Source organism: Sus scrofa, chromosome 13 (genome assembly GCF_054392235.1).
Source record: "Sus scrofa isolate SSC_HxYL_T2T_F1_AM1 chromosome 13, Sscrofa_HxYL_maternal_Yorkshire_Landrace_v2.0, whole genome shotgun sequence".
NCBI classification, from domain to species: domain Eukaryota; kingdom Metazoa; phylum Chordata; class Mammalia; order Artiodactyla; family Suidae; genus Sus; species Sus scrofa.
The window spans coordinates 118,759,931-119,913,363 of NC_139395.1; the positions used below are offsets into that span (position 1 = coordinate 118,759,931).

The 1,153,433-nt window shown below is 34.3% G+C and overlaps 3 protein-coding genes, 2 long non-coding RNA genes, 1 other non-coding gene and 1 pseudogene across 35 annotated transcripts; 3 read left to right on the forward strand and 4 right to left on the reverse strand.

Annotated features, from left to right (window-relative positions):
* Window positions 1–256,375: 256,375 nt before the first annotated feature.
* On the reverse strand, window positions 256,376–256,479 carry LOC146397573 (U6 spliceosomal RNA). Its single transcript, XR_014825360.1, has one exon. It is a non-coding gene; the product is annotated as a U6 spliceosomal RNA (small nuclear RNA).
* Window positions 256,480–295,761: 39,282 nt separating this feature from the next.
* Window positions 295,762–460,430, reverse strand: SI (sucrase-isomaltase). Of its 8 annotated transcripts, none has more exons than XM_084986883.1 (51): window positions 460,147–460,430; window positions 436,733–436,822; window positions 425,778–425,895; window positions 378,666–378,716; window positions 376,043–376,160; window positions 374,576–374,712; window positions 372,978–373,098; window positions 372,431–372,540; window positions 371,141–371,292; window positions 369,782–369,953; window positions 368,251–368,350; window positions 366,654–366,766; window positions 363,682–363,807; window positions 362,428–362,559; window positions 362,219–362,338; window positions 360,474–360,587; window positions 358,394–358,478; window positions 357,356–357,473; window positions 355,219–355,390; window positions 351,831–351,947; window positions 349,247–349,401; window positions 348,049–348,133; window positions 347,220–347,276; window positions 345,955–346,079; window positions 340,253–340,341; window positions 339,458–339,507; window positions 338,343–338,513; window positions 335,741–335,896; window positions 330,830–331,036; window positions 329,196–329,350; window positions 327,061–327,229; window positions 325,486–325,582; window positions 325,276–325,388; window positions 325,063–325,188; window positions 323,935–324,063; window positions 323,090–323,200; window positions 321,383–321,445; window positions 318,979–319,095; window positions 317,824–317,911; window positions 316,837–316,975; window positions 314,831–314,964; window positions 313,838–313,872; window positions 313,635–313,751; window positions 311,027–311,175; window positions 308,711–308,795; window positions 308,571–308,627; window positions 307,852–307,976; window positions 304,920–305,008; window positions 300,235–300,284; window positions 299,824–299,991; window positions 295,770–296,275 (listed from the first exon to the last, which is right to left on the reverse strand). In XM_084986883.1, the coding sequence occupies exons 5-51, from the start codon at window positions 376,158–376,160 to the stop codon at window positions 296,207–296,209; spliced, it is 5,487 nt and encodes a 1,828-aa protein (XP_084843009.1). In that variant the 5' UTR covers window positions 378,666–378,716; window positions 425,778–425,895; window positions 436,733–436,822; window positions 460,147–460,430; the 3' UTR covers window positions 295,770–296,206.
* On the reverse strand, window positions 450,335–460,430 carry SLITRK3 (SLIT and NTRK like family member 3). 3 transcript variants are annotated; one of them, XM_005657095.4, is made up of 2 exons: window positions 460,147–460,430; window positions 450,335–454,514 (listed from the first exon to the last, which is right to left on the reverse strand). In XM_005657095.4, the coding sequence occupies exon 2, from the start codon at window positions 454,491–454,493 to the stop codon at window positions 451,557–451,559; it is 2,937 nt and encodes a 978-aa protein (XP_005657152.1). In that variant the 5' UTR covers window positions 454,494–454,514; window positions 460,147–460,430; the 3' UTR covers window positions 450,335–451,556. The 3 variants fall into 3 exon arrangements, with proteins under 3 accessions (XP_005657152.1, XP_005657153.1, XP_084843628.1); XM_005657096.4 differs by having other exon boundaries at window positions 459,139–460,353; XM_084987502.1 differs by lacking the exon at window positions 460,147–460,430 and adding an exon at window positions 456,146–456,739.
* Window positions 460,431–470,595: 10,165 nt separating this feature from the next.
* On the forward strand, window positions 470,596–888,973 carry LOC102166202 (uncharacterized). 20 transcript variants are annotated; one of them, XR_014822616.1, is made up of 14 exons: window positions 470,596–470,811; window positions 631,682–631,822; window positions 761,365–761,620; window positions 766,481–766,582; window positions 770,876–771,010; window positions 776,519–776,698; window positions 790,264–790,527; window positions 795,784–795,865; window positions 800,609–800,738; window positions 808,043–808,133; window positions 808,875–808,974; window positions 826,559–826,652; window positions 883,320–883,499; window positions 885,668–888,973. It is a non-coding gene; the product is annotated as an uncharacterized LOC102166202 (long non-coding RNA). The 20 variants fall into 20 exon arrangements; XR_014822622.1 differs by lacking the exons at window positions 800,609–800,738; window positions 808,043–808,133; window positions 826,559–826,652 and adding exons at window positions 800,281–800,387; window positions 853,845–853,916 and having other exon boundaries at window positions 470,596–470,849; XR_014822613.1 differs by lacking the exons at window positions 800,609–800,738; window positions 808,043–808,133 and having other exon boundaries at window positions 470,596–470,849; window positions 770,677–771,010; window positions 826,537–826,652.
* LOC146397574 (uncharacterized) lies at window positions 486,584–518,267 on the forward strand. The gene is made up of 3 exons (XR_014822630.1): window positions 486,584–486,744; window positions 510,543–510,647; window positions 514,583–518,267. It is a non-coding gene; the product is annotated as an uncharacterized LOC146397574 (long non-coding RNA).
* A 33,774-nt stretch (window positions 888,974–922,747) lies between the features above and the next one.
* LOC110256339 (phosphomannomutase 2 pseudogene) lies at window positions 922,748–923,857 on the forward strand (annotated as a pseudogene).
* Window positions 923,858–945,491: 21,634 nt separating this feature from the next.
* BCHE (butyrylcholinesterase) lies at window positions 945,492–1,005,451 on the reverse strand. 2 transcript variants are annotated; one of them, XM_084986885.1, is made up of 4 exons: window positions 1,005,331–1,005,385; window positions 999,456–1,001,015; window positions 953,751–953,917; window positions 945,492–946,973 (listed from the first exon to the last, which is right to left on the reverse strand). In XM_084986885.1, exons 1-4 carry the CDS (start codon window positions 1,005,360–1,005,362, stop codon window positions 946,849–946,851), a joined length of 1,884 nt encoding a protein of 627 aa, XP_084843011.1. In that variant the 5' UTR covers window positions 1,005,363–1,005,385; the 3' UTR covers window positions 945,492–946,848.
* Between the last annotated feature and the right edge of the window lie 147,982 nt (window positions 1,005,452–1,153,433).

Genomic DNA, 1,153,433 nt, shown 5'->3' on the forward strand with positions numbered 1-1,153,433 from the left:
ATGTCTCTTAAGCCAATCACTCTCAAAGGGCATGACGTCACTTTGATTGGCTGAGTCAAACTGCCATTCAAACCTGGGTAGAAGGGGAGGAAGAGCCACTTGCCAGAATCCTTGGCCAAGTGTAGGGTGAATATTCAAAATTAGTGGGGCCTCTTAAAGCAGGGCAGAATTGTAACTTGAGAATTGATTTGAATAGATTATGTCATTTATATCCATTGTGTTGAATTGATTTTCAAAATCAGGCAGATATTAGACATGTAATATCTTACATGTGAATCTGGCCATAGTCTTTATCCAAAGAATCATATTCTGAGATTCCTGAGATTTATGTTGAAACCTTTAGATTTAGCATTTTAAAATTAAGTAAGGTAGTCAATATAGCAGGCTAAGTAGCTAAGCAATTTTTAAAAAGATAACCTGAGACAACAGTTTTGTGGTAAGCACTCAAATATCAAGAGGCAGAAATTTCAAAAACAAAGGAAGGACACAAATCTAAAGAGCTTTGAGTATATTTATAACATAACATTTTATTTCTTCCTTGAGAAATACACTTTTTGACCATATTAAAAATAAGCTATATAAGTGAAATTGTGTGCAGACTATAAAATATTAAAAAATAGTAGCATCTTATAATAGCTCATTATTTATTTTTCACTACATTTTGTTTTCCTTTGTTTTGATTCAGGACCTTCTAAAAGTGGTGGACTGTGATGACGAATGATGTATTTTGGCTACTAATTCTGGCCCTGTCCTATGTCTCACTTCATATAAGGTTTTCAATCATCCTTTTCTAAGTTATAAAATAATTAAGAAAAAGTAATACCTGAGATACCATGAGATGCTAAACTTTCTTCAATAAATATACTATTTAATATTGGCAAGAGTTATAGATCGATTGACCCTGTAATTCATTTTTTTTTTTTTTTTTTAGGAAGAGATTTGAAGGATATATATGCTAAGGAAATGTTGTTAGATGCCTGTCACAAACTGATGTGTGTGACAAGTTCATAGGCATTTAATTACTTTGTCTATTTTAGGTATGGGCACTCCCCTGCCTAAGAAATATTAAAAATTCTTAAAAGCATATGATTTTTTCTGAAAAAGTTATGGTCTCAGTTTTAGTTTTAGAACAAAGATTCCAAATAATCTATATTGCTATTGTAACACCTTTAAATTTTTAAAAAAATTTAAAATAAATGTTTTGGAAAAATTTTAACATCTCTTCAAATACATTTGCATATATATTTGACACATATTTTTGGAGAGAGAGTACTGATTCTCGAAGTTTTTAGTGGATTAAAGGCATTTTTAAGAGTTCTTTTTTGGTAGGTATTAGATCTTTTTTGGTATATCACATGAATTTAATATTCAGGTATGATGATGTATGAGTCTAAATGTGAAACATTTAATGCTATCTTCAAATTATATTCTAATTTGCAGAATTGACGATATTTCAGATAACCTCCAAGCATAGCTATGTTTTTGGTTCAATTTTTAGAATAATTTTGATTTATAATAATTTCAACTAGTATCTCTCTTTATCTCTCTGTCTCTTTCTCTCTTTTTGGTGATATTGCCAAGTTTCTTGACTAGGAAGAAGTAACACATCTGGTTTAAAATGAAAATATTACATCCAATTTATATTCTTTCATAAGCAAGTACATAACCAGAAAAATCAATTTTATAGTTGAATACCAGTTATAACAATTTAGTCAAATCATCCAATTCAGTTGTATCGGAGAAATAATTTATGGTTTTGCCTAGAAATTTGAAGTTCCAATTTATGTTTAATTCTGTCCTCAAGCATCTCCCAAGGATAAGTTGCTTTGCTGATGGCAAGGTAGCACTGGCCATAACTCCAGTGGAATTAGTTCAGCATGGTGACTCATTACTGTGAAATTGAAATTAAATTTCAGTTGTCTCATAATAGTTTTTCATAATCATCTGACAACCTAGTTAGTTAACACTACCAACATATTTTCTCTTCTGAAAACCTAACAGGTGTTTTGTAGATTCTCTTCATCTGTTACAAATCAGTCTTGATTCCAACTGGACATGTTCCATTCAATGGTCAAACATTTTTTATAGTTGTAGATATCCTGCACCTGTTCAAACAGTATCAGCTCCAAACCTGTCTTATTAGTTGATGCTTGCTGTTCTGTTCTTGACACCTGGCCCATCCGATTCACATCATTGTCTCTATGGAAGAGATTTATTGTACAGATACTATTGCACCTGTCTCAAATTATCTAAATCGGTCTCTGTCTGGAACATTGATAGTCTTAGAGGAAACTTAGAGGCATAGGTTGACCTATGTCTTTTTGCTTTATGAAAAAATGACATATCAATTCTCTAAAATATTCATCAGAGTAAATTATAACTATGTTACCATTAGAAATAATATTAAACTGAAGACTTTTTTCTTGAATTTTCCAATTATCAGGATAAAATAGATTTTAAGGGTCAGAAGATTGAGAATGTGCTTAATGTGTGTGTGTGTGCATATATATGTATATGTGTGCACGTCTGTGTGTATACACACACACACATTAAGCACATTCTCTCTCTCTCTCTCTATATATATATATATAGGAAATAAATTGACCTCATTGCTTTAAGCACACTAGTGATAGGAAGATTAATTTTAACCCCTTCATAAAAAAGAAAACATGCATTTTCATGGTCCATGAGAATTTAAATTATCTAATATTGATTGGCTTGGGAGGGAAAGGCTATAACAAAAGAAAAGAATAAAAAAACAGAGTAAAAGGGAGATGAGGGAGTCTTATTTCTATTAGAAAGTGGTATTTATAGTTAATATGTATATTTTCTCCATAAGATATTAAACATTCTTAAGATTTGACTACTTGTTATTGTTGGAGTGACTCCTTCCTATGCTATGGGAACTATGGTATTGGAAATAAAGATTATGTACATGCTTTTATATTTTTCCTGTAAGTCAAAAATAATTCTGTTTCTCAGTAATTAGTCACACACCCAGAAGTGATAAAATACCCACCTTGCATCCTCACAAGCAGACTACTTTTTAAAAATAAAGGATCTACAATTCGATCCATATAAATCCAGTTCCAAGAAAATAAAAACAGTGGTATAGTTTTGATTCTCCCAGATTTCAAAATCTATCAAATTTCCAAGTGGCTATAAGGAAAACAAGTAATGATATCAACAAAATGAGTCAACAGTCAATCCCACGAACCATAGAATATGGATGGATGTTAACGAAACAACAACACCAGCAGGATTAAATCAACATCAGAAGCTCAGGGGCAGAAATAATGAGAGGAAAGGAGATTACTGACAAATTCAATGAAACAAAGATTCTAATATTAGCATCAAATATCTGCAATGACGAAGATGTAATTCTGAGTGAGTAAAATTGTTCAATTGAACTTAGTATGATAGGACAAACTAAGGGAAATCCTTCCAGAATCTGATTTGAAAGTTTCTCTCTCTCTCTCTCTCTCTCTCTCTCTCTCTCTCTCACACACACACACACACACACACACTGCTATTATTAAGTGGTCATGGATTGATAAAACCTTGGTGATCTTGCCTAAGCCCTTAAGCATCTCAGAAATATTCAACAAATATTTCCTTCCAGAAAGACAGAGCCTTATGTTGAGGGAAAACTCAGGGAGAATAAACCAAAATTTGTATGGCAGGATCAATAGAGATAAGGAAGGGAAAGGTTTAGGTAGCAGGGAACATAAAAAGATTAGGAAGAAGCAGATTCCAGAACCTACTGTGACAGCAGTATAAAGTGTATGAAGATGAAATGCACTACTGTGGAAGGAAGGCTGATAAATAGCATGACTGATGACTGCATTTCTGCCTGTGGCAGGCAGGCTTATCTCTGTGAAAAAGAGAAGGGAGCTACCCTAAAAAGACTTAAGGTAATAAGAGAAGAAATCATGAAGAAGAAGAAATCTTGAAGAAGAGAAATCTATCCTGATCCATAGTCTAGGATTTTTTAAGAAAAACAAACATTTCCACATGGGGCAAAAAAAGGTATGAAATCAAAACTCATGTAAAAAACACCAAAAGAAAAAAATGCCAATAAAACATATAATTTCGTTAGATGTATTGAAAACATGCCTATGATGTGGCTATAAACCACATGATAATTGTAACACCTAATATTTTAAAATGAATAATATTAATGAGTAAAATGAAGCTTTGAAAAACAGCATAAATAACACAAACTCAGAAGAATGTGTACCAAAAAGAAAGAAGAATGCTAAATAAGGACAATAGAGCTCAAGATAAATATTTAAAAAAAAATAAATTCAGAAATGAAAACTAAATTAGAATAAACAGAGTAAATATAGACTTTAAAAGCACTGTAAGAAAAAATAGAGGCTATTGGGGAGAAAACTAAAGAAAACTTAGAGAAAATGAAAATGTTTCAGGAAAAGTATGTAAGAAGATAATTATTAAGTGTAAAGTTAATATGTTTAATTCCAGTCCCTCCTCCATAAAAAGGTACCCACTCTCCTCCAAAATATGAAAAATAAATGAAATAGAGTAACTATATATACTTAAATTAAGAGAACATTATTGCAGAAACATATTTGTTGATAGGGCATAACATGTACCTGATATAACCAATCCAGTATTATTAATGTTGAGACATATCTTAGCAAAAATATTAGACTTTACAAATAAATAAAATATAAATCTTTTAAAAATATGGATACAAATACCAATTTGTATTATAATGGTAAAAAAATCTGGCTGACATTAAACCTTTCAAAAGCAACATTGCGTACCAAGAACATTTGTTAAAAACAAAAAGTATGAATCAAGAATTTTCTATTAATTTAAACATTACTTAATTATCAAAAAAGCCATAAGTGTCTAAAACAAAATAACAACAAAACAACAAAAAACATCCTGTAATAATATTTCCAGAAGATCTTTCTAAGGAACAAAGAAAGAACTTCACACGATCAAGATATAACTGAAGAAAATTTGACATAGCTATTTTTTTTGGACAGTGGACATATTTAAATGTAAAACTAAAATTAAAAATATAGAGAACTTTGGTAGAGTAGTATGGTAAATAATAAATGGTCCAATAAAAGTGTATAACTGAGAGATGTTTGAAGAAGGCAGGGATATATTAGATGAATGTAAAAGAATATCATTTCATGCTGACAAATTGAACAGTGAGCTAAATTAGCACACAAAACCAGACAAAAACACTTCCAAAAAAAAATAGTGATAAAAATTTGATGAAAAGGAATGAGAATGAATGTCTTTAGCTAATTGAATTGTTTCTCATATAAAACCAAGAAATTTTGTTTCCTTTATTCAAAAAAATACACAAAAACAAAACAAAAATATAAAGAAATAAATCACACAGTAATGTTTTTTATGCTCATGTGAGACAACTCAAATAAAGCACTTGAAACATTGCAAAAAAAATGTAAGTTTATTACATCCTTATAATCTTTCTATATAATGATAATGTTGGTATCATAGCATACATAATAATTTGTAATTGGTTTTAATTATCTAATAATATATATGAAAATTTCTGAAAATTCAAGGATGTAATTTGTAATAATTTATTTTTAGCATATATATTTTTTTGTAAATAAAGATCTATTGTGTGGAAATATTTATCTAAAAAAGATAACTTAATACTCTAACGTAGATAATTTATGCTTATTGCTTTTATTCCATTGTAAATTTTGGTGTAATAAATATCCTAATACAAACAGCTCTATGATTTTTCTCTGATTATTTTCCTTGAAATAAATGTATAGTTGTGATATGACATTGGTTGAAAATAATGACATGAAGTTTCTCTTTTTTGTTTTTTTGCCAAATATTCTTCCAAAAATATCCATGGATCTATACTTACACTTAAATTATTATTTTTTTTCCTTCATTGGTGGCTGAACTTGGACACAGTGAATATGTTTTATGTATTTATTCATGATTATATTTATTTTGGTGAACTGATTATTTCATCTTTAGGGGCTCTTGATACATTCATCTTAACTGTGGAAGTCATTTAATTCTTATAAGTGCAAGATCATACCAGATATTTAGATTTTGAACATTATTCTATTTGTTAATTATGTGCCATTGACCATTACTTTGCAAATTTCTCCTAATGTTGCTGAACACAGAGGCAGTAGATTAAATTTCCTTTTTCATATTAATCATTTAAAAAGAGATATTTTCAGTTTTTTCAAAAGGCTTAAAACCTTCTGGATATCAACCATTTTATCTAAAGTTAATTAAGCACTGAGAATTCCTTGCAATATTATTTCTGGAAAAACTTTTTGTAAAGTTGTAATTATTTAAGGAGAAAGAAAAGGAAGAAAGAAAGGGAAGAAGAGAGAAAAAAATTCTTCATTTTAAAGGGTGTCCTAACCGATTGTTGTATGTGAATTGGGAGAGGGAGTGATTTCACACCAAATCATCAAAACCCCTAGGTACCGCATTTATAATTTTCTATGAAATATAAGCTATAGAACTCACAGAATACACTACGCTAAAATATAAGGCATTCTATTGCAATACTTCTATATAACATATCTTTTGGAATTAAGGTTAGAAGTCACTTTAAATAAATATAAGTACTTTTGAGTGACTAAGCTAAAGCACATTCATGACACTGGATAAAAATTGTGGATGCAGAGAGTTATGACCCAAATTTTCCTTTCAGGGAACTCCTAGTTTGAAAGATAACTTCTAGTTTGAGAGATAATCTAAGTTACCTTTTCAATAAAAGTATTAGATAGACTTAGCTTAGTTAATTTATCCCAGAAGCTTTGCCTTTTCACCTCTATGTCCTATATACTATGCTATATACATATGTTTTTCACATACATATTTTTATTTCTTCACTTATAAATGATATCTGTCTGTCTATCTATCTATCTATCCATCATCTACATAACAGAGAGAAATGGAAAGGGAGAGAGATACTAGTCTAGTGCTGGGATGAGAAAAATTAGGAACTTAAATAGCTACAGAATTACCTGGTATGCTGGGAACCAAATTCTATGTTAGTTGAATGAAGAAGATACTTTCCAAATACTTACTGAGAATGGCTGAGTTCACATTATTTTCTGAGTTTAACAGGCAAGGACAAAAATAAGTGTAGCATAGGATTATAACAAGAAATAATAAACAGAAGCGTCAAAATGGAAAATTTATATACATACTTAATGTGGAAATGACCAGAAATAGCATTATTAATTATAAGATGTTATATAGATGAGAGTTCCTGCTTATGAAAAATGAAAAAATGCATTTTCTACACAACCTTTGATTGTGGCCACATAGGTAAGCACTTATATTAAAAATGTAATAATTACCAAAATATGAGGACCCAAGTAGGATGAGAGAAGCCATGTTTTAACTATACTTTTAATATTTATTAAGACTGTAGTTTCTCCTGTTTAGTAAAAACTCCTTTTATTCTGACAAAAGCCTGAATGACAAATCTTATAACTTGAAGAACCTATTAAAAGGCACATTTAAAGTCATATATGAAAATATTTGTGACTACAAAGGAAGGTGCCTCAGGAAACTAAATGTAGACCTACCATATGATCTGCTGGGCATATATATGGACAAATTTCATTGAAAAAGATACATGCACCCCTATGTTCATAGCCGCACTATTCACACTAGCCAAGGCATGGAAACAACCTAAATGTCCATCAAAAGATGAATGGACCATATGAATCACTTATAACTGGAATCTAATATCCTACACAAATGAACATCTCCTCAGAAAAGAAAATCATGGACTTGGAGAAAAGACTTGTAGCTGCCTGATGGGAGGGGGAGGGAGTAGGAGAGATCGGGAGCTTGGGCTTATCAGACACAACTTAAAATAGATTTACAAGGAGATCCTGCTGAGTAGCATTGAGAACTTTGTCTAGATACTCATGTTGCAACAGAACAAAGGGTGGGGAAAAAAAATGTAATTGTAATGTATACATGTAAGGATAACTTGATCCCCTTGCTGTACAGTGGGAAAATAAAATAAAAATAAATAAATAAATAAATAAAAGCTGGGTGTCCAAGGGAAAAAAAAAGAAAAAAATGCTCATTAAAAAAAAAAAAAAAAGATGAATGGATTAAGAAGATCCAGTACACACATACAATGGAATATTACTCAGCAATAAAAATAGATAAACTAATGCCATTTGCAGCAACATGAATGGATCTACAGACTCTCATACTAAGTGAAGTAAGCAAAAAAGAAAAAGATGAATACCATATGATATCACTTATTTGTGAAATCTAAAATATGGAACAGATGATCCTATCTAAAAATAACAAATACACAAACAAAAGACAGAAGTAGATCATGGCCAAGAAGAGCAGACTTGGCATTTCCAAGGGGGAAAGTGGAGGAAGCGTGATGGATGAGCATTTGGGTTTTTTTTTGTTTTTTTTTTTTGCATGCAGACTGTTATATTTGGAGTAGATGGGCAATAGGATCCTACTGTATAGCACAGGGAAATGTGTGTGATTGCATCACTTTTTTGTACAATAGAACATGTTGAAACATTGTAAATCAACTATACTTTAATAATAATAAAAAATACAAAAAAGATGAAGGAATCAATGAGGAAAATCCTGTCACATACTTAAAAACCATCAGGATTATTGATACTAGAGAAGAAAGGTAGATTAATTCTTATAAATTAATTGAGGCTCTGAAATGCACTGGTGTGTAGACTAGCTAACATTATCCAGTAGACTTCCCTGCTTTAATAGAAACGTTCTAAACTTACAATGTCCACATGGGTCACTGAGCACTAGAAATGCACTAATGGGACTTGTAGATTAATTTTTAACTGTATTTCATTTTTTATTAAAGTATATTTGATTTAGAATGTTCCTTCAACTTCTATTTACAGCAAAGTGACCCAGTCATACATATATGCACATACTTTTTCTTTTTTTTTTTTCATACTATCGTCCATCATGTTCTAATCCAAGAGATTGGGAATAGTTCCCTGTGCTGTACAGTAAGACCACATTGCTTACATTCCCCGTGTAATAGTTCATCTACTAACCAAAAAGTCCCTGTCCATACCACTCCCTCTCCCCTTACCCTTGGCAACCACAATCTTCTCCCCATGTCCATGATCTGTTCTGTTTGTAGATAGGATCATTTGTGCCATATTTTAGATTCCACCTATAAGTGATATCATATGGTATTTGTCTTTCTTTTTCTAACTTTCTTCACTTATCTGCATTTAATTTTAATTAAATTAAAATAACCTGCCTTAGGGTAGCCTGGAAAACAGAGCCTGAAGTGATGGTTTCTAAAGTTAATTTCTTTGGGAATACAATACCAGGGAGCAGGAGTGAGGGACAGGAAAAGTGAAACATAGAACAAAAGTTAATATAAAGATGTGTTATCAAACTAGGCACTGATTAAAGCAACTGATATTCAGTTTTTTAGGACATCTGAGAAGCTTTATTAAATTCATTTCTAAACTGTCCCCATTGAAGATTAAAGGCAGAAGCATTTATTCCTCTGCTCCCGTGATTCAGAATCTCAAGTCATTAACTTCTCCACACTTCATGGTGAGGTATACAAGAGGACAGAAAGGGTTTTTGAGGGGCATCCTTCACAGGTGCTTTAGAAGAAACTCAATAAGAAAGGTGATGGGTATGGGCCCCAAATAAGGGACTTGTGTGAAGTTGGTAGAAGCCTTCGTGAACATGTTTGCCACAACACTATAGTGACAGCAGTCAGAGAGCTAGCTGAAAGATTTCCTGGACAATAAGTGTAAACTTTCTAACAAAGTGAATAAAACAGATATGGTCTCTGAATTTTTAGAACTTATAATCAATTGGAGTAGACAAGGAAATAAAAAATAAGAAAACAACAAGGAATTAGAAATTGTGATGTGTGCCATTGAGAAAATAAACAAAGTAGATGGATAGATATAGTAGAGTTAATTTGATAGAGTGATCAGAGAAGGCTTATCTAAAGAAGAAACCGTTAAAGCGACAACATGGATGATGAAGAAGAAGCCAGAGAAAAAATATTGTGCAATAGATCGAGAAATATAAAAGAAATTATGTTTCTAAAATGCCTCCTTGAGAGTTGAAGAAGAACCCCCCCAGGCCACTCAACAAACAAATGGTGGGTCATTATCACCTCCCTATCAATTCAACCAATAGGGTTGCCAAGAAGAAGGATCCTTGGTAGATTTATACAGTTGTTAAATCAATATTCTGCTTTACAATGGTAGGCAATAAACAGAAATTTCCTTTTTTAATGAAAATATATAAACCAATTACTGAAAAATAAAAATAGTTGAAGCCATAAATTTTGCTTTCAACATTGGCAGCAGGAAGCATCTTTAAATATACTCTGGTTTCTCTTCAGATTGTATAAATCTTTCGCCTTTTACTAAAACAGTAAATTGTTCACTGGGAAAACAAGAAAAAATCATGAAAGCTGGAAGAGAGGAAAAAGGCAATTTAAAGAGAAACAATTAATTTACCTGCATTTAACAGAAAAGAAATGGGGGGGGGGTCTGTTTTGTCACTGATGCATGAAAATTTGACAGTTTTCAAAATAGAATCTGACAGCACTAGAATAACATTACTGAGTTTTGGTAGCTAAATTAATTTGATTCTCCTTGAGAGTGTAGATTACCTTTATTTTCTAAAATCTCAATATGGAAGATTTAATGCACTTACTTGGGGAAATTAAATTTAAGATAGGAAACAGAATGTTTGAGCTAAGCCAATTAAGCACTATTTGCTAAGTAAATCATAGATTTCAATTTAACTTTCAAAACTATGTTTTATGAAACCCCGTTTCATCCTATCCACCCCCCATCCCTGGAACATTTTATTGTGCAAGAAGAATTGTCTTTAAATATTTTCATACAGTTATGAAATCATCATTTTTAAATTTAAAGCAAATGTTTTGTTCCAATTTTAATTCACACTCTTATTTTTATCCTGTAGTTTCCACTTTTTAAGAAACCACAATTACTATGGAAAAATGTGCATATTTATTTATATAATCACTACAATTCCACAAGGTAGATACTATTCTTATACTAGTTTTAGAGAAAAGAAAAATGAGACACAGAGATATTAAATAAGTTCTCTAACTTGTTCCCCTCTAGCCTTAGAGACTATAGCAGTGTCTGACACAAAACATGAGCTTAAAAATTGTTGTTGACAGTATCTTGTTTATTGATCAACTCATTTTATACATGTCATTCTATAAATGCTAAAGAAAAACATGATTTTAGTTCCTTCCCACACTACTCCCAAAACAAAACCTGTGCCTTTGTTAGTCTTCTCCATCTCATATTTTGATCACAGCCTGGATAAATGCTCATTTCTTCCAGGCAAAAACCCATGAGTCATTCTTCAGTATTTTCTATTTCTTGTGCCCTACATCTAGTTCATCACATGCCTAACAGTTTCTTCTTCCAAAATACATTTAAAAATATGTTCCCTTCTCTCCATCTCTTTTGCTACCATGTTCCAAGCCAGCATCTTTAATCTCTTAAGGCAACAATGGTTTCATGGTCTTCTTACAGAACAGGTTTGTTTGTCAGATATGTAGTAAGCCAAACACTAAAATGCCAAGTTTTGTGGCAGAGAAAAGGTTTATTCACAAGACAGCCGAGTGAGGAGACAGAAAAATAAATCTCAAATCCACCTCCCTGAAGGTGAGGGGCATGGGGTATTTATGGATGAAGACTGAATAGAGGGTTGTCAGAGGTGAGAGTGAACAAAAGCAGGGAAAAGGTGAAGTAATTGCTTCTCTGAAAAGGCATATTTGCATTATATGTTTCGTCATGTTCGGAAAATGGTGTCATTAGCATGACCTGAGGGTGGAGTCTTTGGCCCTCTGATGTCAAAATGTTACTTATTGGATAAAAAGTCTACTCTGTGCTGACTCTGATTGGCCACATTACAATTTAGCAACAGTTCCCCTGGGGCTTTCCTTATTCCCCTCTGCTGTCTTTTCTTTCCAAAGCATGCACCATGTAGCAATACACTAAATACTTTTTCTTATTTATTATATTTATATTATTTCTCTCATATAAAATATGATTCATAGAAAGTATTTCCTAGTGCTTAGAGTAGTTTCTAGCATATGATAAGTACTCAATAAACACATATCAAATAATTGGAAGGATAAATAAATTAATCAATCAGTAATGAATAGTCTGCCAGACATTCCTTTATTTTGTGCCCTTTCTACCTCTTCAGCCTAATTTGGTGTTACTTTTTTCCCCTTTCTTTCTTCCTTTCCTTCTTTCCTTCCTCCCTCCTCCCCTCCCTTTCTTTCTCTTTTTTTTCTTTCTTTCTCCTCTTTTTTTGGCTGCCCCATGGCATATGGAGTTCCCAGGCCAGGGATGAGATCCTTAACCCACTGCGCTGGTTTGGGGAGCAAACATGTGTCCCAACATTCCAGAGGCACAGCCAATCCCGTTGCACCACAGCACGAACTCCTCTTTTTATTTTCTATTTCCCCCTGTGTTCACTCTGCCTGGAAGGTCCTGACATGGCTGGATATCTTTCAATCCCTCAGCACTCAATTTAGAGCTTCCCTCCTTAGGAAGATCTTCTTATGCCATCCCACATAAAGTACCTTTCTACTGAGCATCACCAGGAATTCCTAACCAATATTCCTAGTGTTTCACATTATAATTGATAGCTTTTTAAAAGTTTTCTCTTGTTCTTAATTTTATCTCTCTCTCTAATAAAATATATACTCCTTGAGGGCATAAACTACAACGTCCCTTATTTTACCTTCAGGGATAAAGCTAGTAGAACCTGGAAGACAGAATAAAATAGTTGGAGAAGGAGATTTAATACAGTTATCTCTTTGTAATGAAATTATTGGAGGCCTTTCTATAATATTACTTATCTATATTTTTATTTATTTATTTATTTATTTATTTATGTCTTTTCATCTTTTTAGGGCAGCACCGGCGGCATTTGGAGGTTCCCAGGCTAGGAGTCTAATCGGAGCTGTAGCTGCCGGCCTATGCCAGAGTCACAGCAACACAGGATCCGAGCCCAGTCTGCGACCTACACCACAGCTCAGAGCAATACTGGATCCTTAACCCACTGAGCGAGGCCAGGGATCAAACCCTCAACCTCATGGTTCCTTGTCAGATTTCCTAACCACTGAGCAACGACGGGAACTCCTATTTATATTTAATATATTGTTTATTTGCTAAAAGATTTGAACATTTACTGACACACAATGACATTGATAATAATTATTACATCCCTTACAATTTGTTGGGCCTTCTTCACACTATGTGTGCCTGGAAAACATGTTTCTAGGCAGGTGCTTCCTTTAGATAGGATTTACTCTCAAGCTGAAACCAACCACATCAACATGGAGCATCAGGATCTTAACAAACCTCATTCATGGCAGAGGCCTTGTATCTTTTATCATTACTGACTTCATCTGTTGATGACATTTTTAAAAATATTGAATGTATTATTATTTGCTCCTCATTCATTTATGTCATTTGCAATTGTTTTCCCTAAACAATTCTGGAATCTGCTTTGGAATGAAGCTATTCCTTCTGATTTGCTATACGATTCCCAGGGCTGTTTTATGTTCTCAAGAGGTCTGATAAAGTTCTGATAGGAGGCCCTCTGCTCCTCTTCCTCTTCCTCCTCCTTTTTGTCCTCGTCTTTATCCTTCTATCTCTTCATCATAAGGTTTTCTGTATGTGGCTCTTTGAAAGTAGCAAAGGAACACTCATTCACCAGTGTTCTAATATATAAAGAGACAACCTTTTTGTTTTACCCAATTCATTTGCAAGGAAAAAAACTCATTTTTCTGAACAGGTCTCATTTCTCTCTTCAGTAACCTCTTTTGTAATTCTCCTCAGTATTTTCACTCTTCTTTGCAAGTGTTTATGAATCAATATAAGATTCTTACTGTTTCATTCTTTCACTGGCTTTTATGAAATCACATTGCTTAAGTATTATATTTAGTTTCCTTTCCACACTCTGCTTTCTTCTTGTGTCTAGTCTGATGTGCTTACTTATTTCTCAGACATATTCATTTGGAGAGTTGCTTCTGCTTTGAATCACCTGTGACAAGGATGTAACTCCCATTCAGTTTCATTTTCTTGCAAAAGTGCAAAAATACAAAGTGGTAAAAGACCCATCTTTATATCAGTTTACTCACTTTGCTACTATATGAAAAGGCAAATACTTCTGTGTATAACATGAGTTAAAAATACAAAATAATTTACTTAATTTTTGATATGTTTATATTTAAAACATAAGAGGATTAGCATTAAGTTTATTTTATATGAAAAGAAAATTTTCAGACAACTTTTTCTATTTTTCAAAACGGAAAATATTCCAGTTACACAGCTCTTTGCATACAAAGTAAACCACGAATCCACCATCAACATGCAGTTTGAATTAACATTTTCAAAGAAATGATGGTTAGATATTTCCTAAGTATTAGATTTACTAAAGTAATTGAATTTTATTCTATATCTAACTAACATTTATGAAACAGTTGGAAAACTATTGAAATACATACAAAATACCTGGATTCTGTTTCATTTGCTCATTCAGAGCATTTGTTGTGGTGGTTGATTTGCTTTATTTTGCTTTTCACCCCTAGTGTGTTCAGACTGACTATGTTACTAAGGATGTAAACTGAGCAAGATTCAACATTCTTAAGCCTCAATTTTTACCTTTCAATACATTTTAGAATTAACCCTTGAACAACATGGGTTTGAACTCAAGGGTCCAATTGTATGTGAGTTTTTTTTTTTCAAAAGTAGTAAATACTACATAACTGTGTGATTCTTGGTTGGTTGCACTGGTTCCCCTTGACCTGCAAGTCCAATGAGGGCTTGGCACAGGTGGATACTGCACCCTCATTATGTTTGTGTCACAGCCAAGAAACCTCAAGATTAGGAAATTCCCAATATTTTAAACAGTGTGCTATCAACCCTGGTCAATCTTTACCTGGAGGAAGGCATTATCTTTATCATCCTGGCTGCAAAAAATTTGCCCTCTGCCCTAGTAGGTGACATTATCTCTATCTTCCAAGGCCGTATGCTGTACAAATATACTTGCAAAAATAGTACAGAACATAAACTGATTTAAAACCTGCAAAAAAAAAAAAAGTATTGTCTACTAATAGAGTATTATAAAGATATGTCCTGACACCAAGGAGTTCACAATATAGTGGATGTAAATGACATGTAACAGTGAGTATATGATAATAACCACTTATTTTCCCAAATTTTCTGTAACTTCAAACTGTGCTTTCTGAAAATTGACCTACTTAACATTTATGTATTCAAAGCCATCTCTTTCTTTATGATGTCTTCCTATGATTCTGTTCTTTGAAGCCTTTTCTCTATATTACAGAAAGTTTAGAAATATTATTTTGGTTCTGGAATCTGGCTTAGATTTAAAATAAAGATAGATTATAAAAATATATATAAAGATATATATATATAAATATCCATATAATTTCCAGATGTCAGTTGGAAGATAAATTGATTTAGGGAAGAGAAACAAAAGTTGGTTGGAATATCAGTTCCATTTATAAAGACATAATTGTAATTAAAAATTAATGCCAACATGTGGGTGACTGCACTTTGAAAAATACAGTAACTTCAGGGAGTTCCTATTGTAGCTCAGTGGTAACGAACGTGACAAGTATTCATGAGGATGCAGGTTCAATCTCTGGCCTCACACAGTGGGTTAAGTATCTGGTGATGCCATGAGTTGTGGTATAGATTGCAAATGCTGTTCAGATCCTGCATCCACTGTGTGCCCTAGGCCCACAAATGCAGTTCCGATTTAACTCCCAGCCTGAGAACATCCATATGCTGTACATGCAGCCCTAAAAAATAATAAAAATAAAAATAAAAAATAAATAATAGGAGTTCTCATCATGGCTCAGTGGTTAAAGAATCCAAGAACCATGAGGTTGAGGGTTTGATCCATGGCATCCCTCAGTGGGTTAAGGATCTGGCATTGCTGTGAGCTGTCGTGTAGGTTGCAGATCCAGCTCAGATCCTGCATTGCTCTGGCTCTGGTATAGGCTGGTGGCTACAGCTCCAATTAGACCCCTAACCTGGGAACCTCCATATGCCATGGGTGCAGCCCTAGAAAAGACAAAAAATAAGAAAACTAAAAAAAGTAAAAAATAACAAAAAATTCAGTACTTAATGAGTCATTCTCTGTATTATTATTATTATTACTATTATTATTATGTATTATTGTTACATAATAAATTTTGGAAAAGATAAAATAAAAACATAAGAATTTATATCAAATTAGAGAATGCTTGTAAAGTTTATTGAATAGGAAAAAAACTATATATTTATCTTATCTTAATCAAAACTAATTTCTAATTAAACATTTAGTCAAAGCAAAGGAAATTATCCATGTATGTGGCTTTCAAAATCCTTTTTTTTTTTTTTTTTTTTGGTCTTTTTTGCTTTTTCTAGGGCTCCACCTGTGGCATATGGAAGTTCCCGGGCTAGGGGTTTAATTGGAGCTGTAGCTGCCTGCCTACACCAGAGCCACAGCAACGCGGGATTTGAGCCACATCTGCATCCTACACCACAGCTCACAACAACTCCTGATCTTTAACCCACTGAGCGAGGCCAGGGATCAAACCTGCAACCTCATGGTTCCTAGTCGGATTTGTTTATAATCACTGACCCACGAAGGGAACTCCCCTCAAAATCCTTTAAAATCATGCATTTTGTAAGCTTTTAATTTTGTTGGGGGGATAAATAAAATAATGAAAAAAAAAGAATAATTTAGGTTTGCCTGTTTTTATTGCTTTAATATCTACTTCAGTAAAAATTATTTGGCTAATGTCCTTAATTTGGTGTACCCAAGAATATATAATAATCTTTAACAGATAAGACACATTATTTTTTAAAATATCTAATGCCACATCCTTAAGCCATAACTTAAACTTAGCTAAAAAATAAGAAGAATATAGTCATAAAGAGCACTAATACAAATCAATATACATTAAAATATAAAAACTATTCCAGGAAGCCAAAAATTGACTTCTAATCTTCATTAAGTATAAATTTTAAAACTTCCTTCCAATGTAACATAATAAAAAGTTAAAAATATATTACTTTGGAAAAAGTCAGGGATACTTGTAAATAAGTGGTTTTCATCTAGGATAATTTCTTTCTACCCTTTATTTTGAGAATTTTCAAATACAAACAAAATTTGGCAGAATCATGAAATGCTTTCATTTACCCATCAATGACAATTTAAAAATCTATTTGCTTCCTTCCTGATTTGTTTTATAAAAAAGTCCACCTATCATTTTATTTTATCTGTAAATATTTTATGAGTATAGTTTTAATTTGTTATTTTAACATAAACATTTTGAAATTTTAAAGTAAAAAGAAAGCAAGAACAGGAATAAATATAAAGTTGCTCAAAATCAAATGTTCTTTAAATGTTTATTATAAACACTAATCAGATACTACATTTTAGCACCACTACACTTAAAACAGGTATGACTAATTAGAGCCAGTTGTCTCCTTAATAAGTTAGGCACCAAGCAGGAGGGTCAAAACATAGTTGAAGAGAATTATATTCCATATCCCACATAAATGCAAACTTCCTCTGACTGTGCACAACTAGAAGTATGAAAAGCTTGTGGTAGCATGGTAAGTCACTGTATATATTTCTCCTCTCTCCTAATGAACTTCCTTTCTCATTGTGACCACATCAAGCTCAACAAAAGCAACAGATAAAACAATGACCATCTCTAAATCCCAATGACCTCCTTAAGTTGCCAGATTTTATCCATCTTTGTACTGGTCAAATTTACAATATTATGCAAACAGTTAGTAAGTAACACGTTCCCTGTAACCATCCATATTTTTATTAAAACAGTTCTTATTGATCTCAAGGGATATTCAATTATTTTTGAATTACAATACACAAATCTTTTAGTAAATCCAGAAGCTCTCAGTTTAATATGTCTACATAAAAGCCATGTTTAGAGTAAGAAACCTGTTTCCAGTTCTGTTATTATAACCATACCAATGATCTTTTAATAACCACACTATAATTTTTTTTCACAATAATATCCAACTTACAGATTTAAAAAGCCAAAAAAAAAAAAAAAAAAAGAAAATACAAGATTCCAATAATGCTTTTATTAACATCTAGGTAAAAATAAATAGGTCAGGCAGAAATTTTTCCTATGTTCACATTTTTAAAAAATTAGGATTTTGCATTAATTAAAAACTATATGAGTTAAGCTTTTGTCTACCTTTAATTTGAAAATTGTAAAAAAGGAATGTGTCATGCAAAATGATGAAGTGGGAAGATCTGGGGGTAGATCTCTTCTACAAAGCAACAATTAAAATGTGAAGAAAGATTGGAGCAAACTATATTGCAACTCTGGAGCCTGGTTGTACACTTATAATAACTGGGGCACACTAGATGAAGGGAAAGACTGTTGTTCTTAGGCATGAGAGCAATATGCATACACATGTCATCAGTAGTTTAGAACTATCCATTGGTGGACAGCACCAACCCCCAACAAGCAGAAATCAGTAATCCCTAAGGAGTGGGTGAATCAGACTTCCAGAGTGAACTGCACGAAATTCTTTCCAACAAATAGTACTGGGTAAATTAGATATCCACATGTAAAACAATGGAGTTTGACCTTACTTTACATCATATAAAAATTAACTCAAATGGATCAAATAGCTGAAACTATAAAACTCATAGGAGAAAATATAGGGAAAAATTCCAGTAACACTGGATTAAGTGATTGGTGACTTTCAGGATGTGACACCAAATCACATAAGAAAAGTGAAAATAAAAAAATTTTACTTTATCAAAATTGAAAACTTTTGTGCATCAGGGATATCATTAATATACTGAAAAGTCAATTTACAGAATGGGGAAAAATATTTGCAAATCCATATATCAGATCAAGGATTAATTAGAAGAATATATACCCAATTCCTAAACCTAAACAACAACAACAAAACAAACAGCTAGATGAAAATGGGCAAAGGACTTGAAAAAATATTTCTCTAAAAAAGATATAAAAATTGCCAGTAAGCATATGAAAAAAAATATTAACGTAATTAGTCATTACATTAGGAAAATACAAATCAAAATCACAATGAGATAACATGTAACTCCTAATACAATGACTATTTTAAAATAACGAAAATGGGACAGGATTAAGATGGCAGAATAGAAGGAATGGAGCTCAACTTCTCTCCTAAAAACAACAAAATTTACAAAAAATACTGAGAAATCTTCAACCAAATGGACTGGAAACTTTCAAAAAGATATCCTACTCCAGAAGACAAAGAGGAGGCCACATCAAGAGGTTAGGAGGGGCTATTACATGATATAAGCAACCCCATACCTCCCAGTTGGGAAGTCCCACAGACTGGAAAATAACTGGTTCACAGAGACTCACCTACAAGAGTGAGAGTTCTAAGACCCACATCAAACTCCCACATGTGGGGATCTGGCACTGGGAGAGAGAGCCCCTGGAGCATCTGTCATTGAAGGCTAGTGGTGTTTGTACACAGGAGCATCACAGGATTGGGGGAAACAGACTACATTCTTAAAAGGCTCACACAGAATTTCATGTGCCCTGGGTCCCAGGGCAAAGCAAAGTCTCCATAGGAATCTGGGTCAAACCTGACTGCAGTTCTTGGAGGACCTCCTGGGAAAACAGGGGTGAATGTGGCTTGTTGTGGGGGAAGTGCATTGGAAGCAAAGTTCTTGGGAATATTCATCAGTCTGCCTTTCTCTGGAGGTGGCCATTTTGGGAAAATCTGACCCTACCCATCAGCACTGAGAAGCCCCAGGCCAAAAAACAATCCAGGTGGAAACAGCCCCACCCATCAATAAACAGGCTGCCTAAAGACCCCCCAGGCACACAGCCACCCCTAATCACATTCAGAGACAAAGCCCCACCCACCAGAGGGATAGGAATCAGCTCCATGTACCAGTGGGCAGGCATCAGTCCCTCCCATCTGGAAGCCTACAGAAAGCCCCTGTACAAACCTCAGCCACAAGGGGAGCAGACACCAGAAGTAAGAGAGGCTACAACTCTATTATCTGTAAAAAGGTCACCACACCAAAAACCTATAAAAAGACAGAGAACTATAACTCAGATGAGGGAGAAAGGAAAAACCTCAGAGAAACAGCTAAGTGATCAGGAGATTCTCAGCAACCAGGAAAAAGACTTTAGATTGTTGATGCTGAAGATGATGCAAGACTTTGGGAATAAACTGGAGGCAAAGATGGATAATTTACAGGAAACACTGAGCAAAGAAACACAAGATATAAAACTTAAAGAAGAAGAGATGCAAAATACAATAACTGAAATAAAAATTCACTAGAAGCAGCCAATAGCAGAATACAGAAGGCAGAAGAATGAATAAGCAAGGTGGAGGACAGATTAGTAGAAATTACGGGTGTGGAATAGAAAAGAGAAAAAAGATTGAAAACAAACAAAGTCTCAGATAACTCTGGGACAATGTTAAGTGCACCAACATCCATATTATAGGGGTGCCAGAAGGAGAAGAGAGAGTGAGGGGGACAGAAAAAATATTCCAAGAGATAATAGCTGAAAACTTCCCTCACATGGGAAAGGCATCACTCACTCAAATCCAGGAAGCACAATGAGTACCATATAAAATAAATGCAAGGAGGAACATTCTGAGACACATATTAATCAAACTGACTGAAATTAAAGACAGAGAGAAAATATTGAAAGCAGCTAGGGAAAAGAAACAAGTAACATACAAGTAACATACAATTCTATCAAACATTTAGAGAAGAGCAAACACCTATTCTTCTGAAACTATTTCAAAAAATCACAGAGGAAGGGACACTCCCAAACTCATCCTATGAGGCCACCATCACCCTGACAAAGATACCACAAAAAAAGAAAAATTACAGGCCAGGTTCACTGACAAAAGATACCACAAAAAAAGAAAAATTACACGCCAGTTTCACTGATGAACATATATGCAAAAATCCTCAACAAAATACCAGCAAACTACATCCAACAATACATTAAAAGGATTGTGCATCATGATCAAGGGGAATTTATCCAAGGGCTGCAAGTGTTCTTCAATATCCACAAATCCATTAGTGTGATACACCACATTAACAAACTGAAGAATAAAAACCATGTGATCCTCTCAATAGACACAGAAAAAGCCTTTGACAAAATCCAACACATATTTCTGATAAAAATCCTTCAGAAAACGGGCATAGAGGAAAACTACCTCACCATAATAAAGGCCATATGTGAAAAACCTACAGCTAACATCATTCTTAATGGTGCAAAGCTTAAAAAATCCCCCCTGAGGTCAGGAAAAAGACAAGGATGTCCACTCTTGCCACTACTATTCAGCATAGTTTTGGAAGTCCTAGCCTCAGCAATCAGAGAAGAGATAAAAGGAATCCAAATTGGAAAGGAAGAAGTAAAACTATCACTATTTGCAGATGACATGATACTATAGCTAGAGAATCCTAAGACTCTACCAGAAAACTGTTAGTGCTCATCCATGAATTTGGCAAAGTCACAGGATACAAAATTAATACACAGAAATCGATGGCATTTCTATATACTAACAATGAAAGATCAGAAAGAGAGATTAGGGAAGCAATCCCGTTTACCATTGCATCCAAAAAAGTAAAATACCTAGGAGTAAACCTACCTAAAGACACTGTACTCTGAAAACTGTAAGACACTGATGAAAGACATCAAAGATGACACAACTAGATGGAAAGATATACCATGCTTGTGGATTGGAAGAGTTAATATTTTCAAAATGACTATACTACCTAAGGTGATATACAGATTCAATGCAATACCTATCAAATTACCAAAGACATTTTTCACAAAACTAGAACAAAATATTTTAAAGTTTGTTTGGCACAAAAGAATAGCCAAAGACATCCTCTGAAAGAAAAATGGAGCTGGAGGAATCAGGCTCCCAGACTTCAGACTATACTACAAAGCAACCATCATCAAAATCATATGGTACTGGCACAAAGACAGAAATATAGATCAGTGGAACAGGATAGAAAGCTCAGAATTAAACCCACATACATACAGCCAACTAATCTATGGCAAAGGAGGCAAGAATGTAGAATGGAGAAAAGACAGCCCCTTCAATAAGTGGTGCTGGGAAAATTGGACAGCCACATGTAAAAGAATGAAATTAGAACACTCCCTAACCCCATAAACAAAAATAAACTCAAAATGGATTAAAGACCTAGATATAAGACCAGACACTACCAAACTCAGAGGAAAACAGAGGCTAAACACTCTCTGACATAAATGACAGCAACATTGTATCAGATCCACCTCTTACAGTAATGTCAGTAAAAACAAAAATAAACAAATTGGACTTAATCACACTTAAAATTTTCTGCACAGTAAAGGAAACCCTAAACAAAATAAAAAGACCACCCTCACCATGGGAGAAAATCTTTGCAAATGAAGTGACTTACAAGGGATTAATCTCCAAAATTTATAAAAACCTTCTGCAGCTCCATACCAAAAAAACAAACAACCCCATCACAAAATGGGCAGAAGGTCTAAACAGACAATTCTCCAAAGAAGGCATAGGGATGGCCAAAAAACACATGAAAAGATGTTCAACATCACTCATTATTAGAGAAATGCAAATCAAAACCACGATGAGGTACCACCTTACACCAGCCAGAATGGCCATCATCAAAAAGCCTGCAAACAATAAGTGCTGGATAGGGTATGGAGAAAAAGGAACCCTATTACACTGTTGGAATTGTACATTGGTGCAACCACTTTGGAAAACAGTATGGAGATTCCTCAGAAAACTAAAACTAGAACTACCATTTGATCCAGTAATCCCACTCCTGGGCATCTACCCAGAGAAAACCATGACTCGAAAAGACACATGTACTCCAATGTTCATTGCAGCACTCTATACAATAGCCAAGACATGGAAGAAAACCTAAATGTCCATTGACAGAGGAGTGGATCAAGAAGAGGTGGTACATATACACAATGGAATATTACTCAGCCTTTAAACTTATGGTTTCCAAAGGAAACAATCACGGGAGTGGGCGGATGTGCTGTGGTTGTGGGGTGGAAACCCTATAAAATTGGATTGTGATGATCATTGAACAACTATAAATGTAATAAATTCATTGAGTAATAAAAAATAAAGAAAATGGAAAATAAGTGTTGACAAATATGTGGAGAAATTGAATATTGCTACTCAGAATGTAAAATGTTGTAGCTGTTAAGGAAAACAGTTTGGCAGTTCCTAAAAAATGTTAAATGTGGGTTTTTTTACATGACCCATCAATTCCACCCCTACATAAATACTGATAGGCTGTAAAACAGGGACTCAAATTGGTACTTGTACATCAGTGTTCATAACAGCATTTTTCATAATAGCCAAAAGGTAGAAACAATCCAAGTGTCCATCATTAGATGAATGTATGAATAGTTGTGATATGCACATGCAGTGGAATATTATTCAGCCATAAAAGGGAATGATGTTCTGATACAAGCTGCAAGATGGATAAACATTGAAAACATGCTAAGTAAAATGAGCCAGACACAAATGGACACAAAATATAATTCCACTTATATTGATGTATCTGAAAGGAGAAAATTCATGGAAACAGAAAGTTGAATAGAGCTTGCCAGGGGCTGGGAGAAGCAATTTGGAATGCTACTGCTTAATGGTTACAGAAACTCTGTTTCTGCTGATGAATAAGTTATTGAACTATATTGTGGTGGATGGTTGTGTCACACTGTGGCTGTACTTAATGCCACTGAATTGTACACTTAAAAATGTTTAAGTTGGTAATCTTCATGTTATTTATATTTTAATATAGTAGAAATTAACTGGTAAAGTTTATATTTAGCATGTGATTATGTTATGACAGGTTTTGTGAGGGAAATTATTACTTTTTAAAAACAGTATCCAGCAACATGATAGAGGCCCTGAGTTCTATGTTACAATGAAGATTTTACCCAAGGAATGCTAATTATTTAACTATATTTAATAATACAAAACTACTGATATCTTATATCTTAAATTAGTTTTAAAAATCCACATAAAAATATTATTTCTGAGCCATTTCATAAAAGTACTTTGGGAATATAAGCCTGAAATCTATATATCTGCCTAACAGGTAGTGCTAAGAAGAGCAAAATAATAATATCCAATGGAGATTTCTCAAATGACCTAAAAGCATTAGTAATCTTCATATAGATGTAAAAATAAACCTTTAGAAGTAATGTTATTCAAAAATGATTATTTCTTGCATTAGAGTTGAATGCATAATGTAAAGAAATCCACAGAAAGTTTCAATGTTAAGCATGAGCAGCTTGATTTTTCTCATTATATTTTTTCAATCCAGAGTATTCATGAGATAATCAGTTTGTATAAAGAAATGTCTTCCTAATAATTCTTTTTTTACCACTTCATTTCTCCAGCATCAATCTACTGTCTTTAAAAGGTATCATTCTAAACTTTAGTTTTTAAAATATATTTTGGAGATGAATATTACCTACCAGGCATAAAATACTGCTCTGTAATAATACAGATCTGGAAATCTTAATTTCTATTGAATTGACTTATAGCAGGGTAGTTTTATTTCTTTCCCTCTATGGTATGTCATCCTAATGTTCAGAAAAGTAGGATAAATAGTATAGATCTTAAATTTTAAAAAATCAAATGAATATTCTTGATTTTAATTTCCTGAAGTCATATAAAGTTCTTTGGCTTTTTAAATTTCTTTAAATGAATGAGACTTTAAAATGAACTATATAAAGTCTATATAAAGTCTATATAAAGACTATATAAAGTCTTTGATAGTGCAGTTCAGTTCTTTGTTATAGAATCTTAGCCTTTTTTTAAAGTTAGTAAATCATTTGCTCTTCTACTGTGTTAGGCATCATTTGGGGAAGGCACCCCCAAAATGCCCTGCTCTAGTTTTCAGAACCTGTAAGACAAGATTGTGTTGTTGATTGGCCAATTGACCTTAAAATAGGGAGGTAATCCAGGTGGGCCTGTTAACTACGTGAGTCCTTTAAAAACAGAGAGTTTTCTCTAGTTGATGGTAAAGGAGAAGGCAGAGGGATTTGGAGAATGTGAAGGATATGGTCTTCCTCGTTTGAAGATAGAGAAGTCCACATAAAAGGAAAAAGGTTAGTGGCCTTTGGCTGACATTCAGCAAGGAAGAAGACTTTAGACCTCCTGCTGCTAAAATTGAATTGTGCTGACAATGGTGGGGTTTGAAGTGGATTCTTACCATGAGCCTCTAGACAAGAACGTATCCTTGACTGAGGCCTGATTTGTGAGACCCCGAGCAAAGATATCAGCTAAGCCAATTTGAACACCTGATCTATAGAACTATGAGATAATGAATAGATGTTGTCTAAGCTGCTTTGTGAATGTATTATATAGCAATAGAAAATTAATACATGTACTTCTGAAAGCCATACATGACTTTGCTTTTGCAATTATTAAACTTTTAGGTTGTCCAAGGGGCAAAGACACATGCCCCATTAGGTCTAGGAAATAAGGTGAAAAGGATTGCCTTCTGAAATCAAAATTGTGAAATCAAGAGGGATATGACCAAGTTACCTTAAAAGATTAGATTAGAAACTTTGGGGTACACCCTGAATTAAAAAAGAAAAATGATTAACTCCTTTTCTCATAGGAAAAACATAAATTTGCATATATATAGGCACAAAAGTTTGTGTAGATTATCAAAATTGATATTATGACCCTCTCTCTAAAATGACAACTCCAGGACCTGTAAAGAAAGCATGATTGTAAATTAGTTTAATATATCAACTTAATCAGAGAAATTAAACCATTTAGCATAAAATGTAAATAAACACATTTTACGGGGTCGCAGAAACAAACAAGGGCAGTGCCTACTCCATTACTGTCCAGAAGCAGGGTACCCTGCAGGGTAATATAAGTATCCAGCAAACTTTGCTGTTTTAATTGCTTCCAGCCACCTCTCCTTTTCCCGATTCTAAGCCCTAAAAACAATTATTTGTTTTCCAGTGTAGTTTATCTAAAAATTATATATGGGCCAGTCAAAATGCCTCACCTATCTAATATTACCAGTAGTTAATATACCTCATTTAACTGTCTTTCATACTTACTTCTAACTCTTTCTTAGCTTCATTCTCAAATTAATAATACCCAGCTAAAACAACTCTGGGATGGCAATGAGACTGAGTTTCTTGTGCTACAAAAACTGAATGTCAACGTGGACAATATTTCATTAAGGCACAAGTATATGTGGCCAGTGGGTATTCTCTAAGATGATTCTCTGAGTGTGCATGTGTGTGTTAGCATGTGTGTTACAGAGGGGGCCTCTTAATTGAACTTGTACAAATTTAAAGAAAATAATAATTATAAATGTTTGGTATAAAAAAAATCTTTGATGTCTTACTTGGAGTTCAAATTAAGTTGCTCTATAGCACACTGTTCAAAGGTAAGACTTCAAAAGCCAGGAATAGATTTGTTTAGAATGATCAATATTCAAGGAGACTAATTAAAAAGGTAGATTTCATTTACAATCTTTTATCAAAACTACATATGTTATTTCCTTTGGCATAACTGGAAACCTTTCAATTTACCACCTGCAAACACAGAGAGCTCACTGGAAACTTAATGGGTACTGTACTACTTCTCTCCTGGCCCTTGACTCTCTCTAACTATTTATCTCTATCTTCTCTAGCCACTCTTACTTCCCTTCCTCTATTCATCTTCTTCTTTTATTTCTTTATAGGAAATAAAAAGATTTATTTCCTATATCTGAATAAACTATTTCCAAATGCCTAATCAGTCAATATTTAACTAACTTTGTGGTTTTGAGATAATTATTTTGTAATCTAATTTTTTCTAAGGATAGAATACTAGTTGAGCTTTTACTATTTAGTATTATTAATATACTGCATCATTTATATTAGTTATGTTTAATATAGGTATAATATGTTAGAAAATATTCCACTAGGATAAAATGGCATTCTGTCACTGCCAGCTTATTATTTCCTGAGAAATGACACACATGAGAGTGTTTATTTTCCATGATTTTATGTTTTAAAATATAAGTCTTTTGTCAGCTATGTGTACTATGAATTTCTCTTAATCTACCAGTGTGTTTTTCTTTCCATTTTCCTAATTATATCTTTTTAAGGGTAGAAGTTCTAAATATTAATGATACCTAATTCATTTTTTTTCCATTTTTTATGATTTGTGGTTTTGTATACTAAGAATTTTTGCCTAACTAAGGGTAACAATGATAGTTTCCTCTTTTTTCAGAAAAGTAACAGTTTTTTCAGTTTTGTGCTCAGTTGATATGATACATTTTAAATTTAATTTTTGAATATGATATGATTTCTATATTTCCATTTTTCTCCCATGAATGTATATTATTTTTATAATCCGAAGAAATATAGCAACAATTTTTATGGGAGTAAAAAATTCTATATAAATCATTGATTATTTTCAAGTTATCAAGTTATTTCTAAAAGTGGTTGAAGACAACAGAACTTCACTAAGTGTATTTAGCAGCATATTTCTTTCAGAGAACAATGTTTTGCAAATACTTGGAATAGCAGTGAATTTAAATCCTAGTAGATATAATTTATTTGATGGACATAATTCATACATGTATTTAAAATAAATGTAAAATGTGTAGATACTAGTTTGTAGTGAGTTATTTGAAAAACAGAGGGGGATCTTTTGTTGTAGATAAGGAAATGGTTAAGTATGCTACTAATAGGCATGCTTCAATTTCCTCTTAATTATAGAGGCTTATTAGGGAAGTACCTAATGGCTATTATTACCATCAAAGTCATCAGTCCACTTACTGACACTTTGAAAGTGAAATAGCTTGAATTTTATTGGTAACATCATGCCATATTCCTCCTAAATGTCAAACTGGGTAGTGAGGGTTTTCATGTTATTTTGATACCAAGAACTATATGTGCTCCTTTGGTTCCATAGTCTCCTTTTAGGAAATGGGTACTGTATCAGGGTTCTACAGAAAATCAAAACCAAAAGGATAGATAGATGGATGGATAGATAGATAGATGATAGATAGATAGATAGATAGATAGATAGATAGATAGATAGATAGAAGACAACATTTATTATAGGAGTTTGTTCACACAGTTATGAGGCTAACACATCCCATGATCTGCCGCAAGCAAGATGGAGAACCAGGAAAGTCAGTGGTATGATTGAGCCTGAGTCCAAAGGCTTAAGAATTGTCAGGGCTGATGGTGTTAAAAGTCCAGCTCTGTGTCCAAAAGCTGAGCATCAGTAGCACTGATGTCCAAGGCCAAGAGAAGATGGATGTTTTGTATCAAGCAGAGAAAGAGCAAATTCACTCTTCTGCATTTTTGTTCTATTCTAGCCTTCAGTGGACTAGATGATGCCCACCTGCATTGCAGAAGGCCATCTGCTTTACTCAGGTTACCAATTCAGATGCTAACCTGTTTTAGAAACATCCTCACAGACATACCCAGTGATAATGTTTACAAGCTATCTGTGCATCCCTTAGTTGAAAAATGATACAAAATGCCTAGATTTTTGCTCCTTGATATCCCCTCTCCTCCTCAAATTGTACTACCTTCACAAATTTCAATCCTCTTTACTCTGGTAGGACAATACACAGCTATTTGCTTCTGTCTTTTAGAGAGTACAAACACTACTGCTTGAATGATAAAGTATTGTAAGCTATAGAAATAAAAATTTGAAGCAAAATGGTTGAATTAATTCCTACCTTGATGATTTTGGGTCTGAATTATCCTGAGGAATTTCATTAAACCTTTTGGATCTCAGTTAATGTGTATGATAAAAAAAATAGTCTTAAGTTTGCTGTTTAAATGTGTTAATATGTTTAAAGCTTCATGTATAATGCCAGGTACAAAATGTGTATCCAGAAAATGTTAGTTTCCTTTTTTCTTAAGTGATAAATAAGGAAATTTTAGATGTTTAGAGATATCAGTGTCTTAGGATCCTATGGACTAATGGAAAGGAGGAAGAAAATCAATAGTTCAGTGTCAAGAATGTAGCATCAGGAATGTAAATTAGTTCAAGGTCAGGAATGTAATGGCTTTCAGCTTGCTCCAGTAGGATTTTCATGTGGGCTTAGGTAAGGATTCCATTGCTGAAATGCCCAAAAAAGTAACCTGGATGGGGAGAATGAGAAATCAGTATTTGCTGCTCAGAAACCATGAATCTAAGAAGACTGACTTCTACGTGTATCTGAAAGTGAAGAGGAATGTGTTAAAAAAAAGTGGGTTCTCAGGAACACATCCCCACACTAAAGGCAGATAAAGCTTATAAGACGCTTTTAGCTGATCAGGCTGAAGCCCGCAGATCCAAAACCATGGAAAGTTCAGAGTTGAAGAGGAGGAAATTAAGATTTCATCCAAGGAAGAAGAGACCAAGAAGTAAAGATCTAACTCTTTCGTCTGTATGTAGTGGCTTTAGTAATTACAAAGGCTGAGTATTTAATAAACCAAACCTGAAATTCAGAAGAAAAAAGAGAAGACCAGGACTTATGGAATACCCCCAAATACTTAGAAACACTAGTGCTAATATTTAGATATAAATTTTACTTTCTACAATATTCTACACTATTTACTTTCTACAATATTCTATAATATTTAACTATAATAAAAATTTAAAACAACAGGCCTCTTGTTACAGGTATATGTTAATAATACAATACATATATTAATCATTTCATCATATTTTGTTCATTTTAAACTGATACCTAAGTATGGCAAATATAAAGTTTTCCTTTAGCAATAAAAATCTATGTTTTGAATTTCCTTTCTCTTTTTGGAAATTGAAACCTATTTACATTAAGACATTAAGCTATTACTCTTAAACTAAGGTTAATTCCTTAAAATTTGGTTCATCAAGATATTAATAATTGAGATCTGTTGTTGAAATTATCTGTTAAATGTCATAAAAATAAGATATTTTTATTATAGACACAGTCATCTGAAAGATGAAAACTGAGCTTTACTCTCAAGGGACAAATCAATTTATAATTACTGAACTTTGAATATTATGTCAATTTTATATGCTTTCCACTATTTCCTGAGTTTTAAAGCATTTATTAGGGTTGTCCAGACTATTTTTAATGGTTTTCATTGCTTATAGCTTTAGTCTAGTCTAAGAAAAACTAGAAAAAAGTTTGAATCGATAGGTTATTTTTTTTTCAATCTAATCTAATCTCTCTCTCTGTCTGTCTCTCTTTGTCTCTCTCTCACTCCCCTCCCCCAACCCTTTTCCCTTACTTCTCTCTGTCTCTCCTTTCCTCCCTCCCTCCCTTCTGTCTATCTCTCTGTCTGTTTTTCTCTCCCTCTCCAAGGAAGGCATATTCCAGTTAAGACTGTATAACTAGAGAGAACTAAGGTCCCATGCCTTTTGAAGCATTTATAGATAGAAAAAAGCAGATTAAGTTTCAGATTGTAAAAATAAAAATGTTCTTTTCCTAACGATTGCCAGGGACAAAATGAAACAAGAATAATAGTGCCTTCTTTGCTTGGCTGCTATGTGGACTAGGGGAAGTAATATTTCCAACTATATACCATGGTGCCTGGTACATGGCAAGTATTCAGTAAATGGTTAGATAAGATTAAAATGACCCAAGCTCATTTTATTCTTTGACCATAAAAGGTGGTCATGAGATTTATTTTCGGTCATTAGAGAATGAAAGGGAGATTTTGGTTAAACTGGTTGCTTTTTGGGCTTTAATTATTGTCACAAAAAAGGGACTCATCTTATCACATCCCAAACAGAGGTCCTCTCTTCATGTACCAATTTCTTTTATGAAGAAGACTTCTCAGCATATGCCGCCAATAATTACAAGAGCAATATTTAAAATCCAGATAATCTTCCTCGACAGACATTGCTGTTAACCAGCATGGCCCAAGTTTAGAGGCCTATGTCAGTGTTTCAATAGGAGATGACTACTTTCTTTAACACATCATAGCTTTATTTTCTCCTCTGGCAGTCTGATTTGAGTTAGGCAGATGTTAAAAAGCCATTTCAATGGTGAAGTATTTTTGGAAAATAAATTTTTATAAATTTACATTTTTAAAGAAGTACTTGGAAATCCAGGACTATCTCTGTGAAGATAGGATTTGAGCTATTATAAAAATCACCTAATAGGGAAGCATTACAAAGCAGGATTCCAGGGAAATGTAATAAATTAGTGGAGACATAATTTTAAACTCTCAGCTGAGATACTTTGCTTGAAACATAAAAAGACACAAATATTTCCATAAATATTTTTGTATTTTCTTAAGTATGAGACTTTTCCTAACCTTGCAAATAAATATTAGCAATTTTTGTTGAAAACTCAAATAGAAAATGCTTTAAGTTTGATTAAGAGATTGGATTAAAGTTTAGAAAAGAAAAATTATAGAACCCATTCTAAGACAATAATAGTTTAAGCTATATCAGTGGTAGGAAAGGGTTACTTTTTATCTGGAAAGTTGGATATTAAACTAATGAAAGGAAATTAGAGTTTTCTTATGAAATGCATTTCATTTAAGGCACATTCTTACAGCTGATTTTTTGCCAAGGCTAATAATCTGTGATGACTATGGCTATTACCTGTAGATTAAAGCAGCATCCAGCTGAGAAGTGTAGCAGTTATTACAAACCACTGGGTTATATAGAAGTTTCTGTGAACTTGATAACTTTTAAGATTGTGAAAGTAAATACTATCTTTGAGGAATTAATGTGAGTACAATTTTAATGATACTAGACAGATTTACATTATGGTGTAATGAGGCAAAAACAGCCAGTAAACTCATTCCATTTAGAATAAAAATCATTTTTTTCAATTGCAGAGACTTTACTGAGGATTTCATCATCCTGTTTTGATCACTCCTTGTCCCCCATTCTGAGCAGTTGCTGCCATGATCTACCAATTATGAAATATTTTTAGTACCACCTCTGTTATGAACTGAATTGTATTTCCTCAAAATGTAATATTATATTGAAAATGTTTGCCCATTATTTCTAAAAAGAGGAACCTCAAATGGCACCTTATTCATTTATCCTCTCACTTTTTTAGGAAGCATATTCTTTTATACACATATGGCCATATCACCTCCAGAATTTCTAGAGGAAAAAAGTCCTCTTCCTCTTCCAGAGACAGAGACAGCTTCATGCAGTGGAAAGGAAATTAGGAAAGGAATCAGGAGAGTCATAGGGCTTGAAAAAGTCTTCTTAACTCAGTTTGAGTTCTGGAGCTGGACAGCCTGGAGATACTTGATCTGCTATGTAATGTATGTGTGACTTTGAGCAAGCTGCATAATCTTTATACCATGTTTCTCCCTCAGTTTCTTTATCAGTATAATGGATATTCCCATAGATTGACTGCGAATATATATCAGCTAACATACAAAGTGCTTAGAACTGCTCCCAGCTCTCAGTAAGCCCTCCATAAATGCTGGTGAAGATTATGATTAGGCTATGCCTCTCAGATTTATCTGATGAAACATTGAGAATCTGGAGGGATTTTTAGCTTTTGCAACAAGATTTTTTACTTGTAATTCAGATATAAATCTGTTTAGGAATAAATTACTATTTTCCTCTTCCCGGCATCTTAGTCCTCATTTTTTTATAAATAAAGAAAACACAGTAAGTGTATTATGGACCTCAGTGCTAGTTAATCCTGGATTCTACCAGAAGCCCTGGAAAATATTTTAAAAGTGCTAATGTCCAGTGCCAGAAAAACTAAATCAGATCTAGGGATGAAGCAGAACTTGACCATCAATACTAAGGTTATTTAATGAGTAGCTGAGCTAATCTAAAAAGAAATGGTGAAAAGGGCATTTGAACCCTGGCCCCCAAAACTTCCACATGCCACAGGCATGGCCAAAAAAAAGAAAAAAGAAAAAAGAAAAAGAAAGAAATGGAGTTTTCTCTTTTTATTGTTCTAAATTTTCAGTTTTCCCATTAAATTTTATGAAGAGAAATAAAAATACCTATATATAAACTGTTAGCATGTTGATGATAAGTTGACAATAAACAAAGCAAACAAATGCAAAGCAAACAAATGCAAACAAATAGAAACAAAAACAAAGGATCTTTCCCTTCACTACTCAAAATACTTCCTTAGGCTTCTGTAATCTTGAAGAATTTGGAGGTAATCTGTCACATGTTCACATTTACTGAAGTTCTCTTACTTGAGCTTTTCTGCTTAGATCATTGATAGCCTTCTTTTATAATCTCATTAATCCCTAGACTTCCATTTTTACCTTTACTAAATTAATCATTAGTAGTATATTTATGCCATCATTTATCATTTTAGATGATTCTATGAAAATCTCCTCTGGAAATCCCTGACACTGCCAATTTGATATTCTCAGTGCTGTCTTAATTATCTTCCCTCCATAAAAAGCTTCAAAAATCCAGATTTCTCCATTCTAAGAGTAGGACCACTCTTTTGTCAAGGTAATATGTTAGATTTATCTTTTACTCATACCTTTCCCTCATGCTTCCTGATCTTCCAAATTGAATTTAGCTTAATCACTAGCAATTGGCTGCCCTGTTGCTAGAAATTTTCTAGAAATTTTGAAAATTGACTGTGGCACTTACTTACTCAAATATCTCCAGTTTTCTTTTTTTTTCACCTAAGGCTAAAGTTGTCATTATTGACATTCAAGGGTCTCCCCACTCCATAGCCAGAATGTTCACTAAACTGTAATTCAAACAATCTATAAGTCTTTCAAACACTCACACATTTTATTTAATCCATCTGAAAAGAAAGCCGATCATAATCCTAAATGGAACTTCTTTGGTCATCTCCAGTTTTATATTAAAATGTTATTGAGTTCTGGGATTAATTTTTATTCAACTCTGTATTCTCCCAAAATCCTTAGTAAGAATAAAATCTAATTCATACAAAAATATTTATTGAACACACAGTAGTACAACATGTCTGTGAAATCTAAAAAGCCCAGGAAAAATAAAGTTACTAGGCTTATCTGAAATTTTCTCAGGGGAAAATACAACTTATAACATTTCAGGATATAATGCTTATGCTTAAATTTGGAATTCCAGCATTCCAATTTGAGAACTAAAAAAAGGGAGATTCTATATAGCTATAAAGAGGACCACTTCTAAGTGATAGAACCAGAATGGATTCTATGTCTAGAGTATTTTCCTTTAGAACACAGTTGGACCTAATTTCCCACCTTTTTGTCATCTGAAATGACTTTAGTGACCCAAATGTAAATACATCATATCCAAGAAGGATATTGTTGAAGTAAAGCCCGAAATACTACCTTGATGCAGCCCACACAACTATAGCATTTAGTTTTCTTTAGTATCCTAACTCAAGAGATAATATAGAAGTTTTTGAAATAAAATTTTTTTGTCTAGAGATAAACTCTGATTCTTCAATTTGCCTCAAGAATGGTTTGTGTGATGCAGAGTAGGAAAAAGAGAGAGCATTCCACTGGAAAGAACACTCAGTCATTCAAAAATACTTAACACAAAGCCAGGACCATTGATGATCTTGGACTCCCATTCTGCTCACATTCAACACAGAAAGTAATAATTTCTACATAAATCTACCTGTCTTGCTTAAGCTGATGCACAATAGTAAGAAGGATTTACTCCTTTCTCTTTCTCAGTGATATCTCTGTAGCAGTTCTGGATCATGGACCTTGATTGTTAAAAACCATAAAAAATAAAAAGCAAAATATCCATTTCAGTGAAGAGAGTTTTGTGGAAGAGCAGGTGGCTGATAAAAAGCCCCACTCCTTGGTGTTGAGACAAAAACAGCAGTCAAAGAGCAAAGAGCACCCTTTCCTGTGGAGTTGAAATTAAATTCAGATTTGTTTCAGCAGGGCCTTAATAGAGTCTCTAGGATTGGGATGCTTTGGCTGAGCTGGTATCTCCACATGCTTTTGCTGTGTCAAAGTCTATTTAGTCATTTTATACAGTCAATAAAGTGGTATTAGTGATAACCAACTGCTATATGTATTAAATGTGTGGTCATTCTTTGGGACCTCATGCTGCAGGATCTTAAATGTCTAAACTGCAAGGAAGAAATAACATTAGCACTGTTATATTTCCTTCTCTATTTATTGCCAGTATTTAATCTTTACTATTTCACTTTTTCAGTCACAGCTCTCAATTCTACAGCCTCCTATCCAGCTAAATCTTCACTGCCTGAAGAAGCTCCTTCTGTCAGTAATTAAGGAAAACTCTGCCTCTCAAGAACTGCCATTGCTAAGCGGATAGAGCAGCCACTATTAACACAGGGATGTTTTACTGGTAGTAACTTTTAAAAGATGTTTTTTTAGTCACCACAGAGAGGGAAATAGAAGTAAAAGAAGGTGGAAATTGGACAGGTAAGAAGTCAGATAAACTCTCGTCTTGATCTCTATTTTCCTTCTTTTTATAGTAACACTTCATATGTTTCTTGTGTCTACTTGGTGTGAATTGAGAGCCCCACCTTTCTATAAGCATTAAAAAAAACTAGAGTAGGCCTTTCAATGTGTTTTCACTGGAAACTCTGGTTCTGTGCTGCCTTTAGGCTGCAGGCAATTTAACCAAGGGCTCCATTTCACTTCCTATTTCCTTTGGTCTGTTTTGGGCAACTCAATACAGACATGAAGAGTAGGCAGGCAAGGGTATTTAACCCAGTTACATGGGTATTTATTTTGTCACTCAGGAAATACTAAATAGAAAGCCATGCTATTTTTATTTTAAGAAATTTCAGATTACAAAGGCTGTGTAGTTTTGGAGGCTTATCATGAGGTGCTCTGGTTATTGTATAGTAGAAGAGAAGTAATTTTTATTTTATAGTGATATAAGCAAATGTATATGTATGTCTACATAATCAGTTTAATGTGCCATTCAATTCAGTCATCTTGGGTGAAAACAAATGAATAAAATTATAGTGATTTTAAAAGAAGAAAATTGAAATAGAAATGAAAAACAGGCAGTTCCCTTGTGGCCCAACAAACTAAGAATTCAGCATTGCCACAGCTATAGGGCAAGTTTGATCACTTGCTCAGGAACTTCCACATACTGTGGGTGTGTCCAAGAAAAAAAAAAAGTAAAGAAAAAAAGAACAATTGACTAAATGAAATAATCACTAATTGGAGGCCAAATATTACTGATTTTTTTTGAAATTGGTTTCACAATTTACAATATTTTAATCTTCAAAAATAACTGGCTCTATTCTAGGTGAGGGTGCCTGAAAGCACTGAAAGAATCCTTTGTGAATAATTTTATACTCTCATTCTGTCTATTGATGGGCAGAATGCTGAGTACTGCCCACTGTCTTGGTCCTTAAACCTTGACAAAGTGGAAGTGGTGGATAGACTCAGTAGTTTTATAGATTAATATGTGCAACTCCTATAATTTTCTCTAATTCTCCCCCACCAAAGTAAAAGCAGAAACTACCTTGTTTTCTCAAATTGTTTTAAGATTTAACTCTTTGTAGATAGTCCACATAAAAAGTCACATTCTTCTTAGATATTCTTAAAATATTAGAGCACCCATATTTGTATATTGAGTTGCTGCCCCTATTCCAAATCCATATAGTCTGTGTTCACCAGAGAAGCTTCTTACTATTTTCACTTCTCCACACTTACAAATTTATCCTTTACAATTTGAAGTTATTTCCTTACTGGTGCACTACTGTTATAAGTTATGTTATCAAGCTGGACCAATTCTCACTGGCATTTTGCATTATTTATCACATTTTATTAAGTGTAAAATAATGAAATTAAGGCATTTTGAAATTATGTAAGCATGTTCTTTTATAACTTAATTTAAAGTGTTTTTAGGAATGTGTACTACAGGATTATTTTTCATAAAAATCACGACAACTAGTTGGATTACATGAAAAATAAAACTTTATTTCCCTATTTCTGTTATAATAATGTCTCCCGGCTTCGATATTCTTAGTCTTTATGACACTTAAAAGTTTACATTTATTTTAACATGAAATGTAGTTTACATATTTCTCTTACATAAAAACAATAAGTTTTCAGTAGAATATGTGCTTATAATGCCGGATATTTTTGTTTGTGTGCATACAAGTTGGTCTAGAAGGATAAACATCCAAGCGTGATAATTAAGATTGTCTATGGTTGTAGAGTCATGGAATGCCAACCTCTTATTCTTAATTACTAATATGCATTGTTTTTCTAAAGTAAGACATTCATTTTCTATTGACAATCTAATCACAATTTTTAAAAGAAGGAAGCTTATGAAAGGGTATATTTGATATAATTTGCTGAGAAATTCAACAGCTTTAAATTTTCTGAGAGAACCAAGCCTCATTTATCTGTGTCTGTAGTAAAAGATTTAAGGATTCTAATAAAGCTAGGAGTCCTAACGCTTGAAGGAGAACTGCTTCCTCATTTTTTAAAAAAGTACAGTGACCCTTTTGTTTTTAATAATGGAAAATGCACCATGTCAAGAAAATTTTCCCTAAGAAAATAACCAGTTTTGAATATCAAACCTAAATAGGATGGTAGGGCTTAGAAAGCCAGAGAAAAACTAGTGAATAGAGTCAAGTTGACCACAAGAATTTTTTTGTTTATTCCATCCTCCCTAGGGTCTTTTTCTAGTTCTTCTGGTGCCTAATGGTAGAAAACTGATACACATGAACTAATGGCAGAAGATTTGAGGTTGGAGAGCAGACCACGTTGTATTCAGCTCTTAAACAGTTATTTAAACCTCAGCTCACATGAGGCTGGAAGAAAGATGAATCTTCCAGGATATAATGTTGATCACTTAACAAGTAGCCAAGAAACACAGGCTCCTGGAAATAAAAGTATTTATTCCACCATGGTGGTAAAGAAAGAATTCTATACAGCATTTTAGAAATAGGACATCAGGGCTATTTTCTTAGATGAGGGGAAAAGGACAACTGGGTGAGAAATAATCGTTCTTAGTGCAAAAAGGAAGATTGGAAGAAGTTGGTAGAAATTTAGCGAATGATCTTTTCCTAGTGCTTCTTTGAATCCAATGCCCTTCTCTCCTTATATGGCAGTGATATTTACTATGAACCCTGCCTTTGAGCTTGGGAAGAAATAAGCTAAAGCAGAGGGCAATTGAGTTTCTGTTTTTTGGCTGTTTTTTGTTTTGTTTTGTTTTGTTTTTCTTTTTCTTTTTAGGGCTTCATTCACGGCATATGGAAGTTCCCAGGCTAGTTGTCGAATCTGAGCCGCAGCTGCTGGCCTAGGCCATAGCCACAGCAATGCCAGATCCAAGCCACATCTGTGACCTACGCTGTAGCTTGTGGCAATGCGGGATACTTAACCCACTGAGCAAGGCCAGGGATTGGACCCACATCCTCATGGTTACAAGTCTGCTTTTAAGCTGATGAGCCATAATGGGAACTTTGCAATCTAATTTCTGAATTGATCTCCACATTTGTGATAGAAACCACAACCTGTGAAACCAAGTTCTCTGCAAAAGCTTAACATTTAAAATATAAGCACACATATGTTTATCTTAAAAGATTATCTTTGGCTATCTGTATCAAATATACTCATTACCAAATTTTTATACTTGTTTTCTATTGCTGCTGTAACATACTACTGCAAACTGGGTAGCTTAGTTCAAATTTATGAATATTTGGGACGTTTCACTGGAGGTCAGAAGTCCAGAATGTATCTTGGTTAAAATCAAGAAATCACCAGGGCTGTGTTTTTTCCAGAGGCTCTCTGTGAAGATCTGTTTTCTTGTCTTTCCAGCTTAAATGCTGCCTACATTCTTTGGCTTATGACCCCTTCCTATTTCAAAGCAGCAGTGTACACTCACATCTTTCTCATATATCACTCTGACAATGATTCTTCTGCTTCCCTCTTCTAACTTTCAAGACGCTTGTGGTTTCATTAAACTCACTGGGATAATCCAGGATCATCTCACTATTTTAAAGTCAGCTAATTAGCAAGTGACCTTAATTTCATCTGCTACTTTAATTCCCTGTTGTCATAAAGCAGCCATATGTACAGGTTCTGGGGATTAGAACATGTACTTATTTGAGAAGCCATTATTTTTCCTACAACATAGCCTAAAGTAGAGTTTCTGAATAGGTCTCCATATTCATAAGAGTAACCACAGTTTTTGAAGCCATGTTCTTATTAAATCGAACCTGAGCATTTTGAGGTACACATACACAGACACACATTTCTCTTAAAAGGTTTTCTTTAGCTGTCTTTAACAATCCAAAGCTAATCCTTGATAAAGTCAGGCTGTATTAGTTTCCTTTGATTGTTCTAATGAATTGTCGCAAAAGAAATGTCTTAAAACAGCAGAAATTTATTCTCTCAAAGTTCTGGAGGCCAGAAGTCTGAATTCAGGGTTTTGTTAGGGCCATCCTTTCTCCAGAGGCTCTAGGGGGAAATCTGTTCATTGCCCCTTAAAGTTTTTTGTAGTCATTTCATTCTCTGCCTCTATCCTCACATTGTCCTCTCCTCTGTGTCTGTCTAATAATCTCTGCCTTCCTCTTATAAGAATACTTGTGATGGTATTTAGGACCTACCTGAGTAATCCTGATGACCTCCCTATCTCAACATCCTTAAATGTATCGGCAAAGATCATTTTTTCCAAATAAGGAAGAAGTTATATGTCCTTGGGATTAGGATTTGTATGTATCTTTGGAGCCACTATTTAACTGACTTTAGGCCATAGAAAGTATAATACAGAAGGAAATTAAAAAGTATGCATAAAAATGTAAAAATTCATTTTCCTATTACGCAGAGAAGAGATAAAGCTAATTTCTTCCAATGTTAAGAAGAGGCTAAGAATTGAAAGAAGACTGAGAAATTAATATAGCTAGGTATAGAAGAGTGCTCCAGATAGGGCAATGATCCATTCTTATACTAGGCCAGAGCCTAAGCGGTAGGAGGAAGGGGGGAGATAAGAAACATGGATAGGCTTAGGGATCCTTGGATATATAAGGAATATGTCTTTATCTCATGAAGGAAATTTTTGAGAGTCTGTAAGCCTATTAGAGAAGTTTAAACATCTAGTCTTTTGCCAGAGCCATTGAAAAACAAGTGCATGAGATGCCAAATTAAATAGAATTCAATGAGATAATGAGACAACTGGATCCGTGAGCTGGAAAACAGACACATAAAGTTTGGGGCTCCAGAATGGTGTACAATAACACATATGAATAGTACCTATGTTCCTGAGAAAAAGAAAAAAAATTGGTTACCTGTTGGTTAGTCAGTTTGGTCAGGCATCACATTTGGAAAGAGAATGATACAGAGAAAGCCAAGTAGACATGGAAACAGAAAAGCAAAAAAGTTAATGAAAGCATTAGAAAGGCAAAGGCAGCCCCACATTTCCTGAAGACCAAAGACTAAAAAGGACTATGTGTGTTTGCAAAGCCTTATAGGTGACAGAGGACCATAATGAACCATATGGAAACTATGATAAAGTGTGAAGCACTGCACATTCAGTCTGCATTGGACAGAAGTGTAGAAGGAGAAGAAGGAAGGGAAATCCACATTGTGTCCTCCATTAGTTCAGAACATTGCGACCAAATGTAAGTGAAAACCAATGAGCTAAGCTAAATTCAGTTACAGAGATATAAAGTTCCATTTTCCTTTCTACATGTGAACTGTGTAAATGTATAATTTTTAACTCATTACACTTGTAATTCTTCTACATTTTCAGTCAAGTAGTAGTCAGTGCTGTACTAGAATGGACATTAGAAAACTCACTAATTCCCCAAAGAGACCTCTTTTTGCCTCTGTCCAGATTTTTTAAAAAAAACAACAACACTTTTCTTACCCTGAACTAAAAAAAGATATTACACCTGTTACTTTTATCTAATGGGTTAGAGAAACTTAAGGAAGGACACAAATGTCATATACATTCTACTATATATAAAATAGATAGGTAACAAAGACCCACTGTATAGCACAGGGAGATTTATTCAATCCTGTGTAATATGGTAAAAGAATCTGAAAAGGAATGGATACCTGCATGTGTATAACTGATTTACTTTATCTACACCTGAAACTAACACAAATTTGTAAGTCAAGTACCCTTCAATAAATATTTAAAAGGTCATACACTATAAAGTTTATAGCTATACACAATAGAAATTTAATCTTTGAGGTTAGTTAAGGTTATGTATATGTGTGAATGTTTGTTTTTATGTGTAAGTGCTATTTTTATCATTTTTGAAGTTCTCTGATCATCACTCCAAAGTAAGATTAAAGGTTAGAACACTGTCCTATTTCTCTATTAATATTCTTTCAGGGAACTAATACTATAGACAGGAAATATCTACTATTACATTTGGATCTCAATACATTTCTACCTTTAAAATGAGAGTTTTGTGCTAGTGTTTAGTATTTGTTTCTTCTTTTGTTTTAGAATCAATCAAGCTTATTTCAACACCTTTAATTTTCCATCCTTTGCAGTCTTCTCATTTTTATTCTTGCATCTGTCATAAATATTTCACAGCTAAATGATAAACTCAGGGAAAAGAAAGAATATTTCACACCTACACTGTTGAAAATGAAACAGGCTTTCTTTGCACACATTTTAACATTTTTAGTGTGTGGCCTTAAACCTTTAATTTCCTATGAAAATCTCCTTTTATGAATCATAAATAACATTAGTTATATAAACCAAAGATGGATATTTCAAATGGCTAAAAACAATAGCGGGGAAAATCTGTTCTTTTCATATTTGGAAATCTCTCTCATTTGAAATATATATATATATATATATATATATATTCAACATGTAATTGTATTTAGCGAACTTGTACTTCATGGTTTACATAAAAGTATAATTCTTATATTTTTTTGAATTAAATGCAATTGAGTCTGATAATGGAAATGCGTATACTAGAGAAGTTATCTACATTTATAAAAATGACTAAACAAAAATGAATTTGAAAACTATAGAAATGAAAGAGATAGTTCTATACTTCTTTTCTGAATGTGTATGATGAAATATTTCTTCTTTTTTTTTTTTGCTTTTTAGGGCTGTATTCACAGCATGTGGAAGTTCCCAGGATAGGAGCAGCTGTAGCACATGGGATCCTAGCCACATCTGTGGTGTACACCATGACTCACAGCAATGCTATATCCTGGACCCACTGAGCAAAGCCAGAGATCAAACCTGCATCTCATGGGTCCTAGTTGGGTTTGCTACCACTGAGCCACGATGGGAATTCCCCATAAGGAAATACTTCCAAGAGATTATTTCACTGTGTCTATTTCAACCACAAGTGAGGAAAGGATTTGTGCCTGCACAAATGTAGTGATATTTATATTTATTTATATACTATAATAATACTCCTGAAATTAACTTAAGACTGTCTGACTTACCTGTTTAAACCATATCAGTCTATCTTATCTTAAAGGTATATCTAGTTTAGAACCTAGACCCTTCTTTTCTCACATAATCTAAAATTGTAATAGAATCTTTGGAAAAAATACAGATGTTGAGTAATTTAAATACTTATAAGAGGAGTTCCCTTGTGGGACATTGAGTTAAGGATCTGGTGCTAAAGCTGCAATGGCTTGAGTCTCTGCTGTGATGCAATTTCAGTCTCTGGCCTGGGAACTTCCACATGCTGCAGGCATGGTGAAAATACTGCTGCTACTACTACTACTAATGAGGTAACTTTTATACCCCACTATATTTATTGCAGACAAAAGGACCACAACTTCCAATATGTCTTGTAGGACTTAAATTCTCATATTACCTGGGAATCTTTCTTTCTCTCATGTTATTGAGTTTCCTCAATTTTTATAAACCTAAAATTATCACATTATATATGGATTATATGCATATTTCTTTTAATTATGTCATTAAATTCCTTTCATGAGAGAGATTTATTTGAGGATGCAAAAGTCTGATTCTTCATATTAAAACTTTGACTGTATGTACTGCATGGAATTCACCTGAGTGCTTTCTGCCACACTTACTTTATTTCAAAGAAGTTAGAGATATCAGTTTTTTCCAAAGCTCTTAATAATTTAGGTCAGGTGAAAATTGAGAGTCGATCACTGGATTTACCAATATAGAAGTTGGTAAGAACATTAAAAAGAATTTATAATAGGAGTAGTGGAAGCAAAAGCCTGATTGAGTGGTTTAAATGAAAAAAAAGAAGAAGAAGAATAGGAGATGTCAAGCATAGAAAATTCCACTTTTTCCTAAAAAAGAATAAGAAAAAGTGAGGTTGTAGCAAAAGGCAAAATATTCATTCAAGATAGGTTCTTGGTTTTGTGTAAGTTTGTTAGTTTGGATAAACTGCAAGCAATAGAAACATTTTGGTACCTGATAGAATTATCCTCTCATGGTGGAAGGGGCAAGGGAGATCTCCAGCATCTCTTTTATAAGGGCACTGATAACATTCATGTGGGCTCTGCCCTCATGACCTAGTCTCTATCAAATACTATGCCTCCTAAAGCTATCACATGGGGGCTAAAATGTCAACATATCAATTTGGGGAGGGGTAGACAATATTCAGTCTATAGTACAGAGCTTTGGGAAAATTATTTAACTTATTTTTTCATACAAGCTACATCATTTTCACAGGGAGGAAAAACTGAAGATACTTACTAAGAGTACCTGGTAAAACAATATCTACAGAATCTAAAATGAAAATAAATTTTCTTTAGGTTGACAAGATATGATACAAATGGAAACTTGGAAATTCAGGTAGGAATGAAAAACAGGGGGTGTGACCTTGATGACTTTGTTTTTTTCCTCTCAACTTCTATAAAATAAATAAGACTAAATCAAAAACTAGAAATTTTATTGGGGAATTTATAGGATTAACAGTTAAAATAAAGAATTCCCATTTACACCTGAATTTTAGATAAATAACAAATAAGTTAGGTATAAATATATTCCAATATAAGATGGGACATATTTACACAGAAAATTATTTGTCGTATATCTGGAATTGGAACTTAACTAAGCATTCTGCATTTTATTTAACAAATATTGATACTTTAGGGAACTTATTATGTGTCAGTATAATAATTTTGAAACTTAGAGCATAAATGTTGGACAAGTTGTAAATAGACCTAAATGATTGTAAAATTTCTATTTTTTAAAGGACTGTAGCATTAACCCTAATCATTCCACAAAAAAATGTGTGCATATTGTATTTCTTAGCACAACCAGTCAAAAATGAAGGATAGAGATATTGTAAAATGTCAATGAATAAGTAAAAATAGATTACCAAAAATATCAATTTAACCTCTAAATAGTCAGAAAGGAAAATATTACAATAAACAGGAAAGATGAGGAGATAGAATAAAGAAAACAAATAGTAAATAGGAAGACCTATTCTAAACATAGTACTTACACTAAGAATTACTAAACCAAAACTCCATTTAAAAGATAGAGTTTGCCTGCAAGAGTTGTAATTAAATATACATAAGTGGAGTTCCCATCGTGGCGCAGTGGTTAACGAATCCGACTGGGAACCATGAGGTTGCAGGTTCGACCCCTGGCCTTGCTCAGTGGGTTAAGGATCCGGTGTTGCTCTGAGCTGTGGTGTAGGTCGCAGATGCGGTTCGCATCGGCATTGCTGTGGCTCTGGCATAAGCTGGCAGCTACAGATCAGATTAGATCCCTAGCCTGGGAACCTCCATATGCCATGGGAGCGGCCCTAGAAAAGGCAAAAAGACAAAAAAAAAAAAAAAATATATATATATATATATTTTTGTATATACACACACACATACATATACATAAGCATATATTAATACCCCAAAATGAAGAGTTAAGAAACAGTTACAATGTTACTGTTACTATGGAATCAGTAAAACTTAATTTACATATATGGATATATAAATATGGGATAAAGTGGACAAAATAACAGAGCTTTAGTACATATCAAGATATCAAGCAAGAATTGAAAGAGTGAATGGAATAAACAGAATATTATGCAATCGGAATTGAATTTTTTTTTTGTCATTTTGTCTTTTCAGGGCCACACCTGCGGCATATGGAGGTTCCCAGGCTAGGGGTCTAATCGGAGCTGTTGCTGCTGGCCTAAGCCAGAGCCACAGCAACAGCAACAACAGATCCAAGCCGCATCTGTGACCTACACCACAGCTCACGGCAACGCCAGATCCTTAACCCACTGAGCGAGGCCAGGGATCAAACCCACAACCTCATGGTTCCTAGTCAAATTAGTTTCCACTGCTCCATGACAGGAACTCCAGAATTGAAGATTTTAATATCCTTCTTTCAGCAACTGATATAAAAACTAGAAGAAAAGAATAAAAATACAGAAAACCTGGATAAGCCTGTTACCTATCTTAAACTAAGTGATATGTACAGAAAACAACACTTAGTAACTGCTGAATACATTTTCCTCCCCATGGGCACATGGTATATTCACTAACATGGACCATATATTGAGCCATAGAAAAATCTAAATAAGAGTAAAAGGATTGCGATCATGTAGAATAAGTTCTTTGACCACAATGAATTTATTTGAAAATTAATGAGACACAAAACCCTTTAAAATCCTTGGAAAGAAATTCAACAAAAGATCTAAAATCCTCTAATCAAAAGGAACAAATAATACAAAATAGTGAGAAATACTAAAGAGGACATACATAAATTGATATACACCAAATTCATGAAGTGGATATCTCAATATTATAAACATGTCAATAATGCCCAAACTGACCTATTAGATTTAATGTTACCACAATCACAATTTAATCAGACTTTGGTAAATATCAGCTAAATCTAAAATGCCTATAAAAAAAGAAAGAGACCTAGAATATACAAATTATTGTTTTTGTGCAATTGCATTCTATCTATTGATTTCTTGATTAAACTTTGATGTGATATTTTATTCATTTATATATAATTGTATTAAATCTTATCTAGCTTTAATATGTGTCTATCAAAATATTTCTAGTCTCCATCAAGCACACATATACACATCAACACACACATATACTCATATGCTGTTTGGCAAAATATTCACCTTGAACTTATCTTTGATAGAAAGATAAGTTTCCATTTAGTTTGTATATATTTGGTATTTTATAAACTTGTTATTTGTATAAGTCAAGTGACAAGAGAATAAACATATGTAAACTAGATAAACCAATTATTTGTTACCTTAGAACACTGTGTGTAAATATTTTCAAATTATAAATGTGGAAAAATTTGTAACTGTTACCTTGCAAAGTAAGCAATAAGAATGTCCTTGATACACAAGTATAAATATTAGCAGGTGAGAAATAATATGTTAACAATAACAATAATAATAATAATACTATCTGACACTATGTAAGAGATGCTATTCAAGTTGTTTGCAGGTAAAATTTCATTTAATTTTCTCAACAATTCCAGAGGTATGTGGTACTTGTGTCTTCAATTTAGAAATAGTATTAATTATAATGAAAGTAATAAAAAAGTTAACCAAAAATTTTTAAGCATTTTTTTTTTTTTTTTTGTCTTTTTGTCTTTTGTTGTTGTTGTTGTTGTTGCTATTTCTTGGGCCGCTTCCGCGGCATATGGAGGTTCCCAGGCTAGGGGTCCAATCGGAGCTGTAGCCGCCGGCCTATGCCAGAGCCACAGCAACATGGGATCCGAGCCGCGTCTGCAACCTACACCACAGCTCGCGGCAACGCCGGATCGTTAACCCACTGAGCAAGGGCAGGGACCGAACCAGCAATCTCATGGTTCCTAGTCGGATTCGTTAACCACTGCGCCACGACGGGAACTCCAGCATTTATTTTTGACACGCAATCATCTAAGCACTTAGCTCATTGAATTTTCACAAAAACTAAACACAAACCTCTAATTTGCCTATTTTACAAAAATGGTGTCAGAGAGTTGAGTTATTGCCTAAGTTTAACCAACTGGTCTGTGGAGAAGCTAGAATTTGAACCTAGGCATTTTGGCTCCAGAGTCTTGACTGTAGGTTGATGCTCAGCCTTATATCCCTCACAGAGAGATACATGCTTGAAAATGTTCCCAGGAAGAGATTTCTGTAAACAGGGAATGGAGTACCTCAAAATGTGATTAGCTTTCCTCTCCTATCTCCAACCCAGGTCTGCTCTTTTTGCTACTCAATAATAGCAACTTATTTGCCCAGGATAGAAACTTTTATAGTTGTTCCTTGATGGTGAACATAGATTCATTTTTAAAAATTGTATTTAAACTTTTTTCAAGAGTACAAGCCATAAAAAAAGCTATACTCAATACTTAGTAATAATCTATAAAGGAAAAGAATCTGAAAAAGAATATATATATATGTATATATGAATTGCAGTGCTATACACCTGAAAGTAACATGCTTTTGTAGATCAACTCTAATAGAAAAAGAGAAAAAGAGAAAATACCCTCAAAATAAATATGTAATAGTTATTTATGGTAAGATCTAACACAGAAAATAAAGAATAGAAAGTATAGGAGAATGGTTTAGAATGAATGTAAGGGAACATGTCTGTAAGGGACCTTGAATTCTGGAAAATGCTAACAAATTACTCAGCTAAGTGGGGGATATTTCAGACTGATGGTTGTTGATATCAAAGTGGGACATGTATGAACAAATAAGCTATATGGAGAAAATGTTATCAGTAATAACTTAAAGAGTCAGGCCTTAAGTTAAGAGTCTAGTGTATAGACTTAGGTTAGTCGAATAATACTGTGTTAGAATTAAGGAGCTTACAGACCTGAGATACTGGATGTGCATCCCTAAGGACCACCTAGAAAAACAGCAGGATTTAGAGTGGAAAGGAAGAACATGAGTCAGGTTTGTAGAACAAAACTCTACATTACCATAATCTCACAAAAAGGGGGTACAATATCTGGAAGTGGCATTGAGTCTTTTACTTCTCCTCCATACGCAAACAGTGGTTATTTTTATTTCTACTTCCTAAATATTTTGAACTACCGTTCCCTCCGTTTTGTTCATTTCCTTCATTTTATTTTCTGTCATTTCATACTTCAAGTTTAAGATCAATTCCTACTCATTTTCCTCTACAGCTGTAAAAACAGATATTTATTCCTCCCTCTTTTTCCCTTGAGCAATTTTTTACTCTTTTTTTTGCTATAAATCCTTCCACGATTATCTAGCACCAAAGATGAAATATGCCAAATTCTTTACTACATCTTCTAATTCATATATAAAATGAATTTATGGTTTCTATTCATAATATGGTCCTTCATAATATTGCCTCAGTCTGCCTTTCCAGCTTTACCTCATGCAATTCCTTGGTTAGGACATTAATCTTCTACAATACTAACTCCCTGTTATTTTTCAGCAGACCACAGAGAATTATCTTGTAATATATTTCTTATTGTTGTACTTAACATACAGAATATCAAATAATCATTTACCTGTTTTTCTGTCAATCTGTAAATTCTTTGAAGGGAGACTATATATATATGGCATAAAATAGTGCCTGGAGTGGAATAGCACTCAAAACATGTTATTTTGGGTTAGATGAGGTTTAAATTAAGTTGCCATCATTGACGTAGATATGAAATCTTCTGCAAAGAAGGAAGAGAATAAGTCTGTCTCTAAAACCAAGGTGGTTTGTGGGTAAGCTTTTAAATTTGTCCTTGAGACGTGGGTAGGAATTTAATTGCTTAGCAGTTAAGAGAAGAGCATTCCAAAAATCAAAAATATTCTGAAAAAGCACATGGAAACAAAGTATGTAACATCCTAGTATAACAATACATGGTCTATATTATCAGAATATAGAACATAAAATTTCCAGACACGGAGGGTAAGAGACACAGCTTGGTAAAGTTAGAACATGAGAATAGATTTGGAGATAATAATAATTAAGTTTAACTTATACAGTTTATTTCTGGAAATAAAGTATCAGTCCATGGGCCAAACATTATTTCTAACTAGAGAAGTGGGATTTCAGATTTGTATTTGTGCTTAAGTACAATAATCCAAGTGACTGTGAAATTTGCCATTGGCTTTACATAATGGTGAAACCTATATTCTGGACCAGATAACTTTCAGAACTAATGGCACGGATACTTATATACTCAGAGATTTCTGAGTAAATTTTCAGTCTTTTTTTCCCCAAGTGGTTGATCAGATTGTGTTTTAGCAATTGTAACATGCCAATGAACCCTGGCATTTAATTTAATATGGTATAAATGAAGACATAGCTTGTTCTCTGAATGGTTGTAACAGCCTGCTGAGTTTCATCAATCATGAAGCAGCTCATGCTGGGACTAAACAACAAAGAAAAATACACACACAAAAAAAAATGGTGGGGAAGGGAAGAATGTTATTTTTTTAAAATAGATTGGGATTATGTTTGTGAAACTAAAGTGTCAGAAAATAGCACACGAACGTTTGGATAACACGATGATATAATTGTTTTCTTATAAGGATAATGATGTATAAAATTTTTAAAGATTAACTTCCTAACCCACTATTATTATCTGAATAAAGTAAAAATTAAATTGAACAATTCTGTAAAATTAAATGTATGATAATAACAATTCTATTTTACATTCAAATGATTTCATTCTTGGATGATTTCATTTTTTATATGTTAAGCAATATTTCTATGAGAGTCTTGTTTCAAATTAAGATTTCACAGACTCACAGACATAGAGAAGAGATTTGTGGTTGCCAAGGGGGAGGGAGGAGGGAGTGGGATAGACTGGGACTTTGGACTTAGTAGATGCAAACTATTACAGTTTAAATGCTTAGACAACAAGGTCCAACTGTATAGCACAGGGAATCTCTGAGGATAGACCATGATGGAAGATAAGAAATGGAATGTATATATTTGTGTGACTGAATCACTTTACTGTACAGAATAAATTTGCACAACATTGTAAATCATCTATACTACAATTTTTAAAAAAAAAAAAAAACATTGTTTTCATTTTAGAAAGTATAATTGTTTTCTCTTTGTTTGCTTTGATTTTTAGGGCTGCACCTGCAGCACATGGAAGTTCCTGTGCTAGGGGCTGATTTGGAGCCACAGCAAGGCCGAATCTGGGCCGCATCTGAGACCTACACCACAGCTCATGGTAATGATGGATCCTTAACCCACTGAGCGAGGCCAGGAATTGAACCTGCATCTTCATGGACACTAGTTAGGTTCTTAACCCACTGAGCAACAATGGGGACTCCTGTAATAGTCTATTTCTTAGAGAAAAGCAAATCTGAGTCATATTTGACAAAATAACAGTATCTGTTAAATTGTTATAGTAGAGCTACAATTTAGAATATAATATTGAATAGCAAAATAACAGAAATAAAGCAATTTATTATTGATTTGGATGACTACACCTTTCTAAATGGGGACATACATGCAACTTAATGTTTTTCAGGCAGTTAAAACTTTGGTGCTAAAATAGTCTGGGTCGCTAAAAAGTGAAAGTTATATATGCATGTGTGAGTGTGTATTTATAAAATCTTAGTTTATAATACAAATGCACTATTATGAATATATGCATTGTAGATATATAAATGCATACATATGTATAAATGACATACATATGGCTCATTTATATGTGAGAAGGAGAGAGAAGTAATTAGGTCTGACTGAGAAAGCAAAAATCCGGCTGGGATGACAGATACATATAAATCCAGCTACCGAGTTAACAAGAAAAAATTTTTTCAAAAAAAAAAAATGTCAAAAAACCCTTCCCTAGGTATCGTGTCTCACATTGGAGAGAAAGACAGATTGGAAACCTACAAAGGTCATACTCAAGTAACAAGGAAGAGTAGAAGAGAGAACTCTCAGGTACTTTTTATCTAAAATCCATATGTTATCAAGATCATAATCATTGGAGATCATTTGAAACATTATGTCATCATCAAAGGTTTGATGACAAATTTTGAACAAGCCTGGTCTGGATATCTTGGGACCATTGTCTCAACAGATGTCATCTGATTCAATTCTGGAATATCTTTACTATGATGTACAGTTTCAGTAAGTATTTGGCAATTTTTTTAGGTGTGTCATGTCAATCCAAGTGTCTATTCCTTGGAGATTGGTGGCAAAAAGTCTGGTTACCAGTACTTGAGGTGGGCCTTTCCAGTGAGGTTGAAGAGAACTCTTCTGTAGGTGTCTTTTCCAACAGACAAAATCTCCAGGTTGTAAAGTATGATGCTTAAGGTCTTCATAACCTGAGTGTATACTGTGAAAAGATTGCCCTACCAAAACATGACTGTTTTTAATAGAGGCAATAAAGCCTTTGCAAAATTAGAGTATCTATCCTTTTATGACTTGTAGGTCAGAAGAAGCGGGAACCAAGTACATTGGGCCTCCTACAACTATCTCAAAGAGTGAGAGTTTGTGAGTTCCAAAATAGGTGAATTGAGATTGAGAAGGACCAACAACAATGCTTTTGGCCAAGATATTAGGAAGGCCTTTACCAACTTTGCCAACTGAGTCCTAATAATTTTATTAACATGTTTGGCCAAACCGGAGGATTGAGAGTAGTAAGTATAGTTAATCCAGTGTGAAAACATACAGACCATAATGAAAATATATTTATATTCATGAAACAGAGAAAGTTGTATGAAATCCACTTGCCAAACCCCTAATGGTCTACTAGGCAGTTTAAAATGTCCAAGAGTTATACAAATTGGCTTCCCTGGATTGTACTTCAGACAAGTGGTAAAAGTGAGCTAGGCACTTCTTCAGCCTTGTTAATGTTTCACCACCAATACTGATTCATGAATGCAATAAATTTATCATTAGACCAATGGTTTAGTGATTTTGCAATAGTGAGGAGAGGGTATTTTAGAGTCTCTGATGGGACTGTGTCGTTATTTTTTGTCCAAAGCAACACTTTCTTTTTAACAAACCAATGATTAGTGGATTTCTTTCTTTAAAAATTTTTATTATAGTTGATTTACAATGTTCTGTCAATTTCCGCTGTACAGCAAAATGACCTCATTATACACTTATATACGTTCTTTTTTGTATAATACCTTCCATCATGTTCCATCACAAGTGATTTGATTTAATTCCTGGTGCTATACAGAAGGACCTCATTGCTTATCCATTCCAAATGCAATAGCTTGCATCTACTAACCCCAGATTCCCAGTCCCTCCCACTCCCTCTCCCTCCCCCTGGCAAGCACAAGTCTGTTATCCAAGTCCATGAGTTTGTTCTTTCTGTACTGTAGATAGATTCATTTGTGCCATATTTTATATTCCACATATAAGTGATATCATATGGTGTATGTATTTCTCTTTCTGACTTACATCACTTAGTATGAATCTCTAGTTCCATCCATGTGGCTGCAAATGGCATTATTTTGTTCTTTTTTATAGCTGAGTAGTCTATAAGTACCTCATATCCTTAATACATTCATCTGCTGATGGACATTTAGGTTGTTTCCATGTCTTGGCTATTGTGAATAGTGCTGCAATGAACATGCGGGTACATGCATATTTTGAATGAAAGTTTTGTCTTGATATATGCCCAGGAGTGGTATTGCTGGATCATATAGTAGTTCTATACTTATTTTTCTAAGGTACCTCCATACTGTTTTCCAGAACAGTTGTACCAATTTACATTCCCACCAACAGTGTAGGAGAGTACCCTTTTCTTCACACCCCCTCCAGCATTTGTCATTGTAGTCTTATTAATGATAGCCATTCTGACTGGTGTGAGGTGGTACCATACTGTAGTTTTGATTTGCATTTCTCTAATAATTAGTGATGTTGAGCATTTTTTCATGTGCCTGTTAGCCATCCATATGTCTTTAGAGAAATGTCTATTCAAGTCTTCTGCCTATTTTTCAAATGAGTTGTTTGTTTTTTTGCTGCTGAGTTATATGAGTTGTTTGTATATTTGGGAGATTAAGCCCTTGTTGGCTGCATCTTTTTGCAACTATTTTCTCCCATTCCGTACATTGTCTATTTTTTTTTTCTTTATGGTTTCATTTGCTGTGCAAAAGCTTTTGAGTTTAATTAGGTCCCATTGTTTTATTTTTGTTCTTATTTCTATTGCCTTGGGAGACTGACCTAAAAAAACATTTGTATGGTTGATGTCAGAGAATGATTTGCCTATGTTCTTTTCCAGGAGTTTTATAGTGTCTTGTCTTAAGTCCTTAATCTATTCAGAGTTTATGTTTGTGCATGGTGTAACAGTATGCTCTAGTTTCATTGATTTACATGCAGCAGCCAGTTTTCCCAGCATCATTTGCTGAAGAGACTATCTTTTTCCTATTTTATATTCTTCCCTCCTTTATCAAAGATTAATTGACCATAAGTGTCTGGGTTTATTTCTGGGTTCTCTATTCTGTCCCATTGGTCAGTATGTCTGTTTTTGTACCAGTTCCACACTCTCTTGATTACTATAGCTTTGTCATTTTACTTGAAGTCTGGGAGAGTTATGCCTTCTGCTTGGTTTTTGTTCCTCAGGATTGCTTTGGCAATTCTGGGAATTTTATGGTTCCATATAAATTTTTGGATGACTTGTTCTAGTTCTGTGAAAAATGTCACGGGTAATTTGGTATGTATTGCATTAAATATATAGATTGCTTTAAGTAGTATGGCCATTTTTATGATATTAATTCTTCCAACCCAGGAGTATGGAATATCTTTCCATTTCTTTGACTCCTCTTCAATTTCCTTGACTAATGTTTTATAGTTCTTGGTATATAAGTCTTTCACATCCTTGGTCAGGTTTATTCCCAGGTATTTGATTTTTTGGGGTGCAATTTTTTAAAAAATTGTATTTTTATATTTTTATACTATATAATTATATAGTATATAATTATATAATTTTTTATAATTTTATATTTTTATTTTTTTCTAATATTTCATTGTTACAGAAATGCAACCAATTTCTGAATGTTAGTCTTATATCCTGCTACTTTGCTGAATTTGTTGATCAGTTTAAGTAGTTTTTGTGTTGAGTCCTTAGGATTTTCTATGTATAGTATCATGTCATCTACATATAGTGACAATTTTACCTGTCCTCTTCCAATTTGGATACTTTTTATTTCTTTCATTTGTCTGATTGTTGTGGCTAGGACTTCAAATACTATATTGAATAAAAGTGGTGGAAGTAAGCATACTTGTTTTATTCCAGATTTTAGCAGAAAGGCTTTCAGCTTTTTCTCCATTGAGTATTATATAGGCTATGGGTTTGATTTTGTCATAAATGACTTTGATTATATGTTAAGGCATGTTTCCTCTATACCTACTTTGATAAGAGTTTTTATCATGAATGTATGTTGGATTTTGTCAAATGCGGGGGTTTTTTGTTTGTTTGTTTGTTTGTTTGTCTTTTTAGGGCTGCACATGTGGCCTATGGAAGTTCCTGGGCTAGGGGTCAAATAAGAGCTATAGCTGCTGGCCACAGCCACTGCAACACAGGATCTCAGCCATGTCTATTCCTACACCACAGCTCATGGCAACACTAGATCCTTAACCCACTGAGCAAAGCCAGGGAGTGAAACTGCATCCTTATGGATACTAGTCAGGTTCCTTACCGCTGAGCCACGATGGAATCTCCCAAATTCTTTTTCTGCATCTATTGAGATGATCTTGTGGTTTTTGACTTTTGTTGATGTGGTGTATGAGTTTGATGTGTGTATGTTTTGAACTTGGTATGAATCCCACTTGGTCATGGTGTATGATTATTTTTATGTGTTGTTGGATTCAATTGACTAACATTTTCTTGATAATTTTTGCATCTTCGTTCATCAAAGATATGGGCCTAAAACTTTCTTTTTTGGTAGTGTCTTTGTCTACTTTGGGTATTAGGGTGATGATGGCTTCGTAAGATTTCTTTGGGATTATTCCTTCTTCAATTTTTTGAAAAAGTTTAAGAAGGATGGTATAAATTCTCCTTTGAATGTTTGGTAGAATTTTCCTGTGAAGCCATCTGGTCCCGAACTTTTTTTTGTAGGGAGTGTTTTTATTGCATATTCAATCTCATTTTTAGTGATTGGTTTGTTCACATGATCTATTTCTTCTTGATTAAATTTTGGTAGGTTGTATGTCTCTACAAAGTTGTCCATTTCTTCTAGGTTGTCAAATTTGTTGGCCTATTTATTCATAATATTCTCTTATGTTCTTTTTTTTTTTGTATTTCTGCAGTATCCGTTGAGATTTCTCCTTTTTCATTGCATTTCTTATTTTGTTTATTTGGCTTCTTTCTCTCTTCTTCTTGGTGAGTCTGGTCAGAATTTTTTTGATTTTGTTTACCCTTTCAAGAAAACAGCTCTTGGTTTTATCGTTTTTTCTATTGTTTTTTGAATCACTATTTTATTGATTTCCTCTCTGAGCATTATGATTTCCTTTCTTCTGCTGACTTTAGTATTTTTTTTTTGTTCTTCTTTTTCTAATTATTTAGGTGGTAAATTGAGTAGTTGATTTGAAATTTTTCTTCTTTTTTTGTTCGAGGCCTGTATCATATGAACTTCCCTCTAAATACAGCTTTTGCAGCATCCCATAGATTTTGAATGGTTGTGTTTTCATTATCATTTGTCTCAAGGTGTTTTTTTTTTTTTTTATTTTCCCACTGTACAGCAAGGGAGTCAGGTTATCCTTACATGTATACATTACAATTACATTTTTTCCCCCACTCTTTCTTCTGTTGCGACATGAGTATCTAGACAAAGTTCTCAATGCTATTCAGCAGGATCTCCTTGTAAATCTATTCTATGTTGTGCCTGATAAGCCCAAGCTCCCGATCCCTCCCACTCCCTCCCCCTCCCATCAGGCAGCCACAAGTCTCTTCTCCAAGTCCATGATTTTCTTTTCTGAGGAGATGTTCATTTGTGCTGGATATTAGATTCCAGTTATAAGTGATATCATATGGTATTTGTCTTTGTCTTTCAGGCTCATTTCATTCAGTATGAGAGTCTCTAGTTCCATCCATGTTGCTGCAAATGTCCTTATGTCATTCTTTTTTATGGCTGAGTAGTATTCCATTGTGTATATATACCACCTCTTCCGAATCCAATCCTCTGTCGATGGACATTTGGGTTGTTTCCATGTCCTGGCTATTGTGAATAGTGCTGCAATGAACATGCGGGTGCATGTGTCTCTTTTAAGCAGAGTTTTGTCTGGATAGATGCCCAAGAGTGGGATTGCAGGGTCATACGGAAGTTCTATGTATAGATTTCTAAGGTATATCCAAACTGTTCTCCATAGTGGCTGTACCAGTTGACATTCCCACCAGCAGTGCAGGAGGGTTCCCTTTTCTCCACAGCCCCTCCAGCACTTGTTATTTGTGGATTTATTAATGATGGCCATTCTGACTGGTGTGAGGTGGTATCTCATGATAGTTTTGATTTGCATTTCTCTTATAATCAGCGATGTTGAGCATTTTTTCATGTGTTTGTTGGCCATCTGTATATCTTCCTTGGAGAAATGTCTATTCAGGTCTTTTGCCCATTTTTCCATTGATTGATTGGTTTTTTTGCTGTTGGGTTGTGTAAACTGTTCATATATTCTAGAGATTAAGCCCTTGTTGGTTGCATCATTTGAAACTATTTTCTCCCATTCTGAAAGTTGTCTTTTTGTTTTCTTTTGGGTTTCCTTTGCTGTGCAAAATCTTTTCAGTTTGATGAGGTCCCATGGGTTTATTTTTGCTCTTATTTCTATTGCTTTGGGAGACTGACCTGAGAAAATATTCATGATGTTGATGTCAGAGAGTGTTTTGCCTATGTTTTCTTCTAGGAGTTTGATGGTGTCCTGTCGTATATTTAAGTCTTTCAGCCATTTGGAGTTTATTTTTGTGCATGGTGTGAGGGTGTGTTCTAGTTTCATTGCTTTGCATGTTGCTGTCCAGGTTTCCCAGCAATGCTTGCTGAATAGACTTTCTTTGTCCCATTTTATGTTCTTGCCTCCCTTGTCAAAGATTAATTGACTATAGGTGTCAGGGTTTATTTCCGGATTCTCTATTCTGTTCCATTGGTCTGTCTGTCTGTTTTGATACCAGTACCACACTGTTTTGATGACTGTGGCTTTGTAGTATTTCTTGAAGTCTGGGAGAGTTATGCCTCCTGCTTGGTTTTTGTTTCTCAGGATTGTCAAGGTGTTTTTTAAACTTCCCTTTTGATTTCCGTATTAACCCATTGGTTTTTGGCAGATGTTGTTCAGTTTCCATGTAGCCAGTTTTTTCTCTTTTCTTTTCATGTTGTTGATTTCATGTTTCATGCCATTGTGGTTAGAGAAGATGCCTGAAATAATTTCTATCCTCTTAAATTGATTGAGGTTAGTTTTGAGTCCCAGTATATGGTCAACACTTGAGAATGTTCCATGTGCCCTTGAAAATAAATTGCATTCTGTTTTTTTTTTCGGATGTAAGGTCCTAAAAATATCAATTAAGTCTAACTATTCTATTGAGTCATTTAGGGTCTCTGTTGCCTTATTGATTTTCTTTTCAGAGGATCTGTCCATTGATGTGAGTGGGGTGTTAAAATCAGCTACTATTATGGTATTGCCATCAATTTCTCCTTTTGCGTCTGTTTATTTTTTTTGTATGAATTTGGGTGATGCTATATTTGTGGCATATATATTGATAAGTGTTGTATCCTCTTCTTGAATGGATCCTTTTATATTAAATAGTGTCCTTCTTTATCTTTCTTTATGGCCTTTGTTTCAAAGTATATTTTGTCTGATATGAGTATTGCAACTCCTGGTTTCCTGTCTTTTCCATTGGCAGGAAATATCTTTTTCCATCCCTTACTTTCAATTTATATGTGTCCTTTGCCCTAAGGTGTGTCTCTTGTAGTCTTGTAGGTAGCACATTGTAGGCTCTTATTTTTTTTTAATCTAGTTGCCACTCTATCTCTTTAGAGTGGAGCATTAAGTCCATTGACATTCAAGGTAATTATTGATAAATGTGTATTTATTGCCATTTTAAAACTTGTTTTCCACTTGATTCTTTGTGTCTCCTTTGTTCCTTTCTTTTCTTTGGCTGAATGATTTCCTCTTATTTTATGCTTGTGTCCTCTTCTTTTTAGTTTTTGTGAATGTATTGTTTGGTTTTGATTTGTGATTGCCTTGTTTTTCAGTTATCTTAACCCCTTCCTTTATCTGCTTGCTTTAGCCTGGTAGTCATATAGGCTCAAACACATTTTTTAAAAAAAATAATCTAAATTTTCTTACTTTCCTTCTCCACATTTTATGATTTTTGTGTCCTTTTTTTACATCTTCATGTTTCCTTTTGCTGTTCCTTGTGTTTATCATCGCTTTTACATATAGTTTTTTTGTTTGTTTGTTTGTTTTTTAGATTTGTATATTGGCTTATTTAAGTGGTTACTTTCCAATTTTGATTTCCTCCATGTTATTTCTTCTTAATCTTTTTTATTCAGAGGAGCCATTTCAGTACTTCTTTGAGAATGGATTTAGTATTGCTGTACTCTTCTGGCTTTTGCTTGTTGGAGAAATTCTTTATTTCTCCTTCTGTTTTACATGATATTCTTGCTAGTAAGAGTATTCTAGGCTGCAAATTTTTCCCTTTTAGAACTTTGTTTTTCTGTTTGTTTGTTTGTTTGTTTGTTTTGGTCTTTCTAGTGCCACACCTGCAGCATAAGGAGGTTCCTTGGCAATGGGTCTAATGGGTCTAATCGGAGTTGTTGCCTCTGGCCTAGCCCATAGTCACAGCAATGCTAGGTCTGAGCCACGTCTGCAACCTATACCATAGCTCACAGCAACGCCAGATCCTTAACCCACTGAGCAAAGCCAGGGATCGAACCTACAACTTCATTTTCCCTAGTCGGATTTGTTTCCACTGTGCCACCATGGGAACTCCCCTTTTAGAACTTTGAATATATCTTGCCACTCTCTCTGGCTTGCTGTGTTTCTGTAGAGAAATGAGATGATAGCCTTCTGGGGTTTCCCTTATAATTAACTCTTTGTTTTTCTCTTACTGCCTTTAGAATCCTCTCTTTATTTTTAATTTTTGCATTTTTTTTTATAATATGTCTTGGTGTGAGTCTGTTTGGGTTCAACTTGTTTTGGGCCTTATGTGCTTCCTATATCTTGATATCTGTTTCTTTTAGATTTGGAAAGATTTCAGCCATGATTTTTTCAAATGTATTTTCAATTCCCTTTTCTTTTTCTTCTCCTTTTGGAATCCCTATGATGTGTAGATTGGCCCACTTTATAGTATCCTGTAGATCTCTTGTACAGCTTTTTTGCTTTTTTCATTTGTTTTCTGTCTGCTGTCTGATTGGGTAATTTTCATTATTCTACCTTCTGAGTTACTAATTCTTTCCTCTGCATTATTCATTATGCTGTTCAGTGCTTTTAACTCAGGTTGCATCTCTGCAAATGAATTTTTTAATTTTTCTTGGCTCTTTCTTATATTTTCTAGTTCCTTTCTAAAGCAATCTGTATTACTGTTCATATCTGTTCTTAATTCCTTCATATTAATGCTTAATTCCTTCAGTATTTTCACTATCTCCTTGAACTTGGTATCTATTAGTCTGTGGAAGTCTGTCTCATTGTCTGCTCCTTTTGGGGACTCTTGTTCTGTTAGCTGGGAATGCTTGCTGTGCTTCTTCATTTTGCTTTTATTTTTCTTATTCTGTGAGTTTAGGGAAAACAACTATTGTAGTCTCAGAGGCTATGTACTTGGAGGTACTCTAGCCCATGCAAGACCATCCCCTGGGTATTTTGTGATGGCTTATTATTTTTTTCTTGGAGTGAGGACTGCTTTTAGTTTGGTTGCTTGCTGTATCTTTCCTCTGTGTATGAAGGCTCTTATCTCCTTGATATGGGCTGTGCTCGTGTACAGCCTGTGGTTCCTTCCAGGGAGATGGAGGCAACGGGCAAGGCCTGTAGCCAGTGCCTGGTTACTGGGCCCTTGAGAGTGGCGAGGATCCTCAAGAAGGTGGAGCAGGCTCTGCCTAGTTGCATGTCCCTTCGAAGTGGCAGTGAACCTCAAACATGTGCACAGAGCCACAGCAGAGTGTGTATGTTCCTAGGGATGTGAGAGCAACAACAGTTGGTGCTCTGTTGCAGTGCTTTCCTCCATGATGACCTCTGAGTTGACTGGGACTGCAGGTGGTGCCTGTTCATGGACCCATAGTGTTGGCAGGCCATTCCCACCTCTCAAGTCTGAGATGGCCCATCACCTGTAGCCCATGCAAGTGTTGCCCTGCCACCCAAGAGCCCTCATGTGTGAAAAGAAAGATATTTCTATGGCTCTCTCTTTTTTTCCCTTTTGTCCTACCTACTTATATGTAGGGTTTCTTGCCCTTTTTGGAGGTTTAAAGTATTCTGTCAGCATTCAGTAGATTTTCTGTGTTAATCATTTACATGTATATTTTTTTGATTTTTTTTTTTATGTGTTGTGCCACATCTTACTCCTCTGCCATCTTGATCACACTCTTTATTAATGGATTTCTGATCTTGTTTTTCTCTTTATCTGAGGCAAATTGTTGGGCTCTTCTGGCCAGTTTTTCTAAAATATTATTTGGGGAAATATCTCTTTGAACTGTAATAGAGGTATGACTATTGTTGACCACTTTAAAGACAGCATTCCTTGAATTTAGGACATGTCAGGCCCTAGATAGGGCCTAAGCCTAAAGTCCCAGTGATAGTCTAGTGATGTCCTAAGAAGGTGATAAAAAAAGTTTAGTCCTAGTCAGAGCTTAGTTAAGATATAACCAGGGCCAGAGATGGGATTAAGATGGCAGAATAGAAGGAATGGAGCTCAACTTTCTCCTAAAAACAACAAAATTCACCACTAAAGGCTGAGCATTCTTCACCCAAATGGACCAGAAACCTTAAAAAAGATATCCTACTCCAGAAGAAAAAGAGGAAGACACCTCAAGCGGTAGAAGGAGTGATTTCATGATATAAACAACCCCATACCTCCCAGTTGGGAAACCCCACAGACTGGAAACTAACTGGTTCACAGAGACTCACCTACAGGAGTGAGAATTCTGAGCCCCACATCAAACTCTTACATGTGGGGATCTGGCACTGAGAGAAAGAGACCCTGGAGCATCTGGCATTGAAGGCCAGTGGGGCTTGTGCTAAGGAGCTCCACAGAACTGAGGAAAACAGAGACCCCATTCTTAAAGGGCACACAAAGACTTTCACGTGCACTGGGTCCCAGGACAGAGCGAGGTCTCCATAGGAATCTGGGTCAAACCTGATTGCAGTTCTTGGAGGACATCCTAGGAAAACAGGGGTGAACATGGCTTGTTGTGAGGGAAGGACACTGGAAGCAAAGCTCTCAGGAATATTCAGCAGCTGTGCCTTTCTCTGGAGGTGGCCATTTGGGGAAAATCTGGCCACACCCATCAGTCAGCCTGAGATGCCCCAGGGCACACAACAATCCAGGTGGGATCCCAGCCCTGCCCCTCAGTAAACAGGCTACCTAAAGACCCCTCAGGCACCCAGCTGCCTCTAATCCCATCCAGAGACTAAGCCACACCAACCAGAGGGATTAGAATCAGCTCCACCTACCAGTGGGCAGGCATAAGCTCCTCCCATCAGGGAGCCTCCCATACTGATTTCAGCCAAAGGGGTGCAGACACCAGAAGTAAGAGAGGCTACAATGCTATTATCAGTAAAAAGGTCACCACACCAAAAGCCTATAAGAATGAAAAGACAGAGAACTATACCTCAGATGAGGGAGAAAGGAAAACCCCCAGAAAATCAGCTAAGTGATCAGGAGATTCTCAGCCTCCAGGAAAAAGACTTTAGACTGTTGATGATGAAGATGATGAAAGACATTGGGAATAAACTGGAGGCAAAGATGGATAACTTAACAGGAAACTCTGAGCAAAGATATTCAAGATATAAAACTTAAACAAGAAGAGATGCAAAATACAATAACTGAAATAAAAAATTCACTAGAAGCAGCTAACAGCAGAATACAGGAGGTAGAAGAACGAACAAGCAAAGTGGAGGACAGATTAGTAGAAATTATGGATGTGGAACAGAAAAGAGAAAAAAAATTGAAAACAAATGAAGAGAGTCTCAGAGAACTCTGGGACAATGTTAAACACACCAACATCCATATTATAGGGGTGCCAGAAGGAGAAGAGAGAGAGAAGAGAACAGAAAAAATATTCCAAGAGGTAATAGCTGAAAACTTCCTGAACATGGGGAAGGAATCACTCACTCAAATCCAGGAAGCTCAACAAGTGCCATATAAAATAAACCCATGGAGGAATACACCAAGACACATATTAATCAAACTGACCAAAGTTAAAGACAAAGAGAAAATATTGAAAGCAATTAGGGAAAAGAAACAAGTAACATACAAGGGAACCCCAATAAGGTTAATGGCAGAATTTTCAACAGAAACTCTGCAGGCCAGAAGGGAGTGGCATGATATACTTAACATGACAAAAGGAAAAAGCCTCCAACCAAGATTACTTTACCCAGCAAGACTCTCATTCAGGCTTGAAGGAGAAATCAAAAGCTTCACAGAGAAGCAAAAGATAAGAGAATTCAGCAACACTAAACCAGACTTACAACAAATACTAAAGGAACTTCTCTAGGCAGAAAAGAACAAGAGAAGAAGGAAAGAAAAAAGAGCAACAAAAGAAATCCAAACCAATTAATAAAATGGCAATAAGAACATACATATCAATAATTACCTTAAATGTTAATGGACTAAACGCCCCAACCAAAAGACACATACTGGCTGAATGGATACAAAAACAAGACCCATATATATGCTGTCTTAAAGAGACTGACTTCACTTCTAGGGACACATACAAACTGAAAGTAAGAGGATGTAAGAAAATATTTCATGCAAAGGGGATCAAAAGAAAGCTGGAGGAGCAATATTCATATCAGACAAAATAGACTTCAAAATGAAGGATATTTTAAGGGACAAAGAAGGTCATTACATAATGATCAAAGGATCAATCCAAGAAGAAGATATAACAAATTGAAATATCTATGACCTGACATAGGTTCACCACAATATATAAGGCAACTGCTAACAACCTTAAAAGGATAAATCAACAATAACAAAATCATAGTGGGGGACATTAACACCCCACATAGAACAATGGACAGATAAACCAGACAGAAAATCAATAAGGAAACACAGGCCCTGAATGATGCATTAAACCAGATGGACTTAATAGATATTTATATGAGATTCCATCCATAAGCAACAGAATACACATTCTTCTCAAGTGCACATGGAACATTCTCTGGGATTGATTACATCCTGGGTTACAAATCCAATCTCAGTAATGTTATGAAAATTGAAATCATATCAAGCACCTTTTCCTACCACAATGCTATATGACTGGAAATCAACAATAAGGAAAAAACTGCAAAAAACCCAAACACATGGAGACTAAACAACATGCTACTAAACAACCAATGGATCACTGAAGAAATCAAAGAGAACATTAAAAAATACCTAGCAGCAAATGACAACGAAGATATGACACTCCAAAACCTAAGGGATGCAGCAAAAGCCGTTCTAAGATGAAACTTTATAGCTATACAAGCCCACCCCAGGAAACAAGAAAAAGCTCAAATAAACAAGCTAATTTTACATCTAAAGCAGCTCGAGAGAGAACAGACAAGACCTACCTAAAATTAGTAGAAGGAAAGAAATCATAAAGATCAGAGCAGAAATCAGTGAAATATAAACAAAGAAAACCATAGAAAAGATCAATGAAACGAAAAGCTGCTTCTTTGAAAAGATCAACAAAACTGATAAACCCTTAGCCAGACTTATCAAGAAATAAAGAGAGAAGACTCAACTCAATAAAATTAGAAATGAAAAAGGAGAAGTGACAAAGGACATCACAGAAATACAAAGGATCATAAGAGACTAGTATATGCAACTATATGCCAATAAAACGGAAAACTTAGAAGAAATGGACAAATTCTTAGAAAACTACAATCTTCCAAGACTAAACCAAGATGAAATATAAAAGATAAATGGACCAAGTACAAGAACTGAAATTGAAACTGTGATTAAAAAACCACCCATAAACAAAAGTCCAGGACCAGATAACTTCACAGGCAAATTCTATCAAACATTTAGAGAAGAGCTCACACCTATCCTTCTGAAACTATTTCAAAAATCACAGAGGAAGGGACACTCCCAAATTCATCCTATGAGGCCACCATCACCCTGATACCAAAACCAGGCAAAGGTAGCACCAAAAAAGAAAACTACAGGCCAGTTTCACTGATGAACATATATGCAAAAATCCTCAACAAAATACTAGCAACACATCCAATGATACATTAAAAGCATTGTTCATCATGATTGAGTGGAATTTATCCCAGGGATGCAAGTGTTCTTCAATATCTGCAAATCCATCAGTATGATACACCACATTAACAAACTGAAGAATAATAACCATATGATCCTCTCAGTAGACGTGGAAAAAGACTTTGACAAAATCCAACATGCATTTCTGATAAAAACCCTTCAGAAAGTGCGTATAATGGGAACCTACCTCAACATGATAAAGGCCATATACAACAAACCCACAGTAAACATCATTCTCAATGGTGAAAAGCTGAAAGAATTCCCGCTGAGATCAGGAACAAGACAAGGATGTCCACACTCGCTACTGCTGTTCAACATGGTTTCAGAAGTCTTAGCCACAGCAATCAGAGAAGTAAAAGAGATAAAAGAAATCCAAATTGGAAAGAAAGAAGTAAAACTATCACTATTTGCAGATGACATGATACTATAGCTAGAGAACCCTAAAGACTCTACCAGAAAACTGCTGGTGCTCATCCATGATTTTGGCAAAGTCACAGGATACAAAATTAATACACAGAAATCGATGGCATTTCTATATGCTAACAATGAAAGATCAGAAATAGAAATTACGGAAGCAATCCCATTTACCATTGCATCCAAAAGAATAAAATACCTAGGAGTAGACCTACCTAAAGACACAAAAGACCTATACTCTGAAAACTATGACACTGATAAAAGAAATAAAAGATGACACAAGTAGATGGAAAGATATACCATGCTTGTGGATTGGAAGAGTTAATATTATCAAAAAGACTATACCACTTATGGCAATCTACATATTCAATGTAATCCCTATCAAATTACCAAAGACATTTTTCACAGATCTCGAACAAAATATTTTAAAGTTTTTTTGGAAGCACAAAAGTCCAAGAATAGTCAGACATCCTAAAGAAAAATGGAGCTGAAGGAATCAGGCTCCCAGACTTCAGACTATACCACAAAGCAACAATCATCAAAATCACATGGTACTGGCACAAAGACAGAAATATAGATCAGTGGAACAGGATTGAAAGCTCAGAATTAAACCCACATATGTACAGCCAACTAGTCTATGGCAAAGGAGGAAAGGATATAGAATGGAGAAAAGACAACCCCTTCAATAAGTGGTGCTGGACAACTGGACAGCCACATGTAAAAGAATGAAATTAGAACACTCCCTAACCCCATAAACAAAAATAAACTCAAAATGGATTAAAGACCTAGATATAAGACCAGACACTATCAAACTCTTAGAGGAAAACATAGGCCAAACACTCTCTGACATAAACGACATCTTCTCAGATCCGCCTCTTAGAGTATTGACAATAAAAACAAAAATAAACAAATGGGACCTAATCAAACTTAAAATTTTCTGCACAGCAAAGGAAACCCTAAACAAAATAAAAAGACAATCCTCACCATGGGAGAAAATCTTTGCAAATGAAGTGACTGACAAGGGATTAATCTCCAAAATTTATAAACACCTTTTGCAGCTCCATACCAAAAAAACAAACAACCCCATCCAAAAATGGGCAGAAGATCTAAACAGACAGTTCTCCAAAGAAGACAAACAGATGGCCAAAAAACTCATGAAAACATGTTCAACATCACTCATTGTTAGAGAAATGCAAATCAAAACCACGATGAGGTACCACCTTACACCAGCCAGAATGGCCATCATCCCAAAGTCTACAAACAATAAGTGCTAGAGAGGGTGTGGAGAAAAAGGAACCCTAGTACACTGTTGGTGAGATTGTAAATTGGTGCAACCACTTTGGAAAACAGTATGGAGATTCCTCAGAAAACTAAAAATAGAACTACTATTTGATCCAGTAATCCCACTCCTGGGCATCTATCCAGGGAAAACAGTGACTTGCAAAGACTCATGTACTCCGATGTTCATTGCAGCACTATTTGCAATAGCCAAGACATGGAAACAACCTAAATGTCCATCAACAGAAGGGTGGATCAAGAAGATGTGGTCCATATACACAATGGAATATTACTCAGCCATTAAAAAGAATGAAATACCAGCATTTTTAGCAACATGGATAGACCTAGAAATTATTATGCTAAGTGAAGTCAGCCATACAATGAGACACCAACATCAAATGCTCTCACTGACATGTGGAATCTGAAAAAAGGACAGACTGAACTTCTTTGCAGAGCAGATGCTGACTCACAGACATTGAACAACTTATGGTCTCTGGAGGAGACAGTTTGAGGGGTGGGGGGATGTGCTTGGGCTGTGGGATGGAAATCCTGTGAAATCAGATTGTTACGATCATTATACAACTACAGATGTTATAAATTCACTTGAGTAATAAAAATAAAATAAAATAAAATAAATAAAGACAGCATTCTTTGCAGAAATATCAGCAAGGTGATTTATCTTAGCTTCCAGAGAATTAGGTTTAGAATGCTACTAAATCAATAACAGCTAAAGCAATAGATAGAGTATTGCATTAAAGAATTCTTAAATATAGGGGCAATTTTTAATTTCCTCTCCCCTGGAAGTAAGGAAGCAATGTTCCTTCCACAGAAAACCCCAACTCATGCATGACTCTGAAAGAATATCTACTATCAGAATAAATATTGGTAGCTTTTTCTTAGCTAAAGTATATAACTGTGTAAGAGTGTATAATTCAACTTTTGGGCTAATGTAGTCACAAATAAGTATACTCCTCCTCAAAAGTATTGTAATAGAATATTCAGAACAGTATTGCCATTGTCACCTTTGTATAAGAACCATCAGTGAACCATGAGAAGTCAACATTATCCAGTGGAATTTCCTGTAGATCATTATGAACATTTAGGAAGTTATTCATAAGCATTAAGCAGATGTAAGGGATTTTGACAGTAACAGAAGGGAGAACCATAGCTGGGTCAAGATTATTATAGTGTAAAAGAGTTATATGAAGTCCAGCTAACAAAAGGGCATCACAAGAGGTGAATCAGATGACTGAGAACTTTTGAGTGTGATGATAATTCAAGGAAGCATCTTCCACATGATGTATAAAGGTAGTTAAAGGGGATTCCATGATGATTTTCCCAGTGGCCTCAATCGAAATGGCAATGTCTGTAATGACTCTTAGGCAAGGTTGGCATCCTAATGCCTCAGGGCCCAGCTTGGTATAATACCCCATTGCTTAATGGTAGTCCTCATGTTTTGGGGTGAATATCACAAGGACATTTCTTTCCTTTTTGTATACAAAAAGAAAAAATCTTATTTGATTATTGGAATTTCCAAGGGTAGGAGGGCTCATCAAACTCTCCTTTAAGGACTTGAAGCCTATGTCTCCTAGTTTTTCCCCAAAAATTGGATCAAGATTGTTATTATTGAGTAAGGCATATAGCATTTTGAGCATAATAGATAAATTTAAATGCAATTTAGTCAATAACCAAGTACCCTGAGAAAACTTCACAGTTGGCACTGATGTTTGGGGCGGAACTTCAGACACCATAAAGTCTATCTGGATCTAACTGTAGCCTTTGTTCTGATATCAGATGTCCTAAATATCAAGCCTGGGTTTGGGGAAACTGCATTTTTTTCTTTGGTGATTTATGTCCTTTTAAGGCTAAAAGCTTTCAGTGAATGCTGTCTTCCTGTGAGGAGGCTTTAGAAGAAGAACAAAGAAGCAAATTACCCACATACTGCAACAAAGCAGAACATTTAAGGAACTTTATATCATCCAGATCAACCTACAGGATTTGCAAGGAGTAACAAATCCTGAGGCATTACTGTCCAGGTGAATTGTTTTTCTTCTCAAGTAAAGGCATAAAGAATATGCTGTATAAATCAATTATAGTAAAGAATTTTCTTCCAGTGGAATGGATATTAATAAGGTATGAAGGTTAGAAAAAAACAGACTGAGGAGAGATAACAAGGTTGTTTATTGCTCAGAGGTGCTAGACATTATCCACCCTCAGCCCTTAGGTTTTTTTTACCAGTAAGTGGGAGTATTATAGGGGCTAGTACCAAGGAAAATGGGACCTTGAGCCTTGTACTCTTCTGCTATGGCCTCGAAGAGCTTCTTTACTTATTAATTCTGAGAAGTTTTGAAGTGTCTATTTGAAATTTGATAGGAAGTATGCTATGAATTTTGCTAACATTGGTTGGAGATTTTGCCCATAAAGAAAGCAGTAGCAGATTCAATAGGGACAGATGATTTAATTTTTTGAAGAAAAAAGGAAGTTTAGCAAGAGAATTAGTATGGAAGAATTAAGGGTATAGAGGAGGCATAGACAGCATAGAAGGAAAAGAGGAAGATGGTGCCAGAGGTGAAGTCTTGCCATGAGGAGCTGGGGGAGAGAGACAGATGATATCAGAGGCAGAGCCTGAGACAAGCCAAAGTAGAAGAGCCCAAGGCTTCAGGAGACATTTTACTTTTTTTAATCATTTGTTTGTCTCAGTTAATCTAAAATCTTGTTTTGCAGACGGCAATTTTTGACTCCTGATATCATTGGGAAACCTCAAAATACCAATCAAAATAAACATTCCATGCAGTCTTGGAAATGTTTGAACTATTGTAGTTCAGTTTGGTTTCAAGGAAATTCAGTTTGAGGATTTCAAAAATTTCCCTTTGATATTCTAAATTGCCTTTGGTCAATTTAGTTAGAAATGTGTATGAGGAAGAACCAAGGGTTTTTAAATACAGAATGGGCCAAGGTCCCTCTAAGGGGCTACCCTCAAAATATTTAGATAACTAAGATCCCACTTCTTAGAGATTTTTTTCTACTAAAGAACAATTTCCAAATAGCTTGAATAGCTTACAACACAAATGGTTCAATTTAGACAGCTTATAAGCCAGTCTCAGCCAATTCAAAGAAAACAACTTGGTTCTAGAGAAGCCATGCCAAAGAATTGTTTAGCCAATTTCCAGAGAATTGCCTTCCAAAGGAATAGGGTTAAGGCTAAAAATGGCACCATTTCAGAGAAACCTGTTCACAAAGGAATGGGCCAAAGGCTAGCCATCTTCAGTGAATACTCTGATCTCAAAATCAGACAGAAAGGCCAAAGGAGTTCTTGCATACAGAACTAGTCCTTAACCAGAAAGACAAAATCTTTAAATAAATCCAGAATAAAGCCTGGAGAGCTTCAGGTACAAAGAGGGCATAAGTTTGGACTGGGAGAAAGACATACCTTCAAACTCTGGGGTCGATGAGAAAAGTAGTGGGTAACAAAGGGCTCAATTGTGGGTCCTGCACTAATTTGCTCATTAGCCATGGGGCAGTAAGGAGTATTCTCTGTTCTCTGTAGGGACCACCCAAACACTGACCTGAAACAAATAGACTACAAGATATTTCTCCAGCAAAGATGGGTTTATTCAGGATAAGCAGAGAGTTACAATTCAGTGTCTGCAACCATGGTGAGCCACATGCAAGTCCTTGCATTGCAAAGGAAAGAGAATTCTTTTATATGGAGGAAAAGGAAGTCGAGAGGGCTTACAGTAAATAGAGAATCCATAGCTTTACATTGGGTGGGTTCTTGTTAGGAAAGAAGAGCAGAGTTTCTTCTTCCTGTTGGACTCTGCAGTCATCACAGGGCTTGAGCACCTACCTCTAATATCCCAACTCTATTTAATAGAGATTTCTGTTTATTAAAATTTATAATAGATATATACATAGATAGAAAATTTCAATTCCATTTACTAGTCAGACACAGACATCTTAAATAATAGTTCTGTGAATGGAATCAGAAAAGTAGAAACAAATACATACCATGGTATAGACAGATAACTCAACTTAAAATTCTGACAATGTAATCCACCAAATAAATTTAAAATAAAATATTATCTCAATAGATGCATAAAAGCACTTAATATAATTCAATACTCATTCATGATATTAAAAAACACAGATTTTTAACAATTAGTGAATGGAACAGAACTTCATTGACATAATTAAGTCCATCCAATTAATCTATGCACCAAATATAATTAGCAGTAGAGATGCTACAGAATAATGGCCATTAAATTTAGGAACAAGAAATAGATACTTTGTTTCACTATTTCTATTACATATTGTCCTGAGCAGTGCAGGACAATAAAAAAATTAAAAGTTAAAGATACATAGGAGTCTACTTTGTGGAGCAGTGGAAACGAATCCAACTAGGAACCATGAGGTTGCAGGTTCAATCCCTGGCCTTGCTCAGTGAGTTGAGGAACTGGCGTTGCCCCATGAGCTGTGGTGTAGGTTGCAGATGTGGCTCAGATCTGGCATTGCTGTGGCTGTGGCATAGGCCGACAGCTATAGCTCCAATTAGACCACTAGCCTGGGAACCTCCATGTGCCACGAGTGTGGCCCTAAAAAGACAAAAGACAAAAAGAAAAGAAAAAAATGATATACAGATTGAAAAGGAGAAAACTTCCAATATATAATGTGAATGTTTACATGTAAAAGTACATGTAAAATACAGCATAACATTTAAAAATAAGCTACTATAAGATGAACAAGTGAAGTAGGTAGAAGAACATTAAAAAATGATAATATTTTTTACACCAGTAATTGCAAAATAAAATGAAAAATATAATGTCTGAGAAATCTATCCAAAGATATTTAGAATTTTTTTAAAAAAATTATTAGGGAGTTCATGTTGTAGCACAGCAGAAACGAATCCAACTAGTATCCATGAGGATGCATGTTTGATCCCTCACTCAGTGGGTTAAGGATCCGGCATTGCTATGAGCTGTGGTATAGGTCATAGACATGGCTCAGATCCCATGTTACTGTGGCTGTGGTGTAGGCTAGCAGCTACAGCTCCGATTCAACCCCTATGCTGGGAACTTCTGTATGCTGCTTGTGAGACCCTAAAAAGCAAAAAATAAAATAAAAAAGAAAAAAAAAGAAAAAAGAAAGAAAAAAAAGAATTAAAATTTATTAAAGTATAGTTGATTTACATGTTGTACCAATTTCTGCTATGTAGAAAAGTGACTCAGTCATGTGTGTGTGTATGTGTGTGTGTGTGTGTGTATTCTTTTTTAAATATATTATTTTCCATCCTGGTATATCCTAGGAGACTGGATATAGCTCCTAGTGCTATACAATAAGACCTTATTATCTATTCATTCTAAATGTAGTAGTTTGCATCTATTAACCTCAAATTCCTAGTCCATCCCTCACTCCTCCCCAACAAGTCTGTTCCCTATGTCTGTGAGTCGGCTTCTGTTTTGTAGATAGGGTCATTTGTGCCATATTTTAGATTCCAAGATGTTTAAGATTTTGATTAAGAAAAGTACAATACACTTTTTGGGGGGTGTCTTTTTAAGGCCACACCCATGGCACATGGAGGTCTCCAGGCTAGGGGTCTAATCTGAGCTACATCTTCTGGCCTACACCACAGCCACAGCAGCATAGGATCTGAGCTGCGTCTGTGACCTACACCACAGCTCATGGAAACACCATATCCTTAACCCACTGAGCAAGGCCAGGGATCAAACCCATGTCCTCACGGATACTAGTTGGGTTCATTGCCACTGAGCCACAATGGGAACACCTATAAAACATTTTTAAAAGCATATAATACATGAAAAGATACAAATGTTGTCTTTCTTAACAAATGTATAAAAATTGGGAGGAATACTTAAAAAAATCATGAATGTATTTTCTTTTAAATGGATCTTAAGAAGCCAGCCCCAAATTAATGTAGGAATAAATGGCCACAAACAACCAAGATAACTTTGAAGACTAAAATATGAAACTTTTCCTGTCAAATTTCAAGACATACTATAAAATTTGGTAATTAAAATGATGTTATTGTAGAATCAGCATAGAGAAATAAACCAATGGTACAGAATAGGGAAATGAGAAACAGACACACATTTAAAGACACTTGATAATATGACAAAATCAGTGAGAAGAGAATGGAGTACTCAATAAACAGTGCATGGAGTTCCCGTCATGGCTCAGTGGTTAGCAAATCTGACTAGGAACCATGAGGTTGCAGGTTCCACCCCTGGCCTTGCTCAGTGGCTTAAGGATCCAGCATTACCCTGAGCTGTGGTATAGGTCACAGACGCAGCTCGGATCTGGCGTTGCTGTGGCTCTGGCATAGGCCAGCAGCTACAGCTCTGATTAGACCGTTAGTCTGAGAACCTCCATGTGCCATGGGTGCGGCCCTAGAAAATACAATAAATAAATAAATAAACAAACAGTGCTGAAACAACTATTAGAATTTTTTAATGCATTACATATGCCAACCTCCTTTTAATATTTATCTGGTTCTATTTAGTAATAAAATATTTCACTTTGTTCTCCTTTATGAACAACTTTCTAAGTCTCATAATAGTTGTAGTGTGTCCCCACAAAAGAAATAAAGTGTGAAGTCTATGTATACTTCCAAGAACCTTCATGATCTATTGTTGAGTTTGGATCTGTGCCTGTGCTTCAGGTTGCCAAGAATCTGATCTCCAAATGGGAAGATAGTAGGACATTATTATATTTTTGGATTAGGATTTTAAAGCATTTTACAATAGCCTTTTTTAAAAATCAAAGAACCATAACTCTTGCTCTCACAGAATATTGTAGACAATGAATTTTTTAGAAGAATGCCCTGAAGCCTAGGCAGGTACAATTATTTGCACTATTTGGTACAAGTGTGGGTGAGAGAATATATCATTTCATGTCTTGGGAATTTATTTCTTCATTTTCCAAAGAAAACTAGCTATGCTATTTTAAAATCAGTTTTAGTCTGTACCTATAATTTGAGTAGAAGAAAATAAGAATGCCCTACATATCTAAGAGTGGGAAGAAGAAAGGGTGGAAAAGGGGAGAAGATTTCCTCTTGAGTTTGAGCCTAGAATTGCTAAGAATGGGACTGTGTCTTGGAGAATTGCAGGGTGGGATGTCTGGATGCAGATCAGCAGCAATTCTGCCATCTGGAAGCTTTAATTCCCTGCAGCTAGACACATTAAAAAAGCTGCTCATCCCTTACGGTAAACTTAGCATTTTTGCTGTTCTGGTAACTATGCACTTGGTGCTCAGGCTGCCTCTGGCTATTAAGTTATTCTTGTCAGATTATCTCCTGTCCCAGACAGGCTGGAGCCTGTGGAGTGAGGTTTGGGCTGGATGCAGCATGCAGAGAGTCTAAGCTAAGGTCAGACAGAGCTGGGTACTACTCACAGGTTGCATTTCTTGGAGATGTGGGGAGCAAGTCAAAGGCAGCATCTTGGGAAATAAGCATAATTTTGTGCAGGCAAATCTTACAACCAAGCTTCTGGGTAGGAGCAAGAGAGACAATGACAGAGACAGAAACAGAGGAAACCAGGGGACAAAGACTGAAAATTTAATTGTCAAGCACAGGAATTAAGACTGGATACAAATGAAAAAAGCATTTAATGCTTCAACATAGATTGTGGGGCAAAATCTTCAAACTAAAAGAGTAACCTTAGGGGCTTTTAATAAGACACCCATGTCCTCAGTGATAGAAAGAATGGGAACTATGTAGAGTAGAAACATTTCCTGAGTAATTTGCTCTTTAAGATATCTTAATTAAAAAAATATATCTAAATAATGTCTTTTCTTTATGCTTATGAAAACTCTATATACATATACATGTGATAATGACAAGCCTATATATGGTGATAATGAAATGAACAGAAATTTTAAAAATTTTGTTTTTATAAAAACTCTGAAAAAGAATTAGTTCATTTTGGGATTCACATGAGTGAACACATTCCAGCTGTGAATAGGCTGTTAGAATCTAATTAAAAACAACAACAACAAAATAATTACAATAAGCAGGAGACTCAAGATACTCCCCAAATTTCAGGTTCTGATGTAAAAATCACATATAATAAGTGTATAACATTTATTTAATTAATTTTTTAAAATGTGTTTTGAAGGATACAGGAATTTTCATCTCCAGGGTGCATGTTTTCTATATCAGTCAGGATCATTTTTTTTTCTTCTTAGGGCCACATCTGCAGCATATGGAAGTTCCCAGGTTAGGGGTAGAAACACAGCTGTAGCTGACAGCCACAGAATTTCCAGATCCAAGCCATGTCTGCAACCTATGCCATAGCTCACCGCAAAGCCGGATCCTTAACACACTGAGCTAGGGCAGGCATCAACCCTCGTCCTCATGGATACTAGTTGGGTTTGTTACTGCTGAACCATGATGGAAACTCCCTATTGATCAGGATTTTTAACTGCAAGCATTAGACATCAGCTTTGGCTAATTTAAACAGAAAAGGAATTTAATAAAATTTAACTCTATAGCTCACACAAACCTCATGTCTAGATCAAGGACATGTCTAGATCAAGTTTAAATCTATGTAGCCGGGAATAACATCACTTATTTTACCATCTAACAATTGCATACATACTTTTTTGTCAATATCCTTGAGAGAAGAGAGACACTGAAAAGTGCACCTCTGACACCATCAACTCTGGATGCTGGGGATGCTAAAACCACTCCTAGTTCTGCCACCTGGATGTGAATGCAGCTGCCTTCCCTGGCACAACCCTCAAAAGGATAGCTCCCTTGTATTCACTACTTCTTGTATCTCCCGCTGTGACAGTGCAGTAATCCTGAGACCCAGGTCACAACCAGCATCTTAACTGCAGATGCGCCTAAGAAAGCAATTAACTGGTTTTCAGTTTTTGTCAGGGGAGATGGTTTGCACTTTACTGATGGTAGTAAATCACAGTCAATAGTTCTACAGTATCTTAATCATAAACATGGTTATGATTTAGCTACTTTAATACAATAAAGTGCAAAAATCTTGTTTCACTAAATACACAATAAATAGATTTGGTTATCAATTAAAAACAAGGTATTAACTCCATCGAATGAGGACAGAATTTGAGTATAGAATTGTGATATTCAAAGACTTTGAAATCCAAATAATTCAATTCAGATACAATCTTGGAAGAATATCATATTTCAAACATACATATTCCATCCATAGTTAAAAGCCATTTCCTCTTCTGGACATATAAAATTATTGAGTTCCTCTAGACTCTCCTTTGTAACTACACAGATGACTGGCCTAAAGCTTAAATGTCTGAGAGCTGCAGGTCACTGAAAGACCCCTAAAATTAAAAGAACTGCAGAGATAGAAGAAAACTGTTTCTCAAAAAGAAAGTAGAAGTTATTGGTATTACCTTTTTTTTTTTTTTTTTTTTTTTTTTGTCTTTTTGTCTTTTTAGGGCCACACCCACAGTGTATGGAGGTTCCCCAGCTAGGGGTCCAATTGGAGCTATAGCTACTAACCTACCCACAGCCACAGCAATGTGAGATCCGAGCTATGTCTGCGACCTACACCACAGATCACAGCAACGCCAGATCCCTACCCCACTGAGGGAGGCCAGGGATCAAACCTGTGTCCTCATGGATGCTAGTTGGGTTCATTAACCACTGAGCCATGATGGGGAACCTGGTATTATCTTTTATGTTCATTTTTGTATGTAAGATTCTATAATGTGACATAATATAATATAATAATATTCCATATGATTGAATTTTATATAGAATATATCTACATATATAAGATATAATTAAATGTGTGATATATAGTCATATGAATTTTAATGTAATGATAGTAGATATTCATTCTAAATGAAATAAAATATCACAATGCGCTATAGTCAATCAAGAAAATTCTTCTCTATTCTTTTTTTATCTAAAAAAAATGTTTAAAAAACAGCTCATTTTCTACAAATGTTATGAATTTATATTACACCTCCCAGGAGACCCAAAGATGAAATCTTTAGGGAATATTTCTTTATTCTTGTTCTCAGCCCATCAGCACTTAGCTTTTCTGACTCATCTAATGAACACATATGATTTTAGTATAAAAAAATTGTGGGATACTTCATGTTTTTGTTACTTCAGAGCAGAATAAAAGGCATATATCCTGCGCTTTATAAAATTAGTGCTTATTTTCTTCTTGGAGTCTATATGCTCCTTTAAGGTAGGAAAAAACCTTATTCATCTTGACAACTCAAGGGTATTGAGCTGCACAAAGTAAATGCCTAGTTAATTCCTGTCTGAAAGATAAACCGTAAAATTGTACCTAAGTTAGGAGCTGATGATAAGGATTGAGAAGGAAATATTAATTAAAATTAATAATATATTGGTACTATATTACATTAATATCTATAATTTTTTAATCAAAGAAAGATATTAAATTGTATATTTTAGAGCCATAAATCTCAACTATTAAAAAACGAGGAGTTCCCCTCATGGATCAGTGGTTAACAAACATGACTAGGAACCATGAGGTTGTAGGTTGGATCCCTGGCCTCACTCAGCAGGTTAAGGATCCGGTGTTGCCGTGAGCTGTGGTGTAGGTTGCAGATGTGGCTCGGATCCCACGTTGCTGTGGCCCTGGTGTAGGCAAGCAGCTACAGCTCTGATTAGACCCCTAGCCTGGGAACCTCCGTATGCCGCAGAAGCAGCTCTAGAAATGGCAAAAAGAAAAAAAGAAAGAAAGAAAGAAAGCTTCCATGATCCTGATAAAAAATAATCTTTTGGAGTTCCTGTTGTGGTGCAGTGGTTAACAAATCTGACTAGGAACCATGAGGTTGCGGGTTTGATCCCTGGCCTTGCTCAGTGGGTTAAGGATTTGGCGTTCCGTGAGCTGTGGTGTAGGTCACAGACACGGCTCGGTTCTGGCGTTGCTGTGGCTGTGGCGTAGGCCAGTGGCTACAGCTCTGATTAGACCCCTGGCCTGGGAATCTCCATATGCCATGGGAGCAGCCCTAGAAAAGGTAAAAAACAAACAAACAAAAAAACTATTCAAAGATGAAAAACACTGGAGTTCCCAGTGTGGCTCAGCAGGTTAAGAGCCCAAATGAGGATGTAGGTTCAATCCCTGGCCTTGCTCAGTGGGTTAAGGATCTGGCATTGCCATGAGCTATGATGTAGTCACAGACACTGTTCAGATCCTGCATCGTTGTTGCTGTGTCATGGTAGGCTGGCAGCTGCAGCTCCAATTCAACCCCTAGTGCTAGCCACAGAACTTCCATATGCTGCAAGTGTGGCCCTAAAATATCTATGAAATTAAAATAACCTCAGGATTGAAAGTGTAACAATAATTACTTAGATTCAAACCATAATCATTCTTACCTGAAAACTTAACCCAGAAACAAAGGACCAATTTGTTCCTGAAGATCGTCCTACTAAGCTTGCCTCAGGTCTTCTCCACTCAGCTACCGCCTTTATGAACTCTATCTAAATTTAATGTAAATGTAAAAGGAAAAAATCATGCTAAAATTCATTATTAGAAATCAATACCAACAAACATCATGATTTGTGCTTCTGATAAAAGTCCCACATTCTTGTGAGGTATTACTAAAGCTCTCTCCATCTTGCCAGATCTTTCAGCCTACCTTATAAAGTAAATTAGAAATATCGGATAGTCAATAAACAAATCTCTAGTGATAAAAATATAAACAAAAAAGTAATGGTTAAAATATATAATCCTTCACTTTAACTTTGGTTTAAAATTTAAGTTTTTAAACCAAATAATCTATAAAATCGCTACAAATAGTTGTAACAATAACTGCCAATAATTACGTATCTTTTTTTTTTTTGTCCTTTTTAGGGCTGCACCTGAGGCATATGGAGGTTCCCAGACTCGGGGTCTAAGTGGAGCTATAGCTGCCGGCCTACGCCACAGCCACAGCAACACCAGATCTGAGCCGTATATGTGACCTACATCATAGCTCACAGCAACACCAGATCCTTAACCCACTAGGTGAGGCCAGGGATGGAACCCGAAACCTCATGGTTCCTAGTTGGATTCGTTTCCACTACGTCATGACAGGAACTCCTAGGTATCCTTTTTGAGCTTTGATTTGAGCTTTAAATTACACTTTTGTTTGTACAGTGATATCATTTTTATTCAATAACTGTCTCACCTCCTTATGAAATTTGAATGTCCTCAAATTGGATACACTCTTCTCAGATATTTCTTTTTTTTTTTTTTTTTGTTCTTTTTGCCATTTCTTGGGCCACTCCCTCGGCATATGGAGGTTCCCAGGCTAGGGGTCTAATCAGAGCTGTAGCCGCCAGCCTATGCCAGAGTCACAGCAACACGGTATCCAAGCTGCGTCTTCGACCTACACCACAGCTCATGGCAACGCCGGATCCTTAACCCACTGAGCAAGGGCAGGGATCGAACCTGCAACCTCATGGTTCCTCATCGGGTTCATTAACCACTGTGCCATGACAGGAACTCCTCTTCTCAGATATTTCTGATGAGGCTAGTCAGCCCCTACTTTCCTTCTTCTTTTGGGAATTTGGACTGTTTTTTTCCAAATTGCAACTATGCTTAGAATATTCCAATGTATAATTCAAGTATTCACAATGAATTTATACCATACATTTTAAAAATTAAATTTATGGTTTTCTATTCAAGCCACATGCATCACTTTAACTTGATGGGAGCTATTTACAACCCTCAGTAAAGTTACTCTATTACAGTATTCTATATAATAACTATGTGCTTCATGGTGATATAAACATTACTTTTTAAATTATAATAAAAATTAGAAAGTTCAGTTTTTCTCTCTGAGGTGGATCTCTTCACTTATTTGAGTTCATCATTAATATTTTTAGTGTATGACAAAAGACAACATTGTTTTAGAAAATGCTGGTATTTTTATCAAGGATACAAAACACAAAGTCATAATGGGCTGATAGATGTGAATTATTAAAATGGGTTTGTCATCAGAAAATGAAATTTTTTTGGCCACAGATGCAGCATACGGAAGTTCCTGGGCTAATGATCAAACACACACCACAGCAGTAACTAGAGCCTTAGCAGTGACAATGCCATATCCTTAACTCACTGAGACACTAGGGAACTCCTAGAACATGAAATTTATCTTAACTGTATAGTTCAAAAAGTGTTGTATTTATTTAGGAAGGGTATAAGCCTAATATAAATGGATCAGATCTTCATCCTACACACTTCAAAGAGACAAAAAAAGGTGTAAAATACACTCTATTATTAAAACAAGATAAATATTTGAACAAAGTTCAGGTAAATGGTTTAAAATCCTAATTAAAATTTAAGTGTGCAGTAATAACAATTCTCAGTCTTGGTTCATTTCTCTACCTAGACTCAGGTAAATGGGACTATGGTCATGGACCTCGTACCTTAGAGACATGTATATGTCACACACATGGATGACACTTGGATTCAGTGCTCAGCTCTAGAACATGTTGTACTAAAACAATTAACATCTCTTCTAACAACGTCATTACACCCCAGAGAAGATCTACATTCTTAAAGCAAAAGTTAATGGTTCTAATGTAGGAAAGTGTGTGGGTTGTGCTGCTAATGAGCCTGGAATCAGACACTGTTTTTGAGCATTGAGGGTTTGAACTATAGAAGTACTTAGGTAATAGAAAAGATATATCTATTACCATTTTTTTTTCTCAGCAGGAATGAAATAGATTCTTCCAAAACAAAGTGTCACTTCTCAGTTGAGCTTAATATCCATTTCCCCGCTTTCTTCTATGTTCCAAGTTATTGGTCTAGATGAACTCAACAAAGTGGCTAAGAAACATTTTGCCCTATTTTTCAAGTTGTTCAATCCTGAAAATTGGATACATAGATAAATCTAGATAAAGCAGTCAAGAAATACGATACTGATAGTCATTAATGGACAATGGGCATTAGAGTTGTGAGTAGTTTTATTTATATTAAAATATTTAGTAAGATTTAAAAATACAACTTCAAAAATTCAATTTTAAAAATTTTGATTTTAAAATGTATACTCAAGTATAACTTTTATTTTGCTTTTTAATATTAATAGATCATTCTGTAACAAAAGCTTAAGAACATTTTAAAAAGCTTGAGAATATTTTATTTTCAACACTTTTATGTTATTATTTTAGATTTAGGCAAGCTTCTTTCTGTCTGCAGGGTCTTGACCTCCTCCTCTTCCTGGTGACTGCAGAATCCAAGTGGCCTAACAAAGGATATCTATCCTCCTACCTTTAGAAAACGTGCAATTATGAACTCTCTGTGTCACTTTGAGATGTATATCTCTTTTAAGAGCCTCCTGCCAATATTACAACCCAGGCTGTCTTTCTCAAAGAACTGGGAGCCATGTCTTTGAAACTCATCAATACCAAAAAGCTTTTGAACAGCAAAGGAAACTATAAAAAACAAAGCAAACAAACAAGCAAAAAATGAAAAGACAACCCACAGTATAGGAGAAAAATCTTTGCAAACAATGCAACTGATAGGGACCTAATCTCCAAAATGTACAAACTCATATAACTCAACAACAACAAAAAAACACAAACAACCCAGCCGAAAAATGGGCAGAAGACCTAAATAAACATTTCTCCAAAGAAGACATATGGATAGCCAATGGGCACATGAAAAGATACTCAACATGAATGATTATTAGAAAATGCATATCAAACCACAATGAGATACCACCTTACAAGTCAAAATGGCCATCATTAATAAATCTACAAATAACAAATGCTGGAGAGGGTGTGGAGAAAAGGGACCCCTCTTACACTGCTGATTGGAATTTAAATTGGTACAACCACTATAAAAAAATATGGGGGTTCCTCAGAAAACTAAATATAGAAATACCATATAATTCAGCAATACCATTCCTGGGCATATATCTGGACAAAACTATAATTCAAAAAGATACATTCACCTGTATGTTCATTGAGGCATTATTTACAATAGTCAAGACATGGATGTCAGGAGACATGTTTCTACAATCTTTTTTTAGCCCCTCTGCTTCTATTTTCTATGCTGAAAAGTCTTTCTTGTCCGGCTTTACCTTTAAATTCCTGCTTCAAAAACAGTTGCAGTGCTGGTAAATAACTTAAGAACAAAGCCCAAAAGGCATAAGTTATTCATGTGGTCAGCTGAATGAAGACATAATTGGTCTAGGCACTTGGGGGACCTGGGCAGATAGGCAGGTTCTTTGCACATCATGATATGTTCTGTTAAAGTAAGAGAAAGAAGAACCTCAAGGCCCTAGCGGGCTTATGAGGGATCATTAGCGGGATATGAATCAGCAAGGAGAAGGAGGTGCAAACCTAGGCATGCTGGGTTGCTGCAGATAGGCAGAAGCACGATGATGATGCTCTAGGTGAATAGACAGCTAACACCAGGCTTCCTCAATGCTAATGATTGTTAAATGCCTAAAGGTGAGAATAAAAGCTTAACCAGCTACCAGCTACGTGACTTTTAAATAATAAAAGAACTATATCCTGTACCTACAACCTCCTCCTCACTTGACAACATCCTAAAAAGCACAATAAAAACAATGTGGTTTCTTGAGGCAGTGCTCTTGGTCCCTGAGACCTTGAGTCCCCTGGTTCCCAACTTTAATTAAGTGTCTTGTTTTATGTTAGCTTTTTCTTAAGTTTCACAGCACCTGTTCTTCAGCCCTCACCTGCTGAGTTGGTCTCAGTGATGGAAATAACCTAAATGTCCACTGACAGGTGAATGGATTAAGAAGATGTGGTACATATATACAAGGGAATACTGCTCAGCCACAAAAAAGAACAAAATAACGCCATTTTCAGCAACATGGATGCACTAAAGATTCATACTAATTGAAATAAGTCAGAAAGAAAAAGACAAATACCATATGATATCACTTTTTCGTGGAATCTAAAATATGGCACAAATGAACTTATCTACAAAACAGGAACATACTCAGACATGGTATAGACTTGTGGTTGCAAAGGGAGAGGGGGGAGGGAGTGGGATGGACTGGGAATTTGGGGTTAGTAGATACAAACCATTACATTTAGAATGGATAGGCAATGAGGTCCTATTGTATAGCACAGGGAACTATATCCAATCTCTTGGGATAGAACTAGATGGAAAATATGGGAAAAAGAGTGTATATATATATATGTATGACTGGGTAACCATGCTCTACAGCAGAAATTGGCACAACACTTGAAATCAACTATACTTTAATAAAAATTAATTAATTAATTAAAAAAGAAAGAAAGATGGAAACTCTATCTCTCTGTGGGAAGAAAGGAATCCAACTTCCTTTGGTATTCCTTTGGTATCAATGTAAAGCTATGTTCTGTCATGAAGTATATGAAAGTTTACTTTTCCTTTGGGTAAGGATAATCACTGTGATCCACCTTTTTACACACACACATACACACACACACACACACACACACACACACACACGCATACATACATACATAAACCCAGCTCTTTAAAACTCTCCATAATTTTTTTTACTTGAGTACAGACTCTGTTCTTGTCCCTCTCCCCCATTACAACATCTTTAAATGAAGTCTTCCTTGACTGTTTAACTTTCTCCAGTGCAATTTTTGCTTTGATGAAATAATCACCAGCCCATATATGAATCACAATAATTAAATATAATCCTCTTTGATTAAATTTGATGTTTGTAATTATATCATTATATTTTAAACTTTGTCATAATGAGGTTATATTTGTCAAAGTATAAGACGGGTGTTATTTAATAATTTGTTCACATCGTTTTGTATTTTTAAGTATTAAGACATATGATATGAAATCTTGAGCCCTGCAAATATTAGATGTGAGTTTATCATAAAAGATCTATGAACTTTCATGTTAATGTATGGATTTCTTCATAATAATGCCATTTGAAAAGTTTAGTCTTGAAGAATAATTTAAGAGATATAGGAACAGTTTATGTAAGGAAATAAGTTTTGAATTAAGTCAGAGTGGGAATGCTGTTTACTAATACTGATTAAACCCTAATTTACCCATGGGCTACAAACTGTTGCATGCCTTCATTGCTTCTGAGGACACCTACAATAAACTGCTTCCCTTATCTTCAAAAAAGGAGCACATTAAAAAATAAAGCTTTTTATTTTGTGCCAAAAAAAGTCGATTTCAACACAAAAGATATCCCCTAAAGTATGCTAATGAATTTAAATAATTTGAACACTAAGATTTGTCCTAGTATTATTCTATTATTATCAAAACTGAAATATCATTCCCTGTTGAAGTCAGTTTTTCTCATCTATTGATATTATCTATATTTGCTCTTAAAATAGTATTAGTATTCTCCCATAGTCCACCTGGCAAATTTTCTTAGCTGTAATGTAAATAAAAGAGAAGGGGGAGTTCCTGTTGTGACTCAGTGGAAACAAATCTGACTAGCATCCACGAGGACTCAGGTTCAATCCCCAGCCTCGCTCAGTGGGTTAAGGATCTGGCATTGCGCTGAGCTGTGGTTAGACTGCAGATGCAGCTAGGATCTGACGTCGCTGTATTACTGTGGCATAGGCCAGTGGCTACAGATCTGATTCGACCCCTAGCCTGGGAATCTCCATATCCCATGGGAGCTACCCTAAAAAGACAAAAATAAGAGGAGAAGGAAACTTCATAGATATTCAAGCAACTCAAAAAAATGGAATATATGTTGTAGAATGGAAACAGTTTTTAAGTAATTCCTTTTATACAAATTTAGCCTTTGAAAATTACTCATAATAATCATTTCTTAATGATGTATATAATTTTTTTGTTTGTTTTTTTGTTTTTTGTCTTTTTAGGGCCACACCTGCGCCATTATGGAGGTTCCCAGACTAGGGGTCGAATCAGAGCTGTAGCCGCCGGCCTACACCACAGCTACAGCAACAGCAACTTGGGATCCCAGCCATGTCTGCAACCTACACCATAGCTCAAGGCAACGCTGGATCCTTAACCCACTGAGCAAGGCCAGCCATCGAACCCACAACCTCATGGTTCCTAGTTGGATTCATTAACCACTGAGCCACGACGGGAACTCCAAGGATGTATATAATTTTATTAAAATTCAAGTACACTCATGTGGTTTGCAAATGTTAAGATGTTAACTTTTGCCCCAGTGACCAGCATACATCATCCCATAAGTATAAACTGTTAAAACAGACACCTGAAAAAACAGAATAATTGCTATTTAATGGAAAGGATTCTATTTGTATGGATATTAGTACTTTTATAGCATTTAGTTATATTTTTCACACAAATATTGAAATATTGGTTAAATATCCTCACTACTTAATGATATTATACATTTATACAGAATCTTCTGGTACAAAATTGTTTATAAAACTAGCTAACATGCTTTATTTTAAATATTGTCTACTTCGATAATATATTTCAGGGTTAATCTTAATAGAAAATCATGCATTTTATAAATTCTTTTTGGGGGGGTCACCACTTTAAAAATGTTTTTACTGATCCTAAAACATATTCCTGAAACTGGTGGTCCCTTAGTGTCCTAACATAATATACCAGAATATATTTCAATGGCTTGTGTAAACTTGAAATATTTTTTAAAATAAGATGCCTGCTGATGGAAGTGGCATCAGCCTCATATAAAACTTACACTCAGAGAAAGTTTTGTAAAAACTGTTTTAAAAACATGATGCCATACAAATCACAATAATGTCTTCAAGTTCCTCCTAATCTCATCAGTCAAAACCTGAGCATCTCTAACTCTGTCAGATTCCTGCCTGGACCACAGAAAAAGAGAAAAAGGTATAGATTTTCTATCCTGCATTATGGTTCACTAAATTTCTCCTAGACTATTAAACCTCCTATGGTTAACTTAATATCTTTGTAGCATTAAACTTCTGTAACATTTGGAGTTCATACTATTTGTAGTCACAACATATGCAAAAGAAAGTGAGAATTAAAGCGCATGCTATACCTTAGTAATTGCAAATAAACATTATAATGACAGTTATATGTAGGTATATAATGTAGGTATATAAATCACTTCAGAAGAAAAGGATAAGCAAACATTAAATACCTACCATTATGCCATGATTGACGGATTTTGAAGGATATACATATGGAGAGAGAAGGTAATATAGTGTGAGAATTAAGCACATTCATTCTAGAGTTGATCTAGCTTGTATGACTAACACCCCCGCCCCACCGCCTGTTCCCTAACTATAATATGGAGACAATAGCAGCTTTGCCTTGGGAGATTTATTGTGAAAATAAAACTAAGTAACATGAAAGGTGATAAGTAACTGCCTGGTGAAGACCCTATGAGTATTTTACAATATGTCTTAAAAAAGCATAACAGTTATTCAAAATAGGAAAAAATAAAATAACCGTGTCTATTGTATATAACATTCTTTGTTGAGCATCATCTTAAATATCATCTTTGATCTCAAAATGAAGCTATAAACATTTATTCTGTGTTTTAATTGTGACTTTTTGATGTAAGCTTTTTAATGGATGTCATTTGAGTGGTTCTTCACATCTTTTAGATGTAATTCAAAATAAATTAATGTAGAATTATTCCTAATGGCGCTATCTTAACAAAAGTTACTCCCATAAGTCCCTTAGGAACACATGCCACATCCACACAAAGGAGAAGGAATTAAAGAGAATAGAAAAATGCATATGGTTTACTGAAGCTGAAAACCCCCTCAATTTCATGACTATCTGAGCATGAAAATTGCTTAAAAATATTTATGTTTTCAATGAATAGCTTCCACTTGGCGATGCAAATTGAGGTCCAGGGGACCTTATTTATGAAAGCTTATAACTTACAGACTCTCAGCTAGAATTAAAAAAAGATTCAGTGAGTATTTGTTCTTTAAGTACAATTCAATAAACAATGTTGAAATTGAAAATGGGCATTAAAAAAATCATACCTAGTCTTCAAAGAGCTAGCTTACAGTAATGTTTATATTTAGCCTGGATTAAATTAATTATATAAATATTATTCTTCAAGTCACTGACACTTAAAATTTGTATACATTACATGGACAAACATATACATAAACACATATACATGGACATAGCCTCTTTATTAAATGATCGCCAAATATATAACCAGAGTTAATGGTAATGAAATCCCAAAGTAGGAAATTAAGGGATGTTGGAAAAAGGAACACAAAATACTTTGGATTTGTTTCCAAAATATGAAGTCAGTCATTGGGAAATGGGAAACGTGCAGCCTCATTACCAGTGATAATTACACAAGAGAATAGTGCCACTATTAAGCAAATAAAGCATTGAAGGCTCACAAGGCAGATGGTTTGAGGCCCCATCATATGTTCTCTTCCAAAAAATTCTAAACAGAGAAGGAGCAAAATGTGTACATGAAAGATACATCAGAGGTAAGCATGGCTTCTAAGTCATAAAAAGTATGGTACTGGTGGTAGAAACAAAGATAGGAGAAATTCCTATTCAATCTACTCTGGTAATTAGCCTCTAAGTAAGAGTTCATGCAGATGCTTCAACTGTATATTGATGGACTTTAAAAAACAAAGGGGAATGAAACTGGCTTTCAACTAGTTAAGCCATGGAGGGAAAATTACCAAAACAGATAATTTATGATTCCTTGAGTTGCAAAGAAAACAGGGATATACATCCTTAAACTAGAAAGACAGCATTTACTATTTCTTTAATGTGAAATTCTTCCCAGGAACCCAAGATGACAAATGGCCAAGTATGTTGGTACATTCATGCCTAATTGCAGAGAAGACTAGCAGAACAGTGTTTTGCTGTTATTAGGTCAATACAAACAGAAGTTCATTTGGCTATAACTTTTCTACAAAAAGACTTCTGCCCAGTGAAAAAGAGAAGTAAAAGGGCCCAAATGTATTTTCATGACTTACTCTTCCTAGGTTAAGGGAAAAAAAGAATCCAGAATAATCAATCCTGTGATAATGAAAGATGTGAATGATTCACTCCTCTAAATTCTAGTAATAAAAATCCAAGAGCTATAGCCATTTCAATTTCTGGACCATTTTTGTTTGTTTGTTTGTTTGTTTACTGGATAGGAAATTATTCAAAGGATGTGAAATATCAAAAGATCACCTTTGAACCACATGGTGACCCACCTATGCTATGTAGTACCACCCCTGCTAGAATCTATTGAGTTAGATGTGTGTTTCCACAGCCAGTGGCCATCCATTTCTGCAAACTAAATCCTGCTGCAGATATTGAATGTAAATGTTAAAATAGAAATCTGTTCCTGCCATCACCTTGGCTGTGCCTCAAAGGGCACAAAGGGATAATAAAATCTCAGAGTGCTTCTTATAGAATTTTGGTGCAGCAGATCTTACCAAGTAAAGTTAAATAAATAGATGTTATTCTACATTACATAGTATTATCCCTCCCTTTTGGAACCTGCTTCAAGAATATTCTTCTGCTGATCTCACTGAAGCTGCCCAATGTGGAAGGTACACATGAGTACTATGCTTTGTTTTTAATGTACTACAATTTTGAAATAATTCATGCATAAAAATGTATGATGAAAAAAATGTTAAAAATTCATGTTCGGACTACCTGCTGAAGATGTAAGATTACTCATAGTGCTGAAGCTCCTTCCCTTCCCTTAAGGTGAAAGGGTGGTATGAAAGGAATAAGGTGAAAGTGTTAAAAGTAAATAAGATGTTAATTTCACTAGGTGGGTCTCTGTGTTTTTACTTTATATGTTTGTAAATTTAAGAAATATATAGATTTATTTTATAAAACAGAAACAAATAGTATCACCTTTTATAATTTTAAATGTTATGTTTAACATGGTTATACATATGTCAAATTTATTTTTGCCCTTTTGCATAAAATTCCAATAGTTAATATACTATGATTTACAAATGCATTTTATACTTAATAAATATGTTGGTAGTTTCTAATTTTAACTGTTAAAAATGTTGCTATGAATCTTTTTGTACATGTACTTGTGCATAAGTGTAGGAGTGATTGTATGCTTTAAATCTAGGACTAGAATTTCTGGGTCATAGAGTATCAAAGTCCCTAGATTTTTCCAAATTGCCCACTAAAGTTGTGTACAACAATCTGGTAGTCTGAGTTTCCCAATTTTGCTAGGTTTGCAACACTTTAGTATGGTTGAGCTTCACAATTTGGATCCATAAATTGTCTGAAACAGAATCTCCTAGTGATTGATTTTACTGGGATGGCTACTTTTCACATGTTTATTAACCATTCAGATTTCTTCTTCTCACATTTGTCTTGACCTATTGTTACCCACTATTGGATTTCAAAGAATACTTTATATATGATGGATTGTAATATTTTATTATTTAGATATGTTGCCAATGTATTCATTTAGATCAGTGGCTATGGTTGTCTATGATGTCTTTATAATGTAATCAGATTTAGCACTCTTAACACACAAGTATTCTATGTGTTAGAATAGTACTTTCCTACCATGGGATATTTTAAAACTCAAATTCTAAACATACTTAAGGGCAGGACCATGCTAACAAGTTCTCAGGTAGCATTTGCTATTATTATTTCATGCAAAGATCTCACTAAAACAACTGAGTTTTTGTTCTAATGCTTTGCTTTTATAGCCTCTTTCTGAGACAAGTGAATTTATGCTAGTCCACCTTTAAACTACACAGGAGTCTCAGCTTCACCTTTTCACTAAGCTCTGCACTAATCAAGGCCTTTATGTTTTCCTGGTAGAATAACTAAATGCAAAGAACATATGAAATCTGGTTATTATTTAACTCTGCCTTGGCCAAGGACTAGGCCTAAAAAGGACCTTCAGTGCATAAAGTCAGAGACATTCAGAGTATACAGATTTTCAAGAGTGAGAAAGTGCCAAGAGCTTTTCATGGAATTCCATTTGGATCATCTTCAAAAGTCTTCTAGAAAGGCAAGTAAAGAATGAAAATCCTTTATTTAATTGCAGTTTTTTAACTTTTATTTATCTAAATGTGATTTCATTTAGGGACTCAGTCACAAGAGTCCAGATAATTTTTATTTATTTATTTATTTATTTATTTATTTACTTATTTTATTTATTTATTTACTTATATATTTATTTCAAGAAAAGTTGTGAACCTCTTTGAAATGGAAAGAGAGATGAAGTGTGTGGATATCTTAACTAGCCTTCCAATCATCCAACCAGAGTTTTCTTCATTTCATTACTTCTGAGATATTTTACAATTCTGTACATTGTAGATTATTGATAGCAATATCCACTGAGTTGGGCTTTTTTCTTTTTTTGGCAGATATGCAAGTTAGTTATTTCTGTTGGTGGGAAATTATTTCTCACCTAAGTCAATTTTGCATCTATTCATATATTCAGTTCATCATTCTTTACTTCCTCCATATCTCTCTTCCCCTCTGTGCTTGTGTGTGTGTATGTAGATATAAAACTCTGAATTCTCCTTCAAACTAGTTTTAATGTGTTAAATTCTTGGTCAAATATCAGATTATCAAAAGTTAAGAACATTCAAATAGCTTTCCATGACTTAAAGGAATAGAACTTAGTACAAAATTTTTGGGGTGAAAAAAATAACTATTATTATAAAGTTTTTGCTCTGAGATCATTCTTTGATCAAATATTTACTGATTTTTATGAGGATTAGTTAATAATATCAATTTATGTTCCTGGGTAACCTTTAATTCAGAAACCTCAAACTAGCCCAAGATGAAGAATAAAATTTTTAATTTAGATCTTGAATTTTAAATGTTATGGGAAACAATTTTATGGATAAATTTTGCTCTATAAAGACTTTTTAAAATCCTAAACTCCTTAAAAAGATTTAACTTATATTTTGGTCTTTGCATTATGCTTTTCCTGTTTTGATTTCAAATGTAGATGTGGACAAAGTGACTTTTCAAAATATATATATATATCTTAAATAGAATTTTTTTTTTTTCATTTTAGGGCCACACCTGCAGCAAATGGAAGTTCCCAGGCTAGGGGTCAAATTGGAGCTGTAGCCGCAGGCCTATGCCACAGCCATAGACATAGCAACATGGGATCTTAGCAGTTTCTACGACCTACACCACAGCTCATGGCAATGCTGGATCCTTAACCCACTGATAGAGGCCAGGGATTGAACCTACATTTTCATGGATACCAGTTGGATTCGTTTCTGCTGTGCCACAACGGGAACTCCCTTAAATAGAGTTTTTAAATCAATTTAGTTTTCCATGAAATAAAAAGTATTTTCATTAAATTTTAAGAAACTGTCAAAATCCACATTAATAAACCTTAAAACTCTAACTCTAAAGAAATAAAATTTTAATTAAAAAAATCCACAGTTAACACCACAAACCAGCTGTTATGGAAAAAATAAAAATCATTAGTAAAAAAATAAAATAAAATAAAAATAAAAAAAAGAAACACAGTTGGGAGTTCCCGTCGTGGCTCAGTGGTTAACGAACCAGATAGTATCCATGAAGATGTGGGTTCAATCCCTGGCCTTGCTCAGAGGGTTGAGGATCCAGCATTGCCGTGAATTGTGGTATAGGTTCAGACGTGGCTTGGATTCTGTGTTGCTGTGGCTGTGGCGTAGGTCGGCAGCTGTAGTTCCGATTAGATCCCTAGCCTGGGAAACTTCATATTCCGTGGGTGCACAAAATAAAAATTAAAAATCCATGTTAAAACACTGGCTAACTTTGGAGCTCCTGTCATGGCACAGCAAAAGTGAATCCAACTAGGAACCACGAGGTTGTGGATTTGATCCCTGGCCTTGCTCTGTGGGTCAAGGATCCTGCATTGCTGTGAGCTGTGGTGTAGGTCATAGGTGCAGCTCGGATCTGGCGTTGCTCTGGCTGTGGTGTGGTAGGCTGGAGGCTACAGCTGCAATTAAACCCCTAGCCTGGCAACCTCCATATGCCACAGGTATGGCCCCACAAGGACAAAAGAGACAAAAAAAAAAAAAAAAAAAAATACTGGCTAAGTTCAAACTACAACTTGAAATAACTTTACATGGTTTGGCCAGATGTCTTGAGTGAACAGCAATATAGAAAGGAGCCTAAGATTATGAGAAATTAATCATAGTGGAGACTTGGGGCCAGAAGCAATGGTAACATAGCAACAGAAAGATATTGCTCTTGGGCAGATTCATAAATCTTGAAGTACCATTTTATTCACTAAGCTGATAATTATAATGTGCTTCATGTAGTGACAATCTGAAAGAATTAATTTAGGAGTAGTAAAATACCCTTAAATTGTACTTAGTCATATGATTTTCAACTAAATTCGGCAAATTAAAAGCCTAATGAAATATAACCACATCCTTATGAGAATGACTAAAATAAAAAATACCAACTACACCAAATGCTGGAAAGGATTCAGAGCAATAAGATCACAGTAATAAAGAGCCCACACAGCACCAGGTCACAGTTTCTTCATGCCAATCTTCAATAAAAGGACAAAGGCTCCTTGGGAAATAGCTAATTTTAGGGGCTGATGTTGGGAAAATGCAAAATGATCGCAAAATGATCTTGTAGCACTTTGTAGTGCTAGAAAGTAGCAAAATACTAAAACATAAATAAGTAAAGAATATAGGTGCCATCTTGAGCATAATTCCAGCGGCCAAAACTGGAATGATTACGGTAATAAAATAAAAGTAGTTTTGCATTAAAGCCCTAAGAGTAAAAGAAATACCATGAGTACATAGTGATATAAATAAATGATTAAATAAAAATATAAATGTGGGAAAAATAACAAATGTTCCCTACAGAAGAATTTCAAATAATAATTATAGAAGGGATCCATAGTAATAATTGCTACAGATGAGATCTACCTATATCTGTTAAAATTTAAAATTAGGCTAAAGTTTAAGGCAAGACAGGATATTTGTATATTCTCAAACTATGTCTCCCACTATATTCATTAATTATTGTGATGGTTTAACATATGTCCTTAAATCCTTTGATACTCTTTTTTTTTTAAGATGGAGCTTAATTCTCAAAATTAAATTAATTAACTTCGGAACTGATGATAAGTTTTGAGAAGGAAATAGTAATTAAAATTAATAATATATTGGTACTATATTACATTAGTATCAATGCTTTAATTTTTTAATCAAAGAAAGATATTATATTTTTTCTTTTAGAACCATCAATCCCAACTATTAAAAGATGAAAAACACTGGAGTTCCCAGTGTGGCTCAGCAGGTTAAGAACCCAACTAGTATCCATGAGGATGCAGGTTCAATTTCTGGCCTTGCTCAGTGGGTTAAGGATCCGGCATTGCCATGAGCTATGGTGTAGTTCACAGACGCTACTCAGATCCAGCATTGCTGTGGCTGTGGTGTCAGAGGCTGGCAGCTGCAGCTCCAATTCTACCCCTAGTGCTAGCCACAGAACTTCCATATGCTGCAACTGTGGCCCTAAAAAAGCAAAAAAAAAAAAAAAAGAAAAGAAAAACACTGATAACTGCTAGGAAATTAAGATAAAGATAACCTCAAGATTGAAAGTGTAACAATAATTACTTAGATTCAAACCATAATCAGTCTTACCTGAAAACTTAACCCAGAAACAAAGGACCAATTTGTTCCTGAAGATCATCCTACTAAGCTTGCCTCAGGTCTTCCCCACTCAGCTACCGCCTTTATGAACTCTATCTAAATTTACTGTAAATGTAAAAGGAAAAAATCATGTTAAAATTCATTATTAGAAATCAATACCAACAAACATCATGATTTATGCTTCTGATAAAAGTCCCACATTCTTGTGAGTATTCCTAAAGCCTTATCATCCTCTTGCATGTGGACTGGATTTAGTGACTCACTTCTTATGAATCGAGTATTAACAGGAAAACAACAATAACATTTACAGTGGAGAAACCTAGCAGGTACTACCTTAACCTAGAGATCATGTTTGATATTACCAGTAGCTAAGGTGATATCATCTATCTTCTGATATGAAATCACAAGAGGGACATTTCACCTACATGACATTATTCCCCCAAATCTACAAACTCAATTTAATCATGGGAGGACATCAACCAAACTCAAAGGGAGGGACATTCTACAAGGTACCTTCAATTATGAAGGACAAAACTGTGACATCCTCACAGGTAGAAGAGATTAAGGAAACAGGATGATTAACTGCAATATGGTGTCCTAGATTGGTTCATGGATCCAGAAAAGAACATTAGTGGATAAACTGGTGAAATATGGATAAAATCCATAGTATGATTGTTCATTACTTAGTTTTGAGAAAGAAACTAACTTTCAGGGAAACCTGGCTGAAGGGTATATAGCAACTATCTGCACTCTGTAACTTTTCTTTTAATTTACAACTATTTAAAGGTAAAGGGTTTAGGTGCACACAGAAAAGATTATGGGAGGAATCAGAAGGAAGATGAGCCAAGGAGAGCAGCCTCAGAAGAAGACAAATCTGCTGACCCTTGAACTTGGGACTTCCGGCCTCTAGAACTGTAAAGAAATAAATTTCTGTTGTTTAAAAAAGAAACTAACGAGTTTTAAAGTGAAAGCAAGTCAAACTCACATGCCAGGACATTAAATTGGCTTCTTTCCTTATATTTTGCCTGTCATCTATTTTTATAGCTAAATTGTATTTTACTAGTTAACGCTCACTGTAAATATGAATATTTTATTAAATTACCTTGTTCACATGTACTTATTTATAGAATGTGTGATACTCGTATAGGGAAAAATTTTGTCCATTCCTCTCTCTCTTGCCATTTTTCAGCATATATAAATTTGGAGTCTGGAAAAATTTTTTTGCTTAAGTAATAGGGTATGCTTTCTTTCTGTGCTTAAAAAGAAGCAATATGAACTATAGAACATTCATGCAGGTTTGATTGGGTGTGTGGCACTTTAACGAATGCTGTAAAATCACTTGAATTATTTCAAAATTTCATTCATTATTATTCAATATAGAAGGTACAAATCTAGAATAAAACCACCTTGCATGTAAGTTACATGTGGAATGCTTGTATTGCACAGTTTTCAAAGAATTTCAGTAACAGCTACTTACTATTTGAAATCAATCTTTCATAGTTATTGGTGAGATTATGAACAATTCCTGTTTAACAGATTACACCTGACTACAGTTTAAATAGAAAGCAATTGCAATGGCATAATATTAGTGTGACCAATACCATATTGCTTAGCATATATCAAAAATAATTGAAAAGTAACATTTTCTAGTTGATCTCTGAGAAAATTTGTTTAATAAATAACTATGTTTGGACAGTAAACAAAGAGAAATGCTCTTTCAGGTAATAGGATTCCTGATCTTGTGTTTTGTATTTTATGTAGGATTAGAAACTAAATCATATGCTTAAGAATACACATATCAGAGTTCCTGTTGTGGCTCAGTGGTAACGAACCCAACTATCCATGAGGACTCAGGTTCAATCCCTGACCTGACTCAGTAGGTTAAGGATCTGACATTACCATGAGCTGTGGTGTAGGTCATAGGCATGGCTCAGATTTGATGTTGCAGTGGCTATGGCATAGGCCAGCAGCTGCAGCTCTGATTTGACTCCTAGTCTGGAAAACTTCATATGCCATGGGTACAGCCCTAAAAAGCAAAAAAAGAAAAGAAAAGGAAAAAAAGAATACACATCTTTCTCTATGGACAAATTTCAACTATCAGATGATAATATCATATTGTGATTAAAACAATGTAGCCTTTACTTTCACTTGAATAACAGGGAGAAGGAAAAGGATGAGAGCTTCTCTGGTAAACATTAAGATAAACCATTTAAAAATCATTTGTAAAATAAATAAAAAAAACTGCCATTAGGAAAAAATATATAAGACCAATTTCCAATAGAATGACAAGGTATTGAAGAGATCATTCTGTGGAATGGAGAGTACATGAGGTGTGTGTCTGGTTTGCTGGTGATCAGGGCATAAGAGAGAGAGAGAGAGACACATCCATATCTCTTGCAGATCTACACTTGAATTCTTATGTCCTTAGTAATGGGAATATACCTAAGCAGCTACAATGGACTTTTGAGGGTGAACAAATGTGAGACCTAGAGAGGAACTAGCATCAACAGGAAAACTAAGCGTAAGATATATCTATCCTACTTTCTCATAACCAACTCCTTTACTAACATACTGTGTTTTGGCTGGGGAAGTAATGTGAATTTTAATATGGCATATTTTTCAGATAGTTTGTTGGTTATTGTTTTTTTCCTTACTGTTCACTCAAAATATTATTGTATCCATGAAGGCATATTTTATCCAATATGCATGAAATGCTAGTCATTAGGGATTTGATAGTGACCAAATCAGGCATGATCACCCTTGTGGAGAATGCATAGACTAGTGGACCATATAAATGAAAAATATATGAAAAACATGTGATAGTGAAGTTAATACAATATCTTTCTCTTTTTTTTTTTTTAAGAGACAAGCAGAACAGGAGGAAAAGGGCTATCATAATTTAAAGAAGTTGAGTTAGAAAGCCTTCTCTGTGAGGGTGTCAATGAAACTAAGACAGGAATTGTGAAGAGAACCCAGAGTACAAAAACTGTTCCAGACAGAGACAATAGCATGTGCAAAAGCACTGCAGTGAAAGAAGGCTAGACGATTTCAGAAAAAGAGACCCCAAATTTAAATGGTAGTGGGTAAAGGGAGGACACTAGAAAGGAAGTCAACTAATTAATTAACTAATTAGTCTTTCATCCAGTGAATATTTTCTCATTCACTAGTAAAACAATTTTGCAAAAACATGTCTGGCCCGCACCTTTGAAAGACTTATAATCTGGTTGGAAAGGAACATGTATTACATTCATATACAGTCAAATGTAAATACAGTGGGTTCCCAAGTGTTCCTGAGTGAAGGAAAGGCTGTTTTAGGGCCTATAAGGAGGCACTCTTGACTACTCAGGAAGGTTGAATAATGTCCCTAGGGAGGTGAAAATTGTGCTGAGATCCTAAAAATGAGAACAAGGTAGTCTGATCAAAGGAGAATGAAAACATTTTAAAGAAGAATATAGATGTAGAATCATCTTATGGTGGGAGGGAGTTCAGGAAGCCAATTAAGTGAAAGAAACCAAGTGGTGAGAAAGAGTGGAGTATAGTGTGACAAGAGTGAAGAGAAATGTGGGGTCCAAGCCATCATGGCCTCATAGGCACCCCCAAAGTGTTGCAGCCTCATCATAGGAAAAAAGGGTAGTCTTTGGACAGGAAAGATTCATATGCCCTAATTAAAGTTTGATAAAGTTCAGTGTATGGTACAAAGAAGAGATGAGGGGTCAGAATTTGTGCTGGTACAGCTTTTGGGGCTATTGCAACATCTTGCAAGATGATGATGGACTGTGCTAGGATTGCAACAGTGAACTTGAAGAAAGGTGGTGAGATTTAAGATAAGTATATTTGAGAGTGGAATAGGCAAGCATAAAAGTTGGCCTTAAAGGAGTTCCCTTGCAGTGCAGTGGGTTAAGGGTCCAGCAATGTTACTCTGTGGCTGGGGTCTTTGCTGTGGCACAGGTTCAGTCCCTGGCTTGGGAACTTCCTCATGCTGTGGGCATGGCCAAAACAAAACAAAAAAGCCCAAACAAACAATAACCCCCCCCCAAAACTTGACCTTAAGATTCTAACCTAAACTTGATGAATAACAGTATAGTTCACTAAAATGGGAAAGTCCACTGTCTGGGTAATGTGTCTAAAGGGGAAATTAGAATTGGAGATTTGATTTGACTGTGAGACACACAATTCAAAATATCTCAGCTTACTCCCTTGTTTGATTCACGTCTTGGCTCAAATTCTACCTCCTCAGAAAGTCCTTCCCTGGCAGTTCTATCTAAGATAATTCTTACAGCCAGTAGTACAATCATTTTGACTGCTGAATAATCTATGGCACTTCTTGATCTCAAGTTTTACACTTTTATTTCTTTATTGTCCTTTTCCTCCAGTAGAGTTCAAATTTCATGTGAGGAGGGGCACTGTCTGCTTTTATTTATTTTTTTAACATAAAGTACTTAGTAAAGTAATGAATTATTTGGTAGGTAATAAAAATATGTGAATGAACAAATGAATAAGTGGATGGTAAAGGAATGACAAATAAAGGTAATTGCATACGTACATCTAACTTTTAGGTATAGCAAGTTAGCTGCTTTTATGCAGAGGTAGAAATAAAACCAACAGAATTATACCAACAGAACAATTATTGCCTGTGTCTGAGGGGAGTTCACATCAAGAAAGTAAGTTAAAGAGTTCCTGTTGTGGCTCAGTGGTAACAAACCCGACTAGTATCAACCTGGCTGGTATCCACGAATGTTCAGGTTCGATCCCTGTTGCCATAAGCTGTGGTGTAGGTCACAGATGTGGCTCGGATCTGGCATTGCTGTGGCTGTTCCCTAGCCTGGGAAATTCCATATGTGTCAGGTACAGCCCTAAAAAAAAAAAAAAAAAAAAAAAAAAAAAAAAAAAAATGAGACAAAGAGAGAAAAGAGTTACAAAAAAAAGATAGAGAGAGAGCTAGCAAGAGAGATAGTGAGTAAAGAAGACAAATGTTGGGAGGAATGGCTGGATATGAGTCCAAGCAGGTAGGGATAACTCTCTTGGGCAGGACTGGCAGGTTCTGCTAAGCACCATGGACTTTACCTTTTATGAAATATTGTATTGTTTTATGATTTAAATGGCTGAATGGTCTTTGTATTTATAGAAAGGTCACTTCTAATTTGATTTGAAGAAAGGTCTATATATGAACAAAGAAAGATACTATTTAAAAATTCTCCTGAAATACTGCCATTGAAGACTCTGAATGGCAAAGGAAAGGGAATCATACATCAGGGATTTAGTAGGGGAATCCCAAAGTGCCCATTGATTGTAAAGGAGTTCAACTTTTAAGAAATAAATTCATGCAAATATTCCAATCTACTCTGAAAATTATATTTGCAAATTTTTTGCTAATTTCAATACTTAATATCCTTAACAATAAAAACTGTTCCAAAGAGGGGTTCTTGCTGTGGCACAATGGAATCAGAAGCATCTTAGGAGTGCTGGGACACAGGTTCAATTCCCAGCCTGGCATAGTGGGTTCAGAATCTGGCATTGTTGCAGCTGTGGTTTAGGTCACAACTGCATCTTGGAACTGATCCTAGCCTGGGAACTCTATATGCCACAGAGCAGCCAAAAAAAAAAAAAAAAAAGGAAAAAAAAATGTTCTGAAGAAAGTGTGAAGTCCTAGAAAAAAAGCCTCAGTTTACCAGTTGGCACAGTATGTAGCCACTTGAGGGGGTGTAATAATAACCAATTTAAGCAGGATCACGCACTTAACCTTACAAAAGAGGTATGTTTAGAATGTTTAATAATGCCATTCGCAGCAACATGGATGGAACTAGAGAATCTCATACTGAGAGAAATGAGCCAGAAAGACAAAGACAAATACCATATGATATCTATCACTTATAACTGGAATCTAATATCCAGCACAAATGAACATCTCCTCAGAAGAGAAAATCATGGACTTGGAGAAGAGACTTGTGGCTGCCTGATGGGAGGGGGAGGGAGTGGGAGGGATCGGGAGCTTGGGCTTATCAGACACAACTTAGAATAGATTTACAATGAGATCCTGCTGAATAGCATTGAAAACTTTGTCTAGATACTCATGTTGCAATAGAAGAAAGAGTGGGGGAAAAAATGTAATTGTAATGTATACATGTAAGGATAACCTGACTCCCTTGCTGTACAGTGGGAAAATTTAAAAAAATTATAAAAAAAAAATTTATACCAACAGCAAGAACAAGAAAGCAGTCTTGGCCTCCTGGTCCGGGGCACTCTCTCCAGAGCTCAGGGAAGCTATTCAGAGGCTTGCTTCCCCTGAGGCTAGGAGACAGAGTGCGAAGGAACAGCAAGTGGGAGTGAGATGCCTTAAGGTGCCTGGCTGCTTCCCCCAGCCTCCTCCCTCCCATCCGGGAAACAGAAATTAACACCTGCCCCACATGGGAGCCAAAGAGGACAATAAACATGAAAGCACCTAATGCAAAAAAAACCAAAAAAAACTGTTTATAGAGAAGCTATATATGTGAATGAGTACATGTAGACAATTGAAACAAAACAAAGCAAAAAATAACAAATATTTTTGCTACCCAATTAATATATGAATAGTGGTACAAAAACTTTACTTAATTTTAACACTGTATAAATAAATCCATGTCATATTTTAGAAATACTTACTATGAAATCCTTAATTTACTTAAACCCATATTTTAAAAATGCATTTGTAAAACAATCTTTCCCTCTGCAGATCTTATACTGTATTAATAATATTTCCTTGAAATGTGTCTTTGCCATGGTTTATATTTTCAAGTAATTTTAAGTTCTTAACTTGGAGAAGAATGAAATTCCAGAACTCCAGCAGCTCAATAATCTATCCCTGCTTTTACTACAAATACAAAATTAAGGGGCTGTAGTGTAGGCTGGCAGCTGCAGCTCTGATTTGACCCCTAGTCTGGGAACTTCTAGGTGCCCCAGGTATGGCCCTAAAAAGCAAAAACAAAAACAAACAAACAAACAAATTTATACATTATCTGATATCTAAGGTTCCATCTAGGCCTGAAATCTTGTGATGTTATATTATATTTATGTGTGTATTTAAAGTGTTAAAACACATTTAGATGACTATCTACTTGATTGAGAAGGGAAACAAACATGGAGCAGTGTAAATGAATATCGCAAAGAATAAATTGATGCCTTCTCTATCACCAAAATTTTCTTCTGATTTGGGCAATGGTATGATCTTTGTCTTCTAGTTACCAAACACTGTACTCTCCATATTCCAAATACTTTGTTATCTACAGCTTCTTACATGATATGCTTGCAGGTTTCCTGAAAATTTGCATGGGACAAATACATATATACTCCAGAATAATCTTCTCATCTCATCATGTTAACAGAAAAGAATATTTTCTCCTTTTTATTCTCAATTCTGTTTCTTGGGACGAATTCCTTTGTACCATATTGTTTTTCTCAGATCCTCATGAAGGTGTGCCTGTGCCTCTGAGCATACATGTGTCTATAGGTAATAGTAGGAGGGGGTGAAAATTGCATAGCCAGGTAATTGTTGGTCTCATCCTTACATTTATCTTGAACTCAACATTCAGACCAAGACATCCAGCCACAATGTGCCTTCTGACTTTGCTATATTTATTCACTCATGGTGATTTCCATTTTATGGACCTCTTTTCTCTCCAAGAGTCCAGGATCATTCAAGAATTAACCACCTCCACCTACCTCCACTCCACCAAACCCACCCCCACCACACCCACAGGGATTCAGTTGCCTGAAAGAAAGTTCACATCTAATAGGATGTGATGGTTATATTAAAAAAATTGTAATATGAGATAATGAGTTTTATGTCAAAAGTATTTGTCTAAGTGTTGTAGGAAAAAAAGGTTTATTTGTTATGAAAAAAATAATAGAGAAAAAAATGTTTCCTGGAAGAATTAGGGCTTAAAGTGCCATTTGACATTGGATAAAATGAAAAGTAAAGAGAATGAAATGTGTTCCTCAGTAAAGAGAATGGGGGAAAAAGGAGCATAGAAATATGAATGTTTAGAGAAATGGTTTCCAAATTGTGATCCTTGGTCCAGAGCATCAGTGTCACATAGAAACTTGTTAGAAATGTAAATTCTTGGGCCAGCCCAGACCTACTAATTCAGAAACTCTGGGATAGAGACTAGTAATCTATGCATTAACATGATTATTCTCAAATGATGATGAAGCATGAGAAAATTTGAGAACTCAGAGCAAGTCTAAAAATACATAATAATAATTTCATATAGCTCAAAGGTATAAGGGTATAAGGGTATATATTGGAGAAAGTTTTGGGTCTTACCCAGTAAACAATTAAGAGATATTGATGTCTTAAATACTGGATTGACATGGTCATATAACAGTTTCAAACAGATAACCTTTTTTTTTTTTGGCCTTTTGTCTTTTCAGGGCCGCACCCATGGCATATGGAGGTTCCCAGGCTAGGGTTCTAATCTGAGCTACAGCTGCCGAGCCTATGCTGAGCCGCATCTGTGACCTACACCACAGCTCACGGCAATGCCAGAAACAACCCACTGAGCGAGGCCAGGGATTGAACCCTCAACCTCATGGTTACTGTTTAGGTTCCTTAACCACTGAGCCATGATGGGAACTCCTCAAACAGATAACTTTGATGACAAGTAGAAGTTTAATCAGTCTGATGAAGAAATAAGGCCACTCACTGGGGAATGAATAAACCTTAAACATGGTTAGTGGCAGACAGGAGTGAGGGCAAGGAAGGGGTAAGTAAGAGAGAAACTGGAGATGTAGAACTTCCTACATGGTGTGTGGTCTTTCACAAGATTTTCTGGAGACAGAGATTTAAACTCAAGAAAATCAAATACAGGAAATTTTTAGGATCTGAGCATGTTTATAGAAAATAAGTTTGTTTGAAAGGGCTTTACGCTACCCTTCAAAGTAAAATTGACCTTCATCTATATACAGCAATGAGCAATATACAATATGGAGAAACAAATCAGAGTCACGTCCTATGTTATTTGTCTTTTTCTGGTCTGGATTGATGGAACATGAAAGTTTCTTTCTGTGGTATCATGCTTCATTTTCTGCTCATATAATTCTAAATGCAGTATCATTGTTTTATTTTCATGGTAATTAATGTTTGTGCATCTACTCAATTCAGAAATATAAATACTAAGCATGTTCTCTAATGCAGTAATGTAAGTGCAAACTTGTAAGATAGAAAAGTGAGAAAAAGAAAATAAAGTGATAAATCATTGCTATCTGATGAACTGCCATGTTCTTGAAATGTCTTTTGGCAAACCTGTCATTTTTGGTCAGTATTGTACCCCAAAACAAAGATACAAAAAATATTTTTCCTATCCTTACTTTTGCTTTTTCTTGAAATATAAGTTATAACAAAAAATTATTTTGGAAATATAAGTTATAACAAAAAATTATTTTGGTGCCATCCAAATAAATTCTTTATCAGTATTTTGACTGTATAGTTTAAGGGCATTTTTGCCTCTCATCTGTATAACTATTCTTGTCACCAAAAATTTGATTTAATTTATTTTTTTCATTCAACTTCATACAGCTCACATAAAGAGCTTTAGGTAAAACGTGTAAAGGTGGCTGCTTCAGCTGGAAGTTATGTCCTTTTGCTCTTTCTCTTCTGTTTCTATCTGAAATGTGGACAAGATGGCTGGAACTTCAGCAGCTATATGGCAATGAGACCTCACTGAAGATATAAATCCTGATGATGAAAAGTAAAGATAGAAATTGACTGGGCTGTAATCATATGGTGCTTCCTTATTTGTACTATATTGTCTAAGCAAGTCTCTTACAAGAGAAAAAGAAATCTTACTTAAACTACAATTATAAATGTTTTCAATTAAATGCAGCCATACAATCCTGTGATGCATTTAAATTAATCATTAGATTTCTGAGCATGAATTTGTTTCCACTCTTTTTTTCTCATTTAAATCACTTTCAGTAGGATATTCTTGTATGTAAGTGCTAGTAGAGTCTTTTTCCTAAACACTATAGGATAAACATCTTTCTATGCCTTTACATATTGTTTATTTTCACACAATTACTGTAATAAACAAACCACCTATTGTAGAATAATCATTTTTTAATTGTTTCACTATTGTAAACAACAGTACATGAATGCACCAGATTTTCAAATCCTAGTCAGCATTATGTGCTATTAAAAATAGTTAATTAATTGAATCCAAAGCAATTCAACCAAATAAAAGTTAATGCCAGGTAACTTGGTCTACACAAGAATGTTGTATTTGTTGGGTGAGGGTAGTTATCTAAAACCAAGTCAAAACTAATTAGGGACAGTAAGAGTGCTGGGAATGAGTAATTGACAGTTCCAATTGTGGATTGTGTGGTGTGAAGCTAATCATGGTCACAGTGATTCAATGGCTCGTTTTGCTCTCGCGGGGCTCCAATACACATTGAAGAAATAGAAATGCATATTTAGGTGAGACTGTTGAGACAGACATTTGAAATGTCATGTGTCACTGCTTACCATATTAGGTATGTGTTGATGCTAAAATTAATTTGCACAGGACATATTAAGTCTTTTGTTTATTTCAATAATTTGAATGTAATGAATAAATTGCTTTGCCTATGGTTCTCAGTTTCAGATTCTTCCATCACTACATTTGCTGCTTCATACACATAATGTGATGCTGCAAAATGAAAAAACTGATAAGCAAGCACAACAGACATATTTGCTTGAAATTTAACTTCAGAAAGCAGAAGAAGTCCCCCAAACTTCAAAAATGTTAATTTATTTCATTATATCATTTTGTTGTTATATTTGGTTTGGTTTAGTTTTGAAAAAGTATTACATTGTCTGTATAAGAATCTCTTTTTTTCTGCCCCTGCATGGTGTGCAGATTCAGCTAAATGTGAATACCTTTCATTAAGATTATTCCATTTTCTCTAACATAAAATAATAATAATAGCAATGACAACAATAAAAATAGTATCTTTTTCCAATACTATCATAACACTAACAACTAATATCACTGATTTAGCAACCAATACTATTGCTTTGTTATTTTGTGAATGAATGTATTAAATTATCATTTAGCCTTTTGCATTGTTACTTAATTTTTTTTTATTTTTGATCTTGAAATGTTTTGTATTTACATCAGGCATTCAGGGAAAGTCATGATAACCAGAAAGTTGTATTTATATGAAGACCTTCTGAGCTTATGAGGAATATAATTTTTCTAAAGTCTTTCAGATTTATACACAATCCCTATATTTTAACATTCTGATCTCTTCCTTCAATGCACTTAAATCAATTTTAATAAATTTTTAATATTTAATTATGTGCTCTCCATCAGATAGTACACTCCATGAAGGTGCAGATTTTTTTTTCTCTCTTTTCAATCTTTTTTTTTTTTTTAAACACAGACCCAGTGACTAGCATAGTGCTTGGTATAAAGCAGGTTATTAGAAGAATAAGGAGCAAAACTCTAAGGAGCTAATGAAAAAGAGGAGATATAAAACAAATGTCAAGGAGCACAAATGAGACGCAATTTGTTCTTATGTACATCTTACCATAATGTGATCAAAAGTAGACATCCCAAACCTGGAGACATGGAAATACTGTGGTTTTGTAATATTTGGCTTCTAATTTTACCCCACAGTTAAATGTTCATGAGAACATAATTACATCTTTTATTCTTCCAATCAAAGTTCAGGTTTATTAAATAGGTCCTTGTTTGATTGTATATTTAATAGCATATAGATGCACATGGAGAGCTACATTCAGAGAAGTTTTCCAATAAGTGCCTCTTAAATAAGTGAATGGCATATCCTCGATTAGCATCAGCAATTTTAAATTATATAATGATGAATGACAAGATATCTTTTCATGAAGATATTATTGCTATTATTCTGTGAACAGCAAATCAATATTAGTTCTGATAACTTAAATTATGTTGTGAAGCCTCATATATTTTGCAATTATAATAAGAAAACTCCTCTTTGTACCTTTTTTCCCTATCTTTACATAGCACAAACTTGAAAAGATAAAAGAAATAGCAACTATACCAAATGAATATCCGAAAACTTCTATTAGCTGCCAATATTTTATCTCAAAGTTGATGACCTTCTACTCACATATACTTTCGTCACAAGTACTAAGTAGTACTATGTTATTCATTCACTGTCATCTTAGTATCCTTTGGTAGCATGTATTATCCTAGTATGCACAAGCAAACTTAAAAAATTCAGAGTTTCTCTTCACTTGGTCTTATGGAAGCCCAATTTGTAATCTTGATATAATGAGCATGAGAATTTACTCCAAAGAGACCAACAATCTGAAAATCACTTTATATTCGTATATGGATGTCTCTAGTACATTTACCCTGGGTATAACTTGTGCACTGACTGCACTGAACTTGACTGTTAGAACAGGAAACACTGACTGATGTGTTTCTTACATTTTTAAGAAGCTATTTTTAAACCTCTTTTGGATTTTGACAAGTCCTCAGATAATAAAAATATATTAGTTTGTTGCCAATCTCTATATATTGACATATTAATGGAGAAAAATATACTAGCAGAAATAAATGTTATTACTCATAGTTTTGCGATTCAGTTTTGCCATATGAACCAAAACGATAATGGCAACAAAAAACATACAGACTGTTAGAGAAACAATGAAAAAGGAAACTGACATAAAATCACTCTAACTCAATATCAATAGCAGTGTTTTAAGGCAATACCATGAGTGAGTATGGTGCTTCAGATATTAACATATTTCAGAAGATTCTTCAGAAGATTCTATAAACAAATAGTTTAGCCAAACACAAAGAGGGGAAATGAAACAGCAATGAGACAGCAATCAAACAAGAAAAATGATTTCCTCCAGTCATTTGATTTTTTTCACACATTATAAAATCAAGCATACATCCATTGAATTTTATAGGCCCAATTTTGAGTAAAACATTTATTGAAATGTTTCAAAAGTGAAATAGGAGTTTGGGATTTCTGAGTAAATTTGAGTTGAGGAGCTAAATAATCCAGATGGGTACAAAAATTGGATTTGAGAAAATTTTGCTTGAAGTCGACCCTATTCTATAAACAAATCAACCAACTAAACCAATACCAAAGAGTCTTCTTAAAAAGACATATACATTTCCTAGAAACATAGAAGAAATGTGAGATGTAAAGTGTGCGTCTGGCTCTGAGGAAATCTCTACTTGAACAGTGGTATCAAATTCAGCAGAGAGCTTAGGGGCTTGGAATCAACTGCAATCAACTAACTCCTTCTGTTGTAAATGGCAGGATGACTCCCAAATATTTAAGTCACAGTTTCTTTTTCTGTAGTGTGGGAAATGATCAAATACAAACAATAATAAAAACTATCTATTGGATTTTCTATTCATTAAACAAATACTTATAGATCACCAGATAGCCTCAGATGGCCTTCGCCTTACCAAGTAAGAAACAAGATGCCCATGCTCTTGTAGCTTACATAGGCTGTGTGATTATTAAGAGCTGATCAAAATAATGTACTTAACACTGCGTCAAGAATCTATTAACTGTAAAAGAGAGCTCCTATAATGAGTATTGTGAGGATTCGTATTATCATTACTTCAACAAATTGTGAACTAATATGAAATCCTTTGTCATCTGATGTGGTTTGGTTTGATTTAATATGGGAGAAGTGTTAGACATGGAAGTGATCCACACCTAAAATAGCTGGTAATAACCACATTCTTCACATTTCCTTGTATATGACTTGATGATAAATGAAATGTGGTCTGAGTTTGTATCTACTGATAATTGACCACAGTCTGGTAACTTCTGAAACATATTTAATCACTTTATTTATACAAGTTTGGAAGTAAGTATATTTTCTGGGAGTTTGCCTACTTAATTTATGAAAATCTTCCAGAATCATAAAGTTTAATTAATTTTTTAATTAGGCTAACATAAAATATAGTCTTTATGGAGCTCTTTATATTTACTGCTCTAATAGGTAATGCTGCTTTATGATAAACAACAGAGTATTTTTTTTTTTTACTGATTCACTGGGAATTAACTCCTTTTAAACAATGCAGGACTTACAAATTCTTGGAATTATATTTTAAGGATAAACTTATGCAGTTATTTACTTTTATTTATTCATTTTGCTTTTTAGGGCTGCACCTGTGGCAGGTGGAAGTCCCCAGGCTAGGAGTTGTTGGAGCTGCAGATGCCGGCCTATGCCATAGCCACAGCCACAGCAATGCCAGATCTGAGCCACATCTGCAACCTACACTACAGCTCATTGCAATACCAGATCTGTAACTCAATGAGCAAGGCCAGGAATCAAACCTGCATCCTCATGGATACTAGTCAGGTTCGTTACTGCTGAGCAAAAATGGGAACACCAAGGATATAATTTTAATTCTATGAAAAACTAAACAACTCTATCTCAATGACAAAGGGAACTAAAAATAACACTTTTTATTATTAAAAATCCAAGTTCTTGCTCAGTCAATTCTATTAACCTTCATTTTATCTTTTATCACTTATTCTTCTCAACTTGTAAATTTCTGTATAAATAAATATTCCATTGTGTACATATGTATTATTTCTTTCTGACTGTTGTGACAACTTACCACAAACTTGGTAGCTAAGTGACAAATTATTATTTTACAGTTCTCCTAGTTTAGAAATCTGACTTGGCCCACACTAGGCTTAAATTCAGTGTTTTTTTTCAACACTGCATTCCTGGGAGTTCCCATCGTGGCTCAGTGCTTAACGAATCCGACTAGGAACCAAGAGGTTGTGGGTTCAATCCATGGCCTTGCTCAGTGGGTTAAGGATCTGGCGTTGCCGCGAGCTGTGGTGTAGGTTGCAGACGCGGGTCAGATCCCGTGTTGCTGTGGCTCTGGGATAGGCCAGTGGCTACAGCTCCGATTAGACCGCTAGCCTGGGAACCTCCATATGCCGCAGAAGCGGCCCTAGAAATGGCATAAAGACGAGAAAAAAAAAAAGACTGCATTCCTTCTGGAATTTCTAGGAAAGAATCAGTTCTTTGCTTTTTCCATCTTTCAGAAGCCTCACACATTCCTTGGCTTGTGTCCCCTCATTTCTCTTCAAAGCCAACAGCAGTAGGTTGAGTCTTTTTCATGATGCCATCTCTTTAGTTCTTTGCGCCAGTGTACGTATCTACATTTACGAATTCATGTGACTAGATTGGCTCCACCTGGCTATTCCAGGACACTGTCTCCATCTCAGGTCTTAACTTTCATCATATCTATGAAGTCCCTTTTTGCCAGGTAAGGTAACATAGTCACAGATTCCCAGGATTAGGCTGTAGGTGTCTTGGGGGATCACTATTCTGCCTTTAATGTCTGTGAAATAAACATGCACAGTAATAATAAAATAAGTAGGTGAGATGTTATGTAAAGAAAATTATTTTAGGCAAGAACATTTTGTATTGTTGCTCAAAAACAGCAAGAATTACAAAAAGGATTTTTCTTTTTTTTTTTTTTTTTTTTTTTTTTTGAGGACTGCACCTGTGGCATATGCTAGTGCCCAGTCTAGGGGTCGAATCACACCTGCAGCTGCCAGCCTACATCACAGCCACAGCAACGCAGAATCTGAGCTGCGCCTGTGACCTACACCACAGCTCATGGCAATGCCAGATCCTTAAACTACTAAGTGTGTACAGGGATAGAACCCACGTCCTCATGGATACTAGTTGGGTTTTTTTCCTGCTAAGCCACAACAGGAACTCCAAGATATGTTATTTGTTAAAAATTTAACATAATGTCCTTAGAAATTTTAGATGACTTCATTATTTTTTTCTTAATATAGATCGCTTTGTCTCTTATTATTTTCTTCTTTACCTAATTCTCCATTTCTCCTGTTTATGGAAAAGAGTACTCAAAATAAGGAATGTTTAGTTTGTTTGGTGTGGTATCCAAGGAATGTCTGCTATATTCATTAAAATGGGGACCATATCACAATCTCACACATGCATCCTTATAACACTACAGGCATGGAATTATTTTAATACATTTAATGCAGAGTACCACTCTCAAAAATGCACACTAGCACAGTGACTGCTTTAAGGAAATATGAGAGTTTTCTTTTTCTTTTCCTCATGCTTCCAGTATCTCTAGCCTATAAAGTGTTGTTTGCTATTTTGGTGTCTGTCTTAATAAAGAGTTAATTCTGCTTAGGGTTGTTTAATCATCTTAGCTCTACTTGGGGGTCACCGATAATCCAAAGCCTGGTTATGTTACTGGATTTAACTGCAATTGCACCTTCCTGGCTTTCAAAAACTCTTACTGTGTACAGGATATTCTCATATTTCCCTAAGGGAGAAAAAACTTAATTTCTTTTTCTTCTTCCTTTTTTTTGTATTATGTTTTTATTTTTTCCACCAAACAATAATTTATCTTTAGGTTTTTCCTTATCTTCCCCCAATTTTCCCCTCTATCACTTAACTTGCTACTAGAGATCTTTATAGTGATCAAAAATATTTCCACATTAAAAATACATTCTGAGTGATGTAAAAATCTTGTGTCTTCTCACCTTTTACTTTATTCTTTGCTACTCTGTGGATTTACCTTTGTCTTCTCCTTTAGGACACCACCGTTTAGGCTTTAGGGACTCTTTTTGCCCTTAATTAAGTAGATCCTTCATGAGCCCCAGTTAAATAGCTCAGATGAGTCTGCACCAATTCCACTTTGTTGCTGGTCTGTTTGTAGAAGTGGTAATTCCCTTTCTGTCCCCAATGCTATCTCTTCACTGAGTCCAGCTCCAGTTACTGAATCTTCATCAGAATCCCCTAAATTCATAGCTTAGTCTCCACTACTTTTTCTTAAGTCAGTCAAACAACAACAGACTGACTGCTGGATCCTGACATCTTGCCTCTTCAAGTTGCTCCCTCCTGGTGGGACTTTGCAGTGCTTTGGATGACTATTTACCATATATCACTATACTCAGAGGATGCACTGGGCCACCACCACATGCCTGTGTTTCTCCTATCACATGCCCTCTACCTAACTCATGGATCTGTCCTTTTTAAAAGTTCGTCATCTAGAAACAAACAAATTATCAAAATAATATTGGTCAATAAAATATTATCAGGAATATTTAGAAGTTTCATAGGAATATAAAGTTATCGAGCTGCTATAACATTTCAGTAACAGTAAGCAGTTAAGTATAATCTTGTTTTTATGGAGTTTACAGTCTGGCAAAGAAGACAGATATTAATGGAATAATCATTATAATGAAAAACCAAAATAAATGTTCTGGATGAAAACTCACTGTGCCCTGTGAGTGCATTACAAAAAGGACCTAAACTAGACAAGTGGGTCAGGAAGTAACACCTGAGCAAAACTATAAGGATGAATAGTAGTTGAATATTAAAAGAGAGTCAGGGTTGGGGTGTGGGGTTCTTCTTGGCAAAGGATAGAGTGCTTGCTCTGTGGTGGAAGAGCACACAATGTGTCTAAAAAATGAAACTAAATGCCACTGTGCTAGGGTTTATTAAACCAGGAAGTAATATATCATGAAGCTTGAGAGGGAGGCAGGGACCGTATAACACAGAGTTTTTATAGGTCATGCCAAACAATATTAGATTTTCAGCAGGGCGAGTAACCATCACAAGATTTGCATATATCTCCTTGGCTAAAATGTGGGGAATGGATTGGATTAGGACCAGAGTGGATGAGAGAAGTCACTTTGTAGGTTATTGCATACTTCAACTAAGGAAAGATGGAGTATCGGAGCCTTTTATAGAAGCATACACAGTCAAAGAAGATTTTCTAGTTACATGCCAAATGCGCCAGAATTAAATGTGGGAAAAAATAACTCAATACCCAACACTTCTCATTGGATGTAGCTTATCTTGATAGCCAAATAGGCATAATTAAATGCTGAGTGTGTGCTTCTTTTAACTATCAGAGGTATCTTGTAAGGAAAGCCATTAGCTATTTTTCCATTTTACAAAGTCAGTATAATTTCAAAAAAGGCAAATGTCTTCTTGAAGGTAAGCAGTAAATAGCAGAATCATGTCCTGTTGGACCCTTGACTCCACGTTTTTCTCCTTCTACTGCATTGTACCTGCAGAATATAAGCTCTTCTTTTCCTGTGTAAAAAGCTATCCTCCTCTAGGACAATGAACAGTTTTCTGCATATTTTCATGCTCAACTGCAATTACCAATTTTTCTTCTCCTTCCTTAGGGTCTCACTGTGTTGAATACTGAATAACAATGATGATAACAATCAGAACATTGTGTTGGGCCACCATCATGATTCCATTTCTCCTCTTGAGCATATATTTACAAAGAATTTTGATTCTACATGACCAACAAATCACAAGCATGCTTGTTACTCAGGACATTTTGATGTAGACTTCAAATCCATAAACGTATTCTGGATAGATTTGATGCAGTGCTGGTCCCAGGAAAATGACAGTAGGCAAACACTACTTAGCATCATTTAAGGGTTATTTTCTTAATTAAATTTTCATCCTAAAGTGGTCAGTAATCTTAATTTTTTTAAATGCCAAAAAAGGCTCAAGGCTCCTATCAGCTACAGCATTATGCAATCTGAAGTTAAAATTCATTAAATAGTTATATGAAAATGGGAACAAGTCGTGTGCAATAAGCTAAAATTGCTGACGCATTACTCTAATAGGTTTTTCCCAGAGGTTTTACTGCAGTTATATAAAAAATCATTCACTTATGAAGTTCAAAGAAACTTTTTTGAATAGGTTTTTTGAGGGGTTACATTTTTGAGAGCTGCAGCAGGCAAACATGAGATACTGCTTACCATAATTTAAGAATGAACATCTGGGCAAATAGAAACTCTGACTTAACTGGTATTTTCTTATTTACTCAAAATTCAAGACTTTTGAAGTTTCTTATGGTAAAAATCATTTAAAGTTTGTAGGGGAAATAAAAAGATTTCTATCACTACTAAAAACAGAGGGCTAAGCTCTGTTCTTATCACTACAGTTACACTTTTTTTTTTCTGGCATTTTAATGGAAGTATACAGAAAATATTCAATACAGTTGCTTTGTAATGCTTAGTATTTGGAAAAAAATTAAATTTTATAGATTTTTTATGTTTCTATTATATTCATCTTGCTTCTTTATAATTAATTCAGACTTGCCAGTAAACTCTGTGTTATTTTGACTCTCTTGTGAGATTTTTGTAATGAAAAACTGGAAAATTTTTCAGTGTAAGCATATGCAAGTCAAAACAAAATCATCTTGAAAAATTAGCATTATATCATGTATTATTTTAAGAGCTTTCTTAGAAATGACCTTCCTTCTGGAAGGAAAATGGCACATATTAAACATTTAATGTCTAATAAATTAAGTTTTGGTAAAGAGGAAAAAGAGGCAATAAATAAAATCTTGATTTAGACATAGAGCCTGGATTTGATAAGTAAGGCAATAATCAGTTACTTGAATGTTACCTGTTTATATTTCACATAAATATATATATATATATACTTAATGGAAATTAGTCTGCTTCATAAAATAAAGCAAAATAATTAATATAGAAAAATAAACTATCTTACTAATTTTTTAAGTTAAAACAATTAAATATGATATTGTTATAGAGAAAGTATCATATGTATAATGTCAACTTAAATATTCACTTATCCAAATTCAGCATATTTAAAAACAAATAACTGCAAAATATTTGATTACTCCTGGTCTTTTCTGAAGATGGTAGTTGCACTTTTCCTAAGACCCTATTATCTCCAAATGAGAGGAGTCCTTGCAATTTTGGATGTTTTTGGCTTCGCTCATATGGCACAGAATGGAATTTTCTTTCTTTTTTTCATTCTAAGTAGCTATATACAAACTTAGGAAAAGTGATAAGGCAGATGATTGGCCCCAACTGCATGTTTCAAAGTTAAACCATTAAAAAGTCTTCATTCTAGTTTAAAGTTCTTGTGCTTTGAGATATCCATGGAAAATTTTACACATAATATTACAAACAGATTAAAGGTCTGAAATTGCATCCAAAGGAAAGTTTAGTCTAAGGCCAAATTCCATTAAAAATGTTTCCCACATAAAGTCATGACATACTTTGTAAGTTATGTTATTGTATAATGGTGTCACATTCGGACCCAACAGTATCATTTTGAAATCAATGACACCTAAACCTAAAATTAGCTCTTGTGTGAAATCCATTAAAAATGAATTGCAACATCTTATCTTGTTATAAAAGATGAAGAGTATTGGCTGAGGTCCATAAAGTAATTTCCAGATTCCAACCATATTCTTAAGTAATTTTACAATAACACTGACATGAATGTGTCTTAAATCCTTTGTGTCCTAAATTATATGAAGCATCACCATGGCAACATGATTCTAAGAAAAAAATATTTCAGAGCTTAAGAGTTTGAAAAGCAAATGCCAGAAACTAGTAATTCTTGGATTCTTGCTCTTTGAAGAATTCCATATATTTACATGAATATCTAGACATATTAAATCATAGGTTACACATATTATCAAAGGTACATTTACCTATGAGTAAAATTACTTGCTTCATCCCAATAAAACAGTTAAATATCATCAGTGTTGAGTACTTCTGAAGTGAATATAACTTTATGATCACATTTGCATTTACAAATATACCAGTGTTCAACATTACTTTATATTAATATAGTGCTTTTAAATTTTCAAATTATTTTGGTATAAATATATCAAATATATTTTGTAATGATTTATGTAAAGAACACTAGGCACCTTATACTTGTGTAACCTCTGATCATACAGTGTTTGTGTTTTAGAGACACAAAAGTATTTCAAAGAATCTTAGTCCTTGGACCTATATTCACCAGTTTATTCACCATATTCACCTATATTCACCCTTTTAAAACAACACACAAAAGATTGTCTCAAATTCTGATACTAACTCTATAAAATACCCTAATTTTCTAAAAGGAGTTGTAAAATATAGTCCCATCTGCAAAAACTGATAATGTGTGAGTCTTTACTTCAGTAAACTGCTTGAAATAATACTCAAGGTGTCTCTGGAATTGTAAATGCATATTCATAACCTCTCAGCAGACCTGGGCTAATGTTTTTTTAAACCTTTATTTGTTTTGTGTCAGTGAAGAAATTCATATTGAAATACCCTAGGAACTGAATTAATACCCCCCCCAAAAAAAACCCTAAAATGCAGATTACTTCATTTAACACAAGCCTAATAGAATATTCATTCATATACCAGAGTAGGGAGAGCTTATTTTTCAAAATTATAACAATCTAGCAAAATTTGCTAGATTTCTTTTAGAGTGTTAATAAGAACATAAGTAAAGGACTTACATTATGTGAAATTTATTTATTTAGAACTTCGATACTTTTAGAAAGTGCTTAGTAAAATTGTACTAAAATATTTTGTTTTGTGATACCAATGCCATTGAATTGGGCATTATAGTTTTGTTGATAACAGCCTATATAAAAACTATTATGTCAAAGTATATACTTTTAAGTACATCAGTTAATATTTCCAAATCTTTTTGAACTTTTTTATGTTTTGTGATTTTATGCTTTCCTTGGGTATGCAAAAGAATCTCTATTAAGATACAATGAAAAAAATCTCTGACGGTCCTTTAAGTAGACACAATTCTCAGATTACTTCATCCAAGTAAGGCATTTAGGAAAACAATAATTCAAATTACACTTGTAGGATGAGATAATCTTTTAAATTATACAATAGATAATAGTCAAGGGTAATTATTAGCTATTTGAAGACATTAGTCTCCTATAATACTGTAGCTGAAGCAACATAATGATTGTCATATTCTACAACCTTATCTACAATGGATTTTCACAGGATTCTAATTATTTAATGAAAGAATATTTCCAGTAAGTTTTTTTTTCTCATTTAAAATTAGCAAAAGGGAAAGATTAAATAATCAAATCAACAAAAAATTATGTGAGGAAGACAATGTTAAGACTCATCAGTCTAGGATGAGACATAGGAGAATTTAAAATAAAATTACATGGGGAAATAACATAGCAAGTAAAATGATAGCATGAACTTAGACTTTGTTTATCAAGGCTCTAACCTCAAGAATTAAAATAATTTCTTGAATAGAGAAGAATTTGCAAAAGAAAAACAAAACAAAACTGATTTTTTTGTTTGTGAGGAAAAGGAACTTTTTTTGTGGAATATGCTTTTTATTTTTTTATGCCCAGGAGAGTAATTTAGAACACTGCTTATGCTGTAAAACTCAGGATGCAGGATGTCTCTGGTGAAATTGTAGATTTTTCAAAGCCTGCTTAATTTATTTTATTTTTGACTATACAAATCTTCCACAAAACATTCATAGGAAAAGTGAAGAGTTAAATCAAACAGTTTTATGGATAACAAAATTTTTCATGATATACCAATTTATAAAGTTAAACACCCAATAGCCAAAATACATACACCCTTATAATATGCAGGATATACAGAATGTATTATCTTTTTATTTATATAAAAAAGAAAAGATTAAATAAGTCTTGCTCTGAAAAAGTCTAATGAAATGAATACTTGATGCAGTTATTCACATCACCCACTTATTCAACAAATGTTTATTGAGAGCTTACTATGTGTTATATATTGCAATTTACCAGGGAAGTAAGGATCATAGATTAATTCCCTTAAGAAATTTTAATGAGAAGTTCTGTTTTCCTCAATTATCACTTTCCTTTTACTCTGAATGATCTGGAAAAGTGCCTTAAGTCTTGACTTTGCATTGTTTATGTAGATGCAATTTCCATGGCTGGTATTTTTCCAAGTGTCTAAATTCCTCCCTTGTAGTATTTAGGCATCTAGGGCAGCAAATCTCTTCAGTACACAAGGGAACCACTTGGAGTGTTATTGCTTCAGTTCATTAAGTGGTACCCTATTGGTTTAGAGTTAATAGGTTTTCTAAGCACCTAAGTCACTACCAGTGAGGAACTCTGCCCATAGAAATGTTTTACACATGGATAATGAGGTTAACTGTTAAAAGGTCAATTCATCTTCTGCTCACAGGTAAAAAGGAACTACTAAGCATATGTTCAGACTATCAAAATATGGGTTTTAATCTATCATCCGAGCAATGAAATTGTCTTGACTCAATCAAGACTCCCAGAATTCCTAAAAAGTATTGATATAGGTATTGACTGTTTGCAAACTTATTTACATTGTGTAAAAATCACTGCTATATGAATAGTTAAAATACGTGTTAATGGCTCAACAGATCTGCATTATTTTAACTCCTCTTAATGTTTATCCTGTCAATATTGGATTGTGCAGTAAAGATAACTTAAGTCAAAGGAGGAATTAACACAATGTGGACACAGTTCTCTATCTCAATTTTTGAAAAAGAAAGAGAGAATATAATATTGACTTGCATGACAACAAACAAGCAGAAGAATTATTCTTTGAGTTAAAGCTCATGTTATATCTTCTAAAGTGACAGTTAAAATAGATATCCTACAGTGGAGATGTGACCATACTAAGATTTAAGGCAAGGGCATGGTAGAGATGAAGCTCACCAAGTCAAAAGGCCTTAAATTTGAAAGAAGTTTAGGGCTTTTTAGGAACTAATCAAATTGGGATCTAAAACCTCACCATAAGAAAGGAGCAGGCCAGTGTTCTAAGAATGGAAATTACTAATCAAGGGGCATAAAGTTGCAGTTAAACAAAATGAATAAGCTTCAGATATCTGCTATGTATCCACAGTCAAAATAGTGTATCATACAATTAACATTTGTTAAGATAATGAATCTCATGTTAAGATTTCTTATCAAAAAAGTAAAATTTAATAAAATAAAATGAAACAACTTTGTCCATACCCACCCCACTCCCCACAAAAGAGGTTGGAAAGGGAGGCAAACAGGTAGTCAAGAAGTCAAGGTAAAGAGTTTGAACACTATTTAGATGCAACAAGAGGCACTTGAGAATTTTAACATGGAAGTAATGTGATTTGCTTGGAGTTTTTAAAAGACCATTCTGACTGCTGGAGAATGGATAATAAGGGAGAGAAGAATAGAGGCCAGAAACAGGACCCAAGGATTCAGGATTTTAGCTCAACATTCTGTGTTCATTTCCTGAGATGAGTAATATTTAAACGGCTGCGTTAACTGAGTTTGAATGTTTAACATTATTAAATTCTGAGTAAGTACTTTGAAAAATACTACAAAGAAAAAGACAGAATAAGGCAGTTTTTGTGTCAATAGAAGCTTAAAATTATGGAACAGTAATCACTTCCTCATTTTTACCAGCATAAAATCTTTAAGATTTGAATGGTAAGCCTAAATACATATACATATTTTTTTTTCTGTTTTTTTTTTGTTGTTGTTGTTTTTGTCTTTCTAGGGCCGCACCCACGGCTTATGGAGGTTCCCAGGATAGGGGTCCAGTCAGAGCTGTAGCCACTGGCCTACACCACAGCCACAGCAATGCCAGATCCGAGCCGCATCTGTGACCTACACCAGAGCTCACGGCAACACTGGATCCTTAACCCACTGAGCAAGGCCAGGGATCAAACATGCAACCTCCTGGTTCCTAGTCGGATTTGTTTCTGCCGTGCCACGTCAGGAACTCCCTTAAATATATTTTTAATTCCATCTTTAAAAATGAATACAGTATGGATCCAAAATACAAATTTAGAACTTCTGAGTTTATTCTTTATTTAACTGCTCTGATGGAAGTTATTTAGGAATAAAGTTTAGCTTCAAATAGTCCATAAAGAAATAATTCCCAGTATCTGATGTTATATCACACAGAAGCCTGAGCATTTCACACTACTAAATGTTTCATAGTAAAATTACCATCTGGGAACCAATGATTATCAGAGGGCATTTTGTTTGCCAAGGGGGAGGGGGAGGGAGTGTGGTGGATGTGGAGCTTGGGGTTAACAGATGCAAACTATTGCCTTTGAAATGGATTAGCAATGAGATCCTGCTATGTAGCACTGAGAACTAAGTCTAGTCACTTATGATGGAGCATGATAATATGAGAAAATAGAATGTGTACATGTATGTGTAACTGGGTCACCATACTGTACAGTGTAAAAAAAAAAAGTGGAAGTATAAATAGTTAATAAATATATTAGAAAGCAAAAAAAAAAAAATGTAAACTATTGTCTTCCTCCCAAGCAGCTTTGGAAATAGAGACGTACAGTAACTAACTTACCCAGGTTAACATTCAAAATGCTCAGCTTCATAGAAATATTTTTCTGCATCATGTCAAGTTTAAGAAAAGGGTTATTTAATTATTCAAGCAAACTGGAAATACTATATTTCATCAGCTTTGTTCTTATAAAACTCCCTATTTCACTCGCATTTTTACAATACAATTGTTTCTACTCCTTTTTTCTAAAAAAAAAAAAGTTTATCTTGCTTTAAAGCTTGAAGTTCAAAACTTGAATGTTTGTGCTTTGACAAAAGGAATTCTTTCTAATGTCTCCCAATTTTTTTTTTTTTTTTGTCTTTTTGCCTTTTCTAGGGCTGCACCCAGGGCATATGGAGGTTCCCAGGCTAGGGGTCTAATTGGAGCTGTAGCCACCAGCCTACGCCAGAGCCACAGCAACATGGGATCCGAGCCGCATCTGCAACCTACACCACAGCTCACGGCAACGCCAGGTACTTAACCCATTGAGCAAGGCCATGGATTGAACCCACAGCCTCATGGTTCCTAGTCAGATTCGTTAACCACTGAGTCACGACAGGAACTCCAAATGTCTCCCAATTTTTAAAAGAACCAGTCCAATAACTTTTAATGATACACCTCTTCATGTTAAAGCAGCAGCTATTATTCAACTATAATTCAACTATAATTCAAAATAAAATCATGTGTTACTTGAGATTTCCCTGGTGATCTAGTAGTTAGGGATTCAGCATTGTCACTACTCTGGCTAGGGTTCAATTCCTGACCTGGGAACTTGTATGCCACAGGCGTGGCCAGAAAAAAAAATAAAAACAGGTGTTACTCTATTAATGAAGCTTACCACAATTACAATTTTAAGATAAAGAATATTAATAGGTTTAAAATCAGAAAGTTAGTTTAAGCTTGAAACAATTAATATTTTATTATTTTTATTTATTTCAGGAAAACAACTGGCATAATTAGGGTACATGTCAAGTATCTCAGAGCTGGCCCAAGAACATGACCAATCTTAACCCAAAGGCCAATGCTTGAGAGGCAGACTCTATATAGCATCCTCCTCCTGAGGTGCTAAGGATCACGCAGGCTGGTTTTCCTTCTGCTTATGCATAAAGACTAACTAGATTGAGGTGCATCAGGAGAAGGGAGAGTTGAAGAAAACACCATACAGACACAGAAGTTGTAGTAATAACAATGTGAACCCAAGTTATAAGTAGAATTGTCCCCAAGAGGAAGGAGGGAACAAGGACAAATGCATTCATTCAAGTCCCTTTCACTCAATGTAATTTCTGCACAGTGGGTTGTTGAAGTTGGGATGATGTTTGAATGGCGCTCATGCTTTCAAATGCCCAGGAGGATTTTCTATTCTCGGACTTTAATTCCTATAACTCAAGGTCTTATGCTTTGTTAAAATGTAAAGGATAATGCATTAGGGGGTCCACAGTGGATTTTCCCATATAACTTTCTTGTTAAAGAGTTACTTTCCAACAAATGCTTGAAAAAGTAGTCATATCTTAGAATTGTATGCAAGCAGATATAAATGTGAAGCCCTGCTCTGCTGATAAAATATAGCATTGTGGGGAGGATTCATCTTTGCATGAATTTGTTTTATGAAATACACTGGAGACAAAGACTGCACATATGGAATGAATGAAACAGATAAGTGTTACAGTACAGAAGAACTAGAAAAACTTAACACAATAGTAATCAAAATACATTAGTTGATTCTATGTAACAAATACTAGAAAATAAGCTTTATATGTTGATGGTGTTCCGAGAATGAGGCTTTGGGAAGAAGAATTTTGAAGGGCTTATGAAGTGAGGATAATAGAACCAAGTAGGACTTTTGGATCATATAATATTAATATATACATATATTATATTACATCCTTGACATATGAACTACAAGCCCAATGGAGATAAAAAGTACCGAATAAACTCAATTGACTTTTTGTCTTCAGGCAGTGGAAATAAATCTTAGTTCATAAATTCAAACATGCAAAAGTTAACATTTCCTTGTTTCATTTAACTTCAGGTCCAGTTCATAATTATGGGAGCCCTTTCCTAACTCTTGAGATTGCACAGGAATTTTGGAGGTTAAGTGGTGCTTCCAAAATAGGAAATTGGCTTCTAATTCTCATTCAATTGTGATCACTGATGGCATCCTCTTTTGTCAAAGACTCCTTGGTGCCTTGAATAGCAGTGACTCTGCCTCTATCCCACCCTTGAAACATGGTCTGTTTGTTTTTTATTACTGCCATAGTGAAGTACCAGAAGGTAAACTCAAAATAATACATACAATACATAACATATAGTCTCACAATTCTGGCTTGTTTCCCTGCTCCAGTTTTCATAAGACCAAAATCGAGGTGTCAGATGGCTTGTCTCTTTTGAGGATGCCAATAATGATGTGTTTCTGAACACATTCAGTTGTTGGCAGAGTTCAGTACCTTGTGTTTTTAATACTGAGCTCCAGTACCCTTGCTGGCTGTCAGCTGGTGGCTGTGCTTAGCTCCCAGGGCTCTCCCTCTCAGGTACTTGAACATAGGCTTTGTTTCAAATCCTTCTTACTTATAGAATCTCTTTTCCACTTTTTCTTCTGCCTTTCTCTTCTGCCACATATCTATGACTCCAACCAGGTTTTGTTTTTGTTTTTGCTTTTAAGCTCTCATGTGATTAGATGCAGTTCACCTAGTTACCTAGGATAATCTTCATATATTAAGGTGGGGACCTTAATTACATCTGCAAAGTCACTTCATAGCAGTACCCATATTAGTATTTGATTAAGTAACCAAGGGATGAGAATCTTGCTGAACATCTTTAGAATTCCACCCATCACACACGGACAATTTAAATGAGGTTGGAAACCTCATTTAGGCTTTGCTTAACCCACTCACCTGCACAAAATTTCATAATGAGGTTTTGCCTTCCTCAAGGGCTCTTCAAAGAGATGAAAGTTCCTGCAAACTGCCAACCACAGACGTCTATATTACCCCACTCTGCAAGAATTCTATCCCTTCTCTGTCTTCACCTTCCTCTCTGTTTGACTAAACAGAGAGGAAGGTTTAGTCAACAAGATGAGACCCTCACCAGGAACAATTAGAGTTGTATCCATAGTTGGTTTCTGTTTCAGAAGTTCTAAGACCCCATGCCATCCATTCCCTTGAGACAAGGAAATACAATTTTTTCTGGCTATACTCCTATAATAAGAAGGTAGAAGTAGAAAAAAATACAAGTTAATATCTCAAAAAATTACCTTGCCATACTGCAAAACTAGCTTTGTGGCATTATTAATTTGTATTGGAACTGATTTGAAATGCTTGCTACATTGAGAGTAGATTAACAGACAGTATATGGAATTACTAGAATTGACAGAATAGGTAAATTCAAAAATTCTTACATTGAGATTAAGGAAGAGTTAGGTGGCTGTCTAAGCCTACCATAAGAAAGTATTGCAAACTGAGTGGTTTAACAACAGAAATTTATCATCACCTGACTCAAGGAGAATCAAGATGCCATCAGAGTCTTGTTCTCCTTGAAAGCACTAAAAAAAAGACCTGTTTTAAACCTCTCTTCTAGCTTTTGCAGCTACTTGGCTTGTGCCAGCATTAACTTCAATCTTCAGATGGTGTTCTTCCTGTATGTGTCATTATCTGTGTTCAATCTCTCCTTTTTATAATAGCAATCAGATTGTGTTAAGACTCACCATAATGACCTCATTTTTACTTACTTGACTCTCTAATGACCCTATTTCAAAATTAGGTCATATTCTGAGGTACTGAGAGTTAGAATGTAGGGAGGACACATTTCAAAACGTAAGAGAGGTTTTTCCTACAGTTAATACAATATGTTACACATGTTTATTTTTGTGTTATCATAGGTATTTCAGAGAAAAACCTGTGTTTTGAGTCATAAAATTTAGAGTTGATTTTAAGTTCTGTTATCTGCAGTATTCAAGCTATCTTGTGGTTGGAAGGTGGGAATGGAGAGGCAGATTGAGGAAGTGTTAGCATAGAGCAGCTTCATTGCCAGCTCCAGTTTGCTCTCCTTGACAACTCTCTCCTGGGATGATCAGACAACTAAGTAACATTGCCCAACTATTGGAGTCTGGAGGGGAGCCCAGAGGCAGCTAAGAGCCAAAATAAAGCTTCAAGCTCAAGCTCCCTGGAAAAAAGTATAATGATGGAGTCCTCTCTTTTCTGTATACAATGGGCTTAGAATAAGTAAAATCCTCATAGATTACAATTATTGTTTCCTCTTCAAAGCAAAGTGAAGTTTAAATAATCATGTGCCAGACATTTTTAAGAGGCAGTGAACAGCAGTCACTTTCAAGAGACCATAATAAATCCACTAATAGTAGAAAAGTGGACAGCTCAGGGCTGCTTGCCGCTTGCTAACTAGAAGGTGCCAGCTGCCACAATTTTTGAATCCAAATGTTTTGAATTCAAAAATTTCACAATCTCCAATGGTTCTCCCTTCCATCTTCACTCATCTCTTCTTTAGTGTATTGAGATCATTTGCATATATATATATATATATATATACTCCTCTCCTCCAAACTTATTTTACCTGAAAATGATATGTGGTGAGATCAGAATGAGCTAGTCAAAACACAAACACGAGCATGTCTCGGTCTAAAAATTATTTTGTCAATGGGTAGCCGTAGACCTACCCATTTTGTGACCTTGTTCATATAGTTCCTATCTCTAGAATACCCTATTTCCTTTTCTGTCAACATCCATCTATGCAATATTAGAGATTCAACCTAAATCCAGCTCCTTTCTTTGACATTTTCTTTGATTTCTGCAGGCACACTTAGCAGTTCACTTTTCAAATGTTGCCAGAAAACCACTTAATTGTTGCAACATTTTGGCTAAGCTGGACAGGAACCTGGGTTAGAAAGGCATACAGGCTTGCCTGGAGTCTAGGAACCATTCTGGAGCTAATTTATAAGCCACAAATGGAGATTAAAGATAACCAGATATATCTAATTACCTTGAAGAATAAAAAGGCCATGAAAGTGACCTTCATTTTCTCCACGTTGCATGTTGCACATTGCTATAAGTAGAAGAGTTCAGTTTTGTTTTGTAGAATAGCTCCTTCAAGTGACCTTATGCCTCCATCTCTTCATCAACATACACTGGTACCTACAATTTCCTGTTCTGGATTTTCTTTGGAAGAACTTTTTCTCCAGAAAATCCTGTTGAAAAACATACAAATTATGAGAAAAATTCTATGTCTACACTTCCTTGCATCTGTCACCTGCTTTCCATCCTTTCTGACACTATTCATGCTATAGCTTTATTCATAACTACTGATGGCCTTAAGCCTCTTCATCAACCTGATTAAATCCTAACAATACCATCAGAGTTATCATTTAAAACTCCTACGAATATGTCACTTCTCTGCTTGAGACACGTCACAAATCTCCAATAACCTACTGAATAAAATCCAACCTATTTTCATCTCAGCCATATGGATTATGTTGGAGTCATACAAAGTAGTTACTTTTTTGAGATTTGCTCTATAATTTTCAGAGGATGCCTCAGAATCACCTGGGGGCATGATTATTAAAGTTACTGGTTTCCACTCCCAGGGCTTCTCATTCAACAAGTGTGGACACACCCAGGAGTTTCTATTCCTAAGAAACTACTGTGTGATGTTAGTGCTCCTTTTTCTAGAAGAACCTTTTCTCTAGACAGTCATGTCTCCATGTTTTTTTCTTGCTGTTTTCTTTGCTCAGCCTCCCATTCCTTTCCATTCACTTTTTTTTTTTTTAATTTTATTTTCCCACTGTACAGCAAGGGGGTCAGGTTATCCTTAGATGTATACATTGCAATTACAGTTTTTTCCCCCACCCTTTCTTCTGTTGCAACATGAGTATCTAGACAAAGTTCTCAATGCTACTCAGCAGGATCTCCTTGTAAATCTATTCTAAGTTGTGACTGATAAGCCCAAGCTCCCGATCCCTCCCACTCCCTCCCCCTCCCATCAGGCAGCCACAAGTCTCTTCTCCAAGTCCATGATTTTCTTTTCTGAGGAGATGTTCATTTGTGCTGGATATTAGATTCCAGTTATAAGTGATATCATATGGTATTTGTCTTTGTCTTTCTGGCTCATTTCTCTCAGTATGAGATTCTCTAGTTCCATCCATGTTGCTGCAAATGGCATTATGTCATTCTTTTTTATGGCTGAGTAGTATTCCATTGTGTATATATACCACTTCTTCTGAATCCAATCATCTGTCGATGGACATTTGGGTTGTTTCCATGTCCTGGCTATTGTGAATAGTGCTGCAATGAACATGCGGGTGCATGTGTCTCTTTTAAGTAGAGCTTTGTCCGGATAGATGCCCAAGAGTGGGATTGCAGGGTCATATGGAAGTTCTATGTATAGATTTCTAAGGTATCTCCAAACTGTTCTCCATAGTGGCTGTACCAGTTGACATTCCCACCAGCAGTGCAGGAGGGTTCCCTTTTCTCCACAGCCCCTCCAGCACTTGTTATGGCCACAACAAACACATGAAAAAATGCTCAACATCGCTGATTATAAGAGAAATGCAAATCAAAACTACCATGAGATACCACCTCACACCAGTCAGAATGGCCATCATTAATAAATCCATTCACTTTTTAACTTTTTAAAAAATGTCAAATGGCACTCCACCCCCCACCCAAAAAAAAACACAGATTACAATTGTTTCCTGGGAAAATTTATTTTTCCTTCATGTGTTTTCATAATATATAAACCTTTTATAAAAACACATTGACATATTCCTTTATCATAATAATCATTAACTCACACATTATTTATGATGTATCATGTGTTAATTTTATTTATGTTAACTTGTAGGTGCCAAAACATTATTCTTTTGATGCTTTCAAGACTTTGTTTTTATATTTGGCTTTCAACTTTTGGACTATGATGCGTGTGGATATGTAGCTCTCTGCCTTTACACAACAAGGGGTTTGTTGAGTTTCTTGGAAGTATAGAGTAATGTTTTCAAGATACTTGCAGTGTTTTAAATTATTTCTTTTAGCAAATTTCCTGTCCTTTATACTTTTTCTCCTCTCCTCCTAATTATAATAATCCCATTATGGGTACATTGGCATATTTAATGGTGTCCTACATTTCTTTAAGATTCTGTTCACTGTCTTCACTCTATTTCTTTCCATATTTTGGATTGCATAAGTTCTACTGATATATTCCATGTTTACTAATAGTATATTAGTTCCAATATACTATTGGCCGCTACAGTAAAATTTTCAGCTCTAGAATTTCTAATGATTCCTTTTTATAATTTTTATCTCTTTATTGATTTTGTTCATATGTAGTCTTTCCTTTCTTTCTCTCCTTTTTTTTTTTTTTTTTTTTTTTTTTTGGTCTTTTGTCCATGAAATTCTTTAGCTATTGGAGCATATTTAAGATTTAAGACAGTTTATTTAAAGTATCTGTCCAATATTTGGCTTAACCTAGGAGTTTCTGTCAATTTAGTTTTGAGAACAGGATGTTTTGGATATTGTAATGTGGTAAATCAAGAAATCAGATTTTCTCCCTTTCCCAGGATACACTGTTGTTGATTTGTAAGTCTGGAGTTGTACATTTGTTTAGTGACTGTTCCATAATGTTTCTCAAAAGCAATATTCCTTTTCATGTGTGGTTACTCTCTGTTCTATTATCTCAGGGGTCACCCAGTCTCTTGTCAGAGATTTAATAAAATGCCTGAAGCCAAAAGGAAAAGGAAAAAAAAAAAAAAAAAACTTCTTTTCTAGTCTTCACAGCTTGGATCTGAGCTGCAGGCTTTCCTTCACAGCTATGCCAAGCTGCCAAAAACTCTGCCTTAGCTTTTACCCAAGGCTTTGTTGAGCCCACAGATCTGCCAGAGATGCAAGCTTAGGGTTCTCTCAGGGTAATTCTGATCATGCAGCAAGCCCTGGCCATGACATTGCACTCTGTTTTCCCCATTATATGGAATACCCTTCTGAGCCCTTATCACACAAAAAACTTCCTTCTCAGACTCCATTTTCCTGGGCTTTTGGATCTGACTGCTGCTTGCCCCATCTGCTGCCCCCTTCCTCAGGCAAGAATGACCAACATATGTCTTTAAATATTTCAACAGACCACCATTAGCATTCAGAAATCCACAGCAGTCCAAGGAGAGGGAGTGATGATCCAAAAAGTCAGCTTCTTTTCATGTCCTTAAGGAAAACACCAGACAGGTCAAAACATACAATCACAGTATTTTTAAGGACAAGAGGGAGGCCATGTTAGCCTCCTAGTACCAGCAAGCTGCACCAGAAATGAGGGCCACCACCCGAATGACCTCCACCTTGCTAGAAAATGGGAGATGGTAAACTAGTGAATAAATTGCCACAACACTCTTACTAAAATTCAACTGTCTTTCACTTCACTAAGTAGTCACTTGGTTGCTGTGAGTTTGGGATTAGAGTCCAGAGATCCAGAAAAATTGATTCTGTCAGGTTGGGTTTTTTTGGTTTTTGTTTTGTTTTGTTTTGTTTGTTTGTTTGTTTTTGCCACACCTGTGGCATTTGGAAATTCCTGGGCCAGGGACTGTACCCTCACCACAGTGACAAGCCCAGCCACAGCAGCAATAGCAGATCCTTAACTTATTGCACCACCAAGGGAACTCCTGATTCTGTCAGTTTTTGCCTGGTAATGGTTATTTCTGTGGAAGGACTGATTTTTGAACACTCTATCCAGTCATTTTCTGTGATGTCACTTTAGCTTTTCACTATTTTTTTGCTGATATTAAAAATGGAACTGATATTTTTGTATCGATCTTCTGTTCAACAACCTAGCTAAATACCCATAGTGAATGTTAATGATTTTTCTATGTATTTTTATATTAGTAATATAATTTGTAGCTTTGTTTGTGGATGCCATCAGATTTTCTACATTAACTATCAAGGCATCAGTTCTACTATCAGTTCTACTTCTTCTTTTCCAACACAGATGCCTTAATTAATGTTTTCTGACTTATTGCCCTGGCTAGATCATCAATATTGTGGTAGAATAGAAATGATTGTTTTTACCTTAGAGGAAATGTATTCAATCTTTCATCATTCCATATGATGTTCTGTACTTTGCTTTTATCAATGTGAAAAAGCTTCCTTCTATTCTGAGTTTGCTGATTTTATTATAAAACAATTTTAATTTTCTCAAGTGCTTTTTCTGAATCTATTGATATAATCATACAGTTTTTTCTTGTATTCTTATAAAAATGTGACAAATTTCATTAATTTTTTCTAATATTAAACTAGTTGTGCATTCCTGAAATAGATTTCATTTTGACATACTGCATTATTCTCTTCATATAGCGTTACAATTAAAGAGTGAGTTAATATGATATAGCAGATTCAACATTAAAAGATAAATGAGGTCGTATTAAAATCTCATAGCTTGTGCCAAATTCAAAATTAATCATATATAACTTAGGAAATGAGTAACTCACCTTTAAAATGTTATGTTACTGGAGCTCCTGTTGTGGCACAGCAGAAACAAATCAGACTAGGAACCATGAGGTTGCTGATTCGATCCATGGCCTCACTCAGTGGGTTAAGGATCTGGCATTGCTATGAGCTGTGTTGTAGGTCACAGATAATGGTCGGATCTGGCTTTGCTATGGCTGTGGCATAGGCCGACAGCTGTAGCTCTGATTTGACCCCTAGCCTGGAACCTTCATATGCCATGGGTGTGGCCCTAAACAGCAATATAAATAAATAAATAAACAAATAAAATGTTATATTACTTATTATTTACAAAGTATTTGAAAGCACAAGTATTAACTCTTCCATAAGTAAAATACAGTGATACAAGTAGAGCCTTGGAACAAAAGCCCGTTCTGTACCCTGCTCTGCGGTATACAAATGCACATGCCCTAACAAGGCACTTCACTATTACTACATGTATGTAGACTTTATGTTATTGCATAGATATATTTTGGTGGGAAGTGATATTTGGTAGCTAGAGGCCCTAATAAAATACTTCTTTAAATTATTTCATATCTAAATATTTATAGATAACTAATATTAAACAAGTTTCACTGATAATGTAACAAAATATGAGACAAAAATAATTAGGAAATAACTTACTAAAAATACCTGAGATAATTATTAAAGCAAAGATAGAAGACTTATGATCACCATACATATCTTCTAGTGATCCAGAGCGAGACCAATTTTAGCAATAAATAGAATGAGGTTTTTGATCGGAAAAGTGTTTTGTTTTGTTTTTCCCTCTCGTGTTCTATACCCTCAATTACACATCTCTTAACACTACTGAATATCTTGCCTCTGATCACCCTGCTTTTTATATTTATGAGTAATCAAGTACCTACATTTTGGGAACTTAAACTTTACTCTTACCACTCAATTAGTTTCTCCAGTGAAGCCAGTACACAAGCAGATCCTGTGGTTATTGTTGTGTCATATGTAGACAGCCTCTCTGCAGGGGCTGCCATATCCCTGTCGGTCCCATGTGTCTGCCATTTATGTCTACTGATTTTACTGCCAAGTTCAGTACTCTGAAAAGAGAATAACCAGCCATGAGCAATATGCTCTTTTTCTGAAGACTGACAGGGCTGTGTTTTAATCTCCTCTTGTGTCTCATAACAGTATTTTTTACCACAGTTTTTGTTGACTGTCAGGCTATTCCAAACCACTACTCATGACCCAGTGAGGAGAAGAATTTAGAATTATTTATATTGATTTGACAAGAAAGATATTGAAAATGAAATATACATATGGGAAGATAACAATGGTATACTTTAGAACGGGTAATCCAAATGGAATTTTCTCCTTAAAATATTGTACACATGTAGAAGTTTTTTTCAGTATATAATGAACAAAAATAATATATACCTTGTGAAGTAGAAGGGACAGATTCTAACATAAACTAATTGTGTTTTTTTAATTGTCTATCAAACAGTTTAATAAATGGTCCTCCTATTCTAGGCCTGATGGCAGCATTGCACCAGTGATCTTTCCACTTCTTACTTATTATACAACAAGCTGAGAAAACATTCCCTTAAGTAGGTAGAATTGAATAATGGAGGGAACACTGAAAATGGCTTAGTGTGGTACATATTATAGTGCAAAATAATTGTTTGTTTACATATTTTCAGCTTCACTAGAGTTTCTTGAAAGATCAACCTGGGTCTGGCTTGTGAATTCATCTATTATCTAACATCTGTGAGGCACTCACATATTTGTTGAGATTAATAATGATAGCCTGGCTCTACCACTAATTTTGAGAATTTACCACTTGATGATGTGGACATCAGTTTCTTCAGTATAATGGAAAGTTTGCATTAGGTTAAAGGTTACACATTCTATATTTATTCTGCTTATCTTCCATATTGTGAGGATGGAGTATTTTTTAATTAAGAATTCACATAAAATTAAAATCTGAGGAACATCTCAATTATCTTTTTCTATCTAATTAACCACCGCAACATTTAGCGAATAAGAGCAAGAATGCATTATAACTTATCATTCTGTAGTTGAATAGGTAGTTATTCTCATGTGTGGTCTAGGATGAAAGGCCGAGAGTAGTCTAGAGGTAAGATTGGGAACTCAGCTGGGACTTGGTTTTCCAGTGTGGGCCTCCCCACCTGGCTATTAGGGCTGCTTCATATCATGGTGGTGAGGTTCCAGAAGGACATTATAAGAAAACTGCCCCTAAGGGCAAGCGCCTATCACTTATCAATACTCTACTTGTGTCATATTTTTAAAATTATCTAGTTGGGCAAAGTTACTCCCATGGCAAATTCCAGAGTTGTTGTAGAAGGTGATTTCACAATGGCATGAACAATGGAAAGTGTGATTAATTGGATTTCCCCAAAGCAATAGTCTACAGGATGTCTTTGGGAAAAATGGAATCTCTGCTTAAATGACATAGAAGTTGATCCTTTTAAATAAGCCTTACAGTCTCTAAAATCCCTTTGTTGTCACTCATCTCATTTTGCTGGTATATAACTTCCTCGGTCCTATAGGCATTTGAGTTTCCTGTCTTTGTACTAAATTTTTCCAACAATTTTGGTAAGGCATGGAGTATTTTCTGTTAAAATTATCTTTTCAAAAATTTGACATGTAATGTGTTCAGATACTTTATAGGCACTTAATGCTTATCTTTACCAAAACATTTGTAATACTAATATGAGCTAATTATACCCTTAAAAGAGCTCAATTGCTTTGATAGTTTGCCAGTTAATTACCTCTACATGACCTAAAACAACCTATTTTTTATGGCAGTCGCAATTTCCAGTGATTTATTTCTTTAAATCTGATATATTCATCTACAAATGCCAATAGAACAAAATCAAAATGTGAAGCTGAATTGAAAATGTATTTTTTTCCATGTGTAGAATTTTCAAGCATATTATGACAGTTAATTTACTCAGACTTTATTTTTGGCCAATAGTCAACTATACATAATTTTATACTGTGTGGGGGAAAAGTAAAATATACTGAAAAGATAGATGGATGGATAGATAAATAGATAGATATTAAAATAAATATATGAGTTTAAATGATTCACTTATAAATAAGAAAAAAAACCTGAATCTAGTTGGCTTAAAAATATAATTATTTTATCATTTGACAAGAAGTTCAGGGATGTGACTGTGATCCAAAGCTTGCTCCATTGATGAATCAGTCATGCCATCAAAAGTATAGACTCCCGTTTCTTGTCTCTGCTATCTTTACTGTTTGGTTTTGCCTTTCATCAAGCCTACTCCTCTTTCAACTTATTGATCAGGTATCACATATGGCTTAATAATTTTCAAGTGAGAAAAGAGCAGGGGTTCTCTCTTGTGTCTTAAGATAAGTCTTTGTGCCAGAAAACAATTTCCAGAAGATAATCAGTATATTTTTCCTCAGTTTTGATTGGCGAGAAATGGTTCACATTACTATTCCTAAGCCAGGTATTTGCAAAGAGAAAGAGACTTAGATTAATAGTTTGGGATGGAATGGGTCTTAAAGAATCAATTACTATGGCTATTGCAATTTCAATTGTAAGAGTAGATTCATTTTTGAATGAGAGATTGCTTATTGTGATAGAAAAAATGAGGATCTCAGAATCAGAAACACTGGATTCTAGCCACTCTGCCTGCACATGTTCAAGCCCTTTATTCAAAACTTTTAGAGTGAGATGTGTTCTTAATTCATGTGTATACAATACGTACATTGTACATTGCCTAACACCTCTAACAGGAATGGAACAACCCTCCCCACCCCATAATCAAACACATTAATATTTTAGCAACAAAACTTATGAACAGCCTCCTGTTGATTCAGTGCAGGAATTGCCACCTGCTCTAATATTATGAGGATAACATCAATTCCATTGATTCCTTGTTCCTATGAAATAAAATTCATATTATATGACAAGACAAGAAAAAATTAAACATAAAAATTTTCTCTACCCTTTGGTCTCCTCTCTGCCACCATGAGATCCTACTTAGGTAGGATCTAAGCCACTAAGCCACATCTGTGACATACCCCACAGCTCAAAGCGATGCCAGATCCTTAACCCAACAAACAAGGCCAAGGATCACATTTGTAACCTCATGGATACTAGTCAGGTTTATTATCACTGAGCCATAATGGGAACTCCTAATTTTTTAGTTTTAAAACTATCCCTTGGATATGAAAGTTACTATAAAGGATAAAAATTTAATGCCCTACACCTAATACACTTATCCTCACTATAACATATACAGAAAACTCACAACTTCTTCCTATCCTCCCAGTATATTCATATAATAGTTTTTTGTTTATTTGACACTCAATGTTTATTATTATTATTTAAATAATATCCACTATATACTATAATATATGATATTCTCTTCTTTTTTTCCTATTTCGGCCACACCCATGGCATATGGAAGTTCCAGGGATTGAATCTGAGCTGCAGCTATGATCTGTGCCACAGCTGCAGCAATGCTGGATCCTTTAACCCACTGTGCCAGGCCAGGGATCCCACCTGTGCCACTGCAGCAACAAGGCTGGATCCTTAAACCACTGAGCCACAGAAGGAATTCCAATATGATATTCTTATAATATATACATTTACTCTTTAAATATTCTTACTTGAAACTAAGCCACCTAGTTTACAAATATTAAATTTATTGTGAAACTTTTATTTTTACCATGAAAAAATTAGTAATTTTATCTCTTTCTACTTTTTTAGTTTTTCATGATACTTATAACTAACTCTTTCTCATTTTGCTACATAAAAGCCCAGTGCCGTCTTGACCCCTGATCTTCTATATGTGACTTCATTTTTTGCTTATGCAGGCTTTTAAGTTTCCCTTTGTCACTAATGTTTTGAAATTTCATGATCACTCGTTTTAGGGTGGGTCTTTTAAAAATGATTGTATCAAATACTTAGTAATTTAGAAATTTATGTCCACAAGACAAGGGTGAAAAGACAGAAGGAAAGGGTTTTTTTTTAAATTAATCTAGAAGATCCAATATACATCTAAATAAAGTCCAGTGAAAAGAAAACAAGAAAGATGGAGGAGAGAAAATTATCAAAAATAATAAAAATTTTCTTAATCTGAAGGACATAAATTTCTCACCTCTTGCTCTTAATTCTGTCTGATATCCCAAGACCAGAAGGTAAAGTCCAGTTTTCTACCAATGTAAGAAAAGAATCTGGGAATCTGTTATATTTCTCCAAAGAAGCAGAACCAAGAAGATATATGTCTATTCCTATACTTATATCTATATCTAGATAGATAGGTATCAGATTAAATTTATTGCAAAACTTTTATTTTCACCAGGAAAAAAATTAGTAATTTTATCCCTTTTCTACTCTTTTAGTTTAAAAAGAATAATATTTAAATAGTAAATATGTATATATATTACAAGAATATCAGATTATTTTAAGAATTGGCTCATGCAATTGTGGGGACCAATTTCCATGATCTACCATATGAAATCTGGAGAGCCAGGAAAGTTGTTGGTGTGATTATATCTGAGCCCAAAAGCGTAGGAATCAGGGAACCAATAATTTAAGTCATGGTCCAAGTCTGAGGGCCCAAGAACAAAGGAGTACCAGTGTCCAAAGGCAAGAGTAGATGTCCCAGCTTTAGCAAACAGATCAAATTTGCCCTTTCTCTGCCTTTTTGTTCTTTCCAGATTCTCAATAGATTGGATGATGCCAACTCCCTAAGCCTCTGAATCTCTCTGAAGGAAGTCAGACATTTACAAATTGCTGATGATAGGCCATCTTTTAGTTCATGTTTCAGCCAAGGAACTAAATTGCTAGAGCCCTTTCTAACACCCAATGCCTCAACATTAAATGCACAAGATCTGCTTAGGAAGCCTGTATCCTAATATACATTTGGGCCTAATTCCTGCTTAGGAAGCCTATTCCTGCTTAGGAAGCCTATTCCTGCTTAGGAAGCCTAATCCTATAATACATTTGGCCTTATTCAACTTGATGTTCCTTCTGCCATTATCTCACACCCTTAGTATACATTTCTACCCACATCCCCTGGATTTCTGCTTCTATGAATTAGAAAGCTCTAGTAATTCTTTTGGAGTGTAGCACATCTCCTCAAGGGTCATACTTTGTACTTCATCTTTAGGGGCCTGCTGGGACTGAGTCTAGTTGTAGGTTGAGAGGAAGAGAGGGTTGATAGTGGTGGCACCTGAGGAGAACCAGCATTGCACTGTATGGCAGCTGCTTCAGGGGAAGCCATTATCATTTCCTGAAGTAGTTCAGACTTAATGCTCATAGACGAGGAAGGTCTATGTAGGTGGGGAGGTCACTACCACTAAGGGTATGTAGATCACTTCTGCTAGGGCTGTGGAGGCCACTTTTGCTGAATATAGGGACACTTCTTCTACTGGTAGAGAAGAGGCATCAGAATTTGGGGGCTCAATGTCTCCAGCTTAATCAAGGTCTATCCATATGTCATCACCTCAAGTTATAGAACCCCATTTCTTCGCTGTTAATGTCCTCACTTGACCAGTGGATGTCCTGGGGGGTTAACTTTCATAATTCATACGATTGGAGGATGCAGTTCTGTGTTTGATTTTCAGCAATTTCAGCCCTGCAGTTACAAGAGTTCAAGCTCTCCTTCAAGGCACATAGAGAAGATCTTAGGTCATTTATGCAGCATTTGAACTGGGAATTCAAATCCCTGAGCTCATCCTTTTCTTTCATCCTTTGTCCAGCAACTTTAGGAGCAATCAACTGACATCAATACATTCTGTATTTTCTAAACAATTCTCAAAAGTATTGCCAATGGAAAATCAAGTAACAGTCACACTAAGAAGAAAGAAAAGAAAATTGTATTTGAGCCAAACTGATGATTATAACCCCAGAAACATATTCTCAGGAAATCTGAGAACTGTTCCATTGATCAGGAGTGAGAGATGCAGTTTTAGACATTTTGAGACAAAGAATTTATGTACCATATTGACAGGCTATCATTATACACAAAGTTCATCAAAGATGTTTTAAAGGTTTTGTTTTTTGTTTTGTTTTACTTTGTTTTTGGCTAGTTATGCATGTACAGAACAAGCCTTTGGTCAATGTGACTCCTTGAGATGAAAAAGAAATATTAATTTTAAAATTATAATATTGGCGTCTGATGATAAGGGATCAATTTTTCTCAAATCTTGATTTTATCCTGCTTTAAGGATGTCTGGTTAATGTATATTGCACATTTGGAAAGTCCTACCTCAAAGGAAGCATGTTATATATTTTTTTTCTTTCTTAGTTTGAAAATTCTGCCATAGGAAAAAATTATGATTTTTCCTCATCAGTGTCATCTACAGAGTTACATAGCTCCTTTCTTATCAAATGGTCAGTTAGGAGTATCAAATGCATATAGTTTGTGTATCTCTATAATGATTCTATAAATACAGTCATTAACACTTTTAATCTAAATGGATTTGACAGCCAATCCCAGAAATCCCAGAATTAATTCAGAAAATTCACCCTTAAAATTGTGTTCCTTTAGAACCACTCTCAATATCACAATCTGTATTAATCAGGATTCTCTAGAAAAGGGGAATCAGTAAAAAATATAGAGAGACAAGAGGAGGTACATTATAGGAATTGTCTCATGTAGTTATGGAGGCTAAGGATCTCATGACTTGCTGCCTGCAAGCTACAGAATCAGGAACGTCCACAGTCCTGACAACCAGGGGAACTGATGATGTAAGTCCCCATCCAAGTTCAAAGGCCAGAACACTAATATTCCAGGGTAGGGGAAAAATGGATGTCTCAGCTCCAGCAAAGACAGCAAAGTAGTCTTTCCTCTGCCTTTTTGTTCTATTCAGGCCCTCAAGGGACTGATGCCCATCCACACGGATAAGAAAGATCTTTACCCAGTCTGCTGATTCAGATGCCTACCTTTGCAGAAACACCCTCACAGACATACCCAGAAAACACACCATAGTTTTACTAGCTATGTGGGCTGCCCTTAACCCAATCAAGTTGACACATACAATTAGCCATTACAGAATCTCAGACTTTAAAAGAACTTTTGGCCCCGCCCTACCCCAGGAGCAAGCAAATCAGGCTTGCTTTTGTTTGTTCTACTCTACATTCCTATAACATTCAACTCTCTCGGTTTGATAGTTATTATTTGCAGAATTTCCCCTCACTTTTCCTCACCTCTCATTACCCTCTCTTTAGGAAGCAGAAGACAGGCTGGGGATGGGTGTGGGGGACAGCATCCTGGTCCTAGGATACCACCTTGTGGTGGTGGTCATGCTGGAGAGAGGCACAGGATCGGGGCGGTGGTTATTAATTTAACATAAAATCTGTGGAACAGCAAATATTTTTCTTCTATATACCTATGTAAATCAGAAATATTCATGCATATCCCCAAAGTTGCTTGTAAAGTGACATTTAATAGTTGACACAATACTACTTAAACAGCATGAGACAGTCTGCCCAAGTAAATTTAAATAGTTATTGAAAGTTAATGGGATATTTAACAAACTATTGGAACATAATCTAATATGCATTTTATATAAAATTATATGTAATTATGTAAAATTATATACATATATCTGGCAACATTTCTTTCCTAAATATTTTTATTATTTTTCTGTGAAATTATTTATCATGTTTTCTACCTAGAAAATGGAAATATATAAAGAAGACGAAATTCAAGGTTTCTCGCACTACTTGAGTGGCACTGCTCTCAGAAAAAGTTATAAATGAGAAAATTTAATACTAAGGTCACTCTGTCTTGTCATTTAGAAATATGTAATTTGAATTTTCTGCTCTTGTCATATTCTCACCTACTCGAAGATATTTTTTGTGCTGATATATACTCATAATATGCACTACTCAAGAGTATTTAAATACTATTTTAATATGAAATTAATATTAATTCCTTAGTGACTGAGATGATACATATTGTAAATAAATAACTTACAACCAATGGATAATCAGGGTGTTACTTCAAATAGATTATATAAAATGGCATGTGGACTAGGAAAATTTTTGGTAATGTGTTATTAACATTAAATTATGCAATACAGTTTGTGTAAACTATAGTTGAATTTAACTCACATTGGATGTCCCTCATCTTTTATGTACTGAAGAAAGGTTTTCTAAGAAAATAACTTTCAATGTCCATCAAGACAGTTTCTGAAGATGAAATATTTATAAAATACCTTTTTAATTCCTAAGCAATAGTCATTTGAAGGAGTAGAGGCCCTGTGAGCCATGACTTCTAGTATGAATATTGGAAAATGACTTCCATTGAGCCAGTGTGAAGAAGCTGGTGACACACACAGAGACACATACAAAATACAAACTGGATAAAACTGTCAAAACCCATTCTTTTAGGCTTGGAAAATTGCTAAAGGCAGACAACAAAATGAAAAGAGTATATTCTTAGAAAACTATTAGGGCTTTGGATAAGAATGGCACTCTGCTGCCAGCTTGCCTGAGGAGCAGGCATCAACACCTTCAGTTCAGTTCAGCTGGCAAAAACAGCAGCATCAAAAAGGTGGGGATTTTAGGTGAGGGAGATGAAAGGGGGGCAAGACCAAAGACTTTGCTTCCAGAGGAGTGAAACTGATTTATGTTGGGGCACAAATGCCTGTGATATTGTCAACTAAAGTTGACAAACTTGGTAGAAAACGAGAATGAGAAAAAACACAACTTTGCTAGCTTAGAATAGGAGTCCCATTTGGGGTAAGTGAAACTAACCAAAAAATTAGCAAGAAAATCCTGGAAGTGAGGGCAATGAATGGATTAAAGTGTTTGAGCACAAGCTTTGCATAAATCATTGACCATTAATCTATGCAACTGCTAGTAAGCCAGGAGAGAAAAAAAAGAAAAGAAGGAAAAACGAGGAGGAGTAGAAAGAGAAGAAAAAACGCTGAGCTGACATCAGTAACTCTACTTTCTGGAGGCAAAGATTCTACAGTTGTGGTCTAAGTAAGTTATTTAAAATTAAATATAGAAATGATGTCTGCATTATATTGCCTAATTTTTTTAGTTTTCAATTAAAATATAAGACATCCAAGGATATAGGAAAATGTGACCCATACTCAGTAATGTCACCAATAGAAACTGACTCAGATGTTGAATTAGTAGTCAATGATTTCAAAGAAGCCATGATAAATATGTTCAAAGAATTCAGGAAAATTGTAATGACAATAAGTCAACAACTAGGGAATTTCAACAGAGAAACAAACTACAAAAGAAAACCAAACAGAAATTCTAGAATTGAAGAGAACAAAAACAAAAAATCCACTAGATTGATTCAACAGTAGACCTTATACTGCAGAAGAAAAATCAGTGTACTTGAAGACCGATTGAAAGCAATAAAAGAAATTTTCACATCTTGATGTATGGGGGTTATTCTGTCTTACATATGAGTTAATTTGAATTTTATGCTAACTGAAACAGCCTGTTTGTGCTCTATCAAATATACGTTATACATCTGCTTTAATTATTAAAGAAAAGAAGGAAAAGCATATCCACATTAAAAGTTAAGATAAGTGCCTCCCATCCTGGGACACGAGTGCTGGTACTCTTTGATAAGACTCTCTTCTCAGGTGCCAAAGCCATGCTGACTCTGTGTATGTTCTGATCTGTTGCTTTTGAAACCTTGAAGGAATGTATCCCTGGCATGTTTTATGTTCTTTGTTCTGACAAGATAAGACACTGTGCTGAAAAATCATGCTTTTCCAGATCAGTTCCTCAGAGTTATCTGAGAGGCTGTCTATAGCATCATAGTCTTCAATTTGGCACATATAAAACTTTTCTATTCCTGGAGTTCCCATCGTGGCTCAGTGGTTAACGAATCCGACTAAGAATCGTGCAGTTGCAGGTTCGATCCCTGGCCTTGCTCAGTGGGTTGAGGATCCAGTGTTGCTGTGGGCTGTGGTGTAAGTTGCAGACATGCCTCAGATCCCGCATTGCTGTGGCTGTGGTGTAGGCCAGCCGCTGTAGCTCCGATTCGACTCCTAGCCTGGGAACCTCCATATGCCATGGGTGTGGCCCTAGAAAAGGCAAAAAGACAAAAAAAACAAAAAACTTTTCTATTCCTATTATAGATTTTTTACTGATTATTTTCATCAAAAATAGAAATTAATCAGTCCATAAAATAGAGAAAACAAATATTGAAGCTAAAAGACAAACTTCAGAGTTCCCCCTGTGACACAGTGAGTTAAGAATTCCATTGTAGTGTCTTGGATCACTGCAGAGGTGCAGGTTTGGTCCCCGGCCTGGCACAGTGAGTTAAACATCCACCATTGCCTCTGCCACAGAATAGGTTGCAGCTGGGACTTGGACTCAAATCTCTGGCCCAGGAACTTCCATATGTTGCAGTTAAGGCCATAAAATAACAAACAAAAACAAAACAAAGAAACCTACACACAAAAACAAATCCTCAGTGGCCTGTGAAACAATCTTAAGAGTTATTTAATAACATTGTTGTAATAGCAGTTTTAGAGGGATGGGAGAGAGAGAGTGGAACTGAAGAAACAATTTGAATAAATAACAGGTACAAACTTTCTAAATATGATTCTATAAGCACATTATTCCAAATAATTTATGCAGATTTTCCATCCCCTAAGGAGGTAGAACATAGCTCCTCATGCTTTGTGTAAGCTATATGTAGTGATTTTCTTCCAAATAATACAATGTGGAATGCGAGTGGAAAAAAAGGGTAACTTCAGAGTGCAGAAACTTTACAAACAGTATCTAATGCTAGGTGATCAAGGTTAACATCAGCAGTGATAAATTGTATTGATAGTTTGAATCCGAGCTACAGCTTCCAGCCTACATCACAGCCATAGCAACTCAGGATCTGAGCTGCATCCATGACCTACATCACAGCTCATGCAAACTCCAGATTCTTAACCCACTGAGTGAAGCCAGGGATTGAATCTGCATCCTCATGGACCCTAGCCCAGTTCTTTACCACTGAGGCATAACAGGAACTCGTGATAATTTAAACTCTTAATGTGACATGATGAGAATGGTAATTTGTCTATGTGGTCTTCCTCCCCTAGACATATCAACCCACCTAATCATGGAAAAAACATCAGAACAATCTCATTTTAGGGACATTTTACAAAATATCTAACCAATAATCCTTGACAATATCATGTAATCTAAGAAAATCCTAAAAAACTGCCAAAATCAAGAGGTTTTTAAGGAGACATAACTAATAAATATGACTTGGTAGTCTGGATGGGATCTTGGGATAGCCAAAGGACATTAGAGAAAAACTGAGGATATATGAATAAAGTTTGGACCTTAGTTAATACTGTTTCAGTATTGCTTCATTAGTTGTGACAAATGTACCATACATATGAAAGAGGTTAAAGAGAAAATGAGTGTGGCCTATTGGAAAGATTTCTGTACTATATTCCCTATAATTCTTTCAATCTAAAAGTTTTCTAAAATTAAAAGTTCATTTTATTTATTTTTTTGTTTTGTTTTATTTTGGCTTCACCCATGGCATGCAGAAGTTCAAGGACCAGGGATCGAATTCACGCTACAGCAGTGACCCAAGTCACAGCAGTTACAACACCAGATCCTTAACCCACTAAGCCACCAGAGAACTCCCAAAAGTTTATTTTAAAATGGGGGGAAAATTGATTTACAGATTCGAGTTTCTCAAAAAATTTCAGGTAGGACAAACACACTGGGATCCATACCATGACAATCATATCAAACTGCTGATGACAAAGGTAAAATCTTAATAGCAACAAAAGAAAAAAAATTAATTATGTATTGGATAACAAGAAATAATTAACACCAGTTAAAGTTTTGATATCAAGATAAACTATATCTCTATAAACAACCTTAAATGTAGACTACAATAGTAAAATAGGTTAACTAAGAACACTCATATCATGCACATCAAAAAAGAAAGACTCCTAATAATGAGTCTTGGCCCCAAAGTAATGTAAGAAGTTAAATATTCTTTCAAAAAACTCTCACAGCTTGGGTTTATAATACTTTTTTCAAATTTTGCCCTCTTCACCATATGTCTTCAGCTATTTTGACATGGAGAATAAATGTACTTACAGACAAGTACTCATTCTTTTAAAATATTGCTACACTATCCTTCCCCCAGTTCAATAGTATTTTGCAGATTTTTTTCAGATGAATTTAGATAAAAGCAAAGAAAAAGCAGAAATCAATTAACCCTGTTTGTGTTGTACAGATAATGGAGAATCATTAGGGGTTTTTGGAAGAGAATGATAAAAGATGTACTATGGAGAGATTAATCTAAAAGCTGTGTATATGGGATAAATTAATGTTTGATGGGATGAAAATCATTAATAGAGATCTATTAAGAAGTATTTTGTGACAATAACAGAATGACCTGATTTGCACAGACAGAATGAATTAGAAGGAATAAGAGATGCTTCACTGAAAGCAAACAATGGGGTAGAGAATGTTTAGACCAAAGTAAAAGAGAAAACGGATCATAAGAAAAAGAGAAACTGTGAACAGCTATCTCAATGCAAAATTCTCTATGATTTGATCCCAAACAATCTCTCCTGCCCTGCTTAAAACAAGTATTCCCACCAAACAGAATTACATGCTGTTTTCCAATTATATCATGAACTTGTCATCTCTGAGGACATTTATTTAAGACATCCTGTACAATTTGGAGTGCACAGAACTTCTACATTCAACTGGATGATTCATTTTTTGAGTTATGTTACATACGTATTTATTAAGTCACTTCTTGAAGACAAGGTATTATATTCTATGGTTGGCACCTTAGCAAGGAAATAAACTAGCAAGCAAAGGATTCTAATAGAGTATGACCAGTGATATTATAAATTTATGTAAAGCATCAGTGCTCTTAGGTGGAGCACAAAGTGAGGTGGAAATGAAAAAGGACAAAGACCTTCAGTGAACACAAGTTAGAGCTTATCCTTCAAGATTCATTTTTCAAAATTTGGCTGATAACAAAAATCACCTAGGCTACTAAAGAAGAGTCATGGAGACTCTGTTAATGAGCCTCTAAATAATTTTAAACAAGGAAAACTACATAATCAAGTTTGGATATTAGAAAATGATTTTGGCATATACATATAGGAAGAATCAAAGGATGTTGACTTTAGCAGCAGATAAATAGTTGGGAGAAGTAACTTAGGCATCTAGAGTTGTAGGATTGGAGATAAAGAGGAAGATATTTACAATATGTACTTAAAGATAGCATAAATGACATTTCCTCAATGAGTCTTCCGCTGATAATTTTTAGGTAGAGGGATTTCTCTTGAATCACCACACTTTGATCTAAAACATATTGCTGTGAATGATCAAATATATTTATTTACATGTTGCATCATTGCTATCTTTCAGACACATGCACACACACACACACAGGTCTCTGTGTGTGTGCACAAATGCCCATGCATGTATTAGTTTATCATTTTTTTGTGGAAGTAAGATCAAATTTATTCAGAAATTGAATGTGTTGCATTGCTGCTCAACTACTACTTACTGAATATTTGAATTAACGAAACCAACATAATTATAAGGGTAGCTATTAAAAGAAAAGTTTGGTGGAGGAAGGTCTGTGTGATAGACTAGAATTCAGCTTCAGAGATCTGGCTGAGTCACTAACTACTCTTTTTTAACCATTTTACCCTTTTTTCTTAAGTGTAAAATGGGAATAATAATGGTTACCTGCCTCAAAGGGGTGTTGTGAGGAGTAGCTAGTTGACAGTTTTAAACTGTTGCAAAGATGGAATGTACCATAAATGCTCCAAGGAAAGTTTATAAAAGCACAATGGAATAAAACTCTTGAACCATAGCATTAGGGAAGTTAGTATGTTTTTAGGCTGGCAATCTTCAACGGATAAAGATTTCTATGGGAAATTAACACCACAACATTATTTTTTGCCTCTTTTCTACTTTCCTCTGTAGCTAATATCTGCCTAGTGACTCAATTCAACAGGAAATTTCCAGTTATACCATATTTTGAAATAGATGCTACTCATAAAGAAAGAAATGCAATGAAGACTGTAAAATGGTCATTAATTACACCAGAAAATTTAGTCACTTCAATATAGCACTATATTCAGAATTTATCAAAACTATTTTAAAATTCACTTTATCATTGGAAATTCAAGGGTATAGCTGTAGTTGCCTAGAAGTAGAAGTTCACTTTTGTATAGAAATACTCTAATAATTTTCTTAAAATATAAATATCAGATTTAGGTCTAGGTCAGAACCTCAGACTTTACTTCAGAATTTGCTTGTTGTTTTCTTCCAAATGCCAACTAAAATATTTAAAACTCTGAAAAAGAAACTATTTCCTATCATCCTTATGATTGAGACTGTCAACACATTTTACATATTTACATACTCTATTTTAAAAACAAAAATCCACACACATATGCAAAAAACAGGCAATTGTATGTTGGGCAATTTTTGTCAGAAGGAAATGTTCATAAATAGAACATAATGATGAATTTCACATATTCTTTAACAAAAGAGAGACATATCTTCACTATTCTAAGTTAAGCAATTTAGGAGATAGGCCCATTAATCTAACTGAAATCTTTACTAAAAACAAGCAAACAAAAGCAGATTAGAAAAACAACTTACTTAGTAGATATAATCATTCTACATTATTAATTCACTAGTTTTGCCACAAAAGACCATGTCAGACTTTAACTATTAGGTTTTCAACCTGTGTGGTAAAGTCAAAGGGGCGTAATTATTTCTTAACTGTATTATAGTACATGATGAAAATAGCATAGCAGAAAACCCCAGTCTAAAATATATTTACTTATTTTTAATAGGTAAGTGTATTTACATTGAGTAAGATGTTTTCACTTAAATCTGTATTATTAGTGTTCGTTGAAAATGTCTTCTGTTTTTAAAGATCAATCAGATATTCATTAGTTAGTAAATACTACCACTTGTGCTTTTCAAAAGTCCTTTACAGCACTTTGCTTTTACAAAAGACTCACATAAGTACCTGTTTCCTTTAACCAAAAGATATCTAAAGAGCATGTTTGCATTTATAAAAAAGGATAATAAGTGAAAATAATGTTCAGCATTTGCTTTGCAGTGCAACTTTACAGAGGCAGTGCAAACTCCTAGTAGTTGTGAGATCTATACCACCAAACTCCTTATCCAGCATCTACATTCAGTATCTCAGCATCTAGCCCTATATTTTGAACTGTGTCCATGAGTATCTGTATTCTCTCTTGATTTATTTTGTGCATTCATTAGCAAGATGTGTTCTAAGGTAGTTATGTCTTTGTTTCATGGCATTTAGGGTTATGAAAGTTTTCACAGAAATGCTCTTCTTTCAGATAATGGAGAAAACCTATAGCCAGAAATTAAGTAGACACCATGGTGAGTACATTTTATTTATTTATTTATTTTTTTTTTTTTTATTTATTTATTTTTTTTTGTCTTTTTGCTATTTCTTGGGCCACTCCTGCGGCATATGGAGGTTCCCAGGCTAGGGGTCAAATCGGAGCTGTAGCCACCGGCCTACGCCAGAGCCACAGCAACGCGGGATCCGAGCCGCGTCTGCAACCCACACCACAGCCCACGGCAACGCGGGATCGTCAACCCACTGAGCAAGGGCAGGGACCGAACCCGCAACCTCATGGTTCCTAGTCGGGTTTGTAAACCACTGCACCACGACGGGAACTCCGTGAGTACATTTTAATGATATGACCATATCCCTGGCATCCAATAATTTAATTAGGAAGAAACTATTAATAGATGTGGATATATTAAAAATAAGATAAACTGAGTGTTGGTGACTCTAGCCCAAGAATGTGCTATAGAGAAACTATAAGTAAGCTTTACTAAGAAAATGGGTTTTAGAACAACTGTGAGTTGGATGGACTGAAGAAAAAGCATGAGCATCTCACGTAATGATCAAAAGCAAGTTGACCTCTTTGGTTAAATTTATTCCTAAATTTATTACTCCTATTGATGCAATTTTGGCCCCACCCAAAGAATGTCGATATTCCAAGGTCAACAGATGGGACCCATGCCACAACAGTGACAATGCCAAATCCTTAACCAGCTGAGCCATCAGGGAACTCCCTCTCGTTGATATAATTGTTAATGAGATTTCCTTAATTTCTCTTTCTGTTAGTTCATACCAGCGTATAGAAAGCAAATAAATTTTTCTGTTATTGCTTTTGTATCTTATACTTTTACTAAATTTGTTAATCAATTTTAACAGTTTTTGTGGTGTCTGGGAGAAAATATTTGCAAATCATACATCTGATAAGGGATTAATATCAAAAATATTTTAAAAATCACACAACTCAATAGCAAAAAAAAAAAAATCCAATTGAAAATAGAGAAAAAGAATAGAGGTTTTTCCACATCTGATAAGGGATTAATATCAAAAATATTTTAAAAATCACACAACTCAATAGCAAAAAAAAAAAAAAAATCCAATTGAAAATAGAGAAAAAGAATAGAGGTTTTTCCAAAAAATACATGTAAATGGCCAAGTAGTACATGAAAAAGAGCTCAACATAACTAATCATAAGAAAAATACAAACCCCAATGAGATATTACCTCACATTTATTAGGAAGGCTATCAACACAAAGATAAGAGAGAACTGTGGGCTAGGATGTGGAAAAAGGAAATCCTTATGTACTGTTGATGGGAATGTAAATTGGTACAGCCACAATGGAAAACAGTATGAAGCTTCCCCCCCAAATTAAAAATAGAACTACCATAAGATCCAGAAAACCCACACCTTGTTATATGTTCTAAGGAAATGAAAACAAGATATCCAAAATATGTCTGCACTCTCATGTTCATTGCAGCATTATTCACATATTCAAGATATAGAAACAACCCAAGTGTCCATGAACACATGACTGGATAAAGAAAATGCAGTGTATATATATATCCATTGGAACAGTCATGTGAAAGAAAGACATCCTGCTGTTTGGTACAACATGGGTGGAACTTGAGGACACTATGCTAAGTGAAATAAGCCAGACAGAGAAAGACAAATACTGCATGGAATCATTATATGTGGAATATTCTTTTAAGTCAAATGCAAAGAAATAAAGTAGAAAAGTGGTTGCCGCAGGCTTGTGAGGTGGGAAAACTAGGGAGAGGTTGGTAAAGCTATAATATAAGTAGGTCTGAAGCTCTAATGTAACTCTAATTGATAGCATTTTATTGAAATAAATGAAATACGCTAACAGAATAGAATGGAAATGTTCTCACCAAAAAAAAGATAAAATGTGAGGTGATTTATGTGTCAATTTACTTAGAATTAACTAAGGGGGAAATTCTTTTGCTATACATATAAAAACATCATGATGTACTATTAAATATCTTATAATTTTATCAATTATACCTCAACAAAACTGGAAAAAAGAGCAAGATGAAAGTCAGAAACTGAAAAATAATCTACATTTCATAGGTGGAAATCAGTCAGGATATACAAATAATCAAGTGGAATAGTTATAGTAGATTTGAATTAGGCATACAATCGGTAGATTTTAGAGAATTAGATAAATCAAATTCAAAGCTTTTGAGCATTTCTGAATTAATCACAATTTCTAGCCCCTAGAATCTTTTCACCTTATAGTAGGAGCTCAATAAACATTTGTTGTCTCAACAAACAAGAAATATGGATTTGTAACTTGAAATGGTAAGCAGTATGGATCAATTGTAGATCCTTGAGCCACAAAGTGGCAGGATGAAATATGTTTAGAAAGCTTATTTTGGCAATGGTTATATGACATGACACTAGAGGAGTAATTACATGGCACTGTTGATGGAACCATTTCTATTGGAGGCTGCTGCTTGGCTCAGCCATCTTTTGAACCTATCATCATCTATGCTTTCAAATGCAAAAAAATCCAACATTACAAATACCATCAATTGAATAAATCTGACATTTATGCCTTGTGATATCTTGCTGAGCTATCATAGCATTTGCATTATACATAAGCAGTGAACCAAGAGAGAAAGCCTTTGCATCCAGTACATTTGGCAGCAAAGCTATATAAAACAAATCTACTCTACATTTATATTAAAGTCGACATCAGTGTGCCCGTGCCTGCAGAAAATGGAGGGCCAAAGAAGAAAAAGTGTTTGCTTTTGAACTTGTCTGAAAACAAAATTAACAAAATTAAAACTAAGATGAAATGGTTAAAAGAATAAACCATAAATATCTGTCCTTTCATTACAAACATGCTTGTCAACATAGAACCTAATTTTGAAAGCCTCAAGAAACAAGAGGCTTAACATTGAAATATTTGTTTTGCTGATTTTTTTAAAAAATGTAATAAATAATTTCTTGTTATCCTTCAGTTTCTTCTCATTTTCGTTGCACTTAGTAGGTTGAGTGGTTATAAACTAGATGTCTTGATTTTATTATCATCAATATTAGTAAAAATTGTGCACACTATTACTACATTAGTTATAATTTATTTTTGTTACTGATAACAATATTTTTCACTCTCATCTGTATAAAGCTCTATTTTCATATATAATATTTCGTTAGCTTCAATAAGCAAGGTGTTTGGATGGGGCACATGTTATTATCTTTATTTTATAGATGGAGAACCTACTAATCAGAGATATTAGATAATTCTATGTCACTCAATCATTACAGAACTAGAGTATTTTAAGTCCTCATTTATTTATTCCACTACACTGCATTTCTTCCTATTGCTTTGCTTTCAACAGGGACCACTTTCCTCCTTTAATCTCTGGCCAAAATTAAAATTATCACTGAAATACTGAACCTGTCCAAATTCATTATTGATCTAATTGAGAATAAAACATTTTGTCTCAGCTTAAATGGGTGAAATTATATTTTATTTTTGATATGGGAATAGAAGAGCTGTATTAGATAATTTAATTACTCTACACAAACATATATACTATAATATAGCCTAATAATTTTCTTCTTCTGATAAAAGGGAACTCAGAAGCAAAGAAGATCAAAGGGGCAATATCAAAAGATTTTCTGGAAGTCATACTTTTAACCTATGTTTATCTCTAAACCCTAGCATAAACAATTCTATGCTTTCCTCACCAGCAACAAATTCAGGTAATTAATATTCAACAAATGTTGTGCTACTCTATAGAGTTCTTCTCTTCATTCTTAATTTTTCTCATTAATCAATATTGTCACTCAGTATTAGCTCCTAATACAAGGGCTTCAAAAGGGTATTGTCTGCAATACAATTAGAATTGTTATTCTAAAGTATCAGAGTTTAATTACTACGCAAATGGCAAAAATGACAAAAATTAGCCTCTATTCAACTAATAAGGTTCCCTTCTTCCATATAAGAGAAACAACATAAACATCTTGAACAAAATTATTAAATTCTCATAAACAGAGTCATGTCAGACATAGAAAAAAATCATTCCAAAGGCATAAAATTACTTCAGCAAGAATTGAAAAAACCTCATTAAAGTAATTAATGTCATTAATAAAAATTGTGTTTCTTTAACAAGGGCTCTGCCTGGCTCTGGAAACGTGGAGAATGCATACTTTGCACATTCTCATTCAAGCACCAAAGTACTTAAATTGCTTTAGCATGCAGAAAAATCCATATTTGGGTATGAATGAATCAGTTTGTCTTAGTAGAACTATGCTTTTACCCATTCAGATCACAGTGACTTTTTTTTCCTGATTCTATGCCTATAAAATATATCTCTCAGTGTAATTTAACTTTTAGTTTAGTGTATGTACAAATAGCATCTTAATCATACTGGGGCCTTTAGTGTAGCTTGCTTAAGAGGAGAAAATGTGCTGATTCACCTTTGAGTTCAGGCATTAAACATCTGTCTCTGGGGGATTGTTTAATGTGAGCCTGCTCTTGTGAGACAAATCTGTTCTTAGAGTGTTGATACATACATACAGCCCTTTTTCTTGCCATGGCTAAAGAACTGACTACAGGTAATTGCAGTGAACACTCAAAAATAACGACAGATGAGGCAGCCTAGAGAGAACCAACACTTTTCTTGCAACCCATGTCCCCTAGGCAACTTACATTTCAACTTCAATATTTAGTGTTTACCCAAGACCCCAAGGGGTGCTGAGACCTAGTGGACCAGCTGCATAGGACTGCCAGCTCCAGGCAGGACCCCCTGCAGCCCAGAAAAGCTGCAACAAGCCTGGCCGAATCGGGAAAAGATCTCAGACGGTCTTTCTGAGTCGGGCTGTCCTGGGGAGGAGCCTCTTGAGTCTCCAAGGGCCCTGCTACCCGCCCAAGACCCCAGGGGGTGCTGAGACCTAGTGGACCAGCTGCATAGGACTGCCAGCTCCAGGCAGGACCCCCTGCAGCCCAGAAAAGCTGCAACAAGCCTGGCCGAATCGGGAAAAGATCTCAGACGGTCTTTCTGAGTCGGGCTGCCCTGGGGAGGAACCTCTTGAGTCTCCAAGGGCCCTGCTACCCGCCCAAGACCCCAGGGGGTGCTGAGAACCAAGTGAAATCTGCTACCATCGTGGGGTGGACCTCCCAGTCCTGTCTGCCCTCAGGAAGTCCTCCTTTGCTTCAAAGAAACACTGTTAGTCCCATCAACACTCCAGAAAAGCCACACTGCCTCAAAAAAAGATTGACCAACAACGACAGCCCTCAGGAAATATTCCAGGGCAGTGACAAGGCAAACACTACCCGATAACGGAGAGTACAACTCCCTCAGGAGAAAGAAGACAACAAGCAAGATGAAGAAGCTGAGAAACCACCCCCAGTCAAACCAACAGGAGAACTCACCTAAAACAGTCAACAATGAAACTGATCTCTGCAGTCTGACAGACCTGGAGTTCAAAAGAGAAATAGTGAAAATACTGAAGGAATTAAGAGAAGATATGAACAGCAATGCAGATACCCTCAGAAAGGAGCTAGAAAATATAAGGAGGAGCCAAGAAAAACTAGAACATTCATTTGCAGAGATGCAAACTGAACTAGGGGCAGTAAAAACCAGAATGAATAATGCAGAAGAACGAATCAGTGATATGGAAGATAGAATAATGGAAATCACTCAATCTGGTCAACAGACAGAAAACTGAATCAAAAAACTGGAAAGCAATATAAGAGACCTATGGGATAATATAAAACGGGCCAATCTACGCATAATAGGAATTCCAGAAGGAGTAGAAAAAGATAAAGGAATGGAAAATATATTTGAAGAAATTATCGCTGGAAACTTCCCAAATCTAAAGGATACTGGATTCAAGATATAAGAAGCACAGAGGGCCCCAAACAAACTGAACCCAAACAGACCCACACCAAGACACATCATAATAAAAATGGCAAAAGTTAGTGATAAAGAGAGGATCCTAAAGGCAGCAAGAGAAAAACAGAATGTTACCTACAAGGGAACCCCCATAAGAATATCAGCTGATTTCTCTACAGAAACACTACAGGCCAGGAGGGAATGGCAAGAGATATTTAAAGTGCTCAAAGGAAAAAATATGCAACCTAGAATACTTTATCCAGCAAGAATATCATTTAAAATAGAAGGGGAAATAAAAATTTTTCCCAACAAACAAAAACTTAAAGAATACAGCAACACAAAACCCAGGTTAAAGGAAATATTGAAAGGGCTTCTCTAAACCAAAAAGAAAGGAAGGAAAGGGAAGAAAAAAGAAAAGAAAAAAAAAAAAAGAAGAAGAAGAAGAAGAGGAAGAACTAGGACTGAGGAAGATACAATCAGAGAGCAGTCACTCAAATAAGCCAGCATACAGATTTAATCATGAACATGCTTCAAACAAAATAAAATTAAAAAGAAAAAAATAAAAGAGTCATCAAAACCATAAAATGTGGGCAAGGGATGTTAGGAGGTAAATAATCCTTTTTGTTTGTATGTATGTCTCTCTTCTTAATTTTAATATAATAATGAAGTGTTTGAACTTACAGGACCATCAGGCTAAAACACACAATTATGGGAAGGGGTTAGCATACTTAAAAAACAGGGCAACCACAAGCCAAAACCAAATATTGCATTTGCAAAAAATGAAAAAAAAAAAATACACTCAAGCAGATAATAACAGGAGACCATCCAACCAAAAAAAAAAAAAAAAAAAAAAAAAAAAAAAAAAAAAAAAGAAGAATGGAGAACCATAGAATCAACTGGAACACGAGGATCAAATGGCAATAAATAATCATCTATCAATTATCACCTTAAATGTCAATGGACTGAATGCCCCAATCAAAAGACACAGATTGGCTGAGTGGATAAAACGGCAAAAACCTTCAATATGCTGCCTACAAGAAACTCACCTTAGGACAAAAGATACATATAGATTGAAAGTGAAAGGCTGGGGAAAAGTATTTCATGCCAATAGACATGACAGAAAAGCAGGAGTCGCAACGCTCATATCAGACAAAATAGACTTTAAAACAAAAGACATAAAGAAAGACAAAGAAGGACACTATTTAATGATTAAGGGATCCATCCAAGGAGAGGATGTTACTATCATCAACATATATGCCCCAAACATAGGAGCACCCAGATACATACAACAAATATTAACAGACATAAAGGGAGATATTGATGAGAATACAATCATAGTAGGAGACCTAAATACCCCCCTCACATCAATGGACAGAACCTCTAGACAGAAAACCAATAAAGCAACAGAGATCCTAAAGGAAACAATAGAAAAGTTAGACTTAATTGATATCTTCAGGACACTACATCCAAAAAAATCAGAATACACATTCTTCTCAAATGCTCATGGAACATTCTCAAGAATCGACCACATATTGGGACATAAAGCGAATCTCAATAAATTTAGGAGCATAGAAATTATCTCAAGTATCTTCTCTGACCACAATGCCATGAAATTAGAAATCAACCATGGGAAAAGGAAAGAGAAAAAACCTACTCCATGGAGACTAAACAACATGCCACTAAAAAACCAATGGGTCAATGAGGAAATCAAAAAGGAAATTAAAAACTATCTTGAAACAAATGATAATGAAGACACAACCTCTCAAAATCTATGGGATGCTGCGAAAGCAGTGCTCAGAGGGAAATTTATAGCAATCCAGGCCTTTCTCAAAAAAGAAGAAAGATCCCAAATTGACAACTTAACCCTCCACCTAAATGAATTAGAAAAAGAAGAACAAAGAAGTCCTAAAGTCAGCAGAAGGAAGGAAATTGTAAAGATCAAAGAAGAAATCAATAAAATAGAGACTCAAAAAACAATAGAGAAAATTAATAAAACCAAGAGCTGGTTCTTTGAAAAGGTGAACAAAATTGATAAACCCCTGGCCAGACTCACTAAAAAGAGGAGAGAAAGAACCCAAATCACCAAAATTATAAATGAAAAAGGAGAAATCACAACGGATACAGCAGAAATACAAAAAACCATAAGAGAATACTATGAACAACTATATGGCAATAAGTTTGACAATCTGGAAGAAATGGACAATTTTCTAGAATCTTACAGCCTGCCAAAACTGAATCAAGCAGAAACAGACCAACTGAACAGACCAATCACTAGAAATGAAATTGAAGAGGTCATAAAATCACTCCCTACAAATAAAAGCCCAGGACCAGATGGCTTCACAGGTGAATTCTATCAAACATATAAAGAGGAATTGGTGCCCATCCTCCTTAAACTCTTTCAAAAGGTTGAAGAAGAAGGAATACTCCCAAAGACATTCTATGAGGCCACCATCACCCTCATTCCAAAACCAGGCAGAGATACCACCAAAAAAGAAAACTATCGCCCAATATCATTGATGAATATAGATGCAAAACTTCTCAACAAAATCTTAGCCAACCGAATCCAACAACATATCAAAAAAATTATACACCATGACCAGGTTGGGTTCATCCCAGGTTCACAAGGATGGTTCAACATACGCAAATCAATCAACATCATACACCACATTAACAAAAAAAAAGTCAAAAATCATATGATCATCTCAATAGATGCAGAAAAAGCATTTGACAAAGTTCAACATCCATTCATGATCAAGACCCTTGCCAAAGTGGGTATAGAGGGAACATTCCTGAATATAATCAAAGCCATTTATGATAAACCCACAGCAAATATAATCCTCAATGGGGAAAAACTGAAAGCCTTCTCACTCAAATCTGGAACAAGACAGGGATGCCCACTCTCACCACTGCTCTTCAACATAGTTTTGGAAGTCTTAGCCACAGCAATTAGACAAACAAAAGAAATCAAAGGCATCCATATAGGAAGAGAAGAGATCAAACTGTCACTGTATGCAGATGACATGATTCTATACCTAGAAAACCCTAAGGACTCAACCCCAAAACTCCTTGAACTGATTAATAAATTCAGCAAAGTGGCAGGATATAAGATTAACATTCAGAAGTCAGTTGCATTTCTGTATACCAGCAATGAAGCATTAGAAAAGGAATACAAAAATACGATACCTTTTAAAATTGTACCTCACAAAATCAAATACCTCGGAATACACCTAACCAAAGAGGTAAAGGACCTATATGCCGAGAACTATAAAACCTTAATCAAAGAAATCAAAGAAGATGTAAAAAAATGGAAAGATATTCCATGTTCCTGGATTGGAAAAATCAATATTGTGAAAATGGCCATCCTACCCAAAGCAATCTACAGATTCAATGCAATCCCTATCAAATTACCCATGACATTTTTCACAGAACTAGAACAAACAATCCAAACATTTATATGGAACAACAAAAGACCCAGAATCGCCAAAGCAATCCTGAGAAACAAAAACCAAGCAGGAGGCATAACTCTCCCAGACTTCAAGAAATACTACAAAGCCACAGTCATCAAAACAGTGTGGTACTGGTATCAAAACAGACAGACAGACCAATGGAACAGAATAGAGAATCTGGAAATTAACCCTGACACCTATGGTCAATTAATCTTTGACAAGGGAGGCAAGAACATCAAATGGGAAAAGGAAAGTCTATTCAGCAAGCATTGCTGGGAAACCTGGACAGCTGTATGCAAAGCAATGAAACTAGAACACACCCTCACACCATGCACAAAAATAAACTCCAAATGGCTGAAAGACTTAAATATACGACAGGACACCATCAAACTCCTAGAAGAAAACATAGGCAAAACACTCTCTGACATCAACATCATGAATATTTTCTCAGGTCAGTCTCCCAAAGCAGTAGAAATTAGAGCAAAAATAAACCCATGGGACCTCATCAAACTGAAAAGCTTTTGCACAGCAAAGGAAACCCAAAAGAAAACAAAAAGACAACTTACAGAATGGGAGAAAATAGTTTCAAATGATGCAACTGACAAGGGCTTAATCTCTAGAATATACAAGCAACTTATACAACTCAACAGCAAAAAAACCAATCAATCAATGGAAAAATGGGCAAAAGACCTGAATAGACATTTCTCCAAGGAAGATATACAGATGGCCAACAAACACATGAAAAAATGCTCAACATCGCTGATTATAAGAGAAATGCAAATCAAAACTACCATGAGATACCACCTCACACCAGTCAGAATGGCCATCATTAATAAATCCACAAATAACAAGTGCTGGAGGGGCTGTGGAGAAAAGGGAACCCTCCTGCACTGTTGGTGGGAATGTAAACTGGTACAGCCACTATGGAGAACAGTTTGGAGATACCTTAGAAATCTATACATAGAACTTCCATATGACCCTGCAATCCCACTCTTGGGCATCTATCCGGACAAAGCTCTACTTAAAAGAGACACATGCACCCGCATGTTCATTGCAGCACTATTCACAATAGCCAGGACATGGAAACAATCCAAATGTCCATCGACAGAGGATTGGATTCGGAAGATGTGGTATATATACACGATGGAATACTACTCAGCCATAAAAAAGAATGACATAATGCCATTTGCAGCAACATGGATGGAACTAGAGAATCTCATACTGAGTGAAATGAGCCAGAAAGACAAAGACAAATACCATATGACATCACTTATAACTGGAATCTAATATCCAGCACAAATGAACATCTCCTCAGAAAAGAAAATCAATCATGGACTTGGAGAAGAGACTTGTGGTTGCCTGATGGGAGGGGGAGGGAGTGGGAGGGATCGGGAGCTTGGGCTTATCAGTCACAACTTAGAATAGATTTACAAGGAGATCCCGCTGAATAGCATTGAGAACTATGTCTAGATACTCATGTTGCAACAGAAGAAATGGTGGGGGAAAAACTGTAATTGTAATGTATACATGTAAGGATAACCTGACCCCCTTGCTGTACAGTGGGAAAATAAAATTAAAAAAAAAAAAAAAAAAAAAAAAAAAAAGAAATAAGTACAATGAGGATTAGGAACAATGGTGCAGGCTGGAGCAGCAGTCATTAAGAAAGGCCTCATGGTTTGAGATGGAAACAATATAAAATTTGGTTCTGATGATCATTGTATAACTATAAATGTAATAAAAGTCATTGAATGATTTAAACAAAAAAAAATATTTAGCGTTTACTATGTATTCAGAATCATGATAGCAATTTCCGAGAATTCAGAATTAGAAAAATTGGGCTTTTTCTGAGGAACTCACTACGAACAACATGCTACTATACATAGAAAGTTCTAAACATGCTACTAGAAAACTAATAGAGCTCATCAGTGAATTTAGTAAAATTCTAGGATACAAAATTAATGCACAGAAGTCTCTTGCATGTCTATATACTAACAATCATCAGAAAGAGAAATTAAGGAAACAATCCCATTTACCATTGCCTCAAAAAGAATAATCTAGCAATAATCCTATCTAAGGATCCAAATGAACATGTTTACAAAACAGAAATAGACTCACAGACTGAAAACAAAATAGCTACCAAAGAGGGAAGGTGGAGGGGAAGGAAGGACTGGGAGTTTAGAATTGGCATATATACATTATTGTATATGGAACAGTTGGTCAATAGGGACCTGCTGTATAACACATGGAACACTTCTCAATATTCTGTGATAACATATATGGGAAAAGAATCTAAAAAAGAATAGATATGTGTATAACTGAATCACTTTGTGGTACAGTAGAAATTATCATAACATTGTAAATCAACTATACTTCAACAAAATTTAAAAGATGAAAATTAATTAAAAATATAATTTATGAAATAATTTTATTCCTATTTTAAGAAAGACAATGATTGAAAATTCTAAATATGAAAGACAACAGAGAATTAAGATTAGAATATCAGTTCCCTTATTTTACATCAACAGGTAGGAAGAAAGCTTTTCCCATTCTATTTCCATAGAGTGACCAGGGTGATCATCTTAAATCGTATTTGATAATTTCTCTATTAAAAATTCTCTAAAATAGTCTACTATTGCATATAGAACAAAATGCATTATCTTTAACATAAGCTTGCATCTGTCTTGTGCCTAATTGTCCATGCCCATCTCCTCCCCTTTCTAACTACCTTCCACTTTCAATGACCTTCTTTCTGTCTTGGGTCAGGTTCCCTGGTAACAGACTCTGAGTGAGAAGCATGCATTGAAGAGGTTTACTGTGGACTTATACTTGAGCTGAAAGGCTATGAAAGAAGTTTAGGCAAAAGTAGTTGAAGAGGGATACAGTTAAACAAAAGCTTCAGTTGGTCCCACAGGGAACTCTAGAGCTTGAACAGCCCTTCAGTGTTACCACAGATTGAGGCAATGGACCCATATCTGTGCTGCCATTCTGAAGCGGGAATGAAGACAGTGCCTCACAACATACACAGTGTCTGGATTATCTGAATAGATGAACATCTTTCCCAATTCAGGTCTTTGTCACATGTTTTTCTGTTCTTTTTGTCTGGAATATTTCTCTCTTCCACCATCTTACCATAATTGCCTGGGAATTTTGGTTCTTCAGATCATTTGGGAAATTATAAATTCCTCAGAAAGCTTTTCTCTGATCCCTGAGCCTAAATTATATATTCCTTTTAAACTCTTTCATAGCAACCTGCATTTTTTATTAAAATTAACAAAGTGTATAATTATATTTTTCTTGTGCAGTATTTGCATTTAGTATTGCATTTCTCCATTTGTATTATATAGTAATCTTGAAAAGTACAGTTTTTGTTTCATCTAGATAGTTAGCACAGAGCCCCAGTGAGTTAAACATCACAGATGCTTAATAAATGACTTTAAATAAATGAATGAGTCATGGTTCTTCTTTCCCTTAGGCTCCAGTAATTGCTGACATTTCCCACTCACTATAATGATTTAAATTTAATTCTGTTGATTTTTCTTATGGATTATATGCTTTTTGTATTAGAATTGCCTCTAGTATGCTAATACAGATGTTCTTGAGTTCGGCTTTCATTAGAGTCACCCACAGGGATTGTTAGAGCTCAGAGTGCTTGGTTCCTCCCCTAGCATTCTGTTCTAGTCCATCTAGGTTAGGGCACTGTATTTGAATTGATGTCAATGCTGCTGTTTCAGGGATAGTGCTGTGAGAACATTGTCCTAGGGAGACATTCAGATGAACACAAAATTGCTTACAGTAACACAGGCAATATTCTTATCCTTATGAAGTCATTCTGTGGAATAGGACATGGGCAATCATATGCCAAGGTCAATCAGAACACTTTTGATGAAGACTATGTAATAATATATAAAATTTCATTCATCAGATTATCAGAATTTAAGGCTAGACAAGTTATCAATATAAATGGAAAAAACGCCATCAATTCTGATCTGTAGATAGCAGGAGAAGAGCAAGGGAGACGGAGTCACTGACATGACCATTTTTTCTTGGCTTTCCACCACAGTCAACTGATGGGAATGTAAATGCCAAGGGCAGTTTTTGGTAAGGAGAAAGCATACAGAGAGAAGGGAATGGAGAGAGCCATAGCATAGATAGGAGGCCCTTGTGACAAAGGATATGGGAAACAGTTTTATTAATCCATAGCCAAAGATGACCATTTTTAGACAGAACTCAGGAAAGCTTTCTGTTTACTGAGCTGAATCAGATCTGGGTTTCCATTGCCTTTATGTATGAATACAAATAATGCAATAAAAATAAATATAGATACTACATACACACACAAAATGAAATATTACTCAACCTTAAAAAATGGAGGATATCCTTTTATCTGTATAAACATGGATGAAGCTGAAGGTTATTGTGCTGGAGAAAAACAAATTCTACATGGGGTCGCATATATGTGGAATTTAAAAACACACACCCAAAATTGAACTCATAGAAACAGAGAGTAGGAAATTGATTGCCAGGGGCTAGTGACTGGGGGAAATAGAGGAGAGGTTGGTAAAAGGGTACAAACTTTCCACGGTAAGATGAGTAAGGTCTGAGGATACAATGTGTAATGTAGTAACTATAGTTGATAACAAAGTATTGTGTAATTGAAATTTGCTAAGATAGTAGAATTTATTCCCTAAACAAACAAATGGGCTGATGAATATGCTAATTAATTTGATGGAGGAATACTTTCACAATATATATGTATATCAAAACATCACATTATACACTTTTAGTGCCTTAATTTAGTATGAGGAATAGGCTCATTGTGGAGTCCCATGATCTGGCATCTGCTAGCTGGAGACCCAGGAAAGTTATTGGTGTGATTCAGTGCAAGTCTGAAGGTCTGGAAAACAGAAGAGTTGATTGTGTAAGTTCCAGTTTGAGGACCAAGAAGATGATATGAACTGTCTTCATTCAAGCTTTGAGGCAGGGAAAAAAGGAGTAAATTCCTCCTGCCTTTACCTTTTCTTTACTTTAGGTTCTCAATGATTGGAAGAGACCCACCCCCAGGGAGGAGGAGTCCACCCATTCAAATGCTGATCTTATCTGGAAATATCTTCATAAATACACTCAGAAGTAATCTGGACACCCCTTAGCCTGTCAAGCTGACACATAAAATTAACCATCACAGCTATTTAGCAATAGATAATAGGTATTGAATATAGAAAGAGCTTATCTTTAGCTGATATGCATATCTACATTTGGATATTCAGAAATCTAAGCTAAATCTGTTATTTCTCTCCTTGTAAATTTTTGCAAGCCTCAGTCTCTACGTCAATTTTTTCTATTGATGAGATTTAATTCCAATTATATAATACTTTTCTTTAAAAATTTTTAATGGCAGGTGTTTTAGAGAAGAGGACTTTTTTACACTTACAAAGTAAACAGCTGTTTAAATAGATATAACAAATATGTTAACAGAAAAGTTATCTAATTTACTTTCCATGGCTTGTATGTTTTAAATTTGGAACACTATAAAGTAACAGCAAGCAGAAACATACTCTACATTAAAACGTTGAGAACTAAACTTGAGCTTAACTAAAATTAACTAAAGTTTCTCAGTTGTAAGCATATATTTGATGGTACACATTATTTTAGAGTAATGAGGAACTAGAAAAATAACATGATAGAATCTTATGTCAGTATTTGCTGAGCATGGTTAAGAGTCGTTGCGGCAAATTAAAATTGCTACTATATTTTAAACTGCATTTCCAGAGAAAATATGTATTACCAGGCAATATATGAAATGTTAACGATAGGTAGAAATTTCATCTTTCTATGTTTTCACTTATATAATGAAATATTTTCTGCCAATCACAACAAAATATTCCTCCTAAATATCAATGATGCATTCCTATTACAAACAAGTGCTAATCAATACATGAACATAAACCTTATGACACATCAAAGTTTAGTGTGTGGTAAATAAATAAATAATGAATATGCATTTGCAAATTAGTGTGCTGAAATGCAGTTAAGCCAATTTAAGATTAGATTTTCATAAAAGTCTTACATAAATATTTAGACTGAGAATTGAATGATGCTGAGAGTTAGAGAGAGATTATAGCTGGCGGAGGGAGATGCAGTGTAGGACAGGGCTAGAGCTGAAACAGGCAGCACATGTCCACACACCATATGCAGGGTGAGCAAGGGGTGGCCATTGAGCTGGAGGACACTAAGGCAGATGACACTGACATTAGAGGCAATGGGAAGGAATTTTCATTTTATTCCTAAAGTAACGGGAAGCCTTTGAAATCTGAGAGGCCGATATATGACCATGTCCAATTCATGTTTTGTTTGTAACAGAAGAAATGATCAGTCACTTCACGGAAACTATGGTTGAAATATTCCAAGGCTAGAGCAGGTATGAAATAAAACTCTTGAACACATCTTAGGAAAAAAAATAAGCATTTAGAACTTTAGAATACACTGTCTACAGGGCATCAAACACAGATGACAACTTCTAGTTAAATAGAATTTTTCTCTTATGCCTTTCTTCCTACTACCTGCTCAATTCTAGAGCTGTCCTTACCCAGACTGTGAGTGGAGGGAAAGGAGTAAAAGAAGGGAAACAGGTCTCAACAATAGGAAAAGAAAAACTGAGTTAAATAATATTTTTTAATTTTTAAAAAATATATTAGAGTGCACCAACTTTTATACTTACAAGTGACTATAAAGTTATGGGTTTGAATTTACCCTGGAAGTGCATAAATTAATACATTCTTATTTACACCTATTGAGCTTGTCTTTCTAAATAAACACTACATCTGGATGCTGAAGTGCAGAGGAAGGAATTGGTCACTTCACAAATTGAAATTTTAATTACTTTTTAGACCATTTAAGCACAAACTAATTTTCCTTGAACCCTAAGTTGGTATGTTTGTAGGACAAGAATGTGGGTGCCGCATAAGCTTCCTGAAGATGGGCTTTTCCATTCTTGCTCACTTGCTACACTGCCGGTGCTTTGAAGAGTACCTCGAAACCAGAGTGTCACTTAATAGTGAATCAGCTTGAACAGACTACATAGGACTGGCTTATTTCCATCACCCTCAGAAAGTTTCAAAATAAAACCCTTGTGCCATGTAGCAGAATATGATGATTAAAAATGTAGTTAACTTCCTTTAAAGAAGAAATCTATACATACCCCCTTCTAAAATAATTTAAGGTAGCATGATTGTTACAGCAAAACAGAGCAAAACTCCCTTAGTAGGAATTTTTTCAGATGTCCTCGAGGATAAGTACTATTTATGAGTCTACAGAGCATGTAAAACTACAATAGCATGCTTTTAATGATCTGAGGATTTAATTGTCTAATGATAGTGTTAAGCCTGTCTTTAACTCATTTGTCAGGAATTCATTCCCACCCCTTGGAGAAAAATACTTTGTATAATACCTTGGAACATGAAAACATGTACAAATTAGCCATACCCTCAGGAATCTAAAGATTTAATAATGTATTTGGAGAGTGGAGAGCATCTGATTGAGAGACCTATGTGAAAATCAGTTTTTCAGGCAGAGAAATCCAAGAAGACAAGCTGATTAATTAACATTTCCTGATATTACAAGTGTGCAATTTGGTGACTTAACTCAAAATTGTGTTACAGCCCAGGCCCAGATTGGAGGAAAGTGATACTAGATTAAGTAAAATGAAAGAAGACTTTTCACTAAATCTCTCTAAGTCATGAGTGCCATAAGCACTTCTGACTTTTTTGTTTGTTTGTTTTTCTCTTAGGGCTGCACCTGCAGCATATGGAAGTTCCCAGGTTAGGGGTTGAATCTGAGCTGCAGCTGCTGGCCTACACCACAGCCACAGCAATGGGGGATCCAAGCCCATCTGTGACCACACCACAGCTCATAGCAAAGCCGGATCCTTAACCCACTGAGCAAGGCCAGGGTTCAACCAGCATCCTCACAGATACTAGTCAGGTTCATTACCACTGAGCCACAATGGGAACACAAAGCATCAGTCTTTTGATGCTCAAGCGGTCAAAAAATATTTCTCAAGGGAGAAAACTCAGCCTTTTAACTTCAACACCAAATAGAACAAGGCTTTTGTACAAAATACTGCTTCAATCAATACCAAAGAAATCCAGAACATTGGCAATAGCAGCAGTGCCAAGTGCAGTTTGGCAGTTGCTGAAAGATCCAACACAGTCCAGGAGAACCAAAAGGGATGACTGGCAGAAAATTTCCTATACCAGTAAACCACTGTGTCTGTATCTGGCAGGATACTGTTATACCCCAAATGAACACCATGCTTGAAACGTATAGAATATTCAATAGAAGAGGTCAAAGGGGCAGATTTGACTGGAAAGGTGGCTGAAGACATATACTAGCTGATGAGTACATGTTAAGAGAAATTCCAAATATATTTAGATAAGCAATCACAGGGATTGCAATGGTAGGTAGCTCAAAGAGGCATTGAAAACAGTTTCAGCTATGCTGATAGTTATATGATTTGGAAAATACAAAGTATTCATTCTCTATATTTCCTTCTTTTTGGTACATTCATCTCAGTGAATGACTCTATCTGCCACTGTATTACCCAAGTCAAAAACTGATAATCCTGTTAATTTACAGTCTTCTCATTCCACATATGGCAGTGGCACCAAATACTGTAGACCCTACCTCTTGAAAATGTCTTGGCAAAGGTAGTAACTTAAGCCTTTGTTATTTCTCATGTTAATTGCAACAGAACTCAGAGCAACTCACCTGCCTTCAATATTCTCCCTATTTGTCCAGTGATATGCTTGTAAAAACATAATTTTCATAATTTTGTCCCCTCTCTAAATCTTTTAGAGCTTTCCAATAATTTTAACATAAATTCCAAATTATCAACATATGTTCAAAATTCTTCAAGAGCTGGAACCTGTCTACAACTCTTTTCTAGAATGTCTCAGCATACATAATTTCCTGAATATGCTTTAGTGTTTTTTGTTTAATAATTTGTAAAGACTGTTCAGTTATGGAACATACCCCTATCCACTGAATCATCACATAATTCATTCATAATCATCTTTCAATTTTTATCTTATTAATCTCTACTTCTAGGAAGGTTCTATCTTTTTTACCAGATTCATAATCGTAGCAGGGCACATTCAATTACCAGTAGAAACAAGAAACAGATTAGGGGGTTGAATCAAAGGTTCAAATTTTGAGAAACTCTTTTTTGGGGGGATGCAGCTTGCTTCTGTTTAGTTTAATAAATTAATTCACAGGCATAAAAATACCCTCAGAAAGAGTTCTTTTGTGATGCAGTGTGTTAAGTATCCTGTGTTGTCATTGAATGGCCTGGGTAGCTGTTGTGTGAGTTTAGTCCCTGGTCTAGGAACTTCCAGATGATGTAGTTGCAACCAAAAACAAAACAGAACAAAAAGCCCTAGAAGATTGTTCTTCTGGACCTCTTGTCTTTCCTGGTTTCTGTTTGCTTCATTCTTCTCCCAAATGTGGGCAATATAACTGCTGGCAAATCCAAATTCATATCACTCCTGTTTAGCAAGGTCAGTTCTTTCCTAATATCCATATCTCTGTCCCAGTACCAGAGAAGACTTGGAGAAGCCTGACAATCCTGGACCCAGATGCAGTGTCCTTGGAGTGAGAAATACTTCTTGGCACTCTTGGGTCACAGGCTCACTTATAGCAGGTAGAGGGATATTCTAATTGACAGTCTCATAAGAACCTCAAGGAGTGAAGATGGAGATACCCAAGTAAACCAGATTACACAGGTTAACACAACCTCTTACATACACACAAAGTTACCTTAGTTTAAAAACCACTTTTTCTTGAAAACCAGGGCTACTAATATCTCCTTTCTGCTCTTACGGTAAACTTATATATACCTTTACCATGACGTATGGTACCATAAAGTATATATGTCATTGTGCCGTGTTTTAAAATGCCTCAGACTCTCTGATAGATAGTAACATCCCCAATGATAGAACTTTTGTTGAAGGTGTTTTTTAAAATTTCTTTTTCCTTTTTTTTTCTTTTTGGGTTGCACCAATAGCATATGGAAGTTCCCAGGCTGGGGACTGAATCTGAGCCATGGCTGTGACCTACGCCACAGCTGTAGTGATGCCAGATTCTTAACCTACTGTGCCACAGTGGGAACTCCACATTTTAAAATTTCCGTATCATCAATACTTTATGTAAACTGGCAAAAAAAAAAAAATAGGCATTGCACAGATATTTGATAATAAATAAGTGCCAAAATCATAGCACCTACACCACATTTTGCTCTAAAATTGAATTTAATTAAGCTCTAATTTTCTATTTGCCTTTTGTCTTTTATTGAACAATGGAAAATACTAATTTTGTACTTATTAAAATACTTTATTGCATGAATAATATATTTTGTTTAAATGATAAGTTTTATTATATTTAAAAAAAAAACTTTCCAAGAGACAAACCTTTATAGATCCTAATATTAATATTAGTACATCAAGTTTGGAAAATTTGAGTATTGTCATTTACTTTACAGGATGTGTTATATATTAGAAATAGCTTGTTTTGTTTGTTTCTTTGTCAATATCTATGTTGAATAACTTTTTAAAAAAGCATGAGTTGAGCCAAAGCCACATCATTTTTTCTGATTATGCAGCAGTGGAAAATGTTTGTACATTAACAATTACTAGGAGTACATTTAAATCATTATTAATTTATGGAATTGCATTAATTTCTGAATAATGTGGCACCACAGATGGATGATTCAAGTAAAAGCAGATTATTTTGGAGTCTTTCAGTTCCTTACTATATCAGTCTATCATTCTCTGTTGCCACCCACCAAAACCTCTCAGTCTAAAGAAAAGTACGTATCAGTTCAGATAACTGATGAGACTTAGAAAACAAATAAACTAATAATTTTAGTTTAAAGTACTACATTCTCAGAAGGCTGAAATATATTTTATAGCTATTTTGAAGCTATTAGCTAGAGAAATTTCAAAACATCTTTAATTTTTATGTCAAAAATTTTCAGTTATTTCACTCAGAACAAATTCTGTTTTTTTATATATTAATATTTCATTAAAGCAAACAAGCTTAACACCAACAAAGTTTTTTTTTTTCATCTACTATCAGAAGATTTATTATCTAGTAAATAAAAATGCTAAAAATGTTTAATGTATTTGCTGCCTGGATTATAATCACTGATTATAACCACTCATGTAACATACATTTATTGGGTACATACAAAAACTAAACAGTACTGTTAGATGTTTGGCTTTTTAGTTGATATGAAATTTAATATCTTTAATGATGTATGTGTAATATTTTCTTGCATTATTGTTCGTTTAATTTTCTCATGATTATAACAAAATAATAAGTATTCATTTATATATTTAAGAGGCAGTATGATATCATGGATTGGTTGAAAGCACTACTCTGGTGCCAAAGAGTCTGCAGTCAAAATGCAACATTCCCTTTGTTATGTATGTGCAAGGCTCTGAAACATTATGTGTTTCAATTTATTAATCTGTCAAACTGGAATTATAATAATGATACCTCACTTTTGAATTATTGTGAAAATTGTTTTAATTAATATTGATATTTTTAAATCAATGAACATAATGAAAATAAATATATTCTTAACTGGTATCAAAATATGAAAATGTGGAACGATCTTAGTTTCAAAACACATACATTTACAGTCTAATACATGAAACAATTAACTTATTTAATATAAAATTATGAAGTAGAAGGTTGTCATGGACTCATTTTAATAAGTAGCTAAGAAACAAATTAAGAGACTTTTGAACCAAAAATAAAATTTCCATATGATCCAGCAATTCCACTCTGTATTTATCTGGACAAGACTATAATTCAAAAATATACATAAATCCCTATGTTTATAGCAGCATTATTTACAATAGCCATGACATGGAAGCAACCTAAATGTCTGCCAACAGATGAATGGATTATGAAGATGTGGTACATATATGCAATGGAATAGTACTCAGCCATAAAACGTAATGAATTAATGCCATTTGCAGCCACATGGATGGATCTAGAGATGATCATACTAAGTGAAATTAAGAGAAAGACAAAGACCATATGAAATCACTTATATGTGGTATCTAAAATATGACACAAATCACTTATCTATGAAGCAGAAGCAGACTCACAGACAAAAGAACAGACTGACAAGGGGAGCAGCAAGGAGTCAGGAGGAATGGATTGGGAGTTTGGGATTGACACAGGCAAACTATTATTTATAGAATGGATAAATAAAGGGGTTCTACTGAATAGCACAGGGAACCATATTCAATATCCTATAATAAACCATAATAGGAAAGAATATGAAAAAGAATATATATATATATGCATAACTGAATCACTTTTCTGTACAGTAGAAATTAAGACATTGTATAAATCAACTATATTTCAATGAAATAATTTTTAAAAGAGATTTTTGAAATTAAGAAACTGCCACTTTTAGTTTTAAAAGAAAGCATCCAGTCAAAATAACAACTTTAATTTAGAATGAAATGAAAATTTCTAACATTAATTTTAAGTTTTCAGGATCAAGGTGAATGACATTTGTTAAATTGCATTTGTTTTTCTTAATTGTTTCTATAGATTTAAGTTTTCCTTTAGGACTCACTGACATATGAATCTCCTTGAGAATGCTGCTTAAAGATGATAATAAGTGATGTCATTAACCATTCAGCTTTTGTGAATTCTGAGGGAAAATATGACTAAGAAAAAGAACAATTCGGAGTTCCCGTCGTGGCGCAGTGGTTAACGAATCCGACTAGGAACCATGAGGTTGCAGGTTCGGTCCCTGGCCTTACTCAGTGGGTTAAGGATCCGGCGTTGCCGTGAGCTGTGGTGTAGGTCGCAGATGCGGCTCGGATCCCGCGTTGCTGTGGCTCTGGTGTAGGCCAGTGGCTACAGCTCTGCTTTGACCCCTAGCCTGGGAACCTCCATATGCCGCGGGAGCGGCCCAAGAAATAGCAAAAAGACAAAAAAAAAAAAAAAAAAAAAAAAAAAGAAAAGAAAAGAAAAAGAACAACTCAAGCCATCTATAGAATTACAGATTTTGGAGCTCTCATCATGGCTCAGTGGAAACACATCTGTCTAGCATCCATGAGGATGCAGTTTCAATCCCTGGCCTCTGTTAGTGGGTTAAGGATCTGGCATTGCCCCAAGCTGTGTTGTAGGTCACAGACAAGGCTAGGATCTGGCATTGCTGTGGCTGTACCATAGGTCAGTAGCTATAGTTCCCATTGGACTCCTGGCCTGGGAACTTCCATATGCTGTGGGTGCAGCCCTAAAAAGACAAAAAAAAAAAAAAAAGAATTACAGATTTTTGCAGGAGTGTGTAAAGAACTGCTTTTACCTTTTCTGATGAAGCCTACATATTTAAAAAAAAAAAAAAAAAAAGCTGTAAGGAGTTCCTGTTGTGGCTCAGAGGTAATGAACCCGTATATTACCCATGAGGATGCAGGATTGATCCCTGGCTTTGCTCAGTGGGTTAAGGATCCAGCGTTGCCATAAGCTGCTGTGTAGGTCACAGACACGGCTTAGATCCCACGCTGCTGTGGCTGTTGCATAGGTCAGAAGTAGCAGCTTTGACTCGACCCTTTGCCTGGGAACTTCCACATGCCATGAGTGCAGCCCCAAAAAGACCAAAAAAAGAAAAAATAAAAGCTATAAGTAGATTATATGTGCAGCTAATTAATACATAAAGTGGCTCAAAATAAACATATGTATAGCTTTGGTATCAGAGCTTCATATTGAATGATGAAGAAACTGTCATTGGACAGTGATTTAATTGTTTGGTGGTAAAACATTTTGTAAAAAATATCACCGTGATAATGTAGAAAGCAGGCAACATTCTTGAATAATCTTTTAACTGTATTCAAAAAGCTTGCGAAATAAGGTATTAGGATTGTTTCTAAGTTGCTGTGGCATCATTTCATTAGGTACTACAAGATAGAAATGAACTCGGAAAATAATAGCAAGAAAGGATAAAAGGAAATTAGAGGGATTCTAGAAATTACAGAAATGTGGAAAGTTGGGATATCAAATTGATTCTTCTCTCCATCCAGTAAACAAATAAAACTAAGATCACTGAGAGAGAAAAAAAAAATGTTTGAAACAATTAAGCTTATGCCCAATAGATCCTTAGAATCGTACAAAAGAGATCAAGGCTCTTCCAAGTCTGGATACATGTTGCTTCAGGCTCCATTGTGAGACTTTAGTCTCCAGGCATGTTACTCAAGCATGAATGGATGTAACTCCTCTCAGGTCTCTTTGTTGGACGGTGGCAGAGCCAAGAAAAATGAGACTAGCCAAATCTATTAGGGACAAGGCTGTTTTGGGGTCCGTAGCTGGAACTATGCCAGTGCCCCCACCTGGGCATGGACCTCCCTTCTCAAAGCAGTCCTGCTCAGTCTTGGGCTCCATGGAGATTTCATAGCCTCAAATCTGAATCCACAAACTCCCACAAAAACATTTTTATCTCTAGATAGCCACCAAATTATTGTTGCTATAGGGGCACATGAGTATGGGACCTCCTATTTCATCATCTTGCTGATGTCCTGATTATATTATTGCTACAAATTTCGTCATTCTCCTAATAGAGGATTATATAGCTCAACCTTTTAATATCTGGCTAGAATATGTAACTTGTTTTGGTTAAGAAAAAGTAAATGAATGACCTATATTACTTCAATACAGAAAACGTTAAAGGCCAAAACATTGCTTGTCGTAGTCTCCCCCTACCCAAGATTTTGAGTGTTTAATTGACAATTCCTATTTTATTTCTTTTCATTTTCCTTTTTAGGGCCATGCCTGCAGCATAAGGAAGTTCCCAGACTAGGGGTCGAACTGGAGCTACAGCTACCAACCTATGCCACAGCCACAGCCACACCAGATCCGAGTTATGTCTGCAGTGTATACCACAGCTCACAGCAACACCAGATCCTTAACCCACTGAGCAAGGTCAAGGCTCAAACCTGCATTCTCATGGATACTAGTCAGATTTGTTACTGCTGAACCACAATGGGAACTCCTCCTCTTTTTTTTTTTTTTTCCAGCAGTTCCTATTTTAGCCTGGATCTGGTAGTGAACATAATTGATGGAAGCCACTTCAAATTTTTTCATTCTTTTTAAAACAGCATAAATTTAGTTAACTGATACTCAGGAAAACAGCCTCCATTTCTTACTTCTATGACAAACCTATATCAAACCTTTACATTTTTTCACTCTCACATGAAGAGACAAATCCATATCAAAATAGCCAAAGAGAAAAATTAAAAGAAAATAAATTAAACTAGACTTTTGCCCAATCTGGCCTTGCTACATTTACACGCTAGTAAATGTGATTGAATTTGTAAAATTGTACTTGATCAGTCTATACTTTTCCTTGCAATTAAGTATAACTTTGGATAATGGTGTGGAATGGAATAATGCTATAGAGGCCATTAATTTTCATAAATAATCTAGAGTATACACTTGTCGTAGATACCAGTACAATGTCTCAAACAAAATCCATTTGAAATGCTTTCTTCATCTGGAGTTGTCAAAATTACTAATATTCATGCTTTGTAATGTCTGTGTAATTTTCATTGTGAAAGGTAGTTTCTCTTTATTACTTGGTCAAAGTTAATGTATGTTCTCAATAAAAATTCTTAGTGCTAACTAGTAGCAGAGTTTCATTAAATACTTTAGAAATACATGGCTAGACACTGCCAAAGCCATTTGGGATCTCTTTTTCTCCTCTGCTTTACATTTTGTTTTGTAAAGATTTCTTCCACCTGCACATGTTGCCACCGTCACTCAAGACCTCCATATTTTTAACCTGAGACTTACTCTTTCTGAAGTCTGAATAGTTTTCTTGTCCTCATTATTTGTGATGGGATGAACTGTCACAAACAAATCCTGTAACTGAGTTTAAGCTTGTCACACTTGCCACATAACAGGACAGTGAGTCAAAAGGAAAGATGTTGGGATATTGGGTTGTTGAGGCAAGAAAAAGAAGACTTATTTGAAAAACCAGCAAATGGAGAAGGCAGCAAAACAATGTCCTAAAGAACAATCTTATTTTAGGGAGGAATTCAAGCCTTTTTTTACGCCAGGAAAGGTGAAGCAGGGTGCTCCATCAGCTCAGGGACAGTCTTATGTTTGGTTGGTGGTGAGGTAACCAGGTGATATTTTGGGAATAAACATTGTCAACCTGCTGTTTTCAAGCTGTCTGTGGTCTGCATGATTGAGGTCATCACTAACCCTCTGGTGGGAGTCTGGTTTCTATAAAAACAATTTGGGAATGTGTGTCAGACACTGTTATCTATATACTTCAGGGAGGGACTAAAGATTCTGTGACTCTGATATATGGCTAATCTATTGTTTAAATTGTCACCCCTTCTACTATATTTTATTATTGCATGTTTATGTTCTTTTTTTTTACTCCTAAGTTAGCCTTGAGACTCAAGGGGAGGGCTGGAAGACTAAAGCAAAAAATTTTTACTTCAAAATACAGGTACATGGGGGCTTGTATAAGGTTTCAATCCTAAGCGTGCTTCCTCTACTTTTAATAGTGGAAGATATGAGAAGATACATATTGATCTTTTTTGAATTTTTTTGTTTACTGTTATACAATCAGATAAGGCAGTCCAGAAGACCATGCAAAATTGTTTTTAATTTCAAATTTGTTTTAAAAATCTAAGCACTTCTGTATTTTACAAATGGGGCAAATTGGGTATGGGTCTCTACAATATTCAGATAAATGGGCATAGGACCTTAGTTCCCAAAAGGAAAAATAATAGTTTACATTTATAAAGGAGCGATAATGTTCATGGCAGAAACTGAAAGTGAACATCAATATTGTATTCTCTGCTTCTTTCAGAGCTCATAGTAATCATGATTTTTTTTTTTTTTTGCCTCCTCTAAAATTAATGTGACCATTTTCCTGTATTCTGGCTAATGGAATCTGTTCAGTCTCTATTGTCATTTGTTTACGGATTTTCATGACATAGAGATGGGCAAAGCAATCCAATGGAAGAACTCTGAGTCAGTGGATGATCCTGTGAGGATCCTGTGAGGTACAGAGCCACCTTCCAGAAATCACTTATCTCCATCTGCATCAAACGTAGGTGGGATTGAGAAATAAACTTCAATTATTAAGTCACCAATGGCCACTGAAATTGTGGAGTTTTCATAGAAATTAACCCTTCTCTGGCTACTAGAATGCTAGAAACTGTTCCTAAAGTATTTTATTTTTTATCACAATTATTGGCAATCAGATGAAGTATGGGCACATTTACAGATAAAGAAATTGAAGCCAAAAAAGTTAAGTTGTCTCAAGTGCCAGAGATACAAATATCAAATTTAGAACTGCATCTAAGAAATATATTTCCAAATCCAGCTTTCATAAACACTATGCCATCTCCTGAGGCATCTCCAAAAGACCAACTCTATCATCGCTGGCAGAGGAATTTCTATGCAGGACTTTTTTCTTCCTTTTAATTTCCTTTCTAGTCCCCCATCACTTTAACCACTTGTTTCCTTTCCTGTGTGCCACATCATTTTCAGATAGGTCACAGTCATTCTGTTGTGTCAGGTTCTAAATTTAGTTGGGTGAGGCTGAGTTAGGAGTGGGAGGACTGGAAATTCTTTAGATACAGAGAAACAGTTTCAATATCACATTTCTTCTCCAGGTTAAGAATTTATAACACTTACTTGGCACTATCAGAATTAGCCTCATCTTTTGATATCTCATAAATAGTGATGCTCAGAATCTCTGACTTATCTACTTTGAGTCATTTTAACAATAGCCTCTTCTTCTATTTCAGCTTTGGTCTGGGCTTGGCTTCCAGCAAGAATATTGAGCAGAGAAGAAGGAATAAATCCAGGTAAAACTCTTAAGCAAATCAAAATAGAACTGCCAAAAATCAAATGGTCCTTTCTTAATTTACCTAACACAATTTTAAGCTCTAGTTTATTCTCATTCATCTAGATTCTTAATTTTCAAACCATCATTATTCAAAAATATCCAGTTGTGCCATTCATTTATCTTTTCATTTATTTTTGCAAATATATTAAGGAGATAATGCTAAGTGCAAAAGAAGCAGCCAGGTGATTTGGGAGAAAAACAGATGGATAATCATCATCCCATTCTCAAAGATATGAAGGGGAAAAAGCACAGGTACAACAATAATTATAGCATAAGATGGTGTGCTAAACTATCCCAAAGAAAGAATATTTTGATATCTTATAGACCCAATCTCATTAAACATATGCAAATAACATGCACTTTTTTAACATAATTTTCCAAAAAATTGTTCTCTATCTTTCTCTATGTAAAAGTGAGATTTACCATAATTTTTTTCCCTCATTAAGGGAATGTATACAGACATGCTTAATCCATGTTTCACTTGAGAATCTTTTCCGCACTACCATTCCAGACCAATGTAGTAATTTGCCCATGTCTATTACTTTGATTATTAACTATTACTTTGTCTCAATCATAATAATTAGGTAATTGATGGACATTTTAAAGTATAAGGATCAATCAGTATTTCCTAAAACTCTTGTCAAGCTATTATTTTTCAGGAAAGGCGCTGTAAGTGTGGTAGAGGTGTCTAACAATCAGTAACAGTCTTACTGGTCACCATGGAGATTGGTTTTCTGCAAACATTATTAACAAGAATTTAGAAATGGAGGTTGATGACATTTGATCAAGATATGTCTGCAGCTCCTTAGAATTCTCGTAGATTGATATCCACTTGGTAATATTTACTAGACAAACATGGATACCATTAGCTTGAAAGTGAAGTAGAGTTTGAGTCCCTGAAGCTAATACAGGGAGAATGTAATCTTAGATCTCAATGGTAGAGATTTCCTTTTTTGGTAGGAACTTCCAATTTCACTATTCTCTTTACTGTTCAAATTCTATTCATAAGGGTTATTCCCAAAAGTTCAAAACTACTTCTATATTTCTGAAGTAGTAACAACAGTGTATATGAAGAAATACTGATCCTTTGAATTTGAATCTTGTAGGAATAGGGAAATCTACCTACATTTTGAAATCATTAGACAGACAGCTCCTGTGTTTAAATTGACAAGCCAGACATGTTTTCCTTAGGCTAATGCAAAACAGTATCGGAAGCCGTTTGCCTTACTTTTTAGCTTTTTACTTTTCTTTAGATTTTGCTTTTCTTGCTTTTAACCCCAGGCTAAGTCTCACTTCCTTACCCTGTGCTGTAGGCTATAAACTAGGACACATCTCATGCATTTTTTTCTTGCAAATCAGACATTTTAAGAAATAACTTGAAAATGGGGCAATGCAGAAAGTTGATTCTTTTCAAGTGGTTTTTGTTTTTAAAGTGAAGAAGGCATATGTATTTGATTCATAGGCATTGTAAACTATTCTTAGTAACATTGACTTAACCTATAAGGAGACAACTGACCACTCCAAGTCACTGGCAGGGTCTTAATTCATCCTACCTTTTCACTGGGGACAGGCCTTGTCACCTTTCTTATCATTGGAAGGAAATGGGCTTAAGATCACAGTAGCTAGTAGTGGAGTATCACAGCACAGGTATGCCAGTGGAGTTCTTTTTGCCCTCAGCCAGCTATCTGTACAGAGGTAGGCACTGCAGGAGTTGTGGCATAATAGAGGACGGTTGTTTTCTACTCTTCCTCAGGCTAGCCTCACTCAAAATAGTCTTCTGCATGCTTCCTCTCAGTGTTCCATGACCTACAGAACTTGCCATTTCACGAATACCTCTTTGGCTTGGTGTGTTGGACCCAAGGGAAGACTAAACGACATGAGACATGAACATTCTGGAGGTTAACTTTCCTGTTCCAGAACCTACTAATTCCTCTGGGACCTTCTTATATTCTGGCTTGTCTTTTATCCTCACTTATTTTCTATCATATTTCTCAGACTTTTATTATGGATTGTCTTGCATATTTCAGTTATTATTTCATATTAAATTTTTAATCTTTCCAATTAAGATGCTTGACTTTGTATTTATAAATCATGTCTGACTTTTCTAATGTATGCCTTGCATACATCTAATGTATGCTTATGCTTTCCAAATGTAAAGCCTAAGACAAACTTTAAATTAAGAATGCTATTAACTTAAAGTTGACTCATGTACATTACTTACATCACATTATAGTACTAATGGGCACTTATAGAAGGAAGGTAAAGTTTAGTTGTATTTGTTATGCTTTTCATTCATTAATTTCTAGCATTAATTTCCATTCTCAAGACAATTATATATAATGTTTCAGCTGTAGAAACCCACAGTTTTGAAATGTATGTTTAATTTTTTAAGGCATTAATTTACTTCTAATGATAAGGTTTTCTGAACAGTTGATGAAGTGTAGATTTTAACTTATCTGTATGTATTTGCTCCTTTTTCTTCACCAACAAACAGTAAAAGGAATCTAGAAAGGAAAATCTTGAGGTACATTTCTTTTTTCTTTTTTTTTTTTTTTTAACTGTGCCATAGCTTTCAGAAATTCTCAGGCCAGGGATCAAACCCACACCACAGTAGTGACAACACCAGATCCTTAACCGACTGAGCCATTAGGGAACTCTCTGAAATGAATATTTTTTAAAACAAGTTAAAAAATGGATTGCATAAGTCAAAATTTTAAGTCTTTCCAAAATTGTAACTAGAAAATTTTATGTTATTTTTTTATACTTGAACTTTTTATCATTTATATATATATATATAATTTTCTACTGACCCAGTTACACATACATGTATACATTCATTTTTCCCACATTACATGTTCCATCATAAGTGACTAGACATACTTCCCAGTGCTACATGGCAGGATCCCATTGCTAATCCATCCTGAAGGTAATATTCTGCAACTATTTACCCCAAATTCCCAGTCCCTCCCCTTCTCCCTTGGCAACCACAAGTCTATTCTCCAAGTCCATGATTTTCTTTTCTGTGGAAAGGTTCATTTGTGCCCTATATTAGATTCCAAATATAAGTGATCATATGGTATTTGTCTTTCTCTTTCTGACTTACTTCACTCAGGATGAGACTCTCTAGTTCCATCCATGTTGCTGCAGATGGCACTATTTTGTCCTTTTTATGGCCAAGTAGTATTCCATTGTGTACATATACCACATCTTCCTAATCCAATCATCTATCAGTGGACATTTGGGTTGATTCCATGTCTTGGCTATTGTGAACAGTGCTGCAATGATCATTCAGGTGCATGTGTCTTTTTTAAGCAGAGTTTTGTCCAGATATATGCCCAAGAGTGGGATTGCTGGGTCATATGGTAGTTCTATGTATAGGTTTCTAAGATACCCCCATACTGTTCTCCATAGTGGTTGTACCAGCTTACATTCCCACCACCAGTGCAGAAGTGTTCCCTTTTCTCCACGCCCCCTCCAGCATTTGTTGTTTGTGGACTTCTTAATGATGGCCATTCTGACTGGTGTGAGGTGGTATCTCATGATAGTTTTGATTTGCATTTCTCTAATAATCATATTTTTTATTTTATAAAAGTTAAAAATACAATGATGTATTAACAAAGTCATTTCTTACATCTAGCATCAATAGCTATAACTATAATGAAATAAGATTCAATAAGGGGATAATTGAGACTAAATGGGGATCATCTGGACCAATATTTTCTAGCACTTCTCTCCATCCCTTCTGCAGTCTTTTGGAATTAACTTCAGATATTTCAGAGAAAAAAATATATAGATGCAGCTTTTCTTTTCTACAAACTCTTACCTCCTACCTAGTTCCAATTGTTCAATTAAACATTTGGATTATTGTATCTTTGCTGCAATTATGAAAATTAGTATTATTTAAACTTCTGATTTCAATGTATTCACCTAGTTGCAGAACATTTAAGGTAATTCTGCTTGAGGCAATTATTTTATTTTATAATTGAGCCTTGCTAACTAGCCTAAAAGGAGTTTTTGACAAATAACGTACTCTTTGTGGTTGACTATTTCCATGATGATTGTCAAAAGACACTCAGACTTATGCAATTTTTTTTCCAGCACCCAGGGCATATGGAAGTTCCCAGGCCATGAATGGAATCCATGCCTCAGCAGCAACCCAAGCCACTGCACAGACAATGCTGGATCCTTAACTTATAGCAGGAACTCCATAAATGAACTGTTTGGATTAGACAATCACTATATGAAAACAAGTAGAGGAAGTACATTTGTGCAAATACAGTGTACTGAAATAAATTAATGTTTGATCTGATGAGCATATCACCAGTAATTGCTCAACCCCAGAGTGGGAAAACATATAAGGAACTATAATATTCATATTATAATGTTTATTTGAGAATGCATTACTTTTTCCATTCCATTTTCATTAAAGCTGTGCTAAGGATTCGAATGTTGATTTCTTTTGATTCTTTTATATCATTGTACCCTACCACTGAAGTATGTCCTTTATTACTATTCAAGATGCTGACTGACTGCTTCTTTTTAAAATTATTTTTACCATCTAGTATTCAGCACTACCAAAGACAACTGGTTTAATAAGATTAAGATTAAAACATTAACTATCCTTCTAAAATTATCGTGTAAAAATGACACCATTTTATTTGAAACACTTCATTTTCTGTTGAAATATATTACTCATATTCTAAGCTTACAAATAAATATTCTGGAGTTCCCGTCGTGGCGCAGTGGTTAACGAATCCGACTAGGAACCATGAGGTTGCGGGTTCGGTCCCTGCCCTTGCCGTGAGCTGTGGTGTAGGTTGCAGACGCGGCTCGGATCCAGTGTTGCTGTGGCTCTGGCGTAGGCCGGTGGCTGCAGCTCCGATTGGACCCCTAGCCTGGGAACCTCCATATGCCGCAGGAGCGGCCCAAGAAATAGCAAAAAGGCAAAAAAAAAAAAAAAAAAAAAAAGGCAAAAAAAAAAAAAAAACGAATAAATATTCTGAAAAATTTAGTCAGTAAAGAATAATTCTTTTCTAATACAATTGCTGACAAGGAATTGCTTCTTTTCTAATTGATAGGTGAGTGCATTTGTCTTTTTGTGTAATATTTTGTCATAGCTTCCCCCACAACTGAGGAAATTATATTTCTTCAGCTCAAAGTCATTCATGTTTCCATAATTTGACACCTCTGAAATAAGAATATGTTTAACAATTAATGGCATTTTACTATTATAAGTGTAGACTTCTCAATAAAATATGAAATATAGTTTTAGAGTTGACAAAAATCATAGTTCCAATAAAATAAAGTAGTGCAAATATTGAAACAAAAGCACAAAATATGCTAGGTATCTCATCTTTTTTTCAGATTATCTACATAAACTGAATTTTTACACAAATGATTTACTTATGAAACTTTTCTCTTCAGTAAAATATATTGGTTTTTTTTTTTTAAAAGCAATTCTAGAATTCTTCTTGGCTCTCTATTTTTTTGAGCAATGGGTGACATTCTCCCAAATAAGCCATTTATTAGCTTGATTCTTAAAGGAATTCATTATTCAGGAAAGGTAGGATTGTTTATGAAAGAAGGTTGTGTGTGTGTGTGTGTGTGTGTGTGTGTGTGTGTGTGTGTGTCTTTCTTTCTTTTTAGAGCTGCACCCACAGCATATGGAGGTTCCCAGGCTAGGGGTCCAGTCAGAACTGTAGCTGCCATCCTATGCCAAGGCCACAGCAACAAGGGATCCAAGCCACATCTGCAACCTACACTACAGCTCAGGGCAAGGCCAGATCCTTAATCCACTGAGCAAAGCCAGGGATCGAACCTGCATCCTCATGGATGCCAGTCAGTTTCATTAACTGATGAGCCGTGGCAGGAACACCTATGAAAGAAGGTTTAAATTGTGAACCCATTATGAAGATATCAAACTTAATGTTCTGTTCTGAGTAATGTATATTACTGCACCCTACACTTTTTTCTCTTTCTATATGTTTCACCTAGGAATTTTTAAACCATACACTTACATTAAAATAAATGTGGTATAAAGGTAAAAGTGAAAGGCTCCTTGTAGCAGGGAAATATATATTTGCTTCTATACCACCATCTGGTCTGGGTTCCCCCTTCTTGTCAAGCGCTTTGGAAAAGGTATTTGCAAAAAAACTTTGAGAGTTGATGTTAATAGCAGCTCTAAGCTGAGGTATATTTCCTCAGATTGGTGACAATGATTGCTTCTATCCTAAGACAAGCCAACTAGTGTGGAATTCCAAACCCTTATTCACAATTTTGATAGCTGGAGAAAGAGAGGATCCTTTCCCACTGGAAGTCAGTACCCAGAGCTTCTGCCAATCTTGTGACCTGGAAAGAAGAACCTATATTTTCATGGAAGATATTTAATTTTGCATAAAAATTTCCTCATGGATATTTTAACTTTGCAAAGTTAAAGCAAAAAAAAAAAAAAAATCTGTTTAGAGAGAAAACAATGGCCAAAGCACTTATCTGCTGTACAAAATGAGAGACATGTTTACCTAATCATAGACAATGATGCCTATGTTTCCTTTTATATGTATTTGTACCTGTAATATTATACTATTCTTGAAAAACACAGTTTTTCCTTCTTGATGTATATATGTACTAGTGCAAATCTTTACCAATAACAGGATCCTAAAGGGCAAAGCACATCTTTAACTGTAACTCTGAAACTCTGTGTGTATCCTTTCATTTTCTTGATTTATTAATACTGTGATATGGGAGGGGAGCCTCCTTGGCTTTACCCAGGGAATATATAGTCACTACACAACTATAGATTTTTTTTTCACAAGTATAGATTTATATGGCAAATCGTTAGTATATATATTTGTCTAGTTTTCAATCTTTGTTCAGTGGTCTAACTACTATAAATTACTGTAATTTTGTATAATTATTAAATCTGTATGTATTAAATTAAACAGAATTATCATTAATCTTCAAAATTCTATCCTGACAATCCATTCATCTAAAAGGAAATGTTGAATTTTATGAGAAGTAGGGCTTAAATATTTAACTTCTATTTATTTCTGAAAGAGCATATCTATCTAATACATATATAATCTAAAATAATTTAATATAAAAATTAAATGCATAATTTAACACATAAATTAAGATGTTTTTAAAAGCACAATAAATTAAACACAAAAATGTAATACAAAAATTAAAAAGATTTTTAAAATCCATAATACAATAAAAATAATACTTTTAAAGTGTTTTTTAAACAGAAAATTCTTAGGTTTTAATATATACATTGTGGTAAAGATTATACTACCTTTTTCCAGATATGTTGGTATGCTTATTTAAACAGATCTAGAATATGTTCTTTGTTCTTTGGCAACATATTCCTTGAGGGCAAATCTGTTACAACTTAAATATCATTAGAATAATTGACATTAAAAGAAGCCCTAGGCAGAAAATGAATTAATTTTGAGTTCACTCATGGAACTATGTTGACATAATCAGAAATCATAGATAAAATTGAAATATATCCACTCCAATATCTCTAGACTTCTCATTTTCAATATGAATTTATCGTTACCTTTCTAACACTCAAAGGAACAATTCATTAATTCAACTTATGTTTTCTGAATGCCAACTATATCCAAGGCACTATTGCTGGCACTGGTAACACTTCAGTGAATAAAATCGATACATTACCTGACCTTGTAAATTTTCTGTTCTATTAGGGGAAAATTCAAGTAAGTATACAATGCAATATTTGTTTGCAATAAGCATTTTTGGAAGAAACAAAACAGAACTTTAACATTCAGCTATTTTAATGAAGGTGGTTAGAGAAGATGCCTCTGAGAAAATGACACTGAATAAAAGCCTGCATAAAGTGGAGAAAGTACCATGCAGATATCTGGATAGAGTGAATTTCTTAGAGAAGGAATACCAAGTAAAAAGGCCAAAGAGTGGAACAATGTTAGGTATGTTTGCTTTTCAGCAAGGCTTAATGGCTCATGATGCTAAAATATATTGCCTTCTGATCTTCATACATTTAGCTACTGTTCTCTGAATTTTAGTTGACATACACACCATAATTTCAAATAATATTTAGGCCTCATATAACACAGCTTTTTTTTACAATGGAAAATAAAACAAAATATTAAACTTTTAAAAATATTTTAGACATAAAAAACTTGGAAAAAATCTTGGAAATTTTTAAATGGTATTTGAATATATATTTAGTTATTAAATTGAATCATATATAATATTGCTGGAATTTAGTATGTTTAAAATTACAGTTTTAGCTTCTAAAAACCTGTAACACTCTCTCATTATTTTCCTATTAATTGAATATTCTGCTACTTTTCAGTACACTGATTATTACAAAAGCTTTGTATTTCACCTTGACTTCTTAGACTCAGTCCAACCATCTGAGAAGATCCTGGCCCAGGTAACCAGTGAAACTTCAGCCTGGACTCTAGAATTAGAAACACAAGGAGAAAATTTGAACTTAATCTGCAGTCTGGAGCTGAGACTGGCTAAGCCAGTATATCTATATACCAAAGAATAAGAAAATGAATAAGTAGTAATTGATAATTGATTTGTTTCTTTTTATGAGAGCAATATGTGCATTTGTGTGTGTGTGTGTGTGTGTGTATCCATTTCAACATTCCACAGTTGAGACTTATGGAAACTATAAACAAGTAGATATCGGAGAAATCCTAGCGATCCAATAAAATCTTTGGTGACTTGGCTGTTTGTTGTTCTCTAGGAACTGGGAGACTTAATCCTTATTCCTCTGATTTCCCCAAAATCATGAGTTTGCTTCCCTCTCTATTCTGAGAAGCTCTTGCTTTGTCTCTATTATTTTAATCATGACTTCTCTCAGTATCTTATATTTAATTTTCCTAAGAGACTGAGATTTGATTGGGTCAATCAGTTATGAAGGAATATGTATTATTTATCTCTCTTATGTTAAGCCTATAGATGACTCTCTCTGCCTAGGATGTAGATGCCATGTCTAATTCATTGTGTCCCATAATGTAAGTGTCATACCAGGCAAAGTTTTATATACTATATAGAAATAACTCACTATAATACAATTTGAACAGATCTGTAGAAAAAGAACTTTGAGATCTATGTAAAGAGTCATCTAATCCAGACTGAGAGAAAGGGAGTTCTACAGAAAATAAACAACAGGTGCCTTGCATTCTCTTGAGTGTAAATCATTTTCCTATACGTAGTGGATCTTTCCAGATCATTTCTTTAGTGGGAATGCCTATCATCTTTATCCATTGTCTGGGATTCCACAAGCAGTTGATTATTGTTATTCATGTTAGTTGTACACTATAATGTCTCTGCAAACACGAATTTAGTAAATACTGAACCACTGTTCCTACAGGAAAGACAGGTTTAAGTTTCTGTAAATCTCTGGTCACTTTTCTTTATCAACTGATCAATATACCACCTTATTTTATGTGTTTCTATTTAAATATACCTTATATAATATACTTGTAGCCAACAAGACTATAACTCATATCTGACAAAAGTTTATCTAACATACACAATTTTTCTAAAAAGCACAATAAAAAACTTAGGTGCACTAGAAAGTACTTCAGCACTATACTTGGGGGCCATTTTAAACAGCAAAATTAACAACAAAAAGCACAAAAATGTGGAAAATAAAGCTGTACATAGACCATGAAAAGGATGCTTGCTTGCAATGTAAGACATAAAACAAGAAGGAAGAGTATCACCTAGTTTGAATTTGGCTGGGAACATGTGTGTTAGGCATCTAAATTTTTCTGTCACTCTGCATACATCGTTAAATGACCATGAAGTCATTGTGAGTATTGATTTAGGGCTTACAAATACATTTTAGGAGTAGACAAATTTTACAAATTCAGGATCAGCAAATAATGAGGACAAACTTGACTTCTATTCATGACCTTTTTTTTAAATTTTTTAAAAAATTTTAATTATAGTTGATTTATAGAGTTATGTCAATTTCTGGTCATATATCATTCATATATATATATATGTGTGTGTGTGTGTGTGTGTGTGTGTGTATGCCTTTTCTTATATTAGCTTCCATTATGGACTATCCCAAGATATTTGATAAATTTCCCTGTGCTATACAGTAGGACCTCATTGTTTATACATTCTAAATGTAATAGTTTGCACCTTCTAACCTCAAACTCCTCATATATCCCACTCCCTCCATCTCCATTCATAACTTCTCTTCACTCTTCCTCAATTCCTTGCTTCTTACTCTTCTTCAGGCCCTAGAAGAGTTTGCCAGTCTTTCCCACATGCTTTCACAGCAACTCTTTCAAACCTGTTAATGTTATACTTAATTTACTGTGTGATTAGTCTCCTTTTTATCCCCCCAAAATACACAGTGATCAATTCAAAAGCATAGATTAATTTTGACACTCTCAGAGCCTAAGTGCCTGGTACATGGTAGATACTTAACATCTGTGTAAAAAGACAGACAGGGAAAGACTTAAGATGGAAAATGAGCAATTTGTTCTTAATAAGCCATTAATATGCAACTCTCTTAAAAGTAAATCTCTGTTTCACTGTAGTACCACAATATGACTTCCAATAATTTATTTTAATTACTTTTCATCTTTTAAATAATAATATGATTTTTTTTTGCTTTTTTTCAGAAGTGTCTGAAAATATTCAAGGAGGAAATAAACTTACTTTGAGCTAATGGGAAGATCTTGTCTAAATTTGAGGACAGTAGTAGTATTAGTGTGTTATAATTATTTTTGCCAAGGGAACTTAAAAGATCATACAGATAAACAAAATCTTCTGAATTTTTTCATTGTGCTTGGGTGAAATAAAACTTTCTTTTGTCTTTTTTTTTTTTTTGGAAACCAGAATGGCTTACTAAAAAGAGCTTTCTTGGGTTGGAAAGGAAAAAAAACATAACACAAACTCTGATATTATACCTTGACCTATAAGCAGCTCCCTACCATCACTGGCACCATGTTGTATCCTTTTTTAAGTGCAGAGGCAAGTTTCTATTGGTTCTCTACACCTCAACTGGACTGTGTCCTTCTGAAGCTCCCTGACTGAGGAATGTACCTTTGTACAAGATTTAATATGCATATGCATGCTACTAGACTGATTCTCTCTCTCCATTCCTTTTTTTCACAAGACTAGAGTAAGATTAGTAAAATTTTCTGCTGTTCAACTGTGTCCTATTAAGATCACAAAAAGAGAAAATGAACCAAAGAGTAGTGACAAAAATGGTGATAGCTTATGGGTAAATGGGTATAGGGAGAATGTTTATCTCATTTATTTTGGACACACTTTGTATATCATAGAGAGATATTTCTCTCCTTACAATTTAATGTAAGAGACTCATGTCCTGATTATATAAAGGCACAATCAGGGTTACCTTCTTTAATAAAATAGGTGTTACTTTTTATTTGAATATAAATATTTTTAAAAAGCACTTGAAGAAAACTGGTTATATTATCTTCTTTAAATATCATACCTTTAGAGTTGACATGATTTATGTAAAAACATGAGACATTTAAATGTTTTAAATTACTTCTCTGGACAGGGATGATTTGCAGTTTAAAATAAATAAATATGATGAAGAACTGAAAACATTATCTGCCATATTCTCAATAACACAAAGCAATGAATGTATTATTTCTTTCAAAACAAGTTATTACAATAATCTTCTAGTCAACACAAATGACTAAAAGTTTAATTGTTACATAATTGTAGGTATTTATAAATATTAAGATTATGGTATTTTTAGTCCCATTCATTTTAAAATAATGGTTACCTAATAATTATCAAATATATGATTATTTTATTCCTCATCTCTGGTGTATATGTGTTTCCTTATATGAGGCTATGTAGACTTGATGCTGGTTATGTTCAAATATGCCCAAAGACCATGACTAAAAGTCAACAGAGACAATCAGAATTTGCCCTACTTCTACCCTGCTATGTTATCTTTATTATTGTATAACACACAAGACTAATCTTGTCTCAAATGTTTCACTTCAAAATTTAGTGTTCCTGCTATGTATTGCTAGATTTTAAAAAATCGATACAAGACATATAATGATTTAAAATAGTAACAATATTTATTTTGTTCAAGAATCTGCTATTTGGACAGGTCTCAACTAGGACAGCTCATTCTGTCTCATTACCTGGCATCAGAGGCTCAGAGACTGAGGGGTAGAATCAGTAGAGATTCACTTACTCAAATGTATGGTACTTGAAGATTTTTATCAAGTGGAGTTGCCACCAGAAAACCCAGCATGGCTTCCTCACAGCAAGGCAGTTGAGATCCAAGAGTGAGCCTCACAAAAGAAAGATATCCATATGGAAGTTGGGTTGCCTTTTATGACCTTTCCTCAGAAGTCATAATGTGTCACTTCTGCTGTATTTTATGTAGTAGAAGCAAGTTACCAAGTTTAGCTCATATTCATGGGGAGAGGAATTAGAGTTCACATTATAAGCACATGATAGATGGAATACATATGGCTGTAGCCAGGTTCAGAAAGTATAATTCTCCACAATCTCTTTAAGTAAGCATGGACCTATCCAATTCTACCCCTCAATCTCACGTCGTTGTGCCTGTTGTTTGCCTTACTTTTTTATCTTCATCATTCAAGGGGTAGGACAATTTATCTTGTTGCAGTCACTTTGAGTGAGAAGTATTTCCTGAGACAATTATGATAAAAATATCTGTCATCTATCAAGTAATAAAGCTACAATTTATAAGTGGCTATACGCAGTTGGAAAAAGTATTACAGCATTTTTGGAAATCTCAATATTTCTTTCCCTCAACTTTGATGTCTGAATTATACAATATTTATTGCAATAAAGGGGGATCATACAAATTAAATAACAATAAAATAACATTGCCAGAATTCTAAATAAATCAATCATTGTTTTCTGTAAATCAATCTTTAGTTTGCACTTTTTAAAAAGGTTCACATAAGTGCCTTTTGAGGCTCCTGATGAAATTACTTTGGTGCTAAAGTTATTTTCTCAGGAATATTTCAAACTAGCAATCTTTGTTGTTTCTTGTCACCTGTAGCTGTGGCAAAAAAACTGCTTCTATATAAATGAATGAGAGAAGGCATCATAAAAGATTTATTTCTGCTGCCTCATTTTTCTTATTTATTTCCAACATTCTGCCCATTTACCATGAGCTTCCTCACATTTCAGAAACAGCTAGTCGTCTCTGAGAACAAATTGTGCTATTTACTTCTGTCCTCAGAGAAAACGAATGGTTTAGTGGGTGAGATGTCCAGAACAATAAGGAAAACTTGTGCTATGTATTCCCAACAGAAGAAATAGATCTTCTGTAAATAACTCCCAGCACAATCCTGGCAGGTCTCAGAACTGCACCGAGTCAGATGTATTTTTTTTCTTTATATAACTTTAAAGCCTTTCAAAGGAAAAATCAGCAGAATGCTGTTATGAAGATACATAGACTCACCATAAAGTCATGGAAGCAGAATATTCATAACAAAGTGTTTTAGTTATAGTCCTATCTAATTTAATACACACACACATTGATTTCCAACTTCAATGACAAAAAATCCTTTGGGTAAAATGAACACAACTAAAGAATATTAGACATAGAAAAAGAATTTTCTTTTTTTGAATAAATCAAAGTGAATTGATTATATAAAGTTCAATAAATTATTATGGTATATTTTATTTCAGTCAGAAAGGAGAACTAGATGCTAGCATTTATGGAGCTCTTACCACATACCAGACTTATTAGATGGGATATTTACATCTTTATAAAAATTCATTGTCGAAGATATTTTATGTAATTAATCTTTTTATTCTCATTACCCAGATAAGAAAACTGAGATTGACAGAGATTAAGAGGCTACTTTCCCTCCTCCCAATCCCTCAAAAAGAGGTAAGGAAATAATTGTTCTCAGAAAATAGACTGAATTTATGATTTGATGAGGTTAACAGATAAAGTGACCTCTGATGATAAAAAGTTTGGCAATCTCAAGGTCACTTTCACTTCTGACTCCAATTGCAAGTTTTAGGGTTGGTCCCCAGGACCACTGTTAGGTGCAATAATTTGGTAGAGAGATTAAGAGAACTCAGAAAAGCTTTTTAACTCATTGTTATGGCTTATTATAGAGAAAGCATATGGCTGAAAAGCAACAGAGGAAGGAATCCGGATAGCTGCATTCAGGGTACATCAAAGCACAGAGCTGTCAGCTGTTCTCTCCCAAGGGATTAGTACAAACAGCACTTATTCTTCCCAGTAGTGATGTAGGCAACACGCATGGAGCATTGCCAACCAGGAAAATTCATTGGAACTTTGGCATACAGAATTTTTATTGGGGCTCAGTTATACACAGTTGACCTGGCTGGCCTTAGTCTTCAACCTTTGCAGAAATTGAGCTGATACTGAGTAGGGCAAGGTCCCCCACCATAAACTACATTGTTAGCATAGATTACCAGGCAAGGAGGGTTCATCAGGTAAACAAAGACACTCTTATCAGGCAGGAAATTACCTTCTAGAAGCCAAGGGCAAAGGCTAAACCTCTCTTTGGTTAATGTTTTTTTTGTTTTTGTTTTTGTTTTTGTTTTTTCTTTCTTTGTCTTTTTGCTATTTCTTTGGGCCGCTCCCTCGGCATGGCATATGGAGGTTCCCAGGCTAGGGGTTGAGTCAGAGCTGTAGCCACTGGCCTACGCCAGAGCCACAGCATCACGGGATCCGAGCCATGTCTGTGACCTACACCACAGCTCAGAGCAACGTTGGATCCTTAACCCACTGAGCAAGGCCAGGGACCGAACCCTCAACCTCATGGTTCCTAGTCACATTCGTTAACCACTGCCACGACGGGAACTCCTCTTTGGTTAATGTTAATCCTTTGTTGCACAATTATCCTGTGCATGACTGGAAGTATACTCAGTGTTAAATGTCTTAATGATTAAGCAACAACAACAAAGCCTTATAAAATTCTCAAATAGGATAGTTTAGTGGAATCGTATAAAATGACCTCTTCTTAATTTATTAAATAATACCTAAATTATAATACCTATTAATTTATTGCTAATAATAATACAATACCTCGTCTTAATTTATTAAAGATTACTTTCTAAACTCTATTTTGTCCTAAGTTGCATACCACAGGAAAGGATTTCTATAAATCACAATATGAGATTATTTGACAGACTAATACTGCTCTTAATTTTATTACAAAGTATAGAATCACTTATGCTTTGCATTACAAAAGACCTTATTATCACAGAAGCCTCTTGTTTCCTATATGCTTTGAGATACCAATTTGTCATTGTGATTTTTCAAACCATAATTATCCTGTAGTGACAACTCAACTGAGAGATCTGTGCAAAGGAACATAAAACACATTAGGAGGTTTGTCTTCAGGAAGCAGATTTGAATAGGGACTCTTCCATATCTATAATTGAATAGGTATTCCTTCAGGTCTATAAACTAGACTTTCCCAAGAGAGTGTGTTAATTATATTTGAAAGTTGAGTATATATTTTAGTTGAATTTATTATGGGACTACAAGTTCTAGTAAAACTAATAACTATAAAAAATTCTCTGTGACATTCCAAAATGAGGTTTTCAGATGCCTTTTTAGTTACAAGATCAAATTTAGAATATAGTCCTGACTAACTCACTTGTTTTATCCTACAAAAATATCATGTCAGCAAAATTTTCATCTTCCTCATTATACACAGATCTATTACTGTGATGCATGTGCATGTTTCAAATAAAATGAAGAGAGTGTAATGGATCTGATTATATAGAGCATGTTTTGGTTAAAGTGTAATAAATACCTCACAGAAATACAGATTTCAAAGAGAGTGAAAAAATTTTCACAGGTACATGGCACTTAAAAAATTCCACACTCAAGTGCTTTGGTAGAAAGTCAAGGCACAATGGCCTTAAAGTTGTTCTTTAATTTATTTTTTAAATGCTGTTATCTCTTCTTATTAAGTGACTATTATTAACTTAAATTCAATAAAGATGTTAGGTAAATTTATAAAACTGATCCCAACTGTATGTTCCCTACTCCCCATATTATTATTTCTGACATAAGATTTATTTTATGGTGGAGCTATTAGTTTTAAAACCCAAAAATAATTTATTTCATGCTCAATTCCCTTCTGATTACTCAGTAATAGAAATTGTTGTATTCCTATTTATTTGAATTGTGAAGAGAGTGATTATTTGGGAAATGAAAGTGCTAGGGAGATTTCTGCACTGAATGGAGTTAAAGCTTGCTGTTGCCATTGTCAGATTACATCAAGTTATTTGGCATCCTACAATTTAAAAGGATAATGGATCTTGATTCACTTTGACATATATGTCCAGGCTGAATATAATTTGCAGTGTGTTTCATACTGCCTTTCAAATATAATGTAACACCTTGCTTCCTTGAGAATGATACAGTACATTTCATAAGCTTTCCTAAATATGTTATGTTGGTCATTGTGAAATTATAAGCAGAGATGTTGAGTTTACCGTAATAAGTGAGATTTTACATGAGGAATTTTGTTGTTTGGAAAAGAAGGGAAAGAAGACCCAGTCTTTTATCACAAATACTTTAAGCTTCATATAAATTATAATTTGCATTTCCTATCTAATTAGTTACTTTTTAATCATTTAAGAAGAAAGTCACAAAAAGACATTATATATTTTAGTCTAGGTTGTATTTTATATTTAAAAAAAAAGAAGAAAAACTTTCTTTATGATGTAAGATTGAGGGTATCCCAGATTTTACCAAAGAGTGATGTAAAGAGCTTCTATATGAAATGAAGTCCTCAGATCTATAAAGGTAGACTAGAAAGAAGACTTCTCACACACAATTCAGAGCATCACATGAAATTCAGTATTAAATTATAACAAGATTATGCCCTCCAAAATTGTCAGTACTCAACTATTTTTGACCCTCCCTAAATGTAAATTTCATATGGTTCTACCTAATAAGGCCATGAATTGATAGATGTCTACACAGTTCTTTTTTTCAGACATGTTTTTATCCAATATTTTGTCCAGTTATGTTGTTGATAAGTGTTTTTTGATGGTGAGATCAGAATCTAGGGTAAGATATTTCTTAGAAAAATGTCACAGCAAAATTACTTAAGGTACAGTAACTTGCAATAACGTATTTTCTCTTTCAATCCATACATAACATTATTTTGTCACAAATCAACTGACAATAATAAAAATCATTCTAATCTATTACTTAAACAAAGAAAAATATCTTGAAGATACTGAGTGCACTTTTTCTTAAATGAGGAGATTCATCTCTATAGGATCTGTGAATAGCAGGACTCCAGTGAACACTGCAACTTAGAACATGTCATCTATAAATCCCATCTCTTGTCCTCAGATTAGCAGTGGATTATTTCAAATATTCCATGGCTCTAATATTGAGATAAGTAGTACTTTTTGTTCTTTGTTGACAATAGTATTATACTATATGTTATTTTGTTGATAGTAGTTTTTATTTAGTAAGTCTTGGATTGCTTAAAAAAAAATAAGTCAATTAGGGTTCACCAGCCCCTATCTTAAAAAACTTAAAATTGATAACTAAAACTTGCTTTATAGTTTGGACCTATACTCCTCTTCCTTTGTATTATTTTGGCAGATGGCCTTTGACTTATCTATGGGTGTTTGGTGATATTTAATAAGCTTAAAATTCTCTTTTTAGAAAACTGAAATCCCCTTGATTTTACGATATCTTGTGGATATCTCTAAACTCTGGAAAGGCTTAAGAGAGAAATTAGTCAAATTATTTACTATACTAAATTCTCATAACCAGGATAGAAATAACTTTGACGCTGGCTTCTAAAAGTACCTGAGCAGTATTTGAACAATATACCAATGCTGAGAATCACTGGTTGGGGCTACTTATCAAAGGATATTAAAGGATATTAACATATAAAGACAACACCTAAATTTACTTCTTTTCTTCTCTTACTATAGCGCTGCGTAGTTTACTACAGAATATGGGTATTCACAGTGTTGAGAAGGGGAATAATTTGGTAGTGTTACAAATGATATAATTGGTATGGGATTTGGACCATTTAAAATTTATTATTTTGTGAACAAAACTTTAGAAGCCATAGTAACTATCTCAATAATGCTAGAGTTTATCAGGAGTAAAATTTCCAAATTCAGCAGACTATACCAATTTTTATTGTCAGAATATCACTTTCATAATCACAATTGGATAGACATAGGAATAATAGATCCTCTCAGATAATTAAATTTTATAAAAAAAGAATTATGAACTTGGTTTCTTATATGGCCAAATAGGCTTCTACTTTATCAAACTTCAGATAATAAAAAAACTCATTTAAAAAAATTATTATTTGAAGGCCCTGGAAAGTAGACAATGAGATATATTATATTGGAAACCCGATCTTTGAAATAATAAAATAACATGAGGTGAGTTGTCCATTTTGAGGGAAAGTTACAATAGGTACTGCCCATAGTAGCTAAAACTGATAAAAAATGAAAAATTAAAGAAGAGAGGGTATAGAAGAAAAGAGAATGTCAAGTTTTCAGTATTAACTCTGCTCAAGTCTGGAGGACAAATAGAATAAATATATTTCTAGACAGCTCAAAACAGTGGAGCTAAGGATCAAAAATCTTAACCACAATTTGAGCCATTGCCCAAAAGACAACAGTTTGAATCAAATCATGCTAATTGCTTTCAAAACAAACAAAAAACTCATCAGCATGCTTCAAAGGAATATAATAGAAGTCAAAATTTGCATAACATCATATTTACAATATCTGAGATGCAGTAATTTTTTTTCAACATAAGAAGAGCCAGGAAAGTGTGACCTATTATTATGAGAAAAAAGCACTTGGCAGAGACCAATTCCATCGGTTTAACCACCGATGTTAAACTTAGCAGACAAGGATTTTAAAGCCTATATTATAACTGTGCTGCAAAACAAAAGGAAAATGTGATTAAAATGAATATAAGGATTAAAAATATTAGCAGCTAATTGAAAAATATAAAAATCTCAAATGGATATTTTAGAACAGAAAATTAGAATACATAAATAAAAAATATACCATATAGGATAAAAAGCAAGAGAAAAACAATATTCGAAAGATTTTTAGAAATTAGCCAGTCATAAGTAGAGTAAACAAAATAATAAAATTTCATTTTATTTTATTTTTGTCTTTTTAAGGCCACACCCATGGCACATGGAGGTTCTCAGGCCAGGGGTTGAATCAGAGCTGTAGCTGCCAGCCTACACCACAGCTACAGCAACACAGGATTCAAGCCATGTCTGCAACCTACACAGCTCATGGCAACGCTGGATCCTTAATTAACCCACTGAGCAGTGCCTGGTATCAAACCTGCATCCTCATGAATACTAGTCAGGTTCATTAACCACTGAACCACAACCAGGAACTCCACAAAATGATGAAATTTAAAAAGAATTAAACTCAAACATATTGTTCAAGACAAACTGACTGAAATTGTCCTAATTGATACAGGACTTTAAAATATGTGTTATTTCCCCAAAAAATTAAACAAACAACTATGCAATATTTATTTTCTGCCTCATTTCTTTAATCATTATTCAGTAAAACTAGTTATTTTAAATATCCTCACATATTTAAATGTTATATAAATTGTAGGAAAATCAAGTTCAGATTCTCCAAATGGTTGCATCTTTTTACATTATACTAAAATTATAACAGTTTTGGCTAAAACCCAAGAAAATATGTGGCAAGTATTTCCAAATGCCAAGAACTTTTTTTCAGATGTATGAAAAAATATAATGAATACCAAATTTAACATGAAACTGGCATTTAATTTAATTTAAACTGGCATTTTTAACTTTTTATTTTGATATAGTATTATTATTTTATAATATTATCTAATCCAATAGTATGATCAAAAGTATATTCTGTAAGTAATCTAGAAGAAGACTTTTAGGGAAAACTTCAGTAATCTTTGAATCTCCTTTCCTTCCTTCCTTATGAAGAAATGATAAGGTGTCCTTTCATCATCAGCTCAAGCCTGCGAAAGGCACACTAATGCAACACTCAGAAGAAATTGATTTATACCTTGGAGTTTCTGATTTCTGCTTGAGAAATCTAAATGATTGGGAACAATGGCTGGCCACCACTTTCATGATAAAAAGAAGATCAGCAGTGCTCAGTGCTTACAACTTTTTTTTTTTTTTTTTTTTTTTTTTTTTTTTTTTTTTTTAAGAAGGGTGAGAGCAACGGAAAAGGGAAGAAAGGATACCTGGTTTCTCCTGTGGAATCCATGTGGGATACTGGAGGCAGAGCTGGCAGGAGGTTCTTTTTGATTCTGACCAAGAAGGTTGGCTGAGAGATCAAGGAGGCTCAGCCTAAAGAAGCTGGATGCCAGAGGAAGGAATTAGGCAGATGACCAGGTGGAGAAATTGCATCTTTCCACATTAAAAAACAAAACTCAGATAAAAAATGACCAGTGATGGGATGTTTTCAAAGAACCGAGAGCAGCAGACATGGAGAAAAGGCTTGAGTTTCTTTTTTTTTGTTTTTTTTCTTTTTTTTTTTTAAAAAAAAAAAAAAAAAAAAACCACTGGCCAAACCCAAGAAGCACAGAAATCAATCTATGATGGCATCAGTTAATAAATGCATTTTTCTATTCCCATATTTTTACACTTGCTGCTCCAAGCTTAAAGATAAAATTAGTATGTGAGTGAGTGGATGGGGGTCAAAACTCTTAATTTTACTGGTTACATTTTCAAAAAATGTTATTATCAGAATTATGAGTATGTGGTAGTTAAAAACAAAGTCTATAAATGCTCTAGTTTTGTGCTTTCTTGGTATATATATTAAACCCTCTGAACAAATAGTTCATTGACCAACTCTTTGCCCAAGACTGATGAAGCAAATTATCTATTCTGAGGGAGATGTCTTCAGAGTGTGTGGATCACAGGCTCTGCAATTGTCTATATACTACTACTAAGCCTTCCCCTTTGTAGGATTTTAGTTTTTGCTGTAGATAACTGCAAATCCCACCAGCTCTATCTGCTTTTCTGCTTAGGTCACTCTCCTATTGCACAAGCACTTTTATATTTCATTCCAATACATTAGAGTTGTTGCAGTACAGTAGCCTCTCGAAGAGATTTCTGTGCTGTGCAATGTCAGTTTCTTGACTTTTTACCTTTTGCTTAACACTACACTAATGCAGCATTTAGCCATATAAGAGATTTTCTGAGGTTATTTCTTTTCATTATGAAATATGTCTTTTGTACCATTCTTCATATAATTGATCCAAGATAACTTAGCCTTATTTTATTAAATTGCTAACTCAAGCTTGCACCTATACTGTTCAAATCACAAGACTTTAAGTACTGACCTATTGAGTGTTCCCTCAGATACATTAAAGCTTTGAACAGAGATAGTGCATAATATTTCAAATTGTCACATTTAGAGTCTGTGTATTTCTCAAAGCACAGTGTGGGTTGCTTGAGGGAGTCCAGTAAGTGTAAGTTGAATATATTGATACTGATACCAATTATGATCAAAGTTCATTAATGTGTAAACTTGGTATATAAGCTGCCTTTGGAGGTCTAGGGCTAACTGAAAAATATCAACAATGTTAACGTAAAACCAAAGTCAGCAATGCTTAATGCATACACCTGAGTCAGTTTTGCCTTGATTTCTAAGGGATTGCCCATTATACTTCCCAGGCCTTTTTAAACTCATTTTCCACTTTCCAAAAGTCTGCCCCTTTGCTCTATGCAGATGATAAGCCTATTCAGGAAATTCATGTGAGTTCTCTTAATCTTTTCCTTTCTACTTCAAGATTTTTTTTACATTTTTCTTATGTGAAGGATTTTTGCTTAATTTTTCAAGTGTCCATTTTATTGTTTCTGTTTTTATTAATAATTCTTTTACTTTCTCATATATATTTTTTATTCATCCACCAAATCTTTTTCAGCTTACAAGGTTTTTGTTTTGTTTTGTTTTGTTTTGTTTTTTAAGTTTTTCTATAAGTCAGGTTTGTTGGCTGAACGTACTCATTATCCATTCAGGTCTAAACCATTGCTTCTTGGTTCTGTCTCCACCACTTTATTAAATGGTTCTCTTAAAAGTGACCTATGACTCCTCCTCTTCTCCATCAACATTCCCTTTGGCCACCAGGAGCCATTGACACTACTGGTTTTTTCCTTACAGTTTAATTTAGTTCAGCAAATAGCAATTGTCTACAACTACGTCCCTGGGACTGATTTACCTATTTGACCATTGTTTTGTTTTGTTTTTTTCCTCCTAAATACATCCTCAAATTGCATTAATGACTTAGGGTTTCAGGAAGACTGAGTATCAAATGAAACCTTAAGTACCCACGTTTAATTTCCCAGAGAGAAGGCTTCACCTTGTGTCCTCTCAGCTGATATGTATAAGACTATTCCGTATCATACTTTCATGAGAAGGAAGTTCACTTCCTCTGGTGGAAACTCTAATCCACACATCAGCTTTTCAAGGAAGAGTGATTAAAAGGGAAATTTTCTTTTACGTTTGTGCTAGAATACTTGTGAATTTCCTAAGAATGTATAAAACATTTTATTGCTATTTTCCAATGTACTGATTTATATATTTTAATTTCACTGTTACCGCTAGCCCAACTCTTTCAAGTTTTACTTTTTTCTAAAAATGCCTCAAAAACATCTTTAAAACAATTTAAGTGCCTGCTCCTTGAAGAGATAATGCATTAAAAATCTCATTTTCATGAAATTTACATAAAATTCCATAATGAGGTCAACTTAAGTTTTCTGAAGGTTATTTAGAGTAGTCTCATAGGTGGATCATTGATGTTAGAACATATTATCTATATTTTAAAAATCATACTCTTTCTTTCCTTTTTTGGTAAAAAGATCTATAAGATAACATCCCCAAGGGAAAAATTTTACAAGTACTCTTTATTTGCTATATATTTAATGAACTCTATATGTATTATAAGTACCTATGATGGTTTTCTTTTCTTTTTCTTTTTCTTTTTCTTTTTTTTAGGACTGTATCTGCAGTGTACGGACGTTACCTGGCTAGGGGTTGAATCAGAGCTGCAGCTGCTGGCTACACCACAGCCACAAAAATGCAAAACCTGAGCCAAGTCTGCAACTTACACTTCAGCTTGCAGCAATTCTGGATCCTTTAACACCTTAAACTAGGCCAGGGATTGAATTGCATTGTCATGGATACTAGTCAGGTTCTTAACCCACTGAGCCACAATGGGAATTCCTCCTATGATAATTTTCAAATCTAATAATTATAAATCACTGAGGGCATTTTCTGCCAGTAGATTATTGTTACGGATTTTTTTTTTTTCTGTACCTAGCTTCATTCCTTTTGCAGATTTAAATAAATAGGTTATTCAGACCTACAGCAGACCACAGTATTTATCTAAACTTGTGCTGATGATCCAGGTGTCATTTAGAATTTTTGAAATGCTCATGTTAAAACAAGAAACTACATAATCAATTTACAAATCATCCTTCATTATTCCAAGTTTAAATTAAGAAAATCATGCTTGGAGTTCCCGTCATGGCGCAGTGGTTAACGAATCCAACTAGGAACCATGAGGTTGTGGGTTCGATCCCTGGCCTTGCTCAGTGGGTTAAGATCTGGCGTTGCTGTGAGCTGTGGTGTAGGTTGCAGACGCGGCTTGGATCTCGAGTTGCTGTGGCTGTGGTGTAGGCCGGTGGCTACAGCTCCAATTAGACCCCCTAAACTGGGAACCTCCATATGCTGCAGGACCGGCACAAGAAATGGCAAAAAAAGAAAAAAAAAAAAAAAAAAAGAAAGAAAGAAAAAGAAAATCATGCTTAAAGGAAACTCAGACTAAAATCAGCTTCTTGGTCACACTGTTCCCACAGGGAATTTATATTCTATCAATTTCTTTAGGGCATCATTGCCTTAGTTTAAATTTGAAGAAATAAAGAATGAGTTTTTAATATTAAACTATATATTTGCAGAATTTGGCATGTATTTTTTTTTCTTCATGGGATATGAGTAAAATTTCCCAAACACTGATCTAATTTATTATATTTTTGTAATATTCATTGTTTTTTTTCAAACTTAAGGATGAGAAAGCTAACAAAACTTTGATCCAACTTAACAACATCATTTTTACCTATTAATGAGGCCTCTTCAATATATTTGTTATGAGGCCTTACCTTTTTTCTGATCCTAGTGGGAAGCTTTAGGTTTGACATCATTAAGTGTAATGTTAGCTATAGGTTTTTGCAGGTATTCTTTTTTTTTTTTTTTTTTTTTTTTTTTTTTTTTTTTTTTTGGTTTTTAGGGCCACATCATGGCATATGGAAGTTCCCAGGCTAGGGGTGGAATCAGAGCTACAGCTGCCAGCCACAGACACAGCCACAGCCACAGCAACGCCAGATCCAAGCCATATCTGTGATATACACCATAGCTCACAACAACACCAGATCCCTGACCCACTGAGCAAGGATTGAACCTGCATCCTCATGGATGCTAGTTGGATTCATTTTTGCTGCACCACAATGGGAATGCTCTGTATCTATTTTTTAACCATCCTCAATACCACCAACAACCATTGATTGTTAATATTTCACTGTTTTTGTTTTTCTCACTTATTTAATTTTTCTTTCCTTTTTTTTTCTTACTCCAGCTAGTCCTTAAATATGAGAATCCTCCATCTGTCTCTTTTTTAGGTCTATTTTCTTTTTTTCTCTTCATAGAACCCCTAGGTAATATTATTCCTTTTTTGTACATCGGGGGTTTCTACTATGTCATTTATCATTTGCTATAACATTTTTGTGTCCCTAAAAGATTTTTTTTTTTTACTATAAGTGTTCTTCCCTATTATCTGTCTTATCTATGCTCTTTTTCTGTGTTTCTTTGTCTGATCAGCCATGACATATATATGTTTTCATGTATACAATGTACCTTTTTTGTCCTTAAAAATCTGTTCTCCTTCTTACACTTATTCTTGGTCCCTCTAATAGGTTATAAAATACCTTATTTTCAGCCTTGACCAATTGGGAAAAAGTCGATTAACTTTTCTAATACTCATTTGCCTCTTTAGTAAGACAAATATATAATTTTACTCAATGAAACTTAAATGAACTCCTAATACTGGCTCATGCTACAATTTTATCCTCAGGTCTCTTCTCCATTAACACTTAAATGCTATAATGAATTTAAGTTACCCTTGTACACTTGCAACACCCATATTAATGATCTTCTGGATGCCTAGTTCCTTTATATGTTTAGAATTATAATAAAACATCCCAAAGTCTAAAATGAAGTTTTGACTTACTTTCATTGAATGTGCTCCTTGCTCAGGCTTCCTCATCTAAATTAATGCCCATCCCATCCTTACAATTACTCAGCCCACAGAGTCAATCTCTTCCTCTCCTTTCAGTCCCATTGCAGAACCAACTCATGGGAAAAAATGTTTTGATTCTACTTTCAAAGTATATTCAGAAACTTTTGACTTCTCATAACCTTCATCTCTATACTCTGACCTAAACCTTCCTGATCTCCCATTTGAAAAGATCAAAGAGCCCCTCAACCTGTCCCCATGGCTCCACCCCATTCCTCTCCATCATTCAATTATTGTATTCAAGCACTTACTTCAACTAAACACCTTTCCATCTCTCTGGCATCATCACCTACTGTTTTCTATCCTCATTCACTCTCTTCCAGCCACTTGGGATCTGTTCTTCATTTGCCTGGAATATTTTTAATTTAGGTATTGGCATGGCTCAATCTTTTACTTGTTTCTTCTTTCTTCTCTTGCATTACCTTACCACTCAAGGCTCACTTGTCAACCATATATAACAATGAAACCCCTCATCCATCCTGGCACCAGTTCCTCTTATACACCCTACAGGAAATGAATTATTTTTTTCCAAATATTCACTTCAATTTCAGGTAAGAGGATTATACATCCCTACATGCTACCAGGTTATTTGAAGTACTTCCCTGCAGGAGGAATATACTTGCCTGCTTTGTTGAGATTACACTTCACCATGTGACTTGTTTGACCAATGAAAGGAAGGCCAGACACTAGTATTATGGCTAGATCAGAGGTTTTACAACTCACCTTATGGTTTTGTTATGTCACTTGCACTTTTGAGTCTGCCATTAGAACACTGTCCTAGATTGAGGTAGGTCCTTTAGCCTAAATTCTAAAGTGAATAAAATACACAGGGCAAAGTCATAGCTAGAGTAGAACCACATCTGTTCCCAGTCAATATAAGGCACAGAAATTTCAGAATTATTAATTATCACAGCATAACTTAACTGTTAAAGCTGATTGTCTGGCTATATTGTATAATTTCCCTATTTTATTTATTTATTGTCTTCCTCTCAAAAGTGTTACTACTAAAGGAGAGACAGCTTGATCTGTTTTATTTTCTCTTATATCTGCAAAACCTAGACTTGTTCCTGATACATAGTGGTACTCATAAATGTTTGTATATTAGATAATTGAATACATTTTTTATAGACTAATACAGGCAATTATTAGTAAATATTTTACAATACTAAATTTTCAAATACTAAATTAACATTATTAGAAGTACCATGGTTTTTAACTGTTGCAGCCTCTATACCGTAAAAATGAGAGCTTTGCATATAGCGTGTGCTAAATATAAATGTCTGAACATAATAAAAATTTATATTTGCTGTTAATTTGTGTCAGAGGATACAGAATTTCAAATATGTTTTTGATTTATTTGCGACTTTCCAAAGTAGTGTGAATTTTAATCTTGTTGCACATTATGAAAGATATTCTTTAATTGACTCAAGCTATCTACGAATAAGTCCCTTCTAGGCTCATATTAGAAAGCTCAAACACACTCATTTTTACTAGGCATTAACAATTAAGGTTAGATTTGATGCAATGTGTCAACAAAGATGTATTGAGTATTTATTATGCCAGGTGGCACTCAAGAAACTTTGAAAATAACTTAACAATAACTTATACATACATAAAAACTGTCACTATATTAGGTATGCTAGTTGAAATGCCCAGGATAAAATAAAAACATCATTATATCTGAAGTAATATATGCAGTGGAATTTTTCTTTTACTTCTTGACAAAGATGTGGTAAGAAATTGTGTAAGGACTTTTTTGTGTGTGATTTTTTATTTACAGAATTCTAAGAAAGAGTGAATCATTAATTGATTCAATGTTTACTCATTGAATGGATACTAAGTTCAAGGCAACCTACTAGGATCTATGCACTGAGATGTTGCAGAGAGGGTTTCCCCAATCAAGTAGTGTCCAAAGAGTTATTTCCTCTAAATGTACTGTTAGAAAATAATGGAGAAAAAGTTATCTTAAAAATAACCATGAAACCATAACAAAAGTAAATTAATTTTTTTTCTAAAGAAGAAAGAGCAATATGTAAACCAGTGTTCCAAAGAGACTGATTTGATCCAAAGTCAAGCAGGTCCTGGGATGTCTAAATCCCTCATTAGAGCCACTACCAGCCCAGGGTAAGCTCATCTGCTTGCCACAGTGTGACATAAAAATATGATCATGATAAAAGTTTGGAAAATGCTCCTTTAGCAAGTTTAATACTGTCAGCAGAACCCTTAAAGGTTTTACATCATATAGCTCAGCAATATCAGAAATATTACTTATATTATTGAAAAACAATATGATAGACAGTGGAAGACAGCCAACAGTGAAATAGGCAACAGACTGCCCTGAGTCTCCATTTGTCTTTGTAGATTCAAGCCTCTGGATTTATGGTACTTGCTTTCTATATCCCCTGTTATTATCTCTGACTTCAAAGTGTTTAATTGTTTTGGAAGTTTTATGATTGTCAATAGCAAACATTTCACTCCATCTCTGTATGTGTAAATTCTTTGGGTCTCTTTCTCTTCCTAAGGACAGCAGTCCTATTTTATTAGGATCCCACTCTTAGGACCTTTTTTAACCTAAATTGCCTCTTTAAAGGTGCTGTCTTTAAATATAGTCACATAAGAGTTTAGAGCTTCTTCAGCATTAAAATATAGGGGAAAGGTAACTTAGTCCATAAAAAGATAGATAGATAGATAGATAGATAGATAGATAGATAGATAGATAGATACCTGGAGATAGTAATTTGTAACCATCATAATAAATTTGTGAAAAAAAATTCAATGGGTGCTAAATCTCAGAGTGTTGAAAGTTTCCTAGTTAATAGGTGTCAGTATGGTTTCATGGTACATCCTTACAGAGTTCTATCAGTTCCAAGAAGAAAAATAGTAACTAAGCAATAGAAAAAACAAATACTTGACAGGGTAATCAGAATTAACATCACCAGTCCAGAGCAGAGGGGCATCACGTGCTTCCAGATCTGATACCATGGGAAAGACACAACATCACTTTTATAACATTCTGACTGAGATTATATAGACCAAAAGTAACCCTGAGGAAAAGCCAGACGATTCCAACTTGAAAGGCATCCTATAGCATAACTGATCTTCATTCTTCCAAACTCTCAATATCATGAAAGAAAGACAAGACTAAGTTACTGTTACAGATGAAAGAAAAATAAAGGTGGCAATCAATTGCAACACATGATTCTAAACTGGATCTTTTACTTAAGGGGAAAAAAGCTATAAAAAATGGCATTATTAGACCAATAAAAAATATTGGAATATAAACAGTAAATTTGAAAAACCATTGTGCTAAGTGTACTGTGGTCATGTAAGAGAATATCCTTGTTTTTAGGACATACACACTGAAAATTTTAAGAATTAAGGGGCATTATATGTGTAACCTGCGGCTTTCAGACTCAACTAGACATTCAGACTCTCAAGAACCTTAAAGGCTGCACTTAGCACCATTCTAATCATAAGGAACAGGGCAGGAATCACAGCTTGCAGAGGGGGAGTGTGAAGCATCCCTCTTCTACAGGAGTCAGTCCTTGCTGCAGTTCAAAATGTCAGAGGCTGATATATGATCCTTTGAAGGATGTAGGAACGGATGTAGGAACTTATGTAGCTAAAAAGTTTCAGGCTCCATGGGGCCAATATCTCCAATAAGAACTCCATAAATAATGCTTCCATGGCCAAAGGATATACCAGTTATGAGTCAACACATTCTGGGAATCTCACAATATGGTTACTATCAAGTATTCATGCAGCTTAACAATTCGAAGTCATTTTTTTCCTGTATCTACAGCATGGTTGACATTCCAACATTTATCAGGTAAACCAGTGGAACAAAGCTGGTATGAGATTTTCATACAAATGAGAAATGCTTTTGCTCAACTTTTGATTATAGCAACAATTCTGAGAAGGTTCATAAGAAATAATAATACTAATATGCATGTATACATGCGTGTGCTTGTGTGGACACAATAGACAATGACAAAACAAATGCAGCAGAATAATGATTTCATATTCTATTAGATATTTATAGCCTTAAAATTTTCATTGGAAATTCCTTTAGCAAACACTCTTTGATTGGTGAATCTGGAGGTAGGCTATTATAAATAAATAATAAATAACTTTGTAAATAAATACATAAATGGGGCTTATCTGTACTAATCTTAAATCTTTTCTACTAAGGTTGATGAATTTTCAAAGTAAAATCTCTTCTACAAAGTAGAATTAAATATCAAATGAGATTTAATTAATGTTTCAAACACTGCAACTTCTTTTTAAAAAAGGATTTTGACAGTTTATTTCCAACTCAAATACAATATGTAACTTTTCAGCAAAAACAAAATCTCTTTACTTCTCTGGTACCCATGCAGTATGAAATTTCTCTGGGCTTTTAGAAAACCCTTTGCCTTTTTAAAAATCACTGATACAGAGAAAATATGTTCTGCTTAGATTATGTAGAATAATGGCAGTCAAAGAACACTAACTTTTTAAAAAAGTTAATCTTATTTTATTTGTTTTATTTCTCCACATTGGTTTGAACATAATAAATAAAAGTCAAAAATAATTATGCAGATGATAAAAAAACAATGCCTATTCTGTCATTCCTCATTGGTATAGAAAGTTGCCTTTGAATTCTAGGCACTTTTATAAAGTTTGAAAGAACAGCCCACTTCATTTCTCATCCATGAATATCTGGGTTGTCCTTAAAGTGATTGAAGGAAATAAGAATGAGAGCCTACATTCCAGCAGAAAGGCCATCAGCAGTGGGTAGTCATGAAATGAGATGAATCTCTTTTACTGTTATCATTCCTATCACAGTTTTTACTAATCGAATGTAAGGAAAATATAGTATATCAAAGAAATAAATGTTGTGTATCAAGGAAATAAATGTGGAAGTAAAAAATATGATATATGATATTTTCAGTTCATTTTATATGGTTCAATGATTCACTTATTCCACCTAAAGATTTTTGATCATGAATAATGTGTTAAGGACATATTTGAAAAGATATCTTATATTTCTTAGTACTTTATAGTCTTTAAAATTTTTATTGGATATTTCTTCAATAAACATCCCTTAAATATTTATTGCATTTCAAAGTGTGAGAAATTATTTAGAAGAAATCAATCCTTCTGAAGTAGGTGTTCTCAATGCCGTTTTACAGATAAGTAAAGCTAAGTGTTAATGTCTAACTATATAGGAAAAGAATGTTCCTCTCTTCTGTATTAAAGAATGTTCCTCTTTAGTGTAGAGAATAATATTTCTATTTTTCATTTTAATGCATATATTTTTTTCTTTTATTTTGGTATTATAGGACTACATACTAAGCATGTTAATGCTTATGATCTTCACAAGGCATAGAAAAATCACACCTATCTCAGCACCACCTCCTTTTTCTGGGCCTTGCTCAGAGAGATGTAGATGCACATTTTTAGTCATTTTAAGTGAGTCAGAGATAGACTCTGCTATCACGTTATGTTGAAATGAATTTTATTTAATATATAGCATTCTTATTTGGAAAACAACCTTTGAATATAGCCAACACTATGTCAACATGAATATTATATATCCATAATAATGGTGACTTCTTATATATCTATACATTGTCAAGAAATTATCACAAATATTATCGCTTGTCATCCCCACAGCAATCCTGTTATAGATATTATCATTCTTAAAGATGAGAAAACTGAGGCTCAGACCAACTCAAAGTCATACAATTAGTAAGAAATAGATAGAAATCAATAAAGTATCTAGTTTCCAAGTCTAATATTATTCTCATCTCACCAAAATTTAATAAATATTATTTCCCCCAAATTTTGTGAAGTAAGAAAGATAAGAAATTAGCTGTTTTATTTCCTAAGATTAAGCTTGTCTCTCAAGAGAATAAAAGCACCCAATATTTTAAATCTGGAAAAATTTGACTTTTGTTATCCTATGAGCAGTCAGAGATTTTCCACATTTTTAGAGGCTATGCTCAAGGCAATAGTGCTAAATTATCTTTGAGTGCTGCCAAGAATTGGAGAAAAGCAAATGTCCAAATCTCAGAGAAATTTGAATTCTTCTAAACAAAAGTACAAAAGAAAAGGGAGGCTGAAACTGTACTCAGTTATCACACAGGACACTGGCCTGAAAGTGCTGAAGTGAAGGCTATGATTGTCAGAGATTTGTCAATAAACTTCCTGAAAACTCTAATGGTAATGGTGGTTCTAAGCTTGACATGTGGAGGAAGTGGATTTCTTTACTGTAGAACCACCTAAACTCTTATTCACCACATAGACTCAGGCAATGAGAAGCTCAACACTGCCTTTCATGGACTAAAGAACAGCACGATTTCAAAAAATACTTATAGCGAGTATGTCCTAGAGTCTGTGGAAGCCTGAGTTCCCCAGAAGGCAGGATCTGGAAGGACTTTTTTGTAAATGTGATTGAGACAGCAAGAGTGAGGAAGATGTGTGATGCAAGAAAGGAGGAAGATTGAATGCAAAGATGCATGATGCAGTTGGTCTACAACTGCTTGTTAATTCTACAGGACCTACTGAAGAGTTAATAAAATACATCTCAGAACTGACTTTCAGGGAAATGAAAGAGGAAATTAGACACCATTGGTCAAAAATTGTCTTCATAGGACATAAACTTCACAAGTAGAAGATGCATAAGCTGTTCTTCTCAGTATCTCCATTTTAATATTGACAGAAAAGCCCCAGGCTAGAAGAAAGAGGAGCTGGTAACATGGGACATGGAAATGGTTACAGCAGCAGCAGCTCAAATAGGAAAGTTGTGAGAGAAAAAGCCTCTTAAATAATGCATGGAAGTTCCATATTAACTAATCTCATGTAGCTCAGATACATGAGACTCAACTAAGTCTAGTCCATGACAGAATTGCCACAAAGGGGAAGGGCCGTGTTAGTCACTGAAAATATTTAAGGTTAAGAGGATTGTGGGAACAAACCTCCATTGCTGTATTTATTTATGAGATTATTGTCTCTTTTCTCCATCTCTCACTGTCATTGACTTATACTTTCAGCCAATTGACCTGTATTGCTCACCTGTGACACCAGGGGATCTGAGTCCTTACTTGCTTCGCCTTTGTCAAAATGTGCTGGCTTTAAGGCATGGAAACAACCTAAAAGTCCATTGACAGATGAATGGATTAAGAAGATGTGGTATATATATGCAATGGAATATTACTCAGCCATAAAAAAGAACAAAATAATGCCATTTGCAGCAACTTGGACAGAATTAGAGGCTCTCATACTAAGTGAAGTAAGAAAGAGAAAGACAAATACCATGTGATATCACTTATATCTGGAATCTAATATATGGCACAAATGAACCTTTCCACAGAAAAGAAACTCATGGACTTGGAGAACAGAATTGTGGTTGCCAAAGAAGAGGGGGAGAGAGTGGGATGGACTGGGAATCTGGGGTTAATAAATGCAAACTATTGCAGTTGGAGTGGATAACCAAAGAGATCCTGCTGTATAGAACCTGGAACTATATCCAGTCACTTGTGATAGAACATGATGGAGCATAATGTGAGAAAAAGTATGTACATATATATGTGCAACTGGGTCACTTTGCTGTAGAGTAGAAAATCGACAGAACACTATAAACCAACTATAATGGAAAAAAATAAAAATTATTAAAAAAAGAAAAACGTGCTGGCTTTAATTATCCATTTGCCATTTAGTTCTCTGTTTTGGGACATAATTGTCCTGTTTGTGCAGTTTGTCAGGTATCTTAGCTTGATAAAAATAAGGGTTCAATTATTTTTGCCAACATAGTAACATTTTTTTGTGCCTCAACTTGACCAGGTATTAGTTGTGGCTTCAAGTTCAAGAAAATTTTGTTGCATTCCTTTGAAGAGGAAGTTCTAACCTTGCACCTCATGTTTTATTAGAAGTGCTAAATCAGGGTGTTGGTATATATGAAAAAACAAATGAATCCTGTGGCTATGTATCTATTGAATCACCTCTAAAACCAGTATCTCCTAGTGTGAGACAGTGTTCTATGTGGTATTATATCAATAGACTCTTGTAAGACCCAGGAGAACATAACAGTGATGCTGGCAGAAACGGTGCAATCAAAGAAGGCAAATTCAGATCCAGAGTTGATGTTAACTGAGAAGCCCAGGGGAGAGAGAGACAGGAGCAAGGCCTGGACCTGAAGTGAGGTATCCTTGGGCATGAAGCTAGTCAAAGCCCACACAGAAAGGGCTGCTGCAGCAATGGCTTTATGTGTGTGAAATAGTACATTTAATATGTTTAATACAGGGTACTAGGTATCAAGGGAGAAAGAGAAGATTCTTAAAATTACTGAATTTAATTTTCAACCCACATAAAAGGCACTCATATAATTTAATTTTATTTAGAAATGTAATCTTCCTTATAGTAAAGTATCCTAAAAAAGCACACACTTTATATTTAGTGAAACTTACATTCATGGAAAGTAATGAAATAGATCAATAAGCCTTTTCTTTCAAGGAACAGGGTAGCACATTGCTAGACTTTGTATCCTAAACAATCCCAAAAGCAGTCACAGAGAACTGGTGGAGTTATCAGACTTTGTGTATGTCTGACCCCTGACCAATTTGGTCATATCTGGACAAATATTCTAGGTGCTCATTCCAGAGTGATAAGTTATAACAATTCCTAACTGAAAACAAAATGCCCTGAAATGAAGCAGTCACTGATTTTGGTCTCTGGGAAGCAGCCATCTCTGTCAGAAGAAAACATCTAACAGTTAAATAAAGGGAAGAGGGGGACTAGCATTAACCCCGAGGTGGTTTGCCCTTACCTCGTTAAACTCTTGGTCACTGACAGCTATTATCATGCTTCTCTCTCCTTGTTTATCATAAAATCAAAACAACCTGACATTTCAGCAGCTGACATTTGTTTTTCTACAAAGAGAATTTAGCTTACAGTAAAAATCAGATACCAAATGTCTCCCTGAGATTGCTCAGATTCCTTTCTTTGGCTGACTCACTGGTAAGAATGCTATGGAGGACATGCTTACTTTAAGGTTCATCACTGCTTACAATGGTGAATTCTCAGCTGAAGTGAATCAGCCAAAAGAAAGCACACATGCACCTTCAAACCCTTGGAGTTTAATTCTTTAATTGTGTATACATCCAAAAGATGGTAAAATTGGTAATAAAATTTCAGCATTTCTCTTTGTGTGCTAACTCTTTGGTGATTTGAAGATGAAGAGCAAGGGATACCGGATTTAAATAGTTTAGGTTGTTTAACATAAATACCTTCCTGTTAGAAAATGATATGATGGTAATAACAAAAATAATTTTCAAGAAATAGCATACACAAGACATATACAAAGACTGTTGTAAAAGAACATGAAAGAAAACCTGAACAAAAAAGAAATATAGCATGAGCCTGGATAGGAAGTCTTTAAAATTTTGATAATCCCATATTTAATATATTAGATTAATACAGTTCCAACCAAAATCTTTACAGGATTGCTTTTGTCATTTTTATTTATTTATTTATTTATTGGATTTCAGAATTCATTTATCTTGGATGAAGCATTTCTTTTTAATGAGTTTTATTTTTTCCATTATAGTTTTACAGTGGTCTGTCAATTTTCTACTGTACAGCAAAGTGACCCAGTCACACATATACATGTACATGCCTTTTCTCACATTATCCTCCATCATGTTCCATCACAAGTGACTAGATATAGTTCCCTGTTCCATACAGCAGAATCTCATTGGTTATCCACTCCAACTGCAATAGTTTGCATTTATTAACCCCAGATTCCCAGTCCATCCAACTCTCTCTCCCTGCTTTTGTTACTTTTAACTTGATGAATTTATAATCAGATTAACATGGTGTAATAAATGTTTGAAATAGCCAAAAAAATGCTGAAAAAGAAGAATACATTCATACCACATATTAAAATTAATTTTAAATTTCCAGTAGTTAAAATGATTGATTTGAGAGCTATAGCACATGGGTAGATTAAAAAAGAGACCGAAGCTTCCAAAAGCATGGTGTTGGAACAGGAGCCCTTATGAATGAATGTTATTTTATGTGAGAGTTAGCATTTGTATTTCACATATCTAAAGTTGTAAACCTTGGCAATTAAGAATATTTTATCAACTTCCAAATTCTGTGCATTGACATTCATCTAAAGGAACACTAAAGGGAAAAAAAGTCATTACACCATGTGGATCCATTGATAGCAATATTTGCTGCAGACTTGGAGGGCATGCATGGGAAAGGAAGTCAATTATATCAATTTATGCTTTAGCAAATAGCATAGAAAATACAAAACCTGAACACAATCTTGGGCTTTATGTACTATGGATTATGTAATACAATGGGTTTATGTGACTAATTGTGCAGCACAATCTAGACTGAGTTAAATAAATAAAATCTTTCTGTTTTAGGTTGGATTTTCAGAGAAGCTGATAATTATTTGAGCACATATGATTGTTTTAGGAAGTGACTCCTGGAATCACTAATGAGATAGTGGGGAAATAAAAACAGAGAAGGGGAAGAAGCCAATACAGGTGGTTAATGAGCACATTCCTGCCTTGGATCACCAGGATTTAACCCCACTGGGGACTTCTGAAAATGTGAATCTAATAGACTCTGAGCTCCCCATTCTAAGACAAGGAACCTGAGGTATTTACCCACTAACTACCATCTGTGATTTTTGAGGGATGCTTCCCAGGTTATTAACTTCCTGAACACCTTTGGAATGCTGATGGGATTTAGTGAAAATAACCTAGCCAATCAGTGCAATTTTTCAGGCATTACTCCAATGTCTTTCATACAATGTATTGAAACTTAAGATATCATTGTGAATTCTTCTAATGTGAGCTTTTGTTTTAGAGAGTGTTTATTTTTTGTCTATTGCATATATTTCTTAAATAGTTTTGGGTACTTTCCTTATTTCAGATGTTTTGACATTTTATGATGCCATGCATTAGCTGCTTGGCTCCTTCTGGCTCCTTCCAACCTTCCTTTCCCCTTTCTTACCCCTTTCTTTCTTTCTTATATTTTTTTTGGGGGGTGGGCAATAGGTAGCTGCTTAAAATATAAGGATTTTTAAATTAACTCTGGAATTTTTTAAAAGGGGTTTCTTTGTCAGTATTTACCTTCTACTTAAACTTTAAGTGCTTCTGCAGTTGATTGGTAGATGGAGTCCACAGAACATGGAACTTGGAAGGGCTTCTTCAGACTGTGATGAATTCTAAGGGAAGTATTGACAAGGCTTCTAACCCTGATGCACTCAGAGCTCGATGGACTCCCAGGGGAAGCAGCCACCTCTAGTCCCCACAAAGCTGACTCATATGGGTCCTTTAAACACAGGTCCAGAATTGCTGTCCTCAGGCCAGCCTGAGGCTTGTCTCAGAGTGAAATCTGACTCTGGTTGCCTTAAAGACCCACAGCCCAATCACCCTTTCATTTTCTCTTCTACATCTATGGTATTTCCATCTCAGTTTTATGCCCAGGAGTACAAAGGCCTCATGCTACCTCCTTTTTCTCACAATAGAGGTTGATTTCTCATCAGAAAAAAAAAGAAAAAAATGGGCCAGAACTTTTAAGGATAAAAGCCTCTTTGGACTCCTCTACCTCCAACTTGACAGCAAAATACTTTGCTTTCACTATTAAATACAAGTTTTAAAAGTCAGGTTCTATCTACTTCAATCTAGGAAACAAGTCAAGCAGCACTGCTGGGGCTTTTCTCTTTTTCTATTTCAAATGTTCATTTGAGTGAACATGAGCACGTATGCTTGAATGGGAAAACTGTGAAACAGGAAACCAGAGAATAACGTACTGAAATATTGGCACAGAAAAGCAGTGTAGAAATAAAAGTTGTTAATACTTATATGGGGAAAAAAGGTACTAAATTATGGAAGAATTTATAACAGTAAAAAGAAAGCAGTTCACAAACCTCTGGAAATGTTTGAAAATACTCCATGAGTTAGAAGTGTTATTTTCATCTGATTATATGCTACTTGAAATACACACACACACACACACACACACACACACACACACACACACAGAGCAATAACCAAAAAAACAGCAAAGAGATTCTTTATCAAACATCAGTGTAAATGAAATCTAACACATTTACCATCATCTCTAAAATCATATACATTATAAAGATAGGTATTATACTCAATTTTGAATTGACAACTCAATGCACTTTTCTTTAAAATGTCTGCTAAAAGACACAAGCAGTTGTCAATTTGAAGTAGAGTTGTATCTTTAGTCATAGCCCCTCTGACAAATAATAAGTTTGGTGCTAAAAAGTAGGAAAAACAAATATTTATTTATTAAATATCCATTAAGCCTTTATTTTTATTAGGTGGTGTTTTAAAATTTGTTTCTGCTCTTATGGAAGTTTAAGTTTCAGTGTAGAAATTTATTAATTATAATTAAATATAATTAATATTTTAATTATATGTAATCTATGTATACACATGTATAAACATTAACATATATGCATGCCTATAAACATTTATATAAAGAATTTAAGTGTAGAGCTATTAAGAAAAGATACATGGTTCTAAATCTATAAAAAGCACTGCAAATGGATGACATTTGTGTTGAAATCTGAATTGTAGGTTGGCACTACTTAGGTTAGGGATTTGTAAACATTTGCATAATTCCTGGATGACAGTAGAAATAAAATAACTTTTTCTGTCTGATCCAAATGCTCTTGTGTTCCAAAGTGAAAGTTATCAAAAGAGCTTTTATCCCTCTCTGAGTATCAGCTTTTGAAGGTAAACAGACCCCAGACTATCCAGACATCATATACATCAAAATGAGACCGTATCTCTTAACTTTACATGCATTAGTTCAATAAAATCCACTTGTTACCAGGTTTCTGGTAAAGTTGATCACGGAAAACTTTCTATGCTTACCTTGAGGTTGGCCTGTAAAAATTCTGTAAACAAATCACAAGTCTCTTTAATATGTTTTAAACATTTTTTTTCTTTTTTGGTAAGACAAAAATTTCTCATTTTATTAAAAGTGGAGTTTCTAAGTTTAAAGACTGCTGTTTTTAATAGCAGCTTTTGGAGATCTATCAGCAAAATTATTGTCTTTAGAAGTTTTGTCCTTCTGCCCTATGTGAGTGCTGCAATGAATAACTGATAGCTGCACAGGCAGCTGTAAAGTTTTTGGCAAAACTGCTATAAATTTTTCATAAGATATTTTTGTTTTCATCATAAGGAGAAAATCTGCTATTTTAAAAAATTTTCTATGTTGTATGATAAACACCGAAGATAGATAGATAGATAGATAGATAGATAGGCATCATATTAAATCCAGAATCAAGAATGATAGCATAATAACTACTGTTATGTCTTCTGCTTGAACATATTTAACTCTAGACAAAACTTAAACTTTCAAGGTTTTAAGATGTCACCTTAGAAGCATTAAGTGGGCCACTTTTATCCCAAGTACATGACCCATCAGTAAGCATTACCAAATATAAAATAGGAATGTTAGATAAATCAGGCTGGATTTTTTAAAATTTGGGCTCTCCAAAGCTGGAGGAGAGGCTAATCTTAATTTCAGCTGTTTGACAATTTCTTCAGAGTCTACGGCCCAAATCAGAGGAGGTCAAGAATTATCATGCAAAAAAAGTCAATCAAGCAATGGAAAAATGGGCAAAAGACCTGAATAGACATTTCTCCAAAGAAGATATACAGATGGCCAACAAACACATGAAAAAATGCTCAACATCGCTGATTATAAGAGAAATGCAAATCAAAACTACCATGAGATACCACCTCACACCAGTCAGAATGGCCCTCATTAATAAATCCACAAATAACAAGTGCTGGAGGGGCTGTGGAGAAAAGGGAACCCTCCTGCACTGCTGGTGGGAATGTCAACTGGTACAGCCACTATGGAGAACAGTTTGGAGATACCTTAGAAATCTACACATAGAACTTCCGTATGACCCCGCAATCCTACTCTTGGGCATCTATCCGGACAAAACTCTGCTTAAAAGAGACACATGCACCCGCATGTTCATTGCAGCACTATTCACAATAGCCAGGACATGGAAACAACCCAAATGTCCATTGACAGATGATTGGATTTGGAAGATGTGGTGCATATACACAATGGAATACTACTCAGCCATAAAAAAGGATGACATAATGCCATTTGGAGCAACATGGATGGAACTAGAGAATCACATACTGAGAGAAATGAGCCAGAAAGACAAAGACAAATACCATATGATATCACTTATAACTGGAATCTAATATCCAGCACAAATGAACATCTCAGAAAAGAAATCATGGACTTGGAGAAAAGACTTGTGGCTGCCTGATGGGAGGGGGAGGGAGTAGGAGGGATGGGGAGCTTGGGCTTATCAGACACAACTTAGAATAGATATACAAGGAGATCCTGCTGAATAGCATTGAGAACTATGTCCAGACACTCATGTTGCAACAGAACAAAGGGTGGGGAAAAAAATGTAATTGTAATATATACATGTAAGGATAACTTGATCCCCTTGCTGTACAGTGGGAAAAAAAATATATATAAAAAAATAAAATAAAATAAAAAAGAATTATCATGCAAATTTTCTGTCAGAGATTTTGTTTGCTATGAAAAATTTGGAATCCACTATCTATAATATTGTACCTGTCCTCAAAATTGTCTTTGTGTTTTTGTTTTTGTTTTTGTTTTTTTAATGACTAGAGAACATAGGAGGAGAGTCCCAAAAATCCTGGGTGTCCTTTATCATAAATTCTGAACTCCTTCATAAGCAAAAGCAAACAAACATTTGGACTTCTCCATTAAAAGAAAAAGAAGGCAGGAAGGAAGGAAAGAAGGAAGGGAGGAAGGGAGGAAGGAAGGAAGAAATTGTGGAGCAAAAGATCAATTTCAGAGATAAATTTTGCAGACAACTATAGCAAAGTCAGAAGTCAAAATAGTTTAGAATAATTACAGGATAGGAACTACAGAGACAAATGGTTAGGATTTTGTACAAATCTATATAGTGTTTGATCATCTTTATTGAGTTTACCATCCTTCTTTATGGAAATATTTCTAGGTGAGTACTCCGTTTCAAAAATTTCCTTTTCTTTTTTTTTTTTTTTTTTGCTCATATACATAATTCTTTACTGTGATTTAGTTGACATAAACACAGTGTACCACAGGAATGACAAAATAATTGACAGGTTATTTTTCAAAATGAGAATTTATGTTGAGTTGATGTCCATTAAAAGTTGATTCTAAATTCAAGGGCTTGGTAGTGAAAATTACTTCAAAGATTTTTAAAGTCATTTCATTTATGCATGTATTTGCAAATGTAAGTATTTTATATAACTTTTAAAATGTTTATTGATGGAAATTTTATAGTTTGTGTTTTCTAAATGCTCAACAGATTTTTGATGTTTGTCTCTTCGAAAGATGAGAAAATTAAAGTTGGCTGTAAATTTATAATTTAAAAAAAATTCCTTTTCTAATTATTTTATAATCAGTTTTAGTCCTTGTAATTCATTTCTCAATAATAACAGTTTTACATACAGCCATGGCTTCATTTAAATTTGAATGTATAGTTTTACATACAGCCATGGCTTCATTTAAATTTGAGATATAGACCCCAAAAGGGGTCTATATCTCAAATTTAATCAGTATTGTTACTCCCTAGGGCTTCAATTTACTTCAGGTCAAGGTGTTTTTCCATCATAGAATGAGACTGCCACTTTCTGATATGTCCCACTGCTGTATTTAAAAGAAAGAACACAGAGAATAACCAATTTGGTGCCTTTTCCCTAAGGAGTTCAACAAACAAATTCCAGCCAGAGTACAGAGTATGGTGGTCTTTAAGCTGCACAACAGGTCTCTCCCCAAAAGATTTACAGGAGAATCAGGAGAAGGTAAGAATGTTCCTAGGTAAGAGTACTCACCTGTACGGGAATAACAGTGGAAAAGGAAAAAGTAGAAGTTTGACCCCAAATACTAACAACCTGTATTGGTCTAAACCAAAAGGAAAGAAGGAAATTTCTGAAGAAATTACAGGTAAGTAACACCAGTGCTGTGTCCTGCGCTGCAGGTCAATGGGAGATCCTGAAAGAGGGAAGGTGTGGCATATAAAACACAAGAGAATCTTTTACATTTTAAAAGTGGGGGACCAGGAGGCACTTGGTTTCTCTGAACAAAGGCTTTAAGGCTCTAGCCCACAAGACTTTTATTAGGGAAAGTGACCTGTTTAGGTTAGTGAGCAAAAGCAGGCACAGGGAGTGTCAAAGCTATCCCTTAGTGAGATTTAGGGATACTACTAGCAATAAAAGTCACAGATGTAAACATTTAGGATATAGTGCAGCTGCCTAAAGAACAACATAGCTGATGTAAAAATCCCTTATTTTATTTTGACAGGAGACCCTGCACTTTAGAACTCTGCATCGGCAAATATGCTTATCTGGCTTTTGCCGTCACAAGCATTCCTTGGCTTGTGCTTTTGCACTACCAAGTTTGCTTTCTGCAGAGTTCAGCAGTTCAGTGGTCTCCAACACACCAGTATTTTTCAGAAGAGGCAAGGCTAGATTAGTCAGGAAAAGTTATCAACAAATATGGTTCATGAGTGCCCACCTCCAAAATTTCTAATCTATCAATCAGTTATCTCCTAGCTGAGGATCTTGTCTTTCTAGGCTTTCCCATTTCTCTTATCTCAGAATTCCTGAGTTCTACAGAGCCTCTTTTTTATAATCCTTCTTCCAACATCCTAGCTTCTTGCAATGTGACCTGCAATCTCTCTTCTTCTTTTCTTTCCTTAACAGATGGGACAAAATAGGGATTAGCTCATTTAGTAAAGAGTTCTAACTGAGCAGCAAGTTAAACAGTCTTTAATTTCTTCTTTTATCTTTGTTTTTCTATATATCATTCTAAAACTGAGTACCTGCAGCCAAGATTATAATAATTGTATGTCCTCACCATCCTGCCAGCTTAATTTGAATAGTTGGCAAGAGAGTACAGACAAAAATTGACAAGACTAGAGTGTGATTTTGATCTGTGCCAGGATTCATGCCTGTGAATTTTGAGCCACAACAAACAACTAATGGAAACCAATGGGGGACTCACTCATTTTTTCAGTACACCACTACAACTTTCCCTAGCTCACAGAAAATCTTCAAGTACTGCTATTGGCAACCCCTCCTAATGAGGTGGTAGATTGTTAACTTCCCTTGGCCACAATATCCCTTGATGTGATGATCTTATGGCCTCCAATGTGCTTGCTTTATCAAAAGCACAAAGTTGGCTGTAGCTGAGTTCCATGCAGCAGCCAGTGCACATCTCCATGTATGAGGCTATAAACTGAAAACATGCTTAAGAGAACTTCTGCAGAAGGAAACGGAGCAATTACTACCTATTGGTGAGAAAGGCATGTGGACAGTTCAGGAATTCTGGGTAGCTTTTCAATGGCATCAGCTTAGCTGACACCTATCAAAATAGGAAGTGCTAGTTTTCCTTGCATTGAGACAAGAAAAATGTAAATTTTGTGGCACTTTGGTTTTCTTTCCAGTATTGATATTCATCAGTTTAACAGCTTGTTTCTTTGCCTTTTTTTCAAGCTATTAGTCCAGCTACTCTCCATCCAGCTGCCTGAGGGCACAGTCTTATATAGACATTCTTAATTATCTCCTGATCAAATCCCTTTAGCATGTCTGCTTTCTTAGCTACATGATATGTGGATGATATGGGACTCTTAGAGGTGGAAACTAGGCTAAAATATGAAGTGGATTCAGGGATAAAACACCAGACACTCAAACCTGTGTCGTCGAACAGGGCAGGTAATTCATTACCTCCTAAAGAAATTGTGCTCTCATCCATCTTTATAGAGAGATTGATGTTAATTTATCCAAATTAAAAAAACTGCCCTTAGGGAACTGCAAGACTGGTTTTTTATATACTCATTCCAAATATGACAGAAAGATAATAGCATTTGAAAAGAAAGACTTTCAAGCAAGATTCCTGACTTCCCATATTTTCCAACCACAAGATGATCTTAATGGGATTTTAGAGCCTGTATTACTCATGCTTTTTCAGTAGTAAAATTTTGATTTTGGAGAGGAGAGTTCATCCAGCTAGTATTCCAAAAGTATAGAGGTAAAAGGGAAACTTTTTATAATTCAGGGCTTCTTACCTGACTTGCGTGGATACAGACCACCAGCCAGTCTGCTCGATTTAATGGACAACTTCTCCTTTTCACCAAATTTTTTTGGGCAATATAATACAAATCCACTCAAACGTTTAGTGCTATTTATACAACTGCTTGTAGCTGATATCTTACTGAGAGTCTAGAGATAAACCACTGTTTGTATCATCACCAGCATTTCTATGAGCAATTTTAATCTAAGAACCTTTTTGTTGCAACAATTTCCTTCCTTATTTTAATTCAGAGTTTTTTGCCTTTGGTGCCTATTGTAAAATATCACTTCATATTTTCTCTTCTCATGAAACAGTTTTCATTAACTACAAGTATGTACTTAAATAGCAATTATGTTTTATTCATTTCCTTGAGAAACTCAAGTTAAATATAATTATAATTTGTAATTATATTTCCTCATCTACATGATTATTATATACCCATAGGACTTGTTGATCTGTCCTCATCCATCTGGCATTATTGGATGACTCCTCATATATTAAATAATACTAATCCCATCAAAATATATTAGCATGATGTTACAACATCTGATACTATGAATCACAAGACATTTCTTAGCGGTTATTTTTAATGAGTGTAATTTAATTATGTGATTGCATGTCACTAACAAAAATCCAACTTGATAAAATATGATTAATAAACTATTTTGTATTATTAAATATTATTATTAGACTTTTCAGCACTATGTTGAGTTTACCATCTTTGGTGAAAAGATATTTGAGAGAACTGAGTTTCAGGAAGAAATATAATTGTTAATAAACTATACTAGGTGGAAGATACTGTGCCAAAATTCTAAATTACTTGTTAAATCTTCAAACACATTTCAACTTATGTTTTCACTTTCAAATTAAAACTAATGTATGTGATAATTATAGGGAGTTCCAGCATTTATGCAGCACCACATCATAATTTATAAATAAATGCCCTTCTTTACTGCTGCATATGTGACGAGCTACAATATAAGTTCCTAGAAGTATCAGAAACTAATCCATCTGCTCTTATTTGAAAAGGTAGTTCCTTTTGTTGTCAGTAGATCTCTCTTGCTGTTTTCACTGTCTACATTGTTAATCTGGTATATAATAAACATGTTTAAATTGCTTCTGAGAAACTATCACTATGTGCACATACACACACTAACCTAACAATGAAAGACAAACATAATCGATGAATAATATTTTGAGAACATATAAATAATGCAGATTATTAATTCAGTGCATGTGTTTTAGTCACCTATCCATTATGACATGCCGTGCTGGATAGTGAGAATCCTAAAAGGATTAGAGGTATGTTCTCTCCTTTAAAGGATCTCAGAATTTATAGGAGCTGCAAACATTTCTTTAATTGAAGAAAACATGATATATCATAAAATTGAATTCAGTTGAAAAAAGATTTTTTTATGTATCTTTTGCTATTTATTTATTATTTTTGTTCTTATTTTGGTCAGAATTTGGAAGCCACAATTTGTCTCTCTTCCTTTATACTAATTAAATAAAAAAGACAAAGTAAAATTACTTGACATAATGAACTGGGGCAAAGAAATGTAAAGTCACCTATGGAGTTCAAATACCTTCCGTGGTAACCGCAACACCCCTAAACTTTTAATTCATCGCCAGGAAGAGTAGATTTATAGAAAGATAGAGGGGGGTGGTCTACATAAAACTAGAGTTGAAAAATTGGCATAAATAGCAGCTATCCCAGCCTTATCAGGGAAAAGGGAGGACATCATAGCCAAATAGTAAAAGAATTCTAGGTCCACTGAAATTACTGATAATTTTTAATGTGCACTTTAATATTTCAGGCAATCTTTGACTGATTCCATTACAAGTTTAAACTACATAATCTATTTTTTCTATTTCCAAGGTCACCAATCTGAGCATGTTCCTTGAAAACAAAGTCTAAATTAATCAAAGAGATCTTCACCAAGACAATGTAGCTTAGTCAATAGCAGCTATCATTTTATCAAATATTTGAGTGATGCAGAAAATTCCTGAACCCTCAGAAATAGACCAAGCAGTTTAAGTTGAGTGATGAATTCATTTGTCTCCCTTACTGTCTCCTTCCTAATTTTAGAGACTGAGGTATGAACAAGAAGGTTACATATACATGGGTGGACAATGTGAGTCATCAACATGACAGACATGTAAAACTCTAAAATGATATTCTGGACCAGATTGGTGGAAGACATAATACCCTAACCATATTACATGTACAAAACTCTTATTGTCATGTGTATGATATTTCATGTAAAGAGGGAAAAGGACTTTTCTAGGACAGCAAAATCATAATTCTGAAATAAAACAAAGTTCTTAGCTATGGTTGTGATTCTGAACATAGCTATCATCTTACTAAATAAACACTGGTAATTCTCAAAACTGAGAATTCTCAAATATGAGAGTTTGTAGGTGGGGAGGTGTTGTATTTATTGACTTTTAATATCCTTGAAATGAATTGTCAATATCCACATGCATCATTATTGCTATGTATATATCATGTAAGTCACCCACTCAGGAATGGTGACCAAATCCATTTGGGTCTTCTATACTTTGGGTTAAACCTCCATCATTATAACTCACCAGTCTACAATACTATCATTGCTTCACTTATACATTGCATGTATAGATTCTGACCTAATATTTTTCTCTTGGGCTTTTCTGGGTTCCCTGCTTGAAATTTCTCCTGTGTTCTACCAGCCTTTGGAAAGTAAATACCACAGAAAAAAATAGCTGAGTCACTTAATTACACTTATGACAGTGAAAGCACATTGGGTCTAGTATCAAAATATCTTTTCCCAAACACTGATTTTAGAAGCTGCAGGTACTGGCTCCAACTAAACTCCTGAATTTTTGTTCCTTCCCTAGTAAAATGGGATAAATAAAACATTTTTCCAAATAATCTTCCACATTAATGTGCCACCATAAATATTACTCTATTCTTTGCAAATGTAAGAAGGCTTGCTCAATCACAAGAACCAACTCAGTCAACTGTAAATTGACACCAAACCACTTAAAAATCTAATAAAAAAATTCCATCATCAAAATGCAGGGAATGTTTCTATACAAATGAGTTAATGTTTTATAAATCCAGGTAATCTTTATAATTCAAAGTATTTACTTATTTGCATTCCACGTACCTCCAAAACCAAATGAGTGGATGTGCCATGAAAATATAATACAGTAAGATTAGATATTGTTAATGAGGAATAAAGACAATTTGTAATGGAGGAGAAAAGGAAATATATGTCAGGACTTAGAGTAAGATACCCAACACCCAGACAAAGGTACTTTTGGGGGAAGTTTCCAGCAGTTTGCACAAGTGAAGGCTCAGAATAGACTAGTATGCGGTGCGTGGGCTTTGCAGCCAGACTATTGGGTTGGACATCAACTTGTCCTCCTTACCTCAACAGCTTTGGGAAGTTATTAATATCTCTATGCCTGTGTCTTCTTACCTGAAAAGATCCTCAGAAAGCCTACCTCATAGTGTTGTTTTGAAGTAAATGAATCAATACATGTTAAGTACTTGGAGTAGCCCTTGTTCATAATCGCTGTTCAATTTCAATGTTTGCTCTTTTTTAAAATTAAGTGATAGGATCTCCACATAGAAAAGTTCTCAATATAAGTACCTCAGTTAAAAAAACAAACAAACAAACACTGTGTATGATTACCTATGCAATGTTCTGAGAAAAAAACCTGTGGGGTCATTTTACATCAGCATACAAGAGCAGCAGGCTAGATATTATGTGTGTTAGTGATATATGATGCATGTATTGTCTTGATTATAATTTAGAAAAAGAGGAATACAGGTTTTTTTTAACCATAAACAGTAAACAATGTGTCAGTGCGTGTGTGTGTGTGTGTGTGTGTGTGTGTGTGTGTGTGTGTGTGTGCAGGGAGTAGCGAGGAGGTAGTATAATGTTCCCATGTTCATCCCAGTTTCTGCTCCTGAACATGAAATTTTTAAAAATTGAATAATTGCGGCAGTATCTGTGGGAAAATGTACTATGGGCTAGCAGTTGCCTTATTTGGACCACAATGTCTATTATTAGCTGTTTTCTCAGGAAACCAAAATATTGTAACTAATTGAAGAGAACATATCTGTATTAGGACCTGAGCCAGTTCTCAGGGGAGCTGCCTTAGCAGTAGTAAACTGTATATTGTTCTGGACTAGTGGAGCTAACCCTAGATGCATATTTGAATCACTGGAATAAATTTGAAATTCTAATCTCCCAAGAATTGTAAAAATCGCACCCCCCCAAATTTGTATTTAATTGGTTTAGAGTTTAACAGGGATATTGCTGTTTTCAACAGTAGGATATAGTCAGAGTAGCTGTACTTTCCTGGATGGTTCAGACTGGCAAGGGCAGTAGCAGCAAAAATGAGTCAAGAATGGGGTCTTTCCACTTTTCACTTTCAACAATGGAGATCTATACCTATTACTTTGGGCTGAGTATGAACATACCAAAATCCCTTGGGGAGTTCCCATTGTGGCACAGTGGGTTATGAATCCAAATAGTATCTATGAGAAGGTGGTTCAATCCCTGGCCTCGCTCATTGAGTTAAGGATCCAGCGTTGCCAGTAGCTGCATCTAGGGTATAGATGTGCTGCTGGCATCTGACATTTCTGGGACTGTGGTGTAGGTATACAATTCCAATTTGACCTCTATCCCCCAGTAATTTCCATATGCCATAGGTGCTTCCCTAAAAACAGAAAGGGAAAAAAAAGATAAAAACCAAAGATCCTTGGATTATCTGGTGAAAATAATCCCCAAAAAGATAATTCTCAAAATAGTATAAACTAAAGGATGTGGTACCATATCAGTAGTTAAAGATTTTAAGTAGGAAATATCACACACACATGTCTATATTGTTTTGTATGCTAGCCTACAATTATATTTTTGTCTGAGTTAGCAAAAAAAATTGCTCAAAATGGATATGTGTATATTTATATATGCATATACTTATAAAATATTACATATTTAAGTAAAAATCACAAATACTACAACTTGATTTATCCCAAAACATTTAAAAATTGATTTGAAAATATATATGGAATTTTCACCTTGATAGGCAACACAAAAAAAGAAATAAGATTCCTTGACGGATAATGGTAAATCTCCAATGATAAAGGGTAGAATATTTTACAAAACTGGATAGATGATTATATCAAACTTACCTTTACTTTACCTGAAGGATTTAGATAGCTATCCACTTTCAAAGGGATTTTGGAGTAGGAAGGATGTACTGACTAGATTTTTTCTCTTATAAAATGAGTGGGCTTAAGTAAGAACCAAATGTCAAGCCATGTTACACAAGTTTCACCAAAGGAAAAGGAACATTAATACAATTGGCAAAGGAAGAGTTCTCTCAGAGGTAGACATTGCAGAATATCTATATACATTGAAATTCTATCCACCATAAAAATTACTTTTAAGTGGAGAATATAAATTAAGTACTAAGGTGGATTGTCAGAAAAAGAACCAGAAAGCTTCAATATCTTTATATGAAATTGGACCTTTATATCTTTTAATATAGTGTTTATCATTTATAGTCAATTAAGATTTGGGTTCAGTCTTCAATTATTCAAAGAACAGCAGTAAATAATAAATAACAATAAAAGGAGTTTACTGAAATTTTATCTAGTCATTTCTTATAGTAATGTGCAACTGTCAGCTCTATAATTCTATATAAATCATGTTTTTAAAGTAAATTATAGAAACAAATGAAAGATAGCATGTTTTGAATTGTTTAAATTTGCCAACAAAAATATGGATGTTTTAATTTCTACTCATTAAGTTACTCAGTGGTGTTTTAATATCTTGTTATTTGAAAAATATCACTGATGTTTATCTTGCATCTCCTTCAGGATTTTAAACCTACTGTGTCTAATCTGTGTGGCAACATTATGCAGTCATGGTAGAGTTGGAGCCTACATTTTCCTAGAGGCAACCAATGAGTGAGGTATATTTACATCAATTTGTTCCTTCAAGTTATTGTTTTTTTCCACCTTGGATAGTTAACAACATTGAACTGAATAATTACTCTGCTTGTGCCAATATGGTAAAATTTATTCTCCATAAATTTATTCTCTATGAGAAATATCCCCTCCATAAATTTATTCTCTATGAGAAATATTCATATAAGATTACTGAAACAAGAAAAAATGATCCTCAGAAACATTTACATTCTGTATGTGTTACAATGTTTTACTATTTATGATTATTTTATAGCCACTATTAGTTACAACCATATTTTAAAATTCAGGACATAGTGGGATATTATAGCATAAAATGAAGTAAAATTTATATAATGATTTTATTGAATAAAGTATATTGGTCAGATGTTTTATAAATGGAGGTAAAACAAGATTTCTGTTGAGTCAATATGAATGATTGGAAGATTTGTTAATAACTGTGAAGGGAAGAAAGTAAATCCGAACGAAGGTTGGTGGTAGGAGAATGTATAAGCTTAAGTCTTTCATTGTCCGTCTCTGATGTCAAGAAGTAAATGTTCAAAGCAATGAGGCTTTGGCTAGAGGTCTTCTTCAGTCACCTCTACTGAGATTTCCTATCGAAGGAGAGGGAAATCTTGAAAACATCTTTCCCTGCTCTCAGTACCCAATGCCTTTACACATCTGTATTTTCCCTCTCACCTCTCTCCAACCTCAGAACCTTTTGTTCTGCAGTTACTAAACAGTAAAATGACCACTGAGCTTTATTGACCAGCCATTTGCATTTTGGGCTGTTGGTAGGGGGTTGGCAGGTGGCTGGGTTGGGAGGGAGGAACAGGGGAAGTTGGTGATTTCTCCAGTTTTATATTCTTGCATATACCTTGACAGTAAGTGATTAAAGGTTTAATTGGCTACTCTGACACTTGACAACTTTTCTTTCTCTCTCCCAGCTCAGCTGAGCTCCTGACACATCCTCGAGAAAGATATGGATCTTGCACAAAAACATGAAAGAAATGGCCAGGCCATACCCATTTTCCTGATTCGTAGATAATTCTAATTTTAAAATATTGGGAGCATTATTAATTTTTAAAGTTTTTGGGAAACTGAAAGATATAAAGCATTTTATTAGTAGTTAATTATTATCAGTGACCTAGATGATACACTATTAGTCACAAAACAAACAAACAAACAACTAAATGATGGATAATTCTTAACTTGTATCTTCAGTTTTCTCTGCTGTAGTCCTGATCTCTTGAAAGCAAATTATAATTTTACCAGCACAATTGAGTAAAGTGAAATTAAGTTAAAAAAAAAAAGTCCAACTCTCTAGTAAATCTAGATATTCTTTGTAATGATAGAAAATAGTCACTTGGTTTTAAAAAAATATCTAATTGTTGGTCTAAAATGTCACCTCATTAATTTATATGCCATCTCATTTCTATTCTATAGTGACAAGAATAGTTTAAATAAGCAACAGGAAGGTAGATGCCAATACTCCAGGCTGTTTAGAAAATTAGCCTATTGTCTAACTGGTTCCATTTTCTATAAAATGATTTTCAAGTATACTGAGAATTTTTATTTTTAATATCAATACCATTAATTAATCAGGCACATGCTTTGGCTGCTGAGACAGATTCTCCATTTCTTTCCTCACTCAACTTATTTTTGCTAATACTGCCCAGGCACAGAACCTGTGCACTATTAATCATGTCACTCACATTTTACTTTTCTTCTGGCTGTACAAATATATTTCCTTAAATTCAACCACTTTTCATTCCCAAGAAGCAATTTCCAAACCAAGTGTGGCTTTTTCATGTTCCTGATTTTAGAATTCATCATTTTGGCAGATTCTTTTTAAAACTCTCTGTTCTCTTTTCATTTAGGATTTTTAGGTCTCTAGGGATGCCCCTTAGTAATAAAAGTATAATAAAGTATAAAAAGCATGTATAAAGTATATTTTTCTCTTCCAATCTTAAAAAATGCATTATGTATTTTCCTAGGTCCTGCTATTCTGAGATAGCAATATCAGCTACAAAGTGCTTCTTCTATGGTTTTACTCCCACACTTGTAGGAAAACCAGCTTCTGAAGTTCCCCCAAAATAGTTTTCTCAATCTAGAGAGACTGGGCTTCAATAGTGATATTTACAACACATATGACTGCTATTGTACTATTCTATTGTTCCTCCTCTGAATTATGAAGACTCTGCTTCCAAGTGATACTAAAAATAAGGTATTGAAGGTCCCCTGAAGGTTCCAATGAATTTATACTGCTACTTCTGCTATCATCTATTCCAAATTTGTGGATGACCAAGATTTAAGAGTGTATTTTACAATAAGAGTATAATGTACAATGTTGAGGGAGTCAAAGGTAGTTGCAACCACAGCCAGTGTTGAAGCTTCTGTTGTCAATGCACTGATCACCTTCATGCTGAACCTACTGCCATCTCGGTCCCATTGTTCAACTGGGACTAATCCTGCCCACATTTTGCACATGCTTGCACTGTCACACAGACAGTTAATATAAATGGTTCCTTTGGGTTTTACAAACATCCTGTTGTTTTAGTAGTAGTATTAGTAGCATTTGCACTTTCTTAACATTCTATTACCTCCCACCCTATTGGACATAAATACACATATCAGAGTCAATATATATTCTGAAGAGCAGACAGTTACAGCTCTTAGAATATTTCTAAGACATGTATTTTTTTGCAACAAATTTAAAATCTTTCTTATCAAAATCCTTTTAACACTAGAAATAAAGCCCAATTATTCATCCACGGACATTCTTTTTGCCTCAATAAATGCAGTTTGGACTCCAGCTGGGAAATTTGTTATATAATATGTATAGATATTTCTATAATCTATATATCTATACCTAATACAGGTACCAAATTGTACCAATTTTCTAACCAGAGTTTTGTCCTGGAATTGATAAGACCTCAAGTTTTAACACAATAGGACTAAATTAATCCTTGAAAAGTGATGTACTATAATAAATTCCAAAAAGATTATACTTAAATTTGTTTATTAAATGTCTCCATATGTTTATAAAACTGAGTACTGATTTAGTAGCCCTCACTGAAGAAGATTATCATGTTCAGATTCATCAAGTACATTACTATGGATTTCCATTGTCATCTGTGGTAACACATACTCTGCCAGCAATACAATCTAAGAAAAGAGTGGGTCACTAATATTATTAAAGAATAAAAATATAAAATAAATACATTTTCTTTTTCCAACTGAACTATAAACTTACCCCAGATTATTTCTTATTTTCATGGTATAGTCACTTGCTGTTCAAAGTGCTATCTGTGGACCACCATCAATGGCATCATCAGAAGCTTGTTGGATATGCAAAATCTTGGGTCTCACCCCAAACAGATTGAATCATATCTGCATTTTAACAATCCCTAGAGGATTTTTGTATGCTTTAAAGACTGAGAAACATTGTCAAAACCATTCATCAGCTATTATTTAGTTATTCCAAAGGTTTTCTCCTTAAACAAATAAATTATCTGCCATTCCCAAATGACTTTATTAATAAACACTTTTATTTCTTACCCTTCACTATACTCTCAGAACTTTTCATGTATGACTCAAATTAATGGATTTTTTTTTTCTTTTGGCTACACTCAACACATGCAGAAGTTTATGGGCCAGGGATTGAACCCAAGCCACAGAGGTGAAAACACTGAATCCTTAACTATTAGGCCACCAGGGAACTCCAGCTGATGGACTTTGTGATGCACAATGCCAATCAAAATAATATTATATTACTTATATCTGTGGAACTTCATGATGAAATTACATTTAACATAGTACTACCTAGGAAATTTCCTTCTCCATTTCACTATTAGTCCTTCCAAATCCCATCTATTGAAGTAATTTTGCAAATACTGTATGGTCCATCTTATTTATCAGAAGTCTTTATTCATTTAATAATGAAATGATCAATGTGACTATTTCTTAGAAATCTGTATCCATTGCACATTGAAATGCCTTGATTGTTTTTTAAAGCGTTGCTTGGTTGCCTACGCCTGCAACACTTCTGGGTTCTTAGCAATGTATGTACATCAGAATCACTAAAGGGAAATTGTTCTAATTGCTAATGACAGTCTTCTACATAAAGAGATTTTAAATTGTTGGAAGTGTGAGGTTCTCTAGGCATGCATATTTTGAAAAAAGATAGAAAAGGAGAGATAAAGAATTCAGCTATTGCTAAAGTGAAAATCAGCTAAGAATGACTACTCCAAATTAAGAAGTAAATTAGGAATTTTGAAACTATCTCTTTTCACTACCAGTAAGGTGTTCAGTTTAACCCCACATTCCAAATAGTCCTTATCCTAGATAGTAATTATACAGTTCCTAGGAGTTCAATGATTTCAATTTTTACCTTGTGGCTGAATGAATTCTAAACTAAGCCTCCAGATTCAAGGGAATGGATTTTTTTTTTTTCTTTTGGACCACAGCTTCCTAAACAAACAAGACTCCTCTATCCATCAGGAATCCCTGCCTCATTCACTGCATTTACCTGAGACTTGGATTTCCATGGATTACCTATTTTTCCTCTGCTGTGATGATCACTACGGTTTTTACATTTAGCTTGACATTTAACTAATTACCTTGCATGCAACTTTTCTCATTGGACCATACTTTCCTTATTTTAACAATCTTTTATTTTTATTTTTTTTAATTTACCTCTAGTCTTTCTCTTAGGTAAATATGGTCAGTCTACACCTCTCAAACAACAGGTTCTCCTGAACTCTTGCTTGCACTTTTCATTACTTACATCCTTAGTGCAATATAGTCACCAATCACAGTTTTGAGAAAAATAAGAAGAGGCATTTTCAGAGAGAGAGCAGGCAAGAAGTTGACCTTGAACATCATAAACTGACTCTAAGGAGTGTAACAAAAAGTATTCTATGTATCACCTTTAAAAATGATCTGACTTTTCCAGAAAGGAAACACTCCCATGAATAGTTTAATCAATGGTAGTTGATAGATTAAGTCATCAGTCCCCAAATGACCTAAATTCATTCCACTGTGAACTTACCAACATCTCTATATTACTTGTTGGATGACCTTGGAAAAGTTTAGTAGTTCTTTAAGGCTCAATTTATCATCTATTCTATTAGGATAATAGTTAATACTCTGATGGTATCTTGTTAGGGCTTCAGTTTCCATAATTTCACATTTATGAAAACACAGGGATTCATGTAAAGTTTTTAAATTCTTCCAAATAAAAATTAAAGCACATTCCACAACTATCACGTACTATAATATAATCAGATAAACCAATGTTAAACACCAAGAAAGGATATCAACTTGGAACAAAAATAAAATCTTATAAACTTAAAACATATTTATCCTTTTAAAAAGTCTAATCAATCTAAATAATATTTTTTCCTCATTTTTACATTGGTCTTTTGAACATTTCATAATGAACTGTATGCATACAGCACAACATAAGGCATAGAGCAGGTGTTCAAAGCCGATTAGTTCTTCTCCTTTCTAATGGTGCAATTAGCTAGAAAATTTCAGGAGAAAAATTATTTTAGTTTGGAAATAATTAAAATTTCCCTACTCACTCTGCAGACAAGGACAGATATAAACAGTTATTTTTATTCTTATTGCATTTCTTTTATAACATTATGAGACTCAAGGGTGAGCTTTTTATTAATATTCATACAGTTTGCTCAGATATTTTTTATTCAAAAAAGTGCAACTTATTTTTGAAACTCTGTCAGGTGTACTACAAGGAAAAACAATACAGGTGGAAATTATGACACAGATGGGATTTCTAAGGGACTTTGAAATTTGGTAATTATTATACTTGAATGAAAATATTAACTACAAAAACTATATAATGATATTTAACTATAATTTTAGGTCATACACAGAATCTTGAATATAATAGACATAATTCTGTCAACTTGCTTAAACAAAAACACATTACATCCTTCAAGGAAGGGCTTTCATGATTGTATCATCACTGCCTATTAGCTTCTCAATTGGATAATCTATTTTTGCAGCTAATAATTTTCTTTATAAGAGATAACCAACTGCTCACTGTTGTAATTCAAAAATGCAGTCTTTTATTTTCAAAAAGTAAACATTGTACATTTCCTAACAGACTAGGTTCCCTTGAGTAATAATGTAATGCACTTCCTTTGATTTATTCTTGCCCCTACTTGTCAATTAGTTGAGGAGAAACTGTCATTCATTGCAGCATCTTAAGTTCTATGACCAGAAGTTTTCTGGTATGTCATCTGTCAAAATGTCAACAAGAAAAGGTATTTTTTTTGGTTAACTTTTGGGAACAGTTTCGAGAAAATACTATTTTTTTATCTGGTATACATTTAAATAGGTTCTGCTCAAGTAATTTAAAAAGCCATGAAAACATCAAAAGTCCACCCTCAAATACAAAGAGTAATTTTCAGAATACATATTTGTTTTGTTATATGAGTAAAGCATTTTTATTTAAAAAATCAGAAATAAATAAGCCAAAGAAGACACACATAAATAGAAAGGTATCCTGTTCATGGATTGGAAGAATTAATATTGTTACAATGTCCATTCCACTGAACGCTTTCTACAGATTCACGGCAATCTCTATCAAAATTTCAGTAGTATTTTTCACAGAAGTTTAAAAAAAAAAATCTTAAAATTCATATGAAACTACAAAAGACCCCAAAGAACTTAAACAATCTTAAGCAAGAAGAACAAAGCTGGAGGCCTCACACTTCCTGACTTCAAAAGATATTACAAAGCTATAGTAATCAGAACAGTCTCCTACTGACATTAAAGAGACACAGAGCCTAGTGGAACAGAACAGAGAGTCTAGAAATAACCCAATGCATAGACAGGCAATTAATACTTGGCAAAAGTGCCAAGAATATAGAGTGAGAAAAAGATAGTCTCATCAATAAATGGTGTTGTAAAACTGAATATTAACACACAAAAGAATGAAATTGAATTCTTATCATCACTATACAAAAAAATCAACTCAAACTGGGTTAAATATTTAAATATAAGACCTGAAACTCCTAGGAAGAAAATATAGGGTCAAAGCACCTTGACATTGGTCTTGGCAATGATGAAAAAAATCATTTAATTTAAAAAAATTTGAAATTGACATCAAAAATACAAGCAACAAGTGCTATCATATCATATTTGTCTTTTTCTTTCTGGCTTTCTTCACTAAAAATAAAAAACAAACAAACAAACAAAAACACAAATCTTGACCAAGAAGAGCAGACTGGAATTCCCAAGGGGGAAAGGGGAGGGATTGGGTGGATGGGCATTTTGGGAATTTTTTGGTTACCAACTATTATATTTGGAATGAGTGAGTAATAGGATCCTGCTGTACAGCACAGGGAAATGTGTGTGATTGCGTCACTTTGTTGTACAACAGAACTTGATGAAACATTGTAAATCAACCATACTTTAATATTAAAAAAATACAAGCAACAAAACAAAAAAAAATTAAGTGGGGCCATATCAAAATAAACATTTTCTGTGCAGAAAAGGAAACAATCAACAAAATAAAGAGGCAATCTACAGAATGGGAGAAAATATTTGGAAGCCATATATCTGATAGCCTCTTAGTATCCATAATTTACTGAGAATGAATACAATTCAATAGAAAATAAAAATAAAATAAAAATAGACAAATGCCCTGAAAAGATATTCTTCCAAAGAAGACATACAAATGGCCAAGAAGTACATGAAATAATGTTCAAAATCACTAATCACAAGAGAAATGCAAACTATACCATGATAAGATATTATCTAACACCTATTAGAATGGCTATGAAAAAGTTTAAAGATAGCAAGTATTGGTAAGAATACAGAGAAAAGGAAACATTTTCACACTGTTGTAAGAATGTAAATTGGTATAACCTCTATGAAGATATAGAAGTTATTCAAAAAATTAAAAATAGAATTACCAGATGATTTAGTAATCCTACTTATTGATATATATCCAAATAAAATAAAAATAACTATCTCAAAGAGATGTTTGAACCCCTATATTAATTTCACTATTATTCACAATAGCCAAGTTATGGAACAATCTGTGTGTCTGACAATGAATAAATAGATAAAGAAAATGCGATATAAAATGTATTATTCAATATATAATGTTTTATATATTATACAGCCTTAAAAATAGAAGGAAATCCTACCATTTGAAAAAACCTGGTTTACAGTATGTCAAGTACAAGAAAATAAGGACATCAGTAAGAAACAGTGGCATCAATCAAAATAGCTCTCATAAGACTTTGCAACCTAAAAGCACCTACACAGTTTGACTTCTTACTGCTATTATGGGACACTTCTTAGCTTTCAGAGTTCAAGTAACACTTTAAATATTCAGTTGCATGTTATTTATATAATCACCTAATGATCTCTAAGTGAAATAAGCCAGACATAGGAAGATGAATATGGCATGATCTCACTTACCTGTGAAAGCTAGGGGAAAAAAATGTTGAACTCATAGTAACAAAGTAAAATAAATGGTGGTTACCAGAGGCTGGAGGGATTGGGATGGGCTGGTTAAAAGGAAGATATTAATCAAAGGATACAAACTTTCGCTCATAAGTAAATTCTGATGACTATAATTAATAGTAATATGTTATATATTTGAAATTTGCTAAGAGAGTAGATATCAACTGTTCTTACACACACAGATGTAATATTTGAGTTAAGAGAAATATTAAACTGTAGTAATAATTTCACAATGAATACATAAATCAAAACATGTCGTATACCGTAAATATATGTAATTCTGGTTAAAAATTAATTTGAAAACAAAAAACAAAAATAAATCCCAATGTTATTTATACAGAGAGAAATTTACAAGTGGAATGGTGTCATATAAAATTAATATGTCTCTTTAATTGAAAAATAAATGAAAGAATTATGGAAAGTGCTCAAATTAAAAATGCCTAACTTATGCATCTGATTTTTTTGTGTGTGTATGTCTTTTTAGGACCGCTTCTGTGGCATATGGAAGTTCCCAGGCTAGGGATCAAATTGGAGCTGTAGCTGCTGGCATAAGCCACAGCCACACCAATGCCAAATCCCAGCCACGTCTGCAACACACATCACAGTTCACAGCAACGCCAGATCCTTAACCCACTTAGCAAGGTTATATCTAGTCACTTGTGATGGAACAGGATGGAGGATAATGTGAGAAAAAGAATGTGTATATATATATATACACACACACACATATATATATGCATGTATGTATGTATGATTGGGTCACTTTGCTGTACAACAGAAATTGACAGAAAATTGTAAATCAACTATAATAAAAAATTTGAAAAAGAAAATCTATATTATTAATTTAGAAAATTTAGTAAATATCAGATTTTAATTTAGTAAATACCATATTTTTTTTAAAAAAAGCCTTTATAAAACCTGTACTAAACCTGGTAACATGATATAGCCTGACTATGCACGGAAGTTGAATATGGGTAAAATGTGTAAAATTATGAAATTACGTTCAAAAATCACTTTGTGGAAAGTTCAAAATATCATGGTATCTGATATTTTAAATCTGAAATTATATGTAGTCAAAAGATTCATATATGGAAGATATGCAGATATTTATTTAATGTGTTAGGATAGTTGAGGAAGAAAAGTTCAGTAGGATTTTTGTTGAGAGTAACTAATATCCAGAAAATAAACACTAACTGAGTAAAGATATTGTGGGAGGTAATGAATGGTCACTCATGGCTGTATGTCTACCTATGTAGAAAATCCAAAAGAATATACAAAAAAATAATAATTCTGAAACTAAGTGATTACAGCAGGGTAGTAAGATACAATAATACAAGTATCACCTGACACTGGTCAGAATGGCCATCATCAAAAAGTCCACAGACAATAAATGCTGGAGGCGGTATAGAGAAAAGCTAACCCTCCTACACCATTGGAGGAATGTAAGCTGGTGCAATCACTATGGCAAATAATAATGAAGTTCTTTAAGAAACTAAATATAGAACTACCATATGACTCAGCAATCTCACTTCTGGACATATATCCAGAGAAAACCATAACTCATAAAAATAATGCACCCCAGTGTTCAATGAAGCAGTATTTACAATAGCCAAGACATCGAAGCAACAAAAATGTCCACTGACAGAGGACTGGATAAAGAAGATGGGATACATATACACAATGAAATATTGCTCAGCCATAAAAAGAATGAAATAATGCCATTTGTAGCAACACAGACGGACCTAGAAATTTTCAGATTAAATGAAGTCAGAGAAAGACAAATATGATATCACTTATACATGGAATCTAAAAAAAAGATACAAATAAACTTATTTATAAAACAGAAACAGATTCATAGACTTTGAAAACAAACTTACAGTTACCAAAGGGGAAGGATAGGGAGGTGGGATGGACTGGGGTTTAGGATTGACAAATGCACACTTTTGTACATGGAATGGATGATCAATGAGGATATGCACTGTGATAGATTCTGGGAATAAAGTAGTAACCAAAGAAACACGATCTTATAGAAATTACAGTCTAAGAAAGAAGATAAGCAATAAACAAATAATCAAAGAGAATTAATCAGTAATTCTTCTTAGTGAGAGAAACAATAAGAGAATATAAAAATAATTTTAAGGGAGCTCCTGTTTCAGCTTAGCAGTAATGAACTCAACTAGTGTCCATGAGGGCAACAGGTTTGAGCCCTGGCCTCCTTCAGTGGGTTAAGAATCCAGCGTTGCCATGACTGTGACATAGGTCACAGATGCAGCTCAGATCTGGTGTCGCTGTGGCTGTGGCATAGGCCACAGCTACAACTCCTATTCAGCCCTTAGCCTGGGAACTTCCATGTGCCTCAGGTGTGACACTAAAAAGAAAACAAAAAAACTAACTTAATTTAGACAATAGGATTGGAGATAGAGTTTCTGAGATAGTGACAGGAGGAAAATATAATGCTCAGTGATTGTCAGGGTTTTATGGGTAGAAAGATAAATAGGCAGAACATAGAGGATTTTCAGGAAAATGAAACTATTCTGTATGATATTTTACATGGATACATGTCATTGTATCTTGGTCCAAACCCACAGAGTGTACAATACCAAGAGCGACCCATAATATAATCTATAGACTTCATTGATAATGATGTGTCAGTGTAGATTCATCAGCTATAACAACTGTATCACTGTGATGCAGAATGATGATAGTGGGAAAGTTATGTGTGTATGAGTGCAGGAGGAATATGGGAAATCTCCATATCGTTCAGTCAATTTTGATGTGTACTCAAATTGTTCTAAAAATCTTCCATTTTTAAAAAGCAATAAAGATGCCATTCTATTACCTCAGTATTTGGTTAATAGAATCTGCATTTAACTATAAAGAAAAATATTAAAAGTGAATGAATCCTCAAGTAAAATAATAAAAACTTATTTGCAAATAATTGAAAAACTGAAAGTAAAAAAATCTGCTTAAGACAGTAGAAAAATACTTGCACAAAAATCCTGTTGTCCTTTTCTTCATTAATCCATAGCATATCTTTAAATTTAACTTTTATAGTATGAATACAAAATATATTTTCTAAGAGCAATTTTGGCCTTTATTTCTAGAGTATCAATACTATATTTAAAGACTTTTTATTAGAATAAATTTTAGTCAGTCAAACTAATCATTTGCCCTTTGTATTTTTCATTTGTTTTGAAATATAACCGATATTTTAAAAAATTTTAAATATTATGAGCCTATATCTTAATTACGATTTCTATATGCTTATAATACATAAGGCATTGTGTTGGTTGAAAATCTCTAGACATTATACTTCTAAATGGAATTCGTATATAAATTATGCTGACAAAATATACTAATTTCTTTAATATATGCTAAATGGTGATAGTCACTTTGAGTTTATCATGATGCATGAGATTGCCAGTCTATAATATTTGTGATAATCTGTTACTCTAAAGGAATACTCTAAAAATAATTTTCTTTTAATTCTTAGGTGATTGAAATCGATCATCTCATGGAAATAATATTTTACTTTGGTGTTAACATCAAATTTACCTTCCTCAAAAAGAAGTTTTTGAAATATTATCTTCAATTAATAGTATTCATTGTGACAAGAATAGTAGAAAAGTATTTAAAATATTTTTATTCATTGTAAAAAGTTTAGGGCATGGATGATAACTTAGGAGTTTATTGTGGCCTGAAATGTATAGAAAGACAAGATTAGGGAGCTCAGAATCTTCAAGGGACAACTTATCCTAAGATGGCAGAGAAGAGAAAGTTACCTGATGATTCCCTTCTTTATCCATAAAAATAAACTCAGCTGCTCCTTCTTGGCAAAAAGTTATATAATTTATGTCACATATTTTCCTTTCTCCCACAGAAAGAATGAGGTAAATCTTCTATTCAAGCTACGGAAGAAAAAAATTAAATAAAGCCTCTATAGGTATAAACATAATTTATATTTGTACATCACTACCAACTTCCAAAAAAAGTCCTTGCAATGACTTATAATAAAAAGATACAAAGCAAAAGTCGAATTTTAAGTGAAGGCAGCATTTTAACATGTAAACACCACTAAGAAGAAAACAGTTCCAAACTTAGAAAAAAGAGGCTAGAAAAATAGGCTAAAACAAAATTTATTTTATAATAAAATGTTGAATGTTTCATATAATTTATTAAATTGTATATTGAAAGTGAAAAACAGAATGGTTGAGTGGGTACCAGATGGCCCTAAGTGTATGGATCGATTACCCTCATGATCGCATGGCTGACTAGAAGCCGAGACATCAGGAGAGAGAATCATACCACATCTCTCTAGTCCAGGAATTAAAAATCAAAATTCAAAGTATGGTTTCTACTAAATACACAGCTTTCACACCACGGTAAATTCAAAAAAAATTATAAATCTAACCACAGTAGGTCAGGGATTGTCGGGAGTAGACTATTTTTCCTCTTATTTCATTTTGACAGTTCTCTCTTTTTCCTTTGTACAGAGTGAGGTCTGCATTAATTCTTATATTTGGAAGCCCAGTCAATTTTATGTGAGTTCTCTTTTTCTAAATAATCAAAATAATAAACTTAAAATAGGTAATAGACGATGATTAAATGTACAAAAAGGTGACCCTCTAGCTCAACATGTTGGGCTGAACACATGAATTTACTTCCTCAAATACTATTTACATAAGTTGCAGAAAAATAAAAGACAAAACCCATAAAAACATTGGGAATGCAGAGAATAGTCCCAAGAAAAAAGCATGGAAACTTGCTGATTTCTTGATAGAACGCAAAAGTGTCTATATCAATGAATACAGAGCAGAGGAAATCACAGCCTAGATCCTTTGCAAGAAAGTTCAAATGACATGTAAACATTGCTATGTGTGGGGAAGAGGAGTAAGTGAGCTGCAGGGAAAGGAATGCAATAATTAAAAAAAATAACTACACAAATAATAGCTGGTCTAATAACTTGCTCCAACCTCTTGGTCTCTCACCCAAATAAAATGACTGGCAGAAGAAAGTCAGAGTTCTTAAGGACATCTAAGCTCTTTATGTGATTTAGATGCTTGAAAGGAGACAATATAGAATGAAGTATAAACCATCAAAAAAAGTCTTGGGACATGGAACAAGGACATGGAGGTCAGGGAGAGAAGGATGGGATAAGGATATAGTTGAGAGCTCTCCTCTCAAAGAAATTTCATGAAAATGTGGCAACCCATTGAGTAAAATGAAACTGAAAACCACCACTTTTATTTCAGAGATAAACCTATTTGGAAAAGGAAATATAAACATACAAAACAAACCTACTCTAACCTTATAAATTATTCAACCTAATTATTATGATTGGAAAATAAATTATGCATCTGCCAGTGATGAAAACCAGTGGTCCATAAAGAATTAAGATGAGGAGTTCCCTTTGTGGCTCAGTGGTTAATGAACCCGACTAGTATCCATGAGAACACGGGTTAGATCCCTGGCCTTGCTCAGTGGGTTAAGGATCAGGCATTGCCATGAGCTGTGGTATAGGTGGCAGATGTGGCTAGGATCCTGTGTTGCTGTGTATAGGTCAGTAGCTATAGCTCCAATTCGACTCCTAGCCTGGGAACCTCCATACGCTGTAAGAGTGTGGCCCTAAAATAACCAAAAAAAAAAAAAAAAAAAAAAAACTGAGGTGATGGTATGAGCATGAGCCTAAAAGTATCTGGGCTGATCAAGTAGAAACTGAAAATAAAATCTAACTTTCTGGCATCGCAAGAAAGTAATCTTAATGTTAGGTTTGGGTGCTATAAATGATGTTTGTCATTCAACCCACCCCCTTCCAAGCCCAAAGGGACAAAGGAAGCAAAATTACTATCTCTGGTTCCCTATGACTGGGAGAGCCCTCACTTAGATCTTTCTGGGTATCCCATACATTAGGTGGCAGGATGTTACACAGCTGACAAAACCGTGCTTATTCTTGAGAACACACCTGGAATCTTAGAAAAATTGGATTCTGTAGGTATTTGGTTTAAGTTTCCAAATTTATTCCCTTAAAGGAGCAGAGGCTTCTAGAAATAAAGGCAGAGAATGTCATGTTTAATTCCTTGGGCCAATTTTGAATTTTTTATTAGTGTCAGCTTATTTCTAATTTTACCAAGCAACAGTTTTGGAAGCATTTTATTCTTTTTTTTTTTCAGGAGGAATTTTAAGATGTATCTTTTAGTCATGAACCCTCCATTTCAATTACAGTTTTTAAACTGTATTTAAATGGATGTATTTATTCTGGAGAAAGAGTTCAAAAATTTTATCAGAAATTTAGGAAATTTAGAAAACTTTAATACTGGCCTATGATCCAAATTTTATCTTAGATACGAAAAGGGGTTGGACAAAAAAAAAAAAGAAAACAAATATTTCGTGATCTCAAATTAGTATTTAAATGAAAGTTTCTTGATGTTTCATAATGTACACACATTGTGTAAATTTTCAAATAGAATAAAATTCAGGAATGTGCTTGCTCTATTAGAATAATTTTCTTACTTTAGTTGAATATTTAAATTTAGAATTTTTAAATGTGATAATTTTCAAAAATCTAATAAATTGATATAATTTTAATAAATATGTTTAATACATAGCAATGAGTGTTCAAAATGGATACAGATTCTTTTAACGCAATGCTTATATTTTCTTATAAAATAAAACAGAATCTTCATGCCCGACATTCTGCACACCTCATGCCACTATTCTTTCCATGGATGCCTTGTTTTAATTCACCTTGGAGTTCCCATCGTGGCTCAGTGGTTAACGAATCCGACTAGGAACCATGAGGTTGTGGGTTTGATCCCTGGTCTTGCTCGGTGGGTTAAGGATCCAGCGTGGCCATAAGCTGTGGTGTGAGTTGCAGACGTGGCTCGGATCCCGCGTTGCTGTGACTCTGGTGTAGGCCGGCGGCTATGGCTCCGATTCGACCCCTAGCCTGGGAACCTCCATATGCCGCAGGAGTGGCCCAAGAAATGGCAAAAAGACAAAATAATAATAATAATTATAATAATAATTTTCTCCTTAACTATCACTATCTCAGAGAATCCATAGTCCAATCCTATTGTCTAAGTTAAGTCACCTAATTTTTTCTTTTTCTTACATTCTCTTATTTGTTTCTCTTACTAACTAGAATAACTTTCTCTTTTTTTTTTCTTTTTTCTTTCTTAGGACCACACCCGAAGTATGTGGAAGTTCCCAGGGTAGTGGTCAAATAGGAACTACAGCTGCCGGCCTACACCATAGCCACAGCAACAAGGGATTCAAGCCATGCCTGCAACCTGCACCACAGCTCATGGCAATGCTGGATCCCCCACCCACTGGGGCCAGGGGTCTAGCCCACATCCTCATGGATACTAGTCAGAATCATCTCCACTGAACCACAATGGGAACTCTCCAGATTATTTCTTATTTCATTATTTGTTTATTGCTTATATTCCTTGTTATACTATGATTTCTATAAGATCATGTTTCTTTAGTTACTACTTTATCCCCAGAATATATCACAATGCGTGACATGTTAACGATTTGAAAATTTTTTTTATTTAGTGAGTGAATAAATGGATATTTCATCATCTTATTATCTTGATGGTCAAGTTTTTCTCAGTTCCTGTGTCCCAGGATTTGTTTTCTCTTACAGGATCTTTCCAGGCCACATCCCAAAGGGTCTATTACTTATTCAGTCCACTTCCAACAGGTATTGGGTTTTGTATATCCTTTATACTTGATGTTCTTTATAGGCAACCATGAACTCCTACTTCCTAGGCCTGGAATTTTTCCCAATGTGTCATCACCTTCACAAAAGTTTAGTATGCTGCCAGGAAATGTCAGGTCATTTGTGTTTAGTCATTACCCAAACTCTGGTTACTTTGTCAGTTCCTGTTGTGACATTCTGAACTTTCTCTGATTGCTTAGAATGTACTGCCCATTGTCTGTGTTCTCTGTGTTACGCCACCAGGAGTGGCTTGGGAGTCTTGCTTCTTTCTCTAAACTGCCTAGGTTTGTCACATCCATCTTTATATTTTAGGGGATTGAATTAGGAAGAATACTTTAGAGGATTTTAGGAAACCAGAATTCTCAGGCTCTTCTGCTTCTTCTCAGATATTTCTGTCCCCAGTTCCATAGTTCCAGTTTACCAAAATGTTTATTAATTTTACTTCCAAAATGGTGAAAAACAGTGAATTTAGTTGCTGCAGTTCATCAAGTTTTATAATTAACCCAAATTAATCCAATTGTAATCTCTGGGCCTATTTTTCAATGTCATGCCTAGTTTGTTATCCTGGACTATAGCATCTTTCTTATTGCTCTGATGATATCAAGAACTAACTTTATACTTTCTTGGTCTTGACATAAACTCTCTTGATGTGAACATGGCCTGTGTCTCAAAGACAGAGCAGTGAATAGCTTCACAAGTTGCTTCAATCACATCCTGTCATCCAGCCAGGAGTGAATATTCATTACTTCCCACAATATCTTTATTTAGCTTTACTTACTGTTAATTTACTGTTGAGATATTAAGTTACTCTCAACAAAAATCCTACTAAACAATTTCTTACCTCAACTATACTAACAAAATAAAAATCTGCATAACTCACATACATGAATCTTATGACCATCTATACTTTAAGATTCAAAACGTCAGACACCATGCTATTTTGAACTTCATGCAGTGATTTTTGAACACAATTTCATAATTTTATGCATTTTACCCATATTCAACTTCCATGCATAGTCAGACTATATCATATTACCAGGTTTAACACAAATTTTATAAAATTTTTTTAATCTGTTATTTATTAAATTAAATACATGTATATTTTTAATGAAATAGATTTTGTTTTTTAAAATTTTTATAATAGTTTATTTACAATGTTCTGTCAATTTCTGTTGTATAACTAAGTGGCCCAGTCATATAAATATATATATATACACACATATATATATATACACACACACATTCTTTTTCTTATATTATCCCTCATCACGTTCCATAAAAATGACTAGATATAATTTCCTATACTATACAGCAGTACCTCATTGCTTATCCACAACAAATGCAATTGTTTGCATCTACTCCCAGTCCATGCCACTACCTTCCCACTTCCCAAGGCAACCAAAATTCTGTTTTCCACGTCCATGAGTTTGTTTCTTTTCCATAGATAGGTTCATTTGTGCCTGTTTTAGATTTCACATATAAGTGATATATGGTATTTATATATCTCTTTCTGACTTATTTCACTTAGTATGAGAGTCTCTAGTTCCATCCATGTTGGTGCAGATGGCAGTATTTTGTTCTTTTTTATGACTGAGTAGTATTCCATTGTATATATAGATACCACATCTTCTTAATACATTCATCTGTTGATGGACAATTAGGTTCTTTCAATGTTTTAGCTATTGTGAATATTGCTGCTATGAACAGAGTGGTCCATGAACTTCTCCTCATTAAATGTTTAGAAATTAAATGATTATTACATCTGGTCATTTACTTTATTCTTTCTCTTGCAAAAATAGTTCATAACAAAATAAGTCAATGCACTGTTAATTACAATAATCAGTGAGGACCCATTCTGGCCATCTGTGATGTTGTAATAGGAATTTATTCCTGCCAGCAATAGCCATTGAATTGCAATAATCTGATAGTCCCTATGAACTTGACTATAGCTGTAACATATAAGGTGCCAGATTTAGGCACCTGTGTGATCCAAAGTACAGCTTTTCCATATGGTAAATATCTGTAGATACATTAAGCAACCAGTTTATCTATCATATTGCAAAACAAGCAAATGTTTGGACAAATAGTATTTAAATTAAGTAGTACCAGTCTATTTTTTTAAATGAGAAAGCCTCTAGAAACCAGATTTTAGATAGTGTCACAAAGAAAAATTTATAAGAAAGATAAGACATGATATAAAGCTAACTTTAGGTAAAACATAGCCATTAAAATTTTTAATTTAATTTGCTATTGAAATATAATGTAAAATATTATTAGTTTCGGATACACTACACAATTATGAGATGGTCTCCACTATAAATATAGTAACCATCTGTCTCCATACAAAGTTATCATATATTATTGACCATATTTTTAGGCTGTATATTACATTTCTGTCACTTATTTTCTGTATAATTGGAGGTTTGTACCTCTTAATCTCCTTCACCTATTTCACTCACCCCCCCATACACCTCTCACTTTTGGCAACTACTGGTTTGTCCTTGGTATTTATGAGTTTGTTTTCATTTTGCTTTGTTAGTTTGGTTGTTTTGTTTTTAAATTTCATATATATATATATATATAGTCATGCAGAATTTGTCTTTCTCTGTCTGACATATTTCATGTAGCATAAAACCCTCTAGATCTATGTTGTTGCAAATGAAAGATTTCATTTTTATGGCTAGTATGTATATCACATATTCTCTATCCATTCCTATCTATAGTTTGCTTCCACATATTTTCTATTGTAAATAATACTGAAATAAACATTGGAGTGCTTATATCTTTTCAAAATAGTGTTTTTGTTTTCTTCAGGTAAGTACTCAGAAGTGAAATTGCTGGATCATATGGCAGTTCTGTTTTTAATTTTTGAGGGCCATCCATACTGTTTTTCATAGCAGCCATACCAGTTTACAATGCCTTCAATAGGGAACAGGGGCTCTCTTTTCCCCAGGTCCTCAATACACCTATTACTTTTTGTTGTTTGGATGATAGCCATTCTGACAGGGGTGAGGGGGGTATGTTGTTTTTATTTTTATTTCTCTGATGATTAGTAGTATTGAGCATCTTTTCATGTGTCTGTTAACTATCTGAATGTCTTCATTGGAAAAAAAAAAGACCTATTTTCAGAAAATTATAAGACAATGATGTAATAAACTGAAGTTAACACAAGCAAATGGAGAGATATATCATGCCCCTTGATCAGAAGAATTAATATTATTAAAAAGGCCATACTACCCAAACCAATCTACAGATTCAATGCAATTCCTATCAAATATCCATGCATTTTTCACAGAACTAGAACAAATAATTCTAAAATTTATGTGGAAATACAAAAGACCCCAAAGATCCAAAGCAATGAATTTACTTCCTCAAATACTATTTATATAAGTTGCAGGAAAAGAAAAGACAAAGCTTTTGCACAGCTAAGGAAATTATCAACAAAACAAAAACTATGGCCTACTGAATGGGAGAAGATATTTGCCAACTGTATAATTGATTAAGGGTTAGTATCCAAAATATACAAACTGACAAACTCACAACCAAAAAACAAGCAACCTAATTTAAAAAGACAGAGGACCTAAATAAACATTGCCATTATCTTTTTTTATGAATAAATATTATCCATTTATTAGCTGTGCTGTTCTTGTGTTTTCTTTCTTTATTTTTTTTTCTTTTTTTTAATATAATGATTTTTATTTTTTCCCATTATACCTGGTTTACAGTGTTCTGTCAACTTCCCACTGTACACCGTGGTGACCCAATTACACATACATGTACACATTCTTTTTTCTCACATTATCATGCTCCGCCTCAAGTGACCAGACATAGTTCCCAGTGCTACACAGCTGGATCTCATTGCTAATCCATTCCAAAGGCAATAGTCTGTATCTATTAACCCCAAGCACCCCATCCATCCCACTCCCTCTTCTTCTCCCTCCCCCTTGACAACCACGAGTCTATTCTCCAAGTCCATGATTTTCTTTTCTGTGGAAAGGTTCATTTGTGCCATATATTAGATTCCAGATATAAGTGATATCATATGGTATTTGCCACTATCTTTTAATTCAGAGAGGGCAATAGCAATTTGTATACTATATATTGCCCTAGAGAATTAGTCTTTTACTCTCTGTTTATTATTCTGAGAATCAGGAATGTAATATTATGTCTGTGCTTTCTTACAAAGAAAATAATTCATTATATTGGACATAGTTTTGTCAAGATTATCAAATTTACTTGTATGTTAAAATACAGGCAAATAAGTCACTAAAGATAATTAAAAATGTACAGGGCTTTGTGGAAACACGAGTAATTCAAGGCAACTTCAATTTAGAATATTTTTTTACATGACCAAACTCACAGTCCATCCAACCTTTTCCAGTCTCTGAAAGATGGCAGCAAGTACATCTATTTTAAGGGTTCAGAAAGATATCTAAGTTGGATTGCACATTAAAATTTCTAACTTATGAAATACATATCGTAGCATTACTATTCATAAGTAAATCAATATACTTCAAGTAATTAAATCAGCATATTCAGGAGAAACTATACAGATCAATTAGACTTTAAGGAAAGCGGAAACTTATAAGAAAAGAAAGGCAAAACATGTAGAGAAAACTGACCAAACTTTGGTCTGATTTGCATTCTTTCATCTACACTACAGAAGGTGCTGAGTTTCATTGTACGTGATCCTCTTCTGGTTTCCCCAGAAGCAGGATCCCTATTTTAGAAAAGTCATAATTAGAACATTTTTTCTACAACGTAAACTTTAATTAGTTTAGGGTTCGCATGTGATTTAATTAGTTCCATTTCAGAGTAAAATTTGAGTAGGAAGTTCAAAAATGATTGCACTACACAGGAAGCTGTCAATGCAGAGGAAAAAAGGAGATGTGTAAAGAGTTAATCAGACTCTGCAAATTCAAGACAACTTCTGTGATTCACTGACTTCTTGTACATTCCATTGTCTTTGGTAAGAATCAGTAGTTGCCTTGCTTTGAAAAGGTATGTATACAACTCTCCTCCCAGTGCTCTAAAGAGGGATTCAGATAGACCCTATGTCTAATCAGTCAGTGTGGACATTGCCAGTGTAAAGTAAGAATGTTCAGAAAATCATTTAAAGTTTTCTGGGAGAATTGAATCAAGAAAAACCCCTACTTTATTTCCCAAGAAGTTTAACAAAATCCTCCTGCAATTGACAAAAAAAAAGTTTAGTCAATCACCATAATCTAAGTAAATCATTTTCCTTCCTTGGCAATGAAGAATACAAAAGTATAAAACTTTGGGTTTTTTCTTTATTTATAAATACAGCATCTTCCCTTAGTTGAGAATTTGTAACTGGAAACTAGATATAGCTTGCCATTTGTAAATCTTCTTAATATCTTGCTATAGTTTCTCCCTCTTCAGCGCGTGTGTGTGTGTGTGTGTGTGTGTGTGTGTTTCTCTGGGTGTGAGCAATGTATACATTGTGTAGAATCTCCTTTCTGAAAGCTGCAGTATCCTCTAGCATATAAATATGTGCTCTGTGTTGTCCTTCAATAAATTAATTTTGCTTTAACTTGTATGTTCTTAAAGTGTAAGCACATTTAAAAAAAAAAAAAACACGAACAAAACTTACCACCTACCTAACAAAAAACAGTGTTTCACAGATCACCAGTCAGCTAAATGTGGCTATAAATTCTTGATAAATGATATACATTGCTCATATTCATTCTTAAAGTAAATAAAGGGACGTATCAAATTTGGTAGGGTGTTGGTCATGGTAAACCACATGAAGGCCTGCCTAGAATGTTTACTGCACTAGCTACCAGAATTAAACATGAAGCTAGGGGGATGTGCGATGTGTCACAAGATCTCTTGTAAGGAGTGTTCTAAGAATAGTTTAGGCAATCTGCAAAATCAGGATTGCAATATTTTCACAAGAAAATTGTGACATTTATTTTGCCAGCTAGCAAAATTTCATATGTTGACAGGCAGCTTGAAGTAGTTAGAGTAACCATCTCTCAAATGAGGACTTTCTGATTACATGCCTACCCTAAAGGGTGAGTAACTGACCTAAGCAATGAATTCAACTGGGGTCTAACCTAACCTAACCAGCCCTTTGTGTACACACATGATACAGAATTGCCTATGCTGAAATATTTTTTTAAAAAATCACAAACATCATGAGAAATGTTATTTGGCCACTTATAAGCCTCTGAGTTTGTAATCCCTCAGGGAAATCCTGTTGAATAGAATATTCCTGTTGACTACCATGTAGATGGCTTTCTAGAGAGCAGGCACTATACTAAATATTGTTACAACACAAACATGATGACTTAACAACCTCTATCTGTCACTTCCTTGTTTGATCATAACTGCAATTCTGAGGTTATCCAGACATAGTAAAAAAAAAAAGAAAAAGAAAAAAAAACATTCTTGGGGAGTTTGTTGCAATATTTGATAGAAATATTCTCATTGGTATGTGTAAGCTGTACATCTTGACCTAAATCTAATTTTGAGAAGAAGAGTAGTCAGTAATGACATATATAATCCTCTTATCTCAGCACAATGAGTATAATTTTTTTGGAATGTTTTAAAAATTATACTCTTAAGTTGAAATGAAATTTTGTTACTATTTAATCATGAGTCTAGATTTTGTGGTTACCATTGTTTGAAACTATTTGAATACATCTTTATCAAGTGTAATTGTTGAAGAAAATTGTCACTTTATTGAAATATAATGAATCTAATTTTATAATTCTTTTTTCTCCTCAGGTTCTACTTAAATTCATTCATCATGAGTAAACAATTCTTAAAATAACTATTGGAAATAAAATGATTACTGTTTTAAACAGGAAATTAGTTATTTTTCATTTTCTTTTGCTTTATGCACAGAATATGAGAAAATGAATCAAGTGCATAAGGAAATTCTGAATATACTCAAAACTGTATACCTAATCTCTTTAATTATTCATGGGAAAGCATGCTGACATAAAGTATTAGATTTAATTTGATTTCAAGTAAATAATGAAATTATGAGATTAACTTATTTCAGAGCCTATGAAATAAGGCAGTCAAGGCTTAATTATCACTGTGGTATTGGCTTCTCTTTGGAAGAACCTATTCATTTTCTTATTACTCATTAACCCCTATAGGTAGCAGTCAGTTGATGATGGCCAAAAGATCAGAATGCAAACTATTCGCTGCACTAAGGCCCTTATTTTGTTTTACTAGTGTCTTTTAAATCACTATTAATACCACCAAGTGTACCTTTTTAATTTTACACAGAAAAGTAAACCAAGTCTGATTTCAGAAAGTCTTCAGTTGGAAATAACACACTAGGCACATTTGACCATGTAATATTTATCCCTGACCCTAAATGAATAGTTTAGTTTTATTTAAATCTAGGAGTATTGAAGTAGCCATTGAAACATCCGAGCTAATTGCAAAAATGTATTGCTACAGTTAACTATAATAAACATTATGAACTATTATTGGCTACACTATTTTTTTCGGTTTGAATGAAAATTGATTAATAGTATCACAATGTCACAGTTTGATCAAAAAGGGAAGGTTTAAGTAAGTAATAAATCAGAAGTAAAATATGGCTATTACACTATTTCTGTGTTCTGGAAAAATACTGTGAAGTGCATAACATCTGTGAAATAGAATAACAGAAAGAAATGATATCATGTAAGTGAAACTGAAATGATTTAAGATAGGTTAGTGAATTTTATTGAATTTTGTAAGTGGAAATAATAGATTTTTCATTTGTTCTCCTACTTGGAAACCAAACCTCTTAAGGTGGGAGAAAAAAAACGAATGAAAATTTAACATATAAAATAATATATTTTATTTGAGAAATTGTGTTTTTTTCTAGAGATATGAATAGTTACTTGTCATTTCAGGAAACAACATATGGCTTTGGCCATATTTAATCAGTACATTATAAAAATAGGGATATTTTTCAAAATCTGTCAATTATAAGAACATAGCTAGCGAAAGTCATGTTATTAAATTGTTAGCTGTTGAAAAACACTAATGAAAAACAAATCAAATGATATCTGAATTACCAGGAGAGTGTAAGAATTCAATAGGAATTATAATATCTCAATGTAACTTTCAAATAGAACTCCTTTAAAAAATTAGACTTGTAGCTGTTAAGTAAATCAAGCTTTCTATTTATTCTAATAATAACTTTAATGTATGCACACCTTGATAAATTCTAAGGCACTTTATGATCTCCAGCATTCTTAACATCCCATGAACTAAATTCATTAATATCACTTTTAACAAATGAGAAAACTGAGGGCCATGTGAAAAGCCAGAGATGGAATCAGTATTCAAAACAGATCTTTGGGAGTTTCTGTTACCGATCAGTGGTCATGAGCCCAGCTAGTATCCATGAAGACATAGGTTGAGTCCTTGGCCTCACTCAGTAGGTTAAGGATCTGGCCTTGCTTGAACTGCAGTGTAGGTTGCAGATGCAGCTTGGATCTGGTGTTGCTGTGGCTGTGGTGTATGCCCGCGCTACATCTCCAATTCAACTTCTAGCATGGGAACTTCCATATACTGTGGGTGTGATCCTAAAAAGAAAAAGGACAAAAAAAAAGCAAAAACAGATCTTTGGCTCCAGATCCACAAGACAGCCTCCAAATGAGAAGAGTTAATTTTATTTTTTATCTGTACATAGTTATTCCTGCTAGATTTGTTATGACCAGAGGGTATCATGAAGTGGGCTCCATGAGGTGGAATTTACTTCAAGTCTGGGTTTCAACTGCACAATAGGTTCAATAAGAATTCATCCAACTTTAATCATATGATACATGCATTGTGTGCAATTATATCATTCTTCAAAAAAATAAACAAAAATAAAATAAAATGGTATTTCTAAGAGTGTTCTTTTCATTCAGAGTAAATGTCACAGCATTTATCACCTGCCCCACTCCATCCCTGCTGCATGATTTTTTCTTCCTCATTCCTTGCTTTATTTTTCATCATGTAATTTTTTGCAATTTAACATATTATGTATTTAACTTTTTAAAAATTTCTCTCTCTGCTAGAATAAAACATGAAGCAGAAAATGTTTGCTTCATTCACTGTTACATAATCTGTGCCTGGAACATACAAGGTGCTCAAAAAATATATGCTAAATAAGTGGGTAAATCAATTAATCAACAATGGAAAAAATAGCTGCATTGCACTCATGTACTCCATTCTCCTTATAGTCCTGCTATATCCTAGCAGACTTCTATGAAAGCAACCTTCACATTTCAGTGTACCACGTTTATTAAAAATTTTTGAGATAATTGTACATGCCCGATAGTCATAAGAAATAATACAGAGAGATTCCATGTACACTTTACTCAGTTTCCCCCAATGCTTACATTTTATAAAACTATGGTATAATATAATGACCAAAATATTGAAATTGATTCAATCCACTGATCATATTTATGTTTCACCAATTTTATCTGTACTCACTTGAGTGTGCATGTGTTTGGTTTTACAGAATTTTATCACATATCTGTATGTTTTTATATCCACCACCTCAGTCATGATACTGAAAAGTCCACCATAAGTGCCCTTCATGATACCCTTTCATAACCACACCTCCCTCCTTACCACTGGCAACTATTAACCTGTTCTCTGTTTTCATAATTTTATTATCTCAACTATATTATAGAAATGGAATAATACAGATTGTAACCTTTAGGAATTGGATATTTTCACTCAATATAATCCCTAGAGTTTTATTGAAGATAAACACATGACTCAAGTGTTAGTCCCTTTTTATTGATATATATATATATATATATATATATATATATATATATATATACATATTTTCCATGGTATGTATGTACCATTCTTTGTTAACTATTCACCTTTTGAAGGCTGTATGGACTGTTTTCATTTTTTGGTTATTATAAATAAAGCTGTTATGAACATTTGTGTACAGGGTTTTTATAAACACAAGCTTTCATTTCTCTGAGATAAATTCCCAGGAGTACAAGTGCTGGGTCATAGGGTGGTTGCATATTTAAGTTTTATAAGAAACTGCTAAACAAATATCTACAGTGGATGAACTATTTTGCTTTCTCACCAGCAATGTATGAGTGATCTCATTTCTTCACATCCTTGAAAACACTTTGAATTGTCACTTTTTTTTAGCTAAGCTGATAGGTATGCAGACTTTTGTTGTTTGTTAAGGTGGTTTCTCTTTCTTTAAAACAAAAAATAAAAAATAACTACGGATCTGAAAACCAACATTTGTGTTATTCATATCTGTATTTCTAGTGCCTAACCTACCAACTGGAACATAATAGGTCCTCAATAAATATTTGCTGGACAAATAAATGTATAAGTTAATGGATGAAAAAAGTAACCTTATATACTCCTAAATTTTAAGGCCCAGTATATTTAAAGACTATATTAACACAAAACAAATGAAAGCTAAAAATAAATTCTATACTAAATCAAAGTGGGCTATCATACATATAATGAAAATAAGGAGATATTTCCATTACATTAATTGAATTTAATGGATATATTGTTCAAAGTTATAATTTTATCAGATGAATAAATTTCTGAATGCATTCATTATATTATTAATATATTGTGAAAAAATGGTCTCTGAAAACTTACTGAAAATTATCCCAGGATAATCATTATACTTATTCCACAATAGAGTTCTTATTGAAACTGGAAATACTGTTAAGTGAATGTTTTTAGAGAACATCTCATGATGAAAAATTACAGCAATATTATACTATATTAGCAATAATAACATTTTCACCTCCCTTCACAAAGCAGGTCAGTTATTATATTAACACAGCAAATTACTATAGGCTCCATACATAAAAAAAATTCCTCACTATTATGTGAGAAAATGGAATTTTGTGTTTAGTATTCATTTTGGGCAAAATACTCTTATTATCTGAAAATGTGAGTTGGCATGGAGTAGGCAGTGAACCAGCTGAACTCAAGGTTTCATTTCTTTTTAATTTAGGGGGGAATAAATATGAAAGGCTCAAAATGAAATTACTTCATCAGAATTCACATTTGATTTTCATCTTTTCAGCTACCCAGCTGCATCAATGCTCAACTGACTATACTCCCAGCTGCATTATTCAAGGAAGTTATTCAAGAAGGAATATTTGCAATATGTGTTATACTGAGTAGAAAGCTAATTAAAAGAAATTCACAGCTGGATTTTTAGATGGCTTTGATCTTAATTGTAAGGTGCTGAAAATGCTTGTTGGTTGAATTTTGTTCTTTATACCCTAAATCTGAAGTCTTCCCTGTAAAGAAAAAAATAGTTAAACTATTCATGAATGAATGAGTGAATCTTTATCTTTGCTTTTTTTTTTCTGTCAGAGCTTAATAAACTACACATTGTACAAAATTTCTTACATTTCAAAGAGATCTCTGGCCCAAAAATAATAAGAATGCAATACTATATCTTCCAGGAAAGTTCTATTATTTATAGTCAATTAAAAACTCCTTATTTTAAAAATATGTGTTCTGAAAACTATATCCCTCAAATTGAAGATTTATAAAATGTTTGCAATGTTTTGCTTTGGGTTTATTTTTCCTCACCGAATTGTAGGACTTTATCTTTGTAAAGTGATTTGGGCTACATGAGATCAAGTGTGGGTGGGGAGTCAAAAATAATAAGAGAATCTAAACAGAAAAAATATGAAAGCAAATAGAATGGACAGTATGAAAAGAACATTGAACAAAGAAGAAGCAATGGAATAAATGAGTCCTAATCCAGCTTTATCACTGACAAATAGTGTGACCTATAAAGCCACCTCTTAAATTCTGTACATCAATTTCTTCAATTGCAAATGTATAGTGTTTTATTCCACAGGCAAATTATTTTGTTGAAAGTAACTAAAATTTACTCCTTTTGACTTAAGCAGAAAAGGGGAATTTAATGTAAGTTTGTACCTTATCTAAATCAAGAAGAGAAAGTATAGTTGGGACTTTCATGAAGCTAGGAATCTATTAGAACAATAGTCTTTCCAGAGTTTCTTCTCTCTCCTGGGCTCTGTATTTGATTCTAGTTTTGTTTATTTGGTTTTTTGTTTTTTTTTTTTTCTCTTGCTCTGCTATTCTCTTTCTCTTCTTTGGCCAAGTCCTCATTATAGTGCTGACATGGGCTAGGAAGCATTAATGTGTCCTCAATACAATTTCAAAATCCGTAGACCAAAAATAAATAAATAAATAAATAAATAAAACTGTTAGTCAAGTGTGACTCAGAATCCACTCTTTGGAATCAACAAACAGTGAGGATGGGGTCATATGGCTCACTGTCTGGTGAGTAGGGCCCAGTGTAGCTTCATTGTGAAAGGTATCAAGAGAATAGAACAAGGGAATTGAACATGTTCACCTCACTGAAGAAAAGACTATTATGGAATTTGGAGTAGCAAAATAAAAATATTTTCTTTATGTATGCAACAGTAAAAATGTTTGTTGTAAAAACATCTTGAATATATAAGTAGGTTTAGAAAGTATAAGGAAAGTAAAGTTTTTTGGAGAAAGAAGTCACAAATTTTTTTTTTTGTAGCCTAAATTGCTTCTCATTCTTAGGGGTAATCCAGTGAATTAGTCTTCTTATTTGCTATGTACAATTTTTTTTCTCTTGTATAATTTGAAAATGAGCTGTTAAACATGTTTTTGATGATTTCCATTTCCTATAAAATAATCATGTAAAAGGAACTCAAGTTAACCTCAGAAAAATCACTGGGTGGTGTTTAGAAAACTGGAGGACTTATCTGTTTGTATTAAGCTCAGTGAACTGAAATTCTCGTTTTCAAAAATGGTGCATATTCTTAGGACATGGTTTATCCACTAGTGTGAAATTCCTCAATTTTATCTTAAGTTGTCTATTTCTCGACCAGTTGATATTATAATAAAATGTCTGAACTTTTAATTATACATTTTTAGTTCCTGGAGGAACTTAAAAATTGAAGTGTTTAGCATTTTTAAATTTTCAAAAAAGATTCTTTTCTCATTCAACTAAAATGTATCTAAAGCCAGAATTACGAGGTCATTCAGATCAATCTCTATCAGCTGTAAATATTTTTAAATTATTATTAAGTATTCTGAGAAGGATATGATTCATCTAAAAATTACCATGATGATGTATCAGTCAGTTGCTTTTCCTGGTTAATTAAAGCAAAATAAAAATAATAATAATATTATTATTATTTTAATGTTTTCAAAGACCTATAAACCTGTTTTCATCTAGTCTTAATTAAAATTGTAGGGTCAGAGTTCCTGGTGGCCTAGTGGTTAAGGATTCAATGTTGTTAATATTGTGACTTGGGTTCAGTCCCTGACAAGGGAAATTCTACATGCTGTGGGTGTAGCCAATTTTAAAAAAATAAATAAATAAAATTAAGTAAATAAAATTGTAATGTAAAAATAGGAATTATTTTTCACTTTACATCTAACAAAGACTCACAGAAATGAATTGTCTTGCCTATATTCATACAGCTATATAGGAGCAAAACCCAGACAGGCACCTCAACAGTGATTTAAATTCACCATTCTTTCTATTATACTGCAGGGTCTAATATTCACTAATGATTTCTATGTACATGATAGTCATTTTGCTCATTTAAAATAATCCAACTGGGATAATATTTTGTCTCTAAAAGGAGCAATAAAGATTGCTTTGGGAAGAGAATTAGCATTTCCTTTCAAGCAATTTTCCTTAAAAAAAAATCCTAGAATGTAATTATGTAACCCAGATATTCATAATTCCTTTGGTGCATTATTTATGATTTATGTAAATTCTTCTTGACCTTATTTAGAATTTCATTTTAAATGCCTTCCTAATGATATCCATGAAAGTACTGAACACAGTAATCCTTTTATTTTCTCCATTTAACCCCAGGCCAGAATCTTTGTTCTAGAGTTCTATGATTTGGAGATTACTTTCACATCCAATGTAACTCCATTTTTAATATTTTCATCTTTTTTTCAAAAACACTAAATTATTAGGTCCTATTTTATTTACGGTATGACTGACTAGAGCCTAAACCCTAGGTCATTTTGAAACTCTGCATGGCCCTGTGGGGCTCCTGGGCGCAAAAGACTTTCTGTGTCCCCCATTTCTTGTTGTTAGGAAATGGGCCTCATTCAACCTCTGTGACCTTCCCTGAGTCCCTAGGGACAGGTTCAGGCAGTTGCTAATCAGGGAGGAAGGGCATACAAGGACAAGGGGGGAACAGTTGAGAAAAAATAGTACAGCCTTGGGGCAGGATCCTGGTTCCCTCTCAAGGAATATACATAATAATATAGGCATCTTATACACCTAAGAGAAAAGTTATATTTCTTATCCTTATTTTAGAAATGAATACTTTAAAATTGAATAACAGAATCCTTCCTTGTCCTTCTCCCTGCCTTAATTGCACCCTAAACACAATCACCCATAAACTAAAGATTAGGCATCCTGAACATAATTGCCTATGGGTCAAAGATTATTAGCCCATGTTTTTTGGGGGGCAAATTTCCTAGTTTGTTCTAATCTCTGATCAATATGCCCTTTTTCAAGCACTGTTATTCTAGGCAGTAACCCAGAAGACCACCATCATCATCATACAGAGATCCCCTGACTCCAGCTTTGATGACTAAGATTCCCCTGAAGAAAGAAGAATGCATATTTGTCCCAATCCTGATTCCTATCTGAAAACCTATTTTTCTCCTTTTTACTATAAAATGCCTCACAATTCTTTCTAATGAGGGTCACAGTCTTTAGGGCATTAGCCTGCTGCTTTAGGGCATATTGCCTGGCAAAGCAATAAAGATATTTTTTTCTCCTTTACCTAAATGTCTGTCTCTATGTTTCAACTCGGCACTGGCAGACAGAGGCTGAATTCCAACAACAATTTTAAGGGTGGAAAACCAGCTATTGATATTAACAACTCAATAATATGTCCCTTACTAACTAGAATCATTTTGTTGCCTATACTAACACAAAATTCAAACATATTTTTGAAAATGAAAGCATATTTGGTTTCTCTAATTTTAGTGGTTACCATTTGAGGCTAAAATATTTACCATAATAATACCTAACATGCAAAATGTTATTGCTAACTACATTATTATTTTAATTTTTGCAACAACAACAGGTGTACTGTTATTTTCAGATTTTACAGGTAAAGAAATTGAGATACAGAAAGGTTAAGATATTTGTCTCTCTATATAGCTAGCAAGTACTGGAGCTGATACTTAAACACAGGCAATCTGGATATTCTGCCCTAATTTTTTATTAAGATCTACTACAGTCTATCACTGAAAATAAATGACTCAGATGTTTTCCTGCTAGTGCTTGTGGTAGGTATAGATCTACTGGCTAGTAGCTACTAGAACCTGACTAAAGGATACTCCATGCAATAGGCAACAAGGCCCAGATGCTACCTTTGAAAATTTTCACCAACTTGAACTTTCTTCCATTGTCAGTCTCTGAGGATTTAAGACCTTTTCCTGACTGTCCACAAGTGTATCTTTTGTGTTGGCCACTTTTCCTCAAACTGAAGTATCCTCCTGACGTTGGATGGCCTGCCTTTCCTAAGCTGAATAAATAATTCAAACTAAACACCAAAATAATTACTTCACATACTGTTAACAAAAAAAGAGAGAGATCTAGCATCATTCAGGTGACATATGAATAATCTTTGAGGGCTCAATGGATAAGTTTTTTTTCATTTTTTAAAGTTTTATTGAAATATGGTTGATTTATAAGCTTGTGATAATTTCTGCTGTAGAACGAAGTGATTCAGTTATACATAAACACACAGCCATTCTTTTTTAGATTATTTTCCCATATAGATTATTACAAAATATTGGGTAGGGTTCCCTATAGAGTAGGTCCCATTGACCATCCATTCCATATACCGCAGTATGCATACGCCAATCCTAAACCCCAGTCCATCTTTTCAACCACATCAGTCCCATTTGGTAAACATAAGTATGTTTTCAGTCTGTGAGGCTGTTACTTTTTGTAAATAAGTTCATTTGTACCCTTTTTTTTTATTAGATTCCACAGATATTTTTCCAAAGACATGCAGATGGCCAAAAAATATACATGAAAATATGCTCAACACTGTTAATTATAAGAGAAATGAAAATCAAAGTGACTATGGGATATCACCTCATACCAGTCAGAATGGCCATCATTAAAAAGTCTGCAAACAATAAATGCTGGAGAGGGTTTGGAGAAAAGGGAACCCTCTTACACTGTTAGTGCGAATGTAAATCAGTACAACTATATGGAAAACAGTATAGATGTGAAAAAAGTAAAAATAGAGCTACCAAATGATCCAGCAATCCCACTCCTGGGTATCTATCTGGAGAAAACCATAATTCAAAAACATGCATGCACCCCAATGTTCATTGCAGCACTATTTACAATAGCCAAGATAAGGAAAGACCCTAAATGTCCATAGACCCTAAATGTCCATGGGTAAAGAAGATTGACAGTGGAATATTATTAAGCCATAAAAAGAAAGAAAGAATATCATTTGCAGCAAATGGATGGACCTAGAATAACTTATCATACTACGTGAAGTTAGACAGCGAAAGACAAGTATCATATGATACCATTTATATGTGGAATATAAAAAAAAAGAGAATTTGTTTTAAACCAATATCTTTGTCTTCTTGTGTGGACAATGAACATTTAATAAGGAAGAATACTAAAATTCTGATGACTGCTATAGAGTACACTAATATCTAGGTCACGGTATTATGATTTGCAATGAAACTGGAAGGGATGGGTCCAATTCCTGAGAGAGAATCAGTTTTAAACCAGAGATTGACTCTTTAATTTTAGTCTCAGTAATACAATTAGACAGATAACTTAGTCTTAGAATATAACTTACTATATAAATAGACTATTACAACAATTTTTTTACTATGCTTAATTGTTTCTGTAGCTAAAGAAACCAAGCAGATGTAACTAGGTGATCAGTTAACCTCCTGCAAGTACCATTTTACAATGAGGAAACATATCTGATGTCCAGGGTTCATCTTGTGGTGCTAATGACTTGAGACAGAAAAATAAAGTCTCCTTTTTGTTTCTCTAAAAGAAGATTATAAAAAGAAATAAATTTTAAGTCTGTTTAAACAGATAGATGGGTCCAATTCTAAGCAGTCAGCCATGTGGAAAAATGTAAATTGTCCAGGCAGGAATGATGTGCTACTCTATCCAACCTCCATAACAGCATCTGTTGTAAGCACAATAAACTCATATTGAACTGAAGTGTTAGAGCAGCAGTTCACCAGCATTTTTACAAGAAAAGAGTGCTGGAAAAAATCTGTAGTCGTATTTTCACAGAAGTCATAGTGCCAGCATTATTGCCTGATGCCAAAGATTTTATTTTCACATAATCTCTAATGTCCAAAATGATAGAAAGATGTTATATATATTATAACCGTGTTTTATGATTTGTGGAGTGTAAGTTATGTATATAATATATAACTTCAAATCTGAGATCAGCATGGTGTACATTTCTGCAATTTTCATCATTTTTCCTTCCTTTGTTGATGTTAGGAAATCTGGAAAAGCTATATAAATTTTGGAAATTTATAGCATAAGAAAGAAAGAATCAAAATTATCTGTGGACTTGTTTATGGAATAGTGCCACATTTACAGAGATTGTTTGGCTAATTTAGTAGTTGTCCACAGAAAGAATAGAGTAACTTTGTCCCTTCTTTCATTATTGCATGTCTTCTGGCAGGATTTCTCAACATATTGACATTTTGGAGTAGATAATTCTTTGCTTAGGCACTCTGCACTGTGCATTGCAGGATTTTTAGCAACATTGCCGATCTCTACCTACTAAAGACCAATAGCATGCCCCCTTGAAAATTTGAGACAACAGAAATGCCTCCAGAGAATTTCGAATGTCCTCTGGGGGCAAAATTACTTAGATACACATGGTCATTTAAGTAAAACCAAAGGTAATTCATTAATTTTACTTTATCGTCTTTTCAGTCTAGTTTCTTTACTCCAGAGCTCTAAAGACATGAGGCAAATGCAAATTTCATAATATGCCTGTAAAGTCTGGCTATAAAATTGATAATGCAGAGGTATCAGGGACTGTCCATGGCTGCTTGATGTCACAAATTTTCATTTTTTTCCCCCTAGAGAATAGGAATTCCTGATCATGATTTACCTAGAAATCAGAGCTGTTGATTAGTTACTGGAGATTCCAACCTGGCTAAGAAATATTCTATTTGTACAAGAGATTACAGTTTTTCCCAACCCTGAAAAGAAGCCATTAGGCTTGCTAGCAGATGATTTTCTAGAATTAATAGATAGGTCTGCTGAGTCTTTATCCCTACTTGTTAACTTTTTTTACGTGAAGGTCAAAAGGACACTCTTAGAACTAGAACATATGTGAACACCTCTGGATGCTTTCATCTAGGGCCTCAGGAGGTGCCGACTATGAGGTAGTTTCCAGAATATGGATTTATTTAAATACATGGTATGAACATATGTTTGTGCTTTGTCTTTTACTTATACAGCCATGGTATAGGGAGGTTTGTCTGGGAAAAGACTCTCAGAATTCATGCAGTAAGATTATTAGGAAGTCCATTGGGGAATCACTGAAGAGAAAGGGATAAGGGCTGGGCAGGGAAAGAAATGCCAAACAATCTCAGAAAGGGCCTTTATACACCACCTTGGGGAGTTCTGAAGCTGGGATGGCCTTATGGAATCATCCTGCCTTCAGACAAGGGAGCTGTCTTTTACAAACCCCTATAAACCAATGATCAGATGCAAGCTGCCCTAGAAAGGGCATGTGGATTTGAGCAAAGCAGATCTTTTGAATTGAGGACACTTCCTGGAGAGGGATTGAGCTGAAAGCCATCAGCCATTAACCCTCCTACAGCTGGAGTAACTGAGGTCTCAGTTCTCACTCAGCTGTCTACTAAAGCTCACATATTAATAGAGAAAATTCGACTATTTCCATAAATTTGTGGAAACACTGAGAAGCTCTTCTCGATAATTCTGCTCTCAGTATTTGATCTAGGAGATTTACTGGATTTTGAATTGTGTAGACAAAAGACAGTTTGCAGGACACTTGGAATTATTGTTTCCTTTCCTCTAACCCTTTCTATTACCTGTAAATGAATAATGGGTTTCTGGAGTTTCTTTGAAATTAACAGAAAGTCCTGAGGAATCCCCCAAAAGAGGTAAAATCTGTCATTAAAGAAAATAATAATCTTCTCATTATAGGTTATAGCAGTGGTCTCAGAAGTGCATGTGAATGACAGAGAATCAGTCATTCACAGAAAATTAAATCAGATTTTTCAAGTTGACAGAAATATTACGTAAACTTTTTTGCTTTACTGAAGTGAAAATAACATCACATAAAGAGGAAATTGAAAACTAGAAATATGGTTTTCAAAGAATACAAATTGTTGATTGCAACTTAATTGTTTTCTAGCAACACACAGATTCGGAATGGCGTATAAAATATCTGACACAGAATGAACATGAATTACGTCTTTTTTGGGGGGAGGGCATACCTATGGCATGTGGGAGTCCCCGTGCCAGAGATTGAACTTGAGCCACAGCAGTAATCAAAGCCACAGTAGTGACAATGCCAAGTCCTTAACCACTAGGCCATCAGGGAACCCCTAATTATGTCTTCTTTGTTTGTAATGTCTGACTTTTAGAAAGAGTAATTCATGAGACTTTAAAAACAGTGTACATCCTAAACAATAAGCCCTATCTTTAAAAATGTTTTTCACTTAGATTTAGTGACATATATTTGATGAACAAAACTTGTATATATTTAATATGTTCAACATGATGTTTTGATATTATGTACACACTGTAAAAGAATCACTTCAATCAGGCTAAATAACATATCGATAACCGTAATTGCCGTGTGTGTGTGTGTGTGTGTGTGTGTGGTGAAAAGATTAATTTAAGCTCTGTCCTCTGCAAATTTCAAGTATACAATACAGTATTTTTAACCATTGTCACAAAACACAGAATGCTTCATGAATTTTCATGTCAACATTGAGCAGGCATCATTCTAACCTCTGTATTTATGCAATTTTAGTGTTTGTGCTACCAAAGTGAGAATAAAAAAAAATCTTATTTTAAAAAGCACTTAATTTTCATATTTTTCATGACCACATTCATTAAAATAATTTATCACTATTTTACCTTGTTTCACAGATGACCACTTTCAATAACTTCCTAATTTTTGAATTCTGAGTTCGAGATTTACTGAATTCCTCATTTTTGAATTCTGAGATCTAGTTTTACTGATAATGAATTACAACTGTTTTCACACATGAAAGATGGGAAATCCTCAGAGAAGAAGTCATGAGTAAGAAAAGGCTTGTGCCTATGACGAACAAATGAAAATCCTAATAGTTCAAACCTCCCACTCATCCAACTTTACCATGAGCTCTGGGAAGACTAATACATGACATTAGCATTTAGCCCACTTTTAATTCAATTTATCTATCATCTATATCTAGCTAATCTCCTCTGATCATTCTCAGAAGATAAATAAAGAATTTTAATTGTCTATGTCATCATAAGTCTGGGGTACTTTTCTTTTTCCATGTCTCCAATATCTGTTTTGGCAGCTCCCTATGTTAGACCCACTTCATTATTTAGATGGAAAATATGCAAGTTAATCATTTTTCCATTCCCATTTCCTTCCTTTATTGTTTTTGTGACAGGCAAAGTAAAACTCTACTCTGCTCCTGGTCTTTTACTCACCTTCTGTGGAAAGCAGGGCCAGTGCTTGATCCAGAGTAGTCAGTTACCTTTGTTGTCACCTCCCAGCATATATAAGAGAAGGCTGGGTGGGGTCCACCAGAGCCAGCTCTTCTATAAGAGGTGGTATAAAAGGTGGTATTTTAATAAATTATAAAAGGTGGTATTTTAATAAATTATCTTCATTAATATTTCAGGGATCTCCTTTTGGTATTCATTGTTTTCTGGCCAAGAATTATTCTACTTTATCCTACCTTAGATCCAGGCAATAATTTCTGAGCTCTGATTTCACTTTCCCTCTGCAATTACTATTTTATTATCATTTAGGTACACCTCAAAAACTTTAAGGTATTTGTCATTTCACAACTATAGTGACTCATTTTAAATACTTCTTGTGATTTTGATTGATGTTGATTCACATACTCAGCCTACCACACCGATCTAATCTCTATCCTTCCATTTCCGGAGCAACTTTTACTAGCTACATACTTTTTTATTTCTCTGCATAAGGATTATGCTATAGCCTTCAGAATCTCTGTATATATTCAAAGCTACAAATAACAAAGAACTCATTTAAGACTGAGACCTAGTAATATAATTCAATTAGAAGAAGTAATATTAACTTACCAGAGGCAGCCATATTTCTAAAGATGTCTCAGATCTCAGAATTGACAAGCTATCAGTGGGGGAGGTGAGTTTAGGGTATGGTGGAAGGATTGAGACTCTACATTGAATGAGCTGTATTTAATTTGATTTAAAATGAGTCAATAAGATTTTGTACACATAATTTAATTCAATATTGAATCTTTCACCGTCATTTATTACTTAATATTAAAAGAATACTTTTTTACATTAAATCCATACTATCTCTAGCAGTCTTCTTCATATTTCTTTTTCTCTATTAATGCAGAGAAGTAACCAATATGGTTATCTAATGTAGGAAATTTATAGAAAATACTTTTGCTTCTATTGTAGCTTGTGTCATTTTTAAAAGAAGGGCTCATTGACTCAGATTATGCCCCATTGATCCTATCTATTTGGCAGATATTTTTGAGGTGGCTATGCCAGTTCCACTCAATAAATTCAACTCTAGAACTAAAGTTAGGAATAAGGCATACTACCTTGTCAATTCTACTTGACAAGTGTTTATGGAGAACTTTGCATATATAAAGTATAATAATGAATAAAACTATGTCCTATACAGAGTTGCAGAGTGAAATAGATATAAACCTTGATAGAGTGAAAATAGTTCAAAAATAGATCAGAATTTAAGATAGAAAAGTGTCCGCAATTTAGATGCAGAGCAAGAAGAGAAACTATCAAAAGATACAGAGAAAAATATCAATTGAAAATTAAGATTACCACAAGAATCACAAGATGGCAGCCTCAGAGTCGAATGCAATAGAAATACTGGCCAGAATAAACCCAGAGAGAGAGGTTCGGGATTGATGCATCAATCTTTTTTAAGAAACATTTTAGTGAGGGCTGTTGGCAGAGGTCATATTAAGTGATGGACTGGGTTGTACAATAGCACAGAGTATAGCCAGTTCTTTCAAAGCGTTAGACAAAGAAAGGCAGGAAAGAGGATATCATAGTGAAGGATAGAATTTCTTGAATTCTTAGAAGCCAAGTGGAAGGGGCACTAGAGGAAAAGAGAGAAACTAAAGATACAAAGTAAAAAGGGAAATTCTGGGAAGGTTGACAGAGATGAGGGAAGTTATTCAAGTAGTTGATATAAATGTTTCTTTGAAAGTGGAGAGTAAAATTATTTAAAATAAGAAATTTGAATTGAAAGTAGAAATTTGAAAGAATTCTCATTGGATTTTTTTTTATCATGCTATTGATGTAAGAAATCAATGCGATAGGATAAAATTGAGGACTTTTTGACTTCTTTGACTTCTTCACCAAACAAATTGTATTTGACAGTTTATATAAATTAGGTACAATGTTGATCACTGGAGATTTATTGAAAAATGAAACATGCTTGGTTCTCCTTCAGCACAGGAACCAAATTAAAAGGTAAGAAAACTGATAAATATTATAGTAAACAAGATAATGTGCATTGAAAAAAATATGCTGTGAGCTGAGATAGAGGAAAGAGTTGAGAGAGAGGATTAAGCTCTTAAATCAAATGAACAGAGAATTTCTTCTACAGCAGTTGAAATTTAAAATAAGACTTGAGGGATTAGATAAAACTACTCAAGTAAAAAATGGGAGGAAAGTCATTCCAGATCCGGATCCCTAAGATAAGAAAACTTTTTCTATAGCTTTGTGAATGAAAAATGTTGCCTGCCACCTCAGTAAAGAAAGGATATTGCAACCATAAAGCAACTACAGCCACCCCCAACCATGCTCCCTGAGGGAACTCAGGAAAGGAAAGAGCAGGATACTGGCCCTTGGCGACTAGAGTGTATATCAAAGGAAGGATTTAAATAAGCCCAAAGTCTTGCATCTTCTTCTACATAGAAAAGTGCTAAATTCTTTCTCTTGAGATATCTGGTTTTCTTTAATTAACAGTAAACTTTTGATATTCTGACTACCTTGTCTCTGTTACAAAACTCCTACATAGCCTGGCTCCTCCCTTACCTCTTGGGAGCAGTGCCTCAGAGATATCTGAGAGGCTGCCTCCTGGGCTTGAAGTCCCCAGAAAGACTGCTGAATAAAACATAATGTTCAATATTTAGGTAGTTCATTGGTTTTCAGTCAATAACTTGTGGAAAGAACTGAAATATAGTTGACCCTGGAACAACATGAGTTTAAACTCCACAGGTTCGTTTACATACTGATTTTTTTCAATAAATACCACAGCCCTACACAACCCTTGATTGATTGAGTCTGCAGCTTGTGAAACCATACATGTGGAGGGCAGAATATAAAGTTTTTGCAATGAAGGATTTTTGATTGTGCAGAGAGCAGGCAACTTAACTCCCACATTGTTAAAGAGTTAGTTGTAGTTTTAGTTGACTAGAAATAAGTGAGCTAGTGAGAACATAAGATATGAGCATTGGTTAATAAGCAGGCATCTGATCATGAAGAACTTTGCATACCAGGTAAAAGAATTTGATTTCGTTCTAGGTACATTGGAAGCCATTGTAATATTTTAAGCAAGGACGAAATATGATTTCTACATTCTAAGAAGATTACTTAGAATATTTTATGGAAAATGATCTGAAAAAAGCATCAGAGGAAGCAGAAGAAGCAGTTAAGAAAAAATGAGGTTTGCTGGCACTGTTATGGTGGCAGTAGATAGGAAAAAACTATATTTGAGATTATTTTAGAGTTAGAAATGATAGTTCTTGTGAAGATGATTGATAGGGGGTGAGAGAAAGGAAAGCAACAGTTCTAACCTTTAGATTTTGGATTTAACTATCTGGATGATTGCAACATTTAAAGTCATGGGGAAGATTAGAGGTTAGGGAACTTGTTTTCTGGGGATAGATTTTTGGAGTAAAATAAAGGTAATAAAGAAAAATATAATCTTTTAAATTGAGCAGAGTGGAAGAAGATAATGATATTGGGAATCGAGAAGGCCAAACTATGTTCAAGTGGAAAAAAGAAAAAAAGAAAAAAAAAAAAAAAAAACTTGTCCTAGAGACCCAGCAGCTATATTGATGTGACTTCTCTAGCAATGCACAGTGGATAAAGAGAAGGGGCAGAGAGAAAAGGCTGAGAACTGCCTTACTGACGAGGGGCAAAATGTCAGAAGCAAGGAGTCTTACACTGGGTAAGACAGACAGATGAATGCGAGAGAGGGTGCTGTTTCAAAGAGAATGATTTCAGAAGCTCTTTGTGGGAGACAGAACAATTACAGTATTATGACAAAGCTCATGTTTAAATGAAATGGAAATTTGGAAATTTGAATACCCCCTTCCTAAATGTTTTATTTTTTTTGGCTGTAACGAGGGCATGGGGAAATTCCTGGGCCAGACATGGAACCATCACCACAGCAGTGACTCAAGCCACAGCAGTGTCAATGCCATATCCTTAACCCACTGAGCCACCAGGGAACCCCCTAAATATTTTCAAATGGTCAGATTTTTGCATGACTTTTCATTAAAACTTCATTAACTTGACTTTAGGGATTTGTAGCATTAAAATGCAAAACGTTTTAGCTTATAACACACTGAGATGTCATATATATATATAAAAAACTGAGCATTGGAGTTGGAAGAGATAGCTGTCCTTTAAACAATGTAGGGGATAAGTTGCCTCCTTTCTGCATAGTCAAAAATGCTACATTGAAAAAAGTTTATAGTCTGCCCCCTGTAACCACTGTTCTCAAGGTATAGAGGAACTCCAGAAGAACAACTGTTGGCAAAATGTCTGCTAATATTTATTAAATATCGAATCTTTATTTTGAATCTAGAATTATTCCTGAGATATAATTGTAGGTTCTGACAATAATAATAACATAAATAAAAGTTCCATTTGTTGAATACTCATTATGCATAATCATCTTATTTAATCCTTTTATAAATAAAATCACAATTTTCATAGCCCTATGTGGTATGCATTTTTATTACATATATTTACAGATTAAGTAATTGAGGATGAGAAAGATTATTTCAGTTGACAATCATACTATTTAGGAAAGATAATTTGTGGGCCATTTTGGTCAATCACTTCACTTGGTAGAAGAGCAAAGTAAGACTGAGAATAGAGAAATAATTTGCTAATAGTCACATGACTACCGAGCTATTTCCTAAAATCATTTAAGTAACTGATGCCAGAATAGAAATCTCTTAGGAGAATTGTATTTGAAACATCCTTAAATCACAAGTAATAATTCAATACCTGGAAACTCTAGAAGATAGACTTTGGCAACTAAAGGCATTACAATTGTTACTTGAAAAATGTATTTTAGAAACAAATTTGACTTTGACTTAAGCTAGTGGTTTACATAGTGTAATAGGTAGTAGAACAATTAGACATCATTAAATGAATATAGGCTAAATTAGGCTTAATAATTGTCCTTTACTGAGCCAAAATTTACTCAGATTTAACCCTTCAGAAAGAATATAATTCAGGCTTTAAGAGGCCTAGATGCAAACTCTTTCTCTGCCACCTGAGTTGGGGCCAGCTACCAATCAAATTCTCAGTTGTAACTTTCTCATCTAGAATGTGAAAATAACAATATAAAATATTTGTGTACATATTGATGAGACAAATAATGGGGAATATCTGGTGTAAATAAACAGCATACATTATGTAATCACTTCAGCAACCCTGATAGCTATTACTACTATATTACCCATAACTTACCAAGTAGACAGCTAAAAAAACAAATTTGTTATTCTAAATATTTACTCCTGGCACACATTTTGGAAATGTTTGTTGGACATAGATAATGGAGTTTCTTGAATTCTAGCACAACTCACTTGGATTTTTATACAATAGACATTTAAGGCCCACAGTAGATTTTTTTACAAAGTGAATGATTTTGTGAATGTAATATTTTAGAAAGTGTATACAATGATATTAATCAAGATTGGTATAGATTCAAAGAAATAGATTAGGAAGTTATAGGTATAGCCTATAAGAAATTTAATAATTAACAGAAGTAATATTAAAAGAAAGGAGTTACTATGATAACTGAATTGGAAATAAATAAGTAGAAAATAGTTAATAGTTAGAATTGTAAGGAAAAATTGTTAAAATATTCTTTAGCCCAGAACTAAATACAAAATATAGATAGGGAATATATAATTAGGTTTTATTCACCTCTTTCATATTATTAAATTAAAAGATATGAAAGAGGTGAGTAAAAAAAGATATGTGCTTTCTTTTTTCTTTTCTTTCTTTCTTTCCTTTCCTTTTTTCTTTTCTTTTTTTTCTTTTTTTTTTTTTTTTTTGTCTTTTTAGGGCCGCACTAGCAGCATACAGAACTTTCTGAACTAGGGTTTGAATCATAGCTGTAGCTGTCTGTCAGCCTATACCACAGCCACAGCAAAGCAGGATCCGAGCTGCATCTGTGACCTACACCACAGCTTATGGCAATGCCAGATCCTTAACCCACTGAGCGAGGCCAGGGATCAAACCCACATTCTCATGGATACTAGTTGGGGTCATTACTGCTGAGCCAAAACAGGAACTCTGCAGTGTGCTCTCTTGATTTTTTTTTTTTTTTCCTTTCACTACATTTGATGTAGTTTGGGTCCCTTTTCCAAGGACTTTAATGTTGGAAAACCTCAGATTTTTTTCCTTTAGATGTTGTAGTTGTGTACAAGTCAATGCTAAGTGATTCTGAAAGAAAAAAATAGGTTTTAGATTAGCTATTAAAAACCTAAAGTCAAGTCAGAAGCATCCCTGAGGATGTTTTGCTGCCACATTCTTAATATTCTTAAATATGCTTAAACATATATTCCCTCAAAGTAGGTTGTAATTGAATTGCACCTTCTTTTAACAACTTCCCATGAGGAGTCATAATGGTAAAGAATGATGTAACAGTCATAAGTGCATTAATTTCTTTAGAGAAATCATAAACTATGTTATTCGAAGTGTATTTGTTTTATGATGCTACAAAAATTCACATTATCATCAAGATAAAAACAGTTTATAAAAGCAATGGGCAATACAATTATTCCATTTCATGGAAAAAATTATCGCTGTAGCACAGAATCAGCAGTACTGTCATAAATATTTTAGTCAAGCTACAGCTCTGCTCTTTACCTAGCCAATTTCCATGAGAGCTACCCTAAGTAGTCTATACTCATTTTCTTTTGCTTTGTCTCAATGAAGATAAAAAGATAGCTAGTCACCAGTTTTAAAAATTAATTACATATATGTCTAAATTTTTATAATTTATTTTACTAATAACTCAGCAGTTAGGCCTTTTCTTTTTCTCTCATTTAATAATCTTTGCCTGTCACAGCTGAATTTTTCAAGAGCTCATTTTTTTCTAAGTTTTAAGCTACAAACAGACATCGATTTAAGGAATAAATGAAATCTATTATTAATAAAATTATAATGAAAATGTGTATTTACTAACTTGGATTCAAACAGGAAACCCATCTAAATATTTATTTTATATGAGCTTTAAAGAAAAATACAGAGTATTTTTAATAGCAAGGCATACATATAATGAAATATGAAACTTCATTGTAAAGGCACACAAGACACATTCTTACATTAAAGACTAAAATGCCATAGAAAATGTAGTTGCATTTTTCTATACTCTCTTAAAAAGAAAAAAATATTCTAAAGCTAGAGCATTTCTGGAAAAATAATCTTAATTTTTGCATATTAAGATAAGTGTTATTGTATCTTTAATCTTAATATACTCAAGACTTTTGATTTTTTCCCTTTTCTCTGGAAGACAAAACACTATTGTATGTGAGGAGGAGGGCACTCTCACCTGCATTTTGTTTTTCTCTCTCTCTCCCACCACAGCAATAACTATGTAAACACATAATTTTATTGTTTGATGCTACTTAGAACAACTTTACTTTTCTCAATTTAACTTACTACAATGAGGATTATGATAAATATTATAGGTATAATTTGGAGCATATTTACTACATATACTAAAATGAGGGGTTTTTTGTAGTGACTAGTTGAGGCTTTTCTTTTTTCTTTTTTTTTTTGCTTTTTAGGGCTGCACCCACACACAGCATATGGAAATTCCCAGGCTAGGGGTCTAATCAGAGGTACAGCTGCTGGCCTTCACCACAGCTCACAGCAATGCCAGATCCTTAACCCACTAAGTGAGGCCAGGGATCAAACTCACAATCTCATGGTTCCTAGCCAGATTTGTTTCCATTGCGCCACTATGGAAACCCCCTGAGGATTTTCTTAATCATCATTTTACAGAAGAAGAAAGTGAATTATAGAAACTTTATAACTTACCCATAGGCAAATAACTAGTTTGAATCAGACCCCAAATTAGAACAACAAATTTTGACTCCAAAAGGGATACCTAGAAACATTATGCTGATGAGGTATTTAATTATGGGGAAAAATAGGAAATGTGCCAAAGTGTGGCAAATGAAAGTGGGAACTAAATTAAATTGGAAAAAAGTAAAGTAAAAGAAAAACAGAAGGAATCTCTCATACCTTACTCAAGTGACCACATTTCCTAGCATTCATTTGAATGTGCTTTTTTTTCTACTGAGGAAATTCTGATTCAAGCTCTGCATACATCATGACTGGAAATTCACTTGTAAATTTCAAAGACAAGTATGGTATTCATTAAAGTTCAAAAAAGTCTTGCACTTTAGCACTACAATATATATAAATAATGAGGGATACCAGGGTAATCCTTTCAACTATTTCACACTGGTTCTTACTTGACCTCTTAATTATCAACAGGATTATTTGAGAGAGAGAGGAAATAACTCCTTAGTGAAATTTTTTTTTTTTTTTTGTCTTTTTTTGTTGTTGTTGTTATTGTTGTTGTTGTTGCTATTTCTTGGGCCGCTCCCGCGGCATGTGGAGGTTCCCAGGCTAGGGGTCTAATCGGAGCTGTAGCCACCGGCCTACACCAGAGCCACAGCAACGCGGGATCCGAGCCGCGTCTGCAACCTACACCACAGCTCACGGCAACGCCGGATCGCTAACCCACTGAGCAAGGGCAGGGACCGAACCCGCAACCTCATGGTTCCTAGTCGGATTCGTTAACCACTGCGCCACAATGGGAACTCCCCTTAGCGAAATTTTTTTATTTGGCATACATTGTTTAACCAAGGTGATTTTTCATTATAACAGCATGCATAAAAATTACTAATATTTCTTACCTTTATTATGATAGCTATTAAACATTCTCATTAATAGTTACTATTATAACTACTAATAGTTCTCACAATGTCAGCATTATACAGTTATGTCTCTTAAAAGCAAATCAAATGTACATTATTCTAGGGCAGTGCAAATTGTGGCAAGCTATGATTTGATATAACTCATGAAGCAAAAAGTTTATAACAGCAAAAGAACACATTACTAAAACGTTTGGAAAATTAATTTTGGTCATGAAAATGGCATGTTATTTCCTTACATACTGTGGGTTCTCGTTGAACAGAAATGAAATGTTATTATAATTATAAATTTTTGTACCTCTAAGATCATAATTAATACAAACTTGTGTTCAATAAATATTTATCGAATAAATTACTCAACCAATAGATTAAGTGATTATGATATTAAAAGTTATATGTTAGTAAAAAGAATTTGGAATCAAAAACCCAAAATATGAGTCCCTTATTATCACTTAATAGTAATGAGTGTTGGAGAAATGGCATTTATTCTCTGATTCTCTGACTCTAACCTAATAAATGGGGTCAATGATGTTATATCTCAAAGCTACTGTGAGTATCAAATGAGACATTACATGCAAAATCATTTTACTATGAAATTATGAGATTTTTTAGTTTTCATTTATTTTGTGATATTGTATGACCACAGTAAACTGGTCTGGATAAAATTAAGATAATTCAGTAATAATTATTATTGAAAAATCTTTCAGCTATTTGTATCTGTATTTAAGAAATCTTACATGGAAACATACACTAATATTCTGAAACTTATATAGTTGTGATGGAAAATTGGTTCCATGACTCCCCTTCATACCAAAATCCACGGATGCGCAAGTCTTTTATAAAAAATGGTGTAGTAGGAGTTCCCCTTATTGCTCAGCAGTAACGAAGCCAACTAGAATCCATGAGGATGTGGGTTTGATCACTGGCTTTGCTCAGTGGGTTGAGAATCCAGTGTTGCTGTGAGCTGTAGTGTATGTTGTGAGATGTGTAGATCACAGAGGTGGCTCAGATCCCACATTACTGTAGCTGTGGCATAGACTGGCAGCTGTAGCTCTGATTTGACCCCTAGCCTGGGAGCTTCCATATGCTGCAGGTATGGCTTTAAAAAGCAAAATAAATAAATAAATAATAAAATGCTGTAGTGTTTTCATATAATGTATTCATATGTACACATATACTTTATTTTATAAAAAATCAGGCTCTCTTTCATTTTTATTTTTTAATTTTATAGTTGACTCACAATGCTGTTTCAATTTCTACTGCACAGAAAATTAGTATAAAATATTATAAAAATTAAAATTTCTTGTTCTAAGTAAACCTTTCTGCATCTTCTTGGGATTTTAAAATTTCTTTAAATATATAGTTTTTATTCACAGCTCATACTTTTATCATTTCTAAAGAATATACAGCTCATTATTGAAATGATAAATAAAAAAATTATTTACATATTTTATATTGCTTTACATAATTTATATTTCCTATCAGGAGAGGAAAATATACATGAGCACTCTAATTTCACCATTCAATTTTTATTACTCTTTAACTTCTAATCTGTTTTTTCAAGTATCTGAACATAAAATACTAAAAAAGATTAACCAAAATCTTTTCTCCTATCCTATAACTTCCATTATCACAATATTTTCCCTCCATCTTTCCCTTTGTTGGTAATATTCAGTATTGATTGTCTAGTTAGTTACAAATCCTATCCTTACAATACTAAAAGAACATGCTATATTCATAATCAGTGTATTTATAAATCATGAATTATATATGTAATATTTTTTGGATAGTTATTTCTACTTTGTTGAGCAACAATGATGGTCTTTAAATAAGCTGCTGCTATTTATCTAATTTTAATTTTAATTTCTTACAATATAAACCCAGTGATGTTTTAAAAGCTAACTGAATACACCTGGAAAATGAAACCAACTGTGAATACATGATCTATTCATTCAGAAGTGTCCTTGATACTGTGTCTCATTCACATGGAATTTATAAACTCGAGTGTGGAGATAAGGCAGCATTTTATAGCAAATAAATAATGTGTCAATGCAATAATCAAAAGAATATTACTTCTAAAATATGTTGTGGATCTTGAAGCTAAAAATAATTTACATTAGAAAAAATATTAGAATGGTAATATGCTCTGTGTCTAAAATATATTAAGAATTATATTAAGTAAAATATATTAATATTAATATATTAAGTAGAATATATTTTACTAACAAATTTAGTGTTGATAATTCTATATTAGCTAAAAATATAAAGGAAGCCAGCTGAATACTAGTTTCATCATTTCCTTTATAAAAGCAAATATGATATATAATTTTGACACCAAAATGTATTATAGTGTCTTATATTGTAAAAATTCTCTATTTCAGTTATTAAAAATCAGTTTTAATTTTAAGTATTATGAACCTCATTCTATTATTTCTAAACCCTCCTTCCATCACCTCCTACCTGCGCAGTGGGAAATATAGCATATCAGTGTGTGTTTGTATGTGTGTATGTAAGATGTATTGGCTTGTCTTATTTAGATTTTGTTCTGTTATTTCCCAACACACCAGTTTGGGAAAAACTGAAATGACATTTAGCCCATTGTTGATATCATGGTAATCCGTAAATCTAGATAAATATGCTTGATTAAATAATAACTCAGTGACATTTATTTAAGAGTTTATTTTGCTTGTTTTGCCATATGTTTATTTAGTTCATTATCAGTCTCTCTCTTGATGGTGGCTATATACTCTCCCCAAAAAGCCCAATCCTCTGTAAGATACCTTTATTTGAATTCCAACATATTACTTGCTATAAGGAAAATTGCTTTTCAAAAATAAAACAATTAATAAGTCTACAAATAACAAATGCTGGAGGCGTGTGGAGAAAAGGGAACCCTCCTGCACTGGTGGTGGGAATGTAAGCTGGTACAACCACTATGGAGAACAGTGTAGAGGAACCTCAGAAACCTATATATAGAATGACCATATGACCCAGCAATCCCACTCTTGGGCATATATCCAGACAAAACTTTCCTTAAAAAAGACACATGCACCCACATGTTCATTGCACACTATACACAATAGCCAGGACATGGAATCAACCCAAATGTCCACTGAGAGATGACTGGATTAGGAAGATGTGGTATATATACACAATGGAATGCTACTCAGCCATAAAAAAGAACAAAATAATGTCATTTGCAGTAACATGGATGGAACTAGAGACTCTCATCCTGAGTGAAGAAGTCAGAAAGAGAAAGACAAATACCATATGATATCACTTATACCTGGATTCTAATATATGGCACAAAGGAACCTTTCCACAGAAAAGAAAATCATGGACTTGGAGAATAGACTTGTGGTTGCCAAGGGGGAGGGAGAGGGAGTGGGATGTATGGGGTGCTTCGGGTTAATAGATGCAGACTATTGCCTTTGGAATGGATTAGCAATGAGATCCTACGGTGTAGCACTGGGAAGTATGTCTAGTCACTTATGATGGAGCATAATAATGTGAGAAAAAAGAATCTATACGTGTATGTGTAACTGGGTCACCATGCTGTATGGTATAAAATTGGCAGAACACTGTAAACCAGCTATAATGGAAAAAAATAAAAATCATTATATAAAAAAACTAAAAAAATAAATAAAACAAATGCTTTGTACTATACTTAGTTACTTAGGGAAACAAAAGAAATGTCTGTTTCTAGCTATCACCTCTTTCACATCTTCCATAGTTAAATAATTCCATTGGCTCAAGGGGAATTTCAAGTACCCAGTATGAAGATATCAGTAGTAGTCCAATAAACTTGGAGAAAGAAATAAAGAGACAGGTAAGAAGTAAGGAATTTACTTAATTATATTTTAATTTATTTAATCATATTTTAACAAGGTTTTAAATTCCCTTGCACTGTGAAAAATGTTCCATGTTAACTCAGAGCCTTACATGCCTTACCTTGAAACTTTGTAATTTGATAAACTAAGTAATTTCAGTTAATCATTATATATATTGAATATATATGCATAAATATATAAGAATTCAATAAGGAGTTCCTGTTGTGGCTCAGTGGTGATGAACCCATATCCATGAGGACACGGGTTGGATCCCTGGCCTTACTCAGTTAGGTTAAGAATCCACCATTACGGAGTTCCCGTCGTGGAGCAGTGGTTAACGAATCCGACTAGGAACCATGAGGTTGTGGGTTCGGTCCCTGCCCTTGCTCAGTGGGTTAACGATCCGGCGTTGCCGTGAGCTGTGGTGTAGGTTGCAGACACGGCTCAGGTCCTGCGTTGCTGTGGCTCTGGCGCAGGCTGGTGGCTACAGCTCCGATTCAACCCCTAGCCTGGGAACCTCCATATGCCGCGGGAGCGGCCCAAGAAATAGCAACAACAACAACAACAAAAAGACAAAAGACAAAAAAAAAAAAAAAGAATCCACCATTACCATGAGCTGCAGTGTAAGTTTCAGTCACGGCTTGGATCCCTCATTGTTTGGCTGTGACATATATACCACAATTTGACCCCTAGCCTGGGAACTTCCAGGCTGCAGGCAGCTCTAAAAAGACAAAAAATAAAGGAAAAAAAAAAATAATTCAATAAAAAGTTCTTTGCTGTTGAGGGAATCAATATAGGTATTAAAGGAGAATTTCAAAGAAAACAAGTTTACCAGTAATAGGTAAAGCCTGCTTTTTTAAATTTCTGACTCTGAGTAAAGAAGAGAATTAGACAATCTCAGAGTCTTATAAGAAAAACTTGTTTTATCCTACTTTAATAACTATTATTGAGAATTAAATGAAGTACTCATGTAGTTTAGAATAATACCTTTTCTAGAAGAGCTCCTGGTCTAGCTTTCAGTAAAAATTAACTGTATTTAACTGTGTATGTATATAAATATATGTGTATATTTACAACTTGGTGTAAAAAACACTATTTTCTAGGTTCCCCATACTTAATAAGTAAAGTATTTTAAGTTCATGAGTAATTAAAATTAATTCCTCCAACAGAAGCATATTACTGACTTCTAAAACACAAAAATATTGGAATCAGAAAAAAAAATTCTTTAAGCTCAGATGTAAGTAAAAGTAAATATTGAATTAGCATTTCATTTTAAATTTTTTTGTATTTATTCATCCAAATTAAATTAGTTTAAATTGGATGAATAAATACATAGTTCCAGAACTTCACCTTTTCCTTTTGTGTTCTGTCTTAAGATAACATTGTAAAAGTTTATTACTCAAGAAATACACAAATATAATGTTGGCATTAATAAGAATATGTATAATTATCTGTGGTGATTGAATTTGAATTATCTTTTAAGTTAATTTCCTTGGTTTAATATATATAAATTTGATACAAGCTCTCAGAGCAAGAGAATAAAGATCATGCATTGTTGAACTCTTAGCTGGCTGGCATGATTTCTGGTTTGTACCCTGTGCATTTTACTGGATGAAATCAAGGATAGTCTAGATATAATCATCACAAGTAACTTAACTGAATTAAGAGTATTATGTTTCCCTATAAATTTCTATCACATATTTTATTTTATTTTTTAATTGTTATTTCCCTAATAATTTTTTTCTGCTGTACAGCATAGTGACCCAGTTATACATACATGCATAGATTCTTTTTTCTTACGTTATGATTTCCACCATGTGACTAGACATAGTTCCTAAATCCATTCCAAAGCTAATAGTTTGCATCTAATAACCCCAAGCTCCCAGTACACCAGACTCCCTCCTCCTCCCCCTTGGCAACCACAAGTCTATTCTCCAAGTCCATGATTTTCTTTTCTGTGGAAAGTTTCCTTTGTGCCACATATTAGATTCCAGATATAAGTGACATCATACGGTATTTGTTTTTCTCTTTCTGACTTACTTCACTCAAGATGAGAGTCTCTGGTTCCATCCATGTTACTGCAAATGGCATTGTTTGGTTCTTTTTTATGGCCAAGTAGTATTGCTTTGTATACATACACTCTATCTTCTTAATCCAATCATCTATCAGTAGACATTTGGGTTGTTTCCATGTCTTGGCCATGATGTCAGAGAATGTTTTGCCTATGTTCTCTTCCAGGAGTTTGATGGTTTCTTGTCTTATAGTTAAGTCTATAAGCCATTTTGAGTTTATTTTGGTGCATGGTGTGAGGGTATATTCCAGTTTCATTGATTTGCATGCAGCTGTCCAGGTTTCCTAGCAATACTTGCTGAAAAGACTGTCTTTTTCCCATTTTATATTCTTGTCACCTTTGCCAAAGATTAACTGACCATAGGTGTCTGGGTTTATTTCTGGGTTCTTTATTCTGTTCCAATTGTCTGTCTGTCTGTTTTGGTACAAGTACCACACTGTCTTGATAACTGTGGCTTTGTAATACTGTCTGGAGTCTGGGAGAGAGATGCCTCCTGCTTCGTTTTTGTTCTCCAGATTTGCTTTGGCAATTCTGGGTCATTTGTGGTTCCATATAAATTTTTAAATTGTTTGTTCTAGTTCTGTGAAAAATGTCATGGGTAATTTGATAAAGATTGCAAGGAATCTGTAGATTGCTTTGAGTAGTATGGCCATTTTTACACTATTAATTTTTCCAACCCAGGAGCATGGTATATCTTTACATTTCTTTACATCTTATTTGACTTCCTTGATTAATCTTTTATAGTTCTCAGCATATTAGTCCTTTGCTGCCTTGGTCAGATGTATTTCCAGGTTTTTGATTTTTTGGGGTGCAATTTTAAAAGGTGTTGTATTTCTGTATTCCTTTTCTGATGTTTCATCATTAGTATACAGAAATGCGACTGCTTTCTGAATGTTAATCTTATATCCTGCTGCTTTGCTGAACTTGTTGACCAGTTCAAGTAGTTTTGGGGTTGAATCCTTAGGGTTTTCTATATATAGTATCATGCCATCTGCATACAGTGACAGTTTTACCTCTTCTCTTCCTATTTGGATGCCTTTTATTTCTTTTGTGTGGCTGATTTCTGTGTCTAGGACTTCTAGTACTCTGTTGAATAACAGTGGTGAGAGTGGGCATCCTTGTCTTGTTCCAGATTTTAGTGGGAGGGCTTTCAGCTTTTCTCCATTGAGTATTATATTTGCTGTGGGTTTGTCATAAATGACTGATTATGTTAAGGTATGTCCCCTCTATACCCACTTTGGTATGAGTTTTTTTTTTAATCATGAAGGGATGTTGGACTTTGTCAAATGCTTTTTCTGCATCTATTTAGATGATCATGTGGTTTTTGACTTTTCTTTTGTTAATGTGGTATGTGATGGTGATTGATTTGCATATGTTAAACCATCCTTGTGCACCTGGGATGAATCCCACCTGGTCATGGTGTACAATCTTTTTTATATGTTGTTGAATTTTGTTGGATAAAATTTTGTTGAGAAATGTGCATCTATATTCATTAGAGATACAGTTTTCTTTTTGGGTGGTATCTTTGTCCGGTTTTGGAATTAGGATGATGGTGGCATCACAGAATGTCTTTGGGAGTTTTCCTTCTTCTTCTACATTTTGAAAAAGTTTAGGGAGGATGGATATAAGTTCCTCTTTGTTTGGTAGAATTCACCTGTGAAGCCATCTGGTCCTGGACTTTTATATGTAGAGAGTGTTTTTATGACATATTCAATTTCATTTCTAGTGATCAGTCTGTTTAGTTGATCTATTTCTTCTTGATTCAGTTTTGGCAGGCTGTACATCTCTGGAAAGTTGTCCACTTTTTGTAGGTTGTCAAATTTGTTGGCATACCATTGTTCATAGTATTCTCTCATGGTTTTTTTTATTTCTGTAGTATCCATTGTGACTTCTCCTTTTTTATATCTTATTTTGTTTATTTGGGTTTTTTCTCTGCTCTTCTTGGTGAGTCTAGCCAGAGGTGTGTCAATTTTGTTTACCTTTTCAAAGAACCAGCTCTTGGTTTTGTTGATTTCTTCTATTGTTTTTTAATCTCTATTTTATTGATTTTTCTCTTTGATCTTAATGATTTCCTTCCTTCTGCTGACTTTAGGTATTGTTTGTTCTTCTTTTTCTAATTCATTCAGGTTGTGGGTTAAGTTGTTGATTTGAGATTTTTCTTCTTTTTTGAGGAAAGACTCTATTGCCATGAATTTTACCCTCTGAGCACTGCTTTTGCAGCATCCCATAGATTTTGAGTGGTTTTGTCTTCATTATCATTTGTCTTGAGGTATTTTTTAATTTCCTTCTTGATTTCCTCATTGACCCATTGATTTTTTAGTAGCATGTTGTTGAGTCTCCATGTAGTAGGTTTTTTCTCATTTCTTTGCCTGTGGTTGATTTCTAGTTTTGTGCCATTGTGGGCAGAGAAGATACTTGAAATAAATTCTATGCTCTTAAATTTATTGAGGTTAGCTTTGTGCCCCAGTATGTGATCAATTCTTGAGAATGTTCCATGTGCACTTGAGAATGTATATTCTGATTTTTTTTGGATGTAATGTCCTGAAAATATAGTCTAAATTTTCTATTGTGTCCTTTGGAATCTCTGTTGCCATATTGATTTTCTGTCTAGAGGATCTGTCCATTGATGTCAGTGGGGTGTTAAAGTCTTGTACTATGATTGTATTCCCATCAATTTCTCCTTTTGTGTCTATTAGTATTTGTTGTAGGTTTCTGGGTGCTCCTATATTGGGGCATAGATATTGATGATTGTAATATCCTCTTCTTGAGTGGATCCTTTAACCATTAAATAGTGTCCATCTTTGTCTTTCTTTATGGCCTTTGTTTTAAAGTCTATTTTGTCTGATATGAGTATTGAAACTCTGGCATTACAGTGTCGTCCATTGACATGAAATATCTTTTCCCATCCCCTCACGTTCAATCTATATGTGTCCTTTGCTCTAAGGTGAGTTTCTTGTAGGCAGCAGATTGAAGGTTTTTGCTTTTTTATCCTATCTGCCACTCTGTGTCTTTTGATTGGAGCATTCAGTCCATTGACATTTAAGGTGATTATTGATAGATATGTATTTATTGCCATTTTAAACCTTGTTTTCCAGTTGATTCTATGTTTCTCTTTTCTTCTTTTTTTTGGGGGGGTTGGATGGTTTCCATTTATTTCATGTTTGAGTATTTTTCTTTTCAGTTTTTGTGAATGTAATGTTCGGTTTTTATTTGTGGTTGCCCTGTTTTTTAAACATGTTAAGCCCTTCCTATATCTTCATGCTTTTGCCTAATAGTCAGATAGGCTCAAAGATATAATTTAGAAAAATTTTTAAAAGAATCTATATTTTCTTACTTTCCTTCACCACATTTTATGATTTTGATGTCTTTTTTTTTTTTTTTTAACATCTTCATGTTTAGATCTGTATACTGGCTTATTTAAGTGACTGTTTTCCAATTGTGGTTTCCTCCATCCTAATTATTCTTTTTCTCTTTTCTCTCTCTCTCTCTTTTTTTTAATTTAGAGAAGGCCTTTCAGTATTTCCTTTAGAATGTGTTTAATATTGCTGTACTCTTTTAGCTGTTGTTTGTTGGAGAAACTCTTATTTCCTCATATTTTAAATGATATCCTTGCTGGATAGCATATTCTAGGTTGCAAATCTTTTCCTTTCAGCACTTTAAATATATCTTGCCACTCCTTTCTGGCCTGTAGTGTTTCTATAGAGCAATCAGCTGACAGCCTTTTGGGGGTTCCCTTATAATTAATTCTTTGCTTTTCTCTTGCTGCCTTTAGAATCCTCTCTTTATCATTAACTTTTGCCATTTTTATTATAATATGTCTTGGTGTGGGCCTGTTTGGGTTCAACTTGTTTGGGGACCTCTGTGCTTCCTGTATCTTTATATTAGTATCCTTTAGATTTGGAAAGTTTTTAGCCATAATTTATTCAAATATATTTTCAATCCCCTTTTCTTTTTCTTTTCCTTCTGGAATTCCTATTATGCATAGATTGGCCTTATTTATATCTCCATATGTCTCTTATATTGCTTTCATGTTTTTTCACTTGTTATTCTGTGTTCTGTCCTGATTGGGTGATTTCCATTATTTTATCTTCCATGCCACTATTTCATTCCTCTGCATTATTCATTCTGGTCTTTATTGCCTTTAGCTCAGTTTGTACCTCTGCAAATGAATTTTCTAGTTTTTATTGGCTCCTTCTTATATTTTCTAGTTCCTTTCTAAAGGAATCTGCATTACTGTTCATATCCTCTCTTAATTCCTTCAGTATTTTCAATACCTCCCTTTTGAACTCAACATCTGCCAGACTGCAGAGGTCTGTGTTTGCTGACTGCTTTAGGTGAATTCTCCTGTTCCTTTAACTGAGAATGGTTTCTGTGCTTCTTCATCTTGCTTGTGTTTTTCTTTGTCTGTGAGTTCAGGGAAGCCAAACTGTAGTCTTGTAAGTCCACTTCTATGCAAAAATAACCCTTTGTATTTTTTGGGGGGTTACTATTTATTTTTGTTGCGGGAGTTTGAATATTTGCTGTCTCTCTTTCTTGGTGTGAGCAGGCTATTATTCCCAGGATTCTCAGTGTGTTTTCAGGGAGAAGGAAGCAATGGGTAGGGCCAGCAGTCAGTGCCTGGTCGTTGGGCTCTCAGCAGCAGCAAGTACCTCCAGAGTCTCAGTGCCCAGCCCTTGCCCAAGCATCTTGGGCTGTGGTGTCCAGGCTGGTGGTTCAGATGATCTGTGCAGCTTTCACTCTGCTTTGCTGTTCTCAGTCTAGCTGCTGCGTTTTTCTTAGAAACTTTGAAGTCCCACAGCTCTCACTCTGCTTTGCTGTTCTGAATCCAGCTACTGTGCTTTTTCAGTGACTTTGATGTCCCTCTAACTCAGCTGATCTATTGTCAGTTGTGGGTTCCTTTTCTCCTTCACAGATCCCTCTTGGGAATGCTAGTCCTGTCCTGATTCCTTTTCTCTCTCTTTTTTTGTTTTTCTACCCAGTTATGCCAAGGGTCTCTTGCCCTTTTTGGAGATTAAAGTTCTTTTGTCAGTGTTCAGTTGATATTCGTGAGAGTAGTTTTACATATAGATGTGTTTTTTTGATGTGTTTGTGGGAGAAGTTGTGCACGACCTCTTACTCCTCTGCTATCTTGATCCACCTCGAATTTGAGTTATTTTTGTATAAATTCACCCAGGACAAAAACTGTGCCACATGGGATTTCTACCAAGTAACAACTTCAATTAAAAATTATCATCATAACTGTCACCATCATTGAATTTCCTTTCCCAAATATATGCCTTTGCCTTTTATGAATGCCAGCAAAAGTTCAACTTAGAGATATTTTATTTTATTTGGAATATACAAAAATGTTTTTGACAATTTGGAGTAATAGTTTTTTCCTATTGAAGTTCTTAGAGAAGAGTACTAAATGCATGTTGATAGTTACATACAGCAGATTCTATGTTAGAATAACCAGTACATTTCTACTGCTGGAAACTAAATGAAAAATATTTCACTAAAGAAAAATTTTACAATCAAAACTTTAATACAGAAATTAAAGAAATTTTTAATATAGTACATTGATATAAAGAATGAGGAATTTATAGCAGAAAAGCAAGCATAATGATCAGTTAAGAAAGTTATCTATATTACATATATATTTTTCTTAATGTAATTTTTAAAAGTATATAGATATTATAAAACAAAGGATAAACAATAAAAGAAACATTAAGATCATTATTACATATTTATTATGTATTACATACATGCTGTTGTACTACTTACAGATTATTTATCACAAAAATAGAAAAGTCTAGAATGGCTCAAACAACCCTAAAATTTATGAGTGATATAGGTTGAATGAACATTTCTATAGAAAATTTGAAACATAAATCTTAAGTATCATATACAATATGGAAACAGCATAATTATCATGCCATTTTTTGCTTTCAGTATATTATTTTAGAAAATAATGTATTCAAAGTCTAGAATATTTGGTTTAAGTTTAAAAATAATTCTACTAATTTTACAAAATATCTTTAGGGAAGATGAAATTTCAACATTATTACATCATCTCACTTTAAGCTTCCTCCTTAAGCTCTTGGTTATCTACCATTAGTCCTTCCCATTCTGTGTCCACTCTATCTTTACCTCCTTACCCTGCTATAATATTATTCTAAACATTTATCACTAGCTGACATAGCATTTGTTTTTGTTTTTGTTTTTGTTTTTTTTTGTCTTTTTGGGGTTGCACCCGTGGCATATGGAGGTTCCCAGGCTAGGGGTCAAATGGAGCTGTACACTGCCAGTCTACACCACAGCCACAGCAACTCGGGATCCAAGCTGCATCTGCAACCTACACCACAGCTCATAGCAACACTGGATCCTTTAACTCACTGAGCAAGGCCAGGGATCGAACCCCCACATCCTCATGGATATTAGTTAGGTTCATTACCACTGAGCCACAATAGGAACTCTCTGATACTGCATTTTATATTAATTCACATATTCATTTATTTTCTGCCCCTCTTTTTACAAAGTAAGTTCCATGAGAACAGGGAGTTGTCTTTTTCCTACTCTATCTGTAGCACTAAGACCTGGAACATACTACTCAACAAAGTTTTGTTAAAGAAATAAATACAGCTTACCACTGAAATCGCATCTTTATATGATGTAAACTTTTTTATTTTAATGTTTTTCCTGGAATATATTATGCTCTTATTTTTCTCCCCTAGAGTCAATAATCTGTTTTTTTCTCCCATTTTCTCAATTTGTGAGATACTTACCATGAATTCTTTCTAAACTGTACAATAGAACTGATAAATCCCATTCAATAGAAATTATAACATGTTTAACTATATCAGGTAATTTCTTCTTCTTTTTTTTTCCCCATAGTGTCCATCCTGATGCTTTCTAGACTTACACCTTGATCTAACCTGATTTCTCAGTAAGCCAAAGGCACAGCTGTTATCCTGGGCTTATTGGGAATTTCTTTTTCCTAGTCCCATTGTCATATCCCTTGTTTCTATATACCATATACTTCCTTCTTTATTTTCTTGTTTTATGAGCCCATCTTCCATTTCTTTTTGAAAAATAGCTATGGTAGGTGTTTCACTCATAATTCCCACCTCTTGGTAATTATACCTTTGTTTAATCTCCCTTTAACTATAAGCAGGACTGTGTCTTGTTTCTAACCAATGGAATACAGAAAATAGATAGGATAAGATACACATAAGTATGTAGGATTAAAGCACTAAATCTTGTTGGAGTATCTCCCTTTCCTTGACAACTTGATGAAGTAAGTAGCCTTTTGGGGAAGCCAACATGTCAAGTTGCAAGGAACCATAAGGAGCCTCTAGGAACTGCAGGCTGCTTCAAGGAACAGAAGTCAGTCATTGACAGACAAAGCCCTGAAACTCTTAATCCTACAACTGCATGGGCTAAACACTGCCAACAACCACATGACCAGGGAAGAGGATCTTTCTAGAACTCAGCTTCCAGATGAGAATTAAGCATTGGCCCACACCTTAATTACAGACTTATGAGACACTGAGAAGATGTAGCTCAGCTACATCTTGGATTTCTGCCCATAGAAACAGTTAACAAATGTGTTTTGTTGTTAGCTGTTAAATTTGTATTAATTTGTCATACACCTATTAAATGAATACAGTAAGTAATTTTGAGTCCATGTGTGTCTTAAAATTTCTTTTTCTACTCTAACATTTAATTTGAAATTGACTGAGCTTAAATTCTGTACAAATAATTTTTTAAAGAATTTTGAATATTTGGAATGGATAAGCCATGAGATCCTGTTATATAGCACTGGGAACTACATCTAATCACTTATGATGGAGCATGATAATGTGAGACAAAAGAGTGTATATATGTATGTGTGACTGGGTCAACTTGCTATACAGTAGAAAATGGGCAGAACACTGTAAACCAACTGTAACGAAAAAAAATCATTTATAAGAATTTCGAATGTATTGTTTCATTGTCCTTTATCATCCATTGTTGAGAAGAATAATTCTATTCTAATATCCAGTAGTGATTTTATGCTTTCTCTGGCCTACTAGATCTGGCCTAAATGATCTGTTTATTTACTTCACATCTTCTAAAAATATTTTTATATCTCTCATCTCATGTCTCTTTTTTTTTTCCTCTTCTTTTGTGTTTATGATTATTTAATTTTACCTTTTTGGATTAGAGTGAAGAAAAGTGCATGCATTAATTCCTCTGTAAAACAAGCTATTTTAGATACCAATTTTAAATACTTTATTTTTTGGCCAATCTGGTACCTGTTGGATGCTATCAATAGTTTGCCTCTTTCCACAGAAACTTCTTATGAACAAGTGAACATCTAAGGTTGTGGGTTCGGTCCCTGCCCTTGCTCAGTGGGTTAGCGATCCGGCGTTGCCGTGAGCTGTGGTGTAGGTTGCAGACGTGGCTCCGATCCTGAGTTGCTGTGGCTCTGGTGTAGGCCGGTGGCTACAGCTCCGATTCGACCCCTAGACTGGGACCCTCCATATGCCATGGGAGTGGCCCAAGAAATGGCAAAAAGACAGAAAAAAAAAAAAAAAAAAAAAAAGAAGAAGTCTAATGATGGCAAGGAACATTATGGAGATAAAAGAACTAAGCAATTCAAGCTTGAATTAGAACATCCTGGGAAGAATGGAATACATATTTCTTCTAAATAATTAGTCCTAGGGTGACTTTGCAAGCCAGGTAATGAGCGATAGATTTCACAGAGTTGAGTTCGTATAATTAACTTTTCACTAGAAAGAAAAAAACCCTTGTGCCCTCTCCTCTGAATTTTATATTTAAAGTCCTTTGGCACATATTTTCCTTTTTGATATTCTCAGATCCATTATTAAAATTATTTATATACATTAAGCTCAATCACCACACTTTCCACCAAATTTTGACAATTCTTTATAAAGAAAAGAAGCTCACATTACCACTATTTATTCAGTATCTGCTTTTGTGTACGTTCCAACACTTTAGCCACTTGTATCCGCAATCTATGGTGTTAGAACTTTTTCTCGGCCATAAGAATCTGCATTCATGCCCAGGTTGGTATCATTCAACTATTTTCTTCAATTGACTAATTTTCTCCATATCCTGTTATATTGTTTATTATATATTTATATATTTTACCACAAAAAAGGAATAAAGAAAAAATGTATATCACTAAAAACTTTAAAATACTACCTTTTTTCAGTTAAGTGGATCATAATCTTATTTATACCCATTTTTGTTCCCCTTATTTTAACATACATTATATTTACATTTATCTACTTATTATTAATTTATATTTTGAGTTCCTAATTTTAAAAAACTAAGAATAATATAATGGAAGAAGATACTGTTCCTTCCTGATGTGTCTTAGTACTGATGTGGAGATATGCTCCTTGGAAAAAAGAAAGAAGGATAGGAGAGAGAAAAGAGGGGAAAAAAATCTGTGGTTAAATTATTCTGGAAACAGGAGTTCCTATTGCGGCTCAGCAGAAAAGAACCTGACTAGTATCCATGAACATGAGTGTTTGATGCCTGGCCTCACTCGGTGGGTCAAGGATCTGGCATTGCGTGAGCTGTGGTGTAGGTTGCAGAAACGGTTGGGATCCCGCATTGCTGTGGCTGTGGAGGAGGCTGGCAGCAATAGGTCTGATTTGATCCCTAGACTGGGAACTTCCATATGCTACATGAGGCCGTAAAAAGTGGGAAATAAAAAAAAAATTATCCAAGAGGAAACAAACACACATTATAGGCATATGATAATGTATTTATACCTCTCAGAAATCTTACATTTTTTAAAAAAATTAATCTTATAAAATCAATTTTCTTCCTTTTTTGAAAGAGAAGAAATATTGAGGAATGTACCTATCTGCCCCTTGCAAATGACTCTTCATATGTATCATTGTGTACCAGATATTCAAAAAATAAGAGTAAAATTATTGTTTTTATTTCCCAGAGAATCATTTGAATAATAGTTGGGAAGAATTTTCTAGTTTTGAATGATAATGGAAAAAATTTATTTTAATTCAAAATATTCTCGTAGTTTGTCATGTTACTATGAGATGAGAGGCTTCGGGTTTCAATTTGTAAAACTGGAAAACAGTACGTATTTTTACTAAAATGTGCTTATGATAATTTGGAAAATGGTATACTGAATAACAATATAATTATAGCTCATAGAGAATTATAATAGTTAGGCTGATCAAATTTGACTATGAAAATAATCTGTGAAATCTAGGAAAAAAAACTAGGAATTTCAGAAGCCAGATTACCTTATCTCCCCAAACTGGTGAAACAAATATAGGAAGAATAAATTTTAAGAAGAGGACTATACCAATTCTGTACTAATCATATTCTTTGGAAAAATAATTCCACTGTATGTTGAAAGGTGTTTTTATGGAAAATAGCTCTAATGGACATATTAGTTGGAATATTGGTGTGTAATCTAATTTATATAGATTTAAATATTTCAGTAGTTCATAGTATATTTCATATGATAAGAAACATTTAATTTCCATAAAGAAATTTAAACATAGAATGTTTACATTTTTCCCCAGGAAAATCTAAAAAAATTCCAGTTGTGTAGCTCTATTAGGTTAGATAATTGTTTTTATGTTTTAGGATCAAAATTGAAGACTATCCACATTTCATTACAAAATGAAAAAATAGGGGAAAAATGCCTTAAATATTTAAGAAGTAGACTCTATATCTAATTCAATATGTATAATATTTTATTTCACATAAGCATAAAACAATATAGTCAGTGATTACATGTATTTGTATTGTAAAACCTGACCTAGCTAACAATGTAGGTCATATTGAAAGGTGACTTCCCAAGGGATAACCCTGTTGATTCTCAATTATTTTTTTTAGTATTAATGAGCAATATAATTATTACCCTGTGTTTTCTAACATGGCAATTCACTCAATACTATCGAAATTTTGTTATAAATATTTATCTGTATCTACTTCTAGTAAGTATTTTCTATGTATTAAGTAGAAAATGAAATCTCATAAAATCAAACATCTCCGTATAACAGGCAGAGGAAAGAAATTGCCTAATCAGAACAAAAAAGAGGAAAAAGGAAAAAAGAAAATAGAGTCTGTAGAAACTTTATTTTTCCTTTTTATTCTTTAGATGTCTTTAAATTTTCCTCTTTGCTGGTATAAATGAGCATTAAATTACAAAGGGTATATTTATATTGAAATAAATTAACTGCATGATGTAAAATAAGTTGTTAACAATCTGGGATTTGCTATATTATGGCTCTAACTTAAAGTTAAGTTAATTACTCATGCATTTTGAGAAGTTAGTGCTTCAATGTAGACTGAACCAAATCTATTGGTCCTCAGTCCACTTTTTTCCCTCCAACACTGTATAATTTCGTTGAAAAAAATATTTTATTATTTCCTGCACCTCTTTGATTTTTTTTTTGGGGGGGATCATTTCCTGTCTTTGACTTCAGATCACTTACTCTTTTTAATAGCATCCATCCTGACCAATTCTAAATTGTCTTCCAATGTTCCTTTTACTCTGAAGTATTGAATGCTGATCTTTCTCAAATTTCTGTCCTCAGCCATTGTTCTCCTTATATTAACATACCATCCAGTGGTTATTTCAATTACACACATTATTTTAACCAGTATGCTGGGTAAGAGACTGACTTTTGAGTCAGAAATCCTTCATTATTATATTTAACTTCACTGTTACTAGCTGCAGGATTGGGCAAGATGCTTGACCATTTTCTACTTGATTCTCTCCTTCCTTACACATCAAAAAAAAAGAAAAAAAAGTTTTGCTAATTTTAGCAAATGGCTGTTGCATTAACTGTCTAGACACAAGTTAGTACTGCCTTATTGAACTAGCCAAGTATCAAGAACTTGCTCTGCAGTCTTGCAAGCTCAGGAGAATGATTTTTTTTCAAGTCACCAAGAGTGGATTTATTTTTCTCAAGCAGTATGAAAAGGCAAAGTTATAGCCTTGTTTATATAATTCAAAGCAACCTCTTGAGATTCTAGCCAGAAGTCCAAATATAAATATCTGAAATGCGATGCTATAAAACCTTTCATTTGCATTCGTGGTTTGGACAATTCATGAATGACTTCGAAAGTCTGTGACAGGGTGATTTGCAACTTTACAGTGAGACAAGTTTCAATCCTATACCTGCTTGAAGTCTTAAATATGGAAGGGAGGCATCCATTTGGGAACTGAGCCTAGTTTACTACAAGGCATCAAAAATTCAGTGTGTTTCCCTCTTTTCCAGTTGTGTCTGCTCCCTCGATAAACTTAATATGGGGCACAAGGTCATTACCTAAAATTTTCATTGATAGTTTGTATGTATAAAATTTGGAAATTTTAATCCTAGGAATGGGCTTACAAATTTTTATTTTTTACTAAAGATTAGGATTAAAGAAACCCCTCTCTGAAAATCACACACACACACAGACACAAATCATGTGCTAGGAAACCTGTAGTTTTATGGTCATTAGAGGGCAAAATAAAAATTAAAGGGAAAGGTATTTTGTTTTCTTGTCCTGGAGGTAAAAGAATAAAATTGTATCTTTTCTAACAACTTACTAATGAAAATCTAAGCAGAATATTATAAAATGATAATTTCAAAAAAAATGTAGTGAAGTAACTCTTATATTGACCAGTCTGTAAACTTTTCTAAGATAATACTAATTAGAAAAGGTGTAAGAAAAACAGAAAGAAGACTGTAAATGCTATAGAAGTTTTTATGCTCTGATACTAACATTGAAAATTAAATATTCTATAAGAACCAGAGTCTCTCTATATCTATAAATGCTGAGATTTCTAGAACAGTAGTTATTAAATGTAAATAACATTTCTAGGTGATGTGATTTTGAGTGATTTAAATTTTGTTTTTGTAATTTTGCGCTTTGCTTACTTAAAAAATCGTACTGCACTGTATTTACTTAAATAATAGACAAAAAATAACCAACCCTTTCTAATACCCTTAAATATTATATAGTCATTCTAAAGATAATTTGTTTTAAGTGTTTCCTTTTTTTTTTTTCTTTTTTTTTTTTGCCTTTTCTAGGGCCGCTCCCGTGGCATATGGAGGTTTCCAGGCTAGGGGTCCAGTTGGAGCTGCTGCTGCCAAACTACACCACAGCCACAGCAACCGCCAGATCCTAGCTGCCTCTGTGACTTATACCACAGCTCACGGCAACGCCAGATCCTTAACCCACTGAGCGAGGCCAGGGATCGAACCCGCAACCTCATGGTTCCTAGTCGGATTCGTTAACCACTGAGCCACAACGGGAACTCCTTAATTGTTTGCTTTTATTAGTCACTAAATACAGTAGAAAGTCCAGGTTTCAAGTCAACTGAGTTTAATATATAATAGTTTTTGACTGGAGTGGGAATAGGGAGAAAATACCTTCATGAATTACCTCTTTTAAGATCCCTTCTCAAGATAAATCTGACTTATGATGTAATCACAAGTCCTGTTTCACATTTTGATATTTGCATTTAGTTCTCACTTATTGATACACAAAACAAATTATCTAATCAGAATATATTTATTTAATTTAAATTTATTTGTGATGGCAATTATAATAACATCGACTTCAATATATTGATCACTAACTGTGCCTGCCATGTGTTATCTCATTATACATGTACATTTCATGGCTGAAGAAAGGAAGGGTTAGAGGATTAAGTAACTTGGCAAATATATACAAGCAGTAAGTGATAAAATAATTAAGATTTAAATTCATGGCCATCTCAGTTTTGCATATATTATTATTTTAATATTTTCTTCTGAAGTTAAAACAATTTCTATACTATATGAGATTTCTCTGTATATCAGTCTTTCTCTAAATTATTTTTAAGGCTCATTTCCTTTAATTTACACAAATATATATGGTAGATATTATTTCTTTTTACAGATGAAAATAATTACATATTTTGCCCAAAGTCATACACTTAATAGTTTCAATAATTATTGTTGATATTTAATACCATGTCTCTTTCTAAACTTTCACCTCAGGGGCATTAGGACTGTAAACAATTTCCAGACTTTCTTGCCAAGAAGTTCTTATTAGGGGAGCTTGTGTTTGATACAAAACCCAGAGGAGGAGTCATTATTTCATGGTGCCAGCCATGGGCTGGTGTATCGATATAGGTTTTGCCTGCAGTGATCAGACCTCTCCCTGAGTCAGAGTTATAGACTTAACTCTAGATATACACTTTATTGGTTCTTCTTATAGATTCAATTACTTATAGATTCAAAAGTTCTATATGTTAAAATAGCAGTTCTGATTGTCACTTGAGGTTATACGTGTATAGGTTTTCAGTGTATTGGTTATATATGTATTGATTATCAGTGTATTGGTTTTCTATTGCTGCTTAACAAAATATCATAAACTAAAACTCAGTTGGCTTAAGAGGATACAAATGTATTATCTTACAGTTGTGGGGGTTAGAAGTCTGAAATGAGCCTTGCTAGCTAAAATCAATACGTCAGCAGAGCTGCATTCTTTTTGGAGACTCCAGGTGAAATCTGTTTTCTTACTTTTCCAGCTTTAGAAGTTGCATGTATTTCTTGTCATCTTCCCCTTTCATCTTCAAAGCCCAAAATGGCCATTCATGTCACTGACTCTCTTGTGCCTCCCTCTCCACTTAGAAGGATCCTTGTGATTACATCAGGATTATTCAACTAACCTCGAGATGGGAATATTACCCATCTCGAGGTTAATTGTTTAGAAACTGTAATTTCTTCTGAAACTTTAATTTTTCCTTTGCTGTGTAACCTAATGTATTCATGGGTTCTGAGGATAAGGACATGGAAATGTCTGGGAAGGTCATTATTCTGTGTAATGGGGTATAAAAATTGACTACAGATGAAGATTTCAGATCACTAACCTTTAACTGGATAGTTATCTGATTACTGTGGTCTCATGTTTGAGCAAATATGCCAAGTTTTTCCATAAAATAGTATATTTATTGTTATGGTAATTGTTGTGATGATAACTGTGGCAGAGTTGCGTGGGGATTTCACTATATAAATATAGAATATAGGGTGCAGTTTCCACAGTCTTCATTTCATAATGTTGTTTCTAGCAAGGGAAATTTTGTTTCTTAAGAAAAAGCCTATTAAAAAGTTAATATTTGCAGTGATAAAACACATTTCTGAATCCTATTTTAAACCAATTTACACCTATTAGAATGTGTTGAACTGAAAAAGGAAGCATCCATATTTTCAGTGTGTCAAATGCAAATGTTTCCTGTATTTTCATATTTCAGGGCTGAGAATGCTCCTCAGGTCAGCTAAATTTTACCACATACATGTCTAATTAAATGCTGAAACACATCGGGGCCAATGTAAATAATACTGATTTCTGTTTCTTTATAATATACATCATTTACAGTAGATAGAAACAGATAAAGTCCATGTAAAATAGTAACCATTCTATTGGCAGAAACACCTAATTTTCTGCCACTTTTGATTTATGCAAGTACATGTGAGACCGTCGAACCAGAATAGCTTACAACCAAACAGCTGAAATTCTGATCCCTGCTCTGTCATTTTCGTGCTGTCTGACCTTAACCGTTGGCTTCTTCATTTTAAAAACAGAGGTAAAAATATAAACTTCAATTGTTATTAGGAGAGTTAGATAAGATCAATTAATTTCTCCAAAAATGTTTATTGAGTGTCTACTCATAGGCAGGCACTTTTTCTAGTTAGGCATAAGGCAATGAGCAAGTAAGACAAAGCCCCACTCTCCGACTCACATTCTGGGGGTGGGGAGACATGCAATACACCAATAGACAGTACAGTGTGTTTTACAGTAACAAGTGCTAAATATGAACCATGAAGGGGGATAAGGATACAGGGGTGTGGTCAGGGAAAAACCTCATTTAGAAGGTGACATTTGGCAAAGACCTGAAGAAAGTGAGGGAGTCAGATGTGCTATTACCTGGAGAAAAAGAAGTATCCAAAGAGAAGAGTATTTTCAAATGTATCAAGTGGAAAGAAGCATGGCATTCCTAAGTACACAAATAAGGTGAGTATAACTGAAGCTGGGAGAGTGAAGGATAGTATGACACAGGTAAGTATGGAGAGCCAGAGCTACACTTTTCAGGAGGGCTCATGTGAAGGCTTTATTTCCACCCTAAGAGTAAAGCGTAGCCATTGGTGGGTAAGCTTGATGATAATGTAATTTTATTTGTGGTTTTATTAAAAACTTTATTTTCTGTAAAGACAATAGATCAGGAGAAGGCCAGAACTGAGTAAATCGAGGAAGATAGAGAAATGAATGGGCTATTATGGTATTCCAGATGAGCCATAACAATGGCTTGCACTATGGTGATAGCTGGAGAGATGAAGAGCAGAAAGAAAGATTCGGGACCTAAAATTGACAGAATTTGGTGACACATTGGATTTGGGATATGAATGAGAAACCACTGAGATGACTCCCAAAATTTTGGTATGAACCACTAGGTGAATGGTGGGATCATTTTGCGAAAAGAGGAGTGTGTAGAGAGCTAGTGTGGCAATTAATTAATTAGTGTGAAATTGAGAAGGTGGGCAAGATCATGAGTTCAGTTTTAAAAATTCACATTTGAGAGTCCCGCTTGTGAGATGTCCAATGAACTACTGAAAAGGAGGGAGTTGAATACACAGGTGTGAAGCTCATGATAGACAGTTGGCCTGGAGCTTAGGACTGCTGAAGGTTGAAATAATAAATAGCTTAGAGAATCAGTGTTTAAGGGGATTAGACACGCCTCAGCTAAGGACAACAAAATGCACTGAGGGACTATTTGGAGAAGAAGTTGTAAATCTGAGCATCTTCTACTGACTGTGAAGCTGGAATGGCTTAGGCTCAAGAACAAGTAGGATGTGTAGAAGTAAAGATCTTGAAGGGATAAAATGCACTGGGCCTTTGGAGGATGTGGAATGCCTCTAACTTGTGCAGATTTGCTTACCATTACCTCCATGTATTGATGATAACTTTCACCTATCACATCAGATTACATTTAAAGTAAATGTATGATAAATGCTATTTAATCTTGAACTTTTAGATGATTATTTTTCCAAATCATATATTGTGACTTTTTGCACATTATATGATACTCATGTATTTCAAGTTTTATAGCTCACCTAAGTGAACTATATTTTCCCAAAACTTAACCACTAAGAAATGAAATACAAGTTGATAGTAAGTTATGAAATCTATAAAGATAAATGGACTAAAATAAATAATATATGTATTTTCTTTCCAGTTACCCTATTTTATTGTAATCTCATTTTTAAAGTAAAATTATGTGTGGTTACTACATACTGTTACTATTCACATAAAAATGAACCAATATTCATATTCATAGTAAACAAAAAGTTATATCTAAGAGCTTTAAAATATTTACTAAGGTGACACTAAGAAACATGAGTTACATATATCATAGGAGGAAAAGCTTAACCATTTATGGTAGTAATGTAAATGAGACACAAAATGTGAAAGGCCTAAATAATTAAAGAAATAATTATGTGATCAAAAGGCTGATAATTTCAAGTCCTCCATGATATGCCAAGTTTAAAAGGAATAAACATATCCAGCTATTCAAAGAACTATTGAAATACCTAAGAATATGATAGAGAGCTATAAAAATAGGCAAAAAAAAAACAGAAGAAAAATAATTTTCTAAAAGAAAAAACTTTAAAATTTTCTCCGAACTTTAATTGGGCTTGGAATAGAAAATATAACAAATTTATTAAAAGAAAATATAGAGAGGAAAGTATTTAAATTATGAAAAAATATGAAAGGTATATTTTGGAGGATATAAAAATTAAGAGTATATTAATGAACAACTACAAACTGTAGTACTTAGTAACCATGTAATACTATATATGCTTTCAAGAAGGAGTGTGAGATGATTTGTTTTTTGGGGTTTTTTTGTGAGACTTGATTGATTAGTTTGTGACTTCATTCAAGCTCTAGAATCTGAGCTGTATCTTGAAAAATAAAACATATGTGCTAATAAAATAAAATTCCATTTCCCCAATGTTATGCAAACTGTATTAATTTTGAAACACGTATTCACAAAAAAATTTGTAATGATGAGATAAAAGCACCACCCTCTCTGCAATCCTTCAACCGCTCAAAAGATGTCTCAACATTTCCTTGCTAGCTAAACCAAAAGATCTCCCAGTGAGAGAGTCCTCTGTGTGCAGTGTTCAGCTGCTCTCATACCTTTGATGTCAGTAAAACTATTAACTTCAGATAGACTAAATTAAATATATTTTATTCCCTGCAGAGAGCTTGGTAGCAGTTATCTTGCTCCTCCCTTATTCTTGGATTTCTCCTCACCTAGAATGACTTTCTCAAATTTATGAAAAAAAAAAAGCACCATTTTCTCTTTTTTTATTTGTTAAAAATCCTATCTCCTTTTTTCTAATACATCACCCACAAACCACTATTTCTATTTATGTAAAATAAAAATTTTGCATTTGAGTGATCTAACCTGTAGAGGAAACTACATTAGATATGATTTAATTTCATGCTGCACATGAGCAAATTTAGAGGAAAATAGAAATGTGTGTTATTTACATCTTTCAGATTTAATTTCCACATCATTATCACTTTTACTTTTTATTGTTTTGTATTGTTCTAATATTTTTAATGTCAGATCACTTAAGGGAATGATTAATGTGAAGTTTTTTTTTTCTTTTTTTCTTTTTCTTTTTTGGGGCTCCACCTGGGCATATGGAGGAACCCAGGCTAGGGGTCCAATCAGAGCTACAGCTGCCAGCCTATGCCACAACCACAGCAGTGCAGGATCCTAGCTGCATCTGTGACCTACACCACAGCTCACAGCAATGCTGGATTCTTAACCCACTGAGCGAGGACCGGGAGCGAACCCACAAGTTTCTTAATATATATAATAAGACAATTTATATATAAATCCCAGTGAAATTAATACTGTGGTGTCAATGAAGATTCTTATTACCAATAATGAGGCAAGCAACTGAAAGGAGAAGCAGGGGGAAAAAAATACAAAACTCTCAGATCTGGTAGTTTGTCTAGAAAGGTGCTACCATCAATATGCCATTCCTCCTTCTCCTTTTTTCTTCTTTCTTCAACACATTTAATAGTACCTACTACTGTGGGCAGAGTTAAGCATCGGTCATTGGAAAAATGAAGGCAATCAGTCTGTGTTTTTTGGCCTCAAAAGGTCATAATCTTGTTGGAAGATATAAATAGCAAATTTCCATTTCAAGGTAATGTAATGGAGGAGCTGCTATGGGAACATGAAGAAAGAACTAATTTTGCTTTGAAAGTCTGGAAAATCTGCCCACTAATTTGACAGTGGAGCATAACTATAATATGATAACCAGAGTTTATTGGAAGAATAAGACAGAAAGACGCAGCATTCTAGGTAATGAGGTTAGAAAGAAACAAAATTAGTGTGGGAGAGTAAGTTAAATTAAACCTCTATATCAAAAATAAGGTATACCTGTCCAAAATACTCAATTTTTATGCTCTTCAGTGGAACTTTATGTTTTTTTTCCCATTCAGTTATAGCCTTGTATTTGATGATTAGAATTTTGGATTTTATTGGATGAAAATCATTAAAGAAATATGATAAGTAAAATAACATGATACATTTGTATTTTAGATTTTTATTATAGTATGTTATAACCGGGAAATACAGGAGGAGATGAGAGTGGAAGCAAGGATAAATAGTCTCTAAAAAATGTTTAGAAACAATTGGAGCCTGGACAAAAAGAGGAGATAATAGACTGAAGAGAGACTTGAAATATAAAATATACGACTTTTAAACATATGGGGGAGTTCCCGTTGTGGCGCAGTGGTTAACGAATCCGACTAGGAACCATGAGGTTGTGGGTTTGATCCCTGGCCTTGCTCAGTGGGTTAAGGATCCAGCGTTGCTGTGAGCTGTGGTGTAAGTCGCAGATGCGGCTCGGATCCCATGTTGCTGTGGCTCTGGCGAAGGCCGGTGGCTACAGCTCCGATTTGACCTCTAGCCTGGGAACCTCCATATGCCGTGGGAGCGGCCCCAGAAAAGGCAAAAAGACAAAATAAATAAATAAATAAATAAATAAATAAAAATAAATAAACATATGGGCTATTTTATTTTGGGTAATTGCAAAGTAAGTCTTCTTGATATACTCAATATCACATTAATCTTTTTAGCACTTAAAATAGATTTTGTGAATCACTAGGGAAGATAATAAATACCATGTTTTATACTTTGTATGTGTGTATGTATTTGTATATATATATATTCATACACACTTACATATGTTACATACAGATACATAAAACTTATGTTCTGAAATATAGCCTGTAAACACTACTTATGGAGAATGAGGATAGCCAAGATTATGTAGTAGATATCACATTATGTCATTATATGTTGGAACTGGAATTCAATCTCATGTCTGTTCTACTTCCACTTTTATTCATTGGGTAACCAAATGCATTAAATCACAGAAACCAGAGCTAATATGAATAAAATGAGATTGGGGTAGGGGACTTGGCCTGCTAAATGTCTCTCCTCATTTGTTTGCGAAGCCTCTGCAGAAATGTTGAGGTTCTTTAGGGGGCAACATTTCTAAATCAGTAGTCTATACTATTTTCTATTTTGTGGACTCTAGCATACTATATCACTGGCATGAACATAGAACATATATATAATTATTTTAGTTACCCAAAATAAAATGGCCCATATGTCTAAAAGTCTTATATATTTTATATAACATATAATGATGCTAAAGCATCATTTGAGCATATTACATATTTAGTGGGATAGCTTTTAATTGCAGAATACTAATTTTTATGAAAGCATAATTGATTTACAGTGTTATATTAGTTTTGTGTTTATAGATTGCACTCTAGTTAAAGTATTATAAAACAGGCTATATTACCTGTGCTGTAAATAGATCTTCATTATTTATTTTATGCATAGTAGTTTGTACCTCTTAATCTCCTACCCCTTTCTTGTCCCCACCCCATTCCCTCTTCCCACTGGTAACCACCAGCTATTCTCAATACCTGTGTCTGTTTTGTTATATTTATTTGTTTGTTTCATTTTTTTTTAGATTTCATACATAAGTGATAACATATAGTATTTGTCTTTCTTTGCCTCATTTATTTCACTAGGCATAGTATCCTCAAGGTCCATCCATGTTGTTACAAATGGCAATATTTCATTCTTTTTGGCTGAGTAATATTTCATTGTAAATGTGTATACTATCTCTTCTTTATTTAATCATCTGTTGATGGACATGTTCAGAATACTCATTTTGACTATTTTTTTCTGTATTGCTAATATAGGTTGGCTTTTTAAGAAATGAGGGCCTGTTGTCAGTATACATTAACTTTTTGTCTCAACCTGAAATTTGGTTCCAAAGGCCAACATGATGTCTTATACATCTGTATGTGTAGTTAATACTTGTTAATTGATTATTATACTGCTTATAATGATTTATCATATACAGACATATTTGCCTATGGTCTATTGTTTTTATAATCCTTGGTGGATCTGTATTTCTGAGAGGGAGTTATTTTGTCCATTCAATAGTGCTCTCTTTGGCACAGGGTAAGTTTGAGGATAGAGCAGACAGAATTTAAGATGGCTTCCATAATCCTTAGCTCCTGGTATTCTTGCCTTTGTATAATTTCCTCCTCTTGAGTGTAAGTAGAACCTGTCAATTACTTAAATATATAGAATATGGCAAAGTTGATGAGATGTAACTCCCATGATTATGTTATGTTATATAATACTTCATCTTAGTAGCAGACTCACTCCAGAGTCTCCTTGATGCCTTGACTACATATCCATGTTAAGGAAACATACATGGCAAGGGACTATGTGTAGCCAATAGGAAGTGAGGGCAATATCTAGAAGCTGAGTGCCACCAATAGCTGACAACCATCAAAAAGGCAGGTCCTCAGTCCTACTAGTGCAAAGAAGTAAATTCTACCAATGATCTAAGAAAGCTTGGAAGTAAATTCAACAGTCTAGTCTCAAGATGAGACAGTAACTCTGCCAACTTTTGATTTCAACCAGTGAGACCGTGAGCAGAGGAGCTAGCTAAGCCATGACCTACCTCCTGACTCCTGAAAACTGTGAAATAATGAACTGCAGTTGTTTTATGCTACTAAATTTGAGATAATTCGTTAAACACCAATAGGATACTAATACGGGGGAAGTTGTTTTGATAGCTTTAAATATGTACCGAACTGGTACGATGTAATTATTACAAAAGTTCTTCCTTGTCCAGATAAGGAAAAGTTAGTGCATCTGTTAACAGTATTATAAGGAGAAATAGTAGTGCCATAGAGCAAAGGCATAGAGAGCCTCAGGTTGTTTAGGAGAGAAAGAATAGAAATTCCATTCCTCAATCCTGCCTCTGGCACCTACTGTTCTCAATGTCTATAAGCTTTATGTTTGTAGTTGTTTGTTTGTCTTGTTTTGGATCCCACATATAAGAGCTATCACATGGTATTATCTTTACCTTTCTGACTTATTTTCCTTAGCCTAATGATTTCAAAATCCATACATGTTGTCACAAATGGTATTTCATTTTTTTATGGCAGAATAATATCCACTGTGTGTGTATCTATCTATCTATCTATCTATCTATCTATCTATCTATCTATCTATGTGTATCTATCTCACAGCTTTTTCATACTACTTGAGTTATTCTCATAGCTTGCCTATTGAAAATAACACTGCAATAAGTATGGTGGCAAATACAGTTTTTTGACTTAGTGTTTTCATTTTCTTCAGGAAAAAACCCAGAAGTGGAATTGCTGGATCATATGGTAGTTCTATTTTTAATTTTTTGAGGGAACTCAATACTGTTTCCTATAGCAAAGGCATCAATGTACAGTCCCACCAACAGACCACAGGGTTCCCTTTAATCCACATGCTTGCCAAAACTTATTTCTTTTGCTTTTGAAAATAGCCATCATTATCATTATTGTTTTCCCTGGTCCTTGTATTCTGAGCAATGAATTGTCATAAATATTTCACTATAATGATATTATGTTTTTAATTAGAAAAGAATTCTCGGAGTTCCCGTCGTGGCGCAGTGGTTAACGAATCCGACTAGGAACCATGAGGTTGCGGGTTCGGTCCCTGCCCTTGATCAGTGGGTTAATGATCCGGCGTTGCCGTGAGCTGTGGTGTAGGTTGCAGACGTGGCTCGGATCCCGAGTTGCTGTGGCTCTGGCGTAGGCCGGTGGCTACAGCTCCGATTCAACCCCTAGCGTGGGAACCTCCATATGCCGCGGGAGCGGCCCAAGAAATAGCAACAACAACAACAACAAAAAAAAAGACAAAAAGACAAAAAATAAAAAAAATAATAAAAAAAAAAAAGAAAAGAATTCTATCAAGCTGCACATATTAGTTGATGAAGTTAATTCAAAGCAACCAAAGTGTTAAAAAATGCCAATGAATACTATTTAGACCATGACTTAGTCTTCCAACTTGATGATTGAATAATTTATTCAATTAACTAAATAGAATAAATAGTGATATTTCTTCTCCTATCCATAAAGAAAGGTAGAAAAAGAAATTTGGATTTCTGCTATGGAACTGAAGTTTGTGTTCCTTTCCCCAAATTCATATGTTGAACCCCTTGTCATCAATGTGATGGCATCTGGAGATGGTGCCTTTGGGACATATAAAGTCATGTGAGTGGAGCCGGCATTAATGGGATTAGTGTTTGATAAGAAGATAGGATATGTCAGAGAGCTTGGTCCTTTCCCTTTGTTTTCTGCCATGTGAGGTCACAAAGAGAAGATGGCTGTTTGCAAACCAAAAAGAAGGCCTTCACCAGACATGAGATCTACCAGCACATTGATCTCAAACTTCCCAACCTCCAGAACTATAAGAAATAAATATTTATTATTTAAGCCACTCAGTCTATGGCAAACTGTTACAGCAACCCAAACTAAGACATTTTCCTTTTGGAAAATAAAGAGAAATATACACTGTACATACTTATATACATTTTATTTTCTCTTTTCTAATTAATGTACATACTAAGAAATAATGAAATCTGGTGGCAATTATTGGTACATAACTTAAATTTACTAAACATTGAAGAAAATATTATATAAAATTATACAAAAAGTTAGCTTAATTTAAAAATCAAGTATTTTAATTATATTTTAGTTACACACATATATATTTAGTAACTAGTTTACAGTTTTAACTAATAGTGAGAGTAACTAGAACTATTAAATCTATCAAATATGTTAAAAAATTGAATCTAGGCCACATCATCTGTGCACTGTGCAATAACTTTAGGTAGATGGTATGGAAATCATATTTTACACATAATAAGAAACAAATGAAGAGGGAAAATTATAAGTATGATGAAACTTAAGTCCAGATGTTAATTTCCCTTTGTCAACTGGGACTGATGGTGATCTTCATGACCAGCTGATTTCTATTGGTTCATCTAGAGTAACATTTAACCCTCTTAGATCAATATTTAATATCTAAAAAAAAGTAAAATGGTAATTAATTGTTTAATCAGAACTGTATTTTTTTTTCACAAAAACTAATTCCATAAATAAATGTTCTATAAGTAAACAGGTTCTATAAATTAACTGGTTCTAGCTTGTTTTCCTTATTCATTTTGAGGAATTTTTATTCCAAAGCATTTACAACCATTTCAGTTACACTCTCACTAAACCCACCCATTACACTGAAGATGAAAATAAATCTCAGAGAAGGGGAATGGTTGTCAAAATACAATGAAAAACTGAGACTATTAACCAATTATCTTATTTTGTTACTTTACTCTTTCTCCATGACGCCTAAATATGGAGTTACTTGTAACTGCACTATATAAATCTCTATGCTTTTCACTCTCACATATTAGCTAGTCTACCACACACAAAATTTAGATTTTAGAAATACACTTTTACATCAATCTCAAATGGCTTTAAGATGCTAAATTTATTGCCAATGATTTTATTATACTTGTGCTTCTTTTATTGGAGAGAATCTCTAAAAGACTATATAGAGACTGTACTCAATCATCTGATATTTTTATAATATGATGATTTCACTAGACTTTTCCATTGCTCTGATACACTCACATGACTTTTCAGTGGCTTAGATCAGAAAGATTAATCCAATCATCAAATATGTAAGAGAAGAGGATGAAAATCAACATTCCTTTACTGTTAATTAAATACCAAGCACTCTCCTGAGGACTTCATAAAATTTATTTGTACTAAAGCACAGCATCCTAGGCTCTATTTCCCACACTTTAGAGTGGAAGAGCTTAAAAGGTAAAAGGTAAATAAATTTTTTAATATCCTTTAGCTAGGTTTGAAACTGACCCATCTTACACCAAAACATAAGTTAGTTCCTTTATATTGAAAGTGAAAAATAACAAGTACAGCACATAGCTTTTAATACCTCTACAGATGGCTACCAGGCATAATCACTGCTAGGAAAATGTAAAAGTTGTATTGATAGAGCAATTAAATCATTCTTTGCATATCATTCCCACACCCAAGGAGATGAGCAATCAAGATAAGAAATTGACCATTCCCTCCTTTTCCCATTTATCTATAAAACCTTAGAAAACAGTAGGTGCTCACAAATATTTGTCTTATTTAAATGCACTTAGAAGGAACTAAGTAAAATTATATCTCCTTTTGGAATCAGTGAAAAAATGAAATGTAAATTTTTTTCTTAATATTTATAATTCTTTGTGAATGTGTTTGAAAGCAGTGGAATTAAATTTCCTTTAAAAATGATTTTCGTCCCAAATATTTGGTCAAAGTTAACTTGAAATAATACTTGACGTGTTAAAGTATCTTATTTGACCTTGCTCAGCTGACTGTATTTAGTTCATTTTTATGGTAAAAGTTATTCGCTTCATTTTTCACCATTGTAGTAGTAAATAAAGAACAAGAAAATTTATAAGGAAAATCATCACTCTTTAATCTCATTGAACAATGGACTGTTCAAAAATAATTTCCAATTATGACTGATAATCATTAAGAATTTATTCCTTGGGAATTAATTTTCCTTTGCAAGGAATCACTTTCTTAGTCTGCCATTTAAGACCACTGTACTAAATCATTGATTTCCTTACTTTGGAATTTTATTAACCAGTAAAATTTTTAAGTGAAGAAAAATGCGGGTGAGGCGGTGGGTTATCAACTTCTATTTTACCATGGAAGGACATTAAATATATAAACTCTAACTTCCAAACCTTGATAGAATTTAAAGTAAGAAAAGTACTTTAATGTCAAAGTAGTAATTAAGACAGAGTTGCATATCAAAGGGGAAATTCTGATTGCCTACAAAACTGAGGTAAGAAGAAGACAGAAGTTAAATTTCAATGGGAGGAAATGACTTCTCGGGGCTGTTCAACTCCCACATCTTGTACAATTTATGAGAACCTAAAATTGTGTTCAAGACAAAATTATTATTTTTTTAAGTTGTAGTCAGTCAAATAACTAGCTATTTTGTAGTTTAAGTTCATCTGAAGTGGTTAGTTGATTAAGAGCTAGTTGATTTTATTCAGCCTTAAGCACCAACAGACATATGTACATGCACTCAAAGTTTTAGCAGTGCAGATGTAGCCTTAAACTTAGATCAAACACCCAAAACAGTTAGCTGGTTTCTAGAATATATGTTGTTCGTAATGTACTTCCACAGAATATAGGATCAGAAGGAGTATGTGAGATTGTTTATTTGCATATTCTTATTTAATTGGAAAGAAATTATTTGCATATTCTTATTTAATTGGAAAGAAAAAGAAGTCCTGAAACTATTTATTCAAAGTAAAATGGTCATTACTAGTGGTCTAAGTCTCAATTCCCCCTCAAAGAGATTAAACCCAAAAGCCTCTGGTCATGTGTCATTGTTATATCCCTTCCCCACCTTAAGGAGCCTGGACTACTCACTCCCTACTATAAGGAAGGAATGAAGCCCATTACTCACCCTGCCTCTATATAACCCATTCCCCATGCAAATAAGGCATCCCTGCCCAGAACCAATCAGAGGATCAAAACATGTCCCCTATACAGAGATCAAACAACACTCAGCCCTTACAAGGCCCAGGGAGGCTGGGACAGGAGAATTGGGGTCCCCAAACACATCGGCTATATGGAGATATAAGGAAAGACCTGGTTGAGCCAGGGCCAGTCCCTACCCCAGGATGGCCTGCTCTCTCTGAGGGTGTAAGTAAAGTCTGCTGAAAACTGCTGGGAACTTGACTCCCGGAATGGGCTATTAGGACTGCCTTATCAAAGAGCTGTAGCTTTCAAACTAAGGCATGGTGGAGTCCATAGCTGCTCCCATTCTGAACTAAGCGCCCATACCTGGAGAGAGCGCCTGCCTCCATCTCTGTGCAGCAAGACCACTGGCTCCATCCCAGGGCTGTTGCAGCACTTACCAGCTGGAACAACCCCTGGCCAGACTGTCTGCACCTCCAAATCTTTTTTGCGTGTGGGCAAGAACCAAGACATAGTGCAGAGGGACCTGACATCCTAAACCATCTTCTGCTACCAGACCTGACACTAGCAGCAAAGGGATTTAACATGAGAATCCTGACTCCATTTTCAATATGTGAATCATATCTTCATACACCTGTATGTCAAATTATTCATAGATGCTAATGGACAATTAATTCTATTAATTTTCGATACTTTTCAAATATATTTTATCTGACATTAAATGTTCAAAAGTAAACATTTTATTTTTGAAAAGTATTAATTTATGAGCCACATTACCCTAAATGATAAAAATGATTTAGAGATTTAACATAAATTTAGTTTTGCTTTGATTATGTCAGGACAATTATAAAATAGATGCCATTAAGTTGATTTATATGACAAGTTACCAAGGATGATAATATGGAAGTTGATATGGAAGTTTAAGGAAAATGAATAAACAAGAAAGGTGATGGTTGTCCCATAATTACGTTTCTTTAGCGCTAAGAAATATAAGATACTCATGTAGAACATTTTGGATAGCTTCATTTAAAAAAAAAAACCAAACACTTTCTTATGTCACTTACCTCCTGGTTTAGGTCTTCAACAAAGGGAACAGTCTCTTTATTTCCATTATATATGAGATTAACTTCATTAACAGAAGTCTTTTCTTTCCCCCATATGAGGACATATCCAAGCCTCATTTCATTTCTGTTTATGTAACTATTTTTCAGTATAGTGCTTGTCAAGATGGACTATAAAGATAAGGAAAAAATATAAACACTTCATCTATCAAAAGCAATTAAATTTTAAAAAACATGTATCTATTAACCAAAATGTATTTCAGAGTAGAGCAAATCATTTATTCATATATTTGAAGAGACGGTGTTATACAATATATAAAAAATATATAAATATAAAATAAACATAAATATGGCATAAAAATTCAAATATTATTTAACATGATTGTATATAAATGATCTGAAATGGATACATACCTTGTTAAAATTAAATTGTACCAAGAAATATAAGTCTCTTTCATAGGTGTCTATAGAGAAAAGAAAGGAGTGATGTATTTATATTTCCAAAGAAAAATAGTAAATACTAGCATATTTTTGCTTTTCTTTCACAGTATCAAATGCCATCAGTGCATATTTAGTTTTCTCTAAGTTTATATAACTTATTTAAACACAGTTCAAGGAGCACTGAAATATGAAGAATGAGTCACCAGAGAGGGTCCTAGGTGGACAGGTAGATTGGTCTGTACTTGTTCGTATGTAGGGAAGTAACAACTAAAGTGGTGCCAGGCCTAAGGTCACCTTAACACAGCTCTGGAAGGATGAAAGAAGTACAAGAATAAATACAATTGGGTGGTGGTAGTCATGGACGCTTACTGACCACCTCAGTGACGAGTCAACAATAAAATACTACTATAAAGGAAAAAGATATGATGTAGTTTATCCTAGTGACATTTGAGGAAAAATACTCCATTGTCAGAGATTATTACAGTCAACTGAAATCAAACTGATAAAACATATGGTTTATATATACCTCTTTAAATAAGATGCAATCTTGCCATATTTAAAATCAATTTAAAAAATAATCTTAGCAGAGTTCCCGTCGTGGCTCAGTGGAAACGAATCTGACTAACATTCATGAGGATGCAAGTTCAGTCCCTGGCCTCACTCAGTGGGTCGGCAATCTGGCATTGCCATGAGCTGTGCTGTAGGTTGCAGACATGGCTCAGATCCCATACTGCTGTGGCTGTGGTGTAGGCTAGCAGCTACAGCTCTGATTTGAGCCCTAGCCTGGGAACCTCCATATGCTGCGGGTGCAACCCTAAAAACACAAAATAATAATAATAATAATAATAATAATAATAATAATAATAATAACAATCTTAGAGCTAAAATTTGTTGTTTGCTATTTCTCAAATTTTAAGTACTTTATCACAGTGCTCTAAGAGATATGTACTATCATTATTCCCACTATATAGAAGAGGAAAGTGAGTTTCAGAGAAGTAAAATAAAATGGCCAAAAGTGAAACAGCTAGTTATTACCAACATGAACTCATGTCCAGTTTTCCCTGACTTCTATGATGGTGTTCAAATGTAAAACCAAACAAACATGTAAGAGAGAAAAGCAAAAGTAAAGTCAAAAGCATTATTAAAACAAGTATTAGGATAACACAGAAAAAGAAACAGATTTTAATTCCCTTTTCACTTATACATACCAGCTTTGTATTCATTAACTCTCTGGGAAAAAAACTGCTTAAGTTGAGACTTTCTTTGCCTATGCTAAAATTAAAAGATACTTTGTCCCAAACATTTTTTTCTGCATATTAACATATAATTGACTGGAACAACATCATTAATTATGATGAATAACATAATTAATGGCTCATTTAATATGCATTCTGAAGTAACAACTTTAGTCTTAGTCTTTAAATACATTATTATAGCTTAGGTTTTTAAGAGAAAATTTTAAATTACTGATCTATGAGATAAAAGAAAACAAAAGCAACAGCTATTAAAAGGATATTACCCTTAGGAAAGGCACCACATATGATCTTGTTGGGCTTCAAGTCCCCTTCAAGAAGATTAAACTCAAAGCCTTGGCCAAGACAAGAATTACCAGACCCTTATCAACGCCCCATCCACCTCATTGTAATGCCCCTTCCCCAACCCTGAGCAACCTGGTCTACTCCTTACTTCCTACTAGAAAAGGCAAATGGTCCACTCCTCACCCTGCCTCTATAGGGACAATAAGAACACAATCAAGTGCAACATAAAGGGACTTTCCAGGGAACTTCCCCATAACCCATCACCCAGGCAAATAAGGTATCCTGCCAGAGACCAATCAGAAGATCAAATATGCCCTGTACAAAACCCAATCAACATTCAGCTCTTAAGCACACACAGTGGGCCAGGGCAGGGAGAATCAGTAGGTGTGGAGGGGAAGAATCAGGTCCTCACTATGTCTGCAGCATGGGTATATAAGGAAAAAAATTGTAAAACAGGGTCAGTCCCTACTTGCAGGGTGGCCTGCTCTCCCTCTAAGAGTGAACTTTCACTTCAATAAACTTGCTGTAACATTTTTGCTTTGGAGAACCTACTTGTGTTTTTCCTAAGAGAGTTGTAATGCTTCCAAGCTGCAACACTTTCTTTTCTTTTTAAAAAAGTTTTATTATACTTGATTTACAATGTTCTATCAATTTCTGCTGTACAGCAAAGGGACCCAGTTATACATTTATGTACATTCTTTTTTTTCCCCATTATCCTCCATTGTGTAACACATTCAATTTAAGAGCTTGTTTATACTTTAAAAGCGCCTGCCATTTCAATTCTTTGTTGCGTATAGGCAGGAACTGAGAAAACAGCACAGCCTAACTTCAGACAACATGGTCATAACAATCTTAGTCAAGGGTACACATATGTTTATTTCACTAAGATGAGCAGGACAAATTAATATTTTACTAAGCTACAACTTTATTAGTTAGAATAAAAAATTGCTTAATATACACACATTTCAAAATAAGTTTATTTTGCTTTATCTTTGATTTTTTGAGAGAAAAAATATGTCTACAAATAATAGCATTTCATAAAATTTAAATGTACTTAAAAGAGGAAATCATCTAGTCTATCGAGGAGATTGGCAAGCTTCCTGTGAGAGAAAACGTCTTTGGAGACTCCTATCTAGTAAATCCAGAGACTCTAAGCATTTGTTGTGAATTGTTGCTGTTTATTCAAGAAATTTCAGGAGACTAGTTGAAATCTTTATTTTTAATTGTAACAAATATACTGAGATTGTGAAATATAACCAAAAAAGTAGATACAGTGGACCAGAAAAATTTTGTGTGCTTGCATCAAGAGATCATGTAGAAAAATATGAATTATGTTCCGTTATTTTCCAGTGAAAAAAGCAAAAGGAAAATCTGCCATGAAACTTCAGTAGAGTATAAAGGTCATACCAAGTTCTTTCATCTGTACCTTAGTTTGATAGAAAGAGCTAAACAAAAAAATTCTGAGAAGCTTTGTCTCCCTCACAGTTAAAATGAATTAACTCAATTTTCTAGATAGTAAGATTCAAACATCTCAAGAAGAGCATGCAAATTATGTATAACACAGCTTTACACTCTGGGAAATTATGGGCATATTCAAAGTGCCTCCTGTTGGATCCAGTGAGGAAGAAAGGCTACAAACTTTGTAGAACCTCAGTTAATGTGTTAATGAAGTTTAGGGTGCAGAAAGCAAAGGATAACTAACAGCCCTTGAGTTGACTTCACCTTCTAAATCACAAAATACTAGGAAGAGGTATTTCTTTTTGAGTCTTGCTTACTACTATATGATTCTTGTATCCCTTTCTGATACACTTTACCTACTAATAAATTCCCATATCTTATAGTTGTAGAATATTAACTATGATTTACCTGAAAAGATGAAAGATGCATGTCTTTGTTATTAACGAAAAATCACTCAACTATGGATAATTTCTTTAAATTGTAATGAACTGCCTAGGGCTCCACACAGATGTTAGTTGTTACAACTAAGATTTTTTGTCAAGAGAATGCTCAGAGCACCCATCTGGTAGAACTGGCACTATAAACCTAATCTTCTAACAGTGTTTATTTAACAGCATAATAATCATCTGGGGCATTTTACTCAATGAGAGATTCTTGTCTCCTCAAATTTATGGAATTAGGATGGGCCCCAACTATGCATTCTTTACAAACTACTCCAGGTAGCAGAGCACAAATGCACTACTAAATGTGTAGCAGTTCAGTCTGGTTTTGAGGAGTAGCCAACAAAGTATACAAAAAAAAAATCAAGTTTAAATTCTTAAACTTTTCCTGTAAAAAAAACTGCTGATTCTTAACAAAAACTACAGCCATAAAGCAGAGACCAAATTTGAGTTTTGTTTGTATCTCATGTTTTAGAGGCATCTGTTGTGCATCAATATGTGCACATGGGGACATGGCTTTTCAGCTCTATTATGTGAATAGCACTGGGCTAACTTCTAGAAATACAAAGATGATTGATATTTATCATCCCTTCCCACATAAATCTCTTAGGTATCTAGACATTGATCATAGGGACTACATATATATATAGGATAAGAAGAAAGTCTTTAGATATGTGTGATACTATTTTTAAATTGATTCAACTACTTATTAAACCATTTTTGGTTTGAATCATATTGTTGAGTTTTTATTCAGCTTCCAAAGTATAATAATAGGTAACATAAAAATAATGTGAGATAATAGGTATTCTTAGGCAGAAACTAAAAGGAAGGCTTAAAAAAGAGTAAGCCTGCATGACTCATTGACCCTCCCAGACCTAAACCTGCCATCTCCACTTTATCAGACCTCCACAGGGAAAACAACCAAGCCCATGAAGTGGTTGACTTTCCAAGGACAAAGACAGCCTCAAGGAGAAAGTTAAATTTTATACCATGATCTCAGCTACCATCCCAGACCTGAACTCAGCACATGACTCCCTGCCTATAAAACCTGATTCTCTCCCAGTGGCTGAAAGCCTGAGTTTTCTCTGCTCGGTGATTCTGGCCACTCCATTGGTCCATAAACCTGCTTGTGTTCTCACTGTTTAGGCCTCTGTTTCTATAAACTTTACCATTCTAACAGTCATGTTATCAATTATACCTGTCTTCTAAATGGAACACTCACCAATTGTCTCTCCATCATCCCAAAACAGATTTCCTTGTGCCATCTGATTATCATCTGCAGCAACAATGAGCTTCATGAAATTTTGTCGACTATAAGAAAGAAATATAATTTCACCAAGGTTTATAAAGTAGCATAGTTTTGTTATGATATGACATCCATAGAAGTGTCCAAAGGAATATAAGTAAGAATAAGAATTAAGGAGAACACAAACTGTTTTAGACAAAGAAAATGAAATAATTTTCCTTTTTTCATGAGTTTTGGAAATTATATAAACCATAAAATCTGGAGTTCCCATAGTGGCTCGGCAGAAATAAATCCCACTCGTAATGATAAGGTAGCAGGTCCAATCCCTGACCTCACTCAGTGGGCTAAGGATCTGCCATTGCGGTGAGCTGTGGTGTAGGTCACAGATGCAGCTCAGATCCCATGTTGATATGGCTGTGGTGTTGGCCAGTGGCTACAGCTCTAATTCGACCCCTAGCCTGGGAACTTCCATATGCCACAGCTGAGGCCCTAAAAAAAAAAAAAAAAAAAAAAAACAACGAAAAATCTTCATATTTAACAGAAACTATCATGCATATCTTTGATGTCAAACTGTACTACTGTAACAAATCAGAATTAGTCTTATTTATATTTAAAGCCATATTAGGTTTATTGATATATTTATTTATTCATCTCTTTGATAATCTTGTCATTGACCATTAAACATAAAAAATTTTAATAGTATTTTAAAATCTCATATGACTTAAGACTTCCTCACATTCCTGTACATAAATCACTATGCCATCTTTAATTATTAATAAGAATGTGAAGAGTAGCAGTAAGTTGCAAGTCCTATCCTTAGAATGGACAGTACTTTCCAAGCTTGTGCCTACATAGGCTTATCTGTGAACTAAATATCTGCTTCCATGCTCAGTATACAAATGACTTGGTTTGAAAGCCTCATATTGCCATGGAAGGATTTCTCAGACAAATTATACTTAGCTGTCTTTTCCAATGACAAATGTTGAAGGTTGCCCTGCTATGGAAGTCTCCTAAAATATCCAGAATAGCTAGAGTTCAAATCTCCAAAGAAACTTTATATTTTCCATGTAAAGATGTTAGTATTTCTTAGAATGCATGCATGTATATATATATATATACATATTTCAACTCATGGTCACTGGGGTAAAAGATAGCTAGATCTTACTAGCAACATAAAAATCTGGTTTAGCCTATAATTTTCCAACATATTTAAAATGAAATTAAAATAGTTTCACAACTTTCATTCTACTCTGTACATTCAGTTGACCCTTGAACAACATGGATGTTAATCTGAGTATCTAGAGTTACTCTACATTCATTCACAGATTCAACCAACCGTAGACTAAGGGGTACTATAGTATACACTAGTGAAAAATAACCACGTATAAATGGACCTATGCAATTCAAACCCATGTTGTTCAACGGTCAACTGTGTGTCTAAATCCAATATCTTATTTACTTTACCTACTCACACATATCCCACCAAATATACACACACACACAACACACACATCTCCCATACACACACCTCCCACACATCCCCCACACTCACACTGCACACACACGCACCACACGCCCACCACACACATGCACATGCACACAAAGAATGGCCTCTCTACTCTCTCATCACAGGGATTCTTCAAGGCACAATTTATGAACTCCTCTACGAAATGCTCACTTCATAGGTATAATTTTTTCTCTTCTTTAACTGATATCCGGGTAGAATATTGATATAAATGGACCTGGGTGGCTCCAGGATTTAAAAGGTTCTATTCATGTCATCTAAGGCTGTCAGCAAATCACCATGAAGATGTGTCAGCATGAGATAAGAACAGAAACTGAGTCCTCTGGAATCTGAATGTCTAAGCCAGGAATTTAGTCAGTGGAAACAGACTCTGTGACTGTTATCAGAGATGACTCTTACATTAGTAATAGGAGATAGAGTGGACTCCAGATCCCTGGTAGAGTGGACATGATGCTAAATGAGAGAGAGAATACTATGTAAGGGGTCTTAACAGATAATCAATTATAAATGGTAATGTGCAGAAAATCTGAGCTATCTTTTATCATTAAATGGGACAAGGCTGCTAAGAACAGGTCTGTTTTTTCTGTGGACAGTAAAGGACTTAGTGGTTTGAAGGAGTAGTGATATTGTCAATGGATATCTACATTTCATAGACTTAAATGAGTCAGGGGATATGTCACAGGGCTGATGGAGGCAGAAAAAAGGAACTGGGAAAGATAAAAGAGAAGTCCCCTGAGCGATATTTGCTTAAAGCTCCTAGGAAAGTTCAGTTAAAAATCACATTTTCATAAAGTAAATAATATTCTATTCCCTATATCAGACTCAGAAAAAATGATGAGATTTTAAGTGAGGCAGCCATTTAAAATACAAGACATTCATTTATCAATATCTTTGTATGTTTATGCAAGTTATTTTAAGTTTCAATTGTTATTTGGGCCTGGAAAATGTTCCTATATATTACGTTGGAAGACAATTTTCTAGGAGTGTCTTAAGTTTCTACATATTTTGCAGACAGAGGCACTGAGAGTTTTTCTCTAATGGATGTTTTTGCTTACAGCCTATTATACAAGACTGAGTTTCCCAAAGTGTGGTATTCCTTAGCTGTGACACAAATCTGCTTAGGCAGCACCCACCTGGGCCACATGATGTCACCCACATGGGATTGGGTGTCAGTGGAAATTGAAGCAAATGTAAGGCTCACCTTTCTTGCTATGCCATGAGTAAGAAAGATCTTTGTCCCCAAGCCAGCATACATGAATCTGTGGCAGGCTAACTCTTAAGCTTGGAGGTAGGAGATAAAATCTCAGAATCTTCCTGGTTCTCAACAATTCTGGCATGATGTATCTCCAAATCTAATATAATCTCTGTAAATACTTCACTTACCTGAAAAATGTGTTTTGAGCAGGCTCTTGACATGGTAGAATATGACCACCACGGACATGTAGGTTTATTTCATATAAAGGAGCTGAAAATATGTGAAATGTTTCTCTGATACCAATATCCTTGCCCTAGAAATGAGAGGGTTGGAAGAAAGAATTAAAGTAGAATCATCAGCAATACTGGTACTTGATTGGGCATATTTATAAAATCAAATAATATACTTTTCACTTTTAAAAAATTAAAAACACAAATGTTTGTTCAGGAAATCTGGTTCTTTAAAGCATATATTTATTCCTTAGTTTACTGACAGCTTTGAAAGTAATTTACCACCTCTTGTTTTTGTGGTGCTCACATGTAGAAAATAGATGGGTTTTTGATTGGTCATAAAAGCTGTTCTTGACTTGTCATATACATTATTCTTGGAAGGACTGTGTTACTTTAATGATCATTTTGCATACCTAATAAATGTCAATGATTTTTATGTATAATATTCAACTTCAATGTTTATTTGGTAAAATAAACCAATGACTACATAATGTACAAAGGCAGAATAAATTAACTCTCTCACTGTTTGTTAATTTGATTCAGATATACTTACAAAAAATATCTTACTCTTTTTAAGTGGAAAGGAAAACAAGTACATAATTAATAAAAAGGTTATTATAATCAGGCTGTTACCTATTTCTGTTTTGTCAATCCCCCAGAATTCCTTAACTACTTACTGTATGGTAATCAAACCACCGAGCATTAGGGACATAGCCTTGTACAGTGTCAGCAAACTGCAATTTAAAGATATAGTCATTAAATACATATAAACCAAGGAAAAATTACTTTGTGAACCAAAATATGTGGTAGGACTTACAGGTTCCAATACAGGAGTAACCAAAAAGGCTGGACCCCATAGGAACTGTTTGAATATATCCCAGGTTGGCTTTTCATTAAAGAACCTAAACAAATATTTAAAAACAAATCAAAGATACCAATCTCTTCTGAATATCATAAAATAATTATTAAAGTCACACTTTTCAGCATGGACTTTTGTGGATTGAAATGAAAATCAAAATCAAACAATAATAAATTCAAAACCAATTCTATCACTTGGAATTCAAAGGTGTAGTAGTACAATATTTTATGTGTAAATGTGGACCATGACTAAATTTCCTGACAAATCACAGAGAGTTGCAATGGATGTGAAATGAGAAGTCTCCTTTGAAGAGAATGTACAAGGGTCAAATAATAACTCTGTTTAGTAGAAGATCAACAAACCAGGAAGCAAAGTTATAAAGAAAAGTATGAGACAAAGAGTGCTATAAGAATCTTAATGTGGTAACTTTAAAAAGTTTGCTATTCCTACATAAATTAACCTTACTGAATAGTGAATTTATATGTCCTTAAAGGTGCTTCCATGTGAAATATTTTTTTTTTTCTTTTGGGGCTGCCCCTGAGACATATGGAAGTTTCCAATCATATCTGCACCTACTGACCTATGCCACAGATATGGCAACACCAGATGCAAGCTGCATCTGTGACCTATGCTGCAGCTTGGCTAATATTTTTCTGAATTTGAGATATAAATGGCTGGAAAACAACAAAACATGCTTTTTATAGTTTTAGAATTAACACTATTAAATGTCCACATTTTTCTTTAAATGAAATGGAAATATCCATTTTTGTTTACTTGTTTGTTATACTATTTTTGTTTTGTTTTACCCTAAACCAAGATTAATACCAAATTGGACTGGGTTTACTCTTCTATGAAATTTCCCATAAGAACAAAAACCCAGAAGTTGTCAGTAGGACAAGAATCTGCATAGTTAAAATGTTTCTGACTGGGGACTGAGACCAGAGCTGATACTCGAGCTCTTCTGGAAAGTTAACAAGGAGAAGAGGAGGAAAGAAAGTCTGGAAATAAAAGCAGCAAGAGATTAATAAAATGTTACTAGAAATAAAGAAGGGATTATGGTAATAAATTACTAGAGGATAATTTGAATCCAGGAAATTTTTTTTTCTTTCTTTTTTTTTTTTTTTTTTTTTTTTTTTTTAAGAAAGCTGGATCTTTTGGGAGTTCCCGTCTTGGCTTAGTGGAAACAAATCTGACTAGTATCCATGACGTGGGTTCGATCCCTGGCCTTGCTCAGTGGGTTAAGGATCCCGCATTGATGTGAGCTGTGTTGTAGGTCACAGACTCAGCTTGGATCCCGTGTTGCTGTGGCATAGACCAGCAGCAACAGCTCCAATTCCACCCCTAGTCTGGGAACCTCCATATGTCGCAGGTGTGGCCCTAAAATAAAGAAAAAAAAAAAAGACAGCTGGATCTTTTATCATCTTATTATTAGATCAGAAGGATACTGATCAACTATTATTTGGGTAATTTCACCTTGATACTACTGTTTAATTTGAGTAAATATTTGTTGTGTATTTTTTACTGCTTTATTGATAGTGAAATCTAAAAAATAACACCTCATTCAGTTACTCCAGTAATATAGGAAGCTAAGCATATCATGATTATTTCAGGGATTTTTTGCATTTCTGCTTGAATGTGGTCTTTTTGTTGTTTTTTGTAACATCTATAAGAATTAGCTTGTATTTGCCTTAAAAATAAAATAGGGCTATATTTTTCTTCAACTCTACTCTCCATAGCGTAGAATTTCAAGATTTGGACCTATATCAATTTGAACTTTAAGGAGTAAATCCCTACAATTTTCTATGGAGAAGTTAGAACTGTTCTACGGTACCCAATCAGCACAACTCTAGCAAGAGCTAGGGTGATCTTCTTCAGTCAGGCATTTACATATGGTAGATTTAACTGCTGTAAACATCAACTAATGTCAGCCATAATATAGAGATAATATTACATATTTTTAAGAATTTTTCAAAATACTCAATGTAATAAGGTGTGTAAACCATCCAGAACAATACCTAATATACAGCAGTTATTCCTAAAAATTTATTTTAAATATATGATTAATGTTTCATTTTAATGACATATATTAGTTTATTAGTAGACTTGTTTATGTCTACTAATAAACTTAGTAGACATTTTATTTAAAATAACAGTGAAAAAATAACAGTGAAAAAATTTCCATTTAAAATATTCTATACTGTACTTTAAGTGATTATTGAGTAAATTAAATGAAAGCTATCACTCTCTGCGGTAGGAAAAAAAAATTGCACTTACTCATGCAAAAGGGGTCGGATAACAGTGCCACCATAAGCATGGATTTCATGCATCTGTGTATAGAAATAGGGCAATAAAGTGTATCTAATATTTAGAATATTCCTTGACATTTCAGAAAAAGTTTCATTCCAGGAGGCAGGGTCTTGTCTCTGAAACAAAGCAATGAAAATGAAATAGTAATAAGCTCTTGTTCTTGTTAAATCATAATTTTCAAATACATATTTGTGGAATAAAAGGTAAGGAATACTTTAATTCACTGCACACGCTACATATTTTCTTCACGAAATCTTATGGACTAGTACTTCTATCTCATACAAGGGAAATAAAGCATTATTTTAATATTATAGTAATAAAATGCAAATTAAGCCCATGGCTTGATTTCATTTAAGTGAACACAGGTAGAGAGTAGTTCATATTTTAATATATGACCAATATATTGTCAACTACATTGATACTCAATGTAGGCTTTCTGAAAAGTCTAGGAGAGAAACAACACTATACAAAAGTAGACTGAAATAAACAAAGACATGCAGAGCCCATCACAGTGACCTTGCACATTATGTGTTCTCATGAGAAATGATTAAGTTACGGTACTAAAGAATTAGTAGTGCAGGAGGAACAGAGGACCTAATTAACATTGGACAAAAAAAAGAACATCTCCAAGTCTGCTCTGGAATACATGCTCCAGGTAAAAAGACTAAAATTGACACTGGAAAGTAAAAGTTACTGCAGTTACTTGTTACAAAATAATAAACTGGGAAAGTGTTTAGTATTTTATATTCTAATTTATACCAGAGGAACAAATAAGGCTGCCACATAACTCCAGAGGACAACACTTTCAAAGTCTTTTGTTGTTATCAATAGGAATGGAGCCCTTGAGAGTGATATCCCATCTATGCAGAGTCCAACTTTTCTAGAATTTGGTAGTAAGAAAGTTTGAATGATGACCGACTGCTACTACTGGTATATATAGTATTGGTATAGGCAAAAATTAACATGCTAAAACACAAGCATTTAATTCTAAACCATACAATCCTAAATTAGATTAAGTACCTTATAATTAAATTAAGCTGAAGCTTCTGTTCTATAGATTTTTATTTGTAAATACTTACTCAGTCTCCCCCACACCCTATTTCATTTTCTCAGAAACTCTAGCCACATTCCATCTTGGGGTCTTTCACTTGTTCCTCCCACTTGGAATTCTCCTGCCCCATATATTTAGGTTTATTGCTCTCCCAACTCAGGTCTTTGCTCTAATGCTAATGTCACCTCATCTAAGAGGACCTCCCTTAGCAACCTTTCTAAAGCAGAACCCCCATAAACCTCTATCATTTTAGTTAACTTTAGGTTTCCCTCATCATTAGCGCAGGACTTTGTAAATACTGAATAATTTATTTTCAATGAATTCTTATTGAACGAATATCTGTTCAGGATTTTATTGATTCCTGCCTCACTCTCTCAATAATGCAGCTTTCTGAAATGCATTGTTAACATAAAGTTTTCCTGTTAAAATATTCTTACCCCATCAAGTTGTCTCTATTGCTCAACTTTCAAATACTTCCAAACTGTGGTCCCATCCTGCCTTGTAACCTTGTATATATTTTCATATTTATTTTCATTTTCTAATATAAATTCTGCTGTCTAGTCTGATGAAAATTTCTCAGGGTGACACAAAGAATTCACAGCAAATGATGAGCTCTGCTATTTGGTTACTATGGCTAGAAACCATCTTTAAAAGACTAGCTCTGTCTACAATTCTTCTAGGAAGTACATTTTGATAATTTATTTTTCTTCTATACTTCTTCACTGAAAGTCAGCATCACAAAATTTAGGACTTACTTAGATATTGCCTGTAATAGTTTACACTTTTCCATATTTTTTTTTCTTTTTAGGACCATGCCAGCTGCACATGGAAGTTCCCTGGGCTAGGGGTAGGATCAGACCTGCAGCTGCTGGCCTATACTACAGCCACAACAATGCAGGATCCAAGCTGAATCTGCAACCTACACCACAGTTCACAGCAATGCTGGATCCTTAACGCACTGAGTGAGGCCAGGAATAAAACCACATCCTTACAGATACTAGTTGGGTCCTTAAGCTGCTCAGGCATGACGGGAACTCCTCCATAATTTTTATTATTATCTCTTCCTCACTCAAAAATTCCTCCCAGTTTAGTAATGTATGTAGTTGTGTCACCATACAGAAATTGGTTCTCATGATTCCCTTTTCCTTTTATTTTTTCTCAGTTTCTCAGCTCAGTATTTTAACATTTGCTTTTTAAAATCTGCCCATTTTATGCATTGATGCTGGTAAGTCAAATAACTTTTCACTTCTAATTATTTTGTTTGAAACTGATTTTCTTTATTGTTCCATCTAGGTTTGGAAGAATTTCCAGAAGCAAATTTTTTTCTGGCTACACCAAAACTATGTAGCTAACTAACCCAAAAATAAAGAAAACTCAAGTCATGATATTCTCAAAGTTATCGGCTCAGATGCCCTCAGTAAATGTAGAGATTCGAAGCCTTCACCTGGACTCAGCCAGGAAGGATGAATTCTATTAAAAATGTTTAAAGGTTAGTAGGGCAAAGGAATGAGAGTAATTACATACTCTAGTAAATGCAATGTTGTGATTTCTTGAATATGGATAGAATGCTCCAAGTTGCATCCAGCGGGCACAGAGCTGATATTCCGAATTGTTGAAGAAGCCACAGATATCTGCTCCAGTCTAAAATACAGTTATATTTAATAAATTTTAATAATTGGTTTCTTAATATAACAAGTGATAAAGATAAAAGGAATAGAGCTACTTACATATGATATTCCAAAGAGACTGAATTCCATCATACCTAAAAAATTTAGGAAAAAAATTAGGAAAAAAATTATGGAAAGCCACTATTTCACATATTTTGATATTTGCTTTTTTCTATTAATGAAAATGTTCTATTTATAATACTGAAGGCTAATTCTATGAAACATTATTTTCAGATTATTAATATAATTTCCTATCATTTATTCTTATAAATTTATGTATTTTTTTACTTTATAGTGTTGATGACATTTACTGAAAATGACACTATAATGCTTACTTCACATTTTCAAGATGACACAATTAGAGCACAAAACTGTTATGAACACATTATTGTATATGAAGAAAGTGGTTTCTTTGGTTTAATTTTAAAAATAAAAGGCTGTCTCTATAATTATCTAATCATAGGCTTCATCATTTAAAACAAATGGAATTATCCTTATTAGATAAAATCCTCTGAGGAATGATCATTTTAATAAAATAGAATGCATGTGAATTCCAAGATCTTTTAAAGTAATAATTCTCAACATTAAGTGTTTTCCTTGAATCCTAATGTAAATAGCAAAGAATATTAAGTCTAGATTTGAAATAGAATAGTACTCCCTTTAAAATGATAGTATTTTACTTACTCTTTATCCAAGTATTATCAGAAAACTCAAAATTTGGTTTGAAATGTTTCATACTATAGCATATGAATGACTCTTGTATCCTAGAATCTAGAATTTCTACCCATTTCTATTCTTAGCTCTATATGTTATCTTTCCCAGCATCTACCCTTTCAAACAAGGAAACTGAGACCAAAAGGGATGAAATTATTTTCTCAAAATGAACTAGATCCTGCTTTCTGGCCCACTGCCTTTTCATAGAACTATTTGTCATAAAATCTGATGCTAAAAGCATACTTCAGAGAAGTACTTACATAGTACATGAACAAGCAAAAATTAATACCTAGTAGAAAATTTAAAAGAGTAATGATAAAGATGGTGACTCTCACATACCAATGATAGATTTGTCCAAGTTGTCCCATTTTGCATAGTTGTCTCCAAGCCAGTGTCCTGCCCAACGTCCAGCAGTAGGATATGTGGACCGAGAAATAACAATTCCTCTTTTGCCAGTTGCCTTCTGCAATGCACTAATAAAGATGGAGAGGATTTATGTTTTTATATGAGGTATTTTCTTCAGATATTTCTACTTGGGACCACCTCATTAAAGAAAAAAGTATTTGATTTATGGTGTCTATGTTGTCTCTTATTACAACTAGCTATTTATAAGTGAGTCTTTGCTCATTATACTATAAAATCCTCACAAACATGAAGGACATCTTTTTTTTCTTTCCAATATGCACCAGACTGACATGCTTAAGTGACTCTTTATTGATTTGTTCAGTGAATATAAGTTAACTATTGATATTATCAGGTTAACTAATTATATATTCTGAGTTTTTTGAATGAACCCATTTTATCCTACTTAAATGTGTTTTCTTAATAAAGATTTAGGCTCTATTAATTGCTCCAACCCTTCTCATTTATAACTTGTCCATACTTTGTAATCATATTATTCAGCAGAAAATTTTGCTATAGTACTCCCTAGTCATATTATTTCACAGAGAATTTTGCTATAGTTTCACAGGGTAGTTTAAAGATAGTAAGGCTTTCCTAGGTCTTAAAAATAAAAGTAATTCTATTTTAAGCATAGAATCTGTCCAAAGCCAGATCTCAATTCAATTGGTTTAAAAATTAGATCATATTTTTTTTCTTTTTTCCCCTTCTCATTCTTTGGAGAGCAAGTTTATTGGTTTAATTATTTATTTAAAAAATATATTCTAGTGCTAAGAATAAAGAGTTATATTATATTGTCTGCATCTCTCTGATATCACTATTCTAAAAGTATATAAAATAAAATTTTTTTCACTATTATATTGTACAAACAAAATGTTTATTTTTATATTACTCAAATTGAATATGAACAGGACTACAGAACTCTATCAGGAGAAACTACATCAAATATCTAATTTGTAACCTGCTAACACATTATGTACAGTATCTAATCATTTCCTTGTTAGAGATGGAACACGGTGTTTGTATCAATTTATTTATGCATAAAGCTTTTCAACCAGAACTTGAGATTCTTAAAGTTAAGAGCTGCCTTAATCTTCTTTGTATTCCTTATATCTAATAGAGTACTTGGCATATAATAGTAGCATAAGAAATTTTTGAATTAGTAAGTATCTCAAAATTATAGGAAACTTAAAATGTTTTAAACAGGCACATGATGATATATTGAACCATCTGTTGATAACAGAAACAATATTGTGTTTGCTAACTTAAAATTTCCTACTTGTATGTCTCTCTTTTAAAAGATTATATAAGAAAAACATTTTCACGCCTTCGTTTTTTAAAACAAATATAAAAGATCTACTCAATTTAGGAACAATAATATACTTAATACACATCACACAGGATTGTAGATATTTAACAAGAAATGGATGTATTTTATATGGGGAATAAAAGAATTGATGATCAATCTAGAAATCTGAATGGAAACACGTATACTAAGCTTAGTTAATTTGTAAGTAAAATCCCCATTTTATTTAACTAATATAAAAATTATTTACAAGGATAGAGTTGTCCCCAATCCTTAATGTTTCCACAATTAAGCAATATTCTTGAAGGATTTCTTTTTTTTTTTTTTTAATGCCTGAAATGGTAAGATGTATTTGTTTATCTATAGTGGTAGTATTTTTTTGTTAAAAAAATTGCAAGAGGAGGTCAAAAGTAATATAATTTTCCAAGCTGCTAAATAATCCAGTCTATAGGAATATGTAATGGTTTAGGGTTCTTTTGGGAATAGGCTGAAAATTTAAAACAATGATACATAGAGAGAGACACAATTATTTTAAGTGTCATGAGGGACCAACTAAGATAATAGGGAAGGACTCAAATTAAGTAACATTAAATCTAATATCTAAAAAATAACAGAAAGGATGATTATGAAGATTGATTACTCATAAGTAGGTTTCACTTGTGACCATCCATATAGATTGTGAACGTCATAATGCAAAACAGATGATCCATCACTAAGAATCTGCTCGGTTTCCATACACATGGTTCTGAAATGTAATCCTTCAGTTCTTTTTGTGAGTTCTGGGGAGAATCAATGGAAAAAACATTAATATGTTATAAAGTAACCTATATTGAAGTATGTAAATTATAGCTCTAAATTATTTTTGCAAAACATTAATCATTATTTGAAGATGTTATTGACTTTTTAACCATTTGTGCACTTTATGTTAATTATAAATGAAAAACAGTCTGCAGTTGTAACTGGTTGCAGTTATAATTGTGACTAGAAAATGTGTGCAAAATTTTAGTATATTCAGTAACAAAAATGTTACTAATTAAAATGAGGTCATAAAATCCTGAAAAGTAAGTGTACACCTAAAAGTCTACTATGTTTAGTGCACTTAGATGAGAAATACTGAGTAAACAGATTTTTAAAAAATCAATTTGCTAACATAAAGCCCTGAGGTAAAGAGCCAGCGAATGCTATAACAGCTCTATCTTTTGATCCATTTTTTTTTCTCAGTTTAAGTTGGAAATTTTCAGAGCTTTGCCATGACTTTAGATGTTAATTTGATGTAGTTTACTGCCTACATAAGAGTATGAGAATGAATTCAAAAGGACTATCCTTTTCCCTCCTAGGTCATGTTGGGGACAACCAAAGAAATACTGTGAGCTTTCTTACACTTTTTTCCTAGTGAAGAAAAACTAAAAAATATTTATAAAATATTTTTATTTTTTATCAAAACATGTTTCTTGATTTTTCTTCATTGTTAAGTGATATTGCTAATGAGCCGAGGTGTGATCCATTGTGTAGACAGGTAGTGAGAATCTGGAACTTGTATCCTGTTCTCTATGTCAGAAGGTATATAAACCTGGTTAATAAATAATAATAACATGAAAACATCAAAGGCATAACAGCAATATTGTACCTGGAAAATAAGGTGGATAATTTAGCTCTGTATTTCTGCATTGATTAGTAGTTGTTCCGTTTACAAAACTTGATGGCTCATTCATGTCCTTAAAAAGTGAAAGAAAAGTAAACAAAAAAATTTAGTGCATACCTTCTCAAGAGAACTAATTCAGAGAACCCATAAATTAAAGTAACAAATTTGAATATTAGCACATTTACTATTCTAAGAAGCAAAAATATAAAGTATCTCAACAATACTAAAGAATATAGTTTAGCTCAGTATTTCTTAACTTTTTTTTACAATTCCTGTCTCCTTTTGAAAAACATAAAATGTCTTAATTTTCTCTGTAGATAAAATCCACATGTAAAAGTGAAATGTTTTCTGTTTCTAGACATAAAACTAAATTATGATAGCATATATTCCCTCATGTCCCTCTTTCTACTTCTGCCCTAGAAGCTTGTATCAATTTTTTTTTCATAAACCACAATGGTTTGTGGTTTTTAAAAATCAAAAGATATAGTTTACAAAAACTTTGGAAGTATAGAAAACTTCAAAGAATATCTCTATTGAGTACACATTTTAGAATCTTAGTAGCCTTATATAAAGGGACCATCATATAAATATATAAATTAGTTGCCTTTTAAAGGTGATTCCTCCATCATAAAAAGGTTATCTTTTCTGGACCAAGATATAATTATTAGGGATATATTAACTTGACTCTTTTATAGTACACAACTGTATACATAAAACAAACCTGTATTTACCATAATTTAAAAAAACTACATAATTTTAAATTCTCAAAGTTGTACATGATAGCACCTCTATAAGTTTTTTTAATTAAAAAAGTAAGTAAATTATTGCATACACACTGAAAAATCAACAGAGTGGAAATGTCATATCTGAAAATCTGGAGAAGTATCATGTCAATCTTCTGTATTATTTTGGTTTTCTGATGAATTTGAATATTCAACTTTAATATTCAGGAAATAGGATCATATACTTGAATTGTTAAGACTATATTTTAGCAGCCCTTTGCATATTAAAGTTCTATGAAAAAAATGAGCTTATTTTCATAATGAAAACTAACATTATTAGAATCTAGTAAGAATTTTACATAATAAGTACACAATAAACAATAAACACTAATGTATAAATTTCCTAAAGTTTACTTACAATCCACAAGCCATCAAACTTCATCTGGTTATTGTAGAAATCTATAATTTCTCTTGCCCACCATTCTGCTGTGGAATTCCTAAAGAAATCTGGAAAAGCTACATGAGCTCTGGAGGCCTGTAAAAATAAAATTCAGACTCACATGTAGAAACTCATAAGAAAAACTATGTGTGTTTAAGTCAGACATTTGTCTGTCAGATTCACAAGCTGTACATAAGAGATGGTAAAGGCAACCTGATCTCAACTTTAATGGGTGAGCCTATGTGTGTCCTTAAATTTAAAATGAGTTTCTTATATACAGCATATACAAAATTTACAAACTCTTAGCTAGACCAAGAAAAAAAGTTAAATAAATAAATCAGATATGAAGATGAGAAATTACAATTGATACCACAGAATAAATAGGATCATAAGACATGATAAACAATTATACAACAAACTAGATAACCTAGAAGAAATGGACAAATTCCTAGTTTCATACAACCTAACAATATCTGATGAGTAGAGATTGCAGGATCCTTAATAAAATATTAGAAAATCACATTCAACAGCACAATAAAAGAATCATACACCATGAACGGGTGGGATTTTTCTTTCTCAGGCAAGTATTACTTAACATACAAAAATCAATCACTGCAATATAGCACATCAACAGAATGAAAGATAAAAATCACATGATCAAATCAATAAAAAATGCAGAAAATTTATTTCAAAAAATTCAATACTCTTTCATGATAAAAACTCTCAACAAGCTAGGAATAGTAAGAAATTACCTCAACATTATATGGACAACATATTAAGTGCCCACAGATAATATTGTACTCATTCAGAAAAAAACTTTCAGTTTTTCAGTTCAGATCATGAACAAGGCAAGAATGCTCACTCTTGCTTCTTCCCTTAAATAGTCCTGACAGTCCTAGCCAGAATGACTAGGCATAAATAAGCATCCTAATCAGAAAGGAAGAAGTGAAGGTGTCACTGTAGGTGATGTTATTTTACATGTAGAAATCTCTAAAGAATGAACACATCTACTAGAACTAATAAATAAATTCAGTAAAGTTTCAGGATAAAAAAGCAACATGCAAAAATCAGTTATATCTTCATACAATAACAATAAACTATTTGAAAAGAAAATTAGGAAAACAATCTCACAATAGCAATAAAAAATAATGAAATGCTTAGGAATAAACTTGACTAAGGAGGTGAAAGATGTGTACACTGAAAACTACACAACATTATTGAAAGGTAGATATTGACAAAGAAGCAGACAGGAAGGTAACTCATGTTCATGAATTGAAATAATGAATATTAAAATGTCCATAGTAATAAAAGCAATGTATGGATTCAATGAAACCCCTATCAAAATTGCAATGGCATCTTACAAAAATAGAAAAAGCAATCCTCTAGTTCATTTGGAACCATGAAAGTCTTTGAATACCCCAAATAAGCTAAAGGAATTAGAACGAAGCTGAATGCATCACATTCCTGATTTCAAAATATAGTTCAAAGCTATAGTAATTAAAAGCATGGTCTTGGAGTTCCCATTGTGGTTCAGTTGTTAGTGAACCCGACCAGCATCCATGAGGACACAGGTTTGATACCTGGCTTCGTTCAGTGGGTTAATGATCTAGTGTTGCTGTGAGCTGTGGTGCAGATTTTAGATGTGGTTCGGATCCTGCATTGCTGTGGCCCTGGTGTAGGCCGGCAGCTTACAGCTCCAATTGGACCCCTGGCGTGGGAACCTCCATACGCTCGTGGGTGCAGCCCTAAAAAAAAAAAAAAAAAAAGAAAAAAAGAAAAACATGGTTTTGGCCAATGGCATAGATTAAAGAGCCCAGAAATCAATACATATATAACCAATTGGTCTTTGACAAGAGTGCCAAGAACATACAAGACGGAAAGTGGTGCTAGGAAAACTGTATATTCACATGCAGAAGAATTAAATCAGATCCTTATCTTATACCACAAACAAAAATCACCTAATAATGGACTGAAGATTTAACTGTAACACCTGAAACTGCAAAACTTATACGAGAAAAGTTTCTTTTTTTTTTCCACTTAGGGCTGCACTTGAGGCATATGGAAATTATAGGGCTAGGGGTCAAATTGGAGCTGCAGCTGCCAGGCTACGCCACAGCCACGGCAATGCAGGATCTGAGCTGCATCTTGACCTGCACCACAGCTCATGGCAATGCCAGATCCTAACCCACTGAGTGAGGCCAGGGATCAAACCCATATTCTCATGGATTCTAGTCTGATTCATAACCTGCTGAGCCACAACGGGAACTCCTAGCCATCACTTTTTTAAGGAAAGTATTCAAATTGAATTATTGGTCAGAGAGCTCATTAAATCTAAGTGCTGACTTTTTTTTTTTGTCATATAGTTTATAGATATGAAACTTACATTAACAGCTTCATCTTCAGTTAGACTTTCATCTATTGTTACATTGGGCAAATCTGGCCAAACCTACAAAGAGAGAAGAAATATAAGAAATCTGTTCAAAATAAATTCAGTGTGATATGGCTGTTGTAAATAAAGTATAATAGAGTTTTAGAAGCATAATATAGACTTAAGATCCCTAGATCAGTAATTCCTTCAACTACTTTTTGTCTTGGTATATGTGCCATGTGCAAACTATTCCCATTTTCCATATTAATCTCCTCTTTAGTATGGCAAATAAGAAAAAGAATACCAACCTTTGTGTGTAAGTAGTTGTTTTGAAAACAATGCATGTAACCAAAAGATCTGGTCAAGAATTAATATGAAAAGCATAATACTAAATTTAATTTAATGTGGTGCATTAAAATTATTTCTACAATTGCAATAACAAAAAATATACTTTTATATGAAAAGAATTACAGATTCGAGTTGGGTGATGTCATGCTGAGGCATATATATCTTCTTGGCTTTTGCAATTAGTACTCCTCTTCCCCACAACCCTCCCTACTCCAGCCACTGCCTCCCTGACGATTCACGTTTTCTTCTACTCTAACCACATACACAAACAGAACCCAAATTTGATCAAGCCAAAAGCTCTGAGATTTAAATCTATGTTGTAAAAATTAGAAAGTCCCATATAAAAATGTAAACAATCCCCATAAGAGTAATTACATATAAGGAATATGTTGGCTGATAGAGAATATTGTTTTAAAGGTAGAAATCAGATAACATCTATAGAAATGTAGAATGGGAAGAAAGTTGGAAAGAAAAAATTCCTCTTTAAAGTCAATACTCTATACTTGCATGTTTCTTAAAACATAGTTTTTCACTATTTATTACATTTTTAACTTTTACCTCTTTATTTTGAAATATTTTCAGACAGAAAAGTCACAAACATAATACCTAGTGATTGTCTATATACCTCACTGTACTTCCCCTAATATTAACGTTATTTCTAACAATTGTATAATTATCAAAACAAAGAAATTAACATTAATAGAATATTACTAACTAATCTACAGACCATATTTGAATTTCACCACTTTTATCACTAATGTTCTATCTTTGGTCCAAAATCCAAAAAGGCTCCCACATTTCATTTAATTATGTCTCCCATCATGGAATTTTTAAAAAATCTAGTTAAGACTAGTAGATATTTTTTTTTTTGCCCTTTATATAAAAGCCAAATCAGGATGTTTTCTGTAATGTATTAATATACCCAGGTTTGAATATTATTGCATAAATGAAATACAATGAATTATATTCCTTGCTCAAGTAAGGAATATAATTATAGCTCTTACAAACACTGTTTCTTTTATCAAAGAGATATTTTTAAAAGGAGTATAAAGATTTAAATGACAGCCGTAGTATAGAAGAACAAATAACCATCTTTTAATGGCAGTTTTATAATAAAACATAAGAGGTACCCAGAAATACAGTAAAGACAATTTAAAGATGAAACAAATAATATTTGCACATAGGACATAAAAATTCTTTCTCTGTTTCTAATAATTTGGATTGAACTCAAAGAGTATCTGTTATTTCATTTTTTGACTATTAAATTATTCATTTGTCCCTCTGAATATGTTCTTAGCAGTTTTTTAAACAGAAACTTTCAATGAAATAACATTTTTATACTTATTTTAAAATTTCAAGATATTAATTCAGTACCTTTGCCCAACAAATATCACTGGTGTTAGGCCATTTGACAAAAACATCTTTCTCCTGTCCTCTATCAAAGGCAGGGTAAGGCTCTGTTTCATTTCCTGAAATTGCCGGATCCTAAAATTAAAATGAAATTCAAACCAGGTAACTACGGTATAAAAGTACAGATGCCTGGGTAACTGTGATCAAAGATTACAATTTTCCATTATTAAATTATCATTATATCGTATTCTCACATGGACTGACAGATGGACTGATGGTATAAACTTTTATTCTAGCTAGACTGTCTTTTAAATTCCCTAGAAGAAAAATTTAAAAACTTTTGAAAATGTATTAGCCATGATTTTAAGCAAGATTACTAGTGTTTTTTGTTTTGTTTTTATTTCTCCAGTGGGACTTCTGGCTGCCTAGCTTGTTTTCTGTAAGATATTGATGAAATATTCTTCCCACCAAATCACTAACTTGAAGACAAATTTTTAAACATGACAAGCAGAAGACGTATTCCCAGAGAATGATTTGAGAATTGTAAAAGAATAGAAAATCCATCATCACTTTGTAATAGCTTCTACAAATTGAGGCTGGTTTGTAGCTCGGGTGATGACTAGAAAACAGCTTGCCTTTGACTCCCAGCTTTATTAACGCTTAGATCTCTAAGGATACACCTAAGAGCCCTGTGGCCACCCATGTAAATAATATGATATTCTAACGGAAGAAAATTTTAGATTTGGAAGTAGAATCCAAAGTTATATACCTCATATTTTGAAACATTTTTTCCTGCCTCATTCAGAAGAGAAATCTTAACAAAACCAAGATAATAAGACTCAGATAGAATATAAAATATAAATACTGACCAGGATAATAATGTATCTCATTCCCTCATTTCTTATTTTGTCAACAAACTTAGGAAGTTCACGGAATTCTTCACCAATCGTAAAGTCTAGCTGCCTTTCCATGTAATCAATGTCTGTGTATTGAACATCCTGAAATAGATGGAATTTTAGTAGGGTAAGAATCAAAATAGTGAATTTATTACATTGTACTATACTTATGAAATTAATAGCTATATGGAAGTTTCAATGCCTGAGAGAATTAATCAAGTATTGCAATATTCAAGAACCAAAAGTACCATGGAAAGATGCAAAATATTCTAAGATGAAGTTCATATAAATGCTCTGTTTTGTTAACAGTTCATTTAGTAATTTTGATTTAGGAGTAAAAATTCCTTCAAATCAGTATATTTTGTTATGTAATTCCCAAGGAACAAGTAAGACATAGGAGTAAAGGATTTATGAGACTATGAAATTATATTAAATGGCAATTTGGAATTTTGTACAGTGTACAGAAATAGGTATTACTCTTTTTCTGGAAACACAAAGCAAATATGGGATAATTTCAAATAATTTCAATGTTTCCAAAAAGGAAAAAAAGAATTATTAGTAAATCCATCAATTATTATAAAATAATTCTTTTATTATTTCTGGATACTAAAAACAGTGTCCTGAACAGTTAGAGTAGAGGATATTCTGCAAGCCCTCTAATTCTGTATTCTAAAATTACAACTATTGTCTATTGCATGGCATAAATCATTGTTTCACCTCAATTTTTTTTCCTGTAATTTTCTCATATCAATTGATGAAATAGGTTTCTATTGACTATTACTCTCATCTAAAGAGAATACAAAACATGTATTTGACTACATATGAGACCCAAAGTTTCTGAGAGAAAAGCTAATGACTTGTTTAGTCCAATTCACAGTCATGGAACTGATGACAGAGATGGAGGGGAGTTTATCCCTTTCCTTTTATCCATCTGATAAAGACAAATAATAAAATCTCATGTCCAATTCATTTGGTGCTACTATCAAACTAAGCATTGATTATTGCCAAATGCTAAAATAATTTTAAAGTATATTGATGTTTATTTAATTATGCTGTTATAGATGACACATTTAACACTGTCTTAAAAGTAGATATACATACATAGGGGATCTGAGCAGTCACCATGTCATTATACACTTCTTCAACTTGTGAAGTATTTCTGTACCCATAACGACACAACTGGAATCCCAAAGCCCAATAAGGTGGCATGACTGGTCGGCCAATTACCTTTGAAAAAAAAATTACTTGTGAACTAAGAGAATTACTTTATATTATAAAGAAAACTTTAATTTTTTAAAAAAGTTACAATCATACTTCATGGTATTGCTTTGTTGCAACTTCTGGAGATGGGCCCAAAAACATATAAAAGTCCAAGATTCCTCCAATTATGCGATATGTTAGAGCAGGAGTTGGCTGAAATGTAACATCTGAAAATCCAAAATATGATTACATTTTAATCTATGTATGTTATTATTTTCTTAAAGATCACATAAAATATGACAATTTTTAAAAAAATGTTTTTACCCATTGCATTGCTGTTAAGTAGGAGAACTCCATGAGCATGGCTCTCATCCTCCAGAGCCATGTAATAGGGATGAAATCCATAAGAATTAAGTTTATACTAAAATTAAAACATGAACATAATATATTTTTAAATAATAATAGCATGTCAATTTTGTCAATTTAATATTTAAATTCACTAAAAGATTAAGCTTAAGAATTTAAAAGTTTCTTCATAGCACATACAAACTGTGCTTAAACAATCTCTTTTAGAAAATAATTTATTTATCATTTGAACTATTACCATATTAGCACATATGAATGAATATACAAATGTGTAACACTCACAAATACTGCCACATTAACTGATGTAAAAAACCATTGGTTTTAGAATAGCTGAGTTTCTTTCCACAATTACCTATCTTAGTTCACTTATAAATTGGTACTTCTTTTTAAAGTATAAAATGTTCTACAAATGATTAAAGTGATCAAAGTACTCAAACCTCTTAAGTACTTAATGTAATAGCTGTTTATATAATATTTATAATAATTTTTAAAATGCTAATATATTATTTATACATAAAGAATTAATTTCATTTTAACTAGATCTTTTCATTTTTCAGAATAGAAAATCCATACTGAGGGTCATGAAGCGTCTTGTCAAAGGTTACAAAAATTACAAATCGATGATCCTTAATCATAATGACATCCTTTACCCACACTGAATACCAGTAAATGATTAGCATGTGAAAGAAAATTTATATATTGAGAATCAAGGTTATATTAACCTAATAATGCCAATACTAATGTTGAAGGATTTTAAAGAAGTAAATTTTGGTAAAACATATTTTTCAAGTTGGAATAAGTGAAAAACAGCCTTCATAAGCTAATTTTAAACTATTGTGATACAAATAAAATTGTATGAGCACCCAGCCAAAAAAAGTGTTATACACATTTATAATCTCACACTGAATATATCAAATAAGAACACATCATATGTGAAAAATGGAAACAAGCTAGTATTTTTGTAAAATTTGCCATGATATATTTACTAAAATTATAGTTAATATTAATTGTACAATGCATTAAATATTCATGAAATGTATGACATTAATAAGACAAAACTTTGGGGAAAGTAACATGAGCATATAAAAAATTTTATAAAGTTGTAACTAGCAGTATAACTTCATAAAATTGCACAACTGAAGCTTATAGTAACAAAGGAAAAAGTTAGCATCAAATCTTACTAAGGAATCAAAAAAATTTCAAGGAGAGCCCTAGCCAATTATTTTCTAAAATATGAAAGTAAACGTGGATTTGGCAGGGTATACTGATTCTGAATATTTTTTCTATGTAGTTAAGAGGGTAAGGAATTGGGTAACAACTTTACTTCTCTCACTGTTGTCACTGATGGTATCCATTCAGTCATCTACTTTCACCTATCATTTATGTGACTTTGTTTTTCAGAAAATCACTCTAGCAGCTCTCAGGATCTCAAGCCCCTTTCATTGCTTCAGTATTGAAGTATTACAAAAAAGTGGCTGGGGTCCAAATCATGGTCATGCTTGCCACACGGGGTAGTCAAATATTGGTACCTACACCGGGGGGTTGGTCTCTGGTGAACATTCCCCAAGTATTCCAGTTCAGATCTCGCTTAAATGCCGTGTGTTCTACTTCTCCAAAACCATATATATATTCTGATGGCAGACGTGTAGATATTTGAATGAACTGGTTGTTAAAAGCAAATCCAGGTAGGCGAGAATCCCAGCTGTAAACCAAAGAAAACAATCCTATTCCTATGTACACATACAAGAAGTATCACAAATAAAAATGCCGGAGTTCCTGTTGTGGTGCAGAGGAACTGAATCTGACTAGTAACCATGAGGTTGTGGGTTCGATCCCTGGCCTCACTCAGTGGGTTAAGGGTCTCAGGCAATGTGGTGAGCTGTGGTGTGGGATGCATACCCAGCTCGGATCCTGTGTTGCTGAGGCTGTGGCATAGGCTGGCAGCTGTAGCTCCGATTCCACCCCTAGCCTGGGAACCTCTATATGCCATGGGTGTGTCCCTAAGAAGCAAAACAAAGAAACAAATAATAATGCTAATTCTTTCAAAGGTGATATGAATATCAATAGTATTTTTCTCTATACACATTATCGTACATTTATATCTGATACAAATGAAAATAGATATTTATTCCAATATATATTTTTGGCTAACTTAAGGAATATCTAAAATATGCTTTATATATTCATATATTCTTAATCATATGGCTATATGCTTGTCTTAGATATATATTGTTTTTAAAATAAAACTAATATGAAGTTTAAATAATATATGACCTAGAAGTAATACATGTCCTAGGAATTGAAAGCCCTTAATTTTCCTGTTCCCTTGAGATGATTACAGAAAATTTTTACTACATATTGAATAAAATCAATACCAAAATAAACTATAAGTCATAATGGATATTTTATTTCCAAACTCTACTACCACTCCCTATCATTTTTTTCTTATTTTATTTTATATCTATAAAAATATGTGTTTATGAAGTAATCCAGAAGAAATGTGTTACAGAGAATGTCATTTGCAAGAAGATAAAAGAAAAGGAAACAAAAGTTGGCAGGGAAAGAAAACATAAGTATCACAAAGAATTTGGGACATATTCACATTTTTATATTAATGTTTTTAGTAAAGTATTTACTAAAGAATAATGATTCCCAAATAACAATAAATAATGCCTCTGCACTATTTGTAGAGTGCAGAATTTTCTACAAAATGACTTAGCTTCTTATCCTTTAAAGCAAACCTATTATAAAAACAAAATTTTGAAACAATATAAACATAATTTTCTTCATTATTTGTATCCATTCTGACAAAACCTGAACACACCCTGCCAACATGTAAAGGATAGCATGGCAAGCTTAAATTACATAGAAACATCTTGTAATACACTGTAGTTTCCAGAGCTTTTTCCTAAAATAAGGATAACATTTTATTTTATGTTTTTCTTTTTACAGCCACACACACAGCATTTGGAAATTCCCAGGCTAGGGTTTGAATCAGAGCTTCAGCTCCCCACCTACACCACAGCCACAGCAATGCCAGATCCAAGCTGCATCTGTGACCTTCACTGCAGCTTGCGACAATGCCGGATCCCAGTGAGCAAAACCAGGGATGGAACCCACATCCTCAAGGACATCACTTCTGGTTCTTAACCTGCTGAGCCACAATGGGAGCTCCAAAGGTATTATTTTATTCATTGAACATGAAAATATATCTATATGTATATATACCTTAATTTCCTTTCATCAAGTCCTGGCAGAGATAGTATTAACTCTTACCAGGTTCCAGGACCAAAACTCCATATTCAATAGTTTTAATAAAATATTTACATAATGCATTTCCAATTACTTATTTTGACAACACTAATCATGCTTTTCAACAGGAATCTTGGTTTTGGTTCTCAACTTGATTAGAAGAATGAGTCTGATATTTAATAATAAAATAAGTAACACCCAAAGTGTAAATAAAATTTTAGAGCAATCATTAATGGTGTGCTAGCTTTAGTTTTTAGTTAAAATAAGTTAAAATAAGCTAAATTATTTAATACACCTAAAACCACGTTTGGTGTGATGATATGCTAACACAGCGAGAGCTGTGAAAATAATCATCTAACTTCATCTCCTTAGCAAAAATTAAAATATCCTTCATGTCAAATAATTCAATCACTTACATAACTTTTCCTGTGCTTCTTCTTCGAATCTGGATGCCAAAAGGATTTTCCTTGATTTCAACATCATAAAGCCTATTTTCATAAGTACTTGTTGGTGTAGTTGGAATGTTTAATGGTACTGGAACTTCATATCTCTTATTTTGGGGATCATAAATCTATTACAGAGAAATAATGAAAACAGGTATGTTTAGCTCTTATTGCTGATATTTTAGGTACATATCATTAAGTAATTTAAATAATGGTTCAACCAAAAATATTTAGAATTCTTATTTACATAATTCATAATTCTGTATTCATGACCCATATATCTACATAGAATTCTATAGACATACACAGATATGTAATGGAATCAAACTATGTACTGCATTTTACCTGTTCTAATGTTTTGTAATTCATTTTCCCATACAATTATAAATCTTCAAAAACAGAATTTTTAGAGCTAAATAGTCTCATATGGATACACTAAATTATTTACCACCTCATGGTTAGACAGAGTTGTTTCAATATTTTGAAACATGTATAATCTTACAATGAATGTTAATGCTAACTTTATATTTATTTATGTCTTTATTTCCTTAGTACATGGCTTACAAGTGATAGTATTAGGTCAGAGTATACTAACATTTGTAGAACCCTTGGTATCTACTGGTAAACTGTTTCCCAGATTTAGTGTAATAATTAACATGCTCACCAAAATATGTAATTTACGTTAAACTAAAAAGCTTTTATGTCTTAAATTGTCATTTATTTATTTGCTGATGAGAATAAACCTTCTTCTACATGATTATTCAACATTTAGCTTTCCCATTCTTTGTATTTGCCTTTTATTCCATTTTATCTTATTTTTTTGGCCATGCCCATGGCATGTGGAAGTTTCTGGGCCAGGGATTCAACCCATACCACAACAGCAACTCAAGCCTCTGCAGTGATAACACTGGATCCTTAACCAACTGTGCCACTAGAGAACTCCAGTTCCTTTTAGTTTTAATGAGTGTATATATTTTAATATTTAATTCCAAATTTTATTCTGTTAAATATCTGTTTATGAGGTCTTAATGTTTTTCTTGATTGTATGAGTTAAAATTGCTTTCCATTTGTCATGTATGTGTCATATTCATGGATTTTTTGTTTGCCTTCTAATTGTTTATAGTATATACTGATATTAAAGCATTTTACGTTTTTATGTAACACAATATATAGATTTTTACGGGATTTATGACCTTGTACTTGTTTGAAAGGTCTTTACAAGGCAGATACAAGAAATATATACAGCCATTTTTTTTTCTGGACTTACATTTGATTTATTTAATATATATTTATTGAAAAAACATTATATATATACAGAATGTCTCCTATGCTTTTTTGTTTTTTTTGCTTTTTAGGGCTGTACCTGTGGCATATGGAAGTTTCCAGGCTGGGGTCAAATCAGAGCTGCAGCTGCTGGCTTATGCCACAGCCACAGCAACGCCAGATCCGAGCCGTGTCTGGGACTTACACCACAGCTCACGGCAATGCAGAATCTCTGACCCACTGAGTGAGGCCAGGGATCGAACCTGCATCCTCATGGATACTAGTAGGGTTTGTTTCTGCCGTGTCACAACAGGCTCTCCTGTGAGGCTTTATATTAAACATACCTTAAACTGCAGCATATAATCTTTGTGATATTTCACCTCCACACGAAGAGTTGGGATGGGATCAGAAGGTAGCTTTATTCGGGTACTTGCAGTATTCAGCTGGAGGTCAGCTGTTACACCCAGTGATGAGTACTGAGTTGACTGGACTAAATAAGAGTTGTCTTCTTTAGGAAAGAAACACTCAGGTGCTTTGGATTCCAAATGAGACTAAAAACACAATACATGTTCATTGTCAGAAATTGTAAGCACTATAATATTCAACTCAAAAAAAATAAGATAGACATGTTTAATCCCATATTGTATGATTTACAAATGTATTGCTTAATATAAAATGAAAAATGCAGTCATATACAAAATATCTATTATGCAACATGACACACTATATACTAAAAGGTTTAGAATATTTATATATTTTAAATCATAGACCAGTAGAGCAGAATAATCAAATGTCCTGTTTTTCAGTTCAGAATATAGAATGACTGTATTATCTCTGAAAATAGTTAAGTGTATTACTGATAAATTTTGATCCCAAGCTTGTTACACTTCATATTGATTACTGCTTTTATGTGTGTGTAAAATGGATCTACAACAACCCTCAGAAGGGTTATGAATTTAAAGTTCTTTTCTTTTACTTATAATCAAACTATATTACTCCTTATTTCATAATTGGACTTTCTACTGGTTAGTTACATCCTGACCAGTATTTGAAATAGGAACTGCAGCCGAAGATCAGAGCTAACTGGTTTGTATAGGAGCGGAAGCTAGGACTTCAGAAAAAGAAGGAAACAGCATGGCATTGATTGTTATTTGCTTTACCACAATACCTTCTTCCATCTTTCTTATTTGTTAAATTAATATATAGTTGGGAGAAGCAAGGTGCCCATCTCATTTCCCAGTCTCTTTGGAGGAAGTTGTATATGACACCCCCCCAAACCTCCTTAAAAGAAAAGGGTATATGCTGATTAAATTAGGATATCCTAAACTCTTCCACCCCAGGCCTGGACTGCATATATAATGGCATAATAAAACAAATGTAAATAGGGGACATTGATGACATTTATATATCAGAATATTAGGCCTGAGATTCTTTTCTGTAAGAGAAAAATAAACCCTGTCTTGCTTAAACACATCAGATTAAAGATCTCTGATATTCAGCTTCAAGCAATCCTTAACTGATAGGAATACTTCAGTACTCATTCCGACTGCATGAGATTAAGTGTCAATGGAACGAGGAACATGATTGACTTTAGAAAACTGCAGAGTCTATATGTCTCCCTCATAGCTATCTTTCTGCCCAGTATCACTTTGCCTTTATCATCTTACATATTCTCATTTATTTTTCTTGGTAGTTTATTAGCTTTACCATTTTTTGTAGTTAGGATGAAACCAGTCTTGCTCTTTAATTTATGGAAACTCTATAACTTGCATCTAAATCAGCCTTTTTCATATATTCTCAATCCCTATGTCCCTGGCTTTCTTTGTTGTACTCAGCTACAAAACACTAGAAAAAACCCTATCCTATACATTCTTCATGCCTGCACTTACTTGGTAGTTGAATGTGGCTTGACAAATTCACACAATCATGCAGACTGCTCTCCCTCTACGTATCATGAAAGTTAGAGTGGGTCCAAAAGATGCACTCATACTCTCATACTATATTTATCTAGTTCAATCACCATCATACTGCCTTGGAAAACATTTTTCTTTCTTCTTCAAACACACACACAAATTCTCCTTCTTATTATCTAATGATTTTCCTTGTTATCTTGGTATGAAAAGGAAGGCAATCAAAAGAAAAATCAGAATAAAAACCACACCTACCCGCCCATATCTTTACCTCCTTTTATAAAATATGTACTGCCTGTGCTTCTAAGGTGAACCATTTAATTTGTGCACCCAATCTCATGCCTCCTTGCCAACAAAGACACTTCTGCAATTCTCAACTCTATCCTGCATCACTATTATTCCAGTCATTATAGATTATTCTCAGTGGCATAAACCAATTTTATTTCTCCCACCTTAAGAGAAAGCAACTGTCATTATCACTAATTTCTCCAACTATTGCTCTATTTTTTATGCTTTCCTTAGAGCAAAATGTAGAATGTTCACCATGTTATCTCCAACTTGTCTCTTCATTCTCACTCAAATCTCATTCTCACTCTGACCAGCTTTACTCTCAGTACTCCATATTTATTTCTTTGGTAATAGTTAACAAAGACTTCCATGCCATCAAATCCAAATGTCAGTTTCTGGGTTTTATCTTACTGATTTATAAGCATAATTTACATGGTTAATAATTTTCTCTGTCTTGAAATGCCTTGTTTACCTGGCTCCCAGGAATGAACATTTTCTTTGTTTTCAACCTAATTCTTTTTTAATTCATTTTCAATCTCTTTTCTGGCCTCTTGTCATTTCCCTCAGTCTAAATGTTGGACAATTCAGGGTTTAGTTTTTGGACTCCTTCTTCTATTCAAACCCATTCCTTTGATGATGTCATCTCATCACATGGCTTTAAACATTGTATGTATGCTGCTATATATATATATATATATATATATTTTTTTTTTTTTGGCTTTTTCAGGCCTCACCTATGGCATATGGAAGTTCCCGGGTTAGAGGTCGAATCAGAGCTACAGCTATTGGCCTACGCCACAGCCACAGCAATGCTGGATCCTTAACTCACTGCACGAGGCCAGGGATCAAATCCACAACCTCATGGATCCTAGTTGGGTTTGTTAACCACTGAGCCATGAAGGGAACTCCATGACTCTACATTTTATATCTTACGAATGACATAAAATTTTCAATTTCATAAGTTTACATCTCACAATTGGAAAATTGCTTATAGATCTATATTGAGCATCTCAGCCTTTATTTGTCCAAAACATGTTTGGTCTACACCCCCACAGTTTTGTCAATCTTTGTTATTATCATTATATCAACGTCCTCTTTTTTTAAGTTTAAACCAAAAACTTGAAGTCATTTTTACTCTTTTCTGATATTCCACATCCAAACAACACTTTCTGGCTTTATCTTAAAAACATGCACAAAAGTAAATCACTTACTACTAATTCTATCATAACCACTCTGGCTCAATCTACCAATATTTTACTTTGATCATGGCAATAGCCTCTTTCCTAGTCTCTCTGTCTTGGTGTTCTGTCTGTTCTCAACACAGAAGCCATATGACCCCATTAAGATGGAAATTTAACCTTCTCATTCTTTTGTTCAAAACTCTCCAGTAGCATTCTATCTCAGAGTAAAAATCATAGTCCTAAAATGGTCTAAGTGATTGATCTGCATTATCTGTTTCCATATGTCTATAATAGCATCTTCTGCTACTCTTTCCTCCTTATTCTGTTTCAGACACAATGGCCTCTTTGCTGTTTGTGGACTGACTATACCAGGTACATTCTCACTTCAGATGCACTTCAGATTAGAGTACTTTCTTTCTGGCATGTCATTCCTTCCTTTCTTTCATCTCCTTCAAAAAATGGTGTCATGTCAAAGAAAACTTCTGTGTACAATTATTAAAATTACACCACTAGCATTTCCACACACCTCCTTCTCTTTTCTGCTTTATTTTTCTTAATAATACTTATCTAACATATATACCTAATACTTTTAAATTATCTGTTTTCCCACACCCAAATAAGCACTTTCAGGGGAGAGGGTTTTGTTTATTTTGTTCACCTTGAGCAGTGCCTAGAACATAGTAGTTCTCAAGTATTTGTTAACTGAATCAATGAGAAAACCGTCTGGTCTACAGAAACATAAATTTTATCTATACTCTAGATCATCATATTTTAATGGACTTCTAATGTTAAAGTGTCACTTATTTGACCTAAAAACCTATAAGAATTTGAGTACAAATAGTAATAGTAATGAGAAAAATAAAATTTTCAAATTTTATGACTAGAAATTATTAGAACTTTAGTATCCATCCTTTAGATTCATTTTGATAATGGAAGTAAGTGACCATGCACTGAATGCAATGAGGGATGCGTTTGGATTGGATGAAGATCTGCAATGTAAAGAGAAGATCTTGGAGACATACTGCTATGATACATTAGTATTTGGCTTTTATTGATTACAGAATCTTTTCTCCTCTTCACTTATTTTCTTCAATTGTTCCATAAACTTTCCTAATTATAAAGATTGTGCTGCTTTATCAAGCAATGGAGAGGAATGGAGACCACTTCTCTGGTGGCAGAGATTACATGAATTTCCTCATATAAGCACAGACATTTCTGGGAAGTCACTGGCAGATGTGTCTAGACTCTTCTTAGTGATACAATACATGCATTGAGTTTCTTGGTCATATGAAATAAATGCCTTTTTGTTGTTGTTGACGAAACCCAAAAGCCCAAAGTTTAAACAATAAGCATAACAAAAGGGGACTCTTTCCATATCCCTTTCTGTAAAAATTTCTGCCATCAATGACCTCATTGTTCTTGAAAGAATGGCCAAAATTATTGACAGAAATTGTCACCCCTTAGTGGAACAGATATAACCCATCAATCAATTTCAGAAGTTTTAATAACTTGAGACAATGCTTTTGAAAGATTGCCCCCTACTGGTATAACACCTTGCTCAATTAAGCTAGTTAACCACAACCAACATCTAAGAGTGCAACAAATAGAGTACTATTTTATTAAATAAAATTACACTATTCAAAGAGCCTGGAAAGCAACTTACACATCGATTTAGTCTGACATTTACAAAGCTACGTCTTTGGAGAATTAATTAAGATAAACATAAATTTTCTGTTAGAAGTCCTAATTTCAAATTCCAAATCCTCCTCTAGATGAATTTAACTTCTATGCTGTAGAATTATAATTATAATATGTAAAATTTACATTTATATACCTATATGAAAGCCATATCATGAATAATTAAAATTCTTATTACCTCTTGCCATAAGCAGCCACGTTCTTCACAGAGTTCTTTAGTTATTGTGTCTGTATCTGGATAACAAGTAAACTTTTCAGCGTCCAAGAAAGTTTGATCCCATTGAACAGTAAAGTTTCTTCCAAGGTTAAACTTGAGATTGTAAATTAGTAGATACTTTGAAGACAAAGAAAACATTAGAGAGTATGTCTCACCATTGGACAATTTAAAAAGACTTTACATTTATAAATGCAGCAACCCCACAGCAATTCTTCAAATCAAATAATTAATGATTTGAATACATAATAAAAGAAAAGGATAGAGAGGAGTAAACATATCTTACCACTGAAATAACTAGACTCTCAAGACAGGAAAACTTCAATTATAGAACACTAGTAAAAAAAAATTATCTTTAAATCCAGACATGAGTTCAGTTCTAATTTCTGCCGCTTAATGTTCATGAGTCTTTGGGAAAATTGTCTATTCTATTTTATCTTCAGTTTCCTACCCTTGTAAGTGGATATAATGACCCCTACTAAAGAGAGTTGTTATACAGAAAAAAGTAATATGTGAAATTGAAAACATGTAGCACAATGCCTGGGGCATACTAGTTAGGAAATAAATACTAGTTCCCTCAAAGAAGAAAAATGGAAGAAAAAGTTGACCATTGATTTATTTTAGGTTCCCGAATTAAATAATTTTTAATTATTTCCCTAATTTTATCCACTGCTAAACATATTTGAGGGGCAAGTTGGAGAGGAGATAATATGGCACTATGCAAAAAGAAAAAAAATGAGAATATAGTGTTTAAAATATATGTATACATATGCATATATACATACATTCTAATATACAATCATTTCCATTGTTAGAATATTGCACATTTTTGTTTAGTTGTTTATAATATGGGCAAAATTTATCCCATTTTCATCTGTATAGCTTATTTATTTTATATTTAACTTACATTCATAACTCTAATTCATGAATAAAAATTCATATAAGGATCAGTCCAAGCACAGCAGAATTAGAAAGATTTATCTTCAAGTGTCTTTGTAAATTTTTTTTTTTTTTTTTTTTTTTTTTGCTTCTTAGGGCTGCACCTGCAGCACATGGGAGCTCGCAAGCTAGGGGTTGAATCAGAGTTACAGCTGCTGGCCTATGCCACAGCCACAGCATAGGATCCCTGGCCCACTAAGCTAGGTCAGCGATCGAACCGCATCCTCATGGATACTAGTAGGATTAGTTTCTACTGCGCCACAGTGGGAATTTCCATATATCTTTACGTAGGCATAAAAATAGAAACAGATACAAACTGGGATTGTAAAAACCAAATAAAATGATTTTGTATTTGCCCTCTTGATAATCTTTGTTAGAGTCATAAAGTTCTCAGTAAGCCTGTATTAATTAATTTATATTGATTTGTTCTTATATTCCTAGCAATATATACATTATAGTTTATTCACTAAATAAAAAATAAAATATATGGCTATAGAAATTCCTAAGTGAAAAATTCTGGGCCAGAAGACTTAGGAACTAGATAAAAATACTCTAAGAAAATGTTCTATATCCCAGTTTAGAATTTAAGCTGACATTGCTAATAATTAAGATTATAGGAATGGTAAGTAAATGTCAATAAAAATCACTTCCACGTTTTAATTTTTTTTTTGTCTAACATTTAAAATATATTAATTTTGGAGTTCCCATCACAGCGCAGTGGTTAATGAATCCGATTAGGAGCCATGGGGTTGCGGGTTCGGTCCCCGCCCTTGCTCAGTGGGTTGACGATCCGGCGTTGCCGTGAGCTGTGGTGTAGGTCTCAGACACGGCTCTGATCCCGCGTTGCTGTGGCTCTGGAGTAGGCCTGCGGCTACAGCTCTGGTTAGACCCCTCGCCTGGGAACCTCCATATGCCATGGGAGTGGTTCAAGAAAAGGAATAAAGACAAAAAAAAAAAAATATATATATATATATATATATATATATAACATTAATTTATTACCTGAGGTAACATTATGATTAAATATTACATTTTATTTATGAGGAAGCTGAGATAATGAAAGATTAATTTATTACATTTAAATGCACAGACTGTAGGGCTGGAATTTGAGCCCAAGTGTGTCTTTCCCTTTCCTCTCTAGTATACCTATTAAATGAGGAAAAATTTATAGGATAAGAAAGGGACTATTACCAGGGAAGAATAGAAACACAAATTAAAAAAAAAAAAAATCTTCATCCTCAAGATATATTGAGGATAAAGAAAATTCATGAAAAGAGAAGTAGGGAGAATAATTGAAGGGATGGATTAAATTAATATATAAATGAGAAGCTAAAACATTTAGATTATTTATCATATGCAAGTTAAGTTAGAGTTCAGGGTAGAGAATGGTATGAAAAAAAATATTAGGAAGCCATATAGAAGTGATGGCCAAGATAAAATAAAATAGAGAGGGAGTAGTACGGATCCCCCCTAAGGTTGATATCTCAATATCTCAATAAATTGAAATGACCTAAAATGTAATATTGCCAGCAAAAGGAAAAAAAAAACAAAAACTAGCCCAAACAGTTATATAAAGTTAAATATGAGTGTATGTAACAACTAAAATACTTTAAAAGATTGTATCTACCTGGTTGGAAGCATCATAAGTGAAATTGTAGTGAGCACTCATTGGTTGATCACCTTCCACCACTGAAACTTTTGTAACCGCGTCTATCAACCCAAGGATTTTTATAGTCTCAAATGCTAAAGTGGTTCCTTCTTGGTATGATGAATGTGTGCACATAATATCTAATTTGTTCTGGAAAAAAGTATATAATATTATATAACAAGTAGAAGATAATTGGATACAAATCTTAAATAACAATAAGTATATTTACATTAATTAAATATTATAGGTCTAAAATATACAAGTTATAATGTATTTGCTAAATAAAAAATAATTAACTAATACATATTTTAATGAAAATTGCTAAGTGAAAATCTCTAGGCCAGAGGATAGGAGTTAAGACAAAATTCTAAGACAGTATTCTGCATGTCAAATAATTTATAATTAATTCATACTGATATTATTAATAATTTAGTATTATTCAGTATTTAGTGTTTAATACAGCATTATTTAGTATTTAAATAGAAAAGAAGCAATCATCTACCTCCACCCTCCAACAGCTCTCCACATCTAAATACCTTAAATAAGTACACTTATTAGTAACTCTTTAAAATTATTTTGGTATATATGCCATAACATTTACTTTCAGGGATACATTATGCATGATGCAAATCATGTAGATCCTTTCTCATTCTAGTCCTAATGCTGGTGACAAATAACTTTGGCAAAAAAAGAATATATGAAGAAATCCAACATCTACAAAAAGCATTGCTACTACTTATTCAATATTTAACTTTGTGCATAGCTTTTTCATTTACACCCAAATCCATGACAGTTACTGCTGTTATTGATATATTAAAACATTTTCAAATACGTTGAGATTATTTTCTCAGAACATATTCCTTAAAATAGACACGGTGCTATAAGTTAGATTTCTCTGAATCAATTTCATGAAAATCATCTATTTTATTAAAATATAAAAATTAAGGTAATTCATAATTTAATAATTTAAATTTAACAGTTTATTTCATTTCTTTTCACTGATTTCTGTGGAGAAATGAAACATCTTTCCAAGAAAAGACATAAAACAGACATTAACAAGTATATATAGCTATGTGCCGAAGGAGAATGCTTACATTAGAAACTGAAAATGTATAGAAAATGTAGCTGCCATTTTGTATGGTATCTGAAATGGGAAAAAAAATAAAATTATCAGGTCAAAATGTAAGGTTAAATTCTGTTTTATTTTTACAGTTATACAACACAAAATTTCAAAAAATAGATATTGTTTATTAATGACGCAAATGAAACAGATTGTTCTTTAAATTATTGTTCTTAATTATTTTTAAACGAAACAATTTTGGTAGTTTATTTTCCCAGAAATGAATCTTTTCCAGTTTCTTTTGAACTGCATCATTGAAGGTCATTACACGATATTGATTATTGTTCCCTGTGCTATATAGTAGGTCTTCGTTGTTTATCTTTTCATATATGGTATTGTATATCTGTTAATCTCAAATTCCCAATTTATCTCTCCTCTTCCTATATAATTAACTAAAGCTTTAATGCTCACTTTCTTTTACAGTATCAAAATTTTAGTTTTAACAACTATAATCATTTAAAAGAATTGAAACAATAAAATTTATACATCTATGAAGTTGTTAATTATTTTAATCTTAAATAATACTCTAATAAATAAAGATGTCCACACTTGTCAAAGACTTTTATAATAAATCAACAGACAAAACTAAATTAGGATATATAATTTAAATAACAATGTTAAATTTCATAGTAACCTAGAATCTTAACATAGAAAAAAAAATTAAAAATTAAAACTTCTGACATAATTTAAATGGATGCAATTTTATAATAAAGGCAAAATTTCCCAACATCAAAAGGAACATATAAAAGCATATCACTTTGAAACTTACCTTTAGTTTCTCCATCATCCCAGAAAAAGTCTCCTTCTGCTGTGTTATATTCATCTAATGCAACTATAAGGCCTAGAGGATTCTTTCGGCTGTTAAGTAAGTTTGGGTGCAAATATAATTAAAAATAAATTTATAATAGTGAAATATCCTGTAAATAAATCCATTTCAACAGGAGTTCTGCATTCACATGAGAAGAATGATATTAAAAAAAATTCATGTCTATATTTAGTAATAATTTATCATTGCAAAAAATAATTTATGTAATTGGAAAATAAAAGGAAAAAACATAATAAATTTGACATAAAATTTCTTTATAGAAATTATTTCAAGTATCTTCTCTGCCCACAATGGCACAAAACTAGAAATCAACCACAGGCAAAGAAATGAGAAAAAACCTACTACATGGAGACTAAACAATATGCTACTAAAAAATCAATGGGTCAATGAGGAAATCAAGAAGGAAATTAAAAAATACCTCAAGACAAATGATAATGAAGACACAACCACTCCAAATCTATGGGATGCTGCAAAAGCAGTGCTCAGAGGGAAGTTAATAGGCCTTCCTCACAAAAGAAGAAAAATCTCAAATCAACAACCTAACCCACCACCTAAATGAATTAGAAAAAGTACAAACAAAACCTAAAGTCAACAGAAGGAAGGAAATCATACAGATCAAAGGGGATATCAATAAAATAGAGATTCAAAAAACAATAGACAAAAGCAATCAAACAAAGAGCTAGTTCTTTGAAAAGGTAAACAAAAGTGACAAACCTCTAGCTAGACTCACCAAGAAGAGCAGAGAAAAAACCCAAATAAACAAAATAAGATATAAAAAAGAAGTCACAATGGATACTACAGAAATACAAAAAACCATGAGAGAATACTAACAATAATATGCCAATAAATTCGACAACTTAGAAGAAATAGACATCTTTCTAGAGACCTACAACTTGCCAAAACTGAATCAAGAAGAAATAGATCAACTAAACAGACTGATCACTAGAAATGAAATTGAATGTGTCATAAAAACACTCCCTACAAATAAAAGTTCAGGACCAGATGGCTTCACAGAAGAATCCTACCAAACATACAAAGAGGAAGTTATACCCATCCTCCTTAAACTTATTCAAAAAGTTGAAGAAGGAAAACTCCCAAAAACATTCTATGATGCCACCATCATCCTAATTCCAAAACCAGACAAAGATACCACCAAAAAAGAAGACTATAGGCCAATATCTCTAATGAATATAAACACAAAAATTCTCAACAAAATTTTAGCCAACCAAATTCAACAACAGATAAAAAAGATTGTACACCATGACCAGGTGGGATTCATCCCAGGTGCACAAGGATGGTTTAACATATGCAAATCAATCAATGTCATACACCACATTAACAAAAGTCAAAAACCACATGATCATCTCAATAGATGCAGAAAAAGCATTTGACAAAGTCCAACATCCCTTCATGATTAAAAAAAAACTCATACCAAAGTGGGTATAGAGGGAACATACCTTAACATAATCAAAGCCATTTATGACAAACCCACAGCAAATATAATACTCAATGGAGAAAAGGTGAAAGCCCTCCCACTAAAATCTGGAACAAGACAAGAATGCCCACTCTCACCACTGTTATTCAACAGAGCACTGGAAGTCCTAGACACCAAAATCAGCCACACAAAAGAAATAAAAGGCATCCAAATAGGAAGAGAAGAGGTAAAACTGTCACTGTATGCAGATGGCATGATACTATATATAGAAAACCCTAAGGATTCAACCCCAAAACTACTTGAACTGGTCAACAAGTTCAGCAAAGCAGCAGGATATAAGATTAACATTCAGAAAGCAGTCGCATTTCTGTATACTAATGATGAAACATCAGAAAAGGAATACAGAAATACAACACCTTTTAAAATTGCACCCCAAAAAATCAAAAACCTGGAAATACATCTGACCAAGGTGGTATATGCTGAGAACTATAAAAGATTAATCAAGGAAATCAAATAAGATGTAAAGAAATGTAAAGATATACCATGCTCCTGGGTTGGAAAAATTAATAGTGTAAAAATGGCCATACTACCCAAAGCAACCTACAGATTCCTTGCAATCTTTATCAAATTACCCATGACATTTTTCACAAAACTACAACAAACAATCCAAAAATTTATATGGAACCACAAATGACCCAGAATTGCCAAAACGAAGCAGGAGGCATCTCTCTCCCAGACTCCAGGCAGTATTACAAAGCCACAGTCATCAAGACAGTGTGGTACTTGGTACCAAAACAGACAGACAGACAATTGGAACAGAATAAAGAACCCAGAAATAAACCCAGACACCTATAGTCAGTTAATCTTTGACAAAGGTGGCAAGAATATAAAATGGGAAAAAGACAGTCTTTTCAGCAAGTATTGCTAGGAAACCTGGACAGCTGCATGCAAATCAATGAAACTAGAACACACCCTCACACCATGCACCAAAATAAACTCAAAATGGCTTATAGACTTAACTATAAGACAAGACACCATCAAACTCCTGGAAGAGAACATAGGCAAAACATTCTCTGACATCAACCTTATGAATTTTCTCAGGTCAGTCTCCCAAAGCAAAAGAAATAAAAGCAAAAATAAACCAATAGGACTTAATCAAACTGACCACCTTTTGCACAGCAAAGGAAACCAAAAAGAAAACAAAAATACAACTTATAGAATGGGAGAAAATAGTTTCAAATGATGAAACTGACAAGCGCCTAATCTCTAAAATATACAAGCAACTTAAACAACTCAACAGCAAAAAAGCCGACAACCCAATTGAAAAATGGGCAAAGGACCTGAATAGACATTTCTCCAAGGAAGATATACAGATGGCCAACAAGCACATGAAAAAATGCTCACCATTCCTGATTATTAGAGAACTGCAAATCAAAACTACAATGAGATACCACCTCACACCAGTCAGAATGGCCATCATTAAGAAGTCCACAAATAACAAGTTGCTGGAGGGGGTGTAAAGAAAAGGGAACCCTCCTGCACTGGTGGTGGGAATGTAAGCTGGTACAACCATTATGTAGAACAGTATGGGGGTATCTCAGAAACCTATACATAGAACTACCATATGACCCAGCAATCCCACTCTTGGGCATATATCCAGACAAAACTTTCCTTAATAAAGACACATACACCTTCATGTTCATTGCAGCACTATTCACAATAGCCAAGACATGGAATCAACCCAAATGTCCACTGATAGATGATTGGATTAGGAAGATGTGGTATATATACACAATGGAATGCTACTCAGCCATAAAAAAGAACAAAATAATGTCATTTGCAGCAATATGGATGGAACTAGAGACTCTCATTCTGAGTGAAGTTAAGTCGGAAAGAGAAAAACAAATACCATATGATATCACTTATATCTGGAATCTAATATATGGTACAAAGGAACCTTTCCACAGAAAAGAAAATCATGAACTTGGAGAAAAGATTTGTGTTTGCCAAGGGGGGAAGGGGAGGGACTGGGAGCTTGGGGTAAATAGGTGCAGAATGTTGCCTTTGGGATGGATTAGCAACAGGATCCTGCTGTGCAGCGCTGGGAACTCTGTCTAGTCACTTATGATGGAACATGTAATGTGAGAAAAAAGAATGTATACATGTAAGTGCAACAGGGTCACCATGCTATACAGTAGAAAAAAGCATATTTATAAGTAAATGACAAAAAAAATTAGGAGTTCCCATAGTGGCTCAGTGGTTAACGAATCCAACTAGGAACGATGAGGTTGTGGGTTCAATCGCTGGCCTTGCTCAGTAGGTTAAGGATCTGGCATTGCCGTGAGCTAAGGTGTAGGTTGCTGTCGCAGCTCCGATCCTGCATTGCTGGGTCTCTGGCATAGGCTGCTGGCTACAGCTCTGATTAGACCCCTAACCTGGGAACCTCCACGTGCCGCAGGTGCAGCCCTAGAAAAGGCAAAAAGACAAAAAATAAATAAATAAATAAATAAATAAATAAATAAAATTTAAAAATAAATAAATGAAAAATAAAAAATTTAAAAAATAAAAAAATAAAATAAAATAAAATTTCTTGGTGGCCAAGGCACCATAAAAATTTAAACAGTATAATAATATTTAAATTCAAACAAGAAAATAATATATATTTTATGAATGCTCAATTCAACATATATTTGACACATACATTAACTAAATTATAGTGCATCAAGGTTACTAAATAATGAAGACCACTAGGTAATAAAATTTTAAATGCTGGGGGGAATCTCTAATAACCATAAAAATGAATTTACTTCTATCATGAGAATTGTAACATGATTAATAATTTTTTAAATTATATGCTACTGTAGGTTTTTAAACCTAAAATAATACCTATGAGGCTCTACAGTCCAGGTAACTGCTCTATACAGAATACATTCCTTCCAGAGTGCACTCATCAAAGTACATGTTTCTTTTTTCAATGCAGCTCTAGAGTATAACCATTTTTTTGAGAACATAGTCATGAAACAGTTATAATATTAATCAATTCTAGAAAACAAAAATAATAAAATCATGAACACACATTCATTCACTCATTAATTTATTTGTTCCCATAACAAATATTTTTAAAAGATGGGGAGAATTTTCTATAGTAGACTGATATTTGTTGGGGGACTGAACCAGTGAAAGGTCAAGATCCTGCCTTCATGGAGTTTATGATCTAGAGAAGTAAACACATTATGTATTTAAAAAGTAAAAATAGGAGTTCCCGTTGTGGCGCAGTGGTTAACGAATCTGACTAGGAACCATGAGGTTGCAGGTTCGATCCCTGGCCTTGCTCAGTGGGTTAAGGATCCCGTGTTGCTGTGAGCTGTGGTGTAGGTCACAGACACGGCTCATATCCCGCGTTACTGCGGCTCTGGTGGAGGCTGGTGGCTACAGCTCCTGTTAGACCCCTAGCCTGGGAACCTCCATATGCCGCGTGGGAGCGGCCCTAGAAGAGGCAAAATAAAAATAAATAAATAAAAATTAAAAAAAAAAGTAAAAATATAATTCCACCTAAGTTATGAAGAAAACACAGCAGGGTAAGTAATAGAGGGTGATGTAGAATATGGGGAAATGTGGGGATTCAATAAGTCATACCCTGTCTGGGTAGACATTCATGTACCCAGAGTGAATGCTGCAAGGTGAAGCACCAGAATTTTCAAGTTTGTTCTTCATTTTCTAAATAGTTCTAAAATTTCTTCTTACTGAAGAAACTGTAAGAACTGTTTCTATCTTGTTCTTTACCTAAACAAATATCTACCTCATTTATTAACCGAAATCATTTTAGTTGAAATAAAAGCATTATGACATTTATGTATTGAAAATTCAAGTATGTAACAACTTTAATCAATTATATAACTTAATTTTTCATTTTTTATTAAAAATAAGAAATTAACTTTATACCTATTTTTTAGAGAATGTCAGTACACTCTCAGCACAGGAAATAAATTTCTAATCTAATGATGTTCTTTTTTTAAATCAAGAAATTTATAGTAATGTACACAATTTGATTTTTCTTTTTATAATTATCATGGTTAAATTTAAGAATTCCTTAAATGTGTCAAATATACTATGGTGAAAAGATAAATACTGATCTTTGATTCTTAATAAAAGTATGAAATATTAAAACTTTAATTATGTCCAGATTTCATTTAATGACTTTTCAACTTACCTGGCAGTTGTAGTTACAGCAGGTTGTTGGATGGGAATAATATACCCCCCTCTAAGATGTAATCCTATTTTATCTGCTGGAAGATACATATCAACACGTTGTTTTCTCCATGGCCTTTTTGCACCCTAATATTTGGAAGATAAAATTTTTTTTAATATTTCACAGATTTTTAAACCCCGTTTTACAAGAATGACACATAGAATTTACACTTAGAAATAATTTTTGGAGTTCCTATTGTGGCTCTGCAGTAAGAACTGCAGCAGTATCCATGAGGATGTGGGTTTAATCCCTGGCCTTGTTCAGTAGGTTAAGGATCCAGCATTGCTGTGAGCTGTGGTGTAGGTAGCAGACATGGCTCACATCCCACATTATGGTGGTTGTGGTGTAGACCTGAAGCTGCAGCTCTGATTCAACCCCTAGCCTGGGAGCCTCCATATGCTGCAGGTGCAACCCTAAAAAAAAAAAAAAGAAAAGAAAAGAAAAGAAAAGAAATAATTCTTATTATGACCAATTCATCTTAATGAATATTAACATGTTTTCCAACTTTTTAAGAAAACTTTATTTTTCAGTTTACTGATCAAATCACAGGATTTGTTTACTTTCTCCAAAAAACAAAAGAGAACTCCATGTCCTTTCTACAATAATTAACAATATTCCTAATTAGTCCTAAGTTTTATTCCTTGTTTTAAAGTTAATCATGTCCTTAGAAAGGATTTTTAAAATACCATTATTTCTTATAAAAATAAAGGGTCTGCTTAGCAAATACAAATGTTATGCAATATACTTCACTTTAAAGTAAGTAGTTTTTAAAATGTCTTGGTCAATTAAAAAATAGATTGTGTGTATTCATCCTGTTACATCACCTTTTCAAGGTTGAAATCAAAATCTTTCTCAAGCATTTCAAGATACCATACTCAATTCTTCTGACTACAAGATAAATATGTAAAATAGGAAAACTATTAAGATGAGTTACCATTCCTTCTTAAAGTGACTCTTGATCTTTTATTTCCACAATTTAAAATGGATAAATCTTTACACCAAGAATAAAACATCAAATGTACAATGAAACTTATACTTGCTCAAGTGCAACAAAATGTATACTTACACAGACTTTCACACATTTTTAAAATTTGGAATTATTACTCTTTATAATAATAACAGAAAAACTGAAAATAGGTACACTATGCATTTGGAGTTCAGTTTCCATGTATAAATGTTAGACAGTATAATACCTATGAGTTTATTATTATATTAAAGTTACTCACAGTTTCATAGTCATACCAAGTAGCATTAGGGATATATGCACTCACTGTACTTGCTCCCTAAAATAAAGCAAGATAATTTACATATATATGTATATATATTTTTTACTTCAACACTTAGCAGAAGAGAATCATATCAAATATTAAGTAGAATTTTCAGAGTGAAGTGAAAAAGAAAACTTCCTTCATATTTTTACATGCCAATATTTCCTTGAAATAATAATCAAAAGGCTATTTTACTAGTTTTAGATAACATCATAATGTTAAATATTCCAACAGCAAAGATGAAATGAATGGCAACTAAAGTAATTGATGAATGAATTCATATTGTTATAATCTTATGGTAGTTGAGTGTATGAACACATTCATTTCTCTTTATTCCTATGGCATATAGAATTTTAAGTAATAGGTAAAAAACAAATATTTCATTCCATTATTTTCTCAATATTTTCATATAATCCACTGATTTTCAAGTTCTCCTTTATTTACAACATAGCAAATTTCAATGTCTATGTCCATTTGAGTGAGAGTTCCTTATAATTACTAAGATTTAATTTCATAGGCAAAGCTTTCTTTTTCATAATAATACTAATTTTATATAATTTTCTTCTCCCCAGTTACATACTATACTTTTGAAAAGCAAAAATCTACTTAATATATTTCTAATTTTTCAAAATTTCTTCTACATTGTAGAATTTAATTTGACATTTATCAAATTGAAACCATCTATTGCGTGACATCCAGTTCCCAGATGTTTTGTCATTTAGTGTGGATTTGGTTATACAAAATTATCTTTAAGCAATAAGCGTATTAAAATTGTAATAAATCCTACCTGTTTCAAGACAGGGGTAATAAGTAATGAGGGGCCCCATAAGAACTGAGTGTCTTCAATCCAGCTATTAGTATCCTCATAAAACCTAAGAATAATGACAATGTTTACATTACAAAGACAAAAAATAAGTTTATCCAAATTCTTCATTTGGTTTATATTTTAAGGTTCCCCCGGGAATAATTATTAGTTTTAATTTTACTTATTTGATATGTTATTTTGAATCTATAGTTCTTATGCCCTTATAGTTCATCTGACACTCAAACAAAGGAAGGAAGGGAGACATCGATGAAAGGAGAGACAGAGGGAGAGAGGAAATTAGTTCATTTGGAATAAAAAAAAATCTATTATACAGGATAAAGTACCTTTTAATCTGTAATAAACAACTATTCTGTTTAACTCATTTTCTCCTGTTAGGTTCATCAAGTGCCAGAAATCTTTCATATTCTATTTTTTTCCCCTTAAACTTTTTCTTTATAAACTCCCATTTTGACTTAGATTTGAAAGGATTTTTTTTTAAATTGTTATTTCCCCAATACAATTTTTTTCTACTGTACAGCACAGTGACCTAGTTACACACAACATGTATACATTCTATTTTCTCATATTATCATGCTCCATCATAAGTGACTAGATATACACAATGGAATACTACTCAGCCACAAAAAAGAACAAAATAATGCCATTTGCCGCAACATGGATGGAACTAGAAACTCTCATCCTGAGTGAAGTAAGTCAGAAAGAGAAAGACAAATACCATATGATATCACTTATATATGAAAGGATCTTTAATCACTTCTTAAGCAAAGGCCCTGCTTTGGTCAAAATATAAAAAGACAAGAATAATTCATTGTTTTGTAACTATACTATATTTGATCTATATTCAGATGACTTTCACCATATACATGATTATGCTTTTAATAATTCTATATTTAATCTTACTGATATAATTTTTTCTAATGTATTCTATATATCTTTGTCCTTTTGAGTTCTATACTAGTCTCATATTTCTAGATTAATCTTGTCCAATTCACCAAACTAACTATATTTACTACTGACATTCCATAGTATCAAATCACTTATGCAAATATAAGAACAAGTAGCAAAAATGTACTTGACAGCTTGATTTGCCTCCATTAATTTTCTTTATATGTCTGAATATAATTTGAAAGACACTGGAATTCTTGAACATAGTACTCACTCATGAAGAATTGGCCTTACAACTGTTTCTCCAAACATATGGGCTTTATAAAATAAAGTGTAGAGGAAAGGCAACAAGGTATAACGAATATTCAAATAGTGCTTTGATGAATTAACCAGAAGAGAATTCTGTCCAAAAAATGCTGGATCCTGATGCTGTGGGATAAATAGAGGAATTGAAATGAGAAACTTAAAATATGAATAAAAATTAAAATAGTAGCATTTAGTCTATTTTTGAAAACCAAAATGTATACTTTTTTACTTGTTTATATAAAGTTGAGATTACTCCTATTTCAACATCAAAATGTATGAATATTTCTAGTTTTCATTCATTCATTTGGATAAATGCATTAGTTAAATTTTGATTTAAAGTACATTTAAATACATACACACACTCAGAGAAGATGAAAAAATATTTTAACAAAGAGTTCTTCCTTTCCATTATTTGAGGTAGATTGAAATAATTGGCTCTAACTTTTGCTATGTAACTTCACAGTCCCTACCTCTAAAGGTGGAGCATGTTTCCCCGCCACTTGCCTTTGTGCTCAGCTATATGACAATTTTTGGCCAAGTGAGTCTTAGTACATGTGACAATCTCAAGTAAGGGCTTGAAATGTACTTCCTGGGAGACTTGCTGCCTTGTGTTTTGCCACTGTCATGAGAACAATAAGCCCAGGTGGTCTGCCAGCCCAAGGATACAGAGAATAGAGCTGCCTGGCCAGCCTGTAGGCTTACACCTTGAAGGACAGCCTCTCTGACAAGCCCAAGCTACATCAACTGACTCTATCAACCATAGTGTAGAGATGTGAGCAAAGCTGCCAGGATCTCCTACAGTGGGTAACAAAATTAACTAGGAGAACCAGCTACCATCTCCCTGGATTTACTATAGGTATTTACCTGAAAGCTATATATCCCTTTGTCTGCTTCCAAGAAATCAATGAGCATGGTGGGATTACACTTCAGGCCCCTTCCTGGGAGATACAGGAACTTCTAGCAGTCAACTTTAAGGACTTCCCACAGGCGTGACTGAACTTCCTTAGAATTGGGCTGTAGTATATGACTCTGCCTATTAAATCTTCTTTTTTGCCTTCATCTTTGTCAGGTTCAGACCTGAATTATGATCTAAGGCTCTCTCCACTTTACCCTCCCACCCTATTACCCTCCCCATATATTTCACCAATAAATCTCTGATACGTCTAATTCTGTCTTGGCGTTGCTTTTCGGAGAACAGAAATGAACATAAAGTGTAATATAATTTATATCAGGGTCTTCCATGAATACAAATTTCTTGAAGCATTATTTAGGTAGATTAGGAAGTGACTAATATCCAATTTACACATTTTACCTATATAGTATCATGCATGCTTCCTTCCAAGCTGAGCTCTGAGTGGCTATCCCTCTTCTCAAACAGAATTAAGTCCCAATGTGTGAACAGTGAATAATTTCTTAACCAACATGCACTTAATTGACTTAATGCTTCACCTAATTTCCCCATTCCTTCTGAAAAATATGCCTATTATGAGAACCTACAGCATGCAGAATGCTAATGGTTGGTATATTAGCCTCCCGATAGTTAAGATGCCATGTTATAAGTGTTTAATATTTTTCTTCTGTCATTCCAGTTTTGTTTATTACAGAATGACCCTGGATTCAAAATACTTTCGCAAGTGTCATTAATTTCCTGTGTATCTTTAGTAAAATAAAAATCTAATTTTTTTTTTTTTTTTTTTTTTTTTGCTTTTTAGGGCCACACCTCCAGCATATGGAGGTTCCCAGGCTAGGAGTCCAGTCAGAGCTACAGCTGTCTGCCTACACCACAGCCGCAGCAATGCCAGATCTGAGCCACATCTGTGACCTACACCACAGCTCATGGCAACACTGATTCCTTAATCATCTGAGCAAGGATCAAACCGGCAATCTCATGATTCCTACTCAGATTCGTTTCTGCTGCACCCTCTGAAAATCTTTAATATTATATTTTTACGAAAGAAAAGTTCGTATTAAAATGTAAGAATCCAGACTCAAGAAGCTTTAGCTTTAATTTAAAATATTGTGATTTAAAACGTGATTTAAATATTTTCTTCAGGCTTAAAGAAAATATTTATGTTTTAACTGTGTCATGATTGTCTTATATGACGATATTTTTATATATATAATATGTATAGGCCTTGAGAAGAGGACTTCTAACTCTTCTTTACAAAATATACTACAAACATTTATATTTTTTTATTTTATTTTTTTTGCTTTTTGGGGCCACACCCACAGCATATGGAAGTTCCCAGGCTTGAGGTTGAATTGGAGCTGCAGCTGCCAGCCTACACCACAGCCACAGCAATACCAGATCTGATCCATGTCTGTGACATACACCACCGCTCATGGCAATGCCAGATCCTTAACCAACTGAGAAAGGCCAGGGATTGCACCTGCGTCCTCATGGATATTAGTCAGATTCATTTCTACTGCACCCACAATGAGAACTCCCACTACAACTTTTATATCAGATCTCCTATAGGTGTGAATTTAAGTACATTGCTAAAAATAAAATTATGTTTTATTTTGAAACATGCAGAACAAGAGGCATTTACCTCATATCCCTGGGCATTATGGTTTCTGGAAAATGGATAAAAAGCCCCAAGTTGCATCCACCTTCGGCAAAGTTCTTCTGTGGTTTCAACCACAAATCCACAGATATCTGCCCCAACCTAAATAATATATATATATATATATTATTTATAGTGTAAAAGTTCTCAAGTTTTCCCAGAGCATCACATTTTATGCCTTAATTGATTAATTTGCATTCACTTACAATCTTCGTTTTACTGTCTTCATATACTCTTCCTTAGCCTGGTTTTTCTGTTTTCTACTTTTGCCACACACTTGCATCTAATTCAAATGTACAAAGCTGAATTTTTTTTTTTTTTTTTTTTTTTTTTGGCTGGTGGAGGGTTTGTCCAAGGCTGTGGCATGACAAGGTTCCTGGGCCCAGTATTAAACTTGCATCACAGCAGTGGCCCACCAGGTCCTTAACCACCAGGCCACCAGGTAACTCACTGAAATTGTTTTATTAAAATGTGTTGCATGTTTTTTTTGTTTTTTGTTTTTTTTTCTTTTTAGGGCTACACCTGAGCTGTAACTCCGGCCTATACCACAACAAAAGCAATGCCAGGTCCAAGACATGTCTGTGACCTACACTGCAGCTCACAGCAATGATGAAACTCCAACCCACTGAGCGAGGCCAGGGATCAAACCCACAGCCTCATGGATACTAGTCAAATTCACTACCACAACAAATGTATTGCTTCTTAAACCAAAACTTGCCTCCTATGACTTGTTTTTTCCCATTTATAATATATTACTGTAGAACTAAAATATTTTTTAAAATTGCCAGATGTGTGTTCATATATAATTGCATTCTTCTTCCTTCAAGGACCCAAGAGAAAAAAAATTGCTATTCTTAATTTAGTATTTACTGCTTATAAGCATTTTTCTAAATTGTATATATATATATATATATATATATAAAATATATAACGTTGTTTTGCATGTTTATTAACTACATAAATGGCATGTTGTATGTATTATACTGCATTTCACTTTTTTCACAAAATATTATTTTTGTGAGATTAAATTATGTTGATACGGCCATGGTTCTCTACTGCACAGGATCCCATCACTATAAAATAGGCTTCTATGAAATATATATATGTATATATAGATATATGTTTCTTTGTCAATATGTAAAAAACTTTTTTTTCTGTAGAATACACTCACACACACACATGTCCTTATTTCCCTGACTTACTGGAAATGTACATTTATTACTCAAAATGGTTGGAATCATTTATAAGCATGGTCACAGTACAGAAGAGTTCCCATTGCTCTATTTACTTTCCAAATTCCAATATTTTCAGACTTTTACATTTTAGCTATCTATACATATTAAATATATCTCATCAAAGTTTTTACTTGCATTTATATGATTACTAGGAAAGTTGAGAATTTTTTCATATTTTTTATTGAGTCCATGTGGGTCACTTATTGAGTCTATTTCTATAGAATTGCCTTATATATCTTTTGCTAATTTTTCTATTGTTTTTTACTTTCTACAGATTTGTAATAGGTTCTTCAAATTAAATACTAATCATTATTGGCTATATGAATTGAAAAGATAATTTCCCAGTAGTAGGTAACATATTATTTTTAACTTTTTAAAATAGACTTTTGTTGAACAGAAGTTTTGATTTGTCATAACCAGATTCATGTTTCTTAATTATGTGTACCTTCTATGTTCTTTTGAGTTCTCTCAACCTAACATCATAATGTTACCTACTTATATTTTTTTCTAAGATGTTTAAAGTTTACTTTTAACATACATGTTGTGTATAGTATGAGACATGGAGCCATTTTATTTTTTAAGTGGACGATTAATTGTCCATATGAATAGTTGATACTTTCCTCATTGATCTACAGTGATAGTGTGACCATTAAACAAAATTCCATTGATGCATGAGCCCATGTCTGATTTTGCCATATTAATCAATTTGAATATTCAGTTAGATATCACTGTGTTACATTGCTCTTTTATTTGGTAAGGCAAATCCTTGTGCTCTTTTCTACTTTAAATTGTATTGTTTTCCAGACTAAGTTTAGAATAATATTTTATGTTCTCCAAATTCCTTTAATAGTTTAAACTGGAACATCATTAAATTTGGATAACTGGGAAGAATGTATATTTCTAATATATTGAGACTTCCTATCTGTGAACATTGTATATCTCTATTTAGTTATTAAGATTTTTCTCAAAAAGTCCTACACTTAGTTTGAATATTGTTTATTAATTAGTTGCTACACTATATAACAGCTTATCTTGAAATATATTATGATATTGCTTTTTTTTCCTTTTTTCGAACAAAAACTTGCCGGGTATTGGTCTATTTTATTCAAAATTTCAGAGTATCCTTTGTACCTTGACTTTGTTAATTTTTCTCTAGACACATTGCTCACTGCATTCATTTCTTATTTTCATGAACTATATCTTTCTTTAGGTTTATTCCATTTTTCTTTTTCTGTTTTCTTAAATTCATGCACTCCACCAATTAATATTCAATCCTTCTTTGTTTTTAATCTGAATATCTAAGACTAAAAGTTTTCCTCTAAGTACCAATTTAGCTGATATCCTACAGTTCTGATATAAAGTGCAATTATTAACATTCAGTTCTAAGGTTTCCCCCTCATTTCCATTAAGCTTATTTTGGTGAATCATTTGGTAATAGAATTTTTTAGTTTCCAAATTTAAGACTCATGTGTTTTCTTTTTGTTTGGTTTGTTTTTGGTCTTCATTTTGTTCAATCCATATGAGAAAAAGAATAAATGAATTACTACAATATCCTAAGTATTTTACATTTATTTTATTATGTAATGGCCCTCTTATTGTTGAATATTAACATTACATAGTTCTTTTTTTGCTTGAGATAGAGACTTACCAGATTTCTTATGTTTAGAATTGCCTAGTATACATTTTCTCTGCTTTAAACATTTGGGAAATTTATCTGTCTTTATCATTTATCTTTTAAATAGAGGAAACAGCTTTATTATTTTTTAACCTAAACTGATAGTCTAGTATTTTAAATTATCTATTTTTGATACTGTTTGATACTGTTACCACAATGCAAAATTTCTCTACCATTTTCTCTGGTGTTTCATATTTATTATATAAGCCTTTTCTATGCTTTATCTTGTTTTTGTTTCATGAATTAGTTTTATTTGATTAAATTTTGTTTCCATTTTTCCAATCTAATGGCTGGAATGCTATAAACATCATTCACATTCTTAGTTTTCTCATAAATTTTGTAAGAATAAAGATTGAAACTTTCTGTCACATGCCTTAATCATTTTAGTGAAAATCATTAAAATGATAATATTACAAAATTAAGTGCAATTACAGTTTTTATAAATAACATTAAAACTGCTTACCAAAGGTATTCCAAACAAACTGAACTCCAGCATTCCTGTAATAGACCATTCCATTTGTTCCCATGAAGCAGTATTGTCTCCTAACCAATGTGCAGCATGACTTCCAGATCCAGCAAAAGTTGACCGGGTGAGAATAAAGCTTCTTTTATTATGAAAAACTTTTTCTACAGCTCTAAAAATAACATCAACATTTATTTTAAATAATACTGATATTCATAAATTCTAAAATCTTAACTTCAAATGAATATATTACAGTTCCTAGAGCCAAGCTATAACATTTGCAACTATTTCCTCAATATTTTATATCAATTTTGTGTTTAGCTGTTCATATTTACTTAAATATGATCTGATCAAACACAGAGAAAAGAAATCTTTTAAAAATGATTTAGACTTCAAATGACTTTCTTTACCAAACTAAACATGTGCTTTTTGTATCCACTCAATAGTTGTTTTTGAAATGTATGATTCAAATCCATTAAAATCTCTTTATAATACAAAATGTAGTAATCTGAACTAGAAGCCAATACATATTTTGTGGTGCAATGATGCTAATTATATCTTATTGTCTGCATTTTCAAATATAAGCAAGCAATGTTGAAATAAAATTTACGTATTTGATAGGTATTTTATTTTGTTTCTATAAGCGCACCATCCTCAAATACTAGCATTGTTCATTTTAGCTCTATGAGTACTGAGTATTGCTGACAATTCTTTTCCTCAATTGGAAAATAATCAGAAAAAAGCTATAAAAGTTTAATTCATCATATAAAATTGTCTGGACTACCTTAATAAAACTATAATAGTATTCTCAGGTGTTTTTTTCTATACCATTATCTTTATAATATGAACTAGTGTTGTTTTCCCTTTCTATAATTTATTTACTTATAAACTATGATATATAATGCTCTACTGAGTTTAAGTAAGGTAAACAAACATTATGAAGATAATGCATAAAATTTTGATATCTTGGTATGACTTGGGACCAGACAAACATGGGCTTGAATTAAAACTTGATCACAGTTGTTTAACTATGAGATAATTTAAAATTTACTGACCCAGAATCTGGGTTTTATTAACTACTGCATTATAGGTTCTTATTCAATGCTTGAAAAATAGTAGGCAATCAACATGTAATTGTCCCTTTTGTTATGTATCATGTTCCTTTTTTTATATACAAGTAACATATTCTATTAGAAAATTACTTTGTGAGATACTACATAGAAAACTACATTTAAAAATTATTATTTTTGGAGTTCCCGTCGTGGCGCAGTGGTTAACAAATCCGACTAGGAACCATGAGGTTGCGGGTTCAGTCCCTGCCCTTGCTCAGTGGGTTAACGATTCGGCGTTGCCGTGAGCTGTGGTGTAGGTTGCAGACGCGGCTCGGATCCCACGTTGCTGTGGCTCTGGTGTAGGCCGGTGGCTACAGCTCCAATTCGACCCCTAGCCTGGGAACCTCCATATGCGGTGGGAGCGGCCCAAAAAGACAAAAAATATATATATATATATTATTTTTAATTATTATTATTATTTTTTTACTTTTTAGGGCCTCACCCATGGCATATGGAAGTTCTCAGGCTAGGGGTCCTACACCATAGCCACAAGCAATGTCAGATCTGAGCCATGTCTGTGACCTACACCACAGCTCACCGCAACACCAGATCTTAACCTATGAGTGAGGTCAGGGATCAAACCCACATCCTCATGGATACTAGTCTGGTTCTTAACCATTGAGCCATGACAGGAACTCCAAAAACTACATTTTAACTGAAGCCTTTGTTTTTTAAAAATAAAGACTTGTTCTAGAAACACTATTCTCCTGGGGCAATTGTGAGGTTCATGCTTAGATCACACATTCAAAGGTAGCAAACTGAACCAAAATTTGGAAAGATAATTTAAATCTATGAATTTAAAAAGGATCACAGGCAAATACATATACCATATAGTTCTTGATAACTAAGTTCCAAATTTGTGAATATTGGTAAAAGAAGTGATACTTTTAATGCTCTAATTTTTTATCATGAAAATATTATTTTTCTTCGCTTTCCAACTCTTATTATCCAACTATATGTAAACTCCCAAATCTATTTCTAGACAATAAATATGAAAGGGGTTTCTGAAAAAAAACTGTACTTACTTCTCTGTAGCTATAGCCATGCTGTATCCATAGAGGCTATGAACATCGTACTGTTTCCCCCAGTACTGCACAGAATCCATGCAAACTGTTTTGGCATACAGGAGTTTGTCAAGAATACCTTAGAAAAAATATATAAGAAATCTTTATTAAGAAATATTTTGCCATTTTAAACTTTACAGTTCTTAAATGACATGCTGTGTAATATCATGTTTAGTTAAAAAAATAATGAAAGATGACAACTTATGCTAAGTCCCAGTCTCAACTCTCCACTCTTATTGATTAACCATTAGATTTGCATTTACAGTAATAAATACTGTTTCTTAGCTTCAATAATAAACAAATCATGAAAAAATAGACTTTACCATAATAAATAAATACCTTCTGTATTCTACATCATAAAATTATGTATCCACTTGAATTCTTTATAATTTATTTAAATATAATCTAATTCCACACATGTAGACTTGTAACACAATTAGAAACCATTCAAATCTCTGCTTTTCAGCTTTTATTATGCTTTAATTTGCAGGCTTGTATGGTGTTATAATAATTATTGCCATCTTTCTTCAGATGTCCTTACAGAAATCAATCCCCCTGAGAGCATCTCTTTCTTGGTTTACATTTTTACCCACTCTTAATGGTGAAAGCATGTCTTTAGAATACATGAGTTTTAACTATCCACATTGATACATCTAATAACCTCACAGATTCAAAGCAGAGGGCTCATGATAAAATTTTATCACTTAAATTATGATTTCAAACTAATTTTATTTATTTTCATTAATTATTTAATAATGGCAATTAATAAGAGGTAAAGATAAATCAATATTCTATACCAAAGTTTAAAAGCATGCCCCTTTTCTTAGGCATAAATATTTTGGCCCAAAGTAAGACAGGCAAATAAATGAAAAAATACATTTTCTTCAGGGTCTCTAAAATATATCAAAGTTTATGACTGAGAAATACATGCTAAAATTTCCAAGTAAATAGGAAAATTACTTTCAGTTAATCATAAGGAGATAATTAAAATAAATTTACCTGGAGTAAAAGGAGGATAATTTAGTTTGTTGTCACTGCATCCTTTCTCTGAGCCATGAACAAAGCTGGAAACTTCGTTCATGTCCTGAATGGATATAAAATAAAGAACAGCAGATTATAATTATAAATCATGTAAACAGATACTATTTGTTTGCAAATATTCTATATAGGACAACCATGATGTTCCTTTACTCCTAGAGACAAATATAAGCTACTAACGTACAAACCTGCTTAACTATATTCACTACATGATTCTGCTTCTGGCTATGAACAAATCATCATACTGAGAAAAACTATACTATTTGCTTTTGCATAAGTGTATATACCAGAAAATAACAAAGGTAGGGATTTGAATACAACCAAAATGTATTTCATTTTCCTAGTTTTAATTATAAAGAACTAATTACGTACATTAAAAGTAATAAGCAATTGTTTTTTCTTTTTGTTTTTTTTTTTTTTTTAAATGGCCTAAGCCACAGCCATAGCAATGCCATATCTGACCTACACCACAGCTTGTGGCAAGGCCAGATCCTTAACCCACTGGACGAGGCTAGGGATCGAATCTGCATCCTTACGGATACTAGTTGGATTCTTAACCTGCTGAGCCACAACAGGAAATACAGCAAATGTCTTTTCTAAATGGTTCAATCAGTCTTCTCACTGTGTCTGTCATTATACATACTTTCAACACATTCATTTACTCAACATATTTCATTAATTTTAGCTGGTTATTTATCACATTTCTATGATGTGCACTGCTAGCAGCTAGTCACAGCATTCTTTGCTTAGCCCACAAATCCTATACTCTCATGAGAGAATGAAACTGAAAAAAGGCTAATAGCATTTTAGTATTCTAATGAAAATAGTTATGACCTCTTTGAATCCCTGGAAGAGTCTCAGGGAACCCCAGGACTGCTGGACTATATCATAAGAACCAGTGACTTAAATATCTCTTGGAGTCAAGAGTTGTGGGGTATTGTGTTTATGGATTTTCTTGCTGCATAAACTGAGGCCCCAACATTGTCTTGCTACTTACTAATTCTATGTCCATAACTAGTTAAGTAAAATCTTTGTGCTAAAAAAGACAATTCATGTAAAATACACATCACACTACAAATGGTCAAGAAGTGTGTATTTCTCCTTCTCCTTGATTGAATAAATAAATTATTACATGAATAATTTAAAGAATGGCAAGTAATAATGAGAACTTCAGGAAAATAGAGATGTTGTGACATAAACAGACAAAAAAAATTAGCTATTCCCTGATATCCATTAGCTCCTCTTCCAAAAATTCTGTGCAGCTGTAATACTTTTGAATATCATCCCTAATGTTCTCTCTGTGTTCTCTGTGTTCAAGCTTACTAGACATTTTTTTTTTCTGAAATACAGAATTCTGGGATCATCAAATAGTTTCACTCTTCAAATGTTGTTATAGTTTCTGTAACAAAAGACCCTACATCATTGATTATCATCTAGTATTATTTTAATCATAAACCTAGCAGCAGGCATCAATAGCTACAGATATAAAACTTCATGCAAGGAAAATTTTAAATAACAGCATTTTCCTTTAATAACGTTACCAATAATATAGGATTTTATTGTTGTTTGTCTTGAGATAAAACAATCTATTGCCAATTTTGATTTGTTCTATTTCATAACTTACTAAGGAGAAAGAAAGTTTCTTAAGGATGAGAGTTTATTCAGGTCCAATTGCTTGACTATTGCAGATTTTAGTAAATGTTTTAGGAGTTGCGCTACTATAGCCTAATCTCCCAAGTCTTATTAACTATTTTTCAATATAAATTATTAGTCCTAAAGATATAACACCTTAATGACAGAAATGAAATATACTTTACACAGTATATTACTGGATAAGAAAAAAATCTCAATTTAGTTTTTAGTTTTTATTCTTTTTCTAACCCAAGAACATGAAGGTATGATATTTATACATTCTGGAAAAATAATGTTATTTTTATGTTCAATACACTACAAGGTATATTTTAGCAAACTAATGATTATTTTATGGAATAATAATTTGATGTTCATAGTCCAAAATCACAGGTCTAAAATAACTACTTACAATCCAAAGCCCATCATAATTCACTACTTGATGGAAAATGCTGCACTCATTTGCCCACCATTCTATGCAGTTCGGACTAGTGAAATCAGGGTATACTGTTAATCCTGGCCATACCTGGAAGAATAGATTATTCACATATATACATGAATAGATTATTCACATATATACATAAATAAAAGGCAACATGAATAAAAGACTGTTTCAAGGTTAAACCACTAATAAGTCGTACTGAAGAAATTCAAATCCAGGCAATCTCATATCTAAGTTGATGCTATTAAACACAACATATAGTATGCCTCTCTTTATGATTTATGATTCTTCAAATTATTTTACTTATTATTTAAAATAATGACATTAGGCATTATTTTCAGATGTATTGCGATAGATACTATTATCCAAATTATGCATATTGGCTTTCTAATCAGTCGATATTCAATAAAATAGGTCTTACCAAAATATATTATATGAAATATTAACATGCATTATGTGAAGGAATATTGGCTTTTGTGTGCTGGTAGAGTTTGAATTATTTGAAGAAAATTCTCACTAGAAATTTTAACTTTTATGAATGTGATAAAAAAGTTACAGTTACAATATTCTTTTCTTTTTTGTCTTTTTAGGACCAAACCCATGGCATATGGAAGTTCCCAGGCCTATGTCACAGCCACAGCAATGCCAGATCCAAGCCGCATCTGTGACCTTGACCTATGCCACAACTCATGGCAATGCCAGATCCTTAACCCACTAATCAAGGCCAGAGATGGAACCCATGTCCTCATGGATGCTAGTCAGGCTCGTTACCGCGGAATCACAATGAGAACTCCAATTCTTTTTTAAAATTTTTATTTAGTTAGTTAGTTAGTTTTTTTAGGGCCCCACCTGTAGCATATGGAAGTTCCCAGAATACGGATTGAATTGGAGCCCTAGCTGCCGGCCTGTACCACAGCCACAGCAATGCCAGATTCGAGCTGCTTCCACAACCTATGCCACAGCCTGCAGCAATGCAGGATCCTTAACCTACTGAGCAAGCCAGAGGACAAACCTGCATCCTTATGGATATTAGTTGGGCCACAATGGGAACTCCACAATATTCTTTATTATTATAAATAATACTATAAACAATGTTTTTAAAAATTGGTATTTTCTCCTGTTTTATTTCCTTTCAGTAAATTACAGAAGTGGAATTATCAAGTCAATGTTATCTAGGCATTATGGTTTTTGATATGTCTTACAAAGTTGTCTCCAAAACAATATTTATCCTGGTTAAAAACTATGCCTTTGGGATCTAGGTGGATTCCTAAACCACTCATTACTTCTGTGATATGAGGAAAGTTACCTTACCTCTCTCAAATTCACTTTTTTTAATCAGAAATTAATCATTTTAATTATAGCTATTTCATGACTTTACTGTGCTGATGTAAACCATAAATCTTAATATCCTCCATATAAGTACTGAATTTATGTGTATTTATTTTACATCAAATTATCAGAACTTTTGTAATAATCCAAATTATTTATATCATATTTTATGATCATTAGTTTTAATTGTTTACTTATTAAAAAGTATCTGTCTACTTACAAAAATTGTTTTAGAGATAACTGGATATTTCCTCTAAAATTTCTCTATGCAATTAAAATGTCAAATCCAGATTTGAAAGCAAATACACACACAGACACTTAAAATATTTTGTTGTTGCACAATGGGAAATCTGAGCAACACAAAATTAATGAATATCATACTTTACCTCTCCAATAATTGCTGTAGTTCCATCTGACTCATTTATCCAAACATTTTGTGCAGTTCCCCTATCATAGGTTTCATATGCTGCTCCACTGGCAAGTTTCTGTATGGAAATTGCAGGGTCCTAATAATAGAAAGAAGAAACTACAGAAAATCTATTAATTTGCAAACATGTAAATACTAAAAATGTGTTAATATATATTCAGTTATTACCAAGATGATGACATATTTCTGACCGTGGTCATGCAAATCTTGAACAAATTCAGGGAGCCCATTAAATGCAACGTGATCATAAGTAAAGTCTTTTTTGTCTTCCATATAGTCAATATCAGTGACCTGTGTATCCTGAAAATTAGCAGAGAATATTACAATATGAGTGAAAAAGAACCCTCTATCCAAAAAATCTGTATTAAAAATATAATGACTAAAAGCTAAATGAATTTAATGAATTTAGATCTTCTTTATTTCACTAAAGACACAGTGGTATTATTTATAAAACTAGTTTTCCTAATTCTTTTTGTTTGTTTGTTTGTTTTTAGGGCCACATCTGTGGCATACGGAAGATTTCAGGCTAGGGACTGAATCAGAGATACAGCTGCCGGCCTACACCACAGCAATGCAGGATTTGAGCCATGTCTGAGACCTACACCACAGCTCACAGCAAGGCCAGATCCTTAACCCACTGAGCGAGGCCAGGGATCAAACCCACATACTCATGTATCCTAGTCAGGTTCATTAACCACTGAGCCATGAAGGGAACTCTAGTTTTTCTAATTCTAATGTACAAAAGCATTAAATTATTATTCATATATGTTTCAGTTATCACTGGATATGTATTATGTCATGTTATGTCATGTATATTATATACAAATACAGATTTGTTGTGTAAAAAACAAAAGCCTGTACATTATATAATATACTAAAATTTTATTACATTAAAAAGTATATAAACTCTAAAAAATAAAGTCTATTTAAAAACTGAATATGATTTTGTTCACACTTAAACATGTGTTCTATTCTAGTGTAACTCATAATTAGTTCTTAAATTTCAGTTAAGCCTGGGCATTGCATACAGATATAAAGTGTACTTTATGATTAAAAAAGTAGCTTTATACATATATGGAATATATGTTAATTGTCTTTTTTTTTTTTTTTTTTTTTTTTGTCTTTTTGCCTTTTCTAGGGCTGCTCCCTCGGCATGGAGGTTACTAGGCCAGGGGTCTAATTAGAGCTGCAGCTGCTGGCCTACACAGGATCCAAGCCGCGTCTGTGACCTACACCACAGCTCCCGGCAATGCCAGATCCTTAACCCACTGAGCAAGGACAGGGATCAAACCCACAACCTCATGGTTCCTGGTTGGATTCGTTAACCACTGAGCCATGACGGGAACTCTGTCATTTTCTACATTTATTACATGACAATATTTAACTTGGTAGATATTCCCACAGACCCTTCATTTCACTTACAAATGGTATGCCAGCTTCCCGATTTCTCTGTACCACTTCTTTCACTACATCAAGTGATTTATAATCCCAGCGACTCAGTTGGAATCCAAGACTCCAATATGCTGGCATTGCTGGCCGCCCAATGAGCTTGAAGTAAATTGATATTCAATTAGTATCAATAACAAACATTAGAAACTAATATTAATATGCTTCTTATTGTTATTTCTTGAGTATTGATTTGAGTTTAACCACATATTTTAAACAAAGATTTAGTGTTATCTGTACCCTCAAAGGTGTACTGGATATTCTGTTAGAATTTTGTTATGAAACACTTAACAAATTTATGTTCTGTCACATATCTTCTATTTTTGGTTAAAAAATTAGAAAGTGCACTTTATTTTTTAATCTCTTCAACTAGATTTTTTATTAATTAAATTTATTTTTTTATTAGGGTATAGTTGATTTATAGTGTTGAGTCAATCTCTGCTGTACGGCATAGTGACCCAGTTAGGAAGTACCCTTTTTTTTTTTTTTTGGCTTTTTAGGGCTGCACCCATGACATATGGAAGTTCCCAGGCTAGGGGTCAAATAGGAGCTGTAGCTGCCAGCCTACGCCACACCACACACACAGCAATGCCAGATCTGAGCCGTGTCTGTGACCTACATGACAGCTCATGGCAAAGCCAGATCCTTAACCCACTGAGTGAGTTCAGGGCGTGAACTCATGTCCTCACCGATACTAGTTGGGATAACTCAGGGGTTCTCAGGGATGAGAACTCCAGAAGTAAACTTTATACATTTGCAAAGATATTATTGCCCTGCATGGAAAGCTAAAGAAGAGAATAAAGAATAGCATTAAAGAGATATAAGAAAAAGAAAACTATCCCACCACACTCACATTTCTTGTAGCAACAAGATGATCATTGTGTAAGAAAAAAAAAAAAAAGTTTAAAAGTATACAATTTCTATTTCCTTATATTTTGGCATTTATCTCTCTCCTGGCTTACAAAAAATATTAAGATTATATGTCTAGAAGTCTCCTCGCCAGTTATGCCATAAGGTACTTATCTTATTCACATGTAGGACTTGATTTCTTCCTTATCCCCAGGGCCCCAAATGTTCCCTTCTCCCATTCTCCAGTAGCCCAAGCAGGCTCAGAGCATACCCACAACAGACCATAGGATCTTGCACATAAAAATACGAGTGCAACTGTTATTAAATTTTTTTCATTAGAAATTGAGTATTACGTTACACTAAGATAAGTAATATTGTTTGGTGGCATGATGAGTTTTCTTTGGTTTAGGTATACACATGATTTCTTCATCATAAATGTCTAAAAACTACAATGTGAACTTTTTTTTGAATGGCATGAAAGTGTGTTTGTCTTATTTTATTTATTTATTTATTTATTTATTTATTTTCATTTTTTTTCCCACTGTACAGCATGGGGACCCAGTTACACATACATGTATACATAATTTTTTCTCCCACTGTTGTGCTGTGTTGTAAGTATCTAGACATAGTTCTCAGTGCTACACAGCAGGATCTCATTGTAAATCCATTCCAAGAGCAATAGTTTGCATCCATTAACCACAAGCTGCCAATCTCTCCCACCCTCTCCCCCTCCCCTGGGCAACCACAAGCCTATTCTCCAAGCCCATGATTTTCTTTGCTGTGGAAAGGTTCATTTGTACTGTATATTAGATACCAGATACGAGCGATATCAATATGAACATTTTAAAAAATACTCATGTTGGGTATCAATTTAAGCACTAAATTTATTTTTTTTAAATTTGGTGTCAAAAAAACACTTCCAGCCAAATCAGTATGTTTCAACTCTATTCATAAATACTTTATGTTCTATAGAATTTATATAAAGATTTGGACATGTGATTGAAATTTCTTTGTGTGTTTGTTTGTATTATATGTATCACATTATTTTTTATAGAAATGTATAAAATTGTGTTGTTATATATTATATTAATTTATGTATTTTTCATTTTATACTTTACATGTATATATTGTCTTTAAAACTTAAAAAACATTCTGGTCATTCAAGGAATTATATACACTAACAGTCACAAGAGAACAACTATATGGAAGAAACTTTTAGAATTAGGTTTATTGGATCCTTTACCTCTCTTAGGTCCACCTTGAGTTCAGGTACACTAAGATGCTATTTCATAGGTGAGGGACAGTTGTTTGGACAGTAACTTTAAGATATAATATTTCAGACTATTTTTCAAAATCTGCCCTTCTAACCCATGTGTCAGAGACAATTTTCTTAGAGTTTACCTACTGTACATTAATAGCAAGTTTCACTAGACTTCCTCATAACTCAGTTGCCTCTAGGATTCTTATCAATGTTATGTTTGACCTATATATCAGTTGCCTCCTTCAGTCTTGAAGATAAGATACTTGCTTTTGTTTTATCCCATCAAAGAAGGTCATGAATAGCTAAAGTTTTTTTCTTTCTTAATCTTTTTACATCTGCACCTGAGGCATATGAAAGTTCACAAGCTAGGGGTGAAATTAGAGCTTCGACTGTCAGCCTATACCGCAGCCACAGCCATGCCAGATCTGAGTCGCACTTATGACTTACACAGTAGCTTACAGCAACACCAGATCCTTAACCCACTGAGCAAGGCTCCCTCATGAATACTGTTGGATGTTCTTGACCCACTGAGCCACAACAGGATCTCCTAAGTAAAGATGCAATATACAAAAGCTCAAAGAAAGCCAACTACTAAACTTAGCTGCCTAGAAACAAGAATAATTTGATATCAGAAATGCAGACAACTGAATATATACTGGTTTCATTGTAAAATAAAAATAAAAATAAAAACCAACTTCTCATATCTGAAAAATACTAAGGTTTAAAAATATATTTAGCTAAGATGCCCCACATACCTTAGCTAAAACCAATTAAATGTGTGGACATGTTAAATAAAAGTATGGTAGAAATAATTTTATAAAATAATGCTGAAACACACCTCTTGATACTGCTGAACTACTTGTTCTGGTGTATCTCCTAGAAAGATGTAAAAGTCCAGAATGCCACCTATAATTCTGTAAGTTACTATTGGAGTAGGCTGGATAAAAATCTCTACAAAACAAAAATTGGAAAAGCATATGTAAATAGTAACAATGCACACAGAAAATAACTGCAATGTCTATTGTAGGTACTTTGCATTAATCACAAAATTTCACAAACTTTTAAATAATTAGGAGAAAATAAGCTATCAAAAATAAGAATATAGGAGAAAAGTAGAAAGCCACCATGTATGAAGTTTATGGTAGGATATTCCAGAGGTTTCATTTTACAGAGGTTGGCAAAAGCTCTCCTGGAAACTGCTTAGTAGGTGATAGAGGATCAGTCAGTCCTTTTATAATAAAAAGATTTCTTTCTAGAATCAAATTTCAATTAGTTATTTTAATTGAAGATTTTGTGAAAGATATTACCACATGTTGATGTCTAAGAAAAAAATCTACAAAGGTTTTTAGTTTTTCTATATATAGAAACCATATAGTACACTGTCCTTGACTGAATGTTAATTTTTAATAATTAATAATATTAATAATCAATATTATCATTTTATTCACTGATTCCGTATAAAATATAGGTACTGCATTCAAAACATTAAAAAACAAGATTCGGAGTTCCCATCGTGGCACAGCAGAAATGAATCCGACTAGGAACCATGAGGTTGTGGGTTCGATCCCTGGCCTTGCTCAGTGGGTTAAGGATCCTGTGTTGCCTGTTAATACACTGTGAGCTGTGACATAGTTTGCAGATGCGGCTTGATTCCAGCGTTGCTGTGGCTGTGGCATAGACCAGCAGCGACAGCTCTGATTAGACCCCTAGCCTGGGAACCTCCATATGCTGTGGCTGCCATCCTAAAAAGAAAAACGACAAAAACAAACAAACAAAAACCCCAGAAGATTCTACATTACTTGAATTATGATAAACTAAGAAATCATTTTTCTCTCCTTTTTTTTTTTTTTTGTCTTTTTTTGCTATTTCTTGGGCCGCTCCCACGGCATATGGAGGTTCCCAGGCTAGGGGTCGAATCGGAGCCATAGCCACAGGCCTGCGCCAGAGCCACAGCAACGCAGGACCTGAGCCGCGTCTGCAACCTACACCACAGCTCACGGCAACGCTGGATCTTTAACCCACTAAGCAAGGGCAGGGACCGAACCCGCAACCTCAGGTTCCTAGTCGGATTCGTTAACCACTGCACCACAACAGGAACTCCCAGAAATCATTTTTCTTTCTTTCTATCCCCATGTAGACCTTTTCTTAATGAATGAGGCTGCTGGAATGGCAATATTCCTTTGCACAGATGTGTCAGTGTTGCTCTGGAAGGAAAAGGAAGGGCCCAAGTATCATAGTATAGCATATCCTCCCCAAAACAGAAGCACCAATATGCAAAAATCTATTGTTTCACTAACTACAAAATTTGCTTATAATAATTTCACATACTAAATTATTAAAACAAAGTTTACTCTAGTATAAATATCTACGACTGAAATAAAGCAGTTAAATATTTCAAGTTGTCTCATGTAAACAAATTATTAAATTACTCTTACCCATTGCATTGCTATTCATTAGGAAAACACCAAATGACTTTCCAGAAGTATCTTCAATGCACATGAAGAATGTTTGATGGCCATATAAATTATTATTATTCTATAAGGCACAAATTTGAAAATTAAAACAAAATATATTTAAATAAAAGATTATATACTTAAAATGACCTTTATGAATTCCTATTTGTGTTTGTAATTTACTTCTCATATTTCATTTACTTCCATACTCCTATAATTTCTTCTGCTGTAGGTGCCATATGAAATATTGTAGCAACAAAAAATACTGAACTTATTTTAATTAATACATTAAAATATAAATATATAACAATATATTATATAATTAACAGATTACTTAACTATCCTCTATGTTTTATTATGATTGAGTTTTAATAAGCTGTTCATAACAGGGTAATGGCATGTTTATCCATTATGTACCCTGTATACTCAAGGTATTGCAGGCAATTCCAAAGTAACATCAACCCTCATAGAATTTTTGCAAAACAGTTGTCAAGAGCTGATGAGTGGATGAAGAGGTTGAGGAAACTGGAAATACACTTAATAGGTGAAATAAAAAAGACTTCTTGGCTGATTGGATATGGAGGTTCAAAGGCATATATGTATGAAAATAGTTGTTGTTCTCATTATGGTTTCTATTAGGTGCTTATTACAGTGATGCTGTAAACAAAAATTGGTAAAATTTATTAATATTTTTGTACCAAATAAGGGCCTTTTTAAAAAAAAAAAACATTCATTTTGGGGAATGAAGTAGTTAGCAAAAGCATTGTAAAAAAACACTAAAATTTGATTCAAAGCAATCATGAATCAATACCAGAAGAATTTTTTAATGGTATGGTTTTGTCCTGAAGAATCACATATTTTAGAAGTACAAATATATACACAAATAATACACTGTGATGATTGTCATACAGAAATATGAATAAAGCATTAGAAAGTAAAGACTACTTCTGCATGGGAGAGTCTAGGGAAAGTTCTTATGAGATGAAACCAAATGAGTTCTCAAATGACATATACAGTAAAGAACTTCAAGATTTAATACTTATAAAGAAAATCGACCTCCTTTAAAAATATGTGAATTTATGAAATATCATCATATTCTATGGAAGAGGAAAAAGTACGTCCACTACAGGACATGGTGTCCAATGGATAAGCAGATAGCATATTATGCAAAGCCATGTAGAACAAGGTTAAGTGTTTAGAATTATTCTAATGCAATAACTATCCATGGATAGATTTAAGTACCAGAGTGACTGAAAAGGGAAATATAAAATATAAAAGTGAAAATCAAAAGAAAATATTCATAAAAGGGAAATTCCTATTTAACTATTCATAAAATGTGTTGGTCACTTCTTGAATTAATTTAGGACTTTGATATCAATCCTCATTCCTAAAGTAAACAAGCTTCTGTAATATGTATTACTGATATCAAATAAATTATGGTTTCAAATAGGGTAAAATTATATTCTGCTCAAATAAAATTATTTTATTTATAACAAGAAAGATAGTTTCTTACATCACCAGGAAGTTGATCCCGAGTAAAAATTGGCCATGTTTTCCAGTATAAGTCATGGCGGAATCTCTTATGAATATGTTCCCCAATCCCATAAATATATTCACTGGAAAGTCTGGCAGAGAGCTGTAAATACTGGTCAGAGTATACCAGTGGACCAATGCTGGTGTCAAACCTGTACCATGAAATCAATAAATAAATGAGCTGGAAACATATAATGTTCTACTAAATATGGATCCATGTTATCATCCAAAATATTTAATTTTAAATATGTCAATCTTTAGCTGTGATCACTTCTTAGGAACCCATGAATTATACCATAACCAGAAGGTGTTCATTCCATTATCATAATTTTTCTTCATCATCACCAATATGATTCTTCACATGCATTCTCTCCTTTTATGGTCACCACAATCGTAAAGCACAACTACCACTATCATTCATTTCACAAATGTCATAAATTGGACAAATTTATTCATGTTTCTCAAAGTGAAAAACTGGTAGGCAGCAGAACCAAATTTCAAACCCAGTTCTGTGAGAGACGGGGCTTTAAATTATAGTACTATACTAGCTTCCACACCTCTAATATAAATTAAAATTAAGTTCAAAATAATTTTTCCAAAAAAGAGAAATGTTGTATGTTTTATGCATATCAAATATATACTATGTTAAATAGCATTTATTTTTGTAACTTAACATAAACTCAACTGCAAATTATTAAAATATATTTAAGAAAAGTAATTGCTAGGATTCAACCTTGACAATTATTTAATTGTCTGTTCTTGAAGATTTAAGAGCAGTAATCTTGAAAATTACTAATTGTCACAAATATCCCTCAAAATACCTTGATAATGAAGGTATTCAATTAATATATGTATATGAAGGTATTCAATTAATATAAAATATGTAATTGAAGGTATTCAATTAATATAATAAATTTATTTTATTTAAATATAACTATCTATTAAATTTATTTTCATACATAAATGAAAAATCCTTTAATTGTACTATGGAAATTAAGTCCCTCTCTGAATAGTAACTATTTGATCTTGCAAATTGACAAGTGACTAAGATAAATAATGCGGAAAAGACACAACAGGAGTTCTTGGTATGCAAAAATATAGGCAAGGCTAAGTTTGTATCAGTATAAGTGATGTTCTTCACCCTCAGCTTTGGTGGCCCCATTTCTAGACTTACATTCATGTTCTAGCAACTTTCATTCACAGGAACTGAAAATTTCTTTTAACATAATCTTTACAAACTGAAAATGCCCTAAAATTAAGACTTTTGCAATTCTACAATAACAATAAAATTGACCAACTATTTAAACTTATATAAATACAAAATAATATAATTACTTACAAAATTCTATTATTGCTTTTTCTAATAATTTTGATGCTAAATGGATTTTCTATAACCTGCACATCATACAATGTATCAGAAGCTGCTGTTCCACTAAATTCTTTTACAAATTGATGAGGAACTTCATATCTCCTATTATTTGGGTCAGTAATCTGCAAAAATTTTTAAAAGCAAGCATAATCTTATTCAAAACTGTTATTTAATTTTTCAATCATGATTAAGTATTAAATGCAAGTTCCAAATACAAATAATAAATTTAATAATATTATAGATGAGCTATTAATCTAATCATAAATTTAACATCATTGAAAGACTATGCAGAGAATAAATTATAATTGTTAAGAAATTAATAGAAATAGTTGGTTATAAAAGTACTATGCCAAGTAAAGATTTTTGTTTATCAAAAAAAATTAATGGTATATTGCTAAATATTCTTTAATACTAGATTTTTGTAAATTTAATTATCTTTGTTGCATTTTGGTGTTCCCTCACTTAAAAATCCTCAAAAAAGAAAATCATAGACTTGGAGAAAAGACTCGTGGCTGCCTGATGGGAGGGGGAGGGAGTGGGAGGGATCGGGAGCTTGGGTTTATCAGACACAATTTAGAATAGATTTACAAGGAGATCCTGCTGAATAGCATTGAGAACTTTGTCTAGATACTCATTTGCAACAGAACAAAGGGTGGGGGAAAAATATGTAATTGTAATGTATACATGTAAGGATAATTTGATCCCCTTGCTGTACAGAGGGAAAATAAAAAAAAATAAAATAAATAAAAATCCTGCAAGGATTTTGAATTTTGTTCGAAAAATTTTAATTCTTGAGAAATTTTTGTTAAAAGGTAACATACAAAGAATATAGTGTTTTCACTGCCAAATCCAAAAGAACATGCTAGTAAATTACTTGCTAAATAAAGAGAACTAGTGAGGGTAGGTCACATAGGACAATTAAAATCTTTCTCAAATTAAGTTTTAAACTAACCGTTATCACAGTCTGTAGCTGAATAACAAAAAATACTACAGTTTATTGAGTGTTTATCCTTCTCAAGACACTTTCAAATATTTTACATTGGCTATATTATCAAATTTTCCAAAAACTACTGCCAGAGGAACTATTTCTTAGGTTACATTTGAGTAGAGGAGGCTCAGGGAAGTGGAGTAACTAGGCCAGTTAGTTCTCTGCCTTGGAATAAACATTCTTAAGAGGGAAAATGACTTGGTGGGGTGAAGGGTGTGTTCATAACATGCCTTTTATTATTGACTTTTCTTTAGAAATTTCAAAAACCAAACCTTGAACCGGAAACGATTGGGTGTCTGACTTTGGGTTGTGAGGAGAACACTGTTAATATCATCTCCAAATAATGTAGGTGATGGTATCCTGTTTAATTTGGCTTCAAGTCCTTAAAAAAAGCATAAAGTTTTCATGAATTATGAATTTATTTATAAAGATTAAAAATCATCAAATAGTTCATATTTTTCTAATTTTACTGCCTGTTTCACAAATAATGGACTTTTATTTTCATTTGGAAGATACAATTATGCAAAAAAAAGTGTCCTTGATGTAAGTAATTTGAACATCTTTGTGTACATATTTCCCATTCGACTTTAAGATATTTTTCCAAAGAAAAATTTTACATATTTTTTTCTTTTGGCCACATCTGCAGCATGTGGAAGTTTCTCAGGCCACAGATCAAATCTGCACCACAGTTGTGACCTACGCCACAGCTTGGGCAATAATGCCAGATCCTTAACGCACTGTGTCACAAGGGAACTTCCACATATATTTTTTTCACTCAACTTCAAATATATTTGATCACCATAACAGAACAATTCTCACCAGTATTTGTTGTTGATGTTGTTCCCTCAACATTATAGCCATGATTATCTACAAAGAAGCACCAAGGAATAATAGAATCATTCCATGGCTTCCAGCAGCATCCTCGAGTTGCACAAAGTGTCTGATAAAACATTTAAAAAAGGAATCATATGATTAGTATTATTATCATATGTGCCAGTTTCTATTTTTTTAGCCATCATTCATTCTAATAAATGTTTGAATGAATGTTTTAAAAAACAATCTTTTTTCTTCATATTTATAATGTGTTTGCTATTATTTATTGTTTTGTTACTTTCACTTGGAAGAACTATAAATATGTGATGAAATGAATTAATTAGACCTCCATCAGAGTCTGATGCTCTGAGTTTTGATTTATCAAATTTACATATCAATACAGATTATTGCAAACTCATGTTATTTTAAAGGTTCCTGCCCGCTGGATAATTACAATCTATTCAATTGTCATGCAGTCAGTGAAAAAGAACTAAGATATTTCTTGTGTACCAATTATGTATCAAGCTACAAGTTGGGCTACAAAGATGAAAATATGACCCTAAATTCAAGTCTACATGGAAGGTGTAAGGTAGTTATTTCCAGAAAGTTATTAATTCAATATTATTTAAACTATTTAAACTAGTTTATGTGCAAGTTGCTGCAACTAGTTGTTGTCATTACATACAGTGGATAAAGTAAAATAGTAAATTCTCAATAATTTTCTATTTGGAAAAATTACTTGAAGTGAGAGAAAAATTATATGTTTACAGTAAAAGTTGAGCCACATGGAGAGGCTATGTGTTAACACTGGTATAATTAAAAATTTACCTAATATTTAAATTTAACAGTGTGTCACATTTTCATAAGTTGAACACCTGTGAGGTTTTTTTTTTTGGCTCTTTGCCTTGAAAAAAGGTTAAAAGCCTCCACTTTTAGCAGCTTATGGTATACATGTTAATGTCTCTCCTATTTTAACATCAAAGTAAAATGGTATCAGGTACATATATGCACTCACACACACATACATTCATTCATTGACCTTTTTACTCTACGCAAGTTATGAAGACCAAGAGAGAGTCAATTTATTGTTTGTGAATCCATTAAGCTAAACAATTTTCTCTATTTGAACTCCTTTTCTCCAATTACCAAGTAATAAAAGATAAATAATAATAATGTTAAAAGAATCAATGTTACTTTATTTTCCACAGACTCTTCTTAATGTCTTCATCATAAGTACTTTAATGGAGTGTAGATACTCTTTCTCAAATGTTTTATATTATCAAAGGTTATACTTTTTTTAAGAAGTAGATTTGAGAGGATAGAATTTCATGTGATTTATAAATTTCACAACAGCTTGTTAAGCATGGGGAAATATTAACTTGTTAGTTTGAATTGAACAGAAGTACAGAAAAAAAAGGTCCGTAATTTCCATCACCTCTCATCTGTTCATAAAGAAATATGACAGAAAGAAATGCAGCCTAATTAATGGCTAGATTTTTACAAAAATGGAATTGACCCAATATTGAATAATTACCTTAATATATTACCTTAATATAACTATACTATATATTTATTCAAAAATATTAAAGATTTTTGTTGCAGACCTGTGTTGGAAATTGATCTGGAATGCAGTTTATTCTCTCATTGATAGGATCGTTTAGTTCACTTGGACATTTTCCAGAACCAGGATATGGAGTGGTTGTACGAGTGGTAGCTGGGGTTGAAGTAGAATCACTAATTTCTGGGAAAGGGAAAGGTCAATAAAAGCAAATGTGACTTTAATTTTTCAGATTTTTTCAAGTAATAAATAATTGAAAGTAGACATAAATTTATAAATAATGAAAGTTAAAATAAACTTTGTATTAAAAAAGGACCCACAAATTCGAGTCCTAGTCATCAAAAGGAAAAGATCCAAATGATATTTACAACTGACTGTGCAAAGCCTTGCTGACTGCTCCTTCAGAGAAACAAAATATATTCACAGGTCTTAAGGTAGAATCAAAAAGGGGAAAAAAAAGGTACATTCCCACTGTACTTACAAATTGTGTTTTATAAATGAAGATAGAAGATTGAGAAACTTGGATAGAGGAATGGATGTAGAGAAGGAGACAAGAATTCTAGAAGATAAGAGAAAAGTTGGAGGAAGAAGATACATGAATAGAAGAGAAAGCAAGCAATAGCAAAGAAAACTAAATGCCAACTTTATAATAAAGTACTTTCTAGCAACCAGATATGGGAAAGATAAATTTAATTGCTTCATAATACGGTGAGCTTTCAGTTTACTAGAAGATAACAAAAGACAAGCAGCAGTGAAAAATGCTAACTACGGTTATACTAGAAGATAATTTGTAATATGTTTTCCTGTTCTGATTTAGTGAAGAGAGAATAATGAAGAGAGAAAAAGTAGATTAGGTGGACCAGAGTAGTATGCATTAACTCTAAATTAAGATAGAGGAGTTCCTACTGTGGCTATGGCTGGGGTTTGATCCCTGGCCTGGGAACTTCCATATGCCACTAGTGTGTCTAAAAAGAAAATTAGGATAGAAATATTCAGAAAAAAAAGATAAACACTTTAAGCCTGTTCCACCATCTCTCTACCTATTTTTCTCATATAACCTCTCTCTTCTTAAAAAAAAAAAAAAAATTAAGCCTATGACAAAGAAGTTATCCCCTCAAATTTCCCAACCCACCCCTTGCAAGTATCTGAAAGCCAGAGTAAAACCCCACTAATGAGGTTTCCAACTAATTCAAAGAACCTCACTGGTAACTGAGACAATCATTCCACTGTCCAGCAACATCTTGATCCATTTGCCTCTTTGTTATTTCTTAAGCAGCACAATATGGGGAAGGCCATTAATATCAAAGCACATACATTCCTCAATTACAATGACTTTTTATTGAAATAACTGGAATGTAATGGATAGAAAAAGATGGAATAATTGTGTAACTTACCTGATATTTTTCTTCATGTATTTCATCTCATATAGTTACTTTTCAAAGTCCAAAATTATTATGGAGTAAACTTTACCTCAACCTCGCTATAACATATAAGTATTTTCAACATTATTTACCTTCAACAGCAGGTGTCTTAGTTGCTAAAACAACCACTAGGGCAATAGCTATTATTGTAACTATAGCAAAGAGGACGATCAGAGAGATTTCTAATCCAGAAAATTTCTTCCTTGCCATCTAAAGAAAGAAAAGGAACATATGTTTGAAATGTAGAATATACATCTATAATGTGACCATTATTATCATAAAATTATGTACATTATTTTTCTACCAAGCACACCACAAGCAGAGCTGCAGATGGCTCTATCAAATTATAATCTAAAATATTATACACTGGTAAATGTGTAAACAACACATGCAATTTTGAGTAAAAAAATGAATTAGTGATGCATATTACAGTAGTACACTAAGATGAAAATATAAAAGGAAAAAGAGCAAGCAGATATGTCTTGCTCTCTCATGGTAGAGTATTTTTCAAGTCAAAGAAAGCTTACACTCACACTATGTTCCTTAATTCTACAACAATTTGTAATGAGGGACATGCTATTATTCAAATTTTACTCATTAGGAACTTCAAGCCTATAGGAAATAAATTATTTTCTCAAAGTCAAAAATCCAGTTCTTCCTACTATAACTGTTGCTATCCAATTCCAACACTGCTTTCTTATAAGGATATTATGGAAAAGAATATAAGTATAAATATGTGGCAAAGAAAATAAATATAAATTTATAAAATAATATAAATATAAAATGTAGAAAATAATATATATAGTATATATTTAAGAATTGTTGCTTTAAAATACTTAAACTACAAAACCACATGATCTCCAAGTTCCACCTTAAATAGCAAATAAAATATAACAAAACCTTGTATCAAAAATATGTATTTATTCATATAGCATTATGTGTTTGAGTTAGCATGCAGAAGTACCAAATTATAGGTTGGAAAGAACTCTTCTCTAGTAATTGTCTTAAAGCTTATTTCTTTAACTTAGTTTTGACCATAATCTCTTATCTCTCCTAGTCTTCAAGTTTCCATGGCTTTTCTGATTATGATTTTTATATGCTTTAATTCAATGACATATAGAAATTTAGCATTTTCAGAGTAAGTGTTCTTATAAATTGTTGATTTTAAAATCTTTTCTTTTGCCTATTGTCATCCCTCCTCCTATAAGCTATCCATGTCTGTTCATATACTTAACCCAAACTAAAAACATCCTTTTGTCCCAACCTAAAAACTTCTTTTTCCCTCTTTCATGTCTTCCTAACATATCCATTCATTCAACAAATCTTGCTGATTCCATCACAGAATATTTTCAAAATTATAGCCTTATCTGATCCCCACTAGTGAAATATCTTTTTTGGATAACATGTCTTCTTAGTACATGCTTGTTTAATCTTTCTTCAGTTCTTCCACATCTGCTCTTCCTAGTTCCAATTTATACCCAGTTCAAATGCCACATCATCTGTGCATGTTTTCCTACTTTTAGAAGCAGAGTTCATCTATCTTCTTCAATTTTTCAATAGAACACAGCACAGCTATTGCAATTATTTATACATAATTGAATTGTTATATTCTTAATAGCAAGGATCATGAAAGTAGTTCAGAGCCTGACATCAAGTAAGTACAAGCTCAATTTTTAAAACATAGCTTATGAATGAAAATTTAAAGATTAGCATTCAGTTTTAGCATATGATTTCCTGTTACAGATAAGTAAGCTATTTGTTGCCTCAGTAATCTTCAGAGAATCTGAATGAATGTTGCCTCAGTAATCTTCAGAGAAACTGAATGTATGTAAGCTAAATTTAATCAGCACGATAGGTGATATATGAAGCTGTTTAGAAAATGAAATCCAGTTGCTCAATGCTACATGAGAAACTACACAGTTCCATTTAATGTTTAACTTTAAATAAGTTTAACTTTCACTCAAAGTAATTTTACTTTGAGAGCAAGAAGCCAAGAAAAAAGTTTTGTGTTTTCTTTTGTTAAAGGAAATCCAAACAAAAAAGCATATTGTCAAGAAGCTAATCTTCTTTTATCTAAAAAAAAATCAGAAAAAAATTAATGTATCAAACTTAAATTATTCATAGAGAACTCATAGACAATCAGTACTAAATTTGTTCATATGCTCTAGATGTCAATTACAGTGATTTTAAAAAATATATTTTGGGAAATATATAAAGATGTCCTTTCTCTGTATATTTATTTTTAAAATGCATAATCCCTTATTAGATAGTAGCTTGATGACTACTTTTTAAAATATTTTCTAGAAAAGATTAAAGCTTTTATAAATGTAGCATTCTAGTTTACACATATATTTTCTTAAATAAAATATATTTAATCATACATAATTAGAGTATTTCCCTATATTTCAAAATATTTTTGATCCCTATTTTCATTTGTATAGAACATCCAAATGAACTTGTACTTACTTGAGTCTGACAAGAATTATAATGAAGAACTGGGCAAAGAAAATATTCCTCTGTCTTAAAAACAAATTCAGAAATTTTTTCCCATTTCACACAGGAAGGGCTACATATTTAAAATGGCAAATGAAAATATGTTATAATTGGTATTTTAAACAAGTGCAGAGAGACGGAAATATTGCTAAGATGAGTTAAAGGAACACACAATTACTTGGAAACATGAAAGTAACAAAGAAATATGATTGGTAAACTTACCTTATTTCATAGTCTGGTCTTTTTGCTATGTTGTACCAGAGTTGAGTAAGGCTGCCAAAGAAATGATCAGAGAAAACTGTTCAGCTATAAATTGAGCTACTCATAAAGTTTTATTGCACTCTCACTGGCCTATCAGTATTTAATAAACTTCTGTTCAATGTGCAATCATAAAAAACCTCTACCATAAAAACATTTTCGTAAATACCTCTCTCTGAAAATCTGATTAATAATTGTGCTCTCAGAAAGAACCCAAATAACCAAAATTATAAATGAAAAAGGAGAAATCACAACGGATACAGCAGAAATACAAAAAACCATAAGAGAATACTATGAACAACTATACGGCAACAAGTTTGACAATCTGGAAGAAATGGACAATTTTCTAGAATCTTACAGCCTGCCAAAACTGAATCAAGAAGAAACAGACCAACTGAACAGACCGATCACTAGAAATGAAATTGAAGAGGTCATAAAATCACTCCCTACAAATAAAAGTCCAAGACCAGATGGCTTCACAGGTGAATTCTACCAAACATATAAATAGGAATTGGTGCCCATCCTCCTTAAACTCTTTCAAAAGGTTGAAGAAGAAGGAATACTCCCAAAGACATTCTATGAGGCCACCATCACCCTCATTCCAAAACCAGACAGAGATACCACCAAAAAAGAAAACTATCGCCCAATATCATTGATGAATATAGATGCAAAAATTCTCAACAAAATCTTAGCCAACTGAATCCAACAACACACCAAAAAAATTATACACCATGACCAGGTTGGGTTCATCCCAGGTTCACAAGGATGGTTCAATATACGCAAATCAATCAGCATCATACACCACATTAACAAAAAAAAAGTCAAAAATCATATGATCATCTCAATAGACGCAGAAAAAGCATTTGACAAAGTCCAACATCCATTCATGATCAAGACCCTCGCCAAAGTGGGTATAGAGGGAACATTCCTGAATATCATCAAAGCCATTTATGATAAACCCACAGCAAATATAATACTCAATGGAGAAAAACTGAAAGCCTTCTCACTCAAATCTGGAACAAGACAGGGATGCCCACTCTCACCACTGCTCTTCAACATAGTTTTGGAAGTCCTAGCCACAGCAATTAGACAAACAAAAGAAATAAAAGGCATCCATATAGGAAGAGAAGAGATCAAACTGTCACTGTATGCAGATGACATGATACTATACATAGAAAACCGTAAGGACTCAACCCAAAAACTACTTGAACTGATCAACAAATTCAGCAAAGTAGCAGGATATAAGATTAACATTCAGAAGTCAGTTGCATTTCTGTATACCAGCAATGAAATATTAGAAAAGGAATACAAAAATACGATACCTTTTAAAATTGCACCACACAAAATCAAATACCTCGGAATACACCTGACCAAGGAGGTAAAGGACCTATATGCCGAGAATTATAAAACTTTAATCAAAGAAATCAAAGAAGATGGAAAGAAATGGAAAGATATTCCGTGTTCCTGGGTTGGGAAAATCAATATTGTGAAAATGGCCATCCTACCCAAAGCAATCTACAGATTCAATGCAATCCCTATCAAATTACCCATGACATTTTTCACAGAACTAGAACAAACAATCCAAACATTTATATGGAACAACAAAAGACCCAGAATCGCCAAAGCAATCCTGAGAAACAAAAACCAAGCAGGAGGCATAACTCTCCCAGACTTCAAGAAATACTACAAAGCCACAGTCATCAAAACAGTGTGGTACTGGTATCAAAACAGACAGACAGACCAATGGAACAGAATAGAGAACCCGGAAATAAATCCTGACACCTATGGTCAATTAACCTTTGACAAAGAAGGCAAGAACATAAAATGGGAAAAAGAAAGTCTAGTCAGCAAGCATTGCTGGGAAACCTGGACAGCTGCATGCAAAGCAATGAAACTAGAACACACCCTCACACCATGCACAAAAATAAACTCAAATGGCTGAAAGACTTAAATATACGACAGGACACCATCAAACTCCTAGAAGAAAACATAGGCAAGACACTCTCTGGCATCAACATCATGAATATTTTCTCAGGTCAGTCTCCCAAAGCAGTAGAAATTAGAGCAAAAATAAACCCATGGGACCTCATCAAACTGAAAAGATTTTGCACAGCAAAGGAAACCCAAAAGAAAACAAAAATACAACTTACAGAATGGGAGAAAATAGTTTCAAATGATGCAACCGACAATGGCTTAATCTCTAGAATATATAAACAACTTATACAACCCAACAGCAAAAAAGCCAATCAATCAATGGAAAAATGGGCAAAAGACCTGAATAGACATTTCTCCAAGGAAGATATACAGATGGCCAACAAACACATGAAAAAATGCTCAACATCGCTGATTATAAGAGAAATGCAAATCAAAACTACCATGAGATACCACCTCACACCAGTCAGAATGGCCATCATTAATAAATCCACAAATAACAAGTGCTGGAGGGGCTGTGGAGAAAAGGGAACCCTCCTGCACTGCTGGTGGGAATGTAAACTCATGCAGCCACTATGGAGAACAGTTTGGAGATACCTTAGAAATCTATACATAGAACTTCCATATGACCCCACAATCCCACTCTTGGGCATCTATCTGGACAAAACTGTACTTAAAAGAGACACGTGCACCAGCATGTTCATTGCAGCACTATTCACAATAGCCAGGACATGGAAACAATCCAAATGTCCATCGACAGATGATTGGATTCGGAAGAAGTGGTATATATACACAATGGAATACTACTCAGCCATAAAAAAGAATGACCTAATGCCGTTTGCAGCAACATGGATGGAACTAGAGACTCTCATACTGAGTGAAATGAGCCAGAAAGACAAAGACAAATACCATATGATATCACTTAGAACTGGAATCTAATATCCAGCACAAATGAACATCTCCTCAGAAGAGAAAATCATTGACTTGGAGAAAAGACTTGTGGCTGCCTGACAGGAGGGCGAGGGAGTGGGAGGGATCGGGAGCTTGGGCTTATCAGACACAACTTAGAATAGATATACAAGGAGATCCTGCTGAATAGCATTGAGAACTTTGTCTAGATACTCATGTTGCAACAGAAGAAAAGGTGGGGGAAAAATGTAATTGTAATATATACATGTAAGGATAACCTGACCCTCTTGCTGTACAGTGGGAAAATAAAAACATTTAAAAAAAAATAAATAAAAATAAATAAAAAATAATTGTGCTCTCAGATAGTCCATGATTTCTGGAAGCTATCATCTAGCCTAAGAACATAAAAGTAGTTATTTATATTGTTTTTTTTTTCTCTTTACAATACTATAGTTCTTTCGCTATTTGGATGTTGTGTTAATTACTGTTTTATCACATTGTGTGAAATTTAAACACTCACTGGAAAGTAGAAATACATTTGTAAGCTAGGATTTGAAAAACATTTGCAGGAATTGAGAATTAGCAGATAATATTTCATAAAAAGCAATGATTAAATAAGTTATCTCCTGTTTTTCATTATTAATCTTAAGATTGAAGAACTGACAAAATCCATGAGAATGAAATGTAAAATTAGAGATATATAAGTAAGTATTACAATAATCATTTTATTTATCTACTTATCAGTTATAGCACTAATTTAATTATCAAAAGTTATATTGTAAATACCAGTTCATATGGAAAAAAATGTAATATCAATTATACTGCTGGTTTAAGCTAGTATAGTTTTTAGGAGCAAAGGACTTGATATAGGAGACCTGGGTATAAATACCAGCTAAACCACATACACCTGAGAAACTACAGACACATTTGTTAACTTTTTCAAGCTTCAGTCTCTACCTACAAAGTAGGAATAAAAAAATCTATTCATAAGGTCATTGTGAGAATTATATGTGCTAACATAGTAGTCTATTATTATAGCTCTCTATCACAAAGGGTACAATTTGACTCTGAAATGGTGAGTAACTGAGTTCTGCATATTTTCTGGGCACTACATTTTTAAAAGGAAGGTATATTAAAATAATGTGGTCACACAGACTAACTAGATTTTTGAGGCATCCTGAATGTGAGTTTAAAAAGAGACAGTAAAAGAAGTGTATACATGGATTACTGTCACATTCTGGGGAGATACAAAAGAGAACTTCCAGTATATAAAGAGCAGTGATATGGAAATAAAATTAGAGTCATTCCAGAACAGTCTTGATGGGCAGAACTAGGTCTAATGTTAGAGAAATTATAAGTGATTTTCTCTCTAGTCATAGAGCGCAAAATTATATAAGTGGAAAATCTCATTAAATCAATCTGGCTTTCCTAGAACCAAAATGTGAGTATGGTAAGATCACAGGGTATAATATTAATATATGAAAGTCAATTATGTACTCACATAACAGCAATGAATGATTGGAAATGGAAACTAAAATATAGATAGATAAATATAGATAAAAACAGATATAGACATATATCATATATAGATACAAATGATAGATAATTTATAGAATGAAAAATTAGTAGTACTTGGGTATAAATATAACAAAATATATGTACAGTCTCTATTCTGAAAACAATAAAATGTTGATGAAAGAAGTCAAAGAAGATCTAAATAATTGGAGAAATAAACCATATTCATGGATTAGAAAACTCAATATTGTTAAGCTGTGGTTCTGAACAATTAGATCTATATATTCTATATAGTTTCAATAAAAATTGCTGCAAATAGTTATAGCCATGTTGACTGTAAATTTTCAGCATCAGTGTTTATAGCAACTTAATTGTTAATTTCTCCTAACTGGAAATAACTGTTTGTGTCTATCATCACGTGGCATATATATACAATGACTTACTACTCAGAAGTAAAAAGTAACAAATATTGACTCCTGCAATAATATGGATCAACCTTAAAATTCACGTTAGTTGTTTTTCCTGCAATTTCAAGTTTCAGATTGGTTCAAAGCAATTAATTAGAATTTTGTCTACCTTTTTTCCCCTTCTTTTCAGAGTGACAGCAAATACACTTTCTAGCTTCTCACATCTTTGAATTGAAACTAAATCTCCACTAAGACTTAATTAGTCATCTTTTAGATTTTATTTTATATGTAGACATAGTTTAAGTAACAGCTCTTTTGTGCTCTTTAAAAAGCTTCATGTGATTTGAAATTTTCATATATTCAATTTTATATCCAGATTTCCCTGTCTGGTGCCATGAGCTGGCTTTTGCTTTACATAGTTTCCTTTGCTCCCTCTGTTCCATACATCCTCCCACCCTACTTCTGGTTTTATTCATTAACGTCACCAATAGGGGGCAATATGTTCATGAATTACTTAGAAGGTAAATGCATATAAAACCACAATAAAAGAGTAGTAAATTATAATATGGGGAAATTATATACAGCAATGAAAGAAGGCATTTTAACTTAAAATATGTTGTCTTTCTTTAAAAGCAATTATGAATATTAAAACTTTCTAATATACAAGTTGTACAAACATTTAAAATTTCATGAAGTAAAATAACAGAAAAATTGAGTTGGGTAGGCAATAGGCAAAAGAAGTAAATACCAAGACTGTAATAAACCACACTTGGTGATTGACACTTTTAGTAATCAGAACATTTAAATACTCAACTACTCTCTTCATGGGCTTTGCTGTATTTAAACCTTGTAATATGCATTTCAGTATTATTTATGTTATCAAACATGCACTTGAGGTTAAAACTTGTGTGATTTAACATGCTAGTCTCATGTATTACTGGCAACAGAAGAGAGAAAAATCTGAGTTTTCACAGTGAAGATGCAGAGGTACTACAAAACCCTAAATCACCAAAAGGTCCCATTTCTTTTACAGGCCTATCAAAAATCTAAAAAGAAAGTAGTTACATGGAAAGAGAAGGGATATAAGGAGATTCTAGGAACTGTTAAATTTGTCTGAGTTGTTACTTCTAGAAGCCAAAGAACAGATGTAGTGCATACAAAGAGAGAAGCCAAGAGTCCTTCTGTAAGACAAATATGAAACACTGAATGCAAAGGAATTTAGAAGAAGACCAAGCAAGGGCCAGAGGCCAGCACTACTAGAGACCAAGAGATGGGGGCTATGTGAAGAGTGCCAGAGGAAAGGTCACAGATGAATGCTGGTATCTTGGTCTTATGACTCACTGAGAATGGCACAGCTACTCCATTTTTTTATCTCTAGATCTATTCTTAAAAGCTTTAGACACAAGTTTCTAGATAATTGATCTTTAGTATATCTGAAACAAAACTCATTATTGTTTCTATCAAGACCATTATTTATCTCTTTATCTTAATATCTCCACCCTTTCTCCAAGTCACGAAGGCTCAAAATTTTCAGCGCCTTTTTGTTCAGCATAATGTGTGGACACTTAATTCTGTAAGTGCTTTCTCTCAATATTTATATGCAATCCTTTACTACTCTACTGCTGCTGCTGTAATTTATAACTTCAAGCCTACATTGCTCCAATTCTTTCCCAGCTTCTCTTCCAAATTCCAGTTATTTTAATGCTCCATTTTCCCCTAAAGTATCCCACCTACTTCCCTACCGCACAAAATAATGCAACTTGTTTCATCTCAATGCAGTATTCCAATAGCATCTAAACATCTTAATCTTATATTTAAACCTCTAAATATTGTATTTGCCATTTCATCTTACATCCCCAATCAACTCACTCTCCTGCCATATCTATTTGCTAAGCTCTTCCACTTTCTTAGGCTCATAAGTGAGCTTTTTTGGTTAGAAGCTGGATTACTCTTCTTTAATGCAAACTGTATCTCTGTTTCCAGTATCAGTTGATATCGTTCATCTACCAAAGAGACAAAATTCCTCAACTTGCCCTTAAGAGCATTAATTTCTCCCTACTCCCCTCCACAACAGTGTATTTTTTTTTTTTTTTTTTTTGGTCTTTTTAGGGCCACACTCATGGCATATGGAGGTTCCCAGGCTAGAGGTCGAATTGGAGCTGTAGTTGCTGGCCTATACCACAGCCACAGCAACACAGGATCCTTAACCCACTGAGCAAGGCCAGGGATTAAACCCGCATCCCCATGGATGCTAGTCAGATTCGTTAAACACTGAGCCATGATGGGAACTCCGTAACAGTGTATTTTATATTTGTGTTACAGTACTGTCTTAGCTTATCTTGTCTTACAACTATCCATGCTTGCTTATATTTTCCATGTGAGACTGAGAACACATAGAGAGCAAGGACAATGCCGTCCTCACCTTTACTTAATTCACCATGCCACACACAGATTTTTATGAAGCAGGATATAGCAGTGACTGCCAATGTATATGCCTGCATCAATTCTCCCTTGTGAAAGCCCACCAGCCAAAGAGCACCAGGAATACTCTTCAAAGAAGAACAGAATTTCTCAGACAAAGTTGGGAGGGGTTTATTATAGGATTTGGATTTATGCTAAGTGACTATAAAGAGAAATTAGAGAAGGGGGAGGGACTAGGTCTGAATTTTATAATGTCCAGAAGTGAGGGTAATGCAACAATTAAGTATCCTAATCCTTGTTCAAGAGGTGGGAAGAACAAAGTAGAGCTGGGGACATCATTGATAATAAAGCAGTAACATACTCAATTGTCAATTTTTGCAACAACAATATGGCCTAATTGAAAACATTGTTTATCAGTCTCTCCAGGGGCAGAGCCTTTTTTTCATTTTTTTCTCTTTTCTTCCTTTTAGTGAGAGAACCCATAAATTTAATAAAGTATGTGCTTATCTATTCATAAACTACATTTTCCAATCTCTCAGATCCTTATTTTGGCTATATAACTTAATTCTAGTCAGTGAGATAAAACCAGAATTCATGCATGTAACTTCTATATTGCATTTTTAAGAAGAAACTGCTTGCTCTCCATATCCTCTGTTTAATTCTATGTACCACACATGTGGTTCTGTAAGCCAGCTTTGAGTATGTATCCCCAGTCAAGTGCAAGGTTAGAAGATATTTAGATTCCCTGGATCACCTTGTGGACTGGAAGTATCTTCGATCCTAGATCATTAACTTTCCTCTGAAATGTTAAATAAGAAAGAAATTAATCCATCTGCTTTGAGCCAGTGAAGATTTGAGTCTCTGTAGTAGAGCACTTTATACACATCTAACACAGAAGGTGAGAGCAGATATTGGGGCTATTGAATCATGAATTCTGGTAGTGAAATGTTAAGTATGTCTGCTACAGATCAAAAGGTTGCTACTTGGATTTTTTTTTTTTTTTTCTGTCTTTTTGCCATTTCTTGGGCTGCTCTTGCAGCACATGGAGGTTCCCAGGCTAGGTGTTGAATCTGAGCTGCCGCTACCGGCCTACGCCAGAACCACAGCATCACGGGATCCGGGCCATGTCTGTGACCTACACCACAGCTCAGAGCAACGCCGGATCCTCAACCCACTGAGTAAGGCCAGGGACCGAACCCGCAACCCCATGGTTCCCAGTCGGATTCATTAACCACTGCGCCACAACGGGAACTCCAACTTGGATTATTTGTATTATCTGTTACCTCTGCTGGTGCTTCAATTGCGTGGCTTGCCAAGTATACTCACAAATCAGGAAAGTTTATGAATACATGCTCTGCATAAACATCTACGACTATTAAGAAATAATAAAATCTTAAAAGGACTAATAATAGAATCACTTGCAAAATGGAAATAAAAATTTACTATTAGCTTGTTACTCATGCTTTGCTATTTTTCAGAAAGATTTTGTTTATGCCAATTTTTGCCTCCTGAAATGTGAACAGGGACTTGGATGGAAAGGGTTGGTTCATTTCAAATATAAGTTCTTGAAGAACTTATAGTAAGTTAATTTTCAAAGTCTGTCATTTATTCATCACTGAAAAAAACAGACAAGATAGATTGCTACCTATTAAATTTCAATCATATGACAGTAAAAAATATTTTGTCTGTGTAATATTATCATGCTATGCAGTTCATATAATATGGAAAAACTAATAAAAATGAATGCCTGATAATAATCTTTCCAATTATTATTGTATATATTGCAAATATAATTGAAATAATATTGTAAATATCATTTAAATTATATTTGATTTATGAAAACAGTCCAAAAATTTCCAATTTATTAATAATTTTCTCGACCTTATTTCCAAATTTTGATTCTAGGGAATTTATTGCAGGAAAAAACATCTTTTTGATGATAGAATATTCATTCACACATTGGAAATAGCCAATAATAAAAAAGACTAAATAATGGAATCGAAGTAAACAGACCATGATTTTTCTTGAATGGCTACTTAATGTATACACTCCTCAAACCAAAGTTTAATGCATAACAGTAGAGGAAAATAAAAATAAATTGACTAGAGAATGGTCTAAAATTAATCTGATCCCATTAGCATTGTGAGAATTACCCACTTTAGTTAAATATTTATTAGAGACTTAAAGCCATTTTTTTATTACTCAAATGAATTTATCACATCTGTAGTTGTATAATGATCATAACAATCCAATTTCACAGGATTTCCATCCCACAGCCCAAGCACATCCCCCCACGCCCCAAACTGTTTCCTCCGGAGACCATAAGTTTTTCAATGTCTGTGAGTCAGCCTCTGTTCTGCAAAGAAGTTCAGTCTGTCCTTTCTTTGGCAAATAAAGTAAGAATACTGAAGCTAGCTAAGAAACTCGCTTTTTAAATTCTTCTGAGGCAATTTCTATATTGTTAAAAATAATCAGTAAAAGTTACATAGAACTCTGTGTTTAACAAATTTCCAATTCTGATTCTGTAAAGGTTTTAACAATGACAGTAAGTTCTCAGTAAAACATGGACTAAACCCTTCAGTTTCTTATTTCTTCACCTGCAGTGTAATTCATGAAATATTTATTAGCTGGCAATTACTAAAAGTGAATTTTAAATCAATTTAAATATGAAGGTAATGAAGGAGCCCCGATAAGTGAGCATCCTCAGGATGTAACCTTTCTAAATTTTTGATTAAAGTTACATCAGATATTTTCCAATATTCATCCTACTATTCACCCATATCAGAGACAAAATCATGAAACATAAGTTTTTAGGAGGAAAATGCAGATTTAGAGTTCATTTAACTCATTAGTTTTCCAAACCAATGAGCAACCATTGAACTAAGAAACTGCTTGGCTTTGGAGTTTCCATCTTGGCACAGTGGAAACGAATCCGACCAGAAACCATGAGGTTGTGGGTTTGATCCCTGGCTTTGCTCAGTGGGTTAAGGATCTAGCATTGCTGTGAGCTGTGGTGTAGGTCACAGACATGGCTTGTATCTGGTGTTGCTGTGGCTCTGGTGGCAACAGCTCTGATTAGACCCCTGGCCTGGGAACCTCCATGTGTCATGGGTGCAGCTCTAAAAAGACAAAAAAAAAAAAAAAAAAAAAAAAAAGAAAGAAAGAAGCTGCCCAGCTTTAATACATGCACTACATTTTGAGATTTTTATGACCATTCTAACCTATTGCTATGTTACTAAATGCCATCTTTGCATTAAGGAGGATAAAGTGATGAATGGTACTCCCATTTTTACAACCATTGTGTAAAGAGACCTTGTACTGGGTACAAAAGTCTTAAGTTATGAAAACGCTTTATGACACAATAGGAAAATTGTCCAATTAAAATGAGAAAACAGACCATATTAATTCTATATTAGCAAACTTCACTGGTGTTTTCAGAATATACAAAATAAAGTTAACAATACTAATATTGTAATTATTTTTCCCAGAATGTCTAAGAAATTATCCCTAGACTCTAAAATCAAACTATCAGTTGGGGTTAACTTTAGGTTGGACTACATTATCTGAATTATATTAAAAGAAATTCTAATTCAGGAAAAGTCCATGTGTTAAATGTCACCTATTACACACCTAAGTCACTATTCTGCTCTTTCCCAAGTAACAGAGGAAAACAACTCAGAAAACATCTAATGCTTTGCTTTCATAGCCACAGGTTGCAGCACAAAACTGAAAATGCTTTGCTTCAACACATGTTTTAGCAATTAAGATATGTACATCCCATTAAACTTGAATTCCAATATGTATTCTACAGGAAAAATGTTAAATCATGCCTATATATATTGAAGGAATTAAAACCTTGCATAAACTAATTTTAATCAAGATGAGAAAAAGTGAATATTAATCTAAAAAATTTTAAATAACAGGAATCAAACATAAAGATGTGCGTTTAGTAAAGTTCTATTAGTGGCCTATACTAATTTCTGACTACAATATTTTTTAGAACATTAAGGAAAAGGATGAATATTTCCACCCATTAATACTAAAAGTTAACCTGAATAATTATCAGGGATTCATGTTGTATGAGACCAATAACATTTTGAGAAACAAAATTTATCTAACATCAATGTAAATATAATTGAAAAATCCATCATAAAAATGAGACTTTTAACCCATTTTCCATGTACTTCTCTACCTCTCAATTTTGCTATCTTAATTTGAATTTTTTATACCTTGTTCTTTCATTAATTAACATATGCATCCTCTTTAAAGAATATTGTCATAATTGTCTTTAGATTTTGTACTGGCAATCTTAATCAGAGAAAACAAAAGATAAATTGATAAATAGTTTTCCTAGAATTCAGAGAGAAGAGATAAATATATGAAACTAATTAGAGAGTAGATATTAAATAGAAATAGTAGAGATTAAAATCATAATTTATATGTATAAATTTAAAACTTTAAATAGAGGAGATTTGTCAATTATTTTTCATTTCACATTTTATTTTAACATTTGACTTACAATGTTTCATTTGTACAGCAAACTGATTAAGTTATATATTACATATATATATATATATATATACTTTTCAGATTATTTTCCATTATAGGTTATTATATGATATTCGATATAATTCCCTGTGCTATTCATTAGTTACTTATTGTTTATCTATTTTATATGTATCTTAATTCCAAACTCCTAATTTATCCAACTTCCTCTTTGATAACCTTAAGTTTGTTTTCTATGATTAAGTCTATTTCTATTTTATAAGTTCATCTATATCTTTTTTTTAGATTCCACATATAAGTGATGTCATATGATATTTGTCTTTGACTTACTTCACTTAGTATGATAATCTCTCAGTCCATCTGTGTTGCTGTAAATATCATTCTTTCATTCTTTTTTATGGCTGGGTAATATTTCATTGTCTATATACACACCAAATTTTCCTTTATTCATTCATCTGTTAATTTACATTTAGGTTGCTTCTATGTCTTGGCTACTATAAATAGTGCTGCTATGAATACTGGAATGGGTGTATCTTTTTGAATTAGTTTTCATCTTTTTCAGATATACATCTGAAGAAGCTTTGCTGGATCACATGATAACCCTATCTTTAGTTTTTTAAGGAATCCCCATACTGATTTCCATAGCAGCTGTACCAACTTATATTCCCACTAACCATGTAGGAGGATTTCCTTTTCCCCACACCCTCTCCAGTGTTTATTATTTGTAGATTTTTTGATGATGGCCATTCTGATGTGATATCTCATTGTCGTTTTGATTTGCATTTGTCTTAGTGATGTTAAGCATCTTTTCCTGTGCCTGTTGGCCCTTTGTGTGTCTTCTTTGGAAAAATGTCTATTCAGGTCTTCTGCTCATTTTTTAAAATTTCTTTTTCATTTTTTGAAATTGAGTGGTATGAGCTCTTTACATATTTTGGAAATTAACTCCTTGTAAATCATATCATTTACAAATATTTTTGCACATTCTGTAGGTTGTTTTTTACTTTTGTTGATGATTTCCTTTGCTGTGCAAAAGATTTTATTTTGAATTAGGTCCCATTTGTTTACTTTTACTTTTGTTTCTTTTACCTTGGAAGACAGATCCAAAAAATATTGTTACAATTTATGTCGAAGAATGTTCTGCTTTTGTTCTCCTCTAGGATTTTTATAGTTCATGTTTTACATTTGGCCTTTAATACAATTTTAGTTTTATTGTATATGGTGTGAGGAAATGTTCTAATCTCATTGTCTAGTACGCAGCTGACCAGTTTTCACAGCACCACTTATTGAAGAGACTTTCTATTCTTTGCTATGTATTCTTGCCTCCTTATTTCTGGTCTCTCCATTCTGTTCCATTTATCTGTGTCTGTTTTTGTGCCAGTACCACGCTGGGTTTTTTGTTGCTGTTTTGTTTTGTTTAGGACCACATCCATGGATTATGGAAGTTCCCAGTCTATGGATCAAATCAGAGCTGTAGCCACTGGACTACACCACAGCCACAGCAATGAGAAACCCATGTCATGTCTATGACCTACAATACAGCTCACAACAATACCAAATCTTGAACCCACTGAGCAAGGCCAGGGATCAAACTTGTGTCCTCATGGATACGTGTCAGCTTTGTTACTGCTGAGCCACAACAGAACTCCAGCACCACGCTGTTTTGATTACTGTAGTTTTATATTCTGAGGTCTGGTAGGGCAATACTTCCAGCTTTGTTCTTGTTTCTCAAGATTGCTTTGGCAATTTGGGGTCTCTTATGGATGCTTATGAATTTTAGAATTATTTGTTCTAGTTCTCTGAGAAATGGAATGGTATCTTTATAGAGATTACATTAAATCTGTAATTGTTTTGGGCAGTATGGATACTTTCACAATATTAATTCTTCCAATCCAAGAGCATAGGATGTTGTTCCACTTCTTTACATCATCTTGTATTTCCTTTATCCATGTTCTATATTGTACAGAATATAGATCTTTAACTTCCTCGGTTAAGTCTAGATTCCTAGGTAACTAGTTATTTTGATGCAATTTTAAATAAGATTTTTTTTTACTTTCTCTTTCTGATAGTTTATTACTAGTGTATAGAAAAGTCAGAGATTTTCTGTATATACACTCTTATATCCTGCTACCTTGCTGAATTCATTTATGAGTTCTAACAGTTTTTGTGTGTGGACTTAGGATTTTCTATATAAAATATAATGGCATCTGAAAATAGTGACAAGTTTACTTCTTTCCTTCCAATTTGGATGCCTTTTATTCATTTTCTTGCCTGATTGCTGAGGCTAGGACTTCCGAGTCTATGTTATGTAGAAGTGGTGAGAGTGAACATCCTTGCCCTGTTCCTTTAAATTTAGAGGAAAGGCTTTCAGCTTTTCACCATTGAGAATGATGTTAACTATGGGTTTGTCATAAATGGCCTTTAATATGTCAAGATAGGATGTCTCTATACCCACTTTAGTATGAGGCTTTTTTTTCTTTTTAGCATGAATGGATGTTAACTTTTGTCAAATGCTTTTTTGTGGCATCTATTGAGATGATCATGTGATTTCTATCCTTTTTCTAATTTGGTTTATCAGATTGATTGATTTGTGAATGCTGAACCATTTATTGCATTCCTGAAATAAATCCAACTTCATCATGATGTATGATTCTTTTATTATATTGTTTGAATTGGCTTGCTATTATTTTGCTAAGAACTTTTACATCTATATTCACCAAAGATATTGAATGGTAACTTTCATTTTTTTGTTGTTCTTTGTCTGGTTTTGGTATCAGGGTAATGGTGTCCTTAGAGAATGATTTAACAAGTGCTCCATCCTCTTCAGTTTTTTGGAATAGTTTGAGAAGGATAGGTATTAGTTCTTTATATGTCTGATAGAATTCTTCTATAAAGCCATCTGTTCCTGGACTTGTTTGCTGAGAGTGTTTGTATTATAAATTCACTTTCACTACAAGTGATCAATCTGTTCAAATTATCTGTTTCTTCTTGATTCAGTCTTGGCAAGATGTATGTTTCTAGAAATCTGCCCATTTCTTCTAGCTTGTCCAATTTGTTGGCATATAACTATTTACAGTATTATTATTTTTTGCATCTCTGTGGTATCCATTGTTATTTCTCCTCTTTCATTATTTTGTTTATTTGTGTCCTCTCCTCTTCTTGGTGAGTTTAGCTAAAGGTTTATCAATTTTGTCTTATTATAAACCCAGATCTTTGTTTCACTGATAATCTCTATGTTTTGATATCTATTGTATTTATTTTCTCTCTGATCTTTATTATTTCCTTTCTCTTGCTGACCTGGGCTGTGTCTTTCTTTTTCTAATTTTCTTAGATGGTAGGTTAGATTGCTCGAGATTTTTTTTTTCTTATTTATTGAGGAAAGCTTGAATTGCTATTTATCTCCCTCTTAGAACTGATTTTGCAACATTCCTTAGATTTTGGAGTGTTTGTTTCCATTTTCATCTGTCTTGGGGTATTCTCTAATTTCCTCTTTGACTTCTTCATTGACCCATTGGTTTTTTAGTAGCATATTATTTAGTTTCCATGTATTTGTTCTTTTCTCATTTATCTTTCTGTAACTGATGTCTGGTTTCACACTATTTTGGTTAGAAAAAAAAATCCTGGTATAATTTGTGTCCTCTTAAATTTGTTATGACCTATTTTTGGTCTAGCATATGATCTACCATGAAGAATGTTCCATGTTCACCAGAAAAGAATGTATATTCTGCTATTTTTTGGATGGAGTGTCCTATAGATATCTATTAATTCCAACTGGTCTATTATGTCATTTACGATCACTGTTACCTTACTGATTTTCTGTCTGGATGATGTGCCACTGATATAAGTGGGGTGTTAAAATCCTCCTACTGTTATTATATTATTGTCAATTTCTCCTCTTTTGTCTATTAGTATCTGCTGTATATATTTATGTGCTCCTGTATTGGGTGCATATATATTAATGAATGTTAATATCCTCTTCTTTTATTGCTCCCTTTATAATTATATAATCCCTTTCTTTGTCTTTTGTTATAGCCTTTGTTTTAAGGTCTTTTTTTGTCTGATACAAATATTGCTACCCACATTTTCCTGCCATTTCCATTTGTATGAAATATATTCTTCCACGCTCTCACTTTCAGTCTGTGTGAGTTTGATCCTAAAGCAAGTCTCTTATAGGCAGCATATATAAGAGTCTTGGTTTTTTAATCCAAATATCTTTGATTGGGGCAGTCAGTCCATTGGCAAAGTAATTATTGATAGGTATGTACTCACTGCCATTTTTCTTACTTGTTTTCTGATTGTTTCTGTAGTTATCTTTTCATTACTTTGTTCCATTGTTGTTGGTGATTTCTTTATTGCTTGCATGCTTACATTCCTTTCTTTTTAGTTTTTGTGTAACTATTTTAGGTTTTCACATGCAGTTACCATGTATTTTGACCTGTAACTATATATACTTGCTTGTCATATCATATTTTATATCTTCATGCTTAGTCCCTAAATGTTTAATATAGTTATAGTTGTCTTCACAATTTTTTGGTCTTTTAATCTTTGTACTGGCTAATTTAAATGGTTGATCCTCAGTCCTCCCTATATATCTGTCTTTCCAAAGTGGATTTTCCTTTCCTATAGATTCTTGTTTCCACTTAGAGAAGACCATTTAACATTTCTTTTAGGATAAGTTTAGTATCTGTGAACTCTTTTAGTTTTTGCTTGTCATATAACTTATCTCTTCTATTCTAAAAGATAATCTTGCTGGATAGATTATCCTAGGTTATAGGGTTTTCCCTTCCTGACCTTTGAATATATCATGCCACGCCTTTCTGACTTGAACATTTTCTGCACAGAAATCAGCTGATGGCCTTATGGGTATTCTCTTGTCTATTACTCTGTTTTCCTCATGCTGCCTTTATAATAATCTCTTTAAATTTTGCCATTTTAATTATGATATGTCTTGGTGTGAATCTATTTGGGTTCCTTCTATTTGAGATCTTATGTGAAAAAACCTGGATATTTGTTTCTTCATGTTTTGGAAGTTTTCAGCCATAGTTTCTTCAACTACATTTTTGATCCCCCTTTCTCTCTTCTGCTTCTGGGACTTCTATAACGCAAATATTTGTACAATTTATTTATCGGAGAGCTCTCAAATTATATTCATTAAAAAATTCTGTTTATTTTTGTTGCTCTGATTGGGTGATTTCCACTATCTTGTTTTCAAATCACTTATGCATTTTTCTATCATATAATTTTGTGTGCTATTCATTCCTTCTAGTACTTTTTTTTTAATTTCAGATATTGAATTCTTCATTTCTCATTGAGTCTTTTTATATTTTCTAGTTCCTTGTTAAGTTTACTGTGTACATCAGTTTTCCCCCCAATTCAGCAATGTTTTTTTACCAATGCTTTCAATTATTTATTTATAAATTGTTTATTTCTACTTTAGGATTTATTTCAGGGGTTTTCTCTTGTACTTTCAATTGAGAGTATTTCCTTTGCCTTTTAATTTTGCTTAACTTTCTCTGCTTTTACGATTTTAGGGGAAACATTTACCTATCATGGTCTTAAAGAATTGATCTTATGCGGCAGCTTCCCTACACAGATTAAGTGTGCTCAGTACATTTGTTGGGAGAACTGGAGATGGAGGGGATAGAGATAGAGATGGATATGAGGTGGGACATCTCTCCATGTCAGTGGCCATCACCACCTATCAGGGGTGGGGGTCTTATCACAAGTTGCTGCAGCAGAAACTCTGAGGTTTGGGTCCAAGCAGGCTCTGTTCCTTTTAACTGTGTTTTTTATTCTCCCTGCACCAGGTCCTTGCCTCAGAGGGGGCGAGTAATGAAACAATTGGGCCCCTGTGTGCTCTCAGCTCATGTAAGCCACAGAGATCTAATGTGCTTTCTATGCAGGCACTCATTCATCTACTCACAGTCTTGGGCACTAGTCCCCTATGTTCCTTACAGTTGATCACTGCTCCAGCCTCTACTGCTTCTACTCTATTGTATAATCATTGCATAGGGAATATAGGATCTGAATGGCCTCTGGGCATTTGCTAGGCCTAAGCTGTAGTGGAGTGACCACTATCAGAGACCTGGGCTTCTTCTGATGTGCTGCTTAAGTAAGCACCCACAATGGCCCTGCTACCCTACCCAGTCTCTGTCTCAGGACTAGGTCACTCACTTCTGCATCCACTGTTGTCTTTTCCCCAATCATGGCCACCCGAGATCTAGTGTCAAGTTGTAATGTGGAGTGAGTAGTGCCTGAGTGTTTGCTCAGATTTGCCTAGGGTGAATGATTGGGCAATTCTGGAAAATCAGGTGGTTACTAGAGCAGATCTTTCTCCACCCTATCTTAGGGACAAGCCAGCATGTACGTGCTCTTCATGAGTGGGTTATTTAAAAAAAAAAAAAAGGGTTATTTAAAAAAAATCTTAGGAAGAGATTAGTAGTGTAGTAGTGCCCGAGAAAGCACAAACCATAACTATTTTTCTAATATTTCCAAAACTTCCCTGCATTTGGATTTTAAAAAAGTCAGTTAAGATAGCAACATTTTAAATTATGTGTTTTTTTTCTATTATAGTTGATTTACATTGTTCAGTCAAAACCTGTTGTACAGCAAAGTGACCCAGTCATTCATATATATATATATTACACATATTCGTTTTCTCACATTATCCTCCATCATGTTCCATCACAAGTGACTAGATATAGTTCCCTGTGCTATTCAGCAGGATCTTACTGCTTATCCGCTCCAAATACTATAGTCTGCTTCTACTAATACCAAACTCTCAGTTTAATCCACTCCCTCTCCTTCCCCCATCGGCAACCACAAGTCTGTTCTCCAAGTCCATAAGTTTGTTTCTTTTCTGTAGAAGGGTTCATTTGTGCCATATTTTACATTTCACATATAAATGACATCATACAGTATTTCTCTTTCTCTTTCTGGCTTCCTTCACTTAGTATGAGAACATTTAGTTCCATCCATGTTGCTGCAAATGGCATCATTGTGTTCTTTTATATGGCTGAGTGGTATTCCACTGTGTATGTATATCATGTCTTCCTAATCCAATCATCTGTCAATGGACATTTAGATTGCCTCCATGTCTTGGCTACTGTGAATAGTGTTTCAATGAACATAGAGGTGCGTGTATCTTTTTCAATATGTTTTGTCTGGGTATATGCCCAGGAGTAGGACTGCTGGATCATATGGTAGTTGTATATGTAGTTTTCTGAGGTACCTCCATACTGTTTTCCATAGTGGTTGTACCAATTTACAATCCCACCAACAGTGTAGGAGGGTTCCCTTTTCTCCACGTCCTCTCCAGCATTTGTTATTTGTTGACTTGTTAATGATGGCCATTCTGACTGGTGTGAAGTGGTTTTCATTAGCATTTCTCTAATAATTATTGATGTTGAACACTTTTTCTTGTGCCTTTTGGCCATCTGCATATCTTCTTTGGTGAAATGTCTATTAAGGTCTTATGACCATTTTTCAATTGGGTTTGTTTTTTGCTGTTGAGTTGTATAAGCTGTTTGCATATTTTAGAAATTAAGCCCTTGTCATCTCCAACATTTGAAACTATTTTCTTCCATTCCATAGGCTGTCTTTTTTTTTTTTTTTTTATGGTTTTCTTTGCTGTGAAAAAGTTTTTAAGTTTAAGTCCCATTGGTTTATTTTTGCTTTTATTTCTGTTGCCTTCGGAGACTGACCTAACAAAAAATTTCTGTAGTTTACGTCAGAGAATGTTTTGCCTATGTTATCTCTTCTAGGAGGTTTATGGTGTCTTCAAGGCATTTTGAATTTTTTTTTTTTTGTGCATGGTGTGAGGGTGTGTTCTAGTTTCACTGATTTACATGAGGCCATCCAGTTTGCCCAGTGCCACTTGCTGAAAAGACTGAATGGAAAGATATTCCATGCTCCTGGATTGGAAGAATTAATATTGTTAAAATGGCCACACTACCCAAAGCAATTTACAGATTCAAAGTAATCCCTATCAAATTACCCATGACATTTGTCACATAACTAGAACAAACAATCCAAAAAGTTTATAGGGAAACATAAAAGACCCAGAATTGCCAAAGCAATCCTGACGAACAAAAACCAAGCAGGAGGCATAACTCTCCCAGACTTCAGACAATATTACAAAGCTACAGTAAACAAAACAGTTGTGCTACTGGTACAAAAACAGACATAGAGACCAATGGAACAGAAAAGAGAACCCAGAAATAAACCCAGACACCTATGGTCAATTAATCTTCAACAAAGGAGGGAAGGACACAAAATGGGAAAAAGATAGCAACATTTATAAAAGAGGAAATAATTTTGACCTTTGGCCAAAGGTAAAGGGCAAGCAATAGAATAAAGAATGTAAGTAGCCTTTGCTACTTATTCCAGATTACTTAAGAATATCTCACTAATTAATGAGGTATTAAATACTTTTTTCATAACACATCAAGAATAGCGAGGGCCATTTCTTTGTCTATGCGTTTACTTTAAAACTGGCATAAAGTTGGGATAGTTAACCTCACTCCACCTCATACTCATGGCAACTTGCTCTCCTGTCCAGCTAAGTGAATTCTGATTTGGGAGAAAGCTTTTGTTGAACTACTTACTAAAAACTTAGAGGCTATACAAGTCATTTCACATTCTCTTCAGTTTTCTTTCCTGTAAAATAATTTTCATTTTAACTAACGTTCTATTAGAATTAATTTTTCCATCTCAGACAAATTATTTTTCAACCCTTCCTGTCCCTGCTTCCAGAAGAAAACATCAGGACTAAAATCAAGAAACTTTTATTTAGTATATTTTTGTTCACATACATTTCTTGAAGAACCACGAAAATAATGTTTTGGGATCTACCTGTCTGAGGTAGAAAAATTAATTTCAGACACTTGAACTTCTCTTCCTTCTTTCATGGATCCTTGTTTCCATATCTCTGTTCTTTATAAGAATGCTACTATCCTTTTTGATTTTGTAACCTCTTTCCTTTCTCTCACTCCTATCACCTTACAGATAACATGCCCATTGATGTCTACTAACCACTTTGTTAAGTTTTGCAGTTAGGATGACTGAGGCATACAGAAGGGAGTAGACATTAAATAAGATGATTACTATTATTTGAGCACTTTATGGATTAGAAAGGCTGCAAATGTCAATCATACGTGACTGGGATAATATAAAAAGGACTGCACAGGCAGGTTGTAGGAGTAAAGACAAGAACAGTCCTATCTGCTGTTAAGAACCAAATAATGAGAGAGTTTTAATTGTACAGAACTACCTAAAGTATAACTCCAGAAATCAAGAATGGAAACCCATTTAAAAAATACTTTATTCATTTCTTGTAATAATCATTTTCTTGGTTTCAAGATTAGCTGTAGGACACAAATGCAAGAAAAGAAGCAATACATAAAGTTAGAGGAATTCCCGTATGGCTCAGTGGGTAAGAATCCTATATAGTGTCTGTGAGGATGCAGGTTTGATCGCTGGCGTCACTCAGTGGGTTAAGGATATGGCATTGTCACAAGCTTCTATGAAAGTTGCAGATGTGGCTTGGCGCCCGCATTGCTGTGCCTGTGGTGTATGCTGGAAGCTGAAGGTCCAACTGGATCCCTAGTCAAGGAACTTGCAGGCGCAGCCATATAAAGATAAATAAATAAGTAAAGCTGAATATAGGGAGGTATAAATTTAAATCTCATGCTACATGTGTTTTGTTGTGATAGCTAATATCTAAATTTATTTTTTACATTAAGCAAGAAATAATAGTCCTATCTGTTGCACTTAAATCAGATTAAATTCATTTTGAGTATTCTGTTGGTCTCCTTGTACAACAAAGTGAGGGAGTACATGCTCTTTGTTTGGAGAAAATATGTTCCAGTATTGCAACAACATCAACACTCAAGTTAATGCCAACAAGCCCAAGTGAATTGTTTTTGAAATATCATAAGCTGACATTTTCTCCTTCAAGGCCACTAATAGCAAAAGAGTTTAAGAAAACCCACCGGAATAAGATACATCTGCAAAGGAAAATTACTAAAAGTTATGAAACATAGACATAGTAGAATTCAAAACATAAAGAAAAATGATCAGAAAGCAAATAATTTAATTACTGAAAATGTACAATGTTGTGTGACTCTAGGTTGTTTTTTATTAAAAACTAATATATTGATTAAAATAAAATTAATTACTTCAAATATTTTTGATATTTCAGGTCATGCTATAGTTACCTTGCTCTTAAGGAAAAAGGAACTTATATTTAAAAACTAGTTTGCACCAGAAATAATTTCAAGGAATAAAAATACTTTAAAGTGTAAGAATATATTGGGAAAGTTATTACAGAAAATTGTTGAAGTCCTGTAAAACATCTGGTTTTATGAAATAAAAAGTTTCCTATAAGCAGTAAAGAGAGAAAAGAAGGGGAGTTCATATATAGGAAGCTTTTATATAAAACACTAGCTATTCTTTTCATATTATTTTATCCTCAAAAAGTGGGGGAGGGGCAGGGATTTAACAGCTTCTCTGGAGTTACAGTTGGGGAAGGTGAGGTTCAATGTACACGAAGTCAGTGGAAGAGCCAGAAATCTCTAACTCCAAAGGCCATACTCTTTGCATTAAAGCATGAATAACTGGAGTTTAGCCTATCACATACTTTAAGCAGTAAATAACATGTTCATGCACAATGTGAATGTGAAAAAGCTCCTTGCCATTATCTGAATTACCTGGGTGAAGTCCCAGAGTTCATCAGGTCATTTTTATTTATAAGGATGTCAGCATAATTGTGAAAGTGAACATGCAGGAATCACCTGTTATAATAGCGACTAGTTTCCAGTGAGGCACTTTGCCAAGGCATGTTTCATTTCTATCTCAACCAAGGAGTGCGGAGATGTGGAAAGGGATAAAATTTTTTTTAATTCAGTAGATAATTAAAAATGTATGCTGGAGTTCCCTGGTGGCTCAGTGGGTTAAGGATCTTCCACTACAGTGGCTCTGGTTACTGCTGTGACATGGGTTCCATACCTGGCCCAGGAATTCCCATGTGCCATAGGTGCAGCAAAAAAAAAAAAAAAAAAAAAAAAAAAAAAATGCACGCTAAAGATAAATAATGTTGCTTATCCAGGGGTGTTTGTGCAGTCTTAAGTATATATAAGACTCCTAAACTATCTCTGGAAATTTTGTCTTTTGTCTTTTCAGGACCACACCCATGGCATATGGAGGTTCCCAGGCTAGGGGTCTAATCATGGTTACAGCTGACAGCCTACACCAGAGCCATAGCAATGCCAGATCCGATCCGTGTCTGTGACCTACACCACAGCTCATGGTAACATCAGATCCTTAACCCACTGAGCAAAGCCAGGGATCAAATCCGCAACCTCATGGTTCCTAGTCAGATTCGTTTCTGCTGCACCACAGTGGGAACTCCCTATCTCTGGAAATTCTAAAATAATCCATACTTAGATAAGCCTGTGATACCAAACACCAAATACCAGCTATTATGTCTACTGAAATGACTATTCTTAAGAAATGACAAAAAGTATACTGTTGTGACAGTCAAGATTTTTCAGACAGATATTCTGTCTTGCTGACTTGATTTCTCTACCCTTTCTCTTTACCCCAAATCATTACCTAAATCTTACTTATGGAAGTTGCACTAAAATAAACATTTAACTCAACAAGCGAATACGGTCACACCAGTCCATTACATCTTCCAGGGCAACTCAAGGGCTTAGAAAGTAATACAATGTCTTCCTGATATGCGCTAAACTTGGGTAACAGAGAGCAGACAGCTCTTTAAATAGTTCATAAAGTACTGTTAAAAAGAAAGAAAAAAAATTTCTGGACATTAAAGTTTTTGTTTCAGATCTGTAGGGAAATGAAAAAGATTATCCCAGGGTTCGCATTGTAGTTCAGAGAGTTGAGAACCCAACATAATCTACATGAGAATTTGGGAGGATTTGGCACTGTCACAAGCTGTTGAATAGATTGCAGAGGTGGCTCAGATCTGGTGTAGTTGCAGCTTTAATTTCACCCCTTGCCTGGGAACTTTCATATTCTGCAGATGTGGCCCTAAAAAGACAAAAAAAAAAAAAAAAAAAAAAAAAAAAGACTACTCCATAAACGGTGTTAGGAAAAGAGGGTAGTCACCTGGAAAAAAACCAAAATGTTAGATTTTTACTTCACCTTTACTCCAAAATGTCTCAGACAAATTAAAATTTTAGCATGAAGTATTTTAAACATAAAATTACTAGAAGAAATTATGTTTACTTATTCTCATCCACTTTTTAAAAATAAAAACAGTAGAGAATGCATCCAAGTATATTTCAAAACTCAAAAGCCATAAACAGATTTATAAATTGTGCATATAAAAATGTAAATAATCTTCTTTGCCCAAAACACCCTAAATGAAGAAAAAAATTAAAAGAAAAATTGAGAAAATTTGGGGAATTCATATAAAATGCCAAAGTTTAATTTGGAATTTAAAACTCCTACAAATCAGTCAGAAATAGACCTATGGCCCAATCAAATAAAAAAAAAAAGGCAAAAAATATAAATTGACATTACCCAGAAAAAAAAGGCTCTTAGAAAACAATCATGCTCAAAATCACTCAGATAGATGGTATAAAATTTAAAATTACTAGATCATGCTTCACTCCTGAGTGATAAAGTAACTGTATAACACTGTGACAGAGTTTATAAGAAAGAGTTCTCAGATGTGCTGCTGGGTAGGAAATTGATGGCAGTTTGGTAAATAGCAATTTTGGGAATATGTGTTGAAATTTTAAATCTATATGTTTGTTGACCCAGCAATTATACCCATGGGTCTTTTTCTTAATACGTTTATAATTACATACATTCAAATGCTGTAATCACTGCAGTTTTGTTTATAATACCAGAAAAATAGAATTTTTGCTTATTATTTATCAGGAAAACCAAAAGTATTCTTCTTTCCTATAACATTTTGATGATGATCGATCTAATCTTTCATCCTCTTTTTGTTCCAAATCATCTTTACTGTAAAACAATTATTCATTTTATCCACTTTTTTTTTTTTTTTTCTTTTTAGGGCCACACTTGAAGCATATAGAAGTTCTAAGGCTAAAGGTTTGAATCAGAGCTATAGCTGCTGGCCTATGCCATAGCCATATCCATATTCGAGCCACGTCTGTGAACTTTACTACAGTTCACGGCAACACTGGATCCTTAACCCACTGAGGGAGGCCAGGGATCGAACCTGCATCCTCATGCATACTAGTCATATTTGTTTTCGCTAAGCCATGATGGAAACTGCCCCAATCTTTTTTTGTTACTTGTATTCTTACCATTTTTCTTTTACTTGACAGCTATTTACCTTAATAAACTGTCATTAATGATTTCTGTATTCTCCTAAGCAATATTATAGCAGAAGGGCAACTAAAATCTCGGGCATGACTGTCAACACTTTTTTCCCTGAACTCCAGGTATGCAGTCTGTTCTAAATTAGAACCAGTTTTGCAGACTGAAATATACTGGCTCAGAACATTTTATTGCATGAATTCTATTTTTTTTTTTACATATTTCAGGCATTCTTGAAAGGAAAATAATTGTGGGTTAGTCAAATAAGTTGTGGTGTACATATAAAAAAAGAAAGACAGATATAGAGTGACTCATATGTCAGGACTTCTTAGGAAAAAAAATCAAGAAACAAAATGGTGTGTTTAATATATACATCATGTACACATGTTACAATTTGAAAAAAAACTGGATATACTAAAAATTATAAATGTGTATATATATATGTATACATATATATATATGTAAACACACACACATTTGTGATATACACTGGGTACATATGTGCACTGTACACAAACACATGGAAGTGGCATGTTTCTAATGTCTTCTCCTTTTCACTCCTGCTCAACTTCATGAGACATTCACTTTGGCTGGCTGCTTCATGCAGAGGAAAGAACTTGCTATCTTTTTACTCCTGCACCTATGACAAACAGAAGTTCCTGGGCTAGGGATGAAATTGGAGCTGCATCTGTGACCTATGCCACAGCCTAATGATCCTTATTGACTCACTGAGCAAGGCCAGGGAGTGAACCTGCATCCTCACAGAGATAATATCGGGTTCATAACCTGCTGAGCCATGACAGGGACTCCAGTTTTGACATTTATGACCAAATAATCTTGGGTGAGCATTCCCTCTCTTTGTCTCAGTTTACCTCTAGGTTAAAACAAAGATAAAACTTTAATTTAATGAAAGATGGTATGTCCTTGTATTATCAAGTCATGGGATTTGAGATTCCAAAATTACATCTAAGGTTTTGCTCTGTTATTTGCTTTTGTGTCCCTGACAGGTGACTTAAACCACCTACACTTAATTTTCATATTTTATAACATGAGTAAAATGGTATCTATCTCCTAGCAGTGCCAGTAGAGACAATGAGGTTCAGAAAGATTAAATTATTTGTTTAGGGACATAAGGTTATTACAGATAGGAAAGACTAAACCTATTGTACGATTAATTTTAATAACCTATTCATAACATTTTAGAGTATATTTTAAACAGAATTTCCTTGTTAGCAATATAAAAATATAAGCACACACATATTTTTCCCCCTTTTTAGGGCCATACTGCAACATGTGGAAGTTCGCAGGCTAGGGGTTGACTCAGGGCTGCAGCTGCTGGCCTAAGCCACAGCCACAGCCACAGCTACAGCAATGTAATATCTGAAACACATCTGTAACCTATGCCTCAGCTTGCAGCAAGGCCAGATCCTTAATCCACTGAGCAGGGCCAGGGATTGAACCCACATCCTCATGGATACTAGTTGGGTTCTTAACCCTCTGAGCCACAATAAGAACTACCATATACCTTTTTTTAAATTGCTCTTGATTAACATGAACTTCGTCATAATTATATAACTTAGAATCTTACATACTTTGGGGATTTATAGTATGTGGACTTTAGAGTTTCTTATTAACCTTTAATAGCCTTAAAAGTAGTGAAAGCTGAAACATCGTATCATTCATTTTTGATATTTTCTCATCTATTTTAAAAAGCATTATTTTGCAAAATAATTTGAAAATTAAAAGTTAAGACTTGGAGTTCCCGTCGAGGTGCAGCAGAAATGAATCTGACTAGGAACCATGAGGTTGCGGGTTCAATCCCTGGCCTTGCTCAGTGGGTTAAGAATCTGGCGTTGCCATGAGCTGTGGTGTAGGTCGCAGACAAGGCTCAGTGTGGCCCTGAAAAGCAAAAAAAAAGTTAAGACTTAATTTCGTATCGGATTCTTGTGGAAGAAAAGAGTTTAGAGATAGGCTTCAGGATAACCTAAAGATAAATGACACAGCGTGGGCTGGAAATTAGTAACTTGAACACTTTTCAGCTTTGGTTAAGAGCACATATCCCTGTTTATTCATTCTTTAATTTCAACTTGTTTTGGAATATTTGATATAACTTTAATATTTGCTTTCTTCAAATTAAAATAGTACAACAAACATTGTATAATAAACATGACTCTGGCTGGAGAACACTGGCAATTCAGTCAATTAGGCTAAGAAACTGTACGCTAATTTATACAAGTGGTTATCTTGAAGAACTCATATTTAAAGCATCAATGTAAAATGCATCCAGTGCCAAATCCAAATTTAAGGCTACCAAATAGTTTTATTTAAATTTTCCCTTTGGTTATGACATTTGCCCTACTACCATTACATTCAATTAGTATGTTTATTTTATCAAGGTGAACTTACATCTCATCCTTACCATCCAAAAGACACATTCCCACATCCATAAACATCAGTCAGAAATCAAAGTTAGATTATGGAAAGTCATTTGAACAATGAGAGGAAAATAAATGACAGTGCACTATGCCCGTAATTACTAAAAAAAAAAAAAAAAAAAAAAAAAAAAAATACTTTGAAAGCCTAATTGATACACAGAAAAATATAACTCAATAGTATTAGCAAAGATCAGAGTAGAAGAAAAGTCTTAGTACATTGTAGTGAATTATAAGAAGAATTCCTTCCATTCAAGTGCAAGGTGTATTAAGTAAAAGCCTATGAAATGAAATAAACAGTACTCCAAGTTGGCCAATAGACATTTATTTAAGGACATATATTTAAGTATATAACTCAAATACATTCCATACTTCCAAGCTTTACCCAGAATTTAGAAACTTATATTTGAAAAAACATTTAAAGATCTAGTGAGCATTCCTAGTCACTGAGTTAGAACATGTTCTTAACCATGGAATCTATACAATAACTAATAATAAAACATAGATCAAGAATATGTATTTATTGGATCAAAGACATCAAGTTTACTTTTATTTGTTAAGCAAATATAAATGAAATAAAGCCATAAAGTAAAGGGTTGTTAGCAGTGTGTTTTGGTTTATATAGGCTTGCTTGCTGGGTAAAGACCTGAAATTGATGATGCTTGAAAGTACTGTTTACCCTCTGCTATCTATTCAGTTCACAACTCTTATAATAAACATGTCTTGAATATCCTAAATAATTCTGAAGTGCAGTGGTTACATAATTTTCAGGAAAAAAAAACAAGGCAATATACAAAGCATTCTGTAGCTTTGCAAATGTACTCATAAATTTCTCCAAAAGTAAGATAAAAAGCATTTGGTTTGTGAATTATAAAGATGCTTTCTATAGCATTCTTTACTTCCTCTGTCAAAATTGTTGGGACTATCATATGTTTTTCAACATTAGAATAACTCAATGCAATTATTGGATATTATGCCTTTCAGAATAAGTTCTTCAAATGTGGCTTCAACTCAAGACTTAAAGAAGGACATGTAAGACTCTCATGGAAAATAATTTGTTTACATGAAAATTTAAGCAATCAGATTTGAAAGCATTAATACTGTTATAACAGTCAAACTACCAGAAGTTATCAACAGACATCCCAAGCCATTTTCTGAGACTTTCTTATATCGTTTCAAAAAAAAAAAAAGGAGAATTATTTTCAATTTTTAAATGAATAATAGATATTGTCTCAAAACATTGATATGTACCAAGTATTTCATCACTAGAACTGTACAGAGACAAAACTCATTCAAAGGTTCTTTTAAAATGGGTATATTTTATGGTATGTAAATTTCCACTAAATAAAGTTGAATTTTAAAATTAATAGAGAATATAAAAGCACTGTGAATAAGAACCTAAGACATCCATATTTGGTGGCCAATGTCATCAACTCCTCCCAGATTCAGCTGTGAAGACTTTTACAAACATGCCTTCACTGAGCTAATCCATCATTAATACTGTTTCAGTATTTAGCAAACTTGTGTGGTCATAAAGAGGCCTGTGTAATTGTTAAACACATAGATTTCAGGGCCCACCTGAGATCTACCAAATCTGCATTTGGTAACAACTTTACCATGTAATTCCTAGAATTTACACATTCAAGAAACAAAGCTTTTGCTTCCCCAGTTCTTCTTAATAATCACTTTTCTATTCAGTTTTTCAAGTGAAATTCTTCTAGCCCATATTTCTATTACTCTGTAAATTATTCAAAGTTTTGTGGACTTCTGCTTTCCAGAATTCCAGATATTACAGTTTGAATTCATAACATCCTAATCAGGAATTCAAAAAAGAATAAAGACAGGAAAAGACTAAAGATCTACTCTGATTCGTTATGTCAGGTAATGGAGTGAAAGAAAATAAAAACATGGCTTGGCACTTCCAAAATCATTCCTGGACCCTGCCCTACTTCTCGCTTACTACCAACTCAGCTTTGACAGCCAGGAAAACTGCTTCTGTGTGTGGATAGATGGAGAGGAGGAAAGGAGAGAGGGAGAAATACATATATGTGGGAAGGAAGATATTTATATTTATATATGTTATATATATATATATATATATACATATTTCAACAATTGACTAAGGCACGAGAGTGACTATGCTTTAGTAATTGTATCATTTGAAGAAAAAAATCACTGCTTCTTTCAGTTTGTGGCCTTAGTAAATAGTTACAGAGGAGTAGCCAAAATTGATGTTGGATGGTTCTGAGGAAGGTTTTCTAATGACTCTTTTATTATTTGTTTATTTTGGACGAAATACTTTTATAGAAAATCAACATAACAGATCCATCTGTCCTTCTAGGTCATAATGTAGTATTTGTGATTTCAGTGATAGGAAGAATCCTATCTTGATCAGCTTTAGAGTTCTAAAAATGTAGAGGGATTCCCCAAACTATTTCAGCATATGAATTGCCTAAGAATCTAGTTGGAAAAACATATTCTTGGACTACCACCTTTAAGATTTGGATCCAATATTTCTGAGGCAGGGTTCATGAATTTGTTTTTTATGGGTATTCCAAGTGATTCCTATGTGCCTTCTTTAAACGACCTCTATTTTAATAAAACATAAATAAGGCTGGCTAATAACAAACCAGGAGACTTGTGTCTCTGATCATTCCTGTTCTGGTATCAGAAATTTCAGGTATTGGTCAGCATCTGTAACTCAGTCTGGATAGCTTTCTGTATCCATAATCAAAATGATTCAATAATTTGTGGAGTTCTCCTGTTATGCAGCGTAGTAAGGATCCAGTGTCACCCTGTAGCAGCGGGTTGCTGCTGTGGCCTGGGTTCAATCCCTGCCCCAGAAACTTCTACATGCCTATGTGTTAATTAAAATAAAAGACTCAGGAGTTCCCGTTGTGGCGCAGTGGTTGACGAATCCAACTAGGAACTATGAGGTTGCGGGTTCGGTCCCTGCCCTTGCTCAGTGGGTTGACGATCCGGCGTTGCGGTGAGCGGTGGTGTAGGTCCCAGACGCGGCTCGGATCCCGAGTTGCTGTGGCTCTGGCGTAGGCCAGTGGCTACAGCTCCAATTCAACCCCTAGCCTGAGAACCTCCATATGCCGTGGGAGCGGCCCAAAGAAATAGCAAAAAGACAAAAATAAAAATAAAAAAAATAAAAAAAAAATAAGACTCAGAATACAAAGGCAATTAGTATATAAATCCATATATCAAACTTACCATGGAAAAGATAAATATTTCATTCATTTCATTTACTCAATTTTTTCTCCTCTTTAAAAAAAAATTGAGAATGGCTGATAGAAATGGTTTGCATAGAAATGGATGCTCTGTGAAGCCATTTCCTAAAGGGTACCTTGACTGCCTGAAAGAGTCAATACATCTTATAAAGAGAGGTTTCCAGGAAGCATAGAAAAGGTTTAGCAGAATATTTATGTGGTGTCATTCTAAAACAGGCTAAATTATTTAATAAGATGGCTCCTTTTCTTTCACATTTTGAAAACAGAATGTTTTAAAACTGAACAATCATTTTAGCAAGGTCAATCCTTCAGAGATAATAGAAAAAACTTGAAGAGATGCAATTAAAATCATGACAAAGCACTAATTAAAAATTGAGCACCTATTCCAATATGAATGCTTCTACATATATAATTCTAGAGATATTTACATATTAAAGTTGTCATTGCTTAGATGTCATTTTATAAAATTACAGATTTTTACTATTATGCTCATTTTATTTTAAAATCTTAGTAACTTTAAGTTCCATGTTTATTCATGTTATTAATATTAAAAATTACTTTCCCATCTTTAATGGTTTTAGTCTCCAGATTTATTTGTTTGCTTTCTTTCTATGGCCACACCTGCAGCCCATGGAAGTTCCTGGGCTAAGGGTCAAATCCGAGCTTACACCACAGTCACAGCAACACCAGATCCGAGCCATGTCTGCAACCTAAGTCTCAGCTTGTGGCAATGTGGGATCTTTAACACACTGCGCAAGACCAGGGATCAAACCAGCATCCTCATGGATACTAGTTGGGTTCTTAACCCCCTGAGCCACAACAGAACTCCTCTCCAGTTTTAATTTCAATATTTTAGAAGTTTCTCTTAAGTCTCAGAAAACATATACGCGTGTACATTATAAATAGTAGGTATGTATGTGTATATATGTAATTGGTACATAGGTATATGGGAGTATATAAAGTAATTACATAACTTTGTGTATCTATGTACAGACATTTAAGTATGTAGGGGTTCGTGTGTGTACCTGTGCATATGTTTGTGTGTGTGAATGTGTTTGTGAGGACTTTATTTTGATTCCATATCCTAGTATAATGTAGGTCCTTAATAAGTAGGTAATGAGTGACTTATGTTCCAAAATTAAACATTAAACTTCAACTGTAAAATCTTTATATATCCTTGAAAATAAACTATTCAACTTCAACAAAATGTTGATGTTTCAAACTTTCCCTTTGAATCTTATGCCACAGGTGCTACAATTTTCTTGGATGAATTTTTGTATTTTTATACTCTACACTGAAAATCTACTGGTGTTCAACAGCCCTAATGAATTTTAATCTTTAATAATTAAAACAGATACCACCGTCATATTTTTATTTAAACTTTTGATTTTATATATTTTCCTTTAGTTCAAATTTAAAATAATGTGAATGATGTTCTTCAAAGATGTATCAGATTGACTACAATCCAGCCTCCACAATCTGAATGTACTTTCAAGTCACTGCACAATAAGGACCTACCTACTACCTATTCTTTTATCTAAGTTAAAATACATTATAACACAACTTTCTTTTTTCTAACTTCGAGGTAATCTACCATGAACACTCATCCTTCAAACTGTCCTTCATATATTATTTTTCACAAAATATAATAAATAGACCATAAGATAGCAAAATTCTCATTCAGGTAAAACATTAAAAAAATTTTGTCATGCATATAATGCTGATATGATGAAAGAGAAATTATATTAAAAAAATGTGATTCATTTATTCCAAAAAATAAAAAGCATGCTCCCAGACATTGCTCTAGGAACCACGGATAACATAAGACAGATATGACCCATGTTTTGATGGAAATTAGTCTATTAATAAGAATATGACATAATTTACATGATGATACAATACTCTTATCCGTATTTCACTTTAAAACAGAGGTGTTTTACATTAGCTTTATCACAGAATTTATGTGGAATGAAATAGCTATAAAGATATCACTAAGTATATACTAAGTGTAGTAAGTATATACTAAGATTTTACTAAGTAATTTATTAAAATACTGCTAAGGTATCTCCTAGCTTTATCTTTTTATGTGTTGGTGATTCTACATGACCTCAAGTTCCTATCCTCAGGACCTGGAGATGAGGCTACTGATCAATACTAACCTCACCATCTTCCCTCCTGCCATCAGAGGATACTATCTTTGCTGAACAACAAGAAATGCCATAAATCTTTCTAAACAACTGCTCTCCTACTGCCTTATTTCATTTCTCCCCTAATCCTCACAAAGTCTTCCCTTCATGCTAATAAACTTCCAAGTTCCTCAATATTGTTAAACTACTGGCAAAACAGAAAACCTGGGAGAACTCCATTGAGTGCTTAACTGTGTCTAAACCAGGAATGCAGAAGAATGCTGGAGAAATTCCCTATGTCCAAACTGGATAAGAAGTGACACATAAAGTTATGCGTGTGCCTCACAAATTCCAGAGTGTCCCAAGTCACAAGCACTCTCTCTCCCTGAGACTATATTCACAGGCACCACTGGAAAGGAAATAATTCTATGGCCTCCAAGTCTAACTGTCCTTAAGGATGCGCCACCATTCTTCTGTTTGTCAAATGAGCTTCCTCAGTCAACTTCTATGTAATCCTAAATGTAAAGGGAAAACAAATGGTTTCTGACAGGGGAATAATATAATCAATTCTGCATTTTAGAAAACTCTCTAATACATGTAAAGGGATAGTATGAAGACCGAGGCTATAGCGGTAATTTAAGTAAAAGATGTTTGCTTGGATCTAGACATGAGTATGGAGAGTCACATCTGAAGTAGGACACAAAGTCCTTGCTGTGACCTAAAAGCTGAACCTGATATGGCCAGGGAATTTTTTTTTTTTTTTTTTCCCCTTAAGAAGATAACCTTCTAGCAGAATGTTATAGAAAACAAAAGGGTAAAAACATCTACCTCAGAGAGTGAATTGTGCTTTAAAAAAAGAAAAAGTAAGGAAAGGGGCATGATCGCAAGGGTGGGGATAAGGACTGTATAAAGAAATACCCTAGTCTGAAGACGCTTCCTCAAGAACCTGTAATCAGAGCAACACCTTGAAGGCAGTTAAGAACTGAGCCACGTGCATACCTGAGGAAAGTACAGCGGGCAGAAGGAAAGGAGGCAACAGACCGCGACGGACTGAGCCTAAGAGGGGACACTTACCCCGATGTAAGACAAACAACTGGAGCTGGAGAGCTCTGCAGCGTTAACTGCACAGGGTTGCTTCGCTCTGCTCTCCACGACTACTCCTCTCCATCCTGCCCGCTTCCCTACCCCGACAGCCTGAACCTGGATCGACGTGCCAGCCCCTGGCGGCACCACCTTTGACCTCCAATCCGGGTACAGCCCAGAGTTCCCGCCTCCCACTTCCAGCGCATGCGCAGCCATCTCCTTCCCTGCTGTCCTGGGACCCGTGATGAGGTGAGTGTATCCTGTTCCCCCAGATGTGAAGGAAAGGGGCTGTTGGGGTTTGAAGTGGGCCTGGATTCCCGGGGGCTCCTTGTGCTGCAGACAGAGTGAGGATGCTAAGCGGGGGCAGGCCTCTGGCTTCTCAGGACCTGGCGTCTCCTGAGGAGGGCGCGGGCCTGTGCACTGGTGAGGTGAATTGAGAGAGGAAATGGCGGGGGTGGGGGGCTGGCCTCCAGGGCTTTGTGGACTGTTAATAGGATTCTGGCTTTTTTTTGAGACGTGTGGGAGCCACTGCAGTTTTGAGTAGAAAAGTAACACAATCGACTACATATCTTTTTAGTGAGGGTCTCTGGCTGTTGTGTGGAGAATCAATGCTCGGGTATCTGTTACAGAAATAGAGACATCCATTGAAAAGAACTGAACAGCATGGTGGTGGTTTGTCCTAGGATAATAGTGATGACGGTGGCGAGAAGTGGATTCAGGAGATATATTGACATGGTGAATTATATTGATTGATGTTCCGAATTGAACCAGCTTTGTATATCTGGAATAAACCCTACCTGATATTATTATTGAGTTTTGAGACTTCTTTTAAGTTATAAATACTTGGCTTTTGTGCACTATCTGGAACTTTCAGTGCTATGTTGAATAAGAGCAGTGAGAATGGACATCCTTGTCTTGTTCTTAGTCTGTGGGCAAAAGTATTTATTTGTTCTCTCTCTTTTTTTTTTTTTTTTTTTTTTCTTTTTTTTGAATGTCTTTTAGGGCTGCTTCCATAGCATATGGAAGTTCCCAGGCTAGGGGAGAATCTGAGCTATAGCTGCTGGCCTACTCCACAGCAGCGCAGCTCACCGGTAATGCCAGGTCCTTAACCCACTAAGAGATGGATGGAACCAGCATCCTCATCATGGATCATAGTCGGTTTGTTACTGCTGAGCCACAATGGGAACTCCGAAAGCATTCATTCTTTGACTATTAAATACAATGTTAGCTGTAGTTTTTTTTTTTTTTTTGGTAGATGCTCTTTATCAATGTTATTTTTATCATATGTGAGTCGAATTCTGTCAAAAGCTTTTTCTGTATCAATTGATAGGATCATATAACTTTTAACTTCTTGATAATGGTTTACAATTATTTTGACTATTATTATTATTTAGGGCCACAGGTGTGGCAAGTGGAAGTTCCCAGGCTAGGGGTTGGATTGGAGCTATAGCTGATGGCGTATGTCACAGCCACAGCAATACCAGATCTTAACCATGTCTGTGACCTACACCACAGCTTGTGGCAGTGTCAGATCTTTAACCTAATTACTGAGCAAGGCCAGGAGTCGAACCCGCATCCTCATGGATACTAGTTAAGTTTGTTTTCTTTGAGCCACAATGGGAACTGCTCTTTTAACTGTTAATTGCTTTCTGTTTGCTAATAGTTTAAGGACTTTTGCATCTGTATTCATGAGGGATAAAATGATTTGGGAATTTTTCCATTCTCTTATATTTTCCGGAAGAGATAGTTACGAATTTGTGTTAATTAATCTTTAAATATTTGGGAGAATTCTCCAGAAACACTCTAGACCTGAATATTTCTTTTTTGAGATGGTCAAAATTGTGAACACAGTTTCCTTAACATTAATAGGAATACTTAAATTACCTTATTACAAGTTTTGATAATTTGTATTTTTTGAAGAATTAGTTCATTTCTTCCTTGTTTCAGTTCCATGTGTGTAAAGTTGTTCACAATATTCTTTATTATTCTTTTAATGTCTGAAGGGACTACAATGATTTTTTTTTTGTTCGTTTCATTCTTGGTATTGGTAATTTACATCTTTTTTTTTATTTTGCTAGAGGTTTGTCAAATTTTATTGATCTTTTCAAAGAATTAGTCCTTCTCTTTATTGATCTTTATGTATTGTTTTGTGTTTTCAATTGAATTTAAATATGCTCTTATATTTACTCTGTCCTTCCCTCTGCTTGCTTTGGTTATCTTGGTCTTCTTTTTCTAGATTCTTGAGATGAGACTTAGATTATTGAATTGTGAATTTTTCCTTTCTACTCTATGCACTTAGTGTTATAAGTCTCTGCACTGCTGTAGGTTTGTCCTACAAATTTGGCATGTTGTATTTGCCTTTTCATTCAGTTCATTAAATTTTTTTTTTCCCTTGAGAGTTTATCCTTGGCATAAGGTATTAGAATTGTGTTTGTTTAGTTTCCAAGGGTTTGGAGATTTACCTGGTATCTTTCTTTGACTTCTGACCACTTCTTTCATCATAGTCAGAAAATACACTCTTAGATTTCAGCTCATTTAAATTTGTTTTACTGCCCAGGATATGGCCTATCTTAGCATATATTTTGGAGAGCATGAAAAGAGTGTATATTCTACTGCTGTTGGTTGAAGTGTTGTATAAATTCTAATTAGGTCTATTTGGTTGATGTTGTTCAGAGTTTTTATACCCTTGCTGATTTTTTGTCTAATTGTTCTATCAATTGTTGAGAGAAGACTGTTGAAATAACTGTAATTGTAGCTTTGCCTGTTTCTATTTTTTGGTTTTACAAATTTTTGCTGCACACATATATTTTGCAGCATTATTTTTTATGTGTATTTATTTAGGAATGCTGTGTCTTCTTTTTGGATTGACTCTGTTATTATTATATAATGTCTCTTTCCTTGTTAACTTTATTTTCTTTGAAGTCTATTTAATTTTTTTTTCAGGGCCACACCCATGGCATATGGAGGTTCCCAGGCTTGGGGTCAAATTGGAGCTGTGGGCTTTGGCCACAGCCACAGCAACATGGGATCCCAGCCGTGTCTGTGACCTACACTACAGCCCACGCCAACACTGGATCCTTAACCCTCTAAACGAGGCCAGGGATTGAAACTGTGTCCTCATGGATACTAGTCAAATTCATTTCTGCTGAGCCATGACAGGAACTCTTTGTTTAATTTGGTATTCACATAGCCTCTCCTGCTTTCCTTGGCTTAATGCTTATATGATATATATTTTCTATTCTTATACTTCCAACTTGCCTGTGTTGTTATACATAAAGTGAGTTACATGTAGACATCATATAGTTGGGCCATGATTTTTAATCCAATCTGCCAGTCTTTGTCTTTTTTGTTTTTTTCTTTCTAGCTGCACCTGTGGCATATGGAAGTTCCAAGGCTAGGGGTCCAATCAGAGCTGCAGCTGAGGCCTATGCTGCAGCTATTATGACACCAGATCAAAGCCACATCTGCGGTCTAGCTGCAGACTGCAGCATTGCGGAATTCTTTTTTTTTTTTTTGTCTTTTGTTGTTGTTGCTATCTCTTGGGCCGCTCCCGCGGCATATGGAGGTTCCCAGGCTAGGGGTTGAATCGGAGCTGTAGCCACCGGCCTACGCCAGAGGCACAGCAACGCGGGATCCGAGCCGCGTCTGCAACCTACACCACAGCTCACGGCAACGCCGGATCGTTAACCCACTGAGCAAGGGCAGGGACCGAACCCGCAACCTCATGGTTCCTAGTCGGATTCGTTAACCACTGCGCCACGACGGGAACTCCAGCATTGCGGAATTCTTAACCCACTGAGTCAGGCCAGGGATTGAACCTACATCTTCACAGAAACAGCATCAGCTCCTTAGGCTACTGAGCCACAATGGGAAGTCCCAATCTGTTCTTTTAATTTGTGTATTTATACCACTTATACCATTTACATTTAAGGTAATTAATATGTTAAGGCTTATGTCTGCCTTTTTTTCCCCATTTGTGTTCTTTTTTATTTTGTTTTTGAATGTATCTTTCTAGTGTTTTTATATGTGTCTTTGTATAGCTTTTCTTAATTGCTTTAGATATTACATTATATGTACATACTATCACAGTGAACTGGGGTCATCATTTTATAAGATTTTGTAAAATATACAAAACTTGTTTCCCTGTATAACCCTTGTCCTCTTCCAATATAAAAACAATTAAAATAATAAAATTGCTTTAAATATTTCCTCTACATGCATTTGGAACCATGATACATAGTCTTATAATGTTTGCTTTAACATTCAAACCTAAATTAGAGAACTCGAGTTTGAAGGGAAACTTGTTACATTTACTCATATTTTGCTTACCACACATATTCTTTCTTCCTACCTGTTGTTTCAAAGCTTCCTTCTTTTATCATTTCCTTTCTGTTGAGAAATCTTTCTTTAGCCAGTTTTTTAGAGAAGGTCCTCTAGTGACAGATTCTCTCAGTTTGTCTTCATCAGAGAGTGTCTTGATTTCCTTTTCATTACTGAAGGATATTTTTGTTAGGTATAAGATGCTGGGTGACAGTTCTTTCCTGTTGTGCCAATTCCTTCTATCTTTTGTGGTTTCCAATAGGAACTCCTTTGTCATTTACATTGTTTTTCCCTTAGAGATATAGTATCATTTTTTTTTCTCTGCTTTCAAGATATTTTCTTTGTTTTTAGTTTTCTCCTTAATTGTGATGTGTCCTGGTGTGGATTTCCTTAGGTTTCTTATCTTTGAGATATGCTTTTTTCTTGAGTCTGTAGGTTCATATCTCTTTTATCATATTTGCAAAATTTTCAGCTTTTATTTCTCCAAGTATTTTTTCAGCATTGGCCTCTCTTCTCTCTTTCCACAACACTGATGACAAAAATATCAGATCTTTTCCTATAGTCTAATATGTCCCTGAGATTTTGGGTTTTTTCCTACATTCTACTTTTAATTTATTCAGATTGACAATTTTTATTGTTCCATCTTCCATGTTACTAATTCTTTCTTTTTCATCTTCTATTCTATGATTGAGCTCATCCACTGGGATTTTCTTTTTTATTATTATTTTTAAGTTCTAGTGGTTCTTTATCTTTTGTTTCTTCATCAAAACTTTCTATTTATTTTCTCAGGCTTTCTATTTAAAATTTTTTTTCAATAATGAACATGAAAGCTTGTTGAAGTATTTTTATCATCACTGCTTAAAAATCTTAGACAGTTCTAACATTTCTGCCGTCTCAATGTTGGCATCTATTGATTGTCTTCTTTTATTTAGTTGGATATCTTCCTGAAACTTGGACAATGGATAGTTTGTAATTTAAACCTTAATATTTAATATTATATTGTGAGACCTTACACCTTACTTAGATCTTCAGTTTTAATTGCTTTTATTTGATACTGCTCACTCTACTGGGGAAAAGAAAGGAACCTTCTCATTACTACCAGGTGGAGATAGAAATCTGGGTCTCTTTACTTGGTTTCCATTGACACATGAAGGGGAGGGAGAATTCTGTCTCATTTTACTGGTTGAGGGTGGGGCTTCTGTTGTCCCAAGTGTTTGCTAAGCTGCAGTGGTAGTTACCTCATTTATGTCACATGATAATGAAAGTCCTAACTCCATTAATCCTCTTTTAATACCTTGCCAGAGGGGAAGGAAAAGAGCATCTGGTTACTACCCAGTGAGGGTTCAAGTGCAGACTCCCCAAGTCACTGAGACAATCCTAGTTAGGGTGTGGAGACACTTTAGTACATATTTGTGAGGGTAGAAGTCTGTGCTCTCCACTCAGCTTTGGGGCTTGGGACCACCATTTTGTTTTTATTTATTTATTTATTTATTTTTTACTGTAGTTGAGAGGTTATTGTCTAAAAGCATTTTTTGTCTAGTTAAGCTACCCTTTTTTGGGATGCTTTTCTGTCAACTAAAAATAAGTTTCTTATGGCTATGTGATGTGGAGAGATTTGATATGTAAAGTAAGTTTAAATAAGGTATTATATTAAACTGAGAGAAGGGAGTATGTACACTAAAATGGATTACAGTGGAGATTGAGTCTCAGAATCTCTATGAATCCACAACTATTGTCACCACATGGGGGATGTTCCAAAGGAATTAAGAAATCTAAGAAACCTAATCAAGTAGCACAAATCATGTGGGACCAATTATTTAAACTTTTCTCATCTCTATTTTGCTCATCTAAAAGAATGAAAGGGTGGGATTGGTTAATCTCAATGATCGCTTATAGCTGTGTAATTCATTCTACAATTCTACTACGTTGATTATACACACAAGGAGAAATTAATAATTCTTTTCTGTTGAGCTCAGTGAAGTTAAAAGAAACCTACTAATATTTAGTTGAGCAAATCAAGGGTAATTCAGAAATTATTCAATACTAGCTAATGATAAAATTTGAGGATATAGTTTCAATCAATGTGAGTGATAAATAAAATATAAAAATTGCTAAAAAGTGATATAACCTGTTAGAACCAAAACTTGCCTCTTTTGTATAACTGTATTTTTGATGTAAAAACACTTTTTATAAATTAATAAACCAGTACCAATATAATAAATACTGTGGGGACAAAGAACTAAACATGCCACTCTGTGGAAAGTCCAAATCAGATAACTTTCACGTGATAGAAAACGATCTTCAATATCTATAAGATATGGTCCATTTAAATTACAGGCATACCTTGTTTTATTGCACTTTATTGCTCTTCACAGATACTTCATTTTTTACAAGTTGAAGGTTAGTGACAACTCTGCATACAGCAAGGCTATCAGCACTGTTTTTCCACCATTTGCTCATTTCCTGGTTTTGTGTCACATTTTGGTGAATCTTATAATTTCAGACTTTCCACCAGCAAAAAATTACAGCTTGCTAAAGTCTCAGGTAATGGTTAGTATTTTTTAGCAATAAATTATTTTTATATTAGGTGTGTGCATTTTTTAGACATAATGCTATTAAGACTACCATGCAGTGTAAATATAACTTTTATTTGAAAAAAAAATTGAGAGGAAAAATATTTATGTGACTGATTTTATTGCAATACTCATTTTATTGTGGTGGTCTGGAACGGAACCCACACTCTTTCTAATATATGCATATATATGTAGCCAGATACTAAGTTTTCATGTAGTCTCTAAATTTGTTGCTCACTGGAAATGTGACCTAGGACAACTTACAGTTTCACCACTTCCTCAACTGTAAAATGATGGCAGTTCAGCAAGTCTTTCTTAGATAGCCATTTCAGTTTTAAAGCTTTATGGTTTTATTATTCAGATCAGCTTATTTTTGATTTGGTTATTTGTGGTAAAATATCAAGGGTCAAACTCCATCACTAAAAGAATGTATTATTCTCCTTTATCACAGCCATACCCAGTTATATATATACCATACTGCTTCACCTTGGTGCCCTTTCTGGCACCCTTGCTTTATAGTTCATGGAACTCTTCTATGCCAAACAGTTACAATTCACATGCACACTTGCCTCTTTGGCCTGATTATCCCTTGAAACTACTCTATTTTCCATGATATTAAATTTAGAATATTTCTTGCCACTTTCATATTACCACTATTGCTTCTCCCCCAGGTCCACTGACCTCATGTTTTCCTTCCTGGCATTGTTAAGTCCCATGATTCTAAGCACTACAGAGACGTCACCTAATTGCTGATTAAATCACCTAAAAATTCAAGAAAATAATTTTAGAGAAACCCTCAACTGTATTAGTCATTCATTTTATTTAACTGTACTCAAATATCAATCCACTATTTAGAGATCCATAAGCATGATAATGTTTTTAATAATAAGTGAAAAAAAAATCCTTCTCTTTATTCAGATCCCACTTAAACTTCCAAACCAGCAAATTTCTTGAACTTATGTCACTCAGTGCTTCAGTTCTTTACGCACTGTCATTATGTTTTTGCATTGGATATCTATTCACACCCCTTCTCTGATTTCTAAGTGTCTCATAAAGGCCAAATCAAATGATGCGTTCTTTTTCATCACAATACCTTTCAGAAGCCTTGTCATTGTCAACCACCAAGTGCTTTTCAGTTTCAGTATTTTCATTTTCTACCCAGTCTCTGCATTTTCATCCCCCAAATTCTTTTCTTTCTTTTTTCTTATTTTATTTTTCTTAATATTTCTAGGGGATGTCATTTAAAAAGAGACTTGAATAATTATCTCTATGCAGATCACTGCCAAATTCTTAACTCCAACTAGATTTCTCAGAGCTATATATTTCAACTGCTTGCTTCATCTTCTTATCCAAGTGTACTATAGGCCTCTCAGACACAATACACTTAAACTAAACTTCCTTTCCCAAGTTAGCTCCTTCTGTAATTCCTTTTTTTCTGTAATCTCCATCCACATATTATTTCTTTGCTTTTCTAATTCTTTATTACAAAATATTTCCATAAAACCCTTTAGAATATACCATCTTAATATATCAAATCCTACTGTAGGTCTACTCCCATTACAGAAAAAAGCAAAACAAGGAAACAAAAGAAAATGAACAAGCAAAAAAAAACCTAAGCATAAGTGTCCTGACTGAAGTCATGATTGGATGGTGTTAGAGATGCCAGGCAAGAAGAATAGGGTTCAAGGAGATACTGTTAAATATTGCAGAGCTGCAGAGAGGAAAAATAAAAGTACATTTTGCACTCGTTTTTGAGGACTAAGCTGTTAGTCATATTTAGAAATTAATGGCAGATTAAGAAGTAAAGGCAGTTAGTGTTGACTATTCTATTTAAGTCTTTTGGTTAATGGTCATATTGTTAGGGAAGCAAAAGGACATGGAATTAAGAGCACACATTTAGAAACAGCACCAAACAGCAGGAAAAACCATCCACTAAGATAGGCCAAAAGGAGGTAGACAAGTATATAGCAATAATAATTAATAAATAACAATAACTAGTAGCTTCCATTTTTAGTGCTTTCTTTGTGTCAAGTTCTGTGCCAGGTACTTTACATATACTGCCATTTAAGTTTTACCAAAAAACCTATGTTGTAGGCTTTGTTGTTCACTAGATAAAAAACTTGCCTAAGTTTCCTAAGTGGTGAAAGGAAAATAACAGGGACTTGCTTTTGGTTTCTGTTACAAAGAGCTTCACATTAGAGATAACATACTTTATCAATAATAACATAACAGATTTAAAGATACTGACTTAAAAGTAATGATAAGATGAACTCAAAATGAAAAATAATGAAATACAAAGAATGCTTTCTAAATGTGAAATTAGTGATTAGATTTTAGGAATGTAATGCTACTCACATGGTGTATTTTTAGGATGGGGCAAAAATTAGGACTAACGTTTAGTCATGGACAGGACTAGGGTGAGGCAAACAAGGGAGCTAGTGCAAAATTTAAGGAAGCGCTCATGCTTAGGTTCATGCAAGTGCAGGATCAGCATTTGCATTGGAGTGAGTACCGCCTTAATTTTTTTGTCTTAGGTGTTTTGCTTGCCTCACCCTAGTCCATTTGTCAAAATTAATAATATCTAAAAATCTTGCACACTGTTGTGTATAGAATGGACAGACAATGGGGACCTGCCATATAGCACAGAAAACTCCACTGAATATTCTTTGATAATCTCTATGGAAAAATAATCTGAAAAACAATGGATACGTGCATGCATAAAACTGAATCACTTTGCTGTACAGCAGAAATGAACACAACATTGTAAATCAATTATACTTAAATAAAGTTTTTTAAATTAAAATACTTTTAAAAATTAAAGGAAAAAAACTTAGAGGAGTTCATAGGTGGCTTAGTGGTTAAGGATACTGCATTGTCACTGCTGTGGCTCAGTGGGCTGCTGTCCTGAGGGTTTGGGCTCTGGCTTGAGAACTTCCTCATGCTGTGAGCATGCCAAAAAAAGAAAAGAAAAAAAAAAAAAAAACTTACAAAGAGTGATGTAGCATAGAAATTAGAAACTCTTACTAAGACATAATAATGTTATGTGCTCATAAACTCTAAGAACATATTGCTTCATCATGAAAATGTATACAGTATAAATTTAATTTAAGATATTAATTAGCCTAGGCAAAATGGTAGACAAATCAGTGTATATTTTATAGTCATTAAAGATATATGTAAGTGTTTTAATAGTATTTTAAAGTTAACATATATAACAGTAAGCAAAATAGGGAGGCTCTAAACAGAATTATTGCTGATCCAAATACTGTACTAAGAAGGAGAAAATAATTTTAAAAGAATGTTTTTATTGAACACATACTATGTTCCAATTGTAAAGCTTTTGGAAATTAAAGATAAATAAAACATAGCGCCTGCCTTTTTCTTTTTTAAAAAAAATTTTGTTTATTTTTATATAATGATTTTTATTTTTTTTTCATTATAGCTGGTTTACAGTGTTCTGTCAATTTTCTACTGTACAGCATCGTGACCCAGATACACAAATATGTATACATTCTTTTTTCTCCCATTATCATGCTCCATAATAAGTTAGTAGATATAGTTCTCAGTGCTACACAGCAGGAGCTCACTGCTAATCCATTCCAAAGGCAATAGTCTGCATCTATTAATCCCACATTCCCAATCCATCCCGCTCCCTCCTCCTTTTTCAAAAGCCACTTTGTAACAGAAGAGATAGATATCTCCTTCGCTTTCTCTCTTTCACACACACACACTATTATTTATTTATTTATTTATTTATTTATTTATTTATTTTTCCACTGTATACACACATACACTATTAATTGTTGTGTAATATAGTAAATTCCCAATTGTAGTTGCAAAAATTCAATGTGATAGCAAAATAATATGTTCACCTCTTAACAAAGTAATCGTGTGTCAAAACCAGATGAGTTGGTTGGAATTACTAAACCCAAAGCATAGTTCCCTCTTTTTTCTTTTTGAGTCAGTTTATTCCAGAAGAAACTAGAGACAGGGTTCACCTCTAGAAAGTAATCAATTGATGCCTAATCTTTAATGCGTGCTTCTCTGGGAAGCAGTGAATTTTAGATGAAAAAGGGAGTAAAGAATTGAACATTTAGTTAGTAATCATTGTAAAGTTATCTCTGGCCATTGAAAGGATATAATCTGTATTCTTTTTTCATTTCTATGTATATTTTAAGAGAAGTTATTGATAAATTTTGACATCTTTTGCTGAGCACAAGTTCATACCTAAATATGAACTTAATTTTTTTTAGGCTTTTCACATTTTATACTTTGTTAATAAACTGAAATCTAATCATATGCCCCCTGCTGATATAGCAAAAGGCAGTAACAGATATTTTAAGTTACTATGAATTTCATTAATCCAGTTAATTTATCATAACTCCGATAGAATGATTACTCTGTTTAATTTGACCTCAGTAGTTAGTAAGTTTTTATAACTGACATAATATTTTGTCCTTAAGTTTTTACTATTTGCCAGCAACAACTGTTATTTTACCTTACTCCATATGTAGCTTTTAAAAAATGGGAGTATTCTTTGTTCTGACAGGTCTTTTCATACTACTTAGTTCTCACATGTAATTATTCCTAAAACTTTCAACAAATACCTGAATGTAACAGTTGAAAGCCAAGTGCTTTTCTTCTCTCTTTCTCTTTCCTTTTTTACTTATTATTATTATACCATGATTATCCAAAGTGCTATTTAAAAATTACATTTCACAGGCAAAACAATAGAAACATTAAAATGAGTTATTGCCAAGGACTAGATGGGAAGGACTGAGTGATGGATAGGTGAAACACAAGGCATTTTTTAGGCAGTGAAACTACTGGTGGATGTATTAGATTCCTAGACCTGCCTAACAAGTTAGCAAAAACTGGGTGCCTTAGAACAACGTTTCTGGAGGCTAGAACTCCAGACTTATTCTGAGTGCTGTGAGAGAGAATCTGTTCCATGCCTGTCTCCTAGCTTCTAATGGTTTGTTGGAAAAGATTGCATCTTTTGGTTTGTGGATATATCACCCTGATTTCTGCCTCATCTTAACATTGCATCTCCTTGTGTGTCTCTGTATCCAAATTCATTGATTTTATAAGGATACTAGTTCTATTGGATTAGGGCTCACCTCAATGACCTTATTTTATATATTATCTCTGTAAAGACTGTCTCAAAAGGGTCATATTTTGAGGTACAGTGGGGTTAGAACTCAAACATTGGGAGTGTCACACAATTAAACCCACAACAGTAGATACATTATGCATTTGTCAAAACCCATGGAATTTTATAGCACAGAGTGAAACATAAATATACAAATTTTAAATAGTAATTTGGGAAGTAAAGAGGTCCTCGGAAAGAGTGAACATTGTAACAAGGGAATCTAGTTGCATTACAAACTTTGGAAACAACCTCACTGGAATGGGTGAGACACTCCTCCTAGGGTAGAAGTATCTGACCTAGGTAACTTTGGAAATGTATGGAGTCTGTAAGATTAAAAGTAAAAAGACCAGCACATAAGCACAGTACTCTGGTTGTTTTTCCCCACAGAGGTACAGGTTATCAATCTGATACTTCTATACATGATTCTAGAATTCAGTAAGTAATTTGATGCTGAATAATGGGAGCCAGGTTTATCACCATTGGTGTGGGTATTTACAAATTAGTGAGGAGAAAGACACTAGGATTTTCCATGAGGTAATGAGTTAAGAGTCATCAGTTAAAACCCGTGTTTAATTGAGTTACTTGATAGTTATATGCTGAAATATTCATAGGCATGTGTCTATACATTAATGTACAAAGATAAATTTATTTTCTCTATCAGTTGAGAGGACCTTAAAGAAAAGACATCCCAGTAGCAACATCTCGACTAGAACTCAGATCTTGGTTTCTAATACCATTTACCATTAAAAGGAAACAGAGTTTCTTGTGGAAATGCTTGTGGCAGGGAATATACAAGATGAGCCTGGATCAGGGGAGTCTTGTAGTGCTAGAAAGTTAAGGAAGCGATAAAAAAAAATTACATTAATGTGGACATAACAAAGGGGCACAGGAGCTAAGTGAAATATTTGAAAAATAAAATAAAATAGTTTTGGATTATAACCGGAAGTATAAAGTGAGTATCCATGATTCCATATTGATATAATTAAATGATTGAATAAATTAAAAATGAAATGAAAAAAAATCTCATGGAGGAGAATTTTATACAAGTTATATAGAAACTTTGCCCTAAAGCAGTAGGAACATAACTGCTTACTTAAGCATGGGCTGCACAAAGCATGCAGTATGGAAAGGGGGAAATAAAGAGTACCTTTAGAGCAGATTATCATGACAGTACTTCAGCCAGGTGAACATCATTCGGCATAAATCATGTTGATTGTTTATACCCTTGATATGGTGAGATGAACCTGGTGCTTTATTTCTGTGATCTTCCAAAAAACACATTAAAAATTACTTTTCTCCTTGCAAGTTCAAATTCTACTATTTCTCTAACTAATGAAAGTATTAATAACAATAGGTAGATTACAAATACAATTTACAAACAAATACAAAATAAAATGTGTTATTGAGTGTTCCTCATTTCCAAATTCATATGTTGAAGCCCTAACCCCTAAAATGGTGGTATTTAAAGGTAGAAACTTTAGGAGTTTCCATCCTGGCACAGCGGAAATGAATCCGACTAGGAACCATGAGGTTGTGGGTTCCATCCCTGGCCTAGCTCAGTGGGTTAAGGATCCAGCGTTGCTGTGAGCTGTGGTGTAGGTCACAAACACAGCTTGGATCTGGTGTTGCTGTGGCTGGAGGCTACAGCTCCGATTCAACCCCTAATCTGGGAACTGCCATATGCCACAGGTGCAGCCCTAAAATGACAAAAAAATAAAGGTATAAACTTTTAGGAGTTAATTATGTTTAGAGGAGGTCATGAGGTTGGGACTCTCATGATAGAATTAGTGCCCTTATAATCTGAGGAAGAGAGATCAGAGCTCTGTCTCTCTCTACTGTGTGAGAAAGAGGCCATCTGCAAGCCAGGAAGAGGGCCCTCACTGGGAAGTAAATCTTCCAGCACATAGAAATTGGCCTTCCAACCTTCATAACTGTGAGAAATAAATGTCATTCAGTCTATGGTATTTTGTTATAGCAGCCCGAGCTAAGACAGAATGATTACAGAGCCCAGGAACTGTTCTAAGCATTTTACATATATTTTACATTATAAAAATCTATTTATTAATACTCACAGAATTCCAATTAAGACTTTTTTATGATCATGGTACAATTACCTGCCCAGTGTGTCATAAAAGTTGTAAAGCTTGCTTTTGAGCCCAGGCAACCTGATCTGAGAGTCAGTGTGCATAACAACTATGCAGTGCTGTTTCTCAGACTGCTTGATGTTTACAACATGTCAGAAATAAAATAATGATAACTGTACATTTGTGTATGTACACAGAATTATTGGCTGCTTATTAGCAGGAACAGCAGTGTTCCGGTGGTCTTCTAAACACTACAATTTCTTCATTCTAAAATCAAATATGAATGTCAAAGTGCTGTTTCAGTTAATTTCTGCAACCTCCATAGCAGGGAAAAACTAACTACACTATACTTCTTTTGAAAATAAAATTTAATTATTTTACAACATATCCTTGTTATTCATAGATTCTGTATTTATGGATTCACCTCCTTGCTGAAATTTATGTGTAACCTCAAGGTTAATACTTGTGGCACTTTCAGACATGTGCAAAGTGCTAAAAATGTACATATTCCCAGCTGAGGTCAAACATGGCAACAAACTGCCTGGGTACAGTTCATATTCAGTGATGACCAGAAGATGGAGACAGTCAGGCTCAATGCAGTGTATTGCAAGGTGCTCCAGCTTTGGGGCTAGTTAAATGAGATTTGGAGTTCCAGCTCTGGAACCTATTATGGAACAGCTTCAAGAAAGTCATTTAACATTTCTAAACTTTGTTTTTTTCTTGTAAAATAAGAAAAATAGAATTTACCAGGATGAGTTGCTTTTAGGATTTAATATTATAATTTATATGAGATGTGTATGCATAGTGTTTATATATTTATATATATATATATATATATGCATATACATATATGTATTTCCCCTAGGAACAGTAGTGCAGCATTTACTAACTCAGTGTTCCCCTCACCTTTATAGAGAATAACTATCAGGAATAGCAAGAATAAACTGTTTTCTGAGTGTCCTCTATGCCAGAAACTCTGCTAGATACTAAGATATTCACAACCTCTGACCACAAAGAAGTTACAGTTAAGTAGGAGATAGAATCCAGGCCCTGTGTGGGACTTCTGAGCCACAAGTACCATTTAGCTTCTGATTGTTCCCATTGATTCAGATCTGGGGGTAGTGCAGGCATATCAATAATTCCAATTTTATGCTCAACCTTTTAAAATAATTTTCAATTTAGTTACCAAAGTTATCCTTTGGAATGTGTCCCCTCCTTTCTGTTTTATGACTTCCAAAATCATTCACAGCCTATTGTTAGTGAAAGGGTGTCTTGTATTTTTATCGACCTGAGGCAGTAACTATAAGAACTTCTTTCTTTGTGGCTGGGTGCTTATGATATTTATATTAACCATATCCCCTTCTTACCTAGTACACGTGTACTTTTATTTTTAGGTACTAAATAATACAGACCATCTATTATGCCATTAAATTAGTTTCCCCATTGTTATTTTTAATCTCAGTTGATGCTACTGAAAAGTCAGAGAGCCACTACAGTCCTATTAATGAGCTTTTTTGGCTTTTAGTTAGTTTTAGGGCTGAAACTATTTTTTAATGAACTGATACTACTCAACACTTAAAAATATGTCAGTTTCCATTCCCTGAAACTGAAACAAGTGCATTAAATTCAGATAACATTTTTTCAAAGAGGTATTTCTCCTGTTATGGTATGACACATATTTAAAGACTTAATCTACCATGAATATAGATTAAAAAATTATAAGTTGAAACAGATATGAATCATGATATAGATCAGCGTTAATCTTTCTCTTATTCCTCCTAATCACTAACATTTAAGCATTAAATTATTTATTAAAATAATTTACTAAAAAAAGAAAAAGCTAAGCAGTTCTAAAATCTTACTTCATTATGTCTTCATTGAGACTATCAGTTATGTCATTACATTCAGGTCAAATTTTAAACATCCTTCTAATTTGATTTTTCATTTTAGTTTAATCCTGCTAGTCTAATCTCTTGTATGGTCTAAGGAAAACTCTTCCTGTCCCTGGTCTACCAAAAGCTTATTGTCTTATCCCAGCACCTTCTAAAACTTAGTCTATTCCAGTCTGTGGCATCGTACTTAATTGAAACAAACCGTTAAATTCACGTGTCCCATACTTCATGTGACTCTAGAAAAAAATTATAATCGTATACTCTCATATTCTTTGTGGCGGTAAAGGAAACATATTTTACATCCATGGGAGATAAATTGTCCCATCAGAATGTAAGTTTCCCAGGAATATTATCCAAATCTATAATTTTTTACGTTATCCCTGTCTATGTAAGCTCTAAAATTTGCAAGCATACATCCACAAAAAAGAAAGAGAGACAGATAGACAGAATTTTTCCTTTTAGGAAAACCTTTGTTAAGACTGGCACATACAATCCTATTTAGCTGCACCCTAAAAACCAAAAAATAAATATATAATGTATTTTTATCTCCTCTTCTGGACTTTCTTATTCCAGAAGCCTGGCTCAAACAGAAATTATTAGGCCATTACTTAATGGAATGATACAAATGTGGATATTTCATATCAACCCTAGTCATTCTGTTTTAGTACATTTAGTACATTTAGTACATTTGAGTTGCCATAACAAAATATTATAGCCTGGGTGCAGTCGGTTAAGAACCCGACATAGTGTCCATGAGGATGTGAGTTTTATCCCTGGCCTCACTCAGTGGGTTAAGGATCTGGCATTGCTGCAAGGTGCAGCATAGGTTGCAGATATGGCTCGGATCCATTGTTGCCATGGCTGTGGAGTAGGCCGGAAGCTGCAGCTCTGATTTGACTCCTAGCCTGGGAACTTCCATATGCCACAGGAGCTTTGTAAAAGTAAAAAAAAAAAATATTTGTTACAGCCTGGATGGCCTTAAACAACAGAAATTTATTTCTCATAATTCTGAAGGCTGATAAGGCCAAGATCAAGGCATTGGCAGTTTCATGTCTGGTGAGATTTCATTTTCTAGCTCAGTCTTCTCTCTGTGTCCTCACATGGTGGAAGGGCAAGAGAGCTCTCTGGGGTCTCTTTCTGAGTGGAGAAATTCCATTCATGAGGGTTCATGAGCTAATCACTTCTCAAAGACCCAGCCTCCTAATACCATCACATTGGGCATTAAGATTTAACATACTAGTTTTGGTGGGACACTAACATTCAGTCTGTATAGCCTATTTTATTTACCTATTTATTATTATTGTTTATCATTTATTTATTTATTTGTCTTTTTCTAGGGCCGTTCCTGTGGCGTATGGAGGTTCCCAAGCTAGGGGTCTAATTGGAGCTGTAGCCACTGGCCTACCCCAGAGCCACGGCAACACGAGATCTGAGTCGCATCTGTGACCACAGCTCATGGTAATGCCAGATCCTCAACCCACTGAGCAAGGCCAGGGATCGAACCCACAACCTCATGGTTCCTAGTCAGATTTGTAAACCACTGCACCATGATGGGAACTCCCTGTATAGCCTATTTTAAAAAACAAGTCCAGCCCATCTAGTTAGGATGTATTCTTAGGCTTAACATAGCAACCCCATCAATATGAACCCTCAAAACCCAGGCTTAAACAGCTGTACTACCTTCTTTTTGAGTACAAATCCAGAGTGAATCACTTTCATAAATATTTGATATCTTTAGTTGTTTTAAAGAACAGTAGTTCATATATTTTTCATTTAGTTTAGAGATAAAAATGCACTAATTTAAAATTTTTATTATCTAGACAATACACTGTTAGCAAATTTTCTGAATAAATATTAGGCACTTGTGTAGAAATAAAGTTTCCCCTTTAAAGCATGGGTAACATGCTAACATGTTTAGTGATGAAGTATTAAAGACAAGTGTAATTGGGAGTTCCCGTCGTGGCGCAGTGGTTAACGAATCTGACTAGGAACCATGAGGCTGTGGGTTCGGTCCCTGCCCTTGCTCAGTGGGTTGGCGATCCGGCGTTGCCGTGAGCTGTGGTGTAGGTTGCAGACGCGGCTCGGATCCCGCGTTGCTGTGGCTCTGGTGTAGGCTGGTGGCTACAGCTCCGATTGGACCCCTAGCCTGGGAACCTCCATATGCCGCGGGAGTGGCCCAAGAAATAGCAACGACAACGACAAAAGACAAAAAAAAAAAAAAAAATTCCAGTTGAATATTTGGGGCATTTCATATAATGTATGTGATTAATTATATAAATAGATTTTGTTCAGAACTACATTCTGTGTTTTTTTCCTCTCCAATGGATCATTGACAAGCCTGTACATTAAGGGGACAGTTTTGCTCTCCTATGAACTTACGAAACTCCATTTTATTTTATTTTTATTTATTTATTTATTGGTTTTTAGGGCTGCACCCGTGGCATATGGAAGATCCCAGGCTAGGAGTCAAATCAAAGCTGTAGCTGCTGGCCTACACCACAGCCACAGCAATGCAGGATCCGAGCCACATCTACAACCTACACCGCAGCTCACAGCAATGCCAGATCATTAACCCACTGAGCAAGGGCAGGGATCAAACCTGCGTCCTCATGGATGCTAGTCAGATTCATTAACCGCTTAGCCATGACAGGAACTCCTGAAACTCCATTTTAAATAATAGGAGCAGAATTCTGTGAAGTTGAGTACTGAATATGACCTGAACATGATATTAAAACTTTTTTTGAGGAAGGTGAGATCATTACTTGTTGCTGCCTTATTGAAATGGGAAAAGGATTTCAGTATGTTTTGGTCTTTGCTTTTATAGGTACACAAAGTATCCGTCTCTTCTCTAGTACCTAATTTTGCCATAGATTTTTCTATGAAGAGAGAATCTATATCTTGTTGTTGCTGTTTGGGGTAATGGAATTTCCTGCTATTATTCATTTGAAATAAATGTTTAAAGATAAGCTACATTAAAAACAAATAAAATGAAACTTTTGTAGAGGTTTCATTGCAAACTGCAATATCAGTCTAATAATTTGAAATTAAAAATGTGATGATTCAGTATTAAAAAAGCTTTTAGAACACAGATGTCTACATCAAGCTTGGAAGCTATAACCTCAGTTGGTAAAATGTAGCATAATGACCCACAACTATAAAATTATTAAGCAAAATAAATGCTTTTGAAAAAAGACAAATATATTAATGCAAAACTTTAGAGAAATTTAGAGCAGAATATTTATGTGAAATTCAAATTTCATAGTTTGAATTCCCTCACACACAGAACATTCATCAGTCACGTGAATTTCATTATTACCATTAACTACTGTTCACAGTTTAGAGAGGTCTTTGTGGTTTTAGTGAAGCAGGAACCAACCCCAGCTTCATTTGAGATGAGGATAAGTTGTTCCCAAGATTTGCCTTTCTCTATGTATAGTTCCAGGGATTAACCTTTGACTTCATAACACTGATTAAAACATCTTTAATAACTGGTAATACTTAGACATGGTTTAGCATTTTTTTAATTGGTAAATTTACAGATCCTCTAGGTCTGTTTAGTTTTGCTGAATGGAAATTCATTTTATCTTCTGAGTCTTGAATCTTGGTAAATGAGAGCCACTGGTAAATGAGGTACATGATCTATTATTTGTAACAGTTTTAGGAGGTGGGAAATTTTTGTCACACTTACAAGGTTACTTTATGTGGTCAACTGATGTTCCTTACATCATTTTTTGTTTTTGCTGTCATTGGTTATTCTTATTATACAGTTGCATTTTCAGCGTTTGGTTTTCTGTTATATATGTGTATTTATTTTCCACACACACACACACACACACACACACACACACACACACCTCTCCAGGCCTATTCTTTTATGGCTTACTCATTCCATATTTTCAGTCTCATTCTAATTGTGTCATCAGTAGATGGTTTCAAACCAAAAACTCAGAACTCGTGTTTGGTTTAGTTATGTACGCTTCTTACTGTGCTGCCTTATTGCCTGGCCTGTAGCACTTGCTATTCTAATATGCTTTAAATGGCTCAAGATGGCTTCCTATTATCATTATTTTGTGCTTTACTAGTAAAATATTGACTTGATAACCTTCTTCTTATAATTTACTACTTGAATAGCTACTGATACAGTTTGTCCCAAATGGTCATCCATTTGCCTGGAATGTATATGTAAGAGTGTGTATGAACTAAACAGTCCTCTTATTTCCATCACAATGTTCCTTCTCTTTCTTCTGATGCAGTTTCTGTTTTTGAAATCTCCAATTCCTTTGTTATATAAACATCCCATAAATATTGCTCAGATTTTTTTCTAAGTAGGTGAGCATAATTAAGTTGTTATTGTTCTATTAACACTCAGTATTACATCCAAAAATACAAATCACGTTTTTTTTTAGTGAAGTTTTGAATCTAGACTTCATTTTAGTATGAAATAAGATTTGCTTAAATGGGAATTTTACTTTTCATGTTCTTAAATTACTTTGCTAATTGTCTTCTAATAAGTTTTATTAATCCAGTTTTACCAAAATAAATTTTTAAGAGGTTAAATAAATTATCCACATTCTAACAAGTTAATCTCTCTACTTCATCTTTCCTCCTTCTTATGTAATTAAGTCCATCTGCCAAAAGAATTTGTCCTGTGCACTGACTTTACAGGCTCTTGATTTTTTTAAATCAGAAAGTCTTCCTTATTAAATCATAAACACCTATGTTATAGGAATTCAGTCTTATTTATCTCTAAATTTCTCTTCTTTCACCTTGCCTTACCTCCTTTTGTGAATAGTTATTACAGTGCTTTGAACATAGTAGGTTCATTTATTTGGGGCACCATTATTAGAATTACAAAACATTTTGTCCCATGTACTGTGTTAAATAAACAACAGAGTATATGTAAATTCCCATCTAATTTTCATAAGTTGGTATTATTATTATTATTCCCATTTTATAGTAAGGGAAACTAAAGCTTAACAATGTAAAGTCACTTGTCAAAGATTACATATTAGATGGAGTGCTGGGACTCAGAACCAGGCATTCTAATTTTAGAGCTCATCTCTTAATCAACACACTGTAACCCCACCTTCTCCTGCCTTTCTAGAGAGATTGACTAGTTTTCAACTGGCATACTTTTAGACTTGTTATGATCTGCATTTGTGTTGTTGATGCATACTATACTTTAAATGCAGCTGACTGTGCAGCCACAATATACTACTTCTGGTACTCCCTAACGTGAGCAACAGTGATTGTGGCATACCATGTTCCCAGACTTCTTTTTAGTTCAGCTCAAACTCTTCTTGTTTCTATGGCTTAGGCTATTGAATTCCTAGCTCAATATCCTGCATTTACACCGGATTCTATGCTTTATATTTGGAGTCCCTTCTAGACATTTTTTTTTTTAATTTACCTAGAACAGATTGTGCTCATATCTTTGATTTAAGGTCTGCTGCAGCCTTGAGTAGGTTGCAGTCTTCTTAGCTCTTCCCCATTCTATCCACTAGAGGAGAGGTATTTAGATTGTGAGACTGACTCATATTAATGCAAATAATAAGGGATTGATGCATAAACTAGAATATCAATATCTTTATTAAAATGAGAACTATGTGACAGAGATCAAGATAGTTACATCTGATTCACAGTGGAATTTCTTTCTGGGAAGAATAACAATGAAAGAAAAAAATTAAAAAGAATATTGTTTGGTGAGCATAGAATCAAGCAAGGGTAGTAGCTGGATAATCTTAATGGATAATTCATTCTAATTCACAGCAGGACACTTAACCTTGGTGTTTCCTCATGGAGAGGCACGTACATTCCTGACACAGTGTTGGTGAAGTAGTGACAAGTTTTTGCTCACTTCATTCTCTTAGTCCTTGGTTTTAATAGTTCTTTCTCTAACTTGATTAGGTTTAGTTTTCATTTATTTGTTGATTAATTCATTGAAAACTGTCTATTGAACATAGACCACATTCCAAGCGTTGAGTAAGTAAATCAGTGAAGATACCACATTAACATGGCAGACGTAGTTTCTATCCTCACTGAACTTATAGGTTAGTCAGTTATTAAAGAAATAATCACACAATAACTAATACAACTGCCTTCATTATTCTGAAGAAAAATTAATTGGTTTTATGAGACTGCAAAACAGAGGATCCGGTTTTCAGAAGTTAGGGAAGGCTTTCCTGTGGAAGTGATTTTTTAAAGTAATACTTAAAGAATTTATAGCACAGACATTACTGAGAAGTAGAGGAACATACTTTTAGGCAGTGGGGACATAGGACAAGGTCCTCAGGTGGAAATAACTTGAGTATTAGTGAATAAGGAAGTGGAGGTGGGGATTTGGGAAGTGGAGACCATGCAGGGCATTCCTAAATATATTATAGATTTTGGAGTTTCTAAGAAGTTATTGAAGGGTTTTTAAGCAAAGAAGAAACTGATTAGAATTGTATTTTTAAATTATCAATTTGGCTGCTATTGCTAAGGTATTTATGGGGGAAGGGTCAAGAGTGAAAATGGTTAGAATAATTAGCTATTGCCATAGTTCAGGAATAAATTATGATAGTTGAAAGAATGGTTTCTTAAGAGATGGAAAGAAACAATACCAGAAATATTGGGAATATAAAATCAATAGGCTGTCTTTTCCCCACTATGGGTTCCTGAGAAATCTTTCTGACCAAATATGATTATATAAGAAACTCCTTGACTGAAATAATTGCCTGCGTTATTCTGTAGATGGCTAACATTTTCCTTTATGAACTGATTGTATTATGTTATGATTTTTACTCTAAGAGCCTCTTTTTAAGTTCTAAGGAGTAAAATATTGCTGACTCCTGTAGATTTAATTGCAGAGATCAATAATTATTTATTGAAATTAGTAGAATATGTACAGACTGGTGAAAGCAGCAATAGCAGCCTGGAAGATTCTGGAAAAACATGACCTGATCTTCAACTGTACAGCCACTGTAATTGCATCCATTCTCTCATAACAGTGTGAGACCTCTCCTGCTGTTCACAAAAAGCTGCATGGAAACAATAATTATGAATCATTTCAGAGATAAAGATGGTGGTACAACCAAATTCAGGGAGCTGGAGTTTATTCATCAAGTATGCTTAAGTGAATTTTTTAAACCACAATGATATGAGATTCTTTTTTTTTTTTCCTTGCAAAAGGAATGTAATGATTTCAGATGCAGTTGTTTGAACAAGTCAGCATTTTTCTAAATCTAGAACACTTTTAGAAAAATTGCAATAGTTTGAGTAATTACAACTGTGTCATTAAGTGATTCTGCAGTTAAGGCCTTTTAAGTGTAGAATCATGGTTAATCTTTTCCTTCAAGTAATTTCCAGACTTTGCTCTTCCGCAAACTTAATAGTTGATTTGATCTAATAGAGGATGAAACAGAAATGTGCTAAGAACATGAAGCTAGGGCTGTGTTCTTTAGCATTTTAAAAGGTCCTTGCTCAGGGCTGACCTAGGGTTGAGGACATCAGATTAAATACCAAGATATCAAACATCGTCAAAATGTAATTAATTCCTTCTTAATTCCTGTAGTATGTTCTGTCTATACCAGTAGTTTTTAGTACCTTTAAATAAATTTACATGTGTAAGTCACATCTCCCAAAATTAGTCTGCCATTTCCTTAAGATAATAAAGTTTTGTATTCACAGTGGCTTGCTTTGAAGCCAGATCTTTAGTAACCCAATGCAAAAAACATGACTGTATCTTCTTGTCATCACCTTACCAACTTTTTGATAAGTAACTGCATCATTCCTAGAACACACCTAAAAGTCACATTTTAAGCATCATTTAAGAGGCATCATGTTAGATCATTTTATTCATAAAATTTCTGCTGCTTTGTTGCTTTTTTTAAAAGCAGGCTTAAAATTTAACTGATAGAATTAAATTCTTCACTTAAAACAAGAAAAGATTCAAATAGAGGGAAAATTACTGGTACAGAATCCAGACTTAGTATAAATGAGAAAAATCATGCACTGGTATCACAGACAGCATTGTTAAAGTCATTCAGAATTCAGCCTTTAAAAATTACATCTCTTACTTGAAGAAAGAAGCCTATGGAAGCTTATTCAGAGAGCTTCCAAAGGTATTTTAAAATGGTACTACATACATTTTTGAAGGATCATCTTCTCTTTATAGTCTAACAAAACTTAAATTCTGAAAACAGTCGTTTCTTCACTCAGCACTATGGTGACAGTGTCTGCATTGGAAAAGCAAAGCGGAAAGTTGAGACCATTATTTCAAGTAACACCAGCAAGATTAAATAACATTGTGGATGAGGAAGAAGCATTCACACTCATCATTTATATACGTATGTGAAGTCAGTCTTTATTGGCATTTTATCTATCCTCGGGGCTGCAGTTAAAGGAATAAATCTACTAATAGGATTCATGGCCTAGATTCTACCATGCTAACTATAAATGAAAACATTCATTTTCTAAATAACATTCCTTTGTTGGTTAATGCTTTCAACCTTCTTTATTATTCTCTACTGCTTAGCATGCATATATGCTCAAAGAATAAAATATAAGTGCATCTAATAAAAGATATAGTTAAGGCTTCATAGACAAGAATAAATATAAGAACATAAGTAGAAGTGTAAGTGAAGTCACCTCTAGTACTTTCTGTACTATTCACTCTGAAGAATCTGACTCTCAGGACATAGGTCAACATAATGAAATAACTCTAGATAATGTGACTAATTCCCAGCAATGCCAGCAGTGGGAAAATATGAATAGAGTATGAAAGATTATTCACAGTTATGAAGAAATCTGCTCATTTGTTTGATTTTCTTCAACCAATTGACTTGTACCCACTTGCCATTTAATGAATTGTGGAATAACTCTTAATTTTTAATATTTTAGAATGTATAGAGCTAATTTCCTGTTTTCACATCTAGTAACACATTGAAACCACTCTTTTGTCCCTCACTGATGTTTGAAGCACATGTGAAATAAACCTACCACAAGATTAAACATAACATATAGTACCAATCAGAATAGCTTTTCGTTGGTATAGAGGGTAGACTACATGCCGATACTTATAAAATCAGCTAATCTGTAAAGTCTGGGTCATTTGGCTATGTATAGCACAGAGTAAGTATCCTATAGTGTTATGATGAGATAGAGTTGGTTCTGACCCTGAAGATGGCTAAATTTTTCGCTCAGCCAGAATTTCCTTCAGTTACTTGCTTTGGATAAAATTTATTTCAGGCTCTAAAATATTTTAACATCCAGCAGAGGAGATCAAGGGCAGTCCCTCATTTTTGGCTCATTTGTCTTAACTTAGCACTCTCTGACTTGAAGAGAATGGCTTAAGATGGACAGAGGTAAGGTACATCATAATTGAACCTTTACAGCAGCCCTGGGCCTTTCCTAGCATAGGAATCTACTATTTCTATCTAAACCAAAAGTGACTCTTTTTGCTAAATTCATTCTTATCCACAAAATACCCATACTTACTATTCTAAAAAGTTGCTGTGGTTAGAGATGGACTAAACATAGGAGATCATGTTGCTTATAAGGATTTTTAACATTAGAATTCCATTATTACATTCACGTAGTTTTCCCACTGGGAAGAATCTTCATATTACTACATTATATACTCTCCCCTCCACTGGGGAAAATTCCAGACTTTTTACTATGCATTTAAAATACCCTTCTCATGATAGATGGCCCCATTTTGCCTTACTAGGCTCATCTTTAACCATTCCCTTCAACTCACCAAATCTCTTCCATTTTCTTAACATTCTGTGCCCTTTTATGCCGGTGTGCCTTTGTTCAAGTTGTGTATACCCTCTCAGCTTGGCATTTTAGAGTGGAGCCTCTTATACTATAGGGTCCCTAGTTAGGACCCCAATTCAGGTTAGAGAAGAATGGGAATATTATGTGCACATCCGTCTGTAGCCCTAAACAAGGCCTGGCATTTTCAGCTTACACTCCCATTGAAACCACTCTATAGAGAAAATGTGGAACCAAACAGGAAAGCCTCTCTCACTGGCATCATCATAGAAAGTTTCTTTGCAACCTGAAGCAATATTGAAATTCCTTCCTGATGATAATATTGATGATAATGATTATGATGATAATTGCATAGTGGCCATCATTTAATGAGCACACACTGTGTGGCAGCCATTGAATTAAATGTTTTATATATGTTATTGCTAATACATTTTAACAAATCTAACATGAAACTCATAGCTTTCCTTCTAAACATATTTTCAATTCCATCCTCCCCTCAGTCATCCTGTCTCCATAAATTCACCACCATCCACTAAGTTCTTTAAGCCAGAAGGTGTAAGTCATCCTTGTTTTTTTCCTTTGCTTCATGACTTGTATCTATTAATAATCACCCCCCCCCCTTGTTTATAACTTCAGCATATATATCAGATCTGTTTCCTTCCATCTTCACTGCTATAAGCTTTAGTCCAGGCCACCAATATCTTTAGGTTGGAATATGGAAAAAAATAAAATTAGGAAGGTAAAAGCAGTAGTATTAAATACAGTAGGATATCCTGAATTGTATTCTAGAACAGAAAAAAAAACCCAGAAGAAAATTAGCAAAAAAATCTGTTGAAATCTAAATAAATACTGTAGTCTAGCTAAGGGTGTTATACCCACATTAGCTTTTTTAGTTTTGACAAATGCATCATTGGTATGTGAGCTGTTAACTCTAGGGAAGCCTGATTGAATGATACACAAGGAACTCTCTTTACTATCTTTGCAACTTTTCTGTACCCCTACAATTATTGCAGATAAAAATATTTTTAGAAACCTTGTTTTCTTAGCTTCTGCCTAGATCTCTTTGGTCCATTCTTCACAACTGCTATAATGATCTTTTAATAATATAAATCTGGCCATGTAACAAAAGAGTTTAAGCAGCTCAGAAAGATTAAAACAGCCTGTCTGAGATTATGTAGGTGTTAATAGCTTCACAGATATTCTCACCCAGATCTGACAGAATTTAATATCTCTTAAGTATTTTATTACTGCATTCTTTGTATGAACCATGAATTCAGCACTTTCACAGAGAAGTCAGTGTCTTCAGCTTTGCATATATCCCATGCATGGTATAAATTCAGTCTGATTCAAAATCATAGAAATCATTATCAATAACAACTATACTAATAGGCCTGAAAGTGTGAAAAAGTTTTTTTATGTTTTTCAGTTCGGTGCCATGTCTGAGATTTTTTTCAAGGTATGAGAAAAAGTCTTCTTGTGAGGTTATTACAGTAATCACAATTGCCTTCACCGTGATGGCAGGCAGGGATGGACATTCCAAAGGATGCACCACCAAAATGGTCATTAGTAGAAGTCCATATTCTGAATATGGAGCTTCATTCCCCCCTTCCTTATGAAGCAATATCTGGATCATGAAGACATACTTTAAAGTTTAGCCCCACCCCACATTCTAGAGTGTAGTGGGAAACTAAAACTGTTTTAAAAACAAAATGAATTTTCAAGACACATTATTTTAGCTTACTCATTTTAGTATTAGGTCAAGGAGCTCCAGTATCCTGAGTTCTGTTTTCATAGGGGGAAAGGAATTTAGCGGTGAGACCTATTATATCTAGTTATCTTTGGGATTCTCATTAGATTTAGCTTGCTGCTGAACCAGGGTACCTTTAGTAGAGAAACCTGGACAAAAGGATAAGATTGCAAACTACAGTAGTCTTTTCTTATCCAGTCGTCACTTCAGCTTCTAATAGCAGGAAGCAAAGGAACTCTAACTTCATATGGTACTTGTTTAACAAAGATTCATAGTTCTTGGTTTTTTTAAATATATATTTTCATTTGTTTTGACATTTTCATCTTTTAGGATAAGAGCATAATCCATAGTGAAATAATACTGACTCAGAACAGAATCTGCGTATCATCGTGATAGATCCCCAACTTTTTCTCAACTATTTGAAACAGACCTGATCATATTGCAGTTTCAGAACTATTCAACAAATAAAAATACTTTTTAATAGGCAATGGAAAGGCTTTTTATATTTCTCAGATATCAGCATGCTATAAATCTCCACTGAGGGAGTTCCTGTTGTGGCTAAGGCTAGGTGGGTTAAAGACCTCACATTGACTCTTTGAGGATGCAGGTTCAATCCCTGGCCTTACTCAGTTGGTTAAGGATCCAGTGTTGCCACAAGCTGCAGAATAGGTCACAGATGTGACTCAGATCCGGTGTTGCTGTGGTGTATGCCTGTAGCTACAGCTTTGATGTGACCCCTAGCCTGGAAACTTCCATATGCTGCAAGTGAAGCAGTAAGAAGGGAAAAAAAAAAAAAAAAAAAAAAGGCTCCAATGAAACTTACAATTTGTGAGCATTTTTAAGGCATGGAAAAGCTTTCTCTGGGAGTTATTAATTATATATGCCCTTAATACAATATAATGTTTTTACACAGCTGGTTATTCAGAAAAATTCAAGTTGATACATTTATTAACATTTACAGTGGTTCAAGTTATGAAGCTGAATTTATGTCTCATGTTCATAGCTTTTTTAAGTTGTGTATTAACTTTTTATATATATTTATAACAGTTTTATTAATGGAAATAGTAATAAAGTATGTGGAATGTCAGTACACATATCTATACATATGACTATTTTACTTTAAAATCCCCAATATTATATAGTACTAGATATATTTTAGATTTTAATTTTATATATGCTTACTTTATGTTTGAAGAATTCATTGTCTCTATATCCCTGATTATGTTAATAAGCAAGATATTCTTGTGTACATCTTCTAAGGTATGGTGGACTACATACCATTTATTTGCTTTGATGGTTTGATATTCTGCAATTCTTTGCACAATAACTTCTAAAATACTTGAATTATACTCTCAGTGTGTTAAAAGATATGTGTACAATTTAGAATCATTTTTTTTCCTAATAGAATTAGAGTTTAAGCACAAGTATATTTCAAGACCAACATAAAATGCCAATAAGAATATACAATTTAAATTCAAAGTCAAACATCCAAGATAGCTAAGGTATAGCACCACAGTAGCAAGCTTTCAGATACCCCAAAAGAACTCTGAATTCCCATAGGAATATCCATAGCTTTAATGAAAATAAATGAAATAAATGCCTGCAAATTATTTTAAAAGTATGTCTTTATATTTGTCTAACATGTTGTTTATTGTGTGAAATTTACCATCAACTAAACTGTCATTGATTATTATATCTTTTGGTAAGATAGAGGCGACTATGATCACAGTAGCACTCATTTCAAGATTCAAACATTAATAAGATCACAGATGATTTTTTTCTCTTTTTAAAATCTCATGTTACCTAAGTGAAAATGTGGTTAGCTATGAATTAATATTTGGATCTTGCAAAGTAGAAATATATATATTCATTCATGTCATGATCCATGCATATCTTTATTCATCATCTAATTTTACTTCACCTTTTACTTGTTGTTCACAACAAAATCAGAGACTGGAATATATGAATAGGGATATTTTGTTACTCTGAGTGTGAAATCTTGTATGTTTGGCTTGTATAGAAGAAGTAAAAATTTTAAATTGCACATCTCTTTTAAGGAAGGTGGTACATGTAATACTTGTATGTATGCCCTGTTTTATTAAATACTCTCAGCTGCATTAACATTCCAGTGGAATTTTCAGTAAAGTGGTAGAATCTTCAGTTAAGTAATTCTAGCAAAGAAGACATCAACAAAACCTACTAAATTATTGCTCTTATTTATAAACATTATAAGCAGCTGAGCACAAGCTTCACTAATGTCATGTCTCCATACTATACTGGGCAAGCTCCTTTCTCTGTTTTGGCTGCTATTGAGGAGATTAAGTTTTATAGCTCCTCCCTTCCTTCCCCCTTCTTCCCTTCCTTCCTGCTTTTCTTCTTTCATTTCTTCCTTTTGTCCTTCCTTCCTTTCTTGTTGTTATTTTCTCCCCAGAGACATACTCATACTACTCAGTTTCCTCAGTCTTATTTTCTTGTGGTCAATGTATATCTTACTAATAAAAACAAGAAAAGTATAAAAAGTTATTACATCTCCCATACTGTTACACTTCTCACCACCTCTTCCACACTCCAGCCCCCTCCATTTCTTTTCATCATTTCTCTGGGTTACATAACCAAATGGCTCTCAGCTGTTGCAAGAATGCATATTCCAAACATATATTTTTTTTAAGAGTTGCTTAATTAATTTTTTCTTTTTTTTTTTCTTTTTTTTGTCTTTTCGCCATCTCTTGGGCGGCTCCCACGGCACATGGAGGTTCCCAGGCTAGGGGTCCAATTGGAGCTGCAGCCACTGACCTACGCCATAGCCACAGCAACGTGGGATCTGAGCCACGTCTGCAACCTACACCACAGCTCATGGCAACACCAGATCCTCAACCCACTGAGCAACTCTGTTCATTCATTTAGTCAACAGATACTTACATATGGTTCATTGTTATTAAGGTTGTATGTTAGAAATAATGGGAAGAAAGGTAGTATTGTGGCTATTCTAGAAACAAGATAGGATCCATGAAACTCAGAAGTTTGATCAGAATGTATTTTCCATAGCTGTGCAAAATATGGCCCTGGACTCTGGACTAAAGAAGACCTTGAAGACAGTCTGTATTCTCAAGTGCTTACAATATAATTGAAAAGCCAGAATTCTTGGCACAGACAGGCAAAGTGACTGAAGGACACTTAGGGTGAAATATTCCAACATTATTTTGTCTTAAGTCATCATAGAGTAAATAGTTTGTGCACCTATTTGAGAGAATATCAAAATTTAGTTTACTGTATCAGTAAAAGCCTACTGGTAAAGAAAATTTGAAACAGTTTTGAGGCCCATGAGAGATGTGTATTCTCACAAAATAAAAGAATAACCACAGTGATTTGTACAAACATGGAAATTAGCAAAGTACATATACTGAAAGATAAAGAATTTGCCTGGATGAAACTTGCTGAGAACAGTAGTTCTCAAAGTGGGGGTTGATGAGTGAACATAACAGAATTACCTCAGGAGCTTTTTCCAAACGATTACACACTGTCTTCTCTCTCTCTTCATTTTCTGTTTGTCATATGTGTGTGTGTGTGATTTTTTTTTTTTTATCATTCTGTGATTCCACTTACAGTGGAAATAAAAGTGAGCTATGCAATGAAGTTCCCCAGAATTGATATCTCTTCCTGCCCTTGTTTAGTATGCAATAACTTATGGAAATTGTACCTTATTTTTTTGAAATGGGAGTAGTGAATGTTTCATTTCAAAACTGGAAGTCATGTTTGAATTAATATGAGAAGAGAGTTGATTTATTGTCAAATTCAAGCCTGGTTCACTTAACAAATAAAACATTGGAAGCTGGATTTTATGTATTCAGCATTTCCACACTATGTCTTATCCCTTTTTGAACCGTAAGTTTAAATTTTTAAAAATTTCATCTATGCAGTGATGCATTATGCAAACTTATTTGATAAAGTTGTTAGTTAATAAAATTGATATATATGTGTATATATTTATATATACAGAATAAATATATATTCAGAATTCATTTGAGCAATGTTCAGCTATCACTTATCTACATTTATAAAGAGAGAAGAGTATATGATTCAAATTAAGGAGCAATTTCAATGTCATTTATACTGATAAAATTCAAATCATAAATACCAATAGGAAAGAACAGTATTACAGCAAATGAAAAATGTTTTAAACTACATATATTTGGTTGTGGAATAGTCACATATATTTCATGACAAATTACAGTAAGTTTTTAAATAAATAAGATTTCTTAAATAAATAATAACTGGGTTGTGTTCCTTAAATAAATGTTGATGTAGGATTCAGAAAAAGCTAAGTTAACATGGCCCCCAAATTAAATCTGGCATAATGAATTGTTATTTGTATAAGAAAAGTACTAATTAAAAAAAAAAGAAAAAAAAGAGGACTTTTATTTCATTTTACACATCTCTACCATGAATTAAGCTAAATGTCTTAGTTGCATTGTTACTTTAGTTTAGTCTTGTGATTTCTTTTGCATTAAAATTTACTTTTAATTGTGGTTGGTTTAGTTACTGTTAAGATTTGATTTTATGTCCAATGACTATTTTAATAGATAGAAATTGAAGTGGCTTGAAATCATATCAAAGTAAATAGTGAAACTACCATGGATTTTAATCTCTTCCACAGATAGAATACCAGAAGTTTAATATGAAAGTCTAGTTCATACTTTATCCATTAAGCCTTGTCAATTGGTCTTCAAAAGGGAAAGCATTTTCATTTTTTTTCCCTTTCTCTGTTCATTGTCCTTCTTGTTGAGGAATGTTTACTAAAGGAAAAATGAGAGATTCACGAGCCTAGTTATTTGACAGACAGATTATTTATACCTGTTAACATTTTCTGTGCCCACCTCCCTTTTATTGACAGCTAGAGAAATAAAGGATGTAATAAACTGTTAATTAAATTTCACTTTTGATTCCAAATGTGGTAAAGAAGGGCACAAGTAGGAAAAAAAAAATCCCAACTCAATTTAATAATATAAAATTGTCTAGTTTGATAGATTTTTTTTTCCTTCAAAATTACAGTATGGTTAATGGTTTACATATTGACAGACTTATTTTTTTATTATAAAATTAGTTACCACAGACTACAAAAAATAAAAAAGAGAGACATTTTAAGATAAATTGTTTCCCACAATTCTGTGGGAAAAAAACCTTAGAATTCTAAGTGCAGTAACAGCTTAGTAGTCAGAAAGTTTACACTGTAAATAAGGAAAAACTACTGAAAATGTGTGGACTTGGGAAGGAGGAGGTGGTCTTAATATGGATGTTTTACATATGTATTTTAATTTTGATTAAACCAATATTTTGGATGCCACAGCAAGGACAAAGGGTATTTCAGAGGAGGAAAAACACGGCTTTGAGATTTTAAAGATAGGTACCATATTTTTAAAGCATTTGCTGATTCTCTCTGGATCTCCAGAAGTACTTTTAATTTTATTATTATAGGTTCTGACTTTTTTCACTGGACTTATAAATGATTTCACAGTGAAGTGGGATATGTTGAATTATTTTCTCAGCTTTAGGTACAAGATAAGTGAATTGGGCATTTTGTCATTGGATACAGAGACTTCATTCCCTGAACTTGCCTTGGCACCTAATTTGAGCTCAATGAAAGTGTCTTTGGTCATATCTTGGTACTGATTCAGAAGCAGAGACAGAAAAGTAGGACTATCAGAAATAGTGAAAGGAATAAGACCAGGAGGGAGAAGAAAACTTTTCATTCCTCCGAATAATCAAATGAGACATTTTTGTTGCAGCATCTTTTTTGAAAAGCTAACTGTGTCACTCCCCAGGCTAGGCAATTTATGCCCTTGTTTTAATTCTACCAGAAATCATTATGTAGTCTTCCATCCTTCAAAGAAGCTCTGTAAACCTAGAAGTTTCTAGTAAGATGTGTCAAAACACAAATGCCCTGTATTCCCATATAATATATTATTGGCAATGTGTTTTCTTTTCTTCATCAAGAGAATAGCCCGCTAATTATTAGAATCGATTTAAAATAAAGTATTAAGTTTTGTTTTTACTGGTCACTAGCATATTCATTTTGATGAAACTTGCTTGTTTTTGATACAGTTAAGTCCACTGTAAACTATCAATTCACTGAACTGTTCATCTTATTAACAAGTGAATGAACTGATACACTAAAAAAACGTTTAATTAGGTATGCTGGGCCTTTTTGTCATTGGGTGTTAATGAGGAAAGCCTGCTTTTTACTAGTGTTCACCTGTGTTGTAATGTTTAAAGATATTAGAGGATTTGAGTCAACCATAAATTTATTATAATGCTTTACTGGCTATATATCTTTGAGGTTCACCATATGTATTATTTTCTATTAAAATTTTTAAATGATGTGAAATCATCTAATCAAGGCAATAGAAAGCAATAATACATATTCTTGAAAATATGTATATTATTTTCAGGAGCAAATATCAGAATTAAATGAGCTAGTCAAACTATTACCTCTTTACAACTAGCAGTCCCTGGTGTACACCTGCCTTCTTGCTATGGAAAATCTTCCCTTTCAATTCAGATTTTGTAAAATCTTACGAAAAATGATCATTTCTGTTTCTTATCATTATTACTAGTGTTATACATTTTAAATGAAGGATATTTAAAAGAAGTAGGATGATGAATGTCTTAAATAGGTCTTTCACTTCTCTTATATTTACTGTCAAGATTTCACTTTTTCTACATGCCTAGATAAATTACAAAGGTCTTATTAAATTAATAAAGCTACTGAAATTGTTTTCACCTGTAAAATTTATTCTAGAAATAAAAAATGAAAAGGAGCACTTGTTTTTCATTTGACTTATTTTGCATATTTATAAAAGGTTAGTGTCTTTACTGTGAGGACTTAACTTAAATCACAGTTTGAGATTTGTCTCCTATGACTTAAATAATAAAATGAAACAAATTGGAAGATAAAAGGCTTTTAAATTCAGAAATATTAATTACAGAGTTACATTTTACATGTGATATTCCCAAAGTGAAGACTCATAACTTCGTCCAGCTTCACTTGGACAGCAGCTAGACAGAAGCAAGGAAGAGAAATGAATAAAACTGAAATTATACATGAAAGGAAAAAAATCCATAATTGACATGTAAGTATAATTCAGCATATATAAACTATATACATGTATATACAGTGTATATACACATATAATAGTATTATATCTATATATACACACACACATGATTGCTCAATTACACATGTGTTATTGCTCCTGTTACTTTTAAAAGGCCTATAATATATTTATTAAACAGAATACTTCTATGGTGAAATTTGAGATATTTATGTTCTGATTTTTCACAGTTGAGAATTTTGAGCTAAGTATAATAAGTTATCAGTGTCTAAGCTCAAATTAAACTAGCTCAAATCAAGATGAAATCTTTTTAATACCATTTTCTCTAGTATTATCTTGACTCTTTATAGTCATATGTTTTGCAATTTGTGAAGCATTTTGTTAATGATTCCTTTGTCATAGTCATTTTATGAAAATGCAACATTTTTTGGCCTAGACAACATAATTGCAAAAGGATAGGATTGTATGAACAATGAATTTATACTAAATTAATCAAAATAATGTGTTGCTGTGGTTAAATCAGTCTTATGTTCTGTAGCTACATTATCAATCTTCATAATTCACACAAATATTCTTTGCAGATAGCAAGGATTTAAAGTTAATATTCCTAGTTTTAAAAAAACCTTTTCAAGCTCAATAATTAAACTTCCCTTTTGGTCTCTCTAAACTTTTTATTTAAAATATGGTGGTCTTCATCCTTATATTTCTTAGTATTTTTCAATTAGATAAAATAATATAGCTTTTTAAATAAAAACATAAAAGCATTCACATAATACTGTATAAGAAAAATATGTTAAAATTAGTACTGAATCAAGCTAATATTTCACTTTTAATTATTTTCCACTCAACATCTCATAACGTGACATTACAATACATTTCATTAGTTTCAAATATTATTATTTTAAATTGTAATAAAATAGCAAGGAATAATAGGAAATATAATCAGATCTGGGTCCGCTTCAGTCTAAGTGACCATCACTATGAAGTGAATTAGTAATCTATCTTTTTTTAAATAATCATTTTACTGCAACAAAAAATAGAACAAATACTAATCATAGAGTCTATATTAATTGGTACTTTAAGAAAACATATATGGTATTATAAACTAAAGCTAACGTAGCATTTCTAATGCAAAGCTAAAATAAGTGGCCTAGCTAAGGGGTTAGAAATCTCCATGGAAGCAAAAAATTATCTCCATTGATAGAAAATTCCATCCCTGTATAAATTTATTTTCACTAAATAAACTTATTCCTAATTCAAGGGTAAAATTACTATCTATGTGTAAAGTAAACAATAAATAAAATATAAACATGATAATTATCAAGTTATATTGTAATTTGATATGATTTATGGACACTCATTTTTCAAATGTTGTAAGCTCTGGCATTGTTAGGGATTGTACCTTAACCTGATTTGTATAATATGCCCTGTTATGAAGGTGTACACGGTTATTAAGGAAATGATGATAACTGTTAGAAGTATATATTGTAGCTTTGCACATGAACTTTTATTATACACATACTTTCTACTATTCATCAAAATATTTGATTAAGAGGAATGTGGAGATGATAACTAGTTTTAAAAGGACTTCATAAATCAGATACTAAAACACAAAGGTTAATACTGACTTTTGATGCCTTAAAAAAGATTTTAGGTGAAGAAAGGAGAGATGATTAGAAAGAACAAGGAAAGTGAGATAGCTATGATAAAGTGACTTATGGGAAAGTAAATAGAAACAAAAAAGAAGAGTGACACCTATTTAATAATGGATCTGATCTTCTTGCATAGGAAGAACTGCATTTCAATATTGTATGTAGAGAAATAGTGAATCATGTCCATGGGCTTTTTCTTATCTGAACTAATTCCAAAAACACTTCATATAATGGAGGACAAAAGTTTTAGGTACAAGGTAGCAAATGCAAGGTAGCCCTGAAAAATTGCGTTTTATATTGATATACTTGTTTTTTTTATTTTATGCATATGTATGTTGTTATCCATTTGTAATTAATCAAGAGATATATAAATATGTTATTCTAGACATTTCTAGGGTTTTTTTTTCTTTTCAAGTACAATGCTTTCATTTTATATCAGTCACACAGCTTTAGAAGCTGCTAGTCTCCTTTTTTATGGAAAAAAATGTGATGTAAGGCATCAGTGACTTATAGCGAATTACATTCAACACATAATGATAATTTCTACTAAGGGCAGCTTGAGGAAACACTTGCAGAGAACACTGACTTCACTGCACAATTCTGCAGCTATAGGGTCTGTGAATCTCTGGAGCTCTGCTGTCCTCTGCTGGCCTGATGAGATAAGTGCCTGCCTCAAAGCTCTCAGGTTTCTTTGCATCAGGTTAGTTTCCTCCACAAACAAGTTACCGGCACCTTAAAAATCCAATTTTCTTTGGTTTCACTCACATATAAATGGATCATAACTTGAATTATTGTCAGATTAATTTTGCAACATCAAGTAGTGTCACACAGAAAGAAAAACTCAGCCTCCTATCTTGGTTCAAGCATGTTTCATGCAGTAAGTGGTTGGAAAAAACAAGCACTAAAATGTAATAGTGACAGCTTTCACAGATAACACAATTCTGACAGTAAAATTAGCTCCAAGGCCTTATATTTTGATTGGTTTGTATTGTGTGTGTGTGTGTATCTAGGTAATTTTAGTGTACATTTTAAAAAAGAATAGCAATTTCACTTTCCTTTTCCTTCATGTCTTTAACTTTAGTAAGATTCATGGATCCTTGATCATCTCTTCCTAATTAATCTTGTATTCTTAGCAATATAGTTATTTCATTTTCTCCCAATTGCAAACTGCCTAGGAAAAATGATGCATCATTGGGGTAATAAGTTTAAAATTCATAATTCAAGAGAAAGAAGTGAACTATATAAATCAGATATTTTTATGTCCCAATTGTATTGTATCCTGGTATGGGATGGGCATGGTGGGTTATAAGATTTATCAACATCACAGTGCATCAAACTTGTTAATAAACTAGCTTTCTGTATAAGAAGTAAAAAGAAAGATTTTTCTTAAAAAAATGGGAGCACGAAAGGCATGGCATAGCTGGAGTTTAAGGTTCAAGCTTTGTATCCTCTATATATAATGTATTATGTTTTTCAAAAACTTTTTATTAGGAAAGCTATACCAGACGCATAATCACTATACAATGATTAAACATTACCTTTACAATTTATAATCACTGAAATTACAGAATAAATATATGCACATTTCTTTTTAATCTTTGTGTGTGAGAGAGAAAACATTAAAAGTGCTTCCTACAAAGCTGTTAGTGATATATACCCAGTTGCTTTTTTATGATTTTTGTATTATATATATATTTATAATAAGAAAGTGCAGGTGTTCTCCAAAAAATCTTGGCATCAGGATGAAATATCATAAAGAAGTTGCTCATCCCTAGGTGTGTGCCTCTGGCTGTTAAACCACCAGGCTTCCACTTCAGTAAGACCCATCCTGGGAGATGACTTTTCCCAGGATGGTAGGAGAGATGTTGTGATCTGTACACTAGGGGTGAAGGGAAGGTGGAGCTATGGAGAGGAGAGAAGAACAGATTAAACCCGAACTAATTAGATTGGGTTAAATGAATGGGTGTGTGTGTGTGTGTGTGTGTGTGTGTGTGTGTGTGTGTGTGTGTACGCACGCATGCGCATATACACCTGCACCAGAAGGAAGAAGCTGCAGGTGTAGGGACCTAACTGTGTATAGGGATTTGTGATTTGTGTGTGGGTATATGTATGAGAGAAAAACGAGTGGGTGAGAACATTCCAGCAAGACCCACCCCCTCCCTCCCCGTCTTGCAGTTTCCAGGCATGCAGCAAACTGCATTGTTAATACATGTACAGAATCTGTGCCATGGTGGGAAGAGGAAAGAAAGCCACAAATGACAATTTGTTTTCCCCCCTCCCTGTCAAAAAAAACTATAACTAAAAAAAAAAGTTACTGAAAATAAAAAGACACATTGAATTTTACTTAATTAGGATCAATACAACGATCCCCAATATATACCTTATACATGGCACAGTCAAAGTCTCAAGTTTCAGTATAAAAAAATAATGGTAACATTTGCTGGCAAAAGTCTGCGAAGGCACTTCATTGATTAATGATCTGAGTATGGCCCTTCCTCCAAATCACATCTGAGTGGGGAGAGCATACATCTGTATTTTCTAGTTATCATGCGGTTTCAGTTCTGTTCAGGGTAGGGAAGTTTGTGAGAATGGAGTTGTTGGGACACTTGTAAAGGGAGCAGGGGATATATTTCTTTTATTTTTCTTTTCTTTTGAAAAAAAGCACTAATTTATTTTTCTTTTTCTGTTAGAACCTATATGTTGTCTTCTCCAGGACTTCGAGGTAATCCGGCTTGGTTTGAAGTTTGGCCCTTAACTCGAGGTAATCACTTTTTTGGGTTTGGTGGTCTGTGAAGCCCTTTCCAGCTGAGAAGAGAAGGGTTTCTTTAAGCCTGGCATCCTGCTGTAAGTCTGGGTATTGCATGCCAGGAGGGTGGACATGCAGTTCCTTTAATTTGGGCACTGTGCCATAGAGACAGTCCACAAATCCCACTGTGCAGGGGGCTGGTTGTGGCCTCTCTCGGTCTAGTAGCATACTGCTACCACCACAGCCTCCCCCAGGAGGAAACAGCACCACCCCACCATTCTTCTCATGGTGGCGGAACCCAGCCAAGTCTCCCCCAGTTCCCGCAACTACCCCTGAAACCCCAACTGCTGGGTGGTGAGGGTGAGGGTGATGATGATTCATGGTCACTATGGTATTGAGCTGAGAACTGGACACTGCCAGGGCCCACTCCTTTTCTTTTTCTAGCAAGGTCCGGTAGTTGCTATGGTTCTCCTTGGGTGTCTCAGCAAACTGCTCACTTCCTAGGAGAACCTCCCCCATTCCATGGGGTTGTGTTCCAGGAGCCCCGCATTCTGCACTCCCCACCTCCTGAACTGATGAAACAGCCACCTCCTCCTCCTCACGAGGCTTGTAGATGGGGTTGTTGCACATCTGAGTAACAGGGTGAGGGATATACTCATATACATGACCCACAGGAGGGGCCTTTTCTGGAGAAGAAATAGTTGGTCGTCCCGCACCTCCACTTCCACCTCCACCACCTCCACCGTCATCAAAAAGCCGGTGGCATTGCATCTGGATGCCAGTAAGGTCCACACCTTCTTGCCGCTTGCTTCTGAAGGGCAGCTTCTTCCGGCGCCTTCGGAGGACATAGGCAAAGAGGCCTGCAGCAACAAAGACTGCTGAAAAAAATAGAACCAGCAGGCTGAGAATCAACACAGAAAGTGGCACAGGGCCCCCAGGGGAAGAGAACTCATAAGGTGATTCACTTGTTGGCCCCTCAGCAAGGTGAGAATCTCTAGGCTGAGCTGGAGATGCTCCAGCTGGTGCAATGTGTAGCATCTCTGGGCAGAGAACTTCTAGCTCAATAGTGCGTACATCACGGTGAGTGAGGTTCTCAGGGCTCCTGCATAGCACATCACCCACCACACTGACTGAGCTGATGGTTTCGATCCACTGTTTGAAGGGAACCAGGTCACAGGTACAGTCCCAAGGATTCTCATTGAGGTCTATCTGGACGATGGCATTCAAGTGTTCTAGGACACCAGCCACAGGAAGGTAGAGGAAGTAATTCTTCCTCAGGTTGAGCCGAGCCAGGGACGTGCCTGCAAAGGCATCTGTTGGCAGGGTCCTCAGCAAGTTATTGTTGAGGAATAGCAGCTTCAAGTTGGGCATGAGGCTGAAGGCTGCAGGCTGGATTTCTCGGATGACATTGAACTCGAAATACAAGTAGTGCAGACTCTGTAGGCCTCGGAACATGCCTGGCGTCAGCTTCTCGATGTCGTTGCCATTGAGAAAGAGGCTCTTTAGGTTGGGTAAGTTGATGAAGGCCCCATCCTGGACATAAGAAATACGATTGTTTCCCAGATGTAAGAGATCCAAGGAAGAGAAATTCCAAAAATCAGAACGGTATATTTTCTGAATCAAATTGCTACTCAGGTACAGTTTCTTGGCATTCAGTGGCCTTGGAAGAAGTTCAGAGATGTTATTAAATCCTCGCTCTTTGCAATTGACAGTCAGGCCAAGGTCATTGATGTGCAAATTACAGGTACACCCAGTAGGGCATATAATGGGGATAGGTGGTCTTGTCTGGTAAGGAGCAATGGGAGGTTGGTTTGGACCAGGGTATAAAGCTTGGGATGTAGAGGGTGGCCTTGGTGTTCGAGGCTGTTTGGTGGGCTTGGGCTGTTTATTTGAGGACTTGTATTCAACAGAAGAAGCAGTAAAATGTACAGAGGACAGCATCGAGGAAGGCTTAGTTGGCCATGCATTCTCCTTGCCAGATGATAAGTGGGGAATCCCCAAACTAGCCTCCACCTCAGAGTCAGACAACAAGGGACAGAGTTCTGTCTTCCTGATTTCTCGAAGGTCCTTTCCATGGAAATGGAAAGGAGTCTCGCAAGTGATGTCTCCCACCAGGGCAGTGTAAGGAATGCGTTCTAGCCAACTCTTCAGTTGCACAATTTCACATGTACAGTTCCAGGGGTTTTCTTCCAGCTGGAGCTCCATCAGGCTTCTGCCAATGTGGTCTAGCATTCCTCGGTAAAAAAGAACTTTTAATCTGTTTCCACGTAGGTCCAAGTGGGTTAAGGAGACAGCCTTAAATAAATTGGTTGGAAGCATGGGGATGAGATTATCATTTAAAATCAGAACTCTCAATTTACTTAGGTTTCGAAATGCCCCACTCTCAATACGTTTAATGACATTGTAATCTGCCTGCAGATATTCCAGACTTTCCAAGCCAAGGAAGGTTTCATTTCTGAAGACATCTAGTTTGTTCTCGTGTAGATAGAGCCTCTTTAAAATCTTAAGACCGTTGAAAGCTCCTGTTTGAATATCCTGCAATGCATTGTTCCCAAGGTTAATGGACACAGCATTATTCAAATGAAGAAAACTGTTGGTGTACAATTTCCTCATTGAATTCCTCTGTAGATACAGTTTAAAAGGTCTTGACCAGAACTCAGTAATCTGACTAATATTTGTAAATCCTTTGCTGTCACAATGTATATGAAAGAGGCTTTCTTTAACTTCACAGTAGCATGGATCAAAACAGGGCTCATCTATTTCCTCTGAGTCCTCTATCAGGGGAATCGGGGTAGTCCATCCTAGAGCAATTGTGCTTAGAAGAATTATCCACAACATCCTCCCTCTGTGAAGCATTTCAGCTATAGAAGGTTTCATCGTTCGTGGTTGATTACAAAACTGCAACAGAAATAAAGATGTAGATTTTTAGCTTTTAGTCATATACACTATTCTAATTGACTCCTACATGTGGGGCTTTTTAAGAGTGATATATAAAAACTTTAGCAGTTGTTGAACTGACACTCAAAATTGCCTATCAACATTCTTAATATGTCCTATATTTTATAATTAGGAGACTCTGAAATATTTTACCATGTGATGACGTTTTCCTGAATCAAGCCATACTTGGTAAAGGCTGTATCATACAATCAAAAGCGGCCTTCACTGCTTCTTATAGCAAGCAAGGAAACTGGCATACGGTGATTCCTTTTAGGGATAGGCAGGTTCAGTAATCATGATAGTCATTTGGCCATTAGACCTATTTGCTTGTTAAAATTCACATTGATATCAGAGGTGCCTATTATGGATCTGATTGGAACTCTGATAGAAAAAAAAAAAGGTTCTTTAAACTGTGGGTTTCTACTATTAAAAAAAAATGGCATACCCCAAAGTTATTAAAGAGTATGATAAATTTTGAGCCCATTGACCAATATCAGCTATTGGGTTGTATAAGATGACTGGTATCTCAGGAAAACCTAAGATTTCTATTAAGAAGTGAGCACAGTATGCTTAATTATAGGGCATGCTAACACTCTATGCCCCAACCCCTTTTGCCCAAGCAGAGATTATTAACATCTCCTTTAGTTAAATGATTTCTACATATGTATATCATTTTTCTATTTAAATCTTCTAGGAGTGATTAGCCTTTCTAAAGAACAAGCTCATGCAGTTGTCAGAGCTAAAGATAGTGACAGCTAAAGGAGGCTGAGCCTGGGAGTGTCTGCTAAAACACTTGCAGAGCTTAGTTTGGAATGTATATCTATGCCTTCAAGATCAACTGAGGTACCCTGCAAAAAGCTAGAATGGCAAGTAGTTGGTTAAAGAAGAGTTGAATATTTAAAGGCAAGAAAGGGTGGAAACCTTGATTCTTTCCTGCTGATAAATGATCTATCACATGAAATACATTCAAAGAAAGACATTCTTTTTCAATCAGAAGAAACAAATACAGACATTATTCTAACAATATAGAGCCTTCCTCGATGGCTCTCTTTCCTTGCCTAATACCCTCAGTATATGAAACTGCGTACATAAATGAATTATAATAATGCAGTTTTATTAGATTGCTGTTTCTGAGCTACTGATATGTCAGTCAAAATTGAATTTTTAGTCAATAAAAATAAACCAGAATTTTTAGCATATATATTTCTTTCCATACATATATACATACATTAAGGAAATATTTTGTCAACCTTCTAACTTAAAATTATATAATTTATAGTGAGAGTGAAAAGAATAAATCTCTACATTCAACTTGCGCATAATGTACACAGCTGTAAGGAAAGGCGAACCCATTTAAAAAAAAGCAAAGAGAAATTTGCCTTAGGCATGCAATACTCAATTTTTGGAAACAAATGAAAAAAGAAGACAGATGAGGCTATGTTGCAGTATCAGTGCTTTCCCTGTCTCCCTTATAAAGTATTAAAATCTACTTAAATTCTTTCTTTTTCACCATTCTTTAAAAAAAAAAAAAATTTTTCTTTTTGAGGTCCCGGAGATTTATATAGGAAAGGCTCTAGATGTCTTTGACTTACCTATTTTGCAGTTTTTTTTTGTTTGTTTTTTTTTTTTTTTTAAGCATTGAACATGGGGGGTCGAGGGAGCTTGAGTTTAAAGATTCTCCCTCTCCCTTCCTTCCTTCCTTTTGCTGAAGCTGAAGCAAGTAGGGGGGATGGGTAAGGGGGGGGAGACCAAGGCGGAGGCGGGGGGCGTGGGGGGGGGGGGATAAAAGGCAGCAAGCTTGAGACGTGCTGGGAATGCAATGGGCCTTTCAATGGGCTTCTTTAGAATGCAGAACTGCCGCTTGGCAGACTATAGAGGAGGGAGGAGAAGGGGCTGCTGCAGGCTTCCAGCTTCGCCGTCGCCGCCGTCGTCGTCGTAGCTGCTCTCTCTGGGTACCCGAAGCACATCATTGGGCACTTGGAGGAAGGGCGGGAGGAAGGCAGGCTCAATCACGGCGCAATGTCTTGGACTTCTCTTGCGCTGGCTTTTTTTCCCCCCCAATTTGTGCTGTAACCATGAATCCAGCTTTCCACGTCACGAAAATGAGCTCCAAGAAGAGGAACGAGCTTAGCATGGGGTCGCGCTTGAGCACTAGGAAGCTTTGACTATACAGCTTGTTTGTATGTGCGTGTGTGTGTGTGTGTGTGTGTGTTTAAGGGGAAAGAAAAGAAGTGGAGGGGTCAAGATGGCAAATTTGTAAAAATAGAAAACAAGAAGGAAAAGAAGATCAACCAAGGGGAAATATTCCTGTGGTTGGGACTGGGTGGGGGAGGGATGTGGGCATTTATTTATTTATTTTTAATTTATTTTAACTCTCAAGGAAACTATTGCCTGACTAGTTTGCTCCTCTAGTTCCCAAATTTCCGCTTTCTAGTGTGGACAGTTTGAAAAGTAAAACTGTCCTTAGGAATTATCCTTTTCACAGCACAGACACACTTCCCTCCAAAGACAGGGATAAAGGGAAATTCAGGTTTCCAAGGTAGAAGAGCCGATTCTAGCTGATTCTGCTTGGGTGTCCTAACAGCTCAGGCAGCTTGAGCGACTTGGACGGAGTTTCTCCTGCATTTTGCTTCGATCTCTTTGCACCAGGAATCCCTTTTTATTTATTTATTTATTTATTTATTTATTTATTTATTTATTTATTTATACTGCAGCTCAAAGCCTTCGATTTCCCCTGGGTTCAACAGTCATGTGTTTGTTTCTACCTTTTAAAAATCAGAGACAAGCCAGTGCTCTGGAAGGATATGTAGACCACTTGGGTAACAATGACACATTTCACTTCTTCCACCAGGGAAGACCTCGTTGGGATAGGGGGCAGCATTTCAGGGTTTAGAGCCTTTCTTTTTTTCTGTCTTTTTTTAACCACCAAATTTCTCCATGATATTTTAGGGAAGATGGTAGAGAGTTGTGAGGTTGGAGGTGATTAAGGGAATATATTTCAGTGAAGAGAGGCTGCTCACAAGAATCCTCTAAACAGGAGTTTTTAAAGGCTCACCTGATGGTTCTACAGCCCTACCTACTGGAGGAAATGAACCTTATTGGGGAAACAGGAGAGTGGCAACTGTGCAGCAAAAGAGTTTAATTAGCGAGAACTGTGCCTTCTCGCTGTCCGCACCTCCCCCCCCAACACATATCAATCCAGTCATCCACTCCTGTGCAAGGGAGGGACTTTCTGGTCGCTAAAGAACTGGACTGAATCTCACTTGTCCAAGGGCTCAAAGTTAATCCGTAGATATGGCTTTCACCCAAAGCGCTTTTTACAAAAGCAAATAAAAGAAAACACAGCTTATAAGTATCAGTTTCTTATTATTTTAAATATATGTCACCTAACTCAAAACGTTGCTTAAGTCAGTCATAGGATATTTGCATAATATTTTGCATTAGAAATGACCGCACCTGAGTCCTCCCCTTATTAGCTATCAGAGAGTAAGTAAGCAGGCGGGCCGAATTCTCTTAACATTCTACACCCTTAACCTTCTAGACCCACCCTGTTTCTCTGGTCTCTACCGAGAAGCAGACCAAAACCCACAGCCAGACAGAGCTCAGAATGAGACCAATCCCATCTCCTTAACCAGCTGCGAACTCCAGCCTCCACCCCACCTTCTGTAGCAGAGGCGGTGACTGTTCCAGGGATCTTATACGAACCGAAGATGGGATAGAATCAATGGGTAAACCAGAGGCTTCCCTGAGCTTCCCAGCGACGGTAAATGTCCGTTCCTGCAATCATTCTCTATTCTCTCTTGAACTACAACCCCCTAAATTCTTGATTTGGGACATGCCCTGAAGGTTGTTTAACCATTTTCCTTTTTCTTATTTCAGTGTAGCGTGTCTCAGCGATAGGAAAAGCTTTAAAAGTTAGGAAATGAAGGGCCCTGGAGCCCAGGTTTAGATCGCTTCCTGCTGCGAGCGCCCGGCATCATTTGTTTGTCCACAGGGAGGACAAGAAGCCCTTTCTCCCCACTGTGCCCTCTTCCACCTCCCCCTCCTCTTTGTTGGATCTCCGAGCCCACTAATCTCTCCATATCTAAGATAAAATATTCCAATATGGAAGCGAAACGATCTTCCCTAGAACAAATAATTAAAATGCTGCATCATTCATTTTCTGAAAAGCCCTGAGCCTTCCAGAGGTCCTTTTTAAATCTGCTGTCGCCAAGCGAAACGCACAATGGGTCTGTTTAGAAATAGAAAATGATTAAAAGCTCAAGCCATTTTCCTTCTATCTTTTACAACACGAGTGTTCTGCTGGGGGAGGGGCCCTTCGCTCCGCCACCTGGCCTAATTGTTGGAGTTACTTACGATTTACTCCCCCTAGAAAAGGGGTCCGAGGGTATGTAAGTCTCCGGTATCACTCTTTCTATCATTGTCCTTACCGCTAAATGATCCAGTTAAAAAATACAACCCTCTAGCACCTGTGAGCGCACAGAAGCCACCGCCACCAAACTATATGCTCTACAGCGAACGCCCTTATACGCGAGAATACTGGTGTATTCAATTAGGCAAAGTAGGAAAGGATGGCGGCTAGTACCTATCAGTGCAGAGCGCTCTCGATCTCCGAGGTTTACTCCGAGGGGCTTCTCAGCGGGAGGCGTAAACTCTCTGGGAGGCTGAATTGTATCCATCATGCCGTAGCCTGCAGTTTCTCCTCCTCAGGCCACCAAGTTTCAAGAAAGGCCACCAAATCACGCTTGTAATCCTTTTAAGTGTTTCCACCTTTGAGACTCGCAGGGAAATGGTCGCTGCATACCAATGGGAGAGCCAGGCGCACACCTAGCGCGGCAATGCAAGTGACAGGCAGCTCACAACCACAGCTCTATATGCCATCGGTGGCAGGCAGGCAGCGTGAGTGTCCCAGGACTGGGTTCTTTGACTTAAGATCTCAATGCTCCTGATTCAGTGGCGAGCTTCGCGGTCCCCAAGAGCCCTGGCTCAGTGTTTTTTTTTTTTTTTTTTTTTTCTTTCTCGCTTCCTGAAAGGTTGTCGCTCACAGCGAAATCCCTTCCCGAGGCCTCCTTGCACACGAGGAGCTGGTACTAGCCTTACCTTCTCCGGGTGTCTTTGCTCTTGACCCTTTGGGGTAGGTGGGAGTGGGGGTAGGTGGTGTGAAGATGAGAAAAGAAGAGGGTGGGGAGGAGCGGGAAGGAGGCTGGAAGGGGGTGACCAGATCCCAGATCTCAGATCCCAGCACTGGCCAGACAACGAAGGTGGGGGCGGGGGGGGGGGAGAGAAAAAGAGAGATGGGATACAAATACAACAGTATGGCTGTACACACCAAATTCGACTTGGATTTGGTGAATCTCGGGCAAAGCACCAAGGTGAAGCGATCCTGTTGGCAGAGAGTGAGCCCCCTGACAGCTCACGGTTCAAACACCCTCACTTCTCGAGCGGGAGAGGGTGGGGGGCGGGGAAGGGGACCGCGGAACGTTTCAGGCCAAGGAGACGCTCTTGGCAGCGGCATCTTCTAAGACTGACCTGCTTTAAAAGTGCCACTTTAACGGCCTAGGAAATAACTGAAATCGGATTACACGTTACTTACCAACGTCTGCACCCAAACTGGGAGCGGCAGGTCGGGCGTTAGGACGCAGTATACGAAACGCCGGGCTGGAACCCGAATGCAAATCCATCAGCCGCCCCCAAATCGCGCACAGAGGGAGCGGCGCTCGGGAGCCCCCAGATCAGCCCATCTCCAGAGCCTCCGCCAGCTTGTCCCCCCAACACCCCCGGCCCCTCCTCCGCGCCAACTGTGTAAATCAGCCGCCGCAGTCCTCTAGCCGCGCATCTCAGGCAAATCCCTGCTTAGGAAGCAAGGAAGCAAATGATATTCATTCTCATTCTCTCTCTCTCTCTCTCTCCCTCTCCCCCCTCTCTCTCCCTCTTCCCCCCCCCCCTTTATTGGTCACAATCTGGCACCTCTACAAATAAAAACCCTATCGAACTGAGTGACAGGAAACTAGCATTCTGCATCTGTAAATTGATTTTAACTTTTATTTGTAAGTGAGAGATGGCTGTTTGGAAAATTACAGCCCAGGCCAGAGAGAGTGGGGGTGATCAAATTAAGACCATTTGACCTGTATTGGTGGGCGGCATCGCTAAAAGCCTCCTAAAGCTGGTGGCAAGTTATTCGTAGTAGTACCCCCACCGTTATGATCCATAGGTGATAAATTGAAAGTATACATATTTCCTCATCTGTTTACACCTGCTGAAAGGAAGGAAAAAAACATTTTGGGTGGAAGGAGGTGTGGGGGGGCATTTGATGCAGAGATGCAGGATAGCATTTCAAGACAAATTGTTCAAGGAACACTTGAACAATTATTGCACCTATGTAAAAGTATTATTACAACATTATATACCCACTGGAAGTGACCATTACCCCCACTGCAGTCATGCTAACGCAGTCATTTAATGCTCCATTCAATCTGCAGTGTAAACCAACGCAGTTCTTTTTAATAGATCTTGTTCATCAGAGACTTGTGCTGGAGAGAGGGCTTTCTTCCACTAGCTTCCAAACTGAATAGGAGGTAGTCTGGGAATCATCTCTGTATCTTTTACCATTTCTTCTTGAAGTCAATGCAATAAATTGTCCAAGACAAGGGAAGTTATGTAGCTGTTATAATTGTAGATGTAAAATGAACTTGCCCTATTTTCAAAAGCTTTCAAAGGAACTCTAACTCTACCCTTGCAAAGAGACAATACTTTTAATTTATATATGAAAATTATTGAGCAACAGACCTGAATATATGATATTAGTCTTTATTTAATGGACTTTCTATATACTATATCATTGTTACTCTTTATTGTGTACTTGTAATTCAATGTTTAATGTCCATATTACCTTCATTGAAAGAGAGAAGAGGATAGAACTGGTCATTATGAAAACTAGGGGCCTGTGGAACTTTTGGATTATGTGTATATGTATATATTTGCCAAATTCAGTATGGCAACTCCATTGGTTATGCCTAAAGTGTGAGTTTACATTGCTTTTTAAAAAATAATACATTTATAATGTTTCAATTTGTTCTCTAAAACACTCAGTTTTCATTAAGACTATATAGATTAACAAGGTATCTACAGGAACCAAGAAGTGACAAAATCATGATATCAAAATCTGTTCCTACTGGCATAAATTCCAAACCTTTCCTCAGTATTTTCTTGGATGGTAAATGCTTCCATATGAATTGTACATATGTGAAAACATGGATATGAAAGAACATTTGTCTTGGGTTTTTTACTTATTAGGTCTTCAGATTCAGTTTTAAAGCGCTATATATCCAGGAAAAGTCCATCCCTATAACAAATCAGTCTGATTTAGGAGAAACCATGCTACATTAGTAAGCTGATGAGTCATAGACATGTTTCTGGCCTTTTCAGGTGCTTGCTCAATTTGAGGAGAATCACTCCTGAGTACACCATATTCTATGTGGGCAGGTGTGAAATCACACACACACCCCAGAGCCTCAGGGCTGGAGGATATTAGAGTAACCCTGCAAGACATCAGTCAACATCATTCCAAAAATAGCTGAATCTTTTTAACTTTTTGGAACTTCTAAACTTTATTTGATTTTCAAGGTTATTTGTTGATAAGAAAACTCTGAATAGGTTAATATGCTTATTCTGAGCAGATGTTGGTATGGCTTGATGATACTGGGGAGCAACAGAAGATTGAATAGCTGGGATGGGCTGTTAGTGTTAAAAGTTAGTACTTTGAACACAAATATTTCAGGCCAGATAAAAATGTTGTCGAGTAAGTGATTGTGATGGGCCTTTGAGTGATTTTATGTTATAACTTTTCAGTGCATTCTCTGAAGGCATTTACATGCCCATAGTTTTATTTTAATCATACATAATTTACATTGTGAAAAGGAAGAACTCTTGTGAAAAAACTATTCTTTATTAATAATGCATAATAGATAAAGGAGAAATATAGAAGTAATATATAGAATGTACTTTTCAGTTCAATAAAAATTAAATGTTTATATTGCTGATTGGAACATATATTTTTATTTACAAAAACTTTATAGTACTTAGCTTCATTTTTACTACTGTACCATTTTCTAGAGAAGGACAGGGTATTTAACTGAACAAAGTAAGTGTATTGTTCTTGACTAACATATATTTTATTCACTTTGATTAAAATGAAATAAACAAATACATCTTTTGAAAGATTTAAAACTAATTGAAGTGGTACTAGAGAGTTTGTTGTATAATGGAGCATTCACCCAAGAAAGTTGCAAATTGTAGCAGTTTATGATTATATATGGCATACCTGAGTCATCCATGTATTCTATTCATTTGTTTTTATTGCACAAGCATCTTGAAGCCTACCTCTTTTTATTTTTTCCTTCTCTTGGTCTTTTTAGGGCTGTGCTTGTGGCATATGGAGGTTCCCAGGCTAGGGGTCAATGACCAAGCCCCAGCAGTGTGGGATCTGAGCTGTCTGCAACCTACACCGCAGCTCACAGCAATGCTGCCAGATCCTTAACCCATTGAGCGAGGCCAGGGATCAAACCTGCGTCCTCATGGATACTGGTTGGGTTCATTAACCACTGAGCTGTTACAGGAACTCCTTTTTTTCCCTTTGTGCATTCCAAATAATTTTCAGGCCAGCACTACTCATTTGATAATTATCAAAAAGTTCATTAAACCCTCATTTCATTAACTTTTTATACTGCTGTTAAAACAATTGAAAATATAGCTACACACACTATTTTTTAATGGGAATTTAGCCTGCAAAAAAATTAGGCAAATAAAGGCATGACTAAACAGAAATTAAATATTTTTAATTTTGTTATGTTTTAGAGCTCATTAGTATTTATAGAAAAAAATTCGAAGGATTGAACAATTCATGTACTTACCTACATATTTATTTGTATAGGTCTTTCTAAACCTCCATATAAGAAACATGTTTGGAACATTTTACATAACATGTAGAAAAAGTTCCAAAACATTGCTGTTTTTTTTGAAAGCATCTTATAGAATTTAGTGCATCCATGTAGATTTGTAGGTGTTACCTGCATCGTGATTATAACTAACAATCTATAAATAGAAGTAGTCACAAGATATTCAATTAGACATTGATCTTTTCTATCCTGTTTCACTAGGACATTTAGGAACATTTTATAGGTATCCACTAAATGAAATCTCAGTTTATTTTTGAAGTAAACACATCTTTTAATCTTTTAAGTAAGCTATTTTAGGACTCCCAAAGTTAATCTATTCAATATGAACAACGTTCCAGATTTTTATTTGTAGTCTGGATTAAGCATAAAAAAATGTGTCCTTTTATAAGAGATTTTCTAAAAATTATTTGAAATTAACAGATTGTAGATATTAAGATTAAGCTATTGAGAGACAAAATTATTTGAGACCAAATTAAACTGAAATTAATCAAATATATTTGTTGAAATGAATTACACTGTTGAATAAATACATCAGGAAGTAAACAGTAGGTGTTATATGTAGTGGAAAGAGGAAAATCACGTAAGTTTTAGCTGTGAAGGAAGCTTTTAAAAAAGTAAATCATAAAGGGCATAAGAATAATTTTATAATGGCGTTCTCTCATGGTATAATGGGTTAAGGATCTGGGCATTGTCATTGGAGTGGCTTCAGTTTCTGCTGTGGTGCAGGTTCAGTCTCTGGCCCTGGCCCCGGAACTTCCACATGCCCATGACACAGGCATGGCTAAAAATAATAATAATAATAAATAAAGGGATAATTTTATAACCTCATAGAATCTTGGAATTAAGCAGGACTTGAAAGTTTATCTAGTCTGACTAATTATGTGATATTCAAATTCCTACTTCACTATCCCTTGCCAAGTTATTATGCAGTGCAAACTATGCTTTAATATTGCCCATGATTGGAGCATAGTACTTTTCAGCACAAGCTGTTTTGTTTTTGGACAAATCTAATCAATAGAAAAATATTAAAGCAAACTGAAAAAAATTTTTTTTCTTCTACTTCCCATTACTATGCCTTAGTTACCCCTTGACAATTTGTTTAAAAATCTAGGGTAATTAATACCCTACTTATTTGAGTTAGATTTATGTTTATTCAGAGAAACTTACCTGACAGGTAAAAATGCAGAACTGATCCTCAGGAGATGAGTTAAAGCTAGAGAAGGAGTCATTTAAATTGATATGATAGTTGATGTCATGAAACTATAGAATTTGTGATAACTACTGAAGAGACAAGATGTGAAAAGGCATTATAGTGCTTACACTAATTTTCATGAAAATCTCCATAGGGCCACAGTTGAAGTTCTCTATGTGTCCTCTTAATCTACTCATTTAAAATCAACTATAGCGTCATAGAGGATTCGTGTTGGCATCAACTAAAGAAGGTAGAGAGCTTAAACAATGCATGTAGAAGATTATAAGTCAAATCACGTTTCCCCATGTCTTTGAGTTTTTGAAATCTACTTGAGAGCATGAATATGAAATGAATATTTTGAAATGAGGCTGATTTCAATATAAGGCTGTTGAAAAATATTTCCTCACGAGATAAAAGGTTTTTAATAGAGTTATCTGCTCAAATTCACAGGTAATGGAAATCTTATGTACACCCTTAATTTTTAAGGATAGAACAAGAATGTTATGAAAAACTGAATATATATAAATAGTAGGAATTCTAAAGTGACTTAAATTAAAAAAAAAAAAATGTTTCCATGAATTCGGCTGCCTCCCCTGTATCACTCTGCTGAGTTACTTAGGCATATAGCTTCTTTTACCTTTTGTAATCTACCTAAACCTCCCATCACATTTCTGTTGTTAAACAATCACTGTTCAGTGATTCTTATATCACTCTGTCTTTTGACTATTAAAATTGGTGTTTTGTGTCTCTGTGTATTCACATTTGGGTATCTAAAAATAAATAAGTGATTCCATGATATCAATTTTTTCCCATCGTATCTAACAAAATTATCTTCTTTCACAGATGAATGGTCTTAATTTTATTTCTTCTGATGGTAGTGTTTTTAAGAATTTGATGAGTGAAAAAAATGTTTATTATAAGTGTTATTTTTAGCACATATTTTAAAAAGAAAAAATTAAATGTGGATACCATTTACTGGTTTTAATAATGACAGAACTACCAAATAGTGTATAACCTATGATGCTACATATTTATCCCCTCCCCCCAAATCATAAAATACCTTGTAGAAAGCTTCACTAAAAATATAAATAAAATTAATGATTTTTCATATTTAGGCATATATTGTGATGTTGCACCCTTAATATTTTCAAAGGATAATCTGACCTAAAACTAACTTCCTTATTTCTTGTTTTAATTGAATATTGTTTAATTTTTTTTTTCTTTTTTTGGCCATCCCTTGGCATATAGAGTTCCTGGGCCAGGGACTGAACCCATAGCTGCAGCAACATCAGATCCTTAGCCCGCTGTACTGGGCCAGGGATCAAACCTGTGTCCCAGTGCTTCCAAGATGCTGCCATTCCCATTGTACCACAGCAGGAACTCCTAATCAATCGAGTATTTTTATTGAAAGGGTAGTGGTGAAATATCTCATGTGATTAATACAGTGACAGGGTGTTTGTTAATAACTTCTCCATTTCCCTCCCATTTTGAAACACTTTATGATTGATTTTGTAAAATTTTATTTGAAACGCCATGAAGAGTAGCCAAAATATGTCTCACATATACATGATATTTATTTGTGTGTATTTCTGTATGTGTATAAGTTAGGAGGGTACAATGTTGGAAATTGACAGATTCCTTTAAAATCTTTCAATTGTTTTGTCTCTAAAATTGTTTTACTTCTAAATGGGAAGCATACCTAGTTTCAAAGATTTTATAATATAACAAAATAGTTGTCCATAAGATATTAAAATTGGAATATATATCCTAAGTACCCTTTTATTGATATTGGGTAATAATATCCATTGTGTTAAAAACTCCTGAAACACTCATGTCCCAAAGGATCAGATAGATAATCTTTAGGAACTGACCTTTTTCTAGGCTTAAGCCAATGCCCTGGAAAAATAACTCTGTTCAACAGTTTAATAGGCTGATAAAACCTCCCCATGTGCAAGCACTTTCTCTTATTTATCGAAAGGTAACTTTTTTTTTTAGAATACTAATTACCTTTTAGTTCTTATGCCAAAATATATAAAAAATAAAAATATCCAAATCTTGAATACTTTCAACATCCTTTAGTTGTTAAAAGGAGTTACAGTGTAATCTAATGGAAATTTGAGGACTGAAACAAGTACAACCAGAACTCAAGGGAAACATAATTGGAAATTAGGCCACACTTTGTCTATCTCAGTGTCCAAACAGTCTCCTTGTCATCTCCCTCACTTCCTATAGGTTCTGTACAACAGCAAGAATGATTCTTAAAAATGTAAGGTCGATATTATCTTCTAGTAACCCTCTAGTGGCTTCCCATCTCTTAAAGTAAAAGCTAGCATTCTGACGCAAGTTCACAAGCCCTGTGTGATCTTCTTGCGTTCTCCATATCTGACTTCATATCCTATTGCTTTCTTCCTTGTTCCCACTGTTAGATGATTTTCCCCTCTTGCTGTTCCTTTGACTAACCAAGCATATACTTATATCAGAGCTTTTACACCTGCCATGCACTCTGCCCAGAACACCCTTTCACAAATATCAGCTTGACTGGCACCATCACTACATTCAGATTTCCATTCAAAGGATATATGATAAAATAGGTATCCTTGACCTTACTACTCCAGGTAGCAATTCCCCCATTACATTTAAACATCATGACCTGCTTTATTTTTATTTATGCAGTTTTCTCACCTAATGACATGTAATTTATATGCTTATGTGTATTTACCATCTATCTCCTACTACAAGAATAAGCTTCATGCGAACAAGAATTTTGTCTTAGTCATTGTAGTATTTTTGGCACCTAAAACAGCACCTAGTACATAATGGGAACTCCATTTAAGTGTAAAGGAATTAAGTGAATGAATGATCTCTGTAATCTCTACTTCTTTTTGAGTCCGCACCATTTTTTTTTTTTTTTTCTCTCTGCTAAGCTGCTTTCTCTGCATCATCTAACACACAGCTCATAATTGCTGTGTGGCCTTTCAGCTGTGGCAATCTCCACCAACTGAAAACTTCTCTCTTTTACTTTAGTTCAAATTCCTGAAATTTAATTGGACAGGCTTATTTATTTATTTATTTTTTTCCCCAGGAAGGTCACACAAACCATAAGTTTCTGGCCAGTCTCTGGGTATATTCTTTTTCAATTGGGCATATACTCCTGGTCTGTTAAGATTGAACCACTTCAGAATATGGATGATTAGGTGTGAGGAGCTGTGGGCAGGTAGACAGGCAACACAGATATTTCTAGTACATAGAGTCATGGCAGGCACATTGGCGCCAGTGCTCTTCACTGTCCCCAGCCCTGCTCATGAGTCTAATAATGTCACTCCTCAATCCAGTGAGCTGATCTTCTACCTCCATGTCTCTTCTTAAGCAAATGATTTCTGTAGTTTTTCTTTTGTATGTTTTTTGTTAGATATAACTGTGCATCTATAAAACTTCTTTGGTAAATATGTCCATGTCTCTGTACTGATCCTAAAGGCAACAAAATGCTCCTATTCTCCCTTTCCCCCAGGCTATTCCAGTTAGGCTTTTGGATGATAAGTAAGAAATCTCATGTGTCTTTACATAGATCCTGTTGTTGACACACCCTAAAATGACTCCTAATGTGTCATACCCTGGCATAACCCCCACTTCTTTAGTGTGGGTTGGAACTTGTGCCTTGTCAACTTCTGACTTGACCCAATAGAGAGTGGGAAAGTTAAAGATATTTTGCAGATATAATTAAAGTCACAAATTAGTTGATTCAGAGTTCACCAAAAGGTGGTTATTCTGGGTCAGTCTGATTTAATCAGGTGAAAGTCCTTGCAGGAGGGACTCATGCCTCCCAAAATGAAGGCCTCTTTTCTTGGTGGCCCAAGGAAATGAATTCTGCCAATAACCTGATTGAATTTAGAAGCACATTCTTCCCCAGTCAAGTCTCCAGACAAGAATTCAGCCCAGTTGATATCTATATTGCAGTCTTGTGAGACTCTGAGCAGAGGGACTCGTCAAAGTTATGCCTGGACTGCTGACCTACAGAAACTGTGAGATGATAAATGTGCCATAATTTGTTATGTAGCAACAGAACAAGAACAAAGATTCTTAATCCTAGTTCATTGTAAAAGACAGATACTTATAATCCTCATGTTGTTTTAGTTTTTAGATTCCTCTGTGGAACTTTGACTTGGATCTCTGCTTTCTTTGAGTTTTACATGCTAAATTGTGGAAGTAGAAATAATTTACTCCTTCAGTATACTCCTATTTGGGGACTTACTCTTTTCCTATATTGTATCTTGTTCTTCTTTGAGGGAACAGCACATGATCATAATACTTTTCTTCTGCCTCTAGCCACATAATCATCTCTTTTGCCTGTAGCATCCAACTCCTATCACTTTTAGTTTTTGATTATGATGATAAAAATATCTTTGGCTATGAAATTCACACATCTATTTCTCTCATTAATGTCTCATTTTTTTCTGTTTATGAATGTGAATTTTTTTCAGTAAAATCATTCTTGGGTTCTGGGGAGTTTTTACTTAAAGAATGATTTCATAAGTTCAGAACATTTATGGTGGGATAGTTTATCCCCTAATTTGTCTCTTTGTTAAGTTTAAATGTTCATGTAGTAAAAGGGATAAGCATTAACATTCTTTTTAATCTCATCAGCATACAAATTTTCAGACTTTACAAATTCATGAAAATTATGGTTTGAATATTTGGTACATACTTTATTTAAAAGAAGAAAAATCTCACTTTTTTGAAGAATATGTTTAATGGTATGTCTTTGAAAAGCCAGTATGTTCATTTATCATACACATGGAAATAAAAATTGAGATGAAATATTGATGAAACAAATTTTTTTCTATGTTTATCCTGCCGGAAATTCTCAAACACTGATTTGAAATTGAAGTGATAAGAAAGAAATTTTCCAAAAGGGCCTCATAGAGTATAAAATCAAACTCTGGCCCTCATTTGCCTGAAAAAATATAAATCACTGTAGATGGTCCATTATTAAATAGTTTCAAAGTCAAATTTTAATTTTAAAGGGAAAGGGAAATCCCAAATCATGATGAGTAGTAGAAGCAGGAATAGTGATTGGGTGGGGGATGGGGATAGTGATGCATATTAATTTTGATCTATAGAGAATAATGAAACATCCAGTAATCACACTTCTAAATGCCTATCACAGTAGATAAGACTTTAACTGCTCTATTCTATTAATTAAGCTTATATCTCATTCAGGTATACAGATTATCCTCTTTCAGGGAAAGAAGCTTAGGGAGATATTTAGGGGGAAATTAATTCAAGGAGCTTTTGTTGAAATATTAAAGTCATAAGGAACACCTTATCACATGAACTAGAACCAAAACTGGTTTTCCTTGTTATCATACTCAAGTCACTAAAATGTAGTGATAAGGGATACACTAAACATTTCCAGAGGTAAGATTCATCATGTTTTAAATAGCAGAGCATTTTTAACACACTCGCATTGTGTTAGTTCAGAGGCAGAGATTTCTCTTTTGGAAAGCTGCCTTTGAGTTAAATACCAAAATCCTGGAAACTTCTGATGGTAGCCAGTGTTAGTTACTTTCCTTTGAAATGAAGCAAGAAGAAGCAGAAAATTAATTTGCAAACTCTTGTTATTTGTACATATATGAAACTGAAGTTTTTACTTACTGTGAAGTACAAAAGAGATAGAATATTCATAGGTAACAGAATAAGACTTTCTTACGTCTTTCTATTTTTTTAAAAAATATGCACAGGAAAGTGTAAGTAGAAACTGTATGTTTATTTAACAAAGAATTTGCTGACATCCTTGTTCCACCTAGTTATTTTAAGTTTCCTGCAGATACCTCAAGGCGCCTCCAGATGGCGTCCTAGTGCCCATTCTTTCTGCCCAGCAGCCGACCAGTTGACAGCTACTGGAGAGAATGAGCTTGGAGCAGCAGGGTTTAACCCAGCGCAGCTCAGAGGTGGGTTGCTGAAGAATTCCGGGAGGCAGCTGCAACAGGGTATCATTCACTGTCCAAGTATTTATGATTCTGAGCGCAAAAGGAAGAACTTAAACAGGCGGCAGTTGGAGTGTAAATTGCTTTGTAGTATTTAAAAGCATCACGGATCCTGGACAGCTGAGCTGGTACGTGAGAGAGAAACTACTGAATGGAATTGTGCTGGGTAGGAACACATCTGATTATTCTTTGTGTACCAAACGTTCTGTGTCCTGAATTGTGCCTGTGTGTATACACTCATTTCATTTTCCCCTGGATCATGGGGGCTTGGGGTCACAGTCTTTCATTTTTTCAACATAATATAATAAAAGCTTTATAGAACAGTGTTTATTGACAAAATATGATCCAAGTAACAATCTAAAGAAATACATGACAATGGCACCAAAATACTTTTCTATTTCTTTGTTAGAGGAAAAAAAAGAAGAAAGTAAACTGACCATATTACCATGTAATTTTACCAGATATGACTTTTAAAAGATAATAGTCTCTCTCTCTCCCCCTCTCTCTCTCTATATATATATATATCTATATATGTATATATTTAACTACCATGGACTAAATAAGGAATCGCTTTTACCTGTAGGTCACAGGTGTAGACATAAACACACCTGTAAAATATGAATGATTTCCACGTCTGTGTGCCAGAAAGAATGTTGTGTAGCTATGAAAACACTAATGATGGAAATTTGTATGTATGTTTTTTATGGTCTAATGTGCCATGTAAATGTGTGTTTCATATGTGTAGATAATAACATGTCCATGTGACTTAGATGCAAAAGTATTGCAGTTTTAAAAATGCATGTGTTGGATATTAGGTGGATTTTTGCCTCTTCACACATATTGCTTCTATCTAGATAACTTAGTATGAAGATTAGCTATTGAAAAAATTGAACTTAAAGAATGTACTTGTTTCACTGTTATAGTTTAAATTTTGCAAATTTCACTCAGTTGTGCACTTAGTTTTATGTGGTTTTAAATTCTGAGGAGAGGTCAGTTTTTATATTTTGAATATAAAACATTAGCTGACAAAATATTATCTGATTATATGGAAATAGGATGCATAGATATATAAATATAGGTTTCCTGGATTTGAGATAACTATAACTAGAATCTACAAGAACTCTGGAAACCTGAGAGTTCTGACTAGGAGTTTGTATTAGAAGCTAGCCAGAAAATTGAAAGATTCAGAAGTTCAGGACTAAATTAAAGTAACAGACTGAGGTCTTATTCTTAGCATTATTACTCCAAAACTGTTAGACTACTCATAAACTTGTACATTTTCCCTTGTAACTGATATGTAACATGAAGCAGATACCAAATTTTATGTCCTGCCATTTCACAAAAAACAAGTATAAAATAATTTAACATGAGAAATATGAATTGAGAGCTAACCATGTAAAATAATATGCTAAATAAAGTTTGAGATGCCAAAAAAAGTTAGAAGCAGTCCCTGCCCTCAAAAAGTTGCCAGTCAAATGACTAGGATGGGCATATTTTTGAATATGGGTAGTCAGTAAAATATAAATCAAAATAAATGCTAGAAGCATGCACAAGGTGTGCAGCATTTATTTAAAAAATTTATTATAGTTGATTTATAATGTTCTCATCAGTTTCTGCTGGAGGGAGAAATCTGACTTAGGGGCTTTAATAGAGACTTCATATTGAAAAGTATGCCTCTCAAGGGATGGGTTGAAAGAACAGTTTGGGTGGACGAAGATGATAATGTTCAGTCAGACATTTAGTTTATGTTGGGTACTGCCTTCTTCATTTGTCTCAGATGTGAGCAATGAGAGATCGTATTTTATAGGTGGGTGAGTCGGTATTGGAGTTGGCCTTGAACATCAGGCTGAAAATTTTGGATTTTATCATTAGTTTGTGCCCAGATGCCAGTAACAATAAAGGCATTCAGTACTCTTTTGGAAACATTGAGTGCTGTGCATAAATAGTGAGCGCCAGTATGATATTTTACAATAATTTTATAATTAATTTGTTGTGTAACTACCATATTGGAATATGAGTTCCAAGACATGTCTTTTTCCATATTATATCTGTAGAACCTAGAAATTTGAAAAATATGTATCTACTGTATGAATGAATGAATATTAAAATGAAGATAAGGCTAGGAATCTGTATTGTTTAATTATAGATTTCCTAATATATAGTAATGATTAACTTCCTCAAAATTTATTAAATGTTTGGAGCTATTGTTGTAGCTGATTCCTTTTATGGCTTAGGTAATGCAAAGCAAGTTCCCTAGAATAGCCACTGTTGATGTTTAATCTTATTCTGTATTTAACCTCTTATATGAGTAGTATTGTATTTTTAAAAGTGTTATTAAGATAACTCTAAACTATATAACTATTTAGGCAGAACTCACCAGTTCATTCTTATATCTCTTCAGTAGACATATAGTGGATGTAAAGTACACGTTAATTTAGGGAAGCAGTTGAGTTCGAGAAATGCTTTTACACCCTCTAATAAAAATTTATCTTCTTAGATGAACATCAAATATTTGGTCGTCTGTAACTTAGTTTAGGTCACACTCTATAGAGCCTCTTTATAATTCTGGGAGTGCAGAGTGATGTTTTGAGAGATTCTTAACTATTTGTTCCATGGTTTTGGGGGGCACTGAGGCAGGGTCCTTGGGTTCCCAGCCTCCATGCACAGAGGTGGTCCCTTCCTTTTTCCCTGTGTAATACATCTGTACCTTTTATGGACAGTGATAAGCATATGTGAAGAAAAATTTTTGTCATTTCAAAGGATGACGCTAAATGAAAATAAAAATTTTAAAGGAACTTCTAAATGTTATTCACTCAACTAAATTATAAATGAATGCATGGTGTCTTTAAAAAGGCTGAATAAACAATGCCATCAAACTAACAGCATTAAAAAATAAAGACCTAAAGTTTCCCCTTTTGTCCAAGACAGACCTTACTTCTGCAATGACAATTTATGTATCTTAATTTGCTTTTATATAATTTTGCCAAAAATATGCAAGAGTGGAATACTTCAATTTAAAAGTACATGTTGATAGTATTTGTAAGTGTCGTTAAGCTGAGGATGCAGGATTTGTTTTACTTTGAGCTAATCTGCACAGAGTCAGGCTTTTTTCTCATCAGTGTCAGAAAGACAAATTTCCACACCAGTCCTGGTCTCGATCCTGCTGAATGTGCTGTTACCGTTTAATTTTTAGCCCAAGTGAGAAGAGGTAGTAAGATATAGTGATCCAAGACTTTTACCTTATTTTAAGCTGTGGGGCATGGGTTGGCCTGGAGATTACTGGACTAGGGGAAGTGTATCTTTTTCAAATAAAGCTAGATATTCAGTTTCAGAGAAATATACTGCAGTGTGTACTGCAGGATTTTCCCCCTAGTGGTTGATTTAAAGCTGTTGTGTTTCTTGTAACAATTGAAATAGACATTTCTTTACATGTTGGAACTAGTTTTGTGAAGATTCTCTAACTTATGTTTTTAAAAACTTGTTTTAGAAGAGCATATGATTTTCTTTAAGTGATTATTTTCGAAGGTACAAATACAATACCTTGGAAAACATATTGGGGACTTTTCTTTATTCTTTAGAAGGCGAGGTGTTCAAAAAACACAAATACAAAATACATACAAACAATGGAAAATTTCTACCACCAAATCCCATATTATGCCCTTCTTTCTTAATATAGAGAAAAAGTTTTCTTCCTCTGGTTTCCTGATATCACAGTTTTCTGGAGTTGCTGTAACCAAATAAGTTTAACATGATTTTTAGCTTTTCCAACCATACTGAAAACTCCTTAAAGGAAAGAAATAAATTCTGTGCTTCCTTTGAATTTCCCTATTTCACGCTGCCCACCACAAGCAGCACTGAAGTTTGTTTATTGATAATTAAATAAATTTGAAATTCTTTTCTTCCCACACAAATTCAAATAAGCAGTTGTAGTCATATAGCAGTGACTTCTAAGGGGCAAAATAGAAATTTTTCTAGAAATTCTGAATACTGGGAATGTTATATCTGCCATACCAGAGTGAAAAAGAAAGTTCCTTCTCCTAAAATCAACTGCCTGAAATGAGACATCTTTAAAAAAATATAATATTTTAAATATGGAGATATCTATATAGATACAAAACTTGCCATTACTTGGTAAAGCTATTTACATCTGAAATAGATACCTTCTGGCATATCTGTATCTCTGGGGGTTGTGTAACTGCAGGTAGAATATTCCAAAGTCATAACTGCTCAAAGTTAGGGCAAATCAGAAGAGTTCCTAACAGTAAGAATTAACCTTAAGGAACCTTAGGGGCATTAACATTCTTTAGAGCTGTTCCTGGGGGGAAATCATGTATTTTTTATGAGTATATTTATAAGCATACAACAACCTGCCACCAAGATGTATAAAAAAATGAGAGTTAGCAAACTTCTATTTTAGCAAGTGCTGGAGGAAAGTTACAAGGATCTGTGACTGTATTGTTAACAGAAGTGAAGAACTTCAATTGTATCTCTGGACCAAAAGCTAACTGAAGAGCTCTTGGTTACTAAGATGTATTCTTTTCTGGTCTTAGGCTCATTAACGATGGAAGTAGGAAGGAAAGGGCATAAAGCAGCAGCTGCAGCTGTGGGCACTCAGATCATTTGTCACCTGGCGTGAAGTTAATGTTGGCAGCTCTGGAGTTCTAGCACAGAACTCCAGGGAACAAATGCCAACTGATTGTTGCTCCTCACCAGCTTGCTGCCTAACTCTGACTCATTCTTCAGATCTCTGCTGAGTGTTGCTTCCTCCAGATAGCTTTGTCTGACCTCTCTAGAATACATTTAGCACCTTTCTCTCTGCTATTATGGCCTCACATCCTCATCCTTGCCATCACACTTAATGCCTGAAGACCTGCTTCCCCTTCTTACCAAAGGCAAGAGCTGAGCCTTGTCCAATATTGCTCAGTGTCTGTATCTGGCTTAAAACAGGTTGGTGAATATTTATGGGATATTGTCTGTTGAACAATGGTTTAATGACTATGTATGGGTTTTTATGTCAGTAAAATTTGCATTTGACTAGTGTTTCATATAAAGTGAGAAGTAACTAAACTCTTAGTCTGATATCCTAATCTACAGTCTGGGGCAGTTTTATACCTGCCTCTTAAAGGTAGTTGTTAAGGTTAAAAATAATACCTCTTATTATTATTATCATCATGTTATGATCATTTTTTGCCGGTCTTTCTAAATATTAACTGTATTAATAATATAAAGGCTTGTCAAGTCAGTATTATCATTGTATTTTATATAAAAAATGGAGGCACAGAAAGGTTAAATTACTTGCCCAAGGCCACAGAGAGAGGGATAATGAAAATTAAAGGCCAAGAACAGGGCCTGTGAGAGTAGACTTGTACTAAATGCTGAGATGGGATACTGCCATTTTATTTGGGAAGGCTGATTCCCATGTAAATGAAAACTTGCCCCACACAGTTATAAACAGTTTGTTCCCTGTCTTCAGCACCTTCTGTTGCAGATATTTCGTTTGTAGAATTCTCATGGAAGCTAAATATGGTCAGAGAAAACCTAATGTGTATAATCCGAGAGGATCTGTCTTTTATTGAGTATTTTACAGTATCGAGTATAATAGAGGCTAAAGAAACCCTTGTAAGGAATGTATATATTCTTGTTATAGATGCCAGAATAAAAAGAAACAAATGATACCTTGGCCCATTTTAATACTTTTCAGCATTCTTTATTTGCTTTCTTTATAAATAATTTTTTTTTTCCCACTATACAGCAAGGGGGTCAGGTTATCCTTACATGTATACATTACAATTACAGTTTTTCCCCCACCCTTTCTTCTGTTGCAACATGAGTATCTAGACATAGTTCTCAATGCTATTCAGCAGGATCTCCTTGTAAATCTATTCTAAGTAAATTTCACTTTAATGATGTTTACTTTTTCTCTTTACAAAATGTATACATAATTTTGTGGAAAATGTATAAAATACACACAAACTAAGATGAAGAAAATAGAAGTATGGAGTTCCCATCGTGGCGCAGTGGTTAACGAATCCGACTAGGAACCATGAGGTTGCGGGTTCAGTCCCTGCCCTTGCTCAGTGGGTTGACGATCCGGCGTTGCCGTGAGCTGTGGTGTAGGTTGCAGACGCGGCTCGGATCCCGCGTTGCTGTGGCTCTGGCGTAGGCCGGTGACTACAGCTCCGATTCGACCCCTAGCCTGAGAACCTCCATATGCCGCGGGAGCGGCCCAAAGAAATAGCAAAAAGACAAAAAAAAAAAAAAAAAAAAAAAAAAGAAAATAGAAGTAGTCCATAATTACTCAATCCGGAGATAACTGCTATTACTACTTTGACATATTTCCTTTCCATTTTTTGACAAAATTGCAAATACTTATATTTATATACACACATGCATTTGTATCACCTATTTTAGTATGAAATCATACAATAAATATAATTCACATCTTATTTTGTGTCTATTATTTTATTTGTCAGTTCTTTAAAAATTCTGTGGTGCCCACACATTATTTTACTGTGTGGCTGGACTCATAATTTTATTTAATAATTTTGTTTTTGTTTAATAATAGTCTCCTAATTTTGGAAATTCTCCTATTATTTTCAGTTTTAGCCTATTTAAATAGGCTTGATGTGGTGCTTTACATAACAGATGTACCTCCTAAATAATCATATTTACATGACTAATTAACATCTAATAATGTTATTAAAAAGTGGTAATGCATTTCTACTCAGAAGTAAACAAGCCAAGAGAGTTTTTTCTCTTTTTTTTTTTTTTTAAATGGGCTCAAGCTTAAGGAGATAAAATGGAAAATAGAACTGCAGATAGAAATTAATTAATACTTCTTAAGTGACCATGGTATGCTATGACTTACAAAGGTCAGCATTGTAATCACCACTTTGCTGTGGTTAACTGGGACTGAATGAAGTCAAATGACAATATCAGGCTGCTTTAGTGGCACTACCAGGATTCAAATGTAAGTTTCACTTCTAGGCCCTTTATCTTTTTCGTCCTACCATAACAGTCTACACAGCATGCCAGCAGTGCTTATAGCACAACATGATACTTTGAGCCTCAGTTTCCTCTTGAGTTAAATAGAAACAGTAATTTTCATTGCAGAGGTTTTTGTGATGATTAGTTTGAAAACTATATGGAAACTGAGGTCTAAAGCCTATATCCTAGGGTTTGAAGTTAGCATTGAGGCTGTTAAGTCATAAAGTGCGGAGAGAACTTGGGAACCCCCTGGGAGTTGAGGACTGGCCAAAGGCTTGTTAACAATCCAAATTCCCAGACATGAATCTGGGAGATTCAGAGTCTGAGATGGGTCATTATCTTTGTTTTTAACAAGTTCCCTGGTGATTTTGATGATATATATTAAATGGAAAGCAGAGATGTAGGCAACTAGAAAAATGAAGCTGAAGGGAGAATGAAAAGTTTAAGATGAGACATAGAAATTTGGCAGTTGTCAGATATTAGTTGAAAGTAGACTAAGCCTTCCGCCTCCCACCCTTCCACCCCAGGGGAGAGCATAGCATGGCTGTAAACTGTCAGGATTAAAAACAACTCAGGGCTTGAAAGCTTCCTTTTCCTAGATCGGTCATTTGAAATACAAAACACATTAAAGGAATTTGAAATCAAAAGCAAAATAATACAATTTGACTGAATGGAAATGGCAGACATTAAATAAAAGTTTACTGAGGTAGGTGGAATGTGCTTTAAATTAAGTAGATTTTGAAAGTGAATGCACTGGATCCTTGATGCCTGTGTATCTATCGTAAGCACAGGTACACTACCTAAATTAAGAAATCCAATTTGAATTTTCGATTTGAGTTTTTCCAAGTGCAATATTTTAGGATTAGGTTCTATCTTCACAACCATTGGATTTTTCCAGCCTTTCATACTGGATAGCAATTGATAAAATTGATCTTGTGCACTCTATGCAGAACTCCTGGGGGACAAGGTTCTCAATTCATTCAGAGAGGATTCTCAAGAGTTCATGAGTGAATTACTTTTAACCTGTATTTTCATTATTTTTAATACTAATTAGAAACACTGTAACTTTTAAAAAGGTCTTTATAGGAGACATTTACTATTAACTCTTTATAATGATTCCAAAGGTTTTAGAACATTTTCTTTTTTTTTTATTTTGGGTATTTGATATTAATTTCTAAAGAGTATACTAAGGGAAACATTTCTAATATCTAATACTAGTGTTCTCTAAATCTGTGCACTTTTTTTCTTCAGGAATTAGTAAACTACCTGACAAGTTCTTTAAAATTATTATCAAAGATATTAAATTCCTTGTTGTACCTTCAGCTGCAGAAAAGTTTTCAGTTTTGCCAACTAATTTAATGGATCTGTTACTAAATAATGAGCTGAATGGAGGCTAGATAGTTGACTGAGAGGAAGTGACACCCCTAGTTCATTAATAGGCTTTTTCTGGTTAAATGCAACCAGTGCTTGATAGTTGTCTTTTTGAATTGGCCCGTAATATATAATCTTAAAATCTTAGGGAGGTAAAGAAGAGCTTGAGAAGTGATTTTCAGGATAAGATGAGAATCTCTACAATTTCAAAGCACTTGAAAAGAAGCTTTATCATAACTTCCCTCGCTAATTCATCGCCACATGTAACGCGATATTGTGAAATTCTTAGTTGAACCCTCTCTGAAGTCTCTCTAGCCTACATCTTGCTGGATCTTATGCCTAGTTATTAAAATTGGGTGTATTTCATTACAATAAATTCTTCTGATCTTTAATTTTGATTTCATAAATCAATTTGAGACATTTTGCATATCTGCCATTCCATTTTTTAGAATAATTTTTTTCAGCTTAGCAGATATATTTAATTTTTTTCACTGTTCTTATGTTGAAATATTTCTGGAAAACAAAAGTGGAGAGTCACCTAGCCGTCATCAGTACTGTAAGATTGAGCAAGTTACCAGTGGCCAAAGAGATAATGTATTGGGTTTGTGAGACATGAAACACTTCATCAATAAGAAAAGGCTATTGTTTGTCTGATTTGATGGTGAATATCACATTGAGAAAAATAAGAAAAATACATGTTTGTATAATTATTATTTTTTTCTAGGAATGTCTACTCAAAATTAAAGCTTCATCAGAAACAAGTTAATAGATGCTCATATAAAGATAGTAAAATAGTGGGGTATAGTTAATGTGAATTCTCCTGTCTCCTTCATCCATAAGTGAAAAATATTAGAGCTATGGAATCTCTGTATTTAAAATGGCATTAAAAGTATTACAATCATCATTCAAGGGGGAGGGGGGGAGATAGTAGAATGAGGTGAAACTATTGAGAGAACTTGGAACCGGATTCTTTAGCACCACCATATCAATTCAGAGTTTGAACTTTTATTCATTGGACACTAGATGTTTACCTGAGGTTTCTGCATGGGGTAGTAGGACTATTGCTTTTGTGTTTTAAGAAGATAATCTTGGTTGAGTTCCCACTGTGGCTCAGCAGTAATGAACCTGACCAGCATCCATGAGGATACGGATTCAATCCCTGGTCTGGCTCAGTGGGTTAAGGATGTGGCATTGCCGTGAGTTGTGGTGTAAGTCGCAGATGCGTCTCAGATCTGGTATTGCTTTGGCTGGGGTGAAGGCTGGCAGCTACAGCTCTGATTTGACCCCTAGCCTGGGAGCTTTCATATGCTGCCTGTGCAGCCCTAAAATGGAAAGAAAAAAAAAGAAAGATAATCTGGCAACAATATGAAGGGTGAATTGGAAAAAAAAATCTTGGGAAAAAATTTGAGACCAAGTGAAGTCAGTGGCAGCAGTGATGGAAGGGGGGGAGATGATATAGAAAGGCTTTAATATTTATTTATTTATTTATTTATTGATTGATTGATTGATTTATTTGGCTGCATCTGTGGCATATGGAAGTTACCAGGCCAGGAATCAAATCAGAGCTGCAGCTGAGGCCTGTGCCACAGCTGTGGCAATGCTGGATCCTTAATCCACTGAACTGGGCCAGGGACCAAATTGAATCTATACTATACCTCCACAGCAGCCTGAGTCATTGCACTTGGATCCTTAACCCACTGTGCCACAGAGGGAACTCATAGAAGTCATTTTAGAAGTAGATTAACAAGCAAGAGAAAGTGAGGAATTAAGGATGACTGATTTTTAGCTCATGTGATTGGGTAGCTAATGATGCCATTAATCTTAATAGGGAATAGCAACTAAGCTTTATTCAGAGAAGATTTTAAGGGAATTTTAAGGGAAAATAGGATAGTGGAGTGGAGATAATGAGTTTTGAGTTGATCATGCTCAGTTTGCTACCAGTGGACATACATGTAAAGCAGTATTTCTTAACCTTGGTACTATTAACATTTGGGATTGTATAATTCTTTATTGTGGGGAGGCTGCCTTGTGGATTGTAGGATGTTTGGCAATATCCCTGGCCTCTGCCCAACAGTTAGAAACAACATCCCTCTCATTTGTGCCAACCAAAAAATGTCTCCAGACTTTTGAGGTGTTATCTGAGGCAGGGACAAAATTGGACCCAGTTGAGAATCACTGTTGTAGAGACAACAAGGAAGTTGGTGCAGTTGTGTGAGTAGAATTTAGAATACAGATATAGGATACACACTTGAAGTCAGTATTTTAGAACCATCAATAGGAGCAACTTAAGATATGTGAGTAGATGAGACTCTGCAGGGGAAGAATGTAGATGATTATATAATTATCTCTTTTTTGCTTGAACAGTTCCAGAGACTGAAAATTCCTAAATTCATGAGATAAATGGAGGCAGCCCATTGTATTTCTGGATACTTTCAAATGCTTTATATTGTTATCATTATTATATATTGTTACATACTGAGCCACATTGAGCTAAAAATTAATCTTTTTGTAGCTATCATTCCTTGGTCCTGATTTTTTTGTCATTTATTTTATATATATTTATGTAAATATATTTTATATATTTTATATATACTATATATTTTATATTATGTAAATTATATAAATTATGTAAATATATTACATATAATATATTTATTTATGTAAATATATACTTATATACATATAGAAAATATTTACATATTTATAAAATATACAAATACTTATGTTTACATATTTTATGTATTTACATATTTTATATATAATATATACATATTATAAATATATTGAATAAATAAATTATATATATATAATATTCAGATGAGCAAAATGTGTTTCTCATATACATTTGGATTTCATCCAGAGTTCCTGGCTCACAGCTCCCAGAACCCTTGGAATTTCCTGAGCAGTAGAGCACCAGGAGCATCTTTTATTACGGTATTTGTTTTCTAGCTCTCAGTTCCTAAAAACGCTTCAGTGATAGAAAGTGAAATGAGTGTCTTATTAATCATAACTCAGTTTATGTTAATGAAGGTGGCTTTTGGAGAGCACCTTAGGATGTGGGCTGCTTGCCAGGAGAACCAACTTTGAATAGAGGGTTGGAACTTTCCTCATCTCACCTTCTGATTTCTAGGAGGAGAGAGGGGCTAGAGGTGGAATCAATTACCAATGGCCAAGAAGTTAATCAATCATATATTGAAGCCTCCATAAAAACCCGAAAAGGAGGGTGTTTGGAGAGCTTCCTGATCTGGGAACCAGAATGTGTTGACATGCCACAGTGCCAGGCCCCCAACCTCCACAAGGACAGAAGATCTTATATACCTCTTCCTCTTGCTGTAAATTCCTATTCTTTAATATACTTAGTAATAAATTGGTAATCTAGTGAGTCAGTGGGTTTCTTGAGTTCTGTAAATTATTCAAGCAAAGTAATTAATCCAGGGTGTGTGGGAATCCTGAGAACCTCTGATTTATAGAGAGTCTGTCAGAGGTATAAGTAACAGCCTGGTTGTGTGATTGGCATTCTGAGTTGAAGGTGGTCATTGAAAGCTATAATTGTAGCTGGTGCAGTCAGAAGCATAGGTAATCTGGGCTTGCAATTGGCCGGTGAAGTGGAGGGCAGTCTTGGAGGATTGAGTCCTTAACCTGCAGAATTAGATGCTGTGTTCAGGGTAATAATGTCAGAGTTGAACTGAGTTTTATGATACTCAGCTGTTGTCATCAGAATTGTTTGTTGGTATGGAGAACCTCCCGTCCCCACATGCATCGGAATTGATATCAGAACCTACTTAGGTCCTAATTTTGTTTTCATGGAACACAGAATAAATCTACTAGTACAAGTCAAATTATTTTTCCTAAATCCCTTCATATATTTTAATACAGCTTTTGAATTAATTTATAGAATTAATTTATTCTGTCCTGCTAAGTACCCAATATATATTCAACTTTTCTTTATATGTTATATTGAGAGACTTTCTGCAACATGAGCGCTCTCTATTAGATGGTGACCATTTGAAATATCCTTTGTAAGATACAGCATAGAGAACTGAATGAACTCCATGTTTATCCTGTCCAGTTTTGAAGAAAACAAGCCTTCAGTTTCTTGGATTTAGTCATAGTATTTTTAGTAAAACATTTCAAAATTACTTTAGCTTTTTTTGTCAGCTGCATTATACTGTTGTCTCTTTGCTTGTTATTTTTATTTTTTATGAACTCTCTGTTAAGGCACATTCCATATCATATACTACTGAATTTTTTTGTCTCTAACTCAGGCATGGAAATTTATATTCATCCCTTTGACAATGTACTCTCCTTTTATTTAGACCATCATTTCAATCAGCCTGATCATTTTGGATTATAATTTCATCATCTAACATGTTTTTTATTTCTCCTAGTTTCATACCATCTGCACAGTTGATCAACATACCCCATAGATATATTCATCCAAGTCATTAATAAAAATATAAGTTAAGTCCAGAGTTAAGGGGATTACATAGTGTATGGATTTTCTCTTCAGTGCTCTCCTAGCAGTTTTTTTACTTAAAAGTCTTTTTTAGTAATGAGACTCATATAGATAAACATGTTTAACCTTTCCCAGGCAAAACTTTCAAACAAAATCCTCCTATACAGAATAGTAAGGTAAAATATGTTCCATTTATAGAATAGAATGGGATATTGTCATGGGGCAAAATGATTTTATTAAGTGATAAAATAGTATTAGGTAATAAAAACAAGATACAAATTTGAATACAAAATATGACATAACTGTTTATAAATAGATGTAGGTGTAAATACAGATCTAGTGCTAGATACAGAGAACACCAGAGTCTAAATGACAATTCCCTCTAACTTGGTGATTATGGTTGATGTTTTTTCTTTTTAATGTTTTGTAGTCTCAAATGCTATGTAGTGAATCTGTCATCTTTATACACAGAAAATAAATATTCAAGTAAACTTCTACATTATATAACTCTGAATCAACAAAATTAAAAACAGAATTGTGTCGGGTGGCTCTGTAGCCAGAAATAGTCAGAGGCAGGTTGATTACAGAAGATTTATACTGGTCTGAATGGAATGAAGACTTAATGTCAAGTGATAAAGAAGGTTATGAAGCAGTATATTAGCAGAAAAATAATTTTGCAATTCATCCAAAGACATTAATTTCATATCATTTGTCACATGTCACATTTAAAGGAGACAAAACAGTTCGTGGACATGCAAACAGCTTTTCCATGATTAAGTATGCCCAAAGAAAATGTTGACGAAAGAAACGAAAAAGTTTTTGTTTTTTTATAGTGAAGCCTATAGACCTTCAAATATAATTCAGAGATTAATATTTGAATTCAAACTACTGTCTTTAAAAGCCCAAAGTGTTATACTATTAAATCATCTAACTATGTATTTCTAATTATTTTTTAAATAGGTTGAATTACACATTAAATGTAAAAGCCCATTTTCTTATTGAAAAAAAAGTAAATGGCAAATTACCAAAGATATTTTCTTTGTAATTTGGGAGATGAGGGAGATAGATAATTCTAATCATTAGGTATATAGTTGCAAATGAAAAGCTGTTTTATAGCAAAGCAGATATTAGTGTGGTAAATGATTTTAAGCATTCCATTTAGGAATTGTCTTTGGGATTTTTCTAGACTTATCCAGTTAGTGGAAAAATCAGATTCTAGGAATCAGGGATTTGGACTTTACAGTATTCTGGACATACAGTGCTGTGATCTCAATTTTTTCAATTTGGATAGAGTTCAAATGCCTACCAGTACTTGGTATGCAGAGTTAAAGTTGAAAATTATTAATTACTCTTTCTTACCCCATCCCTTAAATCCTTCATGCTACTTTTCCACTCTTCAAGACTAATCCCTATTAAGACCTGACCCAAGAATGATTTAGGTATAAGCCCTTAAGGTAATCTGCACATTTAAAGATGGCTATGTAGATTTAAAGCTACTCCAAATAATAGTCCACCTTTACTTAGAAAATGAACTTACATTCTCTCTGAGACCATTTCTTTAGGACTAAAAAAAGCGGAAACAGGCAGTCAGGCAGAGTACATAAGGAGAGAGTTTTTGGGTAACACTGAGATGAAGTTCTCAAATTAGGATTTTTATCTGTGGTCTTCATGGGGATAAGTGTTGAAGGGGAGACTCAGGGATTTAGTTATCTTAGTTATCTCAAAGCCCATTTATGAAATTTCAACAAATCAAAATTAGCCTGATGAAGAGGTTATTTATTTCTTGTTATGTATTAATTTTGTTTTACTTTTCGTTTTTTTATTTTTTGGTTTACTTAAAAGCATTTTATTGTGACATACATTGCACATACAAAGGATACATAATGTAAATATGTACAGTTCAAAATTAGTGTTGAAGTGAACATATTTGAACCTACCACCTGATGAAGCAGAGAAAACTACCAGAACCTTGAAGGCCACATATGTTCCTGCACTGATAACCCCTTGCACTCTCTCCCAAGAGCTGGCTACTCCCCTGAAATTTGAGATAATCATTCATGATTTCTTTTGTTTTCTTCCAGTTTTATTGAAATGACATAGCACGCTGTATAAGTTTAAGTCGTACTGAATAATGATTTGACTTACATATATCATGAAATGATTACAGTTGATTTGATTAGCATCCATCATTGCATATAGGTACAAAATAAAAGAAAAAGAAACAAATACCCTTTTCCTTGAATGAAAGCTCTAAGGATTTACTCCCTTAACAATTTTCACATTTGTATATTTTATTTTATTTTAGTAACCCTGAAGAGTTGAGAGAAAATGCCAGAAAAATTGGACTTTTATGGTGGAGAGTATTAACTATCTTATTAGTTGATAAGTATAAGATGTAGGGTTAGCTATAGAGCCGAGATAGGAAGGATAAAAACAAGGTGAATCTTAGAGAAATACCAAAGATCTCTGAGCAGAGACCACTAGAGCCTGCTAACACATTGATGAAAATATTAGATGACTTCAGTAACGTATTTTCTCCTTCTCCTTCTTCTCCCTCTTTTTCTCCTTCTTTCTAACTTTTTTAAAAGAATTTTTTAGATGAGTTTTAGGTTCATAGCAAAACTAAGCAGAAGGTGGATAATTTTCTTACATCCTTCTGCTCCCACACAATAGCTCTCCCATTATTAGTATCTCCCACCCTAGTGCCACATTTGTTAAAACTAATAAACCTACATTTACACATCATAACCACCCCAAGTCCATAGTTTATTTTAGGGTCTACTCTTGAGAAGGATGAAAGTACTTGTATGATTTGGGGCAAGTATATAATGACATATTCATCAGTATGGTATCATACAGAGTAGTTTACTGCTTTAAAACTCCTCCGTGTTCTGCCTACTCTTTTCTCCTCAGTCCTCCAACCCCTGGCTACTACTGTCTTCAGTTTTGTCTTTTCAAGAATGCCATATAGTTGGAATGATACAGTTTATTATAACTTTTTCAGATTAACTTTTTGCTTAGTAATATACATTTAAGGTTCTTCTGTATGTTTTTATGGCTTGATATCTCATTTCTTTTTTCCTCAGGTATCATAGTTTATCCATTTGCCTACTGAAGTCCATCTTGGTTGCTTCCACATTTTGGCAATTATGAATAAAGCTGCTCTAAGCATCCACATACAGGTTTTTTGTGGACATATGTTTTCAACTCCTTTGAATAACAAGGAGTGCAATTGGAGCATTTTATGGTAAGACTATGTTTAGTTTTGTGAGAAACTACCAAATGGTCTTCCAAACTGTATATACAGTTCCTGTTGCTCCACATCCTCACCAACATTTGATATTATTAGTTTTGATTCTGGCCGTTCTAATGGATATGTAGTAGTATATCATTGCTGTTTCAATTTGCATTTTTCTGGTGACATATGATGTGGAGAATCTTAAAAAGATGTTTAAAATATGTTTGTGTTGCCATCTGTCTATCTTCTTTGGTCAGGTGTCTTTGAGGTCTTTGCCTTATTTTTTACTTGGGTTGTTTGTTTTCTTATTTCTTAGTTTTAAGAGTTTTTTGTATAATTTGGAGAGCAGTCCTTTATAAGATATGTAGTTTTCAAATATCTTCTCCCATCCTGTGGCTTTTCTTCTCATTCTCTTGACATTTCTTTCACAGAGCAGAGGTTTTTAATTGTACTGAAGTTCAGCATATCAATTATTTCTTTCATGGATTTTGCCTTTGGTGTTTTATCTCAAAAAGAATTGTTATACACAAAGTCATCCGGATTTTCTTCTGTGTTATTTTCTGTGGGTTTTATAGTTTTGTGTTTTATAATTTTTGTTAAGTGTGTGTGATCTGAGCCTAAACTCATTGTATTTTTGCATGCAGAAGTCCTATTGTTCCAGCTCCATTTATTGAAAAGGCACTTTTTGTTCATTCTTTTGCTTTTACTCCTTTATCAAAGATTGGTTAACTATATTTATATAGATATATTTCTGGATCTCCATTCTATTCCATTGATCTGTTTGCCTATTCTTTCATCAATATCATACTCTCTTGATTACCGTAGCATTATTGTAGGTCTTGATGTCAAGTAGTGTTAGTCTTCCAACTTGGTTCTTCTCTTTCAGTATTGTATTGGCTATACTGAGTTTTTAACTTCTCCATATAAACTTTGCAAACATTCTGTTGATATCTACAAATAGCTTGCTGGGATTATGGTTGAGATTGTGTTAAATTTATATATCAAATTGGGGAGAATTGACATCTTGACAATATTGAGTTTTATTGTTCATGAACATGGAGCATCTCTCTATTTAGTTTTTCTTTGATTTTCTTCATCAGAATCATTGTAATTTTCTTTATACAGTTCTTGTAGTTATTTTGTTACATTTATCCTTAAGTATTTCATTTTGGGGAACACTAATATAAATGGTATTTTATTTAATTTATTTATATCTTGGCCACACCCATGGCATGCCTATGTTCCTGGGCCCGGGATTGAACCCATGCCACAGCGTGACTTGAGCTACAGTAATGATAGCACTGGATCCTTAACCCACTGTGCCATCAGGGAACTCCCAATGAATGGTATTGTATGTTAAATTTCAAATTATGTTTTTCATTGCTGGCATATGGGAAGTAATTGACTTTTGTGTATTTACCTTGTATCTGCAACCTTTGTATAATCTCTTATTTATTCTAGGATTACTTTTTTCCATTAAATTTTTTTATCTATATAGATATTTGTGTCATCTGTGAACAAAAATAATTTAATTTCTTTCTTCTCAGTGTGTATACCTTTTATTTCCTTGTTTATTGCAGTAACTAGAACTTACAGTGCAGTATTGGAAAGGAATGGTGAAGGGGAACATCCTTGCCTTGTTGCTGATTTAGTGGGAACACTTCACATTTCTCACCATTAAGTATGACGTTAGTTTTATAGTTTTTGTAGATATTATTTATCAAGGTGAGGAAGTTCTCTTCTATTTGTAGTTTCCTGGGAGTTTTTATTATGAATGAGTATTAGATTTTTCAAGTTTTTTTCTGCATGTTAAATGATCATGTGATTTTTCTTTTTCAGCCTGTTGATGTGATATATTACATTAATCGATTTCAAATGTTGAACCGGCATTGCATAATTGAGCTAAATCACATTTGGTTATGTTTATATTTCTTTTTAATATATTTTGGATTTGATTTGCTAGTATTTTGTTGAGGATTTTCGCATCTATGCTCACAGAAATATTGATCTGTAGTTTTCTATTCTTGTAATGCATTTGTCTGGTTTCAGTGTTAGAGTAATGCTTCCCTCATAGGATGAAGGATTTTTCTCTCTGCTTCCATCCTCTGAAATAGACTGTAGAGAATTGATATAGTATCTCTAAATGTTAGAATTCATTGTTGAACCTATCTGAGCCAAGTGCTTTCTTTTTTGGGAAAAAAAAAAGTTATTTATTCAATTAATTTAATAGGTATAAAGTATTCAGATTGTATAATTTCAGCTTTTATCTTTCAAATAATTGGTCCATTTCATCTCAGTTATCAAATTTGTGGGCATAAGGTTGTGCAAAGTATTTATTTTGCATTAGATCAGTAGTGACAGCCCTACTAAATTTCTGATATTAGAAATTTGTGTTCTTTCTCTTTTTTCATAACTAGTCTGTCTACAGTCTGATTTTGATTGATTTCTGCTCTAATTCTTGTTATTTCTTTTATCCTGCTTACTTTACATTTAATTCACTCTTTCTAGTTTCTAACATTAACACTTAGCTTGTTGATTTTAGGTCTTTCTTCATTTCTAAAATACACATTCAATGCTGTAAATTTCCCTGTAAGTTCTGATTTCTCGGCATCCCACAAATTTTGTGTTTTCATTTTCCTTTAGTTAGTTTATCTTGATAGTTCTTCTTTGACTCATGTGTTACTTAGAAGTGTGTTGTTTAATCTCCACATGTGTTGGGATTTTCTAATTATTTTTCTGTTACTGATTTCTGATTTAACTCCATTTTGGCCTGAGAGCCAACATTGAATGTTTTCTATTCTTTTAAATTAGTTAAGGCTCTTTTTCTTTTAAGACTGGCCTCAAACAGGCATAACTAAACCAGGAATTTTATAATTTACATGTTATATGTAGGTATTTCAAGCAATATGACCTAATTTTCTATGTAAAGGACTACTCCCACATGGCTCTAATGAGTGACAGTTGTGTTGCCATTGACCAATGGCAATTTTTTCTATTTTTTCATGTAAAGTATTTTCCCTAATCCCTGTAATCAGTGAGCATCATCACTTCTCTTTAATGCTTCAGTCTACTGTACTTGCAAATTAAAAGAAAGAAAATTCTGCAACATGATCCCATATTCTTTATTCTGCTTGATATTCAACTTTAAAAATAAATTACACGAAAAGGCTTTCTGAACAATATTGAATAGATATTAAAGATAAGTTTCAGAACATTTCATTTTTTTTTAATTCTATATATAATTTATTTTTAAATTTATCTTTTGAATGATTTATTTTCCAGTGTCACCCCTGCTTTAGATAATATCATGGAGCTTTTAAGTATCCTATTTTAACTGGACATTCCAGTTAAATAGCTTACACTGTGATTTCTCAAAGTAAGATACCTGTACTAGCAGCATGAGAATCACCTGGAAACTTGTTTGAAATGCAAATTCTCAGGCCTCTTCCCCAGAGGCACTATATCTGAACCTCTTGGGGAGATATTCAGAAGTCTCTTGTAAAAGCTTCCTGGTAATTCTCATACAGCTTAAACTTGACAGCCCTCTAGTTTGTAGCATCAAATGCATAAATGAATATAAATTAACCAAAAGAGCCTTGATTTAAAATAATGTGGTTCTTTTTCTTCTAAATTCCTATAATTTGAAATATTTCCTTTCAGTTTTCTATTTTTTGCCCATGATTTTTTTTTGTTTCTCACATCACTAAAATGCCCTGAATTTGAATTTTTAACGGTTCTTCTCTAGTGTGTTTTCTCTTGTTCTCTCCCTAAAGTTATATTTTTCAATAGTGACAAACCTGAGTTTGAATCTCTGTTGTTCCACTAATTATACGACTTTGGGAAAGTGGCTTGATCTTTCTGAATCTTAGTTTTATTGTCTTTAAAGTAGAGATAATATTACTTTGTAGATTTTTTCATGAGGATTAAATTACGTGATTTGTGTCAATTAGCGAAATGCCTAGCATATAGTAAGGTTCATGTTAATCCATCCCTCTTGATATGTGATAATATATGAAAGTAAGTTCAGTCTGTTAGAATGGATACAAATGTTAGTAATTGTCAATGTTATTGTCATAAAACAATATCTGTAACAAACGATATTCAGGGATATATTTTAATATAATTGAAACATGTCCTTTTATATTTATTTTCTAATGGTTTTGAATTATCTTGAAGGTATTATATGCCAACTGTTTGTTTTGTTAGAGATTCTGGACCTACCTATAATGGTAAAACATAGGATTCCAATCTTACTAATTCTTTTTTAGAGTTTTCCCCTTGGTTAAAACACATTTGTCTCAGCCAGAGTATGGTTGCATGTGTATCCTCATTTTTAAACTATTACCTCCATTTTCCTTCCTTTGACTCAGTCTTTAGTTTCTTATTTTATGCCTCAGTAATTATAGCATCTTTAGTTCAGCTAAAATGAACAAGCGTATCATTATGTTTAAAGTGCAGAGCAGTACAGAGAGTGAGAAGATCATGGGTTGTGTTTACTTTGATAACAATTCTTCTGGTCGTATTATGGTTCTGTGGAATAAAAGAAATGGCATTGGAAACAGCATTAAATTTCACATTTAGTTTTAAGTTAACTTTCTTAGGTTGGCAACAAAATTCACTGCTTGTTGACTGGGCATTAAGAGCTACTTCTAGAGGAAAAAAAAATCCTTAGTTGGTGAAAATAATAGAAAAATAAGTAATAATTAAACTAATTTTAGAAAATTAACAGTTATGAATGGTATGCATTTTAACCTTTTTGAAGTTTAGTATCTTCCTTTTGCCTTCAAATATAGGTATATGTCCTCTGTGTTATAATTTTTTAGCTTGACTTGCTATCCCATGCTGTTAAGTCTTTCTAGCTCATTGCTTATGGTCAAATTGTTCGATGCTTTCTACTTAACACTTTCCATCTTCCCTTTTCTTAATTTCCTGCACTCTTATTTCTATCTCACCCCTCCTTAGACCACTGCTCTCAGAAAAGGTCAGCACCTTGCACTGACTGGACTGATCTTCATATATCGCTTACCCTTAACAGCACATTGGGTTATAACCAGTGTTGGAATAAACTGAGGAAACCACTTAATTGAAGCATTTACTTTACAGATGAGAAATCCCAAACCCAGAGAGGCTAAATGACCTAATCAAAGCCCCTTAACAAGTTAGTGACTGAGACAAAGTGGAATTCCTGTACCCTGATTTTTGAGTAACTCTAGTCATAAGATTAGGTATTAACTTTCTAGTTCTAGAGGTAGAAATAAAAAGGGATTTTTTTTTTTTTTGAGTACTCTGGTGGCATAGCTGGTTAAGGATCCGGTATTGTCACTGTGGTGACATGGGTTCAGTCCCTGGGCTGGGAACTTCTGTATGTCCTGGGTGCTGACAAAAACAAAAACAAAAGCAAAAACAAACAGAAACAACAACAACAACAATAAAACAAATAAACCATTATCTTTTCATAGACATGAATGGGTCTTTACTAATTGTGGTAGTGGTAGGTAACATTTTAATGCTTATTGTGTACTAAATGCTTACTGAATGCAGTCTTGCATAGTTGAATTCATTTAATCCTTACATTAATTCTACAAGGCCAAGGATGTTATTACCCCCATTTTACAGATGGAAAAAATGAGGTAGATAATAACTTACCGGATATCAATCAATCATAGACTCAATTCTGTACATCCGAGTCCTCTTAGATAAAGGTTACCTGTGCATGGCTAGGACACTGAATCTTCCCTTATCTAGTGAGAGCTAGGAAGGGGCAGGAGCAGGGAAAAGGTGTTGGCCTAGCTATATCTCAGTGGGTACTTCGGACTTGGCAAGGGTCAGATGTGTGTCCTGTACCCTGTTTGTACTAACTCGTACTGCCTTATCACCTTGACAGGACTTAACTACCTCTTGTACAGTGCATGTAAATTTTTATTTAAAATGTATTGAGTAACATTATATGCTAAAGTTTGTTATACAGTGGTGAACAAAACAGGTACAGTCAACAAAATACTAAGCAAGGAAAGCAGTTTAGCCACTATTATCCCTTAATGAAACCTATATTCGCTCCCCATGTCACCAGTTTCCATAAGCTAGTGCTACTAATTCACCTCTATTCCTGTGTTCCCCACCAATTACTCTTTCAATGTTATTACTGCATTATATCTTAACAAGTCAACCTAGTATACCAAAACGTACCATCATTTCAGCTTTTGTGCCATTCATTTATTGGCCCCTTAATTTTATAGATATTAATTAAATACCTACTATAAGTGAGAGACCTGGCCGAACCAAGGAAACAAGGAAGAAACAGTTCTGATCTTTAATTCTATTAACAAAGGATAATAAATATACCGATAAAAGCTAATAAAGGAACTAGAGATCTAAATGTTATTATTGTTATTAATAAATAGTACAACTGTCCACATATTATATTTCAGGTATTTTATATATTTTATAATTATATAGTATTTTATACTCTTGTGTACTTTATCATGTACTAGGCACTATGTTTTATGTATGTTCAGTCACTAAGATAGCTATTACTAACTAATTTTTTTACTGAAGTATAGTTGACTTACAATATTGTCTTATTTCAGGTATATGGTGTAATGATTCATTATTTTTGCAGATTATACTCTATCACAAGTTATTACAAGATAATGGCTATAATTCCCTGTGCTATACAATATATCCTTGCTGCCTATCTATTTTATATGTAGTAGTTTATACCCATTAATTTCATAGTCCTAATTTATCCCTCCTCCCTTATATCTCCCCTTTGGTAACCACAAGTTTGTTTTCTGTATCTGTGACTCTGCTTCTGTTTTGCATATATACTCATTTGTATTATTTTTGTAGATTCCACATATAAGTTGTTCCATTTTATACAAGAGGAAGCTGAGGCTCCTATGGGTAAATGATTATCTAAAGTTGCATAGCATGTAAGTGCTAAAGATGAGACTCAGTAAGAAAAATCCAACACTAAAGCCTGTGCTTTCCCTATTTCATTATGGCACCTCTCTGGTGTTGAAGCAAAGCCTAGATTTTAATTAATTCTGCTTAGAGGATTTTGGGATGATTTCAACAGAAGTCATATGTAAACAAAACCTGAAATGTAAATAGGAGTTCTGGAAGTAAGATTGTGCGTTTCATCCCAAGGAAGACATAAAAATATGCTATGAAAGTTTATTGGTCAGTAGCTTTATATATGTTGTGTAGTACATGTTACCTAAGGATTTGGGGGCGTTGTTCTACAATAGCCAGTGGAAGTAGATCAATGAACTTAGAGTTCAAAAGCATAGTTACAAAAATATCACTGCTCTTTAAATACTATTTGAAATTGTTTGTGTTCATGTAAAGCTTAGTAATGGAATTGTAAGTTTCCGGAGAACAGGGTCCATATTATTTATTTCTTTCATGGAGCTTATATAGTAACTGAGTAAAGACTTATTAAATAAAGGATAGACTAGATCGTGGAACTAGGAAATTGATCTACTTGTACACCAAATATTAAAAATATTACTACTACTAGTATTATGAAGATGCTAATATGATTTCTGAAGGTTATGATTCACTTCTTTGAAACATGCTCGTGAGGCCAATAGTGGAGATTTAATCTTGTCAGTTTCCTCTTTTTTCATGGATGTAGAACATTAGACCTAAGCCATATCTACACTTTCAAGAAAGACCTTGTGAGAGAATGTAGATCACTTACTGCAAATCCATCATCAGTCTTAAAAGAATCTAAAGTGAATGCTTTCCTGGTAGGGAGTCAGAAAATGTCATCTTTGCCTAGAAAATCAGCAGTGTTTTTATGGTTGACCTCACAAATCATGTTAGATACAAATTCAACATGTGTTGTAACTTCTTCATTCTTTCTTGGCCTACCATATAAGGAAGTATAACTTTTAAAATAAATACCAAAGCATATATCAGAGAATATCCTTAAGAAGCTTCGTTCTAAATCCTCTCCTTTCTAGCATTTGGGCTTATTTTCTGCTTCTCATTGGAGCACTTATCCAAGTGACCTGTTATTTCAGACAGTGATTTATTTGAATCAAATATAAGGAAATTTAAATCAGTGTGGTCTTTTAATTAATTAAGAAGTAAAATTAAAAAAATTCAAACCTAAAAACAAATCTTATGTTTTATATGTTGAGGAAAGACAGAGAAATATACTAATATGTCACAAAAGCTTTGTAGTAGTATTAAAATTGAAGGGCCAGTCTTAATACTAATTGTCAAAATGTTGCTTAGTAAAAAATCCAGTTTTTACAAATATTTTTCATTTAAATATATATATAAACAATATTTTATTAAGTGTATTCCATTCCTCAATATGACTTAAAATAAAGTTTATATATTGAATAATAGGAGATGAAAATTATCTTTTTAAAACCTATTTTTGTAGGTACATAATTATATAGACATAAAAAGCATACAAAATATTCCAAAGACTTTATTAAATTTGCTAAGCTCTCTCACAATCAAGAAAATAGGAAAATTGCAAACCTGTTTAATAAAAGTACCTAGACAATAATAAACAATTAGAAAATAATTACTGTTAGTATAAAATTATATTCTAAATCAGGCTCTGTAGTGCAATGGATAGCACATGCTAGTGGTGTGATAAGAATGCTAGTGATGTGATAAAATTTATATGTAGCCATGATTGAGAGAAGAGGTAATGTTTAATAAGAAAAACAGGCTTTACCACAAATAGAATGAAATAGGTAGTCATATGTAAATGAAAAAAAATCTTAATTCCAAGTTCATTCTCCAATTACAGATTATGCGACCTTGGGCAAGTTACTTAACCTTCTTAGCCGCTAATGGATGTAACACTTGTCCTATACACTTTGCAGGATTTTGTGAGAAACAAATCTAATAAAAATAGTATAAAAACTTATTTGCAAGTAGAACACACTATTAAAGTTGATGGTAGTATTTCTATCTTTTATACTAGGTTGATACCTAGTGTAATATTTAGAATTTGATTACAACTCATTATAGCTGCTCTGTTTATTTGGATTTCCAAACAATCTGTAGTTAAATTGTGTCACATTAACATATTATTTCTATATAGGAAAAGACTTAGGTTAGATATTTGTCTTTTCATCTGGGTTTATTTATGATTTGTTTCTCAATGTTTATGTTATTCATTTAGAAATTTAAGAATGCCTTCCACCATAAAAAGAAAATCTGAAATATTTTTGAATATCAATGGTAGTATCTTTGTGTTATTGAAAAATCATTTAAAACTATAATTTGAATTAGCACAAATTTTCTTAACTTTGATTAGCACTTAATCTTGTTATCTTTTTACTGAGCTTATATTATTCTGGTGTTTGCAGGGCAAATATAGATAACTCATATCTTATACAAGAGATATGAATGCTTGAATGCTTGTCTTCTCTGTTACTTTCTTGCCTCAATTTATATTGAGGCATCAGAAAAAAAAAAAAACAGTGCCGTATTGCCATAGCCAAGAACGTGCGACTGACTCACCAAGAGTATAAATGACGGGAGAGTGATATAATGAGAGAATTTTTTAAGAGAATTCATTTAGAGAGAGTTGTGCTATGAATCCCACCTTCCCATTAAGTTGGAAGAGGAATGTCTGCCCTTAACCTCAAGCCTAATGAGAAGGATTTCAGTGAGATCACTGTGAGAGCTTGATGTGTTTTCTTGGTAATTGAGAGGTTTAATGAGCTGGTGCTTAAGGCAGGACAAACTAAGCTGAAGGGACTAGAGTCAATGGAGTGACACTTTTTTTTTTTTTTTTTTTTTTTGGTGGAAGGAATCTATATTTGTTTTTCTTGAGTTAACATGCTGCACTGTTGCCTGTTGCCTTCGCAGGAAGCAAACTCTGGAACAGAGTTTAGCTAGCTTGTGAAAAATGTTTTCAGTGAGTACAGTTAGGATGAATACCTATAGAAGGGAAGGCTGAGGGAAAAGTTGAGCTGCAAGGCTGAATAGCTCTTCAGAGTTTATCTGAGACAGTGTAAAAGGGCAGGTCCCTTGTATTCCTATGTTAATCAATTTTTGGGCACTGGTTGCCCATGGAAGGAAATGTGACAATAGTTAAAGTATCTGCAAAGAGGGCGAGTAGCTGAGAGTAACCCTCCCACTAAGAGGGGGATTAAATCTTTCTTTCCTGAAGGGGACTCTGAGCAGTGTATCACAGTATCCATCACAAGTTCCAGTTGAGAAATCCACAGAGGGAATGTCAGTATAGTTTTTGCCTTCCAGTGTGAAGGGACTCTGGCAGTACGTGTAATGATGGGGTGTATCATTGGGACATTAGCCCAGGGTGTATTTGAAGTAATCAGCTAAAGGAAGAACACTGCTAATTCCAAGGAAGTTATATCAGGAAGCTTAAGAGGGGATGCTCTTCAGCAGCACTGTCCATTATAATGTGAACCACGTATGGAATTTTAAACTTTCTATTACCCACATTTTTAAAAATAGAAAAGAATGAAATGAAATTATTTTTTTTTTTTTTAGTGTTGCACCTGGGGTATATGGAAGTTCCCAGGCTAGGGGTCGAATTGGAGCTACAGCTGCCAGCCTACACCACAGCCACAGCAATGCAGGATTCAAGCCATGTCTGTGACCTATACCACAGCTCATGGCAACACCATATCCTTAACCCACTGACCAAGGTCAGGGATCAAATCCGCGTCCTCATGTATACTAGTTGGGTTCATTAACTGCTGAGCCACAAAGGGAACTCCTGAAATTACTCTTAAAAACATTTACTAATTTAGGTTATTTTCTTTTTCTTTTCTTTTTTTTTTTTTCTTTTTTTGTCTTTTCTAGGGCCCCACCCGTGGCATATGGAGGTTCCCAGGCTATGGGCCTAATCGGAGCTGTAGACACCAGCCTATGACAGAGCCACAGCAACACAGGATTTGAGCCATGTCTGCAACCTACACCACAGCTCACAGCAACACTGTATCCTTAACACACTGAGCGAGGCTAGGGACTGAACACACAACCTCATGGTTCCTAGTTGGATTCGTTAACCACTGAGCCACGACGGGAACTCCTAATTAAGGTTATTTTCTATTTTTCCATTGAAAATATAATTTAAGATATTTAATATATTTTATTCCAAGAATATAGTCAAAATAAAAAAATAATCAGTGAGATAGTTTGCATTATTTTTTCATTCTGTGCCTTTGAAATCAGTGTGTATTTATTCTCATAGTAACCACATTTCAAGTACACAGTAGCTTCATATGGGACAAATACCATATTGGACATTTCAACTCAAGAGAAATGTCATTGTCATTGAGTGAAAAAGTTAGCTTTAAATTTCTATCAGACCCAGAGATCGCCAATCCATTACATGATAGTGGTAATCAAACCCTAACTTTTAATATATCTCTTCCCAGTCTTATCCCGAAAGATAGCTATTGAGTGAGAAAAAAAAGAAGCTCCCTACATCCTTTTCCTCAAAGGCAGTCAACCCTAGCTAGCTATTTGTTACAAGATGAAGCATATTTCCTTAAATTAAGATTACAGTGTCGAATATGTTTGAAAGAAATGGAGTGTTTAGAACATTGTGACTTTAAACCAGAAACACATCCTAAAATTGTCACTTTTGGTTTCAGCAGTCTTATTGAGATATATCTGACATCTAGTCTGGAGTTCTCTTTTGGCACAGCAGGTTAAGGATCATCACTGCAGCAGCTTGGAACCCTGCTGTGGCACTGGTTCAATTCCTGGCGCAGGAAATTCCACATTCTCCAGAATTTTGAGGGGGTGTGCCAAAAAAATTAACATCCAATCAGGTGTATATGTGGAAAGTCTATATGTGCACACCTATGAAACCATCACTATACTCAAGATATTGAACATATCCATAATGCTGAAAAGTTTTCTCATGCCTCTTTGTATCCCTCCATTCTCTCTCTCTCTCCCTTTCTATTTCAGGCAAACACTGCTCTGCTTTTGGTCACTTCAGATTAGTTTGCACTTTGTAGAGTTATATGTAAATATAATAAGACAGTATGAACTCTGTTTTTGTTTAGTCTTTTTTCACTCAATGTGATTGAGACCTGTCCATGTTATCACATGTATCCTCAGTTTATTCATTTTGTTGCTAAATAGTATTACACTGTATGACTATAGCATAATTTATTTATCCATTAGCCTGCTGATGTATATTTAGACTGTTTTCATTTTGGAATTATTGCAGATAAAGATGCCCAGAAAATCTGTGTACAAGTCACCACATTCACATGTTTCTTGGGAAAATATTTAAAAATGAAATGGCTGAATCATTTGGAAAGTTTATGTTTAACTTTTTAGTAAACTGCCAAACTGTTTTCCAAAGTGGTTTTACCATTTTACATTCCTACTGGTGGTGTTTGAGAATTCCAGTTGCTCTGCCTTATTCATAACACTTGCTATTGTCTGTCTTTTAAATGTTATCTGTTCAAATATGTGTATGGTGGTATCTGACTGTGGTTTTAGTTTGCATTTTCCTAGTCAAGATGTTGACCATCTTTTCATGAACTGAACCTATATCCTTAAATCTTCTTTATCATAGTGTTTTTCATGATTTTATTTGCCATCTGTATATCTTGCATGGTGGAGTAAATGTATATTCAAATCTTTACTCATTTCTTTTTTTGCTTCTTGTGATATATCATTTTGCAGGTCTTCACTGCAAAACTTTATTTTTTCCATTTTATTATGTTGATTTACAATGTTGTACCAATTTCAGTTGTACAGCAAAGTGACTCGTATATATATACACACACACACACATATACACACATATATATGTGTATATATATATATATACATTCTTTTTTAATATATATGCTATTTTCCATCATGGTCTATTTGATGTAGTTCTCTGTGCTATACAGCAGGACCTTATTGTCTATCCATTCTATATGTAATGGTTTGCATCTATTAACCCCAAACTCCCAGTCATCCCACTTCCTCCCTCTCTCTTGGCAATCACAAGTCTGGTTTCCATGTCTGTGAGTCTTTTTCTGTTTTGTAGATAGGTTCCTTATACCATATTTTATTTTATTTTATTTTTTAAGTTTTTAAATTATAGTTATTTACAATGTTCTGTCAAATTCTGCTGTACAGCAAATTGACCCAGTCATATATATATACACATCCTTTTTCTCATATTATCTTCCATCATATTCTATCACAAGTGATTGGATGTAGTTCCCTGCACTATACAGCAAGACCTCATTGTTTATCCATTTTATGTGTAATAGTTTGCATCTACTAACTTCAAACTCCCAGTCCATCCCACTCCCTTCCCCTCCCCCTTAGCAACCACAAGTCTGTTCTCTATGTCTGTAAGTCTGTTTCTGTTCATTTGTGCCGTATTTTAGATTCCACGTATAAGTGCTGTCCTCCTCTTTCTGACTTACTTCACTTAGTATGATAGTCTCTAGTTGCATCCATGTTGCTGCAAGTTGCATATTTCATTCTCTTTTAAGGCTGAGTAGTATTCCATAGTATGTATGTACCACATCTTAATCCATTCCTGTGTCACTGTACATTTAGGTAATTTTCATGTCCTGGCTATTGTGAGTGGTGATGCAATGAACATAGGAATACATGTATCTTTTTGAATTATAGTTTTGTTTGGATATATACCCAGGAGTAGGATTGCTGGATCATATGGTAGTTCCATATTTAGTTTTCTGAGGAACCTCCATACTGTTTTCCATAGTGGTTGTACCAATTACTGCTCATTTCTTTTTAAGTTTCTTATTGATTTTTGAGAGTAGTATATATATTCTGTACATAAGTCTTTTGTCAGCTACGTGAATCATAAGTATTGTCTTTCTTTGGCTTATCTTTTCACTCTTTTAACAGTTAAAAGCCACTCCTTTAACTTTTAAACACCACTCTTTTCACCTTTGAAAGAGTGAAAAGTGCCTTTTTAAGAAAAGAAGTTTTTAATTGTGATAAAATTCAAATAATCAATTTGATGTTTTTTTGATCCAGGTTTTGGTATTGTATCCAAGAAATCTTTGTCTAAGTCAAGGGCACAAAGATTTTCATCTTTTTTTTTTTTTTTTCCCCAGAAGCTTTATAGTTTTATTTTTTACATTTAAATCATGATTCAAATGAGTTAATCTTTGTGTATAGTGTTAGTATGAATTGAACTTTATTTTTTCCTCTCACCTCATCTGTTCCTTTCTCTCAAATATTGCTGTCCTTCATTGCTTGATTCACAGTGTCTTAAAAACCATTGTTTTATATATTTTTCCCAGTTGCTTTTTTGATTCAGATGTCAAGGTAAATTTGGTTTCTCTTACTCTACCTTGGCCAGAAAGAACACTCAAAAGTTCACTTCTAACTACTGAACATAGACTACATTTTGTGATTCAAAGTGACCTATTATTTGAGAGTGAGTTGAAAATTTTTAAGAACCTACATGAGTTTTTATTCAAAGATAGGACAAGGGATACCCACACTAAAGAAATTTAACAGGGCAGTAAGACTCAAATATGAATATCTGCTCTGAGTTCTCTGTGTTACATGTAAGTTACATAACCTTCAATACTAGAATACTTACTGTTTATACGCTTTTAAGAGAAGTTGATATTTGAGGCCTTGGTTAATTAATGCTTGAAAATTAGGAGATGTTTTCCATTATGATTTATATAAGTAATAGAAGTCCTAAGAATGGCCTTTCAAATCCCTCTTTGTATATTTAGGAAGTCTCAAGAATTCCTTGAACCAGTCATGCCAGCATTGGGAAAACTGTATTTAAGTATGTACTAAATACATTCTGATATAATAAATTTGACATTATTTCTTTGAAAGTGTATAATATTGAAGAAAATGTAAATTATAATTTCAAAAAGCATTTCCAAAATTTAATATGACATAATAGTACCTATTCTGTACTGAATTGTTCTTACTTCCTGGCCATTTTCTTTCTTTTTTTGGGCTTCCCACTTTGTTAATTTTTCCTATATTTAAATCATAGATTTATATCTAATTCTAAAAGGCTGTATGAAGATCATCTTAAAAGAAATCCATTTTAACTGTCAGTCATAAGATTAACCTACTTTTATTAATTCAACTTATGATTAAATTATGAGAAAAGTGAAAGACTAGAACTAGTTGGTTGATAGGTCTGAGGTGAATTAAATGAGTCTGTGTCAGTTTGGGAAACTGATATCAAAGGATAGTCCACATTACTGTACTAAAATTGATTCTCTCCTGCTATTTTTTTTAAATCATTTGACTTCCTCTGAAAAGTTTTTAGGTGAACTGGAGGTCTTTTTGGTTGACTTACATATTGAATTTAAAGAAAGTTCTGAATTGAAATTTAGTGTCCTAAGCTCGGTGCACGCCCTAGTATTATTCACCTCGATGATTGAGAAATGAAACACTTGATACTTTGCAATGAAGTGAAAAGACTAGAAGTTTTAGAGTTTGAAAATATTTCAGAAGAGAAAACAGTGGGTAGTAGAAAGATTAAAACTTCCAAGTGCAATGGATTATAATTTTGTCATACATAAAGTAAGATTTTGGTTTGGTTTTAGTTTTCATAAAAATAGATGATGATGCATCTGTTAAATTCAAGATATTAATATTATGTATTAACCTTTTATAAAAAAAAGAAATCATGTTATGCTTTTGTTAGACTTGTATATTCCTAAATCATGGTATTTTTTGCAATTTGTTCTGAAGTGTGGTCTCTGCAATAGTGTGCCTATGTAACACTGAAAATAGAGGTTTCTTATCTTTAACTGCATTCTTCCCCAATTATGTTAGAAAACACAAAAAATTTGTTAACTTGTACTATTTTGAAATTTTATCCAGAGACACCCAGGAGTATGTAATATTTAAAACACTGAAATAATATCTATAGCATGAAAGTATGTTAATCATAAAAATAATAACTCTTTTAGAATAATCTCTGAAAAGTATATTATAAAACTCAAAACACCATGGGAGAAAATTGGATACCAGTCATTTAACCATTATCTCAATTAAGAGAAAGTAAATGGTAAAATTAATGTGGCTAATTCCTTGACCTGTCAATTCTTTAATACTGAGATGCCTTATATAGGTCCAAATCAATAAATTAAACTGTAAAATCAGAATGTCAATCTTTAAATCTTCTAAGGTCATTTTGTCACTTCACTCATTTCAAAAATATATGTAACTGAAATTTGAATATGCATATAAATAATCTGGGAATCTTGTTAAATGATGGGAGATTGCTCAAGCATAAATTTGAGATTGTCACATCATCTTCAGAGATTGCTAGACTTCCCTACTTACACAGCCTGAATACAAATAAATAAAAACAAAATGAACAAAGAAAATACATGAAAACAAAGAAAAAATGAATTTAAAAAGCAATTGTGAGGTGGGATCAAGATGGTAGAGGAGTAAGACTTGGCAGTCACATTCTCCCACAAACACAACATAAAAAAATACAAATGTAGAATGGTTCAAACAGAACATCTACTGAACACTGGCAGAAGACTTTAAACCTCCAAAAAGGGCAAGAAACACTCCACATAACTGGGTAGAACAAAAGGAAAAAAAAAAAAAAAGAGAGAGAGAGAGACAGAAAGGAATAAGGATGGGACTAGCACACCTGAGAGGAAGCCACAAATGAGAAAGGAACCCAATCCTAGGAAACCACCTAACTGGTGGGGAGATCAGCAGAGATGGAGGGACCTCAAAGCCTCAGAGAAAAGCACTGCAGCAGGACTGAGGAGGGCAAAACAGAGAGACAGCTGCACAGACCACCATACCACCTTGCAGGACACTGCAGCCTGAGAGGCTCGGGAGAGGGCTGGATGCTGAGAACTCAGTCTTGGAGGTCAGTCCCAGGGAGAGGACTAGGGTTTACTCTGTGGAGTGAGCTTGAGGGGTTAGGGTGTGGTGTGTCAAAGTCTGGGGAGTTGAGTGCCAGAGCCAAAAAAAGAACCTAGGAGGAGATCTGGACCCACAGGAGAAGCAACGTGCCATTGTTGGGGAGGTTGAGAGGAGGAGGGGCAGATAGCCATAGGAATATCTTTCTCTGTGCATTCACAAACTCTTGAAAGGCAGGACTACAGATAATGAGGTACCTCTTGCACAGGCTAAAAGCAATGGAGCACCTCTACAGGAGGCAGGGAAAACCACCACATTAGGGGTAGGTTTGGCAGCACCATTAGGGGTCCATGAATAGGCACCACCTGCCAGCCCAGTCACTTCAGAGGCTGGCACAGAGGAGGGCATTGCAACCAAGTACCAACTGATGTTGCTGTCACTCCTCTGGGAATCACATGCCCTGCCACTGCCACTGCCTCTGCCAAATGCTCTAGGCACCACCTAAACCTGTCTGAGGGTACTGTCACTTGGCAGGGCCCTGCAACTATGTGCAGCCTGTGCCACCTTCCCATGAATCTTCAGCACTGTCAAGGGCCCAGCAACTGGGCACTGGCTACTAGCCCCATCCACTGCCCTTATCTTCCTGGAAGCATATGCAGCACCCTATCGAGGGAATAACAGCCTGCACACACTGAGGGAAGAGACAGCAAGCATCCAAACCAAAAGCACCTCTCACGCCAAAATTAAAAAATAAGCCCTCACAAAATACCCAGCAGCACAGCACTGTCACACATAAATAGCCCTCCAAGACTACAGTAGTTGTTTTCCTTAAACTCACAGAATAAGAAAAATATAAGCAAAATAAAGAAACTCAGGGACCATTCTAAATTTAAAGAACAGGAGAACTCACCTGAGGCAGCAAACAATAAAACAGACCTCTGCAGTATAACAGACACCAAGTTCAAAATGGAGACAGTGAAAATACCAAAGGCATTAAGAGTGAATATGCAGGAATTAAGAGCAGATGTGAACAGTAATGCAGATTACTTTAGAAAGGAACTAGAAAATATAAGGAGGGGCAAAGAAAAATTAGAAAATTCATTTGCAGAGAATCTGAGTTAAAGACTCTGAAGAACAGAATGAATAATGCAAGGGAAAGAATAAGTGACTTGGAAGACAGAATAATAGAAATCACCCAATCAGGAAAGCAGACAGAAAAACAAATGAGAAAACATGAAAGCAATATAAGAGATCTGTAAGATAATATAAAGTGGGCCAATCAATAGATATTCCAGAAGAAGAAAAAGAAAAGGGATTTAAAATATAATTGAAGAAATTATGTCTAAAAACTTTATAAATCTAAAGGAAACAGTTAGCAAGATACAGGAAGCACAGAGGGCCCCAAACAAGTTGAACCCAAACAGGCCCACACCAAGACATATTATAGTAAACATGCAAAAGTTAAAGAGAGGATTCTAAATAAAGCAGGAGAAAAACAAAGAGTTAATTATAAGAGAGCCCCCATAAGGCTATCAGCTGATCTTTCTATATAAACACTACAAGCCAGAAGAGAGTGGCAAGGTGTATTCAAAGTTCTAAAAGGGAAAAATTTACAATCTAGAATTCTCTCTACCCAGCAAGAATATAATTTAAAATAGAGGGATAAATAAAGAACTTCAACAAAAACTAAAAGAATACAGTGCTACTAAACCCATTCTAAAAGCAATACTGAAAGGGCTCCTCTAAATAAAAAAGAAGTAAGAATAAATAGGATGGAGGATATCACAATGGGAAAGTAAATAGATAAGCCAGTATTTGGATCTAAAAGGGGAAAAAAAAAAAAACTATTTGCAAAGGCAATGATAAACGCAAGGAACAGCAAAAGGATAAACATAATATGTTAAAAAAAGTATCAAAGTCATAAAATGTGGGGAAGGAAAGTAAGAAAATCTAAACTTTTTTAAGAATGTGTTTGACTCTACATGAATATCAGGCTAAAGCAAGCAGATAGTGGAAGGGGTTAACATATTTGAAAAACAACCACAAATCAAACAATATATGCCCAAAAACTAAAAGGAAGATGACACAAGTGTAAAATAAAAGGAAATCAACCAAAAAAAGGGAAAGGAAAACAAAGGAAAAACATAGAATCATATAGAAAATAAGGTTTAAAATGCAAAAAATACAAATTTATCAATGATTACCTTAAATGTCAGTGGACTGAATGCTCTAATCAAAAGACATAGAGTGGCAGACTGGATTAAAAAAAACAAGACCCTACAATATGTGACCTACAAGAGAGATCTTAGGATAAAGGACACATATAAATTGAAAGTGAGGGGATGGGAAAAGAGACTTCATGACAATGGACAAGACAGGGAAGCAGGAGTTGCAATACTCTTATTAGAGCAAATAGATTTTAAAGCAAAGGCCATGAAGAAGGACAAAGAAGAACACTAGTCAATAATTAAAGCATCTTTTTAAGAAGAGAATATTACATTCATCAATATATATGCCCCTAATATAGGAACACTCAAGTACATACAAAAAATACTAACAGACATAAGAGGAAAAATTAATGGGAAAATGGTATTAGTAGGAGACTTTAACAACCCACTCACATTAATTAATAAGTCAGAAAATCAATAAGCAAAAGAGATACTAAGTGACAGAATAACAAGTTAGGCTTTTTAATTGACATTTGCAGGACATTACATCCCAAAAAATCAGAACATACATTCTTTTCAAGTGTACACAGAACATTCTCAAGGATTGACCACCTACTGGGGCACAAAACTAACCTCAACAAATTTAAGAGTATGGAAATTAGTTCAAGTATCTTCTCGACCACAATGGCGTGAAATTAGAGATCAACCACGTGAAAAATGAAGAAAAACCTGACTACATGGAGACTAAACACACTACTGAAAAACCAGTGGATCCACGAGAAAATCAATAAAATACCTCAAGACGAATGATCATGAAAAAACAACCTTTCAAAATCTATGGTATGTCACAAAAACAGTTCTTAGAGGGAGGTTCATAGCAATACGGGTCTTAGAAAAAGAAGAAAAAACTCAAATTGACAACTTAACCCACCACCTAAATGAATTAGAAAAAGAAGAACAAACAAAACCTAAAGTCAGAAGAAGGAAGGAAATCATAACAATCAGACAGGAAATCAATAAAATAGAGATTCAAAAAGTAGTAGAAAAAAATCAATAAAACCAAGAGCTGGTTCTTTGAAGGTGTAAACAAAACTGACAAATCTCTGGCCAGACTCACCAAGAAGAAAGAACTCAAATAAAATATTAAATGAATTGGGAGAAATCTCAACAAATACTGCAGAAATAAAAAAAAGAGAGAGAATACTATGAACAATTATATGCAAATAAATTTGACAACCTAGAAGAAATGGACAACTTTCTAGAGACAGCCTGCCAAAACTGAATCAAGAAGAAATAGATGATTTGAACAGACTGATCACTAGAAATGAAGTGGAATATGTAATAAAAATACTCCCTAAAAACAAAAGTCTAGGACCAGATGGCTTTACTGGAGAATTCTACCAAACATACGAAGAACTTATATCCATCCTTTTTAAACTTTTCCAAAAGGTTATAGATGAACGAATATTCCCAAAGACATTCTATGAAGCCACCATCACCTAATACCAAAATCATAGAATATACTACCAAAAAAGACAATTATAGGCCAATATCTTTGATGAATATAAACACAAAATTCTCAACAAAATCTTAGCCAACCAAATCTAACAACATATAAAAAAGGTCATATACCACAACCAAGTGGGATTTATCCCAGGTTCACAAGGATGGTTCAACATACACAAATAAACAAACATTAACAAAAAAATCAACAACTACGTGATCATCTCAGTAGATGGAGAAAAAGCATTTGACGAAGTCCAGCATCCATTCATGATAAAAACTCTTACCAAAGTGGGTATAGGGGATATATACCTTAGCATAATAAAAGCCATTTATGGCAAACTCACAGTCAATATAATACTCAATGGAGGAAAGCTGAAATCTTCCCACTAAAATCTGGAACAAGACAAGCATGCCTACTCTCACTACTGTTACTCAACATAGTATTGGAAGTCCTAGCCACAGCAATCATACAAACAAAAGAAATAAAAGGTATCCAAATTGAAAGGGAAGAGGTAAAAGTGTCACTCTATGCAGATGACATGATACTTTGTATAGAAATCCCTGATGACTCCACACAGAAACTCTCAAACTGATCAATGAATTCAGCAAAGTAGCAGGATACAACAAATCGGTTGCGTTTCTATATACTGACAATGAAATAATAGAAAAGGAATACGAAAATACAATACCTTTTAAAATCATACCCCCCAAAATTAAATACCTTGAAAAAAACCTGACCAAGGAGGTTAAATACTTATATGCTGAAAACTATAAAGCATTAATCAAGGAAATTAAAGAGGATTCAAAGAAATGGAAAGATATTTCATCCTCCTGGATTGGAAGAATTAATAATGTTAAAATGGACACACTACCCAAAGCAATTTACAGATTCAATGCAATCCCTATCAAATTACCCATGACATTTTTCACAGGACTAGAACAAACAATCCAAAAATTTATACAGAGTCATAAAAGACCCAGAATTGTCAAAGCAATCCTGAAGAACAAAAACCAAGCAGGAGATATAACTCTCCCACACTTCAGACAATATTAATGTCAGTAATCAAGACAGTATGGTACTGGTACCAAACAGACATACAGACCAACAGAACAGAATAGAGAGCCCAGAAATAAACCCAGACACCTATGGTCAACTAATCTTTGACAAAGGATGCAAGAATATAAAATGTGAAAAAGACAATCTCTTCACCATGTGGTGCTGGGAAAACTGGACAGCTGCCCATAAATCAGTGAAATCAGAACACACTGTTCACAAAAATAAATCAAAATAGCTTAAAGACTTAAAACCGTAAGAGAAGACACCATAAAACTCTTAGAAGAGAACATGGACAAAACATTGTTTGACACCAACCATGCAAATGTTTTCTTAGGTTAGTCTCCCAAAGCAATAGAAGTAAAAATAAAAATAAACCAATGAGACCTAATCAAACCTATAAGCTTTTGCACAGCAGAGGAGACCATAAAAAAATCAAATAGACAACCTATGGAATGGGAGAAAATACACACACACACACACACACACACAATTTAAAAATGGAAAGACCTTAATAGACATTTCTCCAACATAGAGATGGCCAACAGGCATATGAAAAAAATGTCCAACATCACTAACCATTAGAGAAATGCAAATTAAAACTACAATGAGGTATTACTTCATACAGTCAGAATGGCCATCAGTAGTAAGTCTACAAATAAATGCTTGAGAAGGTGTGGAGGAAAGGGAATCCTTCTACACTATTGGTGGGAATGTAAATTGGTACAATCACTATGGAAAACAGTATGTAGATTTCTCAGAAAACTAAACGTGGAATTGCCATATGATCTAGCAATTTCACTCCTGGGCATATATTCAGACAAAACTTTTATCCAAAGTACCCTTAATTTCATTGCAGCGCTATGCAGAACAGCCAAGACATGGAAACAACCTAAATGTCCATCAACAGATAAATGGATTAAGAAGATGTGGAACATATATGTAATGGAATATTACTCGGCCATAAAAAAGAACAAAAAAATAATGCTATTTGCAGGTGTGTGGATGGAACTAGAGATTCTCATACTACGTGAAGTATGTCAGAAACATAAAGACAAATACAATATGATATCATGTGTATCTGGAATCTAATAAATGACACAAATGAACCTATCTACAGAAAAGAAACAAAGTCTTGGACATGGAGAACAGACTTGTGGTTGCCAAGGGGAGCAAGAAGAAATGGATAGACTGGGATTTTGGGGTTAGTGTATACAAACTTTACATGTAGAATGGATAAGCAATGATAACCTGCTGTATAGCACAGGGAACTATATCTAGTCACTTGTGATGGAATATAATGAAGGATAATGTGAGAAAAAGAATGTGTATATATGTATATCTGGGTTACTTTGCTATAAAGTAGAAATTGACAGAACCTTGTATATCAACTATAATAAAAACTTTTTTTAAATAAAATAAAAAGCCATTGTGGCCAGTTTCCTTGTGGCACAGTGGGCTAAAGATCCAGCGTTATTATTGCTATGGCTTGGATCACAGCTGTGGCATAGGTTTGATTCCTGGCCTGGGAATTTCCTCATGCTGCAGGTCTGGACAAAGTAAAAAAAAAGAAGCAGTTGTGAAAGACAGAAATGCATGAAACAATTAAATATGTGATTTATTCTGGCTATTACACTAGGGAGAATCTTCATCAATGGTGAACATTTTAAAGAAGGAGAGAACTAGGAGTTTATAAAGAGAAGGAATGATTGAAGAAAGATGGAGGTGGACTCTTTTGGAATATGCAGAGCAATATGGTCTTCTGCTGTTTCTGTAAATACAAATGATTGGGGGTTGTCATTAACCTTTTTTGTTCTCTAGGAGCACAGGTCTCAGCTAAAGTGCAACATTGTCACCAAAACCTTCTTTCCTTTAAAGGACATACAGAAGTAAAATTTAACCTTCTCACCTCTGACTCTAGCAAAAATATGTGTTACTGGTATGCATATCTCAGTTACAGCAGTAGTAAGAAGATAAATCAGAATCCATAAATCCATGTTAAGAATGAATCAAAACATTAATCATTACCATGAGACTTATATTTTGAAATATAAACAGCTTGTTAAGGCAAAATAAGTCTAATTTTTAGACTACTAAGCCATTTACAAACAGTGAGTAATTATAACTAGTACAGTAAACTTTTTTTGTTTCGAAATTATCTAACTCCCTGAAAACATGTCATGCCTTATCAAGCTGTTATATAAGTCTAACCCTATGTCTTGTACTGATTTTTTTTTTTTTTTCCTTTTTAGGGACGCACCCATGATGTATGGAAGTTCCCAGAGGAGGGGTCAAATCAGAGCTGTAACTGCCAGCTTCCACCACAGCCACAGCAACTTGGAACCTGAGCCACATATGTGACCTACACCACAGCTCACGGCAATGCTGGATCCTTAACCCACTGAGCAAGGCTGGGAATCAAACCTGCATCGTCATGGATAATAGTTGGATTCCTTACCGCTGAGCCAAGACGTGAATTCCCTTCATTGAATTTTAATAGGAACAAAAGGGAGAATAGAATTTGCATGTTGTTGGTGCTCCCTAATTATTTGCTAATGGTGACTACAGTGTTTTACAATTCACCTCAAATAATATTACTAGGTATTAATTCTCTTTCAAGTTTCATTTAAGGTTCATATCAAAATCTGTCTCTTAAAGATGATTTAGGCATATCTTTTTAAAATAGACTAAATCAGTGGTTCTCGACAGGGGGCGATTTTACTCTCCAGGGGACATTTGGCAGTGCATGGAGATGTTCTTGATTGTCACCACGTGACTTGGGGAGTGCTACTGGCATCTAGTGGGTAAAGGTTGGAGATGCTGCTAAATGTCTAGAGTGCACAGAACAGTCCTTCAAAACAAAACTATTTGGTTCACAATGTCAATAGTGTGGAGGTTGTGATTCTTTGGACTAAGTAAATTAATATTTGGATGGAGTGAGTATTTGTTCATGTGCATAGGCATCCAGATAGTGTGTATCAGTGTGTGTATTTATGATTGTTTGGAAATTCTGAATCTTGCCCCTCTTTTTACAGGCTAGAAAAGCTGTGACAATCTGTCATCACAATCTCTGAGAACACCTCGGTATTGGTTGCCAATTATTCTCTAACTGAGTAAATACTCTCTAACTGAAATAGAGAAGTGACTTTCATTCTGATATTGAATCTCTGATATCAGTCCAAAATAGCATCAAAAAATTGATAATAGAATACAGCTGGCACAGTACAAGTTAAATCCTAAATCCTAAGTTCTAGAACATCACTCTGAGTCTTTAACCCTTTGTCAGTGTTGAGGAAAGCAAAGCAAACAGAAAAAGACTTTGAAATTTATGTCTTTAAATGTTTCTCAGAAATATTTTTTCTCTTGGCACATTTGAGAGAGTTTGTTCTCTTTCTTACCTTAGAGGTACATAGACATAGAACCTACTTGAAGGGAATATTCCAACCTAAAAGGGGAGAGAAGGGGGATAGTAAACATTTACCATAGGAAATGATCAAAGAAGCTTGGTCAGAAAATATCATCGGTGAATTACAAGGTAGTTCAAAAGAAAATTAAGATTGCTATATTCCTATAGGTGTCATATTTTGGATTGTAGTAAGAAAGATATTTCAGAAGTTGTAGTCACTCACATCAGAGCATTTGTAAAGACAAAATACACAAAACAAAGCCACCAGAATGTGTCAATCATCTGAAATTTAAACAAGAACAAAGAGAAAAGATGACAATATGAGGAAATAATTGCTACTATACATGCACATGTACATGTAATATTTATTCATTTCTGAATTATAAGACATACTGACATTTGGAATTCATAAGTTATATTTACACCAGGAAGTTTTTTTCTAAATTCAAATTTCCTTCCTTCATATATTTTTCCTTTTCTTTCTTTTTATTCCCAGACATGTTGTTCTTAGTTCTTTTTTAAAATATGTAGACTGTGTATAGTTCTTGTAAGGTTTGTCTTTTCTTGGGACTCTGACCACTTTGTAGAACTGGTCAGAGTTCTTTTAAAAGATAAGGTTGTCAGGTTGAAAAAAAAAAGGGGGGGAGATATCTCTACCATACTCAGCTGAATAACTTTACATCTGCTTCACCCTATCTCCATTTTTCCATTTAGCATTAATACCCTCATCAGTGAAACGTGAGGACCAGCTAAGTGTAGTGTATCAAGAGTCAGAAAGTTAATAAATGAATAAATGAATGAATCTTCATAGGGACTGTGGCAAACCAAGAGCAAGACCTATAAGGATTAAGTGCTGAAGATACAGATTCTGGCTTTCATTTTCATGTGTCATGAAGAGTTGACTCCCAGTGTTGCTACACATTGCAGCTTTTATTTTTTTAAAAAGCCAGAAATTCACATTTTAAATGCAATCTCCCAAATGACACAACGACAACAACTGCCTTTTCTGTGTTTTTTGTTTGTCTTTTCTTTTTACTTTTTTTTTTTCTTTTTTTTTTTTCTTTTTGAGTATAGTGATTATACATATCTGGGAGAACTGGTTTGAAACTTCTGGCCCAGATGATCAAAGTGTTTTACATTTTTCAAAAAGGTACTAAGAATGTATCAACATTATATTAGAAATCTGTTCAAATAGTTGGCACTAGGGCTTGATATGCTGAGAATAGCATTTTCATTAAAGAACCAGAATGTGGCTCTAAGAAACTGTCCAGCCAAGCAAATAAATCTTGCATGGAATCCCAAAATACTGCTGTTGACTGAGGCTGAGACTTGTGAAATTTTTATCTGTAAAAGTAGTAATTCATTATATCATCTCTGGAATTGGGGAAAGATTTAGGTAAGATATTTGAGGCAGTTAGTATGTAATATGCATTCTCATAAGTAGAAATGTTTGCCCTCATTATTGCTTTCTAAATACTGAACTCTCCAGCACTGTAAACATACTTTTCTTCTTTTTGCATGGATGTGGTAAACTTAGCCAATTCCATAGACTAAACCAGACGTATTTACACGAGCTTGCTGTAGAGGTGGTAGTCCAGCTTGATTCCTGTTATTCAACATAATTCTTTATACTGACTTGGAGATCATTCTAGGTCAGTGGTTCTCATCTTTGAATTCACATTAAAATCACTTGAGGAATTTTTTAAAAATTCTGATGTCCTGATCATATTCCATAACAATTAGATCAGAGCCTCTTGATAAAGATATGAGAGGATCCAGTAATTTTTTAAAGCTCTTTAGTTGAGCAGATAACTATCTAAATGATACTGACTAGAATTATCCATTAAGGTAGTTGGTTATAAGAATCTTAAAAACCGTGAGGACCAGATAAGGTTCGTTAATCCAGTCATTCATTTAACAAACGTGAAATGCTTACTTACTCTGTACTGGATATTTTTTGCTTAGGGTGAGGGAATGATACACAAAGATGAATAAAACACTCTTTGGCCTGTCAAACAATTAGAATGTTATGATCAAAATCAGTTATTGTGAATGAGTAAGTTAAGTGTTAAAATTCCTTTGGTAGAAATATGTCTACAGTAATAGAGAAAGGCGAGTTTGATCTGGTACTTAGTTGAGTTGCAGGAGAAAAAAAAATGCACATGAATTTTCCTTTGACTGAACCAGAACAACGAATAGTATTTGTGACGAAACAGACTGGGATATTGGGAGAGATAACAATCAGCATGGATGAGAACAATTTATCTATCTTTGACTGACTGAACAGGATCGGTTGGACCATAATACCTCACAAGTTGATTTTATGCACTAAAATTTAATACATAAACAACAGTTAATTTTTCTTTTCATTAATATTATTAAATAATTAAAATTTTTGATTATATCTGTCAAGTAAATTTTTCAAACTTTAACGTACATCATAATCATCTGGAGAGCTTGCTTAAGCCCAGATTCCTCCCTATCTACTCCAAGATTCTGATTTGATAGGTCTGGGGGGATGGGCCTATAATCTACATTGTTAACAAGTCTCAGGGATGCTGCTGCTGGTAGTCCAGAGACTATACTTTAAGAAACAGTGTTCTCCTATACAGAATGCCAGATTAAGTGTCAGGTGATCTGGAGAGGGCTTAGGTGAGGACATTTTTAGTAAAATGATTCATCTTTTTTTAACCTCCTCACTTATAAAATGAAGTTGGACTGCACAATGCCATAACAGAAATATAGATATCCCAAACAGGCTAACAATGAGTATCCTCTAAAATTGAAATAGGAGTTCCTGTCATGGCTCAGGGGAAATGAATCTGACTAGTCTCCACGAGGACGCAGGTTTGATCCCTGGCCTTGCTCAGTGGGTTAAGGATCCAGCGTTGCCGTGAGCTGTAGTATAGGTTGCAGACCGGCTCATATCTGGCATTGCTGTGGCTGTTGTGTAAGGTCTGCAGCTATGGCTCTGATTCAACCCTTAGCCTGGGCACCTCAGTATGCCACAGCTGTAGCCCCTACATAGACGAAAACATTTGAAAATGTATTTATTCTTTAGAAGAGGATGAGATTTTATGATAATAGGGCAAAGATATATAACAGAATAGTCAATCCCTACTCTGACCCAAGCAATTCAGTTTAACCCATAAACTTTAATATATAACCAAAGAAACAAAAGCCTAAGTAGACAAAAGCCTAAGTAAACAAAAGTCTAGCCACTGTCATTTGACAGTGGTTTAGAGATCATTGATTGGTCCTCCCTTTGTTATCATCACATCCTTTTAAAACTGCAAACTACTTTTTAGAGTGTTTTCCAATCTCAGGTGTTGCTCTTCCTGAGAGGAGTTCTGGTCCTTATATATATTAATATGTATTTCTTCATCTCATTAAGCTTACATTGAAATCTTAGTGTTCTACAGGGGTTGCCACCTCTGCCGGCTGACCTACCTTTTAATTCCGAGTTTCTAAATTCTCAAGCCTCTCTAGCATTTTTGTGGTCTGTATGCAAACTTAGTTGGGGAGCTCAAGTGACTTTGGACTTCAGAGCATAGAATGATGGTTGGGCCAGTGGAGGGAGCTGTTTACTTGCAAATCACTGACCTTGGTCTACAACAGACAGAAGCACACTTTTCATTGCTAGTGAATAGCCTAGTGCTGCAACATTCATTGCTTTGAGTCAGCCTTTTCAGTGGGCTGAACTGCATATTTTGCTTTGAGTTTGCATTGAACCTTGTATCAATGCCTCACAAAATTGTACTTGCAGTAGCCTTTGTGATAAAGTGGAGCTGGGCTTGAGAAGAGAAAACCTGTAGGAGAGGCTCTTCGTTGAATGATGTGAAGTGTTCCTTATTTAGCGAGTTTGAGTGTGCTCAATTCTAAATCATATAAGGTATAAATTATATGCGACTGGGAGTTCCCATTGTCGATTAAGAATCCTATTGAAGCAACTTGGGTAGTGGTGAGATATAGGTTCAATCTGGCTCAGTGGGTTAAAGGCTCTGGTGTTGCTGCAGCTTAGGACACAGCAGCTGGGATTCAGTCCCTGGCCTGGGAACTTCCAGCAGTGCAGCCATATAAATAAATAAATTAATTAATTAATTAATAACATGTGATTTAAAAAGTAACAAACAGTCTTTCTGCCTTAGTACATATTTATCTTTAGGATCATTTTCTTTGGAGTTCCTGAATTAATTATTTATTTTAATAGAATGAGTAGATTTAAATTGACTAAACATAGTACTTAATTTTGGGAATAATAAACCTTGCCACTAATCTAAGTAAATTTTGTGAATAATATTTAATGATGGCTGGTAAAAACTTAAAATGTGAGGCTTACTTAATGTGCAGTTTGCTTTTTAGACTCAAAAATTAAAAGTTTTGCTCTAAGTATTTACCTTATTTATGTTTTTCTGTCCTATAATGTGGCTCATAACAGTTCAGAATATCTGATAAACTTGTAAATATAAATGCTCTTTTTTATTGAATATTTTTATTGAGTATTTATGGGATTACTAACAGTGATAAACACAACTTGGTTTATAAGACGTTCAATAGTTTGTTTCTAATTTATTCAACTATGTAAATTTTTAGCGTAGTTAACATTTAATTGAAAATTATAGTCCAAAATAATGGATTGGGAAGATAAACTGGTAGTCAGGAGACCCTAGGCTGTAGAGCTAGCTTTTTTTCTTCTAATAGTGTGATTTTGTAAAAGGTATTTAATGTCACTGAGCTTCAGTCTCCTTAATTTAAAATTATAAGGTTCAACTTCTAGGCATTTACAGTTTCTGTATTTTTAATTTTTTAAAATAATTCTTCCTTAGAGTTAGGCCACTTGGTAAACTGAAAAGGAGCATATTTTAAACCACATTGTTTTAAAAAAAGATTCTTTAGTAAAAAAGTCTGAATTTAATGTTATATAATTAATAAATACACATATTTTATAATTTTTGATTGCTTAGTTTGAGAATAGTAGTACAACTTTTACAGTGCATTTGTTTCATTATTAAAATTACTATTTCTTCATTATTTTCACATAATATACTTTTATAATCCTTATGATCAGCAAAATGCCTTAAAATTCTCAAGAAAAAAATGTATAGTTTGCTTAGAATTTTAAAAGCTAAAAATTAAAATTCAGTCCAGGTTTATTATAATAGTATAATGTTAAAGACCTTTATATTATGCATCACATAGTGATAAATTTTATTTTGGAAATCATAAATATGATTATGATAAAATTATTGATGGAAACTGAAATATTAACAATGATTTTAGAAAGCTAACAGCAGGTTTTAGAAATCCTAATTTCTCTAAAATATTATTATACCATTCTTATTTAGACTGAAAGAGCCTTGTGAACTGCTTCTCAGTTTAATCTAATAGATTAAGCTCTATGAATCCTTTGGTTGAGATTTTCTATTGATAGCTGGCAGTTCTCTGTTATAAATAAAAAATTAAGTTCAGAAGCCTTTGTAGGCAGTCTGTTTGGTTTTGCGGCATATGGAACTTTCTGAGCCAGGGTTTGAAACAGAGCCACGACTGTGACCTACACTGCAGTTTGCAGCAATGCTAGATCCTTTAGTTCTCTTTGCATGGGCCAGGGACTGAGCCTGCACCTCCACAGCAACCCAAGCCACTACAGTCAGATTCTTAACCCATTGTGCCATGGCAGGAACTCCTGTAAAGACATTTTAAAATCTATTTGCCATGTATTACTCTTATCTGATTCTTAACAGTAAACTCAGAATCATAACTCTTAAAACTGCACCTTGACAGCATGCATCCAATTTTATTGTCTCCTCTTCTGGCCTGAAATCACTAATGAGACCCTGAATGTCACAAGGCAATGAGGATTGCCCATCAGTTGCAGAGCTTAGTCAACTGTGTAATGAAGTCTTGTTTGTTTGCTTTCACTTAGTGAATCTCGGCACATTTTCAGCAGCTAGTGATATTGCTCATGTCATCACTTCTTATAAATGTTTTGCGTAATTTTACTAACCATTACTGAACTTTATTTCATTCTGTATACCTCATAAGCCAGTGCCAAATTAATTGGCACTAGAGCAGCTAATAGGCAGTAAAACAGGATAATAACAATACTACAAGGGAAAGCATCAAAATGATAAGAAATTTGAAAATACATTTACCATATTTCTTTACATATTTCTTTGACACAAGTAAAAAGCAAATATATACTTAATATTAAAAATACACAAATAAAAGGATTATATAACAAAATATATGCCTTCTTTTGATATATTTCTCCCATTCCTAGTTTTAATAGTCTAGTATCCTTTAAAAGTTGGTATCCAGGGAGTTTCCATCATGGCTTAGTGGAAATGAATCTGACTAGCATCCATGAGGATGCAGCCTCAATCCCTGGCCTCGCTCAGTGGCTTAAGGATCTGGCATTGCTGTGAGCTGTGGTGCAGGTCTCAGACATGGCTCAGATCTCACATTGCTTGACTGTGTGGTGTAGGCCAGCGGCTACAGCTCTGATTAGACCTCTAACCTGGGAAGCTCCATATGCCACAGGTATGGCCCTTAAAAGACAAAAAAAAAAAAATAGAAGTTTGTATCCTTCTCAACTTTACTGCTTTGTAGGCTTAGAGCCAGATTTAATTTGAATTAAAGAAAAAGAAGTAAGGTGTCGTATATTGCACACGTGAATCCTATACAAAATTTTAAATGTCACATAAAATTATAAGTAAAATATATTCCCCAGTTTTGACTTTATGTAAATGAGATCATACTTTTTAAAATCTCCAGATTATTTCTAAGATTGTTTATATTAATGAGATCCTACTTTTTTAAATCTCCACGTGTTTTACTTAATCATTTATCACTGATGTACATGTAGCATTTTTCAGTTTTTCATTCTTACCAACAATGCTGTGAATAAATACACTGTAAGTATACTGAGGTAATTCTGTAAAATCGATTCATTTCTCAGGCAAAGGATATGCACATTTAAAATTGTCCTTCAAAATTTATATATGAGTATATGCTAAAACTTATACTGTACACTAGTCCTATTTATCTAGACTCTCAGTTTAAAAAAAAATTGCCAATATGCTGGGTGAAACTATAAACATGGAACATATAAACATTGTAAACTTGGCTGTTATCCTAGAATCTCACATTATTTTTATTTATCATTTGTGAATAATATTATATGACAATATAATATATAATTTTAAGGAAAGGTGCTGAATTTGATCAAATATTTGTTTAGAGGTTAGAGATCTTTGATTACCTTTTCAATTTTATGTAAATTTTTCATTCTATTCAGGTATTTTTACCTTTTTCATCAAATTTGGTAGCTAGGATAAGAAATTGTCTGATAATGTAAAACCTCAAGGTTATTAACTTAAAGTTATATTTAATCTTCTCTAAACAGTCTTAAAAATAAATACTTATATTCTTTACGTGTCCATTATGTAGTTTATTATAATATTTTTAAAAATTTTAACGTCTTAAAAAGTTTCTCTTTTACTTATATTTCTTAAAGCCTACACTGTTTTATTGCTTGAATTATTATTGTTGTCTAATTAAGACTATTGCTGTTATTACTTCATCTTTATTATTTCATTCTTTTCACTTTCATTAGGCTTTTCTTTTTTCCTTTAATTTCTTGAGATAAAAATTTTATTTCATTTATATCCAACCTCTATCTTCATGACAAATATTCAAGACAAATTTTTCAGTTAAGTACAATTTTGACTAGATTCATATATTTGGGAGATGGAGTATTTTTAAACTTTTTATTTCTGAGTGGTATATACCTTTTTCTTTTACCAAGAGCTTTCTAATATTTTGCAAGTTTTTTTTCTTTTGTTGTTAATTTCTATTAAGAAATTAATTTATAGATTTTAAAATTTTGAGCTGCATTTTACTTTGGTTTGATCATATTAGTAGTATCATTTCCATTTTTTTTCTTTGTGGACTAACTTCAGATTATATTAACTGCCTAATACATGTTCTTTTTTTATAAAGTGAGCATAATTTTTTGAAAAGAAATATATTTCTTTATGTGTATCAAGCTTGTTATTTTTAACCCTCATTTTTTAAATAATCAATTTTGTCCTGAAAGTCATGTGTATACATACATATATGTATATATATACATATTTAAGCCTTTAATTTATGAATGAAATTTCATTTATGGAGATTTTTTCCTTTCTTTAATTGTAAATATTTGTCATAAAATATATTATTTCATGACAAAATTTATGATGGTTATCTGCCACATATTTTTGGTAGGGTCTACTTTTTATTAATATAAACTATCTTTTTTTTCTTATTGAATGGTTTTGCTTTGAATTCCATTTTCTTAATATATTTGTCCTTCCCATTATTTTCAACCTTTTTAACATTCTAATTTAAATACTTGTGTACAGTATCTCTCAGCAATTTTTAGAAGTTTTATCACTGTTCTTTATTTTTTAAGTTCAAGAAACATTCTTTCCTGTTACATGTATGCGCAAATATACATGCACCAAATATTTGAAATACAAAAGACCTGCTGCCTCAAAGAACTTACACTATACTCTTAATATATTTTTTTCTGAATATTAATCGAATATATCCTCACTGAAAAATAATTTGATACCACAATTTCTAACAATTGTGGAGTCATAATATTTGTGAACATCTTTCTAAAAATTTACTGAGACTGTTTCAGAAATATCTTCTCACTGTATTACCAGATATTAGTAATCTTGGCTGAAAAGATTAAAAAGCAAAATATATGTTTTGTAAGCTGAAAAGAAATATATTGAAAAGATACTAACTAAAAAAAAATCACTCAGTAGAAAAGGGGAGGAATAAAGGAATTTAAGCAGTACCCAGCCCTATAACTGAAATCATTTCAGCGAAACATTCCTTACTGCCAGTGCTGCTGACCATCAGACATGGCAGCTTGCTTTACTGCTACAACTCTAGACTCTGGATGTGGCCCCTGATGTCACTGCCACTTCTGTCCCTGGAAACCACTGCCACCTCCTGGCACCATAATGGATCCCACATTGTCTGAATGAAGAGCATCTGAATCTTATACTTAGGTCACTTGCTCATGCTCCCAAATAAGGGATGCCTGGGAAGAATTTCTTAGTTTTTATCTGAGGTCTTCCACTTCTAGATTCAGGTATTGGTTCTCTCTGCAACTAAGACTCACAGGATAGGTATAGGTATTCCAATACAGAAGGAGAGTTCATATTCAGGGTAACAGAAGCAATAATAGCAAGAGAAAGACAAATATTTACTATTCTATAGGAGAAATTAAAGAGACTGATGAGTTAAGATCTGTTGAATTTTGGAGTGTAAGAGGTTAACATTGGTTCATTAAAATTTAAGCTATCTCATTTAGCTGCTTTAATTTTTTTTCTGCAAGGTAACTAAATATGAGTGGTTAAGTGACTTTATTGAAAACTAGCATGTTCATTATTTCATACATTTAGCAGATACTGAGCACTTGATATGTATTAGACATAATTCCTATTGATGTAGAATAGAAAATAATAATGGATCTGAAGGAAGGGTAGACATTTTCTATACTCAGATATCTTATATTCTAATAAAAGAGGACTGATAAAAAGCAAGTAATCAGATTGGAAATCATGATATTTTCAGAAAGTGATGATTTATATTATGGGGAGTGACTAGGAAGTGATCAGGAATGGAAGTCAGAAGGGGAAGTCGGGTTACATGAGGAAATAACTTTATAATTAAAACTTGGATAATTAATAGGCAGCTTGCAGAGGTCCAAAGTAAGGGCTTCTCAGGCACAAAAACCAGCTTATTCAAAAGTGTAATGAATAAACAAGCTTGGGGTTTTCAAGATAACGAAAGAAGGCTTGTATTGCTGTGACATAAAGGAGCAAGGGGAGAATAGTGGTGTGAGACTTAATAAGCAATCTAGAATATAGCTCATTTAGTACATTATAGGTCATGATTTTAGATGAAAGTTCAATATTAGTATGACCACTTGTGTTTATTTTTTCTGAAAATTTGCAATTTTTATCTTTCTGTTCAATATTCAACATTTTTCCACTTATATGTTTTTCTTGTGATTTTTCTTTATTATAGTCTGCCATTCAATGGTATACTTTTCAGTCTAAAGCCTCTTATCTTTCTTCAGTTCAGATATTTTCTCACATTACTTCTTTGACTTTTTCCCCCTCCATCCTATGCATTCTTATGTAATATGATGCCTTGTCAGTGGAAATATGGATATACATGTCATATCTCTTAGTACTAAATTTCTATTAGAGAGTAATATTTTGCTGATTCTTCCAGTTTATATTTATGTATAATCCTGTCTCGTTTGCTCTTTAGGGTAGTTGTTAAGAATCAAATTTTGTTGTTGTTTTGTTTTGTTTGTAGGATAGAGTAGTATTCCAAGTGCTAGGAATTGAGTTTTAAAAAAATGTCATATTCTTCCTTATTTTCTAGTTTAACTATTTATCATTTTTAAAGTTTTGTTTACTTAATATTCTTACTTATTTACTTATTTTATTACTTTAAAGTATATTTAGTGTCATATTTCACTTATTTTAACATTACAAACTTAACATTAGATAAAAATTATTTATTTTAATAATTTACTTATTAAGTGTATTATTTAATATTTTGGTCTTTTTCTTCTATTACATTTTATCATTTTCATTAACTTCATTTCCTTGAACCATGATTTTTTGTTATTGATGGTAATGGCTTTGTTTTGTTGTTTTTATTTTGGTTAAAAACTTTTTTAATGTTGTTATAGTCTACATTTCATTTTAAGGAAAAGAATTTAATTTGAACCATATTGGCAGCTAGAGTGTATTTTCTCAGCAAAGTGAAGATGAAGTATTTCATTTACATCCAAATGGACTTTCACATATATGATCTACAAGCTAGTTCTCTGTGTACAAGATTGTACATCCCCTTGCAATAACATAGCTCATTACACTCCTACCATTGTTTTGCTTCTCTGTTCTCATTAGTCATTGGGAATCTTCGTCATCAAAATTTATTAATTTACCTTTAGCTTTTGATGCAGGGAATCCTTATGCTATTTATCTGAGATTTTGAAAGGCACTTTAATTACCAATTACATTGAGTTTAATCACATGACTGCAATTAATTTAATCATGTGAGTCAGATATTTTTAAACTAGAATTTTGAACAAGTTTAAGGGTAAAAGAAGTGCATTTTTAATGTGCAACATCTCAAAAACTTACCTTTCATCTTTTCTCAAGGAGTTCCTGGGACATCTGTTTCACCAAAATGGTAGAGGAAACCCTAGAAATGATTCAGGGAGAAAAGTTTTATTTAAAATATTTTGTGTCATTTGCCTTTGTAAATTAGCTGCTCTAAATAGTTTACACATATTAACAATTTATGTCTTGTAACACCCCTGAGAAGTAGGATTTGAACCCAGTTAGACCTGGCTTCGAAATCTGTGCTCGTTAACCCTGTAATGTGCTCCTTCTCCTTATGCAGTACTTGGAAGGAAATTCTCAGAATTAGAGGAATGGGATGTTTGAGGCCACAGCTATGCAGAAGTCTTTGAAAGCTATGTACCTCCCCAGGTCTTTTGGTGGCTAAAGGAAAGCTGATAGAACCTGTGATGTTTGATCTCAAGGTTAATTGAATTCACTATTTTACTTCAATTAAAGAAAGATATAAAAAGGAAGTTTAATTGAGGGACAGTTGGATGATGCGAGAAGGCACATTATAAAGGACCAAAGGAAATTTAAAATGTAGAAAAAAGTAGTAATTACAAACTTACACAAACAAAGAACTCTGTTGAAACAGAAAAACAAAATGTCATTTGAGTGTACTACCTGGGTCAAGGGTAACAGTATTTAGCTACTCGTAATAATGAAAGCACCAAATGCTGATTTAACATTAATGTGGAAATTGTATTTTGATTATAGAATAAGTGAGTATAAGAACTAAATATTGGGAGTTCTCTTGTTGCCTAGGAGTTAAGTATTCAGTGATGTCATACCTGTGGCTCAGGTTCAATCTCTGGCCTGCGTGCTGTGGGCACAGCCAAAAAAAAAAAAAAAAAAAGAACCAAATATTTATACTAATGGAAAGACAATAGATAATCCAATAATTGATAAATTCAGAGTTGGTAGAATTTGCATGTAATTTCAAAATACAAAAGTATATTCCAGAATAAACAAAAGAGCTTGAGGTATTCTAATTCTGGAGAGTAGAATTAGAAGGCAGTGGTCTGTTTTTCTTTTAAACAACTTTTAATATTTTCCCTTATAATTTGAATGTTTAAAACAAGGACATACTATTTGCTAAAAAATAAATGTTTAAGTGTAAGAATAGAGGAGAAAGCAGAAGAGATGAATTAACAGAGGAAAGCTCTTTACAAACTAAAGTAGATGGGAAAGAAGAGAGTCAATTTGAAGTTATTTGAAAGATTTTATTGTTAATTTGGACTTAGATTTCAAATCATTTTATAGAAATGAAATTTATTATAAATTATAGAAATATATTTTTTATAAAAATAAAATTATATTTCATTTACCTTAGCATCTTTGGTAAATTTAATCTCTCTAGATATAGCTCATTATGTTCTGTTCCAAATGTATTCTTCTTTGCTCCTAAGTTAATTACATCACTTGCTCTCTTCTTCACGTGACTTCATGTCTCAGTTATGACATCCACATCTACCAAGCCATCTCAGCTAGTCATTTCTGACACCTCTATCCTTTTTATCTCCACAGGTCACAAACTCCTGGCAATTCCATCCAATAATACAGCTGTTCACTCCTTTCTATTCTTCTCATTATTGCCATGTTTCAAGTCTTCATTGTCTCTTGCCTGTTTTATTGCAAGACTCTAAACTGCAAACTTCAGTTACCTCTTTTATTAACATTCTTATTATGAATAATTGCAAACATATATGAAAGCAGAGAGAAAAGTATCATAAATCCCCACAACAGCTAGTTTAAAATATTATTTCAGAGTTTCCATCATGATTCAAATCTGACTACTGTCCATGAAGACTCAGGTTCTGGCTTCATTCAGTGGGTTAAGGATCCCGCGATGCTGTGAGCTATGGTGTAGATCACAGACGCAGCTTGGATCTGGCACTGCTGTGGCTGTGACATACGCCAGCGACTACAGCTCTAATTCAACCCCTAGCCTAGGAACCTCCCTATGCTGCAGGTGCAGCCCTAAAATAAAAAAGAAAAAAGAAAAAATGTTTTCCTTTAGTTAATACAAATTAAGAAATATGTGAGATTATTTACTTTTCTTTTACTCTCTGTATTCCCTTACACCATTTTTTGATAGTTATATATTTTCATGGTAGATCGACATTACATACTACTTAATTTCCTTATAACTACTTAATTTTAGGTATGGTTTATACTTAATATTTGCCACAAATCCTTATATATACTGATATTTACTCAGTCATTTTATTTGCATGAAGCTTGCTCCCAGAGAAGAGCTCATTAAGAAGTGTTTCCTGTTTGTAGCTTAGTTACTTGAAAGCAGTTTTGGTTGTAAATAAAATCTTTAGCTCATGTTTTCTTTCCTTGAATTTCATAAATATATTATTCTGTTGTTTTCTGGCATGTTAAGGTTGAATACTCTGGCAATAATCTGATTTTTTTTTCCTCTTTAAGTTAATTTAAGAAAAATTCTGTTTTAAAGGTTCAGCAGCTTTACCAGTATATATTTTATTTTGGCTCTTCTGGGTCAGTTTTCCCAGGTGTGTAGTCTGTCATTTCAGTAAGTTGTTTCTAGTCTTCTTTTATTTCAGGAAAAAAGAATGATTCTTAAGTTTCGTTTTTTAGTGTTTATTACATTTCATTGCTTTGCTTTTATTTGCTTCTGTTTCTCAATATCTTTTAAGTACTTTGTATTTATTTATTCTCTTCTTTTTGATTAAAATGATTTCCTCCCTCCTATCTTCTTCTGTTAAGAGAAAGTATAAAACTTCTAATTTAGTTTCTGTTTCTGAAATGCTTTCTTTTCTTTCTTTCTAATTATTTCTTAAATTATGTAAGGTCATTTGCAATTCTGGCTTCTCCAATCACATCATATATGAGTTTTTCTAATTTTAAAGTTTTTCTTTCATTGTTTTGTCATTTTAAGTTTCTTTAGCTTGTTTTGAAATCATAAGTCAGTTTTTTTCTGATGTGTCTTTATTTGTTGGAGATAAGTTATTCTGCTCTTATTTTTATTTAATTTATAGTATATTTTCATGGGCTTTACCACAGTCTTTTCTATTGATCACGTGCAATACTCTTAAATAAGAGAGTTTGTCAAGATAGCATTCCTAACTTCTTTGCTCCAGAACTTCTGTTATTTTTATAGATGTTAAAAAATATAGCCATGTATTTTTAACATCTGTTGGCTCTCTTTTTCTTTCTCAATTCTATCTGAACCTTCTCAATTTAGATTCTGTATTCTATAGCTTATCTCAATATAGAACTGTTCTGGAAAAGACATCTGGTTAGTAGGTTTCAAGAATCCACAGGACCCAGCCTCTTCCACCACACAATTCAGACAGTCTTCTCACAGATGCCTTTGAATTAGAATGTGTACAACCCTAGCACAGTTTTGACTGCCACGCTCTGATTAGCTGGTTAGGAGCTTAAAGTATATCATTTATCTGTATGTGATGTGAAGTTCCCAGACTCTCAGGTCTATCTAAATTTGCCAACCCCCTTGCTTCTTTTCTCATAGTTACCAATACTACATGGTACTTGTTTTATTTTGTTTTTTATTTTTGTATTGTATGTGTATTTTATAATAGTCTTATTGAGATTTAATTTATGTATCACAAAATCATATTTTAGGGAGGTCCTGCTGTGGCACAGTGGGTTAATGATCCAGCTTGTCTCTATGGAGGCACTAGTTCCATCCCTGGCCTGGTACAGTGGGTTAAGGATCTGGCATTGCCACAGCTATAGCACAGATCATAGCTGTGGCTCAGATTCGATCCCTGGCCTGGGAACTTCCGTATGCCACAAGTGTGGCTGAATAAGAAAAAAAGAAAATTCACATTTTAAAATGTACAGTTCAGTAGTTTTTAATATACTTATAGAGTTGGTACAGTTAAAATTGTCTAATGTAAAACATTTCCTCACCTTAAAAAGAAATCCACTAGCAGTGACTCTGCATTACCCCTTACTGCCGGTCCCTGGTGACCACTAATATACTATCTGCTCTATAGATTTGCTTATTCTGGACACTTCATAAAAAGGAGTTACAAAATGTGTGTGTGTTTTGTAGCTGTCTTCTTTTACTTAGCATAATGTTTTCAAGACTTATCTGTATTATGGCACTTTTATATTGCTGAATCATATTTCATTATATGGAAAGACCACCTTTTGTTTACCCATTCATAAGGTGATGAACATTTAGGCTATTTTATCCAGATCATATCTTTACCTTCCAGTATCTCCTTAGAGAATTTTCTTGCTTCTAGATCACTATATTTTCAATGTACTAAACTCTTAGTTACCCTGTCAAATTGTATTTTACCAAAAGACTATTTTAAATCTGTTTAAATATGAGAAATTTAAAAATACAAGAAAAATACAAGTATAAATGAAAGTAAAAATGAATAGTAAGATTAAAATATATTTCAAGAAGTTGTAGTTTAGAAACCATAGATGATTATAAGACTCCAATTTGAATGGGCTGTATTTTAAAGTTTTGGCTGTTCTTTCAATAGAAGTATTCAAACAATTATTGGATGACAGTCTAATAGAAATGTTATATGGAGGTTTCCTGCACTGGTCTGAAAGTTAGACAAAATGATCAATATGATCACATCCAGTTCTCTGATTCTGTGATTTTATATATCCTAGGAATTATGAAATAGCTTTTAATAATCATTACTATTTTAGGCTTTCAATTCTTATATGGAATTAAGCTTTTTAATGGGGCATATACTCACATAATATATAAGTATTTCTGTCATCTCACAAAATAATCATTCCTAAACGTTTTTTAGCTCTTTTACAAAATTTCACCTTAAAAATAGCAGAGCTTTTTAGCAAAATCAAGGATAGGCAGGGCCACTATCTGTAAAACTTTGCAGCTGGAACATAAACACAAACAAATAGTGGCATTTCTTGTAAATATACTGGTGCAATTAAAAATATATATAAAATCTCTAATTAGTATGAACATTTCAGTACACATAGGACTTTATTTGACAAAAAAGATAGCTCTGGAATGAGGAAAAAGAAGGTTTGAGTTAAGATTGCTCTATTATAGAGACAAAAATTAAAATTACAGAGGTATTAGTTTTCTAGGGATGTCATAACAGATTACAACAAACTGGGTGGTTTGAAACAACAAACATTTATTCTCTTACAGTTCCAGAACCTCTAAGTCCAAAATCAAGGTATTGGCAGAGCATCGGTCCTTCCAGAAGCTCTAGGAGAAACTCTGTCCCTTGCCTATTTTCAGGTTGCGGTTTGCACTACTCCAATCTCTGCCTTCCTTTTCATATGGCCTTTCCCTCACATCAGACCTCACATATATTAACCAACCAATTTATGCAATGTATTTACCTGTTCATCAGTTAGTTATCTATGACTAACCACTTTACAGAAAATACACATTTTTATCAGAAAGACCCTTTCAGAACAAGCCATAATTCAAATACAAATTAGCTGAAAACTCTGCCCTGGTTCTAAAATTTTAAGTTCCTGTCAGTTTTAGAATTTTTAAAAGAGCAAAATTATGTTTTCATTATTGAGAAAAACTGACAGAATGGTGTTTTACAAATATAGTTGACTAGAATTTAAGGTGAGTGTACATAGCAGAAGGAAAATAATATTTTATCATATGGCACTAAAAGCTATGTAGATAAAATATAACTGTATTCCTAAAGAAAATAATTTTAGAACCATTTAAGTAGGGATATAAAACAGTAATATATTGAAAATAGTTCACTTCTTTTATATATATATTTTTTTCATAGAAAGTTATCATCAAAATATAGACTTAATGACTCCTTTCAAGGTTCACAATGATCAACTAAAACTAAACTTTTCTAGCTTGGTGTTTTACCCTTAGACTATTTTTGTCGACTTTAGCAATGCGAAGCATACTGAGATGTAGTATTTCCATTAATATGTTTTGTTGACTCAGGCTGAAACACAATCAGATCCACTGCATGTCTGTGGGGACAAAGGAGGAAATCCTTTCATATTTTATTTCTGTCAGTGTTCTTTTAAAAAGAATATACAATACCTTACAGGTTAAGAATTATATTTAGAAGAGTCTCTAAAGGATTTGATCACCTTATTGAAACCCTGCACTGGTTTCAGTGAAATCATCTTGAGATACACAAATATATTACAGAAGTGTTTCTTATTTTGGAGTAAAAATAGAGATATTTTGAGATATGACCACAGTAGAGTGGCATTGTCTGATGTTTTCTTCAATAAACTGACAGTTAAAAATACTTTTTACTTACTAAATAACTATTTAGGCTACATTTTATAATTTATCTTAGTATAACAATTATGTTAAATACTGCTCCATGCTTATAAAAATCAAGATATTTCTATTACAAGGATACAAGCTTTGGATTCACAAAAGCATGCATACTTTGCACATATAGTGCACAAGGAGATTCTCTTTTAGGACTAAAGTTGGATTTACTTTTGAAAAGGACTGTCTATTTTATTATTTATAATGATATTTTAATGACATAATTTTTAAGACTAGGAACTCTCAGATTTATCATCTATACTCTAAAGAAGGAAGGGAATATTGCAGGCAGTCCCCACCATGTACCCTCTTTGGTTTTGTTCTGTTAGTCTTAAATCTTTAATCACATTTTTTATGTTAGTCACTCATTCATTTGGTGAATTCCAAAAAGTAGCAGAATTCATATTTAAAACCCTCTCCCCTGTATGTCTTCAGCAATTTCTTGATTATTATATTTCAAATTAATTCAACTAATCCTACAGGTTTGAATACTTAGAATTATAGATGATGCTCTTTTAATAACTATACATACAAGTTGATAGAACATGTTTCCTACCAATATCACCTTTAGATCAGTGCAGAAAAGCCCCAGAAGTCAAAGGGCTTTAAATATATCTACATTTATTAAAGAATACACAGCACAACACATACTCTTAAACATTTGCTGTCATGATTAACACCATTCAGATCCCAAGAAAAGCTTCACTACGTATCTTGGCACATATTCTTGTGACTGTAACCAAATGTTTTGAAAATTTGTAGGGTGTACCATTGCCAATGTCAAAGACTCACATACTTCTTCAGAGTGAAGAGAAAGTTTTAGAGGTGGAAGTACTTAGCTAACATGAATGTGTTAGATTCTTACATAATGAAGAACAGTTTCTTAGGAATGCTGAGTATCCATTTTCTTACATTTCTTTGTTTGGAGAGCCTTAAGGTACTCAGAAATAAGTATGTTTTTTACAATTGTTGCACATTCTGGATGAGGAATTTTTTTAATTCGCATTACTCATAATTTTCAGTAAATGTAAGTCTACATGTAATGTGCATAAAGCATGATGCTAGTTCTTTACATGAGTTAGTTGATGGACACTAAATGATAGCTGCATATAGTTCTAGTTTTGTAAAAAAATTATTTTAAATAAACATTTCATAAAATTTTATAAAATTACATCTTTTTTAAATTGAAAATTTGGTGTTCATTAATGATAATTTATTTCTCTTTATCTTACAAGAATGTTTTGAATATTTTAGAATAATAAAAATATATAAAAATTTTTTTTCTATTTTTTTTCTTGTTTTATTATTTAATTTTTTTCCGCTGTACAGCACGGGGACCAAGTTTCTCTTACATGTGTACATTTTTTTCCCCCACCCTTTCTTCTGTTGCAATATAAGTATTGAGACATAGTTCTCAATGCTACTCAGCAGGATCTCCTTGTAAATCTATTCTAAGTTGTAGCCAATAACCCCAAGCTCCCGATCCCTCCCACTTCCTCCCTCTCCCGCTGGGCACCCTCTATTCTCCAAGTCCATGATTTTCTTTTCTGTGGAAAGGTTAATTTGTGCCATATATTAGATTCCAGTTATAAGTGATATCATATGGTATTTGTCTTTGTCTTTCTGACTCATTTCACTCAGTATGAGATTCTCTAGTTCCATCCATGTTGCTGCAAATGGCATTATGTCACTCTTTTTTATGGCTGATTTGTATTCCATTGTGTATATATACCACGTCTTCCTAATCCAATCCTCTGTCGATGGACATTTGGGTTGTTTCCATGTCCTGGCTATTGTGAATAGTGCTGCAATGAACATGCGGGTGCATGTGTCTCTTTTCAGTAGAGTTTTGTCCAGATAGATGCCCAAGAGTGGGATTGCAGGGTCATATGGAAGTTCTATGTATAGGTTTCTAAGGTATCTCCAAACTGTTCTCCATGGTGGCTGTACCAGTTTACATTCCCACCAGCAGTGGAAGAGGGTTCCCTTTTTTCCACAACCCCTCCAGCACTTGTTATTTGTGGACTTATTAATGATGGCCATTCTGACTGGTGTGAGATGATATCTCATGGTAGTTTTGATTTGCATTTCTCTTATAATCAGCGATGTTGAGCATTTTCTCATGTGTTTGTTGGCCATCTGTATATATTCCTCGGAGAACAGTATATTCAGGTCTTTTGCCCATTTTTCCATTGATTGATTGGCTTTTTTGCTGTTGGGTTGTATAAGTTGCTTATATATTCTAGAGATTAAGCCCTTGTCAGTTGCATCATTTGAAACTATTTTCTCCCATTCTGAAAGTTGTCTTTTTGTTTTCTTTTGGGTTTCCTTTGCTGTGCAAAAGCTTTTCAATTTGATTAGGTCCCATTGGTTTATTTTTGCTCTTATTTCTATTGCTTTGGGAGACTGACCTGAGAAAATATTCATGAGGTTGATGTCAGAGAGTGTTTTGCCTATGTTCTCTTCTAGGAGTTTGATGGTGTCCTGTCTTATATTTAAGTCTTTCAGCCATTTGGAGTTTATTTTTGTGCATGGTGTGAGGGTGTGTTCTAGTTTCATTGCTTTGCATGCAGCTGTCCAGGTTTCCCAGCAATGCTTGCTGAATAGACTTTCTTTTTCCCATTTTATGTTCTTGCCTCCCTTGTCAAAGATTAATTGACCATAGGTGTCTGGGTTTATTTCTGGGTTCTCTATTCTGTTCCATTGGTCTGTCTGTCTGTTTTGATACCAGTACCACACTGATTTGATGAATGTGGCTTTGTAATATTGCTTGAAGTCTGGGAGAGTGATGCCTCCTGCTTGGTTTTGGTTTCTCAGGATTGCTTTGGTAATTGTGGGTCTTTTGTGGTTCCATATAAATTTTTGGAGTGTTTGTTCTAGTTCTGTGAAAAATGTCATGGGTAATTTGATAGGGATTGCATTGAATCTGTAGATTGCTTTGGGTAGTATGGCCATTTTTACAATATTGATTTTCCCAATCCAGGAACATGAAATATCTTTCCATTTCTTTCCATCGTCTTTGATTTCTTTGATTAAAGTTTTATAGTTCTCGGCATATAAGTCCTTTACCTCCTTGGTCAGGTGTATTCCGAGGTATTTGATTTTGTGAGGTACAATTTTAAAAGGTATCGTATTTTTGCATTCCTTTTCTAATATTTCATTGTTGGTATACAGAAATGTGACTGATGTCTGAATGTTAATCTTATATCTATTTTTTTCATTTTTGTATTTAATTACATATTTTATTAAAATGTGTTGAATTTTCACATCCTTTAAAATAATTACATGTGTTAATTTCTTTAACTCATTATGTGACATTCTTGATTATCACTGTGATTAGTGATTGCTGAAATGAAGGCAAGAAAAATATGTTTTATGAAGTAGATTTGTAATAATTTATGAAATACATATGTATGTGTGTACATATATATATTTATGCTTCTCACATCAGCAGCTTATCCACATAACATCCAGGCATGTGTAGTGATAGCTACATTTATTCATATTTGATATATTACTAACCTTTGAAAATGATAGCTTGCCACATTTTTTTGGTTTGATTTTTGGGTTTTTTTGGTCAAGCCCGTGGCATCCCTAGCTCCTGGGCTAGGGATCGAAAGCTTGCCATAGCAGGGACCCAAGCTGCTACAGTGACAGTGTTGGAGCCTTAACCCTCTGTGACACATGGGAACTCCTGACATTTATTTTTTTGATTTTGTCATTAGGAAGGTATATTTGCTGAGGTAAGAGGCTAGAATGTATATTATTTTACAGTTAGTTTTATTTATAGTTTTAAATATTAAGACCTATGATAGGCAGGCCTGCATTTCTATTCATGTCTCAGGCCCTGTTGATGTTAGGGCCATGGCAGATTTGCTCTTTTAGGACACTGCAGTTCAGTTGAGGAAAAAGATATGCACTACTGACCCAAGCCAGTATTTGTGAAAGGCTCAAATGGCATGTTCCAAAATGCCAATTATGCCTAGTCATGATGAAAAATGTATTAATATGACAACATATACTGTATTCACTAATGCATTTCTTCTATTATAAAAATGAATATTCATAGTGGAAAATTTGACAAATATAGAAAGGTATCAAATTTTACAAATAAAAATATACACAATGCCAACATCTTGAGAAAACTACTGTCAATATTTTGGCTGCATTTTATTTAGTTGTGATTATTCTTAGACAGAATTTTAAATATTGATATTTTTGTTTTGTTTTCTCTGTATGAAAACAACATTTTATTTTAAAAAATGTGACATTAAAAAACTAAAATTATCTAGAATTTTATAGGTGATAAATGACAACTAATATTTGTGGTATACTTCTTTGATATTATAGTAGTCTCAGATATGCATAAATATTTATATACTGAATATTACATAGTTGTTGGGGGCATATCAGTGGTCTGATATTCCAGAGGATATGAAAAGGGGGCTGTATGACAGATAATATCACATTCTAAGTGATTTATTATTATTTTTCAATTAAAATCAAAGCAACACAGTGGAGCAAGTAATTCAATATGTTTTCATTATAAAGAAAATTATTAATTAAGTGTGTTGGTTATTAAAAGTGGGTTCTATGTTGCTCTAAGCAAACCAATTACTGAGAGAGACAAAACAAAAAATTTCAGTTTAATAATGCACTGTACCTAGTAGCTCAACTGTATAGTTTAGCTATTATTAGCAAGCACCTGAATGAAAAAGCACTATTTCATGTTGTGAGCTTCCATCAATGCAGGAAAAAGATTTCATCTGCACTCTTGATGAATGATGTGAGCTAAAGAGATATTCTTTGGTACGGGGGAAGGAGAAAAAAGAAACAGCTAAAGGTGGTATTAAGCCTTACATTTTAGCCTGCAGAATTTGTTTTTGACTTTAGGATCCAAAAAGAAGAAGTTCTGTTAATCCATTAAATCATATTTTTTCATTTTAAAATTATAAATTATTATCTATCTTCTGATTTTTTCAAGTTAGATTCAATACATTTTTATTTTTAATGTAAGAATATATATCAGTACCATTATTTCTGAGCCTTTACATGTCTGGAAATTTCTTTTAGTTTTCTGAATGAATGGGAAATAACTTGAAAGGGCATAGTATTTGTAATTCTTAAAATTATCTTTTAAAATCCTATCATATTACTCCATTGTTTTCTTCAGAGGAAAGATTCAAACCTAATTTGTTATTGACTCCTTTTTCTATATGGATGGCTCTCAGATTTATTTCTCTATAAATAAAAAAATTGCTAGGCTATATATGGTTCAAGTCTCCTTTTATTTATTTTCTTTAGAATATAGTAATAGTTTGGATCTGCATTCTCAGTTTTCTTTAATCTTAATAATTCTTATGGTTAATTCATGATACAGATGATTCCTTCTGCTTCAGTTCTCTCATTTCCTTATTGGAAATATTTTCTTGGAAACATCTCCCATGTTCTCTATTGCTTTTCCTTATACTCTAGGCCACAGGAATTGTAAGTTCTTGTGTGATCTCCTTTCTACTTGATTTCTCGAGTCCTCATAGAATCTATTTTGTCTTTTTTTAGCTATGTATGCTTGTTGCCTGACTACAGGGATTGATTTTGACCTCTTGAGGTATTTTTACATTCTTTCTCTTATCTGGAACATATTTCCCATTTTATACTTCTTTAATTCCTGGTGGTGTATTTCTAAACTGGTCTCTTCCCTCTCACTCTCAGTTCCTAAAAGGAAACCAAATTGTTCTTTAAACATTCTTCAGTATATATTTTGAGAAGATTTTGAAGCTATACCAATAATAATGATAACATAACCAGAGCCTTTGCCAACAAAATGAAGGTTTCAAATATATTCTGTTACTTAACTTTCAAAATGCTAATCAGATATTTCATAATATCTTCTGTTCTCTCTACTGTTTGTTACATTATATATTGGACTTGAGAAAAACTTAGCTATCATTCTATTCATCTCCTTCATTTAGAATTACTGAGGCACAGAGAGATTAAGCTACTTAACTCTATCTTTCAGGTAGTTATTAGAGGATATGGAATGTCAGTCCCTTCTTCAAGGACTTTTGTACTAAAACATATCATCCTGGATGAATGATGTTTGGCAGCTGTATCATTTTTAGAGTCATTTCTTTACCTTGATTTCCATTTATTTTAGGATATTTTCAAAGAAAACTGGCTCTTCTAACAGCAAGGCAATGGCAAATATCTGTGGTCTTCATTTAGCTGGATGTAATAGGACTGGACTTACATAGGCAAATATTTAATCGTGTGTCAGCTTCTTGTTGGTGACTTTGAGCTAATCAATATCCAATCATGCATTTATGCCATCTGTATTCAGTTCAGCTTCAACTATGGGCCTGATTCTATTTAGATTGGCTTTGGATCTCTTCTACTCAGCACTCTTGTTATCACTATTGAGTATTTATTACTGTAGTTTTCTGAATTCTCCTTGTCTTCTTTTCAGTCTCTCTTCTTCAATGCCGATTCAAGATTCCTTTTTTAAAAAAAGAATTTGATCATAACCACAAAGGAAAAGCCTGGTTTCAGATATGCAACTCACCAATTAAAATTTAGGATTATAGAATTTGAAAATAACTATAGATATCTTTTAATCCAGATCTATACAGATCTTCTAATCAAAATCTAGCTATGCCTGAGATTGTTCAAGGGATACCACAGATCTAACTAATTTCTTTTTAATTTAAAGTATTACTTCCTTTTTACTTTCGTTCTTGCTTGAGTATCCAGTGGTGTTTTCCAGAGGCTACTTGACTGGATGCCAAAAACGTGTTCAGCTGTTAAGCCAATAAGAAAGATTTGCAAAAATGTAAAATAATGTCATGCTTCTCATTTTTTTTGTTATGGAAAGCATAATTTTGTTTTGTTCTTATAAATATTTTCATATTAACATGTAATGAGTTTATTTTTATTTTAAAATAAATAAATAAAAATTTTTAAAATCTCTCTTTCTGATGCGGTAGTAGTTATCATTCACTTTATCCTTGAGTTTGATTTCTGACTTACATTTACAAGCTACAGGTAACTATCTGCAAGTTAATCAATCGTACTAACCCTTCTGTTTCTACATAGGAGACTAGAATAGGATAAATGAAACATGAAATAAATTCTACTTATTATTAATAGGTAAGATTCAGAATATTTATGTTGCCTTTTCCTGTAGAAATTGTGAATGCACTTTGTAAATGGTAGTGTTTTATAAGAATATTTTAGCTTATTGTCATTAGCGTTCAAGTTTGTAGATGTCCCAAATTAAATCCAATGACATAATTTCTAGGTGCCATGTTATTAAATTTTCTTCTCTTTCTTTGCCAAAGAATGGCACTACTTTATCCCATGTCCCTCCATTTTCCAGATTTGGATCTAGAGTTATAGAAAACTACATGTCTACCAGAATTAAATATATATGTGTGTGTGTGTATGTGTGTGTGTGTGTATCTAATACAATAGATCTACTTGCCACAGAATAACTCAAGTAAGAAAAAATAAAATATTGGTTCTTTGCATAAAACATTTAAGATAATTCTTTATATTTTTCTTTAAAAATTTCCCATCTAGTGTTCTTTCAAGACTTCAGAGTGTAAAGTCTCCATTAGGTTTGTTTTTCTTTAATGACTGTAACTTCTCTGAATCTCTCTTTAAAGAGGGGTGTATCCTGGAATATCAACCTGCGGCAACTAATTGCTGTTAGGAAAATCAGTGTAAGATAGACTCTATTCAAAATCAGGAATCTTGAATACATAATGCAGGAGAATTTATTTTAATAAAGAGAAGATGGAACAAAGAAAAACATAGTACACTTTCAGTCATGCAGGCCCTCTGCTTTGGGCATGTCTTCTATATTATAGCTATTCTGTAAATAAGGATTTAGGTTTTAACTATAAATAAAAAATAAAATTTAAGCAATAACAATAACTTTGTGGCTTCACTAACTTTCATGTTAAAGATCCATGTAAAGACCTAACTTGCTATTATCATATTGTTTTTCTACTACATCTTGTACAGTGGCATGCTTTTGCCCTGTGGCTTTTAGGAACAGATCAAGTCTAGATAGGCAAATGTTAAACTGGTTGACATTGAAATTAAATCCCTGACCCTGTCACTAATAGTGCAAATTCTCTAACAAATTTAAGGTATGGCAACCTAAAGCACATATTATCCACAGAAATTTAAGGAAAGTAAATGCATATGAAGGATATTTATGAATTTTAATCATCCTATAGTGTAGATAAACTATAAAAAGTAAAAAGTAACTGCTTTGTTTTTGCTATAATTTGTGAATGTTTCTCCTGAACCCCAATCTTTGAACAGTGTGTGTGTGTGTGTGTGTGTGTGTGTGTGTGTGTGTGTGTCTGAGGGGAAGGGGAGTGACTACCCAAATGATTCTGTCCAGAACAATCCACTTTTTTTCAAGTATCATTTATGGTTTATTTATTTTGGGATATAACTTTCTATTTTCTCAAATTATATCCTCACCCCTAAAATCACCATTATCTCATATGAACAAAAGACGTGAGGTTTTTGTGTTTTTGCAAATTTGAGGATAAAAGAACTTTGTGTTGGTCTTTGGGTGTATAAAGGGTGATGACTAATTTCTTCTTGCTCAGGATACATCCTGCAGGGTAATTTGCATTCTGTTCTTTTGGTTTGGGTGCTGAAGACCTCTCAGCTATCTTCCTGTTGCTGACTTTCCTTTTCCTCAGCATTCTCCAGCTGTCAGCCCCTGTTTTCAGCCCATAGTCTGACACATGTCACCTCACCACACCATGACAGATGCCATAGAGATTGGGGATTCTCTGGCTCTCAGTTCACTTCCAATCCATACAAAAAATAAAGTAAAAAAATTTAGAAAGCTTGATTTCAGAGTTTCTCCCCACTTGATCACATTTTGTTCAAGGTTATTTACAACATACCCTTCAAAATCACCTCCTGCCAGTGGTTGAATAGGTAGTCAGGGGAAAATTTCCTACTGTTCCTGTTCTTTTCAGCAAAGCATTTCTTTTGTCTATAATTTTTCAGGATTAAATTGGATGAACTTTTCTTTTACTTCTTCTAAGTAATACTCCCTTTCTTCCTGAATTGAGCTAGGATTTAATGGTAGACACAGAATGAGAAATTATTGATACTGACTTAGCAGGCCTATCCTTGGTGTGTTATATTAAAACTAAAAAATCTAGTAAATGATCTTTTAAGAAGGTATCCAGACTTAAAAATTCAAATATGTGTATATTTGCATGTGGAAAAAAAACATAGCAAAAAGACAAAATAGAAATGCTTCAAAATATTCAACCTTTGGATAATGACATAATAGGTCACTGTTACTTATGTTATATTCTTTATTTTCTATATTTTACATTACCTTTATGATCAGAAAAATATACTAAAATGTCCTTTTATTCTCAGAAATACTACTAAAATGACTTTTCCTAGTTACATCTCTTCCTACACTGTTAACATGAAATAGAAAATGGAACAAAAAAGAGATGAGATGTGATAGGAGTTATTTGGTCATAGTTACCTACTTCTTTAGACTAAAGCTATAACATGTGTGTGTAATTTATGGACTACTATGTGTGAAATTTTAACAAAAAAAAAGTTATTTTCTTTCTTTTCTGAACATTGTAATGCTTGATTTAAGTATGACACAAGTTAGCTGGCCTTATATAATAGTGAGATTTTTTTATGTAAAAAAAATATAAGAAACTTATTTAAGTGTACCAAAAAAAGATAAATTTTAATCAGAACAAAAGAGATTTTTCAAAAGGCAGCATCTTCTTAAATCCTTTTTTAATCTCTAAAATAAAAGGGTTGGGCAAATGATCTCTAAGGTCCCTTTCTGCCACAGTGTTCTCTGATAGCATGAAATCCGACTCCCTAATGAAGGATAATGCTGCATCGAATCAGGCCAAAGAGATTTACTGATAGGAAATAGGAGAAACCCAAATTAATCAGCAGAGTGAAGGAATATAAGACTGGCTTATGACTTTTTTTTTTCAGAATAACAAAAACAAATAAAGTAGAATTGCATCTGAGTTGAAATAATGTTAACATGTACAACCATGGTTCCAATATTTCAATTTTAATGTTAGACTAAATCGCATATTTAGAGAATATATAATTTTGATTATATTTACAAAATTGCTTTTTAAATATAATCAATACTAGAAATAAAATAGTTCATTCTTTTATTTTTTTTATCTCCTATACAATCAACCAGATGGGGCTTGATAACATTAATTAATTACAGCGACAATTCATTTTTTAGGAAGCTCCTTTTCTGGCTGACTCACTTGTCTAAAATCCCAGAAAAGTATGGGAGATTGCCCCCAGACCACATAAAATCTATGTCACATTAATATAATAGCTTGAAATCAAAGTGAAATGATAGGAACTCAATAAGAGATGACAGGCTCATAGTAAGGAAGGGGAGAGATAACCATAAAAAAACAACACAAGAGCAAAAAGCTTAGTGATTTGAGGATATTTGATCCAAGACAACCATTCTCGTATGCCTCCCTTAATGCTAAATGAGGAATCTTTGTATTGTCTTAGCATAATAATTGAGGCTCATCATAATGCTAATTATTTCTAAAAAACAGTGATGTTTATAATGTTTGTAGAAAGGTTTTATCAAAGATTATTAAAGAAATACAATTTTGTCTCTTAAATGGGTATATTTCAGTAGTCTGAAAAGTACACTTTTGTAAAACTAATTCATTTCATTCCAATAAATTATAGATAAAGCTAATAGTGTTTTTGAAGTACATTCCTTTTCTTAATTCAGTGGAACCACCTATTTTCCATAGAGTCAGCTAATGCTGGTTTAAAGTCTTGCTTTTTTGTTTTAAACTTTAGATTCTTTTTAAAATGTTATCTTTGGGAGTTCCCTTAGTGGATCAGTGATTAACGAATCTGACTAGGATTCATGAGGATACAGGTTTGATCCCTGGCATTGCTCAGTGGGTTAAGGATTTGGTGTTGCCATGAGCTGTGATGTATATGGCTTAGATCCTGTGTTTCTGTGGCTGTGTGCAGGCCAGCAGCTGTAGCTCTGATTAGACCACTAGCCTGGGAATTTCCATATGCCATAGGTACAGCCCTAAAAAGCAAATAAATGAATAAATAAATAAAATGTTATCTTGATTTTTTTTATTTAAAGAGTAAAAAATGTTAAGATTTTGATAATATCTCTTTGGATAGTGATTTTATTATGTTCTAAAAGATTTTTTTTTTTTTTTTTTTTTTGCTTTTTAGGGCCACTCTATGTGGTATATGGAAGTTCCCAAGCTATTGGTCAAATAGGAGCTGCTGCTATTGGCCTATGCTGCAGTCACAGCAGTGCAGTATCTGAGCCATGTCTGTGACCTACCTACAGCACAGCTCATGGCAATGCCAGATCCTTAAGACCCACTGAGTGAGGCCAGGGATCAAACCCGCAGGCTCATGGATACTAGTCAGGTTTGTTACTGCTGGGCCACAATAGGAACTCCTTAAAAGATGTTTTTAAAATTTTGCTATTTGTAACCTGTTGCTAGATCAGACTACTATAGGTTTGTAATCCGTAAGTGATATCTATGGGACAAGTGATGGCTATAGGAAATCTAGGACTAATGTATCACAAAAACTTTACTATAATTTTATGCATTTTCATATACTATATGAGAAAATTTTTTATAATATTTAAAGAAGTAAAGGGTTCTGCTTAATTCCCTCTCTTCTGTGGAGAATCATTAGGAACAGGCCTTCAGAATGAGAAGGGCAGGAACACTTTTAAATGAAGTTTCATGGAAATGAATGGTATATCCTGAAATCTTTTCCTTGAGTGTACAGACAACAGTAAATATTACCCAGACAAAGTCTAGGAGGCAATGAAGAGAGCTAAATATGGGCAATGGAACCAACAGAACTGAGTGATGAGTAGTAACAAGAGGGTAAACAGGAAAAATATTTGAGACATTTCCAAGGTAGCAATGTTGACATCTGAAAAAGTTTGGTGGTTGGGGGATGGGCATTCATGCAGCAGTTCATGTGCATGCTGAATATGTTTAAAGGGACTGGGATGGGGTGAAAACTTTCTCCTGAGACCTGTACTTCTGTGTACCTAGAAGGATATATTTAAATAAAAAGCTATGCAATTTAAATTTTAAAATGTTTTAATTTGTGCACACTTTTTTAATAACCTCTAAAAATGATCTTATGTAATATAGTTGTATTATATAACACAATATTCCTAGGTATTATTAATAATAATGTATTAATGATGTCTTCAAATACTCTTTCTTGGGTATTATTACTGAGAGGCAGCTTGTCATGTCAGCATTAAAACAGACAAATCCTAATTGTTATAAAAAACCATCTAATATTTGTTGTATTAATTATAAGTACCATTTTCTTATAATCTGGCAAATTTGGTATACATTGAAAAGAGAGAATTTTATTTAACAAATTTATACAAATTACTTTGAATCAAAGAATTACATCCCTTCATGTAAAATGATAATGCTCTTCATTTTAAGAACCTGCATAAATTTCTATAAATTTTGCAGTTTAAATTCCCAAACCTACATTTTATGTGGACTATAATATAGTCATAGTAATAATAAATTGGCTATTGCTGGGGCCAGTTCAAAGCTTTCTTTCAGTATCACCATTGCCTAGCAATTATGCCATTAAATAGTCCTTTAACCTTGTTTATTTCTTTGAATAACTAGATTGTAAACTCCATGAAGGCAGGGAGCATGTTTGAACATTCAGCACAAAGCACAGTACTTGACATATAATAGATATTCATAATATGCCTAACCAGTGATTAAAATAATTAATGAGTTAACTTTTCCCTTCTTTCCTGATTCATTTGGTTGAAACTTGAATATTCTGCCTAATTCTACTCATTGTCATTCCTCACTGCTTCCTGAAAGTTAATGCTGATTGAGACCAGATGTTCTAAAATAATGAGTCCTCATTTCACCATACTGCTCCACTTTCCTGAGCAATAATCTAGGACCCCTACTTTTACAGTTAGGATGGCCTGTTTGATTCCTCAAGTAGTAGGCCCTTTAGCTGAAGTATTTCACCATAGCTGAGTTACAATATATAGAATGAAACAAATAAAAATATGTAGAATGTAATAACCGATTCATTGATTTAGATTTTCAAGTACTTGTGCTTGTACAAGTACCTCAGTGCCTTGTGGATACTGCTTATGTCTTGGATTAAGTAATCTTATATAATATTTTATTTTATTTTACTTTACTTTATTTTATTTTATTTTATTTATTTATTTTTTGTCTTTTTGCCTTTTCTAGGGCCGTTCCCATGGTATATGGAGGTTCCCAGGCTAGGAGTCTAATCAGAGCTGTAGCTGCCAGCCTACGCCAAAACCACAGCAACGCAGGATCTGAGCTGTGTCTGCGACCTACACCACAGCTCACAGCAATGCCAGATCCTTAACCCACCAAGTAAGGCCAGGTATCGAACCCACAACCTCACAGTTCCCAGTCAGATTCATTAACCACTGAGCCACCATGGGAAGTCCCTTATATAATATTTTAAACAACTTCTTACATAAGTTTGATAACAAATGAACATTTATTTATACTGATTTACCTAAAATTAATTGTAAATATTTTTCCTTTGAATAGCAAACATTTGAAGCTTTTAGACATCTTTATATTAGGTAAAATATAGTCAATATCCTATGTATATTATACAGAACTGTTATATTAAAAATAGTGTACATTCATTCATTTTCACATACATTTATTTATCCATTCATAAATATTTTAAAAACATCTACTGGAGTTCCTGTCATGGCTCAGTGGTTAGTGAATCTGACTAGCATCCATGAGCAGGTTGATCCCTAGCATTGTTCAGTGGGTTAAGGATCTAGCATTGCTGTGAACTGTGGGCACCTTGCAGATGCAGCTGAGATCCTGCATTGCTGTGACTATGATGTAGGCCAGCAGCTACAGCTCTGATTCAGTCCCTAGCTCAGGAACCTCCATATGCCACGGATGTGGCCCTAAAAAGCAAAAAAAAAAAAAAAAAGGCATCTATCATATACAAGATACCACAAAAGGTAGAAACTAGTAATAGTTCAACAATGACAGTATAATCTCTGACTAGATGAGTTTATAGTCTAGTAGAGAATGTAAGAAAAGTACTTATATGTAAAACAGAATATAGTAGTTATAAAAGGTGTGTAACACTGTGTTTATATCAGAGTTCAAGGATCTGATCTTATTCCCTTGTTTCTTCAGCTTCTTGAACACAATCTAATTATTTTATTAAAGTACTACCTTTTTCTTTTAATTATTTTTGATTACTTAAAAATAGCTATATTTTAAAACATATGTTACATAAGTTACTAAGACAATTATTCAGCATTTTAGAGGTAAAATAGAAGATTATACCCTTTCTATTGCTGATGAAGACTTGTCTAGTATTACCCTAGTAACCATTATACCAGTAAAGCTTATATTATATTCTCTTTTTTTTTTGTCCTTTTTAGGGCCGCATCCATGGCATACCTAGGTTCCCAGGCTAGGGGTCTAATCCAAGCTGTTGCTGCTGCCCTACGCCACAGCTCATGGCAACGCCGGACCCTTAAGCCACTGAGCAAGGCCAGGGATCAAACCTACAACCTCATGGTTCCTGTGCCATGACAGGAACTCCTATATTATATTCTTAAATAGCGTCTTTCTTCTAGACATAAATGGAAACGTTTGTTTAGTCGAGGCTTTCAATCTAGGCATGTGTGCTGAAGTTGATCACCATTAACTCAGAATTGTGATTTCCTATTGGAGTCTTGTCATAAATATATGGATAGTTTCTGCTTTAGTGGCCATGGTCTTTTTTTCCTGCTTTGGACTTTTTTTTAACAAGGTTTATTTTCCTTAGGATCTAAATATCTATTTTTCCTCTCTCCTAATAGAGATTTAGAAAATATCACCACTCTTTCAGCATTTGGCTTTGGATCCTTTCTCTTTGGATCAGATTCATTTCTTCCGCATTAACATCTAGCAAATTATTCCACAGCATATATTTCATCCACTCAGTCTTGGCAGGGGAGAAAATGAAGTTGTTTACATGAAACCATCAGTACCGAGTATATAGCAAATGCATGGAATCCTTTGGCTCTTTTTTTTTTTTAATGGAAAACTGTGGTATTGGTTTCACAATGTCTGGATCCTTATGCTCTCTAATGCCAGATTCAAGCAAACAACATAGCATTGTGGGTTTAAAGGACTTAATATTTTTTGAAAAAATGAAGTATTCCTGTCAACAAAGCTAAATCTCCCCATCCCAAACATAAAGACCCATACGATTGTTATAATATCTAAAACAGCCAGTATTACAAATAGAATATTCATATACTTAATCTATGGTAGTAATAATTATAGGAAAGAAAGCATATTGACCTTGGAGTGCTACAGCACTTTTTTGCTCAGGAGAGGTGTTTTTTAAAAACATGGCTTGCTCAGGAAAGGTGTTTTAAAAAACATGGCCATTTCTGGCTTCACTCCATAAATGTAACTTTATTTTTTCTTTCATGTTTTGTTTTCTTTGCATTTACAGTTTTTTTTTTCCCCTATTATTTTCTCAATGAGAGTCTCAGTAATTCAACAGCAAATGAATAGAGTAACCAGGTCAGATTTAAAATGTGTTAATGGAGGAGATGAAGTAGAAATTTTTCTATATTCACTAGTTAGAGTTACATTTGTAAATAAGGCTGATATAATAAAATGTGAAGAACATTACAAAGTTGATGTGAATTAAAGTAAAATTGCTAAAATAAAACAAACAACTAATGTAAGGGCTAGATAAGGAAATAAAAACACCAAATGAACAAATTTGTCATCTAGAAAATTGAACCAAAAGTATTTTTCCCACATCATTTGTTTGTTTTTGTGGTAATTGTTGTAAGTTAACCTAAAATGCTCCCTAAATTAGAATTCATATAGGACATAGTCTTCAATCAAATGGGAGTTCCTGTCATAGCACAAGGAAACAAATCCGACTAGGAACCATGAGGTTTCATGTTTGATCCCTGGCCTCGCTCAGTAGGTTAAGGATCCAGCGTTGCCTTGAGCTGTGGTGTAGGTCACAGACATGGCTCGGATCTGGCCTTGCTGTGGCTGTGATGTAGGCCGGCAGCTGTAGCTCTGATTCGACCACTAGCCTGGGAACATATGCCATGGGTGTGGCCCTACAAAGCAAATAAATAAATAGATAAATAGATAGATAAATAAATAAATAGGAGTTCCTATCGTGGTGCAGCGGAAATGAATCCGACTAGAAACCATGAGGTTTTGGGTTCAATCCCTGGCCTTGCTTAGTGGGTTAAGGAGCCGGCATTGCCGTGAGCTGCGTGTAGGTCTCAGACATGGCTCAGATCTGGCGTTGCTGTAGTTCTGGCATAGGCTGGCAGAAACAGTTCCAATTAGACCCCTAGCCTGGGAACCTACATGTGCTGTGAGTGCAGCCCTAAAATGACAAAAGACATAAATAAATAAATAAATAAAGTCATAGTCGTCAATCAAATATAACTGAAAAACAGAATAAATGCAGAAATATTAAACCAATTTAGAAAAAATTAATCTTCTATAATACTGTCGGATTAAAGAAAAAACAAAACTGAAATTGCAAAATATTTAGAATGAAAATATTTTAAAAATGCAGCTAATTAACACCCATAGTGTGAGGCTTGAACAAAGTTTAGGTGAAGACTATTAACATATTCATTATAGAAGAGACCAAAAATATGTGAACTATCAACATATTCATTATAGAAGAGACTAAAATATGTGAGACTAAAAATATTGTGAGCACTCAACAATAATAATAAAAAACTAGAAAGAGAAAAATGAATGAAACCAGAAGATAGTGGATTAGTATGCAAAAACCAACAGCTTTCTTATTCTAATGAAAGAAATCATTATAGTTTTTAAAAAAATGAGACTTTCCAATAGTAATATATATCATAATAATGAACTATATGAAGAAACATATAATTTATTTACTACTACTCATAATTAAAGACCAGAATAAATGGAGATGAAGTCATTGTGTGGATAGTGTGATGCAACACCCAGATTCTTCAGTTAAAGAGTTGTTCCCATAACTGTTAGGAGTGCTATGGATAGGCAGTACTCAGCTCCCTTTAGAAATTGTCTCAGCTGAACAGAAATCCTTGCCTAGGGCCACAGCCCTTCCCTGGTCTCTCATTCTTAAAGACTGATGATTGAGAGAACTGGGCTATTTCTACCTAACTCGAAATTTCTGACTGGCCAGTCTTAACTCCAGAGCTCCCATTGAGATCAACTGAGGCTATTACTGGACCTGCAGCATCTCAACTCCCTTCTGACCATTATTATTTACTCTGTTCTTTTTTTGGAATATTGTGCAGGCTCTCTTGGTCTTCAAGCCTCCTTTCCAGTGAACCTAACCTGTGACGGGCCTCATTCCCCAATTTATCTAACAAATTTAACTTCCTCAATTTAATCTATGAGACAAATTGCAATCAAATTCCAAAAGGATTGGTGTGGGTATGGGTTACATGCTAGTTTTAAGGTTTAAGATTTGTTTAGAAGATTTGTATATCAAACTTTATTATTATTATTTTATTATATTAAATTTATTGGGGTGGAGATAAGGAGTGGCACTTTGAACCAAATATCAAAAGTTCTTAAAAATGACTGTGACTGCTCAGATGCCAAAACATAAATGAGTAAATGAGTGAAAGAATCCAAAATCTTATCTATGTCTATTTGTCTATTTGTTAATATAGTATATGATGACTTTGAATTGATAAGGAAAACAGAATATTCAGTAAAAGTATTGGGGAATATTGCTTTGGGGAAGAAAATTTTGTGCTACCTATCTCAAATCTTATCCCAAATGAAGTGCCAGATGGCATAAAGACGCAAGTATTTAAAACAACGATAAAATGTAAAAAATATTTTTAAGGAGTTCCTGCTGTGGTGCAGCAGGTTAAGGATCTGACATTGTCGCAGCTGTGGTATAGGTCACAACTGTTGCTTGGATTTGATTCTTTGCCCAGGAACTTCCATATGCCACAGGTGCAGCCACAAAAGAAAAGGAAAAAGGAATATTTTTTAATAATCTTCTCATGGAGAAAGCCTCTCTAAAAGAGATAACAAAGTCATAACTTTAAAGGACAGGATTTAGATCTGAATTCATCAAATTTAAAATTTGTGATTGGCAAAGGATATCATGACCATCATTTGTATTATGGAATAAAGCATGGAGTTCCTGTTGTGGTACAGCAGTAATGAACCCGGCTAGTATCCATGAGGACATGGGTTTTACCCCTGGCCTTGCTCAGTGGGTAAAGGATCTGGCATTGCCATGAGCTGTGGTGTAGGTTGCAGATGCAGCTCAGATTCTGTGTTGCTATGGCTGTGGTGTAGGCTGTCAGCTGCAGCTCCGATTTAACCCCTAGCCTGAGAACTTCCATGTGCCCCAGATAGAGCAATAAAGCACAGAATCAGAATATGTAAATCATTGGCATCCTTAGGATAAAAAGCCTTCCAACAAATCATTACCAACATATCTCATTTCTTCCTTTACTGTCATGGGTAGTACACAGCATTTACAACTTTATGAATTTAAATTTCCAGTAAATTCACAATACAAATTTATAACTTTTGTCTGTCTTTCCATTTGCACTCCAAGTTGGAGTTTTTTTGCCTTTCTATTCTGATGATACAATTCTCTGATGCCTTTATTCTCTTCATGCTAATCCTTGGCATTTAGTCCACAACCCTATTGCTTCCCACTGTAATTTCCTCAGATAACAAAGTAGTCTTCCCTTACCCCTGGGGATACACTGTGAGACCCCCCAATGAATGCCTGAAACTTAATATATATTGTTTCACCCTATGCTAACTGGCAAGTAGCATATACAGGATGGATGCAATGGACAAATGGAAGATTCATCTCCAGGTGGGACAAAGCCAAACAGTACAAGATTTCATCAACTACTCTAAACAATGTGGCAATTTAAAACTTATGAATTGTGTATTTCTGAAACTTTAAATTTACTGTTTTTGGACAGCTAGTTGAACACAGGTAAATGAAACTGAAGAAAGTGGAACTTCGGATGAAGGGGAACTACTGTACTCTATATAAAAAATTTTCCTGGAGGTATGAGATCTTTATTATCTGCTATGAGTTGAGTAACTAGTACAACTCAACTATTAGTAGTTGAGTAACTGCTATAAGTTGAATAACTACCTATTAATCAGTTGAGTGGACAACTTATGTTGAGGCTTAGACATCTCACTTATTTGTTCAAAGGACATTTCTCTAGTGAGCCCATATATCGCATAGCAGAATCTGAACTGCAACCTCATGTTTGGGCAGTAAATACTGAGTTATAAATTTATTTTACCCAAGCCAGATAGCTTAACTAACCCAGAATCTTCTTGAAGAGATTGTACTAGGAACCAAAGTTACTTTTTTTTTTTTTTTTTGTCTTTTGTCCTTTGAAGGCTGCACCTGCGGCATATGGAGTTCGCCGGCTAGAGGTCGAATCGGAGCTGTAGCTGCTAACCACAGCCACAGCAACGCCAGATCCAAGCCACATCTGCGACTTATACCACAGCTCACGGCAATGCTGGATCCTCAACCCACTAAGTGTGGCCAGGGATGGAACCCACAACCTCATTGTTCCTAGTCGAATTCGTTTCCCCTGCTCCATGATGGGAACTCCCAGAGTTATTTTTTAACAAGTCATTTAAGATACTGGCTATCAGGAGAGCACTTGACATTCATCTAACAGATGCTGCAGGCTGCTTTGGAGGAAATTTGAGATTCCAGTACTGCTTGATGCCATTTTGTGAGTTTTGGTAACCCTTCTCCAGGTAGCAATAGCTTTACAGTTATAAAAATTGAAGTGTTCCGAGATTGAGGCATTTTTGTAGAAATGGCACATTAGCTTTTGTTTATTTTTTGCAAAGGCATGATTAATATGCCCTGGAACACAACAATAAATGCTACACAATTTTTTGAGATCACATTTTTATGTACATTATTGTGTTCTTTGTGTCTCTGTTGTGCCTTAACGTCATTCCTGAAACTCTCGACGCAACCAAATTCTAGAATATTTCCTTAATAGCTGCCTATCACCCACATTCAGCTATTCCATAATATTTTAGACAGGGATTGCCTAAGGATAGGAATTTAACATTTCATGTGGACGCTGCTGACCTGACACTCATTATCCTTTAGCATGTACCTGGCCCAGATTGAAGCCTGTGATTAATATCTGGATAGGTTCTGCTCTTGTTGTCATAGGTTTCTCCCTTGGCCTTCTTATCAAGCTTTTTTCTTTAAAACAATGTACCCTTGTAATGATGTGTTGTCTTTCTCCGTTTTAGTATAAATAATTAACGTACTCTAAGAGTAAAATACTATTTTTGAGTATTTACTATGTGGGGCTAGTGCCATTTTAACAATTTTTTAGAATATTAGCTAATATTTATTTAACTGATTTCTGATAATGTACTGACTTTACCTACATTGTCATATTTTAATCTTCATAAAACCCTATAAAGTATGTATTAGCCCTGTCTACACATTAAGAAACTAATAACCAGGTTTTAAACAATTTGGCCAAAGTTAGAAGTTTTGAAATATTAGAGTTTAGAATTTATACCTAGGTCTTTCTGACAACAAGAATCAGTACACTATCTCTTGAGACTATTAGTGCTACCTCCTTTATAGTGTGGCAATTATGAACATACCATCCCAGGAGGCACTCTGTGATGGAAAAATGGTGTTAACTTGGGGCTATGTAAGGACAATTTCTCTTTTCTTTAGTAAATTTCAGGTAGCCATGCTTCTGTCCGTTTTTGACTTCCTTTAGTTCTTCACTTGTTACATTAAGGGATTTTAAGACTCAGATCATAACAGAATAACTGTTCATCCCCAAATGATTTGTAATCTTTTTCTTAATAGCTAGAGTTACTTTACAATCTCCTTTTTATTCTTAGTTACAACATACAGTATCTTTTCTATGTCAAAAATATTGTAGTTCACAAATAAAAAATTGTTATAGTTCTCATTGTTTCGATGAAGATTCTTTGCTTGACAAAACTTCAGTCAGACTCCTGAACTTTCTTCTAGGCCTATCTACAATTCTTTGTAAAAATCTAAAATTTTAGCAAGAACCCTGCCAAGTCAGGTTAACCACTACCCCTCCCCTGCTTAATATCTCACCATTCTCAATGTCTAAATAGGTTCCTCATTCTCCACCATTGCCCAGGTGTAGTCTGAACACCCTGGTCTATCTTTAGCAGGAATCCTATTAAGTCAGTTTAGACAGAATCCCCCTTATCTTGAATGTTCCTTTTAATAAAATACCCTCTGGTCCCCACCCTGCTGCATGACTGTAAATTCCTATTTGCTTGTTCTGTATTTAGAACTGAGTCCAGTACCTCTTCCCCACTGTTGTAGTGATCCCTATAACCTATTGTGATGGGCCTGAATAAAATCTGCCTTACCATTGTCAACAAGTTATCATTGATTTTTTTTAACAGTTTAATGAACTCAAGGTATGGAGTACTGCTAGTATTTTAATGCTTTAATGTTTTCTTTTCTTTTGTCCTTCACTACCCCTCCTCCTCCACCACCTTCCTTCTCTTCCCTCCTTCTCTTCTCTCCTCCTTCTCCTCTTTCATTTTCCTCTTCTGCTTTGCCTCTTCATTGCCATTAATCCATTAAAAAATATTTTCTTGGATATATGCCAAGGAGTAAGATTGCTAGATCATATAGTAATTCTATTTTTAGTTTTCTGAGGAACCTCCATACTGTTTTCCATAGTGGCTTACATTCCCACCAACAGTGTAGGAGAGTTCCCTATCCTCTCCAACATTTGTTATTTGTAGGCTTTTAAATGATGGTCATTCTGACCAGTGTGAGGTGATTCTTCTTTGTAGTTTTGATTTGCCCCTCTCTAATAATTAGGGATGTAGAGAATCTTTCCATGTGCCTATGGGCCATCTGGGTCTTTTCTTTGGAGAAATTCTATTTAGATCTTTTGCCCATTTTTCAGTTGAGTTGTTTGTTTTTTGTTGTTGGATTGGATGAGTTGTTTGTATATTTTAGAAATTAAGCCCTTGTCAGTCATGTCATTTGCAAATATTTTCTCTTATTCCATAGGTTGTTTTGTTTATGGTTTCCATTGCTGTTCAAAAGCCTGTAAGTTTGATTAGGTCCTATTTGTTTATTTTTGTTTTTATTTGTATTGTCTTGGGATACTGACCTAAGAAAACATTGGTATGATTTATGTCAGAAAATGTTTTGCATATGATCTCTTTTAGGAGTTTTATAATGTCAGGTCTTACATTTAAGTTTTTAAGCATTTTTAGTTTATTTTTATGCATGTTGTGAGGGTGTGTTCTAACTTCATTGATTTTACATGTGGCTGTCCAACTTTCCCAACACCCCTTGCTGAAGATACTTTTATCCCCATTGTGTATTCTCACCTCCTTTGTCAAAGATTACTGACCATAGATGTGTAAGTTTATTTCTGGGTTCTCTATTGTCTTCCATTGATCCATATGTCTGTTGTGCCAATTCCATGCTGCTTTGATTACTGTAATTTTGTATTATTGTCTAAGATCTGAGATGGTCATACATCTTGCTTTGTTTTTTTTCTCAGGATTGCTTTGGTAATTCTGGGTCTTTTATGACTTCATACAAATTTTAGGATTCTTTGTTCTAGTTCTGTGAAAAATGTCACAGGTAATTTGATAGGTATTACATTAAATCTTTAGATTGCTGTGGGTAGTATGGCCATTGTAACAATATTAATTTTTCCAATCCAAAAGCATGGAATATCTTTCCATTTCTTTGAATCTTTAATTTCCCTTATTAATGTTTTATAATCCAAAAGTGTGTATGTACCCCTGTGTTCATAGCAGTACTATTTGCATAGCCAAGACATGGCAAAAACTTAAATGTCTATCAACAGATGAATGGATAAAGAAAATGTGGTACATATATACGGTGCAATACTTCTCCACCATAAAAAAGAATTAAATAAGGCCATTTGCAGCAACATGGATACAGCTAGATATTATCATACCAAGTGAAGTAAGTCCAAAAGAGGAAGCCCATACAATGTCACTTAATGTATTTGGAATATCAGATATGACACAGAGGAATCTATCTGTGAAACAGAAACAGATTCATGGACATAGAGAACATATTTATGGTTGCCAAGGAGAGGAGTTTGAGGGAGTGATGAAGTGGGAGGTTGAGGTTAGCAGTTGTAAGCTTATATATAGAATGGATAAATAACAAGGTCCTCTGTAAAGCCTATGGAACTATATTTGATATCCTATGATAAACCACAATGGAGATGAATTTTTTTTAAAAGAATGTAAAAGAAAAAAAATGTGCTATAAATGTGAATCCTAAGTCTAAACTGAATGTACTGGGGATTCTTTTGTTTTTTTATTTCATTTAATCAATAAAATAACAGTTTTGAAAAAAATAAGAATAAAAAATACTTTCTTGATTAAGTAGGCTCAAAGATCTCAGTCTGACTCTTTTCCTTTTTGCTCATTTTGAATATATACTAATAATATATGTTTTAAATCTTTCCTATAATTAGTTCTTATTGTTTTATTATGAATTTTCCTTTTGAAATATTTATGGAGCACTTATACATTATTACAATCAGTTAAAGCACTGGCTGTCTAATTTTCATTTTGCTAGTAGTTTGTACTGAGTGATCCACTTAAATACTTGGAAGGACTTCAGAGTAGGTGATATGCTATATAAATCAGAAAATGAAGTGTTTAACCAAAATTCTCACACTCTATTGCTCTTAATTTTAATAGAGGAAAATAGAACATTGATTTATTTCAGGAAAACATAATTGTTAGACTAGGTAGTAGGATAAATTTGAATAAACTACATACATATATATATATGTGGATGCTGACTATTGTTTGAATAGGTTAACAAATTTGTGTATTTCAAAAGTAGCACTATAAATTGGCTCCTCTGTAATATTATATTTTATTACTATAGACTATTTTTCCTCTTTGATTGTTGCCATTAATCTCATGCATCTTCACATAATACTATGTTATTCTTATAGCTGTGTCTTAAAACTATTTTAGTATGTTTGAAAAACTCTCTTGTTTGCCTTAGTTATTAATTTGAAGTTTGATTTTATTTTTAATATTGATAAAACTGAAGTACATTTTTTTTAGTTTATATAATGATTTTTATTTTTTTTTATTATAGCTGGTTTGAAGTACATTTAAATAATAGCTTTTCTAATTCTGGATCTGTTGAACTATGGCTACTTGCTGTTCTCTCATAACAGTGAATCCTTTACCTCTTTCTAAATAAGGTGGAAAAATATGTTATTCTGTATCTTATTCTATCTGCTCTCAAATTCCACTTTTATTGGTGAATATGCACTTAAGTGAATATTTGTCCCCTTATTTGCATTTCTTTTTCAACTGTCACAAGAAAAAGGAATCTTTTAAAGTAAACTGTATGATACTTGCATTTATATTAAGGACTGCTTCAAAGAAAAGAAATTAGCCCAATTGGAGGACCTATTTAGTAAGAGTGACTGGTGTCAAGGTATCCCAATTTTAAGAACTTAGTGATTAATAAGAATTTAATAAATACTTGTTGAATGAATAAATAAAATCAATTTTCCCCTGAATGAGCTCAATATCTTAGAAAAAAAAAATGAGTTGCCAGGTAGGCAGAGAACAGAATCATCTGAGCCTTTGCCGTCTTCCTCCTCCACCCTCTGTCCTCTGTGCTGGAATGTGATCAAAAGGATCTTCTTTCCATTCATAGCCTTTTTGCAAGTTATAATAGTTTTATTTGTGCTTTGCTTATTTTGTGTTTGTCATCCCTACTGGGATGTAATCTCTAGGTGAGCCAAGGGCCATGTCTACCTTGTTCAAATTTTTAGCCCAGTGAATGTGAAGGGGGAACACTCAGTTAAAATGTGTTAATGGAATGAATTAGCTTCCACATGAGCTCATTTTGATTCTACTAGAAAAAGAAAAGTGATTCTACACTGGCAAATATTTTTCTTGTCTAGTACATATATCAGATCTATGCACCAATCTTTCCTTAAACTCACATTGACTATCAACTTTGCAGTGTGTTTTCAACGACAATTACTCTCAACAGAAACAATATTTGTTTATTAGACTAATTATTTAACTAAATATGTAGTTGTACTGACATTTATTACTGGCATTTGGGTATAACTGAAAACCAGTTACCTAAAAAACATCTGGCACTCATATTTTGTTTGAGAGAGTTTGCATGCAAGTCTGTATTCTTTCTACATTCTCCCAGCAATTTAAGAATTCCTAAACTGAGGTACCTTAAATTTTTCATCCTCATTGAAATTTTGACAGGAGACTATATGATAAAGGGACCTCATCTTATTCTCATTAGAGAGAAAGAAAAGTGGTTCTTACAATTGCTGAGAATAATATAGTAACTGGAGTTTCTCTAAAGGTGGGAGATTGCTTCTGCTTGTTGAGTAGAGTACCCAGCAGAAAATGCAGAAATGAGAAGAACGGGTATAAGATAGTAAAAGGAAAGTGGAGATTTCATATTGTCTAAATAACAGTACTTTATAAACATATTTAGGACATATCAGGTGGCTCTTGAAATATTTCAGCTATGGAAACATGCAAAAAAACTGACACTTGTCCTCATCCTGTCCTCGACATATCTGTAACTCAAGAGAGTCTCTGGATGTGCTTCTTTCCACTTTCAGCATCTCTGCCAGAGTTGAACTCTTATTATCCCTTACTGGGGCTTTTATAACTGCTTACTCTTTGGTCTATTTAATAACTGCTTATCTTTTTGTCTTCCTGCGTCTGGCGTTTTCTTGTGTTAACCTTCTCCCACTTTAGTTACTTTTTAAAAAAGTAATTTACACTCTCCAGTAGGTTAAAAAAGTAAATCAGTATTCCTTAGGCTGGCAAATATGCTTCCTCCCAGCCTGGTGATCTTTATCTTTCTCGAGTTCATTGCCCTCTGTACCCCTTGTCTTCTTTCCTGTCAACATTATGCCATTCATGTATCACTTACCCATTTACAAGTCTTTTTCTTAGATTGTGTTTTTTGCCATGCTCTTTTTCTTTTCAGATTCACTTCCCCTCTCTTTACATGGCAAACTGCCTTTGAGCAAATCTTAAATACCATTATCTACTGTGAGACTTCTTTGACTCATACAGAGGTGGATACTCTGAAGCACTAAATATATACCTCTGTAGTAGTAAGCATCACTTATGTTGTAACTATCTGTTTATATGCCAGTCTTCACCATTAGTCTGAGAATTCATTAATGCATTTTCACTGACAACTACTTTATAAACCTGGCATATTTGTTGATCCTCATCAAATTTTTTTGCATCAACCAATCAACCAATCTTGAGAGGCAAGCCTCTCAACAACTTTTCAAAATAATTTCCTAGCTCAGTTGGAAACATTGCAATAATCAAACAAAAATAAATAATAAATTGTTGAAACCACAGTCTTAGAGAAAGCATAGGAAGAATATAATCCTAGAAAGAGTATAGAAGGCATGAAACAATTACCTACTGGTTTCAGAATTTTCTACAATATTAGATAGAAACATATTAGGTAGGATGACACTGATAAGAGTTTAGTGAATATCCCAGTGAAAAAATACTAGCTCACTAAGGCTTTAATATCCACAGAAATAATTGCTATTAATAGATTATTCAAGAATTGGTGTCTTATAAATTCTAAGTGTGTGGATTCAGAGTGAATGTGGATCAATTGGTTTCCCAGAGAGATTATATAGATGAATAAATGCAGAGAGCTGAAATCAGAAAACTGAGTACTAGCAACAATTTTGGAATAGTCAGAAGAAAGTCATTTCCTACATAAACTTATATGTGCTAGAGTGGATTGATGGATTGATGCCCCATCTAGCTATTTATTCTTTTTTTTTTTTTTAACACTTATCTCCCACTATTGGAGTTATTTTGTTGTGCTTGGAATGGTATTATAGGAGCATAATTGTGCATGACACTCTAGCATCACATTTATTTGTTTGTTTGTTTATTTATTGTCTTTTTAGGGCCGCATCTGTGGCATATGGAAGTTCCCAGGCTAGGGGTTGATTTGGAGCTGTAGCTGCCTGCCTAGGCCACAGCCACAGCAACATCAGATCTGAGCCAGGTTTGTGGCTTACACCAGAGCTCATGGCAATGCTGGATCCTTAACCCACTGAGGGATGCCAGGGACTGAACCCACATCCTCATGGATACTAGTTGGGCTCATTACTGCTGAGCCACAGTGAGAGCTCCCTAGCATCATATTTAAATTAAGGTATCACTATCATTTGAAACTTGTCTAGATATACCCATTTCCAATACATGCTAACTGCTTTTTCCAACTTGAGGTATACTGTTAGCTTAAGCCATTTCTTTTTTTTTTAAGAGGAAAAGTTTATTTATTTTATCAACCAAAGCTATCTTTAATGACAATTTCAGGTGCAGAAATTATTTGTATATCCATAGAAAATTATTGATGATGATATTTCCTTTTTATTTTTTTCAAGTTTTGTTGAAGTATAATTGATTTAGAATGTTGTGATAAGTTCTGATGTACAACAAAGTGCTTCAGTTATACACATACCCATTTTTTTTTTTCAGATTCTTTTCTCATAGAGGTTATCACAGAATATTGGGGTAGAGGTCCCTGTGCTATATATATAGCAGGTCCCCCTTGATTCCATATGCAAAAGTAAATATGCTAGTCCCAAACCTCCAATCCATCCCTCTCTTCTTCTGTCCCCTTTGGTAACTGTAAGTTGGTTTTCAAAGTCTGTGAGTCTGTTTCTGTTTTGTAAATAAATTCATTTGTATAATTTTTTTTAGATTCCACATATAAGTGATAGTATTTACCTTTCTTTATCTTACTTCACTTAGTATGATAATCTGTAGGTCTATCTATCCATGTTGCTGCCAATGGCATTATTTCATTTTTATGGCTGATTAATGTTCCATTGTGTATATGTACCACATCTTCATTATCCATTCCTCTGCCAATGGACCTTTAAGTTTTTTCCATGTCTCAACTATTGTAAATAGTGCTGCAATGAATGTTGAAATGCAAGTATCTTTTTTTATGTATAATGATTTTTATTTTTTTCCATTGTACCCTCATGTTCATTGCAGCACTATTCACAATAGCCAAAACATGGAAACAACCCAAACATCCATTGACAGATGATTGAATTAGGAAGATGTGGTATATATACATAATGGAATACTTCTCAGCCATATAAAAGACCAAAATAATGCCACTGGCAGCAACACGGATGGAACATGTATCTTTTTTAATTATAGTTTTCTCTGGATATGTGCTCAGGAATGGTACTGCTGGATCATATGACAGTTCTATTTTTAGATTTTTGAGGAACCTCTATACTGTTTTCCATAGTGGTTGCACCAATTCACATTTCTACCAACAGTGTAGGAGGGTTCCCTTTTCTCCAGATCCTTTCCAGCATTTATTGTTTGCAGACTTTTTGATGATGACCATTCTGACTGGTATGAGGTGATTTTACAATGTGAGGTGATTTTAGTTTTGATTTGCATTTCTCTAATAGTTAGTGATGTTGAGCATCCTTTCATGTGCTTTTGTCAGCTGTATGTCTTCTTTGGAGAAAGGTCTATTCATATTTTCGGCCCTTTTTTTGATTGTTTTTTTTTTTATATAAAGCTGCATGAGTTGTTTATATATTTTGGAGATTGATCCCTTGTTGGCTGCTTCATTTGCAAATATTTTCTCTCATTCTGTGGGTTCCCTTTTTGTTTTTTCTTATGGTTTCTTTTACTGTGCAGAGCTTTTAAGCTTAATTAGGCCCCATTTGTTTATTTTTATTTTTATTTTCATTATTCTAGCAGGGGGATCTGAGAAGATATTGCTCTGATTTATGTCAAAACAGTTTTCTCTAAGAATTTTATAGTATCTGGTCTTATATTTAGGTCTTTAATCTATTTTGAATAAAATAAGAAAAAGGTAGTGATGAATGAGAAGTAGCAGTTAGTGTATGCCCTTGGGATTCAGTCCCGCCATGTCACATCCCTGCTAATCATAGACTCAGAGCTGGGAGGAACTAGAAGAATGTGGGAGAATCTTTGTTCAATTAACTGTGGTAAAGGAAAACTCACTTTTTCATGAGTTCTCAATTTTCTCTTGAGTGTGGACAACTCTATTAATAGAATATAGTATTAAAAAGTGTCAGATGTGCCTGAGTCACAGATCTACAAAATCAATTTTGAGCCCTAGCAAAAAAATCATTTGAATTCAAGTTTTGGAACGTCATCAGGTCTACTTTCATTGTGTTGTACTAATAATACAAATTAAACCAATTTTTTGTTTTTATGGAGGTAAAAGTTCTAACAACAGGAATACAAGATATGACACCCTTCATTTTGAGAGAAGGAATGATTAACACATCTCACTTCACTGCTGTGACTTAATTTATAACTTTTAAGATTATTGAGTAACCTCAGTACCACATGTTCCATCTATTATGAGACAGGCATGCTTTGAGTTCTTAGGCTCTGCATCAGTCAAGCTTTCCTCTATGTGCCTTCATATCACCAGGCAGAGACTATTACCTGCTAGTTTATCATTTCAATAAAAAAATTAAAAATGATCTCTCCTAGGTATGATGACAGATTATCAGTGCATTTCTGTAGATAAGAAGGCCAAGTATGTAACTGACTACCGAATTGTAAAAATAAATAAAATACAGTGATTTATTGAAACTATTTCTTCATAATTTCATTAATTCTGTGTTTTTTGTTCTGCTCTAGCCTCTGAGGTAGTTGGATGACAATCACTTTAGATAAAACCTAAAAGATTTATCTCAATTTCCTAGTAATCAGAGAAACACAAACATATTATGAATAATATTATTTAATGAAAAATATGGAAATCAGTATTTCTAACCCTAATGAATATGAGTTACAGGGAAAGAAGAAAATTATTTTTTGATCTGGGTCTGAAAATTCTTAAAGAAAAAAAGCTCTGTAAAGGAGAATACTTAACAAGCCACCTAACCACTGCTTTTATCATTTACTACAATTATAACAAATGCTGGCTATTTAATGCATTATTATCCATTGTTTTAGTATCTATTGCAAGCTAATTATGTGCCTGGTTCTTAGGTACCTTCTGAGATAACCGGTTATTTTCCTCAAGGATATTAAAACATAGAAAAACAGGAACTGCTTGAATACAAAGAGTTATGGTAATAAGAATACAAGATAACTGCCATAAATATGACACACATGTCCTGTGGATATAAAATCTTGTAAATATGCAAATACACTGTAATAAATGTTATAATATTCATAATGTTAAAATCCTATATACATTTTAACTGTAAAGTTATGTAACACCTCACTTTTCTTCAAAAAGGGATGGAAAAAATAAGGCTTAACTCATAGAATTATTTTGAGATAAAATGATATAAAAGTTCATATAATAACTTATTCAGAGAGCATCAGTTATCATTGAAATATATATTAGGTTGTTTTTATTAGCATTTTTAAATATAGGTCTCATTTGTATGTTTTATACAGATTTTAGTTAAATTTGTAAGTAAAATTTTTGTCAATCCCACATTTTCAATTTCTTTCAGCCATGTCTTGAATATATATACACGAAAAAATCCTTATTTTCTTTACTAGTGAAGAATATAGGTAAAAAATGAAATAATATTGGAAGTAATTTTTTAAAATGATCACTGTCCCCAGGAAGGCAGCATTTTGCAATAAAAAATAATATTCACTAGAAAATACATTTTTGTTAAGTAGGAGAGTCATCTTGGGCAAGTCACTAGTATAACTCTCTGTAAAAATAAGAAGTGAATGACTTAGATATTCTTTAAGTGTTATGATTCTAAGAATCCCACAATATAAATGGAATGGCTGAATTTATTACGTGTTACAAAAAATTTAAGGAAAATTTGCCAAGCAAACTAAAGCAAGCATATTTAAATTATAGAAGCAAATGAGATTATGTTTAACTGTTCATGAAGCTTTACTTTAAAAAAAAAGTTAAGAATGGTCTTCTTTCCAAAAATGAATGCATTCATTCTTGAGATGAATTATAATTTTGTAACAGCTCTGTTGTCTTATCTACTCTGGGTTCAAAGCCATGTTCTGGTTCTCTTTAGAGAACACAATATTTTGGAATTTATCCCAGCTAATAATCAATGCAAGACCCTGTGGCAAAAACTCAACACAGATGCTTAGATAGATGCTGATCTTGTGATAACTGCAGAATTTCACTAACTCTGGTTTAGCTTCTAATAAATGAATGCTGGGATAGTTTAACATACAGGGGCTGGAAGTAGGTAGAGGAGATGGCCGCAACAGATGTCAGGAACGATAAATGCTAAAAACCTGGAATGTAGTTGTTGATGGTCTGAGATAATGCCCCAGCATAGTGAGTCCCAGAAACTGTCAGACAAATATCAAAGTGATAATGATCACTTCTATGTTTTTATGCAACTAGGAAAAAATTTCTTTGCACAGGAACTGCAGATGTATATAAGTAGCATGTTGTGAGAAAGTCATTTTCAAAGGCTAGTGATTTGTGATTTTGTGATAACTATTAATGCACTTTTGTGATAGAGTTTATATTTTATACCAGAGGATATGATCCTGGCTGAACATTGCCCTGAGATCAAGAGTTTATAACTTTGTTAAACATTTTCAGTTTAATCTCATTGTATCACCTAATTTTTCTCACTAAATCTCCTTTTTGGATACTTGTTTGTAAGAGCCTGGAGGACAGAGACCAGTGCTCTATTCTTTCTATATTTTCATAGCCTATAAAATGCCTAGAAGAGTAATTAGTATATGATTAAGTTCATGCTGATAAAGCTTTGTATTTAACAATGTTCTCTAATACATTTTATACCTATTTATTATAATAGTCTCATAGTGAAAACAAAACAGATATTAGTTTTATATAGGAAAAAGATACTGAAGTTCACAGATTTTAAATGATTTGTTTGAGGTCAACAGCTCCTAAATGATCTAACTAGTATTTAAGTCTCTTTCTCTTCTTTGTCAACATAAAGCTTTTGTCATCATATCACCATGATTTTCCCCATTTCAGCATGTGTGGTAACTTAGAAACCCTAAATGGTTTCCTCTCTGACATGACAGGGAGGTGAGCCAGAATGAAACCCTATGACTAATCTAAAGTTTATTGTATTATGGGGTTAGGAGAAAAGCTATACTGAACATCAAAGGTTCATGTTATGCAAGCCTATGACTAATTAAAAATATCATATTATGGGGTTAGGAGAAAAGCTATATTGAACATCAAACTATTCCCATTTATAAGTCATTCTATTGAACACTTGTAAGTAGGAATATGGTTTATCTCGGGAGAGCCCACCTAAAGAGATTTCTGTCTTAATTTATGTCAGTTCCTTTGGACATTAAAAAAGGTAATGTAGAAGGAGGATATTAGGGAAGAAGTTAAGGGAAATTAAGTGTGAGGAAGTCTTGACAGCATGAGAAGAAATGCTCTGTTAGTAAAAATAGTGAAGAAATAAAAAGAAATCAGATTGTATTTATTGGACTAAGAAATAAACTAGCTTTTTCCTTAGAGATAGGAAACAAGTTACTTCTCCTGGATAGGTGTTCTGTCTTCATTTGTAAAATGGGTATAGCAATATGGTGGCTGTCGGGTTAGAATGCTGAACTCTAACCACTTGATATAGGTTCATAGAACTTTGTCGCTTTGGAGCCAAGAGACTGAGGGTAGTGAGACCATTAAGTGTTTGTTTAAAAAGAGAAGAGAGAGAAGATAAGTTAGGAGAAAGCACAGGTGGGTGGGGGTGGGGAGAAAAAGCAAGAGAGGAAAGAAAGAGGAAGAGAGAAACATGTGCTTTGGAGGTCCTTTAAATCACTTGTCTGGGGGGCGGTCCTTCTAGACTTCCTCTGGTGGATTTTCTTGCTTGTCTGTCTTTGGCCTGATTTGGGTCCCTGCCCTCAGGATGGATTCTAGCACAAGGGTCTCTGGGAAGTTGACAGGATGTACTGTGGTCTGGTGCACTGAGGAACCTTTCTGCTAGTGTGTAGTTCTAGAGGTCTCCTTGACCTCAAAAATGAGAAGTAGATGGTCTCTGTCTTATATAAGCAGGATGCAGCTTTTATCTTGAAGTTATCTGTCCGCAGGTAATAGATTACAGTTGCCCAGCCTGGGACCCATCTATATCCTGCTTAAAAATTTCTTCTTGTACTAAGTGGAAAGGCTGACTCTATTTTAGATATATTTAACCTTTCAGGTATTGACTCCCTGAAGTTTAAATAAGACTAATATTAGCCATTTTGTTATTTTTTTAAATGATACCCAAAATAATCTTGTAATAGTTGGGATAATCTCAATGATAGTATACTTAGTTTATATAACTAATTCCTCTTTCGTGGTGGCTAACACAATCTGTATTCCCATGAATGTCATTCTGTTCTGGCAAACTTCCAAAAATTTACTTTTGGGTCCACAGGGTAAGCCAAAATTGCTTGGACACTCCTGAATTTATTTATCTACTTAGTTACCTCATAAAAGAGCAAATCTCTGTAATGACTCTATTACAGAACTATTTAGTACAGAGTAGTTTAGTACTGAAGCATAAAGTCTGGAAGAATCTACAAAACCTAGAGTTATGGGCATGTCATTTTTAGCTCTAATTATATGCAGGATTATGCAAGATATCACAGTTTGTCTTCATCACCTTTCCTTTTGATAAATCTTCTCTTTACTTACTGTACTCCTTCCTAGGCTTTTCTGCCTCCTCTTTGGAATTCTGGAGTCCTGCCTGTGCCTGAATGTCCTTGGTTCTTTTTGTTCTTTCTCTATCAGACCTATTAAAATGTTGTAAATGACAGCTTAATCATTAAATTCTTATGAAAATATTAACTTTATGTTCCCTATCCAAACCTAATTGATATGTTTCTCTTCCATTGTAAACTGCCAATTAATGAAAGTTTTGGTGAGATAATTCATGCTAACATCTTTATAGTTATTCATAGGTGAATGTGTAACCTTTAGAGCAATACTTAGACTTAAGTATTGTTACCAAACTCCAACTAACAGTGAGATTTCTTATATTAACACATATTGGGCTTTGGGAAGGGGGTACTCCCATATATTAGCATATATTCCAAGCATCCCTCAAGCACACTGTCTTGGCTAATCACCTACTGCAGCCTTCCTGTAAAGCCAACCCTTCCCCCAGCCCTAAGATGACCATTAGAGAGCCCAGCTGCTGCTAGACTACCAGGCATGCAGCCAGTTGGCTATAAGCCTGCAGATTTCAGTGCCAGAATGTCACAGGATCCTCTGGCACTTGTTTGGTAAAGTGTAGACCAGGATTACCTGAAATATCTGCTTTCTTTCCTTACAAAAATGTGCCATGAGAATAAATGAGATAATTGAGGAGAAGCACTTTGAGATCCTAGAAAGAAAATGCTTGCTATTATTCAGGTTATTGTTGTTTTTAGTATTATTAATAAATACTACATTGAAGTTGACCTAAAGGTGAGATCTGACATTTTACTATAGCTATTATTTGGACATAAAGCTTCTGCAAAATTGGTTGCAGTTTGCTTCCGTACTGCCAAGATGTGGTGAAATCTCTCATTTTATTGAATTCCAAGGCTGTCCTTTCCAAGTCTATTTGTAATGTAAACACTTTGCTTTGTAAATAAGCAACATTTTTCATTGTTGACATGTTGTAATTTCTAATAGAAATGTAAGCTAAATTGATGAATTCATTAGAAGGCATATTCTAAGGTGATGCTCATTTATTTTCAAGGGAAGAATACTACATGAATGCCTAGTTTGTTTCTATTTTTGTTTTCATGCTGTGCAAAACAATGAAGAAACCTCAAATAGCCAAAGGGGGGAAAAATAGGCGATTAGGAGCCGTGACTTGGAGAGGAAAAAAAAAAAAAAAAAGAGAGAGAGGGAGAGAAGAAGAAAGACTTACTACAGAAAATATTGTATTAATTTAAAGCCATCTTTCCTTTTTTATGAGTGTCTAGAAGGCAGATCCTTTTCTGCCCTGAGGCATTCCTACATTCCTGTTTTTTCAGATTAACTCTCCTGCTTCCCCACCTGCCTAAACCCTGTAAAGAGACACTAGTCAAGTCTGATCCACTTCAGAGTGTAAATTCAGGCTCTAAGCAGCAGGGGTCTGAGACACTAAGTTAGCCTCTTAACAGGCCAAAATTTTTTCCCCCATTAATCATCTCCTTTATTCTCACTGGATCTTTTGTGTCTGACAGAGAACAGCCTGCCTCCCAGAACAGGAATGTCCTTATTTATTCCTGAACCAGACCCTCCCAGAAGCAGAATTTCTTCTTCAAGAACAAGTTAAGGATCCTGTTCCTCATTTGACATTTCTGATTTAACAAAAGATTCCTCCATTTTTAACTTTTTTTTTCTAGTAAAGAAATAGACTGAGTCTCACAAAGTACCACAATGTGTTCCTTATTTGAAATGTTAACGCATTATAAAAAGAATTATAGCTTATGAAATAATGTATTTGATAAAATTCATACAATAGAACAAAATATAATAAAGGTTCTGATATAATCCTTATCCAGGCATACATCTCTTTGAATTCAAAAGCATATATCAAATGATACTCCCTCAAATATTAGAAAATGATATGCATTATCTTTATGAATGGTTATAATGAGACTACCATTTTCATGTCTATATTCTAATAGCACTATCAATATAATGTATTCATGTTATTAAACTTATAAATGCTAATTCAAAACTACATTACTTTACCAGAAAATATAAAAATGGTTGCCAAATTCTGTTTTAAGAAAATGAACCCAAGACCACAAATAGACATTTGTAGTTTATATTTCCAAATAGTTGGCAAGTAGTTGGCAAAAAATAAAGAATATTGTTAAAGAGATCAGCACTTTAAAATTGTGGGGGTAATTTATTATTAGAAGCAATATAATTTATTTTCCTCTATGCTTGAGATACTTTTTTGGTAGGAAATTACTCATCTAGGAAACCATCAATTCTCTTAGGACCTCTAGAATCTCTTATAGTACAAGGCTCCTCAAACTTAAGCACATTTTTTGATTTTTTGTAAGTCACTGATTTGATGCTCATACTAATGTTTCTGAATCTGAGATGTGGTGGAGAGGAACAGTAAATTGAGGATCTCCTATATTCTTTTATTAGAAATGACTACAATCTACCAAGAAGGAGTTTGAGGGTAATCTTTCTTCAAGCCTTCTTTATAGTATGAATAGCTGTATGTTGGCAGCAGAAGTTGCAGTAGCTACTGTCCTGTGCTCAAAAATTACAAATTCTTAAGATTTACTGTTGAAGGATCTTTAATTTAACATATTACTTATGTTTCTAAATAGTGGGATTCGTGGAATTTCCATTGTGACTCAGTGGTAAAGAACCCGACTAATAACCATGAAGACGTGGGTTTGATCCCTGGCCTTATTCAGTAGGTTAAGGATCCGGCATTGCTGTGAGCTGCGGTATAGGCCAGCAGCTGCAGCTTCGATTCTACCCCTGTCCTGGGAACTTCCATATGCTGCGGGTGCAGCCCTAAAAGGACAAAAACCAAAAAAATCGTGGGTTCGTATATATTGAAACAGAAACACATACAGAAACATTTGTGCTTGTATGTAAATCCTTTTATATATTTGAATATTTGTAATTACATAGCAATATTTCATCTATAATTGGACTTTGACCCAAATATAGTAAAAACAAAAAAATTTAAGAAACATGTATTGAAAGAAATCTTCTCTGATTATAGGCACAGAATTTTTCTATGACTTGTATGACAGTGTGGGCTTTTCTCCTCAAAAATGTAGGGAGTCATCTTCATGTCTTTATCTAAGTGAAAGATGGCCCTAGTGTATGAAGTAACAAGGATGTCTCTTCTACTTTTTGGAGCCCATGGTTCTTATAGATAAAAGAATAAATGAAAAAAAGGTAAAAAAATATAATTATTTCCACCATTTGTTTAAAAAAATTAGGAGGTCATTGCTGTAATTAAAATAAGTAGAAAGCAACTTAATGTTGAATAAATTTAAGAGAATAAAATATAAGTAAGAACTTGAGTAAAAGACAGTGTCCTTAAAGAAGATAATACATCATCCTGGCCAGGAAGGAAATTGTATATAAATTGGTAAGGGTTATTCCAGAAAGAAAGAATATTAAGAAAGGGACAATTTAAGAAAGAAACATTATGTTCAGAGGGGATGGTGCAAATATTGGCTTGCCTGTAACTGTGTATTAGAGATAACTGCTTATCCATTCTTGGATAGGATAGGATAAATTAGATCATGGCATGTCTTGAAAGCTAGACGGAAAAGTTTGCACTTGATGAAGTGGGAAACAGGACACTATTGCAGATTATTGAATAGGAAACAATAGCGGTGTTTTTGGCAGATTAAACCAGTGATAAGAATAGAAACTTTTGAGAAATAAGATTCTGGAAAAGCAATCAGATTTCATGTTTTGAAAAGATAATAGATAGGTTGATGGTGTGAGGAAATAATGGGCATATATCATGTCTGGAAGGGTTTTGTCCCTGCTAGAAAATCAGTGAGCAGTGGAGGAGAAAGAAAATGAAAAGCTTTTCTTCCCTGTTTCCTTTGATTGTTTAAAATTGAAGGGGTCTTTAATCTGCTTATAGTAGGAATGAAAGGAGACCTTGAAGAAAGCCTGATGAAAATGTTAAAATGGAAATGGGAAGAATCGGGGACTGGGTTTCCTGAGACTGTGGGCACTGATGAGTTTAGAATATTGATGGGAAAAGAAAGAGAACTGAGTAAAAATGTAAAACTTAGGAACAGTGCTCTTTAAGGGTTTATTAAGTAGAAGTCTCTAGTGATAATGATTACTGATTTTTTAATGATAACCCAGAGCACTAGAATATCTTGAATTGCCTTCTAAATCTTTAGTGATTAAGTTGTGATTAAATTAGATTTAGTGGATATTGATGTATGCTAATCCTATGAAAATAGGCAAATCATATATGTATGAAAACTATATCAACCAGAATATATGAAAATTGAAAAACCCTTAATTAGAATGGATAATAGAGTTTATTTATCATTGCTTGTGTCAAGTAAGCATTAGAATTTAACATAATTCATTTAATATCATTCTAAAATGTTTACTTAAATTTTCCTTATTGTAAAAGCAACCTTTAATACATTATTAACGTGTCAAAGTATTTTGCCCTACATACTTGGGGAAGGGGAAATATCTTATTCTTTTGTAATTCTTTTATAATAAACTTCAACCTCAAAAAAAAAAAAAAAAAAAAAAAAAAAGGCATTACTTGATGGACCTGAAAAGATAATTCAGAATGCCACTGGCTTTTATTGTTTCTTTGTTTGAGCATAATTTACACTATTAGAGTCATGTTATTAATGTAAATAACCAAACTTATTTTCTTAGGAACAGGGCTGTCTCTAAAGTCTGCCTCTTTTTTTTTTTTTTTTTTTTTTTTTGGCTATGCCTGAGGTATGTGAAAGTTCTCAGGCCAGGTACTGAACCCTTGCCACCGAAGTGACAATGTTGGACCCTTAACCTACTGAGTCACCAGGGAACTCCTTAAAACCTGCTTTCTATAGGAAAAATGTGATATGTACAATTTAAATATTTGTAATATACCAACATAATTTATCTTAATAGTTGAGAGGCCTCTGTTTAGTTACATGAGCTTTGTTAACATATGAAAAGGATCCTGTTAATGAATTGCTAACATTTCAGTTTTGCAGTTACTTTTCATGATTTGTTTTTGATTTTTATGTAAACAAAAATTAGAACAAAGGCAGATTTAGGAGCGTTGATAATGACCATTTCAGTATAAGGACAACTGAACCAACAATTATCACTTCATGCTTATTTTATGCCAGGCATTATAGTAAGTTCTTTATATATAGTATTTAATTTTTTTCAAAACTTGTGAGGAGTAATATTTTATTCATTTAAATTGAGAAAAAATATCTTTGGAAGCTTTAATAAACGGTTATACAGTTACTAAATACCAGAGCCAGTTGTAAATCCAGGTGTGAATGATTTTCATAACCGTGAGTTTGCTTTTCTGTATTGCCTTTTGGTATCTAGTTCAAGATAAGGAAATGAATTCCCTGAGAGGATACTGTAAGTGGTCATCTGGTATTTGTAACCCAGGACTAATCAAAACAATAATGTAAAAACTGAATAGAAGCATGCAAATTTAAATCTGGAAACAAAATTTTGAGTTCATATACTTCAAACCCTTTGAGTTTCTCAGAAAACTCAGACTCAAAATGGCCAAATGGCAATACAGACAAGTCACATCAAACAGCATTTAGCTATTCAATTGCTTTTATAACCTTACTCTGTGGTGAGACCCTAAAATGTCATGAGACCAATTCCTTTTTGCATTAAAGGGCTAATGGAGAGGAGGAGGTTATGTTAGAGAACACAGAGTTAAGAGTATTGAGAATCCAGTCACTGTCTTCTTCACAGGTTTGCAAAGAAAATAAGCAAAATTTGAATTCAGAAGAAAACTTATTATTGAACGTCCTCAATGCACCCAACCCTGTATTAAATACCTCCACTTAAATTATCTAATTTAGTCCTCACAACCACATTTGGAGCTATTAATATATATGGTTACATAGGGTTAATATCAAACTCTGTTGACAAGCATATTCATTTTAGAATTTTCTACTGATTGCACATTCATAGTTAGAAATTAATTATTAAAGCTTAATGGCAATCTGATGTGAATAGCAAAGCTTTAGGAAACAAAATTGCATTTAGTTAAATATGCCTTGGTACATATATAAGTATTTCTTAAGCCATAGGTTGTGATCGTTTATATTACTACACAAGATTTTATTCCTCACAACACCATACTTTAATTTTTGGGCGATTTATGGGTGCTTCAAGAAAGATTTTGATTACACATGATATATCCATAGTAACTTTATAATCTCCAATTTAGTTATATATAGTTACTAGAAAAAAAATTTGAGTAAATGTACACATGAACCAAAACCAAAGTTTCTAGATCATTGTTCCCATCATTGTAGTCCTCAGAAACCTGCATCATCATTATCTCAGCTATAACAGAAATGCAGATTCCTAGTTCCACCTCAGACCAACTGAATGAGAATCTCTGAGGGTTTAAGCCATGAATGTGCATGTTTAACAAACTTGTGGGTTATTTCTATGCATACTAAAGTTTAGAAAATTTTTCTGTATTCTTAATCCAGAACTTTCCTGTGTTGCCACTGATGCATAAGTCACCAGTTCTATAAGATTTTCCTTTTTATTTCTGTATTAATATAATGTGGGAGAGTTCATCTCATATAAATCAGGAAGGAACTTGTGTTGAGAGGAAACATTCTCACAATGAGAAACGGTTATTTTCTTTTTCTTTTTTTCTGGCTGCACTCATAGCATAGGGAAGTTCCTGGGCCAGGGATTGAATCTGAGCCACAGCTGCAACCTACCTGGCAGCACTAGATCCCTTAACCCACTGTTCTGGGCCAGGGATTAAACCTGCACCTCCACAGTGACCCCACAGCTATAGTCAGATTCTTAACCCACTGCACTACAGTGAGAAGTCCAATTTCCTCTTTTTTTTGAAGAGCGTATATGTGTCTACATACTTGTGCAGGTGTATGTCTATATCAAATAGTAAAAGTGTTTCCTTTAGTCTCACATGAAGAAAAGCTTTGTACAGTCAAATTGGGTAAATAACTTCAAGAAGAGATTCCACATTTGATTGCATTTTGTACTTACTTTTGCTTCCTCGCTCTACAGAGTATATCTTAGTGAATAATGGATGCCCTATATTCCTTTGTAATATAGTTGTTGAATTGCAGTCATGGAGATCATCTTAAAAGTCATTTTGTCCTTCCCTTGACCTCAAAGCCTCAAATATTTAAAATTCTATTTTTAAAAAATTCCACATTTACAATGTTTTGAAATCCATTGGGAACCCATTTAGTATTGAATAGCTTTTTCCTTTATCAAAAACTTCTTTCTTTGTTTCTTTGTTTTGCTATTAAAATTAATTTTTCTCTGTTATATTTTCAATAAAAATGAAAAGCACTGGTCACCGCAATCTGTCAAAAAGCTCTTCAGTGAAACCCATTAATAATGACCTTTCAATTTGCTCTTCTCTAAACTAAATAATATAAATCATTTTTACTCTTCTTGGAATTCTCATTTTCACCCTTCAGTTATTTTTCTCCTTCTATCCTGAACTCTCTTCATTCTTCTTAAGTTCTGAGATATCATACTAGCCATGGTAGGATCCCACCACTGGTGAATGTAATAGGAGGGTTACCTTGCTGTTCTCATTTACTATACTCCTATTTATGCCTTATATAGAACTCCGAGAGGCGCAGATAGGATTTAAACGGTGTACTGATTGATGCTCATGGTCCTGAATAACTTCATAACACTTTTCATAGCAATACAAACGTTATTCCCATAAACCTGGGTAGGTAATGACTTTCTTGCCTCTCTGTAGCATTTTAAGTTTCAAGTAGATGAATTACTCTTCACTTTCACTCCTAAAGCCATTATTACAAAAAGGTGTTTGAGCAGAACAGAACAACTCTGCATTTTAACAGAGGAAGAAAGGACCACTTTATATACAGCCTGTAAAGAGTCTAGTGTCCCTTTTGGGTATGAAATACAGTGATACAGAGTCCTGCTTTCCCAGCCTAGTGTGCACAATCCAACATGTTCTTTATATTTTCTTTGATTTTCTTACCTTGCTTAGCTGTCCTAAATCCTAACAAAATCTACCTTGATAGTAACATTTATTCACCAATTCTAGCGAATTTTTAAGTAAAAAAGGTTTAAACAAGAACATGAAATTGACAAAGCTCTAAGTCAGATTTACACTTGTTTCATCAATTTAACTAAAAATGCAGAGGAATTTTTAGTTTTGCTTGTTTTTTGTTATCTTTTTTCATATTGGAAATAACCAGTAAAATAATTCATTGTTCTATAATAATATATTGAATACTTATCAGTTTATCTGTTGTCAGAGAAAGTCTAAAACAGATTAGCATAGTCTGGGTTTCTATGTGTTCTCTTTCTTATTTTCTATTGAAATAGATTTCTTCTGATTTTTTTTTTTTTTTTTTTTTTTTAGGGCCACACTTGTGGCATATGGAAGTTCCCAGGCTAGGGGTTGAATCTAGAGCTGCAGCTGCCAGCCTATGCCACAGCCACAGCCACAGCAACACGGGATCCAAGCTGTGTCTGCAACTTACACCACAGCTCATGGCAACATCAGATCCTTAATCCACTGAGTGAGGCCAGTGCATCCTTGTGGACACTAGTCGGGTTTGTAACCCACTGAACCACAATGGGAACTCCTTGAATTTTATTCTTTAAAAAAAAAAAAAAGTCTTCAGTGTTATCTCCTTTATTTAAACTCCAGGGCTTTTCTTTTTGCATTTTCTCTCACCCAATTCTGAAATTCCAGCTTTTTGTTTCAAATCACTTGGCTCTTCGTGCAGTACAGAGACTCTTAGATGTAGAAGACCAGAGTACCTGTGCAGCCAGTCTTTATTGTGCAGAAGGGTGACCTCATCCTTCTGCATATCCTTATCTCATTTCTCAACTTTTTACACTCCTTCCTACTAAGCTTCATTCTTTCCACTCTCAAGTGGGCTTATAGGAATTTAGGGAAGTTTTACAAAGGCATTGGATGTTTGAGCTATATCTTCAAAACACAGATGTCATCTTGCCATACCCGGCTTTTAATGTAAACTATTGCTTGATGTATAAAATCTATACTCTATAGCATGAACTATATACTTTGATACCATGTTTTGCCAATATATCCCCATTTTCAATTTCTCTGCCTTCTTCCACATACACCCCCAATCTGCTATTTTTTCAGTCTATATCTGTTGCCTACCTTTTTCTCTTAAATGTATTCTGGCATGAATGAAAAATTATATAATAATCATTCTGTTAAGGTGCAGCTCATACATTTAATGCATTTGTGAAGCTTCTCTAAGTTTCCATTAGCATAACATTGTTTCCTTCTTTGTTCCTATGGCAGTTAAAAAAAGTGCTTTCTGTAACATTTAACACTTTCATTAACATTTTCTGTTTAGTAATCTGCCTTTTGCTCTAGAGAATGTGCTTTTAGGTGCCAGGACTGTATAATCATTCATTTATTTACTCATAATTCATTCAATAAAATTCTATTGACATACTAGAAGTTAGGTACTGTTGTGTGATACCACACTAATGAAGAAACAAACAAGGACCATATTTTTATGCTGATTTTTTTCTTTCATTCTTTTTCTTTATTCTTTCTTTCTTTTTTTTTTTTTTTTTTGAGAGGAGTAGCCTGCAGCTAGGTGGACAAATAAGTTAATCATAGAAAATAAGACAATAATGTCATAAAAAGAGAGTTCAGGTTTGGTCTAAGTTAAAAAAAATGTTCAGGAAAAGCATATCTGAGCATGTAATCCTTAAAGTGGGCACTGAATGATGAACTATGTTAGCACCGTGAAGATCTAGAAGAGAGTTCCAAACAGAAGAGATGCTCAGAACAGCAGCAATGAGCTTGATGGTTTGAGGAATTGAGAGAAGGTCTGTTGTGGCTAGAATCCATGCAGAAGAATAGAGGAGGATAGTCAGAAATAACATGAGAGAGGCAATCAAGAACCACATCCTATTAATAGAGGTGCTTCGATAAATATTTTTTAATAAATAGTAATTGAAATTGATTTATTGTTTCAATGGTGTAATGAAGGGCAATGGATGAAAAGGAAATGAATTAATAGATTTAGATCCGTAATCTTTAAATATTTCAACCCAATAATGGCCAAAGCACTATCATATGTATGTAGTAAAGTATAGTATAGCATTGTATCCATATCACAGACAGTGTACTTTTTACACCATAAATATAGAAAATATGTTTGAAGCTATAAAAAAAAATGTGACTGAAGCTATGACTGTAGGAAGTCTTGCACACTCTCTTTTTTGTGACTCTAAAATAATTTGTAAAGGAGGAAACAAAACAGACTCTGATGTCAAAGGGAAAGATATATTAAAAATGTGGAAACAAATTGGGTAACTTGTGAATGCAAATCTTTCTATGGGCATATTCAAAATATATAAAACTATAATCTCAAAAAAGATAGGAACTATTCCTGTTTATCAGTCTTTGTATAATATTTAGTTAATATCTTTTACATAGATGTTTAATTAAATAAAAATATATATCCAAATTTGTATTTTAAAAGTTCACTTTTGTTTCCTTATACAATTAAAATAATTTTTGAAAACCTCAGAGATTAAAGTACAACTTTTTTTTTATTTGTCTCTTCATAGCAATTTTAAGTAACGTCTACTTTTAATAAAATGTTTTTGGAGCAATTCCAAAATAATTTTGTACATTAATTTTCTTCTTTTATAAAAATAATCATTGAGCATGGCCTATCCTAATTAGCAAGCAAAACAATTGTAAAATAATAATTGAGACAAAGTAAAATTTGGTATTACAGAATTGTTTTTTCTCCTGAGGAATCAGGCAGATGGTTGAGATCACTGTGGTTCTTGATGAGTGGGAAGTAAGAACATCTCCACATTGTACCATGATCAAGTGTTAGCTAAGAAATACATTTTTAGTGTAAAATTGATGGAACCCACTATTTCACTTTTATAGTGCAGTGTTTAGGCTCAAGTAATCCTTATTTTGGATTCTCTAATCATGCCTGATACATATCATAGGTCAGGGATTCCCTGTAATATTTCATTAGTCTTGTCAACCAGATTTATTCGTAAATGAGAATAAATGAGCATGTCAGCGTAAGTTATTGTGGTAATTTGTGAAACTGTTAATGAGATATTTTCTGAGCTCATAAATGTTAAGAGCTATGTCATAAAATTACTGCACAATAATTCTATTTTGATACAGTAAGTGAGCTGATATTTTATCAAAAATGACACCCTGATGCATCAATGAACTGAAGATGAACAATTAAATGTTCCAATGAAAGAGATCTGATGTTATTCAGAAGTAGTTAATACTCACAAAGGAATGTGGAGTTTAAAAAAAAGTGATTATTTTGAATTAATTGGATATGTTTTTTAACTTTTTAGAATGTAGTTAGGAAACAAATCAATAATAAGAATTGCCTAAATTTATTTGAAAAAAGATACACTCAAATATTTTACAGTGTAACAGGTATGTGCTGTTCTTGAATATAGACCCAAACATTTTCATAGGATGCTCAAGGGATTAATAAGTCTTACAGTAAGTCTACAGGGACAATCATGCGTGTTAAATTAGGGCTCTGTTGTGCTATAAGGAAAGAAGGAAAAGGACATAGACCCAAGAGAAAGAAGAATGTGTGCGTTTATCTCAATTTGAGCAGTGTTTAAACTGTATAAGCACATTAACAGGCAGGGGATGGGGTGAGGTGGTGATATTAGTAGTTACCACAGGGCATTCTCTTCAGAAGAAGGGAAGATTGACTATTGAAGTGGAAGACCTCTGCATCTGAGTGGGGAAGAGGGAGCACCTGAAGTTTACTAGACAAAGACACTGGAGATAGAGTGTGTAAAAAAACCAGTTCATTCAGTGTATATTCTTCAATCCTTTAATGTCATCACTATGGTATCCAGAGATCCACTACAATTTTGTAATGCCTTTGGGAGCGTTAGAAACCAAATTACCAAGGTTTGTACAAGAAAATGTTTACTGGGTGCTCACTGGCTAGAGGGCCTCAAGGAAGAAGCTGAAGATACATTTAGCTATAATAGATTCTCTGTGCTCTAGATCCTATAACATAAATAAGGATATAGGGGACTCACATGAGTTATGTGAGTTACTAAATGAGTGCATTAAAAGTTACTAAATTACAGAGTTCCTATTGTGGCACAGTGGAAACGAATCCGACTAGGAGCCATGAGGTTGTGGGTTCGATCCCTAGCCTCGCTCAATGGGTTAAGGATCCGGCTTTGAGGTGAGCTGTGGTGTAGGTCGCAGACGTGGCTGGGATATGGCATGGCTGTGGCTTGGGATAGGCCAGCACCTATAGCTCCAATTAGACCCTTAGCCTGGGAACCTCCATATGCTGCGAGTTCGGCCCTAAAAAGACAAAAAAGAAAGTTACTAAATTTGTGTCATATGGGGAGTTCCACTGGCTTGTCTCTGACGTTGCTGATTTGATCCCCAGCCCAATGTAGTGGTTAATAGATCTGGCATTGCCATAGCTGTGGTGTAGGTCACAGATGTGGCTTGGAATCAGTCCGTGGCCTGGGAACTTCCACATGCCACAGGTGCAGCTGAAAAATGAAAGGAAAAAAAATAAAAGTAAAAAAATCTAAAAGTGCCATATGAATTCTTTAGAAAGGCCACAGATATAGAGATATGTGATAGTTAAGAAGGATTTGTGGGGAGGAATGCCTTCAGTTGGGACATAAGGCAGTAATAACTTTAGCATACTTTACATTTGTACAAAAAATTGTATGAACAAAACAATGAACATTATTAATTTGCTCATTTTTTTAGGCTATTGAACCTCAAGGAATTTATGGTAGAGTTGGGAGTCAAATTGGGGCTTTTTGTTTTGTTATTTATTCTATTTGTGATACAGTGATATTCAGTGGAGGACTTAGACCATCAGGTAAACTCTTTTCAGGAAATTTCATTACCAAAATCATGGAGGTAGTATAATAGTAAGCAGTATGGTCCTGGTGTTCAAATGTTGGCTTTATTCCACTTTAGCTATGTGACCTCTGATGCATTGCTATACCTCCATTTCACCTGTAAATCATGAAAATAGTATTACTTATATGATTGTTTTGAGGATTAATGAAATAATACCTGCAAAGTCCTTAGAATAGTGTCCAGCTGTATCAAGACAATAGTTCTAAAATTTTGGGTTTTAGGACCCTTTACAAACTTAAAACTCATGCATGCTAAGGAATGTTTGGTGGGTTATAGCTATTAATAGTTGCCATATAAGATTTTTAAAATATTTCTCTTAGTTAAAATTATAACATACCCATTACAAGCTAAAATAAATAATATTTTTAAGAAAAATAACTATACTTTCCAGACAAAAAAAATTAGTTAAAAATGGCCTTGTTACATTGTTATATTTTTGTATCTACTATTTGCCTTAATAAACAGAGCAGGATTATCATTTTTTTCTTCATATAATCTGTCATGATATATTTTTGTTTTTATAGAAGTATATGAAGAGAATCTGGTCATACATAGAAGTGTTGTTGGAAGATGGAGAAATGTTTTTAAAAGTTTTTCTCATAATTGTGGATATTCTTTGATAGTACACCAAATCTTAACAAATGAATTTCTTAAAGTTTGTTGGAATGTGGAATTTGAAACCATATCAATGAAATTTTAGAGCTCTGTTACATTAAAGTCCACTGATCTATCATGCACTTTGAATGGCTATTTTACCAATGCATAGTTTTATTGCATCATGCATTGGTCATTTCTTAGACCTGAAATATGCTGATCTTCCAAATGTTGCCACATTTCATTATGTGATATCAGAAAATCACATTCCTAATGTCACCAAAATCATGTTAGAAAAATCTTTAAAAATTGAGACCCTTTTAAGCTTATTGTGGTAGGTGCAAGATTTTTATTATTTTTGCTTGAAAATTTGGATTTTATTATTAACAAATAATATATCAGTTGTTTTCCTTGAAGTATAAACTCACTTTATTCATTACTGTGAAAATTTCTGCCAAATAACTGTATGAATACTTGTACATTGTCTGTAAATTGATCTTTCAAGTAACAATTCTTTTAAAAGTATAAAAAGCATCAAGTACCACTCAAATAATTGTACATCTGGTTTTTCTGGAGAGGACCATCCTATTTTAGTATGCAACAAAAGTGCTTATGTAAAATCTACTGTTTTACCACAGGGAAGAGTAAAAAAGACGTATTCCTGGGTTGCTATTCAATAAAATTAGTATTTATTGCTTTGTTGATATTCTTAAGTGAATTTGACTTTTTTTTTCTTTTCAACTGTGTATGTGGTGGTAAAGGATACAGTTTGATGCCAGTGCCCTGATTTATGCTAAGACACTAGCAGTTTTCTCCACTGTTGGTTTTGTACCTTCGGTGCAAATGTCAACACAGTGAAAATGGCAAACATCATTTTAGTATTACACAAATAGTATTGATCTCGTTACCCCATGAAATTGTCATGGGGACTTCCAAGATCCTTAACCACAGTGTTACTTTGAGAACCACTGTACTAGGCATTCATGTTAGATATTACTACTATTAGGAAAGAACAGCCAAGGACTGTATAAAGAATTAGTAGAGTAGATAAATGTGAAATGGCAGATTCATATAGGAAATACTTGGGAGAAGTAAAAGCCAGTTGTAGAGAGTTCTGTAGTTTAAGGGACTTTGCATTAAAAAAAATTGAACAAACAAAATGAGACCTAACATTTTAGTTATTTTCCAAGCTATTTCAGAATATTTCCATGAAGCATAGAGGAATAATTCTATCCCAAAAAATAGGCAGCAGTCAAATGGATTTAGACCATATAACTATACAGTCCACAGAGTTTGTAGGTTTGAGTTGTTCACTATTGTTCGAGTGAATTACTTTTGTGTATCTGGTTTTGTCAGACTAGATGTGCCTGCCTTTATACAATATATATCCTCCTTGGCACTCAGCCCAAAGGACAAGGTAATTATATTTACTTACTAAACAGTTATTTGCTACTACACAAGCCATATTTTACAGTCAAACTTGGTATGTGTTTATGTAACACAGACCTGGAAAGAATGATTTTGTACTTAGTAGATGTAATCTTTGAAAGTTATATCTAGGTGGCATTTCTTTTATATGCTTCTTAAAAGAGAAGTATTATCTTATTCCTTCTGTGTGGTCCCCCATTTAAAATATTTTTCTGGAAAGGAGAATTCATTAAGGTATTCATATCGGGTTCACTATACTGGAACTACTCTTAAAATTTAGAATTGGGAGTTCCCGTCGTGGCGCAGTGGTTAACGAATCCGACTAGGAACCATGAGGTTGCGGGTTCGGTCCCTGCCCTTGCTCAGTAGGTTAACGATCCGGCGTTGCTGTGAGCTGTGGTATGGGTTGCAGACGCGGCTCGGATCCCGCGTTGCTGTGGCTCTGGCGTAGGCCAGTGGCTATGGCTCCGATTCGACCCCTAGCCTGGGAACCTCCATATGCCTTGGGAGTGGCCCAAGAAATAGCAAAAAAAAAAAGACAAAAAAATAAAATAAAATAAAATTTAGAATTAACTTATTTATATATAGGGCTTTGTATTTTTCTTTTTCTTTTTTTTTTTTTTTTTTGGCTTTTTTGGCCACATCCCTGACATGGGGAAATTCCTGGCTAGGGATCAAATCCGAGTCACAGAAGTGACAACACCATTGGATCCTTAACCTTCTGAGCCACAAGAGAACTCCGAGCTTTATATTTTACAGTAAACTTATTTTTTTTCTTCTTTTTTATGGTTTCACTTGTGGCATAGGGTCAAATCGGAGCTGCACCTGCAGGCCTACACTGTAGCCACAGCAACACCTGGTCCTTAATCCACTGAGTGAGGCCAGGGATAAAACCCACATCCTTGAGGAACTATGTTAGGTTCTTAACCTGTGAGCCACAATGGGAACTCCCATAGTAAACTTTTTGATACATCATCCTTTCATTCACTATTCTTAGAAATCCTGTGAAATCTGAGCTCTTATCCTTATTTAACTATTCTTCCTAAGTGATCTTCAAGGCCACAAAGCTGAAATTGAAAATCCAGCCTTCAACAAAAATCTTCTGAATTTCATTTCATGCTAAAACAAATATACCATAGTTACCTTCATTTTATACTAAAAAATACAATTGGTCATACTACTATATATAACAAAAATGTTAAAACCTTCCCCAAAATATATTTTTTTAATCTGACATGGTCAAATGACATTGTAAACTATAGCGAAAATACTTGCAGCTCAGCCTCTGTTTGCCAGCAGAGGTTGCTCTTAGGTTAGTGATTACTTTGAGATTACATTGTATCAATAATATTAAGCAGCTGAAGGGAAGCTACATTATGATGGAATTATGCAGAAGTTAGATTTAAATTGAATAATAACTACTTAAGTGACTCTTGCACATGTGTTAATCTCCTTATCATCAGAATTATGCTTTTTAGAAAGATATCTCTGTAACAAAGCAGAAAGTGACATTCTTGAAATGAAAACAGTTTATGGCTTGCCAGTAGTTAAGAATTGTTAATTTAGAAATGCAGAAAAAAATTGAGGTTTATCAAGATGGATTTATAAAATATACACTTGTTCTAATTATAGCATTTCTTTGGTTTACTAAAAAAATATATATATATATATCTCTTGAAGCAAATGTAAAAATACAGCAATTACACATATATGAGAAAAATATCTTGTTACAAATAACTTTTAAATTTAAAAACTATTTACTTGTTAATAAGCAGAATGGATAAAACTAATCAGTGATGTATAAACTATTTCATTATTTGCATAGATCCATGAATGAGCCAAGTTTATTTCACAAAGAACAATTGTAGAGTTTGGGTTCTCTTGTGGTAATTCAGATATAAAAAAATTAAACCAAATACTTAATTAAAATGGTACTTTTAAAGCCTGTTTAATTTTAGAAGTTTTAAAATGTCAGAGAATATCATGAAATAGAATTTTTATCTTCACTGTTGGAAATTTGAAGTTTTGAAGAAATAAAAACTTCCTAGAGTAATATTTTTTTTGGCAGATATGCTTTTGAAACAAGAAACATATGATGTAATCCACCTTTTTATTAATAATAGATTATCTATAACAATGACCTGTATTGAGGGTTAGCAAACTTTTTCTTTTATTTATTTTTTTTTCATTTTTTTTTAAAGGGCCGCACCTGCGGCATATGGAAGTTCCTAGACTAGGAGTCGAATCAGAGCCACAGCTGCTGGCTTAACGCCACAGCCACAGCAACGCAGGATCTAAGCTGCATCTTCGACCTACACTACAGCTCATGGCAACACCAGATCCTTAACCCACTGAGTCCAGGAATCGAACCCACGTCTTCATGGATCCTGGTCGGGTTGGTTAACCACTGAGCCACGAAGGGAACTCCCAGAAAACTTTTTCTATAAGAGCCAGGTAATAAATAATTTAAGTTTTGTAGGCCATATGGTCTCTATTATAACTATTTAAGTACATAGTAGCACAGAAGCACCACAGACCATATGTAAAGGAATGAGTGTGGCTTTGTTTCATAAAACTTTATTTACAAAACAATTGGTGGACCAGATCTGGCTTGTGGGCAGTAGTTTGCCGATCTCTGATCTATATCATAGTATTACAGAAAAATACTAATTGATTTTTATCAATAAATTTTATTTCAACATTAGTTGTCATTGTTTCATAGCATCTGTTGGTGACATGATATTCGTTCTATTTTACAGTATGCCCTAATTAGATTAATGTTTCTATTACCAATATTTTTATACCTGCCAGTGTTTCTATCCCTTTATAAGTAAACATTATAAATAAAATTTAATTTTAAAATGTCATCTTGGGGAAACAATTATATATATCCTGTAGTTAAAGCTACCAGAAATTATAGCCCTTTTCTTTCTTTTTTTTTTCAGTAGTTTATTTTCTCATAGATTTATTGTGTATTATTTTTGCTAAGTTTTTGTTATTTTATGGTATTATAGTAAAAATAATATATTGACATTTGTTTACAAACATTGTGAATACAGACTCCTAAATTTGTTTTGGATTAGATAGTCCATCATAACAGAATTTCAGTGCTAATATATTTTACTAAAATATGTGTAAGTAAGTTAATTTATTCCTTCATAGAAGAGTTCAAATTCTTTGTTATTTTATTCTGTTTTTTAAAATGTACTATTGTTTCAATTATTTGGCTATTATAAGGAAATATTTTGAGCACTTTTCAGCATATCTTAGTTAATTGACAGGCTTGACGATAGTTGATTATATAAAATATTATTTAGAAGGGCGTAGTCCCAACAATGTCTTACCAGTAGTAATAGGAATAATAATACAAAAAATAATAATTGGAAAGAACTATATTTCACTTTATGATTCCCTGTTTGAATATCTTGCAAAAGAGGATATAGACTCTTAGAAAAGTTTGCTTATTTGTTTGGTCAATCTAACAAAACTATTTGTTGAGCTTTTAAGTATTTTAGGCAGGATCAAGTTATACAACTTGCCCCCAAACTGAGATGACAGTGTTGTGATTTACAGTACTCTGCAACTCCAGCATCCTGTGGCTGACTGCTTCTGTCAGGAAATCACCTGGGTCTCTAATATGAATTTGCCTTAGTTCAAAAATATCTGACTCCTGAATCTATATACAGATCTGATTTGTTTGCTATTAAGATCACATCACTACTTGCTTTAAACATATTAGCTACTACCTTGCCCTATATATTGGTATTAAAGATTAAAATAAAATAGAAGTCTACATATATACATTTTAAATACTTTAAAATATTGAAATACCTGAAACACTATCTTCCAAAAGATGTTTTTAAATTTAATATAGTTAAAGATATGTTTTAATGAATACTCAGAATCAACAAAAATTGAAAAGCGACCTAAAGTATCTGTTACTAAGCCCTCAATGTATCATGTAAGAATTTTTGTATTTCTTGGCGTTCTTCTGTGGCACAGTGGGTTAAGGATCCAGCATTGTCACTGCAGCAGCTTGGCTTATTGCTGCTGTGACTTAGGCATGATCCCTGGCCCTGGAACTTCCTCATGCTGTGGGTGGGGCCAAAGCATTTTTGTATTTCTTGTAAAGAGTAATGGTTAATTTAGCATTTAATGTATGTTTAAAAATACGTATTTTCCTGTTACAAATATTAGTTCACAACAAAAATTTTAATCCTGACTTTTAAATTAATTTCATGTAATTTCAATTATCTGTGGGTCTGAATAGTGTAAATATAGTTTTTTAAAATCAAATTTAACTTTGGAAACCGCCTTTTGGTAAACTAAATAAATGTTTTCTTCAAATCCTTTAAATGATTTGCATTAGCTATCTTAAAATATTTCTCATGCTTAATATGTAAAAATGTTTTCCTGTGAGGCATAAACACTTTAAACCTGGCATTACAATGAATGTTTTTCCATTAATAAAAATAATGATGTCATTTATTCTTAAAGTATATTTGTTCTTCCATTTTTTTAGTGGAGAAAACATCACAAGTAATTTAGAGGAAAGTTTAGATCATAATTGGTTTTTCTACCAAGAAATGAAAATAAAATATTTAAATTTTAGCTTCCTGGTATGCACTCAGGATATACAAAAAGATATGTATATATTCAAATACAGGTAATTTTAATCTAAGAGGCCAAGAAATATACATATTAATATAAGACATTTTGAATATCATATCTTGATTTCAACCTATGCATACTTAAGTACCTATGACTTGTTTCTATTGAAATAAAGCATTAGTTTTGGTCATCTTCAAATGTTACCAAGAATATACATCGTGTTTGGATCTTTTGGAGCTATCAGTGGTTGTGTTTTCCTGGTTTATGGTGAGGGAGAATAATATAGAATTAACTTGCACCTAGAGCTAAACCTCCTCTGTGAATGAACATATTTAGCTGTACACTAATATATGTAAGTCCATGTCTCCACCAATCAGTACTTAAAAGACATATCAAAATAAACGGGGCTTTGGATTTGGCTCCTCAATTTACCCCCACTAAAATTTAGCACTACCATTACTTCAATTAATCTATAAAGTGTGTATATCCAAGCAATATGACTAGATTACTTTCTAAACTGTGTCTTATGTGCAATATTTTATTGAACTGTTAACTAGTGAGAAAAATTTTTAAATAAAAGAGAAAGGAAAGAGAGAAACAGTTATTAGATTTTAATGAAATATATATTCACAATTGCCATAGTGTATTTTAAGTACAGGGCTTGGCAAAATGGATATGCAATGAGTATTCATTGAATAAACAAATGATTGAAAAATACGGAATATTGATCCTCCACATCCTTATAGAGGGTTTCTTAAGTTTTTAAGATAAACAAAGAATAATGCATGCTGTATGCCAGGCAGTTTTCTAAACATTTAATAAAAAATATTTACTTAATTTTCCTTAAAATTAAATTAGGTAGGTACTAGTGTTATTCCCATCTTATGTTAGAAAGATTGGTTAACTTGGCATAAGATCAAAGCTAGATAGATACTGTCCAGTATCTATAATCTTAATCACATCACTAATTCTACCTTCACATAAATGATCTTGAACCTGTTTTAATCTGATCCAGATTTTATCAGAAGTCCAGCTGAGATTATGAGTTTGTGTGTGTATGTGTGGCAGGGAGTGGGGTGTTGTTTGAGATACAGCTTCTTCTTATATTTTCAATACCAGTGTTCTCACCTTTTCTTTTCCCTCTAGCATGATTGGAGTGTACACTACTTAGATTGGATAGTGTATACCAGAAAGACTACTCTCTTAGTAAGCATTTTAGTCTCAGGGTGAAGAATAGATATAGTTAGAAATTGATCTCCCTCTATCAGGTTCTTCCCAGGGGAAGCACACCTCCCCTTTATTCCTTTTTCACCAGTCCAGTGCAAATCTGTTTTCTGAAACTAGGTTTATTTTTGTTGCAAGGAGATTTCTGGCATTCATCACATCATTTAGCATCACCTAAAGAAAGATGTTCCTATCCTAAAAGCCAATAAATTTATTTTCTTCAAATAATTGATGTGTTTATAATTTGTAGATATTGTAAATTGGGAGGAAGATCATGTTTATTTATTTTTTTGCTTTGACTACCATAATATGATATTTAAAATTTGCAACTTTAAGAAAAAAATTTATAAACATAATGACCTGCACAAACCCTCCCAGGTTTGACCTGCACAAACCCTCCTTGGTTTCACCCAGTCTGCATTTTCCCTTAGTCCTAATGTTTAGCAATTTAACTGTACTTATTTGAAAGGTAGCCTTATTTTTTTTAATGAAGCAGTGTAAAATAAATAAAACACCAAGGGTAGGAGAAGGAATAAATAGAGTAGTCAAAGCAGTCTTCAATGTCAAAACATTGGAATAGGATGCTTCAGTAGGCAGGTGTTGGGGAATCTAGGAATAGGCAATAACTGAATGTCTGCATTAGCAGTTAAGCAGGCAGTCTCAGGCCATCTTTCAGCTGACTGCTAAAACAGTGGAGTCTGGGCCAAATTACCAAAGCAAACATTTATGCATCAGGCACCCAGGTTTAAGAACCAGTGCATAGACTAAGGAAAGTCAAATGAGAAACTCAAAAGTCATTATTGATAACTCTCTCACCCTTAACCCTATTTTTATGTTGTCAAGTCTAGCTGATCCTGTTTAGAAAACCTCCTCATATGCTTTTCTTTATGTCCATCTCCTATAGCACCAGTCTCATCTGGAATACTGCAATGGCTTCATGTTTGGCTTCTTCCCTCTTTTGTGTTGCCTAATGAAATCTTCATATTTTAGTTAGCTTAAAAAAAAAAAAAAAAAAAAAAAAAAACCACTGCCGTAAATATGTCTCCATAATGCCTATATCCCCTTAGTGTCTCCCAGTTTCTGTTAAGATGAAATCTGAGGGGCTGATTTGTACCTTCGTTTTCTACTCCCTGCCACTTTTCTAGCCTCTCGTTTCACACCACTTTTCCCTCTTCTGTGAGTCAGGCACACTCACCTGTCTCAGATTTCTAGAATGAGCCCTTTTTCTTCTTGCATTGGTGCTATTGCACATAGTGTTTCTCCATTCCTCCCTCCCTCTCTCCCCTCTCTTTCTCCACTCGCTTGCAGTCTTTGTCCTGCCCCTGTATCTAGTTAATTCTAATTAATTCTTTTGCATCACATCTCACAGCCACTTCCCTAATCATAAATTCTCCCTTAACCTCTCAGCTGGGTCAGAGCCCTAGCTCTATACTGCCAGTGCACATGGTGCTTCTGTGTGTGTCAGTCATGTCTGCATCTCCAGCTCTTCGTGATTTTGGGCACACAGCTATTCCTCTATAAATTATTGTTTAATGAAAGGATGAATGACGGGCAGCAAGGATGATTTCATATTGATTTTTATTCAGTTGAACTAAACAATTTGAATTCTTCTTAACTAAGGGTAAAGTGGCCTTGGTGGCAGTCAGGCTGAGAAAGTGACCAGGATTTTTATGATTCCAGAGCTATGGGGAGAGGAGACAAGGGCTGATAGATTGCTTCTATATTCACACTAAGTCTCTAATCAGTCAGTAGATTTTAGAGACAGGTTCTCCATGATTCTGAACTGTGATGTCAGTATGTTTTCTTAGATAATAGCCTTCCAGTTACTTACATAGCTGATGCCATTCACAGTGTAGAAGAAAAGAATCCTTCTGAAATCTTGCAGTGTAGTTTTGATTTGAAATCTAGCAAAATTATCCCTGGTTGCCTTTTAAGTGAGAGAAAGAGAGAGAATGAATCTTGGTCTTTGATGATCCCAAGCAATTCTATGATCACCATTTTGTCCTCATTTCTATTACTTCATTTTGGAAGTTAATTACTGAGATCCTATGGCTTTGGAGGGAACTAAACTAGTGAGAATAGATTCATCTTTAAATGCTACTATGGGTGAGTACATTGTATTTATTTCTTTGGTATATTTATACTGTACTAATTATACTGTACTAATTTATAAAATTAGATCAGGCCCCATTCCTTGATTGATTTAACGAATAACAGAACCTAGTGATTTTAAAGAAGACTGGCATGTTTTAGTGAATTTTATTAAATTATAAAAATCAGATAGGCTCATAATAGAAAACTTGGAACCTTTAAAACACTAATGATTAGCCACCCTAAAGCCACTATAGTTACTTCTCTGGCATGTTGCCATGTTTCTTTTAAAGGAAAACTCTGAATGTGAAAAATACAACCTCAGAAACACCAGAGTATACACAGCATTAAGTAAAGATAAGGCAGCTTACTAAAAGGACCTGAGGCTGTAAACTCACTGCAGCTTGGCGAGGCTGTGTGCCAATCATAGAGCTTACAGAAGAAAAAATTTGGCAGAGTAGAAATGAAAAATTTGGTGTCGTTAATTTAAATGAACTTTACAATTATATATATATATATATGTATATGTATATATATATATATATATATTACATTTTGCATAGATGTCTGCCATCAATGAACAAAGTCTTGGCATAAATAACACTGAAGTTTGAATTACTAATTATTATTATGAAATTATTATTATAAAAATTATAATTTTTAAAGTTTTTAAATTATTTTATATCTATTTCCAACATGTAAACTTGAAATTGATCTCAACATCCTTGAGATTGTGCCCTGACCCGCTTTCAAGAAAAGAGGAATGGCCAGCCACATGTCACCAATTAACCTGATAAAATTATGCTTTTGTTGTTGCGAGGATGTTCACATAATTAAATTACATGAAATTAAAAAGTAGTATTTATAATTTGTTATTTACAGGTTTTTGTTTTTGTTTTGTTTTTTTTGTCTTTTTTTGCCTTTTCTAGGGCCGCACCTGTGGCATGTGGCGTTTTCCAGGCTAGGGTTCTAATCAGAGCTGTAGCCACCCGCCTACGCCAGAGCCACAGCAGCGCAGGATCCTAGCCGCATCTGCGACCTATACCACAGCTCATGGCAATGCCGGATCCGGATCCCTAACCCACTGAGCGAGGCCAGGGATGGAACCTGGTTCCTAGTCGGATTCGTTAACCTCTGAGCCATGACGGAAACTCCTATAGTTTGTTTTTATTTTGTTCTGGTTTTGTTACTCCAGGCAGTATAGGTAATGGGAGAGACAAATTTCATATTGCCAACATTATATGCATATTGTAATATATTTTTAGATATTTGGAATAACTAGAATTTATATATTGTAATCAGAAATGTGACTTACATGCCACAGTAATTTTAAGTCCTAGCTTTCACCTCTTTTCTGAAGAAAGTATCTTCGTGTATATCCCAGAAGGTATTCTATGCCACATCCTTTGATTTTCGCTATAACTGGTAGCATTGGTAGCAGTACCATTGACATACCAGTAACATTCTTAGCAGTACATTGGTAGCAATGGCAATTTATCTTTATTCTTTTATCCCTAAATATCCCTGTGTCTTCTTTCTAAATATATTATCCTTTGCTTAGGCTCTTCACTCTCCTGTAACTATTGTTCAGCCTCTACCTTCATTACTAAATTACATATATCCCCTCAACAGGCCTCTTGTCTTTTTCCAGGCAACTTGGAGGGCCATTCTTTATTCTCCTTCATTTTTATCTTCTACCCCTGCCTTTATATTGAATTTTGAATGCCAGTCACAGAGCCTGGAAATAGATACTTTTACACAATACAGTTCAAGCTATACAACAGTATTATAACTTCTAAGTCAAAGCATATCGTAAAAATTACTACAGACTTAAAATGAGCACAACTATCATTGGATTTACCTATATATTCTCACTGAATGTAATTTGAAAACAAATCATAAATTTTAAACTGTGAAGATTAAGGAAGTTTGGGTACAAGGTCTATTTAACTTAGATATATTAAAAAAGATAAAGTGCCATGTTTCTTATTGTTTGCAATCTTATTTTGTTTCACAATATAAAAAAATATTTTAAGTAAATATGAAGGTTATATTGAATTTACAAGGAAAGTTTCCCCTTTTTCAAATTGAATATAATTATTGCACTTGCTTTTTTTGATACTAAGGTTTTCTTATCAGTCTATCCTCAGCATCCTGCAATTCTGTTTGAGAAGAGAACTTTTAGTATCCTATTACCTTGCTGTTTATTAGAGAAGATTAATCTATTTTATAGAATTCACATAGATTTCTAAAGGAAAGATACTCCAAGATGGTGCTACAGGAAGAGTAATAGTGATGCTGATAGAAACCAGAAAGTTGGAATGGAAGACTTCTTTAAATTAAATTCTAGACATAAGAAATTTAGAAATATGGTGAGATATTCAATACCAATATCGTGAAAATATTGGAGATATATTACAAAAATACAAAAGTCGAAAGTTAGTATATTTTTAGCCTTGTCAGTATATAGGCATTAATGAGGATTAAATCAACATGAAAGGAAATGTAGAGCAAGAAAAGCCCTTTTTCTTTGAACTACAGGGAAAACCCACATTTGGGAGATTAGTGAGGAAAGAATGTAAAGGATCAGAAAGGTAATAACTGTTCAGGTAAAAAGAGCTATTTCAGGCAAAAAAAAAATCTTTTTTATGCATGAAAAGTCGGTCAGATGTGTGACATACTGCCGTAAAACTTACAAGAACTAAAACCTAGAAGAGGGCGTTTGATTAGTCAATAGAAAAGTAATTTGAGATTTAAAGTGCATGTTCATATGCTTTGGGTAAATAAGCCAATTGAGGAGATTAAGAAGAGGAAGAGATTATAATAAAATAAAAATAGTTGATCCAGAACACTAAATTGAGAATTTTATGGAGAAAAAAATCTGTCTTTGCCTTTGAATGCTTAGTATCTCATCGACCTCCTCACCTGAATTTGCTCCACACAGTACCTTTCTTATCTTTCTCTTCTTTTATTTCAAGTCAGTGAATCTGATTGAAGAATCATTCTTATTTCTTGGCAGGTTGAAGTCATAAAGTAGGAGATTCCTTCCAACGTATGCAATGTGCTCAAAAGGAGCTGGGAAGCTAAAAAAGCACAATCTCCTCTGACACTGTATTATGTGATCATTCCTGTTTGGTTGGAATATACTTTTTTTTTTTTTTTTTTTTTTTTTTTTTGCAGAATGGTGTAAAATTCTAAAAATACAGCTGGTAAATGCAGGAGAAGCTCAAGCATAAGACTGAATTGAAACTATTTGGCAAATGATGCATTGTCAAGGAAGCAAACAATACAATAGTGCCCTATTTTCAGAAGATTCATTTGGCAATAATGTATGGAAGAGAAATAAAAGCAGGATCAGTCTAGTTAAGAGGTTTTTTTGCAATAGTGAAATTATTTCATCCTTTTTCAGTCCTTGTGTTAGCAGAAATGAAAAGAAGTGGAAGGAAGTACAATGAAACATATGACTGTCCAAATAGATTTTAAAGAACTTGACAATGATGTAAAAGCAAGTGAAACAATGACCTAAAAGTTGAGACTGGTTCACTATGTTAAGTATATGAGAAGAGAGAAGAGCAAGATGATGAATTAGATCTTTGTCTTAATGGGGTTTGTAGTGGAACCTTCATATAGACATTCAGTTTGGGGGGGAGGGGGTAGATGTTAGCCAGGGAGGGGCTAAATGTATGAATGGTAAAGCGAGCATTTTAAAATAAGTGTTGGAAAGTTCCTACCATGGCTCAGTGGTTAACAAACCAGACTAGCATCCATGATGACACAAGTTGGATCCCTGGCCTCACTCAGTGGGTTAAGGATCTGGCTACCATGAACTGTGGTGTAGGTTACAGACTCTGCTCAGATCCCATGTTGCTGTGGCTTTGGTGTAGGCCGGCGACTACAGCTCTGATTTGATCCCTAGCCTGGGAACCTCCATATGTCATGGGTGCAGCCCTAAAAAAGATAAAAGATAAATAAATAAATGAATAAATAAGTAAATAAAATAAAATATAAATGTTGCAAAGAGAGATACTTCTTTCTCTGAGACTGATAAAATAAGAGATATATATGGTAGAAGCCATTTGTTGAGTTTTGGAGGATATTACCTGAGGAAGTTCATACTGGGAGTGGTTATTAAAGTACGTGTGAACTGGGTATTTAAGGAGATATGAGGATGTGTAGATTTTGGTACTGCTTTCTTGGGATTATGCTAGGGAAAGAAAAAAAATGTATGAACTAAATAATGTTTTTCAATAGAGTTTTACTTATATCCAGTAAAAGATATATGCCATGCTTTTTAAAAGTGGGATTTGGCTTTGTATATTCAAATATTTAATAAACAATGGTTCATAGCCTGAAAGTAGAGAAAGACAATAAACACTGGGGAAATCTGAGCTTGAGATGGGTGCAGCGCTAGAAATAAAGGTCATGATGCATTCTGGAGTCAATTATACTTAGAGATTAAAGAACTGAGTAAATTTGCAGGGTTCAGTGTTCATACCAAAAAACATAAAGAGAAAATTTAGTGAGCCTGAAAGAAAAGATAAAGTGTTTATAATAATAGGAAACATTTAATTTAAGATCTTGAGAGTGGGAAGGTTCTGATGTCCATGATGATGAGAATATGATGTGAGGCTTGAAAAGCATAAAGAGATGTTAAGGAAAAAAGTTACTGGGTTAGATGATGGATTGTCAGTAGGAAATGGAATTGAAATGACGATAGGGAACATGGCAAAAGAAGAAAAATGATACAGGTGTTCATTTTGTTTTAGCTGAAGAAGTCACATTTCTGAGGGATTCTACTGTTTAATAGATGGGAAGTTTACAAAACCACTTATAGGATTACAAACAGCCTGACTTGAATTTGAAGGCTCAGGAAAAGGCTGAGTTTTCAAAGTTGCAAGTACACACATTTACAGAGTCCAAAAGGGTTAAATAGAATGAAACGGATAGGATGAATATGAAGAAGTTCTTGTTTTGTAGCTTGGGAATCCACCTTTTCTGTCCCCATCCCCTTTAGCAATATGTCTCCAAATTGATACTGAAAGACAATGGGAAGATGAGATTTGTTTTTTTAAAATTGTTTTACATTCCATATTCTCTTGTTCTAAAAATGTCTACATATAAAATCAGGCCAACATGTACATATTTATTAAGGCTATATCCTTACATTTAGAATATAAAATATTTATATGAATGTATCTTTATTTAATAATCTATTATCTTTACCTAATCATCTCTTCTACATTCTGTTCCCCATTTTCCATTGTGTAATGCTGATCATGACATACCAATTCATGCTTTTTCTCTACTTTATAGGGTTTTCCCACCCTACCTCTCTTCCATCCTAAATGCTGAAATTATAGATGCCATTTATGAAAGCTATTTTCGACATTTTTTTTCCTAAATTTTTTTTGGCTGTGCCTATGGCATGCAGAAGTTCCCAGGCCACAGCAGTGACAACAAAACACCAGATCCTTAACCCACGAGGCCACCAGGAAAGTTCTAAATTTTTTAATTAAATGTGTGATTTCTCTCCTGATTTTTTCTAGCATTTGTCAGTATTTTTCTTTTTTTTTTTTTCACTAATCATGGGCTATCCCAAGAGATTTGGTATAGTTGCCTATGCTATAGAGTAGGACCTTATTGTGTACTCATTCTAAATGTAATAGTTTGCTTCTATTAACCCCAGACTATCCTACCAGTATTTTTTATATTCAATATATCTTTCCTTTCTTATACTTATTATATCCTGATTTTTGTATACTTTTCTTCCTTAGCTACAAAATGGTAAACTTATTATCATTATATTCCCTGAAGTGCTTAGCCTGAAGTTTTATAGATAATAAACTCCATATTTGTTTGAAGATTTGCTATTATAGTCACTTTAGTTTTTCATTTGATCCTGTCTCCTTTTAATTTATTCAACTATATCATCTTTCAGATTATACTGTACATACTGAATATATCAATATACTCTCATTCATTTTCTTTATATATTTCCATACTTTCGGGAATAAAGTTTTGAATACACTAAAGATAGTCTTTATTCTTGATAATATTTATGTTAATGCACTGGTGAATTTACCTTTAAATGTTTTTACTGCCTATGATGATATTTGATTAAAAAAATTACAGTAACAGTGGGGGTAATTGTAGTTAGTCTCATAGAATCTGGACTACCACTCTTAAATGATTTCAAAGACCTGTATGTCAACTGCAAGAAATAGAAATATTTTTTAAAAATCACAAAAATATAAAATTTGTTCAGAGTGTTTTATAAAGGAGAATGGGTTCTTATTTTAAATATCATAAATGATTATAATCCAATTATATGATTAAATTTTTGAAATATCTAAGATATCAATTATAGTTCAAGGGAAATAGTGATTCTGCAGTAGTTACGGGAAGATACTGCAACAAAGAAACTTTATTTAAAAAATTATTTATAAAAAATGTTAATAGTAATTTATATCATTGTAATGTAATCTTGACAAAGTTTCTTGTTGTAAATACGAAGATAAATGAAAAGATATGTTAATATGAATTTGAGATTATTAAAGCAAAACAAACCCAAACTTTTGATATTTTATCATGATGCCATCTATGTCAAAATTCAATATTGAACAGTCTACTTACAAGAAACTAGACTGATTTTTATTTAAGTAATTTTTTTCCACATGGGTATATGTAACTACCCTGGGGGTACAATAGCAAAATGTGGGTGAAATAATATCAGAATAATACCTCTTGCTTAAACTTGTTAACAAAATATCAAACTCTAAATATGAGATTGATATTATTACCAATATCCATTTTTGTCAAAATGCTTTTTCTGCATCTATTGAGATGATCATGTGGTTTTTAACTTTTCTTTTGTTAATGTGGTATATGACATTGACTGATTTGCATATGTTCATATAAGAAAAACTAAGGATACACAGGTTCAGGTCTCCAGGAAGCAGACTTTAGGTGAAATTTAGGATGTAAGATATTAGGAATGGTCCTTAAAATTGATATTGTGAAAGGTAGGAGAAAGAAGCAGAATCAGGGAAAGGTCTAGATTTGATGAAGTCTGGACAAACTCACTGGACCTTACAGGGAGCTCTGGAGCTTGACATTGACCTGTCAGAATTGTCCCAGGTTTTACTGAAATTAAAATGGTCCCACCTTGATAGCCCTGCCTCCAACAGTTAATGGATGTGGCCTCCAGGAAGAGTGTGACTTAGGGCTGCTCCCCAAACAATCCCTTAAGGAATGACAGCTGCAGGCTTTCTGCCAACAGCACTTCCAGTAGCTGAGACAAGCCCATCCTTGACAATGCATCTGGGTAGAACATCTCTATGTCTATGACATGGTTGCTTGATGAAAATCACATAGTTACAGGAAGAGCCTAGATTCAAACTAAGCATTTATATCCACAGTCTGTGTTCTTTTTTTTTTTTTTTTTAATTTTATTGGGGTAGAGTTGACTTAGAATATTGTATGACAGATGGCCAACAAACACATGAAAAAATGCTCAACATCGCTGATTATAAGAGAAATGCAAATCAAAACTACCATGAGATATCACCTCACACCAGTCAGAATGACCATCATTAATAAATCCACAAATAACAAGTGCTGGAGGGGCTGTGGAGAAAAGGGAACCCTCCTGTACTGTTGGTGGGAATGTAAACTGGTACAGCCACTATGGAGGACAGTTTGGAGATACCTTAGAAATCTATACATAGAACTTCCATATGACCCTGCAATCCCACTCTTGGGCATCTATCTGGACAAAACTCTACTCAAAAGAGACACGTGCACCCGCATGTTCATTGCAGCACTATTCACAATAGCCAGGACGTGGAAACAACCCAAATGTCCATCGGCAGATGATTGGATTAGGAAGAAGTTGTATATATACACAATGGAATACTACTCAGCCATAAAAAGGAATGACATAATGCCATTTGCGGCAACATGGATGGAAGTAGAGAATCTCATCCTGAGTGAAATGAGCCAGAAAGACAAAGACAAATACCATATGATGTCACTTATAACTGGAATCTAATATCCAGCACAAATGACCATCTCCTCAGAAAAGAAAATCATGGACTTGGAGAAGAGACTTGTGGCTGCCTGATGGGAGGGGATGGGAGGGGGAGGGATCAGGAGTTTGGGCTTATCAGACACAACTAGAATAGATTTACAAGGAGATCCTGCTGAATAGCATTGAGAACTTTGTCTAGATACTCATGTTGCAACAGAAGAAAGGGTGGGGGAAAAACTGTAATTGTAATGTATACATGTAAGGATAACCTGACCCCCTTGCTGTACAGTGGGAAAATGAAAAAGAAAAAAAAAAAAGAAAAAAAAAAGAATATTATATGAGTTACCAGTGTTCAGCAAAGTGAATCAGATATTGTTGTGAGTTATGTCAGAGAGTGTTCTGCTTATGTTTTCCTCTAGGAATTTTATAGTATCTGTCTTTACCTTTAGGTCCTTAAGTCATTTTGAGTTTATTTTTGTGTATGGTATTAGAAGATGTTCTGATTTCATTCTTTTACATGTAGCTTTCCTGTATCACCACTGAGTGAAGAGACTATCTTCCCTTCATTGTATCTTGCCTTCCTTGTCATTGATAAATTGACTTTAGATGCTTGGGTTTGTTTCTAGGATTTCTATCCTCTTTAACTGATGTATATTTCTATTTTTGTGCCAGTACCATACTGTTTTGATGACTATACCTTGCAGTTTAGTCTGAAGTCAGGGAGCCTGGTTATTCCAGTTCAACTTTTCTTTATCAAGATTGCTTTGGCTATTTAGGGCCTTTTGTAAATTTTAAAGTATTTTGTTCTAATTCTGTGAAGAATGTCGTTGGTTGACATTGGTAATGTCATTGGTAATTGGATGACATTCAATCTGTAGAGTGTCTTGGGTAGTATAGGCCTTTTGACAATATTGATTCTTCTAAACCAAGAGCATAGTATTTTTTTCCATCTGTTTGATTTCTTTCATCACAGTCTTATAGTTATTGAATAGAGGTCTTTTGCTTTCTTAGGTAGGTTAATTTTCAGGTGCTTTATTATTTTTGATGTGATAGTAAATGGGACTATTTACTTAATTTTTCTTCCTGACCTTTCATTATAGTATATGGAAATACAAGAGCTTTTTGTATATTAATTTTGTATCCTGAAACTTTACCAAATTCATTGATAAGCTCTAACAGTTTTTTAGGATTTCCTTAGTATTCTATAATGTCATCTGCAAACTGACAGTTTTACTTCTTTTCAAATTTGAATTCCTTTTTTATTTATTTTAATTTTCTGATTGGCATGGCTAGGACTTCCAAAGCTATGTTGAACAACGTGGTGAAAGTGGACATCCTTATCTTGTTCCTGATCTTAGGAGAAATGCTTTAAGCTTTTCACCTTTGAGAGTGATGTTAGCTCTGGATTTGTCATATATGGCTTTTGTTATGTTGAAGTAGATTCACTCTGTGCACACTTTCTGGAGAATTTTTATCAAAAATGACTGTTGAATCTTATCAAAAGCTTTTTCTTCATCTATTGAAATGATCATATGCTTTTTACTCTTCAGTTTGTGAATGAGGTGTATTGCACTGATTGATTTGCACATATTGAAGAATCTTTGCATCCATAGGATAAATCCAATTTGGTGATAGTGTATGATCCTTTTAATATATAGTTGATATGATTTTCTAATAATTTTGTTGAGGATTTTTGCATCAATCTTCATCAGTGATATTGGCCTGTAATTTTCTTTTTTTTCTTTTCTTTTTTTTTTTTTTTTGTGTGTGTGTGGTATCTTTGGTTCTGGTATCAGGTTAATGGTGGCCTCATAGAATGAATTTGAGGGTATTCCTTCCTCTGCAGTTTTTTTGGAAGCATTTCATAAGAATAGGTGTTAACTAGTCTCTGAATAGTTGATAGAATTCACCTGTGAAGCAACCCAGTTCTGGAATTTTGTCTTTTGGAATTTTTAAATCACAGTTTCAGTTTCAATATTTGTGATTGGTCTATTCATATTTTTTACTTTTTTCTGGTTCAGTCTTGGAAGGTTGTATATTTATAAATATTTGTCCATTACTTCCAGGATATCCATTTTATTAGCATATAGTTACTTATAGTAGTCTCTTATAATCCTTTGTATTTCTGTGGTGTCAGTTATAACTTTTTTTCATTTATTTTATTGTTTTGAGCCCTCTCTTTTTTTTTTTTTTTTCTTGATAAGTCTGGCTAAAGGTTTATCAGTTTTATTGATCTCTATTATTTTCTTCATTACTATTTCATTTATTCTGCTCTATATTTATGATTTCTTTCCTTTTTAGTAACCTTGCGCTTTGTTTGTTCTTCTTTTTCTAGTTGCTTTAGGTGTAAAGTTAGGTTATTGAGATTTTTTTCTTTCTTGAAGTAGGCTTGTTGTTTATTGGAGATTTTTATTGTTGGTTGAGATAAGATTATACATCTATAAACTTCCCTTTTAGAACTGATTTTGTTGCTTCCCATAGGTTTTAGATCATTGTGTTTTCATTTGTCCCTATGTATTTTGATTTTCTCTTTAATTACTACAGTGATTATTGTGTGTTTAGTAGCATATTTTTTACTTCCAGATGTTTGTGTTTTTTGCTTTTTTTTTTTTTAGTTGATTTCTAGTCTCATAGCATTGTGGTAAGAAAAAGAACATTTCTAGAACATTTCTTTTGGATGAAATGTTCTATAAATATCAAATAAGTCTTTGTGGTCTAATGTATCATTTAAGCCCTGTGTTTTCTTATTGTTTTCTGTCTGGATGATCTGTTCATTGATATAAGTGGGATGATGAAATTCCCCACTATTATTGTGTTACTCTTCATTTCTCCTTTTATGGCTGTTAGAAATTGCCTTATTTGGTTTGCTTTTTTCTTTTTTATGTGTGTATCTATTGCAGTTTTTTTTTGGTTTGTGGTTCCCATTAGATTTTTGATATAGCAGTCTGTATATGTACAAAATTGTTTAGGTTGCTGATCTCTTAATTTCAAATGCATTTTCAATATTCTGCATTTGTACTTTCCTCAGGATTGCTAGTTTTGATATCATATTTGTCAATAGGTGATTTCCTACTTTTATTTTATGTTTGCCTTTACCACTGAACTTTCCCATTTGTAATTTTCTTGTTTCTAGTTATGGCCTTTTCTTTTTCACTTAGAGAAGTTTCTTTAATAGTTGCTATAAAGCTGGTTTGGTGGTACTGAATTCTCTTAGCTTTTGCTTATCTGAAAAGCTTTTGATTTCTCCATTAAATCTGAATGAGAGCCTCCTGGGTAGAGTATTCTTAATTGCAGTTTCTTCTCCTTCATCACTCTAAATATATCTTGCCACTCCCTTCTGTTTTGCAGAGTTTCTGCTGAAAAGTCAGCTGATGTTTTTATGGGGGTTCCCTTGTGTGTTATCTGTTGCTTTTCCTTTGTTACTTTTTTAATATTTTTTCTTTGTATTTAATTTTGTCAGTTTGATTTGTATATGTCCCTCCATTGTTCCTCCTTGGGTTTATCCTTGTGTGGGACTCTCTGTGCTTCTTCAACTTGAGTGAGTGTTTCCTTTACCGTATTAGTGAAGTTTCCTAAATCCTGTGTTCTTAACCACTGTACCATAAAGCTCTTGTCTCCCTTTCCTCTGCAGGTCCACCCACTAAGCCAAAAGCCTTTACCCTCAGCAAGCCTTAGCACTGTGGAAAGATAATGATCCTCAGATCCATGCAATCACTTTATTGAGCTTCTAGTACTTTGAATTTAAGAGAACTTGCAACTATATAGTCTACCTATTGTATGTACATACATATCTGTGTTTATATGTTATATATATTATATATATTTATATATCAAGCATTTATTAAGAAACAAGTTATTTTACCGACAATTTTAAAACTCTAGTTTGTGAGTAGAATGAATAGTACAATGGTCTTAATTCACAGAATATTTTCATTTCATTTGTTCTATAAATTGATCATAGCCCTTTTGTTTCTAGGAATTTAGAGTAAGTCATATTACAGATTTTATAGTTACCTACCTGTATTCTCAAAACCATTCCCTCTCTCTGGCACTCACCAGCATCTTCAGACCATACATTTTGACTTTCTACCTCAAGTTAGTTTTCTTTCCCAATCTTTTAACACTATAGTAGATGAGAATTATTGTTTTTTTTTCTGAATTTTTGGTAGTGTGCCTCAAAAATCTGTCTTTCCCACAGGACTCACAGGTATTCATGTAAATAAAATTTGGGTTGGTCATGGTGCCCCAGCAGTCTTGGACTTGCCCGGAATTTGATGTGTTCTATTCTTAGGAATCCACTCTGGGACCATAAATACTTGGATGTGAAGAAATAAATTTGCCAGAACATTACATTAAGTATAAGACAAATATTTCTACAGTGGTAACAATTGGTTACCTGGAATTTTCTTTTTTAATTTTAGAAGGTTGAAAATGGTTGAAAATACAGGTGATACCAGGAGAAACTGGCTTTGCTCTCTCTCACTGATACTTTCCTTCACGTTGGTTATCTGTCATAGGTGGAGTCCAGCCATTCACCTATCAACTCAGAACCCAGATGTGTCAACCACCCTAGAGGTAGTCTCTCTTTCATGACTGTCATTCTGCTTTGGCTAATACAACACTACTTTCCAACTTGCTTCTCCTTTCTCTTCCCTACTATGTAAATTGGAAAACATAAACCCCCATTACTTCCAGTATTTTTATCAGTACAGGTAGATAAGTTAAACAGTCTTGGCCAATGTTGACTAAGGAATTTCTGGAAAAGCTTTCTCTTCCTTGATAAAATAGCCAGATATTAGAAACACAGATCTTTCCCTTCATTCTTTCCCTGAATGCTGACTTGATGCCTTGAGCTGAGGTACCATTTTGTGACCATGAGAAGCTTAAATTAATCTCATAGATTCAGGTCCTGGAATTTTAAGCAATGAAACCAACACAGCAGCTAGCTATTTTTACTCCTTTGTTTCAAGAGAAAAAATTAACCCCTATGAGGTAGCCACTGTTGGTCTGATGTCCTGCTACCTTTGGATGGAAACATACTTGTTACAAACAAAGGCATATAAATTAAAAAGGGCAGTTTTTAAATTTATGATGAGAAACTTAACTATCAATCCTATCAGAATACTTATTTCAGCATATTGAGTTGTATTCTTGTAGATGGAAAACCAAATTATAAACTGCTTTATTAGTATGGATTCTAAACAAATGGGTCTCATTAGAAGAAAAGAATGTCCAGTGACAATAGATTCAGATAATTTAATCTCTGTTATCAGCATAGTAGGAATACCTTTGCCTATAAAATGAAACACTCCCATTCCTTGGGATAGCAATATGTTTACTCTGAACTGTGCTAGGTTGAACCCTGAACGTTTTGTTCACTGTAACTCTCTTTTTCTAACCTGATTTCAGCACTTACCAACTGTGTAGCCTTGGGCAGATTCTTTTTCTTCTGTGCCTCAGTTTTAATATGATAATAATCATGTTTGTTTTGTATTGTTTGAGGATTAAGTGAAAGATATCCTAAAGAGATTAGAATGCTGTTTGAAATGTAGTAAGCGCTCAGTGACTTTAGATTTATCTCATGTCTAGCTACTTCTCCTTAAAAACATGTTTTCTCTGTATATTTTAATGTATTCAATCAAGACAGAATTAGGTCTTTTGACCTCAGATCACTTATGCTTCTTTAAGATGGTTTGCATACCATTGCTCTGATTAACTATTCATTGATATGATTAGAAATCTAGTATTTAGAGAGGAGTGCTTTTCTTCACAACTACCTGTTTAAACTATTGAAAAGAATGTATGCACTTTTGAGAAAAAATTTAAAAATTACTACTGCATATATATATGCATACAGATATATTTCCTCATGAATTTTAGTGTCATCTAATATAAACTGTATGCCATGAAGTCAGGAGGCAGTGGCTTATACTCAGTGTAATTTAGAAGTACTTCTGAGTGGCAAAGAAACTGTCAAAGCTCACTATTCTCAGCCTGTTGCAAACACTCCCTGCCCAGCATTCTTTCTCTGCTGTCCAGTGCTGCTCAGGTATTCCGAGATTACCCTCTGTCAAATCATGAGATTTCTGAGTGCTTTTAAAATTCTCCCAAAAAACTTTTAAGTGAAATAATGAGTCTAGTTAAAAGTTTTGAGAGGCCTCCGTGTGAAAACTCCCATGAAAAGATGTCACAAATTGCACCAAAATGGTTTTCAGCCTCATTGTAAAAAACTAACATTACCCATCTCAGGTTTCAAATTAATGTTAGCTCATTTGGAACAATAGGTGACAATCTGCCAAGATTAAATACAGAACTAAATGGCAATCTAATTGAATAACACAAAGTTTTCATATTTTAAAATCTAAAATTTTAATTGAAGACAGAATAATGTAGAAAATAACTGATGACTAATACTGTCTGAGTTTCTTTTGGCTATTGAAGGTGATGTTATTTTGTTTAGTTGTGAAATTTATAGTCGCCTTTTCCCATAAGCAGTCTATTCCTCTTCATATTAACATTGAGTGAAAAGAATGACACAATTTATTTTTATGCAAAACATCAGATTTTTAAAAATAATGTTTAAAGATTTAAGAGAGTAAGTCCTAAGAGTTCTCATCATAAGGAAAAAATGAATTTTTATTTTGTTCCTATATGATGTGATGGATGCTTACAAAGCTTATAATGGTAATTAATTCATTATAAGTCAAACCTTTATGCTATATACCTTCAGCTTATTCAGTGCTGTATATCAATTACATCTCAATAAAAGTGAGAGAATAAACGAACAATTAGAACAAAAACTTTAAATTTATGAAAATTACTTCCAGATAAACCAATCACCCCACTGAAAGATAGGGTCATTTTATGATTGTAGAGAGAATGTTTCAGTAGAACAAAAGCATTTCTGAAAAATCCATTGTTTTAATCCTAAGGGTCAGGATCCTGTTGAATTCATACCTGAAGACTGAGTTCATCAGTTGTCTTGGTGAAAGATACTGAGCATGTATAAAATGGTGATGATGGCAGTGTTTGCAGAAACAATAAAATAGCTACCACTATCTTAGCACTTTTTGTGATCCAGAAAATACACAAATTAACATGTTGTCATTTTAACCAACAATTGAAGTAATTTTTTTTAATTTTACTTTTTTATTTTCTTTATTTTTTATTTTTTTATTTTTTTTGTCTTTTTGCCTTTTCTTGAGCCACTCCCACGGCATATGGAGGTTCCCAGGCTAGGGGTCGAATCGGAGCTGTAGCCACTGGCCTACACCAGAGCCACAGCAAAGTGGGATCCGAGCCACGTCTGCGACCCACACCACAGCTCATGGCAACGCCAGATCCTTAACCCACTGAGCAAGGCCAGGGATCCAACCTGCAACCTCATGGTTCCTAGTCGGATTCGCTAACCACTGCGCCACAACGGGAACTCCTGAAGTAATTTTTTGATCTAATACTTTCTAGATAAAATTGAAGCTGAGTCTAGTTACTGAGTGTGATTTAGTCAGTAAACTAATTTAAATTCAGATCTTTTGGAGTCTAAAATTTGTGCTTTTAATCAATAACTATACATATATATATATACATATATATACACACACATATACATACACATATACAATATGAACGAACAATTAAATGCATGATACAGGTCTTTACAATTTTACTTTTTCGCATAATTATAGGAATTGCAGTTAAAATTTTAACTAGAGATACTGGTTCCTTTAGTTAATTTCATATTATTAAAACCTGAATGTATTTTAAAGATATATTTTCTTTCTATTTGCATTCAAGTTTCTCAGAACCATCTTAAGATTAAGTAGTGCAACATGCTTTCAGATATCTATTTATCCTCTTCAACTTTGAGAAATAACTTTTATAACCCCCATTTTATTGGATTATAAATGCTTTTCAGAAGTTAATTATATGTTTAAGTGAAAACTCCACCATAACTTCCTGTAGTAGAAATGATAGAGATGTTAGTTTTTAGGAGTCTGACCTTAAGGAGAATTTGGTAAGATAAGGACAGCTTTTCAAGTTACCACAGACATGTAATACTAAAGGTTTTACTACTGCAAATTATGTATCTATGTTTCTTCAGCCTCTGATAGCAGTCCATTGCCATCCGTTTGCTGAACCAATTACCACAAATTATAAATTTTTCACTATGGCCACACTTCATTTCCAAAGCAATTTATGTATTATTCAGGATAGGTTAGAGTATGCTGAAGAACTAAATAAAACCCCAAGTACCAATGACTTAATATTTTGAATATTTACTTCTCACTGAGGCATCATCTGATTCATACCAGGTGTCTTGCTGGGTGTCTCCTCTAACATTGACTCATGGTTTAAGCTGTTTCATTGTTTAATCATGCTCTTGGAAGAACACAGCCTGCAAGGTTATCATGACAGAAGATGGAGGCAGAAGGTTCGATTGGGTGTTTTAAATTGCTAGAGCAGTGAGTTTCTTACATCTCTCCTGTGTGCATTACACAGACGGCCACATGACCAGCATAATTTCAAGGGTGGCTAGAAAATCTAGAGAAGCACATGGAAAGTCTCTACCACAGTCTCTTATTGAATGATCTTACTAAATTTCAATATCTGATGAAACCTATAAAAACTTGACTGTTAAGATAACGGAACAATTTTGGATCAGAAAATTTGTGAGGTCCATTGCAGCCCACTTTATTGTGTGGGCTGCATACACAATAATTATGTCATCTTATGCTATTTAGAATCTGCAGTTACAGGATTAACCCTTATTAAACTAGTTTTATAAAATTATGATTTTATGCTGAGAAAGGTAATGTAGTAAAATACATATTAGAAAGTTGATGGAGCTAGGCCATAGGTCCAGATTTAACTGTGATCTAAACTGACATTTTACATAACCTCGCCCTGCTTCATCGCCCTCATGTTAAATGGAGAGAGTCAGCTGATGTGTTCTCTAGATGCTCCTCTAACCCTCAAATTCTGTGAATTTAGCCATCTCAGAGGGCAGGACAGCAGTGGTTAAAGGCATAAACTCTAGTGTCAGAAATCTTTGTTTTTATTTAATCCTTGCTTATTATTTATTAGTGGTATGAATTAAACAAACCTTCCATGTGTTTCATTTTTTTATCCACAAAATATTTCCTCATATGTTTTATGAGAGGATTAAATGTTTAACATATGGAAATTAATATGCCTAGAATATAATATTTAATACTTTTTAGTTATTATTTTCATCTGAGAAAACCTCTGGAAAAAAAAACTTAGTGACTTGTAAGAAGCACAAAGAGCTATTTGTGAGCAAAACTGGAAAGACAATCTTTATTTTAGTCCTTTCCATTTGTACTAGGCAACACTACTACTAAAAGTTCTAAGTATTTATATAAAATCATGACTTCAGAAGTGATTTTTTTTTTTCTTTTTGTTTTTAGGGCCACACCCGTAGCATATGGAGGTTCCCAGGCTAGGGGTCACATCAGAGATATAGACGCCAGCATACACCACAGCCACAGCAACGCAGGATCTGAGCTGCATCTGCGACCTACACCGCAGTTCACGGCAACGTCAGAACGTTAACCCACTGAGCGAGGCCAGGGATCAAACCCACAACCTCATGGATCCTAGTTGGGTTCACTAACTGCTAAGTTACAAAGGGAACTCCAAGAAGTGATTTTTTAATAAAGGATTTCAAAGTGAAAATGTAATCTCTGTCTATAGGAAAATGCATACAGGTTTTCCTGCAAAATGTCTATGTACCTATAACTATGGATAAAAAATATTGAGAGCTTTTGGGGAAAAAAAAATGTTATTGAATACTTAGCAACAGCAGTGACTTATTTCAGAATTAAAATTATAGAAAATGAGATTTAAAATATGAAATACCTCATCTTATATATGGTGGCCTGTAAAGCAATTACAGAGACTGGAAAACAGGTTATTTTTCTGCTTATGAACATGGCCCCATTCCTTTGATTTATTTTTAAAAATCTCAGTGTTTTAGCAGTATTTATTTCATTTGCTTAGCTAATTTAAAATATATAATTGTTAGTAATAACTTGTCATATTTTAAAATAACTACACCATGTTTCTTTTATAGAACTTAAAGATGAAAACATTTATTTAGTGACAGCTCCTTAGCACATGTTTCTCACTTGCTTTCAAGTTTAATTTTCACAGCCACACTCAAGGAGGGGTGTTATTATCCTCTGGTTCAGACAAGGGAAAGTGGCTCACATAGCTTGTGCATGGCAGACCCAGGACTTACTCAAGTCCGAATGCCGAATACTGGATTAATTCTGCTGAACATCCCTACCTCCCTCACCATTCAAAACACTGAGACTCCATTGAACGAAAGAGGCACCCCATGATGAATCTAAAGGAATGTGGGTTTAGAGTTAAAAGATCTGGCTTCTTTGAGTCTCAGATCTTACTTGACTGTCCTCAAAGCTGACTGAAATTTTCCCAGAAAGAGAATGACTTTTCTTCAGAGAAGGGTATATGACTAGGTATATTTGGAAATTGAAAATACTATGCAAATAATATTTCTATTATTATTATTGTTGTTATCTTAACTAGAAATATAACTTAAATGTGAATTTTCACTACACAGATATTTGACATAAATATATTTTCCTTCAGCCCCTCCAAGCAACTTCTTAATTATTAAGTTCTGTGCCTTATTTTATTTTATTTTTGTCTTTTTGCTATTTCTTTGGGCCGCTCTCGCGGCATATGGAGGTTCCCAGGCTAGGAGTCGAATCGGAGCTGTAGCCACTGGCCTACGCCAGAGCCACAGCAACTCAGGATCCGAGCCGCGTCTGCAACCTACACCACAGCTCATGGCAACGCCGGATCGTTAACCCACTGAGGAAGGGCAGGGACCGAACCCGCAACCTCATGGTTCCTAGTCGGATTCGTTAACCACTGCGCCATGACGGGAACTCCCTGTGCCTTATTTATTGTCATCAGTCTATTATATTCTTTGTGGCATTTGATCTTTATTTACTTCTCTTTAAAAAAATTTCCCAGCTTTATTGAAATACTATTGACGTATACCATAAGTGAGTACAATGTGATGACTAGATACACTTATATGTTTGAAAAATAATTACCACAGTAAGATAAGTTAAACCTCTATCTCCTCATGTAATTATTATTATTTTGAGTGTGTGGTGATAATATTTATAACTTACTCTCTTAACAACTTACAAGTTAATAATACAGTATTGTTAATTATAGTCACAATACTGTGCATTAGATCCCCAAACCTTACTTATCTTACAGCTGGGAGTTTGTGTCTTAAAATTTATGTAGTTTTCTTGATGTCCTTTCTTTCCTTATTCTCCTCTTGCTTAACACCTCTCCACCACCACCACCAACACCACCCCTTCTTTGTTTCCTGCACCATCTTCATATCCTTGCCTGCCCGATGCTAGTGCCAAAAGACTTCCAAAGTCTTCTGTCCTGTCATTTCTTCATTGTGGTCGCATTCAGTTGAATGTTTCGTCTCCTCCAGTGGTTTTAATGGACAGTCTCAGGCCAATGACTAAAATGCACATTTTCAATTTCTCATTTAAGCGTCAGACATATATTTTCAACTTATATTCTATGTCTCCAGGTTTATATTCTCCAGGCTCCACAAATTCAAGACCAAACAACTGCATTCAGTCTTCTCAACTCATTTTTTTTCTCTCTGATTTCAACAGCATGATTGCCATCAAGCAATTTTTCAAGAGAAAAATAGAAGTTACTCTTAATTAGTTATCTACTTTCAGGTAATAATCCTTTTCCCTAAAAGTCGATAGTCTCCAACAATTATTTACCCCAACTCTTACGTAGATATGAAACCTCCTCCTCCTTTCCATTCTCATTTCCAGTGCCTTGCTTAGGATTCTCATTGGTTCTTATCAGATCTTGCACAGTAACTTTTTTTTTTTTTTTTTTTGTCTTTTTAGGGTCACACCTTCAGCATTTGGAAGTTCCCAGGTAAGGGGTCAAATCTGAGGTGTAGCTGCTGGCCTACACTACAGCCACAGCAACTTGGGATCCGAGCTGCATTTGCAACCTACACTATAGCTTACAGCAATGCTTGATCCTTAACCCTCTGAGCAGGGCCAGGGATCGAACCCACAACCTTGTGGACACTTGTAATCAGGTTTGTTATCACTGAGCCACTACAGGGACTCCATAATAGCTTTCTAAATGGCTATTCACACTTCCCAAGTCTTTAAGCTACAATAAACATTATTAATTTGGTTCATCTTCTTAAAATATGACTCTTCATTTAAATGTAACTTCCCCCTGCCAATACATCTATAAGGCCCTTTCACAAACCTAGAAACATAACACTTAAAGAGTAGAACCCTGTAATCAGATTTGGTTTAACACCCGATGCTGCCAATTTAACTAGTTGTGTGTGAGCTTAAGCAAATTATTTATTTCTTTGAAGCACAGGATCCCCGTCTATAAATAGAATCATAAAGAAATGTGAAAACTAGAGAAAATGTATGCAAAACACCTTCCACAGTGTTGGAAACACAGGAGGTATTCAATAAGTGGTAATTAGGATCTACTCTATATTCTAACACATCCCTTCCCTTCCAACCCAGTAATCTAAGCATCAATAGATCTGAGATTTTTAGCATTTTTCAAATATGTCTAGTCCTTTCAATCTTTTTTATTTTTTTCTTTTTCTTTTTCTTTTTTTGCTATTGTCTCTGCCTGGAATATCCTCTTCTTCATTTACTGAATAAATTCCTCCTAGTCTGTAGAGATCATATATCATTTTGTTTGTGTGAATTCTGTGACCTTTAGGCAGCATTAGTGTGTTTTATTACAATTCTTTGTCACTCGGATAACTCACATGGGTAAGGAGGTAATCTGCCTCATTTCCTTGGCACTTTAGGTTATTTATATATTAAGTAAATATTTACTGAATGAATAAAGTGTGATCTTTCCACAATTGCCTATATTATATATAATTTTTCCCAAATTAAATGTAACTTTTTTCTCTTAGACTTTTCCCCAATCTAGCTTTTTTATCTCAATTATCTGATTTAAGAATTTCTTCCCACAATTTTTATCATATTAAAAAGTTCCAGAAAAATGTTGCCTCAGTATTTTTAATTTATTATTGTTATTTTTAAATAGTAAAATGGATATTTAATAAAATGTCAGCAAAAAAATTAGTAAATAGCTACATCAAAGGTAATCAACAAAAGGGATAGAGTTATATGGTGGAGAAAAACACAGGCTTTAAAGATTGTCTATGCAGTTTACAAGATTTGTGATTCTCATTAGACTTACTAAAACTTCTTTATTTCAGGCACTCGAATGTGATTAGTTATACCTATGTCTAAGGTTAATGTGAAGATTAATTATAAATAAATATGCAAATTTACTAGATAGTACTGAAACTGGCAGCACTAAAAGCCTGAACCTAACCAGAACACAGATTAGGACTTGAATCCATGTGCTAGGCCTCAAATCCAGCCTAAACTCAGTCTGGGACTTAAACCCATGGTTTTAAGTTAAAATCGCTGACCCGGTGCCTGGACTCACTAAGGTTCAGCTTCTTGCCTGCGCACAGAAGGAATTCCGTGAGGGACAAAGTGATAGTTAAGAAATAGATTTATTAGGATAGGACACTTGTGAGAGATGCAAGTGGGCAGGCAAGGAAGCTCTGCCACCCCACCCAGATCTGGTGGGCTACAGTTTTATCATCCAAGGGGGGCAGGGGTCAGTAAAGAGGACCTCTTCCTCCAAGCAGTAGCTCCTCCTTAGTATCCTATAAGGTGTGTATTCAAATCAGCAGAAGGGTGGTCCTCAAGCTCCTGCCCTTGATCTGAATCTGAATGCAGGCCTCATTCCATCCCCACCCAGCTACTGGGAGGCAATTCTCTTACCTCCACTAGTCAAGCAAGCCTGGCTTGTTCTGATGGCTTTCTTGAGCAATTATTAACTTACAATGATCTCCCAAATTCCCCTAATTTTCCCTCTTTATCTATGTCCCCTTATTGGGACTTCTACAGCTACCTGTGCCCACTCCATCCCTATCAGTACCTTTACTAAAATGGAGACATTTTCTTCAGATTCATGGAAACTTATAAAAATTCAAATAAACAGGCAAAAGAAAAGACAATTTACAGAGATACATTAACCAAGTTTAAAAATGTAATATTTGTCTTCTGTAAAAATTGTAAATGTGAATTAAAGTAACCTCGAGAGAATATTTTATGTCCATTTAAGTAGCAATATTTTTAAACACAAAACAACTGATTCTACAATGGTTTTGCTGATGTTCTGATTTATTGCTGTTGGCAGTAAAAATATAAGCCTTTCATAAAATGCTATGTATTTGAAAATAACAATACCTACAATGCTATCTATAACCTTTAGCTTGATACCTTTCTTCCACTTTATTATCATTAAATAATTTAATAGCAATATAAGGTTATAAACATTAAGCTATATAGTGTAGCATTATCCAGAATTGGAAACATGTAATGGAAGCAGTCCAAATGCTGTCAATTAATATTTGGAAATACATTTGAGCATTAAAAGTAAAACAAGATTACATAGTCCAGTGTTCAAATAAAATATTATATGAGCCATATGTAATTTAATTTTCTAGTGGCCGATTATAAAAGTAAAAAGAAAGGTAAAATTAATTTTAGCAGTATCTTCTATTTAACCAAAATAACTAGAATATTATTTCAGCCTGTAATTAATATAAAAGACTTAATCAGTGAGAGATTTTCTATTCTTTGCTACTAAGTCTTTGATGTCTGGTGCATATTTTAAACCTACAGCAGATTTGAACTTGGACTAACCACTTTTTCAATCTGAATAGCCACATATGGCAAGCTGCTACCATTGTGGACAGAGCAGATTACAAACATATATTCAAGAGAAATACAAATATTTTGAACAACATGTATGTTATTTCAACTGTTAAGATGAAATGTTCATTTTTATTTATATTTTAGCATGAAAAATTATAAAATTATAGAGTGAAATTTTTATTTTTTATATGAAATTAAGTATTCTCACATGTTTATTATTCGTTTCTTTCTTCAATTAAAAAGTCTTGGGGTTCCTGCTGTGGAACAGTGGGTTAGGACTCCAACTGCAATGGTTTTGGTTGCATTGGTTGCTGGCAGGGGCTCTGACTCAATCCCTGCCCCTCCCCTGGAACTTACATATGCCTACAGTAGAGCCATTAAAAAAAAATCTTAAGAAGCCTTCAAACACGTGCCCAGTTTGGAAACTACGGCCATATAGCCACTCTCTATGTATACCTTCATAGAAAATGATGGTGAGCTTCAGTTTGCATTATGTTCACATTTTAACCTTGTTTCTATGGAATTAGTAAATCTTCCTAATTCAGAGCTGTTTGATATGCAAAATAGCCTGAACATTTTCAGAGAGAATAACAAATAAATGACCTTTCTGAATTAAGTCAATCTGGCAACCTACTATTTTCACAGCTCCTACAGTCTATATTTGTTTGAACCTGTAAGTTAGTAAAGTAAGAAAATGTATTCAGAACCTTATTAGAAAAATGTCTATCATTGTGCCTTGCACATGTTAGACACTTGCATGATTATTGAATTTAATTGTCCAATTCTTTTATCAATTGAATTGGAGCTGTATTTGTTGAAACCTTTTTCTTGGTAGCATTTGCTTTTTCCTCATTTATTTTACTACCATGTATCAGAAAGAAGGAAAGCCAGAAACATGGATAACAAAAGTATAAGAACTTTTGACAAATTATTTTTTCTCTTGTTGCTGCGATTTGGTATCATAGCCAAAAAAATTATTGTCGTGACCAATATATCAAGGTACTTTGCATTTTCTTTTAAAAGTTTCACTGTTTCAGATCTTACATATAAAAGTTTAATCCATTTTGAGTAGATTTTTGTACATAGTAAGAAGAGAGCCCAATTTAATTCTTTTCTGTGTAGATATCCAAAGCCAAGTCGTTAACTGCTAGGCCATGAGGGAACTCCTGGTTTCATGTGAAGTTATATCAATATTTGTTATTGTAACCCACGAACCCAAGTTATCTTTCCATTTATTTGTCTTCAAATTATCATCAGTGGCTTATAGTTTTCAATATATATATTTTACTTAGTTAAACTTAATATTAAAAAAATCTGTTCTTTTTGATGCTATTATGAATGTGCTTATCTTCTTAGTTTCTTTTCTGGATGTTTATTGTTAGTGTATAGGGAGTGACTGATTTTTGTATGTTAATTTTATATCCTGCAACTTTACTGAACTTTAGTAGTTCCGACAGATATTTATTTGTTTTTTTGTTTATTTTCAGTTTGTTCTTTAAGGTATAGGGGCCATTTTTTAAAGTTTTATTGAAGTATAGTTAATTTACAAGGCTGTGATTTCTGCTGTACAACAAACTGACCCAGTCATACATATACACATATCCATTCTCTATGGTTCTTTTCCCACATAGATTATCATAGAATGCTGAGTAGAGTTCTCTAGCTATATAGCAGGTCCCCTTTGGCCAATACTTCAGTGTGCATATGCCAATTCCAAACCCCCAGTCCATCCCTCCCAATCCACAACCTGACCCCTTTGGTACCCATAAGTATTTCAGAATCTGTGATTCTGTTTCTATTCTGCAAATAAGTTGCAAATATGATTTGTGTCTTTTTTTTATATTCCACATATAGATATCATATGATGTTTGTCTTTCACTGTCTAAGATCTTCACTTAGTGTGATAGATTCTAGGTCCATCTGTGTTGCTAAAAATGGCATTATTTTATTCTTTTTTAGCTGAGTAATATTCCATTGTATATATGCACCACATCTTCCTTGTGCACTTGAAAAGAATATGCATTCTGCTACTTTGGGGTGGAATATTCTATAAATATCTGTTAAGTCCATCTGGTCTGATGCATCATTTAAGGCCTGTTTCCCTGATTATTTTCTGTCTGGATGATCTGTCCATTATTGTAAGTGAGGTACTAACATTCCCCACTATTATTGCATTATTGTTGATTTCTCCTTTTAAGGCGATTATTATCATTTGCCTTATATACTGAGATGCTCCTATGTTGGGTGCATATATATTTGCAATTGCTGTATCTTCTGCTTAGATTGATACTTTGATCATCATGTAATGACCTTGTTTGTCTTTTGTAATATTCTTTAAGATCTATCTTGTCTGATAAGAGTATTGCTATTCCAGCTTTCTTTTGATTTCCATTTGCATTGGATATTTTCTTCCATCTTCTCACAATTTGTTTGTGTCCTTCGAGCTAAAGTGGGTTTTTTGTAGACAGCATATACATGGGTCTTGTTTTTGTATCAGTTCAGCCAGTCTCTGTCTTTTAGTTGGAGCATTTAGTCCATTTATGTTTAAGGTTAATATTGATATGTAAGTTCTTATTGCCATTTTGATAATTATTTTGGACTTTTTTGGGGGTTGGTCTTTTTTTCTTCCTTCTCTTAGTTTCTTCTTTGGTGGTTTCATGGCTATCTCTTTTTTTTTTTTTTTTTTTTTGTCTTTTGTCTTTTGTCTGTTGTTGTTGTTGTTGTTGTTGCTATTTCTTGGGCCGCTCCCGCGGCATATGGAGATTCCCAGGCTAGGGGTTGAATCGGAGCTGTAGCCACCGGCCTACGCCAGAGCCACAGCAACGCGGGATCCGAGCTGCGTCTGCAACCTACACCACAGCTCACAGCAACGCCGGATCGTTAACCCACTGAGTAAGGGCAGGGACCGAACCCGCAACCTCATGGTTCCTAGTTGGATTCGTTAACCACTGCGCCACGACAGGAACTCCTGATGGCTATATTTAGAATTGTATATGGATTGCTTTTTGTTATTCTTGTGTGTTTCTATTGCTGGGGTTTCTTTGTTGTTTTTTTTTTGTTTGTTTGTTTGAGGTTTCCATGAGGTTTTGATATAGGAGTCTATGTATATACAATATTGTTTTAAGTTGCTTGCCTCTTAATTGCAACTTTATCTCCAATATCATGCATTTGTACCCACCTCTTCTCAAATTACTGGTTTTGAGAAGTGTGGATGATTTCCTACCTTTACTATAATACATGTATGCCTTTACTGGTGAGCCTTGTCATTTGTAATGTTTTTGTCTCTAGTTGTGGCCTTTTCTTTTCCATTCTAGAGAAGTTCCCTTAATATTTGTTATAAAGCTGGTTTAGTGGTGCTGAATTCTCTTAGATTTTCCTTGTCTGTAAATTTTTTGATTTCCCCTTCATATCTGAGTAAGAGTCTTGCTGGGTAGAGTATCCTTCGTTGGAGGTTTCTTCCCTTCATCACCTTAAGTATATCATGCCATTCCCTTCTGGCCTGCAGGGTTTCTACTGAAACATCAGCTCACAGCCTTATTGGGGTTCTCTGGTATGTTATTTATTGCTCTTTCCAATATGCTTTCAATATTTTCTCTTTGCCTTTAATTTTGGTCAATTTGATTAATATGTGTCTTGGGGTGTTCCTCCTTGGGTTTATTTTATATGGAATTCTTTGTGCTTCCTGGATTTGAGTGAGTGATTCCTTTCCCATGTTAGGGAAGTTTCCGACTATTATCTCTTCAAATATTTTCTCTGGCCTTTTCTATCTTCTTCTGGCACTTCTATAATGAGGATATTGGTGTGTTTAAGATTGTCTCTTAGATGCTCCTCATTTCTTTTTATTCTTTCCTCTTTCTTCTTTTCCACATCAGTGATTTCCACCAGTCTGTCTTCCACCTTGCTTATCTATTCTTCTGACTCCTGTAACCTGCTATTGTTTCCTTCTAGTGAATTTTTTATTTTGGTTATTGAATTTTGGATCTCTGCTTGTTTAACCTTTAAATCTATTTATTTGCTCAACTCTTCTTTCAATTTAGCAATCCTTGACTCCAGTGTTTTTGTTTTTTGTTTGTTTGTTTTTTTGTTTGTTTGTTTGTTTTTTGCAAGAGATCATCTTTATTATGATTATTCTAGTCTTTTTCATGAAGGCTGCTAATCTCTCCAGTTCACTCAGTTGTTTTTCTGGGGTTTTGTCTAGTTCCCTCATCTTTCTTCTATTCTCTGCCTTTTCATTTTGTGTAGCTTTTCCTCTGGTTCCTTTTTGCAGGATACAAGGTTGTACACTCTCTTGCTTCTGGTATCTGCCACTTGTGGGTGAAGTTGATAGAGGAGCTTGTTGCATGCTTCCTGATGGGAGGGACTGGTGCCTGCCCATTTGTCCCTTTGATGGTTGGGGCTTTGTCTCTGGGTCTGATTAGGAGGAGCTATGTGCCTAGTCGGACTTTAGGGTTTTCTATATAAAAAGTCATGTCATTGTCAAACAGACAATTTTACATTTTCATTTCTGATTTAGATGCCTTTTATTTATCTTTCTTATATAATTGTTCTGGCAAAGATAAGAACAATTCCAGTATAATGCCAAGTAGGATAGTACTAGTACTATGCCAAAATAGGAGTGGCAAAATTGGCATTCCTGTCTTGTCCGTGATCTTAAAGACGAAGTTTTCTGCTTTTCCCTGTTGAATTTGATGTTAGCTGTGGGCTTTCATATATTGCCTCTATTATGTTGAGGCACTTTATTTCTATACCTTATTTTTTATCAAGAACAAATACTAAATTATGTCAAGTGCTTTTTTTCTGTATCTCTTGAGATGATTATATGATTTTTTATCCTTCATTCTGTCAATATGATGCATCAAAAAAAAAAAAAAAAAAAAAGGAGTTCTCGTCGTGGTGCAGTGGTTAACGAATCCAACTAAGAACCATGAGGTTGCCGGTTTGGTCCCTGCCCTTGCTCAGTGGGTTAACAATCTGGCGTTGCTGTGAGCTGTGGTGTAGGTTGCAGACACGGCTCGGATTCTGAGTTGCTGTGGCTCTGGTGTAGGCCGGTGGCTACATCTCCGATTAGACCCCTAGCCTGGGAACCTCCATATGCCGCGGGGAGCAGCCCAAGAAATGGCTAAAAAAAAAAAATATGATGCATCATTGATTGGTGAATGATGAACCATTCTCACATCTCAGGGATAAATCCTACTTGATCAAAGTATACTATTCTTTTAATGTGCTGTTGAATTTAGTTTGCTAGTATTTTGTTGAGGATTTTTACATCTTTTTGTGAAGGTTATTGGCCTCTAATTTTCTTTTCTTTTTTTAATACTGTTCTGGCTTTGGTATCAGGATAATGCTCATAAAATGAGTTTGGGAATGCTCCCTCTTTTCCCAACTCCTGCAATCCACCTTCCCTTTTTCTTGTTTCTAGCTGCACCAAGGACAACTCTTGGCACTGAGTTGTGTCACCTTGGGCAATGGGTAAATGGCACAGGTAAAGTGAAACTATTTTCTTAACTTTTTCATGCTTCTATCCTTGCATGTTTTGTTCTCCTGAAGTGCTTGAATCTTTTAACTGAACTCCTGGGCTCTCATAAAGTTATTTTTTTTGGTGGGTATTTGTTCAAATCAGTGTTTCTGTTGAGGGTTGATGGCTAGAACCTCCTTTCCCACTATCCTTCTGATATCACTCTGAACTTTTCAATGCCTTTCATATTTTATTAATGATTATTTATTAATTTATTAAAGTTTATTTTAAAAAATTAAATAAATTTTATGTATTTATTAATAATTTTAAAAATATTTATTTAAACTGTAATATAATTCCTATTCTATTGGAATTACATTTCCACATAATTTTAATTTGTTTCCTAAACCAAGTTTAAAGTTGCTTCAGGGCAGGACCATTGTTTATTATTTCTCACAAACTCAAATAACCTTAAAATGGTGCCATGCCAAAATTCTCAAGATATGTTGATCTGATTTTCTTTATAATCTCTACAGTAAATATAGGTAGGATTGAAAATTTATGAGTATGAGAATTTAAAGTGTGTTTTCTTTGTTTTTTTGGCCATGCTCATCATATGCAAGGATCAGATCCTTGGGGCCAAGGATCAGATCCTTCTGGGGCCAAGGATCAGATCCTCACCATGGCAGTGATAATGCCAGATCCTTAACTTGCTATGCCACCTGGGAACTCCTATTTTTTCTTTATAGATAATAAAAACATAGATTTTAAGTACTTTTTATGTAATTGAGCTATCAAAAATGTTCAATAGTGAATAAATATGTTTCATTGAAGAGGAAAAATGTAGAAAAGGTAGAAATTATGCAGTGCTGTGTTATTTGAAAATGTTGATAAAATTAAACAAAAGTATTTCTCTATCTTTTTATAACTCTGTGTATAAAAATCTCCTTTTGATCACAGCAACTTATTTTCATATGAGCTATGACTTCAGACTAAGTATCATCACTTTTTGGTTATACTTTATTTTTTTGCATCAACCTACTGTAATAACTCAGCTATTTTCTTTTTAGTTTCAGTTTTACTATTTTACTCTGCTTCCCTACTTTTCACCACCACTATTATTCAAAAGAATTATCAAAATAGATCTTATCTAAAGCATATTTAGACTCTAAATGAAGTCAGCTGCCATTTGTAAACACTCTTGTTTCCAAAAATCTAGTCTTCATTGGTAAGCCTCCAAGGCAATCTGTCATCATCTATACTGCGCAAAGCCAGAATATGATTACACATATTTTAAAAAATGGGAACTGCTGACAACCCAATCCACCAGTTATTTCCCAGAGAAAACATATTAGTATATATGTATAACTATAGATACATAATGTATACTAATTATGTATTTAGTAATTAATTTTTTAATGAATCACTAAATATTTATGGTCTTTTTTTTTTTCTCATGACACAATCTTCAGTTTACCCAAGAGCTAATACTAATTTAAGCAGATATTTAAATAGAACCACTTCATTATGCTCGTCTTTCAGTTTTCTTGGGAACAGTGTAATAACACTAGTAAGATATTTTCTTCTAGGCATGAAAAAGAAAATATTTGGAAGATATTTAAGCTGTTTAAAGATCATGTTTGAGGGATAATATAAGCTGGCTGATTGATTGTGGAGAGGTGATAGATAGCTACAAAGATAAATGATATTTATATGCTGGTGAATTTCATTATTGGGGCTCTACTGGGTTTCTAGTGAGTTGTTTTAACCGCTGAAACAGACTTTCTGGTTGTAATTTATCAAATATTATGTGCATTGCAGCAGTAACAGCATTTTAAAAGAAGTCCCTAAATTCCCTAAGGAATGAGGTGTCCTTCGAATAGATGTGGTGTCTATTCGAATAGATCTCTTAATGTAAAGTTTTGCTTAGTGCATGACCTGAATGACTTTGCTGAATCTCCTTGCCTGAATCAGTACTAATGATATTTCAGTTCCCCTCTCAGAAAATCAAGTGTTATGCCTTAATATATCAGAAATTAAATGGTAATTCTTTATAGAAAATAATAAGGTGGAAGAAAACATAATGATTGTACTTCTGAATAATGCAACCAGATTTTTGCCTTCACAGAGTTATCTCCTTTGATTAAGAATGCGATTTTGATATCTAGTTTTGGTATGATCTGGTAATTTTGTTCTTTGGTTTCCCCAGAACTTTGATCTATAAATTTTCAAAGGGTATTGAAGCTTATTGAATATGTGCACTTCTCATGATACAAGGCAATTGAAAAACTTGTAATTTATAATTAAAAAAGGTCTAAATATATGTAGTTCCCAGGGTTTGGTTGTAGGTCATTACTTTTTTCTTTTTTTTTTTTTTTTTTTTTATTTTCCCACTGTACAGCAAGGGGGTCAGGTCATCCTTAGATGTATACATTGCAGTTACAGTTTTTTCCCCCACCCTTTCTTCTGTTGCGACATGAGTATCTAGACAAAGTTCTCAATGCTATTCAGCAGGATCTCCTTATAAATCTATCATTACTTTTTTCTTATCAACTTTACCTCTCTGGGTGACCCATCCATGCACTAACTTCTAATATCATCTATAGTGCACATTCTCCATCCTTTATATCTCTTCCCAGCTTCAAATTTTATATACAAGTGTTCGATCTTTATATTTATATCTCAAAACACAATTATCTTCTCATCTTTCTGTTGTACTTCCATATTCCTCCTCCAGTCTTTCTTATAGTAACACATCGCACCACTTCCAATCTGTTGATTAAATTAACCTATGATTCATCATTATTTGTCCTTTTCTCAAATCTCACATCTTACCCACCAACAAATTCTGTTGTTTCTTTCCAAAATACATCTATTTGCATTGGCACTAGCCTGATCCAAGAAATCTTTGCTTATCTGGGCTAATGCAATAGTCTATGGTTTGTTTCTATTTTTGCTTCCTAATTAGCCATTCTCCACACAGCAGCCAGTGTGATGTTTTAAAATTCATGTATATTTCTGCTCACAATCGTCCAATATCTTCTCATGCACTTAGAATAAAATCCAAGCCTCATATAAGTCTCTACATGATATAGTCACTATATCTCTCTTTAGTGTTATTGCTTATTTCCCTCCCCTCCTCACTAAATTTGCTGTAACTATATTGGAATGCTTTAAGTCCCTGGAAAACACCAAATTTATTTCCACCTTGAAACTTGAATCTACTTTTCTTCTGCTTGGAAAACTCTCTGCCCTCTGATCTTCATATGTCTAGCTTTCTCCTTTCACTCAAGACTCAGCCCAAGTTGTCTTCTCAAAGAAAACTTTCCTGAAAATTAATCTAAAAAGTTACCTCAGTTTTCTCTATTTTATCTACTATTTTCTTTTGTGCATTGCATTCATAATTACCTGACTTTATATTGTTTGCATATTATTTTTCTTTCATTTAAAATATAAGCTCTAGGAGTTCCCATCATGGCACACTGGAAACAAGTCCAACTAGGAACCATCAGGGTGCGGGTTCAATCCCTGGCCTCACTTAGTGGGTTAAGGATCCAGCATTGCTGTGAGCTGTGGTGTAGGTCACAAGACACAGCTTGGATCTGATGTTGCTGTGGCTGTGGGGTAGGCCGGCAGGTGTAGCTCTGATTAGACTCCTAGCCTGGGAATCTCCATATGCCATGGGTATGGCCCTAAAAAGACAAAAGGCAAAAGATAATCATAATAATATAAATAAATAAAAAAATATGAACTCTATTTTGAACAGTGACTTTTTCTGATCTTTCATCACTCTATCTCCAACCTCTAGAAGAATAATTGGAACATCCTAGGTGTTTATCCTGGGAGAATGGGGACACATAAGATAGGGAGAGATAGAGAGAAACAGAAATAGTTTATGTACACTATGTACGGAGTGAATGATATTTGATCCACAGTTCCCCTAAACCAGTTTGGGTAAATGCTAATCTACAACAGTCCTGGACACAGAAAGATTTGAGGGGGTGGGGGAAGAATTTGGAAGATTCTATTATAAATTTTTTTTTAGTCTATTATTCTATAAAGTTTTTCAGTAAAGAGTCTTATATATCATATTTAATCAATTGGATCCTAAAGTTAGTTTGCCATGGAAAGTTATTTTCCCACTTTTAACATATTAACCTTTGGAAATTCTGGAATAAGTCAACACAATATTCCACTTGGAAAAGAATTAAGGTAACAAGGATAACATCTTTCTTCTTCTTCTTCTTCTTTTTTTTCTTTTTTTTTTTTTTTTTTTTGTGGTCTTTTTAGGGCCACACTTGCGGCATATGGAGGTTCCCAGGCTAGAAGTCAAATCAGAGCTGTAGCTGCTGGCCTACACCACAACCACACCGGACCCAAGCCATGTCTGAGGTGTATACCACAGCTCACAGCAACGCCAGATCCTTAACCCACTAAGCGAGGCCAGGGATCAAATCTGTGTCTTTAAGGATGCTAGTCAGATTCATTTCCACTGTGCCATGATGAGAAGTCCAACATCTTTTTTCAAAGTTGCTTAAAATAAAACCTCAATGACTAGGAAAGATATATTTATTTTTGAAAATGTAGAGAATTAGAATATGTTGAGATAAGAGACAAAATTATGCTAAAAAGAAAATTTAATATATAGCAGATAAGTTAATCATGAGTAAAAATCCACAAAACATAATAATAACAAAAATTAAAATGGATAAATGGACAAATAAAAAATATTAGTTTTCAAATAATTCTAGATTTAGAAGGAATAATATTGATAAATTTTGAATAAAAATAATGTAGTCAGATTAAAAAAAGTGTAATTATCAAACTTGTTCTTTAAAAGTCTCAAAAAAATGGGATAACATAAATATGAATACCATAGTTATTGTTAGGGAAAGAGAAAACTAAAATTTGAAAGTTAAATCAAGGGAGATATCAGGGAGACTAAATTAAGAGTAATAAATCTGTGAAATTTATATTTAACCACAATGTGGAGGGATAGTTTTTAAAAGCTGCTCTTTAAAAAAATCTGATTTTCAGGAGTTCCCATCGTGGCTCAGTGGCTGATGAATCTGACTAGCATCCATGAGGACTCAGGTTCGATCCCTGGCCTCGCTCAGTGGGTTAAGGATCTGGCATTGCTGTGAGCTATCGTATAGGTCACAGAGGTGGCTCGGATCTGGGGTTGCTGTGGGCTGTGGTGTAGGCCAGAGGCTACAGCTCTGATTCACACCCTAGCCTGGGAACCTCTATGTGCCATTGGTGCAGCACCCCCCCAAAAGACAAAAAATCTGATTTTCAGCTACCTAAAATTTTACTAACATGGCTGTAGTGCTTTTAACTTTCACCATATATTTGTACTTTGCTTTAAAACTTCTATGAAGATTAAGTATGTATATTAAAGAAAATCTTGTTATACATAGGGAATGTATTATAACATCCAGTGGACAAAATACTATTTATTTATAGAATTCCCAGGTCTCTATATACCTCTCCACAGAATCACTGTTATATTTTAGGGTTTTCTATGTATAGTATCATGTCATCTGCATACAGTGACAGTTTGATCTCTTCTCTTCCTATATGGATGCCTTTTATTTCTTTTGTTTGTCTAATTGCTGTGGCTAAGACTTCCAAAACGATGTTGAAGAGCAGTGGTGAGAGTGGGCATCCCTGTCTTGTTCGAGATTTGAGTGAGAAGGCTTTCAGTTTTTCCCCATTGAGGATTATATTTGCTGTGGGTTTATCATAAATGGCTTTGATTATATTCAGGAATGTTCCCTCTATACCCACTTTGGCGAGGGTCTTGATCATGAATGGATGTTGGACTTCGTCAAATGCTTTTTCTGCGTCTATTGAGATGATCATATGATTTTTGACTTTTTTTTTTTTGTTAATGTGGTGTATGATGCTGATTGATTTGCGTATGTTGAACCATCCTTGTGAACCTGGGATGAACCCAACCTGGTCATGGTGTATAATTTTTTTGGTATGTTGTTGGATTCGGTTGGCTAAGATTTTGTTGAGAATTTTTGCATCTATATTCATCAATGATATTGGCCGATAGTTTTCTTTTTTGGTGGTATCTCTGTCTGGTTTTGGAATGAGGGTGATGGTGGCCTCATAGAATGTCTTTGGGAGTATTCCTTCTTCTTCCACCTTTTGAAAGAGTTTAAGGAGGATGGGCACCAATTCCTCTTTATATGTTTGATAAAATTCACCTGTGAAGCCATCTGGTCCTGGACTTTTATTTGTAGGGAGTGATTTTATGACCTCTTCAATTTCATTTCTAGTGATCGGTTTGTTCAGTTGGTCTGTTTCTGCTTGATTCAGTTTTGGCAGGCTGTAAGATTCTAGAAAATTGTTATATTTTAAATCTCATTTCTGGAAGTACTGCAGGTATCAGATCAATTTAGAATGCCGAAGAGTACCTCTTGGAATGACACGGCAACAACCAAAATAGCATTTGGCCAAATTAAAAGTGTATGCCAAGGATGCCAAAAATCACAGTAACCTGGCAGGTATGTAGCTATTATTTAACTGTATGATCATCACTGGTTTCTCTGCTGAAAAACCGTTGGCTGTTTATGTAGTGAAATGGAACCCATGATTTAGGCAGAGTCTCTTTTGATGTCTGTTATTACCTGCTTGGGGATTGTACCCAATAACAAAGTAGGATTTCTCAAGCAAACTATTTGGACATAAGCTTTTAATAACTGTATTGTAACTCACTTAGAAACAGAAGTGGGAGAATAGCAATTCAGGGATTATTTTTGGCTATAGATTCTTAATAATCAGAATGTATGCATATTCTAAAATATATTATATATATATATATATATATATATATATAATGTATTAACAGATTAGCCTGATCTTAGTGTTTACTGAAGAATTTTTTCAATTGTAAATGTTTATTCTATAAGACAACTAATAAGATAAATATCGTTTTAAATAGTTTTCTTTATATATACATGGTTCCTGAACCTGTGCTTTCTCACCTCCCTGCTGTTCTTGTGGTTAATACTGCTATTTGTAAAGAAATTTTTTTTCCTAGTTCTTAAAATTCTAAATTTGCCAAAGTTGTACAAATGCCTGGAATTGCAGCATGTGTTCTTAAATTTAAGAGAGTTGGTAACATTTATAAAGAATCTCCTCTGGACCTATTTATTGTCCTCCCAATGGATAATGCTTAATGGACTATATTTTAAGTGGGAAAATCTACTGTTTTGATAGTGCTGGATTTTTCTATTTCATCATTCAAGGAAAAATTTTATGCCAATGATTTTACTTCAACACTATAAATATTATCCTGAAAAAAAATCATATAAGGATACTTTTATGTTTGTAAGGTTCAGATGTAATCAAACAGTTTTACTAATCATGTACAGAGTGGAAAGAATATTAAATTTGATCTGTGTTGTGTCCTGCCTCTTTTAGGTAGAGTGTGTTTGGTCAAGTACTTCTCTTCAGTTTAGTTCTTTGATTAATAATGTGAGTCTAATAACACCTAAAAGTGAAATAATGTTGTTGGTAAACAAGTGCAAGTAATTCTTACACCATCATTATTGTCATCTTTATCATCACCAGTTTACATCATGATTATCATCAAATTTAATGGAGTTCATGGAAGATTCTAGAACTCCCACATGCACAAACATACATACAGATCTAAATCCCCTATTTATGGGGTTAAAAGAAAGAGTTCAGAGTTAATACACCGCAAATACAATTTTGACTATTTTTTTTTTTATCTTTTTACACTTTTACATACCAAAATTTCTAAACAACTAACTTGGACAAATAAGAAAATATACAAAAATTATAGATTCTGGATGTGAAAATGCTTAATTCATGTAAAATAAATTATTGGGTACTTCCAGGCTATTTCATGCCCCAGCTAAAATCACAGCAAAGGTTTTGGACAATCACAAGTAAGTGAATGTTCTATACTGAATTTTAACTCCCCAAATTATGTTTTAGTAATGCAGTTATATTAGTTGTAGAGTCTGGCAAAGACATTTCATTTACTAAAGATACTATAACAAAAGAATGTTGATACTAAATAAATTATAATGTAATATAAAATTAATTTTGATAGTATACTTTATGCCATTTGTACTGGACAGTGACAATCTAAGGTAAAACTGATTATTAAATGTCAGAACTTCTCTAATTACGTACACAAATGCAATTGTTTTTGACAGATTCTGTGATCATCATTGTTAAGTGTAAACTTCCAAACCTAGGAAGCAAACAAAAGAGAACACATTTCTGGCAAATAAAACTGTGTGAATATTTTATCATTCTATATCAGCTTAATTTTTGCATTATATATATTCTGAGTTTTACTTTGGTTTTGTGTACTTTGTATATCTATAAGAAAAAAATATAACCAGCTAAAAGAGAAATAACTAAGCTTAAATAGTCTGTGAGTGGTCTCCTTGTTCATCTATGCATCCATCTATCCATCCATCCATCCATCCACCCACTGAGGAAACAAAGGTATCTGAGTATCTATTTTCACTTGGCACTTTAAATACAAAACGAAATGTCATATCTTGTTGTCTTGTAGTCCACACATTTTTAAGTGAGGAACACTTAAAAATAATTATTAAAATGTAGCATGAAGAGTGTTACTACACATTCACGCACACACATTCAGAACATATATAGTGTTGAACAAAGAAAAATGTGATTTCAACTTGGTGACATAGACAGGGGAGGCTTTAGAGAGGAAAAAGTCATTTGAACTAAGTTCTTAAAGCCTAACAAGGAGATTTATAAGTACTTAAGATGGAATTATTTACTGTAGGAAAAAAGATAAAATCATGTGCAAAGGCAAAGAGAAGGAGCATATAGCTTGAGATGAGTGACATGGGACAATCTATATGATGAAGAAAAAACCAGACACTGATTCATAGAATACTTTGTGATTTCATATACAATGTTGGAGTTTATAGTATGGCTAATATAATAGCCCTGATTCTAATATAGCATTTGAATAATAAAACCTGATTTCCATTTTTTTAAAATTCATATAAGGGCAGTAGTTCTAATGAATTTAAGGTGTGTAGAGTAGAGGCAGAGATAGGTTATCATATAGTTTTCAAGACATGTTAAAGACCTAAATTAAGCCAATGAAGTGAAGATAAATAGGAAAGTGTTGTGAGAGAAATGCCAAGATACAGTAATCTATTGCACATAAAGTTAAAACAGTAAGAGAGAAAGAAGCCTATCATCTGGTTTGGACACGAAAACTATGTAATTTTTTTTTTCCAAATCAGAAAACTTCTGAAAGTAAGAAAGGGCACTAAAATAATCAAACTTTTATAATGGTGATATTTATTTCTTAATGAATTTTTTGATTTCTTCTATTTGTGAATACAAAAAATACTTGTATTTGAAAGTTATTTTAATAAAATTATTTGTGCAAATAAACGTATATATCAAAGCAAAGCAAAATATTACATAAGTAATGCACATAAGTATAAAAATTACATGGATAGAAATATTTTCTTTGGTTCATATTCATGTATTTTAACCAGTTTCTAAAATACCTAGGAATAAATCTAACTGAAGAAGCAAAAGAGTTATACTCTGAAACCTATAAGACACTGATGAAAACAATTCAAGATGACTCAAACAGATGACAAGCTGTACCACACTTACGGATTGAAAGAGTTAATATGTTAAAGTGATCATACTCTCCAAGACAATCTACAGACACAATGAAATTTCTATCAAAATATCAAAGGCATGCAAGTAAAACAAATCTAAAATTTTTATGGAAACACAAAAGACTCCAAATAGGCTGAGTAATTTTGAGAAAGATGGACAAAACTGGAGGTATAATGCTCCCTGATTTCAAACTATATTATAAAACTACAGTGATTAAAACAGTGCGGTATTGGCACAAAAACAGACACATAGATCATTGGAATAGAATAGAGAGCCCAGAAATAAACCCATGCTTAAATAGGCAGTCAGTCTATGACAAAGGAGACAAAAAAATGCACTGGAGGAAAGACAACCTTTCTTAAATGGTGGTATGAAAACTAGACAGCTATAGGCAAAACAATGAAACAGGACTACTTTCTCACACCATAAACAAAAATAAAGTCAAAACAGATTAAAGACATAAATGGTTGACCTGAAACCATAAAACTCCTAGGAAGAAACATAGCCAGTACACTCTTTGGCACTGGTCTTAGCAATATTTTTTTTGGATCTGACTTTCCAGCCAAGGGCAACAAAAACAAAAATAAGCAAATGAGACTACATCAAACAAAACAAAAACAAAAACAAAAGTCTTTTGCACGGTAAAGGAAACTATTAACAAACAAAAAAATCAGCCACTGAATAAAAGATAGTTGCAAATATATATCCAATAAGAGGTTAATATGCAAAATGTACAAAGAACCAATACCACTCAACATAGAAAAAATAAATAAACATTCTGATTTAAATATCAGCAGAGGATCTAAATAGACATTTTTCCAAAGAAGACAAACCAGTGGGCACAGACACATGGGAAGATAACACTAATAATCAGGGAAATGAGATCAAAACCATAATGAGTTACCACCTCACACCTGTCAGAATAGCTATCATAAAAATATATATCAAAAAAAAAAATAGCAAGTATTGGTGAGGATGTGGAGAAAGGGAACCTTTGTTCACTGGTAGGAATGTAAATTGATGCAGTCACTATGGAAGACAACATGGATGTTCCTTAAAAAATTAAAGTAGAATTTCCATATGATCCAGCAGTTTTACTTCTGGGTATTTACCTGAAGAAAAACAAAAAGAAAACACTAATTCAAAAAGATATATGCACCCCAGTATTTAATGTAGCATTATTCACAATAGCCAAGATATGGAAGCAAACTAAGTGTCCATGAATAGATGAATGGATAAATAAGATATTGTATTATGGTAAGTGAAATAAACCAGACAGAGAAAGACAATGTATAATCTCACTTATATACTGAATCTAAAAAACAAGACAAAATGAAAATAGACTCATAGACACAAAAAAAAAGGTGGATTCCAATGGAGAAGGGATGTGGAGGTGAAATAGGTAGAGGATTAAGAGGCAAAAATCTCCTGTTCTAAAATTAGAAAGAAATGCATAATATACATCATAAAGAGTAGAAAAAAGGAAAAAATCAATTTCTTAGCCATATCTGTCTCTTAAACCATGTCACCAAAGATTATATTTTTTAATGTGTTCAGATAATTTTTTTAAAAAGTAAAATTGCAATGTTTTTCAGTGTTAAACATTTTATGGTTAATAAATTTGAAGTACCTGACTGCTTTTATTGTTAAAGTTCTGTAGGCCAGAAATATTTTAACTAAGAAAATTATTTTTTTTCTAAGGAACATATATAGTTCTGCTAAATAAATTGTAGTCTTCATTTCACTTTTTTATTGAAACACGTAAAAATTTTAGCCTAAGTGTTTTTACGAACAGTGCCTTTTTACCTTTTTCATAATAATTTACTTCAACAAATATTTTTTAAATAATAAAATTCTTCAAATAAAATGTCTCTATGATTATTTTTAGTGTCTTGTCAAACTTAGATGCTACAGAAAATAAAGGCCTTCTCAAGTTTATGTTAGTACAGATCATTAATTTTTTCAGTTTTTAAAAAAGGAGAATATTTAAGAATTATTCTTCAGAACACAAGTTATTCTGCAGTTCAATTGTAGATAATCAAAAACAAATTATGTATCCATTCATTTTAGCTCTCACCTAGTTTTCCGGTTTCTTTTATTTTGATATTTTGACTTGTTTCTGTGTGAAAGAAGTTTTATTCTTTTTTTTTTTTTTTTTGCTTTTTAGGGCCACACCTGCAACATATGGAAGTTCCCAGACTAGGGATTGAATCAAAGCTCAAAGCTGCAGCTGCTGGCCTACACCACAACTCAAGGCAATGCTGGATCTTTAACCCACTAAGCAAGGCCAGGGATTGAACCCTCATCCTCATGATATTAGTTGAGTTTGTTACTGCTAATCCACAAGGGGAACTCCAAAGTTTTATTCTTTCTATTTCCAAATTTTGATTTCAATTATCTGAAAGTGTCAAAGTTGACATTTTTTGCCATTTAAAAAGATTTTCAACAAAAGATATTGAAAAAAATTAATCAAAATCTAGAAAACACTTTTACAACTTAAAAATAGTTCAGTATCAGTGTAGGAGAGGTAGACTGCTTTAAAAGGTTGTTCTTTAAAGGCTTAAACATTTATATACATTTATTGATGATGGGCAACAAAGAAAGTATCAAAACCTCAATGTATAAAGTGTGTTCATATATTTACAGAAGCAATAGTATATTGCTTACTACATTAGATTATTTGGATATAATTATTACAGATTTTTGGATAAAATATTACAAATTGTTTGGATGTAGTCATTAATTTTATGTGTATACAACCAATTCCAAGTATATTTACCCTTCATGTATTTCTTTCTTAAAATTTTTTATTGAGATATATTTGATTTACAATGATGTATTAGCTTCAGGTTTATAGAAAAGTGAATCAGTTATACATATACATATATCCATTCTTTTTTCCCATATAGGTTATTAGAGAACATTGAGTAGACCTCCCTGTGCTATAGAGTAGGTCTTGTTAACCATCTGTTCTATATATAGTAGTGCATATGTATCAAACCCATCCTCCCAATTTATCCTTCTCCCATGGTTTCCCCTTTGATAACCCTGTTTGTTTTCAAAATCTGTGAGTTTGTTTCTGTCTATAAATAAGTTATTTGTATGATTTTTTTTTTAAAATTTAGAGTCCACATGTAAGTAATAATATATTTGTCTTCTCTGACTTACTTCATTCAGTATGATAATTGTACACACATCTTGCTGCAAATGGCATTATTTTATTCTTTTCTGTGGCTGAGTAATATTCCATTGCATATATGTACCGCATCACTTCATCTATTCCTCTCTCAGTGGACATTTAGGATGCTTCCATGTCTTGGATATTGTTTAATAGTGCTGCAGTGAACATTGGGGTGTATGTATTTTTTGAATTATGGTTTTCTCTGGAAATATGCCCAGAAGTGGGATTGCTGAATCATATGGTAGTTCTGTATTTAGTTTTTTAAAGAACCTCCATAATGTTCTCCATAGTGCTTGTACCAATATACATTCCCACCAACAGTGTAGGAGGGTCTGTTTTCTCCAGACCCTCTGTAGCATTTATTGTTTGTAGATTTCTTGATGATTGCCATTCTGGCTGGTCTAAGGTAGGACCTCATAGTTTTGATTTGCATTTCTCCAGTAATTAGTGATGTTGAGCATCTTTCATTGTGTTTTTTGGTCACTTGTCTGTCTTCTTTGGAGAAATGTCTGTTTAGATCTTCTGCCCATTTTTTAGTTGGTTTTTTTTTTATATTGAGCTGTATGATGTTTGTATATTTTAAGAGATTAATCCCTTCTCAATTGCTTCATTTGCAAAGATTTTCTCTCATTGCATGGATTCTCTTTTTATTTTTTCATGGTTCCTTTTGCTGTGCAGAAACTTCTAAGTTTAATTAGTTTCCATTTGTTTATTTTTGTTTTTATTTTCATTATTCTAAGATATGGATCAAAAAAGAAATTGCTATGACATGTCAGAGAACGTTCGGCCTAGGTTTTCCTTTAAAAGTTTTATAGTACTTGGCCTTATATTTATGTTTTTAATTCATTTTGGAGTTTATTTTTGTGTGTGGCATTAGAGACTGCTCTATTTTCATTATTTTACATGTAGCTGTCCAGTTTTCCCAGCACCACTTATTGAAGTGACCTTCCTTTCTATATTGTATATTCTTGCCTCCTTTTGTCATAAATTGCTTTATCTTCAGTGCATGGGTTTATCCTTGGATTTTTCTATCCTGTTTCATTGATCTATATTTCTGTTTTTGTGCCAGTACCATACTGTTTTGATGACTGTAGCTTTGTAGTGTAGTGTGAAGTCAGGGAGCCTTGTTCCTCCAGGTCCATTTTTCTTTCTCAGGATTGCCTTGGTTATTTGGGGTCTTTTGTGTTTCCATACAAATTTAAAAACTTTTTGTTTTTCTTCTGTGAAAAATGCCATAGGTAATTTGATAAGGATTGCATTGAATCTGTTTATTCCCTTGGGTAGTATAGTCATTCTGACAATATGGATTCTTCCAATCAAAGAGCATGACATATCTTTCAATCTGTTTGTGTTATCTTTGAAAATTACAAGAAACCAATGACGGAAATCAGAGGACAGATCTTTTGCCTTTTTAGGTAGGTTTATTTTTAGGTATTTCATTCTTTTTGATGCAATGGTAAATGGGATTTTTTCCATTAATTTTTCTTTCTGATGTTCTTAGTATTCATTTTGTATCCTGAAACTCTGCCAAATTTGTTGATGATATCTAGTAGCTTTCTAGTAGCACCATTAGGATTTTCTATGTATAGTATCATGTCATCTGCAAACAGTGACAGTCTTATTTCTTTTCCAATTTGGATTCTTTCCTTATATTTATTAATTCAAAAAGACTTTTATCTTTACTCTGACTTTCGTGATCTAAAATATGTTTATTTGTATCTCTCTAAAAGCATGTAATTGTAATCTTCAAGATGGAAATTTTAATTTATAATCACAATCACAATAATCTCAGGTGTTTCACCATAGCATAATTAAATTCCAAAAGCTTTACTTAAGAGTCCATGGATTAGATAAAAAACATAACTATTATTGGGATTAATCTGACTCTCTATTTGAAGCAAATGTTGAGAGTAAGTTAAACGACTCATAACTTACCATTTGCAAAGTTCTTTGGAAACAGAACCAACCCATGAACAGCGTTGCTACGCTTTTTGCGTATACAAAAGAAAACTTGAGATTAAGAAATGAGTGAGTGAAAATAATGTAGAATAGTCATCTAATCTAAATGAAAAGATTTTCATAGAGAGCAAGTAAGTTCCCTTTTTATAACTATATTAATTAAATCAAGATACACTTGCACATAGATCTTTGCTTTCTAATTTTTAAATTATTTTTAAATTTAAGTTGGTTTATAATATTATTTAGTTTCAGATGTACAGAATAATGATTCAAATTTATTTTTTTATTTTCTTTTTAAAACTTTGAATGAACTGCTATTGCTTCTTTTGCAGATTTATGACTTTATTTTCATGTGATCTGTAATGTCACTTAGACCTCACATATGGTAGATGATAAATGCCAACAAATCATAGCAACCTTTACTAGTAGATTTTGTCATTAAACACCAACTTTTTGGATTTTAAATATCTTGGTTCTTTGCCACGAAAAAAGTTCATTGCAAAGGTATGAAGATCTCTTATAACCTATAACTCTCTGGATGGACCCCTCAAGCTTTATTTCCTGTATATATATCTTGTACACTTAGCCTAGACTTTCCCACACTTCATATAACTCCGACTAAGTGGAAGTTTCACAGTTTTGTGAAACTCACAGGCCATGGGACAGTCCAGAGACAACTGGCTGCAACACCAAGTTGTGCAAGGAGAATAGCGTCAAATAACTTCCTATACCACCACTTGAAACTAAAAGGAGATACCTGTCTGTGTTATGACTGACAACACTTTATTTTATCATGAATGCAATATCATGTGAATTTCCTTGTCTCTGGAAAGGATCAGGAAAAGATACAAGTGTTACAACTAGTCTTTCTTTTACCCAAGATTATTTCCATGCTAAAGGGAATGTTCTATTTACTTAATTGGTTGTCACACACTACTAGTTGATATGATGGCCAAAGAGGAAGCAAAAAAATAGAGGTTTATTTTACCACACCAAATTATTTTAAGGCAATTATTAATAAAAGAATTCTTAAAGGAGTTTCCTGGTAGCCTAGCAGTTTAAGGATCCAGCATTGTCATGGCTGTGGGACAGGTTCAATCCCTGGCCTTGGAATTCCATAGGGAGTATTTTATATATATATATATATATATATATATATATATGAGATCTTGAAAACTTGGGACAAGTGCTACATTGACTAGGATCTAGGAACAAGAAACTAGTGCTGTCTTAACCTGATAGGTAAAGTCACTCTGCATACACATGATCAATGTAGGTCCATTAACTGATCTGGGAAGAAGAATGTAATTTTGAGTTTTGATGATGATATCAACTTGAGCATGATCAGTTGTTGATAGCTGTGGTGCATCTGGTGACAATGCCCAGAAGATATTTGGAAATACTACTTTGGAGTACGTGAGAGTGGTGAAAGCTAGAAATACAAATTTGGAAGTTTTTAGCATATGATTAGTAGCTGAAAGCATACAAGATGAAAGATTAGGTAAGAGACTTTCAGCACTAATATCCATAGACTATTTTATTGGCAGTTTCTGGGAATAGGACCAATGGCCTTTGTTTAGACATTAACAACAAAGGAGAGACTATAATGTTATTACTTTGTACTCTAAATGATTTGTATATTAGTTTCCTGTAGCTGCTGTAACACTTTATCACAAACTTGGTGTTTTAAAACTACAGAAACTTATTCTCTCACAGTTCATGATCCCAGAAGTCCACAATAACTATCACTGGGCCTAAATCAGGGTGTTATCATGGCCACATTCCCTCTGAAGGCTCTAGAAGACAATTTACTCCTTGCTTCTTCCAGGGGCTCTTCTGGGGATGCTAATATTACATAGCCATATCACTCCAGTCTCTGCTTCTCTAATCACATTATTTACTTCTCTTCTTCCTCTGTCATAAACTCTTCCTGTGCTTCCCTCTAATAATGATACATTATTAACAATACATTATAGTAATGATACATTATAAAGCCTACTCTGAAAATCCAAGAAAATCTCCCCATCTCAATATCTTTAATATAATTATATCTAAAAAGTCCTCTGTTTTCATATAAAGTAATATTCAAAGATTCCAAGGATTAGGATGTGGACATCTTTTTTTTTTTTCTTTTTTGGCATGGGAGGTCAGTGGCAGTGGTGTTAGTATCAGCCTACTACAACTTGTATTTACCTAACCAACAGAAGTGTGTAGATTTTTTATCATCTCTAACATCACTCCAGAATTTAGAAGACTTGGTAAAAAAAAAAAAAGTGAAATATTGCATCATTTTTTATTGATTACAAGTTGAAATGACATTTTGGATATATTGTATTAAACAAAATATGTATTTAAAATAATTTTACTTAAAAATTTAGCACTGGTTTAGAACATGCGTAGATGTAAATCCCTTAATTTTATAGAGAAATTGCTATTTTCTTAGAAATAAATAATTACAATTCCTGGAAGCTGCATGCCAAATTAAGTGCTCGATTTTATTCAATTTAGATGTACTCTGCTCTATTGTAATTCATACTTATTCACACTTTGCTTTTCTTCATTTCACAGCAACAAACCAACAGATCAAAATCATTGACCACATATTCTCTTCCAACCTCTTTAACTCCTAATTCTGGGAGCCTGAGAACTAAAGCAAACCACAAAGGTCTGTAGGCTCTCACTCTCAGCCCTGATGAAGCATCTCACATGGTGAGTTCCAGACTGACTGGCAGTCTCTTAGAACTGAAAGGAAATAAGAGAATTTTGAGGAGCTGGACATTTTTTTTCAAAAGAGGTAATATTTGAAACAGTGAAGGGTGATGAGGAAACAAGGGAAAATGTTTATGATGGGTACAGAGCCAAGGGATCCAGTGTTTATGATGGGTACATACCAAAGCGAAACTTGTGAGTCTTCCAGGAAAGGAGGTTTGAGATTTGAAGAGACTTGTTTGTAGCCCTGGGGAAGAGTTGGAGAGAAGTGGTCAGAGGAGAAAACCTAGAAGTTTCTGACTAGTAAGGTTCTGTCTAGCAGGGAAGGAAGAACACTACTATTTACCAATACTATGTTCTATGCCAGGTACCTGCATATGTGTTATTTTAAATATATTTATAATATTAATTTTTGAATGCAAAAAAAAATGAGGTACAGAGGGATGAAATTATTTTACCAAGGTCACACAGCTATTAAATATTAAGGACAAGTTTAGGATCCATCAGTTATTGGGTAAATATTCTTTTGAAGTATTAAAGCTAGATTAAGTGGTGAATCTGCATGGATAGAAAGCATGGTAAATGACTTGAGAAAATTTGGGTTATTTCAATGATAGGAGACTGTGTGACTAGAGTTGTAGAGAGAGGAGGCAGACCAGGAAAGTATTTGTACTTGGAACTATTTGTGGCAGCTGTGGAAACACATCACATCCAAAGGGCTCAGAAGAAGTGGGATACTGGTTGACCTTTCAACTAGTCAAGCTTTTGAACTTTACCAGTTCCCTAGCATCTCATTATATTTCTAGTAAGCATAGACCTTTGTATTTTTTAAATAAATGCCTGTTAAGAAGTATAAGCATAGTTAAACTTCAACTCCCACACATCTGAACGAAACACAGTGAAAAGGCAAGTTAAAATTTTAGTTCACTATAAGAATGAAGATATTAAAAGGACTATGTTAGCTCATAATTAGATGAATTAAAGGTACCATGATATCACCTCAGCCTCCAGAATTCCCAATTATGTACTTCTCAATTTATGCTGTTGTCTTTAGAAATCATTTCATTTTTATTTAACACAGAACCTTCAAGGGCTCAACACCCTTTTCTTCAAATACTAGCATTACCCTTGCTTCAGTGGACTCTTTTATCCTTGGGCTCTGAGATAAATTGTTTTATTGATGCCCTTCCTTGGCATGCTATTGGTCTCTAATCACTTAAGCATTCAATATATAGGTAGATAACAGAGTAGCTGCTGGAGATGAGTGGAAAGAAGAAGAAAATCCTACATCCTAAAAGGCTTGACCCAGCATAAATTTACAAAGTCCAAATACAACTTTTATTCTTGCTGCACTTTGGTATCCTCCTTTCATTAACTTTTTGTGTTTCTCCATATTCTTATTTCTCATTATCCTTCTTTACGTCTAGCTTTGAATCTTGACTCTCATTCAGCCAACATCTAGGCAGTTGATCTGGGTGCTCTCATTTCACCTCATTTCAATCAATCACTGTCTCTACATACAGATTGTTTCATCCTTGCCCAAAGTCTGAGGAAAAGAAAACATTTTAAGTCAAATATCTTTAACTAAGCTCTAGCTCAAATCCCTTTTTGTTTTCTTAAAATGGTAATTGTCAGTATTTACTTTTCTTATTTATCTATACTTTCTCCTTGTCTTTGATTCTTTTTTATGTCCTGATCATATGAAGTTAACATTTATTTTTAAGTTTTGGCAAATCAATAGAAATAACATATCATTATCCTTTAAACTGGCCTTTCTTGAATTACAGGATAAAAATTTAAATAGCAGTCATTTCCTACCCAATGAATTTTTTTGAATATTTATACCCCTATATTTATTGATAACTTAGTATGGTTTGCAGTGTTTTTTAAACTTGTTAATGAATTAATATTAAGCATTTATTATCTTTATGACAAATATGTTTTTGTTTCTTACATCTTACTAATGTCTAAAAAATAGTAGACATTTCAAAGTTTTAATTTTGTGCTTCACATTTGTCACCACTTCCCTTGGTAATATCTTCAAAATTTTTTATATTTAGAATGTCATTTAATTTCTATATTTTGGATTAATATATGCGTATATATTTTTATATTTATGTTTTCATTTTATTATTTAAATGTTTTGAATTCATGTAGAATTATTTTACTCTTTCTTATAATATTACCAATTTATAATAGGCCCTGAAAACAGCAAATTATCTTTGCCTTGTCTAGCTTAATTCATACCCTATATCATTATTTTAGAAGGTATGATTTTCCAAATTTAAGTCAAATTTGACAACCTTGTGATTCAATCTATTAGGCAGTAAACATAGTAATGATGAGAATCATGTCATATTTGTATTCTTAGCACATAATATAATCCTTAATGAATTATTTAATACTATGTATATTGCATAATAGACTTTCAGTGAATGTTTGCTGAATGGAATTATAAAGGTGGATTATTACATTAGGTCAATGTCATGGTAATTACTTTACTAATGCTTTGTAGAGTCTTTTTGAAACTATACTTTTAACCAAGTCAACATATATACCATTCCTTCCATATTCTTTCTGATTACTATCCAGCTTCAGACTATGTTGGCATAGTCTTCTGCTTCTTTTTTTGTTTTTAATTTTTTTATTGTAGTTGATTTACAATGTTCTGTCAGTTTCTTCTGCACAGCAAAGTGACCCAATTAGACATATGTGTATATATATGTGCATGTGTGTATATATATATATTTATGTGTGTATATATATATATATTTATATATATATATATTTTTTTTTCTTCTCATAATATCTTCCATCATGTTCCATCACAAGTGATTGGATATAGTTTCCTATGCTGTGCAGCAGGACCTCATTGCTTACCTACTCCAAATGCAAAACTTTGCATCTACTAACCCCAAACTCCCAGTCGAAGGCTTTCCCTCCCCCTCCCCCTTGGCAACCACAAGTCTGTTTTCTATGTCCCTGAGTTTGTGTCTGTTCTGTAGGTAGGTTCATTTGTGCCATGTTTTAGATTCCATATATAGGTGATATCATATGGTATTTGTCTTTCTCTTTCTGACTTACTTCACTTAGTATGAGAGTCTCTACTTCTATCCATATTGCTGAAAATGGCATTGTTTTGTTCTTTTTATGGCTGAGTAGTATTCCTTTGTGTATATGTACCATATCTTCTTAATCCTTTCCTGTGTCAGTGGACATTTAGGTTTTTCCCATGTCTGGCTATGTGAATAGTGCTACAGTGAACATAGGGGTGCATGTATCTTTTTGAATGAAAGTTGTTTCTGGATAGATGGCCAAGAGAGGGATTGCTTGATCATATGGTAGTTCTATATTTAGTTTTCTGAGGAACTTCCATATTGTTTCCCATATTAGCTGTAACAATTTACACCCCACCAACAGTGTAAGAGAGTTCCCTTTTCTCCATACCATCCCAAGCACTTTTTATTTGTAGACATTTTAATAGCAGCCATTCTGACTGGTTTTATTTAGTACCTCATTTTAGTTTTGATTTGCATTTCACTAATAATTAGTGATATTGAGCATTTTTTCATATACCTGTTGGCCATCCGTATGTCATCCTTGGATAAATGTCTATTTAGGTCTTCTGCCCATTTTTTAATTGGGTTGTTTGTTTTTTTGCTCTTGTAGTTGTATGAGTTGTTTGTATATTTTGGAGATTAAGCCCTTGTTTGTTGCTTCATTTGCAGAGTTCCGTTTCATTGTTTGCTCCTCCAGGGGAATTCTCCAGTTATTTTAATTTAGAATGGTTCCCAAGCTTCTTTATTTGCTTATATGTTTCTAATTCTTTGAGTTTAGGGAAAACAACTACTGTAGTCTTCTGGAGCTATTTAAGAGCAGCCCTAGGTAGTTTGCAAGGGCTTACTCTTTTTATTTTTTGACATGAGGGCTGCTTTTGGTTTGGACACCTGCTGTCTCTTTGCTTGGTGTATACAGGCTGTTATCCCATTGATAGAGGGTGTGCTGGTGTTTGGCCTCTGTATGCTTCCTGGGAGATGGAGGCAATGGGCAGTCGTCAAGCCAGTACCTGGTTGCTGGCCCTTGACAGTGGCAAGGACTCATTGGGGGTGATGCAGGCTGCTCCAGGTTGCTGGGCCCTGGGAAGTGGCAGTGATCCTCAGGCATGTGTAGGCATCACCCAGAAACTTTTGCAGTGACAACAGTAGGGTGTGTGCATTCCCAGGTGAGTGAGAGCAACAATGGGTCGTGCTCAGTTGCAGTGCCTTCTTCTCTGGCATCTCCTGAGGTGAATGGGGCTACAGATGGTATCTGTTCCTGGACCTCTGGTGGTGGTTGGCCATGCCACCTGAAGTCTCAGATGGCTGCAGCAGTTTGCCCCTGTTGCCTGTATCCCCTGCAAGAGGTGTCCTAATGCCTGTTGTCTGTGTAAGTGGTGCCTCACTGCCTGAGAGCCAGCCCGAGTTTATGCAGAGAAAGATATTCCTCCTCCTCTCGCCCTCGCCAGCAGTGGCACCTTGCTTCTTCTGCAGACCCAGGCCTCCTCTTACGTTCCCTCAGCACACTCCCTAGTCCCTCAGGCTGTCTCCACACAGCCAACCCTAGTCCTCTCCCAGCAAGAGACTTTTGGAGCCTTAGTCTCAGCACCCAGCCCACACCCAAGCATCTTAGGCTGTGATGTCCAAAGGCAGTGGTACCAATGCTGATGGTCTGTGTGGCTCTCTGCTTTGCCCTCAGCCTGACTGCTGCACTTTTCTCTGAGGCTTTGAGGTTCTCTCTCCATCTTGGCTCCTCTCCTGTCAATTAGGTACCTCCCAGGGTACGGATTTCTTTCCTCTTTGACAGATCCCTCTCACAAGTGGTGGTCCCTTCCTGATTCTTTTCCCCCCCCCTCTTCTCTCTCTCTTCTTCTTTTTTTTTCTTTTGTTCTATCTAGTTATGTACAGAGTTTCCTGCCCTTTTCGGAGGTCTAAGGTCTAATGCTAGCATTCAGTATATGTTCTGTGCAAATCATTCTACATGTAGGTTTTTTTGATGTATTTGTGGGAGAAGGTGAGTGCCACATCTTACTTCTCCACCATCTTGATCCTCCTCCATCCTCTCTGTGTATCATTCTAGAATTTATCTGCCTGATTTCAAAGAACACATATTTGCCCTGTGATCCTGCTTCTGAATGACACATTATCTTCAGTCCATGGGACTCCCTATCTATATGAACTTTTTTATGGGACTGACTTGTCCATTAATAAATATGGCATCCTTCACTTTCCCAAAAGTTCCTAAACTTTGGACTTTCTTATATTACCTACAATAAGAATACAAAATATAGTTGCTTGGTTAGTTTTTTTTTTTTTTTGACCATGTATTTTATTTTACAAGAATCATTTTAAATAGTACTAGCTCTAGCAAAGATGAGAAGGATTCAAAGAATCTTGATTGTAAATTATTAAGAAAATTGTATTTGCTAAGGAATGGAACTCCATAGTCAATACATTGTTTTTAAAAAATAAAGGAAATAAAAGAATGGCAATGGAAAAAAAGCAAGCTGATTTTCCTAGTATTTTTTTTAATATTAGAAAACAGCTTCCTATATAGTTAGATGATCAAACTTTCTTAGAGGATGTAGATTGAGTTTATAATTTAAAACTTCTTGAAGCAGATATAGAGAATAAAGAGTGACAAATAGAAATGAATGCCAAGTAACTGAACAAGAAAATAGTATAAAGATCATGATAGAATAAAATTAAGCATCTATGTTTTTTGCCTTCGATAATTTTTTTAAGAAATGAACTTGAAGAAGAAACAGGTGTACATGTTGTTTTAAGACTAATGAGAAGAAAAATAATGAGTCAAAGACTAAAATCTATGTGGTTATGTCATAAAACAAGATTTATAGGAAGAACTGGGCAAGGGAGACTTCAGTTTTGCCTAAGGCTACCTCTATTCATCTTCATCCATGCACCAGGCAATTAAAAGTAATGTAGAAATATCCCCTATATGTATAACTCTGTAATTTCACATTTTTATATGAACTATTTCATAGCTTTTGTAGGAACTCTACGTAATTTTTATGTTTAATAAGAATAAAGTTATAGACTTAGAATGTCTCTCTATGGTTCATTATTATAATGAACCCAAATACAATTACCAGTATTAGTAATATCAAAATTATTGGTTATGTTAAGAATATTTGTATATCTGATCACTGCGGCTTTACAGACTTAGCCTTTCATCCATGGATTTAATAGTTGTATTTACAAGGTATATTACATATTTATTTGCATTAGTAAGTGATATATTAATACCAATTTACATTTTTATTGATGACCTATTCAGGGTCTCGACAACAGCAGTTTAAAATGATGGAGGTAATGTAGTTCATTGGATTAATTCTAAATATCAAAAGTCATATCCTCTATCTTGATCTCATGAATAAATCCATAACCCCATGAACTTTTGTCAGCTTTATTTATGGTAAATACAGGAACTAATAAGCAATGTGAAATGGGTATTTTTGTGAAGAATATTAAATTAAGACTGAGACAGCTGTGGAGTTCCCTGGTGGCCTAGGAATTAAGGATTTGGTGTTGAAAAGATGGAGATGATTGTCTCTTCAGGTTGGCCTAAGTGGCAAAACTTGATAATTCCAAACTGTAGAGTGGTAGATTATTGACCTATAATTCTGATTTTCTTAATTCTTTAGAGATTCTGAGTGAAGGAGAAAATATTGAAGAGTAAAGAATGTTTTAAAGGTGAGGCAGGTTTATGAGGATGATAAGGTTTCAGCAGAGGAGAGGGGCAGGAGATTTTTATCGGGAAACCAAATTTACAAATTACTTCAAAGGAAATGCATAAAAAGAAATTATGTAATGAAAAGATAGTTTTGTTGGTTTATTTTTGTTATACTAATTTTGACATGCTAGCTGGAAGTATCCTGTGTTCCCATTAACCTCTGCTCTTTTGTTGCTGTTTGCAATTCCTCCAGATGGCCTTATGGCTAAAGATTGCTTCTATCATCTGAGATTGGGGAAAAGAACCTATTATAGTCCTTTGGGGATATTGTTCATTTTGAAAAAGAAACCCTAAGAAAACATCACTTTATTTTTCTCCCAATTTTTTTCGTGGTAAAATACATACCACATAAAATTTACCATGTTTATCATTTTTAAGTGTACGTTTCAGTGGTATAAAACACAATCACAATGCTGTGCAGCCATCACCACTATACAATAAATCTGTGTAACTGTTTTACTCTTGAAAACCTGAAACTCTATACTCACTGGACAGTAACTCCTCATTCCTCCTTTCCTCAGCCCCTGATAACTACCATTCTACTTTCTAAGAGTCTGCCTACTTTAGGTGTCTTATATAAGTGGAATCATGCAGTATTTATTTTTTGAGACTGGCATATTTCACATGGCATAATGTTCTGAAGATTCTTTCATACCGTAGCATATTTCAGAATTCCCTTTCTTTTTTAAAGCTAGCATTCCATCGCATGTATGTACCACATTTTGCTCATCTATTCATTCATTGGTGGATAGTTGGGTTGCTCCCATATTTTAGCTATTGTGAGTAATGTGGCTATGAACATGGATGTACAAATATCTCTTTGAGACTCTGCTTTTAATTCTTTGGGGTGACCCAGAAGTGGAATTGCTGGAATTGCTGGTAATTCTATTTTTTAATTTTTTTTTAGAAATTTTCATACTGTTTTCCAAAGTGGCTTTACTGTTTTACTTTTCTGTCGGTAATGCATGGGGGTTCCATCTTCACATTATTACCAACAGTTATTTTCTGTTTTTTTTTTTTTAATAGTAGTCATCTTAATGGGCATGAGGTGATAAATTCATTGTATTTTTTTATGTCATTAACAGTGATTTTGAGTATCTCTTCATGTGCTAATTGGCTTTTGGATATCATCTTTAGAGAAATGTATTTTTTAGTCCTTTGTCTACTTTTTAATTGGATTATTTAGTTTTTTTGTTGTGAGATTTGAGTGTTCCCTATATATCCTGTATGTTATCTTCTTATCAGATATATGATTTGCAAGTATTTTCCCTCATTCTGTGGGCTACTTTTTTACTGTTAGTGTCTTTTATTGCAAAATTTAAAAGATTTTCATGAAGTCTAATTTGTTTATTTTTTCATCTGTTGCCTGTGCCCTTGATGTCATAAGATCATTGACAATCCCATGGCATAAAGTTTTGACCTATGTTTTCTTTCAAGAGTTCTATAGTTTTTAATTTTATATTTATGTCCTTGATTCATCTTGAATTAATTTTTGTATATGGTGTTAGATAATTGTCTAACTTCATTTTTTTCTTTTCTTTCTTTTTTTATCTTTGCATATGGATATCCAGTTTTTCCAGCACAATTTGTTGAAAAGACTGTTCTTTTCATACTGAATTATCTTGGCATCTTGTCAAAAATCATTTTGCCATATAGATAAGAGTTTTTTCTGGGATTCTTTATTTAGTTTCATTGGTGTTCATGTCTACCTTTATGCCAGTACCATACCGTCATAGTTATTATTATAACTTTGTTGTAATTTTTATGTCAGGAAGTGTGAGTCCTCCAAGTTTTTTCTGATTTTCCAAGATTGTTTTGACTCTTTAGAGTCCCTTGAGAGTCTATATGAATCTTAGGATTGGCTTTTCTTTTTCTTAAGAATGTCATCGGGATTTTGACAGGTATTGCATGAATCTTAGAGCACTTTGGGTCATATTGACATCTCAAGAATATTGAGTCTTCCAGTCCATTAAGATGGAATATGTTGCCGATTGTTTTAATCTTTTTTACTTTTTTTTTTTGTTTTTTGTCTTTTTGGGGTTGCACCCATGGCATATGGAGGTTCCCACGCTAGTGGCCAAATTGGAGCTATACCTGCTGGAACAGAAACACAGGATCCGAGCCATGTCTGTGACCTACACCATAGCTCACAGCAATGCTGGATGCTTAACCCACAGAGCAAGGCCAGGGATTGAATTTATGTCCTCATGGATGCTCGTCAGATTTGTTTCCACTGAGCCACGGCAGGACCTCCTTATTTTTTATTATAATTTTGATCCTCTTATAGATTGTTCTCATAATTCTTTTTAGATTATTCATTATTTGTGTATAAAGATGTTTCTGATTTTTATGTGTTGACCTTATATCCTGCTACTTTGCTGAACTTATTAGTCTTAATAGTTTTTAATGGAATATTTCAGATTTTCTATGTATAAAATTTTATCAAAGATCATCTGTGAACAAAGATCATTTTACTTCTTCCTTTCCAGTTTGCATGTCTTTTATTTACTTTTAAAAAAAAATTTTCCTAATTTGTCTATCTAGAAGTTCCAGTATTCATGTTGAATAGAAATGGCAAAAGTAGGCATTAGACATCATTGCCTTGTTACTAATCTTTGAAGAAAAGCTTTCAGTTTTTCACAATTGACTATGATATTAGCTGTGGTTTTTCCTATATGGCTTCTATTATACTGAGACTGTTCCCTCCTATTCCTGGTTTTTGGGGTATTTTTATCAGGAAAGGGTGTTGAACTTTGTCAAAAGTTTTTATTGCATCTACTGAGAATATCCTGGGTTATTTTTCCTTCATTTGGTATATTATATTGATTTTCAAATGTTGAACCATCCTATCCATGTCCTTGAATAAATCCCACTTGATGGGGCTTAATATTTAATATGATACTGCTGAATGTAGGTTGCTAGTATTTTGTTGAGGACTTTTGCATCCTCGTTCATAAGGGATATTAGTCTTTTCTTTTCTTTCAGTGTCTTTAACAGGCTTTGGCATCAGGGTAATTCTGCCTCACAGAATGAGTTACAAAGTATTCCCTTTTCAATTGTTTGGAAAAATTTGAGAACTAACAAAAGTTTTTAAGATGTTTGGAGGAATTTGCCAGCAAAGTCATTAAATCCTGAGTTTATGGGGGTTTTTGATTTTGTTTCTTTGTTTTGTTTTTGGTCAGGAGATTTTTGATTACTGATTCAACCTCTTTGCTAGTTATAGGCCCATTTGGCTTTTCTTTTGATTTGTGATTTAAATCTAAGTGGGTTTTATGTTTCTAAGAATTTCTGTTTCATCTAAGGTATCCACTTTGTTAGCATACAATTGTTCATAGTACTCTCTTATAATCCTTTTTATTTCTATAGAATTGGTAGTACTGTCCCTAATTGCATTTCTGATTTTAGTAATTTGGTCTTCTCTCTCTCTCTTTCTCTTTTTTTAATTCACCCACTAAAGGTTTACCAATTTTACTGACTTTTTTCAAAAAACAAATTTTTGGTTTCATTAATTTTCTCTATTTTTTTTCTTATCCTCTGTATTGTTTATCTCTGCTTTCTGCTAGCTTATGCTTAGTTCTTCTTTTTCTAGTTCTTTAAGCATAAAGTTTTTAGATCTTGATTTTCTTATATATTATATTTTTTATTTCAGCTTTATTGAAGTAAAACTGACATGTAAAATTTTAATATGTTTAAAATGTATGTTTTGGGGATTTGATATACACACTGTGAAAGAATTTCCTCTACCTTGTTAATTAAAAGATCACCATCTCACACTTACTTATTTTTGTGTATGAGAGCATTTAAGTTCCATACTTTCACTAAATATCAATTATATAATACAGTGTTATCATTCATAGTTACCATATTTTACATTAACTCTTCAGACCTTATTCAGTTATTCATCTTACACTTGGCACTTTGTACCCTTTATCAATCTCTTACTGTTTATTTCACCCCTTTCTTATTTTTTTAATGTGTTTATAACTATACAATTTCTCCTTAGCATTGCTTTCACTGTGTCTCATAAATTTGGCCAAAGCACGTTGTATTTTTGCTTTCATTTGTCCCTAAGTACTTTCTAATTTCTCTTGTGATTTCTTTATGGATCAATTGGTAATTTAAAAGTAGACTGGGTTATTTTTAAATTTTTACAAATTCGTGAATTTTCTAGTTTTACTTCTATTGTTGATTTTTAACTTCGCCTGTTGTGTTCAGGAAAGGTAATTTATATAAGATGTATTTTTAAACCTGTTGAGACTTCCTCTGTGCCCTAATATATGCTCTATTCTTGAAAGTGTCCCATGTATACTTGAGAAGAATATTTATGCTATTATTGTTGGGTAGATAGTTATATATTATATATTATAATATATATTATATAATTATATATTATATTATCTAGTTGGTTTCTTTTGTTGTTTAAGCCTTCTGTTTCTTACTTATCTTCTGTCTTGTTATTCTATTCATTACTGAGAGTAAAGTATTGAAGTCTCTATTATTGTATTATATAATTGTTGATTTCCCCCTTTAATTCTGCCAGTTTTTTCTTCATATATTTTCATGGTCTGTTATTAGGTATGTAAATGTTTATAACTGCTATTTCTATTTGCTGTGTTGAACATTTTCTTTAATACATGCTATGCTTCTTGTAAACATTTTGATTTAAAGACTACTTTATCTCATATTAGAATAGCCACTTCTGCTTTGGTTATTATTTGCAATGAAAGGCATTTTTCTGTCCTTTAACTTGTATTCTATTTGTATCTTTGAGTTTTGTAGACAGTATATAGTTTGATCATATGTTTTTAGACATTCTTGTCATCTTTGTGTTTTGATTGGAGAATTAACCAATTTACTTTCAAAGCAATTAATTAAGGAAAGACTTACCTCTGACATTTTTGTTTCCTTTATTTCTAATAACTTTCTGTCCCTAATTTCCTGCATTGCCACCTTATTGTGTTTAGTTGATATTTTGTAATGAAATGTTTCAATTTCTTTTTCATTTTTTAATGTATATTCTATAGCTATTCTCTATATGGTTACTATGTAGAATACCTTAAACATCCTAAAATTGTAATAGTCTAATTTGAATTTATATCAGCTTAACTTCAGTTACATAGAAAAACTGATAATCTACAGCTCTTTCCCACTCTTTTTAGTTGCCAGTATCACAAAATTACATCATTATACATTGTGTACCCCCGAAACAAACTAATAATTATTTTAAGTTTATGAGGCTTTTAAGTTATGTTGAAAACAAAATTTGGAGTTACAAACCAAAATTATAATCATACTAGCCTCATAATTGGGTTTTTGTTTTATCATAGATAAATAAAAAGTGAAATTTCAAACAATTGTTACAATATTACTAGCTTTTATTACTGCTCTAGTATTTTCATTTACTGAGATCTTTATTTCTAATATGGCTTTGCATTCATTTCACCCAGCAGGATTCCTTTGAACATTTCTTGCAAGGTAAGCCTAGTGCTAATGAACTCCCTCAGCTTTTGTGTGCCTGGGTTGGGAGTGTTTTAATTTCCCCTTCACTCTTGTAGGACAGTTTGCCAGATTTAGGATTATTTGGTTGACTTTTTTTTATTAGCACTTTGAATATACCTATCCACTGTCTTCTTGCCTCTAAAGTTTCTGATGAAAAAAAACTGCTCATATTCTTACTGAATATACGTTATGTGTGATGAGTTGAATCTCTCTTGTTGCTTTCAAGATTCTCTGTCATTGTCTTTGAAGAGCTGATTATAATGTGTCTTGATGTAGGTCTTATTGCATTCATCTTGCTTGGAGTGTTTTGAGTTTTTCGGATGTTTTATTCATGTCTTCTATTAAATTTGGGAAGTTTTCAACTACTGTTTCTTCAGTTATTCTCTGTGTTCCTTTCTCTCACTCTTCTTTTTCTGAGACTCCCACAATGTATATGGTAATCCACCTGATGGTGTTCCGAAGATCCCTTAGAATCTGTTTTTTGGGGGTTTTTGTTTTGTTTTTTCTATTTCTCAAGTTCAATAATTTCCATTTTTTTATCTTCAAGTTTGCTCATTCTTTTTTGCTTGCTCAAATCTGCCTTTGAGTCCCTCTAGTGAACTTTTCATTTTAGTTATTGTACTTTTTTAGCTCTTTCTCATTACTTTTAAGTTTCTGTCTCTTTATTGATATTCCCCCTTTTTCATGCATCATTTTATTGACTCTCTCTACGTGTTCCTTTGTTCTTTAAAATTCTGAGACATTTGTTTTAAAGTCTCTGTTTAATGGATTTCCAACAAGTGTTTTTCAGAGACAGTTTCTGTTGATTTATTTTTATTTATTTATTTATTTTTAAATTTTATTGGAATATAGTTAATATCCAGTGTTCTGTTCATTTTAGGTGTACAGCAAAGTGATTCAGTTGTATGTACAAATATATTCATTCTTTTTCAGATTCTTTTCCTGTATAGGTTCTTACAGAACATTGAGTAATGTTCCCTTTGCTATACAGTAGGTTGGTTATTACCTTTATATATAGTAATATGTATATGGTGATCTCAGACTCCTAATTTGTACCTCTTCCCCCATGTTTCCCCTTTGGTAACTAACCATAGCTTTGTGTTTGAAATCTGTGAGTCTATTTCTGTTCTGTAAATTTTTATTATTTTTATTAGATTCCACATATAAGTGATTCCATATGATTTTTGCCTGTCTGACTTACTTCACTCAGTATGATAATCTCTTGATTCATCCATGTTGCCACAAATGGCATTATTTTACTCTTTTTTATGGCCGAGTAATATTCCATCATATCTGTTGTCTTTTGAATGGACAATACTTTTATTTTTTTCATATACCATGTGATTCGTTATTCTTGAAAATTGGATGTTTAAGTCTGACAATGTGGTAACTATGGAATTCAGATTCTTCCCCTTACTTTTTACTGGCTTTTGTTGTCTTTTTTTCTTTTTTTATTGCTGCAGCCTCTCTCTGTGATGAAAATCACCCTGAGGTAAAAATGTATAATCTTTCCGTTCTTTTCTAAGTTTGTGCCTTTTTCCCAGGTATGCAAGTCACTTTCTAATTTATTCCATATATGCACTTGCTTATATGGAAAGGGAAAATGAAGGGGGAGAAAAGAACACCAACTCTGTAAGTCTCCTACAATTCACTTTAGCCTGAGAGCAAGGGGCTTGCAGTAATGTGGGAAAGTGCACAGTGGCCACCTACCTCTTTTGCTGTATCTCTGGGAGTAAAAGCAGCTATAAGCAACCAGAAACAGATCCCCAATATTTAGAGTACAAAGTCCTTTTTTCTCCTCCTGCAGTATGTGTGCAGCCTGATTCATCAACACCTACGCAAATGCCTGCTATGAAGGTAGAGTTCAGGAGTCCATAGCTGCTATTTTGCTAAGAGTTGAAACTAACTGAAATTAACCAATTTACCACCTAAGCTTTTCCCTGGATGTTGTAAGCCTTCAGTAGACTCCAGAGTTCCAAAATAATTACAGCAGACAGCTTTTGCCAGTGCAATATTTGTCTAGGTTGGGAAACTGATTCCTGGTGCTTCCTACTCTTCTGTCTTCCCAGAACCCTCCTTGCTTGATGTTTTAAAATAGTTACAATTTGATGGAAATCCTATAAAATTGAATTGTGATGATCATTGTACAACTATAAATGTAATAAATTCATTGAGTACTAAAAAAAATTAAAAAATTAAAAAAATAAAATAGTTACAATTTGAACGGCTGAACTTTTAAAAAATTTTTAAATAAATTGAATGAAAAAATGGTAAAATGAAATATCTGTAGACTTAATTACCATAGTAAAGGGATTGTTTTATTAATATGAATTAAAATATGATAATTATATTATACCATCATATCCTCAAGAATATTTATATCATAGCAGTAAAATGATTTTTTTAATTATATTTGCTTAAAAACCACACTTCTTTTACCAATTGTATAGGCTATTGTACATTTTTTTATCCAGTGAAAAAGAATGCATATAAAAAGATTAAAATACTGAATATGAATTCCTAGACTGAAATTTTATCTTGTCTTTTTCCCATAAATTATCATCAACTTACCACTGAACTTGGATTAATGTAGGGGAAGAAACATTTAGACTTTTGGCAGTTGCCTTTTTTGATTCAGTTTTTTCAGTTATATCAAGCACAATCACTTTTACTAAGTTTGTTCCCTCATTTTCCTATTGAGACATAGAGCAATGTCATTTATTCAACTGTGCTTAGAAGGTTTATCCTAAATCAGAAACGATGATAGTCTCAGCCTATGTTATCACACTGACAAAATGACAACTTTGCAAACTTCAGAAGACATTTTAAGGGAACATTTATTTTTCATTCATTTATTCATCATGCATTGAATTACTAAAACACTTAGTAAATACCTGATTTTATATATATAAATAAAGTACTGCTTGAAGTAGAAGAGATCTGGATGTATAAGAGGGCAAGACCTTCTACCTTCAAGGACCTTCTAAACTAGTTATAAAAAGTAAAGCTGGATACAAAAACAAGTTTATCAAATAATCACCTGGTTTTCTGTTAAACATCAGTATTATAGTCAATAAAGGATAAAAAGAAAAGGCTATTAATGTTATATATAAGGTCAAGGAATACTTCATAGAAGTGACACTAGGTGTCTTAAAAATAAGACGATCTAGTAGGGAAAAGGTTTTGAGGATTAAAAGGCAATCTGAGGAGCTTGCATTCTAAATAAAGGGACTAGAATGGACAAAGACAAAGAATCAAAACATTTGCGTGACATATTTAGAGAACCGTATGTCATTTGGAATGGCCAGAGTGTGAGTTATGAGGGGAATCATGGCTAATACTATGACTGGAGAGGCAGGAAGAGCCCAGATAATGTTAAGCCTTGATAATAAGCTAAGGTGTTTGGTTTTGTTGTAGTGATAAATGAAAGATTTTATATATGGAAATACAATAAATACAATAAATGTACATGCAATCCAATCCCTATAGCACTATGGAAATACATGTATGTGAGGTTTAGAGACTTATGTCAGAGAGTAAAATTATGATATAGCGCAACCTGAGTGCTTGGGTTGGTTCATTTCTATTTCTTCCATGTTGTGATTTAGCACTTGTTTTGTAGGAAACTGGGGTCCAGCCCTCCTTTGGTTACGGCTTTCTGAATTATTCCTTCTACCAAAGATGTCTGTTTCTAGTACAAGGAGACATTCCTATTTTGGCTTTCGAGATTAGCTATATATTTAACAGTTTTTAAATTTTATTGGTTGCTTCTTTGTAGAATGAGAACATCTCAGTGTGTTGAGTTATTATTTTAAAACTGCAGTTATTTCTTTATCATTTTTAGCATATATTTGTGTTTTTTTTAAAGTAAAGTGACATTCAACTGTCATAGTATTAAAAATCTTAATTTTAACATTATAAATCTTTTTTTTTTTTTTTGCTTTTTAGGGCTGCACCTGTGGCATATAGAAGTTCCCAGGCTAGGGGTCCAATCAGAGCTATAGCTGCCGGCCTATGCCACAGCCACAGCAATGCCATATCCAAGCTGCCTCTGTGACCTACAACACAGCTCACTGCAACACCAGATCCTTAACCCACTCAGCAAGGCCAGGGATTGAACCCACAACCTCATGGATCCTAGTCGGGTTCATTAACTACTGAGCCATGAAGGGCATTCCAGTGTTATAAATCTTAATTGTCTGATTGTAGTTTATGTTTCTATTAAGCTTTAAAAAAATTTTTTTTATTGTTATTTCCCCAGTAGAATTTTTTTTCTACTGTACAGCATGGTGAACCAGTTACACATACATGTACACATTCTTTTTTCTCACATTATCATGCTCCATCATAAGTGACTAGACACAGTTCCCAGTGCTACACAGCAGGATCTCATTGCTAATCCATTCCAAAGGCAATAGTCTGCATCTATTAAGTCCAAGCTCCCAAGCCTTCCCACTCCCTCCCCCTCTCCCTCTATTAGGCTTTTATTTGACCTTTAAGTTTTATTTAGATATTGAAAACTATTTGTCCCCTCATAGCTTAAGTAGCTTTTAGTCAATGTGGCTAGTGAAAAATGTGATGCCATTATGAATCCCACTTTTTTTTGTCTTTTAGGGCCATACCCATGGCATATGGAGGTTCCCAGGCTAGGGGTCAAATCAGAGCTGGAGTTGCCAGATCAAATCCAACATGATCTTTTTTAACAAGGTAATTTTTTTTTTTTTTTTACCGAGGTAATTTTTTTAAGTTGTTATTTCCCCAATAGAATTTTTTTTCCTACTGTACAGCATGGTGACCCAGTTACAAATACATGTACACATTGTATTTTCTCACATTATCATGCTCCATCATAAGTGACTAGACATAGTTCCCAGTGCTACACAGCAGGATCTCATTGCTAATCCATTCCAAAGGCAATAGTTTGCATCTCTTAACCCCAAGTTTCCCATCCACCCTACTCCCTCCCCCTTGGCAACCACAAGTCTATTCTCCAAGTCCGTGATTTTCTTTTCTGTGGAAAGATTCATTTGTGTCCTATATTAGATTCCAGATGGTATTTGTCTTTCTCTTTCTGACTTACTTCACTCAGGACAAGAGTCCCTAGTTCCATCCATGTTGCTGCAAATGGCATTATTTTGTTGTTTTTTTATGACCGAGTAGTATTCCATTGTGTATATATACCACATCTTCCTAATCCAATCATCTGTTGATGGACATTTGGGTTTTTCCCATGTCTTGGTTATTGTGAATAGTGCTGCAATGAACACGTTGGGTGCATCTGTCTTTTTTAAGTAAAGTTTGTCCAGATATATGCCTAAGAATGGGATTGCTGGGTCCTATGGTAGTTCTATGTATAGTTTTCTAAGGTACCTCCATACCGTTCTCCATAGTGGTTGTACCAGTTTACATTCCCACCAACAGTGCAGGAGAGTTCCCTTTCCTCCACACCCCCTCCAGCATCTTATTTGTGGACTTATTAATGATGGCCATTCTAACTGGTATGAGGTAGTATCTCGTGGTAGTTTTGATTTGCATTTCTCTAATAATCAGTAATGTTGAGCATTTTTTCATGTGCTTGTTGGCTATCTGTATATCTTCCTTGGAAAAATGGTTATTCAGGTCTTTCACCCATTTTTCAATTGTGTTGTTGACTTTTTTGCTGGTGAGCTGTTTAAGTTGCTTATATATTCTAGAGATTAAGCCCTTGTCAGTTGCATCATTTGAAACTATTTTTTCCCATTCTGTGAGTTGTCTTTTTGTTTTCTTTTTGGTTTCCTTTGCTGTGCAAAAGCTTGTCAGTTTGATTATGTCCCATTGGTTTATTTTTGCTTTTATTTCTTTTGCTTTTGGAGACTGACCTGAGAAAATATTCATGAGGTTGATATCAGAGAATGTTTTGCCTATGTTATCTCCCAGGTGTCTTGTCTTATACTTAAGTCTTTAAGTCATTTTGGTTTTATTTTTGTGCATGGTATGAGGGTGTGTTCTAGTTTCATTGATTTGCATGTAGCTGTGCAGGTTTCCCAGCAATACTTGTTGAAAAGACTGTCTTTTTCCCATTTTTATATTGACTCCTTTGTCAAAGATTAATTGACCATAGATGTCTGGGATTCTTTCTGGGTTCTCTATTCTGTTCCCTTGGTCTTTCTGTTTTGGTACCAGTACCACACTGTCTTGATGACTGCAGCTTTGTAATATTGCCTGCAGTCTGGGAGAGTTATGCCTCCTGCTTGTTTTTTGTTCCTCAGGATTGCTTTGGCAATTCTGGGTCTTTTGTGGTTCCATATAAATTTTTGGAGTGTTTGTTCTAGTTCTGTGAAAAATGTCCTGGGTAATTTGATAGGGATTGCATTGAATCTGTTAATTGCCTTGGGCAGTATGGCCATTTTTACAATATTAATTTTTCCAACCCAGGAGCATGGAATATCTTTCCATTTCTTTGCTTCTTCTTTAATTTTCCTGATTAATGTTTTATAGTTCTCGACATATAAGTCCTTTACCTCCTTGGTCATGTGTATTCCCAGGTATTTGTTTTTGGGGGTGCAATTTTAGAAGGTATTGTGTTTCTGTATTCCTTTTGTAATGTTTCATTGCTGGTATTCAGAAATGCGATTGATTTCTTAAGTTAATCTTATATCCTGCTGCTTTGCTGAACTTGTTGATCAGTTTAAGTAGTTTTGGGGTTGAGTCCTTGGGGTTTTCTATATATAGTACCAACATGATCTTTTTTATATATTGTCCTTTCATTTAGTGAATACTTTTTCTAGGATCCTTGCTTCAGTATTCATCGTGTAGATTCTTTTGTAAATTTTGTTTCTCCCACTATGTTTAAGTTTGAAAACAAGGGTGATTTTCTCTTAGCCAGTTCTTTGAGAGTGTTAATGTAATATTGTGTAGTAATTTTGTACTTTGTCAGCTTAGTTAAACTGGAACTGTTTCTCAATACTCCCTTCCCTTTCTGGTTCCATAAAGAAGTAGGCTAAGGAAGAAATTTGTGTCGATTCTAAAAGAAAAGATTAAGTAGCTTATGTTCTGAAGGTAGGCATAGGGTACCAGGGATCATTGCTGCTTGCACATGGTTTTCTTGATGTACTTGCTCACCTTGTCAGAACCTTAGCTCTTTGAGCGAGTATACTTAAGCTTCTCTGACTGCTGAGCCAGATGCATGTGGCTAAGGGCACTAGTTCCTTCTACAGGAGATTGAAATTGATGAAAAAGAAATACAGATTCAGTACTATCCCTGTGTATTCCAGTTTATCCTCCTGATTCTAGATGATCCTCTTTTTCCTCTACTTTATGTCCACCTATTATCTCTTCAGTTGCCATCCATGTAGATGTACAGTGATTTCAAGCCCTCTACAGGATGCAGAAGTAACAGCTTCCCATGGACTTTTTTTATACATCAACAGATGTTTTTGTTTGTTTGTTTGTTTTTAGAGAAGTTTTAGGTTCATGGCAAAATTGAGCAGAAGATAGAAAGGTGTTTAATATATCCTCTGCCACTACTCATGCATATTCTCCCTTATTTTACATAGATGTTTTTTTCATCTTCCATAACTGTGTAAGAATTGATTTCAGAGTCTTCTCCATGAACTCACAATTACTGCATTTACTCTGTACCACATTCAGAAGAATACTAACGTTCATCTGTCATTTTGAAATTTGTAATAGTTTTATCTTAGAGTGTGCGTGGTATAAGTAGAGTCTGATGGAACAATGGAGCATGATCTAAATGCTTGAAGCCTTAAGTAATATGTGGACCTACCTTCTTTGGAGGAGTTCTTGGCTGCCCATTTCCTGGCATCTGCCCAGTGATGGCTGCTGTCCTTTAGACCCATTAGCCCCCTGGACAAGAGTGTGGGAAGGGTTGAGTTTGAGCACATGCATCCCAAGTATCAAGTTACACGGCTGGCCTTAGTTGCCTGTGAGGATCTGCATTCACCTACAGATTTTTCATTACCCAAAGGATTATGACATTAAATAGCAAATAAAAACATCAAATCAGAGAGAGAGAAACTGGGAAACAAACAAAAGACTCCTTCTTTTTCAACAAGAGACTCTGCATTTTCATTTTTCACTGGGTCCTACAAATTAGGTAGATGACCCTGTCTAATTGCTATAATTTATCAACTTACTCCCTGTCACTCTTACTTGTTCAGCCTTTTCTGATTCAATGCTCTTACTCATTCAGCTTCTCTGATTAAACACAGAATACACAGTGGAATAAACTGTTGAATGTTGGTATAACTCACTTGTAAGATGCTTAGGCTTTTATCTTCATTGTAGGAAGTTATTTAGTTGATTTTGTTTTTCATGGTTATGATTATGAAGAATTTTAATGTCTTAAGTCAGAACTGGTAAATTATATTTTTAAAGGTTTATTAATTTCATCTACCTTTTCAAATATATTGGTATAAACTTGTTCTTGGAATGTTCTTATCTGATTAATCTCTGTAGCATCTGTGGTTTGTCCCCTTTGCCTTCTCTGTTTTGCCTAAATTAATCCTACCAGTGGTTTTTCTGCTCACTAGTCTTTTCAAAGAACTAACTTTTATCATTGCTGACCCTGCTATTATATGTTTGTTTTCTATTTTGTTTGCTCTTAGTTTATCTCTTTGCTGCTGCATTCTTTGAGTTTGTTCCACTGTTCTTTTTCTAATTTTTTGGGTTAGAAAATTTAGTAACTTTGAGCCTTTTTAAAAATATTTTAGAAATATAATGATTAGATATACCTTTAAATACAAAATTTTTAGATCAAGTGTAAGTTTGCATAAAATAAAATTCATTAACCAAAGTATAATATTTGATAGGTTTTGACAAATGGATGCATTCATATAACCATCACCCCAATCAAGGTATAAAGTATTTCCATTACCCCAAGTAATTTCCTTATGCCTCTTTGTATTTAACAATTTCCTCAGCCTCAGGTAACCACTAATCTACTTTCTATTATAATTTTGACTATTCTAAAATTTCATGCAGGTGTAAACATCAGAATGTATTTGAGGGATCAAAGTTGCCAAAACTCAACTTGGCCATTCCAACACATGCACAGACTTAGAAATACAGAGGGGTTAACATTCCACATGACAAAAAGGGATCTTAACCAATAGGGACAGCAGGACAGCAGCTGATAAGCAAATACTTCCTTTTTTAACTCCTAGGGTAGACAAAATTTTAAAGCATTCTACATGGCTCCTCAGAAAGTCCCCAATGGAGTTGAGCCTAAGTGTTTACCTCAGTGACCATCCTGGGATTGAGTTTCCCTCTTTTTCTTTTCACTCTTCTTAGTTCCCTACTCAAATTCCTTGCAAATCATTTTCCAAAAAATATCTCCTTCATAAAACCTTTGTCTCAGGCTCTCCTTTTTTTGGACTAAACCATGCTAAGAAAAATTGCATTAATGGAAATGCTCACACAAGACAGTGAAAAGAGTCCTCAAAATTTTCTAAAACCATTGCTTCACAGGGATAGTTCTGGGAACTTACCATATGTATTTTTTAATATGTACTTTCTATGTGTTGTATATAATGTACTAAGTATGGCCTTTAGATCAAGTTTATTAACTTTGCTATTCAAATCCAAATTTTTCATAGCATGTGTGACAAGATGGTGATTTATCCATCATTTCAGAAATACGTAGGAAAAATACATACTTTAGTGATCACAGTTATGGTGGGAATGCTATTGCCATTTTGTCAGTGGAGGACTTCAAGAGTGCTAAACATTCTGCAATACCTAAGAAAGTGACCAGCAAATAAACAGTTGTACTGTATACTTCATGACTGACCTTGATCCTAATTTTCTTTTCATACACAAAGTACTGTTTCATTGTTCGATAATAACGCTGAATTTTCAAAGCATGCAGTTACCATGAACTTAAGGGAAGATAGTCTATACTGAGGAGGCAGAGTAGAAAGTCAGAAACCAGCTAGGTCCTTGGTGAACTCACTCAGGACTGAATCGACTGATTCAAAATTTATTCTCATTTGTACACCTGATTATGTGTGCAAATTCATTTCCTTATAGGTTAAGCCCATTAGAGTTGGGTTTCTAAATATATGCAGCCAAAAGCAAACTAAAATTCCAACAGAAGGATTTTTATTATAATTATCTGAATTATGTTGTTTTGTTAAGCATGAATGGTCTCTCTTTATATAATCCATGAGTAAAACGAAAAAAAAAGTGATATTTTTACATTTTTTAAAAAATGTAGACTCTTTAACAAACTTTATAAACAAAGTACATTTTTATTTTCTATGTATAATTACATACCCACCAATAATCACCATTTTCAAGAGCTGTATACTTGGAATGAGTGTTGAATTCATCAAATGTGTGTTAAGCATTGAGACGATGACATTATTATTTTTAAGATTCCTTTTATATATTTTTAATTTTAAATTAATTCATATATTTTGGTTCTAAGTTTTATGTGGCCAGGTTGAAGACTCTTTTAAAAAATTACATGATTTAGTTGATAGCTTTCTATTTGCTGTTCTTTAAATCTGTTTTAATCAGAGAGTCATAAGTAAGTTTCTTTTTTGTACTATATTCGTAATATCTGGTAATGGGTTGACTTGGTCTCCATGCATTTCTATACCATGAAAAGTTTAAGTAGTATCTGAATATTCAAAATTACTACCAGAATTGTATATTTTTATAAGTAAAAAAAAATCCTTTATATATCTCATGATCCTATGTCTATTTCTTAATTTTATTTGATGTTCTTATTTTTTCCTAATTATAGGTGGCAAACTTTTGTGTATTTTGTCTTATTTTATTTTAAAGACTCTCATCTTGAATATATTTACAAGTCCTGTTTTTTATGCTTTTCCTTAATCCTGTAACTTCTGCCATTATTTTATTATTTATACATGAAATGTAGTTCATATTATATATACTATTTTGTTTAATGCCATTCTTATATATTCATATAAATATATAATAACTTGCTATTTCCTTATTTTGAATTATTTGTGCTATTCTAAATTTTCTCTGTTTTTACTGTTATATATAAATGTAATAAATATAATTAGCAGTCATTGTGAATTTCTGCGATTGCTTCCTAAGGTTAAATTCCTGTAAGAAGAATCACCAGGCTAAATACTTTCTCTCTCACTCTCTTCCTCTTTCCAACTTTGTTATGAAGTAAATTAATTGCCTCTCAGGAAATTTGTACAATATCCATTGGTATACATTTGTAATATATGGAAATAAGTTTAGATAATATTTGATCTTTTCCAACATCACTTATTAAAAATATAAATGAGAGTAGATGAACTTATATTCCTTTTTTGTAGTTGAGAAAATTGATTGAAAACTATCTCAAAGGTATTTAGTTTTAGAATTCTCTTAATGAGGAAAAAAAGAATAGATATGAAAATAGTAAATTTCCATAGATTTTGGTGCAATCCACATAAGAAATAATTTAAGTGATTTAGCACTAATTTGTAAACTTTGAATTCTAACTTTTCTAAAATGTTACACTAACTTTATTACATAAATACAAGAAAGGAAGTTTATCTAGAGTTGTTAATGCTTTCACTGAGATAAGAAAAGTATTATCAACGGGTAGGCAGAAGGAGGCTATTCTCCATACATTTAACAACCTCTTTCCTTCTGACTTTCAGCTTCTTTTTCTGTCAAATTCTCCATACTCTCCAAGGACATGTTAACAATAGAAAAGCACACTTCAACATAATTTAGAATAACAAAACAATTCTCCTGGCCTGCCCTCGTGTAGGACTCCAGTTTTATATATTAAAATGGTTGCTAAAAAAAAAAATAAGAGAAAAAAGGAGTTCCCATTGTGGCTCAGCAAGTTAAGAACCCAATATAGTGTCCATGAGGATGCAGGTTCGATCCCTAGCATTGCTATTGCCATTTTGGATCTGGTATTTCCGTGAGCTGTGGTATAGTTTGCAGATGCAGCTCAGATCTGGTATTGCTATGGCTTTGGTATAGGCCTCAGCTGAGGCTCTGATTCAACCCCTAGCACAGAAACTTCCATATGACACAGATGCAGCCCTAAAAATAATAAATAAATAAATATAAAATAAATAAAATGGTTGCTTAAAAAGACGTAATATGACTTTATATTATGACCTCAACAATTATGTGTATTTTTGTAGTCTGAAGAAGGATGAGATTATATGAGCCATTGGCTTTGGAATTAGAAATAACTGTATTCAAATTTGTATCTACTACTTATTAATTTAGTGCTGTTGGGGAAGCTAATTGATATTTCTAAGTTTCAGGAAGATTTAACAGTAGGATGAAAATTTATATACATTTATTTTCAAATTTTTTTTTTACTTATGTTAGTATATTTTCACTGTTCAGTTGCAGTGTGTTTATGGTGTGTATGCTTGTGCACACACAATTTAATAGGTTCAGGAATCATAAGTATATGCAGTAGTCATTTTTTTCTGAAGGAGAAAATTTATTGAAGGGAGTCTTGAATTCAGATTTCAATTTTACCATCCATTAGCTACATAACCTTGGATAAGTTACGTAACTCTCTTTTGTTTTATGCACCACCATCTCCTTTCCTTTTTACTGGCCAGTTGAAGAAATTGCTCTGGCAAAGTAAGTTTTATTCCTGGAGCAGATTCTTTATCTTTTCCAGACCTTTTATTATCCCCTAGCTAACCATCTCATTATGCCTACTGCTAAGGTCAGAGAAAGGATGTCAGACAGAAAAAAACTCCTTTGTCTTTCAGTGTCATTACTACACATACACTATATTCTTTATATTAAACTACCACTGATTTAAATTTATTTCTTCTGTCTGTCAATACCGGTATATTAACAATATGAAAACTTTTAAAAAATTGTCTACCAGTCTGCTTAGAATACATAGCTAACTTACTGCAAAACACTGGTTGAACCAGTCCCCAAGAGAATTCTGTATTGAAACAAGAACTCCCTGGAGCTATGAATATTTTGTTTTGTTTCAGTAGTTTTTTCTGTCTTTTCTTTTTTCTTCATAATCTTTACTTGGGAAAAATTTATACTGAATTCACAATCAGGCTTATTCTGTTCTTACCAACACAATAGTGGAAATGAAATAAAATGTATAGCCCATGTATTGTCAATACACAGTTACAGTAATGCTGCTGAATGTGGCATTTACATGCCTGACAGATGTTTGCCTTTGTGATTATTTAGAATTATATTTTCCATTGCTTTTCTGTAATGTCTATTAGCAGGAAGCTGAGAGCTGAAAATTTAACTCTGAGTGTATTTTTCACTAACAAAAAAGTATAAGAAACAAATAACATCATTTTTATTTCTTTTATTATCAATTATCAATTACGTCTGATTCTGACAATAAATGTTAGCCAGAGGTCCATCACCTGCCTCTCTGTCACCTACCTTCTAAAGATAAGTCCTTAATGCCTCTCCTTCACCAGCCACCACTCACTATATTTTTTTCTTCTTCAATAAATTGTTTTATGTACAAACTATATTATTAATTTACAAACTATTATTTATTACTTATGTGAATCTATTTGAAATGTTCATTTGATATATTTTTCTGTCTGTGAAAAAATATTCATGTATGTTGGATTGAGATGGAATGCACTATATTTTTTCCCATTAAAATTAATGGAGATGTATACAAACACATATGTATGTGTATACCCACATAAATATGTTTATGTGTGTACAGGCAGAGTTTTTAGAAACTAATAAAACAAAAGATACATAACTTTATTCCTGTGAGATTCAGAAACCAGTATAACTTTTATTGTCTATAACTGCAATTTCCCTATTGAGTATTACAAGTGAAGCTTTACATTAAATATCATTTGTTATTAAATTCCATACATAGCATACTGGATACATAATGTTACAAAATAAACACTTAAAAGACATTTATATAGGAGTTCCTTTGTAGCTCAGCTGAAACTAATCTGACTAGCATTCATGAGGTAACTCAGTGGAAAAGAATCTGACTATATCCATGAGGATACAGTGGGTTAAGGCTTGAGGGTTCTCTATAAATTTAATTACTTATATCTATTATAACTTAACTTACTGGAAGAAATTTGAATATGTTATCTAATCTGTTCCCAAATTTCTCCAGTATATTAAGGGTTTAAACAATATGCCTCATCTGTTATATTATTTCTCTCCTTTAAAAAATTGACTCAAAATTATCTTGTATATGTATGTCTTAAATTTATGTTGCCTTAAAAGCATTTTAACAGTAGGCATAGAACAAATGTAAAATATATGATGTATTATAAACTAAAGAAGTACTTTTCAGTTTTTCTTTGACAATTTTTGTCACGTATTTGATTTTTTTCTTATGTATTACAAAGTGAACATTTAAGGAGAAAAATTTTGTTTTATTCTCTGTGGTAGCACAGTGTGTAGCCTAAATATTTGTATACACATTACCCTTTACCTTTCCTTGATTAATGTTCATGGAGTTAGAAAATCACTTTATAAATGTGTAAAGAACACGACATGCACAGCATAGTCTTTTTCTTTTATCCCCACTTTAATTTATTGTTTTGTTAAATAGTTTCTTAAAGTTCATTTATTCACTTTGAGACTTTTTTTGGTAATATATTTTGTAGCTTATTATTTACTATATCATTAGCTATTGTGAAATCATATTAATATGATTTTTTAAAGTATTCCATTATTGATCATTATTCATAAGTTTTCTAATAAATTTTAGCATTGATAGCAAATTATCCTCCTTGTCTCAAATTGTTTAATTGGTGTATATTAGAATCTTCTTTTTCTGTGGTTCAGACCATCCATGATCAGTTTTTTGATATCAAAAGCTCTCAAATGATAATCAAAAGATTTAAGATGTTTTAACAATTTAATTCAGCTGAAATTATGAAAAAAAGATCAAAATTCCACATAATTCTTGATATACTCAGGTCAGTCTTAGCACTGTAACTCTGATATTGTACAAAAAATGCAGATGTCTTGCTGATGGCATTAAAAGTCATTATTTTTAATTTTAAAAAAGCAAAGTAATCATTATGTAAGAGTTTTAAATAAATGGTTTTTGTTTTTTAATTTCTTTTTTCTGCTTGGCTGATATAATGGCTTCTATCATTGTGTGACTCATAAAATCCATGACTAGGTAAGAGGTTAACATTTTAGTGTGTGATTAATAGAAACTACACTTAACACTACTATACATATAGAACTTGTCTTGTTCCTTGTGAAGTGCATGGTAAATCTCTTTGTTGTTTCTGCACTAATAAGTAGTAAACTTTATTTCTTAAGAATGTATAAAGTGTATTGGAGTTTTTATTTCCCAACAGCTAAGTAGTTAAATTGGGTCAAATCAAAATGTGGAAGAGCTTTAGTCAAGGTAATATATTTCAAATCTGGGATTTACTTTCCCTGATCACAGTTAAATAGCACCAGTTTTATGGGAAATAAAAACAATTTCAGTACACTTCTGTGTCTTTGGGTTCTTTTTTCATTATTATTTTAAACAACTGTGGTAGAAAACACATTTCAGAAATACAATGTCTTCTAAGTTTATCATTTCCGTTTTATTTATGATTGTAGACACATTATTTAAAATACTGCACATAAACATTCAACGGTGACAGTGTTTAATATGGATTTTTTATTATAATATATTCTGATTAAATACAATTATTTAATTTGCAAAATAAAGCCTATATACCAATATAATTTTAAAAAATCAGATGTTCCCACTGTGGCACAAGGGATCAGCAGTGTCTCTGCAGTTCCAGGATGGAGGTTTGATACCCAGCTAGCCAGGCATGGTGAGTGAAAGGATCCAGCATTTCTGCACCTAAGGCACAGGTCATAGCTGTGGGTCAGATCTGATCCCTGGCTCGGAAAGTCCATATGCTGTGGTGTGGCCAAAAAGCCTCTTTTGTGAGAAATAAAATTTTCTGATACGCGGTCCTCACTGCCTTTTTTTTTTTTTTTTTTAACTGCTTATTTCCTGTCACCACGAGTTCAATGATCAAAACAATGGGAATTGAAGAGGCTTACCGATCTTATACTTAAAAAGATAACTCAAAAGAGTGATAAGTATCTGTGGTATTTATGTTGACTTCATAACCATATCAGCAGAAAGAGAGAAAATGTTCATATAGGTGTTCACCATGAGAAAACTGCCTTCTACAGCAGCCTATCCATGTGAGGGACCTGGCAAGTGCAGGGCACAGATGGTTAAAGCACAGCTGGAAGAATTAAAAACATTCAGACATCAGTACTGCTGAACAACTTATAGTCACAATTTAAAAAGAAAGGGAAAAAAAAGGAATGGAAAAAAATCCCTTAGGCTTCTTCAGCACCATAAGCAGTTTCTGAAAGCTGTGCTTTTGGAGAAATGAATTTTTGCTGGGAGCAGAAAAAGATGGCTATCAAGAGTATGAGAAGACAACCCACAGACTGGGAGAAGACATTTGTAAAACACACATATAATAATGGAATGTGTCTTAAATATACAAAGTCTGAAAATTCAACAAGAAGAAAATGAACAACCCAATTTTTTAACTGGGTAAATGATCCAAACAGAAACCTCACTGAAGAAGATAAACATATGGCAGATAAGCATATGAAAGATGGTCTACATCATATGCCATCAGGGAATTGCAAGTTAAAATAAGATATATTACACATCTATTAGAATGACCAAAACCTGGAACACTGACAACACCAAATGTGGATGAGGATGTAGAGCAACAGAAGCTCTCATTCACTGCTTAGGGGAATGCAATACAGTACAGACACTTTGGAAGAGAGTTTGGTAGTTTCTTAGAAAATAAATAAACACTTATTAAACAATCCAGCAATTGTGCTTTGGTATTTACCAAGGTGTTGAATGAGGTGAAAGCTTATGTTCACACAAAATACTGCACACAGATGTTTATGGCAGCATTATTCATAATTTCCAAAATTTGGAAGCAACCAAGATGTCCTTCATTAGATGAGTAGACAAAATATTTCACTGTCTGCTTGTATCACAGTGCTATCTAGCCATGAAAAGACAATGAGGAATCTTCAGTAATATTATTAAGTGAAAGAAGTCTCTCTGAATGGGTACACACTACATGATTCCAGTGTATGTCATTTTGGAAAAGGCAGAACTGTAGAGATGGTGAAAAGATTAATGGTTGCCAGGAGTAGAGGGGAGAAAAGAATGAATAAGCAGAGTACAGGGGAATTTTTAAGTCATTGAAACTAACCCGTATGATAATATAATGGTGAGTACAAGTCATTATACATTTGTCACAACCCATAAAATAAATGTACAACTACAAGAGTAAACTTTAAACAGTGGATTTGAGGTGATCATGATGTGTCAATGTGTGTTCACTAATTAAAACAAATACATCACGTGGTGGGGGATGTTGATAATTATACATGTGTGCAAGAGGCATGCAAAGGAACTCTGTATTTTTCACTCAATTTTTGATAAGTGAACCTAAAACTGATATAAGAAACAAAGGCTGTGAAAAGAGAGATCTATAGCAGCTTTGGAGAGTAAAGCCAACAAATGAAGTTCAGAAAAAAAAAATCATAATAGATCAAGGGAGCCAGAAGTGATAAAAATTTTGCCATAGCTTTTGGAAGTCCTATTAGATATAGACACATTCGTATTGAACTGAGAAATATGGATGATATAAACCCAATCATGAGACCCCTTACACCCCTTCACATTTTAGATTATTACCCACGAAAGAAATACATTTTATTTTATTTTTTTTTTATTTTTATTTATTTATTTTTTTTTGCCATTTCTTGGGCCGCTCCTGCGGCATATGGAGGTTCCCAGGTTAGGGATTGAATCGGAGCTGTAGCTGCCAGCCTACGCCAGAGCCACAGCAACGCGGGATCCGAGCCGCATCTGCAACCCATACCACAGCTCACAGCAATGCCGGATCGTCAACCCACTGAGCAAGGGCAGGGATCGAACCTGCAACCTCATGGTTCCTAGTCAGATTTGTTAACCACTGCGCCACGACGGGAACTCCAGAAATACATTTTACATTGGGGTCCATCATTCACAGACATACATCATACATATGCACAAAAAATTGAAAGAAAATATTCACTAAACAATTATATACTTAATACACAGAATGTACTCTGACATTTTTTTTTCTCTTTATTCAGTATTATTTCAAACTATACTAGAGAAAATTCAGTTAAATGACTTTTTTTTTTTTCACAACTTCAGTTTACAAAGCATTTCCTGGAATAAAGTCTAGTGTTCATCGAAGAACATGTTAAGGTCAGTTACACAGATGATTGCTGTCCCTTGGTATTTTGCTGATCCAAGAATGGATAGACAAAACTAATTGAGAATCTTCTGTCTGCCTGGACATTTAGGGGTCGACTTCATCTAAGGCACTAAGGGACATCATATGGTTGAATTCACATCTGAAGGACTTTGCAAATATTCTATCTTCCTCCTCCACCAGAAGCATAGGACTAATGACTAACAGCTACTGAATACTAACTTCCAAGTCCATGCTTCTTGGGAATTGATTAGGTTAGCCAGAAGAGTTCCTAATGGATATTTGCAGTCAAGGAAAGTTACACATCATCCCCTGGATTATCAGAAAGGAATCTTACCCTTCACACGGAAATAGATGATGAAAAGTATTGGTGTTGGGTTAGTGATATAACTGATCACTGGCTATCACTGACTGACATTTTATCCCTCTTCATGGAATACTGAAGTGATTTGACTTGGCGAAAAGAAAACAGTGAAAAAGGTTTGCACATGCATACTCAATGTTTTATTCTTCCTGTGGCTGCAAAGAAGAATTTTGCCTTATCTATTCAGGTTTTTCTTTTCTCCGTCACCAGAAACTCCTCTTACCTTGCCCTACCAAACAAAGGACCACACTGGAGGGAACTGGAGAGTGCATCTTTGCTTGATTAGCTCCAGGTCATGTCTACATCAGAGTCATAGCTGGACTTGTAATTGAAGGTACTAGTGGGAGAAAATCATAACCATTATCACCACAGTCAGATATGGAAAGGGGAAAAGAGCTACAGAGACAAAAGTCTACAAGGCAGATTGAGAAAATGCTCTTTTGAGGTTATTTGGAGAGGAAAAGAAAATTTTGAGGAGAATATGCTGCTTATAAGGGTAAGAAAAAAAGACAAAGGAATCTTATGTCATGTTGCTATATATTGAAAAAATTAACTCTATTGGTGTTTTCCTCAGAAATTGCTTTAAAGATTTAAATTGCTATTGCTATCATATTTTGGTTGAAATACTTTATGTTGTTGCATTGTTATCTTTATCAGTAGTAACAATATTCTTATAATTATATTAAAGTAATGCTAAAATAATCATTGTTATTGTTATTATCTCAAGACTACTATATTCCAGGAGTTATCTACAAACCAATAGGAGGTAAATAAAAACTGAAAATTAAAGGAGTTAAAATCTCATATAGTTAGGAGTACCTATCATGGCTCAGCGGTAACGATCCCAACTAGCATCCATGAGGACACAGGTTTGATCTCTGCTTATTCAGTGTGTTAAGGATCCGATATTGCTGTGAGCTGTGGTGTAGGTCACAGACGCAGCTCAGATCCCGTGTTGCTGTGGCTGTGGTGTAGGCTGGCAGCTACAGCTCTGATTAGACCCCTTGCTGGAAACTTCCATATGCTATGAGTGTGACCCTAAAAAGACAAAAAAAAAATCTCATATAATTAATTATTCCAATCATTATATAATACCTATGATTATGGTTTAATCCACCTCTTGAGTTTCAACTCACATTTTGAAGGTGCTGGCAAAGAATGGGATTTAAAATATCAGTAAACCTAGATATAGCATACGTATAAATTCAAGGAAACTTAATACTAGAAAACTAATACATTTTAAAATATAAGTCATTTCATTTTACTTTTATTAGGAATACAATTCAGTTTTAAAGGCAGTATATAAAGTGGCACTCAGCAACCCTTGGTAAAGATTAAGACTCAAATCTTAAAACAACAAAGCAGACAGTCATGAGAGTTCAGATATATTTAATTTTACAAACTTTTTAATGTCTCAGTAGTTGATGGCATTATTAGAGATATTTTTCTGTCTACCAGCTACATCAAATAGTAGACAAGACAGAGAATATGAATGGAGATCACTATTCCTTGTGGATTACATTTGACATGATATACTACGGTGTTTCAAATACCCAGTTTTGTGTATCTCTGCTGAGAAATGGAAATCTTTATTTTGTCTTTTTTATCTGATTTATTGCACTATTGAATTCAGAAATTGCACTCAATCCAATATGATTTCTCATCTGTCTTTCAGTTTAAAAATAACAACCGAAGCAAAAATCAATGACTTAAAAAAAATGAATCAGACAATAGCCCTCCCGCTCACATAAGACAAAAATAGAAAGCTTCTTTTAAAAATCAAATATTAGCCTGGCCAGAAAGAATCATGCTTCAGGGTACTGGTTTGATAAATATTAATGTCTAGTTCAGTATTAATATTTTGCTTTTTTATGACACCTTAATATTAGCAAAAATGTCATTTGACACAATTATAAACCTATATGTTAAAACGAGATTACATCAGTTGTTCAGCTGGAGGGGAGAATTTTGCTTCTTCCTTTGATGCATTCTATGACAGTGTTTCTCAAAATCTGTTCTGAGTACTACTGGCATTAATCACTTGTTAAAACAATTCCTCAATCCAGTCCCTAGTCCTGTTGACAAAGAGAGTCTTCAGGAGTTACAACTCAAAACCTACATTTTTAAAAAGCCTATCTCGCCTGTGTCTCAGAATAAATTAATAGTTCACAGAAATCTTTAATGTTCCAAGTAACTAGAATTAACTACCAAGAATATTGTGGTTAATAATACCAGATGATCTACAAATGAATGTAAGTAGAATTTAAGTTATATATTTAATTCAATTTGAAATGTTAGTATCAGTATTGCAAGAAATATAGCAGGAGTTCCCTCATGGCATAGCAGTTAAGGATCCAACATTGTCACTGCTGTGGCTCAGGTTGCTGCTGAGATGCAGGTTCAATCACTGGCCTGGGAACTCCCACATACCATGGGCAGGGCCAAAGAAAAAAAAAAAAGAAAGAACATAAATTTTTTCTTATTGATTTAGAATTATGCATTAAAAATTTTAATAGTTTAATAGTAATTGAGAATCTCATTAAAAATTAAGAGCTATTATACATAGTATATAATATTAAAATTTAGTATTTAATAATATTTAACATTGCAGTGACATTACATATTTCAAAATAGGTTAGTGTTTAATGTTCTCTACATATATATGTACCAAAGAATTTATTTTTAAAGAAACAACAAAGTTTATAATATATTATGGATAGAAGGAAGGTTAGGGATCTGCTAGCCCAAAACTTCCACTGTCATTATGAAAAAAAAAAAGCCCTGGGTGGTGGCAGAGATAGGACCAGCACTCAACTCCCCAGGACATTTTTTGTTTCACATCACGTCATTCTGACTTGTTATACATGGGTTTTTCAAAACAGTGGAAGAGTACAGTGGTAAAGAACATATAATTTGAAGTCAGAGAGATTGGACATGAATACTAATCTACTTTTGTAACATTAGAAAAGTGTCTTAATTCCCTGTGTCTCAGTTTTCCAGCATATTGGCAAAAACCTATCTCATTGATGGATATAAATATTAAATGAGATAACAGCATTTCATAGCAATAAGGTGTGTTACCCCTTATTGCTATCTTATATTTACTTATATGTATAACCATGTATATTTCTAATTTAATATATTTTCAATAGGTAATGCATTCAAACATTGAAAAAAAAATCAAAGCAGTGTGACAAGTTATATAGTAAAAATTCTCCCACTTTCCCTTTACAAGTCAGTCCACTTTCCCTTAACTATAGATTACCACATTTGTGTGTGTGTGTGTGTGTGTGTGTGCCTGCTTCTGGATTTTCTTTGTATAAATACCAACATGTACAAATTAATATACATTCTCTCTTCCCTTCATGCATTAATGATGGCACACACTGTTTTACACATTTTTTTAATGGCTACATCCCCAGCATATGGAAATTCTAGGCCAGGGATTTAATCCAATTCACAGCTGCAACCCATGCCACAGCTGCGGCAATGCTGGATCCTTTATCTGCACCTTTACAGCAACCAGAGCCATTGCAGTTGGATTTTTAACCCACTGCGTCACAGTGGGCATTTCTGTTTTACACATTTTTTGTTTTCCTGTTCTATCTTGGAGGTCATTCTATGTCAAAGTACAGAGATTGTCTTCAGTTCTTTTTTACCGCAGAGTTATAACTGTAGTCAACATTTTTATAACAGTTAGCATGCATGTGGCACTATTTATTTACTTATTTATTTTTTATTAAAGTATAGTTGATTTACAATGTTGGGTCAATTCCTGCTGTACAATGAAGTGACTCAGTCATACATATATATACGTTCTTTTTTAATAATATTTTCCGTCATGGTCTATCCCAGGAGATTGGATATAGCTCCCTGTGCTATACATAACTAGAAACTATTTTATAAGTATTTTACATATGTTAAGTTATATATAATAGCATTTTTTTTCAAAAGCACACTAGAAAATGTGTATTTAGTTTATCTTTATATATTGACAAAAATGCCATGTTTATTAATCTTGCCCCAAATCTCACATTATCAAGGGGATAAAGTAGGAATTTGAACCTGTTAGTTTCACCACAATTTGTGCTCTTAAACTTTATACTATAAATGCATCTCAACATCATTATATAACAACTTGTCTAATAGATGAACCATAAATTTTTTATCTAGTACTCTACTAATGCAAAATCACATTGGTTTTAAATTTTTTCTTATTACAACCAATGCTGCAGTAAATAATCTTGGACAGAAAAATATTTGCAAGTGTATCTATAGGATAAATTCCTAGTTGTCACATTTCTGGGTAAAAATGCAAATGCCTTTGTAATTTTGATAGATGTTACCAAATTATCCTCTTTAGTGGTTTTTATTGTAGAGTTCCACCAACAATGTACGTCTTTATTTCCCCATAGCCTCGCTAACAGAATATGTCTACCAAACATTTAGATTTTATCCCCAAATAGGACAGAAAATGCCATTTGACCGTAGTGTTAAGGTTAATTTTTCTTACTTGGAATTAGGTTGAGCATCTTTTAATTTTTTCAAGGCCAATTTGTGTTTCCTTTTCTGTTCATAATCTTTGTATATTTTTAGATATTGGACTGTTAGTCTTTTTTTTTAATTAAAAATGTCCAGGAATCCTTTTTAGGTATTCAGATTGACTCTGAATGCAATGTGATTTGAAATTTTTTTTTTTTTTAGGTTTTCACTTTCAAAAATTTTGGAACAGTTTTACATTTACAAAAAAATTGAAAAGATAGTACAGAGAGTTCTCAGATCCTTTGTACCTAGTTTTCTGTTTTAATATTCTCACATTGATGTGGCACATTTGTTACAATTAATGAAATAATATTGATACATTATTATTAACTAAAGTCCATGTTTTCTTCAGGTTTTCTTATTTTTATCTAAGAGATAATGTATAATTTTCATCACATCATGCCAACTGTGAATGCAACAGCATGATTTATCACTGTTGATGTTGATGACCTGTCCGAGGTAGTGTTTGTGGTTTCTATATTGTAAAATTACTCTCCCATCCCACCTCTTCTCTACTGCAGTCTTTGAGAAAAACCTGTTGTGCTCAGCTGTTATGTTCTCCCTTCTCAAGAGCATAGTTTCTACATAAATTACTTGGAATTTTTCTGCATGAGAGATGCGTTTATTACCCTTCCTTTAAACATTTATTCATTGATTTATATCAGTTTGGTATCTATTTTTTTTCTTTTTTTGTACTTTGTCTTACAATTTAATATTACTTGGTGTATTTTGTTGTTCAGAAATGTATCATCCATTGGGAGCTCTTTCAGGTGGTTCCTATGTCTTTTTGACATAGCCCCATCAGTGTCTGGTCTAGCACTGTAAGATGCTCTAACTTCATCTTATATATTTACAGCTCTAGTCCTAGAATCAGCCATTTCTTCGGAGTCTTGATTCCTCTTATTGTAGAATGATATTAGAAACTAAGATTTGAGCAGAATGTATACGTCTTGCTTGGATGTGGTTATTACCTTCAGACCTCCTCAGCCAATAAAGGAAGAAAATATATATCTATATATTACCTCATGTGTGCATGTGCAATTTCTCTATATATAGCCATCTGTATCCACATTAATTAAACATGAGTTAATATGGATGGCTCTAACTCTAATCCATTACCTCAAGGATCATGCTAGCCCCCTCCTCTTGATTAGCTATAAATTCCCACTCCAACAGTGAAAAGCCTGGGATCCACAATCCACTTAATTATTCAATTCCAATATAGGCTCAGAAGTATCAAAATTAATAAGAACTAAAGTTCAGAGCTTATGGGAAGTCCTTATGCCTTTAGTTTCATAGACACAAATCATTTCTAGAGTTACTTAAGCCAGTACCTTTTCTCCTCCTCTCCTGTAGTGAAGTTGTTTCATACATTTACATTATAGTTAGACTCTCTTGTCATAGTCTGCTTTCCTTCCTGGGGTTCTCTAACTGCCTAAATGATTTTTTTTTTTTTTAATTTGTATACATTAAGGCTCACTTTTGTGCTTTAAATTTTGATGGGTTTTGTTAAATACAGAGTTTTATATCCAACTAATACAATATTATACAGAATATTATCGCTATCTAAAAAATTCCTTAGCCTCATCTATTTAATCTTCTCTTCCTCAGAACCTCTAGGAACCACTGATCTGTTAGTCTCTATAGTTTTGCATCTTCCAGAAGGCTGTATAATTAGAATCATAGTGTATATAGCTTTTTCAAATGAACTTTTTTCAGTTAAAAATATGCATTTAAGGTCCATCCATGTTTTTTTCATGGTCTGATAGCTTACTTCTATTTTATTGCTAACTAATGTTCCATTGTATGGAATTACTCTAGTCTAACTGTTCACCTATTGAAGGAAATCTTGGTTAAATCCAGTTTTTGAGGATCATGAATAAAGCTGTTATAAACATTTGTGTGCAGGTTTTTATGTAGACATAGTTTAATAATTTGGGTATTATTCACCTGGGAAAATGTTTACTGAATCATGTGGTAAATGTTTTGCAAAAACTTGCCAAATTGTATTGCATAGTGAATATAACCATTTTGTATTCCCAACAGCAATGAAAGAAATTTTTCCAAGACCTTGTCAGCATTTGACTCTGTCAGATTTTTTAACATTAGCCATTCTAGTAAGCTTGTGGGAGTATCTCACTCTTGTATTAATTTGCAGTTCCTTAATCACAAATTATGTATTTTCATATGTTTATTTGCCATTGATATATCTTCTTTGATTAAGTGTCTGTTTAGAACTTCTGTCCATTTTTTAAATTAGATCTTTTACTTTCTTACTGTTGAGTTTTAAGTGTCCTTCATTTATTTTGGATATGATAAGTATGTTTTAGATATATTTTTTCTTAGTCTGTGGCCTTTCTTTTCCTTCCCTAACAGTACCTCTTACAGAGCAGAAAATTTTAATTTATCAATTTACCAATTTTTACTTTTATGGATCATACTTTGATGTTTTTAACTAAAAATCTATCACTAAACATAAAGTCACCTAGATTTTCTCTTATGATTTTTTTCTAGAAGTTTTATTTTGTATTTTACCTTTAGGTCTGTAATCACTTTGAGATGATTTAATTTTTACCATTTCCTTTTGTTTTTTTTCCTAGCATTTCCATTTTTTTGTTTATAGTATCCATCCGTTCTTTCATGTTGTCAGCTTTTTTCATTAGAGCTCTTAATTTATTAATCACAATTATTTTAAATTCCAGTCGGTGTCATTTATCTGATGCTTATTATTTTTCTTCAGGCTATGCTTTTTTCTTGGAGCTTTTTTAAAGTTTGCTGTAGCTATCTATGGTTGCCAGAAGCTCCAGGTTTTCCTAGTACCCCTATTTTTGTCTTTCCTGCTGTCTTTGGATTTCCAAAGAACCTCTTCTTAAATGGAATCATAGGCCCCATGGGTCCTTTAGTTGTAATCCATTATTTATATGGCATAAAGTATGTGGGAGGGGAAGCATTCTGTAGTCTTATCATTCAATCTCAATTTCTTATTGGACTTATATCACTGGGCTGGGACCATCACAAGTATATCTTAGCTCACTACCACTGCCGCCTCATTCTACCTTAGGTGAGACAGGAAGACTAAAGGGGCTATAATTGAGATAACTGAGTATATGCACTTCCCCCTAGATGAGATAAGTCTCTGGTAGTTTTTTTGCCCCTAAGAGATGAACTTTGTTGTTATGGAGAATGCTCTGGGTATATTTCAAAAAAAAATTTTTTTTTTTTCTCTATCCCTGCCAAAGGCCTGTGGGGATATTTCTTGGCTTTCCTGTGATAATCTAGTAGAGTTCTGGAAACAAAACACAAAAAAGTATGGGAGTATTCCTGAGACAGTGACCCCCCGCAGAAATTTCTCACACTCATGCTAGTCTACACTCAGCCTCCAACAATTTGTCAAACTAAATTATTTAAGTTTTCCTACCAGTTTATGGCTCCACCCACTTATTCTTCAGGTAAGATGATCTTAGCTCTGATTCTCTGTCTTTACTTGTCTCACCAGATTTCTGGGTGGCAGTTACTCAGCAACCTCCTTTCTCTCGTGAGTCCAGGAATAGTCATTAGTGTTCTCTGTTTTCTGTTTTTTTTTTTTTCTTTCCTAATTTTAAAGATAGGAGTGACAACTTCCAAGGCTTGTTGGAGCTGAGAGGTCTATCATTTGTTTTTTAATTATTTATAGGATTTATTTAATTATTTATTTACATGTTGATGTTATATGGGCATATGAAATGCTATAGTAAGGTCCAAACCATTTTAATTATGGAGACTTTATAAAATACTTGAAAAATAATAGGGCTACCGTTCTTTTTTAACCATTTATCTTATTGCCTTATGGCAGATTACCCCCCAAACACTGAGTTAACACAATAAACATTTTTTTTTTAATCTCACACAGTTTCTGTGCATCAGAAATTCTAGAGCAATCTGGTCGACTCAGGGGCTCTCAAGATATTTCAGTCAAGGTGTCAGCCAGTACTACAGTCATCTTAAGGTTTGAGTGAGGCTGGAGGATATGTATTCAAATGGACTCTCACATTAATTGGAAGTTGATGCCAACAGTTGCCATTTAGCCTCAGTTCTTCACCATGCGTACTTCTCCATTGGGCTGCTTGAGTGATCTCATACGGTAGCTGACTCCTCAAAGAGATAATGATCCAAGGGAGAGCAAGGAGGAAGCAGCAGTCTTTTTGTGAAATATCCTTGGATGTCACACATCATCATAACTATACATTCAATTGATAACACAGATTAGCCCTAATCAGTGTGGGAGGGGACTTCATAAGGGTGTGTAATCTGAGGATCTTTGAGGGCCATGTTGAAGATGAGCTATGATACCCTTTTTCAACTGTAATCTGCAGGATTTTCCTAATTATTTTCACTTTTCAAATTTTTCATGTGAACTTCAGATTTAACTTTCTGTACTTAGAGGTTTGGGTGAATTCCTCTCTTCTCAAGGTGCCCTAAAATATCCTAAGTTTCCCAGGCCTGCCGGGAAGTGACCTTCTGCACTTAGCTATAAATTTGGAACTCTTATTTGTATCCGTGTTTATATGTATCTGTATATGTATCTTTTAAGTATCTGGTCAGTTTTTCCCAAGAAGACTTTGTAAGTGTTGGTTCATAGTCAATCTTAGTTCCTTAAAACTATCTAGTCACATCTGATTCTGTGCACATCATTCTCAAATATGACATTCCATTTAAAGCCTTGATAATATGATCAATCTTCCCAATTAACGTCCTGTTACAAGAACAGATTTTCATTGAATTTATGCAAATAGTTATACTGCCATATAAGAATACTTAATGAGAGTTTCTGAATTCTAGAGTGATAAGGCAAGGAGAAAAGATAAATGTTTTATTTCTATTTACAAAAGTGTAATCTACTGGAGTTCCCCTGTGGCACAGTGGGTTAAGGATGGTGGCCAAAAAAAAAAAAAAAAAAAAAAAAGGATAATCTACTAAATTATTTTTTGTTAGTTATAGATAACTTAGGAGAAAAGAGAAAAAAGGAGGTTTTGTTTTGTTTTGTTTTGTTTTGTTTGACTGCATCCACAGCATGTGAAAATTCCTGGGCCAGAGATCAAACCCAAGCCACTGCAGTGACAATGCCAGATCCTTAACCCACTGTTCCACCCCTAAAAGGGGTTTCTTAAATCTGGAAAATAGAACATTAAAGAACCAGCAATGTTCCAAGAATTTTCATAGAAACATAATAATTAATTACTTCATTTAATCCCATGTAATTAATTCTTTTTTTTTTTTTTTTGTCTTTTTGCTATTTCTTGGGCCGCTCCCAAGCTGGAGGTTCCCAGGCTAGGGGTCGAATCAGAGCTGTAGCCACCAGACTACACCAGAGCCACAGCAACGCGGGATCCGAGCTGCGTCTGCAACCTACACCACAGTTCACGGCAACGCCTGATTGTTAACCCACTGAGCAAGGGCAGGGACCAAACCTGCAACCTCATGGTTCCTAGTGGGATTCGTTAACCACTGCGCCACGACAGGAACTCCTGTAATTAATTCTTTTTCTGCTTGTTATTGGTTAGTAATTTCATGAACTGATCAGCTTTTACACAAGATTTCTAGAAATCCTTGCTCAGTCCAGTGTTATGATTTCAAAGTTATTAATATAATCAGAAGCCTACACCTCAGAGTACCTGTCATGGTTCTTTTCATGGTTCTCTGTGATAGTCCAAATTCACTCCCTCTGACTGATGGAGCTGGACATTAGTCTTCTCCTACCCTCTATGGAGACTTACATCCTTGGCTGTCCTGGTTCTCAGAACTACACCTCTGACATTCTTTAAGCTGTGGCCTGCATATGGCATGTCATGAGATTTCTCAGCCTCCGTAATTACATAAGCCAATTCTTTATAATAAATTATATATATATATATGATATATGAATTATGAGTTCCGTTATTCTGTTTCTCTGGAAAAGCCTAATACACTTTTCATACAGTTTTGTTCCCTTCGCCCTTATTGTTAATTTCATTTACGTATATGTAATATATACTATAGCTTTTACTGTTAGTAACCTTTATTTCACAGAGAAACCCAGGAAATAGGTAATTATGAATTGCCTGTCATATATCAGCTTTCTGTATTAAATTATCAAATTTTTATGAATATATTATTTCTTAATTTCTAGAGGCCTATGCTTATTTATAGTACAGTCTTTCAATGAGATATAAAGGACATGCTTATTAACTAGTCCAAATATCCTTAGTCCTTCCATAAGAAGTCAAATTTTATATATATTTAAATTTATATTTAGAAACTAATGTTTCAACATTTTATCTTATTCAAAAATAATCTGTTTATTGAATATATACTATTTAACTTAGAATAACTCTAAGGCTTTAAGTTACCAAAAGATTTTGGAAACTACTTTTTTTTTTTGACTTTTAGGTCCGCACCCATGGCATATGGAGATTCCCATGCTAGGGGTCAAATCAGAGCTGCATCTGCCAGCCATCTCCACAGCCACAGTAACATAGGATTCGAGCCACATCTGCGACCTATACCGCAGCACAGCTCATGGTGGTGCCAGATCCTTAACTCACTGAGCGAGGCCAGAGATCAAATCCACATCCTCATGGATAATTGTCAGATTTGTTTCTGCTGCGCCAGAGTGGGAATGCATGGAAACTACTTTTAAGCAGACATATTATAAAATAAAATTATTGTTGAAATAAAGATTGTCAGAAAAATGATTCAATTTGATTAAAATCAAATCTATAAATTTTATAATTAAACATCTAGTAGATATACTATTAGCTTATTTGACTAGGAAGCCCAGGTTTAATAAAAATATATGTCTGTATTATAATTAAAGCTAACAACTCTGAATACCATACCAGTTTTACTAAACCAATAATATTGAACTAGTCTTATTCACCAAAGTTTTATCCAAATCATATAAACTTGAAAATAAATTGGATTGGTTCCTATATTTCTGATAATTTTAGAAATATTTAATTTATGTAAGTGCTTATTTTTCTCTTAAGCGAATTAGAATAGAACTACTTTATTAATTTGAAGATAGGAAAATATCACTAAACACTACATATATACATGCTGATAGGCAAATGCAAATAGAGATCTGTATGGTTTTCATTCATTATGAAATTTTAACGATGAGTCAGGCATAAATACAGTAACACAGAGTCATTAGTTTCTATGTGAGTCAGTTCTCATCTTTGCCCCACTTTATATTTTTATTTGAATTGTGTTTCTGGAGATGAAACATTTTACTTGCTCAATTTGAGGGCTAAATCTTTCTATCAATATTTGTGAAGACTTTAAAGATTTTCTTTTGCCCTCACATAAATGCATGGGGCTGTGGATTTATTTTCAATGATCTCTTTTTTAAAAAAATATTTTGGAGGGTCCCAAAGTCACATGACAGCCCCTGAAGGGTAGCCGGGGAACCTAAAGTTCCAATAGCTATGGGGAGTTGAAAGGCTGGAGTAGGAAGGGAAGATCTTAGTGAAACCAGCTTGAGAGATGTACATTTTCCTAAAGGAACCAGTAAACTTCTTAGTTATCCTTAGAGGTACCTTCCAAAGAAACTTGCTATTCTAACATAGCTTCAGAGAGTATATTCATTTTAAATGTGATTCAGCCAATAAATGATTTTATGGCTTAATCACAAACACAAAACTTGTCCCCAAAATGGCACAGAAAATGCAGCCCCCATACCCAAAAGTAGTCAAAGGAAAAAAAAAAAAAAATCAAGGACACTCATTGTTACAGGTAGTAATCAAAGGCAACAGGAGTAAAAGAAGAGTCCTTATGGGCTAAGACCCATTATTTTTACTCAAACAAAATCCTGAAGAGCTGGCAGGGGTCACTAAGATGACAGCTGCAAATGGGGTGTTAGGCTGCTCACCTTTCTGCCCAGCTGGCTACAAATTGTCAGCCCCTCATCCTGACCTCCAGTCACATATCTGACAATCTCCTCCCAACCCATCCCAGGCAGGCAGAAAACCAAAGAGAATACTCGATCTTGATCCAAGCCAAGTTCTTAGGGTACAAAATCAAGACAGAAAGAGAACTTTATCTCCAGTTTTATTGATGACCCACAAACTCACTGATGACTCACAAGCTCATCAGCCTGTGAGTGGGTGGGTTCAAAGCAATAGCTGTTGGGGAGGAAAATAATTCTCCATTATTCTTCTTGGTTCTTTGGTCTAATAATCAAATTAATATGACAGTATTAGGAGAAAAAAAATCATTATTTATATATTAATATATATGAAAGATCCTAAGGCAGTCAGACAGTTGGGGCTTATATGTCATCCTGAGCTAATGAATGGGATAGGGCTGTGGGGCTTCAAAGGGGAGAGGGTTAATTTACAAAACAAGAAGATGACATGTTTGGTAATTACATATTTATCCTGGCATACATATGACATAGTTCATTCAGATTAAAGTTATCTCTGGCAATAACTCTCTAAGGCAGGCCTCCTAATCATAATTATTTTAGGTATTTGAAGGAGAGGTAAAAAGCTTTTCCTTCATCTTTTGGGAGTCCAGTATCTTCAACTCATACTAATCTGATTCATTCCATTTGGGGGAGGCTTGTTCTGAGCCCTTTCATAGACTTATAAGACTTACGCCTGTGTTCTTCCTTATGATTCTCCTCCACAAACACAGCAACACAAAAGATAGAGACCAACAGGATATATGGTGTTAAATCTCAAGAGCCTTGATATCCAAAAAAGTAGTTCTAACCAAAAGTTTTCTACTGTATATCTAAATTTTGAAAACCAATTTGAGGAAAAATGAGAGGCTCTTACTGCCCTTGCTCAACCAGACCCTGAGCAGAGATCCAGGAATCTGACCACTAAAAACAGTTGACCTTTCCTGCCTTGGTCAGAGATCCTGAGATCTCAGCTGCAATCTCTGTCTCTGGAGCAAACAAGGAGTCTCAACCATCCTGTCTTAGTCAACAAAAATGTTGAAAGGAAAAACTTTTCTTTCTCTTTCAGCCTAGGTGCCAGTAATGAGGGCCTGCAAATTAACTTGCAACTGACAGATTAACTGGAGAGGAGACAGAGTTTCTTTATTTACCCTTGCACAATGTAAGTTGTTCAGTGACAAGCCACTGAATAGCCAGGGATAAAAATTTATATACTAAACTTAACAAAATGAGGGGAAGTTTATTCCATCAATGGGAAACTATGAAGGTTTCTATCAGGCTTTTTTGATGCTAATGAAAATGGGCAGTCTGTCTTCCTGGCATCTGAATTCACAGGAAACTCCTTCAGAGGAGGGTTAATGGCAGCTCTATTTTCCAGAGGCTCTGCTTTAGTCAGATAAGGGAAATTCAGATAAGATTTCTTTTTCATTCTCTGCAGCTCAAATGTTTTCTTTTTAGGAGTTCCAGTCATGGCTCAGCAGTAACAAACCAGACTCCTGTCCATGAGGGAGCAGGTTTGATCCCTGGCCTTGCTCAATAGGTTAAGGATCTGGCATTGCCATGAGCTGTGTGGCAGATTTGGCTCTGTGGGATCCTGCATTGCTGTGGCTGTGGTTGTAGGCCAGCAGCTGCAGCTCTATTTCAACCCCTAACCTGAAACTTCCATGTGCCAAGAGTGCAGCACTAAAAAGGCAAAAAAAAGTTTTCATTTTATAGTCTTTATACCAACTTTTGAATCTGAGTAGGTTCCCATAGATGATTAATACAACATTTCAGATTTTTTTTTTTTGTCTTTTTGCCATTTCTTTGGGCCGCTCCTGCGGCATATGGAGGCTCCCAGGCTAGGGGCCCAATCGGAGCTGTAGCTGCCGGCCTACACCAGAGCCACAGCAACGCAGGATCCGAGCCGCATCTGTGGCCTACACCACAGCTCACGGCAACGTTGGATCGTCAACCCACTGAGCAAGGGCAGGGATCGAACCCGCAACCTCATGGTTTCTAGTCAGATTCATTAACCACTGCGCCACGACGGAAACTCCTTTTTTTTTTTTTTATTTCAGAAATTTTTAATTAAGTTGTATTGAATTTAAACAACAAAAACAAAAGCATATATATTCTGGAGTCGACATGAGAATTTAAAACAAAATTATTGTTCAGGACATTACACAGATAAAATCAGTAAATTATTAGAAATATACAAATATAGTCTAGGAGGTTTTCTTTCAATCTCTTTTATTTCAGTTTATCAGAGTCTAAGAGGCCAAAAAGTGTAATGTAACAATACTCAAACCCATACGTACCAGCTGAGTTTTATTTCTAATACTGATAAAAGTCATAATCTGTCCTTATAGAGACACTGTTGGAATGGTCTGTCTCTGCCTATCTTATGATTGTCTTAATGTTAAAATATGGGAAACAGCCTCCCTGTTAATGTATTATACTTCAATTTACACTTTCTTTTTAATTTTTTTTTCAAGCTTGTACTCATAAAATTGAATATTTACTGCATTAAAATACAATACTGACTGGCATTGAATCTCTTTAAGAGATAACAGTTGAAAAGAAAGGAGAAAGAGGTGAGAAGGATGAGGAAGATAGAATGATGCCAGAGAAAATAAATTAATCATTTTACTCAAGAGCATGTGAAAGTGAAAGTGGTGGATAAAAGAAGAAGAGGAATTGCACATATGTGATAGTCTGATCCAATCTGAAAGAGTTTTAATGACAAAGGAAATGCGACTTCTTTCTGTTTCTATTCTTCTTCATCTGTCGTTTTTTCTCTGTGACTTTTTGTCTTGCATTTTTAAAGAGAATTTGGGGCTTATCACTCTCTCACTCTCCTATGTGCTATTAGTACTTTCAGAGGCAGCATTTGCTGTCATTGACAGACATACCATTGTCTTTCTATCAGATCCTTTGGTGACTTTAAAATTCATAGTCTCTATATATGTAGTTCCCTTTTGTTTTCGTTGCAGTAAGTTACTGAACATCTTTTTTTTCCTTCTCTTCTTTCCCTTTGATTTCTTCATTATTTCATTGACCTCTACTCAGTTTGACATTTTATGCATTTCTGTGCCACACTATTACCTATGTCTCTGTTCCTTTTCACACTTCTTGAGTATATTGTTGCTGGAAAATAATACCACCTCTCCTGATTGCTTATTCTCTGCAATCAAAGCACCTTAGTATTTGAAAATATGTTTGTAATGTCTCTTCCAGTAAAGTTAAGAGATAATTTCAGATAATAGGCAACATTGTTTGTTGTGTCTGTTCTCATCAGGTGTATTTCCTCCTGTGTTAACATTTCGCTGTGAGCTCTAAGCTATGTGAACTGAAGTTTAGCACTTGCCTTCAGCCTCTACTGCTACTGCCTACCCTTAGCACTCCCTGAGTGAACCTCAGAGTAGAGACCAGGAGTGAGGCACTCTGTTCTCTGGGAAAACTGGGGGAACAGGTCTTCAGATAGTTAGATATTTTTTGGAAAAGATTTTGTGAGCCCAATTCTTGCATCTCCTCATATCTAGAAAAACATTATCTGTCAATGATGACTAATGTCTGACTAGTAGCAACCTTCACAAGACCAGCAGCAACCTTCTGTAAAATGTATACATGACTGCATGCACCTCACCCTTCACCTTTGTGACATATCTTGTTATTTCCCCTTTCCTCTTGGGGGCAGTATTTCAGACCTATCTGAAATACGGCCTCCTCAGCTGCAGTTAGTGGACAAAACAAAAGGTGTCTTCTGTGAGAACAGCCACGCCCAAGGGTGGGCCAGTGAGCCCTGAGGGAACTCAGGAAAGAAACAAAGACTGGCCCACAGCTGAGGTGCATATCAAAGGAGTGATTCTAATAAGCCCAGACCTTTAGTTCCTCCCATAGAAACTGGTTTTCTGTAAATCTGGTTATCTGTGAATCTTTTGTTCCAATTACCTTCCCTTTGTTGCAAAAACTCCTGTATCCTAGCTCCCACCTAGCTTCCTTTGAGTGGTTTCTCAGGCTACCTGAGATGCTGTCTCTGGGGCTTAAGTCCTAATTTCACCCCAAATAAAACTTAACTCTCAACTTTCAGGTTGTATTTTTAGTTGGGGGCTGTATTTATGGGAATTCCTTGTGCTAAAAGTTTTGTATCCACTTGCTTGGTCCATTGGTTTCAAGTTTCTTAGTGCAGAAAATCCTGGATGAATAGCCAAGCATCATTGCTGTTTTAGTTTAGCTATTAACAAAGTTCACATATATTATTTATTTTTCAAGGAATCACCTAGTAGGTTATTTTGTTTGGACTTCAGTGTATTTTCAGATAACTTTTAAATTCTCTTCACAACTAAAACTGGTTTTGTTACAGAATTCAGGTTCAGCTGCTGGCCACTGAAAAGCCAATAATTTGATGGGCAAATGAAAGTTGCTTTAATCAGAAAAGTCAGCAATCTGGGGAAAAGGTGGACTCATGTCCTAAAGCCAATTCTGGAGATTCTGCTCAGTTTTTAAAGGGAAAAATGGGAGAAAGAATCTCAGTGAATCATCAAGACAGGAGATTGGGTTCAACATCATTCTCCATTCCCTACAGACTGACTCTTCAGATGATATCTTGCCCACGTGATCTATCTGCAGAATGGCTTACAGAGCCTTTGGGGGTTGAGAGCTAATCATTCTTTTTTTTTTTTTTTTTTTTTTTGTCTTTTTTGGCCATTTCTAGGGCCGCTCCTGTGGCATATGGAGGTTCCCAGGCTAGGGGTCAAATCGGAGCTGTAGCTGCTGGCCTGAGCCATGTCTGCAACCTACACCGCAGCTCATGGCAATGCCAGATCCTTAACCCAACGAGAAAGGCCAGGGATTGAACCCACAACCTCATGGTTCCTAGTTGGATTTATTAACCACTGAGCCACGACAGGAACTCCTTGAGAGCTAATCATTCTTGAACTACTTGATTCTATGTTCTTATTTATTTTTATCTAGGAAAAGAATCAACAGGTTAATTAAGTTCTTTTGAGGTTAGAGGGGAACAGAAACGGGCAAATAGGAAAGGGGAAAAAAGAGCTGCTTTCAATTTGTCATTAAAATATTTCTTTCATCAAATGCCATAGATTAAATTCTCTATACCAAATTCCATTGTCATTCAAAAATCGCATAACACTTTTTAATCTCACAATTATTTATTTCAAAAATTGATCTTCCTATTTTAAAAATAGAGTAATATTTTTTAAATACTCACCACCTCATTAATGCCACCTCATTAATGTTAAATTGTCTAGAAATAATTAGAAATAATTCAAGAAAAATGTTACATTTTCAAAAGAAAAAAGGCAAAAAATATATATATCCTAGACTTAAGAATGTTAGAGACAGAAAATTCTGCCTTAAAAATCTTTGTGCTATTACATTTCAAGTCCAAGCATGAAACACTTTGACAACTGGAAGAAAAAGTGCAATGTAAAAGCTGTGAGTTGAGTTTTATTCAGTGTCATATGGAGGTCTAAGTCAAGGGAGCAGTCTCTCAAATAGCTCTAAGGAACTGTTGTGAAGAGGTAAGTGGAAGGGGAACAGTATATATGTGATTTTGGGCTAAGGAGTATGTGCAATCCAACACTTCTCAGTAGGTTACTACTAGTCACAGGAATTAAATCTCAGTTAATACTTTTAGTACTTTTCTAAATATGGGAAAATGCAAGAATCTGGGCTGATAAATACTTTCCTGAAATATGTCTAACTATCAAAGGGTCTATTTTGCCTGTTTTCCTTAAAGCACAGTGTGCCTTATCCTGTTCTTCATTCTGAATTCCTTTTCAGAGTGTACTGTAGGTCAGTGACTGCATTAGTTAATGCCCTAATCCTTGTAGAATGAGATGGTGAGAAACATTCCATATTTACAGCTTCTGCCATTATTGAACTTTTAAAAGAGATTCTATTACATGGTTCTTATTTTTAAAGTCAGTAGCTTTGAGAAAACTAAAAGTTATTTAGTGAGATTTGTATCACTAAGCAAAAGTTGTAGATGAAAATTTAACTTATACTAGTTTTAAGCATAAAATTTATATGTTCATATATATTTACATTCAAATATATATAGAAAACAGTTAAGATTTTTAAGCTGAAGGAAATAATTTAACACTAAGGTTTGGGAAATATTTTTGAGCTTCCTACAAAATTATGATATCATCATCTGCTACATTTAAGCACTACAAAACAAATCAGCTGAATGCTTCTTAACTATGAATTGTGTTTGTAAGCTTGTAATTCTATTTTGTAATTCTCATCTAAACCAAATTAATCCTCTCTTTTCAGTAGGAGAACAAAGCTGGCATAAAGTATATACATAAATGTTCATCAAATGAGCAAACAGATGAACAGATGCATTTCCAACTGGAAAGACTATGTGTATATATTTATGGCCTAGATGGAAAAGGAAAAACTAACCAGTCTTTCAATGATAGGTATAGTAACCACTGAACTTTTTAACATGGTAATCCATTCCACTTTATGTAGAACTGTCCTGCTTTATACTTGTTGTCCTGTTGTAACTATTATTATATTGCCTTTCACTCTTCAAAAAGTCTTGATTTGGGCAGTAAAGTATATGGTTCTTCTAGCACCTATATTTAAGTGCATATGTGAAAGAGAATAGAAAATGCCTGTCTTGCTTTACTGCTTTCATGTTTTTCCTAGTCCTTAAACTAAATGATTTTCCTGTTTGGATACAACCAGTTTCTACCTGAAAATATTACTTTGGTTGTAAAAATGTAATGCAGCAATTCTTATATCATTAAATTTATTTGAATGCCTGTCTCTGCTTGAATCACATCATCAGATAAACTAATTTATCTTCCAGGAGGACATTAGTGAAATAGAAATGAAAATAAGTTTTAAAGCACTGCATTAAAATAATTTATGGGATGTCTGCTTATTTCGGACCCATCACCAATGTAGCTTTTCATTTTCATCAAGATAGTAATATTTAACAAAGTGATTTGAGTATCATACACACAGTGACAGTAGTAGTCATTATAGCTGTTTATGTTCAGCTAAATACCTTCAGCTTTTCTTCTTCTGGGCAAACAATAGAATTCTCCTTTCTTATGCCTTTGAAACTGAACTAATGGCTAAAGCAGAAACTTGACAAACCAGGTCATGCTGTTCTACCTTCCCTTTCCATGAAACTCGAATCAAAATTAAGCTTCCTTATAGTCTGGGCTCCTGAATATCAAATATGACTGGGACTCCTGCTGTTCTGTATGTAGCATGAATTAAAAATGATTTTTTGTTGTGTTAAGCCACTGAGATTTTAATGCACTTTGTTGTCGTAAACTAAACCTAACCTAGCCTTTATCAACTGCTAAAATAAACTTCTTAAGTAATACCTATCAAATTCCCGTGAAAAACAATTGCACCATTTGGTTTCAGAGCTGTAGACTATTTCTCTACCCCTCCCAGCACCTTGGCCCACTATTAAGGTCAGCTACCCACTAGTATGTTTTGACAACATGGTCATAATCCCCTTATAAGGAAAAAAGGCATGGAATTGTAGAGCTGGAAAAGTTTTAGGATTATGTAGTTCAGCTCCACCATTTAGATAGGTATTTGGAAAAGCACGGTCTAAATAGGCTCTGGTAGTCACTTATATGAACTCAACCAAGATATTTAATCATTTGGATTTTACTTTCCATAACTGTAAAAATGTAGATAATTACACCTTCTGTCAGGTTTGTTTAAAAGATTAATTGAGTAAATTTATATGAGTCCATCAGATATTGTGGTCACATGGTATTTACATATTGTTTCATTCCTTACAAATTTTATCACATTAGACAGGTAAAAAGTGACAGAGCTCAGATGTAAAAATAACATTTATGAAGGGTTTATAATTTCATTTTCCTATTGATTAACAACATCAGGTAAACTTTACAACCACCTTGTTATTCAGGTAAAGCAAGAATTATTGTTATATCTATTAAAGGTCAGTTGAGACCAAGAAAATTAATATTTATCTAAGATTAGCCCATTAATATAAGCAGAATCAGAACTTGAACCACTGGCCTCTGACATGAACATCATACACTTTCTTTTCCATGACTTGAAGTATAGACTTGGTGCCATGAACTTCCTAGCCAAAGCTTTTCCACTAGAGATAACCTTCGTAGAAGTATTTATAATTTTCTCAGTACTCAGTCCACAATAATAATAGTTAACATAGTAAAATAATAGATAGCATTGAATTTAAAGTTAATATGTTTTAGAGTATATTGATTTAAACAAAATCAAAATAAACTCTGTGATAAAGAATTTGTCTAAGACAAATACCATATGATATCACTTATAACTGGAATCTAATATCCAGTACAAATGAACAACTACACAGAAAAGAAAATCATGGACTTGTAAAATAGACTTGTGGCTGCCTGATGGGAGAGGGAGGGAGTGGGAGGGATGGGGAGCTTGGGGTTATCATACACAACTTAGAATAAATTTACAAGGAGATCCTGCTGAGTAGCATTGAGAACTATGTCTAGATACTCATGCTGCAATAGAACAAAGGGTGGGGGGAAAAATGTATACATGTAAGGATAACCTGACCCCCTTGCTGTACAGTGGGAAAAAAAAAAAAAAAAAAGAATTTGTCTGGCTTTGTTCCCAGTTCCTGGGAAATAATCTCTAAATTCTTGGAATTTTCTCTCTTTTTTAGCATTTTTTTAAAATTTTATAATGATTTTAATTTTTTCCATTATAGCTGGTTTACAGTGTTCTGTCAATTTTCTTCTGTACGGCAAGGTGACCTAGTCACACATACATGTATACATTCTTTTTTCTCACATGATCATGCTCCATCATAAGTGACTACATACAGTTCCCAGTGCTATTCAGCAGGATCTCATTGCTTATCCATTCCAAAGGCAATAGATTGCATCTATTAACCCCAAGATCCCCATCCACCCCACTCCCTCCCCTCCCCCTTGGCAACCACAGGTCTATTCTCCAAGTCCATGATTTTCTTTTCTGTGGTAAGGTTCATTTGTGTCCTATATTAGATTCCAGATATAAGTGATATCATATGGTATTTGTCTTTCTCTTTCTGACTTACTTCACTCAGGATGAGAGTCTCTAGTTCCATCCATGTTGCTGCAAATGACATTATTTTGTTCTTTTTATGGCTGAGTAGTATTCCATTGTGTATATATACCACATCTTCCTAATCTAATCATCTGTCAGCAGACATTTTGGTTGTTTCCATGTCTTGGCTGTTGTGAGTAGTACTGCAATGAACATGGGGGTGCATGTGTCTTTTTCAAGGAAAGTTTTGTCCAGTTATATGTCCAAGAGTGGGATTGCTAGGTCGTCTAGTAGTTCTATGTATAGTTTTCTAAGATACCCTCCATACTGTTTTCCATAGTGGTTGTACCAATTTACATTCCCACAAACAGTGCAGGAGGGTTCCTTTTTCTCTACACCCTCTTCAGCATTTGTTATTTGTGGACCTCTTAATGATGGCTGTTCTGACTGGTGTGAGGTGGTACATCATGGGAGTTTTGACTTGCATTTCTTTAATAATCAGTGATGTTGAGTATTTTTTTCATGCGTTTGTTGGCCATCTGTGAATCTTCTTTGGAGAAATGTCTATTCAGGTCTTTTGCCCATTTTTCCGTTGGGTTGTTGGCTTTTTTGCTGTTGAGTTGTGTAAGTTGTTTGTGTATTTTAGAGATTAAGCCCTTGTCAGTTGCATCATTTGAAACTATTGTCTACCATTCTGTGAGTTGTCTTTTTTTTTTTTTTTAAATATTTCCTTTGCTGTGCAAAATCTTGCCAGTTTGAATAGGTCCCATTGGTTTATTTTTGCTTTTATTTCTGTTGCCTTGGGAGACTGACCTGAGAAAACATTTGTAAGGTTGATATCAGAGAATGTTTTTCCTATGTTCTCTTCTATGAGTTTGAGGGTGTTTTGTCTTACATTTAAGTCTTTAATCCATTTTGAGTTTATTTTTGTGCATATGTGAGGTCCTGTTCCAGTTTCATTGATTTACATGAAGCTGTCCAGTTTTCCCAGCACCACTTACTGAAAAGACTGTCTTTTTCCCATTTTATATTCTTGCCACCTTTGTTGAAGACTAATTGACCATAAGTGTCTGGGTTTATTTCTAGGTTCTCTATTCTGTTCCATTGGTCTGTCTGTTTTGGTACCAGTACCACACTGTCTTGATGACTGTGGCTTTGTAATATTGCCTGAAATCTGGGAGAGTTATTTTTCCTGTTTGGTTTTTGTTCCTCAGAATTGCTTTGGCAATTCTGGGTCTTTTGTGGTTCCATATAAATTTTTGGATTGTTTGTTCTAGTTCTGTGAAAACTCTCATGGGTAATTTGATAGGAATTTCATTGAATATGTAGATTGCTCTGCGCAATATGGCCATTTTTATGATGTTAATTTTTCCAACTCAAGTGCATGGAATATCTTTCCATTTCTTGACATCTTCTTTAATTCCCTTGATTAATGTTTTATAGTTCTTGGCATATAAGTCCTTTACCTCCTTGGTCAAGTATATTCCCAGGTATTTGATTTTTTGGGGTGCAATTTTAAAAGTTATTGTATTTTTGTATTCTTTTTCTAATATTTCTTTGTTAGTATACAGAAATGTGGCCGATTTCTGAATGTTAATCTTATGTCCTGCTACTTTGCTGAATTTGTTGATCAGTTCAAGTAGTTTTGGGGTTGAGTCCTTAGGGTTTTCTATATATAGTATCATGTCATCTGCATACAGAGACAATTTTACCTCTTCTCTTCCTATTTGGATCCCTTTTATTTCTTTTGTTTGTCTGATTGCTGTGGCTAGGATTTCCAGTACTATGTTGAATAACAGTGGTAAGAGTGCACATCCTTGATTTGTCCATATTTTAGTGGGAAGCCTCTCAGCTTTTCTCCATTCAGTATCATATTGCTATGGGTTAGTTGTAAATGTCTTTTATTATTAAAGTATGTTTCCTCTATACCCACTTTGGTAAGATTTTTTTGTCATGAATGGATGTGGGACTTTGTTAAATGCTTTTTCTGCATTTATTGAGATGATCATGTTGTTTTTGACTTTTCTTTTGTTAATATCGTGCTTGAAGTTGATTGATTTGCATATGTTGAACCATCCTTGTGAACCTGGGATGAATCCCACTTGGTCATGGAGTATGATTTTTTTGTATGTTGTCGAATTAGGTTGGTTAAAATTTTGTTGAGAATTTTTGTGTCTATATTCATCAAAGATATTGTCCTTCAGTTTTCTTTTTTGGGGGTATCTTTGTCTGGTTTTGGTATGAAGATGATGGTGGCATTATAGAATGTCTTTGGGAGTGTTCTTCTTCTTCAACCTTTTGGAAAAGTTTTAGGAGGATGGGTATAATTTTCTCTTTTTATGTTTGGTAAAATTCTCCTGTGAAGCCATCTGGTCCTGGATTTTTATTTCTAGGAGGTGTTTTTTATTATATATTCAATTTCATTTCCAGTGATTGGTCTATTCAGTTTATCTATTTCTTCTTGATTCAGTTTTGGCAGGCTGTAAGTCTCTAGAAAGTTGTCCATTTCTTCTAGGTTGTCAAATTTGTTGGTATACAATTGTTCATAGTATTCTCTTATGGTTTTCTGTATTTCTGCAGTATCTGTTGTGACTTCTCCTTTTTCATTTCTTATTTTGTTTATTTGGGTTTTTTCTCTCCTCTTATTGGTGAGTCTAGCCAGAAGTTTGTCAATTTTGTTTACCCTTTCAAAGAACCAGCTCTTGGTTTTATTTATTTTTTCTATTGTTTTTTTTTAAATCTCTATTTTATTGATTTCCCCTATGATATTTATGATTTCCTTCCTTCTGCTGACTTCAGCTTTTGCTTGTTCTTCTTTTTCTAATTAATTTAGGTGGTGGGTTAAGTTGTTGATTTGAATTAATTTAGGTGGTGGGTTAAGTTGTTGATTTGAGATTTTTCTTCTTTTTGAGGAAGGCCTGTATTGCTATGAATTTCCCTCTAAGCACTGCTTTTGCAGCATCCCATAGATTTTGAGTGGTTGTGTCTTCATTATCATTTTTCTTAAGGTATTTTTTAATTTCCTTCTTGATTTCCCTGTTGACCCATTGGTTTTTTAGTATCATGTTGTTTAGTCTCCATATAGCAACTTTTTTCTCACTTCCTTTCCTGTGGTTGATTTCTGCTTTCATGCCATTTTGGTCAGAGAAGATGCTTAAAATTATTTCTATACTCTTAAATTTGTTGAAGTTAGCTTTCTCCCCCAGTATGTGATTGATCCTCAAGACTGTTCCATGTGCACTTGAAAATAATGTATATTCTTATCTTTTTGGAGGTAATATATTGAAAATGTTGATTAATTCTAACTTTTCTATTGTTTCCTTTAGGATCTCTGCTGCCTTATTGATTTTCTGTCTAGAAGATCTGTCCATTGATGTGAGTGGGGAGTTAAAGTCATCTACTAATACTGTATTGATTCCTTTTCTCTCTCTCTCTCTCTTTTTTTCTTTAGTTCTACCCAGTTATGTCAAGAGTTTCTTTCCCTTTTGGGAGGTTTAAGTTCTTCTGCCATCATTCAGTAGATGTTCTGTGCTAGTCGTTTTACATGTAGACGTGTTTTTTTGATGTGTTTTTGGGAGAAGGTGAGTGTGATGCCTTACTCCTCTGCCATCTTGACCCAACTCCTTGGAATTTTCTTAATGATAGATGTTTCTTTGTTATTCATGGGGGGGGGCTGATGATAAGCTTATGCCAAGGAGGTGACTAATAAGAGGCCCTGAGATAAGTGTGTGCTGATAATATGACTCAAAGGGGCTAGCCAAGCCAGAAAGACCAATCCTCAATTAAAAGTTTAGGATTTTGAGCCATTCCATACCAGCCTATTGTCCAGGTAGGAAGGGATAGTGAGAAATTTGAGTTTAGTTTTGTAGCCAATTATTAAATCAATCATACCTATGTAATAAAACCCCAATAAAAATTCTAGGAAAAAAGCTCAAGCAAGCTTTCCTGGTTGGCAATAATCTGTATATTGTCACATATGGATGTACCAGGAATGTGCTGTATCCTGACTTCATGGGGAGAAGACAATGGAAGCTTCCTGTTTGGGACCCTCCCATACATTGCCCTGTTTAACTTTTAGTATACTAAATTTGCACAGGCATACCTTAGAGATATTGCAGGTTCAATTTCAGACCACAGCAATAATGCAAATGTTGTAATAAAGTGAGTGACAAATTATTTGGTTTCCTGGTGCATGTAAAAATTACATTTAAGCCATTTAGTAGTCTATTGTGCAATAGCATTATGTTTTTAAAAATGTGCATATCTTAATTTGGAGTTCCTTCTGTGATAAAATGAGATTCATCACATCCCTGCAGTGCTAGGACAAGGGTTAGATCCCCAGCCTGGCACAGTGGGTTAAAGGATCAAGCACTACCACAGCTTCATTGTAGGTTGCAACTGCAGCTCAGATCTGATCCCTGTCCCAGGAACTCCATATGCCATAGAGCAGCCAAAAAAAAGCATACCTTAATTAAAAAATACTTTATTGATAAAAAACACTAACCATCATCTGAGCCTTTAGTAAGTCACAGCAGTAACATCAACGATCACTGATCACAGGTCAAAGTAACAAATCTAATAACAATGAAAAAGTTTGAAGTATTGTGAGAATTACCAAAATGTAATTTGGTAATATTAAGTGACACAAAGTGAGCCAATGCTGTTGGAAAATGGTGCCTATAGACTTGTTAGGTGCCAGTTTGCTGAAACTTCAATTTGTGTAAAAGAACAATGTCTGTGACAAGCAATAAGAGAAGACACAATAAAATGGGGATACCTGTAATTATATCACTTTCCTGAGTCATTCTGGTTAATTATTGAACTGTATAGTGGAAACCCCTGTATTTGTAGCCATCAAGTCAGAAGGGTGGCTTGGGGACCCTTGAACTTGCAGATGCTTTCTGAAGTGAGGACAGTCTTTTGGAGGTATGTTCTTAACTTTGAAATTTGGCCAATCTCTAGGCAGTTGATGTCAGAATTTATTTCATGAACATACTTCAAAACCATGTATATGTGTGTATATATGTGTGTGTATATATATATATACATATATGTATATATATATAGAGAGAGAGAGAGAGAAGGTACCTTTTCTTATACTTTTGACTCATAGGTAAAGATAAATAACACCTTATATTACTTCATTTTTTTGAAGTTTTACATTATTATTACATTAAATAATCAAGGATATTTCCAAATCTTAGAATTTTTGTCTTGATATTTTTCAAAAGTTCTGTAGAGCTCTTAATGCTTATTATGAATATTCTTTATTTTATTTATCTTATGAGAACATAGTTTTCAAAAATTAAGATAACCTTGTTGAAGGAAATATGACAGAAAGTTAACATTTTTCTTTTTGAGACAAAGATACATGAGTTGTTTCATTATATATTCTCTACCTTTCTGCATGTGTGAAGTATTTTATTCAGGGTATCTATGATTCAGTAATAATTTTGCTTCATTCTCTGGCAATGCTAAATAAATAAGTCATTATAACAATTTAACAGTATGAATTCAAAGCACTGCAGGAATTTGCAAGTGTTATAATTCAGAGCTTTTCCTTCACCTGTGGAGGGCTGATGTTAAGCAGCTTACAATTGCATAGTGGTCTTTTTCAATCTCCTGGACAATGCAAACACAATTTCTATCAGAAGCACATTCTGTTAGTAATTTGCACTGAAGAATTGGTATCTTACTGAATGCAGTGTTATATTCCCTGCACTGTTGCTGATTGACAATCTCACCATGCATTCTGTCCAGTCATTACCTGCCAACTCCATAATGAGAAAAAGGCTGCCATTAAACAAGGTTCCCAGTTGGTGAAATACTACAGTTTCCCATAACTTCAAAATGTTGAGATTTGGAGTTCCTGTCATGGCTCAGCAAAAACGAATCTGACTAGTATCTGTGAGGATGCAGGTTTGATCCCTGGCCTTGTTCAATGGGTCAAGGATCCAGTGTTGCCATGAGCTTTGGTGTAGGTTGCAGACACAGCTTGAATCTGGCATTGCTGTGGCTGTGGTGTATGCTGCAGCTACAGCTGCAATTATACTGCTCTGATTCGACTTTTTCAATGACATATGCCTCTGGTGCAACCCTAAAAAGAAAAAAAAACAAAAAACAAAAAAACTGAAATTTGTTTTCTGGTGAATTCATCTAATATCTCCCTACCTTGTGCCAATTACCATAATAAAATTTGAATATATACTATTTTAAATTCATGACCAATAAAATTAGTCATCTTTACTGTATCTCAGTATAAGCAATAAATAAATTTTCCTTGTGATAATAAAACATTTAATTTATATAAAATTATTTTTAGTTACCATTTAATGAACATCAAATTCATGCCAAGCACTAAAAAGTTTTTGTATTTTCACATTCTTACTTTTGTCTCAGAACCCCTTCAGGGAGATGGGATCCACATATACATCTAACCTGTACTAGAATAAAAACCTCACTAGGGAAGGAGTATTGTCTACTTTTTAAATGACATATTTGAAACACCCAGGATAGTGCTGGGAACATAGTGGATGCTTAGTACATATTAGCTGAATGAATGAGTTGGATTTTTACTATTGTATAAACAAATAGAATTTAATGTTTCAACATCACATAATTTATAAGCCTAATGGAATGGTTTCAATCAGTGCTTTCTCTTAGTTATGCTATAATATCAGTTATACAATCATTATTTATACAATAATGTATTCACCAACTGGAAACTCTCTGTTTCCACTATATATAAATAAGATGTGCTATATATATAGATATAGGTATAGATATATAGATATATACCGTGTGTGTGTGTGTATTATTCCAGAGTGGGCAGAAACATGGTAAAATTTGTGACCAACCTGAATCAGTGAAGATATTATACTGTGGTATCCAGCAAGATAATAATCCTTCAAGGATATTTATCTGTTTTGCTTCATGATTTAGCTAAATCCTCTAGAATAGAGCTTAGCACATAGCTGGCACTAAGATCAATAAATATTTGTAGGTGAATTTAGTTTTAAATATGAATGATAAGATCAACAAACTTTATGATACTTTAGAGTGAAAGCTACAATTTAAATGTGCTTGCCTCTATGCCATGTTTTTAAATACTTTTCAGTACTCTTGTCTATATTTCGTTTGATCCCAACAATAACTTTGAAGATGCATAAAACAACTGTGATAGCTATTATTTAATAAAGGTATGTACTAAATTGTCTAAGGTCAAGTTAATTTTCTGAGAATATAGAATTCACTGAAAAACTGTGTTTACATATTGGTTTGCCTACTTTTTAATAAAACGGGGCTTTTTGGGAATCAGATTTTACTGTTATTTGAGAAATTTTCATTATTTTAAGTAATTATCCAAGAGCCACAAATATTACCTCATTTTGTCAAAATGTCTAAATAATAGTGTATTACATGAAATACAGTTCTTTGTGGTAAATATGTACTGCAAGTAGAAACATTATGGCTTCATGAATTCACTTTTCCCTAATACTAAAACTACCTAAGAATAGGTCTTCTCTATTGTTAATTTTTTAAATGAGATTCTAGGACTCATTATTCTAGTACTCTCTCATTTAAAAATGGGTGACAATGTTCTAATCCTCAATAATTTTCAGATTTTTAGCCTAAAACTAAAAATTATTACCCAACATGTTTATTACCCAGAATATGGTACCCAGAACTCTTGCTCTTTAAAATAGAGTGCTAGGATTTCCATTTTGGCTCAGCAGGTTAAGGACTCGATGTTGTCTCTGTGGAGATGCAGGTTTGATCCCTAGCCTTGCTAAGTGAGTTAAGGTTCTGGTGGCAAGATGCAGCATGGGTTGTAGATGCCGCTTGGATTCAGTGTTAATTGAAAATAATGTCCTTGGATTATTTTTGGTAATATTTGTTTAAATAAACAGAATTTTTCTTCATTGCTTTTCATTTAGTTTTGATTTGCTTAGTTTTATTTTTTAATTTTTTAAAATTTTTATTGTTATTTCCCCAATACATTTTTTTTCCTATTGTATAGCATGGTGACCCAGTTACATATACATGTATACATTCTTTTTTCTCATATTGCCATGCTCCATCATAAGTGACTAGACATAGTTCCCAGTGCTACACAGCAGGATCTCATTGCTAATACATTCCAAAGCAATAGTTTGCATCTACTAACCCCAAGCTCTCCATCCATCCCACTCCCTCCCTCTCCTCTTTGGCAACCACAAGTCTATTCTCCAAGTCCATGATTTTCTTTTCTGTGGAAAGGTTCATTTGTGCCCTGTATTAGATTCCAGATAGTAGTGATGTCTTATAGCATTTGTCTTTCTCTTTCTGACTTACTTCACTCAGGATGAAAGTCTCTAGTTCCATCCACGTTGCTGCAAATGGCATTATTTCATTCTTTTTTATGGCTGAGTAATATTCCATTTTGTATATATACCTGATTTGCTTAGTTTTAAATGTAAAATAGCTTAATGTATTTAATATAACAATGTGCAAAGTGATTTTCTAAAATTAGAAGTATACTAAGAAGTGTTTCCCTAATCTATTTGAATATGAAAAAAAAATTTTCTCTTCTGTAGGACATCTTGTGAGATTACTGTTCTGCTGGTCACACTTTGAGGTATAATGAACTAAGAGTTTAACTCATATCTAGCTAATTATTCTGATAATGTTATTGGTTTATATAATACAGGGTTTCTCTGCTGTTTTAAATTTTATTTTATTATGGTAAGAACAGAACATGCACTTTACCCTTTTATACATATTTTATGTGTATAATACAGTACAGTTAACTTTAGGGCAATGTTGTATAGTAGATCTCTAGAATTTATCCATCTTGCATATTTGAGACTTTATGCCTATTAATTTCCAGCTCTTAATTTCTCCTCCTGGCAGCCCTGGGCAACCACCATTAGACTCTTTCATTCTATGAGTTTGACTATTTTAGATACCTCATATAAGGGGAAACATGCACCGTTTGTCCTCTGTGGCTGTGTTATTCAATTTGTGTAATGTCCTCCAGGTTAATCTGTGTTCCCATATGGCAAGATTTCCTTCTTTTTTGTGGATGAATAATATTCCATTATATGTGTATATACATATATATGTGTGTGTGTGTGTCCTTTATCCATTCAACCATTGATGGGCATTTAGATTGTTTACATATCTTGACTATCATGCATAGAACTTCAGTGATCATTGGAGTGCTATGCTAATAACTTTTGAGTTCCTTATTTCAAATCTTTTGGATTAATATCAGGAAATGGGATTACTCTATGATATCATAGTTCTATTTTTAATTTTTGAGGAATCAGTGTACTGTTTTCCATGGCCCACTGCACCATTTTGCATTCCCACCAAAAGCTCACAGAGGTTATAATTCCTCCACATCCTTCCCAAGGTATGTATGTATGTGTTTAATAATAGCCATTCTAACAAGTCTGAGGTGAATTTCATTGTGGTTTTGATTTGATTAGTGACAATGAATATCTTTTCATTTATCTTTTGGTTATTTATATGTCTTCATTGGACAAATCTCTATTCAAGTCCTTAGCCTATTTTGAAAATCAGGATTTTGTTTGTTTCTTTTTTTACATTTTGCTTGAGGTTTTTTGCTTTTGTTTTTTTTGATGTTGAGTTGTGTAAGTTTCTCATGTATTTTGGATATTAACCCCTTATCTGATATATGATTTGCAAATGTTTTCTCCCATTCTGTACATTGCGTTTTCACTCTGTTGATCATTTCCTTTGTTGAGTGTAAGGTTTTTAGTTTGAGCTAGTATTACTTGTCTATTTTTGCTTTTGCCATCTGTGGTTTTGGTGTCATCATTGAAATAATTGCCAGAACCAATGTCATAAAGTTTTCTTGATATTTTCTTCCAGAAGTTTGACATTTTCAGGTCTTACATTTAAGTCTTTAAATCATTTTGAGTTTATTTTTGTGTATGGTGTATGTTAGGCTAATTTCATTCTTTTGTAAGTGGATATCAAGTTTTCCCAGCACCATTTGTGAAGGGTATCCCTTCCCAAGTGGGTCCTTGATACCATTGTTGAAGAATAGCTGACTTTATATGTGTGAATTTATTTCTAGCCTTTGTATTCTGTCCCATTGGTTTCTATGTCTGTCTTTATGCCAGTACTATACTGTTTTAATTACTATAGCTTCGTAATATATTCTTAAATCAGGACGTATGATGCCTTTAGCTTTTTAAAGGTTGTTTTAACTGTTCTGAGTCTTTTGTGGTTCTGTATGGATTTTAACATATATGTTTTTTCTTTTCTGTAAAAACTCCTATTGGGATTTTGATAGGGATTGTACTGAATCTATAGATCATTTTGGGTTGCATGGAAATTTTAACAATATTGTCTTCCAGTCCATGAACACAGAATGTCTTTCCATTTGTCTGTATCTTTTTCTCTTTTTTATTTTTTGTTCACACCTATGGCATATGGAAGTTCCCAGGTCAGGGATCAAATACCAGCTGCATCTGTGACCTATGCCATAGCTGTGGCAACAGCAGATCCTTAACCAAACTGCACTGGGGATCAAACTGGCACCTCAGCAGCAACCAAGCCACTGCAGTGACAATGCCAGATCCATAAGCTGCTGCACCACAGCAGGAACTCCTGTATCTTCTTTAGTTACTTTAGTCAGTGTTTTTTTTTTTTTTTTTAGTTTTTATTGTACAACACTTTCACTTCCTAAGTATTGTTCCTAAGTATTTTATTATTTTTGGTGTTATCATGGAGTTATTTCCCTAACTTCCTTTTCAAATAGTTCATTTTTAGTGTATGGAAATATAGCTGATTTTTGTATGTTGGATTTTGTATTCCATAACTTTACACTGAAATTGTTTATTATGTCTAATAGTTTTTTGGTGGAGTTTTTAGGGTTTTCTTTATATAAGTCCATGTATGTGCAAGCAAGAAAATTTTACTTCTTCCTTTCTGATTTGGATGCCTTTTATCTCTTTTTCTTGCCTAATTGCTCTGACTAGACTTCCAGTACAATGTTAAATAAAAGTGGTAAGAGTGGAACATAACTTGCCTTGATCCTGATCTTAGAGGAAAAGCCTTAAGTTTTTTACCATTGTACATGGTATCAGCTGTGGGTGTTCATTTATGCCCTGTATGATGTTAAGATAATTTCCTTCTACTTAGTTATTTCAGAGTTTTTATTATGAAAGCATACTGAGTTTTGTCAAGTGCTTTTTCTGCATCTTTGAGATGATCATGTCACTTTTATCCTTCATTAATGTAGTGTATCATATTAATTTATTTTAATGTGTTGTAACATCTTTAGATCCCAGGGATAAATCTCACTTGGTTATAGTGTCTGATCCCCTTAATATGCAGTCAAATGCATTTTGCTAGCATTTTGTTGAGAATTTTTGTATCTGTTCATCAGAGGTATTAGCCTATAGTTTTATTTTATTTTATTTTATTTTATTTTATTTTATTTTATTTTATTTTATTTTATTTTATTTTATTTTTATTTTTATTTTTTTGTCTTTTGGAGCTGCAGCTGCATCATACAGAAGTTCCCAAGCTAGGGGTAGAATCAGAGCCACAGCTGCTGGCCTACACTGTAACCCTAACACCACAGGCTCCAAGTTGTGTCTGCGACCCACACCACAGCTCACAGCAATACCAGACCCTTAACCCACTAAGTATGGCCAGGGATTGGACCCACATCCTCATGGATATTAGTCAGGTTCATAACCTGCTGAGCCAACAATGGGAACTCCCATAGTTTTCTTTTCTTGTAATGTTTTTGTCTGGTTTTGGTATCAGGGTAATGCCTATCTAAAATTATTCCTCTTTTCTTCTACTGAAGCAGTATGTTTCTGTAATGTTAGCCAGCTAAAGACATTATTTGAAAAAAAATTACTTCAGCAAAATGACAAAAGAAAATAAAGCAGGTGACATCAAATATAAGAGGCGGCATGTGTTTACGATGACATAGCAAAAGGTAGGAGATCATAAAGAAGATGTGATGACTTTAGACTTGGAATATTCTTCTTTGAGTGGTAATATTTGAAGAATGTCAGATTATATTTCTTTCCCAATAGATCCAATCCCACAGCTCTATTCTCCATTGGATACTTGTCCACATGGTTTTAGATTTTAAATGATGTTTAATAGTTTTTCACTTTTTAGGAAATCTGTAAATAAAGAATACTACAAATTAGTACATAAACACAAGATATTAAGTTGTATAAGTAATCATTATGTACTTAAACATAAGTTCGTTTGTTTTATGTAATACCTATGTATGAGTAAGGTTTATAATACAAAAATTGAGAGGTGAAGTTTGGGTAATAAGAGGTTGAAGAAAGTGTAAACATTCTATTTTGTCAGCTTTTCCAGAGGTTTACCCAAAGATTGCAAAGTTAATATTTATGTCTGGTTCTTTAGAAGCAGAGTTGCAATGGGAAATTTCATGCTCATGATTGATTAAGGGGATGTTCTCAGGAGAAATCAGTAAGGGAATGAGGGAAGCAGAGTAGAGAAGGAAGAGGAGCTGCATATGATGTAGTTATGGGTAAAGTCTATGCTCTCTCTAATCCTCTGGGAGCTTTGAAGAATCAATAGAAAGGTGACCTATTATGACTTGGGTTCAGGAAGCAGGTCACCTCCTACACCTCAGTTTGTCACTAATTATGAGCTTCAGGGTTGATGAAGGGAGAGGGTGCTCTGGTTAACTCCTAGTTACTTTTAGGAAAGTGAGTGTGATGGTAAACTTTATGTAAATTTGACTGAGCCACAGTGTATCCTTTTGATTAAACATTGTCCATTGTCTGGGGTGTGTCTGTGAGGGTGTTTATGGATGAGATCAGTATTTCAATCAATAGAGCAAAACAGACTGTCCTCCCCAATGTGAGTAGGCCTCATCTAATCAGTTAGCCTGGATAGAACAAAAAAGACTCACCTTCTCGAAAGTAAGGAGTCCCTCCGTGCCTTCCAGCAGGGACATTAAGTTTTTCCTTATCTTCAAGCTTGAAGTAATACATCAGCTCTTCCTGTATCTCAAGCCTGACCTCTTGAGAGTTGGCCTCTCAGCTTTCCTGGGTCTCAGGCCTTCAGACTCAGACTAGAATTATGTCATTAGCATACTTGCGTCTGCAGCTTGCCAACTACAAATCTCAGGACTTTAGCCTCCATAATTGGGCAAGCCAATTCATTATAAAAGCTGTCACTCTCTCTCTCTCCATATGTATATATATATATTTAGATAGATCCTATTGGCCTGTTTCTATGGAGAATGATAATACAGTGAGGGATGGATTCCATAGCACAAGTGGAATCCTCCAGAAAATATAAATCATTGTGAGGCATTGGCAGAAACACCCCCAGGAAGTAGTAAAAGTAATCCCAAGGAAACTGGGGAGGAGGGGTATAAACAACCTCTGCAGCAAGTATGCATATTTCTTTTATTATGTGATCTGTGTTACATAGGCTCTTCTTTATACATTCTAGGAAACTACCTGCATCATACCAATAGCAATTCCACTGAGCCTTTCTCTCTCAACCAATACTTCAGTCCATCCTTACAAAGGGTGAAGTTTGGCATATGCTATTAAGCAAAAGTCTTGGCTCTCTCAATTTATCTGATAGTAAACTTGTTTTCTATGAACTATATACACATACTTAGCTCATAGTCTCTTCAAAAATATTTTTTAGTATTCTTTTTTTTTCCCTTGTTTCTTTTTACTTTTTATTTTTATTTTTATTTTTTTTAATTTTTTTTATTTTCCCACTGTACAGCAAGGGGGTCAGGTTATCCTTACATGTATACATTACAATTACAGATTTTCCCCCACCCTTTGTTCTGTTGCAACATGAGTATCTAGACATAGTTCTCAATGCTATTCAGCAGGATCTCCTTGTAAATCTATTCTAAGTTGTGTCTGATAAGCCCAAGCTCCCGATCCCTCCCACTCCCTCCCCCTCCCATCAGGCAGCCACAAGTCTCTTCTCCAAGTCCATGATTTTCTCTTCTGAGGAGATGTTCATTTGTGCTGGATATTAGATTCCAGTTATAAGTGATATCATATGGTATTTGTCTTTGTCTTTCTGGCTCATTTCACTCAGTATGAGAGTCTCTAGTTCCATCCATGTTGCTGCAAATGGCATTATGTCATCCTTTTTTATGGCTGAGTAGTATTCCATTGTGTATATATACCACCTCTTCCGAATCCAATCATCTGTCGATGGACATTTGGATTGTTTCCATGTCCTGGCTACTGTGAATAGTGCTGCAATGAACATGCGGGTGCATGTGTCTCTTTTCAGTAGAGTTTTGTCCGGATAGATGCCCAAGAGTGGGATTGCAGGGTCATATGGAAGTTCTATGTATAGCTTTCTAAGGTATCTCCAAACTGTTCTCCATAGTGGCTGTACCAGTTGACATTCCCACCAGCAGTGCAGGAGGGTTCCCTTTTCTCCACACCCCCTCCAGCACTTGTTATTTGTGGATTTATTAATGATGGTCATTCTGACTTGTGTGAGGTGGTATCTCATGGTAGTTTTGATTTGCTTTTCTCTTATAATCAGCAATGTTGAGCATTTTTTCATGTGTTTGTTGGCCATCTGTATATCTTCTTTGGAGAAATGTCTATTCAGGTCTTTTGCCCATTTTTCCATTGATTGAGTGGTTTTTTTTGCTGTTGAGTTGTATAAGTTGCTTGTATATTCTAGAGATTAAGCCCTTGAAAGATATTCCATGTTCCTGGATTGGGAAAATCAATATTGTAAAAATGGCCATACTACCCAAAGCAATCTACAGATTCAATGCAATCCCTGTCAAATTACCCATGACATTTTTCACAGAACTAGAACAAACAATCCAAACATTTATATGGAACAACAAAAGACCCAGAATCGCCAAAGCAATCCTGAGAAACAAAAACCAAGCAGGAGGCATAACTCTCCCAGACTTCAAGAAATACTACAAAGCCACAGTCATCAAAACAGTGTGGTACTGGTATCAAAACAGACAGACAGACCAATGGAACAGAATAGAGAACCCGGAAATAAACCCGGACACCTATGGTCAATTAATCTTTGACAAGGGAGGCAAGAACATCAAATGGGAAAAAGAACGTCTTTTCAGCAAGCATTGCTGGGAAACCTGGACAGCTGCATGCAAAGCAATGAAACTAGAACACACCCTCACACCATGCACAAAAATAAACTCCAAATGGCTGAAAGACTTCAGTATACGACAGGACACCATCAAACTCCTAGAAGAAAACATACGCAAAACACTCTCTGACATCAACCTCATGAATATTTTCTCAGGTCAGTCTCCCAAAGCAATAGAAATTAGAGCAAAAATAAACCCATGGGACCTCATCAAACTGAAAAGCTTTTGCACAGCAAAGGAAACCAAAAAGAAAACAAAAAGACAACTTACAGAATGGGAGAAAATAGTTCCAAATGATGCAGCTGACAAGGGCTTAATCTCTAGTATTCTAAATTTACTTAGTTTTTATGTAGGTTCTCTAGCTTTTATTCTCAACAAAGCTATTCTATGCAGAATAACTATGATGTTCTTTTTGAATACTGTGGTTTCCAAAAAAAGTCAGAAAGACATAAAAATGCTATAGATAATCCAAAAGCTGATCAATCCATTATTGGAGCTAAAAATCTTGCTTCTTAGCAAAAGTTGGGGTACTTGGTTACTGACTATTGAGAGTGCTACAGCTCCCTTTGAAAATGATAGAATCAAAGCATATATCATAAAGCTTTAGGCTGGAAGTTTCATAGAGATAATCTTGTGCAACATACTTTTTCTCTATACAAGTAAGCTGAGGAAGAGAGTGTGAAGTCATCTGAGGAATGTAGGATATATATGAGATAACTTTTTACTTTACATTTTTAATACCTTGATCAGCAATTATTTTTAGTTGGAACTCAGTATAAAGTCATTTATATACAATGCATTTTTAATGTTGAAATCTTATTGCTCATGGCTCTAAATTCAACTCAGAAAATGCCTCAGATGCAATTTTCCAGTAAATGTTTTATTAAAAGGAATGTATCCTTTATAGAGAACAGACTATTATGGATGAGATAAAGCCATGATTTTTTAAATATTTTATCATTAAAAATCTTTGAGAAAATTATAATAATGATGACAGTGACAACTATATCAACAACACAGGCATACTAACATATTTAATCCTCAAACAGTCCCATGAGGTCAGTACTTCTATCATCTTTGTCTCACATAATGTAAAAACTGTGGAATCTGACTCCAGTTATTCTGACTTACAAAATCATCTTTTCAACCAGTGTACTCTTCTGTAGAACAAATATGCTCTGAACACCTAACTGCTATTTAGAGCAGATGAATACACATTTAAACCTTTTTCATGCACATCTTCCAGAAACTTATGACCTTATGGCACTACTTCACTACTCTTCATTTTTTGTCTATGAACATCAGTGGACAATATAATTTAGTGACCAAGTGGAAAATCATGTGCTTCAGCATGACTCTTGATCAGTTTTTGAGCAACACAGTTATGATTTGAATATGAAGACAATGATTCTGATCCACTGTCAAAGGGTATATTCGGAGGGTTGATTTTGTAATTAATAAGGGGATGCATAAGCAGAAATAATTATTCTTAGAAGAAAGTGTAATGGCACAGAAGTTAAGGAGCCTAGGTTTTAATTTCAGCTTTATAAGTAGCCATTTGGCTTTAACCAAGTCATTTGACTCTATGGGAATCATTTTCCTCTCCTTTAAAATGAGAAAGTTTGAGTTTTCACTTAGATCACCTTGAAGATTCCCTCTAGTTCTGTTCTAACGTTCTATGATTCTGTGATCTAGGCCTAATTAGCAGTGTGTTAATAGTCAAAATTAGGCCCAAATGAAATACATTAGGTTGTTTTTATATGCAGCAAATACTGTTGGATTCAAAATTCCAATTTTTAATTTCTGTTTTGAGATTCTCTTCTTTCTGCTCTGTGCTCTTTCAGAAACCTTTGCTCTTAGCAAAGAGCCAAAGTGCATGGAGTGAGGAGATAGTTCTTTGGGTATTTTTAAATTATTTAACAAGGTAAGTTAAAATTATTTAATAATAAGTTAAATGTCTGCATTTAAAAAACAAACCTTAAGTCAGCCTATCAACTGTTCTGTCTGAACTGGAATAATAAATAAAATACCATATCACACTTTATCCATGTAGACAACTTATGTAATGTGACAAGAGAGAAGAATGATTTTGGACCTGCCCTCTGGAAAAGATGCCCTTACTTGGCATTCTTCACTCTGATCCTTGAACAGTGTGTCTGAGCAGTTGGAAGCAGCCTGGAACAACTGAAAAACACTGAATTAGTGGGAGGTAAGGGAAATATCTGCAACAGCTGAAGCTAAATGAACTTTTTTGCCGAAAAAAGCAGCTTAGTTACAACACTCTGAGCTTCGATGTCAATCCATCTGCAAGCAGGACAAGTGTGGGTGATATATGGAAAGGATATTTTAAAATCTGCTTGAGCTTGCCAATCTGGAGATTCGCCCAGCAAAGAGCCTCAGAAAAATCACGATGGAAATAAGCAAATTTTATCATATTTATGCAGAACTTGAGACTCACGGAAACTAATTGGACAGACTCTCATTGCTAAGCAGATAAAGATTTCATCATTAATAATTACTACGACAGAAAGCTCTTTTAACTGTCTCTACTATCTATTGCAGTAATTAAATAAGTATATGTACCAGTTTTGTGTGACATCATGAGGAAAAATATTTTCCTCATATGCCTTTGTAAAGCTAAACCTATAACTTGCTGATTCTTAAATAAGTTTTCGGGTATGGCTATGTTATCAAACAGAAGTGGTAAGAACATTTCTTTCTGAAGTCATAAGCATTTTATTTTGAACGCTCAAGAAAATCACAAAAGCCAATTGCTTTGTTTTTTTAAAATGAAGTCATATTTTAAAATTTTGAATTATGAAAAGCATTTGTACCATTAAATAATAATAATAATGCATGTTTTATTTAATATAAGCAGGCTCATTTTGCCTGCAAAGTGGAACACCCTCTATTAAAAATAATATTACTGCTCATTGGCTGTGTGTTACTGTATTTTGCAGACTGTCTTTTGAATCACCATGATTTATTCCAAATGAGATATTTTTAAAGAAAATGCATCACACAGACAAGCTAAATCATTTCCAGTAATACTGTAACAGTTTCAAAAGGAGATCCTGCGATGTTAAAGAGAAGCATATGATTCTCAGTGTCAATACCAGAGAACTATAGTTTTAATGTGTTGAATCAGTACAAGTGATGACATGAATGATTAGATTTTATAGTAGCAACTTAATTTGAAGGAAGGAGACATTCTTATTTAGAGATTTAGCTAGAATTTCTTAATGTTATAAAGAATTTGGAGTTCCCTTGTGACTCAGCAGGTTAAGGATCTGGTGTTGTCACTACAGTGGCTCAGGTCTCTGCTGTGGTGCAGGTTTGATTCCTGGACCAAGAATTTCCACATGCTTTGGGAGCAGGCAAAAAAAAAAAATTAAAATTTGCCTTAAAGTTTCCAGTTAATTTATTTTTTAATAAAAAAATCAAATTTAGGATATACTGATTAATTTTATAGGCAACATAGTTTTGAGTTAGTGAAAGTATTCTGGATGCAGTATAAGTAATCATACTTACTTTTGCAAAAATATTTAATATTTAGCTATTGATATAGTCATCATAAACCATATTTATTTAATGATACAAAATTCTAGTATCTCTAATTATAGTTCTCTATTAGGACAGGTAGACAAATAAGACAGGTTATAGTCATTAACAGTTGAAGAATCAAAATAATAGAATCCATAGCAACCAAATTAGGATAAAATTTGCTGAAGGATTAATTTACCTGAGCTCTTTGAAGTGTGTTAGCATTGATGTACTCACTTTAAAAGACCAGCAATAAAATTATTAGCTCAACTATCACAGGTCATTGCTGATAACCAGACATCAATTATTACTACATGTTGTCAATGAAACTGTTGTTTTAGATCTTATGTAATGCAGCATGGAAAAAATTCTGACCAGCTGTAAGAAATGAAATGAAAAGAAGTTACATTCAAATTAAAAGCATTATTTAAGAAAAGGTCTCACTATTAAAATATTAGAAAGTAATTACTTTTACTGTTACCTGGCATCCTTAAATCAACTCTAAACTTAGTATAGTTTCTACTTCATTTTTTTTTTTTTTTTCTTTTCTAGGGCTGCACTCATGGCATATTGAAGTTCCCAGGCTAGGGTCGAATCGGAGCCACAGCTGCCAGCCTATGCCACAGCCACAGCAATGCCAAATCCAAGCCACATCTGTGACCTACATCACAGCTCATGGCAATGCTGGATCCTTAACCCACTGAGCAAGGCCAGGGATCAAACCCGTGTCCCCATGGTTCCTAGTTGGGTTCGTTAACCACTGAGCCACGACAGGAACTCCTACTTCATTCTTTATATGAATGGCATAGGACATGATTTTCTTTGGGGGATATCATATTTTTCCATATTTTGCAGTTACCGATAGATTTGTTATAAAGACTATATTATATCATTTTTATAGCTTTAATTCAAAGTGTAGTTGAATAATTGTGTAATGTGTGTTGAATGACTGTCTTTCAGCCACTAGCATTCCTAAGATTATAAACTCAGTGAAGACTGGAATGGTATCTGCCTTGTGAATCACAGCCCCAACTCCTAGCATAGGGTCTTAACATAGAAGGTAGTCACTCATTAAAGAATTGCTCATTTTGGAATGACTGCATGGGCCCATAGCTAGTAACTGGGAGGGAAGGAAATTCAAGCCCAAGCTGCTAACTCTGTGCTCCATGCTTTAGAGACTATTTTGAATATTTTAGTGACAGGGTACAAGCCTCAAATTCATGGTCCATATCTCTCAGTAAATTCAAACATTACTATTGAATAATCTATGTATATAGTGAGTACCTTGACCAAATCATTTGATCTATTCTTGTGTTATGATTTCATGGTTTGCTGTTTATGGAAATGCCTTTAAGTTACATTTTGTACTGCATATTATGGTTGTAGAGAGTTCATGGCTAGGGCTACTGTTTCGATCTTCAGAGAGAAAATTAGATTTTCCAGGGAAACTTTCTTTTTCCACAGAGTTCATACCCCCAACTCTAGTTGAAAATGCATGTTTAGTTCTAATGGAAAAATTGTGGACTGAATGTGAAGAAACATTAGCCCTTTCTCATCTCCAACACTGAATTATCTATTGGCCAATCAGGCCACTGCTGTGTTATTTTAAATATTCTCTAAAATTTTTTTTGGTTCTCAATCTACATTAAGTTAATAGAAATTAAGTCTGTATACTTTATTTCTTTTGATTCTGCTTTTTTATTAAAGTATATTTGATTTACAATGTTTCTTCAGTTTCTGTTGTGTAGCAAAGTGACCCAATCACATACAGTTCCCTGTGTTATACAGTAGGGCCCCATTGCCCATCCGTTCCAAATATAACATTTTATATCCAAAAAACCCTGGAAATGCCCTTTCATGGTACTCTCTCCACCCTCCCCCGGGAACCACCAGTCTACTCTCCTTGGTTGTGATCTGTTTCTGTTTTGTAGATAACATATTTTAGATTCCACAAATAAGTAATAACATATGGCATTTGACTTTTTCTTTCTGGCTTATTTCACTTAGTATGAGAATCTCTAGTTCCATCCATGTTGCTGCAAATGGCATTCATTTGTCCTTTTTATGGCTGAGTAATATTCCAAGGTATATATGTACCACATCTTCTTAATCCATTCATCTCTTGATGGATATTTGGGTTGTTTCCATGCCTTGGCTATTTTGAATAGTGCTTCAATGAATGAATGTTTTGTCCAGATATATGCCCAGGGGTGGGATTGCTAGATCATATGGTAGTTCTACATTTTCTGAGGTACCTCCATACTGTTTTCCATAGTGTTTGTATCAATTTACATTCCTACTAACAATGAAGGAGGGTACCCTTTTCTCTATACCCTCTCAAGTATTTGTTATTTGTTGACTTGTTAATGATGGCCATTTTGACAGGTTTGAAGTGGTACCTCATTGTAGTTTTGATTTGCATTTCTCTAATAATTAGTGATGTGGCATTTTTTCATGTGCCTGTTGGCCATCTGTATGTATTCTTTGGAGAATTGTCTATTTAGATCTTCTGCCCACTTTTCAATTGGGTTGTTTGTTTTTTTGTTGTTAAGTTTTTTGAGTTTTTTGTATATTTTGGAGATTAGGCCCTTGTCTGTTGTGTCATTTGCAAAAGTTTTTATCCCATTCTGTGGGTTGTCTTTTCATTTTTTTAATGGTTTCCTTTGCTGTGCAAAAGCCTTTGAGTTTAATTAGGTCCCATTGTTTTATTTGTATTTTTAATTGTCATTATTCTAGGAGATGGGTCAAACAAGATGCTGCTTTGATTTATGTCAAAGAGTGTTATGTCTATGTTTTCCTTTAGGAGTTTTATAGTATCTGGCCTTCTATTTAGGTTGTTAATCCATTTTGAGTTTATTTTTGTATGTGGTATTAGATAGTGTTCTATTTTCATTCTTTTACATGTAGCTTTCCAGTTGTTGCAGCACCATTTACTAAAGAGACTATCTTTATTCCACTTTATGTTCCTACCTCCTTTGTAATAAGTTAGTTGATCATAGGGGCTTGGGTTTATTTCTGGGCTTTCTATCCTGTTACATTGATCTGTATTTTTGTTTTTATGCCAGTACCATATTGTTTTGATAGCTGTAGCTTTGTAGTTTTTTCTGAAGTCAGGGAGCTTGATTCCTCCATTTTCATTTTTCTTTTTCAATATTGCTTTGGCTATTCAGGGTCTTTTGTTTACATACAAATTTTAAAATATTTTGTTCTAGTTCTGTGAAGACTGTACTTGGTAATTTGATAGGAATTGCACTGAATCTGTAAATTGCCTTGAGTAGTACAGTCATTTTGACAATATTGATTTTTCCAATCCAAGAGCATGGTATCTTTGTGGTATTTTTTTGTGGTATCCTTGTCTGGTTTTAGTATCAGGGTGGTGGTGACCTTGTAGAATAAGCTTGGGAGTGTTCCTTCCTCACTATTTTTTGAAAGAGTTTCAGAAGAATAGGTGTTAATGCTTCTCAGAATGTTTGATGGAATTTGCATGTGTAGCCATCAGGTCTGGAACTTTTATTTTTTTGAAGATTTTTAATCACATGTTCAATTTTGGTACTTGTGATTGGTCTGTTCATATTTTCAATTTCTTCTTGGTTCAGTCTTGGTAGGTTGTACCTTTGTAAGAATCTGAGAATTTCATGAAATAGATATTAACATCCCAATTTAAGATAAGGAAAATGAGACAGGTAAGGAATTCAAATCTAAGCCCCAACTTAAGCTCTTTATCTCAGGTGATTATTCTATTGTAAAATAAAAATTATAATAAGTATACTATTGTTCATAGTACTTTATGAACATTGAATATAGTAGGAAATATTATTGAAGTCAATGTATTTTGTAAGATAAAAAATTAATGTATGCAATGCAGGTTATTATTAATGTCATTTAATCCAGGTGTCAAAGTACTGCAACTGGGAGAAAACATTGTCATTGTTATAAGATTCTTAAACATAAGAAATATCAAAATTATTCCTGCTGCGTAATTATAGGTACTCTTAAGTATTTGGGACTTAACTTTATGATTCTAAGATCTTTTGATTCTTTATATGGTGTAATCTTATTATGAGCACACTGCAGGTAGAATTCTCTGTAGGCATTTTAGGAGGCTTGGTTAAGTATTCTCATTTCACCTTGGAGGTGAAGACTAGCCAATGGTATTACTTTTCTTAGAGTTTCATCTGAGAAAGAGGATCATATGGTATGACATACTTGTAGTCCAATATTTAAAAAAAATACTTTCCCTGTATATTGACAAAATTGATACCAAAAAAGATCCCAAGATTGAATTTCCCTGCCTTCTTGGCAGCTAAGGGATAGACATTGACCCAGCTTCCCCCAGAAAAAAATTTACTTCCAAAATTCTTCAATTCAGCAGGGAAAAAAAAAAAACAGAAGAAGCAGGCTTTGGAAGGAATGTGATGAATATTACTGAATATGGCAGAATATTGCATAGACAGTTTGAGAAGCAACTGTGACAAAATTCCTGAGGATAGCTTTCTATGTCCTTGCTGTGCTAGAATCAAGCCTGTAATAGCTCAGTGTGTGGTTTGGGCATTATTTCTGCTGACATAGTTTCTAAACCCAGTTGTCTGGTCCCTCTGGAACTTCTGAGGACTGGCTTATAGCTTAATAAATTTCTCTTCTGATTCACCTGGTTTATTTTCTTTTGCAACTAATAAACCTGACTCAGATAAGCCTATCCCACATAGGAGGCTTGTGTTAGATGAATAATTGTTCCTAAAGATGTCCATGTCCTAATCCTTGGAACCTGTAGCTATATAAAATTTGCAGATGTGATTAGATTACAGACCTTGGAGTAGGGATGTTATCTTGTATTATCCATGTGGGCCCAATCTAATCATGTAATTCCTTAAAGCAGATATCTTTCCCTGACCAGATGCAGGGAGAAAAAGACAAAGAGATGGGACCAAAGTGGCAGTATGAATTTTAATTGTGAGAATGATTGTATATGCTATTGCTGACTTAGAAGATATAGGAATGGGGCCATGAAACAAGGAATGCAGGTGATATCCAGAAGCTGGGAATCGTCCTCAGCTGACAACCAACAAGGTAGTGGAGGCCTTATTTTTACAAATAAATGGAACTAAATTCTGCTAACAGCCTGAATGAATAGGAAAATGGAATCCACTCTAGATCCCACCTAGAATTTTGATCTTAACTTTAAAATAGTAAATTTATGGTTATAGAAACATAACATAAGAGTGGAATAAATTTGATAATTCATGGAGCAGTGTCTGACTGGGAACACTGATCAGCATTTGTATAAAGCCAGGAAAGTTAAGTCAGTCTCTGGAGACAGTGATAGGATGGAGAACCAGATTCATTGTCACAAAATACCAAGTTTATAATCATCTATTCTTGCACAGTCTGTTAAGTTATCAATCATCAAGTATGTTCTTGGATTACAGAGCCAGCACCTAGTCCACATGGGCCACCAATACTCTCTCATTTATCCTTGGTTCTTGTTATAACCAGCTTCACGTACTTGACCCTTCTGTGCTCTGGATCCTGTCATATTCTGTTCCTGTCACTCATTCTTTTGTTTGCTGCCTTGAACCTTGCCACAGCTTTAGCTATGACATAATACAAACCCAGCTTGACTATGATTTTGATTCTTCTCCTGCAGGTTGCTTTATTCCAGTCTGTTCAAGTCTATCTTTTATTTATTTTTTGTCTTTCTGTCTTTTCTAGGGCCACACCCGCAGCATGTGGAGGTTCCCAGGCTAGGGGTCTAATCGGAACTGTTGCCACTGGCCTACACCAGGGCCACAGCAATGCAGGATCCAAGCTGCATCTGCAAACTACACCACAGCTCATGGCAACACCGGATCCTTAACCCACTGAGTGAAGCCAGGAATCGAATCCACAGCCTCATGGTTCCTAGTCAGATTCGTTAACCACTGAGCCACGATGGGAACTCCTCAAGTCTATCTTTTAAGACCTCACTTTGACCTCTGGGCTGAGATTTCTAACCCAGAAGTATCTTAATGCTTAGTATCAGGAGGCTAAGTATAAATCAGGAATAAACAATGGAGTTCCTGTCATGGTGCAGCAGAAACAAATCTGACTAGAACCCATGAAATTGCAGGTTTGATCCCTGGCCTCTCAGTGGGTTAAGGATCTGGTGTTTCCATGAGCTGTGGTGTAAGTTGCAGACACAGCTCGGATGCTGCGTTGCTGTGGCTGTGGTGGAGATCGGCAGCTATAGCTCCAATTGGCCCCTGGGAACCTCCGTATGCCATGGGTGTGGCCCTAAAAAAAAAAAGAAAGAAAGAAAAAAGAAATAAGCAGTGAGTGAGTTTGGTGGATGGCAAAATTAAGAGATAAAGATTGAATCAGAAGATATAGAAATTACTCAGCAGGACGATATTGGACAGCTTCTACTTCTCTATATGTATGGTTTGGGTGATAAAATCACTTCATAGATTGCTATTGAATAAGCAATAAAGCTCTTAGTTTCGTCTCTAGCACATAGAGAATACTTTATAATCAATATCTGATTTTATTGGTATAGGTTATATATACTAGTATACTTTGTATTTACTGAAAGCATATTGAGAGAGGGGAGAGGGAAAGTGTGTCTTCCTAAAATTTTCTCCCCAAATGGAACTGTTGTCTTTGTGAAAATAGTTTTTTGATTTTGAAATATATCTTGTCATCAACATTTATTTAATAAATGAAAATAATAATTTTCACTAACATAAAATCAGTATGAAGACTTACTTGACAGAAAAATTAGTGATCTAAAGACTGGTTTGACACAGTATGGTCTGTAGAGAATGTTTGAATGCAGAATCTCTGTCCTCACCTGAGACCTACTAAGTCAGGATCTGCGTTTTAATAATATTGCCAGGTGATTCACGTGGACTCTAGGGTTTAGGAAGCACTGATCTTAAGCAAAAACAGCAAAAATTAGAAAAATAGCCAAATTGAAATTTTAAACAAAGTTATCAGTACATTGAAGTACAGTAAACTTATCTTATGCCATCTCTATTTTGTTTCATAAAAAATGAGGACAAATAGTACCTATTTCATAAAATTAAGGTGAAGATGTAATGACCTATAACATTATTAATTAAATAATACATGCAAAACTTTCTTTAAGTTGCCCGACCAATAATATCAAATGTAAATATGATTAGTATGCTCCTTTATTAGCCCATTTCTCTGCATCCGCCTCTGCTTCCTCCTTGTCCAATAAGCCTGTTTAAGTAACAGCTATACAATAACTTGGGTATTCTGGTGCAACTAATTATTTGAAATAGCAACCACAGTGGATCAGGAGGAGAATTAACACTTCTTTTGTCCTTCTTTTGGCTGGAGGATAGGGAATAGGCCTAAGAAAAAAGGTTCTACCTTAACCTTATTAAAATACCTATTATTTATTGAGTTTTTACATAGATTAATTCCTTGTCTTTGAAAATTCTTTAGCTCCTGTATCGAAGCCTGTAAAAAAAGTACTTTTGTCTGTGAGAAAGAAGCCATATAAAATATCTAAAATGAGAAAAGATGTAGATTAAAACATGTGGTTTTTATATCTGCTACAGAAGTATAAACTAGAAAAATAGAAGCCTAGCTTAGAAGTCAGCCAGAACTTGATTTATATTCTGACTGTTTTTCTCACTTACTATGTGATATTTCACAAATCAGTTAACTGCCCTGAAGTTTAGTTTCCTCATCTATAAAAATTGACCTTTCAAAGATCATGGTTCTTATTAATGTAAACACCTTTCCCATGCTGTTTGGCACAGAGTAGGCATAAAATAAAGTCTATTTTTTCTGTCAGATTTTTATATACATAAATAGGATAAGGTACATATCATGATTATATCTCTAAATATTAATCTGTGTGTTTTCTGTGCATTTTCCTCACCCTTTTCACATTGTTTTCTAAGGCATTTTATCCCCTCTCAACTTGTCTGTGGATAAGCAAAAATAGAATTACGTAAAACATGTGACAGAAATATTTGGACATGTGCTTACAGAGCAGCTTAAGACCAGAGTGGACCTGAGTATAGAAGAAAATGATATGAAGTGGTAAGGGGTAACTCTGATTGGAAAAAAAGAAGAAAAAGGACCCTAGGTATCAAAAAAGAAAAAGAGGAAGCTGTTTCTATTCAACAGCTAGGGACTCAAGTAAAAGGGACCGAGAACCAACATTTCTTCAATGACATTTCTCCAAGTCTTAATATGTCACCCAAAAATATGTCCAAAAATCCTGGACCACTAAGTATATCCTGAACATAGGTAAAAAGAGTTATACTGGGTATTGGTGACCAAGATAGAATCAAATACAACCACAGGTTGTTTACTGGTAATTGCCTTATTTAACTGGACTAAATTCTCCAATTAAAAAAAATATTATTAAGCTGGATTAGAAAAATGTTTATAGGAAATACACAATAAACAAAAGGAAGAAGAAAGATTGAAAGTAATGGATAGAAAAATTTATACATGAAAACGCTAATCCAAAGAAAACTAATGTAGCTATATCTGAAAAAGTAAACTTTAAAGGCAGAATGTGTTATAAGACAAAAGATATACCTCATTATAAGAAAAGATATAATTTACTAACAATATATAAAATTCCTGATTTTTATGCACTTATAATCTTAAAAATCAAAATCTGACAACTGAAAAGCAGAATAGATAAATGCATAATCATAGTGGGAAATTTATCATTCTTAACGTAGTAATGGTTAGAGAAACAAACACAAAACTCAATAATACAATGGAAGATTTGAAAAACTTAGTTAAAAATTTGAGCTAATTGACTTATTTTAAGATCTACACTCAGCAACTGCAGATTATATATTCTTTTCAAACACATTTCCAAATAGACTGGTTTCTGATCACAATAGGTTTAAGTTGGACATGAATATGTAAAATCATATATATATGTATATATATGCATATATATATGTATCTCCATATGTAGGGATCTGAGATACTTCTAAATAACCCATAAATGAGGAAAAACCCAGTGGAAATTTGTGAGAAATTCATGGGCTGAAATGCATATCTTAAGGAAGAAGAATATATGAAAATCAGTGATCTATATTCCCATCTCATTAAGTTCTAAAATTAGAAAATTAAAACTGAAGAAATTTGCAGTTCTTCAATTTTATATAAATAAATTTCAGGCAAAGAGTATTTATAAGATTACATAATTAAAATGAGAAAATATAAAGATGAAAAACAAATACAAGATTTGGATCTCGGAAAACCTATAAATTGATAAATAGCTAGTAAAATTCTTTAATCAGAGAGAGAGATAAAGAGCATGTAAAGGAATACCTAAAATCAGAAAATGTAAACCTTAAGATACCAAGAATATATCATAAAAAATTTACCCATCTAAGTTTTAAAATTTAGATGAAATCGACAGAAAAATACAATTTAACCAAATCTGACACAATAAGAAATGGAATAACCAAATAGTTATACAATTATTAAAGAACTGGATACATACTATGAAAGAAACTCATACAAAAAAAACTTTAGTCCCAGATGACTTTATCAATCGACTCAACTAAATATTTAGGGAAGAATTTAACATCAGTCTTCACAATTCTTCCCAACAGGAAAAATAGGAACAAATATGGGTAACATATCATGGCAAGAACATTATCTCTGAGAAAATTTACAGGTCAAGGTCAAATCATGGGCATAGATGTAAAAAATCTTAAAATATTAACCAAAAAAAATGAATAAAGCATAAAACAAACAACATATCAATCTAACTGGGTATATCTCATGAATGTAACTTTAATATCTGAAAAAAAATCAATGGTTTTCTGTAGTACTTAAAATTATAGGCTTCCATATATGCAAAATAATAAACATTCATTCATGAAAGATAAACTCTTTTAAGAAAAGAAAAAACATATTTCCTTAAGATGGTACAGGATAGGTATACAAAGTCTGCAGCTAACATCAGACTTTATGATAAAATGTCAAAAACTATGTGCTTAAAATAAGATCAAGATGCATGTAATCACCACTCTGTTCAACATCTTACTGAAAGTTCTACCCAGTATAATAATGAAATAATAAATATTGTAAAATAGGAAATGTGTCATTATTTACCAATAGCATAAAAAAACATTGAAAGTAGATGTAAATCTCCAAATAAATGATTAGAATCAATAAGTGATCATAATAAAATTAGGAACAAAAAGTCAACATACAAATATCAAAAGTAACTACTATATGCTCTTCCAATTTCTCTTCTAAGTATATTCACAAAATCAGTACCTAGAAGAGATATCTATACTCATATGTGCATTGTAACATGATTCACAGTAACTAAGATGTGGAAACAACTTAAATGTTTGTTAATAGATGAATGGAGAAAAATAATTGTGATGTATATATGTACAATGGTATGTTATGAGGGGGAGGGAGTGGGATGGACTGGGAGTTTGGGGTTATTGTAGACTATTGCATGTAGAATGGTTAAACAATGAGATCCTGCTGTGTAGCACAAGGAACCATATCTAATCACTTGTAATGGAACATGATGGAAGATAATGTGAGAGAAAGAGTGTGTATATATACATACATATATATGTTTTATATATATATATATATAAATAACTGGGTCACTTTGCTTTACAACAGAAATTGATAACAGAACAAGCAACTGTATAAACTTTTTTAAAAAATAAAATTAAAACCACATTAGTCTGGTTATTCTGTGTTATGCAAATGATGACTTGCACATTTCAATATTTTCATTTTTCTGACTATATTTTTCCAATGAAATTTATTTAGAAATGCAATAAATCAGTTTTAAATTTACTATATCAAACTAAAATACCAATTAGAAATGCAATAAATCAGTTTTAAATTTACTATATCAAACTAAAATACCAATCAACTGTAATAAACTTTTTTAAAAAATAAAATTAAAACCTTTATTTTTCCATATGAAAAAGAGAGAGAGATCTTGCCATTTGCAACAACGTGGATGAGCCTGGAAGACAACTGTGCTCAGAGAGATAAGCCAAGCACAGAGAGGAAAAAAATTGTATGATCTCACTTATATGTGGAATCTGAAAAATTGAATACATAGTATTGTTCTACTCTACAATGCACACATGCACACATACCAACAAATCATAACTGTTTGAGGAGACAATGTGTTAATTAGTTTGACTGTAGTAACCATCTTACCATGTAGATCAAATGATCATGTTGTACACTTTAAATATATACAAAGTTTATTTTAAAAGTAAAATGAAATTTTATAAAAGGTTTGCATTATTCTATTGTAGCCAAAGTGAGTATAGATGTTTTACTAAATATGCTAGGTCAGTTATCACTTGAATATAGAAACCAGTAAAACTATGAAATTGAAATCCATTCTAAATATCACAAGAACTGGCATGGAGTTTTCCAACAATGATGGAACTGTTTTATTGTTTAAAACTGAATTTTATAGGTGCAGATGGATAAACGTTTAATATGTCAAATTGGTATTTTAGTTTGATATAGTAAATTTAAAACTGATTTATTGCATTTCTAAATAAATTTCATTGGAAAAATAGTCAGAAAAATGAAAATATTGAAATGTGCAAGTCATCATTTGCATAACACAGAATAACCAGACTAATGTGGTATTATAAATATTTGGAAAATTTTTCTTAGACCAAAGGCTCAATTGAATTACAGTTAATAAAAATAAATAAGGAGTTCCTGTCATGGCACAGTGGTTAATGAATCTGACTAGGAACAATGAGGTTGCGGGTTCGATTCCTGGCCTCGCTCAATGGGTTAAGGATCTGGTGTTGCCATGAGCTGTGGTGTAGGTTACAGACGGGACTCGGATCCTGTGTTGCTGTGGCTGTGGCGGAGGCTGACGGCCACAGCTCCGATTAGACCCCTAGCCTGGGGACCTCCATATTCCGCAGGTGCGGCCCTGGAAAAAGACAAAAAGACAAAAATAAATAAATAAATAAATAAATAAATAAATAAATAAATAAATAAATAAGACAAATAGGGAGTTCTCTGGTGGGCCTAGTGGCATTGTCACTGCTTTGGCTGAGGTCACTGCTGAGATGCAGGTTCAGTCTCTGGCCTGTGAACTTCCACATGCTCCCCACCCAAAAAAGAAAGAAAAATAATTTCAATAAATTAAAACGTGCATAATAAATAAATAAGTAGATAACAAAAAGATGAATAAATTTTTAAAATGGATAGCTACATACCAAATGCAAATGGGAAAATAAAGTACCTTTTAAAAGACCATTTTCAGTGCATAAAATAGAACAAATGCTTAGGAATTGAATTAGTCAAAAATAAATATTATAGTTAGTTTTGAGAACCCTGACTAATATGCCAGTTAAGAACTCTACATAGATTGCTTTATCGGGAGATAAATAAATATATTCTTTTTATGGATTGAAAGATTGCACATGGTAAGGGTTTCAAATTCCCCATATATTTTTATATGGATAAATTGCAGTGTGAGTGAAAACCCCTATGAGTATTTTTATGAAAATTGACAGGCCGATTTTAAAATGCATAGGGAAATATAATGGGCTAATATTGCACAAGATATTCTCTCTTTTTTTTTTTTTTTTTTTTTTTTTTTTTTTGCTTTTTGGGGCCGCACTTTCAGCATATGGAGGTTCCCAGGCTAGGGATCAAATCAGAGCTATAGCTACCAGCCTACACCACAGCCACAGCCACAGCAACACAGGATGGATTCCACATCTCAGCTTACACCACAGCTCACAACAATGCCAGATCCTTAACCCACTGAGTGAGGGCTGGGATCCAACGTCATGGTTCCTAGTCGGATTCAATTCTGCTGTGCCACAATGGGAACTCCTAAACAGGATATTCTTGATGAGCAATAACATTGTTGGAGGACTTTCAGCAAGTCTGTTTACAATGCCATAGTAAATAATGAACTGTGGTATTAAAGCAAAGTTAGATACATAAATCAGTGAAATAGAATAGAGAGCCCACATCCTCATGGACACTTGATTTATGAAGTTACTGAAGAGCAGTGGAAAAAATATGGTCTTTTTAATGTCAATTGAATATCAATTTGATAGAAAAGTAAGTGAAAGGAAACTTTTTTGTATCATGTGGTACCCCAAAATCAACCTCAGGAGATTTTAATATCAAAATGTGACATGCAGTAAGTATAGTCAGAAGATGATAAAGTAGAATATCTTCATGGTATTGGGATAGCAAAAAAAATTAAATAATATCTGAAAAATGTTAATTATAAAAGCAAAGAATAATAAATTGGACTACATTAAATTAAGAACATCTGTTCAGAAGAAAACTGTTAACAGAAAAGGACTATAAAACAAAATATGAGAAGATATTTTCAAAACATGTAATTGACAATGAATAAGAGACAAAGACACTTTACAAAAAATATCAAAATAGCTTATAAAACTTAAAAGGTACATAATTCACTAGTGTTTGGAGAACTACAAGGAAAGTATTTCACAAATTATCATTTTAAATCCACAAGAATGGGTAAAATTTTAAAAACTACAATATAAAGTTTTGGAGAAGGTATGGGACATCAGAAACTATCCAATGCACTTGATGGGAGGGAAGATTGGTACAAATATTTTGGAAAACATTTTAACAATTTTTACTAATGTTGGATATCTGCATACCCTAAGATCAGACAGTTTCACTCCTGAGGATATGGCAAGAGAAAAACATGCACAGAAAGACTAGAAAAAATGTTCATAGCTGCTCTCATACATTAGAATCTATGCAGCATGGGAGTTCCCATCGTGGCGCAGTGGTTAACGAATCCAACTAGGAACCATGAGGTTGCAGGTTCGGTCCCTGCCCTTGCTCAGTGGGTTAACGATCCGGCGTTGCTGTGAGCTGTGGTGTAGGTTGCAGACGCGGCTCGGATCCCGCGTTGCTGTGGCTTTGGCATAGGCCAGTGGCTACAGCTCCGATTAGACCCCTAGCCTGAGAACCTCCATATGCCGCAGGAGCAGCCCATGAAATAGCAAAAAGACAAAAAAAAAAAAAAAAAAAAAAAAGAATCTATGCAGCAATGAAAATGAATAAATTATGGCTACAAAAAAGTATGACTCTTATGGGTACAAGTTAGATACCAAAGAATATATTTTGTACAATTCCATTTATAAGAAATTCTAAAACTGGCAAGTTCAAACTATAGTACCAGATGTCAGGATAGTGGTTACTTCTGGGGGAAGGGAAGAGGTAAATAATACATAAAGGGGCTTCTCTGGTTGGGGTCTTTCCTCACCTGGATGACTGTTAGACAGTTGTTCTCTGTGATAATATGTTGCACACTAAATTTGTGCACTTTTGTGTGTATGTTTTATACTTCATAATACAAACATTTTAAAATCCTGATTGTTGGTATAATAAAAATCTTTTTAAAAATACATATTTTTTGTTGCAAAGATTAAAAGAAGCCTATTATCATAGAAAGACTGCTGCTCTCTTTTGCTTGGCTAGGTGTATTGCTTGTCTGTGGGTATAGAAACCCGCAATACAGATCTCATTTATGTCCTTATGTTCTTGTGCCAGTGAGAAAGGACTAAACTACCCACCTGGCAGCACCTTAACTCTTTCAGGCCAATAGAGGTTATTTGGGAAATTACCTCTTTGAAATGAATTAAATCAGCCAAATAGATTTGTATAATCTAATGTGCCAAATGTAAGTGATAAAGCTTCCCCTATATGCAGGATTAGACAATAGAGGCTGACTTATTTGAAAAATTGAGTTTCATATGCCAAAAAAGAAAAATAGTACCATTTAAAATAATCCAAACACAAAGATGATCAGTGTATTTCAAAGAAACTGTGTATGAGCCCGGAGTGAATCCCCTAATCTTTTTTGTGAATGTCTCATCATAGATGACAGCTACACCTGCATAGCTACATAGATAGTGTATTGAAAACAAGTTCCTTAGAAAAATATAGACTCTGTTATTTTGGTCAGGAATTAGGTGCTGTATCAAGACATATGAAGCCTGTGTAGATTTCTTGTTTTATTGCCAAGTAAATTAACAGCCTATGTCTGAAGCTATGAGTTGTCTACAGATTCCTTCTGATATATCTTTATTATTGAATGAAGTATAGTACATGGTTAAACAGTGATCTAGTTGGTAATCAACCATGTAGATGTACAATGAGAATAATTATGAATTACTCTCTTAATTAACATAAGCACAAAGCATATATTTAGAATATAAAAAGCATTGTTTTAGAGTATAAAACAAGCATTTGTTTAGAATTCTGTTTATTTTTTGTTTATTATTAAAATAAACCTGGTCTCAGAGTTCCCCTTGGCGCTCAGTGGTAATGAACCTATCTAGTATCCATGAGGATGTGGGTTCGATCCCTGGCCTCACTGAGTGGGTTAAGGATGCAGACTTGCCGTGGTCTGTAGTGTAGATCGGGAGAAATGGCTCGGATCTGCGTTGCTGTGGCTGTGGCATAGGCTGGCAGCTCCAGCTCCAATTCGACCCCGAGCCTGGAAACTTCTATGTTGCACAGGTGCGGCCCTAAAAAGATAAAAATAAATAAGTAAACCTAGGCTTAAAATTTATTTTCATTTGAAAAATGATTCATTTTAACTCATTTAAGGAGAATATACTGTTTATATCACTAAATAAATGTAAACCAATGCTAGTAGGATTTATTATTTAATATACTACAAAACAATTTTACTTCAGAAGTTACAGAAACTAAGATAATGAGGAAAAAATAAAATTTCAGACCAGAATTCCAAATGCCTTGGTATATAATTACTTTAAGTGTTCAAGAATTCAATACATGCTAAAAAAGACCTCTCAGGAGCTATACATACAAAAAATATTTTTAAAGGAATTCTAAGGATTTTCTAGAAGTTTTATCACAACAGTTAATCAATTGAGGTATGTTCATCGATGTGACAGGTTATTTTTGACTTCAGTAGGAGAGACTTCAGCAGAGCAGTGTATAGCATAGACCAATAAAAAGAGCAAGTGTGAAGAGTTCCCATCGTGGTGTAGTGGTTAACCAATCCAACTAGGAACCATGAGGTTGCAGGTTCGATACCTGCCATTGCTCAATGGGTTAAGGATCCGGCGTTGCTGTGAGCTGTGGTGTAGGTTGCAGATGCGTCTCAGATCCAGCATTGCTGTGGCTCTGGCATAAGCCGGTGGCTACAGCTCGATCGGACCCCTAGCCTGGGAACCTCCATGTGCTGTGGGAGCAGCCCTAGGCAAAAAGATTAAAAAAAAAAAAAAAAAAAAAAGAGCACGTGTGAAATAATCCTTCAAGGAGCTCATACTGATGTAAATAAAGAGGAGGACAATGGTTAGAGGATGATATGGGACTGAGTTAACATAGTCAAGAATTCATTTTATCTATAATTTTAATAGAAGAACAGAGATTATCAGAAAAAAAAGAACGTATAATTGAAGAAGTATTTTATAGAAGATGAAAGAGTATATAATTTAAGAAAAATTTGGAATGTAAGCTTGGACTGGAAAACTTTTCCCTCTGAAACTTGGAGCACAGAAGTACAGTTAGGTATAAAGTATATGTTTTTAAGTAAAGGATTTCATGCCTAGAGTCCTCCTTTGTGTGTGTGTGTGTGTGTGAAACAGAAGGCTAAATTATCTGTTTAAAGTAAGGGTCATAGACTGTTGAGGAACATAAGAAAAATGAAATAAATTTTCACTGAGCAGAGTTGGAGAGGGAGCAGTTAAGAGACAGTTAAAAAATTTCCAAGCAATCTTTATAACTCCACTGAAGCTAGAGAGCATATATTTGCAGTAGTACTGACCAGTGTAATATTCTCCAAGGGCTCTCAGTGGTCTAGTTGAAGACAGAAGTCTTAGCTGTTCCAAAATTGACTTATTCTTGCATTTTTACTAATTTAAAAGTGTACTTAGGACATATTATTTGTAAAGCACCGGGTTTTGCACAAGACGTGCACAATACAACAATAACAAAAAAGATAACCCATGTATATCAGTTAGGGTTCAGCCAGAGAAGCAAAATCAGTAAGAAAGATCATAAGCAGGATGAAATTCCAAGGCTGAAGCTCTCATCCATTTAGGGAATTTATTCTCTCTTTCAGGGATGCCTCAGTCCTACTTTAATATCTTTTTGACTGGTTCAATCAGGCCCACATAGCTTATCCAGGCTAATCTACCTTAGTTAAAATCAATTGATTAGTTATTGGTAAAATATCTTCATAGAAACACCTAGATTAACATCTGATTGAATCACTAGGGACTACAGCCTAGCCAAGGTGACATGTCAAAAAAGCCATTATACCTTCTTAAGAAGGTAATTTCTTCATTCAGTGTAAGACAGGTAGAAAGATAATACTAGAGTACACTTGTACTCTGAAAGATGTGGGGACTTCTGAACACAAACAATGGACATCAAGAAAGGAGAGGGCTGTGCTAAGTAGAACCCAGCCAGGAGAGGTTGGCTAGGAAGCAGCTTAGACAAAGTTCCAAAGATAGCACAGCCCATTCAGAAGGCAGCAGTAATTCAACTTATTTCCACTGTGGCATGTAAGATGGAAAAAAATGAGGGCACCAGTAAGAAGCAGCTGAAGTTGGATTCAAAAGGACAATATGTACTTACCACAATAGAAGTTTGAAAGTTATGCACAACTTTGGGGGTTGTTAAATGAGATAATGCATTCAAATTACCTATCACAATGCTCATTATAATATATCCTCAACAGAATGTTTTATTATATAAATAGCTTTTAGAAACAAATGTGACATGATAAAGTTAGTAGCAGCATGGAGGAAAAAAATGAATGTGGGCAAGAATAAGGCCATGAAGTTTACTTAAACACTTTTAACTGGAAATGAGGTAGGATTTTAAATATTACCTATAAGAATGTAGAGACACAACAGAATCTGATGAGTGATTCTCATGTGAGGGCAAAGGAAAGGTGATAGTAATTAAATCCTGATTTCTGGCTCAGTCCCAGTGGTAGATTACTCCACCACTCATCAAGATAAGGGTATAGCAGAAGACAAATCTGTGAAGTGGATAAATGGTGAGTTTAGCATTGGTCATGTAGAATTTGAATTGCTTTAGAGACATCCAAGTAGAAATGTCAGACAGGCAGATGGATTTCTGAGTGTGAAACTTAGAAAAGAGGTCAGGTATGAAGGCACAGTAGTTCTCAGACATTAGCAAGCATAAGGGCACTAGAAGCTCTTGTTAGAATGGATCTTTCAGAGCCACATTCCCTAAATTGGCCTGTGCCCCCTAATTAAAAAGTAGTTCGTAGACCAACTTGTAGTCCTGCTTATAAAGATTTCACCAAAGACAGCATTGTTGAAACTGTGGGAATAGATACATTCAACTAGGCAAAGTAGGAAATGGTGAGAATTAAGAATAGAATCCTGAAAAAGAGAATAAGCATTAAAGAGACTGGCTGAGAAAGTTAAACTCTCAAAGGCAACTGGAAATGGTGGATAAGAGAAAGCTTTGAGGAATACCAGGAGTAGGAAGGAGAGACTTTCAAGAATTAAAAATCAAAACCAGTGCTAAGTAAAGCAGAACATTCAAAAATGATATTCATGTATATAGTATCATTATCTTCATCAACAAGCTCCTTGGAAAGCAAATTTTCAATTAAGGCAATGTAATGGATATAGTGTTTGAGGAGATTTATTTATGTAATAATTATTTATTGAACTCCAACTCTAAGTCAGGCTCTGTTCTAATCACTGAGAATGTAAGTGAGAACAAGGAGAGAAAGGAATCTACGTCCTAAAATGGGAATTTTTTTTTTTTAAAAAGCTCTACATATATAGAGGCTTAGATGTTGAGAAATGCTGTGGAAAATAATGAAGCAGGGGAAATGAAATGCCAAAAGAAGGAGGGTTACTATTTTATGTAAGGTAGTTAGGGAACCATCTCTAGTAAGGGGACATTTGAGCAATGAGCCAAAGAAAGTGTAAAAACAAGCCATACAGATATCTGGTTAAACAGTATTTTAGAAATGGAAAATTCAAAGGTCCTGTGTTATATGCATGTGTGGAATATTACAGCATTAGCAAGGAGACCAATGGGGGTGAGGGGGAGAGAAGTAGGAGAAAAGGATAAAGAAACAGTGGAGTTCCAGCCTTGGAGGCCTTTGCAAATTATTTAAATTTTATTCTGAGTGACAGGTTGCCATTGGGGTTTTGAAAGTAGGGAAAAGAAATATGACTTATGTCTTAATAGGATTACTCTGGCAATTGGTTGAGAACAGCCTATAAATGAATACGAGTAAATAAAGAGAGCTCAGTTTATTGTAATAATTCAAGTTAGAAATGGTAGTTTGAGTCAAGGGTAGCCATAGTGAGAAGTGATTGGAATTGTTTTATATAGTATTAGAAATAGCACTGACTGGATTTGTTGGTGATTTGAATGAAGGTTATGAAAGAAACACTTCAAGGATGATTCCCAGTATGTAGGTCTAAACAAATGAAAGGAATGAATGATTATTTACTTAAGACTGTGGAAGGTGCAGCTTGATCAGAGTTTGTTCAGGGTAAGGGTGGAGGTGAATCATGTTAAATATTAGACATGATATGTTTGAATTTGTTTAAATATTCAAGTAGTGATATTGAAAACAAAATTGTATATATGGGTCTAGAGTTCAGGAAAGAGACTGGGCTGGAGTTATAAATTTGGAAGCTATCGTTATGTAGAGACCGTGAGTCTGGAGCAAATCACCTAGGTAGTTAGTTAAAAGGTGAAAGACAAGAGATACAAGGACTGACACTTGGGCCAATCCAATATTTAGAAGTCAGAGTTGAAACAGGAGACAGAAAAGGAGACTAAGAAGATATGGTCAGAAATATAGGAAAAAGGCCTCTATCTGCTGGGCCATTTCTCTTAGTGTACAAATATTTTAAATGTTATAATATTTCTTCCATTAAAAAAATTGACATTGATTCCATTTTTTCCAGCTCTCATCATATTTTAACTATCAAGCCATACTTCTTGAAAAAGTAGTCTTTTCTCAATGTTTTCCAAGTTCTCTCTTATAATTTACCTTTAAAAATACACCAGTCAGGCATTTGTTCCAACAATATACTACAAATGCTCATTTTAAGTTCACCAATGACATCCTCATTGCTAAAATCAATGCACAGTTCTCAGCTCTCATTTAGCTTGGCCCATCAGCAATATTTGATACAGTTATATGCTTTCTCCTTTTTGAAATGTTGACTGTACTTGGCATCTTGTCTATCCCCACCCTGTACAACTCCTAACTGAAGCTTTACTTGGTTTCCAGGACATCATTCTGCCTTCATTTTTCCTCCCACCTCCCTGATTACTCCTTTTCAGTCTCATTTGTTGATATATATATACATATAGGTATGCACATACATGTACATATACATATACTTATCAGGACTCAGGCCTTGGAATCCTTCTTAATATCTACACTTAATCCCTACTTACTTATCCAGTTTCATATATCTGTTAATGGCTCCAAAATTCATATGTCCATTCTAGACATTGAACTATAGGCATCTATATAGAACTGCCTAAACAATATTTCCACTTAAATGTGTAATAGGCATCTTATCTTAGTATATTTGAAACTGATCTTATAGCATTTGTCCCAAAGATATGCACCCTCAGATTTCCACATCTCAGTAAATGACATCTCCATTTCTCCAGGACTCAATCAAAAACATATGCATCATATTTGACTCCTTTTCCTCATATCCTATATTTGATATTTCCTCTACTCTGCCTTTAAAATACTTTGAAACTATACTATTCTTCTGCTCAATATCCTCCAAAGTCTTCCCTTCCCATTCTGAATAGAAATTAAAATCCTTAAATGATCCACTAAACCCACAAGATCTGGCTTCATCTTCTCTCTCTGATGTTTTCTTCTTGCTCTCATTTACTTGACATAAGCTCTATTGACCTTCTTGCCTTTCCTCAAACATAACCAAGCATGCTCTTGAAATTAGGAACTTTGCAATTGCTACTTCCTTCTCTGGAAAGTCCTTACGTCAGATAAACATATGATGTAGTTCCTAATTTTTTTCAGAACTCTTAAAATTTAATTTTTTTCAGTGAGACCTACTCTGGCCACCCTATTTAAAATTGCCTGCATTGTTTTTTTCTCTTTAGTAAACTCATATATTTTCTATTTTACTTAATAATATTTATTACTATTTTATCCAAACTAGAAAATAAGTTCCATATCTCCTGGGTCTAGAGCAAGGCCTTATGTATAACTGTCAATAAATATTTGCTGAGAAATTAATAATAAACCTAATCTCTCTACCTTCATTATCACCATTTCCTTCTTTTCTAGATCATTCTTATCAGCATACAAACATGATTTTAATATCTCTCTCATCTTAAAAAAAAATCTCCTTTAAATATACAACTTCCCCTAGTTACCACCTACATATCTTCTCCTTTGATAGTAAAACAATATAAAAAAATGTCTCTTTATACACAAAAACTCAAAATGAACTTCAAAACTTAAATATAAGACATGACACCATAAAACTCCTAGAAGAGAACACAGGAAAAATATTCTCTGACTTAAACTGTACAAATGTTTTATTAAGTCAGTCTCCCAAGGCAATATAAATAAAAGCAAAAGTAAACAAATGGGACCTAATCAAACTTATAAGCTTTTGCATACAAAGGAAACCACAAAACAAAGCAACCTATGGAATGGGAGAAAATATTTGCAAATGATGCAACCAACAAGGGCTAAATCTTCAAAATATATAAACAACTCAGAAAACTCAAAAACAAGGAAACAAACAAGTGAAAAATGGGCAGAAGATCTAAATAGACATTTCTCCTAAGAAGACATACAGATGGCCAAGAAACACATGAAAAGATGCTTAACATCACTAATTATTAGGGAAATGCAAATCAAAACTACGATGAGGCACCACCTCATACTGGTCAGAATCAACATAAGTCTACAAATAAAAAATACTGGAGAGGGTGTGAAGCAAGGGGTACCCTCCTACACTGTTGGTGGAAATGTAAACTGGCACAACCACTATGGAAAACAGTGCAGAGGTTTCTCTAAAAACTAAAATTAGAACTACCACAGGATCCAGCAACCCCACTCCTGACAAAATTATAATTCAAAAAGATGTATGCACCCCTATGTACACTACAGCACTATTCACAATAGCCAAGACATGGAAACAACCTAAATGTCCATAGATAGGTGAATGTACTGCATATATACAATGGAATACTACTCAGCTATAAAAAAGAATGACATAATGCCATTTGCAGCAACATGGATGCAACTAGAGAATCTCATACTAAGCAAAGTTAAGTCAGAAATAGAAAAACAAAGACCACACATCACTTATATGTGGAATCTAAAATATGGCACAAACAAACCTATCTACAGAGCAAACAGAATCACAGACATAGAAAAACAAAATAGGAGAAAAAATGTGCAAATGATGCAACCAACGGGGAAAGGAGGTATGGAAGGGATAAATTAAGTTTGGGATTAGCAGATACAAACTACTATATATTAAATAGATAAGCAGCAAGGTCCTACTGTAGCACAGGGACATTCAGTTTCCTATAATAAACAATAGTGAAAGCAAACAATAGAATCACTTTGCTATACACGAGAAACTAACACAACATTGTAAATCAACTATACTTCAAGTTAAGAAAATTATATCGCAATTCTCAGACCATTAATTCTCATGGATTTTTTAAAGTAAGAAAAAGATACCTATAGTTACAATTTCTTCTTCCTAACGTCTCATCTATGCCATATCTAGCTAAAATAAGGCTTCTAATTGTATTTGTCCTTGCCTCCGATGACTTCTTTGTCACCTAAAGAACATTCCAATTTTTGTCCTTTGTATTTAAATCCCCTAGCAGCATTCAACGTGGTTGAATCTTTCCTACTTCTGGAAACATTCTCTTCTCTTGGCTTTTTGGATTTGTACCTCCTACCTCAGATCTTGCTCTTCTGTTCCAGTCTGTCTTCTGTGTATGTGTGTGTGTGTGTGTGTGTGTGTGTGTGTGTGTGTGTGTGTGTGTGTGTGTGTGTGTGTGTGTGTGTTTACTTGTTTTGTGAATTTTTTTATTTTTTATTTTTTTTAATTTCCCCAATATATTATTTTTTTTCTACTGCACAGCATGGTGCCAGTTACACATGCATGTATACATTCTTTTTTCTCATATTCTCATGCTCCAGCGTAAGTGACTAGACATAGTTCCCAGTGCTACACAAGCTTGGGGTTAATAGACTATTGCCTTTGTCCTCTGTATATTTAACTGGCAGAATTTCATGTGCCTGATCTTCACCTCCAACAAGGAGTAGGAAAGTGGACTTTCAGGCCTATCTTTTAGTCACAGAGGACTCATAATTAGAAAATTTAAAATATATAGAAATATATTCAAAGATGCTGGGGGCTAAAATATGACAAATGTTCACTACATCTTTCCAGATAGAATTGATTACAGAAGACTCTCTGCCTTACCTTAAAAATGTATCCATCTGTGTCTTTATCTCCACTGCATCACCTTGTTCAAGGTTCACTATCATTTATTTTCTGGAACACTGAAATAGGTACCTGTTCTTCTGTGGCCACATTTTCCCTTGATCAATACATTTTCCACACAGTAGCTTAAAATGATCTTTAAAAAATTGATAACTGACTAATTAGAAGTTGGAAAAGTTAGAACTTAGAAGACTCAGTGATTTTCCATCGTACTTTCACTAAGTCTAAATCCTTACCATGACCTACAAGATTCTATATGATCTGTTCCTTTCACATCATATAAGTCTCAAGAACATCCCCTAATTTTCCTAATTGTCAGGGATCTTTCTATCCTTGAATCTTTTCTCTTGTTCTGCCCTATGTCTGTAATATTCTGCTCCTGATAGTATGGCTCTGAGAACATACAATTAGTTTCTTTTTACCATTCAGTTCTCATCTCAAAAGCACTTTCTCAGGTAAACTTTTCCTGAGTAAAATAATTATCTCCTCATGTATCAACCATTTTATTCTATCACTCTGTTTTATTATTATTTTTTCTTTATAGCACTTATATTTTTGGCTTCATATTTTTCTGTTCTTCCCTTTCTAGAAATGCTCACATATCTGTAGCATTTCACTAAAGCCTAAACATGGCACATCATAGACACTCAATAAATTAGGTAGTTTTCCATTTCGGATCTCAGATAATATTTGAGGAGTAGAACAAGAGCTCATTTTTTTGGAGCATGGGTATAGGCAGCTGCCTCCAAGATGACTCCCAATGACCCTCATCTCCTGATATTTGTACTCTGGGTATTTCCCTTTCCTTGAGTGTAGCAGATATATTGACTTGCCTCTAATGAATAGGATAAAGCAAAAGTGGTTAGCTGTCACTTCTGAGATTAGGTTACAAAAAGACTGTGCTTCCAATGGAGTGCCCTCTATTACGCTCTTACTCATTTTCTTGGAGGGAACTTAGTAGTCATGTTGTGAGGAGTCCATATGGCAAAGAACTGATGTTTTCTGCCAAAAGCCACAAAGGACCTGAGACTGCCAATAGCCAGATTAATAAGTTTGGAAGGAATCTTTCCCCGGTCAAGCTCTGAAATGACTGCAGCCCTGAGTGCAATTTTTTGAGAGATGCTAAGTCAGAACTATTGAGCTAAGCAGTACACAAATTCCCGATCTTAAAGAACTGTGAGATAATAAATATGCTTTATTTTACACAGTTTTGGGAAATCTGTTATACAGCTATAGTTATCAAATACAATGGGAAGCATCTTCAGTATCATGAATTTGGGTTGTGGGAGGTTTTCTATACTCAGAAACCAGAATAAGGAGAGGAAATAAAAAACTCACTATTCAGAGAGGGTCACAGGATAGGAAATAGCTTAAGAGATACCATATCTATTTTATTTACTTTCAAATTTTACCTTGCTTATACCATTGTTTAGATCCCAAGGCATTTTTTAAAATACCTCTCAGGTTCTCTTTCCCTAGGCATTTACTTAAGTGTGATAGAGGGACAAGGAGACTGGGAATGGAACACCACTATAAGGAAACAAGAAACATTTATCGGATCAACCAATAAATAGTAATGCCTCAGCTGGGAGCTTGCTATAAATGCAGACTCTCAGGCTAGAACCCAGACCTACAGATTTTTTTTTTTCTTAACACATCTCCAGATGGTCCTTATGCCCTGTACGGTTTGAGAAGTGATGTCCTGTGTTACTAGAGAAGTTGAAACTATTCATCTACAAAATTGATTCATTAACTGAAATAACCTAAAAGAAAGCATATCTTGTATAATGTAGTTTGCTTATTTTAAGGTTGGGGTTACAATATACAATTCTGACTCACAAGGAGATATCATCATGGGATCTGGAGTAATTACTATTGTTGATTTACAGTCAGAATAGCTAAGACATTTCAACTGGACTTCAAGTGTTCATACAGACCTCATTGTTTATTTAGGAAAATGAGCAGTTCAATTACCCCTTGCCAAGACACTGTTTGAAAGTTATAGCTTTCTGAAAGTATTGATATGTGTATATTTTAAAAGTATTAAATTACGAAAGTGAAAATTACATGGCTTGTCAGTTCATTATGCTGGGAAGATTTAAGGAGTGAATTAGATTTTATAAAAGTTACTGAATCTACTATATATATTCAACATATTTTACAATACTTCAAATGTATGAAGAGAAAAAAATCATTTTAATTTTCTGTCTTCAAAATGCAATTTTGTTCTTGGGCTGATTCAGCAGAGTAGAAATAATTTTGACATTTGCAGTTTCTAGATGTGGTTTAATATAAAAATAAAAGTCCTTGTGGGAAATTTGTGTTTGTGGATTTAAAAGTTTATGTTGAACAGTTTCAAAGTATGAGGACTACTCTTACAACTGAGAAAAAAGCAAACATTTGAAACAGAACTGAAAGACTGAATCACCAGAATGTGAAACTTCTTCTCCTATGATTAATATAGACTTGCCTGTGATACTACTCTTAGGCACAGAAATAATATCCATCACCTAATCCAAGAAACTTCCATGTTTAGGGTCAATGCCAGTAAAGACTGGGTGATTCATGGAGTGGCAGTAGTGTTGATAAGGCTGACAGAATTTAGCTCTCTCATAGCAGCTCTTAAAGGACAAGTCATAAATGTCAAATCGTACTTAATTTTTAAAATTTATATTAAAAATGAAAGTTTATAGTGGCAATCATGCCACTTGCTTTTTTAAATAATGCCACTTATTTTAAAAAATTAAATTAACATTTTATTGTGAAATTTATAAGTTGGTTTCATGTATTATGTCACATATTGACTAACATTCCTGGTAGACAGAGGGAATCTATTCAGTTGAAAGTTACATCATAATTAATGCTATGTAATAAACAGCTTGACTCAGTTACTCTATATGAGTAGTGATCAGAAAGTTTATGCTTAAGAATATAAATTTAAGACAATCATTTACCACTTGTGAAAATCTTAATATAAGCAAGGTGGGCAAATGAAAATACCAATTTGGTTAATGTGGATTAGTTACTGTAAATTAAACAATGTTTAGAAAGTATTTTAAGATTAATACAAATTTAAATGTTATGTAAGAAGAAATAATCAATTTTTATACATTCCCATCATGTACTTAAAAATAATTTAGAATTTTGTTTGATGATGGTGATTACAATTATACAATTTACAGTATTAGGGTGCATGTAGAAGTTAACAATATTATAATCTATCATGAATTGCAGTAAGTGCATTGAGTAGTTAAGAGGGTTAAAAGTGTAACAATGTAATATACATATTATGTTCACAGTTAATACTTTGCCTATGATAGTGTTTGTTTTTAAAGCATTTTTGACATTATTCTTGCTATAACTTATCTTGTTGCTGGGGTGGAATTTTGTGTAGATTTATTGTGTTAAATTCACCCTTTGGGAATACAGTGTTGCACAGAAGGATTAATGAAGCACTTTGAGCCAGTGAGAGATAACTGTAAGATTATTAAGACAAAATATTTTGCTATGAAAGATCTATATAAAGTAAAATTGTATCTATGGTTCGAATGAAGTAAGTACTGTGCTTCCAGGGATTACTGTATAAACTTTAGTTGAAAAGGAATTTCCCTGTGGTTTAGCATTATTAAATTATACGAGTTATGGAGCTTTTGCATTTTCTTTGGAGCCATCTATCACTGGCTGTGTCACCCATGGAATTTGATGATACCATTCATCACCAGGCATAGTGCATTCCTTAGGAATTTTTCTACACTGTGAGACTCATCGAGGACCAGATCATACTTTCAGAGTTTCCTAGTGTGAAAAAAATAATTTTAAAAAGGCAGCATCATTTCTAAGGACGTAGAATTCTGTTGTATCGTCTTCCTTGAGTATGTGAAAGGCTGCATCCTGTTAAAATACCACTAGTTTTGAAGATGCGTCAATCTTCTCTGAAGATTTACTTGTAATAATTTTCTATTAACTCTGCACTCACTGAATCCAGATTATTTAATGGAAAATATTTTGTTCTAGGATGTTATGGCTTTGGACTGAACCACTGATTTTCGGATATATTTAGTACCAAAGCACTAAAGAATACAACCCAGTTAAAGCAAGTCATTCACAGATAACACATCAGAACTCTATGGTTATCAGAATTTGCTGCCTACCCACAGTTTTGCCTCAGAGTTACAAATACCTCCATCAGGATTCTGCAGTGCTCTTTTTTCTTTTCTGTTGAACTATCACAAATAACAATCATTATACAGTTATTCTTGTGCTCATATTAATTATTAAATTAAACAACTGTTATTTCTCAAAAATCCCAGGAACAGCCAACAGTGGATACAGAGTTTTAGTTTTTAGAGGTCCCTTATATAACTTTCATCCTTAATTTTAAACACACAAAGTTTAGAGTTTCCCTGGGTTGATGAGTTTACCAGAAGATTAATCTGTTAGAGATAACTTTAGTCAAAATTTGATACAATGTTTCCAGGAAAATGACTATGTTTATAGATCGTTTTACTGGATGTAGGGATACCTGTGTAAGGTGACCATTTCTACTTGCATGAGTCTGAAAACTGTGCTTACCTGGTTGGTATATTCCAATCTACCACACAAACTTTTAACACTAAGTCTCATAACTTCGATTTTATCCCTTGAATTCAGGATGTCACACTGTTTTCTTCCTCTCAACAGAAGCTACACAGTGTCTCTTTGCATTAGAATACACGTGTACAATAGGTTCTATTGACATTTTTTGACAAAAATTTTCTGCTTGTACCTATCTTCCAAACTTTTTCATTCACCCATTTTCTTTCTTCATAATCTGTTTCTATAAAGCAAGTTCCTGTTACAACTGAAAACATTATTGCAATTATTACTATTTTGAATAAAAATAATTAATTTATTCTGTGCCTACAAAATATGTACCTCATGATTAGTCAAACAATAACAAATTACTATTAACATTATAGCATTTTGTCTACTACCAGTTCAGTAATTAGCTACAAGTGTGACCTGGACCTAGATATTTCATTTTGCTTTTTGTTTTCTGGACCCTGTTATCAGCTTCTTTCTCTTCTACCATTCAGCTTTCCAAGAATGTGTCTTTCAGAGTTCCCATCATGGCTCAGTGGTTAACAAATCCATCTAGGAACCATGAGGTTGCGGGTTCAATTCCTGGCCTCACTCAGGGGGTTATGGATCTGCCATTGCCATGAGCTGTGGTGTAGATCGCAGACGCGGCTCGAATCTGGCGTTGCTGTAGCTGTGGTGTAGGCCAGCGGCTACAGCTCTGATTTGACCCCTGCCTGGGAACCTCCATATGCTGTGGGTGCGACCCTAGAAAAAGACAAAAAAAAAAAAAAAAAAGAATGTCTTTCTTTGCAATAACTGTCATGCCAAATGTAAAATATTTTCCTAGGAGAAAGGTTATAAACAGAAATATCTAGATGGTTTTTTCTCATTATTATATTTTAATTGCTGTTGAGATTTTACAACATACCAAAAATCCACTAAATGCTTGCCTAGTCTATGTTTTATCAATCAAGGATGTATATCATAATATTTTGTTTTTTCTTCATTATTATATTATTATATGTTCATTATATTAAGAATTTCAGTTGTTGGATATATTTGTGTTAGTTCCACTCTGAAGATAACTCAGCGGAACACTCACACACAAAAACAAACAAAAACAATACTTCTGAAATATAAATAAAAATTGAGGCTTACATTAATAGTCATTTTTTTTTTTTTACTGCTAAATAGTATGAAAGATTGTTTCTTACATTTGACTATAATTCTAATGGAAAAAGGAAAATTCTAGGAGTTCCCGTCATGGCACAGTGGTTAACGAATCCGGCTAGGAACCATGAAGTTGTGGGTTCGATTCCTGGCCTTGTTCAGTGGGTTAAGGATCCGGCGTTGCCATGAGCTGTGGTGTAGGTTGCAGACGCAGCTCGGATCCCGCATTGCTGTGGCTCTGGTGTAGGCTGGCGGCTGTAGCTCCAATTAGACCCCTAGCCTGGGAACCTCCATATGCCATGGGGAAGCAGCCCTAGAAAAGGCAAAAAGACAAAAAAAAAAAAAAAAAAAAAAAAAGAGAGAGAGAAAGAAAAAGGAAAACTCTTGAGATACTCTGTGAATATGTTTTTTGGCCCATTTGCAAAAGTTGTAGGAAATAATTTACATAATCAATGATTTCCATCTATTAGCAAGAGTAACTATCAAAGCATTTTGCACAAGACATTTGCAGGGCAAAACAAGTATATTGTGTTATATACTTTCCCAAAGGTCATTGTATTCAATTTTACTTAAATTTAATATGAAATATGACTCTTTGAAGGATAACTTTAAGTTTATATTAAAAAAAGTCATGTCTCTTTTTTCACAAAATCTGAATCTTTGATCTTTTCAAGTATGACTCATTCCATAACTCCATATACATATGTTATGAACTGGATATTAACAAGGTAGAGGAAGTTTAATATTATAAGTTGTATTTTAACCTCAACTTGCTAAAGATAAACTTTCTTTTTAAAAAAAAAATATATCTTAAAACATGTCATTAAAAATGAACTGAAATATCCTGAGATAAAAGCAGTTTTTACAGGTTATTGTCCAGATTTCAGGAAGTACTACAACCAAGTCATCTCTGAGAGATTAGTATCTTTTCTACTTATATAAACATCTAGAAAGATAAATTCTGTATATTTAACAATTCTTACTGTGAAAAATATTTAATTATTCCTAACTTAAAATGCTCATGTTTCAGTTTCAGATGATAATGATTATTTTGGTTCTGGCTCCATTAGAGAACAAATTTTCTTCATCTTGTATTGATAATGTTTCATATTTGCGAAATAATTATTAAGTTACACTCAGCTTTTTTATTTCTGTTTTAATTTTATTATTTCATCACCATCTTCGAAATCTCTATAAGAATTCTTATCCTTTTTTCAGATTGACTTCTATATTACAGATGATATAAATTAACATATATCATTCTGTAAATTTCAGCCTGTTTACTGTTATCACCTCATTAGAAATCAGCTAGATATATTGTTTCCACATTTGGACAGTATGTTTGGGATGGGCTATTTTCAAAACTGACTGTTAGCATACTCTATTTTGGTTTAATTTGGAGCTCAAAGACATCCTTAAAAGAGAGAGAAGTCATCCAACAGTGTTGAAAAATGAATCAAATTCTCATCAAGTGTTGTGAGTATGTTTGGAATGGTATGGATTAAATTATGTACTATATGAAGTATACAAAATTCATTTAAAGAGTGAAGTCTGCACACCTCAAAAAGGCAGTCATTTACCTGAGCAGCCAAACATGAGGCACTTGTAAGAAAAACTGTATTCTTATGGAGAGAGGTAATGTGTCCTTAAAATGTCATGACCATTATCTCAGGAAGAAGGGGTGTTACTGACTGGGAAAAGAGTGTCAGGAAGCCTCCTAAGAAGCTGGAATTATTCTAAAATGTGCCACTTTCCCTGTGCCTGCCTGGAGCCAGCAGTTCTCTACACACCCGGCATCCAGTGAGACACACTGAGCACCGATGGAGCAGACACGGGCAGAGTGATGGTGGCCAGGCTCATATTGCGACTGCTGCTTCTGGTACTGCTCTTAACTACTCAGATTTATTCAAATAAAACAACTCTTGTAACACTTTCAAGTAACTCCACCTAGAATACCTCAGCTGCCCCCAATCCAGTGAATGCCACCACCAGGGCAGGTGATGGTGGTCTGGGTCAACAGCTGGTCTTTTCGTGCTCTCAGTCTCCCTTCTACAACTCTACTGTTAAGAGACTCAGGCAAAGAGATATCTATACTTCTGCCGAGACCAGCTCAGCAGGATTGGGCTGAAGAACTGGTGCTGTGGAACTTAAGGAAAATAGTTAACATAAAACAAGACACAGAGACAGTAAAGGTGGGAACCCGGGGACTCAAGGTCTCAGGGACCAAGAGCACTGCCTCAAGAAACCACACCGCTTAAGGATAACTTGATCCCTTTGCTGTACAGTGGGGGGAAAAAAAAAAAAAAGGAAAAAAGAAACCACACCGCTTTTATTGTGCTCTTTAGATGAGATCAAGTGAGGAGTGGCTATGGGTAGATGATATAGGGTTTGTTTACTATTATATAAGTTCTTTTGCTATATTAAAAGCCACTTAGCTGGTAAAAGGTTGAACTTTTACTCTGACTTTTAGGCACATTTCTTAAGCTTCAGTCATTTACTGGCACTGCAACTGTTTTTCAAGCAGGAAGATTGGATAAAGTAGAGTGAAGATGGGATAAAGTAAAGAAGGATAAGATGGAGTTTTCAAAGAAACATGTCTCTCTGGGACATACTTCTCCATCTTCTAAACCCAATTTAAATGGCATCTAGACATCCAGTGTGACAAGGAAAACAAACACAGGTCTTCTTTCAATGAATCTGCTAATTCCACACCTTACTTTATTGACAGGAAATGTTGAGGATCCCAAATGTGATTGATTTGACGAGCATGTGAAGGGTTTGACTAGTTGATGAATGCCAACATTAAATCTGCTGAAGTCCTGAACAAGATGAAGAGACAACATCCAAAATTAATTAAGAGATGATTTCCTTATATGGCTTAGAAGTATGGACATATAAAACTCTACCTTGAGAATAGATTTTTATCTTAGAGAGAAAGAATGGGATGTGGAATAGCGATTCAGTTTCATTTGGTTCATTAAATTTATAAGGCTGTAAAACAATTAGGTAATACAGAAAGCTTCCATGATTCTATTTATATGTACATTAGAAGGAACTTCCAAGTGTTACAGTGCATGCTCAGTATACTGTTTCAGCAGTACTAATTTAATGCCATGTAGTCAAGATAAAATTTTAGGGGAAGCTCTCACTGTTCTCTTGGGAACTGAACTCTTTCCTCTGGGGCTTTAGGGTTGACATTGTATTTGACTCTTTATATAGCAATTGGCAGGGTTCGCTCCCTGCCCTTGCTCAGTGAGCTGTGGTGTATGTTGCAGACGCGGCTTTGATCCCGCGTTGCTGTGGCTCTGGCGTAGGCTGGCAGCTACAGCTCCGATTCGACCCCTAGCCTGGGAATCTCCATATGCCGCGGGAGCGGCCCAAGAAATGGCAAAAAGACAAAAAGAAAGAAAGAAAGAAAGAAAGAAAGAAAGAAAGAAAGAAAGAAAGAAAGAAAGAAAGAAAGAAAGAAAGAAAGAAAGGAAGGAAGGAAGGAAGGAAGGAAGGAAGGAAGGAAGGAAGGAAGGAAGGAAGGAAGAAAGAAAGAAAGAAAGAAAGAAAGAAAGAAAGAAAGAAAGAAAGAAAGAAAGAAAGAAAGAAAGAAAGAAAGAAAGAAAGAAAAGAAAAACAAATCATGAACAGAGAAAAGAAATAAAGGGTTGAAATCTGAGCCCCCATATCAAAGGCGGATGCTCAAAATTGCAGGTGCTGATTTTCAGCTGTTCTTATTTACAAGAGGAGCAACTCTCAGTAGCATATTGTAGAATGAACAGCCCTAGAGATTTGTTCATGTAATAATAATGATTTGTCAGAGCAATAACAGCCCAGCTAATGCATGTGTGTGTGTGTGTGTGTGTGTGTATGTTTGTGTCTGCACAGGTGTAGATTTTTGTTATGTCTACTTTAATTGTAAAAATTGTTTATTGTGAACAAAAGCACAGAAAAGTATAAAATTAAAACCAACGTAATTCAGTTTAAAATCATATTCAGCAAAGTATCACTTCAATGTATTTCGTCTTAATCTATTTGTTTGAAAACATCAATATATGCTGTGAATTTCCTCACAGCTTTCACTGGGGAATTATTTAGTATATTGAATTATAAAAATAATTTATTAGGGCATTATCATGCACAAAGTCTTGCAATATGCAGGACTGTTAACTGTTACTTTCTTAATGACTAGAGATTTTGTTCACATGATTAAAATCAAAAGGTAAAAGAGGGTAGTTCCCGTCGTGGTGCAGTGGTTAATGAATCCGACTGGGAACATGAGGTTGCGGGTTCAGTCCCTGCCCTTGCTCAGTGGGTTAAGGATCCGGCGTTGCCGTGAGCTGTGGTGTAGGTTGCAGACGCAGCTCGGATCCCGCGTTGCTGTGGCTCTGGCTTAGGCTGGCGGCTACAGCTCTGATTCAACCCCTAGCCTGGGAACTCCATATGCCACGGGAGCGGCCCAGGAAATAGCAAAAAGACCAAAAAAAAAAAAAAAAAAAAAGGTAAAAGAGGGAGTTCCCATCATGGCTCAGAGGTTAACGAACCTGACTGGTATCCATGAAGGTGCAACTTTGATTCTTGGCCTCACTCAGTGGGTTAAGGATCCAGTGTTGCCGTGAGCTGTGGTGTAGCTTGTAGCTTGGATCCCCTGTTTCTGTGGTTGTAGCATAGGTGAGAAGCTACAGCTCCAATTTAACCCCTAGTCTGGATACCTCCATAAGCCATGGGTGCAACCCTAAAAAGACAAAAGACCAGAAAAAAAAAGTAAAATAGGTAGTTCCCTCTGTGGGGCAGTGGGTTAAGGATCTGGCATTGCTATAGCTGTGGCATACGTCACAGCTAAGGCTCAGATTGAATCGCTGGGAACTTCCATATGCCACTCGTTTGGCGAAAAAAAAAAAAAAAAAAGTTAAAATAGGATTGTATTTTATGGATGACATTTAGAGAACAGAGTGCTTTATTAATATGTCTTTCATCCTGATTAAAGTATATTTGACAAGATCATCATATATTTAAAGTGTACAACATGATGATTAGATATACATATACATTGTAAAAGAATTCTCATTATCAAGTTAATTAACACATTCATCACCTCACATATTTGCCTTTTTTCCGTTTTGATGAGGACATTAAAGTTATTCTTTAACAAATTTAAATTACGTAGTACAGTAATAATCAACTAGAGCCATTACATTATGGATTAAACCTTTAGACTCTATTCATCTTAGTACTGAATGTTTGTAACCTTTTACCAGCCTTGCTATTTCTGCTACTTTCTAGCCCATAGCAACCATCATTCTACTCTGTTTCCGTGAGTTTTACTTTTTTGTTGTTTTGGTTTTTGGTTTTTGTCTTTTTAGATTTCACATGTAAGTGATAAAATGCAGTGTTTGTCTGGCTTATTTTACTTAATGTTCTCCAGGTTCATCCATGTTGCTGCAAAAGGCAGGATGTCCTTCTTTTTTAAGACTGGCTATTGTGAATAATGTTGCATTGTACATGGGAGTATAGGTATCTCTTCAAGACAATGATTTTGTTTCCTTTGAATATGTACCCAGAAGTATAACTGCCAGGTCATATGTTAATTCTATTTTTAATTTCTTGAGAATCCTTAATACTGTTTCCCATAGTGGCTGTATCTGTTTATATTCCTACCAACAGTATATATACTGGTTCCCTTTTCTCTGCATCCTTAATAGCTTTTGTTATTTCTCCTCTACTTGATGATAGCCATTTTCACAGATGTAAGGAAATATTTCTGTGGTTTTCAGTTGAATTTCCTTGGTAGTTAGTAATGCTGAACATCTTTTCATGTACCAGTTGCCTATAGTTTATATCTTCTTTGGAAAAATATCTATTCAATGTCCTTTGTTTATTTTTTAATTGGGTCATTTGGTTTTTTTACTGTCGAATTGTCTGAGTTCTTTTGGATATTAAACCCTTCTTCCAAATTTTTTTTAAAGTATTTCCTCCCATTCTATAGGTTGTCTTTTCATTTTGCTGATGATTTCCTTTGCTGGGCAGAAGCTTTTTAGTTTTATGCAGCCCAGCTTATTTACTTTTGTTTTTGTTGCTTTTGCTTTTGGTGTCAAATCCAAAAAATATCATTGTCAAAACCAATGTCAAGGAGCTTTTTCTCTGCATTGTCTTCTAAGAGTTGTATGGTTTCAGGTCTTACATTTAAGTCTTTAATCCATTTTGAGTTGATTTTTGTATATGGTGTAAGATAAGGGTCCATTTTCTTTCTTTTGCATGTAGATATCTAGTTTAACAAGGACCATTTATTGATGAGACTATTCTTCCCTACTGTATATTCTGAGCTCCTTTGTCAGCCATTAATGAGCCATATATTGTGGGTTTATTTCTGGGATTTAGATTCTGTTCCATTATCTATTTTTATACCAATTCCACACTTTTTTAAATGACTGTAGGTTTATAATAGTGTTTAAAATCAGGAAGTGTAATGCCTTTAGCTTTATTCTTCTTTCCAAAATTTCTTTGGCCATTCAGCATTTTTTGAGGTCCCATATGATTTTTTTTTTTTTTCCTGTGAAAACACCACTGGAATTTTGATAGGGATTGCATTGAATCTGTAGATCACTATGAGTAAGATGGACATTTTAATAATATTAAGTCTTCTAACTCATTATTCATAAAGTATTTTTCCATTTATTTGTGCCTTCAATTTATTTCATCATTTTTGGTAGTTTGGGATGTAAAGCTCTTTCACCTCCTTGGTTGAACTTATTCCTAAGTATTTTATTTTTTTTTTAATTTTTTTAATTTTAACTTTAATTTTTTTGCTTTTTAGGGCCACACCCATGGCATATGGAGGTTCCCAGGCTAGGGGTGTAATCAGAACTGTAGCTGCTGTCCCACACCACAGCCACAGCAATGGTGGATCCGAGCCAGGTCTAGGACCTACACCACAGCTCATGGCAACGCTGGATCCTTAAGGATTAACCCACTGAGTGAGGCCAGGGATCAAACCTGCAACCTCATGGTTCCTAGTTGGGTTCATTGAACACTGAGCCATGACGGGATCTCCAAGTATTTCATTATTTTTTGATGCTAGAGTAGATTGATAAATTCCTAGAAATACACAACCTACTAAGACTGAATCATGAACTGAATAGAGGAGATTGAACTTGTAATCAAAATCTCTCAACAAAATAATCTTTTATATACTGAAATAATTTAATTCTTGCAACTCTTAACTTTGAATATTGATTTGAAATCTTGGTGAAACATAGCTAGCAACACAAACTAATTTATATATACAAAATATTGCTTATTATAGGGATTGTCTTTAAATAAATCACTAAAGATTAATGTAGAATTTCACAAAATCAAGGAAAGTAGACTGAGGGACCTCAGAATCTTAAGCACGTGCTGCTGTAGAGATGGCTGGAGTAAACTCTGAGAGTTTTCTCTCTACATCTCTGCTTTTTATCTTGATTTATTTTGCTTTTTCCATATAAGCTTTCTTTGCATATCACCCTGCATCTTACACTGTAAGAGAAATGCAATTAAAAACTCAATGTTATGCAACCACATACCTATTGGAATGGCAAACACACAAACAAATGACAGGGAAAAAAAAATTCCCTGAGAATTTGAATTGCTGAGCAAGTGGAACTCTTGACATTCCTGAAGAGAATGGAAAATGGTATCATCAATTTGGAAAAGAATATAGTTCTTGCATATAACATACATACTTACCCTACAACCCAGAAACCTCATTCCTAAGTACTTACCTAAGATTAATGAAAATGGTACATTCACACAATGACTTACACACTGATGTTTACAGTAGTTTTTTTTATACAATAACCCAAAACTTGAACCGATATAAACATGCATCCACAAGTGAATGGATGAACAGTTTGAGATAAATACACATAATAAAAAACTTCCAGTAATAAACAGGAAGTAACCAATCACTGGCATATGCCCTAATGTGGTAGGCTGAATAATGCCCTCCTTCTTTCCCAAAGATGGCCAAATTCTAATCTTCAATAGTTCTAATCTTCAAGAATGTTTCTTATCTGGCAAAAAAGACTCTGAAGATGTGATTAAACTAAGAATACTAAGTTGGGAAGATTATCTTGGATTATCTGGATTGGCCAGATATAGTCACAGAGGTCCTTATAAGAGAGAGGCAAAAGAGCAGAGAGAGAAAGAAAGTATAAAGAAAGATGTGACCCCCTCAAAGCAGGGATTGGAGTGATGTAACCAGGACACCAGGAATGCTTGCTGCCTGTGTATAAGGAAGCATCAAAGAAATGGATAAATGCTCTACTGAAAATTCTAGCTGTATCCACCCACATTGATACCTTGACTTTAGCCCCTTATGACTGTTTTGGACTTTTGACTCCTAGAATTGTAAAGGGATAAATTTGAGTTGTTTAAAGCCAATAAATTTGTGGTAATTTGCCGTGACAGGAATAGGACACTAATACAAAAACAATATAGATGAACTCAAAAGCATTACGTTAAGCGAAAGACAATCTGTAGCTGGATAAAATTAAATTGAATAAAAATAAAAAAACTATAAAAATTAAATTGATTGCTGGATTTTGCATTTGCATATATCCATCCCTCTAAAATCTAAACAAGATAAAGAGACTTAACAAGTCTTTGCTTTTGTTGTTATCATTTTTTCCCTTTTGCCTCAATTGTGATTATCTATGACTTCTTTTTGATTGTAAATATCATTTCCAATTGTTCCTCATCAAGTTTTCATTCTGGAGTGGAATTATATTAAGCTTGATACTGAGAGAATGCCAGCTATATTTAGGATTTATTTTTCCTTTCTCTCACTTTCTGCTTAGCCCTTACTTCTTTAACCTTTCTTCTCTAGTATCAGTATCACTTCTTCTTTTTTTTTTTTCTGTGTCTCCACATGCAGTTTATTTTTTTTTAATTAATTTTTTTTTTCCCCACAACCCAAGCACATCCCCCAATCCCCCTCTAGTATCACTTCTTTCCATTAGCCCAGAACTTTGTTTTCTTTACTTGAATGGTCTCCAAGTAAGAAAATCTGTTGAGTTAAAAAATAACATCTTTGTATTTCTATTTATCTTTTTCTAAAAATAAAGAGCATATTTATACTTACTAATGTTTAATACCACAAAGATTGACACTGATGCTTTTTCTTGGGCCAGTTAGCAGATGATCAAGCATAATAGCCTTAGGTAGTAACCAGGTGGCCTGAGGGAAGAGTGAGCCTTCCACAATAAAAAGGGTTTGATTTACTTTCAGTAGATTTTGTCCACTAAATAGATTTACAGATTTTATAATCTTAAGTAATAAAAAAATTCCAATACTTAGTAATGAGATGATGGATCAAGACTATAATAATCATCTAAACATATTGATGGTTGCTGGTAATGTAAATATTTAGAGGTGCTAGGATAAAGTATCAAATGATTTTTTGAGTTTAAAGATAAGCTACTGATTTACAAATTGGAATTATTTAAAATCTACTGATCTTTCTATACTGCAAAGCAACTTTTGTTCTATAATAACTAGAAAATATTTTCCAAAAAATAAACACAATCTGTCTTTTCAATGTAAAAGTGAAGTTTTAACAAGTGCAAAAGTAAGAGCTTTTGGAAAAAAAGTTGTGTTGAACAGAGCTTTGAATGTAGAAGCTTGGAGAATTTTTCTGTCAACATGAAATTTATCGGAAAAAATGTAAGCATGTAACCTTAAAAAAACTGACATGTATTTAAATTTAAAGCAAACAAACCTTGGCATTCAGAATCTTCTTAACTTGTTTGAAACTCATGCAAAAGAAAACTACAAGTGGGTTTTAAGAAAATATTTCTTAAAACATAATATTTCTTAAAACTAATAAATCCGGAGTTCCCGTTGTGGCTCAGTGGTTAACGAACCCAACTAGTATCCATGAGTATGTGGGTTTGATCCCTGGCCTTGCTCAGTGGGTTAAGGATCTGGCATTGCCATGAGCTGTGGTGTAGGTCGCAGACAGGGCTCAGATCCCACATTGCTGTGGCTGTGGTGTAGGCCGGCAACATAGCTCTGATTCGACCCCTAGCCTGGGAACCCCATATGCCGCTGGTGTGACCCTAAAAGCCAAAAAAACAAATGATAATAATAATAATAGTAATAATAATAAAAAAATCCTATCAACTGATTGAAATCATCAAGGATGATAAGTTTCCAGCTAAATTACCATAGATATTTGCATAGTTGTTGGTTGAGATTTAAAAGATTATAACACAGGAATTTTCTTATGGATCAGTGGGTTAAGGATCTGGAAACATCACTGCAGTGGCTTGGGTTCGATCCCTGGCCCAAGAACTTACACATCCCTCGAGTACAGCCCAAAAAAAAAAAAAGTTACACAATTCTTTAAAGATTTTCCCTTATGAGAAACTCTAAAAGAGATTTTCTCAGTATTAAAATAATCATTTAGAAATTCCTAGAATGTCAGGGAGAATTTAAGAAGAATACCTCTACATATGCTTAGTTTCAGTTTATTTTGATTCATTGTAATCATAATATATACAAAAAGGATCTTTTAAAATTTTTATTTTGCTTGAAATATGTATAAGGTAAACATCATTTTGCTGCTATTAGGTTCATCATTTATTGTTTATATCACTTATTGCTGTATGATCATCATTACAACATATAAATATATTATTTTTGTATTTATAAATCACACTATTATATTTTATTTTATTTTTTGTCTTTTTGCTAAATCACACTATTATAAAACAATATATTATTTTACAAATTTTCCAGTATGCATTGTGGTAGGCTAATACGTAGAATTAATTAATGCTAAATATTCTAGCCTCTGGCTGAGATCTCTGTGTGAGGTAATTAATAGAACTTTGTCGCTTTTCCCTCTCCAACAGTTCCTGGATGAAAGCATACATTAGAAAAATCCAAGATACTGAGAAAAATATTAGAATACAAAGAAGAGTTGTTTATATTTTTCCAATATTCTTCCCATATTTTGAGATGTATCATTATTTCTTTTACTTGTAAACTTTTCTGAGGAGTCTCTACTGAATTAAGGTATAGCTATGTTTTTAGGGAGTAAAAGAAACATGAGAATTCAAAGTGCATTTCATAAAATATTTAGTGTTGGAAAACCCGATGTGGCACAGTGGTTAATAATCCAGCATTTCTGAAGCTGTGGGATGTAGGTCAGAGCTCTAACTCAGACTCTGCCCCTGGCCTGGGAACTTCCACGTGCCATGGTAGGGCCAAAAAAGAGGGGGGGAAATGTCTAGTAAATATTTAAGAGGAAGATTTTACTCAAGGTCTTTCTTCTTGAATTGGTCAGATATTTGTCTCATTCATAATGGATGCCCTATTATATAGTCTTTTATATCCATGTTCTAAAATACAGACACTCTTCTGCTTGTCAACTCTCTCCTCTTTCTATTTTTATTTAGTTTCAGTAATTGTCCTGGTATCTACTTGTAAAACAAATCTCATTGGGTTACTGACCAAATCAGCCTATTTGTGATAGAACCTCAAGAGACTAAACTTTAATCCCTTGAGTACTTAATATTCTTGTGAGTCAGGAGTAAAGCTAAGGTAAATTGATAATGAGAGGCACCAATGTCTAAAATCGAGGAGAGCTGACAGATACACTCTTTGTTATATTAAAAGCTTGTAGACATGTTGTTTTTGTTCAATAACCTCCAAGAGAGATTGAGAGGAAACACAACTCAAGTCACCATTAGAAGCATTTGGGCCATTAGCAAGAGTGCATTGATGGTCTCCAGTTCTTAAAAATCCTAAATTTAAATAAACAGTGCTCAGCTGGCATTTCTACTCATTTTGCCCATTTTGTTGTTATTTTTTTGGCTCTGCACATGGTATATGGAAATTCCTGGGCCAGGGATCTAAGCCACACCACAGCAGTGACCCAATTCACAGCAGTGACAATGCCAGATCCTTAACCACTGGGCCACAAGGACCCTCCTAATTTTGATTATTTTGATATAGAAAGATAGCATGACTTGTCTTTATGGCTATCTTACTGCCTATTTTTATTTGTGTGCTTTAGCATATTCTTTCTCAGATTCCATAGCTATTTTCTGAAATAAAGAAAATTGTATGATTTGCAAGTCTTCAGATCCAGCTTCAGTATTTGTATTGTGCTTGGGTTTTTTTTTTTTTTTTGTACGTCTATATGCATAATTACTCAATCTTTTAATCTTTTTCCCTTCTTAAATTGGTAAGGAATCAGGACTGATGATGACCCAATAGAAGGAGCATAGTAGAGGGTTGACATTTACTATCCTTATGCAAGGTAACAAAGTAAATACTGACCACAAAATCCAATACAGTGAAAGCAAAAAAAGGGTGTTAAGAAGCAAAATCAGGCTTTTAGAAGACCTATGTATGGTTAGGGTTAAAATAGATGAAAAAAGGTTAGTTTTGGAAGCACACCATCAGCTTGGAGATAAGTGGCAGGAACCCTTTTATGTCATATCTAGAATCAGTGTGTTTGCCATAATGAGACCAGTTCAGGGGCATTTGATAGTTTTTTTTTTTTCAACTAGCTTCCGTAATACACTTCAGAACTCTCTTTTTACTTAACCTGGAGGTCAAATATGGTTCTTTTGTTTTCATTTTTTATTTTAAAATTTTTTTAATTTATTTTTTTGACTGCATCTGTGGAAGGTCCTGGGCCAGGGATTGAACTTGCACCACAGCAGTAACAATGCCAGATCCTTAACCCTCCGAGCCACCAGGGAACTCCTGCTTTTATTTTTTAAATGATATATAATCATTAGTGTATGTTAATATATGACAGGGTATTATCCTGTTTCAGCTATTTCTCAGAAGTATGTACAGGTGTTTACTGGCAGTGCTACCTCTTCTTCACAGATAAGTGAATCATAGTAGCTTAGTGCAGTGCCAGATCCTCCTGTGTTCTTAAGATGGATTTGCTGTGGTGTTGCTAGGTAGATGTGAAAACAGCCTCCTAACTCTCTGATTTTTAAAAATCTGTGGGCTTTCCGTTTAATCTCCTGGTAACTAATGTCCTACGGAAGTGTGTAGGGAAGTGCACAGACACTTAGGGAAGTGTCTGTCATCTCAAACCACAAGCCATTGGTTACTGCTATGGGGCTGCATCCTCATCTTGCCATTGTGCCCACAATCTGGGATTGATGTAGTGCCTACTTTGAATTCCTGGATATGGGCCCTAGTCATGAGTCTTCTCAACTGGATCTTTCTAGGTCTCTGTATTTGGCTGGCAATTACATTTTTTTTTTTTTAGCTTTATAGAAATTTAACTTGAGGACTGTCAGCTGCTTTCCCAGGAGTCTCTGCTTGTCTGATTTCCTATTGAATTAATCAGGACTATGGCAATGACAAATGACAAAATTCCAAAATAAGCTAGCCTAAGCAAAATTAAAGAGGAAATGGTGGTTTCCATAGCTTCCCTCTACCTGCTCCCCACCTGCCACCATCCTAGTCTTCACTTTTCTCTGTAGTTCTTTGGTTTGCAGATAGGTCTTCTCTACTTGAGAAAAAGTGACCACTACCAGAAGCAAATCCAGGTTTGACTGTTTAAAATCCACCTTGGAGTTCCCGTCATTGCTCAGTGGTTAACGAATCCTACTAGGAGCCATGAGGTTGCAGGTTCAATCCCTGGCCTTGCTCAGCAGGTTAGGAATCTGGCGTTGCCATGAAATGTGGTGTAGGTTGCAGATGCAGCTGGGATCTGGAGTTGCTGTGGCTGTGGTTTAGGCTGGCGGCTGTAGCTCTGATTAGACCCCTAGCCTGGGAACCTCCATATGCTGTGGGTGTGGCCCTAGAAAAGACAAAAAAAAAAAGGAAAAAAAATCCACCTTAAAATCAATCCTAGTAAAGAACTATAGCTCCTGGGTCATGTGCTCATATATGGGTCATTACCAGGGTCTAAAAAGCCTGAGTCATGTGCACATCGCTGTGGGCCACAAGGAAAGATGGGGCTGATATCAGAAAAGGGGAGATGGGAAAACTTTCCAGACAAATAACATAGAGTATACTCGCCTTTTTCTAGGACTCTTCTTCTTTTGGTTGCACTATTGAATAACCTTTCCCCTAGATTTAGTCCTCTTCCTATCTCAACTTACATGTCTGGATATAATGTGCCAGTTCTCTGCTGGGAACTAAATTACTGAGGATAAGCCTGTATCTGGGAGGTCACCACTAACAAACTATTAGACTAATAATACCCATCTCCAGCATCAGTTCATTAGAAACTCAATGTGGGACTTTGGACTAGACTCTTAAGCTAATTGTGGCTCAGTTTCCTTAACTTGAAAGTGGAGATAATAAAAATACTACCCTAAAGGGTTAATTTGAGAACTAAATTAGGAAATAGATAATTAATCTCTTAGAATAATTCCCGGCATTTAATAAAAGTAATATAATAATGATTATATTATCAGTAATAATAATAATGATAATGATAGTAACAATAATAATATCTCCAAGACTCAGGGTTTTGGTGGGGTTTTTTTTGCCTTTTTTTAGGGCCACACTGGCGGCATATGGGGCTAGGGGTCAAATCAGAGCTACAGCTGCCAGCCTACACCACAGCCACAGCAATTCGGGATCCGAGCTGCATCTGCGACCTACACCACAGCTCACGGCAACGCTGGCTCCTTAACCCACTGAGCGAGGAGAGGGATCAAACCTTCAACCTCATGGTTCCTAGTTGGATTTGTTTCTGCTGCACCATGACAGGAATTCCGAAGACTCAGTGTTTTAATCTGTAAAATCTAAGCTCTATATGAGAGGCTCATATCTAATGCTTATTGGCTTAGATATATAACAAATTAGTGAACCAGAAAATGAGGAAATGGGAGTGCCAGCAGCAAGTAGAGACAAGGGAACATTGTTTTCTGCAGGTGGAAGTCACTACCCACCCTCAGTTGTTTCCTGTCCTGAATGTGGTTGCCATTCCAATGAGATCTTCTCATCTTTCAAGGGAGCCAGCTCGGAATGTTTATGTTAAATATCCAGATTTTTGAAATTGTAATTTTTAGAAATGTTAAACACTTGCAAGTCAAACACAGCATGTCTGTAGTCATTTAGTCTCAAAGTGCTTCCTAGCTTTATATGACTGTAGGTAAGGGAGCTATCATTCATTTAATTTTAAACTAGATAACCAAAAACTGACTTTGTTGATTCTGACCTGTATACAATTTTTATGTAAATACTAGTTAACACTTAGGCTAAAAATTAGTCTAAAGATTATATAAAGCCCATACATAGTTCTCCTACTCCTATCTGACAGAATTCAGACTCTGTGTCATCCTTATTCATAAATTGTTTCATTTTGTTGTTTCTATTTTTCAGTTAGAAAACACGTTCAACAAAAAGTCATCAAAGTGATTTTGAGTCAGAAAATATGTACCAGTTAGGAGTTCCCACTGTGACTCAGCAGAAACGAATCCAACTAGTATGCATGCTGATGCAAGTTTGATCCTGGCCTCGCTCAGTGGGTTAAGGATCCGGCGTTTCCGTGAGCTGTGGTGTAGGTCACAGATGCAGCTGGGATCCCATGTTGCTGTGGCTGTGATGTAGGCTGGCAGCTGTAGCTCCAATTTGATCCTTATCCTGGGATCTTCCATATACCATGGGTGTGGCCCTAAAAAGACAAAAAAGAAAAGAAAATATATACCAGTTAAATTTTTAGCAAAATCTCACTAAAATATTTGCTTTTAATTAATAAGGACAACCAAATTCAAGATTCTTATTTTCTTAATCATGGAAATAAGCAAAGCATGAGATTATGGTAAACTCTACAAAAAAGGAGGAAAAAGGAAAAATAATTATTACTTATTTTGAAAGCCCCAGTCTAAGTTATCAGCGAATTCATCACTATTGTTTCATATTTGCAGTTTAAATATTCAAGATCCTTATTCTTTACTCAAAAGACTCACATTTGTCATTGGGGAATTTGCCACTAGCTATTGCAAATTCTGTTTTTTGACACAATGTGTCAGCACGTTTACTTAGTTTATTGATAAAATAATTGTTTAACTACAATGATATACTTATTTTTAGTGAAATGGCTAATATAAAAAATACTGACAGCATGAAATTTTGTAAAGATGTGGAATGGTTTGCTGGTTTGTATTTCCTTTTAAAGCATAATTAATATATCTATATCTATGCATATATCTACCTTATAAACTAGCAATTCTAGTTATTTATCCAAGAGATGTATAAACTTAGGTCCACAAGGAGCCTTAAACAAAAAGTTTCCAAGCAGCTTTTCCATAATGGTCCCAAACTGGCAACAACCCAAATTTCCATCCACTTCTAAGTATATAAATAAAACCACATATGCTTACAGTGGAATACTATTTAATACTAAAGAAAAAAGATGTAGTTCCTATCGTGGCTCAGTGGTTAACGAATCCAACTAGGAACCTTGAGTTTGCGGGTTCGATCCCTGGCCTTGCTCAGTGGGTTAAGGATCCGGCGTTGCTGTAGCTGTGGCATAGGTTAGCAGCTACAGCTCCGATTAGAACCCTAGCCTGGGAACCTCTATATGCCACAGGTGCGACCCCAGAAAAGACAAAAAAAGAAAAAAAGAAAGAAAAAAGAATAGGCTACTAATAAATACCACAACCTGGATAAATCTCACAAGCATTATGTTAAATAAAAGAAGGCTTTCACAAAAAGGTACATTTTGTATGTTTCCATTACATTAAGTTCCAAGGTAGGCAAAAGATATCTGTAATGATAGAAATTAGAAAAGTTATAACCCAACAGTGGGAGATTGATTAGAAGAGGGCCCAAGTGAAATTTTCGGAATGATGGAAATGTTATTCTTCTTTGTTGGGATGATGGTGATGGTTTCACAGGCACCCATTTGTCAAAAGTCATTGAATTTTACACTTCAGATCTATGCATTTAAGTTTATATAAAATTTACCTTAGCAAATTATAATAAATATATACATATATGTCTTACATTTATATGATAGTTAATGAAAATATTTGTCCATAATTTTCTTACATTTATATGATAGTTGATGAAAATATTTGTCTATAATTTTAAATAAAATCCTAATTATTATGCTCAGATATTTGGGAAAACATTATTCTGGGTTTGTCATGAGAGTATTTCTGGATGAGATTAACATTTGAAACTGTAGATTGAATACAACGATTGGCCTCCCTAATGTGGGTGGGCCTCATCCAATCAGTTGAAGATCTGTATAGAACAAAAAGGCAAAGTAAGAGGGAACTCCTCTTGGAGTCCCCTCTGTGGAACAGCGGGCTAAGAATCCGACTGCAACTGCAGCAGCTCAGGTTCTCAAGTTGCTGTAGAGGCATGGGTCTGATCCTCTACCTGGCACAGTGGGTTAAAGGATCTGGCACAGCTGCAGCTGTAGCATAGGTCACAGCTATGAGGCTCCAATTCAGTCCCTGGCGTGGGATATGTTGCAGGTGCCACCATGAAAAAAAAAAAAAAAAAAAGAGAGAGGAAAAAAAAAAAACTTCTAAACTCCTCTTGCCTGACTGTTCGACTGTTTAAACTGGGACATTGTTCTTTTTCCAGCCTTTGGCTTCAGACTGAAACATTGGCTCTTCTTGTGACTCAAGACTGCCAACTTCTGAACTGGAACATATGCCAGCAGCTTTCTCGAGTCTCCAGCTTGCTAACTACAGGTCTTGAGACTCCTTAGATCCCATATTTGCATAAGTCAATTTTTTTATAAATCTTTCCATATATATTTAATATTTTAATATTTCTGTATTAGACAATATTTATATTGTTATGCCCTAATATTTTTGATTATCAGGTCAATTTAACTTGAGTCTTCCTAAAAATGAGGATTTAAAGTAATTTCTTATGGATCCATAACTAAAGAGATCAATTTTGTTTAATGATCAAATTTTGATTGATTATACATTAGTGCCATCAAAGAGATTATACTTCACACCCTCATTTCAGAAAATGTTTACCTAGTCTTGTCTCCCTGCCACTCTCTCTCTTTGTTCTAAAGTTACCAGCCCACTTGCAAGTTAATCTCCTCTGCACTCCCTTTCACCTTATTTAAACATTTTATTCTTAGAATTAAACCTCATTTATTTAATTAAGTCTCAGCTACACAATTCTTAACATCATTTTCTTTGACCATTATCATCATTAACTCTACCATCATCATGGAAGCAGTTTAGATTAGTGGTTAAGATCATGGACTTTGCATTCAGAATTACTAGCTGTTTGACCTTAGTTAACCATCCTGTATTTGGTTTCAGTTGCTGCAGAAATAGTACTTGTCTTATATTGTTGTTAGCATGTAATAACTTAATGTATTTCAAATACTTAAAAGAGTACTAGACATAAAGAGAGTGCCATTGTTATCAAAAACCAAACTCTGTATATTGACACATTGTCTTCATTATTATCTCTAAGCGTTGGAAAATGTGTATGATGTGTATGCCGTGGACTTCCAGGAATTTAAAGGAACAAAAAGAGAGAGGAGGAAATGGTGAGAGGTTTTTTAGTCTTGTGAGGTAATGGTGAAAGTTAAACTTTCACACATTCACACATAAACCACAAGATTAATTACAAAGTCATATTGTAAAAACTGTATTGCGTATGAGGTTAAAATATAAAGTATTGAAAAATATGTTTAGTTTTATCTTAAACGTACAGCTTCTCATAGAACATAATAATTTAGAGCAAAAAAGATGTATCCAAAAATGTTAAAATTTTCCATTGTTATATAAATGTGAGATGTTATTTTTATCACTATTATCATGTAGTCTAAAAATCACATTCCAAAAGAAGAAACTGAAGACCAACAAAATTGAGTTGTCAACACTAACTAAATCAGTAGCAGACCAAAGACCAAAATCTAATTTGGCTGACTCCCAATTAGTATTCTTTAAGCTAAAATTTGGAGAAATGCAGGAACTAAAGAGTTAGTAGAGTGAAGATGAGTTAAATTGGAAAAGAGTGGAGTTTCAGTTTCAGATCATTAGAGGAAGAAACATGATTAGAATGAAGGAATAATTGTATGATCTTGCCTACAATAGCTGTTACCTTAATTTTAAACTTAAAAATACATGAATCAAAAGGATGTTGCTAATTTCTTGGGCTGGATTTTATTGTACTGTATTCACAAAACCATAATTTTTTTTTTTACTAAACTCCTAAACAGTCATTTTTTCCTTATACCCACAAGTATCCCTATGGCTATGAATAGAGTTCACTCTCCCATAAAAGTCCAATTCCTTTCACTATATTCTGAACCTCTGGCACTCTTTCCTTCTCAAAGACTTTGGGTCCACCTACCTCCTCCATTTTTTTTCTTTGTATCCTTAATACTTCTTTTTGCTAAATCATTTCTATAAGCATAATAAAATTTATCTTTTAAAAAGACTTCCCTTGAATTTATGTATTTCTCCAGCCGCTACTATATTTTGTAGGTTACTTCAACAGCAAACTCTCTCAAGAAGGTCATCCATGGTCACTTTCTCATTCTATTTTTCCTTTTTTTTTCTCCTTGCTAATCTGATTTTCATCTTTTTACCTCCTCAGTCATTGCTCATGCCAAGGTTATCAGTGGCCTCTAACAATAGGCATGTCCAGTGTTTATTCATACAGGCTCAGTTGACTGGGTATCTCAAATCCAGTGTTGCTGACCTTACTTAATATATTTTACTTATTATAACAGACTATATTTTCCAAAGATGGCTACACCAATACTTTTCACCTTCTCTCTCAACATTGGCAGTGAGAAATAGAGTCTATTTTTTCTCCCTTCCATTGAGAAATAGAGTATATATTTCCTCTTCCTAAAACTTTAGTGGATCTTCAAAAAGGTGTTGACCAATAAAAAGTGGTGGATTTAACATTGCATGGCTTGTAAGAGTAGGTAATAAAAGGTGATGTGGTTTCCATCTGGCTCTCTCTTGTGACACACTTTGGGAGCCCTGAGTTGATATGTAAGAAGTCCAGTTACCCCTGAAGCCACCACTCTGGAGCAATTACATGGAGGTACCACTACATAATGATAGAGAAAGATGCTGTAAGAACTCCAGCTGTGAGTCTTTATAATACAGGCATCAGGCATATAAGGAAGCAAGCTTTCACATGATCTTAGCTTGTTGCCCCAAACTTCCCTAGCTGCCTAGCTGATATTTAGTAAAATGGAATAGAGTTCTGCTAAAGTTGCTGAGTCACAGTAAAAAAAAAAAAAAAAAAAAAAAAAAAAAAAAAAAAAGTAAGTGGCCTAAGTTTTGAAGTATTTTTATTATACAGCCATAGTAACTGAAACACGTTTAGTTTTCTACAATAATAGGCATTTTGGTTTTACTCCACTCTTCACTAGTTATTCCTTCTAATTGTTTTTTGTTGGCTCCTATTTTTGTGTTCAGTAACCTAATATTAGAGTATTCTAGGATCCTGGGATGCATGTTCCTTTCTCTATGCACTATTTGAATTTCTGTATTTCCTCATACCCCATGGCATTTATACGTGGATGATTTCCTCTCCCCTATAACATGCATTCCTATCTCTTATGTCTCCTCTGGATTCTCTGAATTCTAGGCATATATATGAAACTGCCTATTTAACATTGCCACTTGAATATTTAATAAAAACTCAAACTTAACACATACGAAGCTGAGTTCTTGATCTCTTCTCCTTGTAAAACAAAGCATAAAACTTGTTCATTCCTTAGTCTTCCTCATCTCAGTAAATAGAATAATGATTCACATAATTTTTCCAGCAGAAAACTGTCTTTCTCTCAGTGACTGAATCTAATCTTTTCCCAGTGATTATACCTCTGCAATCTATCTCCAAACTCTTCTTCATCCGCATTTCTTCTCCCTAGCTCAAAATGCCACTGTGGGAGTTTCCCCTTCATGGCTCAGCAGTTAATGAACCCAATTAGGATGCATGAGGATGCAGGTTTGATTCCTGGCCTCGCTCAGTGGTTTAAGGATCTGGTGTTGCTGTGAGACATGGTGTAGATCGCAGATGTGGCTCGGATCCCTTGTTGCTGTGGCTGGGGCATAGGCCACAATTTGACCCCTAGCCTGGGAACTTCCATTTGCCACAGGTATGGCCCTTAAAAACAAACAAACAAAAAGCAAAAAATGCCATTGTCTTTCCTGACCTCTGGAGATAACCTCTTTAACAGTTATCCTTCTTTCATTCTTATGACACATTTAGTCTATCTTCCACATGGTAGCCAGAGCAATCCTTTTCAAGAAAAAACATGTCACGTTACTAATCTGGCTCAAAATCATTCCATGTCTTCTCATGTGAACAAATTTTATTTTCCAAAGATGGCTCCTACCTTCTTTTCTTCTTATGTGACTTCATATTTGTACCCCTTAAAGATGGAGTCTGTGTACTCTCCCTTTAAATCAGGATGGTTCTATGACTCCAGTGGAAGTGATATGATGGGTAAAAGATCAGATAAAACCGTGCCTAGTTCTCTTAGGGCACTTGCTTTTGAAACCAGTCCCCATGACTGAATAATCCCATTCAGCCTGTGGAAAGGCACATATAGAGAGGAATTGAGGCCCCCTACCCCAGTGAAGTTCATTGCCTATCACCGGTATTAATATGCCAGCCATGTGAATGAGCCATCTTGATATCTGGGACAGAGAGACACTAGCCACACAATGCCCTGCCATGACAACAGAATTATGAGCAAAGCAAATTTTTGTTGGCGTTTTAAGTCAATAAGTTTTGGGATAGTATTTTTTAATACAGTAAAAAAAAAAAAAAAAAAAAAAAAAAAAAAACTAACATTCGACTTTTGTACCTGAAAGTGGAATACTACTATAAAAATTCCAAAACGTGTAGCATTGGATTTGGGACAAGCCATGTAAGGAAGATAGAAGGGCCTTAGAAATAGATGAGTGAAAGCCTAAAGAATCTTGAGGAGTCTGACAGCTCAAAGGAAAATAAAGAAAATATGATCGGAAGATGTTTCGTAGTGGCAGCTGTTTCGGCAATACTATTACCTCAAGTAACATAGAAGATTGGAAATGTTCCAATGAACTAAATGATCAAGCTAAGGGAATTATCTTGCAAAATATTGAAAGTGTCCCCTGGATTCTTTTGACTGCATATAGTATAATATGAGATGAGATGAATAAGCTAAAAATGAACTCTTAAATACAAAAGACCTAGAACTATCTTAGTTTCAAAATAAATGTCCTTCTCTTCCCAAATCTCTCTAGATAGCATATGATACTCAAATTAAGGACTGATTTAGAAGAAAAGATCAATTTTACTGTAAAACCTATTATTAAGACTTTCAGGGATATCTGAAATGAGTCATAGAAACTTTCAAGCAGACAAAGCCATTTTAAGGATCATAGTATTGTAATTTTCAGAACCCTTTATTATACAGTAAAACTAAGCATGGTATTTCATGATAGTCTCGTGGTGAGATTGAGGAAGAGAATGACTTATCTGGAAAATATTTAGGTTTATATCTTTTGTCTGATGGAATAAATTATAAGTTAATACACAAAAAGCCCACCAAAATTGTTAAAAGAATTATATCAGCTTGTAACGACAGGAAGAGAGACAAAACAACATGAGGAGGGGTTCTGAACCCTCAAATGTTTGCAAAAAGGGCATTGGCTTAAGAAGTCTCGGGGAAAGGAAAAGTGGACTCAGAGGGAAGGACTGAGTTGAGTCAAGACCCATGGAGAATAATTTCTGGTGAGTGGTACTGAACTCTAATCAAAGAACTAGCAACATGTGCCTGGCTAAATTTCAGAATTGATATGGACCAGTGACTGGTGTATTCTCTCCCCTTCCCTGTCATTTTTAATAGGAGTGTCCATAGCAGTTATCCAGTGCCTGCCCCACAATTTTGAGTATTTGGAGACCTGGAAAAATTGTTTCAATAGATCAAATGTGTCATATGATATCAAGTCATTAAAAAGAGCTTGGAGAGCTGTATTTGAGGAACTACACACAAAGAGTATCACCTATTCTTAGTTATGATTTAGATAAGACTCAAATTTGAGCTGATATAATTATAGAATGAGACTTTTCAGTCTTAGGGAAGGGAATGGATGGTATTTTGCATGTGGGAGGGATATAAACTGTTGTAGCCTAAAGACAAACTGTGGCAGATTGTATTTTTCAAAAATGGCTGTAACAAGACCTCCTAGGTCACTTTTTCTTTTTACAATATGACTTCAGTACTCCTCCATGAAGAGCTACTCCCTTTCCTTAAATCTGGGCAGGATAGTGACAAAGCTCTATGGCTTTGAGAGGAAAGGTCATAAACTGTGTTACATCTTTCCGTTCACTTAGACTGCTTGCTCTTTAAACAAACAAACAAACAAACAAACAAAAAATCCCAAAAAACATTGTGGACATAAGATAAAATCAAACTCCCAACCTGTCCTGTGAGGGCTTCTATGATCTAGTATCTACCTATTCTCCATGCTCATGCCATACTGCTCTCCACCGTGCCTGCTTTTCTTTTTGATCACACTGACTTTTCTCCTGTTTTCTAAATCTAGCTAGTTCCTGCCTTCAGACTTTATCACTGTCACTTCCCTGATAAGAGTGCTCTTTCTCGAAATCTTATAATTCAAGTTTATGGATGACATGCTCAGAAAGAGATTCCCTGGCCATTCAATCTAAAGTAATCCACGAGGAACTCTAGCCCACTTCAATATTTATTTTTATTGGGACATCTCCCTCTCATTCTATTCCATTCTGTCCTTCCCACTACTAGAATAGTTCTGTAAATATAGGGACATTGTTATTCTTGTCTTTTTCTCCATCTCCATTATCTTGAGCTGTGTTTGGTACATAGTAGGTACTCCTATGTACCAAACAAACATTTGCGGAGTGACTGAACAGTAGAAATAAATATCAGTTCAGTTTTACATAGCAAAATTGAAATCTAAGATTTAATGCATCATGTATTTACTAGAAAAAAATGCTTTGTTTTTTACTAAATCCATTAAATTTATTCAGAAAATGTTCATGATCTTATGAAAACATAGAAAATTATTTAATTTCTATACCAAGTAGATCGCCTCTATAACTTCTTCCATATATATAAATAGTATATAATAAAATATAATTTTCAGGTAAAACTTTATGTATTAATTACTTGATTTTTTTCTGTTAATATGAATTTTTACTTCCTGCAAGACAGACAAAAATATAATTCTGAAATTTTCCTTTTTAATGTCATGTTTGGAGTTTAGTGTTAAACTGTTTTAAAATTTCTTCCCAGAGAGGAAAAGAAAATGTTTAGGCAATAGTCAATAAAATAAAAGACTCCAATTTCCAAGAATTTGGGATGTAGATCCTTGGTATAATAGTTATATTGCTTATTCATCTAATCTTACACATAGATTAGAAATAGAAAAATGATTTTAATTTACTTACTTGGAATTTACTTCTTTGCACTTCAAAGCCTGGATAACTAAGTGAGAACAGAAATATAGTTAGAATAATCCTCCTAATCAAGAATTAGCCACCTCTTCAAAGTCCCAAAATAAGTTAGGGAAATTGCCTTAGTGATTTTCTCCTTGGGGAGGAGCAGTAGTATGAAGTCTTATTAACATCTAATTCTGAAAGAATCAGGGGATCTGTTTATATTATAACGTGACACTTGCAGTTCTCCTCAACTTTCCTTGCAATTTCTTTAGATATATCCTACTGAGAGAGGTATATCAAGTCCTTCTGGCTTGAGAAGCATATAGAACAAGTCATAGCCTTAGGCCAGCCGACAGTCTTCTATGTGGATCATCCATATTCCTATTCTGAGCAACCTCTACTGTTGTTTCTTGCACAAAAATCTCCTGAGATTAGTAGTTTGTAGACTGTAATTGCCTATTATTTCTTGCTCATTTTCTTACTCCTTTGATAAAAGTGAAAGACTGAGCCTTCGCAAGATTTTGTACTTATGTCTTATTCTATTAGCCTAATCATAATGCAATTCCACTTAAGCACAAACACTGCAAAAGCAATCATTACTTAATTCTAATTCCTAACTCACTGTAAATAAGCCAGAGTATGTTTTTACCAACTAATTTCCAGTGTGCATAAATAATAACATATATTTAGATTATTACAGTGCTAACTCTCTCTGATGAGCCAAAAGATTATATTTTCTTGTGCTTATCTTGCAGTTTCACAATTTGTTCCATTCATTTCCATGCTGTTCCCTTAAGGTATTATGTACAGTCACCTTCCTCATCACCTGTTTCCCACTGTCATCTCCTTATCTTTTCCTTTAGAGTCCTGCTTTGCCTTGTTCCTGTATTAGTGACAGCTCCTTCGGTGATCTAGCTTCCTTTATTTTCCTTGCCTTCAGATAGTCTCATAGCATCTTTCATCATTCTCCACATATATTATTTGCTTTATGCCATACTATATTTGTAAAATACATAAAAGATTGGTAGTATTTTTATTTTATAGATGATGAAACTGAAGTACAGAAGATAAATGACTCCCTAGAGGCCATGATTTGTGGGCCTTGTAGTGGGTTTAATAGGAGAAAAGCAGAGGTGAAGTGCCAGAATAAAGAAGTTAGAACTGAGATGAGTGATAGAGACCTAAGAAAGAGGGAGTTAAATGGTCCAGGGCATAAAATGACCTGAGGAACAGTAGAAATAAAAATAAAAAGAGGGAAAGACCTTAAAATTGATGACTCCTGTGTCCTGATAACTTCGAAGTGCATTTCAATTTGAAATCTCTATCACCTCATTGCATGGGTACAGATGAAAAAAAAAAAAAAAACATGCAGAGCATTCATCTCTCCCTGAAGCTTCACAAATTAATTCACAAAATTCCTAAGATGTTGAGAGAAGAAATACTATGGACAAGTTTAGTCTTATATCAGTTACGGCCATTTCTCTTTATCCTTCCAAATGTACTTCATAAATTATATTTTATGTAATAAACCTTATCTACCTACCATGATGTTATTTAGCCTACACTTCTATTTATTAAACATTAACCACACACATTTTAGTGGCCTAAAATTATTCATTTATTTTTTACCTTACCAATCTAGGAAAAGAGTGACTTGAATAATTACCATGGTCTCCTGGGAACTTCCGCATTCTGTGGGTGCAGCCAAAAAAAAGAGAGAGAGAGATCATGGCCCCTAATATTATCACCTCTGTGATAATATCAACAATGGACCTAAGGATGCTATTACTCTACTTGCTAAAAATTTATCAGTTTCCACTAGTCCTCTCTGTTAGCCTTGAGGTTAGGTCTCTGTCCAATCCTTTTTTCTTCCTTGTTTCCAGAGCTAATGTAAAAACCTGCAGAGTTTGTATATAATGTGAATCTAAGGAGGTACCTCTGGCATTCTGAAGTACACAAATTCCAAAAATACATCTAATGACTCTGCATCAGTTCTATATATCAGCGTTTCTATTAGGGCACATAGCAGATTATACTCTAATTAATACAATGAAAAAACGGACCTATATCTAGTAATACACGGTTTTAATTTGGTGATTTTCTATAATGAGGCAAGCTGTGTTATAAATGTGAACACATGTGTACTATTCAACAGTGAATAGTACAGACCCAGCCCCACTCTTATGGAGCTTACATTCTAGTATGGGGAGAAACAGATAATAATAAAATAATAGAACACATTGGGGAGTACTTGTAAGTGCTATGAAGGAAAATAAAGCAAGATAATATGACAGGCAGACATGGGTACTTATTTCAGAAAAAAAAATCTCAGTAGTGGAAATATAAATAGAAAAGCTAATGTATCAGAAGACCTGTGAACAAAATCTGAATGAAGTGAGTAAGTGAGCCTGCCATGTAGGTGGAGACATAATGTTTCTGGGTGAGGAAGTCACAAGTGTAAATGCTGAGACAAGAATGTGCTCAGAGTACTTAAGGAATAGCAAGGGGTCCACTGTTGCTAGGGTAAAGTAGGCAACTAGTAGAATGGTAGGAAATGAAGACACAGAGAAAGCTAGAGACAAGGTTAGTGGCTTATAAGTGATAATAAGAACTGAGAACTTTATTCTAAGTGTGATGGGAAATCTCTGAAAGGTTTTGAGCAGAGTAACATTATTAGATTTGCCACTTAACATCATCATTCTTGCTTCTAGACAGAGAGTAGACTGAGGGGTGCAAGGCAATAAACAATTAGGCAAATTAGTGGCTATGGAAGTTGTCCATGTTAGATATGATGATGTCAACTGAGTTGGTGGTGGAGGTGGTGACAAGAGTGACCATAAGAACATATCTCAAGGTAGTTCTGATTACCTTTGCTCTGGCTGCAGTTACTGAGGAATTAGATATGAGGTTTAAGAGAAGAGAAAGATGAAATGAGAATGCAACATTTTTAATCCTCAGCAACTAGGTAAGTAGTGTCATTATTTTCTTCCATTTAAAGAACATTGGAAGACAAGAAAGTTGAGGGCAGAAAATGATAAGAATCAAGAGATTATGTTTGGAGATATTGAGTTGAGGTACCTAAAGACATCCTAGTATTATTTTTTCTTTTTTGTATTTTTAGGTCTGCATGTGCAGCATATGGAAGTTCCCCAGGCTAGGGGTCGAATCAGAGCTACAGCTGCTGACCTATACCACAGCCACAGCAATGCCAGATCCTAACCATGTCTGCCAATAATACCACAGCTTATGGCAACGCTGGATCCTTAACCACTGATCTAGGCCAGGGATCGAACCCGCATCCTCATGGATACTAGCCACAATCAGAACTCTTAAGACATCCAACCAGAGATTATTGTGTTAAGGTTTTTGTTGTGGGTCAACTGAGCAAATGTGGATTTTTATGTTTCCTTAGTTCCCCTCCCTGAATAGTTTACGCTGGGTCAAAAGACATTCTTCATGAGGTTTGGAAGGCAAAAGTGAAGCAGCAGCCATATTCTTTTTCTCACAAGGATAATGCAGGGGACAGGGTACTTTGTTGTATACACATGTGGTCATTTATCTGCAGACTCATCTTGCTGATCTGAGGCAGCAGCCAACTCTCAGAAACTTAAGGAGTGTAAAAAGGAAAACAAGTATTTAGTACTAGAGATATATTTTATACTATTTGCATTATAATGGATAGAAGGATAGTGAAAATGAACCATATTATTAAATAATGTGACAAGGGATTTAAGTCATAATTAAAGAACAATCCTTGGCCAGAAAGGAAAACAAATACATTTACACAAAGCTCCCATTGGTTCTAGACCCTGGCAAGTCCTGGCAGTGCTTTTAAGAGGCTACAGAAGACTATCTGATGCAGTTTTGTTGGGCTTGTTAAAAATAGCCCTAGGGCAGACACATGCCATCCGTCAGAATTAAATGGATCTCTTAGCACCTGTACTCTGTACTCTGTTCTATGTGCTTTCTCAGATACTGATGGGTCCTTGGCCCTTGCTTCTAGGTGTAACAGTGATCTCTGCCTAGGGAAAAGGTAATGATGCCTGGAACAATATGCAAGCCAAGCATATATTTATCATCTCAGGATTGAGCTTCTATTACTAATACTAGCTATTTTGTATTGAGACCTTACTCTGTGCCAAGCTCTTGCAAAACACATTCCGGATTTTATCTCATTTAATTCTGGCAATAGTTGTATAAGGCAAATTCTAGTATTTTTCTCATTTTGCATTTAGGAGTAAAGAAATTTACTAAATTGCTCAAGGTCTCACAGTAAATGGTAGGACAATAAGAACTCAACCAGGTGCCATCCGCCTCTAATGACTGAACCTCACTTATTGTATTAAATTGCTCTCTGGGCTTAGGTAAACTTGGGGAAAACTCCTTTGTTGCGGAGACTTCTGGGAGTATCTGATTGCTTGCTTTGAAATTGAACTCTGACATGGCCCCTAGATTCTTTGAAATCCTGAAGGAGGGAGTAGAACCTGCACTAACTCTTGTGATGTTTCAAAGGAAATAGCAAATTTCTGTTTTGAAATAGAGATAAACAGCCATATCTTTAAGACATATTCTTTTATTATAGAAAAAAATCACTTGAATGAATCATATAACCATGTAAATAAAAAGCAGACTCCATATCAGGAAAGCTATTCCAGACTCTTGATTATAAGTAATGAATGTATTCTGTTTCATAATGGAAAAAATGGTCACTGTGGTATATCTCCGTAGACTGACATCTTCTGATTTTTGTTGTTGTTGTTGTTGTTGTTGATAGGATGAGACCTGACTGTTCTAGAAAACAACAGCTTGTCCTGTGGAGAATTCTGAGTACATGCTGATGGAAAATTAGAGGGTGAATACTAAAACGCAAATGTGCTGTTTTCCTGAGAGTTATTTCTGGGACAATGAGTACAAGCAGTGGTGAAGCAAAGGTGAAGGCAGCAAAGGTGAAGTATGGAGCTGGAGGAGCAAGAGCTAGACCCCAAAGCAAGATATATAATCCACCAAGAAGATGTAGCCATCATAAGCATGTATGTACTGAGAAGCATAATTCCAAGTCATATAAAGGAAAACTATTTCACAAAATAATAGAGTAAAAATTCTTCAGTGAATGGAGTTCCTGTAGTGGCTCAGTAGTTAACGAAACTGACTAGTAACCATGAGGTTGCAGGTTCAATCTCTGACCTCGCTCAGTAGGTTAAGGATCTGGTGTTGCCCTGAGCTGTGGTGTAGGTTGCAAACGCAGCAGGATCCCATGTTGCTGTAGCTGTGGCATAGGCCAGCAGCCATAGCTCCGAATGGACCCCTAGAATATATTAGTTTAAAAATCAATAAAATGTGAGCAAAATTTCTATAACAGAAGACAATAGACTAAAATTAAAAATTAAAAGCAAAAATAGCCAAAACGAATTACATTTTGAAAATAAAAATACTCTTTTCAATTATTTGTATTAAAGAAATCAAAATTGAAATTATAGATTATTTAGACTCTCACCTCATATCAAATCATAAATTAAAATCATACTCAAAGAGATTTTAAGCATTAAATGCTTTTTAAAATTTTTAAGTAATGTATTTATTTATTTTTGCTTTTTAGGTCTGTGCCCTTGACATATGGAGCTTCCCAGGCTAGGTGTTGAATTGGCGCTGTAGCTGCTGGTCTGTGCCACAGCCACAGCTACACAGGATCCGAGCTGCATTTGCAACCTACACTACAGCTCACAGTAACACCGGATCCTTAACTCATTGAGCAAGGCCAGGGATCACAGCTGTGACCTCATGGATGCCAGTCAGGTTTCATTAACTGTTGAGCCATGACAGGAACTCCTAAATGCTTTAAAAAAAAAAAAAAAAAAAAAAAAAAAGCCTGATAATAAGTTGAATTTGCATTCACCTCAAGAATCTAGAAAACAACAAAATGAACCAAAAAAGTTTAAAACCAAAACAAATATAATTTGTGGTTGTTGTGTTAAATAAAACTATATCTAAGCATACTCTCTTGACCCTCTATGGAACAATAAATAGAACAAGCAAAAATAAGTCAGTTACTTGCTCTAGGAAATTCTTGCTCTTCAAAGATAAGACTGTGAACAGACTAAAATAGCTTTTTAATCAAGACTAATAGCTTATTCAACAGTACTCATTTCAAGAAGCTCACTTCTTGATGCCCATCAATCCAAAACTATTATTTCTCAAATCCTGCCAAATCCCAACCAGTTTCCCTCCTGGCAAGTCTCACTCTAAAAGCATTCTGCTCAGGCACTAAAACCTAATAAACATCTCTCTCTCTCCCTCTAATAAACTGAGCTTTGCTTGATTGATAGTTCTAGAAGAATGTTGAGACTTTAACAAAGGAAGAAAATAAAATAAATCAATACAGACTTTGAAAAACTTATGGTTTCCAAAAGAGACAGGTTGGGGGTAGAGGGATGCACTGAGGGTTTGGGATGGAAATGCTATAAAATTTTGTTGTGGTGATCCTTGTACAACTATAAATGTAAAAAAATTCATTGAGTAAAAAAAAAAAGATATATAGCCTATAAACAATGTAAAATGGTGACAAAACAACTATAATAATTCTTTTTTAGAGTAATTTATAGATAACAACATCCATGATTAGGTGCTATTGGAATCAACTTAGTAAACTATGGGTTAATGATAATTATATATTAATAAATTATCAAATCAGTGAGAAAATATTTAAACAACATACAAGAGCAATGAACAAAGGAAGTTAAAGTGATTTGTAGGAGAAGAAATAAGAGCAAAATAATATGAAGAATAATGAAACACTGGGGATAAGAAAATGTGTTTGAGACAAGTATACTTCAAAATTCTCTAGTAGGCTTTTTTTTTTTTTTTAATGAAAGCAATTGTTGTGGACTGTAACAGTGTGGGGAAACACACAGTTTCTTGAAAACTAAGTTGGAGGACAAAGTACTGTCTTCTGTCAACATTTGAAATATGCAAACATTAGGACTCAAAAATTCAACTTTCAAAAAAAAAAAAAAAGGAAAAAGAAAAATTCCACTTCCAGAATTTAATCCTGTAGAAATTCTCCAACTTAGTTGTTCATTATTACTTCACTCTTAGAAAAGAAAGAAAATGAAGTTATCTTATGTCTTATTAATATGGGCAATGGCTTAATAGGGAAAGGTATACTTACAATTTGGAGGAGCTGGCTATTATAAGAATGAAATATATTGATATGAAGGATGCCCATGCCATTTTGTTTGTGGGGTGGAGAAAAAAGAAAATTGCAGAGCAGTATATATAGTCAGGTTTCACTTTGTAAAAATAGATATAGTCCTGTATATTTTTCCTATACACACATATATGTGTACATATAAATACACATAAAATACTTGCATGTGCAAATTCTAAATTGTATTCATCATTGTGCTCAGATTATAACTAGTGTAAAAGAGCTTGGAGGGAAAGATATGAAAAATTTGCTTTCATTTTAAACACTTCTATATTGTTGAGTATTTTCAAAGAGGAGTCATTTGCTTTAAAGTTACTTATTTTAAGTTGTAGGCCAGTGTTACTGGAAGCCTGACACCCTCCATCTATATCCTGCCTCATTAAGGTTAGATGACTGCAACGTTGTTATACCATTTAACAATCTATACATGGCTGCTTTCCATATAAGCCATCAGGTGCAATATACAAGGTATATAATAACCACAAAATACCTTTAATGCTTAATTTAATGTAAAATGATTAATAAAGCTTGGACAATGAAATGAATCAAAAAAGAATGAATAAATAAATGATTTAATAGGAGAGAATGAATGAAGGAATAAACAATAAGGTAACAGTAGAAGAAATGAAGAAAAATGAGAATGACATTAGAAAATTACAATCTTCTGCAAGGAATTAGAAAAATAAAAAGATTGGAGTTCCTGCTGTGGTGCAGTGGGTTAAAAATCTGACTTCAGTGCTCAGGTGACTGCAGAGGCTCAGGTTTGACCCCTGGCCCAGAATAGTGGGTTAAAGGATTTGGTGTTGCCATAGCTGCAGCTCAGATTTGATTCCTGGCCCACGAACTTCTACATGCCTAGGATGCAGCCACAAAAAAATAAAAATTGGAAATAAAAACATAAGCTAAACGTCAAAATTTAACTGACTGGAAGTAATAACTATTAGAGATTGATGGAAATTATTATTTTTGTGTATTTTTTAAACAGACTATGATCATGTACATTATTAAACACTACAAATCACCTTTTCTATAAAGTTGCTTAAATTATAATAATACATTTAATTTGCTGAATTTCTTCAAAGCATTAGGATTTTCTTATAATTACATAAATGTATTGTGAATATAAACATTACTATTTTGCTAAAAGGATTGGGTTATCAGTTTTTTATAACATATCCTGATTAATTGTATTTAATGTGAAAACCTATTTTTAAAAATTATGCATTCTCCTTGGTTATTTATGTATTGTATTTCAATTATAGCTTTCATTTGGCAAGTAATGAAAGTACCTGATGTGTTACATTTATTCTTTTTAAAGGTAATCATTGTTCAGAAGATGCAAAATGCCTGTTCCAGAACACAGGGTACTTAGAATGCATTAGACACATCTATGATGACATTGGAAAGTTGGTTTGCTGCCATTACTAAACTGTTACCTTGCCACATTGTTTCTTCCAAGAAGTAGGCACATTCATCAAACATAACCCTGAAACTATCTTAAAATTTATGTTTACAGAAGGAAAATGCAATGCTGGCTTTAGTAATGGTGATCATTTCCTTTAAAATATTTAATAAGCATAAGTAACTAATTGTTATAGTTATTTAGTAGGCATGAATAGATAATTTATGCCACTGTCCATTTTTTGAGCTGTACAAAGTTTATCTTTTTACTTTAGATGGATTTTGTTCAACCTCTCTAAATAATAAGCCATTTATAAGAGAAGGTAAGAAACAACTGGAAAATTTTGTCTAGTTTCTAATTTTTTCCTGGAAAAATATGCAATGGTACTAGGTTCTAATTTTTAGAAGCTGGGATAATAGATAACTTACTCTTGAGGTATTATATTAATACCATATCCTGAGGCCACTAAACTAATTCGGGGATGAACAAACTATAGTTATGGACTCAATCTGGCCCACTGCCTATTTTTATAAAAAAAAAAAAAAAAAACTTTTGTTGGGATACCCTGGCTTATTATATACATGTTATCTATGGCTGATTTTTTTGTTATAATAATAGAGTTAAGTAAATGCAACAGAGACTATATAGACTATAAAGACTGAAATATTTACTGTCTGGCCCATTACAGAAAACATTTGCTCATTACTGAACAGAACTAATTGATCCTCATGTCCTGCTCCATCATTGTATAAAGTAATACCCAGAAAACCATAGGGAGCACATGTAATCTCTAGCAGCATTTCTTATGCTTGAGAAATGCAGGCAATCCCTTTGAAGGATGAAAAGTTTTTCCCTAGACCATGATTAATGACTTAAATTGCTTTTACTATACATCTGATAAACATATAATTAGGTATACTCTCTTTTTATTTATAGCTTTAGTGTATTCCAAGACATATTTAAAGTATTAAAAATAGAATTAACATTAAATGGATTTAATTATGATGTTATTTTGCACAAACTAAATCAGTGTTGGAAGCATAAAATGGCATTACCTGATGTGACATAAGCTCTTTTGAGTTTGGCACATAGGCCCCTACTGCAGTCCCTGTGATAATTGTTCTTCTGTTTTTCTCTATTCACATTTTCTATATAACTTCTGTCAAAACAGAAAAAGTTGCCTTCATTTGGGCTTGACTTCTTAAGTAATAACTTAACATAATTGGAGAAAGGTCATACTACTGGTGTGTAAACCTACCTTTGTTCTTTTTCTTATTTTCTCAGGACCATTGAAGTATCCTTTCATGACATCAACTTATTTCCATATGGATATGCAGTGCAGGCACTGGATTCTCACAGAAGTCCTTGTTTATAATGATCATCCAGGTGACCTGATATGTGCTTATATATATATATATATATATATAATATATATTTTACATAACAGAATATTATTAAAATTAAAGGGGGAATTAAGCCACTCTCATTGAGCACTGGTTGATTACCAGAATGCATTTGCACACCTTTATTCTAAGAAACACTGACCCCAAGCAAATGTGAAAACATTGTAAAAGAAAGTGCAGATTATTTGTCTTCATTCAGTAAGGCAAGGATGAAAGATGCTATAATGTTACTTAGGGCTAGAGCAGTTTTTAATCACAGACTTCTAGAACTTGAGCAGACTCAAAAACAGTTCCCTTTTTTTTTTTCAACAGAATTATCCTCTTATAAGAAACCAAAGAATTTAATAAAATGAGCACATTAATAGTCAATTCTGCATAATACAGAGTTATTAAGGAATTGAATATGGGATATACGTTTCCTATATTTTTAATGCTTATAGCCAACCTGAAAAAAAACAAAAGTTTCTATATCAAATAATTATACAGTATAAGGTTTTAAGTCTATGCATGAATAAGTGCCAAAACAAGTTGTAATAATAATGCATTTAAAACTCAGAAGGAGTTTGGTTAATTAGAGGAAATTATATAAGGTACAGAATTTGCTGTCATGAAGATTTCTATAATATCAGCTCCATGTATAAAAAAATATTTGCTAAACATTATATTTCATCAGAAAATGAGATTTCAAATTTTAACATACTTAGACATATTTTGATGCTTGCTTAACACCTTCAGAGAAGATTTAGATAGTATATTGACAAGATTATGGAATTACTAAAATAATGATGAAATTATGATTCTTCTGGGTAATATATTTCTGATTTGAACAAGTTCCAGGCACCAACAGTCTCTGTTTAACTAACTGTTCTAGAACAAACCATGGAATTTTCCTCGAGTGAGGCTGACTGAGAATGCTAGACTCAGTTCTAGGTTACTTTTACTTTGATTTTCTTCCAAAGCAGCAAATAAACAGAGTCACTGATATAAATAAAGTAAGAAAGTAGGTGGGTGGATATGACAAAACACTTTGCCCCTTACAACGTAGTGAGGTGACTCCGTGTTTGGTGGTCTCAGCAAACCATTAGGAATGAGATGCTGCTGAGTCAAAGTGTGGATCTGTGTGCTTCCTGCCTTTTGTGTCCCCAGTAGTCATGTTAGCACCCAGAGGCAAATCACACTATCTTAACAGGCAATAATTCCCTTTTTCAGGAACCTGCATTCCCATGCCATCTCTGCAGGACCTAAAAGGTTCCTACTTACACATACTTAGGTATAGCTGAGCCTAGCATAATGATAACATTCTGCTTCCCTGATTAGCAGTACATAGAAAAATTGTTTTTCGAAACAAAAGAAAAATACAGGTATAAGGAATAAGGACATTGAAAAGAGAAACAATGATACCTTTTAAAATAAGAAGACTCCTACACAACATTGTACATCAACTGTACACACATATATACGTACGTACATAGATACATACATAAAATAAAAAGACTCCTAATTACTTAGATTAAAAAGTATAGTTTGGATTATTATGCTATCATAGGATTTCCTTTGTGATGCAGCAGGTTAAAGATCCAGCTTTGTCACTGCTGTGGCTCAGTTTCAATCCCTGCCCTGGGAATTTCCCCATGTTGCTAGAGCAGCCAAAAAAAAAAAAAAAAAAAAAAAGAGAAGGCATTTCCATTGTGGTGCAATAGAAACTAATTCCACTGGGAACCATGAGGTTGCAGGTTCAATCCCTGGCCTCGCTCAGTGTGTTAAGGATTCGGCATTGCCGTGAGCTATGGTGTAGATCTCAGACATGGCTCAGATCCCACATTGCTGTGGCTGTGGTGTAGGCTGGCAGCTACAGCTCTGATTTGACCCTTAGATTGGGAACCTCCATATGCCATAGGTGCAGCCCTAAAAAGCAAAAAAAAAAAAAGAAAGAAAAGGAGACTGCTGAAAATTTTTATGATTTTCAAATTTTATTGTCTCCACAAAATACTGAGGCATTTGAATGACAATTAAATTTTGTTATCAAAAATGCAAGAGTGGCTACATTCATATCAATAAATGATATATGAACTGCATCTGATATGGTAGCATCTTTTACATTCTTCCTTTCTCTTAGAATAGACTGTGGCACATTATAAAATAGATTCCCTTTAGTTCATGACTTTTTCAGTTGCAAATTCATGTAAACTACAGGACCAGTTTGGCACCTGCTGTGATCATGAATCTACTGCTGTTTCTCTAATCAGAAAACATTCCTATTAGATAAACCATCTGGCTTGAAAAACATCCCTTTTGCATTCAAAATGGTTTTGTTAGAATTCAGCCAAAGTATATTTTAAAAGGAAAGATGTGTCAGCAAGACCAGTCTGTTTACTAATGGAATAGTCTTCTATTAAAATATCATTTGCAGAATAAAAGCCATAGAATGAAAATATTTTACAATATGAATATGTTCTAGTTACATGTGAAAATGAGAGTGGTGGCAACCTTTGTCTAAGGTCACCCACTGAAATCTGTTGAAATTTAGTTAGTCATAGTCATCATCTGATCAGAGCCAACTAAATTGCATGTTATTCTGATTGCAATCATTTTCTTTGAATTGTGACATATCATGAACGTTGCTTCGTGACTATCAGATTTCCTGTAGGTATCAGCATACTACTTGGTTATCAACTGAATCAAGTTTATTCCTGTGGATGTGAGTCATTTTTATTTATGCTCATATTCTTCAGGCTATATATATCATATCATTTATCCCAATACCAATAACAATATAATTCTACTGTAGAAATAATTTATAGGAACTCAAAATATCTAGTCTTAATATTTTGAGTGAATCTTGGGTACTACTAACAGGAAAAATAAAATGTGGAAGAATGAGAACTTTCTTCCAAGTTAAGTAAAGCTTAACTGTTATAAGGAAAAATGTGGATGGTAAAAATATACTGCTCTTTGATCTTTTTTGTTCAGTTAATGTGTTTATCAACATTTATTGTAGGCGCACACTTTTTTTTTCTTTTTGGGGAGCACTCGAAGCATATGGAGGTTCCCAGGCAAGGGATCTAATCAGAGCTACAGCTGCCAGCCTATGCTACAGCCACAGCAACATCAGATCCTAGCCATGGCTGCAACCTGCACCACAGCTCACAACAACACCAGATCTTTAACCCACTGAGTGAGGCCAGGAATTGAACCTGCAACCTCATGGTTCCTAGTCAGATGCTTTTCCACTGTGCCATGACAGGAACTCCTGTATGCACACACTTTTTAATGTGTTCTCAGTTAATATCTTAAAAAATAAAGACATGCTTCCTGCCTTTAAGGAGTTTGCATCCGTTTGAAGAAGCAAGACTAATAAAATAACTGCCTAGTCATGAAAGTGTGCCTGTGGATTTTTGCGATTCAGTTGAATCAGAAGATCAGAAAAGGGAAAATCAGAATGGAAGAAGTAGAATTTAGAATTGTTTTGATGGTCAAGTTTGTGTTAAACAAATAGAAGGCCAAAAAAGAGGACATATGGAGGGAACATGAATGGAAGAGTAGAAATGTAGGATACAGATAAAATGGTCTTTTATGTAACACAGAATGGGATTTAGACTTGGATATATCAAACTTAGGTAGCTATGCAGGGTCTTTGTAATGTGAATCAAATAATTTAATATTTGCCCATACAAATCAATACTCTTATTTTTCACTTCTATTTTCTCAAGTCAGCTGTAGTCTTCACCCACAAGGCATATATTATATTCTGGAGCACGTATTTACTTGTGCCTTGAACATTGAACAATAACATGATATTTTTTCAAAGAATGAATGTTTGGGAAATCCCTTGTGGAACAGCAGGTTAAAGATTGGGTGTTGTCATTCTAGTGGCTTGGGTTGCTGCTGTGGCATGGGTTTGATCCCTGGCCCAGAAATTTTCAGTCTTTCACACACCATGAGCATGGCCAGGAAAAAAAAAATAATAATTAATGTTTGAAGGAGTATGTAATAAATGATGGTTGTATGATTTTCTGTGTGATTAAAGACACCTCTGTCATTTTCTGCTAAAAATCTGAAAACTTTTTATATTGACAGTGCCCGAAGTATGAAATAACCTTTGTTGAATTAGTGTAAAATTATTGTTGCTAAAATGAAAGAAATTACAAAGATGAAATTGGAAGATCCCTGAGAGTCCTAACAACTTCCTCTAATTACCTTTTTCACCCAATCATTTTCTCTTTCTGCTGGCTTTAAATTTCCACCGTTGAAATCACTCTTTTGGAAAGTACAACAGATGTGAGATCATTGTCTTCAGACTACCAAGAACACACTATGTATTTTTGGAACTGTTATGTATTATCTGGATGTAGAAATAGTGCTGGAATACTTTGCCATCACACTATTAACAGGGACATTTTCACCAGATTTGGTAAGTAACAACTGGGAAAGGAGAGAGGAGAGTTTTCTCTTGAAAGAAAATGATGAAGTACAGCTAAACTTCATTAGGCAGAAAAAAAAAATGATCCAATTTCTGCGGCATGGGAAGGAGCACCAAAAATAATTAAGCATAAGGAAAGGTAAGGTATATCAAAACAGGTCTACCTAGATATTATGTGTGTGTGTGTGTGTGTGCATGTGGATAAACATACACAATGCTATATATTATATAAAAGTTCTTTTATTTATAAATGAGGTAGAAAAGTACAAAAATAATAAATGAAATAATAAATTAAATGATAACAATTATTTTAATAATTGATACAGATATTAATTCTCAATATAAGCATCTTCTATTTCCTATTAAGGAGTACCTTAAGAGTGGGAACTCAATAGAATTAGCCAAAACACCTGTTTCTGACAGACATTTAGGTTAATAAAACTGACATATATCATCTATTGATTATTTACATATGTCAGGTACTATGCCATGTGTTTATATATTTATATTTTATAATTTTTTTCTCACCATACTTTTTTTTTTTTTTAATCAATGAGGAAACCACCCCACAGATATAGAAGCCTCTGCAATGCCAGAGAATGGGGCCTATGAATTTAATCACTCTGCATCTCATGTGTATAGGGGGGCAAGTCTAGAAACAGGAGGAAGATGGTGACTTCTAGTGTTGTTTTCATTGTTTTGATTGACATTTCCTGGATGTATTGGGCTTCCAAATCAGAATACTGTTCAGCAAAGTACAATCAGTAAAGTTGTTGGAGTGAACAGCAAATAAGTATTGCCACCAGAAGGATGAGAAATCAGTGTGAGGCACGACTTCTTAAAGATGATGAGTTAATCCAGAAGTGTGGATTTAGCTCACAAAATCCAAATCAGAGCTGTTAAAACTTTGAGGTTGTTGAATATTCATAAGAATATAGTATTGGACTCTTCTCATCTCGTTAAAAAGAAATGGATAAAATATGAAAGTATCCACGAATGAATGATGGAATAATAATGTTTTAGCTGTGGTCATGTATTTATGTTTTTAAATCATTGTGGATTTACAGTAATTGCAAGCAGAATATTATAGTGGTTAACACCACAACCTTTGGTGTTTGCCTGATTTTGAATTCCAAACCTGTCTCTTTCCAGCTATGTGACCTAGGATAATAAGCCTTTTAACACCTCTTTGTGCCTTAGTTTTCTCATCATGGTTGGGTTGAGAATTAAATAGGTTAAGTACTTAGAACAGTGTCTGACACATAGTAAGCACTAAATATCATTAAGCACTATTACTCTGGGTTTTATTTACCCATTCTTAAGTGAGATAAGTGGACACACTAGTTATTTTAAATCACTGATTTTTAACTGTGAATACATGAAATATCAAAGAGAGGATGGAGTTTTCCCTATCTAAACCTTTGTGGGAATTCTGACAATCCCCTTCTCTCCCCACCCCCACTCTGCCCCATATCAAAATCTTTATTATCCTCCCAATTGAGAATTATAATTCCCAATGAGAGATCTTACTTACAGGACTATCTTGAAACTAGGCATGGTGTAGAGGCAGAAAAAGATTAAAAGCATTGATTTAAGTAAGGTTGGATCACATGATTTTAACTGCCTGAATGATAGCTTTCTTCACTTAAGTTTTTGACATGCTTTATGAAACAAGCTTTGAAACTTGCTGTGGAATATAATCCTCAGCAGTGAGTGTAATATCCATCCAAGTGTCCTCAATATGAATCTACAAGTGAGAAGTTGCTTACATAGCAAAGTTCCAGGAAAAAAATATACCTCCCTTGAGAAACCAGGAGTATTCTTTGTTGGCGAGAGCTGCTTATAACTGATTATCTCCTTGCCTTTGAGTTGACTTTAATGATATGCACAAGTGGTGAATATGCATGTTTTTAAATATGATAGATCAGAGACTTAAGTTACCAAAAAAGCTGTAGGGAGCATAATCTCCTGTAATAGAAGTAAACAACCATGAGATGGCTGTTACAGTATTACTTTGTGTCACTTTTTTAATTACACACAAAAAAAAATTTACAAGAGAAAACTGAATATGTGTACATTCACATAGTTAGTGTCATATTTTCATATTTCGGTCCTAATAGGTTTTATTAGTTTCACAGTTGGTTGATTGTGTTCCTCAAAAAGGTAAACTGAAGTTCTACCCCCTGGTACTTGTGAATGTGACCTTATTTGAAAGCCTTCACAGATATAATCAAGATATGGTCATAGTGGATTAGGGTGGCCCTTAAATCCAATGACTGGTGTTCCTATAAGCAGAAGCAGATTGGAACACAGAGACATAGGCATACACAGACAGAAGATGGTCATGTGAATATGGAGTCAGAAATTGGAGTGAATGCCAGGTATTGCCTGCAACCATAAGAAGCTAGAAAGAGCCTTCAGAGAGAGCAGGACCCAACTGAACTGTGAGAGAAATGAGAGAGAATAAATCTCTTTACTTGTAAGCCCCCAGTTTGTGTTGATTTGTTATAGTAGCCCTAGGAAACCAACACAGTTTGCATTATCCATGATCCTCCAGCTACAGTGGTCTTCTTTTTATATCCTCAAACACATGAAGTATTTTCCTGCCTGGAGTCCTTTGCACAGGCTGTTCACTCTGCCTGGAATACTCTTCCCAAGATGCCTCCATGTCTGGCTTTTGCTTTTTTCTAAAGACTTATACTTCCTTTGGGACTTAACACCATGTCAGCCTAATTTAATTCTTACGTAAAAATGATATTGGGTATTTTTCTTTCTTTTTCTTCTTTGTGTGTGCATTTATTTTTTTGTCCCTCTACCGCTAGAATATAAACTCTGTGAGAACAAGAATTTCATGTCTTTGTTCAGTACCTAGAATAGAGTCTAGTGCATGTAGGCATTTAATAAGTATTTACTGAATGAATAAATGTAGTCATATATTTTTTAACCCCTTGAAACAGAATATTATGATGTCATAGGACAAGGTCCTGGAATGTATTAGTTGTTTCAATTTTTTTTTTTTTTGTCTTTTTTTTTTGTTGTTGTTGTTGCTATTTCTTGGGCCGCTCCCGCGGCATATGGAGGTTCCCAGGCTGGGGGTCCAATCGGAGCTGTAGCTACCGGCCTACGCCAGAGCCACAGCAACGCGGGATCCGAGCCGTGTCTGCAACCTACACCACAGCTCGCGGCAACGCCAGATCGTTAACCCACTGAACAAGGGCAGGGACCGAACCCGCAACCTCATGGTTCCTAGTCGGATTCGTTAACCACTGCGCCACGACGGGAACTCCTGTTTCAATTTTTTAAAAAGTGATTGTACATCTCTATGAGCATGTCATTTATAGTATTTTTATTTTCTCAAATAAAAAATTTTTAGTAAAATTGGACTTGCAAAAAATTATTTTAAAAAAATTATTTTATTTTAAACATGTTCCTTTACCTCTGGATAACTAGCAGATATTGCCACAGTATCAGTACATGAAAAGTACATTTTCCACTGTGTGATTGCTCTTAATTTTTCCAAGTTAGCTACTGACAGGAAAATAAGCTTTTAGCAAATTTTCCTTCTTTTTAGCCAACAGATTTCGAAAGGTAGTAGTTGATATATTCTGCAGTTTTCAGTTAACTTGTCAAGAATATAAAATACAGTCTGATTTGCTCTTTCCTGATAGTCTCAATGTAGTTAGGCATAATGCATGAATATGTAAGAGTGTGATTGTGAAGGAAGATGATGGGTTAGATGGAACTGAGAACTTTTCTAATTTCCTCTCCAGGCTGTGTTTTTCATAAATATTTCCAACACAAATGACCTCCTCTTTTGATAACTTTGTTGAAATTCCTGCCTATGGTTTTATAGAGTGTGATATTAACAACTTCCCTAAAAGTTCTGTACATTTTTAGTTACTTTTGAGTCTCGAAACTCCCATTACAAGTTGTTATTGTCATCTTTGACATTCGTCAGTGTTTGCTTTTGGATTGTTTTCTAAAAAGCTAAAAGTTCAGATTTGCAAAAGCCTAGAGACATGTGTATTATTTTCTCAGGTTGTGTTTGATTTACATGCATTAGTTGAATCTGTTTCTTTCAACATTTACCTTGAGATTGTCCTCCAATATTAGTTTTATTTTTTAAAAGATATTATTTTTAACTTCTTATTCACCTTGTTACTCTTTTAGTAAATCGCTCACCCCATGTTTGTCCTGTTGTTCAGCCCCTAAAACATAAAAAAGAATTCATTTGTTCTCTCTTTTTCATTCTTTTCTTCACTTCCCATATTATAATTCATCAGCAAACCTACTCCTCTTATTTTTGAATCTACTTGTTTTCCCTCCTCTCCAAAGCTATCACTGGGACAACTGAATAAACTGTAGATGTATCCCCTCATCTCACTAAATTTCTCTATATGATTCATTTCCTTGCACTAGAGTGAAGAGAAAAAAAATTCACTCTTACTACCGCCATGCTTCATTTTCTGAAATAAATGTCTGTGCTTAGTTCAGACTCCCTACTAGGACCCTCAGAGACTATGGGAACCGACCTCACCAACTTCTCCAACACTAATTTGCTTTCTGTCTCCTCATATGCCAAGATCATATTTAACTTAGAGGCTTTCAACTCCTCCTACTTTCCACAAAGCTAGCTGACGGCCATTTCAGCATTAGGCTTCAGCTTAAATATCACCTTTTGAGAAATACCGGTCGTTAACTTCCCATCTAAATTATTCTCCTGCACTGCCATTCCCTGTAACAGACAACTCTTCATGTTTATCCATTTGTAATATCTTGAGTTTGTTTACCCTTCTTGTATAATCACATATTTCAGAGGACGTGTGCTCCAGCCCCATTAGTCTAAGTCTGATGGGTTTAAATCTTTTTTCTTCTTTTTACAATATTACATCAGTTACAGGTGTAGAACATCATGATTCAAAACTTTTATTTTACTCCATTAAATTCCATTTAAATGAACATTAAATCCCATTTAAAGGTATTAGAAAATATTAGCTGTATTCCCCATACTGTGCAATATATCCTTGTAGTTTATTTATTTTAAACAGTGATTTTTACCTTTTAATCCTCTATACCGATCTTCCCCGTCCCCTCTTCCCTCTTCCCAATGGTAACTACTAGTTTTTTGCTTGTATCTGTGAGTATATTTCTTTTTTTATATTCATTTGTTTTATTTTTTGGATTCCACATATGAATGATAAATACCGTATTTGTCTTTCTCAGCCTGACATATTTCACTAAGTGCAATACCCTTCAGAGATTATGAGTTTAAATCTTTATAATCTAACCTGGTAGTTTTCAAACAATGGCAGGGTCTCACACACAGAAATATTGATATCTTGGTTTGACGTTAAAAGGCACTTTTCTAAATAAGTTAAAGTAGTTTGAGCATGCTTTGAGTGATTTGGTACAGAGAGGACCATGGGTTGCAATTTGATAAGAGAGATGTGAAAGAAATATTGCTTACAGGATTCTGAAAAATGTTCTTTGCCTTAAAAGGGAGATCAAAGAAGATCTAACTTCTCAATAGTCAGCTGGGCAATGTTGTGTAAGAAAATGAAGCTTGGAACCATCGCACCTGTCTTATGCTTAGGAAGGTGAAAGCCTGAGTATAAAAGTCAACATCAGATGGCAAAGAAGAGAGAGAAAATCAGAATCTAAATGACCTTGTTGAATCAGGTAACACTGACACAAAACTAATTCTAGTCTGTTTTTTATTTTTGTTTTTTAATTTATGTTAGATAATAAATATCACTCTTACTTAAGCCATTTAATGTTGGGTCTCATGTTAACTGCAGACCAAAGTAGTGTAATTGATAAGTTTTCTAGTTCATTACCTTGTCCAGTTGTCTTAATGCATGCAGTAAACACAGAAATTGCCTTGCTTATTTATACATTTCCTTTTTTTTTGGTCTTTCCCTGCATTTTAAGAAAAAGAACATTGTCTCTTTTATATTCATTTCTGACCCAACGTGTTGTTTGGCACATAATAGATTCTGAATGAATGTGTAAAAATATATGACTAATGTATTCAGTCATTCACATTTATCTCTTTAATATCTAAAGGTAAACCTCTCTGTTGATTATCACTGTGTTAATTTATTGGCTCTTTTTAGGAATACTTTAATAGTCTTTATTAAAATATCCCTTTCTATGGTTTTTATCTCTACCAACTCAACTTCCACACAGCTGGTAGAGCAGAAGAGATCTTGCCTGCCTAAAATCTATCTACAGTGCCCTATTTCCTACAGGGCAATTTCATACTCCATTGCATGGTAGGCATTTGACCTCTACTTGCTCTTTCAGCTTGCCTGCTTCAAGTCTGTGCTACAGTCATATTTAAGATCTCAAATCTCATCCAACAAAGCATATGCAGTAGGCAGAATTCTGAGATGGTTCACAAAATTACCATCTTCTCTCATGCACACTTTGTATAATAGCTGCCTTTGAGTGTGGATGGACCTGACTCCATCAGGCGAGCCCTTTTGAAATAGAATGTCTAGGTCAGAGAAAGAAGAATTCAGAGATATTCAAAGTTACCCCAGATGGCCTCCTGGCCTCAGGGGCCTTTAGTCCTATAACCACAAGCAATTGAATTCAGCCAACAACCTGAATAAGCTTGGAAGCAGACACCAAACTCCAGAGAAGAACCCCAGCCAGGATGGCATTTTCATTGCAGCTTTGTGAGGCACTAAGGAGAAAATTCAACGTATATACACCCAGAATTCTGACCTAACAACTATGAAATAATACATGGGTGATTTTTGAGCTGCCAAGTTTGTGGTAATTTTTCTTGCACTAATATAGAACTAATACATTATGCTTTCTCAGTTCCCCTTCCCTTTCACTCATTGTTCCCTCTAATTTCAGTTCATATAGTACTTACCCATCTTTCAAAATCTGACTCATGCATTACTTCCTTTAAGAATAATTTCTTTGCAAAATACCTTCCTCTCAAACCTGGCTAATTTGTTTCAATATACTTCTTCTCCTCAGTGGTTTTTATTGCCCTAACATTTCCTCTTTCATATGTATATATATACTAGAATGGTAATATCATTATTTTGAACTGAGGCTATGGTCCCTGTCATGGCAAGACCAATGTCATACTAGAATCAGGTTATCAGGATCTCCCGATAAAAACAGACCCCAAGTACACTGACAATATTTGATTAACTCAACAGTAGTACCTCCAGTTTTTAGTCACTCAGACAGTAATCTTAGTCTCAGATTTCTCCTCACATTAACCTTCAAAGGACTAATGACTAAGTACACAGTTTGCAATGGATGTAGATAGATGGTAACAACAAAATAAAATATTAAGAGTTGACTTGTGGTTTATGTGGCATAATAATGACATCTCTATTGCCTTTGCCTCTTCTTTCTGAAATCTTGCAAAACAATGAGAATTATAAGACATGAGAAGCATACCTCATCTTTTGTAAAGCTGGAAACTACCTGTAACCCTAAAAATTACCTGAAGAATTCCGGCTAAATCCAGTGACAATAATAATATGATGCAAAAAAGTGCTGAGAAAACCTACAGCTGTACCATTGGATAATTCTGGCATAGAGAACTCTCCAGTATAGGCAATCACCCTGAGGGATAAAATACAGTTGTATCTCTAGAATGGTGGGATGAGCTGTAGGGATTTCTCTAGACCTTATTTATCATCACAGAGAAGTAAAGAGATGAAACTGAAGAAGAAAGCACACAAACAACCCTAATACACAGAAATAATCTGCCAGGGAATTCAAATAAAGAAAAGCCTTTGAACTGTAAACAGCCTTGCAACTGCAGATTTCTTTCAGCCGGGAAAATTAAAAGCTAAATAATTCCTCTTTTTTTCTCTATACATATGTACGTGTACATGTGTGTTTGTGTAAACCATATACACATGAACATATACACACACATACTCAAAACTTTGTGTCTTAAGAAATTTCTCTATGAACCAGGAAAATATCTTGGTAGCTTGTAAACTGTTCTCACTCTTATACCACAGAAACCTCCTACTGAGAGGTGGTGGTAAAGTCAGAATTTACCTCACACAAAGAAAATCAATACTTTAAACTATTCAATTAGCATCTACAAATATTCTGCAAGTAAAAAAAAAAAGGGAACCGAACAGAGGAGTGCCTATTGTGGTTCAGTGGGTCAAGAATCCAACATAGTGTCCATGAGGATGCATGTTTGATACCTGGCCTCACTCAGTCGGTTAAGAATCCCGCATTGCCGCAGGCTGTTGTATAGGTTGCAGGTGACTTGGATATAGTGTTGCCATGGCTGTGGCACAGGCCTCAATTGCAGTTCCAATTCAACCCCTAGCCCAGGAACTTCCATATGCTACAGATGCAACTGTAAAAAGATTAAAGAAAAAAATAAGGCACAGAAAAAATGCAAATAGAAAAATAAGGAAGACATAGAAGAAAAATGTGATCTTGGACAAGACACAAGATTTTGTCCAAACTATTTGGAAAATAACAACTTAGAGTAGTATTTTAAAGCAGAGCCATTAGAGAATGAGGAAGATATTGGATACATACATACATATATACACACATACATACAAAAACCTCCAGAGCTCAACAGACAAACAAGAGAAAATAAAGCCTTTCAGAAAGTGAGGCCACACAGAAAACATGAAAGGAAATATACTCTGCTGGAAAGGGAGCAGAAGGTCAGACTGGAAAAAAAATAGGCTATAATGGAGTTAAAGTAAAAAGACAACAAAGAGAATTAAAGAAATTAGGGACAACTGTTTGATAAAGAAGATACCATGGCAGATCCAAAATAGATGTAATTGGTATCCTTGAATTAAAAAAATTAAAAAAAAAAGAAACACAAATTTCAAGATATAATTCAAAGGTGTTCTAAGACTATAAAAACTTTATAAGACTACTATGAAAAACTTTAATGTATAGATTGAATGATCCTACTATCTCTAAGGTAATAAAAGTACAACAATGCTTGTTGTACTTCCTAGAGTTCAAAGTTAAAGACTAATCCTATAAAGATGTCTATAGTGGGTAAACAACAGAAGGTCTCACATATCACCAGCAATTTTTAATTTCCCAAGTAAAGAGGAACCTAAGTATTTTTTATACTCAGTCAATATTTCATTTCTGATACACAATTTCAAACACACAAGAACAAAGGGAATATATTCCTCATGAGCTTTGGAGAAGAAGAGAAATTGACCAATATAAATAGAATATAAATAGAATTGACCAATATAAATAGAAATCAATTGACTAATATAAATATAGACACTAAGGCAAAAAATTGTCAATGATCATTGTGCTTTTTTAATTGCAAGACTAAAGTTACTCCAGTTGTAGAAATTATAGTTACAAACAGACTATAAAGCACAAACCACATCAAGATAGAAAAAAGCACTATTATCAAAAGTCAAGAGTATAAATGTAAGAGAAGGACAACTTATTATAAATATAATGATTGTATCTTGTTTTATAAAAGGTCAAAAGATGTTTTTTGAACCTGAAAAATACCATCAAGGAATGTATGAAAGTAATTGTTAAAAAGTGAATTAATATAAAGAACTAAGAAAAATAGATGTGGATGACAAGGTAAAATCAAATTAGATACTATATATGAAATATGTTTAAACCTAAGTGATAGAGAAAGTGGGGAAAAAATGTACAAAGTTAGTAGTAAATAGAACAACAACCAAAAGCAGGAGATATGGTATTAACATCAGGTAATGTGGATTCAAGACAAATGCATTATAATAAAAAAGGGTCAATTCATAAAACTTTTACACTCACATGCAATAATGTATGAATAAGTAAAACAAGAAAATTCTCTATGGATAACCTGACCCCCTTGCTGTACAGTGGGAAAATAAAAAAAAAAAAAAAAAAGAAAATTCATGAAATAAAAACTACTAGGAAAATTTAAAGAATATTTCAAGAGCATGATGTTTTAATTAATCTCTCTCTTTTGCCAGTAGCATTTCAAGTAGACCCAAAATAATAATGCTATGTTATGTCTCAAATTATGTAATATAGAAAATCTAGTTGATACATATCATTAGCAACAAACATCAGGTCTTTATAGAGGATGATTTTCCTAGAAATTGAGGCTCCACTCTCCAAAATTTTCAGGAAATATCTGGAAATGAACATGGAATATTATCAGTACCTTGCACATTATAAGCAAGGATATTCAAATCTCCAGAATATCCCAGAAGAGTTTGAAGAAATCAGGAAGTTATGAAGTCCTACTTGAGAACTTGGGGAAGGAGTTGTTCTTAAGGACCTGATAGTATCCTCATCTTGAACGGGCAGTATTTTTAGCAATCTCTCCTCCAACATAGGTGCTAAACATGAACAGATAAGTTGCTCCTTTTTTTTAGTCAATCCCATCACCTTTATTCTTATGAAGATCATCCAGTCGTATATTTTTCAGTATAATTCCAAATAATTGAAAGGATAACACAAAGCAACCAGGTAGTTTATATCAGCAGTTCAAAAAATCAATAAGCAGAGTTCCCTTCCTGGTGCAGCAGAGACGAATCTGACTAGAATCCATGAGGTTACAGGTTCGATCCCTGGCCTCACTCAGTGAGTCGGGGATCTGGTGTTGCCATGAGCTGTGGTGTAGATTGCAGATGCGGCTCGGATCCCTCGTTGCTGTGGCATAGGCTGGCAGCTGTAGCTCCCATTCGACCCCTAGCCTGGGAACATCCACGTGCTGTGGGTGTGGCCCTAAAAAGCAAAACAAAACAAAAAAAACAACAACAACAAAAAAATCGATAAGCGTAACTTACTATAATTATCGAGAAAAGCTAATGTTTATTGATACCAAAAATTATTTTGAACAAAAGCCACATCTGTTCTAGATTAGATTATTAAAATATATACTTTCTTAATATGTTATATAAAGGTAGTTCCTCTCTATATGTGTGTATTTTGCATGTATATGTATGTAACATATTGACATTCAGATATTGCACAGTGTACACACACACATACTCACATGTTTAGGCACATTAAAAAAAAAGTTTTGTGCCATAAACTCATTTTGTATTATCAATTCCATTTAGAGCAAAAAATAATTAAATTAAGGTGAATGACAAGGGGCAGGAGAAGAGAAAGAGGGAACTATAAAATTAGGAAAAAACATGATTTTTTAAATGTTAAAAATAATTTTGAAATGAAAAAGGACTAAAAATATCAAATAAATTATAAGAACTGATACCACCTGCATCAATATAATTGTAAGGACTGAGAACTGAGGCCACCTGCATCAACATAATTTAACTGTTTGCTCCATAAATTTCTTGCACAGTAGGATAAAACTAAAAATCAATAAATAACTTTACCATTTGCTTTAGGATATTCTTACAAATCAATTCATCTGGGCATACAGTTTGCTCATTTGGATGAACAGCTTACTTCTCAGGACAATAATTTGCTCACCAAGAATTGTTTCAGTAACCTTGCTTTGCTGTGTCCATCCTATACCATTATGTAATGAACTTTGTCCAGTTCTAATAAGTTCTTCACTTTGAAAGACATGCCTTAAACCATTTGAGTGTAGACCCATAAATCCTCTGAATACCATTCCCTAAAATCCTCCTTTTGAGGCACTATTAAGATTCTCTCAAGGCAGTGTTGCTCTCTAGTAGGTTTATTAAATTCAGCTTTGTTGATTAAAAAGTTTTTCTGTTAGTTCATTGTGGACAGTTGATGACTCAAATCCATTTAAAACCTAATATGGAAAACAGTATACAAAATCAAAAGAAAAATGATAAAATAGGAAAAAATATTTTGAATACTCATCATGGACAAAAATGCTATTTAACTTAAATATTTTAAAGCCCTAAGAAATTAATAAGAAAAAAATTGGGATTGGGTTACATACATGAAAAAATTTCACAGCTAAACATGTCTTTAAAAATTCATAAAATAAGCTCAATATGAATTATATTACTACAAATGCATATTAAAACTATAAAGAAATTCTATTTTCACCTTTCAGATTGGCAGTGGTGAAAAAAGCAGTGTAGATGTAGGAAAACATTTGTGTAGAGTGTATTTGGGTATAGCATCCTATGGACTACAACGTGGCAATACTTATTACAATTTTAAATGCACCTGGGCTTTGACCAAGGAATTCTACTCACAGGAATTTATCCTCCAGATAGAATTGCAAAAATGGAAAAGCATATTGTGTGAAGGTATTAATTTTAGCTATTTCTGGAAATAGCAAAGGATTAAAACATTTACAAGATCCATTACCATAGTACAATAAAGCAAATGACTATTTGAAGGCTGCTGTCATAATAAGATATTTACTAATGTCCAAGATATGTTAAGTTAAAAAAATATTGCATGGAAGTGTGATTTTTATGTGATTTCATTGGAATATTGGGCAGTACTACTTTATTTTATTTATTTATTTTTTTGGCCATACCCACTGCATGCAGAAGTTCCTGGGCCAGGGATCAAACAAGCCCCACAGCAGTGACAACACTAGGGTCCTTAACCCCCTGAGCCACCAGGGAATTCCTGAGCAGTACTGCTTTAGAATCAATGTAATACATAAACTTAAAGTGGAATAAAAAGTCTTTTTTTCCCTCTACTGCATGGTGGACTGTGGGCACAGGCGCACTGAGTCTGTAAAGAAGCCAGTCCTCTCTGTCCTGCACGTTTGCAACAGGATGTCAGTGCTCCATGCCAACAGCAGTGCTGCCCAGATGGAGGCTGATGAACTAATCCTAGAAGCATACAGGGGGAAAAAATCCTATCAGTGAATACAAGAAGACAAGTTCCAGCAGGAAAATGATAAGAATTAAATTCACCCTTATGCTGTCAAGGTTTACAGCATACATGGAAAGCTTCTGCACTCCTACACCTGGGTAACCTTGGGAAAATGGGGAAGATTTGGCTAGAAATGAGATTTTGCAAAAGCAAGTTAGGATACAGAATTCATGTTTGGGCCACTCTAATTAGTGGTCAGGGGATAGAGGATTATGGAAGGGTAAGTAGAGTTACAAATTATACTTCTTTACTAGGGGTTTTTAAAAACAGTAAAAAAATGTCAGAATCATCTAGGAGCTCATGCCTGGGGCTCAGTCCTCAGATATTAATGGCATTTAATACAAATAATAAAAATGGCTCCTTCAAGAAAAAAAGTACCGGGAGTTCCCATGTGGCACATCAGAAACAAATCCAACTAGTAACCATGATGATACGAGTTCGATCCCTAGCCTCTATCAGTGGGTTAAGAATCCATCATTGCAGTGAGCTGTGGTATAGGTCACAGATGCAGTATGGATCTGGTATTGCCAGGACTGTGGTGTAGGCTGGCAGCTGCAGCTCCAATTCAGCCCCTAGCTGGAAACTTCCATATGCAGTGGGTGCTGCCCTCCCACACATACACACAAAAAAAGGCAAAAAAGTACCAGATAAACTTAAGGTATTCTCCCTTGGCCTGGGAACTCCATATGCCACAGGTGGCCAGAAAAGAAAAAAACAAACAAATAAAAAAACTTAAGGGTATTCTTGCTTCTAACCCAAATGCTCAGGATTGAGTACTAAACAAGTATTTCTAAATAATTCTCCTTTACTGAGCAAGGAATGGCTAGCAGTGGGATTGATAGGAAACAGGTGGCATTTGAATATTTCATCAGTTGCCACCACTCCTGCCTGCTTATTTAGCTTCATTTTGCTTTCATCTTTACTGCTTTATCCACCACAGTACTCCTTGCTTCGGTCATACTATTCTTCTGAGTCCTTGTTCAAAGTCATTTTGCCCTACTGAGCTGCAGGAATGTGGCTGGCAGGAGCCGCTGGAGCCCTTCTTCCCAGTCGTGCTGCTAGCCCGAGGACCAGGCCAAGCAGCTGGGGGTATCTTTTCAAAGCAGCCCAGCTCCACAGGAAGCAGCACATTTCTCCACTGCCTTCACCATACCTTCAAACCTCAAATCTGCATAATGTTAAGGATTAAAACAACCAGTACCCTAGGAGGATTATTATTAGTTTGGCAAATCAAACAATAGGCAATGTGAAATTAATTCTCTTTCATGTAAACTTTATATTAAGATTAAGCATAACATAAAGAATTGGATAGAGTGAGGATTTAAGCTTACAGTGAATTTTGTTTTTCCTAAATTCCTTTGGCATTTATTCCTTTACTGCTCTTGGAATTAAAGACAGGAAAGTGCTTTTAATTTTTTTATTATTTCGTATTTGTTCAATATATATTTATGACTGTATTTTAAGTGCCAGTTTTCTGTGAAAACCCGAAAGGTATTAAATCATATTATATTGAAAATATGCTTTGTGCAGGAGGTAGGAGGAGAATGCTATTTCTTATTGGTAAATTCTATCCTAAGCAGTGTTTTATTAAGTGACCTCCAATTATCTAAATTAAATGTAGACCCATGTCCTAATTTGAAACACATTTCCCCTGTACTGGGTCAAATAGTGTCCCTCAAACTTATGCCCACCTGGAACCTCAGAATTCAACTTTATTTGGAAATAAGAAGATCACATGAAGACATGTTTGGAAGAAAGCCATATGAGGATGGAGGTGGAGCTTAGAGTAATGCATCTATAAAACAAGAAATGCATACAACCAGTAGATTCAAGGAGAGAGGCATGAACCAATTTTCTATCCCATAGTCTCCAGAAGAAACCAATTCTACCAATACCTTGAATTCAGATTTCAGGTGTCCAGAAATGCAAGAGAATAAGTTGTTTTTGTTTTTGTTTTGTCTTTTTAGGGCTCTACCAGGGTATATGGAAGTTCCCAGGCTAGGGGTCGAATTGGAGCTACAGCTTCCAGCTATGCCACAGCCATAGCAATGCCAGATCTGAGCTGAACCTACACCACAGCTCACAGCAATGCTGGGTCCTTAACCCAATGATTGAGGCCAGGAATCCAACTCGCATTCTCATGGATATAGTCAGGTTTGTTACCATTGAGCCACAATGAGAACTCCTAAATTTCTTGTTTTAAGTCACCCAGTTTGTCATATTTTGTTAGAATAGCCCTAAGAAGCTAATACAGATTTTGCTGCTAGTGAGTGAGGTGCTTCTGTAACAAATAGCTAAAACCATGGAAGTGGCTTTAGAATTGGGTAATAGGTTGAGGAACTTCATAGAAAAAGCCTATATTGCCTTGAAAAGAAGATTGATAGACTTATGGTTGTTAAAGTTGATTCTAGTGAAGACTCAGACACAAGCTGAAGAAGATGGTAAAGAAAGCTTCTACCATCTTAAAGAATACATGTACAGAATGTTCATCACAAATGGAATTTTGGTAGAAATATGAATGTTATAGATGCTTCTAGTGAGTTCTCAGAAAAAAATTATTGGACACTTGAGGAAAGGTGAGTTTTGAAAACTTAGTTGAATTGTGTTCTGGTGTTGGATAGAAAATAGAACTTATAAGCAATGACTTTGTGTACTTAGCTGAGAAGATTTGTAAACAAAATATGGAAAGCGTGGCCTTATTTTTCTTGCTATATATTGTTATAGTTATTTCTTCTTGCTATAAAGTGCAAGAAGAGAGGGGTAAATTGAGGAACAAACTGTGAAGTGAGAAATAAAATATTGCCTGCTGTATTAGTAAACAAAGAAAGTCACAGTCATCAGTGATTGTGATCACCTCCAGCTGGCAAGCCTTGGGGGAACTCAGGAAGGAAACAAAGAATGCCTGCCACCTAGCAGTCATCAGATTACAGTCACTCCCTACAGTGTACCCTGAGGAAACTCAGGATAGGAAAACACAGGATACTGGCCGCAGATAGCTGAGATGTATATCAAAGGAATGACTACAGTGAACCCAGTCCTTGCATCTTCCCTTTTATAGGAAAGTGCTAAATTCCTTAGTAAGCAGTAATCTTTTGTCCCTACTATGGGTTTGCCCTTTTGCTTCAAATCTTCTATATATCCTAGCTGACTCCTCGCCTCCTGGAAGCAGTTTTCTCGGGGTTACTTGAGTTGCTGCCTCCCATCCATAAGTCCTCATTTTGTCCCAAATAAAACTTAACTCTCAACTTCTAGGTTGTAGATATATTTTTTTTAGTCAATAGCAGCAAAAAGGAACCAGAAAGTGATGATTTCAAAAGTTCTCAAACTATCCATATTGCAAAGGATGCTAATGCAATCACTGGAGAACTCCAAGACCATGGCTCAGTGACATTTGAGTGCAAAGATTAGGTGTGTGACTCATGGATCCCAAGACCATCTAAGCAGGAGGCTAGAATAGAGACAAGATCATTCAGGAAAAGTCTCCTATTAATGGTGTGGATATTCTTAATATACATGGAAGGCTGACAAGATTTTTGAATATTTCTTATCAACAGAAACACTGATAGCCTGGACTAAAAGGTGGAGGGCCTCCATGGGCCCAGGAGGCAAAGCATCCAGCCTCAGAGGATTATTCACAGGCCTTGAAACTGAATGGAACTTTCCCTGTTGAATTGTAACTTGCTTTAGTGACCTCTTTATTCCCTCTATGTTCTCTTTATCAGAATGAGAATGTGGTGCTTGTCCCACCATTGTATTTTGGAAGCAAACAACTTGTTTTCTAGTTTAACACACTCTACAGGTAGAAAGGAACTTTGCCTCAGCATGAATCATACTCTTGTCAGCTATTCTTCATTTAGGTGATTTAAATGACAGACTTGGAAATTTCTGAGTTGATAATTATGGAGGTAGAGTTAATGCAGGAAGGAGCTAAGATTTTCAGGGATGCCATGATAGAGTATAAGTCATGCATGTGGGATAGATGTAAATTTAGGTGGGGGCAAAGGGCAGGCAGTGTGTGGTTGAATGGTGCCCTCTGCCAAAATACATGTCCATCTGGAACCTTAGAATGTGACCTTATTTGGAAATAGAGCCTTTGCAGATGTAATTAGTTAACATAAAAAAATGAGGTCATACAGGATTAGGGTGGGCCCTAAATCCAGTGTCTAGAGTATATAAGAAGGTCATGTGAAGATAAACAGAGAAGAAGCCCTGTGAAGGTAGAGGCAGAGATGGGAGAGGTATGTTTAGAAACCAGGAAACACCAAGGATTGCTGGTAACCACTAGAAGGTAGGAGAGAGGCATGACAAAGTTTCTACCTCAGAGCTTCCAGAAGGAACCAACCTTCCCAAGACCTTGATTCAGACTTCTAGCATCAAGAACAAGAAGAGAATAAATTTCTGTTGTCTTAAGCCGTTCAATGTGTGGCAGTGCTAGGAAACTTGTATACTCTCTCAAAGGAAATATGCAAGATAACCACATTTTATATTCAATTTAACTGTATTTTAATGCCAGAATTTTTGCCTCAGCTTACTAACAAGTATTGAACATGTCTGAATTTCTAGGCACTATGTATTAATAATTCTCACAACTACTGTGGAATAGACATCATTTTTTCCTAATTTACGTGTTAGGAGATTCTAATCTGTATGTTGTATATGTGGGGGGTTGGGGAGTGTCTTACAGTATTAAATAGGAGAGTCAGTATTCAATTAATTTCTGTTTAACTTCAGTGTTTATAGTCTACCTATCAATTTATAATGAGAGAAGAATGAATTATTTTAACATAGAACAAGACTTTAAATCACACTGAGCAAAGAAAAGAGCATTCACCCTTTATCAGTGTGCAATCTATGTGTATTTAATTTTCTTCTCCAACCCTGCAAGTTGTTGCCCAATGTGTCATCAATCAGGATGAGTTTACAAATTCATTTAGAAGTACAAGAACATTCAAGTGTGCCATATAGTCAATTTCCTTTTCAATGAGCGTTCTTTCTGACACCACAAAGCTTTTATGTTTAAGTGAGCCTAATGACAAGACCATTACTTCAGGTATTGACCAAAACTTGCAAACAGAAGAGCAATAGGGAGGTTCTCCTAAAACTGTTATTATAAAGTGGAGGTGGTTGAACAAATGCATTACTCTCTCATCTAAGTGGAGTTTGCCCTTTACCCCTTATTAGTTCATGTCTGAGAACCTCAGTTATAGACTGATTTATAGCACAGTAATTCTTACCTTCTAAAAGGAACATCTATTCTAGTGATGGGCCCAACAATAGTGCTGTGGCCATTCATTAGAAGTATAATTAGATTTTCGGGTTGAAAAGAGAAAGTGTGTGGCTCATCTCAAGCTTAAACTGCACCCAATACTGGGGTTCAGACCTGCTAGATATGTAGAGGGATTCGTGTGACAGAGGACTGGAAAGGCTTTTGAAGGAGAATATATTTTAAGGGATAATGGAGACATGAGAACAGCCCTCCTCTATTAACAAAACTTTAGGAATCCTCTGGTGACTCAGCTCACTACACTGGCTCAGGTCACTGCTGTGGAGTGGGTTCAATCCCTGACCCCTGACCTGATAACTTCTCCATGCCATGGGTGTGGCAAAAAAAAAAAAAAAATGAAATTCTACAAACAAAACTTTAGCTTGCTGAAGGGAAATGTAGGGAGATGTATTAGTTTGCTAAGGCTGCTGTAACAAAGCATCACAGACTGGATGGCTTATACAACAGAAATTTGTTTAAGATTTGTAGGCTAGAAATTTGATATCAAGGTGCCTGAAAGTTTGATGCCTTCTAAGGCCTCTCTCCTTGGCTTGTAGATGACCGTCTCCTTGTGTCTTCATGTGGTCTTCCCTTTCTATATGCCTGTCTCCACATTTCCTGTTCTTATAAGGGCTTCCATTGTATTGGAATATTGCTCACCCTAGTGACCTCGTATTAAGTAAAATACCTCTATAAAGGCCTCATCTACAAATAGAGTCACAGGTGAGGTACTGGAGGGTTAGGCCTTCAACATATAAATTTTAGGAAAATAAAATTAAGCTTCTAATAGGAAGGTTGATTCTAAGTAAAATGTCATACTTGTCAAAAAATTAGTCCCTGACCTAGATGCCTATGTTGTATCTAATTCCCCTGGAGGATTTGAGAGATGTAGACTATGAGAAACTTTAATAACTCTGTTATAAAACATAGCGAAAGTGAGAAAAGCATTCTTCACTTCTGCATTGAACATATGCCACTGGAGAGCCCAGTAGGTTCAGTGTGAAAGATGCTGAAGAAATAAAAAATTTCTGCCTGTACTAGAAAAAACTTAACTCCCAACTGTTCCTCCTAATTGAATCTCCTCCAGTTGGAGAAGAGATTCATTCTGTGAATCAGTTGATCACAGATTGTCTTATTGTCCCTGCATTTTGTCCCGTGATTAACACAGTCTCATTTTTTTTATTGCTTTCAGGAATTTGGACAGTGAAAATTCTCTGAAAAAAATGATTTTGCCCCAGAGTTCCCATTGTGACACAGTGAAAATAAATCCGACTAGTATCCATGAGGATGCAGGTTCGATCCCTGGCCTTGCTCAGTGGGTTAAGGAGCTGGTGTTGCCGTGAGCTGTGGTATAGGTCACAGATGTGGCTCAGGTCCCTTGTTTCTGTGGCTGTGGCATAGGCTGGCAGCTGAAGCTCAATTCGACTCCTAGCCTGGGAACTTCCATATGTCATGGGTAAGTCCCTAAAAGGGCAAAAAACAAACAAACAAAATGTGACTTTGCCTGGGTATCCTCAATTCCTATGAATTCTTTATAATTCTTGCTCTTCATAAAAGAGTCATGAGCCTTTCCCATGTTTCCATAGTTTAATAAAAGGCTTGAACTAATAGCCTTTTTTTTTCCTTCTTCTTCTACAAGAGCCACATTGGCTCTCAGATATCCATCTCAGCAGTAATGGAGGTTCCTGGCATAGGTAGAAGTAGTGATAATGCCCAGCAAAGGTGACAGTATTAGTGGCAGCAGTAGAGATGGGTAAAATATGCCTGTGCCTAAGAGAGTTTGGCCATAGGGAACAGGGTATCAATCAATGTACCTTCCTTCAGTTTGCATACAAAATGTCTGTTGGTCTTGGCAGTAAACATCCCTGTGGGAAATTGAATCTGGGAATGAAAAAGAGGGCAGAATCCATGTGGTTAGAGGGGGCGTATTATAAAGTAGCCTTTTGGGATATACATAAATGTTGTAGGATGCTTTAACAGGGATTAAAGTTTCAGTGATGGTAAGATGAACATTGAGATAAATGGGCCATACTGCTAGTGTGACCCAGGGCAACTTTGTATCATTCCTAGGAATTATGCTTCCTAGAGTTGTGCTCTAGGAGGACCACTCTACAGAATTCTACATTCTGTACCATATTCTCCCATATCCTACACTCATATTGTATTCTGCAGAAGTGGCCCTGCCTAGAACAGTGCAACTGTACATGTTCATGGAATACAAGCCAATTTTACGTCCTAGTTTGTGTGGCCCTTAAGAAGCACCTTAGATGTACATAACAATTTTTGCAGTTTACAGTGCATTTTCATATGTATAATTATATTTATATCTTTTTATTGTAACAAACTCTATTAGGTAAACATTACTAAGGAGTTATTTTGCTCTTTCTACTTTAACATACTGTGGTAGTGCAATTCCCAACACATAGTACGTGCTCAATAAATATTTGATAACTGTAAAATTATTTATGCATAATATAAACCTATGAAAAATGTATGTTAGAATAAAGATCCATTATGATAAAATAGATGTTTTATATCTTAATGGATATAATTCTATTCATGATCAGCCATACCAGTAAGAAGAATATAGAGTTGTCTGTGTTTTTCAATTTCAAGACAATGAGAATGAACCCCAAGGTCTCCAAACTACTTGATAAACAAGAAAAATAATTTAGTACCACACTGCAATAAATGATACTGTTTTTTTCCTTCTAGTATACTGATAAGGGGGGCAGAATTAAAAAATAACTTCCCCATCCTAAGATAAAAATCCATTCATTTACTCAACAAATATGTATGGAGCATTTCCTATGTTCCGGGCACTGTTCTTGGTGCTGATGAATTGGCAGTGGAAAAAAATTCATGTACCTGGAAAGATTAGATTCTGTATGTTATTACTTCCTCAAGGTCTGTGTTGCAGGGATTTAACTTTGGAAATCATCTGGTTATGAAGATAGTATATGAGTCATGACCTATCCTCTTGAAAATAACAGAATTGCAACTCAAACTGGCTTTAAATAGAAAGAAAAAAGAATTAATTGGGCAAACATGGTTTGAATACAAGAGGCCCTTTTTTATTTTTTTGCTTTTTAGGGCTACATCCACAGCATATGGAGGTTCCAAGGTTAGGGGTCCAATTGGAGATACAGCTGCTGGCCTACACCACAGCCACAGTAGCATGGGATCCTTGACCCACTGAGCAAGGCCAGGGGTAGAACCCGCTACCTCATGGTTCCTAGTCAGATTCGTTTCCACTGCACCACAACGAGAACACCTAGACTTCTCTCTTTTGATACTAGTTTTCATTCTAGTTTCTCTCTTCTGATGCCCATATACCATAGTATATTTTCATTCTTTTGCTTTAACATATTACCCTCTTATAGACATTGTCTAATGTTCAAAATTTTCTCTCCTACAACTCTTAAATAAGTAACACACAGACTGTTGAATGTAACATACATTCTTCTCATATGAGTATCATGAGGATATCTACTAAACCACATTGACTTTTTTCTTTTCTTTTATGGAAAGATTTTTGAACATATGTAAAAGTCATGGAAATAGTGTAATGAAACTTCATAAATATATCACCATCCCCAAACCATCAACATCTGGCTGATTCTGTCTCATATACATACACCATTCATAATCAGTCTATTTCCCATCCTTCTACATTGATCAAAATTAATCACAGATACTGTATAGTTTATTCCAAAAATGTTTTCATATATATTTAAAATGTAGGTTCTCTTTAAACTATTACACCAAAATATTGAATATTTTAATAACATACTAAGTTCGTAATAAAAATTTTCATCAATATTCAAAATTCCATTTGCCTTGTAACTTTTATTTTGAATGAGTTGACATATTCCCACATTTAAATATTTTTAAGCATTTGTCTCTGTATCTTAATTTATTCCTTAAAATTAAATTAATAGAAGAAACTAGGCCTTTTTTTCTATTGTAGTTTCCCACAATTGGAATTTATATTGGGAAGTATATTTTCATTGGATATAGAATTCTACATCAAGAGATTTGTTGTCCTTTTAGTGCTTTAAAGATATGGTTCCACTTTTAAAACTACACTATCTATATTGTGTAATTTAACTTGTTTCTGTGCCGTCTCTACTATCAATCAGGAGTGTAAATAAACTACATGTTAATAAATATAAACATGTATAAATGGTTTTACTTGCTGTGAATAAATGCTAAATTACATAAATTAGAAGAATTATCCATAAGATGTTTTCTCAATTGTGAAGATATTTTAGAATTTATTTCCATAAAAAAGATATTTATTCTACTTGGCTTGTTTTCCTTTTCTGGCATTCAGAACTTTTTTAAAGGCTGAACATTCTGGCAGACTGCTCTCTAGTGAACAAAACATCATATTCATTTTTAAAGTTACATTTAAGTAGAAAATTTAAAATATGAATTAAAAATATTTGGCTCTGGAAAATTTGTATTTTACATTTGTACTTTTCTTAGAACTTTGCACAAATCTTAGAACTCAACTGTTTGATATTTAAAGTTTGTTTATTTGCTTATACGTCAGCTACAGAATCATTATTTTACTGAGGTATAATAGTCTTATATATGTATATTTTTCAGATACTTTTTTATGCCTTATACTGAATATTGTCATTTGTTTACTATGCAGTGTACTGAAAGCGGCATAAAACCATCGAAGGAAGCAACGGACAAAACAAAATAAATAATAGTATTCCTTGTATTTGCATTTTGGATGAGCATCTTTTAGATTTTATTCCAGTAGCTTTTTATTTATTTATTTATTTATTTATTTATTTATTTATTTATTTATATATTTATTTATATTGTATTTTTAGGGCCACACCTGCAGCATATGGAGTTTACCAGGCTAAGGGTCTAATCGGAGCTGTTGCTGCCAGCCCATGCCAGAGCCACAGCAACACCAGATCTGTGACCTACACCACAGCTCATGGCAACTCTGGATCCTCAACCTGCTGAGGGAGGCCAGGGATCAAACCTACAACCTCATGGTTCCTAGTTGTATTCGTTTCCGCTGCTCCAAGTTGGGAACTCCACCAGTAGCTTTTTAATAGAAACTGAACTATAAGATTTAATTTACTTAATATGTATTCATTATTCATACCTAAGCACTTGGCATTGTAGAATGTTCTAGTTCAACATTTAATATAATGATTAGTTGGCTTTAAAACCTACCTACCATCTAGCCATAGTTTTTTTTTTTTTTTTTTTTTATCCCAGGTGTTCTTGTTTCCCTTTTCCTTCCTTCCTATTTTCTTTTTTTTAAAATATTTATTATAGTTGATTTACAATTTTCTGCCAATTTCTGCTGTACTGCAAAGTGACCCAGTTATACATGTATCTTCTTTCTTTCACATTACCCTCCATTGTGTCCCATCACAAGTGATCATATATATATAGTTCCCTCCTACTTTCTTTTTGAATAGAGTTTTTGTTTCGTAACTGACTTTAACTCTTGTTGCTTTATAACCAACTTGTTTTTATATTTTGTAGAATGATTAAAATATTCATTCTTAAGTAATCGGCCTTCTTTACATTAATGTCACCATATTGAATATTGATGTAAGAAAATTAATGTAGTAGAATTATTTCTCCTAGCCTTTGTACTATAGTCATACAATTTATTTCTACACATTTACGAACCACCCACACTATGAGCACATCCTTGAACAATTCTTGTATTTGAAGTCTGCTAGTGATTAATTCATACAGTGCTTATTTTTCTAAAAATAACCTTTTGAAGTATTTTTCTTTGGATATAGAATTTTTTTGTGTGTCTTTTATGGCCACACCTATGGCATATGGAAGTTCCCAGGCTAGGGGTTGAATCAGAGCTGTAGCTGCTGTCCTACACCACAGCCACAGCAATGGAGGATCAGAGCTGCGTCTTCAACCTACACTATAGCTCACAGCAACACTAGATCCTTAATTCGCTGAGCGAGGCCAGGGATCGAACCTGCATCCTCATAGATACTGGTCAGGTTTGTTACTGCTGAGCCACAATGGAACTCATGAATATAGAATTTTACATCAAGAGATTTGATTTCTTTTTATTGCTTTAAAGATGTGGTTTCACTCTTTTATGCTGTATTATTATTTATGAGAGATCTGAGGTTTTCTTATTATTCCTTTGCTTGCAATTTGCATTTTGTTCCTGACTGTTTTTAAAATGTTTGATTTATCTTTGATTGAAAAAGTTAACCATGGTGTTCCTAGGCATGATATTCTTTATACTGTAAGTTTAATTTTTCAACAAACTTAAGAAGTGTTTGGACATTATATCTTTAAATATTTTTATTCCTTTATCTTCTTTCTCATTTGGGAACTAATGCACACATTTTAGACAGGTTGAAATTATATCACAGGTTTCTGAGACTTTGCTGATATATACCTTCTGTTTTTTTCTCTTTTGCTTCAGTTCAAATAATTTCCAGTGTCTATTTTCAAATTAACTGATTCCCTCTTAATTTTTTGCTAAGCCTATGCAATAAATTTTTCATATCAGCTATTACAATTTTTAGTTCCGGCATGTCCCAATTTATGTAATGTCCACTTCTCTGTTAATATTAAATCCCAATCTGAGTATTTGAAAATGCATTTGTATTCATCAGTCTTCTGGGAGAAGATGTCATTAACTTGAGCATCTGCAGTTTTAAATAACTTATTAATTATTCAACAGGGAAATGCTGGGAACACAAAATGATAGTGCAAGATGACAAAAACAAAAACCAAAAGAAAAAATACAATAGAAACACCCACAGGTATGAAAATATAAATTAAATTTTTTAAAAAAACTTTAATTATTTTTATTAGGAACACTTCAGGTCTACTCTCTAAGCAAAATTCAAGTATACAATACAGTGTTATTAATTATGTTATTATGCAATACACTATATAACCCGAATTTATTCATTTTGTAACTATAAGTTTGTATCCTTTGACAACATTTTTCCATTTCTCCCAGCAGAAGAAGAAAAAGAGAAATGAGCAGAAGAAATATTTGCAGTTATAATGGCTGGAATTTTTCAAAATCAATAACAGATGCTAAAACACAGATCCAGGAAGTTCATAGTAACCAAGAAGAATAAATAACAAAAAATCTATAGTTAGGTATATCTTTTAAACTAGAGAGATCCAAAGACAAACAGAAAATCTTGGAAGGAGTCAGAGTAAAAAAATCACCTTACCTATGGAAGAAATAGAATTACATTGGACTACTCTTCACAAATCATGCAAGGGAGAATAGAGTAAAATATTTAAAATGTTAGAAAAAACCACCAACCTAGAATTCTTTAACCAGTTAAATTATCCTTCAAATGAGAAGAAATAATGACTTTCTCAAATAATCCAAAACTGAGGGGATTTGCCACTAGTAGACCTGCCTTTAAAAGAAGTGCTTCAGGAAAAAGTAAAATTATGGAAGTCAGAAACTCAGACCTACATAAAGAAAGAAAGAATATGAGAGAAGATATAAATGAAGCTAAAATAAAACGCTTAATTTTCCTTATTATATAATTTTCCTGGTGTAGGTCACAGGTGCAGCTGAGATTCCATGTTGCTGTGGTTGCAGCATAGGCCAGCAGCTATAGCTTCCAGTTGACTCCTAGCCTGGGAACCTCCATGTGCTGTGGGTGCGACCCTAAAAAGCAAAATAATAATAATAATAATAATAATGATAAAAAACCTAATATAAAATGCAAAATTGTTTAATTTCTAGAGTATAACAGGAAAGATCTAGGTGCTCTTGAGTTTGGCAGTGAGGTTTTAGATACAAACAACACCGCAATCACGATCCATGAAAGAAAAAATAATAAGCTGTATTTTATTAAAATAAGATACTTCTGATTTATATAGACACTATTAAGAAGGTAAAGAGAAAAGTAACATACTGGGAAAAATATTTGCAAAATCGATATCTGATGAAGAACTTGTATCCAGAATATACAAAGAACACTTAATACTCAGAAATGAGAGAACAATTTAAAAATGGCGAAATGGTCACTAAGTCTAAAACAATGGATTGTTATTATTCAAAAGAAATTTGAATTCTGTCATATTTGTTTGCTCCTCAGATCAGCACTTATTAGCTGAGGTATTTCCAAAAATAACTATTAAAACTCTCTTGGTCTCGATATCCCTATTGCAAAAGTTCCCATAGTAATAACTACTTCAGAAAATTACCGAGTGAACAATAAAGAGACAAATTATATCTGTGTGGTTATTGTTGCTAAGATGAGTCTAACCAGAAAGCAATAATGTGAATATTTATTTTTTTAGGATGCAGTTTTGTCATTAATAAAAGAATAAGAATGCTAAGGAAGACATACTACTGTTTCTCTAAACAATATTTATAAATAATATTTAATTTAATTCAATGTAATATTCCTATGACAAATCCATTAGGACAAGAGGCCACTAAAATATCAATAATTGTGTGCAACATGAAAAAATGCTCAACATCGCTGGTTATAAGAGAAATGCAAATCAAAACTACCATGAGATATCACCTCACACCAGTCAGAATGGCCATCATTAATAAATCCACAAATAACGAGTGCTGGAGGGGGTGTGGAGAAAAGGGAACCCTCCTATACTGTTGGTGGGAATGTAAACTGGTACAGCCACTATGGAGAACAGTTTGGAGATACCTTAGAAAGCTATACATAGAATTTCCATATAACCCCGCAATCCCACTCTTGGGCATCTATCCGGACAAAACTCTACTCAAAAGAGACACGTGCACCCGCATGTTCATTGCAGCACTATTCACAATAGCCAAGACATGGAAACAACCCAAATGTCCATCGGCAGATGATTGGATTCGGAAGAAGTGGTATATATACACAATGGAATACTACTCAGCCATAAAAAAGAATGACATAATGCCATTTGCAGCAACATGGATGGAACTAGAGAATCTCATCCTGAGTGAAATGAGCCAGAAAGACAAAGACAAATACCATATGATATCACTTAGAACTGGAATCTAATATCCAGCACAAATGACCATCTCCTCAGAAAAGAAAATCATGGACTTGGAGAAGAGACTTGTGGCTGCCTGATGGGAGGGGGAGGGAGTGGGAGGGATCGGGAGCTTGGCCTTATCAGACACAACTTAGAATAGATTTACAAGGAGATCCTGCTGAATAGCATTGAGAACTTTGTCTAGATACTCATGTTGCAACAGAACAAAGGGTGGGGGAAAAATGTAATTGTAATATATGCATGTAAGGATAACCTGACCCCCTTGCTATACAGTGGGAAAATAAAAAAAATAAAATTGTGTACAGCTAATAAAATAACTCCTTGCGGGACTTGTATGTGCTTCAAGGACTATTACTTTTTTTTTTTTTTTTTGAACAAACATCACTTTTATTGTGCTCACTTTTGTATACTGAACATACAAGTATGGAGAGTATAGCCCCAGAAGTTATCTTTTTTTATATAATGATTTTTATTTTTTCCATCATAGCTGGTTTACAGTTTTCTGTCAATTTTCTACTGTATGGCAAGGTAACCCAGTCACATACACGTATAGATTCTTTTTCCTCACATTATCATGCTCCATCATAAGTGACTAGATATAGTTCCCAGTGCTATACAGCAAGATCTCACTGCTTATCCATTTCAAAGGTAATAGTTTGCATGTATTAACCCCCAATTCCTAGTCCATCCCACTCCCTCCCCCTCCCCCTTGGCAACCACAAGTCTGTTCTCCATGTCCCTGATTTTCTTTTCTGTGGATTCATTTGTGCCGTATATTAGATTCCAGATATAAGTGATATCATATGGTACTTGTCTTTCTCTTTCTGACTTACTTCACTCAGGATGGGAGTCTCTAGTTCCATCCATGTTGCTATAAATGGCATTATTTTGTTGTTTTTTTTATGACCGAGTAGTATTCCATTGTGTATGTATACCACATCTTCCTAATCCAATCATCTGTTGATGGACATTTGGGTTGTTTCCATGTCTTGGCTATTGTGAATAGTGCTGCAATCAACATGCGGGTGGGTGCATGTGTTTTTTTCAAGGAAAGTTTTGTCTGGATATATGTCCAAGAGTGGGGTTGCTGGGTCTTATTGTAGTTATATGTATAATTTTCTAAGGTACCTCCATACTGTTTTCCATAGTAGTTGTACTAATTGACATTCCCACCAACAGCGCAAGAGGATTCTCCACACCCTCTTCAGCATTTGTTATTTGTGGACCTCTTAATGATGGCTGTTCTGACTGTGTGAGGTGGTACATCATGGGAATTTTGATTTGCATTTCTCTAATAATCAGTGATGTTGAGTGTTTTTTTCATGTGTTTGTTGGCCATCTGTGAATCTTCTTTGGAGATATGTCTATTCAGGTCTTTTGCCCATTTTTTAATTGGGTTATTTGCTTTTTTGCTATTGAGTTGTATAAACTGTTTGTATATATTAGAGATTAAGCCCTTGTCAGTAGTGTTGTTTGAAACTATTTTCTCCCATTCTATGAGCTGTCTTTTTGTTTGTTTGTTTGTTTTAGTGGTTTCCTTTGCTGTGCAAAAGCTTGTCAGTTTGATTAGATCCTGTTGGTTTATTTTTGCTTTTATTTCTGTTGCTTTGGAAGAATGACCTGAGAAAACATTTGTAAGGTTGATATCAGAGAATGTTTTTCCTATAGAAGTTCTATTCTAGGAGTTTGAGGGTGTCTTGTCTTACATTTAAGTTCTTAAGCCATTTTGAGTTTACTTTTGTGTATGGTGTGAGGGTGTGTTTAAGGACTATTACCTTTAATTACTCTATTAATTAATATCCTTATATGTAAATTGTAAGACTTGACCTCAGCACTATTAATGCTGTAGTTATTTTCTTAGAGAATTTGGAATTTTCTGCCTCATTTTCAATAATCTTTCTGTAGCTGGCTTTTAAACTATTAATAAAACTTATAAAAAGCTCTAGTGAAAGCAAATAAAATTCTGATTCTACCCTAAGAAAACTCACAATGGTAACTGTACTGGTAATCTATAACAAATTATCCCAAAACTTTGCATTTTAAGCCAGTAAATATTTATTATTATCTTACACTTTCTATGGGTCAGGTATGTGGATGTGGCCTAGCCAAAACCACTGGCTCAAGCTCTATTGTGAGATTATTTTCAAACTGTCAGCTATGGCTGTGGTCTCATCTGAAAAGTCCATTACAGGGAGGAAGATATGCCTGCAAGTTCATTTGACTGTTGGCAGGACTCAATCCTTGACTGCATGGGCCTATCATGGTTGCCATGTAACATGGCATTTGACTCTCCCCAGGGTAAGCAATCCAAGAGGAAGTATGAGTATATATTTAAGAAAGAAACCACACTCTTTATAATCATGAAAGTGACATTCCAACATTTATTCTATTCAGTACAAATGAGCCATCACACAGAGAAAGGGATTATAGATTACACAACAGCATTAATACTAGGAGACTAGAATCATCGGGGACTATTTTAGAGGCTCTTAACCCTACTGCTTTCTATATCTCCTTAGATGATGCTTGAAATAACACCCTGCCAGTTCATGTTGAGAATTTGTGGGTGTCCTAATAGGACAAAATAAGAATACAAACATTATAAACTCCTTTGAATATTATATCCACATTCACTGAAAGATTTATAGAGTGAGTAAAAACTACTGTTGGTTATCTTTAAGATATATTAGTAAGTTTCTAGAGGCAAGCTACAAGTAAATGTTCTATTTTTTTTAAAGTATACAGTGAATATAGAAGTTTCCTGGAAACATATGAGAAGTTGGACATTAATGCTTATCAGAAAATTGTGAAAACTCAGAAATAATGTCATAGGCGTCCCAAAGAACCCATCTAGGAGTCACTAAATAAAGCAAATCTGTTTATTTCCCATTTAGACTGGTAGATCCTATGTCATATCTTGATTTAAGAAAAAAAATGTTTGGCAGTATCCCTGTTTTCTCCTCCTCCACCTCCTTCTTCTTTTTCTTCATTTGCATGAGTGAAATGAAAATGCAGTTATTAATAGTGTTGTTATTCATCCTACTACTGATTAAAATTGTACCAATATAATTGATTAAATTATTGATAATCTCTCAGAAGGCTCTAATAAGTGAAAAAATGTTGTCAGTGCACTTAAATTCTTTTTATTAATAAACTTTGAAAGTCCAAAAATTTTTAATTTCAGAATATAGAGTTGAAAGAAGTTAGTTTTATAGTAGAAAAATCCAGTTACAAAAATGTGAATGAATTTGAAAAATGAATCAAGTCAAAAATTGATACTAAAGGAGTTCCCATTGTGACTCAGAGTGTTATAGAATCTGACTAGTATACTGAGGATGTGGGTTCCATCCCTGGCCTCTCTCGGTTAAATGATCTGGCGTTGCCACGAACTACGGTGTAGGTCATGGACATGGCTCAGATCTGGGGCTCTGGTGTTGCTGTGGCTGTGGTGTAGGCTGCCAGCTTCAGCTCCATTTTGACCCCTAGTCTAGGAGCTTCCATATGCCACAGGCATGGCCCTAAAAAGACACACACACACAAAATGGATAGTAGGTAGAAATGAAAACAAGTTAACTTGCTTTAAGCCAACAACTTTCTTATAGGAATCTGGCTGAAAAAAAAGTTTTATGAAAAATATGATATTTTGGTGAGCCAAGTTCTCTGTAAAACAAAAAAAAGCACTGGGGAAATCATATCCTTAAACCATAAATCAGACATTATGAGGCACTGCTATAGTATATTCATAGAGAACTGCTCTTCCCTGACATGGCTGCAGAAAACCAGTGAAATTCTCTGCTCCAGGAGAAGAAATCCAGAAGAGCTGAGAAAGGGACTGATCTTTGACCTAAATAGGCATTTCTCAAACTTTGGCGTTTTGGGACTGCTTTAGTCTTAGAAATCATTAGGATTCCCTGAAATTTTGTTTATAAGGAATACATCTATTGAACTATAAGAGTTTTTAAAATTTACTCTTTCTTTTTTAAAATAATAATAAATCTACCATATATTAACATAAAGGGCCTTTTTAAATGAAAACTATAAATACATACATATTTCCAAAACAGGAAAAAAATGAAAGAAAATATTTGGATTATTTTATAGTTTTTGCAAATCCATTTAATATATGCATTAATAGAAGATACTTGGATTCTCATATCTGCTCATATTTTAATCTGTTGCAGAATGTTTTATTTTAGTTTAAATATATGAAAAAAGTTCAGCCTCAAACATGTATGTTGTTAGAAAGCAGAGTTTAATACCTTTTTCATATAATTGAACATTTTTCTTTAATATTATGCCAAAACTAGACCAGTGATACTTTATTAAAGGTTAGTTGCACTGTGAAGTCTGAAATTACATCATTGAGCATTTCATATACTATTACACTAAAATCCATTGGTCCATCTTGCAATTTGAATGCACCGTTTCACAGATGGATTGATCATTCAGAAAACATTGTTTGATTAAATTTGGAGATCTCCCTAAAACATGCTAAAATTAAATCACATTCACCTTTTTCCCTAGTAATCTTATTGTAAAAATCTCTATATATTGGGCAGCTATTAACGATGAAACTCATGATGATGGATATCTGTTTTCCAAATTTCTAATGGTTTAGGTTAAAGCTCAGACTATATCATTAATCATTAAATTTGTTTTCTTTGAGGGGGCAGGTTCATTTAATTCATAGGGAAGAGTGTATTTGTTGAATATCCAAGACTGAACAACTATACTTGGTCTTTCTATAGTGTTTTTTTTTTTTTTTTTTCAAATAAGATTTTGTTTTACAAGCAAAGTGGCTGCAACCTGCTTACAATTCAAACTGCACAGGCTCTTTTTCTCCAATTGACTATAGTGATTCAGTTCTGAATACAAGGGCTTTTTGCATAGTACCAATTTCATCACATAAAGTATTGAAAAAATTTTACTAGGTGGTTCATATTTAATAAGAAATAATTTTTGCTGCTTGATCAAAGACACTCTAAAGTGAAACTGGATTTTTTTTTCAAGTTTCTTGCTGTGAAGGATTGAATGATTGATTACTAGCACTGTTAGGTGCCATTACTTTGACTCATGGTTAAGTTCTTGGAGCTCTATGTGCCATTGCTTTTGAACTATCAGGGCCATCACAGTGAAAAAGGAAGTATCATCTTATCAATAGGAAAGTTGTCTTACCCTCATGGGTACCACTGGAACAATATTTAGGATGCCTAGTTGTTTATAGGCTGCATTTTGAGATGCATTAATTCTTATTTTAAGTGGTCAAGACTTGAAGACTAATGTTGCTGTTGTAATGTTGCATAGAATCCTTTTTATTAAAGCAGTCATTGACAAAGAAGTTCACAGTGTCAGACTTAGCAAATTTGGACTTTCACAAAGCGAGCATAACATGGCACATTTGTCCAACTTAACTTTTTATATTTTGGAAGCTATCACAGATTAGTGCCAATTTAGGACTGTAGTAAACATGGAATTCTTGCTTGAAGGATTGAGGAAAGTTGTCCAAATGTCTTAATTCTATAATAGTTTGACTATGTACTTTATCGCTATAGGGGAGCAATCTGGAAAGCTTTAGACCAAACTACTTATCTTAATACACAAGGTTTTTCCACATTTTAGTTAAAGTTTTACAACTTGTAGTAAAGAATAAATGTAGTTATAATTTCTAGAGACATAATTATATTTTCATTGGTTTAATTTTTGTTCTTATTTAGTGGGGTCTGGGGCAATAACTAAAATTGTCCAATACGCCACAGCTCCCATAGGTGAGTAACTATCCTGTTTAATACAATGTAAATTCTCTTGAGCCATGAAGTGTTCACTGCAGTGCAGTGCACCTAAGTTTGCATTGTAATGTAGATCTTTTATTTATGGATAACAAAAAAAGAGAACTTACTTTCCCTCACTTCAGGTTTCATGTATTTGCTTTGATTTGTCTTGATTCTATACATTTTACAACCTAGTAATTAGTTTAAAATATTAGTTTATGAGCTTTTTCCTAGTACATCTAGTTATACCCAGTCAATATTTTTATGTTCATGTCTTCTTATAAGTTGTATAAAATTATATCACAAGACAATACATGAAGTAAATGACTGGAATTTTCCATAGAGAAAAAAGAAATATCAGAGTTGTTTTTTTTTTTTAATGGAGGTATTTGAGATTTTTGTGTTCTTACATAGATCATATATAAAACCAATGGTAGAAATTTAAAAAATACAGATTGGACTCTTCTGGTAAACATTATAATAATAAATGCATGTGAAACATATTATCGTATATTTCAAAAAAACACACTGTCTTGTGTTTTATGTATATTAATTCATTTAATTTGTACAAGTATAGAAGCTAAGTATTTTTGATCTATGATTTTCAGGTGAAGGACTTGAGATACAAGAAGAATTACTAATTTCCCAATATCACATAGCTAGGAATTTGTAGAGCCAGACTTTAGACCTAGGCAATCTTATCTCAGAGTCTATAAGTTTAAACCTCATACTATTTTTTAAAGAAAAATTATGTGAAAGTGACAATGAAACTCTGAGAGAATATTAACAGAATTATCTTCTTGTCCAGAGATATATAAAGTATGGGAGAATGAACATCCTCCTCCCCTTAAGAAAGCTTCAGGGAAAAAAAAAAAAAAAAAGTCAGGTCTTAGCCTGAGGCAAGGACAGAAATGAAGGATTCTGTGAAGAATTTCAACGTAAAAGAGGATCTCTTTATAATGAATAGGGGTTTCAAATATTGCTGTGGAAATGGCTGAGAGGAAGAACAGGGCGGCCTAGGTATAAGAATATCAGTTATGTAAGATATAGGAAGATCTGAAGCATGTTGCTATTAACTGGCACTGCAGTATCAGTCTGAGTGGAGATCTGCTGACACCAACAGTGTACAGCACCTGCTTAGGATTCCAAACAGAATATTGAAGAGCTCTATTCTTGGCCCTGAAAGGTCACTCTTCTGCTGTCTGGGGATACCTCTTGGATAAATCAACTATGGCTAGTATACAGTTGTAAATTTTATTTCCAGCTGTTTGTTTATTTGATTTTATTATGTTTCTCTTTTATTTTTATTTTTTTCTTTTAACGGCCACACCTGCAGCATAGGTTAATTCCCAGGCTAGCAGTCAAATTGGGGATGTAGCTGTGCACAGAGGAACAGAACACATCTGTGACCCATGCCTCAGCTTCCAGCAACACCTGATCCTTAGCCCACTGAGCAAGGCCAGGGATCAAACCTGCATCCTTACAGAGACTACATTGGATTCTCAACCCACTGAGCCAGAATGGGAACTCCTGTGTTTCTCTTTTAAAGCCTTGCCTTGTTGGAGTTCCCCTTGTGGTGTAGCAGTTTAAAGATCCAGCATTGTCACTGCTGTGGTGCAGGCTGTTGCTGTGGCACAGGCTCAATCCCTGGCCCGGAAACTTCCATATGCCGCAAGCTAGGCAAAATAAATAAATATATATATATATATATTTCCCTTTAGGGCTGCCTCTGCAGCATATGAAAATTCCCAAGCTAGGGGTCTAATCAGAGCTACAGTTGCCAGCTTGCACCACAGCAATGCAGGATCCAAGCTGCGTCTAAGACCTACACAACAGCTCATGGCAATGCAGGATTCTTAATCCACTGAGTGAGACTGGGAATCAAACCCGCATCCTCATGGATCCTAGTCAGGTTTGCTGTTTCTGAGCCATGATGGGAACTCTGTTACATTTCCTTTTTAATTGAATGTATTTATTTGTAATTATCTTTAAAGATAATTATAAGGATATAATTAATAAACATATATTTGCTATTCAGAAGTTTACATTTTTTTGTGTTTACTTCAGATTATTCAATCTGTCTTTTTAAAGATATAATAATTTACAGATTAATCTGTACCTTCTGTGTTCTTCATCTCATGTTTTGTTCTTTCTAGTCCCAGACAAAACTTCTATGTTTTTATTTGATATCAATCAAAACCCTGTTTATACATTAACTCTATATAAGAATATTACATTATATACTTTATTAAAAATACTAAATTGTTAATAATAATTTCCACAATATTGTATGTGTACTTTTACTTTGCACAAATAGAAAAATCAATGGGACAAATATTGGAATAAGTCATGGTTAAAAAACTATTAAATGAAGTGAATGAGTTCTAGGGAGAAAATTATAAAATGTCATTGAAAATCATCAATGATAATTGAGTAAATGAAAACATATTCATGTTTGTGAATATTATGGTTCAATATTTAAAATGTTAAATTTCTCCGGGTCAGGATATAATGATATCATAATTACAGTCAAAATCACAGTAGCCTTATGGGGGGAGAAATCTTGATAAACTGATATTAAGATTCTGACCAAATTATTAAAGTTCAGATCAAGATTGCCAAAAAAACAAAATTGAAGGGGATAGGATGTTCGCACAATAAATCATTGAATACAATTGTTTTTCCCCTTGGTTAACACTGCCAGTTGATTTCCAAATGAATATATATGAACTTGGCCAAAAAAAAAAAAAAAATAGTAAGGAAATAATAGCATTCAGTAAACTGCATTGAAGCAATTACCTTTTGGAGGAAAAAAATAGGTTCTTATCTCATGTTAGGCATAAAATAACTTCCAGATGGGATAAACATCTAACATGATATACAGATATTTATCAGTATTGAAATAACATATATATCTTAGGAAACTCAGGATAAGGAATGATATTTAAGAAAGATACAAAACAAATCATAAGTAAAAATTAATATATTTGCGTAAAATATTGAACACTTTACAGTAAAGTTTCACATATGCTAATGTGAATAAAAGGAAAGATAAGAATAAGCTCGTTTCCATAGATCTAATAGGAAGATATTAGTGACAATAAGATTTATAGACCATTTACAAATCAATAATAGAAAATACTAAGGGAATAGGCAAGAATATGTATAGATATTTCAAAGAAAATACAAATGTTAATACACGTATGAAGAACTATTAACTAGTAAAAAGGGACATGCAAAGTAAAACAGCAAGATACAATTTTACAACTATAATATGGGCCAAAAAAAAAGCTATAACAATATGAACTATTTACAAATATATAAAGGTGAGAAATCTTATGCACTGTGATTACAGTATAAATAATAACAACAATTTTGGAAAGCAATTAGCTATTTTTAATGGTTTTGAAAAATAAGCAGACTCTATATACTCAAATATTTTACTGCTTATATATGATCTAGAGAACTCTTCACTTGTGTATAGAGAAAATAAAGGTATGATAGTATTCTTTCCTGCTTGCTCAGTATTCCATGGGCTCAATTGCTAGATTCTCAAATATCACAGAAGTTTTGATAGAATCAAGATTACTGCTATTTGTACCTGAATTTAAAACACCATAGGCCCAGACACATTGCCTGTCTGTGGTTTATGTATCTTTAAAATATATAATATATATATCTTTCAAAAATTTTAAGTTGCTGGCTTTGAACATTGTAAATTTACAGTGTCATTTTGAATGGAAATTAAGGCAACAAATTTCACTTATTTTAATGAAATAAACAATCTTTAAAATATTTGATCTTTAGAATGGAACATATCATCTCGTCAAATATTAGACTTGTAACCAATAGTGTTCATGCAGCGATTGCAGGAAATATGATGGAGATTATTCCTCTGTATAATTTAAGAGTGAATTTGACTGCGAGTAACAGAAACCTTGATTAATATTAGTTTAAGCAGATAGCCATTTTGCTACATGATGCTAAGGACTTATAGCCAGTTTATAAGAATACTACAGTGGGTGGACACTGTGGATGTTACAGTGGGGGAACTGAACAAAGCACAGTTTGCATAGGAGAGATAAGGGGAGAGTGAATGGTGTCAAACGCACACCTTTTTCTCTGCGCCCTCATTACTTTTACACTTAATACAAGGTAATTTATCTGCTTGACTCTTCTCCCTAGATATTTGCAAATTTGTTGAAACAGAAACTACATGTTAATTATTTTTATCAACCAGTATATATAACAGTGCCCTCCCATCAACAGAAGTTTAGTAAGTATTTTTAAATTAATGAATGCATTTATGTTAAAGAAATATGTCAAGTGGCTGTTCAACCAGGTGATGTCTAAATTTTCTTTCATCTCTAATATCTTAAATTCTAGTAAGATTATTTTATTTTTAAAATTATAAGTAGAAGGCTGATAAAAACATTATTTTCACTAATTTTGATTTTTTTGAATTTTAATCCAAAAGAAAAATAGCAGGTGTTTATAAACAATAAGTGAATTTTAGGGGATTTTTAAAGCATTGAATTTTCTAATCAGGCTATATCATTTAGATAATTACATATTTGGTACCATGTGTTCCTTGCAAACAACCTAAAGTTGCTTATCATTTGTATTCCTTGGTACAATAGAAACTACCCAAAAAAGTTGCTTATCATTTTATTCCTTAGTACAATAGAAACTAGTAGCTTATGAATAGAGCACTTATCCTTTCTTTATTAAGAAAACAGTCTATTAATATTACTGCAAGCTATTTTTTCATAAGGGATCTCTTTTTATTAACATAGCATACATCAGACATAATAAGTAAAGGAAGGGCAGAGATCAGATAAATGGAGAAAAAAGTATGTAATTATTATAAAATGGTTATTCAAAAAAATTATAGTAAAAAAAAATACAGAAGCTATAGCAAAGAGTGGGGAAAAATGAAATCACTAATGGGTCTTTTCTAAGATTAAGTTCCCTGAAAAAACCACTGTTAATTTATGACTCTACTTTCTAAAACCAGGACACCTTTGGATAATTTTAAAAATATTACATTAATAATAAGAAACTTGTTGGACTTCCCCTGTGGCTCACAACAATAATAAGAAACTTGTTTCATTCAGGTAAGTTATTCCTTTGAATTATTTGATTTTTTTTTTAGTTGTGCAACTTTCTGTCCATTGTAGATTAAATATGAGATTGTGATATTTTTCTATTAAAACCAATTTTCTTGGAACAACAACAAAAAAGGTTTTTTACATTTCTCAATGAGTTTTCTTGGAACAACAACAAAAAAAAGGTTTTTTACATTTCTCAATGAGGGTCTATCAAATGTAGACCCCATTCTTTCTGGGAAAAACAAAAAAAAAAGAAAAAAGAAAAAAAATCCGAACACAGAAAAATGGTAAGGAATGTATTGACACTTGTTTTTCAGGACTTAAGAGCTCTATAATATCTGAAACTTTTGTTTATTAAACTATTTATAGTCTTCCCTTCCTTTAATACTATCACGGTCAACTTCATCACACATGATATTTTTTTTTACAAAGACTAATATCATACGGCATCCTAAAAATGTAGGGTAGATCCCCAAGGTGGGCTTTATTTCCCACAATATTTCTATAATTCCCCCAAAAGCACTTCAATTTTTTTTTAAAAAATTAACGTGTTTGACGTTTTCTTGTGTAATATATGAATGAAATAGTCTATAAAACTTTACTTTCTAATTACTAACAGTGAGGTTACTATGGAAATGATACTTCAAGATAATCATCTAGTTTTCTAATCACCAAGTAATTTTCAAAGAGTGACTTCTAAACCAGTAGCATAGACCTGAAAAATTGTTTGAAATGCAAATTTTTGCCTTGCCTCTCCCAAACCAACTGACTTAGAACCTCTGGGATTCCAAGGGGGCCCAGTATCCTGTGATTTAATAAGCCCTCCAGATGATTCTGATGCAAGCTAAAATTTGAAAAGCACTGCCTCTATTGCTGCATGTGTAGAAATTTTGGATACTTTTCTGATATTGATAACATTACATAGGGAAATAACATGGTTTTGTCATATAGAATTACTTATTTTTATCTTGTTAGGATCAATTATCTTAACCACAGTGGACTTAGTGTGCTCTCTTGTAAGTCTGAAGTGAACTAAAGTAGGAACTTCAACATCAGATGATAAAGGAGACATATTTTTTAAAAAACTGCTGTGATAATAAATCCCAGAGAAGGAGATGGTTTGATAGGTGGTAAATATATGACTTTTTACTAAGAGGTATCAGGTTAAGAGTCTTGAATAATATGAGACTATTTTATCATGAATTTTTAATCTTATTATTTAGTGCCTACCCTTTTCTGCCTAACTTGCCACTGAATGTAGCAGAGTAAAACACTGCATAGGAGCCCATGTTAATAATGGCTAATGCCTTCTAATGATTGATGCACTTAAAAAAAAACGAAAACAAAACTATAATCTCCCTGGAAATACTGCTTCACAGAGGATTTTAGGTATATTGATATTTTGTTTTGTAGTATGCAACTGCTTTCTTTCTGAAGAATAAAACGATTTAAACAAGTATTTGTTAAATTATCGGTAATTAAAAAAGTCTAAACTGATGTGAGACTTGCACCCCCCTACCCCCCCACATGCACTCATGAGCATCTTCCAGGGGCCAAGGATGGAATCTGCACAGCAATTGTGACCTGCACCACAGCTGTGGCAACACTGGATCTTTAACCTGCTGAGCAGTAAAGGAACTTCCTTTTTTGCTGTTTTTTGTGTTTTTTGTTTTTTTTTTTTAAGTCTTGCTATCTCACTATTTTTAAATTGTTTTGGCCTAATGTTTTCGCAGTTAACTGAATCCTTTTATAAACTACTTGAGAATTCTAGAATTTACTACATATGTATTTTATATGGGAACTCCCTAGAATTTACTACCTTTAAATATTAGGGTTTCTGGAGTCCCGTCATGGTTTAGCGGAAACAAATCTGACTAGAATCCATAAGGACACAGATTCAATCCCTGGTCTTGCTCAGTGGGTTAAAGATCCTGCGTTGCCATGAGCTGTGGTATAGGTTACACACAGATCCCACATTGCTGTGGCTGTGGTGTAGGCCAGCGGCTATAACTCTAATTGGACCTCTAGCCTGGGAACCTCCATATGCCATGCGTATGACCCTAAAACACAAAAATATTAGGGTTTCTAATACATTTTTAAAGGTTTTGTATGCTATTCTCTAATTCCTAATAAGAGGGATGATTATTGCAGCCTATTGTACTGTTGTCACAATAATGGCAATTCCACCCAACAGGACTCCTTTTAATAAGATAAATAACGTAGTTAATAAGTTTCTCCATGATTAAGTAAACAAATATGATTAATTTTAAGTAATAAAAAGCAAACATTTGATGACTACATTAAGAATATGGAATCCAATTAAATCTCAGAATTAAGTAATGATGAAAGCCTAAACTATGACAGTAGAGTACAAAACAGGGTTTCAAACACTCTTAAGACTACTAAAAAATAGCCCATGGAATGTGTTTTCCATCGATTCATTATAGTATCTTTAAATGTTTAACAGGTGGAATGGAAGGGTGAAATAGGAAAAGTAGAGAAGAATAGAGATGAGATGAGAAGAAGAGGGATATTTTATAGCAGAATTAAATCTATAATTAGGATACTTGAATTTAAGTATCAAATGGAAAATCTAAATTATATAAATAAATCCATTCATTTATCAAGAAAAGTATCCCAGGCTACAGTAAAAGAGTGTCTTAATAAATATGCCCAAGTCCTGTGGGTTGTCTATATCCTGCAAGGTTTGAAAGAGGAAATTAAGGCCTTACAATACAATCATTGTCAGAATCAGAATGTCCTTTGTAGTGAGTGATTTTACATCAGATGTTCTAAATTTATCTAGGATTAGCAATGACATTAACTGCTAATTCCAACTGAAAAGTATAATTTCACTAAAGGAAAAGGAAAAACTTAAAAGGACAAATATTCTCAGGACAAGTTAGTAACTCTTTTACGATAAATGCATTAATAAAATGTTGTTACAGTTATCCAAAGACTCTTCAAAAGATCATTTGTTTAGGTTCTTAATTTAAAAATAGCCTTTTTGCTATTATGAACTTAAAAAAAAATCTGTTTCAAACTTCAGAAAAATGCATATTTTAAATAGCAAAAGCAAGAAGTGCATCATGATCCTACAATCTAGAACAATCTTTCATACTAAAAAACACCCCAACTATCACTTGTTGAACAGAAATAACAAAAAATTAAAAACAATTCATTTTAAAGCGCATTTATATCAATAAAATATCACTAAAGTATATGAATATGTTTCCTTAAATGAACAATCCAAAGAGTTCAAAAATGTCAGAAATAGAGATCCCAACCTGCTAGTACCAAATAAAGCTGCTAGGATGTGTGTGTGTGTGTGTGTGTGTGTGTGTGTGTGTGTGTGTGTGTGAGAGAAAATCTTGAAATCTTTTTAAAGGCATCTTCTTCATGAGTTAACCAACATTTATTCCTTGGCAAGAACTATCCTTAGCCCCCAGGGTTTTGTAAGTGTAAATACAAATCGAAAAAAAAAAAAAAATTCTCTGGAACAAAAGGGAAAAGAGTATACTTTCTCTGCTCCTTTTCTTTCAGAGCATTACATTTTTAAAAAATTATAGTTGTAAATTCTTTCTCTGTCCCTTGGAGATATGTGAAGTCTTTTTGAAACCTAAACAAGTATCTTGTCAGCTTTACAAACCAGAAATGTCTTTCTCAAGGACCTGGGAGCTATCTCTTTGAAATGTAATCATTCTCTTTCTCTCAGTGTCTATGGGGGTGTAGGAGAGTAACTTCAGTGAGCATTTTGCTCCAGAATTCCCATCTACCACAAAGGTGTGTTTCTTTCTTTTTCTTTCTCTCTTCCTTCCATCTTTCCTTCCTTCTTTCCTTTCTTTTGATAAAACTAATTAACACAAATGGTCATCTCACCTCCAAATGAATTTAGGATGAACTATATGAGAAATGGTGTTGTCAGTTTCCCTTACTTAAGTACTAGTGATTGTTTATCTTGAGAGCATGTATGCAATGCCTCCTGTCTACTTAGCTATATAAAACGATGAGAATTCTTCCTGTTTTAACAGATCTTGGCAGATTCCCTGTGATGTGCATAGCATTTGCTTTAAAGCTTAGTAATAAAACAGTTTTCTTTCTCTTCTACCTTTGTGGAACATTTTTTGGGTTGGGAGGAAATTGTGTTTTTAATTATATTTCCCTAACTGTGTGTACCAGAGAACATGACAAATATCTATTAATTGGTTGGAGATATTTTAATAATGCAAACGAAGTAAGTGGCTTATATTTAAAGAAATAATTTTCTCCTGCATGATTTTCTGTAATTATTAATTTTTATTTTCTCATTTAATATCAAATTCAATTCAATTTCAAGGCTGAAAAACAAAATAGCAGTGAATTGGAGAACTTGTGTTCAAGATAGATGATTAAAGAAAAAGGAAAAATTATGATGAAAACAAAAGTACCATTTAGATTGTGAAACAATGAGGATATGCCTAGAGGGTAATGGAAAAGTTGTTAAATAAGGCAGCAATGGTTCAGAACCATTAGGTACAACAGACTATTTGTAGTACTGGAATTTTTAAAACTTATTGTAGAAGAAAGGAACTCATAAATGTAAAATAAGGGCACAGGGGCCGAAAGATAATGGGATAGTAAAATAAATAGTGCAAGTAAAAATAGGATAAAATGACTAAATTGAGTAGGAGCCTTTCTGAGGGCGCTGAACTTGTGTTAAAAATGTGAATAAGTATAGATGCTTGCATAGCTGAGAAGAATTATATATGACATAGATTGTGTAATGCTAAGATTAAATCAACAAAAATTGACATTCTGCTTTTTATAAATTATTACACATTGTATGTATTTTCTTGTATTTATTTAATGTCGTGATTCGTGACACAGGGAAAGTTATGAAAATGTGAAATATAAAAAATATACCTCATTTTACCTCTTTTTTTTTTTTTTTGTCTTTTTGCTATTTCTTGGGCCGCTCCCGCGGCATATGGAGGTTCCCAGGCTGGGGGTCCAATCGGAGCTGTAGTCTCCCGCCTACGCCAGAGCCACAGCAATGCGGGATCCGAGCCGCGTCTGCAACCTACACCACAGCTCACAGCAACGCCAGATCGTTAACCCACTGAGCAAGTGCAGGGACCGAACCCGCAACCTCATGGTTCCTAGTCGGATTCGTTAACCACTGCGCCACGACGGGAACTCCTCATTTTACCTCTTGAGTATCTATAGGTGAGGTACTACAGAAAATAAAAAGACAACATAATCTCTCTGCCTTCAAGTATAAAACTCTATGTAAGTTAAGTATTAGACATACATATGATAGGAAAAAAACTATTGTGAGCACTAGCCATCATAGTGAATTTTGGAAATTTTTAATGACGGCACAATTTTGACTTAACTTAGCAATACCTCCCAATAAGAAAAGCATAGTCGGTAACAAGAATGGTCGTTAAGCAAAAAAATTAAAAATAAATTCTAGCTTTGAGCAAATCTACTGTTTTGAAATCTTCAAGATGAGTCACTTTGGAAAAGTACAGTAAAGATTGTTAAACTTTGCTAATTAGATTATTGATAAACCAATTAATCATAACAAAATGTTTGCTTTGTTAAAGTATTTTATCTGTGATTTTTCCTTCTTTCAACAGTATCTGGTAAACTAATATTCAACTAGAAGATTAAACCATATATTAAAGAATCCTGATTCTGTTCTCTATAGAAAGGCACATGCAATATAGAATATGTATTCAAGGAGCATAATTTATTGCTGAATGGAATGATGGGGCAGCATTGCAGACAACCGATGATGAAAAGAAGGAATACATATTTTGTAAAATATATATAGGATATGTGCAGTTTTCTACTTTTCAAAGTCTATCCTTATATCCTTGTCTCCTAATGTAAAATGGGCCTTGTCCTGCTGTTACATTATATTACCTGCAATATTATATTGTATCCAATTAATACATTTCCATCTCCCTTCACTAGAAGATGTGTTCTTCTTGGGGGCAAAGACCATGCTGGCTTTATTTTGAATTAATTCACTAAATAATGAAGGAATAGTGATGAGTACTCTATCAGATTTTTGGAAATCAAATTGATGTTACAGCTATCGATTAGTATGTTATGGAATAAACAATTAATTTATGCCTGGTATCCCTGAAGCATTTAATTAATTATCCCCCATCCTCCCCCCTTACCTCTTCTACATGATCATGACTCTGTGATGAGAATGGCCAACAAGTGCTGCAAAACAGAATTGAAACTATTTACAAAGAGTATATAGATCACTATAATCACACTGTTCTTTCTAATAACCATAATCTTTACTCCATGGGACAGGATTCTTTTCAGCAAGAACAACTAAGATCAAGAACAACTAAGGAAGCTAAAAACTCAGCATTATATATATATTTTTTTCTTTTTTCCTAAGCATTCAGATTTTTGTGAAACATTGGTCTTTGTTTCAGAAAATCTTGAATCTGTTAGTCTCTGTAAGTAGAATATATATAAAATTCTAAAGCAATTTGTTCTACTTTTTCTTTTAGCTTACTTTATCATTTCCCTACCCAAATTTAACTATTTAGGGAAAGAGCTATGACCGACATTGTAAATTGCCAGAGAGTAATAAACTGAAATGTAAGTCATATGGACACATTTTTTAAACCAAGAACTCATGACTTTTCTGATGAAGCAAATTAAGACAGAAGCTTGTTTCTCAGCTCAAATAAGTGATTTCTTCCAAGTTTGTTGTACATATGGATCAGATTCTACCAGTTCATTGTCTTTGCTTGCAGAGAGGTATTACAGATTTATTCTGATGACCACACATTCTAAGAAGTTTGTTTCCTCATATGAAACAAGAATGAAAAAAGTAGGAATCTTTTTAGAAGTTTTAGGAATTCCTATATGAAAATTAGGTTGTCATCACTTTCTACCTGTTTGGGCTAAATAATTAACCTTCCTGGAGCTTAATTACTCAATCTAAACAAGGGATTGTTATATTATACTTTTTGGAATTGCAGGAAAATTTAAGTAATATTTATAAAACAGTAAGCACAGAAGAGACACAGTAGCTGCTCAATTAATGCTAGTTCTCCTGAATGATAAATGAAAATCTCTAGAGAGTATGTTCATATACTGTTTCATTTATAAATCACAAACCCAACCTATAAGTAATATATTACGGTGATACTGAATCATCCATGGAATTGTTTATTATGAAATCCTGTATCTTCAGAATGTTATAAAAATGGTTAAGTGGTTAATTATTATTTTGTAGGGGTTATATAAAAGAATAAAACAAATTATACAAACAGCATATAAAATACCATATTGTTCATATGCAAAAATGATTTTCATACATTTTCTGAGATTTTCCTAGAGAAGTTTTTTGAGTTATAATTTTAACAAGAATGACTATAAAAGAAACTCATTTTTTTAAACCCATGTTGAATTAAAACTAGTCCATTTTCCTATCCAGCTCAATATTATGCCGCATCTTTTATCTCCATGATATCATTTAACTGAAAATATAAAATTATATTTCCTACATCTGCAAAAATATCATGGATATAATTTCAATCCACGTATTTTATGCCCATCTTGCTTGAGCGCTCTATCTCACCAAGTCAAAGAGGGATGAAAACGATCAAGTCATTTTCCATGAGACTGACAGTGCCTGTAGCTACTCTACAATCACTTTCTTGAGGAAAGGTAACAAAGGTTTAGTGGTATACTAATTTGTCAGTTACATAATTTGTCATTAATTTCCACTATGAAATTAATATCTCAATATGTGAAATTAAAGACTCTCCCTTTTATAAATATAATTCTCCCCTTTAAAGTATTTTAATCCAAAAGTTCTAAACCAGTTATTTTGTAAATCATTAAATCACTGTACTGCCATATGCCACTCCCCAAACTGGCTAAACATCCTGACAGTCTCATAGCCGTCTTTGCATTGGGTATAAACTAACTTTTAAGCATTGGCCAGTTTTTATGGATATGGAACAGAAAGAACCCTTCATACTTATCTAAATTTATACATCTATGGCATTTAGCTAAGATTTTTGTCAGGGTAAAGAAATAATCCTATGTCGATGAAGTCTGAGTCTTCTTCTTCCTTCTTTATATCAAAATGAGTATTTAAAAATATTTTTTCTCTTGTATCAATTTCCTCATGTTGTCCTTGTATTTCTTATAACAGTCACCTATTTTAAAATGAGTACTCAGTGTACTTTTGACATAATTGAGCACCAATCTGATGGGAAGCATTTGGTGTGCTGGTTAATTAAATAATCACATGGAGTTGTTTTTAAATTAATGAAAACAAAGTCCGGAAATTCAGATTTGAGTCCTCTATGTTCCCTTCCACCTCTTTTTTGTACTTCTTTCCCTTTATTTATAGAGCCATTCAGTGGCCATTATTATAAATGTTTAAAAAATATTTAATTTTGCTGAATTAGTCAAGTTTTTTCTTTATTTTCGCCTTTTTGAAAACATGAATTTAGATGTTCTGGGAAAACTAAAAAAAAAGTGACAAACAATATGTTCTCTTTTTTCTTTTTTAATCTTAAATAAAAGTGACACACAATGGCTCACAATTATTAATACTGGATGGTGATTATTATTTTTTACCTTTCTCTGTTTTCTAAACTTGAAAAATATTACTTACAGTTCTTACCTTGAATTTTAGGACAATTGATGCTGTTCTTTAGTTTTAACAAGGGGGTTAAGGTATATTCAAGACCAGCACATATGACACACTTGTTTCCTTTGATTTTGCAGAGATTGGTTTCTTTTAATAACACTTCAGATAAGTAATTTTTAGTATGTTTATAAGGAGCAAACTAAGAGTTTGTACATGACTTGCTATGACATAAATAATGATTGACACAGCGGTACTGTCCTGAGGCACTGAAATCTTCACACTCCAATTTAAAAATTATATTTTAAAGAAATTCCGAAATAGCCCATTTATGTAATTGTATATGATAAAATAGATATATTTAAAAGAGCCTAACTTGCTGTCAATTACCCAGAACATAACACTGGACTGCTGTAGTTTTGGCTTTGTGAACTTACCCAAGAATTCTAATAGCTTTACCTGGCATCAGTTTTTTGCTTTGTTTTGCTTTCCAGATACAAAACAACTGGGAAGCACTTGTTTTTTAGCTTACTTTCAAAATGATCATTCTGTGTTTCCATAATTCTTACTCTTTAAAATTATAATTAAATAAATCAGGTTTACCTGTGGTAATAATGACGACAGATTTAGGCAATTTCTTTAGCTTGAGGTTGCCTAAATACTTTAACTTTATGATTTTCAGATTTTCAAGGTGTTTTATCATCTAGTCAAATTACATTTCTGGGCTGACAGTTTTGTTTTTTGTTTTTTTTTAACTTCTTTTTTTTTCACATAGAGATATGAATTTCAGGAGTTGAAGAAAATGGTCAGAGTTTTACTTTCTTTTAAGTCTCCATACATTAAATTCTCAAATGACTCATAGATATCCCAAGGTCCTATGAATTAAATTCAAAGTTATATTTTTAAGTACCTACGAATTAAAAGCTCAAACAATTCAAAGATATCAAGACATCCTCAGACCAAAGTTGACATTGTTTGCAGCCATTGAAGACAAGTGACAGAGGTTTGTTATTAGGACATTGGTGAATATCCACAGGAAATTTCTGGGCCATATAGCTCTTACAAAGAGAAAGGAATGTTCCAATCACTTTTTTCCCCCTAATCTTTCCTAGTTTCTTACATGTGTGGTAGAATGCATAATGTCCATTCATAATGTAATTATGTTAGATCTCTGACCATGGCAAAGACTAATTAGGGCAAGTCTAAAGATTTCTTTAACTAGAGTAAGAAGTCATATAATTAAATCAGAATTGGAATAAGTTATCCAGTCTTAGTGCAAAGAATTAAGATATTTTTATATTGTTTAAATTAAGATTTTATACATCATAGATTTTATCTACCTTAAGTGAAAATATATTAAAGTATTATTTTTTCTCTTTTGAAAGAAAAATCTGTAAATGTCTGTCATCAATAGGATTTCTGGCTTCGTTTCTAGGTAGTCCTGAATATTCCCTATCACGTGTTATCAAAAATAAAATATAAAAAAATGTATTGTTCGTTCTAAAGTTTAATTGTGCTATGGCAAAGCTTCTTATATTCACAGAACACTGAGGCTAACATGCAAAAGCAACTGCTGAAAGTATGAAAAATATGAAGAAGTTTTAAAAACCATGGGAGGTAACAAGTAGTAAAAATGACACTGAAAAAGAAGGAAAAGAGAAAAAGGAAAGAAATTTTAAGAAATGCAAAGAAATAAAAATAACAAGAAGAAATATAATTGCTGGCAAGAACAAAATGTAGAAGTCTAGATTCAAGTAATAATAGATCTTCAAGGATATAAGCTGAAATGCACATGAATGCACATGACACATTAATGAAACAAAAAATAATTAAAAATTATTCTTTGCTAATCAAAGTGAAATAAAAATCAAGTCACTATCAAATCAAAGTGAAAAAAATTAAAGAAAATGCTGATTTCAGAAAAAAAAATCTTATCCAAAGATCAAAATACCCGACACACTTGATAAAAATAAACTTATAAAAACTGGATTTTTAAGTTTTTTAATTAAAAAATATTCTCTAAATTTCTGACATAAACAAATGCAGCCTAATTATAGGTTACTAATTGTTTTTCTATCATGGTATGATAAATGGTTTTGGAGCCTTTTGCATGGCTGTCAAACTGGAAGAGGAAACAGTGATTCAGGATTCACCAGTAGGTATAGTTTGTTAGACTAAGGAAAAAGACTTTTTCCTCTAATTTCCAGTGAATATTCCACTGAAAATTTATAATCCTGTCCTACTACATGGAACCAGTTATTAAGATCTCAGTACCAGAAAGAAAAGGAAGAGGAAAGTTTTTGCATAGATGAAAGGAATTTGGTCAGATTGTTAGAAACCAGAAAAATGGTGGGAATGGAAAAAGATACCAATGCCTGTTCAATTAGCAGAATTCTTTAGCAATCTTATGTCTCAGAGATCCAGGAATATTCAAACAATGCAATTCAAGTTTCACGTTTAGGTACCAAAAAGTATTAACCAGATAGTTTTGTTCGTATTCCTGAATGATATCCAGTAATAAAAGTTTCCAAATAAATATTTAATATTTTTAAAATATTTAATTAAAATTTTCCACATTTTAAAAAAATTCATTGCATATGTTTCATGTTGTAGGCATGAAAACCATAACACTTTGGGACAGAAACATGTAGTTCCTTAAGAAACACGAGGCCTTTGGTGGGACTGAGTTCGTAGGCATGTATTAAGATTGTTTTTCTTCTAACTTGAAATTGTCATAACATTAGAGAAAGATAGCAATATGACTAACAGGCAAATAGGAATGCAGTTTATAAGATTATAAAGGGCAGTGACTGTCCTAATTTTGTACTAGAAATTAAGAGAAGGAAGATCTCTTTGTAAAGACTACTTTCCAGGTACCTTAAATTATTAGATACAATTAAACACGTGACATATTTGTGAGGAACGACAGTTGAAGGTGTTTTTCTTTTAGTTTTTCTATATGTTAATCATCCTAAAATCTTGTTATCAGCATATAGTGAAAGAAAAGTGACATAATGGCTGGTACAAAGATTCGATTTCCCTGGGAAAAAAGTACAAGTCCAGCAATCTAATTAATTAAACTCACGAGCTGGAAAGTGAGTTCACTGGTACCAAGTATAGTCTAAATGTCAGGTTTTAATCTCTGGTGCTCAGGTTTAAGAAGGCTTGGGAAGAAACTTTTCAAATCTCATACTAGCAATCAAGGAACTTAAACCACAGAGAAAGAGAAAAAAAAAGCCAATAAAATTTGGGGAAGAAATGGGAAAAGTTGTAGTAGTTTTGGCTCTCTGCAATCAATCCGAAGGATTTAGATGGAGGCTAAACCTGTTAATCCGCTGTAGACTCAAGATTTCTGAGAAAATTTTTTGTGATACATAGAAGTTCAGAGGTAGATGTGTGACATCTTTTAAACTGGGAAACATGGAATTCCTTTCGTGGTTCAGTGGTTAATGAACTTGACAAGCATCCATGTAGACATTGAGTTCAATCCCTGGCCTCAATCCTTGATCAGTGGGTTAAGGATCCAGCATTGCCGTAGGCTGTGGTGTAGGTTGCAGATGTGGCTCGGATCCTGCACTGCTGTGGCTGTTGTGAAAGCTGGCAGCTACAGCTCAGATTTGACCCCTGGCCTGGGAACCTCCATATGCCCATATGCCAGCCTTAAAATGGTGCAGCCCTAAAATGACAAAAAGACAAAAAAAAAAAAATGGGGAATGAAAATGCAAGGGTAAATTCCCTGAAAATTTACTTAAATGTTCATAATTAACAGTACCTGATAAGTTTCCTTCCAACCGTTTAAGCCTTTAAGCCTTAGAGCAAGTGTAATCTTAAATTGGTATCATTTCTAGTAAATAAACCTAATTTGTGGGCTGAAGATCATGTAGAGCTTCTTACAGTTTATTCTTGATTAAAAAAAAAAACAAAACAAACAAACAAAAAAACACCTTGGATCTGTTGATAATAAGCTTGCATTAATCCTTTATAAAATTTGTCCATATCAGTGAACTAAAAAAGAAAGAGTCAGTGTTAAGTGTGAGATTGCAAGATGCATAGGCATATAGGAAGAAGCTTATGTGAGTATAGTCTGTGAGTTTCTGTTGGATGAAGTCAATGGCTATGAGAGCAGAGAGCAAACCTTTGGCCACAGCCAATGAAGTTCTTCTGATAGTTTTGCAGGTTGAAATTTTACTGTGTAATTTATTTATTTGATTTGCTCTGGGAAATGTGAAAATGAAGATTCTAAGCAACAGGTTGAACCTAAGTATCTTTTCCAAAAAATTTTATTATGGTTGATTTACATTGTTCTGTCAATTTCTGTTGTACAACAAAGTGACCCAGTCATATGTCTATACACATTCTCTTTCTGGTATCTTTCATCACTTTCCATCACAAGTAATTAGACATAATTCTCTGTGCTATACAGCAGGACCTCATTGTCTATCCATTCTAAATATGACAATTTTCATCTGTTAACCCCAAACTCCCAGTCCAGCCTACTCCCTCCCCCTCCCCCTTGGCCACCACAACTCTGCTCTCCACGTCTGTGAGACCATTTCTTTTCTGTATTTAAGTTCATCAGTGCCATATTTTAGATTCCACATATAAGTGATATCAAATGGTATCTGTCTTTCTCTTTCTGACTTACTTCACTTAGCAAGAGACTCCTTAGTTCCAACCACGTTCCTGCAAATGACATTATATTGTTCTTTTTTATGTCCAAGTAGTTTTCCATTGTTTATATGTACCACATCTTAATCCATTCACCTGTTGATGAACATGTGGGTTGTTTACATGTCTTGGGCACTGTGAATAATGCTGCTGTGAACATAGGAGTGCATGTATGTTTTTGAATGAAAGTTTTGTCTGCATACATGCCCAGGAGTGGTATTGCTAGATCATATGGTAGTTCTATATTTAGTTTTCTGAGGAACCTCCATACTGTTTTTCATATTGGTTATACCAATTTACATTCCCACCAACAGTGTAGAGTTCTCTTTTCTCTACACCTTCTCCAGCATTGTTGTTTTTGGACTTTACTAATGGTAGCCATTCTGATGGGTGTGAGGTGGTACCTCATTGTATTTTGATTTGAGTTTTTTCTGATGATTACTGATGTTGAGCATTTCTTCATGTGCCTTTTGGCCATCCTTAGGTCTTCTTTGGAGAAATGTCTGTTCAGGTCTTCTGCCCATTTTCAATTGGGTTGTTTGTTTTTTTGATGTTGAATGAGTTGTTTGTATATTTTGGAGATTAAGCCCTTGTCCTTTGCCTGGTTTGAAACTGTTTTTTCCCATTCTGTAGGCTTTTTCATTATTTTTGTGGTTTCCTTTGCTGTGCAAAAGTTTGTAGTTTGATTAAGTCCCAATGGTTTATTTTTGTTTTTATTTCTAGTTCCTTGGGAGACTGACCTAAGAAACATTTGTATGGTTGATATCATAGAATGTTTTGCCTATGTTTTCTTCTACAAGTTTTATGCTATCTTGTTTTATGTTTAAGTCTGTAAGCCATAATGAGTTTATTTTTGTGCATGGTGTGAGGATGTATTCTAGTGTCATTGACTTACATGCAGCTGTCCAGTTTTGCCAGCATCACTTGCTGAAGAGACTTTTTCCCATTTTATATTCTTGCCTCCTTTGTCGAAGATTAATTGACCATAGATGTCTGGGTTTATTTCTGGGTTCCCTATTCTGTTCCGGGGTTTGTATGTCTGGTTTTGTATCAGTATCACACTGTCTCAATGACTGCAGCTTTGTAATATTGTCTGAAGTCTAGGAGAGTCTAAGTCTAGACTTCCTGCTTGGTTTCTTTCCCCTCAGTATTGCTTTGGCAATTCTTGGTCTTTTGTAGTTCCATATAAATTTTTGGACTATTCTTTCTAGTTCTGTGAAAAATGTCATGGGTAATTTGATAGGGACTGCATTAAATGTGTAGATTGCTTTGGGTGGTATGGCCACGTTAATGATATTAATTTTTCCAATCCAGGAGCATGGATTATCTTTCCATCTCTTTGAATCCTCTTTAATTTCCTTGATTAATATTTTAGAGTATTCAGCATGTAAGTGTTCCACCTCCTTCGTAAGGTTTATTCCTAGATATTTAATTTTGGGGGCATGATTTTAAAAGTTATTTTAATTTTATATTCTGTTTCTAATCTTTCATTGTTAGTATACAGAAATGCAACTGATTTCTGAATGTTAATCCTGTATTCTTCTACTTTGCTGAATTTGTTGATCAGTTCAAGTAGTTTTTGTGTGGAGTCTTTAGGGTTTTCTATATATAGTATCAAGTCTGCATAGAGTGACAATTTACCTCTTCTTTTCCAATTTGGATACCTTTTTTTTTTTTTTGTGGTGTGATTGCTATGAATAAGACTTCCAATACTATGTTGAATAAAAGTGATGATAGTGGGCATCCTTATCTTGTTGTAGATTTTAACAGGAAAGCTTTCAGCTTTTCTCCATTAAGTATTATATTGACTTTGGTTTGTCATAAATGGCTTTAATTATGTTAAGATATATTCCCTCTATACTTTGATTTTTTATCATGATTGGATGCTGGATTTTATCAAATGCTTTTTCTGCATTTGCTGAAATGATCATGTTTTTGCTTTTCTTTGTTGATATGGTGTATAATGTTGATTGATTTGCATATGTTGTATCATCCTTGTGAACTTGTGATGAAATCCTCTTGGTAATGGTGTATGATCTTTTTCATGTGTTATTGGATTCGGTTGCCTAAAATTTTGTTGAAAAATTTAGTGCCTTATATTCATCAAATATATTGGCCTATAATTTTCTTTTTGGTAGTATCTTTGTCTGGTTTTGATGTTAGGGTGATGGTAGCTTCATAAAATATATTTGGGATTACTCCATCTTTAAACTTCTGGAAAAGTTTAAGAAAGATGGGTGTAAGTTCTTTGCATGTTTGGTAGAATTCTGGTCCTGGACTTTGGTTTGTAAGGATGTTTTTATTATATATTCAATTTCATTTCTAGTGATGGGTCTGTTTAAATGATCTCTTTCTTCTTGATTCAGTTTTGGTGGGCTGTATGTCTCTAGAAAGTTGTCCATTTCTTTTCAGTTGTCATATTTGTTGGAATATAACTGTTCACAGTACATCTTATTTTTTTTGTATTTCTGCATTATCTGTTGAGACTTTTCCTTTTTCATTTCTTATTTTGTTTATTTAGGTTCTCTCTTCTGCTTGGTGAGTTTGGCCAGAGGTTTGTCAATTTTGTTTATTCTTTGAAAGAACCAGCTCTTGGCTTTATTGATTTTTCTATTTTTTTGAATTTCTATTTTATTGATTTCCTCTCTGATCTTTATCATTTCCTTCCTTTTGCTAACTTTAGGTTTTGTTTGTTGTTTTTTTAGGTGGTAGGTTAAGTTGGTAGTTTGAGATTTTTCTTCTTTTTTTTTTTGTCTTTTGTCCTTTTAGGGCTGTACCTGCAGCATATGGAGGTTCCCAGGCCAGAGGTTTAATCGGAGCTACAGCTGCCAGCCTACGCCACAGCCATTGCAACATGAGATCTGAGCCATGTCTGCAACCTACACTGCAGCTCACAACAATGCCAGATTCTTAACCCACTGAGCAAGGCCAGGGATCAAACCCACAACTTCATGGTTCCTAGGCAGATTTGTTTCTGCTGCACCACAGTGGGAACTCCGGTTTTTCTTCTTTTTTGAGGAAGGCCTGTATTGCTGTGAACTTCCCTCTAAGAACTGCTTTTGCAGCATCCCATAGATTTTGAATGTTTGTGTTTTCATTGACATTTGTCTCAAAGTATTTTTTAATTTCCCTTTTGGTTTCCCTGTTGACTCATTGATTTTTTTTAGTAGCATATGGTTTAGTTTCCATGTAGTCAGTTTTTTCTCATTTGTTTTCTTGTGGTTGATCTAGTTTCATGCCTTTGTGGTCAGAGAAGATGCTTGAAATAATTTCTGTACCCTTAAATTTGTGGAGGCTAGTTTTATGATCCAGTATGTGGTCAGTTTTGAGAATATTCCATGTGCACTTGAAAAGAATGTATGTTCTGATTTTTTTGTATGTAATGTCCTGAAAACATCAATGAAGTCTACCTGTTCTGTTGTGTCATTTAGGATCTCTGTTGCCTTATTGACTTCCTGTCTAGAGGATCTGTCCATTGATGTGAGTGGGGTGTTAAAATCTCCTGCCATTATTGTATTTTCATCAATTTCTCCTTTTTATGTCTGCTAGTGTTTGTTGTACGTATCTGGGTGGTCCTATAATAAGGGCATATATATTGACAATGTAATATCCTCTTCTTGAATTGATCCTCTTATCATTAAATAGTGTCCTTCTTTGTCCTTCTTTATGGCCTTTGTTTTAAAGTCTATTATTTTTGATATGAGTATTGAAACTCCTGTTTTTCTGTCATTGTCATTTCCATTCCCATGAAATGTCTTAATTACTCTTCTAATTTAATGAGACCCCTAATACTGGACAAAGAGGAGAGTTTTGCAAAATGGTAAATGCAAAACTAAACAGTACAGCTGCTTTATGGCAAGAAAAGGCTTTCATTAGCCATAAAGCATGCAGAATATAGTAAGAATGTATTTATAGTCATAAAGGCTTAATTAAATTAAGTCATTTGTAGATGTTCAAAGGAGCCTAAAGATGTTGGCTTATCTTCATGACTCACCATAATAGTTTTATCAGGATTAGAAACATCCTCTGAGATCTGGTTGAAGTTTCAAAGTAAGGTCTCTTTAAATGGATTTTAGTTTATTTTATACAATGGGTTAAATTTTTTAATGATTTCATCTCAGTGTTTTAAGACAGTCCATAGTGTATCTTAGTGTGTTCAGAGACCATCTGGGTGGAATAAACAATTTAATCTATTCAAGTGTGTGTGTGTGTGTGTGTGTGTGTGTGTGTGTGTGTGTGTATGGTAGTTTTTCTCTTCTGCTTGTTTCTTTTTCCAGAACTGAGTGCTTGGTTCTGCAGTTGTCCTGAGACCTGGGTAGAGCTCTCTACAGGATCAATTAACTGTTCAACTGCTGCCACTGTTCATAAAGAAGGATGACCTTTTCCTATAAGGGTAAGTGAAAAGTTGTAATGAACAATGATTTCTGCTATCCATTGTCCTGTTTAGTTAGTATCTTCAATGCTTGTATAAAATGTTCAAAAACACATAAAGTTTTATGTTTCTGGTGTAGTTAAAGGTAAGGGGTTTTAAAAGAAATGCTTAATGTTACTGGAGATGATCTCTAGTGATTCTTTTTTTTATTCCTCATATTTATCAGTCTATACTATGCATTTATTTATTAGTCAGCATTTTGTTGAATTCAAGTGACAGAAAGCTTTCTCAGAGTAGTTTAAGCAAAAAATTTTTTTGGTGATGGATGCTAGCAATGGTTACACAACAATGTGGATGTAATTGATGCCATAGAACTGTATACTTAAATAAGTGACTTTATGGGTCCCTGTAAACTGGAAAATGTAAAGGAGATTCAGGAAAGTTTATTTTTCTATTCCTTGGACATCCAGTGTGTAAATTCTCATCATTTATTTTTTAAATTTTATTTTTATTAGAATATAGTTGATTTGTCTGAAAAATATTTATTAAGAATGTAGATCTCATGAAAAATTATTTAGCTGTATTTATTTTTATTTCTATATGTTCAGTGACAAGCTCAGTAAAAGTTTAGTAGATTAGATATTCCTCCTCTTTAAGCCTTTCTGGCTACTACTCTATCAATGGTAAAGTCATTTCAGATCCTATAGATCTTTTTCCTGGGAACTAGATAAAATACAAATTCTTTTCACTTTATACTGCAGAGTGATTATTCAGCTCTCTCTAATTACTACACACAAGATCAACTCCAGATCAACTTTTACATGTTAAAATGTAGGACAATCTCTACTTTTTGGCATCACAAATAACCATACCTTGAGATTTTCTAAAGGATACTCTATAAAGCAATTTGACATAGTAAATGTGTTTTGTGTTAAACTGATACATAAATCATGAATCATCAGCTTTCAGATATGTGTAACATGGATTTTTAAACTTTGCTTAGCAAATCTAACCTAAACAAAATGTAATAATTTCAGGGAAGTAGAAGACTTCTAAATAGTTATTATTTTATCCTTGAATATAGATATAGATTTAACCACATTTGATGTGTTAGAAATTGGAGGCAAAAAATGTAAATGCATGTTTATATATCCCAAATTTTTATTTCAGTTGTAGTATACAAAGTATAACAATATAGCTCTTAGTATCATGCTAAAGAAAAATAATTACACATTTACAAAATCTTATCTTTAAGTAATCATTAATTCAGACCAGGAAGTACGCCTTTTACACAAATTAGGGCAAAATGTAAGTGCATTGTGATGGTTTAAAAGACTTAGGAAGATCAAGAGAACCAAGTTAGATCATATATTATAATAAATTTGGCTATCATTTTATATTTACAAAATTAACAGGGTATTGTGAAATGACTTGTTTTTATTATTTTATCAAATAAAACACAATCTCTAATTGTTTCACATCCCTCTCCATAACACTGGCTAATATACTTATCCTTGTCATTTTGAAGCACCACCTGGAAAATCCCCAACATCAAATCAATTCAACTAGTTAATAAGACAATAACCTGGTTACCATTTACTTCAGACAAAGAAAGAAAGGAAGGAAGGAAGGAAGGACAGGGGAAATAAGGAAGAAAGAAAGGGAAAAACAGCAATCAACTGCCTAGATTGATTCCTTTGCAAATACAAACTATCTAACCTTGACTAAGTCTGCAACGCAGATTAAAAATTCTTTTGCATACGTCATATCATCTCCCTTTCCTTTTCTTCCGCAAGGCAGTTTCATCTCCTCTACTTTTCTTAAGTCTCCAGTTCCACTAGGACCTTTAGTTAGAGTCTGGAGATGACTTCATCACTTACTTGTTTGCCACCAGAATGGTCAGAGGGCTCTCTTTTTAAACTCAACTCTTAAAGCTGAGCCATTACCTGCAATTTCACTCACTTTGTTCTTTTCCTCTCCTTTAAAGTGGAATAGAATTAGATTTCCCTACTCACAAAGTAATCTTTCCACCCAGTAACTAAAATGTATTACCTTCAGCCGCTAAGAGACCACACCATCTCTTACCCATCTATTTTCTCTATCTTCAACTTCTCTTGCCACTATATTCTTATATGCATTTAAAAGTGCTCATACCTCTGATATTTACCCATTTTCTTTGGTCTCATCTTCCTTTCCAGTGTTTTTCCTAGCCCTCTTCAATCTCCAAAATGTTGATTTCTTTTGTGTCCCTACTTCTTCACTTCTACTCATGCCAGGAATCATTGTTATCTGGCTTCAGCTCCTAAAACTACCATTGTGATATATCCTTATTTTTAAGAAATACAATGGACACTTTTAGTTTTTATCAAATTTCCGAAGCATTTTACACACTGTATCCTTTCTTCTTAAAATAATTTTGTGTCACCTCACATCTGGGATTCCCCTCTTTTAATCTCACTACCGTTTATCACATTTCTGCTTCATTTTCTCATCTCATCATGTTTAGAATTTTCACACATCTGTCAAGACTAAGTCCTCATCAGTTCTGATGATTCTCTCATCTGGATAGCCAAACACCACTTTAATGATCTTCAGACTCACGTGTCCAACTAACTAGCAAACATCACAGTTAACTCAAGACCAATACGGTTAAAACTAACAACAGTTTGTCTCTTGCTTCTCCTTGTGTATGTCTTGTCTTTTAGAATAGCATTATCATCTACCATACTGTCAAAGCCTAAAACCCAGAATCATCTTTGCATTCCTCTTTCCTGCCCTTTGCACAATCAGTTCCTGACTTCTTGTTGGTTCTACTTCCAAATTATATTTTTAAAACGTCCCCTTATCTTCATTTCCCTTGCCACATTTATAATTCAAATAAAAATATTTTTTCCTTCTAATGACTTAAAAGGTCTCTTAACTGGCATTTTTCTTTATTACCATGTGTCTATTTTCTCTATATTGGATGAGAGTAATTTTTCCAATACATTACATATGCCATGTTATTCCTTAGTTTAACAATCATAAATAGTTTTCTACTAGTATTAGAGGTAAGACCAAACTTTTTCTTATTTTCTACAGCTGCACCTACGGCACAGGAAGTTCCTAGGCTAGGGGTCAAATTTGAGCTGCCAGCCTATGCCACAGCCACAGCAACAGTGGATCTGAACTACATCTGTGCTATACGCCACAGCAACACCAGATCTTTAGCCCACTGGGCGAGGCCAGGGATTGAACCCTCATCCTCATGGACATGAACCCACGAGCCACAGTGGGAATTCCACAAACTCTTAATATGACTGATTTTGTGTGCAGCTTAGTTGATACATTATTAAGTGGAAATCACAAAACCCATGGAAAAGGTTGTTTCCAAAGAGCATCCTTAATAGAATTTACTGGAAAAATAAATCTCACAAGTTGGAATTCTTCAATTAAGCCAGTGGTAGGATCTGTTTTTTAGTTTTTTGGTTTGGGGTAGTTTTGGTTTTCAGGGTGTGTGTGTGTGTGTGTTTGTGTTGGAGGGGTTGTTTTGAATACATCAGAAAATTATTGCCCAAGCTTATAATTAACTCCAGATATAAAAAAGGAAAATGGAACTGAAGGCCAAAACCATAGCTATGTGTGCAGCAGTGAATCGTAGTGACCCTTAATGGCTGAGTAAGTAATAATTTGCTTACTCTGTAGACTAGAGTGATTAACTTAACCAGTAAATGATAATTAATGATGTAAAAATTTGAATAGAAATCTATTTAAAGCTGTTTGCTTTTTCTAAAAACAAAGGAATAAACCCAGCATACACTATAACTACAATTTTCCTGCTCTTACAGATTCCTAAATAGTGCTGCATTTAGAAAATAGAAAGCATCTTGTGGAAAATATAAATATTAAATTGCTTAAGGCTGTGGTCTCAAAATAAGAGCGCCAGTTTCTCCTGAGGAGTGAGAATGACCAAATTCGTTTGATACTTGAGGAGAGAAAAGAAGTCACTTGGGTTAAGAAGACTTTTGTGAAGAAAGTCTCATTCCCTATTGTAAGGAAGGGACACATGTGGCTGACCTCACTTGTAGATCTGAGGGAAGAATTTCCAAGAGATCTAATTCCTTTTTGTGTAGTTCAGTGTATACTGAGAAAGGAGGCATGCTGACTTGTCTCATTGTTAGTGTAGGAATGACATCAGATTGAAGAGAGATGGATTATTTGAATGGACAGGAAAGAAAGTGTAAGAACTAGTCCACTTCAGTTCCCAGTTCATGAGAGGTAAAAAAAGACCCATTCAAGCCTACAGCCCCCTAAATATTGAAAAACCCTTATGAAGAAAGACATCCATTATAGCATTTTTAATGATATAGGTCACATATATTTATTTATTAAGTTAGTAAAGTCAGTATCTTGTAGTTATTTTTCAATTTTTCTCTTAATCTGTCACCAAAGCTTGTCAGTTTTAACTTTAAACAGATTATAAACCTATTTCTTTCTTTTTCGCCACTTACATGCTAAGTCAAGTTTCTCCTTCCCTTATGCATTCCAATCAATGCTCAACAAATTTTTCTTATTTTTTTAATTTTTTTATTTTTGGACATGTCAGTTGCACGCAGAAACTCCCAGGCGAGGGAGCAAACCCATACCACAGCAGTGACAATGCCCACCCTATAACCACTAGGTCGACAGGGAATTCCTCAGTGAGTTTTCCTTGAAAAATTGATTGAAAATTATGTAGGCATGCATTCATACAAAGCTTAGGTGAAGATGCTTCCATTTTATTTTATTTGAAAAATAATTTAAAAGGGGATGCCAATTTCTTAATGAATGTATTCAGCACTAGCTTAACTGTATAGTCTTTCCCTCTCAATAATTCTTCTCATTTATGGACATAGAAATTTTGCTAATCCTCTGTGGTTAATTTGAAGTAGTCTCTTCTCTAGGAATGTTTCTCGCCTTCTTATAAAGAAATGCTATTTCTCCCTCCCCTAAATCTCCATGTGTACGCTCCAGCTCTATCTCTCTGTGGAACCTAAAACATTTTTTCTTGACATTTGAGTTATTGTTCTGTACGTGTTTTTTCCCCCATCAGATTATAACCTCCTTGAAGACTTCTCCTTTTAAATATTAAAATGCAGAAGACTAATCTATTGTCATATTAGAATCACCTCCTCCACTAGTAAGTTAATATTGTTATAGCCTGACTTTTAACAAAACAATCATAATACACATACATACCAGATATACAACAGCATGTATCCTATCTGAATCCCCATATAGCCTTAATTTGTAAGAATTTTATATAAGTAAATGAAAGAATAAACAACAGAATGAAAAAATTAAAAACTCAATGAAGAGTAAACCATCTTTAGCTAGCTGAACTATAAAACTATAAAATAAAATAATTTACATTTTATGATGATACACTTAAAATTTTTATATATGTATATAGGAAATGAAAGATTAAGCTTCATATACTAATATTGATAATAATTTATTACATATGCATGCTGTAATTGTTTTGTTGAAAGAAGCCACATTATAGTCACATTAACTCACTTCAGGGTGTTTAATGTAACAATACCATTTCCTGCTGTGTCTTATTACTTAAATAGAGTTGCAGTTTAGTTTTCCTGCTGACTATTCAATTGTATTTTCTAGCCAAAGACAGATAGTAACTTACATCAAATTATTCTTGTTTATCCAAGGAGAACATTGATCAAAACCATATGATCTGAAACCAGCTACCCCTTTTTCCCTAATCACACTGCATTTGAACAAGAGCAAAGATATCTGGCATTTTCAAATATTGGCTCAGTTCAATTTAGCACACATTGGACATCTCTGATTTGTTGTACTATGTTTGCTATTATGTGAGATTTTGAGTATGCAGTCCAGTTGGGCAGCATGATACTCACCTACCACTTTGCATATTAGATAAAAAAATCACATTCATTATTGCATCTAATTATCATGAGAAAAAATTATGTAGTGAGAAAAATGACTAGTTAAGTAGGGAAGACAAATAGTATTAATCACTGTTTATAGTTTTAGTCACTGAATTCCAGAGACTCAGAACTCCGACAGTGGTGTCACAACAATTAAGACTGCATTTTGCACTGTAGAATATTATGCTCCAAAATTACAACCTTTGCCCAATCTCCTGGTCATTTCTCTATCCAAATCAACTTATGCATGTGAATAAAGTGGCCAACATCCTACCCTAACCTCATAATTTCATGACTATAACTTTTTCGGGGGGAGGGGAGCCGCACCAACAGCATATGGAGGTTCCCAGGCTAGGAGTCTAATTGGAGCTACAGCTGCCGGCCTACGCCACAGTCACAGCAATGCCAGATCTGAACTGCATCTGAGACCTACACCACAGCTCATGGCAACGCTAGATCCGTAATCCACTGAGCAAGTCCAGGGATCGAACCTGCAACCTTGTGTTTCTGAGTTGGATTCCTTTCCCCTGAGCCACGATGGGAACTCCTCATGACTATAACTTAATGTCATGCACCTAACCTTGTTATCACTCTGAATGCAGAATCCATGACAGTCAAATGTTCAGTACTATACGCATATACAGTTTCTTGCCTTGGTAGGTCTCTTATGCCATTAGTCCTATTCTGCTGATCCAGCCCTTAACACTTTATATTCTCTCCATCTTTCAGCCCTCTCTTAGCTTCTCTTATTTCCTTACAAGATTCATTTGAATGATTCATACAATGATTCATTTGAATCTCTCTGACCAAAAGCACAAATCCATTTTCCCTCTTGCAGTGCTGCCACCCTGCAACACCCTTCTCCAAAGCACCATCAGATTGGCTCAGCATGTGGGGAACCATATGAGTCAATCCCACTTCAGATCCAAATTCTTGGTCCTCATTTGGCTTTCACTGTTGCCATGCATGTGTCATCATAAACCTAGGGACAGCTCTCTCGCTCCCTTCAGTGTTGTTTTAAACTTGTCCTTATTCCTAGGTGTCCTCTTCTGCACCTTCTTCCCCTTTGGGAGGTGGCTTAGTGATTTCATTTCCCAGAGAAAGGGGAGGCTAGGTGGCACTTGAGCTCTTCCTTAATTCCACAGCCCCATGTCTGCAGGTTTATTTATTTATTTATTTTTAATTTTTTTATATAATTTTTTTTTATTTTCCCACTGTACAGCAAGGGGGTCAGGTTATCCTTACATGTATACATTACAATTACATTTCTTCCCCCACCCTTTGTTCTGTTGCAACATGAGTATCTAGACATAGTTCTCAATGCTATTCAGCAGGATCTCCTTGTAAATCTATTCTAAGTTGTGTCTGATAAGCCCAAGCTCCCGATCCCTCCCACTCCCTCCCCCTCCCATCAGGCAGCCACAAGTCTCTTCTCCAAGTCCATGATTTTCTTTTCTGAGGTGATGTTCATTTGTGCTGGATATTAGATTCCAGTTCTAAGTGATATCATATGGTATTTGTCTTTGTCTTTCTGGCTCATTTCACTCAGGATGAGAGTCTCTAGCTCCATCCATGTTGCTGCAAATGGCATTATGTCATTCTTTTTTATGGCTGAGTAGTATTCCATTGTGTATATATACCACTTCTTCCGAATCCAATCATCTGTCGATAGACATTTGGGTTGTTTCCATGTCCTGGCTATTGTGAATAGTGCTGCAATGAACATGCGGGTGCATGTGTCTCTTTTCAGTAGAGTTTTGTCCGGATAGATGCCCAAGAGTGGGATTGCAGGGTCATATGGAAGTTCTATGTATAGCTTTCTAAGGTATCTCCAAACTGTTCTCCATAGTGGCTGTACCAGTTGACATTCCCACCAGCAGTGCAGGAGGGTTCCCTTTTCTCCACAGCCCCTCCAGCACTTGTTATTTGTGGATTTATTAATGATGGCCATTCTGACTGGTGTGAGGTGGTATCTCATGGTAGTTTTGATTTGCATTTCTCTTATCATCAGCGATGTTGAGCATTTCTTCATGTGTTTGTTGGCCATCTGTATATCTTCTTTGAGGAAATGTCTATTTAGATCTTTTGCCCATTTTTCCATTGATTGATTGGCTTTTTTGCTGTTGGGTTGTATAAGTTGTTTATATATTCTAGAGATTAAGCCCTTGTCGGTTGCATCATTTGAAACTATTTTCTCCCATTCTGTAAGTTGTCTTTTTGTTTTCTTTTGGGTTTCCTTTGCTGTGCAAAAGCTTTTCAGTTTGATGAGGTCCCATGGGTTTATTTTTGCTCTAATTTCTATTGCTTTGGGAGACTGACCTGAGAAAATATTCATGAGGTTGATGTCAGAGAGTGTTTTGCTATGTTCTCTTCTAGGAGTTTGATGGTGTCCTGTCTTATATTTAAGTCTTTCAGCCATTTTGAGTTTATTTTTGTGCATGGTGTGAGGGTGTGTTCTAGTTTCATTGCTTTGCATGCAGCTGTCCAGGTTTCCCAGCAATGCTTGCTGAATAGACGTTCTTTTTCCCATTTTATGTTCTTGCCTCCCTTGTCAAAGATTAATTGACCATAGGTGTCAGGGTTAATTTCCGGGTTCTCTATTCTGTTCCATTGGTCTGTCTGTCTGTTTTGATACCAGTACCACACTGTTTTGATGACTGTGGCTTTGTAATATTTCTTGAAGTCTGGGAGAGTTATGCCTCCTGCTTGGTTTTTGTTTTGCAGGATTGCTTTGGTGATTCTGGGTCTTTTGTTGTTGCATATAAATGTTTGGATTGTTTGTTCTAGTTCTGTGAACAATGTCCTGGGTAATTTGATAGGGATTGCATTGAATCTGTAGATTGCTTTGGGTAGTATGGCCATTTTTACAATATTGATTTTCCCAATCCAGGAACATGGAATATCTTTCCATTTCTTTCCATCTTCTTTGATTTCTTTGATTAAAGGTTTATAGTTCTCGGCATATAGGTCCTTTACCTCCTTGGTCAGGTGTATTCCGAGGTATTTGATTTTGTGAGGTACAATTTTAAAAGGTATCGTATTTTTGTATTCCTTTTCTAATATTTAATTGCTGGTATGCAGAAATGCAACTGACTTCTGAATGTTAATCTTATATCCTGCTACTTTGCTGAATTTATTAATCAGTTCAAGTAGTTTTTGGGTTGAGTCCTTAGGGTTTTCTACGTATAGTATCATGTCATCTGCATACAATGACAGTCTTATCTCTTCTCTTCCTATATTAATGCCTTTTATTTCTTTTGTTTGCCTAATTGCTGTGGCTAAGACTTCCAAAACGATGTTGAAGAGCAGTGGTGAGAGTGGGCATCCCTGTCTTGACCCAGATTTGAGTGAGAAGGCTTTCAGTTTTTCCCCATTGAGTATTATATTTGCTGTGGGTTTATCATAAATGGCTTTGATTATATTCAGGAATGTTCCCTCTATACCCACTTTGGCGAGGGTCTTGATCATGAATGGATGTTGGACTTTGTCAAATGCTTTTTCTGCGTCTATTGAGATGATCATGTCTGCAGGTTTACTTGTATTTCCAATCAGTCTTACTAGTAATTTTTCTTTTTCATTTAAATAAATGGCTTCTCCCTACCTTTCTGAAAATAAATATTTCACCTATACATGGGATTTCATTCTTTTATGTTTCCTGAGAAAACTTCTCCTTCTATTGTCTCTTTTTAACTACATCTTCAAAGGCACCTCCCTCTCTCTCTCTCATATATATGTATGTGTATATGTATATGTGTGTGTATGTGTGTATTCCCAATAAGTTTTATTGTTAAAAGAAAATCATTCTTCAATCTTTAACCTGTGCTTTCTTTCATTTTTCTTTCTTTATTCCCTTTCTACTCCCACCTCTTCTTTCCTTCTCCTTTCCAGCAACCCTGCCTCTCCATCTTGGAAGCAGCTAGTTATCTAATAATGTTTCTCTGAGAAAGCTTCAATTCTAAGTCTTGCTATTTTGTTTCCCATTTCCTCCTTGTTGTGGTTAGCGCTACTCACGTACTACTGTCAGTACCTCCTTCTGCTAATATGGTGCGATTGCACTTACTGGCCTCCTAAGGCCTAGGGGTGTTGCACCCTTGCCGTTGACATGCATATAGGAACTGTCAGTGCCTTAGTATACCCTAGGATCCCTTTGCAATTTTAGTGTACAAAGACTCCTGTATTTTCACTGCGAGAATCCAGATCTGCAACACTCTTAAGTTGCTGGGCTCCCCAAACCCTGGAATTTGATATCACCACAGTGGAAACCCTAAAAATGTAGCTGACAAGTAGCAGGGTTTCAGGTTCTGTGCTTCCCTGGTCTGGACTTTCAGGGTTAACTTGCCCAGTTTCCAGAGCTACCCTGAAGATGGAACCAAAATTTCAAGGCACTATGCATGATGTAATATTTCTTGGCTTCTTTTCCTTTCAGTCTCACTTCCCACCCTCCTGCTGCTTTTAGTTCTGAACAGTACTTATATTACTTTCACGTGAATCATTAACTCAGGGGCTACTTGTGGGAAACCCTTCCAAATGGGAAGAAGCACACCATGAAACTTGGTGGCTACTAAGGTGCAGGAAACAGTTCTGAATGTTATAATGAAACATTCAGCCTAAAGGAATATAAGTAATGTCCCCTCACAACTCATTGGCCAAACTAGTCAGATGGTGACCATAGCGGGGCCAGGAAATGCAGTCTCACCATGAACCTGGAGATTGAGAGGTAGAAACATATAGTGAAACATACTGCACTAATGACCAGTACAGTTCTCAACTCAGCAGCATCTGGTTTCTGTCAAGCTACTCCTTGATTTATAATCACCAATGACAGCTGAAATGACACATTTGTACCTTATACTTCTTGAATTTTCTGTAGCACTTTAAGTTTTAAATAGTTATCTTTTATTAAATTGTATGCATTTAGCCTCTTGTTTAATTAAGAATGGTTTTTGAAAAAGTGATGGAAAAAATATCAGAGTGGTTTAAGATTGGGTGATTTTTCTCTGGTTCAGGCAAAAAAAGCCGAGGCAAATCTACTACTAAATGTCTAAAAATACTGGATGCAAACCTCAAACAAAACAAAGCAATAACTTTTTTTTCATGGATAATTTAGTGACAAAGAGGAAAGTAAGAAATGTTTTTATGAATTTAAGGTAGGAATATTTCCTTAAACAAAATGCAAAAACTATAAATTATAAAAGAAATATTGAAAAAAATTAACACATTAATATTTAAGTTTTTTAATGAAGTAATATGTTAAAAATTTAAAATAAGACAAGTCATATGTTGGAAGAAATGTGTGTTGGAGGAACCCACATTTTTTTTAAGGGCCACACCCACAGCAGCTGAAGGTTCCCAGGCTAGGGGGTCAAATCGGAGCTGTAGCTGCCAGCCTATGCCACAGCCACAGCAATGTGGCATCTGAGCTGAGTCTGCAACCTACATCACAGCTCACGGCAATGCTGGATCCTTAATCCACTGAGCGAGGCCAGGGATTGAACCCATATCCTTATGGATACTAAACGGATTTGTTTCCACTGTGCAATAACGGGAACTCCAGAAGAATCCATATATTGCATAAAGGGTTTCTATCAAGAATACATAGAAAGCTTCAATGACTAAATTTAAAACACACATACACACATACATACACACAAAGTATTAACTAGAAAAGGAAGAAAGTTATAAAAAACAAGCCTCTGATAGGGGAATCTGAATGCTAAAATTCACATTTAAAGGTGAGTGGAATTTTCATAGGCTCATGAGTAATCAGAGAGATAAAAATTAAAACCATAATAAAGTGAGATTTTATAGCCATCAAAATGGAAAAATGTAGTTAAATCCAATAAATTCAAGTGAAGCAAGAACTCATACATTTTGCTGGCAAAACCACAAATTAATATAATTTTTTGGAAAGGAATTTTGCCGTATGTAATAAATTTGAAGTTGCATATACTTTACACCCCATTAATCATTAGATATAGACAGATTCTCCCATATATGCACAGAAACTATTTAGAAAAGTACGTGCTGCAGCACCATTTATAACGCAATAAATGTAAGGAGTTCCCATCATGGCTCAGTGGTTAACAAATCTGATTAGCATCCATGAGGACATAGGTTCAATCACTGGCCTTATTCAGTGGGTTAAAGATCTGGCATTGCCGTGAGCTGTGGTGTAGGTCGCAGACATGGCTCAGATCCTGCGTTGCTGTGGCTGTGGTGTAGGCCAGCAGCTACAGCTCCAATTCAACAACTTTAGCCTGGGAACTTCCATGTTGTGGGTGTGGACCTAAAAAGAAAAAAAAAAAAAAAAAAGCAATTTATTGTATGCGAAAAACAAAAGCTAAATATTATTTTTTTAAAAAAATATTCTTTAGTAGGTGATTGTACAAATTAATTGTGACTTATTCATGCAATGTAATATTGTATAATAAGTAAGTTATATGAACTGGATCATCCAGTATTAACATCAATGTAAACATAACATATATGTAATATTGAAGGTAAAAAGAAAGTGGATATATACATTTTATATTTATATATTATATGTTTTATAAATACTTACAAAACAGTAATGTCTATTGCTTATGAATTCATAATTAGGGCAAAAATAGAAATACTTGCCTGTAAATTAATATTTGCCAATTTAAGATAGTTACTACTTCTGAGGTAGGAGGTGGGTGCATAAAGAAGTGTGGAAAGCAGCCTCTAAGATTCACACCTTCTAATGTTCATGTCATTATGTAATCACTTTAGTATGGGCTGGACCTCATGACTTATTTTGAATAAGTCGAACGTTGCAAAAGTAATGGCTATCACTTCAGAGATTAGGTTATAAAAAGGTGGTGTCATCCACCTTCAGTTTTCTCTCTTGCTTGAGGAAACCAAATGCCACATTGTGAGCTTCCTTATGGAGGGGCTCATGTGGCAAGGAACTCAGAGAGGCCTCTGGCCAACAGCCAGTGAGGAACTGACACTCTTGTACAGCAGTCTCTGAGGAACTGAATTCTGACAACACCACATGCATGGTCTTGGAAGCCAGTCATCTCCCCATCGAGCCATCGGATGATACCATAGCTCTGGCTGACCCCATGATTACACAACTTTGTGAGAAACTTTGAAGCAGAGGCACCTAGTTAAGGCACATCAATATTCCTGCCCCATAGAAACTGTGAAATAATAATTGGCTATTGTTTTAAACCATTAAGTTTAGGGTAATTTGTTAAGTGGCAGTAGGTAAATATTAAAGGAAGGATGGAGAAATAACTGAAAATATCTGGCAGTCTGTCAAATGCAGCAAGTTTCCACCAGGACTCTAGTTCCGTTTCCCTATCATCAGCTTGATTTTCTCATAAACTGTGATTTTTATCATCATGCTGGTAGCAATAGGGCTATGGAAGATGCATGGTTTAATTTCACTCATATCTAGCTAGTGCTATCCATGAAATATAATGAAGCCACATATATAATTTAAAAATTTCTATATATCATGTTTAAAAAAGTAAGTGAACCAGGTGAAATCATTTTAATATTTTATTTTATTTAACCCAGTATGTTCAAAGTCTTCTTACTATAGCATTTAATCTACATAAATAAATTATTGAGCTATTTTACATTCCTTTTTTCATGTCAAATCTTGGGAGTCTGATTTGTATTGAACATCTCAATTTGGACACTAAATTTTCATCAGGAACATTTGATGTTTATTTCATGAAATGTGCAGTTGAAAAAGTTGGTTCATATTCCAAAGGCATTTTTCAAATATACCTGAACGTTTTCCAGTCATGAAAATATCAGTTTTTAAATAAAAAAAATAAAATTAAATAAAATTTAAAAATTCATTTCTTAGTTGTACCAACCATATTTTAAGACCATAGCCTCGTATGGTTGGTCAGTGGCTACTATATCAGACTGCCTGGCTCTAGAGATACTTCTCCAGAGGTAGAACTATTCTTTTCCCTCACTTACCAGTAATTTCCCTGTGTAATTTTTGAGCTAGTCTGTTATATATTATTTTCTAAACCAATCTTTATAAAGGGTGATGAAATTCTACTTTACAACTTTTTCTGTACATTAGAGTCACCTAGGGAGTTTTATTTTTTAATGCTTGCATTCCATTCCTACACTCAGAAGTCCTGATGGACTTAATTTGATGCTGAGTCTCAAACTGGTAATTTTTAAGTCTTTCCAAGGGAAGAAGGATTAAAAATATAGCAGATCTGTGTTACCGCCTACCAATAAAAATGTAATTTCTGGGATGGATCCTAGGCATTGCTACTTAAACAAAAAAGTACCAGGTGATTCTGATGTGCAATCAAAGAAGAGAATAAATAACTGCTAAAAATCAAGGCCCCAGTCTTGAATATTGTGATTGGAATAAGTTGTGCCCTGACAACACGAGAGCTTCATGAGGTAAAAAGACAATTATCAAGTACAGAAGGTGCAATTCTCCTGGGATAGAGAAATATATTCTGTGTAGATTACCAATGATGTTCACTATACTTTATGGGTTTTCTTTCTAATTCTAATGGTTTTTTTGTTTCTCTTTTGAGGGCTGCACCCACAGCATATGGAAGTCCCAAGGCTAGGGGTTGAATGGGAGATACAGCTGCCAGCCTATGTCACAGTCATAGCAATGCCAGATCCCAGCTGTATCTGCGACCTACACCACAACTCACAGCAATGCTAGATCCTTAACCCACTGAGTGAGGCCAATGATCCAACCCACATCTTCATGGATACTAGTCAGGGTCATTACTGCTGAGCCACAGTGGGAACTTCTTCTTCTAATTCTAAAATTCATCTTTGGCTTCCATTACTGCTTTTATGCTTCCAGACCACTTAAATGTTGGTGTTCTCCTAGATTCAGTTTGCTCTCAACTTCTTTTATACCTATATATTTTGCTTTATTTCTCTCTTCCCCATCATGGGTTTTGCCCACTTGATGACACCTGGCTCCACTTCTTCACCTCCTAAATTGCTGGTAATCACTTGAAAATTCTCCCAATTCACTGTATCTTGACTACCAGAGGTGTTTTTTCACATGAACTTTTGAAATGCAAAATATAGAAATTGTTATTGCTTTTGTACTATAGCAGTTAGTATATGTTGTAACAATATAATTTATGTCTAACAGTATGTTTCAATTTTTAGATATGCAAATAATGATTTCTTTTGTTCCTTAAACTTTAGAGCTATAAAATTTGCTCCTAACTATATTGTTGCCGTTTTGATGTGTTTAAAATAATAAATATAAAGAAAACAAAAAGACAACTTACAGAATGGGAGAAAATAGTTTCAAATGATGCAGCTGACAAGGGCTAAATCTCTAGAATATATAAACAACTTATACAACTCAACAGCAAAAAAACTAATCAATCAATGGAAAAATGGGCAAAAAACCTGAATAGACATTTCTCCAAAGAAGATATACAGATGGCCAACAAACACATGAAAAAATGCTCAACATCGCTGATGATAAGAGAAATGCAAATCAAAACTACCATGAGATACCACCTCACACCAGTCAGAATGGCCATCATTAATAAATCCACAAATAACAAGTGCTGGAGGGGCTGTGGAGAAAAGGGAACCCTCCTGCACTGCTGGTGGGAATGTCAACTGGTACAGCCACTATGGAGAACAGTTTGGAGATACCTTAGAAAGCTATACATAGAACTTCCATATGACCCTGCAATCCCACTCTTGGGCATCTATCCGGACAAAACTCTACTGAAAAGAGACACATGCACCCGCATGTTCATTGCAGCACTATTCACAGTAGCCAAGACATGGAAACAACCCAAATGTCCATCGGCAGATGATTGGATTCGGAAGAAGTGGTATATATACACAATGGAATACTACTCAGCCATAAAAAAGGATGACATAATGCCATTTGCAGCAACATGGATGGAACTAGAGAATCTCATCCTGAGTGAAATGAGCCAGAAAGACAAAGACAAATACCATATGATATCACTTAGAACTGGAATCTAATATCCAGCACAAATGAACATCACCTCAGAAAAGAAAATCATGGACTTGGAGAAGAGACTTGTGGCTGCCTGATGGGAGGGGGAGGGAGTGGGAGGGATCGGGAGCTTGGGCTTATCAGACACAACTTAGAATAGATTTACAAGGAGATCCTGCTGAATAGCATTGAGAACTATGTCTAGATACTCATGTTGCAACAGAACAAAGGGTGGGGGAAAAAATGTAATTGTAATGTATACATGTAAGGATAACCTGACCCCCTTGCTGTACAGTGGGAAAATAAAAAAAAATAAAATAAAATTACAGTTGATTTACAATGTTCTCTCAATTTCTGCTGTACAGCAAAATGACCCAGTTATATGCATATATACATTCTTTTTCTCACATTATCATGTTCTATCACAAGTGATTGGATATAGTTCTCTGTGCAGGATCTCATTGCTTATCTACTCCAAATGCAATAGTTTGCATTTACTAATCCCAGACTCTCAATTTACTAACCCCAGACTCTCAGTCCATCCCATTCCCTCTGCCTCCCTCCTGGCAAACACAAGTCTGTCCTCCAAGCCCATGATCTGTTTGTATTTTGTAGATAGATCATTTGTACCATATTTCAGACTCCACATATAAATGATACAATATGGTGTCTGTCTTTATCTTTCTGATTTACTTTACTTGGTATGAGAATCTCTAGTTCCATCCATGTTGCTGCAAGTAGCATTATTGTGTCCTTTTAATGGCTGAGTAATATTCCATTGTATATAAGTACCACATCTTCTTAATCCATTCATATGTCAGTTGGCATTTAGGTTGTTTCCATGCCTTGTCTATTGTGAATAGTGCTAAGATGAACATAGCGGTACATGTATCTTTTTCAATGAAAATTTCGTCTGGATATATGCCCAAGTGAGAGATTGCTGGATCATGTGGTAGTTCTATATTTAGTTTTCTGAGGTACCTCAATACTGTTTTCCATAGTGGTTATACCAATTTACATTCCCACCAACAGTGAAGGAGGGTTCCCTTTTCTCGACATCCTCTCCAGCATTTGTTATTTGTTGACTTGTTAATATTGGCATTTCTAACTGGTGTGAGGTGGTACCTCATTGATGTTTTGGTTTGCATTTCTCTAATAATTAGTGATGTTGAGCACTTTTTCATGTGCTTATTGACCATCTATATATCTTCTTTGGAGAAATGTCTATTTAGGTCTTCTCCCCTTTTTTCAATTGGGTTAGTTTTTTTGCTGTTGAGTTATATGTGTTGTTTATATATTTTGGTGATTAAACCTTCGTCAGTTGAGTCATTTGCAAAGATTTTTTTTCTCCCATTCTGTGGGTTGTTTTTTTTTTTTTTTTCATTTTATAATGGTTTCCTTTGCTGTGCACAAGCTTTTGAATTTATTTAGGTCCCATTGGTTTATTTGTGTCTTTATTGTCTTTATTCTAGTAAGCAGGTCAAACAAGATGTTGCTGTGATTTATGTCAAAGAGCATTCTGCCTATGTTTTTCTCTAGGAGTTTTACAGTATCTGGCTTAACATTTAGGTCTTTAATCCATTTTGAGTTTATTTTTGTGCATGGTGTTAGAAAATGTTCTGATTTCATTCTCACATGTGGTTGTCCAGTTTTCCCAGCACCATTTTATTGAAGAGACTATCTTTCCTTAACTGTATGTTCTTGCCTCCTTTGTCATAGATTAGTTGACCATAGGTGCTTGGGTTTATTTCTGGGCTTTCTATCCTGTGCCATTAATATATATTTCCGTTTTTGTGCGAATATCATAACTGTTTAGATAACTGTAGCTTTGTAGTAGAGTCTGAAGTCAGGGAGCCTGATTCCTGCAGTTACATTTTTCTTTCTCAAGATTGCTTTGGCAGTTTATGTTCTTTTGTGTTTCCAAATGTTTGCAAAAATATTTTGTTCTAGTTCTGTAAAGAAAGTTATTGGTGATTTGATAGGGTTTTCAATGAATCTGTAGATTGCCTTGGATAGTATTGTCATTTTGACCATATTGATTTTTCCAATCCAGGAGCATTGTATATACTTCTGTCTATTTGTGTCATCTTTGATTTATTTCATCAGCATCTTATAGTTTTCAGAGTACAAGTCTTTTGTCTCTTTTGGTAGGTTTATTCCTAGGCATTTTATTATTTTTGGTGCAATGGTAAATGGGATGGTTTCCCTAATTTCACTTTCTGATCTTTCAATGTTAGTATATAGAAATGCAATTGATTTCTGTGTATTAATTTTGTATTATGCAACTTTACCAAATCTGCTGATGCACTCTAATAGTTTTCTGGTAGTGTCTTTAGGATTTTCTAGATATAGGTATCATGTCATCTATAAAGAGTGATAGTTCTATTTCTTCTTTTTCAATTTGGATTCTGTTTATTTCTTTTTCTTCTCTGATTGCCATGACTAGGACTTCCAAAACTATGCTGAATAACACTGGTAAAAGAGGACATCCTTGTCTTGTTCCTGATCTTAGTGGAAATGCTTTCAGTTTTTCACCACTGAGAATGATGTTAGTTGTGGGTTTGTTATAAATGGTTTTTATTATATTGAGGTAGTTCCACTCTATGCCCACTCCCTGGTGAGTTTTAATCAGAAGTGGGTGTTGAATTTTGTCAAAAGCTTTTTCTACATATGTTGAGATGATGATATGGTTTTTATTTTTCAGTTTGTTGATACAGTGTATCACATTGACAGCTGTGCAGATATTGAAGTATCCTTGCATCCCTGGGATAAATCCTATTTGATCATGTTGTACAATCTTTTTAATGTCTATTTGTATGTGGTTTGCTAATATTTTTGAGGGTTTTTGCATCTATATCCATCATTGATATTGCCCTGTAGTTTTCTTTTTTTGTGATATCTTTTTCTGGCTTTGGTATCAGGGTAATAGTCATTTCATAGAATGAGCTTGGAAGTGTTCCTTCCCCTGCAATTTAATGGAAAATTTCAGAAGAGGTTTTAACTCTTCGCTGGATGTTTGGTAGAACTCAGCTGAGAAGCTATCAGGTCCTGGACTTTTGTTTTGGGGAAGTTTTTAAATCATATTTTCAATTTCATCTCTTGTGATTGACCTATTCATATTTTCTATTTTTTCCTGGTTTTCAGTCTTGGTAGGTTGTACCTTTGTTAAGAATCTGTCCATTTCTTCTAGGCTGTCCATTTTCTTAGCATATAGTTGCTCATAGTAGTCTCTCATGATCCTTTGTATTTCTGCAGTGTCAGTTGTAGCTGTTCCTTTTTTCATTTCTAATTTTATTGATTTGAACCCTCTCCCTTTTTTTTTCTTGATGAGTCTGGCTAAAGGTTTATCAGTTTTGCTGATCTTTTCAAAGAACCAACTTTTTCTTTCATTGATCTTCTCAATTGTTTCCTTTGTCTCCATGTTATTCATTTCTGCCCTAATCTCTATGATTTCTTTCCTTCTATTAATTTTGGAATTTGTTTTTCCTTCTCTAGATGTTTAAAGAGTAAGTTTAGGTTTTTTATCTGAGTTTTTTCTTCTTTCCTGAGATAAGACTGTATTGTTATAAACTTCCGTCTCAGAACTGCTTTTGTTGTGCCCCCTAGGTTTTGGATTGTTGTATCTTCATTGTAATTTGTCTCTAAGTATCTTCTAATTTTCTCTTTTATTTCTTCAAAGATCCATTTGTTGTTTAGTAGTATATTGTATAGCTTCCAAGAGTTTGTTTTTTGCTTTTTTTTTTTTGTAGTTGATTTCTAGTCTCATAGTATTGCGATCAAAGAAAATGCTTGAAATTTTTTCAATTTTTTAAATTTACCAAGGCTTTTCATATTTTTTTGTGTATTAACTGTAGATTTTTGGTTTGTAGTTACTCTGAAGTTTTGATATAAGAGTTTATATATATATACGAGATGGTTTTAAGTTGTTGTTCTCTTACTTGCAAGTTCATCTCCGGTGTCCTGCATTTGTACCCACCTCTTCTCATGATTTCTAATTCTGGTGGCATATTTGTGCATGGATGATTTCGTATCTTTATTGTATATATACCTTTACTGGTGAGCCTTGTCATTTGCGGTATTTTTGTTTCCTGTTGCTGCCTTTTCTTTTCTGCCTAGAGAAGTTCCTTTAGTATTTGTTGTAAGGCTGGCTTAGTGTTGCTGAATTCTCTTAGCTTTTGCTTATCTGTGAAGCTTTTGATTTCTCCTTCAAATCTGAATGAGAGCCTTGCTTGGTAAAGTAATCTTGGTTGGAGATGTTTTCCTTTCATCAAGTTAAGTATATCATGCCACTCCCTTCTGGCCTGCAGAGTTTATGCTGAAAAATCTGCCAATAACCTTATTGGGGTTCCCTTGTGTGTTACTTGTTTCTTTTCCCTAGCTGCTTTCAAGATTTTTCTCTTTGTCTTTAATTTGGGTCAGTTTGATTAATATGTATCTCAGTGTATTCCTCCTTGGGTTTATTTTATGTGGTACTCGCACTTCCTGAATTTGAGTGAGTGGTTCCTTTCCCATGTTAGGGAAGTTTTCGGCTATTATCTCTTCGAATATTTTTTCTGTCCCCTTCTCTCTCCCTTCTCCATCAGGTACCTTATAATACGGATGTTGGTGCATTTAATGTTGTCCCAGAGTTCTCTGAGATTCTCTTCATTTGTTTTCAATCTTTTTTCTCTTTTCTGTTCCACATCCATAATTAATACTAATCTGTCCTCCACCTCACTTATTCATTCTTCTGCCTCCTGTATTCTGCTGTTAGCTGCTTCTAGTGAATATTTTATTTCAGTTATCGTATTTTGCATCTCTTCTTGTTTAAGTTTTATATCTTGTATTTCTTTGCTCAGTGTTTCCTGTAAGTTATCCATCTTTGCTCCAGTTTATTTCCAATGTCTTGCATCATCTTCAGCATCAATAGTCTAAAGTCTTTTTCCTGGAGGCTGAGAATCTCCTGATCACTTAGCTGATTTTCTGGGGGTTTTTCTTTCTCCCTCATCTGAGTTATAGTTCTTTCTTTTCATTTTTATAGGTTTTTGGTGTGGTGACCTTTTTACAGATAATAGAGTTGTAGCCTCTCTTACTTCTGTTGTCTGCCCCCTTTGTGGCTGAAGTTGGTAGGGGGGCTTGCTTTAGGCTTCCTGATGGGAGGTACTGATGCCTGCTCACTGGTAGGTGGAGCTGATTCCTATCCCTCTGGTGAGGGGGGTGGGCTTTGTCTCTGGATGAGATTAGAGGTGGCTGTGTGCCTGGGGGTCTTTTGACACCTGTTTACTGATGGGCGGTGTTCCCCTGTATGTTATTCCCCTGGATTGTTGTTTGGCCTGGGGCTTCTCAGTGCTGATGGGTGGGGCCAGATTCTCCCGAAATGGCCACCTTCAGAGAAAGGCATGCTGCTAAATATTCCCAAGAACTTTGCTTCCAATGTGCTTCCCCCACAACAAGCCACATTCACCCCTGTTTTCCCAGGAGGTCCTCCAAGAACTGCGGTCAGGTTTGACTTAGATTCCTATGGAGACTTAGCTTTGCCCTGGGACCCAGTGCATGTGAAAATCTGTGTGTGCCTTTTAAGAACTGGGTCTCTGTTTCCCCCAGTCCCATGGAGTTCCTGTGCACAAGCCCCACTGGCCTTCAATGCCAGATTCTCCAGGGACTCTTTCTCCCAGTGCCGGATCCCCACATGTGGGAGTTTGATGTGGGGTTCAGAACTCTCACTCCTGTAGGTGAGTCTCTTTGAACCAGTTATTTTCCAGTCTGTAGGGCTTCCCACACAGAAGGTATGGGGTTGCTTATATCATGTAATTGCCCCTCCTACCTCTTGATGTGGCCTCCTCTTTGTCTTCTGGAGTGGGATATCTGTTTGATAGTCTCTGGTCCATTTGGTTATAGATTGTTCAGCATTTAGTTGTAAATTTTGTTGTTTTTAGGAGAGAAGTTGAGCTTCAGTCCTTCTATTCTGCCATCTTAATCCCATCTCCTAAATTTATCAAGGCTTGATCTGTGGCCCAAGATGTGATCTATCCTGGAGAATGTTCCATGTGTACTTGAGAAGAAAGTGTACTCTGCTGCTCTGGGATGAAAAGTTCTATAGATATCAGTTAAGTCTATTTGGCCTAGTGTATCATTTAAAGCTTGTTTTTTCTTGCTGATTGTCTCTCTAGATGATCTTTCCATCGCTGTAAGTGTGGTGTTAACGTCCCCCACAATTATTGTGTTACTGTCAATTTCTCCTTTTATGGCTGTTAGTAGTTGCCTTATATATTATGGTGCTCCTATGTTTTGGGTGCATATATATTTACAATTTTTATGTCTTCTTCTTGTATTGATCCTTTAATCATTATATAATGTCCTTTGTCTCTTGTGACCTCCTTTATTTTAACATCTATTTTGTCTAATACGAGTATTGCTACTCCTGCTTTTCTGTAATTTCCATTTCCATGTAATATTTTCCTCTATCTCCTTACTTTAAGACTGTATGTGTCCTTAGAACTGAATTGGGACTCCTGTAGACAGCATATATATGAGTCTTGTCTTTGAATCCATTCAGACAGTCTGTATCTATTAATTGGAGCATATAATACATTTACATTCAGTGTAATTAAGTATGTACTAAGTATGTACTTATTGCCATTTACTTAATTTTTTTTGCTTGCTATTTTGGGTCTTTTTTCTTCCCTTCCTCTTTTCGTGGTCTTTTCTTGTGATTTTCTGACCATCTTTAGTGTTATGTTTGACTTCTTTTTCTTTTTTATGTGTGAGTCCATTATAGTTACTTGATTTGTGGTTCCCATTATATTTTGATGCATCTGTCTATATGTGTGCAGGATTGTTTCTGCTTGCTCATTTTAACTTCAAATGCATTTTCAGTGTTCTGCATTTGTCCTCTCCTCTTGCTTGCTAGGTTAGATATTATATTTGTCAGTGGATGATTTCCTACTTTTATATTATCTTTGCTTTTACCAGTGAGCTTCTTCACTTGCAATATTCTTGTTTCTTAGGGTCAATGTGCATCTTATACTATGTAAATTATATCTCAATGGGTTTTTTAAAAATATAATTTACTATTTAAACTAAAAATAGTAGTGTGTTGTGGATTTATGACATGTAGAAATAAAACATATGACAACAGTAGCACAAAGATTGAGAGAGGAGAAAAAAATCATAAATAAACTTATAAATAAATCTTATATTGTCTTACTGTTTAACCTTCAACTACTGTGACTTCCTTCCACATTCTTTTCACTATTATATTGATTCCTGGCCATTGACTTTTGTGTAAATTAGGTTCCAAAACCTCTCTCCAACACAGACCATAGTGTTTTATACACACTTTGTTTTTCTCACTCCCAGTTGATGACCTCTTATTTACTTTCATATTTCCATGGGTCTTTCATTTCTCATCTTCTGAAGCATTTTGTCCTTGAAAACATATTTTTATTTAATCCTGCCACTAACTCAACAGGGGGATTGAAAAAAATCAATATTTTCTATCTGGAAATGTTGACTGATCACCTATTTTCAGAACAAAGCTAAATAGTAGTGAGGATGAGAACACCTTTCTAGTTACTGGAGTCAGTCTGATGAACCCGGCAACCACAAGGCGGGAGATATTGATATCAATTTGCCGTAATTTTCTGGTTGATGATAGTTCACATGAGTAAAGGCAGATTATTTCTCAGATAACAAATTTATCAATAGGGTAGAAAAAAACTGTAGGAATTTGGAGAGTGTTTTATTTGAACTAGTATTTGGTTATATTTTTCATATTTCCCTTGAAGGGCAGAAATAAGCCCTCTCAAAATAGAACAAAACAAAACAAAACAGAGACCAGCTACTGCCCAGAAATGTAATGAAATGAATTAAACAAGAACTAACATAACTAATATTAGCAACCAGAGAAGTGATATTTTTCAATAGTTCCCAGGGACAAGGATAAAACTAGAAATGGGATTGAAAATTAAGTACTTGAGTTATATAAATCCAAGAAAAAAGTGGTTTTATACATTTAAAAAATGGTATAAATGAATCCAGAGATTCCTGATAATATTTATTTTGTTTGTGTGTGACACATGAAACATCATAACTCATTTGATCAGGTGTTGACTTTGCAGGGCTTGAGCATATTGAATGGAATTAAAAGCAAAATATTTTGTGGAATATCTAATATATAAAAAACCACTATAAGTGCTAGCTTAGGTTAGTGAGATAATGTGATATAAGATTAATACACAAAAATTAACTGTATATCTACATACTAACAATGCACAATCAGTAATTGAAATTTAAATAATCAATTCTATTTTTAATAGCATCCAACAGAATGAACTACTTAGGGATAAAGCTGACAAAAAATATGTAAAACCTGTACAATGAAAACTACAATAAATACTACAGATAAATTAAAGAAAACCTAATAAACAGAATGGTTGACTGTTGTTAGATTGCCAGTTCCTTCCAAATTGATCTATATATTCAGTGTAACATCAATAAAAATCCCAGATTTTCTTGCAGAAATTGGCAGATTGATTCCAAAGTTCATCTGGAAACATAAATGTCCTATAAGAGTCAAAGGAAATTTGATTTAAGAAAAGAACATAGTGAGAATATTAACTACTTTATTTTGAGGATTAATAGAAAACTATTGTAATCAAAACAGTGTGATAGTAGCCTCAAGACAGATAAATAGATCAATGGAATAGGGTCCAAAATAGACTCACATTAAAATCACATCCCCAAAAATTAAATATCTAGGAATAAACCAGACCAAGGATATGAAATACATATGCTGAGAGCTATAAAATATTAATCAAGGAAATTAAAGAGGATTCAAAGAAATTGAAAGATACGATATACTCATGGATTGGAAAAATTAATATCATTAAAATGAACAAATTTCCTAAAGCAATCTACAAATTCAAAGCAATCCCTATCAAATTACTCATGATATTTTTCACAGAACTAGAACAAATAATCCAAACATTTATATGGAACCATAAAAGACCAAGAATTGCCAAAGCAATAATGAAGAAAATAACAAGCAGGAGGCATAACTCTCCCAGACTTCAGGCAATATTACAAAGCTACAGTAAACAATAGAGTGTGGAACTGGTACAAAAACAGACAAACAGATCAAGGGACCAGAATAGAGAACCCAGAAATAAACCCAGACACATATGGTCAATTAATCTTTGGCAAATGAGGCAAGAATATAAAATGGGAAAAAGACAGTCTCTTCAGAAAGTGGTGCTGGGAAAACTGGACAGCTGCATAAAAATCAGTGAAACTAGAGCATACCCTCACACCATGCACAAAAATAAACCCAAAGTGGCTTAAAGATTTAAACATAAGACAAGACACCATAAAACTCCTAAAAGAAAACATAGGGAAAACATTCTTTGACATCAAATGTACAAATGTTTTCTTACGTCTCCCTCCCAAGGCACAAGAAATAAAAACAAAAGTAAACCAGTGGGACCTAATCAAATATACAATCTTTTGCACAGCAAAGGAAACCATTAATAAAAAACAAAAAGACAACCTACAGAATGGGAGGAAATACTTTCACAAAATGCAACTGACAAGGGCTTAATCTCCAAAAGGTACAAACAACTCATATAGCTCAACAGCAAAAAAAAACAACAACCCAATTGAAAATGGGCAGAAGACCTGAATAGACATTTCTCCAAAGACATACTGATCACCAACAGGCACATGAAAAAAAGCTCAACATCACTGATCAATTAGAAACGCAAATCAAAAATACAAGGTACCATATCACACCAGTCAGAATGGCCATCATTAGTAAGTCTACAAATAACAAATGCTGGAGAGGGTGTGGAGAAAAGGGAACCCTCCTACACTGTTGGTGCGAATGTAAAATGGTACAACCAATATGAAAAACAGTATGGAGGTTCCTCAGAAAACTAAATACGGAACTACCATATGATCCAGCAATCCCACTCCTGGGAATATATCCAGACAAAACTTTCATTCAAAAAGATACATGCACCCCTAGGTTCATCGCAGCACTATTCATAATAGCCAAGACAAAGAAACAACCTAAATATCCACTGATGAATTAAGAAGATGTTGTACAGATACACAGTGGAAAATAATACTTAGCCATAAAAGAACAAAATAATGGCATTTGAAGCAACATGGATGGAACTAGAGACTCTCATACTAAGTGAAGTAAGTCAGAAAGACAAAGACAAATACCATATTATATCACTTATAACTAGAATCTAATATATGGCACGAATCAACCCATCTACAGAAAAGAAACAAACTCATGGACATGGAGAACAGACTTCAGGTTGCCAAGGGGGAGGGGGAGGGAGTGGAATGTAAACTATTGCATTTGGAGTGGCTAAGCAATAAGATTCTGCTGTATAGCACAGGGAACTATAATCACTTGTAATGGAACATGATGGAGGATAATGTGTGTGTGTGTATAACTGGGTCACTTTGCTGTACAGCAAAAATTAACAGCATTGTTAATCAACTATACTAAAATTTTTAAAAAATAGACACATATATGGACAAATAATTTAACAAAATATACATAGGATATTCTGTGGAGAAATGACAGTCTTTCCAGATATTGTGCTGGAACAATTAGTTATTCTTATGCAAAAAAAACCCTTCAATCCATATTTCATATTATATGTAAATATATATAAATAGATTATACTAGTAAATGTAAAAAGAAAAACTATTAAACTTCTAGAAGTAGACATACAAGAGAATTTGTATGTGACTTTGGATTAGGCAAAGATTTCTTAGGACACCAAAAACATGGTCTAAAGAAAAAAGAAAGACTTTAACAAAGCAGAAAACCCTCTGCTTTTTGAAAAAACATTGTTAAGCAAATAAAAAGATAACTCATAGTGTTCCCTGGTGCCTCGGAGTCACCGATGTGGTATGGGTGTAATCCCTGACTTGGGAACATCTGTATGCCACAGGTGTAGTCAAAATATAAATAAATAAAATTTAATTTAAAAAAAGGTAACCCTTAGACTAGAGGAAACCATTTGCAAAGCATATATCTGCTAAAGGAGTAGTATTCCAAATATATATGTGTAAGATATATACTAATATATGTATAAGATAATATAGTATTACACATTCAGATAATATGTGTGTGTGTGAATATATATATATATGTCTTAAATCTCTATGCTAAGGTAATAAACTCATTAAGAAAAAGCAAAAGATTTGAATAGATATTTAACCAAAGATTTATGGGTGTCAGATTAGCACATGGAAAAACACTAAGCACCATTAGTCATTAAAAAATTTAATCATTTATCACTATTCATTTTACAGATGGCTACAATTAAAAATACTGACTTTACCAAGTGTTGGCAAAGATATGGAGAATTGAAACTGTCATACATGGTGAGGGGAATGCAAAATGGTATAGCTGTTTTGGAAAGTAGTTGATGCTTTCTTAACTGTCCTACCTACCTACCGTATGTCTCAGTCATTCTACCAAGAATCATCACCTAAGAGAATCTGGGTAATGTCTATATAGAGATATATGCATGGATATTCACAGCAGTTTGATTTGTAAGTCTAGAATTTGAAAAAATTCAAATTATCATGAATAATTAAATGAATAAAGAGGATATATCCATAAAAAGGATTACTCTTCAGGAATAAAAGAAAGAAACTACTGCAATGTGGATCTCAAAACAATCATGATGTGTGAAAGTTACAGTATAAAATGTATATTCTGGGATCCCATTTATTAAAAATATTACAAAAATGCGTAATTACAGAAAGCAGCTCATTAACTACGCATGTTGAGGGACCAGATCTGAGAGTAAATATGGATTACAAATGCAAATAACTTTGGGGTTTGATAGATATGTTCACTGTCTCAATCATTCTACAAGAGTATAAATAAATTAAAACATCAAAACATATACTTTAGATATAAGCAGTTAATTTTGCATCAGTTATATCTTAATAAGGTTGTTAATTTTTTTGGGGGGGGCCTCACCTGGGGCATATGAAAGTTCCCAGACTAGGGGTCAAATTGGAACTGCAGTTGCCAGCCTATGCCACAGCCACAGCAATGCCAGAACTGATCCTAATGGTGTCTACACCACAGCTCATGACAACGGGGGATCCTTTAAAATACTGAGTGAGGCCAGGGATTAAACCCACATCATCATGGATACTAGTTGGGTTCTTAACCTGCTGAGCCACAATGGGAATTCCCATTAAATACATATTTTTGAGTCTTATGATTAACCTCATGGGATTTGGAAGAGTTTAGTTTACAATTCCTTGTGATTAAGAAAAACTAACATGCATATGATAAGGCCAAAAATAAGGTCTTGCAGAAAATCTTTATCATAAAGTTCTGCATTCTTTCTGAAGGTGATTACAGCTAAATTGAAGAGGGAAACACAATAAGTTGAAAGATTCATAATGTCTATATGATTAACATAAGCCAGCTGTTTAAAACAAATCCAATTTTCCAGATAGTATTTTTTTAGACTTAATTCCAATAGCTTGTCAAAAAGAAAATTTTGTATAATGTTATACCACCAGCAATAGCTTAACTACTGTAAAAATATATAATACATATATATAGTTTCTGATAACATCATTTAGTGCAGGTTAGAGATATCAGTTTTGCAGAGTCCATTCTACAACGAACTAAAGAATGCTAAAGACACATATTTTAAATCCATATTGAGATGGAGGTAGGGGTGAGAAGCCTCAAGGAATGCATAATGACTATTTCAGGGAATAGTTCTAGTACATTATTACTTGATATAAATCTTGCAGTAATCATTAGACATCATATAAATTGAGGTTAGAAGTCATCATATAAATTACCTCAATAAAATACCCCTCTAACCAAAATTTAGAGTCATGTAACTTTGTCAAGTTGCCAAGATAAAATTTTTGCAAAATATACTTATAGATAATGAAATAACTGATTTGCAAGAGTTTTGTTGGTTACAAATCAATGAAATAACCATCTTTCATTTGCATGTCCAAAAGAAAATTTTGTTTTCATTCTTGTGTTGTTCTTATTATTTCTTACTATAGTTTGGTAATTATGAAATTATGCTACTTTTAATTATTTTTATTTTAAAACCTCATTATTCACATTTAGAAGACTATTTGTCTTTTTCCTGTGGTTGGGGACCACCAATCTATTCTAGGCTTGAAGATAAAGAAGTGCATATTTTTAAGGAGAATTAAAAAAAATAGCATATACCATTTCAATTGATTTTTGTTCGGTAATATTAATGTACAAATTTTGTCTCTAACAGTATCAAGCCATCTATAAGGAATTTATGTAATTTAGATTAAAAATTCTACATGGTCAAATAGTGAGAAAAAAATCAAAAATTATAAACTATATGTTTGTTCTTAACAGATATGTTTAGTGGTGATCAAGAGTATAATCATGGCAAATTGTTGATTATGCCTGAAGCCTGCCAGATTCTAATACAAAATACTGCCTGGTAGGAAATCTTTTCTATCTAGCAAGTTAATTAGTTTGTACTTTAGGAGGAAGTAGTATATATTTAAATTTTATTGTTGATTCAAACTTTTCTCAGAATTTAATTTCATTAAAAAGACATTATTATATGAGAATTTGAAATGGAAAACTCTCTGATTCTCTTTATAAGATATTCTTATGAAAATTAACTGGGAAGCTCAACTTTTCCAATTTATTAGAGTTGGGATAGAGTTTATGGGATAGACGATTGTGAATGTAACCAGAGAGACCATGCTATGACTCACCAAAGGCTAGTTGTCTCCTGAGCTCAAGAGACCCCCCGTGACAGTCATGTGGGTTTTTTGTGGAGGATGACATGTTTGTATAATTTCCCAAAGACCTCACCAAGAATCTGTTTTTATGTATGTTCAGAGCCTCTAAGGAAAAATCAACAATGCTTCTCCTGACAACAGTTAAGATTCAAGTTGAGTCTCTCTTCCCTCTCAGGTCTGGTTCTTGGCTTTCAATCAAACAGATACTAACTTGGTTCTTGTAATTTATGGAACATTCCATGATCCTAGAAAACTCCAACAATGGATTCTTAAAACTTCACTGGCATACATGAAAGAGTGAAAGGCTATTTAGAATCTATTAAATCATCTTTGTCTGGAGTTCCTGCAGTGGTGCAGTGGAAACGAATCCAACTAGGAACCATATGGTTGCCGGTCCCATCCCTGGCCTTGCTCAGTGTGTTAAGGATCCAGCGTTGCTGCGAGCTGTGGTGTAGGTTGCAGACAGGGCTCTGATCTGGCATTGCTGTGGCTGTGACATAGGCTGGCAATATAACTCTGATTCGACCTTGAGCCTGGGAACCTCCAATATGCTGCCAATGTGGCCCTAAAAAGCAAAAAAAAACAAAAACAAAAACAAACAAAAAAACCAGCCTTTGTCTGAAGTTATCTTTGCTTGAAATTAAATGCCTTATATTCACTCACTTGTTTCCCTTTGGGTACACATACATACTTCAGTTAACTGTGTATGAAGTTATTTACCAAAAAAAGTTATTTCTATACCAAATTTCCCATTTAACTTCAAATGCCATTTTATTTAAGATGGAGGAATTTTAATTTATTCATTTAAAATAGATAAAATTAGAAAGTTTTTCTATTCACTGCTTAATTTTGTTTCAAACGCCTTGAACATTTTTTAATTGCACTATTGGCTTGTTTGTGAGAAAATTCACAATCAGTACTGCCTGCAGATAATGACTTAATATACAAATGGAAAACCCCACTGTGCTGGGATACTGTGACATTTTAATGCCAACCAAAACATATTGGTGCTCTGACCTTCAGGGATCTTGCAGCATATGTGGAACTTGCAAATTTCCAGCACCATACCTAGTCTAATAAAGAGAAATTCACAGGACAAAAGAAATAAAAAGCCAGTCCATTTTCAGATTTATATGAATTTTCTTATTTGTATCAAATTTGACCAGGGCTAACAATATTGTTTTAATTAACATTGAAAAACAATTTATGGAAAGAAAATTTTAGAATCAAACAAAAAAGAGAAACACAAAAAATGGTATGTTATTCTTATAAGGGAAAATAATTCATGTTCTATAAATTTGTTAATTAACCCATGTTACCTAAAGAGAAGTTGTTTTGTTTCTTGATTTCCAGAGAAAAAGACAGAATGTTTTAGATAGAATGTTTTAGACGATGTTTATTTATTTTAGCCACGGAATTAAAATTTGCTATTGAATTATTACTAAATATGTGAGCTGTTGTATTTTAAGACATTTTATTCACCAATTCGTTTGCATAGACATTTTGTGTCCTTAACTTGTGTAGAAGTTTCTCATGGAAAAGCATCCACTTCTTTTATATAATTCCAGCCCTCTTTTCCCTGATTGAAGCATAAATGCCTCTTCATTGTCTGCATGTGTAGTCATTCTTCCTCCAGTTTATATCAAAGTAGTCTTCCTAAAGTTGAGCTCTGACCCCATTACTTCTTTATTCTGGGGGAATAGAGAATACCTAAGGGCCATCGCCTAACTCAGAGGTCCATTTAAGGTCCATGGTGTTTCCCAGGAGATAAACAGTAGGCAGGGAATCAATTCAGGTGAAATCAGCCTAAATTCACAACTAGAGTCCTTGACAAGCCTGTCACCAGCTTGAAGTGACCAAGCAGAAAATTAGTCACACATAGGGAATTAGTTCAGTAGGTCTCTCAAAGAGGCTATATAAGTAAATTTGGATTCTGAGAACTTTAGAAGTTACCCTGAAATGTGTCCAGCTATATTAATCACTACAATATCATATTAAGGCAGGCATAGGATTTTTTCCATAGTTAGATCTTTGTAACTGATTTCTCTGTGGCTATGTGGAAAAGCTTGTGAGGGAGCATAAAGTCTGTCAAAAAGGACGAAACAGAAATAAATGGCTACAGTGAATGAGATTAGAGTGTGCCTTAAAGGAGTTTCCTGACTTCCTTCTCAAAAAATTAAAGATACATATAATTATCTAATGGATACCAGTTAGATTTTTTTTCACCCACTATAAAAGTATTGTATATCTTTCACCATAATACTAAATGTGTGGTGTGATTTAGGCAAAGTGAAGAGGTTGTGTTTCAGATGTAGTCTCTGATATTCACTATCTCCACATATTCAAATACAGGCTACATATGTGAACTGTGGTAAGACACTTGGAATGTAGCACATCATATTCATGTCTCTAAAAACCTTTCTCAACCAGGGTTCTGAGAAAATGAAACAGAACTATCTTTTTTTTTTTTTTTTAAGTTCTCCTAAGGAAGCTACATAGCTAGTGCCACTGTAGATGCATAAAAGATGAGTTAATTTATTATAGACAAATACGCAATGAATGTGTTGTGTATAAGGGAATTTCTGTTGTGGAAACTCTGTTAAGAAAGTGTTATTGAAATCAAATTAAATCCAACTTGAGCACCAATTTTCAAAAACAGAAGGTAAATCCAGTGTCACCTATTTTGATCCTTTTTTAGTTCTACAGAGGAAGACTCTTTAGAGACACCAGGATTTACCAGATGTTGCCACTGCAGCTGCATTTTTCTCTGCAGTCATGTATACTGCTATCAAAAAATCCTGGTGCTAATGGTCCATCTGAAGTGGGGTTTTTTTGTTGTTGTTCTTTTTTGTTTTGTTTTTTGATTGTAGTAAGAACAGAACATAAGGTCTACTCTCCTCACAATTTTTTAAAAATATGCAATACTATGGGCACAAGGTTTTTAAAAGTAGGCACAATGTTGTATAGGCACAATGTATGTTTGGAGCTGATCTCCAAATGTATTCAACTTGTATAACTGAAATTTTGTACTCATTGGATACCAACTCTTCCTTTCCTCCTTCCCACAGCCCCTGGCAACCACTTTTTTACTCTCTGTTTCTATGGGTTTGAACACTTGAGAAATCTCATGTAACTGGAATCATTCAGTATTCATTTCTGTGACAAATAACCCAATTCAAAGAAATGGCAAAGGATTTAAACAGACATTGCCCAAGGGCATACAAATGGCTACCAATCATATGAAAAATGATCAACATCACTAATAATCAGGGAAATGCAAATCAAAACCACAGTGAAATAATACCTAACACCTATTAGGATGGCTATTAAATATACAAACAACTTATACAACTCAACAGCAAAAAAGCCAATAACCCAATTGAAAAATGGGCAAAAGACCTGAATAGACATTTCACCAAGGAAGATATACAGATGGCCAATAAGCACATGAAAAAATGCTCAACATCACTGATTATTAGATAAATGCAAATCAAAACTACCATGAGATACCACCTCACACCTGTCAGAATGGCCGTCATTAATAAGTCCACAAATAACAAATGCTAGAGGGGATGTGGAGAAAAGGGTATCCTCCTGTACTGTTGGTGGGAATGTAAGTTGGTACAACCGCTATGGAGCACAGTATGGAGGCATCTTAGAAAACTATACATAGAACTACCATATGACCCAGCAATCCCACTCTTGGCCATATATCTGGACAAAACTTTTCTTAAAAAAGACACATGCGCTAGCATGTTCATTGCAACACTCTTCACAATAGCCAAGACATGGAAACAGCCCAAATGTCCATCAACAAATGATTGGATTCGGAAGATGTGGTATATATACACAATGGAATACTACTCAGCCATAAAAAAGAATGAAATAATGCCATTTGAAGCAACATGGATGGAACTAGAGACTGTCATCCTGAGTGAAGTAAATTAGAAAGAGAAAGGCAAATGCCATATGATATCACTCATATATGGAATCTAATATATGGCACAAAGGAACCTTTTCATAGAAAAGAAAAGCATAGACTTGAAGAATAGACTTGTCAAGGGGAAGAGGGAGGGAGTGGGGTGGTTGGGGAGCTTGGGGTTAATAGATACAAACTATTGCCTTTGGAATGGATTAGCAATGAGATCCGGCTGTGTAGCACAGGGAACTATGTCTAGTCACTTATGATGAAGCATAATAATGTGAGAAAAAAGAATGTATTCGTGTTTGTGTAACTGGGTCACCATGCTGTACAGTAGAAAAAAATATATTGGGGTAATAACAATGAGAAAACAAAGAAATCCTAGCTTCACCATTTACTAAAAAAAAAAATAAAAAAGAAATAAGAGGGAGAGATAACACGTGTGTTTGAGGATGTGGAGAATTTAAAACTCTTGTGCCCTCTTGGTAGGAATGACTTTACAACTGCTAACGAAAATAATTTGAAGTTTCCTTAAAAAGTTTAAACTAGAACTATCATAATACCCAGCAATCCCACTTCTGAATATATATGTAAAATAATTGAAATGAGTATCTTGAGAAGATGTCTGTACTTCCATATTCACTGCAGTGTTATCCATGATAGCCAAGATAGTGATACAACCTAAATACTCATTGAAAGTTGAATGGATAAAAAATGTGATACACAAACACACACAATGGACCATTATTCAGCCTAAAAAAGAAGAAAATTTTATCATATGTGACAATATAGATGAACCTGGAGGACATTATGTTAAGCATAATAAATCAGTCGCTGGAATGGTCTTTAATTCTTGACCTTTCAGCCCTAGCCATTGGGTTATGCTGGCTTCTCTGCTTTCCCTTGCCAAGGTGAGCGACAAGTGCTTTTTTTTATATATATCTTTCAAGACTATGGCTCATACTAACTACCACAGAAACAGTCCCTTGATTTCTTTAAAGATCTTCCTTAGAAATGCTCCATTCCACAATCCTGTGATTCACAAATGACTTGAAATCTGTCCTATAGGATTCAATACTAACAGCAAATCAAGTTTCTCCTGTCTATCAAAAAGTCCCATTTACGTTCTCATCTCCAACTACTTGGTTGTTTTATTCCCTCCATGAACCTAGATTCTAAAATCAGTAAGGTTTTTTGAGGAGCTGCCTTCAGGATAATTTACTAGGTCTTCATAGTTTATCCTTCCTGGCTTTGAATTAAAAAAAAAAAATTGTTTACTCCCATTGTGGGTAGATAAATCTTTTCAATTTGAGTAAATGCTTCCTAAGGGGTAGGCTCTCTTTTTTATGCATAATGCAACAACAAAAAACTGCTCAAACATTTTGTGTTTAACAAATACATATTAAACTGTAAAATACTTGCTGATATCTGAAATATAGAGTTCAGAGCTGAACCACTACTTTAATCCACCATGCTGGCCCCAGGGGCATGTTGGGGATTACTACACTGAAAGCAGCTCGTTTTTCACTTAAGTTCAGAAATGCTGCCAGATCCCTCTTTAACTTCATCAGCCAGCATGAAACATGCTGCTCATTATTTAGCTTTTGTTTATACTTCACTCTGTATTTATGAAGTTTGGTTCCATTTTCCATGCCATTATTTATGAAAGTTTAGAAAATACTTCTGGTATCCTGGGTTTCCTTAGGTAAGCATCCTTCCAATTTGATTAATTCTTGGGACTATTTTCTTCTGGCATTCACTCTTAGGCAGTCCTAGCTCCAGATTTATTCTCAGTCTTGAAGTATTAAAATCCAGTTGTAGGAACTTTGTTTTTTTTTTTTTTCTTTTTATAGCTGCACCCACAGCATATGGAAGTTGCCAGGCTGGGAGTCCAGTTGGAACTGAAGCCACCGGCTTATGCCACAGCCACAGAAATGTGGGATCCAAGCCACATCTATGACCTACACCATAGCTCACAGTGATGCAGGATCCTTTAACCCAGTGAGCAAGGCCAGGGATTGAACCTGTGTCTTCATGGATACTAGATGGATTCATTACTGCTGAGCCCTAACAGGAACTCTGTGTAGGAACTGTTTTTATTCTATTTGTATTAGATCAAACTTATTTATTATACTGTTCAAAACCTTTATCTTTCCATTTTTCCTACCTTATAAATTCAGGGCTTATTTTACTTTATTTGATATTACCTATGTAATTTGTTTTTATTTAAACATGTTTAAAATTGTTTTATTTTCTATGGTATTGAATCTTTTATATTTATATTCCTCCCTCTTTATTTTGGGCAAAGCTTTTCTTAAAACCTATTTGACTACTGTTACTATTGCTACACAATCCTTCATTTGGTGATATTTGTTTGATATATCTCACTGTTCATTTGACTTCAATTCTTTCAATGTCCTTGCATTTCTTGAAACACTTGAAACACTATATCTTCTTAAAATCCAGTCTGATAGTGTTTAATTGCAAGGTTTATTGAATTGATTGTGATATTTTAGATATACTTCGACTTATTTCTACTATATATTGTTTTCAATTCTTCTTATTCCTTTGTTGCTTTTGTCTTCCAGTCTTATCCTTTGTTTTAATTTTCAAGGTATTATTTTTTGTTCATTACAATTACCCCCTTTATTCTTTTAGAGAGGTGAATTACATTCATATATATATATAATTTTAATAATGATTTATTCGTAATATTAACTTAATAAAGTCTAAAGTTAATCAGCATCTTTTATTTGAATGACCAAAATATAAATTTGATATATGTACAATGGATAAGATAAATACAATAATCCCTCTCTAACTTTCATTCTGTTGTTGTTCAGTATTATAGTTCTGGTTTGTTTTCAGCCCAACAACTAGATATTAACATTAATTTATACTTCAAATATTGGGTCAGTTTCACTATATTATTTACATTATTTATAGTAATCTGTTATTCTTAGATGTTAATTTTTTAATCTGAGAAATTCTCCTTCCTAAATACATTCCTGAGTATTTCCTTTATTGTATGTCTTTTGGTGGTAGAGTTTGCTCATCTGAGCTTTGATTTCATCCTCTTTCTTGAAATATAAAGCAATATTATTAGGTTGAGCTGTCCAAGAAACAAAATGTGATATATAGTCAAACTTACAGAAGTTAGGATGGTGAAGTTTCCCGTCAGAGCTATTTCTAGTTAGTAGGAAACTAAGATTTTTGAACCTTGGCATTGATTAGTCATTGGCTATGCTCTGCATGATAAAGAAGCTATGACCTCAGCAAAGCAGATTTCACCAGTTGAGACAATGCCCAAAGGGGACTAAGGATTCAGAACTGTCTTCCTAAAGCCTTCTGGGGAGCTGGTAGGATAAATTCTTTATTCCTATAGAGGGATCTTGGAAATTCATTTCAGAGACTCCTCACAGTGATGCATAGAATTTTATTTAATAGCTGTTTTCTATCATTACATAGGATTCTGTGATAGATTTTTTGTTTGTTTGGAAACATAAAACAATGATTCCATTGTATTCTGCTTTCCATTGTTGCTGTTGAGAAAAGAGAAATCCGTCTAATTGTTTTATTCTAGTTGATTTTCTGTTTAGCTACTTTAAAAATTCTCTCTCTCTCTCAGAATAACTTCATTTTATATGTGTGTATTCTGCAGTTAGACCATGATGTTGCTAGGTGGGGAATAGTTTCATTTACCTTGCAACCAATTTGGAGGACTTTCTAAATATGAGTAATTGTGTTTTTTTTTTTCTTTTTCACAATTAAAGAAACATTCAAGCAATTATCATCTCAATTTTTATATATTTCATGTTTTTCTCTATTATAGTCTTATAAATCCAAATTTACATGGTGAAACAGTCTCTATCATGTTATTTCTTATAATGCCTTTCTTATTTTCCTTAACTTTGTCTCTTTGGATTTAAAATTCTGTATAATTAATTTTGCTCTATCTTCTTTTCATTAATTCTCTTTCAGCTGTGTTTATTATTTAATCCATCTATAGAGTATTTAATTTAAATTATTTATTTCAAAAAGTTCTGTTTTGTTATTTTCAAAATTGATTTGTATCCTCTTGTTCCATGTATTTTTCTTTTTGTTTTCCAAAAAATATGCATTATTATTTTATATTATATGTCTGGTAAATCTCATGTCTGATTTGATGTGAACTTATTAACTTTTCTCTACCCTGTTATCATTGATGCATGGAGCATTATTTCATGGAGTGATTGAAGAAGTAATTGAGAACTGTCTCACCATTTTCCTTTGAATTTTTTATAGAATATTTTTGAAGAGTAGATTGAAGAACAATTTTTCTAGAGAGCACCTTCTTTGTTTCTGATAGTCAACTAAAAAGCATGTTAAGTCAAAATCTGTGATGTGTTTCAGACTGCATTGGTAGTGTGAATTTGGATTTAATACCCTGAAAATGATGATTCTGTGCTTACAATTTCCTAAGAAAGACTTTCTCCATAAACCCAACACCAGGTTCATGACAGACAATTGTCCTTTATTTCTCACTCATCTTTACCCCAAGATTGTAACTATTTGGATCTCAACATTATGCCCTCTGTCGGCTTTATTTTGGAGTATTTTGTAATATTTCTAGTATTTGGAATAGGCTCTGGATTTTGTTATCAGAATCCTGTGCAGTCCCCAGATTAGATGTTTACAGCTTTTAGGTTTTGACAAAAACGTGATTTTGGCTCCCCAAATGCTATCTAAGTTTCCTGTATTCACCTTGTTTCTGGAATTTATGGATTCATTATTTTAAATGTTCGATAATTCATTTTTTAAAAGTATACTCACACACACAGACAAACACACTCATACATACCTGTCTGTCTACATATTCTAATTATTTTAGATATTTCAATAAGAATGATAATTCAGGTATCTATTCAACTATATTTTTGCAAATGCTAAATTCCGTACATCAACAGAAGTATCAATCTAAATGCTTTAAACATTCTCAAAACTGTCTTTTTTATGGATGAAACAAAGTGTTTTTTTGTCAAATAATAAGATGGCCTTCATCAGACATTCCAAATACTAGTTAAAATATCTTCTTATATAATTCACTGAGAATCATTGATTTTTAGGTTACCTCTTTAAAATTTTTCTAGATTCTATAAAACAATATTAGTTTCAATTTTTCTAATAGTCTAATAATTTATCTTATAAATTATTAACAATAACAAACATGAAGATTTTATACTAAAGTTTAGAAATTAGCTTTAAAATGGTTATGGGAATGTTATTTCTAGGAATAGCATTCTATCCTTCCAGTTTTATATATCTAGCCTAGGATAAAATAAAGAGAATTCACACTAAGTTATGCAATAACTCATGATTAATTACCATTATAGACTCCTCAAAATCTGTAAAATTTGTAAATACATGTGTATAGTTACGGTTATGTTCTTATTTTTAAAACATAGTAGTAGGAAAAATTCAAAATAATAACAATGCCCTTATTTCAAAATTCTCTACCTCTTAAATTCAGATTATTGAACTATATGTTAAATTTTAGTGTAACTCAAAATAATTGAAAGAATGAAGTACTGAGAAATAAGAAAATTTAAGAATACCATGCTACAGTGTCCTATGCTGAGGAAACTCCATATTGAACACTAGGAAGTCAAGAAATGTGAAAAATAAAGTATTATCATTTTGACCTCCACCTTCTTCAGATAAAACAGCTAGATATTCATATCATGATATTTCTGCTTTATATACTGCTAAAAAATACTATGATAGTATTTTTTTTTTGTCTTTCTTTTGTCTTTTTAGGGCCAACCTGTGGCATATAGAGGTTCCTGGGCTAGGGGTCTAATTGGAGCTGTAGCTGCTGACCTATACCACAGCCACAGCAACACCAGATCCGAGCCATGTCTGTGACCAACATGACAGCTCATGGCAATGCCAGATCCTTAACCCACTGAGCAAGGCCAGGGATCGAATCCACAACCTCATGGTTCCTAGTCGGATTCGTTTCCGCTATGCCATGACGGGAACTCCTGTGATGGTATTTTGTTTCAGCCTTTGTGATTCATTTCCAAAATGGCAGAGCTACTTAGTACTTTCACTAGATAGCTATAACATTTGAAAATTACTTTGGTCTCATGAAGATAGATAAAAATGCAAATGGGAGACATATTTTAGAAATTCTGGTAAGAGAGTATAGGAAACAAGTGATCCCAAATTCCAAATATGTTGTTGTGTAGAGTTTGGTTGCATTCAAATCTGAAAGAGACTGTTCTAAATGCACAAAGAATGTTGGGAGCTCATATAAGCAGAAAGTAAGAGCTGTAGTGGGCAGAGCTCTTCCCCTGAAAGGCAACTCTGTTATGTGGTAGTGTATGTTGTAAACTAAACATTGTTACAGGAGGGGTATCACAGCTGGTATATGGAGAATCATTCTGGGGAATCCAAAGGCAGGAGTTTGTTTGTTTTTTTGTTTTATTTTTATTTGTTTTGTTTTTGCTTTTTAAAGCCATACCTGTAGCATGTGGAAGTTCCCAGGCTAGGGGTATAAGCAGAGCTGCAGCTGCAGTTTACACCACAGCCACGACAATGCCAGATCCTTAACCCACTGAGCAAGGCCAGAGATCAAACCTGCATCCTAATGGAAATAGGTGGGTTTATAACCTGCTGAGCCACAGCAGGAACTCCATAAAGGCAGAAAATTTTATTTTATTTTATTTATTTATTTACTTTAGGCCTACACCCACAGCATATGGATGTTCCCAGTCATGTAGGGGGTTAAATCAGAGTTGGAGCTGCCAGCTTACACCACAGTCCACAGCAACACCAGATACAAGCCACATCTGTGACCTATACCACAGTTCACAGCAATGCTAGATCCTTAACCCAATGAATGAGGCCGGGGATCAAACCTGCATCCTCATGGATACTAGTCAGATTCATTTCTGCTGAGCCATTATGGGAACTCCAAGGCAGAAGATTTTAAAGTTCAAAGAAGCATGCATTCAGACAGTAGTATTAGGAATTTATGTTAACACATAACTGGAATTAAGAGAAATGCTCCAGTCTGTGGAGGGGAAGGTAGAATTAGCAATAAGGCCTATGATGTTTGTACTTGCATACAGCAAATTATTGTGGTAGAAACTTGAGTCAGGAGTACAAAACAGTATTCAATAAATCAGAGTGAAACATGGGAATGGGATTGTAGGTATAGAGCAAAAGCCAATAATCAGAATTGAGGCATAAAGAGAAAAATTAGATAAGCGTAGGAGATCCTGTTGTTGCTCAGGGGTAATGAACCCGACTAGTACCCACAAAGACACAGATTCAATTCCTAGCCTTACTCAGTGGGTTGGGGATCCGGTGTTGCTGTGAGCTGTGGCATAGGTTGCAGACATGGCTTGGATCCTGCTTTGCTATGCTATGGTGTAGGCTGGCAGCTGTAGCTCCAATTGGACCCCTAGCCTGGGAACTTTCATATGCCACAGGTGTATCCTAAAAAGACAAAAAAAAAAATATATTACCATATAGCTTGCTGATTTTTAGTATTAGTCCCTATTGGAGCATGGTAGAACCAAAACTAAAGTCTGTAGAACCAAAAACAATATATTTGAGTGAAATGATGAGGTACAAGAAAACAAAGCATGATGGGAACTAAATGAATCCCTTTACAGGAAGGGACAGCACATAGGCCCCTAGACAGATTCCCCCCTCCCTTTTTTTTCCCAGAGAAAACATCTATCCTTTTTTTTTTCATACATCTTATGACAATTTAATTTTGACAGTTAAATTATTTTTTTTCAGGCCAAATTCTCATCTACTCACTTCCCACTTTGTTTCTGCTATATATTAGAGACTGTCAACTTACTTCTTTTAAGGGTCAGGGATATTTCACTGACAGCAGAGATTGGAAAAGGTTCTTTCTAGAGCTGAGTACTAAACGGACTTAGATGTGGAGAAAGCCTGCAAATGTAGCCATACCTGATATAAAAAGAGCTTGTTTATTTGATATTTTAAATTTTGAAAATTACTATTATAAGATATAAGCAATTTAAGCATCTCTAAGTTCTTTCATGGTAAATACTGTTCTCATCATTTTTAGCAAACAAAAATTCTAAGTTTAGAAGATGAGATGACTGATTCGGGTCTTACAGGCACCAAGTGAAAGGCTGGGCTCAGCTCAGTTCTTCCAAGTACTGCTCAGTTCTCCATGTGCTCCCACACATGGGTCTCTCTATCTCTAGGCAGGCAGAGGAAACGCTACCCTATAACATCCTGAATCACAATGATTTATCCTGTAAATAGCAGACTCTCCTCTCAAACTGGTGTAAATCACAAGAATTTTATTGAGTCACATAATTATGGCTCTGGTTCCATTTCTTCAGGATTCTATTGACTTCACCTTCCTTTCTCTGTTGGCTTTATTATCAGACAACTACTTTATGTTTGCAGGACGGCCATTCAGCGCCTCAGGCAACATGCTCCCACATTCACAACTAGGAAGAAAGATAAACTGTTGCTAACACAAATTACCACGGCTCCATTGGCAAAATTCTTTATACATTTTATTGATTGAAAATGGCTTAAATCAGTATACATCTGAGCCAAAGGTAGGCAAGAGAAATGAATAGACTAATCAGCTCACATTACTGGGTAGAACATAGTCCATTCCTAAAATTTCATTGCTGCTACATAATTTAGCAAGATGAGGGAAATGGAGCTTGGAATGTCCATTTCAGCAAGCACAATGAGTCCCTATGGCATGAAGCAGGCACCTTTTGGCTGATGTGCCCCTCCTTCAGCTAAAAGCATGGTGACTTCTTGGTAAAGGTGACATTTTCTATATCTCAAAGTCTTTTTTCTGTATCTCAAAAGATTTCCTTCTTTGACCGGTGTCACATTTGACCTAGGATTCATTAATTATTTTTCAATCAGACTCATTGAAAAACTATCAGCATTTAGGACCCATATTAACCACCCCAAGAATTTTTTTCCCTGTCCTATTTGTAACGAAATAGATGTCACTTTCCAAACCAAGATTAAAGCAATTTAGGAAGATATCCATGCAATTAAATTCAACAAATATTTACTGAGTAATGTCTGGGTCTAAAACACTTTGCTTCAGCACTTGGTAATGACTCACACATTTCTTTTGCACTGTGTTAATATATTTATATGTGTTTGTTGTTGCACTTGTTGACCGCTTGCTCAGTAAATAGTTTTTGTTTGTTTTTTGTTTGCTGTACCTGTCTTTATATATCTTTGAACCTAGGTTTAACCAGCCTTAGAAAACACTCTTTCTGCTCACCAATATAGTAAGCATTGTACTCTTCCTCTGACAAAAACACAGAAATCTTACTGAATAAACATAAATGTAGCATTAGAGTGTTTGGATGTATTTTCAAGAAATGGGCTTCAAGGTGAAAATCATCCACCAAAACTTGTCCTTAGCCCACCTCTTGTCCAAGCTTTGTTTCTGCACATGCACTTCACGCTTGATCCAAGGAACTTGTGTGTCAATATCAAGAATATTTCCTTGAAAAACAACCTGAACCTTTTCTTTTTACTTCCTGAAGTGGGTAAGATAGTGCATTTTGCATGTTAACAGTACAAGAATCCTTGCTACTCTTTAGCCCATGCTCTCCTTATTGCTTTGAGAGAGAAAGGGACTATAGGATTTTATTTAGATTTTTTCAGTTTCAGCCTCATCTCTAATAGAGATCTATACACTTTCACAAAGGAAGTGTGCGAAGGTAGCATTTTTTTTTGTTGTTTTGTTTTGGTGAAGAGGGGGTTATAATTTTTTAAAATATTGCCCAAATATTCCTGAACATTGCTCAGTTTTTTAAAACAATAAATAAGTGAAGATGCCCTCAAAACAAATAAAGGCCTACAGGCTAAACATGCTGTTTGCAATTTTTACTTCAAGGCTCTAGAAAGCATAAAAACAATGTATATATTGGATGGAGAAATAAACCAAACACTTTATAATCTTGGAACATTTTCCATGGTGTAAAAGCAGAGAATTTTCTTATTCCTTTCCAAATTAATTTATATTTCATAGGTCTCAAGAGAAGGAGAAAAGTTGAAACACTAATGAAGACTTTAAAAGTCCAGAAAAATAGTGTGTTTTATCAGTACAGAATTTCCCTTCTATGATTTTTAAGGAATTATTTTTTCACTTTGACCTCAATTTCATAAAGTTTGATTTGGCATTTAAACTTTAAATAAATAAACTAGCTTTACAAATAAGAAATAAAATTTTAACAAATAGGATTTTTAAATGTCAGATCTATCATGAGAGTAAATATTATTCTGTTGAAATATGAAATAGATTCTTATAGCACAAATGGGAGTAATATAAATTACTAATATATATTTTTCACCTATTATAAGCAAGCTGTTGTAGTTAAGTTTTTTTATATAGAAATTACCTAGTTAAATCCTCTCCACAATTTCATGAGGCAGTTTTAAAATTCCCATGTAATACTATTTATACATTTTTATTTTCTTAGGAGACATAATCCCCTTTTATGCAAACACACGCTTTGTTAATAATGTGTTAGTCACTAGTAGAATGGTACCAAATAAAACCCTCCCACATTATCCTGTGAGAGGATAACAAATTTTAGTACAGTGATGACCTCTGGCTTTTATTTGACTGATTAGGATTTGGAGTGAAGCATAAGAACTAATTTTTAATAATCAATTCATATGATTGTTAGATGGCACAGGGAAAGAGAGGAGACAGATGACTTGCAGAGAAAAATCTTAGCAAAGAAGAAGGAAGCCATGAAATAGAAATTTGATTAAGCTTTTTCTATGTGGCATGTAACACAAAACCTGGTCACATATCCTCACAGTATATTCAGTAAACTGTGCAATCTTGTTAAAGGGTGATCAAGTTGGATCTATTTGGTGGGTAGGATTGATATTTAGCGAATTCTTATTCTGAGCCAAATATATGACCACATTTGCTTCTCCAACCAATGTTTTAAACGGTACAACTGTTATCCTCTTTTAGATGGGGAAATTTATTCTTTGAGAGGTTTCATTGTTTATCCAAGTTTATGGGTTGGTAAACGGTAGAGTGGGGATTTAGGCCCTGTGACTCCTGAGATGACATTTTTAACTTTTGGACAATGCTGCCATTGTGAGTTGTGGTTGGAAACAAGAACTGCTCATGTGATCCTGTCAAGAGTGGTTGATAATATTTTTTTCTTTTTATTGATGATGAAACTGAAGGTTAAAGAGATTAAATAGCTAGCGCAAGATTACTTAGCTAATGTAGGGAAGGCTCCCAATTCAGTTCATATCAAATTCAAAAGCTCCTGAGTTTTTGGAGTTCCTATTGTGGCTCAGTGGAAATGAATCCAACTAGGAACCATGAGGTTGTGGGTTCAATCCCAGGCCTTGCTCACTTGCTCAGCAGGTTAAGGATCTGGCATTGCCTTGAGCTGTTGTGTAGTTTGCAGACGCTGCTCGGATCTGGCATTGCAATGGCTGTTATGTAGGCCGGCAGGTATAGCTTTGATTAGACCCCCTAGCCTGGGAACCTCCATATGCTGTGGGTCTGGCCCTAAAAAAGAAAACAAAAACAAAAACAAAAAAACTCCTGGGTTTTCCATTCACTACATTTTAGATAAACATGTTCAGTCTTTCTTAATAAAGCAACAGTGAATGAATACTTAAAATGTATTCATTGAAACTTTGGTCTGATTGACTTGATCTGGGTTAATGTATAATAGTTCCTCTAATAACAATTCTAACTAACAGCTTAAATGTGTTTGACTACTAACAGCTTAAATCCCTCTCAAGCCAGTTTTGACCAGCTTGGGAGTCAGCACTGCTCTCCTCAGCGAGCTTCTTGATGGAAAAATAAAGATTTTCATTCTTTTTGATGAATGTCTATCTGTGGTGTCATCAGTTCTGACTTTAAAACTGATGGAGGTCCATCTTGTCTCAAAAGAATGACTGCAACAGTTTCCTGTATATTTTGAAAAACTGTCATAGAAAAACAATTGCTGGAATTATATGTGGCAGTTTATAATACTAATAGAAGGCTGGAAAGCCAGGATCAGAAGTTAGGCAGCTACCAAAAGTATCTAGGTAGCAGGGGAAAGAGCTAGAATCATGCCTCAGGGACAGTCTAGTTAGGATTTTGCTGCTGGCCTTATACGACTGGGTACCTACCATTGTCTCCATACCATTGTCTCCTGAATTCTCATAGCACTGATTGCCAATGCTACATGGAAAAGTCTCCATATATCCATATCATTTGGTCACTTTTCAAGATTCAAACCTGGAGGCGTGAGTATTTAATTATCAGAGCCCTCTGCAGTCTAGTCAGCCACGAAGCAGGGAGACAGTTTAATTGGCTTCTTCTGATTTAACAATGTCTTCTATTAAGATACTCACAATTGATGATAACCTCAAAGTAGAAAGGTGGTTCTGATTCTGGGTAACATAAAACTGTGTAAAGTTATATCTTTACATATCTCTTATACAGTATTCTTTGACACAGTAACACCATTCCTAATTGATTACCATTTCTTCCCTGAGATCCTTTCTTCATTCAACATTATGATGCTATTCTATTAGAATTAACTATCTTTTGCTTTTCTTTCTTTCTCTTTCTTTCTTTCTTTCTTTCTTTCTTTCTTTCTTTCTTTCTTTCTTTCTCTTTTTCTTTCATAGTTTTCATTGATTTTCCTCTCCTTCCTAGCTCCCAAATAGAGACCTCTCAAGTTCTTCTTGTCCCCTTACTTTGCCTGTCCAATAGAGACAGACTTCATCTTCTTAACCTCAGCATTAGCCACGTGGATGGTACTAAGTCTATTCCTCTAACCCAGATATCTCTCTGTAGTTTCAGCCTTTCATCTTTATTTCCTTTCAAAATATTTACATCCAGACTCTCCCTGTAAGTTGAAAGTGAAAATGCCAGAGACCTAACCATCTTCTCCCCAGTTCAGCTCTTCTCTAAGATACCTATCTCCATAGGCTACTTTGTCTTCTAATCATCATATTTTCCACTATGGACTTTACTTACTTCTGCATGGTCTGTGTCATCAAAGACTGTCAACTGCCTCACAACCTTTTTATATTAAATTGTTATATAATTATTTTAATCAGATTGATACATGTCAGAACACATAAACCAAATTATTATAAGATTGATGCCTATCAGAACCCACTAACCCAATTAGACTTTACTGGATCTGGCTGAGAATAATTTTGACCAAAATTATTTTTTGATGAAAAAAAGTCTTTAAGGAGAAATATATAATCCCGATTTGGAAGAGATATTAGCCTGTGAGGATTTCAGAGGGTGTTAGAAATATAGCCTAGAAGAGATAAACTCACAGCTTTTCATGAATTGGAATTAACTATAATATCTTCACTTCCTTTTAAAATACTAATTTGCTTAAATAGTATATCAAATACCTCTTCTATGCCATTTTCTATCCATTCTGCATCATCTTTCTTTGGTGTTTTTGGCCATTGTCTCCAGCCTTGTCATTGTGGCTCATTAACTGACTCTGGATGGTCTTCAAATGGTGTCACATACACAAAACATGTTTTATCCTATGCCCACAACACACACCTCTTATTCCCTGCATGGGGCTTACCTCGTGATGCTGAAGTGTGAGATGTTAAGGGACATGCTCAGTGCCTACAACTTGAATGCAAGGGGAAATTTACACCCCACAGATAAATTTCAGACAGTAGTATACTAGACTACTAACAGAACAAATTATTCTCACTTCCTTCCCAATTATCATTTAAGTAGCAGTCTTTATATTTTTTAGAAGATAGTCCTAGGAGATCAAGCAAGCCGTTGTGCATATAGTCTAAGTGCATGCAATTTTGCAATACACTCTTAAGCTAGCTCTCCCTCCTCTCCTGCTGCATTCCCCTTTCCCCTAACTCAGGCTCTCTAGGTTTGCACTCCCTAATAAGGTGGAAGTCCATGATTCAGACTTGGATAAATAGGCAATCCAGGCTAATACGAGTATATTGCCTCTCCCACAAATAGCCTGAGATTATTTAGAAGAAATGGCTTAGAGAACAAAATCATTTGAAGACTGCCAAGGCTAATAAGATGGGGATGGGAGGTAGTGGGGTTGGGAAAAGTTGCTTTGGAAAGAAAATTTTGTAAGCATACTGTTTATGAGAGAAATTATGTACCTATGTTGATTAACTATAGTTGAAAGGGAACTAATCTGCCAGTGATGCCAAAGTATGGAATGTTTATGGAAGCTTTGTGTATTCAGCACCAAATTGCTTATGTTTACATTACCTTATACAGAGGCATCAAATTTGATGCCTTCATTGACTAGAGGTAATGGCAAAGTCCAGAGCTAAAGCCAGATTGCCTTTTCAGAGTAAATTTTATGTCTTCAAACTATCAATCACATGAGTGAACATAAATCAAAAAAATAGAAAAGGCAATTTCATGTAACAAAATAATTGGCAGGGAGTGGTGTCAATGTGTTCGCAAACATCATTATCCAACAAGTTTGCACATTATGAATTATCTTTGATTTATTTGCCTGGGATATGTGATGTTATTGAGATTTTAGACACATCTATTTTTTTTACCACTATCTTTTTGAAATGTTCTAAGACTGCTTACTTGTGTAAGTTAGTGAGAAAATACAATTAAATGAACTTTAATGAAAAACAATTCAGGCTTTGAAACTTGAGCATCTTCTTGTATTATATTTGAAAGATTCACTATAGTAAAAATTTAATACTTATAAATTTATGCTTATATGGAAAAGTATGTCTCTCATTTTCCTGGCTGCTAAAATTAAATATAGCACACTCTTTAAAAACTTTATATGAGAAACATAGAGTTGAATAGCTTTAAAGAACAAATGTTCTGATTTCTAGTAAAAAAAAATCTTATATAGAAAGCCATTCATAATTCCAGTCATACTGAAATACATTATTTCAATTAATCTTGGCTTTTAAAAATTAAGATTAAATTTACTCTAAAATGAAAGTATCAAGTAAATTGGACAGAAAGTAATTTTTCAAGAAAAAAAAAGGTATCCTACATTTTAAATTTCTGTCAAGTCTTTTTTTTTTTTTTCCTGTACAGCAAGGGGGTCAGGTTATCCTTACATGTATATATTGCAATTACATTTTCCCCCCACCCTTTCTTCTGTAGCAACATGAGTATCTAGACATAGTTCTCAATGCTATTCAGCAGGATCTCCTTGTAAATCTATTCTAGGTTGTGTCTGATAAGCCCAAGCTCCTGATCCCTCCCACTCCCTCCCCCTCCCATCAGGCAACCACAAGTCTCTTCTCCAAGTCCATGATTTTCTTTTCTGAGGAGATGTTCATTTGTGCTGGATATTAGATTCCAGTTATAAGTGATATCATATGGTATTTGCCTTTGTCTTTCTGGCTCATTTCACTCAGTATGAGATTCTCTAGTTCCACCCATGTTGCTGCAAATGGCATTATGTCATCCTTTTTTATGGCTGAGTAGTATTCCATTGTGTATTATATACCACTTCTTCCGAATCCAATCATCTGTCGATGGACATTTGGATTGTTTCCATGTCTTGGCTACTGTGAATAGTGCTGCAATGAACATGCGGGTGCATGTGTCTCTTTTAAGTAGAGCTTTGTCCGGATAGATGCCCAAGAGTGGGATTGCAAGTCTTAATATTAACCTTATTGAGACAGTATTTGGCTTGATAAAGGCCCCGTGTAACTTACCTTCCAGTCACGCAAAAGGTGGCATGTACTACTAGGAAAATATTTTAAATTTTATGTATTTAACAGGTAAAAATAATTGGACAAAATATAAAAAGCACCAACGCTAAAGTAAAAAAATGATAAATTGTATTTTATCAACATTTAAAATACTTTCTTACCAAAAGACAAAGAATAATCCATACACTGTGAAATATACTCAGAATACATAGATTGCAAAAAAAACTTATATCCAGAATACATACATTATCCTATAAATAAACTATATATAGATGGATAATCCAGTAAAAATAAATGACAAAAACTTGAAAAGGCATATCACAAAAGGTAAGTGAATAATCAGCAAATATATTAAAAATGATCAACATTTTTATTAATAGTCACTGAGCACATGTACAATAAAGCAACAAGATACTCTTCACACTCTAGAAATGCTAACCAAAGGGAATCAAAAACAAAAACTTAAAAATAAAATGTTATAAAGCATGTGGCCAGTTGGAACTCTCAAAAATCTCAGTTGGGAGTTATATGGAGTTAACTAGAGCTGTCAAAACAAAACACTACAAAGTGGAAGCTTAAACAACAGAAATCTCTGGTCTCAGTTTTGGAGGCTGGAAGTGTAAGTAAGAGTGTTGGCAGCATTGGTTCCTTTAAAGGGCTGTGAGAAAAGGATTTCTTTCAGGCCTCTCTCTGGCTTATAGATGGCCATCTTCATCTTATGGCATTCTTCCTCTATGTGTATGGCTCTTTCCAAATTCCTCCTTTTAATGGGGATACCAGTCATATCAGATTAGGACCCACCCAATGACTTCATTTTAACTTAACTCATTATACCTGAAACAACTCTGTTTCTAAAGAAAATTGCATTCTGAAGTAATGAGGGTTAGAACTCAACATACAGATTTTGGAGGTACACAATTCAACCCATAACAGGTAGCACAATAATGGTAAAACCACTTTGTAGAATTGCTTTAGTTAAATATATCTCTACACCACAATCCAACAATTTTACAGTTTAGATATGAACTCAAGATAAGTGAAATCATATTTTGCCCAAAAGACTTGTATAAAAATGTTTGTAACAGCTGTATTCATAATAGCTGAAAGTTGGAAATAATCCCAAATATCCATCAACTAGAAAAAGGGTTAAACAAACTATGAAATATCCATATAATTAAATATTACTCAGCAATTAAAATGAATGAAGTAATGCAACAACATGCATTATTGCAAAATCATTATGTTAAGTAGATAAGTCAGGGACAAGAGTTCAACTCCTATGATTTGATTTATGATTATGAAATTCAGGAACAAAGTTAATCTATCATATTAGAAATTTGAAAGTGGTTTCCTGAAGAATGAAAGAGAATGATTAAAAAGGCAAAAGGGAATGTTCTGAGGGATGAAAATATTCTTAGTTTTATTTTGGATGGTGATCACACTGTTATACAATTGTAAGCACTCAGCAAATTGAATACTTAACTGTAGCGTATTTTATTATGTTGATTAGAGCTAAATTACACACAAATGCATATATATATATACACTTATACAAATACATATAAATGTATGCTAACTTATACTAGAACTGACCTTGTTACTAACTTCATGTTGCTAAAATTTAAATATGAAAGAATAATATTAGGATTAAAAATGCAAATAATGGTTGACATTTTCTGCTTTAAGTTTGTTTCATAATAAAATTTTGTACCAAGAAAATAATCAGTGAACCAAAGCGAAGTTCAAGATTGTATAACAAGGGAAATTTATGACTCTTTTTAAAATTCTAACATTCAAGATTTTTCTTATTTTTCTTTGTCTTTTTGTCTTTTTAGGGCTGCACCCTTGGCATATGGATGATCCAAGGCTAGGGGTCGAATCAGAGGTGTAATTGCCGGCCTATACCAGAGCCATAGCAACACAGGATCTGAGCCACCGTCTGCAACCTACACCACAGCTCACAGCAACACTGGATCCTTAGCCCACTGGGTGAGGCCGGGGATCAAACCCACATCCTCATGCATACTAGCCAGGTTTGCTAACTGCTGAGCCATGTCCATAACTGCTTTTTTTTCTTTTTTTAGGAAAGCCTGTTTCCTATGAATTTCCCTCTAAGAACTGCTTTTGGGGTATCCCATAGATTTTGAGTGGTTGTGTTTTCATTATAATTTGTCTTTAGGCATTTTTAAATTTCCCTTTTGATTTCCTTGTTGACCCATTGGCTTTTTTGGTAGCATGTTGTTTAGTCTCCATGTAGTAAGTGTTTTTCTCATTTCTTTTCCTATGGTTGATTTCTCATTTCATACCATTGTGGCCAGAGAAGATGTTTGAAATAATGTATATACTCCTAAATTTGTTGTGGTTAGTTTTGTGCCCAAGTATGTGGGACAATCCTTTGAGAATGTTCTGTGCACACTTGAAAAGAATGTATATTCTGATTTTTTTAAATGTAATGTCATGAAAATACCAATTAAGTCTAACTTTTCTATTGTGTCATTTAGTATCTCTGTTGCCTTATTGATTTTCTGTCTAGAGGATCTGTCCATTGACGTGAGTGGTGTTTTAAAGTCTACTATTATTGTATTCCCATCACTTTCTCCTTTTATGGCTGTTAGTATTTGTTGTATACACTTGGGTGCTGCTATGTTAAGGGCATATATATATCGATGAGTGTAATATCCTCTTCTTGAATTGATCCTTTTTTCATTGAGTGGTGTCCTTCTTTTTCTTTCTTTATGGCCTTTGTTTTAAAGTCTATTTTGTCTGATATGAGTATTGCAACCCCTGCTTTCCTGTCTTTTCCATTCCTCACTTTCAATTTATATGTGTCCTTTGCCCTAAGGTGAGTCTCTTGTAGACAGCATATTGTAGGCTCTTGTTTTTTTTACTCCAGTCTGCCACTCTATGTCTTTTGACTGGAACATTCAGTCCATTGACATTTAAAGTGACATAAACCAAGAGCTGGTTCTTTGAAAGGGTAAACAAAATAGACAAACCTCTGGTCAGATTCTCCATGAAGAGGAGAGAAAGAACTCAAACAAAATAGGAAATGAAAAAGGAGAAATTTCAACAGATACTGCAGAAAAAAAAATAATAAGAGAATACTATGAATAATTATATGCCCACAGATTTAACAAGCTAGAAGAAATGTATCACTTTCTAGAGCCTACCAAAAATGAATCAATAAGAAGTAGATCAATTGAACAGACCCATCACTAGAAATGAAATTAGATATGTATAAAATGTTTTTATTTTATTTTAAAGTCCAGAACCAGATGGCTTCACAAGTGAATTCTACTAAACATACATATAAGAACTTATACCCATCCCTCTTAGAGTTTTTCAAAAGGTTTAAGAAAAAAAGAATAATCCCAAAGACATTCTATGAAGCCACCATCACCCTAATACCAAAACCAAAGATACTACCAAAAAAGAAAGTTATAAGCCAATATTTTTGATGAATATAGATGCAAAAATTCTCAAGAAAATTTTAGCCAGCTGAATTCAACAACATATAAAAAAGATCATACACCACAACTAAGTGGGATTCATCCCAATTTCACAAGGATGGCTCAACATATGCAAGTCAATTTCAATTAATGTCATAGACCACATTAACAAAAGAAAAGTAAAAAAACACATGATCATCTCAATAAATGCAGAAAAAGCATTTAATAAAATCCAACATCCATTTATGATAAAAACTCTTACCAAAGTGGGTATAGAGCATACATACCTAAACAAAATAAAAGCCATTTCTGACAAACCCACAGTCAGTATAATACTCAACAAGAAAAGCTGAAATCCTTCCCACTAAAATCTGGAACAAGACAAGGATGCCCACTCTCACCACTTTTATTCCACATAGTATTGGAAATCCTAGCCACAGAAAATCCTAGACAAACAAAATAAATAAAAGGTATCCAAATTGGAAGGCAAGAGGTAAATTTGCCACCCTATACAAATGCCATATGTAGAAAACCCTAAGGACTCCACACAAAAACTACTTGAATTGATCAAATTCAGCAAAGGAGCCAGAATACAAGATCAACATTCAGAAATTGGTTGCATTTCTATATACTAACAATAAAATATTAGAAAAATAATCTAAAAATACAATACCTTTTAAAATCATATCCAAAAAGATTAAATACCTAGGAATAAACCTGACCAAGGAGGATGAAAGACTTACATGCTGAGAACTATAAAACATTAATCAAGGTAATTAAAGAGGATTCAAATAAATGGAAAGATATTCCATGCTCTTGGATTTGAAGAATTAATATCTAAAAATGTCCATACTACCCAAAGCAATCTACAGATTCAATGCCCCTATCAAATTACCCATGACATTTTTCACGGAACTAGAACAAATAATCCAAAAATTTATATGGAACCATGAAAGACCCAGAATTGCCAAAGAAATCCTGAGGGGGAAAAAACCAAGAAGGAGGCCTAACTCTTCCAGACTTCAGACAATATTACAAAGCTACAGTCATCAAGAGAGTGTGGGTGCAAAAACAGACATACAGACCACCAGAACAGAAATAGAGAACCTAAAAATAAACCCAGACACCTGTGATCAACCAAACTTTGACAAAGGAGTCAAGAATATAAAATGGGAAAAAGACAGTCTCTTCAGCAAGTGATGCTGGGAAACCTGGACAGCTGCATGTAAATCAATGAAACTGGAACACACTGTCACACCATGCACAAAAATAAACTCATATGGCTTAATGACTTAAATATAAGACAAGGTGCCATAAAACTCCTAGAAGAGAACATAGACAAAACATTCTTTGACATCAACTGTACAAATGTTTTCTTATGTCTGTCTCCAAAGGCAAAAGAAATAAAAACAAAAATAAATCAATGGGACCTAATCAAATATACAAGCTTTTGCACAACAAAGGAAACCATTAAAAAAAACAAAAAGACACCCTACTGAATGGGAGAAAATAGTTTCAAATGATGTAACCAACAAGGGCTTAATCTCCAAAATATACAAACAACTGACTCAACTCAACAGCAAAAAAAAAAACAAACAACCAAATTGAAAATGGGCAGAAGACCTGAATAGACATTTCTCCAAAGAAGACATACAAATGGCCTACAGGCACATAAAAAATGTTCAACACCACTAATTATATAGAAATGCAAATCAAAACTACAGTGAAGTACCACCTCTCACCAGTCAGAATGGCCATTGTTAATACGTTATATCAAGATAGGGTGGGTTATACTGTGGCCACAAATTGCTCCATATTCTCAGTGGCTAAATTTAAGAAAGTTTATTTCTACTTGGTGACCATGACCAATAAGGGTTTCATCAGAGACACTTGGTGCAGTCTTTCCCAGTCACAACTGCAGGGGGAGTGAGACTGCGTGGTCTTTGGCAGTCAGAAAGTGAGGTATCTGGCTTCCACCTACAGATCATCAGCCAGAATTAGTTACATGGCTATGTTCCACTTGAAGGAGAGCATATGTGTAATCTTCAATATCCATGAAGGTGACAGAGATCAGATATTACTGAACAGTGATAACATCGTGCATACACAGATGATGAGAAAGACAGATTCTGGGGACATTTGAAATTACAGATGTTTCTTTCCAAACCAGAAAAGAGGAAGAAATATACTTGGCTTATATTGTTAGAAAGCCCTCGATTTACTGATATTAGCAAATCATTTATCAACAAATTTTTAATGATTTGAATAATGCCTCCTAAACTCCCACTAAAATGTCAACTGCTTACAACTACAGGACAAATTTTAAAAGAATGAAATAGAATGTACAATGTGTAGTAGTCTTTCTTTGGTTCATCTGAAGACTCTGTTGTTCAAGTGTTTTAATGATCACAGCCCCTGAAAGTTTAATTTGCTAATTTGCAGATAAGAAATTTCAAGGTCTTTTCTTTCTTGCTTAAACTGCTCCTAATCAAACATGAAGAACACTAACTTTAATTGAAAGGAAAGAAAAGGAAAAAAAAATTTCACCAGCCATTAGGGTGGTTTTACTTCTCCATGTTTGCATTTCAGCCCTTGTCCATTGATAGGCATAATTTTTTTTTACATATTATTAGACACAGCATAAATGTAGTTAATGCTTTTTCTTTTTCACCTACAGATATATTTCTAAGCATTTTCAATGCATTTTGCCATATATTTAGGCAGAATATGTACTGTGATGTTTCTGAATCCATAAAAAAATCAAATTATAAGGCACTATGGCAAAGATGGTTAGTTTTATATCCCAGTATCATCCCTTATCCTTAGAAAGTTAAAAATATACATACTTAGGGAAGCAAACTATCTAGCAAATATAATACAGGTAAGAATTATATTTCTCAACCTCCCATGGATTAGGGCTATTAAGTTTGACAAATAAGAAGTAAGAACTTTTCATATGGTATTTCTGCTTATGATCTTTAAGCAGGAATGATCACTTCCTTTATTTTTTTCCTCATTTGGAATTTAGACGTGATGGGAAAGTTTGAGAAAATCATCTAAGAATATGAAACTAGAATAAACCTAGGTTCTGGAAGAGAAGACCTGGATTGAAATACCTGGAGAGATAAACAACTTGTTTGTCCATTATTTATTGTGTTTGGTTTCAATTTAGTTTTGCTTTGTCACATGTTGCTGAAACTAACACTAACAAATATAGATTCATTAAACTTCACCAGCAAAAAAAAAAAAAAAAAAAAAAAAAAAAAATCTAAGGAAACTTTGTAAGCTTGGATTGTTTGTAAGTTTGGATTGTTTCTCCAAATAAGTATTTATTTCCCTATGTGATAAAAAGATATAGATATAGATGGATAGCTAGCTATAGGTACCTTTTAACTATTATTTTAGTAGCTATTTTTATCTATGTAGATAGACGTTGATGTAGATATAGATACATACATATGCACATTTATCCTGATTTTAGTAGCATTATACAATATCTATTTATATGTTTTGAGTGCTAAGAAGAGTATCAAACTTTTACTTTCTTCTATTCTCTCTCCCTTCTTAAGCTTCTTAATTTCATTGTTACATTTATTTTTCTAACATTCCTTTGATATGACTACTTACATGTTTATTTCTTGATTTTTCAAGTTTATTCAATACTTGTTAATTCTCCACAAAGTAATCTGAGATAATTAATAGAATTCCATTAACTATTATTCTCCACTCCACCTCCTGGTTTTTGCTTTATTATGACATATGTCTATGTTATTATGACATATATATGTATATAACATATATAAATATTTAATGTCTGTAACTACATTTTATATAGTTTTATATATGAATGATTTCAATACTGATCATTGTTCTTTCATCATGACTTATTTTATTTTGAATTGCCAGGATATTCCTAGTAGTCATATCTAAAATGGCTTTTATGCTTGGAAATATTGTCCTGCTTCCTCTATACTTGAACATGTTTGAATGGGCACAAGCTTTCTTGGGCATTCACAATTTCACAGTCATTGCTCCATTGTCATCTGGGATTTACTACAGAGCATCCTTGCTCTGGAGAACCTTGAGGTATGGCTTCCTTTATTTCTCTCTCTAAATGTTTTAAGTTTTTTATCCTTGAAATTCAATTTTCTCTCAGGACAGATGACTTTGAATTGGTTCTCCCCAAGTTAGGGAGAGTGCTTTCAATCTCAGAAAATTTAATTCTTCCTTAACTTCAGGGAAAATTCACACAATTTTTTGTCAAGTTTTTCTCCATACTGTTTATGTTTGATATGCCACGAGCATCATTTTCTTTAACCTGGGTCAGTTTCTTTTTTAAATCTTTTAATGATAATTCTAAAATATAAAATGATACTTGATTATTGATTTATGTTCACAGGTAAAGGAACAGTTTGTTTTATGTTAGTAATTTGACTTCATTTCCTCCAAAATTTAAAAAGGTTAGGGTAAACAGAATTTAACCTAAACAGTTTGCATTCACAACTTTTTCTCATGGTCTGAGAAAAGTGTCAGGTAATTTGAGGGGGGAGAGAGGTATTTGCTTAGTAAAAATTGCCTTATTCTATCTTTACATGTAATAGATAATTTGATTGGACATATAATTCTGGGGGAAAATTATTTTCCCCCAGAATTTGGAAGACTTTACTTAATTTTCTTTAGCTTCTAGTGTTGCTGTTGGAAAGTCTCATGTCTTTCTGTCTATGGATCCTTGGTATGAATGATTAATACTGTTATTTCGCTCTGAAAGATTTCAGAGTAATTTCTTTATTCTTTGTACTCTAAGATTTCAGGATGATAATATTGATATTGATGTTCTTTCATTTATTTTGTTCAGCAATCGGTGATCCTTTGCAATCTGGAAATTCATGTCTCTCAGTTCTCAGGATATTTTAACATTTTTTTTGCATTTTCCTCTCCTCTATCTTAATTTATCTTTCTGGAACCGCTCTTATTTGTAGTTGGAATATCTGAAATAGTTTGTAGAAACATTACTCTTAGTCTCCTAATTTTTGATTTTCTTTGCTTTCTTTTCTAGAAGATCCTTCCACTTTATCTTTTTTCCCTTTCATTTATGCTATAAAAGTATGGGTTTCTCAGAGCCTTTTTTTGGTTACTTGAGTTGCTTCATATGTAATCTTGTTATTATTATTATTTGCTTTTTGGGGCCACACCTGAGGCATTTGAAGTTCCCAGGCTAGGGGTTGAATCGGAGCTACAGCTGTCGGCCTGCACCACAGCTACAGCAACTACTTCTTTAAAAGACTTTCAAACTATTCTGATTTAGTTTAGCTTCACTCTGCCCCACATCAACTACCACTACCCCCACTTCCCCACAGGGCCCCACGACCACTCCCCAGCCTCCCTTTTCAGAGCAATACCAGATACTAACAATCCTTTAGCCTTTAGATCTCTGTAGTATAAACTGGGTTGGTTTATTGTTAACACCACGGCTTTAGAATTGAGCTTTAAGATTTGACTTCCTTGGGTATATTAACTTACCATTCATAAATCTGTCTACATCTCTTAAAATTGTTTTGATATTTCCTCTCCTGTTAGCTGTGTCCTTTTAGTTGCTTTGTGACTTAAATTTTAATAGCTTTGGGGATGGAGCAAATATAAACATATGCCTTCATTCTACATTCTTTTTCTAGATAGCCTCTTTCAATTTTTGATAAAAATGATTATCAAGTATTTTTCAAAATCTTAATTTTTAGTTATTGCTCTTATGTGTAAAATGTAAGCAAAATTTTAAAAGGGAGAAAATGTTAAATATAAATAAGCTGCCAAGATAATAAGAGGAGAAGAGAAAGAACCTGCTTAATAGGAAGACATGCGAGTTTTTCTCTGCTTGAAGGTGACGATTATGTGGCCTATTATTAGTAATAGCCATAGTAAGATAAACTAAATTCTTTGTGGTCTTATTTATATTTTAAAATAAATGTTTAATTATCTGGCTGAATTAAGCTCAAAGAAGTGATGTAAACTGTTCTGATCTAAGTTAAGAAAAATCTTTAAAACTTCCAAATAATACAATGATACTTCATGGGTATTAAAATAAGCAGTGTCTTAAGTCTCTTGTCTACATGCTTGTTTATGAAAAGCTCAAGAGAAAATGCTCTGAGTTGATCACAATCTATTTTGTTTTTTCCTCCCCTTCTCCTTCTCCCCTTCCCATTTCCCCTTTCCCTCTCTCTTCTCCTTCTCTCAACCTCTCTGAGTCTTTTCTTTCTCAGACATGTGTTCGCATCTGAATGTGAGTGCAAGTAGAATGTAAGAAGGAAAGAAGAAACAGAATGTTATGGATTTGAAACTTCTTGATAAAACACAGCTGCTCATGTTGGAGGACATTTTACTGCAAACATAAATTCCCACAAGCAGCACCTGGAATCCAATAGTTTTCAAGACTGTGCTGTGAACATTCTAACTGAATATTTAACAACTGTGGTAAATGTCAATTATGTAAGTGGTAAAATGATATACTCTAGATTTATGTAGTACAAACTAAAGTCATAGTGGGAAAAAAATTTCACATAAATAATTACTTGATGAATTTTTGACTTCTTACATGCAACATTCTAAGCAACTCAGTAAATATAAATGCAAAGCCCTATTTTCTATCAGAGAATAATTTATAAATACAGTTGGAATAGAAACTGACAATATACTGCAGAAGTTAATAATGAAATTTGCAGTTTTCTTACCACAAAATTATATTATGGATATGATACCACTTTCTCCCTGTAAACTATCTGCTCCTCCTCTTCCCTCTCACCTGCCCCTCAAAATTGAAAGAAGTTGAGGATCCATGCTTTATGATGCTAACTATCTGGAATAGAATTGAAATATTCAGTTGAAATTCTAAATGATTAACAATAGTTGGGTGCTTTTTTGTTGAGTACTCCGAACCCATCATTTTTAAAGATTTTAGTTTTCATTTGAGGATTGTTCTAAAACATCTCATTACTCTATTCAAAAGTGAATCATTAACTGTTTCTTCTTTTGTTGTTGTTAGCAAATATACACATATGGCCCAGATTCCTATTTAGTTTCATCGTTAATCATATTTCCAAGTTCATAATAGGTAGGACTAGGAGTGTCCTCTTTGAAAATATATGTGGTTAGAAGGTGACAGCTTTTTCAAACCACAAATTGACCCACCCTTCAAGATTGGTAAATTCCTCCAAGTATGTAGTCCCCTTTACCAAAGTCTTTTAACTTCCCAACTTTAGAAGCACTGCATTAAAAAATCAATTGTGCACAAGAAAAGTATCCTATACCATGAAAAAAAAGAAGTTATATATTGCTTCAAAGTTAACTTCAATCTTGCATATATTATAAGGCATAGAACATGATGGTTATGTTCAAAACATCATTTGTCCAGACGCAATTATTGATTGCCAAAAATACAGTGTTATGCATGCAAACATCACATATTTTCAACTTTTAACAGTACGAAAACACTTTTGGGTAATTGCGTCTCTAAGTCATTAAGCAAATAATATTAGGCTCTGAGCATTTATGTAATTGATTGTATCTTTTAAAAGATATAATGATGGAGCAACATGAAAGGAATCTGAAACTGTAGAAAAAATGACATACTTAAAGATTGGATAAAATTAATCATTAGTTTACACAACCGCATTAGTTTAAATTGATTGCTAATTATATACCAGGCACTGTTCTAGGTGTTTTATGTGACTTAACCGATTTACTTCTCAAAGAAATTCTATGATAATTTACTTCTCAGAGCAATTGTTTGACATTATTATTATTTTCTTCATATTAGTAGTGAAATATACGGCTAGGTTAAGGCAATAGATGAGATATTAGGAGAGCTTCCATCCAATTGTGGTCTTGCTTTTGGTCTAGGCACATGCTGAATTGCTTCTAAAATGAGAATCTGTGCCAAGGAGACTTGAATTTATCTTTCATTTCTAAAAAGCTACAGGTTTTACGCTTTTCTATTTTATGGATTGAGTGAAAAATAAGTTATCTAATTTAGGCAATTTCTTTTTTATTCAGACTTCATAGACTGTACCTCAGTTTTTTCAAATTGCTCACATGATTGTAATAATAACCCTTCTCAGAGGATTGGTTGGAAAAGTAATGAGTTACTATAATGAATTAATGCAAGTAAACATTTAGAATAGTGCTTCATCTGCAGCAAGCACTCAAAAAATTTGAGCTAATATTATTTTTGATGAATATTAGTATTTAAAATTTTTTTATTATTCTGTAATTTTTAAAGATATTTTATTGTATATTTTCCAGCAAGTCTCTCTTAATGCTTTTGAGTCAAATTATTTAACTGTTAACAATAATAGTAAACAATTGTTAATTGTAAATTGGTAACACAGTCTTAATATCTTAGTATTTTGATGTTATCCATTACCATCGCTCAATACTATTGGATTGTTTACTTCTTATTTCATCTAGCACTTAGGCTATTTTTTACTTCAAATATAATCTTTCCTTATAAGAAGGTTTACTTCTTTTCCTCCTCAACATTCCTTTGAGATGGCTAATTTAGAATACTCAGAGACATTTTATTTATAATTAATCTAAAATTCTCTTGCTCTCAAACGTCCCCCAGTCTGATCTCAAAACATTTTCATGTTGCTTTTATCCACTTATATTAGGTCTGCCTTCCCCAACCTTTCACAGCTGGATCTCTTATAAAAATTCAATCCTGCCTAATTTTCTAATTCACTTTTAACCAGATTAGAAAATTGTATATGTATATCAATGCCTCAGATTCACGTATGACAAGACCAAATATCTAAATAACCTGTAACTACCTAATTAAGAATGAGATTTGGTAACCAATGAAAATTTCAAAACTCTATTTTCTCCAAAAAAGTAATCTTCTAATATACTTACTTATATGCCTCCAAAAGGTTTTTTTTTTTAGTTATATATATATCTTCACATATTTGTAAATTCATTAAAGTTTAAATAGTGTGAAAGTGTGCAATTTCCTACATTATGTAAATTTTGCCATTCAAAACTAAAACTCTTTGCCACTCTTGCAAATATATCCATTGAACTTGAAATACCATATTAATTCAATACCTAATATTATTTATTTAAAAATATAAATGATAAAGAATGTAAGTTTATCACTGTTTCCTTTTCTCCTTAAACTCTCATTTCTATTCCATTTCCTGCATTCAGAATTCACCCATTATATAGTATGGTTATGCTTAAAAGTGTTTTACTGATCACCATCATACTTGTCTGTATCAAAAAATATGTTTATTTAAATTTATTTCATTATAAGCTTTCACATTAACATATTTTAAAAATATTTTATTAAAACTGTCTAACTGCAGATTTGGTTAATTCTATTTGAAAAATAATGACTATCGTATAACTTCAATGGCAGAGGCATTTCTCTTTGACAAATAATCTGTAACATCAGACTAAGTTTTTACCAAGAAAAATATGACTTCATATATCTAAGATTACCACTTGACTTCTAAATTTTAATTCTGTGATGGATGGATGAATCGCTAGCTTAATAAAGACATAGAGCCTTATTAAGAATTTGTTGTCTGGAGGAAAAGAGGCAATGTTTTTATCAATATTTTTTATCAATGCTTCCCTTTTATCTCATGAGTATCTCCTCAATAAAAATACATTTTTCAAAAATAACTGGAGAGAGGCAGTGTGGAGTAAGGAAAAAATATACAATGAAAATTTTCATTTTACTTAGGTTTTACTCTACAAAATAAGTTAGAAAAATTTCATCATTAGTCAAAACACACCGTTCCTAAAGCCATGTTTCAAGTTACTAAGATGGACAAGGACATGAAACTCTGTGTATGCTTTGTCTTCCTTTGTCTATAGCAGGAATTGGTGATACCAATTATTTATTTTTGGGGTTTTTTGTTTGTTGTCTTTTGTCTTTTTGCCTTTTAGGGCCGCGCCGGTGGCATGTGGAGGTTCCAGGTTAGGGGTCCAACCGGAACTGTAGCTGCAGGCCTACACCAGAGCTACAGGAACGCGGGATCCAAGCCACTTCTGTGCCCTACACTGCACACAGCTCATGGCAACCCTGGATCCTTAACCCATTGAGAAAGGCCAGGGATTGAACCTGCATCATCATGGATGCTACTCAGGTTTGTTAACCGCTGAGCCTTGACAGGAACTCCAAATGCTTTGAATTCTTCATATAGCTAGTTGACCTACTGGCTTTGACACTTTGGGGCAGTGCAACATGGTAAGATTAACAACTGTGAAAGAAAAGATGGCTAAGAAAAACAGGGTGATAACATCAACTAATATCTCCTCAGGAAAACAAATTTTAAGGAATGTATGTGTGTACAAGTTTTGGAATTTGCTTCTCTTAAAACCATCCGTGCCCATGTCCCCATTAGATAATATTTGTGAGCTGTGGAGATTGTATAGTTCAGCTGGAAGACCATTGTTTTAAAACAAAGATCCTAAATATTGATGTACATAGCAGCCAGGCAGGTAGGGTAAGTGCTTTAAGTCTTCATGGTCTTAATAACAGTATGAAGAAGATGCCTTAATAAGATAATGCATTTTGTTCACCATTCAGAAATAAGAAGCCAATTATGCAGTTGGGTTTTTCAAAGTTAAAATTCTAGGTTTTTTTCTTAATATTAAATATTCTAATTTCTAACTATTGGGAACTCATTCAATATTGAATTAAAACATTGCATAGGCTAAATGAAACATATCTGCAGGTAAAAATCTATCTCAGAATTTTCTATTTGTTTGTCTCATCCTTTCTCTTCATGTTCTCTTCCAATTACTTGAGTTATACTTTGATTTTTCTTATTAATATTCCAACGCATTGCTGCGATTAGAGACTGGCCTTACTATGGCATACACATCTGGTTTCTTCTTGACATTGCTCACTGAAGTTGAAATTCTACTTTTCTGTCTCCCTACTTGAAGTCCATGCGTGAATGGACAGATCATCTGGGATAATGCATTTCTAGGCATTTGTCTTAAAGATAACAGGCTGTGTGTGATCCTTTACTATTTCCTAACACTTTTAATTTGGAAGATTTGTTTCTCTTTAATGCCAAAAAGTCTTCCAAAAATAATGTCTGAAGTTGTTTCGCCTTTGCAAATGCTATACATTCAACCATCCCATGGCTTGAAAAATGGTCCAGCCTCTGATTTTCTTAGTAACATTCTATCAGCAATCACTTTTGCCTCTTTTTTTCTATTTCCAGCTGACTCTGCTGCTGTGAACACCAAAATCTATCTCCTAGGTCATCTCCCATTTAGAAACACCAGTTTCTTTGGATTTCCCTTCCCCATGTCCTATGCAAGTGTTCTACTTATTGTCATTTGCACCCTTTGTCATTTACCATTTTGGAGTGGACTTTTCCTTTAAGTTCTTCCTGTATTCTTACTACTTTCCAACACTTAATTCTATTTTCATAGAGATAGTCTCTAAGTATCTCTTTTTCCTTCTCTTTTTCTTTTCCCTTTTTTTTTTTTTTGCTTCAGCACTTTATCCCAAGTCACACTCTGTTTTTTTGAAAACCTATAATATCACTAAATTCACACTACAAAATCAATTACATTGTCTTGAAGTATTAGTATTTATTATTTTATGTATTTTCACCAATTATATTTTAAAGTTTTCAAAAGCCAAGCTTGTAATTTGACTCAAAAAATTGATTTAGAAATTATCAGTAACAGATCTATATGAGTAGTCAATGAAAGTCTATTGTTTAACTCATCCTGGCTTCACATACAGATGCTAAAGAGGTAAACATACATTAAGTGGTAGAGTTAGAATGCAATGTCTATGTTATAAAATTAGTCAATGCATAATATTTGTGAAAGTACTTAGAATTGAATTTTATTAATTAATTGATTTTGTTATTTTCTATTTTTGCATTGTGTCTTCTTACTTTTCTTTGAATTCTGTGGGATTATATGTCCTTTTTCAGTCACAACATTTAGATACTTTAAATCACATCCTAAATGTCATTTAGCAACTTGGGAGAAATGAAAAAAGCGAAATCACTTCTCAAGGGAAAAAAGAGCTGTGAGATAGTCAAAAAAGAAAAAAATAATCTTTAAATCTCTAATATTTACCAATTCTATACGAGACTCTTCTCAGGAAGGACGCTTACACAAAATGTGTGTATCAGAAAAGTAAACTTTGGTTCCTTCATTGTTAGGTAGAGATAAGTTTCAGTATGCCTTGGAATAAATTCAATCTAATCTCTGTTTCTCATACACTTCTTTCTTTTTTTAACTGTGGAATATTTCTCTGGGTTCTCACTAGTTTGTTATTCTCACTCATAATATCACTGAGATTTTTCTCATGTATTCTTCACATTGAATAGTTAAAGGAAAGAAGCAATGCATATTGAGGGAACAGTGCTGACTGGCTTCATCTTTAAACTTGTATTACATTTACAAACTCTCTGCTTCATCTAATGCTAGTGTCCATTCAACTCTACAGCCAGAGAGCCCTCCAAGGTGACACAGAGAAATCAATCTTCTTACATATTTGTGCTATGGTTACATTCATAATTATATAGAGTAATTAAGAAATTTGATGGAGAAAACTATTTTAATGCATAAAATCTTGTGAAAGTGATCAAAATTAGAATTGGAATTCCTTTGAGCTGTAGGAATGCTGGCTTGGGGGTATATTTGCCTTTACAAAAGCTATACAATTATAATAAACTTATCAATTAATGTAAGTACATCAACATTCTTATACTCCATGGACTCTTCTACCAATGGCAGACTCAACATCTAGGAACTAACCACCCAATGTCAATGTTTCCAACAGAGTTAATTTCTCAGTGTATAATTTACTGCCTGTTAAAGGAATCTGGTATTAATTATAAAATAGATTTCATGGAGTTTCTGTCGTGGCTCAGCGGAAACAAATCTGACTAGTATCTATGAGGACACAGGTTTGATCCCTGGCCTCGCTCGGTGGGTTACGGATCTGCTACTGCTGTGAACTGTGGTGTAGGTTGCAGACACAGCTCAGATCTGGTGTAGCTGTGGTGTAGGCTGGCGGCTAGAGCTCTGATTAGACCCCTAGCCTGGGAACCTCCATATGCCACAGGAATGGCCCTAGAAAGACAAAAAAAAAAAAAAATAGATTTCACTATTAATATCAGAATTTCTTTTGGATTTGTGTTGTCTTCAGCTCAAACTGTTCTCTCCTGTACACTTATACATGGTATGGTAATCTGTTAACAATAAAGATTCTGATCAGCTGATTTCTGGGTGTCAACATTTTCACTTTCCTTTAATGAAACAAGTTTTATGTTGCAGAAAAAATATTTCCCATGTGAAAGCTTACTCAAGCATATTCTGCATCTGTACATCAATAGCTCCTCTGGTTTAAATTGAAATCACAGATTTTTTTGAAGATGAAATACAAGCTTATGCCATAAAAAAGTTGAATAGCTGGACCATAATGGATCAGTAATGAGTCATTAGTGGCTAAGGTGAGGGAGAAATTGGTGTAAAGTAAAAAATGGCTTTGCAGCACATGCAACATTCAGCAAGAATCAAATGTCAATGGGAATCCAGGTGCCAAGGCTTCCTGCAAGTTTACAAACTAGGCAGAAGAACACAAACAATTTACACCTTGTAGTAGAGAATAAAACTAAATGCTTAAATCCCCAATTCTCATTAAGCATAAGCCTCTCAGGTGGTAGAGAAAGCAGTATAAACAGTTAATAAATTGTGTAGCATACTGATTACTCTCGGCTCTTTTTTAAGTCAGGCATATAATCATATTCTAAAACAGTCGAAAAAGTTGCCAGCAGAGCTTCTTATTTCTTGGAAATTGGTCCTCTTTTCTGAAAGGTTAAGCAGAGACCTTAAATTCTCTGACAGGGCCCTATATGTCTCATTCTGAGAAGCATTTAGAATGCTCAAGAAATATCTGTTAAAAGCAAGAATATTTTTAAAAACTAATTTACAACCAGGATAGTAGAGTGCTGTTCATTTAGAAAAGATGTAAGCTGTGAAACTGGAGCAGGATTCTGGAGGGTCCTGCTGGGTCATGTGATACCTTTTATTTTCTGGATGGTAGAGAGGTCTAAGGGATCTAAAAGAAGAAAGTAGAAGAGACAGTTTGGGAAGCAGAGAGACACTCAGGGCCCAGAGAAGCAACTATTTGCTATCCAGGAAGTAATTCTATATTTTAATCACCAATATTGGCTTATCATGGCATAATGGCTGAATGTCAGCCCTGATTGAATGACTGATATACTTCAGCAAGACTGCAACATTTGCCAAGAGAGTATTTGCTAAGACTGTTATCACTACATGACATGCATCGCCAGATGTACTCAATGGGACTGATGCTTTTCATTTTCAGTAGACATTTCTTTTTTTCTGTTCACAGATTACAACATAAAGAGTTAGTCAAGTTATGTGACAATTTATAGAACTCACAAGTGGCAAGGCAGAACTTCAGCACCTAAGATATTTTGCCAGACTCAGTGCTTATTGAACTACCTCAGGTGGAGAATAAAAGGCCCAACTCCTTAACAGAACATGACATAAGAATTCCAAGTCTAAGTTGAAACCTTAGGAGGGAATGGAGGACCGCTCAGGTTTGGGGGCACAAGAAAAAGGATTTTCTTGGAAACCCTTGTAACACTTTGTCCTTTATAATTCTAAAAAATAAAACTTCAGAAGTCGCCTTGTGGCTCAGTGGATTAAGGATCTGGTGTTACCACTGCAGCAACAGTGCAGGTTGCTGCTGTGGCAAGGGTTCAATCCCTGGCCAAGGAACTTTCACATGCCAGGAGCATGGCCAAAAAATAAAAAAAATAAAAAATAAAATCTTCAAATATTATTATTCAGTAAAATATATTGTGTCAAATATTTAAATAAGCCTTTGTTACGGCAGTTTGTTCTGGGAAAGTCATATGCTCTGGACAGTGAATAAAGTGAGCACTTACTGAGTTCACCTGGGAGTTCTGTGAGGTCAGTGGCAGAACCAGGCTGCCCCTGGGCAAGTCCTAACTACAGCCATCATCAGGTCTGGGATTAGGAGACACAGGGCTTAATCTCTCTGAGCCTCAGTTCCTCATCTGTTATACAGAAATATTTCTTTTTGTTCAGTTGCTGTGAAAATTTCATAAGATGATTTATATTTGGAGGTTGGCACTGTGACTGGCAAAAAAAAATCCTTACAATAGCTATTTTTACATAATGAAAAGGAAAAGAAAAAGTCTTATCTTCAGAGCCTTAGCAGATGCTCTAGAAATATTTGCAGAGTGGATATTTGAGAAATGTTTGTGGAATGAGCGAGCTATGAGTGACATCATGAAAGTAATTTCCTCCTTGACTTTTTTTCTATTTTTTAGTATAACTTTCCACTCATACAATTATTCATTAACATCAGTATCACATGATTTTTTATTTTTTTTCTTGTTGATGTGTATTTCTGGAGTGCTTTGCATAGGATCCTAGAAGACAATAGGCTTCAAGACTGTGACAGACCATAAAATATAATAATAAGTGGTAAATTCTAAATTTGCTTCACTTTTATAGATGAACCTGTAAAACATATAAATCAAAATATAATGTTGCGTAACATACTCTATTATGACAGAATAAATAAGCTAAAGACAATTAAATCATAGCACGCAGTAATATTTAGTGTTTGTTCTATGATATACAAAACAAGTGCTCTGAGGTATCAGGAAATATAAGGCATGATCTAAGCCTTTAGGATTTCCACTCTAAGTCACAGGCAAGACATTCTTATTTCTTTACTCATGTATGTATACATTCATTCAGTTAATCTACAAATGTTTACTGGACACTTGCAATTCACACTCTAAGCACAGATACACTGATACTACAATAATAGCAAAACAATGTCCTTGCTTTCAAGGCACTCCCAGTCTTTTTTTTTTTTTTTTTTTTGTCTTTTTAGGGCCACACCTGTGGCATTTGGAAGTTCCTAGGCTAGGGGTCCAATCAGAGCTATAGCTTCTAGCCTACACCACAGCCACAGCAATACCAGATCTGAGCCATATCGGTGATCTACACCACAGCTCATGGCAACACTGGATCCTTAATGCACTGAGCAAGGCCTGGGATCATACCCGCGACTTCATGGATAATAGTCAGCTATAATGGGAACTCACGACACTCCCAGTCTTATGGAAGAGATAGACATGTAAAAACTAATAGAAATGAAATGTGATAAGTATTATAAGAGTGAGATTGAAAAACATGAAAACAATGTGATAAATCCTTAGGACAAATTGAATGTAACTGGGAATGAGTTTGATAGGATTTCACAGACAAGAAGCTTAAGAACCTAAAAGATGTTTTGAGAGTCTAACCAATACATTACAGTAAATGATATTAAGAGACTGCAGGTCAGCTGAAAACAGAAACTGTCTTGGAGGAAATGGGCCTAAAACAGATCTTAAGGAATGATACTATTTAACTAGATGGGAAAGAACAAGACATTTAATACCACAACATAGTTGTTTTATGTTTAACTGTCCATTTTGACTCTCCAACTGCCAAGTGAGCTATATATGTCTTTTACTTTGTGTTATGAGTGTCTTCTTGGGAAGGGTCTTCAAGGTTATTTGAAAGAGGTTTAATCTTATTCATTGTCTAAAAAGTGTGCTTGGAGGGTAGCCGCTAATACTGGGCTTCCTCCCTCCTTCTGTCTGAACACTCTCAGAAATTGGGTTGCTCACTTTCTGCCTCTTTTATGTTTATATTTAGAAATTGTCCCTCATCTAGGCCCACTTATTTCTTAGTTTTCTCTGTAGTTTCATAGACTACTTGATACCCTTTTCATCAGACACTCCTTCAAAAATTTTGAATACCACCAAAAAAGTCACAAAGTCTTCTTTTTTTAAAATCAAGTATCAACAATTTCTTCAATTGTATACACACAGTATAGTTTCTAGAATTTTGACCATTTGGGGAAGATAAATAACGGTACTAGTAATATTTTTCTCTAGTAGTAAGGAGGGATTTGAGATCTTGGGGGAGTTCCCACAGTGGCTCAGTGGTAACAAACCCAACTAGTTTATCCAAGATGATGCAGGTTCGATCCCTGGCCTTGCTCAGTTGGTTAAGGATACAGCATTGCCATAAGCTGCAGTGTAGGTCACAAACACAGCTCAGATCCTGCATTGCTGTGGCTGTGGAGTAGGCCAGCAGCCATATCATCAATTCCATATGCCGCAGGTGTGGCCCAAAAAAGACAAAAAAAAAAAAAAAAAAAAACCTTGAGGGTATCTGGCCACATTTGCTCATGTCTCTCTTTAGAATAAGATGCATGTAGCGTCTTTTATTTCCAGTTTTATTCTTTACTCCTACCACTTTTCATATTTTTCATATTTTTCATTTCCTGTTATGATTACTTAGCCTTTTTAGGTAAGTTGTCCATCTTTTCTTATTGTGGTTATGGTGGATATGGTGATTTTATTTTTGACTATAGTAGTTGCTTTATTTGTAAGAAAGGGGTTTACACAGAGCTGTGTCCATGTTCCCTCTCTTTACCTCTCTTTCCTCTTCTGTAAAATGAAGAATCTTGAATAGATAAATTCTCCAGTCTGTCATAGCTCTAAAAGTCTGATTCCAAGAGTCTATTATCCTGTTGGAACAACCAGGGACATCAGAGGTAACTATTCTCTTTGCTGAATTTACAATACCATCTAATGTTGTAAATAAATACAATATCAATATTACATATAAACAATAAAGATAAAACAACAACAATAAAGATAACTCCCAGTTAAAGCATTAATCTTGATCTTTGTTCTTGGCTGGAATGCAGCAGAGGTGTGTAATTTATAGCAGCAGGAAAAAGCAGTAGGGGGAGGAGGAAGGCCAACATGACCTTGTGATGGGAGTATAGCAATTGTTCTTCTCACATGAAAGAGAAAAGTAAGGACCAATAAACACCATTTCATAGAGTAATAGACACTAAAGAAAGGAAAGGAGGACCACTGGTAAATAATGGAAAGTGCTACTACCTCTTGTCATTCTTTATTCTGTTCATGACATGAATGTAGCCTCATAATTTACTTTCTAGAGCTGCAAGTATTTTTCTTTGAAAAGAAATTTATCATCTATGATCTGATTCCCTTTACTGAAATGAATGGAATCAATTGCATACCCTATAATAATGCTGAATAAAAATTACCTCTTTGAGACTATAACCTTTCATGAATAGCATAATAACTGAAATGCTATCCTGCTACATGACAATTGTGAGAATCTTACTTTTCCTTCTATTCCACTTGAGACCTCAAAATCTCTCAGTGATAGAAAGGATAAACAAGCTTAATATCTGCAGCTTCATCTTTTTCCCCAGGACAAGCTGAGATGTCTCAATTGTGCAAATCCTCAGGAGTAACATTCTGTAATGTTATCTGGTAATTAAAAAAAATAATTATGTATTTCTTCTAAGAACATTTACGTAACAGATTAAAATACATAAAAGATTATAAATAAATGCAAACACATAATACATATGTATGTGTGTGTATACCCACATATACACATACTAAGAGTAAGTTTATGTAGAGTTTGGTGCTTTTTAAGTGCTTCATACAGTAACTCATTTAATCTTCACAATTGATAACAAACCCATGGAGTATTTTTATCATTATTTTATAAATGAGAACTATACAGCACTAAGAAGCAAAGTGATTTGGCCCCAGTCATAGAGTAAAGTGATGGAGGAAGCAGTTTGACTTCAGAGACATTATTTTATGACATTGCTTATAGCCATATAAATATATTCCATAAATCGACATACTGAATATCTACCTCCTATTATGTATCTACTATGAAATCAATGAAGTTAACCAAACCTAATGTTGGCTTAGTAATATTACTTTGAATCATCTGAGATTGCGTAGGAGAAAAGTATAGGAAATGGTAGAAGCAACTTGCCTCTACCAAAACTTAAAACTCGACATTGAAAACCAAAACTTAATCTTTCTTGTTTTCATATTGTCACCCCTTTGCTATGTCTTAATACGGACAAGGGGAAAGAATAATCTGTTACCAAGAAGTTTTTCTATTTAAACATCAGGTATATCTGAGGAGTCCAGTAGAGAATAAAATACAATTTATAAATCTCTTCACAAGCATATTCAGTCTTATTTCATTTTCTTTAGTAGGAGGAGGATTGGGTGAGTAGAAAGCAGAAGGAAGAGTTACATAATTCAAAACCCAGGATAGAAAAAGAGGGTGATAAGGAAAGTGACCTTGCAAGTCTATCCTCACAGTTAGTCATCCAGAATGGAAGTAGCCATCAAGATCTTTCCCTACTAAGACTTCAAGCAGATGCTGGAAAAAATCTAATGTGCCATATTACAAAAAGACTTAATATTTGATTTCCAATGAATTAATTTATTTTCTTAACTTTTCACTTTCCAGAGCCAAATTGCTAAGGAAAATCCTCAAATATCTAGGAGTATCCTGCTATGAGCCCATCTCCATGCTATGCTAGTTTTGCCCACATCAGGAATACAGCTCAGACCAATTAAAAATATAATCTCTGCCGTGAGGCCCAAGAATGGGATTTTTATTATTTCTCAGGTAATTACACGGTATGTGCAGAGCATCCAGCACATTTGCACTTCATTTAGATGTTGTTGCCCCATTTTATCAAAGGCAAGGAACTTGGGTTTACTGTGGGGGAAACAGAATACTGAAGGAAATGGTGATCATTTTCCACCTCCATGGTCATGTGACATGGCAGAACCTCAATGCTGCTTGTCTCTTTAATATCATTCCATGCTTTTCTCCTGCTCCCTTCTTATTGTCCCACCTTTTTCATTCTCAGTTCATTAAATGTGCCAAACACTAATGCCTCAAGGATTTCACATATATTAGTCCCAGTGCCTGGAGAGCACTTTTCCCCACTCCTTACCCTTCTAGAGCAGTAGGATATTACTATGTCAACCTAGCTATGTGGGAATCACATTTCCCTGAATCCTCTTTCTGGCATAGTTTCAAATTAGAAAAAAACACAAGGATATTTGGAATGAGATTTGAAAGGCAGAAGAGGAGCAATATATATATTCTGTTCACACTCAGTTGGTACAAAGAACTGTGTGCAGATGCTGTTGTAGTTCACATGGGTTTTCTCTTCTCAGTTGGCTCACCTTGTTAGTAAGGGACAGCACCAGGGCCTCTTGCTCCTTCAGAAACTAGAATATTCTCCTTTGGCTTCCTCTACATCTATACTAAGTGCATGTTAGCTCCATGACAAAGATTCCAGCTTTTCCTGAAAGTAACATGAATCATTGAGGTTGGTAGCTTGGAGGTGGTGACAAAGTGATACAGGTTCTAGACCATCCTCATCTGTTCCAGTGTGACCTCACTCTCCCCACGTCCTATCCATTTTTGCCAATATCCTGCCCTGCTGATTTCAGCCTCCAGCTCCAGATGCAAAAATGGAAGACTTACATAAGTTTAATTAGCTCCCCCATCATGTGAGCTCACATCCCTCTATAATTGGGGAGTTCCCGTCTTGGTGCAGCAGAAATGAATCCAACTAGGAACCATGAGTTGTGGGTTCTATCAGTGGACTTGCTCAGTGGGTTAAGGATCCGGCATTGCCATGGGCTGTGGTGTAGGTTGCAAATGCAGCTTGGATATTGCTTTGCTTTGACTGTGGCATAGGCTGGCAGCTGTAGCTCTGATTGGACCCCTAGCCTGGGAACCTCCATATGCTGCAGATGTGTCCCTAAAAAGACAAAAGACAAAAAAAAAAAAAAAATCCTTCATGTATCACTCTGAGCCATTGAGTTTCTTCAAACAGACTTGACTGATAGCTTTAGCTTCTGTTCTCTATTCAGGCTTCAATTTAAATATCCCTCCTTGTGAGGTGTTTCCAGATATTATCTAGAATGGGCCTCTCTTCACTCCTTTAGTTATACTGTATCTCTTCAGATTTCTCATTTCTTCCTAAGCACTGTCATCATTTATACTTATTTTATTGAAGTTTCATGCTATTTTCCTGTCTCCCTCATTACTGTGTATACTCTATAGGAGAAGGAGTTATGTCTATCTTTTTCACTTCATCTATAACGTCCATGATGGTGTCTGATATACAGCAAGTGTTCATTAAATATTTTGTACACATGAATGAATAAAAAATGAATGGATGGATACTTTTTAGAAAGGTAGGTCCAAGGTCCATTTGAACAAAGAATTTAAGAAGAGATTGGGGGCTGGCTGACCAGATGGGAACTATTGAAGTTGACAAAGACCTGAAAGAGAACAGGATGAAAAATGAAGGTGAAAAATATAAGACATAGACAAAAATGAAGACTGCACAGCAAGATTTGTCTCCCCTATGGAGAAGAAAATGGTGAAAAGAAGGTAAAACTAAAATGAAAAGTTCCTACCTAATTCCACTGAAGACATAGCATTACTAGGAATGATATATAAGGGATTTGAGCTCACATGATGAGGGAGCTGATTAAGCCTATGTAAGTTTTCCCTCTTTGCATCTGGAGCTGGAGGTTGAAGTTGGCAGTTCAGAAAGTTGGGGAGGGAGTTCCCATCATGGCGCAGTGGTTAATGAATCCGACTAGGAACCATGAGTTTGCGGGTTCGATCCCTGGCTTTGCTCAGGGGGTTAAGGATCCGGCCTTGCCTTGAGCTGTGGCATAGGTTGCAGACGCGGCTCAGATCCTGCATTGCTGTGGCTCTGGCGTAGGCCGGTAGCTACAGCTTCGATTCGACCCCTACCTAGCCTGGGAACCTTCATATGCCGTGGGAGCAGCCCTAGAAAAGGCAAAAAAAAAAAAAAAAAAAAAGAAAAAAGAAAAAAACAGAAAGTTGGGGAGATGGATGTAAAGTGGGGAGACTGAGGAAACACTGGAATAGATGAGGATGGATTTGAACCTGGATCAGTTTCTCATTCCTCATTTCTCATGAGGATGATGAAGCTCCAACAGATTAAAAATGAAGAACAGGCTTTGGGGAGTCAGATAATGGGTTGGAGGTTTTCAATTCAAACGGAAATTTCTGGGTAAAAGTTAGGACGGATGGCAATAATTTAGATGTATCAGACAGTGGTATTATTTGAATTTATGACAGTCCTAAAGATTATCCAGGTAGATTGTAGAAGTGAATTAAGAAAAAGTTCTATGGAGTACTTAAATATTTGCAGTGTAAAAGGGTGAGTAAAAATATAAAGATTGAGAGATCAAAAAAAACTCCCCATGCTGTGGAGTTCCCATTGTGGCACAGCGGGAACGAATCTGAATAGGAACCATGAGGTTGCAGCTTTGATCCCTGGCCTTGCTCAGTGGGTTAAGTATCCAGTGTTGCTGTGGCTGCGGCATAGGCCAGTGGCAACACTCCAATTAGACCCCTAGCCTGGGAACCTCCACATGCCTTGGGTACAGCCCCAGTAAGACAAAAAAAAAAAAAAAAAAAAAGATTCTCCATGCTTTGAGTATCAAGTGAAATTGTTTCAGGTCAGCAAACTTTGCAAACATTAAGAGCAAAGAATCATACACTTCATTCCTCTGAATCAGCAGCTTCAGAACTTGGCTAGCAACACAATGAGTATTTAACAGTCTCCATCTTGTTGCCTTTTTTTCTCAGCCCTTCTGCCCAAGTACTTATTGCAATATTCCAAACAAACTTTAGTAAGTTCAAATCTGAGTGGAAAACTACTATCAGTAGTTTTCAAATGGGGGCAATTTTGTCCCTAGGATTACATTTGTCAATGCTTGGAGATATTTTTACTGGTACTGGCATCTGGTAAGTAGACCTCAAGAAGCAGTTAATGCTCAGGATAGGGGTGCCTGCCTCCAACTAAGGACTGTACATACCAAAATGTCATTAGTGCTGAGGTTGAGAATCAGTGGTCTAGAAAAACATTTTGCAAATAGCTGTTTATAGAACACAATTCTCACAAGTTCCATGGAATATCAATAGATTCTGTACATATATGTTTATACATGTACATACACATAAACAACTATATGATCCAATTAGTTGATAAAAAAGGTTAAATGGGTTATTTGCTTCTGTATTCCTCAGACTCTTGAATACATTAATGGACATTTAAAATCTCTTAAGTGATATTTTGCATGCCCTGTTTCCCAATCTTAATTGACCTTGGAGACTATTTCTGATGAAACATGTTGAGAAGATAATGCTTTTCAAGAAAGATTTGGGAAACATTATTTTGGAGTCTGGGAAAGGAATATTAGGATATAAGAGGCATAATAATATGAGTATTACCTCCTAAAAAGTTTACTAAATGATGAGCATATAGGTCTATCATCCAATTTCAGGTCTGTGTGGTCTATAATTCCAAGGCCAAGGAACAATTAGTTGTTTAGTATTTTAACTTGGGGCCTAGTTATTAACAAGAGTTTGATTCTGACATTAAAAAAAAAAAAAAATAGGAGTTCTCATTGTGGCTCAGAGGTAATGAACCCTACTAATATCCATGAGGATGTGGATTCAATCCCTGGCTCCACTCAGTGGGTTAAGGATCTGGTGTTGCTGTGAGGCAGCTGCAGCTCCAATTTGACCCTTAGCCTGGGAATTTCCACATGCTGTGGCTGTGGTCCTAAAAAGACAATACAATACAATAAAGTTAATAAATTTAAGAATGTATTAAAAATTCAAAACACAATATTTATACATTTTCATAGAAAATTAAATAAGAAATATGTAACATATGGGAGTTTGGGGTTGGTAGATGCGAACTATTACATCTGGATTGGATAAGTAATGGGGTCCTACTCTACAGCACAGGGAACTATGCCCAATGTTTTGGGTTAGAAAATGATGGAAGATAGTATGATAAAAAGAATGTGCATATACGTATGACTGGGTCACTTGCCATACAGCAGAAATGAAGGAACTCTGTAAATCAACTATAATGAATTTTTTTTTTTAAAAAGAAACATGTAACATAAAAATTATAAACCATACCAAAGAATTAAAACAAGAATAGTGATTATTTCAAAAAATGGGAATAAAATAATCTTATTTAAGATAAAAAAGCTTAAAATTATACTCAAAAAATAATATTAAAACTGTAGAATAAAAATCACACTTAAAATTGAGTATCTTGCATTTATTTGGCATCTCCATAAACAAGTGTTGAATTTAATCACTGGGCAAAATCACTGACTACATCCAGTATTTTGGATTTACTTTGACATCAGTGGGAAAACACAAATATAGGCAAATGCACCTTGTTACTGGCACTGAGTTTTTAAAGTAAGGCATCTTTTTTGTGACATGATACTAATTCTTAGACTTATTTCTACTTGGAAAAATAGTGTTGGAACATTAACTGGTAAATATTTCAGTAAACATGGATTTTTTGGTACCAAGTTTAGGTTATTCTGAGAATTTTATGATATAAATTTTAAAGAAGAAAAGAAAACTCTGGAAAGAATCCAGAGAGCAACCATGAATGATGATAAGACTAAATGATCTGGAAAATAAGATATATAAAGGAGACTAAAAAAGATAGTTGGCTTATAAAGGAGAATCCTGAGGAATGAGTTACTGAAAATTCTATTTGAATCAGAAACAGAACATGTAAAAATGTACTTAAATTGTAAGGAGAAAAGAGGTTAAACATAAAGATGAACTATGCTGTTATACACTTGAATCATTTCTGAGGTTGGTGCTTTTATAACATTTTAAGGGCAAAAGACTAAACTCCTAAGCATGTTAAATTTTATTTAGTGCTACTGAGATAAAAAGAAAATATTTATTTTTATGTCTATACACCCTTCTATGATTTCTAATAAATGTTTTTCCAAATGCATGTTGCAAAAATCATTAAATGAAATTTTCATGCAACAAAGATTAAGTAAAAGTGTATCAGAAGATTTTACCAGGATGGAGGTGAGCTTCTGTGTATATAAGGTTAAGGTACCATTTATGGAGGAACTCAGTATTTTAGGATCTAAAACTTTATGTTTTATGTAAGACAAATACTTGTCTTTTGACAGACTAAAATTAACAAAAATAAGAAAGCTGATGCATAAAACCCTACTACCAATATATTAAATTGACACTGGGACATGTACATATCACACTAATAGGAATTTTTATGACTGGATCATACGTTCTTTCTCAATAATTAAGGTTATGTAGAGAGAAAGACTATATTTTTTTTGTTTTTGAATATAAAATTATAATGAAATTAATTAGTGCAGCAGGCAGATAGGCCAGTGTATACTGTGGTACGGGTTTCCCTTGCTACCCAAAAGTAGAGCATTCTTATAAAACTTTTCAAAGCTGCAATAGCATAAAAGGAGGAAGAAATCACCTTAGGACACATATTGCTGAAGGATGAACAAAATTAATGGAGGTAAATCACAGAAGCTCACAGATAAGAGTTCAACGCCATGGCAGTTTAATGCTGAGATGCTGAGTGTAGTTCCTGGTGAAGGAGCTGGGTGGCGCCACTCTCACCACGCACGTTGTGTGCTCTGCGTCCCATAAGGGCTCCCTGAAGAATAAGCACCGGCTATTTTGACTTAACATTTTCTGTAAAAGCAAAAATTCTCTTGGGATTTCTTTAGGTTAGTGAAAACTGGTACTAATGTAGGTCTTCTGTAAAAGCTAAGTGGTATAGGGCAAACATTTCAGAGATAACGGTTGCATATCGAACCGTAAAACCTCAATGGCTTACTTTAACTAGGGTTCATTTCGCTCTTGAAGAGGTGGAGGGATACACATCCAATTTTAATGGAAAAAAAAAAGTTCAGGTGAGCGTGACACACATCACGTCTGCTCACTAAACAACTGGCCAGAATTAGTCACATTGCCTAATTGGAAGAGGGCTGAGAAATGTGGAAATGCATACAAATATTTGGTGAGGTGTAATAATCTTGTCTTGGTTAGATCCCTTGATTATTTAAGGGAAGAAGTTAAGATAGGCTGCTACAACCATCCCTATAATTGTGTGGAATTTGTCCATGACGCAAACAGCTTATAGAGGGAGACTAATTCTCCTTTTTCTAAAAATCTCTGAAATGCACGTTGTTTCTATTTCATTCTGACATTCCACTTTTTATGATTCAATATCTGACTATCTCATCTTTAACTGGCTTCCATTTAATGGGTTTAATAGGTTTATATTTCAAAACAATTTACACTAAAGTCAGCTGGCTCTGTAGCCTTTCTGCTTCTTTAAGGTGACTTAACCAACCTTTGATTTTATTCATTATATATTGATTTTATTTTTAACTGGAGGTGAGTAGGGGTGCAGAGAACTAAAAAAATCATAACCCCTTTAAATATGTTAATCAAACTTGCAATTAATCAGTTACTATTTAGTTATTAAGAAAAAGTACAGAATTTAAGATGAAATATTTATAATACATTGTCTTTATTAACTGAGTCATTTTAATTTGAGTGATTAATTCAATATTTAAAATTTTAAGACAAATCTGAAAGCAAACAGATCAACTGAAATCATTCTTTCATTGTTTTCAAGATACAGCTTATAAATCTATATTCTAAATAGTGTGATTTCTATTTTGTTAAAGAAACATACCACTTTCACAAAATATTGTCATATTGAAAAGATATCGAGATGATTTTGTTAATAACAAAGAAAATACACACATCATTTTATGATGCATAAAAATATTTTGAAAAAATCTATATTATATTTGTAGCTCTAGTTCGAAAGCTATTTTTGACAGGTCATAATAAGACTGTCTTCACATTTATTGGACCATGCATTTCCAGTCAAAGAACAATTTTATTTCTTAATATCACTAAGCACATTATTATAATACTGAAAAGAAATATTGGTGAAAATTGTAATTTAAATTACAGTGAAAAACTCTGAAAAGTCAGCACTGTTAAAAAACTGCTGAAGGTTCAAAATCTAAGTAGGTGACTAAACACCTGGCACAGGAAAAGAATAGCATAATGGGCTAAATAAAGAAGACACTGAGTGCTAAGAATTTAATTCTTGAAAGAATAGACTCTAAAATTATTCCAAACATTTCCAAAGAAGTGAAAATAAATTAGAGTCTACTAGGAAGGATGTGTCATCTTCATGTCTACCCTCGTGTGGATATGCTCCCATTGGACAAATTGGCTTGTGTCTTTTCTGTTTCAGTGTCCATGCTCTACTGCTTACTAAATATTTCAAATATTGTATCCAATAGTATCTATTAGTTTATATTTAATTAGAGGAGGTTAAAGTGTGCATTTCTTTGTTTTTTCTTATGTATTTGATTGAACTTTTTCTTGCATGTTTGTTTAACTTTTACAATTAAAAACCCAAGCAATACCACCATTTCTTTTATGTTCATTGCTGTATAATTGATTTAAAATCATATATTAATTTTAGATGTACAACATAGTGATTCAATATTTTTTAGATTATACTCCATTTAAAATTATTACAAAATAATAGCTATATGTCTCTCTACTGTATGATATATCCTTGTTTATTTATTTATTATTTTGCTTTACTGGAATTTTTATTCAAAAATTTTTATTAGTTCAATTTTTAGTTTTTTAAATTGAGGTATTGGTGTACAGTATTATGTGTTTCAGCTGTACAATATTGTAATTTAAAATTTTAAAGATAGAATTCTTCTTATAGTTATAAAAATTGACTATATCTCTATATTATACAATATATACTTTCAGTTTATTTTATACATAGTAGTTTGGACCTTTTAATCCCCCTATATCACTTTTATACGTGGTAGTTTTTATCTCTTAATTCCAGACCCCTATATTACAATTTCTTTAACTTATATTTTTTTCTCTATTAAAAGTCCAATGGAATTTTTCTTTAAAAAATTTAAAATTTATTTATACAATTTTTAAAGTTTACTTTCCGTTTATAGTTATTACAAAGTATTGGCTATATTCTCCGTGGTGTACATCTTGTAGCTTATATGATATTCAATAGTTTGTTTATATGTCCCACTTCCGACTCCTATATTGCCCCTTCCCCCTCCCTATTGGTAACCACTACATTATTCTTTATATTTGTGTCTGCATCTTTTTTGTTATAGTTACTAATATGTTGTATCTTTTAGATTCCACATATGAGTGATATCCTATAGTATTCGCCTTTCTCTGACTTATTGCACTTAGCATAATGCCCTCTAATTTGATTTATGCTTGTTGCAAATGGCAGAATTTTGCTCTTTTTTTAATGGCTGAGGAATATTCCATTGTGTGTGTGTGTATATATATATATTCCTTAAAGATTCTATACTGTCCAACCAAGGCCTTCTTATTTTCAGATAACTCACATCCTCTTTAAGACCTATAAGAGCCAGCTCAATAAATACTTGCTAAATTCAGGAATAATCCAGCCTCCCAACACCTCATTACCTCTTTCTGTTTTATTCCTATTTCCCTCATCTCCTAACAGCTTTATGATGACATTCCTGGTACTTACTTATCTTGCTTAATAAACAATAATGTGTGTATAAATGAAAGCTGAGGATCCTTCTTTGCTTGAAACCTGTTTTTTTCTTTAAATTATTTCTCATGATAAAGCTTTCACTCAAATATCCATTACTATACCTTTCCTTTATGTTTACTTCATTTTAAACGCCCCCCCACCCCGGTTTGAACCCAGTCTTTATCTAGCATACATTTATATCTAAAATGTTATTTACGTCCTACAAAAAATTATTAATCATCTACTGGCTTAGAAGTAGGGCTTATGCTGGTGAGTGGGATCCAAGATGAAGAGAATATAATGCCTATACTTTGGAGAGCACAGAATCTTTGCCTAAAGAGGCAATGATAGACCAGCTCTTACCCAGTATCAGCACAACAGGTCTTATGAGAGAACAGAAGAAAGGTCTCCGCTAACTCTGCTAATGTCGGAAAAGGCTTCCCAGATGATGTAAAATAAAAACTAAATTTTAAAAGAGGAACGAGAAATTTCCATATAGAAAGGAGAGTTGAATCAAGAAAATCATACAGAGTAGTGTCTATGCGAAACACCCTGCATTTAATTAATTGCATTAACTGCCCCTCTGTGAATCACCAGGACAAGGCCCCAAAAAAGGCTTGGGGTGGGAGATTGCTTTCTGGTGGAGTTTGTTGCTGAAAAGCCCTCTGCATGCCAGGGATGTTGCCCTCGGCCTCTCGACCTTTCTGGTGGAGGCTATTGCTACCTCTATACAGTAATGTCCAAATAGATACTGAATAGAAATGTGGAAACAAAGGTGGGGGAAACAGGAAGAGGTAGTATTAATTGCCAGCCAAAAGGTAATACAGCAGGCTAGTGCCTCAAGGACTATCCCCCATCCCACCCTGGGGTAGTGAGGAGGCTTATGGTGTTCAAGGAGCAGGGTGTGATTGGATTGGTTGGTGTGAAGCAATTGGGAGTCAGCATCATCAACTTTCTGGTTCCAGCTGGTCTGGGGTCTGCATGCATGTAGGAAGCATACAGTTAACTTTTTCTACCCAATGGGGTCGTTAGCACTTGTAAAACAGCTCCAAGGACATGGGTCAGGATATTATCTATAGTCCTTGAGGAAGAACTAAAAGTCCTTGACCTTGTTGAATGACTATTATTGTCTTGCTTGACTCTTTTCCTATATTTTCTCACTTCTCTGATTAAATTGATTATTTAACTAAAGTTGTTCTATAGAAAAAAAGGCAGGTTGGAGGACATGAATGGGGGTCCTGCTTGGTCACAAGTCCAGGCTCCTCTTCTCCTGTTGAGTTGAATGCTTATCGCATGATGCATTTATTCTTAAAATTGCTATGTCAATTAAATTTTTAATTTTATAATCATTATAATATTGCATAAACAGATGGAGCAAATCAAAATAAAAGTCACCTGTATAAAACCGTATTTGAATGTTTTGGAAAGTGCATCTCTGAATACACTGCTGCCAATTAAGGTATAGATGGACATTGCTAAAAGATATGGTGGACATTTTAAGGATATTTTACTCATTTCTTTTCATTAGGTTCTTCCTCATCTCAAATATCCCCAATACAAATGCATGTGGATGTGGATGCTACAAATCATGCAATTCTAGTCTGTGGGCCCACATTAAAGAAAAACATCCAGCTTCACATCTGTTTTAACTTACAGCTCATTGTTTAAAAATATGAATGTGCTTTGTTAGTTATTCATCTTTACATGTCAGTTTTTTTTAATGAACTAACCACTGGAAATTTTGTTTGTTTTTCAGAAAAAGGTATTTCTAAAAATCAGAAAAAGTAGGAAAACTATGGCCTAAAAAGTCACCGTTATAGAAAAATGAATAATAATGATTTCCTATTCTTAATAATTTATATTTGTCATTAGAATGTAAAACAACAAGCTAAGTTTGAAGTAAACATTTATTATCTTTCATGAGGGAGAAAGAGGAATAACAAAGAAGCAAATTTTATTTTATTTTTTAAAAAAGAGACACACCAGGAGTTCCTGTTGTGGCACAATGGTTAACGAATCCGACTAGGAACCATGAGGTTGCGGGTTCGATCCCTGGCTTTGCTCAGGGGGTTAAGGATCCAGCGTTGCTGTGAGCTGTGGTGTAGGTTGCAGACGCGGTTCAGATCCTGCGTTGCTATGGCTCTGGCGTAGGCCAGCGGCTACAGCTCCGATTCAACCCCTAGCCTGGGAACCTCCATATGCCACTGGAGCAGCCATAGAAAAGGCAAAAAGACCAAAATAAGTTAATTAATTAATTAATTCATTAAAAAAAATAAAAAAGAGACATACCAGCAACTTCTATAGTGGTCACAAAAATTACACCAACTTAAAAAATAATAAAATTCCTCCACTATATACAAAAGGTTGTTCCTTATTAGTAGATTGTTAGAAAATAATTTCTTCTTTCACTTCATTAATGTATATGCCAAACATTATGCAGATTATGCAGATTATTCAGGCTATTCAAGAAGAGTTCCTCTCTTCTGGGCGTTAAGACCTGGTGGGTACATAACATAAAATTTTAATTCTGTGCTATAAATAAGTTCTACAGCTGCAAATATTTACGCTGGTGTAGTAGTTTTCTATTGCTGCTTTAACAAAGTACCACAAACTTGGTGGCTTGAAAAAATATAAATTTATTATCTTACCATCCTAAAATTCAGAAGTTTGAAACACTTAGAATAAAGAACCTCTCTATCACTGATATCAATAAATCCTTTAATTAACAAATGTTTATTGAGGGCTATCTATTTTCAAGACTCAATATATAACACTATCTCTGTTCTTGTGGAATTTTCAGCTCTTTAGTGGATGAGGCAGACATTAATAAAATGATCACAAACACATAACATTACGATTACATCAGAGTAAGATCTGTGAAGATAAATCAAATAGTGCTATTAGAGTAGGGTAAGGATCCATCACTAGGGATCAGAGGAGAGGAAATTAAATTGCGATATCAAGAAATAACAGGAAATAAGGGAAAAGTGCATTTAAGACAGAGGAAGATGCATATAAAAGGCCCAGTCATGAAGTCTGATATTCAGTTGAGCAATTGAAAGATCACTGTGGTAGAACATAGAAACTAATAAGAATGTAAAATCATACTAGGTTCTATTGAACTTTTTGTTAAAAATTTGAAGCATTTTGAGCAAGGACCTTGAGTTGATCAGACTTGCTTTATGAACCATCTGCCTTAGTAGAGATGGGCCAGAGTGGATGATAGAGGTACATGTTTATGGAAGTGCATTTTGACAGCTCAGATAGATTATAGCAGCTTGTTCCAGTGAGGAGAATGTGGAGATCAGAGATGGGTTCTAGAGGTAAGGTCATGAACATTGCTGACAGAAATGGAAGATGAGAGGATGTGAAGTATAAGCAAAGACTTCTAGTGTTCTATCTTGAGGAAGTGAATATATGCTAATACTGTTCAGAGTTAAGTACCACTTAAAGAGAATCAGGTTTGCTGAGAGAGGATAAGGAGTTACTTTTTAAATGTGTAGAGGAGAAAATCAATTTTCTCCCAATCATGGAGCATTTCTGGTTCTCGTGGTGAGATGGCAGTCATACTCAAGTAAAAGGCAACAGGAGATTGGTAATGACTTAGATTAGAGGATTTGAAATACCCATCTTTGCAGTACCAAGTGGAATCTTATTGAGGATGAGTTTTAGGATGATGAGGATATTTTCACTTGGGAATCCTGTGCTTATATAGCAAATGGCAGACAGGTATAAAGCTTTTCTACTTTCTGCTCTAACAGCATAAATTTGGAAGTGTAAAAGGAAGATAAATTGTGGAGACAAGTAAGAATTAGGAAATTTTGGTCTGAATTAAATGTGCAGAGTGGAGGATGTAGGGTAAGGTGAAGGGTTAAGTACTAGGCATGGATAGAAATGAACTTCTGTTATTTCACACTAGCACTTTTTCTAGTATAGCAGTGTGACTTCAAACAAGTGACAAATTATTTTTCAAAATTTGTTTTGTCTGTGCCTGTGGCATATGAAAGTTCCTGGGCCAGAGATCCAACTTGGACCATAGCTGTAACCAGAGCCACAGCAGTGACCACACTGGATCTTTAACCTTCTGAGCCACAGGGGAACTCTGTGACATGAATTCTTGGAACTTACATTCCTACCTGTAAAATGGGAATAACAATAGCTGTCTCACAGGTTTGCTATGAATTTTAAATTGATTAAATGGAAAATGTGTGGCAAATACCTAGAACATGGTGAATTCTCTATAAATGTTACTTTTATTATACAATACTTGGATTTCTCTTTCTCCATATTTATACTGTAATTTACTCTGAGTTCAAAAATGTTTGCCCCAGCACTTTGCAGAATAGAATAATACAACCAATTTTAATACATATTTCTTTTGTAAATCTTTCTCCATAGGCTAAGATAATAGTAATACTATACTTGTTAACAACATAATAGCAGTTTCTCAATTAGACTAGAATTCTAATGGCTATAAATAATGAAATGATTGTCTACCTTCAGAAGCATTTATTTAGTATTTTTTATATGTACCTATTACGGTCTCATAATTCTGCTGGTTTCTTCTCATTGTTATTATACTTATTACAAGCTAGGTGTCATTTGACATTTTCAGTACTAAACAATTCTTTTTAAAGCAAGATCATAATTAAAATGACACTAGGTAGCCTCTCCTTATATGAACAGAGCTCTCTGCATATAAAAATAGAAAGAATAAATACCACTCTGGAACAACTTACCCCTTCTAAATGATCTGCTACTGTGTTATCTCATTCAGTCATCATAAAATACCTGTAAGCTTAAGCAAGGCATTAAGCTGAGGAAACAAATAGCCGGAGATTTAAAGCATTTGTCTGCTATCATGTGGCTACAGAGTAATGGACACTGCATTTGTATTCAGGTGTCTATCTGGTTTCAATTTTGATTTAATTCTCACTAGATTTGTCTTCATTTCAAGGAGAATTTGAGCTATCTGTAGTGAAGGTTAGATGTACCTGAGGCAAGAGAAAATTTATCTCATTTTAAGAAAGGTCTTCCAGTAGCATTCAGGTATCATCAAATGTTCCTCAGGGAAATAAAATGGTCTGTGTTGAAAACACAGGGCATACACATCCAGAGACTTCATAGTAAGTGCTGCAGAAATTAGGGAAGTTACAAATGATATTTTTAGAAGTGCACTAGTAACAGATCAGATTCTGGAAGACTAGAAAGTGGTTGTCATAACACACTTATCAGAAAGGCATTAAGTGATGACAAGTACAGGTACAGAAAATCGGTTGGCTTAACATAAATTATGGAGGAAACTATATCAGAAAAACAAGTACACAGAATAAGTGCTTACAAAGACATGCCAATTCACAATGAAAAATAAAATTGCTTCAGTATTGCTTCAGTAACTTATTTGGGTTATCATTTTAAGACATTACTTTCAACCACCTGTGGGATATACACTGACATTATACTTGCACTAGTATAAGTATAGTAGTTTGTAGATTCAAACTACTACATTTGTTGTTTTAAATACAGCAAATGTGATAATGGCTCAAAATAAAGTGGTGCATGTAAATATCAGCAGTGATCACCGAATTAAATACATTGCTTGGCTTTGTGCTTGTTCTTTTCACAAATATATTTGGCTACCAGATGTGTCAGTTAATTTTAGGTATCAACTAGACTGAGCCATCAAGTACCCAGATAATCCGTCGGTATTACTATGGGTGTCCAAGAGGATGTTCTCAGATGAGATTAACATTTGAATCAATAGACTGGCTAAAGGAGATTGCCTTCCCTGATTTTAATGTCCTACCTCCGGCCAGCTGGAAGGCAGATAAAAGAGCTCACCAGACCTGAGAAGGAGCTCTTCTCCCTGACTACCTTGAGCTAGGATGTGGGTCTTCTCCTACTTTTGATAGCCAACTGAAACGGATCCTTGAGTCTTGAAATTGTTGCTTGCGCATTGCAGATTTTGGGATTTTTTGTTGTTGTCTTTTTTTTTTTTTTTTTTGAGGGTTGCATCCGCGGCATATGGAGGTTCCCAGGCTAGGGGTCTAATCAGAGCTGTTGCCGCCAGCCTATGCCAGAGCCACAGCAACGCCAGATCTGAGCCGTGTCTATGAACCACACCACGGCTCATGGCAATGCCGGATCCTTAACCCACTGAGCGAGGCCAGGGATCAAACCCACAACCTCATGGTTCCTCGTCGGATTTATTTCTGCTGTGCCAAGACAAGAACACCCAGATTTGGGAATTTTTCAACCTTCATAACCATATGAGTCAATTCCTTATAATATACATTATATGTGTTATATATTAAGGAATGATAATGTACATTGTGTGATAATGTTATGTATATAATTATATTATTATATTATCTTTATATAAAAATAATGTACATATCTTACTGATTCTGTTTCTCTGGAGAGCCCAGACTAATACTCTGCAATCTTCTGGAGAAAACAAGAATTTTCCAAAGCTTAAGCTCAGAACTGGTCATTGACACTTTCATCTGTGCTCTATTAGCCAGAACAATCGCATGTACCAAAGTCATGCCCTAAAGTTGGTGAAGACAGGACACTAAACTTACTGTGTGGCCATGGCAAGGGATTTGAGGGTATTTTTTCATTATATTTCAATAGAGTCAAAATTTTAACATGAGCATTCATGAACATTGATATGACGTCTCTTTTTTAGTATCTTTGATAATAAGGGTAATAAAAGTGATCACTTGTGGAATATATTGTACCTATATTGTATTCAGCAGGGCATACATATCAGTGATATCTGCTTATTTTTTCAATCCCCTCACCCCAATATGGCTTGAAAGAGGCAATGTTTGTTTTCAACTTATACTAAAGAGCAAAAGTCTATAGATTGTATTATCTAGGTCATTTTTTGGAGTTAGTTTTTCAAAACTTTCTTTTAAAGATCTGGTTCTTTCTTACTTTCCCAGGCTTATCTTTTGGCCTTTTATCTTTACATACCACAGTCTCTTGCTAACAGAAATACATTTTTCTTTCTCTTTTGCAGAAATTTGCCTGTCAATTATTCTTCTATATTGTGAGTTGTTTGGGGTCAGAGATAACTTTCATCCCATGATTACATGCAAGATATATCCAGCATATTTTTCTTTTTCTTTTATTTATTTATTTATTTGGCGTTTTAGGGCCAGACCCACAGCATATAGAAATTCCCAGGCTAGAGGCTGAATCGGAACTGTAGCCACTGGCCTACACCATAGCCACAGAGACACTGGATCCTAGGATCTCAATTAGACTAGAATTCTAATGGCTATAAATAATGAAATGATTGTCTACCTTCAGAAGCATTTATTTAGTATTTTTTATATGTACCTATTACGGTCTCATAATTCTGCTGGTTTCTTCTCATTGTTATTATACTTATTACAAGCTAGGTGTCATTTGACATTTTCAGTACTAAACAATTCTTTTTAAAGCAAGATCATAATTAAAATGACACTAGGTAGCCTCTCCTTATATGAACAGAGCTCTCTGCATATAAAAATAGAAAGAATAAATACCACTCTGGAACAACTTACCCCTTCTAAATGATCTGCTACTGTGTTATCTCATTCAGTCATCATAAAATACCTGTAAGCTTAAGCAAGGCATTAAGCTGAGGAAACAAATAGCCGGAGATTTAAAGCATTTGTCTGCTATCATGTGGCTACAGAGTAATGGACACTGCATTTGTATTCAGGTGTCTATCTGGTTTCAATTTTGATTTAATTCTCACTAGATTTGTCTTCATTTCAAGGAGAATTTGAGCTATCTGTAGTGAAGGTTAGATGTACCTGAGGCAAGAGAAAATTTATCTCATTTTAAGAAAGGTCTTCCAGTAGCATTCAGGTATCATCAAATGTTCCTCAGGGAAATAAAATGGTCTGTGTTGAAAACACAGGGCATACACATCCAGAGACTTCATAGTAAGTGCTGCAGAAATTAGGGAAGTTACAAATGATATTTTTAGAAGTGCACTAGTAACAGATCAGATTCTGGAAGACTAGAAAGTGGTTGTCATAACACACTTATCAGAAAGGCATTAAGTGATGACAAGTACAGGTACAGAAAATCGGTTGGCTTAACATAAATTATGGAGGAAACTATATCAGAAAAACAAGTACACAGAATAAGTGCTTACAAAGACATGCCAATTCACAATGAAAAATAAAATTGCTTCAGTATTGCTTCAGTAACTTATTTGGGTTATCATTTTAAGACATTACTTTCAACCACCTGTGGGATATACACTGACATTATACTTGCACTAGTATAAGTATAGTAGTTTGTAGATTCAAACTACTACATTTGTTGTTTTAAATACAGCAAATGTGATAATGGCTCAAAATAAAGTGGTGCATGTAAATATCAGCAGTGATCACCGAATTAAATACATTGCTTGGCTTTGTGCTTGTTCTTTTCACAAATATATTTGGCTACCAGATGTGTCAGTTAATTTTAGGTATCAACTAGACTGAGCCATCAAGTACCCAGATAATCCGTCGGTATTACTATGGGTGTCCAAGAGGATGTTCTCAGATGAGATTAACATTTGAATCAATAGACTGGCTAAAGGAGATTGCCTTCCCTGATTTTAATGTCCTACCTCCGGCCAGCTGGAAGGCAGATAAAAGAGCTCACCAGACCTGAGAAGGAGCTCTTCTCCCTGACTACCTTGAGCTAGGATGTGGGTCTTCTCCTACTTTTGATAGCCAACTGAAACGGATCCTTGAGTCTTGAAATTGTTGCTTGCGCATTGCAGATTTTGGGATTTTTTGTTGTTGTCTTTTTTTTTTTTTTTTTTGAGGGTTGCATCCGCGGCATATGGAGGTTCCCAGGCTAGGGGTCTAATCAGAGCTGTTGCCGCCAGCCTATGCCAGAGCCACAGCAACGCCAGATCTGAGCCGTGTCTATGAACCACACCACGGCTCATGGCAATGCCGGATCCTTAACCCACTGAGCGAGGCCAGGGATCAAACCCACAACCTCATGGTTCCTCGTCGGATTTATTTCTGCTGTGCCAAGACAAGAACACCCAGATTTGGGAATTTTTCAACCTTCATAACCATATGAGTCAATTCCTTATAATATACATTATATGTGTTATATATTAAGGAATGATAATGTACATTGTGTGATAATGTTATGTATATAATTATATTATTATATTATCTTTATATAAAAATAATGTACATATCTTACTGATTCTGTTTCTCTGGAGAGCCCAGACTAATACTCTGCAATCTTCTGGAGAAAACAAGAATTTTCCAAAGCTTAAGCTCAGAACTGGTCATTGACACTTTCATCTGTGCTCTATTAGCCAGAACAATCGCATGTACCAAAGTCATGCCCTAAAGTTGGTGAAGACAGGACACTAAACTTACTGTGTGGCCATGGCAAGGGGTTTGAGGGTATTTTTTCATTATATTTCAATAGAGTCAAAATTTTAACATGAGCATTCATGAACATTGATATGACGTCTCTTTTTTAGTATCTTTGATAATAAGGGTAATAAAAGTGATCACTTGTGGAATATATTGTACCTATATTGTATTCAGCAGGGCATACATATCAGTGATATCTGCTTATTTTTTCAATCCCCTCACCCCAATATGGCTTGAAAGAGGCAATGTTTGTTTTCAACTTATACTAAAGAGCAAAAGTCTATAGATTGTATTATCTAGGTCATTTTTTGGAGTTAGTTTTTCAAAACTTTCTTTTAAAGATCTGGTTCTTTCTTACTTTCCCAGGCTTATCTTTTGGCCTTTTATCTTTACATACCACAGTCTCTTGCTAACAGAAATACATTTTTCTTTCTCTTTTGCAGAAATTTGCCTGTCAATTATTCTTCTATATTGTGAGTTGTTTGGGGTCAGAGATAACTTTCATCCCATGATTACATGCAAGATATATCCAGCATATTTTTCTTTTTCTTTTATTTATTTATTTATTTGGCGTTTTAGGGCCAGACCCACAGCATATAGAAATTCCCAGGCTAGAGGCTGAATCGGAACTGTAGCCACTGGCCTACACCATAGCCACAGAGACACTGGATCCTAGGAACATCTGCTACATACACCACAGCTCATGGCAACACCCGATCCTCAACCCAGTGAGCAAGGCCAGAGATCAAATCTGCATCCTCGTGGATGCTAGTCAGATTTGTTTCTGCTGAGCCACAATGGGAACTCCTACTCAGCATATTTCTTTGTTAGTTACTATGCTACTTACTAGGGACAAAAAGATATTAAAATATGGTTTTGTCTTGGTTCTGGTAGTACTGTTCTATAGCAAGTGAGAAATATATATTTCTTTACTGTGTTATTAAGCACTAAGTAAATGCTTTTTGAAAGAATTTTAATCTCAATTTGCTTTTTAATGTTTAAATATTAAATTTGAATAGATAAAACTGTATTCAGAGAAAAGTGTATTTGGTAGCTCTTATCAGGAAATATCTCTGTCTACATTAGGCAGAATTTTGTCCCCATGACCTTTGCTTTTAGTGCTACTCCAGTGAATATGCTACATGGTAAATTATTGCATGGAAAAAATACTTTGGAGATGTAATTAAGGTTACTAATCAGTTTACTTTAAGATACAAATATTATTTGGGATTACCCATTTAATGTAATTACATGAGCTCTTAAAAGCAGAGACGGAAATCAGAGAGATGTGGATAATGGGTAATTCAGAAAGATTTGAGGCATGAGAAAGACTTCACCTGCTACTGCTGCCTTGAAGATGGAAGGAACCACATGGTAAATATGAGAAAGAAGTAAATTCTGCCAATAACTAATAATCTCGAAAATGGACCCCAAGCCCTACATTGAATTGCAGCCCTGCTGACACTTTGATCTTGGCCTTGTAATACAAAGAGGGATTTCATCTATGTCATGTCACACTTCTGACCTACCAAAACTGTGAGATGACAAATGAGTGTAGTTATAAGGTACTATATTTGTCACTCATTATGTAGCAGTAGAAATCTAATATACTATCTAAATCGATGTCCATTACTATTGTGGTTTTAGTTCCTGTGACAGCACTTCAATGGTAAGAGATTTAATCACACAGAAGAAATACCTAAATGCAATTAAATTTAATTGTATATTTAATAACTTGTAAATAGAACACATTTTTACTTTCAGTGAGAACATAATAAATGTATGGGCAGTATACAAATTTGTATCTGTTTCTAAAGAGATTTTGTGTTGTGATAGAAAAGGCGCTAGGAGAGCAACCAAAATAGCTGATTTAAAGCTGATACTAACCACTTGACTCTAAGCAAATCTCTTTTTCCTCTGTAAGTTATATTTATCATATTTAAAGTAGGGGGCATCATATCAGCTCTGCTATCTCACAGGGTTGTGAAAATCTAATGAAATAATATGTATAAACGCACTTTGTAAAACATAAAACATAATGTAAATGTGACAGATTATTACTAGACTTTTGCTAAGTGAAATATTCATGTTTATGTTTTCCTAGTTAATTCAGAATATTTTCCATAAGTGCATAGTAATTATAATCGATGTAGCTTTCTCAAAAAGGTAAATGGATCAATGTATGGGTAGGTGGATAAACAGTTAAATGTGTATAGACTTAGATTTTAAAAATTCATTGTGTTCAATGGAATATTTAAAATGTTATGTAGAAAACACCTCTTTCTGCATAAATTATTTTGGAAGGTTAATATTATTGCCAATGTCTCAACTCATTAAATGCCACCATGTAATTTATACACTTTTTTTAAAGTAAAGTTGTTCAAGCAGCAAATTCAGTGACAAGACTCTTTATATCATATATGTGACATTATTAATTTTGAAGAATCTCCAGGAGATGCTAAAAATAGTATGTCATCAAATCATAAATGTATACAGAGTTTTTTAAGGTCCAGCTACTTACAAGTCTCAACTTACAAGAAAATATAAACGCATTAAAAACTCATTAATATGAATAATAGAGTGAGAAAAACACATATTGCCTCAGGCAGGACAATTATTGGTCAATAACTCCTTATTAGTTGTTTATGTTGTCATCTCTTTATTTTAGCACTTCACTTATCCTTTGATCTGGTAATTCTGGATCTTTCTGTTATTTTTTGGCAAGCAAACTGATCTAGTAAAGATTCAACACAGTCTACACTTGCATGGTTTCACTAAATCTTTATTGAGTTTTAAAAGATAAAGATTTTTTTTCTTTTACAAAGGTTTTCAAAGTATGACCTTGATGTACTTTTTTTCTATTTATGCTGATCGGATTTGTCGAAATTCTTTTATCCTTGGGTTCAAATATCCTTAGGATATTCCTTGGCCATTATTTCTTCAAATATTTTTTCTTCTACCTTCAGGCCTTATTCCCTTTATGCTTCCTCCTATTACTATGTCTCCAAGCACACTGATCTTTTCTGTGGTATTTAATCTGCTATTAATACCATCCAGTGTATCATTTATTTCAAATATTGTTTTGTACACCTAAAAGTTTTATGGTCTTCTTCTTAAAAATCTATGGTCTTTTTTTTGCTGTCTTCTAATTCTCTCCTCATCATATTCATACTTTTGTTTATATTCTGAGCATTTGGGGAACAACATTAGCTATTTTAATACATTTGTCAGCTAATTTCTTCACCTGTGTCATTTCTGCATCTTTTTCTTTTCATTCATTTTCCTGCTGGTTATAGACCAAATTTTTTTCCCGCTTATTTGCATACCTAGTAATTTTGTGTTGGAGCTTGAAAAATAAGAATTTTTCACTGTTGGATGATGGATTTGGTTTTATTTCTTTAATGAGGTTTGGATTTTTTTCTGGCATGTAGGTAAGCTACTTGCAGGAGATTTGATCCTTTGGGGAATGAATATGAAGCCTTGTGAGTTGTTCAGAGAAGTCTTTAGTCCGCAGCTTATTTGGCACAATTTCTAAATTGATGCCCATGAGTGGCCTATCCCATATGCTCTATGAAGTTAAATTTATTTCCAGTTTTGTCATTTTCGAGCTCTAGATTTGTATTACCCCAACTACCTCATGGAGGGCCACGCCATATTCAAGAAGGCCTCTCTGAGATCCTCCAAAGTGCCCTTTCCCCACTCACTGAGCCTCCTCAGCCTGCTTCTTCCCTGACTTCTGGCTCTTCAGCTCTTTGAGGTTATATGGCTTGGTTTGGTTCTCCTTTCCCGACACCAACTTCAGAAAGTAACCTATGTAAAACCTAATGCTGGATTTTTTTTCCTTTCTCTCAAGGACCCCAGTCCTGTTCTGGCTGTTTTATAATGTCTGAAATCTGTTGAGATATATGTTTTTTTTAGTTGTTTATGGCAACAAAACCATTCTCAGAGCAGCACTTTATGGGCAGAAGTGGAAATACCCATGAGGTCATCTAAAGTTTTTTTCTATTCCTTTCACTGAAAGGGTCCAGAAATAATGCTATATCATGAACACAAGGATACACAGCACCACTTTTGTTTTAAAATACTATTAATCACTGAGGTAAAACACAACCCCTTATGGCTGATTTCCAATTTCTCACTGACTGAGTACAGGTATGAGACAGGGAAAGTAAGAGATGAACCTGGGAATTAATGTCACACTAGAAAGTAAAAAATGCTAAAAAAAAAAAAAAATGAAAATATGCCAGAATCTTAAAGATGCCTGAACAGCTCACATAGCAAACATTTCAACACCAGTGAAACACAGATTGGCCAATATTTTAGGAGTTAAAGTGTTTCTCAAAATATAGAGCTACATTGTGGGAAACATTGAATAAATATAGATTCATCCTAATAAAGCCTAAAACAAAAGGCTTCAAAAGATAAAAAAGATCCACCAATAATTTAACTTCCAGGTAGAAAAATTCTACACTCTTCTGATGAAGGTGACAAAATCAAAATTTCCTACAATATATCATCTGTAATGTTTAATATGTAATTAAAAAATAATAAGCATAGGGTTAAGGATCCAGCATTGCCATGAGCTGTGGTGTAGTTTGCAGATGTGGCTCAGATCTGGCATTTCTGTGGCTGTGGCTGTGGCCAGCAGCTGTAGCTCCTATTTGACCCCTAGCCAGGGAACCTCCATACGCTATAGGTGTGGCCCTAAAAAGCAAAAAAAAAATTAGGCATGTGACAAGGCAGGAAAATGGAATCCATATGAAACGAAAAAGCAAGTGCATAGAAAAAGATACTCAGATGGCACATCTGTTAGAATTAGCAGACAAGGACTTCAAAATCAACTATTAGAAATATGTTAAATAGAGAGTTCCCATTGTGGCTCAGAGGGTTAAGAACCCAACTAGTATCCATGAGGATGTGGATTCAATTTCTGACCTTGTTCATTGGGTTAAGGATCCTGCATTGCCTTGGTTATGGCATTGGCGGGTATCTGCAGCTCTGATTCTATCCCTAGCCTGGAAACTTCCATATGCTGCAAATGAGGCCCTAAATATGCATATATAAAATAATTTATAGCAAAAGAAGAATACAATGCTGAAGAGATAAGGAATTTCAGGACAGATACATAAATCTTAGAACTAAAAACATACAACATTGGATGGGAAGAAAAATACAGAGAAGAGAATCATTGTACTTGAAGACTAATTAATAGAAACTTTCTGATCTAATCTGAAGCACAGAAAAAAAAAAAAAGATTGAAGAAATAAACTGAGCCACAAGGACTGAGGGGAGAATAACAATGTATGAAATACCTGTAATTGGTGTCCCAAGAGGAGGAGAGAAAATGGGAATGAAAGAATATTAACATATTAAAATTAAATTTTCTCATAGCTTTCTAAAACATCACAGAGCCAAGAAGAAAGGAAATCCCAAGCTGAACAAATACAATAAAAACCACACCATGTTGCAGCATAGTTAAATTACTAGAAATGAGATATAAAGACAACATATTTAAAGCAACAGGTAAAAAAAAGAAAAGAAAAGGGAGAGAGAGAGAGAGCAAGCAATGCATACAGTGGAGAAACAATAAACAGAACAGCTAATTTCTCAACGGAAATAATGGAGGGCAGAAGACAAGGAAATGACATCTTCAAAGTGCTTAAAAAACAAAGCTCATTTGTCTAGAATTTTATACACAATGAAGGTATTCTTTAAAAGGAAGGCAAAATAAAGAAACATTCAGGTAAACAAATCTCAAGAGAGTTGGTGACTAACAGAGCAGCACTGCAAGGGTCACTACAGAAAGTGAATCTTGCTGAAGAAAATGAGATCGGAAATAATTCTTGCTTTACTTGAAGTGGTAAAATTTTAACTCAAGGTAGATGAAAAGTTAAGCATATTGTAATCCCTAAAATAACCATGATAAAACTAATCAAAAGAATGAATAATAAAATCCTATACAGGAGATAAAATGGAATACTAAAAATAGTCAATTATTTTAAATATTTAAAATTACAGGAGCAACTGGAAATGGCGTGGTTGAAAAATATGATTATGTGTCTCCAGGAAATAGCTTGGTAATATACCAAGGTAGGCAACTATTATATAAACAGAATATTCAAGGTTATCTTGGTGTGGTTGAGGCCCTAATCCAAAATTTAATCAATGACTGAGCTACATTGCAAAATCAAACTCCTGAAGAGAGGGGTACTTTCTTCTGAAAATTCTGAAATTCTGAACTGGATGTTAAATGTGTGCTCTGTTGAAATACCAAAAGATACATGGAATTCTAAACACTCTATTAAAAAAGAAAATATAAGACAGAAATGTGTAGCAGACCTGTTGAATGAGTTTTCTGATAAAGGCCTCATGTTTTCTATAGGAGGCAAGATCAGGTTGATGTCTTTCCTAATGGCTAGAACAAGAGGTATTTCCTGGGACATGTGTAAAATTATGGTTATAAGACCATTTCTTTCTTTGGAGACCAAACCATGGCAGGTGGGAATGGCCATGATATCATCTCAGACCTGAGAACTATAGACTACACTGAGTCTGGGCCTGCAGACACACACAAGATCTGTGAAGAGATCTTGTCCTAAAGGTCCTTTTCACAGTGGGAAGGAGAGGGAGCCTCAGCTAATGAGCCTGACATGGTCATCCAGGTGCCAAATCTTAGGTCCCACCTTCGCATGGCTGCCCTTCATCTCCAGCCCTGGCCAGGCTCTCCACAGGGTTCAGTTGTCCCTTATGGTCCTGATAGCGGTATCCTCACTCCCCAGGGAAATAACCCTCTACCCCCAAACACATGAAGCTTCCAATACCAGAAGAAGTCATAAGAGAGAAAGACCTGTTAAGAATGGCACAAAGGAATAACCCCAGCAATAGATTTTATCTTCCAACTCCATATTTGCAATCAGAGTATGCATAGGTTTTTTGGAAACTTCCTATCATTCTAGAAAGATGGAGAAAGAACATGGTTATTGTGATAATGTCACAGATATTTATGTTTGGACCCCTTGCCTCAATAACAGAACAAGGAATGTGTGAGGAGAAAGAAATGGCAGGACAATTATAAGCGTTCCACCCTGGAACAAAAGTTCAAAAACACTTTCTGAAAAGAAGCTTCCTCCTGGCTGCCAGCTTGATGGGGCTTTGAAACTGAGGGGACTGTGATAATTGGGTTCGTATTATGCTAAATTACTGTATGCCCTCTTAGTTTTCCAGTCCTGCTATCTATTTGAGAGAGGCAGACCTCAGCATGAACTGCCAACAGATGATCAGCCAGGTGACTACTGACCCCAAGTAGTTTGCACTCAGCTCTCATAGCAGGCAGGTCAACTCTGTACTCTCTAGACCTTGAATAGCCTGGCTGGTAATCTATAATCATGTAGATAGAAGGAAATAGAAACCAATAACCCCTGGTAGAGAATAGGCACCAGCAGAACAGTCCTTCCCTTGGAAGCAGGTTCTGATCCTAGGTCTGGAGAAAATAACTTGGAATGTTAAGTTTCACCAAAAGAACCTTCTTATTGGATTTGGCTGGCTTCCTAAAGGCATTATTCATCTCCAGTTCTCAGGTAAAACCTGGTGAATATGTAGAAATAGAAGTTTCACTTTATCCTTCTTCAGACTTTTTTTTTTTTTTTCTTTTTCTTCGTTTTTTTTTTTTTTTTTTTTTTTTTTGGCTGTCCATGGCACATGGAATTCCTTGGTCAAGAGTCAGACCCAAGCCAATGCTGGATCCTTTAACTTGCTGTACTGGCAGCAGATCAAACCTGTGTCCTTGAGCTGCAGAGATGCCACCGAACCTATTGCTCTATAGGGGGAACTCCTCTGCTCTGCAGACATTTTAATAAAATGTACCAACCCAAGCCCTCACTTAGACTTTAGCTTAAAGTGTAGGAGTGCTGTGGTTGGGACCCTCACTCCTCTCTTCTACATTCTGTAAGTTCTTTGTGAAACTGGAAGGCAGCTCAAGGCCCTAGTCCAGAACAGCATTGAAGAGAGCTCCTAAGGTTCACATGTCACTTTTAAGTATCTAGATATGTTGAGACCCACAAACTCTCCTCAGATGCTGGGGGCCAGCTTTAATCAACAATGTGGCCTCTGCAGGGGGTCACCTACCTGAATCCTAGACCAAGGGGAGCCCTGGACCCAGCATGCCCTGCCTCTCTACCCCGAAGTGTTGCTTTCATCACAGATAAATCTGGTCGCCTGCAAACTTTCTGGCCATTCAGTCTTCTCTTAGCACAGGACTGGGTTGGGGAAAGAAAGAGGAAACTCCGGCCTATGATGTCTACCCAGCTCAACCACTCCATTTGCCACACACAGGATTCTTGTTTCTCAGTGAATCCCGGGCACAACCATCCAGTGGAAACTTTACTTGTACACTTCTGCAAATGATACTACAACAATCTTTTAAAATGAAAAAAAAGCAAATTAAAGTGACTTTTGTGTTTCCTAAAAAACAAAATAAAGTAAAAGAAGGCAGTAAAGGCTACATAGTGGACAAAAACAGATGACAAAAAATGAAAGACAAACAGCAAGAATGTATAATTAAACTCCAAAATATCAATAATTATACTAAATATAAATGGACTTGATGCTTCTATTAAGAGTCAAAGATTGCCAAACTGGATAAATAGGCAAAACCTTATCTATATGCAGTATACAAGAGATGAATTTTAAACATAGGAAAGTTGAAAGTAAAAACATTAGAAGAGATATAATATGTAAACACAGCAAAAGAAAACTGACATGACTAAGAGAAACTAGATGTCAGGATATGGGATATTTCCAGGTATAGTGAGTATTCATAATGATAAAGAAACGATTTAGCAAAAAGATCTAAAAATGTTAAATCATATATACCTAATAACAGAGCTTAACAAAATATAAATAACTGCCAGAACTAGAGATAGAGAAATATATCATACTGTAGGATTTTATGTACATGAATTTCTAGAACACAAAACACTGATATGATCTGAGGGAAATCTCAATAATGGTTATCTTGGTGGAGGTTTGATTGTAAAGGGACAAATGATTTTTTTTTTCAGGGTGATGAAGATACTTTATTCTCTTGATTGGAAAGGTCATTTCATAGGAGTACATGTTTACATTTGTCAAACTACTCAGGCTATATATCTAAATCTGTGGGATTTCTTTTTTTTTTTTTTTTTTTTTTTGCTTTTTCAGGCAGAACCCGTGGCATATGGAGGTTCCCTGGCTAGGGGTCTAATCGAAGCTATAGCTGCCGGCCTAAACCACAGCCACAGCAAAGCCAGATCCAAGCCATATCTGCAACCTACAATACAGCTCAAGGCAACACTGGATCCTTAACCCACTGAGTGAGGTCAGATATGGAAGCTGCAACCTCATGGTTCCTAGTCGGATTCCTTTCTGCTGCACCAGGATGGGAACTCCTAAATCTGTGCATTTTATTGCATGTAAATTCTTTCTCAATAAAACCTCAAAACAATGCCCATAATTTTCCACAGTACCATTTTGTCACTCCACATTTAACACTGGATTTTCTACACATCTATATGTATTATTTCCCTTCTTGGAATTATAATAGAGTCCTAACTGAGGTGTTTATTTACTTTTGCAATTTTGAATATTTTTCCCAATTTAGATAATAATAAATACCAAGCAAGCAAATATAAATGAATTCTAAGTATTGAATCTGACATCTTAAATAGGATTAAGTTTGGTTTGTATTGTAGAGGAGGGGTTGGCAAATGATATCCCATAGGCTAAATTTGGCCCACTGCTTGTTTTTATATGTCCCTCAATCTAGGAATGGTGTTTCCCTGGCAAATGGAAAAAAATCAAAAGAAGAAAATATGTGACAAATGAAAAATTATATGAAATTCAAACTTTAGAAAACATAAATGAATTTTTATTATAACACAGGAAAATAAAAAGTGAGACAAGACATATCATGCATACACTGAGTACTAGTATCAGATAAAGGAGGCTTCTGGAGGCACAGGGTATTACCAGATGTAAATGAGAAGAATTCATAAGGTAAAAGTTGAAACTGAGATTTTAACTGAGCTGACATAGAACCCAGGAATCTGAATTGGACCAAGCCCTCAAACCCTCTGTAACAAAATCTGCTGTAGAGTAATTGGAGCAACAAAAATTCTTAGTCATGAGCTACACAAATAATCAGCTCTTTCACAAGATACAAAGCTAACAGATGGGGTCACCAACAGATTTCATAAGAGGAGAACAAGTGATTATGTAGGCTATGGGAGTGGATACAATTTGAAAGGCTGTGAGATCAAGAGATAACTGGTTTCTGCCTACACAGTTTCAGCAGCTTTGCAAAGATGAGATTTATAAATACTTTATAAATTAAAGAAATTAACTACAGCCTCACTAAACTGAAAGTACCACCTACACCACTTGCACAGTTTTCTATTAATAGTGAGTGAAGCATTAGCTGCCAAGGCCTGGGAATGAATTATTACAGAATTAGAGCTTGCAGAGCTGAGTTATTGCCTCTCATAGGCACATTACTTGTAGCAAGAAAATACCATATTTGGAGTCAATCTCTTGGAGAGACCAAAAACGACACTCAGTTACAATGACATAAGAGCTTAAACTTACAGCCTTATTAATGTTTTAGAGAAATGGATGGAGAAGATAAAGTGGATAGTAATTTAAATGAAGAGATGGTTCTTCAGTACTTCTTAATCCTTTTGGTCTCTCAGCTACTTCTAAGAGTATATGAAGGCATTCCTTGATTTAAAAGAAACACATTCTATAGTGTTGTTTGTTAAAGAGGGAATATATTCAGTAGCAAATCCATAAAAGATTCTAGTTATAAAATGTTGAGGTTTGCATTTAAGAAATTGTGCTCTAGCTCTGCAATGTGGGTTTAAGGAGATTCCTGATCAGGATCATCTAACTCTGATTAATATAATAACTCGTAATGGCAAATAACAAACCCACTAGGACTTGTTTAATCAAAAAGGAAAACTTATTACCAGCACAGAACATAAAGGTAATTAACAGGTCACGAGGGCCTCATATGGCCAAGCCTCAAGAAAAGAACTGGAACCACTCATGTGATTGTCTTTAGGGCTTTCTCTTCAGCCATCACTTTGGGTTGTTTTCTTTTTCAGGCTTGCTGCAACCAGCCTCTTGTGGCTGAAAATGGCTGCTGTTAGCTTTCAAGTTTAGAATCTCTACTGTAGAAGGATGCCATAATTAAGATGAAATATCTGGATTCTTTGCTAAGGAACTGTTTGGTCCAGTCTGTGTCATTAAGTACCTCTTCTAGTCTAACCATAACAGGTCCTGCCACTTTGTCCAGAGAAAAAGGTCTCATTGTTCCAAACTGACAGGTACTCACTAGTGCAGAACAGAAAATATAGTGATAGGGCCACATTGACAAAATACCTTTGTCTAAAAAATTTCCTCATCCACTAAAACAATGTTTGGTTTTCATTTATTGCCCTTAACCTAGCATCCTGTGAAGATACTGAGAAAATAACAAGAAGATGAGCTTGATTTGAGGCCATCCCCTTTTAAAATTAACAGCTAGATGCATTTATCAGAATTAATTAAAAGGATACTAGGGTTTATGTATTGAATTGTATATAAATTTCACCTCAACCACAAAAACAAAAAAGCACTCAAAATAAATATTGTACTTTGATTAAAAATATGCATTTGAAGTATTTGTGGGACTATACTTAACGGAATCTGGGTTCTTATTCACGGAGCCAAAGAATGAACTTTGAAAACATACACACACACAGGGAGCAAGCAAAAGACTTTATTACAGGAAAGCAAATAGCTCTGAGCACAGACACTGGGAGGGGGAGGAAGAGCCCCCCTTTCTATTGTTCTACGGAGGTTTTAATTTCTGAAGGATGAGGGTACTAACATGGGGTCTAGACATCATTCCTTTTTCTCATTGTCCTTGTCCGGTCACCTATATCAGACCTTATCCAATAGGGGTCTTAGAGATGGATATGCCCCATAAGTTTTATGGCTACTTTGTTCTTTCTCCCTAGACTGGGAGTTGCCACTCTATATTCTTTTGCTCACAGTCAAATGTATAGGTCACCTTGATGTAAAACAAATGTACTTTCAATATTTAATCTTCCAAAAAGCAAGACCTGTTTGTCTAGATTTGTTTTTACAAATTTTGAACCATGGACGTTAAGGAGAGAATATATTAAATATATATAAAATATATATCAAATATATCGAAGCCCATGTTCCTACACTAACTACCTGAATTATTATTTTGCCTCATACTGATGTCTGTAACTTTTTGAAATGCATCAAAAATAGTATATATAATCAATGGTTAGAGCGCTGTATAGAAGTATATAGACCAAAAAAATGTGATAAAGCAAACATAGTGAAATGTTAATTGCAGCACTGACATAGCATATATATATATATATATATTAATTTTTATAGTAATTTTTTTCAACTTTTCTGTAGGTTTGAAAATTATCCCAGTGAAACACTGGATAGAAATAAAAACCAAATGATCAGATTTCCTGACATAAAGAATGCATTCTCAATTAGTAATTTCAATGCACTTGAGAATCTAGAAGAATCTTATTCCTACTACATTAGATAGTGTTTTACATCGCTTTAAACTCATTTACCTTTGGAATTTCTAAGTTCACTGCTTATAATGGGTCATCTTAAACATCCTTTTCAAATTTTTAATCTCACAATAAATAGCTATGCATTTTTAAATACAAAAGAGCAAAACCTAAAAATATAAATTATCTATAAACTCACTACTCATAGATATTTGATGCATGTTCTTCTAGAATTTGTTTTAAATAAATGTCCTTTTAAAAGTTGGAGAGACTAAAGCAAACATATGGGAATCATGTATTATCTTTGTCATTTAATAGATCTGGCCAGAAATTCTGCTTCTTAAAATCTAAATTTATCATTTCCCATCTGAACCTTATAATGACAAATATTTGTTTTTATCCTTCAGATTTCTCATTGACCTATTCCATGGGTATTTTATGTTTTATTGATTTTCTCAGCTAGTACAGTATTATACATGTGCTTCATAATACAGTAGTATTGGATTGTACTGTCTCAGTAGCTTAGGGACTGAGATGTTTATCAAGTCCTGCCTAAAAGGCACTACTTTGAATTATGCCAAAAAATAATAAAGGAGATAAAACTTATTTAAAAAATATTAAATTCAACTTATTTTTAAAAATATTTTAAAAATAATATAAAGGAAATAAAATTTATTTTAAACAAATATCAAAATATTATTTTGTTGAATGGTTAAGACATGTAACTACTCTGAGCCCCAGACTAGAACCCTCACTTCTTCAAGAGAAGTAAAATTAGATGCTTGTAGCACTTCATCTAGTGGATGTCACATGTCCAGTAAACCTTAGATGGAATTGCTATTAGTATGTTATTTTTCATTTGCATCTTTTTAGCATATTTACAGACTAAAATGTCTAAAAATGTCTGTACATATCTATTTCCCCATGGATTTTTTAAAGTTATTGATATTTTTATTAATCCCATTTTCATTGATAATGCAGTTCAACTCCAACTTCAACAAATTCTGATACCATAAAGTCTGAATTTTTTTTCTCAGCAATTGAGATTTTGTTATTTAAGAGTCTGAGATAATGAACCTCATCTAATGTTTTAGATTCTTTGGTAAGACATCATTCTCTTATCACTATATTGGACCTGTAACTGTGGTACTTTATTTCTGTGTAATACATCACTAAAAACAGTAAAATCTTTGTTCTTCAAATGATAGGATATAATTTATTTTATTATTATTATATATTTTTTTTGTCTTTTTGCCTTTTCTAGGGCCACTCCCGTGGCATATGGAAGTTCCCAGGTTAGGGGTCCAATCAGAGCTGTAGCCACTGGTCTACCCCAGAGCCATAGCAAAGCAGAATCCGAGCCTCCTCTGCGACCTACACCATACCTCAAGGCAACACTGGATCCCACTGAGTAAGGTCAGGGATCGAACCCAGAACCTCATGGTTCCTCGTTGGATTTGTTAACCACTGAGCCATGACGGGAAGTCCCTGGTTTTTTTCTTTTTGAATTAAAGTTCTTCCTTTTGTCACAAGACAGCCATTACTAATCTGTTCAAATCATTTGTAAAATACTTTCCATCCATGTTTGCTATACCTTTTCAATCAAAAAGAACAGATGATATATTAATTTTGCTGTCTTCCTTATCTAGTGGAATTTCCCTTCCCACTCAACTTCCGTGAGTCAACTGACATGTGGCAAATACTATCCTCACAGATGGATTGGTAATGGCAATCACACAATTGCTGAGTTTTGCAACACAGGTGCTTGGATTGGCTGTGCTTGCCTGCCAACAACATACAGATTTTTGGCAGAGCCCCACAGTTGTAAAAAGAAGCAGAGAGAGGAGAGCACAACTCGTTCAGCTGGCACTTATGCTTTTCTGCAGTGGGGCCTACAGTTGAGCCAGACTCACTGCTATCATCACCTCTTAATCCCTGAATCACTGTCAGATTTTTTACCCAAATCTGTGATTTGCAAGGAAACCATTTTGGTTTAATTACAAATGCGCAAATTTGGTATGGAAATAACATATTCCTTCATGTAATATTTACTACCAACAAAGCAGTGGGAACTGAGAAACTTGAAGATTGTATTTTTTTCATTCTAATGTAAAGTGGCATATTTCTACAACAACAACAACAAATACATTTCAAATGAGGTTTTCTTTGATAAAAAGTCATGTATTTGCTATTAGATTTTAAATTAATCTTTTGATTTCCAAACATGTCTTTGTCCTAGGTACTTAAGGATATGTCTAGAGAGAGTGATTGCTATTTATATATGTGGGTGGGTCTGAAAATATTTCTGGTGAGCTGTTTTTCAGCATGAGAGCATAAGAAAATTTATAGTGAGAATTTATGCACTGGGCAAATTTCCAGGAACCCTAGCATGAATTAGAGATAGACTCACCCTTGAGGAACTCATGGTAGCGTTGACGGCAGTGTCAGTGTGATAATTTCTCCTAAAAAATATGAATCAAATGAAGTGATGCTGGTGGAGAAGAGGGGATTTGCCTGATGAGGGTCAAGGAAAGAAATAGAAACTGACCTGTGCTTAGGGTTTACAGGTGAAAGGGATGGAGTAGGATAGTTATACAGGTAGTCCTAGAAGTCCCAGTAAGGGAGGATAGATAGAGAGTGAAACCTAGGGAACTTTGGGAGATCATTGTTAAGTTAATAATTGCTCAAGAGAGCCATCAGAATGAGGCAGGATTGCTTGACTAGTGGAGGCTTGGGATATGCCTCAGGTCATTGGTGGGGGATGGGGTGAGGCCTGCATTCTTGTTCAAAGAAGGAGATTAAGGACCACCCTTCTGCCATTTGACAGTCTTAGTTTGACCAGATACAAAGGAGGAGGTACTACTTAAGAAAGAGGAAGAGGCAGTCTTTTCCCACCCCCACTCCACTTGGATTATAAAATTGTAGCCCACCTAATCCTAGAGGCAGAGCCTCCCAGCCTGCCCGTTTGCATCTCTCACAAGCATCCTATCTTAATAAACCTATTTCTTGCCTATCACTTTGTTTCTCACTGAGTTCCTTCTGTACTGAGGCACAAAGAACCTGAACCTCAGCAAGTCCAGACAGTGGGTGAGTGATTCAAATTTAAAAACCGTGGGTTCAAGTCCCAATCTGTGTTTAGGCTGAGTTCCAGAATGTGGATTCAAGTCCCAATCTGGGTTTAGGCTGTGTTCGAGTCGTAAATAAATGCTGTCAGTTTCACAGGGTGTATAATACCTCACTAGGAAAGTATGCAGATGAAGGTAGTTTGGACAAAGGTAATTGGAACAGCAGTTTTGTTTGGGAAAGTGGGACTTTCATATGGTTTTTAGGATTAACGAGAAAGGTGGTTGGAGAGAGAGTTTTAGAACAGAAATGAAAATCTAAGGAGCATGGGCTTTATTTAAACATAGGCCATGTGAACTGTCTAGAAAGAACACTTGAATTACATCCTCAATGAATAAACTTGTTCCACTTCCCGTTTCCTAATCTCAGCTGCCCCATCTCACCACACAATACACTCAATCAAAACAAAAATCTCAGAGTCATTCTTGAGTCTTCCTTTTCCTTCATATCTTATATTCAGTCCATCAAAAAATTCTGATTATTTCACCTTCAAAGTGTATTCCACCTTCTTATCTAAACCTCTCAAGCCATGATTTTTTCTTGTCTGCACTGTTTTAATAGCCTCCTTATTGGTCTCCCTGCTTCTGTGTGGATCACCTCCCCAGGAGTCTTTGCCACAAAGAAGTCAGAATGATCTTTCAAAATCTAAATCAGATCATGTAATTCCCCTGCTTATTACTCTTTTAATAGCTCTCCATTGAATAAAATGCAAAGTCCGAATACTCTTATAAGAACCTGCACATTCAACTTCATTTCTTGTGCCTCCTGCTATTCTTTCTAAATTCTAATCTTTTCCTCAAACATAATAAGCTTATTTTGACCTTGAGGGTCCTTGCACTAACCTAAAATGCTCTTCCTCAGACATTTGCATGATAGTCCCATTCTTGTTATTTTCATCTCAGATTTAGATCACTGCCTTGGGGGACCATTTGTGACCATTCGCCCTGAGTCATCCTCCAGGCACACGCTCCCACAGTGCTCCTCCAGATAAGACCTTCTGAGTAGCTGAAAATGTCAATAAGGAACTTGGAACAGATTGTAAATCAATGTTTTTTTTCTTTTTCTTCTTCTTTTTTTTTTTTAAAAGGCTGCATCCTCGGCATATGGAAGTCCCCAGACTAGGGGTCAAATTGGAGTTGCAGCTGCCGTTCCACACGACAGCCAAAGCAATGCCAGATCCCAGTTGTATCTGCAACCTACACCACAGCTCACAGCAAAGCTGGATCAAACCCTAATCCTCATGGATACTGGTCGGGTTTGTTACCATTGAGCCACAATGGTAACTTCTCAATGTACTTGTTCTTTATCTAGAAAGTTTTGCTGTGTAACAAAAAAAAAAAAAAAAGTCAACCATGATATCTTATGTGTAAGAGTCATACTTCCTTTATTCAGAGACTGTACCAAAAAAAAAAAAAAAAAAGGAGTTCCCGTCGTGGCGCAGTGGTTAACGAATCCGACTAGGAACCATGAGGTCGCTGGTTGGATCCCTGGCCTTGCTCAGTGGGTTGAGGATCTGGCATTGCCATGAGCTGGGGTGTAGGTTGCAAACGCATCTCGGATCCTGTGTTGCTGTGGTTCTGGTGTAGGCTGACAGCTACAGCTCCGATTAGACCCCTAGCCTGGGAACCTCGATGTGCTGTGGGAGCGGCCCTATAAAAGGCAAAAAGACAAAAAAAAAAAAAAAAGAAAGAAAGAAAGAAAGAAAGAAAGAAAGAAAGAAACTGTAGAAGCTAGTATGTTGAAAATTCTAAGAAAAGTGGCTTTATTTTGATCAGAAAACAGACCTGATTATCTGACAAAGAAACTGCCTGGGCATGGTATATATCTTTTTGGATTTTGTTAACCTACTCATATCTTATGAACAGAAAAAGGAAGGGAGGGAGTGTCTATGGGTAACATGAGGTCAAAGAAATTCTGCCTGGGTCCTGTGGATGCTCAAATTTTGGTGCTTCTTTTCCTTTACCTTATAAGAGAGCAAAAGGGCCTGGGGTAGAGCAAGTCCTCACATCCATTTCATCTGTTCCAAAAACTCAAGATATAGATACATTCTGATCCTGATCGAAGCAAATTATAAGTGCTCATTTTAACATTTTATAATGGAAATTAAAAACTATAAATTGTATTTTCATTTAATGAGTCATATTTGCTATCTTTTTTCCCCATAAATGATTCAATGCCTTGGTTGAGATCACAGAGTATGGAAGAGCCATTTTGGCCTGGAAATGTTATAGGCAGGTGTTACCAGTTAACTATAGATATTGAAGGACTTTAGTAAATCTCTTGCCAAATGTGTAATTTTGAATAGCACTGCCTTCATGGATCCTCCACGATTAGTTAGCAGCAAAGTACTGCTCTAAGTAGTTGAAGGTATTAACCTGTTGGATGGACTTATTTGGCATCACCCATAATATTGAAGAACAATGCCTGTCAAAAGCAATAGTATAGGTATTCAGTTGTTGCTGTTAGATTTTTTTTCCTTGAAGAATAATTAAACAGGTCTGGCTACCTTTTAAAAACTACATATTATTATTTGTTTTGAATAGGTAATATATGCACATGCTACGAAGTATAAAAGGCACTCGAAGACAGAACATGAAAAATAATTCTCAGCCTGACATTTCTATCACAGCCATGTAGTTCATTTCCCAGAAGCATTCACTGCTATACTTTTAAAATGTGTTTCTAGAGAGAATCTATGTACATTCAAGCATAGATACTCAACATATTACTTTTAAACAGAAAATCATAACACATCTTTAATATTATTCACATTGATTTCTTTCAATTAGAGAAATCTTGGAGATTTTCCATGTCCACGCATAAGGAGTTAGTTACCTCATCTAACTGCTGCATGGTATTTCATCTTCTGCATAAACCAAATTGGCCTTAATACTTTCCTATTAGAAGATATTTATGTTGTTTTCTAACCCAATAAAGGAGAATTTTTTAAAAAAATATATGTCATAAGATATATTTTCTTTCTAAGAAATAGTGTCCTTTTTCAATTTACAGACAAAAAGTTGTATTTTTTCCTGAATTACATCATCAATTTGTTTGTCCTCCTATTAAAGTTTTCACACTTAAAAAGCTGATTGTATTGTGTCTCCCTTCTTAATCTTTCTTATTCATCTTTATGTGTTTTTATTCCTGCTTTACTTTTATTTTATTTTGTTTATTTATTTATTTTTTAATCCTGTCATATTGTCATTGTGTTTTCAGCCAGGATCATTCTTTTATGTTTTTCCTAATGTGGCCTTTATACCTGAAATTTTATTTTTCCTTCTTCTTTCTTGTGCTTTGCTGAATCATGTGTTATGTCTGTTACCTACCATATTTTTCCTGAATTCTTTTAGCTCTGCTTTGAACTATTTATTGGTTATGTAAATTCTTGCTTTATTATTAATATTATTCAAAATTTAATGCCAATGTCACAATATTTATTTCCTCCATGAAGTTTTTTCCCTTGTACTTTTTGTCCATCCTTTACTTTCCTGATTTTTTTTTTTTTTTAATTCTGGCATTTTCCTGAAAATCCTCTGCTGATTTCTTAATTTCAATGAGTTGAGTTCTGGGACCAATAATTTGCAGAAATTTTGCATAAGACAAGAATTTTTCTTAGAACTTATTGATAAGGTCATTATATCCTTAGTTTATTATTGAAAAAAATATTATTATATTTGAGATATATTTTAATATTTAATTATGGCATTTGCAATCTCTTAGCTTAGTGGTGCCATGCATTCATGTTGAATGCTATATTAAAACAATAAAAAGAGGAGTTCTCATCGTGGCTCAGTGGTTAACAAATCCGACTAGGAACCACAAGGTTGAGGGTTCGATCCTTGGCCTTGCTCAGTGGGTTAAGGATCTGGTGTTACATGTGAGCTGTTGTGTAGGTTGCAGATGTTGCTTGGATCCCGAGTTGCTGTGGCTCTGGCAGCTACAGTTCAGATTGGACCCCTAACCTGGGAACCTCCATATGCCTTGGGAGCGGTCCTAGAAAAGGCAAAACAACAACAACAACAACAACAACAACAACAACAAAAAAAACCAATAAAAAGAAGCATTTGGTTAATTTACTATGCCTGAGAAACAAGTTGATTTACTCCACCTCAGGGTTAGCAGCACCAATGCCTCTTGACCTTTAGTTGAACAAAATGTCTCAGTGAAAAATGAAAGGAGTCTAAATGCTGCTAAACATATGAGCATATTAGATAAGGTATATCTGAGAGTTTTTGAGCCTCTATTTCAACAAAATAAAATTGTTGGTGGAAATGCTACTCAAAATGAAAACTGTAGTGCTGCAATCTAGTAAAAATGGTTTTATAGTTCCTGTGACTATTATTTGATACATTTTCTTTTCTAGAGAACAATGAATACTGATATTGTGATCATCAGTTGCTATCACTATAACTGAGCTATTTACTTGTTTTGGAGTGATATATCTCTCTGAGTTTCTGATGGGAGATTCCTGACACACTGATTTACTTACAGATTTTAGGGAGATAGACTTTTTTCTTCTTTTTCCACCACAGGAATTTCTGCACTGATGTCATACATAGTTCTGCAATTTTTAGAATTTTAAAAATCTTTGAAAATGCAGATAAATAGCATTTAGAAGCTAACATTTTAATTAATCATACTTCTAGTACCGAAAACTGAGCCAGGCAAAAACGAAATGGACCTGAAAGTGAATCCTGGTGTACCACATAACCAAGTCTGAAATAATGTGAAATACACCTATAAGAAAATAAAAAATAAACTGAAATAGGACATTGCTAAGGCAATTTTCTGTCTATCATACTTATCATGGAGTGGAACCCAGATAAACAAGGTTTCTGGCAGGGCCTTCCGCTAGCATTAAGCATTACCTCTTAGAACCTAGCGGATGTTGGATTTCCCCACTAATAAATCAAATTCTATTAAATTTAATCTATCTCCTTTGCCTTTACCTGTATCTGAAGGATTAGACCAGGAATCCCACATATTTCTGCCAAAATTTATTTCAACATTTATAGCACATAATACTGTGCTGATTTATGAAAAACAACTCATGTGAAGGGACTATATCTAAAGTTAGTCTGCTTTTGAAATTCTGATAGTACAGAACTAAAAGAAATTTTTTGTATGTTTATGAACATATAAACATTTATTTTTGAAAGATTAGAGGAATTTTTTGCATTTATGAAATTGTAACAGTGAATTATAAAGAGAGAGAAATTTAAATAAGAAAAAAAATGAGATGCCATAAATATAAAATTTGATGAAAATAATTGTGATAATAAAAGACAAATCTGGGCAGAGGAACAAACATTAGAAGGAAATTTTCCCAAATCAGAGTATTTCTAGGGAAACAAATAAAGAAAAATTAGAGGCTAAAGAAGGACAGACTGAGGTACATGACTCATGTATAACAGGACGATGGGAAGTGATAACAGAGCAGTCAGAGCAGAAATAACCAAGTGATATACGCATAAAAATATTAACCAAATGAAGATATATATTAACTGGCAGATTGAAAATGTCTTTGAAAACCTAGAGAAAATTATGTTAGATAAATACTATTTAGATTAAGTTCATTTGTTAATCTAAATAGTATTTATTTGCAGAACAGAAACAGACTCACAGATGTAGAAAACAGACTATGGGTACCAAAGCAGACAGGCTGGGGAAGGGGGACAGACTGGGGTTTTGGGATTGGTGTATGCACACTGAGGTATATGGCCAATGGGGACCTGCTGCATATAGCACAGGGAACTCTATCCAATATTCTGTGATAATCTATGTGGGAAAAGAATCTGAAAGAGAATGGATGTATATACTTGTATGACAATCATTTTATTGTACAGCAGAGATATCCAAACATTATAAATCAACTATACTTCAATAAAGTTAAAAAAAAAGCCAAATAAAACTATCACTATTTAGATATAGCTTGGTGATATATATATATATTTGTTTATTTTGGCTGCTGTAATACATTAATACCAACTTGATGGTTTAAACAATGGAAACATATTCTTTCACAGTTCTGGGGTTTAGGAATTTGAAATCAGTTTAATTGTGTCAAAATCGAGGTGTCAGTCCTGGGAAGAATTTGTTCCTTGTCTCTTTTCTTCTAATGTCTGCAGGTGTTCCTCGGCTTGTGACGGCATCACTCCAAACTTTGCCTTTGTGGTCACATTGCCTTTTCCTCTTCTGTGTGTCCAATCTCTCTCAGCCTTTCTTTTATAAGGATACATGTGATTGCATTTATTGTGCACCTGGTTAATCCAATATTATCCGCCCCCTCAAGATCTTCAACTTAATCACTTCTGCAAAGTTATTTTATGCAATATTAAGTGACATTTACAAGTTTCGGGGAATGGGAAGTGCCTGTCTTTTGGGGGTGCATTATTTAGCCTGTGAGTTATATGTATGTATGTGCGAATCTTACAAGCATGCAAGCAGAAGATATCAACTATATACAGGGAAATAAAAATCTAGTTGCTTTTAGAATTTCATTCTGCAGAGAATTTTATGGAGTTGAGAAAAATCACATATAAATGGTAATATTGTAAATTCAACCAAATATTCATTTATTCATCAAGGCACCCAAACGATTTTCTCAGCTATAAAAAAGGCTTGGTTTACTTTTCCTGAAGAAAAAAAAATGTTGAATTACAAATGAATAGGAGATGAATCAAGGTTAGAAACTTAACAGAGAAGTCCTTTTACAAAGGAAGGTCTGGCAATAAGCACTATAGACTGACTGACGTAAACCTCAAATTGTCTCAGTGCTAGAGTGTTGGCTTGGCTCAGTCCAGATTTATGCTCAGTCCCTAGGTAATCAGCAGTCCTCTGGCTTTATATACTATCTTTATGCTGGAGACAATTTAATTCACAGCTCTAGACCTGTCCCCTCAACTCTACTCTCATTTAACAAAATGTTTCCTCTGTTTTTCTTAGACATCTAGTAGGTATCTGAAAGTTGCATGCCTTGATCCAAACTCTTGTTTTTCTATTTAGACTTCCTAAACCTACAGCTTTCCTTGTCTCAGAATGTGATAAATCCATTCAACCAGGTATTTAGGCAGAAAACGTAGTATTCATTATTTACCCCTCTCTGTCTTTTGGCAAATTCTGTTGGTTATTGCTTAGAAATGTAATAAATATAATACCTCTTACTCCACCACAACTACTACCTACCTCAAGCCATTCTTCTCTCTTACCAGGAATAATTAAACAGCTTCCTTTATGTCCACGCTTGCTTTTGTGTGGTCTAGCCTCCAAGGTACCCAGTGATCCTTCTAAAATATGATCATGATTATGTTACTGATTTACCCAAAGCCTTGTAATGTCTTCCAGTCTGCCTTTCTTCTTATTTCCTGTCCTCATCTCCTATCACTTTTGCTATTGCCTCCAGCAGCTTAGACCTCCTGCTTGCCCCCTGAATGCTGTAAGTTAGGAGATCTTCCCAAGGCCCCCTCCTTTGTTCCTTCTGCCTGACCTTAAATGGGATGATGTCCCCAAACATTCCATTATTAACATTTTTAGATGAGATCCAAGCCAGATTCATTTTACTAAAATCAACATGTTGGAGTGATAATGTAATGTGAGAAATCAAATACTTTTCATTAAGACATTAGCATACAATAGTGGGAATTTTTGTTCTTCCAAGAGAGAGTGACCCACCATAAAGAGGTTGAAAAGATAATTGAAAGAAAAAGTTAGAATGTTTTCCAGGCATTGAAAAATATCTGAGAAAAGGTAGTATTCCATTTAGCAGTACCAACAAATGACCAAGAACCTTAGGTTCTCTGGAATTAGAGGCATTCCTTTGTAGCCTTCGATCTACTCTAAGGAAATTGCTGCCTCTCTAAAAGGCTGTAACACCAGGTGAGCTGAGAGGGACGACAAGGTATTCACACTCTGTCTTTGAAAACTTCAAAAATCTTGAAAGAAAGAGGAAGAGTGTTCTGTTAGAATTCTCACTTAATATTTTGCACATGACTTCAAAGAGACAACTCCAAGGGAGATTATTAAAATTTTATCTTTCATGGTTATGTGAAAATGTTAATTCACTTACCAAAGAGAATATTATACACACATTTGGTTTATAACTGAAATGCCACAGCAGATGTTAGCATTTGAGTTTTTCACTCACTTATTACCTTACACAAAGATAGTAACTTCAAAATTAGCATATTACAATGTTGTAAAACAATGATAGCACATTTCAGCTAAAGAAAACCAGAGGAATGTCTTTAAAGGCAGTGAGGGAGGAAGAGTACTCTTGGACTAAAAATGCTTTTGTCCCTGGGGCTATAGACTAAAGACTTATTTCCATTGATGTGGGGAAAAACAACAACTAAACCAAGTTTTGTTCCTCCTGAAACTCCTATTTTTCTGGAAACCGTCCTCAAGAAGAATAATATAAAATTACATAATGTCTTTGAAGGGGTCCTTGCAAGTAGGATTCCTCAAGTTCAAGTTAGCTTCACGATACACTTTTTTTTCTGGGAAAATGCTGTTTTGTTCCTAAGGGCCTAACAGTATAATGAAAATTTGCATTAAACACATATATGCAATCCTTTATATCATCAGTGACTCCTAAATCATAGCACAAGAATCTGTGGCTATTCCTTTGCATTCATGAAAAAGAAAATGGAAAACGAAAGAGCAAGAAAAAAGAAATCCTATATGCAAAATGAGAGAAATCTATTTGTTCACAACCACTCTGTCAGGAAAACAGTATGCCCATGAGAACTTAAATTTGATGTGGAAAGGAAGAAAAAAAAATACTCTTAAGAAATGCTAAAGGGGAGTTCCTGTCGTGGCTCAGTGGTTAACGAATCCAACTGGGAACCATGAGGTTGTGGGTTTGATCCCTGGCCTTGCTCAATGGGTTAAGGATCTGGCATTGCCATGAGCTGTGGTGTGGGTCGCAGACGCAGGCTCGGATCCCGCATTGCTGTGGCTCTGGCCCAGGCTGACAGCTCCAGCTCCGATTAAACCTCTAGCCTGGGAACCTCCAAATGCCATGGATGTGGCCCTAGAAAAGACAAAAAGACAAAAAGAAAAAAAAATGCTAAAAATAAAAAGTGTAAAAAAACTTGAGATTATCACAGGAATGCAAATTATTATCTGCCTAAATTTTAAAAGATTTTAGAAAACATTACTAAAAAATAGGTAGTCAACACCTCATAAGTTCAAGTTCTCCAGCCCTCTTCATTAAGGAATCACTCTTTCTGGAGGATATTTGTGACAAGGAAATACTTGTGTTTTCCTGATATTGTAGTAGAATACTGATAGAAATGTGAGTATGTCCTAGCCATTTTAAGAAGTGTTAGATTTTAGTTTAGGCTCTGAAAGTAAATATTGCACTGAACAAAGTTCAACAGTCATGATAGACTTTATTCAAGGCTATTGTATTAGAGAAGAGAAACTGAAATCAATTCCCCTAAACAAAAGACGTGAGGGATTTGAAGTGCTGAGGGGAGCTTGTGGAAAAGTACTGGAGGCCAATGAAGAGGGTTGACTCATGGGATGTGTTGAGCACATAGTTATTCTTGAGTTTGCAATGTTTTCTTCTGGGATTAGGCCATCTGTGTTTGGTAATCTGCTTTCAAAGAAGTTAGGCTCCTACCTTCCCACAGAGACTGAAAGATAGAGGCCCTATCTCTTTTAATGTTTAATTTCAAAGTGATAGTTCCCAGGTCCTTGAGAAAGGCATCTCCTGGGTAGTAAAACTAACAAAAGACCTCAAAGTTTATATACATTTCAAAGGGGGAGAGAAAGAATTTACAATTGCAAGATTTCTGAAGTAAATTCTCTAAGAAACTGGAGGTCAGAGACCCATAGCCAAGAAAAAAAAAATCTGTCTAAAGCTTAGTGAAGCTGAGAACAGCAAGGTTATCTTGGTCAAAGCAATGACTTTGATTTTATATTTGGTGTTGTATTAGCTATATTAGTAACACTCCTCTGGTTTTTATACCTCCCTTTGGCTAAAATTGGGAGTGGCTATCCTAGATAGATAGGAAAAATAGACAAATGATTGATCGATCAATTAGTAGATGATAGAAAGATAGGTGACAGATCTTTCTCTTTGGTATATTCAATTCAAGGATTTTAGAATGCTTAACATTATTAATTACATTTTTAGAGTTTATTCTCCAGAGACTTCTTTGATAAGTCCCCCCTTCTCCTCCCTGAATTATTGAAGGAAATAAAAAACAATTAAAACAAAATGGAAGGTCTCACTTCAGAAAAACAAGATAATACAGTAATTGCCTCAAGCAAAATATGTCTGCTAATTCTTCTGAGGAGAAAAATAACTCTTAATACTCACCTACCTAGTTTAATAATCATTAAGTAATTAATCTTAACAATAACTCTTTATGAGCATGGCAAGAAGGATTATTTGTCCATATTTCTGAGAAGTCAGATGATAGTTGATACTTTTTACATGAAAAGTGCACTAGAAAGGGGGAATTAAAATTTTGATTCCTTATCTCAAATCCAAATTACTATTATGAATTATTGTCAAGTGAGCAAATTCTGGGCTAGTGCAAACTAAATGATGATCTTTGTAATAACTGCAATTTATAAACCACTCTAAAATATTATATGCATTTCATGTACTCTTCCTTGTTTTTCAAACATACCTTTCACCAAAGCTTATATTTATGGTAAAAATGGCATCCTGAAAAAATAACTTTCTGGTGTGGAGGTCTTAGAAAAAAAGTGTGCATGCCAAATATATCCTATATATCCAATAATCTCTGTTATAGGTCCTTGTTCAGAGAAAAACAGGTCTTCAGATATCAATAATGAGTACATTTCTTTCTTATGTAAAATTGCAAGTTTTATAGTTAACTGCTTGTGAGTACTAAAGCAATATAAATATCCCCAGTTCTTTAAATTAACCATCTAGGGTCATTGGCTCCCAAACTTTGCTGTATATTAGAACAAAGGGTGATCCTTTAGAAATACCCATGCCTGGCTCCCACCTTCACATTTAGTTGGTATGGGGTGTGGCAAGAATATTGGGATTTTTAATAACTTTCCAGGTAATTCTAATATGTAACAAAGTTTGCGAACTATTGATCTAGAACCTACAGTTTCTTCTCTAGGGATAACATTGTCTTTAAACTGCAAAAACAGTCTATCATAGAAAAATGACTCAGTGTATCTCAATTTATTCAAATCAGAATAATCTGGGAAACTTAAAAATACTGATGTCTAGGTTCTATTCCCAGAGATTCTAATGTGTAGCCAAGGTTAAAAGTTAAAAATCACTGAGTTAAATACCCAAATATCAATGTGAAATTATCTACTACATGTACCTGAGATTCCCTATTCAATCCTCTTCTGCCTAGAAACTCTCCTAGGATATCCCATTTGGGTAAATTCAGTACCAGGTAGGAGCAGTGGGGTCTTTCTCCTCCATACCTTCACCTCTTTACTTCTACCTTTTTTTTTTTTTCATGCTTTTTCTGGCTCCTTAAGGATTCACAAACCATTTTTCCTGCTCCACAGTGGAACTGAACTTGTCTGTATCTCATCCTCTCATTCATTCACTCAGTCAACAAGCAACTACGTAATGTAATGGCATTGTGCAAGCAGTTCCTAGCTGGGAATCCAGAGAGTAATCTCATCATAAAAGACCAAACTGGGCTAAGAAAATTGGCAGTGTCTGGAGAATAAACATCCTTTTGGTGAGATAAATGAGTTTTTGTATTGTGTGTACATGGATATGTGTATTAGCATTCATTTCTAAAATCGCTGCCCCTCCTATTGCCTTATTATCTCATCAACTGGTAACTCTAATGATGAAATTTCAGACCAGGGATAAGACAGGGCAAGGCAAACTAAACTCATGGATAAAAGCTTCAGAGTAAGTCAAGAGGCGTTCTAGGTAAAATTCAAGAACAAAGTCAATTTGTTATCCAAGGAAGGACAAAGTAGTCCATGGGATATTTTCATATGTTATATGAGGAAGGTTACAGGTATTCTACACACATTAGTTATGTTTTCCTAATTATTGCTCTCATCAACTTTTAAAGGGTCTTTATTAAAGGATATATATATATATATAAAATATATATATATATATATATAAAATACACTTTGGGAGTTCTTGCTTCAGCGCCACAGAAATGAACCCGACTAAAATCCCTGAGGATGTTTCGATCCCTGGCCCTGCTCGGTGGGTCAAGGATCCTGCATTGCCATGAGCTGTGGTATAGGTAGCAGATGCAGCTTGGATGCTGAGTTGCTGTGGTGGTGGCATAGGCCAGCAGCTGTAGAGCTGATTCAACCCCTAGCTTGGGAACTTCCTTATGCTATGGTTGCAACACTAGAAACCAAAAAAAAAAAGGTCTTTAATGCTGTTGAATGGGCATCATCCAGTTATTTCATAAGTAAGGGGGCTCTACATCAAAAGGAGGCTTTAGTGATTCAGAGAAATGAAACAGATCCTAGGAAAATGGCACCTAAAACCAAGATGGTGGTGTAGAATGGAAAGCCATATATTTCACTATCATTGTGTGATATTTTTTATTCATCTCAGGATGAGGGAAGAACTATAAAGCAAAATGTCCATTTACAGAAGCACTGATATGATATCAGAACTAATTTGGCTTGTATAACAACTCTGTATAATCAGCTAAAGTTGATAAAATGCCATGATCTTTGACCAACAATTTGAGTGAGGATGGCAGGCCCTAACTGGACCTAGCTATAGACACATCTATGACCAATGAATAATAAGACTTGCTTTAAACAATAGTCTATAGATTCACTTCATCCTATCCTGTGTATTAATTTTCCATGATTAATTAGCATAATCGAGAAGTACTGCCCCTTCCTGGAACTTAAAAATTCCCCAATTTCTCCCCTTTGGTGAAAGACTTAGTGAATTTATTCACTTGATGTGTTCCCTTGCTATGCAAGTTACTAAATGCAACTTAATAATTTTTAAAGTTATTGAAATAATGTTTGTCTACAGAAAAGTAAAACCATTTCTTTCTTGAAATTGAAAATTTTATCTATTAAAATCCTATTATTTCTGGGTCCAGTCAAAGGCTCCCTTATTCCCAATGGTACATGACTTCTGCGATTGTTCAGTTTAGACTCTTGCTCATCCACATTTCTTTGTTTTTAAGTTACAGGAAGAATAGTTTACATATGGATATGTTTGGAAGAGTGGGGAGTGGGGAGGTGAGGAAGAAAAGAGATGAAACAATGAGGAATATAGTTTGAGGCTCCAAGCATACATATTTTAAAAAATACAAAACAATTATATTCTTTCACATTTTATCTCTTGGTAATAACATTTTGTTTCTATCATAAGATGTTTCCAAATACTGAGCCTCTTATTTTAAAATCCTCTTAAACAGTCCTACCTTCATATAAAAAAGGGGGCCAATTATTTTCTGTGATAATTTCATCATATTGACATTAAATGTATAAATTAAAGGAAACAGTATTGTAAATTATAGCATCTAATGTTTCAAGACCTTACCCATTTCATTTTAAAAAGATACCTTTTATGAGCAGTAATGAAAATAAACTTGAGATTGAAAAACAGAACACAGATTCTTTTTAGGGAAAAAAATTCTTAAAGTTATTCAAGAAAGAGTTTGAAACTGCAAATTGTTTTAATATGCATATAATTAATTGTCAAACTTTATAATGTGAAATTTAATTAAACTTGTTCTAGCCGTTTGGTTTTTGAAATGCTAGGTATAATAGTGAAAGATGTGAGGAATCAATATTATCCTTCTGGCATTTTTGTTTCAACTATATAATAGCTTTCCTACCAGGTGTGTAAGAGAGCCACTGATATTTTTGCCTTGATCTACAGGAAAATGAAGTTCTATAAAGGGTAAATCTATTAATTAGAGATCTGCGCAGCTTTCTTTCTTGCTAGTGTAATCGTTAAATTGATTTTTCCAATCCATCATGTAATTGTTCCAGCGATGGAATCCTGCTTTCCATTCTCGTTCTGCTTCATCAATATTTCCTGTAAAACATGGAATGAGTTGTATTAATCTAAATTTTAATCTCTGTTTATGTTAATTGAAAAATAATTTTGATTGCAGATGGCATTTTCTCCAAGTACACTGCACAGTGATTTTTTTATTCATTATTTATTATCAGCTTCTCTCACTACTTGAAAAGACTTTAGTGGCATTTTTATATATTTTATGACAATGAAAATAATATATATGTACAAAATATATATATATAATATAAAATGCAAAAAATGAGTTTATATATTATTTTACATCAAATCATGTTACATATACTTGCTTTAATTTTGAAGATATATATAAATATCATTCTTTTCTTGACCCCAACAGGCCTAGCAAAAATCTAATTTAATGCATCTATCTCATTTATTACATATATGATGGAGTATTTTTTCTGATGAAAATGTTTATATATGAATATTTATTAAGGCATAAGGAGAACTTTGCAGTTGAAATCCCATATAGATTTTGCACACTTATATCAATATATTTTAATTCCAAACAATGCCAAGTCACTGAAAGTAATTTATTGAAACTACTATATGACAGAAGTTTATTAATTGCTTTGCAAATTAGATGCCAAAGAAAATCTCTGCTTTCCAGAAGTTTGCAAAGTGTATGTATGTGTCAGGGGAGTAGAGTGTTTATTCCAGAGATAATGTGAGGCAATGAACTAAAAAAGCATTTATATACTACAAAAACTTTGAAATCATGATTTATTTGAAAGTATATTACATTAAAGAATAAAATTTTCAAACAAGAGAGACTATTATTAGGAACATAAATATATGGTTTTAAAAGTTTGTAATTTAAGAGTTTCCATTGTTCACACTTTTAAAACCATATATTTATGTTCCTAAAATAAACAGATAGAATAAAGCTAGAAGATGGTTTATTTAAATCTATAAGTATTTCACACATTTGTAGTTCTCTTACTTTTTAAGATTTTAGGATGATGAGCTATAGTCATTAAGTTAAAAACACATTTTTTTTTTTTTTTTTTTTGGTCTTTTTGCTATTTCTTTGGGCCGCTCCTGGGGCATATGGAGGTTCCCAGGCTAGGGGTCGAATCGGAGCTGTAGCCGCCGGCCTACATCAGAGCCACAGCAACGCGGGATCCGAGCCGCGTCTGCAACCTACACCACAGCCCACGGCAACGCTGAATCTTTAACCCACTGAGCAAGGGCAGGGACTGAACCCGCAACCTCATGGTTCCGAGTCGGATTCGTTAACCACTGCGCCACAACGGGAACTCCAAAAACACAAGTTTAAGTTATTTCAACTATTGTGAAAACAAGGACAATTTTTTGATATGTGATTTTCTGTTAGGAATTTTTGAAATGAAGTATAACTTTGTAAGATGTTAATTTGGATATGAAAATTCATGTGCTCTCATATTACATTATAATGTATATATAAAAGTGTCTTCAGTCATATTATTAATAATGGGGAACATTAAGTGATTCATTTTTAATTTATATGAAAATCAAAATATTTAAAACATTTGTACAGCCACTAAAAGATCCCCTGTATTTAGGTTGAAAATGTTCATAATGCTTGGGCATTGAACAAATATTTGATTATTTATATCAAAATATCCTATTTTTATATAATATCTTCATTATATATATATATATATATATACACACACACATATATACTTCCTGGGAATGTAAGTTCCCAGGATAGAGGTCGAATTGGAGCTACAGCTTCGAGGGATCTGAGCCACGTCTGCAACCTACACCATGGCTCTCAGAAATGCCAGATTCCTGACCTACTGAGTGAGGCCAGGGATTGAAACCACATCCTCATGGATAAACCAGTCGGATTCGTTTTCTACTGTACCACAACAGGAACTCCCTATTTTTATATAAAATACCCTTTAAAAGGTGAATGGCTATAATTTTTTGTGAATAAAAGACATTTCCTAAGGAGTCAAAAACCATTATAATATGGAAGAAAGATATTAAGTATCATAGCAAATGATTCACTCTTATGTTCTTTTTTTATGATAAATACTGTCTTTAATGTTATTTACACAAAATAAGGACTCTAAAGTTCAGGAAGAACAAAATTTTAGATATAAAAAATTATTGTTAATTTAGCATTTAGACCCTGAATTTTAATATTTAGAGAAAAGATCTGATTTTCTTTTCTTCTTCTTGGAATGACACCAAATCCCTTGATTCATATAAATATCAATTTATTTCCTTATGTGTCATAATCAAACATCTATACAATTTAGTTATTGAAATAGTTTATTTTTAGTGTACAAATGCCCAGAAAAGCTGAGTACATTATTCCTTTAAAAGTACTGAACATTGAGACAATGAACTATAAAGAATTTCTATCTAACAGAATCCAAGGGAACTGAATACAGTGTAATAAAAAGACAATTAAAAGTCTCATCATAAATGATAACCAAAATTAGAAGTTTTTCTCCTCCCCTCTTTCTCCTCTTCCTCTAAAGCTGGAATACTATTTAAGTGGCTATAGACATCATCATTGGTGCTATGTAGATCTATGTGTTTTGTACTTAACAGGGTACTACAGTGTGAAATAAAGGGGGAAAAAAAAATCAGCATAGGCTTTGGAGTGAAATTCCAGCCTGACCTATTACTATTAGTGACATGGAAAAACTCTTACATTTTCAAATTAGTTTTCCAACAGTAAATAGAGTTGGTAATCCCTAGTTTGCAGTGTGGCCACAAGGGATAAATGAGATGCTGTGTACATTGTGAAATCAAGCTCTATGCATCTATGGGAAGCTCTGCAAATGAATTTACTGACCTTGTTAAAACAATTTTTTCCTGACTTTGCTCTTTATTGAATCCCTGTACAACTAGATCAATACCAGTAGTTCACAAACATATTGACACAACTTTTTCAGGACTTTTGTGATCTTTGTTTTGCCTACTTTTTGTCTCATTTGAGGGGAGAGATGTCAGACTCTCTTCTCTTCAGAAAAGGTGGTAATGATAACACTATTTTTTTGGTCTTGTTCATTTAAAAAGGGTGAGCACTTGGAGTTCCCGTCGTGGCGCAGTGGTTAACAAATCCGACTAGGAACCATGAGGTTGCGGGTTCGATCCCTGCCCTTGCTCAGTGGGTTAAGGATCCGGCGTTGCTGTGAGCTGTGGTGTAGGTTGCAGACGCGGCTCGGATCCTGTGTTGCTGTGGCTCTGATGTAGGCCAGCGGCTACAGCTCCGATTCGACGCCTAGCCTGGGAACCTCCATATGCCCCGGGAGCAGCCCAAGAAATAGCAAAAAGACAAAAAAAAAAAAAAAAAAAAAAGGGTGAGCACTATTTCACCAGAGCTGAGTCTATTTAGCCAAGTCTGAGGGGTTAAGACAGAACAGGAGTGATGAGGCAACCCCAAATTGTTAACGGGGAGAAAGTTAGAAGACTTTACATTGAAATTGAATCATGTTGAGCATTATAATAAAAAGAAATATTTCCTGTATTTTGAAAGTTAATTCAAAAATCTCTTCCATCCCCTTTATTTCCCAATTGTCAATCAATTATTAAAACTATGAAGAAATTCATAACTCTTTATGCAGTAGTTCACAAACTAATAGTTGTTCTGTTATAATTTGGGGTATGTGGTAAAGTAGCAGAGGGAAATACTACAAACTCAGGCTGGGCTTTGTGAAGACAATATATTTTTACAGTGAAACAAATAGATCATCTGATTTGATTACTGAGTTACCCAAAGCTTTTAGTTTGTTTCATTTGGTTTCAACAAGGGATGGTACGTACATTCAAATATGAAAACTGCAAAAATAGTTGTTTGCTTTTTTCCGCTATCTCATCTTTGCCAGTCTTGCTAACCAATTAGCAAATTGCAGTAAATGAATCCAAAGTGACCAACCCAAGAGGTAGCTCAGCTCCTAAATTTATTTGTTGTATTCTTTAATTGTGGCAAGCAACAGTGTTTCATGATTTATTAAAGGCCAATGGAGGAATCCCTGGATCTGATGTTTTTCTTTACTGGGAAGATGTGAAGGTCATTTTTTTTTTCTTAAATAAATTTACTTTTTCAATTTTAGTGAAAAATGTTGATATTTTATTGACATTGAATAGGTCATTTCTCCACTTCCCTTTCTTTTTTGAAATGATTAGGAGATATTGTGTACTTACATTCCTAGCGAAAAATATGGATTTGATGACAGTTGGAACAAAGTTGTACATTTTATTTCTTGTAGGTGTATACAATAACAGCATAGGCATGTGCTGAAGTATAGTTTGAAAGTTAAGTGCTAGAATATACGGGTTCAACTAAGTCTTAAGGATAATTTTATTTGAGAATAATTATTGCTCAAATGTAAACTACTGCTCAAGTGGTACTTACAATGCTTACTGGATTTCCATCATGAGTGAGGTAAATGTTTCTCCTCTTAAATCCAGTCAGCAGTTATTCTTTGAAATTTTCCTTTATTTGTAAAGGTACCTTTTTTTTTATTAAAAAAAGTAAGGTTTCCCTAAAAACTTCAGCCCAGCTCCTCTGAATAATCCCAATTTTCAGAATATTAAAGATTAGAATATTTGAAGTTTTATAACTTGAAAAATAGAACATATTTTCTTAATCTTTTTTTAATCCCTCTACATTAACTGCTTCTAAAACCTAAAAATGTGGCATTTCAAGCTTTTTTGTTTGTTTAAATGTAAACATTTTTATTATCAATGAATACATTGTTGATGTTATAACAATTACATCTGTGTTTACTTTAAATTTTATTAAATATACTTATGATTCCTTTGGGGAATTACCAATAAATAGTGCTAAAATATAAAATTATGTTTTCCAGACATATTAGAAGTATCCCAGAGCAAAGAATGTTACTTCCATACAGCTCAATATTGCTTAAACTAGGAAGTTGTTCCAGTCCTGTGTAGGATGATGGATCTAGCCAAAAACTTAGGAGTTTGTTCATTCAACCTGCTTGACAGCAGTTTAATATTTAGACATAGAAATTCTGAAGTACATCTTCAAAAATTGCTTATATTGAAATGTTATTTTATTGACAAATACACTGCTATAGACCACATGTGCTGGAACCAGAATGACACAGTTTGGTTTATAATAAATTAATCATTTAAAAATTTCCCCCACCTCCAGCTGATCTCCCTTCAAATGATGACCCTCTTTTTTTTCCTTTTTTTTTTTTTTTTGACTTTTCACCTTTTCTAGGGCCACTCCCGCGGCATATGGAGGTTCCCAGGCTAGGGGTCGAATTGGAGCTGTAGCTGTCAGCCTACACCAGAGCCACAGCAACGGAGGATCCAAGCTGCGTCTGCAACCTACTCCACAGCTCAGAGCAACGCCAGATCCTTACCCACTGAGCAAGGCCAGGGATCGAACCCGCAACCCCATGGTTCTTAGTCGGATTCGTTAACCACTGAGACACGACGGGAACTCTCTGATGACCCTCTTATTTAAAAATATTTTAAGTAAAGATTGAGAATATGTAGTCTTTGTTACTTAAATGGTACCTCTTCTGATCTCTTGGGAGGTTAGATGTGTTACCTCATTGTTATTCACACACAGAGGACACAAGGGCAGCACTGTAGCTCTGCCAAGGGATGCAGAAGCCCATCTCAGATATATATTGTATCACAGAACATTTGTTAAGACACAGAGCACTGGTCTAGCAGTAATGTTTCCCAAGCAGATGGAGTCCATAATTATAATTTTGGTGAGTAATGTCTGATAGTCAACAAGCATATTAAACAATCGACTACAACACTGAGAAACCTATATTTGCCTTAAACTAACCCTAATTTCTCTAAACAAGAAACTAAAACCATCTACTATGTTGTGATAACTAATATATTGCCTGAAAATTGTGGAGTATTATGATGAACAGAATGATAGAGTGTAAAGAGACTGGTTAGAAATATGTCTGGTAGCTGAAAGTTAATTCTTTTATTTGAAAAACACAGGAAATGACTTGAGGAGCCACATGAGTTATAAACAGCTGGCCATTAAAACAAAAACAAAAACAGGCAGTTAATCAGATATTTATGTCACATTTCTCACAGAAAATGTAATCATTCCAGTTGATCATTAAGTTAATTTAAAAATTTGCTAACTGATGAATTTTCAATTACTATAATAATCTGAACAATTTCCATAGTATTTCCTTATATAAATTTAAATAATCACTTCCTGCAGAGTAGTTAACTAAATGCTACCTGTTTATTGTATTATATAATGTATGAATGTGGCCTTTGGTATCTCGAAGCTCAGAATTAAATATCTGGATTATATATTTAAATATTTAAATTTTAGAGATATTTTCCCCTTTAGAAATTGTGTTCCACTACTTATCAATAAATTTGTCTTTGTCTCTTTTTGAGTATATATTATATTTAGTCCTATATTATATCAATTCAGTTTTTTAGTTCTATAATTTATATATTTATTTTTCCATCTATCAATTAATTAATTCAACAAAAATTTGCTGAAAAATAAGTAGTGCTCTATTTCAGCTCCATTGCTAAGTTTCCTGTTCCTCTAGGTGAAAATTTCTAGTTTGCTTTATTTATTTAACTACAAAGTTATTGCTTATACAGGGAGCCTTCAAAACATATCTAAACTTGCTGGAAGAAGGCTACTAAAATCATGTACACATTGAACTCATGTAGTTGGATGAACATTACTACTGTGCCCTGGAAAATCTACCTTTTCCCCTTTTATGGAATCTACAACCAGTTTTTTAACCAAATACTCAACAACAATGACAAAAAATAAAAATCACACACCTGTCATTTCCAAGACTTTAGGAAAAAATAATGTCCAGAATCGGCATTGCTGGGCACGTAGTTTAGTGTATACTCGTGGTGACTCAGCATTCAAGGTTAAATATTTTTGTTCATTGCTTTTGAAGACCGGCCATCTTGTACTATTGTTCTGGGTCCCATTTGGATTTCTAAAAATCAGAGAGGCATTATAGTTTTAGTGAAATCACTGTTAGATTAAAAACATATATTGTTTTCAAAATCTAATAAAAGCTTTAAAAAGGTCAGAAAAATTGTGGGAAAAGTCAGAAAAAAAATTGTAGATTTGTTTGATGATGTTAAGCATAAATGAACTGGGTTGAATGCTCTCAGTACCTTGAAGCACATTAGTTAAACTTGCAGGAATTGAAATTTAAAGAACTTTTTACACACATTTCTGCTTAACATACAGGGAGAATAGTATATTCTATTTTAAAATTGTCTTCACAGTTAAACATGTGTTTAAATTTGGCTCTGATTATACATCTCCTTATTATGTAAAAACCTCATTACTCTAGGAATTGCCTTCAGTATCACTTTTTAGTTGATCTTATGTTCATATAGATCTGCTTACTGCTTAAAAATCTTTCCATAACTCCCCAGTGAGTTCAGATAAAGGTTAGTGAACATGGTGCCACCCACATTTCCAAGCTTACTTTCAGACAGTCTCTTCATGGATGAACCAAAGGAATTAGGGACAGTTCCTTCATGACTCCCTCCATTTCATTGCCTTGCCTTTGCCTAACTATTACTCTGCTTTCAATTCCTTCACTTACTGACATCAGGAGTCTAAGCCAATTCAGAACCTTCAGATTCTCTTTTTGTGCTGTTCCCATATCTTTAATTGTGATTTTAAAATCAGTAACTCTTGACTATTTTTCAGAAGTAAAGTTTCGAGTTCATTTGCACCTTGTAGCACTCAATAATATATTACTGCCTGAATCATACATACAGAAATGTTACTTCCAGTCAAAGAGTGAACATTTTGGAAGTAACACTGTCTAGTCAGTCGCTGGCAAGTCTATAGGTTTCTCTTTAATATATTGGTATACTACTATTATGAGTCAGACATTGCTCTAAGCTCTAGAAGTACAAATAAATATGGAAAATATAGTTTCCCTCAGGGCATTTACGAGCAAGGACATCTATGAAATCAAAGAACCAACAATATATTGTCGCCTAAGTCAAGCATAAATAAAGGGAAACAAATTGTCAGAAGAGGGAACAATCTTTATGTGTTTAGAAGGAAATTACCTAAAGGAATGTGATTTTAGCTGAAGGAGAAAAATAAGGAAGTGAACCTGAAATAAAAGTTTGGAAAGCTAGAGAAAGGGAACAGAGTTAACATAGGTATAAATAATGTGTTCATCTTAGTTCAAATAACAATGAGAAAACTAGTTTTCTTGGATTTTAAGACAGAGGACATCTTATTAAAATTATAGCTTTAGAATATTAGTTTTATAGCAGGAAGAGCTGACAGCCTATGCAAATGGTTCAGACTTTAGCTTGTAGGCATTACTATTCTTATGGGATTCTTGGCTAGATAACTTATTGTGACAATATCACGTTAGAAATATTGACCCGGAGGTGGGATCTAGAATAATCACGAAACCTCGAAAGTAGTCACAGATACTTCTATCATAAAAGGAAGACTAAAGTGATAAGGCTAAATAATTTATTACTTTATCTTAGATGCATCTAATTTTAAGAAAAATCATAAGAAAAACTTTTCTAAAAATTCATCATACAAAATTTTTCATTACTCAAATACTTTCTGTATATTATTAATGAATATAAAGTTTGGAATAGTAATTGCAGATACATATTATTATTATTATTATTGCCAAAAGCCTGTGAACACCTAGAATTTAGAAACAGAAGCAGGCATTCATCCTGCCTGGTTATCTGGAGGCAGATTTTGCCACCCAGAACTCATGTTGAATAAGTATTATGAATTCCTATTTTATCAGAGATGCACACATATTTAACCATGATTCAGGAACTATAGAGATAAATAGCTTCATGATGAACTAGTTGATTTTATGTAGGAATTGGATGATTTAATAAGAATTATTAATAACCAGAGCTATTCAAGCTACACCAATATCATAACAGGACAGAAATCTCTTGCTTTAGGGTATTATTTGAAAGAGGTCAGGAAGAAAATTTCTCAGATCACAGATGGCACACTTGTCTAGGTGAATTATATAGTCTTTTTTCTTTTCTTTTAAGGCTTTAGAAACTAACAAGTACAGCTGCTGGAGGCTGGATATTAAACCAGGAGAACTATTGGTCTGATTCGGTACAGCAATTCTTATGTTCCTAAATTGCCCACTTTCCTTCTAATTCCATTCTAATTAACTTATGGCACCATTTTAACTGCACATTCATTTCTGGCTTCTGCAAATGGTGACTTAAACAGAGCTGACTTGTGCTTGAGTTCAAGAGAGAAGCACTAATGGCACTGCCAGTGTTCATTTAACAAACTTTGTCCTATGAAATAACTTGTGACATTCCAAATTGTAATCCAGATATAATAAAATTCCTTTGCCTCTGAACCCAGATATGGTTTTCAAAAAGTGATTGAAATAGCTGTTGAAGTGATAAAGCATTTTACTCTATAATTGAAGACACCTCCAAAGACTTTAAAACTTAACCAGAGACATAATTCACTTTCTCTTTGTATCAATTAACAACATTATGATATACAATATAATTCTCAGATACAGAATTATGAAACACTATATAATTTTAATTCCAAAATTATAAGTGAAATTGACTTTTCTATATTTCAAAAATATTTTCTGTTCTGGTTATAAAATAAAGGCCCTGAAGTGATAATACTTAATACTTTCCACGAGGTAAAGAAATCTCTTCTCTTTTTGTACTCAGGTTCTTCTAATTTGTGTACACAGAAGTAAGCTAAAGATCATCCATTATATTTTTCTCTAATGTAGGACCGAAAAGTTTTCAAGACACAGCTTTTTTAACTAAAAAGCAGACTATCTTTTTAACAACTGTGTTACAGAAAATTAACTGCTTGTTTTTGGTATTTGACTGCAAACTTGATAACTCATTTTATGAACAGATTCTTTAAAAGACATTAATTGACTCAAGATGCCTGACATGAAGAAGCAGGATGCCCTCAACTTCATGCCTCAAGTTTTCTTGGAGTTACAGATTTCAATATTGCCTACAGAATCTTAACTCAGGATTCTCTTTGAATAAGAATTCAGACAGTTATTTCTAACTAAAATATACAGTTATTTTAAATTGAATACGTTTCAGTTCTTTTAGAATCTTGCAAAATGAAGCCATGATTAGTAGTTATAAATTGAAAGGCCACCTGAAATATTCCACTATCATAAGAAGGCCAAGGGGACAGAGTATGCATTGGACAATTTCTTAAATTTTCTAATATTCCTGGATTTATATTCCATGTCATGTTATGCTTAAATAAAAATGTATTTTAATTAAAAAAAAACAGAGAGGCTATAAGAGAATTCAAATTTAGGGATTAAATCCTTTCTTTCATTAAACAAATATTAAATGAGCACATACTATATCAGGCTTATTTGGATCACAGAAGATTCAACAGAGACAAAACAGACAAAAATTCCTACCACTTACAATTTTCATTCTATGAGAAAGATATATAATAAAGATGATAAATAGGGAAATATATAGTATGTTAAACAGTAGTAGTTGCTAGAAAATTTGGAGATAGGAAATAACGAGTGCATAAGCATTAATTGTTTATATATGTGGGGGGAGGGACAGTGGTGAGGAAATGAAAAATAAAAAGTTTGATTGGCCTTTGCCCACATTTCCGTGTGAGATAACATGAAGTCTTTGGAATTTTGCCCTACATCTAGTAGTTTATGCTAACAATGTGACTCATGCACCTGATGGCTTTTGCTAGACATGACTCAGGGTGGGGCTGCTCACTTTGATAATCTTAGGTAAGGAACCTGCCTCATCAGAAAGACTAACCCTGTGATTAGGGTTGGAACTCTGACCTCCAGGAAGGGGAGAGGCCTGAAGATTGAGTTGAAACCCATGTCCAATAATCCAATCAGCTATGCCTTTATAATGAAATCCCAGTAAAGCTCTGCACTTCAAGCAAAGGTGAGCTTCCTGGGTTGGCAGTTCTCCATGTGCATATTGCCACAACTGATTCCATGAAGGTGATGCATCTCTGTGGACGTGGAAGCCTTCTGTTTGGAACCCTGTTGGTCCTAGATCTTGCTCTATATAGCTCTTCCTTTGGTTCTGAACTATATCCTTTTGCTACGTTAAAACTGGAAATTGTTGGGAGGTCCCATTGTGGTGCAGCAGAAACTAATCCAACTAGTATTCATGAGGATGCAGGTTATATCCTTGGCCTCACTCAGTGGGTTAAGGATCTAGAATTGCTGTGAGTATAGTGTAGGTTGCAGACACAGCTCAGATTTGTCATTGCTGTGACTGTGGTATAGGCTTGGCATTGTAGCTCTGATTCAACCCCTAGCCTGGGAACTTCCATACGCTGCACCTATGGCCCTAAAAAATAAATAAACAAATAAATAAATAAAATAAAAACTGGAAATTGTAATTATAGCATTTTTCTGAGTTCTCTGAGTCATTTTAGTGAATTATCAAACGTGAGGGAACTCCTGGAGACTCTGAATTTGCAAGTAATGTCAGAAATCTGGGAACAATTTGGCAATCTGAAGTCTGCCTTAATCTTGACTTGGCCTGACTCTGAGTAGGGAAACTGCAATGTTTGATAGGAAAGAATCTTTAAAGTGAAGAGTTGACAAAGGAGAAAAGTGAGCCATGCTGTTTTTTGTTTGTTTTGAGGGAAGATTATTTCAGCAAAAGGAATAGAAAGCAAAGACTATGAGACAGGTGTGTACCTGGAGTTTTCCAATAACAGCCCATGTGGCTAGAGTGGAGCCAGCCAAGGAGGGAGAAGGAGGTGACATGATTTAGTGACTTGTAGGATCTTATAAACTTTTTTTGTCTACTCTTGAGTGAGAGAAGAAGCAATTGGAGGGTTTGCACAAAGAAAGGACAAGATCTCACTAATGGTTTTTTTTTTTTTTTTTGGTCTTTTTCAGGGCCGCACCCGCAGCATATGGAGGTTCCCAGGCTAGGGGTCTAATCGGAGCTGTAGCCGCCAGCCTACAACAGAGCCACAGCAACACCAGATCCGAGCTGCATCTGTGACCTTCACCACATTTCAGGGGAGCGCCAGATCCTTAACCCACTGAGCAAGGCCAGGGATCAAACCCGCAAACTCATGGTTCCTAGTCGGATTTGTTTCCCCTGTGCCACAAGGGAACTCCTCACTAATGTGTTTTAAAAGATCATCTCTAGGAATCAACTGCAGAGAATTCAAGTCCAGAAGCAGGGAGACCAGTTAAGAGACCAAAGGAATAATTTAGGTGAGCGATGATGGTTGCTTGAACCAGGGAAGGAGTAGCAGAAATTGAGAGAAGTGCTCAGAACTTGAAAATATTTTGAAGGTGGAGCCCTTGCAATTGGCCTATAGAGTAGACATGAAGAGAAAGAGAGTGTCGAAGAGGACTCCAAGAATTCTGGCCCGAGGAATTGGAAGGATTAACAGACTTGCCATTATTGAGGTAGTAAAACTCCAAGAAAAGTGTATTTGAAGGAAAACATCATGAGTTTAGCTCTTCTCATGTCTTTAGGAAAAGCTTCAGCTTTTTACCTTCCTATGTGGGGCAAAACTCAATTTTCTTCTACTGTGTATTCTTTCCTCTGTGGGTCTCCTTTTCTATCACACAGAACACTTCACTTCAGACACTTCTGGTCATCAAATGTATGGAGGCTTTTCTCACAACACTAAGCAAGTCTTCAGCACAAGCTGGATGTACTACAATTTAACTCAGCTCAGTCTACCTTGACAGAGCATTGGATCTCTAAGGTAAGGACTCAGCCCCAAAAGACTGATCTTCCCTCTGCCACACTTCAGATGCCAGTGGCCAGCTCAGGTTATTACCTGTGCTTCTGACTAACCAGCTATAGATTGGAAGTTCCATGGACCCCCTCCCCAGGTTTTACTAATTTGCCAGAATGGCTCACAGAACTCAGGGAAACAGGCATGATTACTAGTTTATTAAAGGGTATGATAAAGGATGCAGATGAAAAGTCAGATGAAGACATATATACAGCGAGGTATGGGAGATTCCAGAGTACAGGAGATTTTGTTCCCATGGATCTGAGATGCATCACCATCACCGTCCCAGTGTGGTATGTTTTGCACCTGGGATGTTCTCCGAACCCCACCCTGTTGGGTCCAGTCCCCATCCAGAAGCCCACCCAGAGTCATCCCATCTGAAAAAAAGATGCTCCTAGTGTTCTCACTACTTAGGAATTTGTAAGGTGTTAGGATTGTTGTGCCAGGAACCAAACACACTGGTCAATATATACATATTTCTTTTTATTTCACAGCATGTTAAATCTGAGATTCAAAGGAAAATGATAAGTAAGCAGTTGGGATTTAGTGGTTAGTCTTTATGCTGAGGTTATCTCTGTATTCCAAATGGATCCACAAGCTCTTTAATGTAGTGTGCCCCCAGGACCACTAAAAATGTGACTAAATTTACAAATTCTAATACATGAATGATATTTTAAAATATACACATGCAAGCTTAACACATGGGAGATACAGGACCTGTCCCCTCCCAGATCTTGCCATGTTTGTCCCACCATCTCCACAGACAGGCCTTCCTTTAACTATGGAGAATTTTCCTATTAAAAAACTACCAGTGCAGAAGCTCCCATTGTGGCTCAGTGGTAATGAACCCAACCAGTATCCATGAGGATGCAGGTTTTTTTTTTTTGTCTTTTTGCTATTTCTTTGGGCCGCTTCCGCGGCATATGGAGGTTCCCAGGCTAGGCGTCGAATTGGAGCTGTAGCCGCTGGCCTACGCCAGAGCCACAGCAACGCGGGATCCGAGCCGCGTCTGCAACCTACACCACAGCTCACGGCAAGGCCAGATCGTTAACCCACTGAGCAAGGGCAGGGACTGAACCCGCAACCTCATGGTTCCTAGTTGGATTCGTTAACCACTGCGCCACAACAGGAACTCCAGGATGCAGGTTTGATCTCTGGCCTCTCTCAGTGGGTTGGGATCCGGTGTTGCTGTGAGCTGTGGTATAGGCCAGCAGCTGCAGTTCTGATTTAGCCACTAGCCTGGGAACTTACATATGCTGCAGATGTGGCACTAAAAAGCAAAAAAATGAATAAAATTAAATTAAACTATCACCACATAGAAAATTATATTTCACAGATGATAATTACTCTAATTGCAGAAAAATCAATACTCTAAGATAAGTAATGTGAATTTCTGCATCAAATACAATTTTGCAATGGCTAAAAGACACCATGGGACAGGTTTTACACGTGCTTTACATGTAAACTATTTTTCATTATGATAGTTGAATATTTGATTAAAAATAATTGATAGCAGCATATAGCCTGTGCCTAAAGAATCCACATTTAAATAGTGAGATGTGCAGATACAATAAACTTTAGAAAAAACTCAGGAATCGATTGAGCAAAATTAAGCACAAATAAAATACAAAGGAGACACTCAGTATCATGATTATTAGTGGGAGGAGCAAATGAAACATTTCACACATTGCTTCTATTATTTTGACATATTTATATAAAGAACAGACAAAGCAATTTCCATGCAGTAAACAAATTAACTTTCATATTTAAGATGAGCATGAATTCCTAACATAATCTGTTTTAGAAAAATATAGAAACACAGGTGAAACAACAAAGGAAAATAAACAGCAAGGGATAAAATTTTCTTTCTTCCAAGATCATATTTTCTTCATTTTATATAGAGGAAAGTCGTTAGGATAAATACAGACATTAAAAATATTTTGAAGTAGTTTTTGATTCTGTGACTGTAATATATTTATAAAATTGACCAAGTTCCACTGCTAATTTTAAGTATTCTAAAATCTATACAAACTTTAAAATTGACCCCAAAATAGCTTTCTTAAATAAATAAATATTAACATTTATTCTTAAAGAATTATATAACAAAACAAAATGAATATAATAGCCATTGAGTTCTAAGACAACTAAGTATTAAGTCATAAATGTATAACCAGTAAATGATACTGTTTCCATTTTAATTTATAAAGCTATATCCTAAGCTGATAAGTTTTATAAAACTTCTTATACTGCACCTGGTATTTAGGTATTTAGGATACCAAAAACATCTGAGCAAATATCATTTACATAAAAATTTAACCTATACCATAATATCATAGTATTGCAATTCACTGTAACAGTGCCAAATTATATAAATAACAACTACATTTTGAGCTTCAGACCAAATCATATCTTACTTATTTTTACATGCTCTGTACCTATCACAAGCCTGAGTAGAAAGTATATGTTCAATAAATGCTTGTTAAAATGAGAACTAAGTGAATAGCCTTCAGAACTTTGAATATATTTTGAATTAAATACATATCAGTTATAAAATACTTTTCACAGTAGTATAAGAAAAGAGAAATTCACTTTTATATGTTAAGATGAATAAAATTTCCTGGTAAATATTACTCCTCTAATATTAAAGCTTGAAAACTCATATTGATTCTTGAAGTGCCTAAAGCAGTAATACACTTGACTTCAAAGTTCTACATGAGCTAATGTATGGTCACAATGTGAGTTTCTCTTAAGCCTGTTCACAGGTTAAATCTCAACTCTTTTCCAAGTGTTGTATTCTCCATCCAGACGCACTGCATATTTTTAGGAAGGTTTTTATGACTGCAGTGTTTCCCACAAATGTAACAAGGGCAAAAGTATCAGTTACTAAAACAATATGGAGTGTATAATGATGTAGTTATGCACGGAGACTTTTTATACGTTGATTATTTGCAATTTAAATTATATTTAATGCAAATATCTAAATCTAGTTCAATTTTGTTACTTGTTTCCTCCCATCTCCTGACATTTCCATTGCAAACTGTGGATATGAGAGAAGCAATATGGAGAGAAGAATTCCCTAGATTCATGTGCTTAAATTTCCTGCTTACTTAAGCAACTTTGTTTTTCTAGGCAGGAATCTGAGTACCCAGGGGGACAGGATGGTACTAGTACACTGTAGAAGCTTGCAGTAATTCAGAAATTCTCTAACAATGATTTCTTCTATCTAAATATACTGCAAAGTGGAGTCCATGGCCAAGTTGGTTATTAAATTTTTATTATCTCATCATTCCTAACTAGTGGATTGGGATACATTCTCAACTTCATAGAGATGGAGGAATACAGACTTTATAAGAGAAAGAAGAGAAAGAGAGGGCAAGGGAAGGGAGGGGAAGAAAGGAGAATAATCCTAAAAGAAATATATAAATTATATAATCCTGTTGCCAGATTTGATCATAAGGCAAAACACATCAATGATCTAAACTTTCTAGGCAAGAAAAAAAGAGGGGAAGACTTATTTTCACTCAGCACTAATAAAAAGGAACAAATTACATTTTGTTTAAATAAATATCATTCGGAATATGAGTTATATTTAGCTATGCATCATCTGTTAACTTTAACAGTAATTAGCAACCGTGGTAACTGGAGGCATGCAGAATATGGGATGAGGTTTCAGAGCTGGCAATAAGCAAAGGTCAATTATGATATAATATAGATAGATATGTGCTATGAAAGTAGATGCCTGGGAAGTAAGAAAAAAACATCTGGTCTAAAGGATGATTTTAAAGAGTAAAGCTGAAGATTTCATATAAGGTAAGACTTCTTGAGTGTTCTCTGATGTCAGGACCTTGTCTAATTTTTTTATCTTTTATTTTTTACTAGCACTTAAAGAAACTGGCACAGATTTTTAAGCAGTGTTGTTGAACTTGAATCATTATTTAAGGGAAAAAAAAGGAATATAAAAATGTCTTAAACACAAACATGCTTCTCCTTCTAATCCAAATCTGGATGTTCCAACACATCTTCACCTTTGCTGAGATGTAGCTTATGTTTTTTTTGGGGGGGGAGCCGTACCTGTGGCATGCAGAAGGTCCAGGGCCAGGGATAAAACCCACACCACAGTAGTGATAATGCCAGATCCTTAACTTGCCAGGCCACCAGGGAACTCATGTAGCTTCTTCTTTTTTTTTTTTCTCTAAATTTATAACTAAAAATCAGGTGCCCCTTTAAAGCACATTTTCTATATTTTGTAGGAACACTTAAATTGTCTTTAGAATTTAAAAGAGGTTTTTATACTTAGCCCAGTCTTCTAAATACTTCACCAAAGTAGTTGGACAGAATCATGCAAACAAATTGATTCCCAGGATGCAGTTTGCATTTAGCAATTAGGTTGCACTGCACATCTTCAGTTGTTCATCAGCTGAAAAGGCAAAGGGTTGTCAGCCAAAAAGATCTCTAAGATCTTCACTAGACAGTTGCTATGATGGATGAACAAAGCATTCATGGTCTGGAAGATTATTCTTTCTTCTTTCCTCCGCATTGTTTAGACAGAAGGATTGGCTTAATTAGCTGGAGAGTTAAAGAGAAATACCAGGCAATGTTTAGCCTCCTCCAGCTCTCTAGAAAAAATGAACTGGACTGAATACCAGATTGATTTAAAGAGAAGAAGAAATGTTTTTTTCCTTCCTCCCCTCCCCATACCTCCCTCCTTTTTCCTTCTTTCCTTTCTTCCTTCCTTTCTCCTTCCCTCCCTGCCTCCCCTTCTTCTTTCTTTCCTTCATTAGCTTGGCAAATGCATCTGGATATTTTGCCTAGCTTCTAAATGTGAAAATGCATTATATTTGTACCTATTTCTGTTTTCTAGTGACAGCAGACCAATTGCTATCACTTGGATGCAATCATTTCGATCCCAAAGGGACTATAGCTCAATAGTGTGTAGAAGGTGTTTTTGTTTTGTCTTTTTTTTTTTTTTTTTTTTTTTTTCTAGAGCTGCACTTACGGCATATGGAGGTTCTCAGGCTAGGGGTCCAATCGGAGCTGTAGCCGCTGGACTACACCAGAGCCACAGCAATGCAGGATCCGAGCTGCATCTGCAACCTACACCACAGCTCATGGCAATGCGGGATCCTTAACCCACCGAGTGAGGCCAGGGATCGAACCCACAACCTCATGGTTCCTAGACAGATTAATTAACCACTGAGCCACAATGGGAACTCCTGTAGAGAGTTTAAGTGCATCTTTTCATAAGGGTACTAGAACACTTATTTTAATAAGGGTGCAGACTCAGTATTAATTATGTATAAGAAAATAACCCCAAACTTGAAATAACTTGGCTTCTCTTTTTGAGTCTTCCAAATTCTATCAGCTTTGTCCTTCTTCATGTCTGTTTGTTCTAGTCTGTGCCATTAAGCTGATGGCAGCAAGCCCACAGTTTCAAGAATAAGCCTAGGAAATGCCAAGAAAAAGTCCTGGAAATTTAGTTTTGTAGTAGCATATGCGAGTCTTAAAATAGCTTGATTTTAAGGGAATACTTGAACATTAAAAGGGACCTGAGAAATCAAATGCTCTGAGAAAATTATATAAAACTTAATTATTGCAATGTCTTCTTTACTAGATAGTTTGAGTATATCAAATAATTCTTCTTAAATTCAAACATTTTTCTTTATACCACTATTAACTGGAAGTTCCTTTATTTGAATACATTACACTGGGAAGCTCCATGAGAGTTGAAAATATGCCTGTTTTCTTCATTCCTATATCCTAGAACAGTCAATACAGAATAAAAGCTGCTTGCTAAAGGCTTTTCCTACCAGAGGGCTTGCTTAAGCATGGACACCATCAAATTGATTATACTGAAACCTGTGTAGTGTATATTTATAAATAAATATGTAGATATAAATACATATCTTCAATATTCAAAGAAAAGATTTAGGTAATATGATGATTATATTACAAACTAAAATTATAAAAATATCCATGTATATTCGATATTAGTAGTATATTTTCAAGACATTGATTTTAGGGAAAATAAGCTGAAGGAAACAAATGTGCCATGTTAAGGCGTGGAGATAGGAGTGACATTATTTTTGGAAAAATAAATGTTTTAGTTTTATTGCAAACATATATGTATAGAATAGAGCCCCAAATAATGCTTAACGGATTTTCCAAAGTGAGCACCCAAGCATATTGAATTTATAATAATAAAATGGTTATATAGGCAAAATAATCTTATTTTAATCATTAATTTTATATAATTTAACTAATCGGTGAAATCCTTTGGCCCAAGAGATATTAAATCTACATTGATAACAATAAATATATGTTAGCTATTTACCATATAAAATACTACATTGTTTCTAATAATTCTTCTATCATTAATTATTTGACCAATAACTAGAAAATTCCAATAATCCTATTCATAGTTTCCTTTATTTAAAACTTTTATGATATCCCATTTCAGCCTTTAATTGTTTCTTATAAAAACTTTTTTTGTTTTTGTCTTTTTGGGGTCTTACCAGCGACACATGGAAGTTCCAGGCTAGGGGTTGAATTAGAGCTGTCACTGCTGGCCCACACCACAGCCACAGCAATGCCAGTTCTGAGCCACATCTGTGACCTACCCCATAGCTCATGGCAGCACCGGATCCTTAACCCACTGAACAAGGCTGGAATCAAATCTGCATCCTCATGGATACTAATTGGACGCTGTTACGACTAAGCCATGATGGGAACTCCGAAAGCATCATATTTTATGAGCATGTTGCTGGAAATATTTCATAATCAAAGATTTTCTATTCTAAAATTGTTTCCTTTAACTCTTTTCTGGATACTTTACATAGCTTTTCTATTACTTAAATAATTTTTATATTTTTACTCAGAGATACATATTATGACCTTTAAATAAAGTTGAAGTTTTCTTGAAGTAATGTTGTCTAATTGCCTAGTCAATGTTTCATTCTCTCCAGAATATCTGCTTAAAGCTTTTCTACCTTGTTTGTTCATTCTCCATAATGGGATATGTGTCACATTCTGAACAAGGTCATTCCAAATCCTGACAGCTTTATTTTTTATCTCTAATGGATAAAACAGATCTCTATTAAAGCCTTACTAGAATTCCAGGCACTGGGGCTATTTTTAAATTTTTTCTCAAAGAGAAATAGTTTTGGGTTTTTTTTTTAAATACTAAATTAATATGATCTATGAATTTCACCGAAAAGGTCTTCTGCTTTGTGCCTGCATAAAATATATCTAAACTATCTTTGTGACATATTTGATTTACTTGAAGCCAGATATATTCACTGCCTAACACAAATGCCTTTTTTTGTCCTCCAGACTAAAGATAACCTCTTCTTTCATGAGACAATGAGGTTATTCTTATCTGTTGATGAATCACAGATAACTAGTGTCCTCTTGAATTTATTTATTTATTTATTTAGGCTTTTTAGGGCCACACCCATAGCATATGGAAGTTCCCAGGCTAGGGGTCAAATCAGAGCTGTAGCCACTAGTCTATACCACAGCCACAGCAATGTGGAATTCTTAACCCACTGAGCAGGGCCAGGAATTGAATCTGTGTCCTCATGGATGCTAGTCAGGTTTGTTACTGCTGAGCCACAATGGGAACTCCTCTTGAATTTATTTTTAATCCACAATAAATTATTAAACTGAATTTTTTCCAGGCAGTTGTTTGTTATTCACTTATTGAATCTCATTACCTAATGTGTGCCAAGAACTCCACTGGCAATGGATGTAGCAGTGAGCACAGCTGATAAGTTCCACGATCGCAGAGATGGATCAATTTAATGATAGGATATAGACAACAACAAAATTAATACTATTAGAAACATAGGTGGTAATATTCTATTAAGAAAAGAATAATGGTATAACCAAATATCTTTAAAGAGCATGTGGGGAGTTCCCATCGTGGCTCAGTGGTTAACGAATCCAACTAGGAACCATGAGGTTGCGGGTTCGATCCCTGCCCTTGCTCAGTGGGTTAAAGATCCAGCGTTGCCATGAGCAGTGGTGTAGGTTGCAGATGCAGCTCGGATCCTGTGTTGCTGTGGCTCTGGTCTAGGCTGGAGGCTACAGCTCCAATTAGACCCCTAGCCTGGGAACCTCCATATGCCGCAGGAGGGGCCCTAGAGAAGACAAATAAATAAATAAAGAGCATGTGATATAATTCACAACTGGCCATTGAGTCATTGAAAGGAGTTTTTAGATGAACTGGAGAAGGCTAATGAAAGCAAACCTTACTTCCTGCACTGCTTCTTGGCTACTGCTTTCTGGCTTTTACCTAGAAAGAGAAACGTGAGAAGGAGTGGACTTTGCAGTTCTCAAAGATTCTAAATACAGCTCAGGCAATTCCTTCTGGACTCTTCTTTAGGAAAATGATGACTGTGACTTCCGGATGACTTGCGAATTACATCTAAGTCAGACACAGGATTCTACTTCTTATGTCCAAGGCAGATGTACCATAATAAAAGCCACGAAGATCATTATTTTACACTGGATGTGTGACTTGATAACTTTTGAATTTAAAAGCAATGTTTCTTGGACACTCATGAATTTAATGCAAACATATTAAGGTAATGTTGAAGAACTAAAAATATCTTTTCTGTTAAATGTATTCTGTTTTATGATTAAAGCTACAGATATATTTATATTGTTATGATCAGATATAATTTCAAAATTTGTTTATGCCTACAGAATTATGAAATTTGAAATATAAATTAAAAAATTGGTAAGTATATAATTTTTTTGAAATTAGAAATCCTAAAATGCCCTTAAGCTGAGAGGTGGGAGAAACACTTACTTTCTACAGAAACAATGGTAGTTTGTTAAAGAAGATAAGCAGTATTTCTGCCAACAATACATTAATCTTATGTTTCAAAGGTTTTCTTTTTCTTTTTCTGATACTTGGCGTTCTAATGTGTTATTGCTGCTGGTGTCATAATTTAAACACAATTTTAATATCATGAAATGAGGTGGAAAAAGTATTTGTTAAAAATGTTATTGGTTGTGTGACCTTGGGCAATATGCCTAAATTCTCCAATCATTAATTTTTTTCGTAATAGAGGGATACTAAGGCATTTTACATAGAGTAGTTGTAAATTAAAATATTAAATATCTATACAGAGTGTTTACAGCTATGCTCAGATATTAATAAAATATTTAAGAATCTGAAGTTATGATGATGAAAAGGAAGACTGGCAATAGTGAAGGCGAAAATGACACTGTCCTATAACCACTAGAGCCATTCTGGCTGTTCTTTGCTGACCTTTCCACAGTAGGATACATATTACTCACTGGGAAAAATTTGCCAGTAAAGATGTGAGATAGATTTTATTAGAGAAATAGAGACAGAGAAGAATTAATTACCTTGGCAACTCTGTGGTAAACATGGGCTTCAAAATCAAGTTTGGCTTTGTCTAAAGGCCATGCTATTTCTGATGTATCATTGTTAGACGTTTAATAAAAAAAACATGGTTTTTATGTGTATGTAGAAGTGAAAGGAAGACCAAGAAATCCATCCTAAAGTGTGTTTAGATTTTCAACTTTTAACATCATTTATTTCAATATTTTCAGGATTCAAATGTAATAAAAATAAAAATAAAAAAACATTGTATCTTTTAAATGTGTTTGTACTTTTTAAAAAAAATTATGGCTGCACTTTTTTTTTTCTTTCAATTTATGGCTGCACATGCAGCACATGGAAATTCCCAAGCAAGGGGTTGAATCCAAGCCACAGCTGAGACCTACAGCACAGCTACAGCAACACCAGATCTTTTAACCCACTGTGCGGGGCTGGGGATCAAACCTGCACCTCTGAGTGACCCATACTGCTTCAGTTGGCTTCTTATCCACTGTACCACAGCAAACACCCCTAAGTGTGTTTGTACTTTTAACTACTGTCACCCCAACTCTTTTTTAGGAAAGGACATTCTTTCCAACATTCACTTACCAGTAATTTATGTTATTCATACAATTATAAGAGTGTTATCCATGAGATAGCTTTTACTTTAAATATCTATTGTTATGCTGTGTCTCTTTTGCTGTTATCATCATTTTCTCTTATGTTTTTAACCTTCATTTTGTTGGCATAGTTTGAAAAAAAAAACTTAGGTGTTTCTGCTTCCTATGCTATAAATCAGTGATTCTCAATGAGAAAAGAAGTGGATTAGGCGAACATCCATTTAGCGGTTGAGCCAGACTTATATGCAGGACTTCTTAAAAATTGCACATGCCTACTTGGAAACTTGGATGAAGATGTATGTCCTATTCTCTACCTTTAAAATCACTGCCATTGTGACTCAATATCCCAAAAGCAAGTAGGACCTTGTTATTCAAAGGTTTGTAATAAGTAAAAAATAAAACTGCCATTTAGATTCTGGTTTTCCCAGGCATACCTTTTTATAAGGTTCATAACCTGAGGTTCAAATTTTCTTTTTGCCTCTATCTATTCCCTTAATAAACATACCCATTCTCCACTTTAATTATTCCTGTATATGGTGAACCTGCCTGCATCTCTCCATACTCTTCATCCATAGCACCTTGCTGGATCTCAGTGATGAAATCTCAGCCACTGTGTATATACCAATATTTAGTATTCTGCTTTCCCTTTCAACTCACTATATTCAACCTCCACAAAAGTGTACACTTTCTGTGTTCTCCAACACAATGGATGTCCTCAAGCTGCTTCCAGTATCACATTTCATCCTTAGGGGATGCATGATATTTGATTTGTAATCATAGTCTCTGTGACCAGACTCTACTACTAAAAATGGGTTATATTTGCATGAAGTTACTCAACTTCTCAGAGACTGTTTATCCATACTTTTTAAAAAATAAATAAATAAATTATGTCAAGGAAACTAAGTTATCTGGAGTATTAGCAGTGAGAGAATTTAACAGAGGTAGGCAAAGAACGTGTCACATAGATTCTTTTTTTTTCTTTTTGTCTTTTTAGGGCTGTACCCATGGCATATGGGGGTTCCCAGGCTAGAAGTTGAATTGGAGTTGTAGCTGCCTGCCTGCACCACAGCCACAGCAATGCAGGATCCGAGCATGTCTGCGACATACACCACAGCTCAAGGCAATGCCAGATCCTTAACCCACTGAGCAAGGCCAGGGATCGAACCCACAACCTCATGGTTTCTAGTCGGTTCTTTAACCACTGAGCCATGACAAGAACTCCTAGATTCTTGCAGATAATGATAAGAAATTTGGATTTTATTCTAGATAAACTAAGAAATCACTGGGGGGTTATCTATGCAATACTAAGATCTGGCTCACATTGTGAAAAGATAATTCCAATTACGGTGAGTAGAAAAAACTACAAAGACACTTGAAAAAATGCTCAACATCCCTGATTATTAGAGAAATGCAAATCAAAACTACCACGAGATACTACCTCATACCAGTCAGAATGGCTATCATTAATAAGTCTACAAATAACAAATGCTAGAGGGGGTGTGGAGAAAAGGGAAACCTCCTGCACTGTTGATGGAAATGTAAGCTGGTACAACCACTATGGAGAACAGTATGGAGGTATCTTAGAAAACTATACATAGAACTACCATATGACCCAGCAATCCCACTCTTGGCCATATATCTGGACAAAACTTTCCTTAAAAAAGACACATGTACCCACATGTTCAATGCAGCACTATTCGCAATAGTGGAAACAACCCAAATGTCCATCAACAGATGATTGGATTAGGAAGATGTGGTATATATACACAATGGAATACTACTCAGCCATAAAAAAAATGAAATAATGCCATTTGCAGCAACATGGATGGAACTAGAGACTCTCATCCTGAGTGAAGTAAGTCAGAAAGAGAAAGACAAATACCATATGATATCACTTATATCTGGAATCTAATATATGGCACAAAGGAACCTTTCCACAGAAAAGAAAATCATGGACTTGGAGAATAGACTTGTGGTTGCCAAGGGGAAGGGGGAGGGAGTAGGGTGGATGGGAAACTTGGGGTTAAGAGATGCAAACTATTGCCTTTGGAATGGATTAGCAATGAGATCCGGCTGTGTAGCACTGGGAACTATGTCTAGTCACTTATGATGGAGCATGATAATGTGAGAAAAAAGAATCTATGCATGTATGTGTAACTGGGTCACCATGCTATACAGTAGAAAAAAAATATTGCATTGGGGAAATAACAATCAAAAAAAAAATAAATAAACTGGAAAAAACTACAAAACTACCTCCCAGTGGTGGAACCAGGGAGACTAGCTGTTGTAGTAAAACAGAAGATACTTTCTTGGCATAGATTAAGCTTGTACCTGATGGTTGAGCTGATAGAATTTTCTGATATGGAATGGAGAAAGTAAGGATTTTAAGTAAGAATTCAAAGATAGCAAAGGTTTGGGCTTTGAGTAACTTGTAAATTTAGGAGACATTTACAAATATATAAACAAAATTCACAAGCATATATTTGGTGTTTAACATCATAGAATAAGATGAGATTACTTAGGGAAGCACATAGGAAAAGATCAGGGCAGAGATCTAAAACCTAAGCTCTGGAAAGCTATAGGTTTAGGGAAGATGAGAAGAATTCATTCAATTATTTATTTTTTCACCTATTGAACAATAATTATTATGTGTCCAACAATGTTGTAGATACTGGATTACACAATTCTGAATAAAATAAACAGCTCTCTCTTTCTTCTGGAGCTTATATTTTGGTGTGTGAGAGAGAGATGATGTTGTTGATGAATAAGATCAACTAATTAAATAATACATGCTAAGGAGAAAAATAAGCAAAGAAGGAAAATGTTTAGCATGTAGAAAGTCGAAAATGTGAGCAGGTGGCCAGGCATGTCTCCACTGAGAAGGTGATTTTGGATTGACCTAAAGAAAATGAAAGCTATATTCAAATATTTTTCTAGAGCAGGAGGCAAAGAAACCTGTGAAGGAGACTCAGTGAAAAAGTTCTGAGTATACCTAGTATGGGAGTGTTCCCAGTAAGTTCAAGAAACTGCAGGCAACCAGTGTGGCTGGTGTGGAATGGGGACTGTAAAGGGAGAGGAGATGAAGTCGGAGAAGAGATTTTTCAAGGGGCCTATAAATCATTGTAAACGATTTCATTTTACTCCGAGTGAAATGAAAGCAAATGAAGGATTTTGAGCAAAGAAATGACATGACCTGACAAACTCATTAGCTCCTTTTGGCTGCTGTGTTGAGAACAGATGGAAGTTGAACAAACACAGAAAATAGGAGGCAGAAAGCTAGCACAAAAATACATGTGGGTGATGGTGTTGGTATGAACCTAATTAGTAGTAATGGAAGTGGCCAGGACTGGTTAAATTTGGGGTATTTTCTAACTCATTCTATTTACTTGTTTGTTTTATGCTATAGTATAGGCATCACATTCTTCACCTAACCAATTCAGTAAGCATCCCCCCCCAAAAAAAGACATATTCTTATGTATCCAAAACAATATCATACCTAATAAATTTAACAATGATTTCTCAATGTCACCTAATGCCCAGACTATATTTATGACTATTTTAGAGAAAAAGATACATAATAAACATTGACAATTATAAAAAAATGTGTACTCTTGATAATAATTCTGATTGGTTACTTTTTTAAAGGCCAAGTTGACAGAAGTTACTGATGAACTGGATGTGGGGAATGATAAAAAGGGAGACAGCAATATTGATCTTGAGGTTTTTTGGCATAAGCAAGTGGAAGAATGGAGCTCTTTTTTAAGGAGTTGTTTTTTAACTGAGATGGGAAAGCCTGTGAGAAAAATATTAAAGAAAATTATGGCTATAAAAAGGTTGTGATACTAGATATCTGAGTGGGTATCTACAAAAAGTCCAGGGTTTCAGGGAGAGATTTAGGCTGCAGCTATAGTTTTGAAAGTCATCAGCATGTAGTTGTAGTTAAAGGTGTGAAACTTGGTGGGATCATCTGTTGAATAAATATATACAGAAAAGATAACACATCCAAGAACTGAGTTTTGGAACACTGCAACATTTAAAGATGAGAAGAGACAATACTAAAGACTAAAATAGCAGGTTTGGAAAGGTTAGACAAAACCTGGTAATTGTTGGGTTCCCAAGACAAGAAGATATTTCAAGGAGGAGAGAAAGCAAAAGGTTAAATTATATGTTAAATAAGATTGAGAGATGGCTATATAATTTGGGAGTGTGAAAGTTGCTGTCAACTTTAAGAGAGTAATCAACATGAGGTGACTGGGGTAGTGAAATAGTGTAAATACAGAATGAGAAGAGAAAAGTAAGCTATCGGTAGGATAATTCATTTGGAGAGTTTTATTGTCAAAGAGAATTAGAAAGTGAGAAAATAGTTATTGAACAATGACAAGTCTTTTTTTAATATTAGAGTCTATTATATATTAGTAAACTGATGGCAATGATTCAGTAGAGAGGAAAAATGATGTTGAAGGAGAATAGAAAGATTAATTTAAAAGCTACGTTCTTGCGTAGCCATGCATGGGTAGGCTTTGCAGAATCCCACCCACAAGTAGAAATGGGAAACAGAATATACACTGCAGATGGAGGAAGGTGAAGTACTTAAAGGTGTGGGGTTTTCGGCCCTGTCCACAGCATGAGGGAGTACCTTCCCAGACCAGGGATCTAACCCTCACCACAGCTGTAACCAGAGCCACAGAAGTGGCAATGCTGGATCCTCAACCTGTTGAGCCATGAGGGAACTCCAGGTGTGGATTTTGATAGATGATTTAATTGAGACTGGGATTTTCATTTTTTCAATGTAAAATGAAAGTTTATAACTGAAAGTGTGTCTGGAGGAGGAGTTTTTAAGCTTAAGAGAGAGAAGATAAAAATGTTGGTCTAGAAAAGTTATGGAAATGAATTGGTAAGGGATATTTAACACCAGGCAACATTAAAGACCTTGAGTTTAAGGTCTTGAAATTATAAGCAAGGTACGTATGTGTGTGTGTGGGGGGGTGGGTTTGTGTGTGTATGATTGTTTCCAAGCACATTAAGCTGTTTGGTGACAATTATATATCTAGACAATAAAAAAGGTTTTGATTCTCAATGAGAAAGATTGAAAGAAATCAAAACACTTAATAGATTATTAATAAGAACACTAAAATAATTTAAAAATTACATTATTTATGGTAAAGAGAAGGAAAGTAAGCTAGATGGTTAACATCTCCTGTGAATGAACAGGCTTCACTTAGAGTTAAGCAGATGGCTAGAGTGAAAATGGGTAGTGGATAGTATAGTCTGATACAGTCTGACAGAATCTGCTTCAAGTGAATTGAAATAATCTGAGGAGGAGGAAGGAATAATTTTTTGAAAATGGTAACTTCTATTTAGGTAGATAAAGAGATATAGACGTAGATATAGATATATACAAATTTGTGGTACACAAATAGAGAAATAAAAGCAGCCACCAGTTGAATGGGCCAAAAGGTGAACTAGAATCTTCAGGATCAACCAGACATCACTCAAAGACAGAGTTAAAGAAATATTCAGAAGTTGAAACTGCAATGAATTTTGTTGCCAGATTTGGAATCCCAGAAGGAACAGTTGATGGAAAAGGTAGAGGTTTGGAAAAGCAGAAATGTGATTAGTACACATTTCAGCATAGATTATTCAAGCAACATAAATATATTTCCAACAGGAATTTTAAACACAAGCTTATATTTCTTAGTGCCATAAGATGCTTTGTTACATATTTTGAACATTTAGCTTAATGTTTGCACAGTTGTATATAGATAGGCAGATGGAGAGAGTTTTGTCTACCTTCATGTGATCCTGGAAGGTCTAAGATACAGCACAGATGAATGACATTGACTTAAATCATTAACTATAAAGGTCATGTTGTTGGCCCCTACTTTACCAATTGTTCACCTTTCTTTTTGACAAACTTATTTCCACTGCCTTTTAAAACACCACGAATACCTTATTATTCTCTTTTCTTCCTTCGAATTTTCTAGCTGTTCCAGCTTACTCTGAATTGTAGGCAACTTTACATTTTCTTCCTCTCTAACATTTGGTATTATCAAGTAGCCTATATCTAGTAGGCTTCTCATTTTACATAAAACATCTTAGCAATCACACCCAATGGACTGATTACATTAGCATTTTTAATCCATGTGCCTACTCAATCAGTCCCCATAGATATCTCATAGGTACTAACTCAGTGTATGAAGGACTGAACTTATCAGTGGAACCCTTTCCTCCACATGTACTCAATTCAGTGAAAGACCCTAGCAAGTCAAGCCCTTGGTTTGCTTTTCTTCTCACATACTCTCCATATATAAGAAATCATCACGCATGTTGGCTTATGTCCACTAAACCTCTCAAATCCATCTTCTGTCTAGTCTTTTCATTCCCAACATAACCCTGCTAATCTAGACCATTATTACTGCTGCCCCAAACCACTGCAACATGTTTCCAAATCATTCTCTGTCACCTTTTTTGACTCACTAGAACATCTTCTCCACTGGAGACAAAATTACCAAAATTCAGATCTTATAAAAATTCAAATTTGATAGCACTCTCCCCTGATTTCAACAAACAAACAAGATGTTTCCATACAGTAACCTTGGAATATCATCCATATCAGGCAGGGTTTGCAAAGGTATGACCTGGTTCCCGCATACCTCTCCAGATTCATGTCTCCCCACACCTGCTTCTTACTTCCTCTCACTCGACCACATTTCTAATCTTCCCAAAGGACTCTATCTTCAGAAAGTTTTCCATAAGATTCCAGGATTGTATTGAGCTTCTTCAATATTTTATTACATGCAATAATTTGTTGTAATTCCTATCTCTCTTCATGCTTATTTGCTGCTGTCTTCCAGAAGTAAGGGGTAACCTCCTTGATGGGATGTTTGTATTTTATTCTGAACTACATTCCTATTGACTCCACATCTTTTAGCACAGTGCATATTTCTTGATTGGTGTTCAATGGATACTGTCTAATGAATGAAAGTATAAAATGTTATAAGAAATGTGAGATCAGAAGTCCCGCCGTGGCTTAGTGGTTAACGAATCCAACTAGGAACCATGGGGTTGTGGATTCGATCCCTGGCCTTGCTCAGTGGGTTAAGGATCCAGCGTTGCCGTGAGCTGGGGTGTAGGTTGCAAACACGACTCAGATCTGGCGTTGCTGTTGCTGTGCCTAGGCCAGTGGCTACAGCTCCGATTAGACTCCTAGCCTGGGAACCTCCATATGCCGCAGGAGCAGCCCTAGAAAAGGCAAAAAGACAAAAAAAAAAAAAAAAAAAAAAAAGAAATGTGAGATAAAATTCAATGCAAATCATTTGATTTTTTATAATCATCACTGATGTTCATAATAGTGGATAAAACAAAAGGGACACTAGAACCAGATGTCCAAATAATGGTATAATCACATCTTTATAATAATAATTATGTAGTTTATTTTAATCTGCCTAAATAGTAGTCAAAATGGGTGAAATATTGTTCTGATTATTTTAATGACCAAACTGGGTGCTTTCCATGGCCGTGTCAGTTGATTATGCAAGACTCAGTGGTTAGAGAGAAAAAAATAGCTTAACTAATCTATTAATCTGTAATCTTATAGAAATGACTATAAATAATGGCCCTAGTGTTTGAGTAGATATTTTTGAAACTTTAAACAACTATGATCTGTCATATTTCCCTAAAGTCATTACTTTTTTTTTTTTGATTGGTGGTATAGAGATAGAAATGCAAACAGTACCTAATTGTCATATCTAATTTTTAATGTCAATATTACAGAAGAAAGAATGTTTCATTGGGTTATTCACATTAATGTATTAAAATTTTCCAGAATCTATTTTTTTCATAAGCGAAGAACAAAAATCCTGCAAATTAAGATAAACCATAGTTGAATTACAATGTTTGTCTACCTTTCTGACATCATACAAAATTATTTTTTAAAAAAATTTTTGTTCCAATCTCTAATGATAAAGACCATTTTTAAAGTAAAGTAATATTTTTTAGATGCTTATTTGTCCAATAAGTTTCCTTAGGAAATAAAGGTGTCTCCCTATCTGAGACACAATAATATTTTAATGCACTTAAAGTAATTACAATTGTTTTTAACAACCAATTATCACTGCAGAAGACATTGAGATATTCATTTTAAAAAATGATTGACAAATTTTATTAGAATTTTAAATATAGAAAGTATTTTACAGTGAATTTTTTATGATTTAAGGTTGTGTTGAGTTTGATTTCATTAAGGAAAACTGACTGCTTAGTAGTATAGTCTTAACTATTTTTTAAATTAATTGATTAATTTTTGCTTTTTAGGGCTGCACCTGCATCATATGGAAGTTCCCAGGCTAGGGACTGAATCTGAGCTGTAGCTGCTGGCTTACGCCGCAGCCACAGCAATGTGGGATCTGAGCCTCATCTGTGACCTACACCACATCTCACCACAACGCCAGATCCTTAACCCACTGAGCAAGGCCAGGGATTGAACCCACATCCTCATGGATACTAGTCAGATTTGTTTCCCCTGAACCACAACAGGAACTCCTAAATATTTAATTTTAAAGGCCATGACTATACTGCTGTTATTTTATTTCTGCTACAACTCAAGAAAGCCAATTTGGAAGAGCATTTATAGTTCTATGAATGCTCTTCCAAGATGACACTCATTTCTACAAAGCAGAGTTATATACCTCAGAAAAAATGTTGAATATAATCTGATTTGTGGGCAAGTTAAGAAAGTGAAATGCAGGAAGAAAAGAAAACTATCATCAATAATGGATATTTACATTTGTTTATTCCTTTTGACTTTATATATATTGTTTCATGACTAAGAAAGCCAGACTATTTTTACTTTTATATTTAAAAAGTAGACAATCCATAAGTATTCCTCAAAAAATTATTAATTTTTTTCATTTTATGATCAATGAGTATCCATAGTTTTATTTAGTATTTGGCTTGTGGAAGACAAAACTATTATGAACGACTTTCATTTTTCTGTATTATAAAATGTTTATCCTTTTTCTTCTGTGGAATATTTGGGAAGTTGGATAGATAACATTAAGCCAATATAAAAAAACTGAAATCCTGGCATATAAAATAGTTACACCCAATTTCTATGTGGTTTCAATTTAAGAATTTTATGACAGTTTTCCAACTTTTATGTCAGGACATCAAACTATTTCCAAATTTGAATGTTTGCAGGTCTCTTGTGAGACATAACAACTTAAAGAAGGATGCTTTTATTTTATTGTTATATAATAACAACTTAGGATGAATGAGTAGATTTTAAAGATTTTTTTGACATTCAAGATGCATTAAAATATGCTTATTGTCATTATGTAGGTGTCTATATAATTGCACATGCATAACTGTTTAAATCCATCTCTCAGAGTTATCTTTTTATCAGGGGTATCTTAAAACAAGTATGTGTTAGGTATATTCCTCCTAATTTCACACTTATTACTAAATATTTTTATAATCTAAGTATAGAATATTTTCATATTACAGTACTTTCCAAGGTAGAATACATAGTATGATAATGTACATAAAGTTATCAAAGAGAAGTGGTGAGTTTTTTATGATTACACTTATAATCATAAAAGTTGACTTTAGCATGTTTAGTAGAGCATGGAATTTAGTTAAATTTCCTTCACTATCAAGCTTAAAAAAAAGGTGTTATCTATAAAAGAATTATTATCATAATTTATTGGAAAATGTCTCTATTTCTATAGTATTTTATAGAGTTCAGTAAAGTTTACACATTTTTAGGATTTTTTAATGTTTATGATTGTTAGTAATATTAAAAGTTGCCATTCTTAATTGTACTATATGATAGATGTATTAGGTGGTTTAGATTCATTCTCTGCCTTCACTAACTGTAGAAGTTGAGAATTATTTTGGAGACAAAAATAGTAAGTTTTAGGTAGGCTTATTCTTGCTTACTGATTTTTAAAAATTCATACTTACCAATGGATAAATGGATAAAAAGTCATGATATATATTTAAAATGAGATATTATTTGAGTTCCCATCATGGCTCAGCAGTTAAGGAACCCAACTAGCATCCATGAGGATGCGGGTTAGATCCCTGGCCTCATTCAATGGGTTAAGGATCCAGTGTTGCCGTGAGCTGTGGTGTAGGTTGCAGGTGTGTCTCGGATCCTGCATTGCTGTGGCTGTGGCATCGGCTGGTGGCTAGAGCTCCGATTCAACCCCTAGCCTGGGAAACTCCATATACTGCAGATGTGGCCCTAAAAAGACAAAAAAAAAAAAAAAAAAAAAAAAAGAGATATTATTTAGCCGTAAAATAAGAGAAAATCCTGCCATTTGCAATGATATGGGTGGAACGTGAAGGCACTGTGCTAAGTGAAATAAGTTACAGCAAGAAAAATACCGTATGTTGTCACTTATATGTGGAATCCAAAAACCAAAACAAAAACACATCAACTGATAGAAAAAGAATTCAGATTTGTGGTTACTACACGTGGAGGGTGGAGAGAGGGAGTTGGAGGAAGGTAGTCAAAAATTTCCAACTTCTACTTATAAGATAGATTAGTACATGAGATGTAACATACACCACGACTACTGTATAATATATAGGAAAGTTGTTAAGAGAGTAGATCCTAAGAATTCTCATCACAAGAATTTTTTTCTTTTTTTTTAATTGTATCTATATGAGATGATGGATATTAACTAAACCTATTTCACAATATATGTAAATCAAACCATCATTCTGTACACCTCAAATTTATACAGTGATACATACCAATTATTTCTCAAAAAATACTGGGAAAAAAGAATTAGGTTTGCTGACTATAATAGTACACAATATGAGCTATCAAACACATAATATTTTTCTGTTCAATTTGTGATTTTCTAGGAGCAGGTTCAAATTCATAGACAAAATGTTCATGAAAGCTATTCACATTGTCTCTACTAGGAAGAATACATCCAGGCAAAATATCTTGATATACACTATACATAGAAAGTGTCCCAAAAGAGTGCAGATTCTTGAGATATACACTTCTTTGATTTGGGTGCTAATATTGTATTTTAAGGGATTTAAATACATTGTATAGCTTTATCACTTTACAGCATTTATTCCCATTTTGTCCTTGGGGGTATTATTTTGCTACCAGCTTTCCACTCGGAGGCTAGACTGTGATAATGGAACAAACACCACCAGTCGTAATGCCATTGGGTATAAGGTTGCATTGTGCTCACCAGCTCTGTTTTAGTGGCCCTCTGAAGACACAAGTTCCTCTATTTGAAATTAATAGCAGGCTATTCGACATTGGTTTCCTTAGAAGTTTCTGAGGCAAGCTGTTATTATTTTTATCTCTTTAAAAATTTTTTGTTCTTCAATATAACTTTAAATGAAGAACTGGTGTGGTACTTTAATCTCAAAGGACAAACTGTAGCAAGATCAGAACATAAGCTTGGGAGGAAACTTCTGGAAAGACAGAAACATCTGATTCAGGATGAATACATTAAAACTCTTACTAATATGTGCAGTTGAGTGACTTTCCCCCCTTGTTTCCCATTCTACTTAAGTGTTTATAAGTTAAATGGACTGAAATTTAAAATAAAAGTGAAGCTGAAATAGATACAATAAATTTTTAATTTTTAAAAATCAGCCATGAAAATAGCAGTAATGTTAAATTTTAATTAGTAGAATATAACAACCTGAGAAACGAAACAATCTAGCTTAAAAGTGGAAGACTCAAACTGCAAATTAATCTAAAGTGGAGGGATTTAGGGATTTATCCATTTAAGAGGCAGTTACAAAACCTCCCAGAAGATGTATTAGAAATGATTCTGCACATGCAGGTGGAGTTATAATTCTTCTAACTAAATAGCCACTGAGTATCAGAGAACAAGAGCCTGAAATAAAAGTGAAGATACACCTATGTACATAGTCATGAACAGATGCCTCACCTATGCACAAACATGCTTGTAGGTGTGGAGGGGAATTCAAGAATGAAGGGTAATTTGAAAAGTAATGAAATATTTTAAATGCAAGAGAGGTTTTGTATGAACAGACAATGGTAATGTTCTAGGAATAAATGAATTATCTGCATCTGCCGAAACACACAAAACTCAACTGACACAAGAAATTAATTTGGTTTGCTCTTCGAAAATTCCATTTTGGGGAGTTCTCTTGTGGTACAGTGGGTTAAGAATCTGGTGTTGTCACTGCAGTGGCTTGGGAAGCCTCTGTGGCATAGGTTCACTTCCTGCCCCAGAAGTCTCTACATACCATGGGCAACAGCCAAAAAAAAAAAAAAAAAAAAAATCTATTTTTGGATTTCTGTTTTTAGCATTACAATTTTAATTTCAAAATTTTAAATAAAGACAATTTAATCTGATAATTTAGACTTATTTCCTCAGCAAGATGGTCACAGGGATAAACCTTGTTACCTTCCTCATGTATGGAGTTCCCGCCTAAGCAAGAATCATGAAATCATAATGGGGATCAAAATATAATAGTAAGCATAATAAAATCTAGAGTGGCAAGGTAGCTAGGTGATCTAACAGAAAAAAAAAAAAATGAGCTTTGATGTCAGAAGCCTGTTTCAAACCACATCTAGTCATTCGACTTTGCCCAATTTAATTCACCCTATCTCTTCATCTAACTAGTAGAGATAATATCTTCTAAGCAAACTTGTTATGAAAACTAAATTAAATGTGTTAACATATATGAACATACATAGTCCAAAGCTAGGAACTTGATAAAGTTTCCTATTTTTTTCTTCATTTCTTTCTTTTCTCTCCTCATCCTTCATTCTCTAGAGATTCATTTTTACTATAGATCAGTTCAAGAGTTCAGGATATCTGTAGGCTGGATCCTGAAGACTGTGAACAGACACTCAAGAACAGATAAAGGTCCACCTCATTCAATCAGGAACAAACAGGAGTTTATATAAGTAAATATTTTTAATTTCATCCATTCTCAACACTTTGGTACCAAGTCTGGAATACGAAGTTTTATTAAAGGTTACACAGTTTAAAGAGATAAAAATACACTGTAATATCCTTGGCCAAAGATTTCTTAGGTATAAATCCTTAACTAAATAAAAAGTGTACTTCATAAGTTTTTTGCCTTTCTGTGAATCTATCACAAAAGTAAAATACAAAAGTATTTATCACCATTTATACTCTGTGTTTAAGTCATTAATAAGCCTTAATTGAATGGCAATAAGCTCTTGGTGGCATGATAACCTAGTCATTTATTTCACATGTTAGACATAAGAAAACCACAAAACTATTATAGTTTCAAATAAGTGATAAGTTCGATTTTTAAATTGTGCTTAAAATTGGCATTTTTAATTTTGTGAATTTTTATTTATTTATTTATTCTATGGCAGTACATGCAGCATATGGACGTTCCTGGGCCAGGGACTGAATCATAGTGCAGCTGCCAGCCTACAGCATAGCCAATGGCAACAAGAAATCTGAGCCACATCTTAGACCTACACTGAAGCTTGCAGCAATGCCAGATTTTTAACACACCGAGTGAGGCCAGGGATCAAACCCACATCCTCATAGAGACAACGTCAGGTCCTTAACCCACTAAGCCACCATGGAACTCTTCTACTTTTGTGTATTTTTAAATTTAACTCTTGCATTCTCACTATAACTTGGCTATTGTAGAATGCCAAAGAAATAAAATTTTAATTAAATATCTTACATAATTTTCCTTACTTTTTGCTAGTTAACAGTGAGGTAATTTTTTATATAAGCTGCCTTTAATGTGATGTTTTCCCACGGCGAGAAGTGTTTAACCAATATTCTATAGAAAGAAATGTAATACTGTGGATAAGCATATACCCCAATAGTGTATGGGTGTGAGGGAGAAGCTTACTAAATGTGCCTTCTTTAGTATGGGAGTATGTATATTCTAATCATTAAGGGATATGCTCCAAAGCATTGTACATTGGCATTAGTTCTCCCAGAGTTTTTCTAGACCCTTTTCTTGTGTATCATTTCAAGCTACTAAAAATATTTAGGATGTCCTTCATAATGTCATAGAATTTCTACAATACTCTAACTGCCTAACCACCTTTAATTTCATCCATGAGGTTTTCTGCATACAATTTCTTTGGGGGGAGGTGTTAAGGACTGTTGTTCAAAACTTTTTAACCAGGAAATAAGCAGTGAAAAGTGAAGCTACTGTGGATTAAACCACACAAATTGTGAAATTATAATAAGTCATTGTTCTGTGGCATGTTGTTAAACAAGAGATAACTTTACTTTGACCATTTACCAATAATATTTGAAAAATACTTTAATATGTAGCTGTAATCTTTTTTCATGTTGAACTAATTTTTATATTCTTTTGTTACATTACCAAATACTTTTGTTCATTTTACCACAATCATCTTTTATTCTCTTGTTTTCCTTCCTTATGAAATGAAAAATTCTCAGTTCTTAAATCACCAAAGATTGAAGATTGATTTTGATTTTTTGTCATCTTAGTATTTTCCACGTGTGGATATCTGATTATGTTTATATCTAGAGCAGGTTCACAATGAGAGAATTTATATATGATAAACTAATATTTTTAAAAGTCAAAACTACTTTACAAGATAAAGATTTTTGAACCTTAGCCACATTGAGAAGTTGGTTGAGAGCTATTCTATTTAAACCATAATTGATCCACCATTTAGATTCACTTAATCTCTTCCTAGTCCAAAAACTGAAAACAAAAAAGTTAAGACAAGATGTTGATATAAATTCTAGGCCCAAGATAGGCCTGCTCCTGCCTGGAGTGCTACATCAGCAGATGTAAACTTGGATTAAGTTCTGTGCTCTTGTTAAGGCTCCATTTTACCAGAAAAGCAGTATAATTGACACTTGAACAACATGGTTTTGAACCATGCAGGTCAATAAGAAGATTTTTCTCAATAATAAATACTACAGTACTACAGATCTTCTATTGTTTGAATCTAAGACTGTGGAACCAGGTACACATAGGGCCAACTATAAATTATACTAGATTTTCAACTTCAGAGAAAGGTGGGTGCCCCTAACTCTAGCATTGTTCAAGGGTCAATGAGTACATTTAGGTGGCCATCCCTAAACATCCAGTCAACTCTGAGTTCTGTACTTATTATCTTATTCCTTGACCTTTTAAAATAAGGCCATATATGCAATCCCAGTCAATTATGGCCTATCTCCTTCTTATTCCTTATAAAGTCTATAAAAGCTGCTCTTGCCCAAGCCCTCAGGAAAAATGCTCCACTGCTTGTGAAGCACTGTATTTCCATAGTCCATAGATTGTTTTCCCTTGAATAAAGTACTCTAAATTGTTATTTTTTGTCATTTGACAACAATGAACATGAATCTGTGCTTTAAACACATTTTCTGTAAAAGTTCCACATAAGACAGTGCAGTTGTTAAGATGAAGTTCAATTTCATACTTAGAAGTTAATCCTTTTTCTCACTTTAATATTACTTATTCATTATATATAAATGATCTCCATTGTACTAATGTAGAAGAAAACCTAATTAATTAGGGTAAGATATAAACCATCCAATATAGCCCTATATAATAATTTAGACAGAGATCAAAAAAATTATCTTAATTTACACATAGTCTATTATAAACTTGGGTAACTACTAGAATTATCTGAACCTCAAGTCGATAGAGAAGATAAGATTAGGACTTGTATATCTTTTAATTTTAATTATTTTTATAATCGGTAGCTTTCTTTAACTCCACAATGGTTACTTTGTAATAATACCCCTTATATTACAAGGTCTGAGTAATTTATTTTCTAATAACTCAAATTGATAAGTACATAGAGCCTTGTTAATAGATTTTTGGTACTAACTTGAAAATGAAATCTGAGATTGCAAAGTCTAGTGTTATAAATAGAATTAGTTTGAAGACTCTACAAAATAACATTTTCTGGTTTATGTTATTTCTCCCTCAGTCTTTATTTCAGGGTTCATTAATATGATTCAAAAGTCTTTATGAATACATTTTATGAAACATTCATTTCCCAGAGGTTGTCTTTTCTTAAGTAGAAAGGAAGAGAAAACAAAAATCCAAAAATAAACAATAAAATAAACTCAAATGCACTTTCAGAGCTTTAGAGATTTAGGCTAACAGAGAAGGAAACTTTATTTCTACTATAATTTTAATATTTATAACAACTTTTGCCCTTATGATGTTAATCTTTACTTTCTTTAGCTCACTTAACATTTAATGGAAATCCTAAATGTGCAAACTGAGCCCTGCCCAGCCTGAGACTACTTTGAGAAAAGAGCCAGGATAGCAGAAATGCAGTGAGTCCCTTGAGAGCCCCATTCTCCAATCCTTATTGGCCTAATCCAGAGAACCAGCTCTCACTTCAGTGTCCTGTATTTTATTCTGTTCTTCCTACCAACCTGTGGGAAGTCACTGAACTTCCCTCTGACACCTTTCTCCACTTTTGCTTTCTCCACCTTTCTCCACTCAAGCTTTGCTCCTACTGGCTACTTCGCATTCTGTACAGGCCTTAGACTTCCAGTTAAGGATACCAGATTTAGAACAAATAAAACAAAACAGAACACCAAGTTAAATGTGAATTTTAGCTAAACAAGTCATTTTTTTTAGTATTAAATATGCCTTATGCAGATTTATGAGACATACTTACACTAAAAAAAAGTATTTGTTGTTCAGCTGACCTAAATAATATATAACAGATTAACTGGGTATCCTGTTCTTTATCTGTCAACCCTACCTGCAGTATGTGTCTGGAAATATATTAGGCATTTTACATGTAGGTTTTAAAATTTCCGTGATAGCCAAGAGATAGGTATTAGCACTCCCATATTAAAGATAAGGAAACTAAGGGCAGAAAAGCTTCAATTATTTGCTCTTTCCCTTTCCCAATGGTACATAAAAACTCTAATATATAGATGGAGTAAACTACAGAACATATGTACCTGGCTTCCTCTGTCAGACCACAAGGTTCAAATTGGAGCTCTGGTTTTTACTAATACATGTGGAATGTTAAGCAAACCCTTCTAACCAAAGGGTTTGCATTTAGATGCATTGTTTTCTAAAAAAGGAAATAAAGCTCTTTAAGCCTCAGTATCCTTGTCACCACCTGTTGGCGATGATCATATTTCCTTAGAAAGCTGTCTATCCAAATGAAAGTGAAATCCTAGGCAGAGAATGAGCCTATGTTAGCAGTTGATAAATTTTAACTGATGTTATTATTAATATGAATAATGCTATAGGCTAAAAATTGTTCATCCAAATAGTACTTGGTCAGTACTTTCTAAGGAATGATATTCAGACCACAGGAATAGCCTAAATTATTATTATGTGTAGGTCATATGTGAGGTATATTCTTTCAAGGCTCAGTTATTTGTATTATAACCACAATAGTTTTAACAAATTAATTTTCCTAACAGATTTTGCCTAAAACTTCCCTGAATGTTAAAGAACATATAGAAGGCACCACATAATATGTTTTGTGTCTCAGCATCCATATTTTGCCATTATTAACAGGAGCTTGCATAGCAGAGCTTATTCCCACCCTCCACCCTTACATAGCTGCTTGTCTAGCTGTTAATCTGTGTTCTCTCTGCTCTGTTGTAAAGTTGCTTATTTCCTGCCTTCACTCTCAGAAAACTGCTGCTTCTGATTTGTCTATCTTAAAAAATAAAAAAATAAATCTTTCAGAATTTAGGACACATTATAATTCCACAGGTTTCAAATGATGAAATATAACCTTTTGTGTGCAGTAAGTATCAAAGAACTATTTCATGACAGCTTTTTCTGATGTTCAGAATATTTGGGCGGTGGTTTTATTTGCCCTTTTCTTTCCATCTCTTGATTCCTTTAGTTTGTGCTCTGCAAAATCCAAGTTACTGATAGCCTGATTTCTAACCAAAGGGTTTGGATTTAGATGCATTGTTTTCTAAAAAAGGAAATAAATAAATGAATAAAAAATTAGATAGAGGATTATGATGCTGACACAAAACCAAATTAGTCACATTAATCACTATACCATTCCCATCAGCACACAAACATGTTTCAATATCTCCCATAAAAAAGCAAAAACAATAATAAAAAATTTCTGCTGTCTCATACCCATATTCCCTGTTTCCTCTGTTTCACTTAGGAGTAAAGCTCTTTGAAAACTGCTATTTCTAGTTATTTTCCTCCCATTTTCTTTCGAATTTCCATTGAGGTTTTAAGTTCCTATTATTCCTCAAAACATCAGATATCTTTGCCACCAATAACTTCCCCAGTTCCAAACCCCCAGACCTTTATATAAAGTTTCACATAGTTTTCCTTATACTTATCCTATATTTTTCACAGATAAATACTCTCTCCTTGAAATGCTTTCTTCATTTGGTTTTAGGGAGATAGCTTGTTCTCCTAGGTGCCCTTCCAACTCACTGGCTACTTATTTTCTCTTCTGGTTACTCTTCCTTCTCCAAATCTCTGACCTTGAAGAGCTCAGACATCTGCTCTACCTTCAGCCTCCTAAATGATAGAATCCTGTCTCGTGGCTTTAAATACCATCTTCATGTTGTTAGATATCAAATCTATATCTCTACCTTCCACCTCTCCCTTGAATTTCAGACTTCAGTGTCAGAGTCGCTATTTTATTGCTCCAAGTGAAATTTAAAATGTTGGTAACAGCACTTTTGATTACCCAATCTCAACCACATCCTCCCATAGTCATCCCTATCTCAGAAAATGGTACCTCATATATTCTGGTGGCTCGGGTCAAGAACCTTTGTGCATCCCTGTCTCCACTTGCTCTCTCACGTACCACATCCAACCTATCAGCAAATCCTGTCAGATCTTCTTTTAAAGTATGAGTCTGACCATTCCTTTCCACTCATAAACCTACACCAATACCCCACCTGGAGTGCTATATAGTTCCCTAGCTCCTTTCTCTGCTTCACCCTTATTTACACACCAGTCAGAGAGATGCTTACAAAGTTTGAGTCAAATTATGTTACTCAATTGCCGCAAATGTTCCGTTTACCCTTTCACTCAGAGTAGTTGCCAGAAAACATATCTAAGCTCCAAATCCTATATATCTTGACCCTCTGTACTTCTCTGACTTTACCTTTTACCACTTAACCCTCATATACACTAGCTTTCTTGCTGTTCCTGCAGCATCCTAAATATTTCAGTCTTAGGGTAAGTCTTTGCTGCTTTCTCTTCTGAGAAAAATTTTTCCCAGGATATCCACATGACTAACCATCATTTTGCTCTAATATAACTTTGTGAGAGGCTTTTTATGACAACTACAAATAACGTCTTATTCCACTCACGTCATGCTCTGTGCCCCTAACTATGCTGAATATTTTCTCAGAGTTTTCATCACTATAAGACATATTATATTTTTATTTGTTTTTTCCTACTATTAAATTGTAAGGCCCCTGAGGTGGAAAAATACCTCTGCGATTTTTTTCCCACCACTGTTTTCCTTTCTTTCTTTTTCTTTGTCTTTCTTTCTTTCTTTCTTTCTTTCTTTCTTTCTTTCTTTCTTTCTTTCTTTCTTTCTTTCTCTTTCTTTCCTTCTTTGGGGATATTTTGATTACTGCTGTATCCCCATCACCTTGGTAACATGGTGCATAGAGACTTTCAAATACATTTGTTGAAATGACTAAATGGGAGGATGAATAAACAAATCACCATAATCCATGATCTGTCTATACAAAAAGTTTAACTTGTAATTAGCAAGTGCTCTATAAAAGATGTAGATTTTTATTTTCAGGAGTTGATAAAATGTGTAATTTTTCCTACTTCCAGAAACATTATTAAACCAGGAAAAGCATGATTGGCATTATGGTTTTTAAGAAAAACATGAAATTCTAACACTTGTGATATCACTGGATTATTATTTGGTTTGTAATGGCTTATCAGATAAAATATATTTTTGTAATTAATATTTTGACTCTAGTCATAAAACAAATATTATTTTGATATCACTCCGTAGAGAATGACCAACTAAAAGTAATCCAGTTTAATTTGTTTAAGATAAAGAGACACTTGCTTTTACATAACAGAGGTTTGTGGACAAGTTAATATTCACATTTCACATATAATAAATCTATAGATTATCTCCACAGGTTAATAGTACCATATATCATGTTAATGTGAAGGTGTCCAGGAGAGATATTAGCATAGAGAAAATTAAAAAGAGTGGAGGTATGTTTTTTTTTGTACTCTGATCTAATCTTGGGTGTTATTGCCTGGGAAGTAAAATCAGAAGAACAACTTCTTGGAACTCATCAATCTAACCAAACAACTTTTTAATCATATCTGACTGTGGAATAGTTGGAAAAGTATAGTATTTTAAGCAGCAAAATATTTAAAGTCACATTTTAGCTATTGCATTTACTTATTCGGTGAAATGTGGAGTTACTATTTTGCATCTGGCAAGTCATTTGAAGTATTCCATTTATGTTTATTTTTGAAAATATGACTTTTACAAAAATAATTAATGGATTAATTCTAATTTAAGATTTGAATTTGAGATTTATAAGTGGACCGAATGTGGTTAATTTTTCCAAATATAGAAAAACTTTGGGAAAATGTAGAGAACCATTCACATTAAGCTATTTCCAAGTAAATTGATCCTATAAATATGATTTTCTATGTTTTAATGAGCCCCCCTTAAAATACTTAGTTTTCCCCTACTTCACCATGATAAAACATCTCAAAATAGTCAAACATATTTTAGTTTTATAGCTATCTTCATAGATGTAGTAGCCTTTTTGGAGATCTGATTTCTCATTCTCATTCCACTGTCAATGATGGTAAAATATTGCTGCACTCTGAAATGGTTTTGCAAGTGATCTTATGTAAATTTTAAATCGGTCCATAATGTAATTCTTCCATTTTAAATAAATTATGCTAATGTATATTCACCTACATTTATATTCTATTTGTTAGACTGAGGTACTTTACAGGAACACTGCAGCTAACATTTATTGTTTTATTCCTCACTAATTCCTCACTTAATTCCTAAGGGGGAGAAAAAGATTTGAAGCCACAGAACACTGAGGCTATTAGGAGCACAATAAACTAAATCTCAGGGGATTTGAACACTGACCCTTTTGTAAAGTCATCAAAATGTTCCAGTTAGGTTACTTGTGATAATGTACCACAAATAATTATAGAATCGGAGGGTAAGGACTCTCTTCCTCACTCTGGAAACCACATGAACTATTATCTGTCAGAAAATCTAATTATAAGCCTGATAATAATTGGGCTAGATGGCCGGATGACAGTCTTTCACAAACTTAAAACTTGTCTCTACATGTCATGATGTCTAATATTAGTCTGTTCTCTGCCCTTACCTTGGTAACATTAACCAGGCAAGTATCAGCATGCTAACATGTTAAAATTATAAGTTTGCAACCAAATGTATTTCCTAAGCGTATTTAATGACTGCTTTCAATAATTCATGGTGAAGGCAGACTGGTGAATGGATAATAGAAGGAAATGAAAGTTAATAGTCTTGAGTCATAGTTAATCTTTGTTCTGTCACCTATTAGCTCCAATTCACTTTTCTTCTATGGGCCACACTCTTCCCATCAGAAAATGTTAGACAGTGTCATCATTTCAGCAAATTTTCATTCTAATAATAGCATCTACATACTTCATACCTTGTCAGTATAATGATACTATTCACTTTAAAACTATCTTTAACTGCTACCTTTTTGATATATTTAAGACATCTCTTCTTAAGAGGTATGTTGTAGTTAAGTTTTAGAATATTTATTTTAAGTTGAAAATATAATAAAAAATAAGAAGTATACTTTAAAAATTAATTTCTCGGTGAAGGGATTTACACAAATGCTATAAAATGAGAACAGGAATATGCTGAATTCCTACACAGAGACAGAATGTGGGAGCACTGTTTCTCCACTTGTATTTTCTTTAGCTTTTCTTCAGTTTTTCCACTGCCTTTTGAAAACATAAAATCATTCTAGAAAATGAAAAAAAAATCAACTCATTTGAAAAATAAGTGGGGTTGAAATGTTATTTCAATCACTTTATTTCTTGTGTTGTATATAAGTAAACACAATAGAAATATACATAAGTAATATTAAATCAGCTTCATGTAATTAATATTAGAAAATACATTATTATTAAGATCCTTCCTATTAATATAATGAAGTTATGATAGTGCACATGAAAACACCCATCATGTACATGTTTGGAATATAGCAATAAAGTTCACTGCTTTAGAAATCTGGCAAATCTGTAATTTCTGATGATTTCAGTGACAATTTAGCACACAGAAGTGTGCCTATTTTTAAATTCTCCCAATTACTCCAAAAAATTTTGTGTACTAAAGAATTATGGCTTAGCATTTCATTTACTCTCACCTACTTTCCAGTAAAAACAATAGGAACTCTTATCTATTTTTTACTGATCAGTGAACCAGGGGACTGAAAGTTTAGTAATATATTTTTGCTCCTTCTTAATAAATTTTCCCTTCTGTGATAAAGTTCCTTATACTGCAAGGGAATAAATGGCAAATAAATAAAATACACAAGAATAGAAGCAGGTATACTGCTGTCAAGTTACTATAAGAATACTTTGTTAAATGACTTCTTGGTTTCATGATGTCAGAATAGGACAAAATGAAAGTGACTGGTGTCATATCATTTATTTTTGGCAAAACAGAGTTAGGAAACATTAACAAATTCAGAAGGGCTCTGAATAAATGAATTCTCACCAAAAAAACGAAAGCAAGTTAATTGCTTCAGTTTCGCAGTTTACCTTTATTTGTTTGAAAACTTGATTAATGTTGAGTCAGGAAGTGAAACAATTGTACATTTTTTGGGAGGAAGCCAAATTTAATCTTAGATAAGAATAGGTTGAAATAGTTTATGCCTGGTAGGGGAAAAACTGACTTTTTTTTAATAGAAAGGAGGAAAGCAATTCCCTGTCAATGATAAGGTTTATTTCAACGTGTCAATAAGGGAGGTATATTTATATCTCCATTTTTCAGATAAGAAAAAACAGCAGGGAATTTTAAGCAACTTGCCTAAGGTTTTGTTATATATAAAGGATCCTTGAAATATTAACACTGGCATTGAGGTTCTCACTTACGATGGCAAAGACTATGTAACTGCACTGAGAATGCTTCCCCTTAAAGTTGTATACTGGAGGAGCCAGAAAGGACATGGTTAACAAAAGAGGCTCTTCAACAGCAGGAGGCAACTGGAGGGATCCCAGAATAACCATCTTCCTCTAACTGACTTTATGCTACTAATTGTATTTTGGCTTATTTTCCTTCTTTAGCTGTTCTGGTCTATCTGACAAATCAAGTTGGATTTCACAATTTCCTGTATCACTGAGGCAGTGCTGAAAATATGTCATTAAGTGCTGGCTAATTTAATCTATTGGTCATCAAGTTTTGATTGGATGACAAATTGGTGGATATATATGTTATACTTATATTTCAACATCTATTATTAGAAGATATTGGATGTAATGCACAAATGGACCTGCTATTTGGGATATGGGTTTAAATTCATTTTTAGAGATGGGAAAAAGGGAAAAGCAGGAGCAAAGTACATATAGGTGGTAATTCCAATTAGCAAAGGTATAGATTATATTGTGGCGTCCATTTTATAAGGAATCTCAAACACTGCAGCTAAAGATACCAAATTTAAAAACGTAGTGGTTTTAAGGGTAATGTTTTCTTTATTTTTGCCAAGAAGTCAAATTAAAAAGGTTTTTTTAAATATATTTAGGAAATTGATAAGATCTTTTAAAGTAATTGAAAAAATGAATTTCATGGAACTGAATGAGAATTATAAACGTTAAGAGTCTTAAAACACAAAAGTGGGGAGGAGTTGTGTTTCCGTCTTCATCCATAATGGAGTGATTGAAACTGGATTAATGCTCCCATCATAAACAATGTACCCCAAACAAAGAAACAAACAAACAGAACAAAGCAAAAAGCTTCAGAAACTGGATAATGGGCATTGCAGGTCTATGATGTTTGAGAGAAGGGGAACTTCAAGTTAAGTCCATGTTTACTGTGGTTACTCACATGAGGATAATTTGTTGTCCAAGATGTGGCAATCTTGAGTCTAAGCAGAAGACAGTAGCAAGGGCAGAAATAAGGGTTCTGGGATATAGAAGAAGCTGGACTACACGGGACACATTTCCCAGAAGATTTCAACTGAGGCCTGGGCTGAATGTATGGAGAGTGAGAGTATGAGAGGCTGAACAGAGACAAGATACTGTAGGGCTGAGAGCAGGAGAGAGGGGAACACTGGAGAGTGAATAACTATAATAAAGTTGTCAACACTTTGTTTATATCTCATTAATACTTTGTCCATTGAGTGGAAACCTATAACTAAGGAGTAAGGAGTACAATGAGACCCAGTCTATCTCCAACCTAACAGATACTTAAGCCAATTGTAACATCCTCAGTGAAAAGTCCTTCAAATTTAGAGGGTCTATAAAATATCCTTGACCTTTCATGGGTTCACTCTAACAAAATACAAAACCAGCTTATCCATATTTGTGATGAATTCAAGTCTATATCATCCCTTAATTGAACTGCTTAGTAAAATTAAACCAAACAAACACTTCTTGGTGGAAGCATACATTCTTCAGAGGAGGCTAAAATAATAAATAATTTCTACTCATATCATCCACAAACTCTAGTACAAATTTGAAAATTACTAGACATGCAAAGAAACAGGAAACAGAAAATGAACTCATGTACCAGATATTGAATGAACAAACAAAGCCTTAAGGCAGCTATTTTAACACTGTTTTTTTTTTTTTTTTTTCCCTTGGTATGCCCATAGTATGGGGAAATTCTGGGAATTCTGGGGCCAGGGATTGAACCCATGCCATAGCAGTGACCCAAACAACAGCGTTGGATTCTTAACTTGCTGAGCCACCAAGTAATCCCTTTAGAGCAGCTATTTTGAACATGTTCAAAAACGCAAATAATATCTTTGATTAGAAAACAGGGAGGAACTCAGCAAACTAATGAAACTACTGAAAAAAGTTAGATCTGAAAAGAGAACACATGAAATAAAAAATTCATTGGATGATTTCAACCACAGATTGGAAAAGATAAACATGTCAATGAACTTGCAGAGCAATCATTTAAAAAATGTATCTAATTTGAAAAACAGAAGCGACACTGAAGGAAAAGGAACAAAATCTTAGTGACCTGTAGAACGATATTCAATAGTGTATGTATAATTGGAGTTCCAGAAGGAGATGAGAGTGAGAAAGAATATTTGATGTAATACTGACATAAAATTTCTCAAATGTGACAGTAAAAATCACCAAGCAGAATCTTAGTGAACTTTAGACCCAAACCAACCAACCAACAACAACAACAATAAACCCAGACAAAGAAATCATACTTGAAAACAAATGGACCAACTATTGAAACCAAAGATAAATAGACAACTTTGAAATCAAATAGAGGAAAAAAATTTAATTGTGTACAGGGGACCATCATATGAATAAATGCTCACTTCACATAAGAATTAAAGAGAGAAGATAATGCAACACATCTTTGATGAAAGAAAAAAAAGATTAAGTCAGATTTCTAAGACTAAAATGGGAACTGGGCAGCATGAATGAATTATTTAGAAAGTGGAAAACATCAGTTACAAGGTGCAAAATGGTTTGTTATTAACTCTAAGTAGATAGTTACGTTAAAGGAAAAATTGTTAGTGTTGAAGCAAACACTGGGGAAAAATTAAGGGCAAACTAAAATATCTATATAAAAAAATAAAACATTAAATTGATGCAGATAAAAGCTGCACAGGAGCAATAAGAAGGATGGATTAAAAACAGCAAGATGGTAGACTTAAACAAAACATTGAGAATTACATTAAATGTCAAAGGGATTCATCACACCAACTGTAAGAAAGGATTTTTTAAAATACAGGTGGATTGGAATAAAAAGATAGAACAAAATATATTATCCAAACATAAGCATGGGAAATTTGATGTGTCTATCTTAAAATAAGGTAAAGCCAACTTCAGGACAAAGAGAGACATATCATAAACAAAACAGTCAGTCAGGAATATATAATCTTAAAAGTTCATGGAATTAATACTATAAATTTAAAACATTAAAAGGAAAAATAGAAGCACTAAACAGAGAAATAAAGCCACAATATAACTGAAGATATTAATACCCTTCTCTCAGTATTTAAAACAAATAGACAAAAATATTAGTAAGAATATTAGAAGACCTAATAATTAATTTAGAGAACACACCATACCAAATAATTGAAGAACACACATGCTTTCCAAGGGCACATAAAATAATCACCTATATGGATCATATGCTGGGTCATAAAATAATTCTCAATATATTTCAAAGGGGAAAATCTTATAGTCTCTAATCAGAACTGAATTAACTTAGAAATCTACAGCAAGATATCTGGAAATCATTCAAGTATTTGCAAGTTAAAATAAAAACAACTAAACAACCCATTGACAAAATAAAAAATCACAAAAAATTTCAAAATTATTTTCAACTTAATCATACTGAGAAATACAATATATACTAAACTTATCATTTAAGAAGAATAAGTCATTAAAACATTTTAGGAACCATGAACCAAAACCTCATTTTCCTGAATAATAATTATCACTCTTAGTTGTATTATTTTTACTTTCCTAATATGTCATTTTGGAGTTATATGGAAGTAAAAACCTGCAGTTTCTTATTCTTGGCATTATTAACATTTGGGATGAAGAACTCATTTTTGTGGGGGTTGCCCTATGCACTGGAAAATGTTTAGCAGAATCTTTGACCTCTACTTTGCTAATAGCAATCCCCTTAACCCAGCTCCTTGTAGTGACACTCAAAAATAAATCCAGGGAGTTCCCACATGGCTCGATGGCAAGGTACCTGACTAGTATCCATGAAGATGTTGGGTTCGATCCCTGGCCTTACTCAGTGGGTTAAGGATCCAGCATTGCCACGAGCTGTGGTGTAGGTCACACATGCAGCTCAGATCCCACATTGCTGTGGCTGTGGCTGGCAGCTGCAGCTCCAATTCAGTCCTTAGCTTGGGAATCTCCATATGCCACAGAGGCAGTCCTAAAAAAGAAAAAGCAAACAAAAAACTAACTCCAGACATTGTTAAATGTCCCTGGTAGAGGGAGTGAGGAGGAGCCAAGAGGAAGAATCTCCCTGGATTGAGAACCACAGTCAGAGCATCATGTTTGTGATCAAATGTGGGTAGATTTCCAAATCTAACACTTAAACCAACTGTGTTTCCATGGAGTTCACTTGATCTTTCTAGCTGTTATATTTATTCATAGGTATATTTCGAAAAAAGATAATGCACACGAGGAGATTAACATTGTTTGTCATAAAGTCGACTTTAAATGCATATGGTGTGTTATTATTACCTGTATTCTACTGTACAAATATGGAATCTAAAGAAATTTACCAACTAAAATGGCATCTTGTTATGGCTGAACTACTTTACAAAACTTACTTTAATTTGTATGGTTTATAATCTTGTTTATATGAATTTATCATGATAATTAAAATGTGTCAACTTTCACTTATTTCCTATTAAAATATGCTAAGCATAGAAGCAGATTAGGCTTACACTATTGTTCTATTAAGTGTCAAGGAGTCTTTTCTTTGATCTGTTGGTATCTGTGGCCGTAAACATGACATTTACCACATCTGTTTCAGTGTTCTCCATTGTGACAGGAGAAAATCTAAATTCCTTGATGATTTAAACATTAAAAATATGAAATTCTTTAAAAATTACAGGCATCAATAATTTTAAGAAATATTTATCCTTAAATTATTTACAATCTCTAGGGTTGGAAGAAAGAATTAAAGATGTACTCAAATAATTTAATATGGATATAGCCTTTAGGAAGAGGACAGGATGAAATATAAGTTATTCCAATGCAGCTCTAGAAATAGAATGATCCTTCTTAAGCAGAGGTTTAGGCTGATGTTGAGAAGATAAAAGATACTGCACAATTACAGATAATATATTAGCCTAGATATCTTGCGAAAAAAAATATTCTTTACTCATATGACCATTTACTTGTTCTCATTTCAATCATTAACCAAATATTTGTTAACTGTGATATATACCAATGTCGGTACTTTAATGAATATTAAAAAAAACAGCTTCTCTTTTAAGAAGCTATTTTTGAATTTAGTTTTGGAGGTTCAGAAAACAGTGAAAAACAACATATAAACAAGTGACAGTCAATGACTTCTGTAAGAGTGAAACAGAAAGAGGTCTGAAGCAATTACAATTATAGGAATTAAAGATTGTGCTATATGAAACATATAGTTGGTGAAAGCCTTAACAAAATAGTAGGACTTATGTCATTAAAAGGAGAGAGGTAAATGTTCTAAACAGGGTACCAAGCAAGAACAAGGCTCTAAAGTGTAGTTAAGCTTGAAGTCTTTGGTATTCATGAGATAACTCAACTCATCTACCAAGCAGCCAGGTTTCGAGGAATATGGGTTGCAGCAGGGTTATAGGTGCCTCTTAATGCCAAATGGAAGAGTCAGCTTTATACACAGTGAATAAACATCAAAAAAAAATTGAGAATTATGTCATACAAGTACTTTATAGAGAGATACACAGAGTAACATGTAGTAAAATGAATTCCAAATGGAGGATGGCAAAAAAAACCCAGAAAGCAATATCATTCTCAACATTGTTTTCAATTAAAAGACAGGATGATAGATTAGACTAGTGCATCACTCACTTTGTGAGTTTCTGTTAGTACTTTTAAAAAAGAGATGTTCAAACTTCTGTTTTTTCTATTATTCTTATTGATACATATTATTCAAATGCATAAAATTCAATCTTGTGAACACAGTTAAAAATTATTTTGGCAAACAGATCCTCGGGGCAGAGTTTCCGTGCCTGCCCGCTTGCATCTCTCGCAAGTGTCCTATCTTAATAAATCTATTTCTTGCCTATCAAAAAAAATTATTTTGTATACATGTAAAATATAAAAAATATAAATTATATTCAAAGTATAATTTTACTCTGACTATTGAGGACATGATATCAAAATATTTTGTTACTTATGAAGGAAAATAAGTTCTTTTGTAATGTGTCTGATAGTATAATGTCACCCATATGACCATTAAAGTGGAGAACAGCTTAGCTAACCAGGAAGTCTTGTAGCTCTTGCCTAATAGAGGTTACACAAAAGCTTTAAACAAACCATAAAAGCTCTGAACAAACATATTAGGGAATAAAAAACACTGCTAAAATGGCAAATTCTGTATTTTGGGTAATCTGAGGGCCAAACCTATCACCATCTTGCCCTTTGATTTTCCTGAGCAGGCATGTGTTTCTTTATGCATCAGGTAACAATGTACTTTTCCTCAAGAGCATGAGGAAAAGAGGGATATTCCTACTTTTTCCTAAAGCTGTGAAAATTATAGTGTTTAGGTTAAAAAGCATAGTCACAGTAATTTTAGCCTTCAAGGTAAACATCTATTTCCATACTATCCTTGGCTAACATTGTTAAAATAAGTATTTGGGAAAAAAAATCAGAAAACAATTTTCATTTAAGTTCTTTGATTATTTATTTTAAGCACTCTGAGGCAAAGAAATAAAATGTACTACATAATAAAAAAAAAACAGCTTAAGATATGAAGAAAATAAATAATCCAAATGTTCCTGTACCTTTAGTGCAGTCTATACTGGAGACCAAGCAAAGCTAAACAGAAGAATCAAAACCAAACAAGAACAATGACAAAAATTAGCACTTACCCATATTTTGCAAAGTTTGCCCAGCGTTTCATAATGGATCTACTCAAAATTTCCTCAGCTTTTGTGTAATTAGCTCTTCTTTCCAGAGGTAAACCGAAGACAAATTCAATCTCATAACCATGCATCACTCCCATCCATTCTGGCCAAGGGAGTTTGGAGGATCGGTGTTCAAAATAGTAGAAAAAGGCATTATTTCCCATTTCTGAGAACTTTTTAGTGAACTCCAAGGCTGGGCATATGATATCATAATCCCCAACAACATCATCCAAAGCATCACGGTAATTTTCAGCCCTCTGATCATCTGTCCAGTCCATGTAGTGGAAAAGGATCGATTCCTTTCCAAATTCACTCACTCCTGGAAAAAATATTTTCAAACCTTCTTCAAATTCTTTTCTAGTTATAATACTGTTGTTATCTTTGCTGAAGCCAGGAGCACCATATACTAAAAATGCCGTTCCTTCATCTTTATTAACCCCCACCAAGATCTGGGTTTTTTTGAACTGTCCAAGTTGGAGTAGTGTGTCTGGTAGGTCAGTAAGAAAATCACCATCCACAGTTGGACCAAAGTTTACTGACAAGAGCATATGGTTGGGGACAACAAATACTTCATTCTGAAGAATTTCCTGGGGATCTTTATTTCGAAGACATTTGATTATCTCAGTCTCATTTTCTCTAGAGCAACCAATAAATTTAGCTAAGGTCAATGTTCTGTTCCTAGCCTCATAAAGAGATGTTACTGCCCAGGGAGCATTTGAGGATCCACTTTGCAGAATGGCTCTGGCAAACAATGGGTGGCTTCTAGGAGAAAGTAAATGAAGACTCACTGAAACAGCTCCTGCACTTTCTCCAAAAAGAGTTACACTTTTAGGATTACCACCAAAGGCTGCTATATTTTTTTGGACCCACTGAAGGGCCAACTGTTGATCAAATAAGCCCATGTTCCCTGGGGCCTCAGGATTTCCTGGTAAAGCTAAAAATCCTAGGGCACCTACCCTATAGTTCATTGAAACCACAATAACTCTTTCAACCCGTGACAGAAACTTGCCATCATAAACATGCAAAGATGATGTCCCAGTCTGAAAACCACCACCATAGATCCATATCATTACAGTAGCATTTTTGGGTTTAGGTGCTGGAATCCACACGTTCAGATATAAGCAGTCTTCACTGAGCTCAGTGTTTGGGTTCCACATTTCTGATCCAACGAAGCCTGGGAAACTTTGATCTGTGTTCTGATAGCAAGAATTAGCATATTTGGTGGCATTCCAGATATCAGGCCACTTGGTCATGGACTGTGGCTTTTTGAATCGAAGTCTACCAAGAGGAGGCTGTGCATAGGGAATTCCAAGAAAGGCTGTTACTGTGCCACCAAGAACTGGCAAGTTCATCCCTCTGACTTTTCCATTCTTAGTGGTAACTATGATGTCTTCTTCAGCGTATGACTTCCCAACAAGCATCCAGAGCAGAAGAAACCACAAAAAATATCGGATGTACATAATCGTACCCTTGCTCTGCATATTGATTTCTGCAAGAGAGGTAAGCAGGAAGTTTTGAGAGCATCTAGTATCTATTTTAGTGATGATAATTAACTAAAATATAGCAGTTCCTATTAACCCTAAAAATCATGAAAACTAAAGAATCTGCTACCACTATAAAGGCTTAAATAAAAAAATAATAGAAAATTGTTGGAGATTTTAGTTTTCAATTTAGAAAAGAAATAAGTGAAATGGAAAAGTAGAAATTATTTCACTTTAGAAAAGCCATTATCTATCTCTGTAAAAAAGATGTAGTGTTTTTTTTTTTTCTTTTTTTGTCTTTTTAGGGCCATACCCACAGCATATGGAGGTTCCCAGGCTAGAGGTTGAATCAGAGCTGTAGCCTCTGGCCTAAACCAGAGCCATAGCAACATCAGATCCAAGCCACGTCTGCTACCTACACCACAGCCACGGCAACACCAGATCCAAGTGACCTCTACAACCTACACTAGAGCTCACAGCAGAACTGGATCCTTAGCCCACTGGGTGGGGCCAGGGATCGAACCTGCATCCTCATGGTTACCAGTTGAGTTCATTACCACTGAGCCACAATGGGAACTTCTGAAGAATATATTTTAATAATATATAGTGTTACCTTATTTAAATTTTGTTGCAATTGTAGTAAACGTAATGTGTTATCTTCTAAAAGTAACAAATAAATAAAATGTCATAATAATATAAAGGTTCCTGTAAACTTGAAATTTACCAATGAAATACTGTGTTTCTGAGAGTTAGGAGTTTAAGAGATTATGCTACCACATACCACAATATTTTTTTTTCCTTCTGATAATTCCTAAGACCCTTCTTCTAATTAAATTGAGGTGGTCATTTAGAGAAAAACAAAGTGCTGTGATAGATTTTTTTTTCATTTTTAAAACTTGCCTTGGAAAGGAAAAGGAATTAAGATACAGAGCTTGTTTACTCTAAGCTGCATTCAATAGATAAATTGTAGCATTCCTGGTTGGACTCATTCCTCCCTTTGCCTCATTCAGTCAGTGTCCTGAAGCATAAAAACTGCCTTTTTTTTTTTTTTTTTTTGGTTTTATATAAGTATTATTTTATCTTTGTAAACCATTTAACAAATCCTAATAAGTTTTGGTTTCTGACAATTTTCAAATATTTGTTCTATTGTTTATTAATTTTATTGCAAAATAAATATAAAATTACTAACAAAATATATTTGTTTTGTATATAATTAATAAATATAATACTTTTTCATTCATGTGTTAAAAAAGGCTGCTATAACATCTAGAAGGTTGTAATACCATTGCATTGCCATGTTAATTTTGATTTACAAAACCATTTCTTATATTTTTTATTTATATTTTGTGCTGGGTTAAACTTAATGTTATGAATAATTAAAAAATTATTATCAACTTTTAAAATTAATATCTTACTTTTTCAAAAATATCTATGAATCATCACATTGATATTAGTAAATCAAGGAATTATACTTTGTAATTGTAAACAATGCAGTTAGCAACATTCAAAAGAGCCACTGTAAATCGTGTTTACAGCATGAATGGCAATATAATTTCAACTCACCTTCGTGCTACCTGTTGGAGTGTGTTATATACTGTATTATTAAATCTAGGCTTTATTATGAAAATATGATTATGTTCACATACTTATTGTTAGTGTAGGCTAATATTTTTATATTTAGCTCCAGTACTTTATTTAAACAAGCATTATGCTGTTCTTCTCATAATCTGATATTCTCTAGTCTAATATGTTTCACTGTAGTTTTACCATTCACAGATGTTTGTTTTTAATTTATGTCATCACATGGCTAAAGGAGACTAAGAAATGTTATTACTCTATATCTCTATGTCTTTATTAATAATGAAAATACTCAATAAAGCTTCATTTATTTCCTCCTATAAATTCTGATGCAAATTGACTATTACCACATTAAATAAACAATTTAAACTCTGAAAATATATAACATATTCACCATAAAGAATAGAGTAAATTTTCATACCAAGAACTGAGAATCCAGACTTTAGATCAATTAACTTATTGTCCAATCTTTAATATTTGATTAGAGGCATGAGTTTTTGTTTGAAATTGCAAAATAAAATGAATGATAAAAGTGGGAAGGGAGAAAAACCTGAAAGATAATGAATACCATGGTGTTCCATGTTTATCATATACACCAGGATATCAAAACATACTGACAATTTGGGGAAAATATTCTAAACTTTAAAAAAAGACTTTCAAAATTAAAATAAAGGTTGAAAAATCATTTCCTTCTTTTTGCATTTTTAATCAAATTTTGAAAGTGGTATCTAAATTCCATGATTGACTATAAAAATATATAATGTTATCCTCTAAGTTTTGGGTGTAAGAAAATTTTGATATAAAGAGCAATTTATTTGCCATTATTGAATATCAGCCAAAGACTTATTAAAGGATGGTCAGAGAAAAAGTGATAATAGTCACAGAAAAACTAATAAAACTGACTGTAATCTTCCTGCTTTTAAAAAAGTTTTAATGAAATACATGGTTCTATATAAAAATAAGCATTCTTAAAGTAGTGGGAAAAGATAGATAATAGATCATCTAAATAATATGATCTAGAACATGGGCTACTATAATGTATTTGGTCCAATTAAAACAACTGAGGCTTTATACCAAACCTGAAAAGCTTGTTCTGTTGTAGGCTAAGTGAAGTGGGGAATTGAAGAGGTCTGTTTATAAATAGACTATACCACTGTCCTTCAGGGATCAATAGGCACTAAAAGGATGTGTACAGATAGAAGACACTGTATATTAGGTATGAGGAACAGATCTGTCTTCAATCAGGAAGAATACTCACAAACTTTTTATTGTGTGAATAATTGGAACCATTTACTATGAGAGAGATATCTTCCGTCTTCTTTGAAAGTTCAACTATTCTTAGGTTGATATCTTCCAATATAATACTCCAACATTTGGGACAGTTCAGTTTTGATAAGAACGAGCATATTTTGGCATGAAAGCATTAAATGAGGACAACATACAATTTAAATATGTATTATTCATCATTACCAATAAGTAAATAAAAGCTGAAAGTAAATTTGTATATAAGATGTCATCTGCTAAGATATTATTAGTTTATATTTTAAAAACTGAAATGTGGAGTAGATTCAAATATTTTCTTACAATTAAAGAAGTAGGACATTAAAAACAAACAACAATAACAAAGCTAGGAGAATAAAACACAACTTTGTAAATCCAATTAGAAATTTAATTTGCCTCCAAAAGACCTTGTTATTTCAAATACACAGAGAATTCTAAAGATTGTCAATGAAAGTAAAAGCCACTCCTTAAAAGCTCCTCCTTGCTTATCCTAAACAAAGTAACTATTTATATAAGTAAAATATAATTGTATTTACCATAGAAATGAGGTAGTTATAATATGGAAGGCATTAAACAGACTAAGGACAGTACTAATTCATGTAATATATTCATAAAAATTCAGAAGGGATAATTTAAAATTTAAAAATTAGAAACAGAAATTATAAATAACGAAATAACTTTGTTCACCTCTGTTTACTTTCATTCATATATTTTATACTCAATTCTTAATCCTCTGATTAAACAAGGACTGTAATCAAAATAAAGGTAGATTTACAAAATTATAAGATGAGCAGAAAATCTATTGTTTCTATAATAAGAAAAGGATAGCAAATACAAAATATTTTGCTATAAATACACATATTATAAAAAAGAAGAGGACAAACAGAGTAATGGGGACAGAAGTCTGTAAATCAAAATAGGACATAGATTTTCCTTTTAGATAAAGGAAACTTAGACTTTTCCTTGCCAATTAAAATTGTTAAAGTTTCATATGGCAAAATGTTAAGTACCCTGTAAAACTGGACAGTAAGAGAACTACTCATTTCAAACCACTTTAAAAAAAAAAGAAAAGAAAAACATAGAGAGTAAGACTGTCAAAAACCACTTTTGTTACTCTTTTTAAGGAGAAATTCACTAACCAAAGCACTAAAGGGTAAAACACTGCACAAAATGTTTTCCCTTGGTGGTGCATTACGAACATTCATCACAGTGATTCCACAAGTGCTACGATCCTTTATATAAAGTTGAATAAATTCATTATTTCTTTAGCGATTAAATGGACTCAGTCTGCATTCCCTGAATAATTGGAAGATCTGATGCATGTAGCTGCTCCCTTGCTTCATCTGTCCCATTTGCAATGACTGTCCCCCACGGAGCACTGAAAGGGCACAGCAAACACGTGAAGGGAATCACATTTCTTCTACAGAATGAGCTTCAGAGTAACTTGCATCTCTACAGGAAGATGTAAATTCAGAGTAACTTACCCGACTAACTGCAACAGATGATAAAGTTTGCAAGGAGTGAAAATCATGTAATACTTCAGGGAAATGCAGTAAGTATGCAGCTGCTGCTCCAGCCTGTAAATTGGACTGCACTGACATTACAATCAACTGTTACTGACAAAGCTCGCGAGAGTTGGCAGCAGCAACTTGATCTAGAGGCAGCCAATCTTTACTTTCTGACATCTGTTCAGAGGCTAATTGCATGAATGCAATAGTGATTCATTTACAAAGGTATTACCGGAGTTAAGCTTTACAATTTCAGGGGCTCACCTAAGAATGAAGAAAAAAAAGACACAATAGCTTTTTTAACAGACACTGAAATAGAACAGAAAATACAGGGTTTGGTTTTTGTTTTTGTTTTTGTTTCTTTAAACACTACCAGAACTTTTAAGAGTTTTTTCTTTTTTATGGGCTATACATTTTTCTCAGCCTTGTTTTGAGTTAAACATATACGTGTTGCTGTAAAGAAATGCTGTTATTGAAATTTTTACCTTCAATCTATGTCAATCATAGTGTTATAAAGGAGTGTAAAGGATTGGACAGGAAACAAAATCATTACTCTGTAGATAAAGCTATGAAAATCAAAAGACTAGTCATATGAAGGAATGAATACCTCTGGTATGTGTGTCCTTCCAACCCCAACACCTCAACACTCATTTAGTTATACAGATCTCAGCGTTGGTAATTGCCTAACTGGCAACCCTGCAGGCAGTCATGTGAATGAGAAGCCACAAATTTTCTCACGGAGACAAGGAAAATACAGTCAAAAATCGTCACAAAATTTTATAGAGAAACACAGTGAAAGTGTGCAAGCTCTCTAGTATGCATTTATATCATTTAGCCTCATCTTCCTTGCATTAGATATTTGGGAATATGAAAAAGCAAAACAAAAAAACTTTTTATAAGCTGTTTAATGCCTGACTTCTCAATGCAGTTATAGTCTTTTCTCCCGCAAATGATCACTTTCACTTTTAAATATCTCACTTTGGGGTTCCCTGTGGTATGTAATTGCAGGTAAGCCCATTTTTTGTTTTTAAAACATAAGATTTTTTTAAATATTATGTTTAAAATTTCAAACATACAAATGTAAGAGCTGTCATTTGTTATTAACACTGTCTTGTGTCAGTCATTATAACTGACAATTTACATAAATTATTTTATTTTACTCCAACAAATATATGAGTTAAATATTAATCACATTTTCAGATAAAGATACTAAGGCTTTTAAAGATCAGAACCCTCTGGTAGGGGTTGCAATCAGAATTTTAACCTAGATTTGTCTGTCATTTCATGTTAACTCTTTCCAAAATAATAGCCACTTTGATTCTTTAAAATTATCTTTTCTGTAGAGTTCACATTGCAGCTCAGCAGCTCAGCTGGTTAAGAACCCAACATTGTATCCCTGAGAACACTGGTTTGATCCCTAGCCTGGCTCAGTGGGTTAAGAATCCAGTGTTGCTACAAGCTACAACATAGGTCATAGATGTAGCTCAGATCCAAATTTGCTAGGGCATAGACCCCAGCTGCAGCTCTGGTTCGACTCCTAACCTGGGAACTTCCATATGCTGCAAGTGCAGCCATAGAAAGAAAAAAATAAATTATCTTTTCTGGGAAAATTGAGACTTAAGAGGTATTTATTAGACAATGAATTTCACAATGATTTATACTGTATTTAAAATATAGTTTATGTAATGACAGCCTACTTACGCAAAAGGTACAGTTATGGTCTATCTAAAAGGAAGAAAGGTTTTTTCCCAAGGTAGTACCCTGACAATCATGGAATGGATAGTAAAGTGATGGCATTCCAGTGGCCCATGTGAAAGATTGTTCATTGATTCAATATATGTGATTTTTTTAATCCAAATATCAAAATTCATCTCTCCAACGCAGCTCCACTGCATTGTTTTCTGTGTTGGCATGAAACATTCAAATCCTGAAATTGTTGAGATATGTTTTTGATGTTAGTGAATTCAGCAGAAGATTTTGTATCTTTGTAATATCCACTCACCACAATGAAAATATAACACATATATACATATATTTCATTTTCATCTTTAAACAGGAAGCTAAACAATAAAATAATCAGTTACAAGCAGATTTGTTGGGTTTTTTTTTTTTAACATATTTAAACTAGCTAACAATGTCAACTGACTACAAAATCTGGCAAATTTTCCTCTGCTTAATATTTTTGCTTCAGTGAACCACCTTTAACCAACAACCCCTTTATTTCATTTTCCTTTATGACTCCTCAGATATGCCACATTATTTGATCCATTATTTCAGTTCATGTCTTTTTCCTGTCTTACTGAAGCATCTCTTCCTTGGTGGCTCAACATATAGCAGCTGCTTTACTTCTGGGATGTCACTATTTTTTCACATTTATCCAGTAAGATGATTTGGTCACACACAATGAGTCTTCTTTTCAGGGCTATTTGGCAAGTTCTATTCTGTTACCTTACAGTCTTGATGGTTAACGATCATGCTGTTAAACGTTGAGAATGCCTCTTAAGTGATGCTGCTGAAATACCACAAGATACTTGACACAGCATTTATACTGCTTAGGTTTTGCAGCCATGTACGCTGAAGCTCTGGCAGGGCAACCACTGTCTTGACTCTGAACATTTTCTCTTAGTCTATCACAGAGGCTTTTTGCTTTTAAGATTCTATTGTAACTTAGTTACTACTAGTCTGGTTATTTTCTAGATAGCAGCATTGAAGGAGATTTGAGACAGGGTTGGCAATAGTAATCCTACGTTATACTTCTGTAGGCATACTCATGCCACAAAAATGCACTAATTTTGTATTCTTGGATTAATATATATATATTTTAAAACAATGCCAGAGTTCCCGTCATGTTTCAGTGGTTAACGCATCTGACTAGGAACCATGAGGTTGCAGGTTCGATCCCCAGCCTTGCTCAGTGGGTTAAGGATCCAGTGTTGCCATGATCTGTGGTGTAGGTCGCAAAAGTGGCTCAGATCCCCATGGCTGTGTTGTAGGCTGGCAGCTACAGCTCCGGTTGGACCCCTAGCCTGGGAACCTCCATATGCCTCGGATGCGGCCCTAGAAAAGACAAAATGACAAAACAATACAAAAATGCCCCTCTAAAGAAAATGTGGATTAAAAAAATACCCACCACTTTACATTTTACACAGATGGAAATGGTCATGTGATGTATTCCATTCTAGTTTTTAAAAAATTCTAGGTACATAATATATTTACATAGTTATGTATAACAATAGCCAAATAGATTGTTATTAAAATTTTTTATATTTTAAAAATGTATTACATAATATTAATTTTTATTAAAATAGTTTAATACCTGAGTGTTATATTAACAATTATACCATAATATGTTGCATTATTTCTTATATGACAATAGTAAGAATTTGCAAACACTACTGTTTACACTGTTCTAAGCCCTTTGAATATATTAAATTACTTAAAACTCATAATCAATCACCTTTCAAGTAAGTACCTTTATCATCCCTATTTTATGGTTATTAAGGAAATTTAGCCACAAAGGGTTTTGGTAACTTAACAAAAATCATCCAGGAAATAAAACTATTTTCGGATTTTTTTGGGACTTCTCACTGTGGTGCAGTTGAGTAAGGATCTGGCCATGCTGCAGCTAAGGCCTCAGCTGTGGCTTGGATTCAATCCCTGGCCTGGAACTTCCATAGGCTGTGAGTGCAGCCAAAAAATACATTTTATTTATTTATTTTTTTTTTTTTCCCACTGTACAGCATGGGGACCAAGTTACGCATAAATGTATACATACTTTTTCTTCCCATTGTTGTGTTGCAATGTGAGTACCTAGACCCATGAACATGGCCCAATATCATGTTCTCTTTCTTCATATAAATGTATATGATGATAATTGTATGTAAATATATACAACTATCATTGTTTCTGAGTTTTTCAGTATTATTTGTAAGCATCATTTGCCTTTATCCCTAAACAATCTTTAAGATCTATGCTATAGATATAAGTTAATTTAATCAGCAGTCTGCTAAATAGAACACAAAAGTAAACAGCTCTGTTATTGAGGGACAAGTCTGATTTAGAGAAGGATAACTAAGAAACATGGAGGAAATAATGTTAGAAACAAAAATTTCACAAACCCTGATAAAAATTGGTCAGACAAGATTTAACAATTGGCATTAAAATCACTAGATGTATAATTGATAGATAACTAGATTTTTGATATTCCTTAGAAAAGACACATGTTATATTCACAATTTCATACCTTGAGCAGAGGGTCAAATTTAGCATCATGGATGGTGGGGCCTATGGGATAATCAGGCACACAACAGGACTTGGTCCATCCAAAAATTAAATTGAAGTTTTTATCATCCAGCTTTAAGATATGACTTATGCTTTATATGAAATAAAGAATATAAATGAACAAAATGAATTATACTGCAGTAAAGTAATTAGACAACTCCTGAAAGTGGGGCTTTCTGACCTATGACTTGGCCATTTCAACAAAATAGTGAGGAAATTTTCTCTACAGGACTGGACAACATGTAAGTGACATGATCAGATGCAGTGCATTGTGCAAACTAAGAATGGGTTTGAATATCAGAAAAGAAATTTAGGAGGTCAATTTTGGAAATCTGAATAATTTCTGGCTATTAGATGGGAATAACTGGTTAAATTTCTTGATTAAAAGAAGTGGGTAGCAGAACATTATGAAAAATATGATTCCACTGCAGTATGTGCACACACAAAGAAAGATTTGGAAGGGTATTCAGTAGAATATTTGTGGTGGTTATTACTGTAAGTGAATATTTGGAATATTTACTTCCAAATTTTTTCTCTCTCTATTTTCCAATTTTTGCAATGAAACTGTACTGTTTTTATCATCATCATTTATATATAACCAAATAGAAAATCAAATTTAAGCAAATAACAGTCAAAAATTCCACTCTGTTCCTCATTCTAGGGTAAAATAACAAGAGAGTTTATTGTTTATTAATTGTTTTGGAATATTGGGACTAGGCAAAGCTGCCTTTTTGGTAATATTGAAATGATATAAACTTCATGGCAAAACAAAGTAAGGACAATTTTTTTAAAAAAGAGAGGTTTCGGCTTGAAGCAGTTGGAGCAAAGAGATTTTAGGGTGGAGTGAGGTGGAGTGAAGTAAATAAGGTGAGAGGCAGATACAAGATAAAGAAAAGGGAGTGACCTAGGGAACCTCTCTAAGGAGGAGAAATGTTGGGGAGTTACGAGCGCAAGAAAGCCTTTTAGAGAGGTAGACATTTGTGATGAAGTGTAAATCCCTCCTGAGAATCCTCAGGTAGAGACTAAGATTGTCTTTTAATGTTTCTGGAGAAAGTGTTAGTGTGTGTGTGTGTGTGTGTGTGTGTGTGTGTGTGTGTGTTTAGAACTAGAGAAACACTGGCTGCAAAATTATGCTGAGCTGGGCCTTAGATGGGAAGAAAGAGGTTTGTGTAGTATATAATATAAAATAGTTATGCTATGATATCTGTGAAGTGGAAAATTGTAATATTTCACTTTCTTTCTCGATTTCTATAATTTGAACATTTTCCTAATTTGCATATAACATGTTTAAATAAAAATAAGCTTTTTAAACAATTTCGATCATTCTAAGAGCACATTTTGGAGTCATACATGACCTCTGAGACAAAAGGTAAAACAGAGCAATGGGTGGTGGCACCTTCCCTAGAACAGTCTTATCTTCATTCCCAGGGTCATCTCTCAATTTTTTTTTAATCCATGATAGTCTTCTGTCTTCCATGTCTTCTTTCCCTTTATCCTCTTTGCAACATTTCTAGATACCTTTTTCTGCTTCTTTACCTGTTTTTCCTTTGAAACATTATTTTTATTATCCCAGGATGACTTTGCAACTGCCAAAATTCAAATTTTATTTTTAGGGAGAATTGAGAGAAATAGAGTCAAAAGACACAGGCAGGAACTGTGAACTGCTGAGATTCACCTCTGTTTTGCAAGCTTGAATTTGCATTATGAAGGTAATGCCGAAGCCTCACTCATCTGACTAATTAACTAAGCACTGGATCTGTGGTGCACTATTGCAGTTACTAAATATAATCAGGCAAGTGATCATTAATTTGTATTAGTACAAAATGTACCTTTATATTGTTTTTCAGTCTGTTCATATTTGGTGATCACATTCTCAGAATAATTTTATCATACAAGGAAATTTTATTCAGAGTATATTCCTAAGTATGGAGATATTTGTTTCGCTGGTCATGAAAATTTATGTTAAAAGAATTTGCTGCCTCTAAGTAATGAATGGTTCTACCTTTGATTTCTTCTTTAAAACCATCAGATGGTACTATAGGCCTCTGTATAATCATTCCAGTGTCAGATTTCTGGTTCTGTTTAAATGATAAACATGACATAAGTAGGTTAATGCTACAAATCCCAAGAAACATGATTTGAGAGGGAGACCTATTTGTAAACCTTATAAAGTATATTTCAACAAATACAAATACATCTAACTTATTTTATCCAGTAGTTGTTAAAATTATGGATGTTAAAATTATGCTTATGAAACCTATGTGGGGGACATAGAAAAAGCATTAAGAGCTATCAAAAATATGCATTTTTTGCCTTGTGTATTTTATTAAATTTGGAGAAACATCACAGGAAGTAACTTATGGGAAAACATGTAATAAATTTTAATACTATTGCATAGCTAGCTCTATTTTATGGCTTGTAAATACAAATAATAAGAAAATATTTTAATTTATATTGTTAATTATACTCTGTTTCCCAAAGCATGATAAAATTGTTACACCAAGAGTGATAAGGTTTCCACTCTTCCTACTTGGTCTTAGAGAAGTAAGAAATTTTTCCTGTGCCTGTTATCATAGCCTGTCAGTGGAGGGTTTTCAAAAGCAGCAACGTCAAAGTATAAGAGCAAATATAAGTACATTTAAGGGCCATCGCAACAATCTTGAGGAAGGATAGCCATATCTCAAGAACACATTACTTTTGAAGCAAGGGAGTGAACATAAAAGGATGTGTGATCAGCCCTATTTCTATTTCTCCTTCTTTGTTCTGCAATACTCAGTCATTTTATTTTGTTTGCAACCATGACTCCGACTCTACGGCAACAATGCTGGATCCTTAACCAGTTGCACCACAGGGGGAATTCCTCAAACAGTCTTTTTTTAAAGTGTATGTTATATTTAGTGATTATTTCAGTTAAAATCATCTGAATAGGCCAGGGTAAGAGATCAGAGAAAAGAGAGGAGGTGCTTTAGCATAAATACCTTACTGTAGTGCATGTGTTAATTTTTTTGTGTCACACTTTTGTATTAGTTTATCTTTGTACTGATAGTACCTTGCAAATTCCTTGGCACATAGTCAATACTTTATAAAAGTTGGTTGTTTTTGAACATATAAATAAATGTATAAAATAGGTAGATCATTTTTCTCAAAAACTGTTTTAAATGTACAGTGAGTCTATTTCTCTAAGAGTTTCTTTGTTAGAGGAAGTGCACTTTTTAAAAAAGAAGAAAATTTTCTTATCATTGGGGATATCTTTTGAAGCTGTTCATCTATTATAGATGGTTACCTACCACAGGGACTTGCCAGTACCTCTCCCCATGGTGTTTTCTGAAGCAGTTCTAGTCCAGGAGGGTACACTCAATGAAGCAATTTACTTGAAAGTTAGACATAGCCCTATCTGAAGAATGCAATAGAAGATCTGGAATGTCAAATTCCAGATCATGTTTTTTTTTTTTTTTTGGTTTTTTTTTTTTTTTTTTTGTCTTTTTGCTATTTCTTTGGGCCGCTCCCTCGGCATATGGAGGTTCCCAGGCTAGGGGTCTAATCGGAGCTGTAGGCACCAGCCTACACCAGAGCCACAGCAATGCGGGATCCGAGCCGCATCTGCAACCTACGCCACAGCTCACGGCAACACGGGATCGTCAACCCACTAAGCAAGGGCAGGGACCGAACCCGCAACCTCATGGTTCCTAGTCGGATTCGTTAACCACTGCGCCACGATGGGAACTCCCAGATCATGTTTTTGAATTCATCACACACATCCCCAAGCTGGGCTGTGCTGATTGTGGTAACCATGAAATACAATGACAAGGAGACCTTCTGGTGTGCATAGGTACACCATGATTATAGTTCATATGCACTAGCAATTATAATTGAAATCAACACCTTAACTATGTTTTCATCAAGGAAGATTTGTGTAAAATTTCACCACACCCAAGTTTAACAACAGCCAAGTATTATGACATTTTAAAAGCAAACTATTAGTAGCATTTTGAGAACATTTTAATAAGAACGTAATTTTTACTTGGGTTTTACGATTTTTAATGAGACTTAGCTTTCTCAACTTGCAGACCTGTCCTTTATCATTCTGGGACCCTCCTGGGATATGCTTGTTTTCTCTGCACAGTTATTAATAGTGCTGCCTTTTATGTTCAGAAATTTAAAGACAATTTATGGAGGGCCCTACTGATAGGTAAAAAAGAGTCCATGAGAAACATGTACACACACCTAAGTGATAAACAACAAGTATGAACTCAGAATTTTCAGAAACATTATTTTATGTAATGACCAGCTATTAACGACATATACATTCCATCCAAGTGAAGAATAGTATCCTTTTTTATGAGATCAAGCTATAAACAAAGCAAGATCTTCAAAATCTCATTGGAGTGATTACTTTTCACCATATTTTGCCAAGGAATTTCTTCACCATTAGGATAAACCTGGCATAAGAAGGATTTATTGACTGTGTTGTCTGGACTGTGACATCGTGATGAACACAAACACTTCTTCTTGCCACTCACACTTCACCTTACAATGTTGCTGCTGTGCTTAGCAACAGAATGCCAGATGGCAAGGAGACATCAATTGATTAGTGCTCAAGAACAGTGTCACATACCAGAACAGACTACAGACAAATTGACAAAGACAATGCTATGTTGCAAGCCTGAATGAAGAAGCCCTTTAAATAGATTTATGGCTGCTTTTTAAAAATGCATGCTGTTTGTAAACTTTTGTTTGTAGAGTGAGGCTACCTTCTTAATTATATAATGTTTTTGCTGGAATTGTTTCTTCATCCTTTTAACTTGTCTACACATCTAGAAGAAAGATAATACACCTATTAAAGCTCTTTATTGTCTTCCTTTGCAAATCTGAACTCTCTTTTTAAGATCCTTCTCTAAAATGTATCTTCTTGCTCACTTAAGTTCCTTTCAAGTGAACAACCCTTAACTAAACAGTAGCTGTTAGCCTTTTAACCAAATAAAAGCATAATTACTTTTACATCAAAAATAAATAAATAAATAAAATAAAATAAAATCCTTCTCTAGCCACCTTTTTGTAACAAATCGATCAACATTTTAAACTTGGGCCAGAGAGAATGGCCAATAGAAGAATTACCTGAAGAATTCTGGAATTCGCAAGCTGTCAGCATGAGTCATCTGTCCACAAAGAATGTCTTTTATGGGTAAGTTTGTTTTTATAGAAGGCATTTATTATCTCATTTGGTATCATTTTATGTAGTGTATCTTGAATTGTTTTCACTCAAATCTTGGCTAAAAGCTGTATTGGCCTTAGAAGTGGATGCCAATATTTGAAAAACACACATGCCAGGTTACTCAGCTTAGCTTTGGTAAATAAGTCCTATTGATTTTTCAAAAATTTTCCGGCAAATCTTCTTGATTGCTGTAGATTCCTCTCAAATTTATTTGAAAAGATGCTGATATGATAGTGAAAATCCTACTTCAACAAATGCAGTTTCTTACTGCTTTTATACATGCATAGATTCCCTATAACTTTTGTTTCAGATAAAGCATGCATTTATTTAAGTGTCAATATAATATCACTTTGGACCCACATTTGATCTGCTTATTTAAGATGTTACCAAAGTGCCTCACTTGCTGTGAGAGAGGGCTTGGAAGAGCTAAGATTTTTGAAAAAGAGAAGTCCAAGAATGCTTACTCTGCCAGTGATTAGTTATGTATTTTAACTCTGACCATATAATTTGATTATCCATAGTTGACCTCGTTGCCTCTTGGAACATACTTTTTTGCTGATGGTAGTGACAGAGGCATGGCCTTGACACTCATTCATTAAATTTGACCTCTCCTGGTTTAAAAATAGTTGCTTTCACTTAAATAGTAAGTTGAGATAAAGTTTGAGCATACTATCAGGGCTATTATCCACTTCAAAGAGTCTTACCTTGACTTTCCAGTTTGATATCCTGGTTCAAAGTGAAGTTTTCTAATCTCCATGGAAGGCATTGTCCATTTACATCTTCTTTTCCTCATTGAACTCCACCCTGTAACTCCTGAACCAATGTCGGCTCAGGTGTACCTGGTCTGGACTGGCTGCAGAACATCAGGCTGGTACCACTCATGATGACAGGTTAGCTCCCACTGCCTCAGATCACAAGGTTACTGGATTCTGCCGCCCCCTTATTCCAGCTTGGGGCATCTTGCAAATCACAGGTCCTCAGCATGGCCACACACTCTAAGAGTGATGAAGAAATTCCATTGTTCATGTCTGCTTCAAGCAAGCTCTGAGGGAGATCCCTGCACACCACCTCGAGTTTTCCTTCTGCCTATGACTATTTAGCTGATATATCTCCTCTTCTCTGGTTATAACATGCCCCAGGGGCCCAGTCTTCTCTTTTACTTTGCTCTTTGCTCTATCTTGATATTATTTTATCTTTCCACATCTGGGGTTGGGGGGAGGCTTTTGTCCCTTATCAGAGCCTTACTCAATATATTAACAAGTCTTCTATACATTTATGTTCCTGTCATTGCTCACACATTTATATCCTTCCTAAGTCGCAGTAAAGCTGTCTTTGTATCATTTATATACTCTGTCATCTCTACACTTGGGTATAGGAAACTGTGCTTAGACTTCTAAATTTTATCTTGATATTTGAAAGAAGTTTCTAAAAGGTAGGAAAAAACTACCAACATAGTCTCTCTACTATTTTCCATTACACTAAAAAATTATCTAATATGAAACATAAAATTTATGACTAAATACTTTATTTAGGCTCTACTTGAATTTCCTCTGTTACAACATATACCATTATTTCAATGGGTTTGGAAGCCGGCATACAACTGAGAATATTGGCAACAGAATTCTTTTACCTCAATTTCATCTACCCAATTAAAACATTGTTTCCTGAAAAAGACACTTATTCTTAGGCAAGGATGCCATTTTTCCCTAGAAAGTAGAAGCCAAATATTCTCAAATTTGATTTCTTTATCACTTGCCGTCTCTCCAATATCTGAGCATTAAGAGTTCACCATGTCTTACACTAGAAGGTGTTTCTCAAAGTAACTGTGAATCAGAATCACCTGAGGGGTTGTAAAGCATTCTATCCAGAGTTTTCCCCTCAAGAAGTTCTTCAGTGGGTCCAAGAATGTTCATGTCCTGTGCCAGTAGCTTTGCCAATGGCATAGGCAAGGCTTTCTTTGAAAGTTGTGCGTCATTGTCCAGTTGAGTCACAATTGCTTCTAATTTAAGAGGGATGCAGATACCCCTCACAAGGTTAATAATGACAAGACTCTTCTCTGGCTTCTCAAGCCATCTCCAAAGAGAGTTAGTTTTCACATGACCAGCTATACAGTTGCTTTCTGGCATGGATAGAGACCAGCCTTTTTCTATGAATTCCAGTTTTTTCAGATATTCTCTTCGCCGCAACACCTAGGGATTGAGCTGTGGAAATTTGTATTCTGTACCTGAAAACAGGTTCCATATTTTGAAAGTCAAAATCTAAGAAAGAATTTTTCCAAGTCCATGATTTTCTTTTCTGAGGAGATGTTCATTTGTGCTGGATATTAGATTCCAGTTATAAGTGATATCATATGGTATTTGTCTTTGTCTTTCTGGCTCATTTCACTCAGGATGAGAGTCTCTAGTTCCATCCATGTTGCTGCAAATGGCATTATGTCATTCTTTTCTATGGCTGAGTAGTACTCCATTGTGTATATATACCACTTCTTCCGAATCCAATCATCTGTTGATGGACATTTGGATTGTTTCCATGTCCTGGCTATTGTGAATAGTGCTGCAATGAACATGCGGGTGCATGTGTCTCTTTTCAGTAGAGTTTTGTCCAGATATATGCCCAAGAGTGGGATTGCGGGGTCATATGGAAGTTCTATGTATAGCTTTCTAAGGTATCTCCAAACTGTTCTCCATAGTGGCTGTACAGTTTACATTCCCACCAGCAGTGCAGGAGGGTTCCCTTTTCTCCACAGCACCTCCAGCACTTTTTATTTGTGGATTTATTAATGATGGCCATTCTGACTGGTGTGAGGTGGTATCTCATGATAGTTTTGATTTGCATTTCTCTTATAATCAGCGATGTTGAGCATTTTCTCATGTGTTTGTTGGCCATCTGTATATCTTCTTTGGAGAAATGTCTATTCAGGTCTTTTGCCCATTTTTCCATTGATTGACTGTTTTTTTTGCTGTTGAGTTGTATAAATTGCTTATATATTCTAGAGATTAAGCCCTTGTCAGTTGCATCATTTGAAACTATTTTCTCCCATTCTGAAAGTTGTCTTTTTGTTTTCTTTTGGGTTTCCTTTGCTGTGCAAAAGCTTTTCAGTTTGATGAGGTCCCATGGGTTTATTTTTGCTCTAATTTCTATTGCTTTGGGAGACTGACCTGAGAAAATATTCATGAGGTTGATGTCAGAGAGTGTCTTGCCTATGTTTTCTTCTAGGAGTTTGATGGTGTCCTGTTGTATATTTAAGTCTTTCAGCCATTTGGAGTTTATTTTTGTGCATGGTGTGAGAGTGTGTTCTAGTTTCATTGCTTTGCATGCAGCTGTCCAGGTTTCCCAGCAATGCTTGCTGAATAGACGTTCTTTGTCCCATTTTATGTTCTTGCCTCCCTTGTCAAAGATTAATTGACCATAGGTGTCAGGGTTTATTTCCGGATTCTCTATTCTGTTCCATTGGTCTGTCTGTCTGTTTTGGTACCAGTACCACACTGTTTTGATGACTGTGGCTTTGTAGTATTTCTTGAAGTCTGGGAGGGTTATGCCTCCTGCTTGGTTTTTGTTTCTCAGGATTGCTTTGGAGAAGAGACTTGTGGTTGCCTGATGGGAGGGGGAGGGAGTGGGAGGGATTGGGAGCTTGGGCTTATCAGACACAACTTAGAATAGATTTACAAGGAGATCCTGTTGAATAGCATTGAGAACTATGTCTAGATACTCATGTTGCAACAGAAGAAAGGGTGGGGGAAAAACTGTAATTGTAATGTATACATGTAAGGATAACCTGACCCCCTTGCTGTACAGTGGGAAAAAAAAAAAAAAAAAGTTTTAAGTTTATTTTATATCCTTTTTTCTTTTTTTTTTCTTGAAAAATCTGTTTCTTCCTTGGTATGAAAATGGTGAGTCATGACCTTGGGTTCAAATGACTAGACTTTTTTTATTTTTTCTGAAGATTGGTAATGACTTCACAATATGGCTAAAAATCCCTATGAGTAACAGGTCTGGTTTATATTTCTATAGTCCAATAGCTAAAGTCTGTGTCCTAATTTCTCAAATTCTTTGGTGTTATTCAAAATGTTTCCAAGAAGTCTGGATGTTGGTATTGAAGGACCTGCATTGGCGTTTTGAGTGAAGCTCTGCAAAATCTTGCAGCATTGGGGAGAATCACTTCTGTGTGATGATTCATGAGCAACCTGTAGGGAACTGTTGGTGAACTCCCTTACCTGAAATGATGAGAAGCATAACCGCCATGACACTCAGCCCAGCCTACGTGAAGAACATGCCCAGGTGGGAACTGATGTGGTCAAGCATAGGCATGGATCCCATGTAGTTTTGTGATGGTGATGCTGTGTTTGCTTCTCCATGTACAGTCTCCATAAGTCTCACCTCCTATGGCAGTTTTCAGTATCTTTCTTTAAACCCCATTCCATACCAGATTAGCTACATCTTCCTTGGGCCAAGTCACATGCTTTCATCTATCATCTTTCTATCTAATTCTTAATGTGACACAAGCATATGTTCTCCTATCAGTGCCTTCAACTTCTGCTTTTCAAGGATATTTTATACTCTGAACAAAGCCCCACTTTAATAAATCAAAAGCTTTGACCTTAAAATAGACTCTTGAAAGCCTATATTGTAAAGTTATTTTTCTTTTTTTTTCTACTTATATGCTTGCCATAATAAATTTACAGTTTTGGTGGGCAGTGTGCATAGCCCAGGTGTACTTTGGACCTTATAAAAAGGGCACTATGATCTTAGGTATATGAAGAAATCACCTTGATTCATTACTATAATTTCAGATAAAAAACACTAAGAATTATTTAGTATTCTTGATTACTTAGTAGTACTTGATTCATTACTATAATTTCGGATAAAGAATACTAAAGAATTACTAAGGCACAGTAATTAGTATAAAAATGCAAAAAGCAGTATTTGATGAACAACACCTCATACCAGATACAGGGTGCAACTGTAGGAACACTGCTTCCTTCAGTGATAGGCAGAGGGACTCATTGGTCACCCTAGTCCCAATGCTTAGCCAGTGATTTATATACTTTTTAAAAAATTATATTTATTTTTTCCATTATAGTTGGTTTACAGAGTTCTGACAATTTCTGCTATACAGAAAAGTGACCCAGTCTCATACACACACACACACACACACACACACATGTGTATATATATATTATACACACACACACACATATATATACACATTCTTTTTCTCACATTATCCTCCATCATGTTCCATCATAAAGTGACTAGATATAGTTCCCTGTGCTATAAAGCAGGATCTCATTGCTAATCCATTGCAAATACAATTTTTTGCATCTATTAAGCCCGGATTCCCAGTCCATCCCACTCCCTCTCCCTCCCCCTTGGCAGCCACAAGTCTGTTCTCCAAGTCCATGAATTTCTTTTCTGTGGAAAGGTTCATTTGCAGCATAGTGATTTATATGAGAAATCTTAATTTTTTTCATTGAATAGGTTAACAAGAGGGAGGTGTATATATGAGGCATCCTGGTCACTTTAGGTTTTTACATTTGTATGTAAAGTGACCATAATCACAAGTACTGCAGTTAATCTATAGCAGATCATCTTGAAGCTTTGAAACTGTGGCTTCTTTATACACTTAAAAATTATTGAAGATCCCAAATAGTTTTTTATGAACTATATCTATTAATATTCAGAGTGCTAAAATTTAAGTCAGACTTTTAAAAATATTTATTAATTTATTTAAGAGTAATAAATCCATTACAAGTTAACTTAAATATATTTTTATGCAAAATAATTTGATTTTTTAAGTCACAAAACAATTTAGTCAGAAGAGTAGCATTGATATTAAAAAACTTTCTAATGTGTATCTTAGAAAACAATTGGATTCTCATATCTGTTTCTACATTCAGTCAGTTGTGATATCACATGTCATGTAGCCTCTGGAAAACTCCATCGTATACTCATGAGATAATGAGTGTGAAAAATACAAATGAAGTCTCAGTGTTATGAAAATAGTTTTGATTTTATGGATCCCCCGAAAGGGTCACATAGAAACTCAGGGATGCCTAATCTGTAATTTGAAAACTTTTGGCCTGAGTATTTCTTGATAGTTTTCTTATTTATTGTTATAGCTGTTAAACATAACACCTCAATATAAGTAAAAGTAAAGAGTGAAGAGAGAAAAATTAAGAAAATTACAGGGAAAACTGACCTTTCGCTTTATATCTACTTAATTCATCCCCCTCTTAAATTTTTACTTATATCTATTTTTTTCCCTTAACCAAAATGTATTTAACTTTATGTATACTGAAGGGAGAAAACAGTCTTCTACATTTTTCTATTGATTCAATAAGAGATTATTATATTCCTCTTAATCAGAAAATAAAAATTTATGGTTCACATAAGATGAATCAAATATTGTGGAATTTCTAAATTCCAGTTTTAATTCTATCAGTTTGTCTCAATGAACGTCTCTCATAATATTTACATTTTGTATTATAGACACATAAAATTTATTATACATCAACCAAATTTAGACCTTGTTTAAGCAACTCTTCAGTGTGCCTAGACAAAAATGTTCATAATTTAGTTTAGAAATATAAAGTTGAAAGACAAATGTCACATAATTGGACTTGTAACTCATCACCACTTATTTATAAACTTAAAGTTCAATAATGACTGCAAATATAATAAATGCATGGATAGGTGAGAATTTCTTAGAAAAACTAGTCTAAAATGAAATGAAAATAATTAGCAATATTTGCGCATATTCCTTAGGGCACTATATCTGTTCCATTGAATTTTTAGAAGTATGTTTATTATGCACATGGCGATTTGTGTATGAGAGATGCACACACACAAAGAGAGAGATTCAGAGACAGAGAGTGAAAATCAGTAAGTTAGGACATGTAATACACTAGGACTTGTATGTTTTCCTCCATACATAAATCAGAGAAACTCAGAATTTGTGTTCGGAGTTGAGACTCGGACATTGGAATATTAGAAACTTACATATGTCAGTATTAAACCACCTAGAAAAAGATTGTTATGACCCATGTTTCAGTGAATTATTTGTATTCAAATTATATCAAGTGATTTATCTGCCTTCCTTGGGAATCATCACTCAACATTTCAAGGCACTAGCCATTAGTATCATCTTAAAGTCCTTTACAACTCAAGTTGATAAGTTTTGCGCCTTTGGAATAAAATAATTTTTCCAGAATGATTCATTTTACCTGCTATTCTGTAACCTGTATTTCAAGAGAATTAACGTAGCATCACAATTCATTTATCTTGATATCAACATTTTGCTTTTTCACTTGAAATAATATTTTCATATAACAAACTGAAGTTTTTTTCTCCTGACAGCTTGGAGAGTTCTGTGGTTGAAAACTAAAATTGTAGTAACATCTAGAAAGCTAGTTTTGTAAATACCTTTAAGCCCAAAATATTTTCAACTCCATTTGTTAAAATGAATGAACTATAATCTTTCCCATCCCAAAGTTTTCTTAGAAATATTTTACTTTAAATAAATATAAATAAATTGATTTCCTAGGAATACATTAACCTTAAAGCAAAGTAGCATCATGAAACATTACTAAAAGAAACTCACCATGTAAATGTCTTTTACAACAGAAGGCTTTGTCATTCTCTGAACGTGCAAGTGGTCTGTGATCATGAACATCTCATTATAAGCATCTGTGCAAAGTTTCCAGATTCATGCCATGATTCCTACACACTGGATAATTTATCATAGTGCCATCTGTTTAAAAAACATAGTTGCCAGCGTGGATAAATTATCAAGAAAATAAATTATTTTGTGTCTTTTAAAAAATGCTTTAGTGATATATGCGTGTGAATTCTGCATAGATCATTAGCTTTTAAAGGCAAAATAACATTGCGAAGATGGACTAAGCATTGAAAATAAATATAATTTCAATCAAAATATTAAGTCTCAACTAAAATGTTAATCAAGTATTTTTGATTCTGGTCAGTCCATAAAAAAGTGGTAATTTGGAGGGAAAATCTGTTTCTAGATTTTTTTCCTCTCTCACCATTTGTGCTGGGATCATATGGACTTAAATTTATTTCCTTAGAAACAGAGTATGTATAGTGGTTCTTAATTTGTATATAATTACAACTATTGCCTCTTGGCACTTACCAAAGATTGTATTGTAAATGATCAACAATGGAAATAGAATGCAGCTCATTCAAGCCCTTATATCTCACAAAGCTTTCAGACAATAATCTTAAATTGTAGTTCATAGGAATTCTGGCTACAACAGATTTTGAAGTCATGGATCCAGTTCCCTCATTTGTGAGTGGGAAATTGTTATTCAGTGTGGTTAATTATTTGTTGCAACAGAGAATATTGTAATCAAGTTTCTTCAGAGAAGCAGAACTATTAGGAGATTGTGTGTGAGTGTGTGTGTGTTTTATTTATTTTAAGGACTGGGTTTGCTGGCTGTGGAGATGCAAATATAAAATATGCAGAATAAATGGTCAGAATGGAAACCCTGGTAAGAATTGAAACCTGACTTCAAATGCTGTCTGCTGAACAGAATTCCTTCTAGGTTAGAGGTCAGTCTTTGTTCCTCTAATGTCTTCAACTGACTCAACGAGGTTCACCCACATTATAAGGGTTATCTGCTTTCTCAAAGTCCAGTGATTTCAATGTCAGTCTCATTACCGCCCCCTCAAAAAAAATACCTTCACAAAAACCACCAGAATAATATTTGACCAAATTATGTTGGTACCATGGCCAAACCAAATTGATACATAAAAATTAACCCTCACACTATTTCCTCTCATAAGTATTTGTTACACACCACCATCCCTTTAAGTTATTCATTATGAAATTTCTCTTACAAAGCATATTTCTAGAAAAAGTTGGTAAGTTCGTGACTTCCCTATCAACCTAACTAAAATGCCTATTTAAACTAAACAACCAGTTTTAAAATATAGATAATATGGGGGGTGGGGGGATGTGATTGGGTTGTGAGATGGAAATCCTGTGAAATTGGATTGTTATGAACAACTACAGATGTGATAAATTCATTTGAGTAATAAAAAAATAAAAAACAGATAATACATTTGCCTAGAATTATTAACACTGCTTATAAAACTTATATGTGATATTAACTCTAGATCTATTTTGAAAAAAATAAACTTAGTTGATTAAAGAAAGTGTATTACTAAAACATTTGCACCACAGATTGCAAATGTTGAAAGGGAGCTTCTTGAATAGACTTGACATTAAAATATTTAAATTAAAAGTACATGTGTGCCCTTAATATACTATTCTTTTGTATTTATGTGTCTTCATTTCGGCCTTCTCGTCTCTGTTTTTCAACAGATGTTTATTCTCCAAAACAAAACCTGGCCATCTCCTCCTCTTCTAATTATTTTTTTGGTGGCTCCCTTCTGCCATGCTTCCAGAGCAACTTGTATGTATTTCAATTTTGTCAGTCTCCTGTATCACAGTTTTCAAGTTTAAGTGAATCAATATTTGTTTTCTGCAACAAATATTCTAACACAATTAATTCTCTAAAAAGTATATTATCACAGGTACCACCTTACACCAGCCAGAATGGCCATCATCCAAAAGTCTATAAACAATAAGTGCTAGAGAGGGTGTGGAGAAAAAGGAACCCTATTACACTGTTGGTGGGATTGTAAATTGGTGCAACCACTGTGGAAAACAGTATGGAGATGCCTCGGAAAACTAAAACTAGAACTACCATTTGATCCAGCAATCCTACTCCTGGGCATCTACCCAGAGAAATCCATGACTCACAAAGACACATGTACTCTGATGTTCACTGCAGCACTATTTACAATAGCCAAGACATGGAAACAACCTAAATGTCCATCAACAGAGGAGTGGATCAAGAAGACGTGGTACATATACACAATGGAATATTACTCAGCCATTAAAAAGAACGAAATACCAGCATTTTTTGCAACATGGATGGACCTAGAAACTATCATGCTAAGTGAAGTCAGCCATACAATGAGACACCAACATCAAATGCTTTCACTGACATGTGGAATCTGAAAAAAGGAGAGACTGAACTTCTTTGCAGAACAGATGCTGACTCACAGACATTGAAAAACTTATGATCTCTGGAGGAGACAGTTTGGGGGGGTGGGGGGATGTGCTTGGGCTGTGGGATAGAAATCCTGTGAAATCAGATTGTTATGATCATTATACAACTACAGATGTGATAAATTCATTTGAGTAATAATAAATAAATAAATAAATAAAAAGAAAAAAATAAAGAATAAGAAAAAAAAGTATATTATCACAGTACTAAGTCAAAAATTTCTGGAACTGTGAAAGAAAACCTCTCAATCTTTTAGGACTAGTCTTGAAAATTTTATTAACTGAAATAGAATTCAACTTTCTGATGAGAATAAATATGGATTTCACTCTGGCAATTACATTTGTTAATGTTTTTTCTTTTTTTATTAAAAAAGTAATGTCTATCTAGTGTGACAGTTTATGTGTAAACTGTATAAAAATAGTATAAAATCTTCTTTAAAATTGTTCTAAGTTACTAATAGCTGAAGAAATGTAACCATTGATTTCAGCATTAATTTTAATCAGGGAGGAACCAAATATATTTAGGTTATATAATATTTAGTCCTCTAGTTATGGAATATTTAATGAAAGGTATTGTCTCATTCACTTTTTATCAGTGGTACATGCCATATTCCCCTTATAGGTACCATTCAATATTTGTTTTTTTAAAAACACTAAGTAAATCATATTCACTATGTGACTTCTCTTCTGAAAACTTGATTTTGGATTTATACCAAAGATAATCATAATAAAATTATGAATTTATTTTTCTACACTCTTAACCCCATTTTTAAACATCCATTTTGCTACAAATGCATTTTTATACTCGCCAAATGCAAAGTATCTTTGTTTTTTCCCATTATAAAGAGTACTGATTTAAAGATGTTTCTCTAGAGAGTGTTTTAAAACACAGATGGATTCATCACCAAAGAATTTTTAAAAATATATATATGTAAATATATAATGGAAATAGCTATATAACTTGGTAGGGATAAATGTAAATTGATATGATTATAAATTGTTACATTTGATATTTAGATATTTTTATTTTGGAAATTAAAATGATAAAATATTGATACCATATATGTTGATAAGAGTTAAATATTATAGTAAACACATTCACTTATGCTCTCAAACTTGATCCTTTTCCCCAAAACTTGTGAGGCATTTAGGGCACTATTTAGTGTTAACTGCATGAACAAAATCTAATCCTCACAGTTCAATTTTATGTAGGACCATCAAGGTCACAACATCTCTTAGTTTAGGAACTGGCACTTGCCCAATCCTTGTATAGGAAAATGTGGCTGAGAAAGCAGGGAAAATAGCCTCATTTGGTAAAAATCAAAGGTGAGGCTGTTGACATGATAGCATCCTTTCCTTAGGGAAAACACCAGTGGGTGCAAATTTTGTGAATTACTATGCATTGCTATGTAGGAAAATAAAACAAATTTAGAGGCTTAAAATAACACAGAATTATTATCTCAAAGTTTCTGGGGGTCAGGAGTCTAGGTCTAGCTTAGCTGCCTTATTTGCTTATAATACTATAGTAATTAAATTTTGCAGTCTCACAGGACTGCAGTAAAGGTCACCTGGGGCTGCATTCTTGTCTGGAGGCTTGACTGGGAAATAATGGAAATAATCTGTTTTCAAGGTCACTAAGAATTCATTTCTGGGGGTCATTCTCAGCTACTAGAGGCAGCCCTGGTTCCTAGATGCTGTTGTAGTTCCTAGTTCTGTTAATTTTTCCTATATGTCATTGCACTTTATCAAGCCCGCCAAGGGTCTCTAGAGCAATTCTGCCAGCAAGATGGAGTTTTATTTAATGTAACATAACCACAGGAGTGACATCCATCATCTACCTTTGCCAAATTCTATTGATTAGAAGCAAGTCACAGGTCCCATCCACACACTCAGGAGAGCCCTACACAAAAACATGATCTCAGGTGGCTGGGATCAACAACATCGAAGCAGAGGGACCTTAAAATCTGTCACCTTGTTCAGTATAGACAGGTTTTATTACCCCCAGATGAAAACAGGGAAAGTACAATTTCTCCCACGTCTTATACCACTAGCAAATGGTGACACTAAGACCTAAAAACAAAACTTTCTTGTTCTTAGAATTAAAAATCTCAGTATGATGAAAAGTTTGTATTTGTCTTTGTGACTTCTACTCCACATCTTAGCATCACAAGCCACTTCTACCCTGGCTCCCATACTTACACCCACTTCACCCCTGCCTCCACTCAGGGTTCACCACAGCACCTTGTTAGCAGATGATGTGTTTCAGATGCATACACCCACACTGGCCTCTGAAATTTAACATGCAGAAAGACCAGGTATGAGAAATGCAATCTGGGAAAAAACACCTAAGGCAAGCAGCATATAAAATAATTCAATAGAGAGCAGAGAAAAATCAACTGAAGAACAGAGAAAATATGATTAAAATGAAGAAAAATGAAGAAAAAACTCTCCTTCTTACATTCTGCATGTTATATCTGGAAATTTTTAAATTGCAGGCATAGCTATATGCGTAAATTGTAGGTGGCAAATTACTACCCTGAGGGCTGCATATTTTAATAATGTAAAAGTGAAGCAGGCAACTATTTTCTTTCCTTTGGGCAGGATGACAGAGGTGACTCTGGTTGGATGCTGGGCAAGGCTCTAGTACAAAGACTTGGATGGAAAGGCAAGAGGTCCAACCAAAGACCAAACCACTCATCAACATGAAGGGACAAGAAACTGTGGTCCAGGCTTGAGGCATAAAGCCAGGGACCAGAGAGACAGGATCAGAGAAACAGCAAAGCATAAGGTCTTTGGAATGTTATCCTGGGAAAACACCTAACACATAGGTTATACTTGAAAATGATTCCTTGCTGCTCAATTAGCAGGCTGCATATGTCAGGAGGATAACAGACTATGGCAGACTGAAGATATGTATCTTGCAACATCAAGAAATCCTGAATGCCCTTTGCTTTAGTTATCCTACGTGAGTCTACTCATTTATTCATTAGATACAGCAACCAAAAACACCCTCTCTATGGATTTTGTATTCCAGTCAGGGGAATCAAACTCTTCACATAATAAATATGCATATTATATTGTGAGAGGTGATGAGTTCCTCAGAAAACAAGTAACAGGGCAAGGTGGTCCATAAGAGTTAATTACTGGATAATCTTCACTGAGACAAGGTGACATTTAAAAAACTCTTGAGGCAAGTAAAGATATGAGCTAAACGGTAGAGTCTGAGATGAAGTCCTGTGTGCTGTGTCTGAAGAATAGTAAAGAGGCAAGCACATCTCAATTGGATTGAAGAAAGGGGTAGGTGGCTGCTGATAAGGACAGAAAGGTTACAGGAGGCCTTAGAGTTTGTTGGCCTTTTACAGGGTTTGGGTTTTACCCTGAGTGAAAATGAGAAGCCATTGGAGAGTTTAGACAGACAGTAGGAAGCCCAGAGGTTTCATTAGTCCAATATTATACCTACAATCAGGCTTCTGTGTCCTCCCTTGTGGCTGATTTTTATTTCTACCAATTCTTACCTCCAAGAAATAGTAATCCTATCAGGCTTACAGAAGTCCCCTGACCTTGAATTTGCCCTTAATTCCAGCACCAGATAGACTCTCGTGTTCTTTTAACACACTTTGGGAAATAATACACACGTACTGACAAATATACTTTTAACGAAGAAATATCTGATGGATGGGCTTTATATTTTATTTGTTTTTCATATTGAATTTAATATTGTAATTTCATCTTTAAAAAAATCTGTCTACATCTGCAAAATATTCTTTCAACGAACTTGTGAATCACCAAAATTCAATGATAGTGAACTGCATTATATTAGGTCCAGGAGTGAGGCCAGCAATGCTTACAATTCATATCCTGATTTCTCATATTATCCATGAATGTATTTAAACTCTTTGTTAAATAAGAAATGACCCTCCTTTACACTTCTGAGTTTAACATTCCCTCAAAACGTCTGTCCTCCTCCTTCACTTCTTATTTTTACTCTCAGAGGTATAACCAATTACCCCATTGCTGGGTAAAGCCATATTTATGTATTTTTTCTGTTTGATGGATTTAATCTGCTGAAAGATAAAACACTGGGGATTTTGTCTCTTCTTCCATTTCCATTTCAAACCAGTGTAAGACTGAAAACAAAAGAGTGCCCTGCAGACTTAAACCCTTCCCTGACTGGGCTCTCCCAGGACTGGACTGAGGGTCATTTTTCTTGAATATTATTTAAACTCTATCCACCAAGGTCATCTTGGAAAGCTGACATTTTGGCCTTTTTTGTCTTTTTGCTCAACTTGTTAGGGATATTAAGAGTGGTGAGAAGTGTTTCAAATCCTAGATATTCTTCATAGATTAAAAAATCCTACATTGGTCTCAAGATTCAATAGATTTGGAACTATGGTAACTAAAAGGAGGGTTATCATTTAAGAAACAATGATTTTCCATTGTTTTCCTGGTAAATCTTGCAATCATTACAGGCTACTACTAAGTGACAAAGTTGCCACGCACTCTAGAATTCAAGGTGTAGTTCCTTTTGACTGAGCTAGAAGTAGGTATATAATTGTTAAGTCTCTATTAACAACAACAACAACAAAATGATTAGTATGAAACTCTATTTACAATGCAAGCAAAATATACCAACATAGATCATTCTACTCTTAATTGAGGAAAATTAGAGAACTTATGCATAGATTTTAATTGTATAACTAAATAAATTTTGTCCAATGCATACACTCACATACGGCAACACCTCAGTGGGGATAGAGAACACATTCGTTACCTACGAAGTTTCAGATCACTTCCACAGAATACGATTCTCAAGAGAATGAGGTAGGGATAAAGTGGGGGAAAAACCAGTTTAGGAAATATCAGAATATCCAGTATTAAACTTGTTTCAAAAAGCATCGTTTCTTACAAATAACATGGGTGGTGATGGTGGAAATGTGTTTCCTACCTCTGACTTTGGAGTTTACTTATAAGAGCGTGTAGTGCTAGTGAATGATCTTGGAGTGGAAAAAGTGGGTGAAAAGCCTAGAGTGTTTAATGAAATAAGCCCCCAGAAATAATAAGGTACTTATTTCAATGTTTCTCAATCAATACCCATTTGTGGAAGTATTAATCTTAAACACAGCTTCACCCATTTGTTGACTTGAAGGCAGAGGTCTTCCCCAGGACGTTAAGCCTTATTGGTAGACCAAACTGCTGGACAGATGGCGTTTAGCTAAGTGATCAGGATGTCTCTCCACGTTATCTGTTGTCTCTCATGTGTGGCATGAGTAAATAGCTATCTTTGTGGGTCCTCTTTTCAGAAGAGCCTCTACCACTCGGGATGCTTAGGATGTTTTGTTCTCCCCCTCCCTGCCTCTCACCAGCTTTGAGATATAACTGACATATAACATTGTGTAAGTTTAAAGTGTACAACATGATGATTTGATACAGAATATTGTGAAATGGTTATCACAAAATTAGCTAACAATACTTTTTGAACCAAATTTAATCCAACTTTAATTCCATCATCTCACATAATTATCATTTTTGTATAGGTATGGCAAGAGCAATTAAGTTCTATTTTCTTAGAAACTTGCAAGTGTATAATGCAGTGTTGTTAACTCCAGTCACCATACTATACCTTAAGACCCTGGAACTTACTCATCTCAGAATCAGAAGTCTGTGGCCTTTGACTAACATCTCCCCTTTTTCCCCATCTCAGACTCTGGCAACCACCATTCTACTCTCTGTTTCCATGAGTTTGGCTTCTTAGATTCCAGATGTAAGTGATATCATATAGTATTTGCTTTTCCTGTATGACTTAATGTCACTTAGCATAGTGCTGGTATGTTTGCTTTTACCATAAGAAAGGAAATACAAATTCACTCTTGAAATTTAACAAACTGCTTTTTCTAGATATCAGCTGGATTTTTCCAGCTAGGAATAATTTGGTATTTTATTTTTTGCCCAGCTAAAATGGCTTAGCATTTTATTTTATAAAAATAAATGGTGAAAAAAACACTTACAAAACTTCAGATTGCTTTAGTAAAATAGCTCTAAAGATTTTATGTCTTTGGAAAACAAAATAATCAACCAAAACCAAAATAAAACTCTAACAAAACATGAAAGTAAATTAAATGGCATTTAAAATAATATATTATCAAAAGAAAGATAAGCATTAAGGGAAACTTTCTATAAGTCCCTTAGTACAGAGTGCTATACTCTGTGAGATGACGATGGTGACACAGTCAACAGCAGAACTTAATTGCTCTCTCCAGTGGCTGTCTCTAAGCTAAACACTTGGCCTCTGTCACCTCATTGCATCTTCACCACAACTCTGAGAAACAGGCATCATTATTATCCCTCCTTTTCAGGTAAGTAACAGAGACTTAGCTATATTAAGTAATGTCTGAGGTGGCCTAATTGAAAAGTGGCAAACCCAGGGTTCAAAATTAAACGATATGACTCTGAAGACCTTGAACTCAACTCCTGTGGAAACGCTTCTTCAAGTATGAGCCATGAACCACTTACATCAATGTCAGTGGAAAATTCAGGGTCTTTGGCCTCACACAAACCCATCTATGTTTATGTCCAACAGTAATAATTAAAATTGACCAAGCTCGCTGTAATTCCTAAGATATAATTTTATTGCATACCCTCTCCTAAAAGTCGATATATATGCAAAGATAAAGGAAAAATACAAAGAATACTTTTATCTATAAAATCAATTCTTGGGAAGTTTCCACTGTGACTCAGCAGAAATGAACCCAACTAGTATCCATGAGGATGCAGGTTCCATCCTTGGCTTCTCTCTGTGGGTTAAGGATCCGGCATTGCCATGAGCTGTAGTGTGGGTCGCAGACATGGCTTAGATACAGTGTTGCTGTGGTAGCTGTAGCTTTGGTTCAACCTCCAGCCTAGAAACCTCCATATGCTTCAGGTGTGCCCACCCTGACCCGCCAAAAAAAAAAAAAATTAAAATCAGTTCTTGGAATGAGATAGTAATGGCATCAGAATTTTGTTTTACTAAATTGGAAATTCTTTTTAATGTATTATAATCAAATGATTCTCACCTATTTGGCCATCCCTCCACATGACTAAGTAATAGAATCTGCTTGTGTCACTAACAGTATTGACTAAAGAAATTTTCAAAATTGAGGAAGAAACATATTTTATGACTGGAAGTTATAACTTTAGTTTAGCTGAGAATCCTTGATGTCATTTTTGTCAACCACTTCCACTGATAATCTCAGCAAGGTGCTATTTTGAATCTTGGTGAAAAAAAATTCACAGAACATATTATTGGCAATATTCATAAAATATATATTTGTAGATTAAAGATTACATGTTATAGTAACTGAATCACAAAACTTTCAGAAACTAGACAAGAAAGGTGTCCATTTTATCTTATTCCATTAAAGGAGGATCAAAAAATTGCTTGCTATTCAATGAGGGGAAATGTATACTCTTTCAACATAACATTCTAGTTAATATATTTTATTGTGCAGTCAATATTTATAAGAAAAAGGTTTATAATATATTGCCCATGTTGACATAACATATTCTTTTGATATGAATATATAATTAATAGAAAATGGTTCAATTATTTCAGAGACTATTTTACATTCCCTAACTGTAAGTTCTAAATAGTTTGATGCTGAAAAATCAATGATCAGATCTAGTTTAGACTGACAGATGTACCCAAATTAAGATGTCAGATATTTGAGTTATTCATTCTGAATAAAACCACAATGCCAAATGTTACTACAGAGTGTAAAGTAAATTATCATAACAATTAACACAAAATCAGTAATGATCCATATGTTAAAAAGTCATAATTGTGAAGGCTGAGCCATTACTTAGGAACTTGAGTTTTAGATGTTCATAAATACATCATTGATGTAGTAACTCTTTCCTGTTTTTTAATATATAGAAAATTGTGATATTAAAGAAAAAAACTAAATTTGTCACCAAATTTCATGCTTTTCTGAATTGAGAAAAGAAAATTTATTGGAAATGAAAACCTTTACCCATGCCTCCATAATCATAGCTGTACATTGCTACAGGGGTGCAAGATTATCACAATAGAGTGTTGGAAACCATCATTTTCTTTGTAATTTTTATGCAGCATATCACCTCTTGAAACTTTGTACTGCAACTCTGTGAGTATCTTTGATCAACTTTACTGAACTATAAGCTCTTTGAAGGCAGAGTCATAGTGTTCATCTTTGTTTCCATACTTGCAGCATAGACACTTGACAGTGGTAGATTTTGAGTAAAAAAATGTACTTTCCTGTGTTTGCTCTTCCCATGAATGACCTGAGCAGAGAGGTCATGAGAACAGGTATTCAATTTCCATTATATAAACCGTGGGGGATCCATTATATAAACCATGGGGGATCCAGGCATTATCACAGAATGAGGCTATTATATTTGCCATAAACATTCATCTCCACAACAGACAAATTATAAAAAGTGTTTTCTCATGTGGATATAACTGCATTAAGATGTTCAAGTTTCTTCTCTCCATTACATTATGAGAATTATTTAACATACTTATCCATCACCTCCTTCAAGCAAGTCATTGAAGAAACACAAGAGGAAAATATAGGCATGTCCGTGGCTACATTCATAGATCTTACTGAGGAACATCTCAGAATGAAAGCAATCAGCATTCACCCTTTAGTTACTAAGTGAGGACGGGAGCATTGTAATTTATGATAGAGGAAGGAAGAGGTGGAGTCAGGAATATTAGATGTGGTTCTGTGCATCCCATCAGGGCAGTGCTAGAATTCTGTTATAATGCAGAATCATACATGCATTGGTTTAAAATATGTTGCCAATATAAGATTTTGGGTCATGCACTTTGATACGAAGTTTGCTCTCCTTCTTGAACATGTTCAAAGCCTGAATGGGAGGGTGTGTGGGATAGGAAGGGAGAGGAAGCTGAAGTAGTAAACTTCCCTATGTTTCACCTGGCTATACTTCTATGTGTCCAGAATCAGGTTACCAAGCCAAAGTCAGGAAATCTGGGTATCATCTCTGCAAACCTAGGTTAGAGACAAAGGATATAGACTTACAAAGATGGACTCAGTAAGTAGACTAAATTAAGTCAATATTTTCAAATATTATCAATTTAGCTTTATTACTTCATTTATCAAACCCAAATAAAACTAACATTTTATATATTAGTGATCTCGTTATTTTTCTATCTATGGAAAAAATTGATAACATGAATACTATCTTCTTAATTGAAAATTGTGAATCAAATTGTATCTTACATTTCTATTAGCACTAATATTTTGAATCATTAAACCCCCAACAACTAGAACTTTCAGTCAAATAGTTTTTTTTCTTTTACTAAAAAAGAGCTGTCAAGGAAACTAATTTTTAATTGTTAACTACAAAATACCTTTGCCATTCAACCAATCTACTATACTATGCAGAGTATGATCCTTAACAACTACTCAAAAATGTGAATCTAAGACCCTTGTAAACCATAAATTATAATATACAAGTAAATTTTATTAACTTTTACCTACAGAGATGAAAATGTAGTTTAATATAATTTAGAAGTTTGTTCAATGAATGCTGAAACAACAAAGAAAAATTCTATTTAAACATAGATATTTCCAGAGAAAAAAAGAAGAGCTTTTTTCTCTTATTAAGAGAAACTGAAGTAAGAGAATTTTTTTTTTATAGATAAATCCTTTATTTATTTATTTATTTTAGCTATTTAGGGCCACACTGCTACATATGGAGGTTCCCAGGCTAGGGGTCGAATTGGAGCTACAGCCGCCAGCCTACGTCACAGCCACAGCAACGCAGGATCCAAGCTGCGTCTGTGACCTACATCACAGCTCAGGGCAATGCCGGATCCTTGACCCACTGAGCAAGGCCAGGGATCGAACCTGCAACCTCCTGGATCCTAGTTGGATTTGTTAATCACTGAGCCATGAAGGGAACTCCAAGAGAATTTTCTAATGCAAATCCTTAGGCAGGAGTTCACCTCATTTGTATCAGTAGTTCTCTGTATTAATTATCATATTTGTTCTTTCTGAATACAAGAGAGACATACTATGAAATTGCTAAATAAAATAATCACTATTAAATCTTCCTATATACCTTAATTATAATTTACTTATTTTGCTCCCAGAACCCATAACTCATTCAATACTTAATACTTTCTGCCTTTTACTGCAGTAAATTGTCCTCACATGCCCCCTTTTCCTAACATTATCACCTAAATATAATAACTGATATAGCATATAAAAGTCAAACTTGAGAGTCTGTCTTACTCCCTTTTATATTTCCTGTATAACTTATTTTGGGCTCACAAATATGATATAATTTTTAACATTAATTGAATTAATTCTTAGAGGTTGGCTCGTCTGGGGACAAGTGTAAGAGATAAAGAAAATAATGCTCATGTGCGTAGAATACTGTCATTGTCTTAAATGATCCATAATTTTCAAAGAATTAAAAATAAAATAGTTACCAATAAAAAGAAATTGAATATAATTTTCTCTTTAGTCAGAAATAGAACCTTAGAATCAACAAAAGAGAACTTTCTAATTATTTTAATCCTGGACTAATCAGCAGGGTTACTTTAGGAAAAAGTCACTGTGCCTCTAGCGGTGAATTAGGCAATTTTACCAATAAGGATTTAGTCATGGTTTGGGCTATTTTAAAATATTTGTATTATAGATGTATTTATTCACCCCCAACTTACACCAATATACATTAAAAAGGCTAAAGAAAATGTATTCAAGCTTTTAGTCACATTGAGAAAAAGGCCACTTTAAAATTTAGATGATGGAATGATCCTGCATTGGGTATCTGTTTTCCAAATTAGTGGTATGGCTATTTTCATAAATCTGACATTGAAAACAAAATTATCATCTATAGTAAAATAGTAAACTCTAAATATATGAAATCAAAGCAGAGTTATGCTGAGTTATTTTTAAAGAGATGGTTGTATCAAGGTCTAGTTGACCAGATTAAGCTCCTTTAACAGAGAATGACATGGAAGATGGTTACTAAAGGAGGAATGGAATATCAGCATAGCAAATTAATTAATATATATATTCTATGTACTATGGGCTGTCCTAATTTCTGAGAATTCAGCAGTAAATCCCAATTTTGACCTTTCATGGTAATAAAATTGAATGATTAAACAAATAAACATACACTAAGTAAATACATTTATAATCATATATAATATATAGACACATTCTCCCATATATACGTACATATGTATGTATGTATATAGATACCAGAAGGCAAAATGGGTGAGAGTAACAGATAAATGAATGTTCTATTTTAAATTGAGACCTCAGGAAACAGCTTTTGGGAGTTAATATTCATCCTAATGTTTGAAGGGTGAGCAAAAGTTGGCCAAAGGAAGCGAGTAAGCATTTCAGGCACATGGAACAGCAAGGGCAAAAATAACTGAATTGAGATAAAGATTTACCTGTTGGAAAAAAGGAGAACAGGTCGATTGACTGAAATCTAAAAAGGGAAAGACTAGTGAAAGACAATTTTGTGATTTTTGTGAAAGCTGATGGGCTGATGGTTTTTTTCCCCATCCATCTCACACTTCTGCTGTCCTCATGTTGGTTTCATTTTCAGGCAGCTTTCTCCACGTTGCAGCAGACATTAGCAGCTCCAGTAGTCCAGGCTCAGAACCTCAGAGACACTTGTCTTCACGAGTGTGCTTCTTTGGCACTCGTTCCCATCTAATTTAAAGGCAGTTCTACCCTTTCAATTATTTGAGGGCAAAACTAGTGTCATCTTTGACTCTTCTATCACACTCCAGATATAAGCTGTAATTCTTGCAGGAAACACCTTCAAAATATTTTCAGTCCCTGCCCACTTTTATCACATGTGTCACTGCTATCATCTTTCACTGGATTACTTTAAGAGCCTTCTCCATGGTTTCTCTACTTCACACTTGTTCTGCTGTAGTCTACTTTCAAGACAGCAGCCACGCCTTTGACCTCATCTCTACCTCATTTGCCATGCTTTCTCTTCGCTCACACAGCTCTAACCACATTAAAACACCATCATTATATGGACATTTTTCCAGGCTTTAAGTTATTGGATCTTGCTCCTGAAATAAGAGAATGTTACATACATTAAATATTTACTTTCATGAATCCTAATACATTCTAATTAAATGTTAGCAGCCAGTGATATTATTATTGAGATATATAAAGTTGATTAGTCAATAGAGGCAAAACATGCTATTCATAAAGACATTTAATTTTATTGTTCTACTTTTGTCTCCATAGGTTAATACTATACCATTAGAATTTAAACAATGCATTTTTTGTAAGTTACCTAGTTTAAAAATTATAACTCTGTATTAATTTTAGAGTAAGTCTGGACCAAGTAGACCAAAAAATTACTGAAACTCAAATTTTAGATTTTAGGACTTAAATAGCACCCCTTGATTAAAGTTCACAATAAATGATAGGCACAGGGATTTGACATAAGCTGTGATGCCTACATGTTTATGGAATGAGTGACCAGTGACGTGGTGCTCTTAACCTCCACAGACACTGCAACTGAAGAGGTTACTCAAGAGGAGGTTGCTGGAGTTCCCATCCTGGTTCAGTGGTAACAAACCCAACCAGTAAACATGAGAATGCGGGTTCAATCCCTGGCCTCACTCAGTTGGTTAAGGATCTGGTATTGCCTCAAGCTGCTTGTGTTGCAGATGTGGCTCTTTCTGTGGCTGTGGTGTAGGTTGGCAGCTGCAGCTCTGATTTGACCCCTAGCCTGGGCACATCCATATGCCATCCTGGTGCAGCCCTTAAAAAAAAAAAACAAAGAGGAGTTGCAACAAAATCTAAGATCCTCCTTTATTACTTATTTGCAGTTTCTCACTTTGAGTCCCTTATTCTTGTATCTGATATCTGATACAAGGTTAAAAAAAAAAGAAAAGTAAAATAGCTTTTTTTTTTTTTTTTTAAAAAAGGGACTTGAAGAGAATAACTTGCTCCAGAGTGACCTTCCATATCTTATTTTCGAACAGTTTTTGCTCTCTAGTTTGCTTTTTTTTTTATGGCATATTTATTCTTATTGCCTGAACAATTTATAGAAAGAAGTTCATAATAGGGACCAATCACATTAAAAAAATAAAGCAGTACGAGCAGTATCAATTTCACTTCCTGCATTTAGTTACCACTTAACTTGAAAGATGTATTATGGGGATTAGCACCTCAATCTAGGTCACATTAAAGCTGGTGAAACATTTCTAATCTCTACACATTTTAAAAAAGGCTCCTGATATACTCCATATTCTAATTAATTAATTACTTATGAAATGACAGCATAATGACTGAGAAAAGGAAATGTGCATAACAGGGTAACTAAATCCCTTTCAGAAAGAATATCCTGCCAAGAAAGAATTTAACCGTATGTATAATATTATAAAATACATTTTTCTATAGTGGTATTTGAGTTCTGTAAGAGGAAAGGCACGTTCTTAATAAACAATAATAGAAAAACAATTATTTAAGACACTACATAATGACATCCATAATTTGGAGGCTTTATGTGAAATAATGCTCCTTTCTGGGAAAAAAAATGTAATTTGGTAGACAAAAATCTGTTTTGTTATGCATGAATATAAAATATGTCTATTTCAAAGCAGGTTATTTTTCTCCAGTGTGTTTCATAAAATTTACCATGGCAAAAATACAAATCGTAGTTTATCCTGGAGTCTGTTTCTCTCTTTTCTTAATAAAACTTAGATTTAAGCATATAAATTAAACTAGAATTGAACACTATATTCTTTGTCTATAAAACTATCCTCATTTATTTTCTAGTGACATTTAAAGTATTATATAATGGGACCTCATAGAACATGAGTATAAACATATAGAATGAAATAATATCAATATTTTATAAATGTTAGCATGTTACATGACTTTCTACAGTGTTTCAATATGTTATCATTAGTTTAAAGGAAATATGAGTATAAGACAAAATGTGAGTTTAATTAGAGACAGATTCTTGTATTCTACTGGAAACATGAAAAAAGTGCATAACTTTCAATAACATGGACACTTTAAGATTCTAAGTGAAGCATTAACTGATAAGATATTTTAACTGGGAAGTAAATGATAATATACATATTTGTTCAACCTGAAACTCTGTAACTAAACTACAGAGCATCCTGTCACACACACATATATATTTTCATGTATAATAAGAAATTTATTTTTTAAATTTTATTTTAAGAACCTCAGTAAAAACAGTGAGAAAACATTGTTTCTCTCTGTGTGAAAGTAACACAATATTTATTGCTGTAATATTGAATTATTAGGTTAGGAATGAATTCTCCAGTAGATGACAGCCACATGATGCATTTCACAACATGAGAAGTTCTCACTGCATCCAAAAGAAAGCTCTGGAGTCACAAGATAACAACGCAAGCATGAGTATCTTTTATGAAGGTGGTAGAAAACAATACCTTTTAGATAATGTTTCTTCATTCCATGAGTGTCCTTTTTTAAGTTCTGCTTTGTTTTTCAGTAGTACCAGTAGATAAAAACATTTCCATATTACAAATTTCCAAATGGGCAGCATTGAACATATTGTATCTGTTGGCCATTTGTCGAAAGGTGAGCGGCCTGAGGGAAGGAATAGTACAGGGAAATTGTGCCTTTGTTATCATGATTCACAATTATGGAATAGGTCAGATCTGGGTTGTGTTTTCTAAGATGGATTTCTGTTTTTATGTGCACCCTCCAGTTTTCTCAAAATGTTGTCTCTTCTCCTGTTAAATAAATAGACAAAAGGAAACAGAAATAACTGTTCTAGGACTGGTTCCTTCTAAAAGAGTATTCTTTTGGGTTTGGGGGGGCTAAGTGTTAGCTAGCTGTTGCTAACAAACCTTTGTAAAATCCTTCAGAGAAATACTTAAGACAATTGAAGCATGTTTATGGTTCCTCCCACAAGCCAGCATTTCCAAATCTGTGGTTTGTATTTGAGAATTTACTAGCTGTTGTGGTTAATGCACTTAGATGGGTAATAATTATTGTTCCAAGTTTAGGATTACCATCCACTGCATAAAGAAATAAAGCACAACAATTGTTTCTTTTTTAAAAATGAAGCTGGTTGTGCTGGGTAAATAAGAGTAAATTTCATGAGTTATTTGTGGTATTAGTTAATAAGGATTGATGGTTTTGATTTAACATACAATAGGAATTAGAAAGTATTTTTAAAATTTATTTTTCTGCATAATGAAAACGGTACCTTAAAGCATAGTTAAGATGAAACATCTCAAGAATTTCTTCTCCTGAGGGAGGGATGCTTAGAATAAAAATTGTTAGGTCAGCAGGTGAGTTCTCTTTTACCCTTGCCCTTGTTATACCATCAAGAAAAAGTATCAGTCTTAGAGTTCCCGTCATGGCTCAGTGGTTAATGAACCTGACTAGGATCCAAGAGGACATGGGTTTGATCCCTGGCCTCGCTCAGTGGGTTAAGGATCTGTTGTTGCCTTGAGCTGTAGAGTAGGTGGCAGACATGGCTCAGATCCCACATTGCTGAGGCTCTGGCGTAGGCCCTCTGCTACAGCTCCGATTGGATCCCTGGCCTGGGAACCTCCATGTGCTGCGGGTGTGGCCCTAAAGAGACAAAAAGACGAAAAAAAAAAAAAAAGGATCAGTCTTTAGGTGGGATTCAACCAATCTCCTGACCCAACACTGAACCCTAGCTGCATGGCACTGGAGGCCAGGCAAACTGCCACTCGCAGTTGTTCTCAGTGGGTTTTTGTCAATTTCACATTTGATATCTCATGGAAAGCTCATACACCCAATCTTTATAATTATTACAATTTTCCCCATTCTTTTTTGTGGGTTTTTAAAATTTTTCATATATTATTTTTTTATTCAATTTTTAAAGTTCACCTTCCATTTATAGTTATTAGAAAATATTGGCTATATTCTCCATGATGCACAATAAATTCTTGAGCCTATCTGACACCCAATAGTTTGTACCTCCCACTCCCCCATAGCTATATTGCATCTCACTACTGCTAACCATTAGTTTTTCTCTAGATCTTTGAGTCTGTTTCTTTATTGTTATATTCAATAGTTTTCTGTATTTTTTGGATTCCACATATAAGTGATAACATACAATTCTTGTCTTTCTCCACCTGACTTATTTCACTAAGTGTAATACCCTCCAAGTCCGTCATGTTGCTGCAAATGGCAAAGTTCTGTTCTTTTTATGGTTGAGTAGTAACCTATTATATATATATATATGGTATATATACATACATCTTTTTTATCCATTTGTCTGTTGATGGACACTTATTTCCATATCTTGGTTTTGTAAATAGTGCTGCTATGAACATTGGGATGTATGTATCTTTTCAAATTAGTGTTTTTGGGGGGTGGGTTGGATATATACCCAGGAGTGGAATTGCTGAGTCATATGGTAGTTATATTCTCGGTTTTTTAAGAAAGACCCCAATATTTCTAACCTGGCAGTAACTTACCCGTCCATTTCAACAATAGACCTTGTTATGATATTGAAATTTCTATGCTCATCTATCCTTATTTTGTTTTTCACGTTTTCTACCTATTGTAGTGGAAACGTGTGGTTCATCTTAACAGCCATCTTTTTTTTTTTACATTTTTTATTATTTTTTTATATTACTCAATGAATTTATTACATTTATAGTTGTACAATGATCATCACACCAAATTTTATGGCATTTCCATCAACAGCCATTCTTACATCTGCGGTCTAACTCCCATCTTCTCTATCATCACATAAAACACTGTGTGTAATAAATGTTGACATATATGTTGACTGGCCCAAGGACCTCTTTGATGGAGAATACCTGGGTCTTTATAAGGAACAAACTTAGGTAAGAACTTAGATAAGAACTTAGGTAAGAAGTGATGATTTTTCTGGAAATCAAAGAATAGCTTTATGCCAAACACTGAGAAAAAAATTCATTCAGATACTCAATATAAAGTGTTTATTGCCTGTTCCTCAGTCTCTTTAGATTGTTTCCAGCATTATGTTCCTTTTCTTTCCTTTCTACATAAAGAGCCCCTGAGTTTGGTCCTACATTTCCCACTCCCAAAAGTATTGCCTATTGGGTATCAATCTTTCTCTCTTTTTTTTCTCCTACACAGGTAAAGTGAGCTAAACCAGATTTTTCTTAAATGCATCCTTGCCTCATCTCTTAAAACTCTTCACAGCTATGTGAAAATCTTCACTATCGACAATGACAACTTGTGCTCAATATATTAAAGACACTCCCCTTACCAAAACCACTCTCTTTAGAAGAAATAAAAATTTTAAATATCCAAAAATTCAGCCATAAAATTATTTGTTTTCAGTCCTGAACTAAAATCTTTCCTTCATTAGTTCTATCCCAGGAACATTTAAACATGTTTTAACTGCTTCCACATTAAAGTATAAAGCAATCATGGAGTTCCCATCGTGGCTCAGTGGTTAACGAATCCGACTAGGAACGATGAGGTTGAGGGTTCAATCCCTGACCTTGCTGAGTGGGTTAAAGATCTGGTGTTGCTGTGAGCTGTGGTGTACCTCACAGACTCGGCTCGGATTCCTCGTTGCTGTGGCTCTGGCGTAGGCCCTCAACTACAGTTCCAATTAGACCCTTAGCCTGGAACCTCCGCACACCATGGAAGTAGCACTAGGAAAGGCAAAAAGACAATAAAATAAAATAAAATAAAATGAAATAAAATGAAATAAAATAAAATAAAGTATAAAGCAATCAAACATTTGAATCAATACCCACAAGTATGAATCCAATCAAAGTCTCAATTGCCATCTATAAACTGATAATTCCCTAATCCTATTCTCTATATATCTAATGGACAGCTCATAAACCTCAAACTCAGAATGAAAATATGTCAGTTTTTCTCACAAATTTTTCCATTCTTCAGATTTCTCTATCTCATTAAATAACCTGGGATTACTCAACCTTGGCAAGATCTTTGATTTTTTTTCATGCTTTTACCCACTACAATTATTAATCACCAAGTCCAGTTGATTAATTCTGTCTATTCAAAGCCTCTTAAAGCTTATATTGATATCTCAGCATCCTGCCACTAGCACGGGTCACCACATTTTTTCCGGACCACTGCCATAATCCTCTATTGGTTTCCCTGCTCCAAATCATTATTTTCAAATAAAAATTCAGCTGTGTCAGTTCTGCTTAACATTTTCTAGTGAATTCCCATTGCTCTTGTTATAGAATCTGAAACATTTAATGCAGCTTATAAAGATCTCCACATAAAGCCTTAACTACCCAGACCTATTTTATTATACTCTGCACCTAGATATTCTAGACTTTTTTACAGCACCTCAAATATACCACATTCTAATTCTAGTCCAATGGTTTGCATTTTCCATATCCTCTCTTTATATTGAGCTGACCCATTCAATTCTGTAGTTTCACTTCGGTAATGTCTACTTTTACTTATAATCTGAGCACAATGTCATTTTATCAGAAAGTCTCCCATAATCACATAGACTAGGTTAAAGTACTCCAGTGTGGGCTCATATCACAATGTTCCTCTATGGACATCGCACATCCATTTACTCTGTTTAGATAATCTACTCCATGAGGACAGCCACCTTCTCTATCTTATTCTAGTTACAGTGTTTAGGATAAGTTTTAATCCATACTTGTTTTATATAATTAATTATACAGCTACTCATGAAGCCTAAACACATAGTTATCATTTGTGTTTCATTTTTTATAGATCAAGTTCCTTCAGTGGTGTGCTAAAGGCACATGATTATTTAAAATAAGAGACACAAATTATCTGAGGCAACCCAGGTATGAAGGGAAGTTATTGGTGATGCATTGTGTTTACTGCAATTTTGCGTAGTGTGTTGTATTACGCACTGATAATAAGGAACAACACATTGAATATATCATGTAATATCATTGACCACATTATGTATTACAGTGTAATAATGATCAATATTTTGTTACAGATACTGACTTATGCTTTCACATTATGTCCATGCTAAAGAATAGATATTCTGAGCTGAAAATTGTATCCTTTGCTTATGGTCTCCACCTGAAGAAACACTGGTTCTCTGCTTTTTCTGACCGAAATAAACTTTCAGGACCAGGCTCTGGGAAGAGTGGTCTCTTTAGACTAATAGTTCAATGAGACATAAAGACAGAAAGGTGAGGATTTGACAAGATGCTTCTTGAACAAGAGAGGAACACAAAAGGGAGTTTGGACTTACAGGTATCATAAGAAAAAATATTAAGAAGTACATGGAGAGGAATCCCTTCCCAGAGGTTTCCCCTTTTTTTCCTGAGTTGTATTGCAACGGGACTTTCTTTTAGCCAGGGGTTCATCTGAAGGGTTTATCAAATGTGGCTGTTTCTTTTGTAACTGGTATCTCATCCTGAAATTTGCAACAAAGGAAGAAGAGCAAAGAGTTGTCAGTCACTCCACAAGACTGCATGAACCACAATGAATTGCTCTTCCCAAGATACTGACAGTCACAGTAGAATTACAATGGAAAACTTAGTTTAACCAGTGAGGAGGGAAATATTGGCACTGTTCTATAACAACTCGAAAGAGTTTTGCTTTGACATTTGGCTACAATATTAATAATGCTCACATCTTTTAATGGCAATGCAGGCCATTCTTATCTGGCATACATCCAAATATATATAAGAGTTAAGTTATTTGGGTGTTGGAGAGTGTCTCAAAGGCAAGTCACAAAGGTCAGAGAGGTCACAGACATGCATTGCTTCTGGATCCCACTTGAGTAAGCATCTGTTAAATTTGCTCCAGAGGTCCTAATCACCTGGAGTTCAGGGAGGCCAAAATGATAGAAATGACACACATTGAAATGCCAGGGAATTTAGTTATAATGAAGAATGAGTGGCAGGTGGCCATATGTTCAAATTATTTCATGAAAAACACTTTACATGACAGTAATTGATTGGATCATTCTCATGAAACTCAAATACTGCAGCCTGTCCTCACATCAGGACCACTGTGGCTTCGAGAAGAGGCAGTTCCTGCTGATTTTTAAGGCCAGATGAAGGGCTCCTACAGAGAATGAATAAGACATGCTCCAACCTTTAAGAAGTTCTGTCAGAAGACTTCAAGCAACTAATGGATATTGCATCACTGGGTCATTCTCATCTACATTCTGTGCATAGATCATGTCAGAAAGTAAAAGTTTAATGAAGAAAAATGACACTATCTCTGCTCTATATATAGCTTTCTATCAAATGGACATCCCCCAAAGTCCCCAATTCAGAGAAATTTTATTTCCAAAATACCTTGAGAGGGAATAGTCACAGAAGGCAATGTCATATCTTTGATTTTACTCAGAACAAATGACGTAAAATAAAGCTGCAAGGTGTTTGACCCTTTAGGGAAATGTTGTGCTTTTTGAAATCAATAACTTGTGAGAACACAGAATCTATGCTGATATATTGCACATTCCCTGAGTTCCACTGGCCTGTGCCATCTCATCACAGATGTTCATTTAAAATAGTGAAAAAATATACAGGCTGTTGGTAGACCATGGTGGTCTGAATAGGCCCATTATTAATAAATTGTCACAATATATCCTGAATGCAGAATGTCCTGGGGAGTTTATGAGGAAGGTGCTGGTTTTTAGCACAGAATGTGAAGAGTAGATATAATAAATATGTATGGCTAAAGAGATGAAAGAAAAATGCCTTTGTTTTTTCAAAGGGTTTTATTATTTTGACAGGATGCTCGAAGGCAGTGCTTCCCAATCTTCTTCATGGCATGGTATACATAGAAAATAATCACACTGATGTGAGGACACAAAAGTAATTGAGAAGAATGCATAAGGACAAGAAGTTTGCCAGGCCAGGTGACTCCATAAGCTACAGGCTCATGGTGATGAGAACAAATGAAACGGCACGTTAAAAAAAGCCAATGCTTTATTGATGTAAGACTGACATACAAAAAGCTGAACACATTTAACACATATGACTTGATGAGTTTGGCAATACCAATATACCCATAAAACCATCACTACAATCAACATGATCTATGTATCCATCACTTTGAAAAATTTTCTTTTGCCATCTTCATTTTCTTTTCTTTAATAATAAAAAAAAAAAAGATGGTGTGTTAGTTTCAGTTAGATTCTGTTTCAACACAACATTGTAAATTCACTATATTCAATAAAAAAATTCTTTTGTGGTAAAAGTGCTTATCATAAGCTACCCTGGTAGCAAGTTTTTTAAGTATACAATATGGTATTGTTAGTGATAGGCCCTGTGTTGTACAGCAGACCTCTGGAACTTATCTTGCATAACTTAAACTTTGCACCCTTTGACTGACACCTTCCCATTTCCGCCTCCCTACAGCTCCTGATAAACACCACTCTACACTCTGGTTCTATGAGTTTGATTATTTTAGGTTCTTCTTGAAAGTGGAATCATATGGCATTGATCCTTCTGTGTGTGGTTTATTTCTGTTAGCATTGTGTCCTCTAGCGCCTCTTAACCCTTCATTGTCCACCAGGCCCACACTTGCATGCTGACTGGGGTGTTCCAGCCTCAGGTATTATCTTGATGGAAAAGCTCTTTTTTCATATTTGGGATTTATTTTTATTTCACAATAAAATAACAGGCTTAAAAAGGAAAAATGAGGATTGAATACATCGTTCATCTTTAGGAAAATAGCTCCAGTGATCAACAATAAATAAATATATGTACAGTGAGGAATTCCTGACACAGGCTGAAAAGTTTCCAGCACATTCAGAGGTGGAGTCCGATAGAGAGGGATACAGTCAGGCTGTCAGCTCCTGTTGAGTTTCTCCGACAGGGACATAATTTAACTGAAAGGCTAGTTCAGGTAGGCTTCCAAATTTATTATTGTATATTAGCTTATAATTCTCTCCGTTGTGATATGCCTGGAGAGAGCATGACTTCAGCCCAAATACCATTATGGATCCCAAAGGCACTGAGCACCAGCTAACTTCACAACTCATGACAAGTTCCTTCTCAAAGTGAGAGATGAGTGGCATTTCTCTGGGACTGTAACAAGTCTACTGTTTGTGCTAAGGACATCTGTTTCTCCTTTGTTAAGAACGTAGTGCATCTCTGGTTCATTCTCAGGAGACTGAAGGGAAATTTGGAAGAAAAAGGCTGAGGTTTCACAAAACAACGCAGGAACATGATTTGTGTTAATCCATTCCCCCCACTGCCATTCATTCTATACCTCCCTCATCCTTATTGATCTCACCTTTGCAAGTCTTGTTGGTTTACCTGTTGACTTGGCTCAAACTTTTGTTCCTGAGAAATCTGAGCTCCTGGCATCCACATGGGTTGCTGCATTTATCCATTTACAATTACCTCTGTGCACGGAAATATCAAGAAGAATCCAAGTAAATTATTTGAGTTTTTCACATACTTTTCCTGCCCCAGTGGTATAACAGCAGCTATGTGTCTCCTCTTGCTATCAGTCTAAATTGCCTCTGCCTGTATGGGAACTCCCCTATTATCAAACTTTGTGCTAGATCTTCACTTTGGACTAGCCTACACTTTCTTAGAGCTACCTCATGATCAGAGAATTTTTTTCTACCCAACCTCCTTTTTTTTTTTTTTTTTCCATTTCCTCTCTCAGGTATCAAATGTGCATCGTGATCTGAATGCTTTCTTTTTCTTTTTTAGTAGTTTGAACACAGATGTATTTATTTTTAATATTTAAAGAATAGCTCATTGATTTTATGCTTAGGGTTTTTTCTTTTTTTTTTTCCTCTTAAGCAAAATCATTATTTTTTAAAAATGATTTTTATTTTTTCCATCATAGCTGGTTTAGAGTGTTCTATCTTATCCTATGCCTGCTCCCTTCTCCTGTTATCTTTTGCAGTCATGATCCCTGATTACTATTTTCCACTGTTAACTCTGTCTCAGTGTTCACTTCTTGGAGGACACAAATTGACATAATGCGCAAGTGTGGGAAGGGAAGCAGAATAAGTTAGGCTGAAAATTTCAGCATCATCTCCAAAAGAATGAAGACTTTTCTATTGAACATTCTAGAATAAATCCAAAGGTGATAAAGGGACTCATTTAGTAGCTTTACAGTACCTGGTAGGCAGTCCATAGAGTCTTACACAATGATTTTGGCAAACATTGAAGAAGTTAATTTTTTCTTCTACTTGTTATTTTTTCTAATACAATAATTTTTATTTTTTCCATTATAGCTGGTTTACAGTGTTCTGTCAATTTTCTACTATACAGCATGGTGACCCAGTTATACATACATGTATAGATTCTTTTTCTCACATTATCATGCTCCGTCTTAAATGACTAGACATAGTTCCCAGAGCTACACTGCAGGATCTCTTTGCTTATAACTTTAAAGCAAACTCAGAGTTGAGTCTTTAACCCAAAATTGAAGAGCCTGTCATGAATAAATACTTCTTAATATTTCATTTTTGGCATTCATCCTTCTTAGTCCAGAAGAGATTATTATTTGATTATTAATTGTGTTAATTCTTAATAGTAAATATTATGAACAATTACCACTTATTATCTTCCACTATTGGTACTCAGGTCAATGACTAAGAAAGTAAGCTGCTACTCTCTGAAAAATTTTACACATGGTGGTACAGCTCCAAACTGGAGTAGGGGAGCAGTGAACACCCCATTACAAACATACTGCAGATAAAGGATATGAGTTTCATTCTCAGTTTACCTGACTGTTAGTGCTTGTTTTGTCAGTAGTACTTGCTGGGTTTGGGGAATTCAGAGATAAAAATCACAATACTTTCCATAGATATGGTCTCATATTGATTCAATTATATTATATAATGATAAATATTATAGACGATGTAATCACGTGATTTTACGAGTTAATATAGGGAGTTCCCTAAATTAGTCTGTGGTAGAGGGTATGAGAATGCAAGAAAATATTTTCCATTTTTTGATGGAAATATTCACAAGAAGAATGAGGATAGTATATTTCTAGAAATGAAAATCCTTCCATATCACTGAAAAATGGGATAAGTGTGGAATATTTAGAGATATGCCTGGGGCAAAAATCTAAGGCCCAAAAGATGTTAAGTAATGGAGTAGTATTTTCTAGTAGCTTGAGATAAGTGACTTTTGAAGACATAATTGTCAGTCGTATAAAATAAATATCAATTTTCTAATGTTATTTTTATTTATCTTCCTTCACTGTTTATAGTCAAGTGATGGGAACTTTAAGAACTTGAATATTGCAATCATTATCTTTTTCTTTTTCTTTTTTTTTTTTTACTTTTTAGAGAGATATATGGAGGTTCCCAAGCTAGGGGTCAAATCATAGCTACAGCTGCTGCCCTACACCACAGCCACAGCAAGATCAGACTGGAGCCACATCTTCAGCCTACACCAAAGCTCATGGCAATGCCAGATCTTTAACCCACTGAGTGAGGCTGTGAATGGAACCTGGGTCCTCATGGATGCTGGTCAGATTCATTTCCACTGAGCCACAATGTGATCTGCAGTCATTATCTTTTCATTGTTTCCTCTTAGTCTTTTCTTTCTGGTACATAACTTTTCCTTTATTTATCTATTAATATTTACTTAATGTTTTCTATGATGCTAAATAATATTGAAAAATCAGGAGTTCCTATTGTGGCTCAGCAGGAGTTCCTATTGTATCCATGAAGATGTGGGTTCAATCCCTGGACTCTCTCAGTGGGTTAAAAGATCCGGTATTGCCGCAAGCTGGAGTGTAGGTCAAAGGTGCAGCTTGGATCTAACATTGCTGTGGCTGTGGCTGTGGCAGGGAGCCTCAGCTCTGATTCGACCCCTAGCCTGGAAACTTCCATACACTGCAAGTGTGGCCCCAAAAAAGCAAAAGAAAAAAAATCATTCATTTCCAAGTACTTCTTCATTTATTATTATAACATAATCTCAGAATTACTTTTATTTCAACTCTGAAAGATAAATCTCTGTTGTGTTTAATAAATACATTTTTCTAGATGTATTTTCAATGCCAGTCTTGCTTTATTTCTTAAAAAAAATGCCAGAGCTAAGTCCTCTGTTATGAGTCAAATTATTCTAACCTACTATTTTCAGGGTAAATAAAATTCAAATAATTAGACTTTCTCAAAAGCAGAGATAACTCTCACTACATATATGTTTTTTTTAAAATCTATGATACTTAATACATAATTGGACACAGGTCCCTCTGAAGAAAGAATGAAAGTGATATTTTTCTCCCCAGAAAAATGAGCATAATTTTATTAGGTTTTTAAATAAATTTATTGCATTGAAAATTTATATCCCTCACATAGAATAGAAAAACAATCCTTACAAAGAATTACATTTCTCTGTTTTATATTTCATGCACAAACAAATTCCACTTACAGAGAAGTAAATACATTTTTAAAAATTTCTTATTTATTTATTTATTTTCCCACTGTACAGCAAGGGGATCAAGTTATCCTTACATGTATACATTACAATTACAGTTTTTATTCCCACCCTTTGTTCTGTTGTAACATGAGTATCTAGACAAAGTTCTCAATGCTATTCAGCAGGATCTCCTTGTAAATCTATTCTAAGTTGTGTCTGATAACCCCAAGCTCCCGATCCCTCCCACTCCCTCCCCCTCCCATCAGGCAACCACAAGTCTTCTCTCCAAGTCCATGATTTTATTTTCTGAGGAGATGTTCATTTGTGCTGGATATTAGATTCCAGTTATAAGTGATATCATATGGTATTTGTCTTTGTCTTTCTGGCTCATTTCACTCAGTATGAGAGTCTCTAGTTCCATCCATGTTGCTGCAAATGGCATTATGTCATTCTTTTTTATGGCTGAGTAGTATTCCATTGTGTATATATACCACTTCTTCTGAATCCAATCATCTGTCGATGGACATTTGGATTGTTTCCATGTCCTGGCTATTTTGAATAGTGCTGCAATGAACATGCGGGTGCATGTGTCTCTTTTAAGTACAGTTTTGTCCAGATATATGCCCAAGAGTTGGATTGTGGGGTCATATGGAAGTTCTATGTATAGATTTCTAAGGTATCTCCAAACTGTTCTCCATAGTGGCTGTATCAGTTGACATTCCCACCAACAGTGCAGGAGGGTTCCCTTTTCTCCACAGCCCCCTCCAGCGCTTGTTATTTGGGGATTTATTAATGATGGCCATTCTGACTGGTGTGAGGTGGTATCTCATGATAGTTTTGATTTGCATTTCTCTTATAATCAGCGATGTTGAGCATTTTCTCATGTGTTTGTTGGCCATCTGTATATCTTCTTTGGAGAAATGTCTATTCAGGTCTTTTGCACATTTTTCCATTGATTGATTGGCTTTTTTGCTGTTGGGTTGTATAAGTTGCTTATATATTCTAGAGATTAAGCCCTTGTCAGTTGCATCATTTGAAACTATTTTCTCCCATTCTGTAAGTTGTCTTTTTGTTTTCTTTTGGGTTTCCTTTGCTGTGCAAAAGCTTTTCAGTTTGATGAGGTCCCATGGGTTTATTTTTGCTCTAATTTCTATTGCTTTGGGAGACTGACCTGAGAAAATATTCATGAGGTTGATGTCAGAGAGTGTTTTGCCTATGTTCTCTTCTAGGAGTTTGATGGTGTCCTGTCTTATATTTAAGTCTTTCAGCCATTTGGAGTTTATTTTTGTCGGTGGTGTGAGGGTATGTTCTAGTTTCATTGCTTTGCATGCAGCTGTCCAGGTTTCCCAGCAATGCTTGCTGAATAGACGTTCTTTGTCCCATTTTATGTTCTTGCCTCCCTTGTCAAAGATTAATTGACCATAGGTGTCAGGGTTTATTTCTGAATTCTCTATTCTGTTCCATTGGTCTGTCTGTCTGTTTTGATACCAGTACCACACTGTTTTGATGACTGTGGCTTTGTAGTATTTCTTGAAGTCTGGGAGGCTTATGCCTCCTGCTTGGTTTTGGTTTCTCAGGATTGCTTTGGCGATTCTGGGTCTTTTGTTGTTGCATATAAATGTTTGGATTGTTCTAGTTCTGTGAAAAATGTCCTGGGTAATTTGATAGGGATTGCATTGAATCTGTAGATTGCTTTGGGTAGTATGGCCATTTTTACAATACTGATTTTTCCAATCCAGGAACATGGAATATCTTTCCATTTCTTTACATCGTCTTTGATTTCTTTGATTAAAATTTTATAGTTCTCGGCATATAAGTCTTTACCTCTTTGGTCAGGTGTATTCCGAGGTATTTGATTTTGTGAGGTGCAATTTTAAAAGGTATCGTATTTTTGTATTCCTTTTCTAATATTTCATTGCTATTATACAGAAATGTGACTGACTTCTGAATGTTAATCTTATATCCTGCTACTTAGCTGAATTTGTTGATCAGTTCAAGTATTTTTTGGGTTGAGTCCTTAGGGTTTTCTATGTATAGTATCATGTCATCTGCATACAGTGACAGTCTCATCTCTTCTCTTCCTATATGGATGCCTTTTATTTCTTTTGTTTGTCTAATTGCTGTGGCTAGGACTTCAAAAACTATGTTGAAGAGCAGTGGTGAGAGTGGGCATCCCTGTCTTGTTCCAGATTTGAGTGATAAGGCTTTCAGTTTTTCCCCATTGAGGATTATATTTGCTGTGGGTTTATCATAAATGGCTTTGATTATATTCAGGAATGTTCCCTCTATACCCACTTTGGCGAGGATCCTGATCAAGAATGGATGTTGGACTTTGTCAAATGCTTTTTCTGCGTCTATTGAGATGATCATATGATTTTTCACTTTTATTTTTTTTAATGTGGTGTGTGATGTTGATTGATTTGCGTATGTTGAACCATCCTTGTGAACCTGGGATGAACCCAACCTGGTCATGGTGTACAATTTTTTTGATATGTTGTTGGATTCAGTTGGCTAAGATTTTTTTTGAGAATTTTTCCATCTATATTTTCAATGATATTGGGCGATAGTTTTCTTTTTTGGTGGTATCTCTGTCTGGTTTTGGAATGAGGGTGATGGTGGCCTCATAGAACGTCTTTGGGAGTATTCCTTCTTCTTCAACCTTTTGAAAGAGTTTAAGGAGGACGGCCACCAGTTCCTCTTTATATGTTTGATAGAATTCACCTGTGAAGCCATCTGGTCCTGGGCTTTTACTTGTAGGGAGTGATTTTATGACCTCTTCTATTTCATTTCTAGTGATCGGTCTATTCAGTTGGTCTGTTTCTACTTGATTCAGTTTTGGCAGGCTGTAAGATTCTAGAAAATTGTCCGTTTCTTCCAGATTGTCAAAACTTGTTGCCATACAGTTGTTCATAGTATTCTCTTATGGTTTTTTGTATTTCTGCTGTATCCGTTGTGATTTCTCCTTTTTCATTTATAATTTTGGTTATTTGGGTTCTTTCTCTCCTCTTTTTAGTGAGTCTGGCCAGGGGTCTGTCAATTTTGTTTACCTTTTCAAAGAACCAGCTCTTGGTTTTATTAATTTTCTCTATTGTTTTTTGAGTCTCTATTTTATTGATTTCTTCTTTGATCTTTATAATTTCCTTCCTTCTGCTGACTTTAGGACTTTTTTGTTCTTCTTTTTCTAATTCATTTAGGTGGAGGGTTAAGTTGTCAATTTGGGGTCTTTCTTCTTTTTTGAGAAAGGCCTGTGTTGCTATAAATTTCCCTCTGAGCACTGCTTTCGCAGCATCCCATAGATTTTGAGAGGTTGTGTCTTCATTATAATTTGTTTCAAGGTAGTTTTTAATTTCCTTCTTGATTTCCTCATTGACTCATTGGTTTTTTAGTGGCATGTTGTTTAGTCTCCATGTAGTAGGTTTTTTCTCTTTGCTTTTCCCATGGTTGATTTCTAATTTCATGGCATTGTGGCCAGAGAAGATACTCGAGATAATTTCTATACTCCTAAATTTATTGAGGTTAGCTTTGTGTCCCAATATGTGGTCGATTCTTGAGAATGTTCCATGTGCATTTGAGAAGAATGTGTATTCTGATTTTTTTGGATGTAGTGTCCTGAAGATATCAATGAAGTCTAACTTTTCTATTGTTTCCTTTAGGATCTCTCTTACTTTATTGGTTTTCTGTCTAGAGGATCTGTCCATTGATGCGAGGGGGGTATTAAGGTCTCCTACTATGATTGTATTCTCATCAATATCTCCCTTTATGTCTGTTAATATTTGTTGTATGTATGTGGGTGCTCCTATATTTGGGGCATATATGTTGATGATAGTAACATCCTCTCCTTGGATGGATCCCTTAATCATTAAGTAGTGACTTCTTTGTCTTTCTTTATGTCTTTTGTTTTAAAGTCTATTTTGTCTGATATGAGTGTTGCGACTCCTGCTTATCTGTCATGTCTGTTGCCGTGAAATATTTTTCCCCAGCCTTTCACTTTCAATCTATATGTATCCTTTGTCCTAAGGTGAGTTTCTTGTAGGCAGCATATTGAAGGTTTTTGCCTTTTTATCCACTCAGCCACTCTGTGTCTTTTGATTGGGGCATTCAGTCCATTGATATTTAAGGTGATAATTGATAGATGATTATTTATTGCTATTTTTAACTTCGTATTCCAGTTGATTCTATGGTTCTCCATTCTTCCTTTTTTTTTTCTTTTTTTTTTGGTTGGATGGTCTCCTGTTATTATCTGCTTGAGTGCTGTTTTTTTTTTTTTCATTTTTTGCGAATGCAATATTTGGTTTTGGCTTGTGGTTGCCCTGTTTTTTAAGTATGCTAACCTCTTCCCATAATTGTGTGTTTTAGCCTGATAGTCCTGTAGGTTCATTACTATATTAAAATTAAGAAGAGAAACATACAAAAAAACAAACAAAAAGGGTCTATTTATTTCCTAACATCCCTTGCCCACATTTTATGATTTTGATGACTCTTTTTTATTTTTTTATTTTTAATTTTATTTTGTTTGAAGCATGTTCATAATTAAATCTGTATGCTGGCTTATTTGAGTGACTGCTCTCTGATTGCGGTTTCCTCAGTCCTAGTTCTTCCTCTTCTTTTTTTTTTTTTTTTTCTTCCCTTTCCTTCCTTTCTTTTTGGTTTAGAGAAGCCCTTTCAGTATTTTGTTAAGCCTGGGTTTTGTGTTGCTGTATTCTTTTAGTTTTTGTTTGTTGGAAAAAATTTTTATTTCCCCTTCTATTTTAAATGATATTCTTGCTGGATAGAGGATTCTAGGGTGCATATTTTTTCCTCTTAGCACTTTAAATAACTCTTGCCATTCCCTCCTGGCCTGTAGTGTTTCTGTAGAAAAATCAGCTGATAATCTTATGGGGGTTCCCTTGTAGGTAACATTCTGCTTTTCTCTTGCTGCCTATAGGATCCTCTCTTTATCACCAACTTTTGCCATTTTTATTATTATGTGTCTTGGTGTGGGTCTATTTGGGTTCAATTTGTTTGGGGCCCTCTGTGCTTCCTGTATCTTGAATCCAGTATCCTTTAGATTTGGGAAGTTTCCAGTGATAATTTCTTCAACTATATTTTCCATTCCCTTATCTTTTTCTACTCCTTCTGGAATTCCTATTATGCATAGATTGGCCCACTTTATATTATCCCATAGGTCTCTTATATTGATTTCATGTTTTTTGATTTGTTTTTCTGTCTGCTGACCTGATTGGGTGATTTCCATTATTCTATCTTCCATATCACTGATTCGTTCTTCTGCATTATTCATTCTGGCTTTTACTGCCCTTAGTTCAGTTTGCATCTCTGCAAATGAATGTTCTAGTTTTTCTTGGCTCCTCCTTGTATTTTCTAGTTCCTTTCTGAGGGTGTCTGCATTACTGTTCATATCTTCTCTTAATTCCTTCAGTATTTTCACTGTTTCTCTTTTGAACTCCAGGTCTGTCAGACTGCAGAGATCTGTTTCATTGTTGACTGTTTTAGGTGAGTTCTCCTGTTGGTTTGACTGGGGGTTGTTTCTCAGCTTCTTCATCTTGCTTGTTGTTTCCTTTTCCTGAGGGAGTTGTACTCTCTGTTATCGGGCAGTGTTTGCCTTGTCACTGCCGTGGAATGTTTCCTGAGGGCTGGCGTTGTTGGTCAGTCTTTTTTGAGGCAGTGTGGCTTTTCTGGAGTGTTGATGGGGCTAACAGGATCTCTTTGAAGAAAAAGAGGACTTCCTGAGGGCAGACAGGACTGGGAGGTCCACACCACGATGGTAGCAGATTTCACTTGGTCAGGCAGAACTTGCTCTGGTGTTTTTAGGCTGTGGGGTTCTTGCAGGGGGTTGCCGTGTTGGGCAGCTCTTCCTCAGGAGTGCAGCACGCCCTGAGGGCTGGAGCAGCTATCTGGGTCACTGAGAACCTAAGAGGCTCTTCCCTAGGGCAGCCCAACTCATAAGGATGGCCTGAGAATGTAGGCAGATCTTTTCACAGTCAGGCCAAGCTTCTTCTAGCTTTTCTGGGCTACAGGGGGTCCTACAGAGAGCTGGCAATCCTTTGCAACTGTTCTGCAAGAGTGCGGCACCCCCTGAGGGTTTTTGAAACTAGCTGGACTGCTGAAAACCCAAGAGGCTCCTCCCCAGGGCAGCCCAACTCAGAAAGACCATCCAAGAATTAGGCAGATCTTTTAACCACCTGGCTAGGCTTATTCTAGCTTTTCTGGGCTGCAGGCCTTTTCTCGGGGGCTGGTGGTGTTTGGTGCTGCTCTCTGGGGGTGTAGCCCCTCCAAAGGGCAAGCAAGCCTGTGCAGGGACAGCCCCTGTGGTGGTAGGCTTCAGGCAATTGTTGAGGCCAGCCCTCCCAGATGGCAGGCAGCCCCAGGTCCGGCGAGTGCGTAGGGTGTGGCGGGGGTGGGAGGAGGGGATGCACTGGGAAGCACAGCTTTCTGCTAGCTAGTGGGCCGGTAAGCTTGCTGTGGTGTGGGGAGTATTCTATGGGGACCCACCCCTTCTTCTTTCTCCTCCCCAGCACGGGCACAGACCAGGCTCTTCTCCCGGGTTCCCTCTGATGTGGCTTTCCCCTTCCCTGCCCCTAGAGTATTGCTCCCTTCCTCTGCGATAGCTTTGTTTTCTAGTCTCCCAGGCAGTCTCTGCCCCGTCAAACTTGACAGACTGGTTTCTAGACCTCCCAAACAGTCTCCGCTCTGCCCCGCCTCCCCAGCCCTTTCCCGGGGACTAACCTCCAGAGCCGAGGACTTGGTGCCCAGCCCCCACCCAGGCGTCTCAATTTTTGGTGACTGTGCCCATAGTTCAGATGGTCCATTCGGTTCTCAATCGGCTTTTCAGTACTCCAACTTACTGCTACACTCTTCTCTGCATCTGGAGATTCCTCTGGTTCATTTGATCTTTTCCCCGAGTAGGTGACTTTCCAGGGTGTGGGATCCCTTTCTCCTCCTCTGTTCCCTTTCGGGAGCACCCATCCAGCTCGGATTGACCTTCTCTCACTCTCCTCTTTTCTCTTGTTTTACCTAGTAATGTCACGAGATTCTTGCCGTTATTGGAGTTTAGGCTCTTCTGCCAGTGATTGGTTGCTGTTCTGTGCGAGTCATTTATCCTGTAGATGTGCTTTTTTTGTTGTGTTTGTGGGAGAGGGTGAGTGTGTCCCCCTACTCTTCCGCCATCTTGTCTCCTCTCCCCTTAAAAAATTTCTTAATAAAACTAAAAGCAAATTCTATTTCTGTGCAAAAGTACATTTTGAGAGGAAAATGGGAATAGTTTCATTTGCATAAGAAATTATAATTTCAGGCAGTCCTTTACATGACAAATTCCAAGTGATCTTTTAAATACAAAGTTCTTGATTTTTCACTTCTATATATGAAATCTCTCATTCAAAGTTACTCATGGTAGCATTCAGTATCAGAACTCCTACATTTGTTTGTCCAGGTATTCATTACCTGTCTTAAGAATCACTAGATTCTAAAAGAATTTTTATGTTAGAATATATATTGTTCTCTTTTTCTTCAAGTTAATGATACAACATCTGGTTCGGGCTGAATTATGGATTATGTATTGGTAAATATGAACCTGACTTCAATTTTTTTTTCCTGTGCCTGCAGCATATGGAGGTGCCTGGGCTAGGGATCAAATCCAAGCTGCAGCTGCGACCTACACCACAGCTGTGGTAACACCAAATCCTTAACCCACTGTGCCACAGTAAGGACTCCAAACCTTATTTCAATTTTAAGGCCAGTTTAACAAAAGTATGATTCAAAAGAGTACTAATAGTTACTAGGTCTGTAAGTTTGGGCTTCTATCAAAGGAAATAAGGTTTATGACTTTTTTTATTCTAACCAAAAAAAAATCTATTCCTCCAGCACTTAAAAATTTGTATAACTACTTACCTGTAATCTATAGTTCTGGGGTCATTTCAAGGCTCTGGCCTAAAGAAAATGCAGTTTTTCAGCAGCTTCCATTTTGGTGACTGGAGGATGAATTGAGGATTCATCTTATTTGTAATACAAAAAGTATTTTCCAAGTTTTTATCGAGTTTTTCTTGTCCAGTAGTTCTGAGAGTGGTTTTCTTCTATCTGTGATAACAGTGAAACATCCACCAGTAGTTGAATCAAACACTTGAATTCTTCCTATGGGAAAGCCTTCAGTATTCTGTGTGCATGAAACTTCACACTCCCTTCCTATTTATTTCTTGATCAAAATGCTAATCCAAATCATTTGTTCCAATGAAGTGGATAATATTTATAGCATTTAGCATGTATATATTTTTGTTTCCAAATAACTAAAATTAAATGAAAACCAGTTAAACATAAAATGGAATTTTGGGATTATGGAATCCAAAGATAGTTTAAATAACCAAATTACAAAGACAGAAATGCACCTGGGCCTCAGTCACAAAAAAGGGCACTCAAAAACCCCACAAACACCTCCAGTCTTAGTCTCCTCTTTTCTCAGTGTATTTTTTTATGTTCTTTCCCTTCAATTTTATTTTTCCATATTCCAGGAAACATAGCTGTTGATACAACCTGGATTTTAAATATTATAACTTCTATAGGGGAAGAATTCATCTAGAATCTCAGTTTCCAGAGACTAAGAATCAAATTTAGTTCAGATGAATTCAATGCTTATCAGTGTGGCAAGCACCTAAGGTCATATACCAACCTAGAAGATTTCAGAAAGCAATATGGATGGGATATTGCACCAACAGGATTATGGGGACACCTGGGAAAATATTTTCATTGATGTCATTCACAACACAGAGAAATAAGTTTTAATGCCAATGGATGCTATACAGAAAAGAATGCTACACAGTGTGGCTACATCTTTTAAATCACACAAACCAAATCTCTCAAGAGTTTCATCAATGTCTAGAATTATCTTTACCCTGCTCAGTGAGTTTTATGACAAATTTTTCACCATATGGAAAGTGTAGACAGCCTTTAAAGATTTAAAAAGTAGCTTAGCTTAAACAATGACAATTTTTCTTCTGTAATTAGGAAGGTTGCCCTAACTTGGGAACTAAAGACTTAAGAAAGCATTATTAACTTTATCCTAAAAAGGGAAGATAGCATATCTGTCAATTATCAAGTCATATGTAAAAATAAATATGCTCTAGTAATTCTTTAGTAGATGGCATCCTGAAAATGTAGATGTTATGGTAGAAATAGTCAAACATACTTTGTTAGGATAAATAAAAAATTGCTGTGTACCCATCAAACAGATTTAATAATTATTGATAGAGGTACAATCTTATTATATCTATATCTCTTTCCCTTGTCTCCATAATGGATTGTTTAAAATAAACACTAGACATAAAATCATATTTCCTGTAACACTGAAATAGGTATATTTCAGGCAAATTAAAAATTTAACTTAGTTTTACATGGTTGTTTGAATCAGATTCCAAAGGGTTTTATACATTGTATTAGACCAATGAATCTGTCTCTTTAATTTTTTTAATTTAATTCTTCTAGAAATAGAATGGATTTCTCACATTTTGAATTTTTTATCTCTGTCAGAAAAAGGAGTAGTAACTGCTAATAGGTAAAGAATTTCTCTTTGGGGTGATGAAAACATTCTAGAATTAGTGGTAAATGACTGCATATCTTATAAATGTACTAAAATCCACTCAGCTCCATACTTCTATATAGTGAATTTTATGGTATGTGGATTACATTCATTTTTAAAAAGGAATTAAAAATCAGAACATTTAAACTGGAAGAGTGTTAAGATAGCTTCTTGTCCAGTGGTTTCCAAACTAGCTGATTAATGCAGTCATATGAAGAGGTTCCTGTGTAAATAGATTTTCTAGACATTCTTATCTCATAGATCTGAAATGAGACACGGAGGTATTATATTTTAAGAGAGAGAGTGATTATGATTAATATTGAGGTTTCAGAACCATTAGGAGGAAAGTAAATCCCAAAGAAAAGTGACATGCCCAAGGGTCAAAGAGCTAGTAGCTGCTGGAACCAGAAGCCAAGACTTGCAATTTCTTTTTCCTGATCTTTTCATAATTCTGTGCTTCTTCCCACTACAGGCAGATTCAAGCCAATTAAATCTGATGCACATGGTCCTTTATATCTCTTGTATGTCACATAATGACCCAGAAAAATCCATTTAAGCTGGGTTCCTTCTCATTTACCTTAGGCCAACAATCTATCCCTTCTCCATTTCTGCCCCTTTCCCTTCACAATCCCTACTTCTCCCTTGCTCTAGAACAAGAGGACAGTGGGGTTTATATTGCAAATTTGGGAGATCATGCTGAGGAAGGGGAAATAGATCAAACTAAATTCGCAATTCTGTTTCAACATGATGGATTTAGGTACATTATTATTGTTGTATTATTCCTACGTCTTTCTAATTTTGTCTGCTTGCTTTGTCAGGTCTCTTTCTCTCTCTCTTTCTCTTTCTTTATTTTTCTTTTCTTTTCTTTTCTTCACTCTGAAATCATGTTCGTAGCTCCTGAGAAGATCAACCAAAGTAGAGTTGATAATACTATATTCCACAATACATGTTATTAATGCCTCTGGGAATACTTTGTAAATGAAACAACCATGTGTTTGACATAGGAGAAACTTATAAAGCTTATAAAGTTATACAGGAGAAACTTTGATGGAATTTTTAACCTCATTTTTACTTTGACCTATTTGGTTAACAGGATCTTCATCCTAACTAGCCCAAAGAACACATCTATGAAGGAATAGTCTAGCATTTCTTACAGAATGAATGAAGAGTGTGATGTCATGATTTAATAGGTTATTAATTTAATTACATAAGTTAAGAATTGTAAAATGCTTAGAACTATGTCTGACACATAGTGTTTTATCAGTGTTATGATCACTATTATTACTAGAGGAGTCACATAGATTTCTCCCTGTAGAATAATGGTGAAGATGCTTCTGCCCCAGTTCTTGAAACAGGTTTGCTTCACTGTGAGTGAAGCACAGGTTATGCTAGGACATGATAAAAAGGATTGAAGGATGGAAAACAAGAGATGGAGACAGGAATTTTAGCTGATAGAGGTCAGATCACCGAAGATGCTCAACTCTGCTGCCAGCTTATGTTTGCACACAACTTCCCTTAGATATCATCCCGGGAGGAAAGCAAGGAAGAACAAGGCTGTTTTGGAGGTGTAGCACTTTTTTTCCAGAGAGAGTGAACATTAACTGAAAAGACTATTAAAATGATAAAAGGCAGTAAAAGGACTTCCTGTCACTATTCCTTTGCTACCATATTGTATCTGTTTTTTCTTCTGAGCAACCACTATCCATTCTTCTTTCAATTGCCTCATTTGGCAATTCATCTCTCATACTCTTAGAGTGAATGTATATTTTCATTTTCAGTTGCCCCACCTCAACTATATGTAAGTGTTTTGGTTAGAGCTGTGATCCTAAGGTGTAGCTTTAATATAAGCGGATGATATTTTGCCTTATATACAGTCTAATGTAAAAGACTGAAGAGTTTAACCTAACAAGTATCCCTTCTAATTAACCCAACAGTGCCAAAGATAATCCCCAAACAGTGTGTTTGAACTCATGAAGTCCTTCCATGTGGAATTTACTTTAGACTTTTTTTTCAGTGGTTACATACGACTAAGAGTAATATAGCCTTCTAGATCAAAAGCTTCTGTGATAGAGATTGCATGCAGCATTTTTTACACTGTGTAATGAGGTAAAATGAACTTTTCCCACTCAGATGTATTTAATAGACTATGATCTTCCTTCTCCACTGGTGTCTCCTTCAGCCCCTGCATTGGAAACCTTAGTTCTCTTGGATATAAATGTTAAATGAACAGTGTTAGGGAAATTCAAATGGCAGTTGAAATAAATATATAGGCCCCACATGGAGCAGATTCTGCCTGGGGTGCCACATCAGCAAATTGAAACTAAGATAACTTTCCTGTTCCTGTAAGTGTTCCACTTGACCAGAAATGCTGTTTACACAGCCAGCCACTCTCCAAATGCCAGGAATCAGTAATGGTTTCCTTGTTCTAAATAAGGTCAGATAGGAAGCCACATTATGGCACAAAGGAAACAAATTTGATTAGCATCCATGAGGATGTGGGTTCAATCCCTGGCCTCGCTCAGTGGGTCAGGGATCCATCATTGCCTTGAGCTGTGGTGTAGGTCACAGATGTGCTCAGATCCCATGTTGCAGTGGCTGTGACATAGGCCAGCAGCAACAGCTCTGATTCGACCCTTAGCCTGGGAAACTCCATATGCCTTGGGTGCAGCCCTAAAAAAATAAAAAATAAAAAAATTAATAAAGTCAGATATGCAACCCCAGCCAAATGATTTAAGGCAAACACACTTTTCTTATCCCCTAAGTGTCTTCCTTATAATGAATAGCTCACAGTCCTGTTCCTATATTGATTATCTTACCCCATGCTTATCTCAAGCACATGAATCTCTAAAGCAATGAGAACAGTCCACTCACACAGTAAACATTTCTGGGATGAAGAAAGACTGAGGAAAATTATACAAGGCATTCATCAGACAAATTGAAACCTGACATTTTTCTGTATCCTTCTCAAACCCTTCCCTCTGCATGTGCAAATACTTATGTCTTTCAAAACATGGTGTCACATGTTTCTAACCAGTATTTGATGAGATAAAGCAGAAGTTAGGATTCTAATACAGAAAATATGACTCTAGAACCAGTGTTTTAACTACTACTTTATGTTTTCTTCTTTGGTTCTAGCGTTTATAACTTATATGTCACACTATTGTCAAAATTTGTTGTTGAAATGTCGAGTTATGTTAAATAATATGGAGCAGAGCATTACACTCCCGTTCTTGTTTTTGTTGTGAATGTCTTTAGAGCTTCCTTATCAATGATGTTGGCTGCTAATTTGAATAGATGTTGATATATAATTATATGTATATAGACATAATCATAGGAACAAATATTTCTTGTTTTATTAGATATTTAGAGGTTTATAAAATTTGTAGTTTATCTGTCATTTAATCTTTTATTCTATAGATTATCTATAGAGTATGTTATGGATCTTTTTTTTTTGTTTGTCTTTTTTTGTCTTTTTTTTGCCATTTCTTGGGCTGCCCCCGCAGCATATGGAGGTTCCCAGGCTAAGGGTCTAATCGGAGCCGTAGTCACCAGCCTACGCCAGAGCCACAGCAACACCAGATCCAGGCCGTGTCTGCGACCTACACCACTGCTCACGGCAACACCGGATCCTTAACCCACTGAGCAAGACCAGGGATCGAACCCACAACCTCATGGTTTCTAGTTGGATTCGTTAACCACTGAGCCATGACGGGAACTCCTGTTATGGATATTTTGGGTATATCAATCTCCTTAGTGTACTGTGATGTATCCTTGCATCCACAGTATAATACTTACTAGGTAATTGTATATTATTTTTATTAATATACAGTTAGATAAAATTTAATAATACTTTATGCTTAGTGTACTAGTCATAAATAAGTTTGTTCTATATTCATCATCTTTTGTTGTTGCTGTTTTCTTGTTTTGTTCATCTTGCTATTTTCTTTCCCCCTGTAGAACATTTTGGATAGCTTATATATTTATTACTCTCTCGACCTAAAAGAAATTGCCCATCAAAAAATTTTGCACAATATATTCAAGTGGGATGACGTATTTAGCAATGTGCATATTTTATTCAGATATTATTGGATTCCTCAGGTTTCCAAAACCTTCTAATTTTCATTTGGATGTTCATATTTTCCTAGAAAATGAACATTTCATATAAACATACAAATTTATTTTATAATATTTTATGAAGTTATATCTGTCTTTTATTTCCTTTTCATGTATCTGAACTTTAATGCTAACAGCTTGACTGAGATATAATTTAAATACCACATGATTCTTTTATTTAGAGCATAAATTAATGTTTTTTAGTATATTCACAAAGTTGTACAGCTACCAAAATGATCTAAATTTGTAGTATTCGCATCATTCTAAAAGAAAACCCAGTACAAATTAGCAATCAAAATTCATTTCTCCCCACCCCAAGGCTATCAACCACTAATTTCTACTTTTTATCTCTATAGTTTTGCCTCTTTGGGGCATTCTATAAAAATGGAATAATTTTGGCCTTTTGCCTCTGGCTTTTTATATTTAGTATCATATTTTCAAAGTTTATTTTTGTTGTAGCATGTATCAATACTTATTCTTATAATATTCTATTATAAGGATATTTGAGTAGTTTCTATTTTTTGGACATCATAAGTGATTATTCTTCATATATATGTATGTTTTTATTCTTCACATATATATGTTTTTATTCTTCATATATATATTTTTCATATATATATATGTTTTTATTCTTCATATATATATATATTTACCTTGGAGTGGAATTTGGATCAAGTATATTTTTTATAAGATCATAGTAGTGGTATTGGATTAGAAATTCAGCAGAAATAGACCTTAAAACATTTATTGTATTCTTTTAATTCTTCATATTTTAAAAAATTAAATTCCTTCTGCTTTTCATGGGAAGTGCTGAAATTTGGAGAAAAATGGGCATTAATATATATTTCAGGAAGACAGTTTAAATTTTACTCATTTATGAGAGACCCATATCAATTTGTTAAAGGGAAATTAACTATTGATTTTTTTTTTCCTTATTTGACTCAAAGAGATGCCATGCAAGATATGAACTGGAACCATACAAGGAATTAAGAGTTGAATGGGGAATTGCTAAGATCTCCATATGGAAAGTATACAACATGAAACAAAAATTATTCAATTATCTGTGTGCCAAGTTGCAATTGATTTTATTCCTTTCATCAAGGTAAATGATATATGCTAGAATGTTGTGATTTTAATGTTGAATTCTTTTTTGAAATAACTATTTTTAGATTCTGTTATTCATTAGGATGCATGTGTGTTTCTATCTATCTGTGTAGCAACACATGCCATATACACACATGTACCCTCAAAAAATATCTACATCTGTCTATGTCTATGTCAAGATATTAACCTTTAAAACTTAACAAGCCCAAAATAAAACAAATTATTTTTGTCTCTCTACATTGTCTTCATCTTTCTTAGCAACTTTATTAAAAGCCTCCAAAATGCTTAATTGTATAAGACAAAGAATTCTGAATCATCTTGACTCTTTCCTTTCCTAAAGGGTCCTTCATGGTCTGGATTCTTCTGATTACTTCAGATTCTTTCCATTTTACTTCCCAAACACCAGCTCTCTGTGATCAATCCACAAAGGACTTATCTCAGATCCTGGTGCTATCCTTCTCCTGTTGCCTGGAAAACTTGGTTTCTTATTGTTCCCCAAGAATCAGATAGATTCTCTCCTTGAGCACTAGGATTTTAGAATAGAAACCTCATTTAGAATCCTGTTTATTTCCTTCAGAGAACTTCTCAGAATGAGGAATAATTTTGTTGATTTTCTGTCTCTCTCCTGCACTAAAATACAAGCTCCAGTAAGGAAAAAATCATGCTGATTATGCTTACCTTACATAATTACTGATATTAGAATTCATAGAATAAGTAGTAATGGATTAAAAACATAAAATAAAAAACCAAGTCAAGAGAGGATTAACTTCCTAGGAATTCATTGTAAGATTAATAAACAAATAAGCAAACAACAATCACACTATCAGCTCAGACTCAAAATGAATGAAATATACTCTACTTTTAAAAAACGTATACTTGTTTCCATGTGTGTACATTACCAAGAAAAATGTAAAGAACATATTTGTTAATTTCATACAATTGACCAACGTAAATTTTAAAAATAATATTAAATATAAAATAAGGCTGAGAAAATTTGTCTTTTTCTAGGTAGTGATCATGAAGGATATACTATAAGATTTATCCATAAAATAATCCAATACACACAGAATAGAGAGAATAGTGAATAGTGAAAGTGCAAGACCATATATTTTTTTTCCTAAACATGCTGACATTATTCAAAACATTCCTAGATCTTCTCTTGGAATTGTTTTGGAGGATATGGCACATTCCTCTGTACATTCTCTATGAAGGAAAATGTTTATCATTAAAGGAGGATTCAATTTTTGGAAACACACAACCAATTTTGAGCCAAGTTTGCTGAATAAGAGAGTGATTAAGTTGGAAGACACAGTGTAAATCAAAGAAAAACAATATAACTGAAGAAATAAGACTAAATTTCATGGTCAGCTCACAAAACTGACCTTGAACTAAATTCCAAGATAGAAATTCCAAAGGTTTTCAGAAAAAAATAGCAAAATACTAGAATAACTTTATTGCATCATAAATGCGAGTTATAAAATTCTAGTAGGTCTGCCTAAAAAGGAATCTTTCCCTATTAGCAATATTCTGCTCTTTTTTTTTTTTTTCTGAAGTGTAGATGATTTACAGTATTGTGTAGATCCAGGTGTATAGAAAAGTGATTTAGTTCCATATATATATATATATATAGATATAGATATATAGATATAGATATAGATATAGAATTTGACCACTAGGAACAATGGAGGTTGGAACAATGAGGTTGCGGGTTCAATCCCTGGCCTCGCTCAGTGAATTAAGGATCTGGTGTTGCCATGAGCTGTGGAGTAGGTTGCAGATGTGGTTCAGATCCTGCATTGCTGTGGCTCTGGCGTAGGCCAGCAGCTACAGCTCTGATTTGACCCCTAGCCTGGGAAACTCCATATGCTGAGGGTACGGCCCTAGAAAAGACAAAAAGACAAAGAAAAAAAAAAAAAAAGAAAAGAAAGAAAAAAAAGAAGACAGGTAAACAAGAATTCAGACAATTTTACCTGAAGTCTGGTTTAAATATAATTCTGCTGCTGACTTTAATGAGTATTGAATTCATGAGACACTGAGAAGTCAATCTCAGCTGCCTCTCTTTCCTTGTATTACATTTTTTCCAAACTCAAATTTTTGAGAAGTTCCTGAATGACTGAATTTGGTCCATTAACTTCCAGGGTTCTGGGAAAATGAATACTTAGTATGACCTATGTATTCCAAATAATAATCATTTCTTATTCTTTCATCAAATCCATGCAGAAATGGATGGCCAAATTTAGCTATACATTTAGATGACGGTGAATAAAAAAAGAGGGGAGACAAATTTCCGTCACTGTTCTTTTTAATGAAAATATTTTAAGATGAACAGATTTTCAATTATTAGTGAATATTGACATTAATATTCTACACACTAGTAATATACACACTAATAATACACTCCTGGTAGAAAAACCCTTTTTAGAGTGACTCAAAGATGCTAATGGATATCTTAGGAAATGTAACTCTAACATACTACTTGGTATTTCTTACTGTTATTTTTGTTTTCTGTTGTTCACTTTTACTTTTATTCCTATTCTTATATGTTTTTAGTTCTGTATTTATAAAACTACAGGGAAAAAACATAGCAAACCTAGGGATGATTAAGATATGAAAAGAAATTGGTCCTCAGTGCAGGAAAAAAAAATGGAAAACAGCAGTATTATTATCTTCATCTTGCAGAGTAGAAAGTCTGCAAGTGATGGAATAGACCTAAAAGTTATAGTATTTTATTTAAAAGTTTTACATACAAACTGTAGACAATTTTAAATAATATTTATATTATAAAGTGTATGTGAAACTATGAAGGAGATAGTGAAATCGTATCATTCATATAAGAAAGATTATCAATCAGCCATTGCTATGAAATAAACCATTTTAGAACTCAGTGACTTAAACAAATCCTATGATTCTCACTCATGTGTCTGTAGGTCATCTGGGGTTCATCTGATCTACTCTGAGATGTTTTGGACAGCTCTGTTCCAATTTGAACATTTTCTTGGACTGGTATGGTATTGACTATGTCTGCTCCTCCAGTCTCTCATCCTCCTTGGACTGGCACATTCACTGGGGCAAATTCTTTTCTTAGTGAAGTCAGAAACCAAGGGCATGGGGAAAATACCAAAAAAAAGCTCTTAGATCTAGGTTTGACAATAGCATGAAATCCCTGGCTAATACACATCTCATCAGCCGGAACAAGTCTAATGGCCAAGACAAAATGGTAAGAAATGGAAAGGCATCTGCTAAAGATAAGGATCCAAATTTGGAGTTAATAATTCATCTACTGCGCATAACCCTCAGAGAAATTAAAATCAGGAGCAAGGAAGGGCTTACTCCTTTGGGAAGTGGTATTAAAACTGAGGAAAGCTGAGATGGATGATTATTCCTTTTCATCCTAAGCCATTCTGTACCATTTTGAGTCATAGAATATTTGCATTGTATTATTTTGTTGAAAGGGTGGGGAAAAATCATTGAAGAACATGTGTTTTGTTCACAAAAATAAAAGAGAGAAAATAAATGACTACTATTTTAAATTGGCTCTTGCATATACTTATTATTAGAAAATGTAAAGAATTTCTTAAACCAAATTTTTGCTATTCCATATATTATGCATGTATCACACTAAATTGCTGGAATCAGAATTAATCTGTTTCATACTAAAGGTTTTTCTTAAAAATTCATTTTTATAACAAAATATGGAAAGTGATTTTCATAAGAATATAGGTTGAAAATAATATAAAATTATATAATATTATAATTGTACTTAACACAAATTATATATTTTAGGATGATTTTTATTTTCCTTTTACTGATTTTATACTATTATATTGCTTTCAGACTGCAATTATGCCAGTTAATTATTAAATAATGTTACAATAAAAACACAGGACAAAAATTTGTCATTGATAGAGAAATAATTTATTTCAGTTGTCTTTTAGAGTACATTTTTACTTTTAAAAAAACCTTTTAATTTTTAAAAGAAAAATGCTATAAATGAGTCACCAGAGAATGTAATTTGGCCTGAAAATCACGTATATTTTAATAAAATGGTATTAAGTTGAAATCCATCTGCTCTGTTTTAAATACTATGAGTCTTTTACAGTTATAATAGCTAATTTTTTTGAGCATTTACTGTGTTCCAGACTCTGTAACAAATGTTTTGAATTATCAACTATAATCTTTACAGTGAATCTATAGGGTAGGTGCTAATGTTTTTACCATTTTACAGATGAGGAAATTGAGTTTCTTAGGAAGATCAATGAGTTTACAAACGTGACACAAAGAATAAATATTGAGGTGTCAATTACTTTGTGTTCTTTTTTTTCATTTTTTTCCTCTTCAGTTTCTTGTTCTTAACAATCATACAAGAATATCTTTCTCAATGCCATCTTCCAATATACTCATTGATAAAGAACATTGTACAGATTGCAAAGTTATATTACATAAGGTGAATATGCAAATTTACTCAACAGAGAAGAGGAAAAGCAATGGAAAAATCATTTGAAAATTTCCCTTAAATGATCATTTATCTTTATATGACATCAAAGATAAAGATATTTTGAATAGAGATTGGAAGATTCTGGAGTGTATTAGAAAGTGAGTAATTAGATAGAAATGGAAATGTAAGTAATTTTATGTTTAACAGTTATTCTGAGAAATTGAAGGCCAGCACATTAAAATAAGGCTGGAGCTATATTTATTGAAGACTTTTTTATGAAGTTTAGATTTTTAAATATAGATATTTTAAATGGTTTTTATTTTTGCTTTTATTCTGACTCTTCTGCCCATTTTTTCATCCAAGTGTCTGTCTCTTAGCACTTTTATTAGCAAGAGATAAGAATGGAGAACTCAATTAATTAGACATTTGTATACAGATCTAGTAAAAGTATAAGTGGGGATTAAGCTACTGACTTGTCCCTTGCCCTCCCATGGGTTCAATAGGTAATAGATTTAATTAGCCATTAAGAAGAAATGTTTTATTCAGAATGATAAGTGCACAGAATGGAGCAGTCGAGGCTCTGGAGAACTCGTGGCATTAGGAATCCCCTTTTTTACAGCCCCCAAAATCCAAAAGGAAAACCATACCGTTATGAGTTAGCATTACATGTACTTTTAATTACATAAAATGGCTTTAAAATTTCTGTATTCTGATCCATCAACTCACTGACCAACAAAAATGAGGTTTAATTGCTCTTGAAGGATTCAAAACTTTCAGAGTATCTGTACCATCGTTACAGCAGTTAAGTTTACAATGGGCTTGTATTCCAAATACAGATGGTCTTTAATTAAAATCAAGTAAGTCTGGTTATAGCTGCAAACTCCTGAGGTGAGTGAAATCCCCTCCTTATAGTTTCTTCATTTCACACGTACAGGGCACAGACACACACAGATATTCTCTTTATCATATGAAAGAGAACAATGGGTACTTTGGTTTTCCTGTTACAAAGATTATAAAATCAATATATTTCTGATCACAATGGCTTAATGTTCCCTCAGCCTGACTAAATTTTAGGCAGATTTGTTCTTTTTAAAAAAATAAATTTTATTGGAGTATAGTTGACTTACGAATTTAGTTCCAAGTGTACAGCAAAATAAATCAGTTATATATATATATACACATATGTAGACAGATTTATTCTTGGCTATGGTACCCTCACCTCCCTTTTCTTAGAGCATTTACTTTAGAAAAGTTATAATCACAAGTTCTCTTTCAGCTCCTTTGAAATGTACATAAATCCCCTTAAAAATCTCTTGACAGCTTTATGACCCAAGGAAAGTCTTACTCAAGGACCTAGAAACCATCCCTTTGAAATATAATCATCAAGGAAGGTAGTGTTCCCATCTCCCAGTCTCTGTGGGAAGGTAGAAACCTAATTTTGGTGGTTATAGCCTTTACTTTCTGTCCTGAAGAGATGATAAAGTTCAGTTTTCCTTTGGGTAAAGCCAATCAGCAAATGCAGGTGGCCCAAGTTTTCCCCCAAACTCAGCCTGTGAGACCCCCCAGCTCTTTGTTTCAATGGAGTTGAATAGTAGTCACTTTTCCCTACTATGTGGTCTTGGATAATCTCCCCTTGACTAACTAACTTCACCCAGTGCAATATTTCTTTGATATTATTCAAAATACTTCTCTGTGGAGAACCATAAATTTTTCATATATTTTAGAAGGTTTTCTCCACTCAAATATGAAATATGTACATATTTTGATAGATTAAAAAATTAAATCTTTTGACTTTGGCTTAAATAAATTCAGGGGCAAATGGACTTTAAGGATTTGCAGATCAAACCTTGCTCTTGCAGTGTGTATTATCATTTTACTTTTATTTTTTCCCAAGGAAAATAGTAATAAAAAACAACAACTAAAGGCAGTTGAAAATTAAGACATCAAAATTTAAGGTCTATAATTGAGGAATTGAATGACTAGCCTATAAACTATTATACTAAATGTGTTTTTGCTAGTTATATTTAAACATGCCTTTACAGATTATACTTCATTTAAAGTTACAAACTAATGGCTATCTCTGGTTAGATACCCAGGAGTGGGATTGCTGGGTCATATGGTAGTTCTATTTGTTTTTGTTTGTTTGTTTGTTTTGTCTTTTCAGGGCCGCACCCGGGGCACGAGGAGGTTCCCAGGTTAGGGGTCTAATCTGAGCTATAGCTGCCAACCTATGCCACAGCCACAACAATGCCAGATCCGAGCCACATCTGTGACCTACATCACAGCTCACAGCAAGGCCGGATCCTTAACCCACTGAGTGAGGTCAGGGATCGAACCCACAACCTCATGGTTCCTAGTAGGATTTGTTTCCGCTGCACCACTACGGGAACTCCTATTTTTTGTTTTTTGAGAAACCTCCATATTCTTTTTCATAGTGGTTACATCAAAGTACATTCCCACCAACAGTGTAAGAGGGTTCCCCGTTCTCCACACCTTCTCAACATTTATTATTTGTAGACATTTTGATGATGACCATTCTGGCTGGTATAAAGGTCTACTTCATTGTAGTTTTTATTTGCATTTCTCTAGTAATCAGTGAAGTTGAGCATTTTTTCATGAGATTTTTGGCCATCCGTATGTCCTCTCTGGAGAAATGTCTATTTAGATCTGCCCATTTTTTGATTGAGTTGTTTGTTTGTTTGATATTGAGCTGAAGAAGGTGTTTGTATATTTTGGAGATGAATCCTTTTTCAGTTGCTTCATTTGCAAGTATTTTCTCCCATTCTGTGTGTTGTCTCTTTGTCTTGTTTACAGTTACCTTTTCTGTGCAAAAACTTCTAAGTTTAATTAGGAAACATTTACTTATTTTTGATTTTATTGCCATTACTTTAGGAGATGGATCTGAGAAGATGTTGCTTCGGTTTATGTCAGAAAGTGATCAGCCCATATTTTTCTCTAAGAGTTTTATAGTATCTGGCCTTATATTTAAGTCTTTAATCCATTCTGAGTTTATTTTTATGTGCGGTATCAAAGAGTGTTCTAATTTCATTCCTTTAAGTGTAGCTGTCCAGTTTTCCCAGAGCCACTTATTGAAGAGAGTGTCTTTTCTCCATTGTATATTCTTGTCTCCTTTGTCATAGATTAATTGACCATAGGTTCTTTGGTTTATTTCTAGGATTTCTATCCTGTACGATTGATCTATATTTATGTTTTTGTGCCAGTGTAGCAGTATTTACAACAGCCAAGACATGGAAGCAACCTAAATGTCCATCGACAGAGGAATGGATAAAGAAAATGTAAATATATACAATGGAATATTCCTCAGCCATAAACAAGAATGAAATAAAGCTATTTGAAGTAACATATATGGACCTAGAAACTATCATACTAAGTGGAGTTAGACAGTGAAAGATGAACATCATATGATATCACCTATATGTGAAATCTAAGAAAAAAGAATAAAAATGAACTTGAAGAACAGAAACAGATACACACACTTTGAAAAACTTACGGTTACCAAAGGGGACAGGTTGGGAAATGGGAAGGATGGACTGGAGGTTTGGGATTGGCATATGCACACTGAGGTATATGGAATGATTGGCTACTGGGGACCTGCTGTATAGCACAGAGAATTCTATCCAGTATTCTGTGATAAGTTATGGGAGAAAAGAGTATGAAAGAGAGTGGATATGTGTATATATATGACTGGGTCACTGTGTTGTACAGCAGAAATTATCACAGCTTTGTAAATTAACTATATTTCAATAAAACTTTAAAAAAACAATTAATGGCTGTATTTCCCTGTGCTGCACAATATATCCTTGTTGCTTATTTATTTTATATGTGGAAGACTGTATTTCTTAGTCCTCTAACCCTATCTCACCACTCCCCCATTCTCTCTTTTCACTGGTAACCATTAGTTTGTTCTTTTTATCTGCGATTCTGTTTCTGGTTTGTTATACACATGAGTTTTATTTTTTAGATTCCACACATAAGCGATAGCATAGAGTATTTGTCTTTCTCAGTTTGTCATCTCACTAAGTCTAGTACTCTCTAGGGCTATCCATGTTGTTGCCTATAGCAGAATTTTATTTTTTATGGCTGAGCTATATATAGGAATACATGTATTTTTTCAAATAAGTATTTTTGTTTTCTTTAGGTATATAATCAGGGTGAAATTTCTGGCTCATAGGATATTTCTATTTTTAGTTGTTGAGGAACCACCGTAACATTTTCCATAGTGGTGGCACCAATTTACAATCCCAGAAAAAATGTACAAGTGTTCCCTTTTCTCCACATCCTGGACAACTATGTTATTTGGAGACTCTTTTTGATAGCCATTTTTTAAAGTGTGAGGTGCTATTTCACTGCAGGTTTGATTTGCATTTCTCTCATGATTAGTGATGCTGAACATTTTTTCATATGTCTGATGGCCATCTGTATATCTTCTTTGGAAAATTTTATATTCAGGTCTTCTCCCCATTTTTTAATCAGATTTTTTTTTGATGTTGAGTTATATGAGCTGTTCATATATTTTGGATGTTAACTTCCTATGATGAGGTATGTTCCCTCTATACCAACTTCGATGAGAGTTTTTAATCATTAATGGATTTTGAATTTTCACATGTTTTCTCTGCATCTATTGAGGTAATGATGTGATTTTTAATTCTTCCTTTTGTCAATATGTTATATCACATTGACTGATTTTCAAATATTGAACCATTTTATCATCCATCCCTAGAATAAATCCCACATATGGTGTATCCTTTTTATATATCGTTTGATTCGCTAAGATTTTGTTGAGGATTGTTGTGCTAACATGTAAACTACTTTATGCTAAGTTAGAAGTTTTTCATATAAAGGAAACTACAACAAGTAAAGGAGAATATTACATTTTGAAAAACAAGGGTGCCAGAATCTGGAGGGGATTTGAAAGATGGAGAGTAGAAACCCTCATTTTCATTCCCTTGCATGTTCTTTCTTACACTTTCCTAACATCTTGTCTTTATTTGGTCAGAGCTGTGAAAGTAAATCAGCAGAATATGTAGTTTAAACACTTATTGAGACTTGGGGACCAAATACAAATAAATTATTCAACACATTTGGCACCATTACTAGAAATTTTCTTGCCCATAATTCATTGGCTGTTTTGTTTCATAAAGGGCAGAGGTAAGAGCATGATGTGGAGTGAGACTTCAAGTTCAAACACTGATTCTATCTGCTCATGGGTAAAGTGGGGGAAATAGTACCTAGTCTTTGGCTGGGTTGAAAAGAACAAATGAGGTAATTCTGTAAAATGCTTAGCACAGTACTTGGTGCTATTAAATGTTAGTTTTTGTTTTGTTCATCAGTTACGGTGTAACAAACTCTTACAAATTTAATAGCTTAAAACAACCATTCTTATTTTTCAGGATTTTGTATGTTAGGAACTTGGGAGCTCAGGTGGGTAAGATGGTCTCATTCCACATGGCATCAGCTGGGACAGCTAAGGTCAGAAGGTCCCCTAAGTTGCCTTCTTCACTCACATGTCTGGCACTTTGACATCCTTTCTCTTTCCATGTTCCATCCCTTCCATTGGTCCTTTCTATGGAGCTTTATCTCATAAGCTGGTCATATCAAGGTATTCTCACTTCTAACATGGTTATTTGCTTCCAAGTGGCTTTCTGTGGAAAATTTCATATCAGTTTAAAAGCTAAGCCTGCACCTAACACAGAATCATAGGATTCAGTCAGATTTGGTGGGTTTGAGAAATAGGCTCAACTTGGTGATGGACTGACAAGGTCACATTGCAGGAGAGGGTAGGGGAAGAGTTTTTGTTACCATCATCTTTGGGAAATACACTCTTCAATAGTATACTTAACTATTATCACTACTTCAGTGAACTTTTTCACATTACGTAACACAAGTGAGATGCTTTCATTTTTGACTAAGTTGTGTTCTTAGATTTTAGATCAGTCATCTTTTAAATAAACATTTACTGAATAACTATCATGTGTGGGACATTGCTCAAGGAACTGCAAGCATTGTAGACAAACTCCCTGTTTACATGTTATTATATATCAAATGATTCCCTGGGATATGATAGGAAATAACTAACGTCATAGTTGGGGCAAATGGAGAGCAAATATCTATTGGTGATCATGGCATCCATTTAAGAAAAGGTGACACCTAAGATCAAATTAACAAGAGACTCTATGAAAATCTTGGAGAAGGATATTCTAGGTTGAAAGAATGGTAAATATCAAAGCCCTGAGGTTTTGACTAAACTATTAGCCATAGAAACTTAATGCTCAAAGGGATCACTAGGGTTGTGATGAAGAGATTTACCTGTCCCAGTAACTCATGGCCACATATAATTGTCTCCAATTGGGAGAATCTTTTCTGACCATTATAAGAGAGGAGAGTAAGTATATATTACACAAATCTCTACCATTAATTCAGATATATGTGAGAAACAATATAATTATATTTATTTAATCCAAAGCACCCCACCTGCAACACTGGGTAACCTGCTCTTTTCCTCCGTAAACACTGCCTGGACTGCATTAATTAAATCCAGCACATTTTCCTTCCACAGGATTTGTGTAGGAGAGTGATTTGGACAACATTACCAACAGAGCAATAAGTTTCAATTCTGTCCTTCCCCAGAGTTTCCAGATATTTTCAGATGGGTAAGTATGGTCTTCAGTTTCCCCTGGAGAAGGGGAGACCTTGGCCCCACCTCCAATTTTTCGTTCTCCTCAAAGGAACTGTGGTTAGGGGAGAGAGCTATAGGGATGGGGGGTATGGAGCATGGAAGGAGAGAGTAACTCTATGACATTAAGCAAGGCTTCACCTTTATTTTCTGCTGCAGGTGTTACGGAAATGAATATGACTCACCTAAATGAACTTCTAATATTTTCAGCTTATCCAATGCTCTCTATCATCTCTGACGCCATCTTTTATATCAGCTATGGGAACACCTTAGCTCAGCAGCCTTAGTTGCTTTGTTTTCTGGGTGGGACTATGGGGTTTGAGCCCTCCGTCTGACTCAGGCTTGGTTTGTACAGCAGAAAAACTTTGAACAATCCACTTTAATCTGGGGCATCTGCTGCTTTTTGGCCTGGTTTCTTTGTATTGTAAGTGCTAAGGGAATTTTCTAGTAGGCGAGACTGACTTAAAATATTCATAAAGATCTTTTTGAGTCAGTTTCTCCAAAAGAAATTATGATCAGAATCAGAATTAAAAAAACAATCTGGGAAATAAGAGGTCAAATTCGAGTCAATGCTTTATGTTTGTTTTGCACAGGAGTTTTTTGTTGTTGTTTGTTTATTTGTTTGTTTGGGTCTTTTTGTTTCCTTAGGGTAATTTCCCACAGAGAGCCAAAACCCCTTAAATCAACCAGGAACCACTGCAAAAACTTAAAAAAAATTGAGACATTTTACTGTCATGTCCAAATAGATGTAATGTGGGCACGATAGACTGCATGAATGCTGAGCTGTAAGACTGTACAGCTATTGACTTCCTTTCTTAGGGAGGCTTCAGCATCTTGCAACCTCATCTCTCTCCTGAGTCAGACATTTTCTAATGATTCTTCTAGTTTCTGCTTATAGCAGTTGTCACTTGTCCTCCTTTTACCTGCAATGTAGATGTACATCTCTGCTATCTGGAAAAGGTTAGAACCTTCTGCCAACTGAGGACAAATTTCAGTACTAGTCATTACAATGGAGCAAACCAAGGATGATTGCCAGGTTGGCGAGAAAGTGCCCCTGCCCAGAAGAGAGTGAACAACAATCAGGGCAGCTTCATTTGAACCCATCCTAGGACTCAATCCGTATCTAATTTCACATTCAGCACTTTCACTGTTTATTCCTGTCTGGTCTACTGCTGGACTTTCATCCTTTTTTTGACTAAACACTTCTTTTGATTATCTATTTTTGAAAATGTTATATTGGCTTATTACTGGTAGGTGAGTGTATATATTGCAAAATGACTACCTCAGTCAGGTTAAGTAACACATCCATGACTTAAAGTTTTAATTTTCTTTATTTGTTCATCCATTGACAGGCACTCTGTTTACTTCCATATGTTAGCTATTGTAAATAATGCTGTAATGAACATGGGGGTGCAGATATATCTTTGAACTAGTGACTTCATTTTCTTTGGCTATATAACCAGAAGTGGAATTGCCTCTCCATGTGGTAATTCTGCTTTTAACTTCATAAGGAACTGCCACACTCTTTTACACAGTGGTTCTCTATTGATTGTTATGGGAAGAGATAGCTTATTTCTGATTTGTGTGCTCTGTCTTGACTATTGTTGATGAACTTGAGGATTTTTGGATTATTGTTGATGAATTTGAGGAAGCTAGAGATTGTTTTAAACCTGATAGCCTACCCTTTCTCCTTAAAAGGGGGTGAAATTTTATACCACTATATGAGATCATTCTTCATACCTTTTGAGAGAATTGCGAGATTCCTTAGGTTATATGTTCTGTATCTTAATCTCATTTCATTTGATAGGCTTGAGAACCATTGTCAAATAATGCAATTCTCCAGGGAAACTCAGAATTTTTTTTTTCTTTTTAGGGCTACACTCATAGCATATGGAAGTTCCCAGGCTAGGGACTGAATTGGAGCTGCAGCTGCCAGCCTATCCCATAGCAACATCAGATCCAAAGCACATTTTTGACTTATGCCACAGTTGAGCGAGGCCGAGGATCAAACCTGCATTTTCATGGATAATAGTCAGGTTTGTAACCCACCGAACCAAAATGGGAACTCCCAGAAATAATTTCTAATACAACAAATTTTCAAGGTAAAATCAGTACAGAGTGCCATTTATTTATTTATTTATTTATTTATTTATTTATTTATTTTTGTCTTTTGTCCTTTTAGGGCCACACATGGGACATATGGAGATTCCTAGGCTAGGGGTCTAATCAGAGCTATAGCTGCCGGCCTACACCAGAGCCACAGAAATGCCAGATCCCAGCCGCGTCTGAGACCTACACCACAGCTCACGGGCAATGATGGAATCTTAACCCACCGAGCGAGGCCAGGGATCGAATCTGCAACCTCATGGTCCCTAATCAGATTCCTTTCTGCTGTGCCACGATGGGAACTCCCAGAGTGGTATTTATTTGGAATAATTTCTCCTTTAAAAGAAAACTAGGTGATATACAATATAAACTCTCCAGATAGTCTTCATATATTGTTGGTAAACTTATAAAAACTTTTTTTATTTGCTAAATGGAAACATGTGAGTAGCATATTAATGTCTCTTATGAAACTATTTGAATAATGACATCATAATCTTAAAATAATTGCTCACATTTATAAGATTCTTCTTATAGTTTTACTTTTTTATGTCATTTCCACTAATTACAACTCTTGTAACTTGCGTCAATTATAAGATGTTTATCTATAATGTATTTTATTGCAATTATTAACACTTAGAATAAGAAAATTATTATATATTAAGACAAAAATGTCAATAATTAAGGTTTGATTTTTGGTATTCTAACGATTGTGTATTTTGTATATTTTGAATTTTGGAAAATGTAATGACAATTTTATTCTTGCACATTTTCTTATCACAGATTTATTCTATATTATATATATATATTATATTATTGGTGATGATCTGATGAGGTCAAAAAGTAGCAAATTGTTTTTGGAGAGATAACCAAATATATTGTCACAACATATCCACTGGCAAAAAAAGTTTTGGAATAAAATTTTCAAATAATATTTCCTACAATGACAAGTAAGAGAAATTTCTTATATTTTGTTTTTATGAAGGATGATTTTGTTCATAACTGAGTATTTTGAAAAAAATGTTATTCCAACTTTGGTATGCTTTTTCAAAATAAGTTATTTTCAAACATATGAAAGACTTTAAAGAGGTCTATGAATAATGTTGGTAATGGTAGAAATTAAATAAACTTGATAGCTTATATTTGTTTTATTGCTAACATATTTTATGACTCAACAGCATTGCAGTGTTTTCCTAATTTTTGCTACAAAAGGGAAGTAAAACAACAGTTTATTGTGGCAATACTTCATACTGACCTACTTCTGTAAATTGTCTTTAAGCTCTAGGGTAAAGAGAAGAACATTCATGTTTTTAAATTGGATACAAAAGCAGTTTCTATCCCGTAGCTATTGTAGCATAAATTTTCAGATAGAGACTATTAGATATGTCTAAATGTGTGCTACCTAGCAAATTATAAACACTGTTTTTGATGTGCATTATCTGGGATGAGCTTATTTAAAATTTTATTGCATATTTTAAGGATATAAGTTATTAAATATTTTCAGTTTCCAATAACATGGTTCTTGAGGTATGTGATGCAAGCTCATTGCTGTTTCTTCAAATGTAGTATTTTAGAATGGAATATAGTGACTCAGTGTTTCTGGGAGGGAAATAAAAAAAGGGAAGAAAGAAAAGATTAGATGGAGGGAAGGGAAAAGTAAGGAAGGAAGGAAAGAGAGAGGGAAAAAGTAAGGAAAGGAGAGAAGGAAGGAAAGAGAGATGGAAGGAAGAAAGAAAACTGCAATAAGAAATGAACGGTAAATAAAAATTATGTTGTCCTGGAGTTCCCGTGGCACAGTGGTTAACGAATCCGATTAGGAACCATGAGGTTGCGGGTTCGGTCCCTGCCCTTGCTCAGTGGGTTAACGATCCGGGGTTGCCGTAAGCTGTGGTGTAGGTCGCAGATGCGGCTCGGATCCCATGTTGCTGTGCCTCTGGCGTAGCCCAGTGGCTACAGCTCCGATTGGACCCCTAGCCTGGGAACCTCCATATGCCACAGGAGTGGCCCAAGAAATGGCAAAAAGACACACACACAAAAAAAAAATTATGTTGTCCTGAACAGTTATATTCAGGATAAGTGGGAATATACACAGACACCTCAAACATTAAACTAACCTCAATAATTAAACAAGGATAAACTAACTTGGTACCCTGAAGATCTGTTACAGAGTGTGTATAAAGGCAGCCAAAAAGTTGTTTTTGATACATGCTCTTTCCCTTCTTTCCACATTACCTGTGGAAATTCCTACTTATGCCTTAGTTATAAACCAGGTTTTAAATAAACACTGAGTGAAATAGGAAAACACCTATACCGCCCCTCTCTATATGAGAAGGTATTAATTAAAGAATTGTTTATTTCATATTTTACATTTAAGAAAAAAACAATTTTTTTTCACTTCATAGATGCTTATTTTAATGTTCACAATTTGGAAGCTAGGGGGAGGAGGTGTGTGTGTGTGTGTGTGTGTATGGGTGTGTGTGCTTTTTAATACTTGTATCTATATCTTAATTTTTATACAAAACTTTCAATAAGTAAAAATATTGGTCTTTTTATTAGATTAGCCAGTTTAGATTTTTTAAAAGAAGAATCCAGAAGTTGTTAACACTGTTTTCAGTGCAATGACTAGCATTATATTTTCCTCCCTAGGTTTAGATGTGCATGTCTGTGTAGTTATACTCACACAAATCCACTTATATTTCATTCTATGTGAATTAATTTCTCAACCTCTAATTGTAATTAGGGCATTAACTGTGCTAATTGTAACACTGTATATATTGCTTTGCCTATTCCAAATTTTCTATATCATTTCTGATTTTAATTTTTCTCTAAGCTGTGATCCACTTTGTGGTTGGAAAGTATAGTGAGAATACCATTAAGAGCATCATCTAATTTAGAACCTCTCAGCTCTGAAGAGAATGTTTACTCTTCCAATAATCAGTATATGTCTGAAGAAAGGCTTTCTCTCATTGGCTTTATCTGGAATGATACACCAACTGCTGTAAATTTTCCTTATATTTTCTTTCTCTCCTGGAACTTGAGACATGCAGTTCTTAAAGGACAATGAAGATGTGCTCTCTCATAGGATACCAGTCAGCAACAGAGGGGTAACTTCTGTTGGACTGCAGTTTTTATAGGATTGGCACGCAGACATCCACACTTATCTTGGCTACCTTCATGTTCTGATGTAGATTTTTTGGTTCTGATCATAGTTCACCATAAAGGATGAATGAAAAAAGCATGCATCTCTCTTCGTCATGGAACACTATAACTGAGTTTTTAATGTAATTCCTTAAATGTATCCCGACACTTTCTAGGGGAAATCTCAAGCACTGCACAACACAGCTACTCATTTCTCATGGATAAAAGCCCTACCAAATAGAATCAGGTCTGTTTAATGAGAGCAGCCTAGGCCTTAGGAAAGTGTAGCCCATCAAGTTCAAGTCAAAGATTTTGAAAAAGCACTTTAAAAGTTCTAACACGTAGATGGTTCTTTTAATCATACTTCACAGAGCCTGTGGTTTTGATGGTTTTGGATGGCCTCTACTAGAGGATGTCTGTGTTAGCAGTCTAAGTTTTATTCTTACTGATTACAATCCAAAGGAAGTTCAAAAACGTAAATTTTTTTGTTTGTTTGTTTGACTTGACTGCACCTGCAACATGCAGGAGTTCCCAGGCCAGGGATTGAAACTCCCTCTCCCCCACCCCTGCCATAGTAGTGACCCAAGCCACTGCAATGACAACACCAGATCCTTAACCTGCTATGCCACAAGAAACTTCCCAAAATGTAATATTTTAAGGCATATGCACCTGTGTAGAATGTATCTTTTTTATTCCAACATTTTATTTTATTTTTGTTTATGTTAAATTTCTAATGGGTAAAATAATTTCCTTTGTTTTTCTTAGGTAAGTGTCATGCCTTGTGGATGACTGTGAATTATCCGCATTTCTCTTGCCTCACACTTTGACAGTTTCCTAAAGACATACTATTTCCATGAAGCTTTTTCTGTATGATAAACTTGGATTAGTTTCCCTATCTCTCTGTGTCTCTGTCTCTCTGTCTCTCATTTTAAAATAACTTCTTTCAGGTAATCCAGAATGTTATTATTTTTCGTTAGACAGATACAAACACAAAATAAATTCAGGGTCTATAAACTTTTTTTTCCTCTCTTTCAAAGTAGATGCATTATTTTGTATTTGGAGATTATAAATTCAAAGGACTTCCTGCACTGACAGATGTGAAGAAGCTAAAGTGTTTTAAAATATAATTTGTCACTGAGTCCTAAGTCTAAAAGTATTTAAAAGCAAAATATTACTATTATATTTTAAGTAGATGCTAGCCATACAACCACAAATTTCTGTATGCTTAAATCTGTCCTTAGCTACTGTATTAGTCAGCCAGGATTACCATAACAAAATACCACAGACTGGATGGCTTAAACAATAGAAATGCATTTCCTTATAGCTTTAGAGCTAACCCAAGATTAAGGTGACAGCAGGATTGGTTTATGGTGAGTTTCCTCTCCTTGGCTTATAGACATAGTCACCTTCTCATTGTGTCAGCACATGGGGAGAGAGAGAGATCTCTGCTGTCCTTCTTCTGATAAGTGCACCAGTCCTGCTGGAATTAGGGCCCTACCTTATGACCCCATTTAACCCTAATTATTTCCTTAAGTATTCTATTTCTAAATGTGTTGCACTGGGTGTTATGGGTTCAGCACTTGAATTTTGAAGAGATAATTCAATTCATAACAGCCATCAATTTGCCAAATTTGAATAACTATATTGTCAGCAAAAATCTATTCTAAATCAAGTTAAGATTGGACAGCTAAACAAATCCTTCCTTCCCCCCAAAATATTCTCCTTAAGTTAGATAACCTAGTAGAGTCAAAAGTAGTCCCTGTTATTTCTGATATAACTGCATGAAGAAAATGAGAATCCAGTTTGCTTTTATGACACCATTTAATTGAGAAAATCCCATAATCAATCGGATGCCTAGCCTGAGGTTGGCTTTGCAGCATTACATCCATCTTGTTAGGTGGACATCTGAACCACCCATGGTCCTCAGGCTTTCAGCAGAATGTTAGTATGACAACCTAGGCAGTCAAGCAAAGGCATCTTAATGTCATCCTTGAAATAAGACATACACTCCCTGTGCATAGGGGTTGGGATAGAATAAAACAAAAAATTGCTTTTTTTTCCCTTGTCCCTTAAACTGACAAATCATCCTCTTCCCCTCACTTAACCATCAGGTGCTAAAGGGTGCTTATTTTGACCTAGTGATATGGGAAAGCTTGGAAGAATAGAAATAAAGACTCTAATTTTAAAGTAGCCCAGCATGTCATCTGCTGCCATGAACCAGGGACAAGGATAGAGATAATAGGAATGGGTCTTACAGGTAGGGCTCCGAGTCTTGGCTCTACTGCTTATTAGTTTTTGTATTTCCATTTTACATCTGCAAAAGGAGAATGTCATGTATCAACTTAATCAAATTGTTTTGAGGATTAGATATAATTTCCATACTGTAGTAGTTTGCACAGGACCAAGACAATAATAAAGACAACATTCTGTATCAAAGTATCATTTTAGTTTTGTGCTCTAGAATAGGAGTTTCTCCAGGGACAGTTTAAATATTTTTCATTTTACTTCAGTTTTGTTATATTTTTAATCATATAATAATCATGCAAAAGCAAATAAACAAACACGTGATTTATGGATTGTGTTTTAGGCAAAATTACTGCTCATATTTTCATATGTGATTTCAGGCCTTGAAAAAGGAGTTGGATTCAGATCTCAGTTGATGAAAGTATTCTGATAAAGTGATCAAAAGACAGCCCTACTGAAAGATTTAAGTTGAAAGGAATTCGAAAGTAATAGCATGGCATAAAATATAATGGGATAATGGGTCACTGATGAATCTGATAACATGCTTATATTTCGGGATCTAGTTTCAGCTAACAACTTTGTCCTTGGGGTTGGATTGGCAATGGTGAGAACTAGGCCTAAAAATGTTTATATGTTAATTTATTCTGGAGTTCATACTGACAATTGTATACCCTAATATATAAATTAATCCTTCTTAAGTTTTTATGTAGTTTTTGATCCTTTCCCCCTAAATCTTTGTCTGTCATTGCCATAGCTTGAAGAAATAACAGTAATTGGCTGACGGGTTTAAGATGGGCATTACTAGCAAAAAGTTTGGGCGGCATTAATGGTTTCTCCTGCACAGATTATAATACACTCATAGTTATTTTCAGGCTGGTTGGCAATTTGAAGTGCTTTGCTGAATCTGAAAATTGTTATATAATCAGTTACATGCCTTTGCGTATTTTTTATTCCACTTCAGTAAGCCCAAAGCAATTGCCAGGAGCAGGCAACCCTGACGGAAATGTGAAAATGAATTAAGTTTTCTTGGTTACTTACCAAGAATCACTTTCTTCTCTCTCTGCCTAGTTATACCACTCCCCAGGTGCCCAGTATTTCATCTCCTAAAGCTTCAGTCCTGAAATCAGTGTTTCGGAGGCTGACCAGGTCCTCATCTTCAAGACACTCTCTTCTCAGTGTGTTAACATCATGTTTAAGAGCATGAGCTTTGGATTGAGACAAAACTGGATTTAAGTTCTGACATTAATTCTTACCAGTGTTGTTGGACTAGTCTCAGTTTCACTATGTGTAAAATAAGTATATTAATAGTTATGTCAGGACACTTTAATATAATTATTTACACAAAGAGTTTAAACTGTGTCTAAATACTCAGAGTGTAACCCAGTAGAAGCATGTCTGGAGTAGTGGCCTGAGGAGTCTTGCAAACCTTGTCCCCATAGAAACAGCCGTAATTGGTGAACATGATAACATAATTTATAGTCTCTGGAAATTGTCCTGAGGGTATAAAGGAAGAAGGTGAACATTTATTCTAGAAATGTAATAAATCATTGTAAGAACAGAGAGAGTCTGTGGCAACCTCCCATCACAGAGCTCATGGGTGTGATGAGAACTCTGCCACGGGCCTGTACAGCTGAAAACACATTAGCTCTCAGTCCAGGGCTCCAGTATCTCCCCCAGTTCTATGATGCAGAAATGTTACTCCAAGAAAGAAAGACTGAAACATCTGGAGCTCTCTTCATCTACTCAGCCTTGACTCTTAGAAAAGAAATTCTATTCAGATGAGGAAGGCCAAGGAGGGCCCTCAGTCACTCTCACCCGAGCCCACTCACAGGGCAGATATTTAAATCGAGAGAGGCAAACTGAAAAGACTAGGGGCTTCTTTTCTCACGCAGAGCACTGCTTATAAAGCAAGGATCACCCTGAGAGAAGCAAGCCACTGTCCACTCTACCACCACAAAATGTGGCTCAGAGAGTCTACCCAGAGTTATGAAATCATATGGCTCCACAAAAATTTGTACATAAATGTTCACATTAATCCTAATAATCCAAAGGTGTAAATACCCCAAATGTCTATCAACTGATGAATGAAAAAACAAAACATGGGTATTCATGCAAAGGGATGTTATTCAGGCATCAAAATGAAGTATTGATACATGATGAACATTGAAAATATTGTGTTAACTGTAAGAAGTTAGCCACAAAAGAACACATGGTAACATTGTATTTATATACTTTCCAGAATAGGTGAATCCATAGAGACAGACAGTAGATTGGTGGTTTCCTAGGGATGGTGGCGAGGAAATGGGAAGTGATTTTTTCCATTTAGGAGTCATGAAAATGTTCTAAACTTAGGTTGTCATGATGGGTGCATATCATTGTGAATATATGACAAAAAATATTAAAGGGATGAATTTTATGGTGTGTGAATTATATCTCAGTAAATGTTCTAAAAAATGGTGACCCCTTCACCAATAATAAACTTGATCTTGATCCAAACTTACAAGGCCTTTGATAAACTTTGTCAATAAATTAGATCAGTCGTCTTAATACAGTTAAGTAACTCTTCTGAAAAACAATCAGAGATTAAAAAAAATGCAGGAGACAATATCATTTTACTCAATATACTCCTAATGAAAATGGAAAAAAAAATCTCTATAAGTAAGAAGAAAAACATGCATTGAAGTAAATACATAATGATTTTGCTCCCAAATTATATTTACTACTGTGATAAAAAATTCAACACCAAAATTTATGTGAAAACAGCTAGGATAATCCATAGACCTAAATATACAGAGGCAGAAAAAGGAACTGGAAGATACATCAAGATATTAACAATTTTCATCTTTAACTGGTGGAATTGCATGTAATCATCTTACTTTTATTCTTTTCTGTATTCATCTTTCTATAATTACATATTTTTTTGTAATCAGAGCAATATTGCCCCTTTAAAATAGTCAAAGAAAAGATATAAGTTTTCAAGGAATAACATAAACAATTATCAAAATTTTCCATAACTTATCATATGCAAAAAATGATGCTAGTTGTTATAAAAAATTTAAAGATATATAAAATGCTGGCTAGTCTTCCAGGGGTTACCACTTAGTAAAGGCGAATTCTGTACATAAATCTACCATAAACTTTAAACCTACTATATGACTGATTTCATGTGTGTATTAGAAGCTGTAAGTGCTGGGGGAAATTCCAGGGGAGGATCCTTTCTGATAAGAAGGTTTTATGGAAGAGATGTTTTATACTTGCTTTGAAGACTGGGTATGCTACTGATAAATTATGACGAAAGTCATTCTTGGCTAAGGGAATAATGTGAACAAATAATATGAAGTTTAAAAAAATAATAATTGAGTCAGTAGAATCAGAAATGTAAGGCAGAACTGACAAGAGATAAAACCAGAGAATGATATAGAGCCAGGAACATGGAGATCAGAGGAAACTTTTTGAACTTATTGTGGATCTATTTTGATGGGTAGGAATTAAGTCAGCAAGGGGTATGTGGGAGATCATTCTTGGGAGCAAGATGAAGGAAGAGAAGAGGATTTGCTAACTATTTTTGACAATAGTGGCCAAAGTTGGAGCTCATGTAGAATAATGGAAGGAAGCATTATTCTTTGTGCATCTAAAGAAGGATTTGTATTTAATTTGTAGGTAGTGAAGGGCAATCAGAGTTTTCAAAGAAATAGAGTAAAATAGCATAATAAAAGTAAGCCATAATATGCTTGTCTTATTCCATAGAGCACTAAGCTATTTTTGTGGCCTACTCATTTGTGTATCTCACCCTTTCTATTGTAAACATTTGGGGGGCAAGGACCATGGCTGTGTAGCATTGGATAAACATTTGTTTCATAAATGGAAAAATAAAAGTTATAAGAGAATGTGAAATACATGATGCCGTTTTAAAAGTTTAACTATGAAACTAATATTATAGAACAAAAAGCAAAGGACAATCAGAACATGACACTGTAACTATCTTGTTATTTGAGAAGTGGTTTCTCCAGGTGTCCAAATATCAGGTAACTTGTTCATATGCTTTAGTTACATCAGAATTATCTTATCAAAATCCATATTGCTGTGCCTTATTACCAAACTTTCTGATTCAGTAGGTCTGCACACTCAAGACTTTATTTCTTAGAAACTCTCAGATGATGCCAGTAGTTCTGAATGCCTTGAACTGACCTCTAAGTGGATGGCACATAGCAGTACTCAGTTAGTGGTAACACTGTAAGAGAGTAATTAAAGGAAAGAGTTTGGGCGTCAAACAGACTAATTAGGAGTGGGCCATCTTGTGTGATTTGTTGAAGTATGTATTTGGCTTTCTCTGGTTGTTTCCCAGTTTAAAGTGGAATCAGAAATTAGGAAAGTTGTCAGTTATTTTCAAGTTCTAGTTATTTGGGACCAATTATTACAAGGGTTATTGTTTGGCTTTCTGGATTGATTGCTAAAGTCAGCAGCCTGACGTCCTACAAGTCTGAGTTACAAAAAACAATAAGAAAAAAAATAGCTTGTTTTCCTAGATTGTTTGTTATAGATTCAGAGTTCTGTTTTTATATGTGGTCTGTCCATTGTCCATTTGCATGTTATTCTGTAACTCATTAAAAACATTATTTTAAAAGTTTTCATACTTTAAGAAATGTCTAGGAGTTTCTGTGGCTCAGCGGAAATGAATCTGACTAGCATCAATGAGGACATGTCAGGTTCCACCTCTGGCCTCACTCGGTGGGTTGGGGATTGGTGTTGCCGTGAGCTGTGGTGTAGGTTGCAGACATGGCTCAGATCTGGCATTGCTGTGTCTGTGATGTAGGCCGGGGGGCTGCAGCTCTGATTCAGCCCCTAGCCTGGGACCCTCCCATATGCCGTGGGTGAGGCCCTAAAAAAAAAGAATGTCTAGATTGACTCTTTCACCTTGGTAAGGATGGTAATATAAAAGTAAAGAGATTAGTGAATAATCAAAAGAAAACAAAAGAAAAGCATGGACTGATGAAAACTTGTAGACAAGGTAACCGATGTGCCTTTAAAAAAAGGTGCATTGGTATACACTGTAATTTTTTTCTCTATGATGGATTGATGGATACATTTTATCTGGGGATGCTTTAACACAATGTCTGATTATAAAGCATTTTCTTCAGCCATTGCCTCTTTGGTAAAAACATCAAAGAATCATAAAAACTTATTGAGAAATTTAAAGGAAATAGGATAAAATATAGCTGATATGAAAGGAAACATGAAGGGGAATTTCTTATAATTATAAAATCAGTTTATAAATATGCTATACAAATTTATAAAATAGTAGCAGCTTTTTTTTCTAACATGCTGTTTTTCTGACTTTTAGAGGAAGCTAAAATGAGTAAAACTGGCTAACCGCATTGAAGCAAAACTTCCAAGTGTATAAGAACATATATATTTTTAAAAATTCATGCATTTAGGACTGGTTTACTTAAATTTGTAGCCAATTAGTTAATTTCTACCCTTTTCATTGGGAACCTTTATGATTAGATTATCTCACTGGACATTATTAGCAATAACATGCTTGGTTCAGTTTTCATTTTGCAATCTGTAGGAACACCTGTGGTTGATTTTACTTTTATAGCTAACTTGAATTATTTGTTGAAAGGATATCCATGCATAAGTTTGACTTGCAAAATTATTTTAAGGTATTAATAGCATATTTTCTAAAGGATTTGTCTTTTCTGTTAAAGTTTTATGTTTAAATATGATCTTTAATTCATTTTATGAAAATAAAATTCATCTCCAATATTTCATCATTCTTGAGCCAGACTACCGAGGCTGGAATTTTGTTTCCAACACTTGCCAACTCTTGACTTGGACAAGTTTTTAAACATTTCCATGCTGTAATTAATTTCCTTGTAAAACAGGCATAACCGTATCTATTTCAGATATTTTTTGAAGATTAAATTACTTAAAGTATGCAAAGCACTTAGAAAAATATCTGAGTGCTGAAAAAATTTAGCTGTTTTTTTTAGTATTATCTATGGTGTTGAGAAAGAGGAATTCAGTGAGTAATTGTAACAATAGCCCTGGAGTTCCCATCGTGGCTCAGCAGTAATGAACCCAAATAGTATCCATGAGACCTGGGTATGATCCCTGGCTCCACTCAGTGGGTTAAGGATCCATCGTTGCCATGAGCTGTGGTGTAGGTTATAGACACGTCTCAGATCCAGCATTGCTGTGACTGTTGTGTAGGCCAGCTGCTACAACTCCAATTTGACCCCTAGCCTGGGAATTTCCATATGCCACAAGTGCGGCCCTAAAAAGATAATAATAATACAATAGTAGTAGTAGTAGTGGTGGTGGTAGTAGTAGTAAAAGTTTTGAATTTCATTTTAAGCAACGAACTATGTCCTAATCTTTCAAATACAAACAATGCCAGGACTAGAAACAAATTCCGTTCACTATTTTCAACAGAATATTTTTATCAATTTAGTGAGCTCTGTTGAGCAGTTTTTGTTAAGTACTGTTTTTGATCCTCATTTTTTAAAAGCATAGTTGATGTACAATGTTGTGCCATTTTCTGATGTACACAGAGTACTCATTCATACATAAATATAAACATTCTCTTTTTATATATTATTTTCCCTTATGGTCTATCCCAGGAGATTGGAATTTGATCCTTATGATGATTTGAGCAGAATAGGACTTGGAGGTACTCAGTGTTGCCATGATGAATGTAGAACTCAGATATTCGTGATCTACCACGAATCAGTTTGGGATTAAGAATTTCAAACATGGAACAAGTAAACAAAGGAATTCAGTATAGCAGCACAGAAGTACTATATTTGGGATTTAAACGTCCAATTTTAAATCTTTTTTTTTTTTTAAGAGATCAGAGACAGGATATAGTTCAAAAATGGAAAATGGAAATGATGGATCAGATGCATAGTGATAGTGAAAGAAATCAAGGATGTGTTATAGGTGTTTTTTGTTTTTGTCTCTCTCTCTTTGTTTTTTTGTTTTTTTGTTTTCTTTGGGGGGGGGGTGCATCTGCAGCATATGGAAGTTCCAGGCCAGGGGTTGAACCCATGCCACAGCTGTGACCTGAGTTACCACAGAAACAATGCTAGGTCCTTAACCCACTGTGCCACAGTGGGAACTCCCAATTTTAAATCTTGATTATGACAAATAACATGTAACCCTACTTAACTTTTTCATCTTCAGTTGTTTGGTAAATGTAAGTAATAATACATATTTCATACACATTCTGAATATTCAATGAGTTAATTTTTGAAACATTAATTTCTAGAAGTTTCATTTATGTTGATTTTATGGAAAAGTTTTCATTTGGTATTTTATTACTTAAAGGCAAGAACTATATCCTAGTGTGAAATTTTTTCAGGGACAACCTTACAAAAGAAATACTTTAATTCTTCTCTAAAACCAACTAAAAACAACTTAAAGACTATATTTTTCTAGTGAACTAGGATAATCACATGTCAGAATCAGATATTACAATACATCATTGTCAAATACAGTGACGTTTGAATGAGACTGAAAGATGATTACAAGAACATATATGTTAGTTTTGCTGACTTCTCAACACAAAAGTAGAGGATATGGAAGAGCCTTTCAACCATTACTTTGAGTTACAAAGTTCAAGTCTATAGCGAAGAAGTAGGACACTTGAATAGGACTAAACAGTAGGAGATGATCTACTTTCATTTTCTTTTACCCAACCTCATTTTGAGGCTCTGTGATGAGACAGGGCAAGGGAAATATGACTTTTGGCAACTTCTGACCAGAATCAGGGTATCAGAGATTTAAAATGGTAAACACTAAAGTATTGAATGGAATCTCAATAAAAGTACTTCAAAGAGAACTGCAATAGGAAGAATGCTGAAAACCAAGGGGAGGTGTGTTTCCAAGGCAAAATTGGTGAGCAAATGTTTTTCTTTTCTTTCCTTTTCTTTTCTTTTCTTTCTTCTTTTTAGGGTTTTTTAAGGCTGCACCTATGGTATATGGAAGTTCCTAGGCTAGAGGTTGAATCAGAGCTGTAGTTGCCAGCCTACACCAGGGCCACAGCAATGCTGGACCTGAGCCCCATCTGTGACCTACACTGCGGCTCAGACAATGCCACTGAGCGAGGCCAGGGATCAAGTATGTGTCCTCATGGATACTAGTCGGTTTCACTATCACTGAGCCTCAACAGGAACTCCAGTGAGCAAGTGTTTTAAACAACATTTCTGAATTCCTAGCTGCTCTATAACATTCCTTTTGCCCCTCCTCACAGAAAGTTGAACCACCTTAAACTGATCTCATTCACATTCTCCTAAAGCAGTGTATTAGTGAGGGTTTTTGAGAGAAACAGAACCAATAGAATGTGACTAGATAGAGACTGATTTTAAGAAATTGGTTTTCATGGTTGTGGAGACTTGGGGATTCCAAAATCTGATGGGATAGGTGGGTAGGCTGGAGAATCAGGGAAGAGATTTTGTTCAAAGACAATCATGATGGAACCTCAGGGGAGGTTATTCCATTAAGGCCGTCAACTGATTGGAGGAGGTCCATCCACAATATGGAAGATTTTGGCTTTATTCAAAGTTCATTAATGTAAATGTTAATCTCATTCAAAAAATAGCTTCCCAGAGACATTCAGAATAATGCCTGACTAAATATCTGGGCATTGTGGCTCAGGCAAGTTGATACATAAAATTAACCTTCACACACCGTATGGAAGTAGAGTGGTTCTTAGGGCAAACATTTACGATAGGCTAGGCTAAGACATGAGGTTCAGTAGGTTAGGTGCATTCAATGCAATTTTGAATTATGGTATTTTCACTTATAAGAGTTTTATCAAGATGAAACCCTATTATAAGTTGAGGATGATGTATGATGTTAGAAACTAATTCAGCAAATTTACAAATTTTAAAATAAAAAGGCAAAACTTATGGGTTTTAATAAGTCAAAAATAACAAATATACTGACAATTTTTCCTATTAACAGTAGTCATAACAAAAAATTCATGTATTCAACAACAATTGTTTGGATCCCTAGAGCATAATCTGAAAAATAGAAAGATTTAAATAAATGGAAACTCATCTTCCTTTTTCTTTTATATGAAGACTTTCTATGGTATGTTTCACTTTTAAGGAAAATACATTTGTACACAAATGACATTTAACTGGCAATTACAACCCCCTCTTCTGGGGGCTACTTTTTAAAAAGTGTGAAATTCATGCAAAAAAAATGAAGCAAGTAATTGTTTTGAAATAAATGTGATAATATTCAGAAAATTTCTGAAAAGTAGAGCAAGGAGGAAAATTAATCCTTCTGTTTATCTAAACACAATGTTACAGCATGTAAGAAGACACTAACACATGAAGTATAAATATACAAATTAGATATAATTGGAAGATCAAGTACATATGACAATTTCATAGGTGAAAAAAGACTTTTCAAATTATTTGGGGGGAAATTGAGTATTCATTGTGACAGCTGGCCAGCCATTTGTAGGAAAATGACCTGTAACTTTACTTCGTTATTTCTATCAGAAGTAATTCCAGATAGATCAAATATTTAAATGTCAAAATGAGACCAGAACGTTATTAGAAGAAAAATCATGGATTTTAGTTTGATAAAATTGGAATGGAGACAGCATTTTTAAACATGGCAACATTATCAAGAAGATAATAAATCTCACAAAAGATTCAAAGTTTTAAGTGTTACTACATTTTACTAGATAGAAATCTAAAACAGAAAACAAAATTCTTAAAAAAAAAAAAATGAAGAAAAACTCTATTGCCAAAAGGCAGTTCACAGGGGAGTTCCTGTTCTGGCACAGTGGAAATGAACCTGACTATGAGCCATGAGGTTGCGGGTTCAATCCCTGACCTTGCTCAGTGGGTTAAGGATCCAGAGTTGCCCTGAGCTGGGGTATAGGTCGCAGACACGACTCGGATCCCATGTTGCTGTGGGTGTAGCATAGGCTGGCAGCTATAGCTCCTATTCGATCCCTAGCCTGGGAACCTCCATATGCCATGAAAGCAGCCCCCACTAAAAAAAAAAAAAAAAAAAGACATTTCACAGAAACACATGCACAGGCACGAAGAGCTTACAAATATCTAATATGATGCTTTTTCACAATAAAAAGAAATGCAAATTAAAAGAGGAAAATGTGTCACATAAGATGGGCATATGATTTTATAATTCTAATAAAAGTTTTTGAAAGAAATCATACTCTTACATTTTTGCTGGGACTATATGTTGGTGAAATAGTTGTAGAGTACAATTCGAAACTTACAGTAAAGAATAAAATGCACACACATATCCTTTGGCCCACCAATCATCATTTGTATGAAAAATATAGATTCTATATATATATATTATATATATAAATTCATATAGTGTATTTCCAAATAGACATATATTTATAAGCATTGCCTAGAATGATGAATAAATTATTAAAATTGATCATTTCTGTGCTAAACCCAGAATGCTGGAGTGGAGTAATAACCATGTAGGAATAAGCCAAAAACAGTACAGGGAAAGCTTTCAGTCTTCTTTGTTAATTCATCAGTGCTTTTATTTATTTCTTTATTTTTGCTTATACCCTTTACTGTTTTTATTTTTATTTCTTTATCATAAACTTTGATTGCTCTTTATACTTTTTCATCCTTAGTGTTTCATAAGTTCACCTTAGTTCATGATACATGGCAATTCCTGATCATGTGGAGTCTGCTCTAATTAGCTGATCAGCTATTTTTAACAATAAAATGAGCTCCCATAAGTCCAAAACCCCAAACCAAGGCTAGACTCTTGATAATAAAAAACTCCTAACTACATTATCCCAATGCAAATCATATACCTTCCTTTCCACATCAGAAATAATTACCATGCTAAATTTTATGTCATCATTTTCTTGGTCTCCTCTTTATATATATATATATATATATTTAGGGCCACATGTGGAAGTTCCCAGGCTAGGGGCCCAGTCAGAACTACAGCTGCCAGCCACAGCCACAGCCACAACAACACAGGATCTGAGACGTGTTTGCAACATACGCCACGGCTCACTGCAACCTGGATCCTTAGCACACTGAGCGAGGCCAGGGATCGAACCTGCATCCTCACGGTTTCTAGTTGGGTTCGTTAACCACTGAGCTATGAAGGGAACTCCTCCTCTTTATATAATATTATTGTGTCTACCTATTTATAAAGTATGCTCTAACACTATAAAAATATCAAGTTAGAAAAATGTGGAAACAATTTAAACTTCACATTACATCCCTAAAATGTATTCATATTTGGGAACTTTGCCATAGTTCAATTTTTAACTGCTGTTAAATATTACATGGTATGAATATACTGTAATATACAAACCTATTCTCCTCTTGCTCAGAGGTAGAGTTGTTTCTAAGTTTCCACCATTATGAATTTCTCTGATAAACATTCTTCACATGTGTTTCGTTGTTAATTTAGGCATGAGGTACTCAGCTATAGGAGAAAGTATCTCTTTTCCAAAACAAATGTACCAATTTACATTCCCACCAGCAATGTCCAGGGACCCTGTGACTGACATCTTCAGCACTTAGCTGTTTTTACACATTCTGTTCTTTTCCCCCAATTAAATAGGTGTAAACAGAACTTCATTATGGTCTTGGTTGTATTTTTCTGATTACCATTGCTATTGAATATTTTTCACATATTTGTCGGTCATATATTTTTCTCTTCTGTAAAATGCTTATTTGTGTCACTTGCCCACTTTTGTATTGGGTAGTTTGTTTATTTCTTACTGATTTCTGTTATTTCTACATTTTTGACATGAAAATTTTAAATATGATTCCTTTAGTTTGTAACTTGCCATTTTCTCTTTCTAAAAGTGACTTTTTGGAGTTCCCATCATGGCACAGAGGAAATGAATCCAACTAGGAACCATGATGTTGAGGGTTTGATCCCTGCCCTTGCTCAGTGGGTTAAGGATCCAGCGTTGCTGTGGCTGTGGCATGGGCTGCAGCTCTAGCTCCGATTAGACCTCTAGTCTGGGAAACTCCAAATGCCACGGGTTCTGTCCTAAAAAGCAATAAATAGATAAGTAAATAAATAAATAAATAAATAAATAAAAGTGACTTAAATTTAATTTAGTAAAATGTATCTTTTAAAGAGTCCATCTTTTTTGTGCATTGTTCTAGACCTCTTTCCATTCCCCAAAATTTAAACATATATTTACCTAGTCTCAGTCTTGTACTTCAAGAGGATTAGAGGGGTTATATAATTTGCCTACATCGTGCACATCATGTTTAAAGTGATTTGAACTTAATTCTTTCTTATTCAAAAGCACACCTTCTTTCCCATCATGTGAGATTTTCTTTCTACTACCCTAAACTATTTTTGTTGTTTACTCATTCTTTATTGGCTATAAGTTTTTTTTAAGGTTTACCTTAGTAGCTGACTAAATGCGTTCATACTCAGTCTTGGACCCTTCTTCACGGATGGGTCTTTTGTTGAGTGCCAGGACTTTTTTTCTCTCAGGTGCTGCTATGAATGAACCAAGACAATGGAAGGTAGTGTAATTGAATGTGAAGTTGCAAAAGATTACCAAAGATATCCAAGTACTAAATAAAACATATTGATTTCTAGTAGTCAACCAACATCCCAAATGTGATTTCATTTAATGTTTATTTTTACGTTTGTATAAATCAAATTATGAAGATCAATGTAGCAAATGTTTTGCACTATGTAAATCTCAACAAGAATATAAAAGAAACATCTGAACTTCTTGATGTGGAAATTGTTTTGGTTTCAGAAAAAGTTTTTGAAAGTGCTATTGATTTTTACATAGTCTTTCTTTAGGATTTTGTACAGAAGTAACTGAATAAGAGCCAGAATTTCAACATTAAAATGTAAGTAAATATAAAGTACGTTTCTCCAGAAGCCACCATTTACCACTAGTCCATCAAGCCCAGTGTCTCAATTATCCTTTCCCACTGTTGGGGCAGCACTGCTCGGGAATGCCCTTGCTTGCAGATTCTGTCTTGGATGGTTGCATATGCTGCTATCGACTCCAAATTCCCTGGCAGTATAATCACTGTTCTCTGACAGAGGGTTGGCTGGGGCAGTCATCATTTCAAAGGGAGTAGCCAGCTGCTTACTGAGCTTTAAATAAAGCTGCCAGACACCTTGTCAATCCTCTGTGCTGTCACAGAAGAAGACATATCAAGAATCCCCACTGAATCTGTCTTTGGCCTCGGCTTAGGTACACAATATCATTGCATTCCCGTCTCAGATTTCTTCAAATATCAAAATGGGAAGATTTTCACTGGTCTCGCACATACAATATCTTTGAGAAAAGGAACACTACTTCCATATGAGTATAATAACCTCTTCTCTCACAATGTCCCATCCCCACACAGTATGTTAAGATTACTTTTTGCTGCCCAGTGTATTCCTAAATATATTTCTGTGTGTGTGAAGAACAGGGTAAGGGATGTGTTTGTGTGGACCAATGGAAAAATTTTTAATGTGGGGTATGTGGTTGATTATATCTGTGAGGCAATGAGAAACACTTTCGTCATGTTTGCCGTTAACGATGAACAGAGAATTACAAAGATGATCTGCTTGTGTATCACTTCATAATTTCAAATGTGTTCTTCCTAAACCCATGGAATAATAGCTACCAACTTCCTCCTGGTGGTCATTGTTAATTATTCCTGCCAGGATGGTAATACTTTCCATTGCCTCCTCATCTCTTGGCAAGAGGACTAGAAGTTAGTAGGGGCTTGCCACAGTTTTAAGCTGAATGGGCCACTTTGTCTATTTTAAGAGAGATTCTTCTTTGGGAACCATGATCTCCATATTCATGGTACCTAAAATTTTGTGTAAGAGCAGCAAAATTCTCATGTGGGTCACTGTTGAGCCCATTTTACATTCACTACCACCCCTTTTTTAATCTGCCTCTTTTTGTGTTTTAATGGTTAATTTTTAAATTTTTATTTTCTTTATAATTTTTGGTCATCCCATGGCATGTGGAGTTCCCAGGCCAGGGATCAGATCCAAGCCATAACCAAAGCCATAGTTGCTACTTATGCTGCAACTGCAGCAACGCAGGATCCTTAACCCACTGTGCTAGGCCAGGGATAGAACCTGCATCCTAGCACCACTCTAGAGATGTTTCTGATCCTGGTGCATCACAGTGGGCACTCCCACCCCTTGCTTTTTATTTCAGATACTCTAAGGAGCCAACACCTTCTGAGTAATACAATATGTGATGGATTCTGTGTACAGGTATACACTGCTTTCCTCCTCTGTGATAAAATGGATTGGTTACCAGGTATAATGTAATATGATATGAAATTGTGTCCTGATGAGTCATACACTTCATAGGAAAGGTGGAACCATACCCAGAATAGGTTTCAGTTCTGGTCAAGATGGATTGTTGCCAACAAGGATATGGAAGGTCTAATGTAATCAATATCCCTTCATATGCATAGTTGCTCTCCACAATGGACAATGCTGTCCTGGCCCTCAGCATAGCAATCTGGAGCCAGGAGGTTGGATTTAATGCAACAACAGTAGTTGATTCAACACTGGTCCATGGAAGCCTACATCGTTTGTCCCATGCGTAGTCAGTGTCCCTCCCATCAGGGCCGGTCTATTCATGTGCCCATGTAGCAGAATTATGATCACTGGTAATGATGGCTTGATGATGTCAATTGGCTCTGCCATTTTGTGTAGTTGGAAATTTAGTTATGATTGTCTCCGCATTGCTATACAAAACAAAGCTCTTCACACTTTGTATCTACTCTCGCAGGCCCATCTATATGGTTATTCCAAAGACTTTTTTGTCCCTCAGCTTCCAGTTTTTTATTTCCTGGGTTTCACTTGACATTACTTCCCTGTGCAAAAGAAGTCAGTAACCTGGTTTGCCACCTGAAGGTATGCCTTTGGAAGAATATTCCTCCATCACCGCAGCCATGGTAAAGTGAAGTTCTACTGCAATAGTAGTCCATTTTCAGCATGAATCTGCATTCCAGTTAACTCATCCTTGGAACAAGCTCAGCCCTTTATACCCTCTGCTAGGTGATCATAAGGATGGCACAGTACAGTTCTGGTGTGAACTGAAGATTAGGCATCTGTGCAGCAGGAGTGAATGAGATTGGAATCTGCCCATTGGCCCTGCTTTTGCCCCATCATAAATGTACTCTTTCTATTTTACTATTTATCTGTATATCTGGACCCATCTGACCATATGACATGATGAATAAATCTCACAGACCCCAGATAATTGTGGACACTCTTCAGAAATGTCTAGCATTCCCACCTCAAATTTGGTTGAATGTTCAGACTGATGATGCTGTGCACGCACACACACACACACACACACACACACTCCAAGAGAATACATAAGATTTATTACTCACATAATGAGTCTTTCTGTTAATCTCTTGATGAACCCAAGCAGGTTCAAAAATGGATTGAGAGGGAACTAGAAAGCTGGCTTAGGGACTTATTGTGGTTGATGGGTGGAGCCAGAATGAGTATTCCTGCTCATGTCAAAAGAGGGAGCACCTGGGCTTCCTTATTGGCTTGCCTCATTGTAGGACATATCAGGAGAAATATGATGCTTAAAAGTTGTCAGCAAACATCAAAAACTGGAGTCAGACTCCTTATGACATAAATCCTTATGGGAAATATGGCCGCAAGGCCCTTTGATTTCTTGTGGCCAGTAGGATACCAAGATCTCTGTTTCAAATGGTGCACTGAATCCAGTTTTTTGTTGTTGTAATTTTTTGTATTTTAGGGCTGTACCCATGGCATATGGAAGTTCCCAGGCTAGGGGTCGAATCGGAGCTATAGCTGCCACCCTATACCACAGCCACAGCAATGCCAGATTTAAGCTGTTTCTGCGACATATACCACACCTCAATCCTTAACCCATTGAGCAAGGTCAGGGATTGAACCCACATCATCGTGGATACTAGTCGTGGATACCGTAGAGCCACAGCAGGAACACCAGACTCCCGTTTTTTGATGTTTGCTGATAAAATGACTTTCCCCAAACCTGAAGCATCTTTATGTTCCTATTGGAGCTTTCCATAAATCCACACAGCATATACTTCCTACAAATACCTTTTGTATTATAGAGTCTGCCAAATCAAATAGTATGGCTGCTTTGCACCTCAGTCCATTCCCTCTGTCAAAAAATTTTCAATCTTTGGATATCATTTAGAAATAATGGCATTCTGTTTCACCTCAAAAATGGGTGCAAAAATATCTCCAAATACGGAATATACAACCTCCAGATCTCAAAGAATTCTACATGGCCATTATGATTCCTTCTTCATGTAGAAAACTATGCGATGAAATAATTTATTTGGTGTGTGATACACAGCATGTGACAGGTCACTAGATCCCTCAAAAATGCACTGTTGTGATGGGCCATGAATCTTTATGGGATTTATCTCCTAACTTCTAGAGCACCAAGTGTTATCATGGTGTTTACCATACTTGCTGATTTTCACTCATCCACTTTGATTAAATCAGCATCATTAATATAGCAGAGAACAGGGTAATAAAGAGTTTGGGCAAAAATATAATTCATGTTGTTATCCTTTCTATGTAAATGCAAGCTGCTTTTGATTTCCATTATGCCAAAAATGCTCTTGCTACAGCAATGGCTACATATTATATACCTGAGGTTGTATTAGTCTTCTCTGAGAAAGATACCACATCAGTCATAACGTTACATTTGAGATATTACTTGGTTGAGATGATGTAGTGCAAGTTATCTAGCAGGATCCATAAGAGGAGTTAATAACAGCATGTAGGGAACCACCACTTTTGCATCTTTGGTCTTTATGGATTTTATGGATTGGCTAATCTCTGCTCTTTCCTCTAAATGCAATATTTTTATTTAATATGTTGTTCCAAGTAGGGAGGTAATTTCATAGACTTCTATTTGGGCTTCTCAACTATAATATCTTTATCTTATAGACCAAGGAAACAATGCATGTGTTCTGGGACCAGGGGAATGACAACCCACAGCTATAGAAGCAGCAGACTTTCTGTGAACCATAATCCATTTATTATCCAGCTCCCATGTACCCAATTAAAACAGTGAGCCGTGATGACAATTTGGGTTTCTAGGTATCAAAGTCAATTTTGACCATGTGTCCAACAGTTCTTAAAATGTTTATGTATTCTCTATTTCCTTGTTTAAAATCAAATGAGTCAATGTTCATAAGTCAAACTGGAAAAAAATGGGAAAATCATTGCACTGTACAAATGTCATAGCATTCTGAAGATCTTGGTCTCACTGGAATCCAGTCTGGGTTTCAGTTAATGGGCTTACCTGTGAGAACTGGCTCAAACAATAGCTCTTGCTATTATAGCCATTGAATTATTTCTCCTTGATTTCTTTTAATTGCTCTGTTTGAGTAATACACTTGTTGGCTATTCATCTGTCTTACTCCTAGGAACGCAGTGTCTTAAACCATCTTAATGTTCTCTGTGAGTTAGCCAGGCCACCTTGACTGCCACTTAACCTCTGCAGCTCATTATAATTAAATGTTAAGCACTGACAGCTGGCTTCTATTATTTTTTTGTTTCTATATTCCCATTGCTTTCAGGGAGTCCAAGTCTGTAATAACATTTCCTATTCTGCACTACTGTCAACCCTGGTCTACACTGCTGATCTCAATAGTGCATTTCTTATCCCTTTGTTAAATGGAATGCCCTCCAGGCTCTCCAGTGGGACAGTTTTCTGCCTTACATGGTATACCTGCTCTAGCATACCCAATATGTTGATCCTTTTAGTTTCTACTTCCACCATTTATTATGTCAATTTTGATATTTCTTCTTTAATCAGTGTGGACCATCTCTTTTTATATGCTTCCAAATGACAAGCAGTGTAACAACACCCTGTCCTGGGGGACTGGACAGTATATTAAATTCTATCATCACATGGGAATGACCTCTTGATTGACCATAAACATTAAAAATATAATTCCATATAATTCTCTACCACCTGATGCTGGGACATGTTGACAATACCTTATAGTTTGATTACATTATAGGTTCCTTCAGCCTCAGCAGGCCAAGTATTTCACTGGCTGCATTTCCTTCTGATAACACCCTCTTTCAAGTTACCATCAGTGGAATTTGACCAATCATGCTAATTCAACATTCAGGGGGTTACCCATACTTTATCTAATACTCAGGAGATATTTCACTTTTTCATCCAGCTAAGAGGTAATCCATCTTCAAAATCTCATGACTCTGCTTCCTATGGCCACTTGTCACAATAACAGCTTTAGGTCAAGTTTCCTAGAAAGTGATCCTGTAACAGACCTGTCTATGTAGGAGGTGGTTTGAAGATGGCTGCTAGGAACACTTTCACTAGGTAGTCAGCTGTGCCTCAGGATAAAATATAGCAGAAGTCTGACCAAGGTCAAAAGGCAGGTAAGTACTACCCAGAGAAAGACCAGTGCACGATTTGAGGTCACTGAGAACATAGATGAAGACTCCATATCTCATTAAACAAACAAATAAAATACTGTATATATATATTTTTTCTATAGAAATGGTGGAATTATCATTTTATATTTATTTTTGGTTAATATTTTATACTAATGTATTTCTGAAAAACACACTGAAATGTAAAAATAAAATAAATTTATAATAAGATGAGGAGAGAGAAAATATTATGGAAACGTGTATAAAAATGTTTAATCTACTTTTCAAAAATTAAGTAAGGATGTAGTATTGTATGAATCATATTTTAAGAGAGAATTCACAGCACTCAGAACTAAATAGAGACTTTATTAGATTATATCCTAATTCTTTTTTTTTGGAGAGAATATTATTATTTTTTATTAAAGTGTAGTTGATTTACAATGTTTTTTCAATTTCTGCTGTACAGCAAAGTGACCCAATCACCCCCGTTCCCTGTGATGTACAAAATTCTAATGAGGCACTTATTTTTTAACACTTTGCAGCTAGTTTGGATGCTCTTATTTCAAAAAAAAATTTTTAGTCAGTGTTTGTTTCCCAAGTTCCTGAACACACATACATGGTATTTTTATTTCTACCTGGATTTCTTCTAAGCATCTTAAATATACCATACGTAAATTTGATATCATTGTTTCATCAACACCTCCAAATATACATATGCAAATCCTCTCTTATAGTCTTCTTTCTCTCTCTCTTTTGCAAATGACATAATTATCCTTTTTCAACAAAATATTTATTTTATTAACTTAATTATTAACTTGATATCACTTTTGACCTAGCGGATCACTGATTTCTATTTCTCACTCTAAAATATTTTCTCCTCTCCACTCTCACTACCAATGCTTCAAGCCTTCCTTAGTGGCTATCTAAATTCCCACAGTTATTTTTTCACTGGTTTCCCAAGTTCCTGTCTTCCCTATGTCCAAATCAACTTTCTCAATGTCTCCATTATTGCTAAAGTCACAGGTCTTATATACATACTACATGAGTCTTGATTTGTAAAGTCATTTGTGAAATGAAGATACTTAGATGTGGATTTAAGTTTGGGAAAGAGTTAAATGTCATTGACTTGTGAATAGGGGTTAATTTTGTTTGAAATTAAAAAGTAAAATATAATTACATAATGATTTTGATTTCCTTGTGTTACCTGCAAATGCCACCGATGTAAATCTACCTTGTTATCTCTGTGGCATAATTAACTGAACTACCTAATGACTGAAAAATCTAGTTTTCACTAATAATATGAAATTAATTACCACAGCCCTGACTGTATCCATTCTATACCTTCTTCATTTCCTCACCAATATTTTGCAATGCTATGATTATCTATGATCAGTGTTAAGATGCCCAGAGGGATGTGATGGCCCCTTGGAGAGCTGTGTTCACCATCATAATGGCTTTGCAATAAAGACACTGAAGTTTTAGACTTCACTGTGAATTTCCCATCTCTAACTGCAAAAGCTTTTCAAAAAAAAAAAACATATTTTCTTTAACAAAAAAGGATGTATCTTCTTCTGTCCTCTATTTTCAACTTTAGAAGAATTACTTTGCAAAGAGACATCATAGGGAAAGAGACATGAACTTTAATATCACAAGACTAGATTCAAATTCCAGGTCAAATTCTCACCTGCTAAACAATATTTGACAAATGGTAAAATCTCATTGAACTTCTTTGTCCAAGTCTCCAAATAAAAATATCAATGAATTGGTCACAATATGATAAAAGAGGTTAAGAAACTTATGATAATCTGTTAGTAGAAAGCATTTTCTCTATAACTTGAACATAAATATCTTAGGAGTCTAGTGTCTAAGATTTGAAATAGAACTTGAGTCTAAGAATAAAATCCTATATTCATAGTTTTATATAAATCATTATCACATGACAATCACTTTGATGGAGAGAGGTATGTACTGGTAATTATTTATTATCTGGGGATATTGTGTCAAAGAATTGTTAAGAAACTTCTCACCAAAATTCACAAAAGGCATACCTAAATCTTTACTCTAAATTTTAGGTTTGAATCCTGTCTGAGCGTCATCAGTGCCAGGAGGTACATGGCAGTGTGGGGCTTTCTCTGTAGCAGCCATTGAAGACATCCTATTTCACAGTTGTTGACTAATTGAATGGTCCATAAATTCTAATTTAGAACTAAATATAGGAGTTCCCATCATGGTGCAGTAGAAACAAATCTGACTAGGAAACATGAGGTTGTGGGTTCAATCCCTGGCCTTGCTCAGTGGGTTAAGGATCCTGCTTTGCTGTGAGCTGTGGTGTAGGTCACAGACACAGATCAGATCCTGCATTTCTGTGGCTGTGGCATAGGCTGGGGGCTACAGCTCTGATTGGACCCCTAGCCTGGGAACATCCACATGCCACATGTGCGGCCCTAAGAAGCCAAAAACAAAAACAAAACAAAAAAAGAACTGAATCTACTTCAGAATAATTTCTAACCCATAATCCTATTTTGACTCTTCTTAGAGCCATATTATTTGCTCATATTGAATGACGTCTCAAGAATTATCATGTGCCTTATATCTTCTATTTTCTAGATATTACTTACTTCTAGAGAAATCTCTATTTGAATAAATATCTACAGATGATTAAAAGCCAAATATTTCAAATACTGCTATAATATGTGCTGTCCATGACTGCAGTGAGGTCAGTCAGTGAGGTCACATAACATTGTGTTATCTGAGGTCATATAACATTATGAACATTCATACCAAGTGTGATTTGCTATTTAAGGTATGAACATACTGTAAAAGAGTAGGTTGGAAGCTTGTAACCATAAAAATAGCCATAAAGTCAGTTTAAATAAGAAAGTAATTTTGAAAATACTATGCCTTTTAGCAGATGGAATCATCGGGCTCAAGATGTGTTAAAAGAAAGTTGAGTAAAAGCAGATATTTCTGTCACCAGTCTTACCTACAAAGGAGCTCAGAATTACTTTAGATGAATTCTGCTTTCAGTTCCCAGCATGTGAGCTTTTGCATTACATCTTACACCATGACAGCTTAAAATCTGTTATAGACCATTCTGTAATAAAAAGTATATTATATTTATCACAAAAAATTAACCTTCTAGAAATGAGACTCAAGATGGAAGAGTTCATTTTAAGTGGAGTCCATCGATCATCATAAATTGTGTGTTTGTGTGATGCTTTATTGAAAATAAAATGCATCTGATATTAGTAACAGTGCATAGCTCCATAGTTTAACTTAGCAAACCTAGTCAGGATTAGTACTATTATGTTCACCATTTAAGCCAACTGATATGCCCATTGGAAGAGTGGTTATATAAATTATGCACAAATAGTGGTTATATAATTTAAATAATATCAGGTTTCCAATTTTTGTAATTTCTAACTACTAAGAAATTTTATATGACCGTGTAAGTGTGTATATACACAAATAATTCATATAGTTGCAATAATTGGTAGATGTTCATCTATACTGCTCTGGTTTTCTTAAAATAAGAAGGTGGTTGTTGCTAAACAGAATGAAGTTTATGCATAGATAAGTAGGTTGAAATTTTTATAAGTGTTTAAATTTCTATCAAGGATAGCACTTGGAGCCATTATGAAATATGTATATCACGTTAGGAAATAGTTACATCATTTCAAATAAAAGTTCTAATTAAGAATAGTCATGAGCATATAGAAGACTAGACATTTCTCTCCCCAAGAGAGAAATAAGCAATGCTCAAAAGACTTTGCCCCAGGTATAGGAAAGCAAAGAAAGCAAACAGGAAGCATCAGTTTCCCAAGAAAAAGATGTCACTATTTAAATAGAAGAGATAAATGTAAATGAGGATTTACTTTGATTTCCCAAAATTAAAGATGCACAGTGACCCATCAAAATTTCTACTTTTCTTTACCAGGTAGTATCTACCCTAAAATTTTATTATAAGATCCTTTCAGTTGCCGTATATACTCAACGTTTCAAGTTCACTCTGAATCCACTCTACCATATTGCCCATTTCTTCATGAATGAATTGAAACAAAATGTTAGGCACATACTCATTTAAAAATAGCCCTATTCTGTTAATTTCAGTACTCTCTGAGAAGTTTCAATAAAAAGAACAAAAGTTGAAATGTTCAGTTGTGCCATATATTAGATTTGAGGTATAAATGATATCATATAGTATTTGTCTTTCTCTTTCTGACTTACATCACTAAGTATGAGAGTCTCTAGTTCCATCCATGTTGCTGCCAATGGCATTATTTTGTTATTTTTATGGCTGAGTAGTATTCCATTGTGTATATATATATACCACATCTTCTTAATCTAATCATCTGTCAAGGGATTTTTGGTTGTTTCCATGTCTTGGCTATTGTGAATAGTGCTGCAATGAACACAAGGGTGCATCCATCTTTTTCAAAGAAACTTTTGTCTGGAAATATGCTCAAGAGTGGATTTCTGGGTTGTACAGTAGTTCTATGTATAGTTTTCTAAGGTACCTCCATACTGCTTTCCATAGTGGTTGTACCAATTTATATCCCCACCAACAGTGCAGGAGTGTTCCCTTTTCTCCACACCCTCTCCAACCTCTGTTATTTGTGGACTTCTTAATGATGACCATTCTGACTGCTGTGAGGAGGTACCTCATGGTAGTTTTGATTTGCATTTCTCTAATAATCAGTGATGTTGAGTATTTTTTCATGTGCTTGTTGTCCATCTGTGAATCTTCTTTGGAAAAATGTCTATTCAGGTCTTTTGCCCATTTTTCAATTGGGTTGTTGGCTTTTTTGCTGTTGAGTTGTGTAAATTGTTTGTATATTTTAGAGATTAAGCCCCTGTCAGTCGCATTGTTTGAATTTGTTGATCAGTTCAAGTAGTTTTGGGGTTGAGTCCTTAGGATTTTTTATATATAGTACCATGTAAAAGAAAATCATGGACTTGGAGAATAGACTTGTAGTTGCCAAGGGGGAGTGGGAGAGAGTGGGCTGGATTGGGAATTTGAGGTTAATAGATGCAGACTATTGCCTTTGGAACAGATTAGCAATGTGATCCTGCTGTGTAGCACTGGGGAACTATGTCTAGTCACTTATGATGGAGCATGATAATGTGAGAAAAAAAAGAATGTATACATGCATGTGTAACTGGGTCACCATGCTGTACAGTAGAAAATTGACAGAACACTGTAAACCAGCTATAATGATAAAAAATCAAAATCATCATATTAAAAAAAAAAGAACAAAACTACCTTAAGATGCTTTATTTCCCTTAAAGGTCTTTCTCATATAACAAAAAGTTTATCATAAGGTTGAGTTTGTAATAATTCAAGAAAAATATTAGGGCCAAAGTGGTTTCTCCAAAACTTCGAACCAATACACAGACTTAGGTAACCAACATCTCATTCCCCTTAATACTTTTTTTCTCTCCCTCAACAGAAGTAAAACAATAACAAGACTCCAGAAAATGTTTAGGCTTTTTTTATCTCTCCTAAAATTGAACTGCAAAAATATACATCCTAAACTCTCATTTTTCTAATTTTATATGAAATGTATTTGTCATTGTACTTAAAACCTATAGAAATCTTACATAGGAGTTATGTATGTCGGATTCCGAAATTTCTTTCACTGATGGAGATTTCAAGGCATGATAACTATTAATCCAATATATTTTCTTTTACCAACTTGAACATTTTTCTGTGTCTCCTTGCTTTCCTTTCCCTCAAGGAAAGTAAAAAGGAGTATAATTCCTTTCCATTATACTCAAGTTTATTATGTAAATAAATGTTAAATATATCAATAGTAGACAGATAAAATAAGTGTCAACTAGTAAGTTTGTATAAATCAGCAATTGATAAAACAACTACGGCGGGGGGGAGTCCTTTGTCTTAGATGATCTGATCTGAATAATAATAATAATCACTTTGGCCTGATAGATACTTTAGTATGCTTCACCCTACAACTTCAGAAAACACATTCTTTTCAAATTCATATGATATATTCATGATAGACCATATCCTGGGTTATAAAACAAAAATGATTCCCAGTATATTTTATTTAAATTATAAAAAATGTGACCTCAGGCCAGTAGGACATTGAATTATAACCACAATATCTATTTATTAGAAAACAATTAGATTCATAGATAGATATAGATATCGACAAATAACAATTTTCATTACATTCTCAACTACCTAGAAATACAACACACTTCCAGTAGATAACACATAGATCAAAGAATCTCAAGGGAAAATAAAATGTATTTAAAACTAAACATCAATCAGAGTTCCCATCGTGGCACAGCAGAAACGAATCTGACTAGGATCCATGAGGTTGCAGGTTCAATCCCTGGCCTTGCTCAGTGGGTTAAGGATCTGGTGTTGCTGTGAGCTGTCATGTAGGTCACAGATGTGGCTCAGATCCTGCATTGCTGTGGCTGTGGCATAGGCCGACCGCAACAGCTCCAATTAGACCCCTAGCCTGGGAACCTCCATATGCTTCTGGTGCAGCCCTAAAAGGACAAAAGACAAAAAAAAAAAAAAAAAAAGAAAAGAAAGAAACATGAAAATACAACACAAAATTTATAGTGTTGCTGAAACTTAATAGCACTTTATGACAATCCAAGGGCAAAGCAATATGCATAATATGACTCACTTTCAATGAGATGCCCTTCTCTCTGGGATCTTGGCTTCTCAAACTGTGACTGGCTTGGAAGCCTGCTGATTAACTCACAGAGGCTTTTTTTTTTTTTTTTTTTTTTTTTTTTTTTTTTTTTAGCATTTTCCACCTTTTCTACATCTCAGAAGTCTTTGGTTCATTAACAGCTACTCCATCATACCCAGAAGTGAAAATCTGGAAGTTTTGCCTTTAATATCTAGAATTAAGAGGCCCAGGTAAATCATTAACATTGGTAGCAAAAAGACCAGCTGAACTTAGATCTTACTCGGCTATCTGTACTGCTGGCACAATTCAGAAATGTTGCAAAGCATCTAAAAATGCTGGAACTCTTGATTTTAATGTCTCTGCTTTTGTATTGGTATTTTATTCTCCTGGAGATTAATTAGGTTTTCATAAACCTGCTCAGGAATACCATTATCATTGAATTTTACTTCAGCTTTTCAGATGTAAGTCTTGGCTTCTGTAGCATAACACAATTCTAAACCACAGACAATCACTGATTTTAAATTTTCTATGTTACTTGTGATTATATCAGAGTTAGTGGAGTCTGTTACAAGTTATAAATTTGTTACACAAAAGTTTCAATTGGATCTAATAAGAATGAATAGTTTCCCAATGTTGTTGCTGTAACTATAAAAATTAATTAAGAACATGAATTTAAAAGTAACTGAAATTCATCTTCCAGTTGAACTAATATGGGAGCTAATTTTTATAAATATATAATAAAATACCAGTTCCTGAATAGTTACTCTATCTTCAAGTAAAATGAATGCTTGTCAAAATGGTAATCTGAATTACTATAATAATTTACCCATTTTAAATAGCTTTAATTATAATTTTAAACATTTCTTTTGCAAAATATGTACTGATTTCTTTGTTGCAGTTAAAATATTGTGAAAATGTGCTTTGAATTGTTATTAATTTAGTTATGATTCTAATCAACAAAAGCTTCAGGGACTATATAGAAAAATTATTATGGAAAACTTACTAATTTTACTAATGTACCACAAAGTTATCATTCCACAAAGACTATATTTAGTTCTTAAAATGTGATTCTGTCCTATCACTTCATAAATGTTTTATTAGCCCTCTTGGGAAACTTTAAAACTTCGTTAAACTCAACAAAACAAAGGCAAATTTTCTTAACTTTTATTCTAGTTTATTTCTTCTGTTTCTTGAGGATAATGCCACCATTTGAAAACTGATTCCTCAACCAATAGATCAAAAGTTTATATTTAGTTCTTGTTTGTTTCATATAACTGTTTCAGTTTCTCTTGTTATCTTAGTTTTTTATTAAACTTCTAAAAAGCCTACACTTTCCCCTACATGCATTTGGAAAATTATAAAGCTCTATATAAATGTAAAGTATTTTTACAATTTAGAAGAGATGATCATTGGCCATAAAAACAGTTATAACCAAGATTTTTTTTCTTCCACTGGGCTCAAGGAAACTACAAATCTAATTTTTCCTAAATAAATTATGAATAGTGAAATGTTTTGTTTTTCTTTGTATTGGTAAGGAAAAATTATTCTTTTATTAACAAAAATAGGTCTATTTTCAGACAACAACAAAAAAATCACCTTTTGAGACTATTGGCTAAACAGTACATGAATACCTGATTGTCGATTCTAGTATTAACAATCATATTAGACTATTTAATGAAAACATCATTTTGTTGGAAAGAAAGATGTCTTTGATTTTGCACCAGAGCAAAATGATATGGTTCTGTCTTTATTATTTCCTCTACCTCAGAAGATATTTATAATTTACTTTTGGAGTACTGGTATTACATATGATCAATTTAATTAGCATAAGGTTTCTTAGGGAAGCTTCTATTCAACAATAGTTAAAATAATTCCTATTTTATATCCCCACTTTCAGAATAACTGGCTTAAATTAAAAAAAAATAACATAAGCCAAAAACCTATACTTTTCAGTTTATATAAAAAATAATTTATATATCCAACTGTTTTGCTGTATTAAAACACAAATACTTCTCTTTTGTCAATCCAAACAGTAGGAGATCATAACTGAGCAAAGACTAGATTCCTTAGATTGGGAAGAAAATGTCTTTATTGCTTTCCAGAAACTAAAAATCCAACTTCTCAGTCCCCCTGCCTTAGATCATCCTAATTATCAGCTCCCCATCTCTTCTTTTTTTACCAAAAGGAGGGGAATGCCTTAGGAGTGCTTACAGAAATGCATGGAAGAGTACACAGACCCCCTTTGGCTATTACAGGCAACAGTTGTATGCTGTAGCCAGAAGGGTCCTTCCCCATGCATGAGAAATATTGCAGCAGCAGCCCCTACAAAATCAACTGAGAAATAGTTGTAGGGTGTCTACTCAATACTTTTGTTCCCCATGCAGTAGAACCCTTGCTCAGTTCTCATCACATTCAACACATTTATGCAAGCAGTGTGATGTCATAAAAAATATTTTTACTAAGTTACCCTCACATAACCCTTTCCCACTATAACAACTTCAACTCTTTCTTAATTGTCATAACTCCTCATGACTGTCTGATTGATCAGATATTAATTGCTAGAGCTGACTTGCAAGAAACCCTTATGGCTAATGCTGAGATATCACGGTTTACTGATGGTTCTTATTTGAAAAAAATGGAAAAGGAAAATATTGTGCCTGGTATGGAATCACTTCCTCCTTTGAAGTAATTGAGGCAGCTTCACTGCTGACCACTACTTCGGGTCATTGGGCAGAACTCCATAGTTTAACTAAAGGTTGCACCTTGGCAGATGGTAAAACTGTAAACATATATAGCAATAGTTCTCTGTGTCTTTATATCAACTTTGGAATGCTTTGGAAACAGGATTCTTGACCTCAGGAGGAAACCTGATTAAGAATGGAAATTGAGTCAATCAGTTATTGGAATCAATCCAGCTTACACATGTCCTAGACAACAGTAAAACGCCTGGGCATTCAAAATTAAATTATGATGAAACCAAAGAAAATAATTTGGCTGATCAGGCCACAAGGACAGCAGCTTTATAATTTTGTGATAAAAATTTCAAGGACACAGGAAACACATACACACACACACACCCCTTCCTTCCTCTTTCCTTTGGGAAGAGGAGAAAGAGCGCAAATTAAACACCAAGTTCCCCAAACGAGGATATTAAGTTTCAAACCTAGGGTAGTGGGTAGGGAATAGGGAACCACAAAAAGAAAGGCTTATTGGCTCAGTGATAATGAACACGACTATTATCCATGAGGATATGGGTTTGATCTCTGGACCTGCTCAGTGGATTAGGATTAAAGATTCAGCTTTGCCATGAGCTGTGGTGTAGGTCACAGATGGGGCTGAAATCTGGCGTTGCTATGGCTGTGTCATGGGCTGGCAGCTGCAGCTCTGATTCAGATCCAACCCCTAGCCTGGGAACTTCCATATGCAATAGGTGTGGCCCTAATGAGGAAAAAAGAAAAGAAAAGAAAGAAAAGAAAGGTTTAATTGGTCTGATAACATTTGCATTTTTTAGCCCATTAACCAATTTATGATATGCCCCAAATAAAAGACCTGTCTTGTCAGAGTCCATGAAAAGACTCCTGATGGAAATGATTCATTAGATGATCCACTGGGAAGTAGATAAACTTATAAGTTTCATGAGACAAAACTGGTGGGGGGATATTTCTAAATCTACCAACGAGGCATTTTTAGTATGTATTGTATGTTCTAAATAAAACCCAGAAGAAACTACCCAAACTTCCCCTGGAGATTTTGACCTTCTTAAATGTCATTTTGACATTTAATAAATGGATTTTACTGGGTTCCTCCTTCCTTTTCTTCTTCTGATTTTTATGATTTTTTTTTTCCATTGGATTGAAGATTTTCCTTGCCATCAGTTTACTGCTTTGGCTGTTGCAAAAATATTTTTACTGGCAATGTTATGAAACAGATCTGTGAGGTTTGGCCTATTTTATAACTTCTTGTTGTTCTTTTTTTTTTAGGGCCACACCCAGGGATTATGGAGGTTCCCAGGCTAGGGGTCAAATCTGAGCTATATCTGCCGGCCTATACCACAGCTCACGGCAACACCAGATTCTTAACCCACTGAGCAAGGCCAGGGATTGAACCTGTATGCTCATGGATCCTAGTTGGGTTGGTTAACTGCTGAACCATGGTGGGAATTCCCTATTTTACACCATTTTTATTGTGCTTATCACCCTCAGTCTTCAAGACTAGTAGAAAGAACAAACAGCATTATTTAGACTCAATTGACAGAACACTGTAAATCAACCATAATGAAAAAATTTAAAATAAAAAGGATAATTTAAAAAAAGATTCCATTGGCGGAATTTATGGGGAATTTGAAATTGACTTGGTCTAACACAATTCCACTGGTCCTCTTGAATCTGAGAGTTACCCACTTTGGGAAAAATGATATGTCACTATTTGAAATCACTATTGGCAGACCTGTGCATTTGGCCCACACTGCTCTTGATATTAAACTAATTAAAGGAGACATGCTTTAATGTTGTAAAGGACTGATCAGAGCCTTAGATGAAAAGCCATGCTCTGATAGAAAAATCTTTCCACTGTGTGCTTCTGGGAAAGAAAGACCACAATCATCATAATCTATAACCAGGTAATTTTGTTCACTGGAAATGACATCCTCAAAAAAATTCTTTACAACCTAGATGGAAAGGACCATATCAGGTGCTCTTAAATAATCTTTGTGCTGCAAAGCTTAACAGTGTTGATTATTGATTTGTTTTTCTCATTTAAAGAAGTCTTCAAAGCCCAATTGAACTTCTGAACTGGAGAATTAAGATCAAAGTTAACTAGGAAGTGAAGCAGAAGACATCTGAGGCTAACAGCTTTGCCAAGACTTGGGAGCAGACCCATATGTACAACACTCTGCTCTAACCTCATTATTGATCCTTTTCATAATAGATCTCCTCTATTGTACTGATGAATTTACTGAGTTTTATTATACAAATTTAACCTTCTTTATAAGGAAGTGCCACTGAGTTGGCTGGTGATTTCAGAATATTGTTTAACCCAAGTTCGTGTGCCTGACATATAGTAAGGCCAAACAAAAACCGAATTTTGCAGTTTGGAGTAGAGAAAATTTATTAGTTGAGCAAGTGCCAAGCTGGAAGATGAGGTTCCTAGACTCATTTCAAATCCATCTTGTTGGATCACCAGGGCACAAGGATTTTAGAGGCAAAAAATTAGAGGGGTCGTGTGGTCTTTGTGGTTTCAGCTTCCTAATAAGACCTCAATTGTAGACTTCCCAGCATTGTACTGTGACTTGATGTGTCCTTGGTGATTGGATTGATTTATGTGTCTCTGCAAAGCAAACTGGTATCTTCCATATGCTACAGGTGCAGCCCTAAAAAGCAAAAATAAATAAATAAATAGTATTATGTGAAAATAACTTGACAAAGTACATGTCAAACAGCCAATATTCAATAAATATATATATATATGTATCTGTTTTCAATATTATAGTTTCCTACATTTCATGAATTTATCCTCTACAATTTTTTTTTTTTTGTCTTTTTTGCTATTTCTTGGGCCGCCCCTGCGGCATATGGAGGTTCCCAGGCTAGGGCTCGAATCGGAGCCATAGCCACCGGCCTACGCCAGAGCCACAGCAACGCAGGATCTGAGCCGCGTCTGCAACCTACACCACAGCTCACGGCAATGCCGGATCGTTAACCCACTGAGCAAGGGCAGGGACCGAACCCGCAACCTCATGGTTCCTAGTCGGATTCGTTAACCACTGCGCCACGACGGGAACTCCCAAATATTCTTTCCAAGCCATATTTGGATCACTGTCACCATCAGTAGATATAAATAATTTGATCTTTCAGAATCTGGGTTGTATCCCCAGAATCAAGGTTAATATCTACTTCTCCTAATGACTTCTACTAAAAGATGAGATCATTGATACTGTTGAGCCCCAATGTAGCCCACTGCAACATATGTCTCAGGGGCATATTGATTATTTTGAATAAAAGTTGCTTAAGAAATGGCCAAGGACTGGAGTTCTCATTGTGACTCAGCAGCTTAAGAACCTGACATAGTGTCTAAGGATGCGGGTTCAATCCCTAGTCTTACTCAGTAGGTTAAGGATCCAGTGTTGCCAAAAGCTGCAGTGTAAGTCAAAGACATGGCTCATACCTAGGCCCACAGCTCTGATTCGACCCCTTGCCTAGGTGCAGCTATAAAAAGAAAAAAAAAAAGAGAGAGAGAGTCCCCAACCTCACTGGAAATCTGGAAATCAAAGGGGTAAAACGTGGCGGTGGGGGAGAGGCCAAGGGAAAAGAGACATGTTGAACCCTGTTCTGTCTCTGAAAGCAGGAAATAAACTTCTCATGTGAAAGATGCTCTCCCTGCATCTGGAGGTACAAGTACATCCTTATCACCAGAAATAAATTCAGTCTAAGAAATCTATGTAAACAAACCTAGTTACTTCTTTAATTTACTACCCAGGCCCAAATTCAATTTAGATTCTTAACTAATGGGGCACCCAAAACTTTGTCCCGTCAATTACTCACAAAGGTATTGTTTTTTTGTATAAAAAGTATAAAACCTGCCTGCTTTGGCCATAGGCTGTATTCTATGAGATCTCAATGCACAGGACTAAAATTTGTTTCTTTTTTTCCTCTTAATATGTCTTCTGTCAATTTTATTATTAGTCCAGCCACAAGAACTCAAGAGACAAAAGGAGAAATTTGCCCCTCCCTTACAATACACTTAATCAAAGACAATTTTTTAGCAGCCAAAATCGTACATTCTGCTCTTCTCTGTTTCCATGGGATTAAGACCATAAAATAAAGCTTACTAGAGTCCACCCTGTGGAAAGACCATTAGTTGGAATAGAATTATACTAACCACAATTTGCTGCATCAGAGTGGAAAGTATACCTACATAAATAAACATGAATTATATGTCAGAAACAGCGCAGAACTATGAATTTTGGCTTGAAGATTTGGATGATTTCTTGATCTCCTGAGTACTTCCGGGGCAGTTTTTATTGATGAGTCAGGAATGAAAGCGGTCATTAACTTGTGCAACACGAAAAATTGTGCCTAAGTGGGGCACAATTGAACACCGTGTATCATTGTGGATAATGATGATAGTTAATATATAGCTCTAAGACATTAACTTACCAAGGATATCAGGTATTCTTTCATAATAAATTCCAACCTCCTTGCATTTCTCTATAAACCATATTTAAAGCCAAATGAAAAGTTGAGTTTACTATGATGAGACTCCAGATTCTAGATTAAAGTCTGAAAGCATTCTTGCTATATAGCTAAAATTTGGAAAGTAGCTTGTATATAAATAATGTATAACAGAATAGCCATATTTCTTAGCATTTGCATTTTAAATATTTGAATTTTTGGCAATAAATAGAAGGGTAAGAGGAATGGAGAACAAATTTTTAAAATAATTTCCAGTGATTTGTTCATATACATGAGATATTGAGTATGGTATATTCTATAAAAATTAATACTAACCACTTTATAATTGAAAACTATCATAAGAAACACCTTATATTTCCAGACAGTGTTGACTTTCAGGTCAATCTAGTCTAAGATAAATCTAAGATTGATAAAATTTAGTTTGCTATAGATTTAATGAATTTATAGAGAAGAGGTTATGAGAAAAAGGAATAACGAAGGTTTGATATGTAGCTAGGGAAGCACAGATTCAATTATATGAAGGAGGAACTTTTCCTATATAATCTAAAGTAAAGAGATTCCTGGGAGTTCCTGCCTTGCCTCAGCAGTAATGAACTCGACTAGCATCCATGAGGATGCATATTTAATTCTTGTTCTCGCACAGTGGGTTAAAGATCCAGCGTTGCCGTGAGCTACGCAGGTCACGGAGGTGGCTGGGATCTTGCATTGCTGTGACCGTGACATAGACTGATAGCTGCAGCTCCAATTCGACCTCTAGTCTAGGAAGTTCATATGCTTCCAGAGTGGCCCTAAAAAAGCAAAACAAAAAATAAAAAAAAAAAGAGATTCCTCTTCCTTTTAGAGTTATTGAGTATATATTAATACCCACATAAAGGAGTATCTAATAATTGATGTGGTTTGTGCACACCTATGTATACATTGTGTGTGTATATATATGTATATATATATGTAATATATATATATGTAATATATATATATATGGACATCGATTTATCATATTTTACTACATTTTTCTATTGTTAAAAGGAAAGCAATTGTACTTGTTTTTGGTGGTTAGGTACACAGATTTTAGGTCTTAGTTATTATTATTTGGACTTTTAAGAGAAATCCCTAGAATAAAAGAATCAGCAGTTGAAAAATGTTAAAGATAAATTGCTTTAGTTATGAATTCCTTAATTAAATCTATCAAAGACATAAATATCATAATTGAAATAAATTATGTATGTTGTTTGAATCCAGAGAATAATGTGCCAACTTGATTGCTAATCATTATATATGAATTAATGATATTTTTCCACTTTCTTTTCCTAATATTTCATGTTAAAAATGAGTATTCACAAATATATAATTGAAGTCATATATATATAATGTTTATAAGTTTATATATAAAATAATATAATGCTTATATATAAAAATTGATAATCATAAATATGTGTACATATAAATTATATCTAATTAGTATATGCTATTAAATTTAGATAAGCAAGATAAAATTCTAGCCATATGCGTTTTATTTATGTGATTTGCGTGTTCATGTTCATAAACATATATGTATACATATTTACATGTATCACTCAAAGTGACATAGATTAAATTGGCGTGAATTGCCTTTAGCATATGGATGAATAAGAATTCTACATATGCTGAGAATTACTCCATAGCCAAATTGGGCATCATGTTAAATGTTTGCTGTTTCTTTTCAAATTGAAACCCATTTCCTTTTCTAAAATCTATCTCAGCCTACTTGCATCAATGGCCATTTTCTCTTTGCATGACACTTAATCTTATTATGTGGGGAAATATTTCAGAAGAGATGAAAGATGGCAGTTGACTCCCCAAAAAGATTTGATTTAGAAACAGAATGAATATAGAAGAATGTAGGAAGTAGTTTGGAGCTGGGAAGTAGAGAATAACTTCAATCATAGAAAATAAGGAAATATGTTTATGGGAAATGTAAGACTGAACTTAATTAAACATGTATAGGTCATTTTTTCCTTAAAATTTTATTAGAAGTATAAGGCACTATAAAAGCAATAAACAGATTGACATCTATTATACTAATTTGACAGACTAAGTAGACATTAGATCTGGCTTAGTAAAAAAAAAAAAAAAAGGAAAAAAACTAAGATGTGAGAATCATTCACTTGCCATCTCATCTTAGTTTTCTGACTCCTGGATATGAATATGAACAATTCATTTTGGTAGTGGTGGTAGCAGTACTCATTGAATAACTAAATACTTTCTAAGCAGGAAAAGATGTTTTGTATGCCCTCAAAAATCCTTTCAACTCTCATATTTTGAAAACCGTAGACTGAATCTTGCAATAGAGAGGGACAGAAAAAATGACTACTTATTTTATTTGACTATTTTTTATCGGCTGCACCCATGGCGTATGGAAGTTCCTGGGCCAGAGCTGAATATGAGCCACAGCTGTGGCCTATGCCACAGCTGCAGCAACAGTAGATCATTTAATCCACTGCACTGGGCTAGGGATCAAACCTGTACTTCTGCAGTGACCCAAGCTGCTGCAATCAAATTCTTAACCCATTGCTCCAAGCCAGGAAGTCCTATTTAAGACTATTGAAAGAAGAGAAATTTATTAGTAAATGTATAAGTAAATATCAGTAAGACTTAGTGATGGGATGCCCTACAGGCTTTTACCTCTGGAAATAGGTCAGGTGCAAAAATGAAAATGCATCTCTGGTTAATTTAAACAAAATAAAACCTGGTCTAGATAAAATTTATATATCACTTCTGAACCTTGAGCCCTAAATTGTATAGACTGGAAATTCACCACCCATAATGATTAATTAACTGCCTATTTTTCCTTCTTATTCTGTCTGCACTTCTTAAACTAGTTAAGTGCCTAGTACAAACGGTAGAATAAGTATAACACATTTCCTGGTGATTTGAATAAAAAAGCCAGTTTTATACTGAGTCATACATCAATACATTATGGATTAGGACTCAAAAACCCAATGCATTTTTAAGACAAATATTGTGATATCAAGAAAATATTTTTTTATGCTCCCATGCTCCCCAAAGTTCCAATTTGAGAAGCAAGATGATGATTTATGTGCTAGGGATTTGTCTGCTTAAGGAAGAAGAATTTTTCATGGTATAACTGTATGTATTTTCTTTACTATTTCCTATTCTCATTGCATCAATATTCACCAAATATTTATAGAGTGTTCTTGTGTTCACAATATTCAGTTATTCTTTCCTTTCTGGGCTAGCAAGAAAATACATTTGCAAATTTTTGAAATCAATCAGGGTCATGTGGCTAGTTCTGGTCAATCAAATATGACGTAAAGTAAAAAATGCCACTTTTATTTTGAGACTATAAAAATATGCTTTACATTTATACAGTCTTTTTTCTTTATTTCAAGAATGGAAGTGGCCATGGACTTCAGCTGATGCAGCTAAAAGTTACTGTGTAGAGTAAGGTGCTGTATTAACCCGTGCATAAGCACATTTGTAGGACCTGTTGCATGAGCAAGAAATATACTTCCTATGTGTTAAACTAGTAAGACTTGGAGGTTTCAGATAAGGCATTATAATGTAACAAACACAAGCCATATTATGTTTCTGGCATAGTTCCAGATCCTTGGAATTCATTGAAGGCCAAAATAAGATAAAAATCCCTTTTCTGCTGGAGTTTACTGTACAGAGAATCACAAAATAGTAAATATATTGGAAATAAATAAGGAATTGCTGAAGGGGAGGAAAGAGAGAGTAATTAACATAATGATTGTGATAGACATAATAATGCCCCCCCTTAAGATGTCATTCCTAATCACTGAAAACTGTGTGTGTTTCCTTACAAGTCCAAAGGGACATTACAGATGTGATTAAGGATCTTAAAATGGGCAGCTAAATTATTCAGGCGAGTTGGTTGCAATCATAAGAGTCCTTATAAGAGAGATGCAGGGGACACAGAGCTGACTAAGGAAATGTGATGTGGGTAGAACAGGTTGGAGTGATATAAGGACAAGAGCCAAAGAATGAAGTGACCTCTGGAAGACAGAAATAGTAAGGAAATAGTTTCATCCCCAGAGAATCCGGAGGAACACAGTCTTGTCAACCCATGTTAGACCCTGACCTCCAAAACTATAAGATAATATGTCTTCATTGTTTTAAGCCACTACTTTTATAGCACTTTATAGCAACAATAGGAAACAAATACAGTTACCTAAAAATAAAGTTCTACAAGATTAGCTAACCTCATCTTGCTGACAAACAAATGTTCTCTTCAAGGAAGGGTACTGTCATTGATTGATCTTGTAGTAAATGTGATAAAGGGCTTAGTGTGTTGAAAGAAGTATTACTGCTCAGCTCCATTACCTCTATTCATATCAGAAATGCTTCTTTGTTTGTTGGTTTGGTTTTCATAGCAAGACCATGGAGCCCAGCCTTCTTTGTCCTCTTGGTAGTTGTCACTACTCATTTTACACTTCAAAATCCTTTTTTCTTCTCCAACACCAACTTGAGTTTGTACTAGATAGTGCTTCTCCAACTTTCCAATCCCACTGCAGCTTCCAGAAATAATGAAAAGAAACACCAACTCAGGGGTTTCACTTTTGCATATCAGATGAGATAACTAAAAAGTTAAAAATTGTTCAAATTTCTTATAGCCTGGATTACTGGTCCATTTTTAAGGATTCACATTGACATGGTAGTTAAAAAACAAATTAGACTATTGTACTTGGTTTATGAGCCTTTTACTCAAAATTGACTCTCCTTTCTTTCTTTTTTTTTTTTTTTTTTTTTTTTTCCATTTTATGGCCACACCTGCAGCATCTGGAAGTTCCCTAACTAGGGCTAAAATCAGAGCTATAGCTGCCAGCCACAGTCACTGCAACACCAGATCCGAGCTGCAACTTCGACTCATGCCACAGCCTGCAGCAATGCCAGATCCCCAACCAGGTGAGTGAATCCAAGGATCTAACCTACATCCTCGCAGAGACAATATTGGTTCTTAACCCACTGAGACACAATGAGAACTCCTTTTAAAAACTGAAATTGGGTCAAGGTTAAATCAATGCCCTTTAGGTTTATGGCTACTGGTCTGATTGAGAGTCAGCTTATCGGTCCTATATTTAGTAACAAAGTGATTCTCTCAATATTTCCTCACTCCATTTTGGTCATCAAGCTTAAACCCTACACACATTTTTACTTTAATCAATTAAACATGTATTTACCCAGTGCCTAGCACTTCTTTGTTATTTTAGGAGAGAACTCCCCATCTGCCCTGCCTAAAGAAAAATATATACTCTGGTGTATATCTAGGTCACAGTAATGATCCTTATTAGGCCTAAAATTTAGATACTTTCCTAATTCCCACATACATATGTGTTGGATAATGGTATTTGAAGGTTGAGGGTACATATATACCAAGACTGACAATGATCATACTTTGCAATGGAAAGAGTCACAACTTATTTTGAAGAGGTTGCAATATGTTTTGTTTTTGTTTTAAAATTGATTTATTTTACAAGGAATGAAATGTTTAGACCCCGAAGACCGAATATCTGAATAATAAAAAAGTGGAATCTTGTAACTTGTGCTATCTTGAGAAACATTCAGCTTATAAATATGTAAACAAGTTTCAACAACCGCAGCATTCTTCCAGACTCACCAGATGTGCTTTCAAAGGGCTGTTTGGGGCCTTTCTTTTATGCTTTTCCCTTTTTTATTTCCTGCTGCCTGAAATATCAGGGAAAGGGCAACTGATTACTTCATATAGTTTTGTTCTGCATATGAAATATGCATGAGACCTGTTCTTACTGAAAGTTTACATCTGCCCAGCCGTTTAACATCTTTTGGGGGTCTTGGCCTTAGTGGCTTCATTAGACTTCCTGGAAAACAGATTTACATAGGAAATGGAAACCCAATCCAAAATATCCATATGTCTTGTAAGAACCCTTTATGGGGAAAGTACTCACCTTTCTTTAATAACATTCAAATAAAAGTGAATTTTAGAATTTTGAATGAAAACTGTCCTTCACTTGGGGGAAAGTTTTTATTTGTTAACATAATTTTAAGATTGTTTGTCTCCATTCTATATTTTAAAGTTTTATGAATTTTTGTAATATTACTCATATTTGTGTTTAGGATATTCTAATCTTAGAATTTATCTGATTATTCCATATCTTAATCTAAAGACATTAACAAAATGGATTATATTTAAATACTATGACAAGTTTTATGTTTATTCATGTGTAGTATAATAGGCTAAAATAATGTAGAATAGTTTAAAATGGTCAATTGTAATATATTTAGTGAATAACACATCCTCTATGTATATATATAGTATTATGTGATAAACTTGAGAGTGGAGAGACTTTATCAAAATCTTACTTTTTGTAAAATAGGGATTTCTTTGTTTCAGTAATTTATTCTACAGTATTTATTGAGTGCCCACTAAAATACAAGCACTATTCTAGGTTCTTGGGATATATTTGTGAGTAAAAATTAGAAGAAGTCCCCAGAGGAGATAATCTTCTGGTAGAGGAAAGAGACTATACATGTAAACATAATTCCAAAATTTTGTAATATGTTAGAAGGTAATGAATAATAGGAGAAAACAAACAAAATAGGCTGGAGAGGGTCTGGAATGAAGTTACCATGTAGATTTTAGGGAATGTACATTTCAGTAACAACTTGTGCAAGAGCCTAAGGTTGGAATGACCCAGGCCTGGTGATAGAAAAGCAAGGAGGGCATTGTGTTCAGATTGAAATGAGAAATGGTGGTAAGAAATGAAGCTGGAGGGGATAGTAATAATAGGGGAATGGGGGGAAAGTCACAAAGGGTTTGTAGGCATTTTAAAAAATTGTCATGTCCTTTATTAAAATAGGTATCCAATGGAATTTTAGAGGCAGAGGAATGATAGGTCCTAGTTACTTTAATAGGATCACTCTGCCTGCTTTTTTGAGAATAGACTACTTTGAGAGTTGTAATAATTAAGGTGGGAGGTGATGATAGTGGAAACCTAGTTGATAAAAGTGATGATGGTGAGAATTAGTAGGATTCTGTCTATGCTTTATATATGTTTTGAAGATAAGAATTTCCTTATTGATCAAATATGATAACAGAGGAGACAATGTGAAACGGTCTAAGAATAAAGAAGAATGGATCAACCAGAGAAATATACTGTGACATACTATAATTGCAAGGAGAACCAAGGATTCATGTGGACATGCATTTAATGAGTTAGCAGCAAGCACATTCCGTAAAGTCTAGTAAGGCACCTGGGATATCATCACTGAAGTTCTGATGAATAAATTTTAAAAGGCTTGAAGTCCTCTTAAAAGATGCTGAATTTATATCGTAGGGATGACTTTTGCATTTTTGATTTTCTCTTTTTTCTTGCCCTCCCAAGGCACATTTCACACTAATCATGGAAGGAAAAAGAACTACTCAATTCTAGATGCCCAGGAAACAGAATTTGAGATATGTACACAGAGGTCTTTCAGAAATATTTCTAAAGAAACAGAATTGGGAATAAGAGTATTCGAATTGGGATGGTATTCCAATAAAGGACCATTAATCCTACAGGGAGTTGTACCTTGAAAAGTGTTGCAACTGAGACAAGTTTATGGGACTTCATACCCTTTTCTTAGCCAGCCAGTCACTGAATCGAGGCTGCCCAGGGAGTGAACCTGTTTAAGGCAACATCTTTTAGTCTAGGGCAATTCCTGAAGGACTAAGATGTCAGATAAAAGATAATGATAGGAAATTTCTTAGAGAGATAATTTTCACAAACTAGGATCTCCACTTCTTTATAAATATCCAGAACACTTTGTAAATAATTACTTTTTGTTCCACAGTGGTAACATTTAAAACTTTATCCAAGACTAGAGTCTAGATATAAAGAAAAAAACATAGGATCCTTGAGTCAGATAAGGATTATAGGATATTCCCCATTAACTTGATTTTATAACTTCCTAATAGGTTTCAATTTGAAGTTGGAAAAAGTTGACTACAAAACGCAGAAAGAACATACCTAGTCTCCATCAATTTAGCAATAATTTGAGAAATTTCCTGGGCAAACATTCCATCCATAGATTAAAGTGGTCATAGATGGAGTTCCCATTGTGGTTCAGTAGAAATAAACCTAATATCCATGAGGATGTGGGTTCAATCCCTGACCTCGTTCAGTAGCCTAAGGATCTGGCGTTGCCATGAGCTGTGGTATAGGTCACAGACGAAGATTGGTCTCATGTTACAGTGGTTGTGGCATCAGCCAATGGTTGCAAATCCAATTCAGCCCTTAGCCTGGGAACTTCCCTATGCTGCAACTGTGGACCTTAAAAAAAAGTGATTATAGAATGTATCATCCAGCCTCAGATCCTTTGAGAATAAATGAGGAATAAACAAGGATGGTTCTCCACCTGCAGTGAGAGTTTTCCATCACTAAGCGAGACTGAAACCATGTACAAGCCCCTAAGTCCATGTGTTTTGAAGGAAAAGATTTTTTTCCTTTAACGTCCCAGGCCTCCCCTCAGTCTCAAAAGGGTGACTCAAGAGTTAATGATTAGGAAATATTACAATAGCTAAAAATTAGTTAAAACAGTCTCCATTATGCCTTGGCCCACTAACTTATTACTAACATTTACTTTCCAGTTAGAGTTATATTTCACCTAGTGTATGGCTTTTCACAAAAGATCTTCTTCCTTGCTTAATTGCTTTCTTTTACTAATGGTTATTTCATATTCCACCCAGTATTTTATTTTGTAACTGAAACACTCCCTAACACCCCGTCCCTGTAAGCAATCTTCTTCTCCCTGTAAAGGAACGATAACCCCGAAATCAACCAGAAACCATCACTGGACTGACTGACACCAAATTTGGTGACTCTAAAATGATCTATGGGTGAAGAATAATATAGACACCTTAATCAATAACCCTCTCTTCTGAGCTATATATGACCCCTTGCTATCTCCTCTCAAGACAGAACACAGTTTTGAGGTGTTAGCCTGCTGTGTCTTCCTTTGCCCAGCAAAGCAATAAAGCTGTTCTTTCTCCTTCACCAAAATTCTGTCTCTGAGATTTAATTAGTGCCAGTGTATGTAGGCCATGATTTTTGGCTACAAGATTAAGGGTCAAAGTAAAGCGGAGCAGCAGAATCCCAGCAGTTGTTTGTCCTCCTTCTTTCTTCCCTTCTGTTTCCTGTGTCCAGAAAAATAGAAGGAGAAGAAGTCAAAATACATTTGCTATTTACTAGAAGCTACTAATGAAACTTGGATAAATTAGGGGAAAAATATTAATTTGCAAGTTAAAATCAAACCAAAGCAAAAAGCATCAGCTGCACTTGAATTGAGGAAAGCCCCACCTGCATGTGAAATGACACGGAAGGAAGCAGTACGTTATTGGGTTGTGATATTCTGAATAAAATAGTGTGTGCATATATCTGATGTCCACTGAAATTCTCAGAGGTTGCAAGTCATGGAGAAACTATCTTTATGTTTATGATAAAAAAAAAGTGCTGAAGGAAATTTAGTTTAGTTTGAATTCTCAAGGTTTGGTTTGACCATCAGACATTTTCCTAATTCTTCATAGAAATCTAACATACATCTTTATAACTGTATTTAATATAAAGTGGGCTTACTTTTGCTCAGGATTTTATAGAATTTTATTTGATGTGATGGTTATTTTTATGTATCATCTTGACTGGGCTAAGGGGTGACCAAATAGCTACTAAGACATTATTACAGAATATGTCTATGAGGGCGTCTATGAAAGATTCTCATTTGAATCAATAAACTCAGTAAAGAAGATTGCCCTCACAAAATCAAATGGGCTTTATCCAATCCATTGAGGAACAAAATGTTGGAAAAGGGCGAATTTGATATATCTGCTTGAGCTGAGACATCCATTTTCTACCCTTGACATTGGTGCTGCTGGTTCTCAGGCTTTCAGTCCCTGACTGAATTATATAACCAGCTTCCCTGGTTTTCCACTTTACAGGCAACAGATCATGGGACTTCTCATCCTCAATAATCATGTGAGCTAATTCCTAGAATAAATCTCATCTCTCTATATTCTGTAGCTATGTCTATAACTATAGACTATATCTCTACCTATATCTACATCTATCATCTGTCACCTCAATATCTATCTATCTATCTATCTATCTATCTATCTATCTATCTATCTATCTATCTATATGTTATTGGTTCTGTTCCTCTAGAGAACCCTAATATATTTCATTATTAAGTATTTAATAGGAAACAGTTAAAAATAACATAATCGAACACACTATCTTTCCTTCTCCCACCAAATCATTTGAATTTATATTTTCACCAAAATTTTTTCATAGAGTGCTAAAATAATTAATGTTGAACTTTTCCAATTTGAATGTGATTTCAGTGGAACTTAGATCAGTAAATGAAGTATATTGACTGTAGACTAATTGAAACCAAAACCAAACATATGTTTTAGGAAATGAGATTTCTCATTAAATAAGCTCTTTTTTATCTTCAAATTCAATGCATCTTCTAGTCAAATTAAGGAGGAGAATTTAGAAGTTTCAGAAGGAAATTCCAAAAGCCAGAGTTTTGAAACTAAAGCACCCCATATATAACATGGAATAGAAAATAATATAAACCCAGTTCTCAATAATGCCACTGTTTTTCTTTACTGTAAAAACAAAGTTTTCCTTGCTTCTTTTTTATTTGATGATACCTAGTTAAGTAATGAATTTATTAAACACTCCATGTTTACAAATTTAAATGTTTTCTTTAAACAACAGTGAAAAAACTAGTGAGTCATATCACTTCCATACTAAAGTTCCCCTCCCACATACTGATACTTACACTACATATAAACACATCTGAATAAATATATTCCTGTTTACAATTTTTTCTTTGCATAACAAATCAAGACTGTTGTTATTCATTCATTGCATGTACCCAAATGTTTATTAACTTGGTATGAATAGGTTCACACTTAATGATTCATAGTTCATTTCTGCTCTCATAGTGTAAATTGTCATCCTGGAAAACATTGTCTGTCACTTTTTTCGGTACAGTAACCACTCTTGACAATAAACAATACTGAACAATGTGATACTTTTGTAGACACTTTATACTTTATAAAGCTAAAAAAAGTTAGCCACATTATAGTAAAGCTCTTATGAAAAACAAAGACAGTGAAAAATTCTTTAAAGATGTTGAAATTTAAGCAGCATTTAAATGAGGAACAAAAACAAGTAAATAAATAAAAGGACTTTCTGAAAAACCTGCACACTATTTGTCATAGTGGCTAAGCCAGTTTACATTCCCATGGTATTTCCCTTCTGTTTCTTTTTTCATTTTTCCTTCCTCTTTCTTTCTTTCATTAGCCACCCTAACAGGTGTGAGGTGACATTTCATTGTGGTTTTGATTTCCATTTCACTGATGGTTAGTGATCTTGAGCACATTTTCATATGTCTGCTGGTCATTTGTATGTCTCCTTTGGAGAAATGTCTACTCAGTTCCTTTGCCCATTTATTAATTATCTTAATTGTATTTTCTCTGTTGATTTATGAGTTCTTTATGGATATTATGGATATTAGCCTCTTATCAGATATGTTTTACATATAAAACCACCATATGATCCAGCAATTTCATTTGTGTATATATCCAAAAGAATTGAAAACAAGATCTCAAAGGGATATCTGTAGTCCCATATTCATTGCATAATTATTCACAATACCCAAGACCCAGAAGCAACTTATATGTCTAACTATGATGAATGGGTAAAGAAAATATGGTGGGTAGATGCAAAGGAATATTATTAAGCCCTAAAAAGGAAGAAAATCCTGCTTTTCCTGATAATGTGGATGAACCTGGAAGATATGATGTTAAGTGAAATAAGCCAGACATAGAAAGACACATACCTTATGACATCACTTATATGAGGAAATCTACCATAGTCCAATTCACAGAAGCAGAGTAGAATGTGGTTGCCAGGGGATTGGGTAGGGAGAAGCAGAGACATATTAGTCAAAGGCTACAAAGTTTCAATATACAAAATGAAAAGTCCTAGAAATCTACTCTATAGCATAGTGTCTATAGTTAACAATACTATATTATATTCTTTAAATTATTCTAAAAGGGTAGATCTTAAATGTTCTTATTAAAAAAAACACATAATAATAAAGAGGGTGAAAAGAAATTTTGGATGGAATGGATATGTTTATGAGATAGACTGTTGTGATGGTTTCACATGTGTCTACTTATCTCCACATTCATCAAGTTGTATACATTAAATATGCATATGTACTTTTTTTGTATTTCAGTCATACCTAAATAAAATGGTTTAAAAAAAATAGAAGAGAAAATCCAAAAGAAAAAAAAAGGACTGATAATTGCCTTTTCACTAACAAAGAAGTAAGAATTCAACAGAATGGCATTTATTTAAAAATAAAAATAATAATAGGAAAAGTAAAACATTAAAAATATTAATATTCTATGGAGTTCTCATTGTGGTGCAGTGGAAATGAATCCGACTAGGAATCATGAGGTTGTGGGTTTGATCCCTGGCCTCGTTCAGTAGGTTAAGGATCTGGTGTTGCCCTGAGCTGTGGTATAGGTTGCCGACATGGCGCGGATCCCACGTTGCTATGGCTCTGGTATAGGATGGCAGCTGCATTTTCGATCAGACCACTGGCCTAATGTGCCACAAGTGCCACAAGTGCAGCCCTAGAAAAGACACACACACACACAAAAAAAAAAACAACTTCACATACACATAACACCTGAAAGTATGTAGCAAGTGGATAGTACAATTTGCAAGCTTTGAAGTCCTGTCATGACTCAGTGCCAAGGAAACTGACCAGTATCCATGAGGACATGTGTTCGATGCCTGGGTTATGCTCACTCAGTGGGTTACGGATCCAGTATTGCCCTGAGCTGTGGTGTAGGTCACAGATGTGGCTCAGATCCTGAATTGCTGTGGCTGTGGTTAAGGCCAGCAGCTGTAGCTCCTATTTGACCTCTTACCTGGGAACTTCATATGCCACAGGTATGGCCCTAAAAAAATAAAAAAATAAAAAATTGTAAGCTTCCTTAATAATCTTGAATAATCACAGATATTGCTCCAAGGAAGTGCTGAACATTTCAACCCACAATGAATTCTCTCACGTCATTGTCTTTTCGGTAAGTGAACAATGATTACTGCTGTGAATAAGGTAATGCAGCCATAAAGATGAACAGGAAGTGAATACTTTAAAAGTTGCCTTTGGATTCCATGGACAAATAATTTATTTGAGATACAGACATTGATTTAACAGGTGGTTTTCAAAGTGTTATTCCCAGGCCAGTTGCATCAGTATCAACCGATAGCACAGACCTATTGAATTCTAAACTTTGGGGGTCTAAGCCATCTGTTTTAACGATAATTCTCTGAATTATTCTGATGCACGCTGACTTTTAAGATGGACTCTTGTCTCCACCCCCCTCACTTTTTTTCCATTTAGGTAGTTGTTAGGTACATTGTTGCTGATCAATGAATAGCTATTCAATGAGGAGTTCCCTTCATGGTGCAGCAGAAACAAATCTGACCAGGAACCATGAGGTTGCGGGTTCGATTTCTGGCCTTGCTCAGTGGGTTCAGGATCTGGTGTTCCTGTGAGCTGTGGTGTAGGTCACAGACATGGCTCAGATCTGGCATTGCTGTGGCTGTGGTGTATGCCAGCAGCTGTAGCTCTGATTAGACCTCTAGCCTGGGAACCTCCATGTGCCACAGGTGTGGCCCCAAAAATGACAAAAGACAAAAGACAAAAAAAAAAAAAAAAGCTATTGAATGAATAGTGATTTGCATGTTCATGTTAAATGATATACAATATTAATTGAACTGCATTTAATTAATTGTATCCAGCATACAAGAAAGAGATCAAATTTAGATAACTTTCATGTTATTTTTTCTACTTTAGTTTAATAATCATAGATTGATATGAAAAAAGCAAGAGAAAGAGAGAGGAATATAATTTTTGTTGGTATTTGAGTATCACATTTTGAAAGAGATCTTTAAAAGAATTCCTGACAATTTCTTGATCATGGGTCATTTATTTGGACACAAGATAAAACAGAAGTAGAAAAAAAATCACTCAAACACTGACTTGTAAAAGAGTGAGGCTTTATTTAAAAAGTAATGGAAAAGAAAAAAAAAAAAAAACTTCTCTAATGTAATGAAAGATTAAAAAAAACCACAAAGTGCAGAGTGTCTTAACTACCAACTGTCATGAATTAAAGTGAAATACCTAAGGCTATAGCAGAGAATCAAGCTAGTATTTATCAGAGAAATGATGTCTTCCTAAATCTGAGTGCCTAGCACTATGAGCATTTTCTGAATAAACTTCAGATGTGGCATCAATACCATAGAGGAATAAGCAGAGTTTGATCTAAGGTGTCATAACTCATGAATCCATGAAAATTTCATGAGCACCAGAAGTCAGTTATCATCGAAATGTTTCGGCTTTTGAAGCTGGGGTCGCAGATCATTAAGCAGCTATTTAGGTATAAACTTTGCAATTAAAAACATCAGAATTGATGTGCGGCTAGAGTCCTTGGCTTAGTAGTTGATTGTTAATCAGAATTTGATATACGTTACTAAACTAGCCATCTTTGCATAAAGATTTCAATTTCCTTTCACAACACTGGATAGTGACTTGAATTCTATACAAAATACAAATTAGGGTATTCAACGGCATCTGAAGAAGAGGAAAATATTTAATAAAGTCACCCTATTTTAATATAACTTGATTTATCCAACCAAAAATGCATCCTTTAAATTGTGTTTGCTTCTATCATATCAGTCACTTTACTTATGGGTCACTGAGATGAAAAAAAAAAAAAGATTCCATTATATAAGGATTTCATGCTTGTATCATTTAGCATTTTTGCAATAAAAGTCAGGCTAATTTCCATATCCATTGATTGATTTGTCAGTTGATCTCTCTACTCACAATTTAATAGTAAAAAAGTAGAAGTTTGAACTCAGATCTAAGTATTCTCTGTATTGAAATTATACCTATATTAGTAACCTCATGTTCCCTTTTTTTTTTCTTCAAATGAATTATGCTTCAACTACTATTTTGATTTTTAAGTTTTATTTAGTAATTTCTGGTCCCATCTTGACTCCTTTGGGTAATCTATTCATAGCCTATACCAAAAGTTTCCCTTCTAAGGAGTGTCAATAATAGCAAGTGTTAGGAGTTCAGCATATCATTTGAACTCATAGAACTCATAGAAACGAAGTATAGAATGGTGATTCCCCGAGGCTGGGAGGTTAGGGGAAATAAGGAATGGTTGATAAAAGTCTACACACTCCCAATTATAACATAAATAAGGTCTGAGGTTCTAATGTGTAACATGGTGGCCATAAATTTGTTAAGAAAATAGAACTGAAATGTTCTCACCTCCTGCCCAAAAAAGGCAAATATATGAGGTGATGAATGTGTTAGTTAACTCGATGAGGAGACTCTTTCACAACATATGTGTATATCAAATTACCATGTTAAACACTTTAAATATCTTACAATTTTACTTGTTAATTGTGCCTCGAAAAGCCAAAAATAATATATTAAACTGAAATGGTTTAACTGATAAGTCTCATGTACATCATTGTTTGAACCAGTTTATACCTTCACTCTTAAACATTGTTTTTTCCAGTATTTACTAAATATCATTATCAGTTCTCCCCTTAATCGTAAAAGAACTGGAGTCATTGCCATGAAAACTAAACAACTCCTATAGTAAAAGATGCTATTCTTTTAATAATAGGATAATTCATATAAAAATTGCCATTTTGTGAATAAAAATTAATGAACATTATAATTTCTCCTGGTTCCAACTAATGATGTGGGGAGTGGAGTCAGAGAAGACCACCTCTTCCTCTTTTTCTGAGTAGTAGCTCCTCCTCCGGTATCCTACAAGAGAATTTGACCCTACAAGGTCAAACCTGGACTGTCAAATCAGCAGCAGAGTGGTCCTTAAACTCCTGCCCTTGGTCTGAACCTGAATGCAGAGCTCACTCCACCCTCCACCCAATGATCTGAAGCACATCTCATGCCTTCACTGGTCAAGGAAGCCTGTGTCATTCTGATGGCTTTCTTGAGCAGTTATTAGCTTACATTCATCTCCCAAAGTTTCCTAGGTTTCCCTTTCTATGGTCCCTTATTGGGATTTTACATCTACCTGTGTAACTTTCCTGCTCCATCCCTATCAATTTTATGTTTGGCCAAACCCTAAGAATGTTCAACACCAAGAGTGAACCCTGATGTAAATTATGGACTTTAGGTAATAATGTGTCAAAGTATGTTTCATCAGTTGTCATAAATGTACATGAGAAGATATTGATATGGGGAAAACTATGCATGGGGGTGGGCAGGGGGTGTATGGGAAATATCTGTACCTTCTGCTCATTATTTCTGTGAACCTAAAACTGCTCCAAAAGCAGTCTATTTACAAAGGGTATTTTATGTACTCTTATATTTCAGTAAAGATTGCTGCTTATACCAAGGGAACAATAATATAAGTTGATTGCCTGTTATCTTTCTAATTTACATTCATTCAAAACCAACAAGCAAACAAATATTATCTATCAAATGTCAATTGCAACTTTAACCACAATGAAAACATTCATGTGCAAATTTACCAAGAATCTCTGCTTTATAGCTCTTATATTCTGGCTGTAAGAATCACACCCTAAAGAATTAACATAATAGTCAGTAAACAATGCACTTTGTTAGCAGGGGTAAGTCCTAGAGATAAAAAACTAAGCAGATCTTGGTGAAGGGAATTGGGAGTGTAGGGGGATGAAGTTTGGTTGGTATTTCAAAAAGGGTGGTACTACACCTCATTTGAGTAAAGTCTTCAAAGAGATGCAGCATATTTTTCTAGTAAAACAAACAAACAAAATCCCAGCTAGTACAAGGCTAATATGTCTGAGAATTGTCCTAGAATCAGGTAGAATTTATAAAGAGACAGAGGACATGCTTGATCTTAACAACACTTACCTTTAAAAAGAACAAAACAAAATAAAACAAAACAAAAAAACAAAACTTTTTTTAATGTTCTTTCAGTCACCATTAATGCAGTATTATTTTTTGCTTTCTACTCTAAGATGAGTTTTCTTTGTTACTTTCTTTGCTTTAGTGAATTGGGATCCATTTATTCAATTTAAAAATTCTAGGGTTGTGGAGATTCCATCTTATAGTGGCTGTATTCTACACTCTATCTATAGTGGCATATATACTTGATTTTTTTTTTCTTTTTTGGTCGCCCCACGGCATATAGAGTTCCTGGGCCATAGTTGTGACCTGCACTGAATACAGCTGTGGCAATGCCAGATTTTCAACCCAAGGGAAAGGATCAAACCTGCGGCCTCACATTGCAGTCACCATTGATCCTGTTGCACCACAGCAGAACTCCCATACTTTATTTTAAATGTAAATATTTACTGAAACAAATTAGATGCAAAAGTATAAAGTGGTGTGCTGCCTTATGATTTTAAAAGCAGTAGTGCACCAGTATAAACGACTCTGTAGCTCCTGTAGCTCCTCATCCCGCTCACATTGAGAGACCACCTGGGTTGAGATTTGGAGGTTTGCAAGTATCTTTGGGGGCTTGTGAAGTTGTGTGAGTCCCTTGGAGGGAAGCGGAGCAGAGAGGGGTGGTAGTGATCTATTCTAAAGCTAAACCAGCAAAAAGAGCTGGGAAATAGAGCTGGGGGGTATCAATTAGGTCTCGGAGACAGAGTTTTGAGGAAGAAAAAGAAGAGATTTAGTGCATTGCCAGGCAAAGGAGGACACAGCAGGCTAATGCCTCAAAACTATGTCCTGTCCTATAAGGGGGTAACAAGGAGTTTTATAGGTTTAGCTCAGAATACAGGGTTATTGATTAAGGTTTCTATGTTGTTTTTTATCCATAGATCACTTCACAGTCATCAAGGCCAGCATCAGTGGGTCCAGGGATAGTTTCTGTTGTCTTCAGTGCTATCATTCCTTGACTTTTTCTCTGGGATGAAGACTGCTTACAGGGAAGGAGTGTTAGGGAGAGTTTCAATTACAAAAGAAAACACTAGATGCAATATAACACAAACTAAAAAGTAAATATTAGTAATAAGTTGGTGGGCCAAGGCAGAACATAACATAATGGAAACTGTTTTAACTAGTTTTTAGCTGTAACAGTATTTCCTAATCATTAACTCTTGAGTGAGCCTTTTGAAACCAAGGAGAGGCAAATGAAGCCCTTTTACTTCAAGAGACAAAGATTTAGGGTCTGGTACACAGTTTCAAGCCCAGCAGAGAGAATCTAAAAGAATTCCTGGGAGCTGAGAACTGAAGGAATATCCAGGAGGAATTTTCTGTATAGGAAACTGCAGGTGTAATAGCCCCAGAACAGGGAATATTTTCTCATAACCCACCCGATTAGTCGTCTGCTAAATCTGAAATTATGTGCATCATGGTAAGATTCATTATGTGATATTTCCCCTGATGCCCTTCTTTGCACCTTTATATCTTAGGTCCAATTTCAACATTGTCAGAAACCATAGGTATTTTAAGCATTATGTAGGGAAAGAAAGAGAGCAATTTGATCATTACCCTACTTTCCTGAGAGTGGCATATATGAATGAAGAAAAAGTTTCAACTTGAGATCATATTGGGTTGTTTGATATTTATCTAGTACTAGACATGTAAGTTTTTGAATTATAAATATAGTTTATGACCTAAAGTACTCATATTTTTAATTACCTAAAAGTAATCATTAAAATTAAGGACACTAACCAGATTTCCATCCTGGAGGAGGGAAAAAACAAAGGAACCCTTCAATACAAATGCAAAGTGGGAGAAAATGACTTATTGCAATCAATGAGTTGTACCTTTTCAATGAATCAGAAACACACACACATAATACACACTGAAACTACTTTTGTTGTTGTTGTTATTGACCATATGAAGGATGAAAGAGTAATCCATTGTCTCCATCAGCAAAATATGAATACTAAAATTCTACAAATTTTCCCTGTATATCCAATTGGATTTTTATAATTAAATGTGAGATATTTAGGAGTTTCTGTTGTGGCTCAGTGGGTTACAAACCTGAATGAGAATGCACGTTCAGTCCCTGGCCTCGCTCACTGGGTTAAGTGTCCAGCATGGCTGTGAGCTGTGCCACTGCTGTGAGCTACAAATGCATCTTGGATCTAGCCATGGCTGTGGCTGTGCCATGGGTACTGTGGTTGTGGCTGCAGCTCCAATTAGATCCCTAAACTGGGAACTTTCATATGCCATAGGTGCGGCCCTAAAAAGCAAAGTAAATAAATAAATATGATATATTTAGGTGCTAGTAATACTAATTGTATTATATTTTCTAGCTTCTGCTTCAAAAATTATTTATCTAATTTATTTTAAGATTTTTTTTTTAAACAGCATTCTCTTTTATTTTTACTATTTCCCACTTTTTTTTTTTTTCCCCAGCAAGGGGATCAAGTTATCCTTACATACATTCATTTTTTTTTTCTCCACCCTTTGTTCTGTTGCAATTTGAGTATCTAGACATAGTTCTCAATGCTACTCAGCAGGATCTCCTTGTAAATCTATTCTAAGTTGTATCTGATAACCCCAAGCTCCCGATCCCTCCCACTCCTTCTCTCTCCCATCAGGCAGTCACAAGTCTATTTTCCAAGTCCATGATTTTCTTTTCTGTGGAGATGTTCATTTGTACTGGATATTAGATTCCAGTTATAAGTGATATCATGTGGTATTTGTCTTTCTGACTCATTTCACTCAGTATGAGATTCTCTAGTTCCATCCATGTTGCTGCAAATGGCATTATTTCATTCTTTTTTATGGCTGAGTAGTATTCCATTGTGTATATATACCACATGTTCCAATCATCTATTGATGGACATTTGGGTTGTTTCCATGTCCTGGCTATTGTGAATAGTGCTGCCTCACCCATAGCATGTGAAATTTCCTTGGCCAGGGATCAAACCCTCACCACAGCAGTGACCTGAGCCTCAGCAGTGAACATGCCAGATCAACACACAGAGCCACCAGGGAACTCTTCAAAAATGATTTATAATTGATTGTTTTTTGTCTTTAAAGTATATTTTAAAGGCTTACTATATATCTAAGTGGACATGACTTAATATTTGATAGGTTTTATTGCAGCACTAAGCTTTTTTTTAACTCTCTTCCTCTTTCCTCAGTTTGCATTTCAATTCATTTTTCATTCAAAGAGCCATTATAGGTATGTAATTTATTCAGGAAGTTTCACAAGTGATATAGTTACTGAAGTCTTTCTTTAATGATTTTAATCAGTGAATAATTTGTAAGCACCTACTATGAGCCAGGGAAGTCTACCTCTTTGATTGGGGCATGACAAGGTTTCAGCTGAGTAGAGAATTCCTGAACTTTGAGTCTGCTTTTTATAATGTCTCACTTACCCCACCCCCCACAAGTCTCCTTAGTTGGGTTACATTATAAATGGCCTTCAATGTTTCTGTTTTGTTTTTTCTGTGTTTTTTGCTCATCTCCATTCTGCATAATTTGGATGTTTATATAATTTTTGAGTATTTGAAATAAAAATATTTCAATGAAATACCACTTTGTATTAGCATCTTTTTTGCTTTTGTTCATAGGTTCCTATTAGTTTTCAGTTTAGAAGTTTTTATTACTAATCTGAATAATAAATAACTTGAGTGTCCTCTTTTTTATCTTGTTTATATATTGGATTGTCTTCTTTTTTTGTAATTATCTTTCTTTGTCAAGTGTCATGGATTTGATGCTTATTGGACAAAACCATGTTTGATTAAAAAAAATTTAAAACCTTCTCTATCTTTTTAGACTGTTTTCTCTTTATGACCAATGCTCTAGCTTTATAGCCAAGATATATTCTTTTGAATCTGGAGGACAAAATTAAAAAATGTTCTAAAGTTTTATTTAGTTTATGATAGTGAAAGTGTTTTCATGGCAGCATCTTCTTTGATTAATAATAGAAGCCCCTAGCTTTTGACTTATTATGTCTTTACATAATTTTGATAGTTTTCATTTTTGTACCCTTTTAGGTAAAACCCTAAAAATAATTCTCTCTTTATAGTAATTGCTCACTCTGAAAAAGGATCCTGTTTGTGACAGCCAAATATCAAAGGGTTTTCAATCTGTTGTGGTTACCCAGTCTAAGAGAAATTCCTACTGCTCAAGTATTCTGCCTCCTAGGGTTGCCTTTATCATTCATGGAACAGTTAGTGATGTCCTATATTACTTGAGGAACATAGCTATATGCTAGGAAATGGGGTTTAGAAGGAGATGTTCTCTGGCCTCAGGGAGCTAAGAATGTCCCCAAATACTGCCCTTCCCTTTTGGGTTTATCAGGTTTACTCCATGAGTGCATACACAATCTTTTTCAAAATAGGATATTCTGTTTTCAAAGCAAAAGAAATCAATTGTCTTTATTTTCTGTCAGGTCTCCGTTACCTTTCAAGTATACTTAGCAGAAATTAGTGCTAAGTCTTATAAGATGCTCTTTTGAGTTGAAAACAGTGATGCGGATTTCACCATACTTTAATTTATCTTGGTCTCAGATCTTGTGTGTGGAGGGATAAGAAAAGAGGTGAGCACCTATGTTTATGTTGCTAGGGAGTCAAATGCCAGATATTTTTCAGTGGCAGAAGACCTTTCTTATCAAATAATCACTTTGCCTCATGGAAATTAATGTACTTGGTTTCTGTTTGAATTCATATATTATTAATTGAAAAGGCCCTCTAGATGAATGGATACAAATGAATGTAAGATATTGTATGATTTTGTTCAACTTTAAATGTAGTAATGCTCATAATCATTGCTGAACATTAAGAATTTGATAAATCTATCCAGCAGATGGCAGTGTTACCCCAGCTTGGTGGATGTTCGATAGATTATTTTGGTCATAACAGTTGGGATTTGGTACCATTTCATTTAAAGGGAATCTTGTTCAAGTATAAAGAAATATGATACCATCTATGCAGAGGTGCAATAATATGTATAGACTCTATTAAGTTTTATGTGTAGAAATGATAAAATAGCATAATAAATATAAGAAAATCATGAAAAACAATTTTATATTTATTTTGCTTGTATATTCATATGTACATAATATAGTTTATTTCAAGGTGTTATTGGCTTTCTTGAATAGACATAAACTATAGATCCATATAAATATTTCTAAAACATTTTTGTGACAGTTTTATTGTATAAAATAAATCTTTTTTTTTTTTTTGTCTTTTTTAGGGTCACACCTGTGGCATATGGAGGTTCCCAGGCTAGGGGTCTAATCAGAGCTGTAGCTGCCTGGCCTAAGCCAGAGCCACAGCAACACTGAATCCGAGCCGCATCTGCGACCTACACCACAGCTCATGGCAATATCAAATCCTTAACCTGCTGAGCTAGGGCAGGGATCAAACCCACAACCTCATGGTTCCTAGTCAGATTCGTTAAACACTGAGCCACGACAGGAATTCCCATGCCAAGTAAATCTTATTTGACTTATTCAGTCTATGGACTAGAATTGAGAAATTTTGTGAAAGGTTTTGAAGAGTGATATGAAATATGGGTTCTAAATATGGTAAGACATTGACAACGTCACCATGGTAAGATTAATAGAATTAGCTAAGAAAGTGTACATGTCATCAGGATTTAGAAGGCCCATGGGTATTTTGATATAAAAATATTTTTTTGGTTTTTACACTGTGATTTTCCTGTCATTGCCATCATTTTAAATTCCTCAGAAAAATAAATAACACGCAAAGAATTACATTTAGGATTTATTTTTCCAGAAAATCATTCAGTAGAATTTTTACAATGATTTAGTGGAATTATTCAATATAGTTAATCAGTTTTTTTTCTAATTAAAATGTGGTCTATATGCTTTTCATTTAAGGGAGAGAATGAAGGACTGTGTGTATTGATAAGTTTTACTAGAAGGCACATATTTTGAATGTATATTTATGACAATAAGAGGAAACTTTATTTTTGATTGAGAAATATGCACTATAAATTAAAGCATAATAGAACAATCATATGTAAAAATGTTGTTGTTCACTCTAACTACCATAATCACTTTCAAGTTTAAGGAAATCTCAAATACAGATTTTTGGAAGTGTGGTGCTTATGCTAATGGCGTCAGTATTACCTGGGAAGTTGTTAGAAACACAGACTTTTAGGCCTCATCCCAGACTTGAAGAATGAAAAACTCAGGGGTTGAAATAGGGCCCAGCAAGCTGTTCTAACTTCTCCATCAGATTCTGAAGCCAGGAAATTTTGAGAACCATCGCTGTAGAATAATGATTTACACCCTAGCAATGGAATATAAACCTGTTTTTTCCAAATGACTTGGGCCTGATCTCCACCGACGTTGGTTCTGATTTAGTGGGTTTCAGAACACTTTTAAGCTTTCTATTTCTTACAGTGTTGTATATAACACAGCTACACTGTAGTTTGTTACCAACCTAATAATTTGTACATTCCACAATGTTTTTCTTTTCCTTTGTTATCATATGCCACTGGTATACATCCAAAGAGGAAAAAAAAAAAAAAAAAAAAAAAAAACTTCTACATTTTATTAGAATCTATCATTATACCATGTTGACTTTTTAAATTAACTTTTTTTTTTTTTTTTTTTTTTTTAATGGCCATATCTAAGGCAGATGGAAATTCCTGGGTCAGGAAGTGAACCTGAATAGCATCTGTGACTTATGCCACAGCTCCAGCAATGGTGAATCTTTTAACCCACTGCACAGGACTAGGGATAGAACCCATGCCTTTGCAGTAGTCCAAGCCACTGCAGTCGGATTCTTAACCAAATGCATGACAGCAGGAGCTCTTTAAACTAAATTTTCCTAATTCATCTTATAGACTCAACCATAACTTACTTGTAAATTAAACTGGCAAGTGTACTCCACTGGAAAAAAATATCATGGAGCACAAACACTGAATATCTTTGTCCAAAAAAAATAAAAATTAATCTATAATTTAGCTACCACTCTATTCCATTTGATATTATAAAAAAATCTATGGCAGCTTTTCTAGTTTAGTATTTTGTTTGATTGCAAAAGTAACATAAGCCCACTATAAAAGAATATAAAGAAGAAAGTAATTTTACACATGATTATCAATTTATAATTCTATAGTTTATATAAATATATAGTATATATAAACAACAATGATAAACAGTTAATATATTACTATGAAGCACATCAAAATTTTATGCAAGTATATGTATTGTATCATACATGTACATTTAATATTAAGTAAAATATGTCTATGTAGTCTCATTAATGAAGTACATTATGCCTTATTTAAACATTATTATATATTTTTCATTCTTATAACAATTCTGCAATGGAGAGTCCCCTGGAAGCCTAGTGGTTAAGATATCAGTGTTGTCATTGCTTTGGTTTGGGTTTGATCCCTGACCTGGAGACTTCACATGCTGAGGGCATGGCCAAAAAAAAAAAGAGTCTGCAAGGGTAATTGTAATAGATAGATAAATAGATGGAGATCTCCAATAAACAAATATGTATATAAATAAATTATTATTTTTGGCATTTTAACAATTAATGTAAAAGGCAGAATCACTCTTAAATGTCATTTTCAGTTTTCTTTTCAGTTTACAATTATATCTTTGAGATTTTCCCATGTCAATCCATTTATTTATATTGTTAGAATTTATTGCAAGTTTAACACATACTTTTTCATTCTCCTATTTAAGTACTATTTTTTTGGAGAAAAATATGTTTTAAAATATTTTATGACATTACTAAAAATAAATATAGTTGTATGTATTTTCTTGTGTGCCTGCAATCCTTCTCTCTAGAGTAGAAACCTAGGTTACTCAGTGCTGGGCTACATTGTCAACAGTTCTGGCAGCACTAAAATGCTTTTCCCAAGTAACTTTGCCAATTTTAACTGCCTCGGAAAAAACTTAAATGGTCTATTACCTAATAAACTCAGTAAGAGTTTATATAATGGCTTTTTATTATTTTTTAGCTTTTTCTCAAGTGATGGCTGTGAAATAGTACCACACTGTTTTAATTTACATTTGCCTGATCACTGGCATTTAAAGGTTTTATCCAATTGTTATTGATTATCTAATTTTTTCTGTTGTGTATTGTCTGTTTATGTGCCTTGGACTTCTTTTCTATTTGTCATTAATTTTCTATTAACTTGTAACAGCTTTTGTCATTTGACTGCTAAATTTGTCCTTTATTTATCTATAAACATGTTCTACAGGGGCATTTGTATACTCATAGACTCACTTGGTTAATGTGTTTTGTTATTGATAAGTTTTAACTGTATAATTGATTACTTTTTTTTCTTTTTACATTAGGTCCTATTATTTTCTTAAGAAAGCTAGATCATTACATACAGTCTTTTGTTGTACTCTAAAAGTTTTATTCTTTTTATGCTCATAATGCGGCCTTTCATTCATCTCAAATTTATTTTCTTCATGGTGTAAAATGGGGATTAGACCAGGTTGTTGTTTTTTTCTTTCATTCCTATGTAAATAATTTTTTCTAAAACTGTGTATTGAATATAAATTTTGGGGTCGAATCTTGTATTTAGTTTTGGTGAGTCTCAGCATCTGACAGTTCCCCCACCCCAGGGTGCCCAGTTGAGATTCTGGTGTGTTCACTGGGCCCCTTCTCTGGCATAATCTGGACCCTAATATCTGTCCACTCAACATGATAAGACTGCAGGATATTCCACGTTGTATTTTTTGCAAGGTTATTAAACATTCAGCTTCTGCCCACACATTTTCTGAGTTTAACACATAACCTTTTGAAAACCAGCCTGTATGAGCCTCAGTTCTTTATCTCACTCTTTTTACTGAGCCTGTGTTCTTCAAAGTTTCTAATTTTGTTTCCCTGAACCAAGGAGGCCACCCAAAGAGCTCCACTGCTTTCTTCTTGAGCAGCCTCCCTCTGCCTGCAAAAGGCTCATGTTCTCAGCCTCTTGTCCTGTACACAGAATTGACAAAGTGGTTGTAGAATATTAGCTTGCTTCCCCATGGTTTCCTGGATCCAGAGTCTTGGTCTCTGCCATCTCAGTTTCTCTAGAAGCTCACTTATGTCCTTAAATTTATTTTAAATGGTTTGTCTTCTTTTTCTAATGTTCTCAGGGGAGTTGGATTGCTTCAGTCCACTCCATTACAGTCAGAAGCAAAAGTGTAATGCTGCGATTTTTATATTTGAATTTGTTTCATTTTTACTTTTTCAATTTTTTGTGTTTCTATATTTACTGTGCTTTATCCTCTGTTTATAAGGAAAAAGCCTTCTCTTTTACTCCTCTATTTGTATTTTAAAGTTCTTATTACCCTCCCCCAACTTAGAAGATATATATTTAAAGATATACTTTCAATAATTTTCTTTACTACTGTAGCCTGCATAATTGCCATAGAAGGTCTAAACCTAATAAAGAGTTCTGTGCTACTCTTAAATGACAGAAGAGACTAATTGCTTTACCGCCAAGTACCCCCTCTCCAGTTACATGCTATTGTGTTGGTTATTTTATTTTAACAGATATTTAAACCACCAAATAAAAGTCATTATTAAGATTTCAAATAGTTTTAATTTCCAAAAAAAGCTTTACCCACACATTTAATATTTTTTTAAAAAATTAAATACATTCATCTCTCCCTTCTGGTTTCCAATTTCTTCTCTTAGAAATGCTTTCTTTACATTTGACTTTTAATCAATAGCAGTGAATAACATTTTCAATTTTCATAATATGAAAATGTTTGTATTTCACTCTTGACTTACAATAGAATATAAAACTGCTTCTGGTCAGTTTGTTATAGTTGCTTTGTCTATGAATGTTACAGCTGTATCATCTTCTTGGTTCCTGTCCATGCCCAGCAAAGAACTGAAGCAGTGGATGCATTAGAAAGTGTAAGCCAGTTCTTTAAAGGGGAAGGGTTGCATCTTGAAAGTGTTATAGCTCTGTTGGATGCTTTAGAAAGCCCAAGCAATTTCCCCAAAGTGAAAGGATTACAGCAAGTACACTTTTGCTTTAATAAAGGAGAGAGGGAGAGGAGAGGGAGAGTGGGCCACCCTGTTAGCAGGGACTGAACCTACTTTACAGTTGGGTTTCCCTTTATATCCCCATGTTATGGACTGGAGTGAAGACCTGATGCTTGTGCCCCAGCCTATTGCATGTGCATGGGGCTGAGTGTTAGTTGGTTCCTAAATGGGATGTATTTGATCTTCCAATTGATCTCAGGAAGGATACCTCATTTGCATGGGGGACAAGTTACAGGGAAGTCCCTTGTCCTTGTGCCCGCACATGTGCATAGAGGCAGGATGAGGAGTGGGCCACATACCTTTCCTAGTAGGGAGTAGAAAGGAATAGGCCAGGTGCTAAAGTAGGGAAAGGGCATTGTAGTGAGACTGGTGGGCAATTATAAAGGTCTGATAATTCTTGCCTTGGTCAGAGGCTTTGAGTTTTATCTCCTTGAAGGGGACTTGAAGCCCAACGTGTTCATTATTGCAGTGCTTAATAATTAATACTTGTTCTGAAACTAAGATTTATTGTGATAATTTTGCAATTTGTACAAATATCAAATAATTACTTTACACAGCTAAAATTAATACAATATTATTTGTCAATTATGCCTCAACTAAAAATAATAATAATTAATAATTGTAAGCCTTTTTTGATAAGGCTTATTTTCATTCTGCGACTCCTTATTGATTTGGATGGAGGAACATCATCACAAATAAAACTTTTTAAATTTTATTTATTTAGATTTCCTCATTATATTTTATAGCTAAGACAACTTTAGGTTTCTGAACACATGAAGCACAGGTTTTGATTATATTTACTTCTGAGAAGTCTTTTCTACCTGGAGCCCAAATAGGGTGTAGTAAAAATTTTAAATTGTTCCTTTACAATGATAAAAAATATTTTTCTTAGTTTAATGTTTCATTCTGGGTAAAATCTTTCAAGTTTTTAGTAGGATCCCAGAAGAAATCTCTGCCTCACAAGAGCCCAGGGATTTGATTATGGCCCATACATAGTTCAAATTGAAATTATGGGTTAATAGGATGATAACCACCACCATAGGAACCCATGGCCCAAATCCATATGTATGTATGTATGTATATATTAATCTATCTATATACGTATGTATATATGTATTATGTGTGTGTGTATATATAGATATAAAGAGAGAAAGGGCATAAAAAATGTAAGGACTTGAAATGACCCTATATGTAGTTCAATTTATCACTGTGGGAATGATTTTTCTTATAATATTTTTTGACAGATGGTCATCCATCTGCTTATGTTAGGCAGCATACTATACATATTAACTGCTCATTTCATTCCCCAGTTGCTTCAGTTGCTGAGATAGTGTATAAAATCCATTGATTTTTATTATCATTATCTTTATTTTTGTCTTTGTTTGTACAATCAATATCTTCGGAAAAATGCCACAGTGAGTGACTTGAAACTATAAATGGATACTGCTAAAATTACATCCCTAAGGATACCAATTCATTGAAGAGTTTTTAGATAGAACAAGCCAACTTCAGTGGGTCACTTTACTTTCCTATAAGTGGAAAAGAAGAAGTCTTTATTTCAGAGTTAGTTGATAAGTATAAGTTTCTTCTTACTTCCACTGTAATATTTAGATGAGAAGTGATTTGCACACTCTGGAGGAAAGCAGAGGAATATAGGACTATATGTTAGATACCAGGAAAGGAAACCTGATCACTGGATGGTGGTTTTTAATGGCCATACCAGGGCCAGGGATTGAACATGCACCACAGCAGCAATCTGGGCCGCAACAGTAACAATGCTGGATCCTTAAATGGCTGAGCCACCAGGGAACTCTAATGGAGCTTTTAAAATACTTAACTGGAGAATCACAAGCACCTCCCTTGGAGCCAGGGGCTTAGAAACTACAGCAATAAAACATGTTGTAAAATGTATCTTATTCTTACAGTATGTAATACATGTCTTAAATTGTACCCCATGTCTAAAAATTATCAGAGAGTAAAACAAATGTTAGAAAAATGCAAATGTTAGGAAAAAAGAGTAGGAATTAATGAGCTTAAAATCCATCCAGTGAAGATAACATAAAAATCAGCATTAATAAACTCAAAGAGAGGAGAAAGAAGGAAAGAGCACAAGCATGAGTAGAAATTAGTACAATAACACAAGATCAAATAATAGAGGATATCAACAAAATCCAGAGCTCTAAAAATAATAATAATGTTGGTAAACTCTGCAGAGAATGATAATGAAAAAAGAAAAAGCACACAATAACCAATTTGAGAATTTTATATATATATATTAGAATATATATGAGAAAAACATAACTTGTCAAACTTACCAAATCATATCAAAGCAATAACATTTCCTTGCACATACAAAATTACAGTAACGTATGGCTTCACAAATTAATTAAACCAAATATTCAAGAAAAAAAATCTAACAAACTCAAATAAAATAGTATGAGAGAACACATCTCAGCACATTTGATGAGGCTAGAAAAAATTTGATATTAACACTTTTGGCAGCTTGAAGGAAAATAATAGCCATTCTTGCTCATGAGCAAAGGGTACAAAAATTCTATAAAAATATTATCAAATCAATCCAGCAATATGTAAACAGGATAATAACTTATCAAGTAATAGAGTTTGTTCCTGGGATTCAAGAGTGACTCACATAAGAAAATCAATTGAACTACTATGAGATACCACTTTACACTGGCCAGAGTGGCCATCATCCAAAAGTCTGCAAACAATAAATGCTAGAGAGGGTGTGGAGATAAGGGAACCCTATTACACTATTGGTGGGAATGTAAATTGGTGCAACCACTGTGGAAAACAGTATGGAGTTTCCTCAGAAAATGAAAAATAGAATTACCATTTGATCCAGCAATCCCACTCCTGGGCATCTATCCAGAGAAAATCATGACTTGAAAATATACGTGTAGTCCAATGTTCATTTCAACACTATATACAATAGCCAAGACATGGAAACAAATGACTATCGACAGAGGAGTGGATAAAGAAGATGTGGTACATATACACAATGGAATATTACTCAGCCATTAAAAGGAATGAAATACCAGCATTTTTAGCAACATGGATGGACCTAGAATTTATCACACTAAGTGAAGTTAATCATATGATGAGACACCAATGTCATAAGCTCTCACTTACATGTGGAATCTAAAAAAGGACAGGAGTTCCCTGTTGTGGTGCAGCGGAAACGAATCTGACTAGGAACCATGAGGTTGTGGGTTTGATCCTTAGCCTCAATCAGTGGGTTAAGGATCTGGCGTTGCCACGAGCTGTGGTGTTGGGTACAGGTGTGGCTCAGATCTGATGTTGCTGTGGCTGTGGCGTAGGCTGGCAGCTGTAGCTCCAATTTGATCCCTAGCCTGGGAACCTCCATATGCCATGGGTACTGCCCTAAAAAGAAAAAAGAAAAAAAAGAATAGAAAAGGACACAATGAACTTTTTTGCAAAACAGATACTGACTCACGGACTTTGAAAACCTTATGGTTTCCAAAGGAGACAGGTTGGGGGTGGGGAAATGGGCTGGGGGCTTGGGATGGAAATGCTATAAAATTGGGTTGTGATGATCGCTGCACAACTATAAATGTAATAAAATTCATTGAGTTAAAAAAATAAATAATCTGACAAAAATAAAAAATAAAATAAAAATCCTTTATTGTCACTTAAAAAACAATCAGTTGTTGTAAACCATCACACTGATAGTCCAAAGGAGGAAGAAATACCTATTTATTTTCAAAGATGCAAAAAATATGTGTAATAAAAATCATTATCTTTTTTTTCTTAGGTGGATAATAATATTGGAAATCAACTTTACTCACCCTTCCAATAGGACAGGGCATGTTCTGTCTGCACATTTTCCTGACTAAGACAATAGTATTAAGGTCCCTTACATACACATTAATTCATATGTATTTGGCAATTAAAGTATCAAGTAATAGTTTCCGTGGGGTTTTTTGTTTGTTTTGTTTGTTATTTATTAAAGTACAATTGACATATAACACTGTATTAGTTTTAGGTGTACAACATAATGACTAGATAATTGTATACATTGCAAAATGATCACCACAATAAATCTAGTTAACATCCATCGCCCTATATAGTTATAAGCATTTTTTTCCTGTGCCAAAAACTTTAAAAATTTACTCTCAACAACTTTCAAGTATGCATATGGTTTTATTAACTGTAGTTGCCATGCTGTACATTATATCCCTAGGACTTACTCACTTTATAACTAGAAGTTTGTATAATGGTACAATCTGCCAGTCATTATCCTTTCTTGATTAAAAAATATCTCTAAGCTGGATATTGAAGTGGAGAAACTCCTTTATGCAATAAAAACTATCTTCAAAAAAGCAAAGCAAGCATACTTACTAGGGAATCATTGAAAGCTTACCTTTTGATAATAGAAGTAAGACATTAATACTCACTAACACAACTTGGATGTATTATAGTCCAATTCTTTTTTTTTTTTTTTTTTTTTTTTGGCTTTTTAGGGCCGCACCCATGGCATTTGGAGATTCCCAGACTAGGGGTTGAATCAGAGCCATAGCCACTGGCCTACACCATGGCCACAGCAACAATGGATCCAAACCATATCTGCAACCTAACCATAGCTCACAGCAATGCTGGATCCTTAAGGCACTGAGCAAGGCCAGGGATCAAACCTGCATCCTCAGTGATCCTAGTCACATTCGTTTCCTCTGAGCCACAATGGGAATTCCCTCACAGTGCAATTCTAGACTCACAGTATAAAAAAGAGAAAAAAGTAATAAACAGTGTTAGGATTAAAAGTATGAAACAAAGCTCTTATTATTGGCTGGTATGATTATACTCATGCACATATATATTTCAAAGGAAATTTGATAATTATCTCAATAGTGGGCTTAGAAATTTTTCAAATTAATATTTTAATTCTAATAAAATTTATTTTTATTTCTTAATTACAGAAACAACCAGGAAATAGTACTAAACTATGAAGTAACTAGTAATAAACCTGACAAATAATGTAAGAACCACAATGAAGAAAATTGCATAACTTTATTGAGAGACATTAAAGAAAGCTAATAAGTGGAGAGATATGCCATATTCAACTTAATCAAGGATTTCAAGAATAATACTGATGCCCACTATTTCTAATTTACCTTTCAGTGCAATTAAATCAAAGTCTCACCAGGTGTGTGTGTGTGTGTGTGTGTGTGTGTGTGTGTGTGTGTGTGTGTGTGTGTGTAAATAGCCAAATCTCTCCTGACAAAAAGGAAAAAGATGGGGCTTGCTTCACAAGACTCAACAGTAGATAAATGGACAGGATAAAAATCCCAGAAGACCGACATATATGTATGTTAATCTGATAGATGAAGATATTATTTTTCCAATCAGTGCATTAAAATTTTTTGTTTCAATAACAGGGCTAGGAAAATCAAGTAGCTATAGAGAAAAATATAAAATTGAACTACTATTCAAAAAAATGCAAGTAAATTAAGGAATGTAAAAGCAAAACTACTAAATTTTTGGACAAAATGTAGATAACTTTTTGAAAGTATTGAGATAGGGAAGACTATATTAAAAAAACAATAAACAATATAAACATTAAGTTTAACTGCATTTTTTTAAAAAAAGAAAGACTTTTGTTCATTAAATGTCATTAAATGAGAGTGAAAAGAAAAGCCAAAGAACGGGAGAATATATTTGCAGGGACTATAACTAACAAAAAATAGTAAGTTCTTAAAAATTGATAAAAATAAATAGAAAAAATAAAAATAATATAATACCAAATACTTTAGTAGGAATGTCTTATCACAAAATAGAATACAGACAGCCAATAAAAATCAGCCAAGTATACTAAAATCATAATAGGTATTATTATACTCCCTATATAATGGCAAAAATATTTAATTATGAAAATCCTAAGCAAAGGTGGAGTGGGGGACAAGTACTCTCATGCACTACCTGAGGGAGTATAATTGACCCAAGAACATTGGAGAACTATTTGGTATTGTCCAAAATGCAAGATGCACAAACTCTACAGATCAGTAATTCCACTCATAGGTACACATCTCAGAAAATTTCTTGCACATCTGTGTCAGAATCATGTACAAGATTGTTTACAGACATATTGTTTACTATTGCCCAAATTTGACACAAATTATTAGCAAATGTAACACTGATATGTAGGTTATAGTAGATTATAAAAAGAAATAAAATATAGCAATTAAATGAAATATAGCTAAAGGCAACATAATATGAAATTAACAATACGGAGTGAAAATGCATGCAATATGATTAAATTCATATAAAGCTTGAAAAGAAATAGCAATTTGCATACAAAATTTATAAATGCATATATTTAGAATTAAATATGGTATGATTACAATAAAAAACAGAGCAGAATACTTCCTCTGGGAAATGTAAGGATTCATGTTCAGGAAGGGGCACTTGTGGGGCTTATGCTGTGATAGCAATAATTTATTACTTGAAATAAGTGATCGATACATCAATGCTTACTGTTTTTGTTTTTGTTTTTTCTGTTTGTTTGTTTGTTTCTTTTGGCCATACTCAGGGCATGTTGAAGTTCCCAGGCCAGGGATCAAACCCATGCCACAGCATTGAGCTGAGCCACAGCAGCAAGCTGAGCCACAGCAGCTAAAACAGTGGATCCTTAACCCACTGAGTCACCACAGAACTCTAATGCTTGATTTTTATTATTCTGAAAATTCTGTAGGTATATTTTGTGCACATCACATTAAAACTTGTGATGAACCATAAACTAAGAAAACGTCTTATTTACTGATACTATAAGCCCTGCAAGCACATACTACCTATTATTAGTGAGAAAAAATAATACAGTACCTTTTCTACTTTAGGTAATGCCTTTCTCTGGATGAAACTCATGACAGAAGAAAACTGTAATGACTCTTTTTTTTTATGCTCCTTATCTAATTAAAGAAGTAAAGCAAAAGCAAACAAAATGGGTAGTTTAGATTCTTGGGAGGAAAATTAAAACAATACATAAAAAGCACTGTGCTTGTTAGTGAAGATAAGTTCAGTTTTGTTTTGTACTTGCTGAGATTGACATAAATGTTATCCCAGGAAAAGAAGTTTTCCTATTTCATTAATTAGCAAATTAACATTCCTAGATTGAAATGTTGATGCCCATGATTTACAACCAATAATAAATGTTTTGTTGTGGTTATCAAAAGGGTCCTTAATACTGTTAAATGTTATGTAGTTGACTTTCAAATATAGTGAATAAAATTTTGCCACTTTGGCATGGCCTGTGTCACATGTTCATCTACTAGAATTTCTATAGTTGCTAGCAGTGTGTAGCCTTCACAAAATGATTGAATCATATCATGTAGGAGATAATTCCTTGTAACAGGAGGCTTCTAATGTTTGAATAGTTTGGTACTTTTACTTCTTAGCTAGTCCGTACAGTTTCCCAAAGTATACAATGGTCTTATTTCCCAATCTTCTTGTTTTTCTTTATCAAAAAGTTAATCAATATTTTAAATTATATTTTTGTAAATACTCCCAGGGAAGGTAGGGTATCATAAAAGAGAAGAAGGAAGAAGAAAAGGAGTAAGGAGGAAAATGAGGAGAAAAAAGAAAAAGAAAAGGAAGAAAGAAAATTAAGAAAGGAAGGAAGTAAAATAAAGGAAGAAGGAAGGCAGAGAGAGAGAGAGCAGGGTGGGAAAAAGGAAGAAAGGGAAGGAGGAAAAAATATCTTATGTCACAGTGGCTCCTTTTTGTATTTCAGTGGAGAAAATATTACCTATAAGCTAATTTATCATGAAAACAGATTTGGAAATATTCAAGAGGACTTTGGGTAAGAAATATTTGCCAGGTGAATAGACAAAATGGGCCCCTTAATAATCATTATAATGGCTTAAGTAGGAAACGGTTAAGCAAAAGGTTCAGAGTGTTTTACTAGAGAAAAATAATGACAATGGGAAGGGAAGAAAAGATTGGCATTATTTATTTGTTAATTTGCTGGCTCCAGGACACAAAACAGTGAGCTTAATATAGGGGAGGGGATGGGAAATTACCTTTAAAACTTTCGTTCTAACCTTGTGTATGTCAAAATTGAAATTTGATTAAAGGACAAGCAGTTCCTGAACTAAATTAAGATAAAAGAATCTTTCCTGTCAGAATATTCATGCATCATCACTTGACTATTTTAATATTTTTTACAAAATTTAGAGTAATACTATGCCAATTGCAGCAGTTTAAATCTGTAAATAATATAATACCTGATTATTTTTTGCTTAGTTCTTAAAAACTTCCTCTTTGTCTCCTGAAATATTTCAGGTAATACTAAACATAATACACAAAAAAACTCATTTCCCAAACTAATTTACCCTACATCCAGTAAGATCAAAAGTTGAAAATAATTTTTCTTCTTCACCCTCCCTAGTTTCAGTCTCAGATTTTTTTGATATTTTATATATGTATTTTTTCTTGTTTAATAAGTGAGTATTCCTTTACTCTCTCTCTTCTATCCTGAATCATTACTTATCACATATTTCACATTCCTAGTCCTTCTATCATTATCTGCTTATGTATTACTTTTCCTATATAAGCCTCAGTGCTCAACAGCTTCCTCTCCATTTTAGCTCTAGTGTAAAGAACAATTAAAGCATCATAAAGCAATTTTTAGTTAGTATACTTTCTCATGAAATGTGTCTTGGCTATGTGCTGACTTGCTGGTCTGTAGTTTTTTCTCTTAAATAGTCTCTGGGAAGTTGTTTTGAAACCTGATTGCACATTAGAATTATAAAGAGTATTGAACACTGATCTACTTCAAGAGATTCTGATATATTTGCTCTGGGGTTAGACTTATTGCTACTGTTTTTTAAAACTCTGAGGTGACACTAGTGTGCATATAGGTTTAGACACCATTAACCTAAAACTTTAAAATAATGAAGAAAAAAAAAGAAATAAAAAGCATTGACCTAAAAAAGGGATTTATAGCTTTGCTTTCACTATTTCTTCAACTTCCAGCTTCCAGTTTTATAGATAAGTCTTGTTACATCAGAGATTATTCCCCTCCCAGATTTTTTTTCCCTTTGGTCATGCTGGTTTTAAAATTATCTCTTTATACCTCTACATAGTGCTTTACAGATCAATTTTTTATATGAAAACCATAGAAGGATTTTTTTTTTTGGCCACACCTACAGCAAGTGTAAGTTCCTGGGCCAGGGATCAAACCTGTGCCATAGCAGTGATCTGAGCCATAACAGTGGCAATGCTGGATCCTTAACCTGCTAGGCCAGGGAACTCCTAGAAGGAATTTTTGTGTAGAGTGGGATATTTTATTTATAAATATCTCCAATAAATAAATACTGGGCCAAAAACACTCAATTCAAGTAAAACACACTAATGAATACAATTAATTTTCATGCCCAAGTAAGAAAAAGAAAGTAAATTTGCTGACCTGGGAAAAGAATCCATTCAATCATTCTTTCAGTATATGATAAATTTGAGTAAGCAGGTGTTGTATTCAAAAGAGTTTTTATAAAGGGGTACATGCTTCAGCTGTACCAAAATGTATTAACTACCTTATTATATCAGATTAGTCAATTCTGAGACCTTAATTTCCTCAGGCACCACTTCTCTTTCATTCTTACAGCAGGAGGCCCTGAAAATTTTTAGTATCCTATATTGCCCTGTTGTAGATATGCCAGAAATTAAGATAATACCTATTTGACATTTTTAATATGAAGAATATTCCACAATATGGGAAAATTATGAACATTCACATACACTCTAACTTCTAAAGCTAGTTTTAGCAAGTCAATGTCTGCTGGTATTTTATTTCCAAATTTGCAATTATTATTCATATTTTCATATCACTTTATTAAATTCATAGCCTAAAATATAAATATATACATTTATTATATAATATTAAATATGTAATATCACCTTAAGTTCTGTAGGCAAGAAATTCAAAATCAGTTTCACTGGGCTGAGATCTTGGTGTGAGCAGAGGTACTGTATTACCTAGAGGCCCTTGCAGAACCAGTTCCTTGCCTCTTCTTGCTTCCAGTCAGTGGCTGCCAGCATTCCTTAGCCTGTGGCCACATCACTCCTATCTTTGCTTGTCTGATTCCATTGCTTTACCACTCTCCTCTTATGTGTCAAATCTCCATTTCTTCTCTTTATAAGGACATATATGAGTGCACTTTAGAGCCCAGCCAGATAACCCAGAATAATTTCCTATCTCAAAACCTTAAATTTAATCACAATATGATGTCTTTTTTTAATTCAATGAATTTTATTATATTTACAGTTGTACAACTATCATCACAACCTAATTTTAGAACATTTCCATCCTAGACCCCCAGTCCATCCCTCCCCCTCCCCAACTTGTCTCCTTTGATAACCGTAAGTTTCTCAAAGACCTTGAGTCTGTTTCTCTTCGGCAAATAGTT

Coding starts and splice junctions, on each gene's coding strand:
- BCHE (XM_084986885.1), bottom strand. CDS start 1,005,362: ATGATTTTCACTCCTTGCAAACTTTATCATCT. Junction 1,001,016..1,005,330: donor CCTTGCAAACTTTATCATCT/GTTGCAGTTAGT, acceptor AATAGATACTAG/ATGCTCTCAAAACTTCCTGC. Junction 953,918..999,455: donor GCAAACTTTGCAAAATATGG/GTAAGTGCTAAT, acceptor TCTGATTTTTAG/AAATCCAAATGGGACCCAGA.
- SI (XM_084986882.1), bottom strand. CDS start 376,160: ATGGCAAGGAAGAAATTTTCTGGATTAGAAATCTCTCTGATCGTCCTC. Junction 339,508..340,252: donor GGATGATGGAGAAACTAAAG/GTAAGTTTCAAA, acceptor TTCCCATTTCAG/ATACCATACAAAATGGCAGC. Junction 338,514..339,457: donor ATACATTTTCAGTTTCTAAT/GTAAGCATTCTC, acceptor ACTTTTTTCCAG/AACAAATTAGATATTATGTG.
- SLITRK3 (XM_005657095.4), bottom strand. CDS start 454,493: ATGAAACCTTCTATAGCTGAAATGCTTCACAGAGGGAGGATGTTGTGG.